The sequence below is a fragment of the Triturus cristatus genome, chromosome 11 (assembly GCF_964204655.1).
Source record: "Triturus cristatus chromosome 11, aTriCri1.1, whole genome shotgun sequence".
NCBI lineage: Eukaryota > Metazoa > Chordata > Amphibia > Caudata > Salamandridae > Triturus > Triturus cristatus.
This window is the reverse complement of record NC_140594.1, coordinates 1,064,817,261-1,065,970,693: the sequence shown is the minus strand read 5'-3', so window position 1 is coordinate 1,065,970,693 and position 1,153,433 is coordinate 1,064,817,261. Positions and strand designations below refer to the sequence as shown.

General features: G+C 46.0%; 3 protein-coding genes and 17 pseudogenes across 6 annotated transcripts; 2 read left to right on the top strand and 18 right to left on the bottom strand.

The window, feature by feature from the left end:
• The first annotated feature begins 9,469 nt into the window (after positions 1-9,469).
• ZNF639 (zinc finger protein 639) lies at positions 9,470-79,429 on the top strand. Its single transcript, XM_085635398.1, has 4 exons — positions 9,470-9,713; positions 60,085-60,153; positions 60,382-60,489; positions 75,528-79,429. Exons 2-4 carry the CDS (start codon positions 60,096-60,098, stop codon positions 76,652-76,654), a joined length of 1,293 nt encoding a protein of 430 aa, XP_085491524.1. The 5' UTR covers positions 9,470-9,713; positions 60,085-60,095; the 3' UTR covers positions 76,655-79,429.
• Positions 79,430-173,072: 93,643 nt separating this feature from the next.
• Positions 173,073-372,502, top strand: MFN1 (mitofusin 1). 2 transcript variants are annotated; one of them, XM_085635396.1, is made up of 18 exons: positions 173,073-173,322; positions 194,089-194,207; positions 204,213-204,348; positions 223,986-224,148; positions 229,434-229,558; positions 237,756-237,864; positions 240,425-240,532; positions 241,589-241,742; positions 241,945-242,012; positions 258,888-259,009; positions 261,734-261,860; positions 269,233-269,337; positions 292,576-292,678; positions 300,193-300,422; positions 314,882-315,037; positions 325,791-325,987; positions 329,380-329,514; positions 368,713-372,502. In XM_085635396.1, exons 2-18 carry the CDS (start codon positions 194,096-194,098, stop codon positions 368,780-368,782), a joined length of 2,220 nt encoding a protein of 739 aa, XP_085491522.1. In that variant the 5' UTR covers positions 173,073-173,322; positions 194,089-194,095; the 3' UTR covers positions 368,783-372,502. The 2 variants fall into 2 exon arrangements, with proteins under 2 accessions (XP_085491522.1, XP_085491523.1); XM_085635397.1 differs by lacking the exon at positions 173,073-173,322 and adding an exon at positions 173,835-173,971.
• A 41,559-nt stretch (positions 372,503-414,061) lies between these two features.
• Positions 414,062-1,098,926, bottom strand: GNB4 (G protein subunit beta 4). 3 transcript variants are annotated; one of them, XM_085635394.1, is made up of 11 exons: positions 1,098,793-1,098,926; positions 875,230-875,313; positions 717,410-717,517; positions 632,009-632,047; positions 627,480-627,586; positions 606,298-606,361; positions 534,870-535,032; positions 509,150-509,216; positions 486,686-486,887; positions 456,788-457,004; positions 414,062-418,630 (listed from the first exon to the last, which is right to left on the bottom strand). In XM_085635394.1, the coding sequence occupies exons 3-11, from the start codon at positions 717,464-717,466 to the stop codon at positions 418,524-418,526; spliced, it is 1,023 nt and encodes a 340-aa protein (XP_085491520.1). In that variant the 5' UTR covers positions 717,467-717,517; positions 875,230-875,313; positions 1,098,793-1,098,926; the 3' UTR covers positions 414,062-418,523. The 3 variants fall into 3 exon arrangements, with proteins under 3 accessions (XP_085491520.1, XP_085491521.1, XP_085491519.1); XM_085635395.1 differs by lacking the exon at positions 875,230-875,313 and having other exon boundaries at positions 1,098,793-1,098,909; XM_085635393.1 differs by lacking the exons at positions 875,230-875,313; positions 1,098,793-1,098,926 and adding an exon at positions 804,475-804,783.
• On the bottom strand, positions 916,030-916,127 carry LOC146786008 (U6 spliceosomal RNA; annotated as a pseudogene).
• LOC146786007 (U6 spliceosomal RNA) lies at positions 919,239-919,336 on the bottom strand (annotated as a pseudogene).
• On the bottom strand, positions 927,858-927,955 carry LOC146786006 (U6 spliceosomal RNA; annotated as a pseudogene).
• LOC146786005 (U6 spliceosomal RNA) lies at positions 929,916-930,013 on the bottom strand (annotated as a pseudogene).
• LOC146786004 (U6 spliceosomal RNA) lies at positions 933,392-933,490 on the bottom strand (annotated as a pseudogene).
• On the bottom strand, positions 934,977-935,074 carry LOC146786003 (U6 spliceosomal RNA; annotated as a pseudogene).
• On the bottom strand, positions 947,756-947,853 carry LOC146786002 (U6 spliceosomal RNA; annotated as a pseudogene).
• Positions 953,790-953,887, bottom strand: LOC146786001 (U6 spliceosomal RNA; annotated as a pseudogene).
• Positions 956,560-956,657, bottom strand: LOC146786000 (U6 spliceosomal RNA; annotated as a pseudogene).
• On the bottom strand, positions 959,092-959,189 carry LOC146785999 (U6 spliceosomal RNA; annotated as a pseudogene).
• On the bottom strand, positions 961,389-961,486 carry LOC146785998 (U6 spliceosomal RNA; annotated as a pseudogene).
• On the bottom strand, positions 964,633-964,730 carry LOC146785997 (U6 spliceosomal RNA; annotated as a pseudogene).
• LOC146785996 (U6 spliceosomal RNA) lies at positions 967,166-967,263 on the bottom strand (annotated as a pseudogene).
• LOC146785995 (U6 spliceosomal RNA) lies at positions 969,699-969,796 on the bottom strand (annotated as a pseudogene).
• Positions 972,232-972,329, bottom strand: LOC146785994 (U6 spliceosomal RNA; annotated as a pseudogene).
• Positions 975,002-975,099, bottom strand: LOC146785993 (U6 spliceosomal RNA; annotated as a pseudogene).
• LOC146785992 (U6 spliceosomal RNA) lies at positions 978,244-978,341 on the bottom strand (annotated as a pseudogene).
• Positions 1,098,927-1,153,433: the final 54,507 nt, after the last annotated feature.

Genomic DNA, 1,153,433 nt, shown 5'->3' with positions numbered 1-1,153,433 from the left:
TCCTTGGCAGTTATGGAAAAGATATGCATCAAGTCCAAAAGCACGACGTATGCTTTACACGTTGTGGTTTAGGATTTGCTGCATTTCTTTTCTCAATAGAGAGAGGCTGCGGGCTGATTGTGGGCCTTTGTAAAAGTATTCCTGTTAATCACAGTGCCCGTTATGCGCTGCAATTAACATATTTTCACAAATGCACACAATCAGCCTGCAGCCTCTCTCCAATGAGAAAAAGTATGCATCAAGTCCAAAAGCACAACATGTGCTTTACACGTTGTGCTTTCGGACTTGCTGCATTTTTTATGAATCCCGGCTGTGGGCTGATTGTGTGCCTTTGTGAAAGGGTTCCTGTTAATTGCAGCACCGTCATGCGCTGCAATTAATATAAGCGCTGCAATTTTTTTTAATTGACATGTTTTTATTAGGGTTTTTTCATGGAATGCATTACAAGTAATAATCATCAGTATTATCATAAGTTCTTGTACTACGGCACAGCATAACATTAGGGATCTATAGGGAAGTCAGCGTGTGTATGTGCTGTTGTCCGTCAGTGGCTCATATCTCTCGTGGTGTCTTGAGAGACTCGTCTTCCCAGTGGTCGGCTCCGTCTGGCCCCCATGTATGCCGACCTAGTCGTGCCTACATTTTCGGCCTCGGTCGGGGGACGGTTGCCCCTTCCTATCGAGGTCCGAGCTGCGGTCCCCTCCCTCCTGGATTCCCTGTCATGTCATGTAACTACAAACAACTGTGTTGAAACCGCTAACTGGGGCTCTTGCTGCCTACGGGGCGGCTTGAACAGGGCTCTTGGGTAGGGGAGGGGTCTCGTAACTAGGTAGAGTAGGGGAGGGAGGGAGGTGATGGGGAAAGCATGGGGGGAAGAGGGAGTGCGGGGTCGGCAGACGAGAGAATCTCGTAGTAGGTTGGGTATGGACCGGTGGTAGGTGTGTGTGGCGTGTCCCGGGTATCCCTGGGTGGGAGGGGAGGCGGGTCCGCTACCTGACATTAGGCGGGGGGGTCGGGTTCATACGTGTTCTCGCGTCTAGGCATGTTGTCTGCCTTATGGGTCGCCTGTGTCTCTTGTCGTATCGGGGCCACCGGGGGGGGCCACTGGGGCGTGGGGGGCGGAATGTGTTAGGTCTAGGGTTTCCCCCGTTGCTCCTGTTTGCTTAAAAAGGATGAGGAGCTGAGCCCACTCCATAGATATCGGGTGTTTGCGGGCGCCGTTCGCCTCCTCCTCTCGCAGTAGCTCCTCCTCTGCTGCACCCCACTTGAGCACCGCGCCCACCCATGCCTGTCTGGAGGGCCCTTCCGGGGCCCTCCAGTACATCGCGATGTTCCTCTTCGCGAGTAGAAGGGCCAAGGAAATGAACTTCCCGGATACCTTCGCGGATTTTCTCCTCGGGGTCATCCCCAACGCGCATTCCTCCCATGTGGTGGTGGGCGGGAGGTCGGTCGTCTCTTGAAGGGCTTGGTGTACTCCCCCCCAGAAACATTGTATGGACGGGCAGGCCCAGAACATATGTTTGAAATCGGCGTCTACTTGGTGGCATCGGGGACATTCGAATCGCGTATCGGGGTAAAACCGGTGGAGCCTGTCCGGGGTGAGGTATGCCCGGTGTAGGATATTAAATTGGATATTTTTAAAACGCGCATTCCTGGACACCTTTTTAGGAGATTCCAGGGCTTTACGCCATTCCGCATCGTTGAATACTCTGCCGGCGTCGTTTTCCCACGCTTCTCGGAGTTTGTCTAGGGAGACTTCTGTGAGCTCCCGGATCGCTTTATATAGCCAGGTGATGAGGTGGTTGCCCGCCCCCATCCGCAGCACTGTGTGCAGCACCGGGTGTGTCGGTGGTTCCCCATCGCGTGTATGCCAGAATTGGCCGCCACTCTCCAGCAGCTGTCTGTGTGTCAAAAACTGCCCCTGAGGGAGGTCATGCCACTCCACCAGCTGTGCGTACGTCCGCAGTTGTCCCTCTTGGAACAGTGCCTCCATCTCAGTGACCCCGTGCTCCGTCCACACCCGGAGGGCCTCCGCGGTGTAGTATCCGCTCCGTCGGGGGAAGCCCACAAGGGGGAGCAGAGGGGAATATATTGGCTGGCCCCTCGACATGCGGTGTATCCGCATCATGCATCTGCGGGCTATAGCAACCTGGAGCGGGTGTGTACGTGCCGGTTTGGAGCCCGGCATGAGCAGCCGGCGGATCATCGGTAGAGGAAATTTGCCGCCCTCCGTGATCGTCTCCCCCACATGTCGCTCCGCCGTCCAGTGTGACAGCCACTGGAGCTGCGCCGCGAGAAAATACGATTCAAAGGATGGCGCTCCCAGGCCGCCAGCGGTCGTGGGGAGGTACAGTGTACGCTGCGCCACCCGGTGGCGACCGCCCCCCCAAATCAGGGTCGTCCGCAACGTGTCTAGCTCCCGGAAGAAGGAACGTGGCGGTATGATGGGGAGATTCGCGAAGTAGTAGAGCATCCTTGGGACCATGATCATTTTTGCCAGAGCGACGCGCTCTATAGGGGCTAACGGCAATGTCTTCCAGAACCCTACCGCCGAACGCAGCCCCGTCAGCGCTCTTCGGTGGTTCCCCTCAAAGAGGTCACTGGGGGAGTGATATAGGCGTACCCCCAAGTATCTGGGGGCCGTCCCGTCCCATCGCAGCGCCCGATCGCCCAACGTGATCTCTAGGGGTTCCGTGCGGGCGCCCAAAGGGAAGATGGACGATTTCTCCCAGTTGACCCGGAGTCCCGAGAGTTCCCCGTATTCTCGCAACGTTGCCCAAATGGGCGTGAGGTCTGCCGAGATATCACGGACATATATCAGGAGGTCGTCCGCATATAGTGACACACAGTGGGTAACGTCCGCTATGGGTATCCCCCATGCGTCCCCCTCCTGTCGTAGTCGTATTGCCAGAGGCTCCATGGCTAGGGCGAAAAGGAGAGGAGAGAGGGGGCATCCCTGCCTAGTTCCGCGGGTCACCGGAAACGGCGCCGATATGAGTTTGCCGAGTCGCACTCTGGAGGTGAGGCCGTTGTACAGCAGGCGGGTGTAGGCCAGTAGCGTGGGCCCCACACCCACGAGCCGCAGAACCTCGAAGAGGTACGGCCATAGCAGGGTATCGAACGCCTTCTCCAGGTCCAGGACCAGACATGCCGCCCGGGGATATCGTTCTTTTGTCTGATCCTGAATGTGGAAGAGGCGACGCAGATTATGTGAGGTGTTTCGCCGGGGAACGAATCCACACTGGTCCGAGTGGACCAGTGCGGGAAGAATTTGGCTATAACGATCCGCTAAGATTTTCCCGAGGATCTTGCAGTCCGCGTTCAAAAGTGTTATCGGCCGATAGGACGCCGGGAGCTCGGGGTCTCTATATGGCTTCAAGAAGGTCACTAACATCGACGTCCGCATCGAGTCCGGGAGCATTTGGCGGGTCACCGCCTCTTCGTATATGGAGACCAGCCGCGGCGCTAAGAGCATCGCGAACGTGTGGTAGTACTCGACCGGGAATCCATCCATTCCCGGTGCCTTCCCGCGTGCCAGAGCTTTAATCGCTTGTTTCACATCGACCGGTTTGAGTTTCTTGTCGAGATCTTTTCCGATCTCGGGGGGGATCCGGGGTAGAATCAAGCCATCCAGGAATCCGGTAAGGTCTCCCGAGGGCTCGTCCCGTGGGGAGCGGTACAGGGTCGCGTAGTACGTGCGGAAGACGTGTAGGATATCCGTCTGTGTACTTTTGAGTTGCCCGTCCGGGGCCCGGATTTCAGTGATTGGGCGCGACACTGTGTCTTGCTTGGCTAGCCAAGCCAGCAGGGATCCCGCCCTATTCCCCTCCCTGTGTGTCCGAGCTGCATATGCTCGAAAGTTATATTTGCGCAGATCTCGCATCGCCGAGGCATGGGAGGATTTGGCCGCTGATAGTTGCGCCTCAGTGGCGGCTCCTTGGTCTACTCGCCTTGAGAGTTCCGCGAGCCGGGTCTCCGCCCCCTGCAGTGTCCTATCTAGCATTCTTCTGACCCCCACTACTTGTTGAATGCAGTGGCCTCTGGCGCTTACTTTGAACGCATCCCATTCAAACGATCGTGCGGTCGCCGTGTTATCGTTTTGTCTAAAGTGGCCTTGCATAAATTCCTCTAGGCTTTGGCGGAATACCGGGTCTGTCAGGCATTCTCGGGGCATCCTCCATGTTGGGATTGGGGGGTGAGGGGGTGTCCATCTGAGGACCGCCGTGTGTGCGTCGTGATCCGACACTACTCTACCTAGGTAGTCCGACTCTTGTACCGAGGATAGGAGCGACGCGGAACATAGGAATCTGTCTAATCGGACCCTCAGATCGTGTGGGATCGAGTGAAAGGAGTACAGCTTCGTGGTGGGATGGCGTGCTCTCCAAATGTCGGTCAGTCCCCATCTGTCTGCCCAGTTGCGTAGGTCCGTGGCTTGTTTGTATGCTGGCGAGTGGGCCTGTGGCGGGTGTGAACGGTCGAGGTGTGGATCCAGGGTGCAATTGAAATCCCCTCCCAGAAGCCATGGGACCGATGTGTGGGGGGCCAATGTGTGGGTGAGCTTGCCCCAGAAACTCTCCTGCTCTGTGTTAGGGGCATATATACTCCCTATCATCAGTTGTCGGCCCTCTAACAGTCCCGTCAGTAGTGCATAGCGGCCCTCTTTATCCACAAGTCTGTTTTGCTCTTTAAAGGCTACCCCCGGTCTGATCCAGACGAGCGCACCCCTAGCGAACGCTGAGTAGGTCGTGGCACAAATGATGCCTCGCCATTTTCTCTGTAGTCGGTCCACCTCCCCTGCCGTCAGATGTGTTTCTTGTAAGAGTGCTATCTGGGCTTTTTGTCGCTTGATGTATGCATAGACGGAATAACGCTTGCGGGCTGTATGCATCCCCCGAATATTAAGTGTCAGGAATTTTATGTCCGTGTTGGGAGAGTTGTGGGATATGGTGTGGGAGGTCATGTGAATACGTCCTTGTAATAGTGTGGGCCCTTGGCCGTCTCCCCCGGTCGCACGTCCCCCACCCACCATCCATCTGTGTATTGTCTCGTCTGCGAAGGTTATCTTGTCCGCGCTGGGAATGACGGGGAAGGAACATAGGGGATAAGGAAATGAACCGTAACAAGGGTGGGAAACAGTCCCAATGCTGGGGGCACATCGTGCGAAGCGATGCGCCCAAACTGGTTGCCTTGGCGTAGCTTTAGTTCGTAAGCGCGGGGGTGGTGAATCTAGTGGCTGCCGATTCCTGCTCCGGCGGTCATCCGTAAATTATTGAAGTCTATACATGTTCTGCCCAGTGTCGGGCCTCGTTGCTATACTGTTCCTCGTAGTCTGCTGGGCTGGTCGTGCTTGTTTTGTCGCCGACCCGATCCGTGGGTCCCTTGTCAGATGAGTGTGTCCGCGGTCTGGGGGGTCACCACAGGGGGTGTCATCGAGCCCTCTCGTGATCCTGGCGTTGCGCTCTTTTCGTCATCTGAGCTGAAAATGTGAGGGCCTCGCTCCGAGTCCGAGCCCCTATCCTGGGGACTCAGGGTAGCCACCGCCTGGAGCGCCCTCCGTCGCTCCGCGATTATCTGAGCGAGGTCTGGAGAGCTGGCGGTGGTAGTTCCTGTTTGTCGGTTAAGCGGTGTGGAGGACGTCCCACGGGTCCGGCGGCCCGGGCGTCCGGGTTTCGTGGGCAGGCGAGGGCCGGGGCTATCTCCAAGTTGTCGTGTGTGCTGCTCCGCCCAGACCGCCGCGGCGCCCGGGTCCGTGAAGAAGTGTGTCTCACCCCCATAGATGATCTTAAGGCGGGCCGGGAACAGGAGCGCATATTGGATGTTCTGCGAGCGTAGGGTACGCTTCACTGCCAGGAAGGTGGCCCGTTGCTGCTGGACTGCACGGGAGTAGTCCGGGAACAGCATAACTTGTTTGTCTTCCAGCTGTAGCCGTCCCCGCTGTCTGGCTGCCCGTAGGATAGCGTCTCTGTCCTGATAATGGAGGAGTTTAAGCAAGAAGGGGCGAGGGGGCATACCCGGTGGCGGTCTGCGAGCCGGTACTCTGTGAGCCCTTTCCACGGAGAAAAACGCGGTGAGTGTGTCTGCAGGTGTGAACGTGGCTATCCAGTCCGCGATGTATTTGACCGGATTGGGCCCTTCAATGCCTTCCGGCAGGTTCATGATGCGGATGTTGCTTCGCCTGGATCGCCCTTCCAAATCATCTGTCTTAGACTCCAATACCTTTACCCTAGCGAGTAGGTCCTGGAGCGTGGTGTCGTGCTTTTGCACTTGCGGTTCCAGTGTTTGGAGAGCATGCGTGTTGTGCGTCACTTTGTCCGCCAATTTTCTGTGGTCGTCGCGAAGAAGGCCCAGATCCGATGACAGCTCGCCGAATTTCCCTTCTAGTGCCACTCGTGATTGTTCTATGGCTACCAGGACCTGGTCCAGTTTTCTTGACATGGAGTCATCTGTGACTGACTCCGCGGCGTGGGGGGGCCTCGACGGTGTCGACTCGGTTGTCCTGGTCTGATGAGAGGCCGGCGGCATCCCCGCCGTTTTTTGACGGCCCATCGTGGGAGGGGTCCTTTCGCGTCTGTGAGCACGGCCACTCACCGATGCCCACACGCTGGTTCGTCCGAGAGGTCCGCTCTTCACGCCGTCGTGGCACTTCAGGCGGCCATCCCCATCGGGTCACGTCTCACCGTCTCGTCGGGAAGTGCACCACCCGTGGTCCTCCTATCCCCTACTCGGTCACGGGGTTGGCGTATGGGGCGTCGCGATCCTGCAGCACCCGCTGATCCCGCGTCTATGGCGGAGATGTGCGTGCCGTCCTCCTCTGTCTCCGGGTGTTACAACCAGGCCCGTCGAGTCCACTGGGCCTCTTAAATTCAGGGCCATATGCTGCACGCACCTCCCTATCTGCCAGTCCCGTGGAGGTCGCGCGGCCCGCTCGACAGGACCGGTCCAGCGCCGGCACACGGTCGGGGCGCCCCTCTCTCCCTCGTCGGTGTCCCAGTCCGAGGTTTCCCGATAGGGTCGTGGTTGGGGTCCCTCGTCGCGAGTTCTCTACGCCGGACCACCCCTCGCACCCCCGTCCAGCGCTGCTCCAGCTCCCTCCCTTATATATGGCGCTGGGGGGGGGGGGGCCTTGGGGTCTCTCCGGTGCCCGCGCCCCGCTCGGGGCTCACCTGCTACGTGGGTCGTCCTGCCCAGTCGCCCTTGTCCTGGCTCGAGTCCCGCCTGGTATCCTCCGGTCGCCGCCACTGAGGGGAAGGGCAGGGGGATCCGCGCCGCCTCTCTCTCCCGGAGCCGCTGGGGCTCCCAGATCGACCCTCCGGGTCCCGCTCCTGCCTCGGCCGTGCTGTGCAATATAAGCGCTGCAATTAACAAATATTTTCACAATGGCCCACAATCAGCACCCAGACGCGCTCTATTTAGAAAAGAAATGCATCTAGTCCAAAAGCACGACGTGTAAAGCACATGTCGTGCTTTTTGGACTTGATGCATGTCTTTTCTCAATAGAGAGAGGCTGCGGGATAATTGTGGACCTTTGTGAAAATATTTATGTTAATTGTAGCGCATGACAGTGCTGCATTTAACATAAATATCTGCACAAAGGCCCACAATCATCCCGCAGCCGGGCTCCATTCAAAATGCAGCAAGTGCAGAAGCAACTTGCTAGTGAATGCGTGTACAGGCTTCCGGCAAACAGGAAATTGCCGTTTTTTGCCGCTCGCTTTTTAAAAGCGGGCGACGGCGTGAACGTGTGCGCGCTTCACATAGGACACTGCGCGCTCGGTGTGACAAAGGTTTGCGGGCGCGCACCTTAACGAGAACACTGGTTGAGAGGTTTTTATTGACACATACCTAAAAATCAGCAATTTTAAAAAGAAATGTGCGCCTCACAGGTTGGACAGAAGAAACAGCAAGAAACATTAAAAAAAAATGCAAGTGGGGCAGAGGAGCTGGGGTGTGGCATGAGGCAGCTGGGATCAGAGTGGAGGGACGCAGCTAGGAGGGTGAAGAGCAGAAACCCTCTCATGTGCTGGCAAAAGCCATGGAGATCGCAGACGGCATGTTAACAGAGGAAAGGTGATCAAAAAGAAAATAGTGCCACAAACAAACATAAAAAAAAAACAAGAAAGAAGACATGTAAGAGCGGCAGTCTTCTGGGAGGGTCCAGAACAGCAAAAGGCGGGACAAATGAACTGCATTTGCCAATGCAAAGCAGCCATTTACAAAGGGCATGAACAGGAGCCAATTAAAAACATGGGAGGTTATTCCAGCCCATGTATCAGATACAGCATGTCTCGCAGAGACAGTGCATGCGCTTCCTAGGCAAGACCTAAAAAGCATGCCTCCTTGCCCGCCCCCTATATCTGCCCTTAGACCTGACCCCGGTCTACAGCTCAGTATGGTGACTACCTGCACTTATCATCCCCAATTTAAAGCACTGCCCCACAGCTGCACGTTGCTCTCTCTGGTTTGCTGCTCTGCCCCGCGCTCCACGTTGTCGTCTCTCTCGTTCATGCTACAACCCGCTTTCAGAAAAAAAACGCTTTTGCGCGTTTTTCTTTCTTATTTACTGATACACTTCGATCATTAAAAAGGAGGAAAAAAAAGCACCCATGTCATTTTGATGGCTCGCATGTGTGGTGTGCGCCTTCAAGGCTGTTTTTTGTTCTTTTTTTACCATGCTGCACAACATGGCTAAAAACACTGGCAAAACCAATAGGTTCCAAAATCGAGACGCATTAGTGTTTAACTTGTAAAAAACAAGAAGTGCATGGGTCCAAGATACTTCATGGGAGGTCACTGCAGCTTGAACACCCTGCTAATGCCGTCAACTGCAGAGTATATTGAAACTCCAAATGACCGGCTGATGTTCTCTTCTGAAAATAGACAGCGCCCTCGTGTGGTGACTGTCAGAAACAAGTGCTACTCCTGACAAATAAGTGCCACTCCAGCTCAAATTAAGCACCAATTAGTATTGCCAACGCTTGTTTTTTCCCGACCCTGCCATTGTTTTCCTTCATTCCATTATCTTCCCCTCGTGTTCACTTCTTCCCGTTTCCTTGCACTCATACTTTTCTTTCACACTCAAGGTCTCAGTTTACTTTCCTGGTTGTATTTAGACTTCTATGAAAGTTTTGAAGCTTTCAGTACAAGTGAGCCAGCTGACGTCAAACAACCCAATGAATGTTTAACAACATGAACCAAGCTCTCCTGCTTTTGCTTGTGAACGCCGAGACAGGGCTACAGTGGAGCTCTCCGAGGCCCGATCACCGAAGTAATAGGGACAGCACGTTATTCTTGGGATACCAACCATTGCAACACCTGATCAGATGAGAAAACAACGGCATTTTAAGAGACTGCAGGTCCAGACTCCAGCCATCCCCTCCGCGCTTCGACGCTATCGTAAACGCGCGTACACGGTGATGTCAGTACGCAAGCGGAGCGGGCGCAGGACGTTGGGAGACTGGTGCGGCTGTTTGAGAGGAGCATCGCTCCAAAGCAAAGAGGTTTCACACCTAAGATGGCTTCCGCGAGATGCTGCTTGGTAGCTTTATGGAAAAGCTTCCGGGTCAATCTCGCGACGCCACTTTTGGTCTCCCGTTTACTTCTGGATTATTTAGTGCCCCTCTACGGCTTTCGCGCGTAGCTTGCTTGTGTGCTGTGCCGTCCATCTTGTTCGCAGTAACGGCCGCGGCGGTGACCTTGATAGCTTTTCATTTTCGGTAAGTAGGGGAACGTGTTGGTGAAGGGTGTCGGTAAGCGGTCATCTATACGGTGTCGCCACTCGAGCCGTTGGCTATGTCGTCGCCTATATCTGGTAGCGTAATAGAGTGATGTAACGCATACCGGGCACGCTTTCAGGCTGCTAATGTGTGACATTTTGATGCATAATGTGTCAGATCGTCAGTTGAACACTGCATTTATATCCAGCTAATCGGATGCATGTTTTAAATCACATCCTTTTGTAGAATGTAGTCATCTCGTAATTTTGGCCGAATAAAGCGGATCCTGAAAACTATTATTGGCAAACATCTACGACTGCTTTGCAAGGATATCTTAGATGTGCGTGAAGAAGGGGGGATGGAAAATTAAATATTAACAGATGACTGAGGTGTCTGTAAATGAAGAATGAAAAATGCACATTTTTAAAACGTGAAGTACTTTGAACACGGAGGCTAACGACTAAGTTAGTATCTTCTGACTGATCCCTGGGAGCACTGCAAGTGCATCAAACAGAATACTGTATGGATGATAAGTGACCGTCCCGTTAATTTCTTTTATATATATATATATATATATATTTCTTTGTGAATTAAAAATGCTTCTTCGTTTGTGTATTTGTTTGGTTGTTTCTGTATTTTTTTGTTTGGTTTGTGGTTTAAGTCATTGAAAATGCGTAGCTCTGGGTTCCAGTGAGGGGTGTGTTAGGGGTCCACAGAAGTCAAAAGATTAAGAACCACAAGCTTAGTGGACTATGGTGGTGAGTGATATATTGGTGTGGCATTTGATTGTGACATTAATTGCACAGTAAATTGAATAAAGGCTATGCAGAGAACAGGCATTAGTGAGTTTTATTGGGGGTATTCACAGAATGTGAAACTAGCCCAAGAGGCAGTTAAACTCTGTAGATGGTAACAGTATATGTAGCCTGTATGCGAGGATACAGATACATGCAGGTCCTTTTGCAATGTAAACTGAGGATAACTGTCTATAAATACAGAAGAGACGAGAAACTGCATGTAGCCTCTCGTCTAAATAGAGCCGTACAGTAATGTATGTAGGTGTTGGGTTATAAGGATCTATTTGGCTAATCAGCAGTGCAACCCCAGCATGAGCATATTAGTTACACAGGCATGTCTTTGGGATACATATAATACCATGACTGAGAACTGGATGCTGGGAAATTCGAATATGGCCAATTTTGACTCGGTCAAGTGGAAGTATTACCAGGTTGTGTGCAAGGCTAAGAGCAACCTCCTACTCCCAGTCCTGCCTCACTGCATCTTCTAATTCTACTAAGGATCCTTTCTGAATCTTAGATCGTACGCCTCAACTACGGACAAGCTGTCCACACTTTGGAGGCACAGATTGATAAGTGGCTCAGATTGCTGCGGTCTATCGCCGGCTGGGTAGCACTTATCAAAATGATTCTGCACCCAACATCCCCATTCCCCTCCCAAATAGTTTTTTTTTCAATACTTTGTTCGCACTTGATACGACTGGTATGGGGGAATAAGCGGGCCCGGGTCCGCTGGCAGGTTATGACTCTCCCCTACGAAAGAGGGGGCTATGGCGTGCCAGATGTACGTCTATATTATTTAGTTGCACAATGCAGCTACGCTCATGCATGGTTCCACCCAGATGCCAGAATTCCTTATCTTCGTCCGGAGGCTGATCTTGTCCTCCCTCAGAAGTTGGCAGCCATCCTCCCCAAGGGCCTTCCTCGAGACCCACAAGAAATCCTAACGGTCTCCACGACCAGCAGGGCCTGGGAAAAACTCAGGCTTGTCACGGACATGCACACCCTCTTCCACTGCCCTACCACTTCCTAACGCTCAATGGCTGCCAATCATAAGTGAACGCCTAATACAACGCACTTTCACTAAATTTGGCATTACTAAAATTGGTGATCTGTTCCCTGATGGGTACTCTTTTGACACCTATGACGTGTCCAGGTTCCCTGATGCCACCTTCATGGACAAGTTTGTTCTGCTGCGGGTTCGCTCTGCGTGCCACATTTCCCGATTTCCCCCTAGAACCGCACTCATTTACCCGTCTCTCTATAGTCATCGAGAGCGACCAGGGAGTCCACCTTTTTTCCAAGCTGTACAAGGCCTGTGCAACTCTCGTCCCACTCAAAGATGACAAGATCCGTAGGGACTGGGAGGAAGACTTGGGTAACTCGATCACAGACGAGCAGTGGGGTGCATGCTGCGTAGTTAAGAAAAATGTCTCCCTCAACTGTCGTCACAAGTTGATTCACTTAAAATTTCTCTGTTGAATATACGTTACTCTGGCTAGAGGATCCCTCAAAGCCCCACACGCGGACACATAGCTTGGACCTGCCCACTTATACACTCCTTTTGGACAGAAGTGCATAAAAGACTAGGGGACATGATCCACTTACCATTAGATCCCTTGCCTGAAATTGCCCTCTTAAGATACGTAGTTAATTTTCCCAAAAAGGTTCGAAAATTTGCGGCTATCTGTTTCTTACTGGCTAAAAGAGTGGTGACTATCCACTGGGACAGCAGGACCACACCTTCCATTCAAGGATGGATGAGCAGCCTTGCCTCCTGCACCACGAGAAGCGAGGTGTATGCTGCCACAGTACCGTCTACCTCATGGCCCAGGGATGTATGGTGCCCTTTTAGAGCCTATCTCGCATCCATGCAGCACGTATCCCCCCCCCCCCCCCCACCCCCCAGCTGGAACAAGGCATTGTCTCCACTAGAGTGGGTGGGGTGAGACCTATACCATGCAGCAGCATGCTTTGTTCAGTTTTTCTACTACCCACATTTTCTTTATAGTATTTACAATTTTGCAGTAGTGTTGGGATGTGGTTGTTTCTCTATGGGCTAGGCTCTTGTATGTTGCTAGGAGGGCTGCTCGCTGCATATTGATTGTTGCATCATATATGGCTATGTTTTTGATGTTTCTTCTTAGTTGAGCCTACTCGCGTATGTACAATTTATTTCCTAAATCATGTACTATGACTGTATTTCATAATGTTACAAGACACTTTATGTCAAAACGCTAAATAAAGTTTACAAAAAAAAAGTATTTGCCAGTGTCCCTAAACAATCAACGTTTCCCACTCTGGAACCCTGTGAGAACCACAATGCATACGAGATTACTTGCTCCATACTGTCCCACTCAAGACCTCTTGTTGGCTAAGCAGGGTTTGCTATTTCACCATTGAGTCAACTTTAGAATATTTTGTACCACTTTCTTCCACAGCAGTGCTTCTCCCACTGGAATTCTTTACCCAAACAGCTGAGAGTTAAAAATACAATAGCAAATTCAGGAAATACTTAAAAACGCACCTTTTCACTATGACATTTGGGTAGATCTGTTGTAGAAGTGTCAGACTGATCTGCAGAAGTTAGACTGATCAGATGTCAAAGGGTGGGCTGTCCCTTTCAAGAGGGTTTCATATCTACTATCCAAGGTTTTGTCATCTGTTACTTCTGTATTGGGACTATTAGACAGTAAATAGATTGGGTTGAACACCCTCCTTATGTACATTGGCTCTTCCTGCTCTCCCACTGGTGTCTACCTTAGGACTTAGAAGCCTCTAAATGGACTTGTTGGTAGTGCTTAAGAAAATCCATAAATAAAATCGTCACACTGCTCTAAAACCATTGCAGAAGTTGTAAATGTAAGTAACACGCTATTTGAGGCATTCTAACTGCGCTAGCCCCATCCCACCAACTATCATTTCCTATCTGTCAAGGTCATCGGCACTGCCATCGTCATCGCAGGCACCCTTGAAGCCATTCTCAACAAGCTTGATTTCAAAAGCTCAGATCATAAACCAAGACCCTCACGCCCTGGGTTACACCCAATGGCACTTGTTTCTCCTTATTACTAGCAGCAACTTTATTAGTTTTCTGTGGTTTCACAGAGCAGCGTCCGTGACAATGACATACCAGCCTCATTTGTTGATTACATACCTATGCTATGCTGCTGGCCCCCCATACCTAGACAAGAACAGGGCAAACCTGTATCTCTATGAAATTTGTGAAAGGTATTAAGCACATTGGTTTGTATGGTGAGACGTAGAAACAATTTAATTCAGTTGAAACCTACTGTCTCAATACACTAGTATGCAAAATATTTAAACTACTGAAAGTTTAAATATGACATGAAAAAACAAACTATCGACTTTTAAAAAATGTTCTAAATTAAAAAACACAGTTTATACAAAGAGTAAATGCGCGATACTGAATTGTTAAACAAAAAAAACTTGAAGCAAACCAGACATACAATTCTTCCTGTTCAGGTAAGTGTTCAACTGTGTATACGAAATGAATGAAGGAAGTCCCTGTTTAATTAAAGTGTTCTGTTTCTTACAAATGGTCCATGCTGTAACCTTCCAAACAAAAGTCCTCTTTTCGACAACTGAGTGTATTCGAATTTGTGCTGTCAATTTTACCAATGATCCCTGTATCTAGACCTTGTGAACATTCCCCTCTGTACTCGAACCACTCACTCCAGCCCCATATCGGCTGCATACTTGCCACCTCGCTTCCTACTAAAGAAACCTAATGTAGAGACTGATGGCCTTGCAAATTGAGCCATCTGCTTTTTCTGGGTGAGGTCCTATAAAAAACACTCGTATTACAGTGTCAGAAATATAACCATTACAGTCTGCTTCAAGCCTGCTATTTGGTCTTCTGCTCCATTGTAGATTGCACTAGATTGCAAAGCTACAACTAGTACACAATGCCCTGTATGAATATGGCACATGCGGCATCAGTACTCTTCGTCGTCCCAGATGTCAAACAATCTCTCCTCCTCAATGGGCTTCTCCATCAACATCCTCAAACAGTTTGTTACATTGCTATTCATTATACTTCAGTATGTAGAACTGTATTCCTTCAAATGTTCCCTGTTCTTGGTAAAGTACAGTACAGAGTTTTCCAAAGTCATATAATCGGTCATGTGATGTTAAACCTACATATGGAGCATTTAGTAGTATTGCTTGCCATTCAAAATTCTTACTTGGTAAAAGTGGCAAACTACACGTTTGGGAAATTGCTAAACATACTACAACCACATGGCATCATCCTGGGTTGTTTCCTCCATTGTGGCGTTCTTTACAGCTCCTCTCCTAAATACTGGAGAAAGAAAAAACTAACTACTATATTTCCCAAAGCATGCAGTGACCTACACTTCCTCATCCATCCCCCTCACTTCCTCATCCATCCCCCTCACTTCCTCACCCATCCCCCTCACTTCCTCACCCATCCCCCTCACTTCCTCACCCATCCCCCTCACTTCCTCACCCATCCCCCTCACTTCCTCACCCATCCCCCTCACTTCGTATTAAACTACCTATATCTTCTTTACAAAGCTGTTGACGTGCAAAAATATTCTACCAATCAGAAAAAAAACCTCCTTCTCTGGTTGTAATCTTAACCCCAACTACTTTTGTAAATGCGCCAAAACAGCAACAAAAAAAACAAGGTGCCCCTCGCTCTAGAACCTGACCTGTGAATGCCACCTTCAGGCATTTAGGAATGGAATTGACTCTATTCTCAAAGTATCACCACCCCCCACGGGCCGCCTTTTATTTCACCCTGCCATCCAGATTAGTGATTATGCCTGAACGCATGGTGTTTCCCTACAAACCATGACCAATGTAATGCTTTGGAAATTCTAAATTCCTGTTACCCAGACATAATTTCACCCATGCAAACCTTTATTATAAATTTGATGTCCTCTTCCTATTTCTTCTGTAAATGAACACAAATGTTGTAATTGCTGCTGCCTCTAAAGCTAGGTCCGTGCTGTATTAATTCCCTAAATTAACACACAAACTTTATGCCTAAAAGATTATTCCTTTTGCTCATGATAGTCTTCAAATAAGATTGTTTTGTGATTATGAAGAAAACTTTTCAGTTTTGAGACTGAGAAAGGTAATTGCCAATAATTAAAAATGGGAATGTAACTTTAGATGTGGAGCTTCTGCTACTGAAAGGGATACAGCTACCAACATACTTGTGTAGGCATTTGTGTAGACATTTCCAAGGTATTAATAACATAAACACAAGAAAGCAGGCTGAACTTTATAAATTGGTCCGTATTTTAATGGCTCTACTATATAATGGCTAATTGCAGTTACAGTGCTGTACTAAACGAGGGAAAGTTCTTATTTGGCAATTGAATAACGTAGAATATTGAGGAGATGGATAACAACAATCAGGAAATTGTGTACTCCGAGATTCCCCTTAAATTAATTTTAGCATTTTCAGGTTTTAACATGCAAACTAGTAAACGTTTTGGGCATAATGTTCTAAGTTAACTCCTACAGTGTGGGGCGTGCCACTGGAATTATGCGACAGTGTAACACCAAATCATTCATTAGGATTGGTTTAATGATGTAGCGTAAAAAGGAAAGCTATACTGATTTAATGCGGCACATTATGTGGCAGTATTTCACTATGTGACCTTTTGACATGCTAATGGTATATAGGCAAAAAATCACCTAATTAGTACCAGTTTCATTCCAGAATGCAGCAGTCAGCAACTTGAAGCGACCAGTTAAGCTTTTCAAAAGGGTCTGCCTCTGAATATATGCAGATTGCTTTGTAGTTGTCCACTTGACCATAATACGGAGAATGACCACACTTTAAACAAACTATCATAATCTGCTCTGGGTTTAGATGTTTAATGGGCAGTGCTGGGTTCTCAATGTGTCCATGATGGCGGTAAATCCATGAATGGATAGCCCCCTCCATTTCTTTGCTTTTAGTACAATAAACTTTTAAACTGACTGGTAAAAAGCATCAGGCATTTCCTGACTTCAATAAATTCAGAGCACTATTGCTTGTGATGTTGAGGTATTGTCAGGAAGATATATACATCCATGCAAATCGTGTACCTCTGTGTAGGATTCGCATAAATACGTATTTTTCGTGAAGCACAAAATTCATACAGTACAGAAGGAAGTCTGCCTAGTTGGTTGAATTTCAAAGTACACTCCCTGGCCATCATGTTTGCTTCTGTAGGTTGTCCGGCCTGGTAAATATTCTTCACTCACCCAGAATAGAGCATTAATCTGTGGTTACAAGTCATTACAACCACATGCATTCATTATAGTTGACAATTTAAGTTTAAGGTTGTTGGCTGAAGGTCATAGTCATTTTTAAATATTCTCAGCTGGCTCTTATCAGCATGCAGGAGTGCCATATAAGTCTCGTCTGTTAAGAGAAGAGGATGTATTTATTTCTCAAGCCCTTCTCTAGAGATTAAATGAAATGTTCCGCCCATTGTTGACCTTTACATAACCTAGACATGAATGAGCTGTGCAAGGATCCCTTTGGGACTGACTTACCACAGATACCATGTATTCTTCAATAAGTACATATTACATTTCGAGCTGCAGTCACCATTTTAAATTCAAAACCACCTTTTTAAATTCAAAACCGCCTTCTTGACGTAACTCAATGCTTTTTTTTTTCACAGAGTAAATCTAGGGTGCCCGTCGTGCTCACTTACCTCCTACCATTCTACCTCCTTAGCCCCTTACCTCCCACTATTCTCCCTCCGTTACTTTAGCCTATGTGCTAGTGGATCTGACCACACCCAAGTACTGCGGTATTTGGAAATCGTGTGTACCTTGGTCTTTCTGTTCTGAAGACGAGGTAAGACCACCACCTTTCCATTTTCCCCGCGTGTTGCATTTTGGAGCGATGTTGATTTGCAAATTAAAGGAATTGAATACCTTTTCCTCTTTTTTTTTATGGGTGGATTATGGCCGTGTGCCTAAGCGTGTGATGTTTGTGGGTGTGATGTTTGGCAATAGTAGTTTTCAAACACTGACATGGGCCTGCTGTTGAAAGGAAGTTTTGCTGATTTAGATGGTGCAATCTGCAAAAGAAAGGCTTGATTTCCAGTTGGATAAGTAGGGTAATAGCACAGTTAAAAAACTGAAGGACCGAACAGAAAACTGTTATCTGGTAGTATTCTGTACCTGATTATTTTTGTTTTGTGAATATTTAGTCACTTGCCAGTTTAATCTCCGAAAAAAAAATATTTTTTTTGCCTAATCTATTAATGAATGCAATCTTTGTAATGAGCTATTATATCTATCAAAACTTGGTTGCATTAAGTATCATTTCTCCTTTAAATGTCCAAACCGGTGAAATCTTAATAATTGGGCAATGACATTTTTAAGCTCATTATTCGAAATGCCCACTTTAGACTGGCACAAGGTCACTAATTATTGAAATGCTCTTGAAAATTGAACAATATGTAATGCACAAATCAAACAATTGAGGCAGATTAATAAATATCAAAGGACACCTTTCTGTTTCAGCCTTCAAATTGCTCTGAATGCAAAGTTGAAAAAACTTCAAAGGTTTGTACATGTAAAAGTCACAGACCGTCCTTTCAAGCAAGGATACCACCTCTTGCATAATTTTATAAGGATCTTTCTCTAAAGCAAGTTCTACACAGTCGAGATGATGAGATTTTTTTAAATTGACACAAGCATTTTGGGCAGCAAACAAATTAATTGATTCAATGATCTCATTCTGCTGATCCTGCATGTGGGATCTGGTTGTAAGGATTATCTTTCCACCTCTCCAGGTTCCAGAAATATGAGGATATCTGCAGAAGTGTTTCTATCAATTAGTCTATAAAATAAGCAAAATGTGGATCAATTAGCCAAACCTGCTTGTTAATTTTTAATGTCCTCATTGGAGAACCTCGTCCTTTTGAGATTGGCCGTATTCATTATGTTTGCTTTAGTGGCGTCCAAGATTTCTATTTTTCTCAGAAGTACTACTGAAGGATTTAGTTATTGTTGAGTGTGTAGTGTTATCTTTGACTATGGCATCTGGTGATAGCTGTGTCACAAAATATCCATGACTTTCATACCAATATAAAAACAATTTCAAAGGTACAGCATATCACAGGTAAGAGGTATCATATTTCCATATCTAAGGCTAACCAAAAAGTTGACTGACACGTCATGTTTTAAGTTTTGCAGCATAATAGAAAAAACATCACAAACCTTAAAAACTTTTAATTACATTAAACCTGTTCTCACAGTTCAAACGAAATAAATGCCTTAAAGATGCGGGGCCAAAGTCCCTTACCTTCCTATGTTTCAAGTGTTGGTGTGAAGGGTATAATGTAAGTGTTAACGCTAGAGCCTAAGGCGGGAGCAGTTATTGTGGATTGCAGGTTATAGTTCGGTTGCATTTATCTCTGTTCGTTTAGCCCATACAAAAAAACATAATTGAACGTGATTGGCAAATTCTGTATACTTTACCCGGCAGTAAGACCAACGACCCTTCCTTGTCTCTCTGACTTGAGAGCCGCGGCATGCTTGTTTTCCTTCATGCAGCTTCATTGACCAGTTCACGTTTGCCTAGCACGCGCATATAGCGGAAGCTTTTGAATATGTGCCAAAAAAGGCTTGCCAGGAGGGGGTTCACAGCAGACCATCAAATCTGTAAATAATTGATGAATTTTTTTGTTGTCCCTGACTAAAAAGGCTAAAACTGTGCATAATCATGTTTTTGTGTGGAAGAGCAAAGATGCTTCGGCTACTCACTCATTCATACATATTTAATATAGTGCCATCTGGTTTTGATTATGCAGGCTGCAATTGAAACTGTCAAATGCAAATAACACATGAAATCCTACAGTATGTGTTTAGGGAACTTATGACCAGATTCAGTACAGTAAATAAAACTGACCTCTGCTTCACCTATTCTTTCCTACCACTGTCCTTGAACCATACTGAGGAAAGTGTCGAAATAAAGATTGTTATACGGTCATTGATAAAATACAGAATCGTATCTGTTTGAGAAAACTGCCTTACTCACTCATGTCTCCTTTTATGTCAGTTGGAAAATGGGCTCCTGTGCAGCCTTGCAAACGATTGTGAAAGAAACAAAATGTATCTGCTGACATTCCTTGTGCTTTATTGCAAATGCATAATGTTTTCATCATTGGCTCCAAATTATGTGATAGCCATTGTATCCAGAATTCTACATTTCTACCACTTTTCCCTTTAATAAACCTCAGATCATCCAAAATGAGGCCACCTGACTGATTCTGAAAGTTCCGAAACATCATTCGGTCAGGGAGTGGTTGCGATCACTCGATTGGCTCCCACTTAGGAAGTGGGTGACTTTCAAGGCACTATGTAGGGTCCATGGTATTTGAGAGCCACCTTTAACTGGTATTTTCAAATAGACAGCTTAAATTCACAGCAGGTTGATCAACCCCAGGTTTCAGAAGGTTAGAAGGGGTCGGCCGTGCATTTTCTTTGACTGTGGCCAGGTAACGGAACACGCTCCCTATATACATAGATGTATAGATATATCTATATATGTATATGTTTTCGAAGCATCTCAAAACATGGTTATTTTCTTATTCTTTTTGATGCTGCTTCCCTCTGTTTGCTTTTGACTGGTGTTAGCACTTTGATGCCTGGTGGCTTTGTAAATCTAAAATAATAATACATTTACAATATAATTAAACCTGGGGCTAATATATGGGATAAAGTAACCCTTGCCATACATTAGAAAGGTATTTCAAGTGAGAGGAATTGTGTAACATAGAGGAACAAGGTCAAAAGCAGAGTTCCTTAAGTTCATGGAAGTCAGAGGTGAGTGGCAATATCATTATATTGCACAGCAAGGGGTACTCTATTTCTGAAAATAGCTGGTCACACCATAACCCTTCTCACTTGGTGTGGTGCTCTTTCATATGAAAGAAATGAGGATGTTTTTAAATATCGAGAACAAAATTAGAATCTCTGTGCAAAAATAAACGCAACAAAAAAGCAGATATTTGCTTCAAAAATATATTAAAAGCAGTTTAATTAAAGCCAGATAAAAAAAAGCTGTACAATAAATGGAATGTGTTGAATATGAATACATTCTTTCTCTCCTATAATTATGTACAGCATGGAAAAATAATCATGTTTTTTTTGTAATAAGTTTTTATTTGCATTAAGCAAGTTAACAATCTGGGTTCAGTTAAATTGCATTACATTAGTATTTGGAACATCAGTCAAACAAGTACAAACTTCACCCATGGGCGTTCCACCTATCTGAGGTGTCAACACGGTGTACAGCTTAATTTGCGTAGTTGACTGGGTGCAGTGCATGAGCCGTGTCTCTGCAATGGTCGGAGCAACGCAGGGGACATAAACTGAGGTGAAGGAGAGAAAGGTTAGAGGGGGAGCATGGTGGTGAGCAGGTGAACTGTCGTTTTGCGTAGGGTTAAGAGACTGCAAGGCGGGTCTGCGCGTTACTGGTGGTGGGGTGGCCTAGTTCATTTGTTGGGGAATGCTCGGTAGCACCTGGTGTTGGAGTCATCACGGCGGCTGGGGCCCACTCACGGGGAAGTGGAGGGGTGTCATCTGGGTTCCCTGTGCGGGACCAGGGGAACCGGAGGTGCTCCCTATCCCTCACCTAACTGTCGAGAGCATCGGAGAAGACCAGCCCATTGCGGGGAGTGAGGTCTGGGGCGGAGACGCCGGACCTCCTTGGAATAGAGCACATTTTCTGCTGCACCGAACTTGCGCAGGGCTCTCCTCCAGGCCTCAATTGGCGGGGGCAGTGGTGAGCGCCAGTGTGCTGTTATGGTGCATTTTGCTAACACCAGCGTATGGGCGTCGAATCGCAACTGCAATTTGTGGTATTTCTGTCTCTTAAGGAATTCAAGAGAGCATTCCTCCCAGAAAGAGATATATCTAGTAACCCGGCGACCTCGTAGAGTATCTCATGTACTACGCGCCAGTAAGCCTGAAGGGTCGAGCACGACCACATGTGCATAAATATGGCATCGGGGACATTCAAACTGTGTGTCTTGGAAACGGTAGTGTAATCGGGTATGCCCTGTGTAATATGAAGAATTTTATGTTTTTAAAGCACGTATTTCGGGAGACCACATCTGAAAGCTCACTCCAACTCTTTCTCGTGCAGGGCTCGTCCAAATTCCTCCTTTCATTTAAGGGGTAGAAAGCAAGTAGCTGCCAAGACTTGTGTGGCCTTGTACAGCTAGATGATGAGGTGGTGTCCTGGTCTCAATGTCAGGATGGCTTGCAAGATTGGGTGCGTCTTGGGCTCCCCTTCAGTGAGGTCTCAAAGAACCGCACATGTAGGGAGAAGATGTAGATGAAGTAGGAACTGTCCCTGTGGCAGCTCCCTCTCTTCAACCAGCTGGGCAAAAGGGAGAGGGTCTAGCTTCTCGACGAGATTGCCCACCTCGACGAGTGTGTGCAGCCCAAACCCATAGGACCTGCGCAGTATAATGGTCTCGCCCCGAGGGAGGTCGACCAGGGAAAGCTCAGGCGAGTACAGAGGGAGATGGTGTATCGTGGGCATGCACATTCGCACCATTGCTACCTGTAGTGTCCATGCAGATGCGGGGTGAGAGACCGGAAGGTGCAAGAGCTGGAGTGGTCAGGGGCCTGTCTCTGCATAGGCCTCCCACCAGATAGCGCCCAGCTGTCCAACAGGACAGCCACTGTAATTGGGCCGCTAAGAAGTACGCTTCAGCGGATGGCTCCTGAGGCCTCCACGGCCGGTCGGCAGCTGCAATTTGGATAGAGCCACCCGGCGGCCAGACCCCCAGACTGGGCCAATGAGGGTGTCCAGTTCTCTAAATAAAGAATGGGGGAAGGGGACACCGCCGGGATGCTCGAAAAGTGGTAGAGGAGGTGAGGAAGTGCCACCATTTTCACCAGGGCTCTCTTACCTACATGAGCCCAGAGGTAGGGTGCTCCAGAAGCGCATCTGGACTCTGATGCTCCCTAGAGCTTTACGGAGGTTCCCCTCATATAGGTGGGTGGTGGAGTGGTAGAAAAGTCTGACAATGAAGGCAGGAGGTGCCAAGATATACCTTCCGCAGGATCTGCCCAGGGTGGAGCAGGTAAATGACGGATTTCTCCCAGTTAACCCAAAGCCATGCCACAGCGGCAAAAGTGCATTCCGGATGGGCGCCAGATCAGCTGCGATGTCTTGTACATAGAGGAGTAAGTTGTCGGCGTATAGTGATGTTGCATGGTTTCTATCAGTTAAAGGGATGCCCGATTCCTGGCTCTCTATGCGAAGGTGCACAGCGAGTGGCTCCTTTTCCCAGCGCAAACAAGCGGGGGGGATACGGGACACCCCTGTCGTGTCCCCCAATGAATCGAGAACGGGGCAGAGATCAAGCGACCTAGGCACACCCAGTAGACCAAATTGGAGTATAATAGTTTGGTGTAGGTCAAGAGCCAAGGCCCTATTCCTAGCCGAGCCAGCACAGCAAAAAGAGAACGCCAGGACAGGGTATCGAATACCTTCTCCAGGTCTAAGATAAGGCATGCCGCCCGGGGGAACTTACCGCGCACCCAGTCTTGTAGGTGAAAGAGACCGCGCAGTTACTGCGAAGTACTGCGGCCAGGGAACTAATCTGTTCTGGTCAGAGTGGACCAGCCCTGGAAGCAGCTGGCCGCATCGAGCGGCAAGCGTCTTGCCCAGTATCTTATAGTCTGCTCCAAGAATGACGATGGGCATTTATGAGGCAAGTCATGTGGGGTCCCTGACTGGTTTCGGGATGGAGACCAGAAGGGACTCGCGTAAGGAGTGAGGGTGGAAAAATAATCATGTTGCCATAAATATTGCCTCTGCTTATCAATGTTAATCTAGAAAAACAAATCGGAAAAAGGAAAAGCCACATTTCATTTTCATAAGTAGTTTAAAATTTGCTCTGTGTCCTGCCTTTCCCTTCTGCTGCTGGCTCTAGCACCAGGCATTGTAACATCAGAACTCAACTTTTAATAAGTTAAGTGGCTACGTCCATTCTTTATTACAGTCAACTAGGGATGTCACCAGTAGTAATGAAATTAGCGACTGACTTTTAGGCGAGGATTGCAGACTCCCCTTTATTACATAATTTTTACAGTATCTCAACAAATGGGATGGAACAGGTTCTTTCTCTTTTTGCTGCTGCTAATTTTCAGTCTTAATGATTTGCACTTAAATGCTTTGAATATTAAAAAAAGTGTTACAGCAAACAAATGATGGATGGAATGCTGACAATGCAAACATTCTCCCCCAGTCAAAAGATCTGGGTTAAATCCATCGTTCTTTTGCCCACTACGCCACCCCAGTTTGGACCCAGCCAAATGCAAATCAGTCTCTTGACCCTGTGCCCCATGTGAACATTCCAGACCGAACTGCCAGGCCAGGTCCTCCCTTGGCTTGGCAGTTCGGGCTGGACTGTTCCCACAAGGAACAGGGTCAAGACTGATTTGCATATGGCTGGGTCCAAACTGGGGTGGTGTAGTGAGTAAAAGAATGATGGATTAAACCCAGATCCTTGTGACAGGGGGTGAATGTTTGCATTGTCCAGCATTCCTTCCATCAATTGTTTCTTTTCCATATGTCGCCCTAAGTGGGAAGGGTATGCCCAGACGTGGGTCCCGTGCTCACTACACCACTGGATTCAAGCTAGCCTTGCCGATGAAGGGTAATGCCCTGAAACCGGTTCCAGGATGCTTGTTTCCATTCCAGGGAGGACCTGGCTTGGAAGTTCGGGCTGGACTGTTCCCACAAGGAACAGGGTCAGGACTGATTTGCATATGGATGGGTCCAAACTGGGGTGGTGTGGTGAGCAAAAGAATGATGGATTAAACCCAGATCCTTGTGACGGGGTGAATGTTTGCATTGTCCAGCATTCCGTCCATCAATTGTTTCTATTGAATACCAAAAAGGCATTTCATGAGAACTACTGGAAATTACTACACCCGTCTAGAAATCTTTAGTTGTTCATTGGTACATGGCTGTAAATTGAGTTTACATTTTTGGAGTATTTTAATTGTCACCAAAGTGAGTTGGCATTTAGACCTAATGCAGGGTGCCTCAGCAAAGCACTCTTAAATTTATAATAACTGAAGATCATGTGCACATTTATCGAAAGTTGGCCATGTCTTGTTGTTCAATGAGTAAATATTTTGTATATAGACTAACTTGTTTTAAGTATGTTCCTGCTCTAGAATTTAAGATATTTGGAGTCTGTGCTGATAGTGGTTGAATTTAGTGTTTCTCAGTATGTTTTCATAATGAAATAGCAATTCTTGAGTTGCAGCTCGCTCGAGGTAAATGTTGACAGCTGTCAGAATCAAAGAACCACATGGCAGCATGCAATGCGTTTTCTATAAAAGGCAAACTTGAATCTTCATCTAGTCAAACGAAGGGGTTAACCTAGCAGCAACCGTTAATGCTTTCATTGCCTTGGGTACAGTGATGGTATGTTGTCTCCTCCAGTTTACAAATAACCCACTCCACACGAATACATTTTCGCTAAAGATTCTGCCCTTTTCTTGAATTAGTGTAGATAGATGCAGGTGACGGCTTTTAGAGTATTCCCTTGTTACAATATTTTCACTCTGCAGCCTCGCATGATATCAAATGATCAGGTCTGCGTAGTAATAAGCCAGAGCGGCTCAATCATTTTTACTTTGTGATCTGTCCGGTTATTTAGAGGCAAATTAAGCTTGGATTGAGGTGGCCAGTGTAGGAAGCTGGTTCTTTATAGGAATATCACAAAGAGATGTATTGTGTAAAGAGTCCAAGCATTCCTTATAAGTGCCCAGGAGCTTGATATGGCAACCCCAAGGGTGCTCTTCTAGGTGGTAGTGTGGTCGTGCAGCGTTGGGCTTTTCTCAGAGGAGTGCAAGACATCTGGAAATGCACACAATAGTCAATAAATGAGACCCACGACCCATAAAGGAGATCCACACCAATTTATACAAATAACCAGTATCTAAATATTTGTTTTGGCACCACAAACCATTCATTCAGGTAAGTAAGTTTTTTAATAGAAATATTTTTGAATTCAAAAAGTTGGCACTTCTTGCAATTTCTAGAAGTTACAATGTTTATCCTATGGGAGGAGAAGTTAGTGCTGCATTTGGTTATACTACAGCGACTTACAGGACCATTCTCCAGGATTTAAGATGAGTGCTGTGCAAAGCCCAAGGGAGCACCAGCAGCAGCACTAGGGCAGCCGGATGCAGAGGTGCAAAACGGCGTCAGCGGCCCAATGTTATTCTATGGGGACGGTCAGGGTAAAAAGTGGCTGTAGGCTTTGACTGGGGTGCCATTCGGGCTGAACAAACAGGGTGGCTAAGGCCTCATGATACTCGAAGATGTAGGGACACCATTGCCTCTCTTCTCCACGGCCCAGAGGCGACTGGTGCAGAGGTTTTAAGTGTTGGGTTTCTGCGGTCATGTAGTCCTTCCATGACGCTTGAATACCTACAGGTTGTAGGGAAGTAGGTCTGCTGCTTCTGAGGAGGTCTTGGTTGCTGAGTGAAGTGCTTGTAGATCTCTCGCGCTTTGGGGACTCAACAGCTGCAGGATAGTTGAGTTTTTGTGTGCAATTCGGGTGGGCCGGCAGGGTTGGCGCCAAGTCAGTTGCTGGATCTTCTGTTCTTGCTGGATGTGACTCTTCACGTCCTCCTTTGTCTTTCAGGTCGCACTAGTGCCGGGGGCTCACATAAATACTGAATTTAGGGGTGTTAAGTGAGTGTAGGGTAGTAGCCAATGGACTACTGACGCTTCGGGTCACTACGCCCCCTATATGACCAGTTCTGTAGGAAGTGGGCATAACCCTGTACCAGAATTCCTAAGAATGCCATCACAATGGCTTCTTCTGAAAAGTCGTGTCCACCTCAGTTTAGCCCACATTAGGGGTGGTACTAGCCTGGGGGTGGCACGCCTACCTGATTAGCTAATTTTCCCAACTGTCCAGGTGACAAGGGGGCTCTGGACAACGAGGGTCGGCTTCGTCTCCTGTGAGGGGAGCCAGATTCGCATTTCAAAGGCGGCGGCTCTTTGAAGCTTGCCAGCCTATGAAGGCTAATCAACCGGTCATCCTGTGGGAGGGGGTGTGGCAGTCTTCCCGGACAGGCTTTTGTTCTGGGTCGCCTGAGACCAAAGGGTTCTCACCCTAGGAGGTCAGAACAGCGGCTCATGTGTGCAGGTTGGCAGAAGCTAGTCAGCAAGCACACCAGAGGCTGGTAGGTTTTAAGGGTGGCACTTCTACAGTGCCCTCTGTGTGCAGGTTTTGGTAAATCCAATACTGTAATCAGTATGGATTTATCAATACGAGATATTTGATACCAAACATCCCTATCTTCAGTGAAGCCATCCTGTAGCTGGGAAACTCATTTTCACCAGTGTCCAGCATGTGTTCTGAAATGGCTTCCCTGTCCACTTGCATTGGCAGTAATGGAACTGACAAGCACAGGGGCATATCTGGTCATGCTGTAAGCCCTTGCATGTAATACCAGGCAACCTGACTTAGGGCTCTAAGGCCTGCTGTAGGGGGGTGACTTATAAGTACTACATTCAGTGTTAGGGGGCCTGGCACACAGGGTTGTGTGTCGGGTCGTGTTTTCACTTTTGTCTGCACCAAAACACGCAGCCCGGCATGAGTTTGGTGGGGGGTCGCTTAGGGGGGTACTATTTGTGCTGCTGCCTTTGGGGAACCTGTTTAGTACTTCAGGCCCTAGGTACCAGGGGTCCCATTTACTAGGGACTTATAGAGCGTGCTAAATTAGATGTTGGAAATATTTATTTGTCCATCTTATCTTGCTTACTTAACGAACAGCAGTGGAATGTGTGTATACTGCACCTTGTAGTCCAGTAAAAATCAGTATGGGGACCACTGTCACTTTGCTGTTCAGGAGGATATGTAAGCAATCTGGTCTGATGCATCAAACCCTATTAATTGGCTCACATTTTCCTGCCTGAAAAGTTAACTGGACAAGGCAGTAGGTTTGGTTTCCTTGTGCAGTTTAAAGAATATATTGGGGAAAACCTTCATAACCTACTGTTTAATCTGCCATAGATATTTCCTGATATGCTGCTGATAGGTAGGTGATTATGTTCCCACTGTGTTGGGAGTGGTGAGACATGCAGTAGATTTCCTTAGCTTTTAAAGCAAATAACATGCCGTTTTTGGAGAAAAGAAGAATGGTAGAGGTCTCTCATTCCCCTCTCTGACTTATGATGTTTTAGATTGGAAGTCAAAGTCCGTCAGGGGTACCGTAGGTGAACCCGCACACCCTCGTCCCTCAGAAACAGATAACACACAAAAATTATGCAATGATTAGTTACACATGATTTGTGGAAGAATCATGCATATTAGAATAGTGACAATTATTAAAATATCAGCAGAGCTAACTAAATTAGCACAAACCTTCGCAATGCCCCAAATGTTTTCATCATACTTACCTACTGTTAGTAAAAAAAACTGCCTAATTTGCAGAGGCATTCTACAGGTTGCAAAGGTATTTAACTATATAATTTATATGCCATTTAATGTAAGTATCCCTGCATACCCTGGCTTAAGTCAGGAATCGATTTCTCAGCATATCCAGTCAGAAACCAGTTCACATGCATCCCACCTTCATAAATCTAGTGTTCTTTTTAACCTTTCTTCATTGGGGCCCTATGGAGAGGAAACTCCTGCTTAGCTTTTATGTTACTGCTTCGGAACACTATGTCCCTTTGCAGAAGTGCCCTGAAGACAAGCGAATGCAGCTATTTCTGCAAGCAAATGTAGCAATTTCTTCTGCCTTTCAAATTGGTGCCATACAAGACAGGCTGGCCTTGGTACTAATCACTATACGTAGCTTTGCAGCTTTTATAAAGCATAAAGTCTTCAGCTCTCTATTTTTAATAACACAATGTTGGAATGCATTTTGAATACGGTATGATGGAGCACACATTTGTTAGCATTACCATTCAAACAGTGAGTTATTTCTAAGCCCTAAGTCTGTCATACGAACACTCTAGGGAATTAGTGCATTGATGTTGGCACATAATCCGGTCTGACTTGTAAGCAACATGTATACATTACCAGGAGCAGTGCCATGTATAACAATGGATCCATTAATTGTATCACAAAGGGTTTTGTGGCCAGAGGGTAGAGTGTAGTAGTCTCTGTTTTCACTGGGAAGTGTCAGTTAAAAAAAACGCATGATGAAATTGGGATCAGTGCAAAACAGAAAAGTAATTGTAGCAGTATTTGTCGTGGCAGGTTAGGTTGTGACGATATCGGGGGGGGGGGGGGGTCTCCTAAAACAGCTGTGTTCTCTCAATCTGTGCTTTATGTGGAGAGCTATTAGTAGGCTGGTTGGGCATTCATGATTGGGTGAATGCATGTAGATGGTAGGCATATCTTTCAAACGGCAAGCATTAAGTGGGCCTACATTATTGGTTAGGGATAATGAAATGCATTCACAGCTTTCAAGATTTAAAGGACACAGTTTAAGATTGCCAGCTATCGCCATATTATGCAGCATTTACAGTCCACTATTAAATGCAGCTTTCCAAAACGTAAATTATTCGCAGGTAATGTCTTTTCTCTGTTTCCATCAAAAACATCTTAATTTGAGAATCTGTGGACTGGTGGCTGAATACTACTACTTCTCAGTCTACAGTCTGAGAGCTATGACGATAAGGACATTAATAATAAGCAGTTGGATCTGCCAAGAATCTCTGGTGGCCCAAACCCATTCAAAATTACTTCAAATAACACCACTATAATATACTAAGAACTTTGTGTCACTGGCTATCAAACGACCATTGACCAGGCCGCTACTATGGCCTTTTCCCGGTAAACAATTCTTGTTGTCTCCAAACAAAAAGCTTTCATCTACCAGGGGGATTAACACGCAAACCAGTTGTTTGCAGCTAGAACTTCTGTTTTTTGTTCATGAGACAAAAGGCATGGCTGCTTGATTTGCTTCATACAAGGGGTTATCCTTTGAGGACCTAATGATGATCAACTATTGTCCCAGGGTAAAAGGATTTTAGCATAGTAGCCAGTGTTTCAGGCATGAGTCTCCAAGAAGGGTTTAGTACTGTACTTTTACTGTACTATACTATTATAGTAGCCTTCAGTGCTTCTGAACTGAGATCAAAGGTCTGCAAAGAAGTAAAGGATATTGCCATCCAACATTCCTCGCTTAGTTTCACCTTCAATAGCTAATCTTCTTCCCTTTTTTACAGTAAGTCCAGTAAATGTAAGTTATTTGTTCTACCTCCTTCCTTCCAGACCCTCCTTATGCTTGTCCCACCTGCTCATTCACCCATTCTCGTACTTAATGATCTAGGTCCATGCTTCTCTGTTTTTCCACTGTCCCTCCCCACAGTTGCCTAACCACCCATTGGCTCTCCCACCCTTCACTTACTCTAACATCTGTTCCTCTATCCTTCCAGTGTCTCTCTCATCTGCCTACTAACCCTATTGTTTACCGGTTTGCTTATGCATTCATTTGTTCTACCGTCTCAGCTTGCATATGCACACTGCATGATCAATATACATAAAGCACTTCAGCTGGGATTTTTAGAACTTCATACACTATACTAGAAGTGACCCCCAGGACTTGAAATAGGTCTGAGGTGACCATCGGTCTATAATACCATATCCCAAAAGAGGACATAATCCTTGAATAGTGTGTGCAACTGAACACAAGACGGCATGGAAGTGGCCTCTAGAACATTACACATCCGGTGAGATATCCAGAGGACTTAATTCACAACGGTCTCTTGAACTGGACAATCCATTCCAGAGGACGCCATTTCCGTGATATGTGCCACATAGTTATAATACGGGTCACTCTTCTGTAGATTGTTTTCTCACATTCTGAACTCCATAAACTTCTACTGACCCTGTGGCCTTGTTTTTCCCTTGTTGAGATCAAATAAAAGATGGGTCATGACAAGGCAATCTTTCCAATGCTGTTCCAGGGGGATGCCCTGATGCAGACCGTAATGGGGCTGCATAACTCAACATCGTCCACTTGATCACTGTCCTTGTCTCACCCCCACCCTCTGTCTTCCTGACCCCTCAGCTGAGCCCTAATCCATTAAGTATGCAGCTTCCATCTCAGTACCTCACACCCCCACAATCTCCTCCCCACTTCTCCACCCAAACCGTGTTCTGTTTCTGCACCAACCCTTTGCTGTCACAGTGGCAGTCTTACATTTCAGTACCTCACCAGGGCATTAAGGGGAAGTATGTTAGCGTGTGTTAGACTTGTACACTTGCCCTGCTCTTGGCGTTGTCTGCATGAGGGATGCTTGCATTGCTGCACATGTGTGTAAAGCACGCCATGCGTAGTCATCTAGTTTTTCGTTGTATGCCTGAGGGATAGTTGCACTGATGCAACATGGACATGCACGCTAGCCCTGCTCCTACCAGTGATGTGTGTTCTGTTTCTTTTATTCCGATTGCCCCCTCAGCTTGTCATACCCCACCCACAGCAGTCTACTAAAAGTACAGGCTTTTTCATGGCCAAGTAAGGAAACCTTCAACGCAATACGTGGAAGAGAGTGTGTTCTTTTAGATTGCAGCTGTCTTTGCTGTATAGTAAGGAAGCTTGCACTGTTGCCTGCTAATATGTACTCTTAGGAAAGGGAAGCTTGCACTTCAGCTGACATGGTACGCTTGGTCTGTCATGGGCGGAGGAGCTTTGTGTAAAGGAGCTGCAGCTGTCCATGCTGTACCAAGTAGAGTTGTGAGTGAATCTTATTCTACTGCTGTATGAGCTGTACCAGCTTTGTTTCCGAGAGTATATGGGCATGCACATACCCCTGTAACATCTACTGCTGTTGTACTTTGGTGCAAGGCTCTTTGCCAGCTTATATGAGACTGTCTGTGCATTGCAGATATACTTGTGGTAGTGCTGGTGTGCCTATGTGGTCCTAATTAGCACAGTCCTCAGTTGTATTACCCTGTATAGCAAAAAGGTGGTGGGGCTTCAGTGCCAGATATAGATATGGGGATGGGCAGATTCCCCCCCACCTCCAATGCACACACCTGGCCTGCATCTCCAGTGATAGATTTAAGCATCTCATTCAAACAACCCACTGGGTTTACATGGAGGTTTGTCAGCACCCTTCTAGAACCTGTATCTAATGCTGAGATGACAATTGCCTTCAAGGAATATTTTGAACACTACATTGGCTCAGTGGAGACCCTTGAGATGGTCTGGGAGGTCTTTTTTGTTTTTGTCCGTGGCAGAAGTGTAGCAAATCATGTGGGTGTTTTGAAATCAATAATGGACAGCCTTGCTGCTGCAGGAGTACTTAGCCAGTCAGGAAAGAGCGTATAAAATCACCCTAAGAAAGGTCCGAGTCCCTAGGGCTTTGTGACGCTTGGCGCATATGGCATCCCCGCAGCATCCAATTCACGCACACCTCCGCAGCTCACTGCACCCAGGCGCGCATAGATGCGATCTTTGTCCCTGCGACTGATTGCTCCCTGATTGTCGATGTCCGCATCCTCCCTAGAGGAATATCCGATCACTCCCCGGTACTCCTTAGCTCAGGGGCCCCCCCGCTCGCGGCCCGTCAAACATGGAGGATGAATGCCTGGTTTCTTCAGGATAAAGACTTTAAGCAGGCGGTGTGGAGGGAACTCACGCGATACTTTACCACCAACGAAGGCTTGGTAGCGTCTTCGGGTACCCTATGGGAGGCAGGAAAGGCGACCATGCGGGGTTGCGCCAAACGGCAGCTTAGGGTCCAGAGGCAGTCGCAGCTACAAGAGATTTCCTCCAAGGAAGCACAGACGCTTCGCCTGGAACAACTGCTATCCACGATGGAGGATGCAGCCCAGGCACGACGCTTGGCACTCATCCGGGAAGAAATCAAACAGCTCTCTGGATGCGACCAGGCTCCTCTGGAGGCCATCGGTCGCGCGAGTCTACGGTTGGGGGGGACAAGAATGGTGTGATCCTGCATAGGTTGGCCACATATCCTAGGGCGAATCGTATCATTCCAGAGGTGGCGGACGAGACGGGACCCCGTGCTCCTGTGGCGATGGCGAACACCTTTGCGGCTTATTATCGGAGGCTGTAGGCAGCGCGCACCCCAGAGCTGACCGTTGCAGCCCTCCTTGACCGGGAGGGGGTGCGTCTCCCTGTGTTGGACCCAGCGGCTCGGCTGGACCTGGAGCGTTCCATCTCCCTGAAAGAAATTGAGGAGGCGATCACCCTAGTCTCTCCGGGTAAAACCCCAGGTCCTGACGGCCTCCCGCAGGAATATTATACGGCCTATCGGGGCATCCTAGCACCCCAACTAGCCAGCCTGTTTGACGAGGCCGTGGAAAGAGGTGCCTTTCCGCCGGAAACGGATATTGCTACCATTGTAGTTCTTCCGAAATCCCAGCCTCCCTCCCTGCTCTGCGCAGAGTATCGCCCCATTTCCCTCCTTAATACTGAAATTAAACTCTATGCTACTATCTTGGCCCAACGGCTGAAACCCTATCTGGCCCTCTTGGTCCTTACGGATCAACGCGGGTTCATGCCTCAGCGTGGGACCCGTCACTGCCTTCGACGGCAGCAGAAGGCCCTGGCGCATCGGCATCTACTTACCCCATACTTGGAAAGGAGCGCCATCGACTTCGAGAAAGCCTTCGACTCGGTGGACTGGACGTACCTGCGGGATGTGCTGATTGAGATGGGGTTTGGGCCCTACTTATGTTCTCTGGTCCGGGTCCTCTACGCTCATCCGAGAGCACGTGTACTGGTCAACGGGGTGTTGTCGGAGGCCTTCCCCATCGCCAGGGGTACCGGGCAGGGATGTCCCCTCTCCCCATTATTATTCGCCCTGGCGATGGAGCCCTTGGCATCCCTGGTGCGGGCGGAGGAGCGGCTGCACGGATGGGAGTGGCCCCATGCGGCCGCGGAGAAGATCGCATTGTACGCGGACGACGTCCTTGTTTTCCTGTCTGACCCAGCCTCTTCCGGACCACAATGCCTTCGGATTCTGCATGCATTCCAGCAGGCCTCGGGGCTGCGGCTCAACCCCGGGAAATCAGTACTGGTCCCCCTGCATCTCTCTAGAGAATGCTTCGATTGGCAGTCTGCCATACCAATACGGAGGCAGTCTTTTAAGCATCTGGGGATCTGGGTCGCACTTCTTCCTGAGCTGGGCTGGTCCTTAATGTGGCACCGCTGGTCAAGAAGGCCAAGGCGGACCTTCTCAAATGGAAGGCGTTGCCTCTGAACCCCCTGGGGAGGGTGGCCCTGTTTAAAATGATGATCCTCCCCAGGTTCCTTTACGTCCTACAGAACACCCCTTTTGTTTCTCCAGGGCATGGTTCAGGGAACTGGGCAGTCTAATCACCAAGTTTCTCTGGAGTGGAGGGCGAGCCCGCGTGGCCCTGTCGACCTGTCAGATTCCTTCTTACGATGGAGGAATGCGGATGACGCACCTGTATTTGTATTTTCTGGCGTTGCGTCTACTGGTCATCCACGACTGGTTCAATGGGGGCTGTTCAGACCCAGCATACAGGCTGGAACTCAGCGAATTGGGGTTTGTGGACATCCAGGCCATGATGTATGGGGGGCCCATTCCGACTCGACTGCCAAACGTAACGCGCTCCGTGTTCTTGGCCTGGCGGACAGCGCTCCGTCATATCGGATGGATGGGGAAGCTAACCCAGTGTACCCCCCTCTGGCACGGGGCGTGGCTCCGGGAGGTGAGCGGGCTGCAGGGGTTCCGAACTTGGGACCTTATTGGTATGGCCCAGTTGGGGGATGTCTGGGTAAGGGGCCATATGCTGTCCTTCCAGGAGCTCCGGCATCGTTACTCCCTCCATTCGTCTCAGTTTTACAAATATCTCCAATTGAGACATGCTCTCCAAATGCATATTGCGGATGATACGAGGCTGGCCGAGTATAGCCCCATAGAGGCCCAAACTACGATGGGAGACTTGGGTAAGGGGGGGGGGGTGTCCCGCATTTATCGTACCCTCGTCAACAACACTCCCACATCCCAAGACAAGTTGAGGGACCAATGGGTGAAATGGGTGGGCCCCCTCGACAAGGTGGACTGGCGCGACGCCCTGATGGCTCCCAGAGTAGTCACCGTCTCCGCCAGGCTCAAGCTGGTTCAGCTCTACTACTTACACGCTGTGTACCTCACTCCCCTGCGCTTGCATAGAGCGGGCTTGCGTCCGGATGCGGCATGTGCGATATGTAGTCATGCCACCGCTGACTTACTTCACATGGTCTGGTCGTGTCCTCGCTTGGGCCAGTTCTGGGGAGCCATTGAAGTGGAACTGACGGAGGTATTGGGATGGGAGGTTCCTCACGATCCACGTCACTCCTTGCTGGGGATTACTGATGGGCTGGATGGGTCCAGGAATGACAAGTTGTTTTTTAATACAGCTGTAATGTGACCAAGCGGGACATTGCGGCGGCCTGGATAAGCCCTGACCCACCCACCCTGGAAAGGTGGCGAAGTGGGGTAGACTGGTGCGCGACCCAAGAAAGAGCCCTTTATAAAGCTAAGGGGTGCGTTCGGAAATACCGCAGAGTGTGGGGGAAAGTGGTTGGGGAATGTGGAGGGTCCAGCTTAACCTGGTCCTAACTTCTGTCTTTGTACTTTTATGGGGACAGTGAGCCGGGGATGCAATGAACGTGCGAATGTATTCAAAACAGTGATTTCCGTATACTGGCTAAATTGTTCCTATGTTGTTAAAGTCAATAAAAATGTGATTATTAAAAAAAAAAAAAATCACCCTAAGAAAGATGAGACCTAAGCTGGGGGAATATAACGGACTAGTGCTATCATGATCTAGTGCAAGGAAGTTAAACATGTTAGGAAACTGGGGGGTTCTTCCATTGGGGCTTTGCCCCACTTCTATTTTGCCCCCCCCTATTAAATGTTAATAAACATATACATTTTAACGTTTATTTTATTTTGCCCGTGGCAGTCAGCCTTCAGCCGGTTGTCTGAGGCAGCTCCTGGAAGCCAGTGCAGGCGTGCCTGAAGCGGGTCGGTCTCAAATAATATTGAATTTGACAGACCCCATACTCCCCAGCTAGCACATCTAGGCCCACGGAGTGCGCATGTCGGGTTGGACTGCAGCCTTTCTTCAGCCAGCCCAACATGCACACTAGAGCTCTCTCTCCAGGTGTCTCCACCTGCGCATGTCCATGTAACATGACCAATCACTGTATGGCTTTATTGTGAAGCCATGCAGTGATTGGCCATTTCTGTCCATCCTGTTCAGCCAGCCTGTCTCTCCCCTCATTGTGTGTTAACAGCACGCATTGCACAAGGGAAGAGTGGAGATACTACGAGCGAGACCACACCTGACCTCGTTGCCCCGCACTTGATTTGTCCTGACTCTGGGCCTTGTGATTATATAGATCTCGGCGCAGATCCCCTTTTGTCTAGAGTGGAGTAGAGTTTGGACACATCTACATAATGCATCCTGTTTGAATTCACCAGTACATTATGGTTTACCGCTAATTACTAAGGTGTTGACTGCAGTGTAAAAAATAAAAAAAATAACTATTTAAGACGGTTATAAAACAAAATGAATCTGTGGCCGATTGTGGTAGACGTGCATGTGACACTGGCGCTGCCCGAGTTTTTAGTCGATGCGTTGTCTGTGTTCTGTACTGTAAGTAACTCAGGTGTCCGGTGTGAAGCCTGTATTTCCTTCTATTAGCTCAGTTCCATATTTCCGTCCTATTTTGAGATAAGACCTTTTGGCTCTTGCGTGCGCCAGATCCGAACCCAATTCTTTAAGTCTCCAATCTCGATACAGATCAAAACACTGTTTAATTTCTTAAAAACCTCGAGAGGGGACGGGAAGCTAGGAGAGGCAGAGAGAGAAACAATAGATATTCTCTCACTCAGCCAGGAGAGCTACTGTGCATGTTGACAGCCCTGCGGGGAGCCTTGCACACTAGCGTCCTTGCACATGCGCAATCCTGTACAAGGCTGCTCTGTGCATTGGTGGGTTTGTACTGTGCTTGCTCAGTGTATGGTAGCAGATGCGTTCTCTAGCATGGTAACGGAGGCGGACCCCTGCACAGCAGGCTTTGTGGACAGCTAGTTCTGTGCACTGACAGCCTTAAAGGCTGTTGTTCACTCTGTTAGCAAAGTGTAAAGGTAGTACTGCATTGAAGTCTCCCTGTGCAAGAAAACTCTGCAGGCAGTCATGAGCACAAGCTGCATTGAGCACTGCAGCCCCTTAGACTACTCCACGTGTGCACTAGTCCTCCTGTGCACTGGCAGCTCGGCACATTTATAGGATTGCAGCGTGCAGGGACCCTTGTGTCCTGACATAGTTAAGTTCAACTTGTCTACAATTTGCTTAAAACATAATTGGCATTTTGCAACTCCCATGCTTATTGTTACAAGATAATCAATATGGGAGGAAGATTTTCAGCTTTAATTACCAACCAGATGCAGTGCAAGCACAACCTTGTGTCCAGGTGAGATAATTACAAACTTTGCTTGTCGCATTGTACAATTTGAATTTGCACACTACACTATCCGTTAAAGACTTTTATAGATAGTCTATACTTTCACAATTGCTTTTTAAGCCTTCAAGGCTTTTTGAGATTTGCTTGAAAATGCACCATTTGCCCACTTCTTTTTCTAAATTTTCCACACCTCGCTAGCGGAGCCTGAAGTGGTGTGGCATGTTCGACAGTGTTCTGCAGAAGATCGCTAGTGCAGGGCAGGACCAAAGAATGTGCAGTATCCCATATTCCGGACTGTGGCACTACCAATAGTCCGACATAGATAACAGTTGGGCCCAGTGTAGCTTAGCTGGGGACCAATGGCATCTCTTGCAAAGCCTTAAAGTAGCAGAACGTCATCCTTGTTTCCCTTAGACCCTTGCAATGAGAGGCTAGGATCTGTGAGTAGTGTACTGGGGAATAGTCTATTTTTAGCTGAGCCTGCTATCTGGTCCGGAGAAGGCGTTCCAGCGGTTCAGAAAACATTTGGACAACAGTAGGTTACAAAATCCGTAGACCAGCTTTTTACAAGTGACCCATTGCACCAAGTAGATGTGAGGAGGGAGGAGAGGACCAATTCCCCACTCGAGGTTGAGAATGGAGACTATGCCGGCGATACCTCGGGAAGTGGGAGCCGGTACTCCATAGCAAGGCTTGCAAAAGACTTCAGGGTGTCCTCAGCCAGTAGGTGGGGGCACCTCAAAAATCCCTGCATGGATCCAGTCCAACCAGGACGGTGGCAGATGATTGATCTTAATGGAACCATTGTGCCATAGAGATGTAGGAGGCTGTCTTCTTACAGGAGGTCATGAGTTGTTTTCCAGACGGCATTCATCTCTAAAAGCATTGTAATGCGCGGGTTCTGTGATGCCTGTGTAATGGACAGAGAGGCCCTGAGTGGTGGTGTGGAGATTCCTTTCAGTCTTGACCCAGAGAGGCAGTTCTCTATGCAGACATGGGCAATACGCCATTTGGGATGGATGCTGGGCTCTGTAGTAGGTCCAAAAATAGGTAGAAGCGGGCTTCCCAAGAGGACGTGGCATTTTGCAGTTTGCTGTCTGGCATCTGTTGGTTGAGAATAGACGCGACCTGCGTTACATTCATGGATAAAGGACCAGATTCCATTCATTACTGTGCATATATTTGGATACCCAAATAGCAGAAGGTGTCCGGCTGCCATTTGACCCGCACACCCCCAAGATTGTATTGCGGGTCCCTAGTCTCAGCACGGAACGCATAGAGACGCGATTTAGCGGCGTTCACCCGCAGCCCGGATATTACGGAAAAATCGGACAAGACTTGTTCCAGCTCCTCCGGAATGTGTGCCACATCCCTGATGAAAACCATGAGGTCGTCCGCGTATGGCGAGACCTGATGGGTCGCATCTCCCAGGGGGATGCCGTCTGTCAGTACCCCGCGCAGCGTAGCAGCTAGAGGCTCTATGGCAAGCGCGAAAAGGAGGGGCGAAAGAGGGCATCCCTGCCTCGTGCCACGGCCAATCGGGATTGCATCGGAGATGTAGGGACCGGTTCTCACCCGAACCACAGGGTTTTTGTAGAGAAGCGCCGCCATCTGGAGGAACCCCAAACCCAGACCGTAGTGGGACAACGTTGCCACCAGGTACCCCCACTCAAGGCAGTCCAAGGCCTTTTCAAGGTCTAAGACCAAGCAGCCCGCTCTGGGCCATTGCTGCCCTCCCTCCACCGCCACCCGGAAGAACCGCCGCAGGTTAAGCGAGGTGCTGCGCTTTGGCACAAAGCCGTTTTGGTCCCGATGAACCAATGCCGATACCGTTGGGGCCAAACGCTCCGCCAACACCTTAGCTAGAATTTTGTAGTCCGCATTAAGGAGGGCAAAGGGGCGATATGACCCCAGGTTGGTAGGGTCGTGCCCAGGCTTGGGCAGGGAGATCAAGTAGGCCTCCCTCATGGATGGTGGTAACGTGGCCTCCTCAAGGGCTGCCAGGTACAACGTATGTAGCTTGGGCACTAGGGATTCCCGGTAGGCCTTGTAATATTCCGCCGGGAGCCCGTCCGGTCCAGGTGCCTTTCCAGTGGCCAACGAGGCCACCGCATCTCCGATCTCTTCTACCGTGAGGGGGCCCTCTAATGAGTCCTGATGCGCATCCGGGATGGTGGGCAGTTGGGCAGCTTCCAAAACCTGATCCACATCCTGCACTCGCCGACGCCCTGTGGAGGTGTATAGAGCCGCATAATGTGAGGTCAGGATTTGGTGGATCTCCCAATGTGTGTATACCAACGTCCCGTCTGGCCCGCAGATTGATTCTTTCGGGGCATGCACCGTCTCTTGTCTGAGCAACCAGGCCAATAGCCTCCCTGTCCTATCGGATTTAGCGTGGACCCGAGCCGAATGAGCCGCATAGTTGTGACACCTTAATCGCTCAAGTAGCTCCGCGTGACGCGTCCGAAGACGCGCCAGCCGAGTCCCGTCCTCCCTCTTCGCCGAGGCGTTCGTACAACAGAAGGCGGGACTCCAGTGCAGTGAGCGACAACGACAGTTGCCGGCGGATATTCCATGTCATCCCTAGACAGTGTCCCCGTATTGTGGATTTGTGTGCGTCCCATTCCGTCATTTCGATGCCCGTCGTACCCTCGTTCAAGTCAAAGTACTGCTCCACTGCCGTGCCTAGAGAGGCCCGGAATTCAGCATCCTCCAGGGCTGCCGGTTGCAATCGCCATGTTGGAACGGGAGGTCTTCCGGGGCCCCAACGCAAGTCCAACCTGAGAGGATTATGATCCGAGTGGGTTCGGCCCAAGTAGTCTGCCTGACCTATCAGGGGAATCAAGGAGGGAGATCCCACCACCCGGTCAGGTCGGACATGAAGGTCGTGTACCGCGGAGTAATACGAGTAAATGCGATCGCTGGGATGTAAACTGTGCCACATGTCTCGTAAGGCCCACCGCGACAACCAATCAGTGAGGCTCTTCGCGTTTGAAATGGCCTGTGTGCTACTGAGGGGCGGATAGGACCTATCTAAGTGTGTGTCAAGAACTGCATTAAAATCCCCCCCCCCCCCCCTCAATCAGCCAGGGATGGCCCGCATATGGCGCTAGCGCCACAGACAGTTGATCCAAGAACGACGGTTGGTCGACATTTGGAGCATAAAGGGAACCCAATAACAGACGCTGTCCGTTCATCTTCCCACTGCCCAAGGTGTACCGCCCGGCAGGATCAACCACCGTGTCTATACATGTAAATGGAGTGCCCGCCCTTACCCAGATCAATGTACCACGGGCGTGCGCGTAGTATGTGGTCCCGACGAGCTGTCCCCTCCAGCGGAGTCGCAGCCTGTCAAGTTCCGACTGCGGTATATGGGTCTCCTGGCAATGGCCGCCCTGTGTCGCTGCAAGTATGCGAAAACAGAATAACGACGGGCCGGCGTGTGCATTCCTCGTATATTCCAAGTAATCACCGCAGTGTCAGCCATCAAATACAGATGGGGACTGTGTAGGAATCGAGGCCAGGGTCGGGTCGGCCAGGAGGGAAGGAAAGACCTCAGTTGCGGACGCCACGTTGGCCTGCTGCAACAACATAACAAATATAAAAACAATAGTGTGCTGCTGGGCACACACACTTGAAATCAAAAACTGCGTAACCGCCAGGGCAAACCCCAAAGTGGGCATTCGTCCAAACTCACAACTCAAGTGGCTATGAAGACTACGCCAGGTGGTAGCTGGTGGGCGCTAAAGGTGACTGTAGGCCGCGAGGTACTAAGACCCTGCGCTACCTTCGCCTGTGCCTCCTGTGCCGTCTGCGCCGCTAACGGTGTCAAACATGCGCATGCAGTGTTATTTTGCCTGCCACCGCCACCCGTTGGACGTAGCATGCGTGTTCCCTCCCTTTCCCCACCCCGGGAAGGGAAATCCCCGACAACCTCAGTCCCATCCGTCAAAAGTACCCGAGTGTGTCCACACATATCAGCACAAAGAGCCACAACGCATCAACCGAGCGGCAGCAGGGTTCGCTACCCCCCTCCCCCCAGACCCTGCTGCGCTCACTCCATCCCCCATCACCTGTGTTGTGCTGCCCCAGCATGTCAAAGTTCATACAATAATGTCAGCTGTTTGAGGCGTCACCACTGGTAGCGCTTTTTTTTTTTTTTGAAACCTTTATTACAGAATGCAATAGATATACAAAGATGGGCCTACAACCTTCGGGCCGGCCGCTAGCAAACGGTAAGAGCATAAAAAACAGTTGGTAAACACACGCTGCAGCGTAAGAGAGATCACAGGAGTTGAAAGAAGCGTTGGCGGCCACACCGTCCGGACCCCCCCAAATGGCGGTTCCATTTTTATATAAGAAACAACAAACAAATCCACAAGGCAGCAAAAGTCAAAGCAGCAGTACGAGCTCCCCTGGGGAGGACCCTACCGATCCACAGGAATAGCGGGGGGGGGATAGGCCGGGGCGGAAACAAAGTGGACTCAGTTCCCAGAACCAAGGCGACAAGCAGACTAGGGAGTCGGGGCCAGTGCCAGCTCAGGCGTCAGTGGCGGGGTACAAATTCCGCCACGGTAGGAGTTACAGGGGCCCCACACTTTCACCCATTTCCCAGGCTTACCTCTCGCAACATACACTACCACTGGTAGCTCTTGATCATCTGAAAGCACAGCAGCCGGGGAGGAAGATCCGCTAGTCTCTGGGTCGCTATAGTCGCGGGCTGCTGCGTCTCCTTGACTGCTCGCTGACTCCAAGGTCGCCACAGCTTCAAGGGCTTCCTGGCGTTCCAGGCGCATCTTCTCCAAGCTAGGCGCCCCGACAGGGCCTGACTTCTGCTCCCTCCTGGTCTCCCCTCACCGCGGTCGTCCCTCCTGCTGCTTGCCATTGCTCGAATCAGCAGGCCTCTGACCGCTGTGCAACCCCGCCTCCTCCAGCCAATCCCAAACATCAGACGGTGCATCAAAGAACCGAGTCCCCGAGGAGCTTCGCGCGCATCCAAGATGGTCGCGTGAGCCCAGGGCTCCCCGGACCCTTGCCGCTCCTCGCAACTTATCCTGACATTATCCTGGATTTGTGGACGGATTCTGGAAGATGAACCTTGGCTGAATCCACAACTCTTCTCAGAACGAAAATCGGACCGGGGAGACCTGAAATACAGCGTCTTGCATTTTGGAGGCCCACCTGGAAGCTGTGCCCGGTGCTTTGGTGAACCGTGGGGCCGGGGAGTAGTTGAACAACAATGGCATCGGAGCCTTGCCAATGACCGCGCCCCCACTTTCAGTTTCGCTTTTGCACTTCTGTATGTCCTGATCGAGGAGCTACTTGGCACGGCTGGGGCGTCCTCGCCTTGGTGCTGGACTGATTTGTGCCTTTTTCTCAACTCTCCCGAGCGGGCTCTCGGACAGTCAGTGTCTGATCTGCTGGTGCCCCTTTGCTACCGGTCCGGGCGGACCCCACCGGTGAGCATTGCCCAACATGGGGGGCAAGGGGGATCCCGAGAAACGGAAGACCAAGACGGCCCAGCGTGGAGGACCAGTCCAGAGTAACATCATGGATCGCTATACCCAGGGTAAAGGGACCCCCGGGCCGGAGAGTGCCGTCATGGAGGACTCCGGTGGGGGCCCGTCCATCCCCACGGAATTGTCGCTGCAGGACGTTATGGGCGCCATCAACGGCATAAGGGAGACCATCGCCCAGCAGTACGAGGCTCTGGCCCGTAAAATTGACACGGTTGCCATTGATGTTACGTTAATCCGGGCGGATCTCTCTAAGACTAACGAGAGGGTTCAATCGCTGGACTTGAGGACATCCACTCTTGTTGCGGATGTATCAGACCTCCAGGCAACTCTTGGCGATCTAAAGTCTGCAAACGACGCGATGTCCCGGCGGCTGGAGGATTTCGAAGGTCGGGCACGACGCAATAATATCCGTGTCATAGGTGTGCCGGAGACTTCCAACAATCGTCCGGGGGACCTTATGGTCGAGGATCTCATCCTCAATCATCTTGCTCCTTCGGGCCTGAGCAAGTTCTTCGCCGTGGAGCGTGCCCATCGTGTCCCGGGCGGTAGGCCTCGACCAGGCGCTCCCCCGAGGCCTATCATTGCAAAACATTTTCATTACAGAGACCGGGATGCGATCCTGCAGGCCTCGAGGGTGCACGGCCCAGTTAAATATGAGAATTCCGCAGTCAACCTCTTCCCGGACTTCACCCAACTCTTTCATAAACAGAGAATGAGCTTTCAGGGGGTGAAGCGCCGTCTTCAAGATCTGGTCATCAAATACTCTATGCTTTTCCCTGCCAGGCTTCGTGTGGAATATGAAGATCGGACTCTCTTTTTTGAACGCCCCGACACAGTGAGTGACTGGTTGGATTCCCTGCCGGAACCGGGAGACCGAACTGGGCGTACTGGCGGTGCCGAGGGCGGTGGGCCTCTGCAGGAATGATTCTTGGTCCTCCACTTTGACATTTCCTTCTGTGCTCAGCCAGGTTCTACTTCAACTGTATATTTTGTCTATTAATGTTTCGTCTGGGTGCGGGCGGGGACGGGTCCCTTTCCTCCTCTAGGGTCTTTTTGTAGCATGGGATTGTTAGGGCGACAGGCACACTGCAAGTTGGGGGGGCTGTATAGTCCGCAGGGGTGCAGGGTGGGGGGGGGGAATTGGTGTGGGGGTGGGAGGGAGGCAGTGGTGGTTGGGTTGTGTTTTTTTTCTTTTCAAGGCGGTGTTTTTGTTCCCTTTCAGTTTCAGGTGTCTGGCTGCGTGCCCGGGGACTCCAGCTTCTTGTGTTGGGATGGGGGTGGACGGGTTGAAACTGATGTCTTGGAACGTCAACGGATTGGGGGACCGTATCAAACGTGGGGTTGTGTTGCAATATTTGCGTCGATTGGCCCCTGATGTGGTATTTCTTCAAGAGACGCACTTGGTGGGAAATGTATGTCATGCTATGAACAGGGGGGGCTACCGACTGGTCGCACAGTCTGGCTTCACCACTGGCTCCAGAGGGGTGGGCATCTTGCTGCGCTCTTCCCTCCCGCTTGAGATTGACAAAGTTACTCTTGATGATAGAGGGTGCTACGCGTCTTTGACTGGACGGTGGGAGGGGCAAACTCTTTCATTGGTTTCGGTCTATGTTCCCCCGGGCCTCCAGACCTCCACTTTCTCTGATGTGGGTCGTATGTTACTTGAACTTCCTGATAGTCTCCTGCTTGTGGGTGGGGATTTTAATTCCGTGATTTCTGGCGAGTTAGATCGTTACCCTCCCAGGGCCCTCTCTGCCGCCCAGGCGTGGCTCGGCGGGTTCTTGGACACTTTCGGTCTGGTGGACTGCTGGAGGTTGATACATCCGACACAGAGTCAGTACACATTCCACTCCGGAGCCCACGGGAGTCTCTCCAGACTAGATTATTTCCTTATGTCCGCTGCCCAGACCACCCGGGTCCGGGAGGTTAAGCACCTGGCCCGGGGCATTTCCGATCATTCTCCATTGTGGCTCCTCTTCGATACCGGGATGCGATCCGCCGGGCGGATCGCCCCCATTAACCCCTGGTACTTGCGTGACCCCAAGATTCGCAAGGGTCTCATTAAGTCGCTTGATCAGTATTTTCTGGAGAATGAGGGGTCCGTCTTGTCCTCAGTGTCCCTGTGGGAGGCCTTCAAAACGGTCCTCCGAGGACACGCCCTATCCCTGATCGTGGAGGCCAAGAAAGCTAAGAACGGGGAGGTGGTTGCGTTGGAGGCTGAGATATCGGGGTTGGAGGCTGCCTTAGAGACGGGTGTCACTCAGGACGGGCTCCACGCCCTCAGCCTGAAGCAGTTCGAATATAAGTCCCTTGTTACGGATGCTGCTCGGACAATGTATAGGGAACAGCAGGGTAGACTGTATGATGCTGGGGATAAGGCGGGTAAATTGATTGCTTGGCTGGATAAGAAGGAGAGAGTGAATCGAGTGGTCCCCGTGCTTCAGACGTCGGAGGGAGTAAGTGTGACTGACCCTGGTGAGATTGTGGAGTGTTTTGCGGACTACTTCTGTGCTGTGTACTCCCCGGTGTCTGCTAGAGATGAGGCTGACGCTCGTCACTTGTTGAAGGATATTGCTTTGCCCTGCTTGTCGGTGGAGGAGCGTGAGCAGATGGATGCCCCACTTTCGGTCGACGAGATTGCAACCGCGATTCGTTCCCTTCGCTCAGGCAAGGCTATGGGCCCCAACGGACTCCCGATTGAACTCTATAAACTGCAACCGGATAAACTTGCGCCATTTCTCCGTCGTATGTTCTCGGAGTCGCTTGAACTCGGCTCTCTCCCTGATGACCAACGTCTGGCCACTATAGTCGTGATTCCCAAGGACGGTAAGCCTCGGGACCGTTGCGCCTCGTACAGGCCTATTTCTCTGCTGAATGCAGAGCCGAAAATCCTTGCCAAGGTTCTTGCGAACCGCCTGCTTACTGTTATTTGCGATCTGGTGCATCCGGACCAATCCGGTTTTATCCCGCACCGGAATACGGCCCTTAACTTGCGGCGCCTACACGGCGTACTTGCAAGGGCGGAATATCTTTCAGAGCCGGCCATCTTGGTTTCCCTGGACGCCACGATGGCCTTTGATACGATAGAATGGCCGTATCTTTGGGCCGCCCTGGCAAAGTTTGGCTTCAGGGCGGGATTTATTAGTTGGGTTAAACTCTTATACGCTGGCACAGGTGGTCGTTATTAGGGGAGGGTTTCCCGGCCTTTCGTTCTTGGGAGGGGCACTAGGCAGGGGTGTCCGTTGTCTCCCCTGCTCTTCGCGTTGGCTTTGGAACCGCTCGCTGCTTGGCTTCGTTGGGAACCGTCGATAAGAGGGATCCAGTGGGCCCCTGGCTTCGAGGATCGTGTTTCGTTGTACGCGGACGACATTCTCTTGTACCTCACCTCACCACGTAAGTCACTCAATGTGCTCTTTGACATCCTCACTTCCTTCGGCAAGAACTCTGGTTTGATCATTAACTGGTCCAAATCTTGTGTCTATGCTATATCCGGTGGCTTTCCTCTCTTGCCTTCTCGTTTTCCTATTAAGGCGTCCAGCTCCGGCTTTACGTACCTAGGGGTGTACGTCTCATTGGATCCTGCTGTCCGCTACGAGCATAATCTCCTCTCTCCACTTCGGAGATTGAGGTTAGACGTGGCCCGTTGGCGTAAGCTTCCCTTGTCTCCCCTCGGTCGTGCGGCACTTTTTAAAATGTCTCTTCCCCGATTCCTTTACGCACTTCAGAACTCCTCTGATATTATTCCGGCGGCCTACTTCCGGGAAGTGGAGAGCTTGCAAAGGAGACTTGTTTGGGGCGGTCGTGCACGTATTGCTCTTGCAAAACTGACTCTCCCCTGGTACGACGGGGGCATCGCGCTCCCGGACATCAGGAGGTACTATTGGGCTTCCCAGCTATCTGCTATTAACCATGCAACGTACGCACCTGGTCCGAATCCGGCTTTCGAAATGGATAGATTTTTGTTGCCTGGCGGCAACTTTAACAGAGCGCTTTACTCTCGATCGGCTGGGAGGACCTTAACCGGTCCCACTAAGATTGCAGTACGCTTGTGGAAGGCTGCGAATGTGGCCATGGGCTGGAATGATCGCTTGACGGGTGCGACCCCCTTGTTTGCGTCTGAAAGATTGGGAAGCCTCTGGACGACGAAGGGATTCGAGCGTTGGGACACGATTGGCATCAGCAGAGTAGGTGACCTTTGGGTGAAGGGTGCGGTTAAATCCTTCGCTGCGCTGCAGAGTGAGTACGAATTGAGTGAGAGGGAGTTCTTTCGGTACATTCAGGTTCGGCACGCTTTGCTCTCGGCCATCGGGGCGGGGACTACAGTCCCTGTGTCTTCGCCACTCGAGGACCGCATACTCGACGGTCACTTGCCCGACAGTACTATTTCCCTTATCTATAAAAAACTAATAAACATTCGTGCGGATCTCCTCGTGCGTCTGCGGGAGGCGTGGGTCGGGGATGGGGTGGAACTGGACGACGAGGACTGGTAGTCTGCGCTGTCCTCCCCTAAGGAGGTGGCCATACCCGCGCGTCTCCGTCTTGTCCAGCTTAAAATTCTCCACCGTGTCTACGTGACGGGCCCTCGTTTAGTTCTGATGGGTTTCTCTGAAGACGGGCTCTGTAGGCGCGGCTGTGGGCTCAGCGCCACTTTTCTCCATGTTCTCTGGGAGTGCCGTGAGGTGGCGGAGTATTGGCGCCGGGTGCATGCTGTTCTGGAATGTGTCACTGGGGTCGCCCTGTTGCCTGAGATTCGCCGATGTTTGCTTAACGTGTGTGAGCCTAACGACTATAATGCGGCTCAGACTCGGTGGGCGGCCCTTGGGAACATGGTTGCTAAGAGGGACATCGCACAGCTTTGGGGTTCCCGGCGGCCTCCCACCGTGTCAGTATGGAAGGAGAACATGGATTGGTGCATGTGCAGAGAGAAGACTGTGTATGTGGCCCGGGGTAAGCCGGGGGCGTGGGGTAGAGTTTGGGGCCAGTGGAACGCGTACCGAGGGAACATCTGCACACCCCCCCTCGTGGACTCATCTGATGCTGCCCTGTCCCCCTGATCCTGAGGTTCCCGGACTTTTACATTTCACCTGTAGATGGTTGTGGCTCTCCCGTCGCCCCTACCTCCCCCTTGATCATCCTCATTGACCACCCGAGGGTGGAGTTGGTACTGTGTGGTCCCCCGGCAGTGGTTAGACGCCCCCTTTTCGATGGTTTCCGCCTTGTTTTTTTTTTGGGTGTTATTTTATTTTTCCTTTTTTGTTTGTATTTCTAAAATTTCTGTATCCTGATAACTCCTGAGGTGCACTCAGTACTTTGTCAATTCGGCTGAGCCCCAGGGGGCCCATTGCTTCCTTGATGTTGTTGAACATGTATATATTAGCGGCCGGCCCTGGGGGTTGTAGGCCCATGTTTGTATTGAGTTTTTATGTGCAATAAAGGTTTTTGAAAGAAAAAAAAAAAAAAGAACAGAGTCCCCCCTTTTGTGACTACTCGGAGGCGTGACAGGAACAACAGGGGGTATGGGAGCTGTACCTCGCGCAACCGACGCTTCACCGCTAGATAGTTGCTGTGTAGTCCGGGAACAGCATCACCTGGCTGCCTCCGACCGCAAGGGTGTCCAGCTTCCTCGTTTCGTCGCGGTAGTTGAGGAGCCTGAATAGAAAGGGACGTGGCCGGGCCCCGGGGACAGGCCGCCGCGCCGGGACTCTGTGTGCCCGCTCCACGACAAACTGAGGGGAGAGCACCCCCGCAGGGAGAATGTCTTGTAGCCACCCTTCAACAAACTGTTAGTGATGCCGCCCCTCCACGCCCTCTGGCAGTCCCACCACGCGGATGTTCTGGTGCCGGGAGCGACCTTCCGCATCCTCAGCGCGGTCTTCCAGCGTGTTAACCCGGTCGAGCAGGTCTTGCAAAGTTGCGGTGTGGTTGTGCACCACCGGTCGAACTTCCTGAAGCGTCTGACACTGGTGAGCAACAGTGTCCGCTAATTTGCGATGGTCAGCATGGAGCAGAGTGAAGTCCGCCGTTACTTTGTCGATGCCGGATTCCAGGGAGGTTCTAGTCTGCTCCAGGGTGTTACTTAGCCGATCCACTGCCGCCAACACGGCATCCATCTTAGCTTCCAGGGTTGACGTCAGCTGCTCCGTACCTCCGTCTGAGCGCCCCAGCGGCGGTCCAGGGCCCCCATTTCTCGGCCCGCCGTCATGGTGCTTGTTCCGCAATCGTTCCATGGCCAACTGCTGCGCAGACGGCATTTACGTTTTCCCGGGGCGTGTAGCAAGCAGAGTCCGATTCAGGCACCCCCACGCCGGGGAACCAGAAGGCTAACTTCCCCTTATCTCAACCGACACCGCAGAAGGAAAAGGGGGCCGCGGCGTGCCCCCAGCCGCGATCGGTGTCCTCACTAGGGCGATTTCCACTGACTAGCGCCCCCCGTTGCCCAAGGCCTCCAAGAGCTCCCTGCGTCAAACGCACCGTAGAAAAGTCGCCCTGGACACTCCTGTTCGCACCGCCTCACTTGCACAGTAGCGCTGTCAGCTTTTGTCCAGCAGCTCTCTGGTCGCACTCCAGCCGCGAGCCGCCTCTCTCTCATGCCCGGACAGGGTCGCCTTCCAGTACAGAGCTCCCTTCGTGCGGTAGCTGCCAGCTCCCAGGCAGCCAACTCGTGGGCTATTGGGTGCTTCCTGCTGGCGCCAGTCAGAAAGGGACCAGGGCTTCTTCATAGGTGATCATCTCCTTACGAGCGAGAGGCCCCCACCTGCTTCGCCTCCGGGGTTCTTCACCTGGGAGCGCCAGGAGCTCCCCACTCTCCCACAACCTCCCGGCACAAGGGCAGTATCCAGCCGCTGGGCCTCGTAGCTCCGCACACCTAGAGGTTGGGGGCCAGGCGCAGTGTCCACAGGGCCAAGACGACCCACCGCTGACCAAGCTCACCCCGCAGGGCCCACCAGGCTCGTCTCCCCAGCGCCGCACACGGAGGGCTCTCCTCTAGTACCGGGCCTCCCCTCCGCAGCCTTGCAATGTGTCTACACTCTGGACGCCGGCTCCGCACTTCGCACCTGGGCTACAATGTCCAGCAGTCAGCGAGGCCTCACCAGGCAGATCCAAGCCCAGTCAGGGCGTCCCGCCGCTCCCCGTTGCAGCCGTCGCAGGCCTTCTCTCCTGCGTTAGCGCCGCTTCCGACATGGGTGGCGACCACACCGGCAGGTCCCGCCGTCTCCGCACTCCTCTACACGCAGCTGCCTCAGTCCAACGGCAGCTTGCTGTCCCCCCGCGCTGTGGTGCGCGTTCTGCACGGCCCTGCCGCCGCGCGGTGAGCCGCGGCCCCAGGTACCTCACCTAGCCGGCCGCCTCCTCCAGCGCACTCCGCACTTTAATCCGGGCCAATGATCGAGGCGCCGCTGCCCAGCAGACCGCGAAAGTGGTCACGTTTCCCGCTTCGTTAGTCCTGCGGGGGGTGACAATGCCGTCTCAGGCCGCCCGCAACCTGCTGTCCCCCCGCGCCGCAGCGCGTTGTCTGCGTGGCCTTGTCGTCACGTGGTGAGCCGCGGCCTCAGGTACCTCACTTAGCCGGCCGCCTCCTCCAGCCTATTCCGCACTTTAATCCAGGCAAAGCATCGGGGCGCAGCTGACCAGCAGATCGTGTATGCGGTCACAGTTCTCGCTTCGCTGATCCTGCGGGGGGTTACAGCGTCGTCGCAGGCCACCAGCAGCCTGCTGTCCCCCTGCGCTGCGGCGCGTTGTCTGCGCGGCCTTGTCGCCGCGTGATGAGCCGCGGCCCCAGGTACCTTGTCTAGCCGGCCGCCTCGTCCAGCGAGGACCGTGCTTCACTCCGGGCCAGTTGTCAGGGCTGATATCTCCGGCTGTGGACCCTCCCGGGCCCCGAATCCTTCCCCAAAGCCGCCGGAGCACGTCACTCGGCAGCAGGCGGCGGCTGCAGTCCCGTCTCACAGCGCTGGCAGGATAATTTGGAGGATGATGGCTCAGGGCTGCAGGAGCCTTACGGTTGAGCAGCCATCTTATCCGTGCGCCCCCTAGCGCCCCGTACTTTGTGTTTTTATATAATAATTTTTGGATGTGGTGAGTGCATGTGGACATGAGTGAGGTAGTATAAGTGCGTTTTTATTGTAATGTGTATTCATTAGTAACAATAAAATTGTGTTTTTGGAGAAAAAAGTATCTTTTGGTTCTTTCATTTTATATTGCAAATGTTGTGCTGATGAATAAGTAGTTAGTTGCCTTTGCACTAATTCATTGATCCCTGCCTTAAGGAACGTTTATTCTGTTAGCAGGGAGCCTCTTGCTCTTTACACTGAATTTGGGATAAATTCTGAATCTGGCCATGATGCGAAATGGGTGCGGCCATTCAACTCGGTCATTCAACTCGGTCAAATGCCTTCTTCGCATCAAAGCAAAGCAGCAGTTTTTGCATCCAGATCAGATTTGGTAGACCAGATGACGTGCCAGTGTACGTAGGTGGTTACGAGATGATCTGCACAGGACAAAGCCCACCTGGTTGTCCTGGATCAGTGACCTGATGACTCATCCCAGCCTGGTGGCCAGAACCTTAGCCAATATTTTAGTATCCCAGCTCAAAAGCAAGATCAGTTGGTAGTAGTGGAGGTAGTCCTTTCCCAATTTTGGAATGAGGGAGATGTGCGTTCTATTCAATTTCAGGCTGGAGAGAACTGGTGGTCGTAGCTTCCTCCAGCATATCCATGAGGGGCGGAACAGTTTGGTCACTGGTAGTCCTGTAAAATTCCAGGGTGAAACAGTCTTCCCAGGGCGTCTTGCCTGTGTTCAGGGTTTTGATGGCCTCAGCAACCTCTTCCTCCAAGAAAGTTGTTTCCAGGTCCTCTCTGTCACTGAGAGAGAGAGAAAGAGAGACAGAGAGATAGAGTGGTCAGAAGCCTAATATGAACAAGTTCCCTCGTGTATATTCGCTGGGCATCCGCCACGTAGAATGTAAAAAGATCTGTGCACAATGTTTAGCGTGTGAATCAGAATGCTTCCAGAAGCTGTTCAGATTGCCAGAATCAACGATTGTGCTTCCCTGTGTTTTAATTGTATTACCAGGAGGCGGACCACTTTTTGTTGTGTTTATAGCTGCTCTGCCTAATGCAGGAAAGTGCCTTTTCTGCTACCAAGGTGTGCATACCGTTATGGTCAAGTTTGTTTGCATTAGAGTACGCAGACCGTCCAGGGTATTCCTTCTGGAGGGAGTGTATATCAGGTTCTGTTGCTGCCCTCTTGGTAGCAGCAGTGTACCGCGCCAAGCCAGCTTCTTTCATCAGCATTCTGCACAGGTATACCTTTCCCACCACCCATAAGAGTCACTTGGAAGCTGCAGTCAGTTCTTTGAGCGTCGGGTGTTCTTTGAAAAGGGTGTTCAGTCAGGGTTTCTCCTATGTTCAACCACCACATGCAGCATGTAGGCAGGGTCAAATGTAAATCGGACGCAAAGGGCAATAAAAGTATGGCCAGAGATTGCCCTTAAGCCAATATTGCATGTTTGAGTCAGCGGCGAATCTGTGGTATTTGTCAGGAAAACGTCTAGGCAAGACTCCGAACTGTAGGTAGAAGAGATGTATGAATATTCACTGTCTGTAGGATGCAGTAGGAGCCACACAGTCATGCTATTCACATTGATGGATCAGATAGTCAGATTTACAGCATGGTGCACTGAAGCATTGCAAACTATCCGGAGTGGAAGGAAGTGAGTGTAGTAACCAAACTTTCGGTGGAGGTGACAGATTACTATGAGTGGCCACCGCTCTGCGGGAGACTGATGAATGAAACCATCTAAGCCAATCGGGTAAGAAAGGTCCGGAAAGGCCTCCGCCTGGCAGGCAGTGGGATAAAATCATGGCTTATGGGGTAATCTAGACTTGTACGCATCAAGTAGTGTCTATGGTTTATTGTTGGACTTGGGCATCTTCCAGCCAAAGCTCCAAATCTGCGGGATCCAGGAATTCCTTGACCTTACCATTCAGTCACCAGCATGCTGGTTGGTTCCATCAGCCCAAATTAGAGGTTCGATTTATGGAGTCCCAGACACTGGGCCATAATTTTTCAATTTTTGTTTCCTTCAAAATGTGTCTTATGAGTAGACTGCCGAAATGGTAATCTTATTGCTGTTAATATGAATACGGATCATGCTTTCAAGCCTCCAAAATAATCATCCTCACTTGTTGGTGATGAAGAAAGCTAGGAATGATTAGGCGTGAACCCTGATGAGCCGAAAAGTATCGGGAGGTGGTGAGATGTGCCCATTCGAACTCCAGTGGGACCGAAAAGGTCGGGCCCAGCAGCTGTAAAAGGAGACTGCAGGCACAAACTGACATCCTGAGAGTCGGTGGAGTTAGGGACCCTCAAAATGCAAACATTATTTCTGCGACTATGCTCTTCCACTATCCGTCAATTTCTTCTGCGTGTTCCTGAGGTAAGTACTCCGTCAGTTTCTGTCACCCGCAGTTCAAGGTCATCAATCATGTGTTCCGTTGTATCCAGGTGGGGTGGTAATTGATTTCTACATTTGCTTCAGTGGTAAACTGTTTACCTGTGGTAATGAAGGCTTGTACAGCCTTTAAGGCACCCATGATGGATTCCAGTGTTACATGTCATCATGTTTTTGGGCACAGGTGTCTGTTTAGTAGCCTGGGTAGCCTCATCAAAGGTCTTACCTGTAACCATAGTTGCTGTGATTCCCAGAAGCGTGGGAGGGTAACGAAAGTCCCTTGCCCACAAAACTAATAGGTAGAGAGAACGTCACTCGTAGCAGTGGAGGATACCAGTAAAGAACTCCGAGGCCTCCCAGGTGTTATTAGAGTGCAGTAAACAAGGTACCCAGAGCCGGAAGTAATGAAGGTAGGGCAGCCGGTTGAGGATGGAAGCCAAACCATACCACCTGCCAAGATGTTAGGACCCACAAGTAGGTGAAATAGAGCAGTACCAGTAAGGGAAGGATGGCACCTGCGAGCCAGCTTGCCGGCATGTGTCACTTGACACCACTGTCATCTTACAGGGCTGCCCAATCCAAAATAGCTGCTGTTTTCTTTCTCCCGGGATGCTTTCCCGATTGGCCAGGTTACTGCTTGAGGAGGGCGCAGGAGAAAAACGCTGGCAGTGACCCCCTGTATTATATCACACAGCCCCTCTGTAGGCCTTAGTAAACGCCACATAGGCCAGGGAGGGTTGCTGAAGAGGGTTCACTAGCGGCGCCTTTCTGGGCGGAGTCCACCAGCAGTACTTCAGGCCTGATTGGTCGCCGATGAGTGATCCCGGGTGAAGCCTTGACAGGCGAGGTCCACAGGCCGTATTGCCCAGGTCATTGATTTCAGGTAGCTGTGGAGCGTTAGAGGACCGCTGGGTCAGTTTGCTACGAGGTTAGGGTCGTGCTGACCCCCAGGAAGCCACACAAGTATTCAAGGGTGCAAACCGTCCCCACGAACACCTCATCCAGGCACCCCTCTAGGGCTGCAAGTTCCGCCAGATATGCAGAGTGCAAGAGGCTAGGTGAAGCACCCCCTTCAGAAAAAGCTGCCTTGTGGAGCAGAGGGTGCAGGAGCTTAACTAAGGGGCCACTATCTTCGTGCTCCATTCTCCGCCCCCTCAGAACAGCTCAACACAAGTGTAAAATTGTTAGGGGTCTTTTTAGATGCAGGAAAGGTATTCCATTCAGTAGTGGAAGTTTATATTCACTGCATTTCGCAACAAGCATTTGCAGTGCAATAGGTCTCGCATTTGCGAGGTTTTGAGCTATTGCCATTGTAAATGACAATGCCTTTTATTTGTTTTAAAAAACCTGCAATAATAAAAGAGATTATCATTTACAATACAAATAGGTCAAAGTTTTGAAAATGTGAGACCTATTGCATTGTAAATGCTTGTTTTTAAAGCGCCATGGTTTTTGGACTCTGCGGATAACACCGCAGCTAACCTACTAGCAGATCTTGCATCAGTTGACCTACATCTTCTGAACTCAAAAGCTACCCATGAGAAAGGCCAGCTTTTGGACCCGATCTTTACAAATATTAGGAACCTCAAAACCCAAGATCCCACCCCCCTCCCATGGACAGACCACTTACTGGTCCCCATGTATTGGCACCTCCAAACTACCCCAGCTCTAACACAGAAAACCAGGACACTCCGGAGACGGTGGCACAAGCTGATACCAGAGGAATGGGAAGCTAAGTTAAGAGAATCCACCGCACCTCTCTCCTCGGATCCCAACACGGCGGATAGAGAATTTAACGGTTGGCTCACCCACTCCCTAGACAGCCTTGTCCCACCAACCAGCACCCTTAAACATATCAAAAGGATCAACCCAGCTCCATGGTACACACCTTCCCTGAACGCATTAAGGAAGGAGTGCAAAAGAACTGAACGCACTTGGAGGAAAAATAAGTCTGTGAAGGAAAAAGATGCCTTTCAGTTGTCCATGAAAGCGTACAAACTAGCACTTCGTAATGCCAAAAGTGCCTTTTACGAGGAAAAAATAAAGAATTCCTCCTGCTCAGCCAAGGAGACCTTCCTTATCCTTAAAGAGCTCCTCCATGTCCCTGACCCCCCACAAAAACCTATGGACCCCAAAGCAGCGGAAAAAAAATGTGTCAATCTAGCTACCTTTTTTGACGAAAAAATTAAAAAAATCCTTGCCTCCCTTCCCGCTGCTAAACCAGACACCACTGGGAAAATTAAGGACCTACCTCCCTTACAGAGGAATTCCTCTGCGAAACCCGATACACCCCAGCTGGCGTTACTCGGCCCGGTCACCATGGAGGAAGTTGCAGCAACATTTGCTTCAATCAAGAGTGGCGCCCCCAGTGACCCAGTACCCATAAGATTTCTCAAAGATATAACTCAAACCGTAGTGCCCCCGCTGACCGCCCTAATCAACACCTCTTTAGTCCAAGGTGAAGTCCCTTCGAGTTGGAAGGAGGCGGTCGTGAAAGGGCTTCTTAAGAAACCATCACTAGACCCTGAGGATCTATCAAATTACAGACCAATCTCTCTCCTCCCTTGGATTGGTAAGGTCGCAGAGAAACTCGTAAATAAAAAACTGTCTCAATTCCTGGAAACCAACCATCTCCTCAAGAACTCACAGACGGGTTTTCGACCAGGTCAGGGCACTGACACCGCTCTCCTCGCAGCAGTGGAGAAGACCAGAGAAATTCTCGATACAGGAGGATCAGTGGCAGTGGTCCTCCTGGATTTGAGCGCGGCATTCAACACTGTCAGCCACCAGGTCTTAACCCAACGCCTAGAAAACATCGGAGTGAAAGATACAGCGCTGAAATGGCTCTCGTCCTTTCTCTACCAACGCTCTTTCCAAGTCTGGGAATGTGAAGGCCGTTCCCCCGCCATCCCCCTCCGGTGTGGTGTGCCACAGGGCTCATCACTAAGCCCCACGTTATTTAACGTGTACATGGCCCCACTGGAGGAGTTGGTCTCCCCATTTGGAGTCACCATCGTCAGTTATGCTGACGACACTCAGCTGGTGGTAACTCTCTCTCACCCCAAGCTAGAGCCTTCCAATCTCCATGACTGCCTCTCCAATATTCATCAATGGATGAGCGACTCAGCACTGAAATTAAATGGGTCAAAAACGGAGATCCTTCTCCTAGGTCAAAAAACACTGATTCTACCCCCAAACATCTGGCCCGTCTGTATGGGTGAACCCCCTGCCCCTAAGACGGAAGTTAAGAGTTTGGGAGTATGGTTAGAGAAAGACCTCACCTTCAGAACGCAGGCAAGGAAAACGGCCGGCATCTGTTACGGCCTATTAAGATCATGTAGAAAGGTGCTCTCCCTACTCCCTTTACAGTCCCGACTACTGCTGATCCAAGGCCTAGTTGTGTCCAGGTTGGACTACAGCAACGCCATTTATTTAGGAGCCCCGGAAACCACTCTCCAAATACTACAGAAAACCCAGAATGCCGCTGCCCGGCTGCTCACGAATACCCCAGCCAGAACATCAGCCAAACCCGCACTGAAAAAACTACACTGGCTTCCGATCAGGGAAAGAGTGAGATTCAAGGCCCTATGCCTGGCTCACAAAGTGCTTCACAACGCGGGCCCACCAATTCTTAACAACTGGATCACACCCTACAGACCGACAAGAGCGCTTCGATCGGACCATGAAAATCTTATTGTGGTTCCCAGGGTAAAAAAGGCCCGCGCAGGAGGTCGCCGCTTCTCAGTCCACACAGTGAAACAATGGAACGCGCTCCCCTTGAAACTTAGATCAGAACCTAACCTCCTGCGCTTTAGGAAATCTCTTAAAACCTTTCTTTTCCCTTAAACTACGTTCAACCCCGTACCTTCATCTATCAGGACCACGAGGTTTAGCGCTGGGATACTTTTGGGTGACTACGCGCTCTATAAAAACCTAAAATAAATAAATAAATGGTTTGGCCATAGTCTGCCAGGAATTCTACACTGGAGTACTTTCCATTTCCTTGTGGCGTAGTCAGTCTGTGTGAGCCCGAAAATAAAGGGCAAATGAGGTCAAGGGTGGTGCCTAAAATGCATCCTAATGTGACCATTGTATTGGTCACAGTGGGGGCAGGCAGGGGGCCTCCTCACTAAATGAGGTGTAAATTGCACTCTAGCAGCAGGGCCACCAAAGGAAGCCGTTTTCGCGTGCAGATTGATTAGTCCTACATTGTTGCTTTGCAGGCCCCTGCCCCCAGACAGAGTGGAAGGGGGAGGAGGTTGTGGCAACTGCAGACACCTTGTTTAATGTGAAAAACACAGGGCTGGACGATCACGCAATATTTTTTTTAATACGGCCTATTCCTGCCGTCCTGGGACGCATGTCTAAAGTAAAGAAGTAGGGGAACGGTCTTATTAAATTTAATATGTAGGGGCACACTGTGCCCTTCCGATCCCGCCCACTTCTATCACGGGGTGTTTGCAATGGTGCACATCCATTTAACACTCCTTCTCACAGTGTGGCACAAGAAATATTTGTGCAATGAAAACTGCACCTTTTATGATTGAAAGAGAAGTAGGCTTTTCTAGCAGCTGGGTTTGCCTAGCCTGGGTTAGCGTATGCGTCGGTCAACAGTCATTGTTGAAGTGCAGGCCTGCAGCAGGGCAGGAATGCCAACCATGCCATGGCAGCTTCGGCCCGGAGGCAGGCCGCTCCACGAATAATTAACCGCGTGATAACAGTGCTGTTTGTTCGGTTACGCAAAGGACAGTTTCGCGCACATAAAGAAAGGCGACCTTCCGAGCTCAGAAAATGGCCCTGTTTCTGAGAGGATGGTATGGGAGAATTCCGGGGAAAATGGCGAATTGTTTATCAAAGTTACAACTAGGCATGTTGAGGAAATCTTTAGATTTCCGAGTTATAACTCGATAAAGAACTCCCTTTCTTGACTGCATGCGAAGTGCTAAAACTAATGCGCACGAGGAATGAATTGGAATGCGGGTGATGGCGGCACGGGGGTTGGGGGGCATGGGCAGCTCCCCTTGGTTGAGAGATGAAGGGGGGTTGTTAATTGCTGAATGCTAAGCTGGAGTACGTGATAGCCGCTGGAAGTCAAATCAAAGTCAGAAGGTCGAAAGAGCGCCTCTGCCGGTGTTTTCCTTCTCTTCACACGCGAGCACTGCTCTGCTGCCTGTGGACGCACATAAGCGAAGGGTGCACCTGCTGCGGGGGGGCTGTTCCGGAGGTGAGGGGGCAGTCCGGCCGCTGTCACTGGAGAGAAGGGGCCACGGGAGGCGGGGACAGAGGGTGGGGGGGGAGAGAGTCTGGCAAAGGGAGCATTGGTGAGGTAAGGGGACAGGCAGGTTACCAGAGGAAAGGGGCAGTGCCACTGTTACAGAGGAGCCTGTGACGGGGGCCAATGTGGAAAGAGAAAGGGGTGACAGGCGGTAAGGCGAGTGTGACAAGGACTATTGGAGAGAAAGCGCCGCAGTAAAGAAGAAAGAGTGATAGGGAAAGATAAGAAACTGAGAAGGAAAGGAGAGAGAGAGAGAAAGAGGGGAGGGCAGACGGGAGTGGGAATCTGACAAAGGCGGGAGAGAGAGGCTGTGTCAGAGGAGAAAGAGACAGAGGGTATCGGAAAGAAATGAGGATGCTTGACAGGTGGGGAGGAGAGAGTGAGGTGAGAAGTGACTCAGTGTGCAGTGACCAGGCTAAGAAGAGTGTAACGGAGAGGTGGGTGGCACAAGGGGAAGCTTCGGTGGAGTGACAGAGGAAGAAGGTGACAGGAAAAGAGGGCAGAGAGGTAGAAAGAGGGAAGGACTGAAGAGGAAGGAACTGATGAAAAGATGAGGGCCGTGTCAGAGGTAAGGTAAAGGGAGACTGACATGGGTGGGTGTGAGTCTGAATCTCCAGCTCGAGCGCCTGAAGAGAGGGCACCTCGGTTACAAGACTGCTCCCTGCATACAGGCGCGAAGCTGCCCTGCAAGGGGGAGCCGCAGCTGCTCACCAGTGAAGACGACAAAAGAAAACAAGCGCGTCCATCTACAGCGTTTACCGTGCCGGAGCGAGCAGCGGCGGGCGCCATAATTGCAAACAGATGGCGCCACTGCTCACTCCCGCAAGGGAAACGCTATACATGCACAAGTACTGATTGGAAACAGTGCAATACATGAATGAGTTTACCAAAAAGTACGGAGTGATTCCAAAAGGTCATTCCAAAGCAGCGCTTGCGCGCTGCTTAGGAGAGACCTGAAAAAGGCATGGGAGGTGTATTTGAGGGGGGCTGGGGGTGACATGGTGAGAGAGAGAGAATTTTTTTTCACAGAGATTAGTAAAATCAAAGATTTAAAAATCACTCCAGACCCAATGATTGCCTTGCTGGGATATGGAAGGCTATACCACTATCAACCAAAAGGTTTTCTTATATAGCGTTCTTCCTAGCAACGAGACGTTTAGTGGTGATGCGATGGGGTCAGAGGCTCATTCCAGACTCTAAAAAGAATGGCAGCGGGACCACACTTTCTGCAGCGTGGCATCAGATAACTATGGCACGTTAATGCCACTTAAATCTAGACCTAGAAATATCTTGAGGGCCCTATCAGTCATACCTGGCACTGCACATACCAATGAAGACACTGCTGGGGAGGCGTACGACGGGGTGTAGTACATTACTCTGAATAGTTGTAGAGCGGAACACAAATAGAAGGAACAAAAGTGTGTGTATAGACTAAACTAATTGTAAAAATGGTTAAAAAAACGCTGTGTACTATGTATGCATGATATTGTAAATGTCCCTCCATTGAAGGCCATGTAGTAATACTGTTGTTTCTTTCCTTTTTTTCTTTTAATTTTATCAATGTTATTTAAAATTAATAAAAACAATTAAAATTCTGCATTTGGGTTGGTAGAAAGGAAGCCGGTACCTGTTCTGTTAACCTTGAAGCTCCATGTTTTCATTGTACCAAAGCCACAAAGCTTGTGTTATAACTTTATAACTGCAGTCTTAGTCGGGGTATGTTTCGCCCAGTATTGCTAAATCTGTAATGTGCTGGGAAAGATGTTCTTGTTTGGTTGCTAGAGCTGCAAGCTATAGCTAAAAATCTGTCCTTGATTTACCAAGCGTGGGATCCTGATATCTACCTTTGTCACTGTAGGCTGCGGCGACATGAGCGAACATCCCAAGAAGAGGAAAAGGAAGACTTCCTATCCATCTCGCTACTCAGGTCCGTGTGATGAGAGATGGTGTTCATTTTCAGATGTGGGATAATTAAAATGTCTGTGTTCATTTCTGCCTGTTATAGCCCCAGGTGGCATTTAAATACCGGAAAGATGCCTCAGCTTGATCATGAATAAATAAAACTGTTCACTTTCATCTGAGAAGCGCTTGCCTCCCTTTTAAATTTTGACTTCTAGCTGTCGTCTTCAATCTTACATTTGTGCTATTTTTATAGGTTCTTCGGCGGTGAATAGGCATGTTGAGAACAATGGGATTTTCTTTGATCACTGTTACAGCGTGTGCTCTTCGATGCAAAGTGATCCCAAAATATCTGAAAGTGACGGTAAGAAGTGTGTTGCATACGGACTTATTTAATGGGGTCGAAAGCGGGATAACCTAAAGTATTTTAAGAACAAAGTTGTGGTTCTGTGAACCCAAAATGAAATCTTGCCACCTTTTTCTGTTGCTCTCTGTAATATAATTAGTGTGTGTGACATTTGCCCAGACCCAGAGTACAGCACACAGACTATAACAATGGCACCCCTAAGGAGAGCTGGGCAGTCCCGAGGAGGTCTTGGTTCTTGCTGACTTCAAATGTCTTGTGTATGGTTGGACGTTAATAATGCATATTAAAAATGGTGGATAACTGACACAATACCTTTTACCTTCTTAAAACCGATCCTGATAAGTATTCCGAAAAACATCCCACTTGTGTTGGGTTCCACACAATGTCAAGACCTATTTCTGTTGCAAAGTCATACATACATTGGCCCTGGAAATATTATTTAGTTCTAAAATCCAGGTTTCCTAACTACAACCTAGTCTGTTTTTTATCGACTTTGTAAAAACATTTTTGCCTTAAAATTGCAGTCCAGTTCATTCATCTGGTTGCCTTGGTTGGGTCGTGGATGGCATGGTTTTTTTTCAGGTTGGGTGTGGGTGGTATTTTTGCTGCAGAAAAACTTTCAAAACGTTGATAAACCAAGAGACTGAATGATGTTCGTTATTATGTGTACACAAAAACACAACACGACTTGGAGACCTTGCCCCAGGAGAACAATTCATTTTAGCATAGATATTCTCAATTCCTAATTCTTGAGAATTTGAAATGGTTTACGACTTGCTAGCTTAAAATGTGAAATGAGTTCTCTTTACAATATTGCTTGCCATGATTTTAATGAGTGTTTTTTAAATGAAGTAGCCTTACTTGGCAACATTGTTTGCAAGTATACACTGAATGGAAAGTTAACATTGGTTGCCTCTTTTAGGTGTGTACTCAATAGAAATGCCACAAAAGTATACCAAAAAGTGATGGATGGAATGCTTGAATGAACCTCCGCCTCTGGTAATGACTAAGACCACATCCCAGTCCATCGTTCTTTTGCTCACAATGCCATGTACAAATCTTATTTTGACCCTGCTCCAATGGGAACTGTCCAGCCCGAACTACCAGGGCAGGTCTGCCCTGAACTGGAAGGCAAGCACCTAGGACCGGGTTCTAGGGCTTATCCGCCAGCTGTAGGTTGGTTCCAGTTAGACAGTGTGCACGGCACCCACGTCTGCATACCCATCTCACTTAGGGCGACTTACAAAAAAGAGTAAAGGGGTTCTCTTATAACTGGACAGGGGCTTGCTCAAGCTGTCCCACAGTGCTCTTCTACAGGGTAGTGTGGTCGAGCAACCTTATGCTTATCTTGGAGGTGTGCAAGACATCTGGAAAAAAACATGCTGGTCAATAAATGAGACGCACGATTCAAGAAGTAGGGCCACGCCAATTTATTTAAAAAAAAAAACAACAAAAAAAAAACACTAATCTTTATATATGTGTGGGCATTAGATCAATTCTTTCAGGCAAGTACGTGTTTAAATAGAAATTCTTTTCAGTTCAAATTTTTTTTAGAAGCTGCAATATTATCCTATGGGAGCAAAAGTCAATGCGGCATTCAGGTACAGTGACTTGTAGACAAGTGGGTGAGTGGTGGGCAAGGTCCAAGGCAGCACCAGCAGAACACCACCAGCGTGTTCGGGTGCAGGAGTGCAAAACCGTGGCAGGTGCCCAATGTTACTCTATAGGGATCGGTTTTCTTATAAACAGGCTGCAGGCTTTGACTGGGGGGTCCGTCGGGCTGAACCAACATGGGGGCTCAGGCCTCACGATCCTCGGGGACGTAGGAACACTTTTGGTCGTCTGCACGGCCCAGGGTTGACGGGTGCAGAGTTGTTTTAAGGCGTCTGGTTTTCTCTACCATGAGCAGCGGCTGTAGAGGGTGGGGCTGCAGGTGACTAGTTCACTGGGGCTGAAACTACGGTGGACTCTGTCTCTGGAGGGCTGGGGGACCACGATGACACAGATGGCTCACTTCAACTCTAGCTTGGAGCGACTGGTGCAGTGCTTTCTTCATGCATCTGGGTTTCTGAGGTCACAAATTCTCAGTAGGAGTCTTTGGATACCTGCAGGTTGCAGGGAAGCTGGTCTGCTACTTCTCGGTAGGTCTTGGTTCCTGGGTGAAGTGCTGTTAGGTCTCCCGTCTTTGGGGACTCAGCAGCTGCAGGACAAGTCGTCTTTTGGCGCAATTGTCTAAGTCAGCAGGCAGGCCAGCAGGGTTGGTGGCAGGTCAGTTGCTGGGTCTTTGGTTCTTGCAGGATGCAACTCTTCACGTCCTTCTTTCTTTCAGGTTGGCAGGATCTGATTTCCTGATGCCAGGGGCTCCCCTAAATACTAAATGTAGGGGTGTTAGGGGAGTGTAGGGTGGTAGCCACTGAGCTACTGACCCTTGGTGTCACTAAGCCCCCTATATGACCACTTCCTGTGGGAATAACTGTCCCTGAATTCCTAAGTATGCCATCACAAAGCTGGCTACTTCTGAAAAGATGTGTCCACCTCAGTTTGAACCCACCTTGGGGGTGGTACTAGGCTGGAGGTAGCATGCCTACCCAACTAGCTAATTTTCCCACTTGTACAGGTGCCAAAGGGATCAGGACAAAGAGGGTCAGCTTCCTGTCTTGTGAGGGGAGCTAGATTGCATTTCAATGGCGTGAGCTTCTTTAAAGCTTGCCAGCCTAGGAGTGCTAATCAGTAGCTCATCCTCAGTGAGGGGGTATGAACTCCCTCTTCCCGTGCAGGCTTTATTTTTGAATTCCTGAGATCAAAGGCCCTCACCCTGGGAGGTAAGAAATCTGCTTCGGGGGGCAGGCTGGCAGAGACCAGTCAGCCAACATATAGAAGCTGGTAGGTTTTCAGGGGCCACCTCTAAGAATCTCTGGAATCAGTGTTGATTTATTAATACAATATGTTTGATACCAAACATTCCTATTTTCAGTGGGAAAAAATGATTGAACCCAGAATCACAGGATGTTGACTGTCCCTGCCCGGACTCATTCCTGGTTCTCCAGCTTAGAGGTCCACCTCTCTAGCCGTTAAGCCACATCCTCTCCCCTATTTTTAATACGTCAGTATATATTTTTTTGCCTTTGTCCTTCTTTCTGCTCCGTGCTCCCTCCATTGTGATCTGTCGCCACCTCCCCAGTTTTTGCTCTTTCCTTCTTGCAATCGACAAACCCCTTGCTCCAAAGCGTTCATGTTCTCTTACTCTCTATTCCTAGGTGGTATTTTGGATTTTGGAATCGAGAGAAACAAAGTCTAAAACTTCAGAACAGATTTCTGAGAAACACTACAGACGCTCTTTTAAACAGAAGAAAAGCGATGATTCCAGTACTTATAAGGCACAGACTGTTTCTAAAAGCACAGCAATTGCACACAAGTAACAGAAAACACAAAGTACTAAACCCACTGAGGATCAAGTGGTAGTATTTGAGGGGCTACAACAGGTCATGCTAAAAAAAGAGAAAGGGGGCTACAAAAAGAAAACCAGAAGAGGAACAACTTTCTGAACCTCCAGAAAAGATTATAATCCAAGACTATAGAGGCACAAGCCCTATAGTTTTTAGTGTACCTGCTTCATCTCACACTTGTTAACCAGCTCCACAAGGAGAAAAAGAGGGAGAAATGCATGACACACCTAACCCATGGGAAGAATATGATGTGGTGCTACTGGATTTTGACATAGACCCACCTGTATTCAACAGAGGAAGAAAGTGACTTTCTGGTTGAAACACTATCACGCTCCGAACACTGTCCAATATTTGCCCACAATTGGACCCATTCAAAATGTGGCTAAAGAGGTGTTCAGAGAACCCAGTAAAATAAGAGTCCTAACACCACGTATTGAAAACAAATTTAAAGCCTCACCAGACGACCCAATATTTATTCGAGGTCATCCACCTGCAGATTCACTGGTTGTAACCACTGCTAGGAAGAGAGCTGCTGCACAAGGCACTGGAGAAGCACCTCCTCCAGATAAAGCAAAAGAATAGACGCTGCAGCAAAGAGTTGCTACAGGCCATGCAAACCATTAGAGGATTGCAAACTCAGTGGAACTCCTCAGACTATAACAGAGCTAACTTGCATGAGATACAGGTGCTCATCAGAGGATTACCTGAAGAAGGGGGTAGATCTAGTTAATGAAAGGAAGACCATTTCAAATGCTACCATCAAATGTGCCTTGGATGGAGCTGAAATTGCAGCTAGGGGCATAAATACTTTTATTATGCTCAGAAGGCATGTGTGGTTACACATTTCTGGCTTGAAACCAGAGGTATAACAACCTATTTTAAATGTACCTTTTAATGGAGAACATCTTTTTGGGCCTGCAGTAGATGATCAAATAGAAAAGATTTTTTTAAAAGACACTGATACTGCAAAGTCAATGGGTGCTTTACAAACCACTACGCAAAAACCGCTGCTTCGGAAGTACCCAGCAGAGGAGCAGCAAAAACCTTGAACACAGAAAACATTTGCCATCGTTGCCAACAGCAGCAGTGCCATCAACAAGGACATGGTTATCGGGGAGGATACAAAAGTAAGAGGAAGAGGCACACCCAGCAAGGGCTCCTCCACTCCTGCCACTAAGTGACTTGCTAATAATTCCACGCATGCTACCATCTCCAGCCTTCACAAATTCAACCTTATTTGGGATCAATTCTCAATACCATTTTAGGGGCAGCTTATCCCAATCCCCAAAGGGTTTCATAATCTCCAGAACCAACTGGATCTTTTTCTGCCACATCACCTGCCAGTAAAAACAATCATGAGACTTTTAGGAATGATGGTTTCTTGTATAGCAATAGTACCTCATTCTTGCCCACACATGAGTCCCCTCTAGGGATGTTTAGCATCTCAATGGTCACAAGCGTGAGGAAATCTGGAAAACTGAGTGTTGGTTTCACCAAATGTTCATCGAGCTCTATTGTGGTTGAACAATCGCAACATTTGAGCAGGGAGAGCCTTCAACGATCCAACCCAGCAACTAACAATCACAACTGATGCATCACTTCTAGGATGGGGAGCTTATATGAACGACGTTGTGGTTAATGGGCACTGGAGACACCAACAGTTGCTACATATTAGCATGCTGTAGCTATAAGCCATTTCCATGGCTCTCAAAGCTTTTCTTACAAAAATAAGAGGAAAGGCAGTCCTACGCACAGACAAAATGACTGCTCTGTATTACATACAGAAACATGCAATTGTCTGAGTTGGGGCAGAAAATATGGAAATGGGCCAGTAATCACAAGATCCATCTCCTAGCACAATACATACCAGTAGAGGAGAACGCCATGGCATATCTTCTGAGCAGAACACACCAGCCGGTGCACGAATGGGAGATACACAGTACGTTGCTGCAAACATATTTCCAAAGCTGGAGAACACCCACAATAGACCTGTTTGCAACAAAGGAAAACGCAAAATGCCAAAGCTTTGCATCCAGACATCCACACCCACAATCCAAGGGCAAAGCTGTTTTGATGAATTGGTCAGGGATATTTGTGTATGCTTTTGCTCCTCTCCCACTAATATCTTATGTAGTTGGAAAACTCCGACTTCAGTGACTCTCATTCTAATCACACCAGCATGGAATACAACACTATCAGAGCTCTCCTTACAAACTCACAAGAAGCCACCAAATTTGTAACCCACAGCAATGGCAGGGTGAGACATCCGGACCCTCAACAGCTCAATCTTGCAATCTGGCACCTGAGGTCTTAGAATTCGAATATCTCAATTTACCTGAAGAATGTATGACAATCTTGAAAGAAGCCAGAAGACCTACAACAAGAGTGTGCTATGCAGCTAAATCAAAGCATTTTGTACATTATTGTAATACACAACACAGTAACCCTTCTCCAACAGAACAGCAATTATTGTTATCTGTTATATTTACAAAAGTCACACTTAGGGTACACCTCAATACGACTGCATTTATCAGCAATTGTGGCATATTTACAAAACAGAAAGCACCAATCACTTTTTCATTTTCCTGTAATCATAGCCTTCATGGAAGGATTAAAAAGGATGGTTCCACCATGTACACCACCATTACCAACGTGGAATTTAAACATTGTATTAACCCGGCTTATAGGAACACAATTGTCAAATACAATTTGTAGCATGGAAAGTAGCTTTCCTAGTAGCAATACAATCATTAAGAAGGGTCAGTGAAATACATGCTCTCACCATTGAAGAGACATTTGTTCCCAAGTCTTCACAGAGACCGTGAATTTTACGTACTGACCCCTGATTTTTACCCAAGGTTATTTCACCATTTCATTTAAATCAAACCTTAGAACTACCAGTTTTCTTTCCGAAACCAAACTGTTGCAGAATGGTTCTTACACACCTTAGATGTTAAAAGGACACTAATGTACTATGTGGAACATACTAAGCCCTTCAGGAAAACCAACCAACTTTTAGTCTCCTTTTACTAATCCAGCAAAAGGAGATGCTTTATCCATAGCTGGTATAGCAAAATGTACTGTTAAGTGCATTCATATTTTATGCAAAAAGATTATCGTATGCACCAATTCATTCAACAATATAAAAAGGAGCAACAATGGCTTTAATGTTTTGGGGTGAAAATGTGCCTCTCAATGATATTTGCAAAGCTGCAACATGGATAAACCCAAACACACATACAAACAATTATTGTGTGGATGTTCAATCAAGACAACAAGCTCTAGTTGGACAAACTGTCCTTCAAACATTTCCAACCACTGTACAATCTCATGCCTTAAGCCACCGCGTGCAGGGGTACTGCTTTAAAGTCTAAGCATAGCATGCGTATCTGCAGCCAACACATGCTACAAATAGATTGTTACTTGCCCTGTAAGCATCTATTCAAAGCATGTAGTGCTGTAGATTGACATGCACCCTCCCAGGCAGGTATTATATGGTGACAAGATACCTACAAAGCAGCATGTCTAACAAAAGAACGCATATGAAGCTGACTATATCCTCACTCCTTTCATGGCAAAAACCAAACTTCCTGAAAAACAAATACTTTGCATGCACAATACCTCGAGGGGGAGGAGAATCTGTGCATGACGCAGATCATAAAGCTTTCTTGAGAAAAACAACTTGCAAAGTCCAGGCCCAACACTAGATGGCAGGAGTATGCATAGCATGTGAATCTGCATTTCTACACACAAAGAATTGATGCTTACAGGGTAAGTAACATAATCTATCCTGTGCACCTGCCAAGAATCCTCCTGTAATCTTGCTATCAAAATCCCATTCTTCAGTGATCTCAAGGTATTGAACATAAAAATGATCCAAGTGAGCATAGGATATTGAGCTGGCCAGAGAGGATGGGGGACGGGTCTATAAGAGATGCTCTGCATCCTTCCCAAACAATCCTGTACACACCCACACGTCCTTAATAGCAGAGTCTGAGCAATTCAAGTTAAACGACGGGGGTATTGTTGGTCACCGAGGCAAACTACCAGCAATAAGGCAACCTAACAAATTAACTGTGGACACAATGCATTACTAAATTAGTATGTGAGCAATACATCCCTAGCAATTGGAAAAACGTTAGTGCCACCTGAATGCTCATAGGGAAAAACAATACTGTTGAAACTCCTCTATCTATTTATCTATTCTCTACAACAACGGCATTAGAAGAACTAGTCGGGGGGAAAAAAAACCAGAAAGGATATGCAAACTTTAAATGATGAAGGAATTTGTAGTGTAGAACACACAGATCTCAATCGAGGTCTACTGAGAACAAACCCCAAAACAAAGCTTACCCGACGGTGAGCGGAAAACTGGACATTATACTTACCTCGATCACAGATTCGCAAGAAGCTCTTGAAACCAAGATTGACGCGGTTCAAATAGATGTTGAGCTCCTAACAAATTACCAAAGAACGTCTTTAGATACTCGTAAGCAGACGGAGACTACACTTAACAAGCTACAACTGAAAAGAGAGAAAGTTCAAAAGCAAACGCGGGAATTAACTGTGTAAAAAGTGCCTTAATGAAGCAGGTTTAAAGTACATGATAGTATATCGAATAAAATTTAAACAAAGCATTTTTGTTCACAGATACTCGCCCCGCAGGCCTCTCACTCGCTTACAGCAGTACATTTTAATTTTTGACCATGAAGTTGGGACAGGACACAGTTGCTTTTCTGTCTTGTAGACTGGTGTGTTGCCAGCTGGTCTTAATGAGTCTTCAGTGGACACAGGAACCAACCAATAGTGAAATAATAGAAAGAACAGGCAACACATGAACCCTTGATTAGGAGCTAGTTAACGCCAAGAGGTCCCGTTACACTTGGCGATTTAAAAAAATCGTAACACACATCGGCATATTGGATAAATCTTCCCTGAACCAACAAGATTGCAGAGAAGCTTGAAGGGTAGAATATATGCACCTCACTTTTCCAACTTGCGCAAGAGGTCCCTTAATCTGGATTAGACATGGAGTACCACCCATGGTCATAAATCTTTAAATATACAAAGATGGCAGATGAGTGTTAATCCATGGGCGATTTGAGATTTTACTTGGTAGCTTATATGCTTCAAGTACAGACCAGCCACAATTCGTCAAACATATTCTGACTAGTGCAATTGCCAGATGTGTCACTAATAATTGGTGTTGATTGTAACTACATCCTGGATGTACCATTGTATGGGATACCAGCACAAAATGATCGCAGACATGAACAGTGATCACAAAACTGAAATCTAATAGATGCCTGGAGGCTCCTGCACCTGACCACCAGAGATTACTCTCGCTACTCCCCAGTCACAACGGACATGTCAGACTAGATAGGTTGCTGTGACCCACCTCAATTCAGACCAAAATCACACAATCCGAATACCTAGGTAGAACTATTACTCATCATAACCCCATATTAACAATCACATGTTGGAACATTCAATACAATTCTACACCAACTTGGTGCTTGTAATTCTCTTTGCTAAAAGATAGTATTCAGAGAGGATCTAGGCACTTTCATCCAACATTGTTTTTTCTCAAAACAAAAGGCACAGCTTCTAGTGCTCTTGTAAAATGGGGAGCTTTCAATATAGTTATAGGTCACTGTATCGGAGCAGTGGTGGGAGTCAGAAGAACTATGGAACATGAATTAAACACTTTGGCTTACACAATTCATAACTTAAACAATACTTGATGCGAATGTCCACAAACATCAACCGACTATTAGAGGACAAAGAAAGATGTGCCACATTATTGTAGAGTATAAGACGCCTTCAGCAAATTGAATACCGAACGCGCACTCGTACAGAGGTGGAGGTTACCGGTTGCCTGCTAACATTGCTCATTATCCGAACAAAGGAGCACACCTGTCATGCAGATCAGAAATTAACGTGAAGCATTATTAAATATTCAAAACAATATTATCCCTCCATTTTAGAGGATCACTCAAATTCTATGAATATTGGATGACCATAACAGACTAAGACATCCACACATCTCAAAATGGCTACACTGATATGAATCACACAGGAAGACGGTGAAAAATAATCTTCTATGCTGCTGATCTCCTGCTTCACACCGAAAACCGTGGCACAGACCTACCGCAAATAACAACAGTCTTAACAAATTTAGTTTGTATTCTTGGCTCCAATCTATTTGGAAAAACATGTAGCTTCCCACTTGCACCAGCCACTGCTGATGACTCACCTTAACATGTTAAGGGTATAGCATGGGAAACCATGTCTATATCTGCTATATAAATGTATCCTTTGGGAATTTGGGAACAGCATTTCAGTCGTGTAAGGGTTGTGTAGAAGTCTGGAACACAATGCCTACCTCGGTCAAGGGTACAATCTTATTACCCAAAATAGTTAGTCCCGCCCACCTGCTACATTACTTTGCTAATATACCATAGTGGGTCCCTAGACCCTTCTTTAGGGAACGGGACGCTCTACTATTTCGGTTGTTATGGGATGAAGCATATGGTGGGTAGCGCTTTCCCAACTTAAACTTCCAGTAAGAGGCTGGCATAAATACTTAAGATTTTGAACAGTATTGTCTATCAACCCAATTACAATGGATGATGCAGTGAGCCATGGGGAATCGGGTCTGTGAAGTGGGATTACCAAGGTAGACTTGATCATTGAAATACTTATTGCAGTAATGATTTGCAAAACCAGACCACTGGATACAGGGGCAAGACTGTTCTGGACAGCCTTAAAATGTTGGAGGAGATACAAGACTGTAGCTCACAAACTCCCTTTATGACCCCTCACTCCCACTGACCAGTCTAGGTAGCACCCATGGACATTTTACACTTAAGCAGCTTGTGAAATGGACTAGTGCTGAAGTGCAAATATTCAATAACTTCTATTTCCAGGGTGCTGGACGTATACCAGACATGCTGTGCTGGAGGGGCACATGTATGCGGCCGTTCACTCATTCCTCAGATGAAGCCGCACTGCCAGCAAAGTGGTTTTGCACTGCTTAGCCATGTGGATGCTAGAAAGTGAACCTCCCAAGACAAGCTTGCCACATCTAAATGTTTACTTTCTTCAGACCCTTCCTAGCTCCACTCTGGCAAGATCTGATGGCAAGATCTGAGCAAAGAGGTTGCACCGGAGGAGACCTGGCCGAGGGGCAATGGAGCAGTGCTGAGAATTGAAAATAAGGAGAGTTTATCCTCTCACTCTGGCATTAAACAGACTGCTCTGTGGATCTTTTCCAGCCTCATGGCCATTTAGGGATGCCAGCATGTGCACTCACGGAGGTGGGAAGCCGCCTTAGAAGGTTTTGGGTAGGACTGAGTTGGAGGATAGAGGGAAAGCTTTCAGATGATGGTGGATAAGGAAACCTATCCTCTTGCAGAGATCTGGACCCCATTTCTTTCCTCTAATAGTTTCAGAAATCAAAAGCATCACAACTGATATTGCTAACCAAGTACTTGAGTACATGGAGAGCGGAGTAGTAATTGCTAGCAAGCTCAGTTTGCATGATCCAAAAGGACAAGAACCAGGTAATTGCAGACATGGCAGACGCACATACTGAAATTTAAAATAGAACTGATTGGGTTGCACATCTAGAGATTACCATCTAAATAACAAAGGGACAGAGGTGTTAACTCGGTGTCTTTCGACGAGATATTTCTAAAGTCCTCTAAAAAGACATTTGTATTGTGCAGAAAAATAGCGACCAGGAAGCCATACCACCACAGCGAAGGCACGTAATCATTCACAAAGGAGCAGCAGAATGTGCAATTCACCAGTCTGGATGGGGAGCAGTTCTTCGTAGCACATAATTTAATGGGTTACTGAGTAACTACTCCGAAAATTTAAGAAGCCTAAATCAGATTGTTTCATCATTTTTACGCTCTCAAATTCAGGGGATAGAAAAAAATCGATGGACTTGGTTCCTGGGTGAAGGCGGGCAGGTCTCCCGGGTGTTGTGAACTCAGCAGCTGCAGGACAAGTAGACTTTTGGTGCAATAGGTGAAGTCTGCAGGCTGGAAGGTTTAATGCCAAGTCAGCTGCTGGGTCTTCTGTTCTTGCTGTGCGACCCTTCTTGTCTGTCTTTTTTCAGGTCATCAGGATTTGGTGCCAGGGGCTTCCCTTAATACTGCATTTAGGTGAGTGTAGGGTAGTAGCCAATGGGTTACTGACCCTTGGGGTCACTATGCCCCCTGTATGACCACATTCGTGGGAAGTGGGAATAACCCTGTCCCAGAATTCCGAAGTATACCATGACAAAGATGGCTACTTCTGAAAAGTTGTGTACACCTCATTTTAGCCTACCTTAGGGGTGTTACTAGTCTGGGGGCACGCTGTCCCAACTAGCTAATTTCCCCCCTTGTCCAGGTGCCAAAGGGCTCTGGACTAAGGGGGTCGACTTCCTCTTCTGTGAGGGCAGCAAGATTCACATTTTAAAGGCTGCAGCTATTTGAAGCTTGCTGGCCTAGGAAGGATAATCAACAGGTCATCCTGTGGTAGGGGTGTGACACCCTTTACCCCGACAGGCTGTTGTCCTGGGTCTCCTGAGAGCAAAAGGCTCTCATTCTAGGAGGTCCGAACAGTTTCTTAGGTGGCAGGCTGGCAGAAACCAGTCGGGGAGCAAACCAGAGGCTGGTAGGTTTTCAGGTTCCACCTCTAAGGTGCTTTCTGTGTGCATGCATTGGTAAATCCAACACTGTAATCGGTGTGGGTTTATCACTACAAGAAGTTTGATACCAAATATCCCTATTTTCAGTGAAGCCATCATGTAGCTGGAGAACTAGTTTTCACCAGTGTCCAGCACATGTTCTAAAATGGCTTCCCTGTCCACTTCCACTGACAGTAATAGAACTGATCAGCACAGGGCCATATCTCCTCATGCAGGTATGTCTTCATCTATAATACCAAGCACCTTGCCATAGGGCTGTAAAGCCTGTTGTAGGGGTGACTTACAAGTACCACATGCAGTGTTGGGGGACATGGCACACGGCATGTCATGTTTCTATTTTTGTCTGCTCAGCCTGTGAGTTTGGTGAGGGGTCCCTTAAGTTGGCACAGTTTGTGCTGCATCCCTTGGGGGACCCTCTTTAGTACCTGAGGCCCTAGGTACCAGGCGTACCATGTACTAGGGAATTACAGAGGGTGCTGAATCCATTGTCAATTGGGGTAACGGTTGTACAGTTTTGGTAAAGAACACTGGTACTGGGGGTCTGGTTAGCAGGAACTCAGTACACATCAGTCAAAGTTTCATCAAATACAGTCTAAAAGTGTATGTGGGTTACTGTAACAAAAACCCAGTTTCCTACACAGTTGTTGATAACTAACTTAGTGTTGCTCCAGCAGATGCAGCATGGAAGCCCCAGCATACTAACTAACCTGCCTTGCGAAATATGCTGTTAATAATCCCTTAAACCTGATTGACTAATTGGCAAGATCTCAGTATACATAGGATACCCCTCTTCACAGTCGGAATTTTCCTGACTTAATCTGAGTAACTTGTGAACTCCAAGCTGATTCTAAACTATGTACTACAAGATCTACCATTGACAACATTTTACATGCATCATTGCAGTTAATTCTAAGTGCTCAAGTTGATGTCTCTTTACATTAGACTCTTCTTGCCATCGCAATGAACTCTTTATTTATATGTGTGTGTGTGTGTGTGTGTGTGTGTGTGTGTGTGTGTATATATATATATATATATATATATATATATATATATATTCACTGACAAAACCATAGGTTTCACACGTTATAGTTAGCTGGACATTTCACTCGTAAAAAACCATTGAAATTCCCCTGTTATAGTTAGTTCAGCTAAATATAACTCGCGCGACCGCAATCCACTGCTGATGACGTCACATATTACATCACTGTATTCACTAAGATACTGTTAATAAGTCAGTTATACAATTAATTTTGCAAAAAAAACATGCATTTAGACCCTGTTTACCCATTTATTCTTCCATTAACCTTTAGATATACATATAAAAAATATTTATTTTTCAGAAAGACACATATTCACTGGATGATGTCATCAGTGATGTAATATGTGACGTCATCAGCAGTGGATTGCGGTCGCGCGAGTTATATTTAGCTGAACTAACTATAACGGGGGAATTTCAATGGTTTTTTACGAGTGAAATGTCCAGCTAACTATAACATGTGTGAAACCTATGGTTTTTTCAGTGAATTTGCAAGGTTTTTTAAATGCTAATTCCTAACTATAACGTGTGTGAAACCTATGGTTTTTTAAGTGAATTTGCAAGGTTTTTTAAATGCTAATTTCTAACTGTAACGTGTGTGAAGCCTATGGTGTTTTTAGTGAATTTGTAAGGTTTTTTTAAATGCTAATTTATGTATGTATTATATTTTTTATATATTTATTTTACAATAAACTACTTATGTATATAGTTATAGATTGACTGTATCCTGTAATATGGAATGGCTCGTTATTTATTTATTTTTTTAAGGGTTTTTCACGGTGCGCGCACCCCGCAATTTTTTGAAAAAAAATAAAATGTTTTTTTCACCCTTCGGGGTCCTTCAGGGACCCCCTGACAAAGTCTAGGGGGTCAGGAACTCTCTACCCTGCCCCCTTTTCACGTTCTCCACCTTCCTTTTTCACTGCCACACACAAAATGGCGTCCGACACTTCCTGATTTCGACCGATTCGAATGTTGACTGACATCTAACCACCAATCAGAGTTACGCTCGCGCACGGTGCTCGCATATAGATATTTATGTACTTTTAACTGCAATTTTCTCGGGAACTACTGAACACCATATATGCAAAAGGCACATCCCTGACCTGAGAACTACCCATTTGCCAAATTTCAAGTAATTCTGTTCAGCCGTTCGGGCTGTACCTTCGACTAAAGGTCCTATGGGAAAATGCATGGGGAAAACTCGTTTTGGGACCCCCCTTTTTTCTCAGCCCCCGCTTGACGAATCACCCCGAGACTTTCAGAGTAGGAGCGGAGCGCCCCATTAGTTTTGAAAATTTCGCGAGGATTCGTCAACCGGCGCCAAAGTTATTCAAAATAGATTTTTCAGATTTCCTATGGGAACTCAGTCCTAACTATAACTATCTACTGGCGACCGCCAGTAGATAATATATATATATATATATATATATGTGTATATATATATATATATATTATGTATGTGTGTGTATGTATATATGGGTTTTTCATTGCATCAGCATGTTTATAACATTTTGTTAAGTGGTAGCTTTGTCCTCGCGTATGAGACTTTGAAGTAGCAATTGATTTAATATCTTCTGTCACTTAATAGTGTATGTTAAATTAAAGTGTAATAAAAGGTTTTGATAGATATCTGATGTCTGTTTCACTGCATATCTTGACTTGTGCTAGTGGTGCTTTTCACACTTTTAGTGGTTTTACAAGTGAATGTATAATACCTAAATGTATTGTGGAACACTTAAAATAAAAACATAAATAAAAATTTAGCAAAATAAACTTGTTTCTGGAAAGTACAAAGGATCAATTCTTATTTGTTCTTTAAACCTTTTTTTATTACTTTCTTTATTAGATGAACCATGCAGTAATGGACCTTGTGAAGAGCTGTGCGACTCTATTACTTTCGACAATCCACTTAGTCCAGAGATGATGCCAGCAGAAGTAACGATTGGAGAAGATGAAGAAGTTGCATCTCCCATTCAAGAAGATGATGAGGAAGACTTGTTAGAAGACGATGATGACCAAACCTCTCCAAATAGCAGCTGTGACAATATGGTTGAGAAAAGTCAGACCTCCAACATTACTCTACCACAAAAATGGCCTCTGTTGAGGGCCAACAACTTTGGCATGTTCAAATGTGAACAGTGCGAGTTTAACAGCAAGTACTTTTCTGACTTAAAGCAGCACATGATCCTGAAGCACAAGTGTGAAGAATCCAATGTTTGCAAAGTGTGCAAACAGAGCTTTTCCACTGATGATTTACTCCTTGAACACGCAAAAGTACACGAGGAAGATCCATACAGCTGCAAATATTGTGATTTCAAGACTTCAGTCTTTGAGAATTTGAGTCAACATGTGGCAGACGTTCATTTCAATGACTTTCTTTACTGGTGTGAGCAGTGTGATCTACAATTCTGCACAAGCAGTGAGTTGTATCTACACTTCCAGGAGCACAGCTGCGACGAACAGTACTTGTGTCAGTTTTGTGAGCATGAAACCAATGACCCAGAAGACTTGCACAGCCACGTGGTTAACGAGCATGCTTGTAAATTAATAGAGCTAAGCGATACCTACAATAATTCAGAGAATGGACAGTTTAGCCTCTTGAATAAGATTACATTTGATAAATCCAATAACTTTTTTGTCTGCCAAGTGTGTGGCTTTAGAAGTAGACTTCATGCTAATGTTAACAGACATGTTGCCATTGAGCATACACGGTTTTTCCCCCATGTTTGTGATGATTGTGGTAAAGGTTTCTCTGGTATGCTAGAGTACACCAAGCATTTGAACCTTCATCTGTCTGAAGGGGTCTTTTTATGTCAGTACTGCGAGTACTCTACTGGACAGATCGAAGATCTGAAAACTCACTTAGATTTCAGGCATGCCGCAAATTTACCTTACAAATGTAATGAATGCTTATTGAGATTTAGCTCGGACGATGAACTGAAAAGCCACCTTCAGACTCATGAGAAGCCCTGAAACAGTTTTAAGTATATACTGGTATATATATACCTTCCCTCCTCAAAGTGGCATGTGTTGGCATTAAGCTTCCAACTAAAAACAAAACTTTCATTGTCATGCTGTACTGTCTGAAAAATCACAGGGCAAGCTACAATATCGTTAACTTATGATTCCTCTCACATTTTGTGCATACATTGTTAAATAATAAATTCTTAGTCATGTGCCTGCTTTAATAATGCATCTAAAATGGCTAACTTTGGTACTTGTAGTAGAAAAGTGTTTTCTTTCAAAAGGTGATGGTATGCTAGGCAAGATTTTATTTTTAAAGACAATTGGATGATTTGTGAAAGTCAGTAATTCAAGGTTTCTGCTCAACCATTTTGCTTGAGTATATTTTGAATGTGTAGTTCATAATACTGTCTTGAAGAAAAGCTCCGAAGAGGAAGTTTAAGAGCAATGAAAGCTTTGTGTGTGGTGCCTCCACTAAGCTGCTATGTGTACTATTTAGTCCCTTTCGGTGTCATCAAGAAAACTGATGTTCCAGTGCTTAATGGCAAGCTCTTAACTTATAGCAGGGTAGCAAACTCGTGCAGTTAGCATCCAAGGCCCAGTTTCCATGTTTGGCTTACCTTATCAATTAATAGATGTCCGCCCTCGTTTCTCTATAGTTGCCATAATGAAAGTGCATCTAATGTGGACAAGCAAGCTTCTAAAACGGATGAGAATTAGAGATTGTTTTTTCTTTCGACAAGTCTGCATGGATTGGTAACTATGATGAAAATAGACAATGAAAAAGCTGCACACTCCTGTTAACAAAACCGTTAGCGCTCCTATCCTGGACAGAATGATCTTTTTATGTGAGTCTTTCGAGAAGGTAAAAGACTGACAGTAGAAAGAAAATGCCCTATTAGCAACATATTCCTAAGGTGTTAGTCTTTTGGCAATGGTGAATTCTTATTAGAATATGAATATTTGTGGATGAAAAGTATATAAGAATTTTTTTAATAATATAAACTTAAGCAACAAGACGCATTCCATCATCCCCTAAAGTTTGCATTATTGGTAGCCTTCAAAAATAATTAGACCATCCGTGTCACAAATGTCACTTTTCTTGCTACTGAAAATGAGAAATATTACTAGGTTAGCGTGCGCTTTTGATCAATGTTTCAGGTTTCTTTTAGTCATGGACAATATAGACCAGAATCCGGATTTCAACTAATTTTTTGTTGTAGTGGCAGGTGTCTATTGCTTCTGTAATGGGGAAAATCTTCAGCTTGACAAGAGGTTACATTAAAGGGCATTGTGTGTTTGGTGCAGTGCTCCACGGAACACTGTTATTGTAAAGCTTGTGCCTTTTTTTTTTTTAATCCCCTAAGTGCCATCAAGATCAAATTTCCTTCAGGGGAATTTCACATGCAAGATACATTTGGCCAATAGCAGCATTACATTGGTTTTCCTGTTAAACAGAAGAGATCAAATAAGACTATTGTGCTTACTTTTCAACTCCTTATCTCTTTGTGGAGCATGTTGTTCTCTCCATGTTTTTGACAACTTAAAGCATGATGAACCAAGATCTTTCAGGACTGGCAGTAGTGTCACTTCTCTCAGTCTACTGCTTCAGCCTCTACTATGCTAATTTTATTCTGATGTTGGAAACTAGATAGTAAAATGACCTTGCCTCTCTTCATTGTGTAACTCAAAAATTCAAGACTATTTTTCTTCCCAATTTTTTATTTTTTTTAAGAGCTTAAACTTTGCTTGTGTAAATATATTTGCCAGGAATAGGTATTGTGCTCTTCTCCCATTTGTGTCTTAAGTCAGCTGCAACTTCATTTCAAATCAAATTTTGTTTTTTTTGGACCTACAATGTCCCGCAGATATGTCATGATTCTGTTGTAATCTGGGACTATATGAAAGGAGAAACTTGGGTACACAAGCAGCATCAGCTTCCACTCTTTTTTTTCCATTTAACTTCCTCACGATTCGGCATTCACTGCAAGTTTTCGCACAGCCTGACAATAGGTGAGCACTGTGGGTAGTAAAAGTTTTAAATGCACACACAGATTTCAAATTGAAAAGCACATTCTACACACAAACGTTCAAACGACTGATTTCCAAAGTATTAAATCAATCAATTGTACTGTATTTGCAGGACATATGAACACACGTTATTTTAATGTTGTCACTCTCATATATTAAGCCATCCTTGCACAGCCCCATTTTCAAGACTAGTGTCTTGGTTCTCCCTCCACTCACCCAATTTTTCATTAGCATTTAGAGGCACAATTCACATTGCATACAAATTGAATGCTAAGTGTCCAGAAAGCCTTCTTTATGTACAGATCAATAGCAGTGACTGGATATAGTTTAGTGCTTTACCAAATGTAAAACTGACATTTTACTTTGTGTGTGGATATTATATAACAAATCTACTTATGTTGCATTGTAAAAATGTTGCAGTGTACAGAGGTTTAGTCTCAGTGTAAAGCGGACGTTGGATGTGCTTTCCATTTATATTGTAAAACGTGTTCTTTAATTGATGTACTGCATTTGCTCTATTAAAGTCCCAGGCTTTTGATTTTATCTGCAAATTAACTTTTGTTGCAGTAGTTTAAGCTAAATAGACATTTTTGAAATAGAAATAGCTTTGTGTTGTACAGAAGTAAAATATTCTTCAGTACAGAGAAACTACATAATTTATCTACAGTGTATGCAAATGTAAGAACAATTCTTATGAAAAGCAAGTAGAAAGTGTTTAACATTAAATGCATGGTTTCTGTGCTCCTAAAACAACATTGTGTATACGCTATTATTTGTTATTGTTGCTAGATTGTACTAAGTGCACAAAAAATGGCTAACCACTCCTAGTCACTGTCGTACTTGCAGACATCAGGAGTGAGGCGAAGTAGATTCAAGGAAAAGGTTATTGGTTCTCACTACCATTGATACGCTAATGTGGATTATATAGGATGTATAATTGTAAAGCACAGACTTCAAGAAATTATGAAGACAATACAATTTTGCTAGTTCGTAGGCCATGAAAGCTAGCTCGCAGTGAAATTCCATCATTGGCACTAGTGTAATAAAATCTGAGGTTTGAGGAGGAAGCCTTTTATTCTAACGGAACAAATGTAAAAGTAAAGATTGGGTAGGAAAAAGAAACCTTTGGTTTACAGCATGTAGTGGAGATCATGCCCTCGATGCTCTTGTGACAATGGGTTAGGGAACGTAATATCGCTCCCATGCCGGAAGCACTGCTGAAAGGCTTTGTTGCACAAAATTCCCAAAATTCATCCAGTTTTGTAATTTTAATCCTCTATGCTCTTGTGCCATCTAGTGTTGGGTTTGAAATACTGCAACATGTTGTTTTCTTAGCCTTTTTAGGTCTTCGCTATCTCGAAAGGACATGCTGTATCTACTTAGTGGGCTTCAGTTTCCCATTGGCTGGCTCCATCGTCTCTCCTATTCTTTCTCCCCATTTGTCCATGGCATGCATTTGTCATGCCTCTTCCTGTGTTTATCTTTCCCCGAGAGCAGTGACCAAGTACACTATCCCTCATTTTATGACCAATTTAGGAACTTTTTTTCTTGGTTTACGAGCTCTCCTCAAGAGTGCTGATGTCTTCATCCGCTCAGTTTTGTTTGTTTTCTTATACCTGTCCCGCTTTTTATTTGCTCTGAGCACTGTATCACTTCCCCTTTATTTTCTTGGTTTACAAGCCACCCTCGGGAGCGCTGCTGTTACTGGAGTTGTTGCTAAGAGGCAGGTACATTTGCCTGCAGAGTATCAAGTTTATCTGAAAGAAACACGTAATGATAGATTCCTTACCTTAGAATTACTTAGGATCCGGAACGTTTTCGTCAGCAGTACCCCTGCGCATCGGTAGGCGGCGTCGTGCGGCTCCGCTTGCGTCGTTGGCGCCAGGTTGACGTCGCTGGAGCTACTTGGACGCGCCCACGCATGCTGACATCAGTTCTTTCTTTTTCCGAGCCAGCAAGCGCCGATCCGGGAAGAGCAAGTACCCTTCAGTCGCTTTTTGACTGAGTTTTTTTCGAGACCTTTTGTCTCAAATTCTTCGAGTTGATAGACTCCTGGTGTCGTAGGGATGCCCGGATTTAAGAGCTGTGGGGAATGTCACCGCATGATGTCGGTGATTGACCCACACCGCGTGTGTCTCTACTGCCTGGGGCACGACCAAGACTCCAAGTCGCGTCCCCACTGCCGGGCCATTTCGCAGAAAACTTTGTGGGTGCGGTCCCGAAAGTTGCTGGAAGTCCGGCAGTCTGCTCCACGCTGCTCAAGGTCCCGGTTCCGTGGGAGGTCGAGGGACCGGTCGCGGAGCCGTCGCCATCGTTCCTCTGGATCGAAGTGCACTCTGGGTCAGGTAAGTTGAAGCATTCCAAAAAGAAGTCGAGGAAGCATAGTTGCTCCTCTACTTCCTCTCGCCTGTCGTGGCTGAGGGTGCGGGTGGTGCCTCCCCTGCAGCTCCGGCAAAGCATCAGATGTCGCCAGTGGCCTACCCACCCTTTCCGGGTCCGCCGGCGACGCCTGCTAGGGTGCAAGAGTTTCTTGCTGCCATGGCACGACTCTTTGGGCCGTCTGGCCCTGCTGGTGCGCCTATGCGCCCCGCGGACCTGACCAGGGGCTTGTCCTTCCATCGCCGGGGATCGGACGCCGGTTGACCTTGTGACACCTCCACTGACGTCGACCCCCACCGGCACCACCTCAGACTTCGCCCGCTCCTCGGGACAACGTCATCCCCAGTTTCTGATGGATACATCTGCCAGTGGATTCCTCACCTTGTGAATATCCCCTGCGCCAGCAACATTCGGAAACTTTTGTAGCAGTCCACGCCGATGGGGTCGAAGATGACGTCACAGAGACACGGCTCCGCTCGCGACTCCACTGACGTCACCGGCTCCATAAGAAGACCTCCTCGGCGTGATGACGTCAGTTCCCTTTTTTCCGCGCCGACGACGCCAACGGATTTCGGGAATCATTACTGGTAGCTTTACCTGTTACTTTGTGTTTATTTCGAAGTTTCTCTGTCTTTCTTCGAGAATGTCGGCAAGGAAGTCTGGTTTCAAGCCTTGCCATGAATGTGGCAAACACATGTCCATCACTGACCCGCATGACGACTGCGTTTGGTGTTTGTCATCGGACCACGATGTTGAAGGATGTTCGTGTTGCAGGAAGATGAGCTCAAAGGCTCTTAAGGAAAGAGAGGCAAAGCTCTTTATCGCCCGGATGAAGAGAAAGGAGAAAAGAGGTAGAAGAAGATCCAGGTCGAGGTCGGCTTCCAAGTCGACTTCGGGACATGCTTCAAAGAGCAAGAAGCATAAGAAGAAAACGAGGCATTCGTCTCATCACAAGGCCTCGACGTCGAAGTCTAAATCACCTGCTCGGCGTCGAAGGGAGTCAGTGCCTCCTTCTCCTGTTCCGGCTTCGCCTCCCGTTCCATCTTCTCCTGTGTTTGCTCCGGCTGATTCGCCGGTGCCGGCGTCCTCTCCGGCGCCAATGGCTTCTCCAGGTCCTGCAGGTCCTTCGGCTCCGTCTCCGACTCCGGCCCAGGATGAGGATGATCAGGCTCCGGGTGAGTCTGTGATGCCGCAAGTTCCACCGTCGGCAGGCCCGAGTCCGGTGTTACCTGACCAGTATCCGGCTTTCCCTAATCCAGGTCAGGACCCCTCGCAGTATCTCAATGCGATGTATGGGGTGTTCTCACGGGCCATGTATTCCTCTGGTGCACCTATGGGTCCGATGGGTCCGATGGCTTTTAATCTGGGAGTGCCGCAGGTTTATCCTCAAGCACCGTTTATGCCTTTCTTCCCAGCGACGCCGTCTTGGCAGATGTCGGCGCCGAAAACATCGACGCCGCTTCCCTCTTCACCGGCGCCGACTCGACCTCGTTCGATGCCGGCTGCTCCAGCTGATCCGCGTTCGACGCCTCTGCCAGCGCCGTCGGATTCGATCACGGCGCCGCCAACGCCGCAGGTGCGGATCCGTTCCAGGAGGGAGGCGCAGAGAGTGCTGGAGGAGAGGAGCTATCTTATGGATGAGGCTGAAGAGGGAGAATTGGTCGAATCCGATGAGGTGTTTGACGAGTTGAAGGAGGCAAGTGGGTTGGATTTGTCTCCGGAGTGGGAGATCACTCCTCCTTCAGATGAACCTTCTAAAGACGCGGCTCCTTATCATGCTGTAATCAGAAAGGCTGCAGAGTTGTTGGACCTTCAATTGCCATCTGTTGAGTTCAAGTCCAATATCTTGACTGAGGTGTTGCACTCTCCAACTGCGGTGTCAGAGCCGCTGTTGCCTTTTAATGAAGCAATATTGGAGCCTGTGTTGGATGTGTGGCGCAAGCCTTTTTCGGCTCCTGCGGTGTCCAAGGTGGTTGCAAGGAGATATAGGGTGGCTCCGGGGGATCCTGAGTTTTTGTCATCACACCCTTCACCTGAAAGTCTGGTCGTTCAGGCTGCTTGTTCTGGACGTTCAAAAGGTGCGTTTCCTCAGGTCCCAGGGGACAGAGAGGCCAAGAAGGTGGACCAATCAGCCAAGAAAGTCTTTTCTTCAGCCAGTATGGCATTAAAGTCTTCTAATGCGACTTGTTTATTGGGGCGCTATATCCATGCGCTTATGGATTCAGCTAAAAAGTTGGCACCGAAGCTGTCGGAGGTGGATAGGGCAGGCTTCAGTGAAGTACTGTCGGATGGCCAGGCGGCTGCTCGCCAGGTTATACAGAGTGGCTTGGATACAGCAGACTCAGTTGCCAGGGTCATGGGGTCTTCAGTTGCCACCAGGAGGGGTGCATGGCTTAAGTCCTCCGAATTTTCTTCGGATGTCCAGTCGACCTTGTTGGACTTACCTTTTGATGGGTCTGGTCTGTTCGGGAAGAAGGCTGATGCTGCTCTCGAGCGCTTCAAAGAGAGTAAGGCTACGGCTAGGTCGTTGGGCCTTCAATCCCAGCCGAGAGGTACTTTCAAGAGGTACAGAGGTTTTGGAAGGGCGAGTTTTCGTTCTTATAGACCAGCCCAGCAGCAGCAGCAGCAGCAGCAAAGCTCCAAGGGATATAGAGGAAGACTTAGAGGTCGCTCACGTGGCCGTCAACTCTCCTCCTCCTCTTCCTCTTCCTCAGCCCCTCCCACCACCGCAAAACAGCCCTAGATTCGACATTCCGGATCATGCTGGTCCTGTGGGGGGCCGGCTTACCCATTTTCTACAAGATTGGGAATCGGTTACTACAGACCTTTGGGTTCTGGATCTTGTAGAAAATGGTTACGCCCTTCCCTTTCGGGAATTTCCTCCAGTTTACCCTCCTTGCCAAGGTGCTTGCTCGGAGGACCACCGTCTTCTCCTGCAGGAAGAAGTCCTGAAGTTGTTTCAGAAAGGGGCGATAGAGGTGGTTCCGGAGCAGGAGAGGGGTCAGGGATGCTACTCCCGGTATTTTCTGATCCCGAAGAAGGACGGCAGATTGCGTCCGATACTAGACCTCAGAATCCTGAACTTTTACCTGAAACAGGAGAAGTTCAAGATGCTCACCCTTGCGCAGGTTCTTCAGGCGCTGAATCAGGAGGACTGGATGGTGTCGCTCGACTTGCAGGATGCGTATTTTCACATCCCTATCCTGAAGTCGCACAGGAAGTATCTCCGTTTCACGGTAGGATCGCAACATTATCAGTTTGCGGTCCTCCCGTTTGGTCTTACTTCGGCACCTCGAGTCTTCACAAAGGTGATGGCAGTGGTGGCAGCCCATCTCAGAAGATCGGGAATTTCGGTTTTCCCTTATTTGGACGACTGGCTGATCAAGGCGGAGTCGTCGGAGAAGGTGTTGTGTCATCTGCAGGATACAACTCGGCTGTTGTACAGATTGGGTTTTTCGATCAACGTGCCCAAATCTCACCTGGTGCCCTCTCAGCGCAACCTGTTCATAGGTGCGGTACTGGACACTACTGTGTGTCGAGCATTCCCTCCTCCTCAAAGGATTCTCGACATACAGGAAATGATTCCTTTGTTTTTCAGCGGAGCGGTTGTTCCAGTTCTGAAGGTCCTTCGCCTGCTCGGTCTGTTCGCTTCCTGCATACTGTTGGTCAACCATGCACGCTGGCACATGAGGGCGCTCCAGTGGTGCCTCCGCAAGCAGTGGTATCAGCACAAAGGGGATCTCAGGGAGTCTGTGAGGATCTCCAGAGAAGCTGCAGCGGATCTATCTTGGTGGAGCGTGGAGGGCAATCTGTCTCAAGGAAGGCCCTTTCATCTACCTCCATCGGTGACCACAGTGATAACGGATGCATCCACCTTAGGGTGGGGTGCGCATCTGGGGGATCTGGAGATCAAGGGTCTTTGGTCTCCAGAGGAAAGGTTGCTTCACATCAACCTTCTGGAGTTACGGGCGATGCGCTTGGCGCTCAAGGCCTTCCTCCCTTCCCTTCGCGGTCGGTCTGTTCAGGTTCTGACGGACAACACTACCGCGATGTGGTATATAAACAAGCAGGGAGGAGTGGGGTCTCTTTGTCTATGCAGAGAGGCCCTGCGTCTATGGTCCTGGGCTCAGGACCATCGGATTTGTCTGATGGCGAATCATCTGGCCGGGGTGCTGAACGTACGTGCGTACAGTCTGTCGGCAGTTCTCTGCCGACCACGAGTGGAGGCTCCATCCGGAGGTAGTTCGTCACGTCTTTCGGACGTGGGGAACTCCTCGGGTGGATCTGTTTGCCACTTTCGAGAACGCGCACTGCCTGTCATTCTGCAGTCTCCAGTATCCGATGCAGGGGGCGTTGGGAGACTCGTTTCAGTTGAGTTGGGGCTCACGACTCCTTTACGCGTTTCCTCCCATACCCTTGATTCCTCGGGTTCTGAGGAAGGTTCGCCAAGACCGGGCCCAAGTTATATTGATCGCCCCGGATTGGCCAAGAAGGGTGTGGTACACAGATCTTCTCCACCTCTCCTCATGCCCTCCGCTCCGTCTCCCTCTGAGGGCAGACCTCCTCTCGCAGTCGGAGGGGCAGCTTCTACACCCCCACCTCCAGAGCTTACACCTTCATGCCTGGAGATTGAACGGGGCAACCTGAATTCTTTCTCTCTCCCGCCAGATGTGGTGGATGTTATTTTATCGGCCAGGCGACACTCCACCAAATCCATATACTCCTATAGGTGGTCTAAGTTCGTTCTCTGGTGTGGAGAGAGGTCGATTGATCCCTTGAAGGCTCGTTTGTCTAACAGTCTGCAGTTTGCTCTTTCTCTTGCCCAGCAAGGCTTTGCTGTGGCCACTGTTAAGGGATATTTATCGGCTTTGTCGGCTTTCCTATGCCTGCCGGATCAGCCGTCCATATTTAAATCACCTATTGTGCTTAGGTTTCTCAAGGGCCTTACGAATAAATTTCCTCCTACTCCCTTTATTGTACCTCAGTGGGACTTAAACCTTGTACTGACTTATCTTATGGGTTCTCCTTTCGAGCCCTTACATAAGTGTCCTTTGAGACTGTTGTCTTTTAAGACGGTTTTCCTCGTTGCAATCACCTCGGCAAGGAGAGTAAGTGAGCTTCAAGCTCTTAGTTCAAAACCCCCATTCTTGACTGTGCATGCTGAACGAATGGTTCTCCGGACCAGGGCTGCGTTTTTGCCTAAGGTGGTAACTCCCTTCCATCTGGGGCAGTCCATTACCCTTCCTACCTTTTATCCTCCCCCTCACCCTTCCAAGGAGGAGGAGAGACTTCACCGTTTGGACCCTAAGAGGGCGGTGAGCTTTTACCTGGACAGGACTAAGGACTACAGGATTGATGACCAGCTCTTTGTGGGCTTTGCTGGCTGCAGAAAGGGTCGTGCGGTGCACAAGCGCACCCTTTCAAGATGGATTGTGCTATGCATCAAGATCTGCTACTCCCTAGCTGGTAAGGAGCCTCCGGAGGGTTTAAGAGCTCATTCCACTAGAGCTAAGTCTTCTACCTCTGCTTTGTCTAGGGGTGTTCCTGTGGAGGACATTTGTAGGGCGGCAACTTGGGCCTCCCTTCACACCTTTGCAAAACATTATTGTTTAGACTCTGAGGTGAGGAGGGACGGACATTTTGCCCGTTCCGTCCTTCAGGATTTTCTGGTATAGGGGGATGGACACCCTCCTCCGGGAGCGGGGACTGCTGTGGAATCTATTCACAAGGTGAGGAATCCACTGGCAGATGTATCCATCAGAAGAACAAGTTACTTACCTTCGGTAACGCTTTTTCTGGTGGATACAGTATCTGCCTGTGGATTCCTCACTGACCCACCCGCCTCCCCGTTGTCCATCCTTCTATTCCAGTGACTCTATGACGGTAATTCTATTGATGATTTCAAATGTATTTATGACTGTCAAGGACATTGGGTTATTTCTAGTGCTTTGATGTTTCTTTTCCACACTGTGTGTGTTGATATGCATATTGTGTACTGTGTATGCTGTTTATGTACATATTGCTGTCAGTCCGTCCGTGTGCCTCGAAGGCACGGAAAAAAGGGGCGGAACTGACGTCATCACGCCGAGGAGGTCTTCTTATGGAGCCGGTGACGTCAGTGGAGTCGCGAGCGGAGCCGTGTCTCTGTGACGTCATCTTCGACCCCCATCGGCGTGGACTGCTACAAAAGTTTCCGAATGTTGCTGGCGCAGGGGATATTCACAAGGTGAGGAATCCACAGGCAGATACTGTATCCACCAGAAAAAGCGTTACCGAAGGTAAGTAACTTGTTCTTCAGCCCTGAACCAGACACGGTGCCGGATCGACGCCATTCAGCACCGATCCCGACGCCGATGGGGCCCTTTTTCCCCTATGTCTGTCCTCCTCCTTATTTTCAGCCTGTTTCGCAGACTTCGGAGGAAGGGTTGGACTGGGAGGGGTCTGAGGACCCTCTCCCAACAGTCTGATTATGATCCGAACTGGGTAGAGGATTTGGGGGATGCCAGTGGTCTTGACACCTCACCTGACCTTGGCATGCGTCTCCCACCGTTGCTACGGAGGAGGGAGCCAGTTAGGCAGTGGTAGTACGTAGGCCAGCTGAGGCCCTCCACCTCGAACTCCCTATGGTGACAGTCAGGACTAACCTGACAGGAGGGCTTTAGCCTGCCGCACCCCCGGATAGGGAATCCAAGAAGCTGTTTTCTTCTGCCAGCTTAGGGCTGCTATCGGTGAACATCGCATGCCTCTTGGGCCATTATTCCCACTCTCTGGGATACGGTTGCGCAGGTGCTGCCCAACTGTCCGTAGGCGGCACGGACAGTACTCTCCCAAGCTATTGCACCTGGGTGAGACGCAGCAAAGTTCACTATTCGTTGGGGGCTTGATACCACTGACTCGCTGGCAAGGCGATTTCCACGACGGTGGCGCTTAGGCGCCACGCCTGGCTGAGGACAACTGGCTTCTCAGGGGATGTCCAGAACACTTTGATGGACATGCCCTTTGATGGACATGCCCTTTGATGGACATGCCCTTTGATGGACATGCCCTTTGATGGCATGAGCCTTTTTGGCAATAAGGCAGCTAGTGAGTTGGAGTATTTTAAGGACTCGCGGGCTACGGCCAAGTCCTTGGGCCTGTCGGCCACTCGTCCTCCTCCACCTTCCGTGGCCACGAAAGGAGCGAAAAGCGGAAGGGGTGCCCCAACACGTTCGTTCCAGAGCCATAGGCCTGCGCAACAACATCCTCAGCGCGGACGTGGGAACCGTCAAGGATGTTCTTGGGGCCAGCGGGCGGGTCAGTCCACCTCCACCCCCGCAGCATCCACTGCAAAGCCTTCCTAGTCTGACCTTTCAGGCCCATCAAACGCCAGTAGGCAGCAGGATTCGCTATCATCTCCCCCAGTGGCGCAACATCACCTCGGACAAGTGGGTGCTGCAAATTGTCAGAAGGGGCTTTTCCCTCCCCTTCGAGACTTCCCCTCCAGCCATGCCACCTCAGTACCACCGCATGTCGGGGGACCATCTTGCGCTTCAACAGGAAGTCTCGGCCCTCTTGGCCAAGGGGGCCATTGAGCGCGTTCCTGGGCCAGAAGTAGGTCGTGGTTATTCCCACTACTTTCTGGTCCCCAAGAAAGACAAGGGCCTGCGTCCTATCTTAGTCCTCCGGAACGTCAATCACTTCCTCCGGAAGGAAAAGTTCAAGATGCTCACACTTGCTCAGGTCTGGTCTGCCCTAGAACTGCAAGACTGGCTGGTAACGTTGGACTTGCAGGAACTTTACTTTCATATCCCCGTCATGCCGGCCCACCGGCGTTACCTGCGGTTCACGGTAGGCCACGAGCACTTTCAGTTCACCGTGCTCCCCTTTGGCCTTACCAGAGCCCGTCGGGTGTTCACGAAAGTGATGGCGGTGGTCGCAGCTCATCTGCGCCAATCAGGGATTCCAGTCTTCCCCTATTTCGACGACTGGTTGTTGAAGGCGGGCTCGCCCCAGGCAGTCGTCTCCCACCTCCAGACTACGGCCGACCTCCTGCATTTGCTGGGGTTCTCCAACGTGCCGAAGTCGCACCTGATTCCCTCTCAGAAGCTCCTCTTCATTGGAGCAGTTCTGGACTCTGCGCAGTTTCTGGTTTATCCTCCCGAGCAGCGAGTCCGGGATATTCAGGCGATGATTCCGATCTTTCAGCCTCTATCCCGGGTTTCGGTCAGGATGACCCTCCGGCTACTGGGCCTGATGGCCTCCTGCATCCTGTTAGTGGATCATGCCAGATGGCATATGCGGGCTCTGCAGTGGGACCTGAAGTTCCAGTGGGCACAGCATCAGGGCAACCTGTCCGATCACATCCAGATCTCGGAGGGCACTGCACGACAATTGCAGTGGTGGCTCGCGAATGGCAGATCCCTCTCCCTTCCCCAACCGATACATACAGTTGTGACGGACGCGTCCCTTCTGGGCTGGGGCGGCCACATGGAAGAGGCGGAGATCATTCCCTCTATTAAGGGGAAAGTAGTGCAGGTGTTCACAGACAACACCACCGCCATGTGGTACTGTAACAAACAGGGCGGGGTGGGGTCGTGGACCCTATGTCAGAAGGCTCTACGCCTCTTGACATGGCTGGAATATCGGGGCATTTCCCTGGTGGTTCAACACTTGGCAGGTTCTCTGAACGCCAGGGTGGACGAACTCCGCTGCCAATGCATGATGGATCACGAATGGCGTCTGAACTCGGAAGTGGTGCAAGGTCTCTTTCAGCAGTGGGGAGAGCCTTGGTTAGATCTTTTCGCCACCGAAGAGAATGTGCAATGTCAGCAGTTCTGCGAGTTGGTATTTCCAAGGCGTCACTCGCTAGGCGATGCTTTTCATTGCAAGTGGAGTTGCGGTCTACTATACGCCTTTCTGCCTATACCCCTTCTACCCAGAGTGCTAAAGAAGATCAAGAACGACCGGGCCCAAGTCATTCTTGTGGCTCCGGACTGGGCTCAAAGAGTATGGTATCCCGAGCTACTCAGCATGGCTATCGAGCCCCCGATCTGACTGCCTCATCGGGAGGATCTTCTGTCACAACAGCAGGGGGTGGTCCTCCACCCGAACCTGTCCAGCCTCCACCTCCTTGCGTGGAGATTGAGCGGCGGCAGTTGACGTCTTTTGACCTGCTTCCCGAAGTTTATGTAATCTTTGCAGCCAGGCGTCCCTCCACTAAGACGGTAAACGCCTGCAGGTGGAATAAGTTTGTGGCATGGTGCACAGCAAAGGCTGTGGCTCCCCTTTCTGCTCCTCTTTCAGAGGTCCTTCTATTCCTCCTTTCTTTGGCCCAGCAGCTCTCTGCTCTGGGCACCATCAAGGGCTATCTTACGGCCATTTCAGCCTTTTTACGGCTTCCCGATCAACCTTCCTTTTTCAAGTCCCCGGTTGTAAATAGATTCTTGAAAGGCATTACTCATCTATTTCCTCATGTTCCATTCATAATGCCTCAGTGGGACTTGAATCTGGTTCTGACATATCTGATGTGTGCTCCCTTTCAGCCACTTCACAACTGTCCTCTTCGTCTTCTCACTTTAAAGACAGCCTTCCTGGTGGCCATCACCTCTGCCCGAAGAGTGAGTGAGCTCCAGGCTCTTTCTTCTAAACCTCCTTTTCTCTCTGTCCATTCGGACAAAGTAGTTCTAAGGACTCGTCCATCTTTTCTGCCGAAGGTTGTCACTGCCTTTCATATTGGGCAGACCATCACTTTGCCTACCTTCTTTCCGCATCCCTCAAAAGAGGAAGAGAGGCTCCACCGTCTGGACCCAAAACGTACGCTCTCATTCTACCTGAACCGCACACAACAGATCCGGGTGGATGACCAGCTCTTTGTTGGCTACGTGGGTGCCAAGAAAGGTCAGGCTGTGCACAAGCGGACTATCTCTCGGTGGGTTGTTCTGTGCATGAAGGCTTATTCTTTGGCTAAAAAGGAGCCTCCGGTGGGGCTGCACGCCCATTCTACCAGGGCGACAGCAGCCATTACTGCTTTGGCACAGGGAGTTCCTTTGCATGACATCTGTCGGGCAGCTACGTGGGCCTCGCTGCACACGTTTACCAAGCATTACTGCCTGGACAGCCAAGTCCGGAGAGACGACTTCTTTGGCTGTTCTGTTCTCCAGGAATTTCTGGTGTGATCTTGGTTCGCAGACCCACCACCGGGGTTGGTATTGCTGGGGTATCCATTCTAAGGTAAGGAATCTAATACTACGTGTTTCTTTCAGATGCACAAGTTACTTACCTTCTGTAACGATATATCTGTAAAACATTAGTAGTGATAGATTCCTTACCGCCCCACCCATCCTCCCTGTTCTGCAAACTGATTTCTAGGGTTAAGGTCATCCCTTTCAGGGCCCTAGTTTCTTGCATGACTGCGTTCCTGGCGTGGAAAGTCATGTACAGAACTGACGTCCGCGCGTGTGGGCACATCTAAGTAGCTCCAGCGACGTCATCCCGGCGCCAACGACGCACGCGGAGCAGCACGACGACGCCTACCGACACGCAGGGGTACTGCTGACAAACTTTCCGGATCCAGTCTGACGCCTGTGGGTAATTCTAAGGTAAGGAATCTATCACTACTAGTGTTTCTTACAGATATATCGTTACCGAAGGTAAGTAACTTGTGCATTAAACTATGAGGACGCTGGAATCTTGACATGGTGAAAGCCCTGCACTGCTTTTAGGCTGTGTGGGGGAGAGAATGTGGCTTAACGGCTAGGGTGGTCAACCTTTGAGCTGGGGAACTGGGTTTGAGTCTCTTACAGGGACGCTCAACATTCTGTGATTGTGGGCAAATCACTTAATCTCCCTGTGTCTATCAAAATACATGTGTCCATCTGTAACGTAACGGGTGCTCATGTAAAGCGCGCTGATACCTTTGTGTCTAGTTTGCGCTATATAAAACTCCACATAAAAAAATAGTGGGCTTGCAGCCCCTCATGGGTATCAGAGGCGCTGTAGTGGGAGGCGGAGCAGCATGACATCCCATGTCCTTGGAGGTGGTCTGACCTCACAGAGGGCGCTGTCTCTGCTCCCATGGGTTGTGTGTTTAGCAACGCTGACCCCGCGAGCAGCATTAAATGTCGGTGCTAAGATTTACAGCACTAAATGGATCTGTGCTGGCTGTTTGTTAACAATGTGGCATGGTTCACTATGTCAGTGCTTCAAACAAAAGCCCTGCAAGCAGATGAAAGACTTGTCTTGTAAGTCTCTTGGTTAATTTTTGTTTCCATCAATGTTTTAAAAATCCAGCTCGTCATGTTAAAAAATAGAGCACAAACTATACTCAGCCACTTAAAATTGCAATCAGAGTAGCTAAATACGTTGACGTCATAAGTGACATCTGCCTGTCCCACCTTTTCATACCAAAGCACACTGCAGTCCGGGGCATGCAGTTTTCAGTTCTAACTACGTATGGGTTAAAAAAAAAAAACGTGCAAAATACATCCTATAGAGGTGAGCGTTTCCACCTCAATTTTATGATATTTCATGACACTTCTAAGCTGTTGAATAAACCACTTAATCAACCTCAATTGCTCATACTATACATGATTGCATCAGACCTCAATTAACCTGATGCTTTCTTCTCATGAGCATTTTGTAGTATTGAGTGTTATCAGATGGTCTCTTAACAAGACTGGAATCTTTAGAGCGTGAAACTGATACTCCATTTAAACCACAGTCATTTGTGTTCTCTGAAAAAACGGTCACATGTCGAGTTCACTGCATCAAATTTTATCATCTTAGCAGAATCAAGAATGGAGAATAAAGATATATATGTTTTTTTGCACTGGAGTGAAAGCCACTGCCCAGGAACATGCAACTGACCTCTTCAGAGCTGGGTGATGGAAGCATGCCTTTGTCTCCAGTATTGAATATTTGATAGATTCCCATGCTTGAATCACTTCCCATCGTCCATAATAAAGCCGTATGTATCACAATCATAGGCCATAATGACAGTAAAAAAGTCAGTTAAATAGCCTATATATGCCCTTTTTAAAAAGTAACCAAACTTGAACTATAACCAGTCAGGTGACCACACCCTCTACTACACTCCCAACAGCGGCTGAGTCCCTCAGATGTTTTACTGCACGCCGTGTGAAGGGATTCTCTCTTAGCTCTGCTCATTTTTTCCCCAGCAATTTTTTTGGGGGGGATCATCCAAGATTGTTCAGGTCTCTGACCCTAATATGTCAGAGTAGCAGAAACCAAGTTAAAGATCTTCAAAATATGTCTAACCTTTTCCTCAAAACCCTCACTTTTAGAGAGAAGAGGCTATTGTGGCTACAGTAACTCTAATCCATCACTTTTGATAAGAACTGTGAGAATGTTTTCACCTCACAGGAGTGGTCAAAGAGAGAGGTCGCACCAAGGGTCTCCTCAAGGCGTTCATAAAAGATTTACCAAGAGTCTTCATAAGGCACTTCTCACAGAGGGAGCAAATTGGAAAAAACACTCTTGGAGACAGATCCTACAACTCCCTCTTCAGCCCAAAATCAGTGAAATTCTCATAACCTGACAATGAAGCGTCTACATCAATAATGCAGTCAAAATCGTTAACAGCAATTAAGATGACAACGTCGATGACCACAACCAGGTCGACTATTACTGCGTCCTCATCTGTGATGACCTTATCTACAAAGGACCTCACCTATGATTTCATTGTCTACAGTGGCCACAACTAACTAGTCTAGGATGGTCGTCTACGATGGTCATGTACGACAGCCTCCTCTAAGAAGGCATTGTCTACCACAACCACGCCTTCAACAGCCTCATCTAAGAGTGCTTTTACGAAGGCCTCGTCGATGACAGACCTTGCCGAAATCATCCTAATTGTCTACGTCTGCCTTAACAATCTTGATGACAATACAAACTATGACAAAAGCACAGTAGTTGTCAACAAGTACCAAAGACGGACAATCAAGCATAACTTAATGTCAGGAATTAAATGGATTAATATGCGCATGTTTACAACAGTCAACAATATGTGGAGCAATTTCACCACTTTGCTCTGCCTTAACTTAAGAGCATGGGTCAGGTCGGTGTAGCTCTAGTACTAGACCTACGGGGCATGTTACAGGATTACTACAAACTTTCTCGGATCTGCAAGGTCACATAGTGTCTGATATGTCAGCATCCTGCAATGCTCCTGCCACTCCAAGTCTCAAATGTTGCCATGCTTCCCGGGAACGATCCGCTCTCCTCCGGAGATGATAGAGAGAAGCTCCACAACAAGTGTATTCCCCACCAGAAGATTTTTGGTGGTTTTCACAACTTTAGGGAACGAGTGGCAAACGCTTCAAAATTGCAATAGCAAACAAGCAATCTGTTTTTTCTTTATGATTTTAAATAGAAAGGCTGAGAGACCTTTTCCAGTTGTTGATATATCTGGGAGGAATTACAGTCATAGACAGCCCCATCATTCCTGTCTAGTGCTACTGTATGGGCTGCCAATTCACTGCCAATATGAGGCGGGTATGACCGCCAGATGTGGTCAGACATCGCCACATACATAGAATTTCTGCTGGAAGACAAAGGGCAGAAACAAATATTCTGCAGGGGGCAAAACGTCCTCATCAGAAAACCTAGATTGCGCTATAGATATAGCTTCAATAGGATTCCCACAACTGACCGGGTCAGTGGTCCTTAGACGTCAATGTTGGTTTAAGGCCACAACATTTAGAACCTGAGGTGCAAATATATCTAATATTTTTACCTTACCATGACAACGCTGTCTGGCAAGCATGTCGACGACTCCTTGCAAGCAGTCAAGGCTGACTCTGACATCACCATGTTTTTTGGCACAATACAGTTTCAAAAGAAACACCCTTTACAGGGACCTGCAAAATACATGTATCTGTATCAAGCTGCATACCAGAGGTATCAGCCTTTTCAACCTTCTCACTACCCCTTAGGCTAGCTTACCTACAGTGAGCATGTTCTAATACTGCAAATCCCACCCTGTGAGAGAAAAATTCCAAAATGTTGTCACCTATGGCGGAAAATAACATTGGACAAAAAATCTTCCTGGATCTCTTCACATATGGTCAGATGTAAGTACTCGCTCAGATTCCGCCCACCACTCCACCAAAATGAGGGCACCCACCTCATCTCCATCTACTTTGGAGGAAGTGCTAGCTATGCTAACCAAAGTTTCCATAGAAAAAGGCCCACATTCTCAGCTAGGAACGGGCTTCTATTCTTTTTTTTTTTTCTTCCCCTCATAGACACGAAAACAGAAAAATTAAACCAGTATTTCCAGAGACAATCCTTTTGCGTGGTCACCCTCTCCGACACCACATAACCTCTCTGAATTTACAGGATTTATTCTTCTGCATCATCACCCATGCATCAAAGTTCTCCCGTTTGGCTTCAAATCGGCTTCCTGCATTTTTACCTACTGCCTAGCCCATGGGGGGCAACTTTCTCAGGAAGGACTATCATCAGGTATTGCCCTACCTTAACAGCTGGTCGATAAAGACACGGCATTTCAATGATCCATGGCCCCAAAGGCTTACCTAAAGTTGTTTCAAAAGCTAGGTCTCCTCCTGAATTATCAAAGATTATCAACTCCTCCATCGAGAGTATACTGTTCCTGGCCCGCCACACTAGATACTGTCAAAGACAAAGACTTTCTATTCCAGGACCGGTAACGAAGGCTCTAAGAATTGGCTCTCCATCTTAAAAAGAAAATAAGTTTCAGTGCGTCTGTTCATTTAGCTTCTCGGCATGATGTCCTCAGCGATCAATGTGATCCCTCTTGCACACCTAAAATGAAAGCCTTTCAAGAACAGCTCAAAAGAAACAATAGATTCAAACAAAAGAATCGTTCGAGGACCTGGTTAACTTCACAGCAGGTATGATGGAAGCTCTAGCCTGCTGGTCCCAGACCTCCCACCTGTCGGAGGGCCTCCTAATCTTACCTCAAAATACCTCACTTCGTTATGACTGCGGATGTCTCCCTGTAGAGCGGAGGTGTTCATCTACAGAACCTGCAAATTCAAGGGAAGTGGCTTCCGCTCCAGAAGAGCATTTGTATCAATCACCTGGGGCTTAAAGCCATTTAATTCGGTCTCCAAGCTTTTCTGCCGATGATAGCAGGGTCTTCGGTGTTAGCTCGCACGGAAGTTACCACCAGCATGCAATACGTGAACAAACAAAACTGCATAAGATCACTAGAGCTGTCCGAGGAAGCGCAGGAAATCTGGAGCCGGCTAACACCACATTGAATAACTCTTGGGGTCGAACATTTTCCCGGGACTAGCTATCTCTTAACAGACATGCTAAACCAAGGGTACTCACAATTTTTGGATCAGGGGCCATAAAGTACAGTTTGAGTTGTGCCATAGGGCTGCATCTATGCAGTGGCATGCACCAACGCCAACTCACTCCCCGTGTGCTGTTTATTTTTAAAGGCGCATTAGCCCCATTTCTTAAAAGCTCATAGCGGAATACCCCAAAATTGGATTTCATGCAACTTTTATTTACTAATCCGTCTGGGATTGGTAAATAAAAAGAAGAAAAAGAAGCTCTCCCAATTTTGTAGGCACAAGCATCAATGTTAGCATGTGCCTACAAATTGACGCTACTGCCTTGTCATAGTACCAATTTTTTTTTTTAAAACCTTTAATGCAGCCATACTGCATATGCACCATGGCTAAAAATCATTGTCAACACCAATATGTCTTATAAATAAGACGAGTTGGCTTCGTCAATGCTTGTTATGGTGCCTGTATTACATTTTATATACAGTTACATGTAGCTTTAAGACCTAATTTTAGTTGCAGATTATTTTGTTCTTTTTAGCTTCCTGACTGACCCCCACCACCAACCCAACTCACTCACTGGCCCTGGCCTTTCGTACTCAATGACAGTCTCTTTTTATTTATTTAGAGTTTTATATAGCGCGAACTAGACCTGAAGATATCGGGTCTCAGAGCGCTTTACATAGCACCAGATTTGTTACACAAGGACACAATCATTTTTGTTAGGTACGGGGAGATTAAGTGATTTGCCCAGAAACACAGGATGTTGAGTGTCATTGCCGTGGCTTGAACCCGGTTCCCCAGCTTCGACGTCGACACCTCTAGCTGTAAGGCTACATCCTCTCCCCACAATTCCCATACTTTCTTGAGCACTTTTCAGGTTTGAGCAGGACTGCCTTGCAAAGCCCATTATCAAAATAGCACAAAACATACCCTTACAACACTCTTTTTTTTAGTTTCTGGTCTTTGTTTCTACAGTCATTTCAGCTTGTTTTATGGGGGTTTGGGAGGTTGGCATGGTATAGCCGTTAAGGCATTCTAAGTTCTATGTCAGGACCGGAGGCTCCGATTATGCTTCTCAATTTTCTTTACTGAAAATTCTCAGCAGCCAATCATGTAACGTAAAACAAAATAATAAACTACCATACCCATAAACACTAGTGGGTATCACGTGATGATCATAGAGAGGTCCTCTATATAAGGCATAACAGAGAATACCATATCCTCTTTCTTTGCTGCTCCGCAGCCAGTTAAGTGCATTACTTGCTTATTTCTGTCATTGCACTCTATTGTATTGTATTTGTATGCGCATGTTTTCAGGTTGTTGGTGTTCGCTTCCTTGTATACGCGCTACACGCGCTATTTCTTTCTAGGGCGGTCACCCATTCGTTTACTCGCACTCGGTGCATTGTCCCTGACGCGCATATTTTCTCGCTCGTTATTTTCACCATTGGAAGCGCGTTTCGCCTTCCGGACAGGGCGCTCTGTGCCCGAGTTCTCGCTTTGTGGAGCGGGAGACGGAGGGGAGGACGCGCGTCCTTTGGACGCGTAGTCCTCTTTCTGGTGCAATTCTCGGGCCGTTCCGCGCATGCGTGGCGGCCATTTTGAATCCGGAGACGGCGATTTTTGCCGTTTTCTCCCTCATAAGCCTCTTGGATTCATTTTGAGCGCAGGGGCAGCGCTTTTCATGCCCTATACCCACCAATTGTTGCCAGACCTCCACTGACGCTCAGGCTTATTGGGTTGCCTTGGGCTGTAAACTTGTGCATAGGCTCTGCCTAGAGTGGGTTATCAGGCAAGCCCTCCCTCCACATTCAATTTATTATTGTACAGTGTTTCACACATTATTGTACCTCTGTGGCTTGCTTGGGGTTACCACTCCCCCTTATTTGTTCACTGTCTGCGCCTTGTTGTTTCAAGCTCCGCAGTTTTTGCGCAAGACAGTGATTGTTGCTCCTTTTTCCTCCGGTGGGTTTATCTGTCGCTTCTCCAGTGACGATGTCTGATTATTACTATGAGGAGGAATATTATGAGGACGACCCTTCGGGGTCATTGGAGCATGAGCTCGTAGAAGCTCTTGATGCGGGAGTCCAGCACTCCGTCAATAAGGCCATGGTAAAGGCTATTGAGCCATTAAAGCGCCATTTGTGCAATTATGCCCTAAAACAAGGATGGCTACCTGGTTCTTCATCTCATTCTACCAGCAAACCCTCAAAGAATCCACATTCTTCGGACTTTGCCAAATTGGCTAAAAATCTTGCCACTGACCATTCCTATGGTTGTTCTTCGAAAGACGCTTCTGCTAGTTCGCCCTTCAGAGACGATGGCAATTCCTCCTCTGATTTTCCCTCTGAGCCGGAGGCTTCTCCTCCACCAGCTAAAAAGACACGCAAAGAGCATTTTGTGGATGCTCCCACCCATCCACAGTTACTTACCTTTGAGCCCACGGCTATTATTCATCCCAACTCCTCGTCTTGGCTTCCCTCTACGGAAGTTGCTGAGTATGTGCAGTCCCATCTGCGTCAAGCTTTTCCACAGGAGGTCCGTGCACGCTTGCGTTCCGAATGTCCCAGACCTGATTTAGCGGACAAGGTCGCAGACACTCCGGAAGTGGATCCCTCTATGCTCACCTATTTAAAGAAATATACTAAGGATCCCAAAAAGGGAATCGACCGGGCTTGGCGCTCATGTCAAGACAAACTTCTTGATTTAACTGGTCCTCTTACCAAAATTTTAGATTTAGGATTTAAATCTAAAGCTTCTGGGCAAATTATTGATCCTGATGATCTGATCGGCTGGGCTCAACGAGCCATTTGTCAGTTGGGCAATGCTAATTGTGCCATGTCCTGCGAGCGTCGTCGCTCTATTTTATTGAAACTTGACCCAAAGTTGGTGGAATTGTCTACCTCTGAGGCTGGCCCTTTAGCGCAAGGTCTCCTTTTTGGACAACCTTTTCTGAAAGAACTGACAAAGTTTGTCGCTACATTTAGCGGCCTGGATAAAGCACAGGGTTCACTAAGGCGGGCTTTTCGCCCGGTTTTTGGCCGGGCCGGACGACATCGGGGGCGGTCGTTCGGCCGCGGTTATCAAGGCGCCCAGCGGGGGAATAATAACGCCCGTGGAAAACTCCAAGACTCCTCCAATTTCTACCCCACGCGTGGTTCCAGAAATAACAACAGGAAAGGTCGTTATGGAGGCAACCAAGGAGGCCAGCGTGACGCCTCCTCCTCAGGTGAGCTTAATTCCTTTTTCAACTGTTCAATTGGGGGGCAGAATTCAATTTTTTCTCCACAATTGGCAAAAAATCTCGCAGGATGCGTGGATCCTGGAATCAGTGCAGGGTTACAAGATAGAGTTCTTCCATCCCCCCTCTCAATCCCGCCCTCCTCGTCCACTGATTTTTTTTCCCTTCAAGATCACGATTTCATTTCCAGCGAAATCGAGTCTCTTCTTCACAAAGGGGCTATAGAGCGGACGGCCCGTCATCCTCACGGTTTTGTCAGCAACGTCTTCCTCGTTCAGAAGAAGGGGGGTGGATCCAGGCTTGTTTTAAATCTCAAGGATTTCAATGGAGGGGTTGTATATCGTCATTTCAAGATGGAGGGAATCAATCTTCTCCGCGATCTTCTTCAGGACGGGGACTGGATGGTTCGTCTGGATCTAAAAGATGCCTATCTGTCAGTGCCCATTTACAGTCCTCATCGTCGTTTTCTGCAATTCCAATGGCAGGGAACTTGGTACGAGTACAAGGTCCTTCCTTTCGGCCTCTCGTCAGCACCCTGGTGCTTCACGAAACTTCTGAGGCCTGTAGTAGAGTTTCTTCGAGCCCGCGGGGTTCGCCTCATCATATATTTGGACGATATTCTCATTTTGGGTCGGACTCCTCCCCTAGTCATGGAACATCTGGCTTGGACGGTGGATCTATTGCAGAATCTGGGCTTCTTGGTCAATCCTCAAAAATCGATGTTGATTCCGTCTCAGTCTGTCGAGTTCCTCGGTTTTCTGGTAGACTCCCTTACTTGTCAACTCCTCTTGCCCCACCAGAAGATCAGATCAATCAAGAGAGAGTTGAGGTTGATTTTGCACAAGCAGATTGTGTCCTTGAGATCAATAGCCCGGATCGTCGGCTTGTTAGCTTCCTCTATCCAAGCGATCTTCCCGGGTCCCCTTCATTACCGAGCGCTCCAACGACTCAAGATCCGTCACCTCCAGAAAGGCCTCAAGTATTCCGATCAGATTCCTCTCACGGAGGAAGCGAGGTGGGAGATGGTTTGGTGGCTAGAACACATGGAGTCTTGGAACGGTCGAGCCCTATTCGGAACAACTCCGGAAGTGGTGATCGAATCCGATGCCAGTCGGTGGGGTTGGGGAGCCCGTTGCGGCCCGGTGTCAACGGGCGGTCGGTGGTCTCCGGAGGAATTACATCTCCACATCAATTGTCTGGAACTCCTGGCGGGTTCCTTTGCGATTCGCTGTCTTTCCCCTCGCCAGACGAATTGTTGCATTCTTCTCCGCATGGACAATGTGTCAGCGGTTCGTTATGTGAACAAGTTGGGCGGGACTCGGTCACGCCTGCTGGCGGAGATTGCCAAGGATTTTTGGCACTTTTGCCTTCAACACAAATTGTTTGTAGTGGCGGAGTATCTCCCCGGGTGCAGCAACCAAGTTGCCGATTGGAATTCCCGACATCTGAGGGATTTCAGCGATTGGAGGCTTCATCCTCGAGTCTTTCGGTTATTGATACGCACATGGGGTCCTTGTCAGATCGATCTTTTTGCCTCCCGTCTCAACACGCAACTTCCAGCATTCTTCAGTTGGCGTCCCGATCCGGAAGCTCTGGCGACGGATGCTTTTCTTCAGGTGTGGCCTCAGTCTCTGTTATGCGTTTCCTCCGTTTGTCATGATTCCCAGGGTTTTGGCCCGAACCAAGTGTTGTTATCAGTCGGAGTTGATTCTTGTCACTCCCCTTTGGCGGGCTCAGCCGTGGTTCCCAGTTCTTCTGGAAATGTTGTGCGCGGTTCCCCTCCTTCTTCCCCATCGGTGGAATCTGTTGTTGGACCCCCTTCAGTCCCCTCATCCTCTGATAACATCCGGCCAACTCTTGCTGGTCACATGGCGAATTTCGGGGATCGCTGGCAAGTCCCAGGCCTTTCACGAGACGCTTCCCGATTTATCAATGAAGCTTGGTCATCCAGCACACACAAGCGTTATGCTTCCGCCTGGAAACGATGGTGTGATTGGTGCTCTCAACGGGAGGTGGATCCCGCTTTCGCGGATGTCTCCCTTGTAGTGAATTTTCTGGCTTCCCTTGCTGCTTCCGGCCTCGCCTATCGCACAGTCAATAATTTCCGCTCTGCCATTTCTGCGGGCCATGTACCGGTTGATGGCAAACCGATTGGTGAATACCCTTTGGTGGGTAAATTACTCAGGGGTATTCGTTTAGTGAAACCACCTTCCTCTAAACATTCAGAGCTTTGGGATGTTTCCACTGTCTTACGTTTTTTGAATGCTGGCCAGATAATCAGTTTCTCTCTCGCAAACAACTTTCTGCTAAGTTAACAATGTTACTTTGTCTAGTGTCCTGTAAGCGAGTGTCCGATGTCCGCGCGCTTGACCTCGCGGGTCGTAGTTTTTCTCCGGAGGGTGTTACTTTCTCCATCACCAGACGCACTAAATGTAACACCTCTTCTGTCACCTATCCCAGTTTTCCTGCTAATCCTAAACTTTGTGTGGTACAATGTATCCGGGATTATGAAGTAAGTACTGCAGGTTTTCGTTCTGATGTTGGGGGTCAATTGTTGATAGCTTTACAGAAACCTTTTCTTCCTGTGACCTCGGCTACCCTTGCAAGATGGGTGCGTTGGCTCATGGGTGAAACTGGTATTGACGTTTCCAAGTTTGGTGCTCATTCGGCTCGTGGTGCTATGGCATCTAAAGCTTTTTCTGTGGGTGTCAGTCTGCTGGACATTATGAAGGCAGCAGATTGGTCATCTGATTCTACATTTAAGACTTTTTATTATAAACCAATTGTAAATATTGCTTCTGTGGTGGTGGCTCAGCTTTGAACAAGCATAATCGGAGCCTCCGGTCCTGACATAGAATTAAAAATTTGCGAACATACGTGACAAGAATTTTCAATTCTATTAAGGACACGGAGGCGAGGATTATCCCACCCTTTGACTGTACTGTATTATATTACTCTGTACTGTATTATATTACATTTCTGTTTTTAATGTATATATTGCATTCTATGCTCCTATTGTTTTTGATACCCTTCCCTTTGTTATTATTATATCCCTCTTACTGGGAGTGTGGTATTACGGCTTATTTTTTCCTTTCAGGTTCTGATCCCAAATGATTTCCTTTCTTCCTCGTTATTGGATTTGTTTGCGCCTCTTCAGGAGAAGCTGTCCATTCACGCTGCTTTCCAGTCCCGTTCCTGCCCGTTGGCTGCTGGATTTCTTTCCATTTCTGGTTCTGCTTTTATACTGTTTCCGGACTTCAACATGTGTTTTGATTATTCTTGGACTTAACTGTTTATTTTTTCATACAAAGAAAGAGGATATGGTATTCTCTGTTATGCCTTATATAGAGGACCTCTCTATGATCATCACGTGATACCCACTAGTGTTTATGGGTATGGTAGTTTATTATTTTGTTTTACGTTACATGATTGACTGCTGAGAATTTTCAGTAAAGAAAATTGAGAAGCATAATCCTCGCCTCCGTGTCCTTAATAGAATTGAAAATTCTTGTCACGTATGTTCGCAAATTTTTAATTTGTCTCCTGACTTGTGAAGATGCAATAAAGGACATCTCCAAGTTTACTACTTCGGTCAGTGTGTTTTCTGTAAACCGAACGTCCCTACATTGGTGACGAGCGTGCACGGACTCATTGCTCTTACGGATCATCTGTTGTTTGGCAGATTTTGGGAGTTTTTCTCCAATTACTGTTGTTCTCCTTGATGAGGGAAATTGCTTCTTCGTGAGTAATTTTGTGGATGCGTCTCCGTGTTGGTGTTTGCAGTAAAAGAAAACGAGTTCCGTTCGTTTTATTTTCTTTCCTTCATTCTGGATTTGGCAAAGTCGAGAAGCATGTGATTTTTTGTTTACAATTGAATTCTCCTACCTGTGCATCCATCGAATCTTCAAACGTATTCATCACGGAGCCATCTCGTTCCATGTTTCAGCGTTTCTAAGCAACGTAAGCAGCGCCATAGACTCTCCACACGTTTTTGATCTCTCTATGCTACCACGCTGTGCGTGCAACGTCAAAGCAGCCATTTTATCCATTCAGATCGTGGAAATCATTATTTCTTCAGAAAACTGGCGCTTGCACATCGGTGACAAGCACACCATTAAACCAAACTTACTGTAATTTAATCATATCATAGCACTTGCATATCGGTGACAAGCACACCATTGAACCTAAGTCTTGGAAAGCGCGTGAGGCATATTTTGTTTTACTGCAATTATTTACCTGCGTACTTGCGCAGCGTAATAAGTATTTGCTTCTGTGCATCACACTGTCATGCTCAAACACGCTATTACGTGCAAGTTTCTGTTTCTTCTCAGTTCAAGGTCTTAATCGGATTGAAGAAATATTACCTTAGTGCTTGTTCATCGGTGACAAGCACACCATTATACCCAAGGCATTAACATTTATCCAATTTGAATTGTTTGCATATCTGTGACAAGCACACACTGTATCCTAGTTTTGGCTTGAGATCTCAAATTTATTTTTTTTACACCAATTAAGGCACAGTGTATTAACTTCTCTCATGTAATTCTATCTTACAAGTACATGTCTCAATCATTACTTGTTGGATTATTGCACTTACACTGTTATTTAATTGAATCCTTATCTTTTTCCTTTTGATTTAAAAAAAAAAAAAGTTATTATTTCTACTGTCTTTAGTATCCACTATGTCAGGTATAGCAACCCCTCCTTCATTCCTTACTGCTCCAGGTGAACCTCCCATGGCATGGGAAATATGGGAACCAGTGTTCTTAGCTTATGTGGAAGTATTAGAGGGCGATGGTTGTGAACCAGAAAGGAAACATTCTCTTTTAAAACATTGCTTAGGTGGTATTGGATTAAAAGAATTTGCCACACTACCTGCTTTACAAAACCCTGGCAATATTGATGTCTATCAATATGCTTCCTCACAACTCAACATACGTTTTGGGAAGAAGAAAAATGTTGTTATGGAGAGATTCATATTTTATTGACGCAAACAACATGCACACAAATCAATTGAAGATTTTGTTTCTGCGCTTAGATCCCTAGCTGTTTCATGTGACTTTGAACACATATCTTATGAACAAGTCCTTAGAGATCAAATTTTAATGAGGACGAATAACAAAAAAGTCTAAGAAAGATTATGGACTACGTCAGATTTATCCCTCAATTCAGCAATTGACATAGCTAAATCTATTGAACACACAAATATTTGTCAAGGAAATAAGGGGAAAAGATAAAGGAGATGTTTTTAATGTTAATAAAGATAATAAGGAATCTGACCAACACAAAAAATTAATTTCTCGTAAAAATAAGTCTGCCACAAAATCCGACTTTAGACCTAGGAATTACAGTAGTGAAAAAAATAATCTACAGTTGCTTTGTTGCAGATGTGGGAGCAGTAGACATCTAGCTAACTTCAAAATGTGTCCTGCTTTTGAGAAAATATGCACTAAATGCAACAAGAAAGGTAATTTCACAAAATTTTGTAAGTCTCTTCCCAAGAAGGTCAACTACATTCAATGTTTTGAAGATGATGACGACTCATATGACACTGTGGAAAATGACAATACTGTTATTAATGTTTGTGGAGATACAGGATCTGCTAAATTTCCCTCCTGCTCCATTTCTGTAGATAATATAAAATTGCAATTTTTTTGTAGATTCTTGTGCATGGTACACCATTATATCTTCTGACATCTTCCATAAAAACTGTCCTAACAGAACACTCTTCACACCAGATGTGTCACCTAGTGGGTACACTGGACATAACATTGATTTAATGGGTTTCTTTAGAGCTCATTTAGTATTTGCAGGACGTCATGCATTTTGTAAAATCTATGTTGCCAGGTTTGGACAATCCTTACTAGGATGGCCTCATCAAGAAAAATTAGGGATTAAACTTGACCCCAAATGCTAACCCTCCTCTTTATTCCATTTCTTCAGATAAAGCTACTTCTCATGTGAACTCAAACTACATCAAAGAATTAATTGATCTATTTCCCAATGTTTTTAGTGGGAAGCTTGGGGAATATCAAGGATTTGAACACACAATAAAACTCAATGAGAACGCTATACCAGTCCGCCATAAAGTAAGAAATGTACCTTTATCATATAGAAACAAGTTAAAAGACATGCTAAAGGATTTATGTGAGAAGAATATCATCAAACCCATTGAGTGTTCTCCGTGGGTTTCTCCCATCGTTATTTCAGTTAAATCTTCTGGCGAATTGAGACTCTGTGTGGACTTGCGCAGCCTAAACAATGCCATTTGGGTGGATGCCCATCCTCTACCCAACTTACACGAGCTGGTATCAACCTTAGCAGGGGCTCAAGTATTTTTGGGCATTGATCTAGCCAGCACATACCACCAAGTTGTATTAGCTGAAGAATCAAAGAACTTAACAGCTTTTATCACTCCTGAAGGTCTTTTTAGGTTCTGCTGTATGCCTTTTGGTTTTGCTAGTGCAGCTTCTGTCTTCCAAAGGTTAATGAGAGACACCTTAGAAGGCTTAACAGGCGCCATCGCCTTTCAAGATGACATTTTGGTATATGGCAAAGACAATGATGAACATGATCACAACCTAAGGAAAGTCATAGCTGCTTTGTCTGAGAAGGGTCTCACTCTCCGCTTGGATAAATGCATAATCAAGGCGTTGGAGGTGGAATATCTTGGACATACCATCGGTGGAAAGGGTATCAAACCCAAACGTAAAAATGTTGAAAGCATTATTAACGCTCCTGTTCCTGTCTCTAAAGAACAGCTTATTGCTTTTCTTGGCTTAACTGAGTTTTATGCAAAATTCATACCGAATTATTCTTCAAAAATTGACCCCTTTAGATGCCTTCTTAAAAAGAACACTAAGTTTTATTGTTCTAATGATGTGTCCCTTGCCTTTGAGAGTTTGAAAAATGTTATTGTTAATGCCCCATGCTTCAGACCATTTGTATGTGGGAAAAGTTGTATCGTTATGGTCGATGCTAGTAATACTGGTCTGGGGGGGAGTCTTACTACAGAGAGATAATGGAAAGGAATGGATCGTTGCATATGCGTCCAGAGTGTTAAAAGATTCAGAGAAAAACTACTCTGTCATAGAAAGAGAACTTCTAGCATGTGTGTGCGGGGCTGAACACTTTAGAACATTTTTATGGGGTACAAAATTTACTATCAAAACCGATCACAAGCCTCTTGTCTTCCTTATGGCTCCAGGGGGTGGACGTTCCATGTCAGCACATTTAGCTAGATTGGCTTCGAGGTTGCAGTCATTCCAATATAAGATAGAGTATGTCCAAGGGAAAGCCAATATGCACGCCGATTGCATGTCCAGATTACCTGTTGGAGGTGAGTCAGACTCGTATGATGATGAGTGTGAAGTTGCTTTCACTACTGGTGACTTGAATTTTCTATACGGTGATCAATCTAATTTGAGTGAAGACAGTTGGGTCTCTGAAATGGAAAAGGATGCATAATTAAAAAAAGTCAAAAGTTACATTATTCATGGATAGCCAGATCAGAGAAGAGTGTCAGGAGATATGATGAGTTATTCTAAAATTCAAGATGAGTTGGCTGTTGAGAATGGTCTTATTATGAGAGGTGACAAAGTTATACCTCCCTTTGCTTTAAGAACCAAGATTGTAGGAATTGCTCATGAAGGGCATTTAGGTATATCTTTTACCAGGAGACGTATCAGAGAGACTTTTTGGTGGCCAGGCATTGATTTATCTGTTGAACACTTTGTACGCTCTTGTGACAAATGTGCAAAAAGTGATAAATCAGCAGTTGTGTTTCGAGCTGAACCTCATCCTGTTGATTTTCCATCTGGTCCATGGTTGAAATTAGGGTTAGACATCATTGGCCCTTTTCATGTCCTCACGAAACAGGTGAGTTTTGGTATTGTTTTAATAGACTACTACTCGAAATGCCCAGAGGTTAAAATGGTCAAAGAAGTAACCTCACGTAGCATTATAGAGTTTCTTGACGATGTTTTTTGCAGAGAGGGTATTCCCCAAGAAATTGTTACAGACAATGGACCCCAATTTGTGAGTAAAGAAATTTATTTGTTCTTTGAGAAGTGTGGCATTATCCATAGAAAAATAGCTGTTTTCCATCCAGAAGCAAATGGTCAGGTGGAGCGCTTTAATCTCGTTGTGAAGGAGGCTATCCAATTATCAGTTAAGAAGGAATTAAATTGGCGTAATGTATTACAATCTATGCTGTTAGCCTACCGGACATCACCAAATTCTGGTACCTCAGTTAGTCCCTTTGAACTCTTAAGAGGACGTAAACCTAGCACCAAATTAGCTCCTTGGTGGTTAAAAAACACATGGGTGAAGACCAGAATTTTTCGTATATAGATTATGAGTTAATTCATAGTAGAGTTGTATCTTACAAAAGGAGAATGAAAGAAGCCATGGAAAAAATAGGCAGCGTGAGTAAACAGAGAGTGGCCATAGGTGACCTGGTTCGCATAAAGAAAAAAGAGGGAGTTTGTAAAGGTTTTTCCATTTGGTCTGCTCCTAAAAGAGTTATAGAAATTTTCAGAAATGCTGTCAGGGTTTAAGGCAAAATAACAGACTAACCTGTCCCCGCTCAAATTAATTTCATATTTCCCTATACTAATTCACCACTAATTCTTTTTGGGTTCCGTAGTAGCATGCTACTCGCCAAAAAGCCCTTCAGCACCTCATTAGGGGTAGCAAGCGCTATATAAGTGCAAACCCTTCCCTCTTCTATCCCTCCACTATCCTTTTCAATCCAAGTAACAGACTAACATGTCCACCGCTTAAATTAATTTTGTATTTCCCTATACTATTTCACCACTGATCCTTTTTGGGTTCCGTAGTAGCATGCTACCACTGAAAAGCACTTCATCACCTCATCAGGGGTAGCAAGCGCTATATAAATGCAAACCCTTCCCTCTTCTATCCCTTCACTATCCTTTTTAATCCAAATAACAGGCTAACATGTCCACTGCTCAAATTAATTTAATATTTCCCTATACTAACTCGCCACTTATCCATTTTGGGTTAGGAATAGCGTGCTCCTTGCCAAAAAAGCATTTTGACGCCTCGTCAGGGGTAGAAAGCGCTATATAAATGCAATTACAATCAGCATCTGGCTTGATTTCCCAGGTAACGTTATTGTGGAGCAGAGATTTACTGGGATTCCTTGCCACTCCTCCTAGTATCTAGTCGAAGAGGTTAGTGGACTACGCTTTGACAGGTGTGTGGAGCACTCAAAGAAAGTGGACGGTATATGAGAGGAAAGCCAGGAGTGACCCATATCTTGAGTAGGTCCCCCGGTCTCTCTACAGTTTCTACCTGAGAACTACCCCAAAGACAGCAACAAGTTGAGAGTTTCTGCTGAGAGCCCAATGGCCTGGGGGTCACAACTACACTCTGGGTCTATCAGTCTGATCAGCATAGGTGGCTACAATTTCTCCTCATTTCTGGGAGCTTCATTGGCCTGGGAAGGCGCATCTGCACCTCACTGCTGTCAGCCTGATCGACCTCTGAGAGTGTAGCTGCCGGAAAAGCTGTGACATTGACCTTGACCACCTGAGTTGCCTTTGATCAATGACCCCATCCCAAGAAGAAGGCTACCGTAGAGATGGAAGGTGCAGGCAGCCCTTCTACACCATCCAACTTGCGAAAACTAGTGTGTAGGCATTACAGCTTCCATGTGACTGGAGCGGAAGGACTGAGATGAGTTCAAAAGGAGTTGGGCACAGGGACTTGAGACTTTATGACCAGAACAAATGAGGGGTAAGAGCAAGTGACTCTGTGGTGTGGGTGGGGGAGTCCATGCAGGAAACCTGAAGGCAATCCCTCTCCCTAGGGCTCTAGAGACAGTCTTCAACAAAGGACACATAATACACTTAGAACATAAGGTGGGCTAAGGAGAAGCTTCTCTGTAGAGACCCGTGTAAATGAAAGACCTCTGGACGTAGATGATAGTTCAGGGAACACTAGGACATGAGGCTCAGTGATCTCCCAATACATTTTCCTACCTTGTCCGGTATTTGGCTGTCAAGGAGACCAGGTTTGCTTGAACTCACAAGCACAGGTAATGTGCCACAAATGACAGAACCAACGACCGCGGTCCCCATGTTGATTGATGGATGACTTGGTCATGTGATTGGTAAAAACGATTGGGTATATGTACAAGGGGACAGTGCCACCAGAATATCACATTTAGCAACGTTCTGGTGGTGCTATGCCCTTCTCCATATTTACAAAGCGTTGTTAAGCCACTTTTTGTGGCTTAATGCTGCTTTGTAAATACGGGCCCTTTACACGCATCACTTTGTGTGAAAGAGGCATGCAATGGGTGTTGCTGTGGGCGTTCCACCGAAACACCCATTGATTTTTTTTATGCTGACCCCGATTTACAAGGTTGTGTAAATCTGAGGCAGCGCCAAAAACTAACGCCATGCAAGAGCAGGCGTTAGAATGGCGAAACAAGGAGAAATACTTTTATTTCTCCTTGTTTTTCCTTTCTCTATGTGTGCTGCATTCTGCAGCACACAAAGAAAGAGCAAAATGTAATTTATTGTTTATGTGAAGGAAGGTGTCCCTTCCTGCACATAAACAATCATATAATGACGATTTGCTACTTCTATCTGTGCTGCTGAGAAAGCAAAAATAAGGAGAAATAAAAGTATTTATCCTTGTTTACAAACAGCCATCATGGATTGTTTATGTGCAGAAAGGGACACCTTCCTGCACATAAAAAATCATTCCCTGCAACTCAGGCACCCTTGCACTATGAAGGGCGCCTGCAATGGCACAAGGCAGCTAATTTTAGCACCAGTGCTAGGGAAACCACAGGGGCGTGCCGTATTGTTGCAAATACAGCGCATCCCTGCGTTTTGGAAATGGTGTGGCGCTGCCAAATTTGGCGCAGCTCCGCGCTTCGACATTTTGTTGTAAATATGCCACAGTGTGTTTTTATGTAGTGCTTACTATCACAGTTTTACTGTTTCAAAGCACTGCAAACCATAGGTAATACTCTAACTCAAGTTACAGGTGCTTAGGGCTGCAGGGCTGACTGATGACAGGAAGAGGGGAGAGGAAATGTTAAGGTGAAGTGAAGACAGGAGGAGGATGTCTGTGGAAAAAAAGGCAATATCACACCAGAAACTGTCTACAGACAGAAAGAAAGAGCACCCTTGGGGCAAAAAAACAGTGGTCAGTGTGGCTGCCTAAAGGCACCATGGGACAACAGACTGCGTAACCTCGGACTGACTGTGTCTAATAGCAAGCAATACATTGTCCGCATGAATCCGCACACGTATCCCAAACAGCTGTTCACGAGTGTCTGTTAAATTGTAAAATGTAAGTGAGATTTTCACTATCTTGTGCATTCCCATCCCATGAAGTTGCTTCCGATAATGTAAGTCATTAAAAGAAAAGGCATCAAATACATTCCTACGGTGTTATCTGGTCCAGCAGTTGTGTAATGTCATCCCTCTGATGTCATGAACCATGCTACCTCATGTTTTATGCCCAAGGCTGGGGACTCTGCACCGACAAAATCGGTGGAGATGCAAGGGAAGAGATTTTCTGGTGGAGAAAAAAAAAGGCGCAATTACTCTAATGCTAAATTATTTGTTCACAGTTGTACATTGTGTATAGTTACATATACAGAACTGCCTTTCTTGAACGTATGACTGGTGCAGGTTCCATGAGTCCTCTTGGAAACCTTTGTGAATTTAAAAAATCCTAAATCTGCAACTAGACAAGGGATTAAACCTAAGGTTGCTTGTGCAGGGCCTCATTTATGAGGTTTTGACGTAGGGCAGCAACGCAAGGAATCTTGCTGCGCTGCCCTACATTGAAACAAAAGCACCCTTGCACCATGGTGCAAGGGTGCCTGCGTTGAGGGGCTGTTTGATTTTGTGCAGGAAGGACACCTTCCTTCACAAAATCAATCAATCAATTCAGGCGATATCCTTTTTCTATGTGTGCTGCAGAATGCAGCGCACATCGAAACAAGCATTGGCATAGCCAATAGGTCTCGCCTTTGGGAACTTATAAGTGTTTATCCATGCAGCAGTTGATTTTGTTGCACCAAGGATATTGTGCTGGATAACTAAACATTTATAAGGTCCCAAAGGCGAGTGCTTGTTCCTTCTGGGTTCAAAGGAAACAACATAAAGCTGTAGGCATGTCTACTCAGCCCTCTGAATCTGTGCCTGCAGTATTCCTGCGGTCAGTATGCAGCAGATAAAAGCAAGGTACTGGGAAAGCGATCGTGCATTGTAAAGCATCAAGCAAGCACTTCCGTACGAGCCACCTGGGGACGGGAGATGAGGGACGTTTTGGAAGCAATTAATTTGACACTGTAGCTCGAAAGCTCCAGGGGAGGTTATCGGTGGCGTTTAATGTAAATATGACTGCCATCGGTCACGCTGATCACAGGGCCTGTGGCAGACAATCGATAATGCTCTTCTGATGGGGGAGTGAAGGGCGGGAGCCTCACTGGGGAAAGCTGTGCCGAGATAAGACAGAGGTGCCGTTTTAGTGCTGTACAGAGGGGCCCCCTCCTCTCTACAGGGAAAGGAGAAGCGGTGAGGCTGGCATCAGGATACTACCTCTGCTTCAGGACCACGCTCCCAACGACCTACATTATAGAGTCCTAAGTAGCGGCATGTTTTGGCACACATCTGTCGTGTACTCAGGATAATTGTGCAACCAAAATATGAAATCCCCTGTTTGCTGTAAGCAAGTCGGGGCCTCGTCAGAAGACTACGGGAACCCCAGAGTTCAGCTGAAGTAATGAGCTTTTTGCAGCGCCTTGAAGTGGAAATCACCGTTAGACAATATGTGATGGTAATAACTATGCTAGATGACAAGGACAAACATTGGTTTTACATCTTGTCTTACATACAACTCATATCCCACCTAATTGAAGCCTCCCCCCCCGTCCTCGAGAGAGGACAATTTGTGACTACAGACCAGATGTTCTGGTGACGGAGGGGAGGGGTGCCGAGTGTCCCCGTCGGTGTCAGTAGGAGGGGCGGTATCGAGACAGAAGGAGTTACCGAGCGGTAACAAGCGAATGCTAAACATGAAGTCCGGGGTACCGGACTTTGGCCAATTGCGTACTGTCTTAGAAAGACCCACGCAAAGGCCAATAGCGTGTGAGACGAAAAAAACACATGCACAAGCGTGTGTCCGAGTTGGAAGCCCTTACTAGAAGCCTCGCAGAGCAACGCATGCGCGCTGGCTCAGGCGAGACCTAAAAAGGAAAGCTCAAGGAGAAATTGATACATTTCTCTTTGTTGCGCCTCCCTAACGCCACCCCTGGGATACATTAGGTTCTGACACATTCCCAGGTTTACGATTTCTCGTAAATCTGGGAGTGTGTCTGGTTCCATGGGTGTTGCGTGCAGGGCCGGACTAGGATCGCAAACCAGCTCCAGGAAACGCCTGGTGCCCGCTACGGCCAGTCCGGCCCTGGTTGCGTTGAACACCCACAGCAACACCCATGGAACACTCCTTTCATGCAGTTTTCGGCATAAAAGGGGCACATATTTATAAAGCCATGAAAAGCCACGTAAAGTGGCTTTATGTGGCCTTATAAATATGCTGTGGCACCTTGTGCCACTGGAGCGGCAAAAAAATTACGTTCTGGCGGTGCAAAAGTGCCGGATGAGGCCCCTCAATGTTTTGAATAAATCAGGCCTTTAAACGGGTCTTATCCTGAAAAGAATGTGTACATCTGACCTCTTTGTTTACTTCCTTTTTAGGTCTCGCCTTGCTAACGCGTAAGCGATCGCAAAGCGAGACTATTGTAAGGGGGAATTTTACAGTGCTCCCAAAAGCGGATTGCATGGCTAGCACGCGCACAATCACGCGCATCGTGCCGCCATGCAATCCGCTTTGGCATCGCACTTCAAAGGGTCCGCTCCCCCGCCTGGAATGCGCTCCCCCGCCAAGCGCGCGCGCCACGCTCCGCCGGGTGTTTGATCGCGATCACTTTCACGGCGCACGGCCGCTTGTTTATCATTGCCAATCCCTTACAGTCTGCCAAATCATTTTCGCCCAGGTGCAAAATGAGGATATCCAGACATATGTGTCTCTGAATTCAAACATCCCAACAACTCCCACCATTTCATACCACCTTTTCCATGCCATTTTACTTTAAAGAGGCGATCATCAAGTCTGAGGTTAAAATCTTTTCCCTTCTGAGATGCATGCTTTTCTGCCCATTTTATAAATTAATATTCTACGATCCATATAGTTAATTCAATCACCTCCAGCCTGCTACTGCACCTGAACAGAACAACACATATGAGCTACTTCCAATGGATGTTTTCCCCTCCCTATGTCTCCATACGCACATACCTCTTAAAGCACTCAGATGGTGTGCCGACACCCATGCCCCATCCCTGTGGCGAAAAACTGCTGCTGACTCTGCCCCATTCACTACGCGCCTGGTCTCCATCTGCCCCAGGGGCCCAATCAGCTGTCCTGGTTGATGCACTACTAAGGCCACCGCGGACCATACTGTGGCAGTGTTGTAGCAGTCCCATGCCAACCTCTGACTGGCCACCCAGGACCTTTCCCTCTCTTCCCCTCGGGTGTATCAGCGGCATATGACACACCAGAGTCCACATGTCCCCTGCGAGTCTGACCCTGAAAAAGAAAAGGTAGGTCCAGCGTACCATTGTTAGTTTCCCTATCTGCCCCCCTTCGTCCTGCTCCAGCACCCAAACACAACCTCCCCTTGGTAATGCACCCTGCTCCCACCTCCCCTTGCCCGGATGCCCCTGCCTCCCTGCCGCGAACTGCACCGCCGTCCCGCCCCCCCTCCTCCTGCCAGGGGCCTCACACTACTAATTATCCTTTCCCATTCCGCAAATCCCCCCTCCCTTTCACCCTCCCCCAAACTCCACTCTAGTACTGCTGCTATCAGCCTAAACGCTGAGCCTTCCATGTGGGCCCGCGCTCTGTTCTTCTCATCCCTTCGCCCCTCTGGGTGGTCTTTGGGTGCCTGTAGGACCATCCATCCGTCTTCATTCCACCTGTCCCTCATTGCTTGTGGGGCCCTCTCCAACCAACCCCCTGCCGCTAGTGACACCGGGGGACACTCCCTTCCATGCCTTCCTCACTTTCCACGTCCTCCTCTAACGCCCTCGTTGGCTGATCTTCCCTGCCGTCACCCATAAGCTCCCCATTGTTTTTTCTTGCATGCCCATGCCAGCGTCTCCACTCTCTCCCTTCTGCTCTGTGGCAGAGAGCTTATTGGTGTCATTCCTCTTCTGAGGCCCCCTATTTTTCTCTGCCCCCACCCCTTCCCCATCCCTCCTCCTCGACCTCATGTTATCCTTTCTTTCCCTCCCCAACTGCCAGAGCACCATCTCTAGGGCTCATAGTACAGCTGCCCCCACTGAACCGGATGGCCGCGCTGGAGACCGGCCCTCTTTTCCCATCATAAAGTACAGTGCCGGCCAGCGTGCAGAGCCTTACCCAACGTGAATGGCTAGCATTTCCCTCAGGGCAGCTTTCCTAGCTACTGAGCAGCCCCTGGACCTCACCAGCGATATATGAGGCATTCCATGGCCCGACGCGGTAGCGAGCAGGCGAGGATTGCTGCCACTCCAGTGTGAGCAGGTCCATGCACCCTGCCTCAGATAGAAGATGCATGGTCTCCTGCATTCTTTCGTCCATGCCTGCCATCTTTCAATAAGTACCCGCCCCACAAAATTCACTGCCTGTTGAACAGTCACTGTGTCACCAAAATGGTGCATGTGATCATAAAATTGCCGGTAAGTAAATAATAACCCGCCCAATTGAGCATAGCCCAAAACAAGCCCAACGAGCCCAAATGTCGCTTGAGATGCCCAAATTCCCTGAAGGGCAAACCTCCATTCGGTCCTCCCCACCCCCCCCCCCCCCCACCCCCCCCAGGCCCATTCGGAGCATGTGTTGAGGGGCAGAATCACAAGTATGGATATTGTTATACCCTATGCCTTTAGCCATTGTTGAGCAGATATGGTTTTACATTTGTGAGATGGCCTCCTATCAGTGTCATACACATGGTCCTATTGTGTATCATACACATGGTCCTAGTGTGTGTCATACCATGGGCATGGCATTTGTGTCCAAACAAAACAAATGACAAGCATTTGCAATAAAATAGGTCTCGCATTTACACGAGTTTAAGCTATTGGCATTGTAAATGACAATGCCTTTTATTTATGTTTAAAAAACAAAAATAACAGGCATTGTCATTTGCAATGTCAATAGCTCAAACTCGCGTAAATGCGAGACCTATTGCATTGCAAATGCTTGTTTGGAGTAGGAAGTTGGTTCTCCCTGTGGATTTATTTCAAAGGCTGGCCGGTCCCAGGAGGTGGAAGGCAATGGAAAAATGTCAAATACGTGGATGAGGGTCTATCCGCCATCACTGCCACGACAGCTAAGCTGGAAACTAGAGTGAAAATGAGATATCTGCAAACATCAAAGACGGAAAGATGTTGTTCAAGGTATATGTAATGCACTGTTTGCATATGTGCCATAAACAGGTACTATGAGTATAGAAGCTAACTGAGCTCAGCATCGTTTAACAATTTATGAAAATATATATATTTTTTCAATTATAAGGCACCGTTCCGTTTCACAGAGAGTGACCAACCACTGCTTAAAGATAGAAGAGATGTTTACTCACTGCAGGACTTGGTTTGGTTTTTTTTTAGGTCTGGCTAGATCGCAGCCATAACTGGACCTTTTGTGATCAGCCTGAAAAAAAGCTTTTCGGTGTCCTTCAAAAAGAGTGTAGCTCCGCCTAGATGTTTTTTTCTACCTGCGTAAAGCGTTTTGATTTTACAAAATATGTGTGCTTCCACAGCACTTCATTTCGAGTAGAAAGGATCTTCAGTTTTTATTTTATTTTATTGTCAAATGGATTATTTGCCACTTTCGTGGCCTTGTTAGTGTTTTTTTCTCTTCAGAAGTTTCAGAGCGTGCTGCACAGGTGGACGTATTTCCATTTATGCGATGACTTGCTACGGCCATGCTTATTTCCTATGATAAGACCCTCCTCATACGACCAACCCTCGCGCTGTTTGATAAAAAAAGACCCGCAAGGTAAGCTGCTTGCGTCAAATGTATGTGACAGAGCTATGTCTCGAAACGAATAACAAGTGTAAATAACGGTAAATTGAAAAGTCATTCACGAGCTTTGGAAATTTATTTTCCGTTACCTTTGTGGCCAGCTTGCAATGCTTGAGCGCCACCTCCTGTTTCATTGATGAAATACAGTTAAACAGTGCAGTGGTCCAGTTGCTAATGTCTGTTGAATCTCCCGCAGTCTGTTATAGTACACTTAATGACATTTGCAAGCTGCAGAATCTGTATTGAGAGCGTCACAAGAGACTAGGGGGCAGATTTACAAGAAACGGACGCATCTGTATAGATGCGTCAGTTTCTCTGCGCCTGCGTGAAAAAACGCTTGGCCCACCATAGACGCATCTGTTGGCGGAAAAGTCACGCATTGCTGGAGTCATGTCACAAGCACGACGCAACTCCAGCAATGCGTGTTGCAGCCTATTCCCAATACAATGAGTCACTCCTTACACCTGCTTAAAGCAGGCGTAAGGTTTTGACGCAGTACCATCCTAAAAGTCACGCAGTGAAAATTTCACTGCTTCACTTTTACGAGGCTTTCCTGCGTGGAAACACCTACCCTGCATACATTATACCTGACGCAGGTATAATGTCACGCAGGGCTTTACAACATGATGCAGCTCCCTAGATGCGTCACGTTGTAAATTTAACGCATTTTATACACCACCGTTGCGTCACAAAAGTGACTCAACGGCAGCGCAAGAGTGTCACAAGCGGAAGTTGTGAAGGAGACGTGGCCTAACTGCAGGAGATGCAGACTTTGGAATTGCGAAACTAGGCTCTAGTCGCAGCCTCTGTCCAACATTTCAGGGCAAATCACTTAATCTCCCTGTGCCTAAACAAAAAAATATGTAAAACAATCTGTAGCTCGTGTACAGCGCTCTAATGCCTTTCAAGTGCCGCACAATGCAATGTACCCAACTACCATGTTTCGTATGTCGGTAGTGCAAAGAATGCATTACAAAAATGTTTCTTGGCATGTCTAAATATATTGTCAAAGCTTTACTTTAAAGAGTATTACTTTCATATATTAAATAGAAACAAACAGTATCATTTGATGATTTTATCTCCCTGGGGCAGGGATTAGTTGACCAGCCAACTGATGGTAGTGGGGACTTTAGCTCTGTTATTTAGATTTCTCATGTCCTTTTGACACGCACATTAACTTCAGAAACTGGTAACTGCATGTGCCCAGCAGTCCCTTCAAAAACATTGGTTGTATATGCGCTAAAACTACTGGGACCCAACAAAGAATGTAACTGTCTCAGTGGTCCAACCAGTTTGCCCCCCATTTATCCTACCTTGTATAGCCCCAAATTGAAGTGCAAAGCAATTTATGAAAACATAACTGTCTGCAGGAAAGTTAAAGGGACAAAAAAGTAGATCCCTACAACTCGCTATGGAGAACAGTTGTCTACGGTCCCTAGTGTCACGAATGACATACTAGCTCGCCCTTTTGGCAATCATGAAATGAATTAAATGTTTGTATGTAAATAAAATAAATGACTCTAGACTCTGTAAAAATCATAAATACCATGGCCATTTGAGCGATAAATACATAACATGCCAAGGATCCTTTGGAAATGGATCGGATCTGTTCATTTGTGCAGGAGACATCTGAATAGGACCGGGCATATGCTGATGTCCATAGGGCACCTATAGCTGTCAGGGGACTCCATGTCCTGTGTGCCACCTTCAACCAGCGCTGGGATTTGAGCAGAAAGCCCTTTGCCTACTGCAAGTTTTGAAACCATTTATCAGTGGTAAAACAAACCACAAGTCTTAGAATGCAACTTGCTGTAGGTTACAAATGAAGGCAGACCGAAGCGGGTCCCACGTGACAGAGAGCCGCTTGCTAGCCATGAGTACCCCTTCAGTGCATTTAAGGGAAGTTTGCGCTGTTACAACCCATGTCTCTCTGTGCATTGTCTGTTAATGAAGTATCCTACAAGAACCCCATTTTTGCTTTGCTTTGGAGATTCATAATCTCTGCATCCTCAAAGCCTGAACATCTGGTTCAACAAACCCAGTCTACCGCACTTGAAGTCCCTTTTCTCTAAACTGAGTGCTCAACTTCACCACCTAGTTCCCAGACCTACTGACTTTACCGGAGAGAGCTTAGATGTCAGGATTGTCTCACCAGGCCTCCTTCTTTCACAGCTAATAAAAGAATGTTCTGGAAACTTCTGTAGTGACCATCAAGTAATCAACTTCACTATCAAACTCACACTCAGTAGCCACTTCCTCCCTAAATCCCAAGAAACCTTAAGGCCCTTGAGGAGTGTCATCCCATAGGAGCTAGAAATGCCACTGAGCACTCTTCCTTGTGATGCCTCAGTGCCTAGCCTCATTGCCCAACAAGATGATTCCAATGTAAACTTTGTGCCACTTTTAAGACTGAGCAACATGAGCCTGTTTCACTGGTAACATGTGGAAAAGAAGGTGCCACTAGAAGAGCTACCTTCAGGAAATCAAGAATGTTCTTACAGCAGTAGCCCCTCATGTCCCACCAGATTGTTTCCCAGGATGTATTCAGATTTCAGAAACCCTGGCTGAACTCCACAGTTGTCACCATCTTGAACCCTACGCACCTCGCCAACAGAGCACTATGGGGGATGTGTACAAGTGAAGTGGCGGAGCGGGGAGCGCAGCCCCTGCAATGGCGCTACACTTAGCAGTGTGGCGCCAACGCAGGCACCCTTGCCCCTTAGTGCAAGGGTGTCTGCGTGCAGCAGAGGATTGTTTATGTGCAGGAAGCTCCCCCTTCCTGCACATAAACAGTTCTAAAGTGCAACAGCACACATGAAAGTCACAAAATGGCAGTTTGTTTACAGATTGTTTATGTACAGGAAGGGGGACCTTCCTCTACATAAATAATCCATGGGAGTTTGCTTTTTCCATGTGTGCTGCACAAGGCAGTACAAATGGAAACAGCAAAAACGAGGAGAAATAATGCATTTCTCCTCGTTTCGCCACCTTAAGACCAGAGTTTTCCTGGTCTCAATTTTGGCGCTGCCTCCTATGTACACTGAATCCGATTGGCCGCACTCTGCTCGTCCTACCAGCATGTTATCCCAAGGAACTGTGGTCCATGTAGTGGCGACGGCAATTACGCCTGTGCCAAAAGTGTTCGAAGAAAGTAAGTGTCGCATTAGCCATCCCTGGACACGTGTTTCGAGGTAGTTGCCTCTCGTCAGCAGGGAGTAGGTGAGTATGTGGGGTTGCCGCGTAGACTGCCAAAAAAGTATTATCAGGTAAAGTACCACTCATGGCGCGCAGGTGCTGGTCCGGGGCTCATCAGCCCAATGGCTCAAGGAAGCCTTAATACACAAAATCCGATTGGCCGCACTCTGCTCGTCCTACCAGCATGTTACCCCAAGGAACTGTGGTCCATGTAGTGGCGACGGCGATTACGCCTGTGCCAAAAGTGTTCGAAGAAAGTAAGTGTCGCATTAGCCATCCCTGGACACGTGTTTCGAGGTAGTTGCCTGTCGTCAGCAGGGAGTAGGTGAGTATGTGGGGTTGCCGCGTAGACTGCCAAAAAAGTATTATCAGGTAAAGTACCACTCATGGCGCGCAGGTGCTGGTCCGGGGCTCGTCAGCCCAATGGCTCAAGGGAGCCTTAATACACAAAATCCGATTGGCCGCACTCTGCTCGTCCTACCAGCATATTACCCCAAGGAACTATGGTCCATGTAGTGGCGACGGCGATTACGCCTGTGCCAAAAGTGTTCGAAGAAAGTAAGTGTCGCATTAGCCATCCCTGGACACGTGTTTCGAGGTAGTTGCCTCTCGTCAGCAGGGAGTAGGTGAGTATGTCGGGTTGCCGCGTAGACTGCCATAAAAGTATTATCAGGTAAAGTACAACTGACGAGCCCATGGCTACGCACCTGCGCGCCTTGAGTGGTACTTTACCTGAGAATATTTTTTGGCAGCCTACGCAGCAACCCTACACACACACCTACTCCCTGCTGACGAGAGTCAACTACCTCGAAACACGTGTCCAGGGATGGCTAACGCGACACTCATTTTCATTTTAAACTTTTGGCATAGGCGTACCCGCCGACACTACTTCATGGACCACAATGCTTTGGGGTAACACGCTGGTAGGACGAGCAGAGTGCGGCCAATCGGATTTTTGTTCCTATGTACACTGCCCTTGTACATAGGAGGGCAGTGTCAAAATCAATGGGAGTTGTGGTGGAACGCCCACCACACACCCACTGTTCCACCGCAACACCCACTGCCCACCCCTTTCACGCTAACAATAGTTAAGTGGCTTAACTCTGCCTTGTAAATAAGGCTAAGCCCTTATCGCCACCACAACGTCGGAAAAAGTGACGTTCCTGTGGCGATAGGGGCTTGTACATATGCCCCAATGTCCTAAAAGCTGCTACCTTCAGTGTTAACTCTCTCCTACGAGTCTGTCTTCACCATGGCTTCACCGATCCTTTATTTGAGACCCTTTATTACAGAAGAACTTCTGGACCTTATAAACTCTTAGTCCATGTCCCAACACTGTGCATCTCTTACCCTCAAGCATATTCTTCTCTCCAAAGTCAATCTAGCAAATCATCTATCCTTTCTATTATTCCTATTCACATGACATAAAGATCTCTCAAATCAAATCTCTTCTGAAGAAACCAGGCCACAACCACACTGGCCTGGCGACCTTCATGCTAGTTTTCAAATGAGGAGTCCCTTCCTGCACATAAACAATCTGAAATGGCGTTTTGAAACTTCTATGTGTGCTGCTTAATGCAGCGCACATAGAAGTTTCAAAATTTCATTTTTAATGATTGTTTATGTGCAGGAAGGGACACCTTCCTACACATAAACAATCAATGGTGTTTTGCAGTTTCTATGCAATGCAGCACCAATGGAAACAGCAAAAACAAGGAGAATTTAAACATTTCTCCTCATTGTGCCAGGGTAAAACCAGGTTTTCCCCAGTCTTAATTTTGGCGCTGCACCATTTTTATGCCACCCTTATATAGATGGGGCAGCATCAAAATCAATGGGTGTTGCGGTGGACCACAACACCCATTGCCCGCTCCTTTCACGCTAAGTATAGCATGAAAAAGGTACCTTATTCACAAGGCGATGTTAAGCCACGTTAAGAAGCTTAACGCCACCTTGTGAATAAGGCAAAGCCCCTATCGCCACACAACGCAGAGAAAAGTGATCTTGTGGTGGTGATAGTGGCTTGTAAATATGCCCCAGGTTCCATCTGGAATGCAGATGGCAAAAACCCAGTAGGACCACAATCTGTTAACTAGAGTAGGGAATGCTGCCTTCTTTGTTGACCTCCATGCTCTACGCAGTGGCGTACGTAGGAAGGGCATGTGCTGTGGGTGCGGGCTGACCCACGTGTCATCCCTGAGGGGGTGGCAAAGTGTCACTGAGGGGGGTGACAAAATGCCAAAATTCCTTTCCCCCAGCTCTCACCTGCTGTCTTCATTGTGGCACCATCGCGGTGCGGCAATCCGTGGATTTGCCAGCAACCCCCCCACCCCCTCTTCAAGGAGTTCCGCCACGTGGTGGCAAACGCAGGTACCACCCCGGGCTGTCTCAGGTCTAGCTACGCCACTGGCTCTACGTGGCAGAGTACACCACCGGACTCTACAACAAAAGCAAGATAAACTCGGGAATCAATGGACTGCGCTCAACTGGATCTGGTCTCAGCAAGATAACATCTACAATACTTCAAATCCTTAGCATTCAAGATTAGAAAAAGCATCCCACAGTGCACCCTGCTGCACCTCTTCATTTCAGATAAATCACTATCTAGCGGACACTATCAAATTTCACAACCTCTCCTAAACCTATGCTTCTGTCACCCAAATCATCCTAAAGCTGGGAAACCTTTCTGATTTTGACTCCTCCAGCCTGGACCCCAGCCTGCATGATTCTTTCCTGTTGTAAATGGCTACCTTCCTTCCTGGCTCCTGGAACTTGTTTCCAATATGGAGTGTTCATGGGTTCCAATCTCTCCCTACTCCAACACATCACCCAGGTAACCAGGTCCTTATTATATCCACCCTGGATCTTGAGATATATTTTCCACAATGTGGAATTATCTCATGGGGCTCAGACCACCGAAACCTGAGCTTTGTAATCCCTGAATCACACAGAGTCAATTTACCTATGCTTTCCTTTGTAGCTTTCCTACTACATAGACTACAACAAATTCAGAACTCTGCTGCCAGACTTCTATTCTGACTCTGAAGTAGATATTACATATCTCAATTCCTTCAAACTTGCCATAGGCTGCCAGTGACAAGGCTTTTCTCATTCAAACCTTTTTTTATCACATGCCGAGCTGTTTATGACTGTTATTTGCACAGAAACACAATAAGATGATGGACGGAGAGCTGAAACTTTTCAGACACTCACCCCCAGATCTGGGTTTAACCCATCATTGTTCTTTTGCTCACAACGCCACCCCAGTTTGGACCCAGCCATATACAAATTAGTCTTGATCCTGTTACTCATGGGAACAGCCCAGCCTGAACTGCCAGGACAGGTCGTTCCTGGACTGGAAACAAGCACCCTGGGACCAGTTTCTGGGTCGGGGGTTCACCCCTCATCAGCCAGGCTAGCTTCAATCTAGTGGCACAGTGAGCAAGGGACCCACGTCTGGGCATACCCTGGCCAATTAGGGTGAACATAGCAAACACAATAAAATGATGGACGGAATGCTGAAACTTTTCAGAAACTCGCCCCAGTCACAGATCTGAGTTTAATCCATCATCGTCCTTCTGCTCACTAACCCACTCCAGTTTGGACCCAGTCATATGCAAATCAGTCTTGAACCTGTTCCTCATGGGAACAGTCCAGCCCGAACTACCAGGCTAGGTCCTCCCTGGACCGGAAACAAGCATCCTGGGACCGCTTTCGAGGGTTCACCCCTCATCAGCCAGGCTGGCTTGAATCAAGTGGCAAAGTGAGCACTGGTTTGATGGGTGGGAGACCCAATGCTTTATCACTCTATAACGTGAGAACTCACTGTCAGGAAGGCAGTAGTTGCTCTGAAGCTCCAAAAATTCCAGTGCCCCCAAGTGATAGAACAAATCTCTAATTCATTTGGAGTTGGCTGTTTGCCATACATGATACACCATGCTCGTGTATGCTGGAGGGAATGCCGGGTTCCCTATGATGGGGGTGAGTGGAGAAATAGAGGAGGACAGTCCCTTCATCATTATCACCTTGTCTCATGCAATCATGGTCGCAATGGTGATAGGAAAGATGTATACCCCTGCCAGATGATGTTTTTTGGAAAGTCAGGGGACTTTACAGATGTGGATCCCTGCTATAGGCTGATAAATAAACCACCAATGCCTTTCAGTAAAGGACTTGGTCCAGTTAATCATGTATTTAAGTTGGGTGGCTAAATAGTAGTGTGTGAGATGGGTAATACCAAGGCCTCCATTGGGGACAGATAAGTATACTCGCTTTTTGACAATGCAGGGTTTCTTGCCTTCCCAGATTTATGTTTCTATCATACGGTGAAGTTTGGTTAGTAGATGTGTAGGTGGGCTTAAGTGAAGTGTCTGCATTATATACAGAATTTAGGTAACATTGTCATTTTCACAGCAGTGAGACCACCCATCCATCACAGACACCCTTTCCTCCAGCTCTGGAGATCCGTGCGCGCTGTGTCGAGAAGGAATAGGTAGTTGCGAACCGCCATCTCTTTGAGGAGGGAGCACAATGTGAGCCCCAGATATGATACCCCTTTAGGTGCCCATGGATAGGGAAAGTGCTGTTCTAGATAGGCCTGAGCATTCCGTGGTATAGTTAAATTAAGGACTTGAGTTCTTCGAATATTCACGCTGAAGCCAGAGACACCTCTCAAAGCCTCAGGTTCTTCAACAAGGGCTGGGAGCGAAGTATGGGGTTGGGTCAGAGAGATCATTACCTCATCGGCATACAGAGGCATTTTATGTTCCTGTTAACCAAGGGGTGTACCATTAATCAATGTGTTTGCCCTTATCTGATACGCAAGTGGTTGCAAGTATATAGCGCAAAAAGGATAGGGGACAGCCCTGCTGGGTTCCTCTGCATCACCAGTTAGAGAAACGTTCAGTGCACCTGGTCAAAAACCTTTTTGGCATCGATTAACAAGAGCAATGCTGAGGCGTGTGAGCAAGCTGCTTTTTCCATGAGATGGAGGAGGCATTTAGAGTTACTGCTGCAACCACTTTCCGGAATAAAGCCAGTTTGATCTGGGTCTATTGATCCTTGCATGTAGGGGCTCCAGAGAGCTTCCAGGATACCTGTAAAGAGCATAGCATTGACATTCGAAAGAGAGATGGGGCGGTAAGAGGCACACTGCACGGGGTCTTTGCTGGTTTCTGTATAACTGTGATTACCGCTTCTCACTCCCCCCATTATCCTTCCCTACTGATCCCGCATTAATACCCCAGTTTAGCACCCAGATGTTTAGTTCTGGATACAACTCCGGTACCTAACCACCACCAGAGAGGGACTGAGAACACAGCCACACACTAGGTTCATAATACTCATGGTGACAGAGAATAGACTAAGCCCCGCCACTTCATCTCAGCAGGCTAGGAAAACCCAGCATACCTCAGCCTCACATCATCACCCATGCACTATGTAGGAACTACATTGACTCGTTAACACAACTGCGAGAGAGTGCAGCTATACATTTACATCGGACTAGCCTATAGTACCTTTGTATGCCTAAGTATGTATCTCAAGATTAAAGCAATTGCTGATGTTTAACTGTATCGAACATGTTAAAAAATCAATAAAAAAATTTAAACAAAAAAAACATGATTACCGCTTCTCACATAGTGGGCGGGGGGCATACCCAAGTCCCCAATGGAGTCATAAAGACAGGCAAGTATAGGGGCGAGATGAGGCTCTAAGAGTTCATAGAAACCCGTGGTAAAGCAATCCGATCCTAATGTTTTACCGGGTTGGAGTTTTGATATTGTGGTGAGGACCTCATCTATGCATATTTCAGTCTCTAGGGCTAAATCATCATTCTCAGGGAGGTGTATAACAGGTGCTGAAAGTAGGAACCCATGAGATTCCCCTGGAGCTGTCTCCTCACCCAGTGTAGCGTAAAAGTGCTCAAAGGCATTCGTGATTTCATATATTGGCGGGCTCTGCTACAGTCTGCCTGACAAAGTTCAGAGAGATCTGACGCTTTTGTGGTTGGGCTCTGAATTTGTGAGCCAATAGATGTCCAGCAGATCCTAAGAGTACCAGTGTGTTTGTGAGTCTCTTCTAAGTCCCTCATGCGAGTTTCTAGGGCTATCTGTTTCTCCTGCCAATCCCTATTGAGGTTAATGGATAACACTAAACAGGCCCACCTTATTACAGCTTTCACTGTTTCCTAGAGAAGGGATATGGGTGTGTCCTGTGTGTCATTATTACTAATAAAGTGCAGAATAGTGTCCAGTATTTTTTTTTTAGTGGAGTCATATGTGAGCGGTTTATCGTTAAGTCACCATGAGTGGGTTTGAGCCCCGCCGTCAGGTATATAAAACGTTAGGGTAGTCGGTAAGTGGTCGTAAAATGCTGCCACTACAATGTTGGTCCGTTGCATGGCCGCGTGGGGAAGTACACGTGGGGAAACTAGGAAACAGTTGATTAGAGTATAGGTGTGGTGCACGACTAAGAAGAAGGTGTAACCCCTAGAGGTGGGATGCTTGGTGTTCTAGACCACCCGCTATGCCTACATTAGCGAGCCACTGCAGCCCACTGCCTGTGAAAGCCCCGGACTGACTCACTCTCTGCATCGACCCATCGAGGGAGTTGTCACGGACGAGGTTGAAGTTACACACCACCACCATGTCAGAGTCGGGAGCGGCTGTGACAAGGCCCAGGACCTTAAGTATGAACTTCTACCAGTGGTCATTGGGGGTGTACAGCGTGTCAAGAGTGAATCATATGTGTTCACGGTGACATGAATAGAAAGGAGCCTCTCCGGAATTTCAAGTTGTGTGTGATTGACTTGGCCATTAATGTGGCTAGGTAGTAGTATTGCGACTTCCGCCTTCTTGCTGGAGCCTGAGGAGAAGTATTGTTGATCAAAGCAGTGGAAGCGTAGTCTTCCCTAGTCCTGTTTAATGAGGTGCATATCTTTAAGGAGACCTATATCAGATTGGGAGTCCTTTAATAGGGCCAGGAGAGCCAGTCGTAAGGCGAGTGAGTTAAGGTCTCTGACATTGAAGATTATCTTAACTGTCTGTGGGAGGAAGAGGGCCTTGACTTTTGGTAACCCCAGGAGCGGGCCGCTCATCTGAATTGTAGTGGTTGGCTGATGACGCCGAGGTGACAGAAGTATCAGTTAGGGGGACCTCCTGGTCAAAGAGAAGGACAAACTTGGGTAGAACAACCAGAAAAACTACCACTCCCTTCATGGGAGTTCCAAAAATTTGAGAGTCTGACTTGTGGTGACGGCTGCTTTAAAGTGTGTAATCGATCAAGATATGGTCGGAGCTCCACCATCCCGGTTCTATATCGCAAATGGCTATGGCTGCAGCGTTGGCCAGTCCGCCCACGTGTTCCGGCCCTGCACCCTTGGGGGCTAGGTACTTTCATAGGTTGGTAGTCATTCGACGAGAGTCAGTCCGATGTGGAGTCCAGGGCAGTGTCCTGGAGCCACCAGATGAGTGCATTGCCTTTTCATCCGCTTCCATCTAACCTGGGCTTAAGGGTGTCCCTCTGAGTGTGATGCCATTGTCTGCTGTTAGAAGTTTTGTGTTTCCGCTGGGTTTGTCATCGTTCCTCAGGGACTGGGTCTCCCAGAGGTGCTTTCATCCACAGGACCGCATTGGCTCCGTCAACTGTGTAAACCACATGCATTTCTTTGTCTCATACGAAGATCAGTCTGAAGGGGCGACCCAATTTCTATTTAATTGCGTGCGTAACTGGCATGAAGAAGTGGCATGGTTGTAAGGTGATGGGTGACAGATCCTGATAAAGGCAAACTTTGGGCCCCTCAAACAGCATTGGCCCCTGGTCCCTAGCCACTGCATGTTAGAAATGGGGTTTCTGGTTGGCTAAGGCTACACCCAAGCCAGGCAGAGCACACCACTCTAGTCAGGGTAAGCTAGATACACAACTAGGATAACCTGTGCTCACCTTCGGGTACCGTGGCACAGAGCAGGCAGGCTTATCTCAAAAGGCAATGTGTTAAGTGATTGTGAAACACACACACAGTAACACAATGAACACACCACAAAAGACTCCACCCTGGTTTAGAAATATAGCTTAATATATACTGAACAAAACAAGATGAAAGCAATAAAAATACAATATATGTTTCTGAATATATAAGTCTTTAAAAATAATACTCTTTGTGCTGAAGCAAACAAGGTTAGAATGATAAAGATTGGATGTACAGTTCCCAAGTTATGAGCGTGTTGCAAATGCAAAAAGTCTGTGCTTTACGGTTCCGGTTGGATCCCCACTAACGATCATCAAATATATGTGAATAAATTACTATGGGTTCAGGTGGGCCCTGATCATGGGCTTGGGAGATCTGGACTGCGTCTCCCAAGGCCGGCACACGGAATGTGAAGCAGCAGTCTGCGAGGAGCACAACACAGCTCATTGGGACTGCTTGGGTCCGTCAGCAAGAAAGTACCTTCAAAACAAGGCCGCAGGGTTGGTACAACCTCCGGCATCGCCGACTTCCAGGACGGAGCTTCCAGAGTGGCGATGTCCTCACTCAGGCCACGGTGGGTCGTGCTAGTAGGGCTGAAAGTGGCTGGGGCAGAGATCACATTTTCGCAGCACTTGGCGTTACCCTGACAGGGCTTCAGGCCGGGTGAGTCGACTTTACTCAGCTCGCAGCTACGAGGTGGTTGCGTCTCTCCCACGGTGTGTGGGTCTTCACAGCATGGGCTGCTCGTCTCCTCCACCACAAGTGCTGGGTGCAAGTAAATCAAAGCATTCAAGCTTCTGTCAAAAGAAGCACTGATTTTGGTCAATCTTCAGCTGCCGGACTCAGAGTCCCACAGCAGTGATGGTACGGCAAACGTCTTTGATGGCCCAGAGACTTTTAGGAATAGGGGGCAATCCAATAAGCCCTTGGAGAACACTTTCGGTCAGTCACAGCGCAGAGGTAGCAGACAGCAGGCCAGCACAGCAGGTCAATTAGCAGAGTGGCAGTCTCTCCTGGCGGCACAGCAGTCCTTCTGGCAATGTGCGAATATAGAGCCAGTCATGTCTGGTTACAGGTCAAAAAGTGTCTGATTAGAAGGGGGCAGAGACCCAGTACTTATACCCAAAAGTTCCTTTGATGTAGGGGGTCACTTCAAAGGAGCTTTCTGAAGTGCTTAAGGATCCCTTTCAACCCAGTCCTGTCTGCCAGGCTATCTGTGGGAGGTAATCAGTCATTTGTGTGTGGACAGGACACAACCTATTGAAGTATAAGTATCAGTCCATCCCATTCCTCCCTGCCCAGGAAGACAAGTCAGAATGCAGATGAATGCAGATGCAGCTGAGTGTCCTGTGTTGTGGCTGTCTAGAGGGAATGCATAAATGTAGCTGCCACCCAGCTCAGATGTATATTGGAGACAGGCTGTCAGGTACACACAGCAGTAAGTGCAGAGAAATGTATACTTTCTAAAAGTGGCATTTCTAAAATAGCAAAGTAAAATACAACCTCATCGGGAGGTAGGATTTATCAATCCCATTCCAAACATATGAAACATCAAAAAGCTGCTCCTCTCTGATCAGAAATTACAGCTAAAAAGATTATTAAGGAGTTCCCAAAGCTACCCTATGAAGAGTGGTAGGCCTCACACTAGTGAAAAACAAATTTGGCTGTTTGTCACTGTCAAGGCATGCAAAACATACAGGTACATGTCCTACCTTTTACTTACATCGCACCCTGCCCTTAGGGCTACCTAGGGCCTACCTTAGGGGTGACTTATATGTAATAAAAGGGGAGTTTAAGGCTTGGCAAGTAGGTTTTAAATGCCAAGTCAAAGTGGCAGTAAACTACACACACAGGTCATGCAATGGCAGGCCTGAGACAGGTTTGAAAGGCTACTTCTATGGGTGGCACAATCAATGCTGCAAGCATACTAATAGCATTTAACTTACAGGCCCTGGGTACATGGTGCACCACTTTACAAGGGACTTACACATACATTAAATATGCCAGTCAGGTATACACCAATCACAAATATGTTTAGAGGGGAGAGCACATGCACTTAAGCACTGGTAAGCAGTGATAAAGTGCTCAGAGTCCTAAAACTAACAACAAGCATTGGCATAGCCAATAGGTCTCGCCTTTGGGACCTTATAAATGTTTAGCCATGCAGTACATTACAGTGGGTGTTGTGCCACTGGGGATTGAAGGGGTATACAATTACTCCACAGGGTCATGCGGTCTGATTCAGGAATATATGCAATGATGTTATATAGTTTCTCGATGCAAACTAACGCATCCTGGTGGGAAGTTAATGTCAAACTGAATACCCTGATGAGGAGGTTGGAATTTTGTATAGCTCTTTAGGTGTGTAACAATTCAACCAGTACTTTAATAAACTACTGTTTCCTATAAGAGGAACACAAAACTGGTTGAGAATCTCCGTTCATGTTGATTAAACGATGCGTACAAAAGTAACACTATGCTGCTATACGAAGTGTACTCAACAACTCATGCATGAGCGGCGGAGGGCGGGCGAGGGAGTGAGTGGGTGTTTTCCATGTGTGTTTGATGGAGAAGATATATCCACTGCCCCTCCCCCTTTTCTCAGACATTGTACGGGTTAAGTGAGGGAGTGGAAAAGGAATAGCTTTGAACAGTCCGTGCCGGCTGGAAAAGAAGCAAGATGACACAAGAAAAGCATTATGTTCTGGGGCCATTCTAAGGATAACCAAATAAAGGAAATTTGGATGTGCTAGGTTTGACATTTACTTAAACAAAGTAATTGTTTTTAGAGCACTGGACTTGGCAGCTTTTTCAGAAAGTAATTTACGAGTCACTGGGAACCGACAGCTTACTAGAGTAATCACAGCAGGAAGTGAAATGAAGTTAGCCACTACATAAATACCTCATCCAGCTAAATATAAAATTGAGCTGAGAAAAGTAGAAGCGAACCTGAGTTAAAAGAAGGGGTACTGAAGACAGAGGGGAGGGGCTAAAACTCATGAATGATGTGCTGTCAGAGAAACATTATGTCCGGATGGATTTATGGCACCTCTTTTTTTTTTTTTTTTGTTGCATTGATATAGCGCGAACTCGACCCGAAGGTATTGGAGCGCTTTACATAGCACCGTATTTACATTACATATTCAGGCGCGGGGAGATTAAGTGATTTGCCCAGAATCACAGGATGTGGACGCGACCTCGAGGCTCGAACCCTGGTTTCCTGCACCAGAGGCGGCAGCGCAGCCGACGGACCACAGAGCCATTTTGGTCAGGAAGAGAGGGCAATAGACTAGAGGCCCATACCAGCTATACATGCTCATGAAAAGTGCTGGTCTAACATTCAAACCTATACATCGAGGTATGTAACCGATTTGATAAAAATGCCCATCGACTCCAAAATCTAATGCAGCAAGGACTCCTTAGTTATTGAACATGCGAAATTCAAGAAATTCAAAACCGTCCTATCTCAAAAACCAATACGGGCTCCTCTCACACAAACTGAAAGTCCCTTTCAAACCAATGAAATACGGCGACAGGCATTTTCTCATTCCAGAAAAAAAAAAGAAGCTATCTATTCTCTATGATCCTAAAACAAGACTTCTGCAGTTATGTTACAATCAATGGCTTTATATGGATTGGACCTCTTTCATAACCTTTTTGTTAGCTGCAAACAAAGATGACGGAACATCGAGAAAGTTAGGTAGCTGTCTTGCCTTTGGAGCTATCTATCGGGCGAAATTAATGGGGGATTATGTATTAGCCCTTTTCATTGGCTAGGCAACTGGGATTACGTGATTTTGCTGTGCGGTGTTTTTTCGCATAAGTACCAGTGGTAGGTACTGGGTGTGGTAGAGGTATGTGAGTCTGATAATTTATGGGATATGGGAGGAGCTGAGACGGGGACCCGCTATACTTATTATAAGAGTTAAACCAGATTGGTCGCACACTGCTACACCTACCAGGCGTGTTCCCCCAATGAAATGGTCCCTGAAGGTCAGCGTCGGCGGATACACCTATGCTCGAGTGTGAATGCAAGTATGCGTGGCGTGTGCCATCCCTGGACACGTGTTTCGAGGTAGTTGCCTCTCGTCAGCAGGGAGTAGGAAAATGTGTGGGGTTGCTGTGTAAGCTGCTAAAATCGTTATCAGGTCTAGTACCTCTCGTAGCGCGCAGGTGCGTAACCATGAGTCCGTCGACTCCACCGGCTCAAGGGAGCCTGAATATAAAGTTAAACCAGATTGGTCGCACACTGCTACACCTACCAGGCGTTTTCCCCCAATGAAATGGTCCCTGAAGGTCAGCGTCGGCGGATACACCTATGCTCGAGTGTGAATGCAAGTATGCGTGGCGTGTGCCATCCCTGGACACGTGTTTCGAGGTAGTTGCCTCTCGTCAGCAGGGAGTAGGAAAATGTGTGGGGTTGCTGTGTAAGCTGCTAAAATCGTTATCAGGTCTAGTACCTCTCGTAGCGCGCAGGTGCGTAACCATGAGTCCGTCGACTCCACCGGCTCAAGGGAGCCTGAATATAAAGTTAAACCAGATTGGTCGCACACTGCTACACCTACCAGGCGTGTTCCCCCAATGAAATGGTCCCTGAAGGTCAGCGTCGGCGGATACACCTATGCTCGAGTGTGAATGCAAGTATGCGTGGCGTGTGCCATCCCTGGACACGTGTTTCGAGGTAGTTGCCTCTCGTCAGCAGGGAGTAGGAAAATGTGTGGGGTTGCTGTGTAAGCTGCTAAAATCGTTATCAGGTCTAGTACCTCTCGTAGCGCGCAGGTGCGTAACCATGAGTCCGTCGACTCCACCGGCTCAAGGGAGCCTGAATATAAAGTTAAACCAGATTGGTCGCACACTGCTACACCTACCAGGCGTGTTCCCCCAATGAAATGGTCCCTGAAGGTCAGCGTCGGCGGATACACCTATGCTCGAGTGTGAATGCAAGTATGCGTGGCGTGTGCCATCCCTGGACACGTGTTTCGAGGTAGTTGCCTCTCGTCAGCAGGGAGTAGGAAAATGTGTGGGGTTGCTGTGTAAGCTGCTAAAATCGTTATCAAGTCTAGTACCTCTCGTAGCGCGCAGGTGCGTAACCATGAGTCCGTCGACTCCACCGGCTCAAGGGAGCCTGAATATAAAGTTAAACCAGATTGGTCGCACACTGCTACACCTACCAGGCGTGTTCCCCCAATGAAATGGTCCCTGAAGGTCAGCGTCGGCGGATACACCTATGCTCGAGTGTGAATGCAAGTATGCGTGGCGTGTACCATCCCTGGACACGTGTTTCGAGGTAGTTGCCTCTCGTCAGCAGGGAGTAGGAAAATGTGTGGGGTTGCTGTGTAAGCTGCTAAAATCGTTATCAGGTCTAGTACCTCTCGTAGCGCGCAGGTGCGTAACCATGAGTCCGTCGACTCCACCGGCTCAAGGGAGCCTGAATATAAAGTTAAACCAGATTGGTTGCACACTGCTACACCTACCAGGCGTGTTCCCCCAATGAAATGGTCCCTGAAGGTCAGCGTCGGCGGATACACCTATGCTCGAGTGTGAATGCAAGTATGCGTGGCGTGTGCCATCCCTGGACACGTGTTTCGAGGTAGTTGCCTCTCGTCAGCAGGGAGTAGGAAAATGTGTGGGGTTGCTGTGTAAGCTGCTAAAATCGTTATCAGGTCTAGTACCTCTCGTAGCGCGCAGGTGCGTAACCATGAGTCCGTCGACTCCACCGGCTCAAGGGAGCCTGAATATAAAGTTAAACCAGATTGGTCGCACACTGCTACACCTACCAGGCGTGTTCCCCCAATGAAATGGTCCCTGAAGGTCAGCGTCGGCGGATACACCTATGCTCGAGTGTGAATGCAAGTATGCGTGGCGTGTGCCATCCCTGGACACGTGTTTCGAGGTAGTTGCCTCTCGTCAGCAGGGAGTAGGAAAATGTGTGGGGTTGCTGTGTAAGCTGCTAAAATCGTTATCAGGTCTAGTACCTCTCGTAGCGCGCAGGTGCGTAACCATGAGTCCGTCGACTCCACCGGCTCAAGGGAGCCTGAATATAAAGTTAAACCAGATTGGTCGCACACTGCTACACCTACCAGGCGTGTTCCCCCAATGAAATGGTCCCTGAAGGTCAGCGTCGGCGGATACACCTATGCTCGAGTGTGAATGCAAGTATGCGTGGCGTGTGCCATCCCTGGACACGTGTTTCGAGGTAGTTGCCTCTCGTCAGCAGGGAGTAGGAAAATGTGTGGGGTTGCTGTGTAAGCTGCTAAAATCGTTATCAGGTCTAGTGGATGTATGACGTTACAACGCATGCTTTTACAACGCATGCTGTTACAACGAAACTTTTACAACGCAAATGCATTTACAACGCATGCTTTTACAACGCAAGTCTTTACATCGACTTGCACTAGATGGCGTGCTAACATTAGAAAAGTGTAATTTACTATTCCAACTCCAGTCCACGTAACAGTAGGGAAGGTGTTGGGATAGTAAACTACACTATTTGTAATGTTAGCACGCCATCTAGTGCAAGTCGATGTAATGACTTGCGTTGTAATGGCATGCGTTGTAAATGCATTTGCGTTGTAAAAGTTTCGTTGTAATGGTAGTGCGTTGTAAAAGTTGCGTTGTAAAGGTTGTTCCCCGGTCTAGTACCTCTCGTAGCGCGCAGGTGCGTAACCATGAGTCCGTCGACTCCACCGGCTCAAGGGAGCCTGAATATAAAGTTAAACCAGATTGGTCGCACACTGCTACACCTACCAGGCGTGTTCCCCCAATGAAATGGTCCCTGAAGGTCAGCGTCGGTGGATACACCTATGCTCGAGTGTGAATGCAAGTATGCGTGGCGTGTGCCATCCCTGGACACGTGTTTCGAGGTAGTTGCCTCTCGTCAGCAGGGAGTAGGAAAATGTGTGGGGTTGCTGTGTAAGCTGCTAAAATCGTTATCAGGTCTAGTACCTCTCGTAGCGCGCAGGTGCGTAACCATGAGTCCGTCGACTCCACCGGCTCAAGGGAGCCTGAATATAAAGTTAAACCAGATTGGTCGCACACTGCTACACCTACCAGGCGTGTTCCCCCAATGAAATGGTCCCTGAAGGTCAGCGTCGGCGGATACACCTATGCTCGAGTGTGAATGCAAGTATGCGTGGCGTGTGCCATCCCTGGACACGTGTTTCGAGGTAGTTGCCTCTCGTCAGCAGGGAGTAGGAAAATGTGTGGGGTTGCTGTGTAAGCTGCTAAAATCGTTATCAGGTCTAGTACCTCTCGTAGCGCGCAGGTGCGTAACCATAAGTCCGTCGACTCCACCGGCTCAAGGGAGCCTGAATATAAAGTTAAACCAGATTGGTCGCACACTGCTACACCTACCAGGCGTGTTCCCCCAATGAAATGGTCCCTGAAGGTCAGCGTCGGCGGATACACCTGTGCTCGAGTGTGAATGCAAGTATGCGTGGCGTGTGCCATCCCTGGACACGTGTTTCGAGGTAGTTGCCTCTCGTCAGCAGGGAGTAGGAAAATGTGTGGGGTTGCTGTGTAAGCTGCTAAAATCGTTATCAGGTCTAGTACCTCTCGTAGCGCGCAGGTGCGTAACCATGAGTCCGTCGACTCCACCGGCTCAAGGGAGCCTGAATATAAAGTTAAACCAGATTGGTCGCACACTGCTACACCTACCAGGCGTGTTCCCCCAATGAAATGGTCCCTGAAGGTCAGCGTCGGCGGATACACCTATGCTCGAGTGTGAATGCAAGTATGCGTGGCGTGTGCCATCCCTGGACACGTGTTTCGAGGTAGTTGCCTCTCGTCAGCAGGGAGTAGGAAAATGTGTGGGGTTGCTGTGTAAGCTGCTAAAATCGTTATCAGGTCTAGTACCTCTCGTAGCGCGCAGGTGCGTAACCATGAGTCCGTCGACTCCACCGGCTCAAGGGAGCCTGAATATAAAGTTAAACCAGATTGGTCGCACACTGCTACACCTACCAGGCGTGTTCCCCCAATGAAATGGTCCCTGAAGGTCAGCGTCGGCGGATACACCTATGCTCGAGTGTGAATGCAAGTATGCGTGGCGTGTGCCATCCCTGGACACGTGTTTCGAGGTAGTTGCCTCTCGTCAGCAGGGAGTAGGAAAATGTGTGGGGTTGCTGTGTAAGCTGCTAAAATCGTTATCAGGTCTAGTACCTCTCGTAGCGCGCAGGTGCGTAACCATGAGTCCGTCGACTCCACCGGCTCAAGGGAGCCTGAATATAAAGTTAAACCAGATTGGTCGCACACTGCTACACCTACCAGGCGTGTTCCCCCAATGAAATGGTCCCTGAAGGTCAGGGTCGGCGGATACACCTATGCTCGAGTGTGAATGCAAGTATGCGTGGCGTGTGCCATCCCTGGACACGTGTTTCGAGGTAGTTGCCTCTCGTCAGCAGGGAGTAGGAAAATGTGTGGGGTTGCTGTGTAAGCTGCTAAAATCGTTATCAGGTCTAGTACCTCTCGTAGCGCGCAGGTGCGTAACCATGAGTCCGTCGACTCCACCGGCTCAAGGGAGCCTGAATATAAAGTTAAACCAGATTGGTCGCACACTGCTACACCTACCAGGCGTGTTCCCCCAATGAAATGGTCCCTGAAGGTCAGCGTCGGTGGATACACCTATGCTCGAGTATGAATGCAAGTATGCGTGGCGTGTGCCACCCCTGGACACGTGTTTCGAGGTAGTTGCCTCTCGTCAGCAGGGAGTAGGAAAATGTGTGGGGTTGCTGTGTAAGCTGCTAAAATCGTTATCAGGTCTAGTACCTCTCGTAGCGCGCAGGTGCGTAACCATGAGTCCTTCGACTCCACCGGCTCAAGGGAGCCTGAATATAAAGTTAAACCAGATTGGTCGCACACTGCTACACCTACCAGGCGTGTTCCCCCAATGAAATGGTCCCTGAAGGTCAGCGTCGGCGGATACACCTATACTCGAGTGTGAATGCAAGTATGCGTGGCGTGTGCCATCCCTGGACACGTGTTTCGAGGTAGTTGCCTCTCGTCAGCAGGGAGTAGGAAAATGTGTGGGGTTGCTGTGTAAGCTGCTAAAATCGTTATCAGGTCTAGTACCTCTCGTAGCGCGCAGGTGCGTAACCATGAGTCCGTCGACTCCACCGGCTCAAGGGAGCCTGAATATAAAGTTAAACCAGATTGGTCGCACACTGCTACACCTACCAGGCGTGTTCCCCCAATGAAATGGTCCCTGAAGGTCAGCGTCGGCGGATACACCTATGCTCGAGTGTGAATGCAAGTATGCGTGGCGTGTGCCATCCCTGGACACGTTTTTCGAGGTAGTTGCCTCTCGTCAGCAGGGAGTAGGAAAATGTGTGGGGTTGCTGTGTAAGCTGCTAAAATCGTTATCAGGTCTAGTACCTCTCGTAGCGCGCAGGTGCGTAACCATGAGTCCGTCGACTCCACCGGCTCAAGGGAGCCTGAAAATAAAGTTAAACCAGATTGGTCGCACACTGCTACACCTACCAGGCGTGTTCCCCCAATGAAATGGTCCCTGAAGGTCAGCGTCGGCGGATACACCTATGCTCGAGTGTGAATGCAAGTATGCGTGGCGTGTGCCATCCCTGGACACGTGTTTCGAGGTAGTTGCCTCTCGTCAGCAGGGAGTAGGAAAATGTGTGGGGTTGCTGTGTAAGCTGCTAAAATCGTTATCAGGTCTAGTACCTCTCGTAGCGCGCAGGTGCGTAACCATGAGTCCGTCGACTCCACCGGCTCAAGGGAGCCTGAATATAAAGTTAAACCAGATTGGTCGCACACTGCTACACCTACCAGGCGTGTTCCCCCAATGAAATGGTCCCTGAAGGTCAGCGTCGGCGGATACACCTATGCTCGAGTGTGAATGCAAGTATGCGTGGCGTGTGCCATCCCTGGACACGTGTTTCGAGGTAGTTGCCTCTCGTCAGCAGGGAGTAGGAAAATGTGTGGGGTTGCTGTGTAAGCTGCTAAAATCGTTATCAGGTCTAGTACCTCTCGTAGCGCGCAGGTGCGTAACCATGAGTCCGTCGACTCCACCGGCTCAAGGGAGCCTGAATATAAAGTTAAACCAGATTGGTCGCACACTGCTACACCTACCAGGCGTGTTCCCCCAATGAAATGGTCCCTGAAGGTCAGCGTCGGCGGATACACCTATGCTCGAGTGTGAATGCAAGTAAGCGTGGCGTGTGCCATCCCTGGACATGTGTTTCGAGGTAGTTGCCTCTCGTCAGCAGGGAGTAGGAAAATGTGTGGGGTTGCTGTGTAAGCTGCTAAAATCGTTATCAGGTCTAGTACCTCTCGTAGCGCGCAGGTGCGTAACCATGAGTCCGTCGACTCCACCGGCTCAAGGGAGCCTGAATATAAAGTTAAACCAGATTGGTCGCACACTGCTGCACCTACCAGGCGTGTTCCCCCAATGAAATGGTCCCTGAAGGTCAGCGTTGGCGGATACACCTATGCTCGAGTGTGAATGCAAGTATGCGTGGCGTGTGCCATCCCTGGACACGTGTTTCGAGGTAGTTGCCTCTCGTCAGCAGGGAGTAGGAAAATGTGTGGGGTTGCTGTGTAAGCTGCTAAAATCGTTATCAGGTCTAGTACCTCTCGTAGCGCGCAGGTGCGTAACCATGAGTCCGTCGACTCCACCGGTTCAAGGGAGCCTGAATATAAAGTTAAACCAGATTGGTCGCACACTGCTACACCTACCAGGCGTGTTCCGCCAATGAAATGGTCCCTGAAGGTCAGCGTCGGCGGATACACCTATGCTCGAGTGTGAATGCAAGTATGCGTGGCGTGTGCCATCCCTGGACATGTGTTTCGAGGTAGTTGCCTCTCGTCAGCAGGGAGTAGGAAAATGTGTGGGGTTGCTGTGTAAGCTGCTAAAATCGTTATCAGGTCTAGTACCTCTCGTAGCGCGCAGGTGCGTAACCATGAGTCCGTCGACTCCACCGGCTCAAGGGAGCCTGAATATAAAGTTAAACCAGATTGGTCGCACACTGCTACACCTACCAGGCGTGTTCCCCCAATGAAATGGTCCCTGAAGGTCAGCGTCGGCGGATACACCTATGCTCGAGTGTGAATGCAAGTATGCGTGGCGTGTGCCATCCCTGGACACGTGTTTCGAGGTAGTTGCCTCTCGTCAGCAGGGAGTAGGAAAATGTGTGGGGTTGCTGTGTAAGCTGCTAAAATCGTTATCAGGTCTAGTACCTCTCGTAGCGCGCCGGTGCGTAACCATGAGTCCGTCGACTCCACCGGCTCAAGGGAGCCTGAATATAAAGTTAAACCAGATTGGTCGCACACTGCTACACCTACCAGGCGTGTTCCCCCAATGAAATGGTCCCTGAAGGTCAGTGTCGGCGGATACACCTATGCTCGAGTGTGAATGCAAGTATGCGTGGCGTGTGCCATCCCTGGACACGTGTTTCGAGGTAGTTGCCTCTCGTCAGCAGGGAGTAGGAAAATGTGTGGGGTTGCTGTGTAAGCTGCTAAAATCGTTATCAGGTCTAGTACCTCTCGTAGCGCGCAGGTGCGTAACCATGAGTCCGTCGACTCCACCGGCTCAAGGGAGCCTGAATATAAAGTTAAACCAGATTGGTCGCACACTGCTACACCTACCAGGTGTGTTCCCCCAATGAAATGGTCCCTGAAGGTCAGCGTCGGCCGATACACCTATGCTCGAGTGTGAATGCAAGTATGCGTGGCGTGTGCCATCCCTGGACACGTGTTTCGAGGTAGTTGCCTCTCGTCAGCAGGGAGTAGGAAAATGTGTGGGGTTGCTGTGTAAGCTGCTAAAATCGTTATCAGGTCTAGTACCTCTCGTAGCGCGCAGGTGCGTAACCATGAGTCCGTCGACTCCACCGGCTCAAGGGAGCCTGAATATAAAGTTAAACCAGATTGGTCGCACACTGCTACACCTACCAGGTGTGTTCCCCCAATGAAATGGTCCCTGAAGGTCAGCGTCGGCGGATACACCTATGCTCGAGTGTGAATGCAAGTATGCGTGGCGTGTGCCATCCCTGGACACGTGTTTCGAGGTAGTTGCCTCTCGTCAGCAGGGAGTAGGAAAATGTGTGGGGTTGCTGTGTAAGCTGCTAAAATCGTTATCAGGTCTAGTACCTCTCGTAGCGCGCAGGTGCGTAACCATGAGTCCGTCGACTCCACCGGCTCAAGGGAGCCTGAATATAAAGTTAAACCAGATTGGTCGCACACTGCTACACCTACCAGGCGTGTTCCCCCAATGAAATGGTCCCTGAAGGTCAGCGTCGGCGGATACACCTATGCTCGAGTGTGAATGCAAGTATGCGTGTCGTGTGCCATCCCTGGACACGTGTTTCGAGGTAGTTGCCTCTCGTCAGCAGGGAGTAGGAAAATGTGTGGGGTTGCTGTGTAAGCTGCTAAAATCGTTATCAGGTCTAGTACCTCTCGTAGCGCGCAGGTGCGTAACCATGAGTCCGTCGACTCCACCGGCTCAAGGGAGCCTGAATATAAAGTTAAACCAGATTGGTCGCACACTGCTACACCTACCAGGCGTGTTCCCCCAATGAAATGGTCCCTGAAGGTCAGCGTCGGCGGATACACCTATGCTCGAGTGTGAATGCAAGTATGCGTGGCGTGTGCCATCCCTGGACACGTGTTTCGAGGTAGTTGCCTCTCGTCAGCAGGGAGTAGGAAAATGTGTGGGGTTGCTGTGTAAGCTGCTAAAATCGTTATCAGGTCTAGTACCTCTCGTAGCGCGCAGGTGCGTAACCATGAGTCCGTCGACTCCACCGGCGCAAGGGAGCCTGAATATAAAGTTAAACCAGATTGGTCGCACACTGCTACACCTACCAGGCGTGTTCCCCCAATGAAATGGTCCCTGAAGGTCAGCGTCGGCGGATACACCTATGCTCGAGTGTGAATGCAAGTATGCGTGGCGTGTGCCATCCCTGGACACGTGTTTCGAGGTAGTTGCCTCTCGTCAGCAGGGAGTAGGAAAATGTGTGGGGTTGCTGTGTAAGCTGCTAAAATCGTTATCAGGTCTAGTACCTCTCGTAGTGCGCAGGTGCTTAACCATGAGTCCGTCGACTCCACCGGCTCAAGGGAGCCTGAATATAAAGTTAAACCAGATTGGTCGCACACTGCTACACCTACCAGGCGTGTTCCCCCAATGAAATGGTCCCTGAAGGTCAGCGTCGGCGGATACACCTATGCTCGAGTGTGAATGCAAGTATGCGTGGCGTGTGCCATCCCTGGACACGTGTTTCAAGGTAGTTGCCTCTCGTCAGCAGGGAGTAGGAAAATGTGTGGGGTTGCTGTGTAAGCTGCTAAAATCGTTATCAGGTCTAGTACCTCTCGTAGCGCGCAGGTGCGTAACCATGAGTCCGTCCACTCCACCGGCTCAAGGGAGCCTGAATATAAAGTTAAACCAGATTGGTCGCACACTGCTACACCTACCAGGCGTTTTCCTCCAATGAAATGGTCCCTGAAGGTCAGCGTCGGCGGATACACCTATGCTCGAGTGTGAATGCAAGTATGCGTGGCGTGTGCCATCCCTGGACACGTGTTTCGAGGTAGTTGCCTCTCGTCAGCAGGGAGTAGGAAAATGTGTGGGGTTGCTGTGTAAGCTGCTAAAATCGTTATCAGGTCTAGTACCTCTCGTAGCGCGCAGGTGCGTAACCATGAGTCCGTCGACTCCACCGGCTCAAGGGAGCCTGAATATAAAGTTAAACCAGATTGGTCGCACACTGCTACACCTACCAGGCGTGTTCCCCCAATGAAATGGTCCCTGAAGGTCAGCGTCGGCGGATACACCTATGCTCGAGTGTGAATGCAAGTATGCGTGGCGTGTGCCATCCCTGGACACGTGTTTCGAGGTAGTTGCCTCTCGTCAGCAGGGAGTAGGAAAATGTGTGGGGTTGCTGTGTAAGCTGCTAAAATCGTTATCAGGTCTAGTACCTCTCGTAGCACGCAGGTGCGTAACCATGAGTCCGTCGACTCCACCGGCTCAAGGGAGCCTGAATATAAAGTTAAACCAGATTGGTCGCACACTGCTACACCTACCAGGCGTGTTCCCCCAATGAAATGGTCCCTGAAGGTCAGCGTCGGCGGATACACCTATGCTCGAGTGTGAATGCAAGTATGCGTGGCGTGTGCCATCCCTGGACACGTGTTTCGAGGTAGTTGCCTCTCGTCAGCAGGGAGTAGGAAAATGTGTGGGGTTGCTGTGTAAGCTGCTAAAATCGTTATCAGGTCTAGTACCTCTCGTAGCGCGCAGGTGCGTAACCATGAGTCCGTCGACTCCACCGGCTCAAGGGAGCCTGAATATAAAGTTAAACCAGATTGGTCGCACACTGCTACACCTACCAGGCGTGTTCCCCCAATGAAATGGTCCCTGAAGGTCAGCGTCGGCGGATACACCTATGCTCGAGTGTGAATGCAAGTATGCGTGGCGTGTACCATCCCTGGACACGTGTTTCGAGGTAGTTGCCTCTCGTCAGCAGGGAGTAGGAAAATGTGTGGGGTTGCTGTGTAAGCTGCTAAAATCGTTATCAGGTCTAGTACCTCTCGTAGCGCGCAGGTGCGTAACCATGAGTCCGTCGACTCCACCGGCTCAAGGGAGCCTGAATATAAAGTTAAACCAGATTGGTTGCACACTGCTACACCTACCAGGCGTGTTCCCCCAATGAAATGGTCCCTGAAGGTCAGCGTCGGCGGATACACCTATGCTCGAGTGTGAATGCAAGTATGCGTGGCGTGTGCCATCCCTGGACACGTGTTTCGAGGTAGTTGCCTCTCGTCAGCAGGGAGTAGGAAAATGTGTGGGGTTGCTGTGTAAGCTGCTAAAATCGTTATCAGGTCTAGTACCTCTCGTAGCGCGCAGGTGCGTAACCATGAGTCCGTCGACTCCACCGGCTCAAGGGAGCCTGAATATAAAGTTAAACCAGATTGGTCGCACACTGCTACACCTACCAGGCGTGTTCCCCCAATGAAATGGTCCCTGAAGGTCAGCGTCGGCGGATACACCTATGCTCGAGTGTGAATGCAAGTATGCGTGGCGTGTGCCATCCCTGGACACGTGTTTCGAGGTAGTTGCCTCTCGTCAGCAGGGAGTAGGAAAATGTGTGGGGTTGCTGTGTAAGCTGCTAAAATCGTTATCAGGTCTAGTACCTCTCGTAGCGCGCAGGTGCGTAACCATGAGTCCGTCGACTCCACCGGCTCAAGGGAGCCTGAATATAAAGTTAAACCAGATTGGTCGCACACTGCTACACCTACCAGGCGTGTTCCCCCAATGAAATGGTCCCTGAAGGTCAGCGTCGGTGGATACACCTATGCTCGAGTGTGAATGCAAGTATGCGTGGCGTGTGCCATCCCTGGACACGTGTTTCGAGGTAGTTGCCTCTCGTCAGCAGGGAGTAGGAAAATGTGTGGGGTTGCTGTGTAAGCTGCTAAAATCGTTATCAGGTCTAGTACCTCTCGTAGCGCGCAGGTGCGTAACCATGAGTCCGTCGACTCCACCGGCTCAAGGGAGCCTGAATATAAAGTTAAACCAGATTGGTCGCACACTGCTACACCTACCAGGCGTGTTCCCCCAATGAAATGGTCCCTGAAGGTCAGCGTCGGCGGATACACCTGTGCTCGAGTGTGAATGCAAGTATGCGTGGCGTGTGCCATCCCTGGACACGTGTTTCGAGGTAGTTGCCTCTCGTCAGCAGGGAGTAGGAAAATGTGTGGGGTTGCTGTGTAAGCTGCTAAAATCGTTATCAGGTCTAGTGGATGTATGACGTTACAACGCATGCTTTTACAACGCATGCTGTTACAACGAAACTTTTACAACGCAAATGCATTTACAACGCATGCTTTTACAACGCAAGTCTTTACATCGACTTGCACTAGATGGCGTGCTAACATTAGAAAAGTGTAATTTACTATTCCAACTCCAGTCCACGTAACAGTAGGGAAGGTGTTGGGATAGTAAACTACACTATTTGTAATGTTAGCACGCCATCTAGTGCAAGTCGATGTAATGACTTGCGTTGTAATGGCATGCGTTGTAAATGCATTTGCGTTGTAAAAGTTTCGTTGTAATGGTAGTGCGTTGTAAAAGTTGCGTTGTAAAGGTTGTTCCCCGGTCTAGTACCTCTCGTAGCGCGCAGGTGCGTAACCATGAGTCCGTCGACTCCACCGGCTCAAGGGAGCCTGAATATAAAGTTAAACCAGATTGGTCGCACACTGCTACACCTACCAGGCGTGTTCCCCCAATGAAATGGTCCCTGAAGGTCAGCGTCGGTGGATACACCTATGCTCGAGTGTGAATGCAAGTATGCGTGGCGTGTGCCATCCCTGGACACGTGTTTCGAGGTAGTTGCCTCTCGTCAGCAGGGAGTAGGAAAATGTGTGGGGTTGCTGTGTAAGCTGCTAAAATCGTTATCAGGTCTAGTACCTCTCGTAGCGCGCAGGTGCGTAACCATGAGTCCGTCGACTCCACCGGCTCAAGGGAGCCTGAATATAAAGTTAAACCAGATTGGTCGCACACTGCTACACCTACCAGGCGTGTTCCCCCAATGAAATGGTCCCTGAAGGTCAGCGTCGGCGGATACACCTGTGCTCGAGTGTGAATGCAAGTATGCGTGGCGTGTGCCATCCCTGGACACGTGTTTCGAGGTAGTTGCCTCTCGTCAGCAGGGAGTAGGAAAATGTGTGGGGTTGCTGTGTAAGCTGCTAAAATCGTTATCAGGTCTAGTACCTCTCGTAGCGCGCAGGTGCGTAACCATGAGTCCGTCGACTCCACCGGCTCAAGGGAGCCTGAATATAAAGTTAAACCAGATTGGTCGCACACTGCTACACCTACCAGGCGTGTTCCCCCAATGAAATGGTCCCTGAAGGTCAGCGTCGGCGGATACACCTATGCTCGAGTGTGAATGCAAGTATGCGTGGCGTGTGCCATCCCTGGACACGTGTTTCGAGGTAGTTGCCTCTCGTCAGCAGGGAGTAGGAAAATGTGTGGGGTTGCTGTGTAAGCTGCTAAAATCGTTATCAGGTCTAGCACCTCTCGTAGCGCGCAGGTGCGTAACCATGAGTCCGTCGACTCCACCGGCTCAAGGGAGCCTGAATATAAAGTTAAACCAGATTGGTCGCACACTGCTACACCTACCAGGCGTGTTCCCCCAATGAAATGGTCCCTGAAGGTCAGCGTCGGCGGATACACCTATGCTCGAGTGTGAATGCAAGTATGCGTGGCGTGTGCCATCCCTGGACACGTGTTTCGAGGTAGTTGCCTCTCGTCAGCAGGGAGTAGGAAAATGTGTGGGGTTGCTGTGTAAGCTGCTAAAATCGTTATCAGGTCTAGTACCTCTCGTAGCGCGCAGGTGCGTAACCATGAGTCCGTCGACTCCACCGGCTCAAGGGAGCCTGAATATAAAGTTAAACCAGATTGGTCGCACACTGCTACACCTACCAGGCGTGTTCCCCCAATGAAATGGTCCCTGAAGGTCAGGGTCGGCGGATACACCTATGCTCGAGTGTGAATGCAAGTATGCGTGGCGTGTGCCATCCCTGGACACGTGTTTCGAGGTAGTTGCCTCTCGTCAGCAGGGAGTAGGAAAATGTGTGGGGTTGCTGTGTAAGCTGCTAAAATCGTTATCAGGTCTAGTACCTCTCGTAGCGCGCAGGTGCGTAACCATGAGTCCGTCGACTCCACCGGCTCAAGGGAGCCTGAATATAAAGTTAAACCAGATTGGTCGCACACTGCTACACCTACCAGGCGTGTTCCCCCAATGAAATGGTCCCTGAAGGTCAGCGTCGGTGGATACACCTATGCTCGAGTGTGAATGCAAGTATGCGTGGCGTGTGCCATCCCTGGACACGTGTTTCGAGGTAGTTGCCTCTCGTCAGCAGGGAGTAGGAAAATGTGTGGGGTTGCTGTGTAAGCTGCTAAAATCGTTATCAGGTCTAGTACCTCTCGTAGCGCGCAGGTGCGTAACCATGAGTCCTTCGACTCCACCGGCTCAAGGGAGCCTGAATATAAAGTTAAACCAGATTGGTCGCACACTGCTACACCTACCAGGCGTGTTCCCCCAATGAAATGGTCCCTGAAGGTCAGCGTCGGCGGATACACCTATGCTCGAGTGTGAATGCAAGTATGCGTGGCGTGTGCCATCCCTGGACACGTGTTTCGAGGTAGTTGCCTCTCGTCAGCAGGGAGTAGGAAAATGTGTGGGGTTGCTGTGTAAGCTGCTAAAATCGTTATCAGGTCTAGTACCTCTCGTAGCGCGCAGGTGCGTAACCATGAGTCCGTCGACTCCACCGGCTCAAGGGAGCCTGAATATAAAGTTAAACCAGATTGGTCGCACACTGCTACACCTACCAGGCGTGTTCCCCCAATGAAATGGTCCCTGAAGGTCAGCGTCGGCGGATACACCTATGCTCGAGTGTGAATGCAAGTATGCGTGGCGTGTGCCATCCCTGGACACGTTTTTCGAGGTAGTTGCCTCTCGTCAGCAGGGAGTAGGAAAATGTGTGGGGTTGCTGTGTAAGCTGCTAAAATCGTTATCAGGTCTAGTACCTCTCGTAGCGCGCAGGTGCGTAACCATGAGTCCGTCGACTCCACCGGCTCAAGGGAGCCTGAATATAAAGTTAAACCAGATTGGTCGCACACTGCTACACCTACCAGGCGTGTTCCCCCAATGAAATGGTCCCTGAAGGTCAGCGTCGGCGGATACACCTATGCTCGAGTGTGAATGCAAGTATGCGTGGCGTGTGCCATCCCTGGACACGTGTTTCGAGGTAGTTGCCTCTCGTCAGCAGGGAGTAGGAAAATGTGTGGGGTTGCTGTGTAAGCTGCTAAAATCGTTATCAGGTCTAGTACCTCTCGTAGCGCGCAGGTGCGTAACCATGAGTCCGTCGACTCCACCGGCTCAAGGGAGCCTGAATATAAAGTTAAACCAGATTGGTCGCACACTGCTACACCTACCAGGCGTGTTCCCCCAATGAAATGGTCCCTGAAGGTCAGCGTCGGCGGATACACCTATGCTCGAGTGTGAATGCAAGTATGCGTGGCGTGTGCCATCCCTGGACACGTGTTTCGAGGTAGTTGCCTCTCGTCAGCAGGGAGTAGGAAAATGTGTGGGGTTGCTGTGTAAGCTGCTAAAATCGTTATCAGGTCTAGTACCTCTCGTAGCGCGCAGGTGCGTAACCATGAGTCCGTCGACTCCACCGGCTCAAGGGAGCCTGAATATAAAGTTAAACCAGATTGGTCGCACACTGCTACACCTACCAGGCGTGTTCCCCCAATGAAATGGTCCCTGAAGGTCAGCGTCGGCGGATACACCTATGCTCGAGTGTGAATGCAAGTAAGCGTGGCGTGTGCCATCCCTGGACATGTGTTTCGAGGTAGTTGCCTCTCGTCAGCAGGGAGTAGGAAAATGTGTGGGGTTGCTGTGTAAGCTGCTAAAATCGTTATCAGGTCTAGTACCTCTCGTAGCGCGCAGGTGCGTAACCATGAGTCCGTCGACTCCACCGGCTCAAGGGAGCCTGAATATAAAGTTAAACCAGATTGGTCGCACACTGCTACACCTACCAGGCGTGTTCCCCCAATGAAATGGTCCCTGAAGGTCAGCGTTGGCGGATACACCTATGCTCGAGTGTGAATGCAAGTATGCGTGGCGTGTGCCATCCCTGGACACGTGTTTCGAGGTAGTTGCCTCTCGTCAGCAGGGAGTAGGAAAATGTGTGGGGTTGCTGTGTAAGCTGCTAAAATCGTTATCAGGTCTAGTACCTCTCGTAGCGCGCAGGTGCGTAACCATGAGTCCGTCGACTCCACCGGTTCAAGGGAGCCTGAATATAAAGTTAAACCAGATTGGTCGCACACTGCTACACCTACCAGGCGTGTTCCGCCAATGAAATGGTCCCTGAAGGTCAGCGTCGGCGGATACACCTATGCTCGAGTGTGAATGCAAGTATGCGTGGCGTGTGCCATCCCTGGACATGTGTTTCGAGGTAGTTGCCTCTCGTCAGCAGGGAGTAGGAAAATGTGTGGGGTTGCTGTGTAAGCTGCTAAAATCGTTATCAGGTCTAGTACCTCTCGTAGCGCGCAGGTGCGTAACCATGAGTCCGTCGACTCCACCGGCTCAAGGGAGCCTGAATATAAAGTTAAACCAGATTGGTCGCACACTGCTACACCTACCAGGCGTGTTCCCCCAATGAAATGGTCCCTGAAGGTCAGCGTCGGCGGATACACCTATGCTCGAGTGTGAATGCAAGTATGCGTGGCGTGTGCCATCCCTGGACACGTGTTTCGAGGTAGTTGCCTCTCGTCAGCAGGGAGTAGGAAAATGTGTGGGGTTGCTGTGTAAGCTGCTAAAATCGTTATCAGGTCTAGTACCTCTCGTAGCGCGCCGGTGCGTAACCATGAGTCCGTCGACTCCACCGGCTCAAGGGAGCCTGAATATAAAGTTAAACCAGATTGGTCCCACACTGCTACACCTACCAGGCGTGTTCCCCCAATGAAATGGTCCCTGAAGGTCAGTGTCGGCGGATACACCTATGCTCGAGTGTGAATGCAAGTATGCGTGGCGTGTGCCATCCCTGGACATGTGTTTCGAGGTAGTTGCCTCTCGTCAGCAGGGAGTAGGAAAATGTGTGGGGTTGCTGTGTAAGCTGCTAAAATCGTTATCAGGTCTAGTACCTCTCGTAGCGCGCAGGTGCGTAACCATGAGTCCGTCGACTCCACCGGCTCAAGGGAGCCTGAATATAAAGTTAAACCAGATTGGTCGCACACTGCTACACCTACCAGGTGTGTTCCCCCAATGAAATGGTCCCTGAAGGTCAGCGTCGGCCGATACACCTATGCTCGAGTGTGAATGCAAGTATGCGTGGCGTGTGCCATCCCTGGACACGTGTTTCGAGGTAGTTGCCTCTCGTCAGCAGGGAGTAGGAAAATGTGTGGGGTTGCTGTGTAAGCTGCTAAAATCGTTATCAGGTCTAGTACCTCTCGTAGCGCGCAGGTGCGTAACCATGAGTCCGTCGACTCCACCGGCTCAAGGGAGCCTGAATATAAAGTTAAACCAGATTGGTCGCACACTGCTACACCTACCAGGTGTGTTCCCCCAATGAAATGGTCCCTGAAGGTCAGCGTCGGCGGATACACCTATGCTCGAGTGTGAATGCAAGTATGCGTGGCGTGTGCCATCCCTGGACACGTGTTTCGAGGTAGTTGCCTCTCGTCAGCAGGGAGTAGGAAAATGTGTGGGGTTGCTGTGTAAGCTGCTAAAATCGTTATCAGGTCTAGTACCTCTCGTAGCGCGCAGGTGCGTAACCATGAGTCCGTCGACTCCACCGGCTCAAGGGAGCCTGAATATAAAGTTAAACCAGATTGGTCGCACACTGCTACACCTACCAGGCGTGTTCCCCCAATGAAATGGTCCCTGAAGGTCAGCGTCGGCGGATACACCTATGCTCGAGTGTGAATGCAAGTATGCGTGTCGTGTGCCATCCCTGGACACGTGTTTCGAGGTAGTTGCCTCTCGTCAGCAGGGAGTAGGAAAATGTGTGGGGTTGCTGTGTAAGCTGCTAAAATCGTTATCAGGTCTAGTACCTCTCGTAGCGCGCAGGTGCGTAACCATGAGTCCGTCGACTCCACCGGCTCAAGGGAGCCTGAATATAAAGTTAAACCAGATTGGTCGCACACTGCTACACCTACCAGGCGTGTTCCCCCAATGAAATGGTCCCTGAAGGTCAGCGTCGGCGGATACACCTATGCTCGAGTGTGAATGCAAGTATGCGTGGCGTGTGCCATCCCTGGACACGTGTTTCGAGGTAGTTGCCTCTCGTCAGCAGGGAGTAGGAAAATGTGTGGGGTTGCTGTGTAAGCTGCTAAAATCGTTATCAGGTCTAGTACCTCTCGTAGCGCGCAGGTGCGTAACCATGAGTCCGTCGACTCCACCGGCGCAAGGGAGCCTGAATATAAAGTTAAACCAGATTGGTCGCACACTGCTACACCTACCAGGCGTGTTCCCCCAATGAAATGGTCCCTGAAGGTCAGCGTCGGCGGATACACCTATGCTCGAGTGTGAATGCAAGTATGCGTGGCGTGTGCCATCCCTGGACACGTGTTTCGAGGTAGTTGCCTCTCGTCAGCAGGGAGTAGGAAAATGTGTGGGGTTGCTGTGTAAGCTGCTAAAATCGTTATCAGGTCTAGTACCTCTCGTAGTGCGCAGGTGCGTAACCATGAGTCCGTCGACTCCACCGGCTCAAGGGAGCCTGAATATAAAGTTAAACCAGATTGGTCGCACACTGCTACACCTACCAGGCGTGTCCCCCCAATGAAATGGTCCCTGAAGGTCAGCGTCGGCGGATACACCTATGCTCGAGTGTGAATGCAAGTATGCGTGGCGTGTGCCATCCCTGGACACGTGTTTCAAGGTAGTTGCCTCTCGTCAGCAGGGAGTAGGAAAATGTGTGGGGTTGCTGTGTAAGCTGCTAAAATCGTTATCAGGTCTAGTACCTCTCGTAGCGCGCAGGTGCGTAACCATGAGTCCGTCCACTCCACCGGCTCAAGGGAGCCTGAATATAAAGTTAAACCAGATTGGTCGCACACTGCTACACCTACCAGGCGTTTTCCTCCAATGAAATGGTCCCTGAAGGTCAGCGTCGGCGGATACACCTATGCTCGAGTGTGAATGCAAGTATGCGTGGCGTGTGCCATCCCTGGACACGTGTTTCGAGGTAGTTGCCTCTCGTCAGCAGGGAGTAGGAAAATGTGTGGGGTTGCTGTGTAAGCTGCTAAAATCGTTATCAGGTCTAGTACCTCTCGTAGCGCGCAGGTGCGTAACCATGAGTCCGTCGACTCCACCGGCTCAAGGGAGCCTGAATATAAAGTTAAACCAGATTGGTCGCACACTGCTACACCTACCAGGCGTGTTCCCCCAATGAAATGGTCCCTGAAGGTCAGCGTCGGCGGATACACCTATGCTCGAGTGTGAATGCAAGTATGCGTGGCGTGTGCCATCCCTGGACACGTGTTTCGAGGTAGTTGCCTCTCGTCAGCAGGGAGTAGGAAAATGTGTGGGGTTGCTGTGTAAGCTGCTAAAATCGTTATCAGGTCTAGTACCTCTCGTAGCACGCAGGTGCGTAACCATGAGTCCGTCGACTCCACCGGCTCAAGGGAGCCTGAATATAAAGTTAAACCAGATTGGTCGCACACTGCTACACCTACCAGGCGTGTTCCCCCAATGAAATGGTCCCTGAAGGTCAGCGTCGGCGGATACACCTATGCTCGAGTGTGAATGCAAGTATGCGTGGCGTGTGCCATCCCTGGACACGTGTTTCGAGGTAGTTGCCTCTCGTCAGCAGGGAGTAGGAAAATGTGTGGGGTTGCTGTGTAAGCTGCTAAAATCGTTATCAGGTCTAGTACCTCTCGTAGCGCGCAGGTGCGTAACCATGAGTCCGTCGACTCCACCGGCTCAAGGGAGCCTGAATATAAAGTTAAACCAGATTGGTCGCACACTGCTACACCTACCAGGCGTGTTCCCCCAATGAAATGGTCCCTGAAGGTCAGCGTCGGCGGATACACCTATGCTCGAGTGTGAATGCAAGTATGCGTGGCGTGTACCATCCCTGGACACGTGTTTCGAGGTAGTTGCCTCTCGTCAGCAGGGAGTAGGAAAATGTGTGGGGTTGCTGTGTAAGCTGCTAAAATCGTTATCAGGTCTAGTACCTCTCGTAGCGCGCAGGTGCGTAACCATGAGTCCGTCGACTCCACCGGCTCAAGGGAGCCTGAATATAAAGTTAAACCAGATTGGTTGCACACTGCTACACCTACCAGGCGTGTTCCCCCAATGAAATGGTCCCTGAAGGTCAGCGTCGGCGGATACACCTATGCTCGAGTGTGAATGCAAGTATGCGTGGCGTGTGCCATCCCTGGACACGTGTTTCGAGGTAGTTGCCTCTCGTCAGCAGGGAGTAGGAAAATGTGTGGGGTTGCTGTGTAAGCTGCTAAAATCGTTATCAGGTCTAGTACCTCTCGTAGCGCGCAGGTGCGTAACCATGAGTCCGTCGACTCCACCGGCTCAAGGGAGCCTGAATATAAAGTTAAACCAGATTGGTCGCACACTGCTACACCTACCAGGCGTGTTCCCCCAATGAAATGGTCCCTGAAGGTCAGCGTCGGCGGATACACCTATGCTCGAGTGTGAATGCAAGTATGCGTGGCGTGTGCCATCCCTGGACACGTGTTTCGAGGTAGTTGCCTCTCGTCAGCAGGGAGTAGGAAAATGTGTGGGGTTGCTGTGTAAGCTGCTAAAATCGTTATCAGGTCTAGTACCTCTCGTAGCGCGCAGGTGCGTAACCATGAGTCCGTCGACTCCACCGGCTCAAGGGAGCCTGAATATAAAGTTAAACCAGATTGGTCGCACACTGCTACACCTACCAGGCGTGTTCCCCCAATGAAATGGTCCCTGAAGGTCAGCGTCGGCGGATACACCTATGCTCGAGTGTGAATGCAAGTATGCGTGGCGTGTGCCATCCCTGGACACGTGTTTCGAGGTAGTTGCCTCTCGTCAGCAGGGAGTAGGAAAATGTGTGGGGTTGCTGTGTAAGCTGCTAAAATCGTTATCAGGTCTAGTGGATGTATGACGTTACAACGCATGCTTTTACAACGCATGCTGTTACAACGAAACTTTTACAACGCAAATGCATTTACAACGCATGCTTTTACAACGCAAGTCTTTACATCGACTTGCACTAGATGGCGTGCTAACATTAGAAAAGTGTAATTTACTATTCCAACTCCAGTCCACGTAACAGTAGGGAAGGTGTTGGGATAGTAAACTACACTATTTGTAATGTTAGCACGCCATCTAGTGCAAGTCGATGTAATGACTTGCGTTGTAATGGCATGCGTTGTAAATGCATTTGCGTTGTAAAAGTTTCGTTGTAATGGTAGTGCGTTGTAAAAGTTGCGTTGTAAAGGTTGTTCCCCGGTCTAGTACCTCTCGTAGCGCGCAGGTGCGTAACCATGAGTCCGTCGACTCCACCGGCTCAAGGGAGCCTGAATATAAAGTTAAACCAGATTGGTCGCACACTGCTACACCTACCAGGCGTGTTCCCCCAATGAAATGGTCCCTGAAGGTCAGCGTCGGTGGATACACCTATGCTCGAGTGTGAATGCAAGTATGCGTGGCGTGTGCCATCCCTGGACACGTGTTTCGAGGTAGTTGCCTCTCGTCAGCAGGGAGTAGGAAAATGTGTGGGGTTGCTGTGTAAGCTGCTAAAATCGTTATCAGGTCTAGTACCTCTCGTAGCGCGCAGGTGCGTAACCATGAGTCCGTCGACTCCACCGGCTCAAGGGAGCCTGAATATAAAGTTAAACCAGATTGGTCGCACACTGCTACACCTACCAGGCGTGTTCCCCCAATGAAATGGTCCCTGAAGGTCAGCGTCGGCGGATACACCTGTGCTCGAGTGTGAATGCAAGTATGCGTGGCGTGTGCCATCCCTGGGCACGTGTTTCGAGGTAGTTGCCTCTCGTCAGCAGGGAGTAGGAAAATGTGTGGGGTTGCTGTGTAAGCTGCTAAAATCGTTATCAGGTCTAGTACCTCTCGTAGCGCGCAGGTGCGTAACCATGAGTCCGTCGACTCCACCGGCTCAAGGGAGCCTGAATATAAAGTTAAACCAGATTGGTCGCACACTGCTACACCTACCAGGCGTGTTCCCCCAATGAAATGGTCCCTGAAGGTCAGCGTCGGCGGATACACCTATGCTCGAGTGTGAATGCAAGTATGCGTGGCGTGTGCCATCCCTGGACACGTGTTTCGAGGTAGTTGCCTCTCGTCAGCAGGGAGTAGGAAAATGTGTGGGGTTGCTGTGTAAGCTGCTAAAATCGTTATCAGGTCTAGCACCTCTCGTAGCGCGCAGGTGCGTAACCATGAGTCCGTCGACTCCACCGGCTCAAGGGAGCCTGAATATAAAGTTAAACCAGATTGGTCGCACACTGCTACACCTACCAGGCGTGTTCCCCCAATGAAATGGTCCCTGAAGGTCAGCGTCGGCGGATACACCTATGCTCGAGTGTGAATGCAAGTATGCGTGGCGTGTGCCATCCCTGGACACGTGTTTCGAGGTAGTTGCCTCTCGTCAGCAGGGAGTAGGAAAATGTGTGGGGTTGCTGTGTAAGCTGCTAAAATCGTTATCAGGTCTAGTACCTCTCGTAGCGCGCAGGTGCGTAACCATGAGTCCGTCGACTCCACCGGCTCAAGGGAGCCTGAATATAAAGTTAAACCAGATTGGTCGCACACTGCTACACCTACCAGGCGTGTTCCCCCAATGAAATGGTCCCTGAAGGTCAGGGTCGGCGGATACACCTATGCTCGAGTGTGAATGCAAGTATGCGTGGCGTGTGCCATCCCTGGACACGTGTTTCGAGGTAGTTGCCTCTCGTCAGCAGGGAGTAGGAAAATGTGTGGGGTTGCTGTGTAAGCTGCTAAAATCGTTATCAGGTCTAGTACCTCTCGTAGCGCGCAGGTGCGTAACCATGAGTCCGTCGACTCCACCGGCTCAAGGGAGCCTGAATATAAAGTTAAACCAGATTGGTCGCACACTGCTACACCTACCAGGCGTGTTCCCCCAATGAAATGGTCCCTGAAGGTCAGCGTCGGTGGATACACCTATGCTCGAGTGTGAATGCAAGTATGCGTGGCGTGTGCCATCCCTGGACACGTGTTTCGAGGTAGTTGCCTCTCGTCAGCAGGGAGTAGGAAAATGTGTGGGGTTGCTGTGTAAGCTGCTAAAATCGTTATCAGGTCTAGTACCTCTCGTAGCGCGCAGGTGCGTAACCATGAGTCCTTCGACTCCACCGGCTCAAGGGAGCCTGAATATAAAGTTAAACCAGATTGGTCGCACACTGCTACACCTACCAGGCGTGTTCCCCCAATGAAATGGTCCCTGAAGGTCAGCGTCGGCGGATACACCTATGCTCGAGTGTGAATGCAAGTATGCGTGGCGTGTGCCATCCCTGGACACGTGTTTCGAGGTACTTGCCTCTCGTCAGCAGGGAGTAGGAAAATGTGTGGGGTTGCTGTGTAAGCTGCTAAAATCGTTATCAGGTCTAGTACCTCTCGTAGCGCGCAGGTGCGTAACCATGAGTCCGTCGACTCCACCGGCTCAAGGGAGCCTGAATATAAAGTTAAACCAGATTGGTCGCACACTGCTACACCTACCAGGCGTGTTCCCCCAATGAAATGGTCCCTGAAGGTCAGCGTCGGCGGATACACCTATGCTCGAGTGTGAATGCAAGTATGCGTGGCGTGTGCCATCCCTGGACACGTGTTTCGAGGTAGTTGCCTCTCTTCAGCAGGCAGTAGGAAAATGTGTGGGGTTGCTGTGTAAGCTGCTAAAATCGTTATCAGGTCTAGTACCTCTCGTAGCGCGCAGGTGCGTAACCATGAGTCCGTCGACCCCACCGGCTCAAGGGAGCCTGAATATAAAGTTAAACCAGATTGGTCGCACACTGCTACACCTACCAGGCGTGTTCCCCCAATGAAATGGTCCCTGAAGGTCAGCGTCGGCGGATACACCTATGCTCGAGTGTGAATGCAAGTATGCGTGGCGTGTGCCATCCCTGGACACGTGTTTCGAGGTAGTTGCCTCTCGTCAGCAGGGAGTAGGAAAATGTGTGGGGTTGCTGTGTAAGCTGCTAAAATCGTTATCAGGTCTAGTACCTCTCGTAGCGCGCAGGTGCGTAACCATGAGTCCGTCGACTCCACCGGCTCAAGGGAGCCTGAATATAAAGTTAAACCAGATTGGTCGCACACTGCTACACCTACCAGGCGTGTTCCCCCAATGAAATGGTCCCTGAAGGTCAGCGTCGGCGGATACACCTATGCTCGAGTGTGAATGCAAGTATGCGTGGCGTGTGCCATCCCTGGACACGTGTTTCGAGGTAGTTGCCTCTCGTCAGCAGGGAGTAGGAAAATGTGTGGGGTTGCTGTGTAAGCTGCTAAAATCGTTATCAGGTCTAGTACCTCTCGTAGCGCGCAGGTGCGTAACCATGAGTCCGTCGACTCCACCGGCTCAAGGGAGCCTGAATATAAAGTTAAACCAGATTGGTCGCACACTGCTACACCTACCAGGCGTGTTCCCCCAATGAAATGGTCCCTGAAGGTCAGCGTCGGCGGATACACCTATGCTCGAGTGTGAATGCAAGTAAGCGTGGCGTGTGCCATCCCTGGACATGTGTTTCGAGGTAGTTGCCTCTCGTCAGCAGGGAGTAGGAAAATGTGTGGGGTTGCTGTGTAAGCTGCTAAAATCGTTATCAGGTCTAGTACCTCTCGTAGCGCGCAGGTGCGTAACCATGAGTCCGTCGACTCCACCGGCTCAAGGGAGCCTGAATATAAAGTTAAACCAGATTGGTCGCACACTGCTACACCTACCAGGCGTGTTCCCCCAATGAAATGGTCCCTGAAGGTCAGCGTTGGCGGATACACCTATGCTCGAGTGTGAATGCAAGTATGCGTGGCGTGTGCCATCCCTGGACACGTGTTTCGAGGTAGTTGCCTCTCGTCAGCAGGGAGTAGGAAAATGTGTGGGGTTGCTGTGTAAGCTGCTAAAATCGTTATCAGGTCTAGTACCTCTCGTAGCGTGCAGGTGCGTAACCATGAGTCCGTCGACTCCACCGGTTCAAGGGAGCCTGAATATAAAGTTAAACCAGATTGGTCGCACACTGCTACACCTACCAGGCGTGTTCCGCCAATGAAATGGTCCCTGAAGGTCAGCGTCGGCGGATACACCTATGCTCGAGTGTGAATGCAAGTATGCGTGGCGTGTGCCATCCCTGGACATGTGTTTCGAGGTAGTTGCCTCTCGTCAGCAGGGAGTAGGAAAATGTGTGGGGTTGCTGTGTAAGCTGCTAAAATCGTTATCAGGTCTAGTACCTCTCGTAGCGCGCAGGTGCGTAACCATGAGTCCGTCGACTCCACCGGCTCAAGGGAGCCTGAATATAAAGTTAAACCAGATTGGTCGCACACTGCTACACCTACCAGGCGTGTTCCCCCAATGAAATGGTCCCTGAAGGTCAGCGTCGGCGGATACACCTATGCTCGAGTGTGAATGCAAGTATGCGTGGCGTGTGCCATCCCTGGACACGTGTTTCGAGGTAGTTGCCTCTCGTCAGCAGGGAGTAGGAAAATGTGTGGGGTTGCTGTGTAAGCTGCTAAAATCGTTATCAGGTCTAGTACCTCTCGTAGCGCGCAGGTGCGTAACCATGAGTCCGTCGACTCCACCGGCTCAAGGGAGCCTGAATATAAAGTTAAACCAGATTGGTCGCACACTGCTACACCTACCAGGCGTGTTCCCCCAATGAAATGGTCCCTGAAGGTCAGTGTCGGCGGATACACCTATGCTCGAGTGTGAATGCAAGTATGCGTGGCGTGTGCCATCCCTGGACACGTGTTTCGAGGTAGTTGCCTCTCGTCAGCAGGGAGTAGGAAAATGTGTGGGGTTGCTGTGTAAGCTGCTAAAATCGTTATCAGGTCTAGTACCTCTCGTAGCGCGCAGGTGCGTAACCATGAGTCCGTCGACTCCACCGGCTCAAGGGAGCCTGAATATAAAGTTAAACCAGATTGGTCGCACACTGCTACACCTACCAGGTGTGTTCCCCCAATGAAATGGTCCCTGAAGGTCAGCGTCGGCCGATACACCTATGCTCGAGTGTGAATGCAAGTATGCGTGGCGTGTGCCATCCCTGGACACGTGTTTCGAGGTAGTTGCCTCTCGTCAGCAGGGAGTAGGAAAATGTGTGGGGTTGCTGTGTAAGCTGCTAAAATCGTTATCAGGTCTAGTACCTCTCGTAGCGCGCAGGTGCGTAACCATGAGTCCATCGACTCCACCGGCTCAAGGGAGCCTGAATATAAAGTTAAACCAGATTGGTCGCACACTGCTACACCTACCAGGTGTGTTCCCCCAATGAAATGGTCCCTGAAGGTCAGCGTCGGCGGATACACCTATGCTCGAGTGTGAATGCAAGTATGCGTGGCGTGTGCCATCCCTGGACACGTGTTTCGAGGTAGTTGCCTCTCGTCAGCAGGGAGTAGGAAAATGTGTGGGGTTGCTGTGTAAGCTGCTAAAATCGTTATCAGGTCTAGTACCTCTCGTAGCGCGCAGGTGCGTAACCATGAGTCCATCGACTCCACCGGCTCAAGGGAGCCTGAATATAAAGTTAAACCAGATTGGTCGCACACTGCTACACCTACCAGGCGTGTTCCCCCAATGAAATGGTCCCTGAAGGTCAGCGTCGGCGGATACACCTATGCTCGAGTGTGAATGCAAGTATGCGTGGCGTGTGCCATCCCTGGACACGTGTTTCGAGGTAGTTGCCTCTCGTCAGCAGGGAGTAGGAAAATGTGTGGGGTTGCTGTGTAAGCTGCTAAAATCGTTATCAGGTCTAGTACCTCTCGTAGCGCGCAGGTGCGTAACCATGAGTCCGTCGACTCCACCGGCTCAAGGGAGCCTGAATATAAAGTTAAACCAGATTGGTCGCACACTGCTACACCTACCAGGCGTGTTCCCCCAATGAAATGGTCCCTGAAGGTCAGCGTCGGCGGATACACCTATGCTCGAGTGTGAATGCAAGTATGCGTGGCGTGTGCCATCCCTGGACACGTGTTTCGAGGTAGTTGCCTCTCGTCAGCAGGGAGTAGGAAAATGTGTGGGGTTGCTGTGTAAGCTGCTAAAATCGTTATCAGGTCTAGTACCTCTCGTAGCGCGCAGGTGCGTAACCATGAGTCCGTCGACTCCACCGGCGCAAGGGAGCCTGAATATAAAGTTAAACCAGATTGGTCGCACACTGCTACACCTACCAGGCGTGTTCCCCCAATGAAATGGTCCCTGAAGGTCAGCGTCGGCGGATACACCTATGCTCGAGTGTGAATGCAAGTATGCGTGGCGTGTGCCATCCCTGGACACGTGTTTCGAGGTAGTTGCCTCTCGTCAGCAGGGAGTAGGAAAATGTGTGGGGTTGCTGTGTAAGCTGCTAAAATCGTTATCAGGTCTAGTACCTCTCGTAGTGCGCAGGTGCGTAACCATGAGTCCGTCGACTCCACCGGCTCAAGGGAGCCTGAATATAAAGTTAAACCAGATTGGTCGCACACTGCTACACCTACCAGGCGTGTTCCCCCAATGAAATGGTCCCTGAAGGTCAGCGTCGGCGGATACACCTATGCTCGAGTGTGAATGCAAGTATGCGTGGCGTGTGCCATCCCTGGACACGTGTTTCGAGGTAGTTGCCTCTCGTCAGCAGGGAGTAGGAAAATGTGTGGGGTTGCTGTGTAAGCTGCTAAAATCGTTATCAGGTCTAGTACCTCTCGTAGCGCGCAGGTGCGTAACCATGAGTCCGTCGACTCCACCGGCTCAAGGGAGCCTGAATATAAAGTTAAACCAAATTGGTCGCACACTGCTACACCTACCAGGTGTGTTCCCCCAATGAAATGGTCCCTGAAGGTCAGCGTCGGCGGATACACCTATGCTCGAGTGTGAATGCAAGTATGCGTGGCGTGTGCCATCCCTGGACACGTGTTTCGAGGTAGTTGCCTCTCGTCAGCAGGGAGTAGGAAAATGTGTGGGGTTGCTGTGTAAGCTGCTAAAATCGTTATCAGGTCTAGTACCTCTCGTAGCGCGCAGGTGCGTAACCATGAGTCCGTCGACTCCACCGGCTCAAGGGAGCCTGAATATAAAGTTAAACCAGATTGGTCGCACACTGCTACACCTACCAGGCGTGTTCCCCCAATGAAATGGTCCCTGAAGGTCAGCGTCGGCGGATACACCTATGCTCGAGTGTGAATGCAAGTATGCGTGGCGTGTGCCATCCCTGGACACGTGTTTCGAGGTAGTTGCCTCTCGTCAGCAGGGAGTAGGAAAATGTGTGGGGTTGCTGTGTAAGCTGCTAAAATCGTTATCAGGTCTAGTACCTCTCGTAGCGCGCAGGTGCGTAACCATGAGTCCGTCGACTCCACCGGCTCAAGGGAGCCTGAATATAAAGTTAAACCAGATTGGTCGCACACTGCTACACCTACCAGGCGTGTTCCCCCAATGAAATGGTCCCTGAAGGTCAGCGTAGGCGGATACACCTATGCTCGAGTGTGAATGCAAGTATGCGTGGCGTGTGCCATCCCTGGACACGTGTTTCGAGGTAGTTGCCTCTCGTCAGCAGGGAGTAGGAAAATGTGTGGGGTTGCTGTGTAAGCTGCTAAAATCGTTATCAGGTCTAGTACCTCTCGTAGCGCGCAGGTGCGTAACCATGAGTCCGTCGACTCCACCGGCTCAAGGGAGCCTGAATATAAAGTTAAACCAGATTGGTCGCACACTGCTACACCTACCAGGCGTGTTCCCCCAATGAAATGGTCCCTGAAGGTCAGCGTCGGCGGATACACCTATGCTCGAGTGTGAATGCAAGTATGCGTGGCGTGTGCCATCCCTGGACACGTGTTTCGAGGTAGTTGCCTCTCGTCAGCAGGGAGTAGGAAAATGTGTGGGGTTGCTGTGTAAGCTGCTAAAATCGTTATCAAGTCTAGTACCTCTCGTAGCGCGCAGGTGCGTAACCATGAGTCCGTCGACTCCACCGGCTCAAGGGAGCCTGAATATAAAGTTAAACCAGATTGGTCGCACACTGCTACTCCTACCAGGCATGTTCCCCCAATGAAATGGTCCCTGAAGGTCAGCGTCGGCGGATACACCTATGCTCGAGTGTGAATGCAAGTATGCGTGGCGTGTGCCATCCCTGGACACGTGTTTCGAGGTAGTTGCCTCTCGTCAGCAGGGAGTAGGAAAATGTGTGGGGTTGCTGTGTAAGCTGCTAAAATCGTTATCAGGTCTAGTACCTCTCGTAGCGCGCAGGTGCGTAACCATGAGTCCGTCGACTCCACCGGCTCAAGGGAGCCTGAATATAAAGTTAAACCAGATTGGTCGCACACTGCTACACCTACCAGGCATGTTCCCCCAATGAAATGGTCCCTGAAGCCCACGAGTAGTGTAGAACAAAAGTTATTCAGCCCTAACATGAAAGTGTTATTTTTTTTTTTTTAAGGCCCCTTTTGAACTGGAAGTAGCTGTAAACATGAAAGAGGGAGAAAAACCAAGTTGAAACAAGCGCGGCTGCGTAAGTGACCGTGCTTTGTTTACTTAGGAACATGAGCCAAGATCACAATAAGGGAGGTATGCAGCTGGCACAATGCGCGCCGATGCTCTTTTCCCAAGACCCTAGGCGAGGGGAGTTACGTTAAAAGAAAAGGCGGGACATGCAGCCGTCTTTGGCCATTTTCGTACTTTCATTTTTTGAAAGCCACATGCAAAGGCCAATAGGATTTCACAACCAGACGTACAAGCTTTCTGAAAGCTTTCTGAATGTCTAGAGTGATTACAAGAGGCCCTCTCCTAGAGCAACGCATGCGCGCTACGCTAGACGAGACCTAAAAACGAGGTCAGAAATGTAGGAGGAGGAAGGCGAAAAGTTTGGGGTGACCCCCTCAGAGAGGACCATTTTCCAACATTGCCATTATAACTTCTTTTAACCTGTAGTTATGGACGTAGGTTAAAATGTCCTGAGGTTGACCAGGTGAAGTAGAGGGGGGTGGCCCGCCCTATGAGTACTATCAGCACAATCTCTTTCTAAGCCAGTTCCGAAAGCACATGGCGGAATAATCGGATGAGAGAGCCTTCCAAGTCACCCGGGTCAGCTTGCACAGAGGCCCCTTTGATGCGGGTGCTAGAGCAGCGCGATATGTTCTCAAGGTCTTTTACATGGAGTTGCAGGTCTGTAGTCTGTTCATGCAGTTCCATCAGTTCTCATGTATGAATCTGTATGTTTTTTCCCTCGGACATCTCAACCTGTCTCAAGAGTCACCACTTTGTGTCCTAATTCCACCACGTACCTTTTAACCTCCTTGATGTCCATAGCCACATCATCCTGGAATGTGGCTATATCCTCTCAGATCTTTTCAAAGAGGGCCGCCATGAACGGTCTGGTGTCAAGAGCCAGGAGGTCCTCCACGCCAGCCATCGCCTCCTTCGTAGTCTGGTATTTGGTGGTGGCCACATCCTTAGGGGAGTCAATCTTCTTTGCAGGCGCCTTGATGAGCAAGTCTTTCAGCGTGGGGTCCTTCTTTGCTCTGTGGGCTGCCATACTGTTTTGGGCACTGCAATGCACCTGGGTGTCCTGTGTGGGGGAAAGGCGAGCTCTGCCAGTGTGGTAAGTGTGCTGGTCAGCGGCCACAAGCGTTAAAAGTTTGCCCCAGACACCTAGAGGCATGACCCTCTGCAGGAGTCCTTCTCGTACATCCCTGAGTTCCAAGGCGGCCACTGAGGACCTAAACAGCGTGGGCCCACAGGTAGCCCCAGGGATAGGAACATGTGGCAAACAGATGTGTTAATGTAAGCTGTGGACTGCCAGAAGAATCCCCCCTCCAGTAGGACAAGTGAAGGTGTGTATGCCCACTATAGCGTGATGGAGGAGCCCTCAGTCGCAGTGGCTTGCAGGATTACAGGCAGTCCAGTTCTGCATATTGGCAGATCACTTCAGGCCTCAATAGTGCCCCTATCCCCTCCAGCAACGCTATCCCCCAGCTCACCATAGCTGCTCCAGTGTGGGATGGCCTCCACTATCACCTCCACATGCCCGGCAATGTAAAGGAGGCCGCATTAGCCATGCTCCCACTGTCCTACTCTCCCAACCAGTATTCCAGTATTCCATCTCCAGCCAATTTGCTTTTACTGACTTGCTTTGTATTTTTAAAACACGTTTTTCTGTGATGACCTAGTGTTTGCCTGTCTAGCTGCTTAAACTATTTGAGGGAGCAATTTTAATTGAGGTGTATTCTTGGATTTATTGCTCGTTGTATCTTATTGCAATGGTTTTCAGTAACTATGCAAATAAAATAAACTTAAACTGATACCCAGGGTGTCCTTTATCTTAGCAAATCAAACTCCCCACATTTCTTACAACAAATGCACCCAATCCACCTGTGGTGGAGAAATGCAGATGGCAGACCTTTGGCTATATTATTGAGCTTCCCATATTCAAGTGTATAATGACTGGCTGTTCGGCGGTCATGAAGGCCTTGCATTTCGTGTTGAGATATCTCTGATCAGTCGTAGCAATATAGAAGCTTACTATTTGGGGATCCCGTTCCGGACTCACTAACAGAGGTTTCGAAGGTGGTCCTCCTGTGTTTGTGTATGGCCTTATGCTGGATCCAGTGGGACTGGAAACTCACACAAGAGACACCCCTCTGGCAGGGTAGATGGTTTCTTCATATGGCTCTCCAGGAGGGATTTGAATGGTGGGATCTCTTTTAAAGTTCGGAGCTTGGGGGTGTCTGGCAGGGTGCACAAATTAAGCTGTTTCAGACTTCAACCAGATTTTTGACCTCCACAGTGTCCCAATTCTACAGGTACCTACAGTTGCGGCATGCATTAGCTGCTCACCAGTTTGCCTTGAGCAAGCCTCCTGAATACAGCCCACCAGAAGCAAAAATCACCCTAGGCCCATTATGTAGAGGGGCATATCACGTATCTATGAGTCCCTAATTATAAATAAGGCTCCCTGTTTTCCGTTTTTACTGATGTTTACAGATAAATACAGACAGAAACTATTTATTTTCTTGTCTGTATTTTTTTTTAAATGTGGATAAAAATGGAAATTGGGTGCTTTTTGAGTGATTCTAAATACACTTTGCCATGACTGCCAGGCCAATAGCTGTGTGGATTGATAGGTAAGGGGGTTAAAAAAAAATTTGTAAAGAGGCTTAAACAGCAGCAGATATGCACAAGGCTGCTACTGAAATGTACATATTTTTATGCAAGTGCATTGATTTATCTTCTGCGGGTGTTCATATCACTGAAACCTGGCAGGCATCCAAGCATGACTGCATATTTATTAGTTAAATAAATGTGGAAATATACCAGTTTCAGATTTATTCTTTTCCACCAAACCCATAATGAATATGGATAAATACAGATAAAGTTGACAAAAAATAAATATGGATAAATACAGACAGAAATGTCAAAAAAATGAATACCATAAAACCGGGAGCCCTAATTATAAATAAGCCAGATTTGTTTTTGTTGCTTAAGGGACAATGGAAGAATTGAACAGGGCACCAGGATGAGAGTGATTAGAGCTGACCCCCGAGATCTGGTCATCTCCTCAAGTTTACGCCTTATACATCTGAATTACTTACACAACACATATGTTACTCCTAAAAGACTATGGCGAATGGGCAAACTTCCCTCAACCTTATGCTCTTGATGCAATGCTAGTGAATGTGAATTTTTCCATATGATCTGGAACTGTCCTGTCATGGTAAAGTACTGGTTTGAATTGGGGAGGCTGCTTGACCTCTGTTCCTGCAATGTACTTCTGGGTCTCCTGGAGGATATGGGTGTCTATAGAGGAAGACGTGCCTTCTTTGGGATTGGGACTGTGGTAGCCATGAAAAACATTGCTCAATACTGGAAGTCCTCTTGGCCGCTTTGATGGCCAAATGGCAGGCAGCAATGGACTGGTGCACAAAACTGGAACAACCTACTTACGAAGCAAGTGATTCCCTGCACAGACACATTCAATCAATCAACCAATCAATCAGGGGCTTATAAAGCGCGCTACTCCCCTGTGAGGGTCTCAAGGCGCTGGTCGGGGGGGACATGGAGGAGCTATTAATAATCTTGCTAATGAATGATGTGATATAACACTTAATCAGTGGGCGGGCTCAGCATTTATCGCCGCCTGCCTGCACTTTAGACTCATCAATGAACACTTATACAGCATCCAACCCATACACATATCTTTGGAATTGTTTACAAATATATGCTCTTTAAATACTACAACCAACCAATCGTGACTGTTGAGTGCACGCAGGCAACTGACACTTGAGGAGAATACATCTCCTACAATAAACGGACCCTCAACCACTACCCGGTGTCTGTGGTTACTTCCTGAAGGAGTTTGTTCCCCAGATTCTTCCTACAGTGACAATGTGGGCTGACCGACGACATCCCCACAGGGGACCCTCATGAGAGGGCGGCCCCTTTAGTGCCACAGGATGGCACACTGGACAGCCTAGTGTCCGGAGACCCCTTCGGTGTACCGCTCATCACTTCCGGCCGAGGTGGGGGAAGGGGAGAGGTATAAGTTCCTCCTCCGCCCACCTGGCGGCCTCTTTGTCCCTCACCCTGACGCCATTTGGTTGTGTCCGGGAGCTGCGGATCTGTTTGCATGGTGAGTGCATATACCCCCCCGCTCTCGCCCTGTTCCTCCCTTTAAGGGGGTTTTACCAGGGCTGGGTGGCCTGCATGGGTGCGGGCCGCTTTGGGGGGGGGGTTTCGGCAACTCCCGCTTGGCCACGGGCGTCTCTGCTGGGCTGCCCCGGCCCTGAGTGGGCTCTGTGGGTGCTGGGAATGGAAGTCGCGGGGGGCAGCTGTGACTGCGCACCCCGCTTTCATTCACCCATCCCGGTTGGAGAACTTAGAGAGGCTCCCGCCTGCGAGCCAGTCGTGGCCTGTGGGGTCTCAACCCACGTGGTCAGTGGCCTGGGCCTGATTGGGACGGTCACGGGGGAAGGAGGTAGCAGGCATTTTTGAGGCACCCTCCCCGACATGTTTAAGTAGCTGCGGCAGAGAAAGTGGCACTTAGCCGTGTCCGCTTGGGGCATCGAGCTTTCCAGCGACACGGGGGGGCGGAGCTTTGAGGGCTACTGCAGACGCTACTCTGAAGGGACCGGGTCATCTCCTGTGTCTTTGCGTTGGTGGTGGTGCCAGGGGGAGGGCATAGTGCAGCACAGGCTTCCCCCCTAGGGTGTATTTCACGGGGGCAGCGTGTTCCGCCCAGGCGGCAAGTTCCGGCGGGTATTAGGCCCGGGGCGGGCAGCCTGCTGGCGGACCTGGCACTGGGGCCTCGGTCCGTGGGGGGCTAGTTGTGAGTCCCACGTTACAAGCCCCCTGGGGGGTGCAGCGAACTCAAGGAGAGCCCCACAAAACGCGGGGCAATAGGTTTCAGGGTCCCGGCCCGTGGGAGTAAGATGATAGTGTTAGTAGTGTGCGCCACATTGCCTCGAAATCTCGTGCTCCCCCTGCGCTCCTGGTAATACGGCAGAGCAGGCTCCTGTAAGGCTCCCTGTACTCCCAAAACCACATTGCTTGTGTTCAACCGTAACAGCCCAAGTGAAGAAAGGATCCATCTCCCAGAATGCATCAGGTCAAGAGTGGATCATAAGGTCTGGGGGGAGAGAGTAGGGTTGCCGCCTAGCTTAAGCCTCAGGCAGTGGGGGGTGCCTCCCACCATGCTTGGTTATTGTAGTGTAGCATTAAAACTAAGAAACAGATGCCTGAGTTCCCCAAAGTTGAGGACGACCAGCGTCAAGGGTCCTAGCGAGCACCCCCTGCCCCCTCGCTGTATCAGTTTATGGCCAAAGGAGCATACAACGATAACGGGGGCCACGTGGGCTTAGGCCTGAGTGGTCCGTTCGCGTAAGGGGCAGAGGGGAGACAGCTTGCGCTATTATGGCCTCCGCTGCCGACGCTGCACCTGAGGGACAGGGTCCAGTTCCCAGCAGCCAGTCCCCAGCTACCAGCGCAGGTTTCTCACTCCTCTCAGTTTCCAGCCAAGTGTCTGGGCGCGAGGTATGCCTACCCCAAGCTGTGTCTTGGACACTGGTGCCTGCGGCGGGGGCCGCAGTGTCTTGCGGGCTGTGCTTGTCCACTGTGCGGATTTTTGCCCCTTGATAATTATTCGCCGGCTTCACCGCACTCTTGGGGACCTGAGTTTTGAGTTGCAGCTCCGACCCTCAAAGTCCTGTGATCCTGGACAAATCTTTAATATCCCCATGTATAACAAACTGTGCGGTGTAACTAAACTCTGTCATTAAGCCAAGTGCCCTCCCTGATTGCTTCTTGACTATATTTTGGGCCGAGCGGGGGGGCTCCGTCCACCGTGGGATTGTCGGCTTTGCCGGTGGCGGGTTCAAGGGGAGCGGCGCAGGCATAGGGCCCACGGCATGGTGAGCCCGGGCTCCAATGGGAGGCGAGGAGGGCAGGTGTGGTAAGCAACACCGCTCCCCTGACGCCGTTCAGTTGTGCTCTGTGTGCTGCTGCGCGACATTTGTCACGTTGTGAGACAGGGAAGGGTAGCTGTTACGGGTCACCTTTCGTTCCGGGTGTTCCTTGACCTGCACGTCGCATTATGCCTTCTCTCGTCATAATGCTAATGGTATAGTAGGCGGTGCAGGCCAATAATCTTATCCTTGCTCAAGCAAATGCTAGCGGTGTATCAGCAGGGGGTGTCCTGGCCACCAGGCGGCACTGCTATGAGCGAAGTACGAATAACCGCTGTGACAGGGTGAAGTAACAAGTAGGGCGGTCTGTTGTTCTACGGTTAGTGTTGAATGTTTGATCAGCTAAAATATAGGGTTTTGATGTTATGTCTGTCATCTTGCTGCCAAGCCAAGATTAATATGATGTGGTGTGCATTTCATAAATGTGCAGGGTGCCATTACTGAGATTGTCATCCGTGTTCTCTGGGCAGCACAGCGTGATTAGGTTAGCTGTGCAATCCTCACAGGTAAGGAGAGAGGTCTAATCTGCTTGGGTCAGCACCCGTCTTGGGGGAATTTTGGCATATTTTAGTGTCAGCAAAGATGTGGGCTCATCGTTTTTAAAACGGTTTATCTTGCGTAATGAGCTTGGTGCCCGTGTTCGGGGGCCTTTTTGCGCTACAGAAACGAACATGCTTAATTAAGTTACCGTCGCGTTGCCCAGACCCTTTTGCTCATTTCCAGCCTGCACCGGTTAATCCATTCTCTTGTGTTGTTTTCAGGTCAGAGGGCTCTGCGACAAATTAAGGGCACATCGACAATTCACAGGACCGCAGGCAGGTTGCTTGGCTTCGACTCGTGCTTGGACAATGGTCGTGTCCACCTCATTGTGCTATAGTTGGTGTCACCATGGTCATACTTCCCGCACGCACGGGTCATTGGCCGTCGGACGCAAGCTGTCACAAGCCTGTGGGTGAAAGGAGTTTCTGTGTAACTCATTGCCAACCAGTACGTTGAACAAACATCTCCATACACACAACCGTTACTGGCCCTGCTTTAGTATATTGAAGACTGCAGGGGGAGGGGCGGGTAACAGGTTCACCCCTGCCAACAAAGCCGCAGTGATATGCACTTTCCTTTTGGACCTGGCATCCTGGACTTTCAAACAGTTCGGTATGGCCGACCATTGCTATATTATCAGCATCAAGTTACCATGTCCGGAGTGCCCTGGTGGTCCTGATGGGAGGGGAAGACAGCAGATTGCGTCCTTCCCTTCCTCTCTAGGCTGAGGATCGAAGAACACATGATTCAGTAATTAAGTTATGCTTGGCCGGCTCGGTTTCTCGTCACAGGTAAAGACCTTAGTGGTGTAAGGAAGGTCTGTGCTTCAGGGACTCCTAGGCAATGAGGGGGCTCTTAGCGGGAGCCAGCTAGAAGGCGGTCTGTTTCACCACCAGCGTAAGGATTGTATATCGCCAGTCCGGCTTCAAAATGGCTGTTGCTTTCCAGTTAGCGCCCACGGCACGTGCGCATGTGACCGAGCTGGCTGTTGCAGAAGTATGGAGGGCTAGGCAGGACACTGGGTGGTCACTGCAGTGTCCCTGTTTTAATCCGCTTCTATTGGTTCAGCTGGTACAGATGGGGTTTTACATACATTTATCGGCTTCCCAGGGCGGCACTGTTGATTTCTGTTTATTTGGGGTGCGGTTTAGTGGTGATGCCCTCATTTGCTGTAGAACTTGCCTTTCATTTGAATTAAGTCATTTGATTCAATGTTATAAACATAAACGCAACAGTCTCACCATGTAGAATGGAAGCTTTTTCAATATGCGATGCAACAAAGCCATAATGGTGGCTTGCGTATCTTATGCAGCTATGAAGCATTGACAAAGCCTTAAAATAATTGCTAGTTGGAGGCGGAGTGTAGTATTTGTAGGATATATCTGGAGGCAATGACAAATGCCGCAAATACCGGCCGGCGGCTCACCAAGCTAAGCACCATAAGGATACGGGAAGGACTGCTTTAGACCTCCATTTTAACTTCACATACAGCACACTGTCGAGCCTTATGAAGTTTGCCATTTGCCTCCTGCAGGAAGAACGACTGCAGAGATATTAGGGGTGGCAAGTTGGAGTGAACTGCTAAAACAGCATGGGCCTCACAGGTTATACGATACAGGTGTCTGGGGGCACCCACACATTACCAGTGGGGGAAGCACCACACTTTTCCAGGTAATAGGACCAGCAGTCCGGGGCATCTAAGTTCAGGGTAAATAGTGGGTCTTTCTAACTCTGTATTGGATGGGCCACGTTGCTGCGCTTCAAAGACAGAGGTTGAATGTCTCCTGACAAGTTCTGCTTGCATTTTTGTTGTTTCAACATTGGAACTGGGGCCTACAATCTCCTCGCAATTTTCAGTTATAGAAAGAAAATAACTGTAAAGGAATAGCAGTGTATGAACTGGGCACACTTGGCAGTAAAGCAAGCAACTATGAAGAATTGGGGGTGTCAGATTTATTTGCAGTAATATCAGGGAGCTGCGGCTATGGTCCAACAATGTGAGGTACGTGGATGACTGTCACGCTTTGTCCACAGAGTAGTATACATGTTATACAATAAGGTTTTGAACCTGCAGGGGGAAGGACTCAATCTACTTTCACCCTCCCAATACAGTCACAGTGATACACACTTTACAGTCGAACTACACAGGTGCCTGAACTGTGTATATGGACGCAAACACAATTAGAACACAGGGGCCAGCAGGCGGGGAAGATTTTGGCAGTAGGAGGAGCAGGCTTGTTAACCTATACTTTGTTGGATCTGAAGTATTACATGTACTTGAAAATGAACTGTCGGTTTTAATACTGCACACATTTACATAAGTTGTATCACAGAATTGCCAGTTTCTTATACTCAGGCCCATTGGCATTATGGTGATGCATCAGCAATTTGAACAGTTCTTTGGGCCTGCATTAGCCACACATACCTCCTCCAGTCTGACCCACACTAAGACATTCAGCTCTGGCTCCATTTTGGGTCTGGCGGATACAATAAAGCCTCTAACTTGTTTAATCTCATTGGACACATGTTGGCACGTTAATGGCCATGTAGGTTGTGTCTTGGCAGGAGGGCCTGCGAATGGTTTGGCTGGTTTTACTTGAAGTGTCCGGATGTGGGCAGGCAAAATCAACAGTCTAAAACACAACAACAGGGGTTCACACGCAGTGGAGGGCCCTTGGCTAGGGGCACTAGTAATCTTTTACCTTAGACAGTATTTATTTAGTGGTTATTCAGGTACTAAGGTGGGAGATACCTTTTGCAGTATTTACATGCCAGGAAGTACGTAGTGATTAAGTAATAGTGTCCCAAGTTGCGCAACATGTATATACATTTGTATAGGGTGCGTGTTAAAAGCTTCCTTGGGTCCAACGCATGCCAGGCAATCGGGGACGACTTGTACAAGAGATTAACATGAGTAGTTACTCAACACGGTGTGTTAGAAGGGATGTTGCATAAGCAGAACTCAAACTGGCTTTAAACGCATGATGGAGACAATTAGTGACATGCCTAAAGAGGTCAAACCTGTGTTAAAGGGATGGTATGCCAAGGGTGATAGCTTGCATATTTCACGGAAACCCCTCAATGCAACATGCCTAAAGTAAGCGGGGAATGCCCGAGTGATTGGTTGGAACTGTTATTAGTTTTATTAAAACACACCAAGTGCTGCGAACTAGTGACATTTGAACTCATATCAATGGTACTTCTAGGACACATCTCCTTCAGTACACACACCGCCAGACAGGGCTGCTCTCCCCTGGAGCAAAGGGAAGCTAAACACCATATACAGCATAACGCCAACGTTGAGAAACAAGAAAGATGGTGATGGAGTGGGGAGCGATGAATCTTGGTCTGCTCGCACAGGCAGGCGATTTCCGCGGGGGCTTAGCTAAGTTTGCGGCCAGGCAGTGGTCTTGTCCAACTAATGTGATAATGTTAAGGGTTGCAAGCATGCACAAAGAGATGGATCATCGAGACCATCCAGGACAGACAGAAACACCCGCTCTATAGCCAGGGAGCCAGGCATTTGTGGAAGCTGCCAGCTAACTAGTGAGTTGCGGTGCAATAAGCTGAGGGGGACATGGGGTCAGAGCATAATTTGGCTACAATGATCAAAGAAGGATTGTTTTGGCATTCCCACTGCTCAAGAAGGGACAAGTAGTCGTTCATGTTGTTCCCCCTCTTTCACGGCAGGTACACGAGGACACTCGTGCTTAATGTCACATATCCCATGATAGGATAGTCACCAAGGGGGGGAATGGCCATGGGCATGCCTTGCCAGGACAGGGATAGCCACTCACACTAACTGGAAGCTCTAAGGAAGATAAATGTTGGACACACAGACTGGGGTGTGCTGGGCCCAAAACCCCTCACCAAAGCTGCGGGGGCATCAGGCTGTCAGGTGTCTTTGAGGGACGGCTAAGGGCATTAAAGGGCCGTAGTGCGTGACACAGCATTTGCAGGGATGCAGAAGGGTCCCAGCGGATCCACCAAAGGGACTACAGCGAAACATGTGACACAGAATCTTGTAGCCCGACACCATTACTGGTGTAAGTAGCAAGGGTCACAGGTGGATAGCAGGGATCGGGCATCTGTGACCGGTCGAAGGTTCAGCAAGCAGGGTAGGCTGCATAAGTTGTCACTTCACGAAAGGGTGAAGTGCCTAATAAACGGGCACCATACACCTATTCCCTCAAACATGTTGTGACACCATTCTATGTTCGCCAGGGATCAATCGAAAAGAACTGTGAAATTGTCTTGTCAATGTGGCAAAGTAATGCACCCTAGAAGAAGACCACAAGGTGCAAATTAGCAACCATTTGGGGACAGGTGAACTTTAGTGGTCTGAATTCACCCCCCGGCTCCTGTGGCATGGAGCTCGGTAGGGGGAGGAGATGGAGCCTGGGCGCAGGAGGTTCATCTGCGCTATGCGGAAATTCACTGAGCAGAGGGGAATTGGCTTCATTAGACTTGGGGGCTACACGCCAGATTCACAGGGTGTTTTGAGGACGATGGGGCACATCTGTCCAGTATAAGCATGGACCTGTTCTTGCTGCATAGGGGAGAGGCCCTAGAAATAGCAGGATGTAAGTAGGAATGCCAGCCTTGGTGGGGGGCCCTGGCTGCGACGGTCGCCACACCCAGGGCTGTGGCGGAGCTACAGGGCGATCCAGAGGCGGAAAGGTACTCAGGGGTACCCTCGTCAGGAGCACAAAGGGTGCTGAGGCCTAATATCCCCAGGAAGTCTTTGCGGTGGACCCTGAGGTACGACGGCGCCCCGTCTGTCCTATGGGCGGTTGGAAACCTGTACAACCGGGGGTCGCTTGAACGCTCCGCCCCTCGTGGGGGGGGGGGGTGTGAGTAAGGAGGTGGACTGACAGTTCACTGGAAGTGGGAGGGACTATCCCCTCACAACAACCGCTAAGCACCGATTGGCTAAGGCCACGATGCAAGTTGGCCGATCAGGTGGTAGGCCGCGAGGGGCGGCTTGCCTTTGGATCACCTGTAAGATAACCCACCATGTTGGCATATTTTGTATGCTAATAAACATGCAGCAATTTTCTCCACCAAAAAGTTGTCTTGTCTGATTATTTATGTTACCTGTATGTTGCTGCGTGAGGGCTGGTGAGTGTGGCCGATATTGGCACTATCCTCTATAATCATAAAACTGCCGGGTCCTCCAAACAGAAACTAAAACAGTGTTAAGAACTGTCAGTTGACAAACTAACAGTGGCGTTCTGCACCATGATTACATTACTGTTATCAGGTATACTCACCGCCAGCACTCTAAAACTCATGTATAATCTTATTACGGTAAGCCTGAATTTTGGCACTGATTTACTCGACGTGCTAAGCTAATTGAGCGTATTAAAATAGTCATATTATGTTTAGGCGTAATATGCCTAAACATAAACAGCAAAATACCCGATCAAACACGTTTAAAGTTTTGTTTAAAATAAATGAGCCACTTCCACTGAACGCTTCGCGCGTGCCCTTTAGTGCAGCTAATACAGCTGTCACAATTTCAGCCAATGAGAGCCTGTTCCCTAGTTCGAGCCTTCTCAACATTCGGCCAATGGGAGAAGGAAAAGTATTGACCAATCAGAGCCTGTACTGTCTCTAGAATGCTTTTTGCTTCCAGGTTCCGGAAGTGGCGTAAGGGTCATGCCTCCTGTTACCTGGCTGGCTCTAGTTATCATGGCAGAGTTTGCGTGACAGTAGTGCTGTGGTTCTTAACGGGTTGGTGGTTCCAGCTGCCTTGGCGCTTTAGCCGCTAACCTCTGCAGCTTCCCACCAACGCCCCTTACGGATGAGCGCTCCTTTGCCCCAGCCAGGGGTCCTGAACAGAGCGAGGTCGACATCCTGCAACAGTCGCTGTGAGTTCGAACTGTGCGCCCCTGGATTGAGCCTCATTCGAGGTCAAAGTATCCGCCGTATTTAGATGCTGCTCTTGGTTGCCTAAGAATAGGAGCGGAGCTAAATATATGCTGTGTAAACATGTTGACCCACCGTTGGCTGTTTTGACGTATTATTAACTGCCAGAGCCGCACCGAGAGGAGCAAGGGAGAATAGTACACACTTGCTAACATTTACAAAGCAGAATGAGGGAGTTTAAAAAAAAAAAACGGGGGAAGGGCGGTATATTTTTTCCATTGACTGCTATTGAAGTGGTGGCAGTTTTAAGCTGGAGAAAGCTAAATTAAAGCCACTTTCGGCTTTAAAAATCAGGTGTTTTCCACATTAATCATATCTGTTGGGTTGTATGCAAGTAGCAAAGGACATGTAGTGTCCTATGGTATTGAGCAGAAAGCGCCGCAGCGGGGTACGAGTGCTGGGCAGGTTTCTTGAGCCTGGTACGGACACGGTGACAAACGTGATGCATGTAAGATCGTGACCTGCCGGTAGCATGTTTGCACTCTGTTGGAGTGAGAGGTCGGCTGAGGAGGAAGAGATAAACGAAGGATGAAGTTGTTGCCAAAAGAATAGAGAGAGTGTAAAGAGAAATAGGAAGATGGAAAACTAAAGGTAAGAGACGGCAAAGTTACAGGACAGCCATGAGAGAATCGAAAGTGAGAAAACTGAAAGTGACGGATAATTTCAGGGAGACCAGGAAGAGGAGCGAGAAGTTCGCAAAGTGATGCACCAAGTACAAGAGTTTATTACAAGTTTTTTTTGACTGACGATCTGTCTTCCTGATCTCATTTTCAATCCGTTACGCATAGATACACATATTTGGGAAATACTATCCCTTCGAATTACTTTAATTTATAATACCAAGTTCTTATTATTTGTGTCATTCTTAATCCATTTCGTGTATCTCAAAACTATGCCACAGTGACGGTTTTATACATTCGGGAAACGTCATCTAATAGTTACTATTAGCAGCAAACTAGTATCAATCTAATTGCTACTTGTTGTTGTTGAGATCTGTCGTTTTTAATCAAGAAACGGTTCCAATTCTGACATATTTATATAGTTGACAGTCTGTCAGAGAATGAACTAAAGATTATTTCATTGACCGCCCACACTGACAATACTGTTCTCGACATAGTAGATTGTGTCAGTATCCTGAAACCCCCATAGATTCACCTCTCCCATTCTTAACTGTAAAGCCTTGCTGAGATTTATGACAAGTAATTTCTATTAAACAATGCCCTGTTCTCAACTCTATTTTCAGTTCCAAGTCGCCATGACTTAAATGTATACAAGGATATCAGATAATTCGTTATAGGTTAACAGAAGACTGCCAGATGCAAAGATGGACCTTTTCTTTTTTTTAACATTCTTGTAATCTAGTTGCTAAGTTTGGCTGATTTCATTGATGGGAGTTTTCACTACGAGAACGCGTGTCGAGGAGTTATCTGATATCTATGCTTTTTTATAGTATCTTGGTTGCAGGTGTCACTGGCTTCCTGACCGTGTTCGGAGCGGAGATAAGACGTACTGAATGAAACAGGAGGCTCAGCAAAGAGGGCCAAGTGACAATGAAAGGACAACAGACCATGACAAGAGAGGTCAGAGGGACGCAACAGAGAAAGAAAAGTATGAGGGGGAAAGTGGCATAAAATTACACTTTAACACAAGGGAGAGATGGCTGAGTAACGTAAGAATGGACGGAAATTGACTGATGAGAAGTGAGAGGGCGACATGAAAAAGAGGACGGAAAGTAATTTGTGGAAGAGAAATATAAAAGTGGCTCAAGAAAGAGAAAGCGTAAAGTTACAAAGGAAATAGGATACACTTGCCACATGTGCTCTTAGTTACGTTAAGTCAGGCTCTAGGCCCCTCAAGGTCTTCACAAATATCTCTCTTTTGTGGCTCGAAACTACTGTGGACCAACGTAGAAACTAAAGTTCAAGTCAAGTCAAAACCACTTTATTCGATTAATTAAAATCATAAAAGTATGCTACACAGTTAAATATATAAAATCTTGCAATTCACAGATATACAGTTAAAAACAATTCCTATTAAAATTTCATAATAGACCATAGTCAGCGTAATTTCTTAGTGCAGGTTCGGTTTCCAAATGTCAGATAGGATCCACATCTTGTATTAGTTTTAGTCTAACCCTCCTTTCTCTGACAGCTGCCACTAAAAAGCTAGCAACACTGAACATAGTTAATGGACATTCAAGCATGCTTAAGAACAATAGAGCTGGCTTATACTGTGTAAAATTCCTACTTTTTAACAAAGGAATAATAAACTTCTTCCTGGCATTTTTGAAAAGTACTAAAGTTAAAATGCAATTCTTGAGATTTAAGATGACATACCCCCTCACAGTTTGATAGTAGATGGTTAAAACCTCAACTTAAAATTAATTATATTTTGTCATTTTTAAACGGAGACATTTAGAACATATTTTACCCATCTGCTCAGCTTTGATTGTAGAACACAGTTAAGTGTTGTGACTATTATTCATTCAAAAGTATTACAGAATGCTTTATCAATTTTCATCGTTAAGTTTTTGGTGGGATGGACCAGCGTAATTAGTACATTTATTAAATGTTTTGAACTTGTCACAGATAAGTTGGAAAGGACATATATTTTTTTTAATGTATTGATTTTCACAACTAGTATGTACATTCTATTTGTACTCATATTCGTAGTGTAGCATATTGCACAGTACATTATATACGTTGTTTAACAAGATATGACTATTCAATGTCTTGATATTGGTAGTAAAGCACAATTTTGGCCACCAGTGGGTCAAATCATTCATCGTATTTACTGAATGTCTGGGCGACCTAATAGCCTCATAGCTAAGGTTACATGCAGCAGTTGATGGGAGGACCGGTTCTCAGGCCATGTTCTTGAAGGGGCTTACTATAGTGCCTGCACTGTAAATGACTGAGTGGAGATAATAATGTGAATATGTTTGATGGGGGGACTACAAAGAGAGCGATGTAAACCCTTCCTCTTCTTCTAGATTGCTGTCGGATGCACTCTGACTGTAGCATCCACCCCAGCTCTGGAGCACGCAAATGACAACACCACACACGGAGCTCTGTAGCACACTTCTTTATTCTTCGGCATGCAGTCGTTAACTGAACGCACTGCGTCATAGACTCTTGTGAAGAGGGAGGAAAGATGTTTGGACACTTTGTGATTGAAAGCGAGGAAGACTAGGCAAATAGCCATGAAAACAAAGCCCTTCCTTCCAGGGAGCCAATGCAGTGCTCTAATTTGTCTGACTGACTCTCGTTTGGTAGTGTTAAGAATAAGGCACATTTTGAACCACTTGCAGCTTTTTCTTTGAGGACGCATTTATGTTCAAATAGAGCTCATTGCAGTAATCGAGTCTGGAGGAGACTAAAGCAATGGTCACCGCATGACGCTATTCAACTGGAATAAAAGGAAATACCTTCCTAAGAGTCCTAATTGCGTGAAAGCAGGTACTCATGATGCGATTGACCAGTGATTCAAAGTTCAGGGAAGTGTCAAAGATTACCCCTAGGTTTTTGTCTGGCTTTAACAGGAGTGGGTAAAGGGCCACATTCCTCATGCCACCAACTGCACGACCAAATGTGTTCTTGTGCACCAAAAACTAGCACATCGAGGCAGATGTTTGAAATGGGACGAGTCTTTTGTAATGAACTTTCTGGGACGTTGAGTGGTCACCATATGTCCTCAACTTTTCACGACTCACTGGATCAGCATCAAATGGAGCGTCAGTCTTGCGTTTACGTTTTTGTTTGACTAGGACTTTTCTCCTTCTCTGAAAACTGTGTCACTAGCGCATCTGCACTAATCCTCATAGGCCTTCATCTTTTTTTTGCGAGCAGTGTACGTGACGCGAAGCTCATCAGTTTCTGGTACTCGGCTCGTGGTCCATTGTGGTAGCTTTGTCTCAGTGGCTCACCTAAACAGCAAGGTGGCAGGGCTTTCACCTGTTGTTGAATGGGGAGTTGACCGATAGGCACAAAGGGCTGGACACAAAGCTAATTTGAGGTCGAATCCTTATAGCGCAGCCCATAAATTGTTCAACAACTCCATTTGCCTGTGGCCAGAGAGGTGTGCTTTTCTTATTCTTGATGTACAAACAACTCAGAAAATCCTTAAACTCTCTGCTGTTGAAGGACGGACCATTGCCATATTTAAGGATGGAGGGAACACCCCACGGTGCAAAAATATCATATAGCCTCTCGATGACTTTGTCATGTGTGGTCAATGTGAAATCTTCCACTAAGGGAAAACCGGAGTACTCATCAATAACTACCATGAAGTAATGGCCATTTTTTAAAGGTCAAAAGAAGTCAACTGCAATTTTCTGCCATGCTCGTTTAGAAAGGTGAGACATATTTAGAGGATGCTGTGTTGTCTTGGTAGATAAACATTTACACAGGTGACATGTTTTCAGTTCCTTCTCGACTCGTTCGTCCAGGCGAGGAAACCACACTCTAGGTGGCTACGATACCACAATGTCCTTCGTCTACCAATTCAATGATTTGTCTCAAGTTTTCAGGTATGACAATTCTCAAACCTCTTATTATGATACCTTCTTGAGTGACAAAGTTCTTCCTGCACATTTGTGATACTCCACGTCATCTGTGAGAGGTCAAGTATGCTTTCTCCATTATTGTGTTGTAATAATATCTTTGAGTGTGAACATGTCTCTGTCTGTGTTGGTCGCAGCAATGATCTGCTCAATGAATAGAGCTGTAGGGGTGTTAGACTTTACTATGAAATTGATGTATGCTTCAGCCACTTTAGACGATGCACTGTGATGCTGTAACGGCACTCGTGAGAAGTAATCTGCAAGGTTTTGATCCTTCCTCGGCTTTTGCACAATAGTGTAATCATACTCTTGCCTTCTCAACCCCCAATTCTCAATGCAAGGGAGCATCTTGTCTTTTAGATTTCCGAAAATGGTGAGCTACACCTCATGGTCAGTGACAAGGGTGAAATGTCTTCCTTCCAGAAACACATGAAAATGTTCACAAGCCCAGACTACAGCCAGGCTTCCTTTTTCTGGCTGCGAATAGTCATGTTCAGTCTGAGATGGAGTTCAGCTGGCATAGGCCACAATGTGTCTCTGAGCATTTGGATGGCCATTGTGTTGAGCAAGGATCACGCCCAAACCCACCGGGCTTGCGTCTACAACAACCTCAGTATGTAACTTTGTATCAAAGTAGCCATTTCAGTTGGATTTTCGATTGCATGATTGATTTTCTTGATCTTCAATCACATTCATAGGACCATTGGAAGGGAACATTCTCCTTTGTCACCTCGCTTAATGGGGCAATCACCGTGGCAAAATTACGGATGTATCTGGGGCAGTAGCTGTCTGTGCTTAAGAAGGGTTGCAGCATGGTCACATCTAGAGGGGGACAGATGGCGACAAAGCTTATACCTCCTCAGGGTCAGGAGTCATTCCCCTTTCAGAGAAAATATGGCCAAAGAATTTGATTTGATTTTGGTCCTGTGAAACTCATACTTCTCTGCATTTAATTTGAGACCTGCCTCAGTGAGCAAACTGCATATTTGTGTAAGAGCTTTGTCATGTTCCTTTCATGTGGCCCCAAACACTAATATATCATCACTGTAGTTAAAAGCATGTGTGACAGTCGGAATTATTTGGCGAATGACATCCTGAAAGGTTTCTGCAGCTGACAATACACCAAAACATAGTCTTTTGTATCTGAACAAACTAACCTGAGTTGAAAAAGAAGCCATTTACCTACAGTCTCTTCCAGCTCGAGTTGATGGTATCCTTTGTTCTAATCAAGATGAGAGAAGACTTTGGTGCCATTCAGCTATGTAATCATGTCTGCTGTGTGTGGACCTGGATGTCGTTCTCTCTCGATTACTTTGTTGGCTTTGTGCATATCATCACAAATGCGCACTGCACCTCTACTGCCCTTTGTGTCACTACCACTATGGGAAAAACCCATGTGTCGGGCCAGTAGATCGCTCGATGTCAAGCAATATTCATTCTTTCGGCCTTTTCGCGTAGGCTTCTGGTGGCTTTCTGACTGTGCTCCTCTGTAGGGCTTTCACTTTCTTCGAGGGCCTTGTGTGAGCTAGAGCAGCGCTTTGACTCCACATATGCCAACCATAGGTTGCTTCTTGGGGCACACGTGGCACGCACAAGCAGTTTGCTGGACTGTGACAAACTCTCAGGGAGAGCAGCCTTGTTTCTTTGAGTTACGTATACCTTACTCGTCACCAGTTGTAGCATCCACGCCAGCTCTGGAGTACGCAAATGACTGCCACACACAGGGGTCTGTAACACACGTCTTTATTCTTCAGCATGCAACCTTTAACTGAATGCACTATGTCATATACTTTATTGACTACACTCACACACCCAAATACCTCCCAACTGATTACCTAACTTTATAAGGAGTTTGCCTACTTCCACAAGGGTCCTATTGCTCATAATCCATCATTAACTAGATATGTTGTGTCATTGTTTTTGCTCTTCAGCGCTAATACCATTTTGTCCCATAGTGTTATCCCATCTGTCACTTAGAATGCCTCCGTAGCACCGTCAAGGTGTCTTTTTTGGTCTCCGCCCATTTAATCAGTTCTCTTATCCAGTGTCTATTAGTCGAGCATGTGTAGACTTCCAGTTATGGCTATGTGTGGTTTCGGTATTAATATAGCCAAGTCTGCAAACCTTTCTTCTGGCTTTGCTGTTTTTGGATTTTCTTCATAAAGTAAGTATGCTCACCTCGTGCATTTAATTCTTGCTTGTGATCTCTGACACTATGTCCATATGCAGCTGGCTATATCATGACAACATGGGGAAACAAAAGATCCAATTTTAATTTAATCTGCTTTAGATGTACCATCTCGCTGTGATTAACAATTTTGTACTTTGTCTTATTTTACCAGTGTGGATGTGTGTTTTTTAAAAACTTAGGAGAATTGCCGATTGTTTTAAATTAAAGTAATAGGTAAGATGCCTTTTTATCTATATAATACCTACTTCTCTATATAAATACATTACTCCCTGCATATTTGTCAACCTTTTAATTCTCTAAGAACGGTGACATCAGGTGTTAGTGTCAAATTATCAGAGGGACGTCTACAAAGGTGAAACATTTCTTGTAATGGAGCACATTGAAGTTTAGGGGAGGGTGAAATGTTTACAGTGGGCGACACCCTTTTTAATAAAGGTAAATTGAGGGGATTTTCTCTGTGCTCCTTGTGTCCTTAAAAAGGCTATTGATTCTGTTTCTGTCTATTGTACACCAACCCTGCTTGCAACAGCTGGCAAGAGGCCCATAGTTTTGTTTGGCAACATCGGGCCAGTCCTACTGATTACCTTCGAAACATGTTGTTTAATTTTTAACATTATTCGCAAGAGCTCAAAGATACCAACTTGCTGTTGGCTAGAAAGCCATGAATGGCTGAGGGTGTCAAAACCACGTAGGAGCACTTGATGACTAGTGTCTGATCCTCTATTGTTATTGTTATTGTTATTGTTATTATTATTGTTATTATTATAGGGTTTCCCAGCGCTCAGCAACTAGTATTCCATCCCGGTCTGGCAGCAAGTACAGTTCAAAAGTCAGCTCTTAAAGAGCTTTCGGAAGTCCGAAAGATTGACAGGATCTCTTGGAAACCGGCATAGTATTCCACAGCTTAGAGCCCATGTAGGAGAAAAACCGACACACCCTTGACGGGTTTTCCTCACTCTGGGAACTTTTAAGAGATCGGTATTGCATGATTGAAGAAGGCAATTAGGGACCAGATTTGGCGTTGTACTGAGTTTTGTAATGTTTTGTTGTATTTTTTTGTATATAGTGAAACTATGTTTTATGTACCACTACCCACACCTACTCTATTTCAGTCTGGACAAAGTGTGAATACTAGAGAGATCCAATAAAAGAAAAATCACGAAATGCTCGAGTTGTCTATGATTAATTAATGTAATCATTAGATATAATAACTGTATTTTTTCCTGCTTCTCAGTTGTGTTCCATTTTCCAGCGAAGAAGGCGCAGGGGTGGGGAATTCCTATCTCCCGACGCCCGAGACATCTAGATTTCTTACAAGGGCAAGAGGTTTTAATTTCTAACTTGTCCAAAGGACAAGTAGACAGGTTTACGGTAATCTGATACACAGCTGTTTAACCCTCTTGGTCACAGCCAGTTAATAAGGAGCTCTGAGCAGTTTATTGGCAGTGAAAGGGTCAATTCAAAAGCTGGGGCCTGCACTTTAATTTCACCAGAGCAGAACAACATGAGTGAGCTGAGCTCAAATTGCAGCTCCATATAAAACATCCACAGCACTGTCAGGCAAGAGTCATTTTGCTTTCTCCCCGAGGCTTCCAGGCCCTCCTCTGGCCCTTTCCTTTTCTTCGAGCACAAGATGCAGCTCCAGAACACTCACATCACTGAAATGTAAGAGGCTGGGCCTCTTGGCTCATGCTCTGACTTTAACCTTGTGACCCGTGCCTTTTGTTCTGTGCTTCACCCTTCAGCCTCAAATCAGCCCCAAGATCCCTCCTGCCCTCGTCTCCGGGGGCCTACAGTAAAGCCCATGCTTTCTCTTCTCTTGCAGCCCCTGCATAACCCTCCTTTGCACTTTGCCTTTCCTGTGCACCTTATGTTTCACCCAGTGCCTGTACTTGCTAACCCCGCTCCCCTTGGCCTCTCATATCTTACATCAAAGTTCATTAGTTTACCCATGGGGAATTCATGCAATCCTCAGGTGCACCCTAATTTCTCTCCTTGCACTGGGCCTCTCCTCTCACTTTGTGCTTGCACCAGGGGCATCTGAACACGCCACTGTAGCTAACAGCAGCTGTGGAGTTCTTGATGGGCCTCTTCTTTCTGCAGTTCCATACAAAGGTTCATAATTTACTTGAAAGGGTTGATGGATATATACATGGGTGGATATAAGGCTGGATGCGTGAAAGGATGGATGGATGAGTGGATGGATGGATGAGTGCAAGAATGGATGGATGAGTGCAAGGGTGAATGGATGGATGTGGTGAAAGTGAATAGATGTGTGTGGATGGATGAGTGAAAGGGTGAATGGATGGGGTGAAAGTGGATGGATGAGTGAAAGGATGGATGGTTGAATGAAAGGGTGGATTAATGGATGAGAGAGAGAGAGTGAGTGAATGAATGGCTGATGGAATGGGTGGGTGGGTGGATGGCTGGGTGGAAGGATGGATGGCTGGGTGGAAGGATGGATGGTAGGCTGGGTGGAAGGATGGATGGATGGATGGGTGGATGGATGGGTGGATGGATGGGTGGATGGATGGGTGGATGGATGGGTGGATGGATGGGTGGATGGATGGGTGGAAGGATGGGTGGAAGGATGGGTGGATGGATGGATGGGTGGATGGATGGATGGAAGGATGGATGGAAGGATGGATGGAAGGATGGATGGATGGATGGATGGATGGATGGCTGGCTGGGGGGATGGATGGCTGGGTGGAAGGATGGATGGATGGATGGATGGCTGGGTGGAAGGATGGATGGATGGCTGGGTGGAAGGATGGATGGATGGCTGGGTGGAAGGATGGATGGCTGGAAGGATGGATGGATGGCTGGGTGGAAGGATGGATGGCTGGGTGGAAGGATGGATGGCTGGGTGGAAGGATGGATGGCTGGGTGGAAGGGTGGATGGCTGGGTGGAAGGATGGATGGGTGGAAGGATGGATGGGTGGAAGGATGGATGGATGGGTGGATGGATGGATGGATGGATGGATGGTGGATGGATGGATGGGTGGATGGATGGATGGATGGCTGGGTGGATGGATGGCTGGGTGGAAGGATGGCTGGGTGAAAGGATGGCTGGGTGGCTGGGTGGATGGCTGGGTGGATGGATGGATGGCTGGGTGGATGGATGGATGGCTGGGTGGATGGATGGATGGATGGCTGGGCGGAAGGATGTGAAGATTGATGGGTGGAAGGATGTGAAGATTGATGGGTGGAAGGATGTGAAGATTGATGGGTGGAAGGATCTGAAGATTGATGGGTGGAAGGATGAGTGAAACGGTGGATGGATGGATGAGTCAAATGGTGGATGGATGGATGGATGAGTCAAATGGTGGATGGATGGATTTGAGTGAAAGGGTGAATGGATTTGAGTGAAAGGGTGGATGGATTGGAGTGAAAAGACGGAAGAGCAAAAGGATGTATGAATGGGTGGATGAGTGAAAAGGGTGATTGGGATTTTGAAAAGGAGGATGGATGGGGTGAAAGACGGAAGAGCAAAAGGATGAATGATGGGGATGAGTGAAAGGGTGGATCGATTAGAGTGGGATGGAGGAGTGAAAGATGGAAGAGCACAGGATGGCTGGATGGAGGGATGAGTGAAAGTGTGGATGGATATGAGTGAAAAGGTGGATGGAGGGGGTGAAAGTGGATGAATGGATGCGCAAAAGGAGGGATGGATGAGTGGAAGGAGGGATGGATGAGTTTGAATGGTCGATTTGGAGCTGGAAGGATAGGTTTGGCCAGGGGTGTTGTGAACCACTCGCTTTAGCAGCTACAGCGGGGTGGAGCTCTTGATGAGCCTCTTCTGTCTGGAGCTCGGCAGACAAAAGCCCATAATTAACGTGTAAGGATGAATGAGTGAAAGGATGGATGCGAGTGAAAGGGTGGATGAGTGACAGGGATGTTGGATGGACGATGGATGTGTTGATGAAGGAAAGGGTGAAAAGATAGATGGGTTGCAGGGTGGATGGATCAGTAAGCGAAAAGATGGATGAGTGAAAGGGTAAATTGATGGATGAGTGGAAGGATGGATGAGTGAAAGGGTAAATTGATGGATGAGAGGAAGAATGGGTGAGCGAAAAGATGGATGGATGGCTATGTTTGAAAGGATAAATGTGTAGGTCTGCAGAAAAGAGGCAAAATACGGAAATCACTAGTTTTCAAATCCTTCTATACTATGAGCCTGACATAACCAGAGAGGCAATTATCCGAGCTCTTCTATTATGATTGCTGCCATTATTTGACGGTGCACATCAAGGCACCAAAGGGACAAGTGGATTTTGTACAGGACATGTAGATTTATGAAGCTACCTGTCCCATGGACAAGTAGATATTTTACTAAATTCCACACCCCTGAGGCGATTAGACTGGTAAGGCGTCACTAGTGATCTCAAATAGCATGGGGCTGAATTTAGACAATATTCTATGTATATCGCATAGAGCTTTAAAGTGAATTCCCTTGTCAAGGGGCAGCCAATCCGATATCTAGAAAGAGAATGGAAGTGGAGGCATGCTTAGGCGGATAAACTAAGTCTTGCAGCCGTATTCTGTTATACCTGGAGTCACCCAGTTTAAGAATGTGACGTATTCCAATCTGTAAATAATTAGTGCCTGTATTACTGTACTTGGAGCGGAAACTGGGAGGTGCCAAAGGATTTTCTTTAACCATCTCGGAGAACCAAAGCAGGTAGAAGCTACTTCAGTGATTTGATGGTTTATTGAAAGCCTTTCATCAAGCCAAAAACCTCGATTCTTGACTACCCAGACAGGGGTCGGAGAGGTACTGAGAACCTCTGGCCACAAATTAGGACCCTGAAGAGGAGGTTGATTGCCCATCAGTTTGAGGGACGTGTTATTCATCCTGGTGGCCACTTTCAGAAGGCAGATATAAAGGACCATAGGTCATATAGTCACAAATTTTCTTCTTGGCTCAGTGCCATGGAATGGCTTGGACGATGCTCACTGGAGGACACTGTGGCTTTCTACTACCCTCTGTGGGTCTGTACTGTCTTAATGACTCAAGCAATGACTGAATATAATTTAAAAAAAGGGAACACTTTGCAAGTATGGTTGTGAAAATTAATAATTGGCTGTTTTGAACAAGTCTTCCCATTAAAATAAGGTATAATTGTGGTGTCCTGCTTGTGCTAAACTATTGTGAGGGTTGGTGTTTTAGGTTGCTTCCTTTGATCAAGGATTGGCATCTCAAATATCCGGCATGTACACTTTCAGTCACCCTACTTGGCAAGGTGTTGACAAACCTTTGGTGAAATATCTTATCCCAGGTATGGTCATTGACACCCAGAAGGAACAATTGGTAGAAAGTCAGTGGCAGACCCTCCCCGATAAGGAAAGTGATGGTGGAAAAGTTAAAGTGAAAAGCATAGGGCGAAAAAGATACTGGTCTCAAAAGATTAATTCCAAGACTACATCGAAAGTGAGGCGATACATTTAAGAAGGAAACCAACATTTTGCCCCACGAAAATATGCTAGCCCTTCAGTACCCTTAATTATTGAGTAGAATTTCTTATCAGCCTAATAACTCTTTGTTCAGTGTAAGTGACATTGCAGGTGTCGTAAGTGAGACGTTGAACTTATGTTATGTCCTCCAAGCTCTGTCCAAGTTCAGGCACCTTCACACCTTTGTTTCAAAGATTTCATTACAGGCTGCGTTCTCTGCTTATTCAAGTCGGTTCATTAGTAGTGTTGTTGTGGTGGGAATGCCTCTTTTTCATGTATATATTTGGTCCATTATGTTAGTGGTGTTTGGGTAGTGTGGTTGGAGTTCTTCCCCGATTCCGGCACATGTCAAGAATTGGTATGCATTGCTCGACTTAAATTATTTGTCTGAGGTATTTAAGAATGCAGTATCTTGTTAGGGTCCACTGTAACCTCTTAACTAGTTTAACTGGTGCATTGTGTGGTGAATAAAATAAAACTATAGATAGAGAGAGCAGGCCAGAGGGAAACACTGAGGAAACCAGTGCACAAGAGAAGCATTTTCTGATCCTCATGGAGATCCTTGCTGCTAAAACAAACATCTAATGAAGTATATTTAAAGACGGGAACTATAGTGAAAGTAATGTGTATAAACGAGTAAATATAGCATGCCTAGAGACGTTTATTTAGTCTCTTGTATTGAAAACACTTGAAGGTATGTAATCTTTCAACATTAGCTGCAAAGGGATTAACAAAGTACAAGTAGATAAAATACCTGCAGGCAAGGAGGTGTGAAGGTAGAAAAACTTGAATGAGTGCGTATCTCCTGGGTGACCATTATACCATAGAGGGGAAATGTATTGCAGAGTAGGAATGGTTGGGTTTTGAGAGGTGCCTAAAGAAATCGGCAGCCTGGGACATTTCATACGTTGCTTGCCTGGTGTATGGACTTAGATAATTCATGTTTTAGATAGATTTGCAAAGGTCCCTTCTGAAGCGGTGCCCTTAATTTTGCTGTAGAACATGTCTGGTTGGTTCTGGCACAAAAGAGATAATGACGTTGTTGCTTTTATAATTAAACATTAAATGCACGACTAACACTGGAACAATTTACGTTTAATTCCACTGATGTATCTCCGAGAAAATGTATTGAATATCAGGTAGCATCCATACACTGATAAAATAACTATTGGTTAAAATTGCCAACTGGATCAGTGGGGGGGGGGCGGATTGATACAGTACTTTGTGGCTTTTAAAGTTCCAAGTTCAGTAAGAAATAGATCATTAAAGTTGTACATCCATATTAGCGACAGCGATTGTGAGGGTATAATAGCTGTTATACTTGACAATATTTCGATTGCATATTCAAACATTCCTAGTGTCGTAGTAGGGCATTGAACATATGTAAATAGATAAGTGACCTTTACAGATTATTTCTCCATATTGGTCCTAAATTTAGGTAATTGACATCAGAGCATGATCTTTTAGAAGTAGGAATGGTAAGCATGTCTTTAAGGAAGATTGAACATGGGCACCCATGACGGTACATGCCGTGCATGCACACCATTTTTGTGCAGTGATTTGCTATAGCTTTTGCAAGAAAGATCTGGGATGTGTTATTGAGCACAAAGTTCTTTCAAGCTACCAATGATGATGAGGAAAATGTAGCTACCTGTTATGATGACAATTGCTTTCAAGCAAAGAAAGTACTCTGGAAAGCACAAACCGTATGGAAATATGGGAGGGTGGATTTCTTAAATCAGTTGTGTCAAATACACCAACATATTAAGAAGCTGGAGTGTAAAAATAGGAAGTAGTGATTAATATAAGAAATTCTGGAAAATGTATTCCTAACAGTAGTGACTGATGGTTGCTGATAGTACTTTAAGTAGCAAGACACAGTTATTTAATAAAACCCGAGAAAGTCTGGGACGATTTATTTAGAAATTGTAGTTTGGCCTGGCTTTATTGTCCCTAAGTGATCAGGTGTATTGATATCTTCTTCCATCAGCTGGCGAAAGTGATATGGAGGTTGTGTCCTTTGCAAGCTCCTAACCCTGACAGCATTTTGGGAAGCTCTGTGGTGGGGGGTAAGCTTTATGATCCAATTTTGATCACATCTGCTCCACAGGCCAGGTATTCCTGAAATTCGAGTACAATTCGTCCCCTTCTTATAAATGATGTATGTGAAGGTACAGGTTCATACAGTAACTTTCCTTGTTTGATAGTGCTGTTAAGGCACTCGCAAATTCATTGTTTTTAAGTCTGACAGAATGGGTGTATTTTGTAAACCTAGACCCATGTGAGCAACCAAGGTTTAAGGAGGGGGACTAAGCAGATGATCGCTGTTATTGTTAAGCAGTTCACCTAGGACTGTATTGCAAAGGGGCACAGAGACATATATTGATGTTTGGTACATTTCAAGGCATCTTTCGACCCATAGGATCACCTAGCTATGGTGGTAGATTAGGATTTTGGAATATACTCTGGCCTGCTTCACTCGATAGTGCAAATTCACATAAACATTTAGAGTCCTGTCAAGCGCAAACTGGATGGTACACTACCACGCAAGATGAAGGTGGTCATTGGGCTCATGCAGGGCTCTGTGCTGGGCCTTCTTTTATTTTGTTTTTGTTTGAGTGACTTAACATATTAGTCCAAAATACACAGCGTAACAAAAGAAGTAGGAGTACAATTATAAAATACCAACACAGTGAAATAATATGAAGAGGAGAAATACAATTAGAGTTTATGATGCACTCTCTTACTTGAGGAAGAATAGAAAGAATATGTACGGTGTATGCAAGATGGTTTCATTAGGTAACTGTTTTCCTCCTAGTAGCCAGTTTGTGGGTAAGAAAGAGATATAAATGAAAGGGTGAGGTAGGGCTGACAGAAAGCAGAGGAGGGAGCTAGAATATGATGGCATGGAGATATCTGATTAAAAATAAATTATCCTAGTTTATATTTTAAACCAAGATAGATGTATTAGTTGAGAGAGGAGGATAGAATTCTAAAAAAATTGGCAACACAGCAGGAGGAGGCAAGTTTAAGAGTTTCTTAGAGTACCTAGACCACCAAAGATTTTAAGTTTGAGAGAGAGATAATGAGAAGACAGAGTGAAACATTTTATGCAGCTGGCAACCTATTTTGAAGGTGCATCATGGTTCTTGAGTCAGTGTAGAGAGATGAAAATAGGAGTCTTTTCTAAAAATGCTTTTTCAAAATGTATTTCTTTGCATGATTAGTCCAAAATCATTGCAAATTATTCATTAGAAGGAATAAAATACAAGTACAATGAGATTTATAGTGACAGGAGCCCCCAATAATAAAACAGTCCTATCAAATAGCTGAACAGCTAATGTGAATTAAAAAACATAGATATAATATAGCCTAAATTTCACAAGCCATTGAGGACACAATTGGAAATCTAATAAAATTGCTACCAACCCTGGTCAACGTTAATAAAGTGCAAGCACTACTACTGTCAAACTCTGGCTATACTAGCAGCTGCAGTACAAACAGGAACAAGACGTAAACGACGATTAGCTAAGGATTTGCTTATGACCAGGGATGCCTAAACACTAAAACATGTGCAAAGGCCACGGCGCAAAATAGCAGGAATGTACTTGACCTTGTAAGGGAGAATGAAGAATTGCCTCAGAGTCATGTTAAATACAAACATTTTGCTTCGAGGTGCTATTTAAATCAAAGTCTGCAAATACAAGCAAATGATTCAAATGCCAGAGCTAAAAGAAAGCTGGCGACATGACCAACGTCAAAGCAAGGCTGTTCACTGAAGTCCATTGTAGTGCTACTTAAACACGGATTTAAAAAGGGTATATTAATATAGACTTGGAGCCCGCCGTAGCGAGTCCTACCGGCCATTAACAGCCCGCTCCAGCATTAAAGGCCTGAGCCGAAGGGAGCAGGCCTTTAATGACCGGTAGAGCCCGCTACGGAGGGCTCTAAGGCCATTAGAACATTCCGCCCCTAGATGGCAGAATGTTTTAATTAGTAAAAAACAAACGCCGCTCGGAGCCCGAGGGGGTTTTTAATCCCCTCGGGCTATGAGCAGCCTGTGTTCACAGCAACAGCTGTGAACAAAGTCAAAACATTGGAATGTTGCTGCTCTGGGCTTCTACCAGCCATTGAAAGGCCAGAGCACTCCATTGTTTTCAATAAAGCTCCCAACATTCCAATGTTTTAATACTGAACAAACTGCTAGCTACATGAAACCACATCGTTCTGCATCCTGGTAGTGGAGAATAGGAGTGATGTGATTGAGGAGGTTGCTGCAGATGTATTGTGGGGAGTTATATTGTTAAGCCAAGCCATAATATGTCATGATGTAATGGCATTATTGTTTTCATTCAGCTATATTTGTCATTCAATGTTGTCACGGTGTTCCAAGCTTGTGCTGGTCTCACTCGTGGTGTAAGCTGACTTAGCCTGGAGCGACTTGCGAGCAGACACCGATGCTGGCTTCTTTATTGTTTGGAATAAACTCCCTTTCTCAACTTATACCTGCTGTCTGCTGTGATCCCTACCAAAGTACATAACACAAATTGGCTATGAGGGTAGGATTAGTCAAGGCATAGAGCCCAAGGAAGAACTCATTTTGGCATCTGATGAATGTTCCCACCGTGTGAGTGATGAATTTTGCCTTACAGACTGAACCTCTAAGGAAATTGTTGAGGAGTTGAGAAAAAATTGTTTGGCAGGAGAAACAAAAGGTAACATTTGAGATGCCCAAATCACTGATCATAAAGGCTTCAGCTTTGCAACCTTACAAGGATGATGTACCCTCTATAGTGACCGTGGACGCCAGTAGTATAGGTATAGGGGCGGTCCTCAGCCAGATTCTAGGCGGCAAAGAGAATTCGATTGCCTTTGCATCCAGACGCCTTTTGATGGCTGAAAAAGATTACAGCACAGCACCATCGAGAAGGAAGCCTTGGCCTGTGTGTCGGGAGCGCATCATTTCGCTACATACTTGTGGGGCAGAGAATTTGTGGTAGTGACCACAAACCATTGGTGTACTTATGGAATGATAGTTTTTAACAATGCTAATCCTAGACAAAATGAGACCCATTGTGGGGGGGGGGGGAGAGAATTGGAGAGCAGATTTTCTTTCAAGGTGCCCAGCATCAACTCCTAGTGAGATTATGTGCGGAGAAGAAGAAATAGTGATGGGATTGGTGGATGGTTTGACAGTGACAGAGAATGTTATTTCGCGTCAGGACTGGAAGGATCTGGTATGCAACGACCGCTATCAAGTGATGCTTAAATGTTACATTAGTAATGGTTGGCCCAGGAACGGGTTGATCCCCAGTGAAATGAAGCTATATACTTTAAAGTTAAGGACTAGTTAAGTATGGAGGATGAACTGGTTATGAGGTGGTCTATGTCGATCACGCCAAACACATTAAGATGCGGGCTAGTAAAATTGCCTCACAACGGGCCTGTAGGTGCCACAGGTACGAGAAAAAGATTATGCTTATACTACTGTTGGTCAAGCATGGATAATAATGTGGAGGTGATGGTCAGAAGTTGTGGAGAATGTTGTCAACAGACAAGTCTAATTTCACCCGTAATGTACCGTTGTGTCCACTACAGTACCCTGAGGATCCTTGGGAAGTGTTGGGGATGGATTTATTGGCCCCCTAAGTGGATTGAACGAAGGTAAAAGATGTGTCTTGGTAGCAGTGGGTTATCATTCGAAATGGTTCGCATACACATTTTTGAGGGAGCCCGACACAGAAAAGTGTGATGAGTTTTTTTTCAAAGAATTGTTTCATATAGAGAGAATCCCTGCATTTTTGGTCGCTAAAAAGAGGTGCGATTGATTTCTCATCGGATGGTAGACTTTTTGAAGAGATTAGGAGTCAAATACCTGGCCACCGCCTTGTACAGCCCACAAGGTAACGGAATGTTTGAAAGGTGAATAGAAGGTGCAAAGAATCTATACAAATGGCTAATGCTACAGGTTTATTGGTTCAGGATGCGGTTGCTGAGTGGGTTTGATGCTACCACAACACGCAGCATTCCACAACTGATGTTGCTCCATTTGTTTTATTGAAGGGCAGGTATTCTTGCAATGAATTGTCATCCAAATGGGTAGAGGAAGGGCCAGTGTGGATGGAGGAGTCCCAAAGCAGGAGTAAGATGAGATGATATGCTTAAGAAAGTGAAGGAGGTAGAATTTTTTGTGGGGGAACGGGTCAAAGTGAAAAGACCCCGAGGGACAAGAAAGACTTAATTCCAAATATTACTCTGACACTAGAATAGTTCAAGTATCCAGCCATTCTGTGAGAGTTGAGAATGGAAAATGTTGGAATGACCGAGATGTAGCTAAAGTGAATGATGAGGGGGGAAGTCTAGGATGGTGGAAACGTCTTTTCCCATTGATTGGGTCACCCACGAAGGAGGAAGATCATCATTTGATTGTTTAGATAGGACTGAGACAATTTCCCGTGGTTGTGGGTCCTAACTAGGGATTGGAATACCAAGTTCAGGTCAGGACAAAAGTGCTAACGAATACATAATATGAGCAGGATACTCAGGTGCTTCTGCCGAATGCAGCAATTCGACCTAGTAAGCAGACCAGTGAAGTGATTGGGCGGGATTCACGGGTGCAGCTTCCAGGTACAACATTTTCAACCACAATTTCCCCAGAAGAAAGTTCTCATGGAGTTGCTACTCAGGGTTCGCGACTCAGGTTGTGGAAAACCAAAGTATTTGAAGGATTATACTATGTAAATATTTTTGTTTTATTTATTGGTTGCCAGGAGAGGGACATATTTTTGGGGAGTGTTATTGGGGTTCTTATATGTATTGGGTTGTTATGTTTGTGTAAAAGGGGGTGATGTGTTATGGGGAATTATATTGTTAAGCCAAGCCATATTATGGCATGATGTAATGGCATTATTGTTTTCATTCAACTATTATTGTCATTCAGTGTTGTCATGGTTTTCCAAGCTGGTCTCGCTTGTAGTGTTCCAGGCAAGACAGTTGAGCTAACATAGCCTGGAGCGGCTGCAAGCTGACACCAGTGCGGGCTTCTTTATCGTTTGGAACAATATGCCTGCTGTCCGGTGTGATCCCTATCCAATGACATAACATATTGCACAATTAATCTGCTGTCTAGAGAGCAGATGGATTTTAGTCAAGCGAGTGAGAAATGCATTCTCGAAGTCCGGTCTGAAGCGGATCAGTAATTGAATGACAGTCTTGAATTAATGACCTGTCAGGAAAGAATTTAGATCTTGTACCAACCTTAAATGATAATGACTACGTTTGGAAATATTGTTGATATGAGTAGGCAAGTAGAGTCTTGAAAAAATAAAAAATATCAGATTTGTCAAATTTAATGAGAGCTGATGTGGAGTAAAGAGAATGAATCAAGCCAAAATTGTAGATGATTATCAAGGCAGCAGTTTCTGTGCAATACTTTGCCAGGAAAGGTGGTCCTGAGATAGGTTGCTAGTTGGCAATCATGTTAAAGAATTCAGGGATCTAAAGCTTAACTTAACATCTCTTTTCACCAGTACAGAGAAGAAACACAGCTGTATCTCGAGCTTACATCGCCTGAATTTATTTAAAATTTAAAAGGACTGTTCGGCCACATCTAGCCATGGATTGAACAAAACATCCCACATTAAATTAATTAAAAACAGACTTTGTACCTAATAAAAATAAAGCTGCTGCACATATATGATCCAAAATCAATAAAGATTCAAAGATCATTCCTAGAAGAGCCTCATCGACAAAACCCCTGTGTTTTCTACTTCGAGAACATCTCATTTGAAGACTATGTGAAAACCATGGCAAAGTCAGCTAGATTCCGCCTACAAACACAAAACCTGAAACACAAAAAAATGTCTCCCAAAAGTCTGTGCACGGACTGTTTTAGGGTATTACTGACATCTGGATTACTCCACCTATCTTATTCTTTGTTGTGTATCAGTTCGCCTTTTTTTACCCTAGTTATAGCTTGCGTCATTTCAGTTTTGCTGCTTTTGCTGTTGCAGTTTCTTTTCCCCTTATATTTTGGCTTTTTCCACCAAATTTTTAAGCTATCTTTTTCCAGGCTATATTTCTCCTTAATCTGAGGTTATTTCCAGTTTTTCACGTTTCCTTATTTACTGATTATAGTTTTAATTTAAAGAAGTTCTTGCCCTGAAACAATTTAGCCTATCTGCAAAGATGCTTCTTTTACCTTACACTTTTGATTCTGAGGTTTACTATTAAACTAATAGAAATACATTTTTACCAATTTCCCAGAATTGCTTGTTCAAAAATACCCATTTATTAGCTACGTGGGTTCACTAAACAGGTCTGCGTTTATACAAATGGTTGGAATTAACTATAGAAATATTACTGAAAATGGTTTGGGGGAGAAATAAATGACAATTACCAGATGCATGACACTGTATTTAAAGTGTGGTTGAGTGCTCATACTGCCTACAATGTTTCCAACCTGCCATATGCATGTCTACATATATTATGTTTACTTCACAGATAAGCTATGGATGAAAGTGCATCTCCACTGAAGCACTTTGTGCAGGCTAAAAAGGCAATCACAGCGATTTTTGAAGAGTTGTTTCGCTATGTCGCAGAAGGGACGGATTTTGTGCATGGTAGGTATTATCTTAATCTGTCAGAAAATTAGATGGATAATTTATTGGCCTTCAGATCAAGCTATTTTGAGGCTAGCAGTCTGTCCTAGTGTTGGGCACACAAAATATTTGACTTAGCTTTCAAGATTTGGTGCTTATGTTTGAATGTGTTTCAGTTTTTAAAGTACTGCTTACATTTGTTGATTGATTTTAATTGCCACAAAAGGTATGTGTGGCGCTTACTAATGTGTCCTAAATAAAAAATATGTATACATAAATCCATTAAAATACAAATTTGTCACACACTTAGGCTGTGGATTGTACTAAGACTAATTTGGACTTAACACCCTGGGTCTTTTGCAGACCCATGAAATTTTGGGTGCAGTAAAGATAGCACTTATGTAAAAATTGCAGACTTGTTGCTCTGCACATTGAACATGAAAATTCCAATGTAGGAATATCTCTGGGGATGTGGAAAGTGCAGCATGTGAAAGGTCAGTTGGTTTTAAAAATGCATGGCTGATAAGTCAAAAGATCCTTTTAGGCTTAACTAGTTACAGTATGCCAAGGCTAACTGCAGCTCTGTATATCTGAAAGGGCAATACATGTTTCTTAAAAGAAGTTTGTTTAGCTGAAACAAAGCAAATATATACACACAGCGACAGACCCCGCTGTGAACTTATGGTTCATCTGCATCTTCCATGGAAAAAGCATTTTTTGATTTGCTTAAAAGTTTTGTCCCAGTGGACACAATTTCATGAAAGTTAGCAGAACTGTCTATCACATTGTTAGGTGATTCATTGGTCATGCCAGCATCCCAAAGCCACAGGTTACTGATCAACCTGGGCCCTTCTTTCTTTTTGAATACTACGATAATCTACAAATAAATCTGAGAGCCTACATAGCCCAGCTGTCCTATTCACAGCCTGAAGCCATATAGCTGTTTTTAATGGTGCCCACTCCTCTCCCGTCTCTTTGGTCCTGATGAAGACCCCAGCCACAATGCGCAAATTTGGCTGTTCCTTCTAGGGGTCGAAACGTCAACTCTTCTTTATCATTTTGTCAGACATATATGACAGAGAATGTATATCTGCAATTGTGTAATGATTTGACATTTAATGCATCTGGCAGGAAACTGTCGGGATAGTTTGCTATTAATGTACTGATGTGTATATATGCGCACTACTGTCCTTCCTCACAATTCTTCCCATGCACTATCACCTCACCCCTCTGTGCACCTGTTTTTCTAAAAGTATTCATTTAGGATTTGTTGTGTACTTTATAAATTGATTAACTTCAATATTGTGATTAAATAAAATCACATCCATTTTTGGAAAGTCTGTATGGTGGTGCTTAACTTTGTTTAGATACAACCGATTAATTCTTCTTTTTTTTTTTTAAACAATTTTTATTAACAGTAATTTTGCACCTTTCCTTATACAAAGTTCACGTTCACGACATAGGTTGAATTCTTTTCTGTCAAAATCAGCATAAGTGACATCACTGTGGAACAGCCATATGTCATCTGTACACATAACACAGAGAACCTCCTGCAGGCAGCCCCATATGTGGACCCCCTCCCCTCTAATCAAGAAGTGTACCATCTGCATCATTCGCTGAGGTCGGACTCTGATCCCGATGACGGGGGTGTGCATATATGACCCCTGAACGTGTTCCATTTTCCCCATATTATCTGCCATCGCCGGGGGCAACCCCCTATTAGCACATACCACCTTCTCCGCTACCATGGAGCAATATTCCTCTTGGCCAATACTAGCCCTATGGTCACCCAGGTTTGTTCAGCGTGGTTCAGGTCTGTATCATCCCATATATTCAGTAAACACATCCGAGGCTCAGGGGGAACCTCACGCCCGGTCACTCGGGAGACCGTTCCCATAACCTCTCTCCAATATCCGGCAATGACAGGGCAGTTCCAAATCGTATGAAAAAAGGTACCCTGAAGGCCGCATCCCCGTAGGCAAAGCGGATCAACCGCTCCCCCCATTTTATGTAGCGTGGACCTAGTGTAGTATATCCTGTGCAGTATTTTAAGCTGCACCAATTTTAGTTTGGACGAAACCGCCACCTCCCGCGGGGACGCAGTCGCCTCCTGCCATTCGTGCTCATCCATGTCCCCAATATCTACCTCCCATTTCTGTTTAAGAAGTTCTGTGGGGTCTTTTTGATGGTTTATTAATGTACGATATGTCAATGATATAGCCTTCTTGGTCAGATGGTCTGTGAGTAAACGATCCTCGAGTGGGGAGGACTCAGGTGGGGTGGTCCCTCTAGGTATAGCATTCCTCAAGGCATGTTGAATTTGCAGAAATTTGAAACTTTCCGCCCGCTGCAGCTGATATTCTAACTGCAGTTGCTCAAACGGGACCATCTCACCCCGCTTCCAGAGGTTGCCGACCCTGGAGATGCCTATCAGGTCCCACCCCGCAAATTCCTTACTTAAATGCATCATGCCTATCGCGGGAGAAACCCACAGCGGTGTCTGCCGAGTGATCACCCCCTCCCAACCAAGCCTGCGTTGCGCCGTGTGCCAAACATGTAGGGTGTGCTGTGTTGGGCCCGTTAGTGTATTTTTGGGAGATTTATTGTACAAGGCATGAAGTACTCCTGTCACCCCCATCTTATGCCTATCCATGCGCAGAGCCGGGTCGTCCTGTGGCGCATGAAGCCACTGATTGATTACCGTGAGCTGGGAGGCCCAGTAATATAAGCGTATGTTGGGTAGGGCAATTCCCCCGTCGTACCAACTCCTCATCAGTTTGCAGAGAGCGATGCGGTGGGGTCCGCCCTCCCACAGCAGAATGCCCATCTCCGCCTCAACCAATTAAAAGTAGGAGTCTGGGATTGGCATGGGCGTGTTTTGTAGCACATAGAGGAAACGCGGGAGGGCCATCATCTTGAACAGGGCTGCTCTCCCCAGCAACGTCAGCGGAAGAGAGTGCCAGTGTTTGACATCGCTCCGGAGTCTGCGGAGGGGCGGAAGTAGGTTGCGTTCAAAGAATAGGGCTGGGTCAGGCGTGATGTTAATGCCGAGGTATCGGAAACCATCCACCGCCACAGTTAGTGTTACTCCTCTAGGGAGTTGTGGTATGGGTCCGCACAGGACGTAAAGTACTGACTTTGCCCAATTGATCAGATAACCGGGTAATCTACCGTACGATTCACAGATGTCCAACAGACTTCTGATAGACCATTTCGGCCGCGTCAAGTACACCAGAATATCATCTGCATAGAGGGAGACACGGTCGTCCCAGCTCTCAGTCCACTTCAGTCCCGTGATGACCGGATCCTGTCTGATCCACGCCGCCAAGGGTTCCAGCACTAGAGTGAACAGGAGTGGGGAGAGAGGACACCCCTGTCTAGTTCCCCGCCCCAGCGGAAAGTCCTCCGATAGTCGTCCGTTCACTGCCACCTGTGCCAGAGGCGCGCTATATAGCAAACATACCCAAGCACGAAATTTGGGCCCGAAACCAAAACGCGCGAGCACTGCAAAAAGGAAGGGCCACTCCACACGGTCAAACGCCATACTGGCGTCCAGTGACAAAATAACCGCATCCTCCTGAATGTGGGGTCCTCCGTCCAATATGCCATGCAGTCGTCTAATATTCATTGCTGTGTTGCGTCCCGGCATAAAGCCGGATTGGTCAGGGTGTATGAGCGTCTGCAGACAAGGCTGCAGACGGGTCGCTAACACCTTCGCTAGAATTTTCACTTCTGCGTTAAGGAGTGAGATAGGTCTGTAGGAGGTGCAGTCGTGGGGAGGCTTCCCAGGTTTTAATATCGCCACCAGTGTCGCGACTCTCTGGTCGCGGGGGAGTAGGCCCTCCTTTAAGCTGGTTTCGTACATTTTCAGCAGGTGGGGAGCCACCGTGTCTGACTCCTTCTTGTATAACTCTATCGGAACCCCATTCGGCCCCAAGGCTTTCCCAGACTGGAGGCCCCGAATGGCCAGGGCTATCTCTTCTGCGGAGAGGTCAGCCTCTAATGCCTCCGCATCCTCCTCAGGCAATCGCGGAAGACATATGTCTCGCAGAGATGCCAGGTTGTCATCAACAGAGGCTGTTACCACGGGAGTGTACACTTGTTCGTAGTGGGTTGCAAAGGCCCTCACTATTTCGTCAGGATTCGTCACAACCGCACCCGTGGCCAACCGTATCTGCGCTACCCATCTGCTTGCCCTCTCTTTTTTTATCTAGCCACGCTAGTAGTTTGCCCGCCTTGTCTCCCACCTCATAGATTGTGTGTTGCGTTTTCGTAAGACGCACCCGGGCTGCCTCCCATAAGTGGTCCCTGTATGTCTGTTTAGCGAGGTTCAATGCCTGGACTCTCGTGTCGGTGGGCTCTCGTGCGTGCTCCCTTTCTGCCTCTGTCACTGCCTCCTCAAGCTCTAACGTCTGTTGCGCTGCGGTGCGTCTGTGGGCTGTAATGGACGCGATGGCCTGTCCACGCAGCACTACCTTGTAGGCCTCCCAGAGGATAACGGGTGAGGTAACGGACTGCGTGTTGTCCTTGAAGTAATGTTTCGTGGTTTTATGTAGGGTCTTACGTATTTTGGGGGGTTTTAGATAGCCGGGGTGTATCGGGTAGATGCGTCTCCGCCCCACCAGGCCCGAGGAGCATGACAGCAGCATCGGGGAGTGATCTGATATCCCCCTGGGGAGCTGTTTGACCTCTAGTAGTTTCTCAATGCATGCCGGGGACGTAAGGAGGTAGTCGATACGTGAAAGACTGTTATGCGCGCTGGAGTGGTGCGTGTATTGACGCTCCGTGGGGTGGTGTATGCGCCAGGTGTCCTGCAATCCAATCCCATCGCATCTATTAAGTCGCGCAAGGGCGATGTAGCCGCGCTTCGCTCCCTCGGGGGGTGCCTGTCCCACGCATCGTCTACTGTAGTGTTGAAATCGCCCCCTAGTATCAGTTCTCCAGGGGGCAGACCTAGCAGAAAACCCCCCAGAGCCGGGAAAGCAAGAGAGTGCAATGCCGGAGGAATATATACTGTGACAAAATTGAAGCTGCGCCCCTCCCACTGCCCGGCCATCGCAGCAAAGCGCCCTTGGTCATCTGTCCACTTCCCTTTCACCACCAGGGGGCAACTTTTCCGGATAAGGATCCCCGCTCCCCTAGAGCCAGCGGTAAACTCTGAATGTGCTATCATTGTGAAACCCCATCTATCGAGTGCCTTAACGGCTGTTCCCACTAAGTGGGTCTCCTGCAGCAGAACCACCGACGGGGCATGCCGTTTAAGGTGTTGCAGTACCAACCCCCGTTTGATTTTATTGCCCAGGCCATTCACATTCCACAACAGCACCGTCAGTGGACCACCCGGGGCCTGGCCACTAGCCGGTTGCAGAACTGTAGTTGTCATCAGAGTGGCTGCTAACCATGTGCAAGTCAACCCCTGTCAGGATCAAATCCCCTAGTGTATCTACCCTGATTTTAATAGTCGTAGACGATGAACGTGTCACACATATGTAAGTTCCCATGACCCACTGAAGGTGACTGACAAACCAAGAAACTAAAAAAGAAAACAGAAAAATCCAACAAGTCCATAACGGAAACCCTCGCCCCCAACTACCCCCCTCCCTGATTTCCTGCCAGACGGATCCCGAATTACCCGCCACCCCAACATAGCAGAGTGCTTCAATCCCTTCAACAGTACTTGCGTGTAGAGGGAAGGAAGTCCGAGAGCCGGCACCGCTCCCCCAGCCTCCACACTGTCCCGTAACCAGGCAAACTGTGCACCTTCCGATTTTCTTTGTTACTTGTAGGCACTGGAAGCATCTCTCGCAAGGAAGGAGCCCCCCAGTGAACAGTCTCCGCGCCACTCATTTGTCCCTTCCTGCAGTGGGTGCATCCCCTCCTCTCCATGTCGCCGGTCCCGCGGCAGGCGCCCACAGTTCAGTCATCCGGGTCAGGACCCCCGGGGCCCGGCTCCGTCCCCTCCTGCCGACACGGCTGGGAATTCCCGTGCAGTTCTGTGTCTTGTCGCTGCCGCCTCTTCGATCTGTCGGTACCACTCATAGGCCGCCAGCCCTCGAGCCAGTCGTGGGCCTCCTCTGGCGTTTCAAAGAACCATGTCTTGCCCTGCGCTACCACTCTCAATTTAGCCGGAAACAGCATTGAATATGAAAGTTCCTTGCGGCGAAGTTCTTTTTTCACCTCTATAAAACTTCTGCGCCGTTTGGCCACCGCCGCTGTATAGTCCGGGAAAAAGGAGATCAAGGAGTTCTGTATGCGCAAGGGCGGCGCCACCCGCGCTGCCTGCAATATAGCGCCGCGGTCTCTAAAATTGAAGATCCGGGCTACAATTGGCCTAGGGGGCGCTCCAGGCCGGGGCCTACCTCCAGGCACTCTGTGCGCCCGCTCCACTGAGAAGAGGGTGGATAGTCCACGGGGCTGAAGCTTGGATTGTATGAGGTCCTCAACATAGAGGTCCATGGCGGGGCCCCCCTCGCTCTCGGGAACCCCGGTAATTCGGACGTTGTTCCGTCTGGAGCGCCCCTCCTGATCGTCCAGTTTTGACATCAGAAACCTGTTGTCCGCCTCCAGACGATCGACTCTTTGAAGCAGGGAGGCAGTGAGGGATTTTGTCCTCTTTTCCACTTCCTTCACTCTGTCGGTCATTTTTGAAAAATCTGCACACAGGAGGGAAACATCAGCGGAGATCGACCCCACCGTGGTCTGCACATTCGTAAGGGCCGCCATAATATCCTCCAAGGTCACTTTGGTCGCTGCTCCGGAGTCTACGGCCCCTCCCGACAGTTCTCCGCGTTCCGGTGGGCCCCTCGGGTCCTTGGCGAATGCGTATTTGTCGAGTTTAGCCTGCGCAGCTGTCCGTTGGCCCTTGCCCCCCATCTCCCCCAGCCCGCCCAGTCCGGACAGGTAATCTCCGCCGCCTGCCGCCTGACCTGACGCCAAGCGCGGCCTGTCGGTTTTCCCTGCCTGACGGGCAACAGCCGGGCGAAGGGGTACGGCGACACCGTCGTCTTTCACTCGCCTCGGCAGGCAGAGCAGAGCGGTCTCCCAGCACCACCGCAAGGGGGGGCCGCAGGCGGTGCAGCGTATAGAGGGCCTGCCAGCCCACTCTGTCCGCGGGCCCACGCTGGTCAACGGTCGCCGGCGCCGGGCCTCCCAAGCCTCCTCAATCCGGCGGGTCTGTCAGCAGGACCCCCCCCCCCCGGTCCCATCAGCAGCTATAGCCCACGAGGGCCCCCCCAGCGTCTATCCACAAGGGCGTCCAGGGCATGTAAACGGCGTGCCACAGTCCCGAGGGGCCACAGCGCTATCAAGGCTGCAGATGAGCCCCCCCCTCCAGAGCACGCTCTGCCCCGCACACTCCCGGGGGAACTCACTGTGTGGTCCGGTCCCAGCACGCGTCCGCCGCGAGGCCGGCAAGGGCCGAAATCGACGCAGGGCTCCTCCACCGCACCTCAGTCGTCCTCCACGATCAGGCGTGAGCAGCCGATGCCACAATGTTGGGTCGCGCACTCGCCTTCACCGCTCCGCTCCCGCCGTCACTCGCAGGGGACCAGGGGGGGCTCGCGGCGCGTCCCCGCCGCGGGGCCGCACCACCAACGGCCAGGTCTATCTCCAACTTGAGGTCCCGGCTGCAGGCTCGCAGCCAGGCCGCCACCTGTTCTTCGGCGCCAGCAGCGTTTCCAGGCACCGGGCGGCCGCTGGATCGGATCAATCGATGCCTCTCACCCTCCGATATGGTCACAGGTCAGTGGGGCCGGATAAATGCACGGATAGTTGGTCGGATCGTCTGGGGAACGTTACCGCTCCCGGAGCTTCGCTAGTTCGCGGCCATCGCTGGTGCCGCCAGCAACCGATTAATTCTTGCATTGATTTATCTGTTTTAATTGTTCTCTCCTGGGACATTTTCTCGTTGTACCCCTGTTCACCCAGCCCCAGTGGCTATTGGGTTGCCCCATTGCTACATAACTCAGTCTATCACATTAGTCAGATAGGTTTCAGCATGGCAAGTTTTGTAAAGATATGTCCATTGGGAAAAAAAGACAAATGGGGTGGGGAGGAGTCAAAAAGTGTATTACCTCTCATTTTAGATTCTGCTGCAAATATTGCCAAAAGATGGATCAAAAACGCTGAACTTGCCTCTAATGCTGGAGTTTATTCAGGGAGCATACTTTATTTAAAAAATTTGGTGTAAATCCATCAAGTCGTCTTTGAGATATTTGTGTTTAAAAAAAGCGGTACCAGGCTGGATTTAAAGGGTCAAATACATATTAGTTAATCATTCCTGTGAATCACATTTTTGAAATGTTGTATGCAATATGATTGGCAGGATTACGGCTGAATTTTAGTTTTTATTTTGGCCATCCTGAAACTCTGATTTCAGATCTGACTTGAGAGTTTAACACCGTGAGGAAAAAATAACTTTCCTCATCCATGGGGGTGGGTAGGAGTAGGGGGGGCAGCAGCAACCCCAGAGGTTACCGACTCCACGGTAGGGTTGTGAGGCGTGGCTAGATGCATGGAAAATATCAGGCACCCCTGTGGAAAAAAAAACTCCTGTTTTGGCTTGCAGCACGAGTCGAAGCCAACTTGAGAGCTTGCCCATGGCCAATTCAAACACTGGGTCTTCAACCACTGTTTTGTCCCTGACTGTAGTCAAAGCTGACACACCGGTTTCTTATACTGATAAAAAAAAAAAAAAAGCAAAGCTAAGTCCTAAAATGAGGACCTGCAATTCAGACCCTGTGCGCAACCCTCACTGCCAAAATGGCCTACAGCTGTGTGTAGCTGGGGTTCAATATTAATGACACCATATCACAGCCTATGAAATCTCCTATAAAAAAACTTTAAAAACTGACATGATTCTGGGTCAAATGCGTAAAACTGCTGATATCCGCCAGTTACAGCTTTGAACACACACAACATAACTCCCATATTTGCCAATGGTACAAACACACAAAAACGGTTAACAAGAGAACACAGGGCCGGCTTTAGTGCTGGTGGCGCCCAGTGCGACAATTGTTGTTGGCGTCCCCCAATGACCACCTCTGCCATGGATTCCCTCACTACCACCCTTTAACAGTACCCCGCCAGTCTCCAGAACCACTCTCTCTCTCAGATGCATTTAATTAGTTGTATAGCCACACTGATACCAGTGTAGGGCATCACACGCACACTACACAGACTATCAGTGTATAGGAGATGTTACATAAGACAAAGGACTACAAGGTGCAGGAGTCACATGTCATCTATACTAGCAGGCAGGATAGTTTAATAGCGCTTGGTCTGGAGAAGCACAAACTCAGAATTTAAAACGTAACGCCCTAATCAGGGGTTCTTTTTAATAATCACAATTGATTTATATCCAAATTAGTCCTTTCTCCAACATTATAATAATGAAAGACAGGGGGAAAATCTGCAGGTTGCATGCAGCCCTTTGATGACAGTTAATAAATAGCTCACTGTTCTATGTTAGGATGTTAACTTATTAACTGCAAATAATAAAAGGATCTCCAAGACAAAAGAAATGACCCACTGTTCTATTTAAATGATATGCACTTTGTGATCCGCTGTTACAGGTTCTTTGCAGTAGGCATACCAACTCATGCACTACTCTACCAGGACTCAAAGCTTCCACTAGACAAACCTCCGATCTTTCCGTAGGAAGAAAATTAATCACGGAGTTACCTTGACATTTTTATTGAGGGCTGAACATTGCTAGAGGCCAGGAACGCTGGCAGAAGGTGCTTTTAAAACTATGAAATACTTGCAAACACGACGCCCCCACCTTAAGTCGGCGCCCGGTGCGGTCGCACCGCACTAGAGACCATCATGATGAATAATGGTGTGAGTAAAGTAATGGTTTTCATAACCATAACTGGCGAATTTGAGGGGTTTTACGTGTTTGAGCTAGAACCATAACACAGTTTTAACAGTTTTTGCCTGTGAAAATGTGTGCATGTCTTATCTAGAATTCAGTTTTTCAACATATTAAGCCATTCTTCCTTTTTATTTTTGTTCAACAACTAATAGCAACATTTAAGAATGTGGAATTAGAACACATAGTGTCAGAGGATGAGCTGTCTGAAATTCAAACGTATAAGAACAAATTGGCCGGCATCGGCGAGATCCTCTCTCGAAGGCATATGAAAGTGGCAGTTTTTGGAAGGTAAGCAGAAACAACAGCAAATGGTCAATAGGGGATGCAAAACCACATAAACTTTGTTTCACAATTTATAAATTACGTTTTTTACTTGGTTTGTTTCTCTCATAGGTCAAACGTGGGTCCTATGAATTAGAAAATATAATTATAAAGGCAGATATATAGCACATAGCAAGTTCCTATGAGGGAGTGGGGAGTTGGAGGTATTTGACAGAATTGCATTAAAATGAGAATGGTGTTCCGAAAAGTGTTTTTATTGAGAAGTGATGTAACGCTGGTGAGAGGGTTCTTGCCAGTAGGAAAAACTAGGGGATATCTTAATCTACTAAACGCATGAAGGGATTGTTAGACCTGTCAGCCCTTTGGGTGGTCCCTCCTCATCATTATTTATTTTGTCCCACCTTTGCCTCAAACCCTGTTTGAATTTTTCCTTTTTGGGAACCACCAGACTTTTTCGTGTTGCTGCAGATTCAGGGAGCCATTTTAGCTACCCCTGAAACTTCTGTCTGGAGGCCTGAAGCACAAAATGGTGGCCACCTGTGACATCACCAGCATCCACTGGAACCTACCAGCACCTTCCAGAACATTCCAGAACCCTGTGACAGTTGGAGGCGGTTTAGAATGTTGGGAAGCTAAGACAGAGAGTTGGCAGTTGGAGCTGGCAGTTGGCACCTGACTGGTGAAGAGTGAGCAGCACAAACTTGAAGGAGGAAGGAGTGAAGCAGCAGGGGTGGAAACTTGTGCCTGGAGTGGGGTCCATAAACCCACCCTTGATACTAGTCCCTACTGACGGAGCCCAGCCTAGAGCCCTGTGTGGGAAGAAGTCAGAAAAACCATCCTAAGGACCTGGACAGCAGGAACAGGCCTTAGAAACAAGAGAACAGCAAGATCCTGACCTGGAAGCTGGTTTCCCTGAAGTCCGACGTCGAGTAGCCTAAGACCTGGAGCCCGAGGTGGAGAAGCGGCGCTGACTGGAAAAGCAGACGTCGTACCCGGAGCCGCCAGAGGTCGAGAGAGGGCGCCGTCAGAGGTCGTGAGGAATACCAGAGGTCGAGGAGGAAGTCACCCGAGGTCGAGTGAGCGGCGTCATCGGAGGAGTGAAGTCCGCCCTCCGGAGTCGTCGGAGGCCGAGGTGAAGGGTAACGGAGGTCGGGAGTGAGGATCGCACTCCGGAGTCGCCGGAACCTGTGAGAATCGTGCCGGAGGTCGGGAGTGGAGGTCGCACTCCGGAGTCGCCGGAAACCTGTGAGGAGCACCGGAGGTCGGGAGTGAGGATCGCACTCCGGAGCCGCCGGAAGTCGACATCGAGGCAAGGCCGGCCGACGTCATCGAAGCCGAGGTCGCCATCGGACCGGAGCCGCCCGAAGTCGACATCGAGTAAAGACTGCCCGACGCCATCGAATCGGAGGTCGAGATCGAACCGAGGCCGCTGACATCGAGACCGGAGCCGCCTGCCGGCGTCGTCAAAGAACTGACATTGTGCCGAGGCCGCCGACATCGAGCTGGAACCGCCTCACGGCATCGACCCGACTCCAGCGGCGTCGGAGCATCAGAAAAAGGGCAGTAAGTGGAGTAGAGGGCGCCTAAGGCCCTGTGGAGACCTGAGAGACTGCTCTAAGGGGCTAGGGAGGTGCTGGAACCAACCTGACTGTGCCAGGGGTGAACTGGGACTAATCTAGAGAAGTTGTGTGGAGAGAGAGAGCCAGGTCTCTGGTATTTTCCCCCTTTATCTACCTCAGTTTAGGCCTCAGCCTTGACCAAGCCAGGGAGTAGACACCCCCAAGCCTTCCACATCCCCACAAGCTGTGCCTGGGCCAAATCAGCCCTTAGGAATCAAAAGTGATCTGATTCCATGAGTGTCACTGTCAGCTTTTAAGTATTTATTAGGGGCATTGTATTTATTGTATTTAACCTATTTATTGTTCCACTGTATTTATTGGTCCACAGTATTTATTGATGCACAATATTTATTGGTTACAGTATTTATTGCCTCAGAATATTTAATTGCCTGTCTGTATTGCACTTTTATTTATGCCTTCAGTATTTATGATCACCCCTATTTATTGAATCATTAAGCCAGTATTTATTTGTCCTGCACTTTCTAAAAAGTTTGTATATTGTGATTGTTATTTATTTTCTCCAATCAGCAACTAAGAGAAAAAGCAGATAAAGAAAGTTATTTTCCTAATTTTTACGGTGTAGAGTCGTTTTTGGAACGGATGCACGCATGGTTATTGTTTGGGTATGTTGTATGCTTAGCACGGAGCCTGATTCCTGACCACTCGAGCCAAGCTACCACAGTGTGTCCGGAAGACCACCACCACCCCTTCTAGTGTGGGAGTGGTTTTCCAACATAAATTGGTGTTCAGTGGTGGGATAGAGCTGTGCCTACGCATACTCAACAATAACTGTGGGTAGTCCATAGGCCTACACCGGGAGTTTTCTCAAGAGCGGCCTTCCTAATTGTGGGTTTTTGTTTTTTCCAAATTTACTCTGGTGGTGGGAGGAGGTATTATTAAAGGTACCCCCCTGCATAGTTACTGCACAAAACCTGTCCTCTAACCTGAGTGGGCAAGATGGAGTTTGTACTAGAAAATCTAGAAACGTACACTGTGGCCCAACTCAGGGAGTTTTGCCAGCGGGAGGGGGTGTACTGTCCCCCAGGAGCAAAGAAGGGTGCACTCCAAACCAGCTTAAGGGCTTGGGGGGAGGCACGCCGAGAAAGCAAGGCTGAGGAGGAAGACAGGGATGGAGAGCCTGACCCCGAGGGGGCTGAGATGTACCAACCTGAGGTGGGGAACCTGTCAGCAGGGCCCAGAACCATTTCTAGGAAGGGCAGCAGTGCCTCTAGCGGTGGCTTGTCTGAAGTGGAGCTAACGGACCGGAGGGAGAAAAGACAGCTCACATGGGACTTAGCAAGGCTGGAGAAGGAGAAGGAGGAGCAGAGGATGGCCCATGAATTACGACTGAAAGAAATAGATCTTCAGATCTTGAGAATCGGGGCACAACCTGTTCCTAATGGTGGCAGCCAAACCCAAGAGATCACCAGGGAACCTAAACCATACCTGCCAAAGGACATAGTAGCTAGCTATGGAGTGGGCGACGATATCGCCAAGTGGCTAGCGGCCTATGAGGTCTCGTTGAGGGCCCATGGGGTTCCAGAGAAGTACTGGGAGGGGGATTGTACAAGTACATGCCTCCAGCTGGTAGGGATGCTTTATTGGCCCTCGAAGAGGATGAGCAGACCCACTACCCCACCATGAAACTGGCGCTCATAAGGAAGTTTGGACTAACACCCGAAAAGTACAGACAGAAGTTCAGGGGTAGTCACAAACTGGGCACACAGAATTGGGTGGACTTCCTGGACTATGCAAAGAAGGCACTGGAAGGTTGGATTCAGGGCAGTGAAGTGAGGAACTACGAGGGGTTGTTTGACCTAGTACTGAAGGAACACCTGCTCGAGAAATGTTTCCCTGAACTGCGACAACACCTGGTGGATAGCAAGCTGACCAGTCCCCGGAAGCTTGCTGAGGAGGCGGACATTTGGGCTAGTACCCGGGTGTCCACAAGGGGGACTGGAGGGGATACTCAAAAGGCCGGACAGGGCGCCCCCCAGAAGAAAGAGGGAGGGGAAAAGAAAAAGGAGTTCTCCAAAGGCCCCCAAAATAACTTCCAAGGGAAGGGAACAGGATTCACCCCTAAGGCTAACCCGCCCAGAAACCCTAATCCTGGCCAGAGTCAGCAGCCAAGGGTTGTCCATTGCTACGAGTGCGGTGGCGTTGGACACTATAAAGGAGACCCGAAGTGCTTGAAACGACCACCCCCTCCCACTGGAGGAAAGACCCCCGGAGTAGCTAGTGTAGTGCTCGGGGAGGAGATGCCCTTAACTAAGGGAAGGGAGTGGGCGGGTGTCACTTTAGTGTCCCTGGGAGAACGGGAGATGGTTCCTAAGATCCAGGTGCCCGCAAATACCGCAAAGTATGGGCAGTGGGTCACCATCAACGGCCAAAGAGGGGAGGCTCTGAGAGACACAGGAGCCAGTATGACTATGGTGCGTAGCCAACTGGTGTCTCCAGAGCAGGTAATTCCCGATGTACTCCACCCAGCCGCGATGGCTGACGGCAGAACAGGCCACTATCCAGTGGCCGAGGTTCCCTTTGAATGGGGGGGGGTTGCAGGTTCACTTCGAGTTGCCGTAAGCCCTGCCGTGCCAGTCGATTGTCTGCTGGGGAATGACATGGAGCACAACGCTTGGAAGGAGGTGGAATACCGGACTCACACCGAGATGCTGGGTACACCTGACTGGGCCTGTGTTAGCACAAGGTCCACGACTACCCGAAGAGGGAGTTCATTTCGGCTGGAGCCTGGAACAAAGGCCCAGCCAGCTGCCAGTCAAGGGAAGAACCGAGGACAGGAGGAGCCTGCCTCGGCGTCCCCACCCCGTAGGACGGATAGGCCACCGGAGGTGGTGGACCAGGAGTCTGCGGTGGGGGACGTTACCAACCTGGAGGACCTACCCATCCCGGCCGAGTGGCACGTGGAGGGAGGCCCGTCCAGGGAGGAATTCTGCCAGGGCCAGAGGGAGTGCCCTACCCTTGAGGGGCTGAGGCGACAGGCCGAAGCCCAGGCAGCAGGGAATGTTGAAGGGAACTACAGTGTTTACTGGGAGGATGGCCTCCTCTACAGTGAACCCAAGGCACCCCTACACGGATCGTCACGAGCCTTGGTAGTTCCTCAACGTTATCGAGCCTTCCTTCTGGAGTTGGCTCACGAGATACCATTGGCAGGACACCTGGGGCAAGACAAGACCTTCGCCCGTCTTGTCCCACACTTTTATTGGCCTCAGATGAAAGTGTCGTCCGATACCTACTGCCGGACATGTGTGTCTTGCCAAGCCAGTGGGAAAACAGGGGTGAAGCTGAAAGCTCCCCTGGAACCACTTCCTGTCGTTAGCACCCCCTTTGAAAGGGTGGGCATCGACATTGTGGGTCCATTAGATCCGCCAACTACAGCTGGTCACAGGTTTATCCTGGTTTTGGTGGATCATGCCACACGGTACCCAGAGGCAATACCTCTGAGGACCATAACAGCACCTGTTGTGGCAAGGGCCCTGATGGGAATCTTTACCCGAGTGGGTTTTCCCAAGGAAGTTGTGTCCGACAGGGGGACTAACTTCATGTCAGCATATATGCGGGCAATGTGGAAGGAGTGTGGAGTGACATACCGGTTCACCACTCCTTACCACCCCCAGACCAATGGTCTGGTGGAGAGGTTTAACAAAACCTTGAAGGGCATGATCAGAAGTCTGCCTGAAAGCCTGCGGAGGAAATGGGACGTCCTCCTACCCTGTTTACTTTTTTCCTACAGGGAAGTGCCACAGAAGGGAGTGGGCTTCAGCCCCTTCGAGCTTCTGTATGGGCACCCTGTACGTGGACCTCTCAACCTGGTGAGAGACGGATGGGAAAGAACTCCCAGAAAGCTTCCCCAGGATGTGGTGAGCTACATGCTGGCCTTCCGGAGCCAAATGGCTAAGTTGTGGAAGCAAGCTTCTGACAACTTGGAAGCCAGCCAAGCAGTAATGAAGGCGTGGTATGACCACAATGCTCACCCGGTGGAGTTGGAGCCTGGCCAGAAAGTGTGGGTGATCGAACCGGGAGAGCTTAGTGCCCTCCAGGATCGCTGGTCAGGACCCTTTGAGGTGTTGGAGAAGAAGGGTAAGGCTACCTACTTGGTGGACCTGAAGACCCCTCGTCAGCCCCTGCGGGTGCTGCATGCCAACCGCCTCAAACCCCACCATGAGAGGCCCGAAGTCATCTTGATGATGGTGACTGACGGAGGAGAGGACGTGGAAAGCGAGCCTCTCCCTGATCTGTTTGCGTCTCAAGAGAAGGATGGGTCGGTGGAGGGAGTGATTCTCTCCCCATCTCTAACTCCTGAACAGCAGGAGGACTGTCGCCAGGTCCTGGGGCAGTACTCCTCGTTGTTCTCCCTTGTCCCGGGTAGGACTCACCTGTGCGTCCATGACGTGGACACAGGAGACAGCCCACCTGTGAAGTCCAAGATCTACCGGATGTCAGACAAGGTGAAGGCCAGCATTCATAGTGAAGTCACTAAGATGCTGGAGCTAGGAGTGATTGAACCTTCTAGCAGCCCCTGGTCTAGTCCGGTGGTGTTAGTACCAAAAGCTGCACCACCGGGTGCCCAACCAGAACTGAGGTTCTGTGTGGACTATCGGGGACTGAATTCAGTGACCAAAACTGATGCTCATCCGATCCCTAGGGCGGATGAATTGATTGACCGGCTGGGAGCTGCCCAATATCTAAGTACCTTTGACCTTACTTCAGGGTACTGGCAGATCTCTTTGACTGATGGAGCAAGGGAAAGGTCAGCCTTTTCCACGCCCAATGGCCACTACCAGTTCTGTGTGATGCCCTTTGGGCTCAAGAACGCACCTGCCACGTTTCAGCGCCTGGTAAACCAGATCCTCACCGGAATGGAGAGTTTCTCTGCTGCTTATCTGGATGACATAGCCGTCTTCAGTAACAGCTGGGAGGATCACTTGCGTCACCTGCAAGCTGTTCTCCAGGCCCTGAGACAAGCTGGATTGACGATCAAGGCCAGCAAGTGCCAGATCGGGCAGGGGTCGGTAGTGTACCTTGGACACTTGGTGGGTAGGGGAGCGGTGCAACCCCTCCAGGCGAAGATCGAGGCCATCATGGCCTGGGAACCCCCCAAGACACAGACTGAGGTCCGAGCATTTTTGGGCCTCACGGGATACTACCGCCGCTTCGTGAAGGGGTACGGTACCATCGTACCCCCCCCTCACGGAGCTCACGTCCAAGAAACAACCTCGACGGGTAGTCTGGACGGAGGCTTGTCAGCAAGCCTTTGAGAGATTGAAGAAAGCCATGTGCGAGGCCCCGGTCTTAAGGGCCCCAGACTTTTCCAAGGAGTTCATTGTCCAGACAGATGCATCAGAACATGGCATTGGGGCAGTGTTATCGCAACTCAACGAAGAGGGTCTGGATCAACCCGTGGTCTTCCTATCCCGGAGACTACTTCCCAGGGAACAGAAGTGGAGTGCAATAGAGCGTGAAGCCTTTGCAGTGGTATGGGCTCTGAAGAAGTTGCGACCATACCTGTTTGGCTCGCACTTCCTGGTTCAGACCGACCACAGACCCCTTCGTTGGCTGATGCAAATGAAGGGGGAGAATCCCAAGTTGTTGAGGTGGTCTATCTCCCTACAGGGAATGGACTTTCAGGTGGAACATCGGCCTGGAGTGGACCACGCCAATGCAGACGGTCTCTCAAGGTATTTCCGCCTTAGTGATGAGAACTCCCAAGGGGTTGGGTAGCTCTCCCCACTTTCAGCTGGGGGGGACGCGTGTTAGACCTGTCAGCCCTTTGGGTGGTCCCTCCTCATCATTATTTATTTTGTCCCACCTTTGCCTCAAACCCTGTTTGAATTTTTCCTTTTTGGGAACCACCAGACTTTTTCGTGTTGCTGCAGATTCAGGGAGCCATTTTAGCTACCCCTGAAACTTCTGTCTGGAGGCCTGAAGCACAAAATGGTGGCCACCTGTGACATCACCAGCATCCACTGGAACCTACCAGCACCTTCCAGAACATTCCAGAACCCTGTGACAGTTGGAGGCGGTTTAGAATGTTGGGAAGCTAAGACAGAGAGTTGGCAGTTGGAGCTGGCAGTTGGCACCTGACTGGTGAAGAGTGAGCAGCACAAACTTGAAGGAGGAAGGAGTGAAGCAGCAGGGGTGGAAACTTGTGCCTGGAGTGGGGTCCATAAACCCACCCTTGATACTAGTCCCTACTGACGGAGCCCAGCCTAGAGCCCTGTGTGGGAAGAAGTCAGAAAAACCATCCTAAGGACCTGGACAGCAGGAACAGGCCTTAGAAACAAGAGAACAGCAAGATCCTGACCTGGAAGCTGGTTTCCCTGAAGTCCGACGTCGAGTAGCCTAAGACGTGGAGAAGCGGCGCTGACTGGAAAAGCAGACGTCGTACCCGGAGCCGCCAGAGGTCGAGAGAGGGCGCCGTCAGAGGTCGTGAGGAATACCAGAGGTCGAGGAGGAAGTCACCCGAGGTCGAGTGAGCGGCGTCATCGGAGGAGTGAAGTCCGCCCTCCGGAGTCGTCGGAGGCCGAGGTGAAGGGTAACGGAGGTCGGGAGTGAGGATCGCACTCCGGAGTCGCCGGAACCTGTGAGAATCGTGCCGGAGGTCGGGAGTGGAGGTCGCACTCCGGAGTCGCCGGAAACCTGTGAGGAGCACCGGAGGTCGGGAGTGAGGATCGCACTCCGGAGCCGCCGGAAGTCGACATCGAGGCAAGGCCGGCCGACGTCATCGAAGCCGAGGTCGCCATCGGACCGGAGCCGCCCGAAGTCGACATCGAGTAAAGACTGCCCGACGCCATCGAATCGGAGGTCGAGATCGAACCGAGGCCGCTGACATCGAGACCGGAGCCGCCTGCCGGCGTCGTCAAAGAACTGACATTGTGCCGAGGCCGCCGACATCGAGCTGGAACCGCCTCACGGCATCGACCCGACTCCAGCGGCGTCGGAGCATCAGAAAAAGGGCAGTAAGTGGAGTAGAGGGCGCCTAAGGCCCTGTGGAGACCTGAGAGACTGCTCTAAGGGGCTAGGGAGGTGCTGGAACCAACCTGACTGTGCCAGGGGTGAACTGGGACTAATCTAGAGAAGTTGTGTGGAGAGAGAGAGCCAGGTCTCTGGTATTTTCCCCCTTTATCTACCTCAGTTTAGGCCTCAGCCTTGACCAAGCCAGGGAGTAGACACCCCCAAGCCTTCCACATCCCCACAAGCTGTGCCTGGGCCAAATCAGCCCTTAGGAATCAAAAGTGATCTGATTCCATGAGTGTCACTGTCAGCTTTTAAGTATTTATTAGGGGCATTGTATTTATTGTATTTAACCTATTTATTGTTCCACTGTATTTATTGGTCCACAGTATTTATTGATGCACAATATTTATTGGTTACAGTATTTATTGCCTCAGAATATTTAATTGCCTGTCTGTATTGCACTTTTATTTATGCCTTCAGTATTTATGATCACCCCTATTTATTGAATCATTAAGCCAGTATTTATTTGTCCTGCACTTTCTAAAAAGTTTGTATATTGTGATTGTTATTTATTTTCTCCAATCAGCAACTAAGAGAAAAAGCAGATAAAGAAAGTTATTTTCCTAATTTTTACGGTGTAGAGTCGTTTTTGGAACGGATGCACGCATGGTTATTGTTTGGGTATGTTGTATGCTTAGCACGGAGCCTGATTCCTGACCACTCGAGCCAAGCTACCACAGTGTGTCCGGAAGACCACCACCACCCCTTCTAGTGTGGGAGTGGTTTTCCAACATAAATTGGTGTTCAGTGGTGGGATAGAGCTGTGCCTACGCATACTCAACAATAACTGTGGGTAGTCCATAGGCCTACACCGGGAGTTTTCTCAAGAGCGGCCTTCCTAATTGTGGGTTTTTGTTTTTTCCAAATTTACTCTGGTGGTGGGAGGAGGTATTATTAAAGGTACCCCCCTGCATAGTTACTGCACAAAACCTGTCCTCTAACCTGAGTGGGCAAGATGGAGTTTGTACTAGAAAATCTAGAAACGTACACTGTGGCCCAACTCAGGGAGTTTTGCCAGCGGGAGGGGGTGTACTGTCCCCCAGGAGCAAAGAAGGGTGCACTCCAAACCAGCTTAAGGGCTTGGGGGGAGGCACGCCGAGAAAGCAAGGCTGAGGAGGAAGACAGGGATGGAGAGCCTGACCCCGAGGGGGCTGAGATGTACCAACCTGAGGTGGGGAACCTGTCAGCAGGGCCCAGAACCATTTCTAGGAAGGGCAGCAGTGCCTCTAGCGGTGGCTTGTCTGAAGTGGAGCTAACGGACCGGAGGGAGAAAAGACAGCTCACATGGGACTTAGCAAGGCTGGAGAAGGAGAAGGAGGAGCAGAGGATGGCCCATGAATTACGACTGAAAGAAATAGATCTTCAGATCTTGAGAATCGGGGCACAACCTGTTCCTAATGGTGGCAGCCAAACCCAAGAGATCACCAGGGAACCTAAACCATACCTGCCAAAGGACATAGTAGCTAGCTATGGAGTGGGCGACGATATCGCCAAGTGGCTAGCGGCCTATGAGGTCTCGTTGAGGGCCCATGGGGTTCCAGAGAAGTACTGGGAGGGGGATTGTACAAGTACATGCCTCCAGCTGGTAGGGATGCTTTATTGGCCCTCGAAGAGGATGAGCAGACCCACTACCCCACCATGAAACTGGCGCTCATAAGGAAGTTTGGACTAACACCCGAAAAGTACAGACAGAAGTTCAGGGGTAGTCACAAACTGGGCACACAGAATTGGGTGGACTTCCTGGACTATGCAAAGAAGGCACTGGAAGGTTGGATTCAGGGCAGTGAAGTGAGGAACTACGAGGGGTTGTTTGACCTAGTACTGAAGGAACACCTGCTCGAGAAATGTTTCCCTGAACTGCGACAACACCTGGTGGATAGCAAGCTGACCAGTCCCCGGAAGCTTGCTGAGGAGGCGGACATTTGGGCTAGTACCCGGGTGTCCACAAGGGGGACTGGAGGGGATACTCAAAAGGCCGGACAGGGCGCCCCCCAGAAGAAAGAGGGAGGGGAAAAGAAAAAGGAGTTCTCCAAAGGCCCCCAAAATAACTTCCAAGGGAAGGGAACAGGATTCACCCCTAAGGCTAACCCGCCCAGAAACCCTAATCCTGGCCAGAGTCAGCAGCCAAGGGTTGTCCATTGCTACGAGTGCGGTGGCGTTGGACACTATAAAGGAGACCCGAAGTGCTTGAAACGACCACCCCCTCCCACTGGAGGAAAGACCCCCGGAGTAGCTAGTGTAGTGCTCGGGGAGGAGATGCCCTTAACTAAGGGAAGGGAGTGGGCGGGTGTCACTTTAGTGTCCCTGGGAGAACGGGAGATGGTTCCTAAGATCCAGGTGCCCGCAAATACCGCAAAGTATGGGCAGTGGGTCACCATCAACGGCCAAAGAGGGGAGGCTCTGAGAGACACAGGAGCCAGTATGACTATGGTGCGTAGCCAACTGGTGTCTCCAGAGCAGGTAATTCCCGATGTACTCCACCCAGCCGCGATGGCTGACGGCAGAACAGGCCACTATCCAGTGGCCGAGGTTCCCTTTGAATGGGGGGGGGGGTTGCAGGTTCACTTCGAGTTGCCGTAAGCCCTGCCGTGCCAGTCGATTGTCTGCTGGGGAATGACATGGAGCACAACGCTTGGAAGGAGGTGGAATACCGGACTCACACCGAGATGCTGGGTACACCTGACTGGGCCTGTGTTAGCACAAGGTCCACGACTACCCGAAGAGGGAGTTCATTTCGGCTGGAGCCTGGAACAAAGGCCCAGCCAGCTGCCAGTCAAGGGAAGAACCGAGGACAGGAGGAGCCTGCCTCGGCGTCCCCACCCCGTAGGACGGATAGGCCACCGGAGGTGGTGGACCAGGAGTCTGCGGTGGGGGACGTTACCAACCTGGAGGACCTACCCATCCCGGCCGAGTGGCACGTGGAGGGAGGCCCGTCCAGGGAGGAATTCTGCCAGGGCCAGAGGGAGTGCCCTACCCTTGAGGGGCTGAGGCGACAGGCCGAAGCCCAGGCAGCAGGGAACGTTGAAGGGAACTACAGTGTTTACTGGGAGGATGGCCTCCTCTACAGTGAACCCAAGGCACCCCTACACGGATCGTCACGAGCCTTGGTAGTTCCTCAACGTTATCGAGCCTTCCTTCTGGAGTTGGCTCACGAGATACCATTGGCAGGACACCTGGGGCAAGACAAGACCTTCGCCCGTCTTGTCCCACACTTTTATTGGCCTCAGATGAAAGTGTCATCCGATACCTACTGCCGGACATGTGTGTCTTGCCAAGCCAGTGGGAAAACAGGGGTGAAGCTGAAAGCTCCCCTGGAACCACTTCCTGTCGTTAGCACCCCCTTTGAAAGGGTGGGCATCGACATTGTGGGTCCATTAGATCCACCAACTACAGCTGGTCACAGGTTTATCCTGGTTTTGGTGGATCATGCCACACGGTACCCAGAGGCAATACCTCTGAGGACCATAACAGCACCTGTTGTGGCAAGGGCCCTGATGGGAATCTTTACCCGAGTGGGTTTTCCCAAGGAAGTTGTGTCCGACAGGGGGACTAACTTCATGTCAGCATATATGCGGGCAATGTGGAAGGAGTGTGGAGTGACATACCGGTTCACCACTCCTTACCACCCCCAGACCAATGGTCTGGTGGAGAGGTTTAACAAAACCTTGAAGGGCATGATCAGAAGTCTGCCTGAAAGCCTGCGGAGGAAATGGGACGTCCTCCTACCCTGTTTACTTTTTTCCTACAGGGAAGTGCCACAGAAGGGAGTGGGCTTCAGCCCCTTCGAGCTTCTGTATGGGCACCCTGTACGTGGACCTCTCAACCTGGTGAGAGACGGATGGGAAAGAACTCCCAGAAAGCTTCCCCAGGATGTGGTGAGCTACATGCTGGCCTTCCGGAGCCAAATGGCTAAGTTGTGGAAGCAAGCTTCTGACAACTTGGAAGCCAGCCAAGCAGTAATGAAGGCGTGGTATGACCACAATGCTCACCCGGTGGAGTTGGAGCCTGGCCAGAAAGTGTGGGTGATCGAACCGGGAGAGCTTAGTGCCCTCCAGGATCGCTGGTCAGGACCCTTTGAGGTGTTGGAGAAGAAGGGTAAGGCTACCTACTTGGTGGACCTGAAGACCCCTCGTCAGCCCCTGCGGGTGCTGCATGCCAACCGCCTCAAACCCCACCATGAGAGGCCCGAAGTCATCTTGATGATGGTGACTGACGGAGGAGAGGACGTGGAAAGCGAGCCTCTCCCTGATCTGTTTGCGTCTCAAGAGAAGGATGGGTCGGTGGAGGGAGTGATTCTCTCCCCATCTCTAACTCCTGAACAGCAGGAGGACTGTCGCCAGGTCCTGGGGCAGTACTCCTCGTTGTTCTCCCTTGTCCCGGGTAGGACTCACCTGTGCGTCCATGACGTGGACACAGGAGACAGCCCACCTGTGAAGTCCAAGATCTACCGGATGTCAGACAAGGTGAAGGCCAGCATTCATAGTGAAGTCACTAAGATGCTGGAGCTAGGAGTGATTGAACCTTCTAGCAGCCCCTGGTCTAGTCCGGTGGTGTTAGTACCAAAAGCTGCACCACCGGGTGCCCAACCAGAACTGAGGTTCTGTGTGGACTATCGGGGACTGAATTCAGTGACCAAAACTGATGCTCATCCGATCCCTAGGGCAGATGAATTGATTGACCGGCTGGGAGCTGCCCAATATCTAAGTACCTTTGACCTTACTTCAGGGTACTGGCAGATCTCTTTGACTGATGGAGCAAGGGAAAGGTCAGCCTTTTCCACGCCCAATGGCCACTACCAGTTCTGTGTGATGCCCTTTGGGCTCAAGAACGCACCTGCCACGTTTCAGCGCCTGGTAAACCAGATCCTCACCGGAATGGAGAGTTTCTCTGCTGCTTATCTGGATGACATAGCCGTCTTCAGTAACAGCTGGGAGGATCACTTGCGTCACCTGCAAGCTGTTCTCCAGGCCCTGAGACAAGCTGGATTGACGATCAAGGCCAGCAAGTGCCAGATCGGGCAGGGGTCGGTAGTGTACCTTGGACACTTGGTGGGTAGGGGAGCGGTGCAACCCCTCCAGGCGAAGATCGAGGCCATCATGGCCTGGGAACCCCCCAAGACACAGACTGAGGTCCGAGCATTTTTGGGCCTCACGGGATACTACCGCCGCTTCGTGAAGGGGTACGGTACCATCGTACCCCCCCTCACGGAGCTCACGTCCAAGAAACAACCTCGACGGGTAGTCTGGACGGAGGCTTGTCAGCAAGCCTTTGAGAGATTGAAGAAAGCCATGTGCGAGGCCCCGGTCTTAAGGGCCCCAGACTTTTCCAAGGAGTTCATTGTCCAGACAGATGCATCAGAACATGGCATTGGGGCAGTGTTATCGCAACTCAACGAAGAGGGTCTGGATCAACCCGTGGTCTTCCTATCCCGGAGACTACTTCCCAGGGAACAGAAGTGGAGTGCAATAGAGCGTGAAGCCTTTGCAGTGGTATGGGCTCTGAAGAAGTTGCGACCATACCTGTTTGGCTCGCACTTCCTGGTTCAGACCGACCACAGACCCCTTCGTTGGCTGATGCAAATGAAGGGGGAGAATCCCAAGTTGTTGAGGTGGTCTATCTCCCTACAGGGAATGGACTTTCAGGTGGAACATCGGCCTGGAGTGGACCACGCCAATGCAGACGGTCTCTCAAGGTATTTCCGCCTTAGTGATGAGAACTCCCAAGGGGTTGGGTAGCTCTCCCCACTTTCAGCTGGGGGGGACGCGTGTTAGACCTGTCAGCCCTTTGGGTGGTCCCTCCTCATCATTATTTATTTTGTCCCACCTTTGCCTCAAACCCTGTTTGAATTTTTCCTTTTTGGGAACCACCAGACTTTTTCGTGTTGCTGCAGATTCAGGGAGCCATTTTAGCTACCCCTGAAACTTCTGTCTGGAGGCCTGAAGCACAAAATGGTGGCCACCTGTGACATCACCAGCATCCACTGGAACCTACCAGCACCTTCCAGAACATTCCAGAACCCTGTGACAGTTGGAGGCGGTTTAGAATGTTGGGAAGCTAAGACAGAGAGTTGGCAGTTGGAGCTGGCAGTTGGCACCTGACTGGTGAAGAGTGAGCAGCACAAACTTGAAGGAGGAAGGAGTGAAGCAGCAGGGGTGGAAACTTGTGCCTGGAGTGGGGTCCATAAACCCACCCTTGATACTAGTCCCTACTGACGGAGCCCAGCCTAGAGCCCTGTGTGGGAAGAAGTCAGAAAAACCATCCTAAGGACCTGGACAGCAGGAACAGGCCTTAGAAACAAGAGAACAGCAAGATCCTGACCTGGAAGCTGGTTTCCCTGAAGTCCGACGTCGAGTAGCCTAAGACGTGGAGAAGCGGCGCTGACTGGAAAAGCAGACGTCGTACCCGGAGCCGCCAGAGGTCGAGAGAGGGCGCCGTCAGAGGTCGTGAGGAATACCAGAGGTCGAGGAGGAAGTCACCCGAGGTCGAGTGAGCGGCGTCATCGGAGGAGTGAAGTCCGCCCTCCGGAGTCGTCGGAGGCCGAGGTGAAGGGTAACGGAGGTCGGGAGTGAGGATCGCACTCCGGAGTCGCCGGAACCTGTGAGAATCGTGCCGGAGGTCGGGAGTGGAGGTCGCACTCCGGAGTCGCCGGAAACCTGTGAGGAGCACCGGAGGTCGGGAGTGAGGATCGCACTCCGGAGCCGCCGGAAGTCGACATCGAGGCAAGGCCGGCCGACGTCATCGAAGCCGAGGTCGCCATCGGACCGGAGCCGCCCGAAGTCGACATCGAGTAAAGACTGCCCGACGCCATCGAATCGGAGGTCGAGATCGAACCGAGGCCGCTGACATCGAGACCGGAGCCGCCTGCCGGCGTCGTCAAAGAACTGACATTGTGCCGAGGCCGCCGACATCGAGCTGGAACCGCCTCACGGCATCGACCCGACTCCAGCGGCGTCGGAGCATCAGAAAAAGGGCAGTAAGTGGAGTAGAGGGCGCCTAAGGCCCTGTGGAGACCTGAGAGACTGCTCTAAGGGGCTAGGGAGGTGCTGGAACCAACCTGACTGTGCCAGGGGTGAACTGGGACTAATCTAGAGAAGTTGTGTGGAGAGAGAGAGCCAGGTCTCTGGTATTTTCCCCCTTTATCTACCTCAGTTTAGGCCTCAGCCTTGACCAAGCCAGGGAGTAGACACCCCCAAGCCTTCCACATCCCCACAAGCTGTGCCTGGGCCAAATCAGCCCTTAGGAATCAAAAGTGATCTGATTCCATGAGTGTCACTGTCAGCTTTTAAGTATTTATTAGGGGCATTGTATTTATTGTATTTAACCTATTTATTGTTCCACTGTATTTATTGGTCCACAGTATTTATTGATGCACAATATTTATTGGTTACAGTATTTATTGCCTCAGAATATTTAATTGCCTGTCTGTATTGCACTTTTATTTATGCCTTCAGTATTTATGATCACCCCTATTTATTGAATCATTAAGCCAGTATTTATTTGTCCTGCACTTTCTAAAAAGTTTGTATATTGTGATTGTTATTTATTTTCTCCAATCAGCAACTAAGAGAAAAAGCAGATAAAGAAAGTTATTTTCCTAATTTTTACGGTGTAGAGTCGTTTTTGGAACGGATGCACGCATGGTTATTGTTTGGGTATGTTGTATGCTTAGCACGGAGCCTGATTCCTGACCACTCGAGCCAAGCTACCACAGTGTGTCCGGAAGACCACCACCACCCCTTCTAGTGTGGGAGTGGTTTTCCAACAGGGATGAATGAAAGAAAGGCGCATCAGTCATGACTCTAAGAGGCGAAAGGTGCAGATAGGAGAGAAGTAGTTGCCAAATAGAGAGCGCTAGTGATGACCTAGCGAAAGAGAGCGTAGTGTGTATTCAAACATCAAACTATACACACGCGTGCACACCACTCATGGACCTATAGCAGCAGCATAATGGGCACCTACTCATTAGCTGAAAGTAGCAGTTGATGTACTGTATGCCATTTCAGAGTGACACGCCCGATTTTTTGCCCTTCATCCTCATTCATACATGTACTAGCAGAGAATGTGGTTTCACTCAAAGTACCATCTGGTGCTGTGCTGCACCTGTGAGAAATATCCCAGGCGGTTCCTTTTCTACGCCACCTTTGACTACACCTACATCGGCAGCATATGACCTTCTAAACCTGGCATTGGTAGTTGATGCAGGCCAAAGATGCCGCCTTCCGAACTCCCCAGCCCTCGTCATGCCTACATCAAAGTGTCATGTGCTCAATTCAATGCACTCCACTGCACATTTGCAGCAGTAAATACTTTTTCAATTTTCAGCCCCTCCCCACCAATTCAAATAGGTTTGGAACGTGGTTCCACTTTAGGCAGAAGCTTGTAATAAATACATTCAACTGTTCTGATGAAATTCAAGGACTGAGATCCTTCTACTTTGTTTTACGTTCTCTGGATCGCACCCCTCTCACTGGAACTTGTTGCCTACAGATATTCTAACCACTAAATCCTACTTCTCCTTCAGATCTCAACTAAAACCCCTCCTGTTCGAACTTTACTTCAGTAACACCTGCTCTTACAAGATTATCTGATGCCCCCTTTTGAAAACCGCATGAAATATGATTTTGCTTCACTTTACCCTATCCTCTGCTGTCCTCTAAATCTTGACTCATTCTCACCATTTTACCCCTCCCTTTCTTACTCAGTCTCCATATGCATAGTATGGCTACATTGGGGAAAGTGGTCATTAGTTCACTATACTGTACAAAAGTGTGTAAATAATGAAGCGATTTTTTTAACTTGTCTTATACTTTTATGATGTTTTTTACACCGAATAAAGTTTATCCAAACAGTCTCTTTGAACCTTTCAATACCCCACCTTCTGTACCTACCCTTATTTACCCAAATTCCTCTCTTCTCTCCTGACTCAGTACCACAGGGGAAACATCTTTTCATCTATTGAAACTTGGCCTGTTCCATGCAAGACTTTGTCGCCTTTATTGTTTAACTTGTAAAGTGCACCTGCAACTTGGGCAACTGTGCTCTATAGAAATATTCTAAATAATGAAATTAATACTCTTATTGTTAATTGCATGTGAGTAGCACTAATTGCATCTCAAGCTCTTTTGCATCTTCAATCTTGGAACATTCTGAAGAGGTAAGTTTAACTTTAAACAAGTAGCTGTAGGTCTTCTATACTATTCAATCTCAATACGGTAGTTTTAATGACTCATCAGTCTTTTTAACCTTAATTAATTTTGGATTTGTATTCTGGTAATTAGCTCTTTACTAATGAAAATCTCGACATGGCTACTTAAATGTTTAAGACAAAATGTTTTTGTACCTCCAAACAATATTCTGTAGCGTGTGGACTTTCAGGAGGAGGTGCAGCCATACCTAAAATATTCTTTCTAGGTTCGATGAGACTCTGCCTGCTTTGTGACCTGTGTGTGGCTGCCTGTAATCTGTGGCTCATCTGTTTCATCGGTGTCTAGTTAACATTCCTTCTGTGTAGTTGCTGCTGTGATGTGACTTGGAAATTCGTTCATACTCTTTGCAGCAGTTTTAGCTGAGCTATTGTTAGTAGTTGGTGCCCCCAAATTTGTGAGGGGAAGGGCATTAGTAAACTGCTGTTTATTTTCGGGGTCACTTTATGGGTTCTCTTCCCCTGCCTTCTGTATCTTAGGGAAGAGATGGCCCTACCCGCTTCTAACCGGTTATGATTGATGATGATGTGTTGCAGAAGAATGTCTTAACTTCTCACTTCACCATTGGGGATACATTTAGTAAATTTGTAGCTAACCGGCCTATATTGTTGTTCAGGTGATGACTTTCATGGTGTCTCTTGAGGGAGGGATTCTGGGCCTTCCTAGCCTCTAACATTAATGCAGCAGTGCTTTAGTTTCCTTGCAGGGGCCTCCGCCTTTTCATTTATTATTAAGAATAAAAGTATTGTGTTTTTTAAGGTTTGCTTGGGAAGTCTATTGTTTTAATATGAGCTTAAAAGGGACTTACATCCCGCCTCCTCTCTTTCCTGGCTTCTCATTGGTTCCTGTGAGTGCCACTTACCTTTCCTCCATGTCTATTGGCTGTAGCTTTTAGCGTGTGGTTACAGCTTTTGCTGTTTGTAGCCAGTGCTACTGAAAGCACCGCAGATCAGCTTCTTCTGCATATCACACATGCTTACACTTTGCCTTGCCACGGGTGATGCAGGGCTTTTGTTTTCTCAGTTTACAATTTCAGTGTGTGCAGTAATGGGGCCACCCTGTGTCTATGGGCATATATTAATTTGGCAAGTCTGACACGGGTCCATTTGCCAATGCTTGTTAAGAAATCCACTCAACCCTGAAATACGTTCCAAAGTGTTCTGATAATGATGAGGTTACACATGATGAAAATGAAGATAATGGGTAAATAATGTTTACTTCTTCCTATTTTCACAATTCCAGACGTGCCGAAGTAGTAAACCACATATTGCTCAGCTTCGTAAACAGTTGTAACAGTTTATAGTTAGTAGAGTAAGCACGGGCTATAGCATCTGCTTACAGCAGTTGCCAGTTTGTGCGACCAGGCCGAGGAGTCATAAGCACTTGAAAAACCATTTTGAAACCAGTATGTACATTTAAATGCATCTCTTCAGCGTATTTGGCACATCACTGAAAAATGATGCGGTTTAGCATTTGCAGTTTCACATGAAGCCTGATCTAGAAGGGGTAATAAATAAGTTGTTACTTGGCGCCTTTCTGTTATTGTTGGCGGTAGGGATATGCCTTATGGTAGGGTAATGAGTGGGCTAAGCTCTTACTGCGGAGCTCTCTCTCTCTCTCTCTCTCTCTCTCTCTCACACACACTCTCGATTTTCATGGTTCTTATCAAGGTTGTTTTGCAAATAATCCATTCACGTCATACTGAAACATCACTTGAAATATTATTAGCTTAGAAATCTAAAATGACAGCACTTAATATTGATGAATATTCCGTTTTCATTATCTGCAGAACAAGCAGTGGCAAAAGTACTGTTATCAACTCGATGCTATGGGATAAAGTGCTTCCGAGTGGGATTGGTCACACAACAAACTGCTTCTTGAGCGTGGAAGGAACAGATGGCGACAAGGCCTACCTGATGACCGAAGGATCAGACGAGAAACAAAGTGTCAAAGTAACGTTTTTTGCTTTTAATCCACTTTCTGTTTTGTTCACCTTCTTCGTCATGCAAGATGAACGACCTAGCTCTCCTACTTTGTTACCAGCTGCCTTTCTAGCCAACAGTCTTTGTCCCGCTTGTTATAAAGTTTTAGAGTTGTGTTCAGTTGTGGTAAATCGCGTTTTTTAAAAATTCTTATTGGTTTTTACACAAAAATCTTTGTAAAATCATATTTCATTTCTTATTGCCGCTTCATCTCGGCAATATTCATTGGCAGATAGTAGCCATTATTTAGAGGCTCTGCTGAGAAGCTAGGGCTGTGGAAGCAGCAGCTGCCCTGAAGCCCCCTCCCAAACTTGGGAAGCCGGCCCAAGCAGGACTAAGTATTCCAGTATGAGTAATGGTAGCCATAAATTGGGGAAGGCTTGACCAGCACCCCATAGTTGGAGGATTGCTGGTGTGCTTTTCTGAAGGACTGTTTCTCAGGTTTTCCTTGGTCCTACCTTAAAATCAAGGAGAGGGGGCTCTGAAATTCAAAGGGATGGAGCGGCCGGTAACTTATCAAGTTAAAAGAAATGTTCCCTTTGGATGGGATCTAAGTTCAACACATCACACTCCAATCAAGCTTATATTCCACACATATCGTACTCCTCAATGATTAAGTCAAATTATTAGTATATTTTATTCAGTAAATAAATCTTTTTTATACAAATTCATATGACACACAAGTTTAAAAAAAACACATAAATTCATATGTATTAACCATAGAATGTAAAAACACACAGCTAAAAAGGAGAATGTAAAGAAACAATCCGCTATGTCTTTTGCGTGTTAATTCGGCTATGTACATAGACAGCATAGAGCATGGATCTAAGTTCCCTATCTGTAGCTTGATGCTGACTCTTCCAAATTTTTCTTTTAAAAAGAAAGGGGGAACCCATAATAACCCTTTGGCATCTGGGTACTTAATCAAGTTTAAAGAAAAAACGAACGCCTAGGGATTAATGATATTTCTACGTTCTGGTGACGAGAAAAATTAATTATCTCCTCCCTTGAGTTATTTTATCCTCAATGTGAACTATGTTATCATTATTTTTAGTAGTCATACATAGTAAATCCGACCCAACAATGAGTATATCTTTCCTTAGATCTGTGTCTAAGTATATTTATTGTTTTGTATTTCAGCATCAATATATAAAGATTAATCTTTCAGACATATATACAAAAACATTTATAATATTTACAATCTTTACTTACAAGAAATCAGAAATCAATGAACATATACATCTATGAGACCCTATATTTCAATTAGGATGCTTATAGGATTAATCTACTCAAGCATTCCTTTCTAATGAAGATCAAACCTACTCGAGAACTTTTGAGATCTTTTTTTCATTATGATCTCTACTTTCATAAAAGTACTCTGTTAAAGTGAATCCAAAATAATCAATAATTCAACTGAATGTCTTCCAAATCGTTGTCGACGCGTTTCAGCCAAAAAACTCTTAAGGCTTCATCAGGACTAGGGCACATGTATATATAATTTCTTCAAATTTCACCTATAGATACAAATTCAATATTTCTGTATTACTAATTTTATATGTACAATATAATACAAACGTATATCATTATTTACACTATATATACACATCGGAGCATAAGACCGGGTCATATGACCCCAACATTGCAAACAAAGATACATTCCAAGAGAATCACTGAAGTGGCGGGCCAAACATACCAAAATTAAGTGATATAAACATAAACCTAATAGTGCACTAACACCACTGTGTACCGGTTCTATCTGTTACTAAAAGTGATAGAGGTATATTGTACATATGCTCGAATCAATATGTATATGCATATCAGGCCTCTCTATCAACTAAATGGAGTATGGCCTTAAGATGTATAATATCTCTTACCAAGGCGGGTATTATGGAGCATACAGCTATTTCATTTAGTCCCGTAGGGTCCCAGATCATCAATTCCATTAACTGGGAATGCTATGGTCATCTAAATATCCAATACACGGGAACTTACTAAAGCAATCCTGACCACGATACTTCAATATTCAAAACTTACTAGTAGAAGTCGTTCTGTCGAGGTATCTTGTAAAGTATTCGTGAATTATTTCTCCAAATCTCCATCCAATGTTTTTTTTAACTGCAAAACAACTCATAACATTTCTTTATCAGACATTTTTTATCAGAAATTTTCAGAAACCTGTATTTGCGAGGTAACACCGAACAACTCACATACTTAATGCCTTTTAATCATTAAATTTGTTCTAATGCAGTAAAGACCATATTTCATCTGTCATTCAGTCCCAAAACTGTAGTGTGGTATTTTTCAATTAATCTAGCTTCCAATCGATTCAATCATTCTCTTGGAATGTATCTTTGTTTGCAATGTTGGGGTCATATGACCCGGTCTTATGCTCCGATGTGTATATATAGTGTAAATAATGATATATGTTTGTATTATATTGTACATATAAAATTAGTAATACAGAAATATTGAATTTGTATCTATAGGTGAAATTTGAAGAAATTATATATACATGTGCCCTAGTCCTGATGAAGCCTTAAGAGTTTTTTGGCTGAAATGCGTCGACAACGATTTGGAAGACATTCAGTTGAATTATTGATTATTTTGGATTCACTTTAACAGAGTACTTTTATGAAAGTAGAGATCATAATGAAAAAAAGATCTCAAAAGTTCTCGAGTAGGTTTGATCTTCATTAGAAAGGAATGCTTGAGTAGATTAATCCTATAAGCATCCTAATTGAAATATAGGGTCTCATAGATGTATATGTTCATTGATTTCTGATTTCTTGTAAGTAAAGATTGTAAATATTATAAATGTTTTTGTATATATGTCTGAAAGATTAATCTCTTTATATATTGATGCTGAAATACAAAACAATAAATATACTTAGACACAGATCTAAGGAAAGATATACTCATTGTTGGGTCGGATTTACTATGTATGACTACTAAAAATAATGATAACATAGTTCACATTGAGGATAAAATAACTCAAGGGAGGAGATAATTAATTTTTCTCGTCACCAGAACGTAGAAATATCATTAATCCCTAGGCGTTAGTTTTTTCTTTAAACTTGACTCTTCCAAATTTAACACCACTTATATTGTGGGCGTCAACACGTTTCGGTGGCACATTCGCAATAGGACCACCTTCTTCAGGAAATCATGGTAAGCGCTTTTATTCTCCCACAGGTGGCCATGATGATGGCTATATTTTGACAATTAAAGGAAGTTAACCAGCGCATTAAAGAGAAAATGGCCTCCGTTAAAGGGGTCCGAGAGGAATGTAAATCTTCCTTGCCAGAAAATGAAAGCAACATAAGCTTCATGCCTCCTTGGAATCCGAGGCTTCACATATCAGAACTGACAAGCAGTGCGAAGACTGTTTTAAACAATTACTGTGAGATTTCATTTAGAGACCAAGATGGATCAGCTGGAGAATGGGATGAGGAGTCCATATTTGAGGATTCTAGGGTTCCTCCCTTTATGCTGAGGGTGAAAATGTTTCTGCCATGAGACAGTCCTTTCCACAGGATGAGTTGCAGGGTCTGTGTTCCATATATATCAGATTAAGGTACTCAAAGTCATGAAGCTTCCAAGCTGCAAGTGAGTAAGTCTAGGACTGACATGCTTTGTTAGAACGGACCAATGCCTGACCGAAGGAGCTGTTTACAGAGGCAGCAGCAAAGACTGCAGATCTGGGGCCATAGCATCTGCCTCCGGGCCTAAGCCGTTCTATACTGTTCCTCATACTTTTCACACTCCCTTAATATGTGGTAATTTTTATCACTAATTTCTAAGTGACATTATGATTTCAAAACGTTTGTGGGCACTGCCCGAATCTCCTCTTGACATTGATGTACCACGCGTACATTGCTTTTCATATTGTATTTTATCTATTTTTATTGCCGTGTTGTTACATGATGGGTGATTCGATACAAACAGTATCAAAGAAGGACTAGAATAGCCTCTTATGAAAGATTGTAACTTTTGAACCTTACCTGTTATTTCCAGGGAATCCCAATGCACTTAGGGGTGTACAGCTTTATGCCGCTCCCTGATAATGGGTTAAATCTGTGTCGAATGGTGCAAGGTGCTCTCTAGAGTAGAGTAGATCAAGCTGCTGTGATGATGTAAAATCTGCTGAGAATCACAAGCACCCAAGCGTCCTCTCAAAATGGCAGCCCTGAGAGTGCATATGCGGTGACAGTGGTAGTAAATTGCTCAAACTATCCTTACAAGCTGCAGCTATCTGCTCTGAAGGCTATGAGGTCAGAGTGATGCCAGGGGCAAAGAGTGATAAGCTGCTAAATAGAAGGAAAGAAAATCAATATGACCATACATTTTCAAGCACGACCTTGGATGGAACAAGATACTAGTGAAAGCCAACATGCTGAAATATAAGTAAGCTTTTGTTAACCAATGCATATTAATATGAAAATGTCAAAATTATACTGTTACTTGATCCATTCCTCTAACATACTGTTTACACATAATGATCACTGATACTAATGTAATGTAAATGTATTCAGCATTTTGTGTAAAAACAGTACAATCTTACATCATAGAAATCATTACAACAATTTTAAAAATGCCATAACACTACATTAATAGGTACAGGTAACATTTAAAATGTAACATTCTGTTGTCAGAACCCGTTCGAGGGGCCACAAGGTAAGCAGGGGGTTACTGGACCTCAGTCTTGATTGGGGCATTTTACCACTGGTGTCCTGTACTGTCATACTATGGCGCCCCAAACGGGGCCAAGCACACCCCTAACACAGTTGACTCTCAGGGTAGCAAGGGCGAGCAGTCAAAGGCTTCTCGTGGAAGTAGTGTTTGGGGAGCGTGGGAGGGGACAGGGGTGGGTGTGATAGAGCTACCATGTCAAAACTCAGCTGGCTTGACCATAGACATGGGGACAAGTAGGATGCAGCAGCAATCCCACAGATTTAATTTTTCACAAAAATAGGAGTACGATAACCGTACCTTCCCCTACTAGCCACTTTACTACTTACTATAGAGACAGATAAGCACTGTTGTTGTTTGAGCCTTATGTCGTATAAATAGGAGAATCTCCTAAACTCCCGATAGGATCTTGCTCCATCCTTACCTGGTACACTTCAATTTGATTACAAATGCAATTCATCATAAATAAGATTGGCGCACTCTGTCTCGCTGACATTAATGATGGCATTTATAAAAAAATGCGATTACTAATCTGAAGACTTCTGCTGACTACCTTTTCTTCCTAGACGGTTAATCAACTTGCCCATGCGTTACTCATGGATCGAAACCTTGAAGCAGGTTGTCTTGTCCATGTTTTCTGGCCCAAGTCAAAGTGTGCACTTCTGCGGGATGATCTGGTTTTAGTAGATAGGTATGTACTACTATTGTTTTGCATTTGGCTGCTGTTAAATGCCATTCTTGATGCATGAATATTCCTTTATTGATTGCAATATGCAGTGTATTTTTGTGTGAAATACGTTGATTTATTCACTAAAAATGATGTTGTGTCTGCCCATTGGGGAACGGTAATGTAAACGTTCCATCCAAAACTCGGAGAGCTTCACATACAGACTCTTTCCAGAAACAAAATTACAAAACTTTAGGCTAAAACTGACATAGTCATTCTAAAGAAATAGAAAAGACATAAAAGAATAAAAATTCCCTTTATATAACAACCTCTCGAAGACCAGTGGCTCTATAGCCTTACCATTCCCACGAGTGATATTTAACCCTCCAGTCCTATAGAAGCCATAACATCACTCTATATTCTATCCATTTTCTTAAGCCCCCCATATCCAGCAAGATTCACAAATTGCAATTACATTTTCTCTTAACATCATCACTGCAAGAAAACAATCAGACCTAACAAAGTGGTGAAGGTCAATGAAGATATTAAATGGACATTTCTGAACATGGTGGTCCACTTTATTCCGAATCGCCTGAAGCACTAAAGGATTTTATTTGAATTCCAGCACAGAAAAGCCAGTGTTTATTGTAGGTGTACCGAGGAACCAGAAGCACTCCGTACACAATTTGATGAGACTGGGTAAATTTGAGAAATAAATTATCTTCGGCTTCAGTGATGATGCTCAAACCTCGGTCTCTGTTTTTTTTAATTCCCTATGTGGTCGAACAGATGCCATAGCAAGGTCAGAGCAAGTTGAGGTAAACAATAATGTTCCTTGGTGAGGTGAGATGAGAATAGGTGATTGGGGGGTTCTAATGTGGGTAAGTAAATATAAACTGAAGGTCTTATCATTTGATAAGACATACGTTATAGGAATATATAAGAAATTCTGTGATGCAGAAAAAGAAAATAAAGCATGCCCTTGGTAGTCTAGCTATACTTATGCCTTTTGAAAATCTTATAATTATGCATCAAGGGGTCCCTTAGCCAACTTGGTAGATGAACATAGTAAAATGGATTACATGGAATATCAGTCCGCAAAACTGAAGGAAACGCGCAAAGGTTTTTGGATATTTGAGGGTGCTAAAACTGGAATCCTTCTTTTCCAGTAAATGTGATAAGTCAAATACAATAAAGACAAATTGGATTGGGGATTAAATGAGCAGTTAAAACATGTATTTATCACTTAAAGGATGTAAAATTGACAAATGTGCAGATCTTTAGATTTCCAGAGCTGCTTTGTGCTGCAGTGGGAGATTGACAATTGTGAAAGTAAGAAGAGAAACATTTTCTAGATACCATGCCACATTTGCAATGGCCAAAACCTGGCTTTTCCAAAGAGCAGGGAGATAATGACAACCCCAAACACTAGGTCCTGCATATACGATGTCCTTGAATCATGTGAAAACGTAAGAATACACTTATGCAGAGCCAGGAATCCATTACTGACCCCCTACATATGTCCAGCTTGGAGGAAAAAAGACTCAGACCACATGTAGCAGTAGTTGAGACAGATTCTCTACATGTATTGTGGTAGTTTGGAAGGAAGATAGAGGAGGCATACCACAAAAAAACAACTGGTATGAAGTTTTGGGTATGAATCAACCAAGCAATGCAGTCTGTTTGCAGTATTCCAGGGTATACAACCACATCTTCAATTCCTTCTCTCTGAGAGCCTGCACATTTACTGATTCTTAACAGGAGTTTAGTGCTTCAGATCTCTTTCTCTGTGCCACCAGTGTAGTTTTTTCTACTTTGACTGACCTTTGTTTATTTGTTTAAAGTTGTTTGAGTTTTTAACTATCCTTATGTAGGTCACTAAAATACAGTGGGTTGCCAAAATCACTTGACAAATTACAAAGTACATCACAGAGACTCGGTCTAATATTATGGTCTCTCTGAATGTCCCCTTTAACCTGAAATGGGGAAAATAACTCCTTAGGTTTGTTCAACAAGATAATCGTTTCCATTTAAAGCTCCCTTTTTACTTATTACTATTACAACATATAACTGAAATTGTTCACTTTCACTAAATTTCTTAAAAGCTCCAGACAGGGGGGTAGCTGTAGGAATTTCCCAGCATCACTTTCCCATTCCCCTTTCTGTTTGATATTAGATTTCGAAAACCCTTCAACACTATCCATGTCTTTGAAAAGAGATTCCTTTCCATCTTGCCTCTCCCTTAGTTTCCTAAAATGTGTCCTCGAAATGGGAAAATAATTTGAATGTTCTATCAAGAGTAGCCAGGACTGGGTCCCCATTTGGCAACTAAGGACCTTCTAAAGATGTGTCTCCTATCATGAGCTCATAGTCCTGATGGCTTGCCTTCACTCGAGGTGGGTGTTCTGTAGGCTGGTCACCCTCAGTCTTGCTGCTCATGCATACCTGCTGTTAGAGTGGGATATTTCCTTACCTCCCTGTTTATTCATAGAGCGGTATACAGGATTGAATAGGTTCTTGGCAATCTTTTACCAGAACCTTATTCACAGGCAAACCGAAATGAGCCATCTTGTCCCACATCTCAAAGAAAGCAGGGGTGGAGATAGATAATGACTTATCTGATTCTGAAAGTAAATGTTCAAATCGTTTGAAGAAAATCTGTGCTGTAATGCCTCCATTTAGATGGAGAGCAAGTCCTATTATCGCCCCTTTCGATATTTGAAAAGTTAAATGTGCTGTGTGCGAGTATTTATAATTTTTTAATAATATTACACCATTATGAAACCGGTATATAAAATTGCAGTGAGACCACAGCACACGTTGCATGTTAGAGTAGATTCCAACTTGCAACTCTGAATTTCACGGTACTGGCATACTAATATATGCAAGCTCACATTCCCCTACTGTCCGGCCTGCAGGATCCACCGAGCTCACGCAATACTCTTCTTTGCATGATAAGTTAATGCAGATGTGGATGTGTATTCTCTATGGGTGGTGCGGGCAGGATAGCAGTGAATTGAGCTTTATGTAGGATTCATGCAAGGATAGCAGTCCATGTAGCAGGTCAGGCTAGACCTGCATTGAGCTTAAATGATGGCAGTACTGGTGTACCAGTCCATAGTGCAGATCACTATGATGAGGCATTGTGAGAGCATTGCCATGGTTTGTATTGTGATCTACTATTGTATGGTGCGAATCACCATAGACACTCAAAGTGAGGTCTCAGTCGATGTTTTGTTAGTAGGAAACCATCCATTGTTTGGCCGGATTACATGTGGATATTTAATTATTTTGATGTCTTGTACGTGATGCTTGTCAGAATAGATGCAGAATAGGAGCAAAACAATGATGGATTCAACCCAGATCTCTTGACTGGGGGTGAGTGGGTGAAAAGTTTCAGCACTCCGTCCATCATCTTGTTGTGTTTGTTGTGTTCGTCCAAGTGACCAAGGATATGCCCGGACGTGGATCCCTTTTCTTGCTGTTTCACTGGATTCAAGCTAGCCTGGCTGATGAGGGGTGATACCCCAAAACCGGTCCCAGGATGCTTGTTTCTGGTCCAGGGAGCACCTGTCCTGACAGTTCGGGCTGGACTATTCCCATGAGGAGCAGGGTCAAGACTGATTTGCATATGGCTAGGTTCAAACTGGGGTGGCGTGGCGAGCAAAATAACAATGGATTAAATCTAGATCTCTTGAATGGGGGTGAGTGGTTGAAAGGTTTCAGCACTGTGTCCATCTTGTTGTGTTTGCTATGTCAGAATAGATGGGCATTGCCAGTATGCAAAGAATGACCATTGCAGCACAGTGCCTCAAGATGCAGGCCAGAACAGTGGCATGTTGTGAGTGCTGTTGCATAACTAGTGCAATACTGATGCTTGCCTTCTAAATATAGAGGTGCGTTGTTTGAATGAGGTGAGTGCAAGGATGTGACCTTCCTATAGCTTAACACCCAAGAAATATTATTTGGGGTCAAGGACAAGTTTTCATGTTTATTTTGTCGACTGGTCTATTAGACTCAACTCATTTCCTGCAAACATACAGTAACACGATATGGCTCTTTGAAAGAATTTTGCCTGGCACAAATGGCAAGAGCGAAATCCATAAGTAGAAGTTGTTACGACTTGTATATATGATTCATTAATATTACAGTCTTTACAATTATGAGGCAATGCAGAGAGCTATTAGCTCAGCCTGCATCTCTGACAGTGGTTCGAGTATAAAATAAAGTATACACTTTTCTGCAAAATTTAACAATTTGAGGCTACTTATTCTCCCTTATTATATGCAGAAGCATGAAAGCAAGATATATAATGTGCAGCTTGGGGTGTGTGTGTGAGTGGGGTAGTACATTTTGCTAAACTATTGGGCAACATTAATAACTATTTTTCTAAGGCATCATGTAATAACCTGTTTTGGATGCATGCCAATATAAAAAAAAATAAATTGTGAACAATGTGTTAAAACCGTTTTTGGAAAAAAGGAAATAAATAACGAAGGCCTAATTATTAAAGAAAGTCCCAGAAGTGCACCTGTCGTGATATGTTATTGCACGTAGGGAAATTTACGACCTTCAGAAACGCACAAGTTTATCAAAATAGGTCTGGAAACCATACTCCGCACAAACTTTGGTGTTTTCCCTTTTCACCTGAGAAAATATATACACCTATGTCTGCTAATATGAATAGTTGATAAGCTATTGGAAATTAACTTTCTCTACACCACCCTTTTTAGGTCTCGCCTAGCGACGCAGCGCATGCGCTGCTTGCTCCTGGCCAGATCTATTGTCGTCGGTTTGGCATGCGAAGTGAGGGTGGAATCTCCACCCGCGCTTCTTACTGGCACGCTTGCCAAATCCGTGCTTTCTATTGGGAGGGAAGCATGTTTGGTTCCCTCCCTGTCTTCCCTCGGCTTGCCTGCCCGGACAGGGCATGTGCATGTGCATGCGCCTGGACTCCTGTTTGCCGTCTCCTCTTTGCCGTGCCTCCACGTGCCCAGACAGTAGATGTGCACGCGTTTGTTGTGCGGGCACGGCGCTTCGGCGCACTTTCACTTACTTTACGGCGTTTCAGCAGCGGGTGTAGGTCTGGCGGCCTCGTTGTACAGAGTTTTCGTTTTGGGCGGAGACAGTCCGTAGGCTCGGCAGGGGGAACTGGCAGGCATGGCATTGGCACAATATCGACCTTGTGAGACCTCGTGCATGTTACCGGAACTTTTTACCCTTTTAACTTAAGAGGTTACATAGGCACAACAACAGGAAGCGAATACAAAAACCTGCTGCATTTCAAGCGGCTCTGTCGGCCCGTCAGTGTTAGGTTTAACGATAACATCACACAGGTGAAAAGTGTACATGACAATGCCTTTTATTTATGTTTTATAAACCAAAATATAAATAAAAGGCATTGTCAATTACAATGCCAATAGCTCAAACTCGCGTAAATGCGAGACCTATTGCATTGCAAATGCTTGTTTTCCCACTCTCTAAAATGTTTTATTCCTGTCCTGGACAGGAGTAAATTCTCAACCTTTTCTAGTGTGGGAAGCGATTTAAGAGAAGTTGATGAATACTTGTAAGTTTGTGGGTGTGTTTAGACTCTCAGGCGATTCAACCTCTGAACTACCACTTCCTTCTTACCTGCACCCCTGTATGTAGATTTGCAGAAAGGTGGCAAAATCACAGCCTTCCTAGAATGCCGACCCTTATATAAAATGTGCTATGGCAAAATCAGAGCGGTTATTGTTGGAGCTACGTTGTAATGAGAAGGCTGCCATTATTTCACATCTCACTGCACAAGACCAAATGGATTTTGTTACAGGTTTGTGAAGCCTTCTGTCCCCGACAAATAGATATTTTATAAAATGATACATCCCTCCGAGTGCCTTAGTATTGGAGTGACGGATGCTTATTAGACTAGAGAGGCAATGAGAAGAGACCGTGGGTAAGGTGAAGTAATTTTAAGTGCTGCTGATAATGTTGCAAAAACGAAAAGCTATACATTGGTCAACAATCGTAGGTCATCAAAAATGCATATTAGCTGTATGGAAGAAAAAGTTACATCATTTAATTTTGCAGATTAAAATTGGGTCTGGAGTTGGATTGTGTTTCCGATGTACTTTCTTGAGGCCCCAACCTACAGCTTGACTAGAGCCCACTCCAGCTGTGTCTGTCCTGATCATCAGTTTTTATTCTTAATATCCACTCAATGTGCTGGCTCCACAGACCTATTCTAGCCTTTACTCTCTTCTTGTGCCTCCTTTCTCCAAGAGAACCTACTTCCTTGTGTGTCCTTATTTCCTAGCATATAAAAAACTACAGGAGCATAAACCCATAAACCTGGTTGAGATTAGGGTGAGTGAGTAAAATAACAACAAGAGATCTCAACAGGTCTCATTCAAAGGCAATTATCAATGCATGTCTGAAACATTGCAAACAAAGAAGGGAGACTCTCAAAACAAATTTTTTAGCAAAAAGCAATCATGTATTCAATACAATTTTTACAAAAGGAAAGGGAATCTTCAAGGGAAGAAAGTTACTGTTATATCAGCACTGCAAGCAGGGTCAATTAGCGTAAAACAATCCGAAAGTTGTACTCGGTGCTGGACAGTGTACGTGACACATAAAGACAGCGACACAAGTGACAAAGTGAAGTCAGCAAGGAGACGGCGCAAAGTGAGGTGAAGGTGAATATATACAATATATTACAGTTGGCGGTTCTGAACTCAATTATAACAATGAAATTGAATTATATCCATTTTTCATAGAACCAATATAATAAGATCGTGCCATCAATTAAGCTGACAAGTCAACGGCGTTTCGATCCCCACGATTTGGGATCATCATCAGGACCGGATTGTCAATGAAGGAAACAACCAAGAGAGTTGTTTCCTTCACCGTGTCGGACGTTGGCTGATTAACACGCCGTTTCTCTATTGAATAGAAATTCCGGAGCTCCACGTTTCATTCGTGCCCGGTACTCGCTTTGATTCAGAAGTCCTGAAGCCCTGCGCTTTATCCGCAAGCCTAGTGCGCCTCGACTCAGCACTGTTTTGAAATTGACAATCCGGTCCTGATGATGATCCCAAATCGTGGGGATCGGAACGCCATCGACTTGTCAGCTTAATTTATGGCACGATCTTATTATATTGGTTCTATGAAAAATGGATATAATTCAATTTCATTGTTATAATTGAGTTCAGAACCGCCAACTGTAATATATTGTATATATTCACCTTCACCTCACTTTGCGCCGTCTCCTTGCTGACTTCACTTTGTCACTTGTGTCGCTGTCTTTATGTGTCACGTACACTGTCCAGCACCGAGTACAACTTTCGGATTGTTTTACGCTAATTGACCCTGCTTGCAGTGCTGATATAACTGTAACTTTCTTCCCTTGAAGATTCCCTTTCCTTTTGTAAAAATTGTATTGAATACATGATTGCTTTTTGCTAAAAAATTTGTTTTGAGAGTCTCCCTTCTTTGTTTGCAATGTTTCAGACATGCATTGATAATTGCCTTTGAATGAGACCTGTTGAGATCTCTTGTTGTTATTTTACTTATATCCTAGCAGACACTAGACAGCACTCCCTCTGTCACCAAAGTCACTCGAATTGCAGCCCTAGTGGTCTGGAAGTTGTGTAGTTTCAGGGTTACCCTTGTTTTCTTACAGTGCCCCTTATGCTTGGATTTAGGTATGTTCCTTGTGCCACAGTGTTCTCCGAATGTGGCTGAGCAGACTGTCACTTTTTTATTGGTTTGTCGCATGATGCTTGTTAATGGGTACTATAACACTATTCTTATTGCAGAGATTAAATTGTGCGCAGAGAGCCTCCTGCAGCCATTTTGCCCAGCTATTTCTATTGTGGTCGTGTAGGGGTGACCTTTCATTTCAGCTCATTAAACTGCTTCTCTAAATAAGAATGACGTTCATTCAAAGGTGTTTTTGTTTGTGGATTGAATTCCATAGTGAGGATGCATGCACTGTATGAAGTGGGGGTGGCAAAGGTAGGGTGAAGCCCCCTCCACCCTCACATTATGTGGTTTTAGCAAGAGGGGTGTGCTGGACCCCAGGGAAAAGGCAGCCTTCCTTGTGCGCGACAGATTTCAAAGAACAATATAACTTTTATAGCAGATAACTGTTAGATAAAAAAATATATATATATTGATTTCTGAGCTTTGTTTTCAGTTGTATTTAGTTCATTGCTCTATATTTTTACCCCGACAGTCCTGGCACCGACATCACTACAGAGTTGGACAGTTGGATTGATAAATTTTGCTTGGATGCTGATGTCTTTGTTCTAGTGGCTAACTCTGAATCAACACTCATGAACACGGTGAGATTTTGTCTTGTATATTCTTGGATACTCTGTACCATTTTGTATACCCAAATAGTTCTTTAAAATTGCTATTGCGCCTGCACACTGGCTTTTGAAACACATTTCTACTGAGTAGGTGCGATTGCTTCTAAAAATGGCAAAGTCAAAGGTTACTTCACTAATTGTAAAGCTAAGTTGTATTGCTGCCCAATCATGATTCAAGTGTGAGGTTGTTCTACCAATTTATATTGTATATTTTTTATTATTTATCTAATTTTGCATAAAAATAAATAACTCGCTTACTGTATTTTTCTGGAAACCAATTGTTCAAGCAGTACTGATAGGAATATAGAGCATTGTTTAGATTAAGAATTTTGAAGTATACCACAATCTCCTCTTTACCCCTACTTTTACTCTGTTCACCCTGTAAACCCCCTGGTGATCGCTGGTGGCTCAGTGGGCTAATGCATGCACTACAGGACCTCATGGTCACAGGTTCAATCAGCCTTTCACTTTTCTGAGGTTGATAAAATGAATACGATTTAGTTATTCAACATCGTGAATCTCAAGCCTGAAAGTTTAACAAATAAATGTTAGGTTATAAATTACATAATCAATCTTCAGGGTTCAATTTGTATATAAATTAAAATATCACAACATTTTAAAATCTATCTAATCTGGATGTATGTTGAATACAATGACATAATAGTGCAAGGTGTCCATCTTTTGTACCGTCATTTGATTCATTGCTATAAAACAGTGTGATCTGTAAATGTGATGAACAGTTTCAGTATTTTAACCACCCTTCAGAGGAAAGCTCTGCTGCAGAAAGTGAACTTTTCAATGCGAACAGTAACCAGATAATCAAGTTTGGAGGTTCCTTTATACCAGATCCAGAAGCCGCCATTGCATCCGATCCATGATAGTATAATTGGCGATCTCCTCTAAGTGACCTACAGAATCATGATCTTTGGCCTTTTGATGATGTTGTTTACTGCGTTGCTTACATGGAGCTAAAAGCTACACTCCTTAAAGCCTTTCTTCACCCATTGAATGTTTGCTGTGTACTTCATATACTTTTTACACAAATTCTACTGCAGTGTTTTACATCTACAAGTTGGCTAGGGAAGAAGAGTTCAAATGACCTTTGTCATCTGACATTGGAATTTGAAACCTTGGTAAACCAGGCAAGGATTATGCCATCAGCTACTCACTTGGTGGCGGCCTAAATCAGAAAGCAGGCTGGCCTAGGATTTATACTGCATCTTACCAGTGGTCTTAGCATCTTGCAGTGACAAGTTACATGGAAGTATCCATTCCTCAACCTCTTAGCAGCTTAGAAAAGGAAACTGCTCCATTGCATCAAGCGGCGTGTGGGTAATAGTCTTTTGTTCCCAGAGAAGTGACAAGCTAATTTGTTAAACATGCTTCACAAGAAGATCCTCAAGCTGATCAGGAGTAAATGTTACCTTTTAAAATGATTATACCAGATGTACCAAAAATGTGATATGACATTTTTTCAGGTGGCCCGGCATGTGCCACTGGCGTTTCCCAGTCGGGAGAGATTCTTTCTTGAGGGTCACTGAGCTTGAGTGGGTAATGCTTGAACATGTTGAACCAGGCAGATGCTATTTTGTTACTGAGCTTCAGAAAAGGAGTGCTATTTCTCTGATGTGATTTCTCAACTTCCTTCATCAAGCCCCGTCCAGTGAGCTTTTGAATATTGCTCTAAATGCTTTAGTTCACAAGCCTTTCGAAAAAGTGACTTCTAACAAAAGTACTCACTTGGAACACTGCTTTCTTCATTTTATTTATTTCCTCTTTCAGAGTTTGTGCGCTTGGATGGCTGAGCAGTCTTTAACAATTTTTTAAAAAAGCAAGATAGTTTTAAAGTCTCCTACTAGCATCCTTACAAAGGTTCTCAGATTTTAATTTTAAGCTGGTCATTTGCTTACAAACATAATTTCCATAACCCCACTACAGAGATGGCAAGAATTCTTGGAAGCTTGAATGTTGAGAGGACATTTCATTTTTGTTAAGTTCCAATATTTTAGTGACACTTGAGGGCTCAACCTAGTGTGAGAAAGCAAACAAAACCTGTATCACAAGGTGGTTAATCCCTTGTAGTCTTAAAAGCTGCCTCCTTAATAGCATTCCTTCTACCTGTACCCACATTCATGCATGACGTCAGGACAAATGGAAACCTTGTCTTCTGAAGATATCCCAATCAACGCCATCTGCAAAGTGATCACCTTGACTACCTCACATGCCTAGTCATGTAAGCTATAGAGCTAATTGCATATTTGATCAATCCACCTCCCTTCAGAAGCCCATGCTTGAGAATTTTCCCATCGACATAAGGGAAGGCACTGAGTGATACACATAAGTAAACTATTCCCCATCTGGGTCAGTTTAAGACCAAGCATTGAGAAGGGATGTAGACATCCCAGTCAAGCTATGAATAGTCTTGCTAGTCTACAGAATTTATTTTATTTAGTAACATTGCTTAAAGTGTGTTTGTTTGAAGAATATCGTTTTGAGTTTTTAGTTTGTCTAACAGTTTATTTTGATCTTTTAGGAGAAACAATTTTTTCACAAAGTTAATGAACGTCTTTCTAAGCCTAACCTGTTCATCCTGAATAACCGCTGGGATGCCTCCGCTTCGGAACCAGACTACATGGAGGATGTGAGTATCTGCACTGTTATTTGGGTTATCTCTGGCATATCCATTATAGTATTTGACATCGGGCTACGAAGCATAATTTGTAAGTAAATAAATTGAGAATGATGGTCACATGCATTAATTCAACTCTAAAAAGCTTTCACGATTCGCTTGCTTGTATCGTACCAAAGTTCACTAAATATTGTTACTATCTGGAGTTGAATGTGTTGCTATCAACCTATTTACAATGTTCTCTGTTCACTCTCCTGAAACTAACTGCAATGTGATAGGCAATGACAACTTAATGCAGTAGCCTCTCAATTGACTAGATAGATATTGTGTAGTTGAAGATCTAGTGAAATACTGCAAAACGTTTGCTATATGGTAGTACATTTTATCACATCAGCGCTCTGGTGAACATTATGATTAACTCCCTATATTTAACAGCTTAATTGTGGTGTTTTTCACAGTTTTGTGAATCGGTGCAGGTATTTTATCGACAGAGAAGTTGTATATTACTTGTACTGGATCTGATCACAACTTAGCACAGATAATTGGGTATGGACGATCCTGCTGTGCTGAACTTAAAGTATATGCAAAATGGTAAACACCACTGTGACTCTGACTGCTACTGATTTTGTTTTTTTTATTTGGTCACCAAATGATTTTATTTTCTATTGGCTTGTGTTTCTCTGATATGCTGCTGGTTGTCTTACTTATTATGGACAATTGAGACCTTCCTTGTCAATATTACCTGCTTAATCGTCCTATTCCCACAATGTTGTAGATCCTGTGATCTGTACGTTCAAAGCTTATGATTTTTCTGATATTGTTTGTATCAGTATGAGAAACCAAATAGATTACATTAGGATTTAGACATTTCTTGGTTTGTTCATTCGATAGTAGGGCATCTTCTGTTTTTGTTAAAAGAATTGTCAAAATAGAATTAAAACGTTGGGTTGCCTCATCCTATTGACAAAGCAGTATTGTTTTAGTTGATAAATATAACACTTTTGCTCGAATTATTTTCAGTGATAGTGCACACAGTGCACTAACTTCAGATTTTGTAAACCTTTTCAGGTGCGCAAACAACACCTGGAACGATGCCAATCTTTTTTGGTCAATGAACTGAAAGTTGTTGACCCATGGGTGGCACAAAACCGTATCTTCTTTGTATCCGCGAAAGAAGTTCTCAATGCAAGAATGCACAAGGCCCAAGGAATGCCAGAAGATGGTACGAATTTGTACAGATTTAATCCCCTTGAATGCTTTACACACAGGACAGTCAAATATCCCATGATACTCATTGATACTATGTTAATAATTCTCATTACAGTTCTGTCGATAACGGGGCTTATTTACAAAACTCACCAAAAGATAACCATTCCTAGGTGCATAGTGTTTTACTTCTTTCTAAGCTCTCTTTGTGTTTACAGGTGCTGCGTTAGCTGAAGGTTTTCAAGCTAGGTTAGAGGAATTTCAGAAATTTGAGAAACTGTTTGAGGTACGTCTTTCTCTGTTTTGTAGTACACAAAGTAAGCAATCGGTGACCTATTGCATTTACTATCAACTGGTCATTTTGGGCCTTTTATTTTCTTCTTGGTGTCTAAAAATGAGTTTTCTGAGGGGCTGGTGTAGCTTCTTTCCTATTTTCCAATTACAACTCTATAAGGGTCCATAACACCAAGCATCTTTGCTGTCATCAGATTGATGTAATCTGTGTCCTTTTTTTAAACAGTAAATTACAGAGGTGAGAAATTAAGACTATTGCAACTGGAGTTTGAATATTAATCATTAAATGTGTTTGAAATCTTGTATATTGAAGTCTAAAATCTATAGATACTTGGCGTGACAGTCTATCTGTACATACTGTTCCCACCCTGTGCAGAAGTAAGTCACATGTAGCATAGTGGGTTGCATACACTGATTATTCTCTAGACAGAGGATGTACAAAACGCTTCCCCTTTGTTTACAAGCACAACACGTCACACGTAAAAGATAATTAGGTGGGATGTTTCTTCAGCTTGGGCAAAGGGCCATCTTTAACTGCTGGTTGATGTATACATGAGAACAACTGACATAAAGATAGTTCAGCAGGCCAGGGGCACCCACAAACATTTTGCAAACACTTAGACATTCCAGTGCAGGACACAGATAATGCCACAGATGTTCCTCTTCACAGTAAGGAAAAACACAACAATGTGATGTAGCACAGAACAGATTCAACCACGCCATACATTAAAGTCAGAGTTAACACAGTGCTCACAGTAATATTGCTCCCATGTTCAGGTCCCCAGGCAGCCGCATGTGCACCTATTGAGTAACTATCAACCATGTTTGAGCATCTTGTATCTCCAATGACTTAAGAACAATTGGCAACTCTGTCATGCATTATACTTAGGCATGTCCATTGGCTTGAATATCTTGTGGACTTGGCAACTTCCCTTGCACCTGGGATCCAGCACCCTTCATATATTCAAATCATCTGGAATCACTGAGACATACCATATTCGAGGACCTCATGTCCACCAGATACCTTAACCATCTAACTGCTTTGGTAATAGCTCCTTGGTTCATGCACAACAATCTCTACATTTTCAGGTACAAAAACAAGGCAGTTACCCGTTGCCTCCCAAAATCATCATGGGACTAATGCTACAGAAAGACACAGTGCAACCTTCACACCTTACCTCAAAATGTGCATTCCTATTAAAATCAACAAGCAATTTTACAAAGTCAGGCAGACCAGAAGTACAATGTGAATACTGCCCTAACCAAATAAATATTTGTTCTCTGCTTATATGAATAAAGGCTGCGAGTCTGAGAAACTGCCATTAAAGTAATTCACAGATATTGCCCTTTTTCTGGAAGTGGACAGTTTATGATGCTATTATAAAAATTGTTTTTAATTTTACTTTTCACATTAACTTACAAGATACTGTTTACAGTAGCATTTTATTTTTGCCACTGGTTTGTAATGACATTGTATAAACATGTGAATGTAGTTAGTATGTTCTTTGCACGTCCAACATGCCCCACTTTCCAGAAAACCTAGGTTTTCCATCCTAGATGGACTCCAGTATGTTCTTTGCAGTTTTTATTAGGTTAGAACTGTTTGTAGTGGAAAAGTCAGTTCGAGGCATATGAGCTGCAGATCACACACTGAGGATAAGATCGCCATCTGGTGTTGGGCTCGGATGATTGCAGGTTGTTGTTGTCTTCGGAAGAAGCCTTTGGTCACAAGGTTGGTGACTCCTCCCCTGGACAACAGTGCGCATGGGCATCCACTCCATCGTCAGATTGTTTTTTTCCGCCATTGGGTTCGGATGAACTTTTTTCCGCTCCAGCAGAAAACTTTTAGCAATCGATTTAACTCCTTAATCTTCATTCATCGACGTCGACATCAACTCGGACCGGTTCCGGAAGCGGCTGATGGACAGGACACCCTTCAAAAAATGCCCCCAGTGTGGAGCGAAGTTCCCCCACAGTGACCACCACGAGGTTTGTAACCTCTGCCTGTCGCCGGAACACAACGAATCCACCTGTCCAGCTTGTGCCGCTTTCCGTTCGAAGAAGACCCTCCGGGACCGAAGAGCTCGACGCCATATTATGGCCAAACCAGCTCCAGAACCGGACGACATCTTTGCTCAAGATGTTCCCGAAGATGACACCGAAGATCTCGAGATCGTGTCCGAAGCCGACGATTCCGATGACCTCATCACTCCAGGGCAGCGTGTGAGTACCACCCCCCCTGCCCCTGCCCCATCCAAAAAAGCATTGGTCAAGACTCCGCCAGCTGGGCCCAGTCGCGACCGAAAATCCTCTTCAGAAGCCCCGCCCCCGGGCCCGGCTCCGAAGACATCTAAGCCTGTAGGTGGCTCGGGCTCGAGCAAACCTCATCTGATTGTGCCTTTAACACCCTCGGCACCGAAAAAACCACTATCGGCACCGAAACAGGCTTCAAGACCGAAATCTCCTTCGGCTCCGAAACGTTCCTCGGCACCGAAGTCTCCACCGGCGCCGAAACGGTCTTCGACATCGATGCCTAAAAGTCCCTCGGCACCGAAACATACATCGGCACCGAAACATACATCGGCACCGAAACAAACATCGGCACCGAAAACTCCATCGGCTCCGAAAAATCCATCGGACCCGAAAACTACGTCCACACCGAAAAAGGCTCATAAAGACCCGAAGCGGACATCGCCGCCACCACCTTCGGAGCCAGATGAACTTTTTCGACCAGATCCTACTCAAAAGCGGATCTACATCAATCCTGAAACTGGACATGTGACTGCCGTCCCATATAAAAAGCGGAAGCTGGACATTACACCTCCTCCAGCTCTCATACGGAAAAAGGACTGTGCCACTTCACCACTTCGTCCTTCCTCTCCTGTAATACCTTCTAACCCGTCCCCCCCTCCTCCTCCTGCTTCTCCTTTACCTTTACCTTTACCATCTCCCTATCATTCACCTCCTCCACAGGATGATCATGATGACTTAGGGGGAGGGGCGGACCCTGATTTGTTTAATGATCCTGTTGATCCAAACGACCCGTTTACATTCCCTGACACAGCACCAGTAGATGACTGGTCTTATCCAATGCCTGACATGCCTGACCCCACTACCTACCCCTCCAAGCCCTCCCCTCCTGATGACCATTTAGGGTTTGGCCAACTAATAAATAGGGCAGCAACATTCCATGGTGTCACTATGCACACGGACCCCCTTGAAGAGGATTTTCTCCTCGATACCTTTGAGCAGTCACAAAAAAATGTTCATATACTTCCCATGATTAAAGGGGTTATAAAGCATGCCACTGATGTCTTTAAAGACCCTGTTCGAGCGAGGGTTCTCAACCCCCGCATCGAAAAAAAGTACCGACCAGCCCCGCAGGACCCTGCATACATTAAAGCCCAGCTCCCTTTAGACTCCTTGGTCGTATCAAATGCCAGGAAGCGCGTTAACTCACAGACAACTGGAGAAACGCCCCCCCCAGACAAGGAGTCTAAGCTTTTAGAGGCCTCAGGCAAACGAGTCGCCGCACAGGCGGCGAACCACTGGCGTATTGCCAGTACCCAGGCCCTGTTAGCCCGGTATGACAGGGCACATTATGACCAACTTGAGGACCTTATGCAACATCTGCCTGAACCCTTTAAGTCCCAGGCCACTGACCTCATTCAAGAAGGCAAATTAATATCTAATGCCTCCATTAAATGCGCCTTAGATGCGGCAGACACTGCTTCTAGGGCGGTCAATACTAGCGTCTTACTCAGACGACATGCCTGGCTCCGTATTTCCGGATTTAAACCGGAGGTTCAAACCGCAATTCTGGCTCAACCTTTCAACCAAGAGCAGTTATTTGGCCCTGCAGTTGATACTGCATTAGAAAAAATGAAGAAGGACAATGAAACTGCCAAGTCTATGGGAGCACTGCAGTCTCCTCAAAACCGGGGTTCCTTTCGTCGCTCCTTTTATAGAGGAGGCTCCAAAAACACATCAACTGAGACCACATCCACCTTTAAAAATTCTGGACAAACATCCCCTAACAGAGGTTATTTCCGGGGAGGTTATAGGGGAAACAATAACAAAGGTCGAGGGTGGGGCAACAACAACACCCGCACCTCCCCAGCCACCAAACAGTGACTTGCCACCACTCCCCCCAGACCATTCCACTCCGGTCGGGGGGCGGCTCCAACAATTCCTACCTGTCTGGACTTCCATCACCACAGACAGATGGGTAAGACAAATTATCCAGTCTGGCTACTGCCTAGAACTCCTACAATCCCCCCCAAACATACCACCCAAACAACGTCCAATGTCCTCACATCATCTCTCTCTCCTCAAACAAGAAGTTCAATCCCTGTTACAAAAACATGCGATAGAACCAGTCCCCCTTCAACATCAGGGAACCGGGGTGTATTCTCTATACTTCCTCATTCCCAAAAAGGACAAAACATTACGGCCCATACTGGATCTCAGACTGCTAAACCAGTATATACATTCAGATCATTTTCATATGACTACCCTCCAACAAGTCCTCCCACTGTTACAACAGGGAGACTTCCTTGCCACATTGGACCTCAAGGACGCGTACTTTCACATCCCTATGCATCCCGCTCACAGAAAATATCTACGATTTGTGGTAGATGGGCAACACTATCAATTCACAGTTCTCCCATTCGGAGTAACAACAACACCCAGAGTGTTCACCAAGTGCTTAGCAGTCGTGGCAGCGCACCTCAGAAGACAGCAGATCCATGTCTTCCCCTATCTGGACGATTGGCTCATAAAAGCCAATACTCACCAAAAATGCGTTCTCCACACTCATCGCACCATTCAAACTCTCCACAATTTGGGGTTCACTATCAACTACCCCAAATCCCATCTACAACCTTCCCACTTACATCAGTATCTAGGAGCAACCATAGATACATCCAAAGCCATTGCTTATCCCAGCACTGCCAGGATAGCCAGTATACAAAATCTCATCTCTCAATTTCAAACTCATCCATCTCTTCCAGCAAGAGTGTTCATGCAGCTCCTAGGCATGATGGCGTCCTGCATCTCCATAGTCCCACACGCACGACTTCAGATGCGTCCCTTACAGGAATGTCTAGCACAACAGTGGAACCAAGCTCACGGACAACTTACCGATCTGGTGTTGGTGGACAGTCGCTCGCTTCGCTCACTGAAATGGTGGAACACCATCAACCTGTCCAAAGGACGACCGTTCTTAGAGCCTCTTCCACAAGTTGTGCTAACTACCGACGCATCTCTCACAGGGTGGGGAGCCCACCTCCTTCACCATACCACTCAGGGCAGATGGACCAGTCAACAGAAACTGCTCCACATCAACCACCTGGAACTCTTAGCAGTGTTCCTAGCACTAAAATCCTTTCAAGTTCACCTAAAGAACAAAACTGTCCTCATACGCACAGACAACATGACGAAAATGTATTACATACAGAAACAGGGAGGGACACACTCTCTCCAACTGTCCCAACTGGCACAGCAAATCTGGAGATGGGCAATTCCCCAAAACATCTACCTGTTAGCAGAACATCTCCCAGGCATCCACAATCAAGTGGCCGACCTCCTAAGTCGCCACACACAACAGATCCACGAATGGGAACTACACCCCAAGGTTCTACTCCCCTTCTTCCAAAAGTGGGGACAACCAGACATAGACCTGTTCGCCACTCCCGAAAACACAAAATGCCCAACCTTCGCCGCCAGGTTTCCACACCCACAGTCGAAGGGCAATGCCCTATGGATGAACTGGTCAGGCAGATTTGCGTACGCTTTTCCGCCTCTCCCACTAATTCCATTTGTGGTACGCAAACTGAAACAACAGTCACTAACACTAATACTAGTGGCTCCCACTTGGGCACGTCAACCGTGGTTCACCACACTTCTGGAACTATCTTTAGTTCCACATCAAAGGCTACGCCTCTCCCCGGATCTATTAACCCAGAACCATGGAGAAATCAGACACCCAGATCCTCAAACACTGAACCTAGCGATCTGGCTCCTGAGGTCTTAGAGTTCGGTTACCTCAATCTGCCTCCAGACTGTATGAATATCATAAAGGAAGCCAGACGCCCTACTACTAGAGCGTGTTATGCCGCTAAATGGAAACGATTTGCCATCTACTGCGCTAATAATGACATACATCCATTGGATGCTTCCATCCAAAACATCATTTGCTATCTACTACACTTGCAAAGATGCAATCTAGCGTATTCCTCTATACGTTTACACCTAGCAGCCTTGGCAGCCTACTTGCAAAATAGGCAACACCTGTCCCTTTTTAAGGTACCAGCCATCAAAGCGTTTATGGAAGGTCTCAAAAGAATTCTTCCCCCAAGATTGCCACCTGCCCCAGTGTGGAATCTCAATGTGGTTCTAACAAGACTCATGGGTCCCCCATTTGAACCTATGCACAAATGTGAATTGCAATTCCTAACATGGAAGGTAGCTTTCCTTATCGCAATCACTTCCCTACGCAGAGTAAGTGAAATACAAGCCCTTACACTAGAGGAACCTTTCTTACAACTACACCGTAACAAAGTGGTTCTTAGGACAAACCCTAAATTTCTTCCAAAGTGATTTCCCCTTTCCACCTTAACCAATCAGTAGAGCTACCGGTCTTTTTCCCAAACCCAGACTCCGTAGCTGAAAGGGCCCTACATACCTTAGATGTCAAAAGAGCCTTGCTTTATTACATCGACAGGACAAAACCCTTTCGAAAGACAAAACAACTCTTTGTTGCTTTCGCACCACCACATAAAGGCAACCCGATCTCCAAATCAGGTATAGCCCGATGGATAGTTAAATGCATCCAAATATGCTACCTAAAGGCTAAACGTACACTTACAGTTCCCCCTAGGGCGCACTCCACGCGTAAAATAGGGGCTTCTATGGCCTTCTTAGGTAACATTCCCTTAGAAGACATTTGCAAGGCAGCCACGTGGTCTACCACGCATACCTTCACTAAACACTATTGTGTTGACGTGCAGGCCAAACAACAGGCCTCCGTGGGCCAGGCTGTCCTAAAAACTTTATTTCAAGCTGCTGCAACGGATACAGGCGACCACCGCTAAGGGGAAGCACTGCTGTATAATCTATCCTCAGTGTGTGATCTGCAGCTCATATGCCTCGAACGGAATATGCTACTTACCAGTATGCATCTGTTCTTGGCATGTAGAGCTGCAGAGTCACACACGCCCGCCCGCCTCCCCGGGACCTGTATCTGTTCCAGCATCCGTCTTACTTAGACATTACACATGGACATCCTTTCTTTCATTTCTAAACACTCCATCTTTTCCCATCATGGCGAAAAAACAATCTGACGATGGAGTGGATGCCCATGCGCACTGTTGTCCAGGGGAGGAGTCACCAACCTTGTGACCAAAGGTTTCTTCCGAAGACAACAACAACCTGCAATCATCCGAGCCCAACACCAGATGGCGATCTTATCCTCAGTGTGTGACTCTGCAGCTCTACATGCCAAGAACAGATGCATACTGGTAAGTAGCATATTCCTTTTCAGATGATATTTAATATATTTAAGCCATTTGTTTTCATGTATTTCAACGTTTAGTTTAAGTCCGCAATCACTTTTGTTTTTAAGCTGTTGGTGGATATTGTGATTGGTGAGACGCTGATTAATTTCAGAACTTGGAGTATGCTTGTTGTGAATCTTTGTATTTGGAAAGATAGCTTGAAGAAGAGTCAATGCTCTTGATTCCAGATATAGAATTGTTTCATTCCTGTCTAGATTTGTCATAGATGTAAATAGTTCCATATTTCATCTGTGGGAAACCATATTTTTCAGTTCATAAATAGAGATTAATTTTTCATTTTAAGGCATTACTTATTGTGTCGAGATATTATTGTGATATATCGAGGTTTCCCAAAAAAGAAATTCATTTTGTGACAGAAGTTTGGGACTGTCCTAAATAGGGGAGTCTGTTAATCTGATCTAGTCTGGAATAACGTTTTAAGACTTGTTTTGAAGATCTGCTTGGCAAAGCTAATACTGTCTGCACAGATATATCAAAACTTAAATTTTAGGAGCTTGAGAAAGGTAATTCCTTTATAACTTGTTTTTCAATATAATCCTTTTTGGGATTTTATGCATATTCGGGTTGAATCCATGGTGTGTTTGTTGCAGAGTAAAAGATTAGTGTTACTCCCTTGTCTTTGAAAAATCAAATTGACCTTTTTGAAAATGAATCTTTAGTTTGTTAAATGGAATTTGTAAATTGTTTTTTGGTGCCAAATGTTTTCTACTTCAAACTGGAATTTTTTTTTTTACTTTCAAATGGAAATTATTAGTCCCCGGGTGCTCATGTTTAGCATTGTTCAAAGAATTCTTAGTAAAACATTCATCTTTATTATACTAATATTTGCCCGTAGTCCTAAATTGAGTTTGTGTCAGGTGTTAGATTTTTCGTTATGAGTTCACAATGTTTATTTTCATAGAGTCTACTTGTCTTGGACTTTTTTCGCCAAGGTATGTTATTTGTGTAGCTTCTTACTGCAGTGGTAATTTTTTATAGTTTTTTTATTTATTAAATTTGATAATGGCATTATAGGTGATTTATTTCAGTTGCTTTTCTAACCAAAGTAGGAACCCATATTATTTAGTAGTTTAAGCAGTTCTGGGATGTTTTTTCAGGGGTGAATAGCGGTAACAACATATTATCATTTACACCTATTTTAATACTCCTAATGTTAGTATTCGACTCAATAGCCTTTGTCCAGAGTTCAATGCTAGAATAAATACTAAAGGTGGTAGTGGCCACTCTTGTTGTGTTCCATTATGCAGGTGAATTGTTTTGGAAAATAATCAATTTGTATTAAAATTTGCTTTAGACCCATTATACATGTCTTTAATACTATCAACAAAGGTATCTCCGTAGTTCATTCTTGCAAACTGATATGTGTAATTTACATTATCAAATGGCTTCTCTGCATCTAAGCCTATTTTGTGGAGTATATTAATTCTTGAACTTGCTTCACATGCTGACTTTCTAATCTCCCTGTGAAACATGCAATGCGCCCGCCACATAAATATCCCCTTACGTAGTGTATGGCAATGAAGTATATGAGCAAGGGAAAAAAAACATTCAAAATGTGTACAGCATAGTTTCAATATTGGACCCATAATTAAACCGGAATGAAGAAAATAAGCATGGTTAAACATTATGTGTAACATTTACATTCATCGGGCATTATGTAAAACTTAAACACATTACACAGATCAAATTTTATTCCATCGTCCAGGGAACAATGTATGACAGTCAACATTAACATTGCAAACATCAACCCTACTCGAACATGGAAGCAATAAAAGAGTAAGCTAGTAGGACATAAACAGGTACATGCATCAAGAAAAGCTTTTGCGAGTCCTTAATTACGATTGTGAAGGAATCGCAATTAAGGACTCTCAAAAACCTTTGCATGTAGGAATCGCTATTACAATAGCTATTCCTACATGATTCCTAAACATTCCTTAATTGCTACTCGCAAATTGTGAGTCGGAATTAAGGAATGGCTTCCCATTAATTCCAATGGGAAATTGCATGCGCAATTTGCAAGTACAACTAGGTACTCACAAATTGCGCATGCAATTTTAAGGGTGCAAAGGTGTCAAAATGACACCCTGTTGCACTCCTGAAATTGTGTGTGTAACCTGAAACCTTGAAAAATGCACTTTAGTGCATTTTTCAAGGTTTTTGCAAAATACAGGCCAGAGTAATTTCTCTGCATTTTGCGGCCCCAAATAGCGAATTTGCTATGTCTAAGTACTTCTAGCATTGCATTTAAGGAATCGCAACAGATGCCAATTTCTATCATTTAGCCTGGGATTGCACGAAGGTACATGAGTACTGGAGGTCAGTCACGCAAATTCTGCAGAAGATGGTGGGACTCCCCATAGTATGTGCTCCGCTGCTATGTCTCTTGGGTGCTGTAATGAACATCAAGCCAACTCATAGGTAATTTGTAGCTATATCCTTATTACTCGCTAAACGCAGAGTGTCCATGTGTTGGGGGGGAGGGGGGGGGTGTAAGGCTGCACCCTATACTAAGCTCTGGTTACAGGACCTGACATACTGTCGGGAGCAACTAATGTGCTATGCTGAGGAGTTGCTAACTACGTCAAAGCCTCATGCTATTTGGGGTCCACTCACTGCCTATCTGCTAACAGTATCTACTGTGTGAGGAATGGGTGGGTTAGATAGCTATTTACATTTTGTCCTCTCTGTGGATTGGCAAACTACTGTATTGTCTATCCTTTTGTATGATGCCCTTGGGTATGCTGCCATGTCTGTGTATCTCTATAGTGCCGAATTCTTGTAATGCTATGTGCTACCACATGTTTTGTTTTTCATTTGTACAGAATGTCAATGTTCTGCCAAAGCTCTGATTTGAATAAGTATGTCTTTTACTTGGTTTTTCTTCTGTAGATGCAAAAAAAAAAAAGTACTTCTAGCACTGCATTTAAGGAATCGCAATAAAATGTGATTTCCTATATTGCGAATGCCTAACACTTTAATGCATCGCAAAAGGCCTTTTTGTGGGCACAAATGGCCGATTTTTGCTAATCGCACCGTTTGCGCTCGCAAAAACCTTTGATGCATGTGCCTCTCAATGGGCTGTAAAAACAAATCACTTCCTCACTATCCAGAATAAATCCAGCATGTGAAAACATTATAGCATGATTAAGTAAATATTTAAAAATAAACACAACAGAATTTGTTGGTAACGTTTTTTGAGAGGTATATCTACTGACACCTGAATTTTATGCCAGTACTGACATAGTGGCATTAAACTAACATTTGGATTGATATCTTATCTAATTTAGGCATGTACACCACAAGATTCACATTTCTTTACAAGCACATGTGGTGCAGTTCTGACATCAAATGTTAAACCTTAGATAGAGCACTGCACTATGAACAGGTCAGCCCAGGAACCAACTCCAGCAACTGGTGCCTTAAATCACAGGGGCATAGAACACTGACACTACAAAATCCTCAGCTAGATTGAGGATCCCAGAAAAACACTCATACTTATGCACGTGAAAGGGCTACACAGATACAATATCACTGACCTCTGTAGTGCAGCTACTCACATTCTATACCAACAACTTAGATTTTTAATGGTTCATGTTTTTAAAATATTTGTTTGCAGGTATTTAGAAAATCATTTTATACCTACCCCTATTTTCCAGCTGTATTCTGTACTAACCTGTCTCTTTTCTTATTGATTTCCCTTTTATCCTGTACAGTATGTGACTAATTCCTTCTCTTACTCTCTATTTTGATAAATTACTCTTCCCTTTACACCTAGTCTAGCTCTAACATTGTGCAGATATTTACAAAACTATTGCTCTTCATTGCTGAAGTCTAGATCTGCTTCATCGAGGCGCAACAAACAACTTTAATCATTTACTTTCATTTTCTTTCTTTATCCTTCTTTTGCACTTATTCTGATTTTATATTATTCATTAAAAGTATTTTTTTAACAGTCACTCTTTGTGCTTGCATCACAATGAGTCTGTGTGTGTCAGTATTGAATACCAATCAAGATTGAGGTTTCCATCAGGAGAAAACATACCGAGGTTTTCTAGCTACAAAATATGATTGTTTTTATAAAATAAAATCAGATCGTGTGAATAAGAAATTGATTGATTTTGCAGCTCGTCATTTTGTTTTATATTAAAAATAGGCATGTTTTTCTGATAATCTGCCCTCTTTATTAAAGTCTGGTGGCTGCCTGTGATAAAGTGAGTACACTCAGGAGGACAAGTCTGTGGTTTGGAGGATGGATGTGTGTACAGTAATTGTTTTAGTGCAACTCTGAAGCATCAGTCTTGCTGTTCGATGGTTAGGCACCTCACCAGTCTAGTTTTATTTTTCTTTACCTCCACGTCTCCTGCCCTGTTTCTCTTCCCAAAAAACTCTTCCAAACTTCAGTGCCATGAGACATTCATGTGTGAAGTGTTTGGAGGCTCTGAAATGAAGTACATTAAAACCCTTCAGGACATTAGGACTCATTCACCTTTACTTTAGCCACTTATTACAAACTATCCGGGAATACATTTGAACGTTTCCACCTTAATTAGAGCACCGTCAACATGGAAATTTGTTCCCAATTAGGGAGGACAATTTAGGACTCCATTCGTTTCCTTCTAACCACATCATCAAATTGCTTCCCTGGATCTCAATTACGAATTTTTCTACTGGACAGCACAGTCTTCAAATAAAGGGGTATTTACATCAGATGAAACAGAAACCCTCGAAGATTAAGGTTGAGGACAACTACAGCCACTAGAATTAAACCATTTAAGAGAATGGCAATGCTTATCAAAATCAAGCTCTGCTGATTTCATCTAATGACAATAGCATGAATACACATAAAACCTCGAGAACCATTTTATTTAACACCTTGTCAGCCCAATTGACATGTATATACTTCATGAAAATGTAACTGTAGTACACCTTTATTAGAGATGTATAAATCAAGGTCAGCCAAGGACCCACCTGGCGTTTTACTTTTTGTCCCCTGATAGGAAACAACCACCTTCATGGCCTGGGTGGGCAAGAAAGGAGATTCTCATTGCCAGATCCTTTCTGGGTCCTCGCAAAGTCCACTGAGACGTAGGCCAGCACTCACTTCTGGACCGCCTTATTAACAGTACTAAGGGTGTGATGTCACACACATATTGGATAGACCAGGGAGGGATTCTTAAGCCCCTCCTAAATGCCCAAGCATTGTGGTAGTGGGGGTGGCTATTAGAGGGGCTAAAAGCAGCTATTACTGCCCTACACCAGCTCTTTCCTAGCAATGCCCACCAGCTCAAGACACTTTTTTTTTTTTCTTCTGCAGGAATGGAGGTGGCAAATAGATCAGCAGGAGTAACCCAGCTTCTGCCCCCCCTCCCTCTAACCACCCACAAATTCCACTCAGTTCCTCACTTGGGAGCAGAAAAATGACATATTTTGCAAAATGGGAGCGGTTTTGTGTGTGATGTCGGACTGAAGGATTGCATCCTTTTCCTATACAGGACCATCTGATACTGTCATAACCTCCGGAGCTAGCTAAGTCAGGGCTCAAACCTACCCCCAGCAGAGTTTTCCTGGTAGAATTCTCAGGTTTTAATATGGCACATAAAAAGCCATCCATATGGTCACTGAGAATTGTGACATTTTATGAACGGCTTATTCATAGTGTTCCCACCATCTAGGACACGTCAACAGTTATCGAGCTAAATGCAATGCTTCCATAGTTGATGTCCAACCTGGTCCAACCAATTCACAAATTAAGTAAAATACTTGTAAGAAATTGGGTTGTTGGTTGACTAGGGTGTAAGTCGTGGTCAAGCAGCAACCACCATCCTTGTCAGGGTAAGGCACAAGCGAACCCCAAATTAACTTGTACTCCACCCCCCTCCTCCACCTCCCCCCCCCCCCCCCCCACTCCCCCACCACCCCCTGGTAGCTTAGCACAGAGCAGTCAGGCTAAACTCTGAGGCAATGTGCAAAGTATTTGTGCAACACCTCAAACAGTAAAAACACAGCACAAAAGGAGGCCACAACAGATTTAGAAAATAGAGTAATTGTTAATAAATAAAACAAGACTAGAATGAGAAAAATCCAATTAGTAGAATTGGAGTTATGGATTTTTTAAGATGTAAGTGAAAATAGCGCAAAAAAGCACAAAGCGCCAACAATGGATATCTGTTCGTGCCGGACCAGGAAAAAGTCACAATTTCAGGATGACCACGATGGAGAGTGGGCCAACTACAGGGATCCAGTTAGGCCCGCTGAACAAAGTACCTTAAAATCGGGGTTGCGGGGCGTTGAGGGGGTCTGTGTTGAAGATGCGTCGCGCAGCCGAAGCAATGTGTCTGATTCGAGATGCTTCGATGTGAGGTCCTGCGCTGTTGTCGAGGATCCCGTTGACGAGGGCATGCAGTTAGGGGGATGCGTCCGTTCTGAAGAGCTGTTAGGCTGCGATGCGGAGTCAGGCATCGCCGTCAAGGCTGCCGTTGACAGGAGATGCAATGGCCCATGTTGAAGTTGCTATGCGCAGTCAGGGTGATCCGAGTACTGCAGCGGCGATGGTCAAAACCACGCACAAGTGGTGATGGCTTAGTCCTGCTCGGTGATGCGCCCCGCAGCACGGAATATGTGTTGGTTCTGCTGGACCCACAGAGGCTGGCAAGCACCTTAGGCCTAATTCCAAGGGTCAAGGACTGGGGTGGCACCACTTGGCAGAGTAGACTTGCACAAACCAGAGTGCAGATGCAAGTTGGTTGGAAGCCTGTTATGTCCCTGAGGTGTCAATTCAGGACATCGGCCAACTAGCCCTTGGAGTCACTCTGGGTTCAGGAGATGCAGGTCCAGTCAGTCTCACCCAGGCAAGAGGGCAGCACCACAGGGCAGCAGTCCAGCTGAGTAGCAGTCCTTTCAGCAGCACAGCAGTCCTTCTTCCTGGCAGAGTATCCACAGGTCTAGAAGTTTGCTGAAGAGTTAGTGTCTGAGGTCTCCTTTTTAGAACCTGGTGCCCTGGTTCTGGAAGGTGAGAGAAGCTTCAAGACAATGTCTTGAAGTGCACAGATGCCCTGCCTTCCCTGTCCTGGCTCCAGAGTATCTACAGGGGTGCGCAGCAGTTTGTGTGGAGACAGTACACATCCTATTCGGATGTAAGTGAGGCTGGTCCCAGCTCCTCTCTCCCATCCTGCCAGTTGTGGTCCATCCAGTCACATCTAAGTTCCCATTGTGTGTGGCTGTCTAGGAGGGATGCACAAAGCCCAACTAGTCATCTGACCAGAGACAGGCTGCAGGTACGAAATGGCTAAGGCAAAAAAATGCCAACTATGTAAAACTGGCATTTTCTGAATTTTATTTCAAAATCTGACTTCACTATACGTTTGGATTTTAAATTAAGATTCTAGAGACAACAAACATGAATCATTTATCCGTTTTCCATTTGGAAAGGACATGTATAAAGTGTGCTAGGACAACTCCAATGTTATCCTAGGAGTCTTGCAGCAGTGAAAATAAATGAGTTTTTCACCACCAGGACATGTAAAACTTAAAAGCACATGTCCTACATTTTAAATACATTGCACCCTATCCTCTTTGGCTGTCCAGGGCATATCCTAGAGGTGTACTAAATTGGAAGATTTGGGCCTGGCAAAAGGAAATTTCAGCTCCTCAATAGCAGTTCTGAGACATGTTTGAAGGGCTACCTAAGTGAGTGGCACAATCAGTGCTGCAGGCCCACTCCTGTGGCCAGGAAAATCTAATTCGGTAAACATAGGAGGAGTGAAGGCAAAAAAAGTTTGAGGGTGAACCTGCAGAGAGGGCCAGGTCCAACAATACTGAATCTAGCAAACTGCATTTATCCTGTCAGTGCCTTGTACTACGATGTTAAAGTTACATAGGGACTTCCACTTAGACAGCAGAGAATGAGTCAAGCATGTTAATCTATGACCTACACCAACAGTGCAGAACACAGTTACAGGTAAATAACTCATATTTTTTTTAAGTAACGTAAACAGAAAATGACAAGAGGGCCTCACAGTATGCTAGAGATGGCCGCGGTCTCGCAATATGCTAGAGGTGCCGTCTAAAAGTAGTAACTATATGCAAGATTAGAAAGCAACCACTGCACCTTTGTAATGCAGATTAATTTTCAAGCACTTGACACAGTGCACTAGATGAGACATCCAGAGCTGGATACAATATGTCACTTATGGCATCTAGAGGTGGCAGCAATAATCCAGGAAAGGCAATAAGTACTGTCAAAATGAGGCTTCTAAATTGGATAGGGTACTTCGATTGAGATATGCACTGAGCTGCACCCTTTGCTGCTTCTTTATTAACTCTATGTGCACCCAGCATTTCTTGTCTTCTTTCCATATTTTTTAATATTGTTTACCCGCTTTGATATCATGCAATATGAGATGCTAAAGGACAAGTGAAGCTAGTGCTGCGGTTCCCTTTGCTTTAGTTGTTTTAAGTGAAGGAAGTTTAAAGTGCTGCAGCACATGCTATGCTTGGTTAGAGATGGTGTGACTGTGGAGATTGAATTGTGTGTATGTGTAAGTGTGTGTTGCTGCTTATTCTGTATCCTATTCTGTGTGTATGAAGCTTCCAATGCTGTTGGTATTTGTACAACAGTATAGGTGCAGTGGAGACCCACATCATTTTCTGGGTGATGTCAATTTGGCTTGTGATCTTTGTAGGGATACTTCATCTCTAAGGTATTGTGTAAAACAGGCAGTAATGGCAGGCGTTATTGTAGACCGAAGACAGCCAGGTTGTGAATGATGTGAAATAGAAAAGCATTGGACATAGAAATAACAAATTAAGTCGAGGATGATAAACAATAGTGGAGTGTCATCACTGTATGTGCCAAACATGACTAATCAGGATGTGTGCAGAGAATGTTTAGTTCAACAGATGTACAATCTGTATCTAAAATTGAGTGTTTTCCTTAAAGTGACACCATTTTGTACATAAAACAGCATCTGATGTAGGTGGCATTTGTTTTGCTGTTCACAATCTTTATGTATCTTCTGATGCATCACTTTATACTATTTGGTTTAATTTATGTCTTTTCTTTGCCCTCAGTACACATTACTGTGGAAAGATAGGTACTGGCTTACTGTTGCAATGCCATATTTCAGTTTTCTTTTAATTTTGCTTTTTTTAAATTATGTTTCCTTTCCATTTTGAGTAAAAGGCAGCAGTAAGTGAGTACTGTGTTAAATCCATTGTTGATTGGAAAGTTCATATTCCTGAGATTGTTGATCTGGAATCACAGTAATGTGTTATGGCTTGGGCTCTCGCAGGAGTGTATCTCGCAGTCAGCAGTGAAAACAAAGTTTGAGCAGCACACTATCAGAGCTAAACAGATAATAGATGCTGTGAAAAACATTATGGATGCGATTAACGTAGCAGCAGCAGAAAAAAGGTGAGACAAATTGTTCTACACAATTTCTTTTAATTTCATAATAGTAGGGGGGACAGGACCTTCTTTAGAAAGAGATGTGAAGATTTACTATTGTATTAGAAATTAATATGGAGGCAGGAGGATTTACGAGATTGATTGAAATGGATAAATATTTTAAACAAAATCCCGATTACTGTGGTTGTCGCTGTTCTTGTATAAAGCCTTATTAATGTATAGTTCAGGACACAACGTTTCTGGCTAATTTAGAAGACTTTTCAGATTATTACAACTGTTGCTTGAAATATGTCCCACACAATACGTGATAGCCCAGAAATTGTGAAGACTAGCTTTTCGATTTAAGGTGTTGAAATGACAGATTTACTCTACTTAAGGTCTGGAGATAGCAATTATGGGGCAATTGATAGAAGCAATACAAAAGAAACATTGACAATTTAAGAAGACGGCCTACAGCAAGAGAATGATTGCTAAGGATTAGAAAAAGGCACTGATTAATTAGGTTGATGTGAGGTTTTTGAAAAGATTAAATGTTATAAGGGGAGAAGATAGCTGGGGAAATATTGGGAGTTTGGCTTGGGTTTCTTGACCTAGCTACCCACCAATAAATATGCTCATGCGAAGGAGAGAAGCTGGGCTAAGGAAGGCGGCTATAAGATGGTAACAAGTAGTGGAGCAACAGAACTTAGTGGGCAATTAATGTGAGATCTATAGGAGAAAGCAATGGTAAAAAGATGTATACTTTCAAGCTCTTTGCTTGTATTGATTTTGTTTAATCTGGTGCAGCAGAAAGCCACAACAAAGGAATATATTTGCTGGTTAAGTAGATAGGATTAAGGTTTGACGTGCAGCCTGTAAGAGATGGAGAAATACTGTATTGCATAACGATCTTGAACCTTCCAAAGTAACACATCAGTACATTTTTTTTTAAACAAAAAGAGCCACCCGGGTAGATGTGACCTGTGGTATTTTATTTCACTGGACTTTTACATCAAACCCCTCCAAATGTAAAAACGCTGAAACTGTGTACTTTTTCCATAGGCATCAGATGTTGTGCACTTGTTTGGAAAATCCAGTAATTTAAAATGTAATTTTGTGTAAATTCTGTTTATTCAATATAAAACAAAACAACACAAGGCCAACAATTTGACGACTCGCGTCCCTGTAAAGAAAGCATCAAATAGACCCACATGCCATGGTACAGGCTGTAACAACTTCATAAAAACATATATAGCCAGGGCTGATCCACTCAGGATACTGTCAAAATCCTACATAAAATGGAATTTTGAAAAATGTGTTACCAACTTTGTAGTTTAGTCTTTTCTTAGAACAAATTCTTCAAAATAGTAATAGAACCATCTGGTTCACATTTAATCTGTTTCCCAGTGTCTAGAAATAAAGAATACAACTCATTAGTATTTTATTTATCATTTATACAGGTGTTTAAAATATATCCTTAGTGATAGTTTATTTTATAGACTTTAATAATTTATTTCCTATTATTGGAGATCAATATGTGCAATGTTAATCCAGTTCACATAATTGTGATTCTAGAGCTCTTCTTGTTTAGAGCTAGTGTTTATTAATATTATAGAGAGCATTATACTGAAAACCAATCACACCAGATGAAAAGAAAAGAAAATGGGCATGTCTACCTGGGTGAGAAGGAGTCTGAGCTAAAGAAAGGCTAACCTTACAGTTCCCCAGACCGTATCCTCACCAAACAAGAAATGTAGGTACTCCCTAAAGGCCTCTCGCATTTACTCTTAAATGATGCAGATACTAACCCTACAAAAGCCAACCAACCATCAGGAGAGTTACACCTCTGATCTTTTTTTTATGTTGAGATTTCATACTCTTATTAAAATTAAAAATCCACGGTCAGTCCCAGTTCTTTGGCAGAGTTCAGAAACATATTGTGTTAAGCTTTATTTGCTGACCTTGATTAAATGACCCAAAGTGACCATAAGAAGAGAAAGTATATTTTACAAAAATAACATTGAGATTTCTGAAAAGACAAATCCCTCATAAAACGTAAAGTGGACAAAGGATTAATAATTTAGGGCCTCATGTACTAAACATGTACTTGGTAAAAATGATCACAGTTTGTACACTGATTTTTACCGAATGCATTGGTATTTTACAAACCAACCTGTGTACTAATGGGTCTTTTCACAAAAACAGAATTGTAGTGGGTCCCAGTTCGACCTAACTCATGAATGTTAATGAGGCAGGTCGTAGATTAAGGAATAAAATAAAATGGGATGCATTCAAAGAAAGAAATATTAAAGCTTTACAAACTTTTTCTTTTTTTTTTTTTAAGGAATTAGCAGTGGTATAATGGACCATTGTGTACCCCTAAAACATGTTTTTCCACATTCACAAAGGGGAAGGGTCCATTGGCAACCCCTTCCTCTTTTGCAAATGACTTACCTTTCTGGTGTTGGTAAAATATTAATATTTTGCAACCAGATTGCGGGCACAAAACATTAATAATAACCTTAAGTAATCAGCATTTGGAACGAATGCTCTAAACATTCACTTTCCAAATAGTGATTGGGTATGGTTTCCTAAAGCCATTTAACAATTTGGAATGCTTGTTTGTTGTGGCAGGGAAAACAAAACCTAGAGTGAGCAGGGATTTAAACATTTGGCCCTGTAAATATATTTGCTCATGTTTTTTTATATGCTACCTAAACCATAGACCTGTTCGTTGTACCCTACTCCCAGGGTTTTATCAATGGAAGAGCGAGAGGATCACAGGGACAGGTTGGACTACGTTCAAAAGCAGCTGTCCCTGTTGACCGAAGATATGAAGAAACGAATCCATATGATGACAGAGGAGGTGAAGTCTAAGGTAAATTACGTGCTACATCAGTTTAATTCTAGGACTTAAACTTCTATATTTTCAACTATGCTTTCATTCAATATTATTTAATTGTTCATTTTTCAATTGCAGTTTTATGTTTTGATTTTTACATATTTTATTTTCTGTGCTTCTCCCTAGACTGTACAGAATGTTCCACGTGATTAGACTTATCCTAAAAAGGTCAACCTAGCTATTTCAAGTTCAGGAAAGACTTTATTTTATTTGATTTAACACACCAGTGAATGATTGAGGTCTTCCTTACCGCAAGCACACCCATCAAAGGAAACTTTACAAAACCCAGTACCTTTGATGTTCCTCCTAGGAAGACTGCTGGAACTGTCCTATTTACGTGGAGTTTTCTGTTGAATTAATTGTCAGAAATACATCCATCATGTGATTTCAATCTGAGCATTGCACAACACTCTGTAAAGAAATTGATAAATGTGCTGGTGGACCTTCCCTCTCCGACATCTATGCAAGAGCACACTGCTTGTCTCAGTATGCAATTACTGTAGCTAAACTGTGCATATGGACCGGAGTAAAAATATAGCCTGCGGCTCTTAGTGGCCAACAGCGTTTCCAAAAAGATGTCTTCCCACTTCAGGGTGACCTGGTATTTCCTGTTATGTCATATGTCTTAAAACTGGGTAGCCTGACCTGGTAAATGCTTATACGGTCTGAATTTATAATTCTCTCTTGTGCCTGTAGTGAAAAGAACAGTTGGGAATCAAAACTTCAAAATTCTGATAAGTTGGTTATCGGCTGCTTACACATTGTTCATTGCCACAGGAACATACAGAGGCGTTTTTCTTAAAACAAATCAAAACTGTGGCGAATTCAGTGACACAGAAGTAAGCTTATTTTGCTTATGTTATTTATTTCAGTTGGCAATATTGTCTGGCAAAGTAGGTGGCAGAGGTGGAAGCAGATTATTTCAGTTTATCTAGAAGACATCTGTTTTACGCATAGGCTAGACACCATTATTAATGACCTGGTTCAGCCATTCATCAGGGTAAGACCTTTACTTTGTCCTGTGTATCTAAAAAGGGGTGGCCTGATCTGCGTATTGCTTCTTTTTTGGGGTATATTGATTTAATGTTATAAGTATAGCATGACAATATGCATCAAATCATAGGTAGTGGAAAATAAGAGATCCAGCATCGTACCTATGTAGACTGTTGTATACAGTTAGTGTTATGCTACAGGGCATGGCAGAGTTGTCGGTATCTATAGAGCAGAGTCCTGTGTAGCTCATAGAGTTAGGTCAGTTGTTCGAAGGATTTAATATGGTTGTGGTCCCACTCTTCTCCCAGCAGAAAGTTAGCGATATAAGGTCCCATGACTTGAATCTTCGCAGCTGTGCCACTTGTGTCAACCTGGAACCTCCCCATATGGGGAATGGCTAGTGAGTTTAACCAATCAGTAACCATGTTTTAAGGTCTCCCGCCAACACAGAATTGCAGTCTTGTGATTTCTGGGAGTGAGTGGGGGAAGTCCCACCTTAAAGCAAGCATAGGAACCAAGGTTTTCGAAGTTATGCAACATTGACTGCAAGATGGAGTCCTGTCTGTCTCCAAACAGCCAATTTTTGACTGACGCTTTTGCGCTGCCCAATAACAGAGCTTGAGGTCTGGGACTTCTAAACTGCCCTTGTATGTGGGAAGATTACATTTGTGATAGTATATGCTAGGGAGTTTGTCTGCCCACCGCAATTCGGCAGTTCTGGAAAGAAGGAAGACAGGAGTATAAGCGGACAGTTTTGTAGCACGTAGGGGAAGTGTCTCTACACGATAATTTTATCAAGTGCCACCCTACCAATCAGATTGATGGTCAAAGATCATCTTAGTTCCAAATCTTTGCGAGTGTGCCACATAATTGGGGCAGTATTCAAATCACAGGCTCTCGCTGGTGACTATTATGTTCAGCTATTGAAAATAACCATCTCCTGTTTGTACTTCTTATTTTGCAGCATTGGGACACGTATATTACAGTACACAGACCTAGTGCCACAGTGCATGTTCTGTCCTAGATGTGGTCGGATTTCTTCTTTTCTTAGATACTGGAGTCTTCCAGCCTTTTTATCATCAGGATTATGTGGCCACCCTGCTGTTTTGCAAGGCTCTGCACAAAGCGATCACTGGAACATGTCTTTAAAAGGAAACCTTAGATGCTAAATGCTCCATTCTCCTGAGATTGCTTTCAAAGTTTGCAAATGTGAGGGAAGGATAGTTACTTTAAATCACCTAGTTGACGTTGCATGAACCATAAGGCTGTTGGTGGTAATGTGTCTAAGCATTTGCTCAGCAAGTTTAACACAAGTCAGTTTCAAAGGATCCCTTCAACAATTAGCTGAGATAATGTACCATTTCCATAGGGAAAGCACTCATAAGAAAAATATGCAGCGGTAAAGAGTCCTTCACACTGTGAGCTGACGCCCTTCTAATTCATTGGTGTAGTGGTTCAATCACTGTCACAGTAGTACCCTTTGCGTCTGCTGTTAATGGAATCCTTGAACCCGATATGTTAATTGGGTTTTTTTATTTTTAGAAATCATGCCCTATGCCTCCCCACCCCCTCTCCTTCGAACTGTTCCTCAGAAATAGTGTTTAGAGCATGTCCAGTAGTGTTTTTGAAATGTTTGTTATTGGGGATCTTCAGTAGAGAAACCGTGATGATTAAAAGTTCCCTTCTGATTATACCTTAGAGCTTGTGTAGGAGATATCTTACTATAACTGTTTAATCTGGTACTTGTATAGTACACCCTCCTTTCAAATTCATTTTGTACTGTGTGACCTCCTTGCCCTGATTGACTCAGCAGATCATTTTTAAATGCCGAAATCCTTTGGAGATTGCCAAGAAGAGGTCACAGCCGCTAATATTTGTTAATTACCTGATAAGCCTACGATCACTATACAGTCACTAAGTCCCATGTACCTTATAAGGATAGGCCACAGGTTTGATGTCCTCTTGCCACAGTCTCTTTAACACCTTTTATAAAGGCAAAACATATTGGGTGAAAAGGGTTTTACAGTTGTTTTCATCTGAATATTTAAGACAGTCCATCTCAATCCAGGTTGTGGTTAATTGTTTTTTTTCTCACATTGTTTACATTACAATTCAATTATCATTTTCGAAAATAAAATAGATAACTCCATGCATAGCTTGATTTGTTTCAAGCTGTTATCGTCTAGGTGCTTCTATTATCAGTATTTCACTAGTTGGATGTGGATGATACTGCTGCACGCAGCAGAAGTCACTGATCTGACCATAATGTTGCATATATTTATTGGTGCTGTGTAGAGTGGTGACAACTTAGGTGGAAGCCAAAGGGGAGGAGCTTCAATGAATCAATAGGTCAATACAGGTAACCATTGCAAAATGCCTAACATGATGACTTAATTTGCAGTTAAAAATACAATTATCTATAAATGGTAATACATATTGGCAAGTGGGTTAGCCCTTTAAAACAAATAATATTGTCAGAGTTTGTTGAGGTTGTTTCTTTATGTGCTATCACCCTTTATCAGTCTTTCTTATTCACCAGTGCCAAGTTTCTTATAGGTAGGACATATTTACTACAATGGTTGTTTCTCATTGGAGACCTCTAATTCAGATCATTACGATTGTGGCACTCAAGTCCTTTATGCATACCATTTTGTGGGCAAGGGGGAGGCAGGGTGCAGGAAATTGGGTTACTGGTTGAGGAGGTAAAATCCTACTCAAGCAGCAGCCACAACTTATGTTAGGGTGAAATCACAAGTAAACACCAAATTAACCGGTGCTTAACTAACCCTCTAGTAGCTTGGCACAAGCAGTCAGGCTTAACGTGGACACAATGTGGAAAGTAATTATTCAGCACTTTAAATAGTAACAAAGTGAAAATACAACACAAGACAAATCTCATAGCAATTTAGAAACCTAGAGTTTATTTGTGACCAAAACGAAAGCTTACAGGAGACACGATTTTAAAGTTTTAAGTGATAATAGTGTCTAAAAACACAATGCACCAACTGTGATTATCTGGTCGCGCCATACCAGGACAAAGACACACGTTCAGGCTGCCTGCGATGGAGCGTGGGCCAGATACAGGGACCAAGGTAGGCCTGCTGAACAAGGTACCTTAAATTCTGGTTTGCAGAGCATTGTGACCTCCCGCACTAAGGATGCGTCACACATCAGTGGTTCCGAGGAAGCGGCGGGCTACGTGGGGCAGAGTCCTGCCTCGTCGTCGAGGATGCCATCGATGAGGGGCTTGTGATGCAAAGTCCTGCTTTAATGCGTCGTGGATGGCAGTTCTAAAGAAGCTGTGGGACTGCGATGGAAAGTCATGCATCATCGTCCAGGATGGGCTTGCAATGAGAAGACTTGTCTTGAATATGTGTTGCGCATCGGCGGTTACAAAAAGACTGTCGGCTGCAAAGCGAGGTCTGGCGCCGGGATGCGTTGCTCTGCAACGTTTCTGATGCGGCTTCGTGGAGATGCATCGGTTCTGCTTACCGGTCCAGAGCTAGGTGGTCAGAGCACCTTCAGGCCCACCTCCAAGGGTCTAAGACTAGGATGGCACCACTTGGGGGGATGGTAGAACTCACACCAGAGTCCAGGTGCTCGGTTCAAGGTGGTTGGAGCCTTTTCTGTCCCTGAGGATCTGATCAGGATTCCAGCCCAATAGCCCTTGGAGTCACTCTTGTGGTCCTGGGTGCAGGTCTCGTCCTTTCACTCAGTCAGCAGGGCAACAGAGTAGCAGTTCTTCTGAGTCTTCCACAGGTCCAGTCATGTGACCCAGGATACAGGCTGCAGGCACCAATTGGTTAGGAAAAGAATAGCAAAACACACAAGATGATGGACGGAATGTTGCACAATGGCAAAACATTCACCCCCAGTCACAGATCTGGGTTTAATCCATCGTTATTTTGCTCACCACACCACCCCAGTTCAGACATGGCCATATGCAAATCAGTCTTGACCCTGTGCCTCATGGGAACAGTCCAGCCCGTACTGCCAAGTAAGTAGGAAAAGAATATGCCAACTTTCTAAAACGTTTGTCCGTCTCTCTATGAGGCTGTGTAGTTTCCTTGTTTACATGTTGTGTTACATTGTATATATTACTAAGCACCATGCATATGTTTTTTGTTTAGAGATACCCCTGGAGAAGGGCATTTTTAATAGCCTGAAATGCATTGCGAGTCTTCTTACAGTCCGTTTACGAAGCATGCTAAAACCTGCTGTTTATTTTGAAACCATGTGACAAAGCGGACATTTCTGATATTAAAAGGATTTGATGGAAGACATAGTTTACGTGTGATACATCCCACTTTTAAATTCATGTACATGTACAATTCACCGCACATTATTTGACAAAGCAACTAATATATGATTGTAGCATATTGATACATTGGTATACAGGTGTTTATCACAAATCTCTGGTGCGTCGGCACGCACCAGCTTCCTGTTGCACTGCATCCATCCAGTCTCCGCAAAAATGCGACCCGTTAAACCAATATTCATCCAAGTAATCCTTTTTATTCATTCTTTATCCAAATTCTGTTTATCCATTTTCATAACAGAGGCTAAGCGATTCCAAGCTTCAAATGCTTGAGAAATGCCCATCCAGGACTTTCTCTCACAGCATGACGGAACACACATATCCTGGGCATCCAAGATGTAAAAGACCCAATGCATTTCTGACCAGTTGGCCCTTCCTCAGGGGTAACTAGAATGTAGAAACAAGCCATGATTTTGATTGCACATAGAGTACACATTTTATTTGTAAGCACGTTTTTCTGAAAATGGATAAACAGAAGTTGGATAAAGTATGAATAAAAAGGATTACTTGAATGAATATTGGTTTAACGTGTCGCATTTTTGCGGAGACTGGATGGATGCAGTGCAGCAGGAAGCTGGTGCGTGATGACGCACCAGAAATTTGTGACAACTTATCGCGCTTTCGGGAAATGGAGCACTTCAGGCTTGCACGCAAAACAAACAGTAACGTGGAAGGTTGGTTTACATGTTTTTAAGTCGAGGATTAATTCTGAGTGCAATACAGGTGTTTATCCCAAATTTTGGAACTCGTAGTTCACACTGTGTCTGGAGTACTTGTTCTGGGTACTTTCTTCAACTTTCTAAAAGTGGAATTTTCTGAATTGTGAATTACAATCCGACTTTACCACTAAGGAGGTTTTTAAATGACAATTATTTAGACTCCAACCATGATATTTCCACACTCTCAATTGTTACCCTATGGGCGAGGTAGGCCTTGCAGTAGTGAAAAACACATTTTTCACTACCAGGACATCTAAAAGTACATGTCCAGCTTTTTAAATGCACTGCACCCTGCCCTCTGGGCTGTTTAGGACCTACCCTGAGGTGACTTGTATGTATTAAAAAGGAAGGTTTAGGCTCGGCAAAAGGTTTATTTTGCCTGGTCGACATGACAAGTTTAAAACTGCACATACCTGCTGCAATGGCTGGCATGTTTGAAAAGGCTACTTGAGTGGGTGGCACAATAAGTGCTCCAGGCCCACTAATAGTATTTAATTTACAGATCCTGGCTAAATGTAGTACCACTTAACTAGGGGATTACAAGTAAATTAAAAAGCCACTTGAGTGTAAGCCAATGTTACCATATTTAAAGAAGAGCACAGAAGCACTTTAACATTGTTTGCAATGGCAAAGTGTACAGATCCCTACAACCAGCAAAAACGGGAGGATGGAGGGCAAACTGTTGTGGGGTGGGGGGACCACAACAAGGATTTCAGGTCCAACACAAGAGAATGTGGTTGTGTAGTGAAACGTGTATTTAAAACAGTGTCTTAATCTAACAAAATGTGTTATACTTTTTTTTTTGTTTGTTTTTTTACAAAATCATTTTTATTGGCATTTTTGAAAAAATACAGTACATTAGCATCAGTATCATTTAGAATGTATGTCATCCATTTAACTTCTTGTCATGATATAGAATCACATAATATTGAGCGCCCCCCCTGAACGGTTCTAGAATTGGTAAGGTTGAGGTGTGGCGAATTCTGTGTTCATGCAAGGTAGTTTGCGATCTGTAGTGGAAGTCAGGCTTTGCTCTCATTGTCAGCCCTATGCTAAAAGTAGTTTTAAGTGCCAGCTAATGTAAACGGAAACAAACTAGGGAGACATAACTGGTATACACTGTGTCATATAATGCACCACTTGGTATGGGCCGCCTGATTACTGCATTATAGCTAGGTCTCCGACTATGCTTGCGCGGGGAGGGAGGGTCCTGGAGTGTTGCATGAAGAGTAATGCGCGCATCGCCCAACGAAGTGTGTTTTACTTGCGCACAATTGCCAAAATATTAGATTTTAAATATGCTTGACTTTTGTTACAGGTGTCAAGTGCCATGAAAGATGAAATCTGTCGGCTTTCTCCACTTGTTGAAGAATTTTCTTCATATTTTCACCCTTCAACAGAAGCATTGAAAATTTATAAAAATGTAAGTTGTCTAAATATTTGAGTACAATTGGAGATTCTTGTTCATCTGACTATGTCTCATGAATTTTTCTACATGAACTTCAACTGGCATATACCTTCAATGATATGCTTATCGTCCATCACTCTAAACATAATGTATTAGTGCATTGTTTTTTTTCCCCCTGTCTGCTTTGGACAAAAACCAATGTTGCAGTGATGTTTTTCCTCCATTTATGAATGAAGTTCAAGTACTTTAGGATATCTCTGCTTTTACTAGTATTTTATTTTCATTCACTTCTGTTCTGTGTTCCGTTGGGTGCAGCTACATGCTTACTTCACCACTCATCTCAGTTGTCAGGGGTAACCCCTCCACATTAACAACAACTCACGTTTTCTGATCCTTCATCCAAGTCTTCAGCTAATAATACCCCACAAGTTTCTGCATCCCAGTGCGCATCTTCTTGGAGAGACAAAACATGGTTGCTCTGCTTTTTGTGGTGAGCGAGATTTAATACAGATGAGTATTATTTTACTTCCCTTCTTTTCTCTAAATTACACAACATTTGCCAAGGGGTCCAGCACCCTTACTAATAGTTTTGATTTAGATAATTTTATTTTAAGGATTCTTGTTGAAACAATTAAGCAATGTCTCCTACTCTCCATCTTGGCTACACATTGTTCATTGAGTTGCACCTGGTTTTACACTCTTCCGTAAATATTAATTCTTATTCATCTCCACTTCCTTCATCGGGTGTATCTACTTTCTCATTCTTGACAATAGCCATCTATATTTTTTATGATTTATATTGAATTGTTGCAAGAAGTAAAACTGTAAGCATCTTTATAGATTTAAACTATACATGCATGTTAGAAATGTGATTTTTGGCAGTCTAGGGCGTGGGCCAAAGGCAGGCAAAAACCGCCACTCTAATCAGGATAAGGGAGTTACACGTCTAAAATAACACCTGCTCACCCCCTTGGTAGCTTGGCACGAGCAGCCAGGCTTATCTTGGAGGCAGTGTGTGAAGCATTTGCACATAACCAACAGTAATACAGTGTACGCACTACAAAAGGACACCACACCCAAATGGACTAGCTGAAAGATTTTTTCTTAACAGAGGAAATTGCAGGATGTAAGACTTACCAACAAAAACTTTATGTGGAGAGTCAGCAGATTGGCAGATTCCTGGTCTGGTCCACGAAATCAAAAAAAGCTGCACAATTAATCGTTCAAATAAAAAATCCAGCAACAGGTCTCCTAGTAGATGATAAGCAGGGTATCGGTGAGGTGTTTAGTTCACATTTTAATCATATCTATGGAGAAACGCAAGGGGCGGATGAGGCAGATCTTGAGAGATATTTTCAGTCATTGGAGCTACCTTTGCTATCGCAGCAGTGTTCAGAGGCTTTGACCTCTCAAATAGGAATCCCTGAAGCACAAGTAGTATTAAAGAGTATGGCTAATGCTAAAGCTCGTGGAGCAGGCGGGATCCCTGTAGAAATGTATAAGATATTTCAGGTCGAACTGTTTCCCTTTTTGGTAAGATTGTTTAATGAAATCAAGGATGGTATAGATACTCCCAAAAGCTTTAAGGAATCGGTAGTAATAGTTTTTCTTAAAAAGGATAAGGATCCTGCCGATACAAGCTCTTATCGCCCTATCAGTCTGTTAAATACAGATTATAAATTTCTTATGAAAATCTGGGCAAAAAGGATAGCTCCCTGTGCACAACAGGTGGTTCATAATGATCAAAATGGTTTTATTCCTGGGCGTTTAATGGCATCGAATACTTATTTTTTTAATGCAAGCCATCGATTACTTTTCTATTAATCAGACTGATGCGGTGATTATGATGATGGATGCTGAAAAAGCTTTTGATTTGGTAGACTGGAGTGCGTTATTTTTTTATTTTACGGAAGTTTGGTTTTCCACAACAACTTATACAGATGTTAACAAAAATGTATAGAGGGGCAGAAGCTACAATCATGATTAATGGTTTAGTAAATGGTAAGGTTACTATCAAACGAGGCACCCGCCAGGGGGGCCTGTTGTCTCCTCTCTAATTTTCATTGTTTATTGAACCCCTAGCTGAGAAGATCCGGAAGAGCATATGTATCGTCCCTCCCATTGATGGTATGGGAAAAATTAAGCTTTATGCAGACAATATCATTTTATATCTGAAGGCAGGGGTAGATAACCTACAGAATGTGTTGGATGAAATTCAAAACTTTACGCAAATCGGAGGATACAAAGTTAACCATGCAAAAACCGAAATTTTAGCATTTAATACGACTCCTTCGGATTTCCCACCTGCCATCCATCTAAAACCTCCGCACCCAATTAGATATCTGGGGTTACATGTCACTAATGATTTTGGGCAATTATTTTTTTTTAATTATACTAGATTGCTCACGAAAGTCAAAAAGTTATTCGATAGCTGGTCTTTGCTTCAACGGTCCTTAGTTGGGAGGGTCTCAATGGTTAAAATGACGGTCCTTCCACTGTTTTTGTTTTTATTTATTAATCTGCCCTTGAAAATCCCGAATTATTATTTTAAGGAGTTGGATCGTTTAATAAGGAAGTTCGTTTGGAATAATTAACAACCTAGGGTTAAGTTCCCTATATTGCAACTTGATGTAACTTCAGGAGGACTGGCACTCCCACATTTTTTAACATATCATCAGGCTTCTTTACCTAATCTGTTTTCTCAATTGGGTAAGGAGAATTCTGTTTTTGATAATTTTTTTCTGATACGTATTTTGAATGAAAGCATCATTGGACTCCCCGTGTTCCTACGTTTGGCGAAACCTCCCAAAAAAACACGATATAAGGTTATCTTCACACTGGCTGACAGAATGCAGTTATTTTTTTAAATCACGAGATGTCCCTTTATTTCACGCTTACACCCCTATACAGGATGGGGCAGTAGGAGGTCTTAAACTCTCTAGAGGGCTTTTTCAGGACTGGCAAGAACTGGGTTATCTTCAGCTTGGGGATTTCTATAACCTTGATTCCTTAATTAACTGGGAATCGGTTTGTCTCCAGGCTACTACACCGAATACTGCGCTGGCCCTGAGCTTTGTACAAATATCCAACTTCCTTAAAATTAACTACGCAATGCTAGATGAGACGGTAAGGCCAATTGTCAAGCAGATAGTAAATAAAATGGTAGGGGTTGGTTGTTGGTATCAGCTACTTCATCAAAAAGCCAACTTGGAAGAGATCCTGACAAAAGAGCTCCAAAAAATTCATTCAGAGACAGGGTGCAAGTTCAATACCAGAGAGTGGAAACAGCTTAGTGATCTAGCGAATAAAGCTCTTGGAGGCGCCAATTTTAAAAGAATGAATTTTTATCTAGATGGTTACTATATTTTACACCCCTGAAACTGTCTAAAATGTTTTTAACCTGCCCGAATAAATGCTTTCGCTGTAACAGAGAGGGTGAAGGGGGCTGGGTACATATATTTTTTTGAATGTAATGATTTACAATATTTCTGGAAGAAGGTCTTTGCAGAAATTTCTTTGATTTTATCCATGCAAATTAGTCCGTCAGCCATGTTGGTGCTATTTGGTTCTTCAGGAGAAGTGAAATGTTTTACAAAAAATCAGCAATATATTATTTTAATTGCTATTGCAGTTGCCAGATCACTTGTTCTGCAAAACTGGAGAACTAGTCTACAACCTAGCATTGCACATTGGTTTAATAAAATGACTAGGACTTGTAGACTTGAAGAGGCCTATGCCAAACGTGTAGGATCTGTGGTAAGATTTAGGGGTATTTGGCAACCTTTTTTTCATTATGGGTTCATAGATGAAACCTGATGATCACGAACTAGTTAAAAAAAAAAAATGCGTTATATATGCACGCGGCACTTTAGTAGAAGTTACCGTATTCTTATATTCGTCAGACACTAATCAAAATGACTTGCACTTGGCACTTTGCACTTTATTTATTAATCCTATTTAATGTAACTTATTAATTAAAATTTAGTTAGGATATTCTAGTTGCAGGCGGTGGGAGTCTGATTCCTTGTAGGTTGCCATTGTAAATGTTTTTTTATTTTATTTTTTAACTGTTGACTATGCTTGATTAATTTATTGGTCTTGCTATTTGATATGTAAACTGACATGTAAACTATTTACTAATTTTTTCCTGTTCTAATAAAAATATTTTTTTTAAAAAGGACACCACACCAGTTGAGAAAAATATCCAATATTCTTATATAATTAAAACAAGACCCAAAAACGATTTTAAAAAATCCACCATACTACACTTAAAAGTTCACAGTTCAAAAATACGCTGATTAAAAAGAGTTCCTTGTGTGGATAGCTCCGTCCGGGCTACCACGGTGTCGTGAGCACACAAATCCAAAACAGTTCTGGCTGGCCGCGGCATCACAGGCCAGCTACGGTGTCGGGAAGACCCGCAAACAGTACCTTTTAGAAATGCAGGGCGCTGGTGACCTCTGGGTCGAGTCTTCGAGGACACGGCGTCCGCAGGCGTCGGTTCTGGAGGTCGGTGCAGGAGTCGTCGGGGCCCTTGAAGTTACTCGCGTTGCAGGTCGAGCTCCTCTCTGATTATATCAGGAGTGCTGGCGCCGGCAGGAGTCGGGTGCTGCGGTGCACAGCGGTGCGGCGTGCGGTGCCCCCAAGTTGCGGTGCGAGCAGCGGCTCGGTGACTGCGTCAGATGGCGTCATCGGTGAGACCAGGGTCTCGGTGCGAGATGAAGGCGGTGCTCGCCACGGTGCTAGCAGGTCACAGTGCAAGCGGCATCGTCGTTGTTGAAGCGCTGCCGTCGGCAGACGAACGGGAGTCAATGGTGCCGGCGTCGGTAGGCCAAGGCTGCGCTGTGGGATGAGGGTGGTGCATCGTGTAACTTACGAGCGGTGCCCCCGAACCACGGTGCAAGCAGCAGCGTTGATCTCGGTGGGAAGTGGCGGCGTCGGGATGGCCAAGGCGTCCTCGTCAAGCAAGGCGGTGCAAAGTGCGGTGCCCACAGGTCGCATTGCTCGCAGCACCTCGGTGGCAGTGTCAACAGGCGTCGTCTGTGAGACCAGGGTCGTGTTGCGGCGGTGCTCTCTGCGGTGCCAAAGCTTCGCCGCGAGGCGGTGCGGAGTGCAGTGCCCACAGGTCGCGGTGCAAGCAGTGGCTCGGAGGCGGCGTGAACAGGCGGTGGCGGTGAGACCAGGGTTGCGTTGCGGTGGTGCCCTCTGCGGTGCCCTCTGCGGTGCCAAAGCTTCGGCATGAAGCGAGGCGGTGCGGAGTGCAGTGCCCACAGGTTGTGGTGCAAGCAGCGGCTCGGTGGCTGCGTCAACTGGTGTCGTCGGTGAGACCAGGGTTGCGGTGCGTCGTTGCGGAGGTGCCCTCTGCGGTGCCTTCAGGTCATGGAGTCGGCAGCGGCGTCGTAGACGTCGTCGAGTGTGTTCTTCCGGTTGCAGCACAAAACACACAGTCCCCAGTGCTGCGGGTTGAAGAACTTGAAGTCTTTGCTGTTCCTGAGACTTTGTGAACAGGGGGCAAGCTCTACCTCAAGCCCTTGGAGAGACTCACAAATTAGGTTGCAGAAAGTCCAGTCCAGGCCTTTCACTGCCCAAGGTAGAAGCATCCACTGCAGGTCAGCCCAGCAAAGCAGTCCTTCCTTTTCGCAGCTTCTCCGGCTCTTCTTCTTGGCAGTCTTCTTGTTCCAAATGAGTTCTAAAGTTCAGGGGTCTGGGACCCAGTATTTATGTTAAAAAATCATTTGATCTTTCAGGCAGAGGGTGTCTGTGCCCAGCCAGAACGAGTTTTGCCTTGTCATAGGTAGAACAGGCCCTTTGAGGTGCAAGGAAATCTCCTCCCCCTCCCCCCATCACAGCCCAGGTCTATTCAGTCCTTTCCTGACCTACCTAGACCATCTGGAGCTCCTCCGCCCCCCAGCCTTCTGTCATCCAAAACCCAGACAGGCAATCCACATTCCAGCAGAGGCACACGGGATGACTGAACAAGAAAATACCTATTTTCTAAAAGTGGTATTTTCAAACACAGAATGTAAAAATCACCCTCACTAAAAGATGCATCTTTAGATTCTGAGTTCAGGCATACTAAATTCTATTTTCTTACCGAATTCCCTGGGCCAGTTATGTTTATAAGATGTTATAAACAAACCTCCCATTCTATCCTATAGGGAACTGGTAGCCTTGCAATAGTGAAAAACGAAATGGGCTGTAATTCACTATTAGGATATGCCACACACACCAGGGCATGTCCTACCTTTCACATATATTGCACCCTGCCCACAGGGGTACCTTGGGCCTACCGGAAGGATGTCTGACATGTAAGAAAAGGGAAGGTTAGGGACCGGCCAGTGTGTGCACTGGCCAAGTCAACATGGCAGTTACAGTGCGTGCAGACTCTGCAATGGCAGGTCTGAGTTAATGTTTTTCAGGGCTACTCACGGCGGCCTGCAGCACTGGTTGTGCCACCCCCAAGTAGCATTTGATTCACCGGCCCGTGGCACACGCAGTGCACTTTACTAGGGGCTAACAGGTAAATCAACTATCCAATCATAAAAACACCAATCTATAAAACAATTTACACGGAGAGCATATGCACTTTAGCACTGATTAGCAGTGGTAAAGTGCCCAGAGTCCTAAAACCAACACAAACAGGTCAGGGAAAAATAGGAGGAAAAAGCAAAAAGTTTGGGGATAACCCTGCAAAAAGGGCCATTTCCAACAATGCACATCACTTTCTGCACTTTTTAAACAGGGCTGAATTACCCTCTTATCAACTTAAAGTAAGAGTTATAATTTTTGATCAGCGGATAGAAATTCCTCCTTTTTGCCGCAGACCGACCATTATCCTTTCACTTTATTTTATCACAGATTACTGTACTGACATCAGCCCTCCGATTAAGCGCATTGGGTTGAAACATTGACCTTTCCAAGTAGAACAATAAACTATTGGATCATGAACAACTACCAATTAAAATTTTCCAAACCCATTGTGTTTCTCTCCCTACCTGGAATCCTTTTGCATCGTTGATCCTCATACTAAAACTTTTCTACTATTGTAAGTAGAACATGCTTTACACACTGAACGCATGAGCACTACGTCATTTGAACTCATTTTTATTCTATGTTTAACTACATTTCTCTGTTTATTGTGCATGTCACTACAATCAATCACAATAGTTACTGTTCCTTTAGCCACAATTGTTAGCTCCACAAACCTTCTTTTTAGTTTATTTGACAGTTCACAATAATTTATTACAGGTTGTCTAAATGAGACAGTATATGGGCCTCAATTCTTCAAAGATTGTTTCCAGGTTGTTGTCCTTGACTTGTCTTCTTCATTGATTGTCCCAGCCCCTAAGGTCATCATAAATGATGGCCCCACTATTCAATGTTTTGAGGATACGTCTGTCTTATTGACAGTGAACTCTACCTCACTGAAGCTCAGTCGGTCAGGACATGCTACTATAAAAGATTATTACTCCCTAGACTCTAGTAAGCCCCTTATCTTAACTTCCTCTTCAGCAACTGCCCAAAATTGCAAGCTAATATTCATAAATGTGGTTGGGCTCGTTAGTAAGTTGACTGATCCCTCATCTTATTGCATGATTAATGAATGCTATATTGTAGGTCTCCAGGAGACCAGGGCGCTTAAAACTATACAGGTATTCGGGTTTGTTTCTTGTTCTACCCCGGGTATACCCTCTATTATTAGTTGATTTAAGGCATGGGTACTCCAAAACATTGGCACAGGGGCCACAAAGTACGTCCTGTAGTGTGACTGAGGGCTGTACTGATGCCAGCAGGGTGGTGATAGGGGGACTGGGATATTGCAAGGAGGTCTAAAAACATGTTAAAAAAACAAACGCGCAAGCATTTATTTGCAGGTTGATAAATGCTTGCATGTTTATTTAAAACATTTTCCTAAATATTAGTACTCAGCCACTGAACAGCAGCTCGTGCTGCTGTTCGCTGGGGGGTGCATATAATGAGTATCACTGACTTAAGGGTAGCCTGTTAACCTTGATCTCGGTCTCTTTAGCAGGCAGTATCACTGGAAATAACTGCAACTCCCCTTATTTTCATATTTTACGTATTAATATCTCAGTAAGGCAGTCAATTATTGTTGTGAATTTTTATCACAATAATTGTAATCAACATAATAATTACATTTTGGATTTTACCATTTTGCATGACAGTGTAAGTGATCATAATCATTTGATACTTGCACTAACATTGGGTGATGTACTACTACTACAGTATGCCTGGATTATATCTCCATTAGAGATACATGCTCTCTGAGAAAATGGGCTAGCATTAACTCAAAATTTTTGTTGCATAAGTTGGTGGTTAAAAAAAGAAATGAAGTGTGTGGCTAACCATCATGGCCGACCGGACGTGAATCTGATCGGCTCCGCGCCAGGCCCTGAAAAACCAGTAGCTTAGAGGGCACCAAATGCCCCAAACTCGGCTCGAAGGCTCATCCTAGGCACCCGGGGCCCGAGGAGCAGCAAGAAAGAGGGAACAGTCCCCACCCGGTGCGGTGCGAGGAGAAAGATTTTGCTCACCGGCACCCAAGGTGGATCAAAATGGCAGCCGTCACCCAGCTCGGCAGTGAAGATCAACTCTGATGCGGTGGATCCTGCTGATGACCTCGCGCACATGTGGGGAAGTGAAAGAGCGGAAGGCCTCGTTCATTTGGCCCCCAGGGGCTACCTCCACAAGACGGCTGAAAGGTGATCAACGCCGCCGGCGCCCGTGCCGGTAGGCGCACCCTCCAAACAACATCTCAGGCTGACGGAGCAGGGCCCCCAGGGGGCCGGAGGAGCTCAGGGACCCAATCGGCGGCGATCGTTAGTACCGGTGAGGAGCGGGGGGGGGGGGCCCTCTCAACCAAATAGCCCGCTGACGAATCCTGAGGAATACGGTGCCTGTCCCTAAGATGGCGGCAGCCAGGCACTGAGTCAGTACCTCGTGAGAACGCCCAGACCTGAAGATTTGCGCCCCCGGTGACTCTCCCCGGCAAGCCGACGCGTCGGGGACCCGGGGTCTGAATGCACACATAGTCTGAAGGGGTCCGGCGCAATCTGCGCCTGCGCGGGAAGATCCGCCCTCCCCGGAAGATGCGCCCTCCCTCCAGCAATCCTGAAGGACGGTACGGGTCCCCGGAGGGACCGGAGATGCTTGGGGCCCCATCAGGAGGGAAGCAATAACACCGGTGAGGAGCAGGGGGGGACCCCTTTCAGCACAACTGCCCGCTGACGGAGGCTGTGATAAGCGGTGGCTGGCCCTAAAATGGCGGCGGCCAGGCACCGGCCCGGAGCCTCATGAGGGGGCCCAGGAGTGGGGTTCTTCCCAAGTTGATGTACCTGCAACCTGAGGGGGGGTCCTTATAGCAAATGGTGACTCTCTCCAAGCCGGATCTGCCTACTTGCCCAGGTATGAGAGTCTTCATAGCAGCATAAAGGGAAAAGGTTGAAGCCCCATTCACACAAGCCCCCTTAAGGTCCAGAGGAGTGCTTCAACTGATCTTGATCTCAAAAGCTTATCGACTACTGCCTATCAAGCCCAACAGCAGAGGGGGGCGTCCTAGGACCGCACAAGCACTTGGGCCCCGCGCCGACTGGGCGAGACCCGAGAAGTGGAGGGTCACTGGCTACACGCCCGCCCCCCCACCACTGCCCCTCTTACTGGAGTCGGGGGGGGGGGAGTTCCTCGGGTCAGCCCCGCGGAGCGAGATCGGTAAATCGCTGCAGAGCCAAGTTCCCCATAGCCTTTCCCACGGCAAGGAAGACCTGTGCAATAGGTGGGTGAAGGTCCCTATGCCACCCAAAAAAGCACAGCCTCCAAGGGTCTCCAGCTTCTTTTCCCCCGCCACCAAGGGTGCAGTCAGCGACAAACCCACGCAAGCACCCGACAGTATGGCACTCACCAGAGAGGACCTGCTGTCCTCACTACGGGATTCAAGCAGGCGCTCAGACGACATCAAGGTCGACATTGGGGCCTCCTTTGATGCATTCAAGGCAGAAATGGGAGGTCGGCTGGTGGCCCTGCAATCGGACGTGGACTCAATTGGGGCCCGTGCTCTCGACCTGGAGGCCAAACAACAGGGACTGGAGAACTGCACGAGACCCTTGGAGACCCACTCCAAAGACCTTCCCGCACAGTTGAAGGCCACGATGCTCCGTTGTGAGGACCTTGAGAACCGCTCTCGCCGGGAGAACATACGAGTGAGAGGCCTGGAGGAAGGGTGCAGGGCCCGGACTTGGAAGCCTTTATGGTGGGGCTCTTCCCCTCGGTGTTAGGGGAGTCTGAACCGGAGGTGCGTCTGGAGAGAGTGTACAGAGTGGGGCCTCAGGCCCAGGAGATGCCAGAAAGTCCCGAGACATGTTGGTGAAATTCAGTTCCTTTAAAACTAAGGAAATGGTCCTCCAGAAAGCATGAGCCTTGGACAAGGTTTCCTTTCAAAACACGGAGTGCTTGCTCTTCCAAGATGTGGCCCAAGCCACACTAGCCAGACATCAACAATTTCGACCCGTCACTGCAGCCTTAAGAGAATGCAAGGTGAGGTACCGTTGGACATACCCCTTTGGGCTGGCATTCACACTGGACAACAAGAATTATCACTGCATGGAACTAGAGGAGACAGCAACTATCCTGGGCATTGAGGTGCCAACCACAACTCACGTGACAAACGAGAGGAGGACGGAGGTGGCGACAGGCCCAAAGAAACAGGGGAGAGGCCCCTTGCTTCAGCAGCAACGACCAAGCAAAAACTGTGGGTTAATGAACCCCTAGCTTTCTAGCGACTGAAGAGACTTGTTTTGCCGCTTATGCCAATGCGATGAGGAGACAAGTTTGAACTCAAGATATCGACCACAACAACCAAAGAGCCTGCTAGCTTCTACTTCTTTCAACATTTACGGAACTGATAATGGGCCTCGGCGGCGGAATTTGGTCTGGCCCGGTTTTTTGCTCGTCATGAGGTTCTGCTCTATGATCGAGGACCTTCGAGAGCAAGTTTTTTTTAACTAAGTTGGACATGGTTCACCTTTTTCTTCCTTTTTTAGGTCTCGCCTGACCCAGCGCATGCGCTGGTCTGGCGAGACATTTAGTAGGTGGGTTTAGAAAGTGCTACCCACATTTTTGTGCTGGCGACAAGCTACAGTGCACGATGGCCTGCACGCGCACAGCTGCTCCCGCTTTCCCACCTCCCACCTCGCCCAGCCATCTGCCTTTCCTGCGCCAGCCTTCAGCACCATACCCCTCCCCCCGCTGCTGCGCACGCATCCCTACCGTGCGTCATCACGATCACTTTCGCTTTTACAGTGATCACGATGAGGGATTGTCAGTTTAAGTTGTCAAATGAACGCGCCTAACCGGAAACATGGTTAAATGATGACGACTTGGAGTGAGGCAACAACACTGCTATCATCACCGAGGTTCTGTACTCTACCTCAGCCCTCCGTTCTCTCTCTCACCCCACACCCTACTCGTATGCCCCATCACCCCACCTGATCATTTTTAAGAGGCCGCTGCTCTGCCTGACTTACTGCCCTCCGGCTGTGACTATACCCTCGCACAGATCTCAAGTTGTATTGCGGCCAGCTTGAGTACCTCATCCAGTTGTTACTTTTCCTAGTTGAATCTTGGGGTTGCAATCCTGCATTTGCAATGGGAAGAGTAAACCCTCGTAAAACTCAACAAATGAAAGACGGACTGGATACACTACTTACAAGGATCAGCTTAGAGCGCTGCTTTGTACCCCATTATCCCGTACCCCCGGGCCAGCCCGACTCCCCCACCCTCCAGCTAGCTCTTATCTGTACACTCCTCTTCTAATCCCTCGGTATCTCACAGGTTCACCCCTTTCCCCCCCCCCCCCCCCCCAACGCCATTCACAGCTTTCATTTGATTACGTTCCCTCTAAGTAGACCGGCTTCTTCAGCAGTCCTTCCCCCAGACTCTCATATCCTCCTTTTCTAGCCCGTACTTCTTTAATTGCTTCCTTCCCATTCCATAACTTCTCCTTTCTGGAGCTTTCATCTGCCCCCTTCTCATTCGCGCCCTCACCTGGCCTGCCATGCTCTGTTCTCCTCTGCTCTCTAACACGGTGTCGCTGCTCAGCGTCCGGGCTGCACGCTGCCCGTGAGAGTGCAAAAGAAAGGTTCCGAGGCTCGATGGTTCCTACTGCCATTCCAGCACGGGTGGCGGCGGGGAATGTGATGCCACATTCAGGACGATACCAAAGGGGATGATGGACGGAGTGCTTGAGCAAATCAAACACTCACCCCCAGTCAACTGATCTGGGTTTAATCCATCATCATTCTTTAGCTCACTCCACCACCCCAGTTCAGACATGGCCATATGCAAATCAGTCTGACCCTGTGCCTCATGGGAACAGTCGAGCCCGAACTGCCAAGCCATGTCTTCCCTGGACTGGAAACAAGCATCCTGGGACCGGTTTCGGGTTCATAACCCTCGTCAGCCAGGCTATCTTGAATCCAGTGGTAAAGTGAGCAAGGGACCCACGTCTGGGCATACCCTGCCAACTTAGGGCGAACAAAGCGATACCAAAGGGGATGCCCAGACGTGTGTCCCTTCCTTACTGTGCCACTGGATTCAAGCTAGCCTGGCTGAAGAAGGGTGATATACCCGGAAACCGGTCCCACGATTCTTGTTTCCAGTCCACGGAGGACCTGGCATGGCAGTTCGGTCTGGACTGTTCCCATGAGGCACAGGGTCAAGACTGATTTACATATGGCTGGGTCCAAACTGGGGTGGCGCAGTGGGCACTGCCTGCTCTTAAATTTCAATTTTAAGTGGCTTAACCTCTTCTGTGCCCATGACGAGATAGTCTCGTCATGGAGCACGGTCGCGCTGTGCCCATGACGAGACTATCTCGTCATGAACCCCACCCACTAATGAAACGCCCGGCACAGGAGGGGGAAAGGGCGTGGCACAGAAGGGGTTAACACCTTTTTTAAATGGGTGGTAAACTGCGAGTGGTTTGCGACCGCAATTGTGGTCGCAAAACAATCGTACATTGAAATATGACTCGCTATTAGGAAGGGTCGCCCTTGGCATGCCCTTTCCTAATAGCAAGTCGCAACCCCCATTTTGTGTAACGATTCCGTCCCAAGTCCAATACTCCTCAGGATTCGAGTGATGCCATAGGGGGTCCACCTCTCGACGTCCCCAACTCCTGCACTAATGGCACGGAAGGATGGAGCAATCAAGCGAGGGAAGGGAAGGAAGGGAACAGCGGGGAGTAGAACCTGTAAAAGAAGAAAACATACAAACACAAACAAAATGTTATGGCATATAATGCTACGCTCATCAATTCTCACTAGGGACACCAATTCCTTCTATATACTGTTAGACTTGTGGTTCTTATTCACCCTTTGCTCGCACCAATATTGCACCATATTCATACCAACAAATAAACCAGAACCAAGCCCATGCACCTCACATTTATACATGAACATATAACAGCGGGAAAATTCCACCCTCCTTTTGTTTGGCTGATGCCCCGTAAAGGAACTGTGTGGACGTTAGGTACAACCAGGACCTCCCCTTAGTGCCTTACTAGTCCAGACTTGCCAATGCGGATTAGCCTCAGCGTGGCACGAAGTGAGGAAAAGTTTGCGTTCATGTGACCAAAATTAGCAACCGTATTAAAGGGCTAGACGCTGGTCTGATAATATCTGGCAAGTCTCCTAAGGGATTTCACGTTAGTTCATGCTATAAGTCCATCGTGGTTGCTGCACCACTCCGTGGACCTAAGCACACTAATGGAAAAAGAACAATTTACCCCAGCTGATGGTTTTTGGCGGAAGAGAGGAAAGTACGAGCAGGATTCCCGGCTGAGCGCCAAGGCAACAGCGCTCCCTACCTCGAGATAAACTGAGGCGACAAGCAGGAAGAGACTCACTATCGAAGGCCTTCAGTCCGAGGAGGAGGCTCTGGCGAGAAATACCTGACGGACTTCACTCCGAGTCCGGAAGCACCGAACACGGCTCTGGTGTCCAATGCTGTCTCTGGGGGTAAGCGTCGATGGCCGCTCGCATCAGCTGTCTGACGGTCTAGACGTGCACCGGAAAGGCTGGCTGGGTTTCTTGAAGCAACCGGTGGAGCGAGTTCTCCCACCATCGGCAGGCAAACAATCCACCGCTACGGCTCCGTTCTTCTCGGAGCGGGGTCGGGAAACAGAACTCGCCAATCAGGAATTACGCACAGCGTCCTGTGTGCGTCACTTCTCTTTTGTGCTCGCGGCTCCTCCCACTCTATCCCCGGGTCTTCTGGGGATCGTAGGCAATGCAGGCACGCGATGCCTGATCTCTGACAGTAGGTCCCCGTCCCGGCACCTCCTAGAACCGGGCTTGTCAGGGTATCTGCGGTAGAATGCACGAACCCTGGCCGGGGCATGCACGTTGTCACAGGGTACCCACGAATCCTCTTCCGAGGTATACCCCTTCCAGGATATTAGGTACCATAGGTTCTCCCCCCCCGGTATTTGGAATCCACTATGCATCGCACCTCATACTCCTGTCCCTCTTCTGTGTATACGGCCGGTAGTGGCTTCCTCAGCCCCCCCTTGGCAGGTTTCAAAAGGCTACAGTGGAAGACAGGGTGGATCCGAAGAGAGCCCGGAAGCCGTAGTTTATAGGCCACTGGATTGATCCTTTTTACCACTCGATAGGGGCCTATATACCGGGGGTGGAACACACTACGCAATTTGAAGCGGATGTTCTTCGTGGATAGCCATACTTTGTCCCCTTCCTTGTACTGGGGGCCCTCTACTCGGCCCTCTACTCGGTGCCTATCAGCCCAGTTTTTGTATGTCAGTTTCGCCTTTACCAGATGTTTCCTCACCTTTGCATGCCCTTACCGTAACGCTCGCATGTGAGCTTGTACTGAAGGCTGATTGTTTGTTCTCCTTGGTATGATGATAGGCAAAATCCAGGCATTGTAGCCGTAGTTGGCTGAAAAGGGAGAGACACCTATGGAGCTGTGCGTCGCGTTGTTGTATGCTAATTCGGCCATCCATCGCATGGCCACCCATGAGCCCTGAGCCTCTTCCGCGTAGCACCTCGGGTATTTTTTTACCACTTGATTTAACCTTTCTGTTTGTCCATCAGTCTGCGGGTGGAAACTTGATGACACCGCTGACTCAATGTGCATGGAACGACAAACCCCCCCCCCCCCCCTTCCAGAAGCGGGCTATGAATTGTGGGCCCCTATCCTAAACTATGACCTGCGGAATGCCGTGTAGTCGCACCACGTGTTGCAGCAACAGTTGAGCTGTTTGTCCAGCCGTAGGTAGTGTCTTGCATGGAATGAAGTGTCCCATCTTTGTTAGGCTGTCTATTACCACCAGGATGGCGGAACAACCCTGATCCACCGGGAGTCCGGTGATAAAATCCAGGCTAATGTTCTGCCACGGCGACTGAGGCGTGGGCAATGGAACGAGCTTGCCCCTATTTGTTGATGTGTCCGTTTTTCCCCTTGCACAGTCCTCACACCTGGATACCCAGTTCTTTACGTCTGGGACGATGGAGGCCCACCAGAAGTATCTTTGCACCAAGAGGGTTGTCTTTTGTATGCCCGGGAGTCCTGGTAAAGGAGATTTGTGACAGCAAGCAAAAGGCTTTTTTCCTAAGGGCTTGTGTAGGCAGAAACAGTCTATGGCACTGAAAAGGCAGTCCATGCCTGATCTGTCTCTCCGGGTTTTTCTCTGCCCACCTGCTCCAGGCTTCGGTGCTCTTGTTTTTTCTTATGCTATCCAGATATTCCGTTGCTTGTAACGCACAGATTACCTTGGAGGAAGGTATAATAGCCTTTTCTGGAACTTCGGCGTTCGCATCTGTGGTCAGCACCCTGGACAGAGAATCCGCTTTACGGTTGTCCGCACCTGGTCTGAAGATGATGACAAAATTATACTCTTCGAAGAAGAGCATCCACCTCATTTGTCTGGGGGAAAGGTCTGGCTGTTCGTAGGTACTGCAGGTTCCGACGGTCGGGAGTATACAGTGACTGGAAATCTAGCTCCCCACAAGTAGGGACGCCACTCCTGAAAAGCCTTCTTTATAGATAGCAGCTCTTTTTCGGCGATGTTATAGTTCCGTTCAGCCGGGAGAATCTTCCTGGAGAGATACGCCACTGGATGAAGCTGCCCGGTGTCTTTGTCCCGTTGCGATAATATGGCCCCAATAGCCTAGTTAGAGGCGTCTGCCTCTACTATGAATGGGGTGTCGAGCTGTGGGTGTCGCAACACCGGTGCTGAGGTAAAAGCCTTTTTTAAGTATCCAAAAGCCGTTTCCGCTTCGGGGGTCCATTCGAAAGGCACGCCTTTTCTGAGAAGCCTGGTGACCGGGAGGGCCTTTTGCGAGAACCCTTGTATGAATCGTCTGTAATAATTGGCAAAACCCAGGAAGCACTGTACTTCCCGAACGTTGCGGGGAATCGGGCACTCCTGTACCGCCTGGATCTTTCGCTCTGCCATACTCAATCCCTCAGGACGGAAGATCACCCCCAAAAACTCAACTTCAGACACCCCAAATTCACACTTGCTCAGTTTGCAGAACAAGCGGTGCTTCCGCAAAGCCCTTAATACCTGTAACACGTGTTCTGTGTGGCTGCTCACTGACTCTGAATAAATCAAAATATCGTCTATGTACACGACTACTGTTCTGTCAACATACTCTTTTAGCACATCATTCAGGAAATACTGGAATGCCGCCGTGAAGTTGCACAACCCGAACGGCATTACCAGATACTCAAAATAACCATAGAGGGTCTTAAAAGCCGTCTTCCACTCGTCCCCTTTGCGTATGCGCACCAGGTGGTACGCACCTCTAAGGTCTAACCTCGTATAAACCTTTGCCTCGTGCACTTGGTCCAATAAGACGGGAATAAGGGGCAACGGATACCGATTGCGGACGGTGTTTTTGTTCAGCATGCAGTAATCACAGCAGGCTCTCAACTCCCCATTGGCTTTCGCTATAAAAAACAAAGGGGACGCCGCAGGAGAACGGGAAGGACGGATGAATCCGAATTCCAGGAAGTGGTCCAGATACTCTCGGAGGTGCTTAGTCTCGGGTTCGCAGAGCGCGTAGACCCTACACGTAGGGATAGTAGCACCCTCCACCAGGTCTATCTGGCAGTCGTAGGACCTGTGAGGAGGAAGCGACTCGGCCTGGGATTTGCTGAATACGTCTGCAAAGAGGGAGTAGTCTTTGGGCAGACTTATCTCTTTTTCCGCTGCTGTAGCGGCTACGAACGGGCTGGCCAAAGCCGCTGCACAAGAGCTCCCACCAAGAACAAGGTGCTCCTGGCAATCCTCTGACAGGAACTGTACGGTCTTTCCTATCCAATCGATGGTAGGATTGTGGAGGCTAAACCAAGGCATCCCCAGGTTAACCTCGTACTGTGGGGCTTCTATGATGTTCAACGTTAAGGATTTTATGTGGCAAATACCTCCTATTCTGATCGTTAGCCTGAGGTTCTCTGTTTGTTCGATGAGGAGCCCGGAGGTAAGCGGTTTCCCGTCAACCGCCAACACCTCTTCGGGGATCTCTCGAGACACCTTCCTTATGGCTAATTGTTCCACCAAACCGCGGTGTATGAAGTTACCCGTGGCCCCGCAATCCAACATAGCCTTTATCTGATATGGTTGCTGACAATTATCTAACCACATAACCAGCTCGATATGTTTTTCTGTGTCTCTCTGTCGGTTAGTAGCTAGAGAAGGGATCCTCCATTGTTGGTTCTTAGCTTCTGCGGGAGTAACCAGCGATACTGGGTGCAAGTCGGGGCTTGCCACAGTGGCTATGGTCTTTCTGTTCCTGTTATTCCCCCCAGGTCTTTTGGGTCGAGCGGGGCAGTCACGGACATAGTGTCCCTTTTTTCCACAATACATACACAGCCCCTGTGTTCTCCTACTCTCCCTTTCCATCCGTGACAGAGGAGCACGAACAGCACCTACTTCCATGGGCTCTGGGGCTACTTTGCTACCTGACGATTCCTTCCTGACTCTCTCCCCTCGGAACCTGTCACCCCCCCTGTCTGCGATGCGCCCATCCAACCGTAAAGCCAGACCAACCAGACCAGTGCATGTGCGGGGTTTGGGATCTATTCTGGCAATGACATCCTTTAACTCGTTGCATAGGCCCTGGTAGAATAGAGACATCCTCTTCTCTTCTTGCCATGCTGCCTCAGCTACCAATCGATTAAAAGAGGTCAAATAAGTCACCAACTCGTTTCTTCCTTGTTTTAACTCTAGAAGCTCCCTGTCCGCGCTAAACGTGGTAGAGCGTCTATCAAAAACCCCTTCTAGTGCTGCCCTGAACTCGTCCCAATCAGATAAGACAGGATTATTTTTTGTTACCAGCGGTACCGCCCAATTGGCGGCGTCGCCAGCCAAGTAGGAGATAGCAAATGCCTCCCTAGAGTGATTATTCGGGAAAGAGGACGGCCTGCAAGAAAAATGCATCAATATTTGCGTCAAAAACACCTGTATCTTCTGGGGATCCCCTGAGTATCTTTCGGGGTTGGCTAGTGGAATGGGGGGAGGCACGGTGACCTGGATGGGAGGAGTCCCGGTACTTATATCAAAAGGGTTTCTTGACAGTCTTTCTACCTTCTCTCGTAATGCCGCTGTTTCTGCCCTAGATGCCGCCAATTCCTGCTGTACTGCGGCTAGTGCTTGCAAGACCTCGTCCATACCATGTCCCTACAGCACCCCCCGAACCGGGAGGAGTCTCAATATGTGGGGCGTAATTCTGTAACGATTCCGTCCCAAGTCCAATAATCCTCAGGATTCGAGTGATGCCATAGGGAGTCCACCTCTCGACGTCCCCAACTCCTGCACTAATGGCACGGAAGGTTGGAGCAATCAAGCGAGGGAAGGGAAGGAAGGGAACAGCGGCGAGTAGAACCTGTGAAAGAAGAAAACATACAAACACAAACGAAATATTATGGCATATATTGCTACGCTCATCAATTCTCGCTAGGGACACCAATTCCTTCTATATACTGTTAGACTTGTGGTTCTTATTCACCCTTTGCTAGCACCAATATTGCACCATATTGATACCAACAAATAAACCATAACCAAGCCCATGCTCCTCACATTTATACATTAACATATAACAGCGGGAAAATTCCACCCTCCTTTTGTTTGGTGGATGCCCCGTAAAGGAACTGTGTGGACGTTAGGTACAACCAGGACCTCCCCTTAGTGCCTTACTAGTCCCGCATTGGCAAGTCTGATTAGCCTCAACGTGGCACGAAGTGAGGAAAAGTTTGCGTTCATGTGACCAAAATTAGCAACCGTATTAAAGGGCTAGACGCTGGTCTGATAATATCTGACAAATCTCCTAAGGGTTTTCACGTTAGTTCGTGCTATAAGTCCATCGTGGTTGCTGCACCACTCCGTGGACCTAAGCACACTAATAGAAAAAGAACAATTTACCCCAGCTGATGGTTTTGGTGGAAGAGAGGAAAGTACGAGCAGGATTCCCTGCTGAGCACCAAGGCAACAGTGCTCCCTACCTCGAGATAAACTGAGGCGACAAGCAGGAAGAGACTCCCTATCGAAGGCCTTCAGTCCGAGGAGGAGGCTCTGGCAAGAAATACCTGACGGACTTCACTCCGAGTCCGGAAGCACCGAACACGGCTCTGGTGTCCAACGCTGTCTCTGGGGGTAAGCGTCGATGGCCGCTCGCATCAGCTGACTGACGGTCTAGACGTGCACCGGAAAGGCTGGCGGGGTTTCTTGAAGCAACCGGTGGAGCGAGTTCTCCCACCGTCGGCAGGCAAACAATCCACCGCTACGGCTCCGTTCTTCTCGGAGCGGGGTCGGGAAACGGAACTCGCCAATCAGGAATTACGCACAGCGTCCTGTGTGCGTCACTTCTCTTTTGTGCTCGCGGCTCTTCCCACTCTATCCCCGGGTCTTCTGGGGATCGTAGGCAATGCAGGCGCGCGATGCCTGATCTGACATATTGAGTCGGTAATAGGTAACTGACTCGCAAAACAGGGTTTGTACATAGGGCAGACCTATTTTGCGGTCGCAAACGGCCCGATTTCCAGTTTGCAACTGCAAAAACGGTCGTACATCTGGCCAAAAATCTCTTTTCTGCAAATTCTCACATACTGCAGTGTTAGAGAGACATATGACGAAAGTAAGACATTCTGCTTCTATGTTTTTTAGAGCTCTTATGAGGTTGCCTTCAGTCTTACTCATGAAGGACGAAGGAATTTTCTTATCTTGTCTTTCCACCAGTTTAACAGCAGTATAGAAATTTGGTCACTGGCTTCAAACTTTAATATAATGGCATTTTTGCCCCATTCCTTTTTTTTCTTGAGCAGTGAACACAATACTGGTCTATGGAATACTGAATCCCAGGCTTACAACGGGCCTTAGGTTTTACCAGTCTGATACAATGTACATGGATAAGATGACCACTGATTCAGAATTACTTTCTCTGAACTCTTTACACTCCTGTTTTATGAACTAAACAAAATGTATTTTCTAAATACACTTCTTTAAAGGAAAATATTTTTTTAACTGTACATGCGCATCTTTCCTTTTGGTATAATGCAACACCTAGTCAGTCAGTGTGATTGGTACTCATTGAAGAGAAGTGACATTTCTCAAAACAGAATATCTTGCTTTCTCTGAGATTTTTGTTTGCAGGAACCTGCAGTCACCTTGACTGTGGCCTCCATGTTTGTACCTTTCCACAAATTGTAGCATGATATGTAATGCTTTGAATATTCTTGTGTCCTGTACTGGTTAACATCAGAAATATGGCTTCTGTTGTTGCTTATACAAATAGTCCAAACAAGCCATTTTTTATTCCAGTGCAAAATAGATTTTTAATTTATATTCAAACATTTTATTGATTACATGAGCAATGTAAATAGATGTGACTTAAACAATACTATATGCACAGAACAATGCTTATGCTAAATAGGATCACATTAGTCTCTTCCAATTGCAGAACTCTGGTATGTGTGCTTTTTTTCTTTATAACCAAGCATAACAATGATGTCATCTGCCTCCTGCTATATTAGTGCTTACTAAACGTTTTAGAACCACAACCCAATTTTTAGAATGACCAATTTGCGACCCACCTAGCTTTAATGGACATGAGGCGGGCATTTTTTTGTTTTTAATGTAACTAAAGCATTGTACTGTAGTGTACTGTCCTGTACAGACAAAGTTGCACAGAAAAACAGTTTTACTGATATAATTATATTGCACATAAATGATGATGTTTCGAAATCGGGTGTCAGCAAATATTTTTCATCCCTTGGTAAAGTGTCTTGATTTGTTTTGATCCTATCAAAATCTTTGTTTCCATAACACTTCAGAATTTAAAAAAACTGCTTCATTTTTGCTTTCCTAACTACTGATGTTTATAGTTCATTTACAGTTATTTATAATTGGTTATGTGTTACAACAAATGACATCCTACAGCCTTTCCTTTCACACTTCCTGTACCCCAGCAACATTGTTACATTATTCACTTTACTTTTCTTTCTCTGACTGGCAAGTGAGAGAGTTTGTAAACACTTGTCCCCCGGTTAAAAAAGAAAATACTCAGCAATTTGTCAGAAGACAGACTAACATTTGACCTCTATCTTTGAAGCACAAGATAAATATAGAATTTAAAGGCATCTTTATTGCTTGGACTATCCCGAACCACTAAACATTTGCTTGCTCCCCACAGTTTGGGAAACACTGTGCTGGATTATTAGTGGTTGTGGAGAGAAGGCAGCAGAAGCTGGGAATTTACAGTTAACAACTCCTCAGTGTTTTGAAGAGATACCAAGTTTCTCATCCTTACTGCCCTAAGCTCACATAGTGGACCTCTTCAGACTTTCTCAGTGGTTTGTGCTTTGACCGAACTGAAACATTGTGGTGTAATATGTCTGCTATCACAATTTCCTAATCTCCATTATTGACTTCTGTTGTGAACCCTATAGCAGGGTTTACATCTTTGACAGTATTGTTCAGACACTCCACCTTCACATCTAGGTGTTGGATGTTTTTAACTTATCCATCTTTCTGCAAGAGAACTATGTCCCTGGTTTGTTCCCTTTTATTTTCACCTATTCCAGGAACAATTGTGTTGGTTCTGTTTTTGTAACCACAAATGTAACTTTGTAGCATATTGAGTAGTTAACATAAGGATTTTCTTAGACTTACCCTGTTACTCTCATTTGCAAGTAAAATTTCCATTTTAGTGTATAATGGTGGTCATTTAAGTGTGTGTTCCCCAGTTTTACTTTTTTTCTTATTAGATTTTTAGTATTGTTGGCTAGATTTATGCATATTCTATTTTTAGTTAGTTATCTAGATCATTCATGGAAGCATTCAGTTCTTGTAAAAAAAAATAAAAAAAAGGTTTACTACAGTCTAATTGTGACCTCAACACCTACCTTCAGTATTATTACCTGTTATTACAGTCAGGTTGTGACACCTCAAATGCCTCTGTCAGAATTAGAAGACAATGCGAAAAAACAGCTTCCTGAGCGGAACATGTGACTGCCATTCAAAGAATTAAAGGGACGGCTAGCTTTTCAGATTCCTCCTTCTAAACATTCGATCATAAAAGCCATATTTATTAGTGTTTCAATTTTACTTTGTTTCATTGAGGGTAGCATGAATCTATCTGCATGTTATCTGTATAAACCACAGAAATATTTTTGATACTGACTTACATTAAGTACGTTTAGAATGTGTTTGCAAAAAATGACATGGTACCTATTGATTTATTTATTTTTACAATATAATTTCCACATTGTTATACATTATCTGCAACCAGATGCCTTTGGGTAGAAGGAGAAAGAAGCATTAATTAAATGGGGGTTTGAGATGGAGAATGATGAAATGACCATGTATCATAAGGAATAAAAAATACCGCCTTCCGTACATAAAAAGCATATGTGCAAGTATCCTATGAGTCTTCTTATACATTAACTCCGCCTCTGGTCCTGTTCCTCTGTATGATTACAGGGTCCACTGTGACTTGCACTAACCTTACAGCATGTGGTAGGGGGTATTTTATCCTACATATATACTACTGATAAAAGATTTTTGCAATGCACCCACTTTTTGCACAGTCCAAACATTGATTTTTAGGGATTTATGTAATCTGTGTAATTTTCAGAAACAAGAATGTTGCTGAGGTGTCTTTATATTTTTTCAGTGCTATTTTATACATACATTTGACATAATTTGTTAAACATTAGGAACTTAACCAGCACCTTGAAGAAAGTATGGGAAAGAAATTGGCAAATCGCTGTTCTAATGCAGTCAATGCTTCCATGTTGAAAGCACAAGAAGAAATGATTGGTAATATATTTTTCCTAATTTCCAATACGTTGATACTATTTCTTTAGCCTGCAAATGTGTGTGCTTGAATGTAATTGAGATCCTGTTGCATTTTAGTTGTATTTAGTTTTACTTAACACTTTTCTTCTTGGGCAGCCTAACATTGTTCTTCGAAAAGAACAGTTTCAAGGGCAACTAATGTGAAGCAGGGGACTCTGAGTGGTGTAAATGAAAAACAAATAGAAAAGCAGTGCAGACCGTCTAGGGTCGCACCAGTGTATATTTATTTGTATTAAGTAAGTTCAGCTTGTTGCGCTCAACTTTTAGTGACACCACTGCTTAGGAATCACACTATATCCAGAATTTTACAACACAAACTGAAAAAGGAGCACTAATAATCGCAATTTGTCGATTTCAGTAATGGAAGTTCAAAAGCAAAGAAATGTATATTTCTTCAGAAAGTCTCAAATATCAAACATCAAGTTCAGTCCATCATCAAGTAAATCCCCAAATCAAGTTTTTTATTTCTTTGACAAATGTCATTCATCCCAGCCAATGCGTTTCATCCACAAGGGACTCCATCAGGACTGCAGATGAAAACAAATGTAAACAACATATAATACATATATACATGTACAAATTTACAAAAATAACATGTAAAAAATGACACACATTCCATAAATTAATTGGCATAAACAACACTTCTCCTTACAATACCACTATATACCCAAAGTAAGAACACTACTGTTAAAATACATGTCACAAATTAACATCATTTTCATAGTAACACACAAGTAAAATCATGTCGGACAATCTGTACTGTTCCCTTATTCATTTCAATGCATTCTATTTCACAATAATTTAATTTCTCATTAAACTTATTAAAATTCCCTACATATTGATGCTAGAGAGACTATTTCTTACTAAGTAGTACTCATAAAATGTTCACTCACTTGGTATATCCATGTGTTTTTTCCCATTGAGATACTTAACACATGGCTATACCAAGTGAGTGAACATTTTGTAAGTTTGTGACATATAGATTTTAACAGTATTGTTCTAACATTCGGCGTAAGGTGGTATTGTTGTAAGGAGTCGTATAGTTCATGTCAATTGATTTTTGTAATGTGTTGCATTATTTTACATGTTATTGTTGTAAAATTGTACATATATATGTATTATATGTTGTTTGTGTATGTTTTTAATCTACAGCCTAGATGAAGTCCCGTGTGGACGAAACACATTTAGTGGGCTGAATGGTATTTGTCAAAGATATCAAAAAAACTGGATTTGGATATTTAACACACAATGACTCCTTCGCTCGATGATGGACTGAATTTGATTGGATGTTTGATATTTGAGACTTTTGTAAACAATAAATGTTTTCTTTACTTTTGAAATTCCATTACTGAAATGAGATGGACAAATTGTGAATATCACCGCTCCTTTTTGAGTGGTGTAAATGTTTATTGATTTCTATATCTATGAAGTCATTTCTTCCTTTTTTAGGAAATTACTACTTGTACATCATGATAACCAAGAGAAGGGTTTTAAAAATTGAATAATGAACAATGTTGTTTGAAACTACAATGTTGATATGTTTAGTAAATATAAACCTACAAATCAGAAAGAAACACGTTAGTGATAGATTCCTTGCCTTAGAATTACCCTCAGGCGTCAGACTGGATCCGGAAAGTTTTCGTCAGCAGTACCCCTGCGCGTCTGAGGGTGGCGTCTTGCGGCTCCGCGTCCGTCGTTGGTGTTATGGTCACCGGGATGATGTCGCGGCAGCTACTTAAACGCTGCCCTCACGCGCTGACATCAGTTCTTTCTTTTTCCACGCCAGCAAGCGCAGATCCGGAGAGAGCGGTACCCCCAGTCAATTTTTGACTGAGTTTTTCAAGCCCTTGTTGTCTCTTTTTCTCAAGTCGCTCGTCTCCTGGTGCTGTAGGGATGCCCGGCTTCAAGTCTTGCGGGGACTGTCATTGAATGATGTCGTGACGGACCTGCGCCGCTTGGGGCGCGACCAAGACCCCAAGTCGGCTCCGCGCTGTTCAAGGTCCCGGTCCCGTGGGAGGTCAAGGGACCGGTCGTGGAGCCACCACCATCACTCTGGGTCAGTTAAGGCGAAGCATCACAAGACGTCGAAGATGCGCCATCGCTCTCCGACTTCCCCTCGAGCGATGCTACTGAGGGTGCGGGGGTGACACCCCCGCGGTTCCGGCGGAGCCTACGCAGTCACCGTTGGCCTACCTGCCCTTCCCGGGTCCGTCGGCGACTCCGGCCCAGCTGCAGGAATTTCTGTCAGCCATGGCCCGCCTCTTTGGGCTGCCAATTCGCCTTCAGGCCCCGCGGGCCCGACTGGGGGCCCTTGCCCTTCACTGTCGGCGGCTCCGGCATCTCTGTCGGCTCCGGCGTCGCTGACGGCTCCGGTGTTGCAGGGCCCCCAAGGGTCCAGGCCTGGATCCCGGTCAACGCCGGTTGACCTTGTGACACCTGTACCGACCCCACAAGCACCACCTCCTACGTCACCCATGCCCCCGGACGACGTCTTCTCCAGCATCAGCCCTGACGTGGATATGGTGCCGGAACGGCGTCGCTCGACGCCGATTTCGACGCCTATGGGGCCTTTCTACCCCTATGTCCAGCCTCCTTATATTTGGCCTTACAGGAAGGGAGGACTGGGAGGGGTCTGAGGTCCCTCTCACTGCACAGTGTGCGTTTGACCCGGACTGTAAAGAGGAATTTGGGGATGCCAGTGGTCTTGATACCTCTCCTGACCTTGGCATGCTATCTCCTCCTACCGTGGCTATGGAGGAGGATGAAGTTACGCTGTGGTGTTGCGTAGGGCAGCCGAGGCTCTACACCTCCAACTCCCCACAGTGTCCGTCAGGACTAACCTCCTGACAGAAGTGCTTCAGCTGGCAGCTACCTCTGCGGAGCCACTGCTGCCTTTTAATGATGCACTTTCAGAGGTTCTTTTGGGCACCTGGTCCAGGCCCAACACAGGGGCTCCTGGGGATAGGAACGTGGCCCGACGCCATCGCCCTGCTCCGGGCGACTCCCATTTTCCTTTCACAACATCCCACCCTTGAGAGCTTGGTAGTCCAAGCCTCTGCATCCCCAAGCGCATTCCCTTCCGCACCCCCGGACAGAGAATCCAAGAAACTGGAACAGTTCGGTAAGTAAAAAAATTCTTCCGCCAGTTCAGGGCTGCGGTCTGAACACCGCATGCCTCTTAGGCCGTTATTCCCACTCGGTGTGGGCTACGGTGGCGCAAGTGCTGCCTCCAGTGTCCGGAGGAGACCCGGACAGTGCTCTCTCAAGCTATTGCTTAAGGGAGAGACGCAGCGAAGTTCACGATTCGTTGTGGTCATGACACCACCGACTCGCTGGGCAGGGCGATTCCCACGACAGTGGCGCTCAGTCGCCACGCCTGGCTGAGGACTACTGGTTTCTCTGGGGATGTCCAGAACACCCGGATGTACATGCCCTTTGATGGCGTGTGTTGGAGTGCCTTAAGGATTCGCGGACCACGGCTAAGTCCTTGGGCCTGTCCGCCACGTGCCCTTCTCCGCCTTCTGCTTTTCGCTCCTTTCGTGGCCACGGAAGGGGTGCCCTGACACATTCGTTTCAGAGCCACAGGCCTGCGCAGCAACTATCTCAGCGCAGCCACGGATGTTGAACCCGCCGAGGCGGGTCAGCGGGCGGATCAGTCCAACTCCACCCTGTCCACCACTGCCTCCAAACCTTCCTAGTCCGGTCTTTCAGGCCCATCAAACGCCATTGGGCGGCAGGATTCGCCATCACCTCCCCCACTGGCGTACCATCACTTCCGACAGCTGGGTTTTACAAATAGTCCAAACGGGCTACTCCCTCCCCTTCGAGACTACCCCTCCATCCATACCACCCCAGTACCACCGCATGTCGGGGGATCACTTGGCACTTATTCAACAGGAAGTCGCGTCCCTTTTGGCCAAGGGGGCCATCGAGCGTGTTCCTGCGCCAGGAGTAGGATGTGGTTGTTATTCCCACTACTTTCTGGTGCCCAAGAAGGACTAGGGCCTGCATCCTATCTTGGACCTCATGAACGTCCATCGCTTCCTCCTGAAGGAGAAGTTCAAGATGTTAACTCTGGCTCAGGTCTTGTCTGCCCTGTACCCTGGAGACTGGATGGTAGCGTTGGACTTGCAGGACGCATATGTCCACATTCCCGCGCTGCTGGCCCACCGGCTTTACCTACGGTTCATGGTAGGCCACGAGCACTTTCAGTGTACCGTGCTCCCCTTTGGCCTTACCAGCGCCCCTCGGGTGTTCACGAAAGTGATAGCGGTGGTCGCAGCTCATCTGCGCAGATCAGCGGTTCCAGTCTTCCCTCTATCTCGACGACTGGCTGTTAAAGGCGAGCTCGCCCCGGACAGTCGTCTCCCACCTCCAGACTATGTCCGACCTCCTGCACTTGCTGGGGTTCTCCATCAATGTGCCAAAGTCGCACCTGGTTCCATCTCAGGAGCTCCTCTTCATCGGAGTGGTTCTGGATACGATGCGATTTCGGGCCTATCCTCCCGAACGGCAAGTCCATGATATTCAGGCTATGATTACGATCTTTCAGCCTCTATCCTGGGTTTCGGTCAGGACGACCCTGAGGCTGCTGGGCCTAATGGCCTCCTGCATCCTGCTGGTCACACATGCCAGATGGCATATGTGGGCTCTGTAGTGGGACCTGAAGTTCCAGTGGGAGCAGCATCAGGGGAACTTGGCAGATTACGTCTAGATCTAGGAGGGCACTGCACTTCAGCTGCAGTCGTGGCTCACGAACCGGCATTGGGTCGGTGGCAGATCCCTCTCCCTTCCCCAATCGGAGCACACAGTGGTGACGGATGCGTCCCTCCTGGGATGGGGGGCACATGGGAGAGGCGGAGATCAGAGACCTCTGGTCTCCGGCGGAATCCAAGCTCCATATCAACTTTCTGGAGCTTCGGGCGATCCGACTTGCACTGAAGTCATTCCTTCCCTCTGTCAAGGGGAGAGTAGTGCAGGTGTTCAGACAACACCACCGCCATGTGGTACTGCCACAAACCGGGCGGGGTGGGGTCGTGGACCCAATGTCAGGAGTCTCTTCGCCTCGGGACATGGCTGGAACATCAGGGCATTTTCCTGGTGGTTCAACACCTGGCAGGTTCACTGAACGCCAGGGTGGATGAGCTCAGCCGCAGGTGCCTGATGGATCACAAATGGCGTCTTCACTTGGACGTGGCGCAAGGTCTCTTTCAACAGTGGGGAGAGCCTTGGTTAGATCTATTCGCCACCGAAGAGAACGCGCAATGACAGCAGTTCTGCGCGTTGGAATTTCCAAGGCGGCACTCGCTAGGTGACGCTTTTCGTCGCGAGTGGAGTTGTGGTCTGCTGTACGTCTTTCCGCCTATACCACTTCTGCCCAGAGTGCTGAAGAAGATCAGGCGTGACCGGGCCCCAAGTCATTCTTGTGGCTCCGGACTGGGCTCGAAGAGTTTGGTATCCCGAGCTACTCAGTATGACCATCGATCCCCCGATCCGACTGTCTCTTTGGGAGAATCTTCTGTCACAGCAGCAGGGGGACTGTACTCCACCCAAACCTGTCCAGCCTCCACCTCTTTGCGTGGAGATTGAGCGGCAGCACTTGATTCCTTTCGACTTGCCTCCTGAAGTCTGTGATGTCATTCTGGCAGACGGGCGTCCCTCCACTAAGTTGGTATACGCCTGCAGGTGGAACCAATTTGTGGCATGGGGCACAGCGAAGGCTGTGGATCCCCTCTCTGCCCCTCTTTCAGAAGTTCTACTGTTTCTCCTTCCTTTGGCCCAGCAGGGCTCTGCTCCGGGCACTATCAAGGGCTACCTTTCTGCTAGTTCGGCCTTTCTCAGGCTCCCTGATCAGCCCTCTCTTTTCAAGTTCCCTGTTGTTAATAGATTCCTTAAAGCCATTACTCATCTTCTCCCTCCTGTTCCCTTCGTAATGCCACAGTGGGACTTGAACTTGGTTCTTACATATTTAATGTGCGCTCTTTTTGAGCCTCTGCACAATTGTCCTCTTCGTCTCTTAACTCTGAAGACTACTTTCCTATTTGCCATCACCTCTGCTAGGAGAGTAAGTGAGCTCCAGGCTCTTTCTTGTAAACCTCCTTTTCTGTCTGTCCATCCGGACAAGGTTGTGCTCAGAACGCGTCCATCATTTCTGCCAAAGGTTGTCACTGTCTTTCACTTCGGGCAGACCATCACTTTGCCCACCTTCTTTCCTCCTCTGCAGCCTTCCAGATAGGAAGAGAGGCTCCACCGTCTGGACCCAAAATGTGCGCTCTCTTTTCATCTGAGTCGCACACAACAGTTCCGGGTGTATGACCAGCTCTTTGTTGGCTACGTTGACGCCAAGAAAGGTCGGGCCGTACACAAGCGGACTATCTCCAGATGGGTCATTTTGTGTATTAAAGCCTGTTATTCTCTGGCAAAGAAAGAACCTCCTGTGGGGCTGCGCGCCCATTCCACAAGGGCGACGGCTGCCACAACGGCATTGGGACCTGGTGTCCCCTTACAAGACATCTGTCAGGCAGCTACGTAGGCCTCGCTGCACACTTTTACTAAGCACTATTGCCTGGACAGCCAAGTCTGTAGAGACGGCTTCTTTGGCCGTTCTGTTCTCCGGTACTTTCTGGTGTGATCTTGGTTTGCAGACCCACCACCGGGGTTGGTATTGCTGGGGTATCTATTCTAAGGTAAGGAATCTATCACTAACGTGTTTCTTTCAGATGCACAAGTTACTTACCTTCGGTAACGATATATCTGTAAGAAACATTAGTTAGTGATAGATTCCTTACCGCCCCACCCATCCTCCCCATTCTGCGAACTGATTTCTAGGGTTAAGGTCATCCCTTTCAGGGCCCTAGTTTCATTGCACCAGTGGTCGGTATCTTGCATGGCTCTGCGTTCCTGGCGCGGAAAGCCGTGTACAGAACTGACGTCCGCGCACAAGGGCAGCGTCTAAGTAGCTGCCGCAACGTCATCCCGGCGACCACGACGCCAATGATGGACGCGGAGCCGCACGACGCCACCTTCCGACGCGCAGGGGTACTGCTGACGATAACTTTCCGGATCCAGTCTGACGCCTGGGGTTAATTCTAAGGTAAGGAATCTATCACTAACTACAGAAAATGAAATGAAGGTAGTGGAGTTATATAACCTTGTAATGGAGCAAGGGAAGATCCATATGGCACCCCCTATGAAAATCTCACTACTTAATGTTCATATATAGATATGTCAAAAGCACGAGTCTGGCTTCATTGCAAAGAAAGATGAATGTTGCTGCTCGACGTTTTCTGAAGCGTATTTGGGTGTATGGGAGAGAAAATCTTTGAAATTATATTGCAGTAAATGCATTAACTGCTATGCTTAGCTTTAAGATGGTTTGGTATTGAGTATATTTATGTATTGATATTTGTCTTGTTTTCCTTTACATCACACTGCTTGTGTGTAGTGATCTAACATGCAAAATATTTTTCTTCTAGACCATGTCAAATGTCTCTTACCACCAGAAGTTCGGAATGGTCTCTACTTTCTAATTCCTTGCAAGAAGTTTGACCTTAGCTATGACTTGAACTGCGACAAGTTGTGCTCAGATTTTCAAGAGGATATTGAGTTTCATTTTTCTCTCGGATGGACTTCAGTGGTCAATCGTTTTTTAGGTCCAAATGATACTCGCAGACTACTTCTAAGATTTGCAGAGCCCACCTTCCAGGTATGCAGCTGAAATTCTCTGAGTGACCAAAGCTGTGCTGACTTTATGTAGCAACAACTTCTGTGATTCTAAGCATGAGACATATATTCTTATCCCCTATTTTCTGCTGTCTTAGATGTAAGTGGCTATGCTGCCCCATTTCCTCTAGCAACACATGTTCTCCCAATTTACGAACTGTTCTAACTTTCTTTACTTGTCGTCATATAGGGATTCCAAAGCTGCATCCTTGTCCAGTATTTATGCCCATTATCTATACTGAAGATCAGCCAATGAACATGCAAACATCTGACTGGCAGAGCTCTGCTTTTATTGTTCCTTAGTTTCCCAAATAACAGATGCAGTCATCACAAGCCACTTGCTCATTTTCCACCAGAATCAGACACTACCTCCCTTTCATTGTTGTATTTAACTTTCAGACATGCTCTGAATTTCTCTAATTTCTTCTCCAATTTATTTTATGCCCCCCTCTTTCCTTGTTAATATTAATGTATTACAGTTTGATCTACATTTGAAATTATTGAAGATCATAAATGCACTTTCTTAAGTGTCATACTGTACTTGCTGGAGTAAAGCCACACATGAGGAGGTTTTAGGTTTGTGCAATACAAGAGTAGTTCTTTTTTGGGGCAGGGTGAAAGGTGGGTGGTGTTGAGGGACACCTACCTTATTAATTAAATCTAGCCTGCTGTGGAATTTAAAGCTATTATTACAATGAAAACATGCCTATAAGAGGGTGTTCTACATATTCTCTTCTTTTTTGGGTTTTGGAAGAAACATTCAGTTAACAAAATGTACAGTACAATATATTTGCAGAAAACACCAGTGTACTGTACTCCTTTTAAAACTGCAAAATAAAAGGGATATGTAGCCTACGCACACCACGCCAATTAGACTATGTTCCCTTAATAAACTCCAGCCTTCTCACAATGCACTGCAAGGCCGAAAAGGCAGTTCTTTTTTCTTTCGACTCAGAGAAGGGTTCCCCAAATACCGTTGCCTTCCTACGACTGCTTTGTTGTTGAAATCCTGTACTTTTCATCGCAATTTTTAGCTTCATTTTCAGACCAAAAGAGGGAAAGAGTAGATGTTTTTGTAAAACATTACCATCTCACTATCATTACAATACATTATCAAATGAGGTAAGGTAACCCTAATACAGATACAAATCAATACTTTAATTCTGTAGCCCTGGATGTACAACCAAATAAGATTATAAAGGGGTCCTCACCCACTAACGTTTTCTGGCTTGCATCATCATTGGACATCCAAACCAGAATGATGGTCCCTCTTCTTAGCTCAATCAGAATCTTGGAAACTCTCGGTATTGTAGAGGTGGAGGAACAAAATGATCTATGGTGTAACCATACAAAATGATGATCACCCTGATAAGGTTAAAAACACATAGAACTATAGCAGTACTGTAACTGGACGCTATAGAGTGATAATGGCTTCTGTTTCACTGTTCTGGTCTACATGCTGCAGCCATCATTGTGTTACCCATGTGGGTCAGGCAGCCTACATTAGGACCAAAATATCCCTAAACAATATATCAGGAATCCACTAGTGATACTCAGGTTGTAAGACATGCACACCCTCATGCAGATTTACACATATGGGAGGACACATTGGTCATCTTTAGCAGGGGTAGAAATTAGTCCTATAGTTGTTGTGTGTTAGAACTGGCTCTGTAGTCACACTTGCGTCAAGAGTCCAGCTCTGGGTCTTCATCGAGAGTGGCAACCACTGCAGGGTTAACCTGCAGTGCACAGCCGAAGGCTATACGCATTTGAGGTTGGGGCCCTAGTGCGCAGTTGAGTGTAGGGCGTGGCTGATGCCCACAGGGAGTTGGTTGTAGGGCTTAGCCGGAGGCCAGACCCTCTGGACCAAGCCTTGCTATGCAGGGGTTATGGGGAGCACCTGTTGAGTGCTGTGCCTGGCCAAACTCTGTGGCCGACAACGGTACCAGGGCTCAGTGACACAATACCCAGTGAGGTTCTAAAAAACCATTGAAGAAAAATAATGAGAAGGGTCTGCTCATAGACTAGATCTTGAAGCCAACTGTCATTGGGCAGGTTATAGATCTGCACAGTGGGGTTGTCTGCTTGTAGTATGTTGGGGGCCGGGACAAATATACGCTGTGCAAAGCTAAAGGCCATGAGCAGTGGAGGGGTGAGTAAGGGAAGGTCTGGTCTCTGGCCAGGCCCTGCGCCCAACCACCCACTGGCACTCAACCCCACAATGCGCTCAGACTTCACCCGTGGGCAGCAGTGGGTTGGCCCTGAAGCCAAACTCCCTCTGTCCACAGCTGATGGACATATGCAGCGTGCAAGGATTAGGCTGCAGGTTGCCCTTGGGGGGTTAGGCACATGCTCAACTTTGAATATAATATTTTTGAAAACACTGAAATTCACTGGAAAACAAAGGTTAAAATGAAGTTCTAATCAGGTGTTGAAATGAGAAAAAACTAAAGTTTAAAAACTTAAAAACACTGAAATTCTCCGGTTATAGTTTAGTGAACTAACTAAAACTTGCATCCCCATCATGCACTGCTTATGACACCACACATTATGGAAATCGTGACATGTTAGATGACATTATGGATGACATTATCGATAACCTCTCATATGACATCATCCTTGATACATCACATTAATCCGTAAACCCTTATATCATTGAAAAAAAAGGTTGTTAGCAAATGGCCTATGGTCCTATACAGCGTAGAGTAACTTTGTGTGTGTGTATATATAAAATATAAATAGCCTAAGCCATGGAGGCAAGTGTGGTTGGGCATGTTGAAAACTATTGAGCTAAAAACAAATAGTCTAACTTTGTTTTTGTTATATTTGTTAGACCTTTTAGCCATACTGCTCTACAACATGACCAAGAGACATTTGCTATGCTAATAGCTCTCACATAGGCAAGACCTGTTGGCTTTTACAATACTTAGATTCAATTGGAAAACTCATTATGTCCCACCTGAATTCCTGTCCTCCACTAGATGAAATAAAATATATATTTATTATTATCCTAATCAACTGGTAAATTAGTGAAGGATCTCCACTATTTGTTCAACAGCCTGATAAACTGCACGTACGTGCTGAGGTTTCCATTGTAGCCTAAAAAATAACACAAATGTTCTCCTATTAATCTCATTGCTTAAAGATCTATTTAAATGTTTTGAAAATCAATATGGTGGTCCTCTAAAGTCAAATAGGGCAGCAACAGGAAAGCATAGACATGCTTCTGATTTTTTCTTTTTTTTCTTTTTCAAAACCTTTATTGAAAAAAAGTTCAAGTCATACACATTACACTGTGCCACAAGGCCGCTCAGATCTTCACAGTAAAAACCAAGTCAAATTATACAGAGGCAAGTCGCCGGCACCCTGCAAGAAATATTAACATGTTGAGGCTGAAAAAAGAAGCATCTCTACACAAAGCTCCCTAGCCACAGGGAGATCACACCATCGGCAATAGCCTCAAATGGAAGCGCCACGTGACCGGGGAGGGCCAAAGGAAAAAAGGGGTGGGGGGGGCAGTTATCCGTCAACACCGGCGGCCGCCGCGGGCACAGGGCCGGCAGGGCGCGCGGGAGAGGCAGCATCACTGGGAGGAGAACGGGAGCGAAGGTAAGTTACCAGAGGACCCCAAATGTCAAGGGGTCGAGACTTGGCGGGAAGTAAGTCCCAGAACTCCGTTAGTAGAGTCTGACACCAAGAAGCATCCTCCAGCCAGCTCTCGACCTTAGGAACAGGCCTACGGCCCCAACACATAGCCACCCTACGCCTGGCCAGGACCAGCAGCATCGCATTCAGGCGTCGAGAAGCGTCCGGACAGAATTTAACAAAGCCAAGAAGGCAAAGGGAAGGGTCGGGGAGCACTGTAGTGCCAGCAATGTCTGAGACGGTGGAGCACACCCCCCGCCAGAAGTCAGAGACCTTATGCTAAATGCGCGAAGTCTGCCGCAGGGGCAGCACAACGCACACAAGCGTCGTTGGGAATAAGCCCGAGCTTATGGAGCTGCGCGGATGTACGATACAACCAGTGTAAATACTTAAAATGGATCAGACGAAGTCGATAATTAGGTGACAGCTTCTTCGTCTGGTTGTAGCAGTACAGCCAGTCGGCCTGCGTTATAACCGTACCGAGATCCGCGCGCGGACTGTGGAATTGGAAGTGGACGCTAGTGTAAAAGCATAGAGTTTGGTGACTAATTTATGTGGAGAAGAGGAGTAGTATATGAAATCAAGGGCTGGCATAGTGGGTGGGGGATGTGGAAAAGTGGAGTGAAGCTTCCGACAAATAGCTTGCAGCTGGTAGAATAGAAGTGTATCCAATGGGCCCGGGGAGTCAGGAAGTGAGTAAAAAGTGTTCCCTGGGTAGAGGTCCGCCACAGTCCGCAAACCCAGACTCGACGCATGTCTGCCATGCCGGGAGTCTGGATTGGGGGGAAATCAGGGTGGTTAACCAGTGGTATCACATTGGCAGAGAGTAGAGGAAGATTGGAAAGCCGGCGAAGGCTGGACCAGGCCCAGCGCAATATCTCGACCGTGTCCACCTCCGTCCGCTGGCGCAAACAACGCCGTGGACAAAGGCCAGGGGGATGCTATATCCGTCTCCATGGCCACATGAGGTTGATACGGGGTAGGATGGATCCAGAAGTGTAGAAAACTAGCCTGGGTGCACAAAGCATAGATCTTGAAATCAGGAGCGCCCATACCTCCGGCAGACATGGGGAGAGTAAGGATATCGTATGCAACTCGTGGTTGCTTTCCTGCCCAGACGAGTGAGATAATTAAGGAACGTATTTTGCAAAAGAAATGAGTCGTGAGAGGGATAGGGACGTTCAAAAAGAGATGGAGAAATTTTGGCAAGACCACCATCTTAGCGATGGCGATCCGGCCCGCCAGAGAGAGCGGAAGCCGGCTCCAATCCGGAATCTTGGACTCCAACCAGTGAACCGCACAACCGAAGTTAGATCTCCACAGTACATCAAGGTCCCTACTCAACCAAACACCGAGATAACGTGTGGGGCCCGAGGCCCACACAAACGGGAAGTCCGGTGCGAACGGCATGGTAGCATCGGTTACGGGAAACCGCACCGATTTGCTCCAGTTTATCTGGACACCCGAAAGTCCACTGAAGCGAATGACTTTCCGAACCAGGGGGCTGAGGTTTTCCTGAGGATGACCGACGTATAAGGTGACATCGTCCGCATACATAGACTACCTATTCCCCTGTGCGTGTAGTGCTGCCGGAGCCTGTCCGCCAGAGGCTCCATTGCGATGGAGAAAAGCATGGACGAAAGTGGGCATCCTTGCCGGGTGCCACAACCAATGTTGATGGGGTCGGAAATCTGGCCGTTAATGCGGAGGCGGGCCGAGGGGTTGGTGTACAGAAGCCTGATCTTACGAATGAACATTTTACTGAAGCCCATGTGTGGTAGGAGGTAGAAATGAAAAGGCCACTCAACCGTATCAAACGCTTTCATGGCGTCCAGCAGGGCAGCCACCGCGGGGAGATTGGGATTAATTTGATGCAAGACTGAAAAAATTGTACGAAGGTTATGCGAGGTGGCTCTACCCGGAATGAAGCCAGATTGATCCGGGAGGGCGATAAGGGGCATGAGTAGAAGGAGTCGAGATGCGATTAGATTGGCAAACATTTTTTTGTCAGTGTTTATTAAAGAGAGGGGACGGTAGGAATTGTGACGATCAGCAGGCTTGTCGGGTTTGAGAAGCAGAGTTATCATAGCCTCACGGAGAGACTGAGGGAAGAGGCCAGTATCAAAGGATTCATTATACATAGCTGCCAAGTGTGGCACTAGGAGATCTGCATACGTTTTATAGAATGAGGCCGGCAGGCCATCCGGACCGGGAAACTTATCGCCGTGCAGGCCACTAATGGCAGCGAGAATTTCTTCCTTAGAGAATGGTACGTCCAGAAACTCCCGATGATAGTCCGCAAGCCAGACCAGCGCAATAGACTCAAAATATTGATCGAAGGCATCCTGCGTCGGGGGGGGGACCAGCAGAGTATAGCTGAGAGTAAAAGTCAATGAAGCGAGACTTGATCTCCTCCGGGGAGGTAGTCCTGGCCGGACCCCCATCGCTGAGTGCCGTAATACAGGAGGCCTCACGCGGGGGACGAAGGAGATGAGCTAAGGTGTTCCCCGGGGCAGTCGCCCTCACCGAAGCGACGAGCACGGCCCTCCCTGCCCAGAAAGGAGAGTTCGCGATCAGCCTCCTCAGAAAATTCCGTGTGTTTTTGGCAGAGTAGCGCAAGCGTAGCAGGACTGGGGAGGGCAGCCTGGGCGGCGTCCAAGTCCTTGATTTCCATCTCGAGCTTGGCTAAAGTGGTGCGGATGGAACAGAGGACACCAGCCTGTTTGGAAATGCATTCACCCCAAATAACGGAACGGAACCAGTGTTTAAATCAAAATAATTAGTAATGGCCGTTTGAATGTCCGCACAGAAAACTGAATCCTGTAGGTCATTGAGGGGGAAGGCGCCAGGTAAATGCGCGCGGCGGAAAGTGAGGAAGACTGAGGCGAATCTGGACCGGCGCGTGGTCAGAAAAGGGACGCGCCATGTGCACGGCGTCAGCAAGCCAAAGCAGGACATCCGGGGAAGTAAGCCCAAAATCTATGCGAGACCAACATCCCCTAGCACTGTTGACACAGGTACCCTCCCGAGCATCAGGTCAGAGATGGCGCCAAGCATCCCGGAGAGAGTTATCGGACACAATAGAGGTAAGGGTGGGACTCGTGGGAGCCAGACCGATCGACTGCCCCAGACAAAGTGACATTAAAATCTCCTCCCCAAACTTTCGCCGCTGGGCCGCAAACGGATATAAGATGCCAAACATGATTTAAAAAGTCTGGGTCGTCCGAGTTAGGCCCGTAGACTGCAGCGATCGTCACAGGCTGGGCGGATAGAGAGCCATGTATTACATACCGGCCCTCCGGATCAATAACTACATTGGTAGTACTCCGACATGCTTCTGATTTTTCGAATTCCCTTTACAAACCCATGTATTGGACATGGTCAGAATAAATGCAAAAAATGTATCTCACCCAGTATTGCAGCAATCAGCCAGTAAAACTGCAACCTACTCAGTGCCCCCATGCCAGCAGCCTTTGAAAACAATGTAAAATAATGAAGGCTGTTTTCAAAATAAAATATAAAGGAGCAAGAAAGGTTTAGGGTATTTGATGGACTGTAATTTGCATTGATGCAGTGAGCTACTTGTGCTGCCTCCCAGAGTCTGACAACAGCAAAAATCGTCCAAGAGAAATTCCACATCTACACAATGCTATGTACCCAGGTTTATTTTGGGTTGAAATAACATTGGTAGAAATCGGGTTAAAGCTAAAACAATAGCACAGCAGGCTACAGCATTGTCCCTCCCCTTTTCTTACCCTTTTGGTTTGTCTCACCCTTTCCCACCCCTTCTCATATCACTTAAGTAAATTGCCCGGAAAGGTTCTTCATAAACATGAGTTCCAAAGATGGTGGAACCTGAAAAATGCATATCCATAATCGTTTGATATGCCTGAGGTATCAAAGATGTGCCTCAGAAGAGTATGGCTTCCCAAGATGTGCTAGAAAACTGATTGGGCTGGGCTTTTAACTAAGTAAACATGACATAGAAAAATACGTGGCCCCATCAGTGAGAAAAGGGCTCTAAGAGGTAAACAGATGAGATGTAATGGAGAAACTAGTATTCCTAGTGAGAGGATGCCCCTATAAACATGCCAAGATTTGGGAACCTTAGACATCCCACTTCTATCTATGTATATGAACCACACACATACCAGTGCTCAGAATAGGACCTGTATGAAAATGATAAGCTAAATGTTTGCTTGGCCATCTGTGCTCTTGTGATTGTGATACCATGCCTCAGTTGGAATACTGTTAAGTATACAAATCCAAATTAAGTTATATGATAAAGATGTTCACCCCTAACACAAGTTGTGTTTCAGAGAAATGCCAATACATGCTGCCAACCCAGCCGAGTCCTTGGCTGCCGGTGTAGTCTAATTTGAGGTTATCATACCTTTTTGCATGCCATTTAACATGTCATGAGTAATGTAATATGTAAGGTCATAAGTAGTGCATTGGGAGGGGGGGGGAGTTATAGTTAGCTCCATAAACTAAACTATAACTGGTGAATTTCAGGTTTGTAAACATTGATATTTATCTTATCTTCAACACCTAACCATAACAACACTTTAATGTAGAAACTGAATGCCGTACTTGTGTAGACATGTCCGTCTGTTTTTAGTCTCTTTGAAAATACATTATGCCTCAGATTACTAAAGCCCTTAGCTGCCCTCACATTTTTAACCCTTTGGTTTCATGCCTACATTGATATCTCAGTGCTTATTTACTTCAGCCTGCTTTTCCGAAAAGGTGTTAAATTCAACAGCTTATTCCAACAAAATGGAGTTCAGCGGTGCCTCACTTTTGTCTTGAGCAACTAGAGCACTAACATTTTGTATTCATTAGAACTTTGTGGTAAAGCTGCAGTTGATCACTCAATTTGCTGGGAAAAAAACAAAGGTTAAAGTGACATTATAATCAGGAGCTGAAATGAGATGAGAACTAATGTTAAAAAAAAAAAAACGAAAACACATTGAAATTCACCACTTACACTTAAGTGAACTCTTATATGCACCTTCCTCATGCACTACTTATGACCTCATATATTACATCACTCGTGACATGTTAAATGATACCGTTGATGACATCACTGATGACATCTCGAATGACACAATTGTATACATAACTGAGGGCGCATGCAGTCATTGTGACGTATACTGTGCTATCATCAATCAAGTGATAACGGGTATAACCTTCACCCACATGCTGGATACAAGCCACTCACATTTGGTGGATGCAAACCTCTTTTTACTGGTATTTGCTCAACGAACAAACAAAATGCCTCCGTAGACTATAAAGGGGTCTCCCCCCTTTTTAGGCCTGGCGTAGACAGCGCATGTTTACAGTATAGTGGGCTGCAGCCCAACCATAGCTCACCATTGGTTAGCTTCAGCGTGGCTTTCATTTGCTTCTTTTTGATTTGTCAGGGCATGCATGCGCCATGTTATCTCTTGAGTTTGTCCCTCCCCAAGAGCAAGACCTAATTACTTGTGTCCTACCACTTCTCCCGTTTTTGGAGCTACATTTTCTTTGTTTTCAGGAACTCCATATGAGTGTTTGTGTTTTTACATATCCATATCCCCTTCAATGTTGCTTCTTTTCCCTTACAACCCGCTTCCTCCTTCCATTGTCCTCCTCCCTGTCCCTGTTTCATGCCCCCATCTGCACCCGTTCCGTTTCATCTCCCTCCACCCACCTTTGTGTCTTTCTTCTTCCCCCATCCACTCATACCAATTTTTTGTCTAGTCTTGCCTCACACACATCTCACACATCCATATTTGTAACACCAATGTACACCCTTTAACTAGCAAAGGCGCTCAGCAGTTCCAAAAGCGTTTTCCTCCACACTCTGAGCACGTCGTAAACCACAGACACAGCAACCGAGCATGGAAATGATTAGCAGATGGTAATGTCTTTTCTGATTTAAATATAAAACCAAGCACCAACGTAGAAAAAATACCAGCACAGCCAGCATCTAAGAGGCAGCAGCCGCCTTGGAGCAGCACTGATCCTTTGCCGCAGAATGTAGATATGCAAAAGCACAATGCAAGTCAAATAGTTTTGAAGCACATCAACCAGTGTATTCTAAATTGGATTTACCATCTTATCGTTGGTGAAAGAAGCGTTTTCTGCATCTCAACCCTCTATTTCTCTTAGCTGTCCTGAAACTCGCATCTATCTAGCCGATGGGTTGTCGTAACGACAAAGCACCCAGTGTGTCAAGAAGTGCCAGCTACTTGTGGCACGCTGTTATTACTGAAAGCCTCACCCAACAGAGGTTCTACATAAATAACAATTGTGTTTCTGTAGAGTGAATGTAATCTGTTTCTCTTGATGTGTGATGTCTAACAAGAAGCGCATTTGGCTATTTGCATTAACGCTTTGATTTCAATGTCTTTCTACCATTTTGACAGTGGCTGCTTCACTTTGTTGTGAGGGGTAGAGGGTGTCATGAGTGCGGTGAAAGGGACCTGGGTAAAATGTTTGATTTTAACCCTTTCCTAGTCCATTGCAATATTCCAACACTCTGAATTGTACCTCTGAATGATTCAAGAAAAGTTGTGTTAAACAATACAAAATACATCTCTCCAACATATGAGAGCAGAAACAAAAACTTTGAAATCTTTTAGTTTGGAAATGGGAATGGATTTTCTTAAAGTATATATTTACCGAGTAATTCAAGGTCCAACAGTTTTCCAATATTCTGTTTTGGAAAGGCAGCACCAGGAACAATAACCACAAAACCATTTTTCCCAAGAAGAAACCTCAGAAAAACTGGGGCTTTCAACAACCTTCTGTGACTACCGGTAAGGCATCCGCCGCAGAAAAGATGACTCTCTCACTCTTACATCGCTGTCCAGTCCCTTGATGGTGGATCATTTCCAATCATTTTTCCTCATGGCAGAATATAACAAAAGGCTGTTGTGTCCTCAATATTGTCAAACCTGGATATAGTCTCAAATGTTATTCTTCTCCAGCCTTCCATTCCACCAAAGGTGTTGAAACCAGAAGACTTGAATAGACTGACTCAGGAGATGCATATTCATCTTTTAAAAAGAGTTTGTAGAAAGTCCCCAAGTTGCAAAAGAACGATTGAATTTACTCCTGTTATTTTTAACTTCACAAGGAAAGCCAGAATTTGAGTTTGATCCCATGAAAGGAACTAAAATTTGCCAACAAATCAGTCAATAATAAAGTTGCCCTGGTTTCTTCGAGGAGATTTATTGGCATCAGTAGACATTCAAGATGCATATTTTACATCTCCATCTGCAGTACCCATTGAAAGTTTCTCTGCTTTTGAGGAGGACTTCTCCAAGAGAATTTTCCAAATGTAAGGCAAGGGTAGCAGCAGTGCTGTGGAAGAGTGGAATATTTGTCTAACCATGATTTGACAACTGGCTTGTAAAAGCCATCTCTGCATCAAAACTTCAAAAAGATATGCATGCTACTTTGGCTCTTCTCTACGGCATGGGTCTTCAGATCAAGTCATCAGAATCGATCCTACACTCTGTGAAAAGAATATAGTACTTGGGAGCCACAATAGGTAAAGTACAAGCAAAAGTGTCTCTGAGGAAATACTGTCATCCTTAAGTATGGAGATTGTTTCACTGAAAGCAGTAATAGGTTCATCGATCAGACAAGTATCATACCTCCTGGCCAATATGGCTTCATGTATTTTCTGATTTCCCAAGGCCAGACTACATATGCGCTTCATTACAATAGTGCTTAAAGGATCAATGGTGTCAGAAGACGAGGGACTGGGAAGAGACCGTAAGAACACTACCATTCAGTCTCTTGGTTGGTGGTGCAATGGAGTAAACACTGTGAGGGTATCCCTTTCCAGAAACCTACCACTCCTCTCTCAGATCTTAAAGATGCATCACTGGAACATTTTCACAACTGAGGCACTCCAAAGATCCACTTCTGTGCTGCTGGAAAAATCAAAACGGCCATGCCTCTGCATTTGGATTCCCAAAGCCAAGATCCAGGGGCAGTGCCTCTTTGATAGACTCATGGCACTGTGCATTCAATTACGATTTTCTTCAGATCCCCTTTCTACCCAGTCATCATCAAAATGATGCAGTGCAAAATAATGATGGCACTGGACTGGCTTAGGCAGTAATGGTACCATTTGTTGCTTCTACCTCACAAAAGACTACTGCTCAAATCGGACCTGGTATCCAAGATGTGGAGATGGCTTTTCCATCCCAGTGCGCACTTGACTGACTTGCTTCCCAGTACCTACAACATGGCCACCTGAATCTTCCAGATGACTACATGAATATATTGAAAGAAGCAACAAGTCCATCCACTCGCTGCTCATATGCCTTTAAGTGGATGAGGTACTGCACATGGTGCCTTAGAAAGCAAGTGGAACTGAGAACTTGTGAAGAAGAGACTGTATTACATTATCTTCTTTGAAAACTCTGGCCTTCAGTTCTCTTGTGTTAAAGTATATTTGGCAGCCATCATTATAGTTGGGAAGAATCTTTTGCAGGCATCTCTTTTAACCAACCTTTTAAAGGTTTTTTACGATGACTTGAGAAAACGCCTCCCCCCCCCCCCCCCCCCCATCAGGAGGCCTTCCCACTTCTTGGGAACATAACACTGTCCTTTCCAAAATAATGGTCCTCTCTTTGAACCCATGCACAAGGCAGACCTGTAACATATATAATGGAAAGTAACTTTTTCTTGTAGCTATAACATTGGTCAGAAAGGTGATTGAGCTCTGAGATCTGTTCTTGAAGGAACCTAATTTGGTTTACCACCATAACAAAGATTCCTTAAAATCCAACCCTTCTTTTCTAAAGTATTTTAGGTTTTCATATACATCCGACAGTCTCTCTCCTAGCATTCTTTCCATAACATACATGTACGGCATAAAGATCCCTTCATATGTTTGATGTTAAAAGACCTCTAAAATGTTATTTGGATAAGCCCAAATCCATCAGACAATTGAAACAGTTATTCTTTACTTATGATGCAGTTAGCACAGAATTGGCTTCATCAGAAAAAAACATAGTCAGATGAATAGTTTATTGCATAATTATTTGCTTCAAAAAGGCTAAGTGACCCCTGCAGGATAAGCTCATTCTACTTGAAGCAGGGCAGCTGGTACTGCTCTCTTATAGAATATGCCCATTCCACATATTTGTAAAGCGGAAATCTAGAGACTGATATATACTTTTGTTAGATTGCTTAACCGATACTCTGGTCTGGCACACCTCATAGCACAGCTTATTTGGTCAGTCATGGTTTCATCTTCTTTGCGATCATCCTTGGAACCCTGCTTCTCTGGGGTTGAGTATAATTTAGCTTGCTGTTCTGTTGCTTATGGATATCAAAGAGAATCCCGCACCAATGACCAAAAAGTTACCTACCTGTAATCCTAGTTTTCTGTCATGAGTATCCTCTGGGAATCCATAAAGGAATATTCTTGCCTCCTCGTTTCGAATGACTTCACGAAAAGATGATTTAAAAAAAAAAAAGAACAGGATATGTCAAAAATGTTGTTTCTAATAGGCATGTTATCATTTAAATAATATTTTTTAGGATGCTATTCTAGAGATCCCGCACATGTTGATATATATTCTACTGTTTATGGATTCTGAGAGAATACCCATTACCGAGTACTAGCATTACAGGTAACTAATTTCCCTTGTTAATAAACCAAGTTGAATGTATGTGATTTATTACTTTAGTTCATAACAATTGGAGTAAACTGGGAAAACAATGCAACAAATTGTGTGATCACGTTTCATGAAAATACCTAATACCTGGACTATGCCTAGAGTGTCACTAATATAAAAAGGCATGCCTGATTTTATATTCATTCCTCTAATCAAGGCATTGGATATCGCTTGTCTTTGCTTTGCTCGGCTTGGCATTTTTCTTATCCCACTTTACATTTTAGAGAACAATATTTTTATGATTGTTCCAAAAAAATATATGTGTAAAAAAGCGGCTTAAAAAGCATAAATAATATAAAGTGAAGACTCCCAATGTGCTCACCTTTCTCTTTTTCACTCAACCTTTGGTTCAGGCTGTTTGGCCACTCTCTTTGTATTTTTTGCTGCATATTTGTTTGTATGCCTTTTTGTTAGTTTTACTCCCTCTGCTAGTATTTTATCTTAGAACTGATTTCTCTCCATGTATCCTATGATGTCCCTTGTTCCCCACAGGACTCCTCTCCACCATGCCCTGCATTCAATGTTTCCTATCTCCCCGGTGTCATCTGCTTTTTTGTTGTTTCTCTGTTTTTACAAATTCAAATTTAACTCTGGTCCTATACCATACTTCGCTTGTCTTGTGCAGTGTTCTACCTTGCACATTTACTCTGCTCCTCCCCTCTTTCACTCTTTATTTTTATGGACATAGGGAAAGGACTCTCATACCTAGCAGCGTTGGTCTGCCATTCCACTATTTCCATCGTGTTTCGTAACTTAATTTAAATTATATTTTCATTTTTCTTATGGAACATCAGATCTCATATGTTCTGTGTTGCCTCAGTTCTTATTTGTGCAGTTTTTCCTAATCTCTCGTGTTTTTTGTGTGCAGATTGTTAATTAATATAAGCTACTGTACTGTGAACTGTAGCTTTTCATGAAATACCCAAAACACTGGCACGATAATAGCTATCAACATAAACTTGTGTTTGAAATTTTTAACAAATAGAAATAGTACCAAGATAAGCATTTCATACATATGTCCTTCTTGAGGTCCAAAAGATAAAAGCAAAATGCTAAATGTAGTCATATTATTGTTTTCAGTTGAATAACTGCATGCATCATTTTCTAGATCCCTCGGACTTTAACACCCACGCCCACTGCTGCTGGCAACCCTGCCCTTAATCCTGATAATTTATCCCAAGAAGAAATCATGGCATCCATGCTAGCTGGCTTGGCTTCTTTGACATCAAGAACTTCGATGGGCGTTCTCATAGTTGGAGGCGTGGTAAGTTCTTTTGAACTTGAAATTTCACTGGTATAGCTTCAGTGGAATGGTGATAAGTCTTGTTTTCTGTGCTTTCCAATGATGGGTCATCAGTAGTGCGCCCAAACTCTGCTTAGAAACAAATGTCGATCCGGAGTCAAACATAGTATTACCCTACCGATGGTCCGTTGGATTTCAGGTCTCTCTAAGATGTAATGTAACAACATTGAAGAATTCCTGGCTAGTTGTTTTTTCATCTGTTTCACCCTAAACATTTCTCTCTTTCATCAAAAATATTCTAAAAGGATGGTTTGATTTTATTTGCAATGGGACGGCTGTGTTAGCAAAGTTAAAGCGTGATATTTGATGGCTAATGTTACAGCCCCAAGGAATGTTAATGTAATTTGTACGAAATATAAGCAAAGCAGAGTAGTAGAGCTATCCTTGCTTCACTTACTTGGCAATAGATGTTGTCTCCTTTAACCTCTTCAATGCCCATGACGAGCTGGTCTCGTCATGGGCCGCGGTGGCGCTGTGCCCATGACGAGACCAGCTCGTCATAAACCCCGCCCGCTAATGAAACGGCCGGCACAGGGCGGGGAAAGGGGCGGGCACTGAAGGGGTTAAGTGTTTAAGACTGCCAGACGGATGAACAAGAGCATTTCACTGTCACTTCAACGCAAACCATCAGTATACTTCCTTAGTTGTAATGCCACCAGCACCCAGAAAAGCCAGTTGACATTGGAAATTGTATCTGGTATTGTACATACATCTTAACTGATATTCTTGAACTCCTATTTTTTTTAATGGGGCATTCTTGCCTGCCTTTCCATACCGAATGTTTGATTAATTATAGACCTAAGTCAAATGTACCATTTCCATACAAAAAGAAAATCCGATGTTATTTACGAGCAACACCATCACAAATTAATGTGTTTACATGCATTGCAAACATAAGTGCTATCAAATTCACGATCGTTTACATTAGAAATGTAAGCAATTCATGTTTAAAATTATGATCTGTTATTTCATTAAGAATCAAGAATTCTGATATGAATACATTGCTGCTTTGGGTATATGCTTTTTTTCACCAAGAGATAAAACGGTAACTTTGGCATGAAAAAGCTAGCTAGGATCTCGCGATGCAAATATAACGTACAGGTCTCTAATTTTGGTGAGAATGAATCACATAATTAGATAGTCTTTTATCTGGAATTTCCTCTGTCAGTCTACACTAAACATATTAGATGAAGGCCCTGAATATGACTGGGTCAGAGTTTTACTACCCTTGTGCAAGCCATGTTTCTGCAGAGTCGGAATTCTGTGTTGTATGTTAGTTGCCAGGTAAAGACATCAGCTTTCATTAAATTTCAGTAGTTTAAACCTGGAATTTAAAAGGGGAAAAGTGTATGGTATTTACTGTAACATACAGATTTTGGCGCAGTAAATGCCTAGATTTGCATGTGATTCCCTACAAACTAAGAATCTGTGATAATAATCACATCTGATAAATTCTCTGTCTTATTTTTTTTTTTTACTGGATACAATGATTATCGCAGCGGACTCCGACCACTTGTAATGAGGCTCCAAGGGCTAGATTGTCTATTAGGAGCACCGATTTCCTAATTGCAATTTTCTCCGAATCGCAATTAGGAGATCGGTCCCCGGGGGACCCCTTCCAAATTGCGACTGCATTACAGCCCTCTTGAAGAGGGTGGTAATTTGCAAGTGTTTTGCGACCGCAATTGCGGTCACAAAACATTCATACATTGATTTGCGGACGCTATTAGGAAGGGAACAGCCCTCCCTAATAGCAACTAGCAATTCCTAAAGTGCGAGTCGCAAATAAATTGGGACACGCTGTTTAGGAATTGTACATGGCACAGGGCCATTTTGCATGCGCAAACGGGTCACAAACCCGTTTTCGCATGCAATTTAGGGTTGTACATCTGGCCCATAGTCTAATAGGGACTAAATCTCTACAAGGGGAACAGTTCAAAATTTGAACCAAGCAATGAAAGCCAAGCAACGGAAGCGATGCAAGCTAAAGAAGAATAACAGTTGTTGATTAGAGAAAAAAATGTGCCACAGGAATTGAAGGGGGGGGGGGGGGGGCTGACTCCAAATTACCAAAAGTTTAAGGGCAACACTCCTACAGCCCTGATTATACCAAGGTACATGGGTGAAGAAAACCCAGAATTGGGTTAAGAAATGAAATGTACAATAGGCAATAAAAGAAAGATAATGCATTGGTGTAATGACTAACCCATGAGGGCAGGATATTATGCACCGTACAGAACAAAATGAAAAGAGTTGTCCATAGAGAGAGAGAGAGAGAGAGAGAGAGAGAGAGTTACCGAAGGGGACAAGCATGCCAACAAGAAAACTAAGTCCAAGAGAATTAAACCATAATGTTCTAGGAACAGTTTCAAGTAACAAGGAATCCAGCACTAGGTGGATTAGCCATTATCAACAAAACGAGACCACATTGTGACTTTGTGCGGACAGGGGCGTCTCAGGGTGGAATTCTCACTCGGGTGCGGTCCAACGTGCTTTCAGCCTGTGTAGCCCCCCTGGGTGCCAGCGTGTAGGGAGGATTTCCCTCTCTGGGCCTCGGTGTCTGTTGTACAACGTAGCCCAGATTAGCGTTGCCAGCCATCTGGCCTAGCCGCTAGGTGGTGAAGTTCTGCCCCCATTTGTATGGACCATGTTCACCGGCTGCTGCTGCGGTTTACCATGAGTCCAAGAGAGGTCTAAGTGGATATGGTGGTTTGTGGTGGGTGAGTGGCATGTAGTCTCACCAGTTGGATGCGACCACGTCAGCCGTGTCTTCTGCTGGAACTCCCACCATTTGTTGTTTAGTCATCACGGCTGAGCAGGAGCCCCCAGCTGTTGTTGCAGGGATTCTGCTCATGCACAGAACTATGCGCAGGAAACCAGGACCTCAGTGAATTGTGGTGTACCAAAAACTCACCTCAGTACCCAGAACCCCTATCCGACCAGCATCAGTGTCCCATTCGTTATCCATATTCTCTCGGAGGTCCCAATGTATAGACAACCCAGAACAAGCGACTTCGAGTACTCTCAGGAATGGTGGGAATCAGAAATACCTGTTCGTTATTATTCTCATATCAGTCCACAACAAGAGTAATCAGAGACACGGTAAAGTTTAAAAGGTTTATTTTATAAACTACGTGTCCTAAGATGCAGTACTTTAGCTAACATAAGCAGACAAATGATTAAAATTAAAACCATCAGCATTGTTGCAGTACCATAGAAAATGAAGGGAGAAATCATAGTATAAATGACAGTGGAACACAGCCACCTTCCCTTCGCTAGTAAGCTAGTATTATTACACTAATAGAAGGTCTCTAGGCTTGAATGGGGAACCCCATACCGTAAAGATCAGCTTAGGTGAATCCCATCACAGGATCAGCTTTGCTCTGCGCCTGGAAATGTTCTTCTCCAGAATGTGTTTCTAACGCATGCAAACAGTAATATTAAAGGCTCTCGACACCCAGGTATTTGCAGCTGTGTGCATATTATGGCTAGAGAGTGGGCCGATCAACCTGAACTCAAAAACATGCATTGTCTGGCGGCTCAGAGTGTTTTGCACACAATGTTCAGACCAAGGTCGCAGTGCACGTCTAGGGATGTGAACAACAGACAGTTCTCATGTGAAGAAAAGGCAAGCAAGCAGTTTTCCAATAATAACATGTCTCTGCAGTGTCGTGCGCAAAAGCAGCAAAAGTGTCAAGATGGCTTTTCTAACATCTAACGCGCTTATGCTAACATAGCAATGTATGTATCTAAATCGCTGCCTTCACTACACCCCCCCCTTGATCGGACCATGAACAAATAGGGATACAAAAAGGAACGCAGAGTTCAAATTCGACAGAGCGGAATCAAGTGCATGTATTGGAAATCCAAATAAAGAGGAGTGAAAGTTCGAAGAAAAAAAAACGTCAACAAAAAACCAAAATGAAGGGGAAAAAAGAAAATGGTAAGTCAATACACCATGCAAAGGGTCAACGAGCCCAGATGTTGGAACACACAAAAAAAATGTGTGGTTTGTGCAAGGGAAGCTGGACGATAATCAAGTTAATCCATCAATGTGTAAACACAGTACGTAGCAACAGCTTCCAAAAGGAAGTCATTGGAACGAGTTGCAAAAGTGTCCGCCATCCAGTCTAATAAGGTAAACGAACATACATGTTATTCGACCACTGGAGCCTCTAGCACATTCAGAGGACAACTGGCATGTTCTTCCAGATAACTTCTTGCCAAGAAGTCATACGCTGCCATTCCGATGTCCCAATTCCCTAGGACTCCATGTGCCGCACCACAGGCCATAATCCTAACACCAGAACAGTCCAACTCATGAGCCACTAGTGGACTCATCAGTCGATCATAATCCGGGGCAGGAGACACCGAGTTTGACAAGCACAAATCCAGAGCCCATTCGAAAGGACAATCTAGGCAATGAAAAACAGGTTGTACGCATGTAAAGTAGGCAAACTGGAAGGATAATCCATAGGCTATGCTCAGGGTAGCCAGTGGTAAAGTTCCATAGTATTCAAGCATCCGGTTACGAAGATGGAGCAGCCGGGATAGGCTGTCGCGTGACACAAAGTGTGCAGCCATTGCGCAGTACGCAGACCAACAGCAGCACGCCAGCCGTGAGTGCGAGAATCAACAGGAGCCCACCAAAGACGCTGGAAAAAACAGAATGAAAAAAGGCCGGTATCACACCAAAAATAGTTTGGAAGGCGGTCACTAGGCCGGAGCCCACAATTTAAAAAATGCGCCAAGCCAGGCGTTGACGAGGCGTTAAATATAGTTTGAATCAAGGCACCAAAATGAAGTGGGAGATCCGTATTTAAAAGCGCCTGCACCTCGGTACGGGTGTTGGCAATGTGAAGGACAAATGTTTCACGGGACTAAGTCAGAGCGACTTCTTTTTGAGACAATAGAGCCCTTATTCTGCTGATCTTGTTGAACTCTGCTTTCAAGGTTGGAATGGAAGGCCAGATGGATACATCCAGCCGCCCATGCGGGGGTGGGAAAAGGACATTATTACAGCAGACTACTCTCTGTGATACAGTCACAATATAAGGAATTCCCACAGCAAGCCTCATTATTTAAAAGCAAATAACTACCATTAGCTAACAGCGTGAAAGAGGGTGTAATAGCTGGCACTGGAATCCCTTTCAGGATGCATGCTAAATTAGGCGCTTGCACATTGCACGCGCCATGCAATTGGATGTGCCTACAGACTACAGAATGATCCGGTGTGGAAGAGCATTCCTCACCCTTCAAATAAACTTCTTTACCTTCTCTCATGCACCTGTATGTAAATGGGAGTGACCATACTTCATGCAGGAAAGCAGTACCCAACGGTTCATATCTGCCTAGGGCATAATGTTTCATGCACTAACTGAATTTAAACAAAGGAAATGGCAATGTGATTAACCCGTGGGTAAGCCACACAGCTGAGTTCAATTCGGCCACTGAAAAAGGCAAAGGTTCTAACTTTTCAATATGCAGTAATGAGTATGTTGCATCTTTCATGGACATGAATTGTTGTTTCGCAGTTAGATTAAAAGGAAGGAATAATGATGAAGTATTCATGTAGTCCCAGGGGACTTTCCCAGCTTTTAATGTTTGCAAAGTCCATGCAAACTGCATTATAGAACGCAATTGATTCTGACCATGATACAAAACAGACATATCATCCTGTACAATATCAACAACAGATGAAACTATATTATCTAATGTGTAAATTCTGGAAGAAAGAGAGTTAATGCTATTATCTATAACAGCTAGCACTTTTTCCTTATTGGCTAGATCAGTAGCTCTCAATCTGGAAGCAGCTTCAATTTGTGATAACTTCCAAACTTCGTTATAAATAGCATACACCCATCTTTTGGATCTGCCACCCACAGGACCTTTAACAAAATCATTCAAATCTATTTTGTCATGTAATTTAGATAAATGAACTTTAACAGATGCCAAGGTAGACTGTTGCAGCCAAGACTGGCATAACTTCCCAACTGAGTAGGTATTAACAAAATGAGAAGATTCAAAACGGGGGTCTACGCGAACCTGCGTATACCCAGGCTGCAGACCCAAAAAATGATGTTGACAGGAATCTGAGCTTGTCTGCCAAGTCAACCATCCTTCCGAATTTAATTTGAAAATATTGAATGATGTGTTAGTAATGTATGACTGCAACGCATCAAGGGACAGAGCTGTATGATTATCCCAATGTGGATAAGCACCCAGATCTGGAATAGAGGGGGAATTCAGCTTTTTAGACGTAGCCAATCCAAAACAGGTGGTCTGAAAAATAGTCGAATTCAAAAACAATATCTGGTTCGGGATGAGGCAGGCACGATGCAAAGCTTCTGTTCCTTGTACCTGCCATGGTTTAGAACCCCAAACAGATTTAAGATCAATAGTATCTTTCCACATATCATAACCCCTGACCGCTAAATCATCCGTAAAGGATTTGGAATACAATAATTTAGTGTGTGTCAGTCTAACCTTCGAGGCAGACTCCGCTGCCATTTTAAAATAGAAGGCGGCAGGTTTTGAAACACTGAAATCAGTAAAATAGGCAAATTTCTTCACCAATGTGCTGGAGCTGCCTAACGTTGGCGTTGGGCAATGTTCCCATTGTGTATAATTTACAAAATTACGAAACGTATTGGCTTTATGTAGGAAATGATACACGAAATACATTTGGAACATTAATAACCTCAGTGAGTCCATGAATTTGAAATTTAACAGCATCCCATGCAATCCCATCTAACACAGGCCAGGCAGTAATATTCACAAAAGTCTGTTCTCTCTTCATGATGTGTGATGAGGATTGGAGGGCCAAAGTTCCATCAATTAGTCTAATTGTAGATCTTTCTTTTAGGTAGTGTCCGTTTACAAGACGAAAAAATACCACCACAAATCCGATGGACATAAATAAAAAAATACATATGAGCATTAGCCAAATGTAAGTCCAAGAGGGAATCAAAAAATGTCTTTTAAACCAAACAGCAAAAATAGAAACTTTTGATGGGGTCCTGGAAGTCATAGAGTTAGTATTAAAGGAGAAATGTGACTGGGTAACTGCGGTTGATTGTAAAACAGGTAATGTTACATCTGCAGGATAAGCATACTCAGTATCTTCAGGTCGACCACCAGGCGGTGGTAGCAACAAAGGATCAGTAACTGTATGCATCTCGATGGCAACATCAGGCATGGTGGTAGGAGTCGGAGCCAAAACAGAATTTCTCAGCATCGCAGGGCAAGAGGCCGCTGGAGTCATACTAAGAAGAATCGGCCACTCGCTGTAGTTTGACATTGTCAATGGAGTTGTACCTGTTACCCTTGCGACCAGGAAGTGGAGGTAAAATGACTGTTCTTGTACCCTGCACGCTAAGCACTGGAACCGGGGCACGATAAGCGAGCCGAACTCCTTCTTGTTCTCCACCTTCTCACGGACCAGGTCACCAACTCGAGGTTGCCAGCCGACTACCGGAATTTGAAGTGCAGCATCAGATGTGGAGGGCATGTGTTCCTTCGCGAGACTATCTCTGGTCTCTTGTAGACTCTGTAACACAGCACAGTGATCATCTACGTCAAAGGGTGCGGCAGACGCCGCCATGTCTAGACCATCAAGGTCCAGGACAAACATTTTTCTGCCAAAGAGCATCATGTATGGGGTCCGCCCACCCAGAGACCTTCTAGGGAGATTATTAAGTGCACGTTGAACGTTATACTGATGGGCAAACCAGTTCCGGCCAGTGCCTAAAACCCTAGCTGTCAAGGATTGCTTTAAGTCACGGTTCATTCGCTCCACTACACTATTACCCTCAGGTCGGTATGGAGATGAAAATTTGACTTGGACCCCCAAGGATTTCATGGCTTCTTTGTACGCCTTAGAGGCGAACGCAGGGCCCTGATCAGAATGAAAGGTACCACACGCAAAACTTCCCACAAAGACACGCAAATCCCTGATGACAGTGCGAGCATCAGCACTCCTTTGTGGCCATACCCAAAGAAAACATGTGCACGAATCCACTGCAACTAAGATATACTTGTACGCAGTATCGGAGGAGAAAGGACCGCAGTGATCTAAATAAACACAACCAAGTGGTTTATTAGATATGTACAACTGAGTTTGTGGTGGGCGCGCAGCAGTTGAAGGTTTAATCTGCTGGTAAATGTCACAATCAAGAACATAAGTGCGAGCCTGTTTATATAACCCGCACCACCAGTAACATTGTTGTAACCGGGTAACGGTTGCTGCAACGCTGGCATGGGCAGAGGCCATGCCATCATGAGCCGCTGTTATCAAGGATGGTCTGCAGTCTGCGTTGGTAATCAATCAGTCACCAACGTCGTTAATTCTCACTAATGGGACGTTATCAGGACTTAAGTGATAATGGTAACGAGAAGGGAAACTTCTCGGGTAATTACTTCCCTTCTCTGTTGCAGCGAGAGCTGCAACAATCTCATCATCTATCTTACTTTTGGATCTGGTAACTGCTGCTACTAGATATGTCGCCACTGATGTTTTCGCTGCCTCGTTAGCCAAGCTGTTGACGCCAGCGTGGACACCAACTCGTTGATGACCAAGAGTGTGAATTACATTCTCGATAGGCAGATGTTCTTTAAGTTCTGCCACTCGAACCCAAAGCATTTTCTGCTTAATTGTGCTACCTTTGGAATCACGATATTCATTTTGAGACCAAAAGAATAGATTGTCGTTAAAAGACTGAACACAGTAAAACGAGTCACTCACTATAAGAGTAGTAACCCGAGGATCAGCAAACTCCAGTGCAAGCACCAGAGCACGGAGCTCCGCCAATTGTGCGGTACAATCACCCAATGACTGCGTATGCACGACAACAGACTTGAATTCTCCATTCTCGAAAGTACCTGCAACAATTGCGCAAGCTGCTGAATAGGCGTGCTTCGATCCCGTCGCCGGTTGCGCCGAACCGTCAGTATAAATGACACAATGGTAATCTTCGAGCGGGCGCAAAGACAGAGGGGCTAGATGAACGAATTCATATTGCAAGTACTCCTGCGTCTGTAATGAGGCATCAAAGATATGTGACATCTGGCGATGTCAGAGAAGTTGCCCATTGTATCCAACGTGGATGCAAAGCTTTTGAATTGGGTACACTTGCTTTCGTCACTGCCTCTAGGGCAGGATACGGTGTGACCACCAACATGCGTTTTCCTTGCGACAGTGCTCGTTCTTTAAGAATCGCGATCTGCACCGCAGTCAAAACTTTCTCGACTGAGGAAAAGCGCAGTTCAGCGGAAGTGTACAAGTGTGATTTGTAGGCAATGGGGACTGTGTCGCCATCATTGAACGTTAAGTACGTGAAACCCACTGCGCCTGGTACTATTCTTATCACCAGGTTAGTGTGGTTATCACGTGTCAGTAAGTATTTTGAAGCAAGAAGATCAGCCTGCAAAGATTGCAAAATAGCTGAATGCTCTGGCAGCCAGCTCGATTTGGAAAAAGTTGGTTGTACCAAGGCATATAGTGGCTTGATATGCTGGGCATAATCGGGAATGTACGTACAACCGAAATTCAGAAAGCACAGCAAAAATTGTAATTTTTTCAGTGTTGTTGGAGCACGCAGACATGCACACTTCTCCAGAAAGTGAGGAGCTAATCCTCGACCCTCATTGTTGAGCTCGTAGCCCAAAAACAACACTGTATACTCTGCAATGTGAGACTTCGCAAAACTGAATTTGTAACCGAAGTCTGCAAACATAACAATAATGCCATCAACGCGACACAGATGCGGCCACAACTCGTCGTCCGTGAGATAGATATCATCAACATACGAGTACGCATCTGGGTCAATGCTCTCTAACAGAGAGACTACACACGCGGCAAAGACGCCAGGGCTTTTTTTATAGCCCATGGCCAATCTTTTAAATTGTTTTTGCTTGCCGCCAGAAGTAAATGCTGTCCACTGACTACTAATACAGAGGACAGGTTATGGCTGTAAAAGCCATTGGATATGTCAAGTGTGGTTTTAAACCTTTTACACACAAGACTATCAATGAGGGCAGAACTGTGGGTATTCTGTACCGCGCATGTCTTAACGCGCTTATGCTAACACAGCAATGCATGTATCAAAATCGCTGCCTTCACTACACTGTGCCTTTGCTAAATAGAATATTGTGTCTGAATCCCAGCACGGTGTTCACGGCTGTCTTGCCGGGTCTTTAGAGTAGGCCGCTTGGCCGCAGCCACCATCCTTTACTTTGGCCCCTGGCGTTTGGGTTTGTTCCTATGGTGGCATGGGTCGTCTGCTTTTCAGCAGCAGTTCTCTCTGCCGTGCTGAGGCAACTGGGTCAGCCGTATCTTCTCGGATTTTGTTTTGCTAGACCGAGAGCGCCTCGTGTGTGGCCACCATCCTGAATGGCTAGCCACACACCCACCTCTCTCCCCCGGTAACTTATTCTTTAAATTTCTGTATTTCATGGCGGACAGTTTTTCTTTTATTGGTGGTGTTTCATAGTTGCTGCACTTATTGTAAAGGATTTTTGAATAAATCCAATAAACCTATTACCTACCTACAGTGGTTTTTGAGAGGTTTGAAATGGCTTTTAGCACTAAGGGTTGAATGACTGCTCCGTAGGAGTTTTCATATTCTGGGCCATAGTTTACTAATTTGGTAAAATTTCCACTTATACTGCAAGTGTTGCAGAGATACACTATGTGTTTGTTTTCCACTATCTATAGGTTTGGAGAACTGTCGGTTGGAAATTAATAGCACTTTCCCTGGGCATGTATGGCGGCCTGTACCTCTATGAAAAGCTTACTTGGACAGCAAGAGCCAAAGAAAAAGCCTTCAAACAACAGTTTGTGAACTATGCATCGGCTAAACTGAAGATGATTGTTACATGCACGAGCGCAAACTGCAGTCGCCAGGTTGAGCAGTAAGTGCCTATTTACCATAATAACTCTTATTGTACATGAATTGCATTGTTTTTGTAATCATTCCTTCTCATCCTTAGTTTTACTGAAGTAAGTCTTTTTGTGTCTCTGATAACTGGGAATGTTTACTTGTGCCCCTGTGGGAAGTTCACTGGCTTTTTCCACTCGCCCACATATGACGCGGAAGCATCTGTCCGCTAGTTACTACTGCCTCTTGGTTGTTGCATTTTTATCTCTGCTACATGTTCAGACAATTCATAAATATGCTTAGCAATGCACCTGCACATACAGCAGACTTCAATTAATGCACAATTTTTCTGTGAGCCCACTTTCGTTAATTGATACCTTCCCATGGTAAAATTGCTGCAAGGTCTTCCCTGTGCAAGTTGAAACAGTTTGTTTTGATTATCTGTCTAGAGGCTCATGCATCTTCATTCTTCACCGTGTCCTGTTACTGAGTTTGGCTGCTTTCTTGGCTCCTTCACGCAGTCATGGCCCTTCTTGGAGGACTGAACACTTACTTTGACTCAAATGACAGTAAAACCCATATGAAGTTTAAAATAAAACTTCCACTCTCAAAAAGGGCTGTGATAAAAAAAAAATTCTTAATTGATCATCTAATGGTTTGGAAAGACTGCATGAGCATTCATAGCACAAAGAGGGTATCTTGCCCTCCTGCAAATCCACAGGACTTCCTCAATGCCATCCTTTCTCTGGAATCACTGCTACATTAGCATGCCTTCTATTAGACATTTTATATAATATTTATTTGGTACTGGAATGTGGGGTTATGCACCATCAAATCTGCCAGCTGTTGTTGTCATTAGAACCTCCTAGAGTCCTCATAATCTTTGGCAATGTTAGATTCTTTTCTACGTGAAAGAACCCAATCACAGCGACTGGGGGCAAGTAACTGGCTGTTTTAGTGATCAGCATTTCCTCAGGATTACATGAAAAGTAAACAAAAGTAAGTGTTATAGTCATGCCGTGAAAGAACATGAGGATTGATATCTGTTGAAAATGGGCAATATTTCCATTTTACTTTCTCATCAGACTTCCTGGAATGTTTGTCTTTCTGCATGCCGGGCGTAGGTCACAAAGCTTATCCTAATATTGCCTTAAAACTCTTGACTGTCTTGCTTCACTACCTTAGGGTTCCACATTAATCATGTCACACTTGCGACTTAAGCACTTTAAATTCTTGCACAGGCTATACCGCATCCTGTTACAACTACTACGGATGGGGCTGGTGGACGAGGCATGCTGCCTGTGCTGCTTAGCGGGCCTCATTACTTCATCTAGCATGGGAATGCCCACATGTGGAGGGAAATTGGCTCGAGGTGTATTTTATTCTGTACCAGATAACAAGCCATTCACTCCCACAGGCCCCACTCGTCGGTCTCATGGGCTATGTCAAAGATGTCCCCCATGGTCTTCGACGCCTCACAGCTATGCTCCTGTTATTAGCTAAACGACTGGTGGCTATCCACTGGGGGAGACGTCCCACGCCTAAGGTCGGCGAGCGGCTGCGAGACGCATCCTATTGCCAAGAACAACTTCCCACATACTGGGATCTGATGCCTCCTAGATCCCGCCTGAAAGGCATCTGGGGTCACTCCTAGTCTACCTCGTCCATAGAGACCCCCCCTCCCACACTGTGTTGGACGGTGGCTCGCCCATTGCACCCACCCCCCACGTGATGAACCTGCTAGTAATTTCTGCAATATCCCCGTATGAGTGTGTTCCGTGCACAGGGTGCACCACTTCCGTCGTAGCTGCAGGCCGAATGTAACTGTGCACACAGTCTCTCCTTCTGCTGGGCTTTAGTCCTTGTAATCTTGGTTGTGTAGCGATATGATGAAGTTATAATGCCATACCGATTCTATGATGTAATACTTTATCCAATATGTCTTCCACCTGCCTCTTTCCCCCCTAAACTCCCCTCCCTTATTACTTAGAGACCTTTGCCACACTGTTGTACCTTTTTAAGAAATGCAAATAAAAACAGTTAAAAAAAAATTCACTCTTTGACTCCAGTGATTTGCCTGCAACTCCTTTCATTAAATGTAGTCTGTCCACCACCCCAAACCAACCCTATTAAATTGTTTGCCAGTTTTCATCTGGAGTAGCCCCTATCCTCCAAGGCACTGCAACTTCTTGTGCACTACAGGTTCTGTCACCCGGAACACATCAGCCCAGGACAGCTGTGAAGTTTCTACTTGATGTCTAGATGATGATCACGCTCAAAAGATAATAAAAGCACAGCTCGAGAATCTCATTCACAAACATTAAAATGCACTACCAAATAGTAAACTAATAGGTGTTGGACTCTTTTGTGTCAGTTTGTAACTTTAAAACGTTAAATCATACTAGATGTATTATCCTATGCGTTTTACTTGCTTTTGATTGTAACACAGTGTATGATAGTTTTGGGTATTTTGCGCATTAGCCCAATAAATACACACATACCGTATTTCAAACTTATTACCTCTGCATTACTAGAACAGTTACAGTCTTATGTAAAACACCCTGCTTTCCTTCATGTACACTGGCCCAGTTCTACTTTTTACAACCTCCGTACTCCCAAACCTGAATAGGTATACTCTGCCGTTTGGGCATATGTGATCAGATATTCAACAATAATTTGGGTAACTCTACCTTATTCATTGACAGACATTGTTGGCATGCTGTAAGGCTCTGTGCTCGCAGCTCTTATTTTCTTAGATCTATTCTCCTCCCCAAGGACATAAACATAATTTGGCTTTGACAGATACCCCTATGCTGATCTCCATCCAGAGTAAGCCAGTTGCAGACTGCAGATTTGCAGCCTGCCAGTACATGCAGTACTATACAAAGCTCAGAATGTCGAATTCGCAGATGATTATTACCCTCCTTCCATCAAGTACACAGCGTATCTATCGTCTGTCTGTTATCTTTAAACTCTGCTTCACTTTTCATATGTAAAGCACTTGTCAGGTAAAACCTTATTTTCACTATATTGCTAAGATATACCTTTACCGGTCCCTTCGGAACTGCCTAAATCCACTTTTACCCTCCTCTTTTGTGCATTAACTACTTCAAGCTCTAATCAGGTCTCTCTTTTTCTATCAGCTGGCATCTCTAAAGTTAATTATGGATCTTACTGTCTTTTCTCTTACTCCATAAGAAACTCTAATTCAGTTCATCGTCAAATCTCCCAGCTAGCTGGTCACTGCACCTAACCTCCAACATCAGCTAACCGTCGGTACTTTCCTCCCATTTTTTTGCAGCAGCTAGTGCGTACACTATTTTTTAACATTCATGCTCCTTAGCTAGGGATTTCTTTTGCGGTTTGCCCTAACACATTAGTGTAGGTCACGTATGTTGACTAAGGATTTCTTTTTTACTCTTATAGGGAAATGTGCTCAACGTTTGCTCAGCTGTGTAATCAAGTTGAAATCACTGAGAAAAATCTTAAAGAAAACATTGACAAACTATCCCAAAAAATCGATCTACTAGAGAAGACTCAGAAAGATTCAAAGGTTCTAAGGTACGTTTTGAGAAATTGATTTTTGCAACATACTGTACTGGTACACTCGACTAGACGTCACATATTAAGATTTTCCATTGCATGTTAATGAATGATCAGATGTAAATGTTGGTTATGTTATGACCGCTATAATCAGTTAGTGTGTGAGCATTAGTGTTTGAGGGTGGTATTTTACTCCTTTGTGATCTGGTATTTACTAGGAATCTGTTTCAGTTTAATTGGAGAAGACATGAAGTACTCCACTAGCAGGTCACAAGAGAACTAATCAGACAGAGATAAATGTTTTGTTAATTCCATATGTCATTTCTGATAGGTTTGTGATAGGAATGCAACAATCATTCCAAATCTTTCTTCTCTACATCAATCGACCTTGTTTTGTATTGCTTACATAAAGTAAGCATTCATCTTTGTAAAGCTCTGTTCAAGGACAGCCTAACTTCTCCTATTAGGATTAAATCATTTTTTTTAGCAGAATACACCACATTATAATACAATGCATTGTTGCCTGCAACCCTGCGGGCGGCTACAAAGAAGTCATGAAAGCAGATAAGAGCCCATGGAGTATAGGTTACATGTATGCATTGAATACATAGCATGCCGCCTACAACCCGTGTTGGGCCGGCCGCGTTCATCAGACTGTTTACTTCTCCTTTTGAACATTTTAAACACTAAGGGCTAGATGTACGAAAGTTAGGAATTTAAAGGTCTCGGCTGAGAGTACGCCGTCAACTAAGTCCTGGACTTTCATGAAATAGAAAGGATACAGCATACTTGACTCAGATTTAAATTATTAAAACCTTCGGGACGGAATTATAAACGACAAGAAGGTATTGCACTGAGAGGATATAGCCCTGAAGAAGTCGTGGGATATTGTGCCCAAAGTGCGACGAAACACGTGTTGGCTAAGAAACCAAACAGCTGAACATAAGAACAATAAAAGAAGAAAACATAGACTGTCTACATTGACGTTGTACATTTTGTACGGAATGTATTTGCAATGTGCTGGGGGACCTTGTTAATAAACCAAACTGAGTTGCAGTATTGTGCTATGACCTGCAAATGTTATCCTTCCATAAAGTGGATTGTAGTCAAATTTCAGTTACCTATCTTTTTATCATGTAGCATAGGCAGTAGAATGAATGAATAGCTTCGTAACTTGGAAAAACTCCAATATTGAACAGTGTAGGTGATGAGCAGTTACAGGGGACAGAAGATGACAGATTTTATGGCAACTAGTTTAAAAGAAAATTAGTGTACTAAGGGACAATGCTGTAAGCTTAATGTACCAGTAATGCTAGGCTTGCAAAGCTACTTTTTTCTTTTAACACAGTTTCATTGTATTAGCTAGTCAAATGGCGTCCAACTATGCCTCGTACAACAGTTTGTGAACTTCATTTCTTTGTCTGACATCCCCACTAGCACAATAGTGCGTTTCAGCAGTGCAGGAAAGGACCTCTTTATATATGATCACCCCAAGTTTTTGGACTCATGCTTCTGGTTTTTCGACTCTGTAGTGTCAGGTCCCAGTGCATGTGCTGTGATCCTCCAAAGTGTGTGCACAATTCGCTAATACTCAATTGGCTCCTTAACCTTATAAGTCCCTCATATGTGGTACAAGAGGTACCCAGGGTTTGTAAGTTAAACTAGTGGACTGCAGCACTTAATTATGCCATCACTACAATGACAAGGTGACAACGTGACTGTAGGCATGCCACTGCAGCCTAGTACGGAGGCTTTAAATGTGCCAACTCAACATGACAAGATAAACCTCTTTGACAAGGTCAAAACCTTTCTTTTTTAATATTATTAGACCACCCCTAGGGGAGGCGTTCGTAGCCCACCAGGCAGCGTGCTCAGTATTAAAAAGAAGGGCATGTTTCTTTTGAGTTTAACATGTCCTGACAATTAAAGCACGAAATTGCCATTTTCACTGTAGCAAGGCTGGTGGTCCCGTTGCCCTCATGGAGTTTCACTAGCCACACCCCTAAGTGCTAACTTTTATTTTGGACTGGCATATCCCCCAGAGGGAAAGAACCTGTTGCAGAACCGGTTTTCCAGGAGCAATGGATCACTATGCTGGGTACACCCCGTGGGTGTGCCCAGGGCTCTTCACAGGGGAAGAGGACTTGCGCCATCTTGGATTTGAGTAGAGCGTGGTATTATGGCTTTATTTGGTGACCAAACCGCAGGAAGAGGTGGGAAGCATAGCCTCATGGGAACTATTGCCCCATTGGCTAGTGTGTCCTCCCCACCTACAAATGAGAAAATAGCATAAAAGTGGCACCCCAACATCAGCCCTAACATCACTACTGTACTGAAAAAAAAGACAGAAGGACTGCCAGCTCCCTTGCCCCAGCAAAGGGGATGCACACAAAATTGGACTGCGTCTGCTGCACCCTAAGGACCTGCAAAGAGGACTGTGCCTGCTGTGTCCTCATGAGGAAGAGGGCTCCACCTGTGCCAGGAACAAAGAAGTAATTTCGACGGCTAGGTGGCTAGACTCCTGTTAAGCTTTAGGACCACCAAGAGCATAAGAAACCTGTATGTGTCAAAAGCAGAACTGCCAGGAACGCCTTGCCGCAGATTAACGACAAAGTGACCGCTTGGCCACCGAGTCCAGACCTTCCTGAGGTATCACCAAGCCCATAGGACCCTTAGGCAACATCAATGTGGACTTTGCCCTGCAAGAAAGAAATACTCGCCTACAAGCAACTGCTGAAACCAGGAGACCAGTTGACCTGTGGCACCTGGACTTGCACTGGACTCCCACCCCTGCACTGTCTGAGACCGGGAAATGAGGACAGAAATTAGGACACCCTTGGATACCATGGTGGCCCTGGGAATACTCACCACATTTCTGCAGTCTTTCCAGCATACTGCAGCCCAAAAATCAGAACCACTTCTTGGCTGGACCGCTTTAAAGGAGGAAAAGACACTGAGTACCCTAAGACTGCTGAAAAGTGAAAGGTAACTGTCTCCCTGGACCTAAGTGGTCCCTGTGACTGGCTCCCACTCCACTAAGGCCCATCCAAGCTAAAAGGAGTAGCCCTACTAGTGAGATGGCTAGGAATTGCTCAACCGATTTATGATTTTTTGCAACTTTTAAAAAGAATTTACTTACCTTTGAAAAATCTTCTCTCCGAAGCCCCATAATAATTGTTTTAAGTGTTTTATTGTCTAAATTAAGATAAAAATACACGCTGTTCTCATAAATTGCTGTTGGATTTTTATTGTGTTGTGTTACTTACCTGTTGTTTTGGTACTTCTAAATCCTTTACACTTGATCCTTTGATGAAGCCTGACTACTCTGTGCCACAGCTACGCTGGACTGAGCAAGGGGTTTTATTAAGGAGATCTAACTGGATCTGATAAAGATTTCAACTTGTGTTTAGCAGTATCACTCAGCTAGTAAGCTAAGAAATTAACAATCATCTAAATTGAAATAAGGCAAAAATTGTTTTTGATTTGAATCGGCTCATTTTTAATTGGTCACTTTAAAAAAAAAAAATCAAATTACTGTTGATGTTATTTTTTCCACCTTTTGAAATGAAGGGGACCATGGGTTGGCACCTAGATAATCTGTACTCCCTCAAGATAAGTGAGCTGTGAGCCCTGTGCAAGGACATGGGAATAACTCTAGGCCAATCTGCTAAAAAAAAGAGATTATAAGAAGGCCCTTAGACCCTGAGCGGAGGGTCGAAAAGCCCCTACCCTTCTAGGAGATGAGATTACTCCCAACATGGCAAGGCGGGAGGAAAAGGTATAAAATAGAGTTTTCAAAAGGGTCCTAAAAGATTTGCCTAGGAAGGTGCATCTCTTGACCCCCTCCAAGCCCAAAGGGATAGGGTATCTCAGAAAGAATTTGGACCCTTCAAAGGCTGGGGTGTGCTATGACTGTCAGCAGCCAAGGCACAAGTGTGGGGACTCAGTTTGCAGTAAGAAGCCTCCTAATGGTATGCAGTTCACAGGGATTTCCAGTGTAGGGATTGGAATGGAACTTGGACAAGTAGGGGTTACAGAGAAGTCACCTTAGTGTCTGTGGGAGGTGTCATTGATGAAGCCTAAGCAGCCTTGCTTTCCAGTATGGTGAAGTATAGGCAGTGGGCTAGAAATCAGCGGGATTTTTGGTAGACGCTTTGAGGCATAACAGGAGCCAGTATGACCAATGTGGTGGATAGACTGGCTGCCTCTGAGCAGATCATCCCAGATCTGTTACACAAGGTTGTCAACTTTGACAATGAAGTAAAGTGTCACTCATTGGCTTAGGTGAACTTTGGGTGGGGAGAGGTTACTGACCTAAAAGGGTAGCTGTGTCCCCTGCCATCCAAGTGATGTCTCCTGGGATGTGACTTGGAAACGTCTGCTTGGGCAGATGTTGAAAGAAGTCCCCCATACACAAATGCTTAGTGTCCCTGAATCGGTGTGTATGGCCACCGGGGCCCAAACTGCTCTTCAGGGAAGTCTGAAGCCTAGATTAATAGCCCAGACCCCCAAGAGCAAAAGAAGTGGCAAAAGGGCTGGGAACCGACCTACGAGGATCCCAAGTTCCAGAAGGAGTACAACACTGAGAGAGGGTCTGGAGTTCGAAGGTGATAGTGGTGCAGGAAGGGACCTGGCAGAGCTACAAAGAGCAAGAGCACCCTCTAAGGAGAACTTGTACTAAGGACGGTGGAACTGTCCAACTCTTGACGGCCTTCGCCAGCAGGCTGAAAGGCAGGAAAAGGGAGTAGTCTCCTGGGAAGAAGTGCTCTCTAGTGAGGCCCAAACCAAGGGCAATCAGGAGATTGGTGATAACAAAGTAATACAGAACATTCCTTTTCAACCTACCCCATGACCTGTCCTTGGCTGGACATCTTGGACAGACTAAAACCGAAGACAGGTTAGTCAACCATTCTATTGGCCCTAAATGTCCGAGAAAGTTCTTTCGCTCATGTCACCTGCCGGACGAGTGGCAAGGCAGGAGGCACAACCAAAGGCACCCTTAATCCCACTACCTGTGGTTGGGATCCCTTTAGGAAGGGATTGACAGTGTTGGACCCTTGACTCTCCAACTGCTCTGGAAACAGATTTATCTGGGTGGTCGTAGACCAGATATCCAAAAGCCATGCCCTTTGAAATACAGTGGCTAGAGCCCTATTTGGCATCTTCCCCAGCATGAGGTTCCCTAAGGAGGTCAGTTCTGCTATGGATACTACTTTCGTGTCCGCATACCTGAAGGCAATGTGGAATTAAGTTGGTGTTACAAGTTCACCACCCCCAGACCTATTGTTTAGTTGGGAGATTCAACAAAACCATGAAAGGCATGATCATGCTTTCACCTAACAAACTTAGGAGAAGATGAGATTTTCTCATGCCTACAGGGAGGTTCCAAAAAAGCAAGTGGACTTCAGCCCCATTGAGCTTTTGTCTGGGCACCCTATGAGAGGTCCCTTGAACTTGGTTATATAGGGTGGGAAGAAGCCCTCAAAGAGCCCAATCAGGATGTATTGGACTATGTATTGCATGGCAGAGTACATGAAGAAGACGAATAACAATCTGGAGGCCAGCCAGGAGATTCTGCAACAATGGTATGATCAGATTTCCTCCATGACGGAGTACCAGCCAGGTCAGAAGGTGTGTGTTTTGGAGCCTGTGGTGCCTTCAGGTGTGAAAATACCTTTACTTTCAGAGGGGTTCATCAGTTAATTTGACTGCTATTGCATTCTCCTGCTCTCGTATTCACCCACCACAGCACAACAGTTATTTCAGGCCAGAAAACCTTCTTATGCCTTGGCCACTGACCTTTCACTCTAGCACATAGATAGAAAATTCTTGCATCCAAAATGAATTGATAAGTGTATCCTCTTTTTTTTCCCTTTGCCTGTGTTCAGCTCATAGAGAATTTGAAGAGCTGATTTTGCAGCTAGTGTACCTGTTCCAGCGGTTTCTGTTGCCCAGTAAATGTCATAAATATTTCCTTTGTCAATGTCCACCCATGCATTTCTTTCCTGCATCTAAACACATATGTCTAGTTACTGGCCCTTTCCCCCAGTGCAGCTCAAGCCACTGCTGCCTAATCAGCCATTATACTACATTCCCAGCTCATGACTGCCACCTGTGCCAATTTCCTGAATCATATCCAATCATATGCCATTTCTGGAGTTACCACTGCCATTTTCTCTATGTTGCTACCTAATGTGGCGGACACAGCCCCGTTTCCAGGACTTTCCATCACTGAATCATCTCTGGCTGAGAATATGGGCTGTTCACTTGAAATTGGCAGTGCTTCCACTTTGCCTGATATCTGACCGTTCATGCTCTGGCATCTCCTTCTAGGGGTCTCCCATATCAGTAGTAGTGTGGTAACGGTGCTTGTTGTTGACTGTCAGTCCCTCTCCCTTCCGACAACTCCTATTTCTCTACTTGGTTCTGTCTGTTATGCAGTAGCTTCACTACAGTCTGCCTGTGTTGTGTCCTCAGCAGTGGTCTGTGAGTTGGGACTTGATGTAATTTTTCAATTGAAAGGTAAGACATGAGTCCCTGGGGTACCACTTCTGTATAGAACCTGTGTTCCATGATTTGCACCATGTCCTTTCCTTCAGGCCACCATGATAATGTTGCTATTCCGACCATGGCCTACGTCATCTTCTTTACAGAAAACCGATTCTGTCCATAATTTTCAGCACCTGTTTTTCCAATTTGATGTTTGGACAGTAAGTTTGTCTTGGGTTGAGACTGATCTTCCCTAAACAAACCAGGCCCCATTTCCACAGTCAACTTTCAATTCAGTTGCTTCTTTTGTCATTGCATTGCTTCACATATTCTGTCTAATTTATTGGAATCCTTATATATTTGTAACAATTGTTATATACCGTATTTACCATATGTCTGAATTGTTCCTACTGTCTGAATTACACCTTATATTACACCCAGAAGCAGTGCATGCCCACTGCCTAACGCCCAGCAGACCATGCGAAAAAGAAAAAACACAACCTTTCACTTTGTTTTAGACACTGTCAGTTGTGAAACCAGCAGTCCCTAAAAAAACAATTGGAAAACAAATTAAGATCAAGCTAGTACCCCTATGTAAGTCTCTTACCTTCTGATGGCTGCCTCCATATAGACCTCTGCCCTATGGATTCAGCAGAACATCTAATCAATTATGGCGTCTGCTCACTGGTCTCTGCTCAGATGAATCAGTTCGGGGAGGACTTCTTGTCCTTTGGCAGGAGTTACGCTCGTAAACCAATCTCTCCTATGTGGCTCGCCAAAATGTTGCTCAGATATGAATTTATCTTAAAGAAATGAAAAAACAAGAGGCATTTGGCAAAACAGGAACAAGATGGTTTCATTAAAGGCAGCGGGTGGGAGAGTCTCGACCGAATGCATCTGAGGAAAGTCTCTTGGTGTACAAAGGTTTGACTGGTTTTATACATATCTTGTGAAGTACCATAAAATAACCTCTGCATTCTTAAAAGGCATCGCAGTCGTATTACTGGTAGCAACATTGTAATTTGTACATGGATTATGGCGTACATTGACATTGCTGCTGCCGGTATCATTGCTGTTGTGCAGGCGTAGGTTATGACATATTTTCACATTATATTTATGAGCATTGACTTTGTCATATGGGCACAGGTTATGACATACATTGGCATTTCATTTATCGATATTGTCGGGCCTGCACACATCATGGTACTTATTGACATTGTATTTACCCATTCCAGCACCTGGAGGGGATCGATGGTTCATGGTCTGAGATGTCTGGATTGGATCATCCATCGGTGCCTGTGGTGTCTGGTTCAGCACAGAAGGAATAATCATGGACCTTGGTGTATAAGTCAGTCCTGGAGTCAGGACAGGCCCGGTAGCTGGTCCTAAATGGACAGAGATTGTGGTTGCCATCCTGCCTGTGAGAAATGGGGGGTCTCTAATGGTCAGTAACTTGTACCATGTCCAAGTAGGGACCCTTATTCTAATCATGGTAAGGGTGTTACACACCCAAGATAACCCTTGATGTATTTTTAAATTGTGAGTTCAGGGACCCCAAACTCCAAATCGACATCTCTTCCAAATTGAAATTTAAACTTGTAAGATGTTACAAGGCCGCTCCAATGATAACCTATGGGAGAGCCCCCGCAATAGTGTAAAACGAAATTAGCAGTATTTCGCTATCAGGACATAGAAAACACGATGCTATAGTTTTTAAACTGCACAGCATTGCTGCATCAGGAAAAACAGGTGCTGAAGGTCGATGCATCAATTTTCTTCAGTCTTTTGCAGCAAAGCCACCTCCATAGGCCTAGAACTGGAATTGGCACCGCTTGGAAGGTCAGACGCCCAGCAGAGGAGTTCAGGGGCTGCAGGTGAAGTATTTGTTGGCCTGAGACTTCTTAACAGGAGGCAATCACACACAAGCCCTTGGAGAACCTTGGCAAGCAGGATACGGAAGGCAAAGTCCAGTCCTTTCACTGCCTAAGACAGAAGCAGCAAGCAGTAGGCCAGCACAACACAGCAACAAGCAGTAGTGCACAAAGACCTTCCTTTCCCTGACCTGGCTCTAGACACACTACAGGGGGTTGTATGATTAAACAACTACCTCGTAAATCACGAGTGCCTAAACCACGAAGGCTAAACAACGATCAAAGGCAAACAACTAATGTATTGAACCATGACTTCCTGAACCACGAAAAATATTTAATTTGCATATATCCCGAATCTCCCACTATGTTAAAAAAAGAACATATCATGTGCAACCTGCTTTCTGCACATGTCAGATGAAAACAGGGGGAAATGTCACAACATCCACAACTGAGCCGGCGCGCAGCTCCATGGAACATCACGCAGAAGAAAAGAGAAGAATCCAGCCTCCTACACGGCTCCTAAGGCTCGAGGTAAGCAGTTTGAACGCATGTTTGTGCTATTTTTAAAATGCACTCACCGATGATTTTAAGAAGTACCGGACAGACCTCAACATTAAAAAAAAAAAAAAAACGCTCCCTCTAGCTCCTCAGCTGCGCTCAGTATTATTTTTCCAATCATTACCGGCGTGTTACCGTGAGTAGATGGCCCTCCACATTGGCATACATTACCAAATGCAGGTAAGGGAAAGGCACTCCGATTTATCCCACGGGCATTATTCTGGATTAAAGAAAATCTACGCATGCAGCGCACACAAAAATGTCACAACGCCGCAGCACTTTCTCTGACTGACTGCAGATTGCTACGGGGGATAACGCTTAATTTGTGAAAGAAAGACTGCCGGTGCCCGAGGCTCTGCTCAGAAGTCGGCGGCCGCTGCAATTGAACATCGGTGCGTAAAAAACAATGGCTGGAAGTCTTTAATTCACTCCCAGGCACCACCTGCCCCTTTTTCCCGGCCTTGCAGGTTCCTGCTTTCTTCCTTTGGGATAGTGTTGCCTCCCTTCTCTTCCTCCTGTTTCCGATCTATGGGGCAGATTTACAAGCCCCTTGCGCCACTTTTGCGTTACTTTTCCCATGTTAAAAGTGACGCAAAAGTGGCACAGAGGGCTTGTAAATCTGCCCCTATGTGTTTTCCCTTTCTTGCACTCGGAAAATTTCTGATGTGGAAAAAAGTGCTGGTCCCCAAAAATAAGTGCTGGTGGCCGCCACCTGTTCAAATTGGGCACTGATTGGGGAAATATATCAAACCTCCTGTGCACACTGTTTAAGTAATGGTATTGAGCGATGTAATCCGTGCCTCCCATCGTAAACCGAGACGTAAATAACATGTATGCATGATTTTAATAACATTAAAAAAACGAAGTGGAAATCTCCTGCTCAAAAAAAACTTACCGTAGACAAGACACATGGCTACAAGTATAAACCCTCTCAAATCACTGGTCTGACATCATCCTCATTATCAGTTTTCTCTGACTCCCAGGGCGTTTTGAGGTAGGTGCTTACGCGGCTTTTCATTGTTTAGTCATCAAAAAGATTTTGTGAGTAATTCCATATTTCATTTAGATGGCCTACCTGAGAACCATCTACATCTGCCAGGTGCGGGACCCAGTGTATGTATGTATGTATATATATTCACTTAAAAAACCATAGGTTTCACACATGTTATAGTTAGCTGGACATTTCACTCGTAAAAAACCATTGAAATTCCCCCGTTATAGTTAGTTCAGATAACTATAACTCGCCCGCCCGCAATCCACTGCTCATGACGTCACATATTACATCACTCATGACATGGTCAGTGGCATCACTCATGACATCACTGATGACATCATCCTTGTGATAGAGTGGCGGTCGCGCGAGTTATAGTTATCTGAACTAACTATAACGGGGGAATTTCAATAGTTTTTTACGAGTGAAATGTCCAGCTAACTATAACATGTGTGAAACCTATGGTTTTTTAAGTGAATTTGCAAGGTTTTTTAAATGCTAATTCCTAACTATAACGTGTGTGAAACCTATGGTTTAAGTGAATTTGTAAGGTTTTTTAAATGCTAAGTTATGTATGTTTTATAATATTATTTATATATATATATATATTTTTTTTTAAGGTTTTTCACCGTGCGCGCACCCTGCGATTTTTTTGAAGAAAAAAAATAAATGTTTTTTTCACCCTTCGGGGTCCTTCAGGGACCCCCTGACAAAGGCTAGGAGGTCAGGAACTCTCTACCCTGCCCTCTTTTCACGTTCTCCACCTTTGTTTTTCACCCCCTTAGACTGCTAGAGACAAAATGGCGGCTGACACTTCCTGGTTTCGACTGATTTGAATGTTTACTAAGATCTAACAACCAATCAGAAACGCGCTCGCGCACGGCAGCGTGCGCGTACGGTAAGTTTTACCGTACGCGCACGGTTATAGATATATATATATATATATATATATATATATGCTTTTAAATGCTATTTTATCAGGAAATACTGAACAGATTTACACCTGACCTGTAAAAGGCACATCCCTGACCTGAGGACTACCTCTCTGCCAAATTTCAAGTAATTCTGTTCAGTCGTTCGGGCTGTAGCTTGGACTAAAGGTCCTATGGAAAAATGCATGGGGAAAACGCGTTTTGGGACCCCCCCTTTTTCTCAGCCCCCGCTTGACGAATCCCCCCGAGACTTTCAGGGAAGGAGCGGAGCGGAGCGCCCCACCTATTTTGAAAATTTCGCGAGGATTCGTCAATCGGCGCCAAAGTTATTCCAAATAGAATGTTGAGGATTTCCTATGGAAACACGATCCTAACTATAACTATCTACTGGCGACCGCCAGTAGATAATGTATACATATATGTATGTATATATTCAATCTCTCTCTCTCTCTCCACCTATTGGCCAGTAAGGAGGTCGTTGTTCATTTAATTCGTTGTTTAGTGTTTCGTGTAAGTCGTGGTTCATATAAAGGTCGTTGTTTTGGATTCGTTGTTCAGTTCAGTCATTGTTAAGACTTCGTTATTGAGGCTGTTTCCCACTACAGGGTGTAGAGACAGCTTTGTGTGAGGACAGGCACAGCCCTATTCAGGTGTCGGTGACAACTCCTCCCACCACTCTAGCTCAGAAAGAATCATCTGCCTGGTGATGGGCCATCAGGATATGCAGGGCACACCTCAGCACCCTTTGTGTAACGGTCTAGAGTAAATGCCGAAACAGCCCAACTGTCACCCTCCGTCAGACGTGGATTCCGCAGGCAGAGGCACAGAATGGTAAAGCAAGAAAATGCCCTCTGTCTAAAAGTGTAATTTCCAAACACGAAATTTAAAAAACAACTTTACTGAAAGATGTATTTTTAAATTTTGAGTTTTCTTCCAGGGGATCCACATCGATAGTCATAAGCACTGAATATTCCCGCCCATGTGCGGGGACCCCGGAAACAATAAAAATTATAAATGAAAAACATATATATATATATATATCTGTATCTGTATAAACACATATATTATTTTTTCCAAGCCAATGCAGCCCCCATAGTAGGCTAGACAATGTAATGATAATGAATGTAAACATTCCCAGATAGATATAAATATCTAAATAAACACCATAGGGATACAAATGCGCCTGAAAACTTTTTATTTTCTCTCTTTTTTTTTTTTTTTTTTAATGAGACAAACCTCATGCGAAAGAAGAAAAAAAAACAACACTGTGCCAAACACAGATAAAAAACATTGTTAGCCTGCAGGCTGCATTGTAATACAATGCCATAGAGACTGAAAAGCCTTGTACAGATAAAAACTGGCACCGTGCCTTTAAGGCAGCCCTAATCCCAAGATCCCATCATGCCTCAGGGGTGACAGTTGGGTCAGTTGTTCTTTCCGGCTCCTTCAGTCAGGACCCTGGAATTCAGCTCTCTTCTATGTTTTTGACTTTCTAGTCAAGAACTTACCAATTTTTGGTGATTTTTTTAATTTTTGCTTCATTCGAAATATTCTCCTGTTTGGTGAAGCATTTACTGACTTTCCTGACAGATTTGTAGCTTTTTCTGTCAACAATGTCTTCCTTGTTCATGGCCTGTCCATCCTGTGGTTAAAAGAAGGCTACTTCGGATACACATGATGTGTGTATCATTTCTCTACCTGACACACATTCTCCTGCTTCCTGTCGTCATTGTAAAAACCTTTCAAAGAGGACTTTGAAAGAAAGGGAGAGGATTAGGCTTTATGGCCTTTCTGAGATGCGGTCGACGTCGAAGCAGTTGATCCCTGCTTGTTCTCCATCGGCGTCGGGCTCGGCGTCGAAGACTCCAGCGGCGGGATCATCGTTGAGAGGTGAGGAGACAAGGGAGAGTCACGCTTCCAATAGAAAGTCAGCGTCGAAGCAAGACCCGGCGGCGAAACGCAGACATTCGTTGTCGAAAGCATCGCCGTCGAGAAAGCATCGATCGGCGTCAAAGGAGAAGCATCACCGTTCGGCATCGAAGTCCACATCTAGGCGGAAGTCGACGTCGAGGGAAAGGCACAGACGGTCGCCGTCGAAGACATCAGCGACGTCTAGGTGAAGATCTTCGTCGAACCAAGGATCGACGTCGAGGCAGACGCCTCCGTTGGGATCGACATCGAGGCAGGCGCCTCCGTCGACAAAAGTATCCATTTTTTTTTTTCAAATCTGTTTTTATTGAATTTTTAGTTACATACAGAGAGACGTATTCACACGTTATACATGCATGTTGCCATCTACCAAGCATTCAATCCTGTGTTCGTTGCGTGTCAGCTGAACTCTCCAACATACATGGCTCATGCGCCGCTCCAGATTGATTACAAACGCAATTTACAGCTCCTCGCCTTAGTGCTATGTGTCATAAGTCCGTGCTTGGTCAGTTACGATAGTCCCGCAAGTACAGTCTTTCAGTGCATTCAGTATGGGCTTTAGCACAGACCATCTAGAACAATAGCAATTTTAAGAAAAACAACTAACCAATTCTACGCAGATCAGTGTTAGCACCCCCTCGTCCCTTCCTCCCGCCCCTGTCCCCTGCCTCGCCCCGCATATCTCTGCATTTCAGATTGTCTATAATTTTCTTGCAATGGCAACCACCTTTGTCGTCACACATAACTATACAAATCAACTCCCACGCGGGAACACCACAGCTGCACATGTTGAGAAACTTCAGCATCCCCTCTGAGCCCCCGTCCTCCCCTTCAGCCTGATCCCTTGATCACTCATCCCCGGCTCCCTGTAGTGCCTGAACCAAGACCTCCCACTGGGTGGCCATGGGTTCCCTCCGCAACCCCATCGTCTCCTCTCTCCTAATGGCTGTTCCCTCTGCTCTGGCCCACGCGAGCAATGAACTTCTCCATGCCCGCATGTGGGGCGGGTCCTGCGCCTTCAATCTCTTGGTGAGCAATCTCTAAGCTACTATTATACCCAAGTCTATAAACCAGGACCCTACCTTCATGGCCGGTGTTCTGCGGAACATGTGTAACAGGTAAACGGCCCATTCAAACGGCAGGGTACCGCCAGTGCACATATGCAGCAACCCGGCGACTGTCTGCCAATACGTTTGAAGCTGGCTACAGCTCCATAGCATGTGGACTATACCCACCCCCAGCTCGGCGCACCTGGGACACTCTGCGTCTGTGCGGTGGAAATACTTATTGACTGCCTCCGGGGTGAGGTATGCCCTGTGAACAATGAACAGCTGGCTCTGCCGGAACCTCATATTTCTGGGTATGCGCACTGTGCTCCCCAACGCGCGCCCATTCCTTATCCTCCAGGGGCCTCCCCATGTCAGCTTCCCACTTATGTCTGAGAGGTTCCAGCGCAATCGCTGTATGAGTGCGCAGCGACGCTGCAAACCAGCAGACCAAGCGCCTGCCTCGTCCCATAACATGGAGGGTCGACAAATATCCATGATGCCAAAACAACCATCCACGGCGAGGATACAGACGTTGAGGCGAAGTTCCCCGTCGGGTTCTAGGCCTCCGTCCAGGATAAGCCCCCCGTCGACCACAAGGCTCTCGACGTCGAGGCACGACTCATCGCCGTTTATCCAGTCGGCGTCGAAATCCAGATCTCCGGCGATAGGCTTATCGCCGTCGAGACAGTCCTCCGCTGTGGGGCTTCAGGAGACGTCAGGACATAGATCGACGTCCAGGTCAGCGCCGAGAAGGAGGTCTCCGCATAGAGAGACGTCAAGACAACGATCTCCCCCTGATGTGGCATCGGAGCATGGTTCAGCGTCTAGGTCTCCACCTATTTCCATTTGTCCATCGGCTTCCGCAGGATTCGGATCTCCTCTGTCTCTTTCAAGATCCAGATCCCCATAAGTGGTGAATTCTTCTTCAGGTCCTCTTTCCCCAGTAGAGCATCTTCGACCAGCAGAAGCTCAATTGGGGGCGTCACCGACAATCCAAAGGCAGGAAGAGGGACGTCTTCCGGGACAAAGTCCCCTCAGATTTCTACCTGAGTCCATACCTCCACGTATACCTTCTATGGCACATGCAGTGAGCGTTTCCTTGGCTAGATTGAGGAATCTTGCCCAACCAAGGAGACCAACAAGTTCTCATTCTCGGGAAAGAGATTATGGACGACGCACTCTTTCACGTTCGTCCAGGAGAAGATCGAGATCCAATTCTCGCAGAAGAGAGGCGGTGCGATCTGAGAAACGAAGGCATAGGTCTCCTACAACTTCTTCATCCAGTCGTTCCTCCAAGAGAAGTTACTCCCCCACACTGTCAGATACGCCACCATCTCGAGTTTCTCCAGTGGATGACATTAGCACATTTCTAGAGGTTTTGTGCAGGGGAGCGCCAAGTTGAACATTCCTATGCCTGTTCAGGAAACCACTTCCTCAGTCATCTTTGAGACCCTTCATGAATGGACGGCGGCTCGTCCACTGTTGCCTCTGGTTCCTGGGTAGCTAAAACCAGTGATGGACCTTTTCCTAACGCCGGCTACCATCAAGTCGGCTCCGGCAAGAATCCTTAAAAAATATCGTCCCGCTCCAGAGGATCCCCTGTTTTTCAAAGCTGATCCTCCTCCTGATTATGTAATCACAGCGGCCGCTAGAAAAACACACTCAGTGGCGTTGTCGTCTACAGTCCCTCCGGACAAGGAGAGCAAGACGCAAGATTCTTGGGGTAGAAGAGTATGCGGATCGGCCGCGACAGAGCGCTTTGGGATTCTCTCCAAAGATTTACAGACAGACTTCCTCAGGAGGATAGGAAGGATTTTGAGGAGATCCTGCAGGAGGGCAGCTTGGTTTCCAATCAAGTTATAAGTGCGGCAGCAGACGGAGTTACTCTGGCAGCTCACTCCTACGCCCATGGCATTTCGGCCAGAAGATCCTCTTGGCTGAGGTTAACGGCTCTTAAACCTGAGGCTCCAGCTAGGATTCTCAACCTACCTTTTTCTGGAACCTCTCTTTTTGGCTCACACACCGACGACGAGATGGCTCGAATGAAATAAGAGCTTGAAACCATGAAAGCTGTGGGTTTGGAGAAGAGGAAGGAGTTCCGCCGTCGTAAGGGATCTGACAGGCGTACCTTCCAACAGAGGGTTCAAACCCCTCACTGGCAAAAGAACCAAGACCAGCAAGGGCAGAAAAAGCAGTAATTCCAGTCTCGTCTATCATCAAGAGGACGAGGGAATAACCGCCAATCCAACAGCGGTAACAAAGCTCAAGGCAAACCATGAGCGATCGCTTCCTCCAACGCCGTCCACCGCTCCAGTGGGAGGAAGTATTTCACAACATCTCCAAGAGTGGCAAAACATCACCAGAGACAAGTGGGTTCTAACTACACTGCGACATGGATACTCTCTTTGTTTCCGGAGTCTTCCTCCATCAATCCACCCAGTGCATTCGAATCATCAGCTCAAGATGCTACGGGAGGAGGTGGCTACCCTTCTTCTCAAATCGGACATAGAAAGGGTTCCGAGAGCACAGAGGGAGAGGAGTCTACTCCAGGTATTTTCTGATACAGAAAAGAAGTCCAAAAACAGAGTTCAGACCCATCTTGGATTTACGAACACTCAACAAACATATCAAAAAAGAGAATGTTCGCATGTTAGCACTCCACCAAATATATCCACATCTCCGTCGAGGCGATTGGATGTGTTTGCTGGACCTACAAGATGCGTACTTCCAAATACCCATCTGCCAACGTCATCGGAAATACCTGAGATTTGTGGTTGGAACCTCCCACTACCAGTTCAAGGTTCTACCATTTGGCCTGAAATCAGCACCTCGAGTGTTCACAAAGTGCATGGCGGTGGTAGCTGCTGCCCTGAGGCGCGCAGGAGTCTTCGTCTATCCCTATCTAGACGATTGGTTACTAAAAGGTCCATCACCCCAGAGTGTAAGCTCACAGCTGACACGCTGCCAAAATCTGTGTCACCGATTGGGGCTCCGGGTGAATTACAAAAAATCCACCCTCAAACCAACGCAAAGGATACACTACCTAGGAGCACTTATAGATTCCGAAGTAGGAAAAGTGTTTCCTTCGGAGGAGAGACAGTTATCCCTCGCTCAAAAAGGCAAACGTATCATGGTCAACAATCTGTCTATAGCGCGACCGATATCATCCCTGCTAGGGGCCATGGCATCTTGCATATTCCTAGTGCCTAACGCCAGGTTAAGAATGCGTCCTCCAACAGGATCTAGAGGACAAATGGGACCAAAAGGCTTCTCTTTGGGAGGACAAGGTGTGTCTTTCAACAACATACAGGCATTCGATCAGGTGGTGGATGAGATCGATCAATCTACGGGTTGGAATTCCTTTTCATCAAGAACCCCATCACAAACATTTATCACCGACTCATCGCTCCAAAGGTGGGGCGCGCATCTGGGGACTCTGCAGATCCAAGGGCTTTAGTCCAGCAGCGAGCAGCTATATCATATCAACATGCTAGAGCTCAGGGCAGTCCATCTCGCCCTCAAAGCTTTTCTTCCCTCAATCAGAAGGAGTTTCATTTTAGTACAAACGGACAACACCACCACGATGTACTACCTAAACAAGCAGGGAGGTACTCGTTCCAGGACTCTCTCGCTGGAGGCTCAATCCCTATGGCACTGGATCCTGGCAAGGAACATTTCCATAACGGCGGTACACCTGCCAGGCGAGCTCCACGTTCAAGCGGACTCGCTCAGTCGGCACTTTCAAGATCCAGAGGACTGGGTCCTCAACGACGAGGTGCTAGAGGACATTTTCGAGGAGTGGGGACGTCCGCAAATAGATCTCTTCGCGGACGAAAGCAACACAAAATGCCGAGGCTTCGCCTCAAGGTACTATCGACCAGGGTCAATGGGGAATGCCCTTTTGATCGACTGGTCAATGACATTTGTGTACGCCTTACCTCCTCTTCCGCTAATCCCAAAAGTGGTGACCAAGCTGCAACACTCAGCCACCAAGATGATCTTGATAGCACCGGACTGGCCGAGGCAGTGGTGGTACCCAGATCTCCTTCATCTATCGATCCGCCCGCACAGGCGTCTGCCATGCAGGCCGGACTTGCTAACCAAGATGCAGGGGAGGATTTACCATCCCAACCTTCCCTCACTGAGCTTAACAGCATGGCTCCTGAAGTCCTCCAGTATGGCCATTTAGACCTTCCTCAGGAATGTATGACCATATTGAAGGAAGCTAGGAGACCTTCTACAAGGCACTCTGTAAGTGGAAGAGATTTTACATATGGTGTATTCAAAATCAATATAACCCTACAAAAGGTCAAGAGGAAGTGATTCTACCTTATCTACTTCACTTAGCCAAGGCGGGATTGAAATTTTCCTCCATCAAAGTGCACCTGGCGGCCATTACGGCCTATGGGCGCTCTCCCTCTCAGCATTCATTCTTTAAACTACAAGTGGTGAAGGACTTTTTGCAGGGCCTTAAAAAGGTTTACCCCCCAATAAGGCCTCCCTCGCCTCCTTGGGACCTGAACCTGGTTCTTTCAAAGCTTATGAGTCCACCTTTCGAACCCATACATAAGGGTACATTACAGCACCTTACGTGGAAAGCAGCCTTCTTGGTAGCTATTACCTCAGCACGTAGGGTGAGTGAAATACAAGCCCTTTGCTCAAAAGAACCCTACACGGTTTTTCACCTTAATAGAGTGGTTATGAGGACACATCCATCTTTTTTACCTAAAGTGGTGTCCGATTTTCATGTAAATCAGACTATCTCGCTACCAACTTTCTTTCCCAACACCTCCTCGCCAGCTGAGAGGGCGTTACATTCTGTGGAACTTAAGCGAGTTCTCAAATTCTACCTGCATAAATTTAAGACTATCAGAAAGTCTGACCAACTGGTTGTAAACTATGGTGCTGTCCGTACAGGTTTTGCAGCATCTAAACGCTCTATTGCCAGATGGATTGTGTCAAGCATTAAATTGGCTTACCAACTAGCTCAAAAACCGTTGTGGCCTCTACCTAAGGCACATTCCACAAGAGGAAAAGCGGCTACTGCTGCATTTCTCAATAATGTCCCACTCTCCCACTCTCCGAGATCTGTAAAGCAGCTACTTGGAGATCTGTCCATACATTCACGAGACATTATTGTCTGGACTCGGACACCAGAGCAGACACTCAAGTAGGGCAAGCCTCCTTGAGGAACCTGTTCAACAACTGACTATCTCGGTTGTTTTTTCATTTCAGTACAGTTCTCATTTGCCTGCAGGTGGAAGGTGGGCTCGCTATGCTATTCAGTGCTTATGACTATTGATGAGGATCCTCTGGAAGAGAAGGTTAAGTTACTTACCTGTAATCCTAGTTCTCTTCCAGGGGTATCCTCATCAAAGTCATAAGCAACCCACACGCCTCCCCAGGCAAATGAGAGGATTCTATTCTTAAATCTGAAAGAAGTATATCTTTGTGTCTAGACCTACGGGTCCCGCAAAGAACAACTAACCCAACTGTCACCCCTGAGGCATGATGGGATCTTGGGATCAGGGCTGCCTTAAAGGCACGGTGCCAGTTTTTATCTGTACAATGCTTTTCAGTCTCTATGGTATTGTATTACAATGCAGCCTGCAGGCTAACGATGTTTTGTATCTGTGTTTGGCACAGTGTTTTTTTTTTCTTTCTCATGAGGTTTGTCTCATTTAAAAAAAAAAAAAGAAGAAAAAGTTTTCAGGTGCATTTGTATCCCTATGGTGTTTATTTAGATATTTATATCTATCTGGGAATGTTTACATTCATAATTATTACATTGTCTAGCCTACTATGGGGGCTGCATTGGCTTGGAAAAAATAATGTGTTTATACATATACAGAGCTGTATATGTATGTGTTTTTCATTTATAATTTTTATTGTTTCCGGGGTCCCCGCACATGGGCGGGAATATTCAGTGCTTATTACTTTGATGAGGATACCCCTGGAAGAGAACTAGGATTACAGGTAAGTAACTTATCCTTCATGGACCTCAAACTCCAAATCTCTATCTCTTCACTATTGTTACACTTGTAAGAGGTAACAAGGCAGCTTCAATGGTAACCTATGGGAGAGATGGCACTTGCAATAGTGAAAAACGAAATTTGTAGTATCTTACTCTCAGAACATTTAAAACACACCAATTCATGTCCTACCTTTTAAACACGCAGCAGCCTGCATCAAGCTACCTTGAGCCTACCCCAGGGGTACCTTACATGTGGTAAAAGGGAGACCCATCTGGCTCCATTGGGCCTGAAGGCATTCCAAGAGGGAGTCGAGTAGGAATTGCACCAAAAATCTTTAAAGGCCGCTGTTTACTTTGGTCTGGTATGCTGGGATCAATTGTGGGATCTGTTTGGATACAGGAGACCTTGTAGGAGTTTGATCTCTTTCTTGGCACCCTTGTGCCTTCTTGTTAGACTTGCTTGATTGGGGGAAGGGGGCGTTTGAGTACTTCTTGGTCGTCTTACGATTATGCCTAGACTTTGACTTGCTGGAAGACTTAGAGCAGACAGTGTTTTTTCCACAGGAGCCGCTATGTGACTTGGACAATGATCAGACCCATGACTTGGAATAGCAGGTTTCTGGTGTTTTTTTTGCATTTCCTGGAATGTTTGCTCGACTTTGGGCTTCTGAGTGGGTGAACGACCAAAATATCGAATCCAAAATATAGACAGGACAGAATATCGACTCTAAAATATAGATAGGACAGAATATCGAATTATCAAAATATAGATAGGTCAGAATATCGAAATTGGGGTATGAAATATCGATTTCCATAATATACAATTTAAAAATATAGAATTCCATAATATCGAATTTTAAAATATAGATTTCCATAATATCGAATTTAAAAATATAGATATCTATAATATCGAAATTGTTTTAGTGTTATGTATGGTAGTATATGTGTTAAAATTATGTATTATTTTTGTAATGTAAGTTTAATTTTTTTAAACTAATGAATGTTATGTAATTTAATTTTTGCGTAATTTAATTCCGTAGCGGGTTGTGGGTTTATAGGGGAATAGGGTGGGAAGTAATTTAATTATGATTAATTAAATATTAATTATATTTATGTTTTGATAATTGATTGATAATTATTAATTGGTATATATTTGATTAATTGATCAAGTTAATTTTATTTTTTATTAGGAGCGGGTTGTGGGTTTATAGGGGAATTGGGTGGGAAGTAATTTAATTGTAATAAAGTAAATATTAATTTTTTTATTTGTGTATTGATAATTAATTGGTAATTAATTGGTAATTAATTTGTATTAATGGGTAATTTGTATGAATTGCTAATTCATTTTTATTTGCTAAATAATTTTTATTAATTGATTAATTGTTAATGTTAATTGTATTTTTTATTATTGGGAGTGGGTTGTGGGTTTATAGGGGAATTGGGTGGGAAGTAAATTAATTGTAATAAAGTAAATATTAATTTTTATTTATATGTATTGATAATTGATTAATTTTTATTAATTGGTAATTCATTTTTTTCAATGGTAATTAATTTTTATTAATTGGTAATTATTCTGAATTAACTTTTTATTGGTATTGATAATGCAATCTTATTTTAAAATTAAATCATTACTTTCCCTACTGTTGCACTCTCAGGAGTGGGAATACTATTTTTCACCCTCCCGCTATCCAACTCTTTCCCTCTGTTGCGCTCACTGGAGTGGGAATAGTAATTTTTACCTTCCCGCTATCCAACGCTTTCCCTACTGTTGCACTCACTGGAGTGGGAATAGTAATTTTTACCTTCCCGCTATCCAACTCTTTCCCTACTGTTGCACTACTTTTATTAAGTTTATATTTTAAGCTTTTTTTATATTATATTATGTATGTTTTATTTAATTGTTTTTAATATTTAATTACTTTTATATTATTTTTAATACATACTATATTTTAACATTCTATATTTTGGAATCGATATTGTAGTACTTACCTGTTTGTAGATAGGGAGTCGATATTCTGTCCTTCTATATTTTGGCGTCGATATTTTGGGCATTCTATATTATGTCCCTCGATATTTAGTCACTGAACCTTCTGAGTGATCATGTGTTACCTGGGGAAAGAAAGAGCGATCAATGCCCATTTGAAAGTTCACATTGACAACCCAAAGCATACCAGATCTGGCACTGTAGGTGAAGGGCACACACATTTATTTCACAGGCATCACACCCAGGTTTGCCATTCTCCATTCAAGTGAAAAGTGAGCTTGGCTTCTCATCCCAAAGTAGGCACTTGCAGTGGTACACCTGCATGAGCTTTCTTAAATAAGAAGTTGACATACCTGAGCCAGTGCTTAATTTGTTAAAAACAAATGTGCTGGTTCCCAAAACATTTGTTAGGAGATGTCCCAGCGGTGACTCTTCTCTTGTCTCCTCTCCCCCTGTCCTCTGTCACTTTTCTTGCTGATAGAGACATCTAGCTGCAGATATCGTTTCTTAGAATTCTCCCCAGGCGCCAGACTTTATCTGGAAATGTTTTCAGCACTACCTCTGCCCATCGATAGAGGGCGTCTAGTGACTCCGCCGCAACGTCGTCTCCTGAATGTGATGTCAACGGAATCCATATAAGCCCTCTGACGTTAAGTTCCTTCTTTTCCGTGCTAGCAACGCAGATCCACACTGCAGTTCCTCCAGCCGTCTTTTCAGCCTACTTGACGTTTTTTCCATCAACGGAGTAGTGTGCCTTTTTCTATCTTCAGTGTCCTCTGGGTTCAAGCCTTGTGAGTCCTGTGGACGACAAATGTCCTCCACAGGCCCTCACTCACTTAGCATGTGGTGTCTTGGTGAGAACTATCAATCAATCAGGGGTTTTATATAGCGCGCTACTCACCCGTGAGGGTCTCAAGGAGCTGAGGGGGCAGCTCCGGGGATTAGTCGAAGAGCCAGGTCTTGAGGTCCTTCCTGAACGTGTGCAGGGTCGGGGACTGTCTAATGTTCACAGGGAGCTCGTTCCAGGTCTTGGCTGCGATGTAGGAGAAAGCTCTCCCTTCAGTTCTGTGACTGCGGATGCGGGGGACCTCTTGGGTACGTGGAAGGATATTCTTTCGTTGAGGTATTTGGGTCCGATGTTGTGTAGGGAATTGTAGGCGTGGGTGAGGAGTTTGAAGGTGACCCTCTTCTCGACGGGGGCAAGTGGAGGCCTCGTAGGTGTTGGGTCATGTGCTCATGGCGCGGTGTCCCGAGGATAAGTCTGGCTGCGGCATTCTGGATGGTCTGGAGTCTACGCAGGAGGGTTTTGTTGATTCCGGCGTAGGGGGCGTTGCCGTAGTCTAGTCTGCTGGTGATGAGTGCGTGGGAGACGGTCCTTCTGCAGTCGGAGGGGATGCACTTGAAGGTCTTACGGAGGAGTCGAAGGCAGTTGAAACTGGTGGAGGCGACGGCGTTGATCTGGTGGTTCATGGAGAGGGAGGAGTCGAGGATGATGATGTTACGAGCGTGGTCTGTAGGGGTGGGTGCGCTACCGAGGGCGGAGAGCCACCAGGTGTTACGTATATGTGTGTGTTTTGCACATATGATCATCTGGCCTTTTATACGGTGCATGTCGCTGCCTTTTACCTACACCCTTCTTTGTGACCTGGTTCAACATTCTTGGTTGTACTTATGTTTCCTTCCGTCTCTTCAGTGATAGTCTCTGTTACATTATTCTGGAGGATACCTTATATATCTATCAAGGTTCTCAGTATAAAGCTGGTTTCTTTTTACCATTCTTTTTGTTTTCCTAGCGATGTTCTCAGCATTCATTGTTCTCTCTGGAGGTCCCTTTTTTAGGTCTCGGCTCGAAGGCTGCGCTTGCGCAGTCTCGATCCGAGATTTAATAACTTGGAGAAGAGGGGCTTGAACCCGCCCCTCTTCTCCCCTGTTTTCCATTGGCTGGCCTCTTGAATGCTGGCCAGCCAATGGAGAAGAGATCCGTCACTCTGAACAGGCCCCGTCCTTTTCGGATTCGGGGGCGTGTTTTTTTCAAGAAGTCTAATTATCTCCTCCAGCCAATGGCAAGAGGAGAGTAAAGGAAAACACGCCCCCGAATTCGAAACCGCCACTGCGTTTCTCCGAGGCATTTCTGCTCTGCCTCGGAGAAAGGCAGTGGTGTGCTTGCCTTTTGCTCTGCCTTGTTTGGGTTGTCACATTATCTCAGTACGGTCTTGAGGGTACGCCAGCACTGCCGCTTTAAGAACGGTCCTGTTTTACCTCTGCAGAAGTTTGGAAACCATGGGTGAAAATAGAGTTGCGTCTGCTGCTTTAAAGTATGCCCTCAAATATCGTCCACGCTGAGCACTGTAAAACCACAGAGTGTACATGGGCACTGAACATAGTACAGGCTTTGGGCATCCTGGATTAATGGCGCCTAGAACCCCAATACACTAACCGCCATCCCCTTCCTGCTCCCAGGCCCTCCTGGCAAACAGCGAAGGGAAAGGGCGAGCGGTTATAGAGGAACCTGGGGCTTGTAGTCCTCCTCGCACTTGAAGACGTTCTGTGGCATCACGCCGTCGCTACCCATGGGACTACAGCTCCCAGCGTGCGCTCGGGCCAGTGCTACGTAGGCGCTCTGGTGTTCGAAGGAGCGCGTCTGTTATGCTGCTTCAGCGAGGATAAAAAAAAAGAACAGCAACTGGAGGGAGCGCGAGGCACACGGCGCGGGAGCGGCCGGGGGTGCAAGTAATCTATGTGTGTCCGCGCAGCCTTTGTGCGCCGCAACAATGTAACAAAGCGCCGCCCGGGCGCGCTTCGGAGCGGACGACCAGCCTGGCTTATACATGGCTTCTCCGCTCCCCCGAAGCGGGCATCCTTGGGCGCCGCTGCGCCGTCTCCACCGCTCCCGGGGCTGCGCAGGCCGTGGCGGTAGGGGCGGGGACGGGGGGAGGCTCTCCGTGCATGGCTCCCAGAACTGCAGGAAGAAGAGCGTTGCTCACGGGAGGGAATTTTTTTTCTTCCCTGCCCGCCATCTTTTGAAGGTGAAAATGAGAGGAGGGAAGGAGGGGTAGTAGGAGGGCTCTAGCTGGGGAAGCTTTGTGAATGTATGAGCTGGGCACGGAAGGGGTGGCCATGGGATGCGGTTGCCAGGCGGGCGAGGGGGTACCCTTGAACGTGTGACGGGAAAAGGGGTGTGGGGCGTGATGGTTACAGAGTAGAAGGGACATATATCTCCTAGTGGGTGTTACCAAGAGACCAGGTCTTCGCTGTGATGCTCGGCTGTGGGGGGAGCTTCAACTACCTGGCACCCTTTTTAAGTTTCTCGTGCCTTAAACACTGTTAAATGATTTATTGCTAATCTCGTCACAGGTGCTGGAATGTTTGTGGAAGCCACTGTGTGTGTATGTGTGGCTCTGTGAGTGTGGCTCTGTGTATGTGGCTCTGTGTGTGTGGCTGTGTGTCTGGCTCTATGCGTGGTGGCTCTGTCTGTGTGTGGGTAACTGTGTGTGTAGGTGGCTCTGTGGGTGGCTCTATTTGTGTGTGGGTTGCTCTGTGTGTGTGGGTGGCTCTGTGTTTGGGTGGCTGTGTGTGTGTGGCTCTGTGTGTGAGTGCAAATGCAATAGGTCTCGCATTGGAGAGTGATTAAGCTATTAACATTGTAAATAACAATGCCGTTTCTTTAAATGTTTTAAAAACAAAAACAAGAATAATGTCATGAGCAATGCCAACAGCTCTAACTTTAACAATGCCGAGACCATTGCATTGTAAATGCTTGTTCGAACTCTGTTTCTTAGGATAGTTTCCTTGACGATCGGTGGGTCCTCTTATTCGCTGTCTGTTTGCTGTGTATGCTCCTTCCATTTGTTTTCGAGCCTGGACTCCATGGTCTATTGTCCTTGGTCCCTTTGCATTAAATGATCTTAGGTTGCATCCATTTTTTGGGCTGCCTCTTTTACTGGTTCTATACCGTATTTCTCACGGTCCTATAGCTTTCTACTCCCTATTGGCTTCCCATGGTCCTTTTTGGGATCAGTCCTCTCGGTGATTATCTTTGCTTCCCTATCATTTTTATTTTTTGAATATTCTGGTCCCTTCTATCTTTCGGACTAGCTTTCCTATTTGGGGATCTTTGGTGAGGTCAGTTCGCAGCCCCTCCTCAGAGGATGGTATTGCTTAAACATCTGATTCTGAGAAAAGAAATCTGCAGCTAGAAGAGATGAGAAAGTTACTTACCTTCGGTAACATCTTATCTGGTAGAGACAGGATCTAGCCACAGATTCCTTATCAACCCACCCATCCTCTCCACTCTGCAAACTGAGGGCCCTGTGGGTTCCAAGATTCCCTCTTTGCATACTACTACAGTTTTTTCACTCTGTACTTGATCCAAGATATTTCCCCCTTAGGCACACTGTTTCTAGGGACTGTTTCTCTAAGTGGCTCTGCTCTGTTGGCTTGGAAATAGTCCCAAAATAAACGGATTTCAGCGCATTGGGGAGGGCTTATACGCCCTCTACCGACGCTCAAAGGTACTGCTGAACAAATTTCTGGATCCAGTCTGGGGCCTGGGAGGATACTAAGATGAGGAATCTATGACTAGATCCTGTCTGTACCAGAAAAGGCATTACGGAAGGTAAGTAACTTGCTCATCTGCTACTGTATATCTTATTTTCGATTCAAGGGACAAACTAGCAAGTCCCAGATCTCAGAAGAAAGTGGACATAGTGACCAGCTGCAACTGCCAACACAAATTAAGTGCTGATGTGAGCCTTTTTTGTCCACTCGATACAGAAATTGCTCCAGCAAAGCACATGGAAATTTCCTCCTGCATGGTAACAGGAGGATGTGGGTGTCAACAACAAAGTGAATGTGGATGCCAACATCAAATCAATGAAGAAATGTGCTTACTATGAAATGCACTTTCTCAGATCAATCCAACCCTTTATCCCAAAGGATGACTTTAAACAAACTTGTGGACACTGGTTGTTGTGCATCTAGATTATGGGACTTCTTCCTCACTGGTCCTCGAAGCAAGATGTCTCACTCGACCTAAGAGCAGCTCTCTGGGCTGCTGCTAGGTTTATCTGAACCTCCAAGAAAAATGAACAAATAGCATTGGTTTTAAAATCGTTCAAATAGGGGGCGTTTTCCAAGATGGGAATAGAGTGAGGCGTGCTCTGTCTCGGCTCCGGATCTCCGTGTGTCTTTCACACCATGCTGCTGCACCGGGACCTGCCTAGGTAGCCCCTCCCCACCAGCGCGACTTCTCAGGTGCCCCTTGGAGCTGGTGGCAGACCCAAAATTTGGACGAACAAAGCTTGGAGAGCGGTGATGGGGCATGGCGCTCGGCAGACCCTCGGCAGAACGCCATCTTAAGTGATCAGCACAGGGCCCACCGTGGACTTTCTCCTCGGCTTACTATCCAACGCAATCCGGACACAGCGCTCACTGCAGGTGCTGAAGGGCCTGCTGCCGCCTTGGATCGACTATCACCTAACACCCAGGTCCTGTGGGCTTCACTGTATCCGCCCTGAGAACTCTGTAGCCCGACCTTGAGAGCCTAGGGTGAGAGACCAGAACATCTGGGTCCCGCGGAGGGCAAGCTTGTTGATGCAGGGGAGAGGGAAGAAATCATTACTCACCTGCAGAGTATGCATAAGGAATCCTCCCCCCAACACGTCCACACTTTGTTGAGACCAGCAAAGGATTGCTATCGCCTTTCTATGATGAGGGGCCATTCATCAGCGTACCACATCGACAGTCTCCGACTTCGACCCCGGATTCCCATTCCCCCGGGGCCTGGCGTTTTTATCAGGGGGAGAGGGGCATGCAGTCCCCCTCCTGGCGGCATTTGGCCCCAGGGACCCCACCCACTGTACATTTGTTACGGGCCACTGGGAGAGCCCCAAGTCTCCTGTGGCCCCAGAAGGATCCCTGCATACAGCGAGAGCCGGCATTGCCACCACACGCTGGGAGCATCTAATGATGCTTCTCCCTGCGGGCAGGAGCAATATTTTTATCTGCTTCCCTGCTGGCAGGAAAGCAGATCAAAAGTCTCCTCCTAGTGGGCAGGAGAATTTTCAAAGCTCTCACTGGCAGGGAACTTACCTGGTGTTTGCTCCTGCTCGTCAGGAGGTTTGAAAATGCTCCCGCCAAGCGAGAGCGAAAACAGGTTTCCGCAACCGCTATGTACCATGGGGGGGGTGAGGGGGGTCTCCAAGGGACTTAGCATCTGAGCCGGCCCTAGGGGATGGGATCCCCAGGGCCACTAATGGGTCGGGGAGGAGGGCTGCACAACCTCCCCTCCCTTAAAAAAATTGGCTTCGGAGGTGGGTTCCCTGGGCCTTAAGAGGCTTGGGGAGGGAGCTGCGCGACCCCCTCCCTATGACAAAATATCTGGCCTAGCAGGTTGGCCTCCCAGGACCTGTCATGGCTTGAGGAGGGGGGGGGGGGGATTGTGTGGCCCCTCCCATTACAAAGTGTCTTTAGCCCCAGGGGTGGGATGCTCGGCCCTCCCCCCCGTACACATTAGACTCCCATGCCCACATGTAATCTGTAGGTGAAGTGTACCTTTGTGTACAAAAGTTACAAAGATACCTGCTTAATGTATTTTCCTTACATTTTCTTAAGTTATGCAGGGAGCTTAGCTCAGGCACCACATCCTGCTACAGCACACATTCAGTTTCAGACTTCCCACAAGTCAATTTGTGTGCGAACCATCTCCCATGTGGAAAAAATATGCAAAATGCATAAGCTGAGGAAAATAGAAATTATAAAAAATTAAAAACCCCATTAATAAGGATTTATTTACTAAAATACTCATGATTTACATTCATTTGAAGAGTTATCGGAGATTTTAAAAATGTTGTACGGTACAAGGATACAATAGCAAAGTTGGCCTAACTTCAAAAACAGCGAATAATGTTCATCTGAATTCTATTATTGAAAGACATGGCTGCAATATGTTGTCTGATTACTTGTGGGCTGTGCTATGTATGAAGAATACGAGAGATATAAGCGCTTAACGGCCCCATTAGGGGTATGAAGAGAGCGAGAAATTCTACTATACAAAAATATAAAAACCCACCCAAAGTCCCAGGATTACGAGATAGGGCCAAGGCCTAACAGCAACCTTAACAGAGCTTTAGGGTATACTGACGACCCGTTGCGTGTTTTCCGGTCTAGCTTTTAACTGCCTGTTTCAGCAAGACCTCTTGTGAACTGTAACATAAGTGTACAATGGCCTTAGAGCTCTTAGAGCTCACTTATTGCTTGCCATTGGTTGGCTTAGTTGGCACTCTCGTTATCTTGCTTTTTATTCAATGCTTAGCCTTCCTCAAGTTCTCATCCTTTTGATTGGATGACTTTTACCGGGATTATGTATACATTGTGATACAAGATTTTACTAGGAATATCTTTACACTGTGATAACAGAAACATGTATTATTGCCCTTTCTGATGCTCACATTCAAGGAACTACTTTTTAGGTCTTGCGCCTAGCGTTGCAGTGCGCAGCATTGCTCGTGCAGCGCGAGACATTTTGTAGGGGGGGGTTTGAAAACTGGTCTAGGAATCGCACACGCACGTGCGTGTGCTTTTCCTTTTAGGGCACGCTATTGGGCTTTGCGTGCGTGTTTTTTACAAAGAGAGCACGCAATGGGCCAAAGGTGGGCGCATTGCTCCGCCCACGGCCTATTGGTGTCTATTTTGCGCACCCGCCATCATCACGCTATTTTTATCTTGTGTTAGGTCCATAGCTGTTCCGCCCTTCGACTACCCTCTGACAGAAGTGTAGCATTTGGCCATCCCACAACCTATTAATTTGAATGTTTTTTTTGTGTTTTTTTTACATTGAAACGTTGAATTTGTCTGTCCCGCTTCTTTTCATTTGAATTTTTTTTTACATTTCTGCCTTTGCCCGTTGCAGTTTGTTCTCATTTGCATGAACCCAGTGTTTACCTTCCGCCCCTCGCATTTTTTTTTTATATCGCCGCCGCCCTCTCTAACTTTTGTGGAGCGGCAGTAATGGTGCATGTGCTCGCTTCTCAGTGGCAGACCTATGGCTGTCCCACTGCCGCTCCTCTGCGGCAGTCTGAAGCGCTCTCGCCACTGCCCGCTCTTCATTGCAGAACCAGCTGCTTAAGTCACGGGTCTTCCTCCTTCTCCCATTAGGCGGCTGCACCCTCCAGGCGGCAACAACAGCCTGCCACCGGCGCTGTGTTCCCGGTTTCTCCACATTGGGTGACTGCATGTATTCATGCTCATGCTGCTTTCACCTTGCGCCTGTTGTGCTCCCTACAGAGCTGCACTGTAATCTTCTTTCCAGATGCTCTGCTTTGAGTTCCGGGAGCATTTAATCAGCGTGGTAGCTCACGGCCCACACACTTCTGGTTTCAGCATGATGGCCGCACAACTTTATGTTTAATTACGCGGTGGCAAAACACAGGTGAGGAAAACGCTTTTTAATTGGAATATTCGTTTCTTGCATCATGTTTGTTTTTGAAGGAATAAATAATTAACTGTGGTAAATGCCATCAACGGCTGCCGCGCTTCTGGTTTCAGCACGGCAGCCGCATCCATAACTTTACTTTAATTTCTTCTGCAAAATGCCATGCTTCTAGTTCCAGGCACCTTTGATCAGTGCTGTAGCTGTGTCGCATGGCAAGTTTGACTTTAGGTGTAAAGGCGGTTCTCGGATGTTTGCAGTAGATAGGTAGACAGTACACGCTTTAGTGCTTCAGGCCTTGCAAGAGGAATGGAAGTGCTACAGTGTATATATGGCCATTAGAATTTTACGTACGTTATACTTTTTATTAGAGAAATCGTGTTTCACGGACATCGTGATCGTGGGCAGGTGTTCGTATATTATACTTATTATGAAGAAGTCGACTTTCTATAATGTATTCGATCCCGCTACTCCCCGTAACAGATGCAGGCACTGTCAACAGATTTTGAAGCTTCCTATGTTTACTTGCCCCCTGATTCAAAGTTGTACTTTAGTCCTTTTCACTGTGACTGTAAACGTTGACAGTATCATTTTATATAGAGCAAAGAATGAACTTGAGTGACGCACATACATGATTATTTAGGTTTCGATTTTCCTGTATAGAGTTTGCAACCCAGAATGTTTAAAAAACAGGCATTTAATCTAATAAATAAAAAACAGGCACTCAATCTAATAAATAGAAAGTTGCAGGGCCAAGTGGACAATGGTGACCGGCTAGGATCAGTTAAACATGTTTGAATTGTTTTCTTCAATGAGTTTGGACAGTGCAAACCCTTGTGCGCTCTGAAACACTAACCCCCTTGGTCGCCAATATGAAGAGTCGTGTGTGTGAGTTGCTCACATGACTGGGTTGTGGGGCAGAAACGCTGCTACTCGGAAAGTATGTTGTAAGAAATAGCCTTGTATCAGCTTTCTTCACTGTTTTCAGTCACCGAGGTGACGTAAATGCTCCATGTCACTTACCCAGTCTAGTTACTCTTGCTGGGTCAACCTGCTCACTCCCTCGCCAAGCTCGCACATTGTTCAAATTCACTTTCTCTTGCTTCTCATTTTCAGGCCACTCCGCAAACATATTAATCTATTCCCTCAATCACTGACTCTCACTCACTGTGACTTTAACTTACACTCTCATTCACTCATGCACACCCGCCCTCCCTCCTAGCCACAACCACTCGCTCAATAATGAACTTCCCACCCCTCACTACCTTGTTCTTATTGAGTAGTGACCCTTGCGTGTTAACAGCAGACTGCTCTTTCTGCTGGAAGCATATTTATCATCATTCAGTGACTGCGGTACCAGAATAAAGTAAGCTTTTCCAAGGTTTAGAACCACCAATTAGCATAATGATAACATCTCTGAATATTACATCACACAACATCTGACATTACAGGACATAACACTCTAATCTGTGTGACCCAGAAAAGAACCTGCTTTTCACCACAGGTAGCATTATGAGACATGGATGCCATGACATAAATAAGCACTCTTTGTGCAATGGTGGCAATCACTTCATTTGATTACAGAAAAGCCTCTTTTTTCAGGAGAGGGTTTGGGGACAGGGTGGGGGCAAAAGTACCTCGTAGGTACTTCTGGCAAGAGGCCCCACCCCCTCCTTACATGGTGTAATTTTCGTACAAGTTGGTAGGTCTGACATTGTCATTTACAATGCCAATAGTTCTAACCCGCACAAATGCGAGACCTATTGCATTGCAAATGCTTGTTTCTTTTTCTTTCAGCACTCCATTAGAGTGCAGATTTCTGGCTCTTTCTTTTTAGAACTGCATCCCCGCCAACACACCTGGCATGCTCTATGTTGCTCCCTCATCCTCCCACCCCAAGCTCGGTCATTGCTTTTCCCACACCTTCCATCTTTTTCTTTATTAATATTTTTTTATTGACCTCCTTCAGGCCCAGCCTCAAGTGCCCACGTTTCTCCCTCAGTCCCCACTCAATCCCCGTTGCTTCAGCCCCACCTGCTACTCTGTTGCATCCCAAACCCTGTAGTACTATACAGAGTTTTATTTTTTTTCGAGTGACTGCTACCTGGCCACTCTGCAGTGCAAAAAGCACTTTTCGAGTAACTGAATTTATATATTTGTTCATATACAGATCCTAATAGTATCTGCCAACTTCGATTGGTACACAAACGAAAATAAATCTACTCCCACATCATTCCATAGGTATTCGAATGCCTGGTGACACATGTCATCATGCGGCCCCCAAGAGCAGTTGCGTCATTGTGCCTCTTCATCTGTAAAAAGCGGGCAATGCTTGGTCTTTTATAGAAATTCATTACATTCATATGGGGATGTTCCCAGGTTAGTAGGACGATTGGCCTTCCATATTATTGAATCTGTTGTCCTGGGCCATACTTCTGTTGTTGGAGTGATGGCGCAGGCCTGGTCCTCCCAATCTGCGCAGCATGCTCTGGCCCACTGAGTACTTGAACCACAAAAGTGTGGATGCATATATAGGCCATTGAACACAATGAAGGTTCCGAAGATCACACTACAGCTCTGAGGCCTTGCAAGCCATGGAGCTTATCAGGTATACACAGATAGTGTTCTCCCGTGCACTGTCTAAGCGCCTGCACAATCGCACAGCAAATACATTTTTTATTATTTCTTCCCTAGAACAGTGCACGTGCGGTATGTGCTCTCGCTTGCAAGAGATAGTGTATACAACAAGGGCCTTACAGCCCTCCCATTGTTTACTATTAGTTGTGACTCGTCTAATTGGCCAGCACATGGCAGCTCCACTTCTCTCATTTCGGCTGGACCATGAACAACCAGATACTGATTGCTTCAGCTTAATCGCTGCCCTTCTGCTGTTCCTGCTTCACACCGCCAATGACCCCCCCCCCCCCCTCGTGTTGCTTCACGTCACAATTTGATAAATCAGTAAAAAAGTACTTTTTGTGGCAAAGCAGTTATTGAACCACCAAATGTCCCCAGAGAAACACACTTTCTCTAAATGAGGTAGAGTATGTGTGACTGCAGATAATCCCAAAAGAGACAAACACCAAATTACTCAGCCCAAACGTAGGGCCTAACAATTACCACTTAATTGTTGAGATAAAGAGCAAATGTGCATCTTCACCAAGCATTTTAAATACCACTGCTTGCCAATTTTGTTTTTGAGAGCTATCACCAGTGCAAATGTATTGCCAAAATGTAAGTAATTAATTGTTGCACTATGAAGCTGCCTCACGGAGGCCCATGAATAGATTTGACTTGTCTACACAAATATGCAAGTACGTCAGTATATATAGCTACACTTCCAAAATGGCCCCAACTGGTTCAAGTGAGGTCACAGACTGTAATCCTGGCCAACATAGGCGACAGCTGTCGAGCGCAAACACTGAACATCAGTGGTGGGAAAAGTGCATCGGAAAGTTTTCTGTCTGCATCAAAAAGTGCGTAGACCTCTGTATTGCAGCACCACTTTCTGAAATAACCACCTCTCAGCTCTTCTAGGCCAAAAGGTCATGGTTGTTTTATAACTCCTCATATGAGTGTTCTTTAGCCTGTTGATAAATGATCCTAATTATGTGGATAACTGAAAGGAGTCAGTGTTGCTTTTTTAGGTCGAGCCTAGACAGCACATGTGCTGTCTCTTCGAGACATGCTGTATTCACTTTATGGTCTTACAGTCCGCTCAGTGCCTTTTTTATTAGTCCCTTCGATTGTTGTTCAAAAATTCTTGCTTGCTAGTGGTTAATCTCTTTATCCCTCCTTATTGTCTTTTTGTTTCCTCCCACAGAGCACCACCCAATTACTTGAATCTTTACGCTTCCATGATGTGTTGTTTTGGGGGAATATTTTTTCTTTGATTCCTGCTTGGCTTTGTCGTTGCTTCACATTACACTTATCTAAAATCTCTCTCACAAGGAGAACACAATTTAACTTGGTTTATACTGGTTGTGCCAGTCTGCCATTAGCAGTTAGTTAGTGCAAGGTTTGTATCTTAAGAAAAGCAACTTCATATTTAGCTGTTTTTGCGTGTTCTTTTTCTGCTAGTCCGACTACGGCCCCTTGTGCAAGCGCTCTGCATAACAGAGCTGCAGCGAATCTCCCCTTTCAGTGCAGAGCTCTTGAATGCAATATGTACATGCTGGTCAGCCAACAGAAGCCACTCAAGACTTGTTACTGTAGACTCTATAGCAATAAAAGACGGTTTTGTTGCTTCAGCTCTGTTTTGCTTGCAAACTAGCTGTGGCAAGACCTTTCCAGGTCTCCAAGCTCTGTATGTACATTTGATGTATGTATAATTGTCCTGTCATTCTAAGTAGGAATGTGCAACAAATGTGTTTTATTAATGCACGATGCAAATCAGTCCTGTGTCAAGCTTCTAGAGGAGATTGCAAACACTGGGACATTGCACAACATTGGATCGTATCGCACAGAGTGTTGTAATTTGTACTTACCGTGTTGCAAAATCTGCCACTATAGTTCGAGTTCCACTTGGATAAATTGAGGTTTGAGGCCTAGAAAGCGTGTAATAGAGGAGTGCCATGCAAAATGGATGAAAGAATCGCACACAGTGGGCAGTCACCGATATTTGGTATGGCCTTTCCACCCTGGAACTTCTTGGGAGGGTACTCCTGCAGGTGTTGGGCGTTCGCCTCTCTCCAGGTTGGGCAAATGGAGCTGCCCCTATTTCGCATGAAAGCACAAGTGAAAGTAAAATTAAAATGGAATGTGTGAATGAATGGTTTCTCCTGGGGATTATATTATCCGCTCTGTGAACAGTCCACAGAGTGACTTTAGAGCAACAGGAGTACTCGTTCAAATTAAAGAGTTTTCTAGATTTCCATGCATAATCCAAGGAATGACAACATAAATGCAAAGCATATATGCAGATCGTGGTTCCTAGATCTGTGTCTTCTAACTTTGTTACATCTCTGTAAACTATTGTAGAGAACAGAGACAAGACACAACCAAGAGCATTATTTGTGGCAAAAACATTGCTTCCCTGAGGTATTACTATTGGTGTACTGTAATTATGTATAGTGTGCTATACATCCCTGTAAAAACAGATCGTGCCGAAACTGGTGGACCCTTTATTGGCCTTGCCAGTGATTGATTCTGCATCTGTTACTAAAGCTACTTACCTGTAACAACCACTGGTGATGTAAACCTCCGGTACATGCTGAACAGCTTCACTTGCTCAAATCCGGCAATGATCAACATGTTCCATGGCTGAACCCAGTGCGAGCAGCACCTGCTTCTGGGAGAAATGTCACTTCCATCAGCCCCAGCACTGCAGGACCACCCTATCTAGAATTTTAGAACTTGATTTCGGCATCCTTAGGAGAACTTTATGCTAATGGCCTTTTCCACAGGGATGGCTTGCTTTCTGAACCATTCCTTTTTGCCTAATATGATGATGCGCTGAACTTGAGGAGCTTCCAGGGGCTCTTTTTAGGTCAAACCTAGGCAGCGCTTGCGCGGTCTCTCGAGACATGCTGTATACACTTTGTGGGGTTTCAGCCTGCCCATCGCTTTTTATTTGTGACTTTGATTCTCCTTCAAAAGGGCTTTCTTGCTAGTGGATAATCTTTCCTCTTTGTCCCTCCTTGTCATGTTTTCTCCCACGGAGCAGTGCCGAACTACTGATATCTTTACACTTTGGTTCTTAGCTGTTCATGGCTGCACACTATTGGTTTTCTTTCTTTCCTGCTTGTCTTTGTTGAAGCTTGCCTTTTTTGTGTTCCTTGTGCTTTTTAGGTCTCGCCTGACCCAGCGCATGCGCTGGTCTGGCAAGACTTTTAGTAAAATGCTGCCACACGGCCTACAGCTTGCATGCATGTGCGCGGGCGCGCGCTTAAGAGCAGAGGCGCCATATGGCTTTCCTCGTCATGCTCATTAAGCGCAGCACTCGCAGCACGAGATCGCGATCACTTTCGCGGCCGCGCTCCCGCTTTGCTGTTCCTTTTACGCCCGCAATGCTTGTTATTTTTTGCTCTCCCACTGCTTTATCCCTGTTCTTGTAAATTAACCCGCATTTCACTGCATGCAGCCAAAACGTTACTTTTAATGCCGCAATGCTTGTTATTTTTTGCTCTCCCACTGCTTTATCCCTGTTCTTGTATATTAACCTGCATTTCACTGCACGCAGCCAAAACGTTACTTTTACGGCCGCGATGCTTGTTATTTCACTTTCACGTGCAGCGGCGGGCACAATGGCAGCTGCATTCCTTAAAGCGCGCGCGTGTGCATCACTCGTTATTGTTTCCTGCCTTGGCTCATGTTCAGCTGTGGGTTGTATTCCAGCACCTGCCCCTCGACAAGCCCCCTCAGAATGGCGCCCAGCCACTGGCAACAACAGCTGGCAAGCCAATGCAGGTGAAGCCACCTCCCATCTGCACCACGAGCTCGGAAAGTGAGCGCAACGCTGCGCTTGGTGCCCCTTTCTTCTCATGGTGATCGTAGGGCTGACAAGGCGGACTAAAAGCTTGTTATTGGGTCGTCGCTCACTCAGCTGATTGGGAAACAATAAACTGATCAGGAAAACATTCTTTACTTCAAAAAGCCTTCTGCCACATTCCCGACACATTCTTTCCAAAGCAGAGGTGGCCAGTAGATTCATTTAATAATTACTGTAACACTTGGTGGTAGGCACACAGGTGCTCCTGCAGCCTACATTTGCCCTGTAAGACTTCATAGTGTGTGTCTAAAAAAAAAAGTCAAATGGTGTCTTCTTTTGGACTTCTCGCAGTAGCCAATCACAATGCAATACATAGAGAAGAAAACAGCACCTGAGGTGCTTTCACACGTTGTGCGCATCTCTGCCTGTACGTGACATCATGCACATTTCACACAAATGCTCTGGAATTCCGAACCCATTGCAACGTTGCCTGGCCGCCACGGGGTCCAAGTAACACCACCACATAAACATGTTTTAAATATTTTTTTCTTTAGTGCAGCATGCACAACATGATTCTACCGAGTCTATCCTTTTTTCAGTTCTCTAATTGAGTTGCTTGTGAAATCACAGCACGTCATGGAGACGAAAGCAGCACCAGATGTGCGTCACTCACCACCCTGTGCCTTGGCTGGTTAGTGGCTTCATGCACTTTTCGTTTACTGGCCTTCTTCATCCCTACTTCTGTGGACTTGAATAGACAAACCACAATTTTTTTTTCCCTTGGCCTCATTGCGTTTACTGTGCTCTTTACACAGCTCGCCAGTTTACGAAGCAAGTTATAGTCTTTGTTGGAAGTTTGAGAACCTGGTGTTTATGGCAAGTGATTCACTGTGTGTTCCACATATGCCACTGCAGTAAAGATAACGATCTTTGCTACGAGACTAACTTGCACTTTATTATCCCGTCGCTCTCTCCTTTCCCAACACTTCGAGAACTGTTCAAACCTATCATACTCGCCCAGACTGCTTGGCTCATGCTCCCTTCTTTTTCTGATAAAAAACGTGTGAATACATTACTATTGGCTTAAAGGCAATTTTACCCTTTGTGATAACCTAAAACATCTTTCGACAAAATGGTGTTGCTTTATGTTTTTTTTTTAGATTGCTTTGGTGCATTTAATAAATGTATTTATTTATTTTAAAAATATGTTTACAATTTGCTGTTGTGAAAATTGAAGTAGAGCATGTGGCATAATAGCCAAAGCCGCTGACTTTAGTGCTGGGGAGCCAGGTCCGCATTTCGGGGTCAGCTCAACATCTTGTGACTTTGGGTAAATTACTTAATCTGCCTGCTCCGTTGAACAATTACTTCTTTAAACACTTAGAGTTTAAACAAGCATTGGCAAAGCCAATAGGTCTCGCCTTTGTGACGTTATAAGCGTTTAGCCATGCAACAGTTGATGTTTTTACACCAAGGATATTGTGCTGCATAACCAAATACTTATAAGGTCCCAAAAGCGAGACCTATTGGCTATGCCAATGTTTGTTTAAAAGGCAGTGTGTTTCTTTCGTGTTGTTTGTCGAGGCGAGGTCTTGTGGCACCCTAAAGGCATTGTGCGTGTTGGCAAAGAATAACTAAACTGTTTCTCATTGTCGAGGGAGCGTCTGCGCACTTTGGAAAGCTATTTGCTTGAAAAGTACAACCATGATGCGTTTTAAGCAAATAAATGTTTCAAAAGAGCATAGACGCTTTCTTTTGTCCACTTAGCACATGTGCACTTAGGAAAACAGTTTTTTTCTTTGTAAGGGATAAGCACGATGGCTACAGCATTCCATGAGAGTGTTAGTGTTAACCAGTGGCCTCCTTCGTATGCTTCTCTCCTCCCAGTCTCCTTTATGTTGCTCTGAAGCACCGTGAGCTTCTGTGTACCCCCTGCTTGCACGTAAACCCACCTGCCATGATAAGGCCATGACGAGGCCAGCGTCGGGTACATCACTTTTTTTTGGGGGGGGGGGGGGGGGGTAACCTTTAGCCATGATGCCCAGTAGCCACGCTGCTTTACTACATGGCTAAAAGACATTGACAAAACCAAGGCAATACTAATTGGTTTTGCCAATGCTTGTTCATGTTGAATCCTGAAAAGACTATTCCAGATTCCGTGAATGATGCGCATGAAAAAGAATACAATAAAAAGAACTAATATTGTCAAAGTATTTTTTTCACTTCAGAGGACTGATGGAAAACAAATTTGCAATAAAAAGCTTTATTTTTACATTGCCACATTTATTGTGTGGATTTTTCCCACTTTGATTACATTTAACCGCTATGTATAGTGTTGTCAAATTCTATTTTTTTTTTTAATTTAAATCTGTCTACAGTTTGTTCTATTATGTTAAATCAAAACCTTGCAATATTCGTGAATGCACGAGGCAACAAACTACAGTTGCGGTTAAACTGTTAATGTTTAACAAGCAATTCTTATAGGGGCAAGTGTTTGCATTAGTAGTAAATCATTGATGTAAAGTCTGGAATACCTAAGGATGTGTGTAACTTTATATTTTCATTTTGAACTGTTTTTCAGAAATTGTGCTGTACGTCTCGAGGAACAGTTGGATCTTTTTACAAAGCATTATCTTCATCAGAATAAATAGGATTATGAAGCGGCTTCCACCTGGGTACCAGCCGTAGGAGGAGTTTGGAATTAGAGCGCTCCTCCCTGTCTCCACAAGCACCTATGAGTTCCTGAATGCCATGCCGAGTGTGGTTGTCCACCCATAATACGAAGAGGCGCGACCTTAGGATATGTGGAGGACACTTGGAATCGTTTGAGACAATCACAGTATCACCTTCACCATTGGGCAGGACGCGGGCATAAACTTCATTTTGATGACTGAAAACCTGAAGTATTGATTTCAAAACATAAAATAACTGACAGCTGCCTATCTAGCCTACTGCACTAAGCAGATGTACCACCACATAAGACAAGAAAACGTGTTTATTAAAATGAGTGCTCTTGTTCAAACTTCTCACCACACCATACTCACTGCCTGACTGAGACACACAGGATCTGAGTCAGGGAGGATGATCATTTCCATCCCCCAAATCCACTGACAGAATAGTTCTATCAGAAGAGTAAGCAAAATTATTCTTTTTTGCAATATTCTGTGCATGGAGTTGTCACGTTTGAATGCAAATCCATTATAGAAAACCCCCAAACTCCCAACCTGGTTTATCCAAATCATATCAGCGAAAAGAGAAACTTATTTGTTACATGCAGTTCACAAGCATTCAAATTTTGGGTGTTCTGCACTGGGTAATGGAAAGGCCCTGCTCCCCAAGTTTCTGCCAGTCAAAGGGATGTTCATGGCCTGAAATCACACCTTTATGGTTCCCATGTCCCTGCAAAGAGTCAAGCCACATTGTTTGACCACATGACGGTATGCAGAATCTGTCCCTCAGACACAGCAAGGTACCCTGCTCCTGCTATGAGAGGACTTGGAGGTAGCTGCACAACAGCTTTTATTGGCCAAATACCTCACTAAACAGACACCAAAGGATAACATTGGTAAACTGATGTGGACAAGGAGTGGATACAGGAAATGGGAAGGGATGCATTGAGCGGTGTGTATGCACATTAAGAATTGCACACTTTTGTAGTTTTGCATCTTTTGGAAAAATCTACTTCCAGACTCGTTCTATAGAAGAAGTGTCAATTTGTTGGCAACTGGAGAAAAAGTGCCTTTACTGGAACCCTCTTGGTGTTTGGCAATAAAAATGTGCAAGTATCCTGAAATTTAAAATCTAATTACAGCTGGGACTTTCAAATGAGTTTGTTTTCCACCCACCTTTTGTGTGTTTTCATTCCTCGCTATGTGTGAACATGTCAGTTTTGTGTTTATTCTGATCACATTCAAAAGAGTTTCGAACATGTCTGTCTTTGCATGCCAGAATGCATCAGGGCTGAGTCCATATCAGGGTAAACGTACTTTTCTAAAAAATGTACGGTGTTTTTATCACTCATGCTATCTGGGTGATTATTTTGTCCATGCCAAAAGATGTTTATTTACAATTTAGCCTGTTGGAATTTTTTCAGAATGCAACTCAAACACCATTGAACAGGTTTTGCTTACACCTAAAAGAATATTAAAACCTCAACTAAAATCCAAAATTTTAGGTACATTGCTGAAGCTAGGACAGAAACTTGGTCTATCATGAAAGTGGCAGTAAAGTATTGAGTATAATTTCAGTCAGTCAGTGTTGGCCCAATGTTCCCATAGCAGGGGCCCCTTTGAAAAGGGCTTTAAAGTGATTATCTTGGCACACTAGTTTTTGTTTATGATCCCTCTTGGCTACTTCTCTACCAAGTAAATTGCTGTGGTAAGTAGGCATATTTAGCTCTCACACACAATCCCAAACACTTACCAGCAATCTCTTTAACATCAGTCTTCTCTGCTACCTAGGCTTGAAAAATGGTTTGATCATACCCATTCACAAACATGCCAGGCTTTCTCATCTGTCATGTCATATTTGGCACTTGATGTGTTGATGCATCTTTCTAGAACGCTTACATTTTTTTCTTGGAAATAGCTTACCCATTACACTCAAACTATTTGGAACTGCTTCTACAAACTGCACACATAGAATCAGTTTTAATGCACATTTATGGGAAATGCAGCCATACAGTAATAGGACGATTTGAGTAGCTATGTTTTGCTCTTTTGCTGCCAGCACCTCAGGAAAAAGTGGTCCACAAAATAGATTGGTTTGAAACTGTTCATGTGCATCAAGAAATATCCAAGTATTCAATGCCAGGTCTTTTCATAAATGTAATTTTCTGGTCATGCCTGATGACCTTGTAAGCCTTAAACCGAGATTACTTTTGTGATTGTATTCTTCTGTTTCGGGTCTTGCTTCAGCCTTGTTTAACTTAGCAGAATCCAATCAACAATAAGACATTTTCCATCATTTCTGCATTCCATTGCCATACTGAAAGAGCCTGAACTGAGTACAAGGATGCCAAATAATTACTTATGCAAAGGATCCCTGATCTGATAAAAACTAATTGCGTACTGCAGTTTTGCAGTTACAGTTCATTAAACTAATTAAAGGAGAGTATGGCTCTCTTCTGGATTCATGACAAGTTGTGGTAAAGAGGGAAAACATTTAACAGAAGAATATTTTGAAGTAAAGCTTGTTCAGTCTGGTCTTTCCTTTACATTCTGGTACTTATATCTTAGCCTTTGCCATGATTAATCTGGCACTACATGTACTGGGATACAGAAACAGAACTTGGATAAACTAATGATTGTATTTGAAATCTCCTTACGATTAGTATTGGCTTTTTTCAAATTTGTTAATTCTATTATTCCTGAACATCTCTACTCCACGCCCCCCAAATTTTCTGCCTCTTTTGTGTTCGGGTGAGTACACATCAGTGAAAGGAAATAATTGGTAAAATTCACAGTGAAATAGTTTAGAACATATGCAAAAGTGTTAAAAACATGAACTCTTTGTGATGGATAGTTGCCTTACTGAAGAAATATCAAACTTTGACGAACACCAATTGTCATCTTAAATGGGATATAACCGTACAACTTAAGATATGTAAACTGTTTATTTGGCAAGCTCCTACACAGGTCATAGGACAAAGCAAAAGAAAGTTTATAAATATTTTTGGTTTGTTCAGATTTACAGAGACAGCTTCATCAAACTCTTTGCTCTCTTTTCAGTCTTTTTAAACTTGCAGTTTAAATCTTTTTTTTCCTGGAGTTCTGAAGTTGATTTCCTATTAGGTAATTTACTATAAGAGTGTTAGAGATGGATTTCTGTAGGTTGAGCTATAGTTGGGAGGTGGAACAGTTTAGATGTAGGAGTTTATCGCAACAGTAATCAGATGACATTGGAATTTATGGCCTGTTCTGGTTGCAATTAAAGAAGCAGGCAAATCCCAAAGGATTTTAGTGTGGACACTACCTGTCCAGAGCTCAGCAATATAATTCAATACCTCAATTTAAAATGGTTAGACGAAAAGCAATTCTCAGGCCTATGTCGCTAATTTGTCAGAAAATCTCAAATTATAATGGCATTTCCAACTTGACTATTTGAAGAGTAATTACTTTTGAAGTTATGCAAGAAGCATAAATGTAGTATTATAGAATTTTTCATTTTGCACTTATCAAGATGTGCAGAATCACATGTGGTTACAAAAGACAGTGACTGTATATTTAAAAAAGAGTTTTTTTTATATGTTGTGTGAACATTTGACTCTTGTAAATTTGGTGCTCCATTTTTCTATGTAAACAAAGTTATCGACTCGGTCTAGCTTTGGATTGACGTGGTGCACAATAAATGAATACATTGTTTTTGCTTAATGGGTACTTATTCAAATGAAACTAAAAGTTTTACATGACTCTCACAGTTACAGTATTTTCTTTCTTGATTGATTGGTAAAAGAAATACCAGACCTAGTGGTTATCTTAATAAAACAAAATATTGTATGAAAAGTGACGTCTACTAAAGTCTGAGCAGCCACGTAAATATTCCCAAAGGATGGTGACACCAGCTGGGCACCTTCTTCAACATTGATGCCAATAACGAGAACACATTTTGGAGATCCTGGTGGGCCCCTTCTTCAATTCATAGGGCAGCAAGGGACTACTGCAGCTGCTTTTGTGGTTACTATAGTTGGCCACTTCTGTCCCAGATCTTTTGGTATTACTGCCTGGAAAAAGAATAGTAAAGGCTTAATATGTATACTTTTAAATGGGAGCTTGGCTGAGCCATTAAAGCTCTCCTGCTAAGACCACTAACTGCATTCATTAAGCTTGCAATACCAAGTAGTCTCTGTGAGGGATAATAGACTTGTATCTACATATATAACAATATTTCTTTAAAATGATCCCGTCAGTGTGATTTTTATAAGGTAATGATTTTATTTATGATCTGAGAAGATAGGGCAGTCAAAAAGGAGAGCAACCCCCTCCCAAAAGTTGTACCACTAACCAGACTAGAGATGTGACCCCAAACAGATTTCTGACACTTAGGGGAAGGTAACCCCCCAAGTTATTGTTCTCCAAATTAACTCAATGTAAATCTATAAGAAGTAATTACATTCCCTCTCAACCAGTCTGTTGTGTTAAGGTCTTCGTAGACTTGGAGGAATACATTAATTTTGTTTCCCACCCTCTCATATAATGGATGATATAATGTTGCTCTCCTGTATGGCCATCGGGGTTGGATATCTGCTTTGACTGCCTACTTATTAACACCACAGGCCAATACAGAACTATGATAAATATTGACATTGGCTGTTGGCTTCCATGTAGTACCTGCATTTTAAGAGTTGAAAATTTAGAAGAACTTGAGAAATCCTCTATGACAATGCTTCCCAAACCTTATAGAACCACAGCCCAATTTTTAGAATCACAAATATTTGTGACCAAATATCATAAGCTATCCTAAGCAGTAAAAAGGACAATTAGTTGTCACAAGTCCACAGCCTTTTTTGTTTGTTAGAACATCTTTTAAAAATATCGACATGCTATTTGGAAACCTCGCACTAACAATCTTGTAGAAAGGATCAAGCAATCAGCAAATTCTTCAAGAGTGATTTACAAAAATTTCTTTTTAAAGCATGACATACCAGAAACTGGACTCACTTCATCAACAGAGCGGTGTGAATCACTTGCAAACTCCTTTCTTGGAAAAGTGAGGAACATTTTTGATGCCCTATTGGGTTCAACAGACTATAAGGACAATAGGCCTAAAACCAATAATATTAAAACAGTACTGTCCACAATTGACCAAGGAGGTTGTTACTGCTGTGGCAAACTCAGTCAAATTGAGCTCACAGCTTGTCCCTGCTCCAATAGATATTTTATTGATGGGGTGTAATGTGATGCTTTCTGCTCTGACTGATTTGCACAATCTGTCCTTGAATTCCTGAGTAATGGAAACATGCCATCATCCGTCTGCTACTTAAGAAACCTAACTTAGACCCTGAAATAATAGGAAACTACAGACCTATTTCTCTACTTCCTGGCGTCAGTAAAATTCTAAAGAAATTTACAAATGGGTACATCACAGAATACCTGGAAACCAATAACATTCTTCACCCTACTCAGGCAGGTTTCTATGTGAGAAGCAGCACAGAAACCGCTCTTTTAAGGGCCATAGAGGATCTTAAAATGATCATGTACGAGGGTGGTTCAGTGGCGCTGATTCTCCTAGACCGGAGTGCTGCTTTTGATATGGTTTCCTATCCTATCCTACTTCATCGGTTGGAAGAAGTAGGTGTTACAGGGCATGCCTTCAGGTAGATTACTTCATTCCTGGAGAAACGCAACTTTCAGGTTAGTGAGTGCCTTTCTTTTCAACTCATCATCAGCTGAATTATGGAGTATAGCAGGATTCTTCCTTGAGCACTACACTTTTCAATACATATGTCCACTCTCTATCAGATATCAACTGCTCTTTTGGTTTTAAGATGGTATCTTATGCAGATGATACCCAGCTGATTGTCACGCTGTCACCAGATATGGATTGTACTTCTATGAGATTCAACAGCTGACTAGAGAAGGTGACTGAATAGATGGCAGCCAGTTGCCCGAAGTTAAATGGCTTGAAAACAGAGTTCTTGGTTCTAGGTAACAATCCAATGCTTTGGGATTGGTCTATCTGCCCCCTTCTCTAGGAGAACATCCATCCCCTAAATTGGAAGTAAAGAACCTAGGGATTATCCTTGACAAATGCTAACCATGGCGTCTCAAGTAAAGAAGGTGGCTGGCAGTTGCTTTGGCCTCCTGAGAGCCCTGAGAAAGATTCTAAAAAGCTCCAGATGGAGTCCCGAAGAAACATGATTCAAGGATTGAATCTTTGTCGGCTTGCTTACGGCAACTCACTTTACCCGGGCAGTTCAATGTCGGTGATTTAAAAACAAAAAAAACAAAAATCCTCCAAATCAGTCAGAACACTGCCAAACGAATACTGTCAGCAGGTACAGTGCTCAACTCTCTTCATTGGCTGCCCATAAGCTGCAGAGTACAATTTAAGGCATTATGCATCTTATCTCAGGCAAAGCATAGCACAGGTCCACATTTTCTTCATCAACCCCTTATCGTACTAATAGGGACATTAGGTCAAATAATTTTGAGCTGCTTGTTGTCCCCAGAATCAAGAGAGGTAGGAGTGGAGGACGATTACCTTGCACCTAAGCTTTGGATCTTTGCCTAAGAATGGATGGCAACTTCATTAGTTTCAGAAAGAAGCTGAAGTCTCATCTTTTCCCCTAATTAATTTTAGTTCCTTTTTATCATTTAATTCCCTCACTTCAACCAGACAGAAAGCGCTTGGAAGCCAAATGTCGGGTAACAATGGGCTTTACAAAACCTATGAATAAAATAGATCCTCACTCACCCTATTGGTGTCATGCTTCATCATCAGATTTTATCCTGGTGCCCTAAAAACTAGGATGGGCTCAATCATATTCCAGGCAGTACTTTGGATAATTTCCTGCCGGTGTCGCTACAATAAAAAATACCTCTGAGCACCTAGGCATCCCTTTATTCTTGGTGTTCCTGGTACGATTAAAGAAAGTAAGGGAGGGGTGCCTGTGAAAGTAATGGTTCTACACCCTATATAAAAGTTGACATGTTTCAGTCCTAAGCAATAAGGACAAATGGTCAAAGCTTTCATCAGGACTAAATACATTCAGTGACCCAGTATAATGTTGCTTTGAATTATTTGTCAATCTAACTAATTTAGTCAGGACACATATGATATGCAAACATATATAGCATGAAAAGGCTGGATCGCCCTTTCCCATGACGTACATTTCTTGGGCCCTGTAAGAAAGAAACATAATGGACTTGTCAGTTTTTTTTTAATGTTTCACTAAGCAAGAACAAAACAATATAAACAATTGTAGGCGTGACACACAAAAAAAATTCTGATTCTCTCGTTATCTGTAATCAATAACCTGTGAAAGTATAGTCAAGCCATACAAACAGACATGACATAATCACATGCAGGGACATGTTATCTTTTTATTTGCATTCACTAGTCTGTGAGGAAGGAAAAATGATGTTGCATAGATCAGGAAAATATCACAACGAAACACCCTGAATTTTCAGGATGTTATGCTACATGGGAGGAGTGAGGGACGTGTCCCTGTGGTCACACACTGTGCCAATTGCGTCAGGGAGTGTATGTGAGGTAATAATGGGAAAAGATAGGAAACCGAGTCAGCCAATGCCTTCGGTTGCCTTGTTGCCTTATATTTATCCCCACTACTTGCTTCGTCAAGGGGGTTACGTCACCTTTGGCACCTATTCGTCTTTCTCTCCTAACCCGCCATACAGCGGAATTGTTTTTACAAGCTACTTGACACAGCGTGCACATTGGGTGTCATTGTTCTACGTCGTTCGAGTGCTTTGCCTCATGGGAACTGTAGTCTCAAGGCCTTCGCTATGTTGACAACGTTTTTAGGTCGAGCCTAGAGCAGCGCGCATGCGCTGCTCTGCTCGACTTTTTGTAAGGGCTTTTGAAATCTCCCCACAGGACTCGCACACGCTCGCACATGCTCGTGCGTGTTTGTCCCAGGCTATTGGCCTTTGCGTGAGTCTTTTTAACAAAGCGCGCACCACTCGTTCATCTAATGGCATCGAGTCACTTCCTCGCCCTGGCGTCGCCGTAAGAAATCTTATTTCCATTTTCCGTGGTATCTAGGACGATTTCCGGCGACCTTCTCTTTTCCATCTACGATTCGGTGTTCGTCTTTGCTCCCCGCACACCCTGTGATGCAGAGCTTTCGTCCGCTCACTCCTCCCTGCCGGAGGACGCGGGCCTGGTGGTCTCTGCAGTCCCCCTGTGCCCCCTTCCAGCGGTGAGCAACAGCAGAGCTACTCTGCCATGCCGCCCCCATCTCGGGGCTTCAAGCCCCCACATGCCACCTTACGGGCAGCGGCCTCGCTTGTATGGGGGCAGGCTCTCTCCTGGTCTCCGCAGTCCCCCTGTGCTCCTTAGTGGTGGGGAACAGCAGAGCTACTCTGCCATGCCACCCCTGTCTCAGGGCTTCAGAAGCCCCTACACGCCGCCTTACGGGCAGCGGCCTCGCATGTACGGGGGCAGGCACTCTCCTCGAGCAGGAGGGGTGGGCGGTGGTTATGGAGGCTACCACGGTGGCAGGTTTAGGAGCCCGTCCCCGGGCCAGTGTCCTCCCAACAAGCCCAGCCCGTGCTACCACACGCCTACTTGCGGCAAGTCTCCAGGCGGTTCACAGCAGAATTACTACCACCAGCAGCAGCACCGTAGCGGCAGGGGTTATTCCCCGGGCCAGCAGAGGAGCTTTCAGGTATGGAACATAAAGCTCTGCAGGGTCACAAAAGGATGACACTGTCTGGAGCATCAAACCCTGATCGACCTATATTCACCTTTGGTTTCTGGTTTGGTCACACTTAAGGGTTAAGCGCTACTTAAAGCGTGTAATTTGCAGTATTTGTTATATATTAAATATGCATGGCTGCACGGGAAGGATTGTTTACATTCACAAGAAGATGATGGGCATGGAACAGTGTGCATACAGTAATGTAGGAGCCAAGCTCTCTGCTCCCCATTTTCTCGGGCCGCAGGGAAGTGACTTTACTGCTATAATGCATTGGTTGCTTAATGAAAGCCCCGGATTGGAGCACTGTTTCTCTTGAATTGCTATACCCTGTGTTGAACAGTTACAATTCTGTTCTATTTTACCCAGTTAACATTCACTGCATTTTTTAACTATACATCTGTTTACCTAACATCTCCCGAGCTTAAGTACCATGAGGGACGTTTCAATATACAGAACTGAAAATTGAGTAGGCAAACAAACTTATTCCACGCTAAAAAGGGGGTTCACTCTTGTTTTCGCATTTGCTTTGTTTATTTTCGCATTTGCTTTGTTTATTTTCTTACACTTTCCCCCACATAATCAACAAGCTATACAAACTCACTATAATATGCAGTTACTAACATTCAGTAATTTAATCAACAAAGAAGATTTACATTTTCTTTTCTGGTTCTTCAGGCTGCGGGGTGTACTGGGAATTTGATGTTTATGGCTAAATTTCAGTTGATGCTGGATTCGAAAAGATTGAAGTTAGGAAGGAGCGTAAATGTATAAACTTAATTCGTTAGTGACCAGTTCAGATGTACTTTTTTTTATATGTACCATTTTAAATCTCCATTGCATTTTTTCTCTTAACTTGTGTGTTTGTTAAACTGTTTCCGTTGTTTCTTCTCTCGTGGATCCTCCCTTCGCTTTCCTCAAACCCTTCCAGTTAGCCCATGTCATATGTATGCATCTCGTGCTTTGCAGTTTTAGGTCTCTTCTCCCAGGCAGCACACACTGTATTTGTCTTAGACCTGTAGTCAGTTTACAGTGAGCATATAGACAGCCCATTGGTTGACTTTATTGTCACTCATTTGCTTGCAATCATTAGCTTCTGTTTGCTTTCCTTACTCTTGTGTCCATCTGTCTCCCTCTTGTAACCCCTTCCCTTTCTCACCTGTGTGCTGTGCTTCTCCCCTGCTCTCTCCATGTTGGCTCACCCTCGTGTGCTTCCCCAGCCCTGCGTTGCTTTCATGTGCTTCACCAATCCTGCACTCCGCACTGCTTTTGCCAAGGTGCTGCTCCACTCCCACTCTCAATGTTGCTTCTGCCCGCCCGCGCCCTCCATGTTACACTCCCCTCACCTGCCATCTTGCTTCCTCCATCCTCGTACTCTTTCCTCCTTCCCTCACATAGCTCCACATGGAAAGAAAGGTTATGGTGTTTTCTGCCCTAAATGTGAGCTTTTGCTGAATTCAGGGAGAAATAAACTAGGGCCATAGCAAAAGAGCCCTACGGGACTGCATTTTTTTGGGGCGGGTGAATTAAGGCCATGTATTAAAAAAACGGCCCAATATGATTAAATGGTTCTGGAAAATGTGAACATGTAGTTTCCTCGCCTGCTGCTAGCCATCCCCCCGCCACCCCGGGCATGCTAAAGAAATGCCACTTTAGCACCTACAGGGCCACCTCTTTCAGGGTTGCCAGGTTCGCAGTTCGCTTTTGTGTGACACTTTTGCTGAGTGACCGTTAATCGCTGGCATTTATACTGCTCTAATTGTTCATGGATGTAAGTATATGCCACAATTGTGTGAATACAACACCACATTCCAGTCTCCATAAACGCTCCTCTTCAATATGGTGCGACTCCAGCACCGCTCCACAGGGTTCACTGCAGGGCCTTTGCGTCCGGCCTACTCCAACATGGCCAACCCAGAGGCCTCTCTTTAAACGCAGTACAGACTGCCATTCAGTGTCGTGTTTTCCCCTCATACACTCCACCCAGCCAGGGCCGGCCATTGGCACGTGCGCACCTCAGTTGGGTTTGGTCCAGGGCACTCTCTGCTCAAAGGCCAGGGCTTCAGTCAGCCTTATTTAGACCCAGCACTTTAAACGTATCACATGCAGAGTTCCAATACCAGTACAGAACTGACAATTAATTAACTCCGGAATTAACATGAACGGTGCCTCACATGTCCTGGAAGTAGGGCCCACTGTTCAGGAGCAACGTACCCTCCCTGCATCCCCCACCCCCGCCCTCTTCCCCATTCCTGCTTCCTGTTTTCCTGCACAAGCCACTGTGTGGACATGACAAGCATTGCCTCATAAAATCCATAGAATGCATGGAATGTTAGTCTTTCCATCAATGGGTACATTAGTACTCAGAATATTTACATCACTCTGTCCCCCCCTCGCCCTTCTCAGGCCACTTGGACTGCTAATAATGGGCTTCGTCCTCTTTCTCTTGCTACTCTTCCCTCCTTCCTTAACTCCAGCCTGGGCTCCTTTCTTCCATCTCTGCCTTCCGCTCTGCGGCCCTCAGCCTCAACCACCCCTTCCGTCCCACCCACTCAGCCTTTTTACCTCACAGCCTTTATATTACTGCACATAAAGTATATGCTAGCGAGCTACCCACTTACAAGATACCAAAAGCGAGACCTATTGGCTATGCCAATGCTTGTTATGATTTGGCTGTGCAACATAGAAAGTACCTGTGAATTCCTCAGCTGGTTAAACTCCCATAACCCCCTTCTTGAAATTCACTGTGAATATTGACCACAAACAGATGCCTTGTTTTTAAACATGTATATCACTGTTGCAGGTGAACAATTAAAAACGAGCATGTACAAAAAACCTGCATGTAAGAACAACCTGTTGGATTTTGAGAGTGTACATCCCTGATCTCTAAGAGAAAATCTACTGGTGGGCCAATTTCTCTGTGATAGAAGGAACTGCTCAGATTTGAGCTATTACAAAACATAATCCAAACTCCTGATTTCCTGACTTGCTTATTGTAATTATCCAAGAAGATCACTGAAAAGGCTATTAAGAGCTCGGAACAACAGAAAGGCCCTTTTGGAACGTACAAAAATACAGGGGTACAACATCTTGGCCACTACAACTCAAACAGCTAATAATCGAGGTGTGGCGATATTAGGTAAGAAATATTTAGGAATCCCTATACGCCAAGCAACTGACCAGCATGGCAGGTGGATAATTGTTGAGCTTGCTATAGGGCTAACCATCTGTGCTGTATATGGACCAAACATAGACGATCCATCTATGTTTGAAAGCTTAGAAGTAGAATTGGCTGATTGGCCAGGCCCGCTGATCTTGGCTGGCGATCTCAATATCACACTAGATTCAGTTCGGGAAACTCTAGGCAGGCATAGGTATTATGGTCGTAAACCTAGGGTGTTTAAAGCTGTTAATTCACTCCTTACGAGTCATAATTTAGCCGATATCTGGCTGCTCAAACACCAAGGGGATCCGGGGTTTACATTTTTTTCAAACCCACACAATAAATACAGCAGAATCGACTATATATTTTCCACCAGAAATATCTCGAATTCAGCAACCATCGTCAAATATCCTAAGTTAGTCTCTGATCATAACGCCCTAGTGCTTACTATCAATCTAACAAACACCACCAGGAAACCTTCAGTCTGGACGTTTGATAGGAAACTACTGGCCAACAGTGACTATGTTGATTTTATCAGGAATTGGGCTCAGGGGTATTTTGATATTAACCGCTATAGCGCCCCTAGAAATATAGTGTGGGATTGTTTTAAGGCCTCGCTTAGAGGGGAAACCATTAGCTTTGTAGCTCGGACCAAGAAACAACAGACCGCTGAGCTCACTAAGAAATTGGGCGAACTAGCCAATTTAGAAACCGCGCATACCATATCACTAGCACAAAAAACGGATGGCTCAGATCTACTACGACAGATCCTGATCTTAAAAAACGACCTAAATAAGGCAATTTCAAAAAAGTCTGCTGAAACTTATAGAACACAGCAAAGAAATCTCTACGAGAATGGCGAAAAGGTCGGCAGGCAATTGGCCTTACGGACAAGACAAAAGGCATCTCAAAACACTATCTCCTTAATTAAATCAAACGGACAAGATTATACGCAAATTAAAGATATAGTCGACATTTTCCAACACTACTACCAGAACCTCTATCAGAACGACATCTTGTATAATAAAGAGGATATTAATACATTTTTGGGTAACTTTGTAGCTTGCTCAGATAGGAGGCTAGATAATGCTATCAAAAATAATCTGGAGAAAGAAATATCAATAACCGAGGTAGAACTCGCCCTGGCAGAACTAGCACCGGGGAAAGCAGCAGGCCCAGATAAACTGCCGCTAGAGATCTATCGAGTCTTAGGTAAAATAATACTACCATTTTTATTAGATCTATTACTCTGAATCCAGTGGAACGGCCACACGCCAGCATCATGGCAGGACACAAATATTGTCATTTTTGCTAAAAAAGGCAAACCTACTGATTCTCCATCCTCCTACCGCCCAATCTCACTGATAAACTCAGATTCGAAACTCTACTCAAAAATACTCGCCAATCGGCTCAGGGGGGTCATTGGGCATCTGGTCACGCCATGGCAACATGGCTTCATCCCAGGAAAGGGCACTACCGACCACATCCGTAGAGTAATTACATTATTTGATATCACTGCAACAACGGGTGGCCAGATGTCAATGATTCTCCTCGATGCCGAAAAAGCATTCGACAGAGTATCATGGGAATTTATGTGGGCTATTTTAGAACGGTTTAATTTTGGGCAAGGGCTTATCAAATCAATCAAGGCAATGTATATTGACCCAAGGGCTAAGCTTCAGGTTATGGGGTGCGAATCTAACACCATCCAAATCTCAAGAGGAGCAAGGCAGGGATGCCCGTGCTCCCCGATATTATTTGCCCTCTACATTAATCCTCTGATACTTAAAATGCTAGAAAGTAACAGGATTACACCGGTGGTGACAGGCCGATATGAAACAAAAGTCCTAGCATATGCAGATGACCTTGCTATTGTTACACGTGACCCCGAGACAGCCATAACCGAGATAGAGGCAATCACACAGCAGTTTGGTGCCTATTCAGGATACTCCCTGAATAAAAATAAAACCATAATATTATGTACAGCAAACACACAGTGCGTGGATGTGAGACGGGCCGAACTAGCAACATATTTAGGGGTCCATATATGTACAACAGCACAAAATATTATCAAAATTAATTATGAACCACTGATTGACTCAATTAGACAAGATCTCACAAGGGTAAACAGTTTGCAGCTATCTATCATAGGGAGAGGGAACTTTATCAAAATGACTGTTTTTCCTAAAGTATTATATCTATTTCGTGCTATCCCTTTGCTAGTAGACGATACAATTATTAAAATTCTGGATTCACAGTTCTCTAAATTCGTTTGGCAAAATGGCAGGATCAGAAGATCGCTGAAATACTTGTCTCTTCCACTTGACAGAGGGGGGCTTGCAATTCCACAGCTACTTCTTTATTTCTGGGCTTGCTTTTTGAAACAACTCACCCCAATGGTTACCCTAGCAGATAACCGGGAAGAGCTAGATATTCCGTCTATATATGAACTAGCCCTCGGACATAATGCAAGAGGACTTTTGTTAAGACAACTCGAGCCCAGTTACTATAAGAAAGTCAAATTCAAGATCGTCATCGGGGCATGGAAAGTCTGGTGCAGAATCAAAAAATATATGAATATCCCCAGACTTAGTCGATATACTCCACTCTGGCATTCATGTTTATTACCGCAAAACATGAATGATGCTATCTCTGCCAGGTGGGAGAGACAAGGAATTATATCCCTTTATGATTTCCTGGGTATAGACATGAAGGCCAATTTTACTACTCTCCAAAATCAATTTAATATACCTGCGACAGATTACTTAAAATTTCTCCAAATTAGATCAATTATAAACTCTCAGTTGCACAACGTAATCTGGACTAGAAGCCCTATTATTGAAGCCACCACCAGTCCTTCTTCCAGAATCGGCACGATCTATACGTTTCTACACGAGAACTCACCAGATGATATAATACAGACAGAACTACTATGGGTAAATAGGCTCGGTAACTCAGATATAGACATCAATAAGGTTCTTGCCATGTCAACACAACTATTACTTTCCACTAATCTGAGGTCCCAACTCTACAAAACTATCTATAATCTTTATTTCACTCCAGCCAAGCTATTCTCATGGGGGAAAAGAACCAATGATCAATGTCCAAGGTGCAATTGTGGACCCGCAACGTTAACCCACATGTTCTATTATTGTGCTAAGCTGACATTATTAAAAAAAATGATCTGGGAATTTTGGGAGGCGATCTTTGGGCATAAATTGCCCGAGTCCCCTACGATTTGCTTGCTTGGATATGATTGTACGCTAAAATTGAACTCCAACGAGGAAGCTATCCTTTTCATCGGAACTGCGATATATAGAATTATTCTCGCTGCTCTATGGAAAAATTGTGATGCTCCTAGTTTCCAAATGTGGCTCTCTAGATTTCTGTCTGTATATAATTACGAGCTTGCAATATACGCAACTAGGGGCCCTAAGTCTAAAAGAAAAGGAGATAAGATTTGGTCCCCCGTCACTTTATGGTGCATCGCAGCTGTCCCAAATTAATTTATAAACCCTTGGTACTAAGTTTCTCACAATGCAACAGTTCCTATTGTCTATTTTGGATTATATACGAATTCTTATGCTCCCATTTTTCACTTCGATTGTACCGGCATTGATGTAAGTTTGGCTTCCTATTTCTTTTTTTTCCTTTCGCTATTGATGATCTCATTGTATGTGATTTTTTTTGGAGTTGTCTAATAAATAAAAAAAATAAAAAAAAAAATGGAACGTACAAACAAACCTATTATTCTACAACTTTTATATGTGAGCACATACAGCAACGTCTCTACTGAGGTCAAAATAATTGTCACAAAACACTGGCGCATTCTCAATAGTGGTAGCGTCCAACTTTAAAAACCTATGTTTTCTTTCAAGAGAAACAAGTCTCAGGGGCATATTGGTCCATACCAGGCCAAGCACGACGGATCAGGAACAAAGAACCCTTTGGGATCTTCCAAGGATAACAGGACATTTTGTGTGTGGTAACTGTTCTGTATATAGATACATGACTCCAACAGAAAAGACTGCCCTGGGTTTGCGAACTCCCTGGGTAATAAAGTGTCTTTATTTAAGTGCCATAATTGGACCCACTGGTGCAAGAGCTAGGGTATCCAGCTAATGCAAAGTTGAACCACTTCTGCTGTATTCAAACGTAAGCTCTGGCATCGGTGAATTGTATGTTACATGTTACAGTTGCTGTGAAATAAACAATAGCTATTACACTTGAATGACTACATTTTATAAAGAAAATAAAGGTAGGATACGATTACCACATGTATCATTTAAGAAAATAAAAAAATAAAAAAGAAATTGCAAAATGTAGTCATTAAACTTTTTATGTACCTTGGCAGTGCTTTTTTGTAACAGAAAATTAACAACAGTAGAATAGTTAGCAATCTGTTGTTCCGTAGATTCAATGTGGTGCGTGTCAGAATGGCTCTGTGTTAAAAAGCCAATGCGGTCAATGGTCCCTCGATGTCAGAAGGTGCAGTGTGCAACTTTCTGCCCAGAGGTGAACATGTCCCGAACCTTCATGAAAACCTATTGGATATTCTTTCTAGCCTGTGCATGATTGATGGGATAATAGATCACCTTGCAGCTCACCTTGACTAAATGAAAGACAAGCTGGATAAAAAAGGAAGCAGGTTGAATGAGGCAGAGCACAAAGTAGCCAGCCTCGAGGACTCTAAGAAAACACTGTCTCACCTACTAACTGTTATCACAAAAATCACCACCAAGAACAAAAATCTAGAGTCATGTTCATGTAGCAATATCATTTGTATTGTTGGCTTTGCTGAATACACTGCTAGAGGGGGCATGGAGACATCTTTTGAAAAACTGCTCGTGGAGATACTTGCAGGCTAAACTTCTCTGCAGCTTAATGTTTTTTGACAGCCCACTGATCATTGTCACAGGGATCATTATCCCTTAACTGTGCCCAGAATAAGACTTTGCCGGGCTAATGACAGCACAAGCAGGAAAACTTCAAGGGTACAGAAAGAGGTTTAATATGCTTAACAGTGCACCAAGCCACAAACTTGTCCCAATGGCAGGTGTATACGGTCTTTGTGGCGGGATGCCTGGCTGTCAAGACAACCTCAAAGACTTCTAGAGGGAGATCAAAGACTCAACTGCTGCCACTCAATCTTCTCAAACGCACAGAAGTTGACATTGTGCGATCAGTGGTAGTGAATAGATTTTACCTACGTTCTCCCTAGTCGGTAAGAGACTTTGCACCACATCTGGATGAAGACGCCATTCAAGATCCGCCAGTCATTGACTCCTGAGTTTGTCCGTCCTGGTGTTCTAAGACCCTGCCAGGTGTTGCATGACAAGGAAAATGTCTGACATTCTAACCATGTATAGAGGCGCAGACCCATCTAGTACAGGGTCCACAACCCCATCCCATACTGTTTGTTGGAATACCTCATGCCAGTGGGGTTATCTTTGAACACTTGAACCAGCCTTCTCTTCAATAGGCCTGAAACTTGTTTTTTGACCCTTCTTTTGCACCAGGAAGTACCTAGAGTATATCCCTTTTCCTCGCTGTGATAAAGGAACCTTTTCCATGGCCAATTTTTGTAGGAGAGTGAATACCTCCCGACGCAACCGCAGCAGTTGATGAACTCTTGACTTCACCGGGGGGATACACTTTGGAGGAGCACGAAAACGTACTGTATAACCATTTTGTAGTATATTCAGCACCCACTGATCCTTTGTTATTTCGCGCCACTCTTTTACATGTCCGGAGAAACTTCCTCCCACTGGAGTGGGTGATGGTGAAGGAAGTGAACTTTCATTGTTTGCCGATGTTCCTGGCAGTTGAAGAGGACTGTCGGGGCGCTCCTCTACCTCTGAAAGGGCAAGGACCTGATAGTGAGATTTGGCCTGATGGTACTGCCTTTGGGACCATTGAGGGGCTTGAACCCTCTGATGTAACGCCCTACGATCGTAAGGCCTGTACCGTCATCTGAACTTTTTTCCTCTAAACCGACAGCTTTGTGAGTGTCCAGTTCAGGCTTCATCCTGGCCATCTCCTCGTCAGTGTGAGAGCCGAAAAATGAATTGCCTGAAAAAGGAAAGTTTAGGATGCGTTGTTGGGCCTCCGGTTTCAAAGCTGTAAGACACAACCAGGAGGATGTTTTTGCGCATACACCATGCGAATATGAGTGAGCAGCTAAAGATGCCTCATCAGCTGTCTCACTGATCATTTGATTGGCCACGAGGGCTCCCTCCTGGAGAATCTCCCCAAAGTCTTGATGGTCTTCTTTGGGTAGTTTTTCTTTGAATCGTTCTACAGAGTCCTACAACGCTCTATCATAGCGGCCCAACAGAGCCGCTGCATTGGAAACCTTCAAAGATGCTGCTGCAGAGCCGCAAGCTTTTCTCCCCCAAGAATCTTGGGCTCTGCTCTCTCTGTCCAGAGGAACCGTTGAAGAAGAAGCCACTGCATAGGTCTTCCTTGCAGCCGCAATAATCACAGAATCTGGTGGAGGATCTAACCTGAGGAACAGAGGATCTTGTTCTGCTGGTCTATATTTCTTTAGAATCCTTGCTGGAGCAGTTTTTATTGTTGCTGGAGTAAGGAAAACATCCATGACTGGTTGAAAAAGACCAGTAACTAATAGCAGCAAAGGCCTCGACGCGGACCTCTGATGCAGAGTCTCAAATATAACAGATGTAGATGTCTGATCTGCAGACATCTCTATGTTTAGCTTTTGTGCTCCTCTAGATAGGACATCGTGGAAGGTGTTGATGTCATCAACAGGTGACACTCTGGAGGGTGGACTGTCCGTAAGAGTGGGAGAATAATCCCTCTTGGAGGAGTGGGTCGAGGAGGTGGACCAGGAGGGTGTTCTTCATCTCCTATGACGTCCATGAGAAGCAGATTTACGTGGCGGTGACTTGTCACTCTGGCGAGCCCTGGATGGTATGGTGGGTCAACTGCCTGCACCAGACGAGCCAGAGGAGATCTATGCAGAGGTCCTGAATAGTACAAAGGCTGCTGAACCTGTGCTGAAGGCTCTTTCTGGAAATGATGAACCGGGAGAAGCCACCTGGGAGAGAGGTGAACAGAGGGGGATCTGTGTTCTTCCCCTAGTTGCGTAGGTGGAGCCGTGATCTACGGGGTGGATTTCTGTACCCGCTGTTCTGGAGACGGGAAAGATGAGCTGCTCGACGTCGAGATGACTTGTGGGGATTCTTCAGCCAACACTGAAGGTTCCGAGAGGTCTTTTGACGTGGAATGGTGCCTCCTTGAGGTCGAATGGTGTGACGTTGATAATTGTGTGTGTCTCGACATCTAGCAACTATGCACCACTAACTATGCGCCACTAAAGACCTGCGAGTCCAATGAAGGAGACCTCTGTCTCAACATCGGTCGTGTGCGTTTCAACAGCGACTTGTGCTTCAATGTTGGAAGAGGAGTACCCAATGGAGTACCAAGTCTTGACGTCATACGTGGGGTAGGTGATGGTGAAATCCTTCTCGACGTCAAACCCGTCGACGCCGTCGATCTAGGCCTCGACGTGGAGTGCCGTCTTGTGGGCTGCAATGGAGGAGTCCGCCTTGACGTTAAATCTCCTCTCGACGTCGCTGATGATCTTGGCCTCAGTACCGAGTGTCTTGATGGCTGCAACGGAGGGATCTGCTTCGACGTTGAATCTTTTTTGACGTACTTGATGTCCTATGCCTCAATGTTGACCGCTGCCTGGTTGATGGCAACGGAGGGCTGCGCCTCGATGTCGAACGCTATACCGACAGAGAGCAGTGTCTCGACATTGGGCGATCCCGCACCAACGGAGAGCGACTCTCCGACGCCGACCATCGCATGGTTGACGGTGGCGGAGGATTCGTCGCTGATGGCGTACCTCTATGTTTGGAAGTCTTCAACAATTGATGTTCTCTCTACGGAGAGTCTGACGGCGATGGGATTGTCGTCAACGTTTTCTTCGCCGGTGGTGTCAGGATTCAACGCACATTGGCAGGTATCTCATCCTGCGCTATCTGTTGGTATTCACAGGGCAAGTATATAAACCATGCCAGTGTTCCACAACAGATTAACATGTGATTAGCCCCGGTTTGCTCTTGTTATCATCTCTATTGCCATGGACTATAACATACAAGGGACTGTGTGTTAAACATTTTGTATTCATCCCTTATTATTTATTGTGTGTTATTTTTGTATTTTGTGCATATGCTGGTTTTATCTTACTTTTATGAAGCCAGCTGTCTCTGAACTGTCTTCTGGCCGTGAACCACGTGCGTCTTCCAATTATTGTTGACACGCGCTTGGTAACGCTGCCAACGCCCTGCCTCAACTATAAATAGACGTGCATCCAGCACTCTGTGCTTGACTTTGTTTCTGCCAGCAAGAGGATCGTGTTGTTTCCTAGTACCTGACAAGGACGCTTTCCAGATTGCCTTCGAGCCAGCTCCAACGTGGGATAAGAACATCCAGGGAAATAAGTCCTTCTATTCAGAGATCTTATTATCGCTATCGGAGATGTTTAATTTCAAAAGCACTATTTGATGCTTTTAACAGCCTGTTCCACTTTCGTTTTGACTTTAAATAATGGAAAGTGTGAAAGCTGAACACGTTTAAACCTAGCCTGTTCCACTTTCGTTTTGACTGTAAATAATGGAAACTTAGAAAGCGGAACACATGTTTAAATGTTGCATGCAAGCCACTTTTGATTAGTATTTAGAATCTGATTGTTAGCAGCTCGTTTTTTCTTGCAAATAAAACAGAAATGCTGAGGACTTAATCAGCCACAGTAATAGAAAAGGCCTATGGACAATTGAACCTTTCAGGGTTTTTCACAAGAAACTGATTTGCGCTCACAATATAGTTCTTCATTGAAAGGTTCACGAGTCATGCTAAGTTACGATCCTTAAAACAGCAAGATACCCTCAAGGTGAGATATTGGTATGCCATTTATATTCCTTTATCACTCTGTGAAAAGAAGTCAACGTAAGAAAGTTTGGTTTATTGTTGCATGTTGTTTCTTTCACTTGCATTAGATTCCTTCTAGCATAAAGATTAATATTGCTCTATTTTGGAACACGTGATTTGAGGATTACTTAACATCAAGCAATTGAGGGTTCTCGATATTTCAGGTGATTACTATTGACAGTATAGTGTGTTTTAGTTGTCAGATTTGCCACTACAGCCCATGTGTTATTTTTCATTCAGGAAAGATAAAAGTAGACGATTCTGTAGTTAAGATCCCGGCAGGTCCTGGTAGCAGAGTCTGCAGTGTCTTTCTCTTCTTGTTGTTTGTCGCCCCAAACCCCTTCCCTATCAGAGTATTTGCCAACATCACCATCTCTGCTAGTCGGTGAGGCTGGGGGATAGTCTGGGAGGGTTGGAGTGCTTTCATCACTCCTGCCGCCAGCCTGGGTTTCAGGTGAGTGGTAAGACCAACATAACAGAAAGTCAAGCCACAACATTTAAGGTCGGCCTGGGTGAAGGATACCTCTACAGGTGAGTCAGGTCAAGATTTCCCTCACCATGCAGGAATTAACCAAATTACTCGTAGATTTACAACAAGAGATAGTTACCTTGAAACAGGAGAACACTACCCTAAAAAATGATTTACAACGTTACAAACTGCGTACTAGTCAGTGGGATGAGTCTGTAAAACCTAAAGTAGTGGTGCAACCTCCTCGATTTAATTTTAATACAATGCATGCTGAGACTCCCACAGTTCAACCAATAAATGTCTCTGTCAGCACTCCAACACCGGTTCCTTTGGTTCCACCAGAACGTTTCTTCGGAGACCACAGTAAATATAATATCTTCATGAACCAGTGTCAACTGCATTTTTTTTATGTCGTCCAGCAGCATTTCGCTCTGATGCGGCCAAGGTGGCTTTTGTTTTGTTTTATTTGCGTGGAGTGGCTGCAACATGGTCCATCCCTTTTGTTGAAAGGAACGATCCTTTATTACATGATTTTTTGCGATTTAAAACAGAGATGCGAAAATTGTTCGCCAGACATCAGTTTGTTCAGGCTAGTGACAATAAGCTCCTGAATTTACGTCAGGGTTTAAAGGATTTATTAACGTATAGAACATCTTTTAATCGCCTCATTGCTGTAACGGAATGGCCTGATGAAAAAAGAACGCCAATATTTTACCGAGGGCTCTGAGACGAGATAAAAGATGTTCTTGCTCAAATCGTAGATCTTCCAACAGAGTGCACAGAATTTATTGATCTGGTGGTTCGCTTAGACCATCGATTGGGAGAACGCAAGGGAGAAAAATCTCGTAATGACACGCCCAGGTTACTGGTACTAAAGCAAGAGAAAAAGGAAGCCGCCCATTCCTCATCGGATGGTACGGAACCTATGCAGATAGGTAGTACTAGAGGACCATTATCCCAAGATAAAAAGTTGTGTTTGTATTGTGGGAAATCCGGACATTTCGCCCGGGATTGTTCCGCAAAACCAAGCACATCAGTAGGGCCATTGGTTGTGTTGATTCATCCCTCGTTGATTCCGATCAGTCGGAAAACTTATCAGCCCGGTAAGGAAAGAGACCTACTTATCGAGCACATCAGAAACAAGGGTCTCTCCTCAGCATTTGGCCAATACTGTTTCCACTGTTCCCCGACATCTAACACTTATCGCTACCGTCCTTTTGGCACTTCAGACCAGAAAAGTGATTCCTATTCTCCTAGATTCAGGAGCCACTGGCAACTTTTTAGACATAGGATTAGCCAAGACCTTAAACATTGCTAGTGAGGAAGGCAATTCCTGGAGCTGTCGACTGTTCCGAACTGACCTCTGGTTTGATTCAATTCCAAGCACAACCTTTGACCGTGATTTGCACGGACGGTCATTCTGAGCAAATACAATTCGATTTAATAGATACCCCAGTATTTGGAGCCATATTAGGAATACCTTGGCTTCAGGTGCACAATTCCAAGATCGATTGGGTCAAACGAACCGTCACTCTAGATTCACATTATTTTTCCAAATCTTATCAACAGCGGCAGCAACCCATTACACCTCTACATTGTGCCTCTTTTTGCTAACGCTGACACACAAGATATTAAGTTACCACAAATCTATGAGGACTTCCATGATGTGTTCTCAGAGGTTCAGGCTACTCAACTGCCCCCACATCGGTCATAAGACTGCCGGATCGACCTAATTCCTGGAGCCACTCTGCCATACAGTATGCCTTGTCCGAACCAGAGACTCATTACCTGAGAGAGTACCTTGATGACTTATTGATGAAGGGGTTCATTCGTCAATCCACCTCCCCTGTGAGTTCTCCTCTGTTCTTTGTTCCAAAGAAAAACAAAGAACTTCGCGCCTGCATTGATTATCGCGCAGAGTAAAGTCATGGTAAAAAACAGATACCCTCTTCCAATCATGCCCGTTTTATTGGATCAAGTGCATAATTCCACCATCTTCACAAAACTCGATCTAAGGGGTGCTTATCACCTTATCAGGGTAAAAGACTGGGATGAATGGAAGACGGCATTTCGGACCAAGTTTGGTCTTTTTGAATACACAGAGATGTCGTTTGGGCTTTGTAACGCTCCTACAGCGTTCCAGTTTTTTATAAACCAAGTCCTACAAGAAGTTTTAGTCATCTGCTACATTGATGACATCCTGATATATTCCTCTTCCACCGATGAACACGTTGGGCATGTAAGAGCAGTCCTACAATGTCTGCGAGAACATCAACTGTTTGTCAAATTGGACAAATGCGTTTTTCATGCTACTACCGTGGATTTCTTGGGTTATGTTCTTTCCCCACATGGCATTGCTTTGGACCAATCTAAAGTGCAGGCCATTTTACGTTGGGGTACTCCAGGATCTATTAAAGACATTCAGAGATTCTTGGGATTTGCGAATTTTTATCGACGATTTATCACTGGTTTCTCTGCCTTAGTAGCTCCCATCACTCATGTGAGAAGTTGGCCTGACATATGCTGGTCACTAGTTATAGTGGCCACCTTGCACCAGTCGAATTCGACTCTTAAGGTGATAGGTTTAAAAGACAACCTTTAAAGAAAGCTATCCTAGTGGTAGCTGTGGAGAGCAGCCTTCAGGCTAAGTCTTGAAGGAGTGTTAAGCTTATTGTTTTACCATAGATAACCTCTTGAATGACCAAATGAAAGAGTAGTCCACACAGGTATATATATAAAATATATGTATTTATTCTAAACAGAATCCCACAAGTCTCTTTATGAGGCTAGGGGTAAAGTTACAATTCAAACAAGCATTTATAGATACAATAAATAGCACTGGAATCACAGGGCCCCAGGGGGGGGACCAAACCGTATATTAAAAAAGTGGTATAAGAACCACGACAATTCTACAGACAATGCCTAGGGCATTTAGGATCGCTGGCCCCTTAAGAATCCACGCCAGGTTATGAGGAAGGGGACCCACGGGAGGCGCGTGCAGTGGAAATAGCTGCTATCGGGATCTCTATTAAAGCCCATGGAGAATGACGCGGTTTGATTGAAACAGATTAAAGACACTTCTAGCAGGAGTTCAAAGTTAAAAACTTAGAGTTAAGCTTTTGAGGAGCCCACTACCACGGGAGTAACGAGGTACCACTGTTACCTGCCCCAGGGAAGTCAGGTGCCTAGGTTGTTTTCGATGTCGGGTCGCGGGCTGATTTTCAATGGGAAAATGTACAAAACTGCTGCTAGCCAAAAGCGTTGATGATGCCGTGAAGATTGAAGTTGTAGATCTTGTAGAGAAGAACCTGAAAGCAGAGGGGACAGAGTCTGGGTCACGGCACAGTGACCAGGGAGCTCAAGGAAAAGAGCCCTTCAATGTCGGGTGCTTCAAGTGGAAAAGGTGTAGCTTGGATCTGCAGCCACGGGCTCCGGGAGGCTTCAAGGAAGGCCAGCTTCTGGAGGGCGACTGTCCCACGTCGGATGAGGGTCGCTGCGGTGTTAGTGTCCGGATTGGATCCACTAAGCCTTGGCAACCGCAACCTACGCAAGATGAACAAATCGGCTACTGGTGCAGACCCACGAGGTCTGTGAGAGGTCTCCTTCGAGGAGACTGTAGAGCAGGCCTGGAGCATCCCGGGGAACTCTTAAAAGTAAGGATTGTCCTCCGCCAGGGCCCACAAGTCGAGAGACAAGGGACCGCGGAAGACAGCAATATGGAGTGCGTAAAAGGGTGCCCACGGGCCACCGGAGTGAGCTAGGGCGCTGATCTTTGGCACAGTTGCTGCTAAGAGGTTGGCTCAATATTGGGCCAAAGCACAACTTCCCCACTGGTCAGGGTTGTGTGCTACGCAAGAGGTGGCCGGTGTCCTGGGGTATCCGGGATCTCGGCACCCACGCGGTCCACGGTGCTCAGACTTGCTGGGCACGCTCACTGGCCTCTGGGATGCTAGGAAACCCACCTCAAGGTTGAGAGGAGTCGTCGATGTCCGAAGGAGCAGCGAAGTTCCAACCGGGTCACTTGCGGTGTTTCAGGTGCCTGCCAAGCAGGGGTGTAACTCCTTTACCCCAAGGGAGATTTCTTCAGTCAGCTGGGCAGCAGCTCGTCGAAGGTCAAGTCTGTGAAGTCCAAGATTAATCTGATTCTCCGGGGACACGTTATTCACCTGTATCCCCAAGATTAGGGGAGTGTCCAGATCCGTGTCCACCAATGGTAGTTGAGGCGGGAAAGGGTGGCTACACCCTCTCCCCTTTGGGTGTTTCCCGACTGGGCGAGGGTCAGGATGCCCCTGAACCGGTTCCAGGCGGTGTATGCAGAATGTAGGCGCTGTAGCAGCCTACGTGCAACTCTGAAAGGTATCCTATGGTGCACCCACCCAGTTCCAATCCACATAGCCTGTCTGGGAAGGTGCTGGCACCTCCCTGCAACAGGATCCCTATTGTCCAGCTGTCGAGGCTGGGATTTTCCCCAGCAACAGGCAGCCAGAGTCGTGTGGGTGGCGAGTAGCATCCATTTTGTGATATGTGTGCACTTTTAAATTGGTGTCTAAATTCTGCCGCTTTTCCCATATCGCCCCTCTAGCAGGGGGGAATCATGCCCTCATGCCCATGACTGGACAGGGGGTATGATTCCTACATGTTTGACACCAAACACGATATGGTTCTGTGTAGCCATTCTCAAGTTATCACGCTATTGCGCTATACTTATAATGCGGTTAAGAGTATATGGTATGGCTACACTACAAACAACCCAGCAATGGTTTTTCGAGGGTTGCAGAGGGGCCCTACTCAGGTAGGGGTCCCCCCTCACACATATCTCGCACCCTGACTTGTAGGATTAGCAAGGCCTGCTTGAGGGGTGACCAATGAGAATACATGTGTTGTACATAGGTGGGCTACAGGGTACCTGTATCCCTGTAAGGGGGTGCAAGCACCACCTTACCCAGACTACAGTAGTGGTCTGGTGGTGTCATTTGGTATGGCTGTCCCAGGGTGGCACAATAAGTGCTGCAGCCCTGGTAGGCCTCTGAGGGACCCATGCCCTGGGTACCTAGGGTACCATCTACAAGGGCTGACAGGGTATCCTCAGTATCCAATTGGAATGTACCTAGGGTACTCACATCAGTTTTAGGGAGGAAGCAGATAGGCTGGGGTCCTGGATAGCAGGATCCCAGCCAGACTAGTCAAAAACCATCATAAATACCAGGCAAAAAGTTGAGGGCAACCATATAGTCAGATTCCACCTTCCTACAACTCACTTATTAAAAAAGGGAATACGCTTCCTCTGGTCTGACGAGGCAGAAAAAGCCTTCCAAGGTCTCAAAAAGGCTTTCACTGAAGCGCCTATTTTACATCATCCTGACCCGACACAACCGTTTTATGTTGATGCAGACGCTTCTCTGGTGGCAGTAGGGGCTATTTTGTCCCAAAGAGATCCTGACACTGGTCATCTTCACCTGGTGGCATACTTTTCAAAAAGTCTGTTGCCTGCAGAACGAGAGTTGCTGGCTCTTAAATTAGCTTTTCAAGAATGGCGTCACCACCTGTTAGGGGCCCGTCACACAGTAACCATTTATTCAGACTATCTTAACTTGCAGTTCTATCAGAGTGTTAAGGCCTTGACAACACGCCAACTTCGTTGGCTTCTCTTTTTTAATGAATACGATTCTATCATTACCTATAGACCTGGCAAGGAACAACAAAAAGCAGACACATTGTCCCGTTTAAATTATCATGGTTCTGAGGTGATTGCAGAACAAACAAAACCCATCATTCCAGAGATTAAAGTAGTAGCCCTCTGTGTGCCACAAGCTTTTTTAAGTCACATACAAAAAGCACAAGACCAGGCCCCTGCTTTACCTAAATTGACCAAAAGAGGAGATTTATTGTGTTACAGTGATCGTTTATATGTTCCAACTCAGGAATTGCAACAGACAGTGTTGTCTTGGACTCATTACTCGGTTTTTGCAGGACATCCTGCTATAACAAAAAATGTGGAACTATGTTCAAGACAGTTTTGGTGGCCTACGCTCATTGATGATGTCAAGACTTACGCCCAAACCTGTCCCGTTTGTGCACAATCTAAGACCCCTCATGTTGCCCCAGCTGGTTATCTACAACCAATGCCTATACCATCTGCACCATGGCATACTCTAAGTATGGACTTCGTCACCTACCTTCCTGTGTCCAATAGTTAGAATATCATCTGGGTGGTTATTGACTAACCAAAATGGCTCATTTTGTTCCACTCAAACATATGCCTTCTGCCAAAGAACTCACTGATCTTTTTGTACAACAAATAATTAGATTACATGGACTACCAAGCACTATTGTCTCCGATCCTGATCCTCAATTTGTCTCCAGGTTCTGGCGTAAGTTTTGTTCATCAACCAACAACAGGTCAAAAGACAAGCAGACAAACATAAAAGACCAATTCCAATATATTATATAGGGGACATGGTCTGGTTGTCCTCTAAGAATTTACGTCTTGATGGGTCTCCTAAATTGCAGCCCCGATTTTTAGGCCCATTTTCCATTAAGAAACCCAGTCACTATGGAACTTTCCTTACTCAGCGATTATCGGATTCATCCGGTAGTCCATGTGTCCCTTCTACAACCCTATTCACCACATACCCAAACAATCCCACCTCCTCCTCCCGTTAAAGTCAATGGGAATATGAGGTTGCCAAAGTTTTGGATTCTAAAAGTAACCATGGAATTTTATACTACTTGTTAGCATGGAAGGGTTATGGAGCGGAAGAAAATTCTTGGGAACCAGCAGCCTCAATTCACGCTCCTCGTTTGATTAGACAATTCCACCAACAACATCCCTCGAAAGCACGTCCGGTACCAGGGGTCTTGCGGGGGAGGACTGTCAGGATTCAACGCACATTGGCAGGTATCTCATCCTGCGCCATCTGTTGGTATTCACAGGGCAAGTATATAAACCAGGTCAGTGTTACACAACAGATTAATTTATTTATAAAGCGCAACATTCATGGCGCTAAAAAAGCAATAACAGAGTGTAGGCGGGAGAACATTTCCAGATAGCAATTTAGTAGCCGGGAAATAAATGTGTTTTTATTTTTTTCCTGAACATTAAGTATTCTTCAGTCATACGTAGTTCCAAAGGGAGTGTATTCCAATTGACCGCTGCTTGTTTAGAGTATGATCGATCGCCCGTCCTAGCCTTGGTTGTACGTTTGACTGAAGCCAAAGCCTGATGGCGAGATCTCAAATTACCCAAAAGGTGCATGAAATTTTAGTCGCCCATGCAGGATTTGAGGTCCAGTTTTATATAGCGTCCTGTGTGCAAAACACATGAGCTTAAAATTGGCTCTTTGACGTATGGGTAACCAGTGTAATTCTTTCATGCATAAAGCAGCGGAACTATATCTGCTCTTATTGCAAACAAGTTTAGCAGCTGCACTTTGGACTACTTGTAATCTGATGAAAAGAAAGTCAGCCATGCCCATATACAGTGCGTTACCGTAGTCCAAATTACTCATCAATAGCGCCTGTGTCACGGCTTTCCTACAGTTTAGAGGAATCCATGTAAAAAGTCTTCTAAGAAGTTTTAGTATGGCAAAACTTTTTCCAGTCTTACTTATGACAAAAGTATGTCACACCTGAAGCCATCTTGATTGGAATAAACTGGTAACACTTAAAACATTTAATTTAAAAAGAACACAATGAGGGGGTCCATTTTGCCAATGAAATTATGATTAGTGCTGAAGAAAGAAAAATTAGGGCACATTTTGAGTGCCTTCTCAAATTCTCTTCTATTTCATTAAAACATTCTGACATGCAGACTGAAACATGCACTTTTAATACCAGCAGCAGACTTCCGTGGTGAGCAGTAGCTTTACTACAGTGATCTAATGAGCAACTAGAGTGCTAACATTCAGAATTTATAGCAAACGTGTGACATATCTGAATACCTTCTTGATGGAATCAAAGTAAAAAACTGAAAGCATTTCCTAGGAGACTGCAGTAAATGAGGAAATTAGGAAACTTCATAACAAATACATCTCCCAAGACGGCCACCAGAGACAAAGGAGCCCAAATGCAGCACAAATATCACCCAGATGTAGCCCACATGTAGCCCAATGACAGAAGTGTGCACAACATTTTTTATTTTTTGTGTTTTTGCAGTTTTATATAGTGCAGACTTGTCAGGTATTGGAGTGCTTTACATGAGCATTGGTTACATCACACAAGAACAAATTAATTTTGGTTGTAGACATGGGGCGACTAAGAGATTTGACCAGAATCACAGAATGTCGAGCTGAAGCAGAAACTCCAACCTGGTTCGTCAGTTGCAAAGTCTGCAGCTCTGGAAGTAACACCACATCCCCTCCCCTATGTGCAACATTTAATCAAGTGGTCAACTGGATAAAAAACAAAGATAACAAATAATTTAAAAGTGCTTTGTCGCTATTTGAAAACTCAGAAAATATGTCCTCATTTTAGTTTTTTAGAGCATTAACCATAATTTTGATGCAAATAAGACCCTCTCATATATGTAATTTCTAAAGGAAATGCTCTAGGTATTACAGTTTTGATTACATCAAGATGACGTCAGGCGTTCCACACTTTTGTAATAAAAATAGAATGTTAGCAATCTAGTTGTTCATTAGGATACTGTTGAGAGGCAGAGGCCAGGGGCACAGACTCTGAAAATTGAAGGCAGGTAGGAGGGTGCAGAGACAGCAATTTGACCACACTGTGCAGGCAGAAAGGGCAGTGGCAGCACCACAGACTATGGAGGGCAGTAGAAAGGGGGGCAGGGGCAACAAACCAACAATACAGGACTGGCAAGAGAGGCTGTGGCAATATAATAGACCATTGTGGGCAGAAGGAAGAGGCAGTGGTAGTACAACCATACATGCCAACAGACCCGATTCAGCCAGGAAACGTCCAATGTTTTTAAGCTCAAATGGGCTTTATTTGATCTGTCTGTCTACAATCTCCTCTTTTTCAATGCAACTCAAAGGGGAAAATCAATACCCCAGTTTTTTTTCTCAAAATCTCCCTCTTACCAAGTTCAAAATGTTCGCAAGTATGGTACATTGGATCATGGAAGGCAGGAGGAATTGGGGTAGGGACATGGACTTGGATAACGGAGGATAGGAGGGACATGGAGAGGTGCACCAAACTGACCCTACAGGGCAGGCATCAGGGTTTGCAGCAGCACAATACACCACACAGGGCATGCGGGACCGGAGTGCAGCACAACAATCCATAGAAAGCAATAGGGAGGGGACAGGACCATGCACATGGACAACAGAGAACAGAGGGGAAGAGGCAATGGTAGCTAGCTGACCATAATGGACAGACAGGAGAGAAAGCTGCAGCATAACAGACCATAAAGGGCAGGAGGGATGGATCAGGGGCATTATAATGGAACAGACAAGCCAGATGGGGGGGGAATAGGTGTCTGCACATGGAAACAGAGGGCTGGGGGCAAGGGGGCAGGGCAGGAGCAGCAAGATGACCATGGAGGTCAGGCAGGATGGGCACTATAAGCAAGACACACCATGGAGAGCAACAGTGAGACTATGATGGCATACACACAGACCATGGCGGGAAGGTGGGAGGTGGTCAGGGGCAGCTAGCTGACCACAAAGGAAGGTGGGAGGGGCCGTGGCAGCACAGAAGACCATGCATGGCAAGCGGGAGGGTTAGTGGCAGAAACAATGGTCATGATGGGCAAGAAGGAGGGTGCAGGGGCATGCACAAAGGACCATGGAGGATAGAAGGGAGGGTCAGGACCTGGGCACAGACAAGAGTTCAGGGAAAAGGGCCTCACAACAGATACGCGGGGCAGGTAGGAGCAGCAGTTGCAGCACAACAGACCAGGGAGGGCAGAAGGGTGTGGCAGTAAAATGGACCATGGAGGACAGGAGGAAGGGGGATAGGGGCATGGAATGTGGACAGGCAGGGTGGTGGCAGCAGGGAAAGGTTACAGTCATCTGACAATGCTTGGCAGGTGGAGGGGAGTGGCAGCTCAACAGAGCAGAGCACTCAGAGTAGATAGGAGAGGCAGGTCTATGGAACATGGTGGGCAAAAAGGATGGAGCAGGGGCATGCACAATGACATCGGAGGGCAGGGGGAAGGAGAATAGGGGCAGCAAGCTAAGCACAGAGGCTAAGCAGGAGTTCAATGATGGGGCATAGAATTGGGCAATGGAGGGCAGGAGTTGACTGGTACATCATGCTAAATGGAGGGCAGTGGCAGCACATCAGACCATGCATGGCAGGAGGGAGGAGGCTAGTCCATGGATTCAGACAACAGAGGATAGGGAGGAGGTGGATGGGGCAGGAAGCTAACTGTTCAGAGAAGGCGGGTATTAGGAACATTATTGTTTTTAAAATGTGTGTCTGTGCGAACTACTTAAAATATGAACAAGTATGCAGCATAATCTCACTTTTATTCAGGAAGAAGAGGACGTTTGTGACTGACTCCGGGCTCGCTTGGCAGAAACACCCCCTGACCCTCCACCCCCATCGCAAAATGTAATGCCCGTGAAAAGGGTAGATGAACGCAGTGTTATATAGAATATAGTCCTGAGAGCACGATTGAAAACTAGATATAGTGTATGGTATAAACTATGCACCAAAAAGTCCGATATAAGATGAACCGGGCATGAAATATAATATGCAAAACATTGTGTGCAATGACAGATTCATTGGAGAGCGCGAGATAGCACAGGCACTAGCGCGTGCTATGCGATATACACCTTGGAGTGTAATATGCACAGGGCAGTGTTGTGTAACCTAACTAGTCTCTAAAGTTGTAATATAAAATATGTGCTGGGGAGTTTAACGTTGCATATGCACTGTGACAAAGAAATGGATCCCAGATTGTAATATGTATGGCATAGCGCTGTGCGTTATAACATAGGCATCGAGGAAGGCACGTTAGATGGGGCAATATAACCCGTGCGAAGGCAAGTGTGGCATGACATTTACGGGGTGGTGTTACAGTGCACATGGGCTAGAGAGTGTCATAGCATACGTACTAGCTGGTGGAATACAACACAGAGGTGTGTGGCACTCGGCGGGCACTGGTGGATGTAACACAGCATTGGGCTCAGCCAGGAGCATGTTGTAACTCTCTAGTGAGGTTCGTCTACTTTCCAGAGAATAAAATAAAAAGTATTACACATCCGGCAGTGGATGTGTGTTTTATTAACCGCGAGGAGGGTTTCTTGCATAGTTTTGGTCGAATTTTTGTCGAATCCCCTTTGAATGGCTTGGTGTGCGTGTGTATTAAATGTGCCCGTCAATAGCTACCCATGTTTGTATAAATAAACGACAAGGGTGTCTACTTGTAGAGTATCCACCGGCGGGGAAGCTGGGATTAGGCACGGTAGGGCGTCAGAGCTTCACTAGCGCTGTAAATACATTACAAGTGGATTCATTGTATGCATAGTCTCCTTTTAATGAATATCACTCAAATCTGATAGGTACGTACGGTTTGTCCAGCATGTCCTAGGTGTTTCTATAAATATATATATAAAAATTATTTTTTATAAAAAACAAAAGGCCATGCCCCGGGGGTTGGGGTCCCCGGGGTCGATTAAGGCCTCGGGCGGGGGGCCACACGGCCCCCTTCCCCCCCAAAAAATTAGGGTGCAGGCCCTGGGGGATTAAATTATAAAAAGAAGGGGGGCCACACAGCCCCCCTTCTTAAAAAATAAAATAAATAAAAGACCGGCATCGCGCCGGAGGCCACGCCCCCTCCTTGCAGCACTCTGCAAACGCACCTCCTGGATGGGTTGTAAGTTGGGGAATTAATTCCCCTTCAATACTGAGGGTACCTGAGGGCCAACTAGCCCAACAGGTATCTCCAGTATGTGCCAGGGAGCTGCGTTGCAGACAGATGTTCTGAGACCACGCCCCTTTTTACACCGCTCTGCAACGCAGCTCTGCGGCGCTTACTGCCGGTACCTAGTGGGCTAGTTTGCCCATAGGGACCCTTAGGATTCAAGGGGACTTAATCTCTCAACTTAGAACGGCCACAGGGCGCGTTTACACAGTGGTGAAGGGAGGGGACGGGGCCTGAGGTGACGCGTGCAAACACGCCCTGTGTCGCGTTTTAAGTTGGGGAAATAATTCCCTTTCAATCCTGAGGGACCCTGGGGGCCAACTAGCCCACCAGGTGCTTCCAGTAAGCGCCACTGCGCTGCGTTGCAGAGAGATGGTGCAGGCCGTGCCCCTTTTTAGGTCACGAGTAAGCGTACGACCTCATGTATACTTTAGTATACTTCTCTTGTGGGCTTAAAGCCACACCCCTGCTTTTGATTTGTTTGTTGCAGTGTCCTTTAAAACCCCTAGCTTGCTAGTGGTCAGGCCTGCCTCTTTGTCCCTCCTTTTCTCTTTTGTTCCTCCCAGCAGCAGGGACTAACTACGGTATCATTACCCTTTGTGCTGTTTATCTGTTCCCCGTGGACTTTTTTTTCCCTTTGTTTCCTACTGGTGTTTAGTGATGGTTTCCTTTTCTGGAGCAGAGCATTCTTACTCTAAGCTTAGCTTCGCTGCAAGGCTGTTTCTGTAAACAGGGCTAAAAATCAAGCTTTGTGTCACATTTACAATGCTCTTGCCCCAATTGTGTTTTTATTTCTCCCTCAGGCCGACTGCTGTGCTCGGTTTCTCTCAGTGCTGCTGGGCCCCACCCTCTAAATCTTCCTGGGCTCATTCACTTCTGCTGAACGCCCTCTGCTGAGTTTTTTTTTGGTTTCTTTTTTATTATCGCTCCTTGATTAGTGAGCGTAGACCGTGTTATCAGCCAGGCCTGAAAAAAATGGCAGAGATCTTGACCTATTAAACTCAGCAAAGTGAGACCCCCTGGCTAGTGATAAATACGTGCCGAGGCGCTGTTGCACATTAATCAGTTGGGGGAGGGGTGACAATGCAGATTACTCCAAGGGCACCCCAGGATGTAAAATCACATGAGGAACATGCGCCCAGTGATCTAAAATGACAGATATGTTCATTTTCCCGGTGAATGGGCATGTAAAGCGATGGCATACCTGTGGAATTATACATGCTTCAATTATGTGTGATTGCTTCTATGAGTACAGGCGTTGCTTTCCAGTTCACCGGCTGTTTCGTTAGTGGAAGTTGCTTGATAACACGGTGCTTAAATCGCACTTCTGTAGTTAAAAGCTGTTGGTGGAGAACAGAGGTTGATGCCTGCGCGCTGCCTTGGAGCCACGGAGGTTTTTTTTAATGGAGCTCCACTTACAGCTGCCCACAGACGTGCCCATAAACTGACCCACAATTTACTGCGGAAGCCCTGCCAGTCACATTCCGGCCCACCCACTTGAGGCTGCAATAACCGTCCGGTATTGGAAAAGCTAGTCAGTCGGGAAATTAGGAATTCATTTCAAATATTGCGCCTTCTTCAAGGGTCACTTCATGCATGTCGCCCGGTGAAAGCTGTGCGCACAAACTATTTTGTGAAATCTTTCAGACAACTACATCATCCCCTGAAAAATACCTCCGTTTTAAAATAATGGTATCAAGCAGATTTTTTTAAATTGAATTCAGGGAGAATAGAAACGCAAAGCCCTGAAGTTTTAAGGCACGTAAATAAACACAATGATTTATGGCATGCTTATTGTCAGCAGATTTCAAAATGGTAACGAGCAGAGTCTGACAGAACTCCGGATACCTCGCAGCATCTATTTGTGGTGAGTAAGGGCAACTGACAATCTCTGTAAAACAACGTGAGACTGGTTCACACACAAGAGCTTTGAATTTACCAGTTCACTATGAAGAAGCATCCAAGTGGCACATGCAATTAACTCTGTGTTCATGGAAATCCTTGTATTGTGTTTAACAGGATTCATTTGTCCTGATTCTTGAGTTTCAGATTAGTTTCGAAACTAAGTAAATTAAAGCACCTAATTATGAAAACCTGAGCTTCATTACAGGCATGCCAATCCATCAACCACTTATGTCTCTGCAAACTTTAAGGCAGGGCTACGAGTGTTCTGCTGCTTGTTTTTCACTCCTTTAGGACTAAATGTATTTTTGTCTTTCAGTCGTAGAAACATTTGGTATTAAAGCATGCAACAAATGTTCGTGGGTCTCCCGATGCATTCATACGAGAGGGGGTGGCCCTTCACGAAGGCTGACGGGAAGGTATGGTTGTTTTCCGCAATATAACTTCAGTGAACCTCCTTTAAGGAGGTTCCTTCCTGATGCAAGGTAATCTGGTTCTTTGCACAGCACAGCACACCTTACCTCGTTCCTGTTTGAATTTCGTTCACCAGCCAATACCTTGTTTCTTAAATGTCATCTGTTCTTAGCATAAGGCCTACTACTGTACAGCATTTAGATCACTAAAGGGTTTGCCCATGGGAGTAGTGTGGGCATGGGATGCTGGCAGTGTCTGTTGTCTTATATATTGGAGGATTGTAGTTATTTTGGAATTTCCCACTATGACGTGATTATCTTTTGGCATTTTACTTTATAAACACACACAATATATTTTTTTCCTATTTACTTCACTGTGTTGGTTTTGTAAAGCACGTCAGACTCTGCTAGTGCTTCCAGCAGGGTGCAAAAGTGGGGAGGGGACTAGGATTAACTCTTTGAGCACCAGTGTAAAGGGCATAACCGGCTGCTGTGTATAACCAAAGTCCAGTAGGTATCTTAATGAGTGAAAGTTTGAGCTATTGGTGTTGCAAATAACAGTGCAATGCCAATAGCTCAAATTTCAGAAATGCAAGACCTATTGCATTGTAAATGCTGGTTACACCTCTCTACAATGGCGCTTACTGGACGTACCTAGTGGGCTATTTTGCCCCTAGGGACCCTCAGGATTCAAGGGGACTTAATCTCCCAACTTAAAACGGCCAGAGGGCTTGTTTACACAGTGGGGAAGGGAGAGGACGGGGCCTGAGGTGACGTGTGCAAACACGCCCTATGGCGCGCTTTAAGTTGGGGAAATAATTCCCCTTCAATCCTGAGGGGCCCCTGGGGGCTAACTAGCCCACCAGGTGCTTCCAGTAAGCGCCCCTGCACTGCGTTGCAGAGAGGTGGTCCAGGCCATGCCACTTTTTACACCTTTCTGCAACACAGTTCTGTGGCGCTTACTGGAGGTACCTAGTGGGCTAGTTGGACCCTAGGGACCCTCAGGATTCAAGGGGACTTAATCTCCCAACTTAAAATGGCCACAGGGCGTGTTTACACAGTGGGTAAGGGAGGGGACGGGGCCGGAGGTGACGTGTGCAAACACACCCTGTGGCACGTTTTAAGAGGTAGTTTTAATCCTCCTGCCCTATTATATACTAGGGGCTTACAGAGGAGGTCATGCTAATCACAGGGAGACCCCAACGCATAGTATTCCCTAGTGTATGTAGGTGTTTTCACTGTATTCTAAGTGTCTTTTAACATAGCACTGGCTCTAGGACTGGTTAGTCAGACTGAGTTACCACAAGTGAGTGATGTCACTGACCATGTCATGAGTGATGTAATATGTGACGTCATCAGCAGTACATTGCGGGCGCGCGAGTTATAGTTAGCTGAACTAACTATAACGGGGGAATTTCAATGGTTTTGTACGAGTGAAATGTTCAGCTAACTATAACGCCCCTGAAACCTATGGTTTTTCCAGTGAATTTCTAAGGTTTTTTAAATGCTACTTCCTAACTATAACGTGCCTGAAACCTATGGTTTTTTCAGTGAATATATATATATATCTATATATATATATATATATACACACACACACACACACGTATATATATGTTTTTATATATAATTTTTATATGTTTTCCGGGGTCCCCGCGCACGGGCGGGAATATTCAAGTGCTTATTACTATTGATGAGGATCCCCTGGAAGAGAAAGACTTGATCATCTCCACCCGAGAGTCTTTAGTGCTGTCAAGGTAGAATGACAGCGCACGTTTAGGGTCCAGACGGTGGAGTCTCTCCTCTTCCTTGGAAGGGTGCGGAGGTGGGAAATAGGTAGGCAAAGTAATAGATTGTAACCACTTTAGGAATGAAGGCCTTGTTCTAAGCACTACATTGTCAGGATGCACAGAAAAGAAAGGGGGCTTGGAAGACAGAGCTTGAAGCTCACTCACCCTGCGAGCATAAGTGATGCCATAAGGAAGGCAGTTTGGAGAGTAAGGTGCCTGAGAGGGACAGTTATAAAGAGGCTCAAACATAAGTTATGTGAGAACAAGATTCAAGTCCCAATGGGGCATTATGAAAGTAGATGGAGGAAATAGATGAGTAATGCCCTTAAAGAATCCATTAACAGGATACTTGAATAAGGATGGCTGATCTGGCAGCCTTAGAAAAGCAGAAATAGCAGCAAGATAGCGTTTGAGAGTGCCCAGGGCAGAGCCCTGCTGGGCCAAAGAAAGTATATACAAAAGGACCTCAGAAAAAAAAGGCAGAAAGGGGATCAACAGCCTTTGCTGTGCACCATTTCACAAACGTATTCCATCTACAGGCGTATACTGATTTAGTGAAGGGACACCCGGCTGCCAAGATGACAGAGACTTCGGACGGAAGGTCAAAAGCTGTCAACTGTTGCCGCTCAATCTCCACGCAAGAAGGTGGAGACTGGACAGGTTTGGGTGAAGAACCGACCCCTGCTGCTGCGACAATAGATCCCCCCCAAAGGGGCAGTCTGATCAGAGGATCGATGGCCATGCTCAGGAGCTCAGGGTACCAGACTCTTGATGCCCAGTCCGGGGCCACAAGAATAACTTGGGCCCAGTCGTGCTTGATCTTCTTGAACACTCAGGGCAGAAGTGGTACAGAAGGAAAGGCGTACAGGACGCTGCAGTTCCATTTGCAACGAAAAGCGTTGCCCAGCGAGTGCCACCTTGGAAATTCTAATGGGCAATACTGCCGACATTGCGCGTTCTCTTCGGTGGCGAAGAGATCTAACCATTGCTCTCCCCACCGCTGAAAGAGACCTTGCACCATCTACGAATGAAGATGTCATTCGTGATCTACCAAGCACCGGCGGCTGAGTTCTTCCACCCTAGCATCCAAAGAACCTGCCAGGTGTTGAACCACCAGGGTCATGCCCTGATGTTTTAGCCATGTCCAGAGACGAAGAGCCTCCTGACAGAGGGTCCACGACCCCACCCCGCCCCTTTTTGTTGCAGTACCACATGGCGGTGGGGTTGTCTGTGAACACCTGCACCACTTTCCCTTTGAGAGAGGGAAGGAATGCCTTCAGTGCCAGTCAGATCGTCCGGAGCTCCAGCAGGTTGATTTGGAGTCCAGAGTTTTCCAGAGACCAGACGCCTCTGTTCTCCGCCTCTCCCAGATGGCCGCCCCTTCCCAGGTGTGACGCATCTGTCACCACTGTTATATCTGGTTGGGGAAAGGAGAGGGATCTGCCTCTGGCCCAAGCTTGGTTCCTTAACCACCACTGCAATTGTTGTGCAGTTCACTCTGAGATCTGAACGTAGTCCAAAAGATTCACCTGATGCTGTGCCCACTGCAACTTCAGGTCCCACTACAGAGCCTGTATATGCCATCTGGCATGATCCACCAGCAGGCTGCAGGAGGTCATGAGGCCCAGCAGCCTCAGAGTCATTCTCACCAAAATCCGGGATAGAGACTGAAACATTGGTATCATAGCCCGCATATCCCCTACTGGAACTGCACTGTGTCGAGAACAGCTCTGATGAAAGTGAGTGTCTGAGAGGGAGTCAGGTGTGACTTTGGCACGTTTATAGTGAACCCCCGCGAATGCAGGAGTTCCGCCATACTCTGGAGGTGGGAGACGACACCTTGCGGCGAGCCCACCTTCAACAGCCAGTCATTGAGTTATGGGAAGACTGGATCCCCTGATCTGCGCAGATGAGCTGCTACCACTGCCATCACTTTTGTGAACACCCGAGGGGCTTTGGTAAGGCCAGAGGGGAGAAAGGTGAATTGAAAGTGCTCGTGGCCCACCATGAACCGCAGATCGCGTCTGTGGGCTGGCAAGCAGGGAAATATGGAAATAGGCGTCCTGCAAGTCCTACGCCACCATCCAGTCTCCAGGGCAGACAGCACCTGAGCCAACATGAGCATCTTGAACTTCTCCTTACGGAGGAAGTGGTTGAGGGCCCGGAGGTCTAGAATAGGACACAGGCCTTTGTCCTTCTTGGGCACCAGAAAGTAGTGGGAATAGCAATCCTGGCCTACTTCTGGCACAGGGACCCCTCTATAGCTGCCTTGGCTATGAGACCTGAGACTTCTTGGCGGAGAAGTGCCAAATGATCCAACGACATGCGATCAAAAGATGGTGGCATTGAGGATGGGGTAGTCTCTAAGGGGAGGGAGTAGCCCCTTTGGATGATTTGCAAAACTCACCTGTCGGACGTGATGGATTGCCAGTGGAGGTGATGATGGCAAATCCATGGCTCCCACTGGCCGTTGATCGGCCTGAAACGTCAGACTAGGAAGGTTTGGAGGCTGCGGCAGGGAGAGAGTGGACTGGCCCACCCGCTGGCTCCCAGACCTGCAAGGTCACTGGGTCCCATGTCCGTAGCCACGCAGAGGCCAATCAGCTTGAGTGAACAGGTGTCTAGACTGGATGTGGTTGGGTGCCCTTTCTGTAGCCTCGAAAGGGCCGGAACCAAACGAGAAGGCGCAGTGAGGCTTAAAGATCTGGCCGTAGCCCTAGAATTATTAAAGTGCTTTACCACCAGGTCTGCTTTGCCGCCAAAAAGACTATGGCCATCAAAGGGCATGTCCATCAAAGTTGATTGGACATCCCTCGAAAAGCCAGATGTCCTCAACCAGGCACAGCGTCTAAGGGCTACTGACATGGCAATCGTTCTGCCCGGTGAGTCGGTAGTATCCAGTCCACATCTGATGGCATATTTGGCTGCGTCTCTCCTATCTGCCACTGCCTGGGAGAGAACGGCCCGGGCCTCCTCTGGGCACTGAGGCAGCACCTGCGCGACCGTATCCCAGATGGTATGAGAGTAGCGGCCCAAGAGGCATGCGGTATTCACCAACCACACTGCCAAGCTGGAGGAAGAGAACATACGCTTCCCAAGATGATCCAGCTTATTGCATTCTTTAGCTGGAGGGGCAGAAGGGAATGCGCCTTTTGAAGACCAGGCTTGGACTACCAAGCTCTCAGGGGAAGGTTGTTGGGTCAAAAACACTGGGTCGCCCGAGGCCGGGCGGTGGCCAATTGTCCTCTCCACAGGAGCCCCTGTACTGGGCTTGGACCAAGTGCCAAGGAGGACGTCAGTGAGGGTCTCATTGAACGGTAATAGGGGTTCAGAAAAGGAAGCCGCAGGCTGAAGCACCTCTGTACGGAGGTTAGTCCTGACTGCCTCCAAAGGGAGTTCAAGCCCCTAAACCTTGGCTGCCCTTCTCACCACCACAGCATAGGACACTGCCTCCTCCATAGCCACGGTAGGGAGAGAAAGCAAACCAGTGTCTGGAGAAGTGTCCAGACCACTGGCGTCACCCAGGTCCTCTCGCCAGTCCGGTTCTTCCAGCTGATCAGTTAAGGGGTCCAGCGATCCCTCAGAATCCTCATCACCCCCTTTGGTCGATAGGGAACACCAGGGAAGCACAGGGGAACAAAAGTACCCTCTGGTGTCGGTTTCAACGTCGGTCCGGCTCCATGGCTAACTCGAGGATGGGGATGAGTATGGGGATGGTGCCTGGGAAGGTTGAGTAAGATCGACCAGTGTCAATCTGGATCCAGGCCTGGATCTGCGGGGGTTTGCCATTATCGAAGGCCCAGGAGCCCCAACCAGTTCTGCGGGGTCCAAAGGCTCGCTTGCAAAGTCGGGTTTGCTCAAAGACAAGGTGTAAGGCCTTGTAAAATTGTCTAAGTTGGGCAGGGGACGCTCTGGCTCCTGGAAAGGGTAGGAGGTGCAGAGTTGTCCCCGGAACAGGCACCGGAGACAGAGCCTTCGAGCGACGACGCTCCGAGTCCGGCGTCGCGTCAGCTGACCGACATGGAGAAGGTAAAAAGCGCTTGTGCTTCTTCGCCTTCTTTTGGTGTTTGTACTTACCCGATGACCTTGACGACTTGGTGTGTGACAAGGAGCAGGGGCTCCGAGAGCGTCCTCGATACCTTCCTCTCTAACGAGAACGGGAGCGACGCAGAACCGACTCGGAGCATGACTGCGGGTCGTGGTCACGCTCCAGACACAACAAGTACACGAGGTGCAGGTCCATCACAGACATCATCTTGTGACAGGCGCCGCAGGCCTTGAAGCGGGTCTGACGTTGGGACATTCTTGGCGCACCAGGAGTCAAAGACTCAAAAAAACGTCGACAAAATGTAGAAAAGAGCTTGCCAAAAATAGCTAAGGGTTAGCTCTCTCCGGATCTGCGCTAGGCTTACGCGGAGAAATAAAGTATTGAGGTCAGCGCGCAGGGGCGGCATCTAAGTAGGCACAGGGACGCCATCCTGGCAACCACGATGCTGACAACGGACGCAGAGTTGACCAACGCCACTCACCAACATGCAGGGGTACTGCTAAAGAAAAATCTCCAGATCCATACTGATGCCTGGGGGAAATTCTGAGGTAAGGAATCTACAACTGTCTCTTTCAGATACGTATTTTTCTCAAAGTCATTTGTTGCTGACGTGATTGCACCAGAAAGTAGTGAGAATAACAACCATGACCTACTTGCGATGTCGGTACCCTCTCAATTGCCCCTTAGGCCAAAAGAGCTTGAGCTTCCTGACAACAGGGAGACATGATTCTTCACCACCTCATCTTTGAACGGTGACATGACCGGCAGGGCTTTTGTGAATGGAAGGGCATAACCTGCTGAATAATTTAGAGCACACACTTGTCTGAAGTTATAGAGTACCAGCGGGCCTGTGGTGCTTGATCCTGCCGCCAACAAGTTGCTTGTGATGTCGCAAGGGCATGTTAAAGAGGTTAGGCCGTGGATGCAGGGAGTGTGGCAGACTGGAACGATACCTGGCGACCACGAGGCTTGTGGAAGCTGGGTCAGTGGCACGAAATAACTGAGGAGTCTATTGGGCATGGTGGCTAGGAGGAAATAGATGCGACAGGTAGCCCCTGCCAATCCATGGAAGCAGAATACGGTCTTCCATGGATTGGCAGTTGTTTGGTCCTGAGCGATGCAAGCCCCAGGACCACCTTGGGGTTCATCACACAGCAGTCAGGGCAGGCCTTGGATCATGGTCCGGCTCCTGACACCAGACAGACAAACCAGGTGGGGGTCTGTCACAGGGATTTGCTCAAAACCCACAAGTTTCTTAATTATTGAGATAGTTCTTCCAAATCTGCGCTGATGGCGCGGAAAGGAAAGAACAGATGTCAGTGTGCTAGGGAGGCACCACGTACGTCTCTTCTGACATGAAGGTTGCCGACGAGTAGCTGATCAGAGCCAACTACTGGCACGCAGAGGTAATGCTCAAGGTTTTCTTGATCCAGTCTGATTCCTGAGGAATATTCTAAGGTAAGAAATCTGTGGAAAGAAGTCTCTTTCAGGTAAATCACTTCCACTTCCCTACTGTAAATAAAGCATGCATGGGAGGTTGCTTTTTCAGCCTGTTAGTCTCCAAAATGTGGAACATCCTGCCTCTGGCACTTAGATAGGAAAAGTCTAAACTTGCTTTCCACAAGAAATTCAAAACCTCGTAATGGCTAGGTGTCTATGGCGTCTGCATGGTTTTGCACCCGAGAAAGAATTCTTAGCATGGGTTATGCTTCGGTCTGAAATAACCAGGCAATTTCTAAATTACTTCTACCCAAGGGAGAATTGCTAAACTTTACAAACTGTTCATAGAACTCATTTTGCCTCCTGTTAGCACAGCCAAAATGCACTGAGAGGCGGGGGGGGGGGGGGGGTTTGGAAGATCGGGAAGATCGCCTCAGCTAACTGGGCATGTAGTAGTAAACAGACTGGTTTCTATTAACTACAGGCACAAACCTTTTTGTCTAAATAGATTTTACAGCACTGGCTTTGCTGCACAGATTTGACCGCACCAAATTACATCGAAGTCCTGGATGCTTTGCTGCAATGGGTGATTTCTTCCATTTAGACTGTAAGCGCCTTCCTGTTTATGATTTCTGGCTGGAGGTAGCCCACACATATGGAAGTTATGACCTCCCCATCACTAGACTTGTGAGCCACTGGTTATGCTATTAGGATATGTTACAGATATACCAAAAACAGAAGAGTAATGACCCTGCTGCTAGTCCTGCCAAAGCACTGAATTGCCAGGGCTTGAATAAGAAACCCAACACAGCACAGCACGTTTAAGTCAAATAAAAAAAATGGCCTAAATGCGCTGCGCTTTGTGGTGAAGTCCGAGACATTTCGTAGTTCTCCAACCTATAACAGACAGGCCGAAAAACATTTGGGGACCATTAAGGAAACATCTACTGTGCTCAGACATAACAGCTGATTAATTTTATACCAGGTGCATGTGCACCTATATTGCTGCTACTAAATTTGCTCACCTGGTGGGACAGAGTGGCTGTGCTGCTGCTTCGAGTAAGCTGATAACGGTGAATGTGCTCCTTCTCTTGGCTGCTTAAAAACAGTGCTCCACAACTCTAGTTAAATGGCAGGTAGTTAACTGGTAGTGGGCCAGATAAATCGCTCTTGAAGGACAACCTTTTGTAAGTGGGTCTGTGACAAACTGAATGGTTTTACTTATTGTTTTGTACTCTTAAGCAATGTGATACCACTCTGTTGTGTTTAGATTAAAACCTTAATAAATAGATTTAAAAAATAAAATAAACCAGAGGCATCCAAAATGGGGCCCACTTTGAATTTTAATTGATATAGTAAAACAAATTACAAGGGTCGAAATCTGTTCCTGCATTTGCAGAATCTCCATTCAAAATTTCCATTATTTACTGTGTACATTTTCTAATGTTGCTTTGATCATAGTTACTTCTTCACGTGAGTACAGCCTAAAAATCTCAATATTTTCATATATGTGTCCAGCCATTACTTTACTCTTCCAACCCATGACGTGAACAGCTATCCTCTCTAAAATGGTGCTCTTGCTGTCGCCTAGCAGTGGATAGACTGTTCTCCTGATTCTAGTACCTATCGAAAGTCTCTAATATAGCACTATCTTGCATGCTAATAATGTTATTTCTTTCTCCAGGATTGCATCCTCAGATTACAAGGAAAAACTTACCTGGACCTAAAACGTTCAATAGTTTTTTTCTTTCGAATGACCATCTCCTTTTTTTATCCTTCAATGCCTCCTCTGTCCGAGCACAGCGTATGCTAAATCACATGCACTTCTACCTTTAACTATCATGATTAATAATAAATAAAATCTCTATTGTATTTCTGCAAATTGTACACAACTTATTTCATTCACAACCTCGTAAAAAAGAAATCTTACAACAGCAAGCTTACTATCCCTTTTCTGCTCTAGCTCATCTATTGATCCGACCAATCATCTGCATAGTGGTACTAAGTGCCACATAAATGCAATCTTAATTTCTAAAAGAGACCTGTAGAGTTATCCTTGAGCGCGCCAAAGCACTGTGGCTGGGATAAATAATGATTTGTGAAATGGCTGGAGCCAGGTCCTAGTCAGCTACATTTTGAAGGTGAAAGACCTGTCGTTTGGCAGGACACTCCCTGTTATGGAAAGGAAGACCCGCTTGTTAAGACTTGTAACACAAAGGAGGAATTCCTGATCAAAATTGATGCCCGTGTCCTGGGAAGGTGAAGAAAACACATCCTCATTTTAAGTTTGCATCTCTAAAGACAAAGCCATTCTTGGTAATTCACAGAATTCTCCTAGGGTGGGTGTGAGGGGTTTGAGAAGAAATTGAACCCCACTCTTACTAGGCAGTTTGCTTTCTTTGTACAAAGTGTTGCAATTAGTAAGAGAATGGGCAGATCAGATGAACCTTGCATTCCTGAAAAGAAATGAAAAGATTTTGATTTCTATAGAATGGCGGAAGTACAGGCATTCTGAAAGAATTACATCACAAAAGTTCTGGTTAAAAGCACTTGTTTATTGGTTACAATATCAATTCATGGCAACATATTGGTTTCACTGAGCCACTGTACAAATACAAAGAAAAGATCAATTGTGGAAAAACCTATAAACAAAATGTTCATAGCAAGTGATTATTATTTCACAGGGAGGTTTTTTTTTTTTTCCTTTTTTTTTTACACCAGCACTGTTAAAGAAAAACGCATGACACAAGTCCCTGGGTTTTGGCTTAAACCTTTAAGACTGTTCTTGAATACATACACAATCCAAAGGCAGTGCAGAATAATTTGCCACCAGTAATAATGAATGAATCCTTCAGTCAAAATTATCAGCAAAAGAAGAGATAAAATAGTTATAAAACGAGAATGTGCTGAAACATTCTTTACCTTCTTGAACAAGATATATCACAGCAAGAACATAGCTGAAACTTTCTTTTTTTCCCTTCAAAACTTTGGATAGCGATTTTAAGTGTACTATGTCATTAATGAGTTTAGATGCCTTTTCTTTTAGTTTCTTCTCGAGAGGAGAAACGCACAGAATAAGAAGCACCACTATGTTAAGTAAAGCAATAAAGGCTGAATTATCTAAGACTATTCCACTGAAATCCGTATTAACCAAAACCTAAATTTACAAAGATTTAATAATTTGTGAGGCACATTTAATGTGTTATCAGTTTACATTAATTAGTGCCAATGTTTACACATTGGTACTATACAACACTGCATTAACATTCTGTATGTATTTTACATAACCAGCAATTGGATAAAAAGGCTCATGGTGCCTCAGAAGTTTAGGAAGATATTTGATTAGCATGCAAGCCAGATTATACAAGGTGCGCCACTAACCCATGCTTACTTTTACATGAAATGTGATCTTAACTTTTGCAATTCAAGTAGAAAACCTTAATTTGAGAATGAATGTGTTCGACTTTAGTACGCCCATGTGTAACTGGGCAGAAAATATGACACACTACTGAAACAGGTGAATAACCGTTCTCCTGACAAACTTCTGTTCTGGAATAGCTATTTTCCCTTTTTCATGGATATCAACATTTTAAAAGGCTTAGTTTATGAATGAGTGGATGTCACAGAATCAACTCAATTAAACACATAATTGAATTGTAACTCATGCATTACAGCAATCAAACACCTCTATCTGAAAACTGGGAGTTGTAAATGTAAACTCAGCACCATCCTTTTCCATGAACACTTTGCGGTTCTGGGATTTATTTAATAACTCTTTAGGTCGCGTCAAGCATTTCCATCATAACATGGCAAATCAGAGAAACTGCTGTAAGAGAACAATCTGTGCAACAACTACAGATGTGTGCACATACATAAACATACCAAGTCCCACCCACAATGTCTTATAAAGACACTTTTGTGGTCTTTAGATTCATAGGTCTCAACTTTTAGCCAGTATTCCTTATAATCTTGCGTGGATAACAAACAGCGGAATACAGAGAAATTGGAGATTAGCTGTACATTAATGTTTTGTTCCGGATTTAGAATCAAAGCAAGACAGAACGCTGCTCTCTCTGATTAAAGACAACAGTCAGAAATGAAATTATTTTACCAGTTTACAAGTGAAAGATTAACTGGATGGCCTGTTTAGTATTATTAGAGGGAAGCTAATCTTAAACTGAAATTCCTTGTGGCTAGTGCTGAAATTAAATAGCCAGTGGCTAATCATAAAAACATGTAGGTCTTTTTGATGTGATAATACAGTTAACATGTTGAAACATTTCACAAAGCACTCACCGTGGTTAGCAAAATTTCCCTACACTTGTGTTAACTGAAGTGTTCACTCTTTTGCCCTCAAATGTCTGGTGATTTATTTAAATATTTAAGTTATTGACACTTCTGTGTCAGGCATAACATGAATGCATTCACAGTAATCTCTCCAACATGGCAAATGGTAAACATTTGTTGCGGTAGTTTGTACTCATTAATTAAGTACCAACTTCAATAGTGTCAGCCATTTTCTTTTTCCTCTGTCACTAACGTATGAAAATATCATGCTTCAGAACGCTAATATCAGTGCATCAAGGGTCAGAAGGACATTACCTGGTTTCCAGAGGGTCTCCAATTATGCATACATTTACAGGAGTACCCAAAAATATAAATCGGATTAGTGTAACTCTTATAAATCATTCAGTAGTCAACTACTTCATAAAATTAAGTATGGCCAGCTCTTTGGAAATCCTAACAATGATAACATTGTTTGTTTGGGTACCTTTTCACTTTTATTGTCTGAACATACATTCTAAACCTAGCTTAATGTCTCATAAGTTCCATGGCGGACATAACAAAAGATGGAATTTCAGTAGTGCAGGCAATGAGGATGACCACATGTATTATAAACGGTCAAGAAAATCCCAATTTATGGTGCCATTATGGCTTCCTATTTGAGACTTTACTCCTCTGCATGACTTAAAATACTGTTCTCCGTGAAAAATAGGTTAGACAGGATTATCTTTGTGAGTCAATGCAAATGGTAAAATATACTTTGTTCTTCAGCAAGATGTGCCCAATCTTGTTAACTTGGTCTGCCTTTAAAAAATGTTTAATTAATGTGTAAACGGTGCTAGTGAAAACTACTAATTATTAGTTGGCACTTTAATTGGCACATACACAATTGTAAAAACATTTACAGACCGTTCAAGTATTAAAATGAACATTGACTGAAATGGCAAAAGTCTCAGCAGCTTTTACTAGTAGTTCAGACGGTTTAAGCCTTCAAGAGATCAAATGCTTTTTGTTTCTGTCCTTGCACTCACATACCCATACAATTATAACACAATAGAAGGCATTCATAATCAATCCAGTTCCTTAAATGTAGTTAAAAGGGCAAATTTAAATGACTGCAACAGACTACGGTCTGCTCATGTTCAAGTGATTTTTCCTTCATTTGTTTAAAATTGAGGTGTGCCCAGATCCTTGTATATTGTGGATGTTACAACACAAAAAACTATATTTACAAACAGGTAACCTCACAATAGTAGATGATAAGGACACATTGCAGAGTTATGGATAGCAATCCCCCCTCCGAAAGATACCACAATTATAACATAGTGAGTGCCTCGGCGAAGGAGTACACTCATGGTTTAATTTTCCCATTGTGTATTAATTCTCTAAAAATGTAAATATTAATGGACGATAGAAAAAAAACCACTGGGCCGGATTCTACAATGATCAGACATAAATAAAATGAGCTACATTTGCTGTGACACAGCCAATACTGGAGAAACAATATATTGCATATTCTGCTTATTATACTTGGAATAATTCTGTGCTTTCATTTGAAGTTTACTAGCAAAGGAAAACACAATCCCGACCAATCTTCAAAAACAAATACTTCTGGTTCTCACAGGTTAGTGTCTCCTAGTTTCCCTTGTGATCCGCCAATAGCTGATCAATTTCTAAATAAGGGATCTTACATGAAATGGGATATAATAGTTTCTATGCTAGTTAATAAGAACTTGAAAACTACAATCGTCAAAGATGCTAATGGGTAAATAATGTCTTTTTAGTACCCAAATCTTCTACCCAAGTGCTTCTACTGATCATAAACAATGAATTGCGCCTACTGATCACTTTCTCTTACAATACTTTAAACAGTAGTGACTTTTGGAAGGAAAATATAGAACATTAGCAAAATTCTTCAAGTTGCACTACTCGGCACCAGAAGTTAGGGCTCCATCCATTTTATGTTTGGATTTTGAGACAAAAGTTGATTCTGTCTCTTGGCACTGGGAGCATACATACATAAAAAAGTGCACTCGTATGTTAACACAGCTTAAAAAATAGAGTAGGAATGGATCATGACGTCTGAGCAAAGCTCCAGCAAATTACATACAAGACAACATTCATTCTGGTTAAAAATGAATGGAAGTTATAATTTAAATGCTTTCTAATTGTACATGTACATAGCAATGGCTTTACTTCAAGCCACCATAAATTCACTCAAAATATAAACTTTTAAAAACAGTGATCAAGGTCATCCAAAACAAAAATCAAGTGTGATGCTGCGATAAACATAAAAGCTATAAATGTAATAAAAAAATCATTTCTTTACATACAGACAAATGTTACATGATTGGCTGCAACGTGTACATTCAGTTTTATGTACAAAAAGTTCAGGATTAGCAGACTTTGAGCACGAGCAGAAATCCCCTTAAAGACAACTCAGCCAAACCACAAAAATAACAAACTGGCTCCTAGCTTCTCAGTCACCATGATTATGTGTACTAGCCCCTTTTAAAAGTCAGTGATATTTCCCCCTATGTCTTCACTTGATTTTTTACTAGTTTACAGAAAGCCTTTTGTGTAGTAATAATAATCAGTGAATAGAAAAACTTCACCTGCAAATACAAGGTAGAAATGTTATTTCACAGCTATAGGCTGCAGCATTGATTTCTCCAGATCTCCGTGGAGAATATACAAGATGTTTTCCCCAGATTAATTCCAGATTCTCAGAAAACTGTCCCAAGACCCTGTTGCTACAGCCATGCCATCATCGGTAACACCTAAACAGCTTACACGGTTATCATGACCAGCAAGGACACCTAAAACAGGGGTTGGGAACAAGGAACAAGTAAGCATCTATACTTTCCAACTTTTTCATAAAGTAATACTTTTTTTTTGACTTCTACATATTCTCACAGCACACTAACATAAGGGTCACATCATAACTGCAAGATAATTACATTATAACTGCAAGATAATTCGTAAATTCAGAGCAAGAGCAAGCAAAGGATGATAAAGTAAATAATCCAAGATTTCAAGGTGAAAATCCTATGCAGTGGTACAACAAATAGCTGAGAAGATGTGCATGCTCAAGTGCAGCTTCAAACATATCAAAGAGCAGGATATGCATTGCTCTAAAAGTGTTGCACAATATACTAGGTACCGATGAAAAAGTTACTTACCTCCAATAACACTTTCAAGTGGATGCTCTTTCTAACTGCATATTCCTCACCTTGTGCCTAACCACAGGCGCCAGACTCTATCTGGAAACGTTTCTTAGCAATTTCCTCACACGTTGGTAGGTTATGTTGTGCGGCTCAGTGGTAGGTCTATCCCACCCCGGAAGTGTTGTTGGAGCCCTTATATAGTTGCTACCTCTGTGAGCTGATGTAAGTTTCTTTCTGATCTGCCCGAGTCGTCAGACCCAGAGCCCTCAGATATCAGAAAGTACCAGAGTGCTGATCTCTAAAGTAGAATCTTATTAATATGGACTGAAAATTTACATTCTGCAGAACACGGAGGAGGGAGAGTCAGTGAGGAATCCGCATTATAGTATTCATCAGAATGAGCGTTACCAAAGGTAAGTAACCTTTTCTTCGGATGGCTACTTCTAACCGCAGATTCTTCACCTTGAGAATACACACCAAAGCAATATCCCCCACACCCCAAATCCGCACCCCCAACCCCCAGTGGTAGGTCTGTGAAATGGCTCAGATCAAAAAGTCTTTCAGGACCGAACAGACAAAATGCCCTTCCTCTCGAACTTTGAAAATCAGGGAATAGCGCCGCAAATGTGTGGACTGATAGCCACGTAGATGTTCAAAAATTGCACACAGCACACCAGTATAGTGGTCCCAGAACTTGCGCTGGGGCTTAATCTTTGGCAGCCGGTAACAGATCTTGATGTACAAGATTACCCATCTGGAGATCATCCTACTCACCTCTGTTGCCCCAGAGAAGCCCACAATGAGTTTAGTGTGCACCCGAGGTGCCCTGGAGCTTTCAATGTCAAAACTGCAGCCCTTCTTAGGATCGAGAAGATGGATTTATTGCTCCTCCTAGGAGGGATGAGGAAGGGCAAACAATATTGGTAGGGTGATGGGCTGCCCTATATGTAAGGGCGTCACTACCTTCGGGAGAAAATCAGCTTTTGGATGAAGTACCAGTGTGTCCAGAAAAAAGTTGATATACAGTTTCTGGACAGATAGGGCTTGTACCTCTCTCATGCAAAAACCACAAGTAATTGCAATGAACAATGCAGTTTTCAACGTGAGGAGGGGTAGGAAGTAACTGTGCACTGGTTTAAATGGGGCACGCATGAGAAAGGTGAGAAACAAATTTAAGCCCTAGTGCGACATCAGAAATTGTGCTGGCCGGAACATATAAATCAGCTGGTCGGAACATATTAATCAGCCATTTCATGAAATACATCTCAATAGTTGAATTAAAAAAAGAGATGGATGATTGAATATGCTACTTACCAGTATGCATCTGTTCTTGGCATGTAGGGCTGCTGACATTCATATCTGTGCATAGATCGCCGCCTAGTGTTGGGTCCGGATGATTGCACATTGTTGTCCTGGAAGAGTCTTCGAAGTATCACGAGATAGGTGACTCATCCCCTGGACCACAGTGCGCATGAGCATCCTCTCCATCCTTAGATTGTTTTTCGCCATTGTGGCAGTGATGGAGTAGATACAGTAAGTGATGACCATGCTATAAAGTAATTCTGAGTGCTGCAGCCGCTACAGGCGCCGGGGAGGAGGGTGGGCTATATGAATGTCAGCAGCCCTACATGCCAAGAACAGATGCATACTGGTAAGTAGCATATTCAGTTCGAGGCATGTGGGCTGCTGAATTCATATCTGTGCATAGAATAAATAGCAGTACCTCCATTAGCGGCGGCTACCCGTGCCAGCTGCAGCAGTCTGAAAAGAGTTTTGAGAACAGCCTGTCCTACAGCTGCCTGCTGTTTTGAGTGTACAGCTACACAGTAGTGTTTGGTAAATGTATGTATAGTGGACCATGTGGCTGCTCTACATATTTCCTGTAAAGGAATGTTTCCTAGGAAAGCCATGGATGCCCCTAACTTTCGTGTTGAGTGGGCTCGTGGGGGAATCGTTAATGTGCGTTTAGCTTTTTGATAGCAAATTTGAATACATTTAACGATCCATCTGGCTATACCTGCTTTGGAAATGGCGTTGCCCTTGTGTTGTGGAGAAAAGGCAACGAAAAGTTGTTTTGTTTTCCTAAAGTCCTTAGTTCTGTCTATATAGTACATGAGGGCCCTCTTTACATCTAGTGTATGGAGCATTCTCTCAGCGACATTCTGTGGATTTTGAAAGAAAACAGGCAGTTCGATAGTTTGATTCATGTGGAACTGCGATATGACTTTGGGCATGAATTTGGGGTTGGTACGTAGTACAACCCTGTTTGCGTGAACCTGTATGAAATGGCTCTTGAATGGTTAGTGCCTGGAGTTCACTAACTCTTCTTAACAAAGTGATTGCCACTAGGAAAGCCACTTTCCAGGTGAGGAACTGAATCTCACAAGAATGGAGAGGTTCAAAGGGTGGACCCATTAATCTGGTGAGGACCAAATTGAGGTTCCACACCGGTGCCTGTGGGCGTCTTGAGGGAATTACTCGTTTAAGTCCCTCCAAGAAGGCTTTGATGGCAGGCACTCTGAATAAAGAGAGGTGCTGCCTGTTTTGGAGATAGGCTGCTATCGCGGTTAAATGGATACGTATTGAGATGTATGCCAGATTGCATCGGTATAGGTGTAGGAGGTAACAGATGATATTTTGAATGGATGCGTCCAGCGGGTTAATGTCATTGTTGTTGCAGTAAATGACAAACCTCTTCCATTTAGCCGCATAGCAAGCTCTGGTAGTGGGTCTCCTGGACTCCTTGATGATATCCATACAGTCAGGTGGCAGGTTTAGGTAGCCAAACTCTAAGACTTCAGGAGCCAGATTGCCAGGTTCAGCTGTTGCAGATCTGGGTGCTGAATCTCGCCATGGTTCTGCGTTAAAAGTGCGGGTTTGATCCGCAGCCTTTGATGCGGCACCACGGAAAGTTCTAGAAAGGTGGTGTACCATGGTTGGCGCGCCCATGTGGGAGCAACTAGGATGAGTGTTAGTGAGTGTTGTCGCAGTTTGCGTGCCACTACAGGTATTAGTGGCGCTGGGGGAAAAGCGTACGCAAATCTGCCGGACCAGTTCATCCATATCGCATTGCCCTGTGACTGTGGATGTGGGAACCTGGCGGCAAAGCTTTGGCATTTTGCGTTTTCGTGTGTGGCGAATAGGTTTATCTCTGGATGACCCCACTGTTGGAAGTACGGTTGGAGAACTGACGATTGTAGCTCCCACTCGTGCATTTGGTGGCTGTGTCTGCTGAGCAGATCCGCCATCTCGTTGTCCTTGCCGGGGAGGTGTTCCGCCATGAGGAAGATGTTCCTCTGAATGGCCCATATCCACATGCTCTGAGCCAGATGAGACAACTGTGGAGAGTGTGTTCCTCCCTGCTTCTGTATGTAGTACATGGCAGTCATGTTGTCCGTCCGGATCAACACGACTTTGTTGCACAAGTGTACTTTGAATGCCTTCATGGCTAGAAAGATTGCCATCAGTTCCAGAACGTTGATGTGCATCTTCTTTTGTTGCGTTGTCCATAGTCCCTGCACTGTGTAAGTGAGTACATGAGCTCCCCAACCCTGGAGAGAGGTGTCCGCTGTCAGTATTATTTGTGGAACAGGCTCTTGGAACGGTCGGCCCTTGCAAAGGATTTGTGGAGTCCACCAATGCAGAGAGTTGTATGCCCGACCGCTCACCAACACTAGGTCTTTTAATTGCCCGTGAACCTGATTCCATTGACGTGCCAAGCACTCCTGAAGCGGGCGCATATGTAGTCTTGCATGCGGGACTATGAAAATGCAGGCCATCATGCCTATCAACTGCATGAACACTCGCGCAGGAAGGGAGTGTTGAGGTTGGAACTTTGAGATCAGCAGTTGCATGCTGTTGATCCTCACTAAATTTGGCTGAGCTGTGGCTGCCAGAGTGTTTATGGTCGCGCCCAGGTACTGTCGTACATGTGCGGGTTGGAGATGTGATTTTGGGTAATTTAGTGAGAATCCCAGACTGTGAAGAAGGTGAATGGTGAGGGACATGTGGCTGACACATTGCTGGGCTGACTTTGCCTGAACAAGCCAGTCGTCCAGGTAAGGGAAGACGTGAATGTGTTGTCTTCGTAGATGTGCCGCCACTGTTGCTAGGCACTTGGTAAAGACCCTGGGTGCTGTTGTTACTCCGAAGGGGAGAACTTTGAACTGATAGTGATGCCCCTGAATGGTGAACCTGAGATATTTCCTGTGTGAAGGGTGTATGGGTATGTGGAAATACGCATCTTTTAGGTCCAGTGTGGCTAGGAAGTCTCCCTGACTGAGTAGCGGGAGAACCTGCTGTACGGTGAGCATATGGAAATGCTCTGAGAGAATGTATCGGTTGAGGGGTCTCAGGTCTAGTATAGGTCTGAGCGACCCGTCCTTTTTTGGGATTAAGAAGTACACAGAGTACACCCCTGTCCCCTGCTGGTTGACGGGCACGACCTCTATTGCACCTTTTTGCAGCATACTTAGCACTTCCTGCTGCAATAATGCCAAGTGCTCTACGGACATAGGACGGTGCTTTGGCGGTATGTTGGGTGGAGTGGATGTTAATTCGAGACAGTAAACGTGCTGGATAATGTCCCTGACCCACCTGTCTGTGGTGATGGCTTTCCACGCTGACAGAAACCGTTGGAGTCTCCCCCCGACAGGTGTTATGTGGTCGGGGGCAGGGAGAGGGCGTCACTGTTTGTTTTTGGGGGAGGACCTGGTGTTGCCGTAACCACGTCCTCTGCCCTTGGTGCTGGAGCCACGATATCCACCTCTGTTGGTTTTATCATAGGTACTTTGTGTGCCTCCTTTAGTGTATTGCTGCTGTGACCCCTGACCTCTAGCTGCTCCTCTATTCCCGGGGCGACGAAAGGAGCCACTACGAAACTGCTGCGTCTGCAGAGCCCCCATTGATTTCGCAGTGTCAGTGTCCTTTTTAATTTTCTCGAGGGTAGTGTCAACTTCAGGGCCAAATAAATAGTCTGGGTTGACCGGTTGATTTAGGATATTGTTCTGAATCTCCGGCTTGAAGCCTGAGATTCTCAACCATGCATGCCGTCTTAACATGACGCTTGTGTTGATTTCCCTCGCCGCTGTGTCGGCTGCATCCAGTGCGCACTTGATGGATGCATTGGTAAGGAGTTGTCCCTCTCTAATGAGGAGCTCCGCTGCCTCTTTATATTCATCTGGCAAATGTTGGAGTAGTGACTCTAGTGTGTCATAGTGGGACCTATCATAACGGGCCAGGAGTGCCTGTGTGTTGGCAATGCGCCAGATGTTTGCTGCTTGCGCTGCAATCCGTTTGCCTGATGTCTCCAGCACCTTGGACTCCTTGTCTGGGGGAGGAGCATCACCTGTTGTTTGTGAGTGGGCTCTTTTGCGAGCATTAGCAACCACCATGGAGTCCAAAGGTAACTGACCCCTAATGTACATAGGGTCTCCGGGTGCAGGCTTGTATTTTTTTTCAATCCTGGGGTTTAGCACCCGCGCCCTGGTTGTTTCTTTAAAAATGTCTTTTGCAGGCTTGAAAACTCCTTTTAACATGGGCAGAGTTTTGACAGTTCTTTCGGAAGAGGCGAAAGTGTCCACCAAGAAATCTTCTTCGACAGTGTCAGAATGGAGTTCTACTCCATGATTGGCAGCAGCCCGTTCTATGAGGGCATTAAAGGCAGCAGTGTCCTCTGTGGGAGATGTCTTTATGTTATAAAGCTGCGTGTCATGGGTATCTGGTGCGGTACCCTGGTCTGTGGGGTCATCCCATGCCTGATCTGGGTCTTGCAGGTGATCATCAGGATCGATATCCCCAGGGTAGGTGGTATCATCCCCTACATAGTCCTCTACTGCGTCTGCCTCTGAAGGCGTAGGAGAAAAGGACGGTGGATCCTGATGGAAGGGTTGAAAGTGTTCATGAAGCACTGGCTCTGACCCTGCTGGCAATTTGTGTTTGAGAGGAATTTTGTAGGAGTCCAATCCCTTCTCTGGTGTGATTTTCCGCTTGCGGAGAATCAACCTACCAGTGTTAGCGTCGATAAATCGTGGCTGTGAAGGCTCGAGATCTGTTTGTCCTGTGGATGGGGACTGTGTTTGGCGGACATGTGTCTGAATCTCGAACAGTTTCGGCGCCGTGGGCGGCGGCAACCCAAACGTGATGTTGGTCTGCGCCGAGGGTGTCTTCGAAGCCTTGTGCGTGTCGGGACCCGACGTAGAGTGGAGGGCTGCCCGTTCTTTGATGCGTTGCAACGATGCCGAGACCTGTTGCACGGTGAACGCAGATGGCTCTTTGGAGCCGGTCGGCACCTTGGCGGTAGGCGTCGAAGCGGGCCCCGACTTTTTTGCCGTCATGGGGTCAGCGATCCGAAGGGAGGTATCGACGCTTGTTGGAGTCGATGACTTGGCAGGCGCTGCCGTTTTAGACGTCGACGCAGACTTGTTGGTCGGGGCCGATGTCTTCGGTGCCAGAGGGCGAGGTGCCTTGTGGGGACCAAGGGCCTTTTTCTTTGGCTCGGCACACGTATCCGCTGCGGTGAGCTCGGCACCGAAATCCCTTTTTGCGCGGTCGGAGCCGATGACCATTGCCGGCGTCGAAGGAGTGGAGGGCTTCGAGGCCTTCGAGCCGATCACAACCAGTTTCACTTTCGTTTTCGATGGAACTGGTGCGATGGATGGTTTCGGTTTCACTGAATGGAATCCAGTCGTCTTCGATAATCATGGCTCTTGCAAAATGTTCGAGGCCGGGCCTGAAGAACCGTGAGATTGATCTCGGGTAAGGCCCGAAGGCGATCCCTCGACCGGAGCCTTATGACGACTTATTTGTTTGGCCTCCGTATCGACGGGTGGGCCTAGCTCCTCGGTGGAGCTATCTTCCTCGGCCCCAAAGTCTCCTACCTCTTCGATGACTTCTCTCTGAAATATCACCTCATCGTCGTCTTCCGATCGGGAATCGTGTTCGGAAGCGGGGCTGGAGTCTACGTATTCCACGCTCTCGGCGTCCTCGTCTTCGGTGGTAAAGATGTTGGTCGGGGCAGGCGCCGATTGCTGTGCCTCCAATCTCGCTGCCCGTCGATTCCGGAGAGTCTTCTTCGAGCGGAATCGGGCACAGGCCATACATTTCGACTCATCGTGATCCGGTGAGAGACATTTGTTGCATACCGGGTGGACGTCGATGTGTGGGTATTTAGCGTGGCATAAAGGACACCTTTTGAATGGGGTCCTCGATTCCATCGTCGATCGAAGTTTGATGTTCGGACCAAGCGGATCCGAAAAGCTGGAAGAAGGTGCTAAAGCACTAAAGAAACTAGTCGACACCGAACGGGAACAGTACCGACGATAACTAAAGGCCTTTTGGCCTTAAACTGAATTTTCCTAACTTGAGCTAAGATAAGCACATCCGAACCCAATGGCGGAAAAAAACAATCTAAGGAGGGAGAGGATGCCCATGTGCACTGTGGTCCAGGGGAGGAGTCACCTATCTCGTGATACTTCGAAGACTCTTCCAGGACAACAATGTGCAATCATCCGGACCCAACACTAGGCGGCGATCTATGCACAGATATGAATTCAGCAGCCCACATGCCTCGAACCAGAGAGATATCAAAATGCTGAAAGGATTGACAAGTAAACTTTAACTATTGCCACAGCTAGGCTTTACTGGGCTAAAGAAACATCATTATGTCCGCTGTGCCTGTAGGGGCTGAATGTCGTGGGAGGAGCACCATACAAACTTCTTTCTGCACACTGCATAAACACTTATGTAGAGATGCCTGGCTGACAGTGTGACACCAACTATGTTGGGAGGAAGAATGAAAGCCATTAACTGTGAACCCAACACAACAGGTGTCCACGGCCACTCATATTAAGGGGCATATCCATGACCAGGTCTGGACAGTTAACATTACTATGTCCCCTGTATCAGTCTTACTGTGTACATGGTCAGACCACCATGTAATTAAATTCACTATTCATGATCATTTCTCAACCAAAACCCCCAGCTCAGGAGGGGGCACACACAAACTGGAATAAGATTGAGAAACTCATTTCTTGACTCACTTGCTAAGTCTACTCCTCCCGTTAACTTTTCTATTAACCTGGCTGATGCACAGTTAACTAGCTGGTTACTGGCTGCTAGCAAGAAGTTTGCGCCCCCCAGGAAGATTCACGCCACTCGTCGCCATGACGCTCAGAAATGGTTCTCCACCGAGCTGAAAAATCAAAAACTAGCTCTACGGCAATTGGAAAGAAAGTGGAGACGTAACTATCTATCTAAAGACAAATGGCTTTACTTGAACGCCTTGAAAACATATTAAAAAATCTATCCTGACTGCCAAAGCGGCATACTTTTCTTCTAAAATCCTGTCTGCAATCAATCGCTCAAAGGAGATTTTCTCTTTTGTGAATGAGTTGTCTAACCCCGACTGAATTTTAATCAAACCTACCCCTTACCAAACCTTTTACAACTCATTGAATCTCTTCTTCATTGACAAAATTAAAAAAATTAAGTCCAGTATTCCGGTTTGCCAAAATCTGGATTCCAGCTCTCATATTACCCGAAATCAAAGCACCTTTACGCAATTCCCTATGATCTGTGATCATACCTTTGTGAATCTTCTTTCTGAAGTCAAATCTGGCTCCCCCACCGACTGCTGCCCTCCTAGCATTTTGGAGGAAATTGTTACTGCCCTCCCCAGTCCTGCCCTCAATCTTTTAAATGAGTCGTTGTCCCAGGGTATCGTCCCTGCCACTTTTAAGAAGGCAATCGTTGTCCCCCTTTTTGAAGAAGGTGGGCGCGGATCAGCTAATTTTAACTATTGACCAATCTCCCTTCTTCCTTACCTAGCCTAGGTCTTGGAAGCCTATGTTACGAGGTCTCACTGATTTCCTGGAGGAATCCGAATTTCTTCATTCCCACCAAGCAGGGTTCCGCCCGTCTCATTCTACCGAGGCGGTGATCCTTACAGTGTTGGACACTCTCCGTAGTGAGGTCGAAGGTGGTTCCTTGCAGGCTCTTGTCCTGCTTGATCTTTCCGCGGCCTTTGACACAGTTGACCATAATCTTTTGGTCGACCGTGTGAGGGACGCGGGAATCTCTGGACTTGCTCTGGGCTGGATCAGCTCCTTTCTGGAAAATCGATCCCAGGCAGTCTGTACTGCCCCCAGAATTAGAATTTCTTGTGGAGTACCTCAGGGCTCCTCACTTTCTCCCCTGTTCTTTAATCCTTACCTTCTCCCTCTTGTCCGAGCCCTGAAAGAGCGCCAAGTTTGTACATTTAACTATGCTAACGATTTTCAATTTATTTTTTCCATCAGCAACTCCTCGGAGTCTGTCCACGCCTTTCAGTCTACCATGCTGTTAATTAGTCAGTGGATGAACAGTAACCATCTAAAACTCAATACGGACAAGACAGAGTTGGTTTTAACAGGAGTTAGCTCTAAAAATCCCTGGGGCCCTCATTTCTGGCCCAGGGGGCAGGGTCAGTCCCCCTCTCCATGTAGCTTGGCTAAGAGCCTTGGGGTAATAATCAGACAGGACCTCACTATGAAGCCTCAGATTGGGTCAGTGATCTCCACCTGCTTTTTTCAACTTAGGAAAATAAAAAAGATCTGCAGATTTCTTACTCATGAAGCTCGGATTCAGGTTATTATCGCCATGGTCAGGTCGACTATGTTAATTCGCTATACTTCGGCATCCCCCTCTACTTATCTAAACGTCTGCAGATGGTACAAAATCAGGCTGCACGTCTGATTGTTCATCAACCTAAGCACCATCATGTCACTCCTCTTCTAAAGAAACTACATTGGCTCCTGGTGGTTCAGCGTTGCGGCTTCAAGGCTGGGTGCCTTATTTTTAAGTCACTCAATGGAAGAAGCCCTAAATTTGTGAACAACTTGGTCAACAAGTACGCTCCCACACGCAATCGTCGTTCAGCCCACAAGCAACTCTTGTCCATTCCCTCTTTTAAATTAAAGCGCACTGGTAGTGCCAGGTTTGCTATTTTGGCCCTCATGTTCTGGAACTCCCTCCCCTCTGAAATTCGCTTCTGCACCAATCTCCTTGGCTTCAGAAGCCTCCTTAAAACTTGGCTATTCCGACAGGCTTTTTGATTTTTTTTCCAGGACTTGGGTATCAAAGTAGCGCCATGAAACCACCCTGGTGTACGTGCGCTTTACAAATTTATTTTAACATTACATAACATAGCTCAATCTCCATACATGGAGCAGCAGGTTGTCCGGATTCGTGTGCAGGATCTTGCCCTCCTGCTGCGACAGGAGATCCTCCCTAAGAGGTAGCCGGTTCAGAGGCCAGATACTAATGGCCAAAAGTTCCCTGTAACACACCCAGTTCGGGGCTGCTAAGATGACTTTGGCTTGCCTTTCCTAATGTTCTTCGGAATTGTGGGCAGGAGAGTCCGAGACATTAAGGCGCACATTTGTATCTATTCCAATCGAAGTAGAAGGCATCTGCTAGTGACAGTTGCTTCAGGAACTCCAACATACAGACACTGCACATTTTCTGTGTTGGCATAAAGATCGAGCCAGGGTTCTCGCCATTACTGAAAGGCACCCTGTGGCACCTCCAAGTGTAGCCTCCATTCATGAGCCGCTTGACAATGCTGGTTGAGTTTGTCCACTCTGGCATTTAAAAGATCTTGTCATGTGCTGTACGATCAGGGAGATACCCTGACGATTCCGACATTTCCAAAGGTGCAAAGCCTCCTAACACAGGACCTACAACCCCACTTGGACTTGTTTGTTACAGTACCACATGGCTGTATTCTTGTCTGTGGGAACCTGTACCTGTTTCTCCCTGATTGACGAGAAAGAGAAGGTTTCACTGCCAAGCATAATGCCTGCAACTCAAACAAACTGATATGTAGACGGGCCTCTGTTTGAGACCAGCATCCTCTGATCTCCACTGCCCCAAGATAACATGCCAAATACAACAACAATGGATCAAGTCATGGCCATTAGCTCTGGGTGGGGTTGGGAGAAGGGTCGGCCAGTGGTCTAGTTGCAGTCTAGCAGTCACCAGTGCAGGTCTTTTTGCAGTCTCCTCCAACACATGGATGGAAACAGAAAGAGTCTCAAAGTGTTGATTCTACACAGACTTCAGATCTCACTGCCAGGCCCCCCATGTGCCATCTGGCGTGATCCACAAGAAGAATCCAAGTAGCCAAGAGGCCCAGAAGCCTCAGAGCTGCTCTGAGAAATAGGTCAAAGGTTGAAAAATTGGGATCATTGCCAGAATTTCATGAACTCCCTGAGGTGTAGCAAAGACTTGCAAAAGTACCGAATTCAGAATGGCTCCCATAAAAGGGAGCCTCTGCGATGGAGTTTGGTGTGACTTTGACACATTAATGGAAAGACCAAACGATGGCCCTTGTCTGGAGGTGGTTTTCGAATGTTTGAGCCAAGCACGCCTCCAGTAGCCAATCGCTGAGGTACAGGAAGACTGGTATTCCCAATCTGCGCAGACAGGCAGGATACACCATCATACATTTTGTGGAAACTTGAGGGTGCACAGGCAAGGTGAAGGGGAGCACCAAAAAATGGAAGTTCCTCTGCTCCACCTAAAACAGCAGGTTCAACACTATTATCCAGTCTCCTAGATCCGACAGATCCAGGAGCACCAAGGCCTGAGAGATGCCCTTGTCCGCATTTGCTCGTAAGGCATCCAATACCGCGAGAATTACTGTCTCAGTGGAGTGTGCGGGGCGGAAGCCTGCTTGGTGGGGATCTAGGTGTTCGGATTGTTCACTTAAGTTGGCTAGACACCTAGCAACGTGAGCCTCCAAAATCTTGGCCAAGAAGGAAAGCAGGGAGATTGGGCGATAGTTAGTTAGGCTCAGGGGATCGGCCCCTGGTTTCTTTAGGAGAGGGACCACTATCGCATTCTTGAATGCGTTAGGGACCCTGCCCTGCGAGAGAGACTCATTTAGAAAGGGCAGCACGGTATGTGGCAAGGCAGAGAAGGTGTCCTTTAGAATGTGAGGGGGCAGCAGTCTCTGGGGGAGCCTGATTTGACTCTGGACAACAAGTCCAGGAAGGCCCGAGTGCATATGGCAGGGAAGTGATCTATGGTAGCTGTATCGGTTATCATGGTGTCGGGGCTCCGTGTGTCTGGAAGTGGGGATGCTGTCTTTAATGTTGGAGATTTTGTCCACAAAGTAATCGTTCAAGGAGTTGCATAGTTCTTGGGTGGGTGTCTGTTTAGGGAGAATTCTCTCTGCATTACATAGGTCGTTGACTATCGCGAAAATTTCCTTCAACCTGTTATTGGAGCTCAGGATTCTAGCAGAGAAGTGGGCGGCCTTGGCTGCCATTATGGCGTTTTTATAATCTTTGCAAGCCTTTAAGTACTGGAGTTTCTCTTCGAGGGAGTACCTTAGTCTCCATCTCCTTTCTTTATCCATACGATTTGGTTATGTCGTGCACTTACAAAGTTCTGGTGGGGGGTCATGACATGCCTTTACGAGGTGCTGGCCTGGGATCTACCTATGTCACCGAAATTTACATGTCACCGACAAAATTGGGGGCAACAGGTATAAATGTCACCTACTGTTCTTGGGCCTTACCCTGGCAAAACATGATATAGCCAGACTGTGTAAGGCTACATCCCCTCCTTCTGCTGGGTGTATGGAAAAAAGCATGGACTTCTGCATGGGCGTAGAACTGCCAATATTCAAAGCAAAGGGATACCCAAAGAAACACCCTAAGATCTGGTAATATGGGCAGAATACTGCAGCCTCTGAACCCTGTGGCATTACATGTAGAGAATGAACTTAGATAGGGATGCTGGCTTGTACACCACTGTATGATTAATTGTGATGGAGTCATTTGTGTGCGGGAGGGTAAAAGCTGGGGAGCATAGCAGTAACACTGCACATTAAGTTGTTTTGTTGAATGATATTATGTTTTTGATATGTAATAATGTAGATATTCATGCCATGCATATGTACATTGACCTGTATATGCATGAACTAAGCCCATGGGGCCATATGTGGCTGACAGGACAAATAAAATGTGTTTTGAAGAAAAGAAAGTGCCACTTTCCTACACTTTGGCACTAGAAAGTAACACCAATAGTAATCAGCCTCGATTTCTGATGCCAGCACCCACTCTCTCTCCCTTGGCCAAGAGTGCTTGATTTTTTCCTTGGAGTACTGACAGTGGTACTCCAATAGGCGCTGCGGTAGAGAAGGGGGGGGGGTCAGAAAGAGAAGGGAATAACCATTACGGACAATGTGGAGCACCTACCGGTTGGATATGACGCTCTTTCATGCTGGGAGAAAAAAAGCAATATGACCTCCTGGGAATTCATGCGTCAACATGGAAAAATTAAAGTGGTTTTGCAGCAGCCGAGGGGGAGAGGTGAGGGTTTGGTTAGTTTGTTTCCCCTGTAAGCCAGGACACTGAGGGCCGGATCCCCAACCTCTGCCTCAAAGGCTTTGGAGCCCTGTGGCTGCTGTCGCACCGTGTGACGCTGTAGTTGTTCGAATCCTGTTCTGAAGCCACGAAAGCAGGCAAAACTGCTGAGGAAACTGCAGTGCGGGCAGTGCCAACCCATAGTTGGCACACTGTCGCTCTGCTCTCTTTAAAGCTCTCCAGGGGTGATTCCACTTAGTCTACCAACAGATTGAATAGTACGAGAGAATGTGTGTCAACTTTAGAGAACCCGACAATTACGAGACCTTTTAAGTGGGGTGGGTTTATCGTTTGATGAAAATGTACTTTTCCCACATATATGGTTTTATTGTTAGAACGGATTTTTGTTAAAACATGTATGTAGGAATATTCAATCGAGACACAAATACATTGATGGTTGATATATATATATATATATATATATTTTGATACAGATATATACGTTTTTATGCTAGTTCTGAAAAAGAGACACTTACCCTGGAAAGTCCTGATGAAGGTGGTGCATTATTTGGCAGCACACCGAAACGCGTCGACGCCCTTCTTGTTTTATATTCGAGGAACTATTGAGTCTGGAATTTCCTATGTGGTCATGACTCTATTGTAATAGATTCAATCGAATTAATGTTTTTATGATGATTTTTTAAAAATATTTTGTGTTGTCTCTTGATTTGATTCACTGCATATATATTTTTTATGAATTTGTGTTTTTAGCAATTTGTGTCACTAATGAATGTTTACATTGATGGTAAACAAAGTCTTTTTGATGTTTTTATATGATTTATTGTAAGTCTATAAATTGTGTTGGGTTCCTCTCCTGTCGATATATACTTGTGAGAATGATGCTCATTTTGGACAAATGATTGTGGTTTAGATGTTAGTTGATTCCAATGGAAAATTTCTTTTGCACTAAAATCCCAACAGATGTGTGCCATCGAATTGCATCCAGGGAACTGATGGATGTCGCTCAAAAACCAGGTGAAGTGAATCAAAGCGAAGCATCGAAGTACCACGCCCTACCTAAACACTCCGTGGAATTCAAATCCTAGCAAATGGAGCAGGTAGCTATATCGCGGCCTTCCTGGATAAGGTGTTGAAAATTTGGCCTGATTTCATCTGGGACAGTTGGCAAGATGTCTGCCCCCATGTCCAACAACACATGCCAGAATCTCCTCTGGAGGCAGCTGGTATCAGCAATCTGAGTGCAAGGCTAGCAGAGGAGAATATTGTCGTAGCAAATGCCTTTCCGTCTTTCAACTCTGTCTGGCAGGGTAGTCAGAAACATAATTGGAGTTATGCCGACTTGTGGAGGTCTGCACTTCAAGGCTCTCTGGAGCTGGGTGCTGAAGGAGAAAGTCCTCCCAGAGCAGGCCTGTGCCACTTTGCAATCTGCCTCTTGACTGAGGGGGAAGGTCCAAGATCCTGGTTGTGCCCAGGTGACCAGCAGTGTGCCTGTAAGGGCTTCATTGAATTGTAAGAGAGGCTGAGCTCAGTGCTGAAGGAGGAAGCTCTCCCAGTGCAGGCCTGTGTCACTTTGCAATCTGCCTCTTGAGTGGGGGGGATGCAAGATCCTGGCTGTGCCTCAGTGACCAGCAGTGTGCCTGTAAGGGCTTCACTGAATGATGAGACTCTTGAGAATGAAGGACATCTGTGAGGCCATTATTTTGAGCTCAGCAGTGGGTAATGTAAGGTCCAAGACCTCTGCTGCTCTACTTATAAGGGTTGCAAAGAAGGCAGACTTCTGTAACTGTAGCCTCGGTAGGTGAATATAAGCCAGTCTATTAGCAGTGATAATGTGGTGTTCCACCATAGTTAACTAGACTTCTGGTTCAGTGATATGCGTGTATGAAGGGTCATCCGATTGATACATTGATATCATTGAACCAAAATTCTAGTTGACTTTATGGTGGAGTAGCAGAACAGCACATTATCACTGCTAATAGTCTGTCAGATTGGGGAGGATATCAGCTAGACCGCGTTAAATATTTCATCTCTGTCCCTTCTATTGTGTTATTAAAAAATATAAGATGGTGTCTGTTAGACCTGTCAGCCCTTTGGGTGGTCCCTCCTCATCATTATTTATTTTGTCCCACTTTTGCCTCAAACCCTGTTTGAATTTTTCCTTTTTGGGAACCACCAGACTTTTTAGTGTTGCTGCAGATGCAGGGAGCCATTTTATCTACCCCTGAAACTTCTGTCTGAGGGCCTGGAGCACAAAATGGTGGCCACCTGTGACATCACCAGCACCCACTGGAACCTACTAGCACCTTCCAGAACATTCCAGAACCCTGTGACAGTTGGAGGCGGTTTAGAATGTTGGGAAGCTAAGACAGAGAGTTGGCAGTTGGGGCTGGCAGTTGGCACCTGACTGGTGAAGAGTGAGCAGCAGAAACCTGAAGGTGGAAGGAGTGAGGCAGCAGGGGTGGAAACTTGTGCCTGGAGTGGGGTCCATAAACCCACCCTTGATACTAGTCCCTACTGACTGAGCCCAGCCTGGAGCCCTGTGTGGGAAGAAGCAAGAAAAACCATCTTAAGGACCTGGACAGCAGGAACAGGCCTTAGAACCCAAGAACAGCAAGATCCTGACCTGGATACTGGTTTCCCTGGAGCCTGACGTCGAGTAGCCTGGAGACCTGGAGCCCGAGGTGGAGAAGCGGTGCTGACTGGAGAAGCAGACGTCGTACCCGGAGCCGCCAGAGGTCGAGAGAGGGCGCCGACGGAGGTCGTGAGGAGTACCAGAGGTCGAGGAGGAAGTCACCCGAGGTCGAGTGAGCGGCGTCGACGGGGGAGTGAAGTCCGCCCTCCGGAGTCGCCGGAGACCGAGGTGAAGTGTGCCGGAGGTCGGGAGTGGAGATCGCACTCCGGAGTCGCCGGAACCTGAGAGAATCGTGCCGGAGGTCGGGAGTGGGGGTCGCACTCCGGAGTCGCCGGAACCTGAGAGAATCGTGCCGGAGGTCGGGAGTGGGGGTCGCACTCCGGAGTCGCCGGAACCTGAGGAGAGGAGCACCGGAGGTCGGGAGTGAGGATCGCACTCCGGAGCCGCCGGAGGTCGACATCGAGCCAAGGCCGGCCGACGTCATCGAAACTGAGGTCGCCATCGGACCGGAGCCGCCCGAAGTCGACATCGAGCCAAGACTGCCCGACGCCATCGAATCGGAGGTCGAGAACGAGCCCGGGCCGCCGACATCGAACCGGAACCGCCTACCGGCGTCGTCAAGAACTGACATTGTGCCGAGGCCGCCGACAACGAACCGGAACCGCCTCACAGCGTCGACACGACTCCAGCGGCGTCGGAGCTTCAGAAAAAGGGCAGTAAGTGGAATAGAGGGCGCCAAAGGCCCTGTGGAATCCTAAGAGACTACTCTAGGGGTTAGAGAGGTGCTGGAACCAGCTGGACTGTGCCAGGGGTGAGCTGAGACTAATTTAGAGGGGTTGTGTAGAGTGAGAGAGCCAGGTCTCTGGTATCCCCCCCTTGATCTACCTCAGTTTAGGCCTCAGCCTGGTCCAAGCCAGGGAGTAGACACCCTCAAGCCTTCCACATCACCACAAGCTGTGCCTGGGCCAAATCAGCCCATAGTGATCTCAAATGTGATCTGATTCTATAAGTGTCACTGTCAGCTTTTAATTATTTATTGAGGGCACTGTATTTATTGTATTTAACCTATTTATTGCTTCACTGTATTTATTGTTCCACAGTATTTATGGTCGCACAATATTTATTGGTTTACAGTATTTATTGCCTCAGAATATTTAATTGCCTGTATGTATTGCACTTATATTTATGCCTTCCTTATTTATGATCACCCCTATTTATTGAATCATTAAGACAGTATTTATTTGACCTGCACTATTTAAAAAGCCTTGTATATTCTGATTGTGTTATTATTTATTTAATCAGCAACTAAGAGAAAAAGAAGATAAAGAAAGATATTTTCATAATTTTTACGGTGTAGAGTCGTTTTTGGAACGGATGCACGCATGGTTATTGTATGGGTATGATGTATGCTTAGCACGGTGCCTGATTCCTGACCACTCGAGCCAAGCTACCACTGTATGTCCTGGAAAGACCCCGTTACCACCAACCTCTTCCGGTGTGGGAGTGGAGTATTTCCAACAGTGTCAGAGATCGTGTCTAAACCACTGGCTTCCTATAGTTCTCATCATATAGTTTTGGGAAACAGGAGGCGGGGCAGCTGTTGACATTATCGAACTGGCTGAGAACTCAGTGGAGGGTGTGCTGGATGATACCCTGAGTCCAAAAGGACTACAGCTCTCCCTCCAGCGTTGGTGGTGTTGAACAAGTTACTTACCTTCATTAACACCTTATCTGGTAGAGACTATCTAGCTGCTCCAGTCTGACTCCTCAGAATTTTCCCGAGGAGTCAGACTGGAGCTAAAATTTGTTTTGTGAGCAGTACCCCTGCGCACCAGTAGAAGGTGGTGTTCAGTTCTACATGATGTCCTTGGCTTCGTCTGCACCGGAAGTGATATTCACGGTCCGTATATAGGCACCACCCAGATCAGCTAATGTCGGTTACTTTTCACGACTTTCCACACCAGAAGTGCAGAGCCACAAAGTACACTGATCACTGGTGTGGAAGACTAGGGCCCTGAAATTGAGACATGTCCCTAGATATCCGTTCGCAGAGTGGGGAGAATGGGTGGTTCAGGAAGGAATGTACAGCTAGATAAGAGTCTCTACCAGATAAGCGGTTACCAAAGGTAAGAAGGATTAGTTACTTACCTGTAATCCTAGTTCTCATCCAGGGGTATACTCATCAAAGTCATAATCTATGAATAATCCCCGCCCATGTGCGGGATCCCGGAGCATATAGAAAATACATATATATACATATATATATACATATGTGAAAACATATACATGCAGCCTAAAAATGTTCAAAACATGGCAATGCTGTAAATTACATATGTTTGCATAGTAGTGCCCCCTAACCCGTAAGGAAAAAAGGAAGCATCAGGCAAATTATAACACAACACTGCTTTATGTCATAAAGCAACTTGTAATTGTAAGCATTCGCCAGTAGGCTGCAGCAGAATATCAAGAAACAAAGAAAACTGACACCTTGCCTTTAAGGCATTAGAGTAGGGGGACCGTGCCTTTAAGACCTGCATGAGACCCCCTGCTCCCATGATGCATTACAGGTGGCAGTTGGGCCAGTTCTTTTTGGCGGTGCATTCGCACCTAAGTAGATCTGCATGCCATACATCACGTACTTAAAGAGAAACCATGCTCGTTCGGGGAGGTGGGTGGGTCGCTTATGACTTTGATGAGTATACCCCTGGATGAGAACTAGGATTACAGGTAAGTAACTAATCCTTCTCATCCAGGGGATACTCATCAATAGTCATAATCTATGAATAGAGTAGCAAGCCCATACCCAAAGTCTCGCGGACGAGCACGACAGCATTTAAAACATACAGTAAAAACACATTTTGCATCACAGTTATGCAAACAGGTTCCTCAGAGAAGCCTGCCCCACCTGGGCGTCGGCCTGCGCGTCTAAATCTAGGCAATAATGGCGCGTAAAGGTATGAACTGAGCGCCATGTAGCCGCTTTGCAGATTTCAGACATGGGAACGTTGCGAAGGAGTGCAACAGTAGAAGCCTTCCCTCGAGTAGAGTGTGCTCTAGGTTTGCCCTGCAGAACCTTGTGGGACAGTTGGTAAGACAAGGCTATACATGAGACAATCCATCTAGAGATGGACCTCTTGGAGGCAGCCAGCCCGGTATTCGTGGGCCCATAGTTAACAAAGAGCCTATCTGACTTTCTAAGTGGAAGGGTCTTAGCCAGATCGAATTTCAAAACCCTCCGGAGGTCAAGAGAATGTAAGGCTCTCTCCGGGGGAGTGGATGGCTGAGGAAAAAAGGTGGGCAAAGTGATCACCTGATTAATGTGGAAGTCCGAGACCACCTTGGGCAGGAAGCTCGGATGAGTACGGAGCACCACCCTATTAGCATGAAACACCGTGTAAGGTTCCTTGCAGCAGAGGGCCTGAATTTCAATGACCCTACGGGCCGAAGTGATGGCTACTAAGAAGGCAGCCTTCCAGGTCAGATGCTGCAAAGACGCCTTATGAATTGGTTCAAAAGGGGCCCCCATTAGCTTAGAGAGAACGATGTTAAGTTCCCAGGAAGGGGAAGGAGACCTCACTGGAGGGTAAACTTTCTTAAGCCCTTCTAAGAAATCCTTTACCACTGGCATCTGGAAGAATGAGGTCTGGGTAGGAGACTTCCTATAGGCTGTAATAGCCGCTAAGTGTACTCTGATGGAAGAGTACTTTAACCCAGACTTCGCCAAGTACAGTAAGTAGGGGAGAATAACCTGTTCTTGACCCCGCATCGGATCAAGGGTGTTATCTCTACACCAAACGTAGAATCTTTTCCACTTAAAGGCGTAAGACTTCCTAGTGGAGGGCCTCTTTGCCTCCCGGAGAATGTTCATACAGTCCGGAGGCAGATCTAAATGTCCGTATTGGATGAATTCAGGAGCCATGCCGTCAAGCTGAGGGAGGGAAGATTGGGATGAAACACCCTCCCCTTGTCCTTGGTCAGCAAGTTCGGTAGGCAAGGCAACCTCCTGTGTGGTACTTCCGACAGCTGGAGCAGATCCGGGTACCACCACTGGCGGGGCCACTCCGGGGCTATTAGGATCATCCGAGTCCTGGCCCTGTAAAGCTTCTGTATCACAGCCGGGATGAGAGGGAGAGGAGGAAAAGCGTAAAGCAATGTCCTCGACCAGCTGATCAAAAGTGCGTTCCCCTCCGACCCCCGTTGAGGGAACCTGGAGGCGAAGACGGGGCATTTTCTGTTTGCCGCGTCTGCGAAAAGATCGATGTCCGGTACGCCCCACAACCGGAAGATCTCCTGAGCGACGTCTTCGCTGAGCACCCAATCGTGCGCTTCGACGAAGTCTCTGCTGAGGCCGTCTGCCTGCACGTTCAGGGTCCCTGGCAGGTGAACAGCGACGATCGCCAGGTTTCTCGCCAGAAGCCATCTCCAGGTGGACTGGGCTTCCAGAGACAGGACCCGCGATCTGGTGCCTCCTTGTTTGTTCAGATAGAACATAGTTGTGGTGTTGTCTGTCTGAACCTGAACATAGTTGGTCTGCAGGGATGGATACAGGGACTTGAGAGCTAGGTGGACTGCTCGTAGCTCCAAGAAGTTGATGTGATAAGTCTGTTCGATAGCGGACCAGAGACCTTGTACTTGCAGCTGGCCCATATGAGCACCCCAGCCCTGCCTTGAGGCATCTGTGACCACTGTCTGTGTCGGAGGCGCCTGATGGAAAGGGACGCCGTGAAGCAGATGGGAGCGCTTCATCCACCACCGGATGGAGTCTTTGGCATCTTGATGAAGGGTGATGGGATCTTCCCAGCGGCCGGACCTCTGAGACCACTGATCCTCTAGGTCTTGTTGCAGAGGACGCATGTGCAGACGTGCATTGGGCACAATGTAAATGCACGAAGCCATCGACCCCAGGAGAGATGACACTTGTCTGGCTGTGGGAAACGCTGTGCTGAGAAGCATGCGGCCTTTTTGAAGCATGGAGGATAACCTCTCCTCCGAAGGACACACGCTTGCGGAGTCTAGAGAGGCGCCCAGGTAGTGGATCCACTGTGTGGGATTGAGGACCGACTTCTTGTAGTTGACCTGGAGGTTGAGGCAAAACGAAAGATGACTCTGGAGTCGAGCAGGAGTGGAACTCTTCAAGTCGTCGAGATAGGGGTAGACGAATATCTTCCGCTTGCGGAGAAAAGCAGCTACCACCGCCATGCACTTGGAGAAAGTTCGTGGTGCGGATTTGAGGCCGAATGGCAGAACCCTGTATTGATAATGCCTGCGAGAGATCTGAAATCTGAGAAACTTTCGATGTTTCGCTGAGACAGGAATGTGGAAGTATGCATCCTGTAAGTCGATGGCACACATCCAGTCCCCCTGGTGGAGATGTGGGAAGATCTGGTGCAGTGCCAGCATTCTGAATTTCTCTCTTTTGACAAATCCGTTGAGGAGGCGGAGATCGAGGATGGGTCTGTACTCTCTGACCGCTCCTCGTTTCTGAACAAGAAAATACCGGGAGTACACTCCTAGATTTCTTTGCCTGGTTGGAACCTCCTCTATGGCGTTCTTGGAGAGGAGAGTGGTAACTTCGTCCTTTAAAAGTTGGTTTTGGATGGGAGGGAGTGGCTGCCTCCGTGGAGGTACCTGCGGAGGGGGAGATTTAAACCTCAGCAAGTAGCCATGCTCTACAATATTCAACACCCATCTGTCGTTTGTAATGGCTTTCCACTCTGTCAGGTGAACGGTGATACTTCCTCCCACCGGAGTGGCGAACGAGAGCGGAGGAAGTAAGATTTCACTGTTTCGCGGGCTGTTTGGTAGAGGACTGTTGTTGTTGTTTCGCATTTCCTCTTCCTCTGCCCCGACCCCTTTGCTGAAACTGGGACCTCTGTTGATTCTGGGAGGACCATTGGGGCGTTTGAACGCGCTGGTGAAAGGCACGTTTGTCGCTCTGGCGAAAACGCTTTCGGAATTCTTTACGTTTTTCCAGCCCCACAGCCTTCACGGTGTCCAACTCTGCTTTCATCTTGCTCATTTGGTCATCCGCATGAGCACCAAATAATGATGATCCATTAAAGGGCAGATTGAGAATTCTCTTTTGTGCGTCAGGCTTGAGGCCAGTTAGTCTCAGCCAGGCCGAACGCCGAGAGCAGACGCCCTGCGAGTAGCCATGCGCGGCAAGGTCCGAGGCATCAGCCGCTGCGCTGATGATTTGATTGGCCACCAGTCCGCCTTCTTGTAGGATCTCTGTGAAGTCCCGCCTGTCTTCTTTAGGCAGCTTCTCCGCGAATCTGGCGAGGGAATCCCACAGGGAACGATCATACCGCCCCAGCAGAGCTGAAGCGCTAGCCACCTTCATGTGCGAGGCAGAGGTGTTGCACATTTTCCTGCCATAGGAATCCATCAGCTTGCTGTCCTTCTCAGGGGGGACAGAAGAAGACACTAAGGTCGAGTGGGACTTCATGGCTGCTGCCACGATCACCGAGTCCGCTGGCGGGTCAGCCCTCAAGAACAAAGGATCCTCGGCTGGAGCCTTATACTTCTTCGCTATTCTTGACGGAACCGAGCCCGCCGTAGCCGGAGTGAGGAACGTGGCCATAGCTGGGTCCAACAATCCTGGCACCAAAGGGAGCAGAGGTCTGGGAGCCGACCGATGATGCAAAGTGTCAAAGATCACTGAAGTGGGTGCCTGAGGGATGTGCAGCGCGATGTTCAATTTCTGCGCCCCTCTACCCAGGACGTCTGTGAAGGTAGCGATGTCATCCACTGGGGACACTCGCGATGGAGGTGTAGAGGAAAAAGTAGGAGAGTAGTCCCGGACTGAGGACCTTGTGGATGAAGTCCCAGTGGGCGACCTGGTGCGTCTCCTCTTGTGAGAGCGTTTGCTATGGTGAGCCCTAGACCTTGAGCTGCGCTTTGACGGAGATCTTGGACGTCTGTGCGCGGAGCGGCTGTCCCTGGAACGAGACCGACGGGGAGTAGGTGGCCTTGGATCCCTTGGGGGCGACTTACTCCTGCGCGGTGGAGAATACCTGCGGGAGTAGTCCGATCCAGGACTTCGACATGTGCCAGCGCCTACATCCCGCAACCAGCGAGGTGACAGTCCGAACCTCTCTGGAGACTTGGGTGAGCCTTCCGGAGATATTTGCACGATGTGCAGTCCCGGAGATGATGACTGCTCTCCTGGAGATCGAGACCTCTCCGCGGGAGCTCCAGCTGTACCCTTCGATGTCGAGTTCCTCGACGCCGACGACGTCTGCGTCACCATCGGCAAGCGTGGGGTATGGTGTTCTGGCCTCGGCGGCGGTCTCGACGCCGATCGCGGAGACCTCGATATCCTCTTCTCCGGCACTTGACGTCGACTGGATGACCTTGACGTCGGCCTTGCACGCCGTCGACTGGGTGACTTAGACGTCGACCTCTCCCGACGTCGACTCCTCGACGGCGACCTGGACTCTTTGACGTCAACCTCTCACGCCGTCGACTGGGTGACTTCGACCTCTCACGTCGAGTGGGCGACTTCGACCTCTCACGGCGTCGAATTGTGGATCTCGACGTCGACCTTCCTCTCGACGTCGACCTTCTATGTCGCCGAGTAGGGGTATCCCTCGACGGCGACCTGCCCACTCGCGGCGGAACGTATGTCGCCGCATCTCTCGACGCCGACCCCCTCGAGGGTGGCGGAGAGTGTCTCGACGTCGACAGAAGCCTCAACGTCGACAGTCCAGACCTCCCCGGACTAGCAGCCTTCGAGCCCGAAGGGCTGCGCCTCGACGCCGACTTACTTTTGCGCGGCGGAGATCGATGGGGAGATGAATCCCTTGACGCCGAAGTTGTCTTCTGCCTTTTCGGCGGCCTCTTCGACGTCGACGACGAATTCCTAGGACTCTTGGTCTTTCTGGAGCCAGGAGAGCTGGTGTGTCGCCGTTTTTGCGATTGTGTAGCTGAAGAAGGTGGTCTTGATGAAGAAGGATCGCCTTCACGACGGCTTCTGCTCTTCTCCAGCTGTGCCTGTAGTCTAATGCGCTCTCTATCCCTCAGAGTGCGCTTGGAGAACTTCTGGCAGTGAGGACACCGGTCAGGATCGTGTTTAGATGGTAAACACGCAATACACACCGAGTGTGGATCTGCCAGTGCCATCTTGTTGCCACAAGAAGGGCATTTTCGAAATAAAGGAGGCATTCTGACTGGAAAAAATTCGAGATTTTACTGGAAACCAGCAGAATCAGACCCCAGAAGCCAGAAAACGTCGAAAAATGCTTGAAAAAGCTGTAATTTCCAAAATTTCAGTCAAAAACTGAAGAGCTCAAGCTCCAGGATCCTCACAGAAGGAGCCGGAAAAAAGAACTGGCCCAACTGCCACCAGTAATGCATCATGGGAGCAGGGGGTCTCATGCAGGTCTTAAAGGCACGGTCCCCCTACTCTAATGCCTTAAAGGCAAGGTGTCAGTTTTCTTTGTTTCTTGATACTCTGCAGCAGCCTACTGGCTAATGCTTACAATTACAAGTTGCTTTATGACAATAAAGCAGTGTTGTGTTATAATTTGCCTGATGCTTCCTTTTTTCCTTACGGGTTAGGGGGCACTACTATGCAAACATATGTAATTTACAGCATTGCCATGTTTTGAACATTTTTAGGCTGCATGTATATGTTTTCACATATGTATATATATATATATATATATATGTATATATATTTATTTTCTATATGCTCCGGGATCCCGCACATGGGCGGGGATTATTCATAGATTATGACTTTGATGAGTATCCCCTGGATGAGAAACTTGTTTATCTGATTGAGACTTCTAGCCGCAGAAGAACAAGTCACTTACGGTAATGCTTTATCTAGTAAAGGCTATATCTAGCCGCAGACTCCTTATCTTTGACTTTCCCAAGCGTCAGACTGGATCCAGAAGATTTTTCGTGAGCAGTAGCCCTGTGCACCAGTAGGTGGGTTTATTCAGCTCTAAGTGCGTCGACGTCGTCATTCGTGCTGAAAGGGATGTCCGGAGCACCTATGTAGGTGCCACTTAGGCGCACTGTCGTCAGTTTCTTTTCACGACCTTCCATGCCATAAGTGCAGAGCCATGAAGAACACGGACTACTGGTGTGGAAAACTAGGGCCCTGAAATTGACCAGCCCTGTCACATGAAATCCGTTGACGGAGCAGGAGGATGGGTGGGTCAGTAAGGAAAAAACAAGTTACTTACCTATACACTGTGGTTCTCCAGCATTGATGTCTTTCATAGATCACATGCTTGAATCTTCCCCGTTGTCATGGTGGGAGTTCCACGGTACTTTACTGAGCAGTAGATTAAAGAGTACATAGAAACCTGTTGCAAAATCAATTGAATTTTGCTAACCCATTCTTATAAAGGCCCAAACTTCAGCCAATGAGGAGCAAGCCCTGAGACCACAAGCCCCTTCAGAGCCACCAGACCTCAGATTTCAAGCACAAGTGTGAATAACCACATAAGCATCATGAGGTATAAGTGGCCAGCCTAAAACGGGGAGGTGGGCGGGCCGCATGTGACTATGAAAGATGTCAATACTGGAGAACCACATTGTACAGGTAAGTAACTTGTTTTTTCTACAGTATTAATTCTTTCAAAGATTCACATGCTTGAATCAGAATAGTAAGCAGAACAATATCGTAAAAAAAGCGTTTTAGGGCATGGACACTTTTTCTCCGTGAACAGGAAGTTCTATCAGCAATTTATAGGGAAAGAAAATACAAGTAAATCGTGAAGAGAGAACAATATATTCCTAATACCCATACTATATAAATATACATTTATAAACTCCAGATCAAAACCATATAATCATCCAAATAAGGGACATATGCATATAACTTTAGGAAATAAGGTGTACCTTACTTAAACATTAGGCTTAACACTCCTTGTCCAACCGCCGTATCTCCTTTCCATGCTGTATGCAAACATTAGTGTTTGGTAAAAATATGGTCATTCGAACATGGAGCTGCTCTACAGATGCCAGGGAGCAAAACTCCTGCGAATAAAGCCGTGGACGTAGCCATCTTTCGTGTTGAGTGGGCGCTTACCTTTGACGACAGCGGTTTTCCCGCCTTGTCATGGCAAAAAATAATAGCCGATGATATCCAACGGGATATACTGCTTCTCGTTAGAATGTACCCCTTTGTGGGAGGTGTGAAGGACATGAGCAATTGATCTGATTTCTGAAATGTTTTTGGTTTATCAATGTAGAATTTCAAACAGCGCCTGACATCCAGTGTGTGGAGAGACTTCTCTGCAGGAGATAATGGATCCTAGAAGTATGTTAATAATATAATGGGCTCAATCAGATTAAATAAACTTGGCGCTTTAGGGATTTGTCCTCAGGAGCACTATGTCCTGTTTGAACTGTATAAAGGGTTCTGAGAATTCTTGAATCTCGCTTAATCTCCTGGCCGATGTCAGAGCCAGCAAGAGCACTGTCTTACAGGAGACAAATTGGATGTCTGCATTATGCATAGGTTCAAAAGGTGGTCTCATAAGTTGAGCAAGGACTGTATTTAACTGCCAGGAAACTGCTAGATGCTTTACCAGCGGAAACACAATGAAAAGTCCTTTCATTAATTCCTTTAACACCCTGGAAGACCAAAGCGATATATGTCCAGGCTTTCTTCGTTATCTCGAGATTGCCGCCACACGTACTTTTATAGAGGAATGTGCCAATCCTGATCTTGCCAACTGGAGCCAGTACGGTAATAGCTGATCCAGTGCAGATTGCAAAGGGTGTAGATTGTTGTTTATGCACCAGTGACAGAATCTCTTCCATTTTGAAACGGAAGTTTTATAAGTGGCGAAAGCTCTTGAGCTATCTAGAATGTCTCTACAGTCTTAAGGAATATTATGGATTCAAATTCCTGGTCATGAGGTGCCAAGCGGATACATTCAGAGATTCTATCTGTGGGTGTACCATCTGCCCCTTGCTCATGAGTATCAGATTGACGATAGGTGGGAAGTGGATATGGGGGGCACTGACATCCTTAGAAGCTCTGAGAACCAAAATGGTCTTGGCCATGCCGGGGCTATTAGAATTAGGTGACTAGGCTCTGACTTTATCTTGTGAAGCACTCTTGGTATGAGAGAGAATGGTGGAAATACTTAAGCGAACATTCCTGTCCATCGAAGCTGAAGAGCATTCCCCCACGATCCCTTCTGAGGGAATCTGCTGGCAAACGTTTTGCATTTTTTGTTGTTCAGAGTTGCAAACAGATCCAACTTTGGAGTACCCATCTTATGAAGATCGGGGCGACCTGGAGTTGATTTAATTCCCATTCGTGGTATTGACTTGTGGACCTGCTCAGAGTGTCTGCCCAAGCGTTGTGTATACCGGGGACATGTTCCACCTGGAGTGCTATGTTGTACTTCAGAAGCCACTGACATATCTCCTGAGCTTGCGATGATAGAATTTGTGATCTGTACCTTTAGCTCCATAAGGTTGATGTGCATCTGCCCTTCTTGGTCGTTCCTTTTTTTCTGAATCTCCAGTTCTTTGAGGATGTGGCCCCCCCCCCCCCCATCAGTGAAGGGACGCATCTGTAGTCATTACGAAACTGCGACTTTGCGGCTAGAAGGCGAGTTTGGGAGATAATAGTTTTCCGTATCATCCACCATGACAGGGCTTCATGTATTTCCTAGGTGTGACAATGAGATCATCAAATGAGCAGTGAACCTGGACCCACTGGATATCCAGTTGTTCCTGAAGCGGCCTCATATGCAGACGGCAGTTTGGGATTAATGGAATGCGTGAGGATAGCATCCCCAGCATGGATTTGTACATTCTCACTGAAACTACCTTTTTCCCTTGTATTTGCGATGTTAAATGCATGATTTTGTGGATGCGTTCTGTTATAGGGTAAGCCTATGGCCTTCGGATGCATCAAGGAGCAATTATCGAATGATTGAGCCAGTCCCAAACCGTACAAACCATAGCCAGACATGTGGATCTGTGAGCAACTCTGATTCGTGCAGTCATGCCACAATTTGAAGCCTGTGGTTTTTCGAGGATATATTTCCCTAGTTAACTGTACTGCTTCTAAAGGAATTGTTGGTGCTGGTGAAAAATCCAACCAAGTAGGAAGCAGTGCTCTGGATCTGGGTTGAACAGTACAGAAAGAAGAACGGACATCATTTTACAGGGGTAGGCCTATATATAGCTCTGGACATCACTTCCAGAGATGGTTAGCCGTAGTGTCCGATGATGCCATCTGTTGGCGCACAGGAGAATTGATATGAAAAAATATCAGAGCCAATTTGGCATCTTGAAATATTCAAAAGGTGAGGAGTCTGCAGTTAAACACATTCATCAGAAACATGCTCCTTTGCATGACTGTAGTTTTCAACCAGGCATTGCAAGGGTTTTGGAGTCGGAGCCGCAAATTTCCTCCCTCTGGGCAAAGACAAATAATCCTTCGCAACAGAGGTAATTTTCTCTAACATCCAAGGTTTGGGAAGCGGTCCCATAGTCTATACAGTGTGTGGTATGTGCGATGGAACTGAAGGGAGCTCCAACTCAACGAAGCAGCAGTTTTGGAGGTTTTGACTTCTTAGTCAGAGGGGCTGGAGTTAAAGGAGGTGTGGCATAGGGTTGGAGCCGCCAGAGTCAGTAAGCCTGCAGGAATGTGATTGCCCTTGGCTTAGAAGACAGCCAAGAACATGCAGAAGCTGTAATGAAAAAACCTAGCATAGCATGCCAGAAGGCCTTAACGTACACAGGGTCAGATGACTGACCTGGAAAACTCAAGTCCAATCTTCTTCAATGGAATCTTGTCTGATGCAGAGGAAGAGTTCAGCATTGAGGAATGGCAGTGAGGCTCAGATTGGACCTGGAACTGAGACTGTTTCCTCTAGGAAGAAGAGTAGTTCTTCCTATGGCACTCTTGTGCTTTACAGGATGACATTTTGCCAGAAGCAACTTGGCATCCAGCTTCCTGGTGGATTTCAAGTGCATTGAGGACCACAAACTGCAAGTTGCAGTGTCGTGCTCAGATCCCAGGCAGCACATGCTGATGTTGTGGATCCTAAAGTGATAAAGTATTGCAGCATTTGCAATCAGGCTTCAAACCTGACAATTTTGGGGAAAACATTTAGCCTAGTTGCTTCCCAAATGCTGAGGATTTCTGTGTGTTAAACACTAAGAGCAAGCGCCGCACAAGTGTCAATGAGACATGGAAGAACAGATGCTAATGCTAGCGTGCTGGTTGCCGCTGAAAACTCTGGTGCCATGTTCTGAGGTGAAGTCACAGCTGAAGGTGCATGGTGTCCCTTGGCGGCGATGGACTGACTTATGGAAAATGTTTTATGATCCAGAATGAAGCCTGGAAGGATCATTCATAAGATTAGGAATCTGCTATGCAAATTAACCATCAAAATGGTAACTGCAATCAATGTTTAAATTGTAATTTTTATCCTTCAAAATGTACAGTCATGAGCATTTCAGCCTTAACCGCTGATTCTCATTATCTGTATGCGGACCAAAGAATATGGACTATGTAATAGGCAGATTCATGATTCTTAGAAAGAGTTTGGTTTCACAACCATGCAGATCGATATGAAGACATGCAGTGGCATAACAGAGATGGCCAAAAACCCACAGTCAATGAAAGCGCTGATGACCTGGTTGGAACTCAGCAATTCTTTCTGAACAAATACCCAGAATTCTTGCTTGCGTTCTTTGGGAGGACTTAAACAGTGTGCTAAAAATGTTGTAGCACTAGCTATTCAGAATGCAGTTGCTACTGCTGCAATGCCACAGGCATGTCTTCCTGCCGCAGCTACCCATCTGTGAAGTGGAATGGATACCTCAGAAGCGGATGCAGGTTTCTTCCTCAGGGTTGAAACAATCATGGAGTTTGCTTGGGCTCCTGAAGAAGATACAATGATCTTGTTCTGGTGGTCTGTATTTCTTAGGACGCCTCTGAGTCACCATTTTGGTAGTAACAGGAGAGAAGTTTCTCCTCAGTCAGTTCTGCAAAAAAAGGGAATAAAGGCAATCATGGCAAATGAGCAGAACAAGGTTGGAGCGCTTCATGATCACGAATACTGATGTCTGTGGAACTTTGGGCGGGATGTTTAACTTAGCAGAGTGGGAGGGGGAGAGTGAGAGCGAAAAATCTATTCCTCTTTTGCCTATGAGGATGTTCTGCCGCAGGCTGAACATCAGCAACATGCACTGGTGGATGGTCTTAACTGCAAAATGGAAAAACTGGAACACCAGCAGAGAGGATTTGGAGGAAGTAGCAGAGGAAGCAAATCTCCAGACTTATCACTCAAAGCCTTATTGGTAACAAAGAAGCCACTTAAGTAGGTGCGATGGAGTGCCATCCAGAAGTAAAGTGAGAGGCTAATGTCCTCATCAATCTCTTTGATATAGAGTGTCTTGATGCCTATCTCCTTGACACAGTGGTATGATGAAAAAAGTCTCGAAACTGAATGTCCAGAAGTTGTGTGTCAAGATGGCTAGTGCTTCGATGCTGAACATTTTGGAGTCGTCAGAGTACATTTCTTCTTCTTCGTCTAGTTGTCTCTGCTTTGGGGTCAATGACGTACCTGCAGAGAAGCTTGCCCTCAACTTTGAAGAAGTCAGCATGGTACCGTGCCTTGACATCGAAGTACATGGCATGGCCGGATCCATGCAAGTGGCCAGAACGGCCAGAGTTGCTTTCATGGTAATACTGCTTCTTCTTTTCCTTAGATCATCCTCTTTAGAGTCTTTTGGTGGAGAAGATATGGTTGCATGGCAAAAGGGTGAATTTTTGGGCAGTCCGGTAGTGTTATTTTTTCACCTCCTTCACTCTGTAACCATCCCTTTTCCCCAAGAGGAGAATCCTTAGTTGACTCCATTTGTAATTTCTTTTAAAGAATTTTCAGTCCTTAACAGAAGGCAGTGGTGGTAGGTAAACCACTCTAATTAGGGTCAAAAGCTGCCTTCTTTCTCTTCAGGAGATGCACTTCACTAATTGTGAGGCAGATAAAAAAACATTCCACTGATGCGAAAAAAAGAAGGTGGAAAGACTTCTAGCATGTCTAAGACGTCAAAGTTGAATGAAGTGATAAAAATGGGAACTGTACGGAGAAAATCTAAACAACTAAGAACGAGTAAACATTGAAGTGTTCTGAGATCCACTCCGCATGAGCAGCAAAAAAAAAAAAAAAAAAAAAAAAAAAAAAAAAAAAGAAGAAGAACTGGGCATGTGAGGCAACTGCCAGGAAAATAATTGCAAAAATATGGAAGCTGCTTGCTTTTGGTTCTGATAGCATTCAGCCTATCGGGCTATCTTTTTCCTTCATATAATTTATTCTATTCCAGTGTTTCTGGTCGTCCTTTCTTGCCATGTTTGAGGTTTCACACTGCAATGCTGCTTTATATATTGAGAAACAATGCGGCCTACGGACTTTATGCGTGCAATTGAGAAGGATTATGTTGCTTACCCTGTAAGCAGCTGTTAGTAGAATGTAGTGCTGTAGATGCACATGCTTATGCCATCTAGTGTTGAATCCGGACTTCAAAGAAGTCTTTTGAGTCACAAGTTCGAGTGACTCCTCCTCTTTGTGGTAACGCGCATAGACATCGACTCCATTATTAAATTGTTTTCACACAGATGGGTGAGAATGGAGTGTAAAGTAAGTGTAGTAAAGAGATGTCCATGAACAGCCAAAAATGAAGGTAAAGGGTAACTGCAACTGCCACATGGGTCAGGGTCCGCGAAGGAGGGTGGGCGCATGTGAATCTACTGCATTACATGCCAAGAACAGATGCTTACAGGGTAACATAGCAAACACATAATCCGTTCGAGGCATGTGCAGCTGTAGATAAACGCTTTGCATAGACTGTAAAGCAGTGCTCCTCAAAGTGGTGGCTAACCGGTGGGCGTTGCATTTGTTTGAAAGAGTGTACATAGCACTGCCTGTCATACATGAGGTTGTTGGTGTGCTAGAACATCCATACAAAAATGCTTTGTGAAGGTGTGTGGTGTTGACTATGTAGCTGCTTTGCATACGTCAGCTAGTGGGATGTTGCCCAGGAAAGCCATTCAAGATCCTATTTTTCAAGTAGTGTGCGCTCTAGGGTGGTGTAGGTTGAGTTCTTTGGCATTAACATAACATATTTAAATGTACTTAATTATCCACCTAACTATGTTGGATTTGGATATTGGCTTTCCCTTGTGTGGAGGCGAAAACACAACAAAAAGTTGCTATGTTTTTCTAAAGGTTTTAGTTCTGTCAACACAGTACATGACATCTTAATGTATGAAGAGCCCTTTCTGCAACAGTCTGGTTGTGGAAAGAAAAATGGCAGCTCAATTGATTGGTTTAGATGAAAGTGGGAGACTACCTTTGGGAGGAATTTTGGGATGGTGTGAAGGACCACCCGGTCCCTATGAAGTTGGAAGAAAGGTTCTTCTAAGGATAATGCCTGGAGCACACTAACACGTCAAGAAAAATTTAAGAGGGCAGTTATGTAGGGGTTCGAATCAAGGACTCATTAGTCTTGTGAGAATAAAGTTACAATTCCAGGAGGGTGCAGGTGGAACCCGGGGTGGAATCACTCTTAAGCTCCTCCATGAAGGCTTTAATAACAGGTACTTTGAATCAAGACAGGTGTTGTCTATTTTGCAGATAGGCAGCTACTAATGCAAGATGTAATCTAATAGATGTGAATGCGAACACAGAGAGCTGTAAATGCATTATGTAAGTAATAATGTTTTGTGCTATGGCATTTAATGGATTAATTTGTTTGGACAGTAACAAACAAACCTTTTCCATTTAGCTAGATAGCATTCCCTTGTGGTAGGTCAATGAACTTCTTTGAGACTGGTCATACATTCAGGTGGGAGATTGAGGTAGCTGAATTCTATGACCTCAGGTGTCGCTAGGTTGAATGTCTTGGGATCTGGGTGCCTGATTTCTCAATGGTTCTGAGTGATAATGTCCAGCCTGTTTGGGAGGTTCTGGTAGGCTACCACTGAGAGATATGGCAGTGCTGTAAACCAGGGCTGTCTCGCCCATGTGGGAGTTAATAGTATGAGTGTGAGACATGCTTGCCTGAGTTTCTGAACCAGAAACGGGGGGGGGGGGGGGGGGGAGGGGAGAGGTTGGAAAAGCGTAGGCAAATATCCTTGACCAATTCATCCATAGAGCATTGCCCTTGGATAGTGGGTGCGGGAACCTAGAGGCAAAGTCTGGGCATTTTGCATTGTCTACGGTTGCAAATTGAACTATGTGTCAAAACTTCAATTTGTGGAAGCAGGGGAGCAGGACTTGGGGGTGGATTTTCCATTCATGGAGTTGTGAGGTCTGCAAAATCATGGTCTGTTCCCGGAAGGTATTCCGCTTACGGATGAATGTAGTGATGTAGAGCCCAGCTCCAAAGGGCCTGAGATAGCAGTGAGAGCTGTTTTTGCAGATAGTACAAGGTTGTTGGATTTTCCATTCGTGGACTTGTTGCCACATCCTGCGGAGGTCTGAAAAATCGTTGTGATGTAGAGCCCAGCTCCAAATGGTCTCAGATAGGAGCTGTGGACAGTGTGTCCCTCTCACCCCCTGTTTTGTAGGACAGTACAAGGTTGTTGTATTGTCCTTCCGGACTAGGAAAACCTTGCTGATCAGGTGACGTAGCAACGCTTTTAATGTTAGGTGAACAGTTTGAAGCACTAGGTAGTTGATGTGGAGAGATTGGTGCTTGGAATACCAAAGACCCTGGACTGTGAGGTCTTGTAAGTGTGCACCCCAGCCTATGACGGATGCGTTCGTTGTCGGAGTGATGGGGGGGACAGGGTCTAGAAAAGGCACCCCTTTAATAGGTTGTTGGTACTCCGCAATGACTGTTCTTACTGTGACTTGCTGATTGGGTAGAAATTGAGAAAGTAGTGTTTGAAAAATTCGAATTCTTGCTGTATTGGGATAATCTAATTCTAGTTGTGTGTTCAGGATAGCTCCCAGATACGGCTGAATTAGTTGAGGTTCCAAGTGAGATTTGCTAAATTGAAGCTGAAACAGAACTGATGAAGTAGATCTATGGTAGCTTAAGTGTACTGCCGGATAGACAATGAATAGTGGCCTTGATGAGCCAGTCATCTAGATAAGGGAAGACATGGATGCTTTGTCTGCGCAGATGTGCTTCTACAACTGCTAGGCACTTGATGAATGTCCGAGGGGCAGTAGTGACCCCAAAGGATAGAACTTTGAATTGGGAGTGTTTTCCTCCTATCACAAACTGTAGGTATTTGCGATGTGCTGGGTGTACTGGAAAGTGAAAAATGCATCCTTCAGAACGAGAGCTGCGAGAAAGTTGCAGTGTTGGAGAAGCGGGATCATGCCCTGGATTGTGACCATATGATAGTGCTGACTGGATGTAGTGATTTAGTGGCCTTAGATCTAAAATGGTCCGTAATGATCCGTCCTTTTGGGGGATTAGGAAATATACGGAGTATACCCCTGACCCTCGATAGTGTAGTGGGACAGGTTCTATAGATCCTTTGGGAAGTAGACCTTGAACTTCTTTTTTGAGCCGTGTTTGATACTCCAGTGATTGCCTGAGGGTACAAGGTGGAATGTTTGAGGCATGGTGCTGAGCTCCAGACAGTAGCCATGTTGGATAATGTTCAAAACTCACTGACCTGATGTTATTGACTGCCATGTGGGTAGATAATTTTGTATACGATACCCCGCAGGTGTTATATGGTCAGGGGAAGGTGAGGGAAGTCAATATTTGTTGGTGGGTGTTCCACCGCATCGGGAAGCACCTTTGCCACTACCTTTGATTTTGTTGCCCCAGTAGGAGCCTTTGTAATGACAGCTGTTGGACGAGTACTGATCTTTGCTCAAGGTAAAAGGTGGAGGCTTCAGGAGTAGTGGTTTTGAAGCCCCCACAGTAGCCGGAGCGGCAAAATGAGCCCAGAGGTGTAGGTGTCTTAAGACACCCTATTGACTTCACCATTTCTGTGTCTTTTTTAATTTTCAAGGGCCTCGTCGACTTGGGGCCCAAAGAGATGTTACTCATCAAAGGGCATATTTAGTAGGTTTTGTTGTACCTCTGGCTTGAAGCCTGAAATACAAAGCCAAGCGCGACGGCTGTGCAGGATGCTAGTCTCAATCCCTTGCGTTGCTATGTCAGCAGAGTCTAGGGAACAACATACAGAGGTGTTAGGCATAAGCTTGCCCTTCTCAACAAGTTCGTGTGCCCTTTTCCTGTGCTCATCAGGTAGATGTTGGAGGAGCTCCTCCATTTCGTCCCAGTGAGCACGGTCAAACCTGGCCAGAAACCTCTGTGAGTAGGGTGATACGCCGATGGTTTGCAGATTGGACTAACCACCCTTTTCCCTGCTGCATCAAGCACTTGCTAGACTGACTATTGTAGTGGGTCAGGATTCTCTTTGAAACTTATTTGCCTGAAGAGTTCATTCTGTATATTGAATAGCAATTTTAACATTGGGTTCGCATACTACTTTTTTTTTTTTTTTACCTTTTATGGATATTAGATGGACCACCATAATGAAGGAAGGAAATGTTACTCCCTTGTAATCCTAGTTCCCGAATTTGTGGGCTACAGATTTTTTTTAACTGGCAATTCTACGGTGGTATATTGCATATGATCTAAAAAACACAAATTGACATCCTGCTAGGCATGATGAGGAACCATTTCATGCTTTTCTTTATAGCAAACTAGACAGTTTTAGGTGTGCTTTTAACCTAACGTACAATTTGACATGTATGTAGCTTTTCTGCCCTCTAGCACTTGGACTCTAAAGATTGACTCTCCAATCAAGGCCTTTCTCTCCTGCTTCTATTCACCAAACAACAGTAGTTATATTAATATTAATAGCCCTACTGTAGCAAAGGAGCTTAAGGAGCCAAGGGGGGTAATAGTTACTACATGGAATATTACCAGCATCTCTGGTAAAAGGGAGTCGGAGGACTGGGAAACTTATGTGGCACCTGTGCACACTGTGTGCTTGTAAGAAACTTGGTCACAACTTTATAGAGCAGGATGGTTTTGTAGCTTTTAATTCCCCCGTCACCACTTTGAGGAGCGGTAGCCCTAAAGTGGGGCGTCTGGTGACCATTGTTTCCACAAGCCTAGCCCCACGAATTTAGAAGAACCTTCTACAGCTCCCTTATTATCAGCTTGTCTCTTTTATGCTGGGCATCAATTTGGACGTTACAGTTATACATTTTACAACAATGTTTTTGATTCATCACATGGAGGTGGTTAATGCACTTAAAATAGATTTGGAAACTTATATTGACCAGAATTCTTTTATAATTTGGGCAGGAAAGCTCAATATATCATAATGTCTAAACGAGTGCGGGGGAACCATGATTTTGAGGGAAACACCGTAGTACACTTTCTACACAGTTCATATGGTTTAGTGCTCAATAATTTGACGTTGAAATTAAATCTGAAGCTAGTCAAATTTTGAGGTACTAGTGACCACCACCGCTTAACTACATTCATTGGGAGAGGCACTGGTAGTAATATTGACCACAATCTCATTTCAGATTCCAATAAAGGAATCAACCTAGATCAACGAGTAGGGCCTAACTGTATTAGCGACCACAACCCAGAGATCCCACATATGAATCTCAATCTCCCAAAGACCCCAGATTCAGGGAAAATCGTTAATATTTCTCCTGTAGGTCAGAACAGTGTTAGGATTAAATGGGCTGGTGTTAATCCAGCTGGTTTTATAAAGAATTTGGTGGCAAAGAACTGGGACCAATTGCTAATCTCATTCCATTAATCAGAGGATTTCTTAAGGTATTCAAAAAAATAAATTAGAGAGCATGTGTTGGGAGTCTGCTGAAAAGGGAACAAGTAGACCTTTCTAAGGTTACAGTGGGTCAGTACAGAGTATGGCATGAGCAGTCAGGACGTAAACTGTACCTTATGATAGTTAACAATATACAGCACAGATAGCTTTTAACTTGCTTCCACCTTCTTATTTTCCATTATGTGACTGCATTCCCTCAAAATGAGAGCTGGGGTTCACTTACTAAGAAATGTCCCTGTGATAACCGATCAGACCAGTCCACTCAACACATTACACTTTTTGTACATTTTATCTGATCCTTTTACATTTTTGCATGAATTAGGAGACGCAAGACTATATTATAGGGTTGCCCTGTTTCTCCCTAGAGTAATTAGCATTAGAGCGTCCTTAAATGATGCCGGAAACCCGAAAACCTAATTAGGTTAGAGTGTGAATTTTAAACCCTTGTTTTGTTTATGGGTGATTCACGGTTAAATGTAAATTGTGTCAGTAGAATTCAAATTTTGACCTATTGGTTATTATTTGATTTGGTGTATTAATGCATGATCAATTTTTTAAAAAAAATATTGTAATAATTTATTGTAATATTTGCGCTTTTATGGCTCAGACTATTCGTGCTGATTAAACCTTTTCTGACTGACTTGTAGTTAGTCAAGCTGCTAAAAGAGAAGAAGGTAGTATATGGTGACTTTTCTTTAGCATGTTGTCTGTTGATTTGGCTCAATTGATAAACTTTTTTTTAATTGGGATCTTTTACATGCAATAAGATTTACTACATTTTAGGAGTATCACAGACAATCCCACGGTGAGGAATGTGGAGGGTAGGTGATACTATAATAAATGAATGAACTATATAGTTAATAGCAAAATTTGTAAGTGACATCAATCGGAAAACAGAACAGATCTTAGAAGCAACCAAGAAGGTTACTCTGGGCGAATATTATTTACAGTTAGATATAGGCATCAATAAGTAAGATCTGTAACACAGAAACAGATAATCTAAGAACCAGAGGCAAACGCACCTGCTCTTTCACCCTTTAAAGTGTCCCAGACATTACAGTTGAAATCATCATAACCAGCTAACAAAAGACGTCCACTTTTGGAGAAGGCTACCGAAGTGATTCCACAGATGATATTGTCATGAGAATACATCATTAGTTCTTGGTCTGCACGAAGGTCAAACAATCGACAAGTGGCATCATCAGATCCAGTGGCAAATGCATGTCCGTTGGGGAAAAACTACAAGAGAATAAAGATTGACATGATTATATTTGTTATGTTGTACATGATTATATTTGTGATGTTATACTTTAGCACCATGTACATGCAGACAATTTCAGAGGGAATCTTTAAAAAACACCTGTGTTTTCCAAAATAAACTAATTAGCCTGAGAAAAGATACTGATTTAAAAAAAAGCAAAATATGATTTCATAACAAAGGTACCAGAGCTACACACTGTTTATAAACTAAGTGAAAATCTACTTCCCCTGCTTGTATATCTAATTCTGAAGAAGTTGGAAGCATGATGCCCTGCACTACACAATCAGGCATCTCCAGTGGGGTAAAGAACAAAATGGATAGAAGACTTTGTAATGAAAAGGGCAGCACCAAGAATTGACGGGCACACATTTCTTATATTCAATAGTCCTTTTAAGTACATTTTTAGCTTTCACAATATCTTAGCTTGATGCGCGTGTCTATCTTACCACCCTCCTTAAACCCTTGAATGCTGTTGACATGCTGGACTCAGAGAAGAGAAAGCGATTCCCTTAACTTGTCAGTTTAGAGTTTGGTGGATACTTGTAATTTCATAGAGAGATTGAATACTGAATCAATGGTTCTATGTTATTACAACACTTTATTAAAAGTTATATATATATATACATTGTATTTAGTCATTAACCAAACACATACAATAAAATACAATCACATAAAAAAATTAATCACAATATAAAAAACAATCGTTCACGGAAATATGCATTTCATATTCAACAACAATGTAAGTGTATAATACATCACAATTATGACCAACCTAATAGAGACAGACATATACGTAAGACAAAAAGAGAGTTACTATTCTTTACGGATACACATCCAATTTGGACTTCAAAACATAGTTCCTTGATACACAGATATAATCAGTATTCAGTTTCTCTATGTTGGTCCTTGGATTGTGCCTTTCAAAAGCGTCGACGCGTTTCGATGGCCTCAGATTATTCGTACCATCTTTATCAAGACACCAATTTGTCTATCTCTTGACTTCGGTCCTAAATAAGACAAACATACATAGTCATATATAGTCTCAATATTATTTCATAATCTTTTTCTGACAGTGATTCAGACTCCTGTCTATTCTATGTAAGATGCTATTCTTCTAGCACTTATTCAGATTGGGGGTGATCTATGATAAGTAATTTACCAAGACAATAGGGTTCTAGTTGTTTGGGGAAAAGATGAAAGGTTGTTCCCTTCTCTGTGTAATGTCTAACGTGTTGACTAGCTTTTGTTACTTATCCATATCTTTCAAGGTTTCTATGTTGACCGTAAATGTTCAATTCTGTTTCTTAAACCCCCTTATGCCCCACTTTGTTCATCCTTAACTATGCTGGAATTCTATTTCTGTTTTTTTAGTTGGGACCCTAGTTGATGTAAGTATACCATCTTCCTTTATATATTAAGGTTCGTAAGTCTCACCTCTATTTATTATTGAATCAGGATCTGATTTTATTTTTTCGTTTGATAGCTGTTCAGTTCTTCAGCATTAGGAGAGCCGATGACCTGTCTTTGGCTATTTCTGACCCTCGCCTATTTTTTATCTAAGTGGGAAAAGATAAAAAACGACTTTTAAATTAAACACTGCATTATTTCTTTTCTTATTTTATCCTCTATTTCTATCTGATCTGTAACCTGATCTCTAAAATTGATTACCTTAGATTCTTCTTGTTCTTAATCTTATTTGTCTCTCTCATATGAATGGAGGGATTCAAAAGTCCGCGCACTCTGTGGTATTCGTTGCTTCCTATGGGTCAGGCGGATCTAATGATATAAACATAGATTAGTTGTTAGAAACGCAGGGGACTAACTACCTACTTTGGATGTATATCCCCTCTATCTGATTATTGGTTATAAAGTAATTCTTACCTATGTTATAAAGACTCCTAGACCAACGGGACATGCTGGTACCGTTTCATAGATGACATTATCTTCATATGGAACGGTACCAGCATATTGTTAAATGAATTTCTGGAGTGGTTAAATCTGGGGGACCCCAACTTGAAGTTTACGGCCCAATACAGCAGTTCTTGCGTAGAGTTCCTAGATATCAAAATTAAGAACGTCAATGATGAACTACAGGTAGAACTTTATACAAAGCCAACAGACAGAAACACCCTTTTACAATATAATAGCAATCACCCCCATTCACAGAAAGACAACATACCGTTTGGGGAATTTTTAAGATTGCGAAGAAATTGTACTGATATCAATGACTTCTACCATCATGCAGAAACAATGAGAACTAAACTAAAAGCAAGGGGTTACCCCAATAAACTAATTAAAAACTCCCTTAAAAGAGCCAGATTCTATGATAGGGATAGCCTGTTGGAACCAAAGAAAGAAAAAACTAACGTAGCAGATGAAAGAATAGTGTTTGTCACACAATACTCTAATATTAGCAACCAAATCAAAAACATAGTAAATAGAAACTGGAAAATCTTAAACAATGGTATGGACATTCAGCTGAACAAACCCCTTTTTTCCTTTAGAAGGAATAAAACCATAAGAAATGCATTAGTAAGAACTTATGAGGTAAAAAAGGAAAAGCAGGCAACAATGAAAGGAGAAACTGCTTGTGGTAACAACAAATGTGGAACTTGTTCCATTTGTGTGCAGTGCATTGAAGGTAAAAAGATAACCTTTGCTGGAAAGAATTTGTTTTCTAAAACGCTAAATAATTGCCGCAGCAAAAACATTGTGTATCTTTTAATCTGTCCCTGCGGATTAGGCTATGTCGGAGAAACGAGCAGAGAACTCCGCATACGCCTTTTAGAACACAAATCAGCAATAAGATTGAAGAGAGAAAATGCCCCACTAACAGAACATTTTCAGGAAATGAACCATGATTGCAGTGACTTTAAATGGTTCATACTGGAAAAAATTTTAATGAATAGAAGGGGGGGAAATGTAGATCAGAAAAGAAAAACAAGAGAACAGTGGTACATATGTTACCTTAATACAGTGGAAAGAGGCTTGAATTTAAAAGAAGATTGGATGAAACTGATTTTAACATAATTATAACACTGGATGAGAAACTTAGGCTGCCATGGGAAAACAACTCTCGATTATAGATCGTGGGAAAGAACACATCCTGATAGGATAGGCAATGGTAAGAGTCTGTAAGTACGCGTTTCCAATAGGACCTAGGATAACAAGAAAGAAAGGGAAAACAAGCGTAAGTCCTTTATTGTCATAAGATCGATTAAATGTGCTTTTCCTTGCTGCCAGTATCTAGGTAACACAAAAACAACGAAGAAGAGTAGTTAACAACTTTAACATGCCGGGTTATAAATCTGAGCCTTTTCAAACTAATATTAACTGTAAAGGGGATTCCGCTTCAATAAGAGAGTAAGAACAGCTAATTGTGCGAGAAAACGAAGAACAATAAAGTTCGAACTAAAAAAGAAAAGGTAAAGTAAAACTAAGGAATGCAATCAGCCAATCGGGAATCAGATAGGAAAAGCGGCAAACATATTCATACCACGTGGCTATCAATAACCAATCAGCAAACATAGTACAACGTTTAAAAACAGGGAAGTGCCTACTAGCAAACAGCTGAAGAAATTTTAACCCGACGATCGCTCTCGGAAATAGAATACATCTATTTTGAGGTAAGGACAGCGTTGAGTAACAGGGCACACCGGTAATCGTAGAGAGGAGAGAAAGGGAGAATGCGGGTCTCCCACGTAGCTTAAAACAGTCTTATGCTTACTTTTGTAGATCCGCCCGAACAAGTAAGAGGAACGCAAGCCTCACAGGGTACGGAGCCTTTCTTTCCCGGATGTCGCAAATTGGAAAAAAAAGGAAAAAAGGTTTAATTTTTAAATTCCACGCCCATCGTTTGGTCTAGGAGTCTTTATAACATAGGTAAGAATTACTTTATAACCAATAATCAGATAGAGGGGATATACATCCAAAGTAGGTAGTTAGTCCCCTGCGTTTCTAACAACTAATCTATGTTTATATCATTAGATCCGCCTGACCCATAGGAAGCAACGAATACCACAGAGTGCGCGGACTTTTGAATCCCTCCATTCATATGAGAGAGACAAATAAGATTAAGAACAAGAAGAATCTAAGGTAATCAATTTTAGAGATCAGGTTACAGATCAGATAGAAATAGAGGATAAAATAAGAAAAGAAATAATGCAGTGTTTAATTTAAAAGTCGTTTTTTATCTTTTCCCACTTAGATAAAAAATAGGCGAGGGTCAGAAATAGCCAAAGACAGGTCATCGGCTCTCCTAATGCTGAAGAACTGAACAGCTATCAAACGAAAAAATAAAATCAGATCCTGATTCAATAATAAATAGAGGTGAGACTTACGAACCTTAATATATAAAGGAAGATGGTATACTTACATCAACTAGGGTCCCAACTAAAAAAACAGAAATAGAATTCCAGCATAGTTAAGGATGAACAAAGTGGGGCATAAGGGGGTTTAAGAAACAGAATTGAACATTTACGGTCAACATAGAAACCTTGAAAGATATGGATAAGTAACAAAAGCTAGTCAACACGTTAGACATTACACAGAGAAGGGAACAACCTTTCATCTTTTCCCCAAACAACTAGAACCCTATTGTCTTGGTAAATTACTTATCATAGATCACCCCCAATCTGAATAAGTGCTAGAAGAATAGCATCTTACATAGAATAGACAGGAGTCTGAATCACTGTCAGAAAAAGATTATGAAATAATATTTAGACTATATATGACTATGTATGTTTGTCTTATTTAGGACCGAAGTCAAGAGATAGACAAATTGGTGTCTTGATAAAGATGGTACGAATAATCTGAGGCCATCGAAACGCGTCGACGCTTTTGAAAGGCACAATCCAAGGACCAACATAGAGAAACTGAATACTGATTATATCTGTGTATCAAGGAACTATGTTTTGAAGTCCAAATTGGATGTGTATCCGTAAAGAATAGTAACTCTCTTTTTGTCTTACGTATATGTCTGTCTCTATTAGGTTGGTCATAATTGTGATGTATTATACACTTACATTGTTGTTGAATATGAAATGCATATTTCCGTGAACGATTGTTTTTTATATTGTGATTAATTTTTTTATGTGATTGTATTTTATTGTATGTGTTTGGTTAATGACTAAATACAATGTATATATATATATAACTTTTAATAAAGTGTTGTAATAACATAGAACCATTGATTCAGTATTCAATCTCTCTATGAAATTACAAGTATCCACCAAACTCTAAACTGACAAGTTAAGGGAATCGCTTTCTCTTCTCTGGTTATAAGAACCTCATTTCCCTTGACATTTTAAGGGGTCCCTCTTATTTTTCCCTTGTGACATGCTGGACTCAACCTTAGAACGGTTTCTCGGGTGCTACTACTAGCAATTTTTTTGTTGCTGTAGGGAGTGGCCTACCTTGGGGGAAGGGGACCCTACAAGGCAGAAAACCAATAGACACTATGGAATACGTTTCTGTGTGTGGGAGAGTTGCTCCTGGGTTGAGGGTCGCACCCCTATGGGGTGCCAATTTTTGGCCTTCGGTTTGTGTTCCTCTTGGAGGCAGATCAGAAATTTTTTAGGACTGATCTGCCCCAAAGGCAGACTTCATTGTGTTTCATAATGTTAACTGTTTTATTTCTTATTATTTGCAAACTTATTTTTTTCACTGTTATTGTATTACAAAGCTTTTGATTCTCTTTGGTGGTGAATCCTGCTTTCAGTTTCGGAATCGGAATTGGTAGATACCATGTTTGTGTAGCTGCATGTGTTTGTATGTAGCATATTTAGATTGTTTTATTGTGGTTCAAATTCACGTTTGGATTTGTGCAAGATCTATAATGTGTTGTCTTCGGTATTTCTTTGTTTTAATTTCTAGTGGGATATCTTTGCTGCTTGCTGTGTCTGTGCACAGTAGGGGCAGTTGATTCCCAGTCTAGCTGTCTGTGGCAAGTGAGAGGTATCTAGGTATCTTTTTTGTAGTAGAACATTGATCATGTAATTGTAGTGATCATTCCTTTCCAGATCGTTATATTTCTATAGTTGTATTTACTGTTTGATATAGTCACAGTTTGTTGAGTTCTAATTTGAAGCAGTGTTGTTTACAGTGGTCTGTTTTTTTTTGGGAGAATGTTTTATTAGTAAGAATTATGATTGCCGTAGGCCGGCCACTTAGCGCCTGCTTTTTGATTCTGACTCCAAACACAGCTCTGAGACTGACTCTATATCTGAAGCAGAGGACCAATGGTTCTGGCAATTAATTTTCTTTCCGAGAGTAATTATCTTAGGATGAAGCCAGTATTAGCATTGATGAAGTGCCTCATTTACAGAACATTGATGTGCCTGTAGTGGTAAAGTATATAAAGTGATGGGTGGAATGCTTGAATTAATCTCAGCCACTGGTAGTTATTTGGGCTGCATCCAAGTCCATCATTTAATTGCACACATGCCATCTCAGTTTGGACTCCGCTACATGCATATAAGTCTTGACCCAGCTCCAATGGGAACAGTCCAGCACAAACTGCTCAGCCAGGTCCTCTCTAAACTGGAACACAAGCAACCCAGGACCAGTTTTGCCCTAGTTAAGGGCTCATCAGCTGGGTATGGTTTAGTACCAGTGGCGGCATGCAAAGGACCCATGTCTGGGCATACCGGTCCCACTCAGGGCAACATACTAAAGTATACAAAATGTGAGGGATGGAATGCTTGAATTAAACTCAGGCAATGGTAATTACTTGGGGTCTCTAAGGCAGCATGAGCAAGCTAGATTGCAGCCAGCGGCTGGAAGGCTTCCCATTGAAAGTGCGGAAACCTGAGTTGACCATAACATGGTCTAACATGTTTTGTGTGCATTTCTTTAGTGGTATTATAGGGAGTAAAGGTAATACAGAGAACTTTTCCATATCAGTTTCTTCTAGCTCTTTATTGAACACATGTTTTGGATGATATCGTTGAGCAGACCAATATGTATGTAGAAAGTATTTGAAGGACAACAGAGTCACACTTAAGACCCACTATAGCATTATCCGGTGGACTCCTACAAACCTCCATGAGATGAAACAGCCTGGGGTTTAACTTTTTTAAAGGATTACTAAGGAAGCCAGCATTGTCTTTATATTGGTCTACTGGTAACCCTGGGCGGAGCTGGCGTAGTGCCACTACGCGGAGGTCCACGGAGTTGGGGAAAAAACTCAGTGGAACTCCACTCCGCCACCCCCCTCCACCCTACCCTAATAAAAAATACTTAAAGTAATTTAAAAAGAAATAAAGTCACTTACCTGTACTACAGCGTCTCCAGGCTGCCCTCCTCCACGCAGTACATCTTGCGAGAACGCACATGCACAGTTCTTGCAATATGTATGGCGAGGAGGAGTGCAGCCTGGGGACGCCGCAGTACAGCAGGTAAGTGACTACTTCTTTTTTAAATTACTTTTTAAGTATTTATTATGGGGGGGGGGTGGAGGCTGGGAGCCAATTTAGTGGGGAGATGGGGTGGGCGGGGGGGCGGGGTAATGGCTAACTCTGCTCCGCTGTCGGAGTTTTTCCCTATACTCCGCGTTCTCAGCGGCGCACGGAGTAGGCAAATCTACACACACTCCGCTAGCGGAGCGGAGTTCTCTGCCTGCCCTTATCTACTGGTCCCTTGATAGCAAGTGCTATTTTTCCCAGCAACTATGAGTCAAGATCGGTATTTACTTCTGCAGAAGATGCTGCATTTTGTGGATAATGCTACAGCGCTGTGACAAGATCACCCTGAGGCTGATTTCACAGAGTGATATTGGGTAAACAGTGTAAAGGTTTGCATGAACTGTCACCATACTACTTCTGCAGGAAGATAGTCCACCAAGTTTTTCACAATCATAGCACAGTGTAAATAAAAACTAACAGTATTAGCAAGTAAAGATGACCCAAACATTTTAAGTTTTAGAAATTGTCTTCCAATCTGTTTGGCTCTATATTAAAGAGTAGGAGATGACTGTCAGTATGCGATTGTAACTACTATTTATAGCTATGCATCTACACCTTTATCAAGCAAAGTATAAAGATATGGCTCTAACGAAACATTGTGCTACAGCGGAAGGAACAAACATTTTCAGAATCTAGTTTTCTCACATACCTAGACCTAACAAGGGATGTTAATTTAAGTGAGACTTTTTGCATGGTTCTTAGTGCAACAAATTTGTGAATCATATTCGTAGGTTCAAACCCTGAACATTAACAGACTCCTAAAAGTGTCTCATGACTTCCAATTATAGTTACGAAGATTATAAACATGGCATCAGAGTACCCACTAGCCAGACATCTAATGGTGTCAGATCAATCAGTTGCCTTACGTTGTCATACACAGCCATTTTTGCAAAAATGGGGAGGTCAAAGCTGGGTGACCAAATGTCAGTTTTATAACAATTCATGCAATTAAAAGCTCCCAGTTCAGTTGCATAGTTGCCATCACTGTCCCAATATTCACTTTTCACCAAAGTATAATTTCTAGTTGATTAATTAAAAACATGGAAAAAAGAGAAAAATAAGGTCAGATGCTGAAGTAGTTTAAGATGGCTAAAATTTGTATTGTAATAGTTCCATGAAATAATTCAGCCAGTGTTAGGCTTTGTAAATTGCTAGATAGCATTAATAATGCTGGTTTTTGCACCAGACGTATAATTTAATATAGGTTTACGTGGTCTCAGTTCACCAAGCAGACAGGAATTATTTTAACGTTTATGACTATAAATGAAGATCCTACAATACAGAATGATACCATACACTTCAAATAATAACTCTATAAACAGACTATAGATACCACAGCCAGAATGATCTTTCTATTATGAAAAATATGGCAAATGCAGCAGTCCACTCATTCTGCTGCATCAATTTTGAACTTGGCCCAGTAGGTGTTGTTTCACTAGATAGGCTGACAATGATGGTATAACCTAATTTATTTTGGATTGTGGAAACCAAGAAAAAAGGTCAGCTACCCAAACTGGATAAAGTCTTCTACAAACTATCCTCACTTTAAAAGAATCACTGACTATTGAATAAAATGCAAAAGGCCAAAGGGGTACATATGAAGTAAATTAAACAGAAAAAGCTCATGTTCAACTAATATTGATTAAAAGATTTTGAAAAACATAAATGGCCTTTCGAAAATGCAATTTAGCGCAGAAGAATGTGTGAAAACTGGAGAGTAAGGACACTCATAACTATTTTGACTAGATCTCGGAATATGCCAGAAAAACCCTGAAGAACAAAAGTTACTTGCCTGTAAACTGCGGTTCTCCAGTACTGGTATCTTTCATAGATTCACATGCTTGAATCATTCCCTGTCGTCGAACTGGGAGTCCCACGGTACATAAAATAGCAATATATCCATAAAATAGGCATAAGAGAGTAATAGGAAGTAAAATTACATAGAAGTCAATAAGATTTTCTTTTCCACTTTCATGTCTCGTCCAAGTCATTATATATAGTCCAAACTACAGCCAATGAGGCGACAGGATCCCCTAGAACCTTCTCCTCAGAGGCTCAGGCTCTCAGATTTTCCATCACAAGTGTGATATAAGAGCCAAGGAAAAGCGGGGAGCCTCTGAGGGGAGGTGGGTGGGTCGCATGTGAATCTATGAAAGATACCAATACTGGAGAACCACAGTTTACAGGTAAGTAACTTTTGTTCTTCTCCAGTATTGGGGTATCTTTCATAGATTCACATGCTTGGATCAGAGTAGAAAGCAGTAATTCCATAATCATACTTGTGAAATCATCAGAGAAGCATAACCGTGTACATAATAAGAAAACTATGTAAATTGAAAAGAAACATACGTATAATATATATATATATATATATATATATGACACACATATATATAATCAAGTACGCATAAATATATATAAAAGATGTATCATGGGGGCGTGGCCAAGATGGCGGCGAGGTAGGACGTGTTGTCCGGAGCTCCTGCCCGCCGGATCCAGCATCTTTAAGCTGCCCCGGACCCCGGTGGTATTCTCCCCTCGATTGTCCTGACGCTCTGCCGCAGGCAGCATCAACAGCGGCAGAGCGGCAGGACAATCGCGGGGCGGGGTTCGCGAGTGGAGCGGCTTGGCCTCTTCCAGCCAGCGCCTGGCAACGGTACCGGCAACGCAGCGGCCCAGCACGCGGGCCGTCGAGGCCAGCTACACCGCCATCCACCTGCCCAGGCGCCCGGACGACACGCGGGCTGCCCGGCACGCCATCTGGCACTCCGTCCGGCCTTCAGCGCTTTCAGCCCCCGGGGTACCGGAGCGCGCATCCCATCAGTGGCGCAGCCCTGACCAGTCGAGAGGCCTCAGGAGACTGTTGGGCCTCCCTGAGGAGCCCTTCCTTCGACTTGCAGCACCCAGCTGGGAGTGAGGTAAGATCCCTTCCCCTCCCACACTGCCAGCATCCGTCTTTCCGAAGGACCCCTGCCACGCGCGGATCTCCGGCCTAGATTTTGGAGGCGGCCGCCCACTGCCTTACCAGCGCTGGGAGAGGCGGTGCTAGCGGCGCGCCCCGCGGAGCGGCCTGCAGAGGGATTGGAGACTAAACATGGACCTCTGACGCCCCGGCGCCTGCCGGGGGTTCTTTCCTCTCCCGCATAGTTAGCTGCTGCCTTGCTGAAGCGGCATTACAAGGAGCAGACTGCTGGACTGTTGGCCCACCGATCCTGGGGTTGCAGCTGCGGAGAGGCCGGCTGCGCTGGGGCGCCCTGCGACCTGGCCCTACCTCACGGCCTTCTGCTGGGCCCTCATCGCCGAGGCCCTGCTGTGCGGGCTCGTTGCCCGGGGCAGATATCACTCAGCTCTGCCCACCAAGGGACTGCACCTGTTCTAGTAGCAGGAGGTGCCCCCATGCTCTGTGACGGAGCTACAACTGGCGCAGTGTTAACGCTGCACTCACAGGGGCTGGCCCTGGAACGCACTGGCAGTCGGAGTACACCTTGCGCGCTTCCATCTCAAAGAGGTGTGCCCTCACCGATCTCACTGCTGCCCGTTGGCTGGTGCCCTACACGCTCCACGTGCTCGCCTGCACAGGTCTGATGCTTCAGCACCCCTTCCTTTGCTGTGGCCCAGCGGACGCCTGCTCCCTCTTGCTGTCTGGTCAACCGCTACCAGGTGTGTACGACCTCCTCCAGGACGAGGAAGGTGCAACCTCTAAAGGACATTTTCGGACGTGAACACTCTACCCCCAACATCGCCGCTGTGGCTCCCAAGATGGCGTCCCCACAGCAGTCGGCTAACACCGGTGACGAACCCATCACAAAGGCGTTCCTGGAGTCGCTGTTTCACACCCTTAGAGAAGACCTGCAAGGCGTGAAAAACGATCTCACAGCAGAGATTAAGGAGATACGCAGACGTCGACGAGGTGGGTGGAACGCGTTGCGACACTGGAGAAGAGCGACACGGTGACAACCGAAGTGGTTATGCTACAACAGGAGATCATCCGCCTCCAAGATCAGCATATCGATGTCCAAACCCACCTGGAAGATTTGGAGAACAGGTCATGCAGACATAACATTCGGATCCGGAGGGTGCAGACGTCCGATTACACCAAGGACCTCTTTGCATTTGTCACGGGCCTGTTTCGCCACATCCTAGGTGCCTTTCCTGACACCGGGATCACCCTAGACCGCGCGCACAGCATTGGCCCGCCTCGCGCACCCAACGCTGCCCCTGTAGACATCCTTGTGTGCGTCCAAGACTTTAAAACTAAAGAGTCCATCCTTAAGAAGGCGAGGTCTCTCCATCCCATCTCCTTCCCAGGGCAGTCTCCAGTACTTTATCAAGACCTGGCTCTGATCACACTCCAGCGCCGCCGCCAATTTCGCCCTGTGACTGAACACCTTAGACAACAAGGAATTCCATACTCCTGGGGCCATCCATTCCACCTAATTTTCCGATTTAATGGCAAACTCCACCAGCTACGCTCTCTTGTCGACTCCTGTCAGCTCCTGGGTCTGGCGGTGCCCAACGAAGAGGACGACCACCACAGCACCAGCTCAGGGCCCGAGACTTCTCCATCCGGGTGGCGGCGGCAGGGTCGCAGACGTAGCATCCGGAAGCCGACCAAGAAGGACATAGTAAGAGGCCAACAGGAGGCCCTTGCCTTCGCGACAGACGCCCTGGCTGGGGCGAGCCCCAGTGCCAATTGAGCAGAAATGCAGCTGTGTTTCTTTGGACTGGGCCATTGAATTCCGGTGGGTGGCGGGACCCCACCCGGACGATCGCCCAGTCACTCAGGGTTGACGGACAATCCTCATGGACTCGGATTGTTTTGAATGTTCTTACCTTTGTTCTCCTTGTTGGAGCCTTTGTTTTGGATGGGGTTTTGTTGGGTTTTTGTGGGTTTGGGTTCCCTCGTCCACCTTCCCCTGCTGCGCGACAGGAACTGTTTGATGCTGCGCCTGGGGCCCCTCTCTGCTGTTTCCTTTCGCTTACACAGGTACGCAGACTCAATAGCAACGCCGGCTTTTCCCTGACTTATGATGCCACACACCCCCTTAAGATCTTGACCCTCAACGTGAGGGGCTTAAATAACCCCATCAAGCACAGAGCTGTCCTCCACTATTTAGAGCACTCAACAGCTGATATATGCCTCCTGCAGGAGACTCACCTCCTCTTCAAGGACCATCACAGAATGAAATCCCCCCCGTGCATTTCCCATCCAGATGTTCTCTTCCAATACCACCAAATCAGCCAGGGTAGCTATACTAGTCTTGCGCTCCTTCTCTGGTAAAGTTCTACAGAAGGAGGCCGAAATCAAAGGTTGCTTACTCATATATCAGTTTGTGGTCAGGGGGATAACCTTCACTGCGGATTCAATATATGCACCTAACGAAGGGCAGGATAAATTCCTTCATACGGCGCTCACTCAGGTGACAGCCATGGTGGAACGCCACTTATTACTGGGGGGTGACCTCAACCTTGTTTTCAATAATAGCAACCGCTCTCGTCAGAGGACGAGCCAGACTGGCGTTCTATCGTCTGCTGGACGGGCCCGCCTCCACGAGCTGGGACTGGTGGATCTCTGGTGCCAATTTCACCCCTGAAGCAGAGGTTACACCTTCTACTCAGGGGCACATAACACATACGCAAGATTGGACTACTTCTTAAGCTCTTCCTCCCTCCATGCTCTTGCATCGAACACTGACATACTGACAGCCTCCGATCACTCTCCGGTCTTCGCCACCTTCCAGCTCCCACCATCACTCACACAGCGGGTCCTGGAGCTCGAACAGATGCACCAGAGAACTGGCGCCTCCCGTGCTTGGCGTCAAGAGAAGAAGCAGCTCACGGCCTTGGCCCTCCCCCTCCGGGGGGGGGGGGGGGGGGGGGGAGGACAGAACAGATGCAGTCGCCTCCTAGTGCACAAACTACGCGTGACTAGACAGAGACAAGGTATTCAGGCCATCCACTCTCCTGGAGGCGAGCCGGTGACGGACGATGCTGCCATAGCAGAAGCCTTCTGCGATTTCTATGCTGACCTCTACTCAAGCGATTCCCTAGATGCTCAAAATAGCGCCAACTACCTGGCCGCAGCCCATATGCCTTCCCTCACCCAAGCGCAGGCTGACCACCTAGATAGGGACATTTGGACAGAAGAGGTCATCACAGCGATCTCCCGCCTCAGGTTAGGCAAATCACCCGGACCAGATGGCTACACGGCAGCCTTTTATAAAAACATTCTGCAGCCAGGTAGCACCCCTTCTGACAGGCTTATTCAATACCTTTGGACAAGCTGGGGCTATTCCTGCGGAGATGCTGGAGGCATTAATAGTAGTCATCCCGAAACCCGGGAAGGATAAAACGACCTGCAGTGCATATAGGCCCATTTCCCTTTTGAACATAGATGGTAAATTATACACTAGTATCTTAGCGACTCGATTGGCACCCTACATGTCACAGTTGGTTGAACCAGATCAAGCGGGCTTCATCCCACAGAGGCAGATCAGCAATAACACAAAGTGCATTCTACACCTGATCGACAAGGCATCACGCACCCCGGGGGAATATATGCTACTCGCCATCCACGCGGAAAAGGCCTTTGACAGGGTGCACTGGCCCAACCTGGAGCAGGCCCTGATGCGCGCCGGTCTTGGCGAAGAACTTCTCACGTGGATCCTTAATTGCTACCGTTCCCCTATGGCGACAGTTCGGGTTAACGGTCACACATCCTCCCGTTTTCCCATTGGAAGAGGCACCAGACAGGGGTGTCCTCTTTCGCCCCTCCTGTTTGCGCTCCACATGGAGCCACTGGCACTCCGCATCCGCCAGCAGTCCCTCATCTCTGGGATTAAGTTTGGGGGGATACTCATACTATCAGTATCTACGCGGACGACATATTGATTGCTCTCTCAGACCCGATCCCAGCGCTGCGCTCCCTCTTCATTGAATTGTATGGCTTCGCTCAGGCTTCGGGATTTAAGATCAATATGGACAAAATCGATAGCGCTCAACATATCCCTTTCCTCGCACACTCTCGCTACTATCCAGGAAGAGCATCCCATGCGCTGGGGTGCCTGACCTCCAACTCTACTTCCACGCCTCACAGCTTAGATATCTAGTGGAATGACAACACCTGGAATCAGAGAAACACTGGCTTTTTCAAGACCAAGCCGTGGCAGCCAGGCCCCTGCAGGGCATTCCCTTTCTACGTAAAAAACAGACCGCCCAACCTTTATGCTTCATACATCACGAGCACTATTATGGAATCCTGGGACCGCACTAACACCGCTCAACAGCTGACTACCTTCCCCTCCCCCCTCACGCCCCTGTTCGATAACCCTGAGTTCCAACCAGGCATGAGCGCCCGGGCCTTTCGAATCTGGCGTTCCTCTTCTTGTCGGTCCCTGGGCCGCCTTTTTGACTTGGACGGGATCATCCCATTCACACGCCTGCCCTATCTGCAGCTCAGATATTGGGCGCTACATCCACTTATCCGACTCGAAGCCCAGCGTCTTTTGACGCTGTATGAGAAATGGCTCATAACACGCTCCTCTGACAAAAAAATAATTTCCGACCTTTACAAGATGCTCCTAACAGCCACCACACATACATACAATTCATTCCGAGCTCGCTGGGAACGAGATTTGGGCAGGTCCCTTAGCCATAAGGAGTGGGAAGGCATTTATTATAGAGCGAGGCACTCGGCATACCACATGGGACTCACTGAGACTCTGACTAAGATTGTCATATATTGGTACTACACGCCGGAGCGCGTACATCAATTTGATGCCCGACAGAGCGCCCATTTGTTGGAGGGGGTGTGGGGAGGTGGGTACTTTGGAACACGTTCTCTGGAGCTGTGCCCATATTCAACCCTACTGGTCCCAAGTACTTGATGAAATTGACACACACTTTGAGACACAGCTACCATGATTCCCTACATATATTCTACTAGGTTTACCCAACCCACTGACATACCATACCCGCTCAAGTCCCGGGGGGGTCGGCTGATCGCTATTGCCTTAGGCGCAGTGACACAAAACATCCTGATGCATTGGCGCTCTACCCAACTTCCGACCCATTCTGGATGGCTCCAAAGACTCTAAATGGTGCTGGACGTGGAGAAACTAACCCTCACGTTGGCAGGCAAGGGATCTGACTTCCTGGAGTTGTGGCGGCCCTTTTTGACCCTGCTTGTGTCCGAATTTTACGAGCTGACATGTCCTCGCTATCTCCGACTTCTTCGCCTTTCAGACACACAGCTCCCAAGCACAGTGCCCTCGAAGCAGGGCAAGCAGCGGCGCTGATCCCTAACACACTCCTTTGTTACTGGTGGACGAGGGGGGGGGGGATGAGGAATGGGGGTCATGCTCAGCCTTCTTCCCCTTTTTCTTTTTTTCCTTTCTTTCTTCTCATTGTTCTGTTTTTCCTTCCCCCATTTTGTTATGTTTCGTAGGCCCACTCCACTCATCTTGCCTTTGGCAATGCTATTACTTGCGACCATTGTGGTCTACACTGCACTGCTTCTATGGAGTCGAGGGTCTTGTTTCTCTGTGTGCTTAAAATTAATAAAAGATTTAAACCATAAAAGATATATTATCAGTACAGGAGGAGGGAAGAAAACAGAGGCTCACCTTATTGAAAAAGATTGCGCAGAACTGCTTGTCCTACAGATGTGTCGGCATTGCTGGCAGTCTCCAGACAGTAATGTTTGGTAATGGTGTGTCTGCTGGACCACGTTGCAGCTCTGCATATCTGACGAAGAGGCACACCAGCAAAGAGAGCAGTAGAAGAGGAGATTGCTCTTGTAGAATGAGCTCTAGCAGTTGCTTGTAGAGGTCTTCCCGCTTGCTGATGACAGAAAGAGATTGCAGCAGAAATTCAACGTGCGATGGACTGTTTGGATACTGGATGTCCCTTACGCATCCTGCCATAGGCTATAAAAAGCTGATCAGACTTGCGTATTAAAGCTGTCCTTTGCAAATAAAATTTTAGACATCTCTTGATATCAAGAGAATGTAAAGTCCTTTCCGCAGGTGTTTGTGGATTAGGGAAAAAAGTCTTTAAAACAACTGGCTCATTTATATGGAAATCAGAAGGCACTTTAGGAATAAAAACCGGGTTATGAGGGCTAACAGCAGAGATGTTTTCCAAGGAACAAATTTCAAATCAGCCCTATGAATAGGTTCAAAAGGATGTCGCATGAGTTGTGACAGAACAATGTTAAGATGCCAGAGCGGAGGTGGGCGACGTATGGGAGGAAACATACAAAACAATCCTTTGAAGAATTGTTGAATGATCCTAGAGGAGTAAAGAGCGTGTGAACCATACTCTCGAAATCTTCAGATTGCCGCGAGGAATTCCTTAAGAGTAGAGTGGGAAAGGCCTGACCTTGCCAGATGTAAAAAGAAAGGCAAAAGTTGTTCTGGTTTTGCATGGATTGGGTGGACGTTGGGGGCTTGACACCAAAGGCAGAAACGTTTCCACTTGAGCATGTACATTTTTATAGTGGAAGGTGCTCTGGCGTTAGCTAAGACTCCTCTACAATCTGAAGGAATGTCTAAGTGAGCAAATTCAAAGTGCTCAGGCGCCAGGCCGCTAAGCGTAGAGATGCAGGATCCGGATGGCAGATCTGGCTGTTGTGTATAGAGAAGATATTCGGTATTGGTCGTAGCTGAATGGGATCGCATTCGGACAGAAGGAGTTGTTCAGTAAACCAGAACTGGCGAGGCCACCTGGGAGCTATGAGAAGCAGGCGACAAGGCTCTTTCTCATTTTCCGGAGTACTCTGGAGACTAACGGTATCGGCGGAAAAGTGTAGGTATAGATTTTTGATCAGTTCATCAAAAAACGCATTTCGGCACGAGTCTTAATAGGGAAGCCAACTTGCGTAGAATGGGCATTTGCGGTTCAGGCTGGTCGCAAAAAGGTCCAAATTGGGTTGACCCCACTTCTGAAAGATGCAGTCCAACGTTGGTTGATGGAGTTCCCACTCGTAGTTGGATGAGGTCGACCTGCTGAGGGAGTCCGCAAGGATGTTAGATGATGGACCGCTGTCAGAGTTATTTGATGTTGAATAGCCCAATCCCAAATTTGCTGAGCTTGTTGAGACAGCAAGGTGGATCTTGTGCCCCCTTGTTTGTTTATGTAGTGCATGCTTGTTGTGTTGTCCGTCCGGATCAACACCGACGCTCCGAGAATGATGGTGCGAAAGGATTTCAGAGCCAGGAAAATCACTAGCAACTCCAAAAGGTTGATATGCCAAGTCAGTTGTTGAGTATCCCACTTGCCGTTGACTGTGAGGCCTTGAAGATGCGCTCCCCATCTCTTGAGGGAGGCGTCTGTGGTGATGACGAAACTTGGAGCTTCCACCAAGAACGAGAGACCTGCTGCAACGTTCCTTATGTAAGTCCAACAAAGCAACGCTTTTCGCATCTGAGGCGTAATGAGGATGAGATCGTCAAAGAACCCCGAAATCTGTAGCCACTGTTTGTCTAGCTCCTCTTTCAAGGGTCTCATCTTGAGACGACAAATTGGGGACCAGGGGAATGCAGGATGAGAGCATTCCGAGAAGTCACTTAAACTGTTGGTCAGAAACGCACCTTGAGTGTAGTAGCTTGGCAAGCATGAAAATCTTTTGTTGCCTTTCGTTTGAGACAAAGGCTTGCGTCTTTAGAGTGTCTAAAGTAGCTCCTAAGAACGTTCTCTTTTGCGAGGGGATGAGTTGAGACTTGTCCAGATTGATTGAGAGGCCTAGAGATTGGAAAAGGGACAGACATCTCTGAGTATGGGCGTTTGCGACTGCGAATGAATTCGCCTTGATAAGGCAGTCGTCGAGATAAGGAAATATTTGTATTCCACCTTGTCGAAGATGTGCCGCCACCGGTGCCAGAACCTTGGTGAAGACATGGGGTGCGGAACGTAGTCCAAAAGGGGAGGACTTTGAATTGGAAGTCCCTGCCAGCCACTCTGAACCTTTAGAATTTTCTGTGTCTCGGTAACATCGGGACATGAAAGTATGCGTCTTGGGAGGTTGAGGGTGGTCATATAATCCTCCGGAGTGAGAAGCTGAAGGGCTTCTTGGAGAGTCAACATCCGGCAAGCTTGTTTTTTGAAAAATTGGTTGAGGGAATGAAGATTGACAATGGGGCGCCAGTCCCTCAATTTCTTTATCAGAAAAAATCTGGAATAGAAACCTGTGCCTTTTTGTAATCTTGGAACCACTTCAATCGCTCCTTTCTTTATCATTAGATTTATTTGGGAGAAAAGCTCTTTGAAATGAGCTGGAGGCGGGCCTTTGGGAGAAGAATTTGGAGGAAGTTTGACGAATTCTAGGACATGGCCCCCTGGCTACTATGTCCAAGACCCATTTGTCTGTGGTTATGGCAGACCAGGTTGAATAGAAACGGGAGATCCTTCCTCCAACATTTGTAGGGTTGCGCGGTAGAGCAGGTGGCAGTTGTCACTGCTTCTTAGATTGCATCACGTCCCAGTAGGAGGACTTCCTTCTATTCTGTGCATACGATGCCGCCGGTGGCTGCCGGAAGGATTGTTGGTGTTACGAAGAGTAACATTGATTCCCTTGATAAGACTGGTACTGTCTGGACTGATTGTAACCTCCTTGAACAGAAAAGGATCCACAACCCCTAGCGCCTCGAAAGGGCTGCTTCCGAAATTGAAAAGTACCAAGAGATCTTGCGGTCTCTGTATCTTTTTTAATAGCTTGAAGGGTGTCGTCAGTGTGTTGGCCGAAGAGAGATTCACTATCAAAAGGCATGTCTATAATCTTCATCTGCACTTCCTGACAAAATGAAGTGGCCTTCAACCAGCCCCGACGCCGAAGGACTGCAGCTCCTGCTAGCTGGTGAAAACCTGTAGAAGCAACATCCACAGAAGAATCGATAATCTCAGCCGAGATTCGTTCTCCCTCTTGGAGGATTTTTAGCGCTTCTGCCTTTGAAGGAATGAAATTTGGAAATATGCGTCCTTTAAGTACAGGGTGGACAAAAAGTGGCCTTGCTGAAGGAGTGGGAGCACTTGTTGGAGTGTGACCATATGAAAGTGGTCCGCCTGAATGTACAGATTTAGTTCTCTTAGGTCTAGTACAGGCCTGAGAGAGCCGTCATTTTTGGGAATTAAAAAATACAGGGAGTATACCCCGGTCCCTTGGTATTGTAATGGGACTGGTTCTATAGCGTGTTATTCCAAGAGAGAGAAACTCCTGCTTTAGGAGGGTGAGATGCTCTCGTGACATTGCACGTGATCTTGGAAGGATATTTGGGGGAGTGTCTGTAAGCTCCAGGCAGTAACCATACTGGATAATTTCTAGTACCCACTTGTCTGAGATGATTGAATTTCAGACAGGCAGGAATTCGAGAGTGTCGTCTCCCGACAGGAGTGGAATAATCGGGGGATAACAGAAGCAAGTCGCTGCTTGTTTGCGGGGGAAGTGCATGTAGAGTAACCTTTGCTTCTTCCCTTACCATTGTTTCCTCTAAAACCTCCTCTGAAATAAACTCTTGAAGAGGGGGATTGGTTATTGCCCTTGTAAGAGGAGGAGGGATTTTCGGTGGACACCGATTTTGAACTAACCCTGTAAAAGGAGCGGCGAAAGAAGCACCTAGTGGCGGGTAACTGCAAAGCCCCCATGGACTTTGCGACCTCAGTGTCTTTTCTCACCTTTTCCAGCGAGGTATCAACAGTTGGACCAAAGAGATGCTCCTTACCGAACAGTTGATTAAGGATGGAGGTTTGCACCTCTGGCTTGAAGCCTGATATTCTTAGCCAAGCACGTCTGCGTAATAGTATGCTGGTGTTGACTGCATGAGCTGCTGTGTCTGCTGCATCTAGGGCACACCTAATGGATGTATTGGTAATAAGTTTACCTTCCTGAATGAGGTAATTAACCTTAGATTTGTATTCACCAGGTAGATGTTGTATGAGTTTTTCTAACTCATCGTAATGAGCCCTATCGTAGCGAGCCAACAAAGCTTGAGCGTTGGCAATGTGCCAGTGATTTCCTGCCTGTGAAGCTACTCTTTTGCCAGAGGCATCAATTACCTTAGACTCCTTTTCAGGAGGAGGGTCCTTGCCTGTGGTTTGCGAATTAGCTCTCTTGCGAGCATTGGATACTACAAGAGAGTCTAAGGTCAGCTGGCCTATAATGTAAACAGGGTCGGTAGGAGCGGGTTTGTATTTTCTGTCCACTCTAGGCGTAATTATCCTGGATCTTACTGCGTCTTTAAATACCTCATCCGTGTGTTTTAGCATGCCTTTGCGCATTGGTAAGGTATGAGTAACTCTTTGGGAAGAAGTTAGTGTTTCAACGAGGAAATCCTCTTCTAAAGGCCTTTTACAGAGCTCCACCCCATGATCCACCCCATGAAATTGAGCGGCCCTATTAAGGAGCTCAATATACCCAATATTGTCGTCAGATGGGGAGGGTCTGGAGGAATACAAGTCAGGGTCATTACATGTGATTGGGTCTGTCTGATAATCGTCCCAAGGGTGAGTGTCCTGTAACCTATCCTGATCCCCATCTTCACCCCCTTCATCCTTTGAGTCAGGTAAAAATTGTGGTGGTGGTGGTGGTGGTGAATTTGCTGGTGAAATGAGCAAGTTATGATCAATGGGAGAAGGAAGTGGGATATAAGAAGGAGAAGGGTTAGTACCCACACTTTTCTTGTGAGGAATGTGGGAGTCCTCTAATAGGTCAATTTTTTGTTTCTTTGGAAGAGTGGCATGAAAATGCCCTGTTTGAGGGTTAATCACCGTTTTTTTCTGTTTTGGATCCGAAGGCGGCGTATCGGACCGAGGCTCTTTAGTGGGAGTCTCTTTGTCTTTATGAGCCAGTTTTGGTATCGAAGGTTTCGGCTCCGAGCCTCTGGGCGTCGAAGGTTTCGGCACCGAGCCTCTGGGCGTCGAAGGTTTCGGCTCCGAGCCTCTGGGCGTCGAAGGTTTCGGCTCCGAGCCTCTGGGCGTCGAAGGTTTCGGCTCCGAGCCTCTGGGCGTCGAAGGTTGCGGCTCCGAGCCTCTGGGCGTCGAAGGTTGCGGCTCCGAGCCGCTGGGCGTCGAAGGTTGCGGCTCCGAGCCGCTGGGCGTCGAAGGTTGCGGCTCCGAGCCGCTGGGCGTCGAAGGTTGCGGCTCCGAGCCGCTGGGCGTCGAAGGTTGCGGCTCCGAGCCTCTGGGCATCGAAGGTTGCGGCTCCGAGCCTCTGGGCGTCGAAGGTTGCGGCTCCGAGCCTTTGGGCGTCGAAGGTTTCGGCTCCGAGCCTTTGGGCGTCGAAGGTTTAGGTTCAGAGTCTTTCGGTGTCGAAGGTTTCGGCTCCGAGCCTTTGGGCATCGAAGGTTTAGGTTCCGAGTCTTTCGGTGTCGAAGACTTGGACTTGTTTTTTGGCACCGGAGATGGGTCGGCTCAAGCTCGAACCGGAAGGCTTGTCTTTGTGTTTCGGAGCCGGGCCCCGAGGGCGGGGCGCCAGAAACTTTGTCGGTCCCGAAACCTTTGTCTTATGTTGAGGGGGCAGAGGGGTATCTTTACTCACAGTACGCTGACCCGAAGTAATCTGCTCCTCTTTGTGAGAAGTTGGCCTGATATATGATGTCACTAGTTCTAGTGTACACCTTGTATCAGTCCAAACAACCCTTATGGTGATTGGTTGTAAAGTCAACCTTATAGACCAGCTATCCTAGTGGTAGCATGGACAAGAGCAGTCTTAGGCTAAACTCTGTATGGCATGTGAAGCCAGCTGTTATACCATATGTAATCCCTTGAATACCAAATGAAAGGACACCACAACAGATATATATATAAAAATAGAATGTATTTATTCTAGTCAAACCCTCAGCACTCTTTATGAGATTCGAGGTAAGTACAACACAGTCTTATTTAAGCATACATTAAGTCACACAGGTAAGTAATACAGTTAGGCCCTAGGGGCCACGCAAACCATATACTAAGTAAGTGGTATAAGGACCACTGTCACAAACACAGGATAGGCCTAGGGAATCGCTGGGGCTACACTATACTACCAAAGGTTAGGAAGTGGGAGGCCCACGGGATTCAGGTGCAGAGTGGAAACACTCACGCGTAATGCGTAAAAGTCGATAGAAATAGAAGTTATTAGAATTTAACAGTTTTAGGACACTTCTGGAATAGCTAGGAAGTCGAGACTTGGAAACCAGACGCTAGGATAGTCAATACCCTTGTGAGCACCGGAGTACTCAAGTTACCTAGCCCACGGGCTGTGGGTGCATAGGTGTGAACTTGCGTCGGGTTTCGTCGTGGACTCCTATGGATGCCTGAAGGAAAGTTGCTGACAGACAGTCAGTGAAGAGTGTCCGGTGGATCCCAAGGACGGAATCAAGAAGGAAGGATACCTGCAAGGAGAAGGGACAGAGTCTAGGTCACCAGCCAGGAGCCGGGAACTAACCAGGAAGGAACCAGGCGATGTCGTGCAGGTGCAGGTGAAGAGGTGAAGCTTGTCGCAGCAGCCACGGGTACCAGGAGGCGTCGAGGACGACCAGGACCAGGAGGTGAGCTGTCCCACGAAGGCTCTTGCTGTCGGCGGCGTCGATGTCGAATTAGGACCCAACAAGCCTTGGCAAGCGGAACCCACGCAGAATGGAGGACTTGCTTCTGGTGCAGACAAGGAAGGTCTGGGGTGCTTCTCTTTCACAGAGGAGCGGGTGCCAGTCTGGAGGAGCCGGACCAGCAAGATGAAAACAAAGGTTAGTCGTCGCAGAGATAACAACAAGTGTTCCTATAGTTCCTCAAAAAGGAAGAATGGTGTCAACAAGAAGGCTGACATAACCTAGAAGCACCGTGTAGACCTAATTGGAAAATCCATATGTCTGATTTGAATGCCCTCACACACCCTTGCAGGTGTCATGCTTCATCATTTGGGCTGCTCCTCGTCGGGCCGGCGGTGCAATGCCCGACGGGCTCCCTCGAAGGGGCACTTTAGCGGAGATCTTTTATCCGACTGCCGTATTGGTGAAGTGCGGGTGTGGGGCCTGGTAATTGTAGATATGGGGTAGTGTTGTTAAAAAGAGGTAAGGAGTGCCAGATGAAAACGAATTTTATTCTGGTGGCCTCCTACCTAGGATTAAAAACGTGTGTACATAGCACTCATACGGGTGTAATGTCCCTAATTAAAGTGGCATGTAGCTGTCAGGAGTTGGTCAACATGTTTCTCGCAATGAGTATCTCTACTCGCGATTCTTCAGGACCTTATCAAAAAATATATTATATCTACAATGTATGGACCTATTCAAGTTGGGGTTGTAAATTGTCTACAAATTTAGACTCAATACCTGTTGATGTCAGGAACTACCTGAAAAGAAAAAGGTATGGTCAAAGGTTAGAACAAGTGCTACTAGTAACTGGTGGTTCGAATGAAAAACCTTCAATGTGACTCACACTCTATGGCTTAAGTAAAATGTGGTGCTGAGTCGCAACATCTATCAAACTTAATAAAACGGCGTAGTGGTGGAACCCTTGGTGAGCTACAGTGACTACTCGCCAAGTGGAACATCTATTAAGAGCAGCAGGCATCCGTACAGTGAAGACTCACCCTAATCGGTCATTAACCTGTCATCATCAGTACTCGGTAGACTGTACAAGGGAAAGAATTCCTCAAAGTCATAGGACTAGATTAAAACGAGAAATGCAAAAAAACATATAATCCAATGTCATAGTATGTTTGAGCAACAGAGAATAAAACAATCCAGAGTGGTCTATTAAACAACACAAGGGGGGCTGATGTAGGATGTGTTATCATGTGCAATGTTGGGATACATGAACAACTGCCTATTGTACTCAGAGTCTGTGTCCAATAGGATATACATTCAACCGTTCATGCGAGTGTGCTGGGGCTGAGAGGGACTGCAACCGAGTCAAGGGGTCAGTAACTGGATATACCAAAGGAAGTATCCTTCGTTCTGGAGAGGTATTGTCCCGGTAATAATGCTGCCAATAAAGTTGAATTTGTTGGATGTGCCTCAAGTAGTGTGCGCAAAATGTTATCGAGGTGTGTAGGCACGACTGCATAAAAGATCGTGGTATGTTGATCGCACACAAAGTCCACGGAGTATGGCAACTTCTGAATACACAGAATCAAAGAGATGACGAGTACGAAGTCGATCGTCAGAATTAAAGGAGTTAGCAGCTATATGAGCTGACAGGTAATCAAGCAATGTAACAAGTGGAGGTTCTTGAAAACGTGGCGTTAGAGCGTGTTTGTAAGAGCAAACGTCGGAGGTGTGCTCGTATGTTAATGGCTCAGGACACTTATGATAGGCAGAATGAAGGACGGAGAAAAGGGGGAATAGTCGATTAAGTGTACTTACATCTCTGCTTCCCAAGTAGCGTACGTTCACCTACCCTCTCCACCGAGTCCGGGAGGTAGCGTGGTGGAGAGGGAGGTAGGACTTATGCGTGGGTGTAGGTCACATGACCCGCCGCTGTGAGTGTCGTACGAGAAAGGAGTAGATTACGGGCGCCATCTTTAAACAGGATTCATGGTCAAGAGATTAAATGGCTAAATAAAGGGAGAGATATATGTAACGTGCCCTATAAGAGTAGCGGCACGTTGTTATATAGGTGTACCTTATCCCACAGTGTAGTAAGGACTCCCTTAATACGTATATGCATTGTTAAGTTAGCATAACCACGTTAGAGGTTAGAAAGCCATCTTGCTGCTTTTGCACACGACACTGCGTCTACAGGTTATTGTTTAAACAAACTGCTGACTCGCGCTTTGCCTCACACGGAAGCAATCTGTTGTTACCATCCCGAGCTCTGCGCAGCGACCTTGGTCTGTACAGGGTGTAACAAACAGTCTGGGTTGTTAGACAATGCATGTTTTCACTCTAGGTTGATCGACCCACTATTTAGCCATAACACACGGGCAGCTGCGAATACCTGAAAGTTGGTGCTTTTAATATTGCAGACATCATGTTTAATATTCAGACCGAAGACGAGCCTTCCTGCGAGAAGACTCCTGATGCTCCTGTGATGTGATTTCACTAAGCTGATCTTTGAGGTATGGGGTCCCCCATTCAAGCCTAAGAGACCTTCTATTAGCATAATAATAATATTAGCTTCTCAGTAAAGGTAAGGTGGTAGTATCCACTGTCATTATAACATGATCACTCCTTTTATATTCTATGGTATTGTAACGATGCTGATGGTTTTAATTATAATCATTTGTCTGCTTGTATTAGCCAAAGTACTGCATCTGAGGACACGTGGTCTATAAAAATAAACTCTTTTTATTTTCACCGTGTCTCCGTTTATTCTTGTTGTGGACTGATGTGAGAATAATATACGAACAGGTATTTCCGATTCCCACCATTCCTGCGAGTATACTGAGTCGCTTGTTCTGGGTTGTCTTTTCATTGGGACTGCCGAGCCAAATCTCGGATAACGAATGGGACACTTATGCTAGCCGGATACTGGGTTCTGGGTTCTGAGGTGAGTTTCTGGTACACCACAATTCACTGAGGTCCTGGGGTTCTACGCATAGTTCTGTGTATAAGCAGAATCCCTGCAACAAAAGAAGTAAGTAGATATATCTTGCTGGCGGTTAGAAAAGTATTGAGGTAGCGGTAACATCGTATAAAAAAAACGCTTGTGAGAGTAGAGTGGGCAGTAGTGTGTTGGTATGACAACAGAGACTCAACTGAAGATTTTAGTCAGTTGCATCGTCGTCTTCTTGTTTGTTATAACACGTAGCATGGCTGAGGTATTCAGATGGGGAGTGCACAGTGAAAAATATATAACGTTATATAGGGAGATGCACGGAGTTCTTGTTTGTCATAATAAGTTGCACGACTTAAGTGTTAGGATATTGTCCAAGCCTCCCTCGCTGGAAGGACTCCCAGCAGCAGGAGGTCAGACTTGTGTCTGTGGCAGCAGCATCCATTTTGTGATACTGGGGCTCTGGTTAACTTTAACCGGGTAAGTAGGTTTCAACATGTCTTCTCCCTCTATTAGGGAGGAATAATATCCTCAATGCCAGAAATGGTATGGGGGTATTATTCCAAAGTGTTACACACCTTACACGACATGTTTTGATAAAGCCAAACCATAGTTACCATAACCGTTTAAGATTATAAGGTACTTTAAGAGTATATGGTAGGCTATATCATAGAACAGCTGTAAGGACATGGTTCCGAAAGCTGCAGACAGGCTCAGCTCATGCTAGAGCACCATCTCACATGTTACCAAGCACTCTGCCTCCAGGATTGTTAAGGCCTGCCATAGGAGTGGCTCACAGGTACACATGTGTCTATTTTAAGGGTAGATATAGGTATACTAGATCTAAGCAAGGGGTGATTACACGACCTTGCCCCAGCTGAGTGATCAGCCAGTTGTGTCTGATTGGAAGGCCAGACCAGGGGTGGCATAATACATGCTGCAGCACCTGGGAGGCCTAGGGTACACCTATGCCATGGGTATCTAGGGTACACTGTACAGGGTCCAATAAGGTGATCCTTACCAATTGGGTATGTACCTAGGGTACATGGAGTCCATTTTAAAGAGAGAGCAGACAGCCTGAGACCCTGAATGGCAGGATCTCAGGCCAACTAAGTCGAAAAACCAGCTAGACACTAGGCAAAAAGTTGGGGGTAACCATAGTCAGATATCCACCTTCCTACACTCTACTTCCGTGTCGGAGTAGGCTTCAGACACGGAGATACGTTTTTCTTCTTCCTCGGCTCCTTGAGGTTCATGTTCAGTGTCGGAATCTTCGTCGAAGATGTCCGGTGCGGAGCCACTCTGGTGTTGCATGTCGTGTCGTCGAGCCTGATGGTCACACAGTCTTTTTCGATCGAAACGATCGACATGCGTCGCAGTCGTTCTGTTCCAGGGACAAGCAGAGGTTGCACACTTCGTGCAAGTCGGTGGGTGGAAACTTACCACGACACTCGGGATAGACTTTGAATGGAGTCCGTTCCATCGACTGCTAGTGCGGTCGGCGTGGGTAGGCCCGATGGCCTGCCACGAGTTTCCCTGATTGAAGATTTTCCGAAGTGAGACGATGCGCGTCGAATGGGGAACCGTGATCGATCACAATACCGTCGAGGGTAGTGGATTGCGCGTCGAAGAGGTCCGAAAACGGTATTGAACCGGAGTGCAGCAATACACATCCGCACCCGATAGCAGAAAAAAACAATCCAAGGATGGAGTCGATGCCCATGCGCACGATCACTGAAAAGAGGAGTCACCTAGCTCGTGACTGGAAAGACTTCTTCGAACAAAAACAAAGTGCAAACATCCAAACCCAACACTAGATGGCGATCTATGCATAGCATGTGATCTACAGCTCACATGCCTCAAACAGAAAGTTTCAAGAGATTGTATACCTTGCTTAAAGTGTTCATTTATGACATATATAAACCTGACTATTCACGGTTTAGAACTATCAATGTGGATTCAGTGATGGAAAAACTTCTCAGCAGAGCATCCATTTCCTGGTTGAGAATGTGCCTAAGTAATCCAGTAACATCAGTTTACAGGCGGTATGTTCCCTTAAAAGAAGAACAAAGTTCTATGATACTACCACCTAATGGAGGGAACGAGTATCAATCTTCTTCCATCATGTTTTGTAACTCAAAAATGGGGAAACAGTTGTCAATTAATGTTAGCATCAACATCTTAACTGTCACATCTCAATTGTTTAGCGAATCTCAGTGTTGCCCCTACAAAGAATACTCACATGACAGGTCCCTAGAGATATCCATTTACTGTGACTTGTTAAGAGACACTGATGCAGAAGTGCTGGGTTTCAAGGTCAATGACATTCAATTATTTACCATCATTATTTAGCGTCTCAAAGCTAGTTGTGCCTCTACTGATATTATTGTTAGATAAACGGCTCTAGCAAATGCACAGGCAGGAAGAAGATCATTTGCACTGCAGATATAAATAGCTATCTGATACCACGATGGACACTGAAAAAACAAATACAACTTTTTAAAATAGGGTAAATTCCTCTCAAAGTACTTTGAATGAATAGCTGTATAGCAATACAAAGGAGCCTTATAGGCAATTCCCCTCTGTTTAAGAGGTTAAGAAACCAATTTAGGAATTTATTCACCATTCTTGACCATCTGCCGGCTTGCCATTCTTCTTTGAGTTTCACTATGGTTTTGAACAATGCAGAGACTCACAACCATGCTGCTTGCATCATATCAAGCTGAGCAACTTCACTGTGCATGTTCAACACAGCCACTTTCATCAAACTTAATAGTCACTGCTTACCAAGATCACAAAGTAAAGCTGAAAAGCAAATAAACAGGTAGAAATATACTACACTAATCTAACTGGTAAGCCAGCAACACAGTATACAGTCACAGAAGATCCAAAATGGCCTCTAAATTAAAGAACTCCACTTAGGCCCATGGTATGCATTGCTGCTTTCAGATCCTTCTTCAATGGAGTACAAGGGAATATAACTACACCCTAATGGAACTGAAATCTGAGCTTCCTGTTAACATCTTTTGTTCCCAATTAATGATAGCACTATGCATTACTCATAAGGCACACAAGATATTAAAAAAAGTGTTTTTAACAGTGTTCAAGATACAGGAAGAGGGTGCCAAATATGCAAACTATGAAAGATTCAAGGTGCAAAACAGAGGAAAAAGGCATCAGGGACAGTTGAGAAACTCCAAATGGTGCCAGGGAAGAGTACTGAAATGTTAGCAAACAATGTTTACCTGGTAAGGTATTCTGATTTGCAGTTCTACATCCATTAAATGAGAGACATGTGCCTTTAAGACCTAGGTTTTATTATATTTCGAGCTGAAGGTTTAAAAGTTTCAAAGCACCATAAAAATATCACCTACAATTTTTTTAATTGCTTAACGGTTCTATTTCAGCTTTGTTCTACGATTTTCAGCACATAAGCTTTCAAGAGATGATAATGTTGCTTACATAGATTTAATATTTAAATAAGGGATTTTTTTTTGTTTTCACAAAAATTTCATATGAAGATTTGGATTTCAATACAAGATAATAAACAAAATTAAAGGGCTAAACAGGGTGTTTATAACTGCTCTCTAGACAGAAGAGCTGACTAAAGGAGGCAATTTAGCTCAGAGCAGCAAGGGCTGAAACACCACATTCTTTAAGTAGCTCTCATGAATGCAATAGGCTCTTCATACTTAGAGGTAAATTAACAAATAAAAAATTTAACTTACACAAACTGCATTGATATCAGATAGATGTCCTGTGAATGTCTGTCGGCACATTCCATCTCGAATATCCCAAAGCTTAGATGAAGCATCACAGGCACCAGAAACAAATGTCCTCATGTCTGGACTAAGGGAAAGGCTCATCACATCGCCAGTTTGCCCTGTGAAGGTAGTAGTCTGCTGGCCAGTTTCGATGTCCCACAGAGCACTGGAAATCAGAAAATTACATTATCAAATTACATGATCATCAAAAAGAGAGTATATATGAAAATGGGCGATGTGTAATCTTTTTATTTTTTTCTACTGACACTCATGGGGACTCATGGCGCCAGTCTACCCAGGGGTCGTCAGTGGGAAATGGATAAAGAGGGGCATCCAACTCCTCTTATCAGGGAATAGGGACTGGAACTGCCTTTTTCCGAAAAGGACCGAGGTAAGGAAGAGGGGCCCCTATGGATGGGATGGTGCAAGTGGAGGTGGGTGGAGAGCTTTGGGCTTGTCCATGGCCACTAACCCTCCATCCCTTGGGCACAGGTACTGGGGGTTCAAAATAAGGACCTTGAAGTCCTTAAAAGCAAACCTGTATGTCTAAGGCACTGTTCTACTAGAGCCAGTAGAAATCATCCATGTCCAGCGGTGGAAGATAGACTCTTGCCGCTCAATGAGCTTCTTTGAGGGTGGGCCTGCCAGAGGCTTCAGAGTCAGCAGTCGAGGCTGCTTTCATGCAGATGTTAGTTTTTGGTGGCTAGCACTGCCAGGGCACCGACATGGTCTTTGGCTTCGAAGTGAGCCTGGGCACTTTAGCGCAGGTACTTCTTTGGGCTCGAAGACCGAATGAGGTTGAACGGCATGGATGGCTCCAGTCTCAATCCCAACACCTTACCTCAATGTTAACTGGACCCTGAGGACAGTACTCCCGACCCTCGACATCATCTTGACATGCAGAACCGAGCTGGGGAAGGTGGACTGAGCACTTTCGTCCTCTGCCTCTTCATTTTTTTTTGGTCTCCGAGAAGTCGGAGTAGATAACCTCTGTGATGTGCTGGCGGACGGGAACGCCTGCAGAACCTGTGTCGTCCTTTTCGACGTAGAGTGGGTTAGGTTTGGGGAAGATGTCCGCAGTTTCCTCAGTGTACTGCAGGCAGACACATATTACAAACACCCTGCGTGCCAGCCCAATGATATCTGGCGTGGCACTGAGGGCATTTCCTGAAGGGCGTCCATTTCATCACCCTCTAAGTCTCTTTTTTTCTCCAGAGTCAGTATGGAAGGGAATGAGCCTGAGGCGTGCGGGCACCCCAAATATCTTGGATGCATACTCTGGTGACAATCTTAGAAGTGGATCAAGGGAGAAGAAGAACGACCGCCAAATGTTTTTTCTGATGATGAGATGAACAAGTTACTTACCTTTGGTAACGATATATCTGTAAGAAACATACGTTAGTCATAGATTCCTTACCTTAGAATTACCCTCAGGTGTCAGACTGGATCCGGAAAGTTTTTCGTCAGCAGTAACTACGCGTCGAAAGGTGGTGTCGGTTGGCTCCGTGTTCGTCGTGGTCACCAGGATGATGTCGCGGCAGCTACTTAGACGCCGCCTTCGTGCGCTGACGTCAGTTCTGTACACGACTTTCCGCGCCAGAAACGCAGAGCCATGCAAGACACTGACCACTGGTGCACAAAACTAGGGCCCTGAAAGGATGTCTAACTTTAGAAATCAGTTCGCAGAACAGGGAGGATGGGTGGAGCGGTAAGGAATCTATAACTAACTTATGTTTCTTACAGATATATCGTTACTGAAGGGAAGTAACTTGTTCATCTGAAAGTAACAGTTATAGATTCCTTACCTTATAATAGATACCCCAGCAATACCAACCCCGGAGGTGGGTCCGCGAACCAAGATCACACCAGAAAGTCCTGGAGAACCGTACGGCCACAGAAGCCGTCCCTCGGGACTTGGCTGTCCAGGCAGTAGTGTTTGGTGAACGTGTGCAGCAATGCCCACGTAGCTGCCTGACAGATGTCATTCAGAGGAATTCCCCGTTACAAAGCAGTAGTGGCTGCCGTCGCCCTGGTGGAATGGGTGCGTAGCCCCACTGGAGGTTCATTTTTAGCTGAAGAATAGCAGGCTTTAATACACAAAACGACCTATCTCGAGATGGTTTGCTTGTGTACGGCCCAACCTTTCTTGGCGTCCATGTAGCCAACAAAGAGTTGGCCATCCACCCGGAACTGTTCTGTGCGATTCAGATGGAAGGAAAGCGCACGTTTTGGGTCCAGATGCTGGAGCCTCTCTTCCTCTTTAGAAGGATCCGGAGGCGGAAAGAAGGTGGGCAAAGTAATGGTTTGTCCGATGTGAAAGAAGGTGACCACCTTGGGAAGAAAGGATGGACGAGTTCGCAGGACAACTTTGTCCGGATGTACAGCCAGAAAAGGAGGCTTGGATGAAAGAGCCTGGAGCTCACTCACTCTTCTGGCAGATGTGATGGCTACCAGGAATGTAGTTTTAAGAGTTAAAAGTCTTAAAGGACAGTTGTGAAGCGGCTCAAAGGGAGCGAAAATCAAATAGGCCAAGACCAGATTCAAGTCCCACTGAGGCATAACTAAGGGAATAGGAGCTAGGAGATGAGTTATGCCTTTTAAAAAACGATTTACAACCAGGGAGTTAAAGAGAGAAGGCTGCTCAGGGAGCCTTAGAAAGGCAGAAATGGTCGAAAGATAGCTCTTGATAGTGCCCAGAGCAGAGCCCTGCTGGGCCAAAGAAAGGAGGAACAAGAGAACCTCAAAGAGGAGCAGAAAGGGGATCCACAGCCTTTGCAGTGCACCATGCCACAAATTTGTTCCATTGGCAGGTGTATACCGTTTTAGTGGAGGGACGCCTGGCTGCCAAGATAACATTACAGACTTCGGGAGGAAGGTCAAATGACGTCAACTGCTGCTGCTCAATCGCCACTCAAGGAGGTGGAGGCTAGACAGGTTCGGGTGGAGGACCGTCCCCTGCTGCTGCGACAGAAGATCCTCCCGAAGAGGCAGTCTGATCGGAAGATCGATGGCCATGTTGAGTAGCTCGGCATACCAGACTATTTGCGCCCAATCCGGAGCCAGAAGAATGACTTGGGCCCGGTCGTGCTTGATCTTCTGCAGCACTCTGGGCAGAAGTGGTATAGGCGGAAAGGCTTACAACAGTCCGCAACTACACTCTTGGCAAAAAGCGTCACCTAGCGAGTGCCGCCTTGGAAATTCCAACGCGCAGACTTGCTGACATTGCGTGTTCTCTACGGTGGCGAATAGATCTAACCAATGCTCTCCCCACTGCTGAAAGAGACCTTGCACCACCTCCGAGTGAAGGCGCCACTCGTGATCTATCATGCACCTGCGGCTGAGTTAGTCTGCCCTGGCGTTCACAGAACCCGCCAAGTGTTGAACCACCAGAGATATGCCCTGATGTTCCAGCCATGTCCAAAAGCGGAGAGCCTCTTGTCATAGGGTCAACGACCCCACCCCGCCCTGTTTGTTGCAGTACCACATGGCGGTGGTGCTATCCGTGAACAACTGCACTACTCTTCCCCCGACAGAGGGAAGGAATGCCTTCAGTGCACGATGAATCGCCCGGAGCTCCAGAAGATTGATGTGGAGCCCGGACTCCGCCGGGGACCAGAGGCCTCTGATCTCCACCTCTCCCATGTGTCCGTCCCACCTCAGAAGTGATGCTTTTGTCACCACTGTGAACTCTGGTTGGGGAAGAGAGAGGGATCTGCCGGTGACCCAATCTGTTCGTTAGCCACCACTGCAACTGTTGTGCAGTGCCCTCTGAGATTTGGACGCAATCAGAAAGATACCCCTGATGCTGTGCCCACGGGATAGACTGAAGAGAGTGACCGAAGACCAGAAGGAATAGCAAGGAGCACATATACAGCTTGTCGAGGAGTACCACCTCTAATCAAGACACTTCGAGCCTCTGAAACCACTGGACTGTCACCGTATCATTGCTCAAGAAATTACCCAATGACTCGCTGATGACATTTACGATCTCTGCAGAAAGTAAAAGCTTTTGCTATGCTGGAGTCCTTAATCGACACTTTTAGAATTTGAGGCCATATGTAAACATTTTTGGAACATCGATTACCTAATTGACCTGACAGACCTCAAGAACTTCAAACCCATCTCCCATCTCCCTCCTCCTCTTCCCAGTCAAGATCATAGAGAAGGCCATCAACGCCCAAACTCTCCGAGTTCACTGATGTGAGCCATGTTCTGGACACCTCCCAATTCGGCTTCCGAAGCAAACACAGCACGGAGACCGCACTCCTTGCCGCCATCAACGACATCCTTTCCCTCCTCGACCGGGGCGAGCCCTCATCCTACTAGACCTATTGGCCACTTTCGACATCGTCTTCCACCGCACCCTAATCACGAAACTCCACGACGCCGGCATTCGTGACAAGGCACTGGACTGGATCAACTCCTTCTTTACCGATGGGACTCAGAGTTAGACTACCACCAATCCTCTCAGAAACCACAAAGATCAGCTGTGGAGTGCCCCAGGGTTCCTCCCTCACCCTCTTCAACGTCTACATGGCACTCCTCATAGCCATCATCAGAATCCGCGGACAAAACATCTTCTACACCGAAAACACTCATCAGATCCTCTCCCTCACCAACTAACCCACAACCAGCAGAACCAACTTCCACAGTGGAATGAAGGCCGGTGCCACCTGGATGAAAGACCGCTGCCTCAAGCTCAACTCAAAAAAGACCCAAGTACTCATCCTGGGACTCATCCCTTCAGCCTGGGACGACTCATGGTGGCCAGCCGCTCTGATATTCCCCACCCTCACCCTGACAGACCACGCACACAAGGAAAAGTTACTTACCTGTAATCCTAGTTCTCTTCCAGGGGTATCCTCATCAAAGTCATAAACACTGAATATTCCCGCCCATGTGCGGGGACCCCGGAAATAATGGAAAGAAAAAAAAATTTCCAGCTCAATGACCATCCGGGGTACCGACGGAGAGGTTATAGCGTGTATTGATGTTTTGGAAGCTAAACTATAAACTCAATGAGACAAAGAAAAAGAAGGAACCACTGAGGAGCACTTCTGGACCTAGTCAGAGTGTGAAAAAGGCAAGTGTGCCGAAACACGTCAAGCAAAGCTAATAAACTGAAGCTGGATGGTGAAGCTCACCCAAGTGTCGGAGTCTCATTTCGGTAGTGAAATTGGAGGTGGTTTGAAAATATTATATATTTATATATATTCCCATATCAATGCAGCTCCCATCTAGGAGGCTTAATGTAATTACACACATAAAAACTGTATGTGCCAATATATATACAAACACAAGAGGGCAAGTAGCATTTCAACTCTGTTTTTTAATGAGCAAAGTACTCATAAAAAGCAAAATGCAAATAAAGTAGACATGGTTAGCCTACCGGCTGCATTGTGAACCAATAGCATAGAAAATGAAAGCATTTTCAACAAAAACTGGCACCGTGCCTTTAAGGCAGCCATGACCCCCAGCTTCCTATCATGCCTCAGGTAGAGGATGTTAGGTCAGTTGTTCTTTGCGTAATCCTGAAGAACAGGGCACAAAGATATCTTCTAACAATGAAGAAAAATCTTATTTGCCTGAGTAGGTGGGTGGGTTTCTTATGACTTTGATGAGGATACCCCTGGAAGAGAACTAGGATTACAGGTAAGTAACTTATCCTTCTCTTCCAGGGGATCCTCATCAAAAGTCATAAGCACTGAATGGAATAGCAAGCCCATCTTCCACCTGCAAGCAAATGAGAGAATGAGCCAACATATAATAACAGTCGGAATCAACTGCTGAATAGATTCCTCAAGGAGGCCTGGCCTACTTGGGTATCTGTTCTGTTGTCTGAATCTAGACAGTAGTGCCTCGTAAATGTATGGACAGACTTCCAAGTCGCCGCCTTACAGATTTCAGATAACGGCACGTTATGGAGAAAAGCAGTAGTAGCCGCTTTTCCTCTGGTAGAGTGTGCCTTGGGAGAAAACCCAAGGGGCCTCTGCGCTAGTTGATAGGCAAGCTTGATACATGAAACTATCCATCTGGAGATGGACCTCTTTGAAGCTGCACAACCTGTCCTGATCGACCCATAGTTAACAAATAGTTGATCAGATTTTCTCGTGGACTTGGACCTATCCAGATAGAATTTTAAAACTCTTTTCAAGTCCAAAGAGTGCAAAGCCCTCTCAGCTGGAGTGGAGGCATTTGGAAAAAAAAGTGGGCAGAGATATAGACTGATTTACATGAAAATCCGACACCACTTTAGGAAGGAAAGAAGGGTGCGTCCTCAATACGACCCTATTCAGATTAAAGACTGTATAAGGCTCCGTAGAGCAGAGAGCCTGTATTTCGCTCACTCTGCGAGCTGACGTGATCGCTACCAAGAAAGTCGCCTTCCAAGAAAGGTGTTGTAAGGTTGCTTTGTGTATGGGTTCGAAAAGCGGACCCATCAATTTTGATAGCACCAGGTTTAGCTCCCTGGGTGGAAAAGGAGGCCGGACTGGAGGGCAAACTTTCTTTAATCCTTGTATAAAGTCTTTAACAACCTGTTATTGAAAAAAGGAAGGTTGAGAAGGTGAACGTCTATATGCAGTGATAGCTTAATGGAATGAAACTTCAAACCTGCCTTTGCCAGATAGAGAAGGTATGGAAGGATGACCTCTTCCTGCCCTTTGGTTGGGTTACAATTGTTTTGAACACACCACATATAAAAACGCTTCCACTTGCACGCATACGAGTGCCTAGTGGAAGGCCTTCTTGCTTCTTTCAAGATGGACATGCAGTCCTGTGACAGTCCTAAGTGGCCATACTAGAGGACCTCAGGAGTCATGCTGCCAAGTTCAGTGAGGGAAGGTTGGGGTGATGAATCCTCCCATTCATCTTCGATAGCAGGTCCGGCCTGCACGGCAGCTTCCTGTGATGGCACTCCGACAAATGTAGAAGGTCCGGGTACCACCATTGCCTCGGTCAGTCCGGGGCAATTAGTATCATCCTTGTGCGTGAATAAGACAGCTTCGTCACCACCTTCAGAATGAGAGGGAGGGGTGGAAAGGCATACACAAATGCCCCTGACCAGTCTATCAAAAGGGCATTCCCCTTCGATCCTGGTCGGAAAAACCTTGAGGCGAAGTTTTGCCATTTCGTATTTTCTTCGTCCGCAAAGAGGTCGATGGTGGGACGACCAGACGCTTGGAAAATGTCTTCTACGACCTAGTCGTTGAGAACCCAGTCTTCTCTGTCCTCGAAGTGACGACAGAGCGTCTGCTCTCACATTCTGCTCTCCCGGCAGGTGGACTGCTGTGACCGATAGATTTCGTGCCAGGAGACAATGCCAGAGCGCTTGCGTTTCCAATGACAGTGTGCGTGAGAGCGTTCCCCGCTGTTTGTTCAGGTAGTACACGGTGGTGGTATTGTCTGTCTGTATTAAGATCAAATTTTCCGGAATCGAGGGAAGGAAAGCCTTGAGGGCTAGGTGCACGGCCCTCAGCTCTAGCATGTTGATGTGGTAGGACCGTTCTTTTGGTGACCATAAACCTCGAGTCTGGAGAGACCCCATGTGGGCTCCCCAACCCTGCAGTGAAGCGTCCGTGATCAGTGTGTGAGCAGGCGGAGTTTGATGAAATGGAATTCCGACTTACAAAATCCCCTCCTTCATCCACCACAGGATGGAGGCTCTTGCTGCGTTTGAAAGATTTATTTTTTCGTCCCAGCGAGCTGCTTGTTGGTCCCATTTGTTCCTCAGATCCTGCTGAAGAGGACGCATTCGCAGGCTGGCATTGGGAACCAGGAAGATGCATGATTGACCCAAACTGGGAGGCAATCAGACGAACCGGTAGCCTCTTGTCGCGCAGAACCAGCTTGCATTTCTGTATGAGGGAGCACTGTCTCTCCTCCGAAGGAAACACTTTTCCTACTTCGGAGTCTAGCAGAGCACCTAAGTAATGAATTCTCTGAGTTGGTTGTGAAGTCGATTTGTCAAAATTTACATGCAGGCCCAGCCGGTGACAAAGTGCGAAACATATCAGGAAATGATTCCTCACATTGTTTGGAGAGGGGCCTTTCAACAGCCAATCGTCTAAGTACAGGTACACGAAGATTCCTCTGCGTCGCAGTGAGACTGCCACTACCGCCATGCACTTCGTGAACACCCGGGGGGCTGACTACAATCCGAAGGGCAGAACCTTGAACTGGTAATGAGATGATCCCACCAGAAATCTCAGGTATTGTCTGTGATGCCGATTTATTGGAACGTGAAAATACGCAACTTGCAGATCCAGCGAACACATCCAAATCCCTTGTCTGAGATGTGGATATATTTGATGGAGAGCCAACATGCGAAACTTCTCCTTTCTGATGGATTGGTTGAGCGCCTGCAGGTCCAGAATGGGTCTGTACTCCGATTTTCGACCCTTCTTTACCAAGAAGTCTCTTGAGTAAGCTTCTCTCCCTCTCTAAGCAACTGGCACCCTCTCGATGGCTGACTTTCTAAGAAGGCTGGCCACTTCTTTTTGTAAGAGCTTCCGTTGGTGACAACGATGGAACTGGTGGAATTGAGGGAGGATGGTGTCAAAAACAGAGAGTACCCATGTTGCAGCGTAGCTAGCACCCACCGATCCTTCGTGATAGCTCGCCACTCATTGAGATGATTTGCGATACTTCCCCCCCACTGGTGTGGTGAACAGTGACGGGGGAAGTGGGAACTCATTGTTTTGACTGCGTCTTGGCGGAGTTGTTACCTTGGCGCTGATTTCCTCCTCCTCTGGAGGAACGTCTGCCCTGATACTGAGATCGATGTTGACCATGCTGATCCTGTTTTTTTTGCCAATGAGGGGTTTGAACCCTCTGTTGGGAGGATCGCCGGTTGTAAGGCCTGTATCTTTTGCGGAGTTCCTTCCTTTTCTCGAGGACCACTGCCTTCAGTGTGTCCAGCTCTGTTTTCATGCAGGACATCTCATCAGTGTGAGCCCCGAACAGAGAGGAACCAGAGAAGGGAAGGTTCAGGATATGTGCCTGCACGTCTGGCTTGAGCGCGGTCAGTCTGAGCCAAGATGTTCTTCTGGCGCATATTCCATGAGCATAAGCATGGGCCGAAAGGGTAGCTCCATCCGCCGCAGCGCTGATAACTTGGTTTGACACCAAACTGCCCTCCTTCAAGATTTCCTCAAAATCTTTGCGGTCCTCCTGTGGCAATTTCTCAGTGAATCTCTGCAGTGAGTCCCACAGCGATCTGTCATACCTGCCCAGGTGAGCTGATGCATTGGAGACCTTCAACATGGAGGCGGAAGTGCCACAGACCTTTCTACCCCATGAATCCTGTGCTTTACTCTCCTTGTCAGGTGGTACAGTAGAGGAGGAGGCAACAGCGTGGGTTTTCTTTGCCGCAGCAATTATGACAGAATCTGGGGGAGGATCAGCTCTAAGGAAGAGCGAGTCGTCCTCTGGTGAGCGGTACTACTTTGATGAGTCTGCATAGGAATGCCTAGCTTCGCCGCCCCTCTACCAAGAATGTCCTGAAAAGTGTAGATATCATCCACCGGAGAGACCCTAGACGGTGGACTGTCTGTCAGAGTAGGTGAGTAGTCTCTGTGGGACATCAGAGTGGACGAAGAGGACGGAGTTGAAGATCTGTGTGTTCTCCTCCTGCTTCTAGATCTAGACCTCCTACTGCGCGAGCGTGCAGGTGTGCGACTGTGAGCTCTGTCTCTTGAGAGATGACGTTTTCTATCAACAGCCTCCACCAGACGAGACAACGACGCTCTGTGAAGAGGACTTGAATAATGCTGGACCCCTGCTGCTGAGGTTTGGCCCAGTGATGCAACGGCCTGTACCACCGTGGTGATAGATGAATGGAAGGCGATCTGTGTCTCTCTCGCCCCTCAGGAGACTTTGCAGGAGGAGGGGAGGTCACTTGTTCTTGTGCAGACCTGGTTGGAGACTCTTGGTGTCCCCCTGACCCTGGACTGCAGGATGTCGAGATCACCACTTCTGGAGACCTTGACGGTGATCCTGGATGAGAACTGGGCGAGCCAGTTCTAGATGTCGGTGGTGGTGTAGAGGATAAGCTTACTGGAGGTGGGACCTTTTTGGATGGAAGCCTCGACCGTGATCTGGAGCGCCTCTGCACCGATTGCCGCCTCAACAGAGATTTGTCTCGACGTAGACTTCCTCCTCTTGGAAGGGGGACTTAATCTTGCAGCCGAACGTGTTCGACGCCGAACGTCTGCCCAACGTCGGTGGAGTGCCTTGCTTGGATGTCTGCCTTCCCCGTTCTGAAGACTGGTGTCTCGACGTCGATCGGTGATGGACGGCTGACGACGGAGAATGCTGCCTCAACGTCGAAGATCTTGGACGTGTGATGTCTTGCCGTCGACAATTTTTCACCTGGTTTCGACAGACTTCTGCTTCGACGTCGAAGGAAATGTCCTGTGCCTCGACAATGGAGATCTCTGGACTGATCTCGTCGGAGATATGCCTCTCGACGTCGATTGCAGATGATGGGGCGATGACGGAGTGTTGTGCCTCGACGTCGATCGCCCACCCAGCGCCGGAGACTTGTCTCTCGACGTCGAACGCCGCCTGGTTGACGTCGACGGAGGACCTGTCACCTTCGGCGACGATGATTTAGTTGTCGATGTTTGGTGATGCGCCTGCATCATTGACGTCTTTGACGCCGATTTCTTCGTTGTCGGTAGCTTCGACATAGATCCCGACGTCGATGGAGAACAGGTCCTGTATTTTCCTCTCGACGTCGACCGAGTTCTCTTCTTCTTTTGCTGCATCACAGGAGACCTACCTCTTTCAGAGAGGCCATAAAGACGATTCCTCTCCCTTTCCTTTAAGGTTCTCCTCGATAGCTTCTTACAATGATGACAATTGTGAGAAGAGTGAGATACAGAGAGGCAGAGAACACACACAGGGTGTGTATCAGATCTGGCCTTCTTGCCACAGGCAGAGCAAGGGTCAAATAAAGAAGGCATTCTGAAGAAATTAAACCTTTTCTGGAACTCAAAAAAGGTGTCCCTTTCACTCTAAGGCAAAAAAACGTCGAGTGAAGGCAGAAAAACTGGAAGTTTTAGAGATATTAAAAACAGAGTTCTAGTGCTACTTGCCCTCTTGTGTTTTTTTATATATATTGGCAAATACAGTTTTTATGTGTGTAATTACACTGTTGGCCTCCTAGATGGGAGCTATATATAGATATATATAGATATAGATATATATATATATGTTTTTCGAATAAAATTTTTATTATTTCCGGGGTCCCCGCACATGGGCGGGAATATTCAGTGCTTATGACTATTGAAGAGGATCCCCTGGAAGAGTATCTCGGCATCGCTCACAATGAACCACCAAATCAATGCAGTTTCCTCAGCCTGCTTTCACACGCTCCACCTGCTTCGAAAGACATTGTAGGATCGTTCTAGCATGGTTACCCCACTTTTTTCCTGGTGTCAGTGTGTTTTGGACTCGTTTGACCAGGATCCTGCCAATCAGGACCCCAATCACTGTGCTTTCTCCCTAAAATTGACAAGGGTAAGTACTTTGGTACCTTTCTAATTGGCTACTAATATACCCTTCCAAGTCTAAAGTATATGGTACTAAGTTACTCAGGGCATAGGTACATCAGGGGTCTCCCATGGGCTGCAGCATGTATTATGTCACCCATGAGAGACCACTCAAACTGTGATGACAGGCCTGAACTTGCGAGGTGTGGTGTTTTTACCTCTGCCCCGGGACTATTTCCCCTGTAACCTCCTCTGAAAAATCCTCTTGTGAAAGATGATTGGGAACTGCCTTTGTAGGAGGAAGTGTTCTGGTCAATGCCTGTGGACTTGAACCCTCCCCTATTAAAAGAGCGCCAAAAGGAACCTCTATTTGAGAGAGATTGACGCGCTTCCATTGATTTTGCTACATCAGTGTCCTTTTTAATTTTTCCGAGCGCTAGATCGACTTCAGGGCCAAAAGGATGTTTTTTATCAAAGGTTTTTTTTAGGATGGATTATTGGGACTTCAGGTTTGAATCCCGATATCCGTAACCATGCATGTCTTCATAGTAAGATTCTAGTATTTACCTCTCTAGCTGCGGTGTCAGCTGTATCTAGAGCGCATCCGATAGAGGCATTAGATATTAGTTTCCCTTCTTGAACTAAATCCCACGCCTTTGTCTTATGTTCCTCAGGGACAAACTGAAGTAATTGTCTCATTTTGTCCCAGTGGGCTCTATCGTATCTTGCTCGTAAGCCCTCCGCATTGGCAATACGCCATTGATTAGCTGCTTGCACAGCCATCCGTTTACCCGAAGCATCAATAAGCTTTGATTCTTTATCTGGGGGAGGGGCATCCTTAGACGCTAGAGTTAGCTCTCTTTCTAGTATTTGATACCACTAAAGAGTCAAGTGGTAACTGACCCTTAATAAAAATAGGATCTTTGGGGGCAGATTTATAATTTTATCTACTCTAGGACTAAGGATTCTGGCACAGACAGGATCTTTAAAAATATTGTCTGTGTGCCTTAACATACCCTATAGCATAGGCAGTGTCTGAATGGATTTATGTGATCCTAGAGTGTCAAAGAGAAAATCTTCCTCTAAAGACTTTATGTAGCTCCACCCCATGGTATTCTGATACTCTAGCAATAAGCTGTTGGTATGACAGATTATCACCAGGTGGAGATGGCCTGGCGCGATAAAGATCTGGGTCTGTATCCTGTGGAGGATCAGTTGTGTAGTCCGTCCAAGGATCTGGTAATTGTGCATCATCATCGTCAGTGTCACCCGCGTTAAATTGAGGTGGAGGAGACTGACTAGGTGTAATATGTACTGGATCAAGCTGTGGTGGAGAGGGAGAAGGAGGGGATGAAAGTGTAAGCAAAGGACTAGTGCCTTCACTTTTTTTCTTCAAAGGAATTTTGCATGGGCTGTCATCAGAAAGCATGTGGGGGTTTAGCATGGATATGCCCTGTGTCAGGGTGAATTTACAGTTTTTTCTGTTTCGGATCCAATTTAGGAGGTACAGTGTCTATGTTTGGATCAGGTTGTGCTGTAGGCAAGTCTTGCTTTTCGGCACCAAAGCTTTTGGAGCTGGGACGGAATATCCTTTTGGTGCTGAGGGTTTCGACTCAGAGGGTTGTTTCTTGGGTTTCGGTGTCGAAGGTTTTGGTTGGGAATCTATCTTGGCTTTAGAGCTTGAAGGTTTAGGCTCGGAAGTGGGCTTTGGCTGACAAACATGCAAAACATGTGATCTACAGCTCACATGCCTCGAACAAAGAGTTTCATGTGTTAGCTTAATTGAGACTCTGCACCTTTCCTGAATGCCACTCGAATCACATGTGCAGGTATGGAGAACAGTTAACATTATACTGATGGCAGAGGCCACCACAAGGGCAAGAATTTTTGTAAAAAGCGGATGCCAACATAGAGGTTTCTCACTGTGAGTCAGACGTACTTCCTGTGCTTCTTCAAGACAGGCATAAGAAAGAAAGGCATTCTTGCGGTCCTATGAGCATGTTTACGGTATTGCTCTTTATAGCTGCCAGTATCCGAGCAAAGTCAGCACTTGACACATCAAGAATAGAGAGGAAACAATTCAGATCGAAAAATTCCTTAGGGGAGAGCACTTCTACTTTTGTAGGTCGTAGCCTGCCAGACAGCACAGCTGTCTGGTTTGCAAAAGATGCTTTGGGGACATTCAGAAAGCTTCCCTGGGAATGCATTTCACCCATTGGTTATCATTGAATCTGTGATGTCTACCTCACATTTGCGTGCCTTCTATTTGCTGCCTTTATTTGTTATAGGCTGTCCAGCTTGAGTTAGGCTCTATTTGCCATATTCTTCAACCAGTGCTTGATTTCTGTAAACAGGCCTTTAAATTTTGTTCCTATCTTGTCACATTTGCTGTGCATTCAAAGACAGAAGTCAAATGTCAGGCTTTGTCTTCTGAGGGAGATTAGTGTTTAATTTTCTTTCTCTGAATTCAAAGTGAGAGGATTTCTATTACAATCAGATCCCTCCATGCCACTTTACTCCACTCTATTCTACGATACAGTGCTGCACTCCGCCACTCCACTCTACTCTACTCTACTCCACTCCAGTCCAGTCCAGTCCAGTCCAGTGTACAGCACTTTATGCCACTCTGTGCCTCTCCACTCTACACCCCTCCATACTACAACACTCCACTCTATGTCACTCGACAAAGGTCTACACAATTCCCTCTATGCCTCTACATGCCACTTTACCCAACTCTTTTCGACGACTCACTACTCAACTATATGGCCTTCAACAAAACTCTATGCTATTCCAATCTACACCACTCTATTCTATGCCACTCTACTCTAGGACATCTACTCCACTCTAAGCCACTCTACTCGAGGACCTCTTCTCTAGGACATCTACTCTAGGACATCTACTCCACTCTAAGCCACTCTACTCGAGGACCTCTACTCTAGGACATCTACTCCACTCTAAGCCACTCTACTCTAGGACATCTACTCCACTCTAAGCCACTCTACTCTAGGACATCTACTCCACTCTAAGCCACTCCACCCCACTCCACGAGACGCCACAAAACTGTTAGCCATGCTGAACAGCAGCCACGTTGGTGTACAGAATGGCTAAAATACATTGGCAAAGACTAGAGCTGCTGCATAGGCAATACATAATGGCTTTGCCAATGCTGGTCTTTACAAGGTGGCAGTAAAATAGTATCCCTGCACCTATTCTATGATCAGGAGAGCTTTTCCTACCTTAGAGAGAGGAGCCTCCATATTATCCTCAAATTGTTTAAGGTTGCAGATGGTTTCCCACGATGTTCAACAAACACAGAAGAAGAAACATTACTTCTTGCCTCCACAGGTAAAAACAAGGGAGCATTGGAAGAAGATGGTGTTTGGTGGACCTGGCTGAGGGTTAAAGAAATGACTATCGTGACAATACAGTAGACATTCGTAGAAGTGGTGAAATTTCTTTTTTACAATGAAATACCAAATGGAGTTCAAAAAGGCAAAAAAGACACTATGAAGCCACTAGAGGAAAAGATACAACAGTTAGAGGGATAGATGGGCCTTGTTGAGAACAGACTTGCAGAGCAAGCAAACATTTGCTCTAACAATTTGGAAAACCTTGGGCCAGAGCTTTCTCAGATCTTCTGGTATCTTAGTCCCAGCTGATATCTTTACAACTTGGACAAGGGTATGCTTTTTTTGGCTTGCCTGGAGTCACACTAGTATAGATCTGGTGAGATTAAAGAAAAAACCTTACAGGCCAACTGCAAAGCGGGAGTAGATTCTGTAGAATGTTGTTGAAAGAGGAGACACACTTTGCAGTCCTAAATAACTCTAACCTAAACAATGCCATACTTAAAGCATCAGGACTGAAACAATCCTCAGATGGAGAGCACACACTATCTTCGATTCCCAGATTGAGTGCCGAGAATCACAACAGAAAGCAGGTACTTCCAGCAGCACAGAGAGAACGCTCAGAAATAGTGATCCAATATTCATGGTTCTCTGTATAATTGAGAGTAGTGAGGAGCAGAAAGTCATTTTCCCCAATGCAGATGTTCTCCACGCTTCTTTGGAGAGAGTCAAGAAAGGCAATTGGTTGGTGTTATTTTTTGTAACGGCATTGCAATTGGTTGTAATACCAATTGATTCATACAGCTGCCTGACCCCACTTTTAAATTCACGAGGTCAACCTGGAAGGACAGAGGGTTACATTCTGATAATTACCTTTTCTACCAGTGTATTGGTTTGGGTGTCACTTGTTTGAAGTCTCTTGTGAAACCTAGATTTCTCCTTCTCTTTACCTTTCGATCCAGTCTCAGTCTCTCTCAGTCTCTCACAGACTCAGTCTCTCAGAGTCAGTCAGTCTCAGTCTCTCAGTCAGAGTCAGTCTCTCAGTCAGAGTCAGTCTCTCAGTCAGAGTCAGTCTCTCAGTCAGAGTCAGTCTCTCAGTCAGAGTCAGTCAGAGTCAGTCTCTCAGTCAGAGTCAGTCTCACAGTCTCAGTCTCACACAGTCTGAGTCTCACACAGTCTCAGTCTCTCAGAGTCTCAGTCTCTCAGAGTCTCAGTCTCTCAGAGTCTCAGTCTCTCAGAGTCTCAGTCTCTCAGAGTCTGTCTCTCAGAGTCTCAGTCTCTCAGAGTCTCAGTCTCTCAGAGTCTCAGTCTCTCACAGTCTCAGTCTCTCACAGTCTCAGTCTCTCACAGTCTCAGTCAGTCTCTCACAGTCTCAGTCAGTCTCTCACAGTCTCAGTCAGTCTCTCACAGTCTCAGTCAGTCTCTCACAGTCTCAGTCAGTCTCTCACAGTCTCAGTCAGTCTCTCACAGTCTCAGTCAGTCTCTCACAGTCTCAGTCAGTCTCAGTCTCTCACAGTCTCAGCCAGTCTCAGGCAGTCTCAGTCAGTCTCAGTCAGTCTCAGTCAGTCTCTCACAGTCTCAGTCAGTCTCTCACAGTCTCAGTCAGTCTCTCACAGTCTCAGTCAGTCTCTCACAGTCTCAGTCAGTCTCTCAGAGTCTCAGTCAGTCTCAGTCTCTCACAGTCTCAGCCAGTCTCAGCCAGTCTCTCGCAGTCTCTCGCAGCCTCTCGCAGTCTCAGTCAGTCTCTCACAGTCTCAGTCAGTCTCTCACAGTCTCAGTCAGTCTCTCACAGTCTCAGTCAGTCTCTCACAGTCTCAGTCAGTCTGTCTCAGTCAGTCTCTCACAGTCTCAGTCAGTCTCTCACAGTCTCAGTCAGTCTCTCACAGTCTCAGTCAGTCTCTCACAGTCTCAGTCAGTCTCTCACAGTCTCAGTCAGTCTCTCACAGTCTCAGTCAGTCTCAGTCTCTCACAGTCCCAGCCAGTCTCAGGCAGTCTCAGGCAGTCTCTCACAGTCTCAGGCAGTCTCTCACAGTCTCAGTCAGTCTCTCACAGTCTCAGTCAGTCTCTCACAGTCTCAGTCAGTCTCTCACAGTCTCAGTCTGTCTCAGTCAGTCTCTCACAGTCTCAGTCTGTCTCAGTCTGTCTCTCACAGTCTCAGTCTGTCTCAGTCTGTCTCTCACAGTCTCAGTCTGTCTCAGTCTGTCTCTCACAGTCTCAGTCTGTCTCTCACTGTCTCAGTCTGTCTCAGTCTGTCTCAGTCAGTCTCTCTCAGTCTCTCTCAGTCTCTCTCAGTCTCAGTCAGTCTGTCTCAGTCTGTCTCAGTCTGTCTCAGTCTGTCTCTCAGTCTCAGTCAGTCTCAGTCTCTCAGTCAGTCTGTCTCAGTCTCAGCCAGTCTCTCACAGTCTCAGTCTCTCAGTATATATATATATATATATATATATATATATATATATATATATATATATATATATATAGATATATATATATAAATTCACTGAAAAAACCATAGGTTTCACACATGTTATAGTTAGCTGGACATTTTACTGACAAAAAACCAATGAAATTCCCCCGTTATATTTACTGTAGGCAACTATAACTCACGCGACCGCAATCCTCTGCTGATGCTAATACTGTATTTAGACACTTATTTGCCCATGTCTTCTTCCATTAAATTTTAGCTATACATATATTACAAATATTTTTTTTTCATAAAGACACATATGTCATCAGCAGAGGATTACGGTCGCGTGAGTTATAGTTGCCTACAGTAACTATAACGGGGGAATTTCATTGGTTTTTTATCAGTAAAATGTCCAGCTAACTATAACATGTGTGAAACCCTATGGTTTTTTCAGTGAATTTGCAAGGTTTTTTAAATGCTAATTCCTAACTATAACGTGTGTGAAACCTATGGTTTTTTCAGTGAATTTGTACGTTTTTTTAAATGCTAAGTTACTTTACGCCATTTGTGGCGTGCGCGCCCACTTAACGCAGTTCGTTCCGTGCGCACATGGAGGTCATATGATGAGCATCGTTGTGACAGGTAAAATATAGGTTTTGTTTATCTCTGATGAGCCATGCACAAAAAGGTGCCCTTCGGGCACCTTTTGCACACGGGGTGGGGAGAATGTGGATATTTTTTTTTTTTTATTATTTCTTAACGTACGCGTACGGTAAGCGTAATCGGCGAAATTTTCGAAAAAATTAAAATTGCCTTTTTTCACTTGGGGGATCGTTGGGGACTCCCTCGACATGGCTCGGTACTTGGGAGCTGTGTAAACAGCCCCTTTACATGATTTGCACTTTGTTTTTCAACCCCCTGTCAGAGTGCGAGAGAGAAAATGGCGGCCGCCGCTTCCTGGTTTCGACCGATTCGAATGTTTACTAAGATCTAAGGGCCAATCAGAATCGCGCTCGCGCACGCCACCGTACGCGTACGGTAAGCGCACCGTAAGCTGGCTCAGATATATATATTGATTTAAAGGCTATTTTCTCAGAATCTACTGAACAGATTTACACCAAACCTACAAAAGGCACTTCCTTGACCTGAGGACTACCTCTCTGCCAAATTTCAAGTAATTCTGTTCAGCCGTTCGGGCTGTAGCTGTGTCTAAAGGTCCTATGGAAAAATGCATGGGAAAAACGCGTTTTGGGACCCCCCTTTTATCTCAGCCCCCGCTTGACGAATCCCCCCCGAGACTTTCAGGGTAGGAGCGGAGCGTAGCGCCCCACCTATTTTGAAAAATGCGCGAGGATTCGTCAACCGGCGCCAAAGTTATTCAAAATAGAATGTTGCGGATTTCCTATGGAAACGTGGTCCTAACTATAACTACCTACTGGCGACCGCCAGTAGGTAATATAGATATATATATATACATATACATATATATCCATATATATCCATATATATCCCTCTCCTCTGGTGTTTTCCTTGCCTTCTCCATGTTGTGCGCTACTTGATTTGTTTGCCTATTTGGGTACTCTGTAATGCATGCAAATACTTGGTGGCACCATTGAATGTGTGTGTGATTGAGAGGGGGGAGAGGGGGGTGGGGGGGAGAGGGCAGCAACCTTGTCCACTGAGTTCCTCTTTATGGCAGACCACTGTATCAAGTGTAGGACTTAGGGCGTGGCCAAGATGGTGGTCGGATGAGAGGTGCTTTTGAGTCTCTCCGACACCGTCAACATCTAGCTTCAAGATAGCTCACTCCCACCGTACACAGCTGCGTGGAAGACTCAGCAGAAACAACCAGGCACCACCCTGCGGCAGTGCTACTGGCCAAAAAGAAGCAAGACGCTCTGGATGGCCACAGATTGATGAGGCGGGACCTAGCAACATGGAGCCAGAGCCCATAGAACTAGATGGAGGCCTGCCATGAGAAAAGAAACCTGACTGCCTCCACTGGACCGAGAGGGGCCGCGAGGGCGGGCCTCCGGAGGAGCGACGACAGAACCTCCTTAGGCGGGACAGCGGACACAGTTCGAGACCAGTCCATGCTGGACTGCGGTGGGTGCCGGGGTAGACGCCTGGCAGGCACCGAGGAGTTTGCGGGACCCAGCGGTGAGCCGGACCGGGAAACCCTCTTCCCTGCGGCTCTGTGCCTCCCTCCAGCTGGGGATGTGACCTCCTGTGCTGACCCGCGACTCCGCCTGCAGAACGACGGCCCAGGAGAGAAGAGCACGGCCTTGCTGACGCCGCACTCCATTAAGCGTTGAGTGCTGTGGGTAGAGTATTGCCGGAGAGGTGGGTGGCACAGGTGGGGGACACCAGCTTCAAGGAGCCTAGCACGCAACAGCATCACCCGGGCACAATGAAACCAGAGTGACCGGGGAGGAAACGTTTGAATTCCTCCGCATAAGGCGACAGAGGGCAGACCTCACACGACTGAACCCTGCCAACGAAACGGCCAGCGGGGCTGTCTTCGACTGGGCGGTGCGACCCCCTGCAAGGCGGAACCACCACCACGGAAAGGGCTTTTCATGGCCCCTTAATAAGAATTTCTGTGGCGGTAGTGAGGCATCGAATGTGGCCGTCTGACAGCCAACAGCTAGCACCACAATCTGGGAGAGAACAGACCCGAACGCACCAAGGCCCACAAGGAGACAAGTCCAGCACAGCGAAACGTCGGCCCCGGTTGTCCTGAAGATCTCTGCGCACATTGCGCTCAATCCCTGCCTTGCAGAATCTCGCCAGCAAAGAAAGCGCCATAGATAGCGCGTCCTAGAGGGCACAACAAACAGCAGCGACCCACCAACAAACGCACCTGTAAAACACGGACAAGGGCCTTACCTGCAATCAGTAAGACTCAGACAACAGTACTACTGCTCCCTTCCACCTGTGAGGAGCAGCTAACGTGCAGTTGGTTGGCACGCATAAGTCACTCTACAAGCCTGCATTGGCCGAGGGTCACGCTTCCCCCACAGCCCAGTCCTCAGTGGCGCCATAAACCTCAGGAGCAGTATAGTTCACCAGGGGGCAGCTAAGGAAGTCCCCCAGGGCAGCGCTTTCTCGCCTCCCCGATTTTACCGGCTTGGTCTGACACAAGACCAGAAATACTGGCAGCAGCTCGGAACAAACCGGATTGCTTGGTGAATGACATGCTGGTCAGCAGTCCCTGACGGGTACTTCATCCGGAACATCAACGGGAGAAGAGGGACAGCAGGAAGGGGCAGACGCGATAGACGGCCCCACTACCAAGGCCTTCATGACCACACATTTTACCTCCCTCTGTGAATACCTGCACTAAATGCAAAACCAACTATCAGCAGTTCTAAAGGAAGTGCAGAGCAACCTGGAGGAGATAGGGGACCGGGTGCCGACCCTAGAAGAGTGAGGGATTAGTAGAGACGAGGAGATTGAGATGATGCAGCAAGAAATCCTCCGGCTACGAGAGAACATATCGAAATACAAACTCAAGACCTGGAAAATCCATCATGGAGAAACAATGTACGCATCAGAGGTGTGCCAACTCAAACAGAAGGAGAAGATATCCGATCATACGTTCTTGTTCTATTTCGACAAGTGCTGGGGGCGACGAATGCACCCCGGACATGCAGATTGACTGTGTACACCGCGTCGGACTGCCGCAAAGTAATAAAGCTTCCCCGGCGAACATCTTAGTGTGTGTACATGACTTTCAAATCAGAGAAACCATTATCTGCTGTGCAAGAAGAGCCCATCCAGAGCAATTCCGAGGGCACATAATGCTGTTCTTCCATGATCTTTCTTTGACCACGCTTTACAAATGCAGGGAAGCCATCACCCAGGAGCAAGAGACTATACTTTTTACTCAGCGGCACACAAAACATATGCACGTATAGATCACTTTTTAGCATCAACAGCGCTGGTGCCGAGCCTGCGAGATTCCTCCATCGAACCTCGCTCCCTATCAGATCATGCTATGATTACAGTAACTATGCAAACTGACATCTATCCGTCAATCCCGCCTAGATGGTGGCTACAGGAGAGCCTCTTGCAATCCAAGGTGCTAGTGGAGACTATTTGCACGTGACTGTGAGATTACCTGGGTACTAATGATGTAGGGCATACATCCCTGGCAGCAGTCTGGGAAGCGCTAAAATTAGTGATCAGGGGGGAGCTCATCACGATATCTGCGGCTGAAAACCGACTACGCCGTGACAAGCGCCAGAGCATAGAGCAGGAGGTAGAAGAGTTGGAGGCCATACACAAACATACAGGGGCACCTAGAATCTGGAGGGAGATCGAGAAAAACATACTCATTAAGAGTCTGGACTTAGATAGGGAAGAATATGCTCTTCCCAGACTACGACATAAATTCTATCTGAGCAGTAACAGATGCGGTCGAATGCTTCCGCAAAGGATCCGAGCCAAGATAGAGACGGCATCTATCATTTCGATAAAAAAAACTTTCGGTGAAGAAATGCAAGTCGACAAGGAAATAGTAGAGGTGTTTAAAAACTTATCATCAGATCCTATATTACGAGCCGGAAACACCACATACGCAATCCCGCATCTATCTGCAAGACACCGGCACCCCCCCCGACGTGGGAACTGGGGGTCAACTCCTTTTTGCTTTAATAAATAGACTCTCTCTCTCTCTCTCTCTCACATGACTAGGATGAGACAGAAATGGTGCGAAGAAGGGCAGTGGGGAATGTTGAGGGGGGGATGGTTACTTTAAATGTTATTTTAAGTTGTTTCGATCTTTTTCCATATGATCCTCAAATCGCTGCCGGCCCCCGGGTTGTAGGCATAAAGCTGTGTATGATTTTATTCTATGAAAACGCTGGCGGCGAAGGGTTGTAGGCACTCCGCTGTGTAAATGCAGTGGATCTTTTCAATAAACAGAATGGTTCCATAAAGAGTAGGACCACATTCTGCCAGGCTTCACAACTTGGGAAAGAATGGGCAGCTCAGCTGGAGCAATGGTGAAACGTCCATCCAGCCACACAGCCAGAACAAACCTAAATTGAATTAAATTCTATCACATACATCAAAAGTAAATATGACTGAGATTAAGCAACAGACTGTAATGTGGTCAAACAACAGATTTCATTCAAGTTATAAGCTTTTACATTTACACACTGTCAGACATACAACTTACCAAGTTGTGTCTCCTGAACTTGTGACAATTTGGTTGTCATCTATAAAACGACAACAAGACAAGTAACCTAAAATATAAAGCAGAACAAGTGTTAGAGACACACACAACTACATTAGGCAAAGGTAATGTTTACGTTAGTACTTTATCTCAGTTTCAGTATGTGCCTTTCAATACGATAGTGACTGCAGAATTTTTATACTGAGAACACGTGCTATTATAAAGGTTACAAATTCTCAGAGCAAAGTGCCAGTGTCTTAGCCCAAATAAAAACTAAAGCGGTTTAATACATTTTGACCTAGGTGTTTTGTAAGCAAGGCAAAAGAAAGGGGCATGCACTTTGGTCTCATCTGTTGCTCTGGACAATGGGCATAACTTGCATTTCTGTTCTGAATTTAAGCAGGTACTCATAAATGTTGCCAATAGCCTGCCCCTTTCTTCCCTCTTCCAGGGACAGATTGTCGGCATTTTAGGCCGATCTGCTCCCGGGAAGGTGTAAACCAGTGAATTGTTGTTTTAGCTATTGTAGGGGAGCGGCCCTTTGATATGAGTTTATCCCAATTTGGGCCATATATATCCACCCCTCCGCTATCCAGGAGCAGATATACATTTTTAGGCAACCCTACCCCCCTGGGAGGTGGAAACCCACTAAACACCAGGTAATGGGTTATATATATGTAAGAGTGTGGAGACTTGGGTAAGGCTTGTTTTCAAGGCCTACAAATGTTCTTTGTTTTCTGCGTGGATCTGCTCCCTGGGTGGGTGGAAAATCTTGAGCCACCAGGGAATGTGTGTGTGGGCATGTATAACTCACACCATGTGGACCGTCTCGGTCCTCACAGCGTGGGTTAACCTTGACAGAACCAACAAACACTATCTTTGTGAGGACTGGTCCCAGGAGTGTGTTTAGGTACGTTCGAGATAGTGTATCAAAAAACTAAAAGTGCAGTTAGACTTGCTCTGGGAGGAGGGGGGAGGGGAGGAGGGGGAAGGAGGAAGGAGTTTGGGACAGTATCTGTCCCTGGCCCAAGGGTCACTCCCATCCGGTGGTGCCACATTTGCCTTTGTTTTGTCCCCCCCTTGGGAGCAGATCAGTCTTGACTCTGATGTGATAGCAGCACCTCCTACTAGCAGACTTCATTGTGTTTTACAGCAGTAACAGTTTTATTTCTTATCATTTAATTATTTAATTTCTTGGAAGAGAATCCTGCTTGTGGCTTTGGCAGTGGTAGAACTGCAGTTTGTGCAGTTGCATTTGTTTGGTAAGGAAACGTTTTTTGTAGCGTGTGTAGGAAGCTATGTTTCTGTTGCAGTAACTCCAAACCCCCCCCCCCACCCCCGCACATACACCTTTTGGCAGATTTCTGATGCACTTTGGCTTGATGTGCGCCCTGGGACCTTGCCAATCAGGTTGCCAGGTCCTGTGTTCTTTCCCAAAACTTTATCTTTGTACCCCCCAATTGGCACCTCTCTGGCCTTTAAGGGCTGCAGCACATATTGTGCTACCGTTAGAGGTCCTGTACCTTAAAAAAAACACACACACACACACACAAACTGCAGGATGAGTGTTGTGGTGCAGAGAAAAGTGAAGAGTCGACATGGCACACATTCCTGTATACCATGTCTGCAACCCACTGCCTATGGTACAGGTAAGACGCCCATCTAGCTAGGTGCACTGTACCACTGGTGAGGGTACAGTGCATGAGCAGGCCCCTTACTGTGGAACCAACACTGCACCAGACGCCTACTACCCGAGTCCGAGTGGCCAACCGGTCCAAGTGAGGTCCCCCAGCATCCAGAGTCCGAGTCCACTGTGGGTTGGCCCCTTCAGGACTCCCCGATGTCTCCTGCAGCCTCTGCACAGAAACATCTCCCCCACGTGAGTGGCCCAGTAAGGTGAAATCCGATCTCGAGACACCATTGCATCCAGCTGCCCTGTGCCCTGGAGAAGAGGACCTGAGGTGCACCTACGTCCCCGAGCCCTCTAACTTACCTGCCCAGCTGTTGGTTCCTCCCGGAAGACTTCCTGGACCAAGCCTGGAGCCAAAATCCCAAAAGGGCAACTCCTATTGAAAACAATAGGGCTCCCGACGCCAATAACGCACCCTGCACCGGGCCGCCCCTGTGCCGCTGTGGGTGCACTTTGTGTGCTAATTTGAATCCCCTTTTGCCCAGAGCTTAAGTCCACGAGATTTCATCCCACAACATTGGGGCCTGCTTGAGAGCAGACACCAACCGGAGGCCCCTATCCCCCCTGGATAACATTGAGCCTCAGCACTCTGCACCTGGCCGCCCTAGTGCCGCTGAGGGTGCTTGGAGAGTGCATCCTTGACCCTGGGGGAATCCTAGTTCTAACCCCAGAAACCCACTCCCAAACCAGTACTTACCATTAAGTCAATAACATTGTTTTCTAACATAGGACTTCATTGACTACTTTCTTGTGAGAATTGTACTAAGTGTTGACTTGGTTTGTATGAAACCTTGAGAAACTGCATATACCCAAAAACTGATTTCCTTAGCTGTTATTTAGGAAATGTCCCAGTGTGATATCTAGGCATATAACACTGAGTAGAAAAAGTAAGTTAAAAGGTAATCTGGAAAGTAACTGAAAAGTAATTTTGACTGTTGACTTACCTGTAAACAAACTAATTGCATTCTACTGCATTTCAACTGTATTCAACTGCATTATTCTTGCAAAGTATTATTTGCTTACCTGCACCAGGTCTGGCTTGGTTCTAAAAATAAAAATACAACTTAATATATTTATACAAACAAATTGGTCTGAGCTCAGTCTTTGAGTGTGTGACATCATTGCTTGCCTGAGTGTGTACAATCAATGCTCAACACTACCGTCTGATAAAACCTTACTGCTCGCTCACACTATCACAAATAGAGAGTAAGGTATTCTCTAATTAAACTTCTGCCTACCTGTGGGGTTCTACTGGACTCTGTGCACACTATACCTTACTTTGGTATAGTATATACAGAGCCAGTTCCTACAGTGTATACTTGAAACATTCATTGTTGCCTTGCTTGAGTCTTTTTTTCCAGTTGTAATAACTTTGGCGTTTTTAGCTTCTGTTTCATTGTCTTTCAAAATAACATTTCCCTTTCTAGTGGGACATCTTTGGTGCGTGCTAAACCTGCAGTAGGTGCAGCTGATCCTCAGTCTAGCTGTATGTTGCAAGAGAAAGGTATTTTTTTTGGAGTATAATGTTCATTGTGTAGCCTATGCTGATAGTTTCTTTCCAGATCATTATGTCAATAGTTACATTTACTGTTCGATACAGCCACAATTTGTCGAGTTCTACTTTGACACAATGTTGTTTATTGTTGTCTAGCTACTACAGAATTATAACAAGTCCATCTGGGATGGTAAGATAGCACCAAAAAATCTTCTGAGGGAAGATCTTCTCTGCTAATTGTTTGGACAGGCAGTAGCAGCAAGCAACTCTAACTTCAGTGAGAAAGACTGGTTTAATTACCATTCTAGTGCCCAACGCAGAGATGGAGCAGAGGACAATATCTTGGAATTTATCAAGACGCCCACCAGGAGTACAGGCATCGGCAATTACATTGATGTTCTAAAGACATCAGGCACACAGTAAACAATCCTAAAAAGGGCCGGTCAGATGACGCCCCTTGTCCAAACGGCCTACCGTTTTTCAGAGACAACACTTACGTTTGGGTGGGCAAACTGCCTCCCATCTGCAATCATGCACTAGCAACTAAGGAAGTGCATGATTCTTGGCGTGGAGCCATTATCCACCCAATATTTACGGGGGGAGGAGGTGACCTTGCCAATACATCTAAAGCCAAATATTGTGCAGGCTCATTATTCACAGACATGGTACACTAGACCAGTGAACAGGAGACAGTGCCATTAAACTAGACTAAGGGTAGGAACAGGCACATTGCCTAACCGGACAGTCCCATGGCTACTAAACGGCAAAACCATGCTCAATCACTCATTGCTCTATCTATGTTTTGTCAAGTTTAATTCAGCATTTGATTTGGTACCCAGAAAAATCTTATGGGCTAAATTCTCAGGGTATGGTAATCCCCTAATTCTGCTAAGAGAATTATCCTAGAATTCCTAAAACTGGCTATGAGACTAAGAAAATGTTTAGATGAGTGATTGTAAATTACTATGTAGCATCCGCAGCCCAATGCATTAACGCACTTTTTCTGTATTGATTTTGAATATGCACTCTTTTAGAAATTTTATGTGTTGTATGTATTTGTGATTGACTTTGTAATTAATTGTGATCTTGTTATGTTTTAATATGTATTGCTAATTTTTGTGTACTTTTGTGGATTGAAATATATCCGAAATAAAGTCAATATATATATATATTATCCTATTACATACCAAGACTTACTTCTGTAAAAAAAAAAAACTGGAGACAGCAGCAAGTGTCTAGTAAGATATATACGTACACCGGATTGCAACACGGCTGCATTTTAGCACCATTGCAGGTTAACATTTTTTTGGGTATATCTTTCAACATCATTAGCTAAAACAAACGCCCATTCTCCAAAATATGGTGGTAGCCCGCTACCAAGTCTTTTATATGGACAATGTTCATTTAATGATCAAGAAAGGTTTTCAGTGTTTGTTGAAAACCCTCCTTAACTATCTTCCTCAAGAACTACCGCCCCATCTCGCTGCTCCCGTATCCAGCAAAAGTCATCGAGAAGACCGTCAACAAGCAGCTGGCCGCCTTCCTCAAGACGAACGGATCCCTCGACCTCTCGCAGTCTGGCTTCCGGGCCAACCACAGCACCGAGACCGCCCTAATCGCAGCTACCGATGACATCCGAGCCCTGCTCGACAATGGAGAAACAGCGGCCCTCATCCTCCTAGACCTCTCCGCGGCCTTCGAAACTGTTTGCCACCGTACCCTAGTGCAGCGCCTCAGCAACGTCGGAATCCAGGAGAAGGCACTGGAATGGATCATCTCGTTCCTCGCCGGAAGAACACAGAGAGTCCGCCTCCCCCCGTTCAGATCAGAAGCCACCGAAGTCATCTGCGGTGTTCCTCAAGGCTCCTCGCTCAGCCCAACCCTCTTCAACGTCTACATGAGCCCCCTCGCAGCCATCGCATGCCAACACAACCTCAACATCATCTCCTACGCCGACGACACCCAGCTGATCCTCTCCCTCCCCAACGACCCCGCCACCGCCAGAGCCAACCTACACGAAGGGATGACAGACGTAGCCAAGTGGATGATGAACAGCCGCCTGAAACTGAACTCGGACAAGATGGAAGTCCTCATCCTGGGTTCTTCACCCTCCGCCTGGGACGACTCCTGGTGGCCCCCCGCCCTGGGCAGCGCACCCAAACCAACAGACCACGCACGCAACCTGGGCTTCATCCTGGACTCCTCCCTCTCCATGACCAGACAAGTCAACGCCGTCTCCTCGTCATGCTTCAACATCCTGCGCATGCTACGCAAGATCTTCCGGTGGATCCCCACCGAGACCAGGAAGACGGTCACCCAGGCCCTCGTCACCAGCCGTCTGGACTACGGCAACTCCCTCTACGCCGGAACCACCGCCAAACTCCAGAAGAGACTCCAGCGAATCCAGAACGCCTCAGCACAACTCATCCTGGACATCCCCCGTCGCAGCCACATCTCCGGACACCTGAGAGATCTGCACTGGCTCCCGGTCAACAAGAGAATCACCTTCCGTCTCCTCACCCACGCACACAAGGCCCTACACAACCAAGGCCCAGGATACCTCAACAGCCGCCTCAACTTCTACGCTCCCACACGCCAACTTCGATCGACCGGCCACGTCCTCGCCTCCGTCCCCCGGATCCGAAGAGCCACCACAGGAGGAAGGTCCTTTTCCTACCTGGCCGCCAAGACTTGGAACTCCCTCCCGACCCACCTCCGCCTGACCCAGGACCACCTCGCCTTCAGGAAGCAGCTCAAGACCTGGCTGTTCGAGCAGTAGCGGACCCCCCCTCCTCTAGCGCCTTGAGACCCTCCGGGTGATTAGTGCGCTATATAAATGCTGTGATTGATTAAATGCTGTGATTGATTATCTCAAGTGAGCTAATAAACAACCTCTGTAAAATTAAAGTCATGATTCAGGGGAATAAAAAAATTTTTCACAGAAATTGGGGCCTGAATGTCTGCGAAGTGTGTAGGAATGCTGAACATGAATACTTGAGCTTGCTTATCGACAACCGAGGCTCTTTCATACCCTATAAAGTATACATTAAAAATAGAGCCACGTTCTGTTCGCTTTACAATCCTCACGCCCCAGGTTGGCCCCAATGCTTAAAGTAACATAGGCAAAATTACTCAGTATGCTTGCCTATGGTACGGAAGCGTTGAGGGCGAGAGAGGCAAAATTGTTTGACAATTTAACTACAATGGTTTACAAGAGCATATTTCTTTTACCACAACCATCTTCACCAGCCCAACTTTGAATAGAATTTGGCTTAGGTATGCAATTGATCGCCCGCAAAGGAACATCATTGAAATTGTGCTGTAAATTTTGTCAACCTCAGCTACGCTGGATCACTTGCTCTGGCTTGAAATTGAGAACTCAAGCGAGAAAAATGCCTATAAAGCGTTACCTACAGGTGTCATTAGCTGATCTGCAAGCAGAAGGGCTATGGAATACCCCATCGCCTTTGGCTCTTTCAAAAAACATCTCTCCAGGAACATCCATTAATTATAACAGCTGGAAGGCAAGCAAGATCTGTCAAAGTGTGCCCACGCTTTGACTGTTATTAACAGCTATCCTGTCATTACAACTCAACTTTGCTTGGGAATACCTCTAGGAAAAACTACAAAGTATAATCATTTGTTATACAACCCTGGAGGACTTCTAACTTTAGACCTAATGCCCAAAGTGGCATAATCCCAATGCTTGCAGCATTGTAGAATGTGGTTATTTCAAGGAAACCATAGAGTACATTATGTGTGCCTGTCCAGTATTGGCACCAATGAGAGAAGCTTGCGTAAAAAACTGTTTAATTGGATGGGGCTCTGCTCCTGCAGGCACACAGTAATAGCTTCAATTCAAGTTACAAACTTTTGTTTTGTAAAATTCATGAACTTTGTTTACAAACTTTGGCAAAGTCTGAAACAAATTAATTACTCTGGGGTGCACTGTCTTTTATAAAAGCATGTTTATGAAGTTTTTTAATCTGGTGTTTTATGCAATTGTTTTAATCAACTGGCATAAATAAATTTGAATTGGGAATATTGTTTTCTTGTTTATTGTAATAGTTCCACATTAAGGCAAAGGGAAGACTGGCTGTGAGGGGATATAATGAGCGGAGCACATCCCTTATGGCACAGGCTGGACAGTACGACTCCAGGAGCAGCCACACCCTTGGAGAGAACGCGACCATGGGCAAGGCCACTAGAAAAAAGGACGCTAATAATCCTGACCAGCCCCTGGATGTCGCCGCGAGAAGACCGGAGCGGACAGATGGGCTCTCGCTGGAAAACAGCAGAAATGCTGCAGTAGACGCTATCTTGAAAGCGATCAAGGAATCACGACAGGCGCTGGAACTTAAAATTGATACACTAGTCGTGGACCAGAGGCTACTCTGTGATGATCACAGTCGGCTAGCTGAAGGGGTCACCACCATGGAATGGACCATAGAGGAATAGCATCCCGAGGTGAAAACTATGAGGAAAGACCGGACAGCAAAGAATCATAGGGTGAAGGTCTTTGAGGAACGTGCAGCAGATGCTAAGAACAGATGGAAGAATCTCTAGGTTATTGGCCTGCCGGAGCGCATTGAGGATTAGAGTGCGGACATGGTCACGTTCCTTGAGGGCTGGCTTTGTGCGGAGGTGGCGCTAACCAGCCTATCCCAATTTGTTGCACTAGAAAGAGCTCAATGGGTGCCAATGCGGCCTCTGCTGACTGAAGCGGGTTACCGGTTGGTGATCACCAGAGTCTTGAACTTCAAAGACCGAGACGATCTCCTGTCCGAAGTATGAGCAAGTGGAGAGATCACTATATACAATAAAAAGATCATGATTTTCCCAGACTTTTCTAGAGCAGTGCAACAACAGCTGCCTTCATTCAATGAGGCAAAACACCACTTGCGAGAACTGGGTATTACTTATGTCATGATAGGCTTCGAGTTAACTACGAAGACTCAACAAAGTTCTTCACAGCCCCAGGCCAGCTTTGGGACTGGATTGTACAACTTCTCCACCAGGAGAATGCCCCCCTCCCAAACATCATCTTCCTGGTGTTCTCCTTGAGGAGATTGATCATTATTACGCTTTCCCCAGTCTTGTCATGAAAACCCCCTTGACCTACTCATTTATTAGTTAGAATGGTCGGGCTTGAAGAACAAATTACTTACCTTCGGTAACGATGTATCCGTAAGAAACATTAGTTAGTTAGATTCCTCACCTTAGAATATCCCCAGGCGTCAGGCTGGATCCGGAAAGATTTTGTGTCAGCAATACCCCTTGCGCGTCGCTAGGCGTCGTCTGTGGCTCCGCGTCCTTCGTTGGCGTCATGCGCAGGAATGACGTCGGAGTACTTCGACACCGCCCTCGCGCGCTGACGTCAGTTCTTGTACATTGCGTTCCTGGCGCGGAAAGCTGAGCCATGCAAGAGACCGATACGGATGCCAAAAAATCTAGGGCCCTAGAAAGGATAGCCTTAACCCTAGATGTCGGTTCGCAGAACGGGGAGGATGGGTGGGGCGGTGAGGAATCTAACTAACTAATGTTTCTTACAGATACATCGTTACCGAAGGCAAGTAACTTGTTCATCTGAAAGAAACACGTTAGTTAGATTCCTCACCTTAGAATAGATACCCCAACAATACCAATCCTGGTGGTGGGTCTGCAAACCAAGATCACACCAGAAAGTCCTGGAGAACAGAACGGCCAAAGAAGCCATCTCTCCGGACTTGGCTGTCCAGGCAATAATGCTTGGCAAACGTGTGCAGCGAGGCCCACGTCGCCACCTGACAGATGTCTTGCAAGGGAACTCCCAGTCCCAGGGCAGTAGTCGCCGCTGTGGCCCGGGTGGAATGGGCTCTCAGCCCTACAGGAGGGTCCTTTTTAGCCAAGGAGTAACAAGCTTTTATACACCATACGACCCACAGCGAGACAGTCCGCTTGTGTACTGCCGTCCCTTCTTAGCACCCACGTACCCAACAAAAAGCTGGTCGTCCACCCGGAACTGTTTGGTGCGGTCCAAATAAAAGGACAGCGCCCGTTTTGGGTCCAGACGGTGGAGCCTTTCTTCCGCTTTCGAAGGATGCGGAGGCGGAAAGAAGGTGGGCAATGTGACAGATTGCCCGATGTGAAAGGGAGTCACCACTTTCGGAAAAAAGGAAGGACGAGTCCGGAGGACAACCTTGTCCGGATGAACAGAAAGAAAAGGAGGCTTAGACGATATAGCCTGGAGCTCACTCACCCGTCTAGCCGAGGTGATCGCTACCAGGAAAGCAGTCTTAAGAGTCAGAAGACGAATAGGACAATTGTGAAGAGGCTCAAAGGGAGCGCACATCAGAAAAGTCAAGACTAGATTCAAATCCCACTGAGGCATTACGAAGGGGACAGGAGGAAACATGTGAGTAATGCCCCTGAGGAAACGAGAAACAACAGGGGATTTGAAAAGAGAAGGCTGATCAGGAAGCCGTAAGAAAGCAGAGATAGCTGAAAGATAACCTTTAAGCGTGCCCAGAGAAAGAAGAAAGAGGAGAACCTCAGAAAGAGGGGCGGAAAGGGGATCCACAGCCTTTGCTGTGCACCATGCCACAAATTTGTTCCACCTGCAGGCGTATACCGTTTTTGTGGAGGAACGCCTGGCTGCCAGAATAACATCACAGACTTCAGGAGGCAAGTCAAATGGCATCAACTGTCGCCGCTCAATCTCCACGCATGGAGGTGGAGACTGGACAGGTTAGGGTGGAGGACCGTTCCCTGCTGCTGCGACAGAAGGTCCTCCTGAAGAGGCAGTCGTATCGGGGGCTCGATTGTCATACTGAGTAGCTCGGGATACCAGTACCTTCGTGCCCAATCCTTAGCCACCAAGATGACTTGGGCCCGGTCGTGCCTGGTCTTCTTCAGCACTCTGGGCAGAAGTGGTATAGGCGGAAAGGCGTACAACAGACCGCAACTCCACTCGCGACGAATGGCGTCCCCGAGCGAGTGCCGCCTTGGAAACTCCAACGCGCAGAACTGCGGACATTGCGCGTTCTCTTCGGTGGCGAATCGATCTAACGAAGGCTCTCCCCACTGCAGAAAGAGACCTTGCGCCACGTCCGAGTTTAGACGCCATTCGTGATGCATGCAGAAAGAGACCTTGCGCCACGTCCGAGTTTAGACGCCATTCGTGATGCATCATGCACCGGCGGCTGAGTTCGTCTGCTCTGGCGTTCAGAGAGCCCGGCAGATGTTGAACCACCAGGGTGATGCCCTGGTGTTCCAGCCATGTTCAGAGGCGCAGAGCCTCCTGACAAAGGGTCCACGACCCCACCCCACCCTGTTTGTTGCAATACCACATGGCGGTGGTGTTGCCCGTGAACACCTGCACCACACTTCCCCGGACAGAGGGAAGGAATGCCTTCAGTGCAAGACGGATCGCTCTCAGCTCCAAAAGGTTGATATGGAGCCGAGTCTCCGCCGGAGACCAGAGTCCTCTGATCTCTGCCTCCCCCATGTGCCCCCCCCCATCCTAGGAGGGACGCATCCGTCACTACCACGTGCTCCGGTTGGGGTAAGGAGAGGGATCTGCCGCTGACCCAATCACGGTTCGTGAGCCACCACTGAGATCAAGACATGGTCGGACAGGTTGCCCCGATGCTGGGCCCACTGAAACTTCAGGTCCCACTGCAGAGCCCGCATTCGCCACCTGGCGTAATGCACCAACAGGATGCAGGAGGCCATCAGCCCCAGAAGCCGCAGCACCAACCTGACCGAAACCCAGGATAGAGGCCGAAAGATGGGAATCAGAGCCTGAATATCCCGGACCCGCTGTTCCGGAGGATAGGCCCGGAACTGCGCCGAATCCAGAACCGCTCCAATGAAGAGGAGCTTCTGGGAGGGTCTCAGGTGCGACTTCGGCACATTGATGGAGAACCCCAGCAAATGCAGGAGGTCAGCCGTAGTCTGGAGGTGGGAGACGACTTGCTGGGGCGAGCCCGCCTTCAACAGCCAGTCGTCGAGATAGGGGAAGACTGGAACCTCTGATCTCCGCAGATGAGCTGCGACCACCGCCATCACCTTAGTGAACACCCGAGGGGCACGGGTGAGGCCATAGGGGAGCACGGTGAGCTGAAAGTGCTCCTGACCCACTGTGTATCGCAGGTAACGCCGGTGAGCCGGCAGGACGGGGATGTGAAAATAAGCGTCCTGCAAGTCCAACGCTACCATCCAGTCTCCAGGGTCTAGGGCAGCCAGAACCTGAGCTAAGGTGAGCATCTTGAACTTCTCCTTCCGGAGGAAGGCGTTGACGCTCCTGAGGTCCAAGATAGGGCGTAGGCCCCCCTTTGCCCTTCTTGGAAACCAGAAGTAGTGGGAATAGCAACCACAACCTACTTCTGGACCAGGAACGCATCCGGGGTGGATGTGGACTGACCGGCACGTTGTCCTCCAGTACCGCCTCGGCGGAATCCACGTCCGCGTGCAGGTTGGTTCTGCGGCAGGTGGCTAGGCGGACGTGAGGAGGCGCCCCTTCCCTGGCCACGAATGGGACGAAAGGCAGAAGTTTGCGGCCGCGGAGTCCTTGAAGCGAGCCAGCGCACTATCCGCCTTCGCGCCAAAAAGGCGAGTGCCATCAAAGGGCATATCCATGAGGGTACTCTGGACATCCCCCGAGAAAGACGTGGACCGTAGCCAGGCGTGGCGACGGAGTGCCACCGTGGTTGAAATCGCCCTACCCAGCGAGTCCGTGGTGTCTAGTCCACATCGTATGGCATGCCGTGCTGCATCTCGCCTGTCAGCAAGCGCCTGGGTGAGCCGTGACCGGGCCTCCTCCGGACACAGGGGCAGCATGTCCTCCACCGTATCCCACAGAGAGTGGGAATAATGGTCCAAGAGGCAAGCGGTATTCAAGGACCGCAGTCCCAAACTAAGGGAAGAGAACAGCTTCTTTCCGAACTGTTCCAGCCTCTTGGATTCCCGATTCGGAGAAGCGTACGGGAAGGAGGATTGGGAAGTCGAGGCCTGGATAACCAGACTCTCGGGCGTGGGGTGTTGGGACAGGAAACTGGGGTCGCCCGGAGCAGTGCGGTGGCGCCGGGCCACGTTCCGATCCACAGGAGGTACTGTGGAGGGCTTGGACCAGGTGCCCTGCAGAACGTCCACTAGTACCTCAATGAACTGCAACTCCGTGGAGCTTGCTGATGGTTGAAGCACTTCAGTGAGGATGTTAGTCCTCATGGCCACAGCAGGCAACTCCAGCCCAAGTGCTTCGGCCGCCTTGCGCAGCACCACTGAAAAAGCAGCACCTTCCTCCGAGGCCACAGTCGGAGGAGAGATGAAACCAGCGTCCGGGGAGGTGTCCAGACCACTGGCATCCCCCAGTTCGTCTGCCCAGTCCTGTGAAAATTCGGCCTGCCTGGCCATAGGGTCCTGAGACCCCTCCCAGTCGCCCCCGTCATCTGATTCCTGATAAACAGGGGGAATAACCGGAGCTGAGCGGTAGATTAAATGCTCATCCATCAGCCACGGATGCGGCGTCGAGCGGCGCCGCACCGGCGCCGGGCCCGGGGCTGAACCGGGGAACGGCGTAGTCCGGAGACGGCGCCGGAGGTGGACCCGAAGTCGGCGCCGACGGAGGAGGCATCGTGAGGTCGACCGGCGCCGGCAGAGATCCAGGCCTGAATCCCTCGGGGACCTTCGGCTTCGGGACCGAAGTCGTCGACTGTGCCGGGGTCAGAGCCGCCGGCTCGTGAGGTCGCCCAGTCGAGCCCGCGGGGCCGAAGGCACGCCGGCAGGCTTCGACGGCGGAGCAAGGCCCCTCATGGTCGAGAGGAAGGCACTGATCTCAGGGACCGGCGGGTATGGGGACGGACGCGGCTCCGAAGGAGCAGCGGGGGTGGGACCACCCTGACCCTCGACCGGGTCGCGCAACCGGCGAGGGGAGTCTGAAGAGCGGTGTCGCCTCTTGGACTTCTTTGAGCGCTTTGACTTACCCGAAGACTTCAAGCCCGACGAGCGATGATGGTGGCTGCGGCTCCGCGACCTGTCCTTCGACCTCCTCCTGGACCGGGACCGTGAACGGCGCGGAGCCGAGTGCCGAAGCTCGAGAAGCTTACGGGACCGCTCCCGCCTAGCCTTCGAGGTCAAGGCACAACTCGGCATCGTGGTCGGCCCCCAGGCAGTAAAGGCACCGGCAATGGTGGTCCGTCACCGACATCAGTCGATAACAGGAGTCACAGGCCTTAAAACCAGGCATCCTACCGGCACCAGAGTCGAGTCGACAGAAGACCAAAAAGAGTCAAAAAGTTTTGTCACAAAGTGACTAAGGGGTAAGCTCTTCCCGGATCGGCGCTGTCTGGCGCGGAAAAAAGAAGAACTGAAGTCAGCGCGCGAGGGCGGCGTCCAAGTACTCCGACGACGTCATTCCGGCGCACCACGCCAATGACAGACGCGGAGCCGCAGACGACGCCTAGCGACGCGCAAGGGGTATTGCTGACGAAAAATCTTTCTGGATCCAGCCTGATGCCTGGGGATATTCTAAGGTGAGGAATCTAACTAACGTGTTTCTTTCAGATTATTATGACAAAACAATATAACATTTATGCCCATATAAAGAGGAGGGGAGTCCATATTGTCATACTACAAGAAACCCACCTGACCCCCCCCCCCCCACGGAAAGGAAGGAACTGCACAAGCACTGGAGAGAGCAACGTTACGCTACGGCATACTCTGCATTTGCACGAGGTGTACTGATAATTCTGGGCTTTCTCAATTACATTGCTGATTGATAAAGTCTGGTGTTACCATCAGAAAAACTTCTCTTCAGGAAACCTGAGCGACCAAGGTTAATGAGTTTTTCTATCACTTAGCTTTGAGACTAAACAGGGAAATTGGGTCGTAGCTAGAAAAAGTGAATGGTCCATTTGACCTGAGCAGAATAAGTATGAAGGTTACAGAAGTCATGGGAACCGCTTATCAAAACATGTGTTCTATGAGGGTCAGATGGCTTTGCCTTTGTGAGAAGTCAAAATAGCACCTTTTAACTTCAAATGAATGGTATTTCAAGCCACTGTATCAGTTACCCAGCTTAAAATTGGACACCCCAGAGGATTTCTTCAAACTTCTCTAATGTTAAGGGAGGAGTCTGCTCAGAGATCTCCATAAACACTCCCCATTGAACTCTGGATGTGGGCCTAGTGCACGTTCTTCCAAAACCTACCGTGCAAAGCTTTCAGATGCACACCACAGACTGGTTGCCGGGAATAGCATAGGCATAACTGTTATTCAAACCCTATGCACACAATCGAGTAAGGCATGGCATTTGGCCACACCCTGCTTCCACTCCACTGACCACATTTCAGATGTGCGTAGTAGACTGAGGATGCCAATTCACTTTAATTTTAGACTCTACTATGCACAGCCTATGATTGAGTACAGCATCCTTGTATGTTCTATCACCACATCAAATTTAGTGTAATTATATTCTGTATTGAAGAAGCAGGGAGCAAACATTCTTCTGAGACTGAATTGAAAACATTTTTAACCCTCCCAGTCTCTTAAAAACGTTGTCTGGCCTGGATAGTTTGGGAATCTTGTTATGACTGAACTAAGATGGCCTTTCTAATTCCTCACTAAAGTTTGTGGAGGAGGATAATTTTGTTTATTTTGTGTCATTGCCAATAAAACTTAATGCATTAAGCAAATAATTTAAACCTTAAGTAAGAACAATTTAAAATGATGCTCAAAGGATACATAGATATCATAGTATGACTAAAAATCTTAGTCTTGGAACATAGTGAATAAAAGTAAAACATGAGTTATTGAAGGTGTGAGAAAGTGGCTCTGTATATACTGTTCCTTAATAGGTACAGGGTGTACAGAGTACACAGTCCCCCAGGGTTTGACAGAGGCTAAAGTTAGATATAACCTTACTCTCTAAAGTGGTAGCTTGGTCGAGCAGTAAGGCAGTATCAGAGGACAGTGTGTAAAGCATTTGTTGTACACACTCAGTCAGCAAATGGCCTCACACACTCAATAACTGAACTCTAGGCCAATGGTTTATATATAAAAAAAATATATGGTTGTTTTATTTTAGAACCAACACTTGGATTTAAAATATACTTTCTCAGAATGAGATGTTTCATATAAATACTTTTGCAATATGCAATTGACTTTTGTAAACAGTTACAAGTGGTTGCAATAGGCAACTCTATTTTAAACACAACAATGCATTGAGCTCAATGGAAAAGGGTAAGTTACTTACCTGTAATTCTAGTTCTCTTCCAGGGGTATCCTCATCAAAGTCATAAGCACTGAATATTCCCGCCCATGTGCGGGGACCCCGGAAATAATAAAATTATATATGTAAAAAACATACATATATACAGCTCTGTATATGTATAAACATATATCATTTTTTCCAAGCAAATGCAGCTCCCATAAAAGGCTAGGCAATGTAAATATACACATCCAATAACACACATATATCTATATATATGTATAAAGGTATAACAATACACCCAAATCTCTTTTTTTTTTTTTTTTTTAATGAGGTAAACACTCATGAGAAAGCAAAAAATAAAGAGAACAAACTGTGGAAAAACACAGATGTATAACACATTGCCAGCCTGCAGGCTGCATTGCAATACAATACCATAGAGACTAAAAAGCCCTGTACAGGTAAAAACTGGCACCGTGCCTTTAAGGCAGCCCTGACTTCCATATCCCATCATGCCTCAGGGGTGACAGTTAGGTCAGTTGTTCTTTGCGGGACCGTAGTCCTAAACACAAAGATATACCTTTTCCATAATGAATAATACACCTCTTCTCATTTGCCTGGGGAGGTGGGTGGGTTGCTTATGACTTTGATGAGGATACCCCTGGAAGAGAACTAGAATTACAGGTAAGTAACTTACCCTTCTCTTCCAGGGGATCCTCATCAATAGTCATAAGCACTGAATAGAGTAGCAAGCTCCCCTTCCACCAGCAGGCAAATGAAACTAAGGTTGTATCACCCATGGAGAAAAAGAATCATGAAAATGATTATGTTTGGAACAGATTCCTCAAGGAGGCTTGTCCTACTTGAGTGTCTGCCCTGGTGTCCGAATCCAGACAATAATGCCTGGTAAAAGTGTGGACAGATCTCCAAGTGGCTGCCTTGCAGATCTCGGAGAGTGGGACATTATTGAGAAAAGCCGCGGTAGCCGCTTTTCCTCTTGTCGAATGCGCTTTAGGGCGCGCCCCCAATGGTTTCTGAGCCAGTTGGTAGGCCAAAGTAATACTAGAAACAATCCACCTAGCAATGGAACGTTTGGATGCAGCAAAGCCCATACGGACAATCCCATAGTTCACAAACAATTGGTCAGATTTCCTGATATTCTTAGTCCTATCTAGGTAGAATTTTAGGACCCTTCTGACATCCAGAGAATGCAACGCCCTCTCTGCCGGAGAGGAGGGGTTGGGAAAAAAGGTTGGTAAGGAGATGGCTTGGTTTACATGAAACTCCGATACCACCTTGGGTAGGAACGAAGGGTGAGTTCTCATCACCACCCTATTTAGATGAAAAACAGTGTAGGGTTCTTTAGAACAGAGGGCCTGTATCTCACTGACCCTCCGTGCTGAAGTGATGGCTATTAAAAATGCTGTCTTCCATGTGAGGTGCTGTAGGGTAGCCTTATGAATAGGCTCAAAAGGTGAACCCATGAGCTTCGACAGAACCAAGTTTAGCTCCCAGGAAGGAGAGGGAGGTCTAACAGGGGGATAGACTTTCTTGAGTCCTTGCAAGAAATCCTTCACTACCTGCACTTTAAAAAATGACTGCTGTGAAGGCGAACGCCTGTATGCTGTTATGGCTGCTAGGTGAACCTTTATGGAAGAAAATTTCAACCCTGCCCTTGCTAAATGTAGAAGATAGGGCAAAATTACATCCTCCTGGCATTTAGTGGGATCATAATGATGCTGAGCACACCATATATAAAATCTTTTCCACTTACAGAAGTAGGAGTGTCTTGTCGAAGGCCTCCTGGCTTCCTTCAGTATGGACATACACTCTTGAGGGAGGTTCAGATGGCCATACTGGAGGACTTCAGGAGCCATGCTGTTAAGCTCAGCGAGGGAAGGCTGGGATGGTAAATCTTCCCCTGCATCTTGGATAACAAGTCCGGCCTGCACGGCAGCCGCTTGTGGGGGCGGATCGACATGTGTAGGAGATCCGTGTACCACCACTGCCTCGGCCAGTCCGGTGCTATGAGTATCATCTTGGCAGATGAATTCTGTAGCTTGGTCACCACCTTGGGAATTAGTGGGAGAGGCGGAAAAGCGTACACAAATGTCATTGACCAATTGATCAAAAGGGCATTCCCTAGGGATCCTGGTCGATGGTATCTTGAGGCGAAGCCTCGGCATTTTGTGTTTTGCTCGTCCGCGAAGAGGTCCACTTGCGGGCGCCCCCATTCCCCGAAGATGTCTTCTAACACTTCGTCGTTGATTACCCAGTCCTCTGGCTCTTGAAAATGCCGACTGAGCAAGTCTGCTTGCACGTTGAGTTCTCCTGGTAGGTGCACCGCTTTCAATGAGATGTTCCTTGCTAGGATCCAGTGCCACAGGGACTGAGCTTCCAGCGAGAGCGTTCTGGATCGAGTACCCCCCTGCTTGTTCAGGTAGTACATTGTGGTGGTATTGTCCGTCTGTACTAGAATGGTACTCGTCGTTATCGCAGGTAGGAACGCTTTGAGGGCTAGGTGGACCGCCCTGAGCTCCAGCATGTTGATGTGGTACAACTGTTCGCTGCTGGACCACCGTCCTTGAGTTTGCAGAGTCCCAAAATGCGCACCCCATCCCTGAAGGGATGCGTCGGTGATTAAGGTCTGAGTTGGGGGCTCTTGACGGAAAAGAATCCCCACTTGCAGATTCCTTGGCTTCAGCCACCACTTGATTGACTGTTTGGCTGCAGAGGAGAGGCAAACCTTTTCTTCCCACAGAGAGTTCCTTTGATCCCATTTGTCCTCGAGATCTTGCTGGAGAGGACGCATCCTTAGCCTGGCATTGGGCACTAGGAAGATGCAGGATGCCATGGCCCCTAGCAGAGATGAGATTTGCCTTGCCGACGACAGATTGCTGGTCATAATCTGTCTGCCTTTTAGCATAATGGATGACTGTCTTTCCTCCGAAGGAAACACTTTTCCTACTACGGAGTCTATAGTTGCACCCAGGTAGTGTATTCTCTGCGTTGGTGAAAAATTGGACTTTTTGACATTCACTCTGAGACCCAACCTGCGACATAAGTTCAGGCATAGCGACAGCTGTGTCCGCACATTCTGTGGCGAAGAGCCCTTTATTAGCCAGTCGTCTAGGTAGGGATAGACGAAGACTCCTGCGCGCCTCAGAGCAGCCGCTACTACTGCCACGCATTTTGTGAATACTCGAGGAGCTGACTTCAGGCCAAATGGGAGGACTTTGAACTGATAGTGAGCGTTGCCTACCACAAACCTGAGAAATTTTCGATGATTCCTTAGGATGGGAATATGGAAATATGCATCCTGAAGGTCCAGTGAACACATCCAATCGCCCATCCGGAGAAGAGGATATATTTGGTGGAGCGCCAGCATGCGAAATTTTTCCTTTTTTATGTGCTTGTTCAGTATCCGTAGGTCTAAAATGGGTCTGAACTCCGCCCTCACACTCCTCTTTTGGATGAGAAAATATCTGGAGTAAACTCCCTTTCCTCTCTGGTTTATGGGCACTTTCTCTATTGCAGATTTGAGTAGTAGCGTCGCTACCTCCTCTCTGAGCTGCTTTAGATGCTGGGATGACTTGACAGGAGGAATCGATGGGGGGTGACTTTTGAAACGAAGCGAGTACCCATGACGCAGTATATTGAGTACCCACTTGTCCTTTGTGATTGTCTGCCACTCTGGAAGATGATGCGCAACACTTCCTCCCCCCGGAGCGGTGGACAGCATCGGAGGAAGCGGTTTCTCATTGCTTCCCCGGTGCTTTGTTTCCAGCATTAGACTGCCTGTTGTTACCTCGTCCCCTGGATGGCTTGCGGGACTGGTATTGCTGTTTCTTTTGACCTTGCTGGTCCTGGTTCTTTTGCCAATGAGGGGTTTGAACCCTCTGTTGGTAATTGCGCCTGTCATTTCCCTTGCGGCGTCGAAACTCTTTCCTCTTTTCAAGCCCGACTGCTTTCATGGTCTCCAGCTCTGCTTTCATACGGGCCATTTCCTCGTCTGCATGGGACCCAAAAAGAGAACTACCGGAGAAAGGCAGATTTAAAATTCTTGCCTGCGCTTCCGGTTTCAGGGCCGTCAATCTAAGCCAGGATGATCTTCTGGCTGTGACTCCATGTGCATATTCATGCGCTGCCAGTGTTGCCCCATCCGCCGCTGCACTTATGATCTGGTTAGAGACTAGACTCCCCTCATGCAAAATCTCTTCAAAGTCCCGTCTGTCCTCTGATGGAACTTTTTCAACGAACCTCTGAAGAGAGTCCCATAGTGACCTATCATAGCGCCCCAGAAGAGCCGAGGCACTTGCCACCTTCAAGCTTGAGGATGCTGAGCCGCAAACTTTCCTCCCCCAGGAGTCTTGCGTTTTACTGTCCTTATCTGGTGGCACCGTTGAAGAGCCAGCTACTGCATGCGTCTTTCTGGCAGCGGCGGTGATGACAGAGTCCGGTGGAGGATCTGTTTTAAGGAATAGCGGATCCTCCGGAGCTGGACGGTACTTTTTTAGAATTCTCGCCGGCGCCGTTTTGGTGGTTGCTGGCGTGAGAAAGATATCCATTACCGGTTGTAGCAAACCGGGGACTAATGGCAACAACGGGCGTGTCACTGTGCGCTCATGAAGAGTTTCAAAAATTATGGATGTGGTGGTCTCCTGAACCGGCATAGGGATACTTAATTTTGTAGCTCCTCTACACAACACTTCTTGAAATGTAGAAATGTCATCTACCGGAGATACCCGAGAGGGTGGCGTCTCCGAGAGTGTCGGTGAATAATCCCTTTTGGATGATCTGGAAGAAGGGGAGGTAGAAGGGGTCCTACGGCGCCTTCTCTCTGATCTGGTCGACTCTCTTCTGAGGGAGGCAGACCTGGATCGCCTTCTTGGTGCTCGAGAGTGACTTCGGGATTCTCTTTCTCGAGATCTTGGTCTGATCGGTGTCGCTGGGAATACCACGCCCCTTATTCTTGTTAGCGATGCCTTTATTGTGTCTGTCATAGCAGGGTCCTGAGGCATCTCCCTTACGGGACTTTGAGGCACAGCATTGTCCTCCTCCTGCGAACTTTCTCTTGCAGGAACTGGAGATTGATGTACAAGCTCTGGTGATGCTGACCTTGAACCTGAGCCCTCTGATCCTGAAGGCGAGATAGAAATGATACGCGGTGACTCCGGAGCTGTATATATCAGTCTATGAGGAGATTTTCGCCTTGAGACTGGTCGAATTGTGAGGCGAATATGTGAAACCTCCTGCGTACCCTCAACAGAGGGCTGCCTCGACGGTGATAAGCCTATCACCGGAGATCTTTGACTCGAATCTTCGAGGCTCCGAGCTTCCTGTCTCGACGTCGAGATTACCTTCGACGGAGGCTTCATGTACCTCACCAAAGCTTTGGAGACCTGTGAGGACGGAGGCACCTGCCTCAACGTCGACTCCGACGGAGGCCTCTGCCTCGACGTCGACTCCGACGGAGGCCTCTGCCTCGACGTCGACTCCGACGGAGGCTCCTGCCTCGACGTCGACTCCGACGGAGGCTCCTGCCTCGACGTCGGCCCTGACGGAGGCGTCTGCCTCGACGTCACTCCTGACGGAGACTTCTGTCTCGACGTCGAAAGCTCCGACGACGTCGAAAGCCTCCTCGCCGTCGAACGATGTTTCCTCGACGGCGATCTTGATCTTGACGGCGATCTTGGTCTCGACGTCGACTGCGGAGATCGTCTACGTTCTTCTCGCGACGTCGAATGATGTCTCGCCGACCTCGACGTCGAACGATGTCTTTCTTTCGACGACGAACGATATCTCTGTGCAGACGTCGATCGATCTTCTCTCGACGTCGACAGATGCTTCTTCGACGTTGAACTATGGCGCCGAGTCCTCGACGCCGAGCTTTTAGACGCCGTCGACGTCGAACGCATCCTCTTCGACGCTGAATATAAAGTCGACGTCGATTTTCTCTTTGCAGCATGACTTCCCCTTGACTCCTCACCTCTCAGCGACGATCCACAGAAAATGTAAGAAGAAGTCCAAAAAAAATCTTAAAGTTGTTATAATTTTTGACTAAAGAGTCAAAAAAGAAGAGAGCTGAATTCCAGGGTCCTGACTGAAGGAGCCGGAAAGAACAACTGACCTAACTGTCACCCCTGAGGCATGATGGGATATGGAAGTCAGGGCTGCCTTAAAGGCACGGTGCCAGTTTTTACCTGTACAGGGCTTTTTAGTCTCTATGGTATTGTATTGCAATGCAGCCTGCAGGCTGGCAATGTGTTATACATCTGTGTTTTTCCACAGTTTGTTCTCTTTATTTTTTGCTTTCTCATGAGTGTTTACCTCATTAAAAAAAAAAAAAAAAAAGAGATTTGGGTGTATTGTTATACCTTTATACATATATATAGATATATGTGTGTTATTGGATGTGTATATTTACATTGCCTAGCCTTTTATGGGAGCTGCATTTGCTTGGAAAAAATGATATATGTTTATACATATACAGAGCTGTATATATGTATGTTTTTTACATATATAATTTTATTATTTCCGGGGTCCCCGCACATGGGCGGGAATATTCAGTGCTTATGACTATTGATGAGGATCCCCTGGAAGAGAATTCAAGTTATTTGTAACAGATTACTTTTTAGATTACTTTTGGAATTTCAGGACTGGATCCTAGATTCAGTCCTGGGTCAGTACTCAGAATCAAGTGATGAAAGTTGACTTAATTACTGTAATGATTTTTAAACAATATTTAGCTATTTTAAAAGTTGACACAGAAAATATTTCAAAGAAAACAGTCAATGATTCCCTATGGAAGAAAATTCAAGTTGCAGGTACAGTATGTTCTCGTTACTTTTGTAATCCAGTACTGGGTGCCTAGACTCAGTACTGGGACCTTTATCCAAAACAGGTAAGTAATTACGTTTTCAGATATTATACGATTTTTGAAGAATATTTAAAGATTGCAGAAATTGACACTTAGAAGAAATTTCACAGAAAAACAGTCAATGATTTCCTATGGAAGAAAATTGGGTTACGGGTAAGTACAGTTGTAAGTATTTTTCAGAGTCAGAGCTGGGCACCAAGATTCAGCACTGGGAGCTCACCTAAGAGCAGGTGAGTAATTTTCGTTACTCGGCTGATTTTTGGTGAATATTTTAAGATTTGAAAAGTCCACACTTAGATGAAATTTCAGGAAAAAGCCAGTCAATGTTACCCTATGAGGAAAATAGAGTTATCGGTTTAAGGGTAAGTACTCGACTGGCAGAGTTGAGGTTCTGGGCATAGACTCAGGGGTCCCCCAGGGTCAGGTAGGTACAGTTGGTTCACCCTCAGCGACTCTTGGGCGGCCGGGTGCAGAGAGAGTTAGGCCCAATGTTATCCTATGAGGGATAGGGGGGCCTTGGTTGGTGGCTGCTGACTGGCAAGCCACGCGGCTGTGGGAGCTGGGCTCCTGGTCACTTACTCAGGGCAAGTGGGGAAGTAGGTAGGTGTAGAGTTCACTGCCAGTGCCAAGGCCACTCGGGCGGCTGGGTGCAGGGTGCTTTTGAGCCTTCGGGCGCTCAATTGATTTCAATGGGAAATCTCCGGTTCAGAAAAAGACTGCAAGCTCGGGGACGAGGATTCTTCAGGTGCCACCACCACTCTGAGAGGTAAGTTGGGTAGTTGGAGGATAGGTAGGTACCCCGGTATTGGGCACAGGGGGCCGCGGGGCGCCGCGTGCAGGGGTGCCGTTTGGTGTCGGGAAATCTTACCCTCTGTTGATCGCGGTGGGGGGGGCACCTTGTTCTGAGGCTGCAGGCTTCTTCAGGAGTGTCGAGGGAGGTCCTTGGGTTCGGACTCGGGGTCACAGTCGCCGTGGGGTCGTCCTCGGGGTCTTTGTTCACTCCGGCACTGGCCAGGCTTGGCTGGAGCAGAGTGTGCTGGGTTCGCGGTTCCGGGCTGCTGCCAGGGATTAGAGGTAGGTTTTGAGTAGAGCCTCTACTCATGGGAGTCCCAGGGGCTTAGAGCCAAAAGGTAGCCAGGTTCTCCGGGGTTTGTGAGGTTGCTGGCCACAAGAGATGCCGGGTTGGAGCAGGAGCAGGTTCGAGGGTCGACAGGCCGGTAGGGCTGGGGCCAAAGCAGTTGGTGTCTTCCTCTTTTTAGCAGCTGCAGGGCAGGTCTTCTTTCTTCTTGCTCTTCTTTGTAGTTTTGAATCTGGAATCTGGGGAAGGAAGGTTCAGGGTGCCCCTAAATACTAGATTTAGGGGCGTTACAGGTAGGTGAAGGGCAGGGACCAATGGGTCCCTGTCCTGGGGTGGGTACACCCCCTATCCTGCCTCTCTCCTGTGGGAGGGAGGCAGTAGCCTAGTGCTGATGGGGTAGGGCTCCCCATCTTCAAGATGGCGAGAGCCCGGAGATGTGCATCACCTCGCCTCCCCCACCTGAGGGGTGGGGTTGGCAGGCTGGCACATCCCCTGTCCTTATTTGGGGTTTCTGGCCAAAGCTTCCCGCCAGAGTGGGGGGTTGCAGTGGCCTGGGGAAGCTCACAGAGGCGGCATGCCTTTGAAGCTTCCCCCTGCCCATCCTGGGGGAGGAGATTTAGCACCTCGCCCAGGATGTGCATTGTTGCAGGCCCAGGAGAGCAGGAGCTCTCCTACCCAGGGGTCCAGCAACATGTCTGCTGGGTGGCAGCCTAGGCAGCCCTAGAGCAGACGTGGATTGTAGGTTAGGTTTAAGGGGGCACCTCTAAGATGCCCTCTGGGGTGCTTGGTACATTAAATCCCACACTGGCATCAGTGTGGGTTTAATGTGCTGAGAAGTTTGATACCAAACTTCTCAGTCTTTAGTGTTGCCATTATGGTGCTGTGGAGCTCGTGTTTGACGAGCTCTCAGCACCATGTACTCTTAAATGGCAGCACTGCACTTACAGTGCTCAGGAATGGACCTGGGCACTGTAGGGGCACAGGGCTCCTGCTCCTGTGCCCACACCATTGGCATAAGGCACCCAGCTAGAGGGGTGGCTGATGTATGCCATGGCAGTGTAGGTGATGGGCATGGCACACAGGGATGTGTGTCATGTCGACTTTGTTTTTGTCTTGCACCCAAACACTCGGCCTGCCAAGGCAGTGTGTGTGTGTGTGTGTGTGTGTGTGTGTGTGTGTGTGTGTGTGTGTGTGTGTGTGTGTAAGGGTACAGGGCCTCTAAGGGTGGCACAAGGAGTGCTGCAGCCCTTAGAGGCCTTCCCTGGTCACAAGGCCCTGGGTACCTAGGGTACCATTTACCAGGGGCTGACAGGTGGCCAGGGTTTGCCAATTTGGGTTTGGTTTGTTTTAGGGAAGGAACATAGGCCCTGGGCACCTGATTGGCAGGAGTCCAGGGCACACTCAGTCAAAGTACATTCAGCAATTCAGCAAAAAGTGGGGGCATACCATGCAAGAAAGATGGCACTTTCTCACAGAAGGCAACAGATAAGACACAATGATCCTGGGTATTCGATTATAGCAACTTGCCTGATTCTCCAGGCATTAAGTGTTGTAAGAACTAAACAATTTTATATTACAATTACTGTAATGAACAATGTAAGTAAACGTTTTATTGCTAATTTTGTGCAGTTTTAGTAACCCTCATACATTCACCATTTTTCAATATACCGTTGCAATCCAAATTGAATGTGTGAAGTGCTTTTTTTTAAATTTAAAGTTATTCTTATAGGTAGCAGGTTTTTGGTCCTGCAAATTAGCCTATGAGCTTTTAACACAGCAACAATCAACTTCACAGTGGAGATCTAGATTATGCCAATTTACAGTTAAAGAAATATTTAGTTTCATACCTGCTACTGTGTGAGATCAGATCATAAGGTTCACGTCAAAATTGCAATTTTGTTTAGAGGTAAAACTGCCTCCAGTATCAAGCTTAGGTGATCTACAAATAAACAGCTAAGATGATTCACTTAAATGAAACCCAAATGCAGAGGTAATTTACTGGGTGGATGCAATAGAGGTGGTGCTCACAAAACCTATAAATCATGATTACAAAATATGTTGCTGCTGCCCTACCAAAAGGAATCAATTTCAAATCTAAGCAAGAGCCTCATTCTGAGGAATAGGCTCAGGTCAGAGTAACTGAACAGGGACAGGGGTGGCGGTATATATTGAAGGATAGAGGAGGCTGGAAGGGGCCTGCTAGAATTAATCCTGTGTTCGAAATAAGAGATGGGGTGACTTGTAACTCCCATTCCTGCCTCCCTCGCAACTCACGCCTGCTTGAAACAACAGGTAGCCACATCGGAGATTGAATATGCAGGTCTCTGGTATATTTTATTAATACATTATAGGATGCTTATAAAAAGTTAGTCAACATAAAAAAGCAATCTGACCTGTATGTCCTGGTAATTCTCTGCTTACTCGTACATTTCCTTCTCGGGTTTTCAAGTTGTAGATAGAGCATATATTGTCTAATCCTCCACAAGCAACATAGTTTCCAGATGGTGCATATGCACAGGTCATTACCCAAGAGGATCTCAAAGGAATAGCATGCATCTGTAAAAAGTAAAAAAAACAAAAAAAAACATAGGTTTCAAACGATGACATACACAAACTGAATTTCAACACGAGCCAATAACATCCAATAACATCCAATTTCAACACTACATATTAAAACCTTAGAACAATTCAAGTAAAATTCTATATGTATAAAATGAATTAAGTTATAAAATGCATTAAGAGAATAAACCATTAGCAGAAAAGGCATAATCCCAGCTCTTATCTTGCTGGTTTGCCCACATACTAATTGTCTAATTTAAGGATGGCACAGTTTACTTAGGCCATCAAACCACTATTACTCTCAAAGCCCACCCACTATAGTCTTTCATAAAATTCCAATCACACCAATCAGAAAGCAGAGACTTCTAAATGGACTGTTCCATAAATTATAAAGAGCCAATTAGACTCTCCAAATTCCAGCTTCTAATCAACCACATGACCGTAGCAGATATGTGTGTTAGAAGACGACATGGGGAAAAAATTGAATATCAATCAAAAAGAAAAACAAAATAACAGTCACTGATTGAGAGTTAACAACAACCAAAAACCCTGTAGTGAATGAGATATAGCTGGCCCATTTTGCATACTTTTGGCACACATCGCCTCCATACATGGGAAAAATAGCCAATGAACATGACAAAGCCCATTTACTTCCGCTTGCAGAGCCGCTGCGTCGAACACCTTGACGCATCCGCATTGAAATCGACACTATCTGCAGCACGCATTGGCCTGGGCCAGGATTCGGTAGAGGCTTCAATAAAGTCCTTCACTCTCCCAAGCAGACACTCACCAAGTTCACGCTGGCTTCCCTCATAGTCAACACCACATAATTGCAGCGCCTACACACGTGGTGACTGACTATACTGGGGGACTTGTTCCCAGACTGTCGATTCATTGACTGCCCGACAGTGGTTGCTGACACCGATTGAACCCCTTTGGATATTTTCACAACTACCATGTTCAGGCTTTAGGCAAGACACAGTACTCTACATTTTACCAGGAACCTACACTGTCAATGTTCCTGACTGCTCTTATAGTACGACTCATGGTAACCAAATTCTGCTATCCCATCCAAGAAGAAACCCCATCGCTTCATTTTTGTTTTTTACGCTCTTTTGTTTGAAACCATGCTCATCATACAAATTTTATAGTCAAGATATGGCAAATATCACAGTACATACATGGCAGCTGAAAAATGGCAATATCCCAAAGCAGAACATTAATCACAATCAGTAGGAGGTGCTTTTACGACTCACCACACATCATAAGGCAGTCTCCCTGAATCAGGATCCCTGCAAATCAATACCCTGTAGGCTTGCCAGGATCCCTACACATTTTCCCACTTCTGGGGCAGCCCCCGCTTTGATAAACCATGGCACCAATCTTGGTCAGACTTCCAACCTGTTAGTCTAGGCCATCCGTACTCACAAACTTTCTCTCGGGGGCCAAATTTACAGTGTGGTTTGTGGCAGAGGGCCACACCGGTGGGGGCGGGGTCAGAGGGGGAGGGACGGGGCTAAAGCAAAAAAAAAATTGTGACCATGAGGTTGAACACAGGTCCCTGCACCAGACGCCTTCGTCCACTGAGCCACCAGACCCAACATACACAGATCTCTCTCTCTCTATCTCCGTCGCCCTCCTCCCTCCGTCGCCCTCCTCCCTCCGTCGCCCTCCTCCCTCCGTCGCCCTCCTCCCTCCGTCGCCCTCCTCCCTCTCTCCCCCTCCTCCCTCTCTCCCCCTCCTCCGTCCCTCCCCCTCCTCCGTCCCTCACCCTCCGTCCCTCACCCTCCGTCCCTCACCCTCCGTCTCTCTCCCTCCGTCTCCCTCCCTCCGTCTCCCTCCCTCCGTCTCCCTCCCTCCGTCTCCCTCCCTCCCTCCCCCTGTCTCCCTCTGTCTCCCTCTGTCTCCCTCCATCCCTCTCTATCCCTCCCTCCCTCTCTCCGTCCCCCTCCATCTCTCCGTCCCCCTCCATCTCCCTCCCTCCCTCTCCCTCCTTCTCCCTGTCTCCCTCCATCTCTCTACCTCCCTCCTTCTCCCTGTCTCCCTCCCTCTGTCTCCCTCCCTCTCCCTCCCTCCCTCGGTCCCTCACCCTCCATCCCTCTCCCTCTGTCTCCCTCCCTCTGTCTCTCTACCTCTGTCTCTCTCCCTCTGTCTCCCTCTCTCTCTCCCTCCCTCCCTCCGTCCGTCTCCCTCCCTCTTCCTCTGTCTCTCTCCCTGTCTCCCTCTGTCTCCCATTGTCTCCCTCCATCCCTCTCTATCCCTCCCTCCCTCCCTCTCTCCGTCCCCCTCCATCTCCCTCTGTCTCCCTCCCTCCCCCTCCCTCCTTCTCCCTGTCTCCCTCCCTCTCCCTCCCTCCTCCTCCTCCTCCCTGTCTCCCTCCATCTCTCTCCTTCCCTCCTTCTCCCTGTCTCCCTCCATCTCTCTCCCTCCCTCTCCCTCCCTCTCCCTCCCTCTCCCTCCCTCTGTCTCCCTCCCTCCCTCTCCCTCCCTCTCCCACCCTCGGTCTCCCTCTGTCTCTCTCCCTCTGTCTCCCTTCCCTTCCCCTCTCCCTCCCTCTGTCTCCCTTCCCTTCCCCTCTCCCTCCCTCTGTCTCCCTCCCTCCCCTGTCTCCCTCCCTCCATCCATCTCCCTCCCTCCCTCTCCCTCCCTCTCCCTGTCTCCCTCCCTCTCCCTCCCTCCCTGTCTCCCTTCCCCTCTCCCTTCCCCTCTGTCTCCCTCCCTCCCCTGTCTCCCTCCCTCCATCCATCTCCCTCCCTCCCTCTCCCTCTGTCTCCCTCCCTCCATCCATCTCCCTCCCTCCCTCTGTCTCCCTCCCTCCATCCATCTCCCTCCCTCTCCCTCCCTCTCTCCCCCTCCCCCTCCCTGTCTCCCTCCATCTCTCTCCTTCCCTCCTTCTCCCTGTCTCCCTCCATCTCCCTCCCTCCCTCTCCCTCCCTCTGTCTCCCTTCCCCTCTCCCTTCCCCTCTGTCTCCCTCCCTCCCCTGTCTCCCTCCCTCCATCCATCTCCCTCCCTCCCTCTCCCTCTGTCTCCCTCCCTCCCTCTCTCCCCCTCTCCCTCCCTCCCTCCCCCTCCCACCCTCTCCCCCTGTCTCCCTCCCTGTCTCCCTCCCTCCGTCTCCCTCCCTCCCTCCCTCCCTGTCTCCCTCCGTCTCCCTCCGTCTCCCTCCCTCCGTCTCCCTCTGTCTCTCTCCCTCTGTCTCCCTCCCTCCATCCATCTCCCTCCATCTGTCTCCCTCCCTCCCTCTCTCCCCCTCTCCCTCCCTCCCTCTCCCCCTCTCCCTCTCTCCCCCTCTCCCTCCCACCCTCTCCCTCCCTCCGTCTCCCTCCCTGTCTCCCTCCCTCCCTCCGTCTCCCTCCCTGTCTCCCTCCCTGTCTCCCTCCGTCTCCCTCCCTGTCTCCCTCCCTGTCTCCCTCCGTCTCCCTCCCTGTCTCCCTCCGTCTCCCTCTGTCTCCCTCCCTCCGTCTCCCTCTGTCTCTCTCCCTCTGTCTCCCTCCCTCCATCCATCTCCCTCCCTCTGTCTCCCTCCCTCCCTCCCCCTCTCCCTCCCTCCCTCTCCCCCTCTCCCCCTCTCCCTCTCTCCCTCCCACCCTCTCCCTCCCTCCGTCTCCCTCCCTGTCTCCCTCCCTCTCCCTCCCTGTCTCCCTCCCTCTCCCTCCCTGTCTCCCTCCCTCCGTTTCCCTCTGTCTCCCTCCCTCCCTCTGTCTCTCTCCCTCCCTGTCTCTCTCCCTCCCTGTCTCTCTCCCTCCCTCTGTCTCTCTCCCTCCCTCTGTCTCTCTCCCTCCCTCTGTCTCTCTCCCTCCCTCTCCCTCCCTCTCCCTCCCTCTCCCTCCCTCTGTCTCCCTCCCTCTCCCTCCCTCTCCCTCCCTCTCCCTCCCTCTGTCTCCCTCTCCCTCCCTCCGTCTTCCTCCCTCCGTCCGTCTCCCTCCCTCCCTCCGTCTCCCTCCCTCCCTCCGTCTCCCTCCGTCTCCCTCCCTGTCTGTCTCTCTCCCTGTCTCTCTCCCTCCCTCTGTCTCCCTCCCTCTAACCCTCTCTCCGTCACCCTCTGTCATCTCACCCTTGTGTGTGTCAGCCCGGGCTGTGACAGCTTCCCAGCGCGCACACACAGCTGCCCTGAGACAGCTTCCCAGCACTCACACACAGCCGCACCGGAGTACTTCACAGGTCTTTAAAAGACCATTTACATGTTAATAAAGCTTTATTGTATTTCACCTCTTAGGCCCCTGCATCTCCACTTTGACAATCACTGGAATCCCCCGGCCCCCACAGAGCAGAGTCTCAGAGTCCGGACTGCTGCAACCGGCAGTGTTTACACTATTTATTTATTTTTTTAAAACACATGTAGGATGTCTGCAAGGCCGCCGAGGAAGGCTTGCAAGGCCGCTGGCGGACCGCAGGGCCATACTATGAGTAACCCTGGTCTAGGCGGATCGACACTTGCCCACACTCTTGCTATGTTCTGTTTGGCTACACCGCAGCAGCCAGATTTTCTATATCACATACTTTTCCGCTTCCCTCAACTTAAATTCTTGGCTCAGGGTTTCAAATGATACAAAGGGAGTAAGTAAAGGGGGCATCTTGTGCCCCCACAGTGGCTAACATCTACATGGCCCTCTTTGAATCTAGATATATTGACAATGAAATCGCTCCCGTTAGTGAATAGGTTAATATGTGGTGTAGATATATAGACAATGTATTTTTTATTTGGACAGACAATCAAGAAGAAATCTCAGAATTTGTGTCCTGGATAAATCTGTGTGATAGTAATGTCATTTTCACAGCAACCCCAGTAATACCAAAGAAGAGTTTTTAGACACCGTCATTCAGAACAAGGGAGACCACTTAGAAGTGGACCTATATACAAAGCCGACGGCTCGCAACACATTGCTGCATTTTCACAGTTACCATCCCCAGTCTCAAAAGACTAGTATTCCCTTTGGACAGTTCCTGCGCCTTCGCAGGAACAGTACCAATTTAGAGGATTTTTTAATTCAGAACCATCGAGATGAAAGCTACGTTTATGGCTCGAGGTTACCCGAGACGCCTAGTGCAACATCTACTGACACAAAATACTAAAACACCTAACCCTAGACTGGTGTTCGTGACACGCCATTCTACGAAAAAATTTGTCACATCGTTAACAGTAATTGCCATATTCTAAATGCAACCAGAGAACGCGAAAATTCTATAGCCAAACCCCTTTTTGCACATAGAAAATATAAAAATCTCAAAGATATGATAGTGCATTCACGAATGAAGAATTCGCAAAGAAATCTCACACAGACATCCTTATTAGGCAATGATTTCCCCATCGGCAATTTTAAATGTATGTCCTGTGTTGCATGCCAGTTCGCCATTGAAACTACCACATATAAGCTAAATGGAACCAATATTGAATTGAAATCATTAACTAATTGCAAGACCACTAATATTATATAGCTCATTTTATGTCCTTGCAACCTTGGATATGTTGGGGAAACTTCCGCTCCATGGCTACCCGTTTAACTGAACATAGGTCAGCCATACGAACGAAGAAAACTGCTGCGCCGCTGGTCAGTCACTATATGGAAGCCCAACATACTGCTCAGGAAATACAATGGCTCATTTCGGAAAAAATACATATCAACTCTGGAAGTCAGAGTATGGAAATAAGTAAACTGAGGGAGGTATTTTAAATTTACACTCTCGACACATATAAACATGGGATGAATAATGAATTCCCTTGGCATCAGGTGATTCGATACAATAACAGCTGAGGAATCAACTTCTGAATAAGATGGCTCGTATCCAAAATACACTCTCCGCTACCTTTGACCAGAGGACATCAGTAAAATCATGTGGCCATGCCTACTTTAGATATGGGTTTATCCATTGATGTCAATGGTTAAATATGGCACACTCCGGAAGACAGCCTTTTGGTGTTTATATGATAATCTTCATAATAGTAGGTTTCAACCACAAAGTCATTCCATCTCGATTGGGGGCACACTTCTATACCCGTACAAAGAAGTTAGACTCTGGCTCGGGTTATATCAATTAACCACCTACAATAACTCGATATGGTGGATATAATCATACCATATTCCTATTTATTTCATACACGATCTAGGAAGTTTGTGAGATTAGTTTCTGTTTTAACTATCAAAATGGCAGCCAAGTGTATATGCTAGTTAATACATATTACGAGATTTTTTTAGTTATAAATACATTTACTTTCCCCATTACAAAATGGCGGATATGATATCCTCCTATTTTCGAGTTACACTCCAGGAGTCTTCGGACCTGCCCATTTACCATATACAACCTATCCGGTATGACTATCCTCATATCCAGAAACAGTTAGAGTGTTTGAACACTCGAACATCCAGTTCAAAATACGCGAATTAGCGGTAACCCGCCTGGCGTGCATTTCACGGCACAGCATTGTGGTATACCTCTATCGTGGATCCTGAAGACATACAGACAGACTGTTGATATTCGGACTATGAAGTGGAGGCTTCGTTGGTGACTCCGTCAACTGTGGTGTCATCACCTGTCGGCTCGCCCACACCGTTTGAAGGTATAGAAAAGTTTAGATTAAACATGTCTCAGACACACACTATACTTAGTTGCGCAGCTTATCAGTCTAGTATTTCCGTTTATAAGTCGCCCGTTCATGTTTCCCCACAGGAATTTATTGCGTTTTCCTCTACATCTTGAAACATTTATTTCTAATACCGTTCCGTGCCTCCGCAGAAACATTAATCGACGAACAGCATCCCAACACAAGAACTACATCGTTTGAAGGTACAAACAAAGTCAGATTCATGGGCCATCGACATGCACTATGTATTGTTATGCCGCACATCAGTCGAGAAGTCTCTGTCACAACCTGCCTATTAAGTCTTCCCATACAGGGACTTATTGTTTGCGTTTTAACCACATTCTGAAATTTGCATTCATCAATGTCATACTGGAAATTAGTCGGAAACACCAGTCCACCAACTAAATGTTCTAATCAAAGAGACAATACAGGTAAGAGATTAGAACACCTGAAGTTCACTCCTTGAACATCACACGAATACCATTACACGGCCATTAAATGGTTTGGAAGTATATTTATTAGTATCATAACAAATACCTTTTTTCTGATCATTTTCACAACAGAGTGAACTTCATCATTTCTCCAATGAATGTTTTTTATCGCCGCACTTACGGAGTTACAACTATTCCTTAAAAAGGAGTATATTCCCAAATGCTTTACGCTGTGACAAAAAACTCTTACGAATTGGTGAATACAGGGTAAGCTTCTGACCCTTCCTCTTGAAATATCTATATTATTAGGACTTCCTACACATAGACAGACATATATATATATATATATACATACTTAAGTATCCTGTGTTTTTTATTGTCCTCATAGGCGTTTCCTCTTTAACTAGTGCTGCTATCAGTATCCACCCAAACTCGACTCTCAGATGATATACTAGATTCATTAAGGTAATTTTATAGATCATGAAAAACTCTCTCCAATCACCTGATTCTTTGTCACCATATAATTCATAGCTCTACCTCAAGATCAAGGTCTAATCTTGTATATACACGGTCCTGTGTTTAAGTGGTTTCTTTCTTTTTTTCTTATTAATATCTTTTCACAATCTCACGATGATCGGTTTTCTAAGGAATCTTTACTACTTGAAACTTGCAATTGGTTCTATATTCTATTTTCTTCTGTTTCTTCTTTCATTCGTTTTTTCGATAAACTGGATTAAAATACTGAATCTTTATTTCCTGTGACATTTTAAAGAATCCTTCCCTTCTTTTAAATAAATGTTTCTGACTTACATTATAGCAGAAAACTTTAGTAGGACCCTCGATATGCGATCAGAACTATTTCTTATATTTACATTTCCTTTTTAGATTTTACTAGACCAACATGGCTACCTGATGAAGGCGTACCGCCGAAATGCGCGTAGAGATACGAATTACGTTAGCCATGATCACACTGTTTGATTGTTTAAAATAATATATGTATTGAATTTACGGTTTCGATTCTAATTTATTATATAAGTTTATGTCTATAATAACAACATCATGAACGACATGCCTTATTATACTGTATCATTAGGCCATGTAAGAATGGATACGTATGTGTGAATATTATTAGCAAAAATCACATACTCATTTTGTACTTAATACATAGGTAAAGACAGAAATTGCATGTCTATCAAAACTGTTATTGATGTCATTTTTTGTTTTTTTTCTTATTTAAAACGATAAAATATTTAAAAATATTCTTTATAAATACTTAATTTCTAAAAATAACAAAAATTACATATTTTTGATACACTCCCTTCTCTGGTCACATATTGTGTCTGGTAATTATAGGTCCACTTTCTATCCATTTCCGAAATGGGTTATTCACATTCAGTATCTCTACTCCGATTAAGAAAATGTATACAGGGGTACCCCTATTTTTCACATACGAAGACCTGGTCTTGCCAGACATCTCCCAAGTGTTCTATTCCTATCACTTCCCAACCCGAGAAGCCCATCAGTCCAACCACCTTGTGAAGTAGGTCACTATCCCATAATGGTGTCATGTTGGTGAGCCGACCATTCCCGCCCAAGAACTTCGCAGCCTCCATTCGTACTCCGACTACCTTCTGGGTGTGCTGCGGCAGCCCAGCTCTGTCCTTCTCCGGTAAAGCGTTGTTTTATAGTCTCTGCAACCCATCACCTCTATATCCACTCTATATGCTGTCTCTCAGTAGTCTGTGAAAACCCAGTCAATGAACGGAGTATTTGGTTATATCTGGAACTGCCAGCCCACCAAGTATGCCCCCCTCTGAAGCTTGGAGAGCGCTATGCGCAGTGTCCCCCCTGCTACAGGAATGTGTGGACTTCATGGTCAATTTTCTGGAAGAACTTCTATGGGACCCTATAGGGAGTGTTTTGGAGCACATATATCAAGTGTGGGAGTGTAATTATCCTGTACAACGCCGCTCTGCCCATCAGGGAGAGAAGTTAAAGTTCCCAAGTGTAGGGCCTCCCCTCTCTATCTCTCTAGCTGCAGGAGAAGGTTTTTGCACAGAAATTTCTGGGGGCTCAGGTTATATGGATCACTAGGTATTGAAAACTCACTGTCATCAAAGGTGATGTGCAGGACCGAGGGAACCGCAAATTATCACCTGATAGTGGGAAGTCAAGTGACTTTAACCAATTGAAGCGATATCCCGAGTAGCTGCCAAAATGGTCGAAGATATGCAGGACCCTAGCCTAGCCCTGCCTGGTGCCTTTCTGCGGGGGAAAGATTTGGGAGATGGCTCCATTGACACGCACCGCACGGTTTCTGGTAGAGGAGCTGGACCCAACCACAGAATTCCAGGCCAAGGCCCAACCGTGTAAGAGCTGCGAATATATAGTTCCACTCAATACTATTGAATGTCATTTTGGCGACAAGGACATTTCCATAGCTAGGTCCTAGCCCCACAGTCTAATTTCAAGCATCACCCAAATAAGCATCGTACATTCAGATGGGTGCTTCTATGTGGCATAAGGTCAGGATGTAGAATCGGCGTAATGACTGTATGCAGTCTGGACACCAATATTTTAGCTAGAACCTTGGCCTCTAGATTTAGCAAAGATATAGGTCTAAATGAGCCATATTCCGTCAGTGGTTTGCCATGTGTGACTACTATTGTGGTAGTCCGCTGGTTTCTCTGCAGACATTGCCCTTTCTGCACCTCCAGAAACATGACCGGAATATGTGGGGTCACCTTGTCCCCATCGCCTCGTTTTAAAGCTAGAGAGCAGTGGGAACTGTATCTAGACCTCAGATATGGATTTGCCAGATTAAGGCGGGGTGACAGGCAAGCTCTCCCCTAATGGGTGGCTACGTACCTTTCATTTTTAAAATCTTCATCATATGTACCATAGTCCCCATCAGATGTTTACAATTCATTATAGAGCACACTTGTGCTGCATGTTGTCTGAAGCTGGATTTCTGCATCTTGTGTGTCAGTGTCAAGCGATAGCAGTCTACTGGGAGGGAGAGGGCAGGGTACTGTCTGAAATGCTGGGAATGAATGTCAATCTGTCACCTAAGCTAGCCCTTTTGAGATGCACTAGGGGAATCCCACAAGGGGTCCGGTGCTTTGCGACACTAGCCCTCCTGCTGGCAAAGAGGGGAATGTTGTGTGTATGTATTTGGTGGGTGGGGGTGTCGTGCGTGTGGGGACTGTGGTAGATCCAAAACATGAGACGGGATGAAGGATAAGGCCTTCTGCAACGACCATCTGGAACTTTACTATTCTACACTGCCCCAGGAGCATTGGCCCAGGGACATTTAGGGTCCTCTACAAGTGTATTTACTGAGTCATGATATTGAGTAACTGTCCCCCCTATGGTAAAACCTACATGAAGGAATTGCGGACCCCTGTGGTACTTTGTTGGCTGTGTCGAGTGGGCCCTATGGATTACTGTGTAAATGAGCTGCACTATGCCAGGAGTGCACTGTCTGACTGACTCCGTTAGAGCCTAGCCTGTCCACCTGTGGCTGAGACCTCTTTATCCCACCAATAACATGGTCATCACACACCCCTTGTGCTGAATGGTAGTCGCCGTCTTCTGTATGGTTTTGCTTGCCACCCTGTATCTATCGTTTGCTGTTATGTTGCTGTGCTTTCCTTACTAACAGTCCTGTTTCGGGCTGGTGTTCACATGGTATCATGCATAAAATCCTATTTAAAAAAGGTCCCCAGGATACCTTGGGTCATTCATTGGTAGAATTACAGTTGATGGGGTCTTGACATTTAAGACAGCAATTCTGTGTCTTACTCAGCAACCATCTGGCTCTAGTCATGTTTTGCCACCTTTCAAGTTGATATGCAATACTTTCTTTGCTGGTGCAGATGCCTTGCTGGGCTGTTGGCAGTACTACTTAACAGCTTGAACAATGGTGATGCTGGTACCTTTTTTGGTTTAAGTACTAGTATAACTTTCAAGAATTTCTACTTTTTGTTTAAGCCATCCTCTTTTTACGGCCTTTCCCTCAGGTATCATTTGGTACTGTGTTTCGGTTATTGAAGAACTGAAGAGAGCAGATCCGAAGAATGGATAGTTATGCTGTGCATCTGTCTTAAAGTTGAAAAAATGACCATAAGGATCTTCTTAGCAAGAAAAGTTCATTCAGCAAAGTCAACAAATACACTAAGGTCAGAATTTTGAAAGGTAATGGAAAAACAGACAGCTGCTTTGCAAATTGTCAAAAGACTTTTGCAGACCACATGAAAATTGTCCAAGGCCTAAAACGTGCAGGTATCTCCTAAATGGTGTTGTATTACATGTTCTTTTTTATGACCGTAAGATAATGGAAATTCTTTAGTCATAGACCAACAACCTATGATCAGTGTTTGGAATCTGAATTGAGAAGCAGGGTGGACGTTATAGAGTACAGTGCTCAAATACAGGGGTGGGGAGTTCCAGAGAGTTGAGCCTTGATGGTGGAAGGTTTTACCACCAAATAAAATTAGTGGAGGCAGATCAAGGACCTGGGAGGCTGATAAGATGGGGTTGGCCATCAACATTTCAAAAAACACTACTTAGTAAAAAAAAATCTGATCTCAGCTAGATCAGAAACTTACGGAGTGAATAAAGGATGAGTGTAAAATTATAACAGCATAATTCTGGACTCAGCAATTAAGTTGGGGATTTCATTTGCACACCAGTGTTCAAGTTATTACAGTAATTTAAAGAAGATAAAAATACAGCTACTATTAAGGAACTTCTCTGGGAACAAGTAGAAGAGGGAGGATTTAGTAAAGAAAACAAAAGGTATGTATGGAATACTTGAGAAGAAAAAAGCTACTTGCATTTAAATGTAGCTCTCCGGCATTGCCATCTTTCATAAATGTGCATGCTTAAATCATTGCCTGTCGTCAGGCTGGAAATCCCTGATAATCTTAAATAGCAGTAAACAGTGTTAAAACTGCAATCTGCCTGAATGACAGAGTTTGTTTAGTAATCCATCTCATTTGAAGCAACATGAACTTCAGCTAATGAGGAGGAAGTACCAGCACTCCTTCTACCCTAGAGGCCACCATAGCTTCGGATTTCAAAGTACAAGAGTTAGAAGAGTATGAAATGAATGAGCCTCTGACCAGGGAGCAGGGAGGGTTGCATGTGAATATAAGAAAGATATCAACCCTTTTGAACTGAGTTACAGGTAACTAACTATTTATTTTCCAGCATTTGGATCGGTCATATATTCGCATGCTTGAATCAGAATAAGAAGCATTTCATAACAATCATAATAAATAAAAGATAAGAGGGAAGCAGGCACAACCTTACTGAAATCTATTTTGGCAGACTTCATGTCCCACTGTTGAGTCGGCTTCTGCATCCACGTCATGGTGTAGTGTTTTGTGAATGTATGACTGCAACTCCAGGTAGCTCAAGGCAGAGTAGAATGCAGTAGTTGTCGCTATGCTCCTCATGGAATGCACTCTCAATCTTTACTGGAGTGGACGCTTGGTCTTGCTGTGGCAGAAAGTGATACAGGCTGAGAGCCAACGTGCTATGCCCTGTTAAGGCACAAGACACCCTCTTTCTGCCTGCCCACAAGATAAAAAGGTTTTTCTGTTGAGCATACTTCATTTGTTTTCACTGTAAATCCCAAGGCATAAGTCTAAGAAATGTAAAAATCTTTCTTGCTGTCATAGATATTTGGGGAAGAAAGATTGTAGAGTGACTGGTTCATTCAAGTGAAAGTTAGTGTCCTTTGTTATGAATGAAGGATTGGTTCTCAGGATCACCCAGTCCTTTGAGAACTGGAGAAGAGGTTCTTCGACAGTGAATGCTTGCTTTGCCCCTACACACTTTGCCGATTTCAATGCCTGGGATCGCTGTTTTACCCGAAATGAACTTTAAGTGTATTTTGTGTATCGATTCAAGGGGTGATTTCATTAACTAACTGAAGACAGAATTGAGCTTCCGGGTAACTGGAGGGCATCTAACAATTGGAAATGCTTTAAACAGTCCTTTCATAAATTGCTCATAGCTCTCTTGGATAACCGAGTCGATAATACAGTTTCTCTTCTTCAAAATTTTGATACTGCAGTTAGGTGGACTCGTACTGATGAATATTTCAGGCCACTTTTAGTTAGATCCAACAAGTACAGGAGTATCTGCTGAGGATATACATGACGTGGATGAAGATCTTTACTACTGCACCACAGACACTGAATCTCTTCCACTTGACATTGTATTTATTTGTAGATGCTGGAGCTCGCGCCTGCAGTAGAATGGCTCTACAGTCTTGCGCTAGGTACAAGTGCCCAAACTCCAAGCAGTCAGATACTACGGTGTCAGGTTGTACTGCAGTATCTCTTAGTGGTGTCTGAAGAGGAACTTGGGGTGTGATTGCAGAGAAAACACTGGACATGCAGACAGTTGCAGGAGTTCGCTGTACCAGTACTTGTAATGAGTAATGAGGGTCAACAAGCAATGATATGTCTTTGCTCAAAACTCTGGGCATCCGGGTAAACTGAGAAAAGGTGATGGACCCTCTCATTGAAAGGGTATTCCTTAGGTCTCTGATGCCAAAACTGATTCCGATGCACTGGTATTTCTTCTTGCTCCATGTGACAAAGAGATCGATAACTGGATGACCCCGTTGTCGGAAAATGAAATCAACTTGGTCCTAGAGTAATTTCCACATGTGGCAATCTGACGGTTGTCAAATGAGAATGTCCAATTGGTTGTTCGTCCATCCTGGCAGGTATTCCACTGCAGTGCCAATTTTATGAGAAATGGCCAAGTCCCATAGCAGTTAAACCTCTTCTGGGAGAGACTGGGACTACAATCACTCTTGCTTTGCTACATAGAACATAAATGTGGTATGGTCTGTTCTGATGAGGACTGCTTGACAAGCTAGCGTAGGAAGGCTTGAAGCTCCAAAACATCTTTTTTTCGTCAAACCAGAATAGTCTGTCCGAAAGGTATTGCAGGTGAGCACCCGAGCCATCTGTGGATGCTTCTGTTGTCAGCAAAAGCCTGTTACAGGCTGAAAAGAAACATAGCTTCAGATTTGCAGGGAGTATCTACCACAACAGTTCTTGTTTCCGTCGACTTGTGACTTGGACTGTCACTCCCATGAGCAGTTGATTTGTTTCAAATGAACATCCAGTTCTTGTCGGGCAGGTCTCATTTGAAATCTGCAAAAGGGAATGAGACCTATACAGAATGATATTATGCCTAGCAGGTACTTGTACTATGATTGCTTGACAGACAGGTTATTTGCCATTATCTGGAGGTTCAACGTGCTTTCTCCAACAGTGTTGAGTATCGCTCCCAGAAAGTGAATTTTCATGTGGAGCTCTAAAGGTGATTTCTCCTTCTTTAGAGTGAGACCAAAACACTTCAAGAGATTGATTCAGGTGGTCGTAGAAGTCTTTGCCTTTTCCATTGATTGGGTCTTGATGAGCCAGTTGTCTAATTATAGGTACAATTGGCGACCTTGTCGTGTGAGGAAGGCAGCAACTGGCAATATGCACTTGATGAGAATTTGAGGTGCTGATTTAGGGCCAAAAAGGAGCACCGTCACTTAATAATGTGGTCCTGCCACTGAAAAGGGAATGTATTTTCTTTGCTTTCAGTGTATAGGTATATTGATTTATGCACCCTGAATATCTAGGGAAGTCAGATAACCTCCTCCAGAGATCACGAGGAGGACCTCTTGAAGAGTAATCATTTGAAAAGACAATTTCTTCCAAAACTTGTTCTGTTGTCCATGATCCAGAATCTCTCTCTATTGTCCAGTATTCTTTTGTCTCAAAAAGAATCAGGGGTAAAATCTCTTGGATTTGGGACCCTCTCCACTGATTCCTTTTGGAGGGGAAGACTTTCCTGTTGCAGTTCCCTCAAGTGGAGATGATGTTCTTTTTGGGTGGGCAGACAGGTGGTCTTTGTATAAACAGCACAGTTTGACCTGTGCAAACAATTTGCCACATACATTAGTCCGATATTATGGACTCCTCCCATGTGGAGGCAAAAAGGGAAATCCTCCTCTTCACCTTCTGGAATTGCAGTGGAAGGGAAGACAATTGTGGTGAGTCAAGCTTTTTTCTGGTCGTCATTGGAGTGTTATTGAAAACAGCTTCTTTTGCTATACCTCTACTATCTCTGTCTGAAGAAGCTGATGATGGCATTTTTTTAGACCAAATTTGGGCTGTCGATCCTATATCAGAGTCCAACTTCAAATGGCCAGTAAGACAAGCTGGGCTGAATTTAGGGCTCGATACTGCTGCTCCAGCCATGGTACTTCTGCTGGAACTGTTTAACCTCTTGTGTGCCCATGACGAGATAGTCTCGTCATGGAGCACGGTTGCGCTGTGCCCATGACGAGACTATCTCGTCATGAACCCCGCCCGCTAATGCAACGCCCGGCACAGGAGGGGGAAAGGGCGTGGCACAGAAGGGGTTAAGGTCTTTTCATTAGCCTTAACTTTTCAAAACACAAATTGCAGAATATGTATGGGCTTTACAGGCCGCCTTGTCTGCTACTTAAAATCATAAAGGAAACATTACTGTTCCACTGAAGTCATTGGCAAATTAAACTTTCTTGCAGACCTCTCCATCAAGGCATGGAAGCGGGATATATCATCTGGAGAATTTGGTGGACTGGACAGGTTATCCTCTTTGGCTATGATGTAGTCTTCTCCTGGTGGAAGTTCACCTTCCTTCTCATCCACATCCAAATTTTTTTTAGAGTTAATTGAATCTTCATCAACCATGCCCTCAGAAGTATGTGGGACGAGAAGTCTATTGAAGAGTCTGGGAGATGGCTCACTCAGAGGTAGGAGAGGTGGTGGAGGTGAAGGCAGCAGAGGTGATATAGATGGTAAAGGAGGTGGCAGGATGAGTAAAACAGTTGTGGAGGCAGACCCGTAGGGTGCTGTGGTAGCCACCGTTGAGGTGTCCATCACATGCTGTAGAATAGATAGAGGAATACAAGCATCTGTAAAATTCCTGGCTCTTTATTGTATCTAGAAGGTTCAGAGAAGCGTGGATTGTTATGAATAAAACCTTGCTGATAACCATATTCATAGTAAGGCTCCTCCTTATCCATTATAGCATCTAAATCGAGGACGTAGTGTACATAAATTGCGTTGGACTGTATGCAGTCTCTGACTCGAGTATGTTGACATTTTCTTCCAGCTCAGTATCATGAATTTGTGAAAGTAAAGTAGGTGGCACTTTTAAAGGTGAAAAGGCATGTGCACTGAAAAGTGTTTTTCACAGTGCAGGTATCAACGGTGCTGGCGTTGTCAGTGTTGTGGTCAAAAGTGTCTGAGCTGACGGCGGTATGAGACACATTACAGAAACAGTCTTCGACAATGTAGCTGTTGACGAGATTTTCTTCTTGATCGTCGCCGACAGTAAGGTTTCTGAAAGTTTTTCTTCCTAGATGATAGCTGCTCATCTTGTGTGCAGTTTTGTGAGCAGACAATTTCTTCTCCCCTGGAGTGTTTTTCTGAGTGAACTATAGATTTATTCTGTGAGGAGATGGGTGCAAGTGCTTTACCAAATAAATCTAAATCAGATCTTTTTTGCATTTCTAAGCACAACATGAGAGAATAAGAGGTATAGGCCAACCCCTGTTCTCCCTAAATTAACACATATAACCACAAGGAGATATGGGCTGCAGAACAAGGGGTTACCCTATTGTGTAGTGCCATACCACATCGAATATACTTAAAAAGATTAGGAGAAGTCATCTCAACCACAGTTTATAGTTGCATGCTTCATCATATAGTTGCCTTCTCCTCATCCAGATAGGTTGTACCATCCGGATCAGCTCAACCCCTTGTGGGGAGTTCAGGACATAATTTATCTGGATAAAATCAGGATTCCAGTTCTCACTGTAAAAATGGCTATGGGTAGAAGGATTCCTCTTATTTAGTGAGTACCCATGTCATCATTCCAATCTAGGTAAATACTGGATGTTTTAGGAAATTGATGGCTCATACATCCATCAACACATGCTTACATGCGTCAGCCGTAATAAATTAGCCAAAATGGGTCTACAGCTTTCTTCAGGGCTCAAAACTATCCCTGCCTAATGACTAATACAATTTCATGCAAACTAACAAACGCATAAGGCTCTTGTACCCGTTTTATCCTTTAAGTTACCTGTGATGTGGATTTGAAGAACATTTAATATATATTAACATATAGTTATGTGTCTCAAGTACTATATTCAGTGTACACACAGACTGTACTCAACAAATCCATTGGTAAGCACAGCTGCAGCACACTTCATGTATCCCTGGACCAATTCTGTGTACACTGCAGACAATCACTTCAGTACTATATACAAACCATACATGCATTTCTCTTAGTGTGCACATCTATTTATATAGAAAATAGAAAACAATGTGGTTCCCAAATGAGAGAGAAGTGGGAGGGTATTTAGAAATGCTTATACCATCAAAAGGTGGTCAGATAGTCACCAGCCGTTTTACATAATTGTATTCACCCATCTTTATTATAACATCTAGCTGACAGTTTTTTAGAAAACCCTGTTGCGGAGCTTACTATGGGATAGATATATTAGCATGCATGATTTGACAAACATTGAGCCACTGATAGTCACTCATTTTATAGAATCAATTTCCAAATGTCTCGATTGTGTCATTCCTGAATGCAAAACCTTGTTATTTCGGATCTTCATTATTGAAGTATGTTTTGCATTTGGCAAGCATTCAAGTATAGTTTTATTTCAAGACACAGGCTTCAATATTCACACACTTATCTGTGCATTGCCCCCTTGAGGAGTAAATCAACCAGAGATACTGAGGATCCCCTGGCCACTAGGAAGCTGTGCCGCATTAGCACCTAATTTCCTATCTCTTCTGTGTCTCATCCAGACTTGGTGAATCCTTGCCATATTTATATTTTGAGTTGCTGAGATCTTGTGCCGAGACATTTGCTTAACAAGCGTTGACTGGTGTGTGACATCATACATTAAAGCATCATGCTTTCTGGACTCATGGGAAATGTGGTTTCACAGGGTTGTATCTGAGATATCCTAGAAAAACAAACATTAAGAAAAAGGGAGCATCAATGTTAAATGAGTTACATTTATGTTTAAATATAATCTAAATGTGAGTTACCCTGACAAGCTGCGCTTTTGATGATAGGGGCACTTAATGTGTAGCATGTTATTTATCTAGTTCAAGAGCAGTCAAACAGGTTATCAAACATGCCATGTTTAAAGGGCATAAAGAGTGTCTCATAATAAGTTCCTTTTTATGTGACCATTTTTATTCAAACCCTAACTGGTAGAGAGGAGAATGATTCTTCTGCTACTGATTTGTTAGTGTCTAACACCTCTAATATCACAGAAGCAAGAAAAAGACCTCTTTCAGATTCTGTAGTCTGGTTATATGACACAAGTAATTTACCTAGTGTTGTAATTAACTCCATTTCATGTTATAATTGAGACCCTGTTTATACGTCTGCAGTCTATATAGTCAGCGCTGTTTGTGGAAGAACAGTTTTTGACTCCTGTCAACAATGCTATTGACTCTCTATGACAGCGCCCACCTCGGGTCGCTTTTTGTGTGGCCTATATAAAGAAACATAACTACCTGAATGTGCTACGGTGCTCAGTTCTTCCTATTTTAATTTTTCTTGTAGTCATGCCTATGCATCTTAAATTGTGATGGTGTTTATTACATTTTGAGAATTACAGTTGGTGAGATGTTTCAATTCCCAAGAAGTTGTTAATCCGAGTTCCACATCCTTACACCTCATCGTCGAGGGACATATTTTACAACTGGCACATAGGAAACGGCCTGTGGGTTATTGAATGAGGCCCTAATGTCAGGATGGATGTTAGCCTTTTTAGGTCTAGTGTGAAATATTATATCTTTCATTGATCTACCTCTCTTAAATGTAAACATTGGTTTTTCATATCTTAAAAAGCCTGATGTCAGTATCCAAAATGTTTAACCGTCTTTTTTATCAACATGTTGCAATAGACTTTGGTTACACATAGCAACTAATTGTTTTATTAGAGGCTTTCACTTAGAATGTATTGTGCACTTTTTTTTGCATGATAAGGAAAATACTACTTACCAGTATGCATCTGTTCTTGGCATGTAGAGCTGTAGAGTTGTATACTTTAGCATAGATCGTCATCTGGTGTTGGGCTCGGATGTTTGCACTTTGTTTTTGTTCGAAGTCTTTGTAGTCACGAGATAGCGACTCCTCCTTATGGTGATAGTGTGTATGGGCATCAACACTATCCTCAGATTGTTTTTCGCCATAAAGGGTGATGGAGTTAGTAAGAGAATAGGAAAGGATGTCCATGTAAGGCATCTAAGTAAGATATTACTGCAACAGCTAAAGGTACCCGGGGAGGTGGGTGGGCGTATACAACTCTACATGCCAAGAATAGATACATACTGCTAAGTAGCATTTTCCGTTCGAGGCATATGAGCTGTAGATTGCATACTTTAGCATAGACTATACAGCAGTTTTCCTCCCTAGCGGTGGCAACCTGTATCGGTTTCATTGGTTTGAAAAAGTGTTCTTAGTACAGCCTGGCCCACAGTAGCTTGTTGTTTTGCTTGCAAATCTACACAGTAGCGTTTAGTGAAAGTATGTGGTGTAGACCAAGTTGCTGCTTTGCAGATGTCATCTAGGGGAATGTTCTCTAAGAAAGCCATAGAAGCCCCTAGTTTGCGTGTGGAATGAGCTCTAGAGGGAATAGTTAATGTGCGTTTAACTTTAAGATAGCATATTTGGATGCATTTAACAATTCACCTTGCAATTCCTGTTTTTGAAATGAGATTGCCATTGTGAGGTGGGGAGAAAGCTACAAAGAGTTGTTTTGTGTTTCTAGAGGGCTTAGTTCTTTTGATGTAGTAGAGTATCGCTCTTTTAACATCTAGCATGTGGAGAGCGCGTTATGCATCTGAGTCTGGTTGAGGGAAAAATACTGGAAGTTCAACCGACTGATTAAGGTGGAAGGCAGATACTACTTTAGGCAGAAATTTTGGGTTAGGCCTAAGAATCCCTTTACTATGGTGTATTTGTAAAATGGTTCTTGTATGGTTAATGCCTGGAGTTCACTAACTCTCCTAAGGGATGCGATAGCTACCAGGAAGACTACTTTCCAAGTAAGGAACTGTAACTCGCATTTGTGCAGAGGTTGAAATGGGGGACCCATGAGTCTGGTAAGGACTATATTGAGATTCCATACAGGAGAAGGTGGAACTCTAGGTGGAATTATTCTTTAAAGTCCTTCCATAAACACTTTGATAGCGGGTTCTCTAAACAAAGACAAATGTTGTCTGTTTTGGAGGCAAGCAGCAATTGCAGCCAGATGTAGTGTATAGATGTGTATGCTAGGCTACATTGTTGTAGATGCAAAAGATAACAGATAATGTTTTAGATGGAAGCATCTAGCGGATCGATTTTGTTGTTTGTACAGTAAATGACAAATCGTTTCCACTTTGCCACATAGCATGCTCTAGTGGTAGGACTTCTGGCCTCTTTAATGATGTTCATGCAGTCTGGCGGGAGATTGAGGTAGCCAAACACTAGAACTGCAGGAGTCAAATTGCAAGATTAAGTTGATTGGGATCTGGATGCCTTATCTCTCCATGGTTCTGAGTGAGGAACTTGGGGGAGAGGTGCAGCTTCTGATGAAGCACTACTGAGAGTTCCAACAGGGTTGTGAACCATGGTTGGCGTGGCCATGTTGGAGCAACTAGGATTATTGTGAGGGAGTGTTGTTTGAGCTTCCGAACTACTAATGGAATGAGCGGGAGAGGCGGAAAAGCGTATGCAAATTTGCCTGACCAGTTCACCCATAGCGCATTGCCTTTGGACAATGGGTGTAGATATCTGGAGGCGAAGCTTGGGCATTTTGAGTTTTGGTGTGTGGCAAACAGATCTATGTGTGGATGACCCCACAAGTGAAAGAATGGAAGGAGAAGTTGAGGATGAAGTTCCCATTTGTGGAACTGCTGTGTTTGACAACTGAGCAGATCCGCGATCTGATTGTGTACTCCCGGGAGATGTTGTGCGAGGGGGTATATGTTTTGAGGAATAGCCCACCTCCATATGCTTTGCGCTAGTCGTGAAAGCTGAAGAGAGTGTGTCACCCCCCGTTTTTGTATGTAGTACATTGCCGTCATGTTGTCTGTTCGTACCAAGACCGCTTTGCCTACTAGCAAGAGTTGAAAAGACTTTAGTGCTAGAAAGATTGCCAGTAACCAGGTGATTTATGTGGAGTTGTTTTTGTTGATGGGTCCATATGCCCTGAACGGTTTGGTTTTGGAGATGAGCTCCCCAGCCGGTAAGCGATGCGTCTGTTGTTAGCACTATCTGTGAACTGGGTCGAGGAACGGCCGCCCTTTGGAGAGGTTTTGTGTGTTCCACCACTGCAGAGAGCGATGTGTGCGGCTGTCCACCAATACCAGATCTGTCAACTGACCTTGAGCCTGGTTCCACTGATGTGCCAAACATACCTGTAATGGCCGCATCTGGAGTCTTGCATAAGGGACGATGAGGATGCAAGAGGCCATCATTCTGATTAACTTCATAAAGACTCGAGCTGGCAATGAGTGTTGAGGCTGAAATTGGGATACAAGAGCCTGCCTGGTGCAGATCCTGACTGGATTGGGGTGTGCTAGGTCTTTTGAAGTGTCTAGAGTGGCTCCTAGATACTGTTGTATTTTGGATGGTTGAAGGTGAGACTTGGTGAGGTTTACTGTGATCCCCAAGTCGTGAAGTAGTTGGATGGTTTTGTGTGTTGTACACAAGTGTTGTGAGACTTGGCTTTTATGAGCCAGTCATCCAAAATAAGGGAACACGTGTATGTGTTGCCTTCGTAAGTGAGCTGCCACCACTGCGAGGCATTTGGTGAAGACTCTGGGTGCTGTGGTGTCTCCGAATGGGAGGACTTTGAACTGATAGTGTTGACCGTCCAGGGATGAATAGGAATATGAAAGTAGGTGTCCTTTAGATCCAGAAGAGGAAGTTGGCTTGTTGAAGTAGTGGGAGCACCTGTTCGAGAGTGACCATGTGGGAGTGGTCTGACTGAATGTAGAAGTTTAGGGGTCTAAGGTCCAGTCTTGGCCTGAGAGAGCCGTCCTTTTTTGGGATTAGAAAATAAAGCGAGTAAACCCCTGTGCCCTGATGATGTAAGGGTACTGGTTCTATTGCGTTTTTTTGAAAGAGAGAGGGAATCTCTTGTTTTAGAAGGGTCAAATGTTCCGTGGACATTGGACGGTGTTTGGGAGGGATGTGTGGGGGAGTGGAGGTGAGTTCCAGGCAGTAACTATACTGAATAATGTGTCTTACCCACCTGTCTGTGGTGATGGAATTCCAGACAGGTAGGAACTGTGATAGACGTCCTCCGACAGGTGTGGAGTGGTCGGGAGGAAGTGGAGGGAAGTCACTGCTTGGTGGGAGGGGAGGTGCGGGTGTTACCGCGTCCTCTTCCTTTATTGTTGTTGCCCCTGTATCCTCCCCTAAAATATCCATTGGAAAAGGAACTTTGATTGGGGCTTTTGTAAGATGGGGAAGGTTGTTCTGATTTGTTGGTTTTGGAGCCACCCCTATGAAAGGAGCGACAAAAAGAACCTCTATGGGAAGGTGATTGCAAGGCCCCCATAGATTTTGCAGTCTCTGTATCTTTTTTCATCTTTTCTAAAAGATGTGTCGACTGCAGGCCCAAAGAGATGTTCTGGGTCCAAAGGCTGGTTAAGAATACTGGTTTGCACCTCTTGTTTGAAACCGGATATCCGATGCCATGCGTGCCTGCGTAATAAAACGCTGGTATTAACGGCACGAGATGCGGTATCAGCGACATCAAGACCACATTTAATGGATGTATTTGTAATTAATTTACCTTCTTGTATAAGGTCAGTTGCCTTCTCCTTATATTGGTCAGGAAGATGCTTGATAAGCGTCTCAAGCTCATCATAGTGAGCTCTGTCATATCTTGCCAGCAAAGCTTGGGCGTTGGCAATTCTCCAATAATTTGCAGATTGTGACGCAATACGTTTTCCGGATGCGTCTAAAAGTACGAGTTACTTACCTTCTGTAACGATGTATCTGGTAGACGATTCTAGCCGCAGATTCCTTCACGTAGAATTCTCCAAAGGCGTGAGACTGGATCCGAAAACTTTGCCACAGCATCCCTGCGCGCCAGGGGGCGAGGCAACACCACGCGACGGCATCATCCGCGTATGTGACGTCAGCGAGGTCACATAAGCCCCATCCTGGGGGCTACGTCAGTTTTCTTCGGAGAACTTTTCCGCGCCGCAACGCGGACCCACCAGGCAAACTGTGGGAGCAGGGGAACAGTGTGCGAAAGAGTAGAAACAAGGAATGGAGACAAGCGACACCATAAGGAGCGGTGCAACACTGCAGCCTCCAAAGGCAGGGGCGGAATAAAGAACAGAGCAGAGCCCCGAGCAGCCACCCTGCCAGTATGTAAACCGCCTCCCCCCCGTCCCCCAGAGACAGGGAACATATGTAAAGGCAGGACACCTGTAGCAGGCCTACAACCCCCACCCGGAAATAGGGAAGAGGAGCCAGCCCCAGAACAGACAGGACAACAACAACCCTCCAAGCCACCCCGGCAAAGAGAACTATCCTCCAAGGAACAAGGGCAGGGCATAGCCAGGTGACCCTCAGACAGAGGACTGCAGAGGGGCAGGGACCCCCAGCAGCAAGAGGAAGGGAGGGAGGGCAGAGATTGAAGGTAAAACCCCCCCAAACCTGGAGCAGCCAGAGTAGCAGGGCTCAGGAGCACCATAACGAAATCCTCCAGAGAACCAAGGGGAGGAAGGAACAGCAACAGGACGGAGTAACCGCCAAGAGCAAAGGAATGCACTCACAAGAGACACAGCCCCCCCACCAGGAGGTAAGTGCCGAGACTAACCCACGGGTCCTCGCAGAACGAGGAGGAAGGGCGGGCCGTGAAGGAATCTGCTGCTAGAATCGTCTCTACCAGATACATCGTTACCGAAGATAAGTAACTCTTACATCTGATAGAGACTACTAGCCGCAGATTCCTTCACGTAGAATAGATACCCTAGCAATACCCATGGGGAAGGAGGGTCTGTGAAAGTACCCCCCCCCAGCCATAACAGGACAGGGGACCAGACCTGCGAGACCGGGCAATCACCCGGCCCCTCCCAGGCAGGAGGAGCCCCCCACAAGCAGAACACCACCGACCCCAGAGGGATGAGGGAAGAAGAAAAAGGGGGGGGGGGGGGGGGGGGCCTGCACACTCACGATAGAGGAACCAAGGGCCAGGCCAGAGAAGCCGAAGCACCCCACACCCCTTCAAGGCAATAAGCTTCCCTCCAAAGCTAAGGGGAGAGAACAGAGGGCCCAAGGAAATGAGGGAAAAGAAGGATAAGCCACACCAGATGGAAGGCAACAGACCAACCAGAGCAGCGCTAACAGACAAGCTGCCAGAACAGAAAAAACAGCCCAGGGCCCCAGGAAGACCGAGTGGGCAACACCTGACAAGGGAGTGCACAGAATTATCCCAAGCAGGGAGAAGAGGAAACGGCCGGACACACCCCCACGAGGGGCCGCGCACACACCCTCTAGAAGCAAAGCAACATACAGTAACGCCACGGAGAACAGGCACCAAAGGGCCACCAGAACTCCCCAGCAGAGCGCAAGCTGTAGAACAGCTACCACTACCCCACATAGGGTACGTTAAGTCCCAAGACATGGGAACCCTCTTTGGAAGAACTTCCGCAACAGAGGAAAAACAAAAGAGCCACAGGGAAAACACCCTGCGAACGGCTTGACAATCAGCCCAAAGAAAAACAGCAGGCCTAATCTCTGGGCCAAGTCTGCGAAACAGTTCTAGCAAAAAACACAAACAAAGCGAACAAGGGCCATCCAGCAGCCATCATTGCCAAAGTCCCCACAAGGAGGACTCAATGGCCAGAAAACACACTCCACCGCAAGAGCGACTGTCCCAAGAAGGACCAGAACCAACTCAACTCCTTAATCACTGAGGAGGAGAAGGAGGAGGAGGAGTACAAGGGGGAGGAGGACGGAGCCCCACCAGGAACCTTTGGATGGCGGAGTCAGCTGGTGCATGGAACAACAGGCTACCATCAAGCGGGAGATCAATGAGCCGCTCCAGAATAGTTTCGGGGAAGACGCCGTCCCGAAGCCAGGCATGGCGACGGAGAGCGACTGAGGAAGCCATGGCCTGGCCAAGCACCTTCGAGATGTCCAGAGCGGAGTGAAGGATAAATGCCGCTAGCTCCCGGCCATCCAACGCATGACGCCGTAAGTCCACCTGAACAGTCTCCTGAGAAGCCGTGGACCCCAAAGTCTCAACCGAGTCCCACAGACAAGAGGAGGCCCTAGCCAGGACACACAAGGTGTCCAGGACCGCAAGGCCGCGCTGGTCGAGGCAAACATGTTGCGCCCCCAAGAGTCCAGCCAGCGGACCTCCCGGGAGGGCGGAGTCAACAGCGGTGGCAGGGAGGGAAGGGCAGTCTGTAAAAGAGGACTGGCGGCAGAGGGGTGGAGGAAAGACACGCAGGGTCACGATGCGCCAGAAGGTGCTGGTGTATAAGGTGCTGAGGCACCGGATCCCCTGAGGCAGGACGTCCCCAAGCCCCCATCAGGGACGAAAGGAGCGAACCCTGAACGGGAAGCAAGATCTCCCTCCCACCAGAGCCCTGGTGGAGAACCTCCAAGAGGTGATCCGTCGGAAAATGAGCAATCGGGTCACCCATTCGCAGAATATCCACAGCCGTGGACACCACGTGAGCAAAGGCAGCACCCGCCTCTATAGGGCCCCACGGCAGAGAAGCGGCTCCTCCGTGGGTGACGGCTGCAGACTAAGGCGGCCGTCCCCCAAGCTAAGCGGAACTGGCAGGGGCCAGACCTGGAAGGTAGAAGGAGCTGAGGAATGGGGGGACCTGCCGCTCCTCCGGCGAACACTGCGGCCTCAGAAACGGCGGGGAGCCACCCTTTGACGATGCCGGTGAAAAAGACACCACTTGACGACACCAATATGCAGGCCGCCTCCGGAGAAGAGGGAGCATCCGAAGACTAATCCGCAACTCGACGCCTGTCAGGAGCTGTAGAGTCCGCCGCCTGAGGCAGAGCGGTAACGCCAGCCTGCGCCGAAGGAAACGCTGGATAGGGCTTCTCGAAGTCATACTGCGTCGGGGACCGGAGCGAGGCCGGAGTCGCAGTGGACAGGGGGCGGTGTCGGAATGGCACCGATTCGACCTCCGCCGAGGCAGCTGCCTGCGTGGAGGGACGAGAAGGACCAGGGGAGTGACACGAAGCCCTCCGCCAGCCTCGGCCCAGTATATGACATAGGTGGTCCGGCGAGCCATGCGGTGCCGCCAGGGCCGACTCGCCCTCCGACGAGGCAGCCGCCTGCGTTGAGGGACGAGAAAGTCCCGGAGGAGGCCGAGGGGTTCGCGCCCAGCCTCGACCCGGAGCGGGATGAGGAGAGTCCACCAATCCCTGTGGCGCCGCCTGGCCCAGCAGCTGCCGGCACCGTAGCGGCGTCACCTCGGCCCTAGACACCTTGTCCAGGGACCGAGAGGGGCTCGGGGATGCGACCCGAGCCCCAGTGACCTTACGCGACCCCACAGGGACTCCCGCAGGAGTTTGCGGCGAGGCAGAGACGCCGTGGTGTGAAGGAGGAACCCCAGAGGAGCCGCACCCCAACAGCACTGCATCCTCCAAACCTGGATCCGACCCAGTCGGCGCTGGGGCTGGAGCCACCAGCTGCAGGCCCCGCGCAAGGCAAGGGAACCGCTGACGCCCCATGAAGGGAAGGAGGAGGAGACGCCAGTGAGGCCTGCAAAGCCGCCGCGTATATCTCCATCTGGACTCTCGATGCTCCATCACCGGGAAACGGTGGGTAGGAGGACACGCGGGGCCGCATCACCCACGGAGAGTCCACGCCCCCCGCAGGCCAAAACCCGGCCCCCGGGGACAAACTGCGACACTTACCCACCGGTGAGCAACGCTCTCGCGACATCAGGGAAGGGCGAGGACGACCACGGCCGTATCTGAAGCCGTCTGCCGAGGCTGATCGAGGGGGAGGTCGACCTGGAGAGACGCGCCAAGAGAAGTTTCATTCGGCTCTCCCGCCGCGACTTCGGCTTCAACTGTTGGTACACCTCACAATCCGCGGTGCTGTGATCCTCCCCCAAACACCACATACAAATGCGATGAGGGTCCGTCGCCGACATAAGACGCCCACACAACGTGCAAGCTTTAAAGCCTGAAGGCATTCGCACACTGTTCCACCAAGAGAAAGACAACGATGAAGGAAAAAAAGGGCCGGAAACAGGCCCGTAGCAAGACCGGATCCACGTTGCACGCGGGAAAGGAAAGAACTGACGTAGGCGCGCTGGAGTGGGGCTTATGTGACCTCGCTGACGTCACGTACGACGCCTAGGCGGAGTCGCGTGGTGACTCCCCGCCCCCTGGCGCGCAGGGATGCTGTGGCAAAAAGTTTCCGGATCCAGTCTCACGTCTGGGGATAATTCTTCGTGAAGGAATCTGCGGCTAGTAGTCTCTATCAGGTGTTTCGATTCCTTGTCAGGAGGTGGGGCATTGCCTGTGGTTTGTGAATTGGCCCTTTTACGTGCATTAGACACCACAAGAAAGTCTAAAGGGACCTGACCCTTGATGTATTTTAGGTTGTAGGGAATTGCTTTATATTTTTTACCTATCCTAGGGTTAAGAACCCTGACGGGGTCTTTTAATACTTCTGGTGCATGTTTAAGCAAGCCCTTCAACATTGGTAGGGTGACTGTGGACCTCTGTGGCTGAGCGAAGGTTTCTAATAGGAAGTCTTCCCATAAGGGATCGGGGTGTAATTGTACCCTATGATATTGTGCAGCCCTGGTGATTAGTTGCGCAAACCCCACATTGTCATCTGGAGGAGATGGGAGAGAGGGATATAGGTCCGGGTCATTTTGTAGATCCGGATCAGTATTATAATCCTGCCAGGGATCTGGATCTTGTAGGATGGCATGTGCGTCGTCATCATCCCCTTGTGGAGTTGTCCCTATCCCTATACCCATCCCCGTCCCCCATCCCCATAATCACTATCTTCATTTAGTGGTGGGGGTGAAATTGGGGGATGTGGGGAACGTACTGGAGAAATTAGTAGATTGGAATCAGAAGGAGGAGAGGGTGTAGGAGGTGTAAGAGGTGGAGAGGTATTAGTGCCTATATTTCTTTTTTTAGGAGGAACTCGAGAATCGTGTGAATAGTCAGGTTTCCTTTTTGGTGTGGAAGTAATATAACCAGTCTCTGGAGCAATATGTATTGTTTTTTGCTTTGGATCTCGAAGGTCTGGTACAGAAGGGTGTTTGAATCAAGTGTCCTTTTTTGGAGAGGAAGATTTATGGTCCGTATGTTCCTTTGGTTTATGAGGGGTTTTATAGTGTTTAGGTTTAGGTGTAGGAGTTTTCGGTTCAGGGACGTTTTTCAGCTCCGGAGACTTTGGTTTAGGCTGTTTCGGCTCCAAAGGCTTGGTTATTGGCTGTTTCGGCTCTGAGGATTTCGGCATTGAAGGTGTTTTCGGCGCCGGTGTTGGCACATTTATGTGTTTGGGCTTCGGTGCCGAAGGAGTGGAGTTGGCTCGAGCCAGAGCCGGCTTATCTTTTGATTTAGCTGGGCCGGTGGGCAGGGTGTCTGAAATATTTGGCCGGTGTGGACCTAGGCCCAAGGGCGAAGGCGTTACCGGAGCCTCTTGTGTGTGAGTGGGTAGGACAGTGGTCTCAGTACTCATGGACCGCTGAGCTGGAGTGACTGCGTCGGAGTCATCGGACTCGGAGACTGAGATGTGTTCTTCTTTGGCTCCTTGTTCTGGAAGGGTATCGGACAAGGTTAAAAAATTTCCGGAATCGAAGTGCTTCCCAGGGACATTTTGTGGTGTCGAGCCAGACGATCTCGGATAGTTTTCTTGGACCTGAAAGATGAACAGGCTTCGCAGGTGTTTTCTTTGTGCTCCGGAGAGTGGCAAAGATTACACACCTCGTGTAGGTCCGAGTGTGGGAACTTAGCACCACACTGGGGACATTTTTTAAAGGGAGTCTATTCCATCGACGTCCAACGTGGTGGGTGCGGGTAGGCCCAACGGCCCGCGTCGAAGTCTAGGTCAAGTAGTTTGACTGTAGAGGATGCGCGTCGAAAGGAAACGCAATCAAGACAATACCGTCGAGAGGTGAGTGATTGCGCGTCGAAGGGGGTTTTGATAACGACACCAACCGGAGCGCAGCAATTCACATCCAAACCCGATGGCGGAAAAAAACAATCTGAAAATGGACTCGATGACCATGCGCACTATCACCATAAGGAGAAGTCACTTATCTTGTGACTACAAAGACTTCTTCGAACAAAAACAAAGTGCAAACATCCGAGCCCAACACCAGATGGCGATCTATGCTAAAGTATGCAATCTACAGCTCATATGCCTCAAACATACATTTACTAGGATAATCCCTCTCTCAACTTATCTGATAAACCGCCTGCATGTTTCTTCTAGTCACTTTTCTCTCTACAGTTTCTCTGTAGCAACAAAAATTGTCCTAAGGGCAGATTTCACGTGTCAGGTTTGGGAAGAAAACTGTTGAATCTCAATAGATTATCACTGTCAGTTGATTAATAAATGGGTTTGCATTTTAAGGAAATGTTGTGGACGGTGATTTTGAGTTCAAGATAGGTAATTTGCTCGCTCCTCATGGGGACCATGAAGTTGAGGAACTCATTGCTACTGCTCAAAAATGTGCTGAATTATTTCAATGACTCTCCAAACAACAAAAACATTGCCCACGCATAGGTTAGAAATGTGTTGTGGATATATGGGTAGATGTTACTCAATGCACGCTGCATTTCAAAATTATGTACATATTATGTACACACATACTTGGGGCAAATATGCTGCCCATGGATGTCCCAAAGATTTGCAGAAAAACGTTTATTCACATTAGAAATAATTCCTTGCGAGAGCCACATGTGCACAATCCAGGACAAGCTCTGTGGGAATAATCGATTCCCAACCAACTTTATTTGAGAAGGCTTTCTTATACACCCAGGGATTTCACCGGCTGGATACTGGTGCATAATTCCACTTCAGCCATGGTTATCAAGATTTCTGACGTTTGATAAAAAACTAGCCTTTCGAGAAGATTTAGCATGTCTTTTGTATTTCACATATAGGTGCACATTGTCTTAACCATTGGACTCAGAGTGATCAGAGAACTAAGATAATGGTTCCAACCGATCCCCAAAACGTTTGGTCTCCCTGGGGGCAGGATTTTTTCCTTTGAGCACTTTAGGGAGAATATAGAAATTTGGAATCAGAGGGTATTTCTCAAACAAAAATTCAGATTCTTGTCTATTGATCCAACTATTTTCTTTAGCTGTATCCACCATATATTTAATGTCCTCAATGATGTCCTGGGTAGGGTCTCTATGTAATCCCTTGAAGTTCCTTGTCTCCTTTAGTAATTTGAGACACACATTTTTGTATTTATCTTTTGGCAGGATTACATTTGCATGCCCTTTATCTGCTGGTTTAATTACCCCGGTTTCTAGTGTTGCTAATGCTCATAATTACTTGTTGCTTAGGTTGTGAAAATATATAGTATGGTCATCTTTCAGCAAATCTACACCTCGTATGACTGCCTGTTAAAGAATACAACTTCTGAGGGTATAGTTGTGCGTGAAGGATAAAAATGCAATTTATTCCTCAAACCACTGTTAAATGCCGTAATAGCTCCAATAGTTTCTTGGTAGGCAGAAATTGATTTTTAAACCTACCTTGAGGATGAAATTGTTCAACTCAACCCGTAATTTAAAACAATTAAATCCAGGTAACTTAAGTCATTACGCAAAGATGGAGCCCTGGCGAAAGCCGGCAATCCTGTTGGGCTAATTTTCACGGTTGAAACATGTAGGCAATTACCGAAAGATGAAACATCAATTTCATAAAACATCCAATATACACCTATATATATATATTTTTTTTTAACAATGGCAACTCACTAAATATTAAATAAATCTTGCGTATTTTTACAATAAGAACTGGACAACTGCTTTTATCCAGATAAAATATATCTTGAGCTCCCCACAAGGGAGCTAGTCCATCCTGATGAAACAACCTATCCACATGAGGAGAAGACACCTATGATGAAGCATGCCACTATAAACTGTGGGTGAGGTGTCTTCTCCTAATCTTTTTAAATACCTACGATGTGATACAGGACTACACAGTAGGGTGACCCACCTTTCTGAACCCAAGCACCAGTTTGTGGTTATATCATTTTTTGCCCGGCCTTTGTAAAAGTGTTTGGTTGGGCCCCTTTCACACAATCTTCCCCTGAATTTCCTTATCCAGTAAATATAGTGCAAACCTCCACTGCATCTTCTAGAGTTTTTGTCTTACATATATGAAAGACTTGTGAGTAGCGTAAAGGCAGTAAATGTACTGTGAATGACGCTCATCAGTGTAAATCTTCTTCTGTCCACAGACAGAACAGGATTTGATGAGAAATGTTTTCTCTCCGTCAGCCGTGGTGACAATTGACAAAAGGAAAAAGGGTCTCCCTGGCCCAGAAAATAGTAAATTTCCCTAAAACGAACCCATAGTAGCGTAGAAGCTGCAAATAGGGTTGGTTCAGTCCCAGGGTAAACAATAAAAATCAATAGTTTAAGGTCACTGAATGGGTAGCGCAGAGCTCTTCCTGGGGACTCCCTCACACGATGTGGGGGAGAGATGTGAAACTATGGAAGCTTCTAGGGAGAGTAAGAGAACTGGCACTTACACCTCACTGGCTGAAGTTTGGGTTACTTCAAATGAGCTCGATGTGATACTAAACCAACACGGTTGTTCAGGCCAATGGCCATTTTAAAACTTTTTACTGCTATTGAAGATTACTGGGGCTTCGGGCTTTTGTGGTGTCTAGTCAAGCACAAGGGAAGAGAAAAAGCATTTACAGAGTCTAAAAGGATGGTCTCAATGCTTTGTGTATTGAGATAAAGGCTGATGTTTTGAATCCAGGTTTAGCCTGCCTGAAGGAGACATGCTACTTGCGAAGCAGCACTTTCTTTTAATTTTCGATGGATCTGTATGTCAACAACAAATAATTGGGAATCCAGAGTGTGAGTATTTAGGATATGACTTGGGGTACCATATGGATATATAGGAAACAGGATGACCGGGCAGATCGCCTGAGGGATTCCACCACAGAAAGTGGCGGCATCACAGAAGAATGTGCCCACTTTGACTTAGGTAGTTTAGATTTTGAGGAAGGACTGAAACAAGAAGAATAAGGTCCGATTTAAACTGGCACTATGTCAGACAATCGCTCAAGTAATATTTAGTGGTCAATAGTGTTAAATGTTGATATCAAGTCCCATAGTATTAGACCATAGACGGGACACTTGGTCTCAATAGCAATTGTGATAAGTAAAATAGACACTGGAATAACATGGAGGGTGAAAGACAACCCAAACCACGTAAAGAGATTGCCAGTTCTGGACAGAAGTATGTTCATGAAGAAAACAAATCATTGAGTCACATGCTACACTCAAATGTGTGACCAAATCTAAAAAACACAATAGTGTGAAGGGGTATCAGGAGAATATACTTCAGTGCAGACAGTGCCTGGAGCAAAGAATTTGAGAGAGGTGATCCATCAAACTACGGATCCTATATACAAGTGTTTAAACTGTTAATGAAAGATTTGAATACATTATTTGTGATGCACAAGTTACTTACCTTCGGTAACGATATATCTGTAAGCGACATTAATTAGCGATAGATTCCTTACCTTAGAATTACCCCCAGGCGTCAGACTGGATCCGGCAAGTTTTCATCAGCAGTACCCCTGCGAGTCGGAAGGTGACGTCGTGCGGCTCCGCGTCCGTCGTAGGAGTCACGCCAGCTTAGACGCAGCCCTCGCACACTGACATCAGTTCTGTACACCACTTTCCGCACCAGGAACGCAGAGCCATGCAAGATACCGACCACTGGTGCACTGAAACTAGGACCCTGAAAGGGATGACCTTAACCCTAGAAATCAGTTCGCAGAACAGGGACGATGGGTGGGGCGGTAAGGAATCTATCACTAACAAATGTCTCTTACAGAAATATCGTTACTGAAAGTAAGTAACTTGTGCATCTGAAAGAGACACGTTAGTGATAGATTCCTTACCTTAGAATAGATACCCCAGCAATACCAACCCCGGTGGTGGGTCTGCGAACCAAGATCACACCAGAAAGTCATGGAGAACAGAACGGCCAAAAGAGTCGTCTCACTGGACTTGGCTGTCAAGGCAATAATGCTTAGTAAAAGTGTTCAGCGAGGCCCACGTGGCTGTCTGACAGATGTCTTGCAGGGGGGACACCGCGGCCCAATGCAGTAGTAGCTGCTGTCGCCCTGGTAGAATGGGTGGGCAACCCCACCAGAGGTTCCTTTTTAGCCAGAGAATAACAGGCTTTTATACACAAGACGACCCAGCGGGAGATAGTTCTTTTGTGTACAGCCCTGCCTTTCTTTGCGCCAACGTAGCCAAAAAAGAGCTGGTCATCCACCTGGAACTGTTGTGTGCGATTCAGGTAAAATGAGAGCGCACGTTTTGGGTCCAGACGGTGGAGCCTCTCTTCCTCTCTGGAAGGGTGAGGAGGCGGAAAGAAAGTGGGCAAGGTGATAGTTTGTCCAATGTGGAAGGGAGTAACAACCTTTGGCAAGAAGGAAGGACGAGTGCGAAGCAAAACCTTGCCCGGATGAACAGACAGAAAAGGAGGTTTACAGGAAAGAGCCTGGAGCTCACTTACGCGTCTAGCGGAGGTGATGGCCACCAGGAAAGCAGTCTTTACAGTCAGTAAACGAAGAGGACAGTTGTGAAGCGGCTCAAAAGGAGCTCACATCAAAGAAGTAAGAACCAGATTTAAGTCCCACAGCGGCATCACAAACGTAATAGGAGGTAAAGGGTAATGCCTTTGAGAAAGCTATTTACAACAGGGGACTTGAAAAGAGGGCTGATCAGGGAGCCTGAGAAAGGCTGAAATTGCAGAAAGGTAGCCCTTAATAGTGCCCAAAGTAGAGCCCTGCTGGGCCAAAGAGAGAAGGAACAAAAGGACTTCTGAAAGAGGGGCAGACAGGTGATCCACAGCCTTTGCTGTGCACCATGCCACAAATTTGTTCCACCTGAAGGCGTACACCGATTTAGTGGAGGGCCACCTGGCCGCCAGAATGACATCACAGACTTCAGGAGGCAAGTCAAAAGGAATCAACTCTCGCCGCTTAATCTCCACGCAAGGAGGTGGAGATTGGACAGGTTCGGGTGGAGGACCATCCCCTGCTGCTGCGACAGAAGATCCTCCCGAAGAGGCAGTCGGATCGGGGGATCCACGCTCATACTAGCTCAGGATACCAAACTCTTCGAGCCCAGTCTGAAGCCACAAGAATGACTTAGGCCCAGTTGCGCCTGATCCTCATCAGCACTCTGGGTAGAAGTGGTATAGGCAGAAAGGCGTACAATAGACCGCAACTACACTCGCGACGAAAAGCGTCACTGAGCGAGCGCCGCCTTGGAAATTCCAACGTGCAGAACTGATGACATTGCGCGTTCTCTTCGGTGGCGAATAGTTCGAACCAAGGCTCTCCCCACTGTTGAAAGAGACCTTGCGCCACCTCCGAGAGAAGACGCCATGCGTGATCCATCATGCACCTGTGGCTGAGTTTGTCCATTCTGGCATTCAAAGAACTTGCCAAGTGTTGAACCACCAATGAAATGCCTTGATGTTCCAGCCATGTCCAGAGACGCAGAGCCTCCTGACATAGGGTCCACGACCCCACCCAGCCTTGCTTGTTGCAGTACCACATGGCGGTGGTGTTGTCCGTGAACACCTACAACACTCTCCCCTTGAGACAGGGACGAAATGCCTTCAGTGCAAGTAGGATCGCCCGGAGCTCCAGAAGGTTGATATGGCGCCTGGACTCCGCCAGAGACCAGAGGCCTCTGATCTCCGCCTCTCCCATGTGGCCGCCCCATCCCAGGAGGGACGCATCCGTCACCACTGTGTGCTCCGGAAGGGAGAGAGATCTGCCGCTGACCCAATGTTGGTTAGTGAGCCACCACTGCAATTGTCGTGCAGTGCCCTCCGAGATCTGGACGTAGTCGGACCGGTTCCCCTGATGCTGCGCCCACTGGAATTTCAAGTCCCTCTGCAGAGCCCGCATATGCCACCTGGCATGATTGATCAGCAGGATGCAGAGGGCCATGAGGCCCAACAGCCTCAAGGTCATCCTGACAGAAACCCAGGACAAGGGCTGAAAGATCTGAATCATAGCCCGAATGTCCCGGACTCACTGCTCGGGAGGATAGACCTGAAACTGCACCTGTCCAGAACCGCTGCGATGAAGAGGAGCTTCTGAGAGGGGATCAGGTGTGACTTCGGCACGTTGATGGAGAACCCCAGCAAATGCAGGAGGTCGGCCGTAGTCTGGAGGTGGGAGAAGACTATCTGGGCGAGCGCGCCTTCAACAGCCAGTCGTCGAGATAGGGGAAGACTGGATCCCCTGATCTGCGCAGATAAGCTGCGACCACCGCCATCACTTTTGTGAACACCCGAGGGGCGCTGGTAAGGCCGAAAGGGAGCACGGTGAATTGAAAGTGCTCATAGCCGACCGTGAACCGCAGGTAACGCCGGTGGGCCGGCAGGACGGGGATATGAAAGTAAGCGTCCTGCAAGTCTAACGCTACCATCCAGTCATGCGGGTCTAGGGCAGACAAGACCTGAGCAAGTGTGAGCACCTTGAATTTCTCCTTCCGGAGGAAGCAATTGACGTTCCGATGGTCTAAGATAGGACGCAGGCCCTTGCCCTTCTTCGGAACCAGGAAGTAGCAGGAGTAACAACCACGACCAACTTCTGGCGTCGGAACACGCTTGATGGCCCCCTTGGCCAAGAGGGCTGCGACTTCCTGCTGGAGAACTGCCAAGTGATCCCCCGACATGCGGTGGTACTGAGGCAGCATGGCCGGAGGGGTAGTTTTGAAGGGGAGGGAGTAGCCCCATCAGACTATCTGCAAAACACACCTGTACGAAGTGATGGTGCGCCAGTGGGGGAGGTGATGGCGACTCCTGCCGCCCACTGGCATTTGATGGGCCTGATACACCGGACTAGGAAGGTTTGGAGGCAGTGGCGGCAGGGGAGGTGGTGGACTGACCCGCCTGCTGGCAACGAGACCCACCTTGGCGGGTCCCGAGTCCGCGGCTGCGCTGAGACTGTTGCTGTGCAGGCCTGTGGCTTTGAAACGAACGTGTTTGGGTGCCCCTTCCTTGGCCACGAAAGGAGCGAAAAGCAGAAGCCAAAGGGGTGCGCGTGGTTGAAAGGCCCAAGGACTTAGCCGTAACCGGCGAGTCCTTAAAGCACTTAAACGCACTACCTTGCTTGTCGCCAAAAAAGGCGAGTGCCATCAAAAGGCATGTCCATCAGAGTGTTCTGGACATCCCCCGAAAAGCCAGTCGTCCTCAGCCAGGCGTGACGGCGTAGCGCCACTGTCGTGGAAATCGCTCTGCCCAGCGAGTCGGTGATGTCAAGACCACAACGAATCATGAACTTGGCTACATCTCTCCCTTCAGCAATAGCTTGGGAAAGCACCGTCCGGGCCTCCTCCAGACACTGAGGCAGCACTTACGCCACCGTATCCCACACAGAGTGGGAATAACGGCCCAAGAGGCATGCGGTGTTCACAGACCGCAACCCTGAACTGGCAGAAGAGAAAATCTTCTTCCCAAACTGCTCCAGTTTCTTGGGTTCCCTATCAGGGGGTACGGAAGGGAAGGCGCTCCGGGACGCAGAGGCTTGGACAACCAAGCTCTCAGGGGTAGGGTGTTGAGAGAGGAAAATGAGGTCGCCTGGGGCCGGGCGATGGCGTCGGGCCACCTTCCTATCCACAGGAGCCCTTGTGTTGGGCCTAGACCAGGTGCGCAAAAGAACGTCTGAAAGTTCATCATTTATGGTTTAGATCTCTTTATTGAATTTTCAACATACAAAAAGGTTCAGCAATACTCCAACCGCTGTTTGCTATAGTCACTTACTTAACATGTGGCCTAACTGGCCACCTAATGCTCATCAATGGCATATCAAAATATCATGAGACATTGCATACAGAACCATAAAAGGAACCTTATTAATTCTCCCTCCACCCCCCACCCCTGTCCCTTGTCCACCAAATGAAAGATCTAAAGTGTTACTCTGGTCCCCTCAGTAGAGCCCATATGTTCCTGTTCCTGCTGTGGGGCGGAAAGGCGCAACAGTCGGAGATACCTGGGACACGTGACCTCCCTAAATTCGGAAGCTAGAAGAGACAGGAAAGGCTGCTATAGCTCAGAGTACATGGATCCTTTCCCTGCTATTGTCAAAGTCAATTTCTCCATTCCCAAGACATGCCACAGGCGGTATAGCCAGCCTGTAAAAGTCGGTATGTGGGGGGTGCGCCAGTGCGTAAGTATGTTTTGTATTGCAGAGCCTAGCGCAATCGCCATCAAGCGGCCTCTACAAGATCGTAGCGGGCAAGTCAAGGGATTTGGAAGGGCCAGGAGAACATACGCCGGGAAGCGTGGTATTTCTGTGTCGAAGTGTTTATCCACTTCGTCCAGGACCCGATTCCAGTATGGCTGAAGATGTACGCATTCCCATAGCAAGTGTACTAGGGTACCCACAGCTCCTCCAGCACGTCGCTCCTTGAATGGGATCTATTAAATGAAGGTGCTCTGGGGTATAGTACCAGTAGGTAACTAATTTTGTAAGAGTCTCCGTCAGCCCCATGTGATATGCTGAGTGACGAGCCCTATAGTACACCCCTTCACATTCTTTGTGACTCAATGCTCTCCCTAGTTCTTTTTCCCATCTCGCCCGACCAGGGTTATACATATGTACCTTCGTGGCTTGTAGCATTTTGTACAGATCTGAAATCAATTTTTTGTCTGATGTGCGGGTAATGAGCCACCGCTCGTAGGCGGAAAGGTGTCTGCTAGCATCCGGTTTAACCTGGGTATGAAGCACCCAATGCCGTATCTGGAGATAGCGGAGCCGTTCAGTTTCAGGCAGTCCGTATTCATGCTTGAGTTGCTGGAACGGTATAACCCCATCTGCATCAAACATATGGCATAGGGAGCGGCACCCCGAGGCTCTCCAGTTTGCAAAGGCTACCAAGTCTGCAATGGGTTGGAAGTCAGGGTTGTCTAACAGTGGCATGAGCGGGGAGGGGAACGTAGTGAGAGCGTGTTTATTGTTAGTATGATCCCACGCTTCAAGGGTAGCTCGAGTGATGTGAGATGCGTATAAATTGGGAGGTCTGTGTCGCTTCCGGAGGAAGGGAATGTGAAAGTGCATCATTTAAAGGCAGCAGCGGCTCCGCAGAGGAAGCCGCCGGCCGAAGCACTTCTGTCAGGAGGTTAGTCCTGATGGCCAATGTAGGGAGCTCGAGGTGGAGAGCCCCTGCTGCCCTACGCAACACCACTGAATAAGTACCACCCTCCTCCATAGCCACGGCAGAAGTAGACAGTGCGCCAGGTTTCAGAGAGAAATCCAGATCACCGGCGTCCTCCAAATCCTCTGCCCAGCACGGGTCCAACTCTCATTGGGCTGCGAGAGGGTCTTCAGACCCCTCCCAGTCCTCCCCGTCCTCCGTAACCTGCTGGGCAGGTGGTGAAGAAGGAGGATGGAGAAAGGGATACAAATTCCCCATCGGCGTCTATGGACACCAGTTCGGCACCGTCTCCATGTCGGGGTGGAAGCCGGGGGCGACATCCACCGGGGTGCCGGCCGGCAGCGGTGCCGTTGACTGAGGTCGTACGAGGTCAACCGACATCGGCTGTGATCCATGCATGGGTCCATGGGGGTCTCGCGGCGCCGAGGCCGGAGCCGTCGACGACGTCGAGGCTGGAGCCGTGGACGAAGAAGGGCGAGGACCCCCAGTCGGACCCACGCGGCCCAAAGCCTCGCCGGCGGGGCCCGACGGGCCAAAGAGGTGGGCCATGGCTGACAGAAATTCCTGCAGCTGGGCCGGAGTCGCCGATGGACCCGGGAAGGACAGGTAGGCCATCTGCAACTGCGTAGGCTCTGCCAGAGCCGCAGGGGTGGCACCACCCGCACCCTCAGCCGTGTCAACACGACAGGCTAGGGGAAGGCGAAGAGCGACATCATTTCTTCGACTTCTTGTGCTTCGTCCTACCTGACACAGAGTGCGAAGACTTCGACAACGATGGTGGCGGCTCAGCGCCTGGTCCCTCGACCTCCCACGGGACCAGGACCTTGAACGGCGCAGAGCCGACTCCCGGGCCTCAAGCAACTTTCGGGACCGCTCCTGCAAAGTTTTCGGAGCCATGGCCTGACAGTCAGGGCACCACGTGGGGTCATGGTTGCACCCCAGGCAGTAGAGACACTCGTGGTGCGGGTCCGTCACCGACATCATGCGGAAACAAGCCTTGCAAGACTTGAAACCGGGCATCCCTATACACCAGGAGTCAAAGACTCAAAAGAACAGAGACAAAAAGTCCCCAAAAAATAAACTCAGTCAAAAGGTGACTGGGGGTACCGCTCTCTCTGGATTTGCGCTGGCTGGCACGGAAAAAGAAAGAAACGACGTCAGCGTGCGAGGGCGGCGTCTAAGTAGCTGCCCCAACGTCATCCCGGTGATCACAACGCCTACGACTGAGGCGGAGCCGCACAACGCCACCCTCCGACGCGCAGGAGTACTGCTGACGAAAACTTTCCGGATCCAGTCTGACGCCTGTGGGTAATTCTAAGGTAAGGAATCCATCACTAACGGAAGGAATAACATCGATGACTTCTGGGCCAAATTGGTGTATAATACAAAAAAAGCAGACTCCAGGGCGTTTGGGGTACAAGTCAATTCCATCAATAGACCAGTACAACCCATAAGTATGACATGTATCCCCGAAAATGTTTGGGCCCAGCACATAGTCGATACATTTTCGGTAAAGCCAGTGGAGCACCAGGTCTTGATGGCCACAACGGCATTCGAAACTCAAAGAAAAACGGTACAGGAAAACAAGCCTGTTCTCAGACTTAATGATATACCCAACCGCCAGGAGAGCCAAGATCAATCAATGTGGTCAGCTGACGAGCAACGAATATTATCTATAATTAAGAAAGGCAAGCAAGAGAGTGCACCAGGACCAAATGGCATTCCACAGGCAATCTATAAAGAAGACCCCAAGTTCTGGGCATGCAAACTCAACCTCCTGTTCAGGACAATCAGTAACTCAGGACGGGTCCCGGAAAGTTGGAGAGGTGCCATCATTAATCCTATCTATAAAGGTGGAGATCGCAAAAATCCAACAAATTACCGCTTAATAGCCCTGATCGATGCAGAGGCAAAATACTATGCATCCCTGGTGCTAGCTGATTTAGCACAATGGTCGGACATGAACAACAAGATCCCGCTAAATCAGACAGGGTTTCGTCGCGGAACAGGTACTATGGCTAATGCAATGGCACTGTGTTTGATTGGCGAAAACAGTTTGGATAATCATCGGGAACTATATACCTGTTTCGTCGATTTTAAGGCGGCCTTTGACCGTGTTAATAGGAATTTACTATGGGCCAAACTGAAGCAGCAGGGCTTACCGGATTCAATCCTAATGCCGATCATCGACCTGTATAGTAACACCTGGATGCAGGTAAAAATCAACAATGGGCAAAGGCTAACTAGGAAGATCCATACCTTTGACGGACTAAAACAAGGCTGTGTGTTGGCTCCCCATCTTTTCAACTTGTTCATGGCCGACCTAACAGCAAGCTTGGACCAGCTCAACGCACATCCTCCCCGGCTGGGTACACTTCGTATAACACACCTATCCTATGCAGACGATGTGGTCCTGCTAAGCCAGACAAGAGTAGGCTTGCAACGCCTTCTACAGGAGCTGACCCGCTACACAAAACAGAACATGCTAGAAATAAATAGCACGAAAACAAAAACAATGGTCATAACGCGACGTCATAAGCCATTCCCAACCTTTTTAATAGATAATGTAAAACTTGAAGCGGTTGGAAGTTACAAGTATCTTGGGATACTGTTGGACAAGCGCCTTAATTTCCACGTACAATTTACTAGCATGGAAAAGAAGGGCATGGCCCTAATGCACGCCTTTATGAGTCTAGCAACTGAACTCAAAGGTCCTTTGGTTTCGCCTCTGCTAACAATAATGAAAGCTAAACTAATCCCAACTATAGCTTACGGGAGTGTACTGCATCATGGCAAGAGTGCACAACTTTTGGACAAACTGCAAATGAAAATCTACAAACGCGTCTTTGCGCTACCAACCAACGCATCACCGGCCCAAGTAAGATTGGAATTCGGCCTAAAATCCCAAGTGCTGCTGAGAAAGTATGAGACCATAAAATTCTGGTACCATGTCTGGATGAATCAAGAGATCATGCTCTATCGAGCTATGTGGGAAACTATCTCCAAAAATCCAAACTTAAATCATGCCAAGTACTTTAAAACGTCAATAGAGTCAACAAATCTGGCCGGCCTCTGGGAATCTAAGCTCCCAGTACCCACATTCAAACAGTTGGTCCGGAAGGCAGCCATGAGACACTCATTGCTGGACGACAAAACAGCTTTTAGCCGCCGGTCACATGCCTGGATGATAATCCATTCCTACAAAAAACTAATCCCGGCGCTCTTCTTGGACCTTGCATTTTCGCCTTTTATCAAACGCAAATACCTTAATATAAGGCTGGGCAATCTGCCAACTAACACTGAGCAACCAAAGTGGAAGCCCCAAGAAAGTGAAGGGTGCGGGTTATGTGGCGCAGCAAGGCAAGATTTCATCCACATGATTTGTATATGCCCGGCGCTTATACAGGAACGTCGGAATTGGTTGAAAAATAAATTCAAGGAGTATGGAATACGTACATGTCGGTCCGCTGTCATACAAACCCTATGTACAGTAGACCCACAATTCATCTGCAGAACAATCAAATTCATTGAACAGTTTGAGAAAAAGCAAAAAACATTAGCAAATTGCTGAACTTGGAATATGTTACTTTTACAGTAGAAAAACATCTGTTTTATCTTCATTTTTTTAGTTTTTATCATATGAACAGTAGTGTAAATTTTCTGTGTTTTAACATATCGCCATATTTACATTTTGTAATGGTTTTTATTAACTATACAATAAAGCATTTACCATCACTAACGTGTCTTTCAGATAAGAAATGTGCCCTGGTATCATCAGATAAAGAAGTTATTTCCCTTCAATACTTATATTCCTACTGAATGCAAAATCTACCTGCAGATAAACCTCTCCAGGCACCAAACAAGATCTGAAACCTGAAATATTCTCATATTCCAACAGGCGGAGCCTCAACTTTGGGTTCCAGCCCATAAATAACATAACAGAACCATATAGGATAGTCACCCTGGTGTCAGCTCCCTGTCTTTTATTCCGTGTGTACTGGCGTTTGGCTGTGTGGACTGGCAATTGGCTGGTGGTGTGTGTGGACTGGCATTTGGCTGGTGGTGTGTGAAAACTATCACCCAACCGGCATCTTGGCACTGATAACTTATACTATACAGTATAGGGAAGAGTGTCGATGGTTACAGCTAATCATCAGACAGAGCAAAGTTGAGTTAGTTACCTTGTGCATTGAGGAAACTGCTGTTTATAAAGGGGAACCATTTTTAGGTTGAATACGCTATTTAGAACCATTTTAAATGCTACTAAATGGAATTTGAAGTACTTTGTAATACCGAAGCAATGTTTTTTTGACTGTTTGGAGGAACTATTTTAGATTGAATACTTTTTTTTAGAAGCAATGTTAAAGATGTGAAATGAAATTTTTAAATACCTGCAATACGAAACAGGTGGCTTTGGGAAGCAATCTCCTGACATTTCTCTATTTCTGTGGAACCGCTTGATGGCGACCATTTTGGGGTATCAAAGTGAGTGGTCTAGTTGTTTTTGCAAACTTAACTAGGGAGGGCTACAAAAGCTGCATGGTTGGGCGACCATGCGCAGTGGGAGTGCAGATAGCGTGCCAAAGGAAAGCCCGTCAGCAACCCAGGAGCGCCCAACCATGCTGCCAGTTTTAGCAAGCGCTCCACCCATAAGGTGAGAGGAGACCTACATATTCTAACAAAGCATCCTATGACCTAAACTCAAATGTTTCCAAGACTCAATACAATCAACCAGAACCAAAGGCAGTCCCAAAAAATGCTGAAATTAACTTTGGAAAAATGCATAATATTAAGGAAACCAATTTAAATAGTTTATCATGTGGTTTACTTAATACTCGATCCCTAGTGAAGCATGCTGCAGAGGTGAATCTTTTGCTACATCCAATGACTGGGACTTGTTTTTCATTATTGAAACCTGGCTCTCCCAGAAATCCGGGGTTGACTTGGTAGGTGTTTGCACAACGGGCTATAAAGCCGTAACTAAAAACAAAAAGGGGCATGGTTGCGATTATTTTAAAAGATAAATGGGCCTTGCTAAACCTTATGGTTGAAGAAAGTCAGGGAATAGAGGTACTTGGTTTCTCTCTTAAAGAAAAGTAAGGCTCTACTTTATCGGGGCAACTCTGTTATAGACCCCCTGGTCCGATAAATGAGTTTGTTTAGCCATTTCTGGATTTAATGGCTAATTGTGTAATGACCCATACTAAATGCATCATTGTGGGCGATTTTAACATATGGGTGGAAGACACCCATCAAAACCAAACTGTGGAATTTTAAAAATCTTGTGAAGTTATGGGCTTTACACAGCAGGTCAAATGGTCTACTCATAGTGGTGGGCACACCCTGGATCTGATTTTAACATCTTCAGACATGGTGAATGTTAAAGCCCCTAACCCCCTTCAGTTGGTCGAACCACAGTCTTGTTACTTTTAACCTCAAGAGCCTTAGTCTGGTGAACAAGAAGGACAATCCTATTACAAATTAATCATTGAGGAGACCTTGGGATAAACTAAATAAATCAATGAGGAAGTAGGTTTTAACACTACCACATGCTTTCAGAAATCAAGCTCAGTAGAGGTAAGCTATTCAAACTATGGAGAGATAATATTAGGCATCTTACATAAAATAGTTCCAATAAAAATAATCCGGCCTAAACAAACTATTGGCACCATGGTTTACAGAGACCCTGAGAGACTTAAAAACGAAGTGCGGAATGCGCGAGAGGCAATAGCGAACAGTCTATGCAGAGGAAGATAAAGCCCAATTAAAATTGGCTTACAAGGAATACAAAACCAAAACAACGAAGGACAAATCTGATTTTTTCCACAGTTACATTCTTGAAGCAACTAATAAGTCAAATAAAGTCTTTGGTACTGTGAAGGAACGGACAACCCCTAACTGCTTAAGACAACCTACGCCACCCACACAGGAATGTAACCATCTCTCAGACTACTTTCATCATAAAAATCAAACAGATCGTGACTGATATTCAATACAAGGTTAAGAATGAACCTGCCAGCAAGGCCAAACTGTCAGACCCAACTCCGGACAGTCCACTGAGATAACCCTGGAGAGGGCTGGTTTCTTAGGAGAAGCAAACTTTAGAACCCTTTTCTCTTCAATCTCGTCAAGCTCTCCCCTAAATCCCATTCCTATTGGAATATGGAGAGACAGATTAGACAAACTCCTTGCTAATCAACGAATGATCTATAGTCAATCCCTCGAACACCGGTTTGGCACCAATAGCCTGGAAGAAGGCAAGGTAACCCCACTATTAAAGAAACCTTTGGTTGACATTCAAGATCCCAGTAACGATCACCCAATCTCAAGACTTCCTTTTCCAGTCAAGATACTTTAAAAATATCTTAGCAAGGTCTTGGCGGGCTTTCTTGAAGAAAATAACTTGCTGAAAACAGAACAGATGGGTTTTAGGCCAGCCCATGGGACAGACACAGCATTCGTTCTAGCCACTAATGAATTAAGGATGCAAGTGGACGATGGTCGAATTGCGGTATTGATTCTGTTGTACTTTTCTGCCGCCTTCGACACAGTCAACCACAAATTCTGCTTACACGTTGAGATATGGCTAGGAGGCACACTACTTGAAGGTTTGAATCCTACTAATCGGGAAGATTGCAAGCAATAACTCTTCCCCCGTTTGTGTCTGAATATAAAGAAATTGGGCATGGAGTAACCCAGGGCTCTGCCCTGTGTCCCATCTTGTTCAATATCTACCCAAGACCACTGTTGACCCTAATCAGGTCCTTTGAGATATTGTTTGTAAATTATGCAGACGACACTCAATAAAATCACTGGACGAATCAAGACTTCAATCAACTAAACAATTCTCACGGCTGTCTGAAAGAGATAATCAAATGGCTTGACAAGAATACGTTAAAATTCAATGGAGATAAAACAGAATTTCTGTGCTGCTCACCAGGGAACCCACGACAGCAGCTTATAGCTAACTTTTGGCCATGGCCCAATAACTCATGTTTGCACATAGCACACTCAGTACGAAATCCGGAATCCAAATTGACGATAGTCTCTCAATGGAGACTTACGTCAATAAAACGGTAGCCGTATGCCATGGACTTCTAAGAAATTTGAAGAAAATTGCTCATATGCTTCCACAGGCTTTTAGGAAATTAGTAGTACAGGTCACTGTATTGAGCAGACTGGACTACTGTAATTTATTGCTTCTGGGTAACCCAGATTATCTGCTCAAGAAGCTCCAAAGGATTCAGGTGTTGGCTGCTGAGTTAGCACTAAACAAAGGGAGATGGGATTCAGCAACTGAGAAGCTGCAACAACTTCTCCGGCTTCCAGTAAAGGAAAGGTGCATGTTTAAGATTCTATGCATACTGCATTAGGCATTAAATGGCAAGGGAGCCAAGTCTTTACAACAGAAATTAGAGTTTTATAGGTCTGCACAAACACTCAGGTCATCCTCTGCCCGCCTGGTGTCTGTACCATCTTTTAAAAAGACTCTACTTGGTGGCAGAGCCTTCCAGGCCAGAGCTGCTCAATTTTGGAACGATCTGCAACTCTTTTTAAGAACTAACAATCTGTTGAGTTTCAGGAAAAACTTGGCTTTCCCCCCAGCAATGACATCTATCTCAAATCAACCCAGTGCAACCATCAACAGACACTCCTCTATATTTACATGTTATTAGCGCCAAGATGCCTGTTGGGTGATCGATGCACTCTGTAAATGAACAATAATAAACAATATTATGAGTACTCAAAATGTAAAAAAAGTAATGTCCAATCCAAGAGTCGCATACCATTAATCCATTTTTATCCAGTATCTTCAATTCAAGCTGAAGGGAACGTTGTAGTAGTCTTAAGCCATCAGCCATAAATCAAATAGAAAGAGCAATAGAACAATTTATACTATAAGCCAACACGTGTTTCGTCAAAGAGTTAATTGTGCCTCGCCTTCTTCAAGGCTGTTATGTAGTAGAAACGACATGCGTCTAATTGTAGCATAAGAACTGGTAAGAACTTGTACTTGTTACCTACTATGGTGATTTTTGATCATGCTTGCACTGTAATTTAGTGTCAGGTGCTGCGCACTGCTCTACGCTACTTTTATTTTCTTATACCTTTAAGGGTTTTCTGTGGTCTCTATGTTTAAGCTATTCTTAGATACTTATTAATACCTAGTTTTCCAACATATGTCTCTTTAAATAAACGTTTCGGATGTGTCTTTGTATTACCTTTGCCCTTTTTCAGTCTGTGTATCTTGCTTTGCATTATATATGCACTTCATGTGTGTCTGGTAATTCTGTCAATATCATTTTATGTTAGCTGACATTGCAGATGTAGTATTTCTTTACATGCTTGTTCAGAGATACAACTACTGTGTGAATCTTATCACTGTATAGTTTTGTGTAGCGTATATCTCTAGATCCAACTGCCGCATGTATGACAAACAATGTGCTGTTATGTTCTTTGTGTGTCTGTAAAAGAATCTCCTTTTTTGACTTTGATTGGTTGATGTGGTGTGAGTTTGTAATTATTGATTTGGGTTAACTGATATAATAATGAAGGTTCTATCTTTTACTGAGTATGCATATCTTTATACTTATGTTCGTTACATGTTTGCAGCCCTGAGGAAGCCCATTTTGTTGAGGCTAAACGTGCTGGCTGCACTTGTGCTTTTTGAAGAACACAAAAAAAAAAAATACAGATGCAAACTAAAAGGACCCACTAGTCTTAACTTCGTTACTTCTTGTACAAATTCTTTCTGTGTACTCTGTTTAGTTGCCTATCATTTGGGTGTTTAAATTTGAGGTTTGCAGGGGATTTTAGGCAAGAAAACGTTGTGGGATCCATGCAAACTACACCTCCTTGGAGTCCTCTGGGTGTCTAGTTTTCAGAATGTCTGGGTTTGGTAGGTTTCCCTGAATGGCCACCGAGCCCAGGACCAAAAACGCAAGACAAACAGGCAGTGGGCCTGGCTCGAATGAAGATTGATCACCGCTAAGTTCCACTTGCAGGAGGGGTGCAAGGTCACCCACAAGCAGCTGAGCCAGTCTCATGGCCAGACCGCTCATCCTCAATTTGCGCAGACATGCTAACAGATGTAGCCGAACCGGCAGCTTCTAAGTGACAGCAGGAATTTCAGATTTCAGCTGCTTCCCTCGCTCGCCACCCACCCCCGTCCCATTATGTTGCACAGACTCGTTACATTAGACGTCAAACCCATTAAGATTTGTCCTATCGACTTTTTGGCATCTCGTATATGCAACCGAATCCCTTGCTCGCTGTAAGAAGAACAAGCGGCACTGAAAGCAAAAAAACAAAAAACAAAAACAAGCCTGCTAGTGGTGCACGCGCGCCACAGCGAGCCATATGTTTTCAATTATCCCGCCCGTGTCTGGGCACGATAATTGAAACCACATGGACTTTGGTGCGCGTAACAGACACCAGTAGGCCATGGGTGGAGCAATGCGCCCACCTTTGGCCAATTGCGTGCTCTGTTTAAAAAAAAAAAAAACACACGCACTCAAAGCCCATTAACGGAAGCCAAAACTCAAAAAATACGCACGAGCGTGTTCAATTCCAGGGTCCGTTTCGGAACCCCGGACAAAAGGCCTCTTGCTGCGTGAGCAGTGCTACTCACTGCATCGCTAGGCACGAGACCTAAAAAGGAGTCCGTCTTCAGTGGAAAAAAGTGATGTGTTCATGTTGCATTTTGGGCTGTTTCCTGTTGTGGGTTCTAGGCCTGCCCACACTAAGTGAGGTTCCATTTTTATTGGGAGACTTAAGGGAACACAGAATAGTAGAACACGTGTTATTACCAATTGTCTTTCTCTGCATTAGCGCCTTCCAAATATAAGACAGTGTGAAAGAAAAGAAGTTATTTTGAGAAATGCTCTCCAATTCACATTAGTATGGGTACCCACAAATTCAGAGATGTGCAAATAACCACTACCGCTGAACTCCATATTTTGTGTCTGTTTCAGAAATACATAGGTTTCCTTGATACCTAATTTTCAGTCTTTATATTTTACTAAATTAATTGCTGTATACCCGGTACACAATGTCAAACCATTGCAAGGTGCAGTTCAGTTATTGGCTCTGGGTACATCGGATTCTTGGTGAACCTACAATCCCTATATATTATCCCAACCAGAAGGGTCCAGCAGACTTAATGGTATATAGCTTTCAAAAATCTGCCATAGTTAGAAAAAGTTACAGATGAAAAAGTAGACACAGATGGCTGATTTTTTCAACTCAATTTTTTTTTCTTTTCACCTGTTACTTTTTATAGGAAAACCTTGAAGGACCTACACAAATGACCCTTTGCTGAATTCAGAATGTCCAAAATGCATAGCTTTCTGGGATCCACCATGGGTTTCACACCAGTTTCCACAACTGTAAGGAGTTTGAAAGCACAAAAAAAGAGGAAAATTGGTCGATCTCCCAGTAAATGCCCAAAACTGTTGAAAAATTTGGTTTTCTGATTCATGTCTGTCTGTTCCTGAAAGCTGGCAAGATGGTGATTTTAGCACTGCAAATCCTTCATTGAGGCAATTTCACACCGGGGGTGGGGGGGGGGTTAGCAGTTCAGCAGTGTAATCGATTGAACCACATGAAAGGGAGAGGCTACTTTAGGAATAAAGGAAACCGTAGTCTGAAAGAGAGACTTGTTTGGGGAAAAATAAGTGAAACGGGACTGAACAGATGTCACCTGCAGCTCTCCAACACGGCTAACAGAAGTATTGATGACCAGAAAGTTGTGATTACCCTTGAGGGGCAGCTCTGTATGGGCTCAAAAGGCAAACTTATCACACTAAATTAAGGTATCATTGTGGCATTAAAAACAAAAAAAGGACTTGGAAAACAGTTCAACCGCTTAAGACATCTTGTAACCACATGAGACTTAAAAACCAAAGGTTGATCTGGTAGGTCAAAAAGACAGCTAACCTTAAATAGGACCCAGTAAAACCTTGCCAGGCAAAGCATAACGTACAGCACAGCACATCTGAAAAATGATCTCAGCCTACTCTTCAGTGCACCAAGTACCGAAAGGGAACCATTGATCAGAAAAGGCACCTTTGATAGAGGGACCTAATGCTGAACAAATGAGGTCCACACTTCTGTAGGCAGGTCAAAAGAGCTCATGAAGGTGGAGGCTTAGATGCGCAGCTTGCCACTTCTACTGTAAGAGGGCTGCACCAAGCAGGAGGACTGCAGCAAGCAAGAGTGGGGCAGCACAAGGACAGGTGGAGCACATCAGATTACCACATCCTTCTCTGCCAGTCTGTCCTGATTAAGGTTCTGATGCAGCTTCTTCATAACCTGAGGAATCAGCGGGTGGTTGGAGGGTATTGAGAACACGATATTAACATGTCCGATAGGGCTCTTTGGGGCAAAAACTGCAGTAATGAACAGTAGGTAGAATAAGCTCTCATGAATGGAAAAAAGGTTCACCAGAAGGGTGCCTTTAGAAGGTCACTAATTCCAGCTAACTCCGGGTGAAGAAGACACTTGTGGTCAACACAAAGCCACTGATCAGTATCATTGACCCTCACATACTGGGAGACTGCCAGACTGTAAAAGAACACATAGCAAGCCTGAGCCCAAGACCACATCTTCAGAGATTCCCGGCACAGAAGTACCCACACCACCGCGCTTATTGACATACCACATTATGGTCGTATTGTCCATTACGACATGAACCAACCGGCCGTGGATGGAGCACCGGAACATCTTGAGGGCGAAATGGAACGCACAAAGCTCAACCAACTTGATACAAGACTTCAGCTCAGAGAGGAACAAAAGGCCTTAAGATCTGTGGTGCCCTGCGGGGACTACCTGCTCAAGGGAGGAGGTATCAGTCATCTCGGGAGCTGCCATCATATTGAGCCAACGCTATGAAGAGCATGGACTCTCTTTGATGGTATTTGAACACATGCAGACCCACATCTTGCACAGCTTGGAATCATGCTTGAACCCCAGGAACCACAGACAAACATTGTGTGGATCAGAGATCAACACCGGACAACTACATAAACGGCACCTTTTAAATCCTAATTTGTTTGCGTGAGATACTCTTGACAAGCTTGCTTATTGATAATATTTTATAGAAACTGTTCCAGGGAGAGCAGTTCCAGATCTGCGTAGGATGGAGAGAAAAAAAGAAACTGATGTCAGTGCAATGGGGTGGAGCCTTATACTGCTCTGTGATGTCATAGCCTAAGTAGAACCCGAAACAGATGGAGTGAGAGAGCCATCTATCGGTGCAGGAGAGCAATTTCAAATTTCCAGATCCAAATTGTCACTGAAAGGCTTTAAAGAGGTAAGGTGGAATCCTTAAGAAAAAATGTGATCTTCTAAAAATGCCAATTTAAAAAAAGCTTTAGACATGCACACATGCAAAAGTCTCATATCAAGTGCCCATTGGACAGCAGCAGCACACCAATAATTTTCAATAGAGTATTTTAGTCCAAAAGCATAGAGGCAAATGGGGCTACACAAAAACAGTTACGTGGCACTGCAATGAGTCTGAGGAAATGTAATATGATGCTCTCTTTATATGTTGGGCAGAACTCTATTAATGTTGAGATTTCTTACTTAAGCAGTTGTGGTTGCTGTTGCTTTCAGACTGATCTAATTCCTCTTGAAATATTGTAGTGTGATGGTTCCCTAAAAATGAACCAAGTTCACATAGTGCTGTTTGTACAGGTACCCTCATCATCGGGTTTCTCTACTCTGGACAGTTGCAGGCTACAAACCTACACTGGTGTATTCAGGCATCAAGCTCCCACATCAGACAACTTCATTCACAAGCAGTGGGGAGCTCATTCACCCCCGAGTGTCAGAGCTCTTGCGGTTTCTGGGTCTAAGCATTAGTTCATGCAGTTCAGGATTATGATTGGAGTTTTGGGACTTGTAGAAGTGATTTAATAATGACTTTAAAAGGACTACAAATCACAATTTGCAAAGAGAGATTCTCAAGTGAGTGACCTACTCTGTGAGGTCCAGTGAGTTCATTCAAGAAAGTGTCTTCCAACATTTTTTTTAATCCAGTCATGGAGCAGGCATTGGCACAGCAGCCAAACAGTCTTCACACTTTGGGACGGTCTGGAAACTGAATCGAAAACAGCTGGTGCAAGGTGTTTTTGTAGCAACTACAAAAAGTTCCATCATTGGGGACGTTTACCCTTTCCTTCTAGAACTCCCATTGTCTACAATAGATCTATATTATACTACAAGCTCTGCTGTCAGGACGAATCAGTGGCCAACCTGTATGTAACCTAAACCCAATAAGTAGAATTAGTGGAGAGTGTTCTTGTATAACTCCCAACTCTACATCCTACCCTGCGGCTCAAGATTTCTACCTTTAAGGACATTGTAATCCCATGTGGAGTAATTCCCCGAGGATTAATCCACATCCTAGAAGTGCACTGATGGCTTGCAAAAGACCACCCAGTGATACAGGACCCATATCATTTTTCTAATGAAATATTCATTCCTATTAGCCCTCTACCTCAGTCTTTTCAGCGCTTGGCCTTATGGAAGGCAGTGTTAAGAGGCAATTTAAGTGTTTGGTCTCTCGACGGCAGAAGCCATCCTACAGATAACTAATTAAGTTTGTCTCAAGAAAGCAGCATAACCTACTGCATACAAATAAAACAAGCATTGAAAATGCAATAGATCTCTCCTTTGATTAAGTTAAAGCCATTTGCTTTGCTATACAATACCATTAGCAAAGCAAAGGGCTTGAACTTAATCAAAGGCGAGACCTATTGCATTTCCAATGCTTGTTCAAAGAGCATTCACACCCCCACTCGTGTCCTGCAGAGCAGAGTCTTATTGCCGGCGTTACCCTAGATTACACAATTTAGCACTAACATGGGAATGAAACTTGTCCCTATCTACCCACTGCAAGACGTCTTCGCTAGGCATTACCTGTCCACTGCCACCAATATATTCAATCTATTCAGCCAGGAACCTGCAGGTCGGCTCGTGGTTATCGCGCCACACTGAACAACTGACCCATCGAGGCAACACCTGCTCTAGATGCCCCTCCCTCCGACCGCCATCTTTGCAGGCCTGGGCTTATCTGTGGCAAAACATTAGTACTGGGACTGATGGTGTAACTGGTTCTTTCAATGGAAAGGAACCAAAACTTCAACTCCAAGATCACAATAGGTTATCAAATGAAAGGTCAGGCCGGAAACAGGGTGTGCTGACCACTTGGCATCAGGTGGCAGCCTTACACATGAATCATGCACACAACTGTATACATTAACACCACACTCCTGCCGCACCAAAACCAATGTATACAATGCTGCTAAATACAAGGCACTTCACTAACACCTGTGCACACACCACCAACATAAACACAATACACTCATGACACCCCAAAAGTTCGCAATTACAAACCTCACAATAGTACGGCAACCAAACTGAAGACCGTCCCTAGCGCGTAGACTCTACACTAGTAGCAGATCGGCACTGTAAAGATAGCACAGTAAACAAACTAATTGGGCAAGACGTATAACAGTGTTTTCACTGCTTGGCGAGCTCCCATGGCCTCACCAAGTCGACACGCCCGGTCAATCAGCAGCATGCCCGTTGTCCAGGTCTGTGCACAGCTCTTCCTCGGCACAGGAAGTTATTTCGGGTTAGCAGGAAGTGGGCCAGAGACCTGAGGTGACCTTGCGGGTAGCACCTTACCCTGGTTGTCGCTTGGAGGCGCCTTGTGCCCACGTGCCGGAGATGTTGTATTGTATCCAGAGACAGGCCGGAAATAAAGACAGACCTCATTTCTACTCTGAGGTGAACTGTAACAGCAGCTCTAGCTGGCACTTTGTGAAAGGCGTGGAGCGCTGCCGCTCACTAATGGACGAGCGGGGTGCCGTCAGGGTACCAAGAAGGCTTGGCTCAAGGCACTCACTGACCGACGCTGCAGTGTTGAGAGGGCGGGGCACGGAGTACCATTATGCAGAAACTTTAGGTGGGCACGGAGGACCCAGGGAGTTTTCAGCCTTGCACTGAGCGGGAGACGGATCGCTGGTCCCACAGGGGGTAGAAATCAATATCATGTCATGCTGCACTTTCACGTTGATGTTATTATAGAGCACGGCACCCATGCAGAGTAAAGTAACGTGAAGCGGGCGCCATGCAAATGATTTTAAAAAACGAGCCTCAGCGTCGGCTCAACATCAGGTGATTCTGGGCAAATCACTTGATCTCCACATGCCTAACCAATAATGAACGTGTCCTTCGGGTCCAGTTCACGCTATCTAAAACTACAAAAACAAGCTGTGCCAGAGAAATGAAAGGCGCGTCAGCCATTGTTGAAGATAAATGCGGTAATACAAAAAAAAGTGCTTAGCGGCTAATTAGGAGACACTGTCTCCCGCCGCAAGTAAAAGATCCAATCCTGGTGGGCGGGGCCAAAAGCAGACAGGGTGGCAACCAGGAATGATTAAAATGCCTCCGGTGCAATCATTACACTGTGTTTTGCATGATCCATGACGACAAACGACACGCACAAATGAAAATTGCAGGCGGAGCAGAGACACGACTTCTGGAACCATATTGATTCCAAGAGGCCCTTGCATGGCGAGTGCAGCGCATGTGCGCTGCAAACGCCAGGCGAGACCTAAAAAGTGCCAAATTGAAATCATACGGAAGTTTGGTATGTTTTTGCCAAACTACCAAAAACAAAGTAATCATATTAGCTGCCATAAAAAAAGTATAATTAATGAGTTTGGATTATCATTTTTTTTCATTGAACACCAACGATACACAGCTGGTGGTGGTAATTGAGGTTTAATGGTGCTGTAATATAAATTATTTCTTCTAAAGATGACAGGGGACTTGTGCATTCAAAGTTGCCATGTGCTCCACTCTCACACCAACATTCACCTGTCAACTCGCAGACAGGTCATGAGAATATATTTCTATTAGCAAAGGCTGCACTAAGAAGAAAAAAAACAAACATCTTAGGTAGAACTCGCGATTCTATTCAGCAAACTCGGACCCCCGCAAAGGTACAACACTATTTGGACACTCAGCAGACTGATTTTCATACAATAATTATATCAACCATCTAGCTGAACTAGATCTTTCTTGCCCAGTACTGCTGAATCTTGCCACATCCTATTTAAGAAAAAGAAACTAAAATGTGTTCTACCCCTTGCGATCTTTTGTCAAAATCCCAACTAAAGGAACGGAGGCAAGTATGAAAATTCATCTTTACTTTAGGCATGCAAAATGCACGTTAATTCTCTTTTGTGTAATTACACACAATTACGCAAAATTACAAGAAATTACGCAAAGCACTAAAGTGATTTTTAGCACTTTTTTTATTGCTAAGTGCACCCTAGCATACAAAACTGATGCAAGGATGCATCTCATCCTAAATAAGCAACTCAAAAAGAAAAACATCCTGCCAACTAAAGCTGTTCGCATTCTATATGTTGGCCTTGTTCTGGTGCTCCCATGACATGATTATGTTTTTTTACCCGAGCAACGCCCAATAACCCCAACAGGCAAAATGGTGTAATTTTACTGAATTTCATTTAAAAACCGTAATGCTGTGAATTATGCAAATTAGCCCAGCGTAATTGAAATTTTGTTCATGCATACTTTATACAGGGATTATCACAGCAAAGTAAATTCAACAAACATGAACTATTTCAATCAGAAGTAGGGGAAAATATTACAAATAAGATGCAGCTGGCAGGAGAGTCATTGAGCATGTTACGTGATAAAGTTCTTCTTGACCCTCAGTTTCGTACTCCGGATAAAAGTCTCGGAACTTAATCCATTCACCATTTGTTTGATAAAAGTTACAGTACTTGACTCCAGAATTGAAATAGAAGAGCTGTAACAAAACACACAAAGTGGGAATCTGAGTAACTGAAGCAGTGAGGGGAGAAGGGAAATAATAACTTGCCTTTGTGCTTTTAATAAAACTGCAATGCAATGTTCTTACACTGAAAGTTTTGAATCTTTTCATTTTCAGGTTATTATGCATGTAGAAAGAAAGCTGAATAGTTAATGAAGCACGGCTTGCTTCATTAAAATAAAGTGTTAAGTTTGATTTGGTCAAACAGCTTATTTCAGAAAATCATCTGGTTTGCCTTAAATGCCACAACTCTGGTAGCAGAGTTATAGCCAAAGCCCACCAAATACAATTAGGCCAATTGCATAACCCAACAAACCTAATATGCCAAGTAATAAGCAATAGTATTTTTTTATTTTCTTTTACCAAAAAGAAGCACCTGCAAATAAATTCCATTCTAAAAGAAACTACTGCAGTCTCTTGAACCTGGAATTATTAGTCTGATGCAAGGTAAGCTACCAAACTGTTACTGGCTTTTATTGATTTAGATAGAAACTGAGAACTTGTGAGTGGAATTCCAATCCATCGTTTGGCCCACCATGCCACTCCAAGTTTGGACCAGCCATATGCAAAACAGTCTCGACCCTGCTCCAATAGGAACTTCAAGCCCAAAGTGCTAGGGCAGGGCCTCACTAAACTGGAACCCTAAAACTCAAGACTAGTTGTGCCTTGATTGGGGTTCTTCAGTCTAGTATAGCTTGGTTCCAGTGGTATGGTGAGTACGAGACCCAAGACTGGGCATCCCCTTGGCCACTTACGGCATTGCAAGCAATAATTCTAACCACTTGGCAACTGCCCAGGGCAACATTCCAACCCATTCAGAAGTGGAAAGATACAATAGCCTTTCAAGACCATGATAAAGAAGATATACTCCAGAGGAAGGATTGACAAACACAAGATGGGCAAGGAAGCCATCAAATAAGAAGCAGGGAAATAAGAGTGGTAATAAGGCCAACCAATGGTGAGCAAAGGGCAGGCTCCCAACCTCTAAAAATTTTAAGAAGCTCACAATACGTTTTTTGCAACCTGTCAGTTTACGATTTCTGGTAGGTTCGAACTAAAAAGGTTTGAAAAAGGTATCCTAAGTCACTACTAAATTATTTTCAAATCAATTGGCTTCTTTTTAAAAAATGAATACAAATTAAAGGTTGATCAATTTGGTCTTTGATTAGGCCACAAAGATGATGGTTTAATTTTTAAAATAAGCTTTTCTACCGAAAGCCGTAAATTAAAGCAAACAAAATCTATGTGTGACTAGCATGATTCAGATGCTCACCAGAGAAGCCTGGCTCAGCCACTCAGTGCCACTGTTCAAGACTGAAGGATGCTGGACACAAAGAACAGGACCTGAAAAAGGCGCTAGGCTAAATCCTATACGTACAACAGTTCAGAATAAGTCTGTTAAGAAGGTGATATGACCAAGTGCAATATTAGATGACCAATCATAACATCTGTACAACTGCATAACTGGAGAATTGGTACTGATGACTTCAAGCACAAAATGGTTATGCACCTTTGTTCCTGAACTTCTTTTGGTGAGTTTCAGTCTTCTAGACTCAAATTTGGACCTAGGAGTCAGTAAGCATTTCGATCCCGAAATTTTCTTCAAAAGAATTGTAGCACAAGATGAAATTAACAGATTTGAATGGGATAAGGCCATTGCTCCTTTGTATCTCCAGCATATAAATAAGGGCACTGTAATTATTGTGCAGTGCAATGAGCTGGAATGCGCTGGGTGATTATTTACCCAAGCAGCAAAAGATGTTGGATACAGCACTTTGCCTCGGGGGTTGTTGGCAGAGCATGAAATCACATGTATATAGTAAAAGCTCCTCAAAGGTCAGATGGAAAATATGAATATGAATAAAAAAAAGTCCGTACATGCATAAAGATAGTCCCACTTGCCAATATCTACGGAAAAATAAAGTGTCCGCTAAGGGTGAGCAGCAGCACAAGCAGGATGAAAATGGAAAGGCTCCCAATGACTTGGAAAAGAAGAGAGTCCATAAGTAAGATTAAAGTTATCACTCCCCCACTGGATTTTGGAATCTTCACAGACAAAATCTTTTCAGCTAAACTACGCACAACGGATTGTTACAAGTAGCAATGTAACACTTAACTTTCTCATTAAAAACATCTATTTTGTTTTGTAGCATACTCCAGCATTCTATCACTATACAAATATCAACCAAAAAGGTGTTCCTCTATTCAGTAGAGTAACAGCTAGACTGGCAACAGAACTCATACAACCTGCATACTTGAGAACACAGATTTCACGTGCACAATGCAGTGTCTTGGGGATACAGTTCAAGCTGTGTGATTCCATGCTAGAAAAAAGTGCAGAAGAAACCAGTTACTTACCTGTAATTATGGTTTTTACAGCATGAAATTCTTCTAGACTCAAATCCTTTGCACAATTCCACCATCAAGTAGTTCGGTCCAGAAACGTCTTGCTTAGTAAAAGATTTATTTATAGTGAGTAATGGTCAACATGGGCAGCCTTTTTATGACGTTAACCATAATCCCACAATGCCCCTATGCATGCGCACCATGTTAAGATTCTATTTTTCTCTCTAAAACCCCCTTCTAAAAGGGAGGTGGGAAGGTTGCCTGTGAAACAACATTTCAGGCTTCTAAACCATAAATACAGGTAAGTGGTTTCTTTTGCAGCATGAAATCTTTTCTAGCAAAATATACTTTGCACAGATTTTGTAGCGGTATCAACCCTTATGTGAGGGAGGTTAGAGGAGGAGGTGGATGCAAATAGGTTTTTAATACTGTTTAATCCACTGCTACTTCCTTCCTAGAGTCTAAATGTATGCAGTAGCTTTTAGTAAAGCTGTGTTCATAAGTCCATGTGGCTGTTTTGTCAATCTCTTCCAAGGATACACTTGCTATAAAGGCCATTGTAGACCCTTTCTTGATGAGCGTGCCCATGGTTAGTCGTGAACTCTCATTAGCAAGTGAAAAGCACCTCTCAATGGTTGGAACAATCCATCTAGCAATAGTGTTTTTGGCACTAGTGCTCACAGGGCTTGTGTAAAATGCCCTACAACGAACGTATCTGTTTCCTGACGTCTTTGGTGGCTAGAACATGACTGGTCATCTCACATCTGAAGCTTGCAGACCTTTTTGCCGCGTTTTCTTCTGGAAAGATGGCAGTAGCATAATAATTTGATTGACGTGACAAGCGGGTATTATTTTTGGAATAGATTTAGAATGAGTTCTCATGACCACCTTGTGTTTGTGTATAGAAATTAAGGGTTCTTGCACCTTGAGTACTTGCAACTCACCATTCTCAGGGATGTGATCGCTATTAGGGACACAGTCTTTAAAATGAGATGCTTCATTGTAGGTTTGTGCATGAATTACAATGTTTCTTTCTTACCCTTGCTAGAATTAAATTAAGGTTCCACTGCAGAGTAGGTGGTATTCTTGCACAAACAGTCTTTTAGCCAGACACACCCCTGTGAATCTCTTAATTAAAGGCATATGGAAAACGTTATTTGTGGGTATTCCTCATGCATAGGCTGCAATCACTGACAAATGCACACTTAGTGAAGCATAGCATAATTTACATTTAGTTATATGTGTGAGGTATCAGACTATGACAGTTTCATAGTGTAAACTGTCTAGAAAGGTTTGGTCCTTACACCAAGAAAAGTAGCTTTTCCACTTAAAGGAATATAATTTTCTAGTGTAAGGTCTCCAAGCCTCTTTAATCATTTTCAATGCTGTTTTTGGTTTAAGTGTAAATGCTGAAACTCTGCTATTTCAGGAGACATGCTATTAACTGAAGATATCCTGGGTATGGATGAAATACCTTTCCAAGTAGTTTGGTCAAGGTGCCTTTGTGTTAAAGTATTCTGACATTTTATTGGTTTGACAGTTGTAGAAGGTAAGAGAACCAAGGTTTTCATCGTGGTCATCTTGGTGCGGTTAGAATCATTGTCATGTTGTACACTTTGATTCTTTCAAGAATTAGTGGAATTTGGGGGCAAAAGCTAATATCCCATATCCCAAACAAACTGATTGACAAAGCATTACCCAGAGACTGTGGGTGGTAATGACTGGATGCAAAGGACTGATTTTCTGTTTTCTTCATTTGCAAATAGGTCCACTTGAGGTTGACCCCAAGGGTAGTAAGAGCGTGTCTATTATAGTTTTAGTTCCCATTCATGGGTGCAGGAGGCTTTTCTGTATAGTTCATCTGCTTCTGTATTTTCTACCCCGGGACATGATTTGTATTAGAGATGTTGTTTGTGATGGCCACATCGAGCTCCTTTGACTGCAGACTTCTTGTGGTTCAAGGGTTCATTCTGTAAGGTAGAATCGCTAGATGTCTTATGCTTCGGTGTCATAGACGGTAGCTTGGGCGCCTCATGTCTGGACCCCTCTGATTATTTACAGGCATGGGGCACCGTAGGTTTGAGGTCTACATCCAAAACTTCCATTGTGTCATCGAGGTCTGAGTCTGCTTTCTGCCTGCAGTGCTTGTGCCTCGCCATTGTCATCTGAGACACCCATCTCCTACATTGACAGAGCATCCCTTTACTGCTTCTCTAACTCCGGAAAACCTTCTCATGTCTGTTGTAGCCCAATGTCCCTCGACAAATGCTCTATATGCTTATCGTTGAGACAAATATTTGGTTTGGTGTGGCACACACCAGATTGACCCCCTCCAGGACAAGCTGTATAACATTTGCTCGTTTATTGTCTCTCTTGCCCGTAAAAGCTTTGCTTTGAGCACGATTAGGATTATCTTGATCTTCTTACGGTTACTGGACCAGCACTCATTGTTTAAGTCGGGTGTTGTGATGCACTTTTTGAAAGGGCTGCAATGCCGGTTTCTCCCTTTTTCCTTTGTAATGCCCTAATGGGCCCTTAATATGGTCCTTACTAATCCGATGTGACGGAGAGTTGGAGCAGCTTCAGAGCTTTCCATTACACCTCGGCACAAAGTGTGAGTGAGCGTCAGGATCTTTGTAACACTCCACCATACACTACCTTCTTCCCAGACAAACTGGTTCTGTGGACTCGGGCATCCTTTCTGCCCGAAGGTGTGATGCCATTTTATGTCGGTCAAACCGTCACCATGCCAATGTTCCATGCTCTGCCTCAACCCACAAAGGAGGAGGAGAGACTCCAACGCTTGGATTCCAAGAGCACTGAACTTCTACATAGATCGTACCAAAGATCACAGTGGACGATCAGCTCTTTTGGGGTACTCTAGAGCCAAAAGAGACAAGGTAGTGCAGATGAAAACCATCTCCTGCTGGACTATGCTCTGCATTAAGTTACGCTATGCACTAGCCAAAAAGCAGCCTCCAGAATAACTGTATGCTCATTCTACCATGCCAAAGCTGCTGCTACTGTAATGGCATGCCAAGTACATGTCCTGGAAATTTGCCAGGCAGCTGAGTGGGTGTCTCTTCATACTTTTATGAAGCACTATTGCCTGGATAGTCAGGTTCACCGAGAGGGGATTCTGTCAGCTCGGTCCTGCAGGGCTTCCTGTTTGAGTCCATTCACAGGGCCACCACTGAATAGGCACTGCTTTGGTATGTATTCAAAAGGTGAGGAATCTGCAGCGCTCTTTCTAGTAGTGACTATCTAGCCACAGATTTCTCATCAACCCTCTCTTCTGCCCCTTCTGTGTTTGGACTTTGTCCATCAACAGGATCTCAAGTCTAGGCGTCTGCAAACTGACCACCAATTTGCTTTGGATGTTCTCCGTCTGGGGGGCAGACAGTCTTGAAAGCAAATGACATCAGCGCATGGGAGTGGCACCGATATTGGCTCTGCAGACATTTTCAGAGCAGACTATCTGCTGTACAGATGCACATGGTGCCGCCTTCTGGCACGCAATGGTACTCCTGAAAAGCTTTCCAGATCAAGTCTGATGTCTGGCAAATATTCAAAAGGTGATGAATCTGCTTCTAGAAGTCTCTATTTGAAGATGATCATGGAAAACAATCCTCTAACATATGGTCTCAAGGGAGGCAAAACATGTATACTGCACATTTGTCGTTGAGGGCGAACTTGCAATGGCAGTTCTGGCAGACTTGAAAGATTGTGCTCATGCTCAAACTACGCTGAGTAAATACATGGTTTCCACGTTGACTATTTATCATTCTCAACCATATACGTCAAACCCCTCCGAGCAAAACCGGAAAATCTCTCTCAGGTTTCAATCCAGCCGATCTTTCTCAACCGCTATCGTTGGTTTCCTTGAGGGAGCTCGATCAATGCACCTCTGAACCCAACAGCCGAAAAAACATAATCCAACATGGTGGGCATTGTGGTATTCTGATCGACGTCATACCAAGCTCCGCTTATACCAACCTAAATCACTATCCAAAACATTTTTACTAAACTGGACACTTCCAGACCCAACCACTAGATGGCAGGATTGTGCAAAGCATGCGAGTCTAGAAGAGATTTCATGCTTCAAAAGGCACAGCTTTCAAACCTAACTTACTAACAGTTGAGTTCTCCATGAATGAGCCATAGATGTAAAAATGCAAAAATTGCGGCCAACATAAAATGTTTGTTTTATCTTCCATCAAATAACGTATGTTCCATTTCCCCTGCATTTCTCGCCCAGAAACGTGTGGTATCTGGAGGAGCCAGAAACTCCCGATCCGCCAGAGACCTCTTGCTCCAGCCTCCGTGCTTTCAAAAGGAAACAAACATTGAAAATGCAATAGGCCTCGCCTTTTATTAAGTTAAAGCCATTTGCTTTGCTATACAATACCATTAGCAAAGCAAATGGCTTTAACTTAATAAAAGGCGAGGCCTATTGCATTTTCAATGCTTGTTTTATCCCTGGTTTGCTTCCTTACTGCCTGCCTACTATGTAATGCAATTTCCGTCTGTTTTTTTTCTTTACAGTGTGTATGTAAAGAGCTCTGATACCTACGGGACAAGCTAGCGCTATATTTTGCCCGCCGCCAGTGTACATAAATGCGAAATTTAACAAGTGGGAGATAAAATTATATATATATATATAAGAACATACAGTGCAGTACAGACTTTGTAATCTATGTGATCACTTGCCCATGTGGCAAGTGGTATATAGGTTCAACAACTTTTCCAGTGAAAAAGAGAATATTGGAACATTGGCGTGCCATTTCCAATAAGGACTTCAGTTATAGTACAGCAAGACACTTCCACAATGAACATAATGGAGACTGGACAAAGGCTAAATTCTTTGCCCTTGATACCATCACAAAAAACCCCAGAGGAGGGAACAGAATCCAAGCCTTACGTAGAACAGAATCCAGATTCATCCTGCAAGCTGGAAGTGTAGCTCCTTTTGGGATGAATAATGATGAAGAGATGCACGTACATCTTTAGATCAATTAAATTAGATCGATGCAGCCTCCGCTTTCTACCCTTTGAAAACTCCGGTTGCTTTTCATAGGAGTTTAGTTTCTGTTGTGTATTTTTGAGTCAGCTTATTTTAGTTTAGTACATGTGTACTAGTAATAACATTGAGCATTTGTCCGTTGGACTTTAATTCCCTGTTATTTGTAATTCTTGTGATTTTTTACATAGTTCTTTCATGCACATTCTAGTTTGTTGTTATAATGGCACATGTGTTTTGAAATATATTGACTGCAAATATTGAGATGCATATTCTGCCTAATCTGACTTTGTTTTCCACGACCTAAAGTTTATTAATTGCCTTAGCCACGCTCCCTTGTCTCTTAATTTGGAATTGGAGCATGAATTATTACTATTGGATTTTGTACTTGCATTATGATTAAATCTTTGTTCCCCTTTTTGTCTTTCCCCTCTAGACTGGACCTGTGAAGCCCACAAGCACTACCGTTACCGTTAAGTGATACGAGCACGGAGTCTTAGGTGGTTGTTTCACAATCACCTTCTCCTTTTCTTTTTTGTATTCTTAGGTGCACGGGCCACACTGATTTGTATCTTGTGTTAACCTATAGTGGGGATTGTTTAGAGAGACAAAGATTTATTGCTAATCTCCCTTCACATTGAGTATCCTCATTGTGAATTGGGGTACTATACCCAAAATTTTCTGATTTTTTGGCAAACAAAACAACAGATAGTTTTTTCCTTTTGATAGAGAGGAAAACAAAATTTCTTTATGAAAAGGTGATGGAGCTAAAAAGTTTACTTTCATGCAAAGTCAGCGATCATTTTGTATTTACAAGAGGTCAAAAATACAGTTTAATGAGATATGTTTATTGTCTATACATTCCGAATTTTATAAATACTGTGACCATGAGATGCTTATGTAATTCCTGAAGGAAGAACAATTGTAATCACAAAAATCTTTATTATCTCATGAATACGCTGTTGTGCATGAATTTATATAAATATTCTTTCCCATTATTGACAGGATTGAGGGACAATATGTTCTTACAAGTCTCTTGTCTATGTCTTGATTTCCTTTAAGAGACTGAACTCTGAACTTACGGTCATGTGACCAAGAGCTAGTTTGCTCGAAACGCGTCTTTTTTTGCCCTGTTGAATAAATCGAACATTACTTAAACTGGATTCGTGTGGCTTGTGCTTGCAGAAAGAAGTTACTTGCGAGCTGTTGGTGGATATATATATATATATTATGCTACTTACCAGTATGCATCTGTTCTTGGCATGTACAGCTGCAGATCTACACACTTGTTGGGCCCGGATATTTGCAGTTGTTTTTCCTCTTGGAAAGACTTTGGAAGTCACAAGGTCGGTGACTCCTCCTTTGGATCGTATTGCACATGGGCTTCGGCTCCATCCTCAGATTGTTTTTCGCCAGCAGGGAAATATTGGAGCGTAGTAATAAACAGTGAAGATGCCCATGTGTGTTGTATCTAAATAAGATAGACTGAAACAGATAAAGGTAGCCGGTGAGGCGGGTGGGCGTGTGTAGATCTGCAGCTCTACATGCCAAGAACAGATGCATACTGGTAAGTAGCATATTCCGTTTGAGGCATATGAGCTTCAGATTACACACTTGTGCATAGATTATATAGCAGTACCCACCGTTAGCGGCAACCACCCGTATCTGTTGCAGTGGTTTGAAATAATGTTTTGAGTACAGCCTGGCCCACACTAGCCTGTTGCTTAGTTTGCACATCTAAACAATAGTGTTTAGTGAAAGTGTGCGGTGTTGACCATGTAGCTGCTTTGCAGATATCATCTAATGGGATGTTTCCTAGAAAAGCCATTGAAGCCCCTATATTACGTGTAGAATGGGCTTTAGGGGGAACGGATAGCGTTCGTTTTGCTTTGTGGTAGCAAATCTGAATGCATTTGACAATCCACCTAGCTATCCCCGACTTGGAGATGGGGTTGCCCTTGTGTGGTGGAGAAGAGACAAACAGTTGTTTGGTCTTACGGAAAGGTTGTGTTCTCTCGATGTAGTAGAGTAAGGCTCGTTTGACATCTAGTGTGTGTAGAGCTCTTTCTGCAACAGTTTGTGGTTGCGAGAAGAATACTGGTAGTTCTACAGATTGGTTTAGGTGAAAAGGAGAAACGACTTTAGGGAGGAATTTTGGGTTGGTACGGAGAACAACTTTGTTATGGTGCATTTGTAGAAAAGGTTCTTGAATGGTAAATGCTTGTATCTCACTGACCCTTCTGAGGGAAGTGATGGCTACGAGAAAAGCGATTTTCCAGGTTAAAAATTGGAGTTCACATTTGTGCAATGGTTCGAAGGGAGGCCCCATTAGTCTGGTGAGAACGATATTTAGGTTCCACACAGGTGAGGGTGGCACTCTGGGGGGAATTATTCTTTTAAGGCCTTCCATGAAGGCTTTAATGGCAGGTACTCTAAAGAGTGATAGATGTTGCCTGTTTTGTAGGTAAGCTGCTATAGCTGCGAGGTGCAGGCAAATGGACGTATAGGCTAGATTACACCTTTGTAGGTGGAGTGTAGCCTATGATGTGTTGAATAGAGACGTCTAGGGGATTGATGGTGGTGTTGTGACAATAGACAACAAAACGTTTCCACTTGGTGGCCTAGCACGCTCTAGTGGTGGGTCGCCTAGCTTCCTTGATGATGTTCATACAGGTTGAGCTGAGCTGGGTGCGGGTGACTGATCTCTCCATAGTTCTGGGTTAAGAGGTGTGGAGAGAGGCGTAATTTTTGGTGCGGTACTACAGATAGTTCCAGCAGTGTGGTGTACCACGGTTGTCTTGCCCAAGTTGGAGCTACTAGGATTAGTGTGAGGGAGTGTTGCTGTAGTTTGCGCACCACTAGTGGAATGAGTGGGAGAGGCGGAAAAGTGTATGCAAATCTGCCTGACCAGTTCATCCATATCGCATTTCCTTTGGACAATGGGTGTGGATATCTGGCGGCGAAGCTTGGGCATTTGGTATTTTCGTGGGTGGCGAAGAGGTCTATCTGTGGATGCCCCCACATCTGAAAGTACGGGTGTAGAACTTGTGGAGTTCCCACTCGTGGATTTGTTGTGTTTGTCTGCTGAGCAGATCTGCCATAGTGTTTTGGACTCCTGGGACATACTGAGCTAGGAGAAAGATTTTCTGGGGTATGGCCCATCTCCATATGCTCTGTGCTAGCTGAGAGAGCTGTGGAGAGTGTGTGCCGCCTTATTTTTTAATATAGTACATGGCTGTCATGTTGTCTGTGCGGATTAGGACTGCCTTGCCTGAAATCTGTGTTTGAAAAGATTTTAGGGCTAAGAAGATTGCTAGTAACTCCAGATGGTTGATGTGGAGTAACTTTTGTTGAGGTGTCCATGTGCCCTGCAGGTGAGATGTAATAGATGAGCTCCCCAGCCGGAGAGCGATGCGTCTGTGGTTAGTACTATCTGGGGAACAGGGTCCAGGAACGGTCGACCTGTGGAAAGGTTTGTGGTGGTCCACCACTGCAGAGAGCGATGGGTGCGACCGTCTACCAACACCAGATCGGTTAATTGACCCTGGGCCTGGTTCCATTGGCGCGCTAAGCACTCTTGGAGAGGACGCATCTGGAGTCTTGCGTGAGGTACTATGAAGATGCAAGAGGCCATCATCCCTATCAGTTTCATAAACACTCGTGCTGGAAGGGAGTGTTGTGCTCTGAATTTTGCACGTAGAGCCTGAATGCTTGTAATCCTGGCAGGATTGGGGTAGGCTAGCGCTTTTGAGGTGTCTATGGTGGAACCGAGGTATTGTTTTATGTGGGATGGTTGTAGATGGGACTTTGCGTGGTTTACTGTGAAGCCCAGTTGGTGAAGTAGCTGGATGGTGGCATGCGTGTGTTGTACACACTGGCTGTATGAACTGGCTTTTATTAGCCAGTCGTCTAGGTATGGGAAGACATGGATGTGTTGTTTCCTTAGGTGTGCTGCCACTACTGCTAGGCACTTGGTGAATACACGTGGTGCTGTTGTGACTCCGAACGGGAGTACTTTGAATTGGTAGTGTTGGCCGTCCACTACGAATCTGAGGAACTTCCTGTGAGCGTTGTGCACTGGAATGTGGAAATAAGCGTCTTTTAGGTCTAAAGTGGTCAGGAAGTCGTTTTGGGAAAGCAGTGGAAGTACCTGCTGAAGCGTTACCATGTGAAAATGGTCCGAGTGTATGTATTTCTTTAGGGCCTGAGGTCTAGGATGGGCCGCAGAGTCTCATCCCTTTTTGGTATGAGAAAATATAGGGAGCAGACCCCCATATTTCGTTGGTTGGTAGGAACGTGTTCTATCGCCCTTTTCTGTAGGAGGGAGATTACCACCTGCTTTAGTAGTGTTAGATGTTCTTGTGACATTGGGTGTTGTCTGGGTGGGATGTTTGGGGGGGTAGATATTAGTTCTAAGCAATAGCCTGACCGAATTATTTGTGTTACCCATTTGTCTGAGGTGATGGTGGCCCAGACAGGGAGGAAATTTTGGAGTCTGACCGCGACCGGAGTGGGATGGTCTGGGGGGAGTGGAGGGAAGTCATAGGGTAGGTGCGGTGGCAGAGCGGGCGGTGTTTGTTTTGCCTCTGCCTTTGTTATTGTTGCCCCTGTAGCCGCCTCTTTGGTAGCCCCTTGTAAACGTGGACTGGGTAGGGGTCTTATATGAAGTGGAAGCGGTGTCGGAGAAGTAGCCTCTGGATGTGCTCCGAAAGGAAGAGCGGCAAAAGGAGCGCCTGGGAGGGTGTGACTGTAAAGCTCCCATGGATTTTGCCATATCAGTGTCTTTTTTCATCTTTTCTAGGGCCTCATCCACTTTTGGGCCAAACAGATGTTCCTGGTCAAAGGTATGGTTGAGGATGGAGGCCTGTACCTCCGGTTTAAAACCTGAGATCCTTAGCCAGGCATGGCGATGGAGGAGGACACTAGTATTGATGGCCCTGGAGGCTGTGTCTGCTGCATCTAGGGCACAACGTATGGAGGTATTAGTAATGGTTTTGCCCTCCTGAATTAACTCGTTGGCCCTAGGTTTGTATTTATCAGGGAGATGTTGCATTATGGCTTCTAATTCGTCATAATGGGCCCTGTCATACCTGGCTAGTAGCGCTTGTGTATTAGCGATACGCCATATGTTGGCAGCTTGGGATGCAGTACGCTTGCCTGATGCTTCCAAGAGTTCAGACTCTTTGTCAGTTGGTGGTGCTTCGCTTACGCTTGGGAGTTGGCCCTTTTACGTGCTGTGGACACTACCAGAGAATCTAGTGGTGCTGGCCCACTGATGTAGGAGGGATCTGTAGGGGCGGATTTATATTTCTTTTCGATGCGCGGGTTAATGACCCTGGCTCTGACTGGGTCTTTAAAGACCTCTGGCGCATGTTTTATAACTCCCTTGAGCATAGGCAATATGGAGGTAGTCCTATGTGTGGTGTCAAACGTATTGAGGAGGAAATCCTCCTCCACGGGGTCGGCATGGAGATCTACCCAGTGATAGTGTGCCGCCCTTTGTAGTAGATGGTTGAACCCCAGTGAGTCTTCTGGTGGGGAAGGTCTGGAAGGGTAGAGATCATCCTGTGGGACGTTAGGGATGTCAGGGATATTATAATCGTCCCATGGGTCTGGGGAGCCTGTGGGAGTGGGGTCCCCTGTAGGTAAATCTTGGGGCACGTCTCCTATGTCATCATATGGATGCCCCTGATCATCATCATCCAGAGAGGGTGTTGGGGAATGATGAGGTGGGGCGGAGATGGTGGAGGAGGGGAAGGGGGAGGAGGCGGTGGAGGTGGTGAAGGTATTCTGAAAGGAGAAGTAGCAGAGTCCTTCCTCTTTGAAGGTGGAGGCGGAGCAGGTTTATCCAGCTGTCACTTTTTGATGGAGTTCATAAACACAGTGATCCACCCACAGATAGGTATGATATGTCAGAATCGCCCACATGAAATATGTATCCCACGGTGGTGGAGAATACACTCAGGTTGTTAAAATACCCCTCACACACCAAAAGGGCCCTTGGTGTCATGTATATATATATATATATATATATATATATATATATATATATATATATATATATATATATATATATACACACACACACACATACACATATACACTCCCCCACCCCTAACTTACAAACATTAAACATGGGCAATGTAATGGCTTTAAGCATAGCAGCCAGCACTACACAGCGTAGCAGAGTAAGCCATTCCTGAACCACCTACTCCTGGATGCAGGGGGCGGGGGGCACATCCTTCAAGGAACGTAGGAGGTTGGGATAGCTTGTGAACGCTGCGGATCAGCTGGGGCAGCAGATGCACATCAATATGACCCGCTCTAAGCGACCTGAAGATGTTCAAGTTTCCGCGATCTGACCCCCCAAAAGGGCCACTCCCATGTACACAAACCCCAGGAAAAAGGGAGAGTTTTCCAACAGCCTCCTGCCGAATCCCTTCCCAAAGGGTCCGACCAAGAAGACCCGTTCCCATGCAATCGCCTGAGCCCCCCCAGGCCTCTCCGCCGCTGGATCCCACCTCAGCTGGCCCGCAGCAGACACTCCGGGTCTTTACTTCTGGCCGACGCCCAGACACAAATTCGCAAATTCGGTTATAAATGATCTCCTTAACGTTACTTCTGCGGCACCGGGATTTCAGCCACCCCGAACATACCGCTGTTTATTCTAGCCGTCCCGGGTCTCGAACCGGGGCAACACATTTCTATTGGGGAGAGAATCCCCCCCCCCCCCCCCCCAATCAATAAACATTTTGGTTGAAGCTCTACCTGACCTGCAGTCTTCGTTGGCACCATTTATCCCGCAGTCCTGGTATACCCTCTGACCCGGTCTATGATCCAGACTATCCATCAGGCTACGCTCCCTTATAGACATTTGTGAGGCGGATGTCTCCATCAAACGTTAAAGCCTCGTCACCAGAAGGCCAACTGCACCGCCCCCCCCCCCTACCTTTTTGTATACCCTCCGCCCCCGACTCTGGCCGCATTTCAGTCGCCTCACCTCTTCAGGCCATCCTTGGCCGCTTTGCTCTCGCCTTTGCCGTCGGACGCCATTTCCTGCCTGTTCAGTTTAGAGATCAGCCCGACATCAGCACGAGGCAGTCAAATGCTTGCAAAGTTGTCTCAATTAATGTGAGTGGCTTCCTTTCAATCAGAATTGGTACCTTTAATTAGCCCAATCTGATTGGCCTCAAAGTGACGAATCAGCAGACTAGAAAACTCAAAGCCCACTAGGAATGGCTTTGTAGTCTAGGATGATATCGGATGCCCTGTGTGAGGGCCAGGCCTGCTGACTTCGCTTAGCATATCACAACTATCCGAGCACCAGAGAGGGGCATCACTCCTGTGCCAGTCGGAAATCTGCTACCATCAGCTGTCTCCATCAAACGTTTAAGCCTCGTCACCAGAAGGCCAGCTGCACCGCCCCCCCCCCCTACCTTTTTGTATACCCTTCGCCCCCCGACTCTAGCCGCATTTCAGTCGCCTCACCTCTTCAGGCCATCCTTGGCTCCTTTGCTCTCGCCTTTGCCGTCGGACGCCATTTCCTGCCTGTTCAGTTTAGAGATCAGAAGGTAAAATGGAGGGATAAACCCGCGAGGCACAAAGCAGAATCCGCTGTGAACTCTGGGAAGGCGAGTGTTACGTCACAGAGGAAGGGAAGTGGAAAAGACAATAATAGAGCCATCCCAGTTGGACTGGCTCACCGGACTGGTTTCTTATCTTTATGGGGCCCCATAAAGATAAAAAAAACTTTTACGCCAGCAGTAAGTCGTGGCAGCCAGTCCAACTGGGACAGCTCTAAAAGAGAAAAGTGTACGTCACTAGACGCTCTTTTCCAATGGCTGGCCACCGTTTAGCATAAACGGTGACGCCAGTCAATGGAAAAGAGGGGCGGGACTTAAAGCCCACTAGAGAAATCTCCTCAAATCATTAAATCTCGCCAGCGAGACTGCGCATGTCTGGGCAGTCTTACGCCAGGCGAGACCTAAAAACGTACAATCGTGCATTCTCTGGGGCCGCACCAAGAATATGGAACTCACTCCCGCCCGCCATTAGAAGAATTCCGTCTCTGGCACGATTTAAAAAGGAAGCCAAAACCTTCCTAATGGGCAAATTATTCTCCTAATTCTTGCATTGCACTCACCTCAGCGTCCTTGTTTCTATTCTATTACTACCACACCTTGGACTGACGAGGTGCTATCCACCCGGCACCACCAGGCACCCCACCCTTAGACTCTTGGACCTCCGTTCTTGTAAAATGTATGTATTTGTTTTTACACCAAATGTTCCACCCCCCTATGTAAGTCTTTTGTATACAACCTGTTAACCCTGTAAAGCGCTCCGATACCCTAACAGGTCAAGTCCGCGCTCTATAAAACACAAATAAATAAATACAAATTCGAAAAAATTACTTCAGTAGCATTCAAAATGCGAAAGTATTTGAAATGAAACATTATACCTGCTTTCAGTTATTTCTGTAAACTTTACCTTATTAGTTGTATAGCTATCCCAAATAATTAGTTTTCCATCTTGAGATGCACTGACTAGTAGCCTAAAGAGAATAACAAAACAATTTTAGTTTATAAAAGAGCATGTGTTGCAAAAGTATCGAAAATGATCCCAAAATGTCATGAAATGAATCATGAATTCTTCCAAAGAATACTTATGATTAGAAGAGGAAGTCTATAATTCAGTCTTTCATTTTTCACATTAAAATTATCAAGAACATATTGTCAAGCGTTAAACGTTGTGTTATGAATTAAGACATTTATAGTACATCTCCCAATAAATGAAACTTGAAGCAAGTGAATCTCCCAACATCATCCCCTCTGCCCCCACTCCAATTCCCCTGCATGAGGATTAGGAAAGAAAGAAGGAAGGAAGCATAATAAAGAAAACAGAAGGTAATTACTCCTTAATTACCACTTGATTTAAGAAGCACATTTTGTACATAGTACTCTCAAAGACTGAAATGACTTAAACTGCTTATTTATAGTCATTTCAATAAGAGACTAGGGCACAACACAAATGCGTTAGAAGCTTATTTACGTATGAAGTGGCAATTCGTTTTTAAGGTTCACACTTTCTTTTCTTTAAAATCTTTATTCGATCTGTTTACAAATAGATCATAAAAGCACAATTTCATCATAACACACTGATATTATAAAAACCATGAAAAACAGTTTTAAATCATTCTTAAAGTTAGGTGGCACTTATAGATCATTGAGATAACGGACCCAGCAACTTTCTTTTCCTTATACAAGCCCACAAGAATGATGCGACCAAGAAACATAGATACGGATTAGGTAGGGATTTTAAAAAGTACAAAGCCACACTACATTGTTTAAAATTATGGCATCTTAAAATAGGGAGAATAGACACTTCTCTCTCTCTTTGATAAAATTTGCAGAACCGTACCAAATGTAAATCCGTCTGGGGGGAGGCATTGTCACAGGGGCAAAAAGTCCGCATGCTTGAACTTCCTCTCTGGAAACCCAAGCATCAATGGAATGAAATTCAAGCGAAAACGTAGCAAAATAAATCTATGGTAAGCTAATGTAAAACGTGCAAGGTAAGAGTAAGCTTCCTCTGGTCTTGACGGAATGAGGGCATACCCTCTGAATGATTACAGCTGACAGTTCTTTTCCTTGCGAGCAAAGCTAGCCCTCTGTAAGAATAGCTTGATTATTTTCTGTTTAGAGACCTTTCTGCAATTAGCGGGAACTCTATTAAGATCTACCTGCCCGATAGCGGAGAGTTCTGGTTCCACATATCGGAGCCATCCGATCCTGCTGCACCCATCCAGCCTCATAAAATCCCCGATTATTCGTTGGGCTAGGTTGACCGTTGACCTTCGCCAGATGGAGTACCACAGCAGGATCGGCGCCATTCTAATAGAGTCAGACAGGTAGGGGAGCCCTAATTCCAGATGTAAAATATAGTTGGAGGCTGAGGATGGTAATGAGACCCTGTACTTGAAAAAGATGTCTTCCTTTCTTTGAAGTTGTTCAATCTGGGCCATCCCCCAAACGCCAGCCCTGTAGGTTACGGCCGCCTTTGTTTTAGCTTGATATGTGTTTTAATTGTACCCACGGGGCTCGCTCCCAGCTTCTTAGTGAAACCTTTTATTGCTTGAAGGCTTCTTTCCATACCAAGCACTCTTGCTGACACCAGGTTCGACCAAGATTGTTTACTGTCGAACAGAACTCCCAGGTATGCGAAAGAATTAACCACTTCAATTTTCTTTGAGGCCAGATGGAAATGGGGAGAATTGAATCCTCTGGCAGCTCCAGCTACGATAACAAAGGATTTGGTTTCATTAACTCGGAGGTCTAGGGAGGCCATAAATGAGGCATAAGCTGTAATGAGGCTCTGGAGGGCTACACCCGTTCTAGCAATTAGGACTGCGTCATCGGCGTAGGCCAATATTGGCAGTGGGAGGTTATCAAATATAGGCACGTCTGGGGTTGAGCCAGACAGGGCTGCCTCCACTCAGTTAGTATAGATGGAAAACAAAAACGGGGCGAGGACACAGCCCTGCCTGAACCCTTTCTCGATTTTGTACTGACGCGTGCACTCCCCGTTAACGCCATACCTCACTCAAGCGGTAGCATTTGCGTACATTTGGCATATGAAACAGATGACCTGGGGACTATTCCCATTTCCTCCATGATCGGCCATAGCTTCTGATGGGACACACATTCGAAGGCGGCTGACAAGTCCATAAAGGGTATGTATAGCTTACCACCTTTGGCCTTTGTGTATTTACCTATGCAGAGCCCATATTGTGCCTGCATTAAAATATTCTGTTCCATGGCCCAATCCTCCAGCCTGGCTAGTAGCAACCGGCCCATTAATGTAGCTGTTGTGTCAAGAAGGGAGATTGGGCGATAGTTTTTTGGACTGCCCCTGTCACCCTTCTTGAAAATAGGAACTATGACGATGTGCTTCCAAGATGGGGGAGGGGGGGAGGGGGGGGGGGCATGGGGGTTCCTCTACCCCTATGCTATTAAAGATTTGTTAGTAGGGGCACCCAGATATCATGCTTGTCCTGGAATAGATCAAATGGGATCCAGTCATGTCCCGGGACCTTTACCGGTGTGCAAGCTTCTAGCCCTATTCTGATTTCGTGTGTCGTAAATGTCAGCGGTCTCGGGGGAAGGGACAATGGAGTGGAAAGAAGTGGCTCCTTGGTGGATTTTCGCCCGAAGATGCCTTCAAAGTGCTCTATCCATGCCACTTCCTCTACATGCGTGTCCAGGGACGGATCTTTTGTATCTTTAAAATAAAGGGCGTTTATAACTTTACAGAACTCTCTATTTCATAAAATAGCGGCTTCTTCGAGATCCTCCCAAGCTTTCTCCTTTATATCTTTAACACGTTTGTTTCTGGCTCGTTTATACTCCTGTCCTAATGTTTTAACCAAAGCCACATCTCTAGGCTGGGATTTTAGAGCAGTAACAAGATGTCTCTTTGCTAGGGAGCACAATCTATCAAACCAGCGGCTCTGTTGGAGATCGGTTGCTGGCTTATGGCGAGTGAGTGCAGCTATTAATTCCGATAGGAGTGTTATGACTAGGAGTGGACAGCTCCTCACCCAGAGAGTGTAAAATATTGTCCCTTACTTGGGCTAATATTGCAGGGGCCAAGTTCTGCTTCAGGACCTCTGCCCACTTTAACTGGTATCCGTTTTTCTTGGATAGTGCAATATCACCCGCTACCTGTTGGGATCTTTCCATTTTCTGGGGAATGCTTATATAAGTGTATAGGATTGCGTGATCTCTATATGATGTAAACAGGTTAGCTGAGTGGTCCACTCTGTCTTGGGCTGCCGTGGAGACTAAAACAAAATCTATTGTGGACTCGCTGTTGTTCCTCCTGAATGTTTTCTCTACCAGGCCAGTCTTCGAGTTGTTAATTATACTCAGGCACCTCGAATAGAGTAAACTATGAAGTGTCTCGCCGTAATCACTATGGGTAAAATGAAGGAGGGGGTCACCCTGGGAGTCGTCCAACCCGCACACCCTCGCCTCATTACGCTACACTAATGTGTATTGAAATCCCCCATCCAGATTAAACTAAATGGGCCCTTGTGCAAACGTGTGTCGAGTGAGCCTGGCTCCTTATTTAAATCCTCTGCCACACATTTCATACTAGCCCCAAATTCGTTATTATAAAAATGAATTAAAAGCCAGGGGTTAACCTTTTTGTGCTCCAATTTGAAGATTTGGAAATGATTATTCTGTGGGCCTACCTGTTTTACTTGAAGGCCTAAGGTGTTATAAACTAGGGTTGATAGGCCCACTTTGGCCCTGCCTGACACTGAGGGTGTCACTGGGGTATGGAATGTACAGTATCCTGCGAAGAATACCGGGTCCCACACCCATGTATCTTGAAGGCAGATGATGTCCACCCTTGACCAATAACTCTTAGACACTCCAAATTTCCAACCTTGGTGGCGATGCCTGCCACATTCCATGAAGCCATAGTGATCTTCTTATTGACCACAGATGCCAAAGATTGTAAAAGCGTTAAGGGTACCTGCGGTCGAGATGCAGGATTGGATTGTGTGGTAACTGAAGAGGAAGTGGTTTTTGATGGTCAATCACAAGCTTCCAGGTCCGAGAGGAGAGTACATCTATTATGTACTCCGATCCCAGGGCTGGTGGTCGCGTAAATCGGGTGGCGTGTCATATGTGTAATTGGCCCTCGTGCCCCCCTGCCCCTTAATGAAGCCTAGCGGGGAAGCCTGCTTATAGAAGAACTCCAAACAAAGAAGGGCGATTTGGGTGCTTCTAGGAAGTGTTCTATGAAAATTGTCAAGGAGTGCAGTGCCAGAAAATTAGTTATTAAAATTTATCACCACACAGTCCCCTGCAATAAATTTAGTGGAATTACCAACCCACCCCACTCCTTGCCATAATAATCTGGTTTGCTAGTTGATAGCTCCCTGTACTCCAGTCCGAGAGATGAGTTGATAGCCAATGTAGGCATTTGTCCATCAGCTGGGTGGTGGATTTGTGCTGTAGGTCCCGCAGAGGAGGAACATTTGCCAGGACCAGCACGAGTGGCGAGGAGGCCAGTGGGAGGTGGAGGACTTGATGTGAGTAGTTGGCCCCCGGTGCCGCATGTGGTCCTTGAATACCTGCAAGACAGGAACCCAAGTTTGATTCGCCCGGACCTTGTGTTGCTTGATAGTCCTTGTCCCTTCTAGCTAAAGGGGTTGTGGATGGAGTCTCTGGATGTTCGTTAACTTGAGCACGGGAGGAATGGCCCAAATCAGGTTATGCAGAAAGCTGTGTTATGGAACCCCAGCGCAACATGGGATTTGCATCCCGGACAACAGGCGCAGCGGGAGTGGACTCCTTCAAAATGACCGAGGGTGTGTCAGCAGAACGAGTGGCATTTAGTTGGGGGACTGATGTTTTATAGGCCTCTAAGCCAACTAGTCTCTCCTCAATTTTGGTTAATTTCAGCAGGAGGGGCTCGAGAAAGGTGGACATCAATTTGGTCACTTCGTCCCAGAAGGCTTTGTTAAGGACTGGTTCACAAGGCAGAGCATTCACAGTCAAGGGCAGCGATGTTACGGGGGACTTTAGGGTGGCAGTCTTAGCATGGCTCGGCCGGGATTTAAATTACTCGAGTCCTTTTATGTGGTTTCTGCTTGGCAACCCCAGTGCCCTTGCTTCACTTTGCTGGAGGGTCAATTTCGGAGTCAGAGAGAAGTAGTGTGTCATCATTTCTCCAGCTGGAAGGTCGTCTAATTTGGCCTCTTAAAATAATGGGGTGGGAAAAGTATTAATTGGAGTGGTGCTTAATGGTGACCTATTGGAAAGGAAGGGTGGTTCCATGGATAGTCTCTCTGTAAGTTCGATTTCATGAGAGCGAATGCTTTATGCGCGTGACGAAATGTGTAGAGTGTAGCCACTTGTCCGCCCCCTGTTTTCTCCGCCGGAACTATCCTTCTCCACATGGTATCAGACTACCAGTGCGAAATAAAACAGCAAATGAGTTAGAGTACCTTATGACCTGGGTGCGATGTGAGACTTTGGAGGGGTGGCCCAGCACAGTCTCCTCCAGGCGTCGACGGGCCTGCCCTTGGCCCGGGCACTGCCTGGGCCCATCACGCCCTGCAGACCGGCGTCCCATCTTTATAACGCGTCCGTGCGCAGGCGGTGCTGGTAGTTGTGGTCCTGGTAAATGCAGGCAAGCAGCAGGGGACCCACACAGTCAAAGCGGCTTGTAAAAGTCATCAAATAACAAGAGCAGTACACAATTCTATTGTTTTGAAAGCTATTTGTTAAAAAGATTATAAATTCCGAAAAGTTTGCAAACATTATTACCCAATTCTTTAATTTTCTATAGCCTTGTTTCCATGCCTAAATAAGGGTATCCTTTTTAGGTCTCGGCTGGCGTGGGCTGCGCACATGCGCAGTCTCGCTGGCGAGATTTTATGTTTTTGAGGAGCTTTCAGTAACGGGCTTTAAGCCCCGTCCCTCTTTCCCATTGGCCGGCATCACCGTTTATGCTAAACGGTGGCCAGCCATTGGGATAGAGCTTTTTGTGACGTTCACTTTTGGCTTTTTGAGCCATCCCACTCGGACAGGCTCGTCTGCCTTCAGTGCGTCGCAAAAGGTTTCTTATCTTTATGGGGCCATGTGTTTCAAACACATGGCCCCATAAAGACAAGCTCCGCCGCGTTGGGGGACATGACATCGGCGTCAGCGCCACATCCTGTGATCCTGGGCAAATCACTTAATATTCTAGTGCCTAAAAGAAATTAGCGTGACTTTGTTTAAAGTAATGGTGGCTCATATAAACAGCACATTACCACTACTTTACCTTGTCCTTAAAGTTGTTCTGTAAACACTACATTTGGTGCTATGGTCACAGCTCTTGCGGTGTTTGGAGTCAGGCGGTTTGAGAGGGGCCTGCTCAGTGCAAGGGTTTCTGTGTTTGTGAACCCCCACCCCTATTTCTTGCTTGAGTTTTGCACCCGTCGTCCGGTGCCCACCCCCCTCCCCTTCGGACGCCATGGCAGACACGGCCTCCCCGATAGGGAAGCAGCTACTCCTGCCGTTCTCTGACTCGAGCCCGGGGACACCCCCAGGGCCCCCGCAGGAGCATGGGCAGCACGGCTGGCACAGCAGGACTGTGCGTGGCATGAGTGGCGCTGAACCCCATGAGCTGGCAGTGAGTGAGAACGGGCAGTCAAGGGGTTTGGGGAGTGAGTAAGGAATATATGCCCACAGCGGGAAGTCTTGTGTTGGTGCAGGGCAGTCATTGGCTGTCGAGAATGGACAGATTAAAATCCCATTAAATATGGATTTCTGATCAGTGATTATTTTTTTCTCATGGTTGTACATATATCGTGCCAATGAGTTTGCAGTAAATGTAATTGTCTCTAGAAGTAATGAAGCGCTTTAACAATGTGTGTGACCCAGGGCTTAAACAGAGTCTTGGGTTCAAATCCTGGCTTTTGCTGTGACCAACATAATTGTGTAGTTTTGATCATATTGCTGTATTTCAGTGCCTCGGGTTGGTTGTGTGTATTTCAGTTGTTCCAAGGTATAATTTGCCGATTTAGAGACAAAGGGCCTCATGTAGGTACCTCAATACCGGTCGGTAACAGCCAAAAATCGGTAAATATCCCGTTACCGACCGGTATTGAGGCACTTGAGATGTAGGTGGCTGATTTCTGGATTCGGTATTTACCGAATCGGAATTTCAAGAAATAGGTAAAATACCGATTCGGTAAATACCGAATCCAGAAATGCAATGTAGGGGGCACTCAAGTGAGTGCATAATTGGTGTCTGGATTCGTTATTTACCACCAACTACAAGTTGATGGTAAATGACGAATACCTTACAAAAAGCATTTTTGTGCTATTTGTAAAGAGCCATGTGGCAGACATACAGGCCCTTAGGGCATGTATGTGCGCCACATGTGCACACATGCACGAATCAGGGGTGCAACAGGGTGTCAATGTGACACCCTGCCACCCATGATAATGCCTCCCCTATTACCGATTCGGTATTTACCGAATCAGTAATAGTAACTGGCTTCCCATTCATTCCTATGGGCCTCCAGGCCCATAGGAATGAATAGGACTGGGATGCATTATTACCGATTCGGTAAATACCGATTCATAATTACCAATATTTACCAAATCGGTAATAATTACCGATTATTTACCTACATACTATTTACCGATTCATAAATACCGAATCGGTAAAATTCGGTATTTATGAATCGGTAAATAGTATGTTACCTACATGAGGCCCAATATGTACAAAATATTACTAAACAAAATGGTCTAATGGTTGTGAGATTGGATTTTGGGGTTATCTTTGTGAATTTCCGAGAAAAAAACAACTCGAGGGCCACGGGCACTACAAAATGGAGTGTAGAGCGGGGGCGAGAGGAAGGGACATACAGGAAGTTTGAAAATGTTTAACTACAAAATAGAGTGTAGAGTGTGGGCGAGAGGAGGGGGCACAAAGGGAGTTTAAAAATGTTTATAAGGCCCGTGTTTGGTGACCATCCAATCCAAGGCACCTCAATGAGCATTAATTGGCAGCTAATTGAGGCGTCCTCTGAACGGCGCAGATGAAGGTCTGCCCGGCCCCTGGCGCTTTCACTGCATCGCTGACGGATGGGCGCTCGCCCCTCTGACTGGCAGCTTTTCATGCCACTTAGGAGGAATTTATTTCGCCTCTGTCACATGAAACAGATTTTTTTATCTGTTCATAAACCAGGATCTTCTCTTCCTTGGGAGGGGGTTAATTGTCAGATGTCAGCCACAAAATTTGTGTTTTAAAAACGTTTTTACGAGCTCAGATAATGAGCGGATAAGAGCTGGTTTTACCATTACCATCTTCTCACTCATAATCCTCACATCCAACCACAGCAGTTCGATACACACTTGCACCAAGTCTAGCAAACTCCTCAACTCCTGCGCATGCTCCAGCACTAGCAATGATCACACAGCTCTTTACGGATGCGCCAAAGAAGTACAGTACTCTCAGGACAAAACAGCTCCTGATCAAAACTTGCTGCTGTGTCTGAAAACTAAAACCTGACACAGATCTGACACAAGACAGCCATGAATGTCATGTGATATCACCCCTGAAACAACAAGCATTTGCCATGCAATAGGTCTCGCATTTACGCGAGTTTGAGCTATTGGCATTGTAAATGACAATGCCTTTTATTTATGTGTTTTGAAAACCTGCAAGCAGTGAGTAAACACGCACTTTGTACTTATATTCGTTGCTTACGAGAAGCAAGGCTGGCAGTAACTGCGCCTCTTTTACTGCCAGCCTTGCTTCTCGTAAGCAAAGACTGTAAGTGCAAAGTGTGTGTTTACGCACCGCTTTCAGATTTTCAAAACACATAAATAAAAGGCATTGTCATTTACAATGCCAATAGCTCAAACTTATGCAAAGGCGCGACCTATTGCATTGCAAATGCTTGTTAGCCTTTGGTCTTTCAGCAATAAAAACGAAAACGGAAGGGTTTATCAAATATGGGGAAAATTCCCATTAAGTTTCCGTTAGTCTGGCCTTGTTAGTCCTGTGTCACCACTTGCTGACCAGTCCTCTTAAAGTGACATGCCGCGGTTGTAATAGTTTAAGGAGTGGTTGTGCATATGCCTCTATGCACCCTCCCAGTGAACCCTGCACTAAACCATATCACTTTAACATTTGTTTTTCCCGTGCAGGTTCATGTACGTGAGAGTTGATGGCTGGGCTGGTGTTTTGAAGAAGGGAGAGAAAGCAGCAGAAGTGTCATAAAAGGAGGTTTTTTTTTTTAATTAATGTAGTGTTGCCATTCATACTATTTGCTATTGGGATGGAATTCAGATTTGAAAGAATAAAACATGCAGAGAAATCCAATTAGTAACATCAAATTTTCGATTATTCTGTGTTCCTACCATACTCCAGATGAAAACGGTACACCACAAAACAACTTGGATGTATCACATTTCACCCACCAACATCAACGCCTTTTCTATTTTAGGTCTCGCCTAGCTATTGCGTTTACGCAATCGCTATGCGAGACTCTAGTAAGAGGGGCATTTCAAAGTACTCCCAAAAGTGGATTGCATGGCGAGCATGCGCACAATCACGTGCATCGTGCTGCCATGCAATCCGTTTGGGGAAGCGCTTCAGCCCACTGGCGCGTGCACGTGTAGCCACAGCCTCTGCATCATAATTCAAAGGGTCCGCTCCCCCGCCTGGAATGCGCTCCCCCGCCCCCGCCACAACATGCCGAGAGATTGTTTCCTCATGGCGCCTCTCACAACTGTCCCTCCCCCACCACAGGGCTAGTCTCACGGACGCATTGCCATCTATCGATTTCACTTTCATGCCCGTGTTCTCTTTGCCTTTCAGCACACAGCCCGCCCTCCCCCCACCGTGTTTTCTTGCAGCTTTGCCCAGATCTGAGTCTCAAACAACCAAAATAATAAGTTTGCCCTGCACGCTTTCTGCGCTTACAAAGTTAACATATGCTGCGCTCATTCCCTTTTCATCCTTCTAAGGTCGATAACATTAGCTCCATTAATTCTGCGTCTAAGGATTTAAATAACCATATGTTTTCTTGCAACTTTAGGCACATCACAGCCCCACTGCTCGCACACACAGGCATCAAGGCAGCAACAGAATGCTCTGAGCCCCACCAGTGTTTGCCACACAAACATGCCTCTCGCATCTCGTGTTTTCTTCCAGCTTTGGCCCGTGTTCTCTTTGCCTTTCAGCACACAGCTTCTCCGTAGCCACCATTTAACGACCATCCTGCCACACTCATTCCATTTTCATCCTCGCTTTCACTTTCATGCCCGTGTTCTCTTTGCCTTTCAGCACACAGCTTCTCCGTAGCCACCATTTAACGACCATCCTGCCACACTCATTCCATTTTCATCCTCGCTTTCACTTTCATGCCCGTGTTCTCTTTGCCTTTCAGCACACAGCTTCTCCGTAGCCATCAATTAACGACCATCCTGCCGTAAACACCATTTAACTACCATCCTTTTAGTTAAAATAAAAGAATTGCCTTTAAGGGTTTAAGGAACCATAGAAATACAAGGCAAGGCAACATACACTCCGAATGCCACTCAGAGCCACATAATTACATGCCACATAACTACAATGCACTCAATACAACAGACACTCCAAAAACCAATCAGTGTCACATAGTTACACACCACATAATTACACAGCGCTCAATGCCACATACACTTCAAATACCACTCAGCGCCACATAATTACACACCACATAATTACACTACACTCAATGCCACATGCACTCCAAATAACACTCAGTGCCAATTAATTACAATGCAAACAATGCAAGATACACTCAAAATAACACTCAATGCCACATAATTACATGCCACTAAAATCAACATACACTCCACACAAAACCACTCAGTGCCACATAATTATATTCTACATAATTACACTCTATCGCCCTCACTCTCTATCTATCTTATCTATCTTATCTATCTATCGGACTATTGCACTCTATTTATCTATCGCATCACCACAGCATCACTTAGCACCACCACAGCATCACTCAAGGGCACCACTACATCACTATGCGCTACCACAGCATCAATTAACGCCACAGCATCACTCGACACCACCACAACATCACTCACCGCCACCACAGTATCAATCTGTACAACCATTCAATAACAACTGGCTATAATATGTTCTCTCCATATTTAGGCTTTATTCCAAATGGCACAAAAAAAATGATAATATTTAACTTCTGTTCTTGGATTTTAGGCGCAATTAAATACACTAAACATAATCTTCACAAGAGTTATTAACAAAAGTTTAAACGCTTGCCATTATAATTTACATTAACTTTTATTTAAGCATTAATTATTTGCAAAAATTAAAAGCCATTGTTATTTGTATTATCAATACATCTAAGTCACGTAAATACAACACATATTGCATTACAAATGCTATAGGTGTCACATTTGCAACAGTTACAACTATTGACATTGTACATAAGAAAGCTAGTAATTTCAATATTTTCAATACCAACACATAAATAAAAAATTAGTCAATTTACAATACAAAAAGCTCAAACTTTCCTAATGCGAGACCTATTGCATTGCAAATGCTTAATAACGCGGGTAACTGGATTTTGGCCCTTGCTCAGCTGCCACCAAAGGAAACCTACCACACCCAGACATTTCTGAAAACTAGACACCTGTGGGCGTTCAGGCTGGTGTGATAAATGGTTCTTAAGAGGTTTTCTTACCCAGAATCCTTTGCAAACCTCAAACTCTGACTAAAAACACAACTTTTCATTTCAGTGAGGGAAAGTTCCAGAATCTGAAGGGATCCACAAATTTCCACATACCCAGAGTTCCTACACATCCCAATAGAAAACGGTACCCAACTTATGTGGGTAAGAATAGCGCCCTAGACAGGAAAGGGCTCAAATTGTAACAGACAAGTCCAATTTTTACACCCAAAACCAACTCTTTTTTGCAATTTTGGAAGATAAGGATTTTGGCCCCTAGCTCAGTTGGAACTCAGGAAAACCTTCCATACCGAAACATTTCTGAAAACTAGACACCCTGGGGAGTCCAGGGTGCTGTACCTGGTGGGCCTCACAAAGGTTTCATATCCAAAATGCCCTGCAAACCTCAAACATTGCCAAAAATCACACATTGATCTTGCATTTGAGTAACTTAAACTTTCGGAATAAGCTGGGATCCACAAATTCCTACTACCCAGCATTCCCCCACTTGTCACTCTAACAACGTTACCCACTTGTGTGACTGGGCATAGGGCCCGCAACAGGAACAAATTAAATCATAGACAATGTGATGGGGTGTCGAGTTTTCAGAAAAATCTGGGTTAGGCGTTTCCCCAGGTGGCAGCTGCCAGAGCCCAAAAAGTGTAGACATTCAGCATGAAAAGTGAGTGTTCTGGTGGGTGAGATTGGACTGGAGCAGCACACAACATCTGTTGCTTCAGTGTCTGGTGTTTGGATATGACCTCAACGTCAATAGCACCCAGTTGTGAGCACTATGTCCAAAGCACAAAGAGTTAACCTGAAAAATGCAAGGCTTTGTATATCAGAGGATTTTGAAAGCAATCAATTGTTTGACAGGCAGCAAGTGATTCTTCAGCTGGTGTGATGTGATCAGAGCCTTTGAAGAACTGAAAAGTCAGGCAATAAACCCTTGTGTTCTTTGTAGCTTACACACGATTGTGGTAGGAATTTAGGGTTGGTTTGAAGAACCACCTTGACTTTGTGTATTTGGAAAAATGGTTCTTCTAAGGTTAATGCCTAGAGCTCACTACACGTCTGAGTGAAGTTAGGGGACTAAAAAAGCCACCTTCCAAGATAGGAATTGAAGAGGTCATGAGTGTAGAGGCTAAAAAGGTCACATGAGTTTTGTGAGTACTATATTAAGGTTCCATGCAGATGCAAGAGGAATCTTGGATGGAATGACATATACAAGTTCTTCCATGGAGGCTTTAATGACTGGAGTGTTGAAGAGAGATAAGTGTTGTGTATTTTGAAGATAGGCTGCCATAGCAGCGAGATGTAAGCGTATAGATGTATATGTTAAACCCGCCTTTTTAGGTCTAGCCTAAGCAGCACATGCGCTGTCTTACTGAGACATGCTGTATCTAGAATATAGGCTTAAGCGCCGCCCATCTTTGCAATTGGCTCTTTTTACTGTCTTTTGTAAAGGGCTGCTTGTTTTTGGTTAATATGCTTAGAAGTCTTTCCTTCTCAACTTTTTTCACCTCCCATGAGGACTTCCCCTGTTACATGTGCTCTTCCTCATCATGATATTTATTACTTTGTAAGCACTCTTTTTTCTTAGTGCTTGTTTAGGCTCGAACTCGCTCGTGCCTACGCTTGCTCCCTCTAGTAGGCCGGCAGCTGCCTCTTACTCCTCTCTCCTGCTTGTTTATTTCATTCCTGCTTGCTCTGCGATGTTTGTATCAGCATAATCCCACAAGCCTGCAATTAAAAACAATGCCTAAAATGCAATTCATAGTTTATTTAAAGAAATATGTCCCGTGAATAACGAGAAACCGGAACAAAAACGTACACAAAACCACTACAAATGCAACTCTGGGCCCCACAAAGACATAACTGTCATTGTCACTTTAACATGTCCCTCGAAACCGCTCTTGCTCTCTTCATCTTGTTTTCCAAGCTGTGGATTGTTACTTCCAGACAGAGGATATAAAGTGCTCTGTCGACTCTTTAGACCGTGTAGGAGCTGTAAAAAGCAAATAAAATAAAACACATCCCTGTACATATAAATGTCACAAAGGGGAGAGTATTCAATCCCACATTTAACAAGTAAGTAAAGTGGGGGAAGAGTGTTGGTGCAAACGGTTTCACGAGACTGCAATCCACTTCGGAACAATTGAGGAGCTGTAAGCTAGTTTGCTACCATGCCAGGGTACCAGAACAGCTTCAGCAGTGACTCAGCTTCCCGACATCTGCTGTCAGAAGAACACGTCCTGTGCAAACATGCTGACTTTACAATATACATACTTCAAGCAGCTGCAGAATTTTGAACATTAGCCTGCATTCAAGCAGCTCTGACCTTGTACGTGAATGTGGCTCTCTGTGTCACCTCAGTGTCTCCCAGGGCTTCGAGTAGCACCAAGTGTGAACAATTAAGTCTCTCACCAATATTTAAACGTCAGTTCGAATGAACGATTTGTTAATATGGCATATGAATGGAAATCAATTTCAGATTGCAAATGTCTGTCAACAAGACCACAATATTTTAATTAAGGCAAGTATGTTACAGTAGGCTAGATTTATTTGATAGTAAATATTTTAACTGCAGCATTTATAAAGCACTTCACTCCTGTTGAAGTAGTGAAGCACTTTGGTGATGAATGGGTAACTATAAAAACCTTTTAAAGTGCCTCGTTGGAATGGTGTGGTCTCTGTGGGAAGTGCTGGGTGTAGCTTGTGAGTGTCACAGACATGCATCAAACATGTAGCCCCCTTTGGGCACATGTGGAAAGGTGTGGGAATTGGTTTGGTTATCCGAATTAGTCAATCACATTTGACAGAAAAATGTCAGGATTTTAGAACTATCCATAAGATAGATCATGTTTTAGGTCTAGCTTAGAGAGAAAACGTTTTACCTGTCTGGCCACTCACATCCATTCAATACAAAGCATTTGCAATGCAATAGGTCTCACATTTGTTAAAGTTTCAGCTCTTTGCGTTGAAAATGACAACTTTTTTACTTTTTTTTTTTTTTTTTGCAGTGGTGTAATTATATTTGCAGAGCGCTATTGCCATTGGTATAAAAAAGCAAAAGTAAAAAACATCGTCATTTTTAACGCCAACAGCTCTAATTTGCAATGTAATAGGTCTCACATTAGTGAATGTTATTAGTGTTGCGAATGTTAATGTTTGTTAGTGCTAACAGAATGTAAATAAACCATACTAAGTACCAACACATGTAAGAGGGCCAGTCCTTGTGGGAGGTTACAACATGAGATGCAATAGGTCTTGCATTTGTGATAGCTAGAGCTTTTAGGGTTGCAAATGAAAACGTTTTTTACTTTGTTTTTTTTTGTATGTAGTGGAGTGATTATATTTGCATAGTGCTATTGGCATTGGTATGACCTTGAGGTGCTGGAGAACCATAAAATGGGAAATAGGCTATGAGGGAGGGGAGACAAGAGTAATACGCTACCTGGAAAAAAAAGTAACATCCTAGAAACAGCAAACATTCATACAAAATACAAGATTAAGTAAAGCATGTGAAATATAGGCAAGAGAGACATTTGTTGAAGTTATGATTTTTAGCAAGTGAGGAGCGAGATAGAGACCGAAAGAGGGAACAAGAGGAAGAAAGAGAAGGGGCAGCGTCCGAGCAGGAGAAGTGAACAATGGAGTTCAAGGAAAGAAGAGAAAACGAAAGTAGCACTTCAATGGCAAACTCTGTAAAGTGGAGCGAATGTGTTTGGTTATGAAGACAACCAATCTGGCCACTTTTCGTATTTTTAATCCTTTTTTTGCTCTGTTCCGAGACCGCACTTTGTAATAGAAAAATATCAGAAAAAGATGACGTTTGCAGCTAAAGTGTTTTCTGTTTTGGATCCATTTCACAGGGGAATCACACTGAATCAAGCAATAAAATCAAGGTGGCTCACCACAATACACAATGTCCAAAGCGAAATCTACATACAACCCAATAGAATAGTGAAATGTTTTGAAGGCAGTTCAGAGTTTTAGTTTTTTTCTCTTTTAATAATACTGATTTGCCTTACTTGGTCACCATGGTCTTACGTCCTTTTAAAACAGGAATTAACTGCTACTCCTGAGATATTTGAGCACAAAATACATAATAAAGAAAGCTATAGGATTAAATAACATCATACCTGGTGCAACAGGACCAGGTGGAGCTCCATGTCAGCACACCATGTATTCTTTAAAATCGAAGAAAACAAATGTACATAATACGTGTACCGGAATATATATGCAGAGGTATGTGGAAGCAAAATGTGATTGACAATGTCACAGACCAGTAATGCAGCCTGGGTTGAGAACATGCAAAGTGCCCATGACTGTTTGGCTGGCCCAAGACAGCCAGCCAAACATTCATGTGCACTAACAGAGTGCCCACCACTCATCCCCCTGCTACTCTGTCAGCAGAACAGCCCCGCCCGCACAGCTGCCGTAGCAGGAACAAATAAAATTAAAATAACTGAGTTATTACCATTTTATTTTTTCTTTATTTACACTGCTAAAAAGCAGTGGGGTGACACTCCACCTTAGCAGAGTAGCCGCCACTGGTGAGACTATAGATGGAGTGTGCACGTATACAAGAAGCGTGAATCACAATGTTCATTGAAAATACAGCAAAAAAACAAGCTTTTGGGAAGAAAGGTAGGCACATGTGAATCTACAGCACTACATACTATGAACAGGTTATAGGGTAAGGAGCATTATCCACTTGTATCACATTTGGCTGTAGATACAAGTTTAGTGTAGACTGTAAAGCAGTGATTGCTATTGTGACCATGATGCATATGTCTGGAACAAGGTCCTCAACACAGTCCCATCCACCATGTCTCAAGGTAAGGCCTTTACTGGATAATGTTCACTAGTCGTCCCAGTGGCGATCAGAGGGGTCTAAGCTGAAGGCTGATCACGAGGCTTTAAAGGACCAAAAGGACTGCCCTGGTCTGGGTAGAAGAGAGGGGCAGGTCTCCTCTGGTTCATCAGCAAGAGATGGGAACTTCTTACCACAAGATGTCAAGGGATATTAGTGGAGTTTTCCTGGTATATCCTTTGGTGTGCCAAACTCCACTCCGTTCAGTACCAGAGTAAATCTGAAAGTGAGCCACAATGCGTAGGAGTCATCATCGTGGTCTGGGGAACAGACACAAATTACACACTTCGTGGTGTTGCGCCCACTGGTATTTTGAATTGCAGTGCGGGTCATTTTTAAAGGGTATCCTTTCCATCATCGGCGTAGCATTCTCCGGCGATGGAGGACTGGAGACGGCACTTGTCACTCAGCTCTCAAGGCTTGTGGCGTCATCAACAGTCTGTGTCTGTCTTGGCCAGTGGTCGAAGTGGGCGGGAACGGCAGCGCACGGCGTGCCCCTACTTCTTTAATTCTATAGCTTTCGTTCCCCTACTTTTTGATTTTGAACATGCGTCCCGGGACGTCAGAAATATTCACGGCCTTAAAGAAGGCTCAGCATTAGTGGCTGTTCGGGGACGGGCGGGGAGCAGGGAAGGAAAAGGTCCCCGTCTCTTGCTTCCTGCCCAGACGAGACAAGGACAGTGTCCGCTTCTGATCTGCCGCTGGCAGATGCCCCACCCACCCTCTTTCTTACTCCTATTCCCTCTGTCTGTCTAACTCCTCCTCACTTACCGAAAACCATGACTCAAGAAATGGTTCTCACCCTCTTTCTTTCTGTTGTTCATTTGTTCGCCTGTGAAATAGATGCAAAAAAGAAAACTACTTTTGCTGGAAATGCCGTTTTTACATTTTTCTATTCCAAAGTGCAACCTCGGAAATAAAAGGTGCATAATATGAAAAATCAATAAAAAAACAAGACGGAGTGTTCTTAAAGTGGCCAGATTGATTTTATTCAAACCCCAAAAACATTAGTGTCACTTTACTGAGTTTGCCAGTGAATCGCTGTTTTCCCCGGTGGGGAAGTGCACCAAACCTGGAGGTACGGCAATACCTGGTTGATGGGTCGATTGGAAAACAAAATGTGTACGGCGGCTTTGTGTTAACGAATTGGGGGGCATATTATCAAGGACGGCATTAAAATTATCGCCGATTTAGCGGCAGAAAACTGCCGCTAAAGCGGTGACAATGGTCTTGATATTATGCCCTAGAGAATTCCAATAGAAGCCCAGGTTCACACTAGAACATGGGCTTCTATTGGAATTCTCAAGGGCATATTATCAAGCCCATTATCGCAGCTTTAGCCGCAGTTTTCTGCCGCTAAACCGGCGATAATTTTTAACGCCGTCCTTGATAATATGCCCCTTGGTCTTTTTAAACCTTACTGCTTATGTCTTGTAAGCATATAAGCAGTGGACATTGAAATAGGTCCTTTCTGGGCCCTGTAGTTTTCAGGCAAAGAAAGGACCCAGAAGTTTTCAGGCAAAAAAAAACTTGTTGATTTCTGCATAAATGTAAAAGCGTTAAGTTCACCATGTTGTTTCTGCTTACATTTCACATGCTTTATTTAATCTTTCATTCCCTATGAGTGTTTGCTTTTTCCAGGATGTTGTTACTTTTTCCTTTAGGCAGCATATTGCTCTTGCCGAGTGTGTAATTTGAATTGAGTCGCATCCAGTTGTTTATAGCAGGTCAAATTGGATTGCAGTTGAAGGCAGTGTGAATTTCTCTCAGTGGGGCAGTATGGTGTTCAGTGAGGGAGTGGATGTAGCACTGGGGGCAGAGCTGTCGAATTTAGAACTAGGGAACCAGGTTCAGCCTTCATGAACAGTCCCCCAGACCACTCTCCTGAGGGAGCACATTGCCATGCTAGACCTTAGAAGGCCCTGCAAAACCGGAAAAGCCCTTGTGTCTTAGCACCAGTAGGTGGACCCTAGCAGTGGCAAGTGTGGGTTCACCTTGAAGGCTTGCCCACCACAATCCATACTGAAGTTCATCTCCAGTCTTGCGGGCAGGCCTATGAAGTAGCAGACCCTAGAGCAACAGTGACTGTCACTGAGGTCACAGGACCCCTGAGAAGAGCTGGCTCAAGGGTGGTGCGACCGGTGTGACTGCAACGGGTGCTGACTTTGAGTGGGGGCGTTGTAAATTATGGTTTCAAAAGCACTTGCTGCCTCCTTCCTGGCCTACAGCAATTTTCGGCAATAATAAAAATGTCATGATAACTCCCGCGAATAAACTTCTTCTTAGAGAGAGATCGGAGTTTTGTCTAGTGGAAGATTTGACTCAGGGAAAGATAGCGCAGAGGGTTAATGGGCCTGCTGCAAAGAAAATGTACCATGCCCATCACAAAGTGCACATATTGTAAATAGGTCAGTGGGTTACTGCTTTTGTCAGTAAGATCCTTTTGTTACTTGCAGTTTATAAGTAAAAATCCTAACAAAGAACAGTGAGCTATTAACTTTCATCTTAGAGCTGCATACAAACTGCAAGGTATAAACTAGAGCTTTATGGTATTTTCCTCAAGGCTTTGATTATCCTGATGTTGCAAAAAGTTTTCATTTTGATAGAAATCAATAATGATTATTAAAGAGAACCCCCAATCATGGTATTAAGTTTTAAATTCTGAGTTTGTGTTTCTCCAGATCACTATTAAACTATACTGCCTACTAATATGGTTGTCATGTGACTCCTACATCTTGTAGTCCTTTGTCTTATGTAACATTTCCTATATAGTGATTTACACACGTAAAATTGATTGACGCTGTGTATATTGGTGACGGCAGAAAATACATGGCTCAGAAATAAATGGCTTGTGCTTCCATTTTTAAGCATATTTGGGACATTCTGTGATTAGAAACATATCCCTCTTTGTGAATTTATTTTAATGTCAATAACTCATATTAATCGTTAAATAATCATGTGTATCCATTGGTTGAATTACAAAACATAATAAGCTGTAACTGGTCAGTGAAATGCCAAACAAATACTAACGATTGGGATGTTTTGCCAATCCAGGCCACACCTCTAACTCCGCCCACTGACCCCATTCTCGAGTTATTCCCGCCCTCTGATTCTCCGCCCACAGTTCCCCTACCTATTTTTCCCCACTTCGACCACTGGTCTTGGCGCATCATGGTAAGAAAAGGACAGATGCTTACTCAAATCAGATGCAATGTGATCAATAAGGAACCAAACAGGCTGATGGAACATGCTCACAACACGTAGAGCTCAGAGCCCACTCAGTACATGTCGGCCTGTACCTATGAGCAATCTGCGCCGTAAGTAGACGTCACTTTTCGTGCGGCAAGACTTCATTTTAGAAAAACAACTTACAAAAGTCTGAGCCCAACATTACATGGCAAAAGAATGTTAAGCATGTGCATCTTCAGCCAACACATGCAACTAACAATAGGTTGAGGGCTACTGCACATGTAGTATGAAATTTTACTCTAGGTAAAAAGAAAAGACACCGCAGACAGGGTACAACCATGAGGCCCACAGAAAGATAAATGGCTGAGAGATGTGGCTGAGAAATTACACGTGCAATATACAAAAACTACCATCAAATTGGGTGTCGACTTTGAGCAGTGCCATGAGATGCTGCACACAGCGATGTACCACTGGACATGGTTGATGCCTGTAAGCTGTCATTTTATGGTTATATAATTGCCAACGATATATGGCATACCATGATACTGCTTTCTGTGAATGTCTGAGTAACAGAAATGGAGGATATCAGAACAAACTTTTTCTAAACACTGGAGAAGAAAAATAATTTGCTTAAGGTGACTTTATGCTCCATCAAATTCAACATAAATGTACATGCATCAAAAAGGGCCCAAGATGTTTGCCTTGCTTGGCAAGGTATCCACAAGGAGCTCAATGGTAGTCATTGTGGATGGACTAATGTTTGCCATCAATTGGATGAACAAGAATTACAAGCGTAATATCAGTACTGAAAGTGGTTAAATGGCCCAAATTGCATGCAAATATTCAATCAAAAGCTGTGCACTCTCCTGCCATCTGGCGGTTTACTGTTTTTAAAGTCCTTTACAGTCAGTTTCTGGCTTGGTTAGAATAATCTTGTATGGTATTATGCTGGTATGCAACTGGGTGTGATACTCGCGTTTTGCATCACATTCAGTCTTTGAAGAAACCTCTTCCACAAATACATCCATGCGGCAAAGTCTTTCAAACTTTTCCACTATCCACCTTTGTTCTACTTCTCAGTCCTAGTTTTAATTAATTTGCCTATTTCCAAACCTAGATTTTAAAGTGTGCAAAGTTATTTGTATGTCATTAAGAGAGATTCCAAGAAAAATAATTATTTCAACAGAGTAAGAACTGCAGATGAAAATGTTTATCATGTATACTGCTCAACCACCAATAATTTAACAAGTACACATTAACAAATAGCGCTGCTTCAATTCATAGTCAATATTCTAAAGGCAAAACAATCAAACCTGCAAGAGGACTTTTACAAACCTTGAATCAGATCCCCAGTGCATGGCATATATTTTAGCTAAGTGGCCACGCAGGGTACGTCGTGTCCTCATCTGTATTCGACCCACTGAATCCAAACTTGTTGTAATCTAAGGAGAAGAGAAATGTAGAAATGAATCAAAAGAGGTTCTGAACTACATCAACTCAGTTTGCATCCATTATGTAACAGAGTTAGCCCTTGCCATCTAGCAAGCATCTGTAGATCTCATTAGATGTGCAAAGAGTTATTTGTGTGTACGGCTAAACAAAGTTAAAGGGTGCCTCCAGGTAAGACCATAATGTGAATAGCATTACGGGAAACAGGAGTGATTTTTACCATCTCAATTACAGCCACAAATGTTATCAAGTCAACAATAAACTGCTCAAAAAAAGTTGACAAACTCTTTCCCAATACCACCAGACTAGCTTAGGAATGGGGTATGTGGGACTATTGAGATCCTGAAGAGCAAATAAGGAAATGGACCTCCATGCCCTATCTTTGATGGGAAGGAGAGCCTTAATGAAGGAGGTCATCCTACACAAACTCCTATATTTGTTCTACAACATTCCTGCTCCTCTAAATAAACAATTTTTCAAAACACTTGGGTAAAACATGATCACATTGGCAAGGGTGAGGGGGCAACCCAGACTCAACTCTGTTACCATATGATGAAGGAGGCTAGCTGCCCTCACTGAGTTACATTATTATAGGGTTCCCGTTTTATGCTATTTATTTTTTTAACATTTGTCTGTATTTATCCATATTTATTTTGTGTTTTGCATATAAATTAAGTTGTAAAACTGTACATTTCCATAGTTATTGAACTGATAGATGCGCACTCATACTTTGATATAGGTCGTGTTTTAGCTATTTAAGCTGTTAAATATTACATAACAATACATTCACTGGTAAATACTAGCATTATACCATATATGTTTGTTGACATATGGTCCTATTTAAAGAAATGTCATCCTGTTTTTAAGTTTCCATGCTATTCATCTGCTCAGCTGCTAGCCTATAATTCAAGAAAGACAGCACAGAGAGTGACTTAAAAGAAGCACAATTTTCTGTATTTATCCACTTTTAAAAATAAACGTAGAGAGAAAATACACATTGTTTTCGGTCTGTATTTATCTGTCAAAATCCGTATAAATGGAAAACAGGGAGCCTTAATTATTATTGTGCACGAGCACAATATGCATACTATTCGGAACACCCTCCAAACATCTCCCATCAGGCTGTAGAACAGGACACTGCATAATCTACCCAACCATGAGCACTGATTGGACAGATTCCCCATGGAAGTTGGACTGAAATAAATTCAGTAGCTAGCACATAACTGGTCTGGGATGGAATCCGAAAACGTGCCTCACTTCCCATTCTGTATGCTCCAGAACGGCCGCTCGAGCAAAACCCACTCAGCCAGCTCAATGAAGAACAATCCTCCCTTCATAAAATAAGGTGCTGGAGAGCAACCACGATTGGGGACCTGTTCCTAGAGGAGGTCCAATATTGCCGACAAGCTACTGCCATGGGCAGATTCACTTATTTTCAGCTTAGGACGCTTTACAAGGCTAGCTATTTCTGTTTCCCCACAGGAATCAAAGCCAAGCAAGACGATGCCTCTTATTATAACCCTCCAATCAAACAGACATATTATCAGTAGGCTGTATGCATCAATAAAAACTGAGGCACCAGTGACAAAGCCTTGTGCGAAAGAAGATGGAAATCGCCCTTAGGGCAAGTCCTCTGACAAAAAATGGGCATACTGCTGCAACGAGTTTGGACGGAGACACGTTCATTAAAAACATTTCAACCACCATATAGTACACCCATAAAAACACAAATTCAGCCCATCACATAACATGAACTGTTAGAGGTGTGGCTGCTGACACTTTTCACATCTCGAGTGGGTTTGTGTCAAGACTGCAGATTACTGGTGAAAAGTGTTTGAACTTACCTCAACTAGGATTAAAGCGGAAGTGTCACCATCTCCCAAAGTGGCCTTAATTGATCTACAGAGCAGATAACAGAACATGTGTATTTGTAAAGCACACGTAGTGCAGTAGTAGCAGCCTTCCCTCTGGTGGAATGACTGCGCAATCCATAGAAGATCTTAATGCACAACAATTCATCAGGATATGGTTATCTATTGCATCTCTATGTCGTTTTTTGCTCCAAAGAAACCTACAAAGTGTTTTCCATCTTGTCTGCAATCTCTAGTCTATTCGATGAAGAAGCTAAGGGCCTATTTAGGGTCCAGACCGTGCAGCCGTTCTTTCTTGGAGGGATGGGGAGAGAAGTAAAGGTTGGGGCTGTCTCAAATTGCGCTTTTAAAGGAGCAACATTCTCCTGTCTGGGCAGAGCACTGGGACGGGCTATACCGCATGACCATAAACTATCCCTTCTATAAAGAAGACAGCAATAAAATGGCATTGCTGTGGATGGGTTTGACTGTTGCCAAAAGAGAGATCGCCTGCCAACAGAAAGATGGCGCTCCCCTCTTAGCTAAGGAGTGGAGAAAGTGACCAACTGGTACATATGCAGAGAAAAAGCGTTTAAGAGCAAGAGAAAGGCAACAGCATTCGGGGATCCTTCTCTAGTGAGCTGGAAAAACCAACTGCCTCACAGACCCTGCTCCGCACTAAGAAAAGGCGGTCTTGTTCTGGAATTTTCAAAGGCGTTGTGGCTTAAATTGCCACTTATTGTGCCTACCTAGTTCTACAGTTTTAAAAGAGGTAGTAGAGTAGTGTTTCCTAAACACAGAGCAGACCAATCTGGCTAATTTGAACTCCTTTTAACAATGAAAAATAAGAAAGAGGGAGTTAAAAATATTGCCTCTTGTGGGCTTTTTTTCCAATTTTTTTTCTTTTTTTTATTGTGTTCCATTAATCCAGTGCGTGCTCAGACAGATTAAAATAATTTCTGGATAATCAAGAGAATCCCAGGACAGAGAGGCCTTTTTCTCAGTATCAATGCATTATTTCCATTCCTTTCAACTCCTTCAGGTGCCAGGCCTCTATCCAAGCAAGTTGACCAGCAGCACATCAGGTCAGCAAAATTACAACAGGGCCATCAGGCTTGCTGTGAGCCAAGTAAAAGCATGCAGCCCTCAGCTCCATATTCAGATAACAGCATCATCACCAAGATGGGCAACTTAGGCATTTAATGCCCTTGAACATCCATATTCATTACAAAAATGAACTCAAAGGAGGGACTTTTGCCTTGGACGCTGAAAATTAGTGTAGGCTAATAAACCTTAGTTAGGGGTGCTGCTACTAGTCCTCAAAATAGCAAAAGTCTGCACCAACCACAGCCTGTTCAGATGGTCCTGAGGGACTGCCCCCTGAAGATCAAGATTGGGGAGATCAAAGAAATATATGATCTAGAACAACAAAGGGGACACAAAGAAGAAAGCAATTTGCAGGAACCTTCACAAATAAGACCCTACTCCAAGCATGGTCTAAGACTTTAATTCTTCAGTTTATGCTCTAACGGGGCACCAGGCTCATGTAGTGGGAACCGAGTTGCAATTCTTGACTCCAACCAAAGCTACTTAGAAAATTACTCTATGAAGGTTTAACACAGTTTAAAAAGTTTGCGTTGCCATCCCATAAATAGCTGATTATTCCAGATAGGGGAATACATGTTCTATGGGATTTGAAACAGACTGATACGATTTCAGAGCTTACACTACTGAATATCACCAACAGGCTTAGTTCTCAATAAGAGAATGTCCCGCATAGGTATCGATATGAACACATATTTTTAAAAATGATGTACATAAACAAATTAAGGCACCAATATTGGTTAATACAAGCTATATTCCAAAGTAGTGTTCCCCACCCCATTTGTAGGCTATTAGCAGGTATGTTAAAATAATTTCTGTGCAACTTCAAACACCCTGTGTCACACTTCCCTTCTTATCCATGTAGCCTAGAGGAGAGGAGTCTCAAAATATCTGACCAACTTCAAGGTGTTGAAAACCCTGCACTAGTTACTTGAACCATTGTGCTGTTAATTGTAATCTTAAGCCATCTTCACTGTTTTCCCTAAAGTGTTAAGTGAACAGAGTTCTGGCACACACCCCTCAATCAACCAGCAAACTCAGTCAGGACACTGTCTTTAATTGCAGGAATGGAACATGTGCTAAAATATGGGATACATAGGTAGCACCACCAAGAGCAGTGTGCTAAAGAAAATTCTCTGGCTCATCTTTAATGTCCAGGACGAATGAAGACATTGGGGGGTAACTTTTGAAAACCAAGGCTTTTTATGCACTTGGCTAGATTTAAAGATTAAGTCCTGGAACAATTTAAGAACTTAAGCAGTAAAGAATTAAATGTGCTCTGGGTACAACGTTAAAGAGGTATGGCTTTAGCAACTGAGGCAGACAGATTCTGAAATGGTAAAACTGAACAGTTTGATCACAATCAACAAGAAAGAATAAACAGACAGTACAACGTGATCTAATACACAGTTCAAGAGCATGCAAATGTTTCAAGTAAAATACACAGTAAAAATATTTTACCTGTGCAAGAGTTGTGTCACTACATGCTTTCCTTGCATCCTAAAACAAATAAAGAGAATAGATGTAAACATTTGGAAAAAACCTGCTTCATTAAACATTATCTGACTTCTAAAACACAATACGAGGGCCCAAAATAGCATTTAATAAATGTCTTCAATTGAATAGTAGGTATACACACAAATATAATGAAAGTCCATTTTAATAAAAGTTTACACACATACAAAAAGAAGAGAATTGCCATTAAATGTGATATCAAAGCCACTATGGCAGAAATTGTAAAAGTATTAGAGGGTTGAAGGGTGCTGATGTACAATCTGAGGCAAATGGCAGAGGCTAAATAGAAGAGAGGAGGATGCTAAGGGTGCGGAAGGGTCGGAATAGGTATTTGAGGGCAGTAGAGCGTGAAAAGTGGAAAATGTAAAGAATGGAATAGGGAGATGAAAGAAAACTAGTGAAAGATTAGAAACAATGTAAAAAGGAAGTATGACACCATTCTTGTGTTTGAGATGTGGGATCCTTAAGTGCTTCTTAGAGAATCTTTCATCCTTGTTAAAAAGGCTGCATGGCAGACAGATGCAGTGTGATTCTGTTAGAAGAGAAAATGCATGTGCTGGGTGTATGTGTGCCTATGAGTTGTACAAAACAAGAAGATACTGTGCTGTGCAGTGTGGGTATGCTGTATACATGCGCTGGGAGTATGTGGGCCTGTGAATGGTACAAAATGGGAGAAACCGGGGTTCCATTTTGGTAGACCCAGGCCAGCATGGTGAAACAAGAGGAGAGGAGGTACAGAAATTCCGCGCCCATCCAACAGATTTGTGTACTGCTCCACTCCTTAAGCTGAATGGGACACACTGTAGCTAGAGGGAAGAGCCAGGCTTCACTTCAAAAGGGTGCTCTTTGATTCAGTTAAAGATAACAAGAAAGGGGTAGGGCACAGATCAGGAAGGTCCTGGGCTAACCTTTTGATACACATATCCCTGTGGCTGACAACCAGGTGCGAACTCTAGTCAGTCCAATGGCCTGCATTTTGGGGCTATCAGCTTTGGAGTTGCTACTGCTGTGGCAGACTGATTACAAAAGGAAGAGAGGCAGAGGTGTGGGCACTTCAAAAGAAGCAGACTCCCAATATAAACTTTCAAGACTCAGACTCTACATCACATTTGGTGTCTGGTAATGGATTATAAGAAGGGGAGCTTCAGACTCCAAATAATGTCATTTGCCAAGCAGCCAGGCGGGCTGTGTGAGGAGCAGAAACTCTGCAAGACTTCGGTCTGTGACCAGGACTGAGGGCCGAGGCCTGCTAGCCTCCTTGCTGGGGTGAGGGGACATCACCCAAGGAATCCAAGACCACCTGCTATAGAGCACCTGTGCCTTCCTGGTTGCCAATATCCGTGTGCCCTATGAAAAATAGGAGAGAGTTGAAGGGATGGAGGCTCAGTGGGGAGAAGTGTTGAGTAGACTCACTTTGTGAGGTATTGGGAGACTGCGCTGAACCTATTGAGTCATTGCTTGTATACAGGATGAAGTCGGCGACCCTCGTATGCCAAGGAGGAAGGCCTTGAATTGAGCCATGTGCATCATTAGGTTAACTGGGCCGGTGCCAATATGTAATCAGGAGCTGACTAGCCGGTGCCAGGAGGGGCCTCTGCAAAAAAGATTGCTGTGCTGTAAGGTCCGTAGCCCTTGTGCAGTGGTGAGGTGTGACCCCGTATGCCAGAGGGGGTCACCAGGAGCAGCAAGACCTGTAACTTGCTGGAAACTCCCCAGCCATCGCTGGAGAAGTAAGGCCACTATGGGAGCATCTGTGCACGGGCATCAAGATGAGGGACCTGCTTTCAGGACGGTTGCATCCAAATCCGTGTGCTAATCACACACTTACGCTGCATGGAGAAGTCAAAAAGTACCTTCAGACGATTCGGTAGCACAACCGCGTTTCAGGACCTATGCGCCCACTGAGTGCAGCACTCCTGTGCCACGTGCAGCAAACTCACACGATTCAGGTGCTGCCGCTCCAAGCACCCTGATTTCAGCCCAGTCGGCCAAAGGGCGAACTTGCTTGCAAATTAGTTAGTGCTGTGGTAATGGAACACTAAAATTAAAATAAGAGTCAGAGTGCGCTCTTGAAACTGGGAATACTAGTGGGGCTTGCCCTGGATGTTGCCTATTGTCAATGGGGAATAACCACTATCGCTAGGAGCAAGGCGGGAAAGGGACCGGAGGGACTGCCTAAGGAAACACTAGAGCCCTGATCTCAAGGGGGACTGTGTAGTTGTTTGTGAATGTCATATTTTGCCTTTGTGTTGTTAGCAGTAGAAATAATATACTTTTAGTTTTCATAAAAGTGAATATTTGGCGAAGAATGAATTACTGCTGCTGTTGCTCGCATTTTGAGTTGTCAGCCTGTGTTCACTCCACTGTATCCATCTCCCCGCAGAGGGAGCTTTGGACTTTTAGGACCACGCTATTCCAGGATCTATCAGAACCCATTTCAGAGTGCCTCGTGGCCTTCAGAAATGGGTTCTGATAGATCCATTTCTGCACCTCACCCAGTTTCAGGTCGAGGGAATCTGTTATGCCACCCAGAACAAAAAAGTAATTACCTAAAACAATAGTTCTCTTGTGCAGATGTCTTTCGTAGAGTCACAATATTAAATCATTCCGTCTTTGAGCTGGGATTTCCACAAGAACATCAAAATAGCACCACAAAGAAAACAATGCCTAGCAGGCTTTAAACACAGACACTTATGCAGCATACCCACCTCACTGAAAACACCTTCCTTCAATCAATGAAGTGAAAGCCCAGTAAACACCACTTCCTCAACACGTTAGGGGAGCCTTTTATGGAGAGGGTGAGCTAGGTTAATCTATGAAAGACTCCAATGCTAGAGAACTGTTACAGAAAGGTAACTTTTCTCTTCCTGGCATAGGAGGTTTCACAGATTCATATTCTTGACTCAAAATAAACAGTGTAATACATTAGTAAACAAACCTAACCGTGAATCACGTGAACACCAGAATAGGCTCACCTTTCTAAAAAAAAAAAGAATTTTTTTTAAAAAGATACGCCATGACACTCTGCTGTGTCTCTCTGCACTGTTGCTTCCAGAAAATAATGCGGAGTAAGGGCGTGTCAATTTGTCCAAGGAGCTGCCCTACTTATGTCTGCTAATGGCACTATTCAAAGAGAGCAGTCAGAGAGGAGACACTCCACTGTAAAGAAGACTTTGTGAAGTGTGCCTTAACAAGGCTTTAGAGAGATCTGCCTGCATTGCGACTGCCAATAGATAATATATAGATATATATGATCAAGGGCTCGTTGAAGCCCGAAACGCGTCATGGCGGCCAATGCACAAATAAAATAACAAGGCATAGAGGAAGTGGTGTCCGTTCCGTTTCTCTTTGGTGATATATATATTATCTACTGGCGGTCGCCAGTAGATAGTTATAGTTAGGTCCGTGTTCCCATAGGAAATCTCAAAATTCTATTTTGAATAACTTTGGCGCCGGTTGACGAATCTTCGCGAAATTTTCAAAACTAATGGGGCGCTCCGCTCAGCTCCTACCCTGAAAGTCTCGGGGGGATTCGTCAAGCGGGGGCCGAGAAAAAAGGGGGGTCCCCATGCATTTTCCCATAGGACCTTTAGTCGAAGGTACAGCCCGAACGGCTGAACAGAATTACTTGAAATTTGGCAGAGAGGTAGTCCTCAGGTCGGGGATGTGCCTTTTGCATATATGGAGTCAATCTGTTCAGTAGTTCCAGAGAAAATTGCAGTAAAAAGCACATACATATCTATAGCCGCGCACCGTGCGCGCACCCGAACGTGCGCGAGCGTAATTCTGATTGGTTGTTACATGTCAGTCAACGTTCGAATCGGTCGAAATCAGGAAGTCGGCCGCAATTTTGTTTGTTTTCAGTGCGAGAGTGGAAAAGGAAGGTGGCGAACGTGAAAAGGGGGCAGGGTAGAGAGTTCCTGACCCCCTTGCCTTTGTCAGGGGGTCCCTGAAGGACCCCGCAGGCATAAAAAAACATTTAAATTTTATTTATTTTTTTTAAATCGCGGGGGTGCGCGCTCCGTGCGCGCACGGTGAAAAACCATTAAAAAAAAACATTTTAATACGTAGTTTATTGAAAAATAAATATATAAAAAAAATAATAATACATACATAACTTAGCATTTAAAAAACCATACAAATTCACTTAAAAAACCATAGGTTTCACACATGTTATAGTTAGGTGGATATTTCACTCGTAAAAAACCAATGAAATTCCCCCGTTATAGTTAGTTCCGATAACTATAACTCGCGCGACCGCCACTATCACAAGGATGATGTCATCAGTGATGTCAAGAGTGATGCCACTGACCAGGTCATGAGTGATGTAATATGTGACGTCATGAGCAGAGGATTGCGGGCGCGCGAGTTATAGTTATCTGAACTAACTATAACGGGGGAATTTCATTGTTTTTTTTACAAGTGACATATCCACCTAACTATAACATGTGTGAAACCTATGGTTTTTTAAGTGAACACACACACACACACACACACACACACACACACACACACACCTCACTCACTCACTCACTCCCCCTCCCCCCCCCCCAACCTCCACCCTCCACAGGGCTAGTCCTTACACCTGCCTAGACGAGAGATAGATAGATAGATATATATATGTCCATGAACCCTCCAGCAGAACTGTAGGAAGAGGCCACACGAGGAACTCAGGAAAGAAGCCTTTAATGGACATGCAGGTAAGGCATAATGCATTTCGACCTTGTAGTCTTCCTCAGATGCCACTGCTACACTGAGAACCAGCCCCACGCCTCCACTTTTGAATCCAACTGCAGACCTCCCACTTCAGAAAGGAAGCACCTCCCCTGCCATGTGATCGCTCACCTGCTGTAGTGCTGTCAGTCCTACAGCTCCCAGAATGCATCATCTCTGGGTAGGTGCTGCGAGGGGAATGGATGATTAAAGTACAAGTGGCATTGGTGCATTGCAGAGTGGGGCGCACTGGTACTAGTGCAAGTTAAGTCCTCGGGCTTCCCTGGGTCCCCGCATACGTCATAGCCGCCTCAGCACCAGTCCGCAGAATTGTAGGCCGGTAAAATATCCGAACCTTTCCGTGAAGTCACGAGCTGCCGGTTGACAGCTACCCTGCTTGACTCGTGCTGACGAGGTGGGCTGGAGCAATCCGATACCTCGGGTGCAAAGAAAAACTGCTCACGCAGACGCCAGTAATGCCACAGCCACTTGACAGACGGGGTCCTCTTAAAGCGTCCCTGGCCGACGCTGTAAATATCCATGAACCCTCCAGCAGAACTGTAGGAAGAGGCCACACGAGGAACTCAGGAAAGAAGCCTTTAATGGACATGCAGGTAAGGCATAATGCATTTCGACCTTGTAGTCTTCCTCAGATGCCACTGCTACACTGAGAACCAGCCCCACGCCTCCACTTTTGAATCCAACTGCAGACCTCCCACTTCAGAAAGGAAGCACCTCCCCTGCCATGTGATCGCTCACCTGCTGTAGTGCTGTCAGTCCTACAGCTCCCAGAATGCATCATCTCTGGGTAGGTGCTGCGAGGGGAATGGATGATTAAAGTACAAGTGGCATTGGTGCATTGCAGAGTGGGGCGCACTGGTACTAGTGCAAGTTAAGTCCTCGGGCTTCCCTGGGTCCCCGCATACGTCATAGCCGCCTCAGCACCAGTCCGCAGAATTGTAGGCCGGTAAAATATCCGAACCTTTCCGTGAAGTCACGAGCTGCCGGTTGACAGCTACCCTGCTTGACTCGTGCTGACGAGGTGGGCTGGAGCAATCCGATACCTCGGGTGCAAAGAAAAACTGCTCACGCAGACGCCAGTAATGCCACAGCCACTTGACAGACGGGGTCCTCTTAAAGCGTCCCTGGCCGACGCTGTAAATATCCATGAACCCTCCAGCAGAACTGTAGGAAGAGGCCACACGAGGAACTCAGGAAAGAAGCCTTTAATGGACATGCAGGTAAGGCATAATGCATTTCGACCTTGTAGTCTTCCTCAGATGCCACTGCTACACTGAGAACCAGCCCCACGCCTCCACTTTTGAATCCAACTGCAGACCTCCCACTTCAGAAAGGAAGCACCTCCCCTGCCATGTGATCGCTCACCTGCTGTAGTGCTGTCAGTCCTACAGCTCCCAGAATGCATCATCTCTGGGTAGGTGCTGCGAGGGGAATGGATGATTGAAGTACAAGTGGCATTGGTGCATTGCAGAGTGGGGCGCACTGGTACTAGTGCAAGTTAAGTCCTCGGGCTTCCCTGGGTCCCCGCATACGTCATAGCCGCCTCAGCACCAGTCCGCAGAATTGTAGGCCGGTAAAATATCCGAACCTTTCCGTGAAGTCACGAGCTGCCGGTTGACAGCTACCCTGCTTGACTCGTGCTGACGAGGTGGGCTGGAGCAATCCGATACCTCGGGTGCAAAGAAAAACTGCTCACGCAGACGCCAGTAATGCCACAGCCACTTGACAGACGGGGTCCTCTTAAAGCGTCCCTGGCCGACGCTGTAAATATCCATGAACCCTCCAGCAGAACTGTAGGAAGAGGCCACACGAGGAACTCAGGAAAGAAGCCTTTAATGGACATGCAGGTAAGGCATAATGCATTTCGACCTTGTAGTCTTCCTCAGATGCCACTGCTACACTGAGAACCAGCCCCACGCCTCCACTTTTGAATCCAACTGCAGACCTCCCACTTCAGAAAGGAAGCACCTCCCCTGCCATGTGATCGCTCACCTGCTGTAGTGCTGTCAGTCCTACAGCTCCCAGAATGCATCATCTCTGGGTAGGTGCTGCGAGGGGAATGGATGATTAAAGTACAAGTGGCATTGGTGCATTGCAGAGTGGGGCGCACTGGTACTAGTGCAAGTTAAGTCCTCGGGCTTCCCTGGGTCCCCGCATACGTCATAGCCGCCTCAGCACCAGTCCGCAGAATTGTAGGCCGGTAAAATATCCGAACCTTTCCGTGAAGTCACGAGCTGCCGGTTGACAGCTACCCTGCTTGACTCGTGCTGACGAGGTGGGCTGGAGCAATCCGATACCTCGGGTGCAAAGAAAAACTGCTCACGCAGACGCCAGTAATGCCACAGCCACTTGACAGACGGGGTCCTCTTAAAGCGTCCCTGGCCGACGCTGTAAATATCCATGAACCCTCCAGCAGAACTGTAGGAAGAGGCCACACGAGGAACTCAGGAAAGAAGCCTTTAATGGACATGCAGGTAAGGCATAATGCATTTCGACCTTGTAGTCTTCCTCAGATGCCACTGCTACACTGAGAACCAGCCCCACGCCTCCACTTTTGAATCCAACTGCAGACCTCCCACTTCAGAAAGGAAGCACCTCCCCTGCCATGTGATCGCTCACCTGCTGTAGTGCTGTCAGTCCTACAGCTCCCAGAATGCATCATCTCTGGGTAGGTGCTGCGAGGGGAATGGATGATTAAAGTACAAGTGGCATTGGTGCATTGCAGAGTGGGGCGCACTGGTACTAGTGCAAGTTAAGTCCTCGGGCTTCCCTGGGTCCCCGCATACGTCATAGCCGCCTCAGCACCAGTCCGCAGAATTGTAGGCCGGTAAAATATCCGAACCTTTCCGTGAAGTCACGAGCTGCCGGTTGACAGCTACCCTGCTTGACTCGTGCTGACGAGGTGGGCTGGAGCAATCCGATACCTCGGGTGCAAAGAAAAACTGCTCACGCAGACGCCAGTAATGCCACAGCCACTTGACAGACGGGGTCCTCTTAAAGCGTCCCTGGCCGACGCTGTAAATATCCATGAACCCTCCAGCAGAACTGTAGGAAGAGGCCACACGAGGAACTCAGGAAAGAAGCCTTTAATGGACATGCAGGTAAGGCATAATGCATTTCGACCTTGTAGTCTTCCTCAGATGCCACTGCTACACTGAGAACCAGCCCCACGCCTCCACTTTTGAATCCAACTGCAGACCTCCCACTTCAGAAAGGAAGCACCTCCCCTGCCATGTGATCGCTCACCTGCTGTAGTGCTGTCAGTCCTACAGCTCCCAGAATGCATCATCTCTGGGTAGGTGCTGCGAGGGGAATGGATGATTAAAGTACAAGTGGCATTGGTGCATTGCAGAGTGGGGCGCACTGGTACTAGTGCAAGTTAAGTCCTCGGGCTTCCCTGGGTCCCCGCATACGTCATAGCCGCCTCAGCACCAGTCCGCAGAATTGTAGGCCGGTAAAATATCCGAACCTTTCCGTGAAGTCACGAGCTGCCGGTTGACAGCTACCCTGCTTGACTCGTGCTGACGAGGTGGGCTGGAGCAATCCGATACCTCGGGTGCAACCTATCACTATCACAAGGATGATGTCATCAGTGATGTCAAGAGTGATGCCACTGACCAGGTCATGAGTGATGTAATATGTGACGTCATGAGCAGAGGATTGCGGGCGCGCGAGTTATAGTTATCTGAACTAACTATAACGGGGGAATTTCATTGTTTTTTTTACAAGTGACATATCCACCTAACTATAACATGTGTGAAACCTATGGTTTTTTAAGTGAACACACACACACACACACACACACACACACACACACACACACACACACACACACCTCACTCACTCACTCACTCCCCCTCCCCCCCCCCCCAACCTCCACCCTCCACAGGGCTAGTCCTTACACCTGCCTAGACGAGAGATAGATAGATAGATATATATATGTATGTATATTTCTTTCTAAATGCTCCTGGGTCCCCGCACATGGGCGGGACTATTCAGTGCTTCTGGCTATTGATGACTATCCCCTGGAAGGGAACTACCCAGACCCCCCCACCAGCCCTGAAATCTACCCCTACCAGCCCTGAAACCTACCCCAGCCCTGAAACCTACCCCAGCCCCTCCCTGAAACCTACCCCAGCCCCTCCCTGAAAACTACCCCAGCCCCCCCCAACCCTGAACACTACCCCCCAACCCATACATACCCGGCCCCAGCCCCAACCCCACTTACCTCACCACGTCCCCAGGCTCCCTTCCTGGTGTATTCTTGCTTCCGCCGAGCAGAAGCTAGACCGCGCACTGCCTCAACCACGCATATGCATGGTTAAGGCATATATTAGTGGTTAAGGCAAGCGTTGTAGCGCTTTCGCAGGCGAAACATGCGCGGCTGAGGCTGCGGTGTTCTGACTGTTTCCCGATGACGAGTCATGTCCCAAGCCTAGGAAGCACAAACAGTCAACTTGTGGGTCAGTGATGGACCTCTGTCCATCACACCTGTGGCATGGCTTAAAGCCTGACTTCTTAGATGGGGTTAGTACCGCATCAAAAACTATTTAGAGAGCAAAATCTCTTCACCTGTGTTGAAAGGCACAGGGTGGGGAGCGGGCATTTTCATCCATGCCACGACAGACATGATAGAAAACAGATGAGAAATGACATCAGAGTGCAGGGGGCTCCAGTGACTTCAGCACAACCCACTTTCTGACATGGAGTCAAAGCCAGTGCCCACTACTGTCACCGAAAAGCTATGTGAAGTGAAGACAAGGCTGGGTAAAGCTGTTATGTATATTTATTAAGTAATAATTTGAAGATCCAAGGAATGTCGGGTCGTGCACAGACCAGGAAGGTAATGAATGTTTGGTAAATTGTCGGGTGCCACTGAGGTATCACTCTCAAACCCTAGGAGTGTGAAAAGACAATCACAATTCATGCGTTGGCTGAACTCAGGCAACGTCCCTCTGGGCACACCTCAAAAAGCAAAAGCTTAAAGCACGTTAATTCGTCTGTTTAAATGAAGATGCCGTGTGTGCTTGTAATCATGACATTTAATTGATGTCTTAACTTTTCAACAGTGTCTTGTAAGCTTGAAGATGCAATAAACGATGATATTATACATGCTCCATATCATCAAGTGGCCAATGCCATCCCAATGCATTTCGGGCCCATTTGGCCCTTCATCAGGGGAGTCTAAATAAAAACATACATTAACAAAGAATTACTATTCGCAATGAGAGGTATGTCATGCAACAAAAGACAGTGAGGGACCATCCCAGCATGTAAATACATTCTACAAGAAAACATGGAAGCCACCTAGTTATGTGCAGCGATGTATGAATGAACGTTAAGGAAACCAACGAAGTATAAACTAGCATGGCATAATCAAAGAGTGCTTAAAGTGAATTGCCAGTGGAAACAAAAACGGTAAGCCAAAGTGCCGTGTTTCATGCTTGGTCAGGGTGACAGAGTGAAGAAAAAACAAAAGTGGATGCTGCTGTCGCATATTACAATAAAACAAGAGCATAAACCGAGTGCCTAAAAAAACTCCGTGCAAAGTGAAATAACGTGCACATTTCTAAACGCACAAAGTGTTTCGGTTCGTGCGGGTCTCTACCTTGTACTGAAGATTTCAAGCTGTAAACAAACAGCGGTGCCGGTTCTCGGTCACGGGATGTGGGTGAGTTTTGCTCAACGAACGGCGCGCGTTTTTAAATAAAAAAAACCGGTGTCAACCGGAAGTGACATGCAAGTAGTTCGTCCGCTTGGTCATGTGAAACCAGTGGATATCATCGGCGCCATGTTGCAAGTGCCGGTGGATGAACTGAACAGTGACTGAAACGTAAATAAAAGATTAATTAAGTGTGAAAAAAAATACACACGAATGAACGTGTATGAAAATAACGTGAGTTGAGACAAAGTGGGCATGCACATGCAACTATACAAAATTTACAGGTAGCAAGCGAATTCCAAGCGGTCATTGAGACCCTTCGGTTTCAGAGAGTCCAATTTGTAAATCCAGAAGTTTTCGCGTTGTAGCAGAAAGGTGTCATTGTCTCTGCCCTCCATCCTTGATATGGTTTCCAGAACCAGGAATTTCAATTGTGAAATATTGTGTTGTTTCTCTAGGAAATGAGCGGCCACTGCAGATTTTAAATTGCTGGTGCGTATATTGCTTTTGTGCTCCAAAATGCGCGTCTTGATCTTTCTTAGTGTTTTCCCAACATAAACCAAGCCGCAGGGGCATTTGAGAAGATAGATAACATTGTTGGTGTCACAAGTAGCATTGACATGCAATTTAATGGGAGTGCCCCTCATTGGATGTGTCACATAGTTGCCCCTGATGATGCAATTACAATTGCTGCAGTTTAAACAGGGAACTGTCCCGTGGTATGGTGTGGCTGGTGCAATGATCCTAGGACGGATAAGTTCTTGAATATTCCTGCTCCTGGTATATGCAAACATCGGTGGGTTGCTGAAGATGCCATGAAAATCAGATTCAAACGTCAGTATTGGCCAATGTTTCTTAATTGATTGTTTGAACCTATGGCTCATGGTGGAAAACCTTGAAACCATGACCATACGATTCTTTTCTCCACATGCAGTGGGTTGTAACAGTCTCTCACGTGGCATGTTCCCCACTTTTGTTATGGCGTTGGTGATGACCTCCTGAGGGTAACCGCGAGTGGTAAAACGATGTGCCATGGCTTGTATTTGATCTTGTGATTCTGAGTGAGCAGACACAATCCTTTTAACTCGCAATAACTGTGAAAAGGGTAAATGATTCTTCAAAGCCGGTTGATGAAAACTGGTGTAATGTAACAAGTTGTTGCGATCGGTGCTTTTTCTGAACAGGGTGGTAGTGAGTTGATTGTCACGTATTGTTACTTGAACATCCAAAAATGTTATGGTTGTCTCATGAAAACTAAAGGTGAATTGAATGCGGTCGTTGATCTGATTGAGATTTGTCAAAGCTGACTTAAGAGCATCCAAAGGACCGAACCATAAGACGAAGATATCGTCAATGTACCGCAAAAATAATCGTGCATGTTCCTTCCATGTGTTCAAACTCAGAATGAATTTATTTTCAAATGTATGCATGAATAAATTCGCATAGGTAGGTGCGGCACAATTACCCATCGATGTACCGGTGAGCTGTAGAAAGAAGTCGTTATTCCATCTGAAATAGCTTTGGTACAATGTGAAGGTAAGGAGTTCCATCAGGAACACTTGTAAATCGTGATCCAAGTCAGATTGCAGTAGTGCTTCTTCAATCGCTTCAATTCCTAGGTCATGAGGAATGGTGGTATAAAGTGACTTGACGTCGATGGTGCACAACCACACTTCTTTGTCATCAGGCAATGTTACCTGGTTGATCTTAATTAAAAAATCAGTGGTGTCCTTAACGTATGTGTTCATACGCATAACAAAAGGTTGTAAGTGAACGTCCAAAAACTTGCCAATGGGTTCATGTATACTGCCCCTTGTGGACACTATTGGCCGCAGTGGAGGATTCATAAGGTCCTTGTGAATTTTGGGTAGCATGTGTAAAGTGGGTGTTCTGGGATGTTTGGTCATTAGAAATCTTTTGGTTTTTTCATCAATGGTTCCGTTTTCCACGGCCTTGTCAATGATGGATTGCAGAAGATTGGCAAAACTGACTGTTGGATCCTGAGGTAAGATCATATATGTGTTATCGTCATTCACATGTATGTCCACTTGAGTTTGATAGAAAGCTGAGTCCATTATAACAAGGGCACCGCCCTTGTCTGCTTTTTGACAATAGATGTTCCGATTGTTAGCCAGATTGTCCAAGATTGCTCGCTCCTTGTTGGTGAGATTCTGAAGTTTGGAACGTTGCTTAAAGTTGAAAGAGAGAATGTCATTTTTCACCAAGTTCTCAAAAAGGTCCAACGTCTTGTGGGAAATTGGTGCTTGAAAAGTACTCTTCGGGCGTAGATGTTTTAATAATTGAGATTCAGGCCTGTGCTCAGATTGAATGACATTTTCAAAAAAATGTCGCAAACGGAGGTTGCGCATAAATTTGAACAAACAGATATCCAATTCCAATTTGTTGGTGTGATATGTTGGTACAAAAGACGTGCCTTTTTGCAGAGTTTTAATTTCAATATCTGTGAGTTGATGATCAGAGATGTTGATGACTAACTGTTCGGGATTCATGGTTTCTTCCCTTTGTTCCTTCGACCTGGCGCTGGTTGAGACTTCGGACTGGGCATGGTTGATGGGACGTCTTTTGCCCCTCCTGGGTCTAGTTGATCTTTTTGGCCTACCTCTAAAAAAGGAGTTTTTTTAGGCACTCGGTTTATGCTCTTGTTTTATTGTTTTATTGTAATATGCGACAGCAGCATCCACTTTTGTTTTTTCTTCACTCTGTCACCCTGACCAAGCATGAAACACGGCACTTTGGCTTACCGTTTTTGTTTCCACTGGCAATTCACTTTAAGCACTCTTTGATTATGCCATGCTAGTTTATACTTCGTTGGTTTCCTTAACGTTCATTCATACATCGCTGCACATAACTAGGTGGCTTCCATGTTTTCTTGTAGAATGTATTTACATGCTGGGATGGTCCCTCACTGTCTTTTGTTGCATGACATACCTCTCATTGCGAATAGTAATTCTTTGTTAATGTATGTTTTTATTTAGACTCCCCTGATGAAGGGCCAAATGGGCCCGAAATGCATTGGGATGGCATTGGCCACTTGATGATATGGAGCATGTATAATATCATCGTTTATTGCATCTTCAAGCTTACAAGACACTGTTGAAAAGTTAAGACATCAATTAAATGTCATGATTACAAGCACACACGGCATCTTCATTTAAACAGACGAATTAACGTGCTTTAAGCTTTTGCTTTTTGAGGTGTGCCCAGAGGGACGTTGCCTGAGTTCAGCCAACGCATGAATTGTATTTATTAAGTAAACCAGAGAGCCGTCCCTGGAGAGACCAAGGCATAGAAAGCAACTGACAACCTTCAGAACATTCAACACCAGAAACCTCTCAACACTCTAGATGACATATGAGAGTTCCGACAGTCATCTACTTACATGACATCACCACACTTCCCCCCTTTAAATAAAACAACTCTTAAGAAAACATGTTTATAAAAGGAGAACTGAGAAAAGCAAATATTAAGAGTTAAACATAGTCTCGTAGAAGTCGAGGTCTAGAACAAATCCTAGTGCTTTTCCTAACACCATCCCCTCCTGAAACATTAGGATTACATTCACTAGTTTTGGAAGCAAAAGATGGATCCTTTGCAATACAAGAAGTGCTCCACCAGTTACCATTCGACAACTTAACAGCATTCTTTCGTACATCAATGATTTGTTGTGACTCAAGAAATTTAGAAAAACCTTTTCTCACTGACACTGGATTTTTGACTCTAACCCAGTCTCCAACGCACAGTGTGTGAGGTTCTTTTCTAGTTGAAGATTGACAAGATTTAGAACAAACTTCACTTGAAGTTTTCCACGCAGAATCCCATAAACATTTCATGTCACTGCCCTGATGAAAAGATTTAACCATCCAAAAAGGGTACACCTGACAAGATGCTTTCCTGCCTCTCATCAGTTCAAACGGTGACAAGTTGGTTGCAACATGAGGTGAAGTGCGATATGACCAAACAAGATCCTTAATAGCTTGAAAAATACAAACTTTAGATCTGAATGCTGCTTGTACGCATTCCACTACAACCCTATTGAACCTCTCTGTTTTCCCATTACTTTGCGGGTGATATAGAGGAGTTCTGATGTGTTTTATGCCACAGGAACGCAAAAACGAAGTCATTTCATGTGACACAAATTGCACCCCATTGTCAGTGAGAATTTCTTCTGGATACCCTTCTCTGGTGAAAATGGTATTCAAGCAGTTAATAACACTCTTTGAATTTGGTACAGAAATTGGTTCAACTTCCACCCATCTAGATAGATGGTCAATAATAACCAAAAAATATCTTGAGCTGGAAGGGAGAACATGAAATGGACCAAGAAAGTCCATACCAATTTTTTGCCATGCCCTACCAGGAGGAAGAACAGGAGATTCAATGGTACCTTCAAGTATTAACACTTTGTCACTAGTGTTGCAACGTGAACAATTATTTACCATGTTATCAATTTGAGAGTCCATTCTGGGCCACCAGAAATCACTTCTAACTTTCCTTTTTGTAATGGTCGAACCTAGATGACCAGAATGCGCTGCTAGAATAATCTCTTCACGATAGAGACTAGGAGGAATAAGTTTATCACCCCTGACTATTTTACCATTTTCCACTGAAAGTTCATTGTTAACCTTCCAGAATATTTGTAGTTCAGGTGACAAACATTTCTCTTTTGGCCATCCCTTCTTTATTAAAGATGCAACTTCCTTGAGGATAGGATCCTTGTCAATTTGCATGATCCAATCCTCCTCTGCAAAAGATAAATTGTCCTGACCAATGAGTGCTACAAAACACTCCTCGACTTCACTTTCCCACTCTTGATCATCAAAATCTGAAATAGGAAGTCTCGACAAACAGTCTGCTCTGCAATTTTTCCCTCCAGGAATGTATTCCACAGTAAAACTATATTCAATAAGTTTCGTGGACAAGCGTGCTATACGTGCAGTAGTGCGTTTGACATTTTTTCCAGAAAGAATGTCAACAAGAGGGCGATGGTCAGTTTTCAAGATGAAAGATCTACCCCATACATATGGTTTGAACTTCTCCACACTCCAAACACAAGCTAAGAGTTCTTTCTCAATTACAGAATACTTCCGTTCGACCGGACGTAGAGTCCTGGACGCAAATCCGACTGTGTATTCCTTACCATTAGCATATTGCGAGAGAACAGCTCCTAGACCATACTCAGACGCATCAACAGTAATGATAGTTTGATTTCCTTCTATGAACGCTTGTAGAGCTGGCGCTTGGAATATATGGTTTTTGATAGTTTGAAAACCATTTTGGCATTCATCAGACCACACATAGATTGCTCCTTTCTTAAGCAGTGCTCTAAAACATTCTGTGGTCTTGGCAAAGTCTTTCATAAACTTAGAATAGAACTCACAAAGACCTAAAAATGACATTAGTTGTTCTTTGTTCTCAGGAGGAGGAGCATCTACTATACTTTTTATAAGGCCAGGTCTGGGTTTGATGCCATGTTCAGAGATTACGTGGCCTAAATACTCAATCTCCCTCACTTTGAAAATGCATTTACTTTTTTGCAGAGTCACACCTCTATTCGTTGAGACATTGAACACTTGGTCAATGACGGCATCATGTTCAGCTTCATTTCGAGTAAAAATGAGGATATCGTCTTGAAATACTACTACATTTGGATTATGTTTGAACATTTCAGTCATTAATCTTTGAAAAACGGCTGCAGCCGATGCGAGACCAAAGGGGAGACGACAAAACTGAAAGACACCATCTGGAGTCACAAAAGCCGTGAGATGTCGGGACTTAGGATGTAATTCAACTTGATTTTAAGCAGCTTTAAGATCAAGTTTTGTGAACCAGGAAGAGAATCCTACTTTTGTGATAAGATCTTCGATACGCGGAAGAGGAAAGTTGTCAACCCAAATGGCTTCATTAAGGCTTCTCAAATCAACACACATTCTCAAGTCCCCAGATCTCTTTTTGGCTAAAACAATGGGAGAAAGCCAAAGTGTGGATTCGACTTTCTCTATTATCCCTTGTTCACACAAAGATTGTAAATGCTTAGAGAGATCACTTCTAATACTCAAAGGAACATTGCGAAGTTTATGTTTAATTGGTATGGTGCCTTCTTTGATCTTGATGAAATGTTGATAATCGGTAATCTTACCCAAACGATCTTCAAAGATCTTTGCATATTTATTTTCCCAAGAGGAAACTAAGTAGGTATCTGATGTAGAGCTAATATTCTTTACAAGATTACTACGATCTTGATGATCGATGAATACAGGATTTGTGATTTGAAGACAGAAAGTCAAGAAGTCCATTGAAAACAGTGAGAAAGGCAGTACCTTGGCGAACCGAACTCACATCAAGGTAATCTTGCATCATATCTTGTAGTGTATAAATTGATTGTAGTTCCAAATCCCATCCTCGTCGCCAATGAAGTGAAGACAAGGCTGGGTAAAGCTGTTATGTATATTTATTAAGTAAAACAGAGAGCCGTCCCTGGAGAGACCAAGGCATAGAAAGCAACTGACAACCTTCAGAACATTCAACACCAGAAACCTCTCAACACTCTAGATGACATATGAGAGTTCAGACAGTCATCTACTTACATGACATCACCACACTATGTCAACGTTTCCATACACAGATTGGTGCCTATAATATTCAAAGGTGAGAAACCTGCAGGTAGAACTATCCATCACAATGCTAATCGACGCTCGCAGCAAGGGGATTATGCCTTGCTTTGATAAGGGCTTTCCTCTTTGAAGAAGTCCAGACTCTACCATGAACTAATTGGAGTTGAAATTTCTTTGGTTCTGTCAATGCAGAGTTCAGAGACAACTCCTCACGTCTAAAGCATGTAGCGCTCTCTCAGGAGCACGGATTGGGTTTAGTAAATATGCCTTTAATATCACTGATTCATTAAGGTGAAAGTAATTGGACACCTTAGTAATAAAAAGAGGATTTGTGCTAAAGGGGACTATTTTTGTGAAATTGAAAATAAAAAACAGTTCTTTCTTTGTACAAGCCTCCATTTCATGAATTCTTCTTGATTATGTTAATGCTTGAAGTGCGACCTTCCAAAAGATACATATGATTTCTTCTTCTTTATGGGTCTGCTCAAAACGGATTCTCATCAGCTCTGATAAGACTGTGTTCAACTTCCTAGAGACTTGTAGACTTCTTAGTGGAGGAAAAACTTTTAGTATATATTTAATCAAATCTTTGCTATTCAGTTAATGGTTTATTTGAGACATCTAAAATAGAAAAAGCTAAATTCACCTTGGTGACATGCCCCAAGCCCAACTCCTCCATTTCTAGCAAATACAGTAGAAGTTAGGGGTAAGGCTGTTAATGGGTGAAGATTTTGGCCATTAGCTCATAAAAAGAATCTTTTCCACTTTGCTCCTTAAGTTTTGTTAGAGAACAATGCTCTGGCCTGTTTTAGCATCTTTCTGCAATCCTCCATGAACTCATGATCAGAAGCAAGGATGACAAGTTCATCAATGCCGAGTTAGAATGCAGAATGTAGCTGTTGTATAGGGATAGCAGATTCAGACATAGTGTTGGTAGGTTCTGCAGTGCCTTTGAGAGGCGAATGACTTTGTGAAACAGTACTCCCTTGCTCATGCTGGAAACAAAGATTAGACAGTGCTGTTCTGGTTTTATTTTGCTCTGGGTATGAAAGGAAGCGGAGGAAAAGTAAGACAAGGTTCCTGATCATCGAAAACACATTCCACCAAAATCAGAGTAGTGTGACTGTTTGCACAGTAACTGCATTTTCAGTTAATACTAGTGGCGAAGAGATCTAGGATGGGTCTATCCCGGTGATGAAATAAAGTGTTCACTTGAACTTGATTGAACTCCCATTTGTGGCACTGTCTTCAACATCAATGGAATGTGTCCGCGCAATAGCGAACTGCTCCTGGCAGTGTTCTGCCATTCATGAAACTTAAAGAAGAATGTCACAATCGCACAGCATTGTGGCTTTTGTTGACAGGAGGCAAAACCTCATTACCCCATATTGATATAAAACATTGATGTTGTATTGTCTATACGTCTTCGGGACAAGGAACCCGATGCTTGGCAGGAACAAGTGAAACCCCAGTCTGGCAGGACGTTGTCCCAAAACATTTATGTGAAGGCGTGTTTCCTGTTGAGACCATTTGCCAGGGGTGTCTAGTTCATAGAGTATACTCATCAGCCGCCACAGATGAACCAGTCATAATTGTGCAGTTTGCTGTATACTGGTGGAACTGAAGTCCTATGGCTGTAGCTCCTTTGCCATCCACAAACCAATGCTACTTTCATCCAGTGTAAAGCTGATTTGGTCATTGAAGAAACTTGAACTCTGGGCCCATTGGGTGGCTAGTTCCTCTTCGAATAGTCCCATATGCAGGTAACAAAATGGTATTAAAAAGGTTACCATCATTCCCAATAAGCATTTGAATAAACAAACAGAGACATTGTGTTTTCCTTGTAGTTGATCGACTAAATTGTGTAATCAAGGGATTCAGTCCACTGGAGGTAGAGCTTTCAAGAATGCTCCTAGGGACTGTACCCATCTGCAAAGAATCAGTGATAGGCCTTTGCGAATGCTTTCGTGGATTTAAATGAATCAGCTTTTATCAACCAGTCATTCAAGTACGGGAACGTACTGGTGCCATGCATTTTATGAAAATGCTCAGAGGAGATTTAAGCCAATAAGAGTCATTTGAATTAATAATGGCAACCAAGCACCTCACAATACAGTTGCTTTCAATGCTTGGGATGGATGGGAACATGCAAGTAAGCACCATGCAACATCATAGTAGTTTGAAACTCTCCTTCCACCAGGAGTTGAACAATGTCCTGCAATGATCTCTAGCCAACTTATTGTGAAAGGTAACAAATGCAGATGCATTATACTGCTTAGAGGAGTGGTGAGATGTATTTTGATTAATTCTAGTGAGTCTATACCACAACCAGGTCGAGGAACCATTGTCCGCTGTGACAGAATTGCATTCTTCCACTTTCCCATGAACGATATCATTCTCCACCACCCAATGGAGTCCCTTGAGGTCTTTAGCAGGGATAGTATGGCCAGCACCTACAGGGAGATAGTGCTTTCTGTTGCTATCTTGTGATCTTAATTGGTTGCCACTTTTGTGTCATTGAGTCCGTTTCATACAGGTCGAGATGGATGATGTCCTGATATGCGGTTGAAAATAGGGCTACATGTGGGACTATTGTATGAGATATGGCTGGTACTGATTCAGTCTATATCCTCCTGCATAGGAAGATTGCTCTCCTCCCCTGCATCCCCATGCCTTCTGGCGCCTCAGACAGTATACGGCTAGCGACCTTGCTCTAAATGTGTCCAATTTTACAGTGACTTATCCACATGCTTTCCTGTGAATGACAATCTAAAGGAAGCAGTCAGATTCTGCTTTGGACTTCTGGCCTGAAATATGGGCAATAAAGACAACCTCGTCTGTACAGCTGCACCAGCCAACTGGCTGAACCCCATAGCAGCGACATCCAAGGCTAAATCTTTTTAAAGAGGAAGCCTTCCGTCTTCCCATAAATTAGCTTTTTACTGTGTGCGTCTGTCCTTCAGGATAAAGTTTTAACAAGCATTTGCAATGCAATAGGTCTGGCATTTGCGAGAGTTTCAGCTAATGGCATTGCAAGTGACAACGCCTTTTATTTATCTGTTTTGATCATTAACACACAAATAAAAGGCATTGTCATTTCAAATACCTATAGCCCAAACTCTTGTAAACGCGAGGCTGATTTCATTACAAATAACGGCCGCCGTGGTCACAGGCTGCTTGTAAAGTGAAAGCATGCACGGAGGGCTGAATGTTGCAAGAAAGCATGTCATGCCAGCAGTGAGAGAAGCACAATAAGGAAAATAGTGCTTACAGACTAAATAAGACATATTGTGTAACAACAGGAGTAAAAGGGGCAGTGCTCATGGGAGGTTACAAATGAAGACAATGTAGGCACATGTTTGTATTGAACTTTTTTGTGCAATAAAGGTTTTTCAAAAACAAAAAAAAAACAAATGAAGACAAGGCGGTACTAAGGCGGGACTAACAAGCCTATTAACGAATCAGAAGCCAGCATTTACAAAAGGACCATGACACAAAGCAATGACAAATATGGGCATAGAGTGGGAGGAGCTTCAAGCCCATACTCGAATACAACATGCCTTACAGAGCAGCGCATGCACTGGCCAGGCTCGACCTAAAAATGGTGCAATATCAGACAATATTTATCTCTCTTTTCTATCCATTATGGCTAAGATATGCTCTTCCCGTTTAAAGTTACAGTCAAAACATATACAAGTTTCTGCCCAATCTGTATTATCTAGACACCAAAGATTCTGTTTCTATCAGTCCCAGAGCTGCACTAGCGGCTGCCCGCAATTGTCCCAAAGTGTTTGGTAAACTTGTATTATTGCATGGTGATTAAATGGTACCATCAGGACCCTACACTCAAGTGGGGAGAATCATCTGCCACATCAGGCAGCTTAAGTTTGTACATGTCCCGCAAGTGTTTCAATTGCAAGTTTTTAAAGAACTGGGAGTCAGCCAATGTGTATTCTATGTCAGAGCGGAGGTGCAGATTATGCTTGCTTTCTTCACTTTTTTTCACAGCAGCCTTTTTACAACATCAAGATACACTACCTTTCCCATTAAACCTAGGGAACAGAAACACAAACAATCAATGGGAATACTGGAAGTCAACAAAGTCTTTCTTCCATAGTTATGTCCCCTCTTTCTTCACTACACCGCAGCCATGAGTGCCTTCCTTTTCTCTTTATAGTGCATGTATTCAGTCTCTAGTTATTCAATTATTTCCTCCAGATAACAGGGGTGCCATGGGAGCGTATTTCAGCGCTCCTGATGCAGTGGCCACTGTTGCATTATTAGCAGGCTGTTTTGGTGCGGTGAAAGTCTCCGCCCACTAGAGGACGCTATCATCTTGGCTTACATGCACCTTTGAGGCGCACCCAAGGCTTTTGTGACCGCACGCGGATCCATTCAAACCGGAGATTTACGCCCTCCTCAAGAGTCTTAGCCTGCGGCACCTGGAAGCAAGATGCCCCAGTTGGGGTCTGTATAGACTGCAGGTGTGTGAAATTTAATAAAATATCTACTTGTCCATGGGACAGTTTCTTCATAAATCATAAATCTACTTGAAAAAAGTCCACTTGCCCTTTTAGTGCCATTTAGTGTGATGACAAATTATGGCAGCAATCTCATTATATAGGAGCTAATATAATAGCCTCTCTGGTTACGCCAGAGGTCATACTATAGTAGACTTTGAATACTAACAAATCCCTCTTTTTGCCAATTTTCCACAGATCTACATACTGGGGCTGAAAGTAGCAGTAAGTAATAGTTCCAGGGTTTGTCAACCATCGGCAACTGTGAAATTCTTTGGATAGGGACAGAAAAACTCCTGGTGATTCCACCAGCTAATAATTCTCAGTTTGTTTGGAGTGAGACATAAAATCTCAAGACATCTACACTGTCGAAGACAGGTGACATGCATTTTTAGACCAGCAGTGACATCAGGAGACAGACTATGGAGTCTAGCATGTTTCTGGAATGGCAAGTCAGGTCATTAAATGTTGAAGGATCTTCACCACCTGAAACCACCCTGGAGATTGATCGCCCCTTTTTTATGTTGTTTTATTTATGTTGTTTTACTTTTCCTTTCCACTTGTGAAGAAGCATTAGATTCCTCTTCAACCGTAAAGGACCATGACTTTTTGCCTTGGACTTCTGCAGCCACAGGGATGTAGTGAGGTCACAGATAGAACTGTGGCCATGTAGCCATGGCCACGTAGAATGTATGAAAGTTCTAGTTTGACAGTTACTCAAGATTTGAGGTTGGAATGAAAGAGGACTGCTCTGTGTCCGTCTACGTTACAGGTTGGCGACAAGAATGGGATGCGAACCCTTCGACTGCCCCAGCCTGGTCTGCTGATCCTAGTACGAGCGCTTGCTGCGTGTTCTCTAAAGATGACCAAAACCGGCGTGATCAGATTAAAATGCCAGCGAAATTCAATTAGTGCGATCGCTCTCTCATGCGCACTTCCCACTGAACTATTTTTACTGCAATACAGAAAACCACTTACCGCTGTGCAGCGCAAGGAACAGCTCTTCTCTTATGAAATTTGAGCATGCGCGCAACAAACCTCGCGTGAGCTTGCCTGATGTGTCTCAAATGGCAGCTATCTTGGAATGAGGCAAGCAAAATCACGCAAGATTTTCCAAATCTCAGCGGCCATCTTGGGGGTCAGGCAAGTTTTGGGATATTGCAATTTAATAATGTAGGACTCCATAATAAGGTAGGGCAAATTCAATTTAAAGCCTTTAAGAAAACGCTAAACAATACAAAATAGCTACTATATTACTAGAAGAAGGTGAAAGTTCAACAAGTGTGTCAGCACACACACACACTTGGATGAACTTTTTCAAGAAGAGGAAAATGTGTCCAGCATGATTTATTGAGGACCCCTACCATCTGATATTACAGGTGAGCAAACAATCGCTCAAAGGTAGGAAAAGTGTACAAGACAATTTGAACATTTGTTAAAGTCCACATGCAAAAAATATACTGACTAACAAGCAAAGTATCCACTGCTTAACTTAGTGGTGACGAAGTGGAAGATATTCTTGTCACGTTTCCAGATGCATATAAAAATACATATGAAAGCATCATGAAAAGTATGAATGAAAGATTTAACCAGAAAGAAGAATTAACCATTTCTCTACTGTATCCAGATTCAAAAGAAGGGACAACGGAAAGATGTGGAAACATCAGGTCAAAGGAAATGCAAAGTAGATCAGACAAATGGAAAGTCTTGATGATTCGACCACTGATTAATCTGAACAAGAATGATTATATTTAATGTCAGAAGGAAGTAAAGATGAAAAGATAAATTTTATGAAAAAAGATGATATTGAAACATGTAAGATGTGTACGACTGAATATGACAAAATGGTATATAAACCTCCCCTTGTCTCATCAAGTGTCAAGGTTTTCCAATAGGGAACAAAACGCCCTGTAACTTGCTTAGGGAAGTTCAAAGAAAGTTTATCTTTTGGAAAGGTGTCTCTTAAGGAAGAAATACATGTCTTGAAAGGAGAAACTGCTGGGCTTTGTTTGCTAAGTAATGTCACAGCTCAATTAATGGGACTGTTGGCCATGACGTTTCACGTGACAACGGAACAGCATATAATAAAAGGGTTGGCCGCTTTAACAAAAAGGTTTTGGAAAATTAAATTGCCATTTCGTTGTACATAAATGATAAAGGGAAACCAGTTGCACAAATGCACAGGAGAGTTCCAATTCACATGAAGGGTAAACTAATTCTTTGCTTAAGCAAACATATTTGAGCCTGCCACGGGTCCAACACCTTGGGTGTTTGATTGTAGTGGTGCCGAAAAAGGACACAAGCCAGATTAGAATCTGTGTTGACATGAGGATACTGAATACTGCAATTGAGAGAGAGGCATCATGGGCCTCATTTGAACAATAGGATTAGTATTTTGAATGGGGCAACAGTTTTCCTGAAGTTAGACCTCTCTAAGGGGTATCATCAATTGGAAATTGATGAAAAATCAAGATATATTATAACTTATTTCAATGCATATGGGGCTATTCGGCTACAAAAGGCTTAATTTTGGAATATGCTCGGCTGCAGAGATTTTTCAAGGGATCATAAAAAAAGTCATTAGACCATTTAAAGAGTTCAATTAATTACAGTGATATTCTTGTGTTAGGGAAAACAGAAGATGAACACGACCAAGCTTTGAGAGCAGTTTGTCAAGAACTTATGAAAGCTGGGTTAACATTAAACTCTGACAAGTGTGAAATTGCTAAACCGGAAGTAACATTTTATGACCATATATTCTCAAGGAAAGGAACGATACCAGATCCAAAAAAGTTATTGTCACTAATAGCAATATCTTATCCAAAAGATATAACGGAATTACGCTCTTTCTTGGGAATGGCAAGCTATTGTTCCCATTATATCAAAGATTATGTTACTGACATTTCACCCCTTAAAGAGCTAACAAAAAAGGAGAGGACCTTCTTCTGGAGTAAGGAATGTAAGAGTGCATTTGAGAAGATTAAAAAGTGACATAGCAACAGCAGCAAATTTAAAATACTTCAACCCAAATTTGTGCACTGAGATAGTGGTGGATACAAGTCTGGAGGGGCTAGGTGCTATCTTACTTCAGCATAAGTTTGGAATAGATACCCCAAGGTTCTTGGTCTCACATGCCAGCCGAAGCTTAACGGATATAGAAAAGAAATACTCTCAACGGGAAAAGGAAAGTCTGGCGGTGGTCTGGGCAAGTGAGCATTATCACAACTTTTTGTTCGGAAAACCATTCTTGATAGTAACAGACCACCAGGCGCGCACGACTATTTTTGGAAATCCAAAAGCGAAAAGACCTCTTCGGATTGAAAGATGGGGTATGATGTTGATGGACTATGATTTCAAAATAATTTATTAGCCTGGAAAAGAATACAATGCAGACAAAAAATATATGTATGATGCAGAAAATCATTTAAATTTCATAATTAAGGCAATAGTTCCTGAAGAAATCTCTGAACAAGAACGGATTCATGAATCTAATAAAGATAATACTTTAGCAAAAGAGAAAAGAATAATAAGCTTGAATAGATGGAAGCATGTCAATGCCTTAACGAAATTTCAACCAGGAACATGCAAAAGAGAAGTGCTTGCATTCAAAAATATTCAAGCAGAATTAACAATAGCCACTTCTGGCATTATTATAAGAGGGAACAGAATAGTAATTACAAGCAATTCACAAAGGCGTGTCATTAATCTTGCACATGAAAGTCACAGAGGGATATCAGCGACAAAAACTGTCTTAAGAGAAAAAGTGAGGTTTCCGAAGCTTGACAGTCAAGTATAAGAAATCAAACAGTCTTGTAATTTCTGTCAGTGTACTACAAGAGAAAGAACTGTTGAAGAACTGCAGATGCATAAGCTACCATATGCTGTGTGGTCCGAACTAACGTGTGATGTCTATGGACCCCTAGATTCGGGCATCATTTGTTTGTGCTCATTGATTAATATTCAAGGTTCCCAGTTGTAAAATCAGTATCATCCACTTCTGCATCCTGTTCTTGATGACAGTTTTTCAGCTTGGGGTATACCCAAAGATTTAACAGATAATGGTCTGCATTTCAATGGAAAAGAATTTACCGAATTTCTTGATTACATGGGTGTGAGAAGAAGAACAATTACCCCACTCTGGCCACAAGCAAATGCTATAGTGGAAAGATTGATGGCTACATTAATGAAAAGCATGAAAAGAACAAAACGAACAGACATTTCGGTGAATCAAGCTGTGTGTCAGGTTTTGCGTGACTACATGAACACGCCTCATGGTTCGTCTGGGAAAACCCCTTCCGAGTTGATGTTTGGCCAGTCTAGACAAACACGTCTACCACAAATGCAGTTAAAACCTCTAAGGAACATACACAAAAAGAGATGAGATAATGAAAGAAAAGATGAAGCAGAAAACAGAACAAAGAAGGCATGTTCACACAGGAAGCTACAAATTAGGAGATCTGGTATTGGTAGGACAAAATCAGACACAAAAGTCTATGAGCAGATTTCACCCGTCTACTTTGGAAGTGACTAGAGTGAAGGGTTCAGCTATTACTGCTCAAGAGTGAGGATAAAATTATAAGGAATAAGGTACACTTCAAGAAATGTATGAGCCCTTTAAATGAAGTGCGTAGAGAAGGGAATGATATCAATAATTGTATTCCTCTTAGAAGAAAGGAAGGATACAAAAAAGCCCTCAAAGACTGAACAATGTTAATGATTTATTTCTCTTTGTTTTTTTTAATTCATTTTGTTGTTTGCTACATATAGACACACCAATGTTTTCGTTTTTTGTCAAGAAAGGGGAAGTTGTAGTGATCTTTAAACAATGAAACACTACGGTTTCTTCTCACAGTTCGACAAATTTATTGAAACGAAGAAATTTGATCAATGAATTTTGGTTCAAATCCTCATTGAACACTTAAACATCGTGTCCATAATCCATTTCTTATAGAACGAACATAGTTTCTCAAGAAAGCGTTGTATCAGATTCGGACATCTCCGCATCAAGAGGCCCCATAAGTAGGACCACCATACCCACTGCTAAACCATCCACAAGCACTACTCAACAATCGGCTTTTTTAGATATCAGTCCGGCAGCAAACTCTCCACCGAGCGCAACAGAGCAACAAGAAGGGGCAAAAGAAACCGACCAAAATATAGCGGTAAGGACCAGGAGCCAACTGTTGAAAGTGACCTCATAGTCAATATTTCATCTAAGACTCTTACCAAATCCGAAATCAACTTACTAAGCAAAGGTACCACCTTTGTCCCGACTTATCACTCAAACTTGGCCGAAACTGAAATTGCGCTCTTCAAATTTTTCAGATCATTGAAACTCAAATTCTTCTTTAAGGACATACAAAAACCTGATTGCGAGGAAACTTGGGATAAAGCTTTCAAACCGAAGAGCACCTTCTGTGCGCCATTTTCACATAAGACCATTGAAGCCTTCGAAAGATCAGTGCTAGCTGATGTCCACGAAATTCCGTTCATTAAACCAAAAAAGATGAATTTATCAGTGAAAGAATGGCACACTTTGAAAAATTTAAGCCACAACAAACAACTCACCTTTCAAAAAGCAGATAAAGGTGGAGCTCTCATCGTGATGGATACTGAATTTTATGTAAAAAGCGTGAATGATCACGTTTTAAACCAAGATATCTATCTTCCTTTGGATTCTGACCCAACTCATGCATATCAAGAAATTCTACACAAGATCATTGAACACGCACATGAAATGAACTGGATTGATGACAAAACCAAACAGTTTTTCGTTACTAAATTTCCCAGAAGACCGCAGCTATACATGCTGCCAAAAATTCACAAAAATATTACCAACCCTCCATTCAGACCCATCGTCTCGGCTTGTGGGTCGATTTCCGAACCTATTGGACAATTCGTGGATAAATTTTTACAACCCATTGTTCAACAAACCGCAACATACATCAAAGACACAACTGCATTTCTGAACTTACTGAAATCGATTGAACTAAAAACGGATGAGACCTACACGCTGTGCACCATTGATGTAACAGCGTTATACACATCGATCCCCCATAACGAGGGGTTGGAAGCACTCGAATGGATTCTACTGAAAAGCGACCTGGAGGAGTCACAAAAAATATTTATCATGGAACTTATGCAATTCGCATTATACCACAGTTACTTTGAGTGGCAAGGAAAGTTTTACAACCAAGCTAGTGGTACATCCATGGGATTCGGAGGAGCTCCTTCGTACGCCAATATTTTTATGAACAAATTTGAGATGGACTATATCCTTGAGAATCCTATATGGACAAAGGGGATTGTGATGTACAAAAGATACATTGATGATCTATTCGTAATATGGAAAGGATCTCGTCAAGAACTGGAAAATAACATCTACACTTTAAACACGTATAATGACCGCATAAAGTTCACTCATACTATTGAAGAGAAATCCATTGCTTTTCTAGATGTGAAAGTGAAATTCGATCAGAATCAAATCATCACTCAAGTCCACACTAAACAAACCGATAAAAATTCTTGCCTGTTATTCCAAAGTTTTCATCCTGAGGCTCTGAAGAAACATTTACCAACGTCTCAATATATCAGAATGAAACGCATCTCATCAAAGCAAGAAGACTTACAGCGAACTCTTGATGAACAAACTGAGAAATATCGCCTAAGAGGCTACCCTGAGAATGCATTAAAGACTTCTTTAGACAAAGTGTCAAAACTTGCACGGGATGATCTACTCAAAGAAAAAACAATTAATCCTAAGAACAAAACTGTATGTGTTTTGAAATACTCAACTGAGTCATCTAAGATCAAAAAAGCAATTAACAAGCACTGGCGGATGATACAATTGGAACCTGATCTGAAAGATCTATATCAAGAGAGTGTCACCTTTGCATTCCAAAGATCCAAAAACTTGAAAGAAATATTGAATTCTCCACAAAAAATCATGAAGAAATGGCATGGGATGCTACAGTGCCATAACTGTACACATTGCAGTAATATCATCGTTGGGAATAAAATCAATCATCCAACTAAAGGTTACCCCATAACTCTTAATCACACCAGCACTTGCGACACGGCCAATTGTATTTATATCATCAAATGCCCATGTGGCAAAATATATGTGGGTCAAACAGAAAGAAAAATAAAAATCCGCATCACAGAACACAAGAGTAACATTCGACTCATGAATTTGAAGTCTTCTGTAGCTAACCACTGGATTGAGGCCAAACATCAAATTTCCCAACTCCGCTTCACCATCATTGAGACGATCACACAACGCCGAGACCTGGATCCCCATAAACAAAGACTGCGAGCAGAATACTTTTGGATCAAAAAACTGAATAGTTCCCATCCGCATGGGATGAATGATCGCATTGAACTATCATGTTTTTTATAATATGACATTGGTAATGAGGAAGATTCTGGCCTGAACATTTGAATTTAACTTGATTGTCAGCATAATGATTTGTATTTTGCCTTGACTTTACACCACAGCATGCACAATTCAACTTTTTTATTTTTTCTATTTTTTCTATTATTATTTTTTGCATCCTTCATTCTCCTAACACTTTTTTCTATTCTTTATTCAACCCACTACGGCGACATTCGCCGCAGTTTATCCTCTCGCGATCATGTGACATTTACGTTCGCACAAGATACATTCCCATTGGCCCTTCATCCACACGTCATAATTACGTTCCTCCTCCCACATCAGGTGATCATGATGTCATGAAACCATTAGACCTATTATATTCCCTGTAAGATACGCTAGCGCGAAATTCAACTCTGACTACAGCATCTCTACGGCAATTGAGACCCGCCGGTCCACAGTAAGTGTAATTCTAGGGTTATAAGCGCACGATATCTATTTACATTTCCCACAGTTAACATCTTGCTTCACTTCGCGCCCACTTTTGCGCTGCTTGCATTTTGTCATCTAAGACCGTTCCCCCACACGCTATTATGTACTGCTTAACATTGTTATGCCTTTTTGATTCCGTTACGGTATTTCTTTGGTATCGTCTCCCATTCACTTCAACTAAAATGTGCATGTACTGTATTTTTCACTTATTATACGATTTATGTACCTGTTTTTCATCCTTTATTTGATGATTTTTGAGCTCGTATCACACACACGTTTATTGGCATTTAAGCTTTCTGGAAGCTGATTAAGTGTTGTGAACTTAATGGTCCCTCTCTCATTTCATTTTAGACCCCTGAAGAAGGGTCAGTTATGTGACCCGAAATGCATTGGGTGGATATATCATTTTGAATACTATGTTCGTTCTATAAGAAATGGATTATGGACACGATGTTTAAGTGTTCAATGAGGATTTGAACCAAAATTCATTGATCAAATTTCTTCGTTTCAATAAATTTGTCGAACTGTGAGAAGAAACCGTAGTGTTTCATTGTTTAAAGAGCGCACTTGTTCCAGTGGGAAGGTGACACTCCCCACCACATTCTCTACAATTTCTTGCCACGGTCGGACTCCGTGGGTCACAAGGGGCGCCGTAATGAATGTTTAAAAACATTGTCTACATTGTGTGCACAGGGATATATTGTCTTTGAAGTTGTAGTGATGTCACATATAGAACTGTGGGCCTGTAGCCATGGCTGCGTAGAATGTATGAAAGTTCTAATTTGACAGTTACTCAGATTAGAGGCTAGAAAGCAAGAGGACTGTTCTGTGTCCGTCTAAATAATTTACGAACAATGAGGCCCTGCATCGTTACAAGGAGTAATTGTCCTCCAAGGGTTTTAGATAAAAAATATTCTGCAATTCTTGCAATAATCTGCAAAACTTTGTCTTATTTTGCGAGCTAGCTATGGGTAGTAGATGCATTCATTTTGAGGATCATCTGAGTTCAACAGAAATCACCGCCCACAACCTGTGTTTTCCGAAGCATCCTGAAAGGATTTTTGGCGGCCGCCCCTGCCATAGCTGAGAAAATGCAAGCCGACGAGGAAAACGCCAGCGACAGAGTCGGAGGACTCGTCAACGATGGGACCGAAACGGTGAGTTTCGTGCAGCAGTGTGTGTAGGTTGGGAGGTGTGGAAGGTATTGCCAGATGCCACTAGTGCAAGGGCTAGGCATACAGCGAATAGGTCAGCGGAAGTAGTCCGGGAGAGAGAAGCTGAAGCTGAGGAACTATTCAGCAATGTGCCCAATGTCTCTGCGAGTGGATTAGGACTGGGTAATAATGTCAACAGTAACAACAAAAACGGTGATGCCAAAACCCTATTGAGAAACTTGGAAAAATGTATGAAAAGCGAAGTTACCAAATGGTGGGAGAGCAAATCGCTAACCAAATACAAGGAAGTAGGTTGTGTACCTCGGGGCTTAAGAATTCTTCTAGCGCCCAGTTTTGACAATCCTAACCCCCACATGTTAAAGGAGTGGGGAGAGCATAATCTTGCAGCATCTATGAACCTCGTATGCATTCTCATTAAATATGCGGAGATAGATCGGCTCGAATTGGTTAAAGAAATTGACAACATCAATGAACAAATTGATAAATTGGAACAAAATGACTATATAACCAAAACACGTAAAGAAATAGATGAGCGATTAAAGAAACAGGAAGAAAAAAATCAAGCTCAGAAAAATACATAAGTTCGCACGTGATCAAGCGGATTATGAGCATGGTCAAATATACACATTTGCCTGTAAATATGTCAATGCTAAGAAGATGAAACTAGATGCCAGGCACTGATTCCATTGAAAAATGTCAAACAAGTGGTGCAATGGCCTTAACATCAGTAATGGATTCAGACTCACTGACCAGTGATGCTGGTTCAGAAAGTAGGAGTCTGAACCAGTCCAGTGGTACAACAGATGTAACACGCTTAAATCTGGGGGAAGAGGTCGAATTTTTAGCCTTAAAACGCCGCAATACGTTGAGACCACAGAAAAACGAAAAAGCCAGTCCACGACGGAATATCAGACGAAGGGAAAGACACAAAAACCTAAATCAAAAGCCCAAAAGAAAATATTGGCGCAAATAGACAATAAGGAGGACAATACCATTATTAACCTATTCATACAATACGGTGGATTTGCTATGGGTGATCTGCACATCAAAAATGTCTCCAAATAGTAAAAATCAACACTACACTTTCTTTTGATCTTTAATATTGGGTGCAATCTCAGTGTCAAACACTCATCCACCTAGAGTGTTACAGCCTAGATACACAAAAAATTGTGTCCCAGAATAATCCTAACAAACAAAAACACAAGAGCACACCATACACAAGTAACTCTAATCCTATACGTTATATACACTTTCAACAGCCATGGATACTGATTTGGAAACTCTCCTATAATATGATGACATGGCTGTTGAAAGTGTATATAACGTATGGGATTAGAGTTACTTGTGTATGGTGTGCTCTTGTGTTTTTGTTTGTTACCATTCTTAACCTATCAACATTAGAACTTACTAAATCAGAAAAACAAACATTGATGTTAGGTTTATCCTATTGTCCACCTGAATACTTAAACTATGCACAAACCAGCGTGGATATGTTTTTCTTTATTAGAAAATTAAAACTTCAAAAATTCTTCACCATTAAAAATGGTTTGGCAGCGAACAGAAGTAAACAAAACAGACCAGGTGCGAAAAGTAATTTACAAGCATCAGACATTTCGTCTTTACTAACAATACAGGAACTTTATGATGACTCATGCCATGACAATGAAAATCAGTCACTCAGGGTTTCAACCCAACAAAATCTTCAAGATATGGGCTTTACACAGCAAGGGGCAGGCAGCAGTCCCTTTAAGACAAAATCGACATTTATCCCAATGATGCCTAAGGATTCTATAGATATTTTTCACAAGAGGGTCACAGATGACATTAAACAACTTTACCACAAAGTGAAAAAGAACAAGTTACTTACCTTCGGTAATGATATATCTGGAAGAAACATTAGTTAGTTAGATTCCTCACCTTAGAATATCCCCAGGCTGGATCTGGAAATATGTCAGCAATACCCTTGCACGTCGCTATGCGACGTCTGCGGTTCCGCGTCTGTCGGCGTCGGGATGACGTCGGAGTACTTAGACGCCGCCCTCGCGCGCTGATGTGAGTTCTTATACATAGCTTTCCGTGCCAGGAACGCAGAGCCATGCAAGAGACCGACACTGGTGCCAAAAAATTCTAGGGTCCTGAAAGGGATAACCTCATCCCTAGATATCTGTTCGCAGAACGGGGAGGATGGGTGGGTCAGTGAGGAATCTAACTAACTAATGTTTCTTACAGATATATCGTTACCGAAGGTAAGTAACTTGTTCATCTGAAAGACACACATTAGTTAGATTCCTCACCTTAGAATAAATACCCCAGCAATACCAACCCCGGTGGTGGGTCTGCGAACCAAGATCAAACCAGAAAGTCCTGGAGAACAAAACGGCCAAAGAAGCCGTCTCTCCGGACTTGGCTGTCCAGGCAATAATGTTTGGCAAATGTGTGCAGCGAAGCCCACGTTGCTGCCTGACAAATGTACTGCAAGGGGACTGCCAGGGCAGTTGACGCCGCTGTGGCATGAGTAGAATGGGCCCTCACCCCTACAGGAAGTTCCTTTTTAGCTAAGGAGTAACATGCCTTGATACATAAAACGACCCACCGAGGGATAGTATGCTTGTGCACCGCCCGCCCCTTCTTAGTGCCCACGTAGCCAACAAAGAGTTGGTCGTCCACCCGGTACTGCTTGGTGCGGTCCAAATAAAAGGACAGCGCCCGTTTTGGGTCCAGACAGTGGAGCCTCTCTTCCTCTTTCAAGGGATGCGGAGGCGGAAAGAAGGTGGGAAAAGTAACAGACTGCCCAATGTGAAAGGCAGTTACCACCTTAGGGAGAAAGGAAGGACGAGTCCTGAGAACAACTTTGTCCGGATGGACAGAAAGAAAAGGAGGCTTAGAAGAGAGAGCCTGGAGCTCACTCACCCTCCTAGCAGAGGTGGTGGCAACCAGGAAAGCAGTCTTAAGCGTCAACAGACGAAGGGGACAATTATGAAGTGGCTCAAAGGGAGCGCACATCAGATACGTCAATACCAGATTCAAATCCCTCTGAGGCATTACGAAAGGGACAGGAGGAAACATGTGAGTAATGCCCTTGAAGAAGCGAGAAACAACAGGGGATTTGAAAAGAGAAGGCTGATCAGGAAGCCGTAAGAAAGCAGAGATAGCTGAAAGATAACATTTAAGAGTGCCCAGAGCAGAGCCCTGCTGGGCCATGGAAAGAAAGATGAGAACCTCAGAAAGAGGGGCGGAAAGGGGATCCACAGCCTTTGCTGTGCACCATGCCACAAATTTGTTCCACCTGCAGGCGTATACCGATTTTGTGGAGGGACGCCTGGCTGCCAGAATCACATCACAGACTTCAGGAGGAAAGTCAAATGGCATCAACTGTCGCCGCTCAATCTCCACGCATGAAGGTGGAGACTGGACAGGTTCGGGTGGAGGACCGTCCCCTGCTGCTGCGACAGAAGGTTCTCCTGAAGAGGCAGTCGTATTGGGAGATCGATTGACAGACTGAGTAGCTCGGGATACCAGTACCTTCTTGCCCAATCCGGAGCCACCAAGATGACTTGGGCCCAGTCGCGCCTGATCTTCTTCAGCACTCTGGGCAGAAGTGGTATAGGCGGAAAGGCGTACACTAGACCGCAACTCCACTCGCGAGGAAAGGCGTCCCCGAGCGAGTGCCGCCTTGGAAACTCCAACGCGCAAAACTGCTGACATTGCGCATTCTCTTCGGTGGCGAATAGATCTAACCAAGGCTCTCCCCACTGCCGAAAGAGGCCTTGCGCCACGTCAGAGTTTAGACACCATTCGTGATCCATCATGCACCGGCGGCTGAGTTCGTCTGCTCTGGCGTTCAGAGAGCCCGCCAGATGTTGAACCGCCAGGGTGATGCCCTGATGTCCCAACCATGCCCAGAGGCGGAGAGCCTCCTGACAAAGGGTCCACGACCCCACCCTGCCCTGTTTGTTGCAATACCACATGGCGGTGGTGTTGTCCGTGAACACCTGCACTACACTTCCCCGGACAGAGGGAAGGAATGCCTTCAGTGCAAGTCGGATCGCCCTCAGCTCCAGAAGGTTGATATGGAGCCAGGACTCCGCCGGAGACCAGAGGCCTCTGATCTCCGCCTCTCCCATGTGGCCCCCCCATCCCAGGAGGGACGCATCCGTCACTACTACGTGCTCCGGTTGGAGTAGGGAGGGGGATCTGCCACTGACCCAATCGCGGTCCGTGAGCCACAACTGCAACTGTCGTGCAGTGCCCTCCGAGATCAAGACATGGTCGGACAGGTTGCCCCGATGCTGGGCCCACTGAAACTTCAGGTCCCACTGCAGAGCCCGCATTCGCCATCTGGCGTGACGCACCAATAGGATGCAGGAGGCCATCAGACCCAGAAGCCGCAGCACCAAACTGACCGAAACCCGGGATAGAGGCCGACAGATGGGAAGCAGAGCCTGAATATCCCGGACCCGCTGTTCCGGAGGATAGTCCCGGAACTGCGCCGAGTCCAGAACCGCTCCAATGAAGAACTCAGATGCGACTTCGGCTCATTGATGGAGAACCCCAGCAAATGCAAGAGGTCGGCCGTAGTCAGGAAGTGGGAGACGACTGCCTGGGGCGAGCCCACCTTCAGCAACCAGTCGTCGAGATAGGGGGAAGACTGGAACCCCCAATCTGCGCAGATGAGCTGTGATCACCGCCATCACTTTCGTGAACACCCGAGGGGCACTGGTGAGGCCGAAGGGGAGCACGGTAAACTGAAAATGCTCTGGGCCCACCGTGAACCGCAGGTAACGCCGGTGGGCCGGCAGGACGGGGATGTGGAAATAAGCATCCTGCAAGTCCAACGCTACCATCCAGTCTCCAGGGTCTAGGGCAGCCAGAACCTGAGCTAAGGTGAGCATCTTGAACTTCTCCTTCCGGAGGAAGGCGTTGACGCTCCTGAGGTCCAAGATAAGGCGTAGGCCCCCTTTGCCCTTCTTGGGAACCAGAAAGTAGTGGGAATAACAACCACGACCTACTTCTGGACCAGGAACGCACTCGATGGCCCCCTTGGCCAATAGGGCCGTAACTTCCTACTGTAGAAGTTTCAGATGATCCTCCCGACATGCGGTGGTACTGCATTGGCATGGCTGGAGGGGTCGCCTCGAAGGGGAGGGAGTAGCCCCTTCGGACGATTTGCAGCACCCACCTGTCCGACGTGATGGAACGCCAGTGGAGCAGGTGATGGTGAACTCTGCCTCCCACTGGCGTGGAATGGGCCTGAAAGCACGGACTAGGAGGGCTTTGAGGCGGATGCTGCTGGGGTAGATGTGGACGGACCGGCACGTTGTCCCCCTGTATCGCCTCGGCGAAATCCACGTCCGCGACCGCGTGGAGGTTGGTTCTGCGGCCTGTGGCTAGGTGGACATGAGGGGGCGCCCCTTCCTTGGCCACGAAAGGGGCGAAAAGCGGAAGTTTGCGGGCGCGGGGCCGAGAGGCCCAAGGACTTGGCCATAGCCCTGGAGTCCTTAAAGCGCTCCAGTGCACTATCCGCTTTGTCGCCAAAAAGGTGACTGCCATCGAAGGGCATGTCCATGAGGGTGCTCTGGACATCCCCAGAAAAACTCGTGGACCGCAGCTAGGCGTAGCGACGAAGCACCACCGTGGTCGACATTGCCCGACCCAGCGAGTCCGTAGTGTCCAGTCCACATCGAATTGCATGCCGCGCTGCATCCCGCCCCTCGGCAAGAGCCTGGGCGAGCCGAGTCCGGGCCTCCTCCGGACACTGGGGCAGCACGTCCTCCACCGTATCCCACAGGGAGTTGGAGTAACGGTCCAAAAGACAAGCAGTGTTAATAGACTGCAATCCCAAACTAAGGGAGGAGAACAGCTTCTTACCAAACTGTTCTAGTCTCTTGGATCCCTGATCCGGGGGAGGGGACAAGAAGGAGGTCTGGGAAGTAGAGGCCTGGATGACCAGGCTCTCGGGCGTCGGGTGCATGGACAGAAAACTGGGGTCGCCCGGTGCAGGGCGGTGGCGCCGGGCCACGTTCTGGTCCACAGGAGGTACTGTGGAGGGCTTGGACCAGGTGCCCTTCAGAACGTCAACCAGTGCTTCATTAAACTGCAGCAGAGGCTCCGAGGAGCTTGCTGACGGTTGGAGCACTTCAGTGAGGAGGTTAGTCCTCATGGCCACAGCAGGTAGCTCCAGCCTAGGGCTTCGGCTGCCTTGCGCGGCACCACAGAAAATGCAGCACCTTCCTGCGAAGCCACGGTCAGAGGAGAGATGAAGCCGGTATCAAGACCACTGGCATCCCCCAGCTCGTGTGTCCAGTCCTGAGACAACTGGCCCTGCCGGGCCAGAGGGTCCTCAGACCCCTCCCAGTCGTCGCAGTCATCCGATTCCTAGTAGACCGGTGGAATGATCGGAGCCAGGCGGAAGATGAAATTGCCATCCATCGGCGCCGCTCCGACGCCGGGCCCGGGACTAAACTGGGGAACGGCGTCGTCCGAAGGCGGCGCCCGGGGTGGCACCGGGTCGTGCGGTCGATCGACGACTGCGCCGGGACCAGAGCCGCCCAGCTCGCTAGGCCTCCCTGTCGAGCCCGTGGGGCCCGAAGGCGTGCCGGCAGGCATCGATGGCGGAGCCAGGCCTCTCATGGACATGAGGAAGGCACTGATCTCCGCCGGAGTCGTGTCAGTCCCAGGGACCGGCGGGTATGGGGACGGACGGGACTCCTGCGGCTCCGATGGAGCCGCGTGGGTGGTACCACCCGAACCCTCAGCCGAGTCGCACGACCGGCGAGGGGAGCCCGAAGAGCGATGTCGCCTCTTGGACTTCTTACTATGCTTCGACTTACCCGAAGACTTGGAACCAGACGATTGGTGGTGATGACTGCCGGAGCTTGCGGGACCGCTCCCGTCTAGCCTTCGAAGTCAAGGCCCGGCAGTCGGGGCATCGTGGTCAGCCCCAAGGCAATAGAGGCACCGGCGGTGGTGGTCCATAACCGACATCAGTCGGTGACGGGAGTCACAAGCTTTAACGCCAGGCATCCCTACCGGTACCAGAGTCGAGTCGATGAGAATAGAACCAAAGGAGTTCAAAAAAGTTTAGTCAAAAAAATGACTAAAAGGGTCGGTGCCGTCTGGCTCGGAAAAAAGAAGCACTGACGTCAGCACACGAGGGCGGCGTCTAAGTAATCCAACGACGTCATCCCGGCGCACGACGCCGACAATGGACGCGGAACCACAGACGACGCCTAGCGACACGCAAGGGTATTGCTGACGAAAATCTTTCCGGAACCAGCCTGACGCCTGGGGATATTCTAAGGTGAGGAATCTAACTAACGTGCTTCTTTCAGATAAAACTAAATAAAAAATACAAAGAAATCGAACATGCAAAACTGATAAAGAAACTACAAATCAACAATGAAATAGTTGTGATGCAATCAGATAAAGGCGGTACTATTGTGATTTGGCCCAAAAATGACTATATAAAAGAGTCCAAAAGACAACTATCTGATCCCAACTGTTATGAAAAATCAACTATGAAGGAAAATAACAAGGCAAAGAAAAATTTAACAAAGAAACTACATCAATACAAGAGAGATGGATTAATATCGACGGATGAATTCAAATATCTATGGGTTGAATATCCAAAAATTCCATCGATATATTTTATCCCCAAGACTCACAAAAATGTAAACCCCATTCCGGGCCGACCGATAATTTCTACCATTAAAAGCATGGGGGAGCATGTATCCCAATATGTAGATTTCTTCTTACAGCCAATGGTTAAAAAATTGCCCACATACGTTAAGGACACGGGAGATTTTTTAAACAAACTGAGTATCATTGAATGGGCAGATGATATGTTATTGATGACTCTTGATATAGAGTCCCTATACACATGTATTGAACATTCCTTGGGAATTGCAGCAATTCAATATTTTTTGGATACTAGGCCACTTGAATGCCATGACCACAACAAAATCTTGATTGACTTAATATCATGGTGTCTGAATAACAATTTTTTCATGTATGGAAATGAGGTGTACAGACAGCTGAGGGGGGTGGCTATAGGAGCTTGCTTCTCCCCCAGCTATGCCTGTTTGATGGTTGGTTGGTGGGAGGAGCGGGCTCTCGGGGCTGCTCACTCAGACATGTATGACAAACATGTGAAAAATTTCTTCAGATACATTGATGATGTGTTCATTGTGCGGCATTGGGATCAGTGCAACTACCTCTGTCAATAATATAAATACCAACAATGTGAACCTCAGATTTACATCACACATTAATAAAGACAGCGTAGAGTTCCTAGATGTAAAAATATACATCAAGGATGGGGTTATAGCAACCACCCTGCATAGGAAAAAGCTGGCAGGGAACTCCACGCTTCATGCTGACAGTGCACATCCACACCATCTTATAAGGATTATCCCCTATGGGGAACTCCTTCGCTTAAAAAGAATATGTAGCACTCAAGAGGATTTGGATGGGTGCATAAAAGACGCAGTGACCAGATTCAGAAATAGGGGCTATAATGAAGCCATACTTACAGAAGCAATAGCTAAAACAACTGCTAGATCAAGGGAATCACTGTTGAAACCTAATATCCAAGAAAACCACAAAAGAGAAACTGAAGACGGTACACCTAGATTGATCACAATATACAATCGGCAGGAGAGAAAAATAAGATCGATCAATCAAACAAAACTGGCCGATAATACGCACAGATGCAGTACTAGCTTCTATATTGGGGAGTGATCCCATCATAACGTTCAGAAAAGGAATGTCCATGAGAGCCCAAATAGTTAGGAGCAATCCAGGATCCAATTTGAAGAAAAAAGGATGTGGCTGCAACCCAGACAATGGTTTTTCAAATGATCCACTTGCAGGGCGTGTAAATTTGGAGAAAACAAATCCAGGTATAACACCCCCTTCCAAGAAACTGAGATCCCCATTAAAGGTACCTACAATTGTAGGACAGAGTATGCTGTATATGTTTTGACATGCACCTGTGGCTTACAATATGTGGGAAGCACTAAGCTGCAGGTGCATGTCAGTATACTGCAGCATCTTAGAGCAATAGTTAACAATGATACAACTTACCCTGTTGCTAGACATTTCAAGGCATGTCATGATAACAACTTGAGCTGTCTTAAATATTTTGTGATCTCAGCAGTGCCACCTATGCCCAAGGAGGAAATAGGGAGAGACTCCTTCGTCCGTTGGAGTCGCGTATGATTCTCGGACTTGACTGCAAGGCTCCCAATGGATTAAACAACACAGAGGGATCTTCAAAACTTTTTATCAAAACATTATAAAATGTTTTTAATTTTCCATGTGTACATGATCAGAAAGACTTAGCCAGTGCCCGAAAAGAAATACAGAGTAATAAATAGGGAGAAGGGAGTAGAATATGCATAAAAAGAAATTATGCATGCTATCAGTAGTATTTCCCTTCACATATTGCTATTAGACCTCAGGCAGCTAAATTTATCCACATTTTAACCTCACAGCGAATATATATATTCCTAGACATATTTATTGTTATTTATTATTTTTTTGCACCAGCACTTTAATTATATGGTGGGACGGCTGTCCTATCGGATTTATTGGGAAAACAAAAAAAAAAAAAGACAAAAAATGAATGAGCCTTTTTTCACATATGCACCTTAGTTTGAATTATGAATACAACCGTGCGTTTTTTATGTCAGCCAACAATGTTCAATGATGAGGAATTGATAAGACCAGGGAAGTCCAAATTACACTATATTTGTTATCAGCATTAATGCAGACATCTAGCAAGGAAACTCAGAGGTGCATCACTGTGTGATCATAGAATTAGGAAGGTAAAGATGGTGGGTCGTTCCTTTTCGCACCTGGCCCCAAGCTGTGGAATAGCCTTACTGAATCAATCCGCCAATGTCCAAATCTGGCTCTATTTAAAAAAATGCTCAAAACATGGCTTTTCGAAGGCTCTCCCCCTCTGACCGCTGATCTCTTTTTCCAGCGCCGAGAAATCCCCTTGGGGATGATTTGTGCGTCATAAAAATGACCAAAATAAATAAAATAAAGTGCCCAATGAAGATCCATACGAAGCATTCCTGGTCTAAATGACATGTTATATATTAGCGAATTTTGCACATGTGGATTTTTATCAGATTTTATGTATCTGATTTTAATGACTGTAATAATGTATGCATTGAAGCCAAAATAGCAGTTATTTTTCAATTTTGTTTTATAAATTATTTATTGTAAATAGGAATACATATACATATTTATATGTCTATTTATATATTTATTCAAACAAAATATCTACATGGTAAATACCGCAATTTTGAAACTATCGGTTGTTGGAAAACAGACTATCAACATGGTGCATGATTACGATTTTTTCTATGTCTATGAAATCACATGACACTGGGGAGGTGGTATTGGAAGAATATAAAAAGTAAAAGTGGACTGTGTTTTCCGTATGTGATCAAGAGCACAGAGGTGCTCGAAACGCTTCATACCAGCTTTTAAATAAAACCTACTTTGCCACGCATTCTAGAGTCCGGATCTCTCTCATCGCCGGAATGGAATTTGGGAGATCGAGCATTGATATATATATATATACATATAATATTCTTTTTTTTTAGCACACTCCACGTGGCTCAGACTTGCCCTTGAACAATAATTTAAATCGGAAGATTGCTTAAGTTACCGTAAGCTTAGAAACTTAAGACTATGGAGAAAAAGTGGATAACTCTATTAAGATCTGAGCCAAGCTCAAAGAAACTTCTTTCACAAATGATGTTTGGTAGAAATGTGATGGATGGTGGAATGGTGGAAGGAGTGATGATGTCACTGTCCTCCAACCTCAATGGTTTACATTTCATCTTTTTCAATGAGATGAGAAGGCAACTAAAATAACATTTTCAAACAGTTTAGCAATGTTGAACAAGTTACTTGCCTTCGGTAAAGCCTTTCCTGGTATAGACCCTATGTAAACGCAGATGCCTTGCCTTAGAATATTCTCCAGGCGTCAGACTGGATCCGAAAAGTCTTGAGCAGTACCTCTGCGCGGTGGTAGGTGGCACCATGTCATTGTCATCCTCACATGGTCCCCTTATAGGCGCCACCCCAGATGGGTGCAACATCACTTTCTTTTGTGACAAATTTCGTGCCCACAGACGTGGAGCCACGTCAGAGTGGTTGTGACTAGTGTGCATCACCTAAGAAGGCCCTTCTAGAAGAAAAAGCCCAGTTCAGAGAGCGGGGAGGAAGGGATGATCAATAAGGAATCTGTGGTTGGATAGAGTGTATACCAGAAAAGGTGTTACTGAAGGTGACTTATTCTTCTGGAAGAGACTTCTAACTGCAGATTCCTTATCTTAGAATAGATACCAAAGCAACAACCTCCCCGGAAGATGGTCTACAAACTGATTCAAACCAAAATGTCCTGCAGAATAGAGCAGGCAAAACGTCCCTCTTGACAGACCCAACTGTCCAGACAATAGTGCTTTGTGATTGCCTGAAGGGACGCCCACGTAGCCAACTGGCACATGTCCAGGACAGGCACCCCCACATGCCAATGCAGTAGCAGCAGCCATGGCTCTGGCTGAGTGAGCCCTCAAGCCTTCTGAAGGCCACTCTTACACTAATGCGTAGCAGATTCTAATGCAGTGTATAATCTATTGAGATGGTCTTTTTCAGTACTACTGTACCATTTGCTCTAGAAACTCCAAAGAAAAGTGATCGTCCAGATGATGTTCTTTGGTATGATCAATATATAAACTAAGAGGTCCTTTTGGATCAAAGCAATGGAGCCTCTCCTCCTCCCTAGAGTGTTGAGGGTGAGCAAAGAACGCCGGGAAAGTAATGGATGGGCTGACTATAAGGGGGTCACGACCTTTGAAAGAAAGAAGGCATGAGTCAGAAGAACCAGTTTGTCCATGTAGAAGCGGAGATATGGTGGGTGAACGGGAAAAGCCTAAAGCTCGCTCACCTCCGTACCAATGCAAAGGCAACCAAGAAGACTGTCAAGAGTCAGAGGTCTGAGAGGACAGCTGTGCACGGGTTCAAAGGAACAACACATCAGTTAGGCTAAGACCAAATTCAAATCCCACTGGGGCATAAGAAGAAGGGAAGTCCGAAACGTGCTGCAAATCTTTCAAGAAACGAGACAGGTAACTTAAACAGGGAGGGTAGATCCAGCAACTGCAGAAAGGCCGAGCTAGCTAGCCAAAAAATACCCTCTAACAGTGTCAAGAGCAAGGCCTTGCTGAGCCAATCACAGCACAAACAGTAGCATTTCAGACAGTTTGTTATGAAGTAGGTAACATGCTTGGCCAACCACCAAGCCGCAAACCTATCCCAATGCAGGCGTATGTATACAGATTTTGTTTGAGGGATGCCTGGCTTCCAGAACGACATCAACAATCTTGGGAGGAAGATAGAAAACACTCAGTTGTCTCCGCTCTATCACCAAGCATGAAGGTGTAGTGCACAGTTTTGGATGCAGAACACTGCCCTGCCACCGCAACAAGAGATCCTTCCGAAGAGGCAGCCTGATCGAAGGACAGATACACATGTCCTTGACTTTGGAATATCATATACTCTCCATCAAGTGGGATAGGATCAGCCAGTGTTCAGTGGCGACATGGTGAGTGTAGCGAGGTTGGTGAAACCAAAAATGCACATATTGCGCCTGGGCGCAAAGGTAATACAATTCAAAATTGGGTATGTCAAAGCCCCCTTGGGAGTAAGGCCTCACTAATGTATCCCATTGTATGCGGGGTTGCTTGCCACCCCAGACTAGACTAATCAATTCCGACCTCAAGGAAGCAAAAAAATGTCGCCCAGAATCATAAGGGATATTAAGGAAAAGATATAAAAATGGTGATCCTCCCCAAATTCTTGTAAGGGACACACGTCCAGCCATAGTCAATGGAAGGGCAATCCACCGAGTAATGCAATTTGTGATGTGTTCCATTGCACATCCATAGTTTGTCCTCATTAACTCGTCCCGATCCGCACATACTTGGATACCTAAATATTTGACGGTAGCCTCACACCACCTGAGCAGATAGTCTGTATCGAGTGCCCACCGAACTTGACAAATTCTTGCAATAAGGAGTTGAGATTATAATACGCGTCTTTAACGTAAAGAGTAACATCATCCGCGTAGAGCGAAATTAGTATCGGGCGTAGTACACACCTAAGGCCTACATGATTATAATGCTGCCTAAGTCTTGCTGCAAGGGGCTCCATATTTAAAGCAAAATGGAATATCATATACTCTCCATGCCTAGTCCAGAGCCACCAGGACAGCTGGTTGGTCTTTACCTTCTTTAGAACTCAGGACAGGAGTGGTATCAGCAGTACTCTAAGAGGAAGGAGTCTCTGAACTAGACCCACTGCTGAAACTGCAACAATCAGAAGTGCTGTTACTGTGCATTCACAACGCTGGCGAATATATCGAGCCAAGGTTCTCCCCATTCTTGGGAGATCACTTTTACCACCTCCGGATGTAGAAACCATTTAAGGTCAGCAAGGCATGAACAGCTGAGTTTCTCTCCCACGGCGTTCACAGATCCCACCCGCAGCAATGAAATAGTCCTGAGTTCAAGCCATGAGATGGACAGCCTCCTGGCACAGGGTCCACGACCCCACTCATCCCGCTTGTTGCAGTAGCACATGGCGGTGGTGTTTATCTGTGACCCAGACTCATTTTGATGGCTGGCAAGAAGGCTTTCAACACCAAGTGGATGGCCATCAGCTCCATCAAGCTGATATGGATCCAGGTATCTGCCGGAGACCAGAGACTTTCGACCACCTCCTCTCACAGGTGCCCACCCCCTCCTAGAAGCGATGAATAGTTACCATTGTCAACCCTGGGTGGGTTAGGGAGAGGGGTTTGCCGCTGACCCAATCACAATTCAGCAACCACCACTACATGTATTTTGCAGCTTGCTCCGAAATCTGGACCATATCACAGAGATTGCCCTGATGACTGGAACTTAAGATCCCACTACAGAGCCCATATATGCCATTTGGAGTGCTTCACCAGCAAGATGCAGGAGACCATCACACCCAGCGACCGAGGCTAAAACATTGGGATCACAGCCCGAATGTCCTGGATTCTACACTGGAGGGTAGAAGCAGAAACCGCACTGTGTTCAGAATCGCTCAGATGAAAGAAAGTGTTTGAGAAGGAGTCTGGTGTGACTTAGACACGTGAACCCCAACAGATGTAGAAGATATGCCATAGTCTGGTGGTGCACCCGCCTTCAGCAGTCAGTCATCGAGGTATGGAAAGACTGGCACCCCCAAACTCTTAAGATGAGCAGCCAACACCGCCATCACTTTTGTGAACATCTGGGGGCACTGGTGAGGCCATAGAGGAGCACAGAGAACTGGGAATATACGCTTGGCCTACCGTGAACTGCAAGCAACGTTACTGGGTCTGCAAGACAAGGATATGAAAGTATGTGTTCTGCAAGTCCAACACTACCATCTAATCTACAGGGTCTAGGGCAAACAGAACCTGGGCGAGCATCTTGAATCTGTCAGTCCTCAGGCAGGCGCTGAGAGGGCAAAGGTCTATAATAGGGTGGAATCCTTAGCCCTTTATCGGCACCAGAAAGTAACAACCACGACTTACTTCTGGCGTCTGCACCCTTTCCTTGGCTCCTCTGGTCGAAAGAGCCTGCACCTCCTGATGTTAACAAGGACAGGTGATCCTCTGACAGCCGCTGTACAGACAGCAGCATAGGAGGCAGGGTTTCTAGGAATGGAAGAATGTAACCCTGCCGACCAATATGTAGCCCACAAGTTTGAGGTGACAGTACTAGATCTTTCCTACTACCGGATGCTAGGGGCACACTAAAGTGGTATGGGGCACGGCAACAGGTGGGATGGAGGGCAAGGCTGCACTGTGTCCCTGGTGTCCACAAGACTTGTAGGAACCTCGACCACTGCCATGAAAAGGCAGGGAAGCCTGCTGGCCCTCTGGGTATGGCTGGTATTGTGGATGAGACTGAAACTCCTACCCTATCCACATAAGGGGCATAAGGAAGAGTGCAGTTGGTAGGGGGCAGTTGACAGACCCAAAAATGGAGCTGTGACACTTCAGCACTGCATCCGCCTTGTCGAGTAAAAGGCAAGAGCCATCAAAGGGTGTGTACATGAGGCTCGCTTGGACAAACCCTGACAAGCTTATTGACTACAACCAAGCTTGGCGCCGATAAGCCACCTTCGAGGTGATGTTGGTAGCAGCGTAGATAAATTGAATTCTGGTGCAGATCGCGGAGTCGGGATGAAATTCAGGACCAAAGTCGGTCGGATCAGGGAACAGATTTAGAGGGCCCAGCTGGCGGGGGACTGAGTGGATTCTAGCAACATCTCTGCAGAAGGAGTGCAGGAGAGTGGTTTAGAGGTACCAAGCCGCCCTGCGTACAGTCTGAGGACATGGAGGGGTGCGTTGAAGTCAAACAAAATTTCGACTTCTTCAACTTACAACATTACGACTTGGACTTTGATGATGACTGATTGCGGAAACAACTCCATAAATGGGTCAGAGATTTTCTGCAGGGACGAGACCTTCCAGGACATTAGGAGAGACAGGATTGGATCTTCCCATGCAGCGCCGCAAGGAGCTTAATCTCCCTTTTCCAAACTGCCTTCAGGGGTATCAACAGGCTGTCAGAGCAGGACCTGAAGTTGTGGCGAGATACAATGCACGACAGACAGACCAGGTGGGGATCAGGCACAGACATATGTCTAAGACATCCCTGCAAGGTTTTAAACTTATAGGTTTTGTTGGGGACATGTTCCTAGCACAGTGGAAACAATTTTGAAAAATGCTGTGGCCAAAGCTGAGAAAGTTAGTCAAATAGTGACTGAGGTAGGTTTCTGGATCCATGAGTGCTCGCGTCAAAATAAACTGATACCGTACTGGGTGGTGTCTATATAGGAACAGTGAATCTCCCATCCGGCACAGACTGCGTCGTCAAGGAGTAGTCGGCACTGCCTACCGGCGCACAGAGGTACTACTCAAGATTTTTCAGATCCATTCTGATGATCGGGGAATATTTGAAGGTAAGAAATCTATGGTTAGAATGCTGTAGACATTCCATGTACTCAACGTTCAAGGCACTGAAGCTGTGGTGCAGTTCACTAAAGTTTGAAAAAGTTTGCAAGGCAGTGTGGCTATAGGATTTAGTAGATGAAAATGTTGTTCTATTTTCCACCAATGATTTTAAAGCGTTTCATTTAAGATGACATTTGGAATCAAAGTTGCAGGCTTTATTCCATGACCAACTTGCAGCACCCAGTCACAAGCTTCTAGAAGAAACATAAAACACCTTGTGGAAAGCCAGTACTATATACTCTTTATTCTGCACAATCGCTTCAATTCTAGTGCACAAACCTAAGCATCTAAAAAAACCAACTAGTTCACATACAGCAAGTAGAGCAAAATAGTCTAATGGCATGATATGTTAAGACTAGGTACAGCAAAGTCATCCAAAAATTAGAAAATCACATTTCTGACTCATGCACACAGTGCCACTGTCCTTCAACTGGGCTCTTTGCATTTCATTTACTGAATAAAAGATTTTTCTGCAAAAACTTGAAGCTTGGCACAAGCAAGATCAATTTCATAAGATGACCCTGTCCCCACATCCCAAAATATCCGCTGGCTTTCAGAGACTTGACTGCCCATTTTACACAAACCATCAGAAACAGAGAGCACAGATAGCACACATATTCACATGTCATTTGGAGGGACAGAAGTGGTGGGACTAAAAGAGCAAGAGTGAGTAACTAGGATCTAATACTTCGTCGTACCCCACCATGGCTCCAAACATGCTTCAGGTTCCAAATATCAAAGTTTTTCTAGTGCATTATTGTAGAAAGGCAGGGAAATTACCTGTGGACAAAAGATAAAAAATAGCAAATGTGGGATGGCATATGGTGCTCTTGATGGCCAAGGTATCTTCATACAAAATGTATACGTACCAAATATAAGGAACAAGTTACTTACCTGTTACTGCAGGTCTCCAACACTTGCGTTTCCATAAATTCACATGCTTGAGTCATTCCCAGCTGTCAAGATGAGAGTCCTCCATTAATTTTCCGAGAGCAGTGTTTTTATAATAAGGCCTGAAGCCCTGAAACATTGTCGCCTTATGTTACCCAGTAGCCGCAGAAGAAAACTCCAACTTTAGCATACAGGAAGGAATCACTTTGCATCAACTCACGATAAAAGCTAACATACCTCAGATTTCTTAGCACCATTGTGAAGGAAAATTGGAATTTCTTCACTTTCCATATGAAATACAATGAAATAGCATAGAGAGGAGACAAAGTGTCATAACTTGAAATAGCTGCCTCAGAACTGCCTAACCAATTGCCAATTCTACAAACATTCCCTTATTCAAGAAGTGCGGAGTAAATGTATGGCAGCTCTTATATATGTCCAAGAATGGCACTCACTCATGGTTTTCACCAGAGTCTGCTGTTCCTCTTGAGAAGTATTCTGTAATGAAGTCGACAACCATATTAATGGTCAATAAAATCCAACGTGCAATGCCTTGCTTGGAGAGAGATTGACCTCTTAGTGGCTGACCAAATGAAACCGAATTGGCTTGAATTCCTGAAAAGTCAAGAAGTGCAATGATCTTCACATTGGACTAGCTAGGTTTTGCAAAACAAACCTTCAAAGTAACTGGTTCTTTTAGATAAAAGTCTGACAGCACTTGTGATCTGTTTGTAGGAGAAGTGTCCTTTTGCAATCTGACGGAAGGACCCTGAATAGTAAATGCCTGAAGTTCACTCACTTAGCACGAAGAATTTAAAGCCAATGTTGTAGCTGACAAACATTTCAGCTTATTTTTGTGGGTAGCCTTGAATGGACTCGGGGAGCTTTGTTTGAAACACAAGATAGGATTAAAAGTACAGTATTTGCCAGGAGTGGAGAATGGAGTAGCAGAATGGAATATAGTTGATTAAAGCAATTGGAAATTAAAAAAAGAAATTTTAGAAGATTCAGAAGGGTGTAGTTTCACAGATCGTGGATCTTTTTGCTTTCAGATTGGCTTATCAACGTAAAAATTCCATTAGTTAGAGATCAGATATATTGAACAGAGCATTCACAGCGTATGCAGGGAGTTAGGACTGGAAGGAAATGAAAGGTTCTGTATTTCCATTCCACCACCTGCTTTTTTTCAAGCATTCTTTATGCAGTGTGTCATACTTTACTTCGGATGATCATCAAAACTTGGATAGAGATAGACTGTTATTCTTCAAATCTCAAAATACAGCCCATTTGATTGAAAATACTTATTCTGCAAGTCTAAAATCTTAACATCAGATAATCTTTTAAGTTATATCAAACACAACAATGTTGTTAGCTTCCAGTATACATTTCTCAAAATCATGAAAGAAATCCTATACCATTTTATGGCTCTGTATAGAAACCCTTTCTAATGGTAAATTTATTACCATAAACTTATTAGCTTCCACAGGATCCAAATCCCTTTCCATATACCCACACACTCATTTGTCCATGCACCCTCGTATCTTTTCCTAGTTGCTGGTGCTCATGACTCATCCAGACTTTCTGCAGCCTCTCCAGAAAGGTGTTTATAACACCTTGATTCAGTGATATTCTCCAGACTAAAAGTCAGAACTAATCTGATTCTTTTGGATGTTCCTTTCCCTCTACTGCTACCAAAGAAACCCTTTTCTGCGAGTGACTGAATTAAAAATGGCTCCTCTATCGCCATCTCCATCACTGATGGTTAACAGGCTTGACTTGGCCAAAAATGAGTAACTAACACCACCTAACAATGCTGGCCACCTACTTGAATTAGCAATCTCTGAAACATACAGAAGGGAGGTAATGAATACCCCTACATTCCATTCCAAACTTGATCAGAAGCCTTTATTGCTAATGTACCTGGATCAGGCGTCAAGCTAAAAAAAAAATTGCCAATTGATGAGTTAACTTGACGCAAACATGTCCCCCTCCAATTGAGCAAAAATGATTTCCTGAAAATTCAAGTTCAATTGCTGCAATATACTAGATATGATGAATTCCAATCTGCTACATCCACAAATCATTAGACAATTGTTAGAGGGGCGCTAAAGGGCGCGCGGAGAAGATGGCTGCTTAACCGTAGGGCTCCCACAGCCCCGTGCCATCATCCTCCAACTTCTCCTGCCCGCGCTGTGAGACGGGACTGCTGCCGCCGCCCGCCGCCGTGTGAAGTGCTCTGAGGAGAGTTTCGGGGCCCGGGAGGGCCCGCTGCCGGAGATTTCAGCCCTGACACCTGGCCCGGAGTGAAGTGCGATCTGCGCTGGATGAGGCGGCCAGCCGGGCGAGCTATGCGAGGCTGCGGCTCACCACGAGGCGGCAGGGCCGCGCGGCCGCCATGCGGCGGCGCGGGGGGACAGCAAGCTGCTGGTGACCTGTGACAGTGTCGTCGCCCCCCCCCGCAGGACCAGTGACGAGGGAGCTGTGGCTGCGCTCGTGACCCACCGGTCCGCGGCACCCTGCTGATTTGCTCGGACTGACGAGCGGAACGCGCTGGAGGAGGCGGTCGGCTCAGTGAGGTGCCTGGGGCCAACGACCGGGCCGCACAGACATCGCGCTGCAACGAGAGTGGACAGCAAGCTGCCAGCAGCCTGAGACGGCATTGTCGCACCCTCCCCGCAGGAGCACAGAGCAGGGACACGCGACCACTTTCACGCCCTGATGGGCAGCGGCGCCCCGATCGTTGGCCCGGATTGAAGTGTGGAGCGCGCAGGAGGAGGTGACCGGCTAGGTGAGGCGCCTGGGGGCCGCAGCTCGCCGCGCGGCGGCAGGGTCATGTAGAGCACGCGCTGTGACACCGGGAGATGGCGGATAGCTGTTGGACCGCGACGGCAGTGGGTGATGAAGTGCGGAGACAGCGGAGCCTGCAGGTGTGGTCGCCATCCATGTCGGAAACGGTGCGGGAGAGCAGGCCTGCGGCGATCGCGGTGAGGAGCGGTGGGATGCCCTGATTGGACCTGCCTCTGCCTGGTGAGGCCTCGCTGATTGCCGGACACTGCAGCCCAGGTACGAAGTGCGGAGTTGGCGCCCAGAGTGACTGCATCTTGCAGGGCTGTGGAGGGGAGGCCCGGAACTAGCAGAGAGACCTCTGTGTGTGGCGCTGGGGGGCCGAGCGTGGTGGGCCTTGCGGGACAAGCTTGGTCGGCGGTGGGGCGTCCTGGCCCCGTGGACACTGAGACTGGCCCCTAGCTGCTGGATGTGAGGAGATACGGAGCCCACCGGCTGGACGCTGCCCTTGTGTCTGGAGGCTTTGAGTGAGTGGGGAGCTCCTGGCGTTCTCTGGTGGAGGAAAGACGATGATCGCCTATGCTGAGGCCATGGTCCCTCCCTGACTGGCGTCGATAGGCAGCGCCTGAGAGTTGGCGGTTCGGGAGCTGGCAACTGCAACGCATGGGGAGCTCTGTACTGAGCAGCGGCCCTGACCGAGGCCGAGAGACAGGCAGCTCGTGGAAGGCGGGCGACCGAAGGGCTGCAGGGCACAATCTGACAGCGTCACTGCGTGTGTGAAGCGGTGTGAACAGGAGGGTCCAGGGCGACTTCTTTGCGGTGCGTCCGGCGCGGGGAGATCTTGGAGGCCCTGAGCAACAGAGACCGCTAGCTTGAGGACATCGGCCTGGTGAGGACACCGGCCGCGGCTGGGGGCGCGCCGCGACCCCTCTCCCCTGTGCGGTGCTGGTTGCGATCAGGGGAGGTTGACCTTCTGGTTCCCCGGCGCGGGGTGCCTGGACCAGACTCTCCTTGCCGCACGACCCGGGAAACGTCAATGCCGTCAGCGCAGCAGTTGGCTATGGGACGATTGCGGAACAAGCAGCATGAGGGCGGGCCGAGAAATGGAGGCCCTGGACCGCCGCTGGGGCACTCGGACGGAGGTGTGGAGCAGTTGACGTCGACCCTGGAAGCCAAGATGGATGCCGTGCTGGCGGCGGTGGACCGACTGAGTAACACCCTGGAGCAGACTAGAACCTCCCTGGAATCCCTCATCGACAATGTAACGTCGGATTTCACTTTACTCCATGCTGAACATCGTAAATTGGCAGACACTGTTGCTCACCAGGGTCAGACACTTCAAGAAGTTCAGCCGGTGATGCGCAGCCACACCGCAACTCGGCAGGATCTGCTTGACCGGGTTAACACGCTGGAGGATCGCGCTGAGGATGCGGAGGGCCGCTCCCGACGCCAGAATGTCCGTGTGGTGGGTCTGCCAGAGGGAGCGGAGGGGCGGCATCCCGAACAGTTGGTTGAGGGGTGGCTGCAGGACGTTCTTCCTCCGGGGGTGCTCTCCCCTCAGTTTGTCGTGGAGCGGGCACACAGAGACCCGGCGCGCCGGCCTGTCCCCGGGGCCAGGCCGCGTCCCTTTCTACTCGGGCTCCTCAACTACCGCGACCGGGAGGTGATACTCCGAGAAACTAGGAAGCTGGACACCCTTGAGGTGGGAGGCAGCCGGGTGATGCTGTTCCTCGATTACACGGCGGCGGTCCAGAAGCGGAGGAGCAACTATCTAATGGTGAAGCGTCGGCTGCGTGATCTGCAGCTCCCATGCTCCCTGTTGTTCCCATCACGCCTCCGAGTGGTCACGAGCGGAGGGACTCGGTTCTTTGATCCGCCGTCAGATGCCTGGGACTGGCTGGAGGAGGCGGGGTTGCATAGTGGTCAGAGGCCCGCTGATTCGAGCAATGACAGGCAACGGGAGGGACGACCACGGGGTCGGCGACGGGGGAGCCCAGGAGGGAGCAGAAGCCGGGCCCTGTTGGGGCGCCTAGCCTGGAGAAGATGCGGTTGGAACGCCAGGAGGCCCTTGAAGCGGTGGCAACCTTGGGATCAGTGAGCAGTCAAGGGGACGCAGCAGCTCGTGACCATAGCGACCCAGAGACTAGCAGATCTTCCTCCCCGGTCGCTGTGTTTTCAGATGACCAAGAGCTACCGGTGGTGACACCTCAGACAGCTGACACTATTGTATGAACTTTGCCATGTTGGGACAGCGCAACACACAGGTGCAGGGGAATGGAGAGAGTGCAGCAGGATCTGGGGGGCGGGGGGCAGCGACTCCCGCTGTCGCTCAGTTGATGCGCTGTGGCTCTAGGTGCTGGTCTGTGCGGACAGGCTGGGGTACTCCTGACGGATGGGGCGGGGGTTATCGGGGATTTCCCTACCCGGGGAGGGGAATGGGGGGGGGGGGGGGGAAGATGCATGCATTGACCTGTGGGTGGCGGTGGCAGGCGAATAGCACTGCATGCGCATGTTTGACGCCATCAGCGGTTCAGACGGTACAGGAGGCACGGGCGGGGGTGGCGCAGGGCCTCAGTACCTCGCGGTCTACACATTCACCTTTAGCGCCCATCAGCTACCACCTGGCGTAGTCTACATAGTCACTTGAGTTGTGAGTTTGGACGAATGCCCATGTTGGGGTTTGCCCTGGCGGTTACGCAGTTTTTGACTTTACTTGGGTGTGCCCAGCGACACACTATTGTTTTTATATATTTGTTAGGTTGTTGCAGCAGGTCAACGTGATATCCACAACTGTAGCCTCTCTTCCCCGCTCGGCCCACCAGACCCTGGCCTCGGTTCCTACACAGTCCCCATCTATATTTGATGGCTGACACTGCGGTGATTACTTGGAATATACGAGGGATGCATTCGCCGGCCCGTCGTTATTCTGTGTTCGCATACTTGCAGCGGCGCCGGGCGGCCATTGCCCTTCTCCAGGAGACCCATATGACGCAATTGGAGCTGGACAGGCTGCGGTCTCGCTGGAGGGGACAACTCGTTGGGACCACGTACTCTGCACACACTCGTGGTACATTGATCTGGGTAAGGGCGGGCACACCGTTCACATGTATAGAAACGGTGGTTGACCCTGTCGGGCGGTACACCTTGGTCAGTGGGAAGCTGAACGGACAGCGTCTGTTATTGGGTTCCGTTTACGCTCCGAATGTCGACCAACTGTCATTCTTGGATCAGCTGTCTGGGGCGCTGGCGCCATATGCGGGCCTTCCCTGGCTGATCGGGGGGGATTTTAACGCAGTTCTTGACACACATTTGGATAGGTCCTATCCACCCCTCCGTAGCACGCAGGCCATTTCGAACGCGAAGAACCTCGCTGATTGGTTGTCGCGTTGGGCCTTACGAGACGTATGGTGTGGTCTGCATCCCAGCGATCGCATTTACTCTTATTATTCCGCGGTGCACGGACTTCATGTCCGGCTTGATCGGGTAGTGGGATCTCCCTCCCCGATTCCCCTGATTGATCAGGCAGACTACTTGGGCCGGAACCCATTCGGACCATAATCCTCTCCGGCTGGTCTTGCGCTGGGGTCCCGGAAGGCCTCCCGTTCCAACATGGCGATTGCAGCCGGCAGCCCTGGGAGATGTTGAATTCCGGGCCTCTCTCGGCACAGCGGTGGAGCAGTACTTTGACTTGAACGAGGGTACGACGGGCAGCGAACTGACGGAGTGGGATACCCACAAGTCCACAATCCGGGGACACTGCCTGGGGATGACGTGGAACATCCGCCGGCCTTCTGTCGTACAAGCGTCTCGGCGAGGGGGGTGGGCTGGACTCGACCCGGCTGGCGCGTCTTCTGGCACGTCCTGCGGAACTGCTTGAGCGCTTGCGGTGCCACAACTATGCGGCTCACTCGGCCCGGGTCCACGCTGCAGCTGACAGGACGGGGAGGCTGCTGGCCTGGTTGCTCCGACAGGAGACGACGCATGCCCAGATAGAATCACTCTGTGGGCCGGATGGGACGTTGGTGTATACACAGTGGGAGAAACACCAGACCCTGACCGCGCATTATGCGACCCTATACACCTCCGCAGGACGTCAGCGAGCACAGGATGTGGATCAGTTTTTGGACGCTGCCCAACTGTCCTCCGTCCCGGATGAGCATCAGGACTCCTTAGAGGGCCCCCTCACGGTAGAAGAGATAGAGGACGCGGTGGCCTCGTTGGCCACTGGAAAGGCACCTGGACCGGACGGGCTTCCGGCAGAATATTACAAGGCCTACCGGGAATCTCTGGTGCCCAAGCTGCATTCGCTGTATCTGGCGGCCCTTGAGAAGGCCACGTTACCGCCATTCATGAGGGAGGCCTACTTGATCTCTTTGCCCAAGCCTGGGTGCGACCCTACCAACCTGGGGTCATATCGCCCCCTTGCCCTCCTCAATATGGACTACAAAATTTTAGCCAAGGTGTTGGCGGAGCGACTGGCCCCAACGGTTTCGGCATTGGTTCATCTGGACCAAAACGGCTTTGTGCCGAAGCGCAGCACCTCGCTTAACTTGCGGCGGTTCTTCCGGGTGGCGGTGGAGGGCACGCAGCATTGGCCCAGAGCGGGCTGCTTGGTCTTAGACCTTGAAAAGGCCTTTGATTGCCTTGAGTGGGGGTACCTGGTGGCGACGTTGTCACACTACGGTTTGGGCTTGGGGTTCCTCCAGATGGCGGCGCTTCTCTACAAAAACCCTGTGGTTCGGGTGCGAACTGGTCCCTACATCTCTGACGCGATCCCGATTGGCCGTGGCACGAGGCAGGGATGCCCTCTTTTGCCCCTCCTTTTCGCGCTTGCAATAGAGCCTCTAGCTGCTATGCTGCGCAGAGTACTGGCAGACGGCAAACCCCTGGGAGACGCGACCCATCAGGTCTCCCTATACGCAGGCGACCTCATGGTGTTCATCAGGGATGTGGCATGCATTCCGGACGAGCTGGAGCGAGTTTTGTCCGATTTTGCCGCTATATCCGGGCTGCGGGTGAACGGCGCTAAGTCGTGTCTTTATGCGTTCCGTGCTGAGACCGGGGACCAGCAATACAATCTTGGAGGTGTGCGGGTCAAATGGCAGCCGGACACCTTTCGTTATTTGGGTATCCAAATATATCGGCAACCGGCTGATTTGGTGGAAGGCAACCTGGGTAAAGCGGTTGCGGCGATCAGAGCCCAGATGCGGTTTTGGGGCACCCTTCCTCTCTCGGTCACGGGGCGGATTGTCCAACCAAAATGGTGATCCTGCCCAGGCTCCTCTATTATTTTGCTAATGTGCCTATCTACATCCCGGCGGCTTTCTTCGCAAACTTGGAGCGATCGCTTTGTGACTTTGTGTGGGATAGCTCACGCCATAGAGTCGAGCTACCCAAACTGTACCTCCCCTCGGGACAGGGGGGCCTTGCGATGCCATGCTTCGCACATTATTATTTAGCGGCGCAGCTGCAGTGGGTGGCCAGATGGCTGGCAGACAGAGAGCGAGACGACACGGCGACCGTAGAGGCCCCCATCTCCCTGGCGGATCTCACCGCGCGGTTCCACCCGAACGCCAAGGCGTTCAGGCCAGGGTCCTTTCTCATTAAGGTGGCTTACAAATGTTATCGCCGCGCTCTTTATTTAACCCGGAATAGCACACCATACGCTCCAGCCATACCGATAGAAGGCTCTCCTAGTGGGAGGGGCGTGCTGCGTTTAATTGAACTCGGGGACTGGCACGCGGCGGATATCCACACGCTGGGAGACCTCTACCGAGACGGTGTTCTCCTTTCCTTCGCCGCATTGCCGGAGGAGACAGGGTTGCCGCCCGGTCAATTTCTTCATCACCGCTCGCTGATAGCGTCGCTGACGAGTCGGTGGGGCGACGTCAGAGAAGAGCCTGGGCAGCACCTCACTATGCAATACCTCCATGTTCTGGGGCGAGGGCAGCATTTGATCAGGTGGTTCGCGGCTTCATTGCGCACGCACACGGCGGTCGACTTGACTCCGCTGCGTCGGAAATGGGAAGCGGACTTGGCCCGTCCCATGATTGACAGAGAATGGGGCAGGGCGTTGCAGGGCCCAACGAGGATCCCAAGGAAAGCGCGGTTCCGCCAAATCCAATATTTTATTCTGCATAGGGCATATCTCACACCTGCCTCTATCAACCGGTATTTCCATCGCGCGGACGTGGGTTGTCCCTGTTGCGGGGAGCTGGACGCTGGGCTGGTCCACAAGTTGTGGAGCTGCGCCGCGCTGACTTCATACTGGCAGGCAATTCATGGAGCGCTGAGTACATGTACGAGTCGCCAGATCCCATTTGAATGGTCAGCCTGCTTATTGCACCTTTTTCGTAGAACTCCAGCTACGAAGGTCACGTCGCGGTTTATCGACTTGGGATTGGTGGTGGCGAAGCGATTACTTACTAAACGCTGGAAGGCGGCGGATCCTCCTCCTACACGAGCGTGGCGGAGTTCGCTGCTGGTGTGGGCGAGGGCAGAGAGCACGGCCCTCCTGAGGGAGGAAACATTAGGCCTCAGGCGAACGCCAATAGCGGCCGAATGGGACGCAATCTTACAGGCTCTGACGCGCCTGGATGAGGACACTCTTGGACGTGATGGGGGTCGCGGCGGAGATGCCCTTGCGGAAGGGAGGGGAGATGGCTAGCTGGCGGACTGGGCTCGACGGGTGGCGTTTAGGGATTAGCCGACTAGGAGAGGTTCAGGGTGTCAGAGATGATGTTGTATGAGCGACCTGAATGGAGGGGTACAGGGATGGCGAGGGAGGGGGGATGGCACAGAGGACAATGTGAGGGGATGCTGACGTACGGCCAGAATTTGCTGCTGTTGTTTTGGTTTAATTGGGGCGCTTGTTGTTTTGCCTCGTTTTCTTATGGCTAATGAAATAGAAGTGATCGCTAGGCGGGGATAATTGGGTGCAACACTAACAGTCCCCGTGGGGGAAGCACCTGAACACAAGACGGTGAAGGGAACATTTTCAAGATGGTACTGACGCAGGGGGCCGTAATCTTATTCCCTTCTGGTCAATGGGCGTTAAACCAGATTCCATTCGTTACTGTGTACAAGACAAGTGATATATTACTGATTTTATTGCAATTATTAGCCAATTGGACTCTACATTGTACTATGTAATTTGTTTGCAACTAAAATGCCAATAAACAGATTTCATAATAATTAGACAATTGTTAGACACTCCCACAATGGCAATCAGTGAAAAATTCTCAAGCCCACTGGACTCTATGGGATGGAGTATAGTGTGAGATAGTCTGAGCCTGCAAGAGGTCACGCCTCATCATGTCTTACGATTTGCTCTGGAAGGCACTCTTTTTAATTTATGGTCTGTTTTGCAAGACACTCAGTGAAGGTCTGTTTTGAGGATAGTATGGTTGGTGATAGTAGAACTGCTAATGTTATTGCTTCTGCGATGGGGAACAATAGAGTTTAAATTCTCAGCATAAGAAAGACCAGCCTCTTCCGTAAACCTCCAGAGGGGCATCTGTACTTCAGCCCCCCGCCCCCCCCCCAAATGACTTGGCAGTGTTTGTATCCAATAAACTGAGCTTCATCGTCCATAAGGTGTGCAAAGAAGGCCTCCACACAAAAGGGCATGTCCAGAATGAAGTGCTGGACCTCTGGCCAAAAGTTCTTGACACCCAAGGTTCACTGACCATACATTCTGTTGGGTTGTGATCTCCATGGTTGTCTCTTAAAGCCACACAGACTCTCTTCCTCATTTCTAACTGCCTTTGCTTCTTTTCTCCTTTCAACCAAAACAGAGTCAATCTAACGTGCAATGTCCACCCACACCGAACATAGCAAATGAGAATGGTTAATATATTCACCACTTCAACAACATAGTCGCTAAAGCGGACACCCATTAGCCAAAATTATCTCTTTTCCTCTACTCATGACCCAGTGGTGCCAAAAATGAAGTGTTGAGTTATGTGACGTTCTATGGGCAATTTGCACAACTGGGTCTCCGTTGAGTTGGCCTGTCAACACTGCTGGCATTTTGTCAGGTGCCATGTATTTTTCCCATCAAGTCTCTGTACCATAACTGGTACCTATCCTAGTGCTTCCAAAAATTTATAGCCCTTCCTGCCAAACATGGTCTATGATTGGCATGGATATTAGAGCTTTCCTAGCCCTCTCATTAAAAACATACATGAAGCAGTAATTTTCTGTGACACCAACTGGGAGCAGAAAATGCTTAGAAGCTCAATCAAATTGCATGCTAAAGCATGCAGTTCTATACAGGGGAATCTACATGGTGGGGGACTGGAGGGATATCCTGTGGTAAAGATATCACCTGTTGAACTTCCACAACCTCTCATCTTCATCTGAGGAATCTATGTATGTGTGGATAACAGCAGAACTGTTTGAATGGAGCCCGTAGAGCAGGTTGTTGTGGTAACAGCAGCTAGATGGGTTGCTAATGTACCAACGGTTGAGGTAAAGATGGGGAAACTGATAGATAGAGCTGGCTGCAGAGGAAACCTTAAATTGTAGCCTGACATCATACGATTACAGTCATTCATGTGGTTCACCAATGTATAGTATCATCACCTTGCTGGGATGGTTCTGGAAATTATTCAATGTAGTGATGGTCATAATGAGTGTGAGCTTAGCTCCCCCCCCCCGTCCACTTATTTTGTAATTCCCTCTCATAGTAATGGTGACTAGTCCCATGTCCTAGTCATCGAGATGTCCTGGGCTTGGCCCTAGTCATCAATGTACGCCTCTTCATCTATTTCTTTACACTTTGCCATCAGCTGTGCTTGGGCTAATAATAGCTCTAAAGTAACTTCAGTGGTGGTATCTTGAATGATGCAGCCTTCGTTGACAGTGCAGCAGGAGAAGGCACAGTCAGTCCAGTTAGAGAACCCCTATAGGAAAGGTTTTTAGTGGCTGAGAAGGCACGTAGACTGCAGAGGTTGTCAATGCAGGAGGCACAGAAAGCGGCAGAGCTGAGAAGTCTGCCTGTTTAAGCCATGAAAGGCCTATCTGATTTCTTGTCAGTTTTTTTTTTCCCCAGAGGACTTGAGCTTGACCTGATGATGTAAACAGTAGCTCATCAGTGGAGGCCCCTTCTTTGGGGGACGGGGGTATTACCTTCATCCCACTTTTTGTTTTGCATCTTTTTAATGTTGTAGAATCAAAGGACTTATCACCTGAAGATGGAACATCGGTTGAAGCCTTTTTCTGAAGTCACCTTAAAATTCGTCCCTCTATCATTAAAGGTTTTTGCATAGTATTTCCTACAGAATCGTTTTTGTGGTTTTGGCTCCTGCAACTGGTGTTGCCTCTTCCTAAAAGGAATAGAGCAACCCCATTGACATCTTCAAAACTCGTTACATTCAACTTTAGGAAATTATGTGCTCTTCTCTAAAACTAACCAATGTTAAAGTTTTTTTGTTTTTTTTTCGTGTTTTGTTGCTCTTCATCAGCATGAGAAACAAAAAGATTAGATCCTGAAAAAGGAATGTCCATGATGTTTTGTTGCATTTGAGGAGTCAAAGATGTGAGACGCCGCCATAGATTGCATCATAGAAAATGCCATGACAGAGACAAGGCGCACCCAGATCTGCAGAATTGCACAAGTTACTTACTTGTGTAACGATATATCTGTAAGAGACATTAGTTAGTGATAGATTCCTTACCTTAGAATATCCCCAGGCGTCAGACTGGATCCGGACAGTTTTCGTCAGCAGTACCCCTGCGCGTCGGTAGGCGTCGTCGTATGGCTCCGCGTACGTTGCTGGAGTCTTAGCCGCCGAGATGACGTTGAAGCTACTTAGACGCACCCACGCGCGCGGATGTCAGTTCTGTACACAACTTTTCCATGCCAGGAGCGCAGAGCCATGCCAGAAACAGACTACTGGTGCAATAGAACTAGGGCCCTGAAAGGGATGACCTGAACCCAAGAGAACAGTTCGCAGAACGGGGAGGCTGGGCGGGCGGTAAGGAATCTATCACTAACTAATGTCTCTTACAGATATATTGTTACACAAGTAACTTGTGCATCTGAAAGAGACACGTTAGTGAGGGATTCCTTACCTTAGAATACGTACCCAAGCAATACCAACCCCGGGGGTGGATATGCGAAGTGAGATTACACCAGAAAGTCACGGAGAACTGAACAGCCAAAGAAGCAGTCTCACCGGACCAGACTGTCAAGGCAATAGTGCTTAGTGAAAGTATGCAACGAGGCCCAAGTGGCCGCCTGACAGATGTCTTGCAGGGGGACACCGTGCCCCAATGCTGTAGTAGCTGTTGTCGCCCTGGTAGAATGGGCACGCAGCCAAACCGGAGGTTCCTTTTTAGCCAGAGAGTAACAGGCTTTAATGCACAAAACAACCCATCGGGAGATAGTTCGCTTGTGCACAGCCCGGCCTTTCTTGGCATCCACCAAACACTGTTGTGTGCGGTTGAGATAGAACGAGAGCGAACGTTTTGGGTCCAGACAGTGGAGCCTCTCCTCTTCTCTTGAAGGGTGCGGAGGCGGAAAGAAAGTGGGCAGAGTTACAGTTTGCCCGAGATGAGAGGCAGAGACTACTTTTGGTAGAAAGGAGGGACGCGGTCGAAGCACAACCTTGTCCGGATGAATCGCCAGGAAAGGAGGTTTGCAGGAAAGAGCCTGGAGCTCACTCACCTGCCGAGCGGAGGTGATGGCCACCAGGAAGACCGTTTTCAAAGTCAATAACCGCAAAGGACAGTTATGAAGAGGCTCAAATGGAACGCACATCAGATATGTGAGAACCAGATTCAAATACCATTGAGGCATCACAAAAGGAATAGGAGGGAAAAGGTGAGTAATGCCTTTGAGAAATCTAATTGGGACTTGAAAAGAGAGGGCTGATCAGGCAGCCTGAGAAAGGCTGAAAGAGCAGAAAGGTAGCCCTTGATAGTGCCAAAAGAAAGCAGAGCCCTGCTGGGCCAAAGAAAGGAACAATAATAGGACCTCAGAAAGAGGGGCAGCAAGAGGATCAACAGATTTTGCTGTACACCATGCCACAAATTTTTTCCACCGACAGGCATATACCGTTTTAGTGGAGGGACACCTGGCTGCCAGAATCACATTACAGACTTCGGGGGGCAAGTCAAATGGAATCAACTGTCACCGCTCAATCTTCATGCAAGGAGGTGGAGGCTGGACAGGTTCGGGTGGAGGACCGTCCCTTGTTGCTGCAACAGGAGATCCTCCCGAAGAGGCAGTCGGATAGGGAGATCCACGCTCATACAGAGTAGCTCGGGATACCAAACCCTAGAGCCCAGTCCGGTGCCAAAAGAATGACTTGGGCCCGGTTGCGCCTGATCTTCAGCACTCTGGACAGAAGTGGTATAGGCGGAAAGGCGTACAACAGACCGCAACTCCACTCGCGACGAAAAGCATCGCCTAGCGAGTGCCGCCTTGGAAATTCCAACACGCAGAACTGCTGATATTGCGCGTTCTCTTCGGTGGCAAATAGGTATAACCAAGGTCCTCCCCACTGCTGAAAGAGAACTTGCACCACCTCCGAGTGAAGACGCCATTCGTGATCCAACATGCACCTTCGGCTGAGTTCGTCCGCCCTGGCTTTCAGGGTACCTGCCAGGTGTTGAACCACCAAGGAAATGCCTCGACGTTCCAGCCACGTCCAGAGACATAGAGCCTCCTGACATAGGGTCCATGACCCCACCCCACCCTGTTTGTTGCAGTACCACATGGCGGTGGTGTTGTCTGTGAACACCTGCACTACTCTCCCCTTGACAGAGGGAAGGAATGCTTTGAGAGCAAGTAGGATCGCCCTGAGCTCCAAAAGGTTGATATGGAGATTGGACTCCGCCGGAGACCCTAGGCCTCTGATCTCCGCCTCTCCCATGTGGCTGCTCCATCCCAGGAGGGACGCGTCCGTCACTACTGTGTGGTCCGGTTTGGGAAGGGCGAGGGATCTGTCGTTGACCAAACGCTGGTTCGTGAGCCACCACTGCAAGCCCTGTGCAGTGCCCTCCGAGATCTGGACGTAGTCGGACAGGTTCCCCCATGCTGCATCCACTGGAACTTCAGGTCCCTCTGCAGAGCCTGCATATGCAATCTGGTATGATCGATCAGCAGGATGCAGGAGGCCATGAGGCCTAGCAGCCTCAGGGTCTTCCTGACCGAAACCCAGGACCTGGTCCGAAAGATCGGAATCATAGCCCAAATGAAATCCCTGATCTGCGCAGATGAGCTGCGACCACCGCCATCACTTTCGTGAACACCCGAGGGGCGCAGGTAAGGCCGAAAGGGAGCAAGGTGAACTGAAAGTGCTCCTGGCCCACCGTGAACTGCAGGTAACGCCGGTGGGCTGGCAGGATGGGGATATGAAAATAAGCATCCTGCAAGTCCAACACTACCAGCCAGTCTTGCGGGTCTAGGGCAGACAAGACCTGAGCAAGCGTGAGCATCTTGAACTTCTCCTTCTGGAGGTACCGGAGGTACCGACTGGCGTTCCGGAGGTCTAAGATAGGGCGCAAGCCCTTGTCCTTTTTTGGAACCAAGAAGTAGTGGGAGTAACAACCACGACCTACTTCTGGCGTCGGAACGCGCTCGATGGCCCCCTTGGCTAAGAGGGACGTAACTTCCTGCTGGAGAAGTGCCAAGTGTTCCCCCGACATGCGGTGGTACTGAGGTGGCATGGCTAGAGGGGTAGATTCGAAGGGGAGGGAGTAGATCCTTCGGACTAATTTGCAGAACCCACCTGTCCGAGGTTATGGAGCGCCAGTTGGGAAGGTGATGGCGAATCCTGCCACCCACTGGCGTCAGGTGAGCTTGAAACACCGGACTAGGAAGGTTTAGAGGCGGCGGCGGCAGGGAAAGTGGTGGACTGATCCGTCCGCTGTCCTCAGGACCCTCCACGGCAGGTCCCACTTCCGCAGCTGCGCTGAGACTGTGGATGCGCAGCCTTGCGGGTCTGAAAAGAACGCGCCGGGACGCCTCGACCTTGACCTCAAAAGGACCGAAAAGCGGATCCCGAGGGAGTACGCGTGGTGGCGAAACCCGAGGACTGGGCCGTAGCCCGAGAGTCCTTAAAGCGCTGCAGGGTGCTATCCGCCTGATCACCTAAGAGGTGTGTACCATCAAAGGGCATGTCCAACAAGGTGTTCTGGACATCCCCAAAGAAGCCAGTAGTTTAGAGCCAAGCATAACAACGGAGCACCACAGTTGTGGAAAGTGCCCAACTGAGAGAATCGGCCGTGTCAAGCCCACAACGAATAGTACATTTTACAGCATCTCTCCCTTCGGTAATGGCTTGGGAGAGAACCGCAGGCAGCACTTGTGCCCCACACAGAATGGGAATAGCGGCCTAGCAGGCACGCAGTATTCACCGCCCGCAATCCAGAGCTGGCAGATGTGAAAATCTTTTTCCCAAATTGCTCCAGATTCCTTGTCCGGAGGAGCAGAAGGGAACGCACTCGGCGAGGCAGAAGCCTGGACAACCACTCTCAGGAGTCTGGTGTTGTGTGAGAAAGCTGGGATCGCCGGGCGATGGTGGCGCACCACACCCTTGTCTACAGAGACTCCGGTTTAATCCAGGTAAGCGTTTCATTGAAGGGCAGTAACGGCTCCGCAGAGGAGGACTGCGGCTGCAGAACCTCAGTCAGGAGATTGGTCGTGATAGCTACAGAAGGGAGCTCGAGGTTAAGAGCCTCAGCTGCCCTACGCAAAACCACTGAAAAAGTCCCAACCTCCTCCGTGGCCACGGAAGAAGAGGACAGAGTACCAGGTTGTGGAGAGAAATCCAGATCCACTTGACCCTTTACATCGCCTTCCCACTCGGGCTCATCCTCGCATTGAGCTGCAAGAGGGTCCTCAGACCCATCCCAGTATTCTACTTCGTCCACCGGTTGCTGAAGAGGCCGGTAAGGACGAGGTGCCCTGGGAAATGAGATAAACTCCCCTCCAAGAAATTGAATGGGAGGGTAAGATACCAGTCCCGGTACGGCGCCGTCTAGCGTCAGCGCTGGCGCCGCAGGGTATGGTGCTGGCGTAGCTGAGGCCAGAGGCGGCGGCACGGAGGCAAACCCTTCCGACAGATCCGCGGGGCCCGAAGGCGCTCCAGTGGGACCCGGCGGGGCAAACAAATGGAGCAAGGCCGACAAAGCCCTGCACCTCTTCCGAAGTCGCGTGCGGGCACGGAAAGGGTGGGTAGGCCGCAGGCAACGAGAGGCTCCAACTGAGCCGCAGGGGAGTTACCGCCCGCCACCTCCACCGTGTCTCACGACTGGTGAGGGGTAGAGGAAGAGTGACGTCGCTTCTTCGACTTTTTATGGCGCCTAGACTACCTATCCCTGATTCCGACAAATGCGGATGGCTCCGCGACCGGTCGGTCCCTTTACCTCCCACGGGATCGGGAACTCGATCGGCGCAGAACCGACTGCCGGACCTCCAATAACTTTCAGGAACACTCCCGCAAAGCTTTCGGCACCATGGCCCGACAATCGGGGCAGCCTCGGGGTCATGGGCGTGCCTCTAGCAGAAGAGACACGAGTCATGAGGGTCCGATACCGACATGTTTCGATGGCAGGCCCTTCAGGACTTAAACCCGGGCATCCCTATTGCACCAGGAGTCAAGTACACGACAAAACAAGTTGTCAGGAACCAAGTTAAAACTTTTAACTAGGGGTACCGCTCTCTCTCGGATCTGCGCCGCTGCGCGGAAAAAGAAAGAACTGACGTCAGCACGCATGGGCGTGTCTAAGTATCTCAGACCACGTCATCTCGGCAGCTAATATGCCAGCGACGTACGCGGAGCTGTACGACGACGCCTACCGACGCACAGGGGTACTGCAGACGAAAACTTTACGGATCCAGTTCGACACCTGGGGATAGTCTAAGGTAAGGAATCTATCACCAACGTGTCTCTTTCAGATATTGGCTGCACTAATAGTCTGGGCTTAGGTAAATATATCCTCTAGATGCATCTTTCTAAACTCCTCCTGATCCACCTCTGAAACACGATCAAGAAAAAGTACCCCAGCATTCTACAGCACCCGATTATAACGGACCAGCAGTGCGGTGGAACGTGCAACTGTGGTGAAGATGCACACACCTTTTGCCCAAATGAGTACATTCCTTTTTCTGGGGTCCCCGACCGATGTTGGTCCAGGGACATTAAAACATTTTCTGGCAGCAGACACTACCGATCAATAAGGAGGCAGTTTTACACTTAAGATGAGAATCTACAATTCTGGGGATCTACATTTATTTTCTTGAAAGTGGTCAACTTATTTTATACAGGCAGGCCTAAAAAATACATGCGTAGTCGGTTAAAGAAAACCAAAAACAAGAGCAACCATGGGTCTCACTTGAGGTTTAGGGAAAAGAGTCAAATACACAGTTTCAATATTCAGGTTTCAAGCTAACCGGTTCGTAGCCTCCTGAAATGAGACCGCAGCATCCAGGAAGGATACTCATGAAGGCGGTGACTCTTAAGATCCAAATGAGAACCCACTCCTATCTGATGCTATAGATGATGTGACACCTCTAAGAGGAGTGTGAGATCTGTATCTGTGTGACCAGTCAGAGCTTCTCTCTCTCTCAAGCATCTAGGCCTACACCCACTTTTCTTTTCCCTAGCTAGTTCCGCTGGGGATGTATTGCACTGGTCATGTCTCCTCTCCATTTGCTTTTGCAGATCTGGCATTGGATGATCTTTAAGTACAGCAGGCAATACTGAAGGCACAGATAAACTCTCTGGGCCTCAGAGGACGATTCATTCTCTGCCCGTGGCTGAGAAATTGTGGCTGCTCTTCCATAGAGGGTTGTAGCATACATAATGCACCCTCTTTCAGGACATTGGTGTCTAGCCTTTCAGCACCACTTAAATGAAAAAGTCTCTCATAGCACTTGCGGCTCCTGATGCGAAGCTGAGCTCACTGAAGCGAAACCATCAGATTCTGATGTGGAAACTACTCAGACTCTCTAGTGCGTCAATGCTTAGTGTCTAGACCTCAAGCGACTTAAACATTATGTGTCTCAATGTCAACTGGAAACTTGTGGAGCCACCTGAAGGTGCCCAGAGGACCATGATACCTGGAAATATCAAAGGCTGAAGAGGATTTAGAAAACTCCATTGCCCGCCTGGAGCCATAGGACTGCAGGTCAGTGTGGCCAACTTCCCCCTCATTTGGTCTGAATCTAACCATTCCCCCACACCTACCCCCCCCCAAACAAATTAATCACACATTGTGCTCATCCTTCCAGAACGTCATAGAGCCACATGAGGGGCATGTGTCAAAAAGACCCAGCAGAGTGTTCAAAGAGGAAAGGTGAGGGAAAAAAGACATCAGAGGAAACAAACATTGGCAAAGATAACAGGTCTTGGTTCTAAAGGTTGAGCTATTGGCTTTGCTAATGCCTTTTGCCTTTCACATAAATACTGCTGGGTGTTATTGGTAATTCTATTCCTGCACAAGAAGCTGATTAATGTTCAACTCACAACTTCCCCCCGCAAAGGGATTAGGATGATCCATTTCGATCTGTAGGGTGCACAAATCTGAATAAGTGCAGCAGTTACCAAACCTACACTTCTAATGGAAAAGGGCTAATTATCTGACACTTTCACTGATGTTTATCAAGAAGATCATGACACAACTTTTTATTTAGTTTGAGATCCAAATGAACAAATCACTTACCTTCGTTAACGATATAGCTGTAAGAAACATTAGTTAGTTAGATTCCTTACCTTAGAATATCCCCAGGCGTCAGGCTGGATCTGGAAAGATTTTTCGTCAGCAGTACCCTTGCGCATCGGTAGGCGTCGTCTGCGACTCCACGGCCGTCGTCGGCATTGTGATCGCCGGGATGACGGAGTACTTAGACGCCGCCCTCGCGCGCTGACATCAGTTCTGTACATAGCTTTCCGCGCCAGGAAAGCAGAGCCATGCAAGAAACAGACACTGGTGCCATGAAACTAGGGCCCTGAAAGGGATGACCTTAACCCTAGAAATCAGTTCGCAGAACGGGGAGGATGGGTGGGGCGGTAAGGAATCTAACTAACTAATGTTTCTTACAGATATATCGTTACCGAACATAAGTAACTTGTTCATCTGGAAGAAACACGATCGTTAGATTCCTTACCTTAGAATAGATACCCCAGCAATACCAACCCCGGTGGTGGGTCTGCGAACTAAGATCGCACCAGGAAGTCCTGGAGAACGGAACTGCCAAATAAGCCATCTCTCCGGACTTGGCTGTCCAGGCAGTAATGCTTGGCAAACGTGTGCAGCGAGGCTCACGTTGCTGCCTGACAAATGTCCTGCAGAGGGACTCCCCGTCCCAAGGCAGTAGTAGCCGCTGTGGCCCGAGTGGAATGGGCCCTCAGCCCCACAGGAGGATCCTTCTTAGCCAAGGAACAACAGGCCTTAATGCACAAAACGACCCACTGAGAGATGGTCCGCTTGTGCACTGCCCGCCCCTTCTTAGCGCCCACGTAGCCAACGAAGAGTTGGTCGTCCACCCGGAACTGTTTTGTGTGGTCCAGATAGAAGGAGAGTGCACGCTTTGGGTCCAGACGGTGGAGCCTCTCCTCCTCCTTTGAGGGATGCGGAAAGAAGGTGGGCAAGGTAACAGACTGCCCGATGTGAAAGGCAGTAACCACCTTAGGAAGAAAAGAAGAGCGAGTCTGCAGAACCATCTTGTCCTGATGGACAGAGAGGAAAGGAGGCTTAGAGGAAAGAGCCTGGAGCTCACTCACCCTTCTGGCAGAGGTGATGGCAACCAGGAAAGCAGTCTTGAGAGTCAGAAGACGAAGAGGGCAGTTATGAAGTGGCTCAAAGGGAGCACACCTCAGGTAGGTTAACACCAGATTCAAGTCCCACTGAGGCATCACAAAGGGGACAGGAGGGAACATGTGAGTAATGCCTTTTAAGAATATATTTACAACAGGGGACTTGAAAAGAGAAGGCTGATCAGGAAGCCTCAAGAAGGCTGAAACAGCTGAAAGATATTCCTTGAGGGTGCCCAGAGCAGAGCCCTGCTGGGCCAGGGAAAGAAGAAAGAGGAGAACCTCAGAAAGAGGGGCGGAAAGGGGATTCACAGCCTTTGCTGTGCACCATGCCACAAATTTGTTCCACCTGCAGGCGTATACCGTTTTAGTGGAGGGATGCCTGGCTGCCAGAATCACATCACAGACTTCAGGAGCTAAGTCAAATGGCATCAACTGCCGCCGCTCAAACTCCACGCATGGAGGTGGAGGCTAGACAGGTTCGGCTGGAGGACTGTCCCCTGCTGCTGCGACAGAAGGTCCTCCTGAAGAGGCAGTTGAATCGGGGGATCGATTGACAGACTAAGTAGCTCGGGATACCAGTATCTTCGTGCCCAATCCGGAGCCACAAGGATGACTTGGGCCCGGTTGTGCCTGATCTCCTTCAGCACTCTGGGCAGAAGTGGTATAGGCGGAAAGGCGTACACTAGACCGCAACTCTACTCGCGAGGAAAGGCGTCCCCGAGCGAGTGCCGCCTTGGAAATTCCAACGCGCAGAACTGATGACATTGCGCGTTCTCTTTGGTGGCGAATAGATCTAACGAAGGCTCTCCCCATTGATGAAAGAGGCCTTGCGCCACGTCCAAGTTCAGACGCCATTCGTGATCCATCATGCATCGGCGGCTGAGTTTGTCCGCCCTGGCGTTCAGAGAGCTCGCCAGGTGTTGAACCACCAGGGTGATGCCCTGATGTTCCAGCCATGTCCAGAGGCGCAGAGCCTCCTGACAAAGGGTCCACGGCCCCACCCCGCCCTGTTTGTTGCAATACCTCATGGCGGTGGTGTTGTCCATGAACACCTGCACCACACTTCCCTGGACAGAGGGAAGGAATGCCTTCAGTGCAAGCCGGATCGTCCGCAGCTCCAACAGGTTGATATGGAGCCGGGACTCCGTCGGAGAAGCAGAGTCCTTTGATCTCCGCCTCTCCCATGTGGCCTCCCCATCCCAGGAGGGACGCATTAGTCACCACCACGTGCTCCGGTTGGGGTAGGGAGAGGGATCTGCCACTGACCCAATCGCAGTCCGTGAGCCACCACTGCAACTGTCTTGCAGTGCCCTCCGAGATCAGAACGTGATCGGACAGGTTGCCCTGATGTTGCGCCCACTGGAACTTCAGGTCCCACTGCAGAGCCCGCATCCGCCACCTGACGTGATATACCAGCAGGATGCATGAGGCCATCCGAGCCAGCAGTCGTAGAGCCATCCTGACCGAAACGCGGGATAAAGGCTGAAAGATCGGAATCAGAGCCTGAATATCCCAAACCCGCTGTTCGGGAGGCTAGACCTGAAACTGAGCAGAGTCCAGAACCGCTCCGATGAAGAGGAGCTGCTGGGAGGGACTCAGATGCGACTTTGGCACGTTGATGGAGAACCCCAGCAAATGCAGGAGATCGGCCGTAGTCTGGAGGTGCGAGACGACTGTCTGGGGTGGGCCCGCCTTCAACAGCCAGACGTCGAGATAGGGGAAGACTGGAACCCCTAATCTGCGCAGATGAGCTGCGACCACTGCCATCACTTTCGTGAACACCAGAGGGGCACTAGTGAGGCCGAAGGGGAGCACGGTAAACTGAAAGTGCTCGTGGCCCACCGTGAACCGCAGGTAACGCCGGTGGGCTGGCAGGACGGGGATGTGGAAATAAGCGTCCTGCAAGTCCAATGCTACCATCCAGTCTCCAGGGTCTACGGCAGCCAGAACCTGAGCAAAAGTCAGCATCTTGAACTTCTCCTTCCGGAGGAAGGCGTTGACGCTCCTGAGGTCCAAGATAGGGTGTAGGCCCCCTTTGCCCTTCTTGGGAACCAGAAAGTAGTGGGAGTAACAACCCCGTCCTACTTCTGGGCCAGGAACGCGCTCGATGGCCCCCTTGGCCAAGAGGGCCGGAACTTCCTCCTGCAGAAGTTGCATGTGATTCCCCCGACATGCGGTGGTACTGCGGTGGCATGGCTGAAGGGGTCGCCTCGAAGGGGAGTTAGTAGCCCCTTCGGACGATTTTCAGCACCCATCTGTCCGAAGTGATGGTACGCCAGTGGAGCAGGTGATGGCGAACTCTGCCTCCCACTGGCGTGGAAAGGGCCTGAAAGCTCGGACTAGGAAGGCTTTGAGGCAGATTCTGCGGGAGCAGAAGTGGAATGACCGGCTCTCTGTCCCCCTGCTCCGCCACGGCGGAATCCACGTCCGCGACCGCGTTGAGGCTGGTTCTGCGGCCTGTGACTGGACGAACGTGCGGGGGCGCCCCTTCCTTGGCCACGAAAGGGACGAAAAGCAGAAGGTTGCTGGCGCTGGGCCGAGAGGCCCAAGGACTTGGCCGTAGCCCTGGAGTCTTAAAGCGCTCCAGTGCGCTATCCGCTTTGTCGCCAAAAAGGCGACGGCCGTCAAAGGGCATGTCCATGAGGGTGCTCTGGACATCCCCTGAAAAGTTCGTGGACCTCAGCCAGGCATGGCAACGAATCTCCACCATCGTTGCAATCGCTCTACCCAGCGAGTCTGTGGTGTCAAGTCCACATCGGATGGAGTACCGTGCTGCATCTCGCCCCTCAGCAAGAGCCTGGGCGAGCCGTGTCCTGGCCTCCTCTGGACACTGGGGCAGCACGTCCGCCACCGTATCCCACAAAGAGTGGGTGTAACGGTCCAAAAGGCACGCGGTATTAATGGACCGCAACCCCAGACTGAGGGAGGAAAGCAGTTTCTTGCCAAACTGCTCCAACCTTTTGGATTGCTGATCCGGAGGTGCAGACGGGAAGGCTGTTTGGGACGTGGAGGCCTGGATGACCAGACTCTCAGGGGTGGGGTGTACGGACAGAAAGCTGGGGTTGCCCAGAGCTGGGCGGTGGCGCCTGGCCACGTTCCGATCCACAGGAGAGACTGTGGAGGGCTTGGACCAAGTGCCCATCAGAACGTCGGTGATGGCCTCATTAAACTGCAGTAGAGGCTCCGAAGAGCTTACCGGCGGTTGAAGCACCTCAGTGAGGAGGTTAGTCCTCACGGCCGCTGCAGGGAGCTCCAGGTGTAGGGCTTGGGCCGCCCTGCGCAGCACCACAGTATAAGTCGCACCCTCCTCCGTAGCCACGGAAGGAGGAGAGATGAAACCAGTGTCAGGCGAAGTGTCTAGACCACTGGCATCCCCCAGCTCGTCTGCCCAGTCCTGACTTAACCGGCACTGCTGTGCCAAAGGGTCCTTAGACCCCTCCCAGTCCTCCCCTTCATCCGTCTCCTGGTAAACAGGCAGAAAGGACGGAGCCGGGTCATAGAAGAAATGCTATCCCCATCGACACCGGAGACGGCGCCGAGCGGCGCCGCTCCGATGCCGCTCTGACGCCGGACCGGGACTGGGGCTGAAACTAGGGACGGCGTCGGGAGCGGCACCATGGGGGTCGGCACCGGCGGAGGAGTCGTGAGCTCAACCGGCGTCGACCGGGATCCAGGCCTGGATCCCACGGGGACCTGCGGCGTCGGGACCGAAGTCGAGGACGGCGCAGGGGCCGAAGCCGCCGGCTCGCTAGGACCCCCAGTCGGACCTGTGGGGCCCGAAGGCGCGCCGGCAGAACGAGACTCATCATGGCCACGAGGAAGTCTCGAATCTCGTCCGGAGTCACATGAGGCCCAGGGACCGGAGGGTATGGGGCCGGGGCCGGCTTCGGCTCCGGCGGAGCCGCGCGGGTGGTGCCACCCGAACCCTCGGCCGAGTCGCGCGACCGGCGAGGGGAGTCAGAAGAGCGATGTCGCTTCTTCGACTTCTTTTTACTATGCCTCGACTTACCTGAATGCGAGGACTTGGAACCCGACGAGCCGTGATGACTTCGGCTCCGCGAACGGTCCCTCGACCGGGACCTCGAGCGGCACGGAGCCGACTGCCGGGGCACGACTTGTCATCGTAGTCGGCCCCAAGTCAGTAGAGACACCGACGGTGGGGGTCGGTAACCGACATCAGTCGGTGACAGACGTCACACGGCTTGAATCCGGGCATCCCTACCGGTACCAGGAGTCGAAGTCGACTCGAAAAGAGACAAAAATGTCCAAAAAGTTAGTAAAAAAATAACTAAGGCTACGCTCTTCCCGGATCTGTGCTTACTGGCGCGGAAAAAAGAAGAACTGACGTCAGTGCGCGAGGGCGGCGTCTAAGTACTCCGACGACATCATCCCGGCGATCACGACGCCGACGACGGACGCGGAGTCGCAGACGACGCCTACCGACGCGCAAGGGTACTGCTGATGAAAAATCTTTCCGGATCCAGCCTGACGCCTGGGGGTATTCTAAGGTAAGGAATCTACCTAACGTGTTTCTTTCAGATACACAGTTTGTGTCTTTTAAAATGTCAAAACAACAAAGAGCAATGTTATGTTATGTTATGTTATGTTATGTTAGTTTTATACAGCGCAGAGCTACCCAACAAGAGTTTCCCAGCGCTAAACCTGGCAAGGAACCAAAAGCAATAAGATAGAATCAGAAATACAGATTAAAATTATTGATTAAATAGCCATGTTTTTAAAAGTTTACGAAAAATCGGAAATGAGGTTTCATTGCGAATTGCAACAGTGAGGGCGTTCCAGAGCCCTGGACCAAGATAGGCAAATGTTTAACATTAGGCACCACAAATTTACCCCGAGTGGCCGAGCGAAGCACACGAGAGGGCTGGTAGGAGTGAACCAAAGTTTGTAAATATTTCGGAGAGGAACCAATTTTAATTTTGTACATATAACTCATGGCCATAAACTTCACATGGTTTTCAACCTTAAGCCAATGAAGTTTACGCAGAGCACTGGAAGTTGAAGAGTTTTTAGGAAGCCGGCTTAACAGACTGGCAGCAGAATTTTGGACCACTTGTAGTTTCCGTGTAACATCCTTATTTGATCCCAGATAAAGGATGTTTCCATAGTCCATTCTCGAGGTCGCAAGCGCCTGGACTACGGTTTTCTGGGTGGAAACCGGAAGCATCCAAATGATTTTTTCCAACCATTTTAAGATGGTAAAGCAGGTTGGCAGCCACCTTTACAGCCTGCTGCTTCATAGATATATTATCATCAATCAGGATTCCCAAATTGCAGACATAGGCTGAGGAAGAGCACCCATTTTGCATGGCCAATGCTGAGGGCCCCAGAGATTTTTATTTTTCCCCCAAAATGAGGACCTCGGTCTTTTCGCCGTTAAGCTTAAGAAGATTACCTTGCATCCACGATGCAATATTTCTTCAACCAGTCTGAAGCACTTAAGGTCCACACATCTTTCCCGTGGAAAGGGAAAAGATGATCTGGGTGTCGTCAGCATAAGAGGACAGGCTCAAACCTGCTATCGTTGCTAAAGGTTTAATGTACAAATTAAATAAAAGAGGACTCAAAATAGAGCCCTGGGGTACCCCATAGGAAGAGGGGTAGATTTTAGAAGCGGCTCTAGATGAAAAAACTTGAAACGTCCGCTTGGCAAGAAAAGACGAGAGCCAACCAAGTGCTGAGCCAATAATACCAAAGGATTGCAAAGATTTTAATAACACGGTGTGGGACACCGTATCAAATGCAGCGCTCAGATCGAGCAATATAAGAGCTACGGTGTCCCCAGCATCCAGTTGCTGTCGTAACAGCTCTGATACTCCAAGCAGAGTTGTCTCAGTAGAATAACCTGCCCTGAAACCGGACTGAGTGGGGTGTAGAAGGCTAGTTGATTCCACAAAACGAGTGAGTTGCGGATTAATGTGTTTTTCCAAAATTTTGGAGTAGGTGGGAAGCAAATAAATAGTCCTAAAATTAGACAACTGAGAAGGATCCGCATTGGCCTTTTTCAAGAGAGGAAGAACCATCGCATGCTTCCAGTCTGAGTGGACAACGGCTTCTCGAATAGAGGCATTTATCAGCTGCATAATTAACATCAAGGAAGACGAGTCCAGCTGCTGCAGCACAGATGTATGGATAAGATCACAAGGAGAGCCAGATTTAATACCATTTAAGATTAATTAAAATCAAACAGTGTCCAGGTTTCAAGTCTAATGGAGTTCCTCGCCCAGTGGTCAGACTCAATCATGGGAGGTGACATACCAGATGCCGTTGTCTGAGTAGTTTGAAGTGCAGAGTATATTTGTTCTACTTTATCCACAAAATAAATGGCGAGGTTGTCGCACTGTTGTTCATTTAAAATAGTTGGCATTGACTGTGTGTCAGAGCCAGCAAGTTTTTTCACCATGCTAAACAGAGTACGCAAACAATTCTGGGCATTGGAGATAATGGAGGATACATATTCCTTTCTAGCTAGTTTACAAAGGGCTTGATACTGTTTTAAGGCTAGCTTATAGTCGGATTTAGAGTCCTGTGAGTAATACCTCCTCCAGCTCCTTTCCAGAGTTTTACATTTGGTTTTTTCAATTTTTAATTGCTCTGTAAACCAAGGAGCAGGGGGGCGGTGGTTATATATCTTTTTCGCAGTTAATGGAAGACAACATTCAACTGTATCCGAAATCCATTCATGTATCATACTCGATGAGTTAGTTGATATATGCTCAATAATAGGGGAGTTATCAATAAGAGTCCTATTAAAGAATTCAAGGTCCAATTTACTCCAGTTCCGAGATCTTTGAGGACTACTCACAGAAGTTGCGATTGGAGTCAGTGAAAATGTACACTGACATTTTGTTGCAAAATGATCAGACCAACATAAAGGGAGAACAGGATCACAGTGAAGACAAGTTAAATTGGAAAAAATAGGATCCAACAAATGCCCAGTGACATGAGTGGGGCCGCTATTACTGAGTAAAAGATTTCGAGCTGCAAAATCTGCAATCAGTGTACTACTAATCGTACAATCCGAGTTTTCAAAATGTACGTTAAAATCACCCAATATGGTGAAATTCGACGCTTTGAGAAGATGTGGCGCAACTAACTCTGGCAGCAACGAAACCCAAGAGCTAGAAGGTCCAGGGGGGCGATAAACAAGAATACCTGAAAAAGTAGTTTGCGGTGTCAGTGTAATTTTAAATAAAGCTGCTTCAGAGTTTAAAATAGATATGTCTTCCAGTTTACATTGATATGACTTATCATAAATTATAGCAATTCCTCCACCCTTTCTGCTGACCCTGTCCCTTCTGGCTATAGCATAATTAGATGGTAAAGCCAAGGCAACATCAGGACCTGAACTGGTATGTAACCATGTTTCAGTAAGAAAGATAGCATCAGGATGTTCACTATTTAAGAGGTCAAATATATCCATATTATGTTTGGGCAGGGAACAACAAGGATAAGTTACTTACCTGTAATCCTAGTTCTCTTCCAGGGGAATCCTCATCAAAGTCATAAGCACTGAATATTCCCGCCCATGTGCGGGGACCCCGGAAATAATAAAAATTATATATGAAGACCATATATATACAGCTCTGTATATGTATACACATATATTATTTTTTCCCAAGCAAATGCAGCCCCCATAGAAGGCTAAACAATGTAGATACAATTATCCAATAATGCATCATAGGTATAAAAATACACCTAAATCTCTTTTTTTTTTTTAATGAGGTAACACTCATAACAAGGGAAAAAAGAGCACTGTGCAAAACACAGAACCATCAAACATTGTTAGCCTGCAGGCTGCATTGCAATACAATACCATAGAGACTGAAAAGCCTTGTACAGGTAAAAACTGGCACCGTGCCTTTAAGGCAGCCCTGACTCCAATATCCCATCATGCCTCAGGGGTGACAGTTGGGTCAGTTGTTCTTTGCGGGACTGTAGTCCTACATACAAAGATATATTTCCTCCATGTTAAAATAATACAAAACTCAGAATTGCCTGGGGAGGCGGGTGGGTTGCTTATGACTTTGATGAGGATACCCCTGGAAGAGAACTAGGATTACAGGTAAGTAACTTATACTTCTCTTCCAGGGGATCCTCATCAATAATCATAAGCACTGAATAGAATAGCAAGCCCACCTCCCACCTGCAGGCAACTGAGAACTGCACTATACATGGAGAAATAAACCATTGACAAATTCAGTTATTGAACAGATTCCTCAAGGAGACTTGCCCTACTTGAGTGTCTGCTCTGGTGTACGAATCCAGACAATAATGCCTCGTAAATGTGTGGACAGATCTCCAAGTGGCTGCCTTGCAGATCTCGGAGAGTGGGACATTATTGAGAAAAGCAGCAGTAGCCGCCTTTCCTCTTGACGAATGTGCGCTTTAGGCCGAGCGGCCAGTGGCTTCTGCGCTAGCTGATAAGCCAATTTAATGGCTGACACAATCCACCTAGCAATGGAACGCTTAGATGCAGCAAAACCTGTGCGGACAGCACCATAGTTAACAAATAAGAGGTCAGCCTTCCTGACAGCCTTAGTCCTATCTAGGTAGAACTTTAGAACGCGCTTGACATCTAAAGAGTGCAACGCCCTCTCAGCTGGCGAGGAGGGGTTGGGAAAAAAGGTAGGTAAGGAGATAGTCTGGTTAACATGAAAATCTGACACCACCTTTGGTAAAAAAGATGGGTGAGTTCTCATCACTACCCTATTCAGATGAAAAATAGTGTAGGGCTCTTTAGAACAGAGGGCCTGTATTTCGCTCACCCTACGTGCTGAAGTGATAGCTATCAAAAAAGCTGTTTTCCACGTAAGGTGCTGCAAAGTAGCTTTATGTATGGGCTCGAAAGGTGAACTCATAAGTTTTGATAGAACCAGGTTCAGCTCCCAAGAAGGCGAGGGAGGCCTTACTGGGGGGTAAACCTTTTTGAGCCCCTGCAAAAAATCCTTAACCACCTGCAGCTTGAAGAAGGACGGCTGCGAAGGGGAGCGCCTATATGCTGTAAAGTCAGCTAGGTGAACCTTAATGGAAGAAAAGTTCAACCCCAGTCTGGCTGAGTGAAGGAGATAAGGCAAAATCACTTCCTCCTGACATTTTGTAGGGTTATACTGATGTTGCATACACCATACATAAAACCTCTACCACTTACAGAAATAAGAGTGTCTTGTAGAAGGCCTCCTAGCCTCCTTCAGTATGGTCATACACTCCTGAGGAAGGTTTAAATGGCCATACTGGAGGACTTCAGGAGCCATGCTGTTAAGCTCAGCGAGGGAAGACTGGGATGGTAAATCTTCCCCTGCATCTTGGTTAACAAGTCCGGTCTGCACGGCAGGCGCTTGTGAGGTCAGATCGACATGTGGAGGAGATCCGTGTACCACCACTGCCTCAGCCAGTCCGGTGCTATGAGGATCATCTTGGCAGACGAGTGTTGCAGCTTGGTCTCCACCTTGGGGATCAGCGGGAGCGGCGGAAAAGCGTACACAAATGTCATTGACCAATCGATCAAAAGGGCATTCCCTATGGATCCTGGTCGATGGTATCTTGAGGCGAAGCCTCGGCATTTCGCGTTGTGTTCGTCCGCAAAGAGATCTATTTGCGGACGTCCTCACTCCTTGAAGATGCCCTCTAGTACCTCGTCGTTGAGTACCCAGTCGTCTGGATCTTGAAAATGACGACTGAGCAAGTCCGCTTTTACGTTGAGCTCTCCTGGCAGGTGCACCGACTTTATTGAAATGTTTCTTGCTAGGCTCCAGTGAGAGCGTCCTGGATCGAGTACCCCCCTGTTTGTTCAGGTAGTACATTGTGGTGGTATTGTCCGTTTGTACTAGAATGGGACTCGTCCTGATAGATGGCAGGAATGCTTTGAGGGCTAAGTGGACTGCCCTGAGTTCTAGCATGTTGATGTGGTACAACCTTTCGCTGCTTGACCACCGTCCTGGAGTCTGTAGGGATCCCAGATGCGCACCCCAACCCTCCAGGGATGCGTCTGTGATCAACGTCTGAGATGGGGGTTCTTGATGAAACGGAAGCCCCACCTGTAGATTGAGTGGTTTCAACCACCACTTGATTGATTGCCTGGCCGCTGAGGAAAGACAGACTGGTTCCTCCCACAGTGAATTCCTTTGGTCCCATTTGTCTTCCAGATCTTGTTGGAGAGGACGCATCCTCAACCTGGCATTGGGCACCAGGAATATGCAGGATGCCATGGCCCCCAGCAGAGACGAAATCTGTCGCGCTGTAGAGAGCTTGTTGGTCATAATCTGCTTTCCTTTGTAGATCAGGGATGACCGTCTCTCCTCCGAAGGAAACACTTTTCCTACTGCGGAGTCTATAGTTGCACCGAGGTAGTGTATCCTTTGGGTTGGTGTGAAGTTGGATTTCTTGAAGTTCACCCTGAGCCCCAAACTGTGACACAAGGTCAGGCAGCGTCCCAGCTGTGAGTGCACACTCTGAGGCGATGGTCCTTTTATCAGCCAATCGTCGAGATAGGGATAGACGAAGACTCCTGCGTGCCTCAGTGCCGCCGCTACTACTGCCATGCATTTTGTAAATACTCGAGGGGCCGATTTCAGGCCAAATGGTAGGACCTTGAATTGAAAGTGAGAGGACCCTACCATGAACCTTAGGAATTTCCGATGAGACTGTAGTATGGGAACATGAAAATACGCGTCTTGCAGATCCAGCGAGCACATCCAATCTCCTTGCCGGAGATGCGGATATATCTGGTGAAGCGCAAGCATGCAAAACTTTTCCCTTTTGATATGCTTGTTTAGTGTCCGTAAGTCCAAGATGGGTCTGAACTCTGCTTTTGCATTTCTTTTTTGGATCAGAAAATATCTGGAGTAGACTCCTCTTCCTCTCTGCGCCCTGGGGACTTTTTCTATTGCTGATTTGAGCAACAGGGTCGCTACTTCTTCTCTTAACCTGTTGAGGTGCGGAGATGATTGTACCGGGTGGATCGAGGGAGGAGGTCTCCGGAAACGAAGCGAGTATCCATGTCGCAGTATACTCAGAACCCATTTGTCCTTTGTGATGGATTGCCACTCTGGGAGATGGTGTGCAATACTTCCTCCCACCGGAGCGGTGGACAGCATTGGAGGAAGCAGGTTCTCATTGCTTTCCTTGAGCTTTTGTTTCCACCACCGGCCTGGCGGTTATTTCCACGTCCCCTGGCAGATCTACGGGACTGAAATTGCTGTTTCTTTTGCCCTTGTTGATCTTGGTTTTTCTGCCAGTGAGGGGCTTGAACCCTCTGCTGGTAGGTACGCCTGTCGGTTCCCCTACGGCGACGGAATTCTTTCCGTTTCTCTAAGCCCACGGCTTTCATGGTGTCGAGCTCTGACTTCATCCGAGCCATCTCTTCGTCCGCATGAGAACCGAAAAGCGAACTACCCGAGAAAGGCATATTTAGAATCCTTGCCTGTGCTTCCGGTTTCAAAGCTGTCAGCCTCAGCCAAGAGGACCTTCTGGCGGAAATCCCGTGAGCATATGAGTGCGCTGCCAACGTTGCCCCATCGGCTGCCGCGCTGATCACTTGGTTTGAAACTAGACTGCCCTCGTGCAGGATCTCTTCGAAGTCCTTTCTGTCTTCGGAAGGCACTTTCTCTATAAATCGCTGCAGGGAATCCCATAGTGATCTATCGTAGCGCCCCAGAAGCGCTGAGGCACTAGCCACTTTCAGACTCGAGGCCGCCGAGCCACATACTCTTCTGCCCCAAGAGTCTTGTGATTTACTGTCTTTATCCCGCGGCACTGTGGATGATGATACCACTGAATGCGTTTTTCTGGCAGCAGCTGTAATCACAGAGTTCGGTGGAGGGTCCGCCTTGAGAAACAGAGGATCCTCAGGGGCTGGCCGGTATTTAAGAATCCGCGCCGGCGCGGATTTGATAGACGCTGGCGTTAGGAAGATGTCCATTACTGGTTTAAGCAACCCAGGGACTAGAGGCAACACTGGACGAGACACCGCTCTCTCATGAAGGGTCTCGAAGATGACCGAAGAGGTGGTTTCTTGAACAGGCAAGGGAATGTTCAACTTAGTCGCACCTCTGCACAGCACATCCTGAAAAGTGGTGATATCGTCCACTGGCGACACTCTAGATGGTGGAGTATCTGTGAGTGTGGGTGAGTAATCCCTTCTGGACGAACGGCTTGACAAGGAAGATGAAGGAGACCTCCGTCGCCTTCTCCCCGATCTGATGGATTCTCTCCTCTGAGAGGTAGACCTGGAACGCCTTCTGGGCGAGCGTGAGCGCCCTCGCAATTCTCTCCCTCGAGAATGGGATCTTGCTGGTCGTAATGTTTGATCCAGAGTCCTTAGTCTTGTTAAGGACTCCTTAACTGCCTGAATCATGGAAGGATTCGGAGGCATTTCCCTGACGGGGCTCTGAGGTAGAGCATGGCCCTAGTCTTGAGATGGATGCTCCACCGGAGGAACTGGAGAGACACCCAACAGTTCTGGTGATCCGGATCTTGATCTTGAATGGCTGAAGGGGAAATGGAGATCCCACGCGATGAATCGTGCTCCGATGTGGTATATATCACCCCATGAGGAGACTTGCGTCTTGATACTTTCCTGAGCGTCAGACAAATGTGTGACGTCTCCTGGTATCCCACTTCGGAGGACCGTCTCCACGGTGATAGGCCTATCACCGGAGACCTGGACTTGGACGCCGAATGGATCACCGGCGATGTGCCATGCCTCGACGTCGAGAGCCTTGTCGTCGACGGAGGGCTTGTCCTGGACGGAGGTCTAGAACCCAACTGGGAATCTGTCCTCGACGTCACCATCTTCTCCGGAGATCTGGAGAACTTAGACAACGGAGGCTCCTGCCTCGACGTCGACTTCGACGGAGGCCCCTGCCTCGACGCCGACTTCGACGGAGGCTCCTGCCTCGACGCCGACTTCGACGGAGGCTCCTGCCTCGACGCAGACCTCGACGCCGACCGAGGCACCCGCCTCGACGTCGACTCCGACGGAGGCACCCGCCTCGACGTCGACTCCGACGGAGGCACCCGCCTCGACGTCGACTGATGTGGCGATGATCTGTGCCTTGGCGTCGACAGCACCTTTGAAGAGGATCGCCTTTCTCTTGATGGCGAATCATGTCTCGACGTCGAGGATCTTGCAGGATCTTTTGACACCGATCTTTGCCTCGGCGTCACTGTTGATTTCGACGTCGAACGCCCGTGGTGTTCCTGCGACGTCGACTTCTCTCTTGGCGACGATTTTGACATTGAGCGATGTCTTGACGTCGAACGGTGTTTTCTCGACGTTGATCGGCGATGAGCCTCTTTCGACGTCGAAGGATGTTTTCTTGACGCCGAAGTAGCCGATGACGAACAAATGCGCTTCGCCGCCGGATCGAGCGTCGGCGTGGACTTTCGTTTGGAAGCATGACTCCCCCTGGACTCCTCACCTCTCAGCGACGATCCCGCCGCTGGAGTCTTCGACGCCGAGCCCGCCGCCGATGGAGAACAGACCGGGACCAGGTGCTTCGACGTCGACCGCTCCGAAAGGCCATAAAGTCTAATTCTCTCTCTCTCTTTCAAAGTTCTCTTTGAAAGGTCCTTGCAGTGACGGCAGGATGCAGGAGAGTGAGACTCCGGTAGGCAGACAATACACACCTCGTGATGGTCTGAAGAGGCCTTCTTTTTGCCACAGGATGGACACGGCATGAATAAAGAAGGCATTTTCCGGACAGAAAAAGTTGTTGAATTTAGTCAGAAACGACAGATAAACGCTTCCCTGATAGAGTATACCAGAGGAAGACCAAAAAATTACTAGAAAAGTAACCAATTCTTGACTGAAAAGTCAAAAAAGAAGAGAGCTGAATTCCAGGGTCCTGACAGAAGGAGCCGGAAAGAACAACTGACCCAACTGTCACCCCTGAGGCACGATGGGATATTGGAGACAGGGCTGCTTTAAAGGCACGGTGCCAGTTTTTACCTGTACAAGGCTTGTCAGTCTCTATGGTATTGTATTGCAATGCAGCCTGCAGGCTAACAATGTTTGATGATTCTGTGTTTTGCACAGTGCTCTTTTTTCCCTTGTTAGGAGTGTGTTACCTCATTAAAAAAAAAAAAAAAGGATTTAGGTGTATTTTTATACCTATGATGCATTATTGGATAATTGTATCTACATTGTTTAGCCTTCTATGGGGGCTGCATTTGCTTGTGAAAAAATAATATATGTGTATACATATACAGAGATGTGTATATATATGGTCTTCATATATAATTTTTATTATTTCCGGGGTCCCCGCACATGGGTGGGAATATTCAGTGCTTATGACTTTGATGAGGATTCCCCTGGAAGAAAATTAACGTTCCAAAATGTAAAGTCTTTACTAACAACATTCTTACCTGACAACGAAACAGTCTTTCTTAAAGGAGGGGTGAGGAGCTAGTCAATGTTTCATAGCTCTTATCTTTAGGGGGTGCCGTACAAATCGAGAAATTGCAGCATGGGCAGCAAAAAGCATTGTTAAAAACAGAGTTAATGTTACAATTCTGATCTATGCATCAATGTAGTGGTCTTAGACACAAGGAAAGGCTGGAAGACTGATAGAAAGGCAAAAAGATAAATTTGCAAACAGATATGTATCTAGAGTAATATTAATGCACTATTATGCTCAAATAGTGAAAACTATAGCGTTTTAAAGAAATGTAGGAATTGAAAAAAGTGTTCACTTGGAACTCCTTTATAAACACAATCTTATTGCACAGACTTCTGTACAGTCTGAATCTGTACACGGTATTTTATGATAAGACGGACATATTCTGTAAAGACAATCTTTTTTCAAATTCAAGTGACAAACAAACAACCAGTATTTCATTATTTCATTATCCAATTTGGATTCAGCTGAACCGAAGTTTATTCAAAGACACAAAAGAACCTTTTTTATCGCAATTAGGATGAAGTGAAGAGGTGAGAAGATTTTAAGATGCACCCTAAGTGAAAAAACCCAAAACCAAAGAAAGAGAAAGTGACCAATCAAGGGAGCATAAATGGTAAATTGGTTTCTTTAAGAGACAGGCAGTTTTTTTTGTTGTTTTTTTTTACAATTGATAAAATCACAATGGGTGGATATACAATGTGTTCCATATACATGGCTATGGGCTGTCGCATGTTTTTATGTCGACGCCGTTTCAACCCTTTTAGTGGGTCCTAAGGTCTCATCAGGACTGACTAATAACCTGGGGGATGGTTGTGTCTTGGAGACTAGCCTATCATATAGACCCAGATTCGGTAAGCATAGGTTTAACCTGAACGTGCTATCCCATACAGTCCGAAAGAGAATGGCTCTGTATGACAAAATTGGGCTCGACATATGACACCAGATTTTAACATCAGTGATTTCCCAGAGATTCGGTGGTGGACAGTGAAGCATTGAATCTCCAACTGACAAGTCAGTGGAAAATACATCGGATTTTATCGTTCTGGGACCTTCCCCCTCACCAGATCACCCCAAAACTTTCTTTGTACAGACTAGGCAAAAAGAGCACTTATGGGGAAAGTTTTATGAAGATCTGTCAAACGATGCCAAGGTTATACACACACACACACACACACACACACACACACACACACACACACACACACACACACACAACCCCCTCCCCCCCCACCAGGACAAAACACTCAACTGAGGGATCAGTTATCCCCAAGCTTGCACTGGAGCAAGGAGAACTCCTTGAAATGCCAAAGAAACTTCTATCCTCAATCCATGAGATGCAAGGTGTTATGATTCCATACACAAATTGGTTTTCTCGAATACAATTTAGATGTAGCTGTTGATAAGGTACTTAAGGCACTAAATAATGGAGTATTATCAGACTAAGAAAGGGAAAATATCATAGTGCTGGTTCTTAAACCAAACAAGGACCATGTTAATCATGAATTGCAGGGGCTTTTGTCCACAAACCGTGAAACAAGTTCACATCTATGTTTTAATGGGTACTGCACTGAGAGTTTCCCCAAACCTACACTGGCACCAAGGTTCAAATGGGATCACTAAAGCAACAAAGCCCTGACAGAGGAGGAACAGGTCATGGGATTTGCAAATGTTAATCAAATATTCAGTAACATCCTAATTAAACTCTAGCATTTTAATTTTCAACATACAACACACCTTTAAGCAATGACATAAGGTGCATCAGTATTTTACAAATACATGCCCTAAATGTAGGAAGTGGACTGGTGGATGGTTACAATGGTTATGGACATCAATGTGTGTACCGTAGTAGGATACAGTATCTAAGGATCAGTAAATGATTGGCTGATTTTTTAACACACCCATAATCATTTGCAAGTTGGTCTTTTGACCTAAAGGGGAAAGATCCACCACAGGATCATAATCCAATGTTTAATGATGGCTAGGCGTAGAGCAAGGATACACTGGCTGCTAACTTGGCATGAAGATATTCTTGAACGGATGATGGGGGAATCACATATCCAGACTTCAAAGGAATGAAACTAAACAAGGATATGAAAGAGGGAGTTGCATTGGCCTGCAGTCTGTTATATCTGCCTGACGCCCAACCACCATGATTATGGTTTTAAGTAGGATTCAGTTTGATATGTACTTTAATGGTATGAAATACATTTTGTGTAGAAGTGCTAGAATGCCCAATTCTCTTCCGACCTGTGCTTTAAATATGGCGACACGGTTATGATTATGGTGTCATACCGGTCAGGCCCCAGGGACTGTGGAAAGTTTGTAAAGGGCACCACAAAGTCAGAAGAAGGGATGATCCCGCCCCACCCACAATTAGCATTGGAATACACAGTGCAATGAGTGTAACATGTGCTTGAATAAATTGATCATTTGATTGCATTGGTTGTATATGGAATGTTGCCGGCATTAAGCCCATTGCCCAAATGGGAAGAACTCACTTAGAATGTGTCCGATAATGAATATATCTCGTATTTCTATATGTGAATAATGTAATTGCATGACTATAAATGCCAATAAATATATATATATGTTTTAAAATAATTATTATGGTGTCATACTGTACTTGCAATACTGTTCTAAATGCCAATAAAAAGAACAATCTTAACTTGATTTGACAGAGCACAGAAAAGGAGCACAATACATAAGATTTTAACTACAATAGTGATTTTCATGCAACCATCCCACTGATCTGCAGCCAAGAAAGGAAAAGGAAGACTTACGCGGATTTGGTTTCGCAGCTGCTCTGCCTCCTGCCGCAACTGTTCAAGTTCACTCATTCTCACAAAAATTTGCTGATGTTAAGCGTGGTTACAACACAGATGATAAATCTGCAAATTAAGGTAAAATGTGTTAATGTACAATGACACACAGACTGAACTTTGAGCATCATCTCAAAAACCAATGGAAAACTCATCTCACTAATCAACTACAATTGTGAGGGTCGGCATAGACGTACAACTCATTTCTTTTTCTTTTTTCTCTGAAAGACATAACCAAGGCAAGAGAACCAACACTCAAAGGTCTTGATTGGAAGTACTAAAATTGTAGACTTCAAAATACTAAAATGAAATGAAAGCAAACTTTTGTTTCAATTTCATTTGCCTGCAGGTTCCCTTGCAAATGTATCTTCCTAATTCACCTGTTCTGCTTCATGGTCTCCCAAACGTCTCTACCAGGTTTTGATGAGCAAAATAAACCCACAAGCTTTCTTGGCCATCAATAGTGGACTGGCTGCCAAGAGCCACATGACTTGAACCCTGGCAATATCCCCTATGTCAGTCGTGAACAAGCAACTTACCTTCAGCAGCCCCCTATCTGGTAGAGACTGTCTAGCTGCAGATTCTTTAACTTGGAATATTTCCCAGGCGTAAGACTGGAACTGGAAAACCTTATGCAGTACAACTGCACGCCTGTAAGTGGTGCCATTCAGCTCAGAGTCTGTGTCATGCATGCCAAAAGGGACATGCACTGTGCCTATATAAACGCCACCCCATCAGTTTTGTTCTTTGACAATTCCATGTCAGAAGCACAGAGCCACGATAGAATGCTAATGGCAAAGTGTGAAGACACTAAGGAGCTACAAGGGCCACCCTATGCAGGAAAATCCATTTGTATAACGAGGAGATTCGGTAAAGAGCCAGCGGCTAGATAAGTCTCTAGTAGATAAGGGGTTACCGAAGATGAGCAACTTTTATCTGGTTGCAGATTCCTTACCTTAGAATAGATACACAAGCAATAACTCCACAGAGGTAGGAATGTGACCAGGAAGTCTTGGAGTACCATACGGGAAAAGTGCCCATCACAGAGGACCTTGGTAAACATGTGCAGAAAGGCCCACGTCGCAGCCGGACAGGTGTTCAGGACAGGGACTCTGCAAGCTAAGCAGTGGTTGCAGCCTTGGCTCTGGTGGAATGAGCATGCAAGCCCTAGGTTGTAGATTTTAGGCCAGCACGCAGCAGATTTTAATCAAGAGCTCAATCCATCTTGAGATAACCAGAGTCTACCAGGCATTTCCATTTTTTGCCCAGAAGAACTAACTGAAGAGTTGATTGTCCACTCAAAACTCTTTCATACAATCAATATAGAAAAATAACGTTTTTTTTTGGATCCAGGTAGTAGAGTCTCTCCTCCTCTTTGAAAGGGTGAGGTGGAGCAAAGAAGGTCAGCAGTGTGATGGTTTGGCCTAAGTGAACGGTGTCAACACTTTCAGCAGAAAATAGGAATGTGTTCTCAAAACCAGTTTATCTAGGTAAAATATGTAGGGAGGGTGCACACAAGGTGCCAGCAGTACGCTAACCCGCCTGGCCAATGCAATGATAACTAAAAACGCAGTTTATGATCAAAAGACAGAGGCCAATTACGCAGAGGCTCAAAGGGCGAGCACATGTAGAATGTCAAGTCCAATTTGGGGTCATGATGGACTGTGGAGCTAATGTGTTATAGTCCTTTTAGGAAACGAGTCCCAACTAAAATCTTAAACAGGGAGGGCTGGTCCAGCAACCGCAAGAACTCAAATTGTACCCAAAGCAAAGCCTTGCTGGGCTAAGGAAACAACAAATAACACTACTGATAAATGTGTAGAGAGAGGATCAACATTTTTGGCAGCACACAAAGCCACAAATGTGCCCCAATGGCAGGAGTATACGGTCTTGGTTGAGGGCCAACTGGCTGCCAGAATGACATCACAAACTTCTGCAGGGCAGTCAAACACTTAATTGCTGCTGCTCAATCTGGAGACATGAAAACCAAGTATGCGCAGGTGCTGGTGCTGTGACAGTAGATCCTCCAGAAGGGGCGGCCTGATCAGAGGACCGATGCTCAGGAGTCCATACCCCCATATTCTCTGTGCCCAATCCAGACCCATAGAATGTTTTGGGCCCGGTTGTTCCTGATCCCCTTGGTAACTCTGGGCAGGACTGATTTCGGTACAAAAGCGTAAAGGAGGCCTGAGCGCCACTTGATATGAAAAGCATCTTAGAATGAAAGTCGCCTTGGAAACCCCAGTACGCAGATGTCCTCACATTGCGAATTCTCGGCGGTAGAGAAAAGATCTAACTAAGGTTCTTCACATTTCCTGTAGAGAACTTGCACCACCTCCTAGTGGAAACGACATTCATAATCCACTAGGCATCGACGGCTGAGTTCATCCACTCTGGTGCTCAGTGAGCCCGCAAGATGTTGAACAACCAGAAATATGTCCTGACGTTCCAGTCATGTCCAGAGACACAAGGCCTCTTCACATAAGGTCCATGACCTCACCCCGCCATGCTTGTTGAAATACCACATGGTAGTGGGTTTATCTGTGTAAACCTGAACCAGCCTTCCCTTGATGGAAGAAATAAATGCTTTAAATGCCAGGCAAATCACTCAACTCCAACAGGTTGATGTGGAGTTGTTACTCTACCAGAGTCCACTGATGTCTACCTCTTCCAGATGGCCACCCCAACCAAGATGCATCTGTCACCACTACAGATCTTTTTGAAGTTCCCTTCAATATCTGGGCCAGGTCGCACAGATTCCTCTGAAGCGGCACCCATTGGGACTTTAAATCTCACTGCAGAGCCCGCATGGTTTACAAGCAGGAGACTATGAGGCCCAGCAGACTTGGAGCGAGTCTCACCGAAATGCAGGATAGAACCTGAAACATCTAAATAATATCTCAAATATTCTGGACTCGCTGCTCCGGAGGGTAAGCCTGAAACTACACTGTGTCCAGAATAGCTCAGATGAAAGGGCGCATCTGATTGACAGGTGTGACTTCAGCATGTTGATAGTAAACTCCAGCAAATGCAGGTGGTCTGTCGTAGTCTGTGAGTGGGAAATTAATACCCGGGGCGAGCCTGCCTTCCACAGCCATCCGCCAAGGTAGGGGAAGGCTGGAACCAAAGACCCCTGCAGATGTTCTGTATCCACTTGGTGAAAACCGAGGGGCGCTGGTGAGGCCAAAAAGGAGTAAGGTGAACTGAAAATGCTCGTGGCCCACCGTAACTGCAGGTAACGCCTGTGGGCAGGCACGACTGGTATGTGGAAGTAGGCGTCCTGCAAGTCCAGTGCTACTATCCTGTCTCCAGGGCAGATAGAACCCGAGCCAACGTGAGTGTCTTGAATGCCTCTTTCAAGATGTATTTGAGAGGGCACAGATCTAAAATAGGGCTGAGGCCTCCGTACTTCGCACCAGAAAGTAGTGGAATAGCAACCACAACCTCCTTCTGATGGCGATACCTTCTCAAAGGCTCCTTTGGTAAAAAAAGAAAAGCCTGCATTTTCTGAAGGAGCAGAGAGAGGTTGTCATCCGGTTTGTGGATAGTGGTATGGACGATGGGGTGTCTAAGAAAGGGATGGAGAAAACCAACTGAATAGTTTGAAGTAACCACTTGTCTGATGTTATGGACTGCCAACAGGGCAGGTAGTATTGGAGCCCTCTAAATGGTTGCTTGTGATAGTAAGAGGGCAAACTAAAGGGGTTTTGATGCTGCGATTGGCAGGTGGTGGGGTGACTGGGTAGACCTCTGGCTGTGTGTTCCACAAGGTTTGCGTGAGCCGCTTCTGACACCACAAAAAGACTGGGAAGCGTGTGGTCCTCGGAGGCTGGGCAGGAATTAATGCTGCTGGTTGCCCCTACCGTACCCCTGAAGGGGTGAAAGGCAGAATGGAGCTGTTGTGGGGTAATGGAGAGACACAGTGACGGGGCAGTGGCCAGGCTCTCTTGAAGGTGATCCAACGCAGAGTCTGCCTGATCGCCGATGAGGAGAGTGCCATCTAAGGGCACGCCCATACGGGATGCCTCAACAACCCCCGAAAAGTCAGCAGATCTCAGCCAGGCATGGCATCTGAATGCCACTAACAACACAATCCCTCTGCCTAACGATCCTGTAGTATCCAGACACGCAGCGAATAGTGAACATTGCCTGGGTCTGAATGGCTTGAGTCTCCTCCAAGACCATGAGAAGCACTTGCACAACCTAATACCAAACGGTGTAGGTATATCGGCCCAAGAAGCACATGGCGTTCACTGACCACAATGCAAGGCTGGCAGAAGAGACCATCCTCTTGCCAAAAGGTGTCCAGCCCCTTGGATTACCTATCTGGGGTGTGTTATGGAAAGCAACAGGGTTAAATTTGGAGGTGAAGGCCTGGGCAACCAGAATCTTTGAGTGGGCTGCTGGGTGAGAAAAGCCGGGCCAGGAGCGAGCAGTGGAGGCGGGCAATTGTCCTGTGCACAGGATTTCATGTGAAGGGCTTGTCCTAGGCTGCAAGCAAGACATATGTGAGGGCTTCATTAAAAGTGAGGAGAGTGTCTCTTGGGGGTGACTCCTGGCTGAAGGACCTCTGTCAAGACGCTCGGCATGAGCACCTCAAGGTCCAGGACCTCGGTCGCCTTCCTCATCACCATGGCAAAGGAAACCCCCTCCTCTGTAGCCACACTTGACGGAGAGACTAGACCAGTGTCTAGAGGTGTCCAGACCTCTGGCATCCGCCAGATCATCATATCAGTTGTCCCTGGACTCTTGTAAGGGGTTCTGGAGCCATAAAGATCGTCCCAGCCAAACTTCTTACAGGGCCTGTCGAAAAAAGGCGGTTTTGGGTACGACTCAGAAGGCCGCATTCCAGCCAGCGCCAATTCAGCTCCATATTGGAATCGGGTATGATGATGGGGTGGGAGGAACGACGGTAAGGTCGCAGTCTCGCTACCGGATCGGGTCTGGCACCCAATACAGGGGGACCGGATAGATGCAGAGGACGGACCCACCAGTGGAAGTCCAGTTGAAGAAGTTGCTGAATCCATGAGGCTTGAAGGTGCTCCAGAGGGGTTAGCTTCCCCCCCCCCCCCCACACAAAATGAGGTGCATGTCTAACCAGAACCAAAGCCCTTGTCTACTACAATAATCTGTGATATTGCAGATATTCTATATAACAAAATACCTATCTGTAGGCGTTAATAGAGTCCAAAAAATCTACCAATAAATGCCTATTGACTTTATCATGTACTTTTCACAATATGTCAGGCCTACTGACTTTATATTAATTTTCATAGTTAAATTTCAGGCCTATGACAGTTATCACTGGCCTGCCTCCATAACCAACTCAGGCCTAATGTGTTGGTCATAAACCTTGCCACAAGGCAACTATCAGGTATAAAGTAATACAGAATACAGTTGTAAAAGAAATTTGAAATATCTACGAATAGAGACTAATAAGCATTACTAAAGTGCAAATAGTCAATCCTCACGGTTTGTTTGGGTTGATCATCAAAACCTTGCCTACTAATGTGATCTGCGATATTCCAGGTTAAAAAAAAATACCTGCTTGCAGACTTTAGCAGCGCAAAACAATTCACCCTTTAAAGCCTATTGCTTTTAACTCATCATTTGTACGCAAATTAAGCCCTAAATGTTTTGTCATAACTTTTTATTATAAGAAGAAGAAATCTGAAATAAAATGTTCCAACTGAAGTGATAAGGGTCCAGACTTCAGCAACAGCTTGACACTAAACACAGGCCTACTGAAGTGCATATAAATTGGCAACCATCAAGGATACATTTACAAAATTGCAAATATGTATAAAATTACAGTTCGCACAACAATATAAAACCCACCTCAGATGGGCATAAAAAGAATCAGAGTGAAAATCTACTCCCAGGGTTTTGTCAGATTGGGTGACAAACACCAAACCCCTTGCCTACTATGCTAATCTGTGAATTTACATAGAATCAAATATCTTTCTACAGCCTATAGCATAGTGTGATAACAATCCACATTAACAGGCCTATTGGCTTTACCATGTGTTTTTCACAATAAATAAGCCTGGCCTGCTATCTTTGCCTTAACAGACCAGACCTATGGCATCTTGGGGACGGCATGGCCAGGCAGCCGAGGCAAGATGGCGAGTTGAGCCGAGCCACCCACAGCGCTGTCAGTATATATCCGGTGCAAGAGGGGCAATGAAAGAAGCCCATCGCGATCGTGAGACAGAGGATGGGGCCCAAACGGCTCGTGGAGCCCAGAAAGAACAGCAGGAAGGTGCTGCAGGCTTAGACAAAGACAATGGCAGCATTCCAGGGATGAGCAACTCTGTGCGGACATCCTTGAGCTGGGCCTGCACCGCTCCAGAAGACCTGGTGAAGGGTAAGGCAGCAGGAGAATCAATGGGTACCTGAGACCATGAATGGGGCTGGCTCAACAACCTGATGATAGGAGTGGTGGGCTTGCTGTGGAGGACCGGATACTGGCAGTCCGGCAACCTGACAACTGCAGCAGCAGGGCGGATGTGGAGGAACCAGTACGGGCGGCGAGTGGCCAATGAACGGAAGGGTAGGGAGTCCCCGTTCCCCTGATGCCCAGGAGGAGAGGCGCCCGCTGCTCAGAGGGAAGAGTGATCTTGAGTCAAGGGCAGCCTAATGACTGGAGCTGCGGAGTGCTAGCAGCCACCACTAGGTGACAAGGGACAGACCATGAGAGGAGCGGAGGAGGGAATCGAATTATAGCCGAGTGAGGGTGTTGTACGGCTTTAAATTGTCTCAGGAAAAACTGTGCATTTGTTTGCAGGGCTCGAAAAATCCACTTGCCCGCTTGCATTTGCGAGCCAGATTTAATTAGGGCAAGCTATTTTTAGGTCCTACTCGCCCTGCCCTTTCTGGCAAGTAGGAAGGAAGACTGACATTTGACCTCTGCCTCTGAAAGCAGAGCAAATGTGACAAGATAGCGCAAGATTTTAAGGCATCTTTATTGCTCACAAAGTGAATGAGCAATAAAAATGCCTTTAACCTCTTCTGTGCCCATGACGAGATAGTCTCGTCATGGAGCACGGTCGCGCTGTGCCCATGACGAGACTATCTCGTCATGAACCCCACCCGCGTGTGAAACGCCCGGCACAGGAGGGGGAAAGGGCGTGGCACCGAAGGGGTTAAATCTTGTTAACTTGTCACATTTGCTTACAGAGATCAAGTGAATTACAGTTGGGTCGAGTAGATTTTTAAAGTTACTAGACCTGCAGGTCTAGTGAGAATTTTTAGATTTTTCGAGCCCTGGTTTCACAACATAAATGTCAGAGTTGTGCCAGACTGATTCCGTGCACACACCCAGGGTAGGTTGGCCTATAGCCCTCCTAGCTCACAGTGCACCATCTGTACCACTAAACCTGACAAGGTAACAAATGGATTGGGCAACCTCAAAACAGGACAACCCTGACTCCCCAAGGAATTGTGGTTAACAGGTCTAGAACTCTTTTGCTTAGTCACTTATGCATACCCAAAGAAATACACAACCTGCAGTTTCAATATTTAATGAAGCATTGCGATTCTGGAGTAAAATATGTGTACTGCAATGATCAATAGAAGGAAACCGAATAGAGTAATTAGCATTACAGCAGTGAAAAAGATGAACAATTCCACCATTGTGCTAGAATTGTGAATATATACACCGGCATATAAGTGCTGTGATATAATGTGCTCTTACCTAGCGCTTCCATAACCTAGTTTTCCTAGAGTGGGTGATTATCAAAATTCCTGCAGGTGACCTAACTCCCCATTACCTGCAGGTGTCATGAGGCTGCCCGTCTTGGTGTAGAACTGGAAATCCCTCGCTGAGCTGGAATTCTGGCATGCAGCAACCTCGCAGTGTGAGCAGAGTGCTCCTCTGAACTAAACAAGTAAGTGGTTGTGCATATATAATAAACAGCACCCACTGTGCCATATCGAAGTTCCAGTCAGGCCGCAATTGTTTATTCTAGTATGATAGCTCTGTCGCCTACCAGATAATAAGAACAATGAAATTTGCGCAGCAAACTTTATCCCTTGTACTGAAAGTTAAAGGTGTTGTGATAGTGTGCCTACAAAGTGGAAATGTAGGTAAATGCACTATCAGAGATTATCATCTTGGCCTGAAATGCAAGCAAACGTAAGTGAAACGTCACTGTGTGCAAGAGAGAAGGCAACTTAAGAAACTGGAGCATATAAACAACGCTTAACATTACAAGGACATGACACACAGGCAGCAAGCATTGCCTTCTGTGTGGGTGGGTGGGGGGGGGGTTCTTACATGCTAAAGACCCGGGTGCCAGATCAGGAGGCAGAGTGGGGCAGAGGTACAGACAGCAACAACAGTACACCCACCTAGTGGGCCACGGATAGGAAGGCTAAAATAGATAGGATCCGCCATCCGCCACCCCTATAGGAATATGACCAACTTGAAACACCGGTACAAGGGCTGACACTGTTCACCATGGGCCGGGACCAAACAGACCCGCCAGAAAAAGCTGGACAAATATGCATTTGGTGGGAGGGAATGACAATGAACAACCTACAGGATGGCAGGATCATACCATCCAGGACCCCAACCTCAAGGAACCATTATCAGTGATCAGGGAGTCTAGATAATAATCTCCCCAGCGCGGACTTCCATAAAATGTCTTCCAGGGTGACCCTAATGGTACAGACTCTGTAAGAACACACTGACACTCTTAAAAAGTTGAAGTCCGACATCCGCCACCTAACAGTGACGATACAACAGCTCAATGCAGGGGCAGAGGATGCAGAGGGTAGATCTAGATAAAACATCTGTCTGGTGGGCTTGGCCCGAAAAGGTGGAAATGCAAGACATAAAACAATTTGTTGTATCCAAGTGCAACAAACGATAAAGCCTGAAGTTTTGACCGCCCACTTCACAGTGGAATGCGCACACTGCATCCTGGGAGTAATGCCATGGCCAGGGGCAAGGGAAAGACCCCAAATTGCTAGGATCCTGAATTTTAAAGATCGTGAAACAATCCTGCAATTGGCAAGTCGACGCAGCCCTATACAAAACGAGAACCATACAGTTACGGTTTTTCTAAACTATAACCAGGAAGTCCAGACACAATAGAGATCATTCGACAAATTCAAGCAGAAACTGCATAAAAGAAACATACAAATCATGACGAGTTTTCCTGCAAAGCTGAAAATCCTCTCGGAGGACCGCTCCGAGGGCAGTCTAAAAAGCTTGCTGCCGGCTGGCCAGAAATGGCATAGGGGCCCTATGCCAAACAAAGGTGGGGTGATAACCACCCCCAGCAGGAGCAGAGTCAAGTCTAGAGTACACTAGAGCAATCACCGCTCACCCAGATGACACTCAATCAGCCATGGAATTTGCGGACCAACGGTTAATCTGAGGCTCCAATCCAGATATGGACACTATCCGGCTGGCACAGGAGAGGTGGAGAGTCATCGTCCTGCAAAGGTTTGGTCTTCGACCCACACCCTCAGACATAGAGAGGAAGATAGTGGTTTGAATAATTCTTACCAATTTATTTAAGCCTCATTTGACACATATTTAGGAAGTAATAGACACCTCAAGCATTGGGGTGGTGAGTAGTTTTACACCAACAGCATGAGGTGGAGCAGATGGCGGTATATTGTTACTTGAAGGGGGAACCCCAGAGGGGAGGGGGACCGGGGGGGCGGGTGCAGAGGGAGAATGGTATCCGTAAAGAGAAGGATGGAACACATAGTAAGGTATGGTGGGGTAGGTCACACAAATGCTGTAAGCTACATGGACATAATAACGATAGGGAGGCCACCAAATAATCCGCCTATGCTGGGATCTCAAAATACTTATGTGGAATGTACATGGCCTGGGTCACAAATTAACAAGCATTTGCAATGCAATAGAACTCACATTTGTGAGAGTTAGAGCTATTGGTGCCATCTACACTCGACCTAAAAAATGCGAATATGCCAATACCATGTACAAAATTGTGCAGACCAGCCAAGGTTAGCTACTGTTGCTGAATGCTATTAAAGATTAATGCTGTGAAAAATGCTGTCGCTACAATGCTAAGGGGTCCCAAATTATGTGACACTATATATATATAAAATCTGACACAGAGAAAATAAAATAATGCTGAACACAGTTGGTCTACGCCGTTAAATTCCGCGCGCAAGCGGGTGAATATCGCGAGTTGCTGAGATATATATATATATAAAAACAATGTCAATCTTGCATTCACATCATGTATTCGTGATAGTAGTGTTCCTGGATGTAAAGGTTACAGTAGTGAATGGAGCCATAACCCCTTCGCTTTATCGTAAAGAGACAGCGGGCAATACCCTGCTCCATGCATCTAGTGCACATCCCCCTCATTTAATCCACAGCCTCCCCTATGGGGAAATGCTGCGTTTACGCAGGATTTGCAGTACCAACAAAGACTTGGAAAAACATCAGTCAGACAGTAAGATACGCTTTCTGCAGCGGGGATACAATATCAAAACTATTGATGCAGCAATCCACAAATCCAGGGCTCTGGCAAGGGAAGACCTGTTACAGTACAAGGATCACTCTCTGAAAAGGTCTGATGAAGGTCTAGCTGCTTCTACAGAACCAGTAAGACTCATTCTGACTTTTTCAAGACCGGAACAGCAACTGCGCAAAATTATCCAGCTCAATTGGCCCATAGTCAGGGAGGATCCTATTATAGGTAGTTCTCTCTCCAGATTTCCTTTAATAACATATAGAAAATCAGTGTCTATGGCAAATGCTCTTGTGAAGAGCAGTCCGGAACATAAGGTGGGAGAGGGTTGGCTCACTGCAAGAAAGGGATTTTAAAACTCTCCAATTGCAAAGCGTAAAGATGGTCGTAAACACAAAATGTGGGACTATGAATATATCTATGGGCTCAACTACAATTAGTTTTACTTGGTTGAAAGCCCATTCAGGGAACAATAATGAGGGGGAGACATGAGATTTCATATATTCAATATGTAGTATTATTGTGCATTTTAAGAAATGATATCTTGTATATTTTTTGTAAAATCTAGAATAATAAGATTAATGTGCACTCTATCAATGTTTACCCCTGCATATGTATATACTATATTACAGTTAATTCATTGTTTAACACTATTGAATTTTGCACGTTTTAAGATGGTCACCATGAATCTAGGCCGGTAAAACCGTCTTTTATTTTCACTTAGTGATTAGCACATGCACCAATGGGCTTGTACTTAAGTCAGTGCCTGGCTTGAGGTTGAGGTTACCGACATTGACAAAGGCTTCAAAGCCGCAACGCGTCTGTCGGTGCTGGGGGGGTCCGTACAATAAAGAAAAACTCGAAAGAATTGACCCGCGAATGCGTCTTTTTGTGGCTCCTATTACACAGCTGTGGAGAAATATATCGCGGCTCATCACCACGACGACAGCACTTAGGACAAGTGGTGCGGTGGTGGCGACTCCTGTGTTTAAAATATATATGTTATCCCACTGGGCATAAGCTTGGCATATATATGTGGCTTTTCTGTAACACAGCCATAATAGTGTCCAAACAATACATTGCCAGGGCATGGGGAGGCACACATCTTGACCATTTGGGCAAGAAAGGTAGAGTGGAGTATGCGGACACAGGAAGCAGTGTATTATGCCAGAGGCTGCCCGCAAACATTCCTCAAGGTATCGGGCACAGGGAGGGTAAACTGAAGTGACCCAGGGTAGTGTACTGAATGTCTGCAATGAAACCTAGAGGGAAACCAAGAAGGTGGAAAGGGGGTAGTTTGGTGGAAGTGGCCAACTGTGGCCGGTATTATGGACTACACAGTATTGTACAATCATTAACTGTGCATTGTGGTTTGTGACATGCAAATATACCATGGATACCATTTCCGGCGGTTTATGTTTTGTAAACAGCAACAATTTTTTTTTTTTTTTTTTTAAGATATTATGCACCTGGCATAACCTTTCCTCATACACCAATTAAGCCCATAACTGTTAACATAACCAACTCTGGCATGCATACAGTACTGAGCACAGGATTTCCCACAAGACGACTACCAAGCACAGTCATAAAAATGTCAATGTATACAAAATTACAGTTAGCAAAGCAAATTAATAGCCGTCCGATGAGCCTAACAAGGTTTACTGTAGTGCACATCTTATATCCTCGTGTTTTTTTTCGGGTGGATCACCCACTCCACAACCCTTGCTACCTGAAGCTATTTGTGAGATTTCATCTAACAAACTATCTGCTCACAGGTTTTTGAACAGTGTTAAAATCTATCCTTAAAAAAGTCTGGCCTCTAACATATGCTTTTCACAATAAGTAGGTCAGGCCGACTTGGTCATAACTTTCAGATCAAACCTATGAAATCTGACGAACTGATGAAGCCTATGCCTTTACTATTGGCTTCATACCTTACCAAGCGTCGGTTTATTCTGGTGCACATAAACTGACAAAAATCATGCATATGATTATAAAATTACAAATATGTAGAAAAATACAACTTGCTAAATAATACACAGACCCTCTTAACTGTGTCTGACAAACATCATCACAGAACACCCACGGGGTTTAAGCTGCCAATGCCAAAACCCTTATCTATTACAGTAATCTGTGAGATTACATGAAACAAAATATCTGACTATGGTTGGTCACTGTTAAAGGCTTGGTGGCTTACACAAATGCTCTTCACAATAAATAAGTTAGAACAATTCCTTTTGTCATAACATTTTATAATAAGCAGACCAGACCTATGGCATCGGACAAAACGCATGCAATGTGGGAATCAGGCATATTGCTTATAATCTTAACCAACTCTGGCCTACAGTTTTCAGCAGACGCTTTTTCACTAGGAAACCCTGCGGCACACTCAAAATTAGAAAGGTAAACAAAAATACAATTGGCTAAGCAAAACATTTTCTATTCTAAGAGGGACTAACAAGGACTCTCACAGATCAAACTTTCTATATCCATTGTTTGCCACACGGGGTAACCAACACTAAAACTCTTGCATACTACAGTAATGTGCAAGATTCCATATTACAAAATACCCAACTGTGTGCGTTTATAGATAGTAATAACCCACACTTAGATGCCTTTAGCTTTAACACATGCTTTTCACAATAAATATATCAGGCCTAGTACCTTTATCATAACATTTAACCTCTTCAGTGCCCATGACGAGATAGTCTCGTCATGGAGCACGGTTGCGCTGTGCCCATGACGAGACTATCTCGTCATGAACCCCACCCACTAGTGCAACGCCCGGCACAGGAGGGGGAAAGGGCGTGGCACTGAAGGGGTTAATAAGAAACTGATCAGGCCTTTTGCCATGACCACTTGCTTGCCACCAACCACCTCAGTCCTGCTATATCAAATGAAACTTTGCCACAAGCCAAAAAGTGTAATATAAGCAGCCTTTTTAGTGGAGGCACAAAGATTAGGCACAAGCAACTCCTGTACACCGGGAAACCAACGTAGGTGGAATCCAAGTCCCCACTCTCAGCAGCACTTTGAATGCTCTTTTTAGATCGAGCCTGGGCAGCGCATGCGCTGCTCTGCAATGCATGTGGTATTGTGTTATGCAATTGAAGCACCGCCTACTCTCTGCCCATATCTTTCATTGGCTTGTGTGACTGTCCTTTGGAAACTAGGGTTTTTCATTGGTCAACAGGCGTTGTAGTCCCTCCTTAGTATAGCCTTTGTTTCAATTTGTAACCTCCGATGACAACACGCCCCGTTACATGTGTCGTTACTCTGTAGGCTTTAATTACAGCCTCTGAGTACTATTTTGCCAAATGGATTTCTCCTGCCTGCTGTTGCAGGCAGGACAAGGTCTCTCGCAACAATGTATTATTGTTATTTTAAAATGGTGGCGGTGCTCCTTTCTTTAGATGCAGCTCGTGTAAAGAACAGAACACAGCCGACATTATCGCAAAAGCACGTCATGGTGCGCTTTTACAAAAAAAAAGCATTTCTTGGTCAACTTGACAAACAAATGCTTTTTTCGTACGCCCATTTAAACAAGCATTGGCATAGCCAATAGGTCTCGCCTTCGGGACCTTATAAGTGTTAAGCCATGCAACGGTTGATGTTGTAGAACCAAGGATATTGTGCTGCATAACTAAATATTTATAAGGGCCCAAAGGCGAGACCTATTGGCTATGTTTTTCAATAGTGAAGGCAGTAATCCTTGGTATTGGCAGGGTGAATGTGCACACTGAGCAGCATTTGCTGCTGCTTTTGGGCCAGTCCAAACCTGGTTGCATCTTTTTGTTATTATGGTGGGGAGAAGGGTTTACATTACTTATCATGTGACAGTTGTCAGAGGGTTGTCACAGTTGTGTCAGAGTATGGCGCTACCAAGTACTATAATGTGACCTATCCGTAGCGGATTCCTGTTGTGCGCTTCATGCGAACTGTAACACCGTGAATCCTGACTTGTTAATCCTAAATACTTGAGCTGCTGTCGCCCTTCATTTATTTCAACTTTCCCTTTAGATTTATTGATTTCTGAATGGTGAAAATTTCTATGACGTACAGATAAGCCAGAAAGAACCACCACGGAGGCCGCAGTTACTAGCAGTACATGATAGCGATAGTTGGAAACAAAATCTATAGGGGCAGAAAAAAGTATTTGGATATACTGACCCGCCACCCATGTATACTGTTTATTCTCGCTTCAGATTGGGGGCTCTGCCAATGGACCAGCACTCCAGGCTGTGACAAGGTGTTGTTGCCACATCTGGTCAGTGCCAGATTGACACCAGAACAATAGAACTATCTGCCCATGAGGTATTTCTTACATCAGCTAAATAAACACTATAAAGCTCTATAGCAACGCCACTAGAATTAAGTGGCAGTGAAGAATAGGGTTGACATATTTATGCAGCAAGGAAAGTCGAATATGTAACATAATGTGGCACAATATGTAGCAGTAATATTTCTGTTTTTTGACAGTTTAACAACTACTAATAGTGTATGAGCAAAGCCGCACCTCATTAGTGCCAGTTTAACACCTGAATGCAGCAATCGTCAACTGAAAGCTGACCAGTTAACCCTTGCAGAGGGTTTGCCACTCTGCCGAACCACATATGACCCCTTTTGTTTAAAAAGTGTCTACACTTGTCTATGAATACCCTTGTCTACACTGTGTGCTACAAAGTGTGAAGGGTACAATGGGAACGGTACACAACACAGAAGGCGAACCTAATGAAGGCAAGAGCCGTGGGTTAGAGGGAGCCAAATCTTGCAAACCTTTAATGCAGTTTCGAGCTTAGCAACAGTTTCTGAAACGAAGATTCTAGAGTCCTCACTGTGAGTAATGCAGAGCGCGGACTTCGGAGACACGATCAGTGTTTATTTATTCAACGGTAGCTGCCTTTCATTCAAAAGACTGATCGTGACAGATTGTGCATAGTTTGTACATTACAGTACGTGTCAAGTGTGTGTGTGGTGTGCACACTACAGAATGTGTCAATAGTGCGCCTATGACTACCGATGTTGTTGACACGTTGTCGTTGTGGAAAACCTGCAGGCTTGCATTTAAAACAGAGTTATTTTATTTTTTGGTGGTCGGTGCCCCTCCTCACATGCCGGACATACTCAGATTGCTACCGATCACAGCTGTGCGGAAATGAGGCGCCCTCCCTTGTTCACCTCACAGCGCTGCGCCTGCAGCATACGACATTGCGCCAAGAGGAGTAAAGAGGAGCTAGACATCCAGGGGAGTTTCAGTACGCTGAGAAAGCGTGTGGCCGGGGACAGAGGAGAGGTACACATAGGAATAGGTGTGTGGCTCTGGAGGTGTACAGAGTCTGAGGCTGCAAGTGAGTGTTACAAAGCTCGGAGGGTGCGCGTCGAAGCACTGCCCTCTGTGGTGTCTGCATGTGAAACAGCTGGGAGACACGATCAGTGTTTATTTATTCAACTGTAGCTGCCTTTCATTCAGAAGACTGAGCATGACGGATTGTGCGTAGTTTGTACATTACAGTACGTGTGAAGTGTGCCTCTCTGGTTTAAACAAGCATCGGCATACAAATAGAACATAGTGACCAGTACGCAGTTGTTTGCTCTCCCCCACGCCCCAGTGACACACTCAGGAGTGACACCCTCAGTAATGACACCCAGTAGTGATACATCCAGGAGTGATAACCTCAGGAGAGACACACAGGAGTGACAAACTTAAGAGTGACACGCCCATGAGTGACACACTCTGGAGGGTAAGTACAGGTGCCCCTGTCCCTGCAGGCTGGACTCATTAAGATGTGGCCTAACGGTTAGACCATATGACCTCGAAGCTGGGTAACCAGGTTCGAGTTTCTGCAGCTCAACCTCTTGTGATTCTGGGCAAATCACTTTATCTCCCAGCGCCTAACAAAACATGGATGTGCCCGTCTGCAACAGCTGGTGCTCGTGTAAAGCGCCATGATACCTCTGGGTTGAGTTTGAGCTATATAAAACTGCAAGACAAAAAACACGGCTCTGCAGATCTTACATGCCCTCACACGTGCACTCACTGTAACGTCCCTCAGAGGTACTCTCGTGCTCGTGGGGGATACACTCTCTCCCCTCCATAAGTGCCCCTCGCTCCCAGAAGATTCACGCACTTCCTGCTGGTTGGCAAAGAGTGAGACACAAGCTCTCACGTGACAAGGTTGGGATATAGTGCCCACCAAGCGCATCTCGGGTTTAAACAAGCATCGGCATACAAATAGAACATGGTGACCAGTACAGGGTTGTTTGCTCTCCTCCACGCCCCAGTGACACACTCAGGAGTGACACCCTCAGTAATGACACACCCAGTAATGACACACCCATGAGTGATCACCTCAGGAGACACACACAGGACTGAAACTTAAGAGTGACACGCCCAGGAGTGACACACTCTGGAGTGGAAGTACAGGGGTCCGTGTCCCTGCAGGCTGGACTCATTAAGATGTGGCCTAACGGTTAGAGCATATGACCTCGAAGCTGGGTAACCAGGTTCAAGTCTCTGCGGCTCAACCTCTTGTGATTCTGGGCAAATCACTTATCTCCCCGTGCCTAACAAAACATGGATGTGCCCGTCTGAAACAGCTGGTGCTCCTGTAAAGTGCCCTGATACCTCCAGGTTGAATTCGAGCTATATAAAACTGCGAGACAAAAAACACAGCTCTGTGGATCTTACACGCCCGGAAATTGCTTGTACTGTCTCCACGCAAGGAAGCTAGAGATGATTAGGAACGACTGGTGTGGCACAAAATGCCATGAAGGTGCTTGTGTGTGGCATAGAAGGACTCCATGCAGATAAATCACGGATTACAGTGACACAGCGCGTGACAGTAAGAAAATAACAAGTGCTCGCCATGACGTTTTCGTCGCCTTTTTCTGCCGTCCAACTTGGACGGCTTCGCCTGCTAAAAGGTTTCTTGTCTTTATGGGGCCATGTGTTTGGCCCCATAAAGAAGATAAACCTTTTACACCAGCAGGAAGTCAGACGAGCCAGTCCAACTGGGACGGCTCTAAAAGAGAAAAGTGTATGTCACTGGAAGCTCTTTTCCAGTGGCTGGCCACCGTTTAGCATAATCGGTGACGCCAACAATGGAAAAGAGGGGCGGGGCTTAAACCCCGCTAGTGAAAGCTACCCAAAAACAAAATCTCGCCAGCGAGAATGCACGTCTGCGCAGCCTACGCTAGCCGAGACCTAAAAAGGGAAACGAGGTGCAAGGCCACAGAAAGTTAAGAACCCGAAAGGGAATCTTTACTGTGGCTCTCAGGTCAGCACGGGAGCCAATACTATAATATTCACTGCACTAGGGAAACTCGCCCCATAATGCTTTGCGGGGCCCTTTACTCAAAACTCATTTGTGCCCATAACTCAGCATGTGGTGGTCCTAGTACGATGGGACCACCGAATAATTCCACCTGTCATGCTTTTCATTTCCGGGATATCATCTGGGCCCTCACCTTAAATTGGGAGGGATCTTAAAACAATCACCCTTCCCACTGTGAAATGAATTTTAAATCAACTCTCCTATAGTTGGAGCGAATGCTCGCCAGCTGGGAGGATGTGTATAAGGTAACTTCTTTGAAGTCTTACAAGGCCTAAGGAAGTGTAAAGACTTATACGGGACAGGTTTTCTAGAGGATGATTGTATGGTTATGATGTATTGCTTTTTATTATGCTGGTGAAATAAACTGAATACGCTCAGTAGCCTACATTGCCATTTACAATGACAATAGCTGTAACATTCAAATAAATGCAAGACGAGACAGCTGCAGTGTGAAGCCAGACCTAAAAATCTGTGTAGAATATTGTGGTCCCGGCATCCCATGCTACAAAATTGTACTCTGAAGTCGAATGTTAATAATGGAAGGGGGTGCAGGGACTCCAATACATTCCTTATGGGTGCTCTCCTCCCATCTGTGCTGCTGCCAGAGGGGAAAAAAAACAGAATATGATCTAATTACCGAAAACACGGCAACCGCAGTGCAATGCTATCTGTGTGCCACCAAAAGTTCAAGCTCAGGCAGCCTTACAGCTGCTGGCTGCGTCAGCTGTATAAACAAAATAATCACACCTGCATTGAGGTTAAACACTTTTTTTCCTGTGGAAGTACAACTTCTGCTCAATCAAAACATGTATTACTTACTGGCTACCAACATATGAGCGGAGCCAAAGCCCCTCTCTACAGTACTCCTGAAGGCTCTTTTTTTTTTAGTTCATTACGTCTAACGACAGCTGCGGTGTCAAGCCAGACCTAAAAAGTTTTGCCATTGAAGAATTTAACTAATTCGCTTTGTGTAATAGCGCGAACAATACGTAGTAATTTAGCTTAACAAAAAACGTGGAAGGATAACTACAAACAGAGTCTCAGGCAGTATAGAGATAAACTGTTGGAAACCAAAAAGACGTACTACATAGAACAAATCACTCAGGCCAAATCTGACCTAAGGTACTTTTCAAAACTCTCTCTAAACTTGCGGCCCCAGTGGCTGCCCAAAAGCCCAAGCAGCCGAGAGCTGTGCGAAACATTAGCCAAATTCGTCCAACAAAAAGTAGAAACGATATTCTCCACTTTTAACCTAGCACAAAATGAAATAAAAATGCCTTTAAGTACGGAATCAAACACACCTGTGTTAGCCACTTTTACTATACTAGAAACACCTAGTGTCATAAAACTTCTAAACTCCATTTGCTCCGGCTCCCCATTGTACCCCTGCCTGGCTTCAGTTTTGAGGCAAATCTCTGAAATAATAGGGTCAACCCTCACACCACTGTTCAATAACATTATTACATCAGACATATTCCCTATCCAGTGGAAGAAGGCCTCTATTCTGCCCTTACTAAAAAAAAAACTAATTTGGACCCTAGCGAGCCAAACAATTACAGACCTATTTCCAGACTCCCACTTATTGCCAAAATCCTTGAAAAGGCGATAAACACTCAACTCAGCTCATATCTTTCAAACAACAATCTGCTCGACGCCTCGCAATATGGTTTCAGAGCAGACCATAACCCAGAGCTGCCGCTAATCAAATCCACTGAGGAGGTGAGGGAGGCACTGGACAGAGGAGGAAAGGCTATTCTGATCTTATTAGGTCTGTCAGCAGCCTTTGACACGGTCCATCACAAGGTCTTGATGAGCCGGTTGTCTGAAATAGGGGTTCAAGGAGCTGCATGGAACCTTATGAGGACATTCCTGTCGGAACGCTCTCAAACAGTGGACCTAGACAATCATAGGTCAAATCCTTTCTCCTTCCCCTGCGGGGTACCACAGGGATCATCACTGAGTCCGACACTTTTTAATATATACATTGTCTCCTTGGCAACCCTGAATAGATCCTATGGCTTTCAGATAAGTTCATATGCAGACGACACACAAATAGTGTTATCAATCTCTCACGGTCAGGAGAAGGAAACTGGGGCTCGCTTTCATAATTGCATGAAGGCCATCTCCAGCTGGATGACGGCCAATTGCTTGAAATTAAACTCTGGCAAAACAGAGGTCCTTATATTTGGAAACAACCCCAATATCTGGACGCCAGAGTGGTGGCCAGCCGAGTTGGGCACTTGCCCATCGCCCACAAGGAAAGCCAAAACCTGGGGGTGATTATGGACAATAAACTCTCGTATGGAGACCACATAAGCATGGTGGTCTCAGCCTGTTTCCTAATCCTCAGGAAAATACAGATCTTTCTCCCCGAAAGCAGTCTCAGGATAGTGATCACAGCCCTTCTCATGGCAAGGATCGACTACTGTAACAGTCTTCTGCTAAATACCCAAAAATGGCACATCAATAGAATGCAAATCGCTCAAAATGCTGCAGCAAGATTAGTCACAGGTACTCCCAAATTTGTCTCTGTAAGGAAAGAACTGGCTCAACTTCTTTGGCTCCCCGTGAGGCTAAGAGTACGTTTTAAGGCCCTTTGTTTGGCCTTTAAAGCACTCAATGGAATTGGCCCCAATCATCTGAGGCAGAAATTTAAGTGGTATGTGCCTATTAGAAATCTTCGGTCCACAGGTCCACAGGAGCCAAACTAGCTGTAACTCCTCTAACCAAAAAGGTCAGTTGGGGCGGCAGAAGCTTCATCACTTGCACCTCCAAAGCTTGGAACGAGCTTCCACTCTATCTGAGGAACTCTCCAGATCTCCTCTCATTCAGAAGGGGGCTGAAAACAAGGCTGTTCACTCAGTAATTTTCTCTTTATAGACCTCCAGCAGACACGCGCAGTGCCAGGACACCCCAGGGTAACCGTGCGCTATATAAGCTCCATTAACATAACATAACAAACAATGCAACAACTGATTTTTCTCTGGATTGGCGCCTTGAAGATTAGGACAATGCCCCTTTAGACTGTCACATTTCCAAAATTGAACATTTCGGTGAACAAAAAAATGTCGCAAGAGCTCAAACCATGTGAAAATACACAACACAATAGGTAGGCAGCTTTCCTGGTACTTCTTAAGCCTTCAGAAAATTAAGAAAAGTGTGTTACACTATATCTCACACAAATGGCATATTTGGGTTAACGAGGGAGGAATGGTAGAGATTACATTTTAGACACGTGTACAGCTGAGCGCTATGGGCACGCAAAGTACCACTTAGGCCGACTTTAAAAGGATTGCAATTGATGCAGGCTTACTAAATCCAGATAGTGTAGAACAAAGTAATGACCGGGAGTGCAAAGTGACCCCTTTCCAATTTACGCACCACTGAATGGGGTAAAGTGTGTGATTTACACTGGATACAGAATGCGGGTCTTCGCATGTAATCCCATTCTCGAAACATTTCGGGAGTTGACACTGATGGGCGGTGCATTTAATAACGGAGCTCGCAGTGATGGCAGAAAACAACTGTGCCTTACTGCTAAGTAAAAAGTGTTTGTTCAGAATTCTGTGAAACAAAATATCAGTTACAAAGCATATACGTTCTGACCACAGAATATGCACAGATTAGGTAATACAATATTGTACATATTTATGTTCATGTTTCTAATATGATCTTTAGGATTTTCAAATTGTTTGGTAGGTTGTTAGTAAAATATATGCCAAAGCGTTCCAGACCATAGTAAATGGCCGTGTGAGCTCGCCAGCATATCATTCAGCCTCTAACTTTCCTCAAGAAGAAAAGAGGAAATGGGCAGGGGTGTAGCGCTGCTCCAAGGTCACGTGGCTATTGTTATTCTTTCAGTTAGTTTTGTAAACGCTTAAAAAGGACGCAGCTCCTGTGCGCATCTGGCACAAAAACAGGAAATTATTTGGCACGCCTCCCTCCCGCCAAGACATAAAGCCTCCGTTGTAGAGAGCGAACGCGTTGTTCTTGGTGTTTCAATAATTCTGAATGTAGTTCAATTCACGCACCATTGTCCCTCAAAAACTTAGAACCGGTTATGCTATATTGTCCTACCAGTCTTAACTATGTAAAACACAAATAAGGACCTACGTTTTCGTCTTGGCTGTGCCTTCCACTGAGGGGCATTCTCGGACTTTTTAGGTACGTTACTTTTCTTACATAACGTTCTTTTTTGCACCATCAATTCCTCCGCCCGTTTACTACTTACCGAAGAAAACACTTTAGCTTTTAGTCTAAACCACTTAAGTTTTGCGTTATAACAGCACGTTCGCTTAAAATAATTAACCCAAGCAGTTATTTCCTCTTTATAAAATATTAATAATGAACGTTTTACTGGGTGACCTTTATCACCATCTTAAACTCTAAACATGAGCGAGAGCATTCTCCGGTTTGGAGAATCTGCTCTTGCACTGAACGATATGGCAAATACAAACTGCGGTTGAATGAGCCACAAAATGCCAATCTAGATTATTGGCCAGCAGGTAAATCCAAACTGGATTTGGAGATCTAGAGATGAATTCTCCACCAAACCCTGTACACCTCCTCAAATTTGAAGTCACATTCGTAACTAGACAAATCTCACGGCTCAGGGGATGGTGACATTTAGTCCAAACATGAGTTGGCCAAAACCAAGCAAGTGCACTAAGGCTTATGGCACACAAACGTTTGTTGTAACAACCTACTGATTTGAGCTATACACCTATGGCAGCCGTTGCACCCTAAAGAGCGCACATGCCTGTAGTAGATTTAGGCTATGCTCGCCTGCTCTTCAATTCCACACGTGCTTGCACAGACTGTGATTGAGAGAGGTACAAAAATGACTACAACTAAAATAAAACTTCGGATTGTTCAGGTTCAGGAAGAGGGGCGAAAAATTTGAAAAAAGTAATCTCATGGAAGGCTCGCAAAAGGGAGGGACACAATTACGAAGGTGGCTAACAAAAACTATACACCAGCCACTGATCTGGGAATAAAGGCAGCTTGTGATTGCCCTACTGCCTCATTCATCCAGAGGGACATATGACATGCCATACAGGAGAATTAATTACGCGGTCATGGTTAAGTAATGTACAAGAACAGAAATTAACATCTGTTCAGTGTATAGCAGAACTCCGGATTGAACTAATTATACAAACGTAGAGAACCAGGGCTTTGAAAAGGGCTAGTCGCTGAAGGAACCATGTTGGGCTCGATCTCTGTGGTGATAATAAAGACGAACGCAGTAAGGTATGAAGTATTTATTCAGACAACAAACCCAGTAATGTGCTCCCAGGTAAGCAGCAGCTGTCTTAAATGGAACACACACTAGGGAAAACAAGATGCATTGAAAGGAGATGGATGGAAGTCCATATCTGCATCAGGGTTGAAGACATCTCATTCCCTTTTAATCAACAACAGTAAAAATGCATGACCACCTTAGTTGCAAAACACAAGACCAACCAATTGGAATAATGGAATTAATCAATGGAGCATGAAACCTAATTTATCACAACTACATATTTAGTTAAGCCTACAACCCCCAAAAAAACAAAGGAAGTTAGCTACATAAATAATCCCTCATCAATTTGGAGAACATCTACTCCTAAAACCGTCTCTCAAACCTCTTTTGCCTTCCAAACTTATCGCCCCTGAACTCATCCGTTCCCTCGCCTGCCATTAGAACCACCTTCACCTACTTCTGCTATAACAATAACAGTAGCAACCAGACTACCCAAGAACGTCTTGATCAGACAAACATTGAAGCACTGCAAGTACCACTGTCACTGCTCGCTTGCATACAATGATAACATATTTGATATGAACCCATTTTTCTTCGGTTCCATTGCTGGTTATTCTCCAGCTCAACCCAAACACCTGAAACCTTCTGTACCTTGAAAGGTCCCACTGAACTTTGAAAATGCAACTATCGCCCTTCCTGGTTTTACTTTCACCCAATTTGCTCCCCCGAGTTCCAATGCGGTGTTGCTTAGAAAACATGCTCAATCAACCTGGGACTAATTTAGAGCTTGCGACCCTGGCCCTCATCAACCAAATCTGACTTTCATCCAACACTTCAGTGACTGTGGTGTGACATACCCAAGCTATCTCTCACTTATTTCTCCACATTCCTCCCTTACTTCACTGCCAGTTCCATACTTCCATTAACCGGCTGAATCACTGAACCAGTCCATGGTCTGGAGTTATGCACAGTAGTGTTAATAGGTTTTATACCGCTATCCTCAAAAAACGATTACACCCCTGCAAATGTCAACTGAGTTCCATTATCTGAAAGCAATTTAGAATGAAAACTTTCCCTATTAAAGATATTCTTAAACGTCTTAATGGAAGACAGTGAGGTTATGACCCTAATGAACTCTACTCAATCCATTTGGACTAGGTGTCTACCAGTACCATCACAAACTTCATGTTTAGGTAACTTTAGGGCTCTTAGCAGGTCACAAACAAATGCTTGTAAAATTTTCCAAAGCTTCAATCAATCAATCAATCAGGATATGTAGAGCCTGTCTAATCACCCATGAGGATATCCAGGCAACAGGATCCTGCTGCGATCAGTCTAAGAGCCAGGTCTTGAGTGCCTTTCTGAATTCAGTGAGAGAAGATGTTGCTTGTAGGTAGAGGAGTAATCATTTTAGGATTTGGCAGTGAGGTAGGAGAAGCGTCCTCCACTGTGGCTTCGACAGATGTAGAGAGTGTGAGGGATGAGCGCAGGTGTCTGAAGGTTGGAGGTAGTTCAGGCGGTGGTTGATGCACTCTGGTCATTGCACATGGTGGGCCCTGTAGGTGTGTCAGCATCTTGAATTAGCATCTTTTCTAGATCCAAAAGCACTCAGTGAATTGCTTAGCTGGGACCTCCTGGGGATAGCTAAACTGGGGAACATCTTGGGTTCACAAGGCTTGCTCCCATTCGAAGACCTTCGGGCACAATATGAGCTGGCAGACTGCCAGAGAATTAATTACATACAGGTTAGTTAAGTTCCGGCAGAATACTCCTCGCTGCTACAGGGGTAGAAGACAAGTCTCCGCTGGAATATATGGTCCTAGTCACACCGCTTCGACATGCAACCTCTATGATCTACAAAACGATATTAACTGCCACCAACCTCTGTCAGCCCTCAAAGAATGGTAGGAACAGGGCTTGAGCATCTTGGAGGAGAAAGACTGGGGGGGGGGGGGGGGGGCATGCCGATACCCCCACGAAGTAGCCATCAGAACGATATCTATATTGATACAGCTAAGATCCTCCTTCGGGCATATTGTACTTGCACTAGGCTTCTAAAGATGGAACAGGAAGGGATGACAGATGTCTGAGGGGCTGCCATCAACAAGGTACTCTCATACACACCTAATGGGCCTGTCCAAAGGTCATAGGATTTTGGATGGGGGTGGAGTGGCGACGTAGACTCAGAGGACAGACAGAACTAGATATAGAACTGAATGCACAAGTGGTCTGTCCGGGCATCTCGGGGGAACACATGCTGTCCCGCTTTAAGCTGTTGTTCTATAATGTTGCTCTTATAATATTGAGAAGGGATAGGATACAGGGATGGGGCTGAGGGGCAGCAATGATGCTCAAGAAGTGGGCCCAAAATACGCACTGGTGAACGGTAGCAGAAGAAGCTGTATATAAACCGGGAGTGCCTGCAGGAATTTGCGAAAATACGGGGCCATGGCGTACATTCAGGGAAACTGATAACGGACACGGCACGGGGTGAGGAATATGGGTGTGGGACTTCACACAGTGGGTGTACAGGGCCAGCCAACCTCAGGAGGTGGACTAAGGGGTGGGGAGCAGTGGCCTGCTCTGATGGGTCCACAGGATGCATTCCTCAAGACTCGACACAAGTCAGATGTAGATTAATCAGCACTATGCAGAGCACATCATCACGCCAAGGAATGCCACTGTATGGTGAGGGGAAGGGGGGGGGGGTAGGTTTGCGGACGATACCCTACTCATATCCAAGACCCCGCAAGGGCTTCAACAACTGTTGGATGATTTTCAGGAATTCTGCATGAGGCGTGGGTTGGAGCTTAACAGCTCCAAAACAAAATGTATCCTCTGTTCTTCCAACTTGAAAGCTAAATGCACGAGACAATTGTATGTGGGTGGCAAACCACTAGAATTAGTTAAAGAGTTTGATTACCTGGGTATCAAACTCACCCATAATATGATTTGGGCTCCACAATTGGCAAAAGCACATACTACCCAGATATACCAAACTGCAAACATTGTGAAAATCCAAAGAAAAACGATTTCTAGAAAGCTGGGGCCAGCATTAGAAATGTATAATACTAAAGCTCTAGGGGCAACCCTTTATGGTGCAGAACTCTGGGGTTGTTCAAATTGTAACAATCTTTTGATTACTGAACATAAGATTTTTAGATCTCTAGTGAGTCTCCCAGTGTCTACTCCACTCAGTCCACTGTACTTGGATTTTGGTCAGAAGAAGGTGTCACATAAAATTGGTTTGCGGGTACTTATGTTCTGGTACCGGCTGTGGACTACTGAAGCACTTGCCTCTTATAGAGTGGGGCTTCAGGGGGGGCGTGGCTAGCCGGCCATCATGGCAGACGCGAGCTTGTAAGGCTCCGACCGAAGGCCCCAGTAATCTGTTATAATTCTCCTTGAAGTGCGCTATCTGGGACCGCCACCGAGGGAATCTAACGGCAGAGGTGTGGTGCAACCCGGAGAACCCCTCCTGGTGCTGTCTCGATAGCGATAGACAAAGCCGCAGGCGGGAAGTAAACGCGGCCTGCGGGAGGCGTCGAGGAGAGGCGAAGAGTCCTGCCGAGAGGCGGCGATCCTCGCCGCTGGGCGGAGTGCAGTGGAGTGGCCGGTGCCGAGACGGCAGGAGCAGCGACATACTTGTTGAGGTGACCTGCCCGGACCGGAGGAGTGAATCTGCCTGTTGTGCCAGTGAACCGGGAAGGAGATGGGGCGCGGTGCGTGAGCCGCTGCCCCTGGTGGAAAGACGGACTGCGGCACCTATGCCGGTGAGGAGAGCGGGAGACCCCGACGTAGTGCACAGGCCCGCCCGGATGCCATTGAGATGCGGTAGGCGGAGTGCTTGATCCCCAGAGGGCCGCAAGACTCACCAGGACTGTGTGCTCTTCAGGAGCCGCGGCATTGCGGAGGCTGGGCGAGGAGCTGCCAGCAGGATCGGCATTGCAGCCTACGGGAGGCAGAGCCGCGTGGTGGAGGCCCCTAGCAGACGTCGGACGACCGTATTGCCGGCCAGTTAGCAGGGCGGGTACCCGGAGTGAGCGCGGCGGGAGCAGTGGCGCGCCCCCCTGCGGGCTCTGACACAGGGTTGAATAATCAGGGAGCCTGGAGGGGCCACTAGTGTACCGGGAGCATGAAGCGGAGAAGCAGCTGGCGCGGGTAAACAGGTGAAGTGAGAGTGAGGCCCCGGGAGCGCGCAGCATCTAGCCGGGGGAGACGAGCATCGTGGGAACGGGGTGCCCGACCGGCTAGACAGCAGCATAACTTGCAGGTGCTGGCCTGGATCCAGGGGGGTGCCCGTCGGGGTCTCGGTGTAGCGGAGGTCCAGACAGCTAGGGGAGATGGTAAGAATGAGACCACCTGCGGCGCCAGGAATTACAGCCTGCAGTTGACACGTGCCAGTACCCATGCAGGATTGCTGAGGAAGTCTCGCTTCACGGACAAGTGGCCCATACAGAGGCACAGGGACTTGGCGAAGGGGCACTCACGATGACCAAGGGCCGCAGTGAATATAGAGGTGAATGGAGAGCCGGGGCTGTGAGCAGCTGGTGGCCCGCATGCTGCACGGACGCTACCCATGACCACGGGAGAGAGACTTGTTGCGGAACCACTGGGGGCGACTCATAAGGACAGATAGCGCACATGGGAAAGGCACTCCTAACTGCAGCCAGCATTGGAACTTGGGCATGGGGTGGAAATGGAGAAGTGGCAACTAACGACAACACCTCTAGTGCACCTAGACCTTGCGCGCTGTGAGGTACATTGACTGGCCTGTTGCTCGGCAGTGCGGAGGGAAGGAAGTTCGCCCGAAGGCAGGCGGCAAGGCCTGAGCCAATTTGTTGCGTGGGAGCCCTCAAAGGGGCCTCACGGAGGCCCTGTATATTCGGCTATATCTGCGACGGAAGCAGGAACGACCTAGTGGGCCGTCCGCCCCCCACTGCCTGGAACGCACCCAGACTCCGCTGACCAGAGGGCCCCAACCCTGGAGACACGCATTTGACACACGCATTTGACAAGAAGTGCAGAGGTGGTGGGAGCCGACAAGGTGCCGCGGTTGGCGACGGGTATCTGGATCTTCTGGACAGCGGGGGGGAATGTTGAGCTGTATACACACTGCTGGAGAGAGTTGTGCTGGCCTGAGACGCCTCTGAAGCAGATCCCATTAAGTGAACGCTACTCTCTGTGGCCGAAGCCTTCGCGGGGCGCCCTGGTGTGGCGCGCGAAGCTCGACTACTGCGGTTTGGGCAGGCGTAGAATACAGGGAACGGGAAGCAGAGGCAGCGGAGAGTCCGTAGTCAGAGGCTGCGATAAGCAACACCCACGGGGCGGTTGGATCCCCCGCTGCGCGCCCTTCTGGCAGGCACTCTGTTCATAGCGTATCTTGCCAGGGGGAAGCCGCGAATGCCCTTGGCGCAGCAACACGTGATGGGGCGCATGAGAGCCAAAATGAAGCAGGGACCGCCACGAACCGACACGCTGGACTCTCCGAATCTGAGAGAAGAAGCCGACACAGAGCCCGCATCTGCTGCGTTGGCAGCCAAGGTGGATTCCGTCCTCGCAGCTGTGGAGAGAATAGGGACTGCGCAGGAGCAAACTAGAACATCACTGGAAACGCGGATCGACAAGGTCACATCTGACTTTACGCTCCTGCACGCGGATCACCGAAAGCTCACCGACAGGGTTGTTGCTCAAGATCAAGTGCTCCAAGATCTCCAACCGGTTACCCGTAGTCACGCAGCCGCATTGCAAGATATGATGGAAGGGATACATGCATTAGAAACTAGGGCAGAGGATGCGGAGGGGCGCTTGCGCCGCAATAACAGAGTTGTGGGGCTGCAGGAAGGCGAAGAAGGCAAGCGCCCTAACCAGAACATGGAGAACTGGCTGCGAGATCTACTCCAGAAGGGGACACTGTCCAATCACTTCGTAGTGGAAAGGGCCCACAGAGTGCCAGCCCAGAAGCCTCAGCCAGGAGCCACACCGCGCCCATTCCTGTTAAAACTCCTCAACTATAGAGACAGGGACCCCGAGCAGGCAGACCTCTCGAAAGCCTTCTGCGCAACGTGCGGAGGTGTCCAGTGGAGCTTTGACGCCCTTGATCGAACTTTCTGAAGAACTTTGTATGCCGGTTGTTACGCCGCAGACGGCGGATGATATCATTGGCTGAGCAGTCTGATAATGCGAACATTGGAGATGTCTGCCTCACGCAAGTACAATACTGAGGACTGGATTGGATTGTGCGGGATGTGGAGGGGGTGCGAGGGGGACTGGCGGGATTTTGTGTGGGTTCCCTGATGGGCAGCGGCTCGGGCTTTGTTCCGCTTAGGTCAAAAGACTGGGGTGTCTTCAGGGGGTGGCCCTTACCCGCACGCTACTGCTTCACATGGGTGTTAGGAGTATGCAGCCTCGACAAGGGGAGGTACCGGGTTCCTGAGTGGCGCACCGTATGCCTGGGAAACGAGGGGGTTGGGCATGGCGGACTTCTCACTGCACACACGCCCCAAAAGGCCGCACACTGACCTAGTCCCCTACTTTGCCACATGCATGGGCATATAGTTTGGACAGATAGTTTCGAGATGTCCGCCCTGTACGTTCTGTTTTTTTCTAAGTTCTCCAGTTGTTCTGGTTACTATAGTCCGGCTTACATATGTTCGGGTACGCCCGGTACTTACGAAGCGGCGCCCCATCCCTGACCTCGCAGCAGTTTACACACTCTAACGATGACAAGTGTTAATGTAATCACATGGAACATACGCGGTATGCACACACCCACACGGAGGTACTCCATATTTGCTTATCTTCAAAGGCATTCAGTTGGTATAGCCTTACTGCAGGAGACACACTTAACACAGCTGGAGCTAGACCGACTACGCAGGCGTTGGAGAGGCCAGGTGTACCGCACCGCACACTTGTATGGGTGCGGGCAGGCGTTCCATTCGTCAGCACGGACACGGTAGTGGATCTGGAAGGTAGATATACACTAGTGCGCAGTGTGCTTAACGGACAGCACATATTGTTGGCGTCCATTTACACCCCAAATACTGGTCAAGGGGCATTCCTGGTGCGACTGTCGCGAGTGTTGACTCGGTATGCTGGTCTCCCCTGGCTGTTGGACTTCAACTCCGTCCTTGACCTTCACCTGGATAGATCCTTTCCCCCTCAGGGTCACGTCGGCGAGGTCCAATGCACAGGCACTTGCAGACTGGCTTTCGCACTGGGCACTACTAGATATGTGGCGGGCCCTCCACCCAGTAGACCGTGTTTACTCCTACTACTCCGCTCCGCACGACCTGCACGTCCGACTGGACAGGGTGGTGGGGTCACGGTCGCTCTTGCAGTTGCTTGAAGCCTCGGAATATTTAGGTCGGACACACTCCGATCATAACCCCTTGCATGTCCGCATCAGCTGGGAAGCCGATAGGCCCCCTATTCCCACATGGCGCCTACAGCTTAACGCGTTGGAAGATCTTGAGTTCCGCTCGTCACTAGGGACGGCAATCCTGACATACTTTGAACTTAACGAAGGCACGGCCAGTGACATGCTGGTGGAATAAGATGCCCTCAAGCAACAATCAGAGGCCATTGCTTGGGTGCCTCCTGGAATGTACGCAGGTAACTGTCGGCGGCTATTACTCAAATCGAATCCCAGCTGCTGCAATTTGAAAGGGGGGGAGAAGGGGGAGGTAGACAGGTGGGCTACCTGGAGGACCTCCGGACGCAACTAGCGGAGCTGTTAGAGCGGCTGCGCTGCCATAACTATGCAGCACACACAGCCCGCATGCATGCTGCAGCAGACAGGGCAGGCCGCTTACTCGCATGGCTGATGAGGCCAGATACTAACCGTCTCCCAAATGCGGCGATACGCACACAGCAGGGAGATCTGGTGTACACCCAAAGAGAGATCCACAAGGTAATGGTGGACCACTATGCACAGCTGTACCGGTTCCAGGTCCGTTGTTCAGATCTCGTACTAGGGAGGTTCCTGGAGAGGATCCAGTTGCCTGCGGCTTCGGCTGAGCACCAGGAGGCACTTAATAGCCCCCTCACCGTAGACGAGATAGGAGAGGCAGTTGCCTCCCTGGCATCCGGGAGAACTCCAGGGCCGGATGGACTACCGGCCGAATTCTATAAAGCCTATCGCGAGTCCTTGGTGCCGCACTTACATGCGGACTATTCAACGGCACGTTTCCCCCTTTGATGCGTGAGGCGTACCTGGTGTCCCTGCTGATGCCCGACCGTGACCCGACAGCTTTTGGGTCTTATAGACCACTGGCGCTTTTGAATGCCGATTATAACATTTTCGCCAAAGTCCTGGCGGAGCGTCTGGCACCGGTGGTCTCAGCCCTCATTCACAGCGACCAAAATGGGTTTGTGCCTAAGAGGAGTACGTCCCTGAACCTGCGGAGATTCTTTAGAGTCGCGGAGGAAAGTGTTAAAGATTGGCCAAAAGCGGGTTGCCTAATGCTAGACCTGGAAAAGGCCTTCGATTGTCTGGAATGGAGGTACTTGTCGACGCTGCTGCGGCGCTATGATCTGGGGGAGGAATTTTTACAAATGATAGGCCTCTTATGTAGAAACCCCACGGTACGGGTCAGGATGGGTCCGTACATATCGGCAGCGGTACGGGTGTGCATGGGCACCAGGCAGGGGTGCCCGCTGTCTGTAAGTACAAAAGGGTTCCCCTAATTACTTTTAGGCCCAAGAGGAGGGGAGAGGATACAAACAAAAAAAGAGAGCCTCTTATCTGACCTTTCTAATTTTTCAATAATAATTACTTGTATATAAACATTCCCCAGAGCAAAATTACATTACACAACAACTTACTCTTTCATCTTTTTATTGTTTTATTTTTTATATCACAAAACATTCATTTAGTCTTTTTTATATATGATTTGTATATCATTTAAGTATTTCCATAAAAATGTTTCCACATTAGATTGGATCATAACAGTCTGTACAATTGAGACACTGAAAAAAGATTTTTTACTCAACTCCTAAATTTTGAAAAAAACAATTTAAAGAAACATTGGAGAAACCCCCATAGAGACAACCATCACGCTATCCTTCTCACCTATCGCTCTACTCTTGCATACAATCAGGCACACCACAAAAAAGATTTTCTGCTAAAAACCACATCTGATATAAGATCCTGCTTAAATTCTAGTTCATACATTTTTTGGAAGCCTTAAGAGGTCATAAAACGTCTTAGTCAACACATTGACATGTAGTTCTTCTGTGGATCTATCAGATGTGTAGTCACTGGTCTACGCACGTTTCGGAGACTCAATACAAATTTCGTGTCTCCTTCCTCAGGACCAAAAAGTTTTTAGAAATGTCTTTATCGTCTATGCGGCAATAAACAGGGGTTCTATGCGTGATGTAACGTAGAATACTATCTAGTTCAGGAAGGGCTGGTCCGTATTTCGACTCGCATCAAGTAGGCAGATACTTTTTGGCTATAATTCCTCTAAATTTGTTAGGCTATAGAGGGAACAGTATGAATTGGCCAAATAAACATCTGATTGTTCTTATTTGCTTTTTTCTTCTTTGGGAGAAAATGGCCACACTTTCTAAGGGGCTTTCATAATTCCATCTAGATGGTTTGTGAACATATTTCCACAGGAAAGATGAATGAAGACATCTTATTTTCTCCTATAGGAAATCCCAATTAGGAGGCTTCCAATATATAAAACTTCGTTCTGGTGCTGCAGCTGTTGCCTGGCGCCAGTACCGGCTGCGCTGCTGCCTGCCAGTCGTCAGCGTCGTCTTCGGGTGACAAATTGCGCTGGCACTCACTGAGTTGAAACCAATGCTTAAACAGTGAGTGACTCGGGGGTGGGGAGCAGCCGTGCCCGCTGTCGCCATTACTGTTTGTGTTGGCGATTGAGCCTCTGGTGGCGGCACTTCGCACACTGGAGGGGGAGGGTATACCGCTGGGAGATGCAACACATCAGGTGTCATTATATGCAGATGACCTGCTGGTGTACATGAGGGATATAGAGAATATCCCGACCCAGTGGCCCTTATATTGCAAGACTTTGCAGCTGTCTCGGGGCTTCGGATAAATGCTAGCAAATCCTGCCTGTATGCGTTTGAAAGGAGAAGGCAGGATCCGGGATACTCTCTCAACGGAATACGAGTGGTGTGGAAAGAGGATACCTTCAGATACTTAGGTGTACAGATATACCGTCAACCGCAGGATATCTTGGACGGGAACGTGGGTAGAGCGGTTACGGCTCTCAAGTCGCAGATGCGCTTTTGGGGTGCGCTGCTGCTGACAGTCACAGGCAGGGTGGCACTGGCCAAAATGGTGATCCTTCCCAGGCTACTGTACTACTTTGCCAACCTGTCAATATACATACCAGCGGCCTTTTTTACTGCGTTCTCCAAGTTGCTCCACAATTTCATCTGGCGGAGTAGCCGTCACAGGCTGTCACTGGCGAAATTATACCTGCCCACGGATCAGGGGGGGACTAGCGGCACCCTGCTTCGAGCATTACTACTTGGCAGTGCAGCTGTAGTGGATAGCCCGCTGGTTTTCAGACAGAGGTCGGGACGACACGGCGACTGTGCTGCCCCCATACTCTCTGGAGCGGCTTTTCACACTCTTCCACCCAGCGGTCAAGCACGCAACACCACTCCTCCTAAAGGTGGCGTACAAATGTTATCGCAGAAGTTTATTTATCACTAGAACCCTGATACCATACGCACCTGCGTTACCATTAGAGGGCTCCCCCAGCGGGGTGCGGACACTTACTCCTTTGGTGTTGGAGGGATGCGACATACAGACTCTAGGAGATCTGTACCGGGAAGGCTCGTTAGCACTGTATGACTTGGTGGAGGAGGGGGGGGCTGCCGCCAGGACAATTCCTTGTGCACCGCTCTTTAGTTGCAACGCTGACGGCTACATGGGGGGACATGTCCACAGAACCAAAGCAACATATCACCATACAGTACCTCCACGTTATGGGATGAGGCAGGTACCTGGTACGTTGGTTTGCAGGGTCTTTACGCACGCATGCAGCGGTCACATTAGAACCACTCCGACACAAGTGGGAGACAGACCTAGGGAGGTCATTAAAAGATAAGGAGTGGGAAAGGGTATTCAAGGGCCCAGTGCGCATCCCTAGGAATACGAGGCTCCGACAGATCCAGTTGTTCATTATACACAGGGCATAACTTACACCGGAGGCCATCAACAGGTACTTTCACCGTATAGACGCAGTGTGCCCCAGATGTATGGAACCTGGGGTGGGGCTGATCCACATGCTATGGAGCTGCCAGAGGATATACACTTATATGTAGCAGCTCACTTATCCTGCTCCAATAAGCACTGGTCGTAGCTTGCCCTCTGAATGGGAGGTATACCTACTACACCAATTTCGCAGAACACTGGCCATGAAGGTGACATCCCGGTTCCTAGACCTGGGAATAGCGGTTGCCAAACGGTTGCTCACCAAAAGGTGGAAGGCGCAGGAACCCAACACCCCCCCCCCCCCCGACACCCACCACCCCCCCCCCCCCACAACCACCTTCCCCCCCCCCCCCCCCCCAGTACAGGCATGGAGACACTCGATCTATGCCTGGGCAAGGGCAGAAGGGACTCGACGGGAAGGTCTGCTCCAGGCACTCCAGGGGGTTGAGGAGGAGCAAGTGCAGGGACAATCTGAGGGGAGAGACATGGGTCCAGGGTAAACACTGGAGTTTGCAATCGGGTGTGCCTGTGCTGTTTCATGTGTTTCATATTTTATGTTTTAAGCCCCCTGCATGTATTGATTCGCATCAATAGCAATTGGGGGGGGGGGGGGGGGGGGGAGATGTGTATCGCTATAAGGGGATAACAAGTTATTTATTATGCTGGACGAGGTTAATGGAGAAGGCAAAATGAGGGGGAAAGGGGACGCCACCACTAGCGCCGGGCTGAGTTGGGATCGTTCGGAATGTTGGGGATTAACTGTCTTATTTTACTATGTCTGTTTGGCAGTCCATATGGTACCAACGGAAGGAATTCACCACTGAACTTTCGGCACCAAGTAGTTCCCGAACAGGGACATATTCTAGACACAACCAGAACTGAAAGCAATTTTTAGGTTTAATCAGGCGCTGCGGCTGTGTCTAGGACGAGCGCAAGGTTCACCATGCACGTGGCGAGAACTTGTGTTTAATGAGCCTAGTCACCATGTATGGAGAGTGCACAAGCAATGATGTCTTTCAAGTATCTGTAATTCTTTGCATGGTAGATAAAAATAAAAACAGATTTATATAAAAAAAAAAAAAAAAAAAAAAAAAAAGAGTGGAGCTAATGATAGTATCTGGTGTGAACAAGATCCCTTGGATGTTTACAGTTAAGAACCTGCTGGGTAAACTGGGGTTGGCTGTACATTGGAGGGAACCAGAAACCCTGAGTCAGATAAACAAATCCAGCCTTAAAGCGATGTATTGGGGTATTATTGAAAATGACCTGATATTGCATTGTAAGGGGTCACTTTCAATTGATTTTATGAATTTTAAACAATCTGTTCATTTTGAGCCCACATTGGATGAAATTGAGCCCCCTCTAGTGAGGAAACTGTACTTACAGCTTAGATATGGTTGTCTTCCTCTAAACCACTTTAGAAGACATTGGAGTAGAGAAGGGGAGCATGGTGAAGAAGAGTGTTGCCCCTGTTGTAGGGACTGCTGAGGCTCATGATCATGTTTTATTTTTTTGCCCCCTTTACTTAAATGGATAGCTCCCCTTTGTAGAAATTTGGGACTAAGGAGATACAAGGAGGCACGCAGAATAATGAAGACTGACACGACACGCATGATTGTTTTTTGTGTAGCAAAGTTTTTAATGGCCCTATGGATAAGGCGTGCGAAGTATTCTTTTTCTGAAAGTGACAATGCAATTGTACCAATGATGTAACACATAATGTAAACCTTGTTAACATTTTTAATTCCTTTTTAAAAGAAGTTGCAACATATGTAATTGGTTTTTTGTTTTAAGGAATATTTATGAAGTTTGTTTTTATAACCAATAATGTAAATTGTATAATTAGGTTGCTACTATGTGGACCAACTTCCCTCTTGCACAAATATTAGCGCACTTTGATTAATTGATAACATTCAGATTGTAGACAGATTTTGATTGTTTATTTAGGGTGACATATTTTATTTGTATTGTGTGTTTGTCATTGTCTTTTTTATGGTGTACTTTTATGATCCGCAGAGATCGAAATAAAGTCTTTGAATTGAACTGAATTTATTCATGGAGTTGCACAATGAAGCAAATGAAGAGATTTATATTGAACAAAATGTAAAATAGTCAACTGGACCATTATCCAGCGAGCCAGAGAAGGAAGAAGAGGAGCAATCTTTCTTAGCATCCGCAGCAGAAGAGAATAGGAAGGTGTCAAATATTTAGTATGTCTTTAAAGTGTCAGGTTCTCGTCGAGCTAAATGGCAGGATTATTTTTTACTGATTGAGTGGGGCTGGGGGAATCGGAGCAGAATGGAGGCCAGAACATAGATGGAAATGGTCTGACAGGAGAGGTGCAGGAAATCCAAAGGACCTCTATATTATCAGTATTAAATTTCAGGGCATTAAGTTGCAACCAGGAGGAAACAGCTGTCATGCAATGATGGAATGCCTCCAGCAAAGCCAAGACGGGGCTGTCCATGGCAATTAGCAGTTGGGTGGTGTAAGTTATTGGGTTACTAGTTGAGGACAGTGGAGCCCTATTCAAGCAGTAACCACAATCCTTGTCAGGGTGAAGTTACAAGCAAACCCTAAACTACCCTGTGCTCCCCCTCTGGTAGATTGGCACAGAGCAGTCAGGCTTAACTTGGAAGCAATGTGTAAAGTATTTATGCAGCACTTCAAACAGCAATAAATTGAAAACACAACTCAAGAAAAATACCACATCAATTTAGAAAATAGAGTAGATGTTAATCAATAAAACACCACCACAATGACAAAAATCCAATGTGTAGAACATGAGGTGTTACATTTTAAAGATTTAAGTGAAAATAGTGCCAAAAAGTGCCAACTACTGACATATGGCCACTCCAGACCGGGACAGAGACACTGGTTCAGGCTGTCTGCAAGGAAGATCCTACAGGGATACAGTTAGGCCTGCTGAACAAGAGTATCTAAAATCCTGGCTGCAGAGTGTTGCGGAGTCCTGCGTCGAGGATGCGTCACGCATTGGTGATTCCAAGGAGCTGCAAACTACGATGCAAGGTCCTGCCTCGCCGTCGACATGCATTGTACACCGGCTGGTTCCGAGGAAGCTGAGGACCTTGCAATGTATAGGCCTATATCAAGGATGCATTGAGCAGCAGCGGTTTCTGGAAGGCTGCAGGCGGCAACGCGAAGTCCTTGCCATCAGAGAAATCCACGCAGCAGAGGCAATGAGTTGGTTCTGCTTGGAGTTGTACTGCGCAACAGAGCATACGAGTTGATTCTGCTCAATCGCAGATGGGCTGGCAGAGCACATTCAGGTCCACTTGCAAGGTTCCAGAACTGGAGTGGCACCACTTGCCAGGGTAGGACTCACAGATGGTAGAGTCCAGGTACTGTATTCAAGGTTGTTGGAGCCTTCTGTCCTCGAGGCTCCAGTCAGGAGGTAAGCTAACCAGCACTTTTAGTCACTCTGGGGTCTTGGGTTCAAAAGACTGTCTTTGTTGTGAGACTCTACAAATTGTAATCAAATCAGAAAGTAGTTTATTCCATACATGGGGGCAGCAGGTTAGAACATCCTTCTCTCACAAAGTCAGCTCCAACGGTCACCCACCGTCCTGAACATTCTTACACAGAATGAACACGTCATAACTATGACCAGAGCGACATATGCTTCCCATGGCAACCAACTTAGCAACACCACACATCTTCCTCCTTTAAACAATAAAGAAAGATTAAGTATTGTCAGTAACAACAGTACTAGACTTGTACAGTAGTGAAGCAGCTTATTCCCCACGATGCATGGTACTATACTGCAAATAACAGAGAATTTATAGTCTTAAACTCTAATATGCAATAATGAATAAGAAGGATTCAAATTATACAGAAAGCAAGATCTCAGAGGTTGATCCTACACCCAACCGACTATGAAACCTTTCAATTTTGTGGGCAGTGTAATAGTTTCCCAAACTTGTAACCTTCACCCCATCAGCCTGAGCCTCTGCGGCATGCCCTTGATCCTTTCAATCACTTGGTCGCAGGCACACGCCACCCTCCGAGACTCAACCCTACTTACCCGAGGTTGAGATGGAAGACTAACAGTAGCCTCTTGCTGAACTCCAGCTTCACAATTGCTGGGCTCACCATTTATTTCATCTTCCCATAAACACGCGCTCACCTCGATAAGGTTCCAAGATAACATTTTATTGCGTTTAGAGAGTTTGCTAAAGTACCAGACCTTACCATTGCTGAACAAATGTAAACCTAATGTACCTATAATGGTTCAGAACAGTGACCACCACCCATTTTCACATTTTATCCAGTTTTACCTGCACCCACTTGCCCTCACTCAAAGTAACATCCTTCATATTACGCTTTTTTGTCATAACACCGTTTGTAAGCCTGGCGAGCATTTTCTAAATTCTCCTTACCCACTTCAGGTGACTACTTACTCAGACCTCCATTAGACATCCACACAACATTGTTACTGGTACTCTGATCCCGTCACCTTAAAATCCTAAAGGGACTATATCCTTTTACAGCAGGAGTTATGCAGTAAGCCCACACTCATTTGTCCAGTTCCGACTCCCAGTTTCCCCTCTTGTTTATTGCCGCTTGAATAAAACCCATGATCATTCTGCTGAATCTCTGAACAGCACCAATGCTGGCTGGGTGATACACTGGAGTTTTTTTCTCCTGCATGCCATTCCTAGCAAGGAAACTGGTTAACTTTTCCACCACAAATTGTGCATCCTTATCACACAAAAGTGATTTGGGAATACCTTCCCTTAAGGAAAACTTCTTCCAATAATAGAACTACACATGCTGCATCCACACGTTTACATGTCGAACTCCAGCCACTTCGAATAGGTGTCAAATAACACTACAACATTTTTGGGAATACCTTCACTATCCAGAATTGGTCCCAACATATCAAGGGTTAAAACCTCCCAAGGGTTTGCTGCAATCTCATTAAGGCCCAGTGGTGGTCTCAATACAGTCTGAGTCTTGTCAGCATTTGCACAGTGTTCGCAATTCCTAACAAACTTCTCCATTTTTGTATCCATTCCCGGCTACCAGAAGAAACTTAACTTAGTTTGGACTTCACAATCCCCAAATACGCTTCATGCATCAACCCCAGACTCCTTAAGAGAGAGATTCTGTGGAGGAACAACTGAAAGGAACGCAGAATCCGAAATGGACAACTCATACTTGAGTTCCCAAAATTTTCTAGATTCCTCAGAAACATACCCTTTGTCCGACCAGCCTTGTAACATGTATTCAAATATTTTGCCGAAGGCCGTGTCATCCTCATACCCAGCTTTCCATTCATCCTCAGAGATGGCTACTGTTTTACAATCCACACCGGCTACACTGTAATCCTCCCATTCACTCGCTTCCTCAATCACTCTATGAGCCAGTAACCTACTCAGATAGTCAGCCACTTTGCTCTTCATTCCTGGCAAATATTCTACCTGATATGCGTAGTCCAATAATCGCAAGTACATCCTAGCAATGCGGGGTGTAACTTTAGCCGAACCCTCAGTAGTTAAGACCTTAAGCAGAGGTTTGTGATCAGTGCGTAAAGTGAATTCCATCCCCCCCACAGCAATTGTCTTAATTTAGTCGTGGCCCACACACAAGCCAGCATCTCCCGTTCTATAACAAAATATGTTTATTCAGGTGATACAAGTACTCGGGACGCACAAGATACAGTGCTCTCAACTCCTTCCCTTGAAATCTGGGTACAGCACCTAACCCTTTCCCACCTGCATCCGTTGTCAAAATAGTACGAGCCTTAGCATTGAACCCATGCAAAAGTAAAGCATCGCAAATGTCCCTCTTAATTGCTTTAAATTCTGCCTGCAACGTGCCATTCCACCAAAAGCTCTGTCGAGCTTTCAAAAATTGACGAATACTGTATGTCTTAACCACAGAATTCTAATACAATTTTGCATAAAACTCAGCAAGACCTATAAGAGATCTTGCCTCATCCTTGCATGTAGGGGCAGGAGCATCCCTATTAGCTTCCTTAATCTTCCTCTTGGGGAAGATCCCTTTGTCACTGATACCATGTCCCAAATACATAACCGACTGCCTGAAGTCTACATTTGTCCAGTTCAGCTGTTAGCCCATACTCAGAGTTTCTCCAACACGTTATATAAATTACGATCATCTTTACTTTCCCCCATGACCAGAATATCTTCCTGAAAGTATACTACAGAGGAAAAATCCTTCAACGGTTTGTGCATCAATCGCTGAAAGACCGCCACAGATGATGCCAACCCAAACAGCATCCTAACAAAGCGGAAACATCCATGGGTGTAATGAAAGCATTCAAATCCCTACTTTCTGCATGTGATGTCATCTGGTGAGAGGCAGAAGCTAGGTCAACCGTGAAAAATCATATGACCTTGGTTCTTGCTAGTAATTCAGATATTCTTGGCAATGGGAATTTGTTAGACCTGTCAGCCCTTTGGGTGGTCCCTCCTCATCATTATTTATTTTGTCCCACTTCTACCTCAAACCCTGTTATAATTTTTCCTTTTTGGGAACCATCAGACTTGTTAGTGTTGATGCAGGGTCAGGGAGCCATTTTCCCTACCCCTGGAACTTCTGTCTGAGGGCCTGAGACACAAAATGGTGGCCACCCATTGTCACCTGTGACATAACCAGAACTCACTGGAGGTTTCTAGAACCTTCTGGAACATTCTAGAATCCTGTGATAGTGGGAGGCAGTTTTAGAATGTTTGGAGGCCATCTCAGAGGAGCAGTTGGCATCTGACTGGAGAGGAGAGAGGACCAGAGATAGAAGGAGGTCGGAGTAAGGCAGCAGGGGTGGAAACCAGTGCTTGGAGTGGGGTCCAGAAACCCACCCTTGATGCTAGTCCCTACTGACCAAGCCCAGCCTAAAGCCCTGTGTGGGACCAAGACCAGAAGAACCATCTTAAGGATCTGAACATTTGGAACAGGCCTTAAAGAGGAAGAACAGCAAGCTCCTGACCTGTTCGGCGGTGTCCTCCTGGAGTCCTGACGTCGAGAAGCCTGGAGACCTGGGGCCTGAGGTAGAGAAGCGGCGCTGACAGAAAGCAGACGTTGTACCCGGAGCCGTCAGAGGTCGAGAGAGGGCGCTGACGGAGGTCGTGGAGAGGCACCGGAGGTCGAGTAGGAAGTCACCTGAGGTCGAGGTAAGGCGTCGACGGGGGAGTGAAGTCCGCCCTCCGGAGTCGCCGGAAACTGAGGTGAAGCGCGCCGGAGGTCGGGAGTGGAGATCGCACTCCGGAGACACCCGGAAGCGGGGAGACCGTGTCCCTGCGACGCCGGAAGGCGACATCGAGCCGAGGCTGCCCAGCGACATCGATCCGGAGCCGCCTCACGGCGTCGACACGGCGCCAAGCGGAGCAGATAGTCGTGGAAGGGACAGTAAGTGGTAGAGGGGGCGTCTAAGGCCCCGTGGAGCCCTAAAGACCATCCTAGGGGCTAGAGGGGTGTTAGGACCAGCCTGGGAGTGCCAGGGGTGAACTGAGACTGGTGCAGTGATCTCCGTGAGGGGCTGTGTAGTTTGGAGGGCCAGATCTTTAGGTTACCCTCGTTCTGCCTCAGCTTAAGCCCCAGCCTTGACCAATCTAGGTGGGACACCCCCATGCCACCCAAATGACCACAAGCTGTGTATGGGCAAAGTAAGACCAAGTTACCTCATGAAAGTGATCTGATCTGTAATTGTCATGGATTGCTTTACCTTAATTATTGAAGGTGCTTTACTTATTGTCTTTCACTAATTTATTCCTGCACTGTATTTATTGTCTGACTGTATTTATTTGCCATCTGTATTTATTGCACCTCTATTTATTCCTTGCTTAATTATGATCTGAACCTATTTGTTGAAACTTCGAAGTAGTATTGTTTATTTGACCTGCTCTTTTAAAGGAAAATCCTATTGTATTGTATTTATGATGTGAAGCCTGCAACTAAGAGAAAATAAGATAAAGACATATATATTTTCTTCTTTTCTTCCATAATTTTTACGGTGTAGTGTCGTTTTTGGAACGGATGAACGCATGGTTATTGTGAGGGTGTGACGTACGCTTAACACGGTGCCTGACCCCCAACCGCTCGAGCCAAGCTACCACCGTGCTGGGAACCTGGTGACCGCTAACCCGGTTGCCCGGTTTCCAACATAAAATTGGTGTTCAGCGGTGGGATAGAGCTGTGCTTGAGTCTACTCGACAATAACTTTGGGTAGTCCATAGGCCTACACCGGGAGTTTTCTCCAAGCGGACTTCCTAATTTCGAGTTTTGTTTTTTCCAAATTTACTTCTGGTGGTGGGAGGAGGTATTACAAAAGGTACCCCCCTGCATAGCTTCTGTAAGCAACGGTCTTCTATCCTGAGTGGGCAAAATGGAGTTTGTGTTGGAGGATGTGGAAACTTACACTGTGGCCCAACTCAGAGAGTTTTGTCAGCGAGAGGGGGTGTTTTGTCCCCAAGGTGCAAAGAAGGGTGAGCTCCAGACCAGCTTGAGGGCTTGGGGGGAGGCACGACGAGAAAGTAAGGTTGAGAAGGAGGACAGGGATGGAGAGACTGACAGCGAGGGGGCTGGTTTGTACCAACATGAGGTGGGGAACCTATTAGCGGGGCCCAGAACACTTTCAAGGAAGGGCAGCAGTGTCTCTAGCAGCGGCTTATCAGAAGCAGAATTAACTGACCGGAGGGAGAAAAAAGACAGCTCACATGGGAGTTGGCGAAGCTGGAGAAAGAAAAGGAGGAACAGAGGATGGCTCACGAGTTGAGGCTCAGGGAGATAGATCTCCAGATCCTACGGGTCGGAGCACACACTGTTCCTAATGGTGGCAGCGAAGACAGAGAAATCACCAGGTAACCCAAACCCTATCTGCCAAAAGACATAGTAGCCAGCTATAGTGCGGGAGATGACATCGCCAAGTGGCTAGCGGCCTATGAGGTCTCTTTAAGAGCCCATGGGGTTCCAGAGAAATATTGGGGAGGGGGATTGTATAAATACATGCCTCCAGCTGGCAGGGATACATTATTGGCCCTGGAGCAGGATGAGCAGACCCACTACCCCACCATGAAAGTGGCACTCGTGAGGAAGTTTGGACTAACACCCGAGAAGTACAGACAGAAGTTCCGGGGTAGCCACAAACTGGGCACACAGAATTGGGTGGATTTCCTGGACTGTGCGAAGAAGGCATTAGAGGGTTGGATACAGGGCAGCGAGGTGAGGGACTACGAGGGGTTGTTTGAGATGTGAAGTGCCCGAAAAGACCACCCCCTCCCATCGGAGGAAAGGCCCCCGGAGTAGCTAGTGTAGTGCTCGGGGAGGAGATGCCTTTAGATAAGGGAAGGGAGTGGGCGGGTGTCACTTTAGTGTCCCTGGGAGAACGGGAGATGGTTCCTAAGATCCAGGTGCCCGCAAATACCACAAAGTATGGGCAGTGGGTCACCATCAACGGCCAAAGAGGGGAGGCTGAGAGACACAGGAGCCAGTATGACTATGGTACGTAGCCAACTGGTGTCTCCAGAGCAGGTGATTCCCAATGTACTCCACCCTGCCGCGATGGCTGACGGCAGAATGGGCCACTATCCGGTGGCCGAGGTTCCATTTGAATGGGAAGGGGTTGCAGGTTTGCTTCGAGTTGCCGTAAGCCCTGCCGTGCCAGTCGATTGTCTGCTGGGGAATGACATGGAGCATAATGCTTGGAAGGAGGTGGAATACCGGACTCATGCTGAGATGCTGGGTACACCTGACTGGGCCTGTGTCAGCACAGGGTCTGCGACTACCCGGAGGGGGAGTTAGTTTAGGCTGGAGCCTGGAACAAAGGCACAGCCGGCTGCCGACCAAGGGAAGAACCGAGGACAGGAGGAGCCTGCCTCGGCATCCACGCCCCGTGTGACGGATAGGCCACAGGTGGTGGACCAGGAGTCCGCGGAGGGGGATGTTACCGAACTGGAGAACCTACCCATCCCGGCCGAGTGGCACGTGGAGGGAGGGCCGACCAGGGAGGAATTCTGCAAGGGCCAGAGGGAGTGTCTTACCCTTGAGGGACTGAGGCGACAGGCCGAAGCCCAGGCAGCAGGGAACGTTGAGGGGAACTACAAAATTTACTGGAAGGATGGCCTCCTCTACAGTGAACCCAAAGCACCCATGCACGGATCGTCACGGGCCTTGGTTGTCCCTCAACGTTACCGAGCCTTTCTCCTGGAATTGGCTCATGAGATCCCCTTGGCAGGACACCTGGGGCAAGACAAGACCTTTGCCCAGCTTGTCCCACACTTTTATTGGCCTCAAATGAAAGTGTCGTCCGACACCTACTGCCGGACGTGTGCGTCTTGTCAAGCCAGTGGGAAAACAGGGGTGAAGCTGAAAGCTCCCCTGGAACCACTTCCTGTCGTTAGCACCCCCTTTGAAAGGGTGGGCATTGACATTGTGGGTCCGTTAGATCCGCCTACTACAGCTGGTCACAGGTTTATCCTGGTCCTGGTGGATCATGCCACACGGTACCCAGAGGCTATACCTCTGAGGACCATTACTGCACCTGTTGTGGCTAGGGCCCTGATGGGATTCTTTACCCGAGTGGGTTTTCCCAAGGAAGTTGTGTCTGACAGGGGGACCAACTTCATGTCAGCATACATGCGGGCCATGTGGAAGGAGTGTGGAGTGACCTACCGGTTCACCACTCCTTACCATCCCCAGACCAATGGTCTGGTGGAGAGGTTCAATAAAACCTTGAAAGGCATGATCAGAAGTCTGCCTGAAAGCCTGCGGAGGAAATGGGACGTCCTCCTACCCTGTCTATTGTTTTCTTACAGGGAAGTGCCACAGAAGGGAGTGGGCTTCAGCCCCTTCGAGCTTTTGTATGGGCACCCTGTGCGTGGACCTCTCGGCCTGGTGAGAGACGGATGGGAAAGAACTCCCAGAAAGCTTCCCCAGGATGTGGTGAGCTACATGCTGGCCTTCCGGAGCCAAATGGCTAAGTTGTGGAAGCAAGCTTCTGACAACTTGGAAGCCAGCCAAGCAGTGATGAAGGCGTGGTACGACCACAATGCTCATCCGGTGGAATTGGAGCCTGGCCAGAAGGTGTGGGTGATCGAACCTGGAGAGCTTAGCGCCCTCCAGGATCGCTGGTCAGGACCCTTTGAGGTGTTGGAGAAGAAGGGTAAGGCTACCTATTTGGTGGATCTTAAGACCCCTCGCCAGCCCCTACGGGTGCTGCATGCCAACCGCCTCAAACCCCACCATGAGAGGCCCGAAGTCATATTGATGATGGTGACTGACGGAGCAGAGGACGTGGAAAGCGAGCCTCTCCCCGATTTATTTGCGTCTCAAGAGAAGGATGGGTTGGTGGAGGGAGTGATTCTCTCCCCATCCCTAACTCCTGAACAGCAGGAGGACTGCCACCAGGTCCTGGGGCAGTACTCTTCGTTGTTCTCCCTTGTTCCGGGTAGGATGCACCTGTGCGTCCATGACGTGGACACAGGAGACAGCCCACCTGTGAAGTCAAAGATCTACCGGATGACAGACAAGGTGAAGGCCAGCATTCACAGTGAAGTCACTAAGATGCTGGAGTTAGGAGTGATTGAACCTTCCAGCAGCCCCTGGTCCAGTCCGGTGGTATTAGTACCAAAAGCTGCACCACCGGGTGCCCAACCGGAACTGAGGTTCTGTGTGGACTACCGGGGACTGAACTCAGTAACCAAGACTGATGCTCATCCGATTCCGAGGGCGGATGAACTGATTGACCGGCTGGGAGCTGCCCAATATCTGAGTACCTTTGACCTTACTTCCGGGTACTGCCAGATCTCTCTGACTGATGGAGCTAAGGAAAGGTCAGCCTTCTCCACGCCCAAGGGCCACTACCAGTTCTGCGTGATGCCCTTTGGGCTCAAGAACGCACCTGCCACGTTTAAGCGTCTGGTGAACCAGATCCTCGCTGGAATGGAGAGTTTCTCTGCTGCTTATCTGGACGACATTGCCGTCTTCAGTAACAGCTGGGAGGATCACTTGCGTCACCTGCAAGCTGTTCTCCAGGCCCTGAAGCAAGCTGGTTTAACGATTAAGGCCAGTAAATGCCAGATCGGGCAGGGGTCGGTAGTGTACCTTGGACACTTGGTGGGTAGGGGAGCGGTGCAACCCCTCCATGCGAAAATCGAGGCCATCATGGCCTGGGAACCCCCCAAGACTCAGACTGAGGTCCGAGCTTTTCTGGGCCTCACCGGATATTACCGCCGCTTCGTGAAGGGGTATTGTACCATTGTGGCCCCCCTCACGGAGCTTACGTCCAAGAAGCAACCTCGACGGGTAGTCTGGACGGAGGCTTGTCAGCAGGCCTTTGTGAAACTGAAGCAAGCCATGTGCGAGGCCCCGGTCTTAAGGGCCCCAGACTTTTCCAAGGAGTTCATTGTCCAGACGGATGCATCGGAACATGGCATTGGGGCAGTGTTATCGCAACTCAATGAAGAGGGTCTGGATCAACCCGTGGTCTTCCTATCCCGGAGACTACTTCCCAGGGAACAGAAGTGGAGTGCAATAGAGCGTGAAGCCTTTGCAGTGGTATGGGCTCTGAAGAAGTTGCGGCCATACCTGTTTGGCTCGCACTTCCTGGTTCAGACCGATCACAGACCCCTTCGGTGGCTGATGCAGATGAAGGGGGAGAATCCCAAGTTGCTAAGGTGGTCTATCTCCCTACAGGGAATGGACTTTCAGGTGGAACATCGGCCTGGAGTGGACCACGCCAATGCAGACGGTCTCTCAAGGTATTTCCACCTTAGTGATGAGAACTCCCAAGGGGTTGGGTAGCTCTCCCCACTTTCAGCTGGGGGGGACGCGTGTTAGACCTGTCAGCCCTTTGGGTGGTCCCTCCTCATCATTATTTATTTTGTCCCACTTCTGCCTCAAACCCTGTTATAATTTTTCCTTTTTGGGAACCACCAGACTTGTTAGTGTTGATGCAGGGTCAGGGAGCCATTTTCCCTACCCCTGGAACTTCTGTCTGAGGGCCTGAGACACAAAATGGTGGCCACCCATTGTCACCTGTGACATAACCAGAACTCACTGGAGGTTTCTAGAACCTTCTGGAACATTCTAGAATCCTGTGATAGTGGGAGGCAGTTTTAGAATGTTGGGAGGCCATCTCAGAGGGGCAGTTGGCATCTGACTGGAGAGGAGAGAGGACCAGAGAAAGAAGGAGGTCGGAGTAAGGCAGCAGGGGTGGAAACCAGTGCTTGGAGTGGGGTCCAGAAACCCACCCTTGATGCTAGTACCTACTGACCAAGCCCAGCCTAAAGCCCTGTGTGGGACCAAGACCAGAAGAACCATCTTAAGGATCTGAACATTTGGAACAGGCCTTAAAGAGGAAGAACAGCAAGCTCCTGACCTGTTCGGCGGTGTCCTCCTGGAGTCCTGACGTCGAGAAGCCTGGAGACCTGGGGCCTGAGGTAGAGAAGCGGCGCTGACAGAAAGCAGACGTTGTACCCGGAGCCGTCAGAGGTCGAGAGAGGGCGCCGACGGAGGTCGTGGAGAGGCACCGGAGGTCGAGTAGGAAGTCACCTGAGGTCGAGGTGAGGCGTCGACGGGGGAGTGAAGTCCGCCCTCCGGAGTCGCCGGAAACTGAGGTGAAGCGCGCCGGAGGTCGGGAGTGGAGATCGCACTCCGGAGACACCCGGAAGCGGGGAGACCGTGTCCCTGCGACGCCGGAAGGCGACATCGAGCCGTGGCCGCCCAGCGACATCGATCCGGAGCCGCCTCACGGCGTCGACACGGCGCCAAGCGGAGCAGATACTCGTGGAAGGGACAGTAAGTGGTAGAGGGGGCGTCTAAGGCCCCGTGGAGCCCTAAAGACCATCCTAGGGGCTAGAGGGGTGTTAGGACCAGCCTGGGAGTGCCAGGGGTGAACTGAGACTGGTGCAGTGCCCTCCGTGAGGGGCTGTGTAGTTTGGAGGGCCAGATCTTTAGGTTACCCTCGTTCTGCCTCAGCTTAAGCCCCAGCCTTGACCAATCTAGGTGGGACACCCCCATGCCACCCAAATGACCACAAGCTGTGTATGGGCAAAGTAAGAGCAAGTTACCTCATGAAAGTGATCTGATCTGTAATTGTCATTGATTGCTTTACCTTAATTATTGAAGGTGCTTTACTTATTGTCTTTCACTAATTTATTCCTGCACTGTATTTATTGTCTGACTGTATTTATTTGCCATCTGTATTTATTGCACCTCTATTTATTCCTTGCTTAATTATGATCTGAACCTATTTGTTGAAACTTCGAAGTAGTATTGTTTATTTGACCTGCTCTTTTAAAGGAAAATCCTATTGTATTGTATTTATGATGTGAAGCCTGCAACTAAGAGAAAATAAGATAAAGACATATATATTTTCTTCTTTTCTTCCATAATTTTTACGGTGTAGTGTTGTTTTTGGAACGGATGAACGCATGGTTATTGTGAGGGTGTGACGTACGCTTAACACGGTGCCTGACCCCCAACCGCTCGAGCCAAGCTACCACCGTGCTGGGAACCTGGTGACCGCTAACCCGGTTGCCCGGGTTCCAACAGAATTTGTCTACAATTATGTTCTTGTTCAACCCCCTAAAATCAATGCATGATCTCAGCCTCCCATTGGCCTTCCTGACCACAATTAAATGAGCAAGGCACTACACGCTTTCTATTGGTTCTATGATGCCTTTCTTTTCCAATTCTCTAGCTACTTCATCCCTAACACTCAACATAATGTCCCTTACCTTATGACTAACAGGCTTTGCTCCATCCTTTAAAACTATATGAGCACAAAGTTCCGTAGTTTACCAACTTGGCCGAAAACACTTCTGGGAAATAACATGTCAATTTCTTAACAGCCGGTTCCGATTCTTCTAACAAGAGCACTTGGTCAATGCTATTGGTATTCAACACTATGTTCAAGGCATTATGGTCCATCCACCCTAAAACAGAAGGTCCCACTTTGGCTACATACATCTTATTGATAGTTGCTCTGCCCTGAAATTCAATAGGTAACAAGTGATATCCTAAAATCGGAATTTTCTCACCCGTAAACGTGACCGGATGAATGTCGGTGTCTTCCAGGTGTTTACCTAAAATGTCAGTGAAATTGTACTCCCACATTTTCCTATTAATTATTGTACAAGGAGAGCCTGAATCCGCTACGATCGCAATTCTTACTCCCTCAACATTCATCTGGCACATGGGTTTGCTTTTTGACATCATATCTAGATTTAGAACAGGACAATTCACACATAACACACCTTCAATCTCTTTCCCATAATCATATGACTGTTCAGACTGATTTTTCAGCTACCAGTTTTACATTTTGAGTCTTCTTACTCTTCTTCCTGCATACATTGGCATAATGCCCAATCACACAACAAAGTAGACATCTGTCTTTAAGTGCAGCACAGTTCTCATTTCTTGCCAGATGATCCTTGCTGCCACACCTAAAAAAAACATAAAATCGTATCCTTGTATGGCCCCTTAAATTTCCTTGCCATTACTTCTTTAAAAAATTGTTGTGCACACCAAAAACTTTGAACACCGCTTCTTTCTCTACAAGATCAAAGGAGGTAGAAGCACAATTAGCGGCTGCTTTAACACATCTCTTGGAGTGTTCATCTTTTTAACTACAGCAATTATGTCCAAGGGAGAAAAATCACCACTAACCTAGGCCTGGGCTAAATTTCCGTTCCGCTCGCGGAAATTGCGATAATTTGACATTTTCACGTTCCGCGGAGAGCGCGAAAATGTCAAAATTTCCGCATTCCGCAGCTTAGCGATAATTTGTTTCTTGCTCGCGCTGTAAAATAATACATTCTCGCGCGCGATCGCCTTACCTGAATCCCCGCGTTCGCAGACAAGTTTTCCCGATCCGGTCGCGTTCTCCACGAGGTGTTGGATTGTTGGTAGCCATTTGCGCTGTCTCGCGACAGTTCGCGCCCGCAGTAATGTCATTGGTCGCGCGATCACGTCTTTCTTCTCGCGATCATGCACCGCGAGAGGAGTGAAAACAAGATGGCGGCGCCCGCGAGCAACCGCATGGTTAAGTTGGCGAGCCGCGACCACGCAAAAAATACCGCGAACGGGCTGAAAAAAAACTTCCGCATCTTCGCGATATTTCCGCGTGTTTGCGGAGATTTTTAACATTTTCGCGATAATTTGCGAAAGTCACTTTCGCAAATTCCGCCCACCCCTACACTAACCCACAGCAGGTCTTGTAAGTTATAATCATTAGCATGCATAATAACCTGGTAACGTATGAAATCGTCATGCAAGGTGCCAAACGTACAAGAAATAGCCAGCTTCCTAAGAGCCGGGACGTAATCTTCCAGAGGTTCGGATTTCCCTTGTTTCCTCCGGAAGAAATGTAACATGAACCTATCAATCGCAGCACAAGCTGCAAGTTCATAGTACTCATCAAGGTCCTCCTGTACATTTTGAAAAACATCATGTTCCCCCTGCCCTTTTCTCCATCTGGTTAAAAATTCTCAACCCTTCCGGACCCAGACTGTGCAAAAGAATTTTCTTTTTCCTGGAAGCCGAAAATTCCTCTGACCCTTCCTCCTCGATGGCGGAAATATAATTTAAGTATTCTTTTCCATTTGGGCCACTCATATGGGGCTCTCCTGGAGACAGTAAAATGGGTGGGGTAAGAAAAGGCCCAGACATGATGCTAAGATATGCTCTACGCTCAAGTCGCACTGTATACAAGGACTGATATTTCCCCTATGAAAATCTTTTCTCAGCTTACCAACAAGAAGAACAATTAAACTCCAAGGCAGGATACTCCTAAAGGGGAGAGAAAATTAAGACACCCAATATGTGCAAACACACTATTACCAGGCAGTCCCTTGACTTAACTCAACTGGAACGACTAAATACACTCTTCTCTCCTTTCCTTTAGCAGTGCTGGCATGCAACGTTAATTGCCTAAAAGTACCTGACAATTGATTGAAGAAGAGGGGACTCGTAATGGCAGATGCGCGCGCAACAGTGGAAAGTACTGTGGCCAGATAATTAAGCGCTTGGGTTGCCTTGACAAACACAGCCCATGCTCCTCAGGCGTTGTGGGTGTGTGTCACCGTAGTTACTGTGAACTCCAACCAAAGACACGTCCAAGTGTGTGCATCACCAAAGTAGACGAATGCAAAAACAACAGTTGATGGACAGAATGCAGAACAATGTCATACATTCACCCCAGTACAGAGATCTGGGCCTAAATCCATCGTTTTTTTGCTCACCATGCCATTCAAGTTTGAACCCAGCCATATGCAAATCAGTCTTGACCCTGTGCCTCATGGGAACAGTCCAGCCCGAACTGCCAAGCCAGGTCCTCCCTGGACTGGAACCAAGCATCCTAGGACCGGTCCCTTGCTCACTTTGCCACTGGATTCAAGATAGCCTGGCTGATGAGGGTTATGAACCCGAAACTGGTCCCAGGATGCTTGTTTCCGGTCCAGGGAAGACATGGTTTGGCAGTTCGGCCTGGACTGTTCCCTTGAGGCACAGGGTCAGACTGATTTGCATATGGCGATGTCTGAACTGGGGTGGTGGAGTGAGCTAAAGAATGATGATGGATTAAACCCAGATCAGTTGACTGGGGGTGAGTGTTTGATTTGCTCAAACGCTCTGTCCATCAACCCCTTCGGTATCGCTTTGTTCGCCCTAAGTTGGCAGGGTATGCCCAGACGTGGGTCCCTTGCTCACTTTGCTACTGGACTCAAGATAGCCTGGCTAATGAGGGTTATGAACCCGAAACCGGTCCCAGGATGCTTGTTTCCGGTCCAGGGAAGACATGGTTTGGCAGTTCGGCCTGGACTGTTCCCATGAGGCACAGGGTCAGACTGATTTGCATATGGCCATATCTGAACTGGGGTGGTGGAGTGAGCTAAAGAATGATGATGGATTAAACCCAGATCAGTTGACTGGGTGTGAGTGTTTGATTTGCTCAAACGCTCCGTACATCATCCCCTTCGGTATCGCTTTTCACCAAGGTAGACAGTACTTTCTGTAACTATTAACTTGGACACGCAACAGGGGTGCTCATTAGTGCTAGTTACACACCATCCGATGCGCCTCAGGCGTTGTGCATGTCACTGTAGGTACCGTGAACTCCAACCAAAGACACGGCCAGGTATGCACGTCACCGTGATGGACAGAGCGCTTGCTGTAACTATTAGCTCTGACATGAAACAGGTGTGCAGTTCACCGCCAGTAGCATCACACCAGAAATGCCATAAGAGTGATGCGTATCCTGCTTAAAATTTGGCCTCCAGCGGAGCAACACGTTGCGGTGCAAGCGCGCATGTTACAGAGTGGCTGGCTCTTCTGCGCGCCATTGCTCACGCGTGCAGTCTTTCCTCATGGGCCATCCCGCAACACAAGCACCAACTACCTCACACACAGATGCAGGCAAATACAAAGCTGGCAAATGCAGGGCTACTCGGGAGCACTCTCTCGTCAGCTGCGCTACAAGGAATCACACTCCTCAAACATGTACACCATCGCACCCAATCTTCCCCCGTCTTACAAGAGAAAAGTCCTTGATACTGCTGTCTGAAGGACGGCTGTCACTGCATCCAAAAGAATACAGGAACGTTCTCCAGCTCGTTGCCAAAGTAGTGAGACTCTACAAATTGTAGTTAAATCAGAAAGTAGTTGTGGTATCCTAGCTAAGGTGCATGCACCCAGTATCATAGTTACTGGGTGATGCCACGGAGCAGGATTCTAGAATAGCAGGACAGTAACAGTAAGAGGAGAGCTGTCCAAGTTGTGAGTTGTACTATCTGCGGATGATAGAGATATTGAGAGATTTGTTCAGCAATGTTCCACTTGTGCAAATGCTGACAAGGCTCAACGAGTATTTAAACCTTACCTAGGTAGTAGACATATTCCAGACCACCCATGGGAGGATTTGAGCATAGACTGGCTTGGACCCATTGAAGATGATCAGCATTATAAGAAATATATCTTAGTTGTCATAGACAATTATTACAAATGGCCAGAAATTGAGATTACAAACAAGTGCGACTCTAAGGAGGTTGTAAAATTTTTAGAAAAATTATTTCTACGATAAGGAATCCCCAAATATATTCTTAGTGATAATGGGCCACAGTTAATTTCTGATATTTTTTTACAGTTCTTAAAAAGAAATGACATTAGTGAAAAGAAGACCCCAGTTTACCACCCGGCGGGGAATGGAATAGTTGAGAGGTTTAGCAGAGTTATCATGGGGAGCATACAAGCGTCTATCAGTGCAGGGAAGAAATGGGAGAAAGAATTGTTTAGCACCATTTGGGCGTACAGAATTACTCCTACTTGCACTAGTTATAGTCCATTTAGAATTCTATGGGGAAGAGAACCTTTCACGAAGGATAATGTAGCGTGGAATAACAAAAAAGTGTGTGGAAAATGGTCTCCTGCTATAGTTCGCTCAAAATTACGCAGAATACAGGAATCGTACATTGATAATTTTGACCAAAAAAATGCTACCAAGGAAGCCGGTCTTCTGATTGGCGATTGGGTGAAAATGAAGTTAGGCACTAAAGTAAAACAAGCATTTGCAATGCAATAGGTCTCGCATTTATAAGAGTTTGAGCTATTGGCATTGTAAAATTACAATGCCTTTTATTTATGTTTTGGATTTAAAACAAATAAAAGGCATTGTCATTTACAATGTCAGTATCATAAACTCACATAAAAGCAGTGTGTGGAGTGCAGCAGTGTGCAGCGTGCAGCAGTGTGTAATGCAGCAGTGTGTATTGCAGCAGTGTGTGGGGTGCAGCAGTGTGTGGCGTGCAGCAGTGTGTGGCGTGGTTTGTAAACAAGAAAAGTATTTGAATTTGAATTTAAAATTTCTTATAGAGCGCTCATATACCTGCGGTTTCTTGGCGCTATTACTGACAGGATCCTAGTTAAAAAGCTGGGGGAACAAGAGAGTTGTTATTCGAAAGATTTCGTGAATAGGTAGGTCTTAAGTTGTTTACGGAATTGTGGGTAAAGAGAGATGGTGCGGAGTTCAAGGGGAAGAGAGTTCCAGAGGGTAGGGGCGAGGGTGGCAAATTTAGAGCCTCCCCACTTCTTTCTCCGATAGCGTGGGATGGTGAGGAGGGACTGGGAGGACGAACGAAGTTCCCTGGTGGGGACATAGGAGACAATCTCGGAGGAGATGAATTCAGGTGCGAGTCCGTGTCGGGCCCGGAAGGTGATGGAAGCAAGCTTGAATTCAATTCTGGCTCGCACAGGGAGCCAGTGAAGTGATTTCAGGAGCGGGGTAGAGTGGTGGAATTTGGGGAGTTTAAAAACCAGGCGGGCCGCCTGGTTTTGGATCTGTTGCAGGCGACGCAGACTGTAGGCGGGGATGCCGGCATACAGGGCGTTGCCGTAGTCCAGGCGGGATACCACCATGGCCAGGATGATGAGCTTTAGAGCAGAAAAAGTGAAGAAACGGGACACCCTACGTATAGTGCGCAGTGAAAGAAAGGAAGAAGATACCACAGAGCTAACCTGGGAGTGAAGGGTGAGTTGAGAATTAAGTTTTATGCCAAGTGTTTTAACTGAGGAAGCGGGGGTAGGAGGAGGGCCAAGAGAAGGGGGCCAGAAAAGAGGGGACCAGGGGCTGGATGAACCACCCGTCAACACCAACTCGGTTTTGTCAGGGTTGAGTTTAAGGTGGTTGTGGTTCATCCAGTCCCTGATGTGAAGCATAACAGATTGAAAGTTTAGAATAGAGGAAGGAGAAGACAGATTGAAGACAAGCTGGAGGTCGTCCGCATAGTTAAATACGCCGACCTCCATCTGTTGAAGAGAGAAGATTAGGGGAGCAATGTGACATCAAAGGAAGGGTGGGAGGGAACGAGCATATGGGGTGTGTTATAACGAAAGTTAATTGTTGTAAGAGGGGATTCAGGAAGTGAGGCCGAGCGCGCACTGGCGAAAGCAGTCTGCTGCTTTGAAGTCCGATGCCAGCTTCGCGCTTGAATGCCTCACATGCACTGGCCATAAACCGCATTCCTAAGGTCTTGTGCCCCTTACTAAATCTCTCTTAATGCATGAGGCGGCGCACGCGCAGGAAGTAGCTGGTAGCAAATGGAATGCGCGTGGTTGTGCGCGTAAACACCACCCGAGCCGCCTGGGAAGCATTTGGGAGCATTTCCTGAAGCCCCTACATAAGTCTCGCTGGGCGATCGCTTACGCGATAGCCAGGCGAGACCTAAAAAGGAGAGAGTAAATACTCTGCACCGTTACAAGTGTTAGAGACTTATTCTAAGTCTGCGAAATTAAGTGACAACAAGGTTTGGCATCATAATAGAATTGCGAAATGCAAAGGGAATTATAGTATTACAAACAAAGAAGTTAAGGAAGCATCACCCATGGATTGGATGTGGGATGAAGTTATGGATTTAGGGAAAGTATCTTCCTCTCATTCACGCATCACAAACGCAGCTGCAAGGGGAGCATTATGTATAGAACAACCTTCTTGCAGCAGTTCCAGAGTAACACGTGCTGGCAGATCAGTGAATGTACCTACAAAATATATAAGTTATGCAATGTAATTAATCTTTTTTATTATTTTTATTAGCACTAAGTATCATAAGTTTGTTAAATAGGAGGTAGGGTTAGCATAACATTGTCTGCATCTTCTTAATTAGTTTTTCCTCATTCTAATTGTAATTAGTGATTGTCATGTTCTCTTTTTATTAGGATTATTAATTGCAATTATTTATTATCTCATTATTGTCTTTTGTTCAATGTAAGGGGAGAAGATGTGGTATCCTAGCTACGGTGCATGCACCCAGTACCATAGTTACTGGGTGATGCCACGGACCAGGATTCTAGAATAGCAGGACAGTAACAGTAAGAGGAGAGCTGTCCAAGTTGTGAGTTGTACTATCTGCTTGTCCTTTAATAAAAGAGTTTACTCAAGTAATCCTGTACTTCTCATTATTTCAGTAGTTTGTTCCATACATGGGGGAAAGGAGGTTAGCAGATCCTTCTCACATGAAGTCAGCTACAATTGTCATCCACAGTCCTGAACATTCTTACACAGAATGAACACCTGTCATTAACTATGACCACAGTGACATATGCTCCTCGTGGCAACCAACTTAGCAACACCACAGTCTTGCGCTTCTCACCCGGACAAAAGGGAAGCAAGTATGCACAGAAGGGCAGAAAGTCAGCACAGAAGGGCAGCAGTCCTTCAGAGCAGCAGGCCATCAGAGCGACAGTCCTTTTATCAGCACAGAGTGCAGAGTATCGACAGGTCCAGCAGTGTACTGAAGTGTTGCGGCTCGAAGTCCAACATTTATACCTAGTGCCCACTTTGAAGTGGAGTACGCTTCTAGAGGTTTCCACCCAGTCTCAGACATCCCCATCCTCCATGTCCCGGCCCCAGCTTGTCTGGGGTCACAATAGACCACTGTCAAACCCTTTGTGAGATCGCTGAGGTAGAGCCTTTCTAATTGAATGAGTAGTAAGTGACAACTCCTCCCCCTAGCTAACTCAAGAGTGACCCATCACGCCAACGTCTATGTTCCATTTGTCTCACTGTCTGGGAGCAATACACAAAGATCAACTGTAGCCCCACCTAGTCATGCGACCCAGGATTTGGCTGCTGGCATCAAATGGTTAAGACAAGAAAATGCCAACTATTTAAAACGGCTCCAAGTTGCAGAAGCCAAGGGGTGTCCCGCTTTTGCAGCACACCGAGAATTTCACAATTTGAAAAAATAAAAGCCACCTGTTCGTTGTTGCAAGAAGGATAACTATTCCTCACAGAAAGAACAAGCATTTTCAATGCAATAGGTCTCGCATTATTAAAAGTTTGAGCTGTTGGCATTGCTAATAATAATGCAACACCAATAGCAGCTCAAAGATTCAGTAATGTGAGACCTATTGCATTGCAATTGTTTTTTTTTTTTTTTTATATAGCACGAACTTGAGTGAAAGGTGTGCATTTATGTTGCATTGAGTACAGTGTAATTATGTGTTGTGTTATTATGTGGCACAGAGTGGTATTGTGTGGAGTGTATTTATCTTGCATTAAGTAGAGAGTAATTATGTGACGTGCAATTATGTAGTACTGAGTGGTATGTGGAGTGTATTTATGCTGTATTGAATACAGTGTAATTATGTGATGTGTAATCACACAACCACACCCAACCACCCACACACCCACACACCCACAACCACACCCACAACCACACACAACCACCCACACACAACCACCCACACACAACCACCCACATCTTAAGGTAATCGGGTAACGGAAAGAGAAAGAACTCTATCCAAAATCCCACGTTTTCAGTCCAGTCAGAAAGTATGACTTAGCCCTAACGAGTCCTTGTTTTGTAGCTAAGCAGATACAGTCAATTATTTCAGTAAGCCTGACGTGACATTAGAAAAAGAGAAGTATAGTGCAATTATTAGGCAGGCATGGTTTACCTTGTAACCGCGTAAATATTTGCCGCGCATTTTCATTTTTTTACCTTGTAACCGCCTTCATTTATTTTACCTTGTAACAAAGTAAATATTTGCAGCGCATTTTCATTTACTTTGCCTTGTAACCGCTATTTTACCTTGTAACCGCGTAAAGATTATTCACGCATTCCTCCCAATTAAGCAACAAACTGTATTGCAGCCGCAAAGCCACAAGTAAAGTGATCGCAAAACTGAAAGCAAAGCCACAAGATGCATTTGTTTTACTGTCTGTTTCTTCTCTCATAGTGTATTCATCTTTCTCTTAGTTTGTGTGTTTCGATCTCTCTCTCAGTCTGTGTGTCTCTGTCTTTGTATATGCTCCTCTGTGCCCGTCATGCTCCGCTATATGTGTCTACCTATGTGTACACTGTATTTGCGTGTATGTATCAAACTCTATATGTGCCTTTTAGTGTTTATAAGTTTCTGTCTTTATCTCTGCCTCTGTTCCTCTTTGTCTATCTGTCTCAATTTCTAGCTTTGTGTATGGGCCTCTTTTTCTGTATATCTCTTTGCTTGTTAATCTTCTTTTCTATATGTGTGTATGTCTGTTTTCCTGTACCTAGGTCTAGCTCTGTGTATTTCTGTCTATATGTCTATAACTCTATTTGTAAGCAAGCACCATTTTAGATTAAGGGAATCGGGTAACGGAAAGAGAAAGAACTCTATTCAAAATCACACGTTTTCAGTCCAGTCAGAAAGTATGACTTAGCCCCAACAAGTCCTTGTTTTGTAGCTAAGCAGATACAGTCAATTATTTCAGTAAGCCTGACGCGACATTAGAAAAAGAGAAGTATAGTGCAATTATTAGGCACGCATTGTTTACCTTGTAACCGCGTAAATATTTGCTGCGCATTTTTCATTTTTTTTTACCCTGTAACCGCCTTCATTTATTTTACCTTGTAACCGCATAAAGATTAGCCACAGATTCCTCCCAATTAAGCAACAAACTGTATTGCAGCCGCAAAGCCACAAGTAAAGCGATCGCAAAACTAAAAGCAAAGCCACAAGTAAAGCGATCGCGAAACCGAAAGCAATCGCTTTTGGAAGCAGAGTGAGGCGCCAATGGTGCGCGCGCGCCACAGACAGCCATATGCTTTCAATTATCGCACCCGTGTCTGGGCACGATAACTGAAACCAGACAGGCTTTAGTGCGCATAACAGACACCAATAGGTCGTGGGCGGAGCTATGCGCCCGCCTTTGGCCTACTGCGTGCTCTGTCTAAAAAATACAGCCACTAAAAGCCCAATAATAGAAGACAAAACAAAAAACACACGCACAAGCATGTAAGATTCCAGGGTCCATTTCTGAATCCCGGAGAAAAGGACTCTCGCTGCGCGAGCACTGCTGCACAGTGCAAACGCTAGGCACGAGACCTAAAAAGGTAACTTCCATTTTGAAGAGCTCAACAGCACAAATTAGTAACTTTCATCAAAGCAAGGGAAGACAAAGGAACTCTGAATAATTATGTCATTCAGTTTGTGGTCCTGAGGAGAACCCTATATTGTGGGGTTCGAAACACATCAACACTTTTAAATTAGGGAGTTGGTTGAAAGATGTTTGGGATAAAGGGAGCCTGACGAAAAATAGAAAGTAACCTGGGTCACCGTTTGCAAGCCTATTAAAAGGCAACTTCTCCAACCCGATGTTTCTTTGGAGTACAGAAATATGTGACAGATGTTCACTCCTTTAATATCTAAATAGAGAAATGGGACATTTATACACTTATCAATCTTCAGATTTTTTGTTATGTTTGTATAAATTATGTTGCAATTATTTGTGTTTCTAAAAGATAAAGTACTGCTGACACAAGCATGTTTTATTGCAGTGGTAGAATTGTCACAATTGGGGTAGTGCTCCAAGTCTATGACATATGTTAAAAACTGTTTCTATTTTCAAATATATAAATAAAAAATGTGGCCACACTAAGTGTTGTGACCATTAAAACGAATGAGTTGTTAACTAGCATCAGTAAAGGTGAATTTTATCTTGTTTAACTTTTTAAAAGTGGAATTTTCAGAATTGGGATTAAATATCCGATGTTACCAGTAAAGAGGGCTTTTAAATACAATTCTTTAGACACCAAACTCTACCGCCCTTCTTGCTTCCAGTTGGAAGTTACAGCTTATTAAATGTAATAAAGTAAACACAATGTTATCCTATGGGAGATGTAGGCCCTGCAGTAGTGAAAAACCACTTAATGGAGATTTCCACTACCAGGGACATGTAAATCGTAAACACCCATGTCCTACTTTTTAAATACACTGCACCCTGCCCTCTGGGCTGTTCAGGGCCTACACAAGGGGTGACATATGTATTAAAAAGGATTTGCTTTAGGCTTGGCAAAGGGTTTATTTTGCAAAGCTGAAATGGCAGGTTAAAACTGCACACCCAGGCTGCAATGGCAGGCCTGAGACATGCTTTAAGGGTTACTTACGTAGGTGGTATAATCAGTGCTGCAGGCCCATGAGTAGCATTCCACGAACAGGCCCAGGGCACCTGTGATACCACTTAACTAGAGACTTACAAGTAAATTAAACGTGTTAATTGGTTGAAAGTCAATTCTATCATGTTTTAAGGCAAGAGCACAAGCACTTTAGCACTGCTTAGCAGTGGTACAGTGAGCAAAGTACTATGGCCAGCAAAAACAAAGTCAGCATAACAGAGGATTGACTGAAAAATGTTAGGTGAGAACCACGCCAAAGATAGCAGGTCTAACAGGTGTCATCGGCGTAACGCCAATGGTTATCCAGGTGGACGGTGGGGCGACACATGGATGAAACCAGCTCTGAATCCGGCCCCATGCTAGTATCAACAATATGTCGCCTACTGCTACCAGGGACCCACCCTAGTATAACATACTCTATACAAGTAGATAGCCCGTAAATGGATGATGAGAATCCACCGTCTCTCCCGAGGGGCCCCATTCTACATCCCCAGGTTACCCCTGGCTGGTTTACTCAGGGGTTCAGGATATTATACATCCCAACATTTACAGATATGGACAGATCACTTGCTACTCGAGGTGGAGACCCTGTTCGCAGACAGGCAATTTATCTAATTTGCTCAGTTGGCAGAGGAGAGTGGCCTCCCAAGAGGATAGTTCCTCTTCTACGGGCAGATTATTTCAGACTGCCGCAGATTGTGGGACCTGTCTGAGGGAGAACCAACGATAAACCCGGTCCTCCATACGACACTGCACATGGGCTCCAGACGACACTTGATTACTTGGTTATATAAGGCCATACGGGAACTCACAGGCACATCAGTAAACCCATTGAGACAGAAATGGGAGGAGGAATTCAAACGCCCATTACATGACAAAAAATGGGGGCAGGCCCTCGAATATCCAAATAAAGACTCTCGCAATCCACGGTTTAAAAATATCCAATTTTTTATTCTGCATTGAGCATACCTAACACCAGCACGCCTCCAGAGATTCTATCCAAACACACAGTTCCTATGTCCATTCTGTACCACCCCCAGAGCAACATTTCAACACATGTACTGGAGCTGCTCCATTCTAACTCCATACTGGAGCACAAAACACGACAGGATACGGGAGGTCATGGAGCTCACAGTCACCAACACATGGGAGGCCAGCGCACTAGGAGTGTTCCACCGTCAAAAACAGCTCAAAACCCAAACGCGATTTGCATCATTGGCAATTTTACTAGCAAAGTGTGGGATAGCTATGCACTGGCAAGCCCCAGAAGGACCACCAAAAGCAGCTTGGACAGGAGCGGTCAGTAAATGGGGAGCGGCAGAGGAAGATGCCATTAGGCAGGAAGAGATACAAGGGGTACGAAAATGCCACATCGCCACAGAATGGGCCGCACTCCTACAATGCTTCCGACACAATACAACATGTACACAACTGCGCCAAGACTCACCTGCACCAACCGAGGCACTAACTCAGGCCCCCCGAACCGCGATCAGTGTGGAACCCTAAGCACCACAGAACCACTAGCACACAATAAGCAAATAGAGCCCACCCAACAGCTTCGACAAAGGCAGGACCGCCATCATCAGACAGAAGCCCCCTTAAGCCCCAGATAGCAATCACTAGAGACAATAACTGCCTGCCGAAACACGCTCCCCCTTTCCCCTCCAACACTACCCAGTTTTAACCCAAAGTTTGTAATAAATTGAACTCCCTAGTAGGTCTATATACCAGAGACGAGGCAAGATGGAGTAACTCACACATGGTAGGTAAACCCAATATAAGGCAATGATGCATTATCTACCAATGCATCACAATCAATTGACATCCTGACAAGACCACAACTGTAACTGAAATGTAATCTTCTCAAATGATATGCTATGTTGACATTATAACAAAATGTGATAACAAAATCAAATAAAATGGTTTTAAAAAAAAAAAAACACTGGTGTCATCGGCGTAATTTGTGCAAGGGACTCCAAAAGATCTAACTAGGGTAGCCAATGGACTGATGTTAATATTGAACAGGGAAGGGTTAACGTAGACATCTGTGGAGACCCTTGACACAGGCCCACCATTGGTATGCTATCTGCCAAACCCTGCCCTGGTGAGTTTTGATAAAAGGATGTACTGGGGCACTGTGTTGAAACCAGAAGATATGTCTAGAAGAACTACGACAACAGGATCGGCCCTGTCTTTCAACTATCTCAGGTCATCTATAACCGACAAAGCGGTTTCAGTACAGTGGCCCAGGTGAAAACCGGACTGTACAGGCTCAAGAATAAAGTGCTGTTCCAGAAATCCAAAGAGTACTGAGTTGAAACACTTTCCAAAGATTTTAGCAGAAGGGAGGAGAGAGATAGGGCAAAAGTTAGAAACAATGGTGAGATCTGCATTAGGTTTCTTCTACAGAGACAATTAGTGTTTGTTTGCACCCTGTACAGTATATTTGGTAGATGGGTGTCTAGCCCCGAGAATAAAATCCGCTGTTCAGTAGGTAAATCAAAACCGGCTCAATTGACACTGCTGAACTTCCATGTACGGATGGGTTGGTTGTGGAGGTTTGAGTGCAAGTCCCTGCCCTGTTGCAGAGACAGGAAGTCCCCAAGAGATGGTCAGATTGGAGGGCAAATAGTCAGGCTCAGGGGATCAATTTACGACACTCTCATGGGCCAATATGGTGATATTAGGATTATCTGAGCCCTTTCTTACCTTATCTTCACAACCCGAGGACATAGAGCCAGAGGTGGGAAGGAGTACAAGAGATGGGGGTCCCACTGCAGACAGAGTGAGTCTCCCAAGAAGGAAACTCCAGTGTGCAAAAATCATGAAAGTGCATATTTGACAGGGTCAAAACGATCTAGCTGCCTCCCTAACTTGTCTGCCATGACATTCAGCAAGTCTGCAAAATAGCTGGCTATTACCGAGATCCTTTGAAGGTCCAGCCACATTTAGAGATGCACCACTTCTTGGCACAGGATGAGTGACCGGCATATCTTGGCTCTTTGCAGCACCACATGGCATGCATGTTGTCTGTCAAGCTCTGAACCAGTTTCCCTTTGATGGACGGGAGGAAGGCCTTCTAAGCCAACCGAAAGGAGGAAATCTCCATTAAGCATCTGTTCCTTTTGGGTCCAATTTCCCCTAATCTACACCCGTCCCAGATAACTGCCCCCTCCACAGAGGAGATGCATCTGTCATCACGTATCCACCATCCAACTCCAAAATTCCTTGGCAGCCTCTTTCAAAATGCAGATAGTGTGAGGAGCAGAACAAGTGCTTTGCTCACTGCAGGCAGAGGTTCCACTACATGGCCCTCATGAGCCATTTGCCACATGGCAAGGAGCTGCACAGGTGCTTTGCTCACGGCAGGCACAAGGTTCCACTACAAGGCCTGCATGTGCCAATTGGCTCATGGCAACAGCAGAATGCAAGCGGTCAAGAAGCCTCAGAATCGTCTACACTGGAACCCAGGACTGACAAGTTCACACAATCATAATCAAAATGTCTCAGACTCATTAAGTGGGTGGAAAGGCCTTGAGCACTACTGTGTCCAGGAAGACCCATATGATGGGAATACTCTGAAGATTGCCGATGGGATTTTGTTTGATGGAATATCTTAGGGATGACAAAAAGGACGACAACTCCCTAAATGAGGTCCGCTTTTCAGCAGCTAATCTAAAGGTCTGCGAATACATGTATATGTGACCTGCGAAGATGGACCGTGACCACGGCCATAACCTTCGTATACACTACATGAGCCGATTTGAGGCTGAATTGCAGGGTGCTAAACTGGATGTGCTCCAACGCCACCACGAACCAAAGCATTTCCAGGGACACAATCAAGTCCCTTGGTTTAAGGGTGGAAAGAACCTGGAACAAATTCAACATCTTGAACTTCTACTTCTGGGGGAAGGGTTTCAGCTGTCAAAGGTCTAGAAACAACCTGGGTAACCCATATTTTTGGAAACACCCTTTGCCCTTCACTTCCGGCACCCTATGAGCAGCCCCATTGGCCCACTGACTGAACTTCCAGGGCAAGGTGGAGGCATGATATACTCAGACAGAACCTAAACTGGCTCAATTTTAAAAGGGTAAGGGACATGGCATAGCTTATGCTGAGAGGACTTGAAATGCATGGCAGTGTCTGGAGAGAGAGGAAAACAGGGAAAGTCAATGATATAAGCAGAGGAGACACTACATTCTCCTCTGAAGTGGTCCCAGACCCACTTGAAAAGCAGGTTTTTCAGAAAGTAAAGCTGGTTCCTGGCTCCGCTCCCATTCCATCCCCCACGTGGGATTGTTTGGTGAGAAATACTGTCCGTGTTCTTGTTCAAAGAGTATCTACATGCACCCATCTGGTGACTGTAAGAGTCTGTGGATGTGTGAACTTTGATGTGTACTCATCTGCATGTGTTTATATACTTATGTTTCCGTCTGTATGCTTTCATGTATTCCTTGTCGCGTTTCTTTATGCAACTCCATTTAAGTCTCGCCTAGGCGGCACTTGTGCTGTATTTTCGATACATGCTGTATTAAGGTACGGCCTTAAACTCCACCCATTTTCTAACATCTCTACAATTGCCTCCGGTTACTGTCCTTTGGAAATGGTGGCTTTTAATTCGCCAATAGGTTTAGTAGTCCCTCCTTAGTACAATCTTTTCTCCTGTTGTAACCTCCCATGAGGACTGCTCCTGTAACATGTGTAGTACCCTACGTGTTTTAATTACCGCCTGTGAGCACTATTTTCTTTAAACACTTTCTCGGGACACGCTCTTCCCCAACGTTTTTCTTTTTAGCCAGCAAGACACGCTGCAGCTGCAATAATGGCGAAGTGTCCAAACTGACGTGGCTTATTGAGCAGAATGAGAATTCAACCCAGATCTGTGACTGGAGGTGAGTCTGAAAAGTTTCAGTACTCCATCCATTCTCTTACTGGGTTTTTTTAAGTTCACCCTAAGTTCCCAGGGTATGCCACTGGATTCAAGCTAGCCTGGCTGATGAGGGGTGATACCCTTAAACTGGTCCCAGGATGCTCGTTTCCAGTACTAGAAAGTGGCAGTTCCCATGAGAAGCCATGTCAAGACTGATTTGCATATGGCTGTGTCCAAAATGGGGTGGCTTAGAGAGCAGAACGATGATGGATTCAACGCAGATCTTTGAGTGGGGGACAGTGTCTGAAAAGTTCAGCACTCAGTCCATCTTTTTGTGTTTGCTGAGACAATTTATAATTTTGTTGCATATGGTGAAGCATTTTGGAGTGTGATGGTCGATAAAACATTTTAACTGCACCTAAAAATGCTGAGCTAGAAACTTGGCAACAGCCTGGGCAACACAGCGTTGTGATTTATATATAACTATACTCTTGAAAGATTAGATGGATTAGTGGTCTTTAATAACGGGGCACATTCGCCATGATCAAAAGACTCTAGCATAATGGCTCAAACAGAACAAAACTTATGAAATCATTACCAGCACAACTAAACAGATTAAAATAGTACTTTTGTAAAACCCATAAATAAATGGTTTTGTCCACCCCAAAAAACATTAAATCAAAACAACGTTTTTAAATTATTCCCTTTGCATCCAGAACAAGTAATTATGATGCTTCACAAACTATACAGACTAGAATATTATTCTGCCTTGGAGGAAAATTACTTCTTTAACAAATGAATTGCACCAATGTATCAACTGGTGAAATTTGGTAATTACTGTTCAACGGGTTCGAATAAAGGATGGCAATGTGCACATGTGGTCAGTTAAATAGTAGACTCCAGTAGGGACCTATCAAGAAGATTACAGGGCCTTTGTTAAGTATGCATTTGAGTTTTGCATCAAAAGAGTCACAAGGAGCTATTATAAAGACAAGGAGGAGAGGCTCCACAGTTCTCTGCTCTCCTCAAAACCCCAACAGCACCATCCTCACTGCCTTCGTACTGTTTTGCACTTGCCAGATGAGTTGTTCCTGATTCCACCTCCTCCTGTCCAGTTCAAACAGCAATTGGGTCATCCCAAGGGTGCCTTGTGCCCAACTGTGTGGGTCATAAGAGGTGGGCTTGTGGTCCCAGTTGCTCGACGTTGCCCGTTGAATGTCAATTTTTCTTCCATCACTTAAAGTAGGTCAAGACCCCCCCACCTTCTTGTGCACCGCTGTTGCTTGGGCTACTTCGTGCTACGGGCAAGTTGAGCGTGATGACCCTTCCTACCCGGCTCGTAAGAACCGGTGTCGACACTTGAGTGGCTTTAGGGACACTGCTTCTGCCTTCCCTTTGGCTTTGTCCTGGTCGCCTTTGTCGAAGATACTGATTTCTGTGACCTCCTTCTGGGTATTGCAAGAGAACCCCTTTGGGTGAAGACTTTGTGGGAGAGTTTCCAAAGACTAGGTAGAAGTGCCATAACATACCTGATGAGCTTAGCTTTCCTACGGATCCTGCTGGTGCTGATGGCTTTGACATCTTTTAACTGAACAGTACAATGGGTGGACTTTGATCTGTTTTTTTTCCAAACGCCTTGCGATACTGTCCGGTCATGCAATTTCCACTGTGTGGCCGCTTTTTCAACTTCTTGCGAGCTATGGGCTTGCAGATTCATGGAGTGCGTCCCAGAGGCCAAAAGTGGCCAAGGTCTTGTGGCCCAGTTGACTTTTCCCCTCTAACTTCATTTGTGGACCGTTCGCGCTGCCTTATATCCCCTGAGATGCAAATGAGAGGGGGAAGGGGAGAGGCACAAGCCTGCCTGCAATGTATAGGAAGGGCCGTCAAGAGATGGTGACAAGTCCAAGTGTTTTCGTTAATGGTCTCAGTGCTGCTCTGTCCGATGTGGCTCTCTGTGCCCCTGTGCCTGCCCTGTTGCTACTCACTGAGGGGTGACACTGGAGGCCTAAATGCTTGGGCTTGAGGGCTTTTGTCTGTTCAGCTTATTCCACAGTTCATTTGGGTACTGCTGAGGAGATCTTGATTTGCAGGGCACCACGAGGGGAGAGCGGGGCAGAAACTCGCAACCACAGCCTGAAAAAGATTCTGCTATTCGTGTTTGACGAAGCGGTGAGCGTGGCAGTTTACAAGAGTTTAAAAAACTGCAGAGCTCCAAGATTCTCTAAGAGTCTTTGGGGCGTGTTATGGTAGGGTAAGTTGCGATTAATGCATGGCGCAAGCTGCACCGATCCAATGTTGGCCTCTTCCACAGAGCAGGGGTGGTGTAGCAGCCTAGTGCTCCAAGGAGGCCAACCCCTCACTCTCTACTCCACACGCTGTCTGCTATATGAGGCAGACTCACTGCACTCCTCTGCTCACTTCCAGGCCCCCCCAACCTTGACGGGCTGTTAGACCAGGTATCATTGGCGTGGGTTTCCCCTGTATTTTTGCCTTTGCCTCCTATGTTTTTACTGTGTGTTGGACTTCGTTTTTGCTGGTCTAGATGATTTGGGCACTTTGCCACTGCTGATTAGTGCCAAAGTGAATGCTCTCTCTGTAAATTGTTGTCATGGATTGGTGTTTCCATAATTAGCTTATTTGGTGTACTGTTAGGTTCCTAGTACAGTGCACTGTATGGGCCCAGGGCCTGTAAACCAAATGCTGCTAGTGGGCCTGCAGCACCGATTGTGCCACACACATGTGCAGCCTGTAAATGTAACTCAGACCTGCCAACTGCAGTGTCTGTGAGCAGTTTGCTACTTCCATGTCGACCTGGCAGGTGCACTCACTTGCCAGGTCCTAACCTTCCCTTTTATTACATGCGAGTCATCCCTAAGGTAGGCCCAAGGTACCCCTGTGGGCAGGGTGCAGGGTCTGTGAAAGGTGGGACATGTTGTGATGTGTGTAACATGCCCCGATAGTGAACTACATTGAATTTCGTTTCACTATTGAAAGGCTATCTGTCCCATAGAATAGAATGGGAGTTTATTTATAATATCTTATAAATATAACTTTCTATTGGGACAAGGTTGGAAGTTAAAGTTTAGTATGCCTGAGCTCAGAATATAAAGATGCATCTTTCAGTAGGGATGATTTTTACATGCTGTGTTTGAAAATACCACTTTTAGAAAGTAGGTATTTTCTTGCTTAGCCATCCAGTGTACCTCTGCTAGGTTTGTGTATTGGCTGTCCGGCTTTGGGATGATAGGGGCTTGGGATGTGCATTCTGTTCAGACATCCACTTCAGGGGCGGGGGTGTCCTGCCTTTCCAGGGTGAGTCAGGGCTGGGCTGAATAGACCTGGGCTGCATTCAGAGTAGAGGGAGATTTCTTTCACACCTGAATGGGCCTGGTCTGCCTTTGACAGTGCTGTCTCCACCTCCTGCCAGAAAGCTGCATCAGAGAGGACAGAACTGGTTTTGGCTGGGCAAAGAGATTCTCTGCCACCAGAGAACAAAGGATTTTGTGCTATAAAAAGTGGGCCCAGACCCCAGACTTTTAGATTACTTCCGGAATTCAAGTGGAACCTTTGCCAAGGAGAAAAGCTGGAGAAACTGAGGAGAAGTACTGCCCCTTTGCTGTGCCAAGCAAAGGACAAGGACTTTGCTGTGTGCGGTGTCCCCTGCTTGAGGAAGAGCTCCAAGGGCTTGAATTAGAGCATGTCTCCTGTTCTGAAATCTCAGGAACAGAAAGACTTCACCCCAGCTCCCCTGAACTTCCTTGCTGGGAGTTCTGACCTGCCAAGAGGTGCCCGCTGCTGTTCCGGGCCTATGGAGGCTGTTTGTGCTGTTGGGAGGTGGAACAGTAACGCAATGAGGAGAAGCGCAACGCATTCGTACCTGTTTGGCGCATCGCCGAAGAAACAGACGCAGCGCCTGTCCACGGCTGGAGAAATCACCATACGACGCATTGAGTGTACCGATCTACGAAGGCCAAGATGACTGCACCAATTGCGACGCAGGCCCTGCTGTGCTGCTGCAAAAACCAACGCACCGTGGGACCACGGCTGAAGAAATCAACCCAGCGCCATTGCCCCATCGAGAACTAACGCATCCCCGACCCTCACGCATCGCACCGGGGCACCAAATCGACATCAACGCTGGGGTTCGCAGTAAGGAACCAATGCATCACCTCCCCTGCGTGGCAGTAAGGAACCGACGCATCACCTCCACTGGAGTAAGGAACCGAGGCATCACCTTTCCTGTGGCTGTTTTCGTTTATGATGTTGACACAATAAAGGTAATTTGTGTTGAAAGAGTTGCATCTATAGGTTGCTATGGACAGAACGGTTTCTACCTTTTGAAAGTCATATTTTTATTACAGAATTGTGGATTTTTGTCGATTTGGTCTTGTTTGGTTTAGATAAAGATTATTTATGTTTCTAAACTTGTGTGGTGTCCATTTGTAGTGTTTTCAATGTATTACTGTATGTGTGCACAAATGTTTTACACACTGCCTCTGGGATAAACTGTCTGCTCGTGCCAAGTTACCAAGGGGGTGAGCAAGTTAGAAGTGTAACCCCCCTTACCCTGACCAGGACGAAGGGTCCCTACTTGGACAAAGGTGTAAACCATTACCAACTAGAAAGCCCCATTTCTAACACGGGACAATGAAGGCTAGAACCTGGCATTGTGCTTCTTGTGCGGAGAAATAGAGTCTGCGCTTCGTTGCCCACTCCTCGACCTCCTCGATTGCAACGTCACCAAATCCTACGCGGCCACTCCCCCCTCCCCCCCCCCCACCCCCCCATGCCACGGTGCCGGCCTTAGACGGCAGTTGGTCTGAATATCAGGGGCTGAGCCAGATACACCTGGCAGTATCGGGGGGAGGATTGGGAACCAGGCCTCGCCCAGTTTAGATCAGCTCTGCTGCAGCAACTCTCGCCACAGCATCTCTTACCGCAACGGCCCGATAGTGTGAAGTCAACGTGTCAGAAAGGTTTTGTTTCTGTGTTGCTGCTTTCAATCCAGGCTGCATATGCTAGGCCTCTTACTCAGCCCAGGAGCTATACTTGAAAACTGATTGAACTACAGCAATGAAATAGCATTTAAAAATGTAACGCCTTTTCCATACGGTCTGCCTGAAGCTGCCAATTTGCAATTTATTTGTTTCTTGAAATGTCTCATCAAAAACTCCACTGCAGAAGCACTAGCATTCTATTTTAATCAAAGAATAATACAGTGAAATTTGTCATCAACACAACTATAAGAAATCTTATCCAGGAGTCTGGACGAGAGAATACAAGATGACAGCTGCCTAGTTCAGCTGTGAGGTGCTTGTAGAGAACAAGTCCACACAAGTAGAGGTGGTTCAGAGAGGTTTATTCAGGATAGTTACAAGAAGATTAGAACAAGACCCCAAGATTCCATTGGCAGGGCTAGAATAACACCAGAGTCAAGATACAACATATCCCCTTTCTTCTATATATAAAAAAAAAAACAATCAAGAAACAAGAAAAAAACGGAGGAAATAAGAAACATGAAACCATTGAAAGAAGAGAGCAACAGAAAAGGATAAGAGAAGCAAAGAAGAGAGGCAAACCAAGATACAACAACTATCCTCCCTTCTGTACACAAAAGAAACAAGCATTGGCATAGCCAACAGGTCTCGCCTTTGGGACCTTTTAAGTGTTTAGTTATGCAGCACAATATCATTGGTCAACAACAAACTGTTGCATGACTAAACACTTATAAGATCCTAAAGGCGAGACCTATTGGCTATGCCAATGCTTGTTTGCTCTGCCACTGGGTTGTCCTTGTAGGTGTTTTTATTCAGTTTTGGCATTTGATTTTTGCGAGGCTCTGCATATTATGTTTTACCCTCTGCTACACACTGGAAGCAACTCATTTTCTAGTTAGAGGTGCGATCGTCCTACTACTTGGGTGAATTTATATTTGGTGTGAAATTATTTCTATAAAAAAAGTACTTACAGGTCTCATCAAAACAAGGATTCAGGAGCAACTGAACCGCAAGCTACACGGTAGTGTTGCTTTATCATCCAAGTGGTCTCGCTTATCCAAATGTAGTAAATGTGCAATTCCTTCCTATTTAGCAACAAAGTAGTGGCTAGAGGCAGCCAAAAATGAATCTGGCCTAAGTAAAATGGCGGGGTCTTACAACAGAGGAGTAGCCTGCAATGGCTCCCTGGATGCGGGGTGCCTAGCTTCTCAACTATGTTCTTTCATTTTAAAATAAGTTCACAGCCGTTCCCATTGGCAGCTGGAGAAGAGAAATCCGACTTACTTCTCGTGCCGTTCATTTAGATCAGCCCATCCTTACGTGTGCAACATCCCCAGCCTCGATGTATAGGAAGAAGAGATTAACGTCCCTCTACCTCAAGTGGCAGTTTGTAGATCTCTCGCTGCCGGAGCAGTGCCACGGGCCTTCTTTAAACGCACTTAAATCTATTATGCTAAATGTTTCTTGGCAATGTGTTCCGATGTATCAATTTACCATGTTACACGCATAGATATGATTAAGTTCGCAGTACTGCACTCGGTAAGAGAATTTACTAGGATTGACTAGAAAACAGAAAAATTGAGATTTAGTTCATTCCGCTAAACATACATGCATGCATGCAGTGCTTTACATGGGCCTGTACTGTGAGCACTTCTTCATTTGGAGAGGGAGAATACCTGCACTTCTCAGCAGAGGAGCAATACTTTTAACTGAAGAGTACTGGCACTTCTGAGAAACGCACGCAGCTACTCTGGAATAGGGTACCACAAACACAAATAATGTATTAAACGCAGTGCTTGCGTGTTTACTGACATTCCACTAAATGTGCATGACAAATGGACAAACGCAAACAGTAAAAGAGACTGTGCCACATGAAATTCAATGTTGTTTTTCATTATAGGAATGCATCTTTTACCGTTTTGTCACCTGTTCCTGCGGCTGCCTTTAGGGCGCTCCTTTTTCTTGTCGCCAATGCCTGCGCTGTTGCAAGTGGAGCATAATTCAGCAAAGGTGAAAACTGTGCTTAGAGAACTTCCAGTGGTGTTCATGGCAGTTTTCAAAATACCCCTTTCAGTCCCCTGCTTCTGTCATACTCTATGCACGACAGCTAATTGCTTTGCCAGTCAAACCAACCATGGAAGCTGTTCTGTTGCAACCGGAATAAAGAAAACTAATATCTCCCCTCCAATTCACCCCCCTTCAGAACAAGCTGTAGCCAAAGTGACTGCAAAGTGAGAGGAGCTTGAAAACACCAATCCCCTTGTAAACAAGCGCTCGCCATGACATTTTCGTTTCGCTTTTTCTGCCGTCCCACTTGGACGACCTAGCCTGCTAAAAGGTTTCTTATCTTTATGGGGGGTCATGTTTTTGGCCCCATAAAGATAAAAACCTTTTACTTCAGAAGGAAAGGAGGCGAGGCCTTCCAAGTGGGACGGCAGAAAACGCCGAGCGAAAACATCACCAACAGCTTTTTCCCAATGGCTGGCCGCCGTTTAGCATAAACGGTGACGCCGGCCAATGAGAAAGAGGGGCGGGGCTGAAAGCCCTTTACTTTAACCCCTTCAGTGCCCGCCCCTTTCCCCGCCCAGTGCCGGCCGTTGCATTAGCGGGCGGGGTCTATGACGAGCTGGACTCGTCATGGGCACAGCGCCACCGCGGCCCATGACGAGTCCAGCTCGTCATGGGCACTGAAGGGGTTAAAATCCCCAAAACGTTAAAGCTCGCCAGCGAGACTGCGCATGTGCGCAGCCTACGCTAGCGAGACCTAAAAACGAAATAACATTGTCAGAGAATAGGAGAAAAAGAACCACGAAAAACTGCCCCAAAACATACCCACTGGCTAGAACAGGAATGTAAGAAGGCAGAAGAGGAATGAACCAACAAAACTCAGGACTACAGGATGTGGAAAACACAGAGAAAGAAAACACAGGGCACCAGTAGAAAACATCCAAAAAAAAAGAACAGACAAGAAGAAAGTAAACAAGGAAGATGAGGAAAAGTAAAAGGATAATCCTCACCCAAATCAAACACTATCAGTGCATATTAAAAATAGAAAGTTCAATAAAATGAAAACATAACTATATGTGAGGTTCGGGAGGACTAGAACCCGAAAGCAAACCCTTCGAAGATAAGGGATTAAAGCAGTAACGGATGGGACTAAGACCCATAGAAACAATAGTCCTTGTAATATTGACATCGTGAAAACTAAAAGAGGTAGAGCGATGTCACCAAACAAATATGCATAGAGACCCATATAATAATGCGAAAAGGACTAAAACCCTCTTCGCATAGCTCCCAGGAGGAAGACAAAATAAAATTGTGCACATGTGAGACGTGTACGGAGCAAACAGATATGGATAGGGACCCATATAATAATGCGAAAAGGACTAAAACCCTCACAGAGCTCCCAGGAGGAAGACAGACTATAGTTGTGAACATGAGACGTGTACGAATGTACAATGAGCAGAAGGGACAAAAATCCCATGCGATTCCCGTGTAGGGAAACTTAAAGCATGCGTGGACTCTTGCCGGCGTGTACCATGATAGCGTGTACCTACATGGTGTATACCTAGGGTCCATAACCCAATTGGAAACCAAAAAAAAAAAAGTGTAGGACCACATATATATAGTTGAAAAGCGCAAATGGGACCAATAAACTATGACCCCTGCCGGCGAGCGACCACTCACCCGAGTTGTGCAAGGAAAGAGACAGCAAACACCAAGGTTCATAAATGTGGACTTGCTTAAACACCATAAACACAGTGGATAGATTTTAGTTTTAACAATATTGTAACCACATTTGATAGGTGAGGAAAGTTCTCATAATTGTGCTTAATTATACTATAGCACTAAACCACATGAGTTAAAATACACATGCGCCGATGAGCGAAACGTCTCACCCGAAGATTGTTGATCTGGCTGCATCTTGGTTATGCCACATAAATGTAAATTTAAAATGTAAAATTGATACTTGTATAGCGCACTACTCACCCGCAAGGGTCTCAAGGCGCTTGTATGAATACCGCTGTGGAACCCATCCTGGCTTTCCCTGTGAGGCGTCCACTCCAGGGCACCCCCAAGGTGGAGGCCAGGCATCCTTAGCGTTGTGCGGGCCGTTGTGGAGATTAAGCAAGCTATTGCCCAGAGTTGCAGAGTGGGACTCCATGATTGGAATAGGCACCGAGGCGAGAATTATCAGGTCCGTGGAATTTTTGAGCCCAAGACCCGCCGAGGCAGGGAATTGAACCCTGGTCCCGGGCTAGACCTCTGCATCAGGGTCTGCCGCTCTAATCATTGAGCCACACTTCTCCACACTCCACACAGGCAGACACTCTCACTCGTTTTGAGGCTCAATATGCTCAAGATGATGAAGAACACAAAATGAATGCTAAACAACATCTTAGAAACAACCACAGATGCCTCGAACGGTTATGGGTCAATTGCTTGACATTCGAAGAAGAAAAATAAGCTTTGATAAGTCTCTACCTGCTCACCAGTAACCGTGGAGCTATAAGTCAACACTATGAGCATAAAGTCACTGCCACTCCGATAGACCGAGATAGGACCCACATTTATCACTCACGGGGCATGCTTCAACAAATCACACAGGCATTGCACCTGGAAGTGCAAAAACTTACTCACGCTCCGGTGATGAAGACTGCCACCATTAAATCCACAAACAGGAATGCACAGGGTGCTGCTGATCTTCATACGGCGGTCAACCTCAACTTTCAAAAATGCACTCAATAGCGTGGTTGTAAGAAACTTTTCGGGAACATTACTACGCTAAGTTGAAAGCCTGCAGCCTCCAACCACAATATGGCGGCACGCTGCCGGCAACACGAAGGGTGGCTCACGGTGCGTAGGCGCTCCAACAACATCCGAGGAGAAGAATGTCAAGAGAGATCCACACAGCAGGTACGATAGCGCGTGCAGTTGATATGTCGTGCAACAGAAATTTGAAAACCAGCACGGCGGTTGGCAAACCCCCACAAAATGTCTCAAAGTGGGCCCACAACCACGGACAGAAAATTGACTCACCTGATAAATCGTGGATGAAATACTCGTACATTGTTCACCAGTAGACACCCCCAAAACAAACTGTAAATGTTCATGTGCACAGCGCTCCAATAAAATCAGAGTGGTCCCGTTGAACAGCAAAAACGTAGTGGCAGGACCCAGAAAACTCTTCAGGCGAAACCCATCAGACACACACGTCTGTGTGCAATCATCCATTAAAAGCGCAGACCTCGCAGACCTGCACCAGAGCACGATGAGTGGCACACACATACAGATACAGGATGCTGTGACTGAAGCAGACATCCACAAAACAATAATGCCTTGGTAGGAGAACTGGTACAGATAGATGAAAAACTTTTTTTTTCTTCACTTTGCGGAGATACGTAGATCTTGTAGATTACTGCCAGAACACAGAGTATGAAAGACATCCAGTTAGCAGTAACCCCTTGGCTGGCACTGTAGATGTTTGATATGGCACTGTAGACGTTTGTTATTGCACTGTAGAAAGTAATACAGCCTTACCCTGACTGAAGGGAGAGCGTAAAACGCGTAGACTCTGGAGAGTAGACGCCCAAGAATGGATGGGAAGCACCTGAAGTGGCACTTCTCCAGACGCAGAAGAACAACTGGCAGACTGTTGAGGGCGACCAATGTAGAGGTCACTGATGGGGTCAGGGATGCCAGTTGCTTTAGCTTAACTTGAGTTGAACTGTAGCTTAATGTTGCTTGAAGTTTGATGAGGTGACAGGCACAGGTTTGTTTCAGGATTGTCGCCAAAAATTGTAGTGATCAAGTCCACACAAGTAGAGGTGGTTCGGAGAGTTTTATGCAGGATAGTTACAAGATCAGTTACAAGATCACAAGAAGATTAGAACAAGACCCCACCAGGAGCAGCCAGCATGCTGCTCAGCCCAGCCAACTGTGAATATTTCACTCCCAACATTCCATGTTATTTCATTACACCAAGATTCCATTGGCAGGGCTAGAATAACATCAGAGTCAAGATACAACAGTGCTCTACCTGCTTGTTACTGTCCTGGCGAAGTCTCATTATTTAATGAGCTAAGCCAAGTAATGAGATGCAACAGTGTTGCTATTGTGCCCACCTTTTGTTAATTTCTCAAGCCTCCGCTCAGTGTGAGTGCCAATAGCAACTGCAAAAAGACACCTAATCCCCGTCAGCACAAACGCTTTTGCCCAATATTACACAGAGCATATTATACCAGATCAAGACTAATGGCTATGGGCAAGATAGACAACTACCAGTACCTTAGAGTTTGCAAGCAACACGGTACTCTGCTATATACATTGTGAGGCTGCCTATGCCTACAGTAAGGACTGTGACATGATCTGTAAAACAATATCAAGGGGGCTGGGATACACCTGGAGCCTCACTCCACACCTAGTAACATTGGTTAGCTGGGGTGAACAATCTCTAGATAAACACAAACTACTATTCTGTAATGTGGCACTGGCAAGACGTGAAATAATTCACTGATGGGAAGCGGAGGCACCTTCAAAGACAGCGGATTGGAGATCAAACCTCAACTGGTGCATGTGAAAAGAAGTTGTGTATCGGTCCCGCAGCTCCCGTGTAAATTTGGAAGGGTGTGTGGCCCATGGATGCAGTTCAATGAGAAAGGGGATTGATATGGGAATATTCAAAACTGACTAATTTCACCATTATGGTTGAACGGTAATGCCGACCGTCAAATAACAGTCCAAACACAGGGGCAATATGGGCTGGCGGTCAGAAGCTGAAAAAACAGAGAGAGGCTAATAGGGTAGGTGTGTACACAATAATTGCATGGAACTTTTCACGTACTGTGGTCCCAGAGGAGGTGAGAAGGGAGCGGAGTTCAATACAGCCCTCTGGTCTTATGTGTGATGTTTGTATTGGAGGAGAGTGACTTGGCGGGTTTGGGTACTGATTCTCATACTTCCTGGGTGTTGGCAATCCTGAGCACACTGTAAGAAAGATAAGTGATTGGCGAAACAACTTGAACTAAGCAGCTCTATAGATTTGAAATGGGTTTAAACAGCTAAGATTAACTTACAATTGACTGCGGGTAATGGCGCTCAAGAGAAGATCAAAGTGGACAAGTGGAAATGATATAAACGAGGCGACACGTTAAGATAGCCAATGGGCTCCTACCACTACTCGAAAACTTCAAGGTGCTGTACAGAATATAACAAAAATATGTATAGACATAAGAAAGCATGTAAAGAAACTTGGAGTGCACTCTTGAACTCAGTATTTCGCGTACCAACAAGCAGGTGTCTGGGCAAGAAGCATGCATCACAGACATTCAGAGGGAATTTGAGTTTTTGGAAACTCGGCAGAGACAAAACAACCTCAGGTTCTTGAGTTTTACCAAAGGAAGGGAAGGCAAGTAAACTAGAACGTTCATCATAAAATTTCTTAAACTAGCACTTCCTGATTTGAGTAGCCTGGATTGGGAAAGGCAAACACAATGTGTACATAGCTTTCTGCTAAAGCAAGTCAATCCAGTACTGAAATGACAAGGCCGGGGGGGGGGTGTGGGGTGGTTGGTCATGTTTTTTAAATGGCTCCCAAAGAAACCATAATCGAGGTCGATGATCATACATTCTTAGCCAGGCACGAATTTTGTCATGCTGCAGCATAAAGGAGGAGGAGACTCCGAACAATGATCAACTCGGAGGAGACTCCGAAAAAGGATCAACTCCTTTCAAATCATAGAACTTTTGAGCTTTTTTGTCGTTTCAGCTTGTCTTAAAGCTGTGAAAGGCAAAGTCTAATGTTTTTTTTTCAAAAATTGAAACATAAGCTTTTCTAAATTCTGAAGGCTAAAACAGCCAAGTGGTTAAGGAAACAAGACTCCGGGGGCTGATGGACTTCCGGTGGAGTTCTATGCCGCTTATTTGGATGTTTTGGCACCGCGGCTGCAGGCAGTATATAGCGAGGCGTGGGAGCTGGGCAGGTTGCCGGCCTCCATGAGGGAAGCAATCATAGTGCCGTTGCTGAAGAAGGGCGGGGACCCCACCTCCAGGACGGCGTACCGGCCGCTCTCCATGCTTTCGGTTCACTATAAGATCCTTAGCAAAATCCTGGCCACGCGACTCCTGGGTCACATGTGCTCCCTGGTGCATGCGGACCAGTCGGGGTTCTTCCCTACTCGGAATACAGCGACGTGCATTCGGCGGTTGGTGCAGATATTGGGGGTGGATAGGGAGGATATGCCGGAGGCAGTGGTTCTATCGGTGGACATCGAAAAAGCATTTGATAGTGTGGAGTGGCCGTATCAGTTCCGAGTGCTGAAGGAGTTCGGACTGGGCGATAACTTTGTGCGGTGGACCAGACTGCTATATAGCTCCGCCACGGCTAGGGTTCGTACGGGGCGCACTATTTCGGCGGCCTATCCGGTGACGAGGGGCACTCGCCAGGGCTGTTCATTATCCCCGCTGTTGTTCGCACTGGCAATTGAGCCCCTGGCGGCTCATGCCAGAAGGGGGCAGTGTTATGGGGGCGTCCGGCTGCGGGATGAGCTGCATTACATATCGCTATATGCGGATGACCTCTTGCTTTATCTGGCAGATGCAGGGGGCTCTCTACGGGGCGCCAGAACCCTACTTAGGGAGTTTGGGCGATTGTCGGGGTTGCAGGTGAATTGGGCTAAGACTTGCCTGTTTCCTCTGACCTCTGGCACCCGACCTCCTTTGGAGTCCACCGACTTGCGGTGGGAGCCTGCCTGCTTGCCATACTTGGGCGTCCGTATATTCCACGCCCCAGCTGACCTTTTCGAGGGGAATGTGGGTGCTGCGCTGCGGGGGCTCAAGGGTAGCATGGCGTTCTGGTGCACTCTTCCTTTATCGGTGGCTGGGCGGGTCGCGCTGCTGAAGATGATAGCCCTGCCGCGATTACTATACTTTTTCCGTACCTTGCCGATATGGATCCCAGTCACCTTTTTTAAGATGCTTCGGACTTTGCTGACAGGATTTATATGGGGAACGGGGAGGCGGCGGGTGGCCCTGTCCACTTTGATGAGGCAGAGGGAGGAGGGGGGACTGGCGGTCCCGGACTTCGAATGGTACTATCTGGCAGCGCAGCTGCAGTGGCTGACGCAGGCCGTAGCGCGAGTTTCGGGGCCCAGAGGGCCCACAGGGTAGGGTCATTCCGCGGCATGTGCTGTCCTTTATTGTGCTTCGGCAGAGTCTCCGGCTGGATCAGCTTACCCTCGAGGAGCGTACACTCCGCTTGTGCTGGATTCGGAGTCAGAAGCGAGCAGGCTTCGTAGCCCCGTATGCCCCGGAGATTCCGCTGGGCATGTGTACGGCCCTCCCTCATGGCGGGGATTGGCCGGCGTTGGCTGGTTAGGAGGAGCGGGGGGTTCACATGATGGGAGATTTATATAGGGATGGCGTATTGTTGCCATTTCAGGAATTGCACGAGGCGTACGATTTACCGAGGGGGGATTATCTTCTGCACACTGCATTGGTGGCGGCGATCCAGCGACAGTGGAAGATGGGGCTTTCGGAGCCCCCGATTTCTTTGGGGTGTCAGTATGTCACGATGGCGGCGGGTACGTTCAAGGCTATCACTTGTTTATACAAGCGGCTGTCCACAGAGAGGGTACCACCTCTGGATGCCCTGAGGGGTAAATGGGAAGGGGATCTAGGTAGGCCTATTCCCGAGACGACGTGGGTGCAGCTAGTGCGGCGGGCCTGGAAGGGCACGCGCAATGCCAGATTCCAACTGGTCCAATTTTATACCTTACACAGGGCTTACTTAACTCCGGTCAAACTCCTGCAGTACTTCGGAGGCTCCCAATCGCCGTGCCCTCGGTGCAGAGTGGAGGGTGCTGATTTTGGTCATATGTTTTGGTCTTGTGTGGGACTGGGCTCTTATTGGGCGGATGTGGTGGTGTGCCTGAACCAAGTGACGGAGCGAGAGCTGGAGGCGGAGATGGGGACTTGCCTGTTGTTGTGGTTTCCGCACACCTCCAAAACCAAGATTACCAGCAAGTTTTATGATCTAGGATTGATAATGGCGAAGAGGGAGCTCACTATGCATTGGAAAGCTAGATCTGGGCCGAGCTTTCGGAGATGGCAGTCGAGCTTCTTGTCCTGGGCGGGAAGTGAGGGGACGCTGCGCCTGCAGATAGCCAGACGCGCGGCTAATGACAAAGCGCTGGAGGCGGCAAGGGCGTGGGGGGCTCTGGTGGAAGGGCTTAGATCCTTGGAGGAGCTGAGTACGGAGGATAGGGATCCTGTGGACGGGGATAGGAGTGTGGAACCCGGGGTGGGCCCCCCTGGGCCGACTGGAGCGTCCGCACTGACTAGAGACACTTAGGTACATTTGTGGAGGACTCAGCGTTCGCACAAAGTACTAGTACTTGCCGAATAGTCGTGGTGGGCGTCTGGGGTCTGGATGGGTGGCGCGGGGGGGGGGGGGGTCACTGGTGTCCTGAGAACAGTGGACATGCTCTTTGGATTGCCTTGGGCTCGGATATCCCCGACCCCGGGCCACTCCCAGCAGAAGTGAAGAAGGGGTTGATGCGGGCACACTGACGGGGGGGGGGGGGGTGGGGGTAGAGAAGGTGGAGGGTTGGGGGCTTAGGGTGGCAGCGGGGGACGCACGGATTTCTCCTGATATGTGCATTGAGGATTGAGTCCTCTTTATTCTTCTCTGTAGTTGGTTTCACTGCGCTGATGGAAAACTAATAAAAATATTTTTAAAAAAATAAAAAAGTGGTTAAGGAAACAAAATGAATCTAGGATAAGGTTCCAGAAGCTGGCAGTCCAATAAGAGAACACATGCTAGCCACCTAGCCAGCCTCACTGCCAGGATAGTTTCACCATAGTAACATGATTTGTCCACAGTCGCGACCTTGTTACTTACATTTGTGCAATTTTCCATATGGATATAGCAGCCTGTATTGGCACTACCCCATGCAATTATTATATTCAATGCAGAACAGGCCTTTGATGGAGTCACGTGGAAGTACATATGGAGAGTTATCGAAATAATGGGATTTGGGTCAAAATGTATTAAATCAGTACGATCCTTCACACCAACCCTGAAGCTAAATTATTAATTATGGGAAAGCAAGCAGACCATATAACAAAGCGTGGAATCAGCATAGTTGTTCATGCTCTCAACTTTTCTTTGCCATTTACCTACAAACCTTCATTAGCAAACTTCTATAAAACTACAGCATACAACCGTTTTTCTATAATGGGCATTCTACAAAACATCTTGCATATGCAGAGGATATTGTCACTTTGACAACATCACCAGAGTGAGCAATAGTATTGGAGTCAAATAGATTTGGTTCAATATCTAGATTTCTTTTGACTAGCAAGAAGACAGATTCTGGCTATATCAAAATACAAGATCCTTGTAAAGTTGCTAGTGCACTTTATCTTGGGGTAAACTTCACTGCATGATATTGAATAAAATTATAGTGCTGAATTAAGATTCTGTAATACACAAAGACAAGAACAGTTTAAAAAGATGTAATACTCGACATCTACCTTTAAACTGCCATTGTAACATAATCAAGATACTTCCAAAGATCTTGTATTTATTTCGAGCAATACCTTTTGACCTACATGTCACTTAGTTTAAAGACTCCTTGCATTATGTTTTTACGGGTTTATGGACGCCCACTTAAGGCATTAAAATATCTTTTAGACTCCCAGTAGCAAGGATGGTTGGGACCTCAAATTTTATATTTGATTATTTTTCTGCTATGATCCAACGTATGAGCTTTATAAATATAGTCGATCCACCGATGCTCAAACAATCAGTAATCTTTCCTTCACTTATGAAATAAGTTTAGGCAAAGATACGTATTGTTTCTTAATTAAGTTTTCGGAACAAAATGACTATAAAAAGGTTCACTTTAAAGTTGCATAGGCCACTATTAACCTATGGAAAATTTGAGTAAAGATGTTTAAAACGCCAATATATAACTTTCGCACTCCACTATGGAACTCTACATATTTACCTATCGTTTTTCAAGATGGATATACAAACATTGGGTGCCAGCTGGTACTAAACGACTAGGCGATACATGCAATGGCAATTTGCTTTACTCCTGCAGGCAGTTACAGGAGAAATATGGGCCAAAAGAATAATTCTTTAAATATACGCAAACCAGCAATTTCTTACTAAAAACTGATTGCAATCATTTCAATATGATATTCTGTAATTTATTATCTGTTATAAATGATGGCAACAAAATTAAAGTATTTGGTTTTATTATAAAAACTTTTACTGAAATAGTCATGGATGATCTACAATGAAGCATGTACTAGCAATTGTAAACTTTCAGTTCTATTAAGGACACTTTGGAGAAGATTATAGATAACTTTCTTCTTTAATTTTCTCCAGCAGCTTTCAAACACCAACTGAAAACTACATTTCCTATAAACTTAGGGAAATAAAACAGCAACAACAGTCCATCCAATCAACATCCAGGACTCCAATGAAGATCTGATTTCTTCCTGCCTCTATCTTTCTTAGATGCTCCAGCAGCAGATAAGTATTCCAGGCCTCGATAAACATAAAAATTTTACCAGACCTGCAGGTCTAGTGACTTGAACAATCAACTCGACCTAACTGTAAGGTACTTAACCCGTAAACTGGTCGCAAATTGTGTGATCCTAGGAAATTTTTATTTTTTACCAAAGACAACTTTATCTTCATAATCACATATCAGACCACCTTCAATATTCAAATTCAGCATTTCTGCTGCACAAAAAAAGCCTCATTTGATTTAATAGACTAAACTTTCGCTCCATGTATAAAAGGAATCTAGCCTGCATACATGGTACACATGACCACTGACTTGCCTCTTACTTCACTAATAGCATTTTCATCAGAGAGGGGGCAGGAATGTTCCTCAGTTAAGGTTTAAAAACTCACTTTTAATAAATATATTACTAAAGCAAGATGTTGTAGCTCACAGTAATTTACAAACTGCATATTTTCCATTGAAATATTCACAAATGTTCCCCCTAACATTCAGTTTTACTAACAAAACTATATAGCGTACAATCTGCGGAAAATGTGTTTCAGCTAAAATATTTATCATTTGCACATCAAGTGTTGATTTGTTTTCATCCTATTAAAATCTTTTTTTCCAATCACACAAATTACAAAAATGTTTTCGTAACTACTGAAACATTTTGAAATGTTTGTACAATTTATTTTCAATCAATTTAAATGTTGTGTGTTAGGAAAAAGTGATATCCTACAGCCTCATTTCACACTCTTTGTACAGTGCGATTGTCAGTTCACTTTACAAAATTATGTAACTCTGTAGTCAGAGAAAGAAAAGTAAACACAAACCTCCAGGATAAAATAAGCAGAAAATTGTGAGAAGACATAAGCTGACATTAGACCTCTGTGCAGAGTAAATGTGAAAAGATAGGGGAAAAAATTAAAGCATCTTTACTGGTTATTCACTTCCGGATTGAATAGAACACCTGTTCTTTAGTCAGTTCAACAGAATGGGCCAGTTAGCCCTAAAATAGCTCTGCCTTGCGAGTGGGCAAATAGATTTCGGATGGTCTGTAGTCAGTCTTACCTCTCCTGACTGAAAAGCTTATATATAGTGACATATTGTGCTGTGAAATATTCCTCAGAATTATTTTGCGGTGTAGTATTTTGATCAACAGTTTACTATTGCATAGATATGTCATAGGTCGCTGTTGTCTTTGATGCGTGCTCTTGTTCTGCAACTTCTGGAATGGTTCTCGTATTCCTTGAGCAGTCATCATTAAGCGTGAGGGTCACACTTCATTCCTCCGAATGCTAAGGGGCTCCTATCCTCTCCAAGGGTCCTGCTTTGTTTCCGCATGTCGACAGAACCCTGCGTTGCATGGAGAACAGTTCACTCCTCTGCCATTCATCTGCCTTGTAGGCAGCATGGACGACCCAAACAGCATTTCTGCCTTCAGGACCTAGCCCCCATGAGCCTACAGCGGTATGCACAATCAGGAGTCTGCATTTTGAATTACCATGCACGGGTGAGGCCAAGGCTCCACCCTGTAGAGTACAACACCTGCGCTGGACAATCCCCCTTTAAACCATATCTGGCTCTGCCCCCCCAATCGGCTGACGCTGCCAACAATACTGAATTACCACGCTAGATTTACATTAGCACTTCCCTTCTTCATTAAGCCTTATTGCAACACGAAATTTGTACGGCCAAGACCCAAAATGTAGGAGGGGAATGAATGCTATGCACAGGAGGCGGAAATTTAATTTGTGCCCTACGATGTACACATTGCAGAGGTAGTAGATGCATTGGTCCACAAATACCCGACAACAGTTCTGGAGTCTCTGGAGAGGCAAATTGTCACGCTAGCGGCTTGCCCCCAAGAACCTCTCCTTAGGAGGAAATTACTCCAACGACCCCCCTAGGCCAAGGTAAACTGGACCTCAAAAGCAGCCCAAACCCGCTCCAATCTGTCCCAGGGATCACTCCTCAGACAAGGCACGTGGCCGCCTGAAGAAAGCTAAGGATTTACCCTGAGTATAGAGTTCAGGGACAAGAACCTATCCTGACCCCTCAGATGCATTTCTGGGACCCTCCTTCTCCGCCATATTACAACAATGACTTTCCTTCAGACTCTGATTGGGAAAAGGAGCCCGGCAGGCCCTGGCGGCCCAAACCTGATAATGCTGACTCTAACCTTGCCCAAGGTCCCCAAGCGGACCACTGCTGACAGACTTGCTGGACCTCGAAGACATTTATTAACAAAGATCTTTTTAATGGGTCCCAGCGGACAAGGTGGCAGCTTATGTGGCAAGACAACTACATAGCCCTCTAGACAAAGAGGTCCACAATAGACTAAGAGCAGACTGTCTGCGCCCTTCCTTAGAGGTGAAAAGTCTCTCTGACCCCAGAGCTCAACGCAAAAATGGCCATATTCCTTGCTAAATATATAAAAGGATCTATGTTTCAATAATAGTAAATTTCAGCTATAAAGATGCATCATGAAAAGCAACAACACACAAGAGTCCCTCAAGCCATCAAGGTCTAGAAGTCAATGTCAAAAATTAATAAAGCTGCAAAATTAAGCTCTGCAAACGCAATATATTTTTCGGACATTGCTTAGGTCTAAAGTAAAAGAACAGTGGCAACATGCACTATCTGTGCTGAAGGTAATTCCCAAAATCTGAATCATTCAGACTATAAGTGACTTGCGCTCAGAAGCACTGGCTGCGAGAAGAGCATATAAGACATGCCCTCAAATCACTGGACTCCTCTTTAATCACAATTGTGACCGTCATATTCGACTGAACAGCACTCTTATGTAGGAGTGAGGAGTTTGGCTCTATAACACAGTTTATAAATAAATGCATGTACAGAAATGTTCATAACCTGTAACGTCATCCTGGCTGGTAGAACTTAAGAGCAGAAGTTCTACAATAACAGTGAAAGACTGTTGATTTAGACACAACAGACAGTAAAAGAATTGAAGAAGGGAAACTTTAATAGGCCCTGAACAGAGGGATTTGAAGACACCTCCTAGGAGTTCTCTTGCTTGACAGTTAGTGAAGATGGAACTCAAAAAAAGAGGCAGAAACAAAGCCCAGCTGCTAGACAGCACTAGAAGAGACGGGGAGGAGGTTATTGACTGAATGAAGATGAGAGGAACAAATTGCACCTATATGGGAAAAGGATATCCATTTTAAGAATAAGTGTTCTAGAAATGAGTCAGGGGCCAAGATTATGCAAGGATGCATGCACAGTTGGGCCAAGATTATGCAAGGAAGCATGCACAGTTATCCAGTAGGTGCACGACAGGCGTTTTACCAATGATGTTTCACTCTGAGGCTGGGTTTTGCACGACCTTACTAAATCAGGGTTAATGTGATATAATGAAGTCATCCCATTTGTGATCAGCAGTGTTTGCCCTGATTTAGCTTTTTCTGCGCAGGAATGGGAACGATTTGCAATACTTATGTTCTCTTGTAGTGGTTTTACATGACTAAACACATCAATATATTCAGTATTCACAAGTTATCTGTATTAACAGCCAAATTAGATGCCGCCAGTTTTCTACTAATGAGGAAATGTAACGTTTTTCATGATTTAAAGTGGTATTGCAGTGTTTCTTTAGCCCAAAAATACCGCTTTAATAAAAGTAAAAGTGCACGGCACCTTAAAGTTTTCCTTTTAGTGTCAGGTTATCAATTTAAGAATACAAAAAGATAATGCTGTTAGCTTAAAAACTAGAGCACACTATAAATTAAGGTATTGAGTGTGGCATATATCACTGCTGACGACTGTTCTGTATGCCAAGAACTTGGTGGATGGAACTTAAATTTGAAAGGACATGTCAGGTGAGGAGGTGGTGTAACGGATAAAGGTGAAGAGGGAATTAGATGGGTGCTCTTAAAACGGTGGCCAAAAAGTAAACAAAAATGTATGCCTGGCATAAGAAGTCCGAAAGGGCGAATGCCATTATTGGAGAGATGGTGAGGGGAAGCAATCCGTCACGTGACGAGCTGGAGTGGTGGGATTGAGAAGGGTATGATTAAGAGGCAGTTGCTGGACAGGGAATATGTGGCTAAGAAAGGTCTGTAAATGGGAAAGTGTAACTGCATGGGGCAGAGTGGAGGGGGCTAATGATAGGTGGGCTGAAATAAGGACTACTCGTGACAGCTCGGGGAGATGAGGGTCAAAGAAAGCTTGGAGAAAAAGGCCTTTGGGAAGGGGAGTTGGATGATTAGGTATGTAGTATAGCTGTGGTGAATAAGGCACTGCAAGGATGCCAGCTGGGCTGAAGAGGGTTGCCATGCTGAAGACCAGTAAGAAGAGGAAGGGCTGTGGTTGGGACAGATTTTATGACTAGGAGGAGGGTGGGTCGCCGAGCGCAGGATGCACGGTGTCCAGACAGCAGCTGCCCTGTCCTTGGGGTGGGTGGTGGTGTCACCCAGGGCCCTGTTACCAGGCACCCCCACCGGGTCACGCGCAGACCCCGCCCCATACCTTATCCCGAGTCTCCCTTCCTCCTCCTGCGGCAGGCTCTCCTTGCCCGGCCTCGGCCTGTGTCGCCGCTGACGTCTCTTCTCCCGCCGGTATCCGCCTCCTCGCCGGCCGCCGCGCCTTACATGACGATCTCCCGAGGCAGGTCGGTGGAAAATAATCCCTCGGAGCCCTGAGGTGGGCCGGCACCTGCGGCGGGGGAAGGCAGGCAATGCAACGCGCTGCGGCGGCGACAGCAGCCTGGGAAACGCAGCGAGCTTCTTCGCCCTCCGCCACACCCATACAGGGAACCAGCGGCACGAACCAACGCTCGCGGAGGGGGGGTGGGGGTTTCACGTCTCCGGCGGAGGCAGGCGCCCAAGATGCATGCGCCCACGCACGCCTAAACCCCTAGAGATGTTTTATTAACGCCTTTCCACGGCATCTTTGATTTTGTACAAAATATGTGCTCAGCAAGACAGACCACAACAGTCGCAACCAGCCAGACCCCTCACTGCCGCACCGTGGTACAGTCCAACAGTCGAAGTGGACTTGAACCATAGCAACAGCCAGGAGAGGGGGTGTGTAGGGGCTGGTGTAGGGTGGCATGACTGTCACTGACTCTCCTCACCGAGGAGGAGCCGCGGAGAGCACACACCTTGCTATTTGCGGGTACCATTGGCACGTCTAGTGATATAGCCCGACTTCTACACCGTTATAAAGGAGCAAACCCCTCCCCCGCCTCAGGGGAGGGCATTGGCGTTTAGACACTGAAATAGATGCTTGCAAATAATACACATTTAAGGGTTTTTTAGATAGCAGTAGAGACTGTCTTTTCCACCTTCACGAGGGTTCATTCATCCCGACGCTTTATGTGGTCATGGCAGCAAGGTTCACGCATTTTCTTGAGGGGCCTGTGTCACATGAGCCAATTCTGATTAGAAATGAGTAATATAGAAGGTGGGAAAGTAGTTCAGTGGCCAATGCCTTTAATGTAATTGCCATATCTCTGCTTCTTCTCCCTCTACACGCACGCGCCCTTTTTATGCCTCTTTTGTTCATGCACTGAGGTGACTGCTCCCTGCCCATTTTGGTCACACACACTCGGTTCACATATTGCCCATTCTGCTCAGACTGCTCCCTCTCCACACACTGTCCCATCCGGTCAAACTGACACCGGCTCCCTGTTCCATCTGAGCAGTCACCGAGATCTCTGCTCTCTGCCTCTTTTGTTCACAAACTGACCCTTTAATCCCTGCAGTGTCTGCAACCACACACTGCCCTACTCGCATTGCCTCCTCAGCTCACTCTGTACTCTCGATGCTAACTCTGCTTCCTTTGTTCCAAGCTATACCTTTTAAAAGCATTTTTTGAACAACCATGTGGCATTTAGGTGTGCAAAAAGTGTACCTTGAGATAAGTAGTACATCATAATTCATATAATCCGGATCTGTGAAATCTTCTGATGGTATGTGTAATTAAGTTATGGGCAAAATATGCTGAAATTCTGCTTGGGCTACACGATAGAAGTAGGTGAATACCCACAATCATGTAGGTTTGAAAATATCCACATCTCTGGCAGGTACACACACTTTTACTATAGAGAATGGCACAGGTAAGTGCCTTTTCAGAGTAGGAATGAGACCACCCTTTATTTAATAGATGAAGTGGAGGAAGCAATTCAACAGAGTCTGGGCAATAAGGCGCCAGGCCCAGATGGCCTGCCCATTGATCTCATTAAACACCAGCCTGAATTCTGGGCGCCTCTTTTAGAATGTTTTTAATAACTTAACGGTTTCTTCAATCCCTAAAACATGGTCAACGAGTATTATCATGCCAATTTTTAAAAAGGGTGATCGTTCCAATCCAAGCTGTTACAGGCCGATCTCCCTAATCGACAATATATTGAAAATTCTAGGGAGGATCCTGTTTAATAAGATCTGGACATGGGCCGAGGAGGGCCACATCCTACATTCTTGTCAGTTGGGGTTTAGAAGTAAAATCTGCACGGTTGAGCAGTGCCTAAACCTCAACTTGATTATTGGTAAATATACAATAGCTAAAAAATCTCCTATTTACCTAGCCTTTATGGACCTTACCTCAGACTTTGACTTTGTCAACAGGTCCCGGCTCTGGTCTATTCTTTTAAAATATGGCTTGGATGAAGTTTTAGTGCACTTTTTAGTCTATTTACATAAGGACCTGTACGCCAGGGTGCGGATCGGTAAGGGCGGAGAGGTATCAAAGGACATCAGAGTCGGTAGAGGGGTCAGGCAGGGTTGTGTCCTGGCCCCTCTACTCTTCATTCTTTATATCAACGACCTGAATGAGTCGTTGGTATCACTTACTTCTGATGTCCCTGTCATTAATGATAATACGCTCCCGCCTTACTGTACGCTGACGACGCGGTCCTAATGGCCCGCACCCCAAATGCTTTACGCACTTTGGTGCGGGGTTTTATTGATTTTATGGCAAGTTTGGACCTGTGCACAAATTTTAAGAAATCGTTTTTAATGACATGTGGTTCGAAAAAGTACTCTAACAATACCATTGCTGTGGATTCGGACAGTTTACAGAGCACTCGCACTTTTCCCCATCTGGGGTTGTTTTTTGCAGGGAATGGTTTGTGGGTTGAGCATGTGACGCACAGCAGTAAAAAGTTTTCTAAAGCGATCAATAATATACTTAGCTTGCCCCAACCTAGAAAGACAGAGGTAGTTTCTGCAATCATCAAAATTTTTAAACTACAATATATCCCCACTGCTACTTATGGTGCAGAAGTCTGGGGTTTTAGACAGTGCGACAGCATCCGGGGGAAGAAAATAGATTTTGTCGCAAATTATTGAGTACCCCAATTTCTTCGTCACAGTCTGCTTGTCATAGTGAATTGAAACTCCCCTAGATTGAAGACTATATTAAGGCCCGTACCGCTATATTTTTTTTGCTTGCGGTTTGGAAGAACCCCGCAGCGCAGTTAACAAGGGAAATAATAAAAGATTGCCTTAGTTGTGACAAGGGAAGGGCAATACACTGGCTTGCTGCTGTCAGGAAAAGCTTGATCAGAGTAAATCTTAAGCGGATATTTTTAAATCCGACCGACTCAGACGGCATAAGTAAAAAAAGTATACAGAAGGCACTTTATGCCGTCTACAGTAAAACTAGATATGAAACAGAGGTACGGAAATCTTCAGTCGCCAGATATATGGCGATCGAGAACACCTCCCATTTACCCTGTAGATATCTCTTAAGACCGATTGGTCGATGGGAGAGGAGTTTGCTCTTTCGACTAAGGGCCGACACTATGAAATTTCTGCTCTGTTTCCCATTGGAGTTCAATCCCAACCTTGATCAACTTCCGTGTCCCTGTAATGCTCAATGTAAACAAACAATGTTGCACTTTCAATTTTCTTGTGGTTTTTATTTAAAATACAAAAAACTGTTTTTTTATGCCATTTTTCAAGACTATACCCTAGATTAATCACAAGGTAGCCTATAGGTATATTGTTACTTTGGAAGGAGAGGAGTTAACCTTCCGAGTAGATTCCTTTCTAAAAGTGGCAGTATGTGCTCGTAATTCAATGTGTACTCTCTGAAATCTATCCTTGTTAAATTTTATTATTTTTATATCGCAGATTCATCTTGTTGAGATCTCTTTTTATACTGTATTTTTAACTACAATGAATTGTATGATATATTCATTGACGCTGATCAAAAATCAATTTCGTCACGATCTGTCTTTTTCTTTTAATTGTCTCCCCTTTTATTGGACCTATGCACTTTTATTATATGTTGTGATTTTTGGATTTGTGCTTTTATGAATATTCTTCGTATCCGAATAAAGATTTTGAATTTGAATTTAATAGATGTGTAGGTGAAGGGCTTCTCTGGGGGAAAATATTTTCTCTATGGAGGAAAAAATGTCAAATTGGCAATTCTACACAAAGTTGCAAACTTTTAAGATTGCTAATTTGTGATATTTTCTTGTTTTCTGCTAAAACAACAAGGTGATGGAAGCAATTCTTCAATCAGTCTCAGCCACTGGCAATCATTCAGGCCCAGAGAAGTTAGAAACCAAGACAATGAGACACAGTTAAGAAAACAGCTCATGGCCTGGCTCTACCCCCACTAATCACCCCCTCCCCCCCCCCCATAGATACTCCTGCAAGCATAGGTGCACGCTATGACTTATCCAGCGCTGGGAAGCCTTCGGGTAGCTACTCACTTTAGAAATCCGCATTGCGTTCCAGGACATCGATTTTCACCCACTATACTGTTCTAGAAAGAGACCTGCCTTATGCAAATCAGTCTTGCTCCAATAGCAACAGTACAGCACAGACTGCTAGGCCGTGTTCGCTCTAGATGGGCACTCAAGTGACACCCTAGCAGTATCATCTTGCTTAAGTCTCATTGGTGAGATATTGCTAGAGTCCTATGGCACAGTCAGCACAGGACCCACGTCTGGGCATACATGCCACACTTAGTGTGTCTACTGCTAAAACAACAAGATGGTGAAAGCTTAAATTAATATCAGCCATTGGCAATCACTTGGGTCGCATTCCAGGCCATCCTTTTTTACCCACTTGGCCATTCTACATAAAGACCAACCTAGGGGAGAGGATATGGCCTAATGGCTAGGGTGGTCAACCTCGGAGCTAGGGAACCGGGTTCAAGTCTTGGGAGCGCTGCTCAACATCCTTTTTACCCACTTGGCCATTCTACATAAAGACCAACCTAGGGGAGACAATATGGCCTAATGGCTAGGGTGGTCAACCTCGGAGCTAGGGAACCGGGTTCAAGTCTTGGGAGCGCTGCTCAACATCCTGTGGTCCTGGGCAAATCACACAATCTCCCCGTGCCTAACAAAATGAATGTGTCTGTCTGTAGCGCAACTGGTGCTCACGTAAAGTGCTCCGATACTACATTCAGGTCAAGATCGCGCTATATAAACACCCCCCCCCCCCCCCCCACCAAAAAAAAGAGGACTGGATTAAGGGCCCACTCCCAACGAGAAAGGGGAAGTTTATGTGGAGACTTGCAACACTAATGTAGAATTATATGCCACCATGTTGCCCGTTAGATCCAGACCCAGGGATATATGGGCACCTCTAAGATCTAATCATGCACTGTTGCAGAATGACCGCTTGGATGACCACTCAATGACTCCTATGGGAAGTAATAACTGATTCATCCTATTTACAGACTGTTACTCTAATTTTGGATTGTAGGTAACGTCTGCCGAAAATTACTTGCACTTCTGTTGGAACTGTTCTGTAAATGTAAACTACAAGACTGGGTGGCTATTGTGGCTAACTTAGGGCCTCATGTAGGTAGCGAAATACCGGTCGGTAACGGCCCAATTTCGGTAAATATTCCGTTACCGACCGGTATTCAGACAAGTGAGATGTAGGAGACCAAAAACCACTTTTCGGTAAATATGAGGCGGTAAATACCGATTCATATTCACCGAATACATAATTAACGAATCGGTAAACATGAAGTGGTAAATATGAAGTGGTAAAAAGTTAAAATGACATGTAGGAGCACTCGGTAATTAAGAAATCCAAGAAAATCGGTAAATAAGAGTCGGTAATTAACACGGATTGAAAGCAGGTGGTAACCAACAACAGTGCAGCTAAGCAATCCCAAAATGCAACAGCGTGGACACCCTGGCAGCTATGTACGTCATTGCAATGCGCCTACGTCTACAGGCAGCAGGACTGAGGGTTTGGCGACGGAAGGAACGCATCCACAGACAGCGCATCACACTATTCCAGCTGACTGATGCAGAGATACATGAGAGGTACAGGCTACACCCCGAAACCATCATGGACTCAATCAGGGACCCGCACCCACTCCTGGACCAGCCAATGAGAAGGGCGCACGCCATACCCCCACATGTGCAGGTGCTCTGCAGCCCACATCTGCTGGCATCCGGCATTTCTCAGGTGGTGACAGCTGCGGTGGGTGGTGTATCCCAGAGTTGCCTGTCCCGTTCCTTCAGGAATTACTTCCCCCATTATATTGGCTGCATTGATGGGACACACATCCCACTCTGTCCACCAGCTGACACAGAGCACATCTACAGGATCAGGAAGTCCACCCACTCCATCAATGTGCATACCGAATGGAATGATATTGTGAATGGTCCCGTGGATGGCAGAACCCAAAGGTGCGCGTATGCTATTTACAACGAGGTCTGCAAGTTGTCGCACAGTGAGGCGGCTTCCAGACTGAGAGCTATTGACCAAGCAAACATGGAGAAGGCCTAAGCCGATATAGATATTAGCTCTAGCACTCTCACTTCTAGGATTCATACATGAGACAATAGGCACATGCAAGTACACGGCGCATGCAATGTACAAGCCCCGATTTTGGCGTGCGTCCTACGAGGTATCCCAGTGCCTGTGATTACACCTTCTTTCACTGTGCTTGCAAACGGTATTCATTTAATAATGATTGATGAAGTTTGCTGCGGGATGTGAGTGGTAATCCCGTACATAACTGTCTCGCATGAAGTTGTCTGCTGCAATACTGTTCTTTTTCCACCCCCGCATGGGCGGCGGGATGTTTCCATCTGGCCTTCGATTCCAACCTTGAAAGCAGAGTCCAACAAGTTGAGCAGAATAGAGCGCCATTGTCCCACAAAGAGGTGCCTTTGACTTCCTCTCGTTAAAATATTTGTCCTTCACGTTGCTACTACGCGCACTGAGGAACAGGCGCCTCTGAATACTGACCTCCCCCTGCATTTCGGCTCTTTGATCCAAAGTATTATCAATGCCTCGACCACGACCGGCCTGGCTCAATTTTTTCTAACATGTGGGGCTCGGGTCTCGTGACCTCTTTCCACACAATTTGTGGTGTAATTCCGGCATTTGTTCATTCACTGTTCTCGAGCATCTTTGGAGGTGTTCCGCTGCTTCTGGCGCTGGTGGCAGGTGTGCTGCTTTTACTTTTCATACTACGGAATGGCTGCTCCTTCTGTGCCACACGAGCACCTGTCCCGTCTGCATCTTCTTCGTGATAGGATGCTTGACTTCTATGGTACTTTGCCATTGGCGACTTTGAGCCTGGCTTATGGATTATCCTTCAGGTATTCCTACTTCACCTGCGTACAACCTGTATTGCACTGCCTGGATTGTCCCTTTGAATGGCCTGTGGATTTGTGCTTGACCAACATGGTGTCTCCGGTGCCGGATTTCGATCGACTGATGAGGCCCTTAGTGTCTCACGAGTTGTCCTGTTCTGGTGTCCGGATCATGGCGTGTGGAGCGGCGCATGGTATCCTGGGTAATTGGGACATCTCAGCGGCAGCCTACGACTTCTTGTCCATGAGCTATTTGGAGGAACATTCCGGGTGCCCTCTGATTGTGCTAGAGGCTCCGTTGGTTGGAGAACACGTATGTTCCTTTTCTTTACTCAATTGGATGGCTGAGACTTTTAGTGGCCCTGAAAACGATTGCTTGTTGGAAGCCGTGGCCACATATGCTGCCTATACATTCATGGATTAACTGGATTGTCGTCCATTGCGCCTGTGCTACTGGACAGCACCCTGGCGCAACATTTATTTCTTTTAGTTCTCGTTTTTCTCTTCCTGATGGTCTGCTTGAGTTTTTTACTATACTTGCATTGTGTTTTTGGAATTGTATGCTGCAATTAATTGGACTGTAGGACTTTGGCGCTGCATTGGTTACGCCCTGTTCTGCTCTGACGAAACTGAACTCTGCGTTCTCTCTTTTCTTGCCTATTGCATATTGCTTCGCTCAAGGGGGCGTGTAGTGAGTTCTCCCTGAATACGTACATGCATTGTTCAGTTGGCATTACCACGTTGAATGTTATGTAGCCATGTTTGTGTCTTTGCACACGACACTGCGTTTACATGTTCTTTCTTGAATAAACTGCTGACTCGAGACTTCCTTCAGACGAGTGCATTCTGTTGTTCCCATCCCAAGCTCTGCGCAGCGACCTTGGTCTGTACATGCTGTGACACACAGTCTGGAATTTTACACAATGCATGTTTTCCACTCTAGGTTGTTCGACCCACGATTTAGCCATGGCACACGCGCAGCTGCACATACCTGACAGTTGGTGCTTTTCATATCTCAGACGTCATGTTTATTATTCAGACCGAAGACGAGCCTTCCTGCGAGGAGACTCCTGATGCTCCTGTGATGTGATTTCACTCAGCTGATCTTTGAGGTATGGGGTCCCCTATTCAAGCCTGAGAGACCTTCTATGATGACATGATTGTGATATTGGCTACTTAGTTAAGGGAAGGTGGTAGTGTCCTCGGTATTTTCCGATTCGCTAAATACCACCTCGGTATTTTCCGATTAGCTAAATACCACCTCGGTATTTACCGATTCGGTGGATACCACCTCGGTATTTACCGATTCGGTGACTTCCGATTCGTATTTACCGAATGTTACCGAATCGGTAACTGTTACCGAATTTTTACCTACATATAACTTACCGGTTCTAATTTACCGATTCGGTACGGCTCGGTATTTATGAACCGGTAAAATTTATTTACCTACATGAGGCCCTAAGTACTGTGATGATGCTTCGAATGTGACCCAGAAACCTATTTTATGGAAGTGATGGATAAGTTACTGTATTTGATGCTTATTGTTTTGCCTTTCTGATGCTAACTAACTAAATAATAATAAAAAGAGAGGTGCAACCTACTTCTTGCTCTACATTACAAGGAACTGACACACGTCTTGTGGGAGTACCACATCATTGCAAAGCAAACATTGATGCATAATAAATTGCTGTCTTTAGTCAAAAGAAGTTTCCAGCCCCATGTTTATGTGTGATACCTTCAGCCAAAAATGGCTATTTTATGCAATAGTACATTGCATATTGGGACTTTAGTTTTGCTTTTCACTTGGGCTGGTGGCTACCAAGTCCCTGAAAACGCATGGCAGGCCAGCAGCCACACTGCACTAGGGGCTCCAAGCAGGTGAGCTCTGAGCGGAGGCTTGTGCATTCCTGTGCTGGACAGAAAAATCAATAAAATAGGCCAGATTAAACGTGAGGCATTAATTTAAGACATGATTTTACGTTCGGGGAGGAGGGGGTTTGTATGGGGCTTGCTGGTTGGTCTGCAATTTTGCATCTGTGACGAAGGTCTGGAAAGCATAGCATGTTTTGGAGACTAAAATCATCCAGACTCTCACCCTTGACCTTTGGGGGACACACCTCTGCAACTGGTACAGTAAAAACAGTAAGTTGCTATTGCGTCACTTACAGTATAGTGGTATATTTTTTATGATGGCTTCCAAAATGGATTATCTTAAGGTTGCTCTCCACCACTATAAAATTATATGACCTTATTAATAACCATGTCTCAGATTAAAACTTTTATTCAGTTAAAGTGTGGTGTGTAGTTTTTGGCAAATTTAAGTTGCAAAGTAATGTCCAGATTACTTACCGGTAATCCTCATTACTCTGAGTCCCACTCGTCCTCAACCCAGTCATTACACATGAGGTATATTCACTTGACAGGAAACGCTTACTAGCTCCACCCACCCTCCTGCCAGGGGCTATAATACCATAGCCAGCACAAAGCACTTCCTGACACAACAAAGGCCTGACACACATTGGGAAATATGACTGGGTCGAGGACGAGTAATGAGGATTACCGGTAAGTTATCTGCACATTACCACTACGTCCCTCGTCCTCGACCTAGTCATTACATATGAGGCATACAAAAGCAACCACCACAAAGCGAAGGCCTTTGGAACACTGGCAGAAAACAAACCCGACAGCACACAGGAGAGAAGCGCACCACAGTGAAACTTTAATGGCATGAAAGAATCAACAAGCAACATCAGGCTCCACAGCACGGATAACACCACACCCAAAATTCAAATGGTCACTCAGAGCGCAATTCAACCTGTAATGCTTAATAAAGGTAGACTCAGAAGCCCAAGGCCCTGCTAAACATATTTCATCCAAAGACACTCCATGAAAGACAGCTGAGGAATCCAAGACTCCCCTTGTGGACTGGGCCTGTACACCCGAAGAACACAGCAAACAAAAGCCCTGATAAGCCAAGGAAATAGGGGACTTGATCCAACGACCCAGGGTAAGCCAAGAGGCACTGAAACAGTAAACAAAAGGAAAGCGGAATGTCTCGCTCTTCATTAGGACAGATGTTCCCACACAAAGACCAAACCATCCAAATAAATAAGCTAATATGCATAGGTTGTAATATCAAGTTATACTTATTTAATACAAAATATCATCAATGTATATTATATCCGTTCAATAAATACAGTATGGTACAAAACTAGTATTAAATCAATAATATGAAAAGAAAACAGTTCTCGTCCCCCTCTCCGACAGTATTCATTCTACACTCGGGACATCCTGTACGTTAGGAGCCTGCTGCTTATAGATGCGGCCCCATCCTGAAGCTAATTCGCTCGGGATTATTCCTAAACACTGCGCTTTAACAGCGACGTGCTGCGGAACAATTCTCGCGACAGTTCCGACCACGCCCATTAAAAGGCGAGCGACACTTGCTGGATACACCGCTTCGATTCTTTCAGCGCAAGTCATTCCGCATCTTTATTTACGTTTGCAAGAGAAGTAATGTATCCAATTTAATAATTTACAATATATTGATGTTGAGTCACCCGTGTTGGCAGTACTACCCATAGTTTTGTATACCACCAAACCTCTACTGAGTTGGGTGGCCACTCCACCTCGAGTGCAAGAGCATTATCTAAATGCCACTTAACACTGAATATATTGTTAGGACACTAGTAGATATTGCCCACATATCCTAAGGGTAGGTGCCCATCAGCCATACCCATATAATTAGGTACACTCTTAACTTAAAACACATTTGTTACTGAATACGTATAATTCTCTTTCAGCCTATTCAATACAGCTTAGACGACAATTGGTTCATGTTCACCATTGATACAGTGACACTTACAGGTCACTTGGCCCCCTTTTTCTAACTGGTATATACGACTATAATGTAGCCAACATCCTGACTTTTGTAAATTTAACATGCAACTATGGGCCATGCCGACAAGCGCACCCTTTACAATTTTTATTGTTTACTTCTAGGTTTCTTATTTTACTTCTCTGTCCTGATGATGACCCCATTTTAAATAATTATATTGAAGGGATGAAACATCAACAAAAGTCTATGTGGACTGATTTTAAAATGTGATAGTGTCATGCAACACTCATTTCAAGAGTGCAGTCTATAACAACATATTGCCACAATCAGTCACATGTATATAACACAAGCGCACCACTTAGCCACTGTATTCACCTTCACTGTGCCGCCAAATTATAGGAGCACCTTTTTCTGTTTTGAAAAATTCAGAAAAAGAAAATAATGATTGAAAAAATATGAACGCTAGGCTATCTCTGTCTAAATATGTAAATAAATGTATGCACTTATGGCAAAATCAAAGGCTGAACTGTTTAATTCTTTACTATATCACTATTTCCGTGGAAGTCCAGGGTTATACTCCCTCCTTGGGTTACCACTTGTTTTGTTAAATATTGTTCAGCCCAGGTCTCTGGGTTATTGGGTTGCCCCTTTTGTTTGAATCTCGGTAGGATGAAAATGGCACTTTGGAAAATTCAGGAGAAAGCCATGGCTCTCTAGCGTACGAATGTTCAAACCCAAATGCAGAAACATAACAGGGCAGAGGAACCTTTGCTGACGAGAAAGCTGATGAAAAAATGTAGCCGAGGAAAAGAATGCCTCCTTATGCTGCTGCTGAGGTCAAAGAGAAAAGGAATCCTTCTGTTCCTTGAACACCCTGTGCAACTTCTCCTCAAGGTCTTTACCAAAAAGATGAGGACCAGTAAATGGCAATCTCAAACCCATGGACAGTTGCGCAGCATCCGTATTCCAGCCCTTCAGCAGTAAATTACGTCTGGCAGCATTGGACGCACCACAGGACAGAGCAGAAGCACGAACAGAGTCAAACGCAATCTCAGAGAGGAACTCAGCCTGACGTTCCATGGATTCCAAGAATTCAGGACAATGCCCAACGTCCTGCCTAGTGGAGAACAAAGATTTGAAGTCAGACAATTGCGACTGCACCACATATGCACCATACACCCCAGAACGGATGGCGAACTGGGACCCCGGATAAGCATTCTTCAAAGATGAGTCAATCTTTTTATCCGCACCATCCTTTAGGACATTATCTTCAGCCATGGATGGACGCCCCACCAAACTGGACACAGTAGAGTAAGAGTAAACATGAACTGACTCCGGAATTGTATCCTCCATGTCCCTCAAGGGGTACAGCTTAGACATGAAGGGAGGCATCATTATGCGGTTGGGATCCTTCCACTTGTTCAAAAGAACGTCCATCATGACAGGACGAATGGGCAAGTCCTTAGTAGACTGCTTACAAAACTGGGGCAAAACCATGTCCCTGGACATGTGGTGCCGACCTCCTCATCAAGGAAACCCATATTATCACTCACATGGGAAAGAATGTCCGGCAACATATCCTTAGATATATATTTTCCCTTAAGATTCACAGAACCCAAGGAAGAACCATAGGAAGAATACAATATGGAAATGTCCGAGTAGAGGTCATGCCCCCCTCCAGAGTGAACACCAGCCGCCTTTTTAGTGGGCTTTAAAGTAGATAAAGTTTCCAAAATCAACATCTTCAGCCTGTTGTCTTCACCCCCTTTGCACTTCTTCAAAAGAAGGGGCCAAATCCCCACTGCCCCTGAGGATGTGGGTGAAGAAAGAAGAGAGCAATGTCTGCGCTTAGGACTATGCTTTCCCATACTGAATCACAGGCAAAATGACAGAACATCCACAGAAGTAAGGCTCTTAAATACATTTCCCCCAGAATGCAGAAAAATCCGCATTCAACCAGCCTCAGCACACGCACTGACAGGGAGACACAAAGAACACAAAGACACAAGTTACTTACCTTCGGTAACGATATATCTGTAAGAAAGATTAGTTAGTTATAGATTCCTTACCTTAGAATTACCCCCAGGCGTCAGACTGGATCCGGAAAGTTTTTCGTCAGCAGTAGCTCTGCACATCGGAAGGTGGTGGGGGTCGGTTCCGCGTTCATCATTGGCGTCGTGTTGCCGGGATGACATCCTGGCAGCTACTTAGACGCCGCCCTCGTCAGTTCTGTACACGACTTTCTGCGCCAGAAACGCAGGGCCATGCAAGACACTGACCAATGGTGCACAAAACTAGGAACCTGAAAGGATAACCTTTACCCTAGAAATCAGTTCGCAGAATGGGGAGGATGGGTAGGGCGGTAAGGAATCAATTTTAAATTTGTTTTAATTTTTTTTTTGTTTTTTTTAGCAGAGTTTTATATAGCGCGAACTTGACCCTAATCCAATCAGGTATCAGAGCGCTTTACATAGCACCAGTTACGTTACATGAGGGCACACATTCATTTTTTCTTTTTTTTGGGGCACGGGGAGATTAAGTGATTTGCCCAGAATCACAGGAGTTTTGGCATCGTTACCGAGACTCGTACCCAGTTCCCCCAGGTCCGAGGTCGAGCGCCCTAACCGTTAGGCCAACACCTCTCCCCAAACATATAACTAACTAATGTTTCTTACAGATATATCATTACAGAAGATAAGTAACTTGTTCAACTGAAACAAACACGTTAGTTATAGATTCCTTACCTTAGAATAAATACCCCAGCAATACCAACCCTGGAGGTGGGTCTGCGAACCAAGATCACACCAGGAAGTCCTGGAGAACAGAACGGCCAAAGAAGCCGTCTCACCGGACTTGACTGTCCAGGCAGTAGTGCTTGGTGAACGTGTGCAGCGATGCCCACGTAGCAGCCTGACAGATGTAATTCAGAGGAACGCCTCGTCCCAGAGCATTAGTGGCTGCCGTCGCCCTGGTGGAAAGGGTGCGAAGCCCCACTGGAGACTCCTTCTTTGCAAGAGAATAGCATGTTTTGATACACAAGACGACCCATCGAGAGATAGTCCACTTGTGTACGGCCCGACCTTTCTTGGCGCCCACGTACCCAACAAAGAGCTGATCATCCACCCGGAACTGTTTGGTGCGATCCAAATAAAAGGAAAGCACCTGTTTTGGGTCCAGACGGTGGAGCCTCTCTTCCTCTTTCAAAGGATGAGGAGGCGGAAAGAAGGTGGGCAAAGTGATGGTCTGCCCGATGTGAAAGGCAGTGACAACCTTAGGCAAGAAGGAATGGACGAGTCCTGAGGACAACTTTGTCCGGATGCACAGATAGAAAAGGAGGCTTAGAAGAAAGCGCCTGGAGCTCACTCACTCGTCTGGCAGAGGTGATGGCCACCAGGAATGCAGTTTTGAGAGTTAAAAGCCTCAAAGGACAGTTGTGAAGCGGCTCAAAGGGAGCGCACATTAAAAGCAGTTAAAACCAGGTTCAAGTCCCACTGAGGCATAATGAAGGGAATAGGAGGAAAGAGATGAGTTATGCCTTTCAAGAAATGATTTACAACCGGGGACTTGAAAAGGGAAGGCTGGTCTGGAAGCCGAGGGAAGGCAGAGATGGCCGAGAGATAGCCCTTGAGAGTGCCCAGAGCAGAGCCCTGCTGGGTTAAAGAAAGAAGGAACAAGAGAACCTCAGAACGAGAGGCAGAGAGGGGATCCGCAGCCTTTGCTGTGCAGCATGCCACAAATTTGTTCCACCGGCAGGCATATACCGTCTCAGTGGAGGGACGCCTGGCTGCCAGAATTACATCGCAGACTTCGGGAGACAGGTTGAAAGATGTCAACTGCCGCCGCTCAATCTCCATGCAAGGAGGTGGAAGCTGGACAGGTTCGGGTGAAGACCGTCCCCTGTTGCTGCGACAGAAGATCCTCCCGAAGGGGCAGACGGGTTGGAGGATCGATGGCCATGTTGAGCAGCTTGGGATACCAGACTCTTCGTGCCCAATCCGGAGCCACAAGAATGACTTGGGCCCGGTCGCGCCTGATCTTCTTCAGCACTCTGGGCAGAAGTGGTATAGGCGGAAAGGCGTACAACAGACCGCAACTCCACTTGCGATGAAAAGCGTCGCCTAGTGAGTGCCGCCTTGGAAATTCCAACGCACAGAGTTGCTGACATTGCGCGTTCCCTTTGGTGTCGAGTAGACCTAACCAAGGCTCTCCCCACTGTCGAAAGAGACCTTGCACCACCTCCGAGGAAAGACGCCATTCGTGATCCGTCATGCACCTGCGGCTGAGTTCGTCTGCCCTGACATTCAGTGAACCTGCCAGGTGTTGAACCACCAGGGATATGCCCTGATGTTCCAGCCATGTCCAGAGGCGGAGGGCCTCTTGACATAGGGTCCACGACCCCACCCAGCCCTGTTTGTTGCAGTACCACATGGCGGTGGTGTTGGTCGTGAACACCTGCACTACTCTCTCCCAGACAGAGGGAAGGAATGCCTTGAGAGCAAGACGGATCGCCCGGAGCTCCAGAAGTTTGATATGGAGCCCGGACTATGCTGGAGACCAGAGGCCTCTGATCTCCGCCTCTCCCATGTGGCCCCCCCATACAAGAAGGGATGCGTCCGTCACCACTGTGTGTTCTGGTTGGGGAAGGGAGAGGGATCTGCCGTTGACCCAATCCTGTTTCGTGAGCCACCACTGCAGTTGTCGAGCAGTGCCCTCTGAGATCTGAACGCAGTCAGACAGATTCCCCTGATGCTGCGCCCACTGGAACTTCAGGTCCCACTGCAGAGCCCGCATATGCCATCTGGCATGATCTACCAGCAGGATGCAGGAGGCCATGAGGCCCAGCAGCCTCAGGGTCATTCTGACCAAAACCCGGGATAGAGCCTGAAAGATCGGAATCATAGCCCGAATATCCCGGACTCGCTGTTCGGGAGGATAGACCCGAAACCGCGTTGTGTCCAGAACCGCTCCGATGAAGAGGAGCTTCTGAAAGGGAATCAGGTGTGGCTTCGGCACATTGATTGAGAACCCCAGCGAATGCAGGAGGTCTGCCGTAGTCTGGAGGTGGGAGACGACTGCTTGGGGCGAGCCCACCTTCAACAACCAGTCGTTGAGATAGGGGAAGACTGAAACCCCTGATCTGCACAGATGAGCTGCGACCACCGCCATCACTTTGGTGAACACCCGAAGGGTGCTGGTAAGGCCAAAGGGGAGCACGGTAAACTAAAAATGCTTGTGGCCTACCGTGAACAGCAGGTAATGCCGGTGGGCCGGCAGGACGGGGATGTGAAAATAAGCGTCCTGCAAGTCCAATGCTACCATCCAGTCTTGCAGGAAAGGGCAGACAAGACCTGAGCAAACATCAACATCCTGAACTTCTCCTTCCGGAGGAAGCGGTTGACGTTCTTGAGATCCAAGATAGGACGCAGGCCCTTGTCCTTCTTGAGAACCAGAAAGTAGTGGTAATAACAACCACAACCTACTTCTGAGACAGGAACGTGCTTGATGGCTCCCTTGGCCAAGAGAGCCATAACTTCCTGCTGGAGAAGGGCTAGGTGATCCTCCGACATGCGGTGGCATGGCTAGAGGGGTAGCCTCAAAGGAGAGGAAGTAGCCCCTTTGGACTATCTGCAAAACCCACCTGTCTGACGTGATGGTGCGTCATTGGGGGAGGTGATGGCGAATCCTGCGGCCCACTGGCATTTGGTGGGCCTGAAATGTCGGACTAGGAATGTTTGGAGGCTGCTGCAGAGGCGGGTTGGTGGACTGGCCTGCCCGCTGGGCCCCAGAACCACGACAGTTGTTCCCACGTCCCCAACTGCGCGAAGGTTGGGTAACTTGCTGCGGCCTGTGGCTCTGGACAGGACGTAGCTGGGCACCCCTTCCATAGCCACAAAAGGGGCGAAAAGCGGAATGCACGGGGTGGCTGGAGAAGCCCAACGACTTGGGCGTAGCTCGTGAGTCCTTGAAACGCTCTAAAGCGTTGTCTGCTTTGTCGCTGAAAAGGCGACCGCCATCAAAGGGCATGTCCATGAGGGCATTCTGGAAATCCCCAGAAAAGCCAGTGGATCTCAGCCAGGCGTAGAGTCTAAGAGCTACTGACGTAGAAATCGTTCTACCCAGAGAGTCGGCAGTATCCAGTCCACAACGGATGGTAAACTTGGCCGCATCCCTCCGGGCGACAACAGCCTGGGAGAGCACTGTCCGGGCCTCCTCCGGACACTGAGGCAGCACCTGCGCAAACGAGTCCCACACAGAGTGGGAATAACGGCCCAATAGACATGCGGTGTTTACAGACGGCAGTCCCAAGCTGGCGGAAGAGAAAATCCCTTTCCGGTAGAGCGGTAGGGAATGCGCTTTTGGAAGGAGAGGCTTGGACCACCAAGCTATCAGTGTCATGGTTTGACCTGATGCGCCTGCTATGCTTGCTGTTTCCAAGTATTCATCTGTGGACTAAAAAATCCCAGAAGGCCTTGGTAGGAGGGGCCTCTGGGTATTTTAATCGGTTCTGCACATCAAACAGCGTGCGTAATTCTGAACTTGGGCGGTAGCGGTGCAGTGGGGAGATTTGTCCGTTCTGAAGGAAGGAGCGGAACTTTGTTGACTTCACTGCTGCCTGTCTGGCTCCATCGAGCCATGAATTGGATTCGAAGCAGACTCGCTGTAATTAGTGACAGGAGTCTGTAGATTCAGGACTGTAAGCACCAAGGCAGGCATTGTTGGGCAGAGAGGCGTCCCTGCGTTCTGGTTGCTGCATCAAGTAAGGCAGATTTGTGGCTCCCAACTGCTGTTGAGGTCTTAGGGCTGCTCGGGATCGAGTGACACTCGACTGGGGAAAGACTGTGTTCCCGCTCTGACCTTAAACCAGAAGCAGCCCGACAGTGCTGTGTGTGGGCGTTCTTGTCTGCATAAATATTTTGATTTTGCGCTAGCTAAGTTACTTTGTCTACATTTGGCTTTCCTATTTGTTTTTCGTACAGGATAAAAGGATCTGGAGAGTTTCAGAAACAAGTGAATGCAGTAATTCTATTGGTTCTATGTCCAGAGGATATTTGAATTCTATTCCATAGGATCTACTGATTATCCGGAATTTGTACTACTCATTTCTTTCTGCTGGCAACCATCTGTATCAGCTTGTGACCTTTCTGCTATGTTCCTAATAAACTTTTGAAGGGGAATTGGACATCAAGGGTATGTATGAGTATGGGAGGTGGTTAATATGAAACAAATGGGGATTGAATGTCGAGTAATCTGTGTGCTTTGTATTATAGGTGTATCCTCCTCCAGTACGAGAAGTATCGTTTCTGAGTTAGAAAGTTTACAGTGAAACATCAAGGCAGGTGGAACTTGTTTTACAGGTACAAAGTCCCCTTAGTGAGACCCTATGAGAGTAGCCAGAAACTGTAGACATGTATTAACTTACGTGCTTTTTGGTTACAGGTCTCCCTATCCCGGCTGTTCCCACCCTAATTCCTTTCCCTCACTTGATCACCTCAATACTCTGTACATCTTGTGTTAGAATTGGGGATATCGAGAGGTGGACCCCTTTGAGCATCGACCGGACCCCGAGGAGTTCCTGTGGTTTTGACACTCAGGGGTGGGGTGTTGGGAAAGGAAAGTGGGGTTGCCCGGTGCCGGGCGGTGGCGTCAGGCAATCATCCTATCCACGGGAGCCCCCGTGTTGGGCCTGGACCAGGTGCCCAAAAGGACGTCAGTAAGGGCCTCGTTGAATGGAAGCTCGCTGCCCGATGACGCACCTCTGTCAGGAGGGTAGTCCTGACTGCCACGGTAGGGCGTTCGAGGTTGAGAGCCTCGGCTGCCCTACGCAACACCACTGCGTACGAAGCTCCTTCCTCCGTAGCCACGGTAAGAGGAGACAACATGCCAAGGTCAGGGGAGGTGTCCAGACCACTTGCATCCCCCGGTTCCTCTCTCCAGTCCTGTTCACTCTACAACTGGTCAGTCAGAGGGTCACCTGACGCCTCCCATCCTCCTCCTCATCCTCTGGGTGCCAATCAGGTCAAAAAGGGACCCCAGGAGTGAACAGGGGCTCAAAAACCCCTCTCGGCGCCTGGCGACGCCGTCCGGCTCTGAGTCCATGTCCGGATGGAGGCCTGTGTCGAATGCGGTAATGGTGCAGGAGGAAGCGGCGCAGGTGTAATCAGGTCAACTGGCGCCGATCCGGATCCAGGCCTGGATCCAAGGGGAGCCTGCGGTGCAGGAGCCGTCGGCGGAGAAGGACTAGGCCCCCAACAGGTTCTGCAGGGCCCGAAGGAACACCGGCGGGTCCGGGCCGCCCAAAGATGGCATGCATTGCTTAGTAGAACGTACGAAGCTGGGCGGGAGTCGCTCCGGGTCCCGGGAAGGGAGGGAAACGCGGTGTCGACTCTTCAGGCTCCGTACTCTGAGCAGCAGGAGGGGCACCACCCGCATCCCTCGTCTGGTCGGCCAACCGACGAGGAGAAGTCGAAGAGCGATGATGCTTCTTTGACTTCTTCTTATGCTTCGACCTACCCGACCCGAGTGCGAAGACTTTGATGACTTGAACGAATGGTGGTGGCTCCGCGACCGGTCCCTTGACCTCCCTCGCGACCAAGACCTCAAACGGCGCGGAGCCGACTGCCGGTGCTCAAGCAGCTTTCGGGACCGCTCCCACAAAGCCTTCGGCGCCATCGATCGGCAGTCGGAGCATGACTTGGGGTCATGGTAGCATTTCAGGCAAAAGAGGCACATGTGGTGCGGACCCGTCACCAACATCAGTCGATTACAGGAACCACATGCCTTGAAGCCGGGCATCCCTCATGCACCAGGAGTCGATAGACTAAAAAATAAAGTTGACAAAAGTCAAGAAAAAAGTCAGTCAAAAAGTGACTGGAGGTACCGCTCTTCCCGGATCTGCGCTGGCTGGCGCGGAAAAAGAAAGAACTGATGTCAGCGCGCGAGGGCAGCGTCTAAATAGCTGTCGCAACGTCATCCGGGCGACACGACACCGAACGCGGAGCCAACCGGTGCCACTTTTCGACGCGCAGAGGTACTGCTGACGAAAAACTTTCCAGATCCAGTCTGACACATGGGGGTAATTCTAAAGTAAGGAATCTACAACTAACGTGTTTCTTTCAGATACTCGCTGTCAAACGCCACGCTGCATGAAAGGAATACAGAGGCGTGGTCACTGAACTTCACGCTGCAGCCCAAGCCCGCACGGAAGACCCGACATAGTAGGCCGCCGTAGGCCACACCATACAGGGAGGGGCTCCAGCCGCTCCATACACAGAGGTGGGCTGAGTCAGAAACCATTGGTGAAGCCTCCTCACCCACTGGGAGGCCGTGCCAGAAGTAATCAGTCAGTTGATCGGGCCTAGAGTCCTCCAAGCAAATTCGAATCCAGCCTGTCCCGCGAGTCATACAAGAACACGCTCGGGTCCCCCACGGTCCCGCCAAAGGTAATAAACAGCGGGAGATGGGCCGGTGGGAACTTACCCAGAAAGCAGACATCCCAAAAGCATCTCGGGCATAACGCCGAGGAGGCCGTGGACAATAAGAAAATAAGAAAATACAAAGAGAAGGCGACGGGGCCCAACCAAGCCTAGCAAGTCAGACACCTGGCAGCACTGCAACTCACAGAGTCCAGGAGGCTTCCAACCGTGTCCCGACTCCAGCCACTCCCACGACTGTCTCAAGGCACTCCCAGAGCCCAGCAGAAGAAGCCAGGAAACAACATGATGAAGGTAAGGGCCCAGCAGTTACCTCAGCGTCCCCCGTCATATTCACTGACAGGAAACAAAACAGGAATTATAGCCCCTGGCAGGAGGGTGGGTAGAGCTAGCAAGCATTTCCTGTCAAGTGAATATACGTCATGTGTAATGACTGGGTCGAGGAAGAGGGACGTAGAGGTAATGTATATTTATGTAGAAGGTTGGCTCGCTTTCTGCACATGATATATTTAGTCTCAGGCAATGGGCATTCTTACGGAGCTGTTGTTGTATTCTTGTATATGCAACTGCTAAGTTTCAGAAATGTTTGACAGTGCACTACTGAGGCAGCAGTGTGCATATCTGCAAGTGCACGGCCTGTAATCACCAGTCATTACACTAGTAGTGAAAGCCTGTGGCTGCCAAATGAGGTGGGAGGTGCGGGGCAGGGGTGAGGGTATGGGAGCAGTTTTTTCACAGGTCCTAGTAGGTTGGTCTCGGAGTCTTTAATGTGTGTTGCTCGAGGCAAAACTGTAGACACAAATACTGCTGTGCTCATGCCAGCATAAACCGCATGTCAGGTGTGAGCCACCACTTGGGCCCAGCAGGTCTCTGTAGAGGGGCTCTTACTTGACCCTTGCAAAAGCTTTCACCTGAGACTAATTTGCGTCAATCTGTTGGCAAGGTTCAGGTGTCCATTATGAGCTCTTCTTGGAGGATGATCAGTTTGTGAAGGGGTGCTTCAGTGTCTACCCAGTGTGTGTCCCACGGCACAAATAGTCTCGTTGTCTGGAGTCAACCTATGGGGCATGGGTCGCACAGGCTGGTTGAGGAATCTACACCTTGGCACAGCCTCAGGTTTTTTCAATCAGTAGAGGAGAGGCCTCTTATGGGGACAGGGTGAGAGGAACCTCCATGTGTAAATTATCCAAAGGAGGCAAACTTCCATAAAAGGGAAATGAGGATGTGCCCAGCCATGACTAACTCCTTAAGGTACCAGCTTAGGAAACTAGTTGGGCCACATACCGCAAGGTACGGCGTGACTGAATACATATGCTGCTAGCTCTGATAGCATAACAATCTCGGAGCCCTGCAGATTTGTTAGTTTAACCCATGATGCAGGACACTTAGCATGTAAACAGGGCTATGTACATGATGTATTCATGAGGATTTTACCACACCTAATCAGTTTTCATTAGTGAATGGTGCAAGTTGGAATACAGGAGGAAATCAATCTAGGACTAGAAATACACCTAGGTTTCTTTTTGAGGTGGGGGCACTATTTGCCAAATTGCAAAATGGGTAAAAGTTGCCCATTTGTCCAATTTGCTTGAGAAGCAAAATTGGACTATAGAAATTCCCAAATCCACTCGAAAGGTGAACCAAAGAAATTGGTAGAATTCAGGTAGTTTGTTTGGTCCATGCAGTTTGGTTCTCCTAGTTTGATTCAAGGAGAAACATATGTACCACACTCGCTGCATGAACTGCCCACGCAGTTAGAAGGTTGTCTGCTGTTCGTTCACTGCGCAAAGCTTATTTTTCACCCTAGGCAGGCAAAAGAGGTTCAGAGAAGTTTCAAGGAGTGATCCACTTACTATGGAATGGAAAAATACAATTCACATTGGTCTGACCACTTATACCTACCTATCTGTTGTCTTGTGTTAGAAATGTTTACAACGTTGCTACCCTTATGATATCTACCTTGCTCATTAGCCTCACAGACACAGCAAAATCTCGCCTAGCCCCTTTGAGATCAACTGGAGCAAAAAGGCACGATCATATCTCACCCTCTCTGAAAAACCTCAAATGGCTCCCCATTGAAGCTCGCTGCCAGTTCAAAACTGCTTGTCTCACCCACAAAGTCCTTCACACTGGCAAACCAGTCTACCTTGCAGCCAAGCTCACCAAGGCAGGCCAGGCAAGAAACCTAAGGAGTACCAACAACCTACTTCTCATTCCCCCAAAAAGACTCAAACAAAAAGCCCTGGCGTGCTCCTTCTCAGGAAATGCCCCCAAAATCTGGAACTCCCTACCAGCAGATCCCAGAACCAACCCTTCCTTCGTGACCTTCAAAAAAACCTCAAGGATCTCCTCCTCGCTCAACACCTTTAACCTTCGGACAAATACACCGCAATACCTTCCCATAGACTCTCCTTTTTGCTCTGTCTGTCTACCCTCTCTTATTTATTTGTGTACTTGTTGTAAAGCGCTCTGATACCCTCGAGTCTTGCAAGCGCTATATAAAACTCTATAAATAAAAATAAAGTGAAGCTTGGCAATAAGCTTTCACTATGCTAAAGTTGAATTAAATGGCATATTCAATGCATGTTGTCATGCAATATGAGAGTAAAATAGTGCACATCCTCAAAGCAGATGACCAGCGTTTATATTTGGGTTACGCGCAAAAGAAGCAGAAATAGCATTCATAATGAACAAGACTGTTTTGTAAAATTTAACAAGTGTTTAGGTCACGCCTGATTTTCAACCCCCACTCACAACAGTAAAGACACAAGTTACCGAATGAACATCAGAAGCCAAGTCTAGCCGAAGGAATCACACATGAGAATGGGCCACATGGCAAGTTTGCATAAAGTTAAAAAAACATAAGGTTTAGTTATTTTAGTTAGGCCATTGTTCTTTAAGAGAAAGTTTAATCCATGAAGTGGTGAAAGGGCGGAGATTGCATTTCAAATGCAGATGTTAGGTCTTCGGTGCTAACTACCAATGTATTATACACCGCTAAAAGTCAAGAACCTGCTAAAAACAACCCATATGCCCAGCACGAGACCCCTATGGCTGGGGTTCCTAAAGTATAGCACTACATACAATCTCCACCTCTACTGTGGAGATTGTAGGTCGAGGCTCTGCTGGAGCCTCAGTTCCTGAGAAAATCCCAGACTTTGGTGCTTTATCAAGTGCCAGAACATGGAGCCCCTCAGTCGAATTACCGCTGGGGCCCAAGCCCCACAGAAGTTGGTGCCTCTGTCTGTAGTGTACGTGAGTGTAGCTTTGGTAAATACCTATTTTTCATCGTAGAAAAGTCAAAACAATTGGCAGACTCTTGCAACTGCAGTGCAAGAAAAGAGAGCAAGGGGCAGAGCTGATATCAAAAGGGAAGTAGGGGCAGCTGTGGATCTATGGAAAGGGGCAATCCAGGGTCCATCTGAGTAGTTGGAAACATCCAGGGTTAAAGGGCAGGGAACTATGTATGGGGAACTCCAGGGCCCTAGGAGCATGTAGGATCCGGCAAGCAGTGCAGCGAGAGAGTATCCAGGAGTGGATCAGGGAAAGGTGGGTTGACCAGGGCAAAGTCCAAAGAAGTGTGGGGTTCAAAGGGGTAAGTGTGGTACTGGAGGGAGACGTGAGCAGACATACTTCGGCAGGTGCTTTAAATATGTTGTGTCTGCTTTACTACAAGTAATCGCTTTTCGACCTATTAACATTAATAAAGATAAACATGTTTCCACAGCTTCAATGTGCATTACATCTTCAGAGATGAAGATCCTCTCAGGTAAAATGAAGGATTCCCCTCACAGGCACTTATGCACGCTCATGCTAACACTGAGAAGGTAAAAGACACCCAAATGATAGACAGAATGCGGAACAAATCCAAACATTCACCTCCAAGTAAGAGATCTGAGTTAAAGCCATCGTTCTGCCAAGCCAGGTCTTCCCTGGACAGGAAACAAGCATCCTGGGACCGGTTGCATAGTATCACCCTTCATCAGCTAGTCTAGCTTTCTCTCTCTAAGTGTACTTGGTTTGCCCAGAAGTGGGTCCCAGGCTCACTGTGCCACTGGAGTCAAGCTAGCCTGGCAGATGATGGGTGATACCCCAAAACCGGTCCCAGAATGATTGTTTCTGGTCCAGGGAGGGCCTGGCTTGGCAGTTCAGGCTGGACTCTTCCCATGAGCAGCAGGGTCAAGACTGATTTGCATACGGCTAGGTCTAAACTGGGGTGGCGAGCAAAAGAATGATGGATTTCACCCAGATCTCTTGACTGGGGGTGAATGTTTGATTTGTTCCGCGTTGTGTCCCTCATTTGTGTGTCTTTAACACTGTGAAGGCGACACATTAGGAGAAGGGGCGACACACATCAGCACAGAGTGTGCAGGGCTGCTTGAGGGATATCCTGACTAGGGCTTGCAACAAATCCCACCCAGACCACTCTAGGCATTCCATTCCATTCCTGATCATGGGGCACATTGTGTAGGGCACAAAGGGGATAGTGGGCAAGAAACAAGGAGCACACCATGGCCATTATGCAGAAGCAGAAGGGGGTAACAAGGCATATCTCCAGCCTCGAAGCTGGCTGGATGCGTTCAATCATGACCGGTTTGTGTCCCTTGCAGCAGCTCTGTGGTGGAAACAAGACTTCACTCAAGACTTTGAAGGGGCAAACGGGGTCCATGAAGGCAGCAGCAGAAGGAGGGGAGGTGGCGAACAACAGGGGCTAAGTCCCTGGAAAGAACAGGAGACAGGCAAAGGCTATGGAAGATAGAACAGTGTATCAGCAAATTCTAGTCATACCTGCACAGCACACCTATCGATAGGACACTGATGCCGGTCATAGCCAGTCATTCACTTACGGTTACAGCAACACCTTTATTTCCATTGTTGGGTGCTTGAAGGTCACCAGTGAAAGATGGCGACATTAATTTGCACAAATTGAATCAATTTGCCCTCTACGGTACTGTATAGAAGCATCAACAAGTAATGGATGCCCTGCGGCAACATAAGGATATGTGATTAATGTAAGGAACTTTGCAACAAATCTCACAACTTCTCTCTGGAAGGTCTGTTTATACCTATATACGACCTTATAAAGAGTTTCGCGACCTAGGGCAGGAGGAGTAAAATTATTTGTCCAGGTAAAAATACCATCCCAATGCTTGAGAGTAAAGGGGGCGGCGTTAAGCTCCTTCCTCCACTGTTCTTGGTGAAGTTCCTTTTAGTGGAACAAAAAAGCAGCACTGGTCAAAACAAAAATTATTGGGAGTAATTCAGATAGCTCTGAAGATCACTTCGCCTATAGTAAGTAACCTGCAAGTAACATTCTCATTCAGGCAGGTCCTATAAGCATCACATTTAATATATGACACAAATTTGGGCATGATTTCGCATTGCACTTTGCTTTATGTTATCTCCTGATTTCACTTAGCTATAGGGCAGAAAAGCCCCAAAAAGGGCTAAGACATTTCCAGTGTCCGATTTTTGTGCTGTGCGGTGTCTATTGGAGACAGGGTGCAAATAGAGCTTGCTTGCATGTGTTCAGAACAGATGCTAAATATAGCAAACGCTGCACAAAAACTATATTTGTGCATTTTTTCACAAGTTTTGTTGACAAATTGGCTGCAACTATGGCGAATGCACACACAGCTTTCAATGAGGAGATGAACATTTTGGACTGAAACATTAGACATGACTGGGAGTAACAGGTACAACCTGCTTTCGTGCATTTTTTAAGTGTCTTTACCACAAGTATTTTGCTCCTGGCAAAGGTATGTTTTTTTGTGCGGTGTGAGGAGTTTCTTTTTACCACGCCCTGATAGTTTAAATATTCTCCCATATAGCAAATTTAAACTTCTAAGTTTGCAATATGTGCAAACATTAATTTCTGGAGAAATTGGGTTTCTGCACAGATTTGCCATTTCCACTCCCCTCATTTTTATGAGGTTCCTAGTAAAAGTCCAGAGTTTGGTAATAACACCACCTGTTTTGAAAGACTAAAAAGCTGCAAGACTGTAGCAGCAAACACTTTATAAAAACACCTTGTCTTTATGTGTTGATATGAGAGATGTTATTGTTTACAACACACAGGTGGAAAAGAATAATCTAGAACTCTGTGGAAGAATAATCTAGAACTCTGTGAAAGAATAATCTAGAACTCTGCGAAAGAATAGTCTAGAACAATGTGAAAGAATAATCTAGAACTCTGCAAAGAATAGTCTAGAACTCTGCAAATAATAATCTAGAACTCTGCGAACGAATAATCTAGAACTCTGCGAAAGAATAGTCTAGACTTCTGCGAAAGAATAGTCTAGAACACTGCGAAAGAATAATCTAGAACTCTGCAAAGAATAATCTAGAACTCTGCAAAAGAATAATCTAGAACACTGCGAAAGACTAATCTAGAACTCTGCAAAGAATAATCTTGAACTCTATGAAAGAATAATCTAGAACTCTTTGAGGACAGCTTCTTAACAGTAAAACCTCTTTCTCAAGGTAAAGCCCTGCAGTAAGTACTTCAAAGGAGGGTCTTTCGCCATGGAACCTTGACATGGTTATCCTGATTGTAGGCCACCAACCCATTGAGCTCTTAAGACAAACCCTGACATAACCTGCTTCCACATTCTCAGAGTGAAGGAGCCATAAAAAACAAGGGAAGGATAAGAACATGGGAAGAGACCAGTACAGAATAAACACATTGCTTCCTGTATTTCTTTTCCATTGTAAAAGATCAAGCATCTTGTGCGTATCTGATGCTGCAAAGTCCACCTGGCTCCATGTCACTCACCAAGATATGACAATTTAGCACCAAACCTACAGTCAAGATATCTGTGAGTACGAGAATGCCCCCTCCATGGTATATGAGTATGTACACCAGCCCTGTGTGCCCAACTACATGTATGTCTTGACTTATTTTAGCCCTAGCATAAGACTAATCTAAGCATGTGTGCAGAGCCCTCGGTCTTTTCCTGACTGTGGGGTACCGGACCTGCCCTGTACACCAAGCATGCCATCAGTGTGGGCACTGGACTACTGTCCCTGTCCTGGGTGTAGCACATAAAGTGGCGGTGGCTGCTTATCATGTTTTTGGAAGTGCTCATTGGTGTGACCAGATCTTTATATGTGTCTCCCTTAGATAGTTCTATCCGGTTCACATGTGTAAAGTTGCACTACAATGTGTACGCTCATACTTTGCACTGACATCCTGTCCTTGTGTGTGTACAGGTGTCCTGTATAGAACGCATGTATGAGTGATGCTAAGCGATGGAGGCAAGTGGATTTATTTTAGAAGCACCTGGCCTGTCCTAGCACAAAATGGAGTGTGTGGAATGTGTTCCCTGACAGTAGAAGTGTATTGCCTGCATTCCTGTAGCGGAAGGGAACAGAAGCAAGCACTAAAGCGAGGAGGATGGAGACAGTACTACTTACGGAAATTCCATTAAGTCTTTTATTAGCAAAGAACTGCTTAGTAGTGTTCCTAATCACCGCTATTTGGTGGGTGTGAGGAGTGTGACTTTAGTCTCCGTTGTCAGATGTGAGGATGTTTCTAGGTGTGGCCTGCCACCTTTTGTCTGTCCCGGATAACTCCTGCAGTTTCGTTGAAGCAGCAAGGTGCAAAACCTTTACACCTCTTTGGGCCTCTGTTGGGGTGTTCCTGGGTAGTGACACTCACATTGCTACATGCTTTGATAAGCATCACTCCACTAAAAGGCTGTGTCTGGAGAGCAGGCTGAGGGGACACTTGAACGAAGCACTACCTAAAACCAGTTCTACTGTTTGAGATAATGGATCCACATCCCCAGTCTAGAAGTTGTGTTTAAAAGAGGAACCCCTACTACTCTACTCTTACCAGTAGCAAGTCCTTTATGTTCAGGGAAGGGAGTGCTCAACAGAGTGCTCAAAGACTGCTGCATTGGTGTTTATTTGCCAGGCAGACTCCGAGAAGGTAGGACATCACCCAAAGTCTGTACTTTTTGCTAGCTGCACTATGGATCTGCCTTGATACATCTAAAAGCCTGCCTACCAACAGTAGAGAGGCCCAGTGTTATATGCCCAGGTTAGGCCCAAGTAACAAAGCTGAACATTTTCTTACATTGTCCTAATTTTGCACAATAACATTTCTGCTGTGACCTTTTGCACATATTTACGTGCACGACAAAGTTGGATTTGTTTCTCTGAAACTACTTTGTTTACACATCTCACTTCGCATAAAATTATCACGATGCTTCGAACACCATGTACAAGGCATCTTTAGGGACTATGTACACATGTCGTTCTATCTTCATCGACGGGGCGACAAGGCTATCTACATATCCATAACATTTCTAATCTATACGTACATCACAAGAATGCTTTCTATTATAAATAATGAGCATCCCAAAAGATTAGCAGAGGAGGCACTTCAGCTGCCACCAAAGGCCCCTGCATGCTGAGACTTCACCACGCAGTGGTCTGAAATCTTCGTGAGTGGTGTCCAGTTCATGACCAAGACGTGCTCCTACACTCTCTCCCGCCAGATAATGGGGTTGGATCATCCCTTGGGGGATTCTTGGCTTCACACCTACACACACTCTAGGTACACGCAGAGTAAGGTTTACCGAGTAGGAGTACACCTGATTACTGCCTTGTTTATATGCCTCCATAGATACACTGTTTAAGCACCATAGTAGAACTATTTCTACTATTCACTCTTTTGGTGCTTGTAATCACTTTCATCTGCTTCTGTCTACTGATTATCGCAGCACATGTATTCTACACAAGAATAACGTTGGTTCAATAAATATATTGAAAACGCCCCAGTGTGTATTCTCTGTATACTTCTCTGAGCACAAGTAAGCACGAGAAACTGATCGAAAGGTTCTGATCTGTTACCACGATTCCTGAGGGGTCAGGGTTGTCATGTTCAGTGGTTGCCAGAAACCATTCACTCCCGGGTAAGGTTATGGGGGCTTATAGTGGCACTGTGAGGTAGCTGGTCCCTAGGCCAACATATCCTGCATGGGTGCTCAGAATCAGTCTAGGCTCCCCACCCAAAGTTCATGGTGTCCAACAAACACGCAGGTCCTACAGATTAGTGGGAACTACACAACACCAGCATGCCCCAGTGACTGTTGGGACAGACATCCAGTAAGAGCTGTCTTCTAGAGCGCAATCTAGGCAGGACCTGTGTATCTTGTGTACCCTCATAATCTCTCATTCTGGTTCCTGGTGGAACTGCAATGGTGTGATCATGGGGGGTCTGCAACTCCATGATTGCAGTAGGCACTGGGCGGGGCTACAACTGTGTGATTGCCATTAGCCCAGATGGGAACTACAATTGCCATGATTGCCGTAGGCCTGGAGAGGGGCTACAACTGCAATGATTGCAGTAGACCCACATGGTGGATGAAGCTGCCATGATCACCTTTGGCACAACTCGTTTTGCATCTGTTCTAGGCCCAGGAGGATCTGCATCACCAGGCTTGTGGAGGCTGCATGTTCCACACCTGCCTTGTTGCTGTTGGATCCACAGGCTGGGTGGGTCCAGTGATGGACACAGCTCATTCTCGGCTTCCTTCAAAGCCCAGTAGACTTCCAGCATGATGCAGCCTGCACAAGAGATGGTCAGAGATCAATCCAAGGCAAACAAGGACTCAAATGTGCTACCCCTTATAAAAGGGGTAAGACTAAGAGTGAGTGTGCACTTGACTGTGGGGCTGAAAGCTGCACCTGTGCCTGATCTCCAAAGGGAGGGGAGGTAGGGATAGGAATGGAGTAGCATTGGGAGACGGGAGAGTGTAGCACATTGAAGAAGAATCACACTCACGGATGCTGACTACTGGTATAGTGTAATAATTAGTACAACTGTGTTATTAACGTACTCTATTTCTTGAAAAGACAAGAACAGTGCTGGACATCAAACGTATTCTGTTTATTGGTTTACTGTTCAGTGCTGATCTTGAGCAACCAACACTACCTCCCTAAGAATCCTGTGACTGCTCACCCTTGCTACCCTGAGAATCACGTGTAGAAAGAATAGTACATTGCCCAGTTTCAAGAGCTGTTGAAGGGAAGGCCACCAGACATCAGTGGCAAACAAACTCAACCCACACACTTGAGGCCCAGTTCCCCTTTCCTGCCCATTGGTCTCCCGAATGGGATCTGTCAATTGGCCATTAGTGATATGAGCTCTGAAAAGGGCAGCTTTCTTGAACAGAACAATAAGACTTGCTTCGCCGCTCCGCTGCTGGTTATCATGCCGCTGGTTCATTTACGAACACTGAGATTAATTGGTCCAACAATGGATTTATAACCTACCTGACCTACTATCCTGTGTCTACACGTGACTTTGTTATAATAAGATCTTGTCTTCGTTTTTATACCTGTGGATGTGCTACTACACACCTACTGTACGGTTCGACGTTGTGATCGGGGTTTTCCCTGACTCTATGAATTTGGAATAGAAATACATAAGTTACCTACTTTGTGCCCTGAAGAAGTTCCTGTGTGTTAGGAACGAAACGCGTTGGCTGCCTTGTTTGCTTAATAAATACGAAGATCGAGAGAAGATCTTTTGGAACACATATCAATTTGGACCTGGTTATTTGAGTGCACCTTCCTTTGTGTTTAAACTTTTAGAACAATAAGATCAGCTTGAACACAGTAGTCCCTGCACAGTGCAATGGCAGATAAAAGATTATTGGAAGTAGATCCAGACACCATGACCTTAGATCAGTTAGAGAAACAGAGTCTGAATAAACGATGGTGGTCCTGGATAGTTTTGTTAAGGATCAGTTATAGAGACTGGGCAGTAAGGAAGAAACTGTGATGGACTCTGGAGAGGGTACACTGGTAGGAAACCAGTGAGGGGGTGTCAGGCTCTCTCAGCCCTTTGGCACAGGCTTTCTTCAGAAACTTTGAGTGCGTCCCCAAATTTGCTTTGCAATATTTCCTCAAGAAAATCTTCCCAGCACTCCAAATTTCAAGGGTATTAATGTCACCAACTCCAGGAATTATTCCATTGGGTGGGTTAAGTCTAGCTGAGACACTGAACTTGCAGTTGGCTCTCTAGTAGGCTAAGGCTGAGGGACGCCACAGTGTTCGAGAGGGAGAAGCTGAGATTAGCAATCCAGGAACAAGAGAACAGTAGATGAGAGATACAATCCATCAATCAATCAGGGTTCCTATAGAGCGATGGTAATCATCCATTAGGCTCTCAAGGCACTGGGGAGGAAGGGGAATGGAGGAGGGGTGGGGTCTGCAGTTCAGTCAAAGAGCCAGGTCTTGAGGTCCTTCCTGAAGTGAGGCAGTGAAGTTGATTGCCTGAGATGTAGAGTTAGAGAGTTCCAGGTCTTCGCAGCGAGGTAGGAGAAGGTCTTGTGAATCTGTGGGATAGTGGCCAAGGCCAGTTGGGTGGAGCAGAGATGTCTGGTGGGTGTGTAGAAGGAGAGGCGGTGGTGAGGAATGCAGGTCCGTGTTGTGGAAGGCTTTGTAGGCATGCATGAGGAGCTTGAAGGTGATTCTTTTATTGATCGGGAGCCAATGAAGGGCTCCCAGGGGATGTATGACGTTACAACGCACACTTTTACAACGCATGCACTTACAACGCATTTTTTACAACGCATAATCCATTACAACGCATGACATTACAACGCATGACACTACAACGCATTTTTAAAAAATACCTTTACAACGCATTGCCATTACAACGCATACTACCTTTACAACGCATACCATTACAACGCATTATATTAAATTACATTTAAGGTAAGTATTAGATAGTATAGGGGTAAAAATTACTATTCTAACTCCAGGGGGTGCAACAGTAGGGTAAGTGTTGGATAGTGTAGGGGTAAAAATTACTATTCTAACTCCAGGGGGTGCAACAGTAGGGTAAGTGTTGGATAGTATAGGGGTAAAAATTACTATTCTAACTCCAGGGGGTGCATCAGTAGGGTAAGTGTTGGATAGTATAGGGGTAAAAATTACTATTCTAACTCCAGGGGGTGCATCAGTAGGGTAAGTGTTGGATAGTATAGGGGTAAAAATTACTATTCTAACTCCAGGGGGTGCATCAGTAGGGTAAGTGTTGGATAGAATAGGAGTAAAAATTACTATTCTAACTCCAGGGGGTGCATCAGTAGGGTAAGTGTTGGATAGTATAGGGGTAAAAATTACTATTCTAACTCCAGGGGGTGCATCAGTAGGGTAAGTGTTGGATAGTATAGGGGTAAAAATTACTATTCTAACTCCAGGGGGTGCATCAGTAGGGTAAGTGTTGGATAGTATAGGGGTAAAAATTACTATTCTAACTCCAGGGGGTGCATCAGTAGGGTAAGTGTTGGATAGTATAGGGGTAAAAATTACTATTCTAACTCCAGGGGGTGCAACAGTAGGGTAAGTGTTGGATAGTGTAGGGGTAAAAATTACTATTCTAACTCCAGGGGGTGCAACAGTAGGGTAAGTGTTGGATAGTGTAGTGTAATATTATGCGTTGTAATGGTATGCGTTGTAATGGTAGTATGCGTTGTAATGGAATGCGTTGTAAAGGTAGTTTTTAAAAATGCGTTGTAATGGTATGCGTTGTAATGTCATGCGTTGTAATGGATTATGCGTTGTAAAAAATGCGTTGTAAAGGTAGTGCGTTGTAAAAGTTGCGTTGTAAAGGTTGTTCCCCGCTCCCAGGTGACCGGAGATGTGGCTGTGGCAGGAGATATCTAGGATAAGTTTTGGATGCTCTGCAATTTCTTTTGGTATTTTTGGGTGGCATCGGCATACAGTGTGTTGCCGTAGTCGAGCTTGCTGCCGACGTGCGCCTGGGTGACCATTCTCCTGGACTCAGTGGCGATCCACTTGAAGATCTTCCAACTGCAGGCGGAGCGTGTGGAAGCAGTAAAATGAGATGGAGTTGATTTAGTGGTTCATTGAGAGCGAGGAGTTGAGGATGTGCGTGGTCGGTGGGTATGGGGGGGGTGGTTCTGGGCGCTGTAGGCCACCAGGAGTCAACCCAGCCGGACGGAGTGGTGCCCAGGATGAGGACTTCGGTTTTGTCGGAGTTGAGTTGAGGCAACTGTCCTTCATCCAGGCCGAGACTGCCTTCCTCCCGTTGAGAAAATTGCTCTTAGCATCTGTAGATTCGTTGGTGAGGGAGAGAATCAGTTGGGTGTCATCGGTGTAGGAGACAATGTTGAGTCCGTGGTTTCTGACGATGGCTGCAAGCGGGACCATGTAGATGTTGAAGAGGGTGGCATCAGAGAGGATTTTTTCAGCAGGGGTTGATCTCTTCGCGTTTCCAGTCTTCAGGGAAGATGATAGACGCAATGGAGCAGTTGATGGTGTGGCAGGGTTCGGAGGCGATGGTGGCGCCGGCTCCGTTGAAAATGTGGTTGGGGCAGGGGCCGAGAGGGCTCCAGAGTGGATGGTTTTCATGATCCTTAGGGTGTCGTCAGTGGTGGGGGTTATCGAGTTCAGCAGGATCGACTGGGATCTGAAGCATTTGGGTGTGGTAATTGTGGGTGGGGTGGGTGGATCCTGGGTTGCAAAGCTGTCGTAGAGATCTATGATCTTGCAGTGGAAGACGATGGCAAGGTTGTCGCAGATGTCTTGGGAAGGGGGGATGTCTGTGACATCCGTGCTGGGTTCGGCGAATTCTTTGAGCACGGTGACAGAGTTGGATGCTGTTGTGTGCATTGGCGTTCATATGTTCCTGTAGGGCAGTTTTCTTTGTGCTTCTGGTGAGGTGGTGGTGTGTGGTGATGGTGATTTTGAAGGCTGCGTGGTCTGCGGAGGTCTTGCGGCTCCTCCACATGTCATGCTGCTCCTACAGAAAGAATGGACCCATGAAGGTAGAAAAAGGTAGTGAGAGGAGAGGGGAAGTGAAAAGCAGGAAAAGGGGAGAGAATGTTTGGAGAGAGATGATCTCTTTTAGAGAAACATAAGCTCAAGATGGCAGCAGAGACATCTGGGAGAAGAGATTCCATCTCTACAGAGAACTTCCCCAGGTTCCAAAAGCACATAAAAATCCACAGGGTAACTCTGTATTCCTCAGACCCTGGGCTGATATACAGTATATACAGCAATAGTTCTGTCAGGTTTTCTTAGAAAACATCTGTATGCCAACTAAGAGGCTAATGATTAAAACCACACACTGATTCAGCACTAAAAAAAAATTGCAAACACTGATAATTGAGATTCTCCTAGAAGGGTGAAATATGTATTTTCCAATAGTTGAAATCACTACATATACATAACTCACGGTGTTCCATACGAGGTGAAACAAGCGCAGTGCTCATGCACTGTTAAATTAGTGCAACCAAAGAGAAAATATATACACACAAACAAATGGTAAAGCCTGGCAACATGGATACAATAATTTTGGAATGGACAGGGATATGTACATCAGACCTTTGGTCAATTGCAATATTACAGACCAGGCATGTTAGCACAAAGTATTAATGTTTCAGCCCGTAAAGGTATAATCGCATATAGCCGGGTCTTCACCAGGACAAAATATGGATGCACCCTCAAATTGATGGTGAATATACATTTGCAAACAATGTGAAAGGGTGCAAAAAGTTGCCTCCCCAAGATTTCCTGACAAGGGACAATTACTTTCCCTTGTTGTCAGTTTGTAAAACTTATAGCCTACAGCAGAGTGCAGTTGAAACGCCAGTGAAGGCATACTGTGGTGATTTAATGACCTGATTTTCTGTTTGACATTGAGGGAACTTAAATGTCCCCTTGTAAGCGTAATCAGTCCAATACCACGGATCTTGCAAAGAAACAGTGAATTTACTTAAGACAATGACAGCAAAACCCACCTCAGTTAACTGTACAGGAAAATGACAGCCATGAGAGTGTATCATCTACAAAATACAATTCCTTACAGTCCCAGGTTGAAGTAGGACGGGTGCACAAAGGATGGGCCAAAAGTCATGAAACTGAAGTGGCTTATCCTGAAATATTACCACCTCAATCTAAATACAACTGTGTTTTAAGAAGCTATGATGCATCCTGCAAGTAACGGCAGTAAAGGGGTAGTGGCCATGCAAGGCAGAGTGTGCGCTCTTTCTATGAACAGCAGTTAATCATTCACATTTCAACCCACTACAGTATCAAAATGCATGGTAGGATAGACAAAGGGCCTTCCAGAGCGTGGTGGGCCCTTCCATGTACTTTGCAGAGGGCCCCTCAAGTTTTGTTACACCACTGTATAGTGGACTGTTCTGAATTTGTCTGTTGTTGCTAGGAAACAGATGATGTTGTGTATGCAGTGATTCCGACCAGCATGGTGTGATTTCACTGTGTTGGATGCATGATTAGTGTTCTAATATTCCTTGTAGGATGCGGGGTTATGTACATGCAGGGGCTGCTTACCCACCAGAAATCAAACAAGAGCTTCTAAGTGTGAAATGGAATCAGTTCATAACTACTGCAAGTGATGTGTGACACCTTTAGTTAGTCCTTTTTTGTTTTTCAAATAATGTGCTGCATGCTGGGATTTTTGGGCCCTGAACAGGTTACATGAAAATGCGAGTCCGAGAATGCACAATGTGTTTGCATAGAAAGTCAGAATTGTACAAAGATGGTGTTAGCTCAAGATTCATGTAACTATATGCAGCTACTTTGAGAAGTTTGGATGCACACGCATACATACAGGCACCAGCTTTTGAACCTCCTCCAGTAACAGAAAGGAACATGTAGGAAAGTAGGATCTGCTTTAATGGTTACCCCCACTTTTTGCCTGGTGCTATGCTGTTTCTGACTAGTCAGACTGGGATCCTCCTAATCAGGCCCCCAGTCTCTTTGCTTGCTCCCCTAAATTGGTATGGTAAGTACTTGGGTACATCCCAGATTGGACAATGGTGTACCCTGATCAGTCCCTAGTATATGGTACTGAGGTACCCAGGGCATAGGTACACCCGGGGTCCCCCATGGGTTGAAGAATGTATTATGCCACCCATGAGGGACCACTCAAACTGTAACTACAGGCCTGCCATTGCAGCCTGTGTAAGCTGGTGCTAGCACCACTTACGAAAGATATAGGTTTTCCTATATCTAAAGTCACTGCACTTAAAACCTATAAGTCACCCCTAAAGCAGGCCTTTCAATCCTGAAGGCAGGGTGCTCCTGCATGAGCAGAACACCCCTATAACCTTCCAAATCCATTCTCCCAGGATGTAAGTGCATCAACCATTACGATACTTAGAGTGGCCATGCGTCATTATGTGATGACCATCTCTAAACTGGCTGTAACAAACCCTATCATGTTTGGTATCAATCATGTTGGAATCATACCCCCACACTGGTATGATTCCATGCATTGTAAAGCACCTCCAGGAGGCCCTCAGTGCTCCTGGTACCTGTCTTCTTAGACCCAGACAGTGCAACATGGTTGCTGCTGATCAGAGACACGATTCTGCCCTCCTGCTGCTGAGCCAAGCTCGAGCAGGGGAATGCAGGTATCCTGTCACAGGGAGGTGTGACCACCTCCCAGACAGGGTTGAGTGTATTGGGGTCGGGTGGGAGCGCTTGCCAGCGCCACTCAGTCTCCTTGAGGGGCCCATTTGGTGCCCTCCTTGTATAGTCCAGTTCAAACCAGCTCAGGGAACCGTTGACACCCGTTCTGGCGCGAAACTGGACAAAGGTCATGGGAGTATCCTTCCTACTGTTCGACCCCTCCCCGGGGAGGGAACCCTCAATCGTCACAACCCTTTCCCTAGGGTACTTAAGGGCTTACCTGTAGGTGGGTCCCTAGATTTGTGGTGGGACAAGATTAATTTCAAGACATCACTTCTTCTTCGACCGCCTGGGTACTCTGAACTTTGCTGGATTTCACTCTGGGCCTCAAGACTGCAACTAGAAAGACTCCTGCTGCTCCTGGATTCGTCGCCCTGCTCGTCTGCTGCAACGTCTGTACCTGTGCTCCATACAGGAACCATCCAAGGCCTGTGGACATCTAAGACACCTGAAGGAATCTCCCTTGAAGTGAAGGATTCACTTCCCTGCATCTGCAGGCACCGCAACTAAGCTGACCGGTCTGTTGATCCTGGGCTCCCACGCACTCCGAAAGGTTCAGTAACACAGATGGTGGTTCTTCACATCCCTCGAGGCCTGCCCTGTCCTCTCACCAAGTTTGAGGCCAGTATCCCTCGTGGGAGCTGCAGGAACCGAACCCCTGTGCACCACGTCGACTTGCTGCTGCCACGGCTTGTTGGCTTCCTTCCTGCAAGATCTTCGGGCTCCAAGTAGCCCCAACCTCAAGCATCTCCTGTGACCAAGATCCTCATCCTCACCACATCACTTGCACCGTGAGCCTGCTTCTTTGGTGAGCTGCTCGAGGACCTCTTGCGACTCCAGTGCCTCCAGCCTGCGGGCCCTCTTGAGGGTCTTCTTTATTTCTGCAGACTCCCCGGATTGTGCAGGGCCTGCCCTGACTCCCCTGCTTGTGGTGAGTCACCTGGACCTTGCTGGTCCCGACACTGCACCTTCCTCGCTTTCCACATTGTTTGCAGTTGCCAAGGATTGTTGGTGATCCCGACAGACACCGACCCCTCAACCCTCGACGTCCGACGTATATCAGCTCGTGAACGGCTCCTGGTCTTCCATAGCATCGCTTGGTCCTCATAGCTGCAGCTCCAAGGTCATCATCATCTCTCCTGTGGGCATTCGTGTTCCTCCTGGTCACTCCTGTGTGGCATAGACTCGGTCCCCTCTGCTTGCAGGTACTTCTCACCTTGAATCCACCTCTTGGTTCCACCGGACACTTTCACCTTCTCCAGCAGCGGCATCTTCCTGAAGTCTCCCATTGAGTTTTACGGCGGTATCCGACGCCACTTCGCACCTATGCACCTGGCTTCCCTGGTGTTGGTATCCTGGTTCCTAGGGTATCCACGGGTGGTTTGGCTCTCCAACCGTCTGTCTTCCATGGGGTTGCTTCAGGGTCCACTGGGAAGGGTCCTTCTTCTTTAATATTGCAACTGCGACTTACTCGTTGACTTGTATTGAGGACGCAGTCGTGTTCCCACACTGCACACGACCTCAGTGGGGTTCCTAGATACTCACCTTGGGTGGGTCCTTGGGTCCCTGATACTTCTACGTCTTCTCGGTATAGTCTTGACTCGAGTCGTGGTTTGCATACCACTATTGTGGTATATGGTTTGGTCTCCCCCTGGTGACCACTGTGTATTTTGTGCTACTTACCTGTTTCTATTGAAAAGTATTATGTGTATGGTGTATATCTCCAGCTAGGAGATATCTGTATGCGTTTTGTCTTATAATAATTACATATTTTTATAAATGCACAATGTGGTTCTTTTTCACTTAATGTATACCAATAAGATTAAGGTCTGGTAAACCAAGCTGCCTTACACTCCTTCTGGACTAATCCTGAAGGCTGCTCTCCACCGCTACCACTTAGAGAGCTTTCTAAGGTTGTCTAAGACCACTAAAATCACCATTAGGGTTGACTGGATTAGTGTAGGGTGCCCACTTACATAAGAGAGCACCATATACTAAGCCAGCTTCCCACAGAACAGAAAGATAAAAACAAAGGTGATAAACTGCAAGAGTGATACAGCTATATTGCAATTCTTTTAGGAATGAAGACATTTCAAAAACATTAATGCTGTTCTGTATCAATTATGGGTACACAGGAATGCAGGGGATGGGCACAAAGTATTTAAAGAGTTGGTCTGCATGCCTTGTTTGTTCTCTGTGTCCTTCTGCTAATGTCAGGGTACAGTTATGCCATAGATGGGGATATCCAAAGGCATCTACTGTCCAACAACGTCTGGTTAGGAAAAAGCAGGAAATAATAGGTAGGCTGTTTACCTACAGCATCTCACTTTTGGTCGGGATCCAATCACTCGCTCTTTCCTTTCTGACTAGTTCAGCCTTTTATATACTTCAGGAGGCGGACTTTTTGGGGAACCCATCCCACTCAAGAAAGTTATTCTGAAATGATTCCCCCTATCTTTGGACATTCGCTGATTGGCCATTCTGAACTCTAATGCCCTGATTCCGAGTTGTTCGTTAAACTTCAACCCATGCATAAAACTCTGTCTGAGCATGGGTTGGAATTAGGAGTTTGATTTTATTTAATGCATCCGATAATTATTAGATGCATTAAATAACAATTGTTACATTTTGCAGGTCACACCTACCGAACTTTAACGGGGAGAGGCATTCAGTATTTACCGTATTATGCGGAGTTTGATGCATTAAACCCCAAAATGAGAATGTTATTCTCCATAAACTTGTAATAGGTGCTAAAATAATCACATCCGCTAAATAGTGAACTCTATGGAATCGTTATTTACCAGGTGCGATAAATAGCACCTATTCTTGTAATCAGGCCCTTAACCTTGATCTTGGCCATTTCCACGGTAAGTGAAGTTTTGAACTTCCTGTGCCCATTTTGGACTTTATATGTGCAGCCCAAGTGTCACTGTCATAATCTAGTGGTGTCTAACTTCCCTGTCCTCCCTCCGACTTGACAGACCCCATCGCCAAGGTTCAAGAATTGGCATGCGTGACCTGCTCGGTCTTCCATCCTGCACCAGACAGGGTGGAGGTCCTGAGACCCGACACCCCACCCTACTGTTGATTTGGCTAGGAGGCATGCTCACATGGCTTCTGCTCCGCTATCTGTGCTTAGCCCCCAAAAAGATACCTCGAGAAGATACATTAGCCATCTGGGACTTTGGTTTGCAAAACACCCAAGCGGTAGTCCCACACTATACAATATCAATAGAAAGAGGCCTATGTTTAAGGAGATAACCACCAGATGGAGAATAAAATGACTTTTCACATAAAGTATTTGACACTGATATAACAACTCGCCCACTATAGATACTGCATTTAATAGAGATAATGAGTCAGATCTGGGGAAGAAATGTTGAACAATGAAAGGAAACTGGAGAGCAAGAAGAACCACAGGAAGTTTCCCCATTATGATTCCATGGTAGATAATTTTTACAATAATCCCATCAATTATGAGAGAGATGAATATTCTGGCACATCAGTTCAGATGCACCACTATCAAGAATCTCATTTACTGCATATAGATCACAACAAGATGACATATACTGCACCCCACCCAATATCTAGACCACATCTCTAGAAGTAACAATATTAATCCACATGGATTTTTCATTTAATGTTCTAGATTACAGAGAAAAATACATGGCTGACACATCTTACTTAAAGTTTCAATTTTAGTTAATTTTCCTTAACCAGTTCTAAGTCGTTAACTGAGGTGAAATAATATTTGGTGTTGAAAGCAAGATAGTGCGGCGTGAGACACCTGATGATTCCAATATTAGGTGGGGATATCAAACTTAGACAGAGTTTAAGATTTTCAAAGTTGGGACTTAAAGATACCCAGGGAGACATGCGTCCAGATGACAAAGATTTCACTTTCTTCGCCTGACTACTTAATTTTTTAGTCACACAGGTGAAGGAGGCAGATCACAAACATCTGCAGGATCCCAGATTCAGACCATGCACTGATAAAGAAAAACCTTACAATGGGAGAAGATAGCAGTATTTACATTAGGGACATAGCAAACAGCAATTTAGGGCAGAGGTCTTCAAACTGGGTGGCGAGCCCCCCCTGGGGGGGCCTCAAGTGATCTCAGGGGGCGGGGGGGCAGGCTCTGACAAAGAGAAGCATCATGCTTTGTTTTAAGTAATAAAAACATGAGCGGCAGTAAGCCACTTAGTAATGGTCCATCAATAACATCTTTTGTCATTAATAATCTGACTGAGAGTATGTGTAAAAGGGGTAACAGAACCTAACTGCAATGTGAGTGTTTGAGTGTGTGAGAGATAAAGTTCGTCCTCATAAAATGGTATATCTATTCCTTTTGATGAGCATTACTCTGAAAACTTGTGTATACTTGTATCAAACTAATCTGTGGTTCTGCTACCGATGTAAGTTTATGTTCAATCTAAATGCAATAAAGTTTGCTATAAAAAAAAAAAGTTGCCAAATTAGCAGAATAAATGTGAAAAAATAGTGGGGGGCCCAATGATGTTTTTTTTTTTTACAGGGGGGAGGGGGGAGGGCACGACATTAAAAAGTTTGAAGGCCACTGATTTAGGGATTGACACTATCAGAACATCATTGAGCAAATATGGGAATTTTACTTTATAAATTAGGACCTCAGGATATGGAACTTTGGAGGCCGATTTTGACTTGGGTGAGTAATGGCTTTTATTGTGATTAACAGGTGCTGGATTGAGTTGGTCACCGAGCCGTTTTCCTGAATCGTTGTACCTAAGAAGGTCGTTTTTTTTACTTTTATCAAAGGTCCCTTTTTGAAAGCATTGTTCGCACCCGTTTTTTGATAGTTTATCACATTTCTTTTAGGATAAGAAATACAACGGAAACAGTGAGGTATAGATGATTAGTGTGTGGAGATTTGGTTGATCACCGGGATGAGGAAGTACGGTTGCACAAGCCACGTGGTTTCATTGGGTTTGGTGGTTTTAGTTTTTCGCGGGCGGCTCACTTTCTTTTGCACTTCTTTTCACACTCAAGTATCTCTGTTTTTACTATCTCTTCATTTCTGGTCGTGTCTATATCTTGAACAGGCAGAAGAAATAAGTTTAAGTAATTTTGTGTGGTAACATTCTGAAAAAGGAACAATTGATTTTGAAACACGTGCATTTGGAATATTTGGCATGTAAGTTTTGAAATATGCTTCCATGCAGATTGTATTTAAAGAAGATTGATTGTATTATTTATAGAACCAAGCCCCAGAGGAAGGGCCACATGGACCCGAAATGCATTGGGCACTAAAAGAAATGTCTTCAAGGATCAAATGGATAATTGAATAATGCATTTTCTGTGACTAGCAACAGATTCATTGTTTTTGTGAAGCAAAAGCACATGTTTATGTTTCATCAATTTATGGTTTTACATTACTGTAATTTCTGTATGATGTCAGTAAGAACGTGTTTTTATAAATAGCAGTCGGAGAATTGAATGTAGCAATAGCCTAGAAGCTATGGTGCACAGAGGTCAAGTTTTTAGACTTGAGATATGATGTGATATATACAGCCATGACCAGACAGCATGTCAGCCCCTGTAGCACGCTTAATTTAAACCCATATTAAGAGGTTCAAAAAGAGGTAAAACAACGGAGGGCTCCTCTTTTCTCTATTAGAACTTTGGAGGCCACCACATACAATGGGATGAAGGTAGTTGTGTTGGAGAAATAGTTGAGTAGTGAGTGTGGAATTCAGTGCAATTTCCCCACAGCCTTGAAGACAACACAGATTGAAGGCTGTGGGGAACTGCATAATGAACTGGCTAGGCTTTACTGCTGAGTTGAAGAGCAACATTTTGTAGCAATCCTACAGCAACACAAGAAAGTAAGAAGAGAAATTGTTATCCTTAATACCAACAAGGTGGAGACGAGCTTACTTGAACATAATATGCAATGGTGAAACTTCAAATAGATTATTGGAACATGGATTATGAACCGAAATGTATAGACCATATCTTCACAGTGAGTTAATAATAAATGCAGATATGATTTACAAAAAAGGAAGAAAATACAGGCATTCCATTACACTTAAAGTTAGTTGCCGGTGAGGAAGAAGAAGAAGACTGACTATATACAATATCTATCCCATCTAAATCTTGCCTAACCATACGATGTGTCGTTATATAGAACAATAACTAAAGAACAGGTCAAGCTGGTAAACCATTCTTTATAAAGAGCAAATAACCACACCTTCATGGTCTCACAGGAAGGGTTCTGTAAGGTGCGAATGAAGGTACGGCGGCTTCCGGGTCTGCCGCTGGGGTTGATGGGAGTTGTAGGCGCCAAGCCCACAGCAGCGGTGAAGCGGAGCTGACTAGCGGGACCACGCCGCACACCGGGCAAGGAACACCACCTCCTCTGATAGAGTGGCCAAAAAGGTTCAGGTAGGAAACTGACACCCCCTGCCGCGTACCTCTCCCCAGTGCGAAGGGAGCCGACACCCTACCATTCACCACAACCTGAGCCAATGGGTCAGCATACAGTAATTTTACCCAACCAATAAACTCAGGGCCGAACCCGAATTTCGCCAACACGGCCCAAATATACGGCCACTCCAAAGTGTCGAACGCCATAGTAGCATCTAAAGATGCCAAGATGGCCGGCTCACGTATAAACTCCGCTCTAGCACGCACGCCGTGCAACCGCCTCAAATTCAGGGCGGTATTCCGATGGGGTATAAAACCAGACTGATCCTGATCGCCCACGACCCGAACCAGCCGATTAGCCAATACCGTAGCCAGGATTTTGGGTTCTGCGTTCAACAGCGAAATGGGCCTATAGGAGGCGCAGCGATCTCGCGGCTTCCCCTCTTTGTGTATCACAACTATGGTGGCGAGACGTTGGTCAGGGGGAAGGAAACCCGCCGCACGTGCTGCGAAAAACATGTCCCGAAGATACGGCGCTATCTTATCGGGACGCAACTTATATAGTTCAATGGGAAGACCATTAGGACCCACAGCCTTACCAGACGCGATCGAGCGAGTGGCCAAAGCGATCTCATCTGACGACAACTTCGCCTCCATCAGTATTGCATCAGCCTCCGATAGGGTTGGCAGTGCGATGTCTCTAAGCAACAGATGAGAATCCTCCTCCGAACGCACAGAAACCCGGAGAGTATACCCCGCGGAAATAATCCGCGAAGCAGTCAACAATCTCCACAGGGTCAGTCACACGCACTCCATCCATTCTCTCCACCACGGGCACCACCCTGCTCGCTCTCTCCTTCTTATCCACCCAAGCAATCAACTTTCCGGCCTTATCCCCCACATCATACAGTCGTCCTTGCTGCTCTCTACTCATCCCTTTAGCGGCATCCGTGACTAACGCTCTATAATCTGATTGTTTGAGGCTGAGAACGTGCAATTTCTCGTCAATGACCCCCCGCGCCAAGTCCTCCTCCATTTCAGCTATTTCAGTTTCCAGGCGAACCACCTCTGCTCTCCCGCACCTCTTAACATGGGAGATAAGTGACAAGGCCTGCCCCCTGACCACCACTTTATAACCCTCCCATAGGGAGACAGCCGACGACACCGACCCCACATTATCATTGAAGTAGTGATCGGTGGACTTGACCATCTCCGCTCGGATCTTAGGGTTACGTAAATACCAGGGGTTAATGGGCACTCCTCTCCCCTCTGCCTCAGGGACAACCTTCAGTTGCAACCATATAGGGGAATGGTCAGAAATACATCGGGCCAAATGACGCACCTCCCCAATCATCCCAGCTTGGATCGCCGGCATAAGCATGTAATCGAGTCTCGAGAGACTCCCATGGGCCCCCGAGTGAAAGGTGTACTGCGCCTGTCCCGGGTGCATCAATCTCCAGCAATCTACAAGCCCCAAAGTGTCCAGAAAGCCACCCAACCAGGCCTGAGCCCTAGGGAGATCCCTGGGGGGGCGACGGTCCTCCAACCCGGATACAACAGCGTTAAAGTCACCCCCCAACACCAGAACCCCCCAGGGAGTCCCAGGACCAGACGCCCCAAATCAGCAAATGTAGCCGTCTGTAACCCCGGAGGCACATAAACAGCAACGAGCGAAACAGTCCTACCCTCCCATCTCCCCACCAGTGCCACATAGCGCCCCCTATCATCGTGAAGCACCTCGTCCACCTCCAGTGGGAGAGAGGCCCTAACCAAAATGCCCACTCCCCTCGAGCCAGAAGTGAAACCAGAGTGAGCAGCAAGGCGATAGCCCCTCCTATTTAGGGCATGGAAGGAGTTCCCAATCAAATGTGTCTCCTGCAGGAAAACAATGTCGGGCGAAATCCGTTTCAAAAACTGCAACACCACCCCGCGCTTGATCCTGTCCCCCAATCCATTCACATTCCACGAAAGGATTCTCAATCCCCTACCCCCCACCCCACTCCCGTGCATGATACCCACATCCCGGAAAGCACAACCCGGACAAGTCAGCAGATAACTTCACATTGCCTTGCGAAACAAACAAACAGTCCCCAACACCCCCCTCCCCCACAATCCCCCAACCACAACTCCCCCCTCCCTGCACCCCTGTTTGAGCCCAAACAGCCCCCCCAACTCGCAGTGTGCCTGTCGCCCTAACATATACCACCAAAAGAACCCCAGAAGGAGGAAAGGGTCCCAATAAGCTCCCCACAACCTCCAAGCATCTGAAGGGCATATTGTGCCAAACTAGAGTCCAGTTGAGCCAAGGTACAAAACGTCACCAGTCTAGTCCATCACCAGGAACCAAGTTCTAGTCCTGCTGCACCAAACCCTCTCCGCTCTCCGCCATCCGACCGTCCCGATCCTGTCCCCGAGGCAGGGCATCCAACCAGTCTCCAACCGCCTCCGGCCGGTCGAAGAAGTGTGAGCGACCCCGGAACTCAACCCGCAGCCTAGCCGGGAATAACATCGCATATTTCAGCTCCATGTCCCTCAAGCGCCGTTTGACGCCCAAAAATCCCAGCCGTTGTTTCTGGACCGCTTGCGTGAAGTCCGGGTAAAAGCTGATGTTAGAGTTCTCAAACTTCAGCGGCCCGGCCACCCTTGACGCCTGAAGGATAGCGTCCCTGTCCCGAAAGTTAAAGAGTCGGGCGATTATAGGCCGCGGGGGAGCACCCACTTTGGGCGCACCACCCGGAATCCTGTGGGCCCGCTCCACCGCGAAGAACTTGCTCAGTCCCTTGGGCGCGAGACGATTGATCACCAGATCCTCCACAAAAAGATCAGCAGCAGAGTCCTCCGATCTTTCCGGCACTCCGATGATACGAACATTGTTCCGTCTAGCCCTGCTTTCGGAGTCCTCAAGTCGACGGTCCGTCAGGTCACTGGCTAGCCGCAACCTATGGACCTCCGTCTGCAGGGCAGCCACGTCCACAGTTAGGCTCGACGCAGCTTGAGCCAAGGAGTCGACCCGCTCGTTAGTTTTGGACAGGTCTGCCCTGACCAAATTCACATCGATCAGGACCGCGTCCAATTTATGAGCCAGGGTATCAAACCGCTGTCCCACAGCAGTCTTCATCTCCTCAATGGCGCCCATGACGTCCTGCAAGGTCAATTCTGACGATGGGCCCGAGACCTCTTTGGACCTCTCAGGCGATTTATGTGAGCCACTAGGGCAGCGGTTCCCAAACTGTGCGCCGCGGCACCCCGGTGCGCCGTAATGAGGAGCCAGGGGCGCCGCGACCACAATGTTGAAAAATTAAGCGAAAAGCGAGCTGAAGGCAAAAGCTGTCCCACCTGCAAAAACTGGGGACATGGTCTGTTCCTGGAGGCGTACGTGCGTGCGTACGTACGTATACGCGTCGTACGCGCATTCTCAGGCGTCGGAGGTAGTCTCCATTACTGGCATACGCATGCCATACGTACGCAGCTCTGGCGTTAGTGGGGAGTTACTGCTGCGTCTTTTGCCGCCCGCCGCTTTCTACCGCCGGCCGTCTTCTGCCGTTGCCAAGGTAAGACAGTGAAGTAAAGTTGATTACACAGTGAGACAATAATGTTCAGCCGTCGGACTGGCTGTCATGCGACCCAGAAGTACTTGAATTACGACAAATATTCTGTAAAAAATTAATAAGAGACAACGAACGCTAGGCTGAATTTACGGACGTTCTTTGAGGTAGTAGTGGTAGTCACTTGTATTGCCTCTCACATTTATTGCTGTGTAGACATGGACCGTAGTACATGTGTAATACTTTGCCATTTTATTTTTTTACGTTGACTACATGGAACGTACTCGACAAAGCAGTAAGGCCACATTTAGAAAGACTCACTAGAAACAAAAAGCGTAAAGCTCAGTTGGTAGAGCGGAGGACTGTAGTGGAGTGTCTGTTATCCTTAGGTCGCTGGTTCAAATCGGCTCGAAGGACATTTTTTTTCCCAGAATGTATTTTGGTTCTCAGTCAAAGGATAAACTGCACATTAAATGTATTGAAAAACTACCATGTCGTTCCCGTTCTACTGGTACCTTGAATTTGTGAGTCGCCCAATGTGAGTAGGAGGCTAGGAGAGTCAGTATCAGTTACTAGTGAGACGAGAGTATTTTACGGCTGATATATAAATCGGGCGATATTGAATGAAACAGCTTAATAAGCGCGCTCCAAACATGAACCGATTTATAGTGTTGAAACTGCCAAAACCGCATACTGTGCTTATAGAGGAGAAATATGCTGCTTCTTGGCGGTTTCTTCTTGTTAACAGAAATACTAACTTGATTTAATATTTTTCGCTCCAGCGAATACTTAATTACAACGAAAAGACCCGTTCTGTCTAAGCAAGGGTGTACATTCACTTTAGAGGCAAATACCAACCTGTTAACTTTCTATGCATGGTCGCTACAGCGTGGTACAATACACGTGTGTGCACGTGACACGACACATCTGCAAGTGAACGCATGGCTGACGTCTTGGAACGCTAACAATTTCACGATGGTCATTGTGTGGACATACGCAAGCATATATGATGCACGCCGAGCACTTTGGCTTTTTATTTTTACTTTTACTTTGCAGTTCAGATCAGCTGAATAAGCGCTATACGATTTCCTTTTATCAAGAAAGCAATCCAAGGCCTAATAGTAAATAAATAAAATAAAAATCAAAGTGTGAGATCTAAAGTTTTTCTTAGGAGCCTAGTGCTGGCATATTGTGGGGGCTGATGAATACCAAGGTTGCCTACTCTTGATTCCCACGCATGCATCTTTCTTCCAGCACTCCTCACTTAGTCTTTCACTCTTGCGCGTTATTTTTCAGCCACACTTTTTTCCTGCGTTACTGTTTTCCAAGCTTTGCCTACTTCCAAACTACATTATTTTCTGGAAGAGGTTAGGAAACTGGGCATTATCAGTGTTTAGTTCAGACTCTACTGACCACGAGTACTTCACTACTACTCACACCGATGGAAACAAACCTTGACAGAAATTATACTTGAAGCTTCATGAAGGCAAAGTTAGTTATACCAAACGTCCCAACCGTGGCAAACATCAAGGATGGAATGCAAGGTTCAAAAAAGTGAATAAAGAAATTAGACAGTGTTAATGTGCCTGCTGCAAAGAATGTGTATCATGCACATCACACAGTGAAGCTAGTTTAAATAGGTCAGTGCCTTTGTCAGATCTTTTGCTTAAAAGTAGTGTAGAATGTTAAAATCCTAACATGTGCTAATAACTGTCATTCAAGAGCTGCATGCAAACAGTATGGATTATTAGAGCACTATGATGTTTTCCTCCATCTTTCATTATAATCTGTTTCAAAAAGGGTTCATTTCAGTAACAAACACTCCTAATTATTAAATGGAACCCCCACTACCCTTTAAATTCTGAGTCTGTGCCTCTCCAGACTAAGCACACTTACTGTCTGCCACCAGTATGGATGACATGTGACTTACCTTGTAGTCCTCTGGCTTATGAAACATTTCCTATACACTAATTTACACACATATGATTGATTGTCTCTGTGTAATGTGTGTGTGATAAGTGCCCTGACAACTTACACTGGTATAGGTGGCACTATATAACTGATTCAATATATTTGAGAGAGAGTGGTCATGGAGACTTGAGGGGGGCACTGCTAAAGGGTGGTAGTGATGGAATCTGTGGGGCGCAAACATTGTCGCACTGGGCACCACCAGTTCTAAAGCCGCGTACTGATTTATAAATTTCTGAGCCTGCAAAATGGTTCTGCAAACTAACAGAAATAATAGATCCATCATTAGGCAGAGAATAACTTTAGTTCTATTTATACTTGTCTTACCTGGATGTTTTGTACTTCAGGCTTATTATTCCGTGGAGACTGTGGATGACACCTGGAAGAAACCTGGAAATACTTCAGCAAAGGAAAAGAAACGACGACCAGGGACTTTACAGATAGAAAGACGAGAGGAACTGATTCCCATCTTTGTGATTGACAATGAAGAGATTTCTAATGCCAAGTTCAAGTTCGTCTGAGCAAAGTGAAGTTGCAGGTTCTTCTGACAAAAAAGACGACGGGAAACGAAAGGCCAAGTATAGAAAGTACGATGACAGGTATTTGGATTATGGTTTCACGTGTGTCCGGGTTAATAACGAGGACCGTCCTCAATGTGCAATCTGTTTAAAAGTTTTGGCTCTGGAATCCATGCTTCCAAGTAAACTTAAGCGGCATCTTGAAAGTCTTCACCCAAATGTGGTCGGAAAGCCAAGGGATTTTTTTGAAAGAAAAGTTGCAGAAGCCAAACTACAAAAGTCCACTTTCTCAAAACAAACCAAAACTAATAGTAACGCCCTCCTGTCTTCATATAAAGTGGCCTATCTAGTTGCACAGAGTAAAAAACCCCACACAATTGCAGAAGAGCTGATTTTGCCTGCTGCTGTTGAGATGGTAACAATCATGATCGGCGAAGATGCGGGTAAACAGCTGCTGAAAGTGCCTCTTTCTAATAATACTATCAGCCGGAGGATAAATGATATGGCTGAAGATATTAACGATCAGCTCATCTGTAATCTAAGAGGCAAAGACTTTGCACTCCAGTTGGATGAGGCAACAGACAACCACAAAGACACCCATCTTATTTGCTATGTCAGGTTTCTATACGAAAAACAAATTGTTGAGGATTTGTTGTTTTGTAAAGAAATCAAAGGTGGAACCACAGGTCAAGACTTGTATGCGGTTGTGGATGATTTCATGCAACAGAATCAAATTGACTGGGAGAGATGTGTTGGAGTTTGTACAGATGGGGGCCGTTCAATGGCAGGATGCTACCAAGGACTTCAAGCTCGCATACGATCTAAAGCTCCTAATGCTGTTTGGACACACTGCATCATTCACAGAGAAGCACTGGCAGCAGGAAACCTCAGTGAAGAACTGCATGGTATTCTGAAAATTGTCATCAAAGTGGTAAATTATATTAAAACAAGACCATTGAAAGCAAGATTTTTTGCTAAACTGTGTGAGGACATGGGTGCGGAACACTCATGTCTCTTGTTCTATAGTAGTTCTCGGTGGCTGTCTCTAGGTAACTCCCTGCTTAGGGTGTATGAACTGAGGAATGAAATATACTCATATCTACATGGTGATGAACATTGTTTTGCTGACAAGTTTATTGATGCAGACTTTCTAATACAAATGGCTTTTCTTTCTGATCTATTTGAAAAACTGAATGCACTGAACAAGTCCTTGCAAGGCAATAATACTAACATCTTGCAACTGTCAGACAAAGTTTCAGGCTTTAAGAAGAAAGTGATCCTTTGGAAAAGCAGTCTAAGCAAAGGTGACTATAAATGTTTTCCTTCATTGGACCAATTCCTGCAGGAGAATGAGATGGCGTTAAAGGAGGAACTGAGGACAGTTTTTGTTCTGTATTTGTCTCAACTGCGTTTCTACCTTGATAAATATTTTCCAGAGGATGAAGTGGAGCCAATAAAATGGGTGAGAGACCCCTTCAACGCTGAGATACCTCAGCATTTCAACAATGAGGAAGCAGAACAGCTTATTGATGTTTCAAGTGACTCAACATTGAAAGTAAGGTTCCAGTCTCAGTCACTGCTTGAGTTCTGGTGCCAAGCTGGAGATGAATATCCAATGATTAGCAAGAGAGCCCTGCATGTTTTGATCCCTTTTGCTACTTCGTACCTTTGTGAAGCAGGCTTTTCAGCAGTTGCAGTGATAAAGTCTAAATATAGGGCAAAAATTCACCTTGAAAAAGAAATGCGTGTTGCAATCTCAAAAATAACTCCAAGATTTCAGGAGTTATGTAAGGAAAAACAAGCACATCCATCTCACTAGGATTTGTAAGGTAAATTTCGGACTCTGTTTTACCTGTTCATTGAAAAGATATTTATATAGAAATTTGTGAACTATTGTTGTGTGGTTAATAAATGCTGCATGGAAACATATGGCTATTAATCTTGTATCGTTTCACACTTAACAAAGTTTTATTAAACAGCTGTTATCTTCGTATTTTGTTACAAATATGATTATACTACCTTCATTGCATCCCAATTAATTTAAGGAAGACAACAGGAAGTACTCCCGAGGTCGAGCTTACATCCCCCCCCCCCCCACCCGCCCACCCATAAAAAAATGTTGGGGAGCCACGGCCAACTGCCAATTAGGGCAAGGGAGCCATGGGTCCAAAAAGTTTGGGAACCACTGCACTAGGGGATCCCTTTGTCTGCGCATAACGATCCATGTTGTTGACCTGAGTATAGGCTCCCCTCCGGGTTGACTTGGGTTTCGACTTGTCTCCGTCTAGTCTCGCCGCCATCGTCCGGAGGCCACCAAGGTTGGCACCCGCCAGCACCAGGAACAAGGACCAGGTAGCTAATTCAATGGAACACGGCAGTCGCAGACAGGAAGCCCGTGTATAGTCCAAAAGTCAGGCCAGACACTCCGCCATCCGCGCTCCTCTGAAACACCAAAGTCCCTCAGCCGGTATCAGAAAACAAACTTGAAAACGAAAGTGAAAGTGCGGGGTACGTGGCAGGTCAAGCCCAGCATGCCGCTGTTGTTCACTTCGTACCCGGGCACCTCACCAACTCGAGATCGGGACCAAGGCAATAGCAGGCCGCAAACTTCGGAGCGCAACCATTCGGGTTCCCGGCGTCCGATCTGAATTTGGAAAACGGGTGGCACCTCAGCGCAAGTTCATCAGCAAAAGCCCGTCAAATTAACCAGGATTTAGTCAGGATAGACATGGGAGGTTGCGGAGGCCCTCGAGAGCCGTAAGCCTACGCGGCCATCTTGGTTGCGCGCTAGGCTCCTCCCCCCGGAAGGTCGTTTTTTTTACTTTTATCAAGGGTCACTTTTTGAAAGCATTGTTCGCACCCATTTTTTGATAGTTTACCACATTTCTTTCAGGATAAGAAATACAACGGAAACAGTGAGGTATAGATGATTAGTGTGTGGAGTTTTGGTTGATCACCGGGATGAGGAAGTACGGTTGCACAAGCCACGTGGTTTCATTAGGTTTGGTGGTTTTAGTTTTTCGCGGGCGGCTCACTTTCTTTTGCACTTCTATTCACACTTGAGTATCTCTGTTTTTATTATCTTTTCCTTTCTGGTCGTGTCTATATCTTGAACAGGCAGATTTAAGAAATAAGTTTAAGTTATTTTGTGTGGTAACATTCTGAAAAAGGAACAATTGATTTTGAAACACGTGCATTTGGAATATTTGGCATGTAAGTTTTGAAATATGCTTCCATGCAGATTGTATTTAAAGAAGATTGATTGTATTATTTATAGAACCAAGCCCCAGAGGAAGGGCCACATGGACCCGAAATGCATTGGGCACTAAAAGAAATGTCTTCAAGGATCAAATGGATAATTGAATAATGCATTTTCTGTGACTAGCAACAGATTCATTGTTTTTGTGAAGCAAAAGCACATGTTTATGTTTCATCAATTTATGGTTTTACATTACTGTAATTTCTGTATGATGTCAGTAAGAACGTGTTTTTATAAATAGCAGTCGGAGAATTGAATGTAGCAATAGCCTAGAAGCTATGGTGCACAGAGGTCAAGTTTTTAGACTTGAGATATGATGTGATATATACAGCCATGACCAGACAGCATGTCAGCCCCTGTAGCACGCTTAATTTAAACCCATATTAAGAGGTTCAAAAAGAGGTAAAACAACGGAGGGCTCGGCTCCTCTTTTCTCTATTAGAAGTTTGGAGGCCACCACATACAATGGGATGAAGGTAGTTGTGTTGGAGAAATAGTTGAGTAGTGAGTGTGGAATTCAGTGCAATTTCCCCACAGCCTTGAAGACAACACAGATTGAAGGCTCTGGGGAACTGCATAATGAACTGGCTAGGCTTTACTGCTGAGTTGAAGAGCAACATTTTGTAGCAATCCTACAGCAACACAAGAAAGTAAGAAGAGAAATTGTTATCCTTAATACCAACAAGGTGGAGACGAGCTTACTTGAACATAATATGCAATGGGGAAACTTCAAATAGATTATTGGAACATGGATTATGAACCGAAATGTATAGACCATATCTTCACAGTGAGATAATAATAAATGCAGATATGATTTACAAAAAAGGAAGAAAATACAGGCATTCCATTACACTTAAAGTTAGTTGCTGGGGAGGAAGAAGAAGAAGACTGACTATATACCTTCTCCTACCTAGCGGCCAAGACATGGAACTCCCTGCCCGTCCACCTGCGGCTGACCCAGGACCACTTCGCCTTCAGGAAACAGCTCAAGACCTGGCTGTTCGAGCAGTAGCAGACCCCCTCCCCCAAGCGCCTTGAGACCCTTCCGGGTGAGTAGTGCGCGTTATAAATTCCATGATTGATTGATTGATTGATTGATTGATATATACAATATCTGTCCCTTCTAAATCTTGCCTAACCATAAGATGTGTCGTTATATAGAACAATAACTAAAGAGTAGGTCAAGCTGGTAAACCATTCTTTATAAAGAGCAAATAACCACACCTTCATGGTCTCACAGGAAGGGTTCTGTAAGGTGTGCCAAGAATTACTACACCGTTTAGGAGACTGGCTCTCTCACCAACTCTAAGGCAGACATCTATTAGCTATTGAAGCCATATACATACTCGAGAGTGCAAGTTCTACAGGGCGCTTGTCCTGCTAACAAATTAGATGTATTTTTCCTGCAACTCATTTACCTACACCAGACAGGATTTGTGCAGCACTGCCAAAACTGCAATGTTAGCAAAAACACACATTTATTAGAAAGTGTCTTCAGTGAATACAATTACTCAGTCCTACTGTCATTGCCAGCAAAAAAAAGTATTGATAGGGTAAGTCAAGCGAATTAAAGCGCTATAAATATAGGATTCCGCTTTCCAGTGGAATACGATATGGCTGTATATGTCTCTCTGCATTCCACGCTTTCACGTTAGCCAATTAAAACAATTATTAGAGACACGAAGGAGGTGACCACAATAGTGTTGCAGCATAACACCATTAGGTCAGCATTTTTACTGCACTAATGGTAACCCTAAGACTTTATTGCTGGTCCTGTTCAAAATAGTAAAACGATCGGAAAGGAGATGCGGCTACACAACCAAATAAGGCAAATCAGATGTGATAAACCTACTTTTGGTCTAAATCTGTAATGCTTGTAATTTTATAAGAAATGTATATTCCAATAGGAGAATAAGTTGATCAGGTACAAGGGCATACAGCAAACCACTATCATCCATTCACTCATGAAGGTTCACCACCCTAAAATGATGGCTGCCGATTAGCAAAATGAAATGATTTATACACATCCCAGTGAGAAAAGACTAAGGGCCAGATGTATCAAAAAAGAGTTTTGCGATTCTCTAATCGCAATTTTTAGCGAATCGCAATTAGAGAATCGCAAAATGCAATGCATGTAGGATTTGCAAAAATGTTTGCAAATCCTACATATTCCTTATTTGCGAATCGCAAATTGAGATTCGCATATAAGGAATACCTTCCCATTCATTCCTATGGGCTAGGAGGCCCATAGGAATGAATGGGAAGACATTCTCAATTTTCGATTACCAATTAGAGAATCGCAAATTGAGAATGCTATTTCAAGGTTGCAAGGGTGCCAAAAGAACACCCTGTTGCACCCCTGAAATATGCATGTATGCACATTTTGCACACAGCGACATATGGCACTTTTAGAAAATCAAAAAAGTGCTTATTTAAAGAAGATCGCAAATTACCACCAACTTGAAGTTGGTGGTAATTTGCAATTCCTTAAGGCCAAATAGCACATTTCTGGTGCTTCAAAAATTGCATTTAAGGAATCGCAATTTGCAATTCCTTAATTGCATTCGCAAAATAGAGAATCCCAAATTTAGCAATTCTCTATTTTGTAATGGCCTTTTGGGATGATACATCCTAAAAGGCTTTTTCCAATTCGCAAACGGGCCGATTCTCAGAATCGGCCCGTTTGCAAACGAGAAAAAGGCTTGATACATATGGCCCTAAGACTCTAAACAATTGACATCGTACCTCTGCGATTGATACTACTCTTGCCGATCGCTTCCAAACAACACCTTTTGTTGTAAAAGGGAATGACTTGAATTACTAGTTTGTGAGTAAACATGCATGAATTTTATAAAAGTTGCTTATCACTTAAGGCTAGGTATGGCTTGCCCTTCCCAAAATAAGTTCACAAAGAGCAAACTTAGCAATCGTGAATCCTATCGCTCCTGAAGCATGTCCAGCTACTATTTACTCAAGTTTGGAAGCAATATAATAATTGATATTTGGGGCATCTTACTATATTTCTCATCACCTTTGAGCATTGAACCTTTTACAATGTCTTTACACTAGGGACCATACTAGAAAACATTTGAACTGGTACAATAACTGGGCAGATTCATTTTGTAAAAGTTTACTGCCTGTGGGATATATAATGCCACATAAAAATTAGGTCCATGTCGCTGAAATGTTTTAGCACCAGGGCAAATATGATGAACATGGATTTTGGAGCCACTGGTAACATGTGTGGCAAAACATCTCTGCTTATAAATCAGTCTATGTGTGTAACAGGAATCTTGACAATGAACTATATTTTAGAAGTGATGTTTCACTCTTTTTCTATTTGGCTCTGAATGTTTTGCGGTGGCCCCGCAGACTATGGAACGCACAGCTACGGAACAAGTAACTCATACTGTAACCTGTGATGTTTACCGTTTCAATATGTGGAAATATTCTGCCACATATAGTTATAGTTAACCATGTAATTTATGTTTGTAGTGAAGATCCTCTTCAGTTTACAAATGATATGCCTCCATGGTCACAAAGGGTGGGATGGGATATCAGGCTCGGGGGAATGTGAACTTCAACACAGATGCTAATGATGTTCATCCGATGATCTGACTGTTTGGGGTGTGCTTAAAAAATAATAAAGAGATGTACACAAAAATTCATCAGGAGTGGTTGGGGGTATCCCTGAATCTTACGTCTGACAAATATGAAATTTAGATTTCCATTGCCTGGTCATTTCTCTTGGTAAAATATTTACAAGGCCATGGTAACTTGCTCACACTCAAAAATAGTGAAAATGTTATCGCTTGTCACAGTGTGTAGCGTTAGTTATTGCTCAAAAGATTTCTGTCATCCCCAGTGATGCAGTGTTCTTGTGTAGAAAAGACAGTTTCCTCTGAATATTAAGTCTCTCTCCCTTGAACAAATCTCATTTTTTACAGTCCCAGCCCTATAGCAAAATGTCTGGGGAAAAAGATTACTCCTAGCAAACGTCTTAACAAATTGGACACACCTCTTTAATATACACTGCGGCAAAAACATTCATTTAAACTAACTGATGCCTTACCATTTCACCAAATACATACAGTCAATTTTCTTCAGTAAATTTGTAACTTGATATTATAGTAAGTATAACACTAACAGGTCCAGTCTGTCAAAATAGCTACATTTATTAAGGTACAGATGTTGATATTTTGGTTCGGAGGTGTGTCTGTTAATCCATATGTTGGTGTTCAAGTTCTCAAATCAACACCTTTCATGCTTCGTTTCTCCCAATCTCAATAAAGACCATACGCAAGATTCCATCACGTCAACAATGTTACCAGCACAGAGCTAATCTATCACTACAACTATATTCATAAACATAAAGGCATGTGTCTAACCATTTTCTTCATCTGAAAATCTTTTTGGATTGATCAAATCATGTTTCTAAAAATCTCTTTAACTGGCCATCAGCTTTAAGGAATAGTTCATGAAATTGTGAGCTCCCTGTTTTGTATCCAAATGAAAAACTAGTTCTTTACTGACTGTGTATTAAATCGTTCTTAGCATCATGTTCTCTTTTATGTATAGCCAAGCTTCTCATGACTCTACATACAACTTCCCCCACCTTGCTCTGCATGCTTCATATTACATCATGACCATAAAGCATCCAATTGATGACATTGGTTAACCCCAGATCCTCCAGGGTACCCTCAGAGATATATCCTACAATTAGAACTGAATCAATTACAACCCACATGACACCTCTCTATATTTGCACAACACCACGAGGAACGCTTATTCTGCTGCACAATTGAATGCTGACTTCTACTGAATCCACATTCTTTATAAGGCCTTCCACCTTAACTCTGATGGACCTTTACTGCCACATTTTTGCCATGCCAAAGAAAATTTCAATAGTTCACTAAATGCATACAGCTGCCACGCCCCAGCAACTATTCCTGGCATTCATTTTACAGTGCTTGAAAGATTAACCTAAATCTCTAATAGGCAACATTCCAGATACCGAAAGTACCTATGGTATTCTTATGATTCTTTTATTTATTTTTAGCATTCATACAGTGCAAATTTTCACTTGTGGGTTTCTTGGTGTGGGGCTCTAAACTCCTCCTGACAGCAAGAGCATCCGTCACTAGAGAAGAGTCTTTAATAGTTTCCTACATTTTACCAGAGTTTTTTCCTATTGAGATTAGAGAGGGAGACCCTGAGGAAACTGAGTACAATCGCCAGTGCAGCTTTCTCAGAAAGCTCTGATATAAAAAGAGAATCTCTTAGTCAACAGGCTAGACCTGTTGTCAAATAACGCTTTCTGGGCTAAACAAAGCCTTAAAACTGATTCTCCGCTGAACCGAGAGCCAATGAAGGTGATTTTGTTCAATCTACCTTTTTCAAGTTAAGAGCATTGATAGTTATATCAGCATCTATCACAAATAACATTTATGTATGATGATCATACTACAGTCATGTAAGCCCAAAGTTTTCAATAAATTGTGCCAAAAGGGGTAGATTGTATATGTCATTCTATTGAGTCATCTAAAGCTTCACTTTAGCTTAGGCACAACTATATATACCCATTTATTCTTCCATCGACCTTGAGATATACATATATAAAACATATTTAATTTTCAGAAAAACACACATTCACTGGATGATGTCATCAGTGATGTCATTTGAGATGTCATCAGTGATATCATGCAGACACTCAGATTGATACTCAAAAAGCCAACTAATAACCTATATAGACACCCATGTAGCTACTCACCAACCCATGCAGCCACTTATACACAAAGTGAGAGACTGATACAGATATTTACATATTTAAACATTAGTCACTATGCCATGTGTTCACTATGATACACTTAATCAGTCAGTTACACAATCAATTTTTCAAAAACAAATCATCCATTTAGACACTTATATACCCATTTATTCTTCCATCGACCTTGAGATATACATATATAAAACATATTTAATTTTCAGAAAAACACACATTCACTGGATGATGTCATCAGTGATGTCATTTGAGATGTCATCAGTGATGTCATGAGTGATGTCACTGACCATGTCATGAGTGATGTAATATGTGACGTCATCAGCAGTGCATTGCGGGCGCGCGAGTTATAGTTAGCTGAACTAACTATAACGGGGGAATTTCAATGATTTTGTACAAGTGAAAAGTCCAGCCAACTATAACACCCCTGAAACCTATGGTTTTTTCAGTGAATTTCTGAGGTTTTTTAAATGTTAATTCCTAACTATAACGTGCCTGAAACCTATGGTTTTTTCTGTGAATTTCAAAGGTTTTTTAAATGCTAATTTCTAACTATGCCTACAGAGATAGGACATGTGAAGAAAGAAGAAAAAATGCACAGAAAGAAAAAAAAGAAGTGCAGAAAGAAGCAACAGAAGTCCTCAAAGACGAAGAAAAGTGCAGGAAGAAGGATAACGTGCAGAAAGTACAAAAAGAAGAGCAGAAAGAAGCCTTGTTGCAAAATCATCCTGTACCCTCAACTTTTTCAGACGGATACTGGTGGTAACTGAGTCTGACTAACCAGTCCTAGAGCCAGTGCTATGTTAAAAGATACTTAGAATACAGTGAAAACACTTACATACACTAGGGAACACTATGCGTTGGGGTCCCCCTGTGATTAGCATGACCTCCTCTGTAAGCTCCTAGTATATAATAGGGCAGGGGGATTAAAACTACCTCTTAAAACAGGCCACAGGGCGTTTTTGCACACGTTAACTCAGGCCCCGTCCCCTCCCTTCACCACTGTGTAAACACGCCCTGTGTCCGTTTTTAGTTGGGAGATTAAGTTCATTTGAATCCTGAGGGTCCCTAGGGTCCAACTAGCCCACTAGGTACCTACAGTAAGTGCCACAGAGCTGCGTTGCAGAGAGGTGTAAAAAGTGGCACGGCCTGGACCACCTCTCTGCAATGCAGCTCAGTGGCGCTTACTGGAAGCACTTGGTGGGCTAGTTAGCCCCCAGGGGCCCTCAGTATTGAAGGGAAATTATATCCCCAAATTAAAACGTGCCATAGTGCGTGTTTGCACACGTCACCTCAGGCCCCGTCCCCTCCCTTCACCACTGTGTAAACGCGCCCTGTGGCTGTTCTAAGTTGAGAGATTAAGTCCCCTTGAATCCTAAGGGTCCCTAGGGTCAAACTAGACCACTAGGTACCTCCAGTAAGCGCCACAGAGCTGCGTTGCAGAGAGGTGTAAAAAGGGGCTTGGCCTCAGAACACCTGTCTGCAGCGCAGCTCCCTGGCGCATACTGAAGATGCCTGTTGGGCTAGTTGGCCCTCAGGGACCCTCAGTATTGAAGAGGAATTAATTCCCCAACTTACAACTCGCCAGGGGGCGCGTTTGCAGAGTGCTGCAAGGAGGGGGCGTGGCCTCCGGCACAATGCCAGTCTTTTATTCATTTTAATTTTTTAAGAAGGACGGCTATGTGGTTCCCCTTCTTATTCTAATTTATTGGCCCTGATGACCCCATCCCCCAGGGCCTGTCTCCTAACTATATTTTTTTGACCCCAATCCCCAGGGCCGGCCACTGTTTTTTATTATTTTTAAAAAATATATATTTATAGACACACCTAGGACATGCTGGACAAACCGTACGTACCTATCACCATGACGATTTGCGTGATATTCATTAAAAGGCGACTATGCATACAATGAATCCACGTGGAATGTATTTACACCACTAGTGAAGCTCTGACATGTCTGATGCCCTACCGTGCCTAATCCCGGTAGACACCCTTGTCGTTTATTTATACAAACATGGGTAGCTATTGACGGGCACATTTAATACACATGCACACCAAGCCATTTAAAGGGGATTCGACAAAAATTCGACCAAAACTATGCAAGAAACCCCCCTCACGGTTAATAAAACACACATCCACTGCCGGATGTGTAATACTTTTTATTTTACTCTCTGGAAAGGGGACGAACATCACTTGAGAGTCACAGCGCGCTCCTGGCAGAGCCCAATGCTGTGTTACACCCACCATTGCCTGCTGAGTGCCACACACCTCTGTGTTGTATTCCACTAGCTAGTGCATATGCTATGACACTCTCTAGCACATGTGCACTGTAACACCACTCCGTGAATATGTCATACCACACTTGTCTTCGCACGGGTTATATTGCCCCATCTAACGTGCCTTCCTCGATGCCTATGTTATAACGCACAGTGCTATGCCATACATATTACAATCTGGGATCAATATCTTTGTCACAGTGCATATGCAACGTTACACTCCCCAGCACATATTTTATATTACAACTTTAGAGACTAGCTAGGTTACACAACACTGCCCTGTGCATATTACACTCCAAGGCGCATATCGCATAGCACGCGCTAGTGCCTGTGCTATCTCGCGCTCTCCAATGTATCTGTCATTGCGCACAATGTATTGCATATTATATTTCATGCCCGGTTCATCTTATATCACACTTTTTGGTGCATAGTTTATACCATACACTATATCTAGTTTTCATTTTCAATCGTGCTCTCAGGACTATGTTCTATATAACACTGTGTTCACCTACCCTTTTCACAGCATTACATTTTGCGATAGGGGGTGGAGGGTCAGAGGGTGTTTCTGCCAAGTGAGCCCAGAGTCACATTCACAAACGTCCTCTTCTTCCTGAATAAAAGTGAGATTATGCTGCATACTTGTTCATATTTTAAGTAGTTCGCACAGACACACGTTTTAAAAACAATAATGTTCCTAATACCCGCCTTCTCTGAACAGTTAGCTTGCTGCCCCATCCCCCTCCTCCCTATCCTCTGTTGTGTGAATCCATGGACTAGCCTCCTCCCTCCTGCCATGCATGGTCTGATGTGCTGCCACTGCCCTCAATTTAGTATGATGTACCAGTCCACTCCTCCTGCCCTCCATTGCCCAATTCTATGCCCCATCATTGACCTCCTGCTTAAACTCTGTGCTTAGCTTGCTGCCCCTATTCTCCTTCCCCCTACCCTCCGATGTCTTTGTGCATGCCCCTGCTCCATCATTTTTGCCCACCATGTTCCATGGACCTGCCACTCCTATCTACTCTGAGTGTTCTGTTGAGCTGCCACTCCCCTCCCACCTGCCTAGCATTGTCAGATGACTGTAACCTGTCCCTGCCACCTCCACCCTGCCTGTCCACATGCCATGCCCCTATCCTCTTCCTCCTGTCCTACATGGTCCATTGTACTGCCACACCCTTCTGCCCTCCCTGGTCTGTTGTGCTGCAACTGCTCCTCCTGCCTGCCCCGTGCGGTCTGTTGTGAGGCCCCTTCCCCTGAACTTTCTTGTCTGTGCACAGGTCCTGACCCTCCCTTCTATCCTCCATCGTCCTTTGTGCATGCCCCGGCACCCTCCTTCTTGCCCATCATAGCCATTGTGCTGCCACTAACCCTCCCACTTGCCATGCATGGTCTTCTGTGCTGCCATGGCCCCTCCCACCTTCCCTGTGTGGTCAGTTAGCTGCCCCTGACCCCCTCCCACCTTCCCTTCATGGTCTGTGTGTATGCCATCACAGTCTCACTGTTGCTCTTCATGGTGTGTCTTGCTTCTAGTGCCCATCCTGCCTGACCTCCATGGCTATTTTGCTGCTCCTGCCCTGCCCCCTTGCCCCCAGCCCTCTGTTTACATGTGCAGACCCCTACTCCCTCCCTCCTGGCTTGTCTGCTCCATTGTAATGCCCCTGATCTGTCCCTCGTGCCCTTTATGGTCTGTTATGCTGCAGCTTTCTCTCCTGTCTGTCCGTTATGGTCAGCTAGCTACCATTGCCTCTTGCCCCTCTGTTCTCTGTTGTCCATGTGCATGGTCCTGTCCCCTCCCTCTTGCTTTCTATGGATGGTTGTGCTGCACTCCCGTCCCGCATGCCCTGTGTGGTGTATTGTGCTGCTGCAAACCCTGATGCCTGCCCTGCAGGGTCAGTTTGGTGCACCTCTCCATGTCCCTCCTGTCCTCTGTTATCCAAGTCCATGTCCCTACCCCATTTCCTTCCATGATCCAATGTACCATACTTGCGAACATTCTGAACTTGGTAAGAGGGAGATTTTGAAAAAAAACTGGGGTATTGATTTTCCCCTTTGAGTTACATTGAAAAAGAGGAGATTGTAGACAGGAGACAGATCAAATAAAGCCCATTTGAGCTTAAAAACATTGGACGTTTCCTGGCTGAAACGGGTCTGTTGGCATGTATGGTTGTACTACCATTGCCTCTTCCTTCTGCCCACAATGGTCTATTACATTGCCACAGCCTCTCTTGCAAGTCCTGTATTGTTGGTTTGTTGCCCCTGCCCCCCTTTCCACTGCCCTCCATAGTCTGTTGTGCTGCCACGGCCCTTCCTGCCTGCTCAGTGTGGTTAAATTGTTGCCTTTGCACCCTCCTACCTGCCTTCAATTTTCAGAGTCCGTTCCCCTGGCCTCTGCCTCTCAACAGTATCCTAATGAACAACTAGATTGCTAACATTCTATATTTATTACAAAAGTGTGGAACGCCTGACGTCATCTTGATGTAATCAAAACTGTAATACCTAGAGCATTTCCTTTAGAAATTACATATATGAGAGGGTCTTATTGGCATCAAAATTATGGTTAGTGCTCTAAAAGACTAAAATAAGGACATATTTTCTGAGTTTTCAAATAGCGACAAAGCACTTTTAAATTATTTGTTATCTTTATGTTTTTTTATCCAGTTGACCACTTGATTAAATGTTGCACTTAGGGGAGAGGATGTGGTGTTACTTCCAGAACTGCAGACTTTGCAACTGGGGAACCAGGTTGGAGTTTCTGCTTCAGCTCGACATTCTGTGATTCTGGTCAAATCACTTAGTCTCCCCATGTCTACAACCAAAATGAATTTGTTCTTGTGTGATGTAACCAATGCTCATGTAAAGCACTCCAATACCTGACAAGTCTGCACTATATAACACTGCAAAAACACAAAATAATAAGTGTTTTGCACACTTCTGTCATTGGGCTATATTTGGGCTACATCTGGGTGATTTTGGGCTACATTTGGGCTCTTTTGTCTCCGGTGGCCATCTTGGGAGATTTAGTTGTTATGAAGTTTCCTAATTTCCTCATGTACTGCAGTCTCCTCAGTAGGAAATGCTTTCAGTTTTTTACTTTGATTCCATCATGAAGGTATTCAGATATGTCACACATTTGCCATAAATTCTGAATGTTAGCACTCTAGTTGCTCATTAGATCACTGTAGTAAAACTACTGTTCACCATGGAAGTGTGCTCCTGGTATTAAAAGTGCATGTTTCAGTCTGCATGTCAATTTTTTAATGAAATAGAAGAGGATTTGAGAAGTCACTCAAAATGTGCCCTCATTTTCTTTCTTCAGCATTAATCATAATTTCTATGGCAAAATGAACCCCCTCATTGTGTTCCTTTTTAAATTAAATGTTTTAAGTGTTACCAGTTTATTCCAATCAAGATGGCTTCAGGTGTGCCATACTTTTGTCATAATGAAGACAGTAAGCACTCTAGTTGTTTTTAAGAACACTCTGGGACATTCTGTCATTGGGCTATACTTGGGCTACATCTGGGTGATATTTGGGCTACATTTGGGCTCTTTTGTCTCTGGTGGCCATCTTGGGAGACTTATTTGTTATGAAGTTTCCTAATTTCCTCATTTACTGCAGTCTCCTCAGTAGGAAATACTTTCAATTTTTTACTTTGATTCCATCAAGAAGGCATTCAGATGTGTCACACATTTGCCATAAATTCAGAATGTTAGCACTCTTTTTGCTCATTAGATCACTGTAGTAAAGCTACTGCTCACCAGGGAAAACTGCTGCTGGTATTGAAAGTGCATGTTTCAGTCTGCATGTCAGAATTTTTTAATGAAATAGAAGAGGATTTGAGAAGTAACTCAAAATGTGCCCTAATTTTTCTTTCTGCAGCACTAATCATACTTTTTATGGAAAAATGAACCCCCTCATTTTGTTCCTTTTTAAATAAAATGTTTTAAGAGTTACCACTTTAATCCAAGCAAGATGGCTTCAGGTGTGCCATACGTTTATCATAAGTAGGACTGTTAGCGCTCTAGTTGTTCTTTGGAACACTCTGGGAAGCTGCAGTAGAACTCAAAGGAACCAACTGACAGTCTCTGCCCTTGTTGGATGTACATGTTTTACTGAGAATGTCAGACTTCATTCTCACATGACTGAGAAAGATAATGTGAATTTACAGAAAATAAGCTCTCAGTTTAGCTTATAGATCACCTTCCAAACCTCTGTGGGAAAAGCATGAGAAAATATTTTTCTCTCAATCATGATATCCCAGCAGAAGGCTTTTTCACATGGTGAAATCACCTTAGAACATACCACAATTCCTAAAATGAGTATGGTACCATCAACAAATGATTTATAATGTAACTAAAGTCTTAAAACCTTCTATTAACTGCAATGCTTTTTAATGAGGTGCTATCATGTATATTGGTCCCAAGATGCCTGTCAACACTTCTTGGATGAAGTGCTGACAGCCAATCAGATCTTAGGATGAGATGTGTGGTTAGGCTCCGCCCACATATATATATGATTTTACTTTTGATTTTCTCAGGAACTACTGAACAGATTGACACCAGACCTGCAAAAGGCACATCCCTGAGCTGAGGACTACCTCTCTGCCAAATTTCAAGTAATTCTGTTCAGCCGTTCGGGCTGTACCTTGGACTAAAGGTCCCTATGGAAAATTGCATAGGGAAAACGCGTTTTGGGACCCCCCTTTTTTCTCAGCCCCTGCTTGACGAATCCCCCCGAGTCTTTCAGGGTAGGAGCGGAGCGGAGCGCCCCACCTATTTTGAAAATTTCTCGAGGATTCGTCAACCGGCGCCAAAGTTATTCCAAATAGAATGTTGCGGATTTCCTATGGAAACACGGTCCTAACTATAACTATCTACTGGCGACCGCCAGTAGATAATATATATATATATATATATATATATATATATATATATATATATATATATATATATATATATATGACTGAGCTCCAAACGCACAAAAGTACCAACAGCTTAACTCATTATAGAGACTAAAAATGTTTGGGGTAGCACATTGATCGAAGGCTGTCTCTACTATTTTCAACAAACGATGAAATGGCTTTTACAGTGTTACTACCTCGTTCATTTATTTATTACTGCTTTGAGAGATGTATTTGAAATTCGTATTTTATCATTCACCTGAATATTTTATAACTACCTGGCCACTAGATCTAAGTTGGTCGTTCCCTTTCCTAGTTTTAAACATTTAAAAAAAGTTTTAGTAACTGTTCTCATTACAAACTTGCAATGGCTTTTATTAGCTGTGTATGAATAAAATAAACTTGAATATATATATATATATATATATATATCCTTGTTACCGCGTCGTGAATTCGGCAATCATCCGGACATCAACAAACTAGGTACTCGAACCTCTTTAAGTGCGAATTATACTTTATTGCAAGAAGCAACAGCCATAACGTTTCGGCTCCTCCGAGCCTTGCTCACATGACAAAGTACCCACCAATGAGTGCAGCTTTTAAAGTGACAGGACCAGTTGATACAACATCACGTGGGAAACCAGTCATAGACACTGAAAATATACTGTAAAATACATACAAGACCCTATGGTATTCAGCCATCAAGTAACATACAGTTGTACATCAAATTGATAGAGATATCGAACTGTTATAGGTCATGAATAATATACATAAATAAATGTAGAGTGAGCTGCGTGATTTACAATCAATGCTTAAATGCTTGGTCTCAGAATAGATGATTCATTTCACAAAAATACAGCTCGACTGACTGTTAGTAGATACCAGATCCTATGTGAATGTACTGTACTATGCCGTCAGGCGACCTTTCCCAACCGTGAATGAATTTAAAGTGCTGATGTGCATAAAAAATAAAATAAAACAAATCATATCTTTAAAAAACTCGTATCGCATAAGATAAATGATACAAATATCAAAATATGCGATCTCGCGTCAATTGTACAGATTATTTGAAGCAGAGCGAGGCAAGACGAAAAAGGGAAATAGAGTTCTCACAAATACAAGCAGATGTTATTGACCACATTACCAATGGAATAATGGCTAGGATAAAAATGTGTGCAAAGAAAGGATCAAGGATCATGCCTCCATGTGCAAAAACCTGCATACAGTACTAATATTAGAAATAAATTATGATATAAATATAGAATAAATATCCATAAATAACAGAATAAATAGGTATAAGAACATATCAATAAAATATTGCATGATTCCAATTAGTCTGAGGGAGATAAACCCAATGACCCTCCCTTTAAAAATATCATACTTCAATATTAAATATAATTTCTTCATTTCAATCAATACCATATAAGATCCCTAGGTCGTGTTGTCACTATATCCGAACGTGTTTTAGCCATTGTGTGGGGGATGGAGAGTAAATAAACCATGTTCAGAATGTTGTGAATGCCACATTACGAAGTTCAGATAATCAGCCTAAACATGTGTGGAGGTCCTCTGTAATATTCAAGCCCACTGGAAACTTAGAGTCCAATTGGAGAATATATCGGGTCTCTAATCTACGCAAATTAGACTCCCTGTCACCCCCCCTCCTACTCGGTGCAATGGCATCATTGATAAAATATTTAAGACCACTGTTGTCACTGCTATGTGCGTCTCTAAAATGTCTAGCAACTGGATAAGTATTATCATGGTTAGAGATTGCACGAAGATGCTGCAATATGCGTTTGTGTGCGGCTAACTTAGTGCTACCTACATATCTGAGGCTGCAAGGGCATATGAGCACGTAAACAGCAAACTCCGTCTTACAGGTTAGCAGTTTATTGATCTTGTGTTCCCTGCAACTAAAGGGATCAACATAGGTCTTAGTATTAATGCCATGGAGACACGCCTTGCAAGTCTTACATTTGTAAAACCCACTGTTGGTTTGTAACCTCGTGGTCTTATCGATCACCTATGGGTTGGTATTGACCAAGCAATCCCTGATTGATGGTGCCCTGCTGTATGTGATCAAAACCCTCAATGGGAGCATAGGGCCAAGAACAGGGTCACTAAGGGTAATGGGCCAGTTCCTATTGATGATTTTATGAAGGCTAGAGTATTGTTGACTATAGCCCATAATGATTCTAAAGGGGTCAGTTGTAATCCCTTTGGCTCCTGCTACTGTACCATCCTGTTGCTTCGGTAACTTGGCCGTGATGGTATTGCGGCCCAGTAACTCCTCTCTACTCATGATCATGGATTTGGTGATGGCACTGTCTATCGTATTATGGGAAAACCCTTTTTCCCTGAATCTCTGTTTACTCAAGGATTGTGCCAATTTAAGATCATCTTCATTGCTGCAAATCCTTCTCAGGTGCAGCATTTCCCCGTAGGGAATGCTGCTGATAAGGTGGAGTGGGTGTGCACTAGTTGCGTGCAATGTAGAGTTACCTGCAGTTGCCTTACAGTATAGCCCAGTTTCGATGTTGCCATTGTGTATATAGACCTCTGTATCGAGAAATGTAATACTGGTTTGACTAAAAGAGGCAGTGAAATGAAGGTTAAGATCATTCTCATTCAACTCAGTAATAAAATTAGCAGCTTCTTCACTAGTACCATTCCATATCACAAAAAGGTATAACATAGCCAGACAATCACCTTCTCTTCAAAATTCCTAGCATGTTTGTGCTTAAGCACAAGTTCCTCCCAGTAACCCATGTGCAGGCAGGCGTAGCTAGGGAAAAAACAAGCCCCCATACCTACGCCTCGCAACTGACGATAAAGAATATTGTTATACATGAAATTATTGTTCATAAGGCAATGTTCCAGCATCTCAACCAACATATCATTGTGATCCTTAAACTGTGGTGATTTTTGAGAAAGGTAATAATGAGTGGCCTGGATACCGTCTTTATGCCTAATACTTGTATATAAAGATGTTACATCCAATGCCAACATCCAATACTCTGATTTCCAGTCAACATTCATGATTTTACGTAAAAAATCCCCAGTGTCTTGTACATAAGAATCTAATGATTTAACAAAATCCTGTAGAACAAAAAGTTAATATATTGAGAGGTTTTTTTCATACATCCCATTCCGGGCTGAGATAATAGGTCTACCTGGTGGATTGTCCCGATTTTTATGTATCTTCGGGATGAAATATATGGTAGGGATGACAGGTTTATCCTTTCTCATAAAGTTGTACTCAGCTTCCGAAATCAAACTTTGCCTTCTCCAACACGCCAATTTGATGTTAAAATCTTTATTGGATGCATTAATGGCCGCTGAAGTGGTTCTGACATAACAGTCTCTATCATTGAGTTGTAAAAAAGCTTCACGGTCATAGTCATCCCTTGTCAAAAGTACAATATTGCCTCCTTTATCGTTTTGGCGAACAATGACCTTCTTTTCCTGCTTGAGTTTGCGCATGAGATTCTCATACTGCTGAGTTTGGTAATTTTATTGACGTTGTTTTTTCTGAGTCTCAATGTGCAGTTTTTTAATTTCGGCTGTCACATTTTCATGAAAAATGTCAAGTGAATCCCGTGGCATAATGGGATTGAATGTGGAGGGGAGTCTAAAAGGAGTTGTCGGAGTAAATTGATTAATACCATCAGTTCCAATAGTATTGATGATGCTACCAGCTCCCTCCGTGTCCCATAAATCTTGCATAGCCTCTAATAATGGGACCTCAGATAAGGGAGAAGCTATGGTGTTGCCTTGTTTGATGTTTTTTAATGCAAAGGATTTTTTTTAGTTTTAATTTTCCCACCGTTTTATATACGTGTAGTCTTGTGGCGGCATATATATATATTTACAGATTCTCATCCATGTGTTCCTTTCAAGGGAAGAACTATAGCATTTCAACCTACATCAAGTATGGGACTGAAATAGCCATTAATTCCTTAAGAATTCTTTTATGTACATTTTGTTCATCTTCTGGATTTCCTGAAACCATTTATTGGAAAAAAAAGTAAATATTCTGTAGTATAATTAATAATGCCTTCTTACTGTTGGTATGACACCTGCAGACATTTTTCAAAGAGTATTAGCTTTTCCCTCCACTGCATCTGAGGGTCGCTGTAAGCTTGTCTATGCTATCCTGTTCCCCCCCCCCCCCCCAAGTGAATGCTTCGAGGCCCCCAGACTGTGACTGTTTACTTTGTGGTGTGGGTGGGTATGGAGGGTGGGTTTTGGGTGGGTTTGGGGTTTGTGAATAGTTGAGCGGTTCCCGCTCCTCCTGACCACATTCGTTCAAAAGCTGGGTATGGAGAGCATAATACTGAGACGTACAGGCGACCCTCCTAGCGGGATTGGGACGTTGTCGTGTTCTATTGTGGACAACAGCGCAACTTGAAAGGATAATATACAAAACCTGAATTGTATCCGGTGTTTCCGGAAAACAAATTACCTGTGCACTGTGAGGTGTAATTTGTAATACCTGCATATGAAAATCACAATAAAGTTTGTTTTAAAAAAAAAAAAAATGCTATGCTAGCGTAGGAATGCCTCCCATTCAAAGCAGATAAGTACACTCCTCTGAGGCTAATGAACACTATCTGAGCTTTTAAACCCTACTGATAAATGCCATATGTGTGAACCCCTTCCCACAACACAGAGTACCCAGGAAAAAATCTTGTTCAGGATAATCTATACCACTTTTATGTTCTTTGCACTCCCCACTAGAATCACTTCATCAAAGGTAACAACCTCTCAAGTCAAATCAATTCCTACACGCAAAGGTTAGAACTGCAACAATAGTCCAGGGTACCAATATTTAGGGCATATTTCTTTAGGTTTCTTGTAATTACCACATAGAAAAATGTTAGCACTGAAACAAGGTTCTGGCCTAAAAATGGTTTAATAAATAGTTCACTGAGACGTTCATGCACCCTTAGGAATAGTATTTATTTGTTTTCTTATGATTTTGTATATACATTTGAGGTGACAAAAAGCTTTACGGATAATTCAAGTTGCATAGTGAAAAACACAGAGAATATTAGGAGGTGCTTTTCAACGGCTACAGTACTATAAGTTTTCACATTTCACATAAATTACAAAACGAGATTGCGCATTAATGTAAGCAAAACTAATACATCGCTGCATTTTAAGAGCACAATAATTTACATGATTCAGGGTTTTTACAAAAGGAGGAAGAACAGTAATTTGGGCAAAAAGGAATCCTCCTCTCCACTTATCAACCTAGTACATTTCATTACGTGATTCAGAGTACTTACAAAATGAGGCGGAACGATTGCAGGTAAACTTAGAAGTCAAGAGAGAGTTCCATCTAAATTGGGCCTTTTGATCCTCTGGGTAACCTAAAAGGAATTAAGTCTTCATTAGAATTTCTGTGCATTTGGTAGGAAGGGTAATCATGTTAGAAAGCGTTGTTAGAATAACAGATTTTTCATCTTGCTCGTGAAGACCTCGTGGAAGGGACTGTTCTGAGATGTAGGGAGTCCCACAATCTAAGAGCACTTCCTGTGAAGGATTGTTAATGGTTCTTTATGAATACAAGGGTATCTGCATTACGGAATGGATGCTGCCTGTCAGCGATCACCACTATTAATCTGAAAGATAGTTTGCAGTCTTAGCACTGTGAATAATGCAGGTTAACCTGAAGATACTTCTAGCTTTTATCAGGTGCCAGTTCAAGGACAACAAATTAGGTATGTTGTGATCAAATTTCTAGGTGACTGAGACCAATTTTGCTGTATCCTATCGCAAAGAGACAACATACAGCAAGAGACCAGGTTCAGCAAAAAGAGTTGAATGTGGAAAGCCATCTTGCCACTACCAGTGGACTATGAATGTAATAGCCACTTTCTTAAAAATGTTTACCACAAATCACAGACTACTCCAAACGTTGACCATCATATAGTTCCTAAAGAATAACCTCCATTTGCCAGAATTCTGTTGTGAGCAGTTTACCAAGCAAAGAATTACAGCAGAACCTCCTGGTAATTCCAACTCTTTTAACATCTTCCTTTATTCTTTGAATTGTGGTCTTTCACTAGTCAGTTTCCACTGTTCAAACCACGGTCAATGGGAGCCCAGGCGAGGGGACTCCCTTTGACCTCGGGCAAACCATCCTGCAATCCCATGGTTGTCTAGTTTTCAAAAATGTCTGTGGCTGGTAGATTTCCATGGGTGGAGGCTGAGCATGGCCCCAAATCCTGCAGCTTCCCCTATGGCCGATCTCACCACTTAGTGCTTTAGGGCCTTTTGTGTCAGGTCTTTTGTCCCACCCACACAAGTAATGTACCATTGTTATCGGGAGACTTGGGGGAATGCTGGACAGTAGGACATTTGTGATTCCCCACAGATTCCAGAAGTTTTCTCACAAACAAGTGAGGAAACTGAATGTTTTAGTCAAAGTTTGCATTTTGCAGGGCATTGTGGGCATGACAATGTTGTGGTATCCCCGCAAAGCACACCACACTGGACTTCCCTGGGTGACTAGTTTTCAGAACTGTCTGGGTGTGGTAGGTTTTCCCAGGTGACAACCTACTCAAAACCAAAATGTGCAGCCATACACTCTTACAAGGGGGAAAATATTGGGAGTTAGCCACATTCTCCTTGCACATTTGCAAAAAAAACACCAAAAGAAATTAAATGTCTTCTCGCTTGCTATTGGGATGGGATTTTTTAGTTTGCTTTGGAGCAGAAAGACTGTTGAGGCTTCAAGGGTGAGGGTGGGGCAGATGTTAGAATGGGCCAGACCCACCCCATTCTTTTATTCCTACCACACAGGGGGCTTTGTGGCCTTCAAGGGCAAACTGGGGAAAACCTCCTGTCTGTCCCCAGGAGGGGGCAAAAAGACTGGTTTGTCTCTTTTGGGATGGGGTGTGGCCAATGCCAGAGTGCAACACCTACACTACTTTCGTTTGCCCTAATGGCAAAAGCCCTGGATTCAGTGAAAGTAAAACGAGCCCATTGGCTCCTTTTTCTTTAATTTTTACTGTAATGATGTCAGCATGCCCTGCGTGCTGATCGTCATTACAGGGGGGGAAAAAAGGCTCGGTCTGCTCGGGAAGCTCTTCTTAAGCAGCCCGAGCTCAAAATATATCGAAGGACTCCCTCTGGTGAAGAGCACTAGAAGGGCCTTTAAGTAACTGACAGTGCCTGCACTGGGGATATAGTGAGCCCATTGGCCGACTGCCTCACTGCAGAGATAAAAGCAAAGATTATGAGTTCACGCTTTTCTGTCACCTTGCATTGTGGCAGATTCACAACTTTCAGAAATTCACAAGAGTTTACCGAAGTAGGCCTGGAAACCCTACTCTTAGCATCCTTTTCTGAATTTAATTTTGTCATGTACACTTGCACATGCACAGACCTGCAGAGAAAGGGCAAGTCTATTTGTTAAACCTTTTTTCTCCAGTGGGAAAATATTTTCCCCATGGAGAAACTTCTTTCCTTATTTTTTGGGAGAGGTGGTCCTCGTCTACCCTGGGGAAAACGTTTACTTCTACTCTTGTTGGGAGGAAATGCTCCACCATTTCCAGGGTTGGAATGGATTGAGGAGTTGGTGTGATGTAGCGCTTAAAAGTTTGAAAATTGTAGGGGTGCATTATACTCACTGTTAGTCGGCACCCGCATATAATCAAATGTGTACTCAGGTATCTTGTGTGCAATGTATTATGAATTGTGTAACCTATATTGTTTTTAATAGAAGTGCTAGCTATGTACAAGCCCATTGTAAACGTATTGGAGAAATGTATAGAGTTTAGTTTATGTGAAATGTAATGTGGTGTTAGAAATGTGCACCCTAGACTTCGTGTCTGTAGTTTGTTTAGTTTGACCACACATGAAAGAAAGACGTAAATGTCAATACTGTGATTGAAACCTGCTTGTGTAACCGAAGTAGTGGCCAGAATTCGCATATATCGTTGAGGCGAAAGGCCTGGTATTTTCTTATGTTAGCCAAGGGCAATAGGCCAAAAAGGATTTATTCCAGTAGAGGTTTTAGGCTGTAGTAAATTGCAACTTAAAGGATGTGAAGAATGTCTGCTTTGCATGATCTCACCCCAGGTGCAAGGACAGTTGCTCGTTAGTAGAGAAGCTCTTTGTTCACAATTTGACTTATGTAGTAAAAGCCAGACATGGGAGTGTATTGGAATGTGCCAATCGTAACTCCTAGTGCGGATGGCGTCTGGGACTCAAGGCCAAGCGATGGACGATGGAACTGGACAGCGCTCTGTGGAAATTTACTGAAAGACGACCCCGGAGAAGAGGAGGCGCAAAGGGCGTGTTCTGGGATTTGGGGTTCTGTATTAGGGACAGCGCCCCGAGGGTGGAGGCAGATCAGAGCAGCCCTGAGCAGAGGAAGGCTAGGCGAAGAGATAGAGGGGGCAACTTAGACCAGCTCTCTAAGTGAAGTCTTCTTATGAAGTTTCACTCTGACACCTTTTATTCGATGAGGGTCTCAAGGGATTGCTAAGTAGGGATGTCATCTAGTGCAGAGTAGGGACAGAGATGGTATGGTTCAGTGTCCCTAGTATCGACATTTGCTTGGTGGTTTTCTACCTCATGCTTTTAGAGATTGTACTTTTAGTTATTTTTAGCCGTATGCGGATTCTTCGTAGAGTAGCTTTTGTGTTAGTGCCTATGTACATGTTGTGCCTCGTATTGAGGACTTTGTATCTGCAAATCTTCATGCTGATAATAAAAACCAGAGAGCCAAGAGATTAAGTCTCGAGTCCTTGATTATGGCAAATTGCGGACAGTAATTGATAATTGTGTGTTTTTCCCTCCACGCTATTGGGCAAGTAAAAAGGTCCATCTGACCAGAGTGGGTTCCAGTACATAATTGCGAGATACCCAAATGGGCCGGAGCAGTTGGTAGCGAACGAGGATGGTTTCTTACTGATAGCGAGGGAAGATTAGATAAGGATAAGTGACCCTTGAGGCCAAGAGACGATAAGTGATGCTGAATCATCAGATGGCGAGCAGCAGACGGCAGCAGATGAGCATCGACGGCGAGTAGCAGCACGGCCGAAAGCAGCAGTTCCAGGAGTGAGTATGAAAATGAGATGTTGTAGATTGCGGTGTTGATTTGTTGTGTGATGTCTTGCGGAGTTGTTGTGTATGTCGTGTGATTGTGAGATCAGGCTGTGAGCGCGCGCAGCCCGGGAATTGTGGTGTAGAAGACACCTGAGATAGATTTTGTTGACCACCCAAAGGAGATCGTGAGGTACCATCGATCACCTGGACCGAGATAGGGGGAACGAATGCGTGTGTGTATGGCAACTTAACGCTGGTCGTGGGTTGTGGTGTGCAGATCGGAGTGTTAGTAACCTATCAGAGGCGAGTCGTCTGGCCGGACGGGGCAGACGGGCGCCAATCGAGGTCAACAAGGTCGAGAGACTGTGGACGAACAGTCAGAGGCTGTGGACGGACAGCCAGAGAAGTAACTTAATCGGTTATTTCGGTGTGTGAATGGGACGTGAGTAAGCGTGAAACGAGTTTTGGAGAAGGGAACTGCTGCGAACGAAGGAAGGTGACGTCAGAGGGTGTCGCGCTGTGATAGGCCGGTTGGTGTGAGTCGCGCTGTTATTGGAGGATTTGAGAACAAGAAGTAAATAGAGCGCAAGATCGAATTCGCTCATTATGAAGTGCCTTAGGGCTTTGCGAGAGTTGTGTAGAGGCGATAAGCATGTGGTGGTTCGTGGGGGAGAAGAAGCCCCTCCCGAGGATACCCCGGCACATTACATGGCACAGAATGTGGGGTTACATACTATAGTGTGGATTGAGAATTGGCACAAGGTTACACAAGGTGAAGGGGAATTAGCTTTCCCGAGGTACGGCTCATTTAGATTAGCAGTGCTGTACCAACTGAAGACGGTGATGGGGTCCTTAAAACCCTTGCCAAGACCAGCACAGTTTGAAGCATTACATGCGTGGATTAGAGCAGCGCATGATAAGGAAAAGGGAAGAAGTCAGGAGAGAATGAGGAAGTCGATTAGGGCATTTCAGGATGCCAAGTGGGACGCAGCGGAGAAAAGATGGAGAGTGCAGACAATTGAGGAAGCGAAACTGTATCCCGCGCTAATGGAGGAGACTGGGATAAGGCATGGGAAAGCACAGAAAGAAGAGGATAGTGATTCTGATGATGGGGTATTGCAAAGATTGCTAGACGAGAGACCACCCCCTTATAATCCAGATGAAGAGGATGATAGGTGGGGTGAGAGGGGAGACTCTAGGAGGGTAACAATCCAGCCTGAGACCCGAGTGGAAGGGTTGGTTTCGTTTGAAACAGCGAGTTCTCAGGGTCAGTCGGAGACCAGTGGAAGGATTGGAAGAGAGATGAGGTTACCGGATGCCTTAAGGGTACCGGTCACCATTGGACCGATTGTGTCAATATACAGTCCGGAATCAGAGGAAAGAGAGAGGTCAGGACGAGTGGCAGAAAGAACGAGGAGAGAAAGCGGGGAAAGTGAGTTGGAAGGGGCAACGGCCCGACCTCCAAGCCCTGTACAATGGAGTACACCATTAGCAGCGGTGTCAGACACATCTAGGGGCGAAGAGGACGAGAGACCGGTGAGGCCGAGGACTCTGATGGAGTCAAGATCAGATTCAGGGTCATGGGTACCGCCAAAGAAGCAAATGAGCTGGAATATGGGCCGAGCGGGGACAACCCCAGTTGCCTTTACGAGCCATTCTGCTCCTATAGAACTACCAGAAGAAAGGAGAGAGCAGGAGCCGGAATGCGAGTATGATGAGGGACGTGGAGCAAGTTGTCAGGTGTTGAAAGGAGCCTTGAAGGCAGGAATGATAGATGTAGTAAGACTTAAAGCAGAGGCGGATGAAATAATATATGGGAATCTACCTCTTGAGAGAGTAGTGGCATATACTCCGGATGAATTGCTTTTTGTAGCAAAAGATGTGACTCGAAAAGCACGAGTGGCACATGAGAAACTGGCGGGTTTGGCTAGAGAATATGGGGTGGATCTATCCAAGACTAGAGCATTGCAAGGGAACCATAGGATGCATTGTACCGAGCGGGAATTGGAAGAGAAAAGAGTTGTTGGTCTAAGGTCACATACTAGGGAACTGATTATAGCTATGAGAATATGGCTGATGCTTGACAAATGGCAAGAGAAATGGGCTAGGAAAAAGAACTCTAGGGGAGCGAAAGGAGGGAGCTCTGAAGGAGATTTGCAGGAGGTAAAGATCCTTCCCTTGAGAGAGGTGGCGAATGGAGGATATGTGCATGTACCATGGAGCAGGGGGGATTTGGCATCATTTACGAATGATTTTCCCAGGCTCAGGGAGAAGCCTGCAGAGTGGTACAAGCAAGTTGAGCGTTTCGTTAAGATTTCGAAGGTGTTGTGGATAGATCTGAACACCTTATTCGATATCGTGGTTCCGGGAGACCTGTGGAACGCATGTAAAATTGCTGTTGATTGGCCGGACTATGAGCCTGATAGGAACATAGTTACTAATGGTCCGTCGCCCGTGGTAATGAGGCTGTACGATAAGGTAATTACCTGGTTGAAATCGAAGGTTTCACCCCAAGACATCGATTGGGTGAAGATAGACAGGACAGTGCAGGAGCCAAAGGAGACAGTACATGAATTTTATGAGAGACTTTTGAAGGCTTTTAAGCAGTACAGTGGTTTAGATGAGCTGGAAACGAAGGACATGGGACAGTTTGTGTCTAAGTTCGTGCTGGGTTTGAAGCCCGAGGTCAGTCTTATGATACAGCAGCATTTGATCTGTTGGCAGAATAAGCCCGTAGATGAGATCTTGCGGTATGCTAGGTACTGCACGGATGAGATTGAGTCCAAGCACAAGAAGATGAAGGATAACTTATTGCTCATTCAGATGCAAGCTGCTCAGGGACCGCCGAATGGGGGTCCGGTGGGGCGGAGACAGGGAAACTATCAGACAGGGAATCAGAACGCGCAGGGTCAGGGAAGGCCGAGGCCCGTTGACCCTAGGACAGGCATAGATGTAGCGATCTTGAAAAAGACGACTGCCTGTCACCAGTGTCACCAGGTGGGACATTGGAGGCGCGAGTGTCCCTTGAACCCCTATAATCAGCCGCAGATGGAGGGAGGAATGGGTCAGGTCCCTGGGGCGGAGCAGGTACAGACGGTGACTGTACCGAGAATGATGTAAGGGGGGACCGGCGTCTCGCAGGTGCAGGTTCCCCAGCCACCCCGGATGCAGAACATACAGCAGGGAGCTCGGACTTATTTGCAAATGCCCATGTTCGAAGTGGGAGAGGAGAGGGATGCAGATTTGCTGGCGCAGCTAAGTTTAGGTCAGGATGATGATTGCCTCCTTAGGGCTATTCTAGAGGTAGATCAGAGAGGACCCTTTGTGGAAGCAGAACTCGATGGACACCCTACTACCTTTTTGGTAGATACGGGGGCTACCAGGTCAACTATAAGATCAGCAGTAGTTCCGGGGGTAGCCCTTTCGGGAGAATGCATACAAGTGGTTGGAGTGGCGAACAAGAGGCTAGTGAGCCCCTTAACGGAACCGATTCCAGTCAGGATAGGAAACTTTAGGGATCGACACCAGTTCGTGGTGTGCGATTCTAGTCCTGTTTGTTTGTTGGGAAGAGACTTATTGTGTAAACTAAATTGCACAATTTACTGTACCCCGAAGGGAGTAGAGGTACAGACAAGAGATGATGACGCGACCTTTAAGGTTGCAAATCAGCGGGTGTGCGTGGAAATGTACCCGGCTTTGACAGTGGAGGAGCTTCCACCGGATTTGAGGGAGTCTGTATCGACCGATGTGTGGGATCTAAGCGGAGAGGAGATCGGCTTAGTCAGGGGAGTGGAACCAGTGAGAATACAGGTTAAGCCGAACGCGGAATTCCCGAGAACACCCCAGTATAAACTGTCGCCTGAAACAATTGCAGGGATCAAACCTGTGATCGAGTCTATGATTAGGCAGGGAATACTGGTGGAGATCATGGGTAGTCCGTGTAACTCACCCATTATGGGACTGCAGAAACCAAGTGGGAAGTTTAGGATAGTGCAAGACCTGCGGAAAATAAACGACATAGTTGTTCCATGTTGTCCAGTGGTACCGAATCCATCTGTGATACTGTTCCAGATCCCATGCGAAGCTGGATGGTTCACAGTGATTGACTTGTGTCAGGCCTTCTTTTCGATTCCCCTACATGAAGAGAGTAGATTTCTTTTTGCATTTAGGCTAGAGAATCGTATATTAACGTGGTGTCGTATCCCACAGGGGTATACGGAGAGCCCGTCAATTTTTAATCAGCTCTTAAAGAAGAATCTTGAAGGTCTTGTGTTGCCGAAAAACTCTGTTTTGGTGCAATACATTGACGACCTGCTTGTTGCGTCAGAGACAGAAGACGCTTGCAGGGTCGATACCATTGCGTTGTTGAATTTCCTGGGAGAGAACGGTCACAAGGTGTCTCCAAACAAGCTGCAATACTGTTTACCTGAGGTACAGTATTTGGGGCACAGAATTGAGAAGGGTAAAAGGAAAGTGTCTCCAGATCGCATTGATGCGATTCTGAGGATGCCAGTTCCCTCGACACAGAGGGAAGTTAGAATGTTTTTGGGAATGGTGGGCTATTGCCGCCAGTGGATCCCAAACTTTTCCTTTGAAGCGAAGCCTTTACAGCGGCTGACGCGAAAGGATGTAAGTGATCCGGTACCATGGGACGACGACTGTTTGAAATCATTTCTGAGGCTGAGAGAAGCCTTATGTAGCGCTCCTGCGTTGGGAATGCCGGATTACAACAAGGCATTTGCATTATTCTGCTGCGAAAGAGAAGGCTGCGCATTAGCAGTGTTAACCCAGAATCATGGAGGTGTCCGTAGACCAGTTGCTTATTTCTCAGCTACTTTAGATCCAGTAGCTTCTGCGTTGCCCGGATGTCTCAGATCCGTTGCGGCAACAGGTGTCAGCATCGAGAGATGCGAGAGCATTGTGATGGGGCATCCTCTTACTGTACATGTGCCACACTCTGTTGAATTGTTGATGACTAGGACTAAAACACAGCACCTCACGAATAATAGGCTGACTCGTTATGAGCAAGTTATCCTTGCAGCCGACAATGTGACATTGAAGAGGTGTGCTGTTTTAAATCCTGCTACATTGTTACCTATTCCATTTATAGATGATAATGAAGATTGTGAGGACCATGATTGTCTCGACGTTACAGAACTATGCACCAAACCGAGACCCGACATTGTCGATGAACCGCTCCCAGTGTCAGATGAGATTTTCTTTGTAGACGGTTCATGTTTAAGAGACAGTGTCGGTCGATTGAGAGCAGCGTTTGCTGTATGCACCATCACGGGTGTGGTTGAAGCCGCTTGTTTGGAAGGAGTACACTCCGCGCAGGTGGCTGAGCTCATTGCTTTGACTCGTGCCTGTTTGGCAGCCGACAAGATCCGTGTAACTATTTACACGGACAGCCAGTATGGGTTTGGTGTGGTTCATGACTTCGGACAGCTATGGTCCCAGAGAGGGTTCATGACGTCTTCAGGATCTCCCATAAGAAATGGTGATCATGTGCGGAAACTGTTAAAAGCATTGCAAGGTCCTGATGAAATTGCTGTAGTTAAATGTGCTGCACACACAAAGGGGAACGATTTTATTTCGTTGGGGAATAACTACGCTGATGAAGTAGCTCGGTTTTGTGCAGAACAGGGATGCAACTTCACTGAGACCCACGTCAAGGAAACTGGGGAGGAGGTGGTGTATGGTCAGATGTTAGCAATGGCAGACTCATGGGAGGAACTGAAACAGCTTCAGGAAGGGGTCTCGGATCAGGAACGTGACAGTTGGATACGAGCTGGATGTGAGAAGGGAGATGTGGATATATGGGTTTCGAATGATGGACGAGCAGTGTTGCCGGAAAGTTTGTTGAATCCCATGGCGAGGTTGATACATGGTGCTGTACATCTTGGTAGGGATGCCATGATGAGAGTGTTTCGTCAGACTTGGTACAACCCGAAGTTTCGTGCAGTGGCTGAAACCGTGTGCCAGAGGTGTGTCACTTGTCAACAGATGAATGTAGGGAAAAGAACTGCTGTGACATTGAGCCACATAGGGAGGTCAGGAGGACCTTTCAATAGGATGCAGCTGGATTTTGTCGAAATGCCGAAGTGTAATGGGTTGAGGTACATATTAGTGATAGTATGTGTCTTTTCCAGGTGGGTGGAGGCATACCCTACACGCAGATGCGACACACTCACAGTAGCGAAACTGTTATTGAGAGAACTCATTCCTAGGTACGGGTTCCCGACGTCCTTTGAATCGGACAGAGGAACTCATTTCCACAGCGAAGTTATGAAGTTGCTTTGTGCTGCTTTGAATATAGATCAGAAGTTACACTGTAGCTATAGACCAGAAGCTTCAGGGATAGTGGAGCAGGTGAATGGAACTCTGAAGGCTCGGATGGCGAAAGTGTGTTCGTCTACGTCTCTGAAATGGCCTGATGCATTACCTTTGGTCCTTATGAGCCTCCGAAGTGTGCCTGATAGAAGGACTGGGTTGTCTCCCCATGAAATCCTCATGGGAAGAGCGATGCGTTTGCCTGCAATACCTGCTACTGCTCTGATAAATATCACTGATGATATGATCCTGGACTATTGTAAAGGCCTTGCTGACGTGGTCCGTTCTGTGTCTCAGCAGGTGCAGACAGCAACGGTTCCAGCTGCGAGTGACCGGTGCCACGACTTGGACCCAGGCGATTGGGTCCTAGTCCGAAAGCACGTGAGGAAGAGTTGTTTGGATGCTAGGTGGCGCGGCCCTTTCCAAGTGATCCTTGTCACGAACACCGCTGTCAAGTGTGGGGGTTTACCGAACTGGGTGCATGCTTCCCATACCCGTAGAGTTCCAGCACCCTTAGAAGATACAGCCCCTCTCGAGAACCAAGATCCCAGTGAGCCGACAGAGCCTCCTGAGAGGGCCAGTCAAGCTGTAAGGGTTGCTGAAGCGGCTGAGGGTGCACTGAATCGAGTTGAGGAAGAGCGTGAAAGAAGTACTGACCCAGAAACCGGCGAAAGAGCAAGAGGTGCAGTGGGTAGTACAGAATCGAGTTCGGGCGAAGAAGAGGAAGTCAGTGCACAGGGTATCGGGGAGAAGACCGGAGGTGTTACCGAAGCAGAAAGGGTTTGGCCCGCAAGACAGAACCGGGTAAACCTGAGGTTGGCTCCGGACACAGACCTTGCACCAGTTTCGGAAGAACCAGAAGAAGAATCAGGGGATGAGGAGAATCCTCAAGGTGTGAGAAGATCAAAGAGAACAAGAGTGCCAAGTCGGAAGTACGCTTCACCAGAGTGGGCATACCAAGTGACTGATGCCAGGGTTACCGAGCACGGGAAGATTGAGGTCGATGACATTGGTCAACAGTGTCCCGCTCCAGAGGGTGGAAGTGTTGCTGAAGGTTCCGGGATTGGAGATCGAAGGAATTTTGACGATTCATATTCCGAGTCCGCCATTCCTAAGTCTCATTCGAGGTATGATCTTGGACAATTTGGAGTTCCCGACGTTCACGACTGTGCCAGATCCACAAGAACTGATTATTCTTAAGCTCGAAATATTGCAGGGAGTCTTGGAGCTGTTGGGACCAGCGCTTATGTTAGATTGATTTGAGAAGGTTGCAAGCAGAGAAGAAGATAACCTAGATCCGAGCGGAAGAAGAACAAATTTAGGGATTTTTCCGTTATAGAACGAAGAAAAGTTAGGGAGGTTTGCCTAAGTTCCGAAAGAGACACTGATGAGAAAGAGACTTACCCTTTCAGAGACTGTATTGGACACTGAGTCTATTCCGAAGATGGCAGATCCTGCAAACCCACATCGTAGGGCTAAATTGATAATAGGCACATTGGTAGGAGTTGTGATAGTCACCATATTTGCGGTAGTGATAAGTTCATACATGGTGGCTCACAGGCAAGAGGGGAAGGTTCAGGGAGCACCCACACCTATTACCCCAGGGCAGAGTGGTGTCAGTATCAGGGAACAGGAAACATCGAAGGTGAGGGATGATCGCAGACTCCACATGGATTTATCGAAGGGTGACTTTAAGCTTAATGCGTATGCAAGGTTGCTGTATGAGTATGTTGATGCGATGGATGTGAAGGATTGCTATGTGTGCATGCAGTTGCCTGCTTCAGTGGATGAGGGTATCAAGTATCATCATCTCCCATTGACTTATGGGATTTCTTGTAGTCTATTACTCAGTTTATTTTATGACAGGAGACAGTTCGAGTATTTCTTTTCAAATTTTGACACGGTACTTCCTGAAGTTCCAGCAATCAAGCATTTGAACAAATATGATTCTAGCAAGAAAGAGGATAGACTCCTGAAGTATTTTAGACCGACTATGAAGTTGGATACGGCGCATGCTCACAGGAATAACCTGACATGTGCGTTATCTGAGATAGAGAAGAAATTCATAGACCAGGTAGAGGACAGATACAGACGGTTGACCCAGACACGACACACCGGAGATAGCCCAGTAGATTGGACAGACGAGGAGAGAGCTCACAGATCCAAGGGAAGTTATGGACCAATAGCGTTGGATGAGGTACAGAGAGGGAATTTGTGTATTGGACGGCCTCAATCCGATACGAATAAGGTCGCAGTAGGACATAGCACTTGTTCTCAGACCTTCACAGTGGAAGCTTCTGCTAAGAATTTTATGGTAGGTCCAGTAGAAGTAATTCCGACAGTATATTATGTATGTGGGAAGAATGCTTATGTCAGGCTACCTGCGAATTGGTATGGCATATGCTATTTGGCCATTATATTCCCGAAGATCTATCACACCGAGGACTTGGAGTTGTTAGAGACGAAGCGACAGTCTAGGAAACGTAGGGCTACGAACGCTGGTGCAGTGATTGGGGACATATACGGAGCAATGATACCTAGTATGGGTGTGGTGTTGAATGATGTGAAGATCAGGAGGTTGGCGACTGTGGTTGATGAGTTGTCTATGAACACGGCGAGATCTTTGTTGTTGGTGGCTGGAGAGATGTTGTCGATACGGAATATGGTTATGCAGAATCGCCTTGCTTTAGACGTATTATTAGCCAAAGAGGGCGGAGTCTGCAAATTATTGAAGGTTCAGGAATGCTGCACATATATTCCAGACAACACGAAGGAGATAGGGAAGTACATAGATAACATCACGACTATTCACAAGGAGATTATGGATTTGACGGAGGAGAATGTGTGGGAGAAGATTGGATTAGGCTTTGGAAGAGTGGGAACCTGGTTTGCGAACTTGGGAAGAGGATTTCTGGGATCAGTGTTGAAGCCAATTATCATTGCTGTGGTTTGTGTGATTTGTTTGTGGGGATGCGTGAAGGCATGGAAGTGGTATCAAGGAGGCAAGGTTGAAAGGGCTCTTAAGGCAAACGAGGAAAGGATGGCGAAGCTCCAGGAGCAGCAATATGAGAGTCTTAAGAAACTAGAGGGAGTTCGACATGGCAAGGTTATGACTAGCGTGGTTTAAATCAGTTCTAAAGAAGAGAAATGTAATGGTGTGATGACGGATGTCATCAAAGGGGGGAACTGATGTAGCGCTTAAAAGTTTGAAAATTGTAGGGGTGCATTATACTCACTGTTAGTCGGCACCCGCATATAATCAAATGTGTACTCAGGTATCTTGTGTGCAATGTATTATGAATTGTGTAACCTATATTGTTTTTAATAGAAGTGCTAGCTATGTACAAGCCCATTGTAAACGTATTGGAGAAATGTATAGAGTTTAGTTTATGTGAAATGTAATGTGGTGTTAGAAATGTGCACCCTAGACTTCGTGTCTGTAGTTTGTTTAGTTTGACCACACATGAAAGAAAGACGTAAATGTCAATACTGTGATTGAAACCTGCTTGTGTAACCGAAGTAGTGGCCAGAATTCGCATATATCGTTGAGGCGAAAGGCCTGGTATTTTCTTATGTTAGCCAAGGGCAATAGGCCAAAAAGGATTTATTCCAGTAGAGGTTTTAGGCTGTAGTAAATTGCAACTTAAAGGATGTGAAGAATGTCTGCTTTGCATGATCTCACCCCAGGTGCAAGGACAGTTGCTCGTTAGTAGAGAAGCTCTTTGTTCACAATTTGACTTATGTAGTAAAAGCCAGACATGGGAGTGTATTGGAATGTGCCAATCGTAACTCCTAGTGCGGATGGCGTCTGGGACTCAAGGCCAAGCGATGGACGATGGAACTGGACAGCGCTCTGTGGAAATTTACTGAAAGACGACCCCGGAGAAGAGGAGGCGCAAAGGGCGTGTTCTGGGATTTGGGGTTCTGTATTAGGGACAGCGCCCCGAGGGTGGAGGCAGATCAGAGCAGCCCTGAGCAGAGGAAGGCTAGGCGAAGAGATAGAGGGGGCAACTTAGACCAGCTCTCTAAGTGAAGTCTTCTTATGAAGTTTCACTCTGACACCTTTTATTCGATGAGGGTCTCAAGGGATTGCTAAGTAGGGATGTCATCTAGTGCAGAGTAGGGACAGAGATGGTATGGTTCAGTGTCCCTAGTATCGACATTTGCTTGGTGGTTTTCTACCTCATGCTTTTAGAGATTGTACTTTTAGTTATTTTTAGCCGTATGCGGATTCTTCGTAGAGTAGCTTTTGTGTTAGTGCCTATGTACATGTTGTGCCTCGTATTGAGGACTTTGTATCTGCAAATCTTCATGCTGATAATAAAAACCAGAGAGCCAAGAGATTAAGTCTCGAGTCCTTGATTATGGCAAATTGCGGACAGTAATTGATAATTGTGTGTTTTTCCCTCCACGCTATTGGGCAAGTAAAAAGGTCCATCTGACCAGAGTGGGTTCCAGTAGATAATTGCGAGATACCCAAATGGGCCGGAGCAGGTGAATGCCCTTAAACACTTCAAGTCATTTCAGCCCTAAACAAACACTCTCCGCTTGCTTCCAACACTTGTGAGTAAATCCTTTTATGGTTACAAAACCAACTTTTGGCCACGTTTACGTGCATGAATACCTTTGCAAATTTTGCCAATTACATTTTGCAGACTTCATCTAGTCTAAGATGTAAACCAGTCATTGGTTTAATGCCTGGTATAGAGCCACAGTTATGGCAAGCAAGAGAAATGAGGCACACTTAGATGAAGTGATTTGATCAGAAATTACACAATGTGCTCAAGTGAAGAGGGTGAGATTTCGATCTTCATCAGGCAAATCAGCACTTAACCACAAACATAATCAGGGTTTTATATACGGTAACATTTTATGAATGCCTAGAGGTGAATCTGTATGAAAGAGAATAGCAAAGGTAGAGTTATTGCTATGATAAACCATGAACTCTGACATAATCAGAATTCCAGCAAACAAAAGCGCTGGTATTAGGGTCCATCCTACTGTGATCAAAATTATGCCATTACCAGAGGCCACTGAGACATAAAACCTGTGAATATTAAAATATTTGGCAGAAATGGAACACTGGTATTTTCAGTGTTTAGTATAATCAGAAATGTGGCATATAACCATAGGCTTGCTGGAATCCAAGCCATCACATAACAATTGCCATTGTATAATCAAAAAGAAAATTATCTGGCTGCGCGGTGTTATGAGCGCACTGGCATAATTATTCTTTTTTTAAATCTTTTTTTAAAAGGAAGCTCAAGTTAAATACATACTTTCACGATTAATCATGCATTCAATACAGTTTTCAGATTTGTGTTACATTGTTGAAAGTCGAGTACGTTCATCGAACCCAAAGAACCTCCCAAGGGTCTGCCAGGCGAGTTAAAGGCTCAAGACCCAACTTTACATACATATAAAACCGTCTGGACTGATTATACCACCACATGTTTTATACACATTTGTAGGCCCCTCAATACCCTCTGTACTTGTGCCACTGCGACCAGATCTTCTCCCACTTCTTCACGCAGCCCCTACTTTTGTACACTGTTTCTTCTGCTCGCTGGTACCAGTCCAAATCATATTACCACTCCGCCGCTAATGGCGGCTGGGGTGCTCCCCACAGTCTAGCAATATTTCGCTTTGCCACACCTGCCACCAGCATCAGCCAAATATTAATATACTTGGGTCTCTCTGATTCCCCTTTAATCAACAGGAGCAACTCCCTCACATCTAGTGTGACCTCCACATTCAAGACTTTGGCCATTACATCCACTATCGCACGCCTGAAGAGCACAATCTTGGGACATTCCCATAGGATGTGGAAGAATAAATCTTGTGGCTAGCAACCCCTAGAGCAAAGCGGCGTCAGCGCCCTTCCCCATTGAAACAGTTTGGTGCGTGGGTAGTATGTACGGTGCAGCACTTTAAGCTGCACCAGCCTGAATCGTGATCGTATCGCCACCTCTCTAGGGCCTTGGAGCGCCTCCATCCACTCCTCATCGTCTATTTTACCTAAGTCTTCAACCCAAGCTGCTCTAAGGACTATCAAAGGGTCTGGCTTGTTATTTATAAGTTTGCGGTAGACCGTAGATGTGGCTTTCTCAAGGATAGGGTCTGCCAAGAGCCTATGCTCCAGAGGGGAATAGTTTGGAAGAGTCTCACCACACTGTAGTTGGCTTCGCAAGGCATGCAGGAGTCTCAGGTATGAGAATCTTTGAGTCGGGGTTAAACTGTACTCCTGCTATAGGTCCTCAAACGGTAAAGGTGCACCGTTCCACCATACGTCTCCCAGTTTCTCTATTCCTATTGTCTGCCAATTTTTGATGCCACTCAATGTCACCTCCTCTTTCAAGTGGTCCCCTACCCACAGGGGCGTCATGCTTGTTAACCTGCCCTGCCATCACAATATTTTGTTTGTTTCCCCCCAACATGTCACCGCTGTTGCGGTGTGTCTAGGCCATGTAGGACACTCCTTCCCCGCGTAGGAAAGAGATTCACAACTAGCACCCCCCATTCCCCCACCATCGCTACTCTGTCTACTCTATAGGCCGGCTCATTCCTGTCCACAAACACCCAGTCGTTTATGACCACTTTTTGCGAGGTGAGATAGTACAATTTAATGTCCGGGACCGCTAGTCCTCCATTGCATACTCCTCTCTGCTGCTTACTCAAAGCTATTCTGGGTGTTCCTACTTGCTACAACAATGCCCGGACATCCTGCGCTATTCGCCCGAACAACGTCGAGGGGATTGGATAGGGGCAATTCTGCATTATTTATAGAAGACGCGGAAAGGACATCATCTTATACAATGCCACTCTTCCCATCAACGACAGCGGCAGGGCTCTACTGTGTTGTACATCTGTATGGAGCTTCTCAATTTCGGGAGTGAGATTCCTCGTCTGGAATACCTGGGGATCCCGGGTGACATACACTACTAAGTATTTAAAGCCCTCTGTTACTATTGGGGCCTCGCATCTTGCTGGCAGCCGCGGGGGAGGGCCGGACATAGGGAAGATCACAGACTTAGCCCAGTTTATGGAGAAACCCGAGTAGCTACCAAATAGTTCAAATATGTGCAGCACACATGCTATCGAGTGGTAAGGTCGGGCGAGATATAGGAGGATATCGTCGGCATACATAGATATCCGCTCCTCTCAACCCCCGGCGTTACTATGCCCCAAGTCATCGGATCTGTTCTGACCCAGTGCGCCAGCGCCTCTAGAGTCCAGGTGAACAATAGGGGCGACAGGGGACAGCCCTGTTTCGTGCCTCTCTTCACTGGGAATGGTCTGGACAACACGCCATTGACCCGCACACGCACAAGTGGGCCACAATACAACATCCTTACCCAACTGCAGAAGGTGGGACCAAATCCCAGTTTCGTGAGGACCGCAAACAAGTAGGGCCACTCTATACTATAGAAAGGCCACTGAGGCATCAAGTGCCATCAATGCAGTCTGGTTTGTGACTGGGTCCTTAGTGAGATGGAGGACTCCATACAGCCTATGTAAGTTACAACGAGTACTTCTAGACGGCATACATCCAGATTGGTCTATGAGCACAATAGTCGTTATGATGGGCCCTAGCCGCTTAGCCAAGACTTTGGCCAGAACTTTCGTCTCCACGTTAAGCAGAGATATTGGCCTGTATGATTTACATTTGTCAGGTGGCTTGCCCGCCTTATGAATGACCATTATAGTTGCCTCTCGCTAATCCGCGGGCTGTTGCCTCTCTTCACGCGCTTCTGTGAACATATTGTGTAGTGGAGCAGCTATTTTGGATACTAAACATTTATATAGTTCGACTGGGAGGACATTCGGACCAGCCGCCTTTCCTGATTTTAGGGCACTTAATGCCTCAGACAACTCCTCCGCCGTAAGGTCTGCTTCTAGGGCTTCTCTTGACTCCTCTGTGAGGGTCGGTAGCTTAAAGTCACGTAATAATTCATCACAGTCTCCCTCCCACCTCGTGCACTTCGGCACGTATAGGCCCTCATAATAGGCAGCAAAAGCCTCCGCTATTTCTAGATTAGATGTGTAAAATGAGCCGGCATCATCACGTATGTTAACTACCCATGACCTCTCTTTGTACCTCTTGTCTAGCTAGGCTAGTAGTTTGGAGGCTTTGTCACCCACGACGTATAGCCGGTGTTGCATTGCCAAGACGTAGGCCCTTGTCACCCACGACGTATAGCCGGTGTTGCGTTGCCAAGGCGTAGGCCCTCGCCTCGCTGTCAGCCAACACTCTCAATTCTCTTTGTCGTAGGGCTTACTCATGTTTCCTGTCCAAGTCCCTCCCTTCTGTGACATCCCTTTCGATACACTTTATTTCAGCTTTGAGTGTCTTCATTTGCTAGGCCTCCTCTTTTTTCTTGCCCCCTATGTTCGCCTGGGATTGGCCCCTTAGTACGGTTTTGTAGGCTTTCCACAGGGTCTGGTGTGGCTCTACTGAGCCAGTATTTTCCGGAAAATAGAGCTCTGTTTGCTCTCTGAGTTTATTTTTGGTTTGGGGATCTCTCAACTACCAGGGTTCCATCTTGGGGAACTGTGCCCTGCTCGTTTCTGGGCACTGGCATAATTTTGTCACCTCACTCCATGGCATCAAATGGGATAAGTAGAATTTTATACAGGGCAAGTAAATGTATGAAGCAATATGTCACTTGGACAAGTAAATATTGTATAAAACTCCCCACCCCAAAATATGGGAAGCATACATAACATGCATTCTCCTCCCTGTCCAAAATGCAAAAAAAACAAAACACCTACCACCCTCTACGCCTTCCCTACCCTTCCTTGTTCGAAAATGTGCTCTCTACTCTTCATTGGGGTAGACAGCCAGCGCTGCACTCACAGGCTCTCAAGACACCCCTGTTAAATCAGTCTGGAATATCTATGTGACATAGCAACAGTGGGAAACCGTTTTTGTTTCTCACTGTTACTGCACCACTAGATTTTAAATCTGCTATTTACGATTAAGGGGCCCAGTCAGAGCCATGCATAACATACACAATTATAGGTAAGTAACAGTAAATAACATGGATGTTTTTACTGAGCAGTTGTGAATGCCACCGTATATATAGACAATAAGAGAAAAGCTTGAGTTGTCTATGATGTCACTCAAAACCCTGATTTGAAAACACCCCTATTATTCACTTTTTATCCATCTATACCCTGCGGTCCCAGCTGGCTCCCCGCATGCTGCAGGAGCAGGTATTGCTCCCACCTGCAGGGAGCAGTTACTAATGCTGCTTCCTCTGGGTGGGAGTAATCTCTTGATCTGTTTCGTTGCCCGCATCAGTGTGGGCAGGGAAACAGATCTCTAGTCTGCTCCCAGCCACATGAGTAATTTTAAAGCTCCTGCCTGCCGGGAACAGACTTGGTGTTTGTTACCGTTTGGCAGCAGTTTTAAAAATGCTCCTGCTAAGTGGGAGCAAACACAAGTTTCCCTGCCCATACCAGTGCAGGCAGGGAAACTGATATGTCCCGGGGATCGGCTCCACCGGGCACATCATGTGAGCAGGCCCCGGCGATTGGGTCCCCTGGGCCATTAATGGCTCAGGGAGGGGAGCCGCAAGGCCCCCCTCCCTTTTAAGATGATTAGTAATTCCGAGGGAATGAGGAGCCCGGGGCCTTTAGAGGCCCACTCCCCTTAAAAATACTGGGGGGCACGGGGGAAGGCCAAAGGAGGGGGGCACAACCCCTCCTTATTAAAAATAATAATTGTGTCATCCTTCCAGGCCTTGGCCCACCCCAGGTGGTGGGGAGTTAAAAAAGAAGAACAGGAGCCAACAATTTTTTTTCGTTGTGCCGCAAATTTGTGGATCCTCTGCAAATGTGCAGCAACATTTTAAAAACATTTTTGGCCCCAAGGAGGGTTTGTCTGGGACCCTGCCATCAGGCCGAAGGGGTCAGGGTATCTCAGGTATCCCTACCTTGCTCTCTTATGTCTTTTATTGTTTTTTGGGACTTAGGACTGAGTCCAGAGTACTAAGATGGCTGCCTTCACTTCCTTGTTGATGTGATGGCAGTCAATCAGATCTCAGCAGGAGATCCTGTCAGATCCGCAGAGATCTGTCCTTGGATATACAAAGTTTTTGAGCATTAACTACTCAAAAACTACTAAGCTGGTTTACACCAAATTACAAGAAGCAATCATTCTGGGTCAAGATCTAGCTTTCTGCTAAATTTGGTGTAAATCCATTCAGCGGTTTGGGCTGTAGTAGCGTCTTAAGTTCCTAAGGAAAAATGACAGATCACTTGCTCACCATGCCACTAGAGTCAAGTTAGCCTGGCTTAGGGGTGATACTGCGAAACCAGTCCTAGGATGCTATTTTCCGGTCCAGGGAGGACTTGGCTTGGCAGTTCGGGCTGGACTGTACCCATGGGGGCAGGGTCAAGACTGATTTGCATTTGGCTAGGTCTAAAGTGGAAAGGCATGGGGATCAAAAATCGATGGACTTAGGCCCAGATCTCTGTACCGCGGGTGAATGTTTGACACTGTTCAGCATTCCATCCATCGATTGTTCTTTTTGCAAACTGCAGTCATTAGCCCCGCAGCTTTGTCTGGAGGCCAGGAGCACCCCTTAATCCCCTGAACCAGTTGCATCTCTACAAATTATTGTTACTGTCTCAACCCTGTTTTACCAACATGGCCAGTGTTATTTAGGCAAATACTAGGGGGGGATATGGAAAACCAGCAAAAGGCAATATTTATATCCCCTGAATCAAAATGTTGAAACAGGAATGGAACTTAGGAAATATTGCGAGAGGATTGTAGAGCTGTTTAAAGTACTCCTGTCTGACCATGAAAGCCAGTACACCTACAATAACTATGCTAAACATGAGCAGGTGAGAACTTTTATCACCGCGTTACCAGCACCTACCACTCCATCTCAAAATACCAACAAATAGCATTTTACTTTAAAAAAAAAAAAAAAGAAGTGTCGGAACCTCATTTAAGAGATATATCTAAGTTACTAGGTTATGCAGTTTGATATAACAACAAGATTTTTGGTGTTGTGTTGTTAGTTGACCATAGTAGAGTCTATGGAGACTTTCTTCACCAGCTGATTCGGTTGAGAGCAATGCAACTGAGTTTAAACCCAATAAAACTATTTAACCTTAAAAAAGGTGGCACACTACCACAGCTTAACCTCTCATGTCTTCCCCGTTTGTCAGCGCTGTGCAATGGTCGGCATCGCTGTGAACATTGGAAGACTCCCTCCTTCACTCCTAGATATATCCGGTCACCTGCTGACAAGAACTACCTCCACAACATCAAACTATTTGGTACTACGTGCAAACATAAGCTGAATACTATCCAGCGTCATGATAATAAGCAAGACCATAACATGCTACTTTTAAACTGCAGGTCCCTACCTAAACATAGGACGGAAATTGCTCTTATGCTGGAGGAGCGCAGGACAGACGTAGTTTTCTTAACAGAAACCTGGCTGACGCCAGACTCCGATCCAGATATTGTATCAGCCATGCCCCCGGGCTTCCAAATTATGCGGAAGGACCGGGCTGTAGGGAGAGGAGGTGGCCTGGCAATGATATACAAAGAACAGTTTTCTTGTCGATGTACATCTGAATCAATTCTTGACTGCGAAAGCCTCGCTTTCAGCACTGAATTCTCCCCCAATAACTGTTTCTCAGGCACCCTTATATACCGACCACCGGGCCCCCCAAAGCAGTTTCACAAGACCCTCCCATCGACCCTGGCTGAGACGGTCACAACTTGTTCTAATTACACATTGCTAGGCGATCTTAATCTCCATTTTGATGTCGCTCATGATCATACCGCCACGGAGTTGGCGGATGATTTGGCGGCTTTACAATTGGAGCAGCTTGTCGATTCAGCCATCCACATCAAGGGCCATCTTTTGAACCCAGTATTCAGCAATTGTATCGAGCTCAAGGTTGGGCAACCTATTTGTCTTCCGTGGACTGACCATTTACTTGTCCCCCTTACTTGGTCCATTCGCAAGCCACCTCACCTAACCCCTATTGTGAAGAACGCTAGAAACTGGGCTAGACTCCCAGTGGAGTCCTGGTCCAACAGCCTTATTATTTCCCGTCCCCTCTGTAACATGGATCCCTGCGCAGCCAATCAGGACTATGAAGAGTGGATCTTGAATTCTCTTGAGGCCACACTCCCCCTCCGCAAAATCATTACGAAGCGTTCACAAAAAACTGCCCCCTGGTTTTCTCAGGAACTCAGGGGAAAAAACGGCACTGTAGGAAACTAGAAAGACGATGGCGTCTGGATTACTCCTTGGACGATAAAACCCAATACAGAGAGGCGATTAGAGCCTACAAAGACGAGGTAAAAACTGCCCAATCAACTTATTTTTCTACTCAAATCATGCGGGCAAAAGAAAACCTAAGGAAATCTTTCAGATAGTAAAGAGCCTCACTAAACCTCCCCCCCCCTCGACGCATCCATGTAAAACGTTAGCTCACTGTAATGACCTGGCAGTTTTTTTCATCAAAAAGTCCTCCAAATTTACTCCTCATTTCCTGCCATGGATCTTCACCCCGCTGCTCATACATGGCCAAGTCCGGTGGAGGCTCCCCTTCACCCCCCGGCAACCTTGGAACACTTTCCCTTGTTAGAAAAGGATTCCCTGGAATCTCTAGCTCGGCAAGTAAAATCGGGGTCACCATGTGATCCAGCTCCACCAGAGGCAATGATGTCGGTAATTCAGGTTGTTCTCCCCACTATCAGGAATCTCCTCAATGCCTCTATTACCTCCGGCATAGTTCCACTCCCCTGGAAGCAGGCTATGGTGCGTGCACTGCTGAAGAAACCGAACCTTGATCCTGGCGACTTTAGCAGCTATCGCCCCATCTCCCTGCTTCCCTGGGTGAGCGAAATTCTAGAGAAGCACATCAATATACATCTAACGGACTTACTCGAGAATAACCAGCTGCTGGATGTCACTCAAACGGGCTTTCGGCCTAGACATGGGACGGAGACTGCCTTACTAGCCGTCACCGAGGAAACCAGAAGGATCTTAGATCGAGGGGGATCAGTGGCAGTGGTCCTCCTCGATCTGAGCGCAGCATTTGAAACGGTCAGTCACGATGTGCTGTTGCGCTGCCTTTCTGATGTTGGAATCTCAGGCAGGGCAATACTCTGGCTCAAATAGTTTCTGAGCAATAGATCTTTTCAGATCTTCGAGGGAAATACGGTCTCCTCCAGCAAACCCCTGAGCTGTGGGGTTCCGCAGGGCTCTTCTTTAAGCCCTGCGTTATTTAACATCTATATGAGACCACTGGCTGAGGTCGTTCGTCCGTTTGGCATTAAGATCATTTCATACGCGGACGACACTCAGCTAGTGGTATTCCTGGCACAGGACGACGGCCAATCTGCACAAATGGGGCTAACGAAATGTTTGGAGGAAGTAAAAAGCTGGATGACGAGCTCCTCCCTTAAGCTTAACGGGGATAAAACTGAGCTGATGCTCATGGGCCCCGCTGTTCCAACGCATTTTGACTCCCTCTGGCCTCCATGCCTAGGCACCCCCCCTGTACCCAAGGACAACATAAAAAGCCTGGGGGTATGGCTGGATAAAGCCTTAACCTTTGACACCCAGGCCATCAAGTTTTCTGCAACATGCTTTGGCCTCCTCAGGATGTTGAAAAAAGTGCTTCCACTTCTACCTGTGGAGGCCAAGCAGGTTGCTGTCCAAGGCCTGATCCAGTCTCGACTGGACTTTAACAACGTCATGTATCTCGGTGCCCCCGATTATACACTGCGTAAGCTGCAGATTGTTCAAAACTGCACGGCTCGCACATTGCTCCAATTGCCACGGAGACTGTCAGCCAAACCTGGGCTGAGTAGCCTGCATTGGCTCCCGGTTCGGCAAAGAATTGCCTTTAAGGCAATGTGCATATCCCATCAAGCCTTCTGGCACAAAGGAACGGCAATTATCCGTGAACTAATCACACAGTACAACCCTAGGAAACACCTTCGCTCCAGCCGCGCCTTTTTAGCAACAGTTCCCAGAATTAAGAGAACGAGAGCTGGTGGCAGGATGTTTTCCTATAATGCCGCCAAACTGTGGAACCTCCTTCCCCTGCAACTCAGGTCTAACCCTATTAGGCTCTCCTTCCGTAAGCAATTAAAGACCTTTCTCTTTAACGGCCATAACTAACCTCCAGCTGATCGCCTCTGACAAATGACCTCACTCTCTAGGTAGCGCTTGGACGCCTCAGGGCAGCAATTTGCGCGTTATAATTCTACGTTTCATTTCATTTCGTTTCATTTCATTATTGTGTCTTCTAACATAGTTAGCAGCCATCCTGCACCCCTTATCCAGAGGAGTAACAGAGAGGACCACCCAATACCCAGGCCAGGGCTTCAATGTTAGTATAAGATCTGTCGCTTAGCTGGGCGAAATGCCATTTTGATGCACCTAAGCCACATTTTCTGCTTTAAGAGGCAATCTCGCCCCCTTCAGCCCTTTAAATGTCTGTCTATAATTGCTTACTATAAAACTGATCAGGTGCTACTGAACGCTTCCTACCCTTCTGAAGCCACAGAAGAGAGGCTGCAATCTCCACCTAACCTCTGGTGCTTCACTAAGTTGACTTCTGGCTCAAGAGGACCACACTTTTCAAAGGCCAACACCTCAAGACTCCTAAAGTTAGTATACTTCTGCTGATGAACTCCACACTCACATATCCATATCAATTTTCCTTGATAAATGTATTGTCTTATTTAGCACAAACCCCACACATCCAGGTTTCTGAGCATTGCACAGTGAATATTTGTATTGTATTGTAATTGCATTTAAATAGTGCCTACGACCACTGACAAGGCGTTGAAGTGCTTTTCACCAGGCTCTGCTCCAGAATCTAGAATCAGCAAGAGTACCTTATATTGCCTGTGGTATCATTTAAGACATATTTCTCCTCAATTTTACAAGAGCTGTAATACTGCAGCAAGGCTGGGGTATGAACAATGGGCGAGTGAGTTTAGAAGGGGCAGAAGTAAGTCTCTAACAAAAAGCTACAGTTGCCCATCAGATGAGCACGAATGACCGCAGCCAGCCAGCAATCCTATGGTGCATTTCTCGCTTTTCCTTGTTCCTCTCCCATAGTTTATTCAAACATTGGAGAGCTTCATCAAGTAAAGGCTACTGTGTGTCATGCTTAATGCATTGCTGTCCCTAAACACCATTGAAGACTCACAGGTTACTTCCTTGTGTCTTGTTCATGCTCCCTGCAGTATTATTTCATTTTTTATTTCTTGGTCAAGCCTAGTGCTTTTGGGACTTTGTGTTCCATCAGTGAAGCTGTGTGGCTGGCAGGGTGCCAACAGGCAGCAGCTCTTCTAAACATCTGTCGCCTGCGTGAACAGAGGGAGTGCCACAAACACCACAATTCTATTCTCTGGTGTAATTCAGACGCCCCCTTACTTATGAACCAATGTACATTAACCACACAGCACAGCAGAGACAACAAGCCGCCTCTAACTGGCCTGCAAACACCGCCATTACAATCCAAACATTTATAGTAGCTTTATTTACAGGAAACATTTTAAAAGTGTTTGGGGAAATAAGCTGCTACAATTAAAAGCTTAGTGGCTGTGGTACTAGACCAAAAACAGGTCAGCAGAAACCAGAATGCCGAAATATAACCCCAGGCAGGAGAACTCCACATCAAGTACAGTACTTTATCTGAAGACTGTTGGCTGGAAGTCAAAATGGCGCCGCCCATGGCTGAGAGGGAACATGTGTAATGATGTAGAATTATGGGCCAAGAGGAAGAGACCGGTCTGCAGCAGTGACATCTGCCACAGCTAATAAAAAGGTGTACAATATTTTTTTATAAATTGTTCCTTACTAAGAAGTTCTAACTTACGCACCAGAAGCAAAACCCAAACGATTACCTTCTACCAAAAAATCACAAAAACAACATAATACATAAATGGGCTTTGGGTGAGTCCCCTGTACAACTGTCCTTCTTATTTTGCTTCCACCAGCAACATCAATTAGCAAGGAGCAGTGAGACGGCCCTTTTCAGACCTTGGCACGTAAGGGAGGGAATGAACCAAACCACACTTGCACATCCACCTTAAGAAGAAGTGTGCTTTGATCGCGGAGTTGGTGGGCTGCTCTTTTATTTTGATAACGCTTCTTCTTTCAATTAGTTACGTTTTTTTAGCACCCCTGTATATTTAAACTATGTCTTACACTTATTATAATTCAAAGCCACTGTTTGCTTTTCCTTGCACCAATAAAGATATTTTCCTGTGATGTTAATTAAAGCTATTAAGGTTTCTACTTCCCCAGCCAACTAGTTTCTCGTGCCTCCCTCTTATCTTCCACTAACCTACAAACACAATACCATATAGAAAATATAGAACTCTACAACTTACTCAGACTTAAAGCGTGCATCACCAAAACAAAATCCTTTACCAAATAATCATCCCTTCCAGAATTTATCAATAAACTTAGTAAATCTGGTAATCAAGTGTCCAAATTCTATAAATTACTGTAACCCAGAATGTCAAATATAAATCTGCAAAATAATGACAAATTGTAACACACACACTGCTCTCACCCATACAAATCTGGAATGGAGTAAAATATGGAAATCTCAAATTAGAAGAACCCAACGGCGGACCTTCCAATCTGCACCTCACCCTAGTTTTGTTTATCCAAGAGTCCTGCGCACAGTAACTCCAGCATCTACCGTTGTGCATTGCCCCTGTGATCTAGATCCTTAGTCAATAAAGCAAAAGGAGGTGCGCCAGGTAAGGTAGTCCAGTCAATCCAGTTTTTTCAAAAACCTTTATTTTCACTTTTTTCATCGGTTATAATTCTTTATTAACACATACTGCTCAGCCAACCCGTTTCGTTCCATAAACAGTAGGAACTTCATCAGGGCTTGATCATCTATGATAATAAAAATAATCTCCACTGAGAGCTCAATATTCTTGTTCTAGCTCAGTGTGCTGGCAGATTTGAGATATTTCCAAGGCATCACGGTGCCCATCAACGGATAGCCTGATAAGTATCCTGCTCCTTCCTGAAGTATATCGGTGTGTTGGGAAAAGTGGAGATTATTTTTATTATCATAGATGATTGGCTGAGCAGTATGTGTTAATAAAGAATTATAACCGATGAAAAAGTGAAAATAAAGGTTTTTGAAAAAACGAGATTGACTGGACTACCTTACCTGACGCACCTCCTGTTGCTTTATTCTAAAATATGGAAATTACTTACCTCACACAAAATCTATCTCACCAATTGTATCACAGACTACATTTTGGTTAATCCACAGAGCTTATTGGACACCATCCCGTTTACACAAGCTGAACATCCTAGATATTCCAAAGTGCTGGAATTGTAAGTAAGAAGTCTAGCACATCTACTTTTTTTTACTGCAAATCAGTAAAACATTCCGTGAAAATGTTTTCTCTTTCATCACTAAAATTTTTGGTATTTTGGTATACACCCTAAACATGAATTTGCATACCTCATTAAGGAATTCCTGTATCCCGGTATCAAAACCAATGACAGCTTTTTAATTGACCTCTTACTAACAACCGCAGTCAAATCAATTACCTACAATTGGAAAGACACAAACAAAGCATCATTCACAGCCTGGTTGAACTGGATAACAGATCAGAGGCGCAGACACCATTGATCTCCAATATTCTCCATGGAAATCTCAACACAGACCTATTTGGAAGTCCTTAGATACATAGTTTAACAGCACCAAACTCCCCTTAATACCTCAGAAATCTTATTGACATCTTGCGGCTACACCAGGCTAGAGTCTCAACCTACACCAAAATCCCATATACAGGAAATCAAATACATCTTGAATCCAATTCCTATACTTGAGCAAGATACCTGACCTTCTCACCTTCTCCTCCTGCATACATAACCTTTTTCTCACTCTTCTTAGACACTTCGGAGTTTACATTCAATGGATATACTTATACCACTGTAATGTTAAAACTTGTTTCTGTCTGCAACTGATATAATTATTTTGTGACTATATAAAAATGCTGTTGAATCCGGACACTCCTCCCTTTAAGCACTTCCTTTTATTGTGTTATATCCAGATGTTTTGGTTTTCTTATCCTTTTGTACTTTACTACTTTTGTGTTTTGTATTCAATACAAAATCAATAAAGATTATTTGAAATAGAAAACGGTTTCTACGCCAGTTACCAGTACACCTGTTCCTGCCCTCTAGGAAACACCCATCCTACTCTTTTATAATTGTATGTGATGGTTATTTTATATTTAAATGTAAAATGTTTACTTCTTCTTTGTGTGATATAAGTTTGCAATAAAACGTAAAAGAATAACCGGAGCTAGCCAAAGCCAAACCTGTTGCCTTTGCTAATGCTTGGTTTTAACTGCAAGCATTTTTCTTACTTAATGGGCCGATTTAGAGTTTTGCAGAGGGGGTACTCGGTGATAGGGGGTCCTCTTCGACAAACTGAAGGCCTGCCCACCTCATTTAGAGACAGGCGGGCATTCAATAGGTCGACGGCTGAGCCTTCTCCGTCTCCACAGAAGACATAGACCCCAACTGAATAAGGGTTGTCAAAGGTTCAGCCTTGTGTCCACACACCTGATTTAGAGTGGACGAACACATGGCCAGTTTTCCTTTTTTCATCACCGTCAGGTAAAACCTATCAGTAATATGCAGTGAAAACTGCAAAATGCTCCCATGGCGATGGGGGCATTGTATGTTTTTTTTACTTTTTTATTTCCCAAAACAAAATTTCACTTTCAGTTTTTGTTTAGGAAAATTAAAAAAACACTTTTTTGTAAGTTTGCCCAGCGGCTCCATCATGTTGACAGAGCTGTCCGTCAAACTTACAATGCATTGACAGGAACTGCCAGTGATAGAGATGTCTGGTGGCTAGTGGACATCTCAGAATTTGACAGATGGGAACTCCATCAGGGAGACGGAGTACTTCATCCGTCCACCAAACTCCCAAATCAGGCTGCCTGCCTGCTTTTCATTTTACGGGCTGCCTTCAAGCGTTGAAAAACAAAATATGGCTATATTTTATGGACTTTGTCGGAATTTGTATGTCAAGAGTGGTAAATGGTTTTGAAAAGAAAAAATCTGTATGTTTTTCGTTTCGACCAAAACAGCAAATACAAACAAGCATTGGAAATGCAAAACGTCTCACATTTGTTTGAGTTAGAGCTATTTGGCATTGTAAATGGCAATGTTTTACCCTATGTGTTATGGAGTGTATGTATGTGGTGTATAGTGGTATTATGTGGGTTGTATTGTAATAGTTCGTTGTGGTTTTGTGTGGTGTGGAATTGTGTAGAGTGGATTTGTGTAGTGGAAATATGTGGCACGGTGTGCTGTGGAATTATGTGGATAGTAATTAAATGGTAGCAATTGTACTGGAATTATTTAGAGTCAGATTGTGTGTTATGGAGGTTTATTATGTGGAACGGTATTGTGAGTTGTGGAGTGGTATGTTGTGGATTTGGATTATGTGGTGTGCTGTTAAATTTTGTGGCATGATGTGGAAATCTGTGGTGTGGATTGGGGGTATGTGGCGTGTTGTGTATTTGAAATATGTTGTTTGGTGTTGAATTATATGGTGTGAATTGGAAATGTGTGGAGTTAAATTGTGTGGCCTGGAACCCGTGCGGCGTTGAGCAAAATTATGCTTATTGGAATTATGTGTCATGGTGTGGAGAGCATTTATGTGGATTGCTGGTATGTGGCATAGAGTGCATTTATGTGGGGTGTATTTATGTCATGTCAAATGGAGCTGCAATTATACTACACCAGCAAAGATACGAGGTAAAAGGTCACTTTTTACTGTACATTCCTACAACAAGAACACATAGCCTTTCCTGTTCACTTGTATAGTTGCAATAGATCTTTGGCTTTTGATGTCACTTCCTGTTACGGAGGATGAATGAAGACAGATCACAAATTAAGAACCTCAGTAAGAAAAAGACATAAAATGTTACACATACAATCCATGGAAAGATATTTTAATCAGGAAATCTTGCAAATGTGTTTTATTTTCAATGTCTGATAAAAACCAAAGAGGTCTCTTGCAATCCTGTTGCGCCTGATAACAGTAGTTACTGGCTATATCAAGACTACCGGAGCCTCAGAAACTCTGCCGATTTGATTTCTTTCACCGGGAACGCCAGCTGGCAAAAAGTAGGCGGAGTCTTTAAGTGAAATACAGGCGGCCTAGGAGCAGAATCACTAATTTCCCTGGTAATTCCTCATTTCTAAGGGGACCCTCATGGTCTCATCTGTAATACCCAGTAACTAGGCCACCGCTGATTTATTTTTTATAGATTCCATTACATGTGACACGCGCCCTTAAAAGGCAATTACAAGTGCTTGCAGAACCTGTTACTCATCCTAATGAAGTAATATTTGATTAGGAAGCATCTGTAATATCATTATATTTTTGGTTGTTCTTCACCTAACCAAACCAAAGATTGTGTCTACAACGTTAAACTATCATAGTAACAAATTATTATGATGTAATCACTCATCAGTATTGCTATGCCACTGTTCCAGTATGTCTTAGAATCGTTAACTCTTTCACTTGTCTAAAGATGCACATGCATATGCCTTGAGTTCCAAAGGACAAACTGGTCTGGGGTTGCTTGTTGTCCCTCATATTGTGGCTCACGATGGGCTGTTCTCATGAGGTCATTCAGTACTGAGGCAGGTTTTTTTCTAGAGAGGTACAGTGAGAGAGAAAATATGGATTGGAATACCATCCCCAGGGACTGACAGTGGTTAGACAATTTCCAAGTCTTCTAACCATCACCTTTGGTGTGACTGATGTAATGCCCTAAGTGGCCAAGAGCATACATAGATGTGGGTCCCTTGCCGACTGTGCCACAGATTCCAAGCTATAACTCCCTGACGAGGCCTAACAAGGCCAAAACCGGTCTGGGGTTGCTTGTGTTTCCTTCTGAAAAGGGACTCACCTTGCAGCTGTGTATAGACTGTGCCCATGAGGAGCAGGGTCAGTACTGAACTGCATAAGGCAGGCCTTTGTCAGAGTGGCACAGTGGGAGACAAATGATGGGATGGAATGCTACCCCAATCAGTTGCTAGAGGTTAGACTATTTTCAGTCATTCCTCCCATCATCCATTGTATGATTTACCAAAAGAGTTCTTACATGTCAGTTCAGAATTGTAGAGCTGTATTTGTTATTGTGAATTATAGCCTTTTCTCAAAGTGTTTCCTACATATGTTTTGCCTCAACAGCATTGTATCATGTATTTAACATTCTTTGAATTAGCGTCCGCATGGAGTAGCAAGACTCACCTCTGCTTATTTTTATCATTCGTCTTAGTTGACTGTCTCTGCATCTCTCTCTTCCTCCATCTGCCCAGCGCCTTGACACCCTCTCGGGTATAAGTACACACTATAAATGTTTATCCTATCTTATCCTACTTTGTGCATTCTCTTAGTTAAACGTTCTGGCCTGTTTCCATTGTTTTAATGCAAGACCCTTAATTATTGGTAAAGTATCCTAATATGGGTGCACAGTCCCTTCAAGAATTTGCTTAACAATGTCGCAGCCAAATTGTGGAGATCGGGCACGGTGTTAACCTCAAAGTCTATGAGGCAATGTCTCACAGAGACAAGAGCCGAACAGTATTTCAAAAATTCAATCTATGCAAAAGGACTGACTCAAAAAGGAAGCTGTAGATCAAAGATTTAAAAAAAAAAATAAGATTTATTACAGCATTTGTGATATATGTTGTTTCTACAAAGTCTGCACCAGTAACACAGCTAATAAAATGGTATTGGGATATAGCTGGACATTGAATTGGTAAGGCCATCATCTGTTACTGTCGCTCAATTCCTTTAAAATTCAACGAACTACTCTGCATGTGAGAAGTCTCACAGGATCTATTTGGACTATGGTCAATGTTGGTCCAGTTCCAGTAGAATTACACAATTTTGTTTCTTTCGAAGATAGAGGCTGCATCTCAAAGGAGTTGATGGATCTTGGGAGTTTTGGTGGGTGGGCTCAATGGCGATGATCGGTCATGGTCAAAGGGGGGGCCGTGCCCTACCTTTTGACCCCTTTTACTCGCCCCACCCTCCTTCTACCATTGGGCGGTTTGAGTCTTCTAAACCGGCGCCCCAAATCGCTACGCATCATTTTTGCAGGCATTCTCCCCATGCTCCTGGTGTTCCTGCCGACGGTAAGGGATCCCTGCAGGCCCTTATGTGGTACGGCATTGCCTCCCTGGTCCGCGTCACTACTGTTATCCCTTTTATCTGGGCACCATTATCACATTTTAAAGGTTTAGGTCATGTTTAGTTTTTGTGTTTTGGGAACACCTCAGAAAACCCCACAGATTCTTCTGCAGATCACAATCTGACCCTCTCCCCAAAATTAAGATTACGGCTTTCATTTTTTTATTTTTGGGTGCTAGTGGTGATGACCTTTTTTTATTGTTATTATTACTAGCTGGGGAAACAAATAATTTAAAGAAAAAGGCACACAAGTACATATTTGTAGTTTTTTTTTCATAAGGAAAAAGTACTACGTTTCCACTGCCACAAGCTTTTCCTTGCCTGGAAAATAAAATAGTGCATTTTGTACAGAATATACTGCAATCTCTCTCATGAGGATGTCTGGGAAGAGAAGCAGGTCTTCCAGAAGGATCCGTCCCTCTTTTTTTCCAGCCTCCTTGGTTGGAGTGTGGGGTGGAAGTGGGAACAAGTCCTCAGGAAATGCATTTCATGTCGATTTTGTTGACTCGAGGAGTAGGGGCGGAGGAGTGATACCTAATGTCCAACAGCAAACAGCATGCTGGGCAGGCAGGAAACACTTTTCATGAAGCTAAAATAATTGTTATGAGTGCCGCGTTCTTTTTTTTTTTTTTTTTAAACTAGGTATAGAACTATAATAATTTATATTTATTAAGCTCACATTCGTTTTTCAGAAAACAAATATCCAGTTTTTATGAGACTTTCCTCGCCTTTCTCCAAAACAATGTTGTAGTTTCATTCCCATTTTAGTCCCTACATTAAGGCATATTTAATAGCCACGCCTCCCAAAGCTGCTGGTCCTGATCCACATTATATTTGGTGGAGCTGGAGGTGGTTGAGGGCACGAAAGGAGTATGATGTAGTGGGGAAAGACTGAGGCCAAGCCTGCCTCTGTGTGCTCTTCTTTCAAATCCCACTTTGGAATTCGCCAATGCAGAAACATTTTCTACAACCTCTGTAAGACCGTCCTCAGCTACTGACTCTGACTGCAAGTCTCTCCTGAAGGAAGGATTGCATTCCCCCTTGGGACTGTGAAGGTGTGCCGTCTGTATGTCCGGCTCCTTCCCTGTGTCATTGACAAATGGACCGTTCTCCGGAGCGGCTCCCCTGAAAGACTTCAGTAACTCCCTGTGTGGTGCTGCTCCCTGTGTGGTGCTGCCATTTCCTTCAGTATGTTAAGCTTCAGTGTAAGCTGCTCCATCGTCTTGAAGATCATGTCCAAGTCACGAATTACAAGGCTGGCGATTAATTCTGCAGAAGTAGCAACCTCTGTGCTTCCGAATTGAGGTCTTTGTTTACTGGAGTTGATGTAACTGATTGTCTGTGCACTAAAGGTACTAGGACCAGCCTTACTTTCAGTCCTGTCGGTCTGACAAGTTCTCCCTACAGGTGGTATGAGGTCATCATCAGCTAAGTTAGCTTCGCCTCCCACATTCTTCAGTTCGGTTTCTGATAGGCAGCTGTCTGGCAATGGAATGATAGTATTATTGCCCACCATCTCAGCTTCGCTCACAATTTAATGCTGCCTTGTCCATGTGAACACTGCTCCTCCAAGAACACCTGTGCTTTCTGTGGTTCAGACTTCAGATGCTGGTTGATTCTCCCTTGTTGCTGGCACTGCTGCCTTTCCAAACCGGTAATGTTCATGTCTCTGAAGCTAAGGCAATCAGTAGTATCTATAGGAGCCATGCAGCTCCCAGAGCTGCTCTCTGAATGTCTTTGGGTGAAAGCTCCAGCAGAATAACACCCATCTCCAGTTTGTGGGGGTCAGGTCATCCTCAGGTGCGCATTTCAAATCCCTCTCAAAGTCACTATCATTGCGTGGTGAAATGTCCTGCAGAATCAAATGTCGTAGGATCATAACATCCCCAAGTGCAGAGTCTGCTAACCCTCCTGTGATTTCGGTAGCCTGGGCAGAGCTCAATGCATCGCACTGAGGGAGCTTTACAAGATACTTCTCTGTTTTCTGTTCTTCCAATGATGCAGTCAGTTGAGTTGGCGTCAGAGGGGCCTCTTTGTCTTCGTTGTACCCTATATACGGCTCTTTTATTAGAACTGGATGTTTTACTCGTCTCAGCAGTTCTTCAGAATTGTGATAATCATCCTCAAGTGCAGAGTCTGCTAACCCTCCTGTGATTTCGGTGGCCACGGCAGAGCTCAATGCATCGCACTGAGGGAGCTTTACAAGATACTTCTCTGTTTCCTGTTCTTCCAATGACACAGTCAGTTGAGTTGGTGTCTTCGTTGCACCCTATCTCCAGCTCTTTTATTAGAACTGGATGTTTTACTCTTCTCAGCAGTTCTTCAGAATTGTGATAATCATCCTCAAGTGCAGCGTCTCCTAACCCTCCTGTGATTTTGGTGGCCTGGGCAGAGCTCAATGCATCGCACTGAGGGAGCTTTACAAGATACTTCTCTGTTTCCTGTTCTTCCAATGATACAGTCAGTTGAGTTGGCGTCAGAGGGGCCTCTTTGTCTTCGTTGCACCCTATCTCCGGCTCTTTTATTAGAACTGGATGTTTTACTCGTCTCAGCAGCTCTCCAGAATTGTGATAATCATCCTCAAGTGCAGCGTCTCCTAACCCTCCTGTGATTTTGGTGGCCTGGGCAGAGCTCAATGCATCGCACTGAGGGAGCTTTACAAGATACTTCTCTGTTTCCTGTTCTTCCAATGACGCAGTCAGTTGAGTTGGTGTCTTCGTTGAACCCTATCTCCAGCTCTTTTATTAGAACTGGATGTTTTACTCGTCTCAGCAGTTCTTCAGAATTGTGATAATCATCCTCAAGTGCAGAGTCTGCTAACCCTCCTGTGATTTTGGTGGCCTGGGCAGAGCTCAATGCATCGCACTGAGGGAGCTTTACAAGATACTTCTCTGTTTCCTGTTCTTCCAATGATACAGTCAGTTGAGTTGGCGTCAGAGGGGCCTCTTTGTCTTCGTTGTACCCTATCTCCCGCTCTTTTATTAGAACTGGATGTTTTACTCGTCTCAGCAGCTCTCCAGAATTGTGATAATCAAACTCAAGTGCAGAGTCTGCTAACCCTCCTGTGATTTCGGTGGCCTGGGCAGAGCTCAATGCATCGCACTGAGGAACTTTACAAGATACTTCTCTGTTTCCTGTTCTTCCAATGACGCAGTCAGTTGAGTTGGCGTCAGAGGGGCCTCTTTGTCTTCGTTGAACCCTATCTCCAGCTCTTTTATTAGAACTGGATGTTTTACTCGTCTGAGCAGCTCTCCAGAATTGTGATAATCATCCTCAAGTGCAGCGTCTGCTAACCCTCCTGTGATTTCGGTGGCCTGGGCAGAGCTCAATGCATCACACTGAGGGAGCTTTACAAGATACTTCTCTGTTTCCTGTTCTTCCAATGATGCAGTCAGTTGAGTTGGCGTCAGAGGGGCCTCTTTGTCTTCGTTGTACCCTATCTCTGGCTCTTTTATTAGAACTGGATGTTTTACTCGTCTCAGCAGTTCTTCAGAATTGTGATAATCATCCTCAAGTGCAGCGTCTGCTAACCCTCCTGTGATTTCGGTGGCCTGGGCAGAGCTCAATGCATCGCACTGAGGAACTTTACAAGATACTTCTCTGTTTCCTGTTCTTCCAATGACGCAGTCAGTTGACTTCGCGTCAGAGGGGTCTCTTTGTCTTCGTTGTACCCTATCTCCAGCTCTTTTATTAGAACTGGATGTTTTACTCGTCTCAGCAGTTCTTCAAATTGTGATAATCATCCTCAAGTGCAGAGTCTGCTAACCCTCCTGTGATTTCGGTGGCCTGGGCAGAGCTCAATGCATCGCACTGAGGAACTTTACAAGATACTTCTCTGTTTCCTGTTCTTCCAATGACGCAGTCAGTTGAGTTGGTGTCTTCGTTGAACCCTATCTCCAGCTCTTTTATTAGAACTGGATGTTTTACTCATCTCAGCAGCTCTCCAGAATTGTGATAATCATCCTCAAGTGCAGCGTCTGCTAACCCTCCTGTGATTTCGGTGGCCTGGGCAGAGCTCAATGCATCGCACTGAGGGAGCTTTACAAGATACTTCTCTGTTTCCTGTTCTTCCAATGACGCAGTCAGTTGAGTTGGTGTCTTCGTTGAACCCTATCTCCAGCTCTTTTATTAGAACTGGATGTTTTACTCATCTCAGCAGCTCTCCAGAATTGTGATAATCATCCTCAAGTGCAGCGTCTGCTAACCCTCCTGTGATTTCGGTGGCCTGGGCAGAGCTCAATGCATCGCACTGAGGGAGCTTTACAAGATACTTCTCTGTTTCCTGTTCTTCCAATGATGCAGTCAGTTGAGTTGGCGTCAGAGGGGACTCTTTGTCTTCGTTGAACCCTATCTCCAGCTCTTTTATTAGAACTGGATGTTTTACTCGTCTCAGCAGTTCTTCAGAATTGTGATAATCATCCTCAAGTGCAGAGTCTGCTAACCCTCCTGTGATTTTGGTGGCCTGGGCAGAGCTCAATGCATCGCACTGAGGGAGCTTTACAAGATACTTCTCTGTTTCCTGTTCTTCCAATGACGCAGTCAGTTGAGTTGGTGTCTTCGTTGAACCCTATCTCCAGCTCTTTTATTAGAACTGGATGTTTTACTCGTCTGAGCAGCTCTCCAGAATTGTGATAATCATCCTCAAGTGCAGCGTCTGCTAACCCTCCTGTGATTTCGGTGGCCTGGGCAGAGCTCAATGCATCGCACCGAGGGAGCTTTACAAGATACTTCTCTGTTTCCTGTTCTTCCAATGATGCAGTCAGTTGAGTTGGCGTCAGAGGGGCCTCTTTGTCTTCGTTGTACCCTATCTCCGGCTCTTTTATTAGAACTGGATGTTTTACTCGTCTCAGCAGTTCTTCAGAATTGTGATAATCATCCTCAAGTGCAGAGTCTGCTAACCCTCCTGTGATTTCGGTGGCCTGGGCAGAGCTCAATGCATCACACTGAGGGAGCTTTACAAGATACTTCTCTGTTTCCTGTTCTTCCAATGATGCAGTCAGTTGAGTTGGCGTCAGAGGGGCCTCTTTGTCTTCGTTGTACCCTATCTCTGGCTCTTTTATTAGAACTGGATGTTTTACTCGTCTCAGCAGTTCTTCAGAATTGTGATAATCATCCTCAAGTGCAGCGTCTGCTAACCCTCCTGTGATTTCGGTGGCCTGGGCAGAGCTCAATGCATCGCACTGAGGAACTTTACAAGATACTTCTCTGTTTCCTGTTCTTCCAATGCCGCAGTCAGTTGACTTCGCGTCAGAGGGGTCTCTTTGTCTTCGTTGTACCCTATCTCCAGCTCTTTTATTAGAACTGGATGTTTTACTCGTCTGAGCAGCTCTCCAGAATTGTGATAATCATCCTCAAGTGCAGCGTCTGCTAACCCTCCTGTGATTTCGGTGGCCTGGGCAGAGCTCAATGCATCGCACTGAGGGAGCTTTACAAGATACTTCTCTGTTTCCTGTTCTTCCAATGATGCAGTCAGTTGAGTTGGCGTCAGAGGGGCCTCTTTGTCTTCGTTGTACCCTATCTCCGGCTCTTTTATTAGAACTGGATGTTTTACTCGTCTCAGCAGTTCTTCAGAATTGTGATAATCATCCTCAAGTGCAGAGTCTGCTAACCCTCCTGTGATTTCGGTGGCCTGGGCAGAGCTCAATGCATCACACTGAGGGAGCTTTACAAGATACTTCTCTGTTTCCTGTTCTTCCAATGATGCAGTCAGTTGAGTTGGCGTCAGAGGGGCCTCTTTGTCTTCGTTGTACCCTATCTCTGGCTCTTTTATTAGAACTGGATGTTTTACTCGTCTCAGCAGTTCTTCAGAATTGTGATAATCATCCTCAAGTGCAGCGTCTGCTAACCCTCCTGTGATTTCGGTGGCCTGGGCAGAGCTCAATGCATCGCACTGAGGAACTTTACAAGATACTTCTCTGTTTCCTGTTCTTCCAATGACGCAGTCAGTTGACTTCGCGTCAGAGGGGTCTCTTTGTCTTCGTTGAACCCTATCTCCAGCTCTTTTATTAGAACTGGATGTTTTACTCGTCTGAGCAGCTCTCCAGAATTGTGATAATCATCCTCAAGTGCAGCGTCTGCTAACCCTCCTGTGATTTCGGTGGCCTGGGCAGAGCTCAATGCATCGCACTGAGGGAGCTTTACAAGATACTTCTCTGTTTCCTGTTCTTCCAATGATGCAGTCAGTTGAATTGGCGTCAGAGGGGCCTCTTTGTCTTCGTTGAACCCTATCTCCAGCTCTTTTATTAGAACTGGATGTTTTACTCGTCTGAGCAGCTCTCCAGAATTGTGATAATCATCCTCAAGTGCAGCGTCTGCTAACCCTCCTGTGATTTCGGTGGCCTGGGCAGAGCTCAATGCATCGCACTGAGGGAGCTTTACAAGATACTTCTCTGTTTCCTGTTCTTCCAATGATGCAGTCAGTTGAATTGGCGTCAGAGGGGCCTCTTTGTCTTCGTTGTACCCTATCTCCGGCTCTTTTATTAGAGCTGGATGTTTTACTCGTCTCAGCAGCTCTCCAGAATTGTGATATTCATCCTCAAGTGCAGAGTCTGCTAACCCTCCTGTGATTTCGGTGGCCTGGGCAGAGCTCAATGCATCGCACTGAGGGAGGTTTACAAGATACTTCTCTGTTTTCTGTTCTTCCAATGATGCAGTCAGTTGAGTTGGCGTCAGAGGGGCCTCTTTGTCTTCGTTGTACCCTATCTCCGGCTCTTTTATTAGAACTGGATGTTTTACTCGTCTCAGCAGCTCTTCAGAATTGTGATAATCATCCTCAAGTGCAGCGTCTGCTAACCCTCCTGTGATTTCGGTGGCCTGGGCAGAGCTCAATGCATCGCACTGACGAACTTTACAAGATACTTCTCTGTTTCCTGTTCTTCCAATGACGCAGTCAGTTGAGTTCGCGTCAGAGGGGGTCTCTTTGTCTTCGTTGTACCCTATCTCCAGCTCTTTTATTAGAACTGGATGTTTTACTCGTCTCAGCAGTTCTTCAGAATTGTGATAATCATCCTCAAGTGCAGAGGCTGCTAACCCTCCTGTGATTTTAGGGGCCTGGGCAGAGCTCAATGCATCACACTGAGGGAGCTTTACAAGATACTTCTCTGTTTCCTGTTCTTCCAATGATGCAGTCAGTTGAGTTGGCGTCAGAGGGGCCTCTTTGTCTTCGTTGAACCCTATCTCCCACTCTTTTATTAGAACTGGATGTTTTACTCGTCTCAGCAGCTCTCCAGAATTGTGATAATCATCCTCAAGTGCAGCGTCTGCTAACCCTCCTGTGATTTCGGTGGCCTGGGCAGAGCTCAATGCATCACACTGAGGGAGCGTTACAAGATACTTCTCTGTTTCCTGTTCTTCCAATGACGCAGTCAGTTGAGTTGGCATCATAGGGGCCACTTTGTCTTCGTTGCACCCTATCTCTGGCTCTTTTATTAGAACTGGATGTTTTACTCGTCTCAGTAGTTCTTCAGAATTGTGATAATCATCCTCAAGTGCAGAGTCTGCTAACCCTCCTGTGATTTTAGGGGCCTGGGCAGAGCTCAATGCATCGCACTGAGGGAGCTTTACAAGATACTTCTCTGTTTCCTGTTCTTTCAATGATACAGTCAGTTGAGTTGGCGTCAGAGGGGCCTCTTTGTCTTCGTTGCACCCTATCTCCAGCTCTTTTATTAGAACTGGATGTTTTACTCGTCTCAGCAGCACTTCAGAATTGTGATAATCATCCTCAAGTGCAGAGTCTGCTAACCCTCCTGTGATTTCGGTGTCCTGGGCAGAGCTCAATGCATCGCACTGAGGAACTTTACAAGATACTTCTCTGTTTCCTGTTCTTCCAATGATGCAGTCAGTTGAGTTGGCGTCAGAGGGGCCTCTTTGTCTTCGTTGCACCCTATCTCCAGCTCTTTTATTAGAACTGGATGTGCAACTCGTCTCAGCAGTTCTTCAGAATTGTGATCATCTCGAGGAACTTCTTCCTTTTCTGATACAGTGCAGTTTTCAGCAGAGATAATGGGTAGGACGACAGAATTCTGCAGCACCACACTGACAGGAGGAGGCGTGTGATTGACCAGTTCCAGCTTCCGTCTACAGGAGTTCCTCATTGCACCTTTCACTGCTTCTTCAATTAGATTGTTCCACCTGTTTATCTCCAGAGAAGTGAGTGCCACAAGCTCGTAGATCTGAGGTCCAAGCTCGGATGTGGAAATGATGAAAAGGACTCGCTCATCTGTAGCCACGACACGGACAAGCACAGAGTTCAGTTTTATAACAGGGCTGACAGTCAGTTTAGTAGCGGATGAACCAAGAGCTGTTTTACTGCAGCACTTGAGAGTAAGTTTTTCACCCTGTTTCTGCAGCAGCACTAAAAGATCCTCCAGTAGCAGCACATGCACATCTAAAGATGGAGATACAATGTAGACACAGAGACAAAACAAAAAAATATGGAACGCTCACAAATTTGCGTGTCATCCTTGCGCAGGGGCCATGCTAATCTTCTCTGTATTGTTAAGATTACGGCTTTCATGTTTAAAATTGCGTGTTACTTATGTAATACCTTCTGATATCATGTAATACAAAGAATACACTGTAAAAGGTTTCTATGAAATTACAAGAGTTGAACCGAATGGGGGTCTTGGGTTAATGCTGATCACTTAACTTATTGCTTCAAGGGGGCTTTGGCTTTTCGTTTTTAGGTCTCGCCTAGCGTTGCAGCGCATGCGCTGCACACTCGGCGAGATTTATTGTCAACGAGGAGTTTGAGAAAAGGGCTTGAAGCCCCGCCCCTTATTTCCATGGGCTGGCGTAACCATTTATGGTGAAGGGTGGGCTGCCATTGGAATTTAGCTGTTTGGGCTGCCTCCCTTTCGCTTTTTGGATCGGCCCACCAAGACTGGCTCGTCTGCTTTCCTTCTGTCACAAATGAATTTCTTATCTTTACAAGGCGTCACGTGTACTGCATGCTCCGGGCTTCCTGCAACCACGCTGCCTTCACGCCTGGAGCACGCGCCAGTCGGCTCTCTCATTGGTTAGCGACCTCCGACTTTACACGCTATCGTGTGTCACGTTCTGCAAATCCTTGTCATAGATATATTAAAAAGGGGCAAAGCAGAGTACGGAGCTGCTGTCGTATACGTGTGTGTGTGTGTTTGGGGTAAATATGTCTTTAATTGTATACCTGGGTGCGTTTGTGTGTGTCAGGAGTTGTTGGTGTGGGTTTCTATTTGTGTGTCTGCGTGCGTCGGCTGGCGTCTGTGGGGGTCGGTAGTTGCGGATGAGGGGCGCTCAGCAGTTCTTCAGAATTGTGATAATCATCCTCAAGTGCAGAGTCTGCTAACCCTCCTGTGATTTTAGGGGCCTGGGCAGAGCTCAATGCATCGCACTGAGGGAGCTTTACAAGATACTTCTCTGTTTCCTGTTCTTCCAATGACGCAGTCAGTTGAGTTGGCGTCAGAGGGGCCTCTTTGTCTTCGTTGAACCCTATCTCCAGCTCTTTTATTAGAACTAGATGTTTTACTCGTCTCAGCAGCTCTCCAGAATTGTGATAATCATCCTCAAGTGCAGCGTCTGCTAACCCTCCTGTGATTTCGGTGGCCTGGGCAGAACTCAATGCATCGCACTGAGGGACCGTTACAAGATACTTCTCTGTTTCCTGTTCTTCCAATGACGCAGTCAGTTGAGTTGGTGTCTTCGTTGAACCCTATCTCCAGCTCTTTTATTAAAACTGGATGTTTTACTCGTCTCAGCAGTTCTTCAGAATTGTGATAATCATCCTCAAGTGCAGAGTCTGCTAACCCTCCTGTGATTTCGGTGGCCTGGGCAGAGCTCAATGCATCGCACTGAGGAACTTTACAAGATACTTCTCTGTTTCCTGTTCTTCCAATGACGCAGTCAGTTGAGTTGGTGTCTTCGTTGAACCCTATCTCCAGCTCTTTTATTAGAACTGGATGTTTTACTCATCTCAGCAGCTCTCCAGAATTGTGATAATCATCCTCAAGTGCAGCGTCTGCTAACCCTCCTGTGATTTCGGTGGCCTGGGCAGAGCTCAATGCATCGCACTGAGGGAGCTTTACAAGATACTTCTCTGTTTCCTGTTCTTCCAATGATGCAGTCAGTTGAGTTGGCGTCAGAGGAGACTCTTTGTCTTCGTTGAACCCTATCTCCAGCTCTTTTATTAGAACTGGATGTTTTACTCGTCTCAGCAGTTCTTCAGAATTGTGATAATCATCCTCAAGTGCAGAGTCTGCTAACCCTCCTGTGATTTCGGTGGCCTGGGCAGAGCTCAATGCATCGCACTGAGGGACCGTTACAAGATACTTCTCTGTTTCCTGTTCTTCCAATGATGCAGTCAGTTGAGTTGGCGTCAGAGGGGCCTCTTTGTCTTCGTTGTACCCTATATCCGGCTCTTTTATTAGAACTGGATGTTTTACTCGTCTCAGCAGCTCTTCAGAATTGTGATAATCATCCCCAAGTGCAGAGTCTGCTAACCCTCCTGTGATTTCGGTGGCCTGGGCAGAGTTCAATGCATCGCACTGAGGGAGCTTTACAAGATACTTCTCTATTTCCTGTTCTTCCAATGATGCAGTCAGTTGAGTTGGCGTCAGAGGGGCCTCTTTGTCTTCGTTGTACCCTATCTCCTGCTCTTTTATTAGAACTGGATGTTTTACTCGTCTCAGCAGTACTTCAGAATTGTGATAATCATCCTCAAGTGCAGAGTCTGCTAACCCTCCTGTGATTTCGGTGGCCTGGGCAGAGCTCAATGCATCACACTGAGGGAGCTTTACAAGATACTTCTCTGTTTCCTGTTCTTCCAATGATGCAGTCAGTTGAGTTGGCGTCAGAGGGGCCTATTTGTCTTCGTTGTACCCTATCTCCGGCTCTTTTATTAGAACTGGATGTTTCACTCGTCTCAGCAGTTCTTCAGAATTGTGATAATCATCCTCAAGTGCAGCGTCTGCTAACCCTCCTGTGATTTCGGTGTCCTGGGCAGAGCTCAATGCATCGCACTGAGGAACTTTACAAGATACTTCTCTGTTTCCTGTTCTTCCAATGATGCAGTCAGTTGAGTTGGCGTCAGAGGGGCCTCTTTGTCTTCGTTGCACCCTATCTCCAGCTCTTTTATTAGAACTGGATGTGCAACTCGTCTCAGCAGTTCTTCAGAATTGTGATCATCTCGAGGAACTTCTTCCTTTTCTGATACAGTGCAGTTTTCAGCAGAGATAATGGGTAGGACGACAGAATTCTGCAGCACCACACTGACAGGAGGAGGCGTGTGATTGACCAGTTCCAGCTTCCGTCTACAGGAGTTCCTCATTGCACCTTTCACTGCTTCTTCAATTAGATTGTTCCACCTGTTTATCTCCAGAGAAGTGAGTGCCACAAGCTCGTAGATCTGAGGTCCAAGCTCGGATGTGGAAATGATGAAAAGGACTCGCTCATCTGTAGCCACGACACGGACAAGCACAGAGTTCAGTTTTATAACAGGGCTGACAGTCAGTTTAGTAGCGGATGAACCAAGAGCTGTTTTACTGCAGCACTTGAGAGTAAGTTTTTCACCCTGTTTCTGCAGCAGCACTAAAAGATCCTCCAGTAGCAGCACATGCACATCTAAAGATGGAGATACAATGTAGACACAGAGACAAAACAAAAAAATATGGAACGCTCACAAATTTGCGTGTCATCCTTGCGCAGGGGCCATGCTAATCTTCTCTGTATTGTTAAGATTACGGCTTTCATGTTTAAAATTGCGTGTTACTTATGTAATACCTTCTGATATCATGTAATACAAAGAATACACTGTAAAAGGTTTCTATGAAATTACAAGAGTTGAACCGAATGGGGGTCTTGGGTTAATGCTGATCACTTAACTTATTGCTTCAAGGGGGCTTTGGCTTTTCGTTTTTAGGTCTCGCCTAGCGTTGCAGCGCATGCGCTGCACACTCGGCGAGATTTATTGTCAACGAGGAGTTTGAGAAAAGGGCTTGAAGCCCCGCCCCTTATTTCCATGGGCTGGCGTAACCATTTATGGTGAAGGGTGGGCTGCCATTGGAATTTAGCTGTTTGGGCTGCCTCCCTTTCGCTTTTTGGATCGGCCCACCAAGACTGGCTCGTCTGCTTTCCTTCTGTCACAAATGAATGTCTTATCTTTACAAGGCGTCACGTGTACTGCATGCTCCGGGCTTCCTGCAACCACGCTGCCTTCACGCCTGGAGCACGCGCCAGTCGGCTCTCTCATTGGTTAGCGACCTCCGACTTTACACGCTATCGTGTGTCACGTTCTGCAAATCCTTGTCATAGATATATTAAAAAGGGGCAAAGCAGAGTACGGAGCTGCTGTCGTATACGTGTGTGTGTGTGTTTGGGGTAAATATGTCTTTAATTGTATACCTGGGTGCGTTTGTGTGTGTCAGGAGTTGTTGGTGTGGGTTTCTATTTGTGTGTCTACGTGCGTCGGCTGGCGTCTGTGGGGGTCGGTAGTTGCGGATGAGGGGCGCTCAGCAGTTCTTCAGAATTGTGATAATCATCCTCAAGTGCAGAGTCTGCTAACCCTCCTGTGATTTTAGGGGCCTGGGCAGAGCTCAATGCATCGCACTGAGGGAGCTTTACAAGATACTTCTCTGTTTCCTGTTCTTCCAATGACGCAGTCAGTTGAGTTGGCGTCAGAGGGGCCTCTTTGTCTTCGTTGAACCCTATCTCCAGCTCTTTTATTAGAACTAGATGTTTTACTCGTCTCAGCAGCTCTCCAGAATTGTGATAATCATCCTCAAGTGCAGCGTCTGCTAACCCTCCTGTGATTTCGGTGGCCTGGGCAGAACTCAATGCATCGCACTGAGGGACCGTTACAAGATACTTCTCTGTTTCCTGTTCTTCCAATGACGCAGTCAGTTGAGTTAGTGTCTTCGTTGAACCCTATCTCCAGCTCTTTTATTAAAACTGGATGTTTTACTCGTCTCAGCAGTTCTTCAGAATTGTGATAATCATCCTCAAGTGCAGAGTCTGCTAACCCTCCTGTGATTTCGGTGGCCTGGGCAGAGCTCAATGCATCGCACTGAGGAACTTTACAAGATACTTCTCTGTTTCCTGTTCTTCCAATGACACAGTCAGTTGAGTTGGTGTCTTCGTTGAACCCTATCTCCAGCTCTTTTATTAGAACTGGATGTTTTACTCATCTCAGCAGCTCTCCAGAATTGTGATAATCATCCTCAAGTGCAGCGTCTGCTAACCCTCCTGTGATTTCGGTGGCCTGGGCAGAGCTCAATGCATCGCACTGAGGGAGCTTTACAAGATACTTCTCTGTTTCCTGTTCTTCCAATGATGCAGTCAGTTGAGTTGGCGTCAGAGGGGACTCTTTGTCTTCGTTGAACCCTATCTCCAGCTCTTTTATTAGAACTGGATGTTTTACTCGTCTCAGCAGTTCTTCAGAATTGTGATAATCATCCTCAAGTGCAGAGTCTGCTAACCCTCCTGTGATTTCGGTGGCCTGGGCAGAGCTCAATGCATCGCACTGAGGGACCGTTACAAGATACTTCTCTGTTTCCTGTTCTTCCAATGATGCAGTCAGTTGAGTTGGCGTCAGAGGGGCCTCTTTGTCTTCGTTGTACCCTATATCCGGCTCTTTTATTAGAACTGGATGTTTTACTCGTCTCAGCAGCTCTTCAGAATTGTGATAATCATCCCCAAGTGCAGAGTCTGCTAACCCTCCTGTGATTTCGGTGGCCTGGGCAGAGTTCAATGCATCGCACTGAGGGAGCTTTACAAGATACTTCTCTATTTCCTGTTCTTCCAATGATGCAGTCAGTTGAGTTGGCGTCAGAGGGGCCTCTTTGTCTTCGTTGTACCCTATCTCCGGCTCTTTTATTAGAACTGGATGTTTTACTCGTCTCAGCAGTACTTCAGAATTGTGATAATCATCCTCAAGTGCAGAGTCTGCTAACCCTCCTGTGATTTCGGTGGCCTGGGCAGAGCTCAATGCATCACACTGAGGGAGCTTTACAAGATACTTCTCTGTTTCCTGTTCTTCCAATGATGCAGTCAGTTGAGTTGGCGTCAGAGGGGCCTCTTTGTCTTCGTTGTACCCTATCTCCGGCTCTTTTATTAGAACTGGATGTTTCACTCATCTCAGCAGTTCTTCAGAATTGTGATAATCATCCTCAAGTGCAGCGTCTGCTAACCCTCCTGTGATTTCGGTGGCCTGGGCAGAGCTCAATGCATCGCACTGAGGAACTTTACAAGATACTTCTCTGTTTCCTGTTCTTCCAATGATGCAGTCAGTTGAGTTCGCGTCAGAGGGGTCTCTTTGTCTTCGTTGTACCCTATCTCCAGCTCTTTTATTAGAACTGGATGTTTTACTCGTCTCAGCAGTTCTTCAGAATTGTGATAATCATCCTCAAGTGCAGAGTCTGCTAACCCTCCTGTGATTTCGGTGGCCTGGGCAGAGCTCAATGCATCGCACTGAGGGAGCTTTACAAGATACTTCTCTGTTTCCTGTTCTTCCAATGACGCAGTCAGTTGAGTTGGTGTCTTCGTTGAACCCTATCTCCAGCTCTTTTATTAGAACTGGATGTTTTACTCGTCTGAGCAGCTCTCCAGAATTGTGATAATCATCCTCAAGTGCAGAGTCTGCTAACCCTCCTGTGATTTCAGTGGCCTGGGCAGAGCTCAATGCATCGCACTGAGGGAGCTTTACAAGATACTTCTCTGTTTCCTGTTCTTCCAATGATGCAGTCAGTTGAGTTGGCGTCAGAGGGGCCTCTTTGTCTTCGTTGTACCCTATCTCCGGCTCTTTTATTAGAACTGGATGTTTTACTCGTCTCAGCAGTTCTTCAGAATTGTGATAATCATCCTCAAGTGCAGCGTCTGCTAACCCTCCTGTGATTTCGGTGGCCTGGGCAGAGCTCAATGCATCGCACTGAGGGAGCTTTACAAGATACTTCTCTGTTTCCTGTTCTTCCAATGACGCAGTCAGTTGAGTTGGCGTCAGAGGGGCCTCTTTGTCTTCGTTGAACCCTATCTCCAGCTCTTTTATTAGAACTGGATGTTTTACTCGTCTGAGCAGCTCTCCAGAATTGTGATAATCATCCTCAAGTGCAGCGTCTGCTAACCCTCCTGTGATTTCGGTGGCCTGGGCAGAGCTCAATGCATCGCACTGAGGGAGCTTTACAAGATACTTCTCTGTTTCCTGTTCTTCCAATGATGCAGTCAGTTGAGTTGGCGTCAGAGGGGCCTCTTTGTCTTCGTTGTACCCTATATCCGGCTCTTTTATTAGAACTGGATGTTTTACTCGTCTCAGCAGCTCTTCAGAATTGTGATAATCATCCCCAAGTGCAGAGTCTGCTAACCCTCCTGTGATTTCGGTGGCCTGGGCAGAGCTCAATGCATCGCACTGAGGGAGCTTTACAAGATACTTCTCTGTTTCCTGTTCTTCCAATGATACAGTCAGTTGAGTTGGCATCAGAGGGGCCTCTTTGTCTTCGTTGTACCCTATCTCCGGCTCTTTTATTAGAGCTGGATGTTTTACTCGTCTCAGCAGCTCTCCAGAATTGTGATATTCATCCTCAAGTGCAGAGTCTGCTAACCCTCCTGTGATTTCGGTGGCCTGGGCAGAGCTCAATGCATCGCACTGAGGGAGCTTTACAAGATACTTCTCTGTTTTCTGTTCTTCCAATGATGCAGTCAGTTGAGTTGGCGTCAGAGGGGCCTCTTTGTCTTCGTTGTACCCTATCTCCGGTTCTTTTATTAGAACTGGATGTTTTACTCGTCTCAGCAGCTCTTCAGAATTGTGATAATCATCCTCAAGTGCAGCGTCTGCTAACCCTCCTGTGATTTCGGGGCCTGGGCAGAGCTCAATGCATTGCACTGACGAACTTTACAAGCTACTTCTCTGTTTCCTGTTCTTCCAATGACGCAGTCAGTTGAGTTCGCGTCAGAGGGGGTCTCTTTGTCTTCGTTGTACCCTATCTCCAGCTCTTTTATTAGAACTGGATGTTTTACTCGTCTCAGCAGTTCTTCAGAATTGTGATAATAATCCTCAAGTGCAGAGGCTGCTAACCCTCCTGTGATTTTAGGGGCCTGGGCAGAGCTCAATGCATCGCACTGAGGAACTTTACAAGATACTTCTCTGTTTCCTGTTCTTCCAATGACGCAGTCAGTTGAGTTCGCGTCAGAGGGGTCTCTTTGTCTTCGTTGTACCCTATCTCCGGCTCTTTTATTAGAACTGGATGTTTTACTCGTCTCAGCAGTTCTTCAGAATTGTGATAATCATCCTCAAGTGCAGCGTCTTCTAACCCTCCTGTGATTTCGGTGGCCTGGGCAGAGCTCAATGCATCGCACTGAGGAACTTTACAAGATACTTCTCTGTTTCCTGTTCTTCCAATGACGCAGTCAGTTGAGTTTGCGTCAGAGGGGCCTCTTTGTCTTCGGTGAACCCTATCTCCAGCTCTTTTATTAGAACTGGATGTTTTACTCGTCTCAGCAGTTCTTCAGAATTGTGATAATCATCCTCAAGTGCAGAGTCTGCTAACTCTCCTGTGATTTTAGGGGCCTGGCAGAGCTCAATGCATCACACTGAGGGAGCTTTACAAGATACTTCTCTGTTTCCTGTTCTTCCAATGATGCAGTCAGTTGAGTTGGCGTCAGAGGGGCCTCTTTGTCTTCGTTGTACCCTATCTCCGGCTCTTTTATTAGAACTGGATGTTTTACTCGTCTCAGCAGTTCTTCAGAATTGTGATAATCATCCTCAAGTGCAGAGTCTGCTAACCCTCCTGTGATTTCGGTGGCCTGGGCAGAGCTCAATGCATCACACTGAGGGAGCGTTACAAGATACTTCCCTGTTCTTCCAATGACGCAGTCAGTTGAGTTGGCATCATAGGGGCCTCTTTGTCTTCGTTGCACCCTATCTCCGGCTCTTTTATTAGAACTGGATGTTTTACTCGTCTCAGCAGTTCTTCAGAATTGTGATAATCATCCTCAAGTGCAGAGTCTGCTAACCCTCCTGTGATTTTAGGGGCCTGGGCAGAGCTCAATGCATCGCACTGAGGGAGCTTTACAAGATACTTCTCTGTTTCCTGTTCTTTCAATGATACAGTCAATTGAGTTGGCGTCAGAGGGACCTCTTTGTCTTCGTTGCACCCTATCTCCGGCTCTTTTATTAGAACTGGATGTTTTACTCGTCTCAGCAGTTCTTCAGAATTGTGATAATCATCCTCAAGTGCAGCGTCTGCTAACCCTCCTGTGATTTCGGTGGCCTGGGCAGAGCTCAATGCATCGCACTGAGGAACTTTACAAGATACTTCTCTGTTTCCTGTTCTTCCAATGACGCAGTCAGTTGACTTCGCGTCAGAGGGGTCTCTTTGTCTTCGTTGTACCCTATCTCCAGCTCTTTTATTAGAACTGGATGTTTTACTCGTCTCAGCAGTTCTTCAAATTGTGATAATCATCCTCAAGTGCAGAGTCTGCTAACCCTCCTGTGATTTTAGGGGCCTGGGCAGAGCTCAATGCATCGCACTGAGGGAGCTTTACAAGATACTTCTCTGTTTCCTGTTCTTCCAATGACGCAGTCAGTTGAGTTGGCGTCAGAGGGGCCTCTTTGTCTTCGTTGAACCCTATCTCCAGCTCTTTTATTAGAACTGGATGTTTTACTCGTCTGAGCAGCTCTCCAGAATTGTGATAATCATCCTCAAGTGCAGCGTCTGCTAACCCTCCTGTGATTTCGGTGGCCTGGGCAGAGCTCAATGCATCGCACTGAGGGAGCTTTACAAGATACTTCTCTGTTTCCTGTTCTTCCAATGATGCCGTCAGTTGAGTTGGCGTCAGAGGGGCCTCTTTGTCTTCGTTGTACCCTATATCCGGCTCTTTTATTAGAACTGGATGTTTTACTCGTCTCAGCAGCTCATCAGAATTGTGATAATCATCCCCAAGTGCAGAGTCTGCTAACCCTCCTGTGATTTCGGTGGCCTGGGCAGAGCTCAATGCATCGCACTGAGGGAGCTTTACAAGATACTTCTCTGTTTCCTGTTCTTCCAATGATACAGTCAGTTGAGTTGGCATCAGAGGGGCCTCTTTGTCTTCGTTGTACCCTATCTCCGGCTCTTTTATTAGAGCTGGATGTTTTACTCGTCTCAGCAGCTCTCCAGAATTGTGATATTCATCCTCAAGTGCAGAGTCTGCTAACCCTCCTGTGATTTCGGTGGCCTGGGCAGAGCTCAATGCATCGCACTGAGGGAGCTTTACAAGATACTTCTCTGTTTTCTGTTCTTCCAATGATGCAGTCAGTTGAGTTGGCGTCAGAGGGGCCTCTTTGTCTTCGTTGTACCCTATCTCCGGCTCTTTTATTAGAACTGGATGTTTTACTCGTCTCAGCAGCTCTTCAGAATTGTGATAATCATCCTCAAGTGCAGCGTCTGCTAACCCTCCTGTGATTTCGGGGCCTGGGCAGAGCTCAATGCATTGCACTGACGAACTTTACAAGCTACTTCTCTGTTTCCTGTTCTTCCAATGACGCAGTCAGTTGAGTTCGCGTCAGAGGGGGTCTCTTTGTCTTCGTTGTACCCTATCTCCAGCTCTTTTATTAGAACTGGATGTTTTACTCGTCTCAGCAGTTCTTCAGAATTGTGATAATAATCCTCAAGTGCAGAGGCTGCTAACCCTCCTGTGATTTTAGGGGCCTGGGCAGAGCTCAATGCATCGCACTGAGGAACTTTACAAGATACTTCTCTGTTTCCTGTTCTTCCAATGACGCAGTCAGTTGAGTTCGCGTCAGAGGGGTCTCTTTGTCTTCGTTGTACCCTATCTCCGGCTCTTTTATTAGAACTGGATGTTTTACTCGTCTCAGCAGTTCTTCAGAATTGTGATAATCATCCTCAAGTGCAGCGTCTGCTAACCCTCCTGTGATTTCGGTGGCCTGGGCAGAGCTCAATGCATCGCACTGAGGAACTTTACAAGATACTTCTCTGTTTCCTGTTCTTCCAATGACGCAGTCAGTTGAGTTCGCGTCAGAGGGGTCTCTTTGTCTTCGTTGTACCCTATCTCCAGCTCTTTTATTAGAACTGGATGTTTTACTCGTCTCAGCAGTTCTTCAGAATTGTGATAATCATCCTCAAGTGCAGAGTCTGCTAACTCTCCTGTGATTTTAGGGGCCTGGCAGAGCTCAATGCATCACACTGAGGGAGCTTTACAAGATACTTCTCTGTTTCCTGTTCTTCCAATGATGCAGTCAGTTGAGTTGGCGTCAGAGGGGCCTCTTTGTCTTCGTTGTACCCTATCTCCGGCTCTTTTATTAGAACTGGATGTTTTACTCGTCTCAGCAGTTCTTCAGAATTGTGATAATCATCCTCAAGTGCAGAGTCTGCTAACCCTCCTGTGATTTCGGTGGCCTGGGCAGAGCTCAATGCATCACACTGAGGGAGCGTTACAAGATACTTCCCTGTTCTTCCAATGACGCAGTCAGTTGAGTTGGCATCATAGGGGCCTCTTTGTCTTCGTTGCACCCTATCTCCGGCTCTTTTATTAGAACTGGATGTTTTACTCGTCTCAGCAGTTCTTCAGAATTGTGATAATCATCCTCAAGTGCAGAGTCTGCTAACCCTCCTGTGATTTTAGGGGCCTGGGCGGAGCTCAATGCATCGCACTGAGGGAGCTTTACAAGATACTTCTCTGTTTCCTGTTCTTTCAATGATACAGTAAATTGAGTTGGCGTCAGAGGGGCCTCTTTGTCTTCGTTGCACCCTATCTCCAGCTCTTTTATTAGAACTGGATGTGCAACTCGTCTCAGCAGTTCTTCAGAATTGTGATCATCTCGAGGAACTTCTTCCTTTACTGATACAGTGCAGTTTTCAGCAGAGATAATGGGTAGGACGACAGAATTCTGCAGCACCACACTGACAGGAGGAGGCGTGTGATTGACCAGTTCCAGCTTCCGTCTACAGGAGTTCCTCATTGCACCTTTCACTGCTTCTTCAATTAGATTGTTCCACCTGTTTATCTCCAGAGAAGTGAGTGCCACAAGCTCGTAGATCTGAGGTCCAAGCTCGGATGTGGAAATGATGAAAAGGACTCGCTCATCTGTAGCCACGGCACGGACAAGCACAGAGTTCAGTTTTATAACAGGGCTGACAGTCAGTTTAGTAGTGGATGAACCAAGAGCTGTTTTACTGCAGCACTTGAGAGTAAGTTTTTCACCCTGTTTCTGCAGCAGCACTAAAAGATCCTCCAGTAGCAGCACATGCACATCTAAAGATGGAGATACAATGTAGACACAGAGACAAAACAAAAAAATATGGAACGCTCACAAATTTGCGTGTCATCCTTGCGCAGGGGCCATGCTAATCTTCTCTGTATTGTTAAGATTACGGCTTTCATGTTTAAAATTGCGTGTTACTTATGTAATACCATCTGATTTCATGTAATACAAAGAATACACTGTAAAAGGTTTCTATGAAATTACAAGAGTTGAACCGAATGGGGGTCTTGGGTTAATGCTGATCACTTAACTTATTGCTTCAAGGGGGCTTTGGCTTTTCGTTTTTAGGTCTCGCCTAGCGTTGCAGCGCATGCGCTGCTCACTCGGCGAGATTTATTGTCAACGAGGAGTTTGAGAAAAGGGCTTGAAGCCCCGCCCCTTATTTCCATTGGCTGGCGTCACCATTTATGGTGAACGGTGGGCTGCCATTGGAAATTAGCTGTTTGGGCTGCCTCCCTTTCGCTTTTTGGACCGGCCCACCTAGACTGGCTCGTCTGCTTTCCTTCTGTCACAAATGAATTTCTTATCTTTACAAGGCGTCACGTGTACTGCATGCTCTGGGCTTCCTGCAACCACGCTGCCTTCACGCCTGGAGCACGCGCCAGTCGGCTCTCTCATTGGTTAGCGACCTCCGACTTTACACGCTATCGTGTGTCACGTTCTGCAAATCCTTGTCATAGATATATTAAAAAGGGGCAAAGCAGAGTACGGAGCTGCTGTCGTATACGTGTGTGTGTGTGTTTGGGGTAAATGTGTCTTTAATTGTATACCTGGGTGCGTTTGTGTGTGTCAGGAGTTGTTGGTGTGGGTTTCTATTTGTGTGTCTGCGTGCGTCGGCTGGCGTCTGTGGGGGTCGGTAGGTGCGGATGAGGGGCGCTCAGCAGTTCTTCAAATTGTGATAATCATCCTCAAGTGCAGAGTCTGCTAACCCTCCTGTGATTTTAGGGGCCTGGGCAGAGCTCAATGCATCGCACTGAGGGAGCTTTACAAGATACTTCTCTGTTTCCTGTTCTTCCAATGACGCAGTCAGTTGAGTTGGCGTCAGAGGGGCCTCTTTGTCTTCGTTGAACCCTATCTCCAGCTCTTTTATTAGAACTGGATGTTTTACTCGTCTGAGCAGCTCTCCAGAATTGTGATAATCATCCTCAAGTGCAGCGTCTGCTAACCCTCCTGTGATTTAGGTGGCCTGGGCAGAGCTCAATGCATCGCACTGAGGGAGCTTTACAAGATACTTCTCTGTTTCCTGTTCTTCCAATGATGCAGTCAGTTGAGTTGGCGTCAGAGGGGCCTCTTTGTCTTCGTTGCACCCTATCTCCGGCTCTTTTATTAGAACTGGATGTTTTACTCGTCTCAGCAGTTCTTCAGAATTGTGATAATCATCCTCAAGTGCAGAGTCTGCTAACCCTCCTGTGATTTCGGTGGCCTGGGCAGAGCTCAATGCATCGCACTGAGGAACTTTACAAGATACTTCTCTGTTTCCTGTTCTTCCAATGATGCAGTCAGTTGAGTTGGCGTCAGAGGGGCCTCTTTGTCTTCGTTGCACCCTATCTCCAGCTCTTTTATTAGAACTGGATGTGCAACTCGTCTCAGCAGTTCTTCAGAATTGTGATCATCTCGAGGAACTTCTTCCTTTTCTGATACAGTGCAGTTTTCAGCAGAGATAATGGGTAGGACGACAGAATTCTGCAGCACCACACTGACAGGAGGAGGCGTGTGATTGACCAGTTCCAGCTTTCGTCTACAGGAGTTCCTCATTGCACCTTTCACTGCTTCTTCAATTAGATTGTTCCACCTGTTTATCTCCAGAGAAGTGAGTGCCACAAGCTCGTAGATCTGAGGTCCAAGCTCGGATGTGGAAATGATGAAAAGGACTCGCTCATCTGTAGCCACGGCACGGACAAGCACAGAGTTCAGTTTTATAACAGGGCTGACAGTCAGTTTAGTAGCGGATGAACCAAGAGCTGTTTTACTGCAGCACTTGAGAGTAAGTTTTTCACCCTGTTTCTGCAGCAGCACTAAAAGATCCTCCAGTAGCAGCACATGCACATCTAAAGATGGAGATACAATGTAGACACAGAGACAAAACAAAAAAATATGGAACGCTCACAAATTTGCGTGTCATCCTTGCGCAGGGGCCATGCTAATCTTCTCTGTATTGTTAAGATTACGGCTTTCATGTTTAAAATTGCGTGTTACTTATGTAATACCATCTGATTTCATGTAATACAAAGAATACACTGTAAAAGGTTTCTATGAAATTACAAGAGTTGAACCGAATGGGGGTCTTGGGTTAATGCTGATCACTTAACTTATTGCTTCAAGGGGGCTTTGGCTTTTCGTTTTTAGGTCTCGCTTAGCGTTGCAGCGCATGCGCTGCTCACTCGGCGAGATTTATTGTCAACGAGGAGTTTGAGAAAAGGGCTTGAAGCCCCGCCCCTTATTTCCATTGGCTGGCGTCACCATTTATGGTGAACGGTGGGCTGCCATTGGAAATTAGCTGTTTGGGCTGCCTCCCTTTCGCTTTTTGGACCGGCCCACCTAGACTGGCTCGTCTGCTTTCCTTCTGTCACAAATGAATTTCTTATCTTTACAAGGCGTCACGTGTACTGCATGCTCTGGGCTTCCTGCAACCACGCTGCCTTCACGCCTGGAGCACGCGCCAGTCGGCTCTCTCATTGGTTAGCGACCTCCGACTTTACACGCTATCGTGTGTCACGTTCTGCAAATCCTTGTCATAGATATATTAAAAAGGGGCAAAGCAGAGTACGGAGCTGCTGTTGTATACGTGTGTGTGTGTGTTTGGGGTAAATGTGTCTTTAATTGTATACCTGGGTGCGTTTGTGTGTGTCAGGAGTTGTTGGTGTGGGTTTCTATTTGTGTGTCTGCGTGCGTCGGCTGGCGTCTGTGGGGGTCGGTAGGTGCGGATGAGGGGCGCTCAGCAGTTCTTCAAATTGTGATAATCATCCTCAAGTGCAGAGTCTGCTAACCCTCCTGTGATTTTAGGGGCCTGGGCAGAGCTCAATGCATCGCACTGAGGGAGCTTTACAAGATACTTCTCTGTTTCCTGTTCTTCCAATGACGCAGTCAGTTGAGTTGGCGTCAGAGGGGCCTCTTTGTCTTCGTTGAACCCTATCTCCAGCTCTTTTATTAGAACTGGATGTTTTACTCGTCTGAGCAGCTCTCCAGAATTGTGATAATCATCCTCAAGTGCAGCATCTGCTAACCCTCCTGTGATTTCGGTGGCCTGGGCAGAGCTCAATGCATCGCACTGAGGGAGCTTTACAAGATACTTCTCTGTTTCCTGTTCTTCCAATGATGCAGTCAGTTGAGTTGGCGTCAGAGGGGCCTCTTTGTCTTCGTTGTACCCTATCTCCGGCTCTTTTATTAGAGCTGGATGTTTTACTCGTCTCAGCAGCTCTCCAGAATTGTGATATTCATCCTCAAGTGCAGAGTCTGCTAACCCTCCTGTGATTTCGGTGGCCTGGGCAGAGCTCAATGCATCGCACTGAGGGAGCTTTACAAGATACTTCTCTGTTTTCTGTTCTTCCAATGATGCAGTCAGTTGAGTTGGCGTCAGAGGGGCCTCTTTGTCTTCGTTGTACCCTATCTCCGGCTCTTTTATTAGAACTGGATGTTTTACTCGTCTCAGCAGCTCTTCAGAATTGTGATAATCATCCTCAAGTGCAGAGGCTGCTAACCCTCCTGTGATTTTAGGGGCCTGGGCAGAGCTCAATGCATCGCACTGAGGAACTTTACAAGATACTTCTCTGTTTCCTGTTCTTCCAATGACGCAGTCAGTTGAGTTCGCGTCAGAGGGGTCTCTTTGTCTTCGTTGTACCCTATCTCCGGCTCTTTTATTAGAACTGGATGTTTTACTTGTCTCAGCAGTTCTTCAGAATTGTGATAATCATCCTCAAGTGCAGCGTCTGCTAACCCTCCTGTGATTTCGGTGGCCTGGGCAGAGCTCAATGCATCGCACTGAGGAACTTTACAAGATACTTCTCTGTTTCCTGTTCTTCCAATGACGCAGTCAGTTGAGTTTGCGTCAGAGGGGCCTCTTTGTCTTCGGTGAACCCTATCTCCAGCTCTTTTATTAGAACTGGATGTTTTACTCGTCTCAGCAGTTCTTCAGAATTGTGATAATCATCCTCAAGTGCAGAGTCTGCTAACTCTCCTGTGATTTTAGGGGCCTGGCAGAGCTCAATGCATCACACTGAGGGAGCTTTACAAGATACTTCTCTGTTTCCTGTTCTTCCAATGATGCAGTCAGTTGAGTTGGCGTCAGAGGGGCCTCTTTGTCTTCGTTGTACCCTATTTTCGGCTCTTTTATTAGAACTGGATGTTTTACTCGTCTCAGCAGTTCTTCAGAATTGTGATAATCATCCTCAAGTGCAGAGTCTGCTAACCCTCCTGTCATTTTAGGGGCCTGGGCAGAGCTCAATGCATCACACTGAGGGAGCTTTACAAGATACTTCTCTGTTTCCTGTTCTTCCAATGATGCAGTCAGTTGAGTTGGCGTCAGAGGGGCCTCTTTGTCTTCGTTGAACCCTATCTCCCACTCTTTTATTAGAACTGGATGTTTTACTCGTCTCAGCAGCTCTCCAGAATTGTGATAATCATCCTCAAGTGCAGCGTCTGCTAACCCTCCTGTGATTTCGGTGGCCTGGGCAGAGCTCAATGCATCACACTGAAGGAGCGTTACAAGATACTTCTCTTTTTCCTGTTCTTCCAATGACGCAGTCAGTTGAGTTGGCATCATAGGGGCCACTTTGTCTTCGTTGCACCCTATCTCCGGCTCTTTTATTAGAACTGGATGTTTTACTCGTCTCAGCAGTTCTTCAGAATTGTGATAATCATCCTCAAGTGCAGAGTCTGCTAACCCTCCTGTGATTTCGGTGGCCTGGGCAGAGCTCAATGCATCGCACTGAGGAACTTTACAAGATACTTCTCTGTTTCCTGTTCTTCCAATGATGCAGTCAGTTGAGTTGGCGTCAGAGGGGCCTCTTTGTCTTCGTTGCACCCTATCTCCAGCTCTTTTATTAGAACTGGATGTGCAACTCGTCTCAGCAGTTCTTCAGAATTGTGATCATCTCGAGGAACTTCTTCCTTTTCTGATACAGTGCAGTTTTCAGCAGAGATAATGGGTAGGACGACAGAATTCTGCAGCACCACACTGACAGGAGGAGGCGTGTGATTGACCAGTTCCAGCTTTCGTCTACAGGAGTTCCTCATTGCACCTTTCACTGCTTCTTCAATTAGATTGTTCCACCTGTTTATCTCCAGAGAAGTGAGTGCCACAAGCTCGTAGATCTGAGGTCCAAGCTCGGATGTGGAAATGATGAAAAGGACTCGCTCATCTGTAGCCACGGCACGGACAAGCACAGAGTTCAGTTTTATAACAGGGCTGACAGTCAGTTTAGTAGCGGATGAACCAAGAGCTGTTTTACTGCAGCACTTGAGAGTACGTTTTTCACCCTGTTTCTGCAGCAGCACTAAAAGATCCTCCAGTAGCAGCACATGCACATCTAAAGATGGAGATACAATGTAGACACAGAGACAAAACAAAAAAATATGGAAAGCTCACAAATTTGCGTGTCATCCTTGCGCAGGGGCCATGCTAATCTTCTCTGTATTGTTAAGATTACGGCTTTCATGTTTAAAATTGCGTGTTACTTATGTAATACCATCTGATTTCATGTAATACAAAGAATACACTGTAAAAGGTTTCTATGAAATTACAAGAGTTGAACCGAATGGGGGTCTTGGGTTAATGCTGATCACTTAACTTATTGCTTCAAGGGGGCTTTGGCTTTTCGTTTTTAGGTCTCGCCTAGCGTTGCAGCGCATGCGCTGCGCACTCGGCGAGATTTATTGTCAACGAGGAGTTTGAGAAAAGGGCTTGAAGCCCCGCCCTTTATTTCCATTGGCTGGCGTCACCATTTATGGTGAACGGTGGGCTGCCATTGGAAATTAGCTGTTTGGGCTGCCTCCCTTTCGCTTTTTGGACCGGCCCACCCAGACTGGCTCGTCTGCTTTCCTTCTGTCACAAATGAATTTCTTATCTTTACAAGGCGTCACGTGTACTGCATGCTCCGGGCTTCCTGCAACCACGCTGCCTTCACGCCTGGAGCACGCGCCAGTCGGCTCTCTCATTGGTTAGCGACCTCCGACTTTACACGCTATCGTGTGTCACGTTCTGCAAATCCTTGTCATAGATATATTAAAAAGGGGCAAAGCAGAGTACGGAGCTGCTGTCGTATACGTGTGTGTGTGTGTTTGGGGTAAATGTGTCTTTAATTGTATACCTGGGTGCGTTTGTGTGTGTCAGGAGTTGTTGGTGTGGGTTTCTATTTGTGTGTCTGAGTGCGTCGGCTGGCGTCTGTGGGGGTCGGTAGGTGCGGATGAGGGGCGCTCAGCAGTTTTTCAAATTGTGATAATCATCCTCAAGTGCAGAGTCTGCTAACCCTCCTGTGATTTTAGGGGCCTGGGCAGAGCTCAATGCATCGCACTGAGGAACTTTACAAGATACTTCTCTGTTTCCTGTTCTTCCAATGATGCAGTCAGTTGAGTTGGCGTCAGAGGGGCCTCTTTGTCTTCGTTGCACCCTATCTCCAGCTCTTTTATTAGAACTGGATGTGCAACTCGTCTCAGCAGTTCTTCAGAATTGTGATCATCTCGAGGAACTTCTTCCTTTACTGATACAGTGCAGTTTTCAGCAGAGATAATGGGTAGGACGACAGAATTCTGCAGCACCACACTGACAGGAGGAGGCGTGTGATTGACCAGTTCCAGCTTCCGTCTACAGGAGTTCCTCATTGCACCTTTCACTGCTTCTTCAATTAGATTGTTCCACCTGTTTATCTCCAGAGAAGTGAGTGCCACAAGCTCGTAGATCTGAGGTCCAAGCTCGGATGTGGAAATGATGAAAAGGACTCGCTCATCTGTAGCCACGGCACGGACAAGCACAGAGTTCAGTTTTATAACAGGGCTGACAGTCAGTTTAGTAGCGGATGAACCAAGAGCTGTTTTACTGCAGCACTTGAGAGTAAGTTTTTCACCCTGTTTCTGCAGCAGCACTAAAAGATCCTCCAGTAGCAGCACATGCACATCTAAAGATGGAGATACAATGTAGGTACAGAGACAAAACAAAAAAATATGGAACGCTCACAAATTTGCGTGTCATCCTTGCGCAGGGGCCATGCTAATCTTCTCTGTATTGTTAAGATTACGGCTTTCATGTTTAAAATTGCGTGTTACTTATGTAATACCATCTGATTTCATGTAATACAAAGAATACACTGTAAAAGGTTTCTTTGAAATTACAAGAGTTGAACCGAATGGGAGTCTTGGGTTAATGCTGATCACTTAACTTATTGCTTCAAGGGGGCTTTGGCTTTTCGTTTTTAGGTCTCGCCTAGCGTTGCAGCGCATGCGCTGCTCACTCGGCGAGATTTATTGTCAACGAGGAGTTTGAGAAAAGGGCTTGAAGCCCCGCCCCTTATTTCCATTGGCTGGCGTCACCATTTATGGTGAACGGTGGGCTGCCATTGGAAATTAGCTGTTTGGGCTGCCTCCCTTTCGCTTTTTGGACCGGCCCACCTAGACTGGCTCGTCTGCTTTCCTTCTGTCACAAATGAATTTCTTATCTTTACAAGGCGTCACGTGTACTGCATGCTCCGGGCTTCCTGCAACCACGCTGCCTTCACGCCTGGAGCACGCGCCAGTCGGCTCTCTCATTGGTTAGCGACCTCCGACTTTACACGCTATCGTGTGTCACGTTCTGCAAATCCTTGTCATAGATATATTAAAAAGGGGCAAAGCAGAGTACGGAGCTGCTGTCGTATACGTGTGTGTGTGTGTTTGGGGTAAATGTGTCTTTAATTGTATACCTGGGTGCGTTTGTGTGTGTCAGGAGTTGTTGGTGTGGGTTTCTATTTGTGTGTCTGCGTGCGTCGGCTGGCGTCTGTGGGGGTCGGTAGGTGCGGATGAGGGGCTCTCAGCAGTTCTTCAAATTGTGATAATCATCCTCAAGTGCAGAGTCTGCTAACCCCCCTGTGATTTTAGGGGCCTGGGCAGAGCTCAATGCATCGCACTGAGGGAGCTTTACAAGATACTTCTCTGTTTCCTGTTCTTCCAATGACGCAGTCAGTTGAGTTGGCGTCAGAGGGGCCTCTTTGTCTTCGTTGAACCCTATCTCCAGCTCTTTTATTAGAACTGGATGTTTTACTCGTCTGAGCAGCTCTCCAGAATTGTGATAATCATCCTCAAGTGCAGCGTCTGCTAACCCTCCTGTGATTTCGGTGGCCTGGGCAGAGCTCAATGCATCGCACTGAGGGAGCTTTACAAGATACTTCTCTGTTTCCTGTTCTTCCAATGATGCAGTCAGTTGAGTTGGCGTCAGAGGGGCCTCTTTGTCTTCGTTGTACCCTATCTCCGGCTCTTTTATTAGAGCTGGATGTTTTACTCGTCTCAGCAGCTCTCCAGAATTGTGATATTCATCCTCAAGTGCAGAGTCTGCTAACCCTCCTGTGATTTCGGTGGCCTGGGCAGAGCTCAATGCATCGCACTGAGGGAGCTTTACAAGATACTTCTCTGTTTTCTGTTCTTCCAATGATGCAGTCAGTTGAGTTGGCGTCAGAGGGGCCTCTTTGTCTTCGTTGTACCCTATCTCCGGCTCTTTTATTACAACTGGATGTTTTACTCGTCTCAGCAGCTCTTCAGAATTGTGATAATCATCCTCAAGTGCAGAGGCTGCTAACCCTCCTGTGATTTCGGTGGCCTGGGCAGAGCTCAATGCATGGCACTGAGGAACTTTACAAGATACTTCTCTGTTTCCTGTTCTTCCAATGACGCAGTCAGTTGAGTTCGCGTCAGAGGGGTCTCTTTGTCTTCGTTGTACCCTATCTCCGGCTCTTTTATTAGAACTGGATGTTTTACTCGTCTCAGCAGTTCTTCAGAATTATGATAATCATCCTCAAGTGCAGAGGCTGCTAACCCTCCTGTGATTTTAGGGGCCTGGGCAGAGCTCAATGCATCGCACTGAGGAACTTTACAAGATACTTCTCTGTTTCCTGTTCTTCCAATGACGCAGTCAGTTGAGTTCGCGTCAGAGGGGTCTCTTTGTCTTCGTTGTACCCTATCTCCGGCTCTTTTATTAGAACTGGATGTTTTACTCGTCTCAGCAGTTCTTCAGAATTGTGATAATCATCCTCAAGTGCAGCGTCTGCTAACCCTCCTGTGATTTCGGTGGCCTGGGCAGAGCTCAATGCATCGCACTGAGGAACTTTACAAGATACTTCTCTGTTTCCTGTTCTTCCAATGACGCAGTCAGTTGAGTTTGCGTCAGAGGGGCCTCTTTGTCTTCGGTGAACCCTATCTCCAGCTCTTTTATTAGAACTGGATGTTTTACTCGTCTCAGCAGTTCTTCAGAAGTGTGATAATCATCCTCAAGTGCAGAGTCTGCTAACTCTCCTGTGATTTTAGGGGCCTGGCAGAGCTCAATGCATCACACTGAGGGAGGTTTACAAGATACTTCTCTGTTTCCTGTTCTTCCAATGATGCAGTCAGTTGAGTTGGCGTCAGAGGGGCCTCTTTGTCTTCGTTGTACCCTATCTCCGGCTCTTTTATTAGAACTGGATGTTTTACTCGTCTCAGCAGTTCTTCAGAATTGTGATAATCATCCTCAAGTGCAGAGTCTGCTAACCCTCCTGTGATTTCGGTGGCCTGGGCAGAGCTCAATGCATCGCACTGAGGGAGCGTTACAAGATACTTCTCTGTTTACTGTTCTTCCAATGACGCAGTCAGTTGAGTTGGCATCATAGGGGCCACTTTGTCTTCGTTGCACCCTATCTCCGGCTCTTTTATTAGAACTGGATGTTTTACTCGTCTCAGCAGTTCTTCAGAATTGTGATAATCATCCTCAAGTGCAGAGTCTGCTAACCCTCCTGTGATTTCGGTGGCCTGGGCAGAGCTCAATGCATCGCACTGTGGTAAATAATTTAATTACCGGTACTTAATTTGATGCGGAAAATTAATAAGAATAGCTCAATAAAATAAGAGGCAGAATCCGTGGTATGAGAGGTTCGGAACGGGCTTTATTCCAAAACACAATTCGAATTTGTGGGCTTCATATTCCATCACCACGAAGGTTCAGGAAGTGAAGGACAATACTTTATTGACAAGTAATCATTTTTATAGAAGAGGCATTACAGTGAAACAGATGCAGGAGGCGTAACAGTTGATAACAGAGATAAAGGCATACATGCGTAACTAAAATGGGTGTAACTAGGCGTAACTAAAGAACGTCATTAGGTATGATGTCACAAATGGGTGGTTTCATGAAAGAATTTCGCAATGTCAGCAAAAATACTTGGCAGAGATGCGCGCACAGCAGCATGACGTGTGATTGACGTGCAACTAGGGGGTGAATGGGACTTGACATTTAGCTCTACATGTGGAGACAGAAGTCTGGGGTTATGTCAACCTAATCCTAAATCATATCTTACATCCTATGTTTAAAGAACTGTGTTATCCAAAAAGAGAGGTCTCTTAGGATAGAATCTTATTCTATACTGACTATACTGACTGTTAGTGCGTGTACAAGCGTCTAAGTGTCTACACTAGATGCGAGGGGGTAGGAATATTCCATGGTAACAGGGCTATGAATTACTTGCATAAAGACAGAGAAGCAGGGCTCTTTTGCACAGTAGCTAGAGGAATGTTTACTTAAACTGCTAGACAGGAATGCATTGGATGAGGAGCGGAGCAGAGCAGATAATCTTGAAGGTGAAATACAGTTTTTGGCAGGCAGACAGGCCGACAGGCCGAGTCAGGCACCGTTAGCCGCGCAGGGAGTAGGACAAAGTTCATGGATACAGATGCGAGCTCAGACTGGAGCTTTCAGAGGCAGAAGGCAGGAAAAGGCTTAATGGCAGAATCAGGGCCTACTCGCCTGGACTGTAAAATGGCATAAATGAACCATATAAAGCCGGTGGCCTTTCATACTTAGGAATAGAATATCCGGCCCATTCATGGCGGATCTGAAAGAGGACATGTTGACGGTGGACGCACATGTATTTGCGTCTTCATAACTGGAACTGGAGGGAACATACATGTACTTGTGACTTATACATGAAACCGTTGGGGTCCAAGATAGGGGACATAACTGATCATAAAAATCCATATTTCCACATTCCCTCCTTGTCCCCTACTTGCCCTTAAGAGATATCAATCTTCATCAATCCGTTGATCTGTTCATATAACATCATTTGTTCTTCTTTCTTCTTCCGGGATCTCGAACGAAAACTTGGATGTGGGATACACGAGGTGGCACACAGACCACAAATCGCTGGCCCACATTGTAGACATAAGCAGCAACTGAATAGTATGAGAAAGCCAATACCTAGGAAGGAGAGCATTCTCCATCCCCAGGCTGACAACACGCCCCAGAACCAACCGGACCAAGTCCAGGTGCCTGGATTCTGGTGTATCTGGCTTACAATCTTATGAAGGCGAGTTATGGCTTTATATACAGACGGCGAATTTTCTGGTATGAAAATGCAACAGCTTGATCCGATGACCCTACAAGCTCCGCCCCTATCGGCCAGGATGACGTCAAGGACAAGACCATTTTGAAGCACAACAATCCGCATAGCAGACTGCTCTTCTGTTAAATTGCCTAAGGCGGAAATAGTTTCGTTCACTACTGCTTCAAGGGTTCTGGTTAATCTACGTATCAACTTACTATTAGTGACTGTACCTATATAGGGGAAGAAACCTTTATTGAAATCTGTGTATTTTTCCCATGCTGTTTCAGTGTAATCGACGATTGGGAGATCTCTCTGCTGTCTATTGTGTACTAAATGAGTATTTCTATGATAATCAGGAGGAGCTAGGAAAACAGGTGGCAAAAGGAATCCGATGTAACAGGTACCATCCCAATCTAGAGGCAAACGTGTATATGCAGTCTGACCACATACGAAGTAGGAATGGCGAGAAGCTCTAAATGTAGACTTGCCTTGATCACTGAATTCTATTACAGTGGTGCACTTACTATGGCCCATATGTATGGAACCATTCTTTCTTACACACAATTCACCTTTAGCTGGAAATACTGACATAGCGGGCAAAATTGGTGCAGCTTCGGATTCAACATTCAGGATCATGAGATTAAGCGTGAAATTACCTAATCCGTATACTTCATTTTCTAGATCAGTTCCTGTTCTTTTGGGAAGTCCCTCCTTGTTAGGGTAGCAGACTTTAAGCAAAACTAAGTTCAAGTTTCCCCATACCCAGTTGTTTTGATAAACTGCGGAATTCGAATCTAGGGAATTAATTAAACTAAACCATGCTCCACAGGAGCCATTGTGTGTGAACGGATATGGAAAGAGAGGCAGAATTCCCTTATAGTTCTGATAGGGAGGGAGTCGGCCACATATCCAACAATTTGTAGCATTGCTAGTCTGATGGGAATGATGTAACATACTAATAAAAGTGTTATTGCGCAGCGCAAATCTATAGGACAACTCATGCGGGGGTAATTCACTAAAAGAATGTTCAGCAGTAACATTGTAAACATGTTTAGAAATAGGATAATATACGTGTAACAATATACTTGCAGCGATTATTAAAAGACTTAAGAAAAACAAAATTAATAACGTCACTGTGCAATGACTACGAAGTGATTTACAGTACGCATGTTTTTTCAACTGCATTTTTCCGTTTCTTTCTCTATTCAGGTCTAGGGGATACATGTCAGAGACAAATTCGACCGATTCACCTTGGAGAGGACTTAAACAATCAAATTGTCTGACTTCTTAGACCGTAATTTTAGTTTGTATAGTTCCTTATCGCTTAGTTCAACCAAAGGAAGCTTTGAGTCAATCGGTGAAGACACGCGAGATGTATCGTTTACATCAGACGGTAGTCCATGAAATTTCTTGATATGACTTGAATGTATCCAACCTTTGCGACCTTCGATCTTCACGGCTGTCCTTGTGGTGAGCAGTACAAGTTGAGGCGATTTCCACCTAGGATCCAGCTGAGTCTTCCGGTCAAAATTCCGCACTAACACCAGGTCCCCGGGAACTACGTCATGGGGTTTCACCTCGGTGTTGTCGGGAAAGGCTGCAGCTACCTGTGAACGACAAGATTGTAGTGCAGACATCAAGGAAGCCAGGTAATCTGTCAGCATATTACAGTCAACATCAGTTATTTTGCGTGGTATAGGCGTCCCCCACATATTTGGTGGTCTACCGAAGATCACCTCATAAGGGGATAGCCCTGTTCGAGAGTGCGCTACCATTCTCATGTAAAAGAGTGCGACTGGTAAGGCTACTACCCAATCGACACCTTTCTCCCTACATATTTTGGACAATCTAATTTTCAGAGTTTGATTATGTCGTTCCACGAGACCTGCTGCCTCGGGGTGTCGGACACAGTGAAATCTCCATTGATAGCCTAACAAAAGTGAAACGTGTTTCATTAATTCGGATGAGAACGGCTGGCCGTTATCTGAGTAGACAACACGTGGTAAACCGTACCGTGGGAAGAATTCTCGAACCAACTGTTTGGCCGTAGTCGGGGCAGTGTAATCTGAAACCGGGTATGCTTCTGTCCAACGGGAAAGAGCACAGACAACTACAAGAACATATTTGAATCCTCGACATCGTTCCATCTGGATATAATCCATCTGGAGGACTTCAAAAGGGTGCTCAGGAGGCTGAAATCCACCCTGTTCTACGGGAATGCTTTTACCTGGGTTAAACTGACAACAGATCATACAGGTACGAACTTTTTGTTTAGCTGCTGCTCGTAAATGTTTGTTGAACCAAATGTGTTGAATGCTGTCTAGCATAGCTTTTTCTCCTAGGTGCGCTGGACTATGTATTGTATTAATGATAACTTGAACCATAGAATCAGGAAGGAACCATACAGATTTTTCCTTCGTCATCCATCCTTGATCCGTTTGGATCCCTCCTAATTCAGTCCATTTCTTTATTTCATCTGGTGTAGCATGTGTCTGTATGTCAATTACGTCAAGAGCGGGATCCTTAACCGTCATGCAATGTGTTGGTGTCAGAACTATTGTCTTTGTCATGTCAGATGTGTGAGTTCGAGCAGTCTGTTTAGCTGTTCTGTCAGCTAGATCATTGCCTTGGGAAATGATATCAGTAACTTTCGTATGAGCTTTACATTTCATAATTGATATTGCAGTGGGTAGATGTATTGCATCTAATAAGGCATGAATGAGGGGTCCGTGCTGAATGTGGGCACCGTGAGAAGTTAAATAACCTCTCTCTCGCCACAGCACGCCGAAGTCGTGTACAACTCCGAATGCATAACATGAATCAGTGTATATGTTGACTTTCTTATTCGTAGCTTGAATACAGGCTTGTGTCAGAGCGATGAGCTCTGCTGCTTGAGCTGACAAGGTATTTATGCAATTTGTTTCAATGACTTCAGTGTCTGTTGTGACTGTGTAAGCGGCCACTAACTCTCCTGTACTTGTTCTCATACATGAACCATCTACATACAACGTCAGGTCTGGGTCTGACAATGGGACGTCTGTCAAGTCTTGTCTAGGTTTCGTCGTGATAGTAATAACTTCAATACAATCATGTGCTAGTGGGTCTGTTCCGTTTACTGGCAAAAGTGTGGCAGGATTCAATGTACTACAACGTCTGATTTCTATGTGTGGCTGAAACAATGTTAATTCGTAACCAGTGAGTCTTGCTATAGTCAAGTGTTGTGTTTGCGTTCGGTTCACAAGAACCTCTACGGCGTGTGGTACTTGTACTGTCAATGGATGTCCTAACACTATGGCATCGCTTTGTCTGATTGCTAAAGCTGTCGCTGCCACTGATTTCAGGCACGCAGGCAGAGCCTGAGCTACGGGATCTAATGTACTAGAAAAATAAGCACATGGTTTGTGTGATCCTGCTTGTTCCTGAGTGAGTACTGACAAGGCAGTACCTTCGCGTTCTGTAACAAAGAGTGTAAACTGTTTATTGTAACATGGTGTTGCTAAAACAGGTGCTTGACATAAAGCTTTCTTTAGGCTTTCAAAAGCTTGTGTATGTTCCTGAGTCCAAGGGAGGACAGTCGATGTGGCTGCCTCCTGTGTTGTCAACTGAATGAGTGGTTTTGCTAGAAATGCATACTGAGGGATCCACTGCCTACAATATGAAGTGAGGCCTATAAAAGCCCGCACCTCCTTTTGTGTCTTGGGTATTGGCATGTTAGCAATTAACTGGATGCGATCGGGTGTAAGCTGCCTTCCCTCCTTGGACAGCGAGTGCCCAAGGTAAACAACTCGCTGGACACAGAATTGCAGCTTAGAAGGGGACACCTTGTGCCCCTTTTCGGCCAAGAATTGTAAAACCGTCAGTGAGGCTTTTTCACATTCAGGTTCGCTTCTAGCGGTGATCAGCAGATCATCGACATATTGAAGCAGGGCAGTGTTGACTGGCATGTGGATACTGTCAAGTTCTCGTTTCAGTGCTTGGCTATAGATGCTGGGGCTTTCTGTGAATCCTTGAGGTGCGCGTGTGAATTTAAAGCTTCGTCCATTTAAACTAAATCCGAACAAGTATTGGCTTTCCGGATCTATTGGGACGCTGAAAAAGGCATTCTTGAGATCAATTACAGTAAAGAATGTTGCTTCGGAATCAATGGCTGTCAGTAATGAAGAAATGTCTGGGACTACGGGGTATTGTGGTACAATGCATTTATTTAATTCGCGCAGATCAATAACCAATCGATATACTGGCGGGGCTTTTGGATCAGTTCGTTTAAGAATCGGAATTATCGGGGAATTACATACATTGGAGTCGGTTTCCACAACCACTCCTTGGGTAATAAGCTCGTCAATGATTTGTAGTAAAGCCACTACAGCATCTGGGGGTAACTTGTATTGTCGCATTCGTGGTAGTACCACTCCTGTCTTTAGTGTGACTCGATATGGTGTAATGTTCATACAACCAACATCTGTAGGGCCTTGTGCCCATAAATGTGTGGGTAAAGTCTGCAGTCGGTGATCCATGTCTCGGGACACGTAGTGCCCTTTGAAATCACGTAAAAACAATCTTACTCCTTCCGGAGAACAACATATTATAGCTCCTAGAGCTTTCAATGTTTTTATACCTAACAGGTTTTCTGGACATGATTTAGTAAGCAATAAATCTGTAGTTCGTGTCAAGGGACCAATCGTAAGGGGAAGAGGCTGTGATACTTCGTTAATGATAGCTTTTCCTGAAAAACCAAGGGAAATATTCTGTGAGCCTGAGAGGGGTGCCCCTGGAACTTCACTACGTTTTATGGTTGTTCGGCTTGCCCCTGTATCAAGTAAAAATTTTCTATCTTGGCCTAATAGTTCACTGTGTACATAAGGTCCTTCTTGATCTACAGGGACCTCGATAAGGGGTAAGCCAACTTCCCTCTCTAGGCTGTTTCATGAGTATCGTTGATAATCAGGATAGTCATACTGTGCGGTCTGGTACATCTGTTGTGTCGTTGTTTGTGTGGCAGCAATAGGCTGCGGTGGTGGGCTAATTCTTGAAAGGAAAGTTTATTTACTCTGGGTGGCGTGGAAAAAATGTTTGCTGTACCTCCTGTAGCACCACCTGGGGTGCTGGACGTGAAAGGATTCGTTGAACGTGATATAGCAACCATAGGTGTGGGTACAGCTGTAGAAACAGATGTGCTTGCCGGAACTTGTGTCGGAGTTTGTTGTTGCGGAGGTACAGACGGAGGGTCTTGGCGTTGAACCCCCTCGGCAAGCGGTCTATGTGGTGCAGTATTAGCATACTCGGGAGCTGCGTCGTCTAAATAAGAGGAAAGGAAAACATCTTCTGCGGTTCTGGGATGCCCTTTGGGATGTACTTTTATCGGAAACAATGGCGGTGGCAAGTCTTTTGGTATCTCCGGAGTAGCCTTAGGTAACCCTTCGGCCAGAAGAGGATACATACCATTCATAAGGGCATTTCTTTGTCTGTCTGCTTGTTCTGATTTTGCTCGGGTTCCTTCTTCAATTAATAGATTTTCTCGGACTTTATTTGAATTCTCCTTACTTTTCTCTTCCTGTCTGAGTGCTTTTTCTGTACGTCTATATGATTCTTTACGCCATAATTCAATGGCATCTTTCTGTGATTGTCTAGCTTTCTTTTTCCATAATTCTTCCTCTACTTTCATGATGCAATCTGCATCCCAGGTCCCAGCTGCAGGCCACCTCTGACTTTCTGGTAATTCCTTGGTGTAGTCTACCCATAAATCAAGAATTAATATGGCGTCTAGGCCATGTTTATGATACATGAAGTACCCTGGAGTGTCCCTAGGAGGAATGGGAACAGCTTCTTCGAGTACCCCTTTTCTAGTTTTGATCTGTCTTAATCTCGAAAAAAGCGGCATATTGAGAACTGATCTGATACCTAATTTTGAACACGTTTAATACAACAAAACACAATAATGAACAGTCATTCACACCACAATATGCAGAACGTATTTAAAACATTTTAACATTTAACATTTAATGAACAACAATGATGGCCATTTAGGGAACTAGTCACTAAGCATAATACTCGGCACTAACTAGGTAATTCTGAATTATATACTAGACATACTTGATATACTGCTAAACAGTACAGATACACTGCTGAAACAGTGCAGACCGGATTTGTGTACCCAAACCCGTCTTGACCGGCACAACCTATGTGCACGTCAGAACGCCTCCCCGGCAATGGTACTCACCGGGTAGCTCGGAACGGAAGGCCTCGGAACTGAACTGAACTGGACTTGGACCAGACTGGACTCGACTCGAAACTTCGGAACTTCGGAACCTGGTGGGCCTCTGTATACCTCGGATCTTGCTCTCTCAGCTAGGCTCTGGTCGGGATACTTCGCACTTCTCACCGCCTCGTCTGGGTGTTGATCGCAGCCTCAGTTACCCCCGCTCGGCAGGAGGGAGATACAGGAAATCCTGTGGGTACGCGTTGTTGTCCGTCCAGCTGTGGCAGGAGACCGGGCCTGCAACGCACCTCCGGCGCGTGAGATGAGAAAGTGTCCCTGTTCGGGCGCCATATATGTGGTAAATAATTTAATTACCGGTACTTAATTTGATGCGGAAAATTAATAAGAATAGCTCAATAAAATAAGAGGCAGAATCCGTGGTATTAGAGGTTCGGAACGGGCTTTATTCCAAAACACAATTCGAATTTGTGGGCTTCATATTCCATCACCACGAAGGTTCAGGAAGTGAAGGACAATACTTTATTGACAAGTAATCATTTTTATAGAAGAGGCATTACAGTGAAACAGATGCAGGAGGCGTAACAGTTGATAACAGAGATAAAGGCATACATGCGTAACTAAAATGGGTGTAACTAGGCGTAACTAAAGAACGTCATTAGGTATGATGTCACAAATGGGTGGTTTCATGAAAGAATTTCGCAATGTCAGCAAAAATACTTGGCAGAGATGCGCGCGCAGCAGCATGACGTGTGATTGACGTGCAACTAGGGGGTGAATGGGACTTGACATTTAGCTCTACATGTGGAGACAGAAGTCTGGGGTTATGTCAACCTAATCCTAAATCATATCTTACATCCTATGTTTAAAGAACTGTGTTATCCAAAAAGAGAGGTCTCTTAGGATAGAATCTTATTCTATACTGACTATACTGACTGTTAGTGCGTGTACAAGCGTCTAAGTGTCTACACTAGATGCGAGGGGGTAGGAATATTCCATGGTAACAGGGCTATGAATTACTTGCATAAAGACAGAGAAGCAGGGCTCTTTTGCACAGTAGCTAGAGGAATGTTTACTTAAACTGCTAGACAGGAATGCATTGGATGAGGAGCGGAGCAGAGCAGATAATCTTGAAGGTGAAATACAGTTTTTGGCAGGCAGACAGGCCGACAGGCCGAGTCAGGCACCGTTAGCCGCGCAGGGAGTAGGACAAAGTTCATGGATACAGATGCGAGCTCAGACTGGAGCTTTCAGAGGCAGAAGGCAGGAAAAGGCTTAATGGCAGAATCAGGGCCTACTCGCCTGGACTGTAAAATGGCATAAATGAACCATATAAAGCCGGTGGCCTTTCATACTTAGGAATAGAATATCCGGCCCATTCATGGCGGATCTGAAAGAGGACATGTTGACGGTGGACGCACATGTATTTGCGTCTTCATAACTGGAACTGGAGGGAACATACATGTACTTGTGACTTATACATGAAACCGTTGGGGTCCAAGATAGGGGACATAACTGATCATAAAAATCCATATTTCCACAGCACTGAGGAACTTTACAAGATACTTCTCTGTTTCCTGTTCTTCCAATGATGCAGTCAGTTGAGTTGGCGTCAGAGGGGCCTCTTTGTCTTCGTTGCACCCTATCTCCAGCTCTTTTATTAGAACTGGATGTGCAACTCGTCTCAGCAGTTCTTCAGAATTGTGATCATCTCGAGGAACTTCTTCCTTTACTGATACAGTGCAGTTTTCAGCAGAGATAATGGGTAGGACGACAGAATTCTGCAGCACCACACTGACAGGAGGAGGCATGTGATTGACCAGTTCCAGCTTCCGTCTACAGGAGTTCCTCATTGCACCTTTCACTGCTTCTTCAATTAGATTGTTCCACCTGTTTATCTCCAGAGAAGTGAGTGCCACAAGCTCGTAGATCTGAGGTCCAAGCTCGGATGTGGAAATGATGAAAAGGACTCGCTCATCTGTAGCCACGGCACGGACAAGCACAGAGTTCAGTTTTATAACAGGGCTGACAGTCAGTTTAGTAGCGGATGAACCAAGAGCTGTTTTACTGCAGCACTTGAGAGTAAGTTTTTCACCCTGTTTCTGCAGCAGCACTAAAAGATCCTCCAGTAGCAGCACATGCACATCTAAAGATGGAGATACAATGTAGACACAGAGACAAAACAAAAAAATATGGAACGTCTACAAATTTGCGTGTCATCCTTGCGCAGGGGCCATGCTAATCTTCTCTGTCTTGTTAAGATTACGGCTTTCATGTTTAAAATTGCGTGTTACTTATGTAATACCATCTGATATCATGTAATACAAAGAATACACTGTAAAAGGTTTCTATGAAATTACAAGAGTTGAACCGAATGGGGGTCTTGGGTTAATGCTGATCACTTAACTTATTGCTTCAAGGGGGCTTTGGCTTTTTGTTTTTAGGTCTCGTCTAGCGTTGCAGCGCATGCGCTGCTCACTCGGCGAGATTTATTGTCAACGAGGAGTTTGAGAAAAGGGCTTGAAGCCCCGCCCCTTATTTCCATTGGCTGGCGTCACCATTTATGGTGAGCGGTGGGCTGCCATTGGAAATTAGCTGTTTGGGCTGCCTCCCTTTCGCTTTTTGGACCGGCCCACCCAGACTGGCTCGTCTGCTTTCCTTCTGTCACAAATGAATTTCTTATCTTTACAAGGCGTCACGTGTACTGCATGCTCCGGGCTTCCTGCAACCACGCTGCCTTCACGCCTGGAGCACGCGCCAGTCGGCTCTCTCATTGGTTAGCGACCTCCGACTTTACACGCTATCGTGTGTCACATTCTGCAAATCCTTGTCATAGATATATTAAAAAGGGGCAAAGCAGAGTACGGAGCTGCTGTCGTATACGTGTGTGTGTGTGTTTGGGGTAAATGTGTCTTTAATTGTATACCTGGGTGCGTTTGTGTGTGTCAGGAGTTGTTGGTGTGGGTTTCTATTTGTGTGTCTGCGTGCGTTGGCTGGCGTCTGTGGGGGTCGGTAGGTGCGGATGAGGGGCGCTCAGCAGTTCTTCAGAATTGTGATAATCATCCTCAAGTGCAGAGTCTGCTAACCCTCCTGTGATTTTAGGGGCCTGGGCAGAACTCAATGCATCGCACTGAGGGACCGTTACAAGATACTTCTCTGTTTCCTGTTCTTCCAATGATGCAGTCAGTTGAGTTGGCATCAGAGGGGCCTCTTTGTCTTCGTTGTACCCTATATCCGGCTCTTTTATTAGAACTGGATGTTTTACTCGTCTCAGCAGCTCTCCAGAATTGTGATAATCATCCCCAAGTGCAGAGTCTACTAACCCTCCTGTGATTTCGGTGGCCTGGGCAGAGCTCAATGCATCGCACTGAGGGAGCTTTACAAGATACTTTTCTGTTTCCTGTTCTTCCAATGATACAGTCAGTTGAGTTGGCGTCAGAGGGGCCTCTTTGTCTTCGTTGTACCCTATCTCCGGCTCCTTTATTAAAAATGGATGTTTTACTCGTCTCAGCAGTTCTCCAGAATTGTGATAATCATCCTCAAGTGCAGAGTCTGCTAACCCTCCTGTGATTTCGGTGGCCTGGGCAGAGCTCAATGCATCGCACTGAGGGAGCTTTACAAGATACTTCTCTGTTTTCTGTTCTTCCAATGATGCAGTCAGTTGAGTTGGCGTCAGAGGGGCCTCTTTGTCTTCGTTGTACCCTATCTCCGGCTCTTTTATTAGAACTGGATGTTTTACTCGTCTCAGCAGCTCTTCAGAATTGTGATAATCATCCTCAAGTGCAGCGTCTGCTAACCCTCCTGTGATTTCGGTGGCCTGGGCAGAGCTCAATGCATCGCACTGAGGAACTTTACAAGATACTTCTCTGTTTCCTGTTCTTCCAATGACGAAGTCAGTTGAGTTCGCGTCAGAGGGGTCTCTTTGTCTTCGTTGTACCCTATCTCCAGCTCTTTTATTAGAACTGGATGTTTTACTCGTCTCAGCAGCTCTCCAGAATTGTCATAATCATCCTCAAGTGCAGCGTCTGCTAACCCTCCTGTGATTTCGGTGGCCTGGGCAGAGCTCAATGCATCGCACTGAGGGACCGTTACAAGATACTTCTCTGTTTCCTGTTCTTCCAATGATGCAGTCAGTTGAGTTGGCGTCAGAGGGGCCTCTTTGTCTTCGATGTACCCTATATCCGGCTCTTTTATTAGAACTGGATGTTTTACTCGTCTCAGCAGTTCTTCAGAATTGTGATAATCATCCCCAAGTGCAGAGTCTGCTAACCCTCCTGTGATTTCGGTGGCCTGGGCAGAGCTCAATGCATCGCACTGAGGGAGCTTTACAAGATACTTCTCTGTTTCCTGTTCTTCCAATGATACAGTCAGTTGAGTTGGCGTCAGAGGGGCCTCTTTGTCTTCGTTGTACCCTATCTCCGGCTCCTTTATTAAAAATGGATGTTTTACTCGTCTCAGCAGCTCTCCAGAATTGTGATAATCATCCTCAAGTGCAGTCTGCTAACCCTCCTGTGATTTCGGTGGCCTGGGCAGAGCTCAATGCATCGCACTGAGGAACTTTACAAGATACTTCTCTGTTTCCTGTTCTTCCAATGACGCAGTCAGTTGAGTTCGCGTCAGAGGGGCCTCTTTGTCTTCGGTGAACCCTATCTCCAGCTCTTCTATTAGAACTGGGTGTTTTACTCGTCTCAGCAGTTCTTCAGAGTTGTGATAATCATCCTCAAGTGCAGAGTCTGCTAACCCTCCTGTGATTTTAGGGGCCTGGGCAGAGCTCAATGCATCACACTGAGGGAGCTTTAAAAGATACTTCTCTGTTTCCTGTTCTTTCAATGATACAGTCAGTTGAGTTGGCGTCAGAGGGGCCTCTTTGTCTTCGTTGCACCCTATCTCCAGCTCTTTTATTTGAACTGGATGTTTTACTCGTCTCAGCAGTTCTTCAGAATTGTGATAATCATCCTCAAGTGCAGAGTCTGCTAACCCTCCTGTGATTTCGGTGGCCTGGGCAGAGCTCAATGCATCGCACTGAGGGAGCTTTACAAGATACTTCTCTGTTTTCTGTTCTTCCAATGATGCAGTCAGTTGAGTTGGCGTCAGAGGGGCCTCTTTGTCTTCGTTGTAGCCTATCTCCGGCTCTTTTATTAGAACTGGATGTTTTACTCGTCTCAGCAGCTCTTCAGAATTGTGATAATCATCCTCAAGTGCAGCGTCTGCTAACCCTCCTGTGATTTCGGTGGCCTGGGCAGAGCTCAATGCATCGCACTGAGGAACTTTACAAGATACTTCTCTGTTTCCTGTTCTTCCAATGACGCAGTCACTTGAGTTCGCGTCAGAGGGGTCTCTTTGTCTTCGTTGTACCCTATCTCCAGCTCTTTTATTAGAACTGGATGTTTTACTCGTCTCAGCAGTTCTTCAGAATTGTGATAATCATCCTCAAGTGCAGAGTCTGCTAACCCTCCTGTGATTTTAGGGGCCTGGGCAGAGCTCAATGCATCGCACTGAGGAACTTTACAAGATACTTCTCTGTTTCCTGTTCTTCCAATGATGCAGTCAGTTGAGTTCGCGTCAGAGGGGTCTCTTTGTCTTCGTTGTACCCTATCTCCAGCTCTTTTATTAGAACTGGATGTTTTACTCGTCTCAGCAGCTCTCCAGAATTGTGATAATCATCCTAAAGTGCAGCGTCTGCTAACCCTCCTGTGATTTCGGTGGCCTGGGCAGAGCTCAATGCATCGCACTGAGGGACCGTTACAAGATACTTCTCTGTTTCCTGTACTTCCAATGATGCAGTCAGTTGAGTTGGCGTCAGAGGGGCCTCTGCAGCTCTTCAGAATTGTGATAATCATCCCCAAGTGCAGAGTCTGCTAACCCTCCTGTGATTTTAGGGGCCTGGGCAGAGCTCAATGCATCGCACTGAGGGAGCTTTACAAGATACTTCTCTGTTTCCTGTTCTTCCAGTGACGCAGTCAGTTGAGTTGGCGTCAGAGGGGCCTCTTTGTCTTCGTTGAACCCTATCTCCAGCTCTTTTATTAGAACTGGATGTTTTACTCGTCTCAGCAGCTCTCCAGAATTGTGATATTCATCCTCAAGTGCAGCGTCTGCTAACCCTCCTGTGATTTCGGTGGCCTGGGCAGAGCTCAATGCATCGCACTGAGGGACCGTTACAAGATACTTCTCTGTTTCCTGTTCTTCCAATGATGCAGTCAGTTGAGTTGGCGTCAGAGGGGCCTCTTTGTCTTCGTTGTACCCTATACCCGGCTCTTTTATTAGAACTGGATGTTTTACTCGTCTCAGCAGCTCTTCAGAATTGTGATAATCATCCCCAAGTGCAGAGTCTGCTAACCCTCCTGTGATTTCGGTAGCCTGGGCAGAGCTCAATGCATCGCACTGAGGGAGCTTTACAAGATACTTCTCTGTTTCCTGTTCTTCCAATGATACAGTCAGTTGAGTTGGCGTCAGAGGGGCCTCTTTGTCTTCGTTGTACCCTATCTCCGGCTCCTTTATTAGAACTGGATGTTTTACTCGTCTCAGCAGCTCTCCAGAACTGTGATAATCATCCTCAAGTGCAGAGTCTGCTAACCCTCCTGTGATTTCGGTGGCCTGGGCAGAGCTCAATGCATCGCACTGAGGGAGCTTTACAAGATACTTCTCTGTTTTCTGTTCTTCTAATGATGCAGTCAGTTGAGTTGGCGTCAGAGGGGCCTCTTTGTCTTCGTTGTACCCTATCTCCGGCTCTTTTATTAGAACTGGATGTTTTACTCGTCTCAGCAGTTCTTCAGAATTGTGATAATCATCCTCAAGTGCAGAGTCTGCTAACCCTCCTGTGATTTTAGGAGCCTGGGCAGAGCTCAATGCATCGCACTGAGGAACTTTACAAGATACTTCTCTGTTTCCTGTTCTTCCAATGACGCAGTCACTTGAGTTCGCGTCAGAGGGGTCTCTTTGTCTTCGTTTTACCCTATCTCCGGCTCTTTTATTAGAACTGGATGTTTTACTCGTCTCAGCAGTTCTTCAGAATTGTGATAATCATCCTCAAGTGCAGCGTCTGCTAACCCTCCTGTGATTTCGGTGGCCTGGGCAGAGCTCAATGCATCGCACTGAGGAACTTTACAAGATACTTCTCTGTTTCCTGTTCTTCCAATGACGCAGTCAGTTGAGTTCGCGTCAGTTGAGTTCGCGTCAGAGGGGCCTCTTTGTCTTCGGTGAACCCTATCTCCAGCTCTTTTATTAGAACTGGATGTTTTACTCGTCTCAGCAGTTCTTCAGAATTGTGATAATCATCCTCAAGTGCAGCGTCTGCTAACCCTCCTGTGATTTTAGGGGCCTGGGCAGAGCTCAATGCATCACACTGAGGGAGCTTTACAAGATACTTCTCTGTTTCCTGTTCTTTCAATGATACAATCAGTTGAGTTGGCGTCAGAGGGGCCTCTTTGTCTTCGTTGCACCCTATCTCCAGCTCTTTTATTAGAACTGGATGTTTTACTCGTCTCAGCAGCTCTTCAGAATTGTGATAATCATCTTCAAGTGCAGAGTCTGCTAACCCTCCTGTGATTTCGGTGGCCTGGGCAGAGCGCAATGCATCGCACTGAGGAACTTTACAAGATACTTCTCTGTTTCCTGTTCTTCCAATGATGCAGTCAGTTGAGTTGACGTCAGAGGGGCCTCTTTGTCTTCGTTGCACCCTATCTCCAGCTCTTTTATTAGAACTGGATGTGCAACTCGTCTCAGCAGTTCTTCAGAATTGTGATCATCTCGAGGAGCTTCTTCCTTTTCTGATACAGTGCAGTTTTCAGCAGAGATAATGGGTAGGACGACAGAATTCTGCAGCACCACACTGACAGGAGGAGGCGTGTGATTGACCAGTTCCAGCTTCCGTCTACAGGAGATCCTCATTGCACCTTTCACTGCTTCTTCAATTAGATTGTTCCACCTATTCATCTCCAGAGAAGTGAGTGCCACAAGCTCGTAGATCTGAGGTCCAAGCTCGGATGTGGAAATGATGAAAAAGACTCGCTCATCTGTAGCCACGGCACAGACAAGCACAGAGTTCAGTTTTATAACAGGGCTGACAGTCAGTTTAGTAGCGGATGAACCAAGAGCTGTTTTACTGCAGCACTTGAGAGTAAGTTTTTCACCCTGTTTCTGCAGCAGCACTAAAAGATCCTCCAGTAGCAGCACATGCACATCTAAAGATGGAGATACAATGTAGACACAGAGACAAAACAAAAAAATATGGAACGCTCACAAATTTGCGTGTCATCCTTGCGCAGGGGCCATGCTAATCTTCTCTGTATTGTTAAGATTAGGGCTTTCATGTTTAAAATTGCGTGTTACTTATGTAATACCATCTGATATCATGTAATACAAAGAATACACTGTAAAAGGTTTCTATGAAATTACAAGAGTTGAACCGAATGGGGGTCTTGGGTTAATGCTGATCACTTAACTTATTGCTTCAAGGGGGCTTTGGCTTTTCGTTTTTAGGTCTCGCCTAGCGTTGCCACGCATGCGCTGCTCACTCGGCGAGATTTATTGTCAACGAGGAGTTTGAGAAAAGGGCTTGAAGCCCCACCCCTTATTTCCATTGGCTGGCGTCACCATTTATGGTGAACGGTGGGCTGCCATTGGAAATTAGCGTTTTGGGCTGCCTCCTTTTCGCTTTTTGGACCGGCCCACCCAGACTGGCTCGTCTGCTTTCCTTCTGTCACAAATGAATTTCTTATCTTTACAAGGCGTCACGTGTACTGCATGCTCCGGGCTTCCTGCAACCACGCTGCCTTCACGCCTGGAGCACGCGCCAGTCGGCTCTCTCATTGGTTAGCGGCCTCCAACTTTACACGCTATCGTGTGTCACATTCTGCAAATCCTTGTCATAGATATATTAAAAAGGGGCAAAGCAGAGTACGGAGCTGCTGTCGTATACGTGTGTGTGTGTGTTTGGGGTAAATGTGTCTTTAATTGTATACCTGGGTGCGTTTGTGTGTGTCAGGAGTTGTTGGTGTGGGTTTCTATTTGTATGTCTGCGTGCGTCGGCTGGCGTCTGTGGGGGTCGGTAGGTGCGGATGAGGGGCGTTCAGCAGTTCTTCAGAATTGTGATAATCATCCTCAAGTGCAGAGTCTGCTAACCCTCCTGTGATTTTAGGGGCCTGGGCAGAGCTCAATGCATCGCACTGAGGGAGCTTTACAAGATACTTCTCTGTTTCCTGTTCTTCCAATGACGCAGTCAGTTGAGTTGGCGTCAGAGGGGCCTCTTTGTCTTCGTTGAACCCTATCTCCAGCTCTTTTATTAGAACTGGATGTTTTACTCGTCTCAGCAGCTCTCCAGAATTGTGATAATCATCCTCAAGTGCAGCATCTGCTAACCCTCCTGTGATTTCGGTGGCCTGGGCAGAGCTCAATGCATCGCACTGAGGGAGCTTTACAAGATACTTCTCTGTTTTCTGTTTTTCCAATGATGCAGTCAGTTGAGTTGGCGTCAGAGGGGTCTCTTTGTCTTCATTGTACCCTATCTCCAGCTCTTTTATTAGAACTGGATGTTTTACTCGTCTCAGCAGTTCTTCAGGATTTGTGATAATCATCCTCAAGTGCGGAGTCTGCTAACCCTCCTGTGATTTTAGGGGCCTGGGCAGAGCTCAATGCATCGCACTGAGGAACTTTACAAGATACTTCTCTGTTTCCTGTTCTTCCAATGACGCAGTCAGTTGAGTTCGCGTCATAGGGGTCTCTTTGTCTTCGTTGTACCCTATCTCCGGCTCTTTTATTAGAACTGGATGTTTTACTCGTCTCAGCAGTTCTACAGAATTGTGATAATCATCCTCAAGTGCAGCGTCTGCTAACCCACCTGTGATTTCGGTGGCCTGGGCAGAGCTCAATGCATCACACTGAGGGAGCGTTACAAGATACTTCTCTGTTTCCTGTTCTTCAAATGACGCAGTCAGTTGAGTTGGCATCATAGGGGTCTCTTTGTCTTCGTTGCACCCTATCTCCGGCTCTTTTATTAGAACTGGATGTTTTACTCGTCTCAGCAGTTCTTCAGAATTGTGATAATCATCCTCAAGTGCAGCGTCTGCTAACCCTCCTGTGATTTTAGGGGCCTGGGCAGAGCTCAATGCATCACACTGAGGGAGCTTTACAAGATACTTCTCTGTTTCCTGTTCTTTCAATGATACAGTCAGTTGAGTTGGCGTCAGAGGGGCCTCTTTGTCTTCGTTGCACCCTATCTCTAGCTCTTTTATTAGAACTGGATGTTTTACTCGTCTCAGCAGCTCTTCAGAATTGTGATAATTATCCTCAAGTGCAGAGTCTGCTAACCCTCCTGTGATTTCGGTGGTTTGGGCAGAGCTCAATGCATCGCACTGAGGAACTTTACAAGATACTTCTCTGTTTCCTGTTCTTCCAATGATGCAGTCAGTTGAGTTGACGTCAGAGGGGCCTCTTTGTCTTCGTTGCACCCTACCTCCAGCTCTTTTATTAGAACTGGATGTGCAACTCGTCTCAGCAGTTCTTCAGAATTGTGATCATCTCGAGGAACTTCTTCCTTTTCTGATACAGTGCAGTTTTCAGCAGAGATAATGGGTAGGACGACAGAATTCTGCAGCACCACACTGACAGGAGGAGGCGTGTGATTGACCAGTTCCAGCTTCCGTCTACAGGAGTTCCTCATTGCACCTTTCACTGCTTCTTCAATTAGATTGTTCCACCTGTTTATCTCCAGAGAAGTGAGTGCCACAAGCTCGTAGATCTGAGGTCCAAGCTCGGATGTGGAAATGATGAAAAGGACTCGCTCATGTGTAGCCACGGCACGGACAAGCACAGAGTTCAGTTTTATAACAGGGCTGACAGTCAGTTTAGTAGCGGATGAACCAAGAGCTGTTTTACTGCAGCACTTGAGAGTAAGTTTTTCACCCTGTTTCTGCAGCAGCACTAAAAGATCCTCCAGTAGCAGCACATGCACATCTAAAGATGGAGATACAATGTAGACACAGAGACAAAACAAAAAAATATGGAACGCTCACAAATTTGCGTGTCATCCTTGCGCAGGGGCCATGCTAATCTTCTCTGTATTGTTAAGATTACGGCTTTCATGTTTAAAATTGCGTGTTACTTATGTAATACCATATGATATCATGTAATACAAAGAATACACTGTAAAAGGTTTCTATGAAATTACAAGAGTTGAACCGAATGGGGGTCTTGGGTTAATGCTGATCACTTAACTTATTGCTTCAAGGGGGCTTTGGCTTTTCGTTTTTAGGTCTCCCCTAGCGTTGCAGCACATGCGCTGTGCACTCGGCGAGATTTATTGTCAACGAGGAGTTTGAGAAAAGGGCTTGAAGCCCCGCCCCTTATTTCCATTGGCTGGCGTCACCATTTATGGTGAACGGTGGGCTGCCATTGGAAATTAGCTGTTTGAGCTACCTCCCTTTCGCTTTTTGGACCGGCCCACCCAGACTGGCTCGTCTGCTTTCCTTCTGTCACAAATGAATTTCTTATCTTTACAAGGCGTCACGTGTACTGCATGCTCCGGGTTTCCTGCAACCACGCTGCGTTCAAGCCTGGAGCACGCGCCAGTCGGCTCTCTCATTGGTTAGCGACCTCCGACTTTACACGCTATCGTGTGTCACATTCTGCAAATCCTTGTCATAGATATATTTAAAAGGGGCAAAGCAGAGTATGGAGCTGCTGTCGTATACGTGTGTGTGTGTGTTTGGGGTAAATGTGTCTTTAATTGTATACCTGGGTGCGTTTGTGTGTGTCAGGAGTTGTTGGTGTGGGTTTCTATTTGTGTGTCTGCGTGCGTCGGCTGGCGTCTGTGGGGGTCGGTAGGTGCGGATGAGGGGCGCTCAGCAGTTCTTCAGAATTGTGATAATCATCCTCAAGTGCAGAGTCTGCTAACCCTCCTGTGATTTTAGGGGCCTGGGCAGAGCTCAATGCATCGCACTGAGGGACCGTTACAAGATACTTCTCTGTTTCCTGTTCTTCCAATGACGCAGTCAGTTGAGTTGGCGTCAGAGGGGCCTCTTTGTCTTCGTTGAACCCTATCTCCAGCTCTTTTATTAGAACTGGATGTTTTACTCATCTCAGCAGCTCTCCAGAATTGTGATAATCATCCTCAAGTGCAGCGTCTGCTAACCCTCCTGTGATTTCGGTGGCCTGGGCAGAGCTCAATGCATCGCACTGAGGGACCGTTACAAGATACTTCTCTGTTTCCTGTTCTTCCAATGATGCAGTCAGTTGAGTTGGCGTCAGAGGGGCCTCTTTGTCTTCGTTGTACCCTATCTCCGGCTCCTTTATTAGAACTGGATGTTTTACTCGTCTCAGCAGCTCTCCAGAATTGTGATAATCATCCTCAAGTGCAGAGTCTGCTAACCCTCCTGTGATTTCGGTGGGCTGGGCAGAGCTCAATGCATCGCACTGAGGGAGCTTTACAAGATACTTCTCTGTTTTCTGTTCTTCCAATGATGCAGTCAGTTGAGTTGGCGTCAGAGGGGCCTCTTTGTCTTCGTTGTACCCTATCTCCGGCTCTTTTATTAGAACTGGATGTTTTACTCGTCTCAGCAGCTCTTCAGAATTTTGATAATCATCCTCAAGTGCAGCATCTGCTAACCCTCCTGTGATTTCGGTGGCCTGGGCAGAGCTCAATGCATCGCACTGAGGAACTTTAGAAGATACTTCTCTGTTTCCTGTTCTTTCAATGACGCAGTCAGTTGAGTTCGCGTCAGAGGGGTCTCTTTGTCTTCGTTGTACCCTATCTCCAGCTCTTTTATTAGAACTGGATGTTTTACTCGTCTCAGCAGTTTTTCAGAATTGTGATAATCATCCTCAAGTGCAGAGTCTGCTAACCCTCCTGTGATTTTAGGGGCCTGGGCAGAGCTCAATGCATCGCACTGAGGAACTTTACAAGATACTTCTCTGTTTCCTGTTCTTCCAATGACGCAGTCAGTTGAGTTCGCGTCAGAGGGGTCTCTTTGTCTTCGTTGTACCCTATCTCCAGCTCTTTTATTAGAACTGGATGTGCAACTCGTCTCAGCAGTTCTTCAGAATTGTGATCATCTCGAGGAACTTCTTCCTTTTCTGATACAGTGCAGTTTTCAGCAGAGATAATGGGTAGGACGACAGAATTCTGCAGCACCACACTGACAGGAGGAGGCGTGTGATTGACCAGTTCCAGCTTCCGTCTACAGGAGTTCCTCATTGCACCTTTCACTGCTTCTTCAATTAGATTGTTCCACCTGTTTATCTCCAGAGAAGTGAGTGCCACAAGCTCGTAGATCTGAGGTCCAAGCTCGGATGTGGAAATGATGAAAAGGACTCGCTCATCTGTAGCCACGGCACGGACAAGCACAGAGTTCAATTTTATAACAGGGCTGACAGTCAGTTTAGTAGCGGATGAACCAAGAGCTGTTTTACTGCAGCACTTGAGAGTAAGTTTTTCACCCTGTTTCTGCAGCAGCACTAAAAGATCCTACAGTAGCAGCACATGCACATCTAAAGATGGAGATACAATGTAGACACAGAGACAAAACAAAAAAATATGGAACGCTCACAAATTTGCATGTCATCCTTGCGCAGGGGCCATGCTAATCTTCTCTGTATTGTTAAGATTACGGCTTTCATGTTTAAAATTGCGTGTTACCTATGTAATACTATCTGATATCATGTAATACAAAGAATACACTGTAAAAGGTTTCTATGAAATTACAAGAGTTGAACCGAATGGGGGTCTTGGGTTAATGCTGATCACTTAACTTATTGCTTCAAGGGGGCTTTGGCTTTTCGTTTTTAGGTCTCGCCTAGTGTTGCAGCGCATGCGCTGCGCACTCGGCGAGATTTTTTGTCAACGTGGAGTTTCAGAAAAGGGCTTGAAGCCCCGCCCCTTATTTCCATTGGCTGGCGTCACCATTTATGGTGAAAGGTGGGCTGCCATTGGAAATTAGCTGTTTGAGCTACCTCCCTTTCGCTTTTTGGACCGGCCCACCCAGACTGGCTCGTCTGCTTTCCTTCTGTCACAAATGAATTTCTTATCTTTACAAGGCGTCACGTGTATTGCATGCTCCGGGCTTCCTGCAACCACGCTGCCTACGAGCCTGGAGCACGCGCCAGTCGGATCTCTCATTGGTTAGCGACCTCCGACTTTACACGCTATCGTGTGTCACATTCTGCAAATCCTTGTCATAGATATATTTAAAAGGGGCAAAGCAGAGTACGGAGCTGCTGTCGTATACGTGTGTGTGTGTGTGTTTGGGGTAAATGTGTCTTTAATTGTATACCTGGGTGCGTTTGTGTGTGTCAGGAGTTGTTGGTGTGGGTTTCTATTTGTGTGTCTGCTTGCGTCGGCTGGCGTCTGTGGGGGTCGGTAGGTGCGGATGAGGGGCGCTCAGCAGTTCTTCAGAATTGTGATAATCATCCTCAAGTGCAGAGTCTGCTAACCCTCCTGTGATTTCGGTGGCCTGGGCAGAGCTCAATGCATCGCACTGAGGGACCGTTACAAGATACTTCTCTGTTTCCTGTTCTTCCAATGATGCAGTCAGTTGAGTTGGCGTCAGAGGGGCCTCTTTGTCTTCGTTGTACCCTATCTCCGGCTCCTTTATTAGAACTGGATGTTTTACTCGTCTCAGCAGCTCTCCAGAATTGTGATAATCATCCTCAAGTGCAGAGTCTGCTAACCCTCCTGTGATTTCGGTGGGATGGGCAGAGCTCAATGCATCGCACTGAGGGAGCTTTACAAGATGCTTCTCTGTTTTCTGTTCTTCCAATGATGCAGTCAGTTGAGTTGGCGTCAGAGGGGCCTCTTTGTCTTCGTTGTACCCTATCTCCGGCTCTTTTATTAGAACTGGATGTTTTACTCGTCTCAGCAGCTCTTCAGAATTTTGATAATCATCCTTAAGTGCAGCATCTGCTAACCCTCCTGTGATTTCGGTGGCCTGGGCAGAGCTCAATGCATCGCACTGAGGAACTTTACAAGATACTTCTCTGTTTCCTGTTCTTCCAATGACGCAGTCAGTTGAGTTCGCGTCAGAGGGGTCTCTTTGTCTTCGTTGTACCCTATCTCCAGCTCTTTTATTAGAACTGGATGTTTTACTCGTCTCAGCAGCTCTTCAGAATTGTGATAATCATCCTCAAGTGCAGAGTCTGCTAACCCTCCTGTGATTTCGGTGGCCTGGGCAGAGCTCAATGCATCGCACTGAGGAACTTTACAAGATACTTCTTTGTTTCCTGTTCTTCCAATGATGCAGTCAGTTGAGTTGGCGTCAGAGGGGCCTCTTTGTCTTCGTTGCACCCTATCTCCAGCTCTTTTATTAGAACTGGATGTGCAACTCGTCTCAGCAGTTCTTCAGAATTGTGATCATCTCGAGGAACTTCTTCCTTTTCTGATACAGTGCAGTTTTCAGCAGAGACAATGGGTAGGACGACAGAATTCTGCAGCACCACACTGACAGGAGGAGGCGTGTGATTGACCAGTTCCAGCTTCCGTCTACAGGAGTTCCTCATTGCACCTTTCACTGCTTCTTCAATTAGATTGTTCCACCTGTTTATCTCCAGAGAAGTGAGTGCCACAAGCTCGTAGATCTGAGGTCCAAGCTCGGATGTGGAAATGATGAAAAGGACTCGCTCATCTGTAGCCACGGCACGGACAAGCACAGAGTTCAGTTTTATAACAGGGCTGACAGTCAGTTTAGTAGCGGATGAACCAAGAGCTGTTTTACTGCAGCACTTGAGAGTAAGTTTTTCACCCTGTTTCTGCAGCAGCACTAAAAGATCCTCCAGTAGCAGCACATGCACATCTAAAGATGGAGATACAATGTAGACACAGAGACAAAACAAAAAAATATGGAACGCTCACAAATTTGCGTGTCATCCTTGCGCAGGGGCCATGCTAATCTTCTCTGTATTGTTAAGATTAGGGCTTTCATGTTTAAAATTGCGTATTACTTATGTAATACCATCTGATATCATGTAATACAAAGAATACACTGTAAAAGGTTTCTATGAAATTACAAGAGTTGAACCGAATGGGGGTCTTGGGTTAATGCTGATCACTTAACTTATTGCTTCAAGGGGGCTTTGGCTTTTCGTTTTTAGGTCTCGCCTAGCGTTGCAGCGCATGCGCTGCTCACTCGGCGAGATTTATTGTCAACGAGGAGTTTGAGAAAAGGGCTTGAAGCCCCGCCCCTTATTTCCATTGGCTGGCGTCACCATTTATGGTGAACGGTGGGCTGCCATTGGAAATTAGCTGTTTGGGCTGCCTCCCTTTCGCTTTTTGGACCGGCCCACCCAGACTGGCTCGTCTGCTTTGCTTCTGTCACAAATGAATTTCTTATCTTTACAAGGCGTCACGTGTACTGCATGCTCCGGGCTTCCTGCAACCACGCTGCCTTCACGCCTGGAGCACGCGCCAGTCGGCTCTCTCATTGGTTAGCGGCCTCCGACTTTACACGCTATCGTGTGTCACATTCTGCAAATCCTTGTCATAGATATATTAAAAAGGGGCAAAGCAGAGTACGGAGCTGCTGTCGTATACGTGTGTGTGTGTGTTTGGGGTAAATGTGTCTTTAATTGTATACCTGGGTGCGTTTGTGTGTGTCAGGAGTTGTTGGTGTGGGTTTCTATTTGTATGTCTGCGTGCGTCGGCTGGCGTCTGTGGGGGTTGGTAGGTGCGGATGAGGGTCATTCAGCAGTTCTTCAGAATTGTGATAATCATCCTCAAGTGCAGAGTCTGCTAACCCTCCTGTGATTTTAGGGGCCTGGGCAGAGCTCAATGCATCGCACTGAGGGAGCTTTACAAGATACTTCTCTGTTTCCTGTTCTTCCAATGACGCAGTCAGTTGAGTTGGCGTCAGAGGGGCCTCTTTGTCTTCGTTGAACCCTATCTCCAGCTCTTTTATTAGAACTGGATGTTTTACTCGTCTCAGCAGCTCTCCAGAATTGTGATAATCATCCTCAAGTGCAGCGTCTGCTAACCCTCCTGTGATTTCGGTGGCCTGGGCAGAGCTCAATGCATCGCACTGAGGGACCGTTACAAGATACTTCTCTGTTTCCTGTTCTTCCAATGATGCAGTCAGTTGAGTTGGCGTCAGAGGGGCCTCTTTGTCTTCGTTGTACCCTATACCCGGCTCTTTTATTAGAACTGGATGTTTTACTCGTCTCAGCAGCTCTTCAGAATTGTGATAATCATCCCCAAGTGCAGAGTCTGCTAACCCTCCTGTGATTTCGGTGGCCTGGGCAGAGCTCAATGCATCGCACTGAGGGAGCTTTACAAGATACTTCTCTGTTTCCTGTTCTTCCAATGATACAGTCAGTTGAGTTGGCGTCAGAGGGGCCTCTTTGTCTTCGTTGTACCCTATCTCCGGCTCCTTTATTAGAACTGGATGTTTTACTCGTCTTAGCAGCTCTCCAGAATTGTGATAATCATCCTCAAGTGCAGAGTCTGCTAACCCTCCTGTGATTTCGGTGGCCTGGGCAGAGCTCAATCCATCGCACTGAGGGAGCTTTACAAGATACTTCTCTGTTTTCTGTTCTTCCAATGATGCAGTCAGTTGAGTTGGCGTCAGAGGGGCCTCTTTGTCTTCGTTGTACCCTATCTCCGGCTCTTTTATTAGAACTGGATGTTTTACTCGTCTCAGCAGCTCTTCAGAATTGTGATAATCATCCTCAAGTGCAGCGTCTGCTAACCCTCCTGTGATTTCGGTGGCCTGGGCAGAGCTCAATGCATCGCACTGAGGAACTTTACAAGATACTTCTCTGTTTCCTGTTCTTCCAATGACGCAGTCAGTTGAGTTCGCGTCATAGGGGTCTCTTTGTCTTCGTTGTACCCTATCTCCGGCTCTTTTATTAGAACTGGATGTTTTACTCGTCTCAGCAGTTCTACAGAATTGTGATAATCATCCTCAAGTGCAGCGTCTGCTAACCCACCTGTGATTTCGGTGGCCTGGGCAGAGCTCAATGCATCACACTGAGGGAGCGTTACAAGATACTTCTCTGTTTCCTGTTCTTCCAATGACGCAGTCAGATGAGTTGGTATCATAGGGGCCTCTTTGTCTTCGTTGCACCCTATCTCCGGCTCTTTTATTAGAACTGGATGTTTTACTCGTCTCAGCAGTTCTTCAGAATTGTGATAATCATCCTCAAGTGCAGCGTCTGCTAACCCTCCTGTGATTTTAGGGGCCTGGGCAGAGCTCAATGCATCACACTGAGGGAGCTTTACAAGATACTTCTCTGTTTCCTGTTCTTTCAATGATACAGTCAGTTTGAGTTGGCGTCAGAGGGGCCTCTTTGTCTTCGTTGCACCCTATCTCCAGCTCTTTTATTAGAACTGGATGTTTTACTCGTCTCAGCAGCTCTTCAGAATTGTGATAATCATCCTCAAGTGCAGAGTCTGCTAACCCTCCTGTGATTTCGGTGGCCTGGGCAGAGCTCAATGCATCGCACTGAGGAACTTTACAAGATACTTCTCTGTTTCCTGTTCTTCCAATGATGCAGTCAGTTGAGTTGACTTCAGAGGGGCCTCTTTGTCTTCGTTGCACCCTATCTCCAGCTCTTTTATTAGAACTGGATGTGCAACTCGTCTCAGCAGTTCTTCAGAATTGTGATCATCTCGAGGAACTTCTTCCTTTTCTGATACAGTGCAGTTTTCAGCAGAGATAATGGGTAGGACGACAGAATTCTGCAGCACCACACTGACAGGAGGAGGCGTGTGATTGACCAGTTCCAGCTTCCGTCTACAGGAGTTCCTCATTGCACCTTTCACTGCTTCTTCAATTAGATTGTTCCACCTGTTTATCTCCAGAGAAGTGAGTGCCACAAGCTCGTAGATCTGAGGTCCAAGCTCGGATGTGGAAATGATGAAAAGGACTCGCTCATCTGTAGCCACGGCACGGACAAGCACAGAGTTCAGTTTTATAACAGGGCTGACAGTCAGTTTAGTAGCGGATGAACCAAGAGCTGTTTTACTGCAGCACTTGAGAGTAAGTTTTTCACCCTGTTTCTGCAGCAGCACTAAAAGATCCTACAGTAGCAGCACATGCACATCTAAAGATGGAGATACAATGTAGACACAGAGACAAAACAAAAAAATATGGAACGCTCACAAATTTGCGTGTCATCCTTGCGCAGGGGCCATGCTAATCTTCTCTGTATTGTTAAGATTACGGCTTTCATGTTTAAAATTGTGTGTTACTTATGTAATACTATCTGATATCATGTAATACAAAGAATACACTGTAAAAGGTTTCTTTGAAATTACAAGAGTTGAACCGAATGGGGGTCTTGGGTTAATGCTGATCACTTAACTTATTGCTTCAAGGGGGCTTTGGCTTTTCGTTTTTAGGTCTCGCCTAGCGTTGCAGCGCATGCGCTGCACACTCGGCGAGATTTTTTGTCAACGTGGAGTTTCAGAAAAGGGCTTGAAGCCCCGCCCCTTATTTCCATTGGCTGGCGTCACCGTTTATGGTGAAAGGTGGGCTGCCATTGGAAATTAGCTGTTTGAGCTACCTCCCTTTCGCTTTTTGGACCGGCCCACCCAGACTGGCTCGTCTGCTTTCCTTCTGTCACAAATGAATTTCTTATCTTTACAAGGCGTCACGTGTACTGCATGCTCCGGGCTTCCTGCAACCACGCTGCCTTCAAGCCTGGAGCACGCGCCAGTCGGATCTCTCATTGGTTAGCGACCTCCGACTTTACACGCTATCGTGTGTCACATTCTGCAAATCCTTGTCATAGATATATTTAAAAGGGGCAAAGCAGAGTACGGAGCTGCTGTCGTATACGTGTGTGTGTGTGTGTTTGGGGTAAATGTGTCTTTAATTGTATACCTGGGTGCGTTTGTGTGTGTCAGGAGTTGTTGGTGTGGGTTTCTATTTGTGTGTCTGCGTGCGTCGGCTGGCGTCTGTGGGGGTCGGTAGGTGCGGATGAGGGGCGCTCAGCAGTTCTTCAGAATTGTGATAATCATCCTCAAGTGCAGAGTCTGCTAACCCTCCTGTGATTTTAGGGGCCTGGGCAGAGCTCAATGCATCGCACTGAGGGACCGTTACAAGATACTTCTCTGTTTCCTGTTCTTCCAATGACGCAGTCAGTTGAGTTGGCGTCAGAGGGGCCTCTTTGTGTTCGTTGAACCCTATCTCCAGCTCTTTTATTAGAACTGATGTTTTACTCATCTCAGCAGCTCTCCAGAATTGTGATAATCATCCTCAAGTGCAGCGTCTGCTAACCCTCCTGTGATTTCGGTGGCCTGGGCAGAGCTCAATGCATCGCACTGAGGGACCGTTACAAGATACTTCTCTGTTTCCTGTTCTTCCAATGATGCAGTCAGTTGAGTTGGCGTCAGAGGGGCCTCTTTGTCTTCGTTGTACCCTATCTGCGGCTCCTTTATTAGAACTGGATGTTTTACTCGTCTCAGCAGCTCTCCAGAATTGTGATAATCATCCTCAAGTGCAGAGTCTGCTAACCCTCCTGTGATTTCGGTGGCCTGGGCAGAGCTCAATGCATCGCACTGAGGGAGCTTTACAAGATACTTCTCTGTTTTCTGTTCTTCCAATGATGCAGTCAGTTGAGTTGGCGTCAGAGGGGCCTCTTTGTCTTCGTTGTACCCTATCTCCGGCTCTTTTATCAGAACTGGATGTTTTACTCGTCTCAGCAGCTCTTCAGAATTGTGATAATCATCCTCAAGTGCAGCGTCTGCTAACCGTCCTGTGATTTCGGTGGCCTGGGCAGAGCTCAATGCATCGCACTGAGGAACTTTACAAGATACTTCTCTGTTTCCTGTTCTTCCAATGACGCAGTCAGTTGAGTTCGCGTCAGAGGGGTCTCTTTGTCTTCGTTGTACCCTATCTCCAGCTCTTTTATTAGAACTGGATGTTTTACTCGTCTCAGCAGTTCTTCAGAATTGTGATAATCATCCTCAAGTGCAGCGTCTGCTAACCCTCCTGTGATTTCGGTGGCCTGGGCAGAGCTCAATGCATCGCACTGAGGAACTTTACAAGATACTTCTCTGTTTCCTGTTCTTCCAATGATGCAGTCAGTTGAGTTGGCGTCAGAGGGGCCTCTTTGTCTTCGTTGCACCCTATCTCCAGCTCTTTTATTAGAACTGGATGTGCAACTCGTCTCAGCAGTTCTTCAGAATTGTGATCATCTCGAGGAACTTCTTCCTTTTCTGATACAGTGCAGTTTTCAGCAGAGACAATGGGTAGGACGACAGAATTCTGCAGCACCACACTGACAGGAGGAGGCGTGTGATTGACCAGTTCCAGCTTCCGTCTACAGGAGTTCCTCATTGCACCTTTCACTGCTTCTTCAATTAGATTGTTCCACCTGTTTATCTCCAGAGAAGTGAGTGCCACAAGCTCGTAGATCTGAGGTCCAAGCTCGGATGTGGAAATGATGAAAAGGACTCGCTCATCTGTAGCCACGGCACGGACAAGCACAGAGTTCAGTTTTATAACAGGGCTGACAGTCAGTTTAGTAGCGGATGAACCAAGAGCTGTTTTACTGCAGCACTTGAGAGTAAGTTTTTCACCCTGTTTCTGCAGCAGCACTAAAAGATCCTCCAGTAGCAGCACATGCACATCTAAAGATGGAGATACAATGTAGACACAGAGACAAAACAAAAAAATATGGAACGCTCACAAATTTGCGTGTCATCCTTGCGCAGGGGCCATGCTAATCTTCTCTGTATTGTTAAGATTAGGGCTTTCATGTTTAAAATTGCGTATTACTTATGTAATACCATCTGATATCATGTAATACAAAGAATACACTGTAAAAGGTTTCTATGAAATTACAAGAGTTGAACCGAATGGGGGTCTTGGGTTAATGCTGATCACTTAACTTATTGCTTCAAGGGGGCTTTGGCTTTTCGTTTTTAGGTCTCGCCTAGCGTTGCAGCGCATGCGCTGCTCATTCGGCGAGATTTATTGTCAACGAGGAGTTTGAGAAAAGGGCTTGAAGCCCCGCCCCTTATTTCCATTGGATGGCGTCACCATTTATGGTGAACGGTGGGCTGCCATTGGAAATTAGCTGTTTGGGCTGCCTCCCTTTCGCTTTTTGGACCGGCCCACCCAGACTGGCTCGTCTGCTTTGCTTCTGTCACAAATGAATTTCTTATCTTTACAAGGCGTCACGTGTACTGCATGCTCCGGGCTTCCTGCAACCACGCTGCCTTCACGCCTGGAGCACGCGCCAGTCGGCTCTCTCATTGGTTAGCGACCTCCGACTTTACACGCTATCGTGCGTCACATTCTGCAAATCCTTGTCATAGATATATTAAAAAGGGGCAAAGCAGAGTATGGAGCTGCTGTCGTATACGTGTGTGTGTGTGTTTGGGGTAAATGTGTCTTTAATTGTATACCTGGGTGCGTTTGTGTGTGTCAGGAGTTGTTGGTGTGGGTTTCTATTTGTATGTCTGCGTGCGTCGGCTGGCGTCTGTGGGGGTCGGTAGGTGCGGATGAGGGGCGTTCAGCAGTTCTTCAGAATTGTGATAATCATCCTCAAGTGCAGAGTCTGCTAACCCTCCTGTGATTTTAGGGGCCTGGGCAGAGCTCAATGCATCGCACTGAGGGAGCTTTACAAGATACTTCTCTGTTTCCTGTTCTTCCAATGACGCAGTCAGTTGAGTTGGCGTCAGAGGGGCCTCTTTGTCTTCGTTGAACCCTATCTCCAGCTCTTTTATTAGAACTGGATGTTTTACTCGTCTCAGCAGCTCTCCAGAATTGTGATAATCATCCTCAAGTGCAGCGTCTGCTAACCCTCCTGTGATTTTGGTGGCCTGGGCAGAGCTCAATGCATCGCACTGAGGGACCGTTACAAGATACTTCTCTGTTTCCTGTTCTTCCAATGATGCAGTCAGTTGAGTTGGCGTCAGAGGGGCCTCTTTGTCTTCGTTGTACCCTATACCCGGCTCTTTTATTAGAACTGGATGTTTTACTCGTCTCAGCAGCTCTTCAGAATTGTGATAATCATCCCCAAGTGCAGAGTCTGCTAACCCTCCTGTGATTTCGGTGGCCTGGGCAGAGCTCAATGCATCGCACTGAGGGAGCTTTACAAGATACTTCTCTGTTTCCTGTTCTTCCAATGATACAGTCAGTTGAGTTGGCGTCAGAGGGGCCTCTTTGTCTTCGTTGTACCCTATCTCCGGCTCCTTTATTAGAACTGGATGTTTTACTCGTCTCAGCAGCTCTCCAGAATTGTGATAATCATCCTCAAGTGCAGAGTCTGCTAACCCTCCTGTGATTTCGGTGGCCTGGGCAGAGCTCAATGCATCGCACTGAGGGAGCTTTACAAGATACTTCTCTGTTTTCTGTTCTTCCAATGATGCAGTCAGTTGAGTTGGCGTCAGAGGGGCCTCTTTGTCTTCGTTGTACCCTATCTCCGGCTCTTTTATTAGAACTGGATGTTTTACTCGTCTCAGCAGCTCTTCAGAATTGTGATAATCATCCTCAAGTGCAGCGTCTGCTAACCCTCCTGTGATTTCGGTGGCCTGGGCAGAGCTCAATGCATCGCACTGAGGAACTTTACAAGATACTTCTCTGTTTCCTGTTCTTCCAATGACGCAGTCAGTTGAGTTCGCGTCAGAGGGGCCTCTTTGTCTTCGTTGCACCCCATCTCCAGCTCTTTTATTAGAGCTGGATGTGCAACTCGTCTCAGCAGTTCTTCAGAATTGTGACCATCTCGAGGAACTTCTTCCTTTTCTGATACAGTGCAGTTTTCAGCAGAGATAATGGGTAGGACGACAGAATTCTGCAGCACCACACTGACAGGAGGAGGCGTGTGATTGACCAGTTCCAGCTTCCGTCTACAGGAGTTCCTCATTGCACCTTTCACTGCTTCTTCAATTAGATTGTTCCACCTGTTTATCTCCAGAGAAGTGAGTGCCACAAGCTCGTAGATCTGAGGTCAAAGCTCGGATGTGGAAATGATGAAAAGGACTCGCTCATCTGTAGCCACGGCACGGACAAGCACAGAGTTCAATTTTATAACAGGGCTGACAGTCAGTTTAGTAGCGGATGAACCAAGAGCTGTTTTACTGCAGCACTTGAGAGTAAGTTTTTCACCCTGTTTCTGCAGCAGCACTAAAAGATCCTACAGTAGCAGCACATGCACATCTAAAGATGGAGATACAATGTAGACACAGAGACAAAACAAAAAAATATGGAACGCTCACAAATTTGCGTGTCATCCTTGCGCAGGGGCCATGCTAATCTTCTCTGTATTGTTAAGATTACGGCTTTCATGTTTAAAATTGCGTGTTACTTATGTAATACTATCTGATATCATGTAATACAAAGAATACACTGTAAAAGGTTTCTATGAAATTACAAGAGTTGAACCGAATGGGGGTCTTGGGTTAATGCTGATCACTTAACTTATTGCTTCGAGGGGGTTTTGGCTTTTCGTTTTTAGGTCTCGCCTAGCGTTGCAGCGCATGCGCTGCGCACTCGGCGAGATTTTTTGTCAACGTGGAGTTTCAGAAAAGGGCTTGAAGCCCCGCCCCTTATTTCCATTGGCTGGCGTCACCATTTATGGTGAAAGGTGGGCTGCCATTGGAAATTAGCTGTTTGAGCTACCTCCCTTTCGCTTTTTGGACCGGCCCACCCAGACTGGCTCGTCTGCTTTCCTTCTGTCACAAATGAATTTCTTATCTTTACAAGGCGTCACGTGTACTGCATGCTCCGGGCTTCCTGCAACCACGCTGCCTTCAAGCCTGGAGCACGCGCCAGTCGGATCTCTCATTGGTTAGCGACCTCCGACTTTACACGCTATCGTGTGTCACATTCTGCAAATCCTTGTCATAGATATATTTAAAAGGGGCAAAGCAGAGTACGGAGCTGCTGTCGTATACGTGTGTGTGTGTGTGTTTGGGGTAAATGTGTCTTTAATTGTATACCTGGGTGCGTTTGTGTGTGTCAGGAGTTGTTGGTGTGGGTTTCTATTTGTGTGTCTGCGTGCGTCGGCTGGCGTCTGTGGGGGTCGGTAGGTGCGGATGAAGGGCGCTCAGCAGTTCTTCAGAATTGTGATAATCATCCTCAAGTGCAGAGTCTGCTAACCCTCCTGTGATTTCGGTGGCCTGGGCAGAGCTCAATGCATCGCACTGAGGGACCGTTACAAGATACTTCTCTGTTTCCTGTTCTTCCAATGATGCAGTCAGTTGAGTTGGCGTCAGAGGGGCCTCTTTGTCTTCGTTGTACCCTATCTCCGGCTCCTTTATTAGAACTGGATGTTTTACTCGTCTCAGCAGCTCTCCAGAATTGTGATAATCATCCTCAAGTGCAGAGTCTGCTAACCCTCCTGTGATTTCGGTGGGCTGGGCAGAGCTCAATGCATCGCACAGAGGGAGCTTTACACAATACTTCTCTGTTTTCTGTTCTTCCAATGATGCAGTCAGTTGAGTTGGCGTCAGAGGGGCCTCTTTGTCTTCGTTGTAGCCTATCTCCGGCTCTTTTATTAGAACTGGATGTTTTACTCGTCTCAGCAGCTCTTCAGAATTTTGATAATCATCCTCAAGTGCAGCATCTGCTAACCCTCCTGTGATTTCGGTGGCCTGGGCAGAGCTCAATGCATCGCACTGAGGAACTTTAGAAGATACTTCTCTGTTTCCTGTTCTTTCAATGACGCAGTCAGTTGAGTTCGCGTCAGAGGGGTCTCTTTGTCTTCGTTGTACCCTATCTCCAGCTCTTTTATTAGAACTGGATGTTTTACTCGTCTCAGCAGTTCTTCAGAATTGTGATAATCATCCTCAAGTGCAGAGTCTGCTAACCCTCCTGTGATTTTAGGGGCCTGGGCAGAGCTCAATGCATCGCACTGAGGAACTTTACAAGATACTTCTCTGTTTCCTGTTCTTCCAATGACGCAGTCAGTTGAGTTCGCGTCAGAGGGGTCTCTTTGTCTTCGTTGTACCCTATCTCCAGCTCTTTTATTAGAACTGGATGTTTTACTCGTCTCAGCAGCTCTTCAGAATTGTGATAATCATCCTCAAGTGCAGAGTCTGCTAACCCTCCTGTGATTTCGGTGGCCTGGGCAGAGCTCAATGCATCGCACTGAGGAACTTTACAAGATACTTCTCTGTTTCCTGTTCTTCCAATGATGCAGTCAGTTGAGTTGGCGTCAGAGGGGCCTCTTTGTCTTCGTTGCACCCTATCTCCAGCTCTTTTATTAGAACTGGATGTGCAACTCGTCTCAGCAGTTCTTCAGAATTGTGATCATCTCGAGGAACTTCTTCCTTTTCTGATACAGTGCAGTTTTCAGCAGAGACAATGGGTAGGACGACAGAATTCTGCAGCACCACACTGACAGGAGGAGGCGTGTGATTGACCAGTTCCAGCTTCCGTCTACAGGAGTTCCTCATTGCACCTTTCACTGCTTCTTCAATTAGATTGTTCCACCTGTTTATCTCCAGAGAAGTGAGTGCCACAAGCTCGTAGATCTGAGGTCCAAGCTCGGATGTGGAAATGATGAAAAGGACTCGCTCATCTGTAGCCACGGCACGGACAAGCACAGAGTTCAGTTTTATAACAGGGCTGACAGTCAGTTTAGTAGCGGATGAACCAAGAGCTGTTTTACTGCAGCACTTGAGAGTAAGTTTTTCACCCTGTTTCTGCAGCAGCACTAAAAGATCCTCCAGTAGCAGCACATGCACATCTAAAGATGGAGATACAATGTAGACACAGAGACAAAACAAAAAAATATGGAACGCTCACAAATTTGCGTGTCATCCTTGCGCAGGGGCCATGCTAATCTTCTCTGTATTGTTAAGATTAGGGCTTTCATGTTTAAAATTGCGTATTACTTATGTAATACCATCTGATATCATGTAATACAAAGAATACACTGTAAAAGGTTTCTATGAAATTACAAGAGTTGAACCGAATGGGGGTCTTGGGTTAATGCTGATCACTTAACTTATTGCTTCAAGGGGGCTTTGGCTTTTCGTTTTTAGGTCTCGCCTAGCGTTGCAGCGCATGCACTGCTCACTCGGCGAGATTTATTGTCAACGAGGAGTTTGAGAAAAGAGCTTGAAGCCCCGCCCCTTATTTCCATTGGCTGGCGTCACCATTTATGGTGAACGGTGGGCTGCCATTGGAAATTAGCTGTTTGGGCTGCCTCCCTTTCGCTTTTTGGACCGGCCCACCCAGACTGGCTCGTCTGCTTTGCTTCTGTCACAAATGAATTTCTTATCTTTACAAGGTGTCACGTGTACTGCATGCTCCGGGCTTCCTGCAACCACGCTGCCTTCACGCCTGGAGCACGCGCCAGTCGGCTCTCTCATTGGTGCGCGACCTCCGACTTTACACGCTATCGTGTGTCACATTCTGCAAATCCTTGTCATAGATATATTAAAAAGGGGCAAAGCAGAGTACGGAGCTGCTGTCGTCTACGTGTGTGTGTGTGTTTGGGGTAAATGTGTCTTTAATTGTATACCTGGGTGCGTTTGTGTGTGTCAGGAGTTGTTGGTGTGGGTTTCTATTTGTATGTCTGCGTGCGTCGGCTGGCGTCTGTGGGGGTCGGTAGGTGCGGATGAGGGTTGTTCAGCAGTTCTTCAGAATTGTGATAATCATCCTCAAGTGCAGAGTCTGCTAACCCTCCTGTGATTTTAGGGGCCTGGGCAGAGCTCAATGCATCGCACTGAGGGAGCTTTACAAGATACTTCTCTGTTTCCTGTTCTTCCAATGACGCAGTCAGTTGAGTTGGCGTCAGAGGGGCCTCTTTGTCTTCGTTGAACCCTATCTCCAGCTCTTTTATTCGAACTGGATGTTTTACTCGTCTCAGCAGCTCTCCAGAATTGTGATAATCATCCTCAAGTGCAGCGTCTGCTAACCCTCCTGTGATTTTGGTGGCCTGGGCAGAGCTCAATGCATCGCACTGAGGGACCGTTACAAGATACTTCTCTGTTTCCTGTTCTTCCAATGATACAGTCAGTTGAGTTGGCGTCAGAGGGGCCTCTTTGTCTTCGTTGTACCCTATCTCCGGCTCCTTTATTAGAACTGGATGTTTTACTCGTCTCAGCAGCTCTCCAGAATTGTGATAATCATCCTCAAGTGCAGAGTCTGCTAACCCTCCTGTGATTTCGGTGGCCTGGGCAGAGCTCAATGCATCGCACTGAGGGAGCTTTACAAGATACTTCTCTGTTTTCTGTTCTTCCAATGATGCAGTCAGTTGAGTTGGCGTCAGAGGGGCCTCTTTGTCTTCGTTGTACCCTATCTCCGGCTCTTTTATTAGAACTGGATGTTTTACTCGTCTCAGCAGCTCTTCAGAATTGTGATAATCATCCTCAAGTGCAGCGTCTGCTAACCCTCCTGTGATTTCGGTGGCCTGGGCAGAGCTCAATGCATCGCACTGAGGAACTTTACAAGATACTTCTCTGTTTCCTGTTCTTCCAATGACGCAGTCAGTTGAGTTCGCGTCATAGGGGTCTCTTTGTCTTCGTTGTACCCTATCTCCGGCTCTTTTATTAGAACTGGATGTTTTACTCGTCTCAGCAGTTCTACAGAATTGTGATAATCATCCTCAAGTGCAGCGTCTGCTAACCCACCTGTGATTTCGGTGGCCTGGGCAGAGCTCAATGCATCACACTGAGGGAGCGTTACAAGATACTTCTCTGTTTCCTGTTCTTTCAATGATACAGTCAGTTTGAGTTGGCGTCAGAGGGGCCTCTTTGTCTTCGTTGCACCCTATCTCCAGCTCTTTTATTAGAACTGGATGTTTTACTCGTCTCAGCAGCTCTTCAGAATTGTGATAATCATCCTCAAGTGCAGAGTCTGCTAACCCTCCTGTGATTTTGGTGGCCTGGGCAGAGCTCAATGCATCGCACTGAGGAACTTTACAAGATACTTCTCTGTTTCCTGTTCTTCCAATGATGCAGTCAGTTGAGTTGACTTCAGAGGGGCCTCTTTGTCTTCGTTGCACCCTATCTCCAGCTCTTTTATTAGAACTGGATGTGCAACTCGTCTCAGCAGTTCTTCAGAATTGTGATCATCTCGAGGAACTTCTTCCTTTTCTGATACAGTGCAGTTTTCAGCAGAGATAATGGGTAGGACGACAGAATTCTGCAGCACCACACTGACAGGAGGAGGCGTGTGATTGACCAGTTCCAGCTTCCGTCTACAGGAGTTCCTCATTGCACCTTTCACTGCTTCTTCAATTAGATTGTTCCACCTGTTTATCTCCAGAGAAGTGAGTGCCACAAGCTCGTAGATCTGAGGTCCAAGCTCGGATGTGGAAATGATGAAAAGGACTCGCTCATCTGTAGCCACGGCACGGACAAGCACAGAGTTCAGTTTTATAACAGGGCTGACAGTCAGTTTAGTAGCGGATGAACCAAGAGCTGTTTTACTGCAGCACTTGAGAGTAAGTTTTTCACCCTGTTTCTGCAGCAGCACTAAAAGATCCTACAGTAGCAGCACATGCACATCTAAAGATGGAGATACAATGTAGACACAGAGACAAAACAAAAAAATATGGAACGCTCACAAATTTGCGTGTCATCCTTGCGCAGGGGCCATGCTAATCTTCTCTGTATTGTTAAGATTACGGCTTTCATGTTTAAAATTGCGTGTTACTTATGTAATACTATCTGATATCATGTAATACAAAGAATACACTGTAAAAGGTTTCTTTGAAATTACAAGAGTTGAACCGAATGGGGGTCTTGGGTTAATGCTGATCACTTAACTTATTGCTTCAAGAGGGCTTTGGCTTTTCGTTTTTAGGTCTCGCCTAGCGTTGCAGCGCATGCGCTGCACACTCGGCGAGATTTTTTCTCAACGTGGAGTTTCAGAAAAGGGCTTGAAGCCCCGCCCCTTATTTCCATTGGCTGGCGTCACCATTTATGGTGAAAGGTGGGCTGCCATTGGAAATTAGCTGTTTGAGCTACCTCCCTTTCGCTTTTTGGACCGGCCCACCCAGACTGGCTCGTCTGCTTTCCTTCTGTCACAAATGAATTTCTTATCTTTACAAGGCGTCACATGTACTGCATGCTCCGGGCTTCCTGCAACCACGCTGCCTTCAAGCCTGGAGCACGCGCCAGTCGGATCTCTCATTGGTTAGCGACCTCCGACTTTACACGCTATCGTGTGTCACATTCTGCAAATCCTTGTCATAGATATATTTAAAAGGGGCAAAGCAGAGTACGGAGCTGCTGTCGTATACGTGTGTGTGTGTGTGTTTGGGGTAAATGTGTCTTTAATTGTATACCTGGGTGCGTTTGTGTGTGTCAGGAGTTGTTGGTGTGGGTTTCTATTTGTGTGTCTGCGTGCGTCGGCTGGCGTCTGTGGGGGTCGGTAAGTGCGGATGAGGGGCGCTCAGCAGTTCTTCAGAATTGTGATAATCATCCTCAAGTGCAGAGTCTGCTAACCCTCCTGTGATTTTAGGGGCCTGGGCAGAGCTCAATGCATCGCACTGAGGGACCGTTACAAGATACTTCTCTGTTTCCTGTTCTTCCAATGACGCAGTCAGTTGAGTTGGCGTCAGAGGGGCCTCTTTGTCTTCGTTGAACCCTATCTCCAGCTCTTTTATTAGAACTGGATGTTTTACTCATCTCAGCAGCTCTCCAGAATTGTGATAATCATCCTCAAGTGCAGCGTCTGCTAACCCTCCTGTGATTTCGGTGGCCTGGGCAGAGCTCAATGCATCGCACTGAGGGACCGTTACAAGATACTTCTCTGTTTCCTGTTCTTCCAATGATGCAGTCAGTTGAGTTGGCGTCAGAGGGGCCTCTTTGTCTTCGTTGTACCCTATCTCCGGCTCCTTTATTAGAACTGGATGTTTTACTCGTCTCAGCAGCTCTCCAGAATTGTGATAATCATCCTCAAGTGCAGAGTCTGCTAACCCTCCTGTGATTTCGGTGGCCTGGGCAGAGCTCAATGCATCGCACTGAGGGAGCTTTACAAGATACTTCTCTGTTTTCTGTTCTTCCAATGATGCAGTCAGTTGAGTTGGCGTCAGAGGGGCCTCTTTGTCTTCGTTGTACCCTATCTCCGGCTCTTTTATCAGAACTGGATGTTTTACTCGTCTCAGCAGCTCTTCAGAATTGTGATAATCATCCTCAAGTGCAGCGTCTGCTAACCCTCCTGTGATTTCGGTGGCCTGGGCAGAGCTCAATGCATCGCACTGAGGAACTTTACAAGATACTTCTCTGTTTCCTGTTCTTCCAATGACGCAGTCAGTTGAGTTGGCGTCAGAGGGGCCTCTTTGTCTTCGTTGTACCCTATCTCCAGCTCTTTTATTAGAACTGGATGTTTTACTCGTCTCAGCAGCTCTTCAGAATTGTGATAATCATCCTCAAGTGCAGCGTCTGCTAACCCTCCTGTGATTTCGGTGGCCTGGGCAGAGCTCAATGCATCGCACTGAGGAACTTTACAAGATACTTCTCTGTTTCCTGTTCTTCCAATGACGCAGTCAGTTGAGTTCGCGTCAGAGGGGTCTCTTTGTCTTTGTTGTACCCTATCTCTAGCTCTTTTATTAGAACTGGATGTTTTACTCGTCTCAGCAGTTCTTCAGAATTGTGATAATCATCCTCAAGTGCAGAGTCTGCTAACCCCCCTGTGATTTTAGGGGCCTGGGCAGAGCTCAATGCATCGCACTGAGGAACTTTACAAGATACTTCTCTGTTTCCTGTTCTTCCAATGACGCAGTCAGTTGAGTTCGCGTCATAGGGGTCTCTTTGTCTTCGTTGTACCCTATCTCCGGCTCTTTTATTAGAACTGGATGTTTTACTCGTCTCAGCAGTTCTTCAGAATTGTGATAATCATCCTCAAGTGCAGCGTCTGCTAACCCTCCTGTGATTTCGGTGGCCTGGGCAGAGCTCAATGCATCGCACTGAGGAACTTTACAAGATACTTCTCTGTTTCCTGTTCTTCCAATGACGCAGTCAGTTGAGTTCGCGTCATAGGGGTCTCTTTGTCTTCGTTGTACCCTATCTCCAGCTCTTTTATTAGAACTGGATGTTTTACTCGTCTCAGCAGTTCTACAGAATTGTGATAATCATCCTCAAGTGCAGCGTCTGCTAACCCTCCTGTGATTTCGGTGGCCTGGGCAGAGCTCAATGCATCGCACTGAGGAACTTTACAAGATACTTCTCTCTTTACTGGTCTTCCAATGACGCAGTCAGTTGAGTTGGCGTCAGAGGGGCCTCTTTGTCTTCGTTGCACCCTAGCTCCAGCTCTTTTATTAGAACTGGATGTGCAACTCGTCTCAGCAGTTCTTCAGAATTGTGATCATCTCGAGGAACTTCTTCCTTTTCTGATACAGTGCAGTTTTCAGCAGAGATAATGGGTAGGACGACAGAATTCTGCAGCACCACACTGACAGGAGGAGGCGTGTGATTGACCAGTTCCAGCTTCCGTCTACAGGAGTTCCTCATTGCACCTTTCACTGCTTCTTCAATTAGATTGTTCCACCTGTTTATCTCCAGAGAAGTGAGTGCCACAAGCTCGTAGATCTGAGGTCCAAGCTCGGATGTGGAAATGATGAAAAGGACTCGCTCATCTGTAGCCACGGCACGGACAAGCACAGAGTTCAGTTTTATAACAGGACTGACAGTCAGTTTAGTAGCGGATGAACCAAGAGCTGTTTTACTGCAGCACTTGAGAGTAAGTTTTTCACCCTGTTTCTGCAGCAGCACTAAAAGATCCTCCAGTAGCAGCACATGCACATCTAAAGATGGAGATACAATGTGGACACAGAGACAAAACAAAAAAATATGGAACGCTCACAAATTTGCGTGTCATCCTTGCGCAGGGGCCATGCTAATCTTCTCTGTATTGTTAAGATTACGGCTTTCATGTTTAAAATTGCGTGTTACTTATGTAATACCATCTGATATCATGTAATACAAAGAATACACTGTAAAAGGTTTCTATGAAATTACAAGAGTTGAACCGAATGGGGGTCTTGGGTTAATGCTCTTTCTTTTTTCTGCCCTCCCTCCTCTTTCTCCCGATTTTTTTTTTCACGCACCATCCTCTCTGGCTCTGTCACTTTTCTGTACCCCCTCTCTCTCTTGCGTTCTCTCTCTCGCCCTTTGTCACGCATTAGCCCACCCCTCCCTCTTTCTTTTCCACCTCCTGCCTCGCTATTGTCTCTTCATTCCATTTCTCCGGCGCTCTTGTTTCGCTGCCAACTGCTTCATGGTGACGGAGCAGGTACACAACTGAGACACACACCGGGGATTTTCTTGTGTGGTCGTCTCCCTTCTGCCATCTCGCTCTCTGTCACACACCATCTGTACCTAGAATGCACTAATCTGTTGGTGACATGATTTCAACTTTCTGTGGACACCAATATGTTAAGAAAGGATTGTGGGCACCCTGATTAGTATTCTGCGTCATTTAACAGGCGACTAAAGGGATTGATTGTTATCCTCCTAATTACTAGACAGAGACGTTTTAAGGCATGGGCAAGTGGGCTCTGGCCCTGGGCCCCATCCTTTTAGAGGGGCCAACTGATAGATCCTGTTCTGTTCTCCACAAAGTCCTGCCCTGATAACCGTTATTCTTTTTTTTTTTACAACAAACTTTATTGTTTTGTACAGTACAAGGGTCAATCAAGAAAGGCGACTTCGTACTAATATGAAACAGATAACCGTTATTCTTAAACATAGATTATTTTAAATACCACTTTCTTTTAGTTTATTTTTTAATACAGGTAATGTGTGGGAGCCGTTTACAGACAATATACAGAGAAATGTTTTTTTTTTTAACACCATGCAACATCCATAAACAAGCATTTACAATGCAATAGGTCTCGCAATGACATTATTTTGAGCTATTGACATTGTAAATGGCAATGTCTTTTAAAAAATTAAAAGGCATTGTAATTTACAATACCAAAATGAACACCTATTGCATAGCGCAGTGTCCGTGAAGACAGCGCCGCGCTTATTAAAGTTTAAAAAAAATGACATTGCCTTTTATTTATGAAATGAAATGAAATGAAAATGCAATTTATAAAGCGCGAAACAATCACCCGAGGGTGTCAAGGCGCTTACTCTTTGGCTAGGAAATACACAAATCTCAATGATTATACAGCCGGGTCTTTAATGCCTTCCTGAACACCAACAGATTGTTCTCATGCTTTAAATAAGATGGAAGTGAATTCAACAGCCTGGCAGCACCTACCAGAAAACTTCTCCCTCCCCAGGAACATCTTTTTGTCTTGGGGACAACCAGATCATTGGACAAGGATGAGCGAAGATTTCGTGCTGGGATATAGCGTATCAGATTCTGTTTTAGGAAACCTGGTCCTATATCATGGATGGATTTAAAAACAATACAGAGGGCCTTAAACTCTATACGTTTCTTTATTGGCAACCAGTGGAGGTATTTCAATGCCGAAGAGATTGATTTATACTTCGGGATGTTCAATAGAAGCCTGGCCGCGGCATTTTGAACAACCTGAAGTTTGGCCAGACATTTTATACGAAGATTAATAAAGAGCCCATTACAATAATCGGCTCTCGAAAGAACAAGTGCTGAGACCACCAACTTACGAAGCTCTGCAGGAATGAAAGGGAGAACTTTATGCAGAATTCGTTATGTATGAAAGGAAGAGGAAGTAACCTGATTAACATGATGCTCAAAGGACAGTTTGGTGTCAAAAATAACTCCCAAATTCTTAACCTCAGTCACTGGTTTAGGAAGTGAACCCAGCTCTGGTGACCAAAAATTAGCATGAGCCCCAAACAGTAGAACCTCCGTCTTACTAGAGTTCAGCTTTAGGTAGTTGGATGCCATCCATTTCCCTACCTGCCGTAGGCAAGAATGGAAACGCTTCACAGTGTCGGTGGGAGCTCCAGACACTGAAACAATAATCTGCGTGTCATCCGCATAGGAGACAGCAGAGTACCCTAGAGATCTAATAAGTTTCGCCAGGGGTGCAACATAAACATTAAAAAGTGTGGGGTTCAAAGATGATCCCTGCGGAACACCGCAGGGTAGTGTAAAATTTGGTGACCTAAAATTATCTAAGGCCACAAACTGCTCTCTATCAGACAGAAATGACTTGAATAGCATAAGAGCCTTCCCTGTGACGCCGATCCCCCTCAAAACTTCCAAGAGTTTCTGATGGTTTACAGTGTCAAAAGCCGCCGAGAGGTCTAGCAGCACAAGTGCTGCATTGCCCCCCCGGTCGACAGTTTGCCTGATCATTTCCGAGGCTGTGATTAGGGCCGATTCTGTGCTATGATGTTTACGAAATCCAAATTGGGTGTCGTCAAGGAAATTGTTCTTATCAATATATTCTGATAGGCTGTTATTCATTACTTTCTCCGCTATTTTAGCCGGTAGTGGCAACCTAGAAATTGGACGATAGTTTTTCGGATCGGTAACGTCAAAATTAGATTTTTTTAAAAGAGGGAGCACAGAGGCCAGCTTCCAGCAAGTAGGGAAAATGCCAGATGAAAACATATTATTCAAAATAGGCATCAAACCAAAACATAAAATAAGGCATTGCCATTTACAATGCCAATAGCTCAAACTCGCGTAAATGCGAGACCTATTGCATTGCAAATGCTTGTTTTTTTTAACGGTTAGTATCTCTATAGCGGATAATATTCCACCAACAGATTCTTCCCCAACTCTATCGCTTTTCCTCCAGAAGCCAGAGAATGTTCCATTATCCCCCAACTCTAAATCAGGCCACAAACTAATGCTTTGAGTATTAAACATCAGTAGTGCCTGATAAAATGCATGAAAAAGTGGAAGACAATTCTTGCTCTCTCAAAAGTTGTTTCTTATGTTTAATGATCATTATATATTTACCTCACAAATATTTCTTATTCAGTTTCTAAGCACCCCATGCCAGATCCCACTTCCAAACAAACCACAAATTGTCACGTCTCCGAATGTGCACTGGCCAGTGAATTATTTGTAAATGCAAGCATAAATGTAGGAAGCACATCAGTTCACGTTAAGCAAGCTAGGTTTCTACGAGAAAGCAACAACGCGTTCTGTGTTATGCTTTTCAACAGCACAATGAGGAGTATACTTGTGCACAACTGCATTCATTTTGTGTAGAAACAATAATGATTTATTAAGATGCCCTATTGGGTCTTGTTCGCGCTATACAAAACTTTATTAATAAATAAATAAATAAAATAAACATCTAGAGGCATCAATGCTAAAGGATTCCAGTTGCCCCCCTCACTGAAAATGAAATATTAGAGTGAATCACTTCAGCTGAGTCTTGGCCTTGTTATGGGGTCACCAGTGTTGTGACTGAACGATATTCAAACTTTTTATTATGTTGTCATTAAAACAGAATTTAAAATGTGGGCCCAATAAGCAAAATATACATTTTAGTTTTTATCAACATTTCTGAAAATATAAAGCTTTATTTATTAGACAAATTCATTATATTTTGTAGCCACTGAAAAATTGCTACATTTAGCTATGCAAAATTGTTAAATTAAGCTATATTCTGCGATATAGACTTTAAATGAGGATATTCTCGCTGAACATTAAGATTTGGACATTTGTGAGTGAGACAAATACATGAGGAGTGAAAAGGAACATGTGAGATGAGGGAGAGGGAAGGGGTAGATCAAGGTCAAAAGTCAGAAGAGAGGAGGAGGTGGCCAGAGGGTGAAACTAAAGAAGATGGGATGAAGACAGGACTTCAAGCATACAGGTTCAAGGAAGGAAGCTGGACAATGAGGTTCATAAGAAAGGGCTGTAGCAGGAGATCAGACAAGTGGCAAAGAGGGGGAAGAGGATGGAAAAGGAGAAGATCATAAAGGTTGACGTGAATATTGGTCAAGGGTAGTTAGGACAGGGCATTAGCAGATCGGACACATGGAGGAGATGGTTGTTTGTCTGGGGTCAAGAGAGTCTTCAGTCAGTCTGTCATTGTAATGAACTCACAGGCCTCTTAGCAACTGAACAGAAAGTAAAGGCTTAATGCACTGAAGAAGGTTCCCATTAGAACTGGGAACAGACTAAATCAGGGTTCTCCAATGTCGGTCCTGGATGGCTGGATCCATGCCAGATTTTTACCATATCCACATTTAGATAAATGTAGTTATCTGAAAAATCTGGCATGGCTCCGGTCCTCCAGGACCGATACTGAAGAACCCTCGGCTAAATCATACACTTATACAACATCTCGTGTTGAGACACCCCTGGTTCATCAACAAAGAGATTACAAATAATGTCCAAACAGAGGTACCCTAAAAAGTATAAGATAGTTTATTAGTCAAAGCCATTTATCAGTAGCCAGTGCTGTGTCAATGCAATTAAGAGGAAATCCCCATTAAGTAGCATATGATTTACATACACAGAGCAAAACATCTGTGATAAAACGTGGTATGGCAAAGGAAAGTAGCAGGGTATCCAGATTATCACCAACAAAGTAACATAACAAACATTTATGATTGCATGTGTTCTCTGGTAAATGTTGGGAAATGGCAGTGGGTCATAGTGGCGGAAAGAGGCACCCAACTCCCTGAGTTGCAGCAAGATTTTCTGCACTTATGCCAGTGGTGGGGTGTTCCTACCTGAAATTCCTTTGTGGGGGGTGAAGGGGGGGGGTAGAGAAATTGGATGGATAGATAGTACTAGCACTCCTAAAATGCAGCCTGCAGTGTAATTAGAATGACAGAATGTTAACCCATAACATGTGGCTTCAGAGAACCGAGGTGCTAAAGGAAGCAGTGCCATCAGCTGATTTGGAGATCTCACCCAAGCACAACAGCTGCGCTGGGTGCCTGAGAAAAGTGTGCATAAGTACGTCAGGGCCGTCTGTCCATGCTCCTGGCGGTGTGGCTTCACATAAGTGAAAATAGCAAAGCTAGAAATGTAAGAAGTCAAATCTAAAATATAGCCACTCTGAGACTGGGGCCCACATGAGTAAAGTAGCCACTCACCAGAACAGGTGGTGTTGGGGTGATCTTAGCATTGCACCTCAGTGGCTCACAAGGAAGGGGACATAGGATGGTGAGCAGAATTATTTAATCCCATGTCACCTAAACTACAGAGATGCAAACTCACTAGACTCCCAGGAAGCGCTGCACCTCACTGGGGGAGAGGATGTCTAACAAATTTATGCAATCCCTTCATAAAAACATGGATGCCAAAATAATGAACATGAAAGAAGCTATTAAAGTGGACGAGGATACTTAAATTCAAAGGTACACTCGAGTGTATTGAGTCAGCCAATGTGTGTGGCCAATAAGACCTCATCACCACTCACAATGGCATTCCAACAAATCACAGACACTAGGATAGTACAGTTGGAGGCCAAGATTTAGTTGTTGGATACATTCAGGAGGTGGTTCAGAATAGAGCCCTTGGTGTTTTACCCAGAGCGAAAGAAACTGTGAAGTTGGACTCAGAAGGCGACACTGATCGATGGACAGTGTTGAAAGCATTTAGATTTCCATCCAGAAAAGCAGGAGATCTTGAAGCGATTGGTGGCACAATGGTGTTGATCATGAGATCACTGGAGTGTAAAGATCCAGTCCTGCAAGCAGCCACCATGAAGTGTGAAAGGCCTTACTCTTTTCCTACTTCAGCCCTGAAACGTTAGAAAGAAACATGCATTCTGGAAAAGATGAAGAACACCTAAGCATGAATATTCAGGCTACTACTTGACACTGCGAAGATGAAAGTGGGGAACATAAAAATATAAGAATGTGTTCGCTAAAGCAGAGGTACTAGAACCTTCTTCGAAGAAAAGGTGAAAGAAAGAAAAGACTTGCCTGAGACTCAATATTTGTGTCCTTACTCTATCCTGTTGGACCCTGTTAATGAAAGTTGGGATTCGACTATTAGCGGCCCTTATGTTTTCCCATGGACCTTATTCAGGGAATGTAGAGATGGTGGGGCTGACTGAAGACTGAATTTCATAGTGGTTAGCAGGCTGTTTCCCACACTGTTTTTCTTTTGTCTCCGTTTTAGTTGCTCTTCCCTTTTTGTCCAATTTTAGTGGACTTTGGAGAGTCATAATCATACCTCAATCTAAAAAACTAGAAAATAATCTGTAAATCTGAGTGGATTTAGTGTGGCAAACGTTTAGGTTACTCACTGTGCCCAATTAGCGGAGATGTATTACACAGTTTGACACAAGCACTTGTTTATGACTTGTTTATGAATACCAATATAATTTTTTTAAAGTGAATTTCACATCATCAAAATTGGCAAAACTAGGTGATCCGTTGGTTTAACGTGTCTCTGTAATCTCCATGTGATCCAAATAAAATGTTCCTTACTGTACTGAAGTTTTCATCTGTTAATTCCTGCCTCCTCCCCTAATTTATTCAACTCTTCTGGTGTACTATCGCTTGGGTGTTTCCTGCTAAGGGTGGACACAGAAATGTACGTGACCAATTTTCACGTTGATGTATCTAGAGCCAGAAATCCTGTTCCGGGTAAACTCGCTTCATCATGTCTTGAAAACATAACATTACACACTGTTCCCACTCTAGCACATTTAACTCCTCTAGCCTTCAGTCATATGCCACTCACATTCAATTGATACCAATCAATGCACCCTCTGCAGTCATACACACTCCAGACATTGGTGACATTATTACCCAATACAACTTAGATGCACTGTTTATCAATGAAACCTGGTTCACTCCCTCCTCCACACACATGTTCCCTCATTCCCGATGGTTTTAGCATCCAACACATAGACTGCACAGTCAAAATAGAAGGGGAACTTGCAGTCATACACAAGACATCTTGGTCCTGCACCCTTAACAACTCCCCCATGCGTAAGTCCTGCCACCTCCCTCTCAATCGCCAAAGAGATCTACAGACCACCTGAGAAAACAAGCAATTCTCAGAAGAAAATCACAAACCTCATCACCTCTGCATCCATCCAGCACCCCCCCCACACACACACACATTCCTTTGAGACTTCAATCTCACTGGTAACTCCAACAAAATGCATTAAGGACCCGTTCTACACTCTTGGAATAAAACAACTCATCAATAATCGAATCTGCTCCAAAGTTAACACACTGGACCTCATCTTATCAGCATTCTGTAATATCCAATGCCAGACACCTATAGCCCTGGACTCGGCTGACCTTTTCACCATTCCCATCACAATCACATATACTAGACCTCAGCATCAAGAACAACCAAAAAAGGAAAAATAACATTCCCCCTCCCTGAAAGACATTCATCTGGAAAAAATCCAAGAAGAACAACCTGCCAAAACACGTCCAGCCCACCACAGATGTCACCACTCTGAGAACTCTTGTTGATGGCTATGTTCCACGGAAAACCCGATCTACCAAGCCAAAGCCCTCAGAAACCTGAAACACTTATTAGCTTAAAAACTAACATACCATAGGAAAACAGCAAACCAATGAAGAAGATCAAAACTCATAGATGACTGTACCCTATTCAAAACCCTCCACTCTAATCCCTGATCCATCTGCAAAGCTAAAACCTCTTACAAAAAGATAACCATCAGTAAAGAAACCAGCAGAAGAAAACAGTCAAGGCTGACAAACAATGCACCACTCCTCTCTCAGAACCCATAGCCACTGTTTCAGACAACAAATCTAACGTCATCAACTTCTTCTTCACAGAGATCAACAAAATCAGACCCAACATCATTACCACTTCCACGGCCCCCTGAATTCCCACCATTCCCATAATATTGCAACCAAGTGGACCTCCTTCAATCCAGTCTCACACATGATTCTCGCCAATATCCTGTACTCTCTCAAAGCATGATCAGTGAAGATAAAATCCTTCTCTTTACATCCAATCGCTCCAAGGAGCGGCTCTCAAACCCTTTCGCCACACTGTCAATGCCTCTCTTGGCCAAGGAAAATTTCCAGATCCTTCCCCTGGTAAGAAGACCATCCCTGGACGAAGCCGACCTCACTAACTTCCACTATGTTCCCTACTTTCCATTCATAAGGAAAATAATTGAGAAAGTCACCACTCGGCTACAAGAGCACGTCAACAAGAATAATCTTCTAGAGAATTACTAATCAGGCTTCGTTCTGTGCAGTAGCTCTGAGACACACTTGAAGTAGGTGATGACACATCATCCTCAAGAATAGGAAGAACCTCTGTCACCCGGTATTGCTTGACCACAGTGCAGCCTTCAATATTGTTGACCAAGCTCAGATCAACACCTGGAAAACTTACATGGAATTTTCAGGCACTATCTTGAAATGGGTCACATCTTCCTTCAGTGCCAGCTCATTCAAATGGGTTCTATAAGATACAGTCAAGATCCATCAATATGTAGATGCTACTCAATTCTACGTAAAAAATATCCTCATCCCATAAAGTCCTTCCAGGGCACCTGCATTTCCCCCTGTTTGGAAGCAGTGAGCCGGCTACTACCATGGAACAATGGCACCCTACAGCCTTGGTGCAATACCGGACTACCTGCTTCTTCTAAGTTACTCATAGAAGGAATAATTTGCGGTGTGGATCCTTCAGCATAGTTATTAACATGGTTTTCTTTAACACTTTTGTTTCTTATGGGCCATCTCACCACACGCCACACATTGACAAGTTCAGGATCATTAATTAATTGCATTTCATTCCACAAAAAGGTCTCAATGACACAGCTCGAACGGTTTGAGCCTCTTGACTGCCTCCACTCAGTCCTCCCATTAGACACAGAAGTGACGTCACACCATTGGAAATCCACATTTTTTTTATTAGTGTTTCGAGGTGTGACTGGAAAGGATCCCACCTCATTTGTTCTCTTTGATAAAAGCTTAAGTCACTTTACCAGTTGCTGGTCCCTTCCCACGGACTGTGGGCACCCTTTGGCATTATAAAATCCAAACTGCTACAGGCCGTTTCCCGGATATAGAGTTCTAAATCATCTTGTGGCCTAGTGTGGGGATGCTGGTGTACTGTCACCAGAACTGGAATCCACGAACACTGACCAGTGGGCAGGTACAATCCAGTGGAGTGTAATCAAACACTTGGCACTGGACACTGCCCTTGCACCTCCACTTGATGACCATTCGCATGTGCCAAGAATCTGTGTGGGCAATTTGTACTTTAGGGTGGGGGAGGGGTCCTGTGGGAAGGGAAGCTCTTTGGGTCCAGAGATGTTTATGGCAGGTGCGCAAAAAACTTTTCAAAATTCCAGTGTCAGCACCTAAGCTCAAATCACTGCTTTGGAACAGAAAGATACACTTCACTTTGAACTGTAGCAAGGTGAATCACAGTTCCCCTTGAAGAGTATCTTCATGAGAACATGAAGCCAGGTACTTGTTGGGTCCGTGCTCCTTGAGGAAAGGGTTATGATAACTCTCAAAAGTTCTGAGAGCATGGGCGTGGTCGCAAATTCCTCATAATTGAACAAAAAACGTTCACTCATTTGTGAACTTGAGTTTCATGCTCACAACTTCAGAACTGATTATCGCAAATGCTAGTTTTACACTTAACAAGAAGAGGAAGCGTAATGTATGGCGCAGTAGTGTTCAGAGTCAGGTCTACAGATAGGAAAGAGCTAGAGACTTCTGGTTTATTTTATATACCTTAGTTTTTTTTTATAATCACATTGTTATTGATTTCAAGCCACCAGGAGTCGCAACAATAAAACAGTCGACACACATCAATCACGATACAGGAGAAGAGTTGACATTTATACAAAGCCGTGACTCTCAAGTCATACATCACATTTGAAGAAAGCCTAATGTAGAGTACTCTCCACCTACAAAGTCAAACGGATTGACGCAACCATTTACCCCGCACTCGTACGTGTTTGTGGGGGCAGCCCTGTGCCTCATAGACCACCAGCTCCTGTTGCGCACACCAGTCCACTCCACGTCACCAGACCACTATGGTGGGGGGAATGAGTGACATCCACCTTGCCGCGATTTCACACTTGGCAACCAGGTGAGCCGTACCCAGATATGCACGCTCAGCTCTCGTGCCCTCAGAGCCCTCAAACACAACCAACAATAGCATCAAAGGGACACTGGAACTTCCCATCCCTCTACACCCTTAGTTTTATGTGCAATCTGTTTTGTCTAAAGCACTGACTGGACAGTCACTTATTCAGGGGTAATGAATTGTTAAAGTGTATAATGAGTGCCTAACCCACACTGCTTCCTTGAGTAAGTATTAGGTTGCTCTGAATCCATGAGAGAATACCCATATCAGCGCCTGGATACCCTCATGGGTGACAAGTAGCGCTCTACAAATCTGCTGACTGATTGATTGACTGATTGAATCATGTGCTAAAGAGCGGTACTTGGTTATCCGGACTGGGTTTCAACAGTACTGTGGCCCCAGGACACCAGCAGCACTGCCTCAAAGTTTGACAGTTGGAGACATTAGCCTTTAAAAGTGCCACATAATTATCAGGTCTGAAAACTCCAGACCTGCTAATTCTGAGCCCGGAGACATTGGTCCTGTCACTAATACTACAGGGCAGGGGCTGTGGAGAGCAACATTGACGTCTTCTACCTGCCTCTGCTACAGGGTGGGGGGGGGGGAGGGGAGTCCTTCCTCGGGACAGGCGCAAGTTCGCCCTGGACCACGAAACCCACTCCCCCACCCCATTGGCATTCACACTGACATTTTCCGCCTGCTCAGAACAGGTGGAAAATGACAGCATTTTTTTCACTAAAACCAGGAAAAAACGCCCAGTAATGCAGCCATTAAATTCGGGCCTATGCACTTAGTCTCCGTTCCAGTGAAAAAACCTGTAATGGATAGTCTTTGCAGAAATGCCGCATAGTCATTTCCAGCCTAGCTCCTCTGGTATTTCCGCACCAAAGTCCAGCCAATTTGCAACCAGGGCCTTAGAGTTTTCATCCACGTTACCCTTTCCAATTGTGGCAGCCCATTTTTGCAAATGATGTTGAGGTTAGTAGCAACAATAACAGAATGAACTGTTCCTAGTAGGAGGAAGAGGGGTCCTAATAGAAAGGGGGGGAGAGGAGTGTCTCCAATATGGAGCAAGGGCCCTCACACATGCTAGGGGGTGTCATGCTTCATCATAGGGCAGCTCCTCATTGGGCCAACCGCTGCAATGCCCAACGGGCCCCACGAGACAGCTCTTTGCCGGAGATCTTCTAACCTGTCGGTTCTGTCGTTTTGGTGAAGTGGGGGTGTGTAAGCCGTTTGGTGTATGTGCAAAAGGTGAGTAAAGTGTCCGGTGAGTGAAGGTAAAAATAACTAATGGAACTCAACAAGAAAACTTTATTTTGAGGGTTCCCTGTTATGGTTAAAAACCTGTGGTGCTTGTTACTGGAGATCTGTCAATGGTCTCTTCAAGTGTTGTGGGTCAGCGTAGAGGTCAACATGTTTCATGCCTGCATTGTTGCGTCAATTCGTGGCATTTCGTCAGGACGTAAACAATAAAGTTTTCTTGGTGAGTGGCTAATGCTTTGAATTGAGCTATTGTCACACCTACAGAAGGGTAGGTTTTGAGTCCAGGCGCCCGTTGCGGGAGAGGCAAATTTAAAGTGCAACGTGCTTAGTCTGAAAAGGGTAAGCCAGTAACGATGGGTAGGGGTATGAGCCATTCCAAGTAAGGCTCTAAGCCAGGGGTTGTTCAAACTTGAGCCGAATTTACGATGCTTTGCATCTTTTGGGCCGTATCTAGACAGTTATTTGTGAAATGCTCCAGATATGCTTTTTTAGCAAGTGGCTTAAAATTTGGGCCAATTAAAAGGGGGAAATTGTAAAAATCAGACAAACCCAAACACTCAAAAGAAACCTTCACGTACTTAAGCCAAGGTATTAGTTCTAACCCATCTAGTAGCAGGCAGTCGGAAGTACAAGATCTTGTTAATCCGGCCTCTTGTGATGACCACATTTTCGTCCACCGTAATAGGGGTGCTACCTCACATTTTCAAGAACGACATGCCAAGCTCTTCTTGGTAAAATAAAGAGGAAGCGCTTCCCGGGACTGATAAAAGTATACGCATAAATTAGTTCTCTGCACGTTGTAGAATGTCCACATTGTTATGTCCCCAAAGGCTGGCACCATAAACACACGCTGACATACACTTGCTCTTGTAAATATTCAGCATTGCCTCAATTGGTTTGTTTTGGAGCTTACAAGCGCATCTAAAAATTGCTTCAATATTTCTCCTAAAAATCTTATCATAAGGTTACAATTGTTTAGGAAGTTTACCAGAAGTAAATTCAAAGATGTGTAGGGTTGAAGACTAAAGAGAGACCACAGGATGTCATAGGTGTATGTTTCTGGATACATTTGACCACAAAAGAGAGGCCTATATATAGAAAAATGATCAGTGAAGATCATATCTTCCACTGCTTCTCAGGAGTCCCAGTGTCTTCTCACTAGACCCATTAGACATTCCTGTTAAGATTCCTCAATAGCCTGTCCCGGTACCCACAGTGTTGCTGGAACTAGATACATTGGGAATCCCTCCTGCTCAAACAGGTTAAATGAATTACAGTACTTGGCGTCTAACCTCTTATGAGGTGCCACTGTACCATATAATGAACAGTCAGCCATCTCCAGATGTTGTTAGCAAGTTCTCTGGAATTATAAATATGTCTATGTAAAAAAATAGTTCTGCCTCTCAACATCAGTCATAAAATTGACATCATGGTAAGGTACCTCAGATGTGTTGTGTACCCTTTCCAATAAATGGCAAAAAAACTATATATATATATATTTTTTTTTTTTTTGCTTTTTGAGGGAAAATCCTTTAAAATAGTGTGGTTTAAAATGCACTGTCTTTTCATTTACAAAAAAAGTTCTGGAGGAGCCTAATGTCTGCTTAGCATTAAAATAAAACGTGTAGTAAAGGTCGAACTCCCTCTCCCTCTGAAAGTGGGGTGTATTTTAATTTTCTGGCTGCGTGCCCCCCCCCCCCCCCCCCCCCCCCCCGCTTCGAAAAAAGGAGAAGCAGCATTATGAATCCAGCATGCACAGGTGTCACGCACAGCTCCCCCTGCCGTGTGCGCGAGGGACTGCACGCAGACACGCCAGTTGAGGAGCCTAACAAAGGACGCCTCGGCGGGGGCCGCATCTCCTGCCCTTCCCATTTTCCTGGTATTAGTGAATTCAAAGACGTTTGATTTTCTATTCTGTGTATGCCTGATGCTATTCTTAGCAGCTAATAATTAACAGCACGAGGCGCGTGATGTCACAGCACCCCGAGCTTACCAGCTTCAGCCACTCAACACAGTGCAAGGGCAGCTGCCATCTTTGCAGGGTGTCTCATTAACAAAATATAAGCGCCACCGCGCTACTACCGCCCAGTTCAAAAACACTTAGCCGAAAATTCCAAATAAGCCACGAGGAGCATTTGCTATAAACTTTGTGTTTGTTTCTCTAAAACCTATTTAGGTCCTTTCCTCTTGGCAGCATTTACATGACAAAGGAATGCATTTTACACGACAATATGAATACACACAACCTCCTATAAGGAGAAAGTGCCACCTTTTTTGTTACTATTCTACTGGTTGTGTGATGTTAAATCTTCAAAAAACTCTGAAATGAGGCTGTATAGATTTACTTAGCAGTTGCGCATATATTTTTTCACTTAAAGAAGGACTTAGCCTGAAATGCATTGGGGACAGTATCAACTATAGTCATTTCCAGAAAGCTGTCAGCTTAGATATGTTGTGGAAAACGTGATAAACAAGTGGACTGGGACTGCAATTTTTCCAGGGTGCACATAAAAATAAACATAGATGCTCTCTGCAAGAAAGGAATTCCTAAAGAATAAACAAATGCTTAAAATAAAACACAGTTTATTTTTGCTGTGGTGCCCAGCTGACGCTCTGGATTCCCCAGTCAACTATTTTAGATATGAATACACACTACCACAAAAAAGGAATACAAAGTAAGATTCCAAAGAATGTAAAGATTTTGTGAAGTCCGGGCAAAACTCAATTTTTCCACTGGAGAACTCCCTGTTGTCCACCTATAAAACTGTCATTTTTAGTGCCTTGTGGTATGATGTGGCGCCACCCAGTGGTGGTGCCACAGAGCTGCTGCCTTACCATCCCTGTGGAGAGAACAGCTTGAGTACAGGCACACTCTAAATTACCTTCCCCTGCTGAAGGGAATCAGATAGCTTGGGTCAAATACATTTTTATAGCTGTGACCATACAGCGGTCACAAGGATGATTTTTGCTAAATAGAAGTTCATGTTCGAAAGCTAGTGTACAGCAACTGAGCAAAGCATCAGATGACAGATTTGTTTCGGGACAATATTGAGATCTGGGGCCCTGTTTTGATTCTGGTCTTGAATGCTGTGGCACGGGTAGGGACTTCTTTGCCCTCGTGGTCTACTGCGGTGATTGTGACAGTTTTTAAGAAGGGTGACAAGGATAACCCCCAATGTTAATGCCAAATCTCACTGATTGACATGGTTGTTAGGGTTCTAGGGAGGGTAATCCTTAATGGGCTGATGGATAAGACCGATGCTAATCACATTTTTTCTGACGTCCAATATGGCTTTAGGCCAGACAGATTGACATCCAATCAACTTTTAAACTTATACTTAATCAATAGGTATACTGTGGCCCGGTCGGAATCCCTCCACCTGGCATTCATGGAGCTCACGTCTGCTTTTGATAGGTTTAACTGCATCAAATTGTGGGGTTTGCTGGTTGCGATAGGGGTGGACCTGAACATCGTGGCTTTTTTATCTGACCTACACTCGGGCACCTCGGCTTTGGTGCTGTTTTCTGAAGGAGCTGATTGCTCTCGGCCTTTTCCCACCACTATGGGTGTTCGACAGGAGTGTATTCTTGCACCCTCTACATTAATGGTCTTGACCAAGTGCTTCTTTCTGTCCAAGCAGATTGCCTGAGGGTGTGATTGAGATCGTTAATGGTATTGTTATGGGCCGATGATCTGGTTCTCATGGCTTGAACTGGTGTGGGGTTGCAGCTACTTTTGGGCAAGTTTGCTGCCTTTATGGGGAGTTTGGATTTGGCAGTCAACTTCATCAAATCAAACGTTATGATTGTCGGCCCCCAGTCCACTAGCTCTAGGACCTTTAAGGTGGCCAATCATACCCTGGCTAAAGCCCTAGCCTTTCCCTATTTAGGTGTGTTAATTGATGTGAAGAAAACCTGGAACTCCCTGATTGAGTGGAGCAGATCTGAGCTTGTCAAGGCCACTGGGGCAGTGGCAAGTTTTGTACGTAGGTTGGGTTCTTGGTCACCGCATGTTCTACTTAAGATTTAGCAGGCCAAATATGTGTCACAGATCCTGTACAGTGGTGAAGTCTTAGGGTATGTGAAGATTGATAAAATCCAGACCGCTGAAAACCATTTCTTAAGACGGTTGGTGCAGGCCCCCCTAAGTATCCCGGCCTTTTCAGTCCATGCTGAGCATGGAACCAGTTACCTAGCTGATCCAGTAGCCCTTAGACCTCTGTTGTGTTAAGTTTTGGACAAGGTAGGGACTTAAATTATAACAAGAATGGCATGCAGTTCCTAATGTGAATGCAGGCGGACGCGTGTTGAGAAATAAGCTCTACTTAAGAGTAAGTAGTTGCACAAGAAGGGGAGAAGAAACTTCTCCTTGTTGGAAAAAGACCCTCACACACCCAGCCAGCTAGATGTCATGCTTCATCATCGGGTCTGCTCCTTATTGGGGCGGCGCTGCAATCCCCGATCGGCACCCGAGATGGGGCCTTCCTGGCGGAGATCTTTTTTCCAAAAGCCGGTGGGTGAAGTGCGTGTGAGGACCCTAAATAGTGTAGGTGATAGTGATGTGTAGGAAAAGGTAATATAGGGGAGAAGGTCCACTCAGAAAAGTTTAATAAACGTGGCCCCTACCCTAATTAAAAATTAGACAAAACAACGCTAATCAGAACTCTAAGGATGTCGGTTAATTGCGTCTGTCAAGTGGTCAACATGTTTCTTGCCCTTGAGTCTATTTGATGGCAATTCGTCAGGACCAAAAGATCTACCTACACTTAAATGGTGGTGGTCTATAGTACAGTATACAGGTGACCACCCATACAGCACCCAAAGAAAGTGTGGTACCTGTAATTCTAAAAACACAGCCTGCAAGGTAAAAGACAAAATTACAATACTAGAAATTCAAGTCATAGTATATAGGATTTGTAAATGACAATACATGCAACATAATGATGCAAACTGCATGCTAAACAAGATTGCTAGTGGCATGCGTTATGACGTGTCTGTCATACAATTTTGAAACAGTGAGATAAGACAATAAAACGGAAGAACGAAGGCAGCAAGAGGAGCACACAACAGAAAGTAACTCACCCCATTAGGGTCATGGATGTGTGGTATCAGATCCGGCTAGTGGAGACACTAAGGTGTAGTGTCCTAATATAAAATAAAAAGCAAAACGAAGAAAACAAGAGAGACATAGTTGATGCATGAAGAACCATACAGAAAGTCCCGGGCTAATGCGCCCAGGGTCGAGGAGGTCACACAGTGAATGTGCGTGTCCAGTATGTAAACACTGGGTTCGTTGTAAACTGTAGTGGTGCCAAGCCTCCAGGTGAGGCGCACAAAGTAAAATCAAGTGCGAAAGACCCAGGGGGGCGTAGCGCGGTACCCCGGCATGGCGCCGGTCGACAACCCCACACTCACCGAAGTGAGGTCAGGTGTGCAATCAGTGCGCCCTTAGGGGCCCCGCGCAGGCTTGTTTGACCTGGGACTGCACAAGAAAAAACACTGTGTTGAACGATGAGGGCATGGTAACCACGCGGACAATGCCGGGAGCAGTCACCAATTCAGCGAGGATGAGGTTCTGGAGCAACGCTGGTCGTGGCCGCAACGTGAACAATGTCGCGGGCCCGTGCAGTCAGCAAACCCAGAAAGAAAGGTGCCAGTCATGTGAGGGGCATGGCACGTACAACCAACTATCTGAAGGCGCCATGGTGGCTGTTACTCACGGTTTCCAAGGAAGAGGGTGGCGGTAGACCTACCCACACGTCGCCGGTCCGGGAAATACAACTGAGAACCGGCAACTAGCGTGTAATATACCCGCGGCCGACTGACAGCGGTGGGAAGGACTTCCAGGTAACCTATCCGGAAACGCGGACAAAGACTAGAGTGTAGCCTGGATGTGGGCGCCATCTTGGGAAGGGAGAAACACTGTGGACCCTCCGCGATCAAGTACGCCGCAGCCAAAAGACCGCCGGGTCCCCCACAATCAGTCATGCCACTCAAACTAAAATAGTGATGACAAAAAGGAGCCTGGCGAGCAGAATACAAAGTAGTGCTCAGAACCAACAAGGCGCGCAGCTCGTGAAATCAACCTGCGGTATGTGTAGAATACTAGCTATGTACTCTCTGCCTATGTTAAGCGAGTTGCGATATGGTGTTGAAAGGGTGCACCAAATAGTAAAAACAGTTCTTGTCTGTGAGGGGCAGCAACAGAGTAGTTCTCAAAGACAAAATAGCGAGCAGCTCGTGGAAGCCGAGTCTATGGTGAGCCTAAGATGTTAACTAGGTACTCTGTATCCATAAAGATGGAATCGTGATAAGATGTTAAATGGGTGAACCAAAAATTGATTCATGCCTGTATAAGGCGTCAACAAAAAATAGCGATGGTCCTTGGACTCTATTATGTACTGTGTGTCTGTAGAGGACAACGTTTTGCAAGGGCTGGGCCCCTTGGCTGTATTAGATACCATCCGGTCATTGCTGGTTAACAACAGAGGAGGATGTAAAGTAAGAACTTCATATGTCAAGATATATAAAAGATAACAACTTAATTGATTAAGTCAAAAGGCTCCAAGGTATATTCTCATTAAGCCCAGTCTTATCAGTAGCTAATCGTAGGACCCATCGTTGTTCAATGCGGAATAACGCGTTTTTCGTTATTCCAGGATGAGTCTCTAGTACACCCCATTCAAAAGAATCTGGTGAATGTTGTGTGTCTTTGAAATGTGTGGTCATTTTGGTGTTACTCTTAAGGCATCTGAAATTACTCCTGTGCTCCATTATACGTGTTTTTACCGGTCTTGTGGTCATGCCGATATAAAGCAAGTTGCATTTGCACCGTAGTATATAGATACAATTAGAGGAGTTGCAATTGGTGTGTGCATTGATGGTCCAAGTAACCCCATTAGGAAATTCCAGATTTTTTGTCGCCTTCGTGAGGTGACAGACGGAACAAGAACCACAAGGGTAATGTCCCGTGACCGGGGGCAGGCCCCACAAAGTACTTTGACGAGTGATTGGTTGTTTCTTTGGTCTAGTGTGGATAAGGATATCCTTAATGTTGCTTGTTCGTTTGAAAGCAAACCGAGGTGTAGGTAAATTAAGTGTACCTATGTTAAGGATATTCCAATGTTTACGAATAATTTTTCTTATTCGGTTAGAGTCAGGAGTAAATGTTGTGACACATGTTATCGCTGGATCTGGTACTCTGACCCTGTCTTCCAACAGGTTCTCGCGGTTATTATTTAAAGCTCTTTTACAAGCAGTGTCAACAACCTGTTTAGGATATTCCCGCTGTAGAAGGTCTTTCTTCAATGTGTGTGATTCTTTTTTATAATCGGTTAGATTACTACAGTTCCTTCTGATGCGAAGGGACTTAAATTAAACAAACAGATTCTTTCAGACTGTCTGTCCCTTGATCACATGCTTAGAATCCCAGAGATTGCTTATGTGAAGGCAGTTTTTGCCACTCTAGGGAGAGCCGACATATTTATTAATCCCCACTCACTGTTGCTCTTAGAACTGGAAAGGGTAAAGATCTATTTCTAGAGCGGGCCGTGTTGGCTAGAGAACGGGCAGAGTTGATGAAACCTACAGTGAGGGTACACATGCTCTTGAAAACAGTCCAGAATAGGGAGCCTTACTTAGCACCGGTACCGAATTTGAGAGACAGATTTTTTTTGTCCAGGTTTAGATTTAATCTGTCACATCACCTCTTGGCTGCACGCACCTGCTGGGCTCATCCAGGTACCATGTTGCCATGCGGCTGCGACAATAGCTCTCCACAGGACACTTTACCCGATGCAATTTTATGCAAATATTTTAGGAAGCAGTTTATTGTTCCGCTGCTGAAGTCCTTGAATTTCACCCAAGTACGTCCGCACTTATGTACCTGCAGACGCTCCCCGAAGAACATGTTTTATATGATGTCTCATCTTTTTTATGAAACACTGCTGTCGAGGCTTTTTAGACTCGACTGACCAGTGTATTGCTGCTTAATGGGGGGGCCTTTTTTATCTGTTTTTACTGTCTCTTGGTAATTAGTTTTAATTCTTTCTATTTTACACATATGTGTTATAGTTGTATGACTGTATGTTCTGTGCTTCTTGTTCTTTTATGGTTGTTGTTGCAACAGAATAAAGATTTTATGATCATGATAACGGCGTCCATGCGATGTACTTGTGAAGATTGCCAAACACAACTAAGTCCCACTGATTACAAAGCCATGACAGGTACATAAACACACTTGTCAGAATACATAAATGTCACACCATATATGGGCACTGTATCACTAACAGGAACATGAATAACAAGGAACTACAAAGGACAGGGAGAAGACCCCAGTCTGACTCTGGAGGCAAGACTCTAGCCCAGTGGGTCTTAACCTGTGGTGTGTGGACCCCTGGGGGGTCCGCAACGCCTACTCAGGGGGTCCGCAAAGCTTTAGAAAATTAAACATGATTAGCAGTTCAATAAAGTACATATACATCAAGTAAAAGGGAAAGTTTTAAACCGCTAAATATTAAGGAGTTTGAAATTGGATACTCAAAATTAAGTTGGCGTCATTATCTGGATTCCTGGGAGCAGCGCAAGTACAGCAAATTGAATCAGTGTGGGCAATTGGTGGCTTCAATTTAGACAGCACTTGGTATGCAAAGACAATGCATGCATTTAGAGCACAAATGACAAAGTGTTTTGTCTTTCAGAAACAAAACTAAACTTGGAAAAAGCTCCAACCTACCCAGTAAATGGTTGATTCGTATTTTTAGTGTATTTGTTTGTTGTGTATTTGTTTCTGCATTTTATGTGTATTGTTTTGCGAGTTGAGTCATAAAAATTGCTTACTTCTGGGGATTTCTGCGAATAGAAAAAACACATAAAAGTGGGTTCAGAGGGAGATGAAATCCCCACCCATACTTTTACAATTTTTATTTCCATGAAAAGGACCAGAATGTCCAACATGCCTCATATCATGACCTAGCCAGCCGCTATACACTATATAATCCATCACAAAACAATACATTAGCTCACCGTACATTTGTCCATTACCATGGAAAATGGCACATTTCTAATCAATCCAAAAGATAACTTCAAGAGACAACCTTGATTTCGTTTAACGAGAATCCCAGACTGGAAAGGGTGCCTTGAATGCAAATGCGCTATGGGTTCAGAAAAAATTTAGAAATGTACAATGCAAATGCACATAGCATAATATGTAGGAAAATGCAGCATCACCTTACAAAACCTATTTCAAATGCATTATCGCAGCAGCGAACAGGACTTTTCCTTGGTGGGACCTCTATTTAGACCAGTGGTTCTTAACCTGTGGCCCACATATCCCTGGTGGTATGCAGCGCATATTCATTTTTTTGTGATAGCAGATTGATAAAGTAAAAATGCATTAAAAGCAAAAATAAAAATAGAAAGTTTTAAAATACTCTGTAGATTTGAAGGAACTGGAAATTGGAAGCTAAAAATTAAGTTGGGCGTCTTTATCTTGATTCACAAGAGCATTGTAAGTACTGCAAACAAAATGTAATATAGACTATCAGAAATCAGAAATCTGAACTGAAGCAGTTGTATGCACCAACAAAAAGAGAGCATGCATTAGTACCAAAACAGACAAAGTGGTATTCTAGAATCTAGAAAATCGCTTCGTCTTTTCGAACTAAATCTACATTTTGAACATTTGCATTTAAATTTACATTTTGATTTCCATATGTTCGTTTGTGAATTGAATACAATATTTCATAATTTGTGTATTTGTTTGATGTATACTTGTTTCTGTATATATGTGTATTGGTGAGAGGTTCAAATCGTAGAAATTGCTTAGGCGGGGGACGCGGCTTCCAGTAGTGATTCCGTGGGGGCCCACAGACATCAAAATGTTAAGAATCGCTTATTTAGACTGATCCAAAATACAAAAAGGGCAGATTTACTTTTTACAGCTGCAATCGGTGAGCGTTTTGTTTTCATTTGATAGAAACTATCAAACCCACTGAATACATAATAGGAACAAGTGCCAGATATTAACAACTGCCAGAGATGAATGACTTTCTGTGTTATCTCAACAGGATGTAAGCAACTGCATGTGCTCATGTGAGTAGCCACAAGTCATATGTCTGATAACCATGCACCATACTTATAACTGATTTGATACTTGTTATTGCCCTATAAAGCGCATCATTTTGCAGAACGAGTGATTGGTTGATCAACTGACACTATTCATGAAAGGGGCACAAAATGATAATAATATAGCCTTAGAGCCTGTTGTAGCGGGCTATACCAGCCATTAAAGGCCTGCTCCAGCGTTTAAGGCCTGAGCCAAAGGTGAACAAGGGAACGGGACTTTAATGGCCAGTAGAGCCCACTATGGAGCGTTCTAAGGCTATCAGAACATCCCGCCCCTAGAGGGCAGAATGTTCTAATTTGTACAACAAAGGCCTCTCGGAGCCCAAGGGGGATGAGATTTCCTCGGGCTCCGTGAGACCTTTGTTCACAGCTGTTGCTGTGAACACACATTGGAATGTTCTAATATAAAGAGAAGACCAGAGAGACTAATCCACAGCCAATGTTATACCTGAATGATCACGCCTGGGTAAAAATAAAAACCAGAGGAACCCAATTAATTTCAATTTCAAAATATTCCAAATAAATTGTCCTCTAACTGCAGGTCTGACTGATCTCTAAATTTGAAATAGCGCCCTCTAGTATGAATATTTTTTCCTGCGCTCCTCTTTATATCAGGTCTGGTGACTCAGTGGACTAATGCATCCACTTCAGGGGCCTGTGTTCGACCTCATGGTCACAGGTTCAAATCCTGGTGGGTTCACTCAGCCTTTCATCCAACTGAGGTTGATAAAATGAGTACCATTGAGTTTGGTAACAATAAACATGTTATTCGGCGCCAATATGCTTACGGGAGAACGTGCGCTTCACAAATACTTATGTTTTATTATCCACCTTTAATAACTTTCAACACTTTGATGTTGCTCCCGTAGCTGTGTGGTTTACGTTGCAGCTGGTAAAAGTGGTTACACTGCTGGCACGGGAAATTACAGTTCTTCATCACTCCACAAATGTAGGACAACTTTGAAAGGTTCACTGGCTGTTTCATCAATGTGTTACAAATCTGCCCCTTTTAATGATCAATAATACACCAGGGATGCCATAACCAAGTCATTCTTAAGCCTTTTGATGGGCACAACTGCAACTAAAGGAGCAGGGAGAGGCGCCCATGTTGGTCAGGCCCTAGGAGAAGAAAAAGTGATGGATGTAAATGGTTGAAAGATCCGTAGAAAATAGAAATTATTCTCTGGGTCTTTTCATTTCAGTGTTAATTAGCTAACTATGCCGTTACTCACCCTAACCCCTACGCCAAATTGTTAATAAGTGTATGCATCTAACTAGACAAGGCTGTTAGCACGAGTACCCAGGTTAGTAAAGTAACCTCAAGAGCCTTCTTCCAGATGAGCTCACCCAGAAGGATGGTATAATACATCTCCCCAGACCTCCAAACATCAGAGCTGATGAAAGCCGATAAAAAAACGAAGCTCTCCTCAACACAGAATACTTCTTAATCATCTTGTATTGAATTTTTGAAGGCCACGGGCGTCTCAATGACTCAGGAGGATGAAAACCTGAACAAAAAGTCCTACAGAGGGAAAGAACGAAAGCAGGAGAGAAAAGGGTGGAGGAACTACACAAGCTCTAATGACCAAACCAACTATATCAACAATTGCCATGGAGGTGCCTTAGAAAAACAGGTTATCTGCATCCAGAATGTGGAAGATGCTACTCTGGGACTTGCTACCAGGCTGATAAAGTGAGACCTTGTGACTGCAGAAGTAATGCCTCTGTACTGACTACCAATCAGACCTAGAGTCTAGAGAAAGGTGCACTGGGATTATGGGACGGGAAGCAAGCGCGATTTAGGCCACCATAGATTCTTTTCAGCCATGATGAACACGATAACTCTCTCTATCCAGTAAAATGGACTTGTTCAACCAAAACGTCTCTGTTGAGCCACGTACAGTGTTCTTGGCTGCTCTATATAAGAGACTGAGGACCTGATTCACAAAAGTAATCTGGGAGAAAATCCTAACTTTACGACTTTCGGTATTCACAAAGAGCATTTAGGAGTAGTGAAGTTTGGATTCTCATTACTACTCCTAAATGCCCTTTGTGAATACCAAAAGTCGTAAAGTTAGGATTTTGTCTCAGATTACTTTTGTGAATCGGGCCCATAATTCTTGAATTCCACCTATCCTCCCATTCTTAAAAGATAATAAGCATCTAATATTCTACCCAATTCTGCTTTTGTAACATCCCACCACCACGTTACGTCTATGTTACAATATGAGTATGACCTCGTGGACTATTGCTTTCTATTAGAATTGCCCACTTCCAATGGATTTCTGCAACAGTGATTATTGAACTCACAACATATATAAATCCTTCATTCCGCCCCAACGGCAAAACATAACAGGAAGCGGCACACTAGGAGATAGCACAAAATAATTTTATTGTGCACCAAAGTTAAGGACAACGCGTTTCGGCGTTTCGCCTTTATCAAGTTACTACCTGTACATCTAATTCCTTTAGAAATAAATTTCAGAAATCATAGGCATAGAAAAAATACTTCGCGTGTATCCGATGTTTTTCAATTTGGCAATACATAAGAATATTCAACTAAGAGTAAAACATGTTAAAACCCAATATAATTAATTTACAATTCATTATTATGATAGTCATGAAATGTACTCTTGGATGCCACTGAGTAACTGCCGTTCATCAGTAATGTTTGTTCTCAACATCGCAGTACAATAAAGTTATCGTTGTTCGTATCCCACATTCTAGGGACTACTGATACCAGAATGCCTGGTTCAGAGTCTCACACTGTTTTACTCTAAACTCATGTAGACTATCTGAGGTTAAATTGTACCATCTCAGCACAGCTACCAACATACCATCTGACAATTATCAATATATACATAAAGCTTGGCATGCCAGCGCGTTTCAATCTAATTATTAGCCAAATTAATGGTTTCTCCACAATCTCCTATGGTAATAATACATTCTAACTACTATTCATGGTGCGCGGCACAGAATTGCGTACAACCTTAGCAGATGACCTTAATAGGAGCTTTAACTTTGCAATATCACGACAAGTGCCATATACTTTATTGCTGTTTTTAGTTGGTACGTACTCATATGACTCCCTTATGCGGTCATTTTCTGCGAGCGATGCAATGCCTAGCATGGTGTCTGATATGATATAAATAACAGTGTGGCATGCTCTAGAACTGTTTCTTACCTATGCTTGGAGGACTTTGATTGTATAGATGATTTACAGTGCATTACCAGAGCTGTGCAGGGGTCCCAATATTAGAATGGTGGGGGATGCTGTGGGTAAGTGTGGAGGTGCAATGACAGGCATGTGGGTGTTAAATTAGCAAGGAGGGCCACAAATCCGGATAACGTTGTTGTGTATCGTTCTGTGCATTTGCTGTAGGTCAGGGCTTGGGTGCATTTAGGTCATGGCGGGGTGCATTCATCAATGTAGGTGTTCCAGATGCTGCACTAGTAATTACCAGCCGCTGAGATTAATTCAAGTATTCCATCCATCACTATTTGTATACTTAGGTATGTCGCCCTAAGTGGGACGGGTGTGCCCAGATGTGGGTCCGGTCACACTGTGTCACTGGAACCAAGCTATACCTGGCTGATGAGCCCATAACAAGTGTGAAACCAATCCTGGGTTGCTTGGGTGTGGTTCATTGAGGACCTGGCTTGGCGGTTCGGGCTGGACTGGTCTAGCTGGAGCAGGGTCAAGACTAATTTGCATATAGATGGGTCCAAACTGAGGTGGTATGGTGTGCAAAATAACAACGGACTGGAACGAAGCCGAAGCAGTTTCCAGTGGCGGAGATTAATTTGAGTATTCCGTTCATCACTTTTTGTATACTTTAGCAACAGCAGTCATGAAGGTCAGGACAGAGAAGCATTTGTAGATCTGTGTGCGGACCCAAGTATGGCAAAACATAGAAAGGTAAAGGACAGAACTGAAGTTCATTAACAGAGTTGTGTGTTCCTTGTGCTTCAATAGCAGGTGTATTGCAGATCAGTATCAAGCAGCATTGATGGAGCCCTTTCACCTAATGCCGTAATGGAAGGGTTGCTGTAGCCTGGAAGGGACTGAGATGTTTTGGGGCAATTGTACTGGGATCCAAGGGTTGTAAAGGAGGGTGGGACCAATGTGCACCAACAAAGCTGTTGTGTGTGGGTATTACATCACTGGTGAAATGTCTTGGTGGCAGAATTCCACGGTGTTGTATTCAGACATTCCAGAAGCTTTTGTGAGGGTTTTGTCATCCACTAACATGGGGCCTCTTTTTGAGCCAAGGAGCAGCCTATAATGAATTAAAGTAGGGTGGGGAAAGAGAAAACATTGTCAGGTGGTGGTGTGCATTAGCTGCATCGCGAAGCAACAGTTAAAATGTAACACTTTCGCACAAATTGTATCTGCTATATATGCTAAAATTCAGATCACTAATCCAGTCACGGTATCAGAGTATCACTTTTTTGATACTCTTGTTTCAAGACCATCAGCATCCATACTATATAAAATTATTAGATCTTCTGATACTGAGAGACAAAAATCACAGGTGGTACTGAAGTGTGAAGAAAATCTCAAATCAACTGGTCTGCTAATTTGTGGAATAAAATTTGACTGAAGATTAAAAATATCTTCAAGAGCAGCAAAAACTACCCTATCCTTTTTTTCGTATATAATAGACTTCTTATAACTCTTCAAATTTTGTCTAAGATAACTCTCGACATATCTACCACATGCTGGGCATGTAATGAATGTAACGCAGACTAAAAACACTTAATATTTAGTTGTCATTATACTCACCAATTTTGGATTTAGGGGTTGATTCCGATCTTGTAAGGAAAGCATCCCGGCCGAATCGGATCCGCAATGCTTTCCGTACGACTCGGAGCGCTGGAGTCCGACCGAGTGAGTACGATGCATACGTATGCTGACAGACTCGGTTCGCTCGGACTCCCATTGAACTCTATGGCAGCCTGTATACTGAATGCGTACACAGGCTCCCGTAGCAAAAAGGGGTGGGTGGAGAAAAGTGTACACGCTGTGGCAGACACCCCATGGTGCCCGCTACGATGTGCATGCTTGGATCGGGGGGACCCATGAGCACCCCCCGTGACCGATTCGGAGGGCCCTGGGTGAAGGGCGTCCTGCTACGGCCCCCCGAAGGCTGATTCCAACAGTTGTTTCGTCTTGCTGAGACCAAGTCGATACGGCTATCCAAATCATGCATCGTATTTGCTCGTTCGGAATCCGACTCCATTGCGCTGCACTATTCCGCTACGAACGAGTCGGACGGGATCGGGTTCGGAAACAATTCGGTCAACACAGACGAGATCTTCGCATCATACTTGGTCGTTCTGAACTGTGTACGATTCGGTCGGAAACAGGGACTACGAATCGGATCCAGGAAAGACTAATCCGATTCGGAGGCTTTCCGAACTACATTGGAATCAGGCCCTAAGATTTGGTAACAGATAAATTCTCTATTTCAATCAAATGTTCCTTTTTCCTATACCAATCTGTTCCTAGGCAGCTTATCAGAAGACTGGAGTGACTGTATGTTAAATGTTAAAATAACTCCAAACACATTTATTTTCAAGTTTTGTGGTGTGGAATATGTTATAACCATAGACTTGATATAGCTTATATCGCACCTCTCTCACTTGCCTTGAAAAGGGAAGCTCTATGGTCTTCTGCTACAATTCATCTAAATATGACTGCTATTTCGTCTGCTTTACATCAGCCTTTGATTGAAGAGGTGCCTATACCCTCTTGAAAATCCTTATTAATTCTAAGTTTTATGTGTATGTATATATATATATATATATATTACCTACTGGCGGTCGCCAGTAGGTAGTTATAGTTAGGACCACGTTTCCATAGGAAAACCTCAACATTCTATTTTGAATAACTTTGGCGCCGGTCGACGAATCCTCGCGAATTTTTCAAAATAGGTGGGGCGCTATGCTCCGCTCCTACCCTGAAAGTCTCGGGGGGATTCGTCAAGCGGGGGCTGAGATAAAAGGGGGGTCCCAAAACGCGTTTTTCCCATGCATTTTTCCGTAGGACCTTTAGACAGGGCTACAGCCCGAACGGCTGAACATAATTACTAGAAATTTGGCAGAGAGGTAGTCCTCAGGTCAAGGAAGTGCCTTTTGTAGGTTTGGTGTAAATCTGTTCAGTAGATTCTGAGAAAATAGCCTTTAAATCAATATATATATATCTGAGCCAGCTTACGGTGCGCTTACGGTACGCTTACCGTACGCGTACGGTGGCGTGCGCGAGCGCGATTCTGATTGGCCCTTAGATCTTAGTAAACATTCGAATCGGTCGAAACCAGGAAGCGGCGGCCGCCATTTTCTCTCTCGCACTCTGAGGGGGGAGCTGATAAACAAATGCCAAAAACATATAAAGGGGCTATTTAGACAGCGCCCATGCACATAACCATGTTAGTTGAGTCTTCAAAGATCCCCCAAGGCAAAAAACGGTAATTTTTAATTTTTCAAAAATTTCGCCGATTACGCTTACCGTACGCGTACGGTAAAAAATTATAAAAAAAAAATCCACACTCTCTCCACCCCGTGTGCAAATGTTGGCCGAAGGCCACCATTTGTGCATGGCTTATACGAGCACAGCAGTTCCCAAAAAAATTTCAACAGATTACCTATCACAAGGAAGCGCATAATATGTCCTCCATGTGCGCACGGTGCGCGAAGCGCATCGTGCGTACATGGCCCATCTAGCGTAACGTGGGCACGCGGTGCGCGTAGCGCACCGCGTGCCCACCGTGCGTGCACGGCACTAACTGCGTAAAGTGGGCGCGCGGTGCGCGAAGCGCACCGCGTGCTCACTGTGCGCGCACGGTGCGCGAAGCGCAACGTGCGCGCACGGAACGAACTGCGTTAAGTGGGCGCGCACGCCACGAATGGCGTAAAGTAACTTAGCATTTAAAAAACCGTACAAATTCACTGAAAAAACCATAGGTTTCACACACGTTATAGTTAGGAATTAGCATTTAAAAAACCTTGCAAATTCACTGAAAAAACCATAGGTTTCACACATGTTATAGTTAGCGGAAATTTTACTGATAAAAAACCAATGAAATTCCCCCGTTATAGTTAGTGCAGGCAACTATAACTCACGCGACCGCAATCTTCTGCTGATGACATATGTGTCTTTATGAAAAAAAAATATTTGTAATATATGTATAGCTAAAAATGTATGGAAGAAGACATGGGCAAATAAGTGTCTAAATACAGTATTAGCATCAGCAGAGGATTGCGGTCGCGTGAGTTATAGTTGCCTGCACTAACTATAACGGGGGAATTTCATTGGTTTTTTATCAGTAAAATTTCCGCTAACTATAACATGTGTGAAACCTATGGTTTTTTCAGTGAATATATATATATACACACACACACACGATGATTCTCAGTGATTGTTGGTTTGTTTAGAGTGCTCCATGTTTATTATTAAATATGCTTCAATTCTCCTTTACTTATTAAAATGTCAAACTTTTGTTTTTTTTTTAAACATATTTTTTTTTTTAATATATTTTTATTGGTTTAAACAGGGAAATCAAGAGAAACATAGTTACACTGTGAAGAAAAAAAATATATGGAAAAAAAAAAAGAGATAGTCATACAGACAATGGGAAAAAGCCAATTAATCACTGCAAGTAACATATTACAAAGCCAGCTATACACTTCAAAATAACGGTTAAACGATACAGTAAAAAAAACATCTCTACATCTCTTCAGTTTCCCAAATTGGGCCCCATATCCGAAGACCTCTTCTTTTGGCTCTATTTCCTTTACATTTATAAAGTGCCTTCTCTAAATTAAAAACATGATGAAGTCTTGAAAACCATTCCTGAAAGGAGGGTGGTTCAGGATCCTTCCAATGAGTTGCAATGGTTAAACGAAAAATGGCCAAGGCCATAAAATAAAAATAAATTTGGGAAGAATCTAGACCTAGACTATCATCAATCCCTAAAATGATCAGAGTTGATGTTAGCCGTGCCGAACCACCAGTAACCTGATTAAGAAAATTCTCTATCTTTGCCTTCACATTAACAAGTTTGTTACATCCACTAAACATATGTATTATATCTGCCGGACCGTAATCACATCTGGGGCAACAATCAGTTTCCCTTTTCCCCCAACTGAAGAGTTTAGCCGGGGTATAGTATAACCTAAACAAAGTTTTGAAATGTTGGGCTTTAAGGTTAGCTGCAAGAAATATTTTTTTTGACAGATAAAGAGACCTACAAATGTCCACGTCTGGGTCCCCTAGTAAGCCTGCCCAGGCACTTTCGGAACTGACGATATCATCTTGATTAGCATTCAGCAAAATTAAGTATAAATCCTTTATTCGAGGCTGCCTATGCCCAAGCCAATCAAGCATTGGTATATCGTCGAATCCAGTTAATTGAAACTTTGCGGTTTTAATAATCTCCCTAATTTGTAGATATTTAAAAAAAGTCTTAGTTTCCACCCCAAATTGACTTTGAAGCTCTTGAAAGGATTTTAGCTCGGATCTCACGAATAAGTCTCCAATAAGATTTATACCAGCCAGTTCCCAGGTTTTTCCTAAATTATCATAAAATAAAGGTGGAAAAATAGACGAGCGCCAGATAACATGATATTTATATATCTTGGGGATCCCCAGAAATTTACTTATTTTGCTCCAAACACTCCAGGCAGTTCTGACTATTTTAAACCGCGTTCTCTTATAATAGCTGCCATCTAACTGCCTTAATAAAACGCCTGGTGCATAGTCTCCTAATGCTAATTCATAGACAGATGGAGGGGAGTCCGTGTTATACTGTGCCGAAATTGTACCTGGTCCAAATTTTGGTCGAAATAAACTAACCATTTGCTGTAGCATTACAGCCCAAAAATAAAATTTCATATGGGGGATAGCTAATCCGCCACGGTCTTGTGGAAAAGTCATCAACTTTATAGATCTTCTAATCTTTTTGTACCCCCATACAAACTGAGAAAATATCCCGTCAATTTTTTGAAAAAACTCTTTAGGGGGCTCAATTGGAATGCATCTAAAAAAATAAAAAAATTTGGGAAACATAGTCATTTTAATGATATTAGCACGTCCTATAATGGAAATATATAATTTATCTATGCGCTTTAAGTCAGTGCTAATCTTAGTTAGCAACTGTGGGAGATTAATATCCCAGATAGTAGAAACGCCCGCACTTATATTAATCCCTAGATAGGTAGCCTCCGAGGATCTCCTGTCATCGTTAAGCGGGGTATTATCAGAGCAAACAATCTTAGTTTTCGTTGTATTCAACCTGTATCCAGATTGACGACCAAATTCTAATGCAAGAGCCTCAATACGGACCAACGCAGTCAGGGGGTCAGGAGTGATTATAGCGATGTCATCCGCATACGCTAAGATTTTTGTACTAAATCCCCTAACCACTATAGGTTTAATAGCCTGATCGTTAAGCATGGATCTTATTAGAGGATCTATGTACAGAGCAAAAAGAATCGGGGAACATGGACATCCCTGTCTGGTGCCACGTGAGATCTTAATTCTCCCAGATTCCATCCCCATCATTTGTATTTTTGTATATGGTTGTAAGTACATGGCCTTTATGGCGGTCTGAATACGAGGACCAAAGCCATTAGAATTTAGAATCTGCCAAAGAAAAGCCCACTCAACCTGATCGAAGGCTTTCTGTGCGTCTAGTAAAATCAGAGACATTTGACCCCCCAACTGTTCGGTAATATCAAATAAGGAGATCACCCGGCGCACATGATCCGTTGTTCCACGCGCGGGAATAAAGCCATGCTGCCATGGGCTAACCAAGGAAGCAATTATTTTTGATAGCCTGTTGGCTATAATTTTAGAGTATAATTTCTCGTCGGTGTTAATCAAAGAAATAGGTCTATATGAGGCTGGATTAACAGATGGTTTCCCTTTTTTCAAAAAAACAATTAAATTAGTGTCTTTCCAAGAATGGGGTGTAGTACCATGATATTGTACTGCTAAAAATAAGTCCAGAAGTATGTGTGATAGCTCGGAGTACAAAACCTTATACAATTCTATAGGAATTGCATCGGGACCAGCAGCCTTACCAGATGCCATAGACTGTAAAGCCTCGTCAACCTCAGCTTGTGTAAAATCTTCTTCCAGTTCCTGTAAAATTTCGGGAGTAAGAATGGGAGTAGGAGTAATTAAACCCTGACCTGTGGCAGATTGTGGATCAGTCTGAGATTTATAAATATCTCCATAAAAATCAGCAAAAACTTGAAGAATGTCCTGGGGATCTGTTACACTACTCCCGTCACCCCGTTTAACCTCCAGGATATTGTTAGCCGCCGTCCTCTGTTTTAATTTTAATGCAAGGTGCCTTCCGGTCTTTTCCCCATATTCGTAGTTCTCCCTGGATCGTGTTTGATATATTTTAGCATTCCTACTATTGTATATTCCGTTTAATTTAGCTTTAACCTTTATCACTTCTAGTTCAGCTAGCCTCGCAGCATCCTTATGTTTATTAACAATTGATCTAAGATGTAGTTCCTCATTCATAGAAAGGTCAGCCATACGTTTCTGTACAGTCACCCTATGCTCTTTCCTGAGGTGTCCAGCAAAACTTATAATTTCCCCCCTTAAATATGCCTTGAACGTATCCCAAACAGTTTCCCTTGACGCACTATACCGATTTATGTCAAAGAACTGCTTAGTTGAACTCCTGAGATGATCTACAAATCCTTCGGTTACAAGAAGTTTCCTATCAAAGGACCATTTACTAGGACGATTCAGAAATGCCGAAAGCTCCACTTCTAAAATCAACGGGTTATGATCTGACAGGATCTTTGGGATTTTCCGTATATTGGCACGGTCTATAAGGGAGGTAGAAATATAAAAATAATCTAATCTAACATATTTCTGGTGGGGGCAAGAAAAATAAGTATAACCGGCATCTCCTACTACCTTACGGGTCCACACATCAACTAATCCATGGCTCCCAGCTAAAGCTTTAAGAGCCTTATATACCCGAGGCTTCCTTCCATCATACGCCCCCAAAGATATATCCGAAGTACCTAAATGGATATTAAAATCCCCACAAACTATAAGCGGGGAAGGCCAGGCTGCCAGCTCAAGCTCCAACTCACCCCACAGATCCGAATCATCAAAGTTGGAGCCATAAATTGTACATAGAGTTACCCTACACGGTAATAGAGCAATAGCCCATCTCCCCCACCTATCTGCTAAAGTTCGCTCCGTCTCTGGCATGCGAGTGGCAGTGTGTATAGCTACCCCTCTTGTAGTGGTAGTTTGACGCGAGCAGACCACCTGTTTAAACCCAGGGATACTATTTAACCCTCTTTTTTGAAAAGGTATATGGGTTTCCTGTTGACAGATAACATCTACCCCCCATGAGCGGATAGCTTCGGCAGACCTGTACCGTTTACCAGCATCGTTCAACCCCCCTATATTCAAGGAACAAATTCTCAGCCTACCCATCATAATAGCTTTTATTCCAATGCAGTAACTTAAAACATCTCAGTAATACACTATCAATCAACCTATACTCTTTACCAAATTTCCCTGATTTCCCTGAAATTTTTTTTACTCCACCCCTTACCCTCCCCACCCCACTCCCTAACCCTCGACTACTCACCCAACCCACCCACCCCACCCAAACCACCCACCCTGCAAATGAAGGCAACAGACCAGCCAGGTCTGTAGAGGATGAATGCTGTGCTCTCCCGAAAATAAACGTATCTTAGCTTCCTAAGACTTTCTAACACTCTCTCAATCATCTGCAAAAAAGAATAGCGGGGGAATTACCCAAAATCTGATATTAAGCTGATTACACCCCGGGTTAAACTTTCCCTCCTGTATCCAAAAACTCCTTTGCCTTAATCTCGGATGTAAAAAAGCTTGTAGTATCCTTCCAAATTACTTTTAAGCGAGCAGGGTTTAAAAGAAAAGCCTGAGCTCCTTTCTCTTGGAAGGGTTTAATCATCTGACGTAGACGCCACCGGCGCTCCACGGTGACATGGCAAAAGTCGGGTCTAACAAAAAAAGAAAACCCCTCAGCTTTTACTTGGGCATCTGGTCTAGCTCTTTCAAAAACACTTTGCCTCAACAAAAAATTCCCAAAATATACCAATAGCGCCCTTGGTTTAGCATTAGGACGGAGAGGTGGACGAATAGAAAAGGGGACTCTGTGCGCCCTTTGTACCTCCTTATCCCAGTCCCAGCCAACCAAATCTGGCAAAGAGGTCTTCAACAATTGAACAATGTAAGAACGAGAGTCAGACCCTTCCTTTCCCTCTGGAATACCCAAAAATCTCAGATTGTTCCGACGCTGATAATTTTCCCCCTCCTCAAGTTTCCACTGAATATCCATTAATCGTGCCTCATGAGCATCCACTTGACCTTTGGAACCAGCAACCTCTAATTCCAACACATCTGTCCGAGTCTCAATATCAGTCATGCGGTCACTAATATCCTTACAGGTCTTAGCGACCTTCCTGATAGCCCCTTGGAGTTTACAATAGGCATTCTGTGACCTCTTGCTTTCCGCCCGGGACTCCTCTCGATGTGCTGCAACACATTGCATAATTGACTCTAATGTAGAAGGAGCTGCATTAAGCCCAGCTTCTGAGCCAGTAATTAAGTTGGGATTAATACTGCCCATCAATTGATCTCCGAGTGTATAGTCCCAGTTCAGAGTCGCCTGTTTCTGGCCTTCAAGACTCGTTGGACAGAGATTCAGAGAACGTACCGTTGTCACAGATTCAGAAGCAGAAAGTAGCTTAGCTTTAGACTGTGATTGTGGTTCATCGCTAGACAGGGTATCTCCGCCTGAATCAGAGGCACCATCAGACCACGTTACATCCGAGAGAGAATAAAAATCATTTGTCTCTGAGTCAAGATCCCTATCGCAATCCTGGCGTGGAGTTCGGTGGCCCCTGAAACCCCCCTTTTTTCTAGGGGCATGATCTTTCATCTGAACAGGGGTACTCTTATTTTCCCCCAACAAAGCCCCACTCTGACTCGGCAGTGGCACAGATATCTGAACGGGGGGTATATTCCCCCCACCCTCCAATGAAACCACATATTTTTATTGGCATTTAAAGTTTACAGTGACATAGTGCATCAAGATAAGGTTTGTCGGATTGCATTTCTCGCATTTATACCATAATACATTGCTATTCGCACAGTAATTAGACAAATATCCTGCCACTAGTGAGGTCTTAAGGCATAGAATTTCTATATAGAACTGGGGTGCAAAACTGGGGAAGCATTCAAGGAGTTCTGGGTACAGGTGTCAAATGGGGCATTAGGGTGATATGTGCCTCGCTTGATGGTATTTCTACATGTTACAAGGGGCGAGGGGGGAACTGTGGTTGGTCCTGCTCCGGGATCTGGCCTTCGAGTGGGGCGTATTGCGTGGTACTAATAACAATCGACGTTAGGAGTGAGCTGCAGGAGGAGATCTGGTACATGTGTTTGTGGTCTGCCATTGTGGGTCCCGCGGTGCATGTAGGTCGCCATCTGGGTCATCATGGGGTAGTGGTTGTTTGAATTGGTTCAGTAATAGAGCCCACTCCACAGATATGGGGTGGTTACGCATCCCTTTCACCTCTTCCGCTCGTAATGATTCTTCCTCTGCTGTTGCCCATTTGTGTACGCCCCCACCCATGCTGCGATCAGAGGGCCTGTGGGGGACTGCCAGTGCATGGCTATGCTCCGCTTGGCTAGCAAAATGGCCAGTGAGGTAAATCTGAGGGGCACTTTGTGTTGTTTCCGCTTCCGAAAGATACCTAATGCGCAGGCTTCCCAGGTGTTCAGATATGTGAGCCCGGTGAGATCCCGGAGTGACTTGTGAATGTGTTGCCAATATGGTTGTAGTGTGGGGCAGCTCCAGAACATATGATAAAAATCTGCCGCTTGTGAGTGGCATCTGGGACATGGAACCTGGGTGTCGGGATAAAATCATTGGTCGGTGTGCTGGCGTCAAATACGCCCTATGAAGGATGTAGAATTGTAAATTTTTAAAACGTGCGTTTCGAGACACCTTCTTGGGGTGTTCGAGAGCCCTCTCCCATTCTTTCTCATGTGGTGAGCGCCCTAATTTGTCTTCCCAAGTGGCCCGCAGGGTCTCTAGGGGTCTGTTTGAGTTCCCTGATGGCTTTATAGAGCCACGTGATCAAGTGTCGTCCCACTCCCATATATAAAATTGTGTGTATGACCGGGTGTGTAGCAGGCTCCCCTGTCGAGAGGTTGTGGTACTGTCGATAATTTTCAAGGAGTTGGCGGTGGAGTAGGAACTGGCCAGGGGGGAGATCATAGTCATCTATAAGTCGTTGGAATGGCCTCAGTTGTCCATCTTCGAATAGCGACTCCATCTCGGTGATGCCGCAGTCTGTCCGTGAATGAAGTATGTTAGATGTGTAATAGTTTTTGTGTTTGGGCCATCCGACCAGCGAAAACAGGGGTGAGTATGGGGGTTTCCCTGATGACATACGGTGTATCCTTTGCATGCTTTTGCGTGCCACTGCTACTTGTAGGGGATATGTACGTCTTGGTTTTGTGCCTGGTATTAGTAAACGACAGAGTTCTGGGATGGCCACTGGACCAGTCGTGGTGTATGTCTCCCCTACGTGTCTGCCTGCCATCCAGTAGGAGAGCCACTGCAGTTGTGCAGCTAGTAAATACGATTCAAAGGATGGGGCGCCCAGTCTTCCCTGTGTGGTGGGTAGTTGTAGCTTCGTTAGTGCTATCCTATGTCTGTTTGTCCCCCATATCAGCGAGCTGAGGAGTGAGTCTAAGTCTCGGAAGAATGTTCTGGGCGGAATTATCGGTAGATTCGTGAAGTAATATAGCAACCGCGGAACTATTATCATTTTGGCGAGAGCCACACGGCCGATCTGGGCTAACGGGAGGTTCCTCCAGAATCCAACTGAGGATCTGATACTGGCCAGTGCCCTACGGTGATTACCTTCATATATGTCAGTCGGGGTGTGGTAGAGAAGGATCCTGAGGTATCGGGGGCATCTGCACTCCAGGCTATGCTCTGGTCGCCCAGCCTGATATCCCGGGGAGGAAGGGTCGGGTGTAGCGGGTACACTGTGGATTTATCCCAATTTACTCTTAGCCCGGAGACTTCCGCAAACTCTGTCAGTGTTGCCCAGATGGGTGTTAGATCCTCGGTAATGTCTCTAATATATATTAGAAGATCGTCGGCATACATGGAAACACTGTGCACGGTATCTGCTAAGGGAATGCCCCCATTGTTCTCCCTCTTGTCGCAACCGTATGGCCAGTGGTTCTACCGTGAGGGCGAAGAGCAGAGGCGAGAGCGGGCAGCCCTGCCTCGTGCCTCTCTGCACCGCGAATTCCGACGAAATGTATCACCCTATACGAACACGCGAGGTGAGTTTGGTGTATAAGAGCTGTGTATACACCAAGAGGGTAGGGCCAAGAAATGAAATGAAATGAAAATGCGATTTGTAGAGCGCTACAGTTGCCCTGAGGCGTCCAGGCGCTAGAGACAGAGAAAACCCTCGTGAGGTTATTTTGTTAAACGTTAAACAGATGAGTTTTTAGCTGTTTACGGAAGCTGGTCAGGTAAGCGTTGTTTCTCAGCTGGAGAGGGAGGGTGTTCCAGAGTTTGGAGACATTGTACGAAAAGGAGCGTCCTCCTGCTCTGGCTCTAAAGATTCTGGGAATTTTGGCTAGAAATGCCGTTGAGGAGCGAAGGGTCTTGTTAGGCCTGTATGGAGAGATCAGGGAACAGTTGATGTCTGGGCCCGTTTCCCAGAATGTCTGGTGGGCAATACAGAGTGCTTTGAACTTTATTCGGTCCCTGACAGGTAACCAGTGTAAGGTCTTTAGGCCGATTTTTATTGAGGTCCTCCGAGGAATTCCCAGCAGCGCCCTGGCGGCGCAGTTCTGGGCGCGTTGAAGTTTTTGTAAGGTGTAGTCTGGTGCTCCCAAATAGAGGGCGTTGTTAAAATCCAGACGAGATTGGATGAGGCCCTGTATGATTATTTGTTTGGCCTCGAAAGGGAGGAGGGGAAGGACTTTTTTAATCACTCTAAGGAGGCCAAAACAGGTGGCTGATATCTTGGTGGCCTGAGTATTAAGGCTCAGAGATTTATCGAGCCACACGCCTAGGATTTTGATGTTGTCTCTGGGGGGTGGGGCCATTCCCATGCTTGGTGGCCAGATCGACTCAATAGTGGCAGGGGAGGCTGGGCCCAGGAGCATGAGCTCAGTTTTATCGTCATTGAGCTTTAGGCATGAGCTCACCATCCAGCTCTTTACGTCTTCCAGGCAGGCCGCTAGGTCTGGTGGTGACTGGAGGTCGCTCTTCTGTGTAAGGGAGACCACCAGCTGGGTGTCGTCCGCATAGGAGACGATATTAAGACCATGCGGACGAACAATCCCAGCCAGTGGCCTCATATATGCATTAAAGAGCGTAGGGCTTAGAGAGGAGCCCTGCGGGACTCCACATCCCAGAGGGCGAGTGGAAGAGCGGGATGTGCCGTTGAAGACCTGAAAGGTTCTGTCTGATAAAAAAGATTCGAACCATGCCAGGGCGTCTCCGGTCACTCCTAAGTCGGCAAGGCGGGTTAACAGGATTTTGTGATGTACCGTGTCAAATGCGGCGCTTAGATCGAGGAGGATCACTGCCGCTGACCCTCCTCGATCCAGGATCCGTCTTGCCTCCTCAGTTACTGCCAGTAGGGCGGTCTCCGTCCCATGTTTGGCTCGAAAACCCGTTTGGGAGGAGTCAAGGAGATGGTTTTCCTCCAGAAATGATGTCAAGATGGTATTGACATGTTTCTCCAGGATTTTTGACGCCCATGGGAGTAGTGAGATCGGGCGATAGTTACTGGGGTTGGCCGGGTCAAGGGAAGGTTTTTTCAGTAGAGCTCGTACCATAGCGTGTTTCCAAGTCGTGGGAACTGTCCTACTTATTATGGAGGAGTTCAGTAGATCCACGAGAGTGGGGAAGATAGTTTTGCTTGCCAGGCACAATGAGCCTGGAGGACCAGGGTCGCATGGAGATCCGGTTTTTATTTGTTTTGCCAGTTTCTCTAAGGATTCCAATGCTATCAGGGGAAAGGACTCCAGCCGCTTGGTCGGGTTTGATGCTGAGTGCAAGCCTTGGACAGGCGGATCAATGGGCGGGTTGGGAAAGGAAAGATACATTTTATTAACTTTTTGAAAAAAGAATTCCACCAAATCGTTGCACTTGGACGGTAGGTTGTTATTATCTGTAACAAGTGGCGGAGACTTGATCAGGGTATTAACTATACGGTAGATTTCTTTGGATTTAGATTTCGCCGTGGTTATTTTAAGGTTGTAATAAGCAGCTTGCGAGGCTTTTATGGCCAGCTTATAATTCCTGATCATTTCCCTATAGGTCGCTTTTTCTTCGGGATTGTATAACGTGCGCCACTTTCTCTCCTGTCTTTTGCAGAGACGTTTGTGGTTTCTAAGATCTTCTGTGTACCAAGGAGCAGTTTTACTATGTCTCCTGGAGTTTGGTGAGTATTCTGGGAGGACCGAGTCAAGAGAGGTGGTTATCCATTCGTTGTATTTTATATTGTTAGAGGTAGGGTCGTGAGAAAGAGAGGGTCTAGTAGTGCAAAGAACTTGCGTCCAACTGTCAATGGAGAGTTTAGACCAATTACGGGTTTTCCTTGCCTTAAATAAGGAAGAGGGTGATTTGCTCGTGGTCCAGTTAAAGGCTATAAGGAAGTGATCTGTCCAAGGAAGTCTGGTGATATTGCCCACTTTGAGTTGGTCGGAGTTACTGAAGATCGGATCTAACAGATGCCCCTTTTCGTGAGTAGCAGAGGAGACCAGTTGTTCAAGTTGAATTGCGGCCAGGCTTGACTGTATCTCTTGTGCTGAGGAGTCCAGCAGATTGTCAAAATGGATGTTAAAATCTCCAAGTAGGGTGAAGTTGGAGGGAGAGACAACCGACTGGGAGGTCACCGAAAGTAGGGAGGTGTTGAATTGTCCTATAGGGCCGGGAGTGCGGTATATAAGAATACCGGAGAAGCAGGCATTGGGAGTGAACTCGATGGAGAAGGAGAGGTTTTCACAATCCTCAAGGTCTTCCGCTAAATGGCGGCAGGTATAGCTTTCTTTGTGGATAATCGCAAGGCCGCCACCTCTGCCCAGTGGTCGGTCAGCCCGCACTATCTGATATCCCGGGATGATGGCTTGTGCCAGGTCTGGCTGAGAGTCTAGGTTCAGCCATGTCTCGGTCAGAAAAAGTGCATCTGGGGAATATTCCTCCAGTAGTAAGGAGATTTCTAGGCGATGTCTTACAAGAGACCTACAGTTAAGAAGGAGCATGGAGTAGTTCTTTACCTCGGCTCTGGATTTAGGGAATGTAGTGAGTAGGTCTGATTTGCAGTGCCTGCAACGTCGAGGGATCTCCAGGGGATGTAACGGGGTACCACACTTGGGAGAGACAGGTGGCCGTTGCTGATGTAGGGAGCTCGGGCTATATACCTGTCTGTCGTCTCTGGGGGCAGGGGACATGGCCCTTGGGCACGGCCGGGCGCGGACGAGCGCAGACGAGCTTGCCTTAAGCGCGCCTTCGGCATGCAATCGGCGCGCCCGCTGCGCTCGTCTGCTGCGCGTCCTACAGGTGGGCATGTTTATGAGAATGTGAGGGGGAGGGAGCAAAAAACAGAGAGGGGGGCGGGGCCTGTCGAGTGGGCGTGTCTCAGCGACAGCTTGCAATCAGCTGTGCGGGGTGCTGGCTAATCGCGTGGCGAGTAGCGAGTGGTGAGTGAGTTTTTAAAAAAGTCAAACACACAAGTGAGCACAGTTTACCCTATTTACAATTTTCAATTTTAAAAACAAGGACAGGGCGGCTCCCGGCTTTTCGCCTCAGGAGAGGTTTGTCTGAATAAGCGCCGCTTCGGTCCTGCTCGTTGTAGGACCGAGAAGAGATACTACCATGTGAGGGTGTCAAAAGCCTTCTCGAGGTCTAGGATTAGGCAGGCCACCCGGGGGTATGTGTCACCCACTTGATCTTGGACATGGAATAGTGGGCGTATGTTCTGGGACGTGTTTCTACCCAGGACGAAACCACATTGATCGGGATGGACTAGGGGTCGTATTATTTGTGTGTATCTATCCGCTAATATCTTCCCCAGGATCTTGCAGTCGGTTAATAGGACCGTGATGGGGCGGTAGGAGGCCATCTGTTGTGGGTCGCGGTTGGGTTTCAGGAAGGTCACGATAACCGATTCCCGGAGGGATCTCGGCAGCTCCCCTTTTTCCAATGCGGTGGTGAACATTGCCACCAATCGAGGTACCAATAAGGGGGAGAAGGTTGTGTAATATTCTAAGGGGAGCCCGTCTAGCCCCGGTGCTTTGTTGAGAGCTAAGGCATGTAGGGCTTGAGTAATTGTCCGCGGATTGTATCACCGCATCTAATGATGTGCTATCTGCCTTTCAATCTTGGGGATCGAGAAAATGGTGTATTATGCCCTGCTCGGTCGGGGTTGGGTAACAGTAAACCTCCAAGTAGTATTGATGGAATGCTGAAAGGATCTTATCTTGGGACCGTACTAGGTTGCCGCGGGAGTCTACCACTTCTGTTATGGGTTTCACGTCAGTGTCTTGTTTGGCTAACCATGCCAATAAGGTGCCCGTTTTATCCCGTTCCTTGTGCATCCGGGTTGCATACGTCCTAAAGTTGTATCAACGGAGCTCGATGCAGGCAGCTAGATATTCCGTCTTGGCCCTGGCTATCTGTGTCGCCGCTTCTTCAGATAAGTCGTCCCGTTTAGTAGCGTTAGCTAGTTGCTTTTCGGCCTTGGTGAGTGCCTGTTCTAGGGTACGTTTTACCCCCACTATTTGTTTAATACATTCTCCCCGGGCCACAACTTTGAATGTTTCCCACTCTACCAATGTGGTGGACACTGTCCCTGTGTTGTTAGTGAAGTAGTCATGTATGCTTTGCCCCTTTTCATGTTTGAAAACTGGATCTGCTAGGCAGTCCCGTGGTAGGCGCCATGTGTGAACTGGAGGGTGCGGGGGTCTCCAATTTAAATCGCAGAATATGGGCGTCATGGTCAGAAATAATCCTACCCATGTAGTCTGTGTGTTGCACTTTGGGCAGAACCGCCGCTGAGCATAGGAATCTGTCTAGCTGGACTCGTAGGGTTATGTGGGATGAAGTGGAACGAGTACAGCCGAGTCTGTCAGTGAGCGCCCGTTGTGTGACCCAAGCCTTAAACCGTTCGATTTGTTGTAGGGCGGCAGAGTGTGTGGGTGGGGGGTGGGGGGTAGGAGCGGTCCAAAGTAAGGTCCAGCGTGCAATTGTAATCGCCCCCTAAAATCCACGGTATGGAGGCAAATTGGGCTAGCACCCCAGTGAGGCGATCCCAAAACTTGTCCTGCTCTACGTTCGGGGCGTATATACTACCCAATAGTATAGAGTGCCCATCTAGGAGTCCCTCTAATAGGGCATACCTACCCTCTTTGTCTACCACCCGTCTAAGTTCCTGAAAAGGGGTCCCCAGTCGAACCCAGATCAGCGCCCTACATGCATAAGCAGAATATGATGTGGCACATATGGTGCCACGCCATTTGGTCTGTATCTTGCTTATCTCGGTGTTGGTGAGATGCGTCTCTTGCAAAAACGCTATCCGAGCGTTTTGGCGTTTTGTATATGAGTATACGGTATATTGTTTGTTCGGTGTATGAAGGCCTTGGGCGTTAAGCGTTAGGATGATGATGTCAGCATTCTGTGTCGTTATAGCCATGAGGTATTGTCAGTGCTCGTCTGAATGGGCTGTGAAAACCGGAGCATAGCGACAGATGAGTCCCCTGTGGTGTGAGGAACACATATAATACCACATGTCTCCCATATACGTGTCTCGGGTACCCTGTTGTGTGAGGTTCTATGAGGGGGTGGGGTGTTTCTGAACAGGGGCAGGAAACTGTAAAACTGGGGTCTGGAAACTTTCCCAATGCTGAGGACCCATCGCTGTCGACGATACGTCCAAACCTACTCTCTCTAAGAAGGAGAGTACAACAATATATGGTGGGGGTGGCAGTGCGTGCATGCGAGGCGTTTCGCCGATCGGGCCTTGGTAGGATCGTTGAGCGTTGCCAGGGGCGTGCTGGGTCATGTCTATGTCACGTGCGCTCAATGAGTAAGTTCAGGTTGCGTAGATCATGCAGGATTGTCGGTGGGATCATCTCATGCTAGGAGGGAGTTCATTTGTCCATCCAACACGGAGTCAGCCGTCTGGGGGGGTGACCATGGGGGGTGTAATTGAGTCTACTCCCGAAAGTGTTCCATTGCTGTCGTCCTCCCCTTCTGATAATAAGATATGCGGGGCTCGATCTATGTCCTCCGCATGGGGGGAGGTCTGTAGGTCAATCACCGCTTGTAAGACCTCACGTCTCTCCTTCATAATTTGTTCTAGGTCCGGAGAGTCTTGGGTGCCTGTCCCAGCCATTTTCTTCGCCCGCCGCATTGCTGTATCGAGTTGCGCCTCCTGGCGCGTGGCAATTTGAAAGTCGGGCCTCGTGCGGTTTCGGTTCTGGATTGTTGCGTGCAGTGGTGGTCCGCCCATTCGTGTGCTTCTTCTGCGCTCATGAAAAAGGTAGCTGAGCCATTATACAGGATTTTGAGGCGGGCTGGGAAGACAAGGGAGTATTGTATATTGTTCGCGCGTAGTCGACATTTTACTTCCAGAAACGATGATCTTTGTTGTTGCACCACTCGTGCATGTCCTGGAATATCATTATCGGTTTGTTTTCTACATGCAGAGGGCCTGCTTGTCTGGCTGCTCGAAGTACCGCATCCGGGTCTCGGAAGTGTAAGAATTTCGCCAGCATCGGTCTGGGCGGGGCTCATGGTGGAGGTTTGCGAGCCAGAACTCTGTGGGCGTGTTCAATGGAGAAGAGCGCCGTCCTGTCTGTCGTTGGGGGTGACGGATTTTACCCATGTTTCTATGTATTCCAGCGGGTCTGAGCCTTCAATTCCCTCCGGGAGACCTAGCACGCGAATGTTGCAGTGTCGCGAATGCTCTTCCAAATCGTCCGCATGTTCCTCTATGGTTGACAGGCGGCTCAGGGCGTCCTGCAGTGTCTTCTGGTGTACCTTGATGGTGGGTTGCAGCTCGGCTAGTTCCTTCTCCCCCTCCTTCACTTTGTCGGCGAGTTTGCGGTGATCGTCCCGAATAAGGCTGATTTCTGTCGCGAGGGTGCCCAGACGCTCCTCCATAGAGATCCTAGAGTGTTCGATGGCTGTCAATACCTGATCCAGCTTGTCCGAAATTGATGGGTCAGGCGGTGGCGTAGTAGATGCGACCCATGTCCGGGTATTGGGCATGTTTTCTGGGGCGGTCTCGGGCACCGCGGTTTGCTGGGATGTTCTTGGTTTCCCCATTGCGGCGACTAAGTAGGCCTCGCGTACCTGTACCGCAAGCGTTGTCGAGGGTTGTGGGGTGTGAGGCCTGCTGTTGAGACGTCCCGATATTGGACTAGAGAGTCCCGGTGGCAGGCTGGCACTCGTCTGGCAAGGTACTGGGTTATAGTGGGTCGGTGAACCTCTGAAGGGGGGGAATCCCCTGCTCCGGTTGCCCCAATGTCCAGCTCGCCTCCCTGCGGGTTTGGAAAAGGGTGGGCGCTTCCAGGAAAGGCGTGAGGTGCTGCGCGTGTTGATGTCGGGGGAGAAGTCCTTGCGGGGGTCTCGGGTGAACTGGCAGTCAGTTTGCGCGCTTCACCTTTGGCGGAGTATGTAGACTGATGCAGGTGCAGCGAGGATTGCAGCGCTGCCATGTTAAAGTCAGGCAGCGTCTATCTTGGGTGCGTTAAGGTCCTGCTGTAGTGAGGGGGGGGATCACTTTTGTATTTCCACCCGCTGCGGAGAATCCGTCTGCTCACCTCTGTCCCGCTAACGTTGAGTGTCCGTGGAGGGCTCCCGAGACTCGGCCTCAATAGCGCCGTTCATTGCGGGCCCTAGGCGCCATTTTATGTCCAGACGACACCGATGAAAGGGCAGTCCTGTAGTCTACTGCGGGACCGGGGGTGGTAGTCGACTCACCGTCACTGCAGGTAGTAGTCTGCGCCACTGGCCCCGCTCGGTGGCGTCGCGAGTCCATGTAGTTGCAAGCCAGCGGCTGAAGCGGTTGTACTGGCTGCAGGCTCCCGTCGTTGCTGTCCATGCCTGTCGTCCTGAGGGATTCTGGGGCTAGCGTCGATTATCAGCAGTGTGGGATTATCCTTCGCCGCCGCTATGCCTGCTGTTATTTCGCTGTTCCCGTCACAGGCATTCGCCCCGTGGTATAGGTTTAGTCACTCAGGGCCTGCAGTCAGGAGCGGGCGGGCGCCATCTTGCCGCCAAGAGCCTGGGTTCAGTTTTCCTCGGTTTTCCGCTGGGTGAGTCCCCAATTATTGAGATTTGGGGGCACCGTTGGGTGTAGCTTGTAGTCCGACACTTGGATGTCGCCTCAGCAGTCCAGAACGGCGCCGGGAAACGTGCAATATGCCTGCCATCATAGCCGGCTTGGCCACGCCCCCATTTAAAATGTCAAACTTTTAGGTAATTTCCCACTATTCAGTCCTTTTTGTCTTTCTTTTTCTTCTCTTTTCTTTTTACCTTCTTTTTCTAAACTCTATATTGATCATACATGGATTTGTGTATATATTCCTTTTGTTACTGTTTTGAATCATTATTAGGTCTACATGTATTATTCTAGACATGATGTTCTATTTTATATTATCTTCTATGTTAAAGCATAATTTTGTTGTTCATTACAGAATGTTTATTATCTTATATTTCATATAACTATGATCAATAAAGGCTTTTTAAAACTTAAGGTGGAACAGTTTAGGCATTCTGTCTTATTATGTAAAGAAAGTTGTAACAAAATAGTGAGCCCAAAAAATGCAGGGCCTGGGGCACACATTCCCTACTGACCTCTTCTTGTAACATATCTGATGGCATTCATATTTTTATAGTGTTTTCCATGCCCCTTGGGAGATCTAAAGCTGTTAATTCTTACAATTGATGTGAATACCACATATCCATGGTGGTGTCTGCCAACCTCAACAGCGATTTCAAGAAGGTCTTTAATATTGTAAATTCCTGTATGCAAACAATAATTTCTGTTGCCTCTTTTGATGGATTTTAATTGACACATAATCAGATGACTGCAAACCTACCGCCTGCAAGGGTTTACGCTAGAATAACACCCTACCAAAGTCCACTATAAGTGATGTAATTTTATCTAGAAAATATCAAAATCAAAAGGAGAGCGGATGTGAAATCACACGTCCTTTGACACAGATAATGTCTCAGGAAAAGTTGTGCATATTTGTAAAGTGCACTATCACCAGTGACAGTATCATGACACTGAGTATGTGTGTGTGCCTATCCTTGCCAATGGAAGCTTGAAACAGGCTAATTCTGGCACTAGATGGTATACATGTACTTCATCTAGATTCAAGACAACCAGAAGGATCCATTTTTTATTAACGCCAGTTTCACATGAAGTTAGACCTGGTAGCAGACTATTGAAGGATTTTTCTAAAAAAACAATTAAATCTGTTGAAAACTGAAGAGGTGCAGGAGAGAGACAAAAACTAAAAGGGACCAGCTACTAAAATCAGCAGAAGCTAAAGGCAGTGTCATGCAGATGTTGCAAAGCAATCCACATAGTTTGAAAACATGATTATGGGGTACCAATTTTTCTCTATAGTCACACCTAATTGAAGGCTTACATTTAGTTGTTAGAGGACTTTTCCTTTGTTACTTATCTACTCATCGTTTGCAATTTATGGTTTCTTAAGGGCATCATTTAGGGTGTCAAAAAATTCACTGCTCACTGCTGCTGCTGAGATGTAGATAATAAGGATACATGCATATATTAACTTCTCTGCAGATAAATGTAAAAGACTAGCAGGAAGTATGATTACTGCTAGTCGTTTCCCAATTGTGTGGAAAAAAATCTTAAATCCAAGGTAGTACAGAACATTTGAAGGGCGAGAACACAATGACTACATCAGCGGGGAAGGGAAGGCTATCACAGATATAGTACCTAAAATGTGGGTCCCAGTCTCTCATATCTGTGTACTTGTAAGGAAGGAACAAGTGGTTGATAGAATGTAAGAATGACAGATGCCCCAAGTGAAAACACATTCACTCACTTATTTCTACAGTGCTTGCTGCATGGAGATATTATCCATACATGCCAACATTTTGCAACTGGAAAGTGAGAGATTTGGGGGGAAAAAACACAGGGGAATGTATTTTCCTCATTGACATATATTGAAGCTAAGGCAATTTCAGGCAGGAGACAGCTCAAATAAAGTCGTTGTTATTTTAAAAATTAGGAGTTCCCCGCCTGAATCAAGTGTGTTGGCTTGTATGTATGTCGTTCAAATAAATCTTGTTAAAATAACTTGCTGATAAAATAACTAGAATTGGGCAACGGACAAAACTTCAAGCCATTTCATCACAAACCTACCCGCAGTGTTTAGCGCTTTTTTTATTCATTCTTCAGAAATAATCTGAATGCAGAATAAATTCCCAAGGAACGAATATTTAAAAGCCGCTAATCTCCCAAAAGGGGGCAGTCCTTAAAATTGACGTTCCCGCCACCTAAATTTCTAGATGAAAAGATTTCTTTCAACTATCAAAGTTGGTGCCCCCTAGAGATTCCCGCTGCGTTCCCTTTGCCCACTCCTTTGACGCTGCGAGCGACTATATCGGGAAACCTTTTCTTATCAGTTACATGAAAAAATAACACATACTCCCTAAAGCTGAATTGACGTCAGAGGCAGATTTTGAAAAGGTTTGTCTAGCATGGCTACAAGGGTTTGCAACAAACAAAGACGTGGGGGCCTGCACATGAAAGGAACTGTGAGAGGCCGAGAAGTTCATGAACTAGCACAGCAGCAGGCCTTCTGCAGGAGACAAGGTATCAATAGAGAGTGCAGCCCGGGCCACGCAAGGTCTCATGGGAGCTAATGCTGGTTGCATTGCTTCAGCTTCTCTGAAAACAAATGCCACTGATGTTGTAAATCCTGCCAGTGGAGTTGGAGGAATTTAGTTACTTCGTGTTACTCACAACGCAGAATTACTAATACATTTCGCCTCTCCACAGGCGGAATAAAGCAGCACTGAAATTGGTTTTTAAACGGGGCTGGAAGAGGGGGCAGCTCCTCTATGTTTAAAAAACACTGCAGATTCAACTTTAATCTGTAGTGATTTAAACACAGAGGGACTGACACCTCTTTCAGCCCTGTTTAACCACTGTAGTAAATATATATATATATATATATATATATATATATATATATATATATATATATATATATAGATAGATAGATAGATAGATAGATAGATAGATATATATATATGTATATTATACAAAACTATTGGCTTGGAAAAGCGTGGGGTTAATTTCTATAGATGAATACAAATGCCTTAAAAATGACTCCAGTCCTCTATTTCATCCCCAAGCTACACAAAGATCCTGTCAAACCGCCTGGAAGACCCATAATTTCTGCACGCAACAGTCTAATGGAAAAAACATCACAATACATTGACTATTTCTTGCAGGAACATGTACGAGGACTGCCCTCCTACCTTAAAGACACCAGCGATTTTCTTTTAAAAATGAATGATTTTTTCTGGCAGAAAGATTTTTTGTTAATGACAATGGACATTACATCATTGTATACAAGCATCAATCATAAAGATGGGACAAGGGCTATCCAACATTACCGTAACAGGAGACCCATAGAACAAGAACAACATAGTAAAATGCTGGTCCACATGATCGAATATTGCTTATATAACAATATCTTTTTATTCCAAAGTACTTTATTTCAACAACTTCGCAGAGTAACTATGGGGGCCAGCTTTTCCCCCAGCTACGCCTGCACATGGGCTGGTGGGAGGAGCTGGTCCTAAAAACTGACTATGAGCCCATTTTACGTAAAAATGTAAAACTTTGGTTGAGATACATTGATGACTTGTTCGTAATTTTGGATGGCTCCGCAGAAGAAGCTACAAAATGTGTCAATAATCTCAATGTTAACGATCTTAATTTGGAATTCACTGCAGATATTAACCCTGAAAAAGTCATATTTTTAGACGTTGAGGTATACATTAAGGATGGGGCAATGGTAACCAAAGCATATAGAAAACCAACAGCGGGAAACTCTGTTTTACATGCTTCCAGTACCCATCCTCAACACCTTATGCAGAGCATCCCTTATGGCGAATGGTAAGGTTGCGGAGAATTTGTGGCAACCCTAGAGATCTCCATATTGCACAGCAAGAAAGTAAAGAAAGGTTTTTACAGAGGGAGTACTCCAAAAAAAGTATTGAGACGGCAATCAACAAAAGTATGAAACATACCAGGGCTCAACTTTTATCAGTAAAGCCTTTGCCAATCGACACCAATAAAGAGATCCAAAACGTCAATAACCAAACAGACAGTTTCAGGATAATTCTGGGTTACAGCAAACAAGAAAAAGAGATATACCAAATCATCAAAAGAAATTGGCCTATTCTCATTAATGATCCTGTGATAGGTCATTTGCTGCCCAAAAAACCCACAGTAACCTACACTAGAGCACCTTCGATGAAGGATGAACTAGTGCAGAATAATCCAATTGAAACATCACAGGGTAATTGGCTCTCAAGTAGAAAAGGCTTTGTAAAATGTAAAACATGTAAGGCCTGTCAAGCTGGCATTAACAAAACATCTTACATCACACCTTCCAGCTCACAAGAAATCAGAATTGACAAGGCCCTAACCTGCAAGACGGATAATGTTGTATATGTTCTCGAGTGTCCCTGCGGTTTGAAATATGTGGGAAGCACCAGGCTGCAGGGACATAAGAGAATACTACAGCATATCCGAGCCATTAAGAACGCGGATCAAACATATCCAGTGGCCCGCCATTTCAGGGATAATCATCAATTTGATCCCAAGTTCTTAACATTTTACATGATTGATGCAATACCCAACACAAAAAGAGGTGGTGACAGGGAGAAAGCTTTGCGCAGGCTGGAAACCAGATACATTTTGGAGTTAGACTCCAAACACCCTGGCGGCCTCAATATGACTGAAGATCTTCATACTTATCTTTAGAACAACTAGGATATAAAATTATTGAATTATATATCAGGGTATTATACCATTAATATATTTTGAACAATAGTCAACATTTTCGAACATTCAAGCAGCTCGTCTGAAAGATCACCTAAAATTAAAACTATTAGGGTTCCTATACACAATGACCATGTTTTTAATCCTTTTTTCTTCTTTAAATAATTATTCACGTACACAACAGAGAGAATTTATGCACTTGCACTTTTTTCATAAGGCACTTTTATCTGATAAAGATCAATGCCCTATAGTCCATAATTGCTCTGACAACATACGATCGACACGACCTTGCCAAGTATTAATACCTTATATCTTTTGACCAGTAATATAATGCTCAATTTGCACATTTTTGATAATCAAAGGTGGTCTTAAAACAACTATTGGACAATGAGCATTATTCTGGACAACCTTTTAATGTAAACCAATTTTAAGAGAAATTTTAAAAACAGGTATTTTATGTGGCATTCAAGCCGGGATAAACAACATTAAATAGATCATCTTGCCATCTTTGCACAGTACAATCTACAGGTATTTAGACTGAGATGTTTAGTTTTGCACTGTTTTGCTATTTTGCACATAGTTGGCTGTATTAAATTTACGTATAATTTTAGAAATGTGGATGAAACAGTACGGGTCAGTGGAATTGTTGAGAGTATCTATTTTAGATATTTGTATTGTTGTCAGGGCATTCAAAGGGCATAAAGCACTGTCACTTTAAATGAACTTGAAAAAAAATGGGGGAAAAAATGGTTTAAAAATCATGTGATCCACGTTGAGCGCGTCATGTGATCAAGGCCCTCCGGGGCTGAAACGCGTAATGGCTGCTTCACTTTTTGCTGAGGAACAATAAATAATTGATATCGCTGACTGTGTGGTCCACGCTCCATCTGTTGCACGATTGAAGGACGAAAGTGGAGTTCAAGGTATATATATATATATATATATATATATATATATATATATATATATATATATATATATACCCAGCTATGAAAATCCTGACCCTCAAATGTTGGTGGATTGGGCGGAATGCAATCTACAGTGTTCTGCCAACTTATTGAGGATTTTGGTGAGATATGCTGAAAGCGATCGCTTAAAAATACAAACTACCATAGAGGAGTTAAACGAACAAATCAGCAAGCTGGGTCCCTCTGAAGCGGAGAAAAGGCTCCGTGAAGAAATGCATATTCGTTTGGCCAAGGAAGAAGAGTCCATTAAGAAACGCAAGGCTTTCAAGTTTCAAAGGGACAAAATTGACTATCAAAACGGCCAAATATTTACATTCGCAAGGAAATTTGTCACTTTTAAACAGAAAGTGCGTCAGTCTGCCACGATGTCCACAACAAGCAATCCCGTGGGACATTTGTCATCTTCCCTCTCAGATTTAAGCTCTATTCCGGGTAGCGAATCAGAAAATGAGCAAACCTCTACAAATAAGGAGTTGGGGTTTACAAAGCTTACCCTGGCACAAGAGGTGGACTGTTTGCGGCAAGACAGACGTCACACATTAAGACCACGCGCACAGAACATGAGAGCGGAAGGAGACGCAACAACATCAAACGAAGGGAACGCAGGCAACACCGCAAGATCCAGCAGCGGTCAAAAACCACAGAACGGCAAAAGAGGGCAGAAGCGATGGACTCGCAAGCAATGATTACGGCTGTTCCACCCCTAGCTGTCATTAACCTCACAGACATGCAACTGAGTACCAATGAAGAGAAGATCCTGGCTCTCGGCCTCTCATTCTGTCCAGCTGATAATTTCAACTATGCGCAAACTCGCATAGATGTTTACAAGTTTACACGTAAATTAAAACTTCGTAAATTTTTCGAACTCAATAAAAACAAAATAAGTACCACGCAGAGTGAAACCATTTCCTCTAGTCCTCCAGTAGGAACTGTGGGGGATTTCAATCTTCTTTGTGACCTTCATCAGCTACATGAAGAGGGCCGAATACATGATTCATCTCAAAGTGACTTTGTGCCTATCACCAACAAACCAGGTGCAACACCATTCAAACCTAAGTCCACTTTCAACCCCATTATGTTCCATGACAATATAGAAATCTTCAATGAGAGAGTAACTTGCCAATTGAAATCCTTGCACAAATCAGTCAAATGTGCCCGGCAGACCCAACAGCATTGGAACCATGGTTATGGACAACTGATGAAGAAAATTCAAAATGATGATAACATCATCGTCCGACAATCGGACAAAGGAGGAAACGTGGTGCTTTGGCCGAGACAGCTGTATGTGGAAGAGGCCTTGCTACACTTAAATGACAGAATGTGTTACAAGAGAACCGAGTGGAAAGTGGTGAAAGCAGCTTGGAGTGACTTTTACAACATGTTATTGGCTTGGAAGAGTGCAGGTCTCCTCAGTATTGAGGAATTGAAATTTTTGAAGGTTAATCATCCTATCATGCCGGTTTTCTACCTGATCCCCAAAATACACAAGAACGCAGTTAAACCGCCGGGGAGACCAATCATTTCGGCCAGGGGCAGCGTTTTGGAAAAGACCTCACTATACATTGATTTTTTCCTACAAAAGCATGTGAAGAGACTACCTTCGTATATACAAGACACCAACGATTTTTTGAGGAAGATCAGTGATATTGAGTGGCAGGATGAATACTGGCTAATTACATTGGATGTAACCGCACTATATACCAGTATCCATCATCAAGATGGTATCAAGGCGGTGGAACACTTTCTCAAAACTGAACCCAATTACATGATGGACCACTGTAAAATGATATCGGCCATGATTAACATCTGCCTCAACAACAACTTTTTTTTGTTCCAGAATATTGTATTCCAGCAACTAAGAGGCGTTGCAATGGGGGCTTGCTTTTCCCCAAGCTACGCGTGCTTACACATGGGCATGTGGGAAGAGCAAGTCCTCCACAAAGAATATAGCGATGTCATGGCTAACAACATCATTGCCTGGCATCGCTATATAGAAGATCTTTTCGTGGTCTGGAATGGGTCAAAAACATCAGCCTCTGATTTTATTCAAGCCATTAATGTCAATCAGCTTAACCTACAATTCACAGCCGAGTTGAGTCAAATTCGAGTTAACTTTCTAGATGTGGAGGTCTTCATTTCCAAGGGTAAGCTACACATCAAACTGTTCCGCAAAGCAACCGCGGGTAACACCGTGTTGCACGCACACAGCCACCACCCCGACCACCTTATACGCAGCATCCCCTACGGGGAGATGCTGCGCATAAAACGGATCTGCAGTACCGATGAACACTGCAGGGTTGCTCAGAAACACAGCAAGCTCAGGTTCCTCGCCAGGGGTTATTCTCTAACCATCATTGAGAAAGCTATATCCCGGACTAGGGCTCTAGTCAGGGATCAGATTCTGGGTCTCAACACCATTAGTTCGAACTCTGAGAGCACTCCCAGTTCGGCACCCATTCAAGATGATACACCCAGACTAATTGTAACCTATAGTCGTCAGCATAACAACTTGCGCAAAATCATCAAGAAAAATTGGTCGTTGATTCGCCTAGACCCTGTGATTGGCAATAGTGTAGCAAACAACCCCGCCATCACTTTCCGAAAGGCGCGGTCTATGAGTAACATGCTGGTCAAGAGCAGTCCTGAGCTTAAGAGCAACACAGGCAATTGGTTACAAGCCAGCAAGGGATTCATTAAATGCTCCACTTGCAAGGCTTGTTCCTTAGGTAAAAGTATGACTACCTACATTTCTCCATTCTCCAGTACTCCCTGCAAAATCCTTAAAAAACTCACTTGCAAGACCGATTTTGCAGTATATGTGCTGGAGTGTACGTGTGGCCTGCAATACGTTGGGAGCACCAAGTTGCAGGCGCACAAACGTATACTCCAGCACATGAGAGCCATTACAAATCACGACGCAGCTTACCCAGTAGCCAGGCACTTCGGTGACAAACACAACAGTAACCTAGAGGATCTTAGCTACTTTGTCATCGACACAATACCTCCACTCAGGCGTGGAGGTGATAGGGAAGCCATGCTCAGAAGATTGGAGACAAGGTACATTCTTGAGCTAGACTCCAAGGTACCTAATGGGTTAAACTCGAGTGAGGACTTTTATACCTGGCTCTGATTGCTCTCTGTGGCTTACATGTTCTGGGTTTTTGATTTTCAATTTTTAATATAAATAAGAAATTTCCCTCCTGAGTTTTTGATTACAATGATAGTAATGTCCATCTGTCTGTCATATGCTTTATACTGTTGTCGTTTTACTTTTGTGTTTCCTCCTCTACACAAGTCACCACTATGTCACACAGAAAAAATATTTTTCCTATTATGATCGCACCGACACTTTGAACATAACCACGCATACATGGCCTCGCTAATTCTTTCTTTTTTACTAAATTGGTATGAGGCATGATTGAGTAGAGTCATAACCGGATTGATCCAGCTATTTATGTCTACTCGTGCAGGCAGTAGTTAACCAAGGATGCCTTTGCCAATCACACGTTTTGATTTTTTATACCATTGATGGAGTGACCCAATGTAGGCTTTTTTATTATGCCTTTGTCGTGTGTACACATAATTTGGGGGTCCATGTTTTATTTATTTATTTATATGGACCTCCGGCATGGGCACTTATAAAAATTATAAAAACTAAAATTGTTGGTTATCTTCATGGACTGATTACACTGCACATATTGTCCTAATATCCTTGACCCAAGGAATGTTTTAGATATATTTTATATATCGTAATTTCTTAATGGCCTGTTTTCTTTTCTTTTCTTTCTCTTCCTTTAACTTTCTTCTGCTGTTTTATATGACTTTGTATTTGACACTCATTGGATGGCACAGAAAGTTAACTAGAGGAAGAATGAAATAATGTTTACAATTGTTTGCGTAATTTGCACAGATGTATTTTACATGGTGTGTTATTCTGTCTTCTATGTTCATTGTGATGATGTCATGATCAACCTTTGCACTTGCACTTTAAAAGCTCAGGCTTCCCGAGACAGCGTCATGTGATCAAGGCCTCTGGAAGGCCGAAACGCGTCATGGCGGCTTTTGGGTTTTGGACTGAATAAAAACCACTAGCACTTACTTTTGGGTCCGTGTTCGTCTCTTGCGCATACATGCTGTGCTATTGTTGAGGCGATTCCTTGTGGCAGTATATATATATATATCATATATATATATATATATATATATATATATATCTCAACACGAAAGGTTACCCTGAAGGAAGAGCCGTCTCAGGTAGGTTACTTTTCCATCAATTTATTCATGGCTGCAATCGAGTTAAACTGGAGCCGGGCACCCAGCACTTCAACGCCAGATGCGTTACGGGTAAAAAGTTCCCTTCATCATTGGCGCGTTGATAACAGTGAGACTGGCTTTGTTAACCTTTTTAAAGTCCTTCATTTAGCCTACAGTAGGCGTGGCTCGCATGGTCTCATGGTACTGGACCCATGGTGCTGGGTAATCAGTAAACTGGAATAAAATCCCTGCTTCTTCATATTATCAAATTGTGTGATCCTAAACAAATTATTTTACTTAGCAGTGCCTCGTTTTACTTCAGCAACCAGTTGTCAGAGCACAGTGAAGAATTCAGTTAAGGGTGCTTTCGTTATAAAAACACCCCTCATGCAGTGCTTTAACCAGGATGAGAAAAGTGACGGGGCTCTAAACGGGGTGCCTCCAAATAGGCCTAACTAGAAATCCTTTGCACGAGCCATGACCTATGTAATTAAGGCCATGGCTTAAAACATGTGAACTAGAATACTGTGCTTCACACAGCATGCCACCTGACCCGTTTTGAGTGCTTTCCTGTGAGTTTTCTATGATTGCATCCTGACATTTCATAAAAGGAACAAATACACCTAAAACAAGTCAGACCTATTGGCTTTGCCGATGCTTGTAAGCAGTATTGGATAAATGATTAACAACAATATCGTTGTGAATCCTCATTAGTGAAAATGTTTCAATTTTGACAATATGAGACTGTGAAATAACATTACTGGCCTATGGAGTGTCTCAAAGCAACTGTTCGCTCTTTCACACAACTCTCCTCTACAGCCTCTCAGTCTTGTAAGCACTTCCTGTATCTACCGTCTTTCTGAAATTATTCACCTGCCTAACTCACACATCACCTCCTTCCTCTTCGTCGCTGTCTTTTCACTCTGTCCTTCTGCATGTACTTCCACAGAAACCAGTGCTTAATTTGAGCAGGTGGTTTCCGGTGCTCAGCACCGGCACTTAATCACCAGCGCTTTCATGAGCAACACTTAAGGACACATTCATTTATGGTAGTGATTTTCCCAGAATCACAGGATGTTGAGCCGAGGCCGAGACTCATACCAGGTTCCCCAGCTCTGGAATCAGCAGCTCTGGCCATTACGCCACATCCTCTCCCCACTTTCATGGTTAGTAGTTGGTTCAGTTTTAAGCTAACAGGAGAAATGGGCTGGTGCAAGCTACCTCCTGACGAGAGCCCCGGCACCCACACACACTGTCCTCACCTGTGAAGACAACCTTTTCTTTTCTTTCTGCGTTGGCAGTATTTCAACAGCTGTGTATACCTCCTGCACGCTTTTGCATCAAATGGTAAATACAGGTGGCACATTTGTGACCATGCTCTATAGAGAGGCCAATGATTGGATGAGCACATAGCCTGAACACTGTTATAACCCACTGACAGGCCCTGTGAGAAACTCGCACTGCCTTCTGCCTCAATTCAAGATCTCTGAATCTATTACCGTCATGAACACAGACTAACAACCAGCACCTTAAGGTGACTCAGTTCAAAGTAGGCGCTACACAGCAGTTATATTTTCCATGACAATTATAGCAACAAAACAACATCTGGAAAAAAGCAAATACTAATACAGCCTGTAAGGTGAAGAAAAACGTAAAAAGGCACTGCTTTGCTGCCATGGATTTCTTTAGTATGTTTACATCCGTGTTGAGAAATCAATCATTGTTTTTGCCTGTAAAATTAAGGACAATAATACAGTGTCCATTATGAACCCGTTTCAAAGTCAGTTTTTAACTACTAGCGGATAGGAGCGTTTGAGGCCTTTTCAATTTAGACTAGCAAATGCTATATAAATGCAAACCCTTCCCTCTTCTATCCCTCCACTTTCCTTTTTCAATCCAAATAACAAACTCACATATCCACCGCTTAAACTAATTTCATATTTCACCACTATTCCTCTTTGTGTTCCAGGAGTAGTGTGCTACTCCCTGAAAAGCGCTTTGACGCCTCGTATGGGGTAGTAAGCGCTATAAAAATGCAATTGTGCAATTTAATTTATAATTACAATGTGCAGAGCAGGTTTGATTCAAACATTGCCACTGCGTGACCCCAAAATTGCCACTGCGTGACCCCACCCTGCTCTAGGCTCCGCCCCAACAAGCACTGGTCCCAGATCGAATTCTGGACATCTCTAAACCAACCCCAATCCGTCAGCAAGGTTACCCGACAGGCGGGAAGTACACTTTTTGGAATCTAAGTTGATCAGATGAGGGCTGCTGCTGGTGGGACAGGCAAAACGAGTGCCGGTCTCCAAAACTAAGTGCCAGAGGAGCCATCCGGAACCCACCAATACAAATTAACCACTTCCCTCATGTATGGTTTTAATAGGTAATAAGGCTGCTTCACATATGACGACACTGCCTGAATATGCAGTGTACTTACTAGAAAATCTGATCTCTTTCGTGTAAGGGTTATATGTCTTAAGGTTTGGAAGCGTTTATTTTGCCTAAACGTGACTCGATGCACTGATAGGATCCAGTAGAATAAATTGAAACACACACCTTGAAGAAATACTGTTTTTTTTAATGTTAAGCATTTTTTAAATTTTTTCATGACATTTGTTTTGCGATTAGGTGCCAAATCGTGTGCTGGCTTAACTTGGCATTTGGTTTGGCTCTCAGGGACAGGCAAGACCCCTTTCTCTATGAATTTGCTGGCTTGTTCATCTAATGTTTTCACTCTAATGGGGACTTATATTTTTAAAAACACACATTATGTTGTTTCTTATTCTTAATGGTATAATTACCCGCTAGATCTCCCTGTCAAACATATATTCATAATTTCATTTTCACGTTTGTAACCCTTTAGCTGACATGGGTTGTCCACCAGTTTGTGAACAGCCTTCAACCACTGAACCAGGAAGTGACATCAAAGGAGGAGGGGACGTACAGTCTTATGATCCAGTACTTCCGAGGGCATTCTGGGCACTTGAAATCTACACCAGCAAAATCAAGAGAGAGAAACCTTTTAGAAAACAAGCCAAATTACATCCTGCATCTGCCAAGCTGTTCATATCGCCTCTCTACGCCCGTCTCTAAATTATGGTGCTGCAAACATATGCCTGAAGAGAAAATTATTGGCTCGGGGTCTGAGGCGTAAATTATGGGTCTCCCCATACAAGCCCTTCCTTTCCTTGAGAGGCGAATGGGTGGGAGAGGCTCTGAGCACCACGTTCCACCATCTGGATACCACTGAAACCTGTATTTACATTACATTTGTTCGTATTTCGGATTGAGTGCTAGTGTATGTCTCTCTAATCAGGTTGTGACACTGACACGTGAAACAAGGAAGGGTTATTGGCAGATTTAGGAGGGCAGACCAGCTGTTGACTCAATTTAGAAATCCAGTAAATTGTCAAATCCGCATACAAGCAGGTCGAGAGAGGTATATCGTACTCAGTGGCGTCCGCCACAAACAAACAGTGGTGAGGCGCAGGGGGAAGATTTAATAATAATAATTTTAAAAAAGAGACTTACCTGAAGCTGCCGGCCGCCTCCCGCATCGCGCCTCGGTCTTCCTGTTCCCAGCAGCCCATGGGACAGCATCATAGACTCCCTATGCAAACCCCAAAGCAGCTCGGGGGATTGGCCTTGAGCAGGTTGGTTTGACAGAGCGTCTTTTTACAGGGAGTCTGTGCTGTTTCTCCAACCCAGCTGTGCAAACTCAAGTGCGCATGTGTGTTTGGCTGGCCTAAGACAGCTGGCCAAACACACATATGCACTTATAAGTGCACCAACCACTCCTCCCATGGCCCCGGCCCCGCCCATCCCTTCCCTACAGCGCTAGCTCAGTAGTATATCGTTTTATTTTTCAGGTGCTGGCTCTGAGGCAGTGGGGCGACGCTTCTCCGCCATTGCAGAGGAGCCGCAGCTGTACAAGGTGCTGAATTAATCAGAGCCTTTGTCCCCATCCAAAGTCATAGATATCCTTGGAGGCTCTTTTAAGCACATGTGGATGGCTAACACAACTACTATCAGTTTGTGACATTAAATACAGTCACTAAACTTGAAAATTGAGAGAAAATTAATTTTCACATGGCTAAACACTAAGCGAGCCGATATAGCGATGATCCAAGAGACACATCTGAAGTACTGCGATGTTCTTAGAGCCAGATCCAAACTATACCTTTTGCAATTCCCTCCTATGGCACAATCTAAGACTAAAGGGGTGGCAATCTTCTTCAAATCGGGGATACCTTTACTTTTGATAAGTCATAAATAGACAAAAACAGGAGGGCAGTAGGACTTAGAGGCCGGCTCCACTATGCACATCGCTCTTTTTGATCTGTGGCCTCAATGATGACAATAATGCCTTTGAATAGTCCTAGATTCCTACAATAGCTGATCTACTAACAAAAAAAGCATGGTGTCCATGGTGAGCAGTGCTACTTCAGGCACAGTTTCAATCGCGGCTCTACCGTAGTGGTCGGAGAGCGACGCGAGCGCTTGCTTGATTTCTTTAGCAGGTAAGATGTTTGGCCTGAGCAGTGCTGTCATGCTTTTTTCATTAGTAGCATGCATACGCTTAAACAATTCCTTTGTTGTTCTAGATTTCCTAAATAGTTCTAATAAATGAAGTATCTTGAACTTGGAGCTGGCCCGATAACTTAGACTTAGATATAGGTCTCTCCCATGCCACATTGAATTTCATGTGGGCACAAGTTTGTTGGTTGGTGAGTTATCCACTATTCTTCTCATTTGACTGCCAATTGGCTCAGTAGGAATCTTGCTTTTATTAAATATATTTATTATCTAGGGACCATCGTTATGTTCTTTTTTCCCTATGGGAACCTTTGTCTCTTATACAGTTAATACAGATGATACAAGTACGTTTATCCACAACCAATGAGCTTGGTGTAATTTGGGATGTCATTTAATTTTTTCACTTAATTAATTTATATTTTTTTACCTTGTTTTATTACAAGATCTCTTGACTGATCTACTTTTGTGATGGTTTCTTTGACTAAAACACCAATAGTAAATCATGCATGACACATGGATTTTGTCTTGTGCTATGCTTCAGAGATTTATTTAACTTTTTGTTTTTGGTACCCACCCAAATATTTTTTTTTTAATTTCAAATCAATTGGTTGGTTGCTCTTAACCTTTTCCCTCGTCCTGATGATAACCTTGTGAATTGAATAGGTCGATACGCTGTTGACGCCTTCCTTTGGCAAAAATAAAAGAGGAAGCATATATTGCATTTTTGTTCCACTTATTTGTTGGATATCTTTTGTTTAATCTTTCCCTCTGCCATTGTTTCTTTGTTTACACTGTAAACTGTATTTTTAGTCATGTTTATTGTGTAATCTTGTGAGCACCTTTTGTGCATTGTACATTGAAATTTTTTGAACCAATAGTTTTTTTATAAATATCTGCAATAATATATATCTTTTGACTAATTGTTCTGTGTACCTTCTCATGATTTTTTTTGATTTTCTGTGTTTTCAAATTTAAGTGTTCTATTCATGCAAAACAATGGTAGTTTATTGTTGTCTATGAAGTAATTTCTTGAACCACTGTACTTGTGATAATATGCCTTTAGGTTACTTAGCACCGAACAGGGACACAGAGGAACCTAGGTAGGGCTATTATTTTGAATAAGGCTTCCTTGCCCAGGATTTGGAGAGGTATAAGAGAAAAAGTCTCTATTTAGTCTAGTGAGGAGGAGAAGGATATTAAGGGACTCTGAAAGTGTGGGATCCACTGAGCCATGTATGCCCAAATAAAGGAAGCTAAGAATATAATAGGGATGGAGGTTTGCCAGTCTGTCGCCTCTGACCCTCTCGTCAGTTGAATCAGGAGAGACTTGGACCAGTTGGGGCAGAGTTTCGACGATTCTCCATAGAGGGATAGACTCTGCCTTTTTCGGGGGCTTGACTCATGTAGGTTCCTTAGGTAAAGTGTTACATCATCTACATATAGAGCGATTCGGCCTCGACCACTCCCTTTCATTGCTAACCCTGTATTTGTGCATCACGTGTGATTAGCCGATCCAGGGGCTTGATTGCCAGTGCGAAGCATAGGGTTGAGATTGGGGCAACCCTGTCCTAGTTCATACTGTAGCGAGCCCACAGATCTCTAGTGCCTAAACCACCACCAGGCGCACCCACCCGCGACCAATAATAGCTCGCAAATGTAACTTTCGCGACTGAGATGCAATACTCTGTGAATCACTGAAAGCTGGCAACCTTAAATATCCGTCTGTACACATTATGATCTTTCCCGACTATTCAAAACTTGTTCAATAGAAGTTGCACTCCTTCGAGGAGGTGACACAAAAATTAAAAGCAATGAACCTCCAATACATGTTGATGTTTCCAGCCACTCTGAAGGTGCTACACAACTCACATGCTCACTTCACCAGCACTCTGGAGGAAGCCTAGGACCAGGCGGACTGCTGGAAGTCCCTCAGCCTCACAGCTGAGATTGACCCGGGGCCCAGGGGAGTCCTTTGCCCTCACCCAAAACATAAAACAAGATCGGAGGTGTTGTGATACATCCCACAGAACCCCCATATTCCTCTGGTGCAGTGATAGATCCGCTAGGCCCGGACTCTCTAGCAACCCCGGGCCACTCTGCGGAACCCTTGACGGAATCGCAAACTAACCACCACTCCAAAAATGTTCATTGCCTCGTCCTAGACAAGGAATGAGGGGTGAGAATCCAGGTCGCCTCCTCTGACTCTCCGGTGCTCTACCTACAACTTTAGTACTACTTATTGACACTCGGTGCAGCAGAGAACTTGCTACTTCTAAGACACTGGCGGTCCCCCAGTGAGACCCTCACACCCTAGAAATTATGTTGGGTTTTATGGGATGTTTAGGGGCACCAGATGTTTCTGTTTTGGAAGAATGGGGTGGGAGGAGTGGGGGGGGGGGTGGTTGTTGAAGTTTTGTTTGTTCTGAACTAGCCATACCCTAATCCGAGGTTGACTGTCATATGACACTTGTCTTACACCACACACTTGTTAACATTCACCTCATCCCATGGGGTAGCACAAAAGTACACCCGATGAATCCCCTATATACACAATCCACACCGACTGAATCACAATGGTAAATTTTTCCAAACAGCCCTGGAAAGTAAATGGACTCCTAAACAGGATTGAAAGGTGTGCCATCCTACAGTATGCGAAGAGTAAACTTTCTGCAGTCCTCATGCTTTAGGAGACCAACTTGCTAGGTACACAATGCCCCTTTCTACGGCGCTTCCGTTATGACCGAGTGCTCCACGCCGGGTTCACTGGAAGTATGAGGGGCTTGGAGATACTCCTCTAAAGGCCCTTTCCACGAACCCATACATTGATCCACACAGACCCAATGGGCCGATTCCTATGCATAGAGGGAACTCTCGAAGGCACTCAATATAACCTACTCGCAGTACCATCTCATCACAATTAACCACCGGAGCTCTAGATGACTGCTGAGCTCTAATCTTGAAGTTCCCATCCTGGATTACAATTTTAGGATTGGATTTCGATGCAGTCCCCGACCCCCCATGGCAGGCCGAACGACTCACCAGGTCAGCAGCATAAAGGCACTGATGTCCTGGATGAACTCCCTAGGACTTTGATGTGTGAAGAGTGTGGCACACACAACAAACATTTCACACATACATCGGCGGCCCATAAATTTCTCTCCCACATTGACCTGCTGCTGCTCCCCGTCACTGATATCCTTCATACAACAGTGGTGGAGATCCTCCCATGAGGGTTAGCAATGGCAGGGAGCGGTCGAGGCAGAATCGCTCTATATGTAGATGATGTAACACTTTACCTAAGGAACCTACTTGAGTCAGGCCCCCGGGTAATGCAGATTCTATCCCTCTATGGAGAGGCATCGAGACTCTGCCCCAACTGGTCCAAGACTCTCCTGATTCAACTGACGAGAGGGTCAGAGGCAACAGACTGGCAAACCTCCATCCCTATTAAACTGCTTAGCTTCCTTTATTAGGTATACATGGCTCAGTGGATCCCACACTTTCGGAGTCCCTTAATATCTTTCTCCTCCTCACTAGAATAAATAGAGACTTTTTCTCTTCTACCTCTCCAAATCCTGGGCAAGGTAGCCTTATTCAAAATTATGGCCCTACCTAGGTTCCTCTCTGCCTGCCCAAACTTTCCTCTTCGTATACCTGCTACCTGCTTCCACAACCTCATTACTCTGATCTGCTCCTTCCTCTGTGCTGACCGTTGCGCACGCATCGTGCAACACGAGGAAGAATTCGGCTCCACCTACGAGCAGTACAAACCTAACCTCATAGTGAATTTGAGCGAGCGCACTCTGTCCAGAGATGAGCAGTCTGTCTTAAACAGAGGTCTTGGCTTCGTCACCACCTCTGTAGGGGATTCCTTTCAGATCCAATGCGAATTGGCACAGTTTTTCAGAAAACTTAGGCTCCATCATTTTTTCAGGGATAAAACACTATCTGATCCTGATGAAATCGAACAAAACACGGGCCTTAGAGTTAAGTCGACATTTAATCCCCCCACACACCTTGTTCCTCCACAGGTTCTCACCTTTGAAAAAGCGGTTACGTGTGAGATTACTGCCCTGTGTAATACAAGGAACGAGAGATTTAGCAACTTACCACGCTGTGAACGACAGGCACTTACCTCTTTGTCGAGAGCAGAAGATATCACCATCAAACCTGCGGATAAGGGGGGCTCTATCGTCATTTTGGACACTGTTGACTATAGAGCAGAATGCCTTCGCCAATTGGGTGATCAGAAGTCTTACAGTATTCTCAGTCAAGATCCAACTGCTAGACTACTTCTATCCATCAGTGAAATCACTGAAGAAGCACTCTGTGAAGGGTGGATTACGAACCGTGAAGCACAGTTCTTACAGACTAAGTTTCCTGTTATTCCCTACTTTTACGTACTGCCTAAAGTACACAAGGCTCAGAGACCACCACCTGGGCGACCAATCATCTCAGGACAGGGTTCCCTTCTGGAACCTTTGTCAATGTTCGTGACTATTTCTTAAGACCTATTGTCCAGAAGATGCCGACGTATCTGCAGGATACTAAGGATGTCCTGCAACTGCTTTCCTCGGTAGAGTTCGACCCGGAGCGAGACTTTCTAGTCTCCTTCGATGTCGAATCTCTATATACATCTATTCCCCAAGATGAAACGCTGGACACAATATGTTCCATTCTAGAGGCGACTGATCTTCAGTCCATTACACCTGTACCTTTCATCATGGCCTTGGCCAGAATGGCGATGAAAGAAACATTTTTCAAGTTTGAGAATACCATCTATCTGCAAACGTCAGGGACCAGCATGGGCAGCGTTTTCGCGCCTAGCTTAGCGAATTTGTATGTCCATGCGTTCGAGCAAGAACATGTCCTGGCTCCCACCAACCCTTTCTTTTCATCAATCCGCTTATGGAAGCGGTATATTGATGATGTCCTGGTGGTGTGGAGAGGAGATCAACAGTCTATTGGCCACTTTCATCAGTGGTTAAACACACGGAATGATTACCTGAAGTTCACGGTTGAAGTGAATAAGAGCCGTTTGGCTTTTCTGGACTTATCCATTTTTGCAACATCTGAAGGTTTGGAAAGCGAATTATATCGCAAGCCCATGGCACGCAATTCGCTTTTGCGATATGACAGTCAGCACCCTAAGGCCTTAAGGGATAATTTGCCTTATGGCCAGTTTCTTAGGGTGCGGAGGAACTGTTCTACAACAGAGGGCTTTGCTAAACATGCCAACCTTCTAACTGAGCAACTTATGGAGAGACACTACCCACGCAAGCTGGTCAAACGGTCCCTCAAAAGACCTTCAAACAACAATCGGGAAGCACTGTTGGAACCACCTGTACCTAAGCCACCTCTGGAACGCCTGACGTCGGTCAGTACTTTTTGTACACTATCTAATGACATCAAGAAAAGCATCAAAAAACATTGGCGGATTCTGAATAGTTGCAAGGAGAAGATTGCCATGCCGCTTTTTGCTTTTAAAAGATCAGGCAACATAAAGGATCGATTGGTCCATACACGAACATCGGGTGGGCCCATTAGATCACTGGGCACTTTATGGGATCTGCCGGCTGTGACTGGACACCACCCTTGCAGGGGGTGCTCGGTTTGTCCACAAACTACTCATAGTTCTTCAGTAGATATTGGGACCAATAGACCTTGGATGCAGACCCACTTTACCAATTGCAATAGTAGCAATGTCATCTATCTACTCACATGCCCTTGTCAAATTAGGTATGTGGGTATGACCACTCGCAAGGTGAGGCTACGTATGTTAGAGCACAAGAGCACTTTCAGGCGCCGCAAGTTGAACACGAGACTCACTAGGCACTTTTCAGAAGTTAATCACACTGCAGATGAGTTCCACTGGACAATACTGAGTGATGTCTCCAGATATTTGTTCACCAAAGAACAAAAATGGGTTCATAGGCTCCGTTGTGACACTTTGGGATTAAATGACGACATTCCCTGGACCAGCATTTAGCCTTAGGCATTAGTTTATCCGAACTATGAGGCTAAGATTCCTCAATTATTGCTGTACTCTGGGTCAGCGATGACCGCACATGTAGTTCACAAATGCAATTTATGATGAATGAGCTCAAGCTTATTTCTTATTTGTCTGACTCTTAGTACTGCGAGAGTGTTATACAGGATCACAAGCTGAAAATCACAAAAAAAGAAGAAAAAAAAAATAATAAACTCCTGTTATACACCAGCTGTTGCATAGAACATAACAGAATAACAATAAGCCACTGCAGTTACTATTAGATATAGCATAGACATCGTGTTACTCATGACATTAGTTTATGCTTGGCACCAACAATGTGGTCTCAGATTTATAACTGTTATTTGCTTGGCGATGTTGAATCAACATTGGACTGCACGTGGCTTGATAAAATGTAATTTTATAATACACATCGGCGCTGGCTGACTCATCACTAATTACATCTCCCAGGAGGCATCTATTATATAGGAGCCCCCCTCCCCCTGTAATTCTAAGTGCCTGTGTTTGGTGGGTTTCGCAGCATGATGGTACTTTTTGGTCAATTTGTGTAATCGATTTTTTCAAATACAATTTTTTCAATACAAATGTTTGCAAAGGGTTTGAAGGAGTCAATGGCGCAGCAACCTTGTACCAATAGCGCATTGTACGGTTCCCGGCACCGCGCATATATATTCTTCATGCGCTTTTGCAAGCCGTTGATTCTGAATCGATTACTACATTTCCCATGAGGCACGTAACCTTTTTGTAGTCCTGCAATGATTTACGGCGCCCGCTGCATTGCTTGGTTACGCAGCGTGAGGCGTGCCCTTTGAACTTACGGGATTTAAACACACTTCCTGGTCCTGTACGCTGCCTCCCACCCTGCTCGGGAAATCCTGGGGCAACGACGGACAGGTAAGGGCTGATGACTAGTTGTCCGTTTTTCTTTGTATTTAGTACACTCGGTTGAGACGTTTTTAGGTGGCACTTGCACTCGCAGTAACAGGGGCTTTTGACGAGTACAAGAAGGCAGACTGTCAGCTACTCTCTTGATTTTGATTTTTATAATTGCGAGATGCACGTGACAACAAGTTAGATCTCGAACCTTACGCCAGTTTGGGGCACTCACAATCGCCAAATCATGCCCCTTTGTAATTTTAATGGCACCATTTCTGAGAGTTGGGATTTGGTATGGGGGCTTTAGCTGAAGGGGTGAGCCTATTAATAAAGAGTGAGAAGATCTTGTGTTTAATTTAACGCGAGATAGTAACTGGGACTGACTTTGGCTCTCTCATGTTTAAGAACATTTTCTGTCTTTGTCACCCACGATCTAGAGCGGGGCCTCCTTAACCTGAGCCAGGTTCCAGGGTAGGTGAGGTGAAATCCCTGATCACGCTGGGTAAGCATTGCGTAGATTCTTTCACAGCAATTGACCAGGCACACTTACTTAATTTGCCTGTTTGTAGACAGCACTTTTTATGTTTTGAGTTGGATTATCATGTGTGTTAATTGTCCTGTCTCCACAGGTGATGCTTGCACCCTGTGATATAGAGGATTAGGACTACGTGAGGTTGTATTTATTACTACTTCTCTGGTTTTGTTTAGTTTCACATTTTTCTATAAGTGGGGGCACATTGCACCATTTGAATTGCATCAATTGAATGCAGTAGCATAATTTTGAAGTATTTAGGTCCTGAAGAAAGCCGCGGGCCACAATCCCTTGAAGGCTGAAACATGTCGACCCTCATTTAGCAGCAACTAGTCAGCACTGCTGGTTACTTTGTCACACTTTTTTAATTAAGGTGTGTGGAGTGAGTTGAATGATATCGTACTCTTCACACAACCCTTTTTTAGAATTCACAGTCCTCTTTTTGCACTGCACTTCTACTTTGTTTGGTGGTCACAGTTTTTCACGTGTCCTCTTGACGCATCTCCATCAACCCAAGGGAGCAATAGAGCCTTTAACTAGTGAGGCAGTCTCTACGATCGAGAGACATACCTCTGTTCTAGTTGGATACCATGTGATATAAACGATCATGAGAGGTGTCTTTGCTCTCACTATTTGTCTCATTGGTTGAGTAAGGTTGATGGTTATCCATGCTCTGCTCTGATAACACATGGGTTTGACTGATTCTACACACCTTATTCCTTTCTTAATCTTTGTGCTGTCTGCCATTAGACCCCCTATTCTCTTATGTGTGTATAGTCTAGTTATGGGGATTAGAATTTGGGCAGGTCTTTAAAAATATTTTCCCTTAGACCCTTCTTTCAGGTGTTAATGTTGATGGGACAACGGATGCCAATTGACATACTATTATTATTTAATTTGGGAAGGGGTATCTCTGCGCTAGTACAGTCTCAGGCAAAAACAAGAGCAGCATCAAAACAAAAACGTCTTGAGCATTTTCTGGAATTATTATGATCTGTGCAGGGACGCAGATGGAGAGGTAAATCATTCCAATATACATGGGCCAGATCCGAAAAGGCTCTGCTTCCACATTTAGTCAGTTGGATAAGAGGTATAGTCAGCATAGCGTTGTCCATAGATCTTAAGTTCCTAGCTGGGGAGTAGCGTCTAAGTTTCTGCTTCAGGTAGCTTGGCCCTTTGCCCATCAAGGCATTATGTATAAGGCAGTACATTTTAAAGATGCTTCTTTGCCTTACTGGCAACTAGTGTAGCAAATTCAGTGGTGTAGGAACAGAGCCCGAAGGGGGGCTATAGACAAGCCTAGCTGCCGTATATTGTACAACTTGTAATTTGAACATAAGTATCTCATTTGCTGAAAACAGCAGATCATTGCTGTAGTCCAGTCTGCTAATTATCAGTGCCCGGACTAATGTTTTTCTGGCTGTAATGGAAAGAAATTGGAAGGCTCTCCCCAGTAGGCGCATTGTATTAAAGCAAGTTCCCTTGGTAGATACGACTTGTTTTTTCATGGTTAGAGCTTGATCTATTTTCACTCCCAAATTTTTGACTACCTGCCTGGGGGTAGCGACAGCACCTAATTCTGGCAGCCACCAATCGTCCGACCAGTGTTTTTGGGACTTTCCAAACAGAATGATCTCTGTTTTTTCCACATTCAGCTGTTGAAAACTGGTTGTCATCCAACCCGAGATCTCGATCATTCCCTTGGCAAAGTGATCTTTAGCTTTATCCAGATCTTTATCAAACGAGACAACCAACTGCATGTCATCCGCGTATGATATTCTTTCAAAGCTGAAAGATTAATCGATTTTCGCAAGGGGGGGGCCATATATATATTAAATAAGGTAGGGCTCAGACAAGATCCCTGTGGAACACTCTTGCCAATCTTCATGGTGAGGGACTTGAATGGGCCGAGGGAGATGATTGGGTTCTATTTCCCAAAAAGTCTTGGTACCATTTGAGTGCGGTCCCGTAAATGCATATGGTCTATGATGCAGCCTAGCATGCAACACGGTATCGAAAGCTGCGGAAAAGTCCAGCTGGCAATCCTGCTTCGAGCGAAAGTCTTATGGAATCGGTGATTGCTAGCAGCGCGATTTCGGTATTGTGGGAAGACTTAAACTCTGATTGGGAATGGTCTAGGATTTTGTTCACCTCAAGATAGGTTGTAAGTTGTTTGTTTATAAAGCCTTCTAATTTCTTTCCTAAGAGAGGGAGCAATGAAATAGGTCGATAGTTGGACACGTTTTTAAGATCCATATTGACTTTCTTTTGAATGGGTAAGACCTGTGCTGGGCTTCCACGCTAAGGGAATTTTCCCAGTTTCCACTGTAAGGTTCAACAGTGACTGAATAGCGGGTGCAAGCTGGTTAATGTTAGGGCAATAATCTAGGTGGACATGGGTCCAGGCGGGAGCCAGATTTAGCCTTCTCTAAGACTTTCTGGACCTGCTTAAGGGAGAAAGATTCAAAATGTTACAAACTGCAGTTACAGTTGGACGGAAGTGAATTAACATTTACTACAGCTTCACACTGGTCTTGGAGGACAGAAAACTTCTTATGTATGTGTTGTACTTTGACCTAAAAAACGTCTGCAGGGGCATCGCATAATTCTTGTGAGCTCTGAGTTGGTAGAGCACAGTCACGTGGATTAATAAAATCATTAAGTACTTATAGTGAATTTCCTGCCTGTTCAATTTGTTTAGTGATGTGCATCTTTCGCATTACTTCAAGATTGAGATGATATGCGGAGATGGCCGCGTTCTGAGTGTCCTTATCGTTTTGGTTTTTTGTCTGTTTCCAACGTCTCTCTATTTTTTTACAGATGGTTTTTCTTACTTTAGCTCAGTGGTGTACCAAAGAGTATGTGATATTTGTTTCATCATGATATAGTAGCATCATGCACAAATGAGCATGCAACATGGGATTCGGCCAGACTGTCAATTGCAAAGTGCTTCGCACAATCTTAATCCCCTTTTAGTCTTACTTCACCCTCTGTACGACTCATGGACAAATGCTGCATTTAAAGTGTCTTGTCCCAACAGTGCAAACCCTTCCATCATTCCCGGTCGCCTTCTACAACAGCAGGGATATGTTCTAAAACGGTTCATTGCTCGCATCTGTCTTTAAACCTCTCACTGACAAGAGCAGTGGAGGAGGTCTAACCATCGACTCAGGAGGTTGTCTCTTGTGATACCCGAGAAAGGAAGCCCAAGTCTAGTCAAAACTAGCAATTCTCATACGGAGGATAGTCGTCAACTTTTGCATTGCGTAGAGGTTCCATCTTTTACACCACCATAGCTCTAGTGTTGGCTGTTCCTAGCCCTTCCATCTGAAAGCCACTGTCAGTCTTACAGCCATTAATATCTCTGATGTGAGTATCCCAATTGAGGACGCTAAAGGATACACACTCCCCCAACAAGATCAAAGCGTCAAGTGGAATTTGTATGCTGTTGAAATTTCAGATTTAAAAAATATAGTTTTGTTAGATTTTCTGTTAGTAATGCAACAATCAGGAGGATACACCAAAGATAGCTTTTATACAGGAGAGCAATTACACTTCGGATCACAAGATACATCGACTCAATTTGGGGACACAAACTTAACATTGACAGGCAGTATGTCCATAGTACATTAGTGCATGAGTTATAACTCAACATGAGGCTTTGATTGTCGGAGCTGTTCTGCGGACATTATGTTCTAAGCTGTCATCTCTGTTTATGGTCACATATATACCAAGGTAGCAAAACCCCCTACTGTGCACCCTCAATTGTCTCTGGATACTCTGGGGTCAAACTATCCACCGGCTGGATGTAAGCTATAGACTTATTCCAATTGATCTTGTAGCCTCTGTGTGCCCGTATGTATCAAATATGTGGAAGAGCCTAGGGATTTGTTACATACAACAAAATGTCATCAGCGTAGAGGGAGATTCTTTGAAATTTCTGATTTTCTGTACCATCTGGACCCTAAAACCTGTGAACCTTGATACAAGACTACCACATATAAATATATGTGCTTCCTCATTACACTGCCGCCAGCACATGCCCAAGCTCCATACATTGCTCTCTGTTGAACTGGTGTCATATAGCATTGAAGCATGATCTTCTAAGGCCATCTCCCCGTAAGCGAGACAAACCGAGTTCTTGGCAGCTCTTCTCCAAACTAACATCTACAAGATCTCCAGGAGCTCAACATTCTCAGACCATCCCTACACGTAGGGCAATGCATCTAAGGGCAATTCCACTCAAACACCCAATATATTCCTAAAATGGCTTTTCCAGAGTCTCCCTGGTGAAAACTGCTTCTTATTTGATCAGTTCTCTGGTACCCCTATGTCTCATCCTGGAGTGAGCCCTGTGCAACAGCTGTGTGATTCAGTAGAGATTCCAGGGTCACAAAAGAAATGCTGGAGCACTTTGGCCTCTACTCTTTAGGGTCTTACCCGTAACATGCTCAGGCGTATTCCACATCCTCTGCCCATTTCAAATAAGCACGGTCAATAAGCACGGTCAGTCAGGTGTAACCTCACTATTCCTTGCCAGTAAGACAATGTAGTTCTGGAAGACTGCAACAAATCACCCCAAAACTTGTGTGAGCTGGGTGGTAGCCATAACAGATCTAGAAAGGAGATCTTGCAGAACTCCTGTTCCACACAGTACAATGGTTCCCTCTCAGGATGGGAGGACCATGCTAGAACCCGGCCCAACTTTGACACCACTATGCATGTATAAATGTCTTTGGCCCCTAAACCTCCCTCGTATTTTTGATCTATACAACATGGTTTTTGCCACCTTCTGAAGTTTATTGTTCCATATGAAGGTCTACACCTACTTTTGCAATGTGTTCTTAAGGAGAATCACTGGCAATATCCAAACCATATATAAAGTTTCAGAAGGAATGTAATTTTTATGCTATTAACTGGACTCAACCAAGAGATCTCCAGCCTACCCATCTATGGAGATCATTGAACAAGGTTTCTAAAAACAGGGGGTGATGTCCCATCACCATTGCCGATGATTTACTGTAGATGACTGTTGTAAAAAGGATTCAGAGCCTCTTTAAAGTTGAAGTCGTGAGGTTTATTTAGATTTCAGCAACACCCACGACCAGACGCTCCCGCTGCGCACCAGGACTCCAAACAACTGAATTAACGTTGCTGGAACCCTGGAACGCAACAAGCCGCATCCGATCACGGAACAACCTTCAAAGAACGCATAGGCTCGTGATACATCCTCGCGCTACACACTAGCGCGAGGATGAAGAACAACACATTACAACTTCTCCCTCTTCACCACAAAGAGAAGCAACAATAAGGACAATGTGACAAGAAATAATGGAAGAAATCAAGACAAGAAAAATGCAAAAACATCAAATAAGATATGAAATCACGATAAGACATAATCATTAAATTTTGTAGGTAGTTTCCTATTACGAATGCCTAACTCTGATGGTAAAGAGTACATGTCAGCATTAACCACAACAGTGTCAGAAGTGGATGGACCAGACAAGTTAGTACGTGTACCTGAAGTACATGACGTGGCATGTGTAGTAGGAATGCAAGATGTGGAAGAATTTGCAAATTCAGATGTTGGAGTTTTTAACCAAAAAGTCCAATCACAATTTTCAAACTCCTTTTTGGTCAAATTAAGTAAGGAGTGAGCCTGTGATACAGAAAGGTGTACTAATGATCTTTTGTTCCACCATCCTTTGCTACCAACTAAGGCTGAGCCTTTGCTGACACCAGTAACCTGTACTGGCGGGGAAAACTTCGACAAACCCTTGGTTACCTTTTTAGGGTTTTTGATGAGAACCCAATCACCAATTTTTAAATCAAGTGAATCAAATGTTTTCTTTGAATCAAACTTTGACCTCATTACATCTTGTTTTTTTAGAACCTTGGAAGCCAATTCTTGACTTGCAACATTCCTCTTGTTGGTCTTACTAAGTAACCAATTGGGACATAAGTTGGTGTGAGCAGTCCTGTTTCTTAATAATGAGAACGGAGAGACACCTGTGGTACAATGTGGAGAAATGTTATACGACCACAACTTATTTTCAAGAAAATCTTCTACATCTTGATGAGAAGATATGGCCGCTTGAATGGCATCCTTAATCAACCTGTTCGCTCTTTCTACCAAACCATTCGAGGTCGGTGAATATAGAGCAACTTTAAAATGTTTAACATCTCGTTCAGCCAAAAATGAACAAAACTTCTCCGAAATGAAATGAGTGCCATTATCTGTAACAATGATGGAAGGTGAGCCTTCTACCAAAAATATTCTTTTTAGAAACCTAACAGCATTAGTGGAATTTGCAGAATCACAGAACATATGGTAAACCCACTTGGAATGATAGTCAATCAGCAAGATGAGATATCTTAGATCATGGGAAAGAACCTCATAAGGACCAGAGAAGTCTAGTCCGACTTTCTCCCAGGGTTTATCAGGAAAAGGAACAGGATGTAAGGGCGTGATCATGACTCTCCACTTTTTGTCAGATAATAGACACTCAGGGCACGAACCAATATGAAATCTGACCTGAGACTCAAGGGATGGCCACCAATAGTGAGACTTAATAAGTTGTGAAGTCTTTGAGATACCAAGATGACCATGATGTGCAAATTGAATAATGTCATTTCTGAGACTGGAGGGAGGTACAAATGAATCATGTCTCATTACTAAACCATTAACCAATGATAATTCTGATGCAACCGTGGCAAATGCTCTCAACTCATTAGATAGCTTCCTATTTTCTGGCCAACCCTTTACAATGTATTCAGTTACTAATTTCAGATTCTCATCTTGATTATGAGCTTCAAACCAGGACTGTTCAGAAATGCAGGGGCATAATTTGGTTGCATCGAGACCAGCAACAACACATTCGACGTCCTCAATAGCCTCAACTTCCAAAGGGTCCTGAAACGCCATGCGTGAAAGGCAATCCGCCCTGAAGTTTTTTCCCCCTGAAATGTGTTTAATGGAAAAATGATATTCATGCAATTTTGACGGAAGTCTGACCAATCTGGCTGAGGCTTTTCCAAGCCCATTACCATTAAGCAATTGTGTGAGTGGTTTATGATCCGTGAATAAATCAAACTCACGTCCCCAAATATAATTTCTGAATTTATCGATAGCCCAAACGCATGCAAGCGACTCGCGTTCAATGGTGCTATAATGTGTTTCAGACGGTTTGAGCATTCTGGAGGAAAGAGCTATAGTGTGTTCTTTTCCTGAAACCCATTGGCCCAAGACAGCCCCCAAGCCCGTGAGACTGGCATCGACCATTATAAAACATCTAGAGGAGTCATGAAAAGGATGTAACGCTGGCGCTTCAATTATGATTTTTTCAACCATCTCAAATGAAGACACAATTTCTTCAGACCAAACAAACTTGGAGCCCTTCCGTAAAAGGGCACGTAATGGTTCAACCGTTTAGGCATAACCTTCGACAAATCGGGCATAGTACTCTGCTAGACCTAAGAAGGATCGAAGTGAATCCTTATCTTTAGGAGGGGTAGCATGACTAATGGCCTTGATGAGGGATACTTTGGGTTTAATCCCTTCTGGGGACAAGGTATGACCCAGATAATCCAATGATTGTGTGCCAAACTTGCACTTGTCAGCTCGGATGGTCATGCCTGCCTCATCTAATTTGGATAAGACTGAAGATAACTTTGATAAATGTGATTCCCACCCATCTGAAAAACACAGAATATCATCCTGATAGGCCTGGACTCCGGGCATGTTCTGAAAAATGTTATCCATGATCTTTTGGAAAACACTGGCCGCGGAGGCCAGACCAAAGGGAAGTTTGAGATATTTGAAAACACCAAAAGGTGTAATAAATGTGGTGAATTCTTGCGAATCCTTTGTTAATGGTACATGGTGGTAGGTTGAGCGCAAGTCAATAATTGAAAAAAAATTTGCTCCTCCCAGATTGGCAAGAAGTTCGTGAATTTTAGGAAGGGGGTGGCGGTCAACCAAAATGTTTTTATTCAATGTGCGCAAGTCCACACATAACCTGACCTCTCCAGATTTTTTCCGTACAATAACAATGGGAGAAACCCACTCAGAAGAGTCAGAAGGTGCAATAACACCATCATTGCACAGGGAATTAAGAACTGACTTGAGTTCATCCCTCGCACTAAGAGGAACAGGACGCACCTTGTGAACGACAGGTTGAGCCTTTGGCTTGAGCCTGATTTGGTGTTGAAACCCCTTAACAGTTCCCAATTTATCTGAAAATAGATTGGGAAATTTAACCAAAATTTTCCTAATGTCAGAAGTGTGGGTGGTAAGACTTAAACAGTCAGTTATTGGATGTGGATCATTTCTAAGGTCAGCAGGCGAATAGCCTTGTGGGGGTTCACCAAGAGCGATCGGGTTTTCTGAACTAGGAATTAAATAAAGACCCATTTTTGCAAGGTCTTGCCAGCCAACGATGTTGCGTCCTTTGACTGCAACGTATACTTTTGTGAAAATGGACCTTCCTAAACATTCTAGCCTAGAATTAAAGTAGCCCAGCATGTCAATGTCAAACTCACCAAATGCTTTTGGGTTGACATCCGTTTGAAATAAGGATACAGATCCTTGCCATTTTTCTACAAATATAACATCTGACAAAATAGTAATTGGGGATCCAGAATCAGCCATGATGGAAATCTCTACATCGCCAAAGAATGCTGTACCTGAAGGCCCTTTTACAAAATGTGTAGTAGAAATAGAGTTACACTCAATTGAAACAACCATATCTTGGAAATTGTCTATACAATCATCGATAGAACCTGGATATTCAATGCTATTGATACCAGTAGGTTTTTTAACAGATCTACATGAGGACTGAAAATGACCTGTTTTCTTACACAATACACAACTCTTTCCAATGGCAGGACACGTGAGGTTATTCCCTAGGTGTGATTTAGATCCGCATCTATAACAAGCAGTATAAGTTTTCCTAAACCCTTGCTTAAAAGGTTTGTTAGCACTAACAGCATTAACTGAACTGGTAACATCTTGAAATGGTGTTTTAAAAGAGCTGGAAGATTGATCACTTTGGAGAACTTTGGAAGTAGTGATAGATCTCTCAATGCTCTTGGCAATGTCTATAGTTTCTTGAAGTGTAGGTTTCCTACAACTCAATAAACGTTCTTGAATTTTCCTTGAGTGGCAAGCAAAGACAAATTGATCACGAATGTAAATGTCTGGATTTGCTTCAGATTCGCAAGTTGAAGCTAACACTCTCAATTGTGCAATATATTCTTCGACAGTCTCATCTTCATGTTGCTTTCTCCTAAAAAAGTTGTGTCTTTCTAGCATTATGTTTGGTTCTTCGTCATAATGATTTGCAAGACGAGATAATGCCTCGTTGTAAACATTCCAATGATCTGCATCACCAGCCTCACCAGCCGGAGTTGGAAATTTGGGAAGATTTTCAAATACGTGTTATGCAGTAACACCTAGGCAACCATACAAAATTGCAACTTTTTGTGCAGGGGAAAACTTAATAGCATCTATAGCGACAATATGGTTTTCAAATGCCTTTACCCACTGACGCCACGGAATGCTTGGTTTTCAAGGATTCTGTAAAAAAGGAGGAGGTTGCGCAAACTGCTGTGAAGATGCCATGGAAGAAAAAGTGTCGTAATGATTTACCCAGGAGAGGTTAATGCAGCCTTTAAAATTTCGAAAATAACACCTCTCCTTTCTTTTTTTTTAAATGTCACCAGAGTAAATACAGATTTAAAATTAATGTAAATTGTCTATGAGAAGTGCAGGCTTAACAATAAAAGGTGTGCCTGTCACCGTTAACTCTCAGGGTCTGAATGGGTTGTTTTGGTAAACAATTGCTTAAAATATAATGTTTAAGGTGTGCCTGTCACCGCAGAAGAGTGCAGGCTAGATCCTACCTTCATGTGAGAGAAGAAACGAAGTCGCGTATAAATCCGTGTCTTCCTACTTCAAAAGAAGTATGAACACGCGTTGCTAGGCGACTGTGGACTCATGAAATGGCAGCCAGACGCCTGCGCGATGAAATCCTTTTGACGCTCCAATACCAGCGAAGGGCAGCTGACGTCAAGGGGCGTCCGGAAACGGCCAAATCAGGATGAATCACTGAAGGCAGAGAGGAGGAGTCAAAACCAAAGCAACAAAGAGTGTACGCACTCGGACAAGCAGGATTACACCAGCACGGCAGGAACGATAAGCGTAGGAGGTGGCAAGGCGAGTAGAACTTGGTTGGTGGGTGTTGGGTGGATTCTTCTTCCGCTCGTAGCCAAATGTTGTAAAAAGTATTCAGAGCCTCTTTAAATTTGAAGTTGTGAGGTTTATTTAGATTTCAGCAACACCCACGACCAGACGCTCCCGCTGCGCACCAGGACTCCAAACAGCTGAATTAACGTTGCTGGAACCCAGGAACGCAACAAGCCGCATCCGATCACGGAAAAACCTTCAAAGAACGCATAGGCTCGTGATACATCCTCGCGCTACACACTAGCGCGAGGATGAAGAACAACACATTACAATTACCTTAAATCCTGAAACCAATTGAAATGTCTGTAGTTCCTCTAAAGGTTTCTGTACAGAGACCGCGGGTTAGTCTGGAAGCCCAACACATTGTCAGCAAACAATGCCAGCATAATCTGTTTATTCAGTATTTTGATTACTTTAACTCCTGGGAAGTTGAAGTCACCAAGAGAGATGCAGTTGGGGTGCTGATGAGAAGATACTGTAATGCTATTGATGAACTTGTTGAGGAAGTGTCTGTTGGTTTCTGAGGGTCTATATCTATTCGAACAGGAAGCAGCGGTCTGGAAGGCGCATGGGGGAAGTGGCAGGTGAGGTGTTAAAATGAGTGGAGAGTTGAGGTTTTCCCGGAGGATGAACGGTCAAGAAGATTTGTGGATAATTAAGAGGACTCCACCAGTACTGTATGTATGACTGATACCATAAGTGTTTTACTCAATAACAATGAGGAAATCTAAGGCGTGTGTGGATACTGATGTGAGCCATGTTTCGGATATGAACTATCAAATGGATGATATGTCTATTATGGTAGAGCTCTTAAGTGAACTTGAATTCCCCCAATGAACTGACCTGACCAACTGTGACTAGAAAAAAAACATTAGTTGCAGTCTGGTAAAATGTTAGGTCACAATGATTTCCCAGTCAAGTCACTTAAGTATCTCTAGTGACTCGCTCAGTCCTACACATTTAAATTTGGTTTGTCTGCCATTAGACCCCAGACTATTCCTCCTTCATAGTACTGATGATATAGGGGAATCGTTATAAGCAACACTTACACTTCCTTGCGCTCACGATAGCTAAGCACGATATCGCTCAGTCGTGGAAGGGCCTTCCCCACCGACAATGGGAAAATGGCGAAGGGTACTGGACACCTGCATGGGTGCAGAAATAGCAGTCTTCCAAGCATGGGGTTGCCCATAAAAACATAGGGAAATTTGGTCACGATGGGCTACCTACAGAGGCATAGACCTTCCTCCTCTTCCCTCTCAATCCCCTTAAACAGTAGTTTCCACTGGATGTTTTCAGCCATATTGTATGATGTCATGTTTTCCCGTTTTCAATCTGTATATGTATTTAAAAACGCTCGCCAGTGTGGGTGGGGTGGGACAGTCTGCGCAAAGTTCAAGTTTTGGTTTTTAACTTTGTTATGTATACAAAATGTACCCAATGATATTTCCATTTTTGGTAATATGATATCATCCTGTATGAAAATGGTTCATGTCGGGAAACTACCTGTGTAATACTTCAAAAACTCAATTGAATATGTTTTCAACAAAAACAAAATTGGTTTGTCTGGGCCGAAACTGAGGGTGCTACTCACTGATTTAAGGCATGCCTTTGTGTCTCTAATTCATAAGGAAAGGAGGCCACCAGGGAAGTGCCTTGATTTCGCCCTAGCTCCCTTTTAAATGTAGAGTTCAAAACATTAGCGTAGGTCCTTGCAAACAAGCACGTTTCAGATCTTTACTTCCTTGATTCACCCTATCAATCAGGATATATGCAAATTTAAACTTGTTCCACCTTTATAACTGCACGGGTCAAGCATCAACTTTGGAACAACTCTTCGATGTGCAGTCCCCTGGTGCAAAAAGGCGGAGCTTCTTAGTTAAGGTTCTGTGGAAAATTGGCTCTTGTCCAGAATTTTTGCCATGGGTTGCCCAACTTTACACAGAGCTAACTGGTAGTTCCGGTGAAAGGTAACCTTACATAATGATTTACATTGGCTAGAGGAAACAAGACAGAGTTGCCCCACACTATTTTACCCTTTGCTTTGGTGCTCGAACCTCTTGGATGCTGTATCAGATCGCACTCCATAATCAGAGGATGACCCGAAGAGGTGGAAAGCGCGGATCGATAAGGAAATTGGTAGGATTATTAAAAAACGTATTAGTCCCCTCCAGCCTGACACCTCATCTGATTCCTCACCACAAAGATGTACAGAACTGGCAGAGTTCTTCAACAATAAGATTCTGAAGATATACAATGCCTTCCCTCCGGTCACTGTATCTGTGAATTCGTTCTCAGCTCAAGTGACGGCAGAGAAGTACTCTGCAGTTCTAGAAGAGTTTCCCTGATAGATCTCTCCACGCTTTCCCAACTTTGGAACTCAATTATCGCCCAATCTCTCTTCTTCCCATGACTAGCAAACTTTTGGAAAAACATGTCAATAAAATTCTTACTGATTTCCTAGAATCCCACACAATTCTGCACACCTCCCAGACTGTTTTTCGCCCCAATCATGGGACGGAAACCGCGCTGCTCACAGTGACCGAAGAGGCACGCCAACTGCTCGATCAGGGAGGTATGGTAGCAATCATCCTGTTGGACTTAAGTGCCGCATTTGACACTGTAAATCATCAAACCTTAATAGACCGACTCAAAGCGGTAGCAGTGGCAGGGAATGCTCTCTCCTGGTTTCGATCCTTCCTGATGGAGAGAACATTCAAGGTTTTCAACAGTACTCATTCCTCTAAATCCATCCCACTGCTGTGTGGCGTCCCGCAGGGCTCCTCATTAAGCCCCAACCTGTTTAATGTGTATCTTAAACCTCTGGCTGACCTGGTCCCTCCTTTCGGAGTGCAGATCGTGACGTATGCAGACGACACACAGCTCGTACTGTCCCTTAAACATCAAAAAAAGCACGAGCTTGGCCTAGAAACCTGTTTGAGTGCAGTAGCCACTTGGATGGACCACTCCTTCCTCAAACTGAATGGGGAAAAAACTGAGCTAATGAACATTAATAACAGCTCCCCCCAACTGAAATGGCCCAGCAGCTTAGGAGATCCCCCCATTCCTAAAGAGAGAATTAAAAGCCTGGGAATATGACTGGACAAATCCCTAAATCTTGAACATCAAGCAATACAGGTTGTGGCCACTTGCTATGGAATTCTAAGGCAACTACGGAAAGTTCTGCCTCTGCTTCCAGACTCAGCTAGCAGAACACTAGTCCAAGCCCTGGTACTGCCACGACTGGATTATTGCAACTCGTTATATCTGGGTACCCCCAAGGCTACTATGAGGAGATTGCAGGTGGTACAGAACTGTGCAGCCAGACTCCTCCACAATGGCCCCAGGAAACAATCGGCCAAGCCAGCACTTAGGGCTTTGCACTGGTTACCGATCCTAGATCGAATAAAGTTCAAATCACTCTGCATAGCGCATTAAACTCTGTGGGACAGGTCCAAAAATCCTACAAAAGTTACTGTCCTTTTACTTACCAACTCGCAACTTGAGATCTTCCAATCTCTATCAAGCCAGGGTCCCCAAGATCAAGAGGGCAAGAGCGGGAAGCCGCCTGTTCTCAGTTAATGCCTCTGTTCTCTGGAATACACTTCCAACCCAGCTCTGCTCTTTGAACAACCACCTCGAATTCAGGAAGAAGCTAAAAACTTGGCTCTTCATGAACTTGCAGTGAGTTTCCTGTTTTCGGATGAAGGTTGGCGCAGAGCACTCGGATGCCTACGGGTAGCCATGCGCTATATTAAGAATGCATTATTAATATTAATAATAATAATGATAATGAGGGCGATATCTTGCTATTCGATGGCTGATCTGCACAATATTATCTCACAAAAGTTATTGGTGTTATAATTTGGACTAAATCTACCCTCTTCCTATTACATCAATAGGCCGTAAGCCCTCTTGCAAGACAGTCTTAATATGAACAAAATTGTGTCTGAAATACCTTGGCATAGACATTTTTTTTTAAACTTTGAAGGATTGTTTGGGCTTCAGCTTGCACTACACGTGATAAACTAAAGTAAATTGTCCACTGCTGGAATATCCTGCCCCAGTTGCTCATGTGAAGAACAGTTCTCTTTCAGACGGCATCTTACCATAGATTCCTGGATATCCTTTAAAATACCCCATAATAGGTTGTAGAGGATAACTTCAGCATAGTGGATGCAATGCTCAGGATCCTATTGTCCGGTTAATGAGACCCCGCATATCTCCATGACCATGCTATGCCGGGATCCTTTCCTCTTCATCAACCTCTGTGGTAAAACTGTGGTACATGGGCACAACAGTAGTGGATTGAAAGGGTTGCATGACAACAACAAAAACTCTGTGAGTCAGCGCTAGAGTTAAAGAAGTTGTCCAACCTCTGAAGTATCAGGATCTGGGATTTAACTGGCATTTTTAATTTGCTGATTTAAATGTATGTGGCAAAGTTACCTCCTGACTTTAACCTGATGCACACTCAAAGATATACATTAATAGAGGCACTGACAGAGTGCCATTTCCAAGATATATAGCACCTTAATGTATAATATACCTGATACCATGTATGTGTTGGTGGTGTGGAGGGCAACTTACAAGGGTACATTAAGAGACGAGGAGAGGGAAAAGCCATTGGCAATCTGATGAAGATGAACATAACGTCCAGTCTGTGGTGATTAAGTTTGACATATTGCATAGAATAGATCATAATAGACCCAAACAGTTTTTTCTATAGGACTGGTGCCTGAGCCATAGTGAATTAGATGCAGCAGTGAGGACGGAGCCTTCTACGATACCTGTAGAAGTGTGTGGAGATATAATTCTGTTGGGAAGCGTACACAGTGACTGCTACTGAGGTGGAGAAAGAGGTAACCTCTGTGCAACTATTTTAGAATATAAGTGTGAATCTCAAGCCATGTAGACACTCAATCTCACATTTAAATTATGTGACTGATATTAGCTCACTAGGGCATATCCTGTGAATGGAGCTGTTCCTGGCAGAGTGGTATGGATTGGTGTATGACATTGAGAAATCTGTATATAAAAGCCATGTGAGCCCAAGGAAGTGCATAAGTAACTGGGCTAATTGGAGCGATGTTTGAATACATAATGACCTTTCAAAGCGGGCGACCATACATCCACGATCCCCCTGATTTGTGACATGGCTTCCTTGGATGTCAACTTTAAGTTGGAGCTGTACTAGATTGTCTATGACTCCAGTGCTTCCGCCTGGAAATCACTCCACTGGCTTACTGTTTAGGTCCAAGTAAGCCTGTGGCTCAACCAAAGGACGACCACAAAATATAACGCTACATCTTGTGACGCTCCCTAGTCTCATTTAACAATACAGTTTTAATCTCCCCTGTACATGCCGAATCAGAAACATGAGAACACACTTCACAATCCAAAGGGATGTGTGTCAGAATATCTTATAGAGAAATAACATCTGATGTAAATATTGTGATCTTAATATCATTTGCAAAATATCGCCCTGTTGGGTGTCGCTTTCACATTTTTAACTCCAATAGGGGGATGTTTATGTAGACAGTATTTAGAAGACAATATTTATGTCAGATGATATTCTTACAGTTAAATTTTAGTTCCATACCATCCAAAGGCTCCGCCTATGCAATAAGTTCCAAATACATGTCCCCAATAAAGGAAATCACTTCTTCCAATATAAACAAACTCTAAACTGATCTTTTCTCAGTCTTCTGTACACAAGCTCTTCCTACCCAGGAAGTTGCCTGGAGATGATCAGGTTTGGCAAGCTGGACTAGAAATGTTTAATTCATACATTGATCTATTGACCCTTATTTTAGGTAGCTTAATTTACAAACTAAATAGTGAAACCTAGTTTTGTTTTGGGGAGGGGGAATATAAAACTAATCACATGTGAATTTCATTATATCTGCTAAGTAATCGTATGTGTACTCATTCTCAACATCATGCACGCCTGGCAGGATTATACTATTCAGTGGATCAACAAGCTCAGCTCTCATTTTTAGGTCTCGCGCCTAGCGTTGCAGTGCACAGACCTCTTGTAGGGGGTTTCAAAACTAACCTAGGAATCGCACACGCATGTGCGTGTGCTTTTCCTTTTGGACCACGCTATTGGCCTTTGCGTGCGTCTTTTTAACAAAGACAGCACGCAATTGGCCAAAGGCGGGCGCATTGCTCCGCCATTGGTGTCGGTTACCCGCACCACCGCCATGTGGTTTCAATTATCGTGCCCAGACACGGGTGCGATAATTGAAACCACATGGCTCGCTGTGGCGCGCACGCGCTCTTGCGCCTAGTTCGCTTTGCAAACGGATGACACATGCTCTATGGAATTAAAACAAAGAGAGGCTTATAGCTGCAGAGGCAGTGGTCAACACTTACACTTCTGATGTGGTATTGGATGGCTTTAGATAAGTAGCAGTTACATCACTCAAGGACACATTCATGTGGTTGCAGGCACGGGGAGATTTGCCCAGAATCAACGGCGATTGAGTCGATAGTACTGCCCGTGATGCCATATCACCTCCCGTGAGCATTAGCAGGTACAGTGCATGCAGGAAGCTGACCTACACACCCATAGTGATCAAACTGCGCCAGTCAGCTGTTTGAGAGGGCGGAGGAGCCACGTTGCTCGTCACCCACACTTTGCGGCCTTCACATCTCCGCTGCGAACACCCGACAAGTTCCCTGTCACCAGCAGAGATATTTTTATTGCTGTTTGGATTCAGTTGAATTCCGATGGCACCGCTTGGGCATTCCACACCATATTTCAAAGCCGGGCTGACAGTCATAATATCGATGACATATATATTCATGATCTCTTTTGGCTCTTGCAGGGAAGGGACGGATATGTAATTTCTGAACTGCATTCAGGACCTTAACTTGTGGAATTCTATCTGTAATAGGCAGTGACAAATGTGTGTGCGCGCAAGGAGTGTGTGCGAGCGCGCGTGTGCGGGGAGGGGGGGCGGAGATGGAAATTCCGGCCACTGGTTGAAACACACAATTGCATTTTGAGTTTCTTTTTTTATATTGCAAGTAGAGACCCAAACATATCAGCACGTGAAGTGTAGGTGAAGGTAAAAGCACAAGTCAAGATAGAAAGAAGCTCTTTAGAAGTCAGTGAGGGAACATGGGAGAAGGGTGGAAGGGGTGGAATGCTCCTTGTCCCTTGTGTGTTCGAGTTGGAGGTTTCTTCTGTGTCGAGATTTGTTTGTAGGGAAGGAGCGCGCTCTTAAAGAAATACAAGCATTTGCAATGCAATAGATCTCGCATTTACGCGAGTTTAAGTTATTGGCAAAATAAAAGGCATTGCCATTTGCACTGTCAATAGCTCAAACTCGCGTAAATGCGAGACCTATTGCATTGCAAATGCTTGTTTTGTGTAGTGTCTATTTGGTGGGAAGCCTTATCCCTTCAATCCATCATTCCTGTAACACAGTGGAGTCCAACTTAGGTCTACACCATACCCACATCACATAGACTTACGTACGATGAATATAAAGGGACTTCATTTTAATGGTAAGAAGCTATCCTGAAGATATGGTCGTCCTGGACCTGCACTAAGCAACCATGTGCTAGACAGTATCCACGTTTGATCCATGTTCAGTTTTGTGGCATGTTACTCTGATACACGGCTGTACTTTCTCATTAAGCATGATGTTTCTTCATATTCAGTTGCCGCTCATTCGCTGGATCTGATAATGCCTTGCAGCTGCAAATCTTGATGGTTCCAGGAAACTCTTGTCCTTTTTGTTGCCAAGATATTCAATTCCTTCCAGTGTGTAAGATTGTGCAGTGCTTGGATATTCCATTCATTGCAGTGAGTAAGACTGTGCAGTGCTTGGATGTTCCATTCCTTCCATTCTGTAAGATTGTGCTGTGCTTGGATATTCCATTCCTTCCAGTGAGTAAGACTGTGCAGTTCTTGGATGTTCCATTCCTTCCAGTGTGTAAGATTGCAGTGTGCTTGATTATACCATTCCTTCTAGTGTGTAAGATTGCGCAGTGCTTGATTATACCATTCCTACTAGTGAATAAGATTGTGCAGTGCTTGATTATACCATTCCTTCTAGTGTGTAAGATTGCGCAGTGCTTGATTATACCATTCCTTCTAGTGAATAAGATTGTGCAATGCTTGATTATAGCATTCCTTCTAGTGTGTAATATTGCACAGTGCTTGATTATAGCATTCCTTCCAGTGTGTAAGATTGTGCTGTGCTTGATTATACCATTCCTTACAGTGTGTAAGACTGCACAGGGCTTGATTATACCATTCCTTCCAATGTGAAGGATTGCACAGTGCTTGATTATACCATTTCTTACAGTGTGTAAGACTGCACAGTGCTTGATTATACTATTCCTTCCAGGGTCAAGGATTGTTCAGTGCTTAATTATACCATTCCTACCAGTGTGTAAGTTTGCTCAGTGCTTGATTATACCATTCCTTCCAGTGTGAAGGATTGCGCAGCGGTGATTATACCATTCCTTCCAGTGTGTAAGTTTGCACAGTGCTTGATTATACCATTCCTTCCATTGTGAAGGATTGCTCAGTGCTTGAGTATACCTTTTCTTCCATTGAGTAAGATTGCGCAGTGCGTGATTATACCATTGCTTCCACTGTGAAGGATTGCGCAGCGGTGATTATACCATTCCTTCCAGTGTGTAAGTTTGCTCAGTGCTTGATTATACTGTTCCTTCCAGTGTGTAAGATTGCTCTGTGCATGATTATACCATTCCTTCCAGTGAGTAAGTTTGCTCAGTGCTTGATTATACTGTTCCTTCCAGTGTGTAAGATTGCTCTGTGCTTGATTATACCATTCCTTATAGTGTGTAAGACTGTGCAATGTTTGATTATACCATTCCTTCCTGTGTGTATGATTATGTAGTGCTTTGCTATACCATTCCAGTGTGTAAGACTGTGCAGTGCTTCCAGTGTGTAATACTGTACAGTGCTTTGCTATACCATTCCTTCCAGTGTGTAAGATTGTGCAGTGCTTGGTTATTCCCTTTGTTACAGTGTGTAAGACTGTGCAGTGCTTCCAGTGTGTAAGACTGTGCAGTGCTTGGATATTCCATTCCTTCCAGTGTGTAAAATTGTGCAGTGCTTCCAGTGTGTAAGACTGTCCAGTGCTTGGATATTCCATTCCTTCCAGTGTGTAAAATTGTGCAATGCTGAACAGAGAGTATCTCATTTGTTTTCAACGATCCTCTTTATCCTTTGCTGCAGAAATCTCTCCAAGGCGCGCACTTTAATTATTCATGCATTTAATTGATGCACGCTGAAACACATAAACCTTTTGGCTCAGAAAAAACCCATCAGTGGCATGCATGTTCCAGGAGCCACCCATGCAATTTACTTTTAGTAATATCATCCAATCGTTGATTTCCTCTCATCTCCCTTCTGTGATAGCCACTGCATATAATATTTTTTACACATTTATTTTTATTTTTTTACACACATTTTTGATTGCCCAAAGCGTTTGATTGTCGGTAGCCTCAGTAAGCGTCCTCCGACACCTCATCCTTTGACCCTACATCTGAGGCAAAAGCCGTATTGTGTTCAAATCCCTCTTATCGAGCTGCAGAAGATTTCTCCAATCTGGGAAAATAGCAGCTCTGCAGCTCGGTTTCTAAATTAAGCCACAGCTGAGTCTAAAAATAGCTCCCCAGCTTGGAGAAGCTACCCAGCTTGAATTTAAATTGCCTGTTTTTTTTCCCTTGACAGATACCAGTTATGGTGGACTCTGCAGCATATTCCTGCCGTGTGAAAGCACACTAAACTCTCCCAGCCCCACACATGGAGTCAAAAACACTGCAGGGAGAGCTATGCTGGATCCTTGCCCAGTTCCCCATAGCCACTTTTGATACATCACACCCTGAATTCCTCATTGTTGCCACTAGGAAATAATGTATTTGATGCTCAGTAGGTTCCAATGGCAATTAAACACAGAGAACCTGATGCAGACCTCACTTTACAGCCGCCCTAATGAGCCCACACCACAGCCAAATTCGGCCTATGGCATGCTCTAGCAATCTGGCACTCATTTTGATTTACTTTTACATGCCTAGCCCGCCAGCCAGTCAAACACCTTCCTCTTCCGGAGTGTAGACAGTGCTCTTGATGCAAATTCTCGCTATCACTAGTAAGCGGCGTAAACTTGGAGTCAGGTGAGGACATATATTCCTTAATTTGAATTCTTCTATTTTAAATGAAAGAGGATGCCTAACAAAATGCAAAATTAATGTTGCTCCCCTGTATCTTATAGAAAGTTTCACAATTCACTCCCTACTAAGGTGTTCAATTATACATTTGAGGGGAAAACCAGTTCAAAATATCCTCACAGGTAAAGACAATACAGCAAGCGTCAGTATTGTGTGCCTATATCTAGCTGACGCAAACCAGACAACATGCTTTCTCATCACCATTGTACCAACTGAACATGGTGCATAAATCAAAAGACGGATGAACTTTTACGGCACTTTTAATGTAATGTTCCATTCAATTGTGAGTTTTAATTAACTGAACAAGAAACTAATTTAATAATAATGTAATAATAATCTAATGGGGTGAGGAGTTGGCCTAACGGCTAGGGCGGTCGAATCTGGGGAACCGGGTTCGAGTCTCGGCAATGGCGCTGAACATCCTGTCTTTCTGGGCAAACCACCTAATCTCCCATGCCTAACAAAAATGAATGTGTCCTCATGTAACGTAACTGATGCTACGTAAAGCCATCTGATACCCAATACCTTCAGGTCAAGTTCGCACTATATAGAACTTCGTTTAAAGAAAAAAAATCATCACCAATGGCATCAGACATGCCGAGATCTAAGGCTGACTCTCCAACACGGACCGGATTAGACTTCCACCACAACTCACCACATAAACAGTCATTCAGGTTCATCATTTACTTCACCATCTCCTCCAAGTTGCCAAGAAATCACAAAGAGCTTAGTAACAACTAATCCACCCATGCAGAGCCAAACCATCGCTCTCTCAAATGCACTACAGAAGCAACTAGTCCTCTCTCATGGAGACAGAGGTGCTGCGCTGCTCAGAAACATTTCTGGTGCAGACATGGTACCACTGAGAAGCTTTCTCCACTCCACTACACATCTCAAAGGACTGAAGAAATAGGATCACATCATGAAATATTATATACAAAGCAGTAACGAGCAGTGCCCCAAACTAATGATCAATACAATAAAAGCCTGGCTATTAAAGAGAGTCAATCATTTTTCAATCTTAGGACAGGCTTCTGACGTGGGGATAGCTCCCTCCACAAATATATATCCTACCCCACAACATGGGAGTGAAGAACACTTACAAAAAATAAGTGAAAGAGTAAATAGGCACCTCACGTACGCAACACCAGGGAGGCTACTTTGAAAAGGTTAGCAACATGCAGTGCTTTTAATCTGAGTAAGCGCACGGCTGCGAATAAAGAGGGCAACCCAACTGTGAGTCTTATCTCAATTTTATTTGTATGGAACACATGGTTCTTTATAAATCACGGGGTTCTTTGTTTTTCGACAGTTAATTCTTTCTTTCTGCTCTTTTGTCTCTTTACTGGACACTATTCTGTTTTTTCAGTGAATGGGCAACCAATAATGATATACCTGGGCTTACTGGTGAGAACCTGCCGGTAGTCTCCCTGGTGTCGCGTACGTGAGGTGCCTACTTACTCTTACAAAAAATAAGTGAAAGTGTTCTTCACTCCCATGTTGTGGGGTAGGATATATATTTGCGGATTGACTGACTGCGGTTAATTTTTTAAGAGGTTTTGAATTGGAGGCTCTGGAACTGGAGTAAACTGGACATGTTGCCAGAGATTGGCAGGAGGGAGATATCCCCACGTCAGAAGCCTGTCCTAAGATTGAAAAATTATTGACTCTCATTAATAGCCAGGCCTTTATTCTATTGATGATTGACGAGTGGAGGGCAGCCTGGTGTGTTTTTCCTTCTAAAGCTCCTTATTGTGAAGAGTCCCTAAACTAATGAGCCAGACCAATGTACGATTTGGAAGCTGAGGAATGCAAATAAAGTAAAATGAAACAGTGGTAAGCCTTTTCCATCTAGACATCTAGAATCTTGATTAACATACTGCCCTGAATGAGGCTCACTCAAACCCTCCTGCAGCTCAGAAAAGAGATAAACACACACTTCTGGAAAATTCCTCTTATCCATCATTGATAAGGGATGCTCAACTCCCATGACCACCTACCTGGGGTCAGGACATAAGTAACTCCACCATTCTTCTAACTGCCCACATTATATACATAAGCTTGAATCACTGCCCTAACTTTCTCAATGTAAGCTGGTCATTTTTACATCACACAACAAAGACTTTCATATTTATGCATCTAGGGCAGTGAATGACTGACATAGAGGTTAACGTTTTAATATGAAATTTGGGCGTCACCAACCTTAGTTTACAATGACTTGTCTACCACTGAGAGCTTCAAATTGGAAGCAAAATATGATTGCTGGCCAAACTAAATGTGTGTTTATATGCTATTAATAGAATACAATTAGTTTAGACTGTGCACTCCACATAAACAAGTACAAGAATTAAGAGCAAAGAAATACAACACTGTCAGACATTTTACAATTCTCTCAGATAACGCTGCATAGCGATGGCTACTTCCGCTGTTTCCAGTGCAAGATGCAATGCATAAGCAATTGGTTTAACTGAGTTAGGCAAAAAAGCATACATAGCAAGCATCAACAAAAACATCAACATAAGGGGGCGTGGCTAGCGAGCCACAATGGTGGACGCGACTTTGTAGAGCTCCGCTACCTTTTCCCCGACTTATCCTGTAGTCGGCGATCCTGCGGTGCTGTCCTCGCCACTGATACCGGCGGCAAGGTGCTGTGAGGCGGAAGGGGTGCCGTTGGAGTCCCGGAGAGCTGCGGTGCCGAACAACGGGCTGCGGAGCATCGGGGACACCCGAGTCGGAGGCCGGCGAGTGGCGGTGGGCCGCGAGGGCCGCGAGGGCCGTGAGGCTCTCCCGCGGAGCATTGGCCGGAGATAGCCGCGGAGCGGCGGCAACCGTTGAGTGCGGGCGAGCGGCCCGTGGGGGAGATCTCCCCCTGGCTACGGAGGCTGCAGCGTGGCTGTGGTGGAGGAAGCTGCGGGCGCGCTGATACTGCGGCGCTGGAGGCGCCGGGAGGCGTCCTGCGACAAACTGCCGCTGCTGGGACCGCCCTGGTGCCGGGGGGCGTGAGGACCAGGCCCTGGAGGCGGTACACCTGGGCACCGTGACCGGTGGAGGGATCGGCGATCGAAGCCCGCTGGGGGCAGCACGACTTCCCACGTTTGCGGACTGCCGGAGACCGGCCACATCGACCTGGCGCTGGGGGCAGCAGGGAGATACGAGACCCGAGTGGCGGCGGCAATATTGTGACCCACCCGTCGAGAACGCGCACCGCACGGCGCCACAGCATGGGAAGCTTCGGAGGAGCCGATTGCAGACATCCGATTGACTCCCGAATCATCCTGTGCTCACATGTGCGTTACCTGAGGCTCCGCTGAGGATCTTGCCCTGCCCGGACCCCATACGCCGCATCGGGACTCCTGCACATGCGGACTGCCCGGCGAGCTGCTGCTGAGCAGGCGAGGACAGCTACGAGAGCCCGTGGCTAGTCCCCGCCCACAAGGCCGCGGACAATGGCGCCGCTCATGTGGAGCTAATCTGGAGTTAACCACAGCGGCCCCCTTTGGTGACGGCTCGGCCGGTGAATTTAGGAGAGCTGCGAGACCTTCGCGTGGCGGGTGCGGGGCAGCCTACTTCTCCCAGCTGTCCTTACCCAACCAGGCGGGGAACTTGGCATTGTCGGGCAAACGTGAAGGAGGCCCACCCGAGCCGAAACTACCTTTGCATCACTTGGTGTGTCACCGGCCCATTGCAACCTCGACTCACCCGGCTCTCCTGCAGCATCGTGGCGGGAGGGGCGGTGGACGCCCCCCTTCGCCACGCGAGACGGTACGGGTGAGAACGGCCCCCTGCGGGAGCCAGGCATTGCCGACTTCGTGCGGTGAGGTTAGTGGGGCTGAGAGGAGAGCGTGTGGACCTCTGACGCCGTGGGACACGCACGGAGGTGGGCCGGCCGCCGCTGCGCTTCAGACTGACGGGGAGAGTCGGCGGGAAGCGCCGGGGAGCGGCCGCTGCCGTCTCGGGGCGCTGACGTGGGCGCTGGGCCTGCGAAAGGAACTGTTGGCTGTGCTGTGGCGAGAAGCTGGGGGACCGGCGCCTGCGGTGAAGTGAAGTCGGCGGAGGGCGAGGGTACGCTTGGAGATCCGCCCTGCGGGGGGGCGTCAGTGTCCCTGCCTGAGGAGACCCTGCCTGGCTGCTGCTGGCCGCCCCGGGAAGTAATTGCCCTCTGCGTATTGAGGCGTGCTGCCTCGCCTGGCTCCCACTGGGTGCGATACCGCGACTGCAGGCCAGGGGGACTGGACCGTGGTCCCTGAACGAGGAAGCGGTGCCGGGGGGCACATGAGAGGGCGGGCCGCCTGCTGGCACCCGTTGCGGACTTCGCGGACGACCTCTGCCTGCGGCTGGACGAGTGTGGCAAACCCTGTGCCGCTAGCCCAGGTGGGCCTTCCCTGGGGGCGCTGGCCAGACGGTTGCCGGCTGCGGTCTAGCGGCGGCTGTCCTGAAGCGGTTGGTGAGAGGACGTTGCGGGTGCAACTAGTCTTTGGGCGATTGGTGGCGGATGCCCACGGCGCAGCAACTAGTGATGGGCCGCATGCGCGCCAAACTGCAGCAGGGCCCACAACAGGCACCGACTCCTGATCGTGCCCGCCCTCACGAGGGGATGGAGGAGGGTCCGTCGTCGACCGCGGCGCTGGCGGCCAAGATGGACTCTGTGCTGGCCGCAGTGGAGAGAATAGGGACAACCTTGGAGCACACTAGGACGTCACTGGAGAACCGCATTGATAAGGTCACCTCGGACTTCACGCTCCTTCATGCAGACCACCGCAGGCTGGCGGACACGGTTGCCGCCCAGGGGCAGACGTTGACGGAGCTGCAGCCGGTCACTCGCAGCCACGCTGCTGCCCTACAAGACATGCTGGATCGTATTCACGCCTTAGAAGACAGGGCAGAGGATGCTGAAGGGCGCTCTCGCCGCAATAATGTCCCCGCCGTGGGCCTGCCGGAGGGCGAAGGAGGGCGAAACCCGGAACAATATGTGGAGGACTGGCTGCGAGCAGTCATGCCGCCTGGGAAGCTGTCGACTCACTTCGCGTTGGAAAGAGCTCATCGTTTGCTTGCTCAGAGGCCGCCGCCGGGCACCCGGCCACGCCCATTCCTGTTCAAGTTGCTGAACTATAGAGACAGGGACGCCATCCTCAGAGAGACCCGTAACATGAATGGTCTTTCGGTGAGCGGGAGTCAAGTGATGCTTTTCCCGGACTACACCACGTTTGTGCAGCGCCGCAGAAATAATTACATGGCAGTGAAACGCCAGCTTCGCGAACTGGCGCTGCCGTACTCGCTGCTGTTCCCTGCTAAGTTGCGTGTGGTCAATAAAGGAAAGACTCACTACTTTGACTCCCCAGCGGAGGTCTGGAACTGGCTAGAGGAGAAGGGACTATGGACTGGGCAGAGGCCGGCAGACCCGGGCGACGGAGCCCGCCCCAGTAGAGGAGACAGGCGTCGTCAGCGACGTAGAGCAGCGCGCGAGATGCCGGCGCGGTCAGTAGCTCCAACGCCGGAGAAAATGCGACAAGAGCGTCGGAATGTGCTGCAGGCGGTCACGACACTGGCCAGCCCGAGCCAGATGGACTCATCGGACCAGGAGGTGCGACCCGAGGTGCTGGTGAGCGGGTCAACGTCCCCGACGACATCCCTCTCTGAAGCCTTCGGTGGGCCGGTGGTTACCCCACAGACTGCGGATGGTATCCTGGACTGAGAGATGGCCTGAGGACTATCGCTTGTGCAAGTATCATGAAGTTGACTGATGTCCATGGGGAGGTGGAGGGGGAGCCTGGGCCCTGGAACTAGTCTGGTGGTCCTCCCGACCTGGGAGGGGGATCTGTTGTGGTTACGGCTGCTCGTTCAGGATGGGTCTCCCCAGAGGGAAACAGTAGATGTGGGTGGCTCCCGGGGGACGCTTGCCTGCGCCTCACTAGTCGCACCACTCATCACTGGGCAGCACTTCTTAGAGGCACACCACACTTGGATGACATACGGGGACAACGGTGGCGAGCATTCCTCCACACGTCACTACCCCCAGGTCACACCCTGACCTAGTTTTCACCCGCGTAGGGTTATGTAAGTTTGGACGGACACACTTGTGCGATTCGCCCCAGCCGTTAAACACTTGATATTGTTATGTTAATATTGTTACCTCAGATCACAGCTCCCTTCCTTCACTGCAGCGCAAACTGGCTGCCACTAACCCCGCGCCCGGTCCCCCCCGACACAACACGGCTGCGCCATGACACGTGTTAACATTATTACGTGGAACATACGGGGTATGCACACTCCCGCGCGGAGGTACTCCGTTTTCGCCTACTTGCAGCGACACTCAGCCGGCATCGCACTATTACAAGAGACGCACATGACGCAGCCCGAGTTAGAGAAGTTGCGACGGGGCTGGAGAGGCCAGGTGTATGGCACGGTGTACTCGGCGCAGGCCAGGGGCACCCTCGTGTGGGTCAGAGCGGGCGTCCCGTTTGTTAGCGAAGACGTGTCTGTGGATACTGAGGGTAGGTACACATTGGTAAGGGGAACGCTGAACGGCCAAGCTGTATTACTGGCTTCGATCTATGCCCCGAACGTTGACCAAATACCCTTCCCCGCACGTCTGTCACTGGCGGTAGCGCCGTACGCCGGAATCCCCTGGCTGCTTGGAGGGGACTTTAACTCTGTCTTAGATGTGCATCTGGACAGGTCGTTCCCTCCGCTCCGCGCAGCGGCCGCTGCCTCCACGGCCCGTGCGTTGGTCGACTGGCTTTCACAGTGGGGGGTGCTAGCTATTTGGCGTACTCGGTGCCCCACGGATCGAATCTATTCCTATTATTCCTCTACGCATGATCTACATGTGCGGTTGGATAGGATGGTGGGATCCCCGGCGCTGCTGCCACTGGTGGAGAGCGCAGAGTATTTGGGGCGCACACACTCTGACCATAACCCCCTGAGGCTCCGACTTAGCTGGGAGGCGGGTCGTCCTCCCATACCCACGTGGTGACTCCAGCCCACGGCGCTGGAAGACCCGGACTTCCGCTCGTCGGTGGAAATCGAGCTCCTCTCCTATTACAAGCTCAATGAGGGCACAGCGAGCGACGCACGGGTGGAATGGGATGCGCTTAAAGTAGTGATTCGCAGTCATTGTTTAGGGACCACATGGAATATGCGGAGGCAGATAGCGGGGTCGCTCACCCGTCTTGAATCCCGGCTGCTCCAGCACGAGCGGGAGGGAGAGGGGGGCGGTGCACGAGCACAACAGTTGGCAGACCTGCGCGCCGATCATGCTGAGCTCCTGGAACGCCTGAGGTGTCTGAATTATGCGGCACACACGGCCCGCACACATGCATCGGCTGACAGGGCAGGTCGACTGCTTGCCTGGCTCTTGAAGCAGGAGACTACCCGAGCCCCAGTTGCGGCGATACGTACGCCAGAGGGAGAGCTTATGTGCACCCACCGGGACATTCATAGGGTCATGACAGATCATTATGCACAACTGTACCGTGCGCGGGGACACTGCTCGGGGGAGGATCTCGAGCGGTTTATCGGACAGGCGCGACTGCCTACGGTCACTGCTGAGCATATGGAGGCCCTCAACTGTCCTCTTACACTGGAAGAGATAGGAGACGCCATCTCCTCAATGGCATCTGGGAAAACTCCGGGCCCCGACGGGTTGCCTACGGAGTTTTATAAAGCCTACCGTGAGCATCTGGTGCCGCACCTCCTCAAGGTATATAGGGCGGCGGTTGAGGCAGGCGCACTACCTCCCTCGATGAGTGAGGCCTATTTGGTGTCTCTACCCAAGCCGGACCGGGACCCTACGGACCTGGGCTCTTACCGCCCGCTGGCGCTCCTTAACACTGACTGTAAGATCTTGGCTAAGGTGCTGGCGGAGCGTTTGGCGCCAGTGGTTGCACACTTAGTCCACACAGACCAGAATGGGTTTGTGCCAAAGCGCAGTACGTCCTTGAACCTGAGAAGATTTTTCAGGGTGGCGGCAGACAGTACACTGGAGTGGCCCAGGGCAGTCTGCCTAATACTAGATCTGGAAAAGGCATTTGATTGCCTGGAATGGCACTTCTGCTGTGCTTTGACCTTGGCTTGGAGTTTCTACAACTGGTGGGTCTCCTTTACAAAGACCCTAAGGTGCGGGTGCGACTGGGGCCTATAAATATCCGACGCCATACCGATATGCAGGGGAACCTGGCAGGGATGCCCACTGTCGCCGCTCCTGTTCGCTCTGGCGATGGAGCCCCTGGCAGCGGCTATACGAGAGCGGGCGGAGGCTGGCATACCACTAGGGGACGCTATACACCAGGTGTCACTTTATGCAGACGATTTGTTGGTGTATGTACGGGACGTCGACGACATTCCATCTCAGCTGGCCCACGTCCTGCGCGATTTTACTGCCCTTTCGGGGCTCCGGGTGAACGCCAGCAAATCCTACCTTTACGCGTTCGGCGAGGGGCGGCAGGACCCTGGTTATGTCTTAAATGGCACCAGAGTGCAGTGGAGGGGTGACACCTTCCAATACTTAGGACTCCGCATTTACCGTCAGCCGGCAGACCTAATCGATGGTAACCTGGGCAGGGCCTTCACGGCCATTAAATCCCGAGTACGCTTCTGGAACACGCTTCCGCTCACGGTCACGGGCAGAGTGGCGCTATCCAAAATGGAGGTCCTCCCGCGGCTCCTGTACTATTTCGCTAACCTACCTTTATACATTCCATCGGCCTTCTTCGCCAAGCTGTCGCAACTCCTTAGGGACTTCATCTGGGGGAATAGCCGACACAGGATGTCCCTCAAGAAACTATACCTCCCGATGGACCAGGGAGGGTTGGCGGCACCCTGCTTCGAGCATTATTACCTAGCGGCCCAACTGCAGTGGATAGCGCGCTGGTTAGCGGATAGGGGTCGTGAGGACACTGCGTCCATGGGCCCACCGTATATACTCGAGCAGTTGTTGGTGCTCTTCCACCCGGCCTCCAGAAGTGCAACCCCAGCCCCGCTCCTCCTTGCGGTGGCGTACCGCTGTTTCCGCAGAAGCCTATTCCTCACTCGGCACGTGCTCCCGTACGCGCCAGCGCTGCCATTGGAAGGCACCCCCAGTGGAGTGGGACCGCTTACCGCCCTTGCGCTTACACAGTGGCGAGAGGCGGACATCCAGACCCTAGGAGATCTGTACCGAGACGGAGAGCTCCTTTCGTGCGACTTGCTGGTGGAGGAAGGGAGACTACCGCTCGGACAGTTCCTGACCTATTACTCCTTAGTTCGGACTTTGGGTGCTCGGTGGGGGGACATGGCCGTGGAGCCCGGCCAGCACCTTACTATACAGTACTTGCACGTTTTGGGAAGGGGCTGCCACCTGATTAGGTGGTTTGCGGCATCGTTGAGGACGCACACGGCGATTTCCCTAGAGCCGCTTAGGCACAAATGGGACGCGGACCTGGGGAGGCAGTTGACAGATAAAGATTGGGAACGCATACTGAAAAGCCCGGTGCGCATCCCTAGAAATATGCGCCTCAGACAGATACAATTATTTGTTATCCATAGGGCATATCTTACTCCCGCGGTCCTTAACAGTTACTACCGTCACGCAAACGCACGGTGTCCTAGATGCGCTGCACCGGGGGCCGACCTCATACATATGCTGTGGGGCTGCTGCAAATTGCACTCCTACTGGCGTGCAGTTCACGACTCCCTGCATACTATAACGGGAAGGGATGTATCCTTCGACTGGGTGGTCTACCTACTGCATCACTTTCGTAGTACGCGCACAACTAAGGTGACGTCTCGGTTCCTGGATTTAGGGCTCGCGGTTGCAAAGCGCCTCATAACCAGGTGGTGGAAGGCACAGGACCCGCCCCATCCGCGGGCGTGGGGGCGCTCACTCGCTGCATGGGCCGGAGCGGAGGGAACTGCTATTAGGCGGGAGGAGACACTAGGGTTGAGGAAGACGCCCATAGCCGCGCAATGGGAGGAGATGCTTCAGGCGCTCAGGCATGCTGAGGAGGGGGATGGGAGGGGTGAGCAGGGGGGGGGGAGGCGACGTCAAGTCGGGCAGCGGAAGATCCGCCGGAGTGACCTCGTAGGGTTCCACACACAACACACACCCGCATTGAGCGAGAGGGGACAATGCACCCGAACGCGTGATCATGTGCTGCAGTTTCGTCACTACATGCAATCGGGGGAGAGGGGGACTACACGGGGGGCAGGGACAGCGATAGACACACTGGAGCTAGTCTAATTTTGAGGTGGTTGAGGTTCTTTATGTTTGTTTCCTTATTGTTTCTGGACAGTAGCTGCGGATTCGGCTGCGGGACTCACCGGGATATCCTGATGAGCCCACGCGGGGGAATGCAGGACTGCACATATCAATGATTGAGATTTATGCCTCATTAGGGGTTCAACGCAGTTCACCAAGCTACGACCTAATTATGTATCTTTTAAGTGCGCTATGCACTGCTGTTATACTCAAGGAGCTCGTATGCTAATGTACCGAATGTTTGTACTGGTGTTTGGAAAAACAACAAAATTAAAAACAGATTTAATAATAATCAACAAAAACATCAACATTTCTAAAAAGAAGTCAGCATATGTATCCAAGAAAGACCACTTACATTCACATTTGTCAAACAGGCCTGATTTCACCTGGTTAGGCAATAGTGGTAGGCCCAAATATATTTTCAGTAAGAGCTATTTAGGTTGCAGATCGAGCACAAATATTACATATTTTACTTGCAAATACTAAAGAATGTTTTGTGTTACGACCACAATTTTAATGCCTCCCCACCTTCTCCATACTTCATGTTATTTAGTTTATATTTAATAAAAGTCAAGTCCTTGAGTAATTGTTTTGTTATGGGAAACACTGTGTAATAAATTACTTAAAGGCCAAAATGCAGAACTTTAATAAAAGTCTGGATTCCAAAGGAAGCCGGTGAAGTGACTATCAATCAGTATTTGTAAAGCGTTGCTATTCACCCGTGAGGGTATCCAGACGCTTGGTTGCCGGGTTCAGTCGAACAGCCAGGTCTTCAGTCTCTTCCTGAAGTCTGCCAGGGAGGGCGATGCCCAGAGGTTGAGGGGTAGGCTGTTCCAGGACTTGGCGATGAGGTAGGAGAAGGAACGTCCTGTGACTCTGGTGGATGCCTGTAGAAGTGTGTGGTGTCTTTGTGAGGGAGGAGAAGTGAAAGTGTCCGGAGGATTGGTGGATGCTGGTCCTTATTTATTCATTTATGTATTTGAGGAATCTTATGTTTGGTTGTGGCGGGCTTTGTAGGCATGTCTCAGAATTGTGAACTGGCATCTTTTGTGGACGGGGAGCAAGTGGAGGTTCTTGAGGTGAGGAGTTAATTGGGGACGTTTGGGTAGTTTGAGGATGAGTCTGGCCGCTGAGTTCTGTATTGTCTGGAGTCTTGTCGTGACCACAGTCAAAGATCAATTTTAATCTGCCTTTAAATCTTAGGGAGTTCCAATATAAATTTCTGTACCAATAACAACCCTTATTTTTGGCATAAACAGATCAAACGTCTAGTATCTGATATAACTTTTCCTATTGAGCCAAAAAGGCCTCTCTTTGGCTTGTCACCCTAAACAACTCAAGCCTGCTGTGTTGAACATACTCATTTCCTCAAAGCAAATATTTGGTATAAAGTCATAACGTAACAAATATGTACAATATTACAGTAGGAAAAACAATACACAATCCCTCCAAATAGGGCTTAATGAGAATTGTCAAAGTGCAAATCTTCTACCCACACTGCTTCTCAGTGGGGGAGGGGGGGGGGGGACTGACATCAAACCCTTGCCTGCTATTTTAATCTGCAGGACTGCATTTAACAAAAACCCTTCCTACAGGCTTGAACACAGTGGACTAGCAATCCAGCCCTAAAGGCCTAGTGGCTTTATCATGCACTTTTCACAATAGACAAGTCAGCCCTACTGCCTTTCTCATAACTATTCATAAAAAGACAGATCAGACCTCTGGCATCTGACATAACTTTTCCTAATGAATCAATTAGCCCTACAGCGTCGACCATTAGGTTATCACTATAACTCAGGCCTACAGTATTGGGCACCAGCTTTCCCACAAGGCATACAGTTATAAAATTACAAACATGTACAAAATTACATTTGGCAAAACAATATACAACCTCTTCTAAGAGGGCCTAACAAAGATCATTACAATGCAAATATTCAACCCCTTTTTGTTAGAGGCGTTAACCAACATCCGAACACCCTGTCTACTAAAGTAATCTGGGACCTTCGATATCATTAGCTTGTCACCCTTTCAAACCCATGCCTACTGTATGGAGCATCAGCTTTCCTACAGGGAACCACCAGGTTGATATACAATTGTGAAATTACCAATATGTGCAAAATTACTTTTATTAATCTAAAACCTCTCTTAAAATGACATAGCAGGGATTGTCAAAGCGCAAATCTTCTAACTCATAGGTTTGTCAGAAGCGGTAACTAAAACCAAAACCCTTGCATAAAATCCCATGTAACAAAATACATGTCAACAGGCTTGAAGGTAGTGTAAAAATAATACACATTTAATGGTCTATTTGGTCTAGCATATGCTTCTCTCAATAAAAACATCACTCCTGCTGCCTTTTGTTGTACTTTCCTTAATAAACAAATCAGACCCATGGCATCTGGCCCTTTTCCCAATATATCAAACAGGCCTATAGTCATTATCTTTGTTTTGTCACGATAACCCAAATCAGAACTAAAGTACTAAGCTTGGCTTTTCTAACAAGGTAGCCACCAGGCATACTGTCATAAAATTACAAACATGTATTAAAGTGCATTTGGCAAACAAACCCAGACATTAACAAGCATTTGCAATGCAATCGGTCTCGCCTTTGGGACCTTATATGTATTTAGCTATGCAGCACATTAGCCTGGGTGCTGAAACATTTACTGTTCTTTAACATGGAGGGAAAGTAAGCGCCAAACTGCGTGACACGCCAGGTATGGGAACACATGGAGAGAAATATTAACTGCTCGTCGTTTTTTTATCAAGAAAGTTGAATAGAGGGAGTTGCCACAAAAATAAAAAACAGAAAGTCCCTCAGCAGAAACCAATTCTGGTATTTTACTGACCTCTACTGGTCGTTTATTAATCTACAACCTCTCTTAAAATGAAATAGCAGGGATTGTCAAAGCGCAAATCTTCCAACTCATAGGTTTGTCAGAAGCGGTAACTAAAACCAAAACCCTTGCATAAAATCCCATGTAACAAAATACATGTCAACAGGCTTGAAGGTAGTGTAAAAATAATTCACATTTAATGGTCTATTTGGTCTAGCATATGCTTCTCTCAATAAAAACATCACTCCTGCTGCCTTTTGTTGTACTTTCCTTAATAAACAAATCAGACCCATGGCATCTGGCCCTTTTCCCAATATATCAAACAGGCCTATAGTCATTATCTTTGTTTTGTCACGATAACCCAAATCAGAACTAAAGTACTAAGCTTGGGTTTTCTAACAAGGTAGCCACCAGGCATACTGTCATAAAATTACAAACATGTATTAAAGTGCATTTGGCAAACAAACCCAGACATTAACAAGCATTTGCAATGCAATCGGTCTCGCCTTTGGGACCTTATATGTATTTAGCTATGCAGCACATTAGCCTGGGTGCTGAAACATCTACTGTTCTTTAACATGGAGGGAAAGTAAGCGCCAAACTGCGTGACACGCCAGGTATGGGAACACATGGAGAGAAATATTAACTGCTCGTCGTTTTTTTATCAAGAAAGTTGAATAGAGGGAGTTGCCACAAAAATAAAAAACAGAAAGTCCCTCAGCAGAAACAAATTCTGGTATTTTACTGACCTCTACTGGTCGTTTTCTATCAAGACAGTTAAATAGAGGCAATTGAACAGAAACAGAAGTCCCTAAGCCGAAGCAGACAAGTCCTAGGGCTGATCTCCAGAGCTCACAAAGTACATACACATATAAGTGTATACTAAAGTATATACAAGAGGCCTCGAATGCTCAACCTAAAAAGGATTATCACATTGTAGAATTTTTACCCCAATGGTTTGCCAAAGGGGGTAACCAACACCAAAACCATCTCCGAATATAGTAATCTGAAGTTCTATGCTAAACCCAGCTTTAATAGAGTGGAATAACAATCAACCTTCAACGGCTTATCACCTTCAACATATGGCTTTCCTAATAAATAAGTAAGCCTGCTGTGTTTGTTGTAACATTTCATAATAAACAGATTGGCCCAACGAATGAGCATAAACTTCCCCCTCAATGCAAAATGAGCAATACAGGCAGAATTTTCAGTGGCCAATCACTTCTGCCCAATTAAAACTTGCAACGAAAGATGAACATGTAGGCAGGGCTTAAATCCTTTTCAGAACTGCTTCTTAAAGCTCTTTTTGTGGTGGCTGTATAAGGTCTGGAGACACATGCGCTGAGAGGCCAGACCCAACAGAAAAAACGTGACCTAAATTCTAAAACTAGTTTTATGATCAATTTTGGATTATATGTTTTAAGTCATAGTATGAATTAATATTTTTCTACCACTTCTCTATCTTTACATTTATCATTTCCTTCAACAATATCAACTTGTAAACATTCATGTTTTGGGCTAAGTTATTTTGACTTTTTTTTGTTTTTATATCAACGGTGTCATACACATGCACATGCACGAGACCTAATTGATGTATGCCCTATATGTATCCCAAAAGGTTGTTTTGGCTCTGTATAGAAGTTCACCTTTTCAACTGCGTAAAATGACAATAACTTCTGAACTACATGTGCTTGTGCAAGACGAGGTTTGACATGTTTATAAAATGTATGGTCTTGAAAATGTGAACCGTAAACCAATTATGAGCTTAAAACCAAAGTCAACAAGGTTAGTTCGACGTCGTATAAATCCCAAACAATATGAATGAATAGCTTCCTTAACTTCAGATCCCACAATTGACTAAGAATCAAAAGAGCTTATTGTTCTTCTTGATGTTGTTAGCAAGAAGGGAAATCTGTAGAAAATGGATTTCGCCTAAGCCGTCAACATGGTTAGACTGGGTCATATCATTAAGATATGTGAGCAAACTAAATTTAGCGAATAACAATAGAGATGTTGAAAGACTTTGGCACATGTTTCTGACCAGGCAAGAAAACCAGAACAGTCCAATGATTACTCCACAGTTTTGCTGGGATCAGTTTGGATTACCACTGAAGTAAGAACTATTCTGCAAGACATACAGTCACTACCCCGGGAAGGAATAACTAAACCCATCTATTAGAGTTTGGTATAGAAACTGACGGTGGAATGAGGGCAAAAAAAAGTCAACAGATTTATTGACGCCATGAATAGATCTACTAACACCAACAAATTGTTCACAACACTCACAAAAAGGGTATGCAGAAACAATAAAGAATGGGTAACTGTTCACTAGTAGACATGTCCCTACTCACCACTAGAAACATAAAGACAAACTGCCCAAAGTAACCAGCAATGACAAAACTTTGCACTAGAAACATAAAGATACTTTAAACCACCCCAGATAATTAGGAAAAGCACAAAGCTGAAAAGTAGCAAATGCATTATATCCTTATGCAAAACATTGGAACATGGGTCAGCTATCTAATCTGGCAAACCTAAATGGGTTAGGCATTATTGTTTTTTTAGTCAGGAATCCAGATAAACTCTAGTTGTATAGATCATATACCCCCATCAAAGTACTCTTGAGTTAAACATATTCTTCCCATACTTTTCTTTATCCCTTTCTTTTTACCCTTCAAAATTCATTATGCACACTAGAATGACGTATAAGAGACTCTCAGTTGTACTGGTAAAACCTGTAGGAAAACGATTTTGAAGTATAACAATTTATTTAGATATCTAAAAATAAATAAATTAAACAATGAAAAAATAAATATATCATTAGTGCACTTATATTCAAACATGATGTGTATGTATGTGTGGGTATATGGATGACGTTGTCTATATACATGTTTCTACGAACATGATATTGTGCTTCCTTTTTCTAAGAAAAATACATTATAGGAATTATATTGATGCACAATTGACATGTGAATGTCTGTTTATATAAATATTGCTATATCTAAGTACATATGGGTGTATGTCTAGTAACGTTTGTGCCTTATACAGAAAACGTATTAAACATAATTGTATATGTGTGTATTCATTTCACTCTATATTTAGATGTGTGGGTATGCCTCTATACATGCATATACTAATCTTTAGTTATTCAGCAAAAAACATTTTTTTCCGTTCAACCTCTACCCATCTCTCCATTCTCTGACTCATCCCAAACATTTCTAACTACTGTGGAACCTCCCAAAAGAAAACATACTTTCAAAACACTGTCCTCCTTAACCCCTTGCATGCCCGCCCCTTTCCCCGCCCAGTGCCGCGCCTTCCATTAGCGGGCGGAGTTCATGACGAGCTGGACTCGTCATGGGCACAGCGCCACCGCAGCCCATGACGAGCCCAGCTCGTCATGGGCACTGAAGGGGTTAATGCAACTAACAGGCGCACATGTCCACTACTCCCAATTACATCTCACATCTGCCCTTTAATAATCAACTTCAATTAAACTATCCCTTTCAAAAACTACATTAAATGCATGAGATCTCAAGAGCTGAAACTTTACAAACTTAGCACAACTAATCCACAAGGAAAAAGGAAGCACATATTACTAATCTACTGCCCATTTAACTCTAACCTTGGGTTTTGGAGTAGTGTTCCACTCGCCACAAAGCGCTTTAACACCTCATCAAAGGTAGTAAGCGCTATATAAATACAATTTATATTTCTAGCAAATACCACAGTCCAATAAGTAGGATTATGTTTTATAACTGAAACCAGAATCCCATTGCTCTCTAATAGGTGATATTAGAGTGGTAACTATATTATTATTATATTCTCCAATGAGTAAATACCAATGTATGGTGAACAGAAATCCACATATACACTTCCTTTACACTCGTGTACAACATGATCATAGATCTTAATTTTATTGGTTTCTAAGGGTCATATGTATCAAGGAATGTATTTGCGATTCTCAAATAGCTATTTTTGAGAATCGCTATTTGAGAATCGCAAAACGAAATGTAATTAAAAAATAGCATATTTTTTGCGATTCCTTCGCAAGAGACCCATAGGAATGAATGGGAATTGCGCGCGCAATTTGCGAGTACCCAATAGCTACTCGCACATTGCGCACGCAATTTCAAGGGTGCAAGGGTTCCAAAAGGACACCCTGTTGCACCCCTGAAATGTGCATGTGTGTGCCACATGGCACTTTGAAAAAAGCAAAAAAGTGTTTTTCAAAGGAAATCGCAAATTACCACCATCTTGAAGTTGGTGGTAATTTGCTATTCCTTAAGGCAATATCACAATTTGCGATGCCTACTAGCATAGCATTTAGGGAATCGTGAATTGAGATTCTCTAAATGCTTGCGCAAAATAAGGAATCGCAATTTTTGTAAATCCTTATTTTGCGAGTAGGTATTTGCCTACCTACATAGCACATAGCTGCGAATTTCAGCGTTTGCGAACGCAATTTAGCTTGATACATCTGGCACTAAAATACTTAGGACCACGTGTATCATTATTTCAAGTAGCGATTACCTAATTGCTATTTTCTCTGAATCGCAATTAGGTAATCGCTATTCCTAATGTATGAAGCTCTTTGAGTTTCATTAGCGATTCCTAATGGGTCACAAATAGACCTACCTCATGCATATTATGAGGTAGGTCGCAATGTGCAACCCATTAGGAATCTACGCCATCACAGGGATGGTGGCCTGCTGAGGTCAACAGACCACCATGTCTGTGATTGCTTTTAAATAAAGCAGTCTTTTTTTAAATGGCGCCCGTTTTCCTTAAAGGAAAACGGGATGCGACATCCATGGTTCTTCTATCACTGTATGTCCATCTTAGCACTCTGCTTGCATCTGTGCAATGTATGTGCAGATCTACACTCCGTGAGCCAGATGTATCATTCCCATTCACAAAATAGGGAATGCAATTTTCGATGTGACCTATGTGCGGATGCTGCATGCAATAAGTCCACTCCAAGGGTAAAAAACAGATTGCATAACTTTTTTTTTAAAGCATGCTAAAGGAACCAGTGTGCGTTTAAAAAAACAGACACAATTCACAAAAGGGAAGGTGCCTTAAAAGGATACCTTCCCTTTTGCAATTCACTTACCGCTTCCTTTTAGGTGTTGATTACTAATCAATGGGTTACACCTGCAAGTGCGGTCAAACGTTATGGCTATATACCATTGTGACTCGCAATTAGGAAGGGGCGACTCTTTCATGTCCACTCTAAGAGTGATTCAGAATGGATAGCAAAACTTATTTTGCAAGTTAGAAAGGCTTTTACGATTTGAAAAATAGATTTCGTACACAGAAGAAAAAACTTTGCCTTTGCAAGCTCTGTGACTCTGTGAATCGCACTACGGTCCAACCGATGCCCTGACTGACGAAGAGGATGTTTTGTGGTCTATACCTCCCCTTGAGGCACCTGGCCCTCGAGCCTGGACACCATTGGCTGTCCAAATTACAACATTTACACTAAAGTTCGGAGTTCGGGCCTGCAATGGTCGGATAAAATCTGATATTCCTCCGAAACACACATATAACAGAGCTGGCAGGGAATCAAGAGTGGATTATATTCTTGTTCCCCTAACAACGTGGCCACTCATTGAGGACTTCCGGGTATCCCCAAGGATGGAGAGTGACCACAATGCTTTGGAGCTCGAATATAACCTCCCCGCCCACGTGATCAGGAGGGAACAGAGGCCGACCTTTTAAAAAGAGCTAGCCCTGGCAAATAACAGACGTAGAGTAAAATGGGATAGATTAGCCTCCTCCCCAGAGAAACTATCTAGGCTCTATGCCCGGGTTGCTCCTATATTTGAAAAAGCCTCCATAAGTATGGAGCACGACACTATCCCCGAAAATCGGATAGAGGGGGGCACTAATATCCGCAGTGTCTGACATCCTCTTTTCACCCCAACATGGGAATACTGGACGCCTCCCTCGTCCTACTTGGTACAATTCCACATGCCGGAAGGCTAAAACCGCCCTTCTGAATGCATTAAAGGAGAGGAAGGGTATCGAGGACATTAGGGCAAAACGCTCTGCCTATAAACTTTTGATTCACCATGCCAAAAAGGAATGGGAATATGACAAATGGGAGAAACTCAAAATTACTTTGGCACGAGGAGACTCCCGCCTATTCTGGCGGCCTGTGAACACAGGTCCAGAACTGCTGGTCAGTGCAACTGAGCCGAACATTTCCGCCGCCGCATGGGAAAACCATTTTAAAGCTTTATATAGTGCACTTGATGATCCCTGACCTAACCCCATTACCCTCGACACAAATAAACCGAGCAGTCTATCATTTACATTAACAGAGGTACAAGATGTGATAGGAAGGCTACCCTCAGGAAAGGCCCCAGGCCTAGACGGCCTTCCTGGAGATTTATTTAAACATGAACCCGCTGTATGGGCCCCTTACTTACTAATTCTTTTTAATTCTATTTTAGATGGAATGGAGATTCCAAACACATGGCTGGGTGCTGAGATAGTACCAATACATAAAAAGGGCTCCCCCCTACTCCCCTCCAATTACAGACCGATCAGTCTGATTGACGTTCCCCAAAAACTGTTCAGCAGACTGTTATTAAATCGCCTACAGGTCTGGATGGACGAACAGGAGATACTGAGCCCGTATCAAGCTGGGTTCAGAGAGGGGGTCTCCACCACCGACCAGATCTTCCGTTTTAACCTGTTATACTGGAAGACTGTATTAATTGAGGGCGGTACTCTGTATAGCGTCTTTGTTGACTTAAGAGCGGCGTTTGACTTGGTACCTAGAGACAAGTTAAGGTTAGTTTTAAAAGATCTAGATGTTCCGGCCGATATCACATCTATGCTAATGAGATTTCACCAGGGCAACTTCGCTAGGGTAAGGTGTGGTAGAGGGGGAGCCCTTTCCGATAGCTTCCCCGTAGACACGGGGGTCAGACAGGGTTGTGTCCTTGCACCAACCCTGTTCTGCCTCTTCGTCGATGGGGTCATAGATTTTCTGCGAGGGTTAAGAGACATTGATGCACCCAGGTTGAATGGCAGCAGGGTGCCCGCCATTATGTTCGCGGATGACACCCTGCTGCTTTCTAAATCCCCCATGGGCCTCCAGAGGGTGTTGGACGGTTTCATAAATTTTTGTGAGGGTCGCGGATTGGAAATGAATGCGACTAAAACCAAGTTCATGATTTTCAACCCGCTACCCTCATCACGTCCAAGCCCCTTGATAGGGTCCGTTAGATTGGAACGGGTCTCATCCTTTGAATACCTGGGGGTAACCCTTACTCAATCTATGTCCTGGGACTCTGATATAAACAAGGCGAACTTGAAACTTGTGCAACGCATGGGTGGCATATGCAGGATGTTGTCTGGGTCAACATACAAACCCCTCGGCCCTCCCCTTCACATCTATAAAACTCAGGCTAGAGGGGCAGTAACCTATGGGGGTGAGATATGGGGACACATACCCTGCAAGAAATTACAGATTACCGAAAATAACTTTATTAGACAACTGGTTGCACTCCCGATTAGCACCCCACTTCTACCGTTAAGACTTGACCTTGGTATTAGACCTATTTCCGAGGAGTTGGGTCTTAAACCCCTGACTTTTTGGCGTAGATTATGGAGCTCACCTGATCTGGCCAGCTATAGAGCCGAACTGGCAGAAATTCTGCGCCTCCCCAAACTGTTACAAATACCCTGGTTTAAATATATCAAGCATAGTTTTGATATGCTGGGGAGGCCGGATCTGTGGTCAAACCCGGAGAATGCTTGTTGCAGGATATCCCGTAGTACCCTATCAAAGGTGTATTATGAATACAAGCTACAGGTTGCAATTGAGTCCCTGCGCCAGGAATCCCTTTCTAATCAGTTTCTTACCATCAAAGATCATTACCATCTGGAAATAGTCCTTGACGATATAGCTCCCCAACTTACAAGGAAGCTCTTTATGCAGTGGCGCTATGGTACACTTCCCCTGAGGGCACATGTTGCACATTGGTCTGAAACACACTCTACAGTGAATTGCCCAAACTGTCCATCTAGGCGAGAAGATGATATACATGTTATTTTTTTCTGCCCTGCATACAATACACCTCGAAAATACTGGCTTACCCCACTTCTTAGAAATTTGGGTTTTAGGGAACATTACCCTGCTTACAGAGTCCTAAAGTCAGACATATCCGCACCAACTGTATTTGCCGTTGCCAAATTTTTAACGACGATGTGGTTCATCCGAAATCGATTAATGAAAGCCACTAGTACCAATTGTTAAGTAATTTATGTTGTTTAAAAATGTTTTTCTGGATTAATGTGTTGATTTTCATCTAATCTTACTCTTTTATTGTAAATATGGTGAAATGTTATTGCTTTTATGGTCCACAGTGACCGAAATAAAGATTATGATGATGATGATGAATCGCAGGTTTTGCGACAACAAAAGTGTTATGTAAATCTGGTCCAATGTTCATTACACTCTCTGTGCACCACTTATCTCTACGATTGATGCACATCTCTCCACTCCATGTTATTATCACTCTATCTGCATCTCTCCAATCCAAGTTATTTTATCACCCTATCTGCACCTCTTCACTCCATGTTTTTTTTTTACTCTATCTGCACATCTTCACTCCATGTTATTTTATCGCCCTTTCTGCACCTCTCCACTCCATGTTATTTTATTACTCTATCTGCTCCTCTCCACTCCATGTTATTTTATTGCCCTATCTGCACCTCTCCACTCCAAGTTATTTGATTACTCTATCTGCACCACTCCATGATATTTTATTGTATTACTCTATCTGCACCTCTCCACTCCATGTTATTTCATTACTCTATCTGCACCTCTCCACTACATGTTATTGTATTACCTTATCTGCACCCCTCCACTTCATGTTATTTTATTGTATTACTCTATCTACACCTCTTCAATCCATGTTATTGTATTACTTTATCTGCACCTCTCCACTCCTTGTTATTGTATTACCCTATCTGCTCCTCTTCACTCCATGTTATTTTATTACTCGATCTGCACCTTCCACTCCATGCTATTTTATTGATCTATCTGCACCTCTTCTCTCCATGTTATTTTATTACTCTATCTGCACCTCTCTACTCCTTGTTGTTTCATTACTCTATCTGCTCCTCTTCACTTCATGTTATTTTATTACTCTATCTGCACCTTCCACTCCATTCTATTTTATTGATCTATCTGCACCTCTCCTCTCCATGTCATTTTATTACTCTATCTGCACCTCTCTACTCCTTGTTGTTTTACTACTCTATCTGCACCTCTCCACTCCATGTTATTTGTTTACTCTATCTGCACCTCTCTACTCCATTGTATTTGATTACTCTATCTCCACCCCTCCACACCATGTTATTTTATCGCCCTATCTACACCTCTCCACTCTTTGTTATTGTATTACTCTATCTGCACCTCGCCACTCCATGTAATTTCATTACTGTATCTGCAACTCTCCACTCCATGTTATTTCATTAAACATGACTGACAACACATATCCATAAAAAAGCTTTAGATGTGAACATCAGAAATGCAAATGTCATGTGCAGAATAGCATTAATCAACGTCACAATATAAAAACACATTTACGCTATTCCATAATGCTGACATTTATATCATACTTAAACATATGCATAAACACCTCCGTGTGCCATTGCCCACAGTCGAGCTACATTGTAGATTACCAAATAATGTCATTGCTATCTTTTATGTACTCATAGCACATTTTATCAAAACCGTCCTAACAGGAGCTCACGTATGTGCACCAGGTGCATCCAAGGCTTAGCCATTCGGGTCGTATCGGCAAATCACTGTTTAATAGAAGAAAGGACTTTGATAACTGCAGAACACATATATCGAGCACTGATGCGTACCAATAAAGCATATTTTCCAAAGTATTCGAAACAGAACTAAAAACGTAAAACATCAAATGAACATCTGCCATCCATGAAACCCTATTAATGTTAATCATGCATGACTGTATCTAAATAGTTACCCTTAGAACACCACCACACAGTCGCATACACAATGAATAACTGTCACGTCACACATATCGGGGCAAAGCAGCCATCAATGAGGAGAGGCCCCGTGTTCGAGGGCAGAGGCGCGTGGGAGGCCATCTGTATCAGACCATGGGGAGCGACAGAAACCAGTCCCGCCAACACTGAGATGTGTCAACTCTCCTTAGCTGAGCAGTGGAGAGGAGGGCTGATGAGCTGATCGCTGGTTGGCTAACGGGGCGGCATCGATTTCTGCCCGATTGTCAGTCTGGAAGGCGGCTAGCAGTATGTCCCATTCTTGCGCAATGTGGAACTTACGAAGCCCAACTATCTCCTCTCTATGTAACGCTGTACTCTCCGCCTGAGCCCATACTATGAATGAACGCCTCCAACTAATTATCTCCGGGGGGATTGCATTTTTCCATTTCCAAGTTATGAGACGTTTTGCAGTAATGAGACCCAGTTCCCGAAATTTCGAGGTAACTTTATTTATTTTTTATCTGGCGTACAGCCCAAGAAGGCACACCTCCCACGACAGTGGCATGTCTGTGTTTGTGCATGAAGCCAGACTTGTGACCACCTCCCTCCAGTAATGCTGAAGGGATGTACAGGTCCACAGCATGTGGAGCAGGTCTGCATCCACTTGTCGACAATGTGGACATGCGGAAGTGGTGATGTGGAAGTACCTATTGATCATGTCAGGCGAGAGATATGCCCTTTGTGTAATGTAGGTTTGGATGAGCTTGAACCTCGAGTTTCTGGGTATGTTCCTAGCACCCTCCAATATAGCATCCCATTCCTTGTCCGTCCAAGGCCGACCTCTATCTGCCTCCCATCTGTCCTTAAGTCGTGTCATTGGTCTCAGCGTGTGTGTGAGAAGTGCCTCCACAGCCAGTGCACTACATGTGACCCCACGCCCATCAGGTGCAAATATTGCACCAATAGGTTTGTCAATGGCTCAGTAGCCAGATTCCCCCAGGCAGTTGATAGAGCTTCAGGAGAGAGGTGTGCAACAAAAATTGTCCCGCTGGGAGTCCATTGTCCTCAACTAGCATCTCGAATGTTAGTAGTGCGCCATCCCTAAACAGGTCGCCCAGTGTCTCAAGCCCTGCCGCGTGCCCCTGTGGTACCCAGCCTCCCCTGTGGTGTCCCCAGCAATGGTAGGATTGGGGCATATGGAGGGGTCGTGCGGCTGAGATATAAGCTTCTTTTATAGCATTTAAGGGCTAGTCCCAAATGTATCTGCGGTGGTCGTGGGAGCTTAGCAATGGGATGGAGCAAATGACAAATTTGGGAATGGGACCAGGGCTGTTGCATGGTCACCGTGTCTTCCACACACATATCATTCAACCACCTTGTCGCCCACTGAAGCTGGGCAGCTAAATAATACAATTCCATGTTGGGGACCGACAGCCCTCCCTGGCTAGTTGGGGCATACATTTTCCACAATGCGATTTGTGGTCTACCCTTATTCCATATTAAATCCCGGGATAGTCACTCCAGGTCTTGGAATACCTTAGGAGGAACATATAGTGGAAGATTAGAGAAATAATAGAGCAGTCTGGGGAGTATGATCATTTTCAACAGGGTAATGCGGCTCATTACATTCAGCGGAAGCGTCTTCCAAAATTGCATTTGAGCGCGTATAGCCGTAATTGCTCTTGTTAAGTTGCCTTCCATTAGATCTTCAGGCGAGCGATATATGAATACGCCGAGATATCTGAATGTGGTAGGATACCACGTGAGGGGCATGCTATTTAGAGTAACGTCCACCTCCGTGGTGTGAGCGCTGAATGAATAGACCCCCGATTTGGCCCAATTGATCCGGAGTCCTGACTTCGCCTCAAAGGAGGTAAATATATCAGATATGGACGTCGGGATTGCAGTAATATCTTGGAGATACAATAATAGATCATCTGCATACAAGGAAACAGCATGTAGCCCGTCTCCCAACCGTATCCCCCACTCCTCCCCGTCTCTCCGAAGTAACATCGTTAAGGGTTCCATAGCTAGGGAAAACAACAGCGGAGATAGTGGGCATCCCTGACGCGTCCCCCGTCTAACCCGGATATTATCTGAGATTAACCTGCCCATACGAACCCGGACACAGGGCTGTTGATATAATAAGCGAACCATACTCAAGTAGTATTCCCCCAGTTCCTATTTACCCAGCATATACACTAAATAAGGCCACTCCAGCGAGTCAAAGGCTTTCTCCAAATCAAGCACCAGGCAGCCCGAACGAGGCCAGGCCTGCGTGACATACTGTTGCACTCTAAAAAATCTGCATATGTTTAAAGAAGTGCAGTGTGCAGGGACAAAACCATTCTGATCAGGGTGCACCAGCGCTTTTACTAGTGGGGAAAGACGCCTAGCTAACAATGATGCGAAAATGTTATAGTCCGTATTAAGGAGCGCTAGTAGCACCTCTTCCCTCCATGTTATTGTATGACTCTCTATCTGCACCTCTTCACTCCATGTTATTTTATCATTCTATCTGAACCTCTACACTCCATGTTATTTTATTACTCTATCTGCCCCTCTCCAGGTTATTTTATTACGATATCTGCAACTCTCCACTCCATGTTAATTTATCACTACAACTGCACCCTCCATTAAATGTTATTTTATTACTCTATCTGCACCTCTTCACTCCATGTTATTTTATCATTCTATCTGAACCTCTACACTCCATGTTATTCTATCGCCCTATCTGCACCTCTTCACTCATTGTTATTCTATAGCCCTATCTGCACCTCTCCACTCCAAGTTATCTGATTACTCTATCTGCATCTCTCCACTCCAAGTTATTTGATTACTCTATCTGCACCCCTCCACTCCATGATATTTTATTGTATGACTCTATCTGCACATCTTCACTCCATGTTATTGTATTACTCTATCTGCACCTCTCCACTCCATGTTATTGTATTACTCTATCTGCACCTCTCCACTCCATGTTATTAAATTACTTTATCTGCACCTCTCCACTACATGTTATTGTATTACCCTATCTGCACCCCTCCACTGCATGTTATTTTATTGTATTACCCTATCTGCACCTCTCCACTCCATGTTATTTTATTGTATTACTCCATCTGCACCTCTCCACTCGTTAGTTTATTGTATTACTCTATCTGCACCTCTCCACTCCATGTTATTTTATCACTCTATCTCCACCTCTCCTCTCCATGTTATTTTATTGCATTACTCTATCTGCACCTCTCTACGCCATGTTATTTTATCACTCAATCTCCACCTCTCCTCTCTATGTTATTTTATTGCATTACTCTATCTGCAACTCTCCACTCCATGTTATTTTATTACTCTATCTGCACCTTCCACTCCTTGTTATTTTATTGCTCTATCTGCCCCTCTCCAGGTTATTTTATTATGATATCTGCAACTCTCCACTCCATGTTATTTTATTACTCTATCTGCACCTTCCACTCCTTGTTATTGTATTGCTCTATGTGCACCTCTCCACTCCTTATTTTTTTATTACTCTATCTGCACCTCTCCACTCCATGTTATTGTATTACTCTATCTGCACCACTCCACTCCTTGTTATTTTTATTACTCTATCTGCACCTCTCTACTCCATGTTATTGTATTACCCTATCTGCACCCCTCCACTCCATGTTATTTTATTGTATTACTCTATCGGCACCCCTCTGATCCATGTTATTTTATTGTATTACTCTATCTACACCTCTTCACTCCATGTTATTGTATTACTTTATCTGAACCTCTCCACTCCATGTTATTGTATTACTCCATCTGCACCTCTCCACTCGTTAGTTTATTGTATTACTCTATCTGCACCTCTCCACTCCATGTTATTTTATCATTCTATCTGCACCTCTCTACGCCATGTTATTTTATCACTTTAGCTCCACCTCTCCACTATATTTTATTACTCTATCTGCAACTCTCCACTCCATGTTATTGTATTACTCTAGCTACACCTCTCCACTCCTTATTGTTTTATTACTCTATCTGCACCTCTCCACTCCAAGGTATTTGTTTACTCTAACTGCACCTCTCCACTCCATGTTATTTGATTACTCTATCTGCACCTCTCCACTCCATGTTATTTTATTGTATTATTCCATCTGCACCTCTCCACTCCATGTTATTTCATTACTCCATCTGCACCTCTCCACTCCATGTTATTTCATTACTCCATATGCACCTCTCCACTCCATGTTAGTTTATTGTATTACTCTATCTGCACCTCTCCACTCCATTTTATTTTATCATTTTATCTGCACCTCTCTACGCCATGTTATTTTATCACTCTATCTGCACCTCTCCAAGATATTTTATTACGCTATCTGCAACTCTCCACTCCATGTTATTGTATTACTCTATCTGCACCTTCCACTCCATGTTATTTTATTGCTCTATCTGCACCTCTTCTCTCAATGTTATTTTATTAGTCTATCTGCACCTCCCCACTCCAAGTTATTTGTTTACTCTATCTGCACCTCTGCAGTCCATGTTATTTGATTACTCTTTCTGCACCTCTCCACTCCATGTTATTTTATCGCCCTATCTGCACCTCTTCAATCCATGTTATTTTATTACTCTATCTGCACCACTCCACTGCTTGTTATTTTATTACTCTATCTGCACCTCTCCACTCCATGTTATTGTATTACTCTATCTGCACCTCGCCACTGCTTGTTATTTTATTACTGTATCTGCACCTCTGCGCTCCATGTTATTTTATTGTATTACTCTATCTGCACCTCTCCACTCCATGTTATTTTTTGTACTCATCTGCACCTCTCCACTCCATGTTATTTTATCATTCTATCTGCAACTCTCCACTCCACATTATTTTATTACGCTATCTGCACCTCTCCACTCCATGTTTTTTATTACTCTATCTGCACCTCTCCACTCCATGTTATTGTATTAATCTATCTGCACCTCTACACTCCTTGTTGTTGTATTGCATTACTCTATCTGCACCTCTCCACTCCATGTTATTTTATTACTCAATCTGCACCTCTCCACGTTATTTTATTACGCTATCTGCACCTTTCCACTCCATGTTCTTTTATTACTATATCTGCTCCTCTTCACTCCATGTTATTTTATTACTCTATCTGCACCCCTCCACTCCTTGTTATTTTATTGTATTACTCTATCTGCACCTCTCCACTCCATGTTATTTTATTACTCTATCTGCATGTTGCACACACACTCTGCCCCTCAACAACCACAAGCCGCTTAGCGGTCCCGCATGCAGCAACACAATTCCACACTTCCTTACCCGTTATGGCAGGGCATGGTCTTGGTTGCTAGGGTGGTGGGATAAACAGGGTGTCCCACGGTCTGCTTAACACGCGGAAATGGGTTCCGACAAGGGCGCGATCCGCACACTATCAGAAAGAACAGGGGCTACATTTCTCATGAGGCTAGAAACGGAAGAGGAGGATGGTTCAAAGGGAGCCTCCGGGAACATTGATGTTGCTGATCATTCTTCTACCGAGCAGCGCGTTTGCGCTGTACTTCATCTGCTCCTGGTGGGTTACCGGTAAGGGTGCACTTGCACCGACTTAAGCGAGGTCTTCCTCGAATCTAGCTATCAGCTGCATTACCAATTCCTCAGAGAAATACGTGACTTTTTGCTCAATGCCATTTCTGCTTCAGAAATCTATGTGTTTGATACTTATGTTAAAAGGATATACCAAGCCTAAAGGATTCTAGGCTTATTGTTTAGGTAATTAGGAACCTAGGATGGTGAACTAATAACCAGAATGCGCATGCATTAGCTCAGAAATGTACTACACCTAACTATGGCATAAAGAATGAAAAGACGCATTTTGGTGACTTATTGTTTGTTTAAACCTTAACAGGGGGTTCAAGGGGCGGTCTTCTGCTCTTCCCCTGTGAAGCGGAACATGTCATGTGTGCTGGTGTGTTTGGTTCCATACTATCTATGTTGTTTATATGAGTAAAGTACTAAGAGTGTGCTTACATGTTGCATGGGGAAAAGGCATTAAGATTCCCATATGTCTATGCCCATTTCTTAGCGCAAACCCTCATCCTTGCTGATGTCGTTGCAGGGACATTTACTCATTCCTCACGAATAGGACAAAGGAATTGTTGGTTTGTTTTACAGCTATGAAAAGCCCGCATAACAAGCCGTAGGAGGGATATTGTGTAATCAAGTGCTTACCTCTATTGTTTTGCCTTTCAGATCTCCATCTCTGCTGATCCCTTCCTTTTCCTTCCCCCGCTTGATCATCCCATTCCCCTGCGCCGTTATAGCATTCAGGGTTGGTACTGTTGAGAAGTGGACCCCTTTGGGCATTGAACCGTTCCTGAAGAATCTCTGAGCTGACACTGCACCTCTCCACTCCATTTTATTTTATTACTCTATCTGCACCTCTACAATCCATTTTATTTTATTACTCTATCTGCACCTCTACACTCCTTGTTATTTTATGACTATCTGCACCTCTCCACTCCATGTTATTTTATTGCATTACTCTATCTGCACCTCTACACTCCTTGTTATTTTATTACTCTATCTGCTCCTCTTCACTCCATGTAATTTTTTTACTCTATCTGCACCTCTCCACCCCATGTTATTGTATTACTCCATCTGCACCTCGCCACTCCATGTTATTTTATTACTCTATGTGCACCTCTACACTCCATGTTATTTTATTTCATTACTCTATCTGCACCTCTCCACTCCTTGTTTTTTTATGACTCTATCTGCACCTCTCCACTCCATGTTATTTTATTACTCTATCTGCTCCTCTTCACTCCATGTTATTTTATTACTCTATCTGCACCTCTCCACTCCTTGTTATTTTATTACTCTATCTGCACCTCTCCATTTATCATTCTATCTGAACCGCTCCACACCATGTTCTTTCATCTCTCTGTATGCACCTTTACATTATGTTCTTTCGTCTGGATCTACATTGTGTCTTTTGATCAGTCTTCGCACACCTCTGCACCCATTTCTTTTACTGCCCTCTGCAACACTATTTGCACTCCGTGTTCTTCATAACTTGAGGTGCTTCTGTAGATCATAGGTTCTTTTTTCATTCTTTGTGCACCGCTGTACTGTGTTCGTCATCACTCTGCACATATTTCTGCAGTCTATGTGCACCTGTCCGCTTTATTTTATTATGGTAGGTGAAATCTTGCGCTCTTCTCACACTATCTGCATCTACGTTTAGATGTTTGCACTTTGCATTCTTTCTCAGTCAATGTGCATCTTGGCCCTAGGTATTCTATCAGTACTTTGTTTACCTCTCCATTTTAAGTTTCTGAGTTACTCTGTGTGCATCTCTGCACTTTGAGTTCTTTGATCACTCTGTACACCTCTTTGTACAGTGTTCTTTCACTGCTGTCTGCACTATGTTTTTATCTTCACTCTGTATCTGCCTCTGCAGTCGATGGGCACCTCTCGGCTCTGTTATTAATCACTGTAGGTTCCATCCTGCTCTGTGTGTTCTTTTGAATCTGTATACCTCTGCATCTCATGTCCTTTCGTCCCTTTATATGGACCACTGCTCTTTATGTTTTTTCAGCCTTCTTTGCATAACTCTGCAATCTAAATTCTTTCATGTTCCTCGATTAATCTGCGCATACTATAATGCCTGACACCTGTCCATAAAGAAATACAGCAGTCAATCTGAGGGTGGGTAGAGATGGCAACCCAAAGAAACCAAGATAAAGCCCATGTGCCCATAGGTGAAGACAGATCTGTCTCTATGAATCATAAAACCAATTACATTTATATTATATATATATATATATATATATTTTTTTTTTTTTTTTTTGATAATCAATTTTATTGAAATTTCCAAAACAGCACCATACAGAAGTACATTGAATAGAGTCAGACCAAAATAGCCACAATCCACATTACATTTATATTTTTATAAAATATTTCGCTGTATTTTTAACAATACAAACATGTCAGAGTTTCCTTTTATTCATTTCAGGTTGGCTTGGACGGCATTTTACCAATCCAAAGCTGTAATACTGTGCCTGGAATGGTAAAAGGCTTTCGGCATTTTGCAGCTTGGCATGGACAGCACTGTGCTAATCCTATGCTTAAAGGTTTTGCTGTAGAAATGGCAAGTGACTTTGTCCCTTTCTATCTCAGCGTGGATGGCATCGTGCTAATTCTGTGCCTAAAAACTTTGATAGAAAATCAGACATTTGAGATGAGCAAATTCAGAGTGTTGCTGGTGCTGTAGGGTGCTCTATACAGGAGCTGCTCTCCACCTAAACTTACAAACTACCCAGAGTTCTCTGCTTCTTTTTTGCATATTTTATGCAGCACGCTATGTCTGAAAGGATATTGTTTTTACCCAGTGCTTAATTTGTAAAGAAATAAGTGCCGGGCTGTGTCAGGAGGCCACTGCAGCTTGCACCACACATTGCCCCTGTGAGCTGGCAATGACAGTACAAACACGGCTACTAATCATCACACACAGCTGTTGTTGTGCTCATACCTAAATGAGACAGACAGCGCCACCAGGCAGACTGTCATAAGCCCAGGTGCTGGCAATTAGGTGCCGGTGCCGAGCACCGGAAACCACCGGCTCAAATTAAGCACTGTTTTTACCTCACTATCAACACTTCTGGACTGATCACCAAGGGGGCCTATGGCTTTCCTGGGATATGGCGTCATCTGTCACGGTGTCAGTCACGGGTTGGCACCGTGGCTCTTCTACTGGGGATTTGCCTATGGTCCCCGTTGTGGAGATCCTGCAAACGTGTCTACTGCTGTAGCCTGTGTTTCCTCGACATGTACCTCTGTACCCATGGGTGAACTCAACAGATCCATGAATTGTGGTGTTAACTAACTCCCTCTGGGCACACCGCCACAGAAGGAGAAGCAGATAACTCTCCCCCACACGTCTACTCCACCAACAGGTAAATGGAATCCAAACTCCTTGACAATGCACACTTTGGATTACATATACTTTCAACAAATATTTACACGTATGCCTACAGCGTTCAAGCAGAAAAGGCCAGGACCATCCAGCTTGCCAGTACCTCACCCAACTGTCCCTAAGAGGGTCGCATTTCATCCACAAACCTTCCCGACCAAGCTCTATGTTCCGCCTGAAACCATGCCATACACTTATAGTGCTACGATGCCACGCTAGTAACAGCTGCACGCTACACAAATGTCAGATAACACAAGACTGAAGCTGTCAGGTGCACCTGGTTGTAAACCATGCCCTTTCTGTATCATCTAAACAAATACGCACTTTCATGGCTGCATATATAAAACTGGAAAAAATAAAAATCAATTCATTCACCACTCTTAAAATCTGTGCCTGCGCTGGGTGATCAACCTGTTATCACATCACTCTTAAAATCCGTGTCTGCGAGGTGATGGAGACATCTAATTTCATACATAGGGTTATACAATTTCCCTTGAGCCACTAGCAACAGACAGTAGGATGGGGAAATTAAAAAGATGACATAAAGAGTGGCGCCCCTAGAGCTGCACGCACACAGAAATATTTTTTCCTTGCATGCCTCTGCTGTTTTTCCCTTCCTAACATCTGCCCATTCGGGTGACTGATCTCCGCCTCCCCCGTGATGCCGCTCAGCCAATAGCTTGCCCGCGTGTCATGGGGTACACCCAGAGAATGTTGCATTTTGTGACAAAAATACATCCTGAGCATCTCTTTTGCAGAGGCAGATCTTGGCTCGCTGAAGCACTCGGTACAGCAACAACCGCCCCAAAAAATAATACGCATTTTTAACAAACATGCAGGCTTCTCTCCCCCCATTAGATTGTCTCTATCGCTGAAATAAAAACCGCTAAAATCAAAATACTTCCCACACCGAAGACCCCAGTCGCGCAAACGGAAAATCGCAGTAAAATATAAGCCTGAAAAAACACATTTTGCACGCACCGAGATGCATGATTTGCATGGTGCATTCTAAAAAATGTTTTACAGTTCTCGGCTCGTGAAATAAAAAAACGTTCCCTCAGCCCCCAGCTGCTGTGGAACAACGTCTCACAGGAAGATTCCACTGCTGAGATGTATCCTTGCTGAAGGTGGGGGGAATTATGGTGCAAAGCAAGAAACATGTTCAATTTGAAGATTAATGGATGCAAGCACTTACCTAGAGATGGAAACACCCAAACATGGATCGCATAAAATATGTCTTTTCTCTGCGTCTTTCTGCCCGTTCCCAATATCTCGCTGCACTTCACTGGGGTTGATGTGAGGGAGGTTTACACGGAATCTGTCAGTGACAAACCCACCCGGGGAACGAGGCATGCTGGGGATTGTAGTTTACACGTATTAAAAGCCCCGCATTAGAATACCCGATGAACGGGCTAGATTATTATTGGCTACCATTCAACAAGGGCTTCAATGTCGTACGAACGAGCTATGATTGGCACCCTTCAGATACTCAACATAATTAATTAAATATTTAGTGGGTGTTTCCTGGTAGTGGGGGGGGCAAAGCATGATGGTGGGTGGTGTAATAATATGTCTTTAGGAATCAATTTCATTTGTACCGATCCCGATTTAAAAGGTGGCATTAGCCCGAGGCATGCCATTGGGATGTTCATTATGGGAGGTGCTCTGGGGCAATCACACGCAACCAGACACAGGGAGGGGAGGTGGTCCTGTGAGCAAACATACCTGTTACCCAGCCGATGAGAGGGTTGAGTCTGACACTGAGAAAGGAAGGAGGACCTTACCAAAAATAGTGGGGGGACACCTGTACTGGACTTTAATTGAATTGCTTGATCATTTGTTGTGCCCTCCGGGCTGTTTTTCTCATGATGTCACATTTAAAAAAAAAAAAAATCAATAAAAATCTGTTTACAAAAAAAAAAAAAGATTAATTGAATATTTCACTCCACCTTATTTGCAAACCCGAATAATCTTTAAGGACACAAAACAAAGAATATTTCCAGAGTTCCCCATCTAAATAGTGAAATACATGTTTTTTTAAAAAAAAAAAACAAGCGGCGCTTAGCGTGTCCCTCTAAAACTCTAATTCAGAGGTCTTCAAACGTTTTTGCTCTGAGTCCCTCAAAGAAAAATGCTGTTAAATCAGCCCTCCTATCAAAACATTATGGAAAGGATTGGGCGAGTGGAAGGGGCGTGGTTTATGAGATCATTTAAGGGAGACTTTGTCAGTAGTTTATGATCCACAATAAATGTGAGATTTACAACAGAGCAAATGAATCCAACAGAAACTGTCCAAAAAGCTCTGCTCCCATAACTGGGTTGTCGGGAGTCCCTTGCACTTCTGGGTTCCAATGCAACTGCACCTGCTGCACTAATGATAGCTGTGTCCCTGAGTAGGAAGCTAATTTATCGGCCTCTTTTGCCCCTCCCTCACCATGCCTGATCATCGGTCCAATTTGAAAAATAGCTCACTGTCCTTTTTTTTTTGGGGGGGGGGGGGTTGTTTATAGCACAAACTTGTCCCAAGGGCATAGGGCAGTTTTACAACACAAGAATGGTAGTAATGTATAGCAGATCGCACCTCAGAAAGCAGTATATAATCAGACTGGGCAGTCAAAATATTTTTCTTAATTTTCTTATTCACAAATGACAAAAAGCAATTTGTTGTGGTGCCACTAGGGATAACAAATGCACCTTACTACCTTAGGTGCATAAATACACAGATCCTACAAATAGTCACTATGTAAAGCAATATAATATACAAGTATCCCGGCACGCAAAAGTGATACCCTATTTTTTCCCGTATATAACCCTTATAAGCAAACTACATTTAATTGGGTCAATATATCACTGGCAGGAGGAGCCTAGCGCGTGATCAAGATGGCCGCGTGAGCTCAGAGCTCCCGAGACCCTCGCTCCCTCCGGCAAATATCCTGTGTAGAATCCTGTTTTTAATACCCGGAATATTGGAGGCGAGCCGTTGCTGAGGTGATCGTTGCTGTCCGGACTGAAATCGCCCACCGGAGGCCGAAGTTGTGCTACATGGAAGTTCGCGGCCTACTCCCCGGAAGATGCCCGGGGCTTGCGCTGGCACGGTGCCCGAGCACTAATTGAACAACAGCGGCCGTGTGAGGGGCGAGCCATCGGAAGGACGGTGTCATCACTTTCGCTTTCCTGTTTTCATCGCGCCCTGGCCTGGGAGTGAGCCGCGCCGGTCACTTGTTGCATTGTCTTCTCTGGATGGGCAAGGGGATTGTTTTTGCAGCAGATCACGATGTCGACCAAATCGGAAGCCGAAAAACAGAAGCCCAAGAACACCAGGCGGGGAGGATACACCCAAACCAACAACATGGATCGTTATGCCCAGCAGAAGGGGTCACCGGGCGGATCGGGACGGCCACTGGAAGCCTTGAAAGATGGTTTGCCCCCCGCTACGGAACTAACCCTGCAGGATGTCATGGGGGCCATCGAGGGGATGCAGTCCTCTATCGGGCAGCAATTCGAGACCCTGGCACATAAAGTGGACACAATCTCGATCGACGTCAACTTGATTCGGGCAGACCTGGGGAAAACCAATGAACGGGTTCACTCTTTGGACCTTAAAACCTCTGGCCTCCTGGGAGATGTCTCTGATCTGCAGCTGGAAGTCCGAAATTTGAGGTCCGCAAACGACCTCTTTGCCCGACGGCTGGAGGACTTTGAAGGCTGGGCACGGCGCAATAACGTGCGCATCATTGGGGTCCCGGAAAACTCGGAGGAACAGTCGGTGGACCTGTTCGTAGAGGACTTGGTGGTAAACCATCTGGCGCCCAAAGGCCTCAGTAAGTTCTTTACTGTTGAACGGGCCCACAGAGTCCCTGGTGGGAGGCCCAAGGTGGGGGCCCCTCCGAGACCGATTGTCGCCAGGATCTTTAATTTCAGGGACCGCGACGCCATTCTGCAAGCATCACGAGTGTCAAGGCCCGATGACTTTCCAGAACACCACAGTGAGTTTTTATCCTGACTTTACCCAGGCGGTGCAGAAGCAAAGGCAGAGCTTCCTGGCGGTTAAGAGAAGGCTAAGAGGGATGGAACTGGAGAACGCCATGCTCTTCCCGGCCAGATTGCGTGTGGTGTATGAAGAGCGGACTTTCTTTTTTGAATCACCGGACATGGTCGGAGACTGGCTGGACACATTGCCCCAACGACGGACTAGCGGGGAGCATGCTGGTGGAGCAGAAGGTGGCCGCGATGAACAAGAGTGAGGACTCTGGTGCTAGATCATTTTGACTTTGCCCAGGACAGTGAATCACAGTTTTTGGTCTCTCCGGGAGGGTAGTAGCCCGGGGGGTGGCAGGGGTATGAAGGGAGCTTTTTCCTCCTCTGGGGTTCTTTTTGTAGACTAGTTTTAGAATAGGGCGACAGGCACACTGCAAGTTGGGGGGGCTTCTTAAGCTTACGCAGGGGTGCAGGGTGGGGGGTGGAATGGGGTTGTTGAGGTGGTTGTTGTTGGTTTTTGTTTTGCAAGGCGTAGTGATGCAAGCTTCTGTAGCTCGAGTGCGGTTCTACGGGGGGGGTGGAGGTCTCCTTACATTTCGGGATGGGGGTAGAGGCTTAAAGATACTCAGTTGGAATGTTAACGGCTTAGGGGATCGTATTAAGCGAGGGATTGTCCTGCAATTTCTGAAGCGATGCTCCCCTGATATAGTTTTATTGCAAGAGACGCACTTGATAGGTAACACGTGCTACGCACTCAACAGGAAGGGCTACAAATTTGTTGCGCACTCGGGGTTCTCCTCAGGCTCTAGAGGGGCTGGAATACTTGTTAGGGCCTCACTGCCGTTTGAGGTTGACTCCACCACTGTTTATGAAAGGGGGCGATTTGCGGCTGTGGCGGGGAGGTGGGAGGGCAGGACGCTGGTCTTGGTTTCTGTTTATGTCCCTCCTGCGCTGCAGCCCTCCACATTTGCTGACCTGGGGAGGGCTCTGTTGGACTTCCCAGAAGGGATGTTGGTGGTGGGTGGCGATTTTAATGCGGTTGGCTCCGGATTGCTTGATAGACACCCGCCAAGAGGCTCTGGGGGGGCGCAGAAATGGCTTTCAGACTTCGTGGATACCCTGGGTCTGGTTGACTGTTGGAGACTGCTGCATCCCACTCAGCGGCAGTAAACTTTCCACTCTGGGGCGCATGGCAGTCTCTCTAGAATTAATTATGTACCCACTTTGGCTGCACACGCCTCCTTTGTGTCCGAGGCTAGACACATGGCTAGGGGTATTTCTGACCATTCGCCGGTGTGGATCTGTATGGATGTTGGTCGAGGAGTGGTGGGCAGGGTGGCTCCGATTAACCCCTGGTATCTCCGTGATCCTAGGACTCGTAGCGCGGTGCTGAAGGCGGTCGATCTCTACTTCCAGGAAAATCTAGGCTCGGTCACGTCTGCGGTGTCTTTGTGGGAAGCGTTTAAAACCGTGCTGAGAGGAGAGGCCCTTTCCTTGATAGTGGCAGCCAAACGTCGGAGGGATGCGGAGGTCGCACAGATTGAGGCGGAGATAGCGGCTCTAGAGTTGGTTCTGGAGGAGGAGGTTACGGCAGCAACGCTGCATAAATTGAGCCTTAAGCAGTCGGAGTATAAGGCCCTGGTGACGAATGCGGCCAAAGCCCTGAGTAGGTAGCAGCAGGGGCGACTGTACGATGTTGGGGACAAGGCCGGGAAATTAATAGCGTGGCTGGATAAAAAAGAGCGGGTTAATCGTGTGATGCCAGAACTAGTAACAGAGGGTGGCGTTATTGTTACTGAGCCGGATGGCATAGTCCAGTGCTTTGCAGATTATTTCCGCATGGTCTACACCTCAGTCTCGGACAGGCCGGTGGAGGACTCGTCTAAACTTCTGCGCGATCTGGCTCTGCCCTGCCTCTCTGACATGGACAGGGAAGATCTAGATGGTGACATCACAGCTGACGAAGTCACGGGTGCTATTCGTTCACTGCGCCCTGGCAAGGCCTCGGGCCCGAATGGCCTGCCAATTGAGTTCTATAAACTCCGGCCGGACAAGATCGCTCCACATCTGCGAGCTATGTTTGTAGAGGCGCGGGAGATAGGATGCCTTCCATTCGACCAACGCCTGGCGACAATTGTGGTCATACACAAAGATGGCAAGCCCAGGAATAAATGCAGCTCATATAGGCCGATTTCGTTACTTAATGCCGAGCCGAAAATCCTTGCTAAAATACTGGCCAACCGTTTGATCAGGGTGATCGGGGACCTGATCCACCCGGACCAATCCGGTTTCATCCCGCACCGTAACACTGCGTTGATCCTTAGGCGCCTCCACGGCGTGCTCGCAAGGACGGGGACGCTGCGGGAGCCGACCATTGTGGCTGCACTTGACGCCACGATGGCTTTTGACACGCTAGAGTGGGCATATCTGTAGGCTGCACTTGCAAAATTCGGCTTTGGACCTGGCTTTGTTGGCTGGGTGAGACTACTGTATGAAGGACCCCTGGCCAAAGTTGCGGTTAATGGTAGGGCGTCCTGCCCGTTCGTGCTGGGGAGGGGCACCAGGCAGGGTTGTCCCCTGTCGCCGTTGTTGTTAGCTCTCGCTCTTGAACCGCTGGCGGCGTGGATACGATGGCACCCGGACATAAGGGGGATCCGATGGTCACCAGATCATGAGGACCGCATCTCTCTTTATGCCGACGACATTTTGCTATACCTCACTTCACCCAGGAAGTCTCTCATAGTAGTCTGTGACGTTCTGACTTCTTTTGGCAGGAACTCGGGTCTCACCATTAACTGGGGGAAGTCGTATCTGTATGCCCTGAGTGGAGACGTCCCTGTTCTCCCGCGGAATTGCTCGATCCAGATCGCCCAGGAGGGCTTTTTGTATCTAGGGATCTATATCTCCACCGATCCAATTGTTCGATATGAGAGAAACTTGCTCCCTCCATGAACGCGCCTGCGGCGGGATGTGGCGGGTTGGCGGCGGTTGCCGCTTTCCCTCCTAGGCCGCGCTGCGCTGTTCAAAATGATGTCTCTTCCCCGCTTTCTCTATGCCCTACAGAATACCCTGGAGCTGGTCCCGGCCAGCTATTTTCGGGAGGTCGAGAGCCTCCAGCGCTCGTTGCTGTGGGATGGCCGACCGCGTATAGCTATTGCACAGCTGACCCTTCCATGGTACGATGGGGGTATCGCGCTTCCTGACATTCGAAGATATGATTGGGCCACCCAGTTGAGTGCGATCAATCATGGAGTCTACGGTCCGGCGCTGAGCCCCGGCTTCGCTATGGATCGGTGGTTGCTGCGCGGGGGTAATTACTTTAGAGCACTCTACTCCAGGTCAACGGATGGGTCCCTCACGGGGCCAACCAAGACGGCGGTGCACGTGTGGAAGGCGGTTACGAACTCGCTGGGTTGGAAGGATAGGCTTACCCTCGCTACTCCGCTGTTTGACTCTGATATGTTGGGGAAACACGAAGGGGTTCGAGAAATGGGACCTGATTGGGATATCCAGGGTGGGGGACCTGCTGGTTAAGGGACGAGTGAAGTCGTTTGACGAGCTACGGACGGAATATGATTTGGAGGGTACGGAATATTTCCGGTATGCACAGGTACACCACGCTCTGCGGTCCGTCCTCGTCGAGGGGGAGACTGTGCCTGAGTCCTCTCCCCTGGAGGATCGGATCCTGGATGGCCATATGCCGGAGAGTACAATCTCCTTTATAAGAAGCTTGTTAATGTCCGGACTGACCTCCTCCTAGGGGTGCGTGATCAGTGGACTAGGGACGGCCTTGAACTGGATGATGAGGACTGGCAGTATGCCATCTCATCTCCTAAGGAGGTCGCGATCCCTGCACGACTAAGGCTGGTGCAGCTTAAGATACTTCATAGAGTCTATGTCACGGGGCCCCGACTGATTCATATGGGTTTCTCCGAGGATGGCTTATGTAAGAGGGGCTGTGGGATGCTGGGCACCTTCCTACATATCATATGGGAATGTGGTGTGATCACGGAGTTCTGGAAGCGAATCCATGTTGTGATGCAGGAGGTCACGGGTATTGCACTGCTGCCAGAGGCACGGCGCTGTCTTTTGAATGTCTGGGGTCCTACTGACTATGACGCGGCGCAGACTCAATGGGTGACCCTGGGGAATATGGTGGCGAAGCGTGATATTGCACGACTGTGGGGTTCTCAGAGACCTCCCGCTATGGAAGCATGGATGGAAAATATGGACTGGAGCATGTTTAGGGAGAAAACGGTGTATAGTGCCCGGGGGCGGCCTAAGAAATGGCATAAGATATGGGGGAGATGGAACCAGTATAGGGGTGATATATGTCTGCCCCCGGCCACTGAACCGTTGGAGGAGCAACTTTCCCCCTAGCTTCACTTCCAACTTGGGATTTTTATGATGATTATATGCTAGAATGTTAGCGCCTCTGCTTTTCCCTCATCCACCTGACCGGTGGCTTTGTTCTGACTTTGGGAATGGGGCCGCGCCCCCATCGGGAACTGGCTCGAGTTCATTGTGTATACTGCCTTGCTTGTGTTATTTACTTTCAGGTTGTTTTAAAAAAAAGGAACCTTTGTTTTTCTGGTACCAGAGCTGTGGACACTTCCATGTGTTGTACTTAATTGCTGATGAACCTCCGGGATGTCGGCTGAATAGCTGTGTTCCAGACTGACATAAATAAAGGTTTTCTTTAAAAAAAAAAAAAAATATATATATATATATCACTGGCAACAAACAAGGATGTATTCATACAAAAATGTGAAGACATTGTATAAAACATCACAGTTTTCAAGCAAGACCATAAAGACCCATTGTCCCTAGACAAGCATGACATTGAAGAGACTATTTATAAAGGGTATTTGTAGCTTTACAGTCTTGATCCGAATGCGCAACAGCCAACACGTGTTTCATCACATCAAGTGACTTCCTCAAGGCTGTGAAGACAATAACATAGTCTCATATATACTGTTCTGTAACGAGGCGAAACCAACAGTGGAGCACCCCCTCAGAACAACGAAGGTGATCGACACCCTTTCCCCTCTTCTCTCTCGCCAGCAACCGGAGTGGACTCCCCGGGGCCGCAGTTCCCCGTCCCAGCCGAAGAAAAGGGACACTGCTCCTTTAATTGGGAAGGCCTATCGCTCAACCCTGCCCCCAGCAGTGACGACGACGAGGGATGGGCTGAAATACTCGGAAATGCGCTATCACAGGTTTGTGTTGACACCGGAGGACGAGAGGGCGACAGCGGAGCGGAGGAGGAGGAAGCAGTGCAGGACCGCGGTCGGAGAGGAGAAAAGAAGCGAATGGGATATCGAGGAGAAGTCGACTACGAGGCATCGAAGCCAGGAGGCCAACGACCCCGTGAGCTGCCCAGCCACGTTCCCGGAGGAGCGTGTTCTCGCAGGTACGCGAGTGCTTCACGGGCTGGGTGGGGAATAAGGGGCGCCGCCTGTAGCAGCGTAAGGGGAACTCAGAGCCTGTATTCGTGATACCCTGGTGACATCCCGGTAATAACCCACCCTGAGAACCACCCCTCACCATAAGCCTTATCTGGAACACTGAGTGGTCCCTCACCCCCCTTCCCTCACGCCTTTAACTGAAAGATAACAGGCCACTGACCTTTGGAACCCTTTCTGTTTCTCTTCCCGGGATCATCGGTACCACGCCGCCACCCGAGGACCGAGCCAGCCCAAACTGGAAGAGTACCCTGGGAGGAGGAGGACGGCAGGAAGGAAGGAACCCAGAGGAAGCGAGAAAGAGACTCCACTACCATATTACCGACCCACTCCTATACGACGACGTGTGCACAAAAAAATAAAAATCCTTGAAGCACCAAAACGGTCTCCAGTAGTATCTACCCGCTCACATGTTCATATTAATATGCAAAAAATAACCCCTTTTAAATGGGGATCACTTCCACCATAAAGCTTACTAAGAATCTTTACATATAGACATGTGTAGATCAAGAACAAAAAGGAAGTTCTCCGGAGTCAGAAAAAAGAATTTATTTTCACAGAAGCACCAAGATGTGCTGACCATATCAAGATAGAAAAGTGATTAAGAAGAAGCAAAGACCCGCTACATCACCGTGCAACAAATTCAAAGTGACCATTCAGTGCTGACCATTATATATTGTAATCCCTAATGCATGACATTTCAAGTCACTAACCTTTCAAAAAGTATTCTTTTCTGTGACTAAAAAATTCTTATTGCTCCAAGGTAATTTGCCAGACACGGTCCGAATACGACCGATATTCTGTGAAAAAATAATCACAGCACCCAAGAGTTATCTTAGGAATCATGTGTATCTATATTCTTAACATCAGATATTTTCATCGATGTGCTGTATATACTCACTTCCCAGTTATATAGGCGATATCCGTCTATCTCATAAGTTAGAATACCAGAAATCTCCCTGACCGGTAGTTCCGCGAATGTGTACCATATGTCTCTATTGGGCAAAAAATTAGGGAGAGGACAATTCAGATTACCCATCCATCCCATAGCTGTGCATATTGTTACAGTCCTTCCACACAGACATACTGTACCTGTTTGTATGTCAAATTATTCTATATATAGCGTATGTTAGCAAAGCCCAAAGGACAAGATCCAAAATATGCTTGCCCCTGTTAGATTCTCCTCATTCCATAGTTTAATTTCCAAAGGTATATGTGGCCCTGCAAAATTTAAAAAAAATTCTATGTTCATATATCACTTTTGAGTGCCGGGATACTTGTATATTATAGGGCCGTTTTACACGAGCACCAGTTATATAACAAAAATTCATGATTTTAGACACGGGTAGATTAAGTGATTTGCCCGGAGTCGCAGTGTTGCGTCAAAGCTGAGAATTGAACCTGGTTCCCCTCTTCTTTTTTTTATAATTCTTTTTATTGAAAAAGGCATGTAAACAATCGAAGCACCACAATGTTCAAAAGGTCTGTGAAGCACATTAATGAAGCAGCAATATCTCGAGGGCACAGTACATTACAAATATCGTCAGAAGTCACAAATTATACCATTACAGCAGCACCCTCCTCCCCGCTCCCAGGTGGTTCACATATATCCCCCCGAAAAGCGTTCCATGACCCCCATATTTGTGACCATTTCCTCGGGCACCCCCTAGAGACATAGATAGGCATCTCCTACGCCAGTCCATGCCTTGGGCCCAATCGCCAATTTTGGGTGGGTTTGGGGCCCTCCAAAGACGTGCAATATTACGCTTAGCCACTGTGAAGCCCAGAGCCACCCAAAGTCTCTCTTTAGCACTGAGGTCCGTGGGGTCCCAGATGTTCAACAATATCAGTTTAATGTTACATGGTATCTGCTGTCCCAGCGCCTCCTCCATCATACGTATCACTCTCTCCCAATATTTCTGTATTATTACACATTCCCACAGTGTGTGTATAAAGGTGCCCTCTTGCCCACACTGCCGGACACAATTAGCGTTTTGAGCGTATCCCATATGGACCAGAGAGGGTCCAGACAAATATGTTCTGTGAAGGATTTTGAATTGGACCAATCGGAACCTAGAAGAGATGGCGACCTCCCGCGCAGACGCCACTGCAGCCCGCCACTCCTCGTCATCCAGCCCAGCCACAACATGGTCCGATTTACATCTGAGGCGGATCAGGGGATCCGGCATGTTGTTAATGAGTTTTCTATAAATAAGGGATATAGCCTTTTCTGGCAAATCGCCATCCAAAATCCTGTCCTCCAGAGGAGAGGACTCAGGGGGGTCTGTCCCTTTTGGGAAAGCTGCGAGCAAAGCATGTCTGATTTGGAGAAACCTAAACTGTTTGGAATCGGCCATTTCATATTCTTGCTGCAAGTGGGAGAATGGTATGACCTCGCCCGATTTCCATAGATCCCCACTTCTGGAGATGCCGATGGTTTCCCATTTGTCGAATCCCTGGGACCGCGATAATAGACCCAACCGGTCACAGTGCCAAAGCGTTGTGACCCTGATGAGTTTGCCCTCCCAACCCAAACTCCTGGTGGCGTCTTTCAACACGTGCACAGCATGTTTAGTAGGGCCGGACAGGACCGATATCGGAGATTTACTATACACCGCCCCCTCAAAGCCGCCACCTGGGAGGAGCCAACGGTCCATCCGGAAGGCCGGGTCATCGTGGCGCCTGTACCGGCATTGATTGATGGCAACGAGCTATGAAGCCCAGTAGTATCGTTGCATATCAGGAAGGCCAATACAGCCGTCGAACCACCCCAACGTGAGTTTCTGCGTGGCAATGTGGGGGGTTTCCCCTCCCAAAGCAATTCCCGCACCAAGGACTCTATTTCCTTAAAATACGATGCTGCTACCGGAATTGGAGTATTTTGTGGCGCATATAAAAGTCGGGGAAGGGACATCATCTTAAATAGTGCTGCACGCCCCAGGAGCATTAGAGGGAGCGATTTCCAGTGCTGGACATCTGATTTAAGGTGCGTTAGAGAAGGCCGGAGGTTTGGCTCATAGAATCAATACATGTCTTTGGATACCCAGATATTTGAACCCCGCCGCGGCCTCAGTCAATTGACAGTCCCAGGGAAGTCGGGGCTTTTGTCCATGGAGGACGTAGAGCACAGATTTGGACCAGTTGATCCTGTATCCTGCGAATTTACCAAAGATATGAAATATGTCCATCACCACAGTAAGCGATTTCGTCGGGAGGCAAGATAAAGCAGGATGTCATCGACAAACAAGGATATACGGTCCTCCCAGCCGTGAGCCCATCGCAGGCCCCTGATCGTCGGGTCCCAACGGATCCACGCCGCCAGGGGCTCCAAGGCCAAAGCAAAGAGGAGCGGTGATAGGGGACATCCCTGCCTGGTGCCCCTTCCCAAAGGAAAAACAGGAGACTTACGATTATTGACGATCACCTGTGCCAACGGTTGGCAATATAGAAGGCACACCCAATTAATAAATTCCGAGCCAAAGCCTAGTTTACGGAGCACCGCGAACATGTAGGGCCATTTTATGGTATCGAAGGCCGATGCAGCATCAAGGGATACCACCACGGCGTCCTCTCTGATAGTATCCGCTCTACAAAGTACTCTATGTAGTCGGCAGAGATTAAGAGATGTGTTTCTTGCCGGCATAAACCCGGACTGATCCAGGTGGTTCAGGGTGGGAAGGACCTGCAACAGACGAGTGGCGAGGACTTTTGCAAGGATTTTAGCCTCGCAATTTAGTAACGAGATAGGCCTGTACGAAGAACACTGATCTGCAGGTTTGCCCGGTTTGTGAATGACGATGACGGTGGCCAATCTATGGTCTTCAGGAAGGATTCCAATCTCCTTACTCTCCCGAAACATTTCAGGGAGATAAGGGGCATTGATATTCGCCGTCAGCTTAAATAGTTCTATGGGGATCCCGTTGGGACCCGATGCTTTCCCTCCCTGCAAGTCATGGATGGCCTTTTGCACTTCGGTCACAGCTAGGTCATGCTCCAGATCGGAGCTGTCCTCCACAGTAAGGGTCGGCATGTCAAGGTCTCGGAGTAGAGATAAAGCATCCTCCTCCGAATAGATCGTGCTGGAAGTATATAAGGAGCGGTAGTGTTGCCCAAATGCATAGATCCTGCTGAGAGTCGCCCTGTATTGTGCCCTAGCCGTGTCAGTGGCCAGATCCGAAAATTATTTCACCTTAGTTTGGAGCCTATGACACGATTCTTCCGAATCCTGCGTTTGAACTTTGCGTTCCAAAGCCAGGATCTCCCCCTCTAAGCGCACCATGTCCGCAGCTTTTTCCTTGCGCTGCCCAGCAATCTGTCCCAGCGCTACCCCCCGAATGACGGTTTTGTAGGCTTCTCAAAGGGAAACGGACGAGCTGACAAAACTCTGATTCGTCTGATAGTAGAGTTCAGTTTTGCCCAATATTTTGTCCCTAACTGAGGGAATAATGAGATACCAGGGGTTGAGCGGTGCCACTCGGCCAACCGTGGGCTCCCCCACTTCCACCCTGCACAGCACAGGTGAATGATCCGAAATTCCCCAAGCCAGGTGTTGAATCTCTTTGACATTATGGATCTGATTCGTAAGTGTGAGTACATAGTCGATTCGTGACATGCTACCATGGGGCCCGAGAGATGGGTTCCCCACTTCTAAAGTTGGCAGCTGTCACCGGTTAGGCCACATCACCTCCGTTTCAGATAAAAATCAGCTCCTGCATGTTGCCCACCCCTATTTGCATCAAATGTTTTGCATCAAATGTGTCTGCTGGCCTAGCAAAGAAAATGAGCCCCCATACCCTTTTTTTATTTTAAAGAAAAGCAGTCACAATAGGGAAAGAGTGGGCCCCTTAGCGCATCTGCTTCATAAAAGATCTGGAGCCGAAATTATGAAGAGGTAGGGAAAACTAAATATAAGCTCTGTCTAGCAACTTACAAATTCCTTATTCTTAAAGAAAAATCATCCTATTTTACAAAAAAGATAGAGGAAGGAAAAAACTCCTCAAAAGAGATTTCAAACAGTAACAAAGCTAACAACGGTGGTATCTGATGCATCTAGTTTACATAATCGATCCTTCTAGCTAGGCAGTTTTTTTTCTTGGAAAAGGTAGAAGGAGTTTACAATCTTTTTTCCTCTTTGCCATCCACTCCTTATGCTATTGCGGTTCCTAATCTGACATGTAGAAATTGACCAAGTCTCAGCAGATTCACCCCACCTACCTTAGAACGAATGTATGATGTTACAACGCATACATTTACAACGCATACCTTTACAACGCAGTTTTTACATCGCAACATCCTTTATAACGCATCATTTTATATCGCATGCCAATACAACGCATTTTTAAAAACTACATTTACAACGCATTCCATTACATCGCATTATACCATTACAACGCATACCATTACATTGCATTTAAGGTAAGTGTTGGATAGTGTAGGGGTTAAAATTACAATTCTAACTCCAGGGGGTGCAACAGTAGTGTAAGTGTTGGATAGTGTTGTAGAAATGTGCCTAAAAGTGGTCACAGTGGTGCAAGGTCACCCTCTCGTCCACGGGTCCAGAGACCAACAAAATAGATATCAGCACTGGAGTTGGAATAAATAACAAGTTTGTTAATCACTCATGAGCGGGACCACGTCCATACAATACTCTCAAGTGTTGCAGGAGGTAGTACACTGAAGACACAGAACACAGGTCTTTTATACAGGTTTTCTGCAATGTAAGCATGTGAACAGAAATAGGAAGAACAAGTTTTAGGAATAGCTATCAGCAAACAAGGGCAGATGAATAACCATGTGGTCAGCAAAGTGGGAGGGGGAGCAGCAATGCTTATGGCAGCAGTAAACGGTCGACAGTTTACATCTGAAACCAGGTGCACTGACAACCATAAACCCTCAGCACGCACATTGCTTTAGCTGAGTCAGGAAGTAAAAGAAAAATAGATAACACAAGCAGAGTGGAAAGACAAAAGAATTACGAAGGAAACTTAAATGGACACCATAGCCAAAATGGCTGTTGCTTATGCTAAGCAAAATATTACACATTATCCACAGAGTAGGGGTAAAAATTACTATTCAAACTCCAGTGGGTGCAACAGTAGGGTAAGTGCTGGATAGTGTAGGGGTATTATGCGTTGTAATAGTATGCGTTGTAGTGACATGCAATGTAATGTCATGCGTTGTAGTGACATGCAATGTAATGGCTGCATTCTAGTGACATGCGTTGTAAAGGATGTTGCGATGTAATGACTACATTGTAAATGTAGTGCGATGTAATGACTGCGTTGTAAAGGTTGTTTCCCCTTAGAACAGGTCACAAATCTATTGAGAGCTACTTCATCCGGCTCGCCACATGCCCAAGCCCTCCTAAGATAGTAGGCTTAGTGGCGGAGACTATTGCTCCTCCTCTCACGGCTATTTTCTAAAATATGACTCTGGTGAGCCAATTTCCTTCCATCTGGAAGAAAGCATCAATTATTCCTGTTTTGAAAAAAGCAAACCTGGACACTAAACAACAACCATTTGCATACCACACAGTTTGGTTTTCGCAGAGGACATAGCACCAAAACTGCTCTAATCAGGGAAACCAAAGTGATCAGACAGTCACTCGATCAGAATCAAGGAGCAGCACTGATACTGCTTGAACTCTCAGCTGCGTTTGATACTGTAGATCACAGACTGCTGCTAAACCGCCTATCAGAAATCAACTTTAGTGGTACTGCGTGGACCCTAATAAAATCTTTTCTCACTGAAAGAAAACAGTCCGTTAGACTTGGCGAGTACGCATCTAAATCGTTCTCCTTTTCTTGTGGAGTCCCTCAGGGTTTGTCACTCAGCCCTTCTTTATAAAACATTTACATCACACCCCTTGCCAACCTCATTAAAAGCTTTGGCTTTTCCTTAAGATCCTATGCAGACGATACTCAGATTGTCGTATCTCTGGGCAAAGAATATCCAGGATGCAGCAATAGATTCCATGACTACATGCACGCTGTAAAAATAACAATTGATGGACAGAATGCAGAACAATGTCATACAGTCACCCCAGTACAGAGATGGGGGCCTACATTAATTGTTTTTTTGCTCCCATGCCATTCCAGTTTGAACCCAGCCACATGCAAATCAGTCTTGACCCTGTGCCCAATGGGAACAGTCCAGCCCGAACTGCCAGGCCAGGTGCTCCCTGGACTGGAAACAAGCATCCTAGGACCGGTTTCGGGGTTTCACTCCTCAGCAGCCAGGATAGCTTGCTGGCCTGGTTTGGCAGTGAGTGCGGGCTGCACTGTTCCCATGAGGCTCAGGGTCAAGACTGATTTGCATATGGCTAGGTCTAAACTGGGGTGGCATGGTGAGCAAAAGAAGAGTGGATTTAACCCAGATCTGTTGACTGGGGGTGAATGTTTTGATTTGTTCTGCATTCCGTCCATCATTTGTGTGTCTTTTTCTTTCTCACCGTAAGTGCTCCGGGTATGCCCAGACATGGGTCCCGGGCTCACTGTGCCACTGGATTCAAGATAGCCAGCTGATGAGGGGTTAAACCCCAAAACCAGTCCTAGAATGCTTGTTTGTAGTCCAGGGAGAACATGGCTTGGCTTTTCGGGCTGGACTGTTCCCATGAGGCACAGAGTCAAGACTGATTTGCATATGGCTAGGTCTAAACTGGAGTGGCATGGTGAGCAAAAAAACAATGGGTTTAACCCAGATCTGTTGACTGGGGGTGAATGTTTAGATTTGTTCTGCATTCTGTCGATCATTTGGTGTCTTTTGCATGCAAGCTGTAAACACATGGATGAGTAAGAACTGTCTTAAACTGGACGCGGATAAAACCAAAATCATACTCTTTGGGGCACAAATTTCCTCCTGGACGCCTTCATGTTGGCCAGCAGAAATAGGCAACCTGCCCGCTCCCGCTACCAAAGCTCGGAAATGAAAGTTCTGATTGACCACAAATTAACCTACAAAAATCATGTCAATGCGCTCTCTCGACGTTTTTTACTTTAGGGATGTTAAAAAAGATTTTTCCTTTCATCCCTTCACATTCGCAAAAAACACTCATCGCATCACTAGTTATGTCTAAACTAGACTATTGCAATGGTTTGTTTCTCACTGCTCCCTAATACACTCTTTATAGGCTACAAAATTCGCAAAACTCAGCAGCAAGGCTTTTATTAAAGATACCAAAATGCTAATCTGTATCCTCAACCATTAAAAATTTGCACTGGCTCCTCATCAGACAAAGTTGCACTTTCAAGTCACTCTGTATTGCTTATAAAGCACTCCACGGTTTAGGCCCGGCCTAACTGCAGCATTGCTTCAATTGGTACAACCCAGCCAGAACCCTTCGATCAGCCTCTGCAAAATTCACAGTTGTACCCAGATTCGGACTGTCCACTTAGGGCGGTAGGAGCTTCTTTTTAGGCACGTCTAAAGCCTTGAATGCTCCACCATTAGATATAAAAAATACTCCCAATCTGTTGAACTTTAAGAAACAGTATCAGACTACAGTAGGTAGCCTATATACCCTATAGAGACCAGGGCAAACATTTATATCATACTTCAATGTCTCAAAGGGTATCAGTTAATAGTCAATTTCAACAGTAGCACAATTAATTGCTGGGAGCAAAGGAAAAAGACCAAGGAGACAAAACACAATTCAACAAAAAGCAGTTCTTTAGTATTCATATATATTTGTTATAATCAACTGCATATATTTAGACACGTATAACAGCAGCACTGCCTTACATTAATCTGCATGTAACCTGTGGGATACTGTGCACAAGTGCTCGTGAAATAGTGACGGCGCAAGTGACACGTGAGAAAGTATGTACAGCGACAGTAGAAGATGCGAAGAAAAGACAATTGGTGACGAAGTTTACATAGTAGAGATACCCAGACAATGAATGTTAATATATATTGAAGTTGAATCAAGGTGGGTATCCTCGAAGAACTAGCGCTGAAATTTTGCTGTAAGAGTCTACGGTGTTTCGGTCTGTAGAAGAGGTTAGTCCATCATCAGGACCAGGTTACTCTTATTTTAATTACAGTGGCGTGGAATAACGTGGGAGTCCCAATCGTGGGTGTGTGGAGTAAACGAATAAATCTGGTATAGTACACATCTGTTTATAAGTAGTGGAAAGCTGCGCTGTAAGGAGTCAAGGGTGTGCTGGCTGAATGAGTCAGGTCCGGGCACGAACTTTAGGAAACAGCTGAAAACTTGGTTCTTTAACACCTGCTAACATAGACATATCTGCTTGTATCTTTCTCCGTTACTCTAAGTTAGTGCCAGGACACCTTTGGGTAATCTTGCGCTTTATAAGACTTATTAACAGAACATAACATAAAAGATAGCTCCTGCCTTGCGAAGTGGGCTGTCTCTTCTTTATAAAAACATCGACTATCTTCTTGCCTTATTCCTATCCCTGCCATCTCTCTGACACCCAAACTTAAGTCTCTCCTCTGCTTCAATTTTCCCCTCACCTAGGCGTTACTCTGAGGCCCAAAGCAACTGTGGTTCAGCGAGTGTGCAGTGGCCCTGATGCAAGCAAAGAAGCACAGTAAAACAGCTATACATTGGGGTTCATTTGGCCCCTTATACAACTGAACTCTGGTGTCACTGCAACTGCAACACAAATTATACCTACAACTCTGCTAAGCAGGCTGTCTGCCCAGTTCACTCCACTGGGTCATTACTTCTACGCCTGCGACGCAAAGCCGGCTTTCTGTCTCTTTGTACGAAAAACGAAAAGCAGACACATTTTGCCCCCCTCTTTTGCCTGTGCCCTGTTCCATGCTTAGTAAGATTAAACCTGGGCTCTAATACCCCCTCTTTTGTAGTACAACAGCCATAATTGGAATGCAGGGACCACTCTCACCCTGGGCTGTAGTGCCACAACGCCTACTGAACTAATGACAGTGACAGCCCTTAAAAAAAACACATATATCGCCCAGCTTCCTTAGGGGTATCTCACAGAGGAAGCTGTCTCTGTCCATTTGTAAACAAAAATGATCCCCTGCATCTCTTTGACATTATTCATGGATTTGACTCTTACCCCTGGTCCACTACTCTGAGGTCCCGGGGGTCTGAATGCAACCCTGCTGGCCTCCACCCTGCCACCCCCTGGACTCACCCTTATACAAAACCAAAAACAACCATATCTTAAAGTTTAAGGGTGGCCAAGAAAGTGAAAGAAAGGGGAGTCCTGTGCTGTGAAGCCAAGGAAGAGCAGAATACTAAAGAAGAAACAATACCTAAAAGAAATGTAAATGTGTGCAACTGGTTAATCACCAAATGTAAAGGCTGCTTGGAAGCCAGCATAGGCTTTAACTGATGAAGTCACTTGATAAAGATTTATTCTTCTTGAGAGGTGATGTGAAGATGCCACTAGCTGACTTCCGGAGTGAGTCCTTTTAATAGATGCTTATAAAAATATTTCTAGGTACAGTCTAATTACTTATTACTGAAATATATGTAAATAATGACTTACATATTACAAAAAAAAAGAAAGGTCATTCATTCATTCAGACTTACATATTCACAGTGATTTCTATTACAGACTGGTCCTCATAGTACTTACTATAAATACACAAGCCTCTATTTCCCTCTGTGTCCATTTGGATTCAATTATGTGACTCGCTGGTCACACACAGTCATCTGCAGTGATCTATTAGCCAACTGGGGCTTCACAGCGGAAAAGAGTACATTTCCCACTGATTAGTTTAACTTGCATTTAATTTCCATTTACTATGTGTGCGGTATTTTATATGTTGTCACCAGAAGTTAATAAAGTAGCAAATTAGTTACAGACTATTTTGCAATTTTAAAGCACATCTTTGACCCCGCCACCCCACTCACTGGCTCCGAACCCATGGCTTCCAGGCTCCCAGGATCACAATTCTCATATTTATTTTGGCCACTTCAACTGCTGCATATAAATGGAGACAGCCTGGAATCATCCCAGATAAACAAAGACACACTTTTGGACTATCTTCTTTTACAGCTAGTTGGAGATCTACTTTTCACCACCCTGGGATTGCAGCCATGGACCCCCAGGAGGGCATGCCCAACAGTTTGAAGACTCCAGGCTTCTCCAACGAGTATCTCATGAGCTACTGGTACTTCTCCAGCTACCTATAAGTAGCTCTCCTGTGTGCAGCCCAGCCTACCAAAGTAGAAGCTTTGTTTGGTTGAATTGATATATATACTCGAAAGTAACTCATTAGCTGATATTTAGAGAAGAATTGTTGAATTTCCTAAATATATTTAAAGCGGTATTTGACAGTTCAATCATGCAGCACTAGGAAGATGTATTTTTCATATTATTGGGGCAACAAGGAGAGATCGAGGAAGAAAATAGGGGGTACATCCTTTTCCCCTGGGTTTCACTAGCAAAGAACAACGTGGACGGACACACTAATGAATGGACATACCAGTATGACTCAGTGTTATACACTGGAATATACAGAAACCAATAGGTTTGTGAGAAGAACCCTCACCCACCAACCTAGTTGGTGGCATGCTTCATCATTGGGTTCCCAGATGGGCTGCTGAGTACACCCCACTGTCTGGTTAAAATACCAGCTAAGTGAATTAAGTAGCTGTTGTAGATCCTGGAGGGGGCGGACTCCTGTAGTCACACATTCGTCAAGGCTATCCGCCTGCCTGCGTTACCTATTCCGGTCCTGACGGGTCCAACAGCTACTTAATTCACGTAGCTGGTATTTTAACCAGACAGTGGGGTCCGTAAGTACGGCTACACCACTGCATGCACAGCACACCTTAGTGAGAGTGCTGAAAAATTCACGTGGGCGCATTCTCCTTTGCCACACCACATTTCACTTCTCCATGGGCCTAAAGAAAGCCTCATTTTTTCAGTCGAGGCTGAAACATGTCGACCAGCTAATGGGGATAATGAAGACCAATTTTCATCTTCACAATATCCCCGCTCTGTTTTTAACTGTGTCCTAGGACCCCAGGAATAAACACTATCAGTGGGGGATCCCAGATACATTTTTAAATCAGCACTTCTATCACCCTTCAGACCCAAAAACCAAGCCTGCTCCATTGTAATTCAGGTGTGGAAGCACAGCTGGGTTACACTCGGCAGCCCAGCTGGGAACCCACTGATGAACCATGCCACCAACTAGGTTGGTGGGTCAGGGTTCTTCTTACAAACCTATTGGTTTCTCTATATTCCAGTGTATAACACTGAGTCATCCTGGTATGTGGATTCATTAGTGGGTCCGTCCACGTTACTTTCTAATATTATCACCTTGGTAGTAATGGCACTACAGCTATGAATGGTATGTATTACTCATGCAGAGACATTCAACTATGACAAAGCCTTTTTACATTACTGCTGGCAACTCTGCCTGATGAACTGAGGTAATCACTGCTCGTAATCTTGCATATGGTGGCCACAAATATAATTTTGCCCTGATGACATACTATTACAACACTAATAATATTAGTAGCTCAGGACGATTTTCATTGAACATCAGAAGTTCTTATTACGAAAAAGGTTAAAGACACCTGCGACATCTGTCTGACTTCTGTATTGGAGCTGCGTAATTATGTCAGAGTAACGAAATATCTACGACTCTGTAAATGATTCTCGTTTGGTTCCTGATTATGAGCGTCTCTATAGGGAGGGATATATTTATTGTATCCATTAAAATCCAATTTCCCACGTTATGTTTTGAACTTGCGCAATAAATATCACCTGTTACAAATGTTGCCCTTTAAAATTAGGCAAATGAGAATTTGGTGATTTGCCCATCAAAATCTGAATGACCTTGAATTTACCCAGCATTTTCCCCTTATTAATATTATAGGTTTGCAATAGTTTTGTTCCTTGCAGTTTATAAGTGAAAATCCTAGCAAATAACAGTCAGCTATTAACTTTTTCATGAGAGAGCTTCATGAGAACGACAACATATAGGTTCGAGCGTTATGATTTTTTCCACAATCTTTCATTATCCTAATAATGCAAAAAGGGTTAATTTGAGTGGAAATCAATTCTCAGTATTAAAGTCAACCCCCAACCATGGTGTTACATTTAAATTCTGGGTTTGTGCTTCTCCAGGACAAGCACTATTAAACTATACTGGCCACCATTATAGATGGCATGTGACTCTTACACCTTGTAGTCCTCTGTCTTATGTAACATTTCCTTTACGCTGATTTACACAGGTATGTTTATTATCTCTGTGTAATGTGTGTGTGATGTAAAGTGCTCTGACACCCTACACTGGTATTTGTGTCGCTATAAAACGACTTAAATGCATCTAATAGGGGTGGTTATGGAGACTTGAGGGGAACTGTTAAAGGGTGGTAGAGAGAGAATCTGTGGTTGAGGTGGTCATTGGGGGCGCCAAAAAACATTGGCGCACTGGGCGCCACCAGCGCTAAAGCCGACCATGAAGATGAGGACAGAGTGATGGGATCTGTGTCTCCAACATTACTTACGTAGTAAACAAGCCAGGAAGAGTGTTACTTGGAATACTTTCTCTCCAGTGTTTTGGTTTCTCACATCTCTTTCAAGCCCTTAGCCGCTGAGGGATATCTGGGGCACGTGGTCAAAAGGTCCTAAACCAAAGAGATGGGCCGAAACATTAGGCAGGTCACACATGGCGATCTAGCTATAATCATAGTCGTAAAGCTCATCAATTCGCAATGCAGGAGAGACCAAGGGCAGGGTTGGATTAGGATTAAAAATCGGCCCAGCATGCTAAAAAAAAGTGGCCCACATTTGCATATTGCCTTTTCCCAAAACACTGCTTCGGCAAAGTTTTTTTTGTTATAAAAAGACGGGGGGGGGGGCTCTGACAGAGGCATGTTTTCTAAACTTTACTTAGATAAAAAAAAATGCAGGGATTAGTTCACACTGGTGAAACACACCTGAATACAAGTGAAGCCACTTCTGCTCAGGCCCCCTGCCCCGCGCAATCTGCATACATTAATAGGCCGGCCCAGCGAGAGAAAGGGAGTGACACCTCTGCCCCTTGATAAAAGGGAGGTAATGGACGCCCATCTTCCTCCAGAAAGGCCACTCAGGCACCCACTGGGCCGCTGGCAGCATCCCCCAGTGACCGCCTTGCCAATCCGACCCTGGTCCATGGGCATGTGGATGACAGAGAGTAGACCTCAAAGAACTGAAATCTCTCTGCCGGCTAGAGGAAGATTTAGTGAAACATTCTGATAACCTACTCATAAGGCCTACTGTAGTATCCTCATGTAAGGTTATTACTGTTCTCCTATATCTTGTAACTAGCTGCTCAGCCAGTGTGAATGTTCCATGTAACCAGGTCACTTCACCCACTCAGCTGCTTATTCCAAAGAGGGTGAGAAGTGACATGGTCAGCCTGGCACATGATAGTGATGTAGCGCAAGGGGCAAATTTACATATTCTCCCTATGTCACAGATTCGTAATCACAACAACTCATCCATACACTCATTCATTGGTGGGGCCCGTAACACCAACACGCACTCATCATTCAATAAGTCTCATTCGAATCCGTACATAGGAAAAAAGTGCTGGACATGTGGGTACCTTATTACCTATCAGGATGAATTTTCTTTACAATATATACATCCTATACACCTACAGAATCCCGACCTTAACATCAAGGCACTCCACCACTTGGTCGATGGACCAATTAGTTGGACTGGTTGATGGTGAATTAGAACCAGCTGAAACACAATTAAAGTCTAGGAAACATTTGTCATTTTCTGTAATTAATTAAAGAACCACAAACTCATTTTGTATTATTCCAGCTTTGTTTATCTAATAATAATTCTCTGTGTTTAGCATTTATTTACATAATATAAATTCTGTTGTTTTATAAGAGAAATCAAACATTTAGTAAATGAGCATGAATTTAGAAAGCGCAGTCAATTAATTACCAATTAACAAGCGTCGACAATTCTCTGAGCAAACAGAGAGTTATCAGCATTCTCTGGTACAATCTCCAGGATAGGCTGTCCGACCCACAGCAAAGATCAACCCGTCAGATGAAATAACTTCCCAAAAACCAAAGAAACCCAAGGCAAACAATGGAAATCGTCACCAGCTCAATGCAGACCCAACGCCATGTAAGATCAACTCGATGTGCACCCCCCTTTGGTAGATGAAGGCTTTATATACCCTTTTTCCCTCTTACTTCATCTTACCATGCAACAAACTAGGGGTAGAGAAATGTTCTGATTGGACAGTTCGGGGTTATCTGTAAGTTTTCTAAAAGTTTCCCAGGGTAAACTTGTTCTTCATGAAGACTTGGCATAGGAAGGCGTAAATTTCCTATTGTTCATTTTGCTCCCAGGCGAAAGATTCGAATGTAACATTCAGAGGAAGAGAAGTCATTCCTCCACAGGTTCTGTATTGTTTTTCCGCTGTTCCCATACCGTCGTCAGTTGGCAGGCAAACGAGTTCCTATCCTTGACAAGGAACACGGTGTCGTAGATTTGGGGGTCATTTGGAGATCTTCAGAGCCATCCGATTCTGCGCAGAAACCATCGCGCTCACATGGTGGCATCTTCTTCGGAGACTCCATCTTGGTAACTTTGGCCTAGTAGGCCCGAATGCCAACTTAAGCAAAAACAGACATAACAGTAATTAAAATATAGAAATGGAGATTCTAATGTTTAAACCCACACTAATCCCAATGTTATTAGTATTTCCCTAGCTGTAGCAACATTTAAAGCGATAATACCATTTTATAGTCTTGAAAGCACAAACAATCACAAAGCAACATAAATCATGCAATTATCCATTTTACCACAATCTAAGGTTAGTTTGCGTGCCATAATTAATTAATGAACTAATCTGCCATGCAATTAGCATTTTAATCCCACATATATTTCGTGTTTATCAAGGTGCAAAAGTTGATTTGTAAATTTCACTGCAAACATGTTAATTAAAATTAATTTTAGAATGATTACATAATTAATTTCATGCAAATTAGAGGAGGTATACAAAATTTTGCTTTACCTGCTCCATCAGAAGTCACTGGGGCATCATGACTATGAAGGAGTTGCTGAAATAAAATGTGAGGGTTTATGTTACTTGATTAGTTAATTAAAAAGATACTTACCACCTATCAAGTTGGCCGGAGACTTGGCAAAGACAGTGGCACATGATTTATTCAAATGTGCTCACTGCAAGAAGGACTGGCAAATAAAAAAGCAAGTGACTTCTTTGTCCCATTCCTATCGGTAAGTACTCACTGCCCATCATAGACAAATATTCCAGATTTCCTAAAGTTATGCCTGTTCCTAGAGCAGATACATAGGTGGTTAGTCATAAACTGAAAAAAAAAAAAAGATTTTTATTGAGTTTCAGAAAACATACATTCAATCCTGCAGTCCTTGGCCTGCTCAAGGATTGTTATTCATACACTGAAGAGAATCTTCTATATCTGTAGGCAGGGCCACGGGAATCATTTGGAAGTCAAGGACCAAATTATGTGGCATAGTTGATTCAATTATGTGGTAAAAGAAAATGCAAATTATGTAGCGAAATGCTGCAGATTTTATGATAGTATTGGAACAGATTTAATCTCGTTAGTGTATTTTTAACACTTGAATACAGCAATATGTGACAGAAAGATGGCCTGGCAGTCTTTGTGAAGGACCTTCCAGTGCACAGGAACATGTATCATCATGTTTTAGGTAACCTTTGATCCATTTGAGTTACAAATAATATTTTTGTTAAAATGTGCAGATTATTCAGCAGATGGTGAATTATGTGGCAAATCCACAATTATGCAAAAAACGCCTCGGAAGCAGAATTGCAAAATTCCAGTGGACCTGCGTAAACGATAGCTAGTGTTCTCAAGTCAAGTAACTTGCTCAGGTTTAACAGGAAACACTTCAGGGACTTTGAGGACTCCGTGGGTTTTCGTCATCAAAAAATCACACCATTGTGGCAAATGCTACGGGTCTTATTGGTTCATTAAGCAAAGTTATGTCAATTTTCATAGATTAGATTTGTGAACTATGAAAACTTGTGACAAAGCCAGTAGTCCTGATTTACTTATTGTTGAAAGCAGGGCCGCTGGAATTATGCGGCAGGGAAGACCTAACTATGCGTAAGGGTTGACTAAATTGTATGGCAAGAAAAGGACAATTATGCAGCATAAAACACACATTGCGTAATAGTATTACCTAATTATTTTGTCATTTTCACACAAGTTAACACCATTTTGTTGTTAAAATCTGCAGTGTATGCAGCAGATGGCGGATTATGCGTCAAATGGTGTAAATCCATAAATATGCTGAAGATGCTACAGCCGCAGAATCGCATACTTCCAGTGATTTTTAAGGGTGGATTGTTATTACCCTGAGTTAAAGCTGTAGGCAGGTTTTTTAGGTCGAGCATGGGCAGGGCATGTGCTGCTCTGCGAGGCATGCTGTGTTCGAGTATGGACTTGAAGCCCCGCCCACTCTGCACCAATATTTTTCATTGGATTGTGTTATTGCCTTTCGTAAATGCTGGCTTCTGATTCGTTAGTAGGTTTGTTAGTCCCTCCTTACCACCGCCTTTTCTTCATCTGTAGCCTCCCATGAGGACTGGCCGTTTTACATCTGTTGTTACACGGTATATCTTATTTAGTCTGTAAGCACTATTTTCTTTAAGCACTATTTTCTTTAATGAGTTTCTCCTACTGCAGGCACGACATGCTTTCCTGCAACATTCAAGAGCCATGTGCATTTTCACTTTCCAAGCAGCCTGGGACAATGATGGTCGCTTCTGTAAAATGAAATAGGTCTCGCATTTACAAGAGTTTGAGCTATTGGCATTTTAATTGACAATGCCTTTTATTTATGTGTTAATTATAAAAACAGATAAATAAAATGCATTGTCATTTACAATGCCAATAGCTTAAACTCTGGTAAATGCGAGACCTAATGCATTGCAAATGCTTGTTGTTACATGGAATCTCACAGACTACCGTAGGAGGCAAGAGTCTTGGTGACCTACTGTTGGAAAACGGGCAACCGGGTTAGCAGTCACCAGGTTCCCAGCACAATGGTAGCTTGGCTCGAGCGGTCGGGGGTCAGACACCGTGTTAAGCGTACGTCACACCCTCACAATAACCATGCGTTCATCCGTTCCAAAAACGACACTACACCGTAAAAATTATGAAAGAAAGTAGTTTGTCTTTATCTTATTTTCTCTTAGTTGCAGGTTTCAAAACATACATACAATACCATAAGACTTTTCTTGAAAATAGCAGGTCAAATAAATAATACCACAGTGGGGTTTCAATAAATAGGATCAGGTCATAAATAAACACAGAATAAATATAGGTGCAATAAATACAGATGGCAAATAAATACAGTCAGGCAATAAATACAGTGAAGGAATAAATTAGTGGAAGACAATAAATAAAGCACCCTCAATAACTTAAATAACACAATCAATGACAATTACAGTTCACAACCCTTTCACGAGGTAGTTTGGTTTTATTTTGCCCAAGTACAGCTTGTGGTCATTTGGATGACATGGGGGGTGTCCCACCTAGATTGGTCAAGGCTGGGCCTGAACTGAGGTAGAATAAGGGTAACCTAAGGATCTGGTTCTCCCAAAATACACAACCCCTCACAGAGGTCACTGCACCAGTCTCAGTTCACCCCTGGCACTCTCAGGCTGGTTCTAACACCCCTCTAGCCCCTAGAATGGTCTTTTAGGGCTCCACGGGGCCTCAGACGCCCCCTCTACCACTTACTGCCCGTTTCACGATGATCGGCTCCGCTCGGCGCCGTGTCGATGTCGTGAGGCGGCTCCGGCTCGATGTCGCTGGGCGGCTCCGGTTCGGTGTCGCTGGGCGGCTCCGGTTCGGTGTCGCTGGGCGGCTTCGGATCGATGTCGCTGGGCTGCTCCGGCTCGATGTCGCCTTCCGGCGTCGCAGGGTCACGGTCTCCCCGCTTCCGGGTGTCTCCAGAGTGCGACCTCCACTCCCGACCTCCGGCGCGCTTCACCTCAGATTCCGGCGTCTCCGGAGTGCGATCTCCACTCCCGACCTCCGGCGCGCTTCACCTCGATCTCCGGCGACTCTAGAGTGTGATCTCCACTCCCGACCTCCGGCGCGCTTCACCTCGACCTCAGGTGACTCCTTACTCGACATCCGGTGCCTCTCCATGACCTCCGTCGGCGCCTTCTCTCGACCTCTGACGGCTCCGGGTACGACGTCTGCCTTCTGTCAGCGCCGCTTCTCCACCTCAGGCCCCAGGTCTCCAGGCTTCTCGACGTCAGGACTCCAGGAGGACACTGCTAAACAGGTCAGGAACTTGCTGTTCTTCTTCTTTAAGGCCTCTTCACAATATTTAGGTCCTTAAGATGGTTTTTCTGATCTTGATCCCACACAGGGCTCTAGGCTGGGCTTGGTCAGTAGGGACTAGCATCAAGGGTGGGTTTCTGGACCCCACTCCAAGCACTGGTTTCCACCCCTGCTGCCTTACTCCGACCTCCTTCTGAACTCTGTCCTCTCTCTTCTCCAGTCAGTTGCCAACTGCCACTCTGAGATGGCCTCCCAACATTCTAAACTGCCTCTCACTGTCACAGGGTTCCAGAATGTTACGGAAGGTTCTAGAAATCTCCAGTGGGTTCTGATGATGTCACAGGTGACAATGGGTGGCCACCATTTTGTGTCTCAGGCCCTCAGACAGAAGTTCCAGGGGTAGGGAAAATGGCTCCCTGATCCTGCATCAACACTAAAAAGTCTGGTGGTTCCCAAAAAGGAAAAATTATAACAGGGTTTGAGGCAGAAGTGGGACAAAATAAATAATAATGAGGAGGGACCACCCAAAGGGCTGACAGGTCTAACACCTACTCAAACAAATTGTGGGGACAGAAGATTTGTATTATGATAATCCTTATTAGGACCTCTTAGGTAGGATTTTAGATTGTTTTAAAACTGTAATTTTGAACTTATTTGTAATTTTATTCTGACATACCTGATGGTTATCTTATGGGTAAACGTATGTGCAATCCACTAGGCATGAGTTGGTTTTAATGACAATCCAATGATTAAGGCCAAAGGCCTGGCGGTTCATTAGGAAACATTATTATTTCATAATCTATAGGTCTGATCTTATATTTATGGTACATCACAACTCACCATTGAGTGGCCAAAAGATCTGTAATGTCCACCGATGCATAAAAACTCCATAAAGAACTTAGATAGACCACAACCTCACCATGGAAACACAAGCCAGGAAACTGACTGCCCCCTGTTTTGGAATTCTGCGGACTCTCCGTAAAATTCAAGACCTCATTCCAGAGGAGACCCGGAGAACAGTGATACAGTTCTTGGTGGTCTTGCGCTTAGACTACAGGAGCTCGTTCTTCCTGGGGTCACCCAAATATGTGCTGAATAGACTGCAGGTGGTACAAAATGCAGCAGTCAGGGTACTCAGAAGCATATACAGGGACAAGTCAGCGAAGGAGGCTCTGAAGATACTGCACTGGCTGCCGGTGCAGGCAATGATCAAGTTCAAAGCACTTTATATAGCACACAGAGCTTTGAATGGTAAAGGGACTACTCAACTCAGGGCTCTGATCACACCTTACATTCCGGAAAGAGCTCTGAGATCCTCTTCAGATCGCCTGGCCAAAACCACTAGATCAGGCAATCCAGATGGGCAGGAAGATCATTCACGCACTTGATGCCAAAACTTTTGAATTCCATGCCTACAGAGCTAAGATTCATCACAGATGAGACTGTTGATGCCAGCACCCAAGTAAATTCATATTACTCAGATTTTGAAAACTACAAACTACTAGGGGCACCAAAGACTCACTTTGCACATGCACGGTCTCTAAACCCTGTGCGAACCATTGTAACAACAGTGGTCAAAAGAATACATTGCTATTACATAACACTTTAGGGCTGACATATCTAAGTACTGCAAAAATGTGTGGTTTTTTTTTTTGAAACATTTTTTATTGTTTTCATAGCATCAACTCAATACAAGCCCAGCTACCCTCCACTTCAAAAGGGATACTTTACATACATCGTTGCCATCCAATATCCAGGAGAATAATCATCCATCACATGCGGGCCCCCCCTCCCTCCCCACCCCATGTCAGTGTGCCCCCCTCCGCCTTCCCCTCTCCTGATGTGCCCCTCCCCTACAATAAATCATGTACGGGGCTCAACCTGCTCTAGGGAACCAAGGCTTTCCCTCATGCCTAGCCACGTTCTTGCTTCCAGTGCTCGCCACTGCTCCCCTCCTACTACCCGGTCAACGCCTCCTCCTGCCTGTCAGAGGTGTCCACCTCTCTCCCGGTGTCAGACATCAGCCCCTGAAGTTCCACCACCAGCGCCTCCCACGCTCGTGCCGTCGCCAGCGCCTTCTCGTCATCCCTCCGAAGGGCTAATTGCAACCGGAGGTACTGCAAAAATGTGTTACTGTTACACAAATCAACAGGATTAATTTTATCAAACGCAGACCGCCCAAAGTCGAGTTAGCCATGCCAGGATCCGGCCACATGTCCCAGTGATAACAGTACAGTGGCCTAATGAGCTGGCTTACCACTTTCTTGCAATGGGCTTGACATCTAGGTGGTCGTTGTAAATCCAGTTTACTGACTAGAAGGGAGGCATGGTCAGACTATACCATGTTTATGTCAAACCAGATAGATACAACAGTGACCCACAAAACACCATGTAGTAGGAACAGGGAATAGATGTTATAAAGAATTCACGAATTTGAATCTACGCATGCAATGATCTCTGCCTTTTGATGATTGTTGGCTGTGATGCATCTAGCCAATCAGATAGCACTTGTTAAAGGGAATTGACACATTTGATATTGTGTTTTGCTCTCTATCAAAGGGTAAATTTAATTTTGGATGCCTTGTTCCTGTATGCCCATGAATTTGGGATGCCTTGTTCCTGAATGCCTGTGGTTACACAAAGGAGTAATAGCGAATCAGCTGCGGGCGCTTGGGTGCTGCATCTGCCTGGGGAATACTTACCTCTTGGCCATGCAATGCTAAAACACATCGACAATGACAAAGCCAATAGCTCTTGCATTGCCGCGAACGTTTGGCTTTGCCAATGCTTGTTTTACTTTGAGGGCAAAAGGTGAGTGTTGGGAGGAATCAAGATTTACATTCTCTCTACAATGACTACCACAACTAGGCAACATTACAGTTTAGCATTACAAGGACAATAGGTTAGGAACCCTTTTCTTGTCCCATTGTGAATAGCAACTCAAAGTGCATGTGACGAAAACAAATGCCTTCTTTGACAGAGGGAAGGTAGAATAGAATGACGTGCACACTAATTTATTAATTACAGGAGTAAAAAGTCAATTGGCCAACGATCAATGTTGGCCACAGAACACAAAAAGATGTTATTATGTTTTGCTTTGCACTGTCCCTCCTTACATCCCAGTGGCCCAAACAGTTTCATTCAATCCCTCAGGCTCATATATAGGACCTTTCTCCACACAGAACGACATATGACTTTGCAATTGCTCTCCAGAAATATATTGCTTGCAGATATGTGAAGATTAAAAAAAGACTTCAAAATATTGTCAACACGCGCTTATTCTTGTGTGCAGCGCCTTAGCAGTTGTTCAAGTATGATCCGGGGGCTAGGGTCTAGAAGATGTGACTGGTTACCATCCAGTCATCTCAGCCTGGGTGTTAGAAATGGGGTCTCTAGTTGGCGGAGTTATGCCCCCTGTCCAAGTAGGGACCACAACTGTAGTCATAGTAAGTCAGATACACACCTGTGCTCACCCTCTGGTAGCTTGGCACAGAGCAGTCAGGCTTAACTTAAGAGGCAATGTGTAAAGTACTTGTGCAACCCTCAAATTTCAGTAACACAGTGAACACCTCACAAAAAGACTCCACAGAAGTTTAGAACAATAAAGAATATTTATCTGATTAAAATAAGATCAAAATGACAAAAATTCAATCAGTAGAAGTCGAGATATGAACTCCAAAAACTGTGCTCAGAAGTCAGTGACGCTAAAGGGTTATTTGAGGTTGCGCTAGGCTGGGGCAAATCTGAAAAGCCGAGTTGACTGCGATGGAGCCCGAGTCGGATACAGTTCCAAACGATCTGGCTAAAGTTTTACCTTCTCAAGTTGAGCCAAGAGTCCCGTTCTTGCAGAAAGAGTTTGCCAGGAGCATGGTGAGCGTTGCTGGCGATGGTCTGGTGGGTGGGAAAAGCTGACGGGCATCACGGACCGATGGGCTTGCGCTACGTGGTCTCGAGCGGCAATGCTGCTTTATGAAGAGATGAACTTGTGCCTGCTCATGCTGATCCTTCGACCGAGCAATGTGGTTCAGGAGCGTATGGACCCATTTGAGGACACAAAGAGCCCAAAACCTTGACGTAAAGGGGCTGCAGTGCAGGAAACCCACTTCTGCGGCCCAGGACTGGAGGAGGGCACCTCAGGCAAGGGTAAGATTCACAGATGGCAGAGTCCAGCAGCACCAGCAGAAATGCAAGAAGTCTTTTGTGACCCTGAGACTTCAGAGAACAGGATGCAAGTCAGCAAGCCCTTCGAAAATCTCCTGTTCAACGATGAAGAGAGCAGCTCCAGTCCCTCTCACTCCCAGGCAAGAAGCAGCAGGCAGCAGGTGTAGGAAGCTGGCTCTTTATATAGTACACCAAAAAGAGTTATGCTGTGCAGAGAGTCCAGCTATCCCTTATAAGTGGACAGGGGCTTGCTCTAGCAATCCCAAGGTGCTCTCTCCGGGGGTAGTGTGCTCGACAAGCCTTAGGCTTATCAAGGAGGAGTGTTAGACATCTGCTGCATACACACAGTCAATATATAATGCACGTGACTCAATAAGGAGATCCACACCAATTTATAAAAATAGCAAATATCTTTATATAAATGTAGGCACCAAGATTATCAAAATCAGGATAAGTACGTTTCGAGTTAGAAATATTTATAGTTTTCAAAAGTCGACATTTAGTGCAATTTCTGAAATGGTAATGTTATCCTATGGAGGAAAGGCATATACTGCATACAGGTACTTTACAGCGACTTGCAGGACCAATCCTCAGGGCTTAAGGTGAGTATGGGGGAGGGTCCAAGACAGCACCAACAGGTCACCTCGGGCAGCACTAGGGCAGCCGGGTGCAGAGATGCAATACTGTAAAGGGTGCCCCGTTTAAGTCAATGGGGATCAGTCTGGTCAAAAAGAGGCTGCAAGCTGGGACTTGGAGACCACTGGATTTCCTGAGTCTTTGATGAAGGCTGGAAGTCCTCCCAGGCTTTTGGAGGCACAGGCAGCTGCAGGACGAGTCGTCTTTGGTGCAATTGTCGAGGACAGCAGACAGACTGGCGCCAAGTCAGTTGCTATTCTTCAGCTCTTGCTTTTGCGGCTCTTCAGCGTCGATCTTCTTTCAAGTCGGCAGGATCTGATTTCCTAGTGCCATGGACTCCCCTAAATACTGGATTAGGGATATTAGGGGGAATTAACTACGTACCCCTGGGGTTACTACCGTCCCCTATATGACCACTTCTTGTGGGAAGTAGGCATAACCCTGTCCCAGAGTTCCTAACTCTGCCATCACCAAGATGGCAGACTTTTAAATTTCGCATCCACATCAGGTAAACCAATTTTTGTGTCTGTCAAGGCGCTAAATGGGTCCTAATCAGGGGGGTTGGCATCTCCTCACCACTGAGGAAGCCAGATTTGCATACCAAAGGCAATGAATTCTTTGAAGTTCCCTGCATAGGAATGCTAATTTACTGGTCATCCTGTTGGAGGGGGTGTGAAACACCTTCTCTAGAGCAGACTTTGTTCCTGACCTTCCAAGAGCGTAGGCTCTGACCCTGCGAGTCAGAAACCTGTCAGTGGTGGCAAGCTGGTCTATACAAGTCAGCCAGCATACTTGAAACTGGTCGGTTTCCAGGGGTCACCTCTAGGGTGCCCTCTGGGTGCTTGTATTAATACATCCACCACTGAAATCAGTGTGGGTTTATTAATACAAACATCATAGATTTTAGTGAAGCCATCATGTAGCCAGGGAACCTGTTTTACCAGTGTCGAGCACATGTATTATTATTATTATAGATTTATAGAGCGCGCAGATACCCAACAGGGTTTACCGGTGCTGTGAAGGACAACAATCAAGCCACAGACTGCAAATGATAGCACAGGATAAGGAGTTATACTTGGCTATAAAGGAAAGGTTTAAATTCTTACGTAAGGCTAGCAACAAATGACACATCCTAAGTTCCATCGGAAGAGAGTTCCACAGTTTGGGGCCTATGTAAGAAAACGAGCGGCCTCTCATATGAGTAAGTTGGAATCTGGGTACAAAAAATAGAGAAAGGCTAGCTGATCTCAGTTGTCGGGTGGGCAGGTAAGGTTTAACCAGACTTTGTATGTAGGGGGCGCCAAACCATGTTTGGCCCGCAACATGTAACATAAGGCCTTAAATTCGATGCGTTTGTTCACCTTGAGCCAATGGAGTTTATGTATCAAAGGTGAGACTCAAGCATGTCGAGGTAGCCGGAAAAGGAGGCGTGCAGCCACATTTTGTATGAGCTTCAAGCAATGGACTGAAGATTTATCTGCGCCCAATTACAATGCATTTACAAAATCTAGTCTGGAAATCACCAATGCCTGCATTACTGTTCTCTGGGATGCAGGTGGAATTAACCAGAGAATTGTTTTAAGCCACTTGAGAACCGCAAAGCAGCTCGCAGTGACCCCAGACACCTGGGCTTTGAGGGAGAGGTTGTTATTAATAGTAAAACCCAGGTTCTTAACTTTAGGCACCGGAGCAGGTAGGGGTCCCAAAGTGTCAGGCCAATGGTTAGTTCCCCAAGGTCCAGGGTTGTTTCCCAGAACAAGGACCTCTGTTTTGGTACCGTTCAACTTCAAGACATTTCAGGTCATCCACAAAGAGATATTACTCAGTCTGTGCTGGAGCAAGAAAGGGTCTTGATGCTGAGCGGCTGAGAGAGAGAATATGATCTGGGTATCATCTGCATAGGAAAAAATAGTCAGTCCTGACTTCTCAGCAATGTGCGCCAGAGGGCGAACATAGAGGTACTTGAAATGGCTTCCCTGGTCACTTGTACTGGTAGTAATTGAACTGGCCAGCACAGGAGCATATCTGCTCATGCAGATATGTCCACACGTGTAGTATAGTGCATCCTGCCTTAGGGCGGCAAGGCCTGCTGTAGGGGCGACTTCCCTATACTGCATGCAGTGTCTGCAGGTATTGCACACGGGATGTGTGCCATGTCGTGTTTTCACTTTTATATGCACCAAGACACGCAGCCTGCAATGGCAGTGTGCATGGGTTTAGTGAAGGGTCCCTTAGGGTGGTACAATGCATGCTGCAGCCCTTAGGGACTCTCTTTATTACCCCAGGTCCTCGGCACCCGGGGTACCATGTACTAGGACGTGCAGGGGGTGCTAAAGGTTTTGCCAATTGAGGAAGCAATTATACAGTTTAGGGCAAGAGATCTGGCACTGGGGACTTGGTTAGCAGGAACCCAGTGCACTTTCTTTCAAAATCGCATCAAATACCAGGCAAAAAGTGGGGGTGACCATGTCAAAAAGAGGTATTTTCCTACAGTAGGCCAACACAGCAGAGAAATTTGCAAAGCAGCAGTCCTTCCTATAGCACAGCAATCAGGAGGCAGAGGTCCAACACAGCAGATCAAGTAGCACAATGGTAGTCCCTCCTGTGGCACAGCAGTTCTTCTTCCAGGCAGAATGTCCTTGCTTCCAGTAGAGTTTTGATTTGGTGGTGTCAGGGGTTCAGTACTTATACCCAAATGTGCCTTTGAAGTGGGGGAGACATCAAAGAGGCCTTTGAAGAGCACAAGGTCCCTGCCTTTCCTGCCCTGGCTACAGACACACTACAGGGGGTATGCAGCTCTTTGTGTGGGGATAGGCACAGCCCTATCCAGGTGCAAGTGTCTGCTCCTCCCTCCCGGTCTACCTCAGGAAGGACCATCATCCTGGTGATGGACCATCAGGATGCAAATGTCACACTCCAACTCCCTTTGTGTGACTGTCTAGAAGGAATGCACAAATCCCAGCTGTCATCCTAACCCAGGCGTGTTTTCAGAGACCAGAGAATACACAGAATGGTAAGAGTAAGAAAATGCCAACTTTCTGAAAGTCTACTTTTCAGACCTTCAATGTAAAAAGCAACTTTACTAAAAGATGTGTTTTTAAATTGTGAATCTATAGATACCAAACTCAAATATTCTATCTGCGTCCCAATGGGAAATTACATTTACAAATATGTTTTAAGGCAATCCCCATGTTAACCTATGGGAAAGATAAGTCTTGCCATAGTGAAAAACAAATGTATCAGTTTTTCACTACCAGGACATGTAAAACTCAAAAGCACATGTCCTACCAATAAAAATACACTGCATCTTGCCCTTGGGGCTATCTATGGCCTACCTTAGGGGTGACTGACATGTAATAGAAGGTAAGGTTTGGGCCTGGCAAATAGTGTAACTTGCCAGGTCGAAATGGCAGTTTAAAATTGCACACACAGGCTCTGTAATGGCAGACCTGAGTAATGTTTAAAGGGCAACTGAGCGTATTGCATAATCAGTGCTGCAGACCCACTAGTAACATTTAATTTACAGTCCCTGGGCATATGAATGAATGAATGCAGGGATTTCTAAAGTGCACGGCTACTCCGAGGAGTGTACCAGCGCTAAGTGGAAAGTAAGAAAGGCACAATTATAGAGTAAAGAACCAAGTCTTGAGTTGTTTTCTAAAAGGCTGCTCGCCTCCGATTTGGTGTAATTCGGCAGGCAAACTGTTCCAGGCATGGGGCCCCAGGAGGGAGAAGGATCTAGCTCCAGTTTTTGCTTGCCTAACCCTAGGAGCTTTGGCTAGGAGCCATGAGAAGAGTGCAGGCTTCTAATGAGAATGTAACATTGGATCCTGAAAGATAGATATTCAGTTACAGATTAAATAAGAGCTCTGTGTATGAGGACCAGAGTCTTAAACTGGATCCTCTTTTGGACAGGGAGTCAATGAGCAGAGATCGATGTTCGTCTGGGTGACTTAAGGACAAAGCGGGCCGCTGCATTTTGAGCAGTTCGTAATTTCTTCAGCAGGTGTTGTGGAAGACTGGACTAGAGAACTTTAGCACAATCCAGTCTGGATACAATCAGAGCCACGATGACCGTAAGCCTCACGGGCAAGGAAAGGAGGCGCAGGAATCTTTTTGCAGTGCGTATCAGACCAAAACAGGTGCCCACTACCATATTAATTTGATTTTGCAGCGTGAATTGTTTGTCTAATTTGACTCCCAAGTTTTTAACATTTTCCACTTGGGCTTTGGGTGGGGAGGCCCCATCTGGCCAATGAGCTTGCAGGTTGAGAGTTCAGTTATCTTCGTAAATGGTTCCCGTTCTTTTCAGACAAGAGCCACTCCGTCCCCATCGGGAAGAGCAAAGGGGGGAATAATCACCTTAATTATAAATACACTATCAGTAAAAGTAAAGATGATGGAAGGAACTTCCCCAAATTTTCATCTCATGATCTTAGAGTTAATGAACCGAGATCAATGGCTTTTAATACATTTTTATAATAATAATTTTGGCATACATATCTTTAAAATCTTGGATGAAGTGAATTGTACCTTTGACAAGGCAACTATTTTTATTTAAAAAAAGGCGGCTCTTAACATTCTATGGTGGGGAGACTTTAATCTACATCCGTGCAAGCACAATTTAGAGAGGGTTTGTGTTGTGGGGGATATGACGGGCAATCCTGTCCATAATTTTTCACATAATACTTATGGAAACTTTCTCAATACCTTAATGTTAATAAGAAATATGGTTATGGTCAACAACTTAGCCTCTAGTAATGATATCATATTGCCAACGTTCCGTAGGGCTCACCAGGAATCGACTATTGACTTTATACTGGTTTCAAATCCCTTAAATATCAGATGTAGTAAAGTAACTACTGAATTCAATATTTTTAGTGATCATGCGATTTTAATATGTGAAATTAAATTTATCCAGAAGTCTGCGACAAACACTCAGATAATTGGTCAACAAATATTAGCACGGCGAAATGGATACCAACTGAAGTGGCCAAAAATTGATAAAAAGAAGGTCATACTAAAAATTATCAGGAGTGCCCTTCCCACCATTAGTATTTGCTTAGATCCTGACAACGACCCCCAGTCTGTGGTATCTTCCTTTGTAGACTCTTTGTAATGTATACAGACATCACTTGTGAAGAACAGCACTAACAAGCTGAAAAGGGAGAAGGGCTGGTTTGACTCTATTTGTTATTTGTTCCCAGAAAAAGAAAGCGCTTATTAAAGCTTAAGGGGTCAAGCCTAGAAATATTTCAGAAATTTCTATACTTAGAAGGGATTATAAAGCGGCGAGGAAAAACAGGGAAAATGAACTAAAAATATAAATCTGGGCAAATTTAGAGCAGGCCTGAGGCAACTCAAAGGAGTTCTGGGGAATAATAAATGGCCCGTATTTTAAAACTCCAAATGACCCTGTCCTTGATGTTAATGTGGCGGAGGAGGATTTCAGAGGCATTTTCTCCGCAACTGATTACGTATCACCATCAGTAACCTTTACTCCAGAGATTTATCTTTCATTCAATTATATTGAAGTCAGGAATGGGATTGAGGCATGCAGTAGTGGGAAAACCCTGGGGCCCGATGGTTTCCCAATGGATTTCTTCTTTGAGAACATGGATATATGGGTTCCCTTTTCAACTAATGTTTTTAATAAAATCGCCATAGTGGGTCCCCAAAGTCCTGGAAAACAAGTATTATCGCCCCATTTATAAAAAGGGAGACAAAAATAATCCCAAAATTTATCGACCGATCTCGCTGATCGATACGACGGCCAAACTTATGGGCCGCCTACTTTTAACGAGACTAGAGGCATGGGCGAGGAGTAAAAACATATTAATAGAGTCCCAATATGGATTCAAAGGGGAAAAAGGAACAATAGACCAATGTCTGAATCTGTCCCTTTGCTTGGTTACCATCAGTGGTCACCAATGCTAGCATATGCGGACGACGCCGTATTGATGGCGAGAACTGGGTATCTTATATCTGCCTATGCAACTTTCATGGAATCATTACATTTAAAGGTCAACCAGAGCAAATCTTTTATTACCATTGCCGGGGGAGGGGGGGGTGACATGACAGACCTCCCTCTTTTTTTAAGGACTCCTGTAAGATTGAGGTGGTGGACTCGTTCCCCTATTTAGGAGTCCTTTTTGATAGAAACCAATCATAGTCTAAATTTCTAGAGGGAAGAGCATTGGGCATGCAGAGAAACCTTATGGCACTGAAAACATTCTCTAAAAGGCTGGGAGTCAAACCTCTGATTCCAATGAAAAAAATGTACCATGCTAAAACTAAGGCGGCAGCAGTATATGGTGCAGCGATATGGGGGATGGCTCCCTGTGATACTCTGCAGTCCATAGAGAACAATTTTTGTAAAGTATTTTACTTCCGTTCCACAGTCATATTCAAACTATGTTTTACATATGGATTTGGCATTACCATGCATCATTGACACGATTAAAATGGCACCACTCCTACTGTGGCACTCTATCTGGCGCAGGGTGACAGTTCCCCTCACGCAAAACCTGATAATACTCATTTTAAAGTCATATAATTACAGTAGGGTTAAGTAGCTACAATATGTGGAGTCGGAATTATCTGCCATTGGTTTAAGCTGCCTTTTTAAAGACCCCTCCACTTGTAAGTCCATGTCTAAGCAAAAACTGGTTGAGATATTCATATTGAGGGCACAATATCTGAGAAAGGAAAAAAACTCCCACACCCAGACGGCTCGTCTGTATAAACTAACACCAGTATTGATGGAGGGAAGTTTTCTGTATTTGGCTGATGTCACACTCTCACACCACAAATACATTTTACTGAGATTTCACTTAAATATGATCCCGTTGATGATAGGATTTCCAGGGAAGCAATATAAACATTCCCATCTCTCAGTATGTCCTTGTGACCACAAGTCCCCACAAAATGATCTCCACGTTTTGTTTTTTTGTGGTTTTTATTGTCAAGAACGACAAAAATGTATTGTATCAATTCAATTTGCAAGAGTCATAATCTTAAATTTTGCCGTTTAGCTCTGTTCTTCCTCCAATCCTTGCAGAACTCTTGTCTGTTTTTCTCTAGCCTCATTTCTCTGGGCACGTCTGAAAAAGAGAAAGCAGCTGGGCCCTTAAGATATAGCAGGATGGCTTACCATGTGTTTATATTGATGAATTCGATTTTAGGATATAATGAATGTTTGCATTATTTGTATACCTGGGTTTATGATAATTTTTACTATGTCTTTTGTAAACTGTGACTGTAAACACTTTTATGATCTTATGAGTTAGATCAAATAAAGGATTTTGAGATTGAGAGTTCAGTTACACCTGAAGCAGAGAACCTCTGTCTTATCAGTGTTGCATTTAAGCTGATTGGTAAATAGCCACTGAAAAACAGCTGAATGGCAGGGTTTAATTGTGTTTTGTGAAATATAGTGCACTTTACTAGAGACTTACAAGCAAATGAAATATGCCAATTGTGGATAAGCCAATGTTACCATGTTTATAGTACAGAACAAATGTACTTTTGCACTGGTTAGCAGTGGTAATGTGCCCAGAATCCTAAAGCCAGCAAAAACGAAGTCAGCAAAACAGGAGATCAGGAGGCAAACAGTCTGGGGAAACAAAGCTAAGGATGTCAGGTCTAACACTGGGCCAGGTCTGTGTACTTTATGTTCCACAGGCAGTTACAGTGACATAGGATAGCCAGACTGCCTCCTGCTCTCTCCTCGCGTGACCCATGGCCCTCTATGCTGTAATTGGGCCCTGCACCACTGTTTTATGTCTTGACACTTTTATCTTTCTGCCTCCTAGACAATGGTGGCTTTATGGGGACCTGGATCAACATGAAAATCAGTTAGTATTGTGGATGCTGATCCATTTGTCAACAGTTATTAACCTCTTGAGTGCCCATGACGAGCTGGTCTCGTCATGGGCCGCGGTTGCGCTGTGCCCATGACGAGACCAGCTCGTCATAAACCCCGCCCGCTAATGCAACGGCCGGCACAGGGCGGGGAAAGGGGCGGGCACTCAAGGGGTTAAAACAGTAAAAGTATTCCATGTCAACGATGCAGCCATTGTTTACATTTCATATTCGTCTTACTCCTGCATTCCCTAAGAGGATATGATTTTTCAGACATGTTTCTGCAGTTTTTTCCATGGAGCATAAGTCTAGTTTAATCATACTATGAACAGAGTTGACTCTAGGTGAGTTCAGGTTTTGGGTGGGTGTTTATGATGGAGCACGATTGAGACCTCTAGAGTGGAGACTGAAGGCTGTGTGAGCTCTCACCAAGCATGAAGGTGAGTTATAACGATATTCAGTCTACAGGCTCATCCAATACTTTGCTTCTCTGCAGGACACACAGAGCAATTGATTTGATTGTCACACTTGCTAATTGTAATTACCATGGCACGACGAAAGCGTGTGTAGGATATATAAAGAGTTTTGAAATACTGACAGCTCCATAGGAAAAGAAAATGCTGTTGTTACAGGTGAGGAGAGAACAGGTGGATTTGTGTAAGTGAGAGGAAGGTTTGGGGTGATACAAGAAGTATATGCAGAAGGATAGAGTGAAAAGACTGTGAGGAAAAATAAGCAGCTGACATTTAAGCACAGGTGGAGAATGATGATTCTCCTATTAACATGCAAAGAGAATCTTGATTTCATTAAAGATAACAGAGACTAACATTATGTAATAACCTTTCATTGCTGCCACAACATGCAGCCCTTTAAAGAACAGTAACCTATCACAAAGCATTTAAAATGTTCAAAACATATAAACATCCAGTGCATGCAGTCATCCTCCTCTTTTAGGCTGCGACTAATCAGGATAACATCTTCTTCCTTTTCTGGCAAACTTTATAATGAATTGTCTGGAAATACAAAGAACCCAAATTAATCCATGAACATATGTATTCGAAACACTTCCGGCAACATTCCAATAAGCCCAAAAAACTTAAATTTCATAACTAAATTTCACAATACTTATACATTTACATAATATTCATTATTTTAGTTTCAAATCTCCCTTTTTTACACTACCTCCAAATTCACCTCAAAGGTAAGGAAATCAAGATTCTCTTTGCATGTTAATAGGAGAATCGCCATTTCATTACAAGACCAGACGCTACCATTATGCATGTTTAAGGCCATGTAGCACCACACAACTTACATGCTCCACAGGTCTTAAGTAGAACTTTGCAAACTTTTTTGCATTTGACCAATCTGCTGCTTTCAAAATCTCAGGTAACGAACCACATAACCTACTCAGTAAACTTTACTAGCCATTGCATCCCTGGAAGAAGGGGCATCAAACTTGGAAAGATACACACCTGCTTAACTCATAACCATGCACACCCATCTGGTTAACGTAGCTGTAGATACTTCTTTATAAGGTCTTACATAACAACAGCAACTGATCTACACCATGTGCTCGAAATTCCAAAATGTTGCTCTCATACAACTCACCACGCATAGCTTTTCACAATCATGAAAAAAGGGGTTAAAAACTTACTCAGACATTGTTTTTCTTCTTTTCCAAACGTCAAAGTGTACCCCTTCAGGAGAATAAAATGTAGTCAATATTTCCAACTCTTTAACATCAGAAACCCTTCTGAAATCAAGCAGAGCAAAATAGCCAGCTTCTGGGATATTTGTTTAAGACAAAGGTAGTTATTACATGGCCATGAAGTAAATACCTTGAAATTAAGCTGATGTCTCAAAGAGACTCATAGCGAGCCCTGGGAGGTCTCCTTAGTCTCAGACCCTTCATCACTCATCTTATTAGAGTATCACGTCCCATCACCAAATCATTGATCAAAGCATGACCAGCAGAAATAGCTGATCTATAATTGTCCTATATGTGAGTCCTGAGTTCAACAAACCGCTAGGTAATTGGCTACCTCGGGTACAGGAGCCCCCACGGGATCCAAAACCCTCTCCAAGCTCCAACAACACCATTTTTTCCAAACACCTCTGTATCTTTCCCTTGTTCCGGGAGCCCAAGATTCATCCAATAGACCTTTAGCTTCTCCTGAAGGGCCTGAATATCTGCTCATGCCCCTGAAATCTTCCAAACAAGAAGGTTCATTTTCCCTCTAGCACCAAAGGATGCAATTCTCTGTTTGAATCCAATAGAAGATCCAAGGATACCGGGACTAACCGAGGTATGGCAACTGCAAGTTTCTTTACCCCTGGAGCCAAACTTGTGGTCCCCAAAAGGGAGTCACCAGAATCTCTTTTAACCTTCTGACATTACTTTCATCAAAACTCCTTGAATCATGGAAAAGGGGGGAAAGGCATAACCTCCGATCCTTCCCCAATCTTGCAGAAAGGAGACCACAGCTGCCACCTCCGGATCCGGCCTCTAAATGAAGTACCTGGGGACCTGTAAGGTTAGCCTGCTTGCAAACAAGTCTACCTGAATCAGATTGAAAACAGCTGGATTTAATTTCCAGCTGCCCTTATATTCTGAAGGCCTGGAATAAAATCTACTCTCAACACAATCTTGTGTTCCCAACCACAATACCAAATTTGTTTTGCTAACTCTGCTAGAGCCCTAGATCTCGACTCACCCAAGCGGTTTATATAAGATACTGCCATGAAATTGTCTAACCGAATCAGCATGACAGTGTTCCCCAACAACCCCTTGAAGCTTATCAATGCATTCAGCCCTGCTAACATTTCTAAGCAATTTATATGAAGTAACTGTTTTTCCTTGGACCATCTTCCACCAGTTTCTAAATCATACAAGCATGCTCCCCAGCCCATACTGCTACCATCCGATTCCAAAACTAGGTCGGTTACATTCCTGAAGATGGCCTTGCCATTCCATGCCTCTAGAATCCTCAACCCCCACTCTAGATCCTCTTGAGTATCCATTGATAGGGGAAGAGAGTCCCATACCACAGACCTTTCCTCATGCCCAGAGCTTTCAGTCTCTGGAGGCCCCTGTAATGTAAGGGAACTGGGGAAATGGCCTGAATGGACAATGACAGAAGCCCTAGAACTCTTGCCAGATATTTTAAGATCACCTTCTTTGACAATACTGCTCTCACTTCCTTCTTTATTTTTGTCACCTTCGTCTGTTGTAGAATCAATTGGGACAAAACAGTATCCAACTGGAAACCCAAGAACTCTAGATTCTGAGTGGGGACCATGACAGACTTTTCTGTGTTCACTATGAAACCCAAACTCTCCTGAAGATCGATCGTCCATGCCAAATGTTGTAGTCTGTCCTGGGAAATTAGCAAAATGTTGTTCAAGTAAATTATTAACAGGTCGTCTCTCTGTGTGATGAAGGCTACCACTGGATGCAACACCTTGGTGAAACACCATGGAGCCGAGGGCAGTCCGAAAGAGAGGCAGAGGAACAAGTAAAGATCACCCCTTCAACTGAATCGCCGATATCTCTAGCTGTCTCCATCCACGAGTATCGTAAAGTAAACGTCCTTCAGATCTAACTTCACTAACCAATAGTTTGACTGCAAAATGTCTTTTAAAAGGTGGATTCCCTTAATCTTAAAGAGCCTGTAGATGACAAATGTTTTTAGCTGCCTTAAGATTATGACAGGACGTCAACCCTTGACCTTCTTCTTCAGTAGGAAAACTGTACTTACAAAACCTCCTGCCCTCTCTGGATCTGGGACCCGAATCAAATGCCCTTTCTCTAACATCTGGGCCACCTCTGAATCTATCAGAGCCATCTTCTCTGTACCCAATGCCAAATCCCTTGGCTGCCTGACCTGAACTGGTAACTCTCAGAACTCTATTCTGAATCCAGTGACAGTTTCTTTTTTTTTGTATAATCTTTTTATTAAACATTTTGCAAAGCATGACATCAATATTACTTCTGCATGACATATGAACTTAATTATTCCGGTATCAACATTATCATTACAGTACATCTCACAGCGCAGTGACAGTTTCTTAAACCCAAGCACCTTCTCTAATTTTCTCCAAATTGTGGATGAAGAATCTCAACCTTCCCCCGACCTTAACCTGGGAAGAACCAACACTCCTCTCATTGGGATCTGGAACTTGAAGGCCTTAATCTTCCACCACGGCATCTTGAACTTCTCCCTCTCAGGGGGTAGAAGTTTGAATTGGGGTGGTAGTCCCAACTGTAGTTACCATCAGTTCCTGAATCTTGGCCATAAAATTGGGACCTGAAGGAACCGTGGCTAACAGCCAGTCCCCTCCTGTCAGCCGTCCAAAAACAGCCCTGGAGCGGAAGACTCTTTGCATGTTAGTCTGCACCTTGCTGAAGGCAGTAAAGGTCGACACAAGTCAAGTCAAGAATAACTTTATTTGGTTCAAAGAATTGACCATAAAAGTATAACATACATACAAAATAAATAAAATGTGCATATTAAATTTGTTCAACAATATGTCATATGACTCAAATGTCGACACATGCTTACATAAGGACTTCACAAAACTTTCACCAAAGAGGAGCCCTTTTAGATTTCCCATTTCCTCTCAAGTGGACATATCTGCCTGCTTGAGATTTATCCTCTTAAGGACTGCCTTACACCTTTCTGTGATCAGGTTTGCATTAGCATTTCCCAGGATACAAATGGCACATTGTGCCCAACCCTCAACAGATCTATATTTATTCTGCGGTTCTTGCCCCTGGCCTTCTTAGCCATGTCAAGGATGTGGGTGAGAGGAGACAGGTATCTAGGACTTTGTCCTGGCACTGCTTCAGACACTTCTCAATTCTCCTTTTAGGGGCCTTACCAAACTTAAACAAAAATGTTATGAGTTCTGCTTCCAGGTTAAGAGTATTGCAAATCTCATCATCAGTAGTGTGTCTAGGGCACTCGGCCCAAAATAAATTACAGGTCTCTTGGTTCAAAGACTTCCTGACCCAATACTTTAGATACTTGGCAACATGGTCCATTAGGTAGAAACCTGTTCCAAATCATAATCCAGACTTCCCAAACGATCATAGCTGTTCTGCGGGTCAAACACATACTCGTTCCATTCCATGTCATCATAGTCAATATTTTCCAGAGTGGAATTAAAACTGTCCTGCAGTTCTTTTGTGCCATGAAGTCCACTCTTTCCAAGCATGCTGCTTATGGCAACCTTTCTCTGTGCCCCGTCATGGTGGCCTCTTCCTTTTAACCTGCTAGTAGCACCACTCTCTATTGTAGCGCACAGGCTACCTGCGCTGCTGGCATGGCTTAACTCCTTCTCAGTATACTTCCTCTTACGGGAAACCTTTACCCCTCTATGGAGTCAGAGGTAAAAGGGGAGCTCCCATCCAAGAAGGAAAAATAATTCTCCTCCGTAGGGGCATCCCTCTTCTTCTTGGCCAGTGCTCCATCCACCGCCTCTCTCACTGAGTTCCTCCTCCAAACATTTCTTAATGGACTCACCCATAAAATCAGCCACAGGATGTGCCTGGGAGTTAGACGCTTCCATACCTGGTTTTATAAATGAGAGACCAGGATAATAAATAAATCAGGCAGTATATACAAACTGTACCCTATGGCTGAGTGTAAGAAAAATAAAAGAGCACTCTGATTGTAAGTACTTTATAGAGCAGCAGAGCTCCCACTCAGTAATAAATACCTTTTAGTTCTCAAATGGTAGAAACTACTTTAGTACCTCTCAATTGGTAAATAAATAGCCTTGTATACCACTAGGGGAAGCTCGAAGACAGCAAGAGTCCACCGAGGGTTTCAAATTCCCTAATTTCTATACTTTATGCTGCAGGGGTTAAAGAATCAAAGCTGCCAGAGCATTGCCTTCAAAAACTGCTACAAAGTAATCAATTGGAATGTAGCAGTATCATGGAAACGCGCCAAATTCACTCAATCGCGTCACTTGGGACACAAAAGGAGGACCGCGGCCTCCTGGCAGCATCGGCATGGCTGCCTAGCAATGCACTCAAGTGACGTGATGTTGCCAGGCAAAACCCAACAAATGAGCCAAATAAGCAATTTAGAGGCTAAAGTCCTCATTTTACCCCTATTGTGGACGCCACCGCGGAGCTTTAACTTTCCTGACTGCGCCCTGTCATCCAAAGCGGGGATAAAATGGCAGTAGTAACCTAGAGCTACCAGCAAGGATTCAGAGATGTGAAATGATGCAGGAGAAGCGTTAGCAACCGCGAAGTAAATGGGGGAAATTAAAGGCCGAATGAGTAACACTAGTACTCACAAGCATGAAATCGACCGGTGGTCAAACAGGGCAGGATAGATAAGCAACATTTCAAGGCCAGATTAAACCGGCAATTAGAAAAAACAACAAGGTGATCAAATCCACAAAATTCAATACTCACCAAGCCCAACCATAAATTGGAGGGGTGGAACAAACCTGCACACAAGCTATATCAAAGAAGTCAAATAGAAAGCATGAAAGGCATAACAAAGTACTTATCTTGTCAAGGAGCAGTGAATAAAAGAGGAGGGTGTCTGTGTGCACTGGATGTTTATGTTTTGAACAATGTAAATGCTTTGTATGTAGCAAGCTCCAAACTCTGCGGCTGACTCTTAGTTCAGCACATCAATCCTTGTTCAATAATTTTAAATGTCCTGTGCATTACTCTCCGGAGTCTGAGCAGTTCGGCTCCACTGGAATCCAGACAAGAAAGTTTACAAAAAATGGAAGGTGCATCAGGAAAAATGAGTCCAAACGTAAATAGGGAAGTCCTTTGGAATACTTTTATTCTGTATGATAAGACATGAAGTCAGGTGTCAGCCAACGCGTTTCGTTCTTAAAGAAGAACTTCTACAGGGCAAGATCGATAATTGGCAGCAGTCCTGTCAAGTTAAAAAAACTGAAGGGATATTAGTGGAATCCCAATTTATAACTCCCAAATAGGAGTTCCAAATCCTTAATTGCAGTTATGGCATTCTCATTCAGTTGTATAATACATAAAATGTCTTATGGGAAGTCCCATCTGGAGGCCTCACAATCAGAGTTCCAGTCGATTAGTTCCAGCCCAGACTATCAGGGTTGGAAGTCATCAGCAGGCATGAAAACTTGGGCTCTGTGCAGTGAATAAAAGAGGAGGGTGACTGTGTGCACTGGATGTTTATATGTTTTGAACATTGTAAATGCTTTGTGATGTGTTACTGTTCTTTAAAAGGCTACATGTTGGGGTAGCAATAAAAGGTTTTTGCATAATGGTAGCCTCAGGTCTTGTAATGAAATTTCAGAAAGATGTGGCAGGGAAGAGTGTAAGTGCTTAACAGCGTGAGAGACTGCAGAACCAAGCGGTGTGAAGGGAAGAATGGGAGTGATCAAGAAACTCTGAAGAGCACTACCTCTTTCCTAGACCCCAGTAACAATTAATTTATAGTCTACAATTTTTAGTATTGAAACATTTTCAATTCTAATTATTCACAATAACAATTATTATTACTCATTCAGCTGATACTGTTAGCATGCTTAAGTTAGGTTTGGCTTGTTTCAGGGGTATTGTAGTGTTTACTTTTGTATTTGTTCTCACGCTCATGGTGCGAACTTGGAATTGCAGTTTGGAATGGTGAGTGAGCACCGTGGCAGTTGTGGTCATGAGCAATTGTGAGAAGGTGTGCGTTCCGGTGGTGCTTTTGGATGAATGAACTTCTTCTCAAGTACTCCCTATGAGTCAAGTGATGACTTAACAAGGTTGGCGACGAGTTGAAACACCACCATACCAAACCATCACGCAATACTACAAGGGATTTACGTACAGAAATCTACATGGATTTGTCAAAGTAGCAGTTTTTGTAACTGGTTTGGAGGCTGGTGAATTTTTGCCTGTTAGCAGTTTTGAATAGCATTCTATACCAACTGTATTTCCATTTTGGGCTTTCCTTGATCGTTTTTTGGGACTAACGGTTACGCAGAGAAGCGGTTGGAGATATGTGTTACTGTTGTGCGTGAGACTTACCTTGCTGGTTCCTCGGCTGTTTGGGTTGTCACTGCATTGAGGAGTGTTGTGCGAGAGGATTGCTCCTGTGATTCAACGTGCACTGTGTTTGCCATTACATGGGGCAGCTTGGCAACGTAGCGTGACACCATATTAGAGGTAACAATGGCAGAGTTTTCTGCCGTGCTGTCTACTCTTTTGTAAGGAGTGATGTGGTACATTGAGTGTCGTCATTTTGGATTGGTCTGAATTGGAAAATGGTCATGGGCGGTAGTCTAGTCATCAAAGCAAGTTTACCGGAGTTACAGTGAGCCTTTAATTTTGATTATACAACGTTCTCTGAGAAAAGTGGTTCTTGTTTGAAGGTGTGCGCCTACGCCTATACTTCGTGGATTGTTTTTTTTTTTTTTTTTTTGGAGGCTTGCGATTTTCCTCTATGCTTGTGGATACACAACATTACTACAGATCATATTGACTTATTTGGGGTAATATATAATTACATTTTTTTTCTGCCTCGATTCTGGCAAAGGTGAAGAACTGACACTGTGCGGTGTATTCAGTAAACTAGTCCCTTACAACCTTATACTTGTGGATTTACGTAGAGTGAATAACGGACACTGACTCAAGCTTTTACAGTGACAGTGAACTAGTACCTATTTGTTTTTGCCTGTTTTTCATTTTGCTATAAATATGTGTGCCGAAAAATTTTACTTTACTCCTCCGCAATCTTTTTGGTCTGCTGGGGGTACGCCTTGAATTAAGTGGGCAGACTGGAGAGTGTATTTTTTTTTTATTATATAGCAACTGTGGATGAACAAGGGAAAATGACTGCAGAACAGGAAAAAAGGATCTTTTTACATTCCGTGGGTTCAGAAGGTCTAAAAGCATTTGAACAAATGACTAAGGAGGTTGGTGGGGAGGGGAATAGAAATGTGTTTGATTGTGCCGTTGCAGATTTTTTTTTAGAAACAAATGTTATTGTGTCAATAGTCATAAATAGGGCAGAGCCCCTTAATACAAAGGGCAACCGCTGTATTATACACCACAAAGTATAGGTATTAACATTTTGTTTACATAGTATCAATATAAAAAGTATACAGAACAAAACAACATGATCATATTGAACCCCCGCCCTTTGCACTGTTCCGCTGCTGTGTCTCTTTTGCCACTACATCGCCCACCAAACAAATGAGTCCCATGCGAACTGTATGATTTCACCTTCACCCGATGACCCCCCAGGCAGTGAAGGCACAGGCGCATCCGCAGAAGGCACCGGCTCCAGGTACAGACCCCGGTAATCTGCCCATTGTTTCCAAATCTTGGGGTGCTTGTGCGGGCATTCCCTGGCCTTATATATTGATATCTCAAGCCCATACAGAAGTCTAGTCCGTTATTCCATGCCATGACAGAACGTGGGGCCGATGCCTTCCACAACCTCGCAATATCTCTTTTGACCAGAGAAAGCCCCAGCAGCAACAAGTGCCTTTTATAGATATTGCCCCCAATACCCTCCATGATGTTAAGGATTGCCAATCTTAGTGAGGTGGGGAGCTCCCACCCCAATATCTCAGCAAGGCAAGTCAAGACCCCCCGCCAAACCCTCGTGAGCGCTGTGTAGTGCCAAATCATATGAATGAGGGACCCCTCCTCCCGACCACACCGTAGGCACACTGGGGATGACACCAGACCCGCCCTCCACAACTTTAACCGGGTGTAGTAAGCCTGTGTAGATATTTGAATTGGATAAGGCGCAACCGAGTTGCTATCGCCGCCCCCTGAAGGGAGGCAAGCGCATCCACCCAATCATCCTCGTCTATTTGGCCAAGATCGAGCGCCCATGCTTCTCTAAGCTTGTCCAGTGTGGTAGAGCTATTTGTCACCAGTGATTGATAGATTTTTGTGATTTTGTGGTCGTTTAAATCACCCATAAACACCTTGGCCTCGGTAGTATTAAATTCAGGGAGAGCCTCTACCTCTGAGATGCTAGGAGAAATAGCATGCCGAAATTGGAAATACTTATAAAATTGAGTTTTAGGCATCTGGTATTCTCGTTGAAGATCTTGGAAGGATTTCAGGGCAGCGCCCCGCATTACATCCCCTAGTGTAGAGATCCCTATGTTGTCCCACCCATGAAACCCAGATAGCGCGGCCAGTTGTGGTAGTCGACCATTTTGCCACAGTGGGGTTTCCACCGTTAGTCTGCCCCACCAGCCCATCTTGCGGAGGGACTGCTTCCAGAGCCGGAATACCACCTGCGTAGCCGGCGGCAAAGAGTTGCGCAGGGTTACTGAGTACAGTCCCACCTATCCCCATACCATCATTCATTCGGTACTAGCAGATGGGATGTCATATAGTACGATTGGATGTCCGACGTAGCCAACTCCCCGCAATACATGGACTGGAAGCAAGTCCGCAGTGCAACCCTGGAAGCCCCCCCCGGCCCACAGAAACTGACCCAACGCCTCATTGACCTGGCGAAACCAAGTTTGGAGAATTGGGTATGGAGGGTGCTGCAATTGGTAGAGCAAGCACGGCAACAATACCATTTTAAAAAATAGCCGATCAACCATAAGTGGAGAGGGGCATATGTGACAATGTTTTTATCTCCTCTCGTACCTGCGCCCATATCGGTGCAACATTCCTGTCCCATGACATATGTGGTGTATTCGACAGGAAAACTCCCGGGTACTTTACACCCTCCGTCGCCACCTGTACCGCCGAAGCCCAGGACCCCAATCCATCCATCCCCCAGTGTACCCATAAGGTAGACTTACGGAGATTCATAAATAAGCCTGAGGATTCCCCAAAGATTTGTATGATACGGAGCAGCCTCGGCCCCGTCCTGTTGATGTCCGTTAAAAAGAACAAGATGTCATCCACATATAATGCGATGTGATCTGAGAGTCCGTGTGCCAACTCAAAGCCCTTTACCTGTGCATCAATCCGGACCCACGCCGTCAATGGCTAAAGCAAATAAGTACGGCGATTGGAATGGTGCAAGAGGTGAACCCTGCGACTCGCACTGAGGCTATGAGCTCTGTATATAGCAATTTTAGGTATGCCAGGAATCGTGGCCCAATATTGAGGCGATTTAGTAGTGTGAACAGGTACACCCAGCTGAGGGAATCAAACGCCCTATCATTGTCTGCCAATAACAGGGCGGCCTGTTCCCCAACTCCCTGGATGGACGCCATGGCGACGTGGGTCCGGCGGATATTATGGCGCGTAGCTCTCTAAGGCATAAAGCCTGCTTGATCGGGATGGATCAGGTTTGTTATATGTGGTTGAAGGCGATTGGCTAACGCTTTGGCCAAAATGTTGGCCTCAACATTCAATAGCGTAATGTGGCGGTATGATGCGTGTTGTTCTATAGGCCGACTGGGTTTATGAAAAACAACCACCTCAGCGTGGCTCCTGTCCCGTGGAAGGTGACCCCGATCCACCGCCTCGTCAACTACCATGAGAAAATGTGGCCCCAATTTGGAGAAATATTTCTTTAAAAATTTGCACTGGAGTACATTAGAACCTGGTGCCTTGTCAGAGTTCAAATCTCCCAGTGCCGCACAGAGCTCCTCCGTGGTGAGCGGGGCGTCAAGCCGTTGCAGATTTTTACAGTTATTTTTCTCTTAAGGTATATATAGGTATAGTAAGGTATAAGTTCTTCCAGAGGAAACAGGAGGCTGATTAATCTATTGACAGTTATGTAGTGGCTCTTAGAACTTTGTCATTGGGTTGTAAATTTGGAGCTCTACAAGAAGACTTAAGTAGGGACGAAGTAGTAATGATTGTAAAAGACCCATCTATCCAAGATAGATTGTGTGTTAATGAGGATGCGCAATTACAACATATTTTAGCTATTGTCAGGAAAGCTGAGTTGTCAAGTAGGAGTGCTAAGTTGGTACAAATAGATGTGACTGTGAAATGTGAGGAAAGTGTAAGTAAAATCACTAGTACATCTACACCGAAAAAAGGAGAGTTTCAAAAAAATGATAATAAACATTTGGGAGGGAATAAGGAGAAGCAATAAGAAGGGAAAAGGGAAAATGTAGGATGTTTTTGTTGTTGAAGCAAGTCTCATCTTGCTCATAGTAAAACGTGTCCTGCTCTCAAATAGAAATGTTCTAACTGAGGGGTAATGGAACATTTTTCAAAGATTTACAGAAAGAAAAGAAAACAAAGAGTTAACTGTGTAGATGACGGTGATGAGAGCGAGGAGGAAACTTCATATGAAATACAAAAGGAGAACAAATGAGTGTTGACTATAAAGGAAGGCGAAAGTAAGATTCTCAATATTGGCAATAGTGGTTGAGAAAAAACCTTTGTGTGATATTACTATGGGTGGTGTAAGGATACAAATGTATGCAGATTCAGGTTCACTATATTATATTATCTACGAAAGTGCGTGGAAATCTAATTTTGCAGAAAAACTGGGTGGTACTCTGGAAGAACCTGACATCAATCCTGAAAGGTATTCAGGGGAAAAAATGTTAATGTTTTGTTATTGTACTGTGGGTTTAAAAACAGAGAAAGTATTGGTAATCATTACGTGGAAAAAAAAGAACCCTCAGTGTTGGGTTGGTATGACGAACGAAAACTGGGCATGATGCTTAATCCTAACAGTCTAGAACCGGTAATGATGATGGATGAAGGAGATCGCACGGGGTGCAATGTTAATGAAATGTCCTAATAGTTTTAAGGAGGAAATTAGCGGGTTATGCTATTTTAAGCCTGAAATTATTCTGAAACGAATGCATGTCCCAAGATACGTTAGGCTCAAAATATTTCTATCATGGTCAGAGAAGAAGACGAGAAAGAACTTGATAAGCTTGATATAACTGAGAAAATAGAGTCATCTAAATAGATTTCTCCTTATGTTGTGGCCAGATGGGCAAATGAAAATATCAGATGATGCACTGATTTATGCCATCTTAATAATAATATACTAATTGATCATTTTCCTGTGCCTAGGATTTCTGAGATGTTGGCCTTTTTTTTAAAAAAAAAGCTGTGTTTTTTCCAGTAGTGACCTTTCTGCAGCTTACCACCAGATTGCCCTGCTAGATAATTGTGAGAGCGTTACTGCCTTTATAACATCCATGGAATGTTACCAATACAACAGTATGCCTTTTGGGTTTGCTTCGGTTGCAGCTGTTTTTCAGTGGATGATGCATGCATTATTGGGGAAGGTTTCTAATGTCCAGTGTTTCCAGGACAATATTCTCATATATGGGAAAGACATAGAAGAACATGATTGTACATTAGAGAATGTACTAGGAATTTCGAATGCAAGAGGTATGACTGTGAAACATTCGAAATGCAAGTTTGCAGAAAGATCAGTGACATATTTGGGTCATGTATTAAGTGAAGAGGGTGTGAGACCAAAACCAGAGTTGGAAGATGCCATAAAGTTGGCTCCAGCCCCATTAAGAAAAGATGATGTGAGATCTTTTTTAGGTCTCACAGAATTCTATTCTAAATATGTAAAAAAAAAATATGCAGTACATTTCAGATTAGGCAGTAGTTAAAGAACAAAAGCACATGTGTTTGGTGTAAAGAATGTGAAAATGAATTATGTGATGTTAAAGGTGCGATCATTAATGCTACTGTTTTGAGTGGATTTGATCCCAATCTTACTAGTGTTATTATTACAGATGCCAATTCTTAAGGGTTGGGTGCAGTTTTTTCCCAAAAGGTGAAAGAAGGTGGGGAGTCCATTATAGCATATGGGTCTAGAGAGATTACTCCTGCTGAAGAAAAGTACTTGGTTATTGAGAGAGAAACATTGGCTTGCATTTGGGCCTTAGAACATTTCAGACCTTTTGTGCGGGGCAAACAATGTGAAATAAGGAGTGATTACAAAACTTTGGTGAGGTTGCTTACCACTGAAGGTCTGATTAAAGCATCAGCACAGATAGCTAGAATGGCAACGAGGCTCCAGAATTTTGTATATAAGATATGTTAAGTTCCGGGTAATGGACAACGCTACTGCTGATTTTTTTCCAAGAATGACCCAGCAAATCAGAGAGGATGTGTGTGGAGAATTACAAATTCACAAGAGGATGTGGATGTACAGGACTACTAGTAATGACATGAAAGGTCGTTTGCCTTTTGAAATTATGAGGGATAGGCTACCTAGAATGAAGAGTAACCATTCTTGGCTGGTAGAATCCACCTCTACTAATGTGGATATGAACGAGATAAGGCAGAAAATTGAGGACACAAATAGAGGTTACAAATCAAAATATGATTGTCGAAAAGGATCAGTAAGGGGTTCTAGCATTATTGAAGGAATGTGGATTAGGTCAAGAAACCTTGGAAGGTAAGAAAAGGTGACAGACAATTTACTGGATCTTTTGAAGTGACAAAGGTTTTAAAAAATGCAGTGAAATTAGCAGCTCCTCGGAACGATATGATGTGGTTAGTCTTCCATCTCGTCTAAAACATCA

Excerpts from the sequence above, each read along its gene's own strand:
- ZNF639 (XM_085635398.1), top strand. The coding sequence starts at position 60,096 with ATGAGCGAACATCCCAAGAAGAGGAAAAGGAAGACTTCCTATCCATCT. Across the intron at positions 60,154-60,381 it reads CTATCCATCTCGCTACTCAG|GTTCTTCGGCGGTGAATAGG; the intron begins GTCCGTGTGATG and ends CTATTTTTATAG. Across the intron at positions 60,490-75,527 it reads CAAAATATCTGAAAGTGACG|ATGAACCATGCAGTAATGGA; the intron begins GTAAGAAGTGTG and ends TTTCTTTATTAG.
- MFN1 (XM_085635396.1), top strand. The coding sequence starts at position 194,096 with ATGGATGAAAGTGCATCTCCACTGAAGCACTTTGTGCAGGCTAAAAAG. Across the intron at positions 194,208-204,212 it reads AGGGACGGATTTTGTGCATG|CAACATTTAAGAATGTGGAA; the intron begins GTAGGTATTATC and ends AACAACTAATAG. Across the intron at positions 300,423-314,881 it reads TTGCAGAGCCCACCTTCCAG|ATCCCTCGGACTTTAACACC; the intron begins GTATGCAGCTGA and ends ATCATTTTCTAG.
- GNB4 (XM_085635394.1), bottom strand. The coding sequence starts at position 717,466 with ATGAGTGAACTTGAACAGTTGCGGCAGGAGGCAGAGCAGCTGCGAAAC. Across the intron at positions 486,888-509,149 it reads AGTTCAGGAGACACAACTTG|TGCTCTGTGGGACATCGAAA; the intron begins GTAAGTTGTATG and ends TCTGATTTCCAG. Across the intron at positions 418,631-456,787 it reads TTTAAAGGGTGAAAGAGCAG|GTGTCCTTGCTGGTCATGAT; the intron begins GTGCGTTTGCCT and ends CCCCTGTTTTAG.